This window comes from Camponotus vicinus, unplaced genomic scaffold (genome assembly GCF_025532165.1).
Source record: "Camponotus vicinus isolate PSW18456_S1 unplaced genomic scaffold, iyCamVici1.0 SCAF_6, whole genome shotgun sequence".
NCBI classification, from domain to species: domain Eukaryota; kingdom Metazoa; phylum Arthropoda; class Insecta; order Hymenoptera; family Formicidae; genus Camponotus; species Camponotus vicinus.
Genome location: NW_028141978.1, coordinates 6,724,360 through 7,838,133, shown reverse-complemented (window position 1 = coordinate 7,838,133; position 1,113,774 = coordinate 6,724,360). Strand labels below are relative to the sequence as shown.

General features: G+C 33.8%; 70 protein-coding genes, 10 long non-coding RNA genes, 5 other non-coding genes and 2 pseudogenes across 236 annotated transcripts; 43 read left to right on the top strand and 44 right to left on the bottom strand.

Moving 5' to 3' along the window:
- Positions 1–825: 825 nt before the first annotated feature.
- On the top strand, positions 826–7,922 carry S1p (membrane-bound transcription factor site-1 protease). 3 transcript variants are annotated; one of them, XM_083101399.1, is made up of 12 exons: positions 826–1,782; positions 1,861–2,214; positions 2,401–2,585; positions 2,854–3,151; positions 3,244–3,395; positions 3,698–3,978; positions 4,137–4,239; positions 4,621–4,879; positions 5,734–6,005; positions 6,076–6,359; positions 6,532–6,805; positions 7,213–7,922. In XM_083101399.1, the coding sequence occupies exons 1-12, from the start codon at positions 1,243–1,245 to the stop codon at positions 7,577–7,579; spliced, it is 3,369 nt and encodes a 1,122-aa protein (XP_082957525.1). In that variant the 5' UTR covers positions 826–1,242; the 3' UTR covers positions 7,580–7,922. The 3 variants fall into 3 exon arrangements, with proteins under 3 accessions (XP_082957525.1, XP_082957526.1, XP_082957527.1); XM_083101400.1 differs by having other exon boundaries at positions 827–1,782; positions 1,873–2,214; XM_083101401.1 differs by having other exon boundaries at positions 1,624–1,782; positions 1,914–2,214.
- Positions 7,431–10,817, bottom strand: LOC145972652 (replication termination factor 2). Of its 5 annotated transcripts, XM_083101405.1 has the most exons (6): positions 10,599–10,817; positions 10,213–10,530; positions 9,684–9,781; positions 9,342–9,420; positions 8,551–8,934; positions 7,431–8,467 (listed from the first exon to the last, which is right to left on the bottom strand). In XM_083101405.1, the coding sequence occupies exons 2-6, from the start codon at positions 10,354–10,356 to the stop codon at positions 8,075–8,077; spliced, it is 1,098 nt and encodes a 365-aa protein (XP_082957531.1). In that variant the 5' UTR covers positions 10,357–10,530; positions 10,599–10,817; the 3' UTR covers positions 7,431–8,074. The 5 variants fall into 5 exon arrangements, with proteins under 5 accessions (XP_082957531.1, XP_082957534.1, XP_082957535.1 ...); XM_083101408.1 differs by lacking the exons at positions 9,684–9,781; positions 10,599–10,817 and having other exon boundaries at positions 10,213–10,284; XM_083101409.1 differs by lacking the exons at positions 9,684–9,781; positions 10,213–10,530; positions 10,599–10,817 and adding an exon at positions 10,181–10,199.
- Positions 10,199–30,013, top strand: LOC145972651 (V-type proton ATPase subunit C-like). Of its 3 annotated transcripts, none has more exons than XM_083101402.1 (8): positions 10,199–10,463; positions 11,639–11,966; positions 26,349–26,535; positions 26,618–26,716; positions 26,850–27,058; positions 27,167–27,311; positions 27,838–27,979; positions 28,153–30,013. In XM_083101402.1, exons 2-8 carry the CDS (start codon positions 11,681–11,683, stop codon positions 28,246–28,248), a joined length of 1,164 nt encoding a protein of 387 aa, XP_082957528.1. In that variant the 5' UTR covers positions 10,199–10,463; positions 11,639–11,680; the 3' UTR covers positions 28,249–30,013. The 3 variants fall into 3 exon arrangements, with proteins under 3 accessions (XP_082957528.1, XP_082957530.1, XP_082957529.1); XM_083101404.1 differs by lacking the exon at positions 10,199–10,463 and adding an exon at positions 10,588–10,733; XM_083101403.1 differs by lacking the exon at positions 10,199–10,463 and adding an exon at positions 10,947–11,157.
- LOC145972653 (uncharacterized) lies at positions 17,246–24,586 on the top strand (annotated as a pseudogene).
- Positions 30,014–30,449: 436 nt separating the features above from the next.
- Tweek (transmembrane protein KIAA1109 homolog tweek) lies at positions 30,450–58,705 on the bottom strand. Of its 11 annotated transcripts, none has more exons than XM_083103427.1 (51): positions 58,535–58,705; positions 57,698–57,969; positions 57,493–57,636; positions 57,071–57,393; positions 54,697–56,975; positions 54,301–54,596; positions 53,894–54,197; positions 53,354–53,671; positions 52,623–53,004; positions 52,054–52,557; positions 51,602–51,860; positions 51,180–51,527; positions 51,024–51,100; positions 50,604–50,937; positions 50,331–50,509; positions 50,024–50,252; positions 49,558–49,946; positions 49,325–49,486; positions 49,103–49,228; positions 46,732–46,870; positions 45,775–46,023; positions 45,109–45,365; positions 44,944–44,973; positions 44,538–44,841; positions 44,000–44,398; positions 43,416–43,922; positions 42,773–43,188; positions 42,252–42,696; positions 41,919–42,166; positions 41,037–41,734; positions 40,749–40,909; positions 40,438–40,649; positions 39,378–39,607; positions 39,089–39,307; positions 38,846–38,917; positions 38,612–38,767; positions 38,361–38,540; positions 38,071–38,272; positions 37,591–37,973; positions 37,111–37,511; positions 36,683–37,012; positions 36,282–36,593; positions 35,540–35,732; positions 35,204–35,427; positions 34,847–35,131; positions 34,578–34,766; positions 34,288–34,494; positions 33,937–33,960; positions 32,631–32,761; positions 32,293–32,504; positions 30,450–32,209 (listed from the first exon to the last, which is right to left on the bottom strand). In XM_083103427.1, the coding sequence occupies exons 2-51, from the start codon at positions 57,942–57,944 to the stop codon at positions 31,990–31,992; spliced, it is 15,135 nt and encodes a 5,044-aa protein (XP_082959553.1). In that variant the 5' UTR covers positions 57,945–57,969; positions 58,535–58,705; the 3' UTR covers positions 30,450–31,989. The 11 variants fall into 11 exon arrangements, with proteins under 11 accessions (XP_082959553.1, XP_082959557.1, XP_082959556.1 ...); XM_083103431.1 differs by having other exon boundaries at positions 40,450–40,649; XM_083103430.1 differs by having other exon boundaries at positions 51,192–51,527.
- A 178-nt stretch (positions 58,706–58,883) lies between these two features.
- 140up (RPII140-upstream gene protein) lies at positions 58,884–60,474 on the top strand. Its single transcript, XM_083103443.1, has 5 exons — positions 58,884–59,097; positions 59,228–59,435; positions 59,538–59,792; positions 59,879–60,127; positions 60,316–60,474. Exons 2-5 carry the CDS (start codon positions 59,284–59,286, stop codon positions 60,437–60,439), a joined length of 780 nt encoding a protein of 259 aa, XP_082959569.1. The 5' UTR covers positions 58,884–59,097; positions 59,228–59,283; the 3' UTR covers positions 60,440–60,474.
- Positions 60,475–60,854: 380 nt separating this feature from the next.
- Positions 60,855–67,894, bottom strand: Twf (twinfilin actin binding protein). 5 transcript variants are annotated; one of them, XR_014439557.1, is made up of 6 exons: positions 67,732–67,893; positions 67,531–67,608; positions 66,732–67,391; positions 66,532–66,650; positions 62,560–62,712; positions 60,855–61,070 (listed from the first exon to the last, which is right to left on the bottom strand). XR_014439557.1 is itself a non-coding variant. In XM_083103440.1 (5 exons), exons 1-5 carry the CDS (start codon positions 67,754–67,756, stop codon positions 60,909–60,911), a joined length of 1,044 nt encoding a protein of 347 aa, XP_082959566.1. In that variant the 5' UTR covers positions 67,757–67,892; the 3' UTR covers positions 60,855–60,908. The 5 variants fall into 5 exon arrangements, 4 of the variants coding, with proteins under 4 accessions (XP_082959566.1, XP_082959567.1, XP_082959568.1 ...); XM_083103440.1 differs by lacking the exon at positions 62,560–62,712 and having other exon boundaries at positions 67,732–67,892; XM_083103441.1 differs by lacking the exon at positions 60,855–61,070 and having other exon boundaries at positions 61,528–62,712.
- Positions 67,895–70,137: 2,243 nt separating this feature from the next.
- Positions 70,138–72,278, top strand: Arl8 (ADP-ribosylation factor-like protein 8). The gene is made up of 4 exons (XM_083103426.1): positions 70,138–70,456; positions 71,141–71,457; positions 71,525–71,666; positions 71,769–72,278. The coding sequence occupies exons 1-3, from the start codon at positions 70,334–70,336 to the stop codon at positions 71,643–71,645; spliced, it is 561 nt and encodes a 186-aa protein (XP_082959552.1). The 5' UTR covers positions 70,138–70,333; the 3' UTR covers positions 71,646–71,666; positions 71,769–72,278.
- A 1,909-nt stretch (positions 72,279–74,187) lies between these two features.
- On the bottom strand, positions 74,188–90,589 carry Asator (tau-tubulin kinase asator). Of its 7 annotated transcripts, XM_083103415.1 has the most exons (16): positions 90,550–90,589; positions 90,355–90,384; positions 85,677–85,809; positions 85,337–85,484; positions 85,025–85,239; positions 84,495–84,764; positions 84,316–84,402; positions 83,888–84,157; positions 82,738–82,924; positions 82,317–82,651; positions 81,931–82,230; positions 81,544–81,807; positions 81,197–81,464; positions 80,702–81,079; positions 79,451–79,769; positions 74,188–78,439 (listed from the first exon to the last, which is right to left on the bottom strand). In XM_083103415.1, the coding sequence occupies exons 2-16, from the start codon at positions 90,360–90,362 to the stop codon at positions 78,385–78,387; spliced, it is 3,237 nt and encodes a 1,078-aa protein (XP_082959541.1). In that variant the 5' UTR covers positions 90,363–90,384; positions 90,550–90,589; the 3' UTR covers positions 74,188–78,384. The 7 variants fall into 7 exon arrangements, with proteins under 7 accessions (XP_082959541.1, XP_082959538.1, XP_082959543.1 ...); XM_083103412.1 differs by having other exon boundaries at positions 90,355–90,575; XM_083103417.1 differs by lacking the exons at positions 90,355–90,384; positions 90,550–90,589 and adding an exon at positions 85,885–87,129.
- LOC145973840 (uncharacterized) lies at positions 86,503–93,535 on the top strand. The gene is made up of 2 exons (XR_014439556.1): positions 86,503–87,092; positions 93,131–93,535. It is a non-coding gene; the product is annotated as an uncharacterized LOC145973840 (long non-coding RNA).
- Sff (BRSK family serine/threonine-protein kinase sugar-free frosting) lies at positions 93,264–117,665 on the bottom strand. Of its 4 annotated transcripts, none has more exons than XM_083103422.1 (14): positions 116,654–117,664; positions 115,778–116,418; positions 109,879–110,059; positions 109,653–109,793; positions 109,367–109,517; positions 109,007–109,222; positions 108,666–108,865; positions 108,311–108,541; positions 107,550–107,854; positions 106,215–106,363; positions 105,683–105,835; positions 104,695–104,869; positions 103,545–103,774; positions 93,265–102,927 (listed from the first exon to the last, which is right to left on the bottom strand). In XM_083103422.1, the coding sequence occupies exons 2-14, from the start codon at positions 115,875–115,877 to the stop codon at positions 102,703–102,705; spliced, it is 2,457 nt and encodes an 818-aa protein (XP_082959548.1). In that variant the 5' UTR covers positions 115,878–116,418; positions 116,654–117,664; the 3' UTR covers positions 93,265–102,702. The 4 variants fall into 4 exon arrangements, with proteins under 4 accessions (XP_082959550.1, XP_082959548.1, XP_082959549.1 ...); XM_083103423.1 differs by having other exon boundaries at positions 116,662–117,664; XM_083103424.1 differs by having other exon boundaries at positions 93,264–102,927; positions 103,563–103,774; positions 115,778–117,665.
- Positions 117,666–122,685: 5,020 nt separating this feature from the next.
- Positions 122,686–127,710, top strand: LOC145972684 (uncharacterized). The gene is made up of 3 exons (XM_083101460.1): positions 122,686–122,919; positions 126,602–126,733; positions 127,213–127,710. The coding sequence occupies exons 1-3, from the start codon at positions 122,811–122,813 to the stop codon at positions 127,239–127,241; spliced, it is 270 nt and encodes an 89-aa protein (XP_082957586.1). The 5' UTR covers positions 122,686–122,810; the 3' UTR covers positions 127,242–127,710.
- A 12-nt stretch (positions 127,711–127,722) lies between these two features.
- On the bottom strand, positions 127,723–130,475 carry Rept (RuvB-like helicase 2 rept). The gene is made up of 7 exons (XM_083101459.1): positions 130,337–130,475; positions 129,814–129,921; positions 129,281–129,715; positions 128,746–129,178; positions 128,383–128,651; positions 128,203–128,308; positions 127,723–128,064 (listed from the first exon to the last, which is right to left on the bottom strand). The coding sequence occupies exons 1-7, from the start codon at positions 130,340–130,342 to the stop codon at positions 128,027–128,029; spliced, it is 1,395 nt and encodes a 464-aa protein (XP_082957585.1). The 5' UTR covers positions 130,343–130,475; the 3' UTR covers positions 127,723–128,026.
- Positions 130,476–130,776: 301 nt separating this feature from the next.
- On the top strand, positions 130,777–144,168 carry Nup98-96 (nuclear pore complex protein Nup98-96). Of its 2 annotated transcripts, none has more exons than XM_083101458.1 (20): positions 130,777–131,034; positions 132,208–132,275; positions 132,363–132,464; positions 133,002–133,244; positions 133,404–133,604; positions 133,689–133,772; positions 133,870–134,049; positions 134,299–134,432; positions 134,503–134,809; positions 134,911–135,094; positions 135,964–136,075; positions 136,165–136,305; positions 136,764–137,047; positions 137,168–137,406; positions 137,515–137,754; positions 138,292–140,575; positions 141,122–141,433; positions 142,004–142,101; positions 142,691–142,940; positions 143,012–144,168. In XM_083101458.1, the coding sequence occupies exons 2-20, from the start codon at positions 132,245–132,247 to the stop codon at positions 143,205–143,207; spliced, it is 5,622 nt and encodes a 1,873-aa protein (XP_082957584.1). In that variant the 5' UTR covers positions 130,777–131,034; positions 132,208–132,244; the 3' UTR covers positions 143,208–144,168. The 2 variants fall into 2 exon arrangements, with proteins under 2 accessions (XP_082957584.1, XP_082957583.1); XM_083101457.1 differs by having other exon boundaries at positions 132,363–132,587.
- Positions 144,169–145,939: 1,771 nt separating this feature from the next.
- On the top strand, positions 145,940–169,461 carry Stol (voltage-dependent calcium channel subunit stolid). 4 transcript variants are annotated; one of them, XM_083101628.1, is made up of 24 exons: positions 145,941–147,205; positions 148,419–148,500; positions 149,889–149,999; positions 150,944–151,166; positions 152,310–152,441; positions 155,276–155,881; positions 157,057–157,193; positions 157,361–157,441; positions 157,554–157,634; positions 157,865–157,939; positions 158,230–158,244; positions 158,380–158,487; positions 158,574–158,645; positions 159,482–159,623; positions 159,730–159,951; positions 160,198–160,297; positions 160,889–160,921; positions 165,778–165,882; positions 166,220–166,332; positions 167,044–167,180; positions 167,269–167,441; positions 167,566–167,771; positions 168,547–168,841; positions 169,062–169,461. In XM_083101628.1, exons 1-24 carry the CDS (start codon positions 147,105–147,107, stop codon positions 169,357–169,359), a joined length of 3,648 nt encoding a protein of 1,215 aa, XP_082957754.1. In that variant the 5' UTR covers positions 145,941–147,104; the 3' UTR covers positions 169,360–169,461. The 4 variants fall into 4 exon arrangements, with proteins under 4 accessions (XP_082957755.1, XP_082957754.1, XP_082957756.1 ...); XM_083101629.1 differs by lacking the exon at positions 158,230–158,244 and having other exon boundaries at positions 145,940–147,205; XM_083101630.1 differs by lacking the exon at positions 160,889–160,921.
- A 10,553-nt stretch (positions 169,462–180,014) lies between these two features.
- On the bottom strand, positions 180,015–195,440 carry LOC145973925 (fatty acid synthase-like). 15 transcript variants are annotated; one of them, XM_083103614.1, is made up of 22 exons: positions 193,485–195,440; positions 192,970–193,056; positions 190,854–190,958; positions 190,406–190,656; positions 190,062–190,293; positions 189,562–189,980; positions 188,922–189,215; positions 188,627–188,831; positions 188,367–188,527; positions 187,891–188,208; positions 187,265–187,764; positions 185,957–186,258; positions 185,451–185,855; positions 184,257–185,272; positions 183,789–184,030; positions 183,491–183,725; positions 183,032–183,223; positions 182,075–182,906; positions 181,514–181,986; positions 181,159–181,413; positions 180,400–180,657; positions 180,015–180,300 (listed from the first exon to the last, which is right to left on the bottom strand). In XM_083103614.1, the coding sequence occupies exons 1-22, from the start codon at positions 193,549–193,551 to the stop codon at positions 180,199–180,201; spliced, it is 6,951 nt and encodes a 2,316-aa protein (XP_082959740.1). In that variant the 5' UTR covers positions 193,552–195,440; the 3' UTR covers positions 180,015–180,198. The 15 variants fall into 15 exon arrangements, with proteins under 15 accessions (XP_082959740.1, XP_082959736.1, XP_082959728.1 ...); XM_083103610.1 differs by having other exon boundaries at positions 183,032–183,725; positions 189,562–189,728; positions 189,855–189,980; XM_083103602.1 differs by having other exon boundaries at positions 183,032–183,725; positions 193,485–193,593; positions 193,698–195,440.
- On the top strand, positions 187,374–190,677 carry LOC145973928 (uncharacterized). 2 transcript variants are annotated; one of them, XR_014439579.1, is made up of 4 exons: positions 187,374–187,613; positions 188,954–189,732; positions 189,876–190,306; positions 190,555–190,677. It is a non-coding gene; the product is annotated as an uncharacterized LOC145973928 (long non-coding RNA). The 2 variants fall into 2 exon arrangements; XR_014439578.1 differs by having other exon boundaries at positions 188,954–190,306.
- On the top strand, positions 193,735–200,709 carry LOC145973927 (uncharacterized). Of its 3 annotated transcripts, XM_083103618.1 has the most exons (4): positions 193,735–194,441; positions 199,274–199,382; positions 199,581–199,711; positions 200,288–200,709. In XM_083103618.1, the coding sequence occupies exons 1-2, from the start codon at positions 193,750–193,752 to the stop codon at positions 199,314–199,316; spliced, it is 735 nt and encodes a 244-aa protein (XP_082959744.1). In that variant the 5' UTR covers positions 193,735–193,749; the 3' UTR covers positions 199,317–199,382; positions 199,581–199,711; positions 200,288–200,709. The 3 variants fall into 3 exon arrangements, with proteins under 3 accessions (XP_082959744.1, XP_082959743.1, XP_082959745.1); XM_083103617.1 differs by lacking the exon at positions 199,274–199,382; XM_083103619.1 differs by lacking the exons at positions 199,274–199,382; positions 199,581–199,711.
- Positions 200,710–208,197: 7,488 nt separating this feature from the next.
- Positions 208,198–215,358, bottom strand: LOC145973924 (fatty acid synthase-like). 2 transcript variants are annotated; one of them, XM_083103599.1, is made up of 12 exons: positions 215,064–215,358; positions 214,436–214,938; positions 214,010–214,311; positions 213,505–213,909; positions 212,319–213,334; positions 211,898–212,139; positions 211,141–211,834; positions 210,184–211,015; positions 209,624–210,096; positions 209,270–209,524; positions 208,518–208,769; positions 208,198–208,445 (listed from the first exon to the last, which is right to left on the bottom strand). In XM_083103599.1, exons 1-12 carry the CDS (start codon positions 215,331–215,333, stop codon positions 208,329–208,331), a joined length of 5,361 nt encoding a protein of 1,786 aa, XP_082959725.1. In that variant the 5' UTR covers positions 215,334–215,358; the 3' UTR covers positions 208,198–208,328. The 2 variants fall into 2 exon arrangements, with proteins under 2 accessions (XP_082959725.1, XP_082959726.1); XM_083103600.1 differs by having other exon boundaries at positions 208,198–208,430.
- Positions 215,359–215,739: 381 nt separating this feature from the next.
- On the bottom strand, positions 215,740–217,823 carry LOC145973193 (fatty acid synthase-like). The gene is made up of 7 exons (XM_083102428.1): positions 217,596–217,823; positions 217,251–217,482; positions 217,037–217,162; positions 216,744–216,910; positions 216,111–216,383; positions 215,795–215,999; positions 215,740–215,750 (listed from the first exon to the last, which is right to left on the bottom strand). The coding sequence occupies exons 1-7, from the start codon at positions 217,821–217,823 to the stop codon at positions 215,740–215,742; spliced, it is 1,242 nt and encodes a 413-aa protein (XP_082958554.1).
- A 5,504-nt stretch (positions 217,824–223,327) lies between these two features.
- LOC145972980 (uncharacterized) lies at positions 223,328–224,387 on the bottom strand. The gene is made up of 3 exons (XM_083102043.1): positions 224,098–224,387; positions 223,819–223,951; positions 223,328–223,747 (listed from the first exon to the last, which is right to left on the bottom strand). The coding sequence occupies exons 1-3, from the start codon at positions 224,234–224,236 to the stop codon at positions 223,420–223,422; spliced, it is 600 nt and encodes a 199-aa protein (XP_082958169.1). The 5' UTR covers positions 224,237–224,387; the 3' UTR covers positions 223,328–223,419.
- Positions 224,388–240,928: 16,541 nt separating this feature from the next.
- Positions 240,929–252,784, top strand: LOC145972957 (aminopeptidase N-like). The gene is made up of 12 exons (XM_083102002.1): positions 240,929–241,024; positions 242,006–242,519; positions 242,635–243,105; positions 243,798–243,981; positions 244,925–245,075; positions 246,464–246,542; positions 248,791–249,152; positions 249,759–250,036; positions 250,953–251,131; positions 251,297–251,653; positions 251,735–251,804; positions 252,569–252,784. Exons 2-12 carry the CDS (start codon positions 242,026–242,028, stop codon positions 252,707–252,709), a joined length of 2,766 nt encoding a protein of 921 aa, XP_082958128.1. The 5' UTR covers positions 240,929–241,024; positions 242,006–242,025; the 3' UTR covers positions 252,710–252,784.
- Positions 252,785–255,804: 3,020 nt separating this feature from the next.
- On the top strand, positions 255,805–262,204 carry LOC145973154 (aminopeptidase N-like). The gene is made up of 11 exons (XM_083102398.1): positions 255,805–256,283; positions 256,404–256,877; positions 257,047–257,230; positions 257,544–257,694; positions 258,231–258,315; positions 258,820–259,169; positions 259,904–260,190; positions 260,503–260,681; positions 260,819–261,160; positions 261,246–261,315; positions 262,071–262,204. The coding sequence occupies exons 1-11, from the start codon at positions 255,805–255,807 to the stop codon at positions 262,191–262,193; spliced, it is 2,724 nt and encodes a 907-aa protein (XP_082958524.1). The 3' UTR covers positions 262,194–262,204.
- Positions 262,205–268,861: 6,657 nt separating this feature from the next.
- LOC145972875 (solute carrier family 35 member E1 homolog) lies at positions 268,862–272,002 on the top strand. The gene is made up of 3 exons (XM_083101895.1): positions 268,862–269,434; positions 270,302–270,510; positions 270,590–272,002. The coding sequence occupies exons 1-3, from the start codon at positions 269,098–269,100 to the stop codon at positions 271,100–271,102; spliced, it is 1,059 nt and encodes a 352-aa protein (XP_082958021.1). The 5' UTR covers positions 268,862–269,097; the 3' UTR covers positions 271,103–272,002.
- Grip (Glutamate receptor interacting protein) lies at positions 270,561–276,481 on the bottom strand. Of its 2 annotated transcripts, none has more exons than XM_083101887.1 (6): positions 276,018–276,481; positions 274,429–275,041; positions 273,793–274,304; positions 273,387–273,703; positions 272,602–272,823; positions 270,561–272,517 (listed from the first exon to the last, which is right to left on the bottom strand). In XM_083101887.1, the coding sequence occupies exons 2-6, from the start codon at positions 274,961–274,963 to the stop codon at positions 272,196–272,198; spliced, it is 1,908 nt and encodes a 635-aa protein (XP_082958013.1). In that variant the 5' UTR covers positions 274,964–275,041; positions 276,018–276,481; the 3' UTR covers positions 270,561–272,195. The 2 variants fall into 2 exon arrangements, with proteins under 2 accessions (XP_082958013.1, XP_082958014.1); XM_083101888.1 differs by having other exon boundaries at positions 272,602–272,811.
- Positions 272,573–275,169, top strand: LOC145972878 (uncharacterized). Its single transcript, XR_014439304.1, has 2 exons — positions 272,573–274,574; positions 274,648–275,169. It is a non-coding gene; the product is annotated as an uncharacterized LOC145972878 (long non-coding RNA).
- Positions 276,482–277,644: 1,163 nt separating the features above from the next.
- On the bottom strand, positions 277,645–291,844 carry LOC145972866 (uncharacterized). Of its 2 annotated transcripts, XM_083101879.1 has the most exons (7): positions 291,530–291,844; positions 284,969–290,322; positions 283,258–283,359; positions 282,403–282,536; positions 280,325–280,819; positions 279,984–280,238; positions 277,645–279,899 (listed from the first exon to the last, which is right to left on the bottom strand). In XM_083101879.1, the coding sequence occupies exons 1-7, from the start codon at positions 291,610–291,612 to the stop codon at positions 279,693–279,695; spliced, it is 6,630 nt and encodes a 2,209-aa protein (XP_082958005.1). In that variant the 5' UTR covers positions 291,613–291,844; the 3' UTR covers positions 277,645–279,692. The 2 variants fall into 2 exon arrangements, with proteins under 2 accessions (XP_082958005.1, XP_082958007.1); XM_083101881.1 differs by lacking the exon at positions 283,258–283,359.
- Positions 291,845–302,045: 10,201 nt separating this feature from the next.
- Positions 302,046–307,309, bottom strand: Ranbp3 (ran-binding protein 3). 3 transcript variants are annotated; one of them, XM_083101894.1, is made up of 5 exons: positions 307,206–307,309; positions 305,338–305,466; positions 305,091–305,165; positions 304,278–304,969; positions 302,046–303,493 (listed from the first exon to the last, which is right to left on the bottom strand). In XM_083101894.1, exons 2-5 carry the CDS (start codon positions 305,369–305,371, stop codon positions 303,182–303,184), a joined length of 1,113 nt encoding a protein of 370 aa, XP_082958020.1. In that variant the 5' UTR covers positions 305,372–305,466; positions 307,206–307,309; the 3' UTR covers positions 302,046–303,181. The 3 variants fall into 3 exon arrangements, with proteins under 3 accessions (XP_082958020.1, XP_082958017.1, XP_082958019.1); XM_083101891.1 differs by lacking the exon at positions 307,206–307,309 and adding an exon at positions 305,693–305,835; XM_083101893.1 differs by lacking the exon at positions 307,206–307,309 and adding an exon at positions 305,617–305,682.
- Positions 307,131–314,567, top strand: Tmem214 (Transmembrane protein 214). Its single transcript, XM_083101886.1, has 9 exons — positions 307,131–307,566; positions 307,946–308,157; positions 308,325–309,014; positions 309,117–309,327; positions 309,396–309,535; positions 312,297–312,423; positions 313,038–313,303; positions 313,386–313,537; positions 313,619–314,567. Exons 1-9 carry the CDS (start codon positions 307,443–307,445, stop codon positions 313,743–313,745), a joined length of 2,049 nt encoding a protein of 682 aa, XP_082958012.1. The 5' UTR covers positions 307,131–307,442; the 3' UTR covers positions 313,746–314,567.
- Positions 313,619–316,783, bottom strand: LOC145972876 (deoxyribonuclease TATDN1). Of its 3 annotated transcripts, none has more exons than XM_083101896.1 (5): positions 316,496–316,783; positions 315,937–316,120; positions 315,351–315,740; positions 315,063–315,266; positions 313,619–314,811 (listed from the first exon to the last, which is right to left on the bottom strand). In XM_083101896.1, exons 1-5 carry the CDS (start codon positions 316,533–316,535, stop codon positions 314,706–314,708), a joined length of 924 nt encoding a protein of 307 aa, XP_082958022.1. In that variant the 5' UTR covers positions 316,536–316,783; the 3' UTR covers positions 313,619–314,705. The 3 variants fall into 3 exon arrangements, with proteins under 3 accessions (XP_082958022.1, XP_082958023.1, XP_082958024.1); XM_083101897.1 differs by lacking the exon at positions 316,496–316,783 and adding an exon at positions 316,276–316,370; XM_083101898.1 differs by lacking the exon at positions 316,496–316,783 and adding an exon at positions 316,213–316,234.
- A 350-nt stretch (positions 316,784–317,133) lies between these two features.
- LOC145972872 (dolichyl-diphosphooligosaccharide--protein glycosyltransferase subunit 1) lies at positions 317,134–319,513 on the bottom strand. Its single transcript, XM_083101889.1, has one exon. It carries the CDS (start codon positions 319,226–319,228, stop codon positions 317,423–317,425), a length of 1,806 nt encoding a protein of 601 aa, XP_082958015.1. The 5' UTR covers positions 319,229–319,513; the 3' UTR covers positions 317,134–317,422.
- Positions 319,514–320,337: 824 nt separating this feature from the next.
- Cnbp (CCHC-type zinc finger nucleic acid binding protein) lies at positions 320,338–326,337 on the top strand. Of its 4 annotated transcripts, none has more exons than XM_083101899.1 (3): positions 320,338–320,507; positions 322,160–322,410; positions 322,603–326,337. In XM_083101899.1, the coding sequence occupies exons 2-3, from the start codon at positions 322,171–322,173 to the stop codon at positions 322,825–322,827; spliced, it is 465 nt and encodes a 154-aa protein (XP_082958025.1). In that variant the 5' UTR covers positions 320,338–320,507; positions 322,160–322,170; the 3' UTR covers positions 322,828–326,337. The 4 variants fall into 4 exon arrangements, with proteins under 4 accessions (XP_082958025.1, XP_082958026.1, XP_082958028.1 ...); XM_083101900.1 differs by lacking the exon at positions 320,338–320,507 and adding an exon at positions 321,000–321,151; XM_083101902.1 differs by lacking the exon at positions 320,338–320,507 and adding an exon at positions 321,023–321,146.
- Positions 326,338–326,485: 148 nt separating this feature from the next.
- Positions 326,486–338,201, top strand: Bicd (Microtubule-associated protein Bicaudal D). 3 transcript variants are annotated; one of them, XM_083101882.1, is made up of 8 exons: positions 326,486–328,010; positions 328,541–328,681; positions 328,758–329,594; positions 329,717–329,863; positions 330,108–330,140; positions 330,888–331,323; positions 331,457–331,711; positions 332,412–338,201. In XM_083101882.1, the coding sequence occupies exons 1-8, from the start codon at positions 327,795–327,797 to the stop codon at positions 332,690–332,692; spliced, it is 2,346 nt and encodes a 781-aa protein (XP_082958008.1). In that variant the 5' UTR covers positions 326,486–327,794; the 3' UTR covers positions 332,693–338,201. The 3 variants fall into 3 exon arrangements, with proteins under 3 accessions (XP_082958008.1, XP_082958010.1, XP_082958009.1); XM_083101884.1 differs by lacking the exon at positions 332,412–338,201 and adding an exon at positions 331,982–332,285; XM_083101883.1 differs by lacking the exon at positions 330,108–330,140.
- A 295-nt stretch (positions 338,202–338,496) lies between these two features.
- Bcs1 (mitochondrial chaperone BCS1) lies at positions 338,497–340,956 on the top strand. The gene is made up of 7 exons (XM_083101890.1): positions 338,497–339,196; positions 339,264–339,455; positions 339,572–339,711; positions 339,790–339,984; positions 340,108–340,341; positions 340,433–340,603; positions 340,686–340,956. The coding sequence occupies exons 1-7, from the start codon at positions 339,066–339,068 to the stop codon at positions 340,898–340,900; spliced, it is 1,278 nt and encodes a 425-aa protein (XP_082958016.1). The 5' UTR covers positions 338,497–339,065; the 3' UTR covers positions 340,901–340,956.
- On the bottom strand, positions 340,901–346,852 carry LOC145972868 (uncharacterized). Its single transcript, XM_083101885.1, has 8 exons — positions 346,464–346,852; positions 345,598–346,320; positions 345,131–345,399; positions 344,379–344,826; positions 343,782–344,282; positions 343,370–343,620; positions 342,912–343,162; positions 340,901–342,833 (listed from the first exon to the last, which is right to left on the bottom strand). The coding sequence occupies exons 2-8, from the start codon at positions 345,709–345,711 to the stop codon at positions 342,550–342,552; spliced, it is 2,118 nt and encodes a 705-aa protein (XP_082958011.1). The 5' UTR covers positions 345,712–346,320; positions 346,464–346,852; the 3' UTR covers positions 340,901–342,549.
- Positions 346,853–348,894: 2,042 nt separating this feature from the next.
- On the top strand, positions 348,895–351,358 carry Obp10 (odorant binding protein 10). The gene is made up of 6 exons (XM_083101816.1): positions 348,895–349,197; positions 349,890–349,977; positions 350,240–350,292; positions 350,419–350,575; positions 351,010–351,074; positions 351,156–351,358. The coding sequence occupies exons 1-6, from the start codon at positions 349,138–349,140 to the stop codon at positions 351,171–351,173; spliced, it is 441 nt and encodes a 146-aa protein (XP_082957942.1). The 5' UTR covers positions 348,895–349,137; the 3' UTR covers positions 351,174–351,358.
- Positions 351,359–352,709: 1,351 nt separating this feature from the next.
- On the top strand, positions 352,710–354,201 carry Obp11 (odorant binding protein 11). Its single transcript, XM_083101814.1, has 6 exons — positions 352,710–352,849; positions 353,098–353,188; positions 353,387–353,478; positions 353,552–353,654; positions 353,963–354,027; positions 354,101–354,201. Exons 1-6 carry the CDS (start codon positions 352,772–352,774, stop codon positions 354,116–354,118), a joined length of 447 nt encoding a protein of 148 aa, XP_082957940.1. The 5' UTR covers positions 352,710–352,771; the 3' UTR covers positions 354,119–354,201.
- Positions 354,202–354,292: 91 nt separating this feature from the next.
- On the bottom strand, positions 354,293–360,239 carry LOC145972827 (BOS complex subunit NOMO3). Its single transcript, XM_083101813.1, has 14 exons — positions 359,856–360,239; positions 359,682–359,781; positions 359,242–359,364; positions 358,899–359,065; positions 358,666–358,819; positions 358,150–358,555; positions 357,783–358,059; positions 357,477–357,658; positions 356,770–357,217; positions 356,422–356,614; positions 356,203–356,348; positions 355,997–356,120; positions 355,571–355,933; positions 354,293–355,482 (listed from the first exon to the last, which is right to left on the bottom strand). Exons 1-14 carry the CDS (start codon positions 360,011–360,013, stop codon positions 354,769–354,771), a joined length of 3,555 nt encoding a protein of 1,184 aa, XP_082957939.1. The 5' UTR covers positions 360,014–360,239; the 3' UTR covers positions 354,293–354,768.
- A 19,145-nt stretch (positions 360,240–379,384) lies between these two features.
- LOC145972846 (CXXC motif containing zinc binding protein) lies at positions 379,385–382,972 on the top strand. 2 transcript variants are annotated; one of them, XM_083101848.1, is made up of 3 exons: positions 379,385–379,477; positions 379,549–379,734; positions 379,807–382,972. In XM_083101848.1, exon 3 carries the CDS (start codon positions 379,828–379,830, stop codon positions 380,314–380,316), a length of 489 nt encoding a protein of 162 aa, XP_082957974.1. In that variant the 5' UTR covers positions 379,385–379,477; positions 379,549–379,734; positions 379,807–379,827; the 3' UTR covers positions 380,317–382,972. The 2 variants fall into 2 exon arrangements, with proteins under 2 accessions (XP_082957974.1, XP_082957976.1); XM_083101850.1 differs by having other exon boundaries at positions 379,391–379,734; positions 379,812–382,972.
- LOC145972837 (uncharacterized) lies at positions 380,474–463,039 on the bottom strand. 5 transcript variants are annotated; one of them, XR_014439296.1, is made up of 11 exons: positions 461,900–463,039; positions 436,810–437,049; positions 393,109–393,417; positions 391,161–391,625; positions 388,590–388,993; positions 386,796–387,290; positions 386,334–386,682; positions 385,326–386,152; positions 384,885–385,054; positions 383,953–384,471; positions 380,474–380,627 (listed from the first exon to the last, which is right to left on the bottom strand). XR_014439296.1 is itself a non-coding variant. In XM_083101829.1 (11 exons), exons 4-11 carry the CDS (start codon positions 393,256–393,258, stop codon positions 384,230–384,232), a joined length of 3,102 nt encoding a protein of 1,033 aa, XP_082957955.1. In that variant the 5' UTR covers positions 393,259–393,417; positions 436,810–437,049; positions 461,900–462,249; positions 462,340–463,039; the 3' UTR covers positions 381,015–384,229. The 5 variants fall into 5 exon arrangements, 4 of the variants coding, with proteins under 4 accessions (XP_082957955.1, XP_082957957.1, XP_082957956.1 ...); XM_083101829.1 differs by lacking the exon at positions 380,474–380,627 and having other exon boundaries at positions 381,015–384,471; positions 461,900–462,249; positions 462,340–463,039; XM_083101831.1 differs by lacking the exon at positions 380,474–380,627 and having other exon boundaries at positions 381,015–384,471; positions 388,590–388,990; positions 461,900–463,037.
- Positions 446,419–446,491, bottom strand: Trnak-cuu (transfer RNA lysine (anticodon CUU)). The gene has a single exon. It is a non-coding gene; the product is annotated as a tRNA-Lys (tRNA).
- Trnad-guc (transfer RNA aspartic acid (anticodon GUC)) lies at positions 448,262–448,333 on the bottom strand. The gene has a single exon. It is a non-coding gene; the product is annotated as a tRNA-Asp (tRNA).
- Trnas-gcu (transfer RNA serine (anticodon GCU)) lies at positions 449,095–449,176 on the bottom strand. The gene has a single exon. It is a non-coding gene; the product is annotated as a tRNA-Ser (tRNA).
- Positions 463,040–463,326: 287 nt separating the features above from the next.
- Positions 463,327–489,428, top strand: LOC145972848 (uncharacterized). The gene is made up of 3 exons (XR_014439299.1): positions 463,327–463,605; positions 488,289–488,521; positions 489,185–489,428. It is a non-coding gene; the product is annotated as an uncharacterized LOC145972848 (long non-coding RNA).
- On the bottom strand, positions 473,863–476,748 carry LOC145972840 (uncharacterized). The gene is made up of 2 exons (XM_083101837.1): positions 475,619–476,748; positions 473,863–474,739 (listed from the first exon to the last, which is right to left on the bottom strand). The coding sequence occupies exons 1-2, from the start codon at positions 476,406–476,408 to the stop codon at positions 473,955–473,957; spliced, it is 1,575 nt and encodes a 524-aa protein (XP_082957963.1). The 5' UTR covers positions 476,409–476,748; the 3' UTR covers positions 473,863–473,954.
- On the bottom strand, positions 481,553–483,517 carry LOC145972842 (uncharacterized). Its single transcript, XM_083101842.1, has 5 exons — positions 483,405–483,517; positions 482,959–483,106; positions 482,680–482,823; positions 482,414–482,565; positions 481,553–481,851 (listed from the first exon to the last, which is right to left on the bottom strand). Exons 1-5 carry the CDS (start codon positions 483,482–483,484, stop codon positions 481,623–481,625), a joined length of 753 nt encoding a protein of 250 aa, XP_082957968.1. The 5' UTR covers positions 483,485–483,517; the 3' UTR covers positions 481,553–481,622.
- Positions 483,864–502,975, bottom strand: LOC145972844 (uncharacterized). 4 transcript variants are annotated; one of them, XM_083101844.1, is made up of 6 exons: positions 487,490–487,518; positions 486,754–486,934; positions 486,344–486,482; positions 484,535–484,699; positions 484,227–484,378; positions 483,864–484,103 (listed from the first exon to the last, which is right to left on the bottom strand). In XM_083101844.1, exons 2-6 carry the CDS (start codon positions 486,813–486,815, stop codon positions 483,923–483,925), a joined length of 699 nt encoding a protein of 232 aa, XP_082957970.1. In that variant the 5' UTR covers positions 486,816–486,934; positions 487,490–487,518; the 3' UTR covers positions 483,864–483,922. The 4 variants fall into 4 exon arrangements, with proteins under 4 accessions (XP_082957970.1, XP_082957972.1, XP_082957973.1 ...); XM_083101846.1 differs by lacking the exons at positions 486,344–486,482; positions 486,754–486,934; positions 487,490–487,518 and adding exons at positions 499,861–499,959; positions 502,037–502,975; XM_083101847.1 differs by lacking the exons at positions 486,344–486,482; positions 486,754–486,934; positions 487,490–487,518 and adding exons at positions 499,861–499,959; positions 501,533–501,796.
- On the top strand, positions 492,157–511,976 carry Lpin (phosphatidate phosphatase LPIN). Of its 4 annotated transcripts, XR_014439295.1 has the most exons (13): positions 492,157–492,566; positions 502,165–503,005; positions 503,456–504,448; positions 504,511–504,644; positions 504,739–504,947; positions 505,200–505,379; positions 505,760–506,284; positions 506,469–506,547; positions 506,635–506,902; positions 506,980–507,483; positions 507,589–507,692; positions 508,278–508,715; positions 509,502–509,640. XR_014439295.1 is itself a non-coding variant. In XM_083101826.1 (12 exons), exons 2-12 carry the CDS (start codon positions 502,817–502,819, stop codon positions 509,650–509,652), a joined length of 3,327 nt encoding a protein of 1,108 aa, XP_082957952.1. In that variant the 5' UTR covers positions 492,157–492,566; positions 502,165–502,816; the 3' UTR covers positions 509,653–511,976. The 4 variants fall into 4 exon arrangements, 3 of the variants coding, with proteins under 3 accessions (XP_082957952.1, XP_082957951.1, XP_082957953.1); XM_083101826.1 differs by lacking the exon at positions 508,278–508,715 and having other exon boundaries at positions 504,520–504,644; positions 509,502–511,976; XM_083101825.1 differs by lacking the exon at positions 508,278–508,715 and having other exon boundaries at positions 509,502–511,976.
- Positions 511,527–512,920, bottom strand: LOC145972847 (uncharacterized). 2 transcript variants are annotated; one of them, XR_014439297.1, is made up of 3 exons: positions 512,629–512,920; positions 512,324–512,503; positions 511,527–512,193 (listed from the first exon to the last, which is right to left on the bottom strand). It is a non-coding gene; the product is annotated as an uncharacterized LOC145972847 (long non-coding RNA). The 2 variants fall into 2 exon arrangements; XR_014439298.1 differs by having other exon boundaries at positions 511,532–512,193; positions 512,362–512,503; positions 512,629–512,906.
- A 91-nt stretch (positions 512,921–513,011) lies between these two features.
- Rplp0-like (ribosomal protein LP0-like) lies at positions 513,012–514,417 on the bottom strand. Its single transcript, XM_083101843.1, has 4 exons — positions 514,259–514,417; positions 513,682–514,001; positions 513,278–513,514; positions 513,012–513,197 (listed from the first exon to the last, which is right to left on the bottom strand). Exons 1-4 carry the CDS (start codon positions 514,284–514,286, stop codon positions 513,048–513,050), a joined length of 735 nt encoding a protein of 244 aa, XP_082957969.1. The 5' UTR covers positions 514,287–514,417; the 3' UTR covers positions 513,012–513,047.
- Positions 514,418–515,314: 897 nt separating this feature from the next.
- Positions 515,315–562,555, top strand: 14-3-3zeta (tyrosine 3-monooxygenase/tryptophan 5-monooxygenase activation protein zeta). Of its 4 annotated transcripts, none has more exons than XM_083101840.1 (5): positions 515,315–515,468; positions 547,133–547,440; positions 554,421–554,544; positions 555,786–555,949; positions 558,139–562,555. In XM_083101840.1, the coding sequence occupies exons 2-5, from the start codon at positions 547,141–547,143 to the stop codon at positions 558,292–558,294; spliced, it is 744 nt and encodes a 247-aa protein (XP_082957966.1). In that variant the 5' UTR covers positions 515,315–515,468; positions 547,133–547,140; the 3' UTR covers positions 558,295–562,555. The 4 variants fall into 4 exon arrangements, with proteins under 4 accessions (XP_082957966.1, XP_082957965.1, XP_082957964.1 ...); XM_083101839.1 differs by lacking the exons at positions 515,315–515,468; positions 555,786–555,949 and adding exons at positions 520,139–520,369; positions 557,009–557,172; XM_083101838.1 differs by lacking the exon at positions 515,315–515,468 and adding an exon at positions 520,226–520,369.
- A 4,160-nt stretch (positions 562,556–566,715) lies between these two features.
- On the top strand, positions 566,716–578,045 carry Pfk (ATP-dependent 6-phosphofructokinase). Of its 4 annotated transcripts, XM_083101832.1 has the most exons (18): positions 568,689–569,009; positions 569,126–569,254; positions 569,441–569,561; positions 569,639–569,790; positions 569,862–570,051; positions 570,123–570,333; positions 571,453–571,561; positions 572,132–572,320; positions 572,447–572,637; positions 572,725–572,803; positions 573,032–573,058; positions 573,152–573,172; positions 573,407–573,508; positions 573,597–573,803; positions 573,896–574,048; positions 574,137–574,461; positions 574,582–574,804; positions 574,877–578,045. In XM_083101832.1, the coding sequence occupies exons 1-18, from the start codon at positions 568,710–568,712 to the stop codon at positions 575,019–575,021; spliced, it is 2,874 nt and encodes a 957-aa protein (XP_082957958.1). In that variant the 5' UTR covers positions 568,689–568,709; the 3' UTR covers positions 575,022–578,045. The 4 variants fall into 4 exon arrangements, with proteins under 4 accessions (XP_082957961.1, XP_082957958.1, XP_082957960.1 ...); XM_083101835.1 differs by lacking the exons at positions 568,689–569,009; positions 569,126–569,254; positions 571,453–571,561 and adding exons at positions 566,716–566,875; positions 570,544–570,652; XM_083101834.1 differs by lacking the exons at positions 573,032–573,058; positions 573,152–573,172 and having other exon boundaries at positions 568,690–569,009.
- A 665-nt stretch (positions 578,046–578,710) lies between these two features.
- On the top strand, positions 578,711–584,241 carry LOC145973079 (uncharacterized). Of its 3 annotated transcripts, none has more exons than XM_083102256.1 (7): positions 578,711–578,940; positions 579,605–579,887; positions 579,974–580,264; positions 580,336–580,686; positions 580,775–581,584; positions 581,726–581,926; positions 582,012–582,423. In XM_083102256.1, exons 2-7 carry the CDS (start codon positions 579,645–579,647, stop codon positions 582,120–582,122), a joined length of 2,007 nt encoding a protein of 668 aa, XP_082958382.1. In that variant the 5' UTR covers positions 578,711–578,940; positions 579,605–579,644; the 3' UTR covers positions 582,123–582,423. The 3 variants fall into 3 exon arrangements, with proteins under 3 accessions (XP_082958382.1, XP_082958384.1, XP_082958383.1); XM_083102258.1 differs by lacking the exon at positions 582,012–582,423 and adding an exon at positions 583,139–584,241 and having other exon boundaries at positions 578,718–578,940; XM_083102257.1 differs by lacking the exon at positions 578,711–578,940 and adding an exon at positions 579,007–579,244 and having other exon boundaries at positions 582,012–582,426.
- Positions 584,242–588,106: 3,865 nt separating this feature from the next.
- On the top strand, positions 588,107–591,606 carry LOC145973562 (uncharacterized). Its single transcript, XM_083103061.1, has 3 exons — positions 588,107–588,218; positions 589,014–589,171; positions 591,193–591,606. Exons 1-3 carry the CDS (start codon positions 588,180–588,182, stop codon positions 591,335–591,337), a joined length of 342 nt encoding a protein of 113 aa, XP_082959187.1. The 5' UTR covers positions 588,107–588,179; the 3' UTR covers positions 591,338–591,606.
- Positions 591,607–592,220: 614 nt separating this feature from the next.
- Positions 592,221–609,574, bottom strand: Rno (PHD finger protein rhinoceros). Of its 7 annotated transcripts, none has more exons than XM_083103045.1 (11): positions 609,139–609,574; positions 608,785–608,957; positions 607,223–607,272; positions 606,618–607,132; positions 606,372–606,528; positions 605,701–605,853; positions 605,260–605,547; positions 604,886–605,059; positions 604,614–604,783; positions 604,196–604,319; positions 592,221–604,118 (listed from the first exon to the last, which is right to left on the bottom strand). In XM_083103045.1, the coding sequence occupies exons 4-11, from the start codon at positions 607,073–607,075 to the stop codon at positions 596,745–596,747; spliced, it is 8,898 nt and encodes a 2,965-aa protein (XP_082959171.1). In that variant the 5' UTR covers positions 607,076–607,132; positions 607,223–607,272; positions 608,785–608,957; positions 609,139–609,574; the 3' UTR covers positions 592,221–596,744. The 7 variants fall into 7 exon arrangements, with proteins under 7 accessions (XP_082959171.1, XP_082959172.1, XP_082959173.1 ...); XM_083103046.1 differs by lacking the exon at positions 609,139–609,574 and adding an exon at positions 608,039–608,344 and having other exon boundaries at positions 608,785–609,104; XM_083103047.1 differs by lacking the exon at positions 609,139–609,574 and adding an exon at positions 608,135–608,344 and having other exon boundaries at positions 608,785–609,104.
- A 587-nt stretch (positions 609,575–610,161) lies between these two features.
- Positions 610,162–612,087, top strand: Nxt1 (NTF2-related export protein 1). The gene is made up of 4 exons (XM_083103060.1): positions 610,162–610,465; positions 611,024–611,110; positions 611,185–611,329; positions 611,700–612,087. Exons 1-4 carry the CDS (start codon positions 610,457–610,459, stop codon positions 611,876–611,878), a joined length of 420 nt encoding a protein of 139 aa, XP_082959186.1. The 5' UTR covers positions 610,162–610,456; the 3' UTR covers positions 611,879–612,087.
- A 51-nt stretch (positions 612,088–612,138) lies between these two features.
- On the bottom strand, positions 612,139–622,233 carry Abl (tyrosine-protein kinase Abl). 8 transcript variants are annotated; one of them, XM_083103052.1, is made up of 10 exons: positions 621,675–622,233; positions 620,934–621,087; positions 620,512–620,621; positions 619,392–620,398; positions 619,051–619,306; positions 618,828–618,965; positions 618,455–618,590; positions 618,250–618,395; positions 617,074–617,270; positions 612,139–616,801 (listed from the first exon to the last, which is right to left on the bottom strand). In XM_083103052.1, exons 1-10 carry the CDS (start codon positions 621,802–621,804, stop codon positions 614,468–614,470), a joined length of 4,608 nt encoding a protein of 1,535 aa, XP_082959178.1. In that variant the 5' UTR covers positions 621,805–622,233; the 3' UTR covers positions 612,139–614,467. The 8 variants fall into 8 exon arrangements, with proteins under 8 accessions (XP_082959178.1, XP_082959177.1, XP_082959183.1 ...); XM_083103051.1 differs by having other exon boundaries at positions 617,059–617,270; positions 621,675–622,230; XM_083103057.1 differs by having other exon boundaries at positions 617,059–617,222; positions 621,675–622,230.
- Positions 622,234–623,248: 1,015 nt separating this feature from the next.
- Msk (importin-7 msk) lies at positions 623,249–629,975 on the top strand. Its single transcript, XM_083101964.1, has 19 exons — positions 623,249–623,477; positions 624,255–624,336; positions 624,425–624,575; positions 624,671–624,829; positions 624,926–625,082; positions 625,172–625,362; positions 625,451–625,624; positions 625,697–625,842; positions 625,915–626,078; positions 626,223–626,342; positions 626,430–626,756; positions 626,832–627,018; positions 627,321–627,544; positions 627,632–627,724; positions 627,818–628,044; positions 628,164–628,369; positions 628,524–628,796; positions 628,892–629,035; positions 629,190–629,975. The coding sequence occupies exons 1-19, from the start codon at positions 623,394–623,396 to the stop codon at positions 629,255–629,257; spliced, it is 3,177 nt and encodes a 1,058-aa protein (XP_082958090.1). The 5' UTR covers positions 623,249–623,393; the 3' UTR covers positions 629,258–629,975.
- A 3,463-nt stretch (positions 629,976–633,438) lies between these two features.
- Positions 633,439–635,533, bottom strand: Ubce2m (NEDD8-conjugating enzyme UbcE2M). The gene is made up of 4 exons (XM_083101945.1): positions 635,219–635,533; positions 635,059–635,153; positions 634,663–634,869; positions 633,439–634,213 (listed from the first exon to the last, which is right to left on the bottom strand). Exons 1-4 carry the CDS (start codon positions 635,319–635,321, stop codon positions 634,073–634,075), a joined length of 546 nt encoding a protein of 181 aa, XP_082958071.1. The 5' UTR covers positions 635,322–635,533; the 3' UTR covers positions 633,439–634,072.
- A 192-nt stretch (positions 635,534–635,725) lies between these two features.
- S6kl (ribosomal protein S6 kinase like) lies at positions 635,726–680,924 on the top strand. The gene is made up of 10 exons (XM_083101944.1): positions 635,726–635,859; positions 636,235–636,368; positions 636,561–636,655; positions 636,762–637,029; positions 637,104–637,188; positions 637,282–637,389; positions 637,472–637,630; positions 637,769–637,857; positions 679,772–679,996; positions 680,329–680,924. The coding sequence occupies exons 2-10, from the start codon at positions 636,312–636,314 to the stop codon at positions 680,455–680,457; spliced, it is 1,215 nt and encodes a 404-aa protein (XP_082958070.1). The 5' UTR covers positions 635,726–635,859; positions 636,235–636,311; the 3' UTR covers positions 680,458–680,924.
- LOC145972902 (uncharacterized) lies at positions 637,866–644,759 on the top strand. The gene is made up of 2 exons (XR_014439309.1): positions 637,866–639,113; positions 643,818–644,759. It is a non-coding gene; the product is annotated as an uncharacterized LOC145972902 (long non-coding RNA).
- Trnaw-cca (transfer RNA tryptophan (anticodon CCA)) lies at positions 637,986–638,057 on the top strand. The gene has a single exon. It is a non-coding gene; the product is annotated as a tRNA-Trp (tRNA).
- On the bottom strand, positions 638,321–638,394 carry Trnan-guu (transfer RNA asparagine (anticodon GUU)). Its single transcript has one exon. It is a non-coding gene; the product is annotated as a tRNA-Asn (tRNA).
- Bnb (bangles and beads) lies at positions 640,733–647,749 on the bottom strand. The gene is made up of 3 exons (XM_083101943.1): positions 647,614–647,749; positions 642,743–643,272; positions 640,733–642,609 (listed from the first exon to the last, which is right to left on the bottom strand). The coding sequence occupies exons 2-3, from the start codon at positions 643,262–643,264 to the stop codon at positions 641,683–641,685; spliced, it is 1,449 nt and encodes a 482-aa protein (XP_082958069.1). The 5' UTR covers positions 643,265–643,272; positions 647,614–647,749; the 3' UTR covers positions 640,733–641,682.
- Positions 680,925–681,248: 324 nt separating the features above from the next.
- LOC145972895 (phosphatase and actin regulator 2-like) lies at positions 681,249–889,446 on the bottom strand. Of its 12 annotated transcripts, none has more exons than XM_083101939.1 (15): positions 875,148–875,340; positions 873,761–874,149; positions 812,766–812,930; positions 812,241–812,339; positions 809,494–809,838; positions 701,741–701,959; positions 699,197–699,421; positions 698,210–698,456; positions 696,983–697,015; positions 691,845–691,990; positions 689,425–689,581; positions 688,884–688,939; positions 688,544–688,647; positions 688,106–688,278; positions 681,249–687,735 (listed from the first exon to the last, which is right to left on the bottom strand). In XM_083101939.1, the coding sequence occupies exons 2-15, from the start codon at positions 873,786–873,788 to the stop codon at positions 687,720–687,722; spliced, it is 2,013 nt and encodes a 670-aa protein (XP_082958065.1). In that variant the 5' UTR covers positions 873,789–874,149; positions 875,148–875,340; the 3' UTR covers positions 681,249–687,719. The 12 variants fall into 12 exon arrangements, with proteins under 12 accessions (XP_082958065.1, XP_082958054.1, XP_082958058.1 ...); XM_083101928.1 differs by lacking the exons at positions 873,761–874,149; positions 875,148–875,340 and adding exons at positions 854,987–856,033; positions 857,527–858,359; XM_083101932.1 differs by lacking the exons at positions 873,761–874,149; positions 875,148–875,340 and adding exons at positions 854,987–856,033; positions 857,527–858,359 and having other exon boundaries at positions 691,845–691,987.
- On the top strand, positions 856,327–860,373 carry LOC145972898 (uncharacterized). Its single transcript, XR_014439308.1, has 2 exons — positions 856,327–859,362; positions 859,911–860,373. It is a non-coding gene; the product is annotated as an uncharacterized LOC145972898 (long non-coding RNA).
- On the top strand, positions 880,324–882,115 carry LOC145972896 (uncharacterized). The gene is made up of 3 exons (XM_083101941.1): positions 880,324–880,486; positions 880,916–881,075; positions 881,937–882,115. Exons 1-3 carry the CDS (start codon positions 880,369–880,371, stop codon positions 881,953–881,955), a joined length of 297 nt encoding a protein of 98 aa, XP_082958067.1. The 5' UTR covers positions 880,324–880,368; the 3' UTR covers positions 881,956–882,115.
- On the top strand, positions 882,701–883,605 carry LOC145973019 (uncharacterized). The gene is made up of 2 exons (XM_083102137.1): positions 882,701–882,858; positions 883,145–883,605. The coding sequence occupies exons 1-2, from the start codon at positions 882,771–882,773 to the stop codon at positions 883,435–883,437; spliced, it is 381 nt and encodes a 126-aa protein (XP_082958263.1). The 5' UTR covers positions 882,701–882,770; the 3' UTR covers positions 883,438–883,605.
- A 615-nt stretch (positions 889,447–890,061) lies between the features above and the next one.
- On the bottom strand, positions 890,062–897,670 carry LOC145972897 (uncharacterized). Its single transcript, XR_014439307.1, has 3 exons — positions 896,818–897,670; positions 894,174–894,254; positions 890,062–890,289 (listed from the first exon to the last, which is right to left on the bottom strand). It is a non-coding gene; the product is annotated as an uncharacterized LOC145972897 (long non-coding RNA).
- A 23,497-nt stretch (positions 897,671–921,167) lies between these two features.
- LOC145973151 (uncharacterized) lies at positions 921,168–1,095,692 on the top strand. 2 transcript variants are annotated; one of them, XM_083102397.1, is made up of 6 exons: positions 921,168–922,219; positions 961,116–961,198; positions 975,018–975,065; positions 1,055,987–1,056,099; positions 1,085,790–1,085,972; positions 1,091,883–1,095,692. In XM_083102397.1, exon 6 carries the CDS (start codon positions 1,091,974–1,091,976, stop codon positions 1,092,244–1,092,246), a length of 273 nt encoding a protein of 90 aa, XP_082958523.1. In that variant the 5' UTR covers positions 921,168–922,219; positions 961,116–961,198; positions 975,018–975,065; positions 1,055,987–1,056,099; positions 1,085,790–1,085,972; positions 1,091,883–1,091,973; the 3' UTR covers positions 1,092,247–1,095,692. The 2 variants fall into 2 exon arrangements, 1 of the variants encoding a protein (XP_082958523.1); XR_014439375.1 differs by lacking the exons at positions 921,168–922,219; positions 961,116–961,198; positions 975,018–975,065; positions 1,055,987–1,056,099 and adding an exon at positions 1,077,026–1,077,215.
- On the bottom strand, positions 922,434–923,628 carry Cypl (peptidyl-prolyl cis-trans isomerase-like 1 Cypl). Its single transcript, XM_083102380.1, has 5 exons — positions 923,371–923,628; positions 923,163–923,296; positions 922,994–923,083; positions 922,788–922,895; positions 922,434–922,698 (listed from the first exon to the last, which is right to left on the bottom strand). The coding sequence occupies exons 1-5, from the start codon at positions 923,448–923,450 to the stop codon at positions 922,583–922,585; spliced, it is 528 nt and encodes a 175-aa protein (XP_082958506.1). The 5' UTR covers positions 923,451–923,628; the 3' UTR covers positions 922,434–922,582.
- On the top strand, positions 923,641–927,787 carry Alpha-man-ib (alpha-Mannosidase class I b). The gene is made up of 11 exons (XM_083102357.1): positions 923,641–923,974; positions 924,103–924,270; positions 924,338–924,488; positions 924,575–924,760; positions 924,845–924,993; positions 925,085–925,273; positions 925,334–925,521; positions 925,610–925,736; positions 925,801–925,965; positions 926,092–926,241; positions 926,316–927,787. Exons 1-11 carry the CDS (start codon positions 923,876–923,878, stop codon positions 926,532–926,534), a joined length of 1,791 nt encoding a protein of 596 aa, XP_082958483.1. The 5' UTR covers positions 923,641–923,875; the 3' UTR covers positions 926,535–927,787.
- Positions 927,855–937,607, bottom strand: LOC145973148 (uncharacterized). Of its 9 annotated transcripts, none has more exons than XM_083102383.1 (4): positions 931,845–931,972; positions 931,490–931,640; positions 929,283–929,539; positions 927,855–928,920 (listed from the first exon to the last, which is right to left on the bottom strand). In XM_083102383.1, the coding sequence occupies exons 3-4, from the start codon at positions 929,357–929,359 to the stop codon at positions 928,587–928,589; spliced, it is 411 nt and encodes a 136-aa protein (XP_082958509.1). In that variant the 5' UTR covers positions 929,360–929,539; positions 931,490–931,640; positions 931,845–931,972; the 3' UTR covers positions 927,855–928,586. The 9 variants fall into 9 exon arrangements, with proteins under 9 accessions (XP_082958509.1, XP_082958514.1, XP_082958516.1 ...); XM_083102388.1 differs by having other exon boundaries at positions 931,549–931,640; XM_083102390.1 differs by having other exon boundaries at positions 931,549–931,640; positions 931,753–931,969.
- On the bottom strand, positions 938,888–943,054 carry LOC145973140 (juvenile hormone epoxide hydrolase 1). The gene is made up of 8 exons (XM_083102358.1): positions 942,896–943,054; positions 942,624–942,732; positions 941,510–941,702; positions 940,536–940,777; positions 940,253–940,368; positions 939,955–940,154; positions 939,443–939,677; positions 938,888–939,315 (listed from the first exon to the last, which is right to left on the bottom strand). Exons 1-8 carry the CDS (start codon positions 942,952–942,954, stop codon positions 939,048–939,050), a joined length of 1,422 nt encoding a protein of 473 aa, XP_082958484.1. The 5' UTR covers positions 942,955–943,054; the 3' UTR covers positions 938,888–939,047.
- LOC145973191 (proliferation-associated protein 2G4 pseudogene) lies at positions 943,047–944,085 on the top strand (annotated as a pseudogene).
- On the bottom strand, positions 947,366–1,014,272 carry LOC145973141 (thyrotroph embryonic factor). Of its 11 annotated transcripts, none has more exons than XM_083102364.1 (7): positions 1,013,437–1,014,272; positions 987,680–987,709; positions 953,590–953,735; positions 952,102–952,339; positions 951,431–951,579; positions 951,140–951,277; positions 947,366–951,011 (listed from the first exon to the last, which is right to left on the bottom strand). In XM_083102364.1, the coding sequence occupies exons 1-7, from the start codon at positions 1,013,522–1,013,524 to the stop codon at positions 950,754–950,756; spliced, it is 1,047 nt and encodes a 348-aa protein (XP_082958490.1). In that variant the 5' UTR covers positions 1,013,525–1,014,272; the 3' UTR covers positions 947,366–950,753. The 11 variants fall into 11 exon arrangements, with proteins under 11 accessions (XP_082958490.1, XP_082958494.1, XP_082958495.1 ...); XM_083102368.1 differs by having other exon boundaries at positions 947,366–950,899; positions 953,602–953,735; positions 1,013,437–1,014,268; XM_083102369.1 differs by having other exon boundaries at positions 947,366–950,899; positions 951,431–951,534; positions 1,013,437–1,014,263.
- Positions 987,716–1,001,250, bottom strand: LOC145973150 (uncharacterized). Of its 4 annotated transcripts, none has more exons than XR_014439374.1 (3): positions 996,554–1,001,250; positions 992,828–994,802; positions 987,716–989,708 (listed from the first exon to the last, which is right to left on the bottom strand). XR_014439374.1 is itself a non-coding variant. In XM_083102394.1 (3 exons), exon 3 carries the CDS (start codon positions 994,331–994,333, stop codon positions 993,923–993,925), a length of 411 nt encoding a protein of 136 aa, XP_082958520.1. In that variant the 5' UTR covers positions 994,334–994,802; positions 996,554–996,711; positions 997,214–1,001,250; the 3' UTR covers positions 991,704–993,922. The 4 variants fall into 4 exon arrangements, 3 of the variants coding, with proteins under 3 accessions (XP_082958520.1, XP_082958522.1, XP_082958519.1); XM_083102394.1 differs by lacking the exon at positions 987,716–989,708 and having other exon boundaries at positions 991,704–994,802; positions 996,554–996,711; positions 997,214–1,001,250; XM_083102396.1 differs by lacking the exon at positions 987,716–989,708 and having other exon boundaries at positions 991,704–994,802; positions 996,554–997,422; positions 999,839–1,001,250.
- LOC145973145 (uncharacterized) lies at positions 1,002,878–1,005,144 on the top strand. 3 transcript variants are annotated; one of them, XM_083102378.1, is made up of 3 exons: positions 1,002,878–1,003,104; positions 1,003,378–1,003,582; positions 1,004,341–1,005,144. In XM_083102378.1, exons 2-3 carry the CDS (start codon positions 1,003,380–1,003,382, stop codon positions 1,004,879–1,004,881), a joined length of 744 nt encoding a protein of 247 aa, XP_082958504.1. In that variant the 5' UTR covers positions 1,002,878–1,003,104; positions 1,003,378–1,003,379; the 3' UTR covers positions 1,004,882–1,005,144. The 3 variants fall into 3 exon arrangements, with proteins under 3 accessions (XP_082958504.1, XP_082958503.1, XP_082958505.1); XM_083102377.1 differs by having other exon boundaries at positions 1,003,375–1,003,582; XM_083102379.1 differs by having other exon boundaries at positions 1,003,319–1,003,582.
- Positions 1,009,225–1,013,424, bottom strand: LOC145973153 (uncharacterized). Its single transcript, XR_014439377.1, has 2 exons — positions 1,012,503–1,013,424; positions 1,009,225–1,009,786 (listed from the first exon to the last, which is right to left on the bottom strand). It is a non-coding gene; the product is annotated as an uncharacterized LOC145973153 (long non-coding RNA).
- On the bottom strand, positions 1,015,950–1,042,348 carry LOC145972859 (uncharacterized). Of its 2 annotated transcripts, XM_083101871.1 has the most exons (5): positions 1,041,572–1,042,345; positions 1,040,745–1,040,792; positions 1,019,197–1,019,301; positions 1,018,278–1,018,738; positions 1,015,951–1,018,096 (listed from the first exon to the last, which is right to left on the bottom strand). In XM_083101871.1, the coding sequence occupies exons 1-5, from the start codon at positions 1,041,851–1,041,853 to the stop codon at positions 1,017,307–1,017,309; spliced, it is 1,686 nt and encodes a 561-aa protein (XP_082957997.1). In that variant the 5' UTR covers positions 1,041,854–1,042,345; the 3' UTR covers positions 1,015,951–1,017,306. The 2 variants fall into 2 exon arrangements, with proteins under 2 accessions (XP_082957998.1, XP_082957997.1); XM_083101872.1 differs by lacking the exon at positions 1,040,745–1,040,792 and having other exon boundaries at positions 1,015,950–1,018,096; positions 1,041,572–1,042,348.
- LOC145972857 (uncharacterized) lies at positions 1,042,935–1,050,437 on the bottom strand. 2 transcript variants are annotated; one of them, XM_083101869.1, is made up of 13 exons: positions 1,050,265–1,050,437; positions 1,049,959–1,050,133; positions 1,049,803–1,049,878; positions 1,049,437–1,049,575; positions 1,045,924–1,049,345; positions 1,045,636–1,045,786; positions 1,045,351–1,045,563; positions 1,045,059–1,045,269; positions 1,044,809–1,044,966; positions 1,044,470–1,044,732; positions 1,044,181–1,044,364; positions 1,043,648–1,043,926; positions 1,042,935–1,043,432 (listed from the first exon to the last, which is right to left on the bottom strand). In XM_083101869.1, exons 2-13 carry the CDS (start codon positions 1,050,011–1,050,013, stop codon positions 1,043,028–1,043,030), a joined length of 5,556 nt encoding a protein of 1,851 aa, XP_082957995.1. In that variant the 5' UTR covers positions 1,050,014–1,050,133; positions 1,050,265–1,050,437; the 3' UTR covers positions 1,042,935–1,043,027. The 2 variants fall into 2 exon arrangements, with proteins under 2 accessions (XP_082957995.1, XP_082957996.1); XM_083101870.1 differs by lacking the exon at positions 1,050,265–1,050,437 and having other exon boundaries at positions 1,049,803–1,049,889; positions 1,049,959–1,050,018.
- On the top strand, positions 1,050,520–1,052,674 carry Med27 (mediator complex subunit 27). Of its 3 annotated transcripts, none has more exons than XM_083102372.1 (5): positions 1,050,520–1,050,656; positions 1,051,234–1,051,414; positions 1,051,565–1,051,837; positions 1,051,926–1,052,226; positions 1,052,354–1,052,674. In XM_083102372.1, exons 2-5 carry the CDS (start codon positions 1,051,242–1,051,244, stop codon positions 1,052,486–1,052,488), a joined length of 882 nt encoding a protein of 293 aa, XP_082958498.1. In that variant the 5' UTR covers positions 1,050,520–1,050,656; positions 1,051,234–1,051,241; the 3' UTR covers positions 1,052,489–1,052,674. The 3 variants fall into 3 exon arrangements, with proteins under 3 accessions (XP_082958498.1, XP_082958499.1, XP_082958500.1); XM_083102373.1 differs by having other exon boundaries at positions 1,050,528–1,050,650; XM_083102374.1 differs by lacking the exon at positions 1,050,520–1,050,656 and adding an exon at positions 1,050,687–1,050,824.
- Positions 1,052,792–1,092,921, bottom strand: Glut1 (Glucose transporter 1). Of its 13 annotated transcripts, none has more exons than XM_083102341.1 (15): positions 1,091,988–1,092,921; positions 1,082,465–1,082,816; positions 1,079,689–1,080,499; positions 1,074,605–1,074,797; positions 1,073,947–1,074,057; positions 1,073,437–1,073,532; positions 1,073,142–1,073,302; positions 1,072,384–1,072,743; positions 1,071,942–1,072,173; positions 1,071,622–1,071,834; positions 1,069,695–1,069,919; positions 1,069,337–1,069,476; positions 1,067,814–1,067,843; positions 1,062,891–1,062,988; positions 1,052,792–1,059,278 (listed from the first exon to the last, which is right to left on the bottom strand). In XM_083102341.1, exons 3-15 carry the CDS (start codon positions 1,080,489–1,080,491, stop codon positions 1,059,175–1,059,177), a joined length of 2,766 nt encoding a protein of 921 aa, XP_082958467.1. In that variant the 5' UTR covers positions 1,080,492–1,080,499; positions 1,082,465–1,082,816; positions 1,091,988–1,092,921; the 3' UTR covers positions 1,052,792–1,059,174. The 13 variants fall into 13 exon arrangements, with proteins under 13 accessions (XP_082958467.1, XP_082958466.1, XP_082958465.1 ...); XM_083102340.1 differs by lacking the exon at positions 1,091,988–1,092,921 and adding an exon at positions 1,085,882–1,086,100 and having other exon boundaries at positions 1,079,689–1,080,590; XM_083102339.1 differs by lacking the exon at positions 1,091,988–1,092,921 and adding an exon at positions 1,085,882–1,086,100.
- LOC145973142 (methylosome protein WDR77) lies at positions 1,086,267–1,107,160 on the top strand. Of its 2 annotated transcripts, none has more exons than XM_083102371.1 (5): positions 1,086,267–1,086,545; positions 1,103,759–1,104,092; positions 1,104,173–1,104,345; positions 1,104,453–1,104,645; positions 1,104,781–1,107,160. In XM_083102371.1, exons 2-5 carry the CDS (start codon positions 1,103,788–1,103,790, stop codon positions 1,104,983–1,104,985), a joined length of 876 nt encoding a protein of 291 aa, XP_082958497.1. In that variant the 5' UTR covers positions 1,086,267–1,086,545; positions 1,103,759–1,103,787; the 3' UTR covers positions 1,104,986–1,107,160. The 2 variants fall into 2 exon arrangements, with proteins under 2 accessions (XP_082958497.1, XP_082958496.1); XM_083102370.1 differs by lacking the exon at positions 1,086,267–1,086,545 and adding an exon at positions 1,103,298–1,103,685.
- Positions 1,097,038–1,102,378, bottom strand: Vap33 (VAMP-associated protein 33kDa). Its single transcript, XM_083102375.1, has 6 exons — positions 1,102,006–1,102,378; positions 1,099,522–1,099,677; positions 1,099,240–1,099,349; positions 1,098,888–1,099,070; positions 1,098,691–1,098,792; positions 1,097,038–1,098,245 (listed from the first exon to the last, which is right to left on the bottom strand). Exons 1-6 carry the CDS (start codon positions 1,102,076–1,102,078, stop codon positions 1,098,078–1,098,080), a joined length of 792 nt encoding a protein of 263 aa, XP_082958501.1. The 5' UTR covers positions 1,102,079–1,102,378; the 3' UTR covers positions 1,097,038–1,098,077.
- Tudor-sn (staphylococcal nuclease domain-containing protein 1) lies at positions 1,105,285–1,111,453 on the bottom strand. 3 transcript variants are annotated; one of them, XM_083102353.1, is made up of 9 exons: positions 1,111,047–1,111,453; positions 1,110,246–1,110,367; positions 1,109,924–1,110,066; positions 1,109,351–1,109,845; positions 1,108,766–1,109,246; positions 1,108,040–1,108,670; positions 1,107,514–1,107,963; positions 1,107,230–1,107,436; positions 1,105,285–1,107,087 (listed from the first exon to the last, which is right to left on the bottom strand). In XM_083102353.1, exons 1-9 carry the CDS (start codon positions 1,111,095–1,111,097, stop codon positions 1,106,980–1,106,982), a joined length of 2,688 nt encoding a protein of 895 aa, XP_082958479.1. In that variant the 5' UTR covers positions 1,111,098–1,111,453; the 3' UTR covers positions 1,105,285–1,106,979. The 3 variants fall into 3 exon arrangements, with proteins under 3 accessions (XP_082958479.1, XP_082958481.1, XP_082958480.1); XM_083102355.1 differs by lacking the exon at positions 1,111,047–1,111,453 and adding an exon at positions 1,110,848–1,110,994; XM_083102354.1 differs by lacking the exon at positions 1,111,047–1,111,453 and adding an exon at positions 1,110,896–1,110,988.
- Positions 1,110,316–1,111,326, top strand: LOC145973152 (uncharacterized). Its single transcript, XR_014439376.1, has 2 exons — positions 1,110,316–1,110,404; positions 1,110,910–1,111,326. It is a non-coding gene; the product is annotated as an uncharacterized LOC145973152 (long non-coding RNA).
- Positions 1,111,454–1,113,774: the final 2,321 nt, after the last annotated feature.

Genomic DNA, 1,113,774 nt, shown 5'->3' with positions numbered 1-1,113,774 from the left:
AAAGCATGAATGTAAGCGTATTTTTTTATTTAATTAAATTTTATTATATATAATTGCATTTTATTTTTAATTTTGAGGTCAAATAACATTGTGATAAGGTATAAAAAAATAATTATTAAAAAAAAATATAATTATAGAAATATGTATAAAAAAACATCTTGATAATTTTAGAACGGATAGAGAGAGAGAGGAAGAAGGAAAATTTTGAGATATAAGTTTATAAAAATTATCTTTTGAACAGGATCTTTTGTTCACTCTTAATCTCCATAAGATAAAATTTTTATTTTTGTATTTTCTAAAAGCATGTCTGAAGAATACATCTTACAAATTTTATTGAAAAAAAAATTTATAAGATTCATTGTAAGAGTGAATAAGAAGCACAAGAGACTTCAAATGGATCTCCAAAATTTTAGCGCAGATTTTCAAAACAAATTTTAAGGTATAATGGGTAACTAATAGATCGAATAATTAATTTTTGTTTTAATTTAAAAAAAATAACACTTGAATACTAAACAAAAGACATCACGTAATCAAAAAATGAATTGATATTTTTATTTTTAGTCACGTGGTGTCTTTTGATGCTAGAAAATGAGCATCGAGTGTCAAATGAAAATTCACCCTATTCTGGTATGTATAGGCCGGTATTCATAGTCCGGTCTTATATTTAAGATCGTCTTTAGTTCATCTTCAGATAATCCATAGCCAATAAAATGATACATACAATATCTAAAGATGAACTTAAGACGATCTTAAATATAAGACCGGACTATGAATACCGGCCCTAGAGTTCAATGGTTATGCTCCATAAACTTCGGTGAAAACTAGACCATAGATCATAGATGCGCATGCGCGAAAAAAGGAGTTTGTCTATCAACATTTCAAGGATTGAGAGAAATTTAAGAATTTTACATATGAAGAAATTGGGAAAAGGCGAAAAAAGTGCAAATGTCCATGACTGTTTTCAGAATTATTCTGAATTGGATAATTATTCCAAGGCTTTAATTTGAAGTGTAAACACGAATTGAATACAAAAGTCTATAATTGATGTTTTACACATGAATATCGAAAATGAAAAAACAACGATTATTATTATTATAATGCAGAGAGAGAGATTACTCTTATGTCCTTTTTTGGACTGATAAACATATTTTTATCAGAGATTTTGATTCTACAATTTTAGCAGCAAAGTATGACATGTAGGACTCAGCCAATATTGGTAGTAATGAAGCTGCACATATAGTAATGAAGCTGCACATATGCTTGCTATACATCCTTTTATTATTATTTAATATTCATTTTGTATCAAGCCATAATAATTTGAACGATAACTTTGAAAAATATGATAATGTTACCATCAAATCTTCACTGTATGATGTACCTTTATCTTCAAGTACTTCCTGCTGTGATATGCAGGAGGTAAAAGTTATATTCGCTTCCAGCATAGTCGAGAATGAATACATAGTTAAATTTAAGGGTTATTACAAAGCAGATGTACGAGAGAGTTACTTAAGAGCTGTGTTAAAGCCATTTGACATTAAAAATTGGAAAATTATACCTCGTAACAATGCAGCATCCAAATATCCTAGCGATTTTGATATTGTGCATTTAAGAAAAATGGATCAATACGAAGCATTAAAAGCTCTAAATAACCATCCACTTATAAAAACAGTGACACCTCAAAGACTTATACATAGGACTTTAAAGTTCATTGACACAAATGATTCTCATGTCTTAGCATATAACAACTCCAAGGAAAAAATCAATGATCTTCCTTCCTCTCATGTAAGTTGCAAAATCACAAGTATTTTGAAGAATGTTATGTTAAAATGAGACATATGTATGAAGTTTTAGCATTAACAGAAAAAATTTCAGAAAATTCAACTTAGACAATTAACAAATCGATATACATCTAGAAAATTATTAAGAGTTATACCAAAACAAATTACAAACATACTTGAAGCTGATACATTATGGAGGATGGGCATTACTGGAAAGAATGTAAAAGTAGCAATATTTGACACTGGACTTGCTGCTAGTCATTCACACTTTAAGAACATCAAAGAAAGAATAAATTGGACAAATGAAAATACTCAAGAGGATGGTCTGGGTCATGGTACATTTGTAGCAGGTGTTATAGCATCATCTTCTAATGATTGTTTGGGTTTTGCTCCAGATGCAGAGCTTTATATTTTTCGCGTTTTTACGAATAATCAGGTATCTATTTTTTATACATTTTTTATTTACATTTTATAAAATTTTATGTCATATTTATCAACAAGATTATATAAGATACTATGTAAACAAAATAATAGTAACATACAAATGTAGTTAGCACTTGTATTGTTATATATAATAATAAATTATATTGTTATCTAATAATATTATTTTCAAATATCACAGGTATCTTATACTTCATGGTTTTTGGATGCATTTAATCATGCTATACTTCGTGAAGTGACAGTGTTAAATCTAAGCATTGGTGGTCCAGACTTCATGGACCAACCATTTGTTGATAAAGTATGGGAGGTTACAGCTAATGGTATCATTATGATATCAGCAATTGGCAATGATGGACCTTTATATGGGTAAATAAAATACTATGACAGATCCTATATCGAGGTATTTATAAAAAATTAAAGAATTAAGAACTTGTATTATTAAACTTGTATTATTAAAAATGAAAATTGCTTCTATTTTCAAATAGTGATTTTGATTTTTATTGATCAAACATTTTTTACTCAGTTTAGTGAGTATTACATATACTCTGATAAGTGTCCTTCTACTGATCTATATATTTAAAGTATGAATGTCGATCTATATATATTTATATGTTGTGTTATTTTATTTATATAGCACCTTAAATAATCCTGCCGATCAAATGGATGTGATTGGTGTAGGAGGCATTAATTGGGATGATCAACTAGCGAGATTTTCTTCACGCGGTATGACCACATGGGAATTACCATATGGCTACGGTAGAGTCAAACCTGATCTTGTCACATATGGGTCAGGAGTAAGAGGGTCTGCTTTACAAAATGGATGTAGACCCCTTTCTGGTACTTCTGTTGCTAGTCCTGTTGTTGCTGGTGCAGTTGCATTATTAGCTAGTGCATTTGTACAAACAAACGAATCTAACTTTATGAAAAAGAAGGTAAGTTTTTAACAGCTTTTCATATATAGAACATTATAAAATAAAATTCTTATTGTATCCTGCTTATATGTAATAATAATAAATATTTTAAGATAACACCAGCAAGTATGAAACAAGCATTGCTAAGTTCAGCCCGTCGGTTACCTGGAATTGGTATGTTCGAGCAAGGAGCGGGGAAACTAGATCTCCTACGAGCGTTTCGTTTTTTACAATCATATACTCCTGCTGTTACACTTAATCCAAGGTAAATTTTTTTTAGATATAGGAAATACATTCTTCCTTGTCTACTATTTGATCTTATATTTAAATATTTTATGAACATCTTTAATTATATAAATTAATCATTAATATGTATATATATGTAATTATTATGTGTGCATAATTATTATTTTTTTTTTTTTCAATAAAAATCATAATCTTTTTATCTCTTTAAAAGTAATATTTTTGTATAAAACAATATTTTTGAAAAATGAACAATAAGTAATACTATAAAATCTTGATTATTAATGCAACAATAATTAATTTTTGTTTTTGTTAAATGACTAGTTACATAGATTTGACAGAATGTCAATATATGTGGCCATACTGTACTCAAGCTATATACCACACTGGTATGCCAACAATAGTGAATATAACTATAATAAACGGTTTGGGTGTAGCTGGAAATATAGTAAATCTGACATGGCATCCATATGTCGGTACTGGCAATGGTGAACGTATTGATGTCGCGATGACATATAGTGATGTGTTGTGGCCATGGTCAGGCTGGTTAGCAGTTGCTATAACGGTTCCATCGACATCTCACGACTGGCAAGGCATTGCACAAGGTTTATAATATTAATTTTAGTTTTCTAATAAATTAATATATCTATTATATATATTATAATAGATCTATATCTATTCTAGATCTATATCTATATAAATTAATATATCTATTATATATATTATAATAAATCGATATCTATTATATATATTATGTTTATAGGCCATATTTCACTCACAATTGAGAGCGATGGAGCAGGTAAATCACAACAATCAATGGTAAAACTTCCATTACAAGCAAAAATTATACCTACTCCTCCTAAACAGTAAGTACATATAATTTGTATACTACATTTCTACAAATGAAGATGAATAAACTAAACAAAACTCTACAAATTGCAAAATTATAGAAGTCTGTTTTTCTCTCTCTCTTATTGATAAGTTACAATTTATTAATATTGATTATTTAATAATTCTGATATAATCAATTTTAATTTTAAGGAGAGAAAGATGATCATCATATATATATATATATATATATATATATATATGTTGTTATTTTTAAATGTATTGTATTATCCATGTTCTAATGTTTAATTAATTATTCCTTTTCTCTCTCTCTCTCTCTCTCTCTCTCACCTCTCTCTCTCTCCCCCCTCTCCCCCCCTCTCTCTCTCTTTATGTATCTATCTCTTTTTTTTCTCCAGTAAACGTATTTTATGGGATCAGTACCATAATTTGCGGTACCCACCCGGATATTTCCCCAGAGATGATTTGCGAGTAAAGAACGATCCACTTGATTGGAATGGCGATCATATACATACTAATTTTAAAGACATGTATCAACATTTACGTAATGCCGGATATTATCTCGAAGTGTTGGGCCATCCATTTACTTGTTTTGATGCAAAGAATTATGGTACTCTACTTATTGTAGATACAGAAGAAGAATTTTTTCCTGAAGAAGTATGCATTTATCAAAAGATTATATTTATATATATATTTTTTAGCGTTTTATGTATATGTGTATATATATATATATATATATATATATATATATATATACATATATGTATATATACAGGATGTTCTAAAAAGGTATATCAAAAATTTAAGGAGATATTCCTCTCACCTGAAGGATGAAAAAATGTTATATGGACATAGGTGCAGAAATGCTTATTTCAGGAGTTATGTTGAAAATACTGTTAGCTGTATTACACAAGAAAAAATTTAGGATTAATTATTGTAGACGACAATCGTTTAATTAGGCTTATTTACATTTGGTTTTAATGTGACCTTGAGTATGTTACAATAAATGTTGAAAATGTTCACCATTTTCCTGAATACAAGCAGTGACACGTCGACGCATCGATTCACGGACACGTTCAAAAATGCCTGGCGTACAGCGGATTGTCTCGCAACCTGCAGTGATACGGTCACGAAAATCTTGAATATCACGCACTGGTGGCATTTTTTAACGTGTCCGTCGACGCGTCACTGCTTGTATTCAGGAAAATGGTGAACATTCTCAACATTTATTGTAACATACTCAAGGTTACATTAAAACCAAATGTAAATAAGCCTAATTAAACGATTGTCGTCTACAATAATTAATCCTAAATTTTTCCTTGTGTAAGTAATACAGCTAACAGTATTTTCAACATAACTCCTGAAATAAGCATTTCTGCACTTATGTCCATATAACATTTTTTCATCCTTCAGGTGTGAGGAATATCTCCTTAAATTTTTGACATACCTTTTTAGAACACCCTGTATATACATATATGTATATTAGCATAACAGATTGTTTTTAACTGCAGATAGCTAAATTAAAGCAAGATATAGAAGATGGTCTTTCAGTAATTGTATTTGCAGACTGGTATAATACAGCAGTCATGCAAAAAATTAAATTCTTTGACGAGAATACTCGTCGGTGGTGGATACCTGAGACAGGTGGTGCTAATATTCCAGCTATAAATGATCTTCTTTATCCTAATTGGGGTATAGCATTTAGTGATGAAGTACGAAGTGGTCAATTCACTCTTGGTCAACATCCGCCAGTTACATTCGCATCTGGCACTACATTAATAAGGTAAAGAATTTTGTATATAGAAAACAGTTTTTAAAAGTTCTATATAACAAGATTTTATATGCATCCTCAGATTCCCAAAAGATGGAATCATTCTATATGCAGAGTTACATGATCAAAGTCAAGAATTCTTGGAAAAAAAATCGGGGACATCCGCACTTGTACCAATTCTTGGACTTTTACAAGTTACTAGCGAAAAAGATGTTCAACTAGTACATGATGATGGAAGTAATAATGAGATACCAGCAGATGAGAATGATAAAAAGAATTATATTAAAAAACAGACGAGTACTATGCCTGGTAGACTTGTTGTTTATGGAGATTCAAATTGTATTGATGACAGTCATTTACAACAGTGTATGTATTGCAAAACAAAATATTGATATTATAAAATATCAATATTTTAAAAATTTATTCATTTTTTAGAGATATCTATAACTTTCTTTTTTATAAATATTTTATAAATTTTAAATTTTGCAATTTTTTATATAGTCTGGATATTTACTAAAATGTTATGTATAATTTTTAGCTTGTTTTTGGATGCTCGATGCTATCTTAGAATACACAACAACAGGTTCCATACCTACTATTTTTATGAATGAAAATCAAAGAAAACACAAGACTGTTAAAACAACTAATGATATGAAGATTGGAAAATTACCACATCGAATGGAAGGAAATTATTTTAGTTGTCATAGTAAAGTATTGGTGGCCAATAAGCCAGCAGGCACTTTCCAACCTCTTCCTTTATGTCCGACACCTACTTATGCTGTACCAGTGTTAGTCAATGAATCTGTGCCAATGTAAGTTATTTTTATACTTTTTTCTTATTAATATAAATTTTTTAGACATTTATCTTAATTTTAAGAACTATTCAAATTATTAAAGTTTATATTACGTGTTTTTAAAATATAATACTATATATATATATATCGACACATACAAACATGTCGATCTAATTCCAAATATTTCACAAATGTATTATAATGTAAATGCATATTAGATAAAAAATAATCAAAATATTTAGTTTGAGTAATTTTAATTATATTTTAATTGTTTTGTAATTATAATGCAAAGTAGTAGAAATAACAATTAAAAAAATAGATGACATTTATGCACAAACTCAGATTATGTATTTATTTTATCATTATTGATGCTCTTCAGATTTTTACTGGTTCTATATATATTTGAATATTTTTATTTTTTATAGAGATCTTTATAAACCCCAAAAATTAGTATCTATAGAAGACTCGATAAATGCAGTAAATTCAGTACTACAGGATAGTGAGATGATGTGGCTTAAAAGAAGAGTTGGTGGTGCTAGTATTGCTAGTACTCCAGTGGAACATTTTGACAATATGGTTTATGGTAGGATAGGAAATGGAGATAATCAAATAGTTGGATATCAATGGAAATATATAGCAATAGTGATTATTATAACAATATTTATTGTGTACCTATTAAATCGATGGAAATGTTTGGGGACAAAGAGACATTCTTGCAGAAAACGTACGATTGTCAGAATACGTAGAATTATTCAAACTATTGCTATGCGTAGAATACCTGCACAAATGTAATTTCATAATTTTGTAAGAATTATATTATACATAAAATATAATTAGTATTAATATATTAATATAATTATTATTATATTAATATAATTATTATTATATTAATATAATTATTAATATATTAATATATTTTATTAATATATTAATACATTATTAATATATTTAATAATTTATGTATAAATTTAATAATATAGTTTTAATAATAACTAATATAATATTTTCTAAACAATTATCTTAATCCTACGAATCATACAAATTATTAAAATTTATATTATGTGCCTTTAAAATGTATAACATCCATTGTAAATTTGTAGATAATATCATTATTTTGATAAAAATTGTATATTTACTTAATTTGCCTTTATTAACCTTTATCACAATAATATTTAATCACAATTAAAATTAAACATTTTATTTTTAAACTTACGAATCTCAAGTTATTTTCACATATAATTGTATTTTAGTATTTTGAATAAAATAATTTTGAACTCGTTTACATAATTAGTTATAAAATGGATTATAAGTAACCCAATGTGCTCTATCTTGATCTGCAGCAGATTTGTGAGAAGTAAAGATACTTTTGAAAACTTCTGATGCTTTAGGATCTTTTGCAATGCTATAATCACTTTTAGCTTTTCTGTAAGCAGGATCATTAGCTTCAGTTTGATCATTACTGAGCTTAGGTATTACTCTGTCTTCTTTCTTTATCTTTTTCTTTAATGTTTCATCCAATTTTTTCTCTTCCGTCGATTCATCATTACCTAACTTTCTTTTTTTCTTTTGGTTAACTTTCCTAATCATTGCACGTTCCTTCATGAGTTCCAGATCATCATCTTCAGCATTTAATATGACTATATCCATTTCTTCAAATGGTTGTTGACATTTGTGACATGACTATAAGAAATTAAAAATCTCTTGTTACACTTCAAACTTGTATTTAATTAATGTTTCTTTACGTTATTAAATTTTTTACTTACCATACTTTTTACTTCTTTCAGGGCACGTTCACTCATCACACAACCGCATGACCATAAGAAACAGAATTTATATTTCCCATTCATCTCTAAACCAATGACTGGACAAATGTATGGACTTTTGCCTCCATCTGTATAACCATCTCCTTTTTCAGCTTTGTTACCATCAAATGCTGGGTTTGGTGTCAAATTAAGATTTCTTACATCTTTTAAATTTTTAATATGTATGGCAGATTCTGGAAGTGTATTGCGATCTAAAAGACCTTCTAACACAGATTCCTTGCTATATAAACGACCCAAACTGCAACCTACAATTGGTAATTGTAACGGCAATTGTCGTATTGTGCAATGCTTCCATTTGAAAGCCAACTCAGCTTGTTTGTCTTTCTAAAAATAATTATTATCAATTAAGAATTGTTTCTTTGCAGATAATATATGTGTGTACTTGCATATAATTTATACATATGTATATAAATATACATGCGTATAAATTATATTTAAGTACACATATACACATATATATGCATGTATATAAAGATGTGTGTGTGTGTGTGTGTGTATAAAGATACATATATACAAAAACATTTTAAAAAACTTAAAAAACATTAATAAATATTAGTGAGGTATTAATTTTTATTCATTTAATGCAAATATGATTATATCAAGAACTATAGAATTGGAGTCAAAGAAAGAAAGATTCGACAATATTAAAAGTAAAAAGATTCACAATGTTAAATATTGACAATTCTATAAAAGCTTCTACATGTAAACGAAATTATATCAATTTTTCTTACCTGTTCAGGTTTTCTTTTTACTCTAACGAGCTCGTCTCTGCGAGGAATAGTACCACCATCGCAACCCATGACAGTTTTTCTAATTTATGAGAAAGAAAAGGAATATATTCACAATTTTATATTATGAAAATGTAAAGAGCGATGCACAACTGATATAATATTGTAAAGAGAATATTATAAAACTTGGCAACCAAAACCAAAACACACAATGGACTCAGGTGATACAGAAAATAGATAACCAACTCTTGTATTTCGTTTTCGAGTAATGTTTTAAGTGCCATCTGTGTTTAAATACGTAAAATACATAAAACGGTGCGTTCCGAATTAATAGAAAATTTATACTGCGTCCGATTGGTCCTATTGGATGTAGAACGGTGTATACGTCGAAAATGGCAATGTGAATTCTCCGTAAAAATTACACTAAAGGCCTTTGCACAATCCTAGGCAACAGGTAATAGAAACAATTTATCAATAAAACACGGAATAAAAAATATTCACCAATAAAAGTAGAGAATAAATACTAATTTCTGTTCCTATAGCTTGATGCCTAGCATTGTGCAAGGGCTTTAAGGATTGCATGTATGATTGGTTATGATCCTAAAGGCTCTTGCACAATGCTAGGCAACAGGAAACAGAGAGGCCCATGCATAATATTATCTAGGCCCATATTCTAAATCCTCTTTTATCGATAAAAGTGCCTCTAAAAGTGGCATATAAGCCTTCTGATTGGCTACAGGCCACTTTTAAAAGCACTTTTATCGATAAAAGAGGATTCAGAATATGGACCCTAGTGAAGAAAATTAAGAATAAATTCAGTTCTATTCGTTCCAGAATCTAACTCTTATTCACTCTCTGCTGTGTATATTTATACCATGCCATTCGTCGGGTTACGAATCAGCTGACAATATTCAGTTCGTGTAGTTAACGAATGAGACGCAAGCAGCAGCATATAATTGTCATCACGTGAGGAGTCACAATGTTTTCTGCTGATTTTGTCGTCGGCGAGCAGTATCATCCAGCGAGCGAGAAATTCTTGTAAAATTCGAAAAGCGCCGATCTGGCAATTGGCCGAGTTAACGATATTGACGACAACGTAACGAAACTTCGAACGATTTCCCGCTGGTACGTTACATTATGTCCATTTTACCGTCGACGATCGTGCATCGGTCTTTGTCAGGACTCAACTTAACTGTCAATTTCATCGGCATTAAATCAATTTAAGGTTATTTAATTTCACGTGAATTTTTTTCGCCAAACCTTTTTCACGCATGTACGTGACATAACTGTACATCGTTATATCGTTTCGTCAACATGTGCCTTATTATTGATTTCGAGGGAGCCGACATCCACCGACGCCATTGAATTAATCCGAGACAACAGCTTTTTTTCGACGTAATATCTCTCCTGTTAAATTTATATATTAGTATAAAAATTCATCTAAAGACTTGCCACTTTTGGCGTCTTTCACATACATTCTCGCGTGAACTGTTTTCTTTTTTTTTTTCTTTAACGTTGATTGGCGGTAGATTGTTCAGCGCGCCATTCGTACGTACGGTGTGTCACGTGGAAAACACATCTAATTATATAACATTAAGCAGACATTTATTCGTGCCACACCCCCTTTTTTCTATGCTCGCCGCACGTTCAATAATTTGCAGAAATTTATTTTAGTTTGACTTTACGTACTTTCGTTTGATAATTATGCTCACTTCTCAGATGTATACTTGTGCTTTTGATATCTTGATAGGTGACAAACATGATAGTAGCAGGTGGTTGGGAAAAATCAATTTGTGTTTATTGAGATTAATATATTTTTGTAATTATTTATTTCTTTAATATATTATTGTAACATATATAAGTTTTTAGGATCTACAGTTATATACAAAGCATATAATTTATTTTCAATTTTAATTATATATGAACATATGTAAAATGATGTATGTTTTACACATGTCAATATATATTAAAATATATAATATCTAAGAATTATATATAAAAAATGTGATAAAATATTATAACTATTAAAAGCAATTAATCAACAGTAACTTTTTACATAATATGTTATACTCATGTTATTACTTCTAAGTATATTATAATATTTAAATAATATTTCACTCTTATACACACATACTGATTTCAATTTTTTTATAGAAATACCATCTTTATTTTTTTAAAAGATAGAAAAGAAAATTATCATTGTATAATTTATGAAATTTACATTTTTGTAACTATTTATACTTTTATGTATAGTTTACATGTTTTAAAGTTATTGAAAATATACTATTGTGTTATTTCAGGTATATTGAAAAGTTATTTATACAAAAAATATATTAGTTAAAATGACAGAATACTGGCTAATATCGGCACCAGGGGATAAAACCTGTCAGCAAACATGGGAAACTATGAACAATTTAACATCTAAGCAGCATTCTTTGTCAGTGAATTACAAATTTCACATTCCGGATCTAAAAGTTGGAACATTGGATCAATTAGTTGGTTTATCGGATGATCTTGGCAAACTTGATGGATTTGTGGAGCAAGTTACACGTAAAGTGGCGACGTATCTGGGCGAGGTTTTGGAGGATCAGAGGGACAAATTGCATGAAAATTTGATGGCTAATAACAGTAAGTAAAAAAATATTTGTTGGCTTGTCACTTTTTGGACACTTTTTACTCTTTCAACAACAGTATCTGAAGGATATTATTTAAAAGAAAATTAATTTATATACATTTATAAGGTGCTTCACAATCATTATATAATATTTTAATGCTTATTTAAAAAATAAAATAAAATTCTAATGCAAAAATGTTAAGATCTCAATAGTTTTTGAGTTATAAGCTATTAAAGTTGGCCAATATAACATAGAAATTGTAAATTCATACACGTATATTGAGATCTGACATTTATTATTGACTTTTCATTTTTTTATTGACCAATTACTATAATTTACATAACAATCACATAAGAAACAATAAATTAAAACTAACTATGCCATAAAAATTAATATAGTTGACTTATATTGATAATAACAGATGATTTCTATTTATATAAATGAAGTTAGAGACTTGAGTGTATAATTTTACACAATATTCTAATAGTTTATAATTCAAAAATTATTGACATCTTTGTATTAGAATTTTAAATTTTTTGATTATTTATTTTCTATTCATTTTCTATTTAAAATATAATGTTAAAATATTATAAGATGGTTGTGACACAGCTTATATTTCTATTTTCTCTCTTGTGATCACTTCTTTATTTTTAAAAGATGCTAAGTAATATTTAATCAATTCTATCTAGAAAATATTAATTGTTGGAAATATATTAACTATTGAAAGATATTATGTTGCATTTTATTCTAATTTTCAAATTATTGTATTATACAGGATAAAAGGATGTTGAATAGAGTAATACAAATTGACTGGGAAGTGTGATTCTATAGCAGAATTTAAATTTTCCATTCAATATATTAAATAAATGTGCATTGTGCATGTTCTCTGTTTGATTTAATGCATTTAAAAGAATTAGTTATAGAAATGTTATACATATTAGATAATATTATGCATACACATTATTGCTGAAATGTTTTAAACTTTTACAAAATATTGATCGATTTTCTATACATCAATTTCTTAAGATACTCTAATTTAGAAAAACATTGATCAACTAATGTACTAATGAATACTATACACAACACGAAACATGCACTATTTTAAATCGTCTTTTGTGTTTATAATTTCCATTGCTTATTAATTAAAATTGATTTAGGTTTTATTTGATTTGTTAAAGATAGTATTTAGTTAAAGATAGTGAATTCAATTTTAGAGAATTTCCATTTATTTTAAAACTTTAGAATATATAAGCTATACTTCATATTATAAATGCCTTGAATTATTTGATTGATCAATCAGGACAAAAATCGGAAAATTTTTTTATCCCATTTCAATGATTTAAAATTATAAAAAAATATTATAGTGTATTTATTTTCATAGAACAAAATTCAATGATTTTATCTACATATATAAATAATGTACACAAATAATAAACAATGTTACAGAACATTATATGTTTTAATAGTTATTACAGACAAAATTTTCTTGCATATATATATAAAATAAAATATATGTAGTTATAAAGAAAGATATACAGATTCATATATGTGTATGTGCATACATACACGCAGCACACAGAATACATACACGCACATTCCATGCGCACATGTGCACACGCACGCACATATACTTATGTATATTTTAAATAATATTGATATTAATTATATTATATAATATTTAAAAGAGAGCTCTAATTTTTCAGATATTATACAAATATATTTTCAAAAAAAAAATATAAAAAAGCGTCAAGTCCACGCATGTTAATTCAAAAAATTATTGTATAAAAGGATGAAAAGATAAAAAAATATTTTACATATAAAAAGGCGTTACATAGAGGTGTTATTTTATTGTCTATTATTTAAATCTGTCTTTCCTACAAAAAGTTATGACATAAAAGAAAATTAATGGAAATAAAAAATTATCTAAATTTTTATATATTTTTGTTGCAAAAGTTAAATAATAATGTCTTTTTATGTATTAAACTAACATCTTTTTGTACAATAATTTTTTGAAGGAACGCGCGTAAACTTAACACTTTTTTCTTTTTTTGAAAAAATAATTTTTTAAGATTTATATTATTTTTTTAGTGAGATTTATACATGAACTGTCTAATTGAAAATACCTTATTTTAGGATTTTATGTGAATTATTAGATCTTAATAATACATAAAATTATCATTACATCATCACTTATTATTTTTAATAAGTTTGATGGCTTTAGTTTGTATTTTATAAGAAGAAGAACAAAAAAGTTCTTCACGTTCAAAAAACAGTGAATCAAACTAAAAGACAAATACATTAGAATTTGTTGCTAATTAATTGTTCGAAACTATTGCAAACATATTTTTAAAAAATTCAACTTTTATAGAAGGAGCATGACATACTATAAAAGTAAAGTCGTCAAAATTAAAAGACAATAACAATATGAGTTTGTTATAAAATTGTTTTCTGAATTAATTACTTTAAAAAAAGAAAAAAATATATCATTTTACAAATACACAAAATTTATTTCATTAGTTGATTAAAAAAAACGAATCAAATGTGTCAGTGCTAGATTGCCTACAAGAATATACAGAGTAAAGCAATAATTTTGTCCACCTGGAATATCTGCGCTATTTTTAGAGATATGAAAAAATTGTAATTACGAAAATTTTAAGGTATCCAGAAGACCACAATAAGCTAGTAACATTTTTTCCATAAGTGAAGGCATTTCAAACATTTCAAGATTATCTTCATTTTTTGAATGGAACCATCCTAATTTTTTTATATAAATCAATTGCTCACAAAATATTCCACGTAAGAAGTTATAAAGATATGATAACCAAAAATTGAATAGTTTACGAGATATCTTATATTTCAAATTGATATAATTTTATATAAATTATAAAAAAATAACTAAATAAAATATTCATTTTTTGATTATTTTATTTTAATACTTTTATGTATAGAATAACGAGAGGAATCAATTTGTGTAAAAAAAGTACATAATTGTTTTTAAAAAAATGTATGAATTTGCAACGAGCAGCGATATATTTTTTCTTAAAAACAATTATGTATTTTCTTTACATTAATTGATTCCTCGTTTTATTCTTGCATAAAATTATTAAGGTAAAATAATCGAAAAATGAATATTTTATGAGATATTTTATACACACTTTTGTTTTAATACACACACAGACTTTTGTGCACGCGCACGCATACACACACACAAAATATATTAATGCAATTCTTTGCTTATGGTTTTGATCTTAAAATATTCCTCAAAATATTCCTAATTGCTTTCAAGATATAGAGTATCGAAATTGTTGACTTGGAAAAAATACATCATGGATGTGTACAATACTAACTTGCCTATAAAAGTACATATAAGGTGTCCTATTTTAAAATATATGCTTAAATATATAAAAAATATTTCATTTTAGAAAATAATGTTTGAAATAAATATTTTGAGGAGATATAAAATAATAAAATCAGTTTAATTTTGCAGTTCCAAAGTTATATAAAGATGACATTGAAATTTGCCAATGAAAACCTTAATTTTTTATAATAGATTCTTGCAATTGACGTCAAAATCACTACGGTTACTTGAATTTCCTGAGTTATAAGATATTATTAAATTAAGAACATTAACCGAATACAATATTAAATAAGACTACGAGTTAAATGCATATATTTTTTTCCCTGGAACTCATGAAGCTATAAATACAACATTAGGCAGAGGAAACATGCCCTCATTTTACGACATAAATCGTGGTATTGCCACATATACATATCATTACAGCCTTTTGAAGGCTACATAATCTACATCCGACTGAACAACTTGCTTACGATGTTACAGTATCGCATCAATGATCCGTTCCGTTTCCTTAGCGAAAGTTAGTCTATTTTTTGCTAATATCTATCCTTTGCTAATATATGAGAATTCTATGCATTAGCATTATTGTCGACAGTGCTTAAACTTTAATGTCTCATAACTCAAGCTTCTAAACGAAATTCAGCTTAACTATATTAATGATTTAAAAAAGTTCTGACATTAACTATAAGAATCTATAATATAAAATTAGAGTTTCCATTAAAAAATTTCAATGTGATCTTCATGGAATTGTCAGCAAAATCAAGCTTTATCATTTTATGTCTCTGTCAAAGGCTGCATTCTGATATAAACTGCCAATACTGAAAATCTGTACATGACGTAAACTATAGATTTTCAGTGAATATCTGGCAGTGAATATCAGAACACAGCCAAAATTAAACAACTTTTGTTCGAAGTATTGTTTTCTAAAATGGAATCGATCGTATCATTATATATACCTCTGTTTATTACTTTGAAGTCATGTAATGTTACGTTTTTTGCTCTTTTCGAAGATTATTACGTTGATATCTTACACAAGAAATGATGAAAAATTTTATTCTTGTGAAGTATGATTATTTGCAATCTATCAAGAGTGTGGCTAATTTGCCACCTTTAAAAATTTCTTGCGATTGCTTGCCCAGCATTTATAGTCCAGCCATTAACTGGCGAGAGAAAGATTATCATCTCTCCGAGACACTGTTGCTGTTTGTAGCGTGGATTTCTCTACGGCTGTCAGCATTATATTCATTGAGTGCGATACCAACATTGCACTAGCGTTATATACTTTATACTATATTATTATGTTAAAAGTTACATAAAGTATAAAATTTAAATAGTTCAATAATGAGAGCAGGAGTTACCTGGAAAGCGAAAAACCTGATTCAGGTTTGATTCTTAATTCATTTACATATTTTTCTAGTTTTCATATATTGTTTTCCGGAGAGATTATTTGTTAAGCTAAAAAAATATGCTTTACATAGATCAGTACTTATGCCATAAATAAATAATTACGTCTTAGGTCTTAGGTTTTTGTGCCACCCTCTATTACATATATCCCTACTTATTATTTGGAAGTAATCTGCTGGGCTTTAATAATAAATAATAAAATATAAACTTATAAAAAATTTCACTCTCTCTTTCTCCACATTTAAAATACTTCATATCAAAAAATATGATTTTAAACTGTTAAATTATTTCAAAAATGAATAAAAATTTTTCTTTTTGTTATAATCATAATTTTTGATACCTTAATTTTTCTATTCTTAAAATTTTGTTAATATTTTTAAGATTATTTTATTTAGCAGGATATTTTTTTGTACATACTAAAAATTAATGATTATTGTGTTAATAATGATTTAATGATTATTTAAGCTAATTCTTTAAATAGAAAATTATGAAACGCTTTGTATATGTTAAATTACAGAGTAAGCGAACGAGAGAGGGGGGGGGGGAGGAAGTAAAAGGAGGAAAGAAAAAAAGAGAGCGAGAGAGAGGAAAGGAGAGGGGGGGGAGATTTGTAGTTTTTAATTCTTCTCTAAATTTAAACTAGCGCAAAAATTGTGACTAGTATTATTATTTGACAAAAATCATTTTATCATTATAAATATGTGCGTGCTTTTGTGCATGTGTATGTGCGCGCGCGCGTATGTATATATATACATGTCTCATTTTAAATAGTTCAGCAAGAAACAAACTGAGTCAAAATGTTTCAGACAAAAAGTATAAGGTTTTAAAAAGGGAAAAATTGATGTGATCTTAAATTTCAATTTATTTTTCAAAATCATGTATAAAGGTAAGCTTGTTTTTCCAAAAATATATAATAGAAAGAATTACTTATACATGTATATAGCAGATTACAAAATATTGAATTTTGTGTAGAAAATTCTCAAGACATGTATGACCTAAGTTTAGTAGTTTAGAAATTATTTAGCAAAGAAAAATGTAACTTTGCTAGTTTCCAAACATTGATGCGCGTATGTGTATGTGTATGCGTGCGCGCGCGCGCGCGCACGGGTGTGTGTATGTATGTACGCGCACAAATTCAGAAAACCCTTGCTCAAAAAACTTATTTGCATTTACACACGTATATTTATTTATTCTCTTTTAATATTATGTATTTAGTACATAATATTATGTATTATTTTATTTATAATATATTAAATTCTGTAGGCATTGAGTTTTCTCTAATTTTTTTTTATTTATGGCTTTTCTTCATCTTATTTTTATGATAGTAATGCTTGATTATTCAATTAATAAAATTATTAATATTCTCTTAGTTTTGAGAGAATGTTGATACAATTATGAAGAACTGTAATATATATCTAGTGTAATATGCATATATTTCTCAAAAACAATACTATCTGAGATATCCTGATTACTAAACAATATCTTTGCATAAAGAAAGATTTAATTAAATATTCAAAGAAAAAGATAAGCTGTAGAAATATTAGCAATATCGATGATTGATGATAATCAAACAATTCTTCTCTTGGTAATATAATATATAATTGTATATATATTATTTTAAAATAGTTGAATATGAGTTATATGTTTCTTTATCCGTTTTACCTGCACACGAAAAGTTAAGCAATTATTACTAGATATTCTGTATATGATTTAATTGATTTTAAAAATCGATGTGCTATTGATAGAGAAACATAACTCGTATTCAACTATTTTAAAATAATATATATACAATTATATATTATATTGCCAAGAGAAGAATTTTATTTGATTATTAATAATCGATATTGACAATATTTTTACAGTTTATCACGAAAGGTTAGGCAATTATTACCGGACACTCTGTATATCATTGTTATGTTGACTCAGAACTTAATAAAGATAAAATCAATTATAGAATTCTGTATTTTATAGAATTCTCAATTATAGAATGTTGTAGAAAAATAAAAGAACAACCAAACAATTATATGCTTTCTAACAATAGAATATTTTATTGTCAATATCATTGTAAATGCCTATAATTGTAATTGATTATTAGGAAACTTTCAGTATATTAAACAAATTAATAATTAGCATTGGTGGCATATAATGAATCGAAAATTTATTGAGTTTGCTGAGCTGCTTTTTCGAATTTATGGTAATTTTGTCTTATTTTGTGGGCAAATTCATTTATTTTGCGGGCAAAATTTATAGTATTTATATCTACACGAAATAAACTACTTGTGCTTGAAAAAATTAAAGGTTTAGTCTTCATTCTAACAATAGAAAAAATGATTTTAAGAGATGTATAGGTAATTTGACAGAATCTGATCGTTCTACTCTATATTTTTATTGATATTTTAACAATACCTCAGTATTTATTAATATTAGATATTTGACTTCTGTTTGTTAAATATCAATCTACGCGCGTAACATTTTTAAAAGTGCACGATGTTCTATGATACCATACTATTTTTGTATAATTATTTTCGAAATAATTATGCGAAAAATAAAAATTTATAAATTTACTTGATAGCTATATTTATAGGATATTGATATTATTATAAACCAAATTTTGTATCAAAAAATTTGAAGAAATCAAAGTAATGTCATTTAAAAATATATCTTAATTTTACTAAAATTTTTCACTTTTTGAAAAAAATTAAAAAGTGATTAATTATTGAATTTTTAATTTTTGCTAGATTTAGTGTCCCAAAAAGTGTTCTTTTTCATTTAAAATAAAAAGATAGTCTTCTGATTAAGGACTAAAATGGCATAGCATATGGATCAATGAGCATCGAGTATTAAGTCATATGGACATAACATAATACTTGATGCTCACCATACGGTTTTATGCTATGCATATATATGCAGCTATGCAATTTTATGTGCGATGTGGCCCTAATTATTTTCTTTTCAAGATAAATCACATCAATTTTGAAAACATAATTTTGCGAATATTTTTTATTAAAATTTATCTACTTATTTCATTTGCTAAAACCGTATAATAGACTTTCGATTTCTTCTAAAAACTTATTTTAGCCGCTTAGTATTTGGACCTCTTTATGTTTCGGATACATATCTGTCCACAATGCAGATCTGTCAGCTGTTCTATAATTGAGCGAATATTTTTAATTCTATGATTTTATTTTTATGATATCTGCATTAAAAATTGTTAATATTAGACTAAATCTTTCATTAAAAATATTTAAGTATGCTTTTATTTTAATAATTTTCGTTTTGTGTATTTCCTTCGATGCATTTCTAGGTAAATGTGATAATAATGTACGTGTAAATGTGTTTATGTGTCTACTGCTCTTTTAGTTACTGAAAAAATCGATATTCTATCTACGTGTCGTAAGCAAACTTACTTTTAAGACCTCCTTCCTCGCGCCATCTTATTAAAAATTTAATTAAAAATCTTCATTAATTTTGCGAGTTTTTCAATAAAATTTGAGAAATAATCTCTAAACATTATACTTTCAGAAAATGTAAGGAAAAATTAATTTTTTGCTTTCTCTAAATAAATTAATCTCTTAATTTAAATATCCGGTAAATGTTTTATAATGACTTGTCACTCTATTTTCTTTGAAAAATGAGAGAACATCTTAACGTTATCCCTGTTATCAGTTAGTAATTTTATGGTAATCTTTTATGGCTTTTTTGCAAAATCTTGAACTTAAGATTGTCTAACATTTTTATGGAATAACGCTAGGAATTTTGTCGTAAATAGTCAACTATATTATGAAAGAAAATATAAAAAAATAATATAAAAATATAGAAATATAAAAAATATTAAAAATATTTGCATAATATTATACATGATGTCTGAGTTTAATTAGAAATTTCCAGCGAAATTAAAATTCTACTTGAAACTAAATGATAATTTTGAGCAAGTACTACCACAGACTTCTATATGTTATAAACTAATAGACGTTACAGCTGAAGCCAGAGCAGCCAATTATAATTAGGCTGGATATATATATTCATATCCAGGTTGTTTCATAAAAATTGAAAATGCACAATCAAACTTTTTGTTTTACCATGTGACATTCGCTATTGATATACTCAGAAAATACATTCCACAATCTAGGCGCGCGAAACGCGCGCTAATTCGCGGGTTCTTTTTAATGAATATTTCAATAATTACTGTAAAAATTGCAAAATAGTAAAGGACTTTTCTATTCAGTTTACTGCGCTCTATCTGGTCACAAATGTTGGTCCAATCTTTATCAAACACCCTATATACAGGGTAATAACTGCTGGCAAATTGAAATATGATGCAGTATATATTTTAATTTGCCAGCAGTTATTAAAATAAATGTAAGCAATAATCAATACATATAAGTTATAATTACGTCTTATCAAATGACTTATATCAAATATAATGTGTGATATCCGATATAAATTTTGTCCAATTATAAATGGCTGCTCTTATTTTACATCTTACCATATAAGATATGGCCGTGTTAACAGTTTAGTATAATATGTATGTAGAAGTATGTAGAAGTCAGTGAGTACTACAAATTGCGTGCGCGCGCACATATACAAATAAACGCTCAAATATAAATTGCACCATATCTATTTCTTTCTTTGGATAACTCTGATGCTGACGATATCCTTTTTAATACATAGTATAATCAAAAATATAATATATATGTTTTTAAAACAAAGTTTTCACGATAGTAAGATTAAAAACAGGATTTTTATTTGAAAAATGCAATTTATGGCTAAATCAAATATGATAATCTCATTTTTCTAATGTAGCTAAATTCCCTTTTTAAAATCTTATAACTTTTGATTTTTCCTTCATACTGTTTTCCAAAGATTTCGCTAGGGCATTTAGAATAAAACAGAGGGGCAGAAAATCTTGTATATATGTATATATGTATATATATGTATGTGTGTATGTTGTATACACATACACGCATATAAAATGAAATTTATATTTTATACATAGACTATAATAAATTTCTATAGTAAATTTCTATAAATTATATATTTAAAATGTTAAATGATTTTATAATATTACTGAATATTATTGAATTAATTAATCGTTCACTTTTTTTAAATTAAATCACTTTTGTATTAGATTACATTTTGCAATTGATACATCTATCACCATTTAATCAATTATGCATTATGCATTATTTGCAAAAATGCATTAAACTGAATTTGTACATTTGATATTTTCAAATCAGACTTTAAGTTAAAATCTATATGTTTATAGATTTTATCCAGATAATTTGTGCTAAATACTTTGTATTCTTTTAAATTATTCTTATTTAGTTTCGTCAGCATTATCGTTAGGCATTTGCATAAAAAAACAATAATAGTTGAGCAAAACAATAAGAAAAATTGCATGAGATTGGGACTGGGCTGTAATGGCTAGGTCAAACATCAATGGATGGGGAGAGCTCAAGCCCCGATGGGGGTCCATACACCCAGGGGTCTAATTCCCCTGTTACACCATCACACACGACTACAAAGGAGTTTCAAAAACAGTGGACGGAATTGGAGAAGTCCGAACCAGAACCGGCCATCTGTTTAGGTCAGCATCATCACCAACGTCATTATTATCATGATTATCATTATGAGCAATAGCAGCATTGTTATCATTACATTATCATTATCATAACTTCCATAAACATCATCAAGATTATTTTTCCATGCTCGACAAAAAAGTTATCGTATGATATTCAGGACATCTATAATCTTAAAATTCAATCTAATAATTATTTCTTGTCCACACATTTATGTTTCTATCATTATTGGTGCATTGCTTCTAAGTCCTCGATACCACATTCCAATTCTATTTCCGCGAATCCTTTCTTCTTTCTTATCGAATTATAACAATGAAGGAAAGCTTGAGCAACAACCACACCGTTTATGGACTACTAAAAAGATCAAGGTCGATTTAATTGTAAATCATTTGAAGATAATTATGACGACGAGATGATAATGATGCGGATCAAAATCAAGACCAAATTATTTATTAAATCCAGATATTCATCCTGTCATTGTCGACTTTTGGAGTCTATCACTTCTCTTTCTTGTCGACATAGCTTTGAAATTTTGTCCACTTCATTATCTTCAGTGAGCGGATCTTGTGTTTTGAGGAGGTGAACGATTGAAAATTTGAAAAAGATGATTAAAAGAAAAAACGACATTTCTGAAATGTTTGTTACGATTTATAGAATAAAAAATATGTCTGGAAAAGCCAATAGCTAAATATAGATAGATAAAAGGAGTAGGAAGAATATATTTATAGTTCTCTGTCATACGATGTGTGACTATTAAATAATCGAAGATTAGTGCTTGATTGATAAATAGACCTTTATTAAAATATTGTACATTTTTTAATTTTTATCCTCTTCAATATATTCCCCTTCATTTGTCCATTGCTGCATTCTTCTGTTAAAAACAATTAAAAATCCATTCTTGTTAGGTCTTTTAACAATTCTATTGTTTTTGCTTTAATCATCTCTTTGATGGTTCTTTTTAAAGGAGACTTTAAGTGAGTCTTCTTTAATATATTTTCGATTTTGAAGAAAAAATTATAGGACACCAACTCAAAATAGAACAGGTGACCCAGCACTGATATGTGGTTTTTTCGCCAAAAACTGCTTACAGAAAAGTGTGTGCTCATTTTGGCAACACAGTAAGTACATCGATTAACAATGAAATGAATTAATTGACAGGTCAAAAAATGGACTCGATTGTTACAAAAAGGTTCGAAGTCAACAATCTTCTTTCTCCTATTCTGTGTTTTAGTTCTTTCTTATATTAGTTATTTACACACATAATTCAGTTGTTTAAGAGCCATACTTCGTATTAAACATAATTATATTACTGTGCCTTTAAATGTCAGTTATTTACAAATACACAAAATGTTTATTGCGATAGTCTGACTTTTGTTTTTAGATTCATTTTAAAAATTGTTATTGAAAAAGTTGTTTGATTCCAAGAAGGAGAAAAAGGATATTAATTTGATCTTAGGTGTAAGTGCCAAGATCACTTAAAAATTAATCCAGTTTTTTAAAATGGATCCTTCTTTCTAATCTATCCTTTTTTTTTATATAAATTGACTCCTCCCAATATTCTGTATAATATCGACTAAAAATGAGATTTGCTAATTTGGTAAATAAATAAAATTAATCGATAGTTCTGATGATAAAAATCTTATTTTTAAATCCTTACATAAGTGAAAACAGTATAGATCTAAAATAATCTAGGCATAGTTGCGCGATTGTCGGTATCGTCAGTAGTGTGAGAGTTAATAACCAATAACTTAATGAGATTAATGCTTAATATGATAAAAATTTTTTGAAAATTATTGAGAATTATAATCTTGAAAACACATGTCAAGATTAAAATCAATGGAATTAAATCCCCTTTTCTAAAAATTTTATTTTTATAATATTTCAAAGTTATATATCTAAGGAATGAAAATAAGACGCCACATATTTCAAAGCGTGCATTAATTGAGAATATACCCTTAACAATATATGTGAAAAAGAAAGTGATGTGTAAGTTAATATAGATATTTACTATTATATTATAAAGTTGTAATATATATTATATTTAATATATATTTTGTTATACTTACGTTATAAAGCTATAACATAAATATGTAAGTAATAAAATTATAATATATATTATAAATTATAATATATAAGTATATTACAAACTTTTGCATTTATTACATTTACTAATTGAAATTATTTTGATTATTCATAATTATCAGTAAGTATTATAAATTGAATGAATATTATAAAGATTTAGCAAAATCATTGGTAATTATTTATAATTGCTAAGTTAATTAAATTTATAATATATATGAATAATGTGAAGAAGAGAATAACCAATTTAATGTACTAATGTGTACGTTATTATAAATATAGATTCTTAAAACTTCTTTTTTCTCATTGCAGTTATATTGAATTATGACTGAAGAATCAATAGAATCAATAGAATTAGAAATTAAAAATGAGAACTTATGATTTTTTTTGTAAAATATGTTGAAATGAATTATTTTTTGTATACCTCACTCGCGTTTCATAATATAAATTGAATATACTGAAAAAAAAACTTTTTATTTGTATTAATAAATAATTTATTTGTATATATATCTTATATTTTTAGCGAAAAGATCTTATAACAATCTTAATTAATATACTAAGTATATCTTTACAATAACTTATCAATTTGTAATATTGAACACGAGCGATGGCATATAAAAAAAATTATTTATTTTGAGATGTATACTAAGGTTCATATTCTGAATCCTCTTTTATTGATAAAAGTGCCTTTAAAAGTGGTTTATAAGCCTTCTGATTGGCTGTAAGCCACTTTTAGAGGCACTTTTATCGATAAAAGAAGATTCAGAATATGGACCTAAGAAAAAAATTTATGATTTTTCGCTTCTAATATCATAATTCAATACATCAATGAAGTATTAAAAATCTTTAAAAATTTTATGATTTATGTATTATATATTTAATAAGTTCTCTTTTCTTTCCAATGTATATAAGAATTTTCTTTAACTGCAAATATATATACGTATTTTGTGCTAGAAGTTGTTTTATTGAGCATGTATGGAATGTAGGTGCTTCTTACAAATATGTAAGAAAAATAGTACAGATAATTGGAAATAAAAAACGTAATTAATAATGTTTTTTATGATTTTAATATACATGCGCACACATACAGATCTACATGTATATGCGTTATATTCATATGCATGTTTAGGAAGATCTACTGCTGTTAAATTATACTTACCTACTGTTAAATTAACCCATAAATTTGAATCAATAATATCATATTAAAATTATGATGCATAATGAGAAGTAGTACAATAGAAAGACAATAGGACAATAGACAGGCTTCAAGATATTAATAAAACATGTGCTCACATATTCACATAAATATGTGTAAATTTAAAGATTTTTGCAGAGATTGCTACATGTATTAAGGGAAAATTTTATTAATTATAAAAATTTCTTTTATATTTGTACATAAAATATTATGCACAGAATTTTATGCAAGTAACTTGAATGTTTATAATACTTAAATGTTTAACAAATATTTTTTATAAGATTTATTTAATTATCTCTTTATTTTTGATTGCATGATATACTTTATGTATGTCCTGCTTTTTGCTTGTAATATTCACGATAGGCATATTAGAATAAAAAAATTGTATGGAAATTTTTCTTTATCTTATCATTATGTATCTCATACATTGAACATCATTTGAAATCAGGTTCTCTCTCTTTCTCTCTCTCTCTATTTATTACATTAAAAACACGAAAAGAATAAACATTTGTATATGTTGATAATATCCAAAATTTTTAAGAAATTATTGTGAATTTGTTTAATATTAATAATTTAATATTTATATTTATATTAATATACTTATAAATAATTATATACTTATAAAACCTACATGTTGATATATGCTAAAGAATATATGTATATAAAAAGTTCAACAGAAAAAATATACATACATTTAATTAACTCTGAAGCTCTGCTTGCAAAGTGACATCATAATTTTTTACTTGAAACAGAAATGTGTGATTAATATTTAAATTTTACTAGGTGATCTGCCATCATATATAACTCGATTCCAGTGGGATATGGCTAAATATCCCATCAAACAATCTTTGAGAAACATCGCGGACATTATCAGTAAACAAGTGGGACAAATTGATGCTGATCTGAAAACTAAGTCCACAATGTACAATAATCTGAAAGGCAGTTTACAAAATCTTGAAAAAAAGCAGACGTAAGTTTGATGTTTCATATTTTGAAGAATATATTACTCGACTAAATTATTAAATAAAAATATATTTAACATATTTCAATAGGGGAAGTTTACTAACACGCAATTTAGCAGATTTAGTGAAAAAGGAACATTTTATCTTGGACAGCGAATATCTAACTACTTTGCTTGTGATTGTACCAAGGTGAGTAAATACATGTACAACCAAAGCTCGCAATATATTATTAAAATTATTAAAATTATTACTAGTTATTAAAGATGTTAAGGATTAAATTTTAATAATATGAAAAATTGATATTTCTGTCTTATATTTTTAGATCCAACTTTCAGGATTGGTACAGTTGTTACGAAAAACTAACAGACATGATTGTACCGCGTAGTACTCAACTTATTACTCAAGACTCAGAATATGGATTATTTACAATCACTTTATTTAGAAAAGTAATGGACGAATTTAAATTACACGCTCGTGAGAAAAAATTTATTGTACGAGATTTTATATATAATGAAGAAGAACTAGCAGCAGGTTTGTTGAAACGTTCCTTTGAGCGATGTCTTTCACGATTTAAAAAACTATAAATAAATATATCTATGTTATGTAAAGAAGATGAGATTTATTTTGTTTACATTATAGGAAAAAATGAAATTACAAAGTTGGTTACTGATAAGAAAAAACAATTCGGACCTCTTGTTCGCTGGTTGAAAGTGAATTTCAGTGAATGTTTTTGTGCTTGGATCCATGTCAAAGCTTTACGTGTATTTGTTGAATCTGTTCTTAGGTACCATTAAATATTTCGTATGAAATACAATGATAATATACAAGGTGTAATTAAACAAACTTACATACCATCAGATACAAGATAACAATTCAAATCGAAGAGTTTTAAGCTATTTTTTGATCTGAGCTTTCTTTTCGTTTCTATAAAATGTTAAAATTAGTGTAAACCTGTATAAAAGAAGATCCTCCTCATATGACGTATATTAATAACTTTTTATTAAACAACGAGCGACGGTCAAAATCTTTTGAAAATCACTCAGGGTCATGACCTTAACAACGTTATGTCAAAATCATACGAGGGGGATTTACCGGATTCCCTTTTACCGCGATATGATTCATCTTTAGATAGACGCTGAGATTAGCTAACTTTAATATCATATAAAAAGAAGGATCAGACCAAAAAATGGCTAAAGACTTTTTGATTTAAATTGTTGTCTTATATTTGATGGTGTGCTCTATGTATGTTTGTTCAGTTACACCCTATCAATAGAGTGGTATTATAATATTATAACATAAATGATTTATAGATATGGCCTACCTGTCAATTTCCAAGCAATATTGTTACATCCGCATAAAAAATGTGCGAAAAGATTACGTGACGTTTTAAATCAGCTTTATGCTCATTTAGATTCATCTGCTACAGGTACACCAGCGCAACATAATCAAGATGTAAGTTATGCAAAGTATGTTATTATACTATATTATGGAATTAAATAAAATTAAATATAATTTTAAAACATTTATTAAAAGTTTCTTGTAAATAAATATATATCTATTTTAAATATCTAATTTTTTATGAAACATTTATATTTATATTTACAAAAACATTTTACTTTTAACAGAATTTGGATATACCAGGACTAGGTTTTGGCCAAAGCGATTATTTCCCATATGTGTATTACAAGATCAATGTAGATATGGTTGATAACAAGGTCTAATTAGAGTTTACTTTTTTTCCCGAATACTTCCATTTATTTGTGAAGGTGACAATTTTTATTATATCAAGAATAAGTAACAGTGCGTACAAATTCCTCGCCCATATTAAAAAGACAATATATTTCCAGAAACTTTCGATTTTGTTTTAACTTTATGTATTTATAATTGCAATTTATTATAATTGAAAAAAAAATCATTATCAAATCTTTCTCAGGAAGAAATCGTTATTTTTTAAAATTATTAAAATATTGAGAATATTACATAATCTATAATCTATAATCTATAATATTACTCAGAACTGTGCACAATAATTTTTGCATTCCCTTATATATATTTTCTTCAAGTATTAAATACATATAAAGAAAATAATTATATATGAAATTATGTATAATATAACAATGATTAAATTCTCAAGTAATTTGTATTACAATTAAATATTTCTGAATTATATTTATAAATTTAACTATAATAATAATTATAATAATATAAATTGTATTTGATAGTTTATTTGATTTTATTAATTAACTTACTTTTTAATACTCGGGGCGCAATTTTACATATTAATGCGACATAGAAATTCATACCAGTCCTAAATAGTATTGCTACAATGTATAATTCTATGCATTGATCTGTCATGTACAGAACTAAAATGTTGATCTTTAAATGTAAAAAATCAAGACTTATACAGAGATATACGCCTTGTTACATCTATAAAAAACATTCATAAGTGTATTATATGAATATATTTAATGAAACAAATGTTATTCGCAATTTAGAAAATAAATATCTTATTGTTAAATATATTAAAAAACAAGTTTTATGTGTCATGTATTCTTATAGTATATATATTTCAATTATATTTAGTAATTATGAATAAATAATTTTCCTATATGTATATAATATATGTAGATTATGTATAATATAGAAAACTGATTATCACATTTTATTGTTAAAGTCTAAATTTCAATATATTATGTACTGTTTAATTGAAATATGTATAATTGCCGATATAATGGCCAAATATCTTAATAGATTAAAGGTATCTAATATCTTAATAAATTAAAGATATCTAATGGTAATAGTAAATATTTACAAGATAACATGTAATTATTAACAAAACATTTTCAAACTTCTTTGATTTTATAAAATTTAATTCCCAAAAACAATATTGATTTTATATAATATAAAAATATGAAGAAACTATATTTGTGTTGATTGTAATTACTCATAAGTTAATAATATTTTTTTTTCGTCAATTATTCTATTTATAAATCTATAATTTATATATTTCTGAATCGGCACTGTTGTATAAAATTAATCTTTTTGAAATATATTACATTACATTATAAACTTCAAATGTAAAGATGTATTGATTGAAAATATTTCAAATAATGTTGTTAAATAAGCCCAATTTCCCATATTAATTATAGATATAAGAAACTATGCATATAAGAAAAGATCGTATATAAGTATGATTTCATATATTACAAAGATATTATATCATTAAATTACACGATTATTGTAACATGTAAATCAATGTACAATGTTTTAAATCGTATTAGAGTAGAAGTCGATGACAATATTAATTAAACTTTGTCTTTTAAGCCTATATGAAGAAGTGAGTTCTGGTACATAATAAACAAAAAAATTGATAAGAGTTCAATTATGTAAATACGTTTAAAAAATAATCATATAGTCAATTGTGAATTGTGTACAGAAATAAATGTAACTATATAAATAAAATAAATACTTAAATTTAAAAATTAACTTAAAAATATCTTTTATTATTGTTTGTAAACGCATCTTCGATATCACGATTAAACATATTTATTTGATAACATAATCTTGAATAATATTTGAAAGATTTTAGCTGCCACTCATTATTTGTTAAAACATTATAACAATTAAAAATTATACAATAAGAACAAGGAATAAGTCCCGATTGCACATACTACATGTTACTTTTTTCATAGAATACATTTGAAATTTAAAGTTGCCGCCTTCTTAAAGAAATTTTGAACATTCAATTGTAACATTTAAAAAAATTCCTAATAAGAAAAATGCTATTTGAATCATATATTTTTATCTAGTAGTTCTTGAAATATTAGTTTGTAATATTTTATTTAGAGGGAACCCCATAATTATATATATACATATATAATAAAATATACACAGGATAGCTTCAAAAATAATTTCAAACATATATATATAAATGCACATTTATTCCAGCAACAGCAAATACATATTTAATACATGTTGGTGATAAAACAACAAAAAGTTCATATATTTTTAAATATTTTTGTGAATTATTGGATACATTTGGTGGTATGTGGATATTCTGTGAACTATGTGTATGTATGTTGTGTGTGTGTGTGTGTGTGTGTGTGTATATATATATTAGACAAAAAATGCATACACTTTTCTGCGCTTGGAACGATCGTGCCATATTATCTCATTGAAATTTTTACAAAATAAATCTTTTTACATAAATCTTTTTCATATATATTCTTAAGAATATATTCGTGCGATGGTGTTGGATAAATTTAATTACTTCACTTACTACTGGATATATTTAATTACTTCTCTACTTTACGTATTTACATATATATCAATATAAAACATTTTACATTATTTAAGTTAACGAGTTGCTCTTTCTAGAACTCTCTCATGGTCGATAATGATCGTAGAAGGAAATATATAAATCATATCAAACAATTTTCAAGTGAAGCTTGTAAACAAATAAATCGTAGCAAATAATGTGTACACAATATATGATAAATATAGAAAAATCACAGATAACATTTTACAGTCTAAGTTTTAAGAAACATATGTATGTATATATAAAATTCGTATCAGATTATCAAATATAATTCATAAATTTATACTTATAATGAACAACACATGTGATAAACATATATAATTTCACTTATACATTATTCCATTCAAGATAATAAGAATATGTATCTTTCACATACTTATTGATACAAAACATTGTTTTTAAAATATGTCTTGCATTATTACATTATATATATGTAATTATATTACTACAACTTATAATTCATAAAATAAAAGAGTAAATAGTATTTTAGACAGACCAAAATGTGAGTGGTTATGCATTATTTCATCATAGAAAGTCCAGAAATACTCTCTGTGTATATATAACAAAATATAGTTATATAAAGATATACTACTGAAATAATATAATACCATTTTTTAATTAAGATAAAAAAATATATCTATTAACAAAAATTATATGTGCTATATATATTTTAGCAATATATGATTGCTTAAATACACATCATTTTACGTTTTATTCTAATTACATTTACAATTCTCTATACTGAATCTTATCGCATGTCTGAACGTCAGTTTTATAAATATAAGTATTTCACATTGTTCTTTACGAAGAACGATTATTATCAACCACTATGGTTCTATTTATTCCAATCATACTATTATAATACCGTTTATTTGAAAATCTATAAACTACTTTAAATAAACGATAAAAAAAAGATTTATACATAGGCTTGACGTTACTTTATGCACAGACTTCTTTATCGCATTTGAAGTAACATTGATTATTATGTCGTTCTTGTGCCTATCATTGCACCATTGTTAATATAATTCGAATACACACAGGAGGGAGAGATCACATTTGATGCTTTTGCAAAAGCAAAATGTATATAATAATATGAAAATGTATGTAATGTATGTAATAATAGGAAAAAAAGATCAATTTGGTATTATTTTTCTCTTTTATGTTCTTTTTGTTCGTCCGATGGTTCTTCACGAACGGCTAATACCATTCTTAACATAAGAACGGCAAGCAATTTGTCTAAAGGATCCATAAAGCCTCGTTGTATCCATTTTGGAATCGTCGTACGTGCATGAGAGAATCCCAATTTTTGGAGGATATAATCAATGCCATAAGGTTCTATACTTTTACCTGCCCACGAGAGTAGCCTTGACAGAAATACACGACAAACGTTATTTTTATTAGCTGCAAAAAGAGGAATCTTAATTTAAAAATGATAATAATAACTCACCTTACTGTTGGTTCTAAGTGCCATGTTTTACACCTATACGACCGCCAATCTTTTATAAACATTTCAGCCGGATCAAATTGTTTCCGTTTCCTCTCATCTTCTGAAGTGATGCTAGATACGCCGGATACATTAGCCGTGGTACCCGCGTTTGTATTTTTTCTTTCTTGCTGATCAGGACTATGTGCTCTCGCACCCATGTTTTGCATGGTGTGCTGTAATAAAAGAAATTTTATAGGAATGAATTTAGGAATATAAATTTCTTTTCTTTTTCTCATAAATAAAATTCAATGCTATTTGAAATGTATTCTAAATTTTTTAATTTTTTTAGAAGCTCTTACCACTCTCTCCTTTTCTTTCACATACGATGTAATGAGATCATGTAAAAAGAAAAAGGCTTCAGCGTCGACAGTAACAAATATGTGATCTTCAAACTCTGTTATAAAACTGCACTCGACTAATGGCTTCTCACCTGCAAATCGAAATAATAAAACACGATAACAAGAAACGTTTTTTTTATGATAATTATTAAAACTGAACATTTTTGTATATTATTAGAGATTACTAGAGTTATATTCTAGAGCGTATACTCTCCTATAAATACATCTAAGTAATACAATTAATTTCTCATGCTTATTTAAGCTTACTTAAACTTATATTGCTAATCATACGCTGCTTATATCAAATAATTATAAAAGACAATATTAAAAAATTGCCAATTTTTGCCTTTAAAATCCATATTTTTATTTATCTTTTATTTATTTAAGTTTTTCTTTTATTGTTAAATTCATTTCTAGTGATTTAAATCTCGGAGAAAATCTTTAGATTAATTAAGTTATTAATATTTGTGAAATATCATCACATGTAGAATAGAAATTTCTCCGAAACAATTTCTTTCAGAGATCATTTTATTTTATTTGTTCATGCACTTTAAAGATATCAGATTGTATCGTGGAAAAAAGGATTTCAAAAGAAATCAATTAGCACGAACATAGGGAATAATAAGCCAATCTTCAAAATATCTTAATTAAAGAGGTGATTATTTTGATGTTAAACTAAAATGAAGCAGAGTGAAATAGAAAAATTTTAACTTGAAAATAGAATTAAATTTTAACTTTGATGAACAAGTAGTTTTTTCTATCGTGCTTCTACATTTGAGATATGACCATTTCACGAATATTGATTAATTTAAAGATTTTTCTTGACATTTAAACGATTTAAATAATTAGAAATGGATTCAAGATAAAAGAATCGGATAAAAGAATATAAACACAGTGACAGTCAAAACGCATTAATATATAAATTTTGGGAAAGTCTAAAAGCCAAAATCGATATTTTCAACATTGCGTATATTCTTTCTCTATTTTCTACTTATGTGTATACTATATTTCGTGCAAACAACTGTAATTAATACAAAAACTATAATTAACACAAAAAGTACAACTTAAGCTATTTGAAATGAACTATAAATTTCAATTCATTATTTTTCATTTATATTTCTTAAATAATGTATAATATATACGAAATAATTATGATTTATAAATATATCATTTAAGCATCTACATAATATGAAAAGCATAGCAAACAAGTTTCTCTAACACCCCTTAACATTTCAAATATAACAAACTTTACATTCTCTGTACTTACTGTATAAAATATGCTTAGGAAGTCCTAAAAATATATGCAGAATAATTCGCGCATTGAAAGAATGTATAATTTTACGATTTGTATTAAACAATTCAACAAAAAGAGACTTGACTCATAATGTCAACATTCATTAATATGTACATAATTTAATTTACATTTCCAAGTGAAATTATTGTAAGTAATTAACACGTCCATCACATATCATTGTGTGTGCTTATCTCTTATTTTCATATTTAATAGAAAATTGTTGTACACCAATCGGTTTACACATAAGGACAAATGACAGAGAGATTACACAGATGCAGATTTAAATAATTACGCAGCAATTGTTTGAAAAATTGATTTACGTACCTATAACGTCTGGCGTTCTGGCAGTTTGTAAATGTTCAGTTTTCAGATGCAACTGCAACGAAGGCAAAGCAAATATCACCTCTCGCGTGTGCGAATGTTCCTGGAGCTTGCCGGATGTTGCGGATGTACTTCTTCCACGTGACGTATTATTACCGTCCACCATATTTTCCATCTTATCTCTTTCTACGCACGGAAATCTATCTACCGCTATATAATGAAAAAAAAGAGACAGAAATGAGTAATATCATGTTAGACAGATAAATAAAATAAACTTGTATACAACTACATACCATCGATCTCGCTACTAGCAAATGCATAATGAAACCATTCTTGTAAGGATTTAAATTGCGGTGGAAATAAAACACTTCGACTTAATCTACAGACAGTTGCCATGGAATGATGTCTCGCGTGTTGTTCCTGTTGATGACCTAGACTGATGGTCAATGTTTGTACGACATGAACATCGTATGTATTGGGCGCTACAAAGAAGGAAAGATAAAAATTTAATAAATTAGTACATTATAAAAATACACGCATGCAATGTTTAATATCCACTTACTTTCGACACTTGGTATTTCCTGGGCTTCCGTAGCGAAACTTATACAAGGTTCCTTCAATGAAAATAAAGCCCAGCTCTTGCTTTTGAAATTAATACCATGGAAACATGCTAAGCTAATATTAGATCCATGAAGTTCCATCGTGCCACCGAGGACGGTACCGGTTGACGGCAAGGAAAATCTTAAGCTTCCTAATTGAAGACCAGCTACTTGAACTAATACTCTTTGCCAGTGTCTATGATGTCTAGCATCCGATATTGCAGTCTGGTTTAGGCTCCATGGACCTCCTATAATAATTTTAATTAGCATTGTACAGCTTTATCATGAAGCGAATAACAATTAGCAGTATTTGTATTTACCATCTGATCTCTTCTTTTGTTGCCTCTTTTTAAAACTGCTGTTATTTATCCTTTGATGTTTCGGTTGCAGCGAGCTAAATACGCGTTTGCTACTCTTAAATTGTTGACTAAAGAATTCGTCCAGTTTGTAAAACATTTTCAGCAAGTCGGCCGTTGTTGATTTACTGATCATGATTTGTAATTGATCCCAACCCAGATCACCGTGCATAAAAATGATGGCAGGCCTGTACATATTAATATTTCTTTCTTTTTTTTCATGTTAACATATTGTCATATAACAACATGACAATATTTGTAAGGACAATTTGATTAAAATTAATTAAAATATATAGATACCTTCGTGTTGGCATAAAAGCATCACCGTTATTGCTACGATTAATTTTCCACTCATCTCTGAGAGTAACATCCAACGAAGACACTCGGGACATTAACACACTTGTTCCCATATAATCTAATCGTAATTCTAATGCAAATAATTTCAATCCAACCGTATGATCAGGTTCTATTCCAGGTTCTTCTCGAATATGTACTATGAGATTAAAAAAAATTAATCGATTAAATTTTATACTAACTTATCAATATATTTGACTTGAACATTTATGCATAAAATATAATAATCTACATCTATGCATAAACAATGTGAACTATGTTTAACATGTCATATATATGTCAGCAATGAATAATCTACAAAATATGGCTTATCAAAGATGTTTTGCTTATGTAGTTTAAACATAATGGCACAATTTTAATATTTTACAAAAATCAGTAAAAATAATCCATGAATTGGATTTCATATTAATAAAATAAATAAATATTGTATTTTGTTATATAAATATAAATATTATATATTATATACGTTAAAAAAAATATTATATTAACATTATTTTATAATATAATTATTGTTTTTGTTCACTCTGTGACATTTAATTTATAATAGTTACATTTTACATGAAAAAAGTTCATGTAAATATCATATGGACAAAGCATAAACAATTCACATATAAACATAGTTTTAAAATCTATGACACAATCCTGATATATATATTAAATAGCTGAATTTTATTAGAGAAAAACTCACTGTAAGTATCGATTCTACTCAATTCGATTATCCCACCGACTATACCACCTTTCGCATCGAGACTCGATCCTCCTAAACCGATGCCTATGTATAGATTTTTATGTCCTGTGCTGCCAATAGACAATCTACCATCCGATCTGAAATCTTTTGTCATCCAACTAACATTGCCCATTACGTTACCCATATTCATATGCACATTTAAACGCGTAAAGTTCACCGCGAATAACACTAATGTTTCCCATGCGGATTCTCTCAATTTAATCTCCGACGATATTTGCTTGTCCGTGGTAAAACTCCATGCTCTTCCAATATCTATTATAAAGATGTAATTATTTATTTGTACAAACTGAAAGCATCTCATTAACTTTTTAATTGCGTAAAATGTACTAGTGTGTAGATACCTTTTAATCGCGCGGGTCTTGGCATATCATTCTCCAAACTTAACTTCAATTTTTCTCTATTTAATACAGGACTTCTTTCAGGTGCACTCTTTGATAACGAATCGCATGTATGTCTATCGTAATGCTTCAATAATGAGCTACCCATCACCGCCTCTTCTTGATTTAATGGAGGAGTCCCATCCCCTTCTGAGTATGCAGTACCTGAACTTAAATCTCCCAGAAACAAGCGTCTTACTATGCTACGTCTGTACCATGCTTTTGGAAAAGCTAGAATTTCTGTTAATCGACGCATATCGTATTTAAACGAGGCAGATCCAATGTCGATAATTGCTGAAAAAGATTAATGTTTGAAAAATTTGTTGAGCAAGAGTTTAACTAGATAAACTGGTATACATATGCTTGATATTTTGACACATTTATATACATACTTGAGAATCGTATGACAGCACGGCTAGTATCCGAAAGTTTCTTGAGTTGTTCGCTTTGAAAGTTTAGTTTCCTGCTTCTCGATAAATGAAATTTTACAAATTCGACATTGATGCTCAATGAATCTTTCCTCTCGCTGTCCGACAAGGGCGACCATTGTGCTTCCTTTAGTCCTGTCTTCTTCCCGCCACCGTAGGGGTGAAAGATATAAACGGAGAAATCCGCTAAACAACCGGTGACGGATAATCCACCGATAGCTGAGCCCATTTCCTTTCCCGTTGTTTGAGATTTAAATTCCCGAAATTCTATCAATTCTTCCTCGGCCCGTTTCGACGAGAATACAATGTCGAGGGATGGTAACTGTAGCATACATTCTACTCGTGAAACTGGTAAACACGAGAATCTGCAACGAAAATTATTATTCATTAACAAATGTTGAATTTCTTTTTTAAAACTTAATAAATAGCGTTTTTTTATTTTACCTAAACGTAGATGGCTGCATATGAAAATACACTATAACGTCAACGGGGAAACTGGCATAAACATAATTGCTATTCGCAGCTGTGGCAGCCCATGATGTGTTTTCTGTATTTTCCAATAGAACGGTAGCATTCGTTTGCGCGCTGCTTTGAAAGTTATTCTTGCTCGGAATTGGTTCTAGAGTTTGCTCTAAAAATTCAAGAATATGAGGACTAATGATAGTTTCCTCTGGAATGCTTTGAAGAGTCATCCAAGCAAACAGACTGGCTTTTTTAGTACTAGATTTTCTGAACATTGTCATCGTGATTGGATTTAATAGACTATTTTCAGCAGATACGCGGGGAGATAATGATTCTTCTGGAAGAGTTTTCGATTCGTAATGAACCTGCAAAAAAAATATATATATGTATGTTTTCTTTATATCTGCTTTGAAAAATCGATAATATATTTTGCCGATATAAATAAAGTCTTAAATCTTTTACCTTAACATCTAAACCGGGAATATGAAAAATTGTTAAATCTACTAAAGGCACATTTGTATGCTGCAAATATCTCAATCGAGATGTACTAGTTGTCGACGGTTTCTCTTTACTGTTCAAGTGTTTTCTGCTGCTATTGGGACTGCCAGATTGAAATTCGAACATACCACCAGAACATGATCTTTCTTTTTTCATTCTACTCAAACTGTAAAAAAGAAAGAAAGAGAATTTAGACTACATAAAAATTATATTTTAAAAAATCAAGTTAAAAATATGATGTTATAAATATTTACAATTTAATTTCATCTTCTCTTGCTGGATCTTTTGTATGCAATACACATTTCCCACTATTAATTAAAACTTTGACATCGAGTTCGAAGTCTATATTTGGTTCTTGAGTTTTTTGAGAAGTAATGTATGGGGATGATGTCGATGAAGCTTGCTCTTTCCCAAATGAATCGAGTAACGGTGCACTGAAAGGAAATAAAGTATAAGCCTAATATATTTCATATACATATATTTTGCAATGATTGAAAATACATACTTCCCCTCCATACTATCATAACTAGATGTCCAACTAGTATCTCTATTCTTTTTTCTCAATTCAACTCGTTCTCCTTCTATCTCAATAGTCTCTGGCCATTCCAACTCTCCTTCTGGTAAACTCAAGTCAGAACTAGCACTTGGTAAGGATGATTGTCTAATAAAAGTAGATATTTATTTTATATGCAGTTTTTTTCTTTTTTTATTGCTTTATATAATGTGATTTCGAACATACCTTCCCATTGTATGTGTATCACTAAAAGTAACTCGTGGTCCACCAAGTCCTTTTACACGCAGGGAAGCTGATCTGTAATAATAATTAATTAAATGAAAACTTATAATTTGTAAAAATTTACTCAAATTAAAAACTTAATTTATAATATATATATATATATATATATATATATATTTTTTTTTTTTTTTTTAATTCAATTGTGCTTTAAGAAATGATACTTAATTAGACATGTAAAATACATACCGACTGGGACCGCTTCTAGGGCTACTTTCATAACTAGCCGAATTTGCTGAATTAATTTCCGTATTAATATCTTCCGGACTTTCTAAATGGTGTTCCGGCGTAGGAGAAGGTACAATAAATGATCTTGAACGATACGTATTCGCTTTACTACTGAGACCTAATTTACCCTTAATACCAGAAGCTTTAACCGATTGCCTTCTTAACTTTTGAATCATATCTCTGGAAAATATATTTTAAAAGTTAAAAAAAGTTAAAAAAGACAGAAGAAAAAAATAATTTTATAACATACCTTCTAAAGTCTTTAAATACCATTGCTTCTAATTCGTGTAGACGTTTCATTTCTTGCTCGATTGTTCCGTGCGAAGCGCCCAATGATCGCAAGTCATTTATAATCTTAGCTTGTTCGTTCATTTCCTTCTCTATCAATTGCGATCTCTTCTTTGCATCAAGTGTAGGATCGAAAATGAATGCTGGTAGACTATCCGTCCAATTTTTCGATTTTTTCATTAATATGCTTTCCTATAATTACAAACGATCTTAGTTCTAAATAAGATATCATACTGTGCTGTAATTCTGAAATTTTTAAATAACAAGAATTAAAGATATTGAAAATTTGAGATTTATTTCTTTATAAATGCGAGTAAATTCACACAAAAATAAGCATATTTTAATATATTTTACGTTCTCTTTCTCTTCATTATATATTTTTCATGTATTATTTAAAAATAATTATTTATTTTAAATAAATATAATTAAAGAATAATTATTATTTCATTTTATTTACTATTATATTATATCAATTTCATTGTTATTTTATCTCATTGTCAATCTAAATTAAAATACCTCAAAAAAATCTCACTAAATTTAAATTAAAAATATTTCAGTATTACACCACCTTAGAGTAGAGATATAAATATATACAGGATGTGTGGCTATAAAGTAACTGTGAAGTAAAATTGTATAAAATCAAACAATAATGCTATTTTAATGAATTTCTTTCATTGAAATTTTTAATTGAAGACTTGAAGCTTTTTTAAAACAATATTACTCGTTAATAGTTCGCACTATAAAAAAATTAAAAGAAGTCAATCCACTAGTCAGTTACTTTATAGACGCATCTCATAAATTTAATAATAATAAATAAAGCTTTAGCAATAAATACATAGAATTTGAAATAAACATTGAAATCAAGATTTTACATCATAAAAAACAAAATAAATTTATAAGCTTATGTCTATGTTCTACATTTCGTTCACTATATATTACTTACTTTTAAATATATGTATATATAATACAAAAGTTGGGCATGTAAAATAAAATAACGAAAAATAAAATTAATTAAACCATACTTTTTTTTTAACCTGGCTAGTGCTATTTTCCGGTTGATCACCATCGTCGCTATCATAATCCGGAGGAACGTGAAGATCATCTTCCTCTTCAGAACCAGTTAACATCGTTAATGTATGTCCAAGAGCCGAGAGCTGTTGTCCCACACTAACATCAAGATGAATATCAACCCCTTCCATTTGCCATTGAACATTTAACAACCACTTGGCATTATCTAGGAGAAATTAATTATTTGCAAAATAATATATATACTTTTAAAATACTAATTTTATTTAAAATATTAATTTTATAAAAAAATGTAGAGATTACATACCAGACTTGTCTTGTTTCTGCGCAATAGTTCTACTACATACTTCGTAAGTACCTTCTGATACAACACATAAATTCATTATATTGCTATCGGTCATATCTGGCTTCCAATCGTCCAAAGAAGTTTCAAAATCTTCTGCAAATCTCAAACATAATCCTACAAATCTACAAATAACAAAAAAATAATTTAAAATGGAAAAAAAACGTACATAATTTTATATATGTAAATCTATATTTTAAAAATCAAACTAGAGAAAGAGAGAGAGAGAAATATATATTTATGAACACATACCTTCCTTTACTAACTAGGCTACCACTGCTACATGCGGATATGCTTGTATTTTCAAGCGTCACTACAACAGCGCCTCGTGATTCTCCGTCATAAAGACCTCTGTTTAATCTCCAATTATTTGGCGGTAAGGGATTAAGTGGTAAACAAATACCCATATCATCGACTGTTAATTGCAAAAACAATGTTCCGAGATGAGGCGCGCTGAGCTGACTGGTCAGCTGTCCGAATGGAACCTTCTCAAACACTTGCTGGGTGGCGGTTAATACCTCTTTATTTAAATTGGATCTCTTTTCGTTCCAATACTCGTATGCATTTTTGTAATTTAACCAAACGAGTATAGCTTTATCGATGGCCATCGGTTGTATATAAATCAGCGGCCGTTTAAGAGTAATTAAAACCACTTCTTTATCCTCACCTTGCGCCATCTCTTCTTGAAATGCATTTCGCAGTCCTATTCTAGTATTGAAGAAAGCAAACTGCTGGAATTCGGGCTCTACTTCTTCGAACAAGACGTTTTTCAACAATTGTCCCAGGCTCAAGTTAATATCAACTTGGGCTTTGCCGAATAATTTCATGTAGGGATTAGGTTGCGTAGCTCCAGAAACATTTTGCACTCTGTTGGATAATTGAAATTCGACCGCGCCGGTTTCTAGCCGCACAGCCGAGTTTGTCGGAGTTGTTGCAGTCAATTGAATCCTCTGTAAAGGAATAACATTATCTCTATACGTGTTTTCTATATATATCTTCTATATATTTTTTCTATATATATGTATTTTCTGATACTTAATCAAAGAGATTGTTATAAATTAATAATAGCTTCATGATTTTAATTATCAATAAAATAAAGCAAATGTAAAAAAAACTACATAAGATTCTCCTTACCTTGATACGTATAATCAGCGAGAATAAGATTCGTTTTAAAGTAGAATTAGTTGATTCATCATCTTCAAACCACAATGGCACTGGTTTTTCACCCCCATAGACTTTCTGCACTACTTCGTTTACTTCTTTCATAAATACTTTTTGTACAAATACTAAATGATTTAAGAGATCCGTCGTTAAGGAATGCTCAAATACTCCAATATCTGCGGTTGCACTTAAGTAGCTACCTTGCCTCAACACAACACCGTCTATGAAACATCGGGAAATTTTATTTAAAAAAATATGATTATTAAAATTAAAAAGAAAAACACGATTTATTCACGAGTTACTTACCTGCCAATTTACTATCGTTCAAGTTACCGCTTCCGTCTTGAACGTATTCGGCCGAAACGTGCACTTTAGGTAATTCGATACTAGCTTCGGATGGTAGATTCGCTTCCGTTACTTGCAGCTTCGTCGTGAAACTCAAATTATGATGGGGCAAGTCTATGGTAAACTTAGCCTTGCCACCTGTTATACCGGAACTATTTACTTGATCCATCTTGTACTGCGCTTGGAGAGACGGTAATAGTGCCGCGGTTATACTCAGACTTTGAAGTATTATGTGGAATTGCATAACAATAGGTTCTAAAAGACCGGACACGGTATGCGGTTTTTCTTTTTCCGCATCCATCGATGGAGCCGGCGCATAATGATGCGGACTACCTGGGGCAGCGTCCACGTCATCCTGTTGCTGTCCCCGTGACATTCTCGACGATGTTCGAGTAACTCTTAGTTCCTATAGAGAGATAAAGATTCTTTTTTTACATATATTTCTTCAAAGAACGAGCTAGATAAGATTGCTAGATATCTACCTGTAGCGTCGACGATAATTGCTTGCTACCTCTTGTCATCATTCCATGCAAGGCTACGGGATGCTGCGGTATATCGATATTGACAGCTCCGATAGTTAGTAAACCGCTATTCTTGTCCTTTTGTCGCCTCGTGATGCTAGAGTATAAAGCCTGAGATTTTCCAACAGTGACTTTTACGACTGTCTGCTGACTGGGAGCAACGCCCTCCAGTAAAACGATCATGGTTCTCCCGATTTGTCCGGTCATACTGCATTCTAGACTTGCGGGTCGCGATTTCTTACGGCAAGTCAGACTAGCGTGTAGACTAGTGATCTCCGCTTCAAGCTTTAGACCGCTTAAAGTGGCTAATAATCTGGTTCTATGGATTCGTGCGACGCCAAAAATAATTAATCTCGTTCTTTCACCCGTTACAATATCTACAATAATGATATTCGATTATCGTATCTATAATGAAAAAAGATAAAGAGTATCTATTCAAATAAATTTTTTGAAAAATTCTCTCTGACTCCCAATAAAATTCTATAATAATTTCTTAATTCTTGCAGATACTTGATCTTGGAAGAAATCCTTAAGAATTCCACGTTTTCCATATTTTTCCAGAGTAAATACTCTGATATCTGAAAAAATTTCAAAACACACTCACTCAATTCTCTTGATGGAGGAACGGGTGTTGAGCTATTCTCCGCATTCAATCCTTTTTCGATATCAATATCCTTGGTCTCGTTCAATATCTCATATTTTCTGCCACTCTTATAATGTTCCGCCGCTTCCGCCGGTATCGAAAATCGATGAGTAATCGTCTTAGTCTCCGGACGAGTCGCGTATAAATCGAGAAGGTAATATATAGTTTTCCAACATCGTGGCGTCAAGTGCGCGCTATCCTTACACGTCACATCCGTACATTTATCTAAATTCGATCCGCTAGGACTTGCTCCAAAACTGGGCGTAATAACACCCTCGCTCAAATTAATGTATCCCTTCACGCTCTTACCGGTGCTTCGTAATTTTTGCGCGAAACTCTGCGGTCGTGATCGTTGCACAGTCGTGCCTGATAATACTTTCGGTTGGTTGGGCTCAACGAAGCTACTACATAGCAGTGGTGCTTCCATCTTTTTGCCACCAACGAGAAACTGTTCTTGTAGATCTGATGCTGGAAAGAAAATATTAAATTTTTTATCACATGCACATGTATTACTTTATTCATATGATTAATAAAAATATGTTTACTTGACGACGAGCCGTTTTTCGTGGTAGCATCATTGACGATTACATTAGTGCTCCGTTTCTCCTCTGGCTGTTGCTCTTTCAATTCCATCTGCGTTTCCTTAACGTTCTGATACATGTTACTTATTTGATGCAATAATCGGAGAAGAGGCATATTCACTTGCTGACTTATATACCGAATATTTAGACTAATATTAACCACTGTGCTAGTATGCTTTTTCAATTGACCTCTTGATATGTATAAAACATTTTGCTTCTGTATCATATCGTCCACCGTCATATCGGCCATTTTTTTCACATCGATGTCTACGCCAATTTTTTCACATAAAAACGCTGGCGTCTCTGGTGGTATGTCGAGATAAAATTTCGAATTGCTTCCTTTTCTTGGCTGATATTTGTTATCTATAAAAAATTTTAAAAAATATATACACACATATATATATATATATATATATATATATATATATATATATATATATATATTATTTAAAGATACCTTTCTTAAGATACTTCTATAACTACAATAATTTTGCAAGCTTACTTTTCTTTTTGTCTGTAATCTTTCCAAATTCGCTGACGACTATATCAATGCGCATAGTATCCATACTGCCTACAAGAGACAAATTAGAGCCTAACGAATCTAAGGAAGACATGTTATTTACATTTCCTGATCCAATAACTGATAACATCTGTTGCGGCATGACTGATAAAGATGACAAAAGTGGTTCAAATATCAGATGTGCATCTAATAATCTGAGAGAATCTTTCATTGGATATAGAAAAGCACCGCTCTGTATATCTGAATCTTCGGTATCATCGGTAGTCATGGTGTTGATTTTTGAATCCTGCAAAAAAAGAAAAAATAAAAATGCTTTTAGTTTAATCTCATATTAAAGCAACATCTCCATAATATAGAATAACAAATGACACAAGATTTTTAAATATACCTTCGTAGATTTTTGCTCTGTACGAAAGACCTATGTACACAAGCAAATAAACACGCACATAATTTTTCAATATACATATATAAATCTTTATATATTTCTAAAAACACATCGCTTACATATTTTAATAGGAAGACTATAGTATAATAATATATGCTAAATGCTTACCCAATTTCCCTTTAAATTTTCTTTGTCGTTATCTTTTATAAATTCTTGCTGCTTTGCCATCCAGCTGTACAAATCTTCCCCTGTATTTATAGGTTTAGTAGAATGATTTGTGGGAGATGTTACTTGTTCTAGGCTTCCAGTGCTATGTTGACTACCGTGACCTACACCTCCAGAATAAATGCTAGGATTGGAGCCAAGTTGATGCGAATGCGAGATATGAATTTGCGGCGTCTTCTCTTCCCTCAAAGTTCCATAGCCTGATATAAAAATAATTTAATAATTACAACAAACATACTCTAGAGGTATATTATTAATAATAATAATTAAAAGATTAGCTACAAGCGATAAATAATATTACAACATTGATAGAAATTCTCAAGATTTTGCAAAGAGAATCATTATTTCAGAAACATTAGTAAGAAAAATATAAAAGTATCTCTAAATTTCTTCATGATAAAATGGATTATATTTAAAAGATGAAATCATATACATACATAACATATAGTTTAATTGTCATTCCTTGTATATATAGTTTGTATATATGTTATAGTTTTAATTGTCATTCCAATGTACTTCAAACAAGTCGATTTATTAGAGAGATAAAATGACTTAATGTTAATTGCTAATTATAAAGAAAATTAAAGTGTCCCTTCTATCCCCACTTACTTATATTATTCGCTTCTCGTGTTTGACCGAATAGTCCACTGCTGGTAAGTAAAGGGAAAACGATACTCGCACGAGCACTAGCGGGTATTTGCGTTTGTTGCAACGTTTTTCCTCTCTTTGCAACAGCTACAGGCGGAGAGGGAGAGGAATATGAATCCGGGCCTGGAACCGGTGTTGTTATAGGAGTCGTATCTTTCCCGCGAGGAGAACTTACAGGAACCGTCAAACCATCGCCACCACCACATATACCTAGCCATGTTACCATACGAAACCGAAGCGTTTATATAAGATAATAGTGTTACATTTGTTAATTAACAGGATAGACTCACAAGTGCTAATTAGTTAAACGAAAATAAGAAAAAAAACACTCAAGCAAGAACATATACAAGCATTTATATACATCTTAGATCAAGCTTTGTGAAAACAGCACACAAGATGACTTTTGTTAGATAAATTAATATATCTTAATATAGACATATATCGGAATGGAGTGTAATTATTTCTTTTTAAATCAGAATATATAACATGAAAAATGTGTATAAAAATATAAGAGACTGAGATAATTTGTTTAAATATTCCCAAGTTAAAAGAAATCTTTAATTATTTTATATAATATACACTCCTTTAACTATAAAATCTTTTGATTCTAAATCTAAAGTTTCTACATGTGTGAAATATATTTTATTATATCCCCTTTTCTCAATGTATATATATATATATATATATATATATATATATATATATATATATGTTTTTTAATTATAATTATATATATAAAACATATTACATAATAAATAATATAAACAAAAATAATAGTGCTTACTAATTATTTTAAATATATTTTATATAACAATATATTAATTTTTAAATTATTAAAAATTTTTTTTCTTTGTTAAATCCTGCCCCATTATTTGTAGATACTTGTAATATATTAATGCTTGCTATAATTTGTAATACCTGATGTTTTATCTTGTCCGCCTTTGATATGTGCATGTTTATGCATATGGTCCGTGTGGATGAGCATAGCACATTCATCTGTGACTTCCTGATCATCAATATCTCCCCCGCTACCCTCTCCATCGGTTAATAGATTCTCCTATAAGTATCATCAAAAACCAACACTCAAAATAATTTTTTTTAATATTTTTTCAAAGCTAAATTTAAAAAAATAATTTTACAAAAAATAATATATATTTGTGCTGATATTAAATGTGTCAAACTTTTTTCTTTGATTTTTCTATAATCGTAATGTCTAATTAAATCGAAAGAAAACGCGTTAGACCTGCTCTTGTGTATATAGCATATAGCAGAATATAGCATATAAAGTTAATTTTTAATATGAAAAAATGAAATATAAAAGTACTTTACAATAATCAAAAAGATTTTAAGTTATTCCACATATTACTATTTATTAGCGACATTCATATCTTCCAAGCATGGTCGCACCTATACACCTGATTATGTGATAAATATGTAATATATATATATATTACTATATAAGACATATATAAAATTGCTGTATTAGACATATATTACAGATTGTTAAAAGCACACGTATGTGACAATTCCTACAAAAAAATATATGAAAGTGTCCTTCTCTGGTTTGGTAAACTTTGGAAATGATGTAGATAACTTAAAATACAATAGATAATTATTTTTTTATAAGAAAGTATTTTTTCTCACATATTTAATAAAATATATTCTCCCATATTTAAAATAAAAAATAATTTGTAATTTTAAACAAATATATATAAATATATATGTAATTTTGAACAAATATATATCGTGTCGAAACTAGGACTGATGATATACTTCGAAGATTTCGATATTAAAATTTTCGCAGATCGAAATTTCGAAATTTCAAAGGTTTAAAGTTCGAATATCAAAGTTTTTGAAGTAAACCACCAGTGTCCTAGATTCAACTTTTATATTACTATGATAAATATATATTTATTAAATTATATGAAAAAATCTGAATAAAATGTTGCAATTATATTGTTAAATTGAAAAATGTCTAAAAATTTTGATTTTCAATAATTTTTAATAATTTATATTTTAAATAATTTTTTGTGCATATATATTAATACACTTTTATTTACAATATTTTCAACATTTCTTATATGAATTAGCAAGAATATATTTTTCGACGTTTCGAAACTAACTTCGAAGTTGTCAAAGGTAATAATGAAACCATGCATTATATAAAAAAAATGTATCAGATAAAAATATCGTTCTTGATACAGTTAGATTCTTCGAAAATGTAATATTTTTTAAAATATCCTCCATTCGCAATTAATTTTGCAAATTTCGAATATCTTATAAAAATAAAAATTAAAGAACATTTATGCCAAATTTATCATTTATGTAACAATAATTGCTTTCTGAAATTGTATTTTTAAGAAATTAGCATTTAAACACACACTTATCTAAAACTTTTATATAACTTTTATAATAGTTATCTGAAATTTTTCTATATATCTCATAATTTCGAAAAATTATCAAAATCACATATATTCTGAGTTATCTTTAAAGAATTATTTTAATTTCTAAATATATATATGTGAGAGTGTATCCTTACACATTTCTTTTATATGTATATATATATTTTGAGCTCTATGATATATTTCTCTATAATATAATATAGAAGTATCAGAATCGGAAGATACTTTCATATGTTTTCTTGTTAATCAGTATTTAATAACAATTTTGCAGACGAAGAATTTTAAAAGCGTTTAGTTCAATTTTTTTTGAAAAAAGAAAATATAAACGTCTTTGTTATATGTATTGCATAATGGATAAATTCTGATAAAAATATTTTTTACTAAAAATTCTTACTGCTTTTCATATCGATTTCTTCCTCCACTTTTGTTTTATTTACTTGCTGAAAGAAAAAGTTACTAGCAAATTATATTTTTCCTATTGATGACTCTTCAAGATTTTAAATATTGAAAAGACGGAACAAAAAGAGATACAAAATATATATATTAATTAAATAGTCTCATATTGTAGATTTAATAATCTTATGCTATAGATATATAAATTGTATCCAGAATCGAATTTTTCATTATCAAAGTTTGAACATTTTGAATAAATTCACACACATATTTGTTAATAATTTTTTAATGAACTAAAAACTTTTGGAGATTAATTAAAGTCGTAACCTTGACAATAAAGTCATACCTTGACAATAAAGTCAAAACCATCTTTTACACACCAAAATAAATAATTAAATATTATTTTTTCAAAAACTCAACCAACTAAATATCACTAATTGATACTTAAATCACCAAGCATTGCTTAATTCATCTATGCAATATATATATCTTACCTCATCTGGATCTGACATAGCAAATGTAACGTTCAATGGTTTAACGTGTTTAGTTTTATAATTATGCTCCAATAGTAATGGTGTATAAAGTACATTCTTCCATTGTCTGCTTAATACAATGACACCCTAATGAAAATAATAATAATATACAATTTATATATATATTTATAGTGTGTAAAATAGAAACTACATTTTATGAAGATTTGGCCTTTAAATTATTACCTGCCGAAGTGTTGAAAGAAGCGGTAGATCGGATTCTTTCAAATTGGCTTCAATATTTGCGATTTCAGATAATAAAACGTAATTTTGTAATATAGTACATAATTGACAAGAGGGATCTTCCTGCAATGTTTTGGCCAACGGTGTTAATCTTCCGTAACGGCTCTGTGCAAAATATTAGAAAATTAATAAAAATGTCAATCTGGCAAAAAATTCTTCAATATATCATTATATACCTTTATGGGCATATGTATTCCTTGTACGTCCAATGCTTCTGCCATGAGACAAGCGACAATCGCGGTAGATCTACGATACATCGTTCTAAACATGTGAACAATCCGAATTGCAAATTTGTTACTGGGATTCATCCATGCATTTATCGCTGGCGATGCCGTGCTCAGCAAATTCCAATCCAATCTCGTATAATCGATCTTTCTCGTTATTGGGGTACGTGGAGGCGCGGCGAAGTTAAACCATACAGTTTTCAGCTCGATAACGCACGATACGGTATTGCCATTAGCTACTTTGGATGTGAGACTGTTACATGTAGCGCTCATATTCATTTGAGTACTGGCGGATACGCTTGCCGGCTTTGTTTCCGCCTCTGTAGTAGTTGTTGCGGACGCTATAAATAAAAACAAGATAAATAAAATGAAAAAATAATTTTATATCAATATTACTAAAAATCGCAGCTTTTTTTACCAGCAATATTATTATCCAATTCCTCTTGGCTCTTAATGCTATCCGTACAAAGTATTTCAGTTTCATTCTTTTTGTTATTGTCGCCATTTTCATTTTTTTCAAACTGAGATCTCTTCACTACCTTCAACTTAATTCCCTCTAAACCGCATTCGAACATGATAAATCCCAATCTATCCTCTCCGCATCCCATAGTAAATTCTTCGGTAGCTTGCGGTGGTCCAGTTTGTTTCTAAAATACGTGTAATAAATTATCTCTTATCTCTTTACGGTTCATTGAAGTATTATTCAGAAAGAAATCTGCATATACATTTGGCTTTTCTTTATCGTCGATGTGATGTAAATAATAATCGACACACTTTAACGGCGATGTCATTCTTGTGCATGTAAATAATACTTTCGAATAATGAGCAGGTATAGCAGTTATGACCGCATCCTTCAATATAGAAGATTCATTTCTTAGCCTTCTTAATTGAGAATGTGCTTTACCTATTGAAAAAGAAAAAATTTATATAACATAATGTATAAAACGCGCTCTTTCGCATATGATATATTGTATTAATTTATTTATATATATATATACCGATATTTAAAGTAACTACAATCTCTTCCTGTTGCTTCTCCGACGTCTCTATGTACACCGTTTCTCCTCCTACATCAGCTACTACCGCGGTAGTTTGATGTCCGGGTAAAAACACTTTGCTAATCTTGTTCACCTTCTTCTGATTCGGTAATGCAGCTGGTTTATGGAACATCTGAACGACCTCTCGGGCCTGTTTCCCCAGATAAAATCTAGCAGTAACATCGTCGAGACAAATCGCAAATAATGATACGCACGTCAGATCACGGATATTTTCTAACGCGGAAAACGATATAATCTCTTCAACAACGGATGCTTGTAACAATGTTAAGTTCAACTGAAAATAATGTTAAAATATAATTGAAGAACACATTCGAGAAATTCGTGGAAAGTTATTGATCTCATTATCCAAAATTATTATACCTTCGGTAAAATAATACTGCCTTGTACTTGTGTCGTAATACTTTCTTCATAAACATTCGTTTGTAGCGCAATCTTACCTATTTATAGAAATAAAAAATCTATAAATACACATATTGATCTTTGAATGATATAACAAAATGTATCGTAAAAACTAACATTTGTCATCACCTTGACCATTTTTAAGATTTCTTTCTGCTGTCGATCGTTTTGAACTAGTTTGGACTTGACTCCAATATGATAGACTTTGATCTTGTTTTAAAATGTTTGCATTCTCTACTTTGCTTATGCATTCATTGTGAAGATGATTTAAGATCGTTAATGGATGGAGACTAGCCAAGGTTGGTATAATACTATCGATGAAACGTTGAAGCGATTCTAGAATCATGGGGCTTAACATAATATCGACATCTCCTTTAAATTTGACAATAACCGTTGTACGTAATCCAGTTTCGTGCAATATTGCCAATAATTCCTCCTCGTTATGCATCGCACTATCCTCTTCACCTGCATGAAAATTTTTAAATTTTATCGAGACCATTCAAATGTACATAATTTTTTAATGATATCTTTTAACGTACCTTCTGTTCGATTTAAAGATACGTCGTCCCACAAGTAAGGATGTGTAGGCGTTTTATTAGATGAACCTACAATAGGTGAACCATCAGAACGTGTTATCATTTTCAACGATGTAAAGCCTTCGGTGACCGTTTCAAGTTTTGGCACGTATCGTCCACCAACATAAACTAATCTACCATCTTCCATACGTTGAAATACAGGAGTAGTAAAAGCGTCGCCACCCGCAGGTAATGAGGATTGATTCCAATTTGTACAGCGGACCTAACACATTTTGTTCCATGCTTAGACTTTATGTAAATTATTATTTTATTATTTTATGTAAATTATAATTTTATTGTTTAATATATATAATTTATACTTTAATAATTTATATATTATTATATAATATAAGTTATTAAAAAGAAATAAGATAAATGAATAAGATAAAACGAATTTATGTCAACAACAAAAGTACCTGTGTCAAGTGGCTGACGTAACTGGACATCAATAACGGCGAATCTACGATTGGCTTATTCACTTGCATGTGCAAATTTACAAGCGTGACATCTTCTTGCGACGATACAGCGGAGATAAAACTAGTCGATGATACCGAGTGACTATCCGAAGAGTCTTGTATACCGCGACCACTTTCAGTTGGATCAATTTCATTTTGAAAACTAGCGTTTCTGTTGATCCTAGGGCTTCTCTTTGAATTTAATATTTGCGTTTTTGCTCTCTCCAACGTATGCGCCTTGTCTGCCACTGAGTGATTCATATTGGTCGAGCTCTCGACGATAGACAAGTCTGATGAGAATTTTTTCTTCATGCTGTCATTGCGATTTAAGACACAACCAGAACCGACGATGGATTGGCGTAAGCTGGATGTTCGACTTCCACTTAATCCGTGGCTCATATCTTCATCAGCCGAATAAAATGCTTCCGAATGATTTTCCGATGACATAGATATCGTACGTTGCACCTTTTAAACATATAAATACGATAAATGATAAAATACAATATTTTAAAACTCGCGATATCTTTTACCTCCTGCTTCAGTCGCTCTTCCGAGTTTGTCCTCGCATATAACGAATGATGAGAATCTGATACATTCACTCCTTCACGTTGTTCATCTTTTTCGGTCAAACATGTAGATGCAGAGATATTGAATTCAGTTGGAACCACAGGTAAAGATTGCGGGCTACTCGCATATTCAGTTTCCATATTTTCCGTTGCAGTAAAATAGTCTACAGCTAATTTGGAATCAGACACGCTACTCTTGGGTACAGTTTCGATCTCCGGTACATTTAAAATGGATTTACTTCGTTCTACGTTCAGTTTAGAATCGGAATCTAATTTTTGAGGTAGCTGTGTCACAGGACTAGCGTCAATCAAACGAGAATATGGTACATCTTTCACATTCGGCCCACTGTAACACCGAAACAGATTTATAAATGTCGCCATAAACAAGATATTTCCATATGAGTATTAATTATATATTTTTCGACAACATTTATATTATATTATTTTTTTCTTTTTTTCAATTTTCTTAGCAAGTAACACTACTTATTTTAGCAATTATTTTATAAATTGAAAAAAATGATGTAGTTTTGTTCTATAAAATATCTAATTTTGAATTCTCTTGTTATTAATAATTGAACAAAATATTGTGTAGAGATTAAATCATATGATAAAATATATAATTGTGAATATATAATTGTATCTTCAGAAATGTTTAAATAATTTTAGAAAACTGTTACAAATCCCCTTAAAATTACCGCATTGATGTATAAGAAAATCTTCTGTCCAGCGGTTTTTTGTCGCCACTAGGTATCAATGGACTTGCAGACGCAACGTTTAATTTTGTACTAATATTTTCTTCCTTATTATGATCTGTCACAGATTTCGGACGTTCGATGCCTTTCTTCGTAATTTGCGAACCGTCTTGATTGAGTGTTACTTTTAATCCTGTCATAGGATGACATGTATCTTGCAAAGATATATCTTGTAAACTATACGGCGGTGTGTGGAATACCAATTGCCTATCGTGTAAAATAGATTGCCCAAATCCTTTCTCTTTACCAGGTTCATGAATCCTGAGAACAATAATAAAGATACATCATATATAAACAGAAAATATTATAATTTATGTAAAATAAAATAAAATATTTATAATAAAATAAAATAATATTTATAATTTAGTATATTAATATTTGTAAATCATTTATATTATAATTTATATTAAAATACAGAAAATATTCTATTATTCGTCAACTTAAGTCTGGACATATTTGAAGCAAGAAGGAACAAATATCCACCTGTAAGCGGCGATATTGATACCATCCTGAAGATCTTGATAGCTCGGCTTGAAAAATCTCGGTCCATTTCGATTATTGCCGAAGAATACGCAGCCTCCTATACAGCCGCACTTTGTCGCCTTTACCCCGCTCTCCTGCAGCCACAAAAACCACAAGCGTTTCGTTGCCTCGTCGTGCATCTTTAGATATTTATTTTGTACTAAATGCAAATTGTGCTCCGGAGCTGGGAGAGAAATCGCAGCTTCTAAAATAACCGGACCCAGAGATATCGATCCTACCTCAAGCCATATATCTGATCCATCGCCTATATACATGTATATAGGAAAAAACATATTAAATTTTTTTATTAATTATAAATTAAAATATATTTATGTTTACATATTAGAGTCATAATCACAGATACATACGAAAAATACCTGACATCCGACTGCTTGCATTATTATGAGATCTTCCGCTGCCTGTTGTATTAGTATTACTTGTATTTGCGAAGTAATCTGCCGCGGATACAAATTGTCGAATCGATATTGTAGGTAGAACAGCAGTGATGCCCGATTTGACCTGGTGCCCATGAAGATTACAAGTGGCAACACGAATTGGAGATATCCAGAATTGTATGGCGGTACCCGCTTCTTGTAGATATAAATCAACGGCATCTATAGATAGTCTCGTCATTCGATACTTAATATCCTCGGAACTCGGGCATCTAAACATATTGAAATTTAATTCGATAATAAATATGAATAAAATAAAGCAAAAATTTTCGACAAATTTTTATTCTATATATGAAGATAGAAAAAGTATACCTATAATGTTTGTCGACATCGCTCTCTGGGCATTGTAGGGGAGGGAGGCCGTGATGACATTGAAACGGTAAATTGGGTGGACGTAGACTGTTTTCGGTATTTTTTGCCATCAACAGGAAGGTCTCCAATGACGTAACAAAGTGATGTAATTGAGGAGAGGTGATTTTTCCGCTTAATTTGCCCAATTGCACTTCAATCAACCATGCATACTCCAACGTCTCCTGATCTAAGGTTCTTCCCTCGTTGCTAAACATAGCATGCCCTCTGACTTGTAGCGCGCTCAACATCAAATGTCCTTGATTTAAATGATGTTCTTTGCTCGACCTCGCCACGTTATCCGTAAGTAGAGCAATGGCGGGAGAGAGCAATAATTGTAGTTGTGTTTCTTTGTAACTTTTTCTCATTTCGAATCCGAAACGTTCTAAGATTATGATCGGACACGACGGGTCGTTTTCATTGCAATTCTTAATTAAATGAGCTTGAATGTCATGCATAGTAACACCGACGGTCACTTCTAAGGATCTGTAATCCCTCGGATCAAACGGCTTGGATTTTAATTCCTCATCTTCCACGGATGCCTCGACACTGCTATTTTGTATATCTTTATCTTTGCTTCTTTCTGCGTTAATCGGTGTTGAACTAGTTCTACTTTGTTGCATATCAGTAAATGTTTGATAATCTCCAAATATGTTTTCTTTTAAGTGCATAAAATTTTTTAGCAAGGAGCCGTATAAAATCAATACGGATGGGCCGATTTCAAGTTCCACGCTAACTTTATCAGGCGTTATAGATTGTGGATCAAACTTTTGCGCACCACTTCTTGCCCACTGTAAACCTGGTGATTTTCTACATTTAGGAATTCGCATAGGAGACAAAAGAATCTCTTCCTTTTCCGGAGTTGTTATATTGGCTTGTGGAGTAGGACCCAAGGGTGGACATAAATGATAAGTATAGTTGATACTCAACGCTACAATTGGTACAGACCAACAATCGACCCAGCCCGATTCCTTTTGACAAAAGTTTCTCCATTTCTTGCCTCTGTTCAATTCGTGCAAATGCTTTTGAGATCCATCGCGCGTCATGATCTTTGCATTTTTATCTAGTGATAGTAAAATAATACGATTGGTATTAACTTCTGGTAAATAAAACGAAAGATCAACGCTTTCTCCTTGAATCCAAAAACGTAATGGTATCGTAACAGGCAAAAAATCTACGAATGGAAGGTCAAATGATAAATCAAAAAATTCCCCGCAGAAAGCAATGTGCGCATTCTCTTGATTCTGGGACGAGCAATCGATCCAATTATATTCATTGCAAACTGTAATCAGTTCAAATTCTTTCAATAGTAAACTAAATTTCCAAGTATATGGAACAAAGTGTAGAATGTCAGGTCTTGCTTTGCTCGCCCAGTCATTGATCATATCTTGAAAAAAATCTTTGTGCAAATAGACTAAATTAGCAGTAGCTTTACATCCAGTTAAATTTAGTGTCCACTCTTGATGATCATTCCATCTGATGGGATAATGACACTTTACTCCAAATTCCAAGGTCTCACTTTCGACCAAACTTCGATATTGTAGACTAGTAGTAGCTTCCAAATGTAGAAGTTGACCCGTTATCTTTGTCGTATACCCATCCTGTAATACTATCCATGGCATTGTAATTTCCAGGTATGATCCTGGTCCTACATTAACATGAACTGCATTGGTTTCTCTATTTTTACTGAAAAGTATATCAATTGTCGCTTCATTCAGTGTCGATAATCTAATGTCGAACGATTGAACCTGTCTTTTATCTCCTGGTTTAGGTGATTTCGTAACCTTCAATGACTGGTAATTGTTAGGAAAAAAAAATTTAAATAGATGCTCCCGTTGTCTATCGGCCCATGGACCATAACTGAAATCTGTGCCCTTTCCACATTTGATATCAATACCCCATATAGGGGGCATCGCTTCAACCATATCTCCGTTTACCAATTGTATCATTTCGGGATGTTGTGGTACAACGCCTGGTTCGTCCATATAATAGTAAACCTCCATATTGTTTGAACTTAAAACAACGAAACCTTCTCCCATGTATCTGGGTGGATCGTCAACCATCCCGGTGTATTTTGGACTTGGGGCCAAAATAACTTTGAAATTCTCTGCCTTGCACTTGGTAAAGTGCATAAAATGATCGTGCCTTGATGCCGCAGGTTTTGTGGAATAAACAAAATGCGCTTCCTCCACAGTTATAGATAATGTAGTTGGTACTAAACGATTACCAAATACCAGTCTTCCCTAAAGAAACACAAATATATATATTGCAATATTTTTAAAAAGTTTGCTCAAAGATATGAAAAATTATAAGGCAAAGTAGAAAAAATGTTACTAACTGTGCAAATGTCTAATTTAATAACTGGTATCAGATCTCTCCAAGTACGCGCAATTACATGAGCTTCCTTCTTTCTAATGTTATCTACATGACGAGATACATCCATTGCATTGATTTGCGAATGACGAGTTTCATTAGCTGCATTATTTATAGACTCCCCGTCCCGATCATCAATATTTATATTGTGATCTTCCTCATCAGGAAACATTTGCGGTATAAGACCAAAAGATTTTTCCAATTGTGTGTAAAGTTGACAGCGATTGTAGACATGTAATTCGAATCCATTTAACATAACTGACAATCGTGTATCAGAGTGTGAAAGATCTATAATATAGAAAATTTTAATTATATTTTGTTTTAAGATTTATTATAATTTATTAAATTTATTATATTTATTAAATATTGAAGATAGTATTTATATACCTTCTGATACATCTTTGGGGACATAGCTTCTCCACCATCTAAATATAAGCCAACCATCCTGAATTCTAAAGCTATAATCCATTGTAATATAAACTATATCTCTAAACATTATTTTCCCACTTAAAGCACTTAGTGTAAAGGAACCTGTAGAGCAAAAATTAAATAAATACTTTGAAATGATCCAATATTAATTATGTTTCCTTACCAACTTTAATATATCCATCTCTAATAACAAATCGATTTAATAATTTTGTTAATATGTAACCAGCCACTCTGCTATTATAATAAGCAATATAAACAATCCAGGATATGGCAGATACTAAGGAACAAAGCAACCATATAAAGTTGCTGTCCATTTTAAGGTCATCCAGGATGACATGATCAGAATAATTCCAGAAGGCTGTTTCAAAGAAAGATGGGACCGTAACATTGTATGCTTCATTGTCTTCCATGATGTATGGTATTATTTCCTTTAGTCTGTTAAATTAGAAGTTATTACTCTCATAGCATTTCATGTACTCTCATTCAAATAGAAAAATATCTACTTAATACATTTTAAAAATTTTATGTATATATATAAATATATTTATATAAATTATTTAATTTTTATTGAATCTCAGAAATATATATTGAAAATATATATATATATATTGAAAATTTATTTTTAATTCTACCTAATATAAATTTATATCTATTTTAAATTCATATTATTTAAATTATCAACATAACTTATACATTCGTAACAATTATATAAGAAAATTAGAGATCTTCTAAAACATGAAATTAATAAAATTTGACATATCAATTTTAAAGTATATTCGATACATCGCGAGAAACTGAATATGCACTTATACATGTCTAATAAACAAGTTAGATAAATTGAACAACATTGATGTATTTATTTATACGTACAACAAAATAATATAATCTGGAATTTTTTGTCCTTTAAAAATAATTCGCCACAATAATAATATTTTTCTCTGCGTAAGACAATGTGCGGTTATCTATTTAATTTGAGCGATACATTTTAATTCGAGATTACCTTTATTAATCACGCGGATATAAAGTACATTGAAATTTTGACGTGCGAATCTCTTTCATGTTTTTATGTTTATCATTACAGTAAACCTGGAATGGGATATCAGAAAACTGTCATTACACTGAATAGCAACGAATAGTGACACGCATAACCACTGACATTAAATTCCATAGAGCCATAGATATAAAATACATAGACAGAGGACCTGGGATCCTAAAATGATGACCAAACTCCAATGAAATTCACCGCTCTCATTTACGTAACTAAAAATGGTGGCCGTGGCAAATAGAGTCTAGAGAGATCTGACCATAGACTTTTATGCTAAAACACGAATACGAATAGTATATAAAATTATATACGGATAGTATACAACAAAACTTGTGGAGTTGACAATTTAATTTTTCTCTCCGATTTCTGTCTAATTTTCTATTAAAAAATGTTTACGAATATAATAATATAATATTTACATTTCTATATATTTCTAAATATTTTTCGGTCATTTTAAAAGTTGTTAATCTACATCTCCATCATTTGGATATTTATATATTGACTTTATATAGACGAAGGTTATAAATATAAAACAATCATAAAGATCTCTTAAATAATAATTTAAATATTAATTTAATTATTTCATTGTATTATTATTATAATCTTTTAATGTTTATGTAAATATTTATTTTTTTAATTTTGTTGCAGACAATATTTATGCATATACATGTGATTCGCGTTAAATTCTCAAAAATTGTCAGAAAATGATACGTTTAGGTTTAGCTAGAAGCCCAATACTATTGGGCATACTTCCATTTGGTAATACTACTAATTTCGATAAACCTGCGAATAGCATAATAAATCCACTGGATGATAAATTTGGTTGGGATAGAGTAAAAGATATATTTCGTCTAAAGTACATCTATTTTATATATTATCTAATTATTTATTTGTATTGTAAAAATAATTTTTCGTTTTATGTTGTACAATTGTTATTATAAATAATTTTCTTTTACAGCCAAGAAGGTAAATATACAAAAGAATTGACATCTATCATAAGTATAACATTATCAGGTGGCATGTTTGGTATGGTCTTCGGTGGTATAACTGCATCTAAAAATACTGTGGATAATTTTATCTCAAGTAATGAAGCGACAAAATTTATTAGTCATTTTGATGCAAAATGGCATCTACAGCAGGCAGTCACTACAAATTTCATAAGGAAGGGTTCAAGAATGGGAGGAAAACTAGCACTTTTTTGTTGTATATTTAGGTAAGAATACAGCTTCTACAACCTCTAAATTTTATATAGAATGATTTATACTGTAAGTTGAAAATATATTTTTTTTTCTTTTACAGTACTGTAACAACATGCACATCGGCATATCGAGGAAAAATGGCAGTAGAAAATTATATGTTGGGTGGTTCTGTAACAGGATTACTATTTAAAATGAATTTAGGGCTTCGAGCAGCTCTTATTGGCATGGGGCTTGGTAGTATATTAGGTGGAATGTGTGGTGCTGTATCACTTGTTATTCTTAAAATATCAGGCATAACTATGGATGAAGTACTAGAGACACAAAAGCAATGGATAAATTCAAAAGATGAGTAAGTATTATATAAAAATAGTATATATTTCATAATTGAAATGTTAAATATGTAATTTTTTTTTAAATAAACTTTATAGTGTATATATATGTATAATTCAATATTTTTATTGTATGTAGAAATCATAAAATGTATCTGTTTATATTTCATTTTTCAGTATTAATATTTCTTATATTTAATAATTATAGGATCATCAATAAGAAGATAAAGGAAGGTATGAGTACTGAATTATCAGAAGTAAGGCAGCTATATGAAAACAATAAAAAAAGTCGCTTAATTGAACAAACGGAAAATATTGAAGATAAAACATAAACTTATTATGTAAATAAATCTTGTATATAGTTATATATGTGTGTTTTTATTATTCATCTATAAATCTTGTATATGTATATATCTTTATTATTTATCTGTGTCGATAATTAATCAAAGTTTTGCGCGAAGATGGCACAATAATTCAAAATCATTCTTTAAACATACAAATAATTTATCATACAATAAGTGTAAAGCTTGATGAATCTTTTATATCTTGTATATAAAAATTTAAATAAGAAATTAAATAGAATAAATAATATTTTTTTAAATATATTTACAGAATAGGTCAAAATATAATGTAAAAAAAATTATGTTTTAACTATTTAAAAAATATTTTTCATTGGAAATAAATGAAAAAAAAATTTTAATAAACATTTTAAGAACGTGGATGCGCAAGAAAATACATTAGAAAATATTCTCTACTATTATGCTTTTTATTTGATGTTATAAATTTCGTAATTTAATTTTTTTAATCAGAAGATGCTAATTCCTGAACCTTAGTTATACGCTTAGCACCTCTGTTTGGTGGACCCTTGGGTTTAGCGAATTTGGGCTGATGCAAACTGATTTTTGGATGCAATTCCTCTTGAAAAAATTCCTCCGTAAGTTCCTTTCCATCAGTTATTTCAAGCTATATAATCAACATATTTTAATAGCAAAAGTAATAACTCTCCCTATATATATATATATATATATATATATATATATATGTAATAGGAGATTATATGCACACACGATGTATACGTATTTTTGCAAATATGTCCCGATTGAAGAAAAATATTCATATATTAAGCTATTAATTACATTGTGTGTACATATGAAAATAGAAAAATATTTTATAAATTATTGACGTGGCTATAGGTCACATATGGCAGGCCTATTCTGTAAGCTCTGTAACAGACATGCTTTTAAATCTTAAAAATAATCACCATTACTCATTTAAGATATCGTCAAAAGAATCTTTATAGTTTTTAGTTACATAATTGCAACATACATACCTATAAATGGTCCTTAGCAATTACATACATCGTATGTGCACCTGGTATAAATATACATAATACTGAATGTAATATAAAGGGAAACACAAATTGTAAGTTTTAAATTGCATGATGCTTTATTATTTCCAGTATATTTGATATTGACAAGATATACAATATCCTTGACTTTAATGAGTCTATATCTACAATAATTGAGAAATCAGAGCTAAGATAAAATTAAAGAATTACAGAATAGGCCTGATATGATACTTAATTAAAATATACTAGGCAACACTGTGCGTCATGATTTTATAAAATGGAACATTGTCTGTAACTATTTTTTTTAGCACAGAGTACAAGAACTTAACTTAATTATTCTATAGCAAATGTGTGAGCCAAATTTCCTTTTATTTTCTCTTCCGCGGCTTTAGATAAACTATCATAAATAGAATTCTCTTTTATAATTTATTAAAGATAATAAATTTCTCTAAAACCACATATATAGACTTAAACATTATTCTGGCATATTTATACAATATAAAAAACATAATTGTGCACGGAAGAGAAAAAAATTAGAAAGAATTTAACTCACAAATTATTTTCACAGCACAAGTAGACCTAACTATTTTTATATTTTTCTATTTTAGACTAAAATATTTAAAGTTTATAAAAAGCTACAAGTATTAAAAAAATACAGATCACAAAAAATAGAATGCCTCTTATATATTTTGTTGCTGGTTATCAAATTTTAATCCTATCTGCTGTTTTCTTGCATATGCATTTAAATGTTTAATATTTTGGAGACATAGGACATATTTCAAAATAATAATTACATTAAAAGTAAGAATTTTTCATTATAATGTAATTTTTTAAGAATTCAATAAAGAGATAATTTTAAATTGATATTGATTGAAATCTTGTAAGATCTTATAGTTATGTAAATGCAAATGTTTAATATGCATTAACAGCTGATAGGACTCATCTCAAATCAGTCTTATTTCATACGCATACTTGTGTAGAATCTAATATTTTATAGCATTTATAATAGTGTAGAACATGATATAAAATTTTATATGTAGAATAACTAGTTTGTTATCACTATTTTATAGCTAAAATAATAATGTGCAAAAAAAATATATTTACGTTAATGTGGCGCTCGCGTATTTATCACTGTCCACTACGTTATCATCATATTGAAAATACGTATATAGAGAAGTTAGGTGAATGGCTTTAGCTCTATTTCTTTTCCTTCCTTTTATCTATATCTAGAGCAAATATGGAATTTTTCCCAACTCTCTATCCATCACATATTGTATACAAGTTATTACAGATCAATATTAAAAATATTGCAAATATTTACTAAACTCTACATGACTATTTGAATGAGCTTAAAAGCCAAGCCTTCAAAAATTCCACGTATAAAAAATACTTAAAATGACGTATCACTTTTAATAAGACTAGGAACTAATTCGGGATAATGTATTATATATTTTATATATATATATTTTTAGGTGTGTGTGTGTTTGTGTGTGTGTGTGTTTGTGTGTGTGTGTCTGTGTCTATGCATAGTATATCTAAAGACGTACGTGATTATTTTGTAGATAAAAATATATAGACAAAATTTCAAAGTTAACTTCATTTTTTTAATGAATAAATTTTTCAAAAATTTTTAGACCATCTTTTTTTATCTTTAATAGCACAATTATTAAAATAAGTTGTAGAAAGTTGTGAACTATGTTATCTCATTATGGATAAATAAATATAATATACTATTTAATCCTTTAACTGCGGGTATGTTTTCGCACTCTATTGACGATAGCCGTAATTAAAGAGTTAAAAAAATGAAGTTAATTTTGAAATGTTCTCTATACATTTTTCTACTTATTAAAAAAGCTAACCATGTATTGTTATCTTCCAAATAAAATAATTTTTGTGTAAAACAACTTTTTCATATCTTTAATTGCTTACGAAATAATCCAGCATGTCCAGCTTAAATTAGATTGTATGTGTGTATTGCATGTATTAGATTAAAGGAATCACATGTATATGTATATATGTATATATATGTATATATGTATATATATGTATATATGTATATGTATATAAAGTATATATAAAATTAAAAAAAATGAAGGAACCACTATATTTGAGTAGAAACGTTAAATTCTATAGATAATTAAATTACATTCACATTTCATTTACTCATCACATCACATACTAGTGCTTAAATGTCAAATATAAAATTTGAAAAATAAGACTTAGCTTTTAATGTCAAACAAAATCATTTTACTTCATCTCAGCTCATCTGTCAAATATAAAGTCCAAAAAATGAGGCTTAGCTTTTAATATCAAACAAAATAACTACTTCATCTCAGCTTATTTGTCAAATATAAAATTCAAAAAATAAAGCTTAGCTTTCAATATCAAGCAAAATAATTTTACTCCATTTTAGATCATTTGTTTTTCATATAAATGAATATTATGAATAATATCATAATAAACTTTTAAAACAATATGTACTATACGGAGTTGTATTGTATAGGCATCTCACATTAAGTTATTAATAGATATAAATGGCATTTCACAACAGAGAGCCTTTCATGTGTCTGACATTTTTGCTTTTATAATTTAGAAAAATACATTATTTAGTCTATTCTGCTTCATTAAATAGCTTTATATTTACTTTGACACATAAATTATTTCTAAATGTTGATTAACAACACTGAGATTAATATTTTTTATATAATGCGCGCTTTCTACTGCTTTTAAATTAGTTTGCAACATATATTGCAATCGATAATTTGTTTTAATATTGGAAACATTGGAAAAACCCATTATTTTATTTTAAATGATCCATTAATAATGTCACAATATTATATACTATAATTCTGGAATTCATAAAGGGAGCTATTGATGCGCAAAACATCACAAACACTTCAATTAGCAGAAGCAATAATAGCAGAGACAAATGCTTTAGGCCAGTTTTAGCTCAAAACACAAGATCGTTTCTGTTTTGATTTTTTCTCTGGTATGAATTGAGTAGGGGCACAAGGTGTCGATGGAGTTGCGGGAGTTATTGCAGCTGTATCTTTTATGCTTGGAGGATCTTCTAACATATCTGTTAACTCTTCCCCACTATTTACTTCCAACTGGGATTGCATTTATATAATACAGAGATGGTAGTTATATATGTACATATGTATACATATGAAAAATAGTTTAAATATCACATAAAAAAAATAATAAATAATAGTATGTAATATTATTTAAATTGATTTCGAAAAGCAAGTGTATAGATCGAAGATGTATATTACAATTATTGTTGAAGATTATTATAAGCATAGCACAAGATTATCATTTGAAGCATTTAATTTTAAGAGAACAGATAATATATATTAGCTCTCACAATCAGGGTTGAGAAGTAACACATTACTTTATAACAGAAAAAGTAACTTTGTTACATTTTTTCAGTAACAAGAGTAACAAAATTAACAAAATTATTTTTGTCATTACTTTTTTAAATTTATTTATAATTTTCATACAAATAAATATTCAACAGATATTGAAATTACGATAAAAACTGCTAGAACTCTTTTAGTATCTCATTTCTTCCTATTTTATAAGAAATATTTAACAGATAATTCGATGATCAAGAGGATTCAAAATTATAAAGATTAGCATATCACATATCTATTTACAAATCTATTAAAAGAAAACACTAATAATAAGAAAATTTTCTCTTCTTTATTTACAGCATTTAAAAATCTTAAAAAGGTTTCTTTGCAAGATTTTTAAGCTTTTCTTGTCAAAATTAATTATTATTATGAAATTATTACACATTTATCAAGTCTAGTATCTAGTAAGATCACTATCAAAATTAAATCGTTTTTATTATATTTTAATATAAAAAATGTTTAAAAATATCAATTTTAAATGTGTTTAGTTTAATTTTGTATTAACATTGAAAGAAAATAACACGGAAATTAATAGTTCATTACTATTTGAATAATAATATTGGTAATGAGTTACTTTTAAAAAATTGGTAACAAATAATAAGGTAACGAGTTATTTTTTATAATGTGACTTTCCCAACCCTGTTAGTTCTAAAAATTTTATATTCAAATTGAGAGACAAAAAGAGAGAGTATTGTGTATGTACATAATGTGCAAAAAGGAGCATGGGATGTATACATATGTGTGTGCGTGCATGCGTGTGTATATGTGTATGTGTGTATACATATACACGCATATTATTCATATACAATACATTTCAAACAATTTTGATGCACATCGCACTTTAACGTCGATATTCTATAAAATTTTTTTAAATTATTATTCTTGCAATAAACAATTATAAATAAGGCAAATTTAAGAATTAATTTCAATAAAATATTATATATAAAATTATATTAATATCGAGAATAGAATCGATAGCCAGAGATTTCTATTATACAATGTTATATTATGCCTGAGCACTCAAACTTTATATACAATCTAGTTAATCAATTTTAATACTTCTCAAAATATTTCAATTAAATACTTTCGATTTAAAAATAATTACAATTTTTGATATAAGAATTTTTATCTACAAATAATCCCAGAAAATTTCATTAAATAGTCACAAGAGATCTGGGATATTCTTTCTCTCTTTTTGTCTTTCTTTGGATATGCTTTGTATATGAGTGCTCTTAAAATCACAAAGTTCAAAAGTTTAATTAATATTACAAAATTCACAAAAAACCATATATGTGTTTTATCACTCACACACACACACTCACACACACACACACACACACACACGCACGCACGCACGCACGCACATGCACGTACGCACGCACGCACATGCACGTACGCACGCACGCACACGCACACGCACACATGCACGCACGCACACATATTCCACATTATAAAACATATATATATGATTTTTAGTGACTTTTGCAATTACACGCAATTAAAATTTTAAGCTTTTATTGTTTGAAAAGCATGTCCATTTAATTGCATTAATATTATCTCTATACTTAAACAAATAATATTAAAAAGATATTTATATTAAAAAGGTGCGAGAATATAAAAATAAAATAATAAATTATCAAAGGATCAAATATATACTAACCTTTTTTGCTATAATTACTCCTAGAGATTGGATAAGATCAAGAAGAGGTGCTTTGCATGATGAATACAACATTCTTTCTTTAATACTGCAACTATACCCTGGCATGCTATATATAAAAACTAAAAAAAGAAATATAGAAATTATTTGTACTATATGTTGACATGTAAAATTACTATATTTATTATTTATCATTTACCTACCTATACTTTCTGTGTAATCTCCTTCATGAGTATGTTTAAAATTATAAAGATGATATCTAGCAGCATCAGATGGAATTTTAGTAGGTAATTTGTCTAATGAAACATCACAAGCTGTTACTAAATGTATTTTTTCTTCATCCAATTCAATTTTTAATTGAACATATTCATGAATTCCCTTTTCTAACTCCATAATAGCCTGTTTGGCTTCATCCGTTACTGGAAACGCTACACCACTTAATGTCTGATGCCTTGTTTCTACACTGTAGTCAGTAGTCGCTGTAGTCTTTTTCAATTCAGCTAATTCTTCCTCCGCTGTTGTCAGTGGTACAGGTACCGTATCATTTCTCTTATGCTTGTGATAACCATCTAATGTAATATCTTCTGGAACTGTGCCATGTAATTCTTCTTTTATCGAAGATGTACCAAATTCTTGCTTCAATGTAGCTTTAGTAGAGGCATAAAGCATTTTTTGTCTCACTGGTGCGGTATCAGGAGACCAAGATATGAATAACCAATCATAACCAGAATCTGGTGACTTGGTATCTAATCTATAGAGGATATAAGCTGGCTGATTTTCCACAATTAATGGCTTGATCATTTTATCATAATCATCCTGCCACTTGTTTATTGGCTTGGAACTAGACATTGGAGTCAATTGTTCTGGAAAATAAAATAAGTAAAAAAAAAAAGAATATTATATATATATCTGTGCTTTTTAATCTCAACAACTCTTAAATTACGAGACCTTAACTAATAATGAGATAAAAATGCAAATTCCATGATTCAACAAAAAACTCACCATTCTCTATCGAAACCTTCAGTACTCGTATTTTTCCGTCACGGCATTTCGCAAACAACTTCTTCAATGCATCATTAGCTAAAAAAAAAATAAATCAATCTTATTACAATATTGTTAACGATGGTATTTTATACAAACGAATCGTTTCAATTAATTTTCGCCATAAAGACGCTTCATATGTAATAAGGAACACGTAATCACCTTTGATTCCTGTCTGATGTGACATTTTGCGAAGAGCTACAGCTGTTGCCGTGTCAAAATATGTCGGTTATTTGCGAGGATTTTTTTCTATCTGCCAAAGATTTTTTTTTTTTTGGGAGACGTAAATATCACTAAATTCTATTCTAAATCAGAGAGAAGACTGAGAGGTGTCACGAGTCGCGACCCGCTTTCAGATGATTCCTGAAAACGACACGCTCTCTGTGGACATTAAAAATGTGGAACTACCAAGTGTTCATGAATGTTTCCAGAGGGTAACATATAATGCGCACAATTTCTGGTTCTGTTCCGTGCTATGTGCACGAAATGCCGGTAGCACCAGTGCTGTAGCAAGACACTTATATAAATAAATTTTTAATATACATGAGTTTCGTAGTCCTCTCTCTCTTTCACTTTCTTTATATATATATATACAGGGTGAGTTTTAATGGTTGTGTCAATCTTTTTATCATACGGGAGATTACCGATCGCAATTTTAATAAATTGATTGATACATAAATGTCAGTTAATTGAATCGACCGTGTCGAAGACCAAAATATAATGTGTACAATTAAAGCAAGTTAAAAGCTGAAATTATGTAGTGTGGATTTATTATTATTATTAAAGCTACGCATTTATTATTATTATTATTATTATTATTATTATTATTATTATTAAATGTATGTTATTATATTTATTATTATTATTATTATTTTGATTTGTGATCAAATTAGGGATTTATTATTATACATATTCGATATATTAAAGCGGAAGAAATACATATTTAAAAAGTCAATTCAAATTTAACACTTTAATGTTTTATGTAAAACTTTATTTCAAATTCCGCATTTATTTTTATGATAAATTTTTATTGTTTTATATGCTAAAAATATGCAGCAAAAAATTTTCTTCCTTCTTAAAATAAAATTACGCAATTGTTTTATAAGAATGTATTTCTTGTGGAACAATTGCGTGATTTTATTTCAAGAAGGCAGAAATACTACATACCTTTAGCGTATAACAATAATAAAAATTTTTATCATAAAAATAAATGCGGAATTTGAAATAAAGTTTTACATAAAACGTTAAAGTGTTAAATTTGAACTGAATTTTTAAATATGTATTCTTACTGCTTTAATATATTAAATATGTATACGTAGCTTTAATAATAATAATAATAATAATAATAATAATAATAATAAATATAATAATATATATATTTAATAATAATAATAATAATAATAATAATAATAATAATAATAAGTGCGTAGCTTTAACAAAAATAATAAATCCATACTACATAATTTCAGCTTTTAACTTGCTTTAATTGTACACATTATATTTCGGCCTTCAATACGATCGATCTAATTAACTGACATCTATGTATCGACCAATTTATTAAAATTGCGATCGGTAATCTCCCGCATGATAAAAAGATTGACACAACCATTAAAACTCACCCTGTATATATATATATATACATATACAGGGTGAGTTTTATTTCGTGTGTCAATCTTTTTATGCGGGAGATTATCGACTGCGTAATAAATTGATCGGTACATAAATGTCAATTATTTGGATCGACCCTATCAAAGGCTCGAATATAATGTGTAAAATTAAAGCAAACTAAACTTATGTAGTATGGATTTATTATTATTATTATTATTAAAGCTACGTATTTATTATTATTATTATTATTGTACACATTATATTCGGACCTTCGATATGTATATATATATATATATATATATATATATATATATATATATATATATATATATATATATATATATATATATATATAAAGTTCAGTTTTCTCTCTACTTTCACAAAGAATGGAGGAAATAATGGAGATATTATATTTGTCCATAGAGCTTATATATTTAGAGATGCTGTCCGTATATTTTGTGTTCGCAATGTCATAAACCTTATGCAGTGTTGACACTATCGACTTGAGCATAAAGATTACCATAATTATAGGACTTAGGAGAATCTATTCAATATAAAAAAATATATTAATATTATTATTAAAATATTTAATATATTATAAATATATTAATAAATTAATATACTATCAAATTAATATACTATCAAATTATTAATATATTAATATTATTAACATATTATTTATTAATTTTATATACTTTTAACTTGACATAATTTTATATAAATTAAAAAGTATCTCATTGAATTTTTTTTGAATTTGAATTTTAAATTTATTTTTCAATGATTTTACACACAAAATAATGAGAGGAATAAATTATTGACGTATGTAAAACAAACACATAGTTGCTTAAAAAAAATATGCAGCTGTTTGTGCATGTGCATATAAATTACATAAATTACGTATTTCATACTCTAGCCGCGATATTATTGAGAGGACGCTAGTGTATAAGCCTTTTTCGAGTCATCCGAACTCTCGCAAGACCATCGGTCTTTAATAGTCACCTCGTCGGTGACTAACGGACGTAGCCTGAGCAAGCCTGAGAGAGACAGCGGATATAGCGGGGACCTATACGTCAAAAAGTCCGAGCGGTCGTATTTTGAAGGAGTCTCCATTTTAACCTCTTCCAACGGAGCTGGATTTGATCGCACGAAATTCAACATGTTGGCCCTTATTAATCGGATCTTGGATTGGTTCAAGTCTCTCTTCTGGAAGGAAGAAATGGAGCTCACTCTTGTCGGTTTGCAATACAGTGGAAAAACTACCTTTGTGAATGTCATAGCGGTACGTGAGTCATGGATTTGTTCTATTTATCTCGCGCGGAGTCTCACTTCAATGGATGTCAAGTATTATCAGATAATGTTATTTCCCGTTGACATCGAAAACGAAACGAGTGGAAATCAAGAAAATTTGACAAGTCTCGTATATTGGGGGTTATATTCAATAATCCCTTCGAAATAACTCCATCGCTGCTATAATGTTAATCGTTTTCGCATACGCCCTTATGTGTCAAGCAGTTAAATGCTACGTCCGAAATTACGATCGAGTGAGATTATTAAATTGTCGCCGTTTATTTTTCATTTTTTCTTCTCGCATTCTTTTCCTTGCACGTTTTACTTCTTTTCTTTTTCTCCCTCTTTTCATCATTTTATGTTTTCTGCATTTCATATCATATCAATATGTAAACAATTTTTAAGCTGATTTCTTATCTTATTAATAAAGTGATTTTATATATTATATATAACTGATTTTTTTTACAATTCGATAAATTAACAAATAATTTAACTTACAAAATTTGAATATACCTAGCAATACAATCCTAATAGCTCGACCAAAATTATATTAAAGTATAATAATTATTATAATCATTATGTTATATATATAATCAGAATTAATAATAATTATATATGTTATTGTTCTTGAATTAAAACAACAAATTAAGGTAATTCTTCTCTTTTGTATATTTAGTCGGGGCAATTTAGCGAAGATATGATACCGACTGTAGGCTTTAATATGCGTAAAATAACCAAAGGCAATGTCACTATAAAAGTGTGGGACATTGGTGGTCAACCAAGGTTTAGATCTATGTGGGAAAGATATTGCAGAGGAGTAAATGCCATAGTTTATATGGTGGATGCAGCAGATTCAGAGAAAATCGAGGCAAGTCGTAATGAATTGCACAATTTATTGGATAAACCACAATTGTCTGGAATACCAGTATTGGTGTTGGGCAATAAAAGGGATTTACCTCATGCATTGGATGAGAATGGACTCATAGAAAGAATGTGAGTTGCGCATTGATATTTTGCAAATACATTTATGGATATATGTGTGACAATACATATGTTTTAGGAATCTTTCTGCGATTCAAGATCGCGAGATTTGTTGCTACAGTATTTCGTGTAAAGAAAAAGACAATATTGATATTACGTTACAGTGGCTCATAGCGCATTCGAAAAGTGGAGTTCGCTAATACTCTTAAAATATCCTATTTGTTAGTATTGCGACGAATCTTTGATACTGATAATAGTATTGGGATCAATTGTAAAATGAGCGTATTGGGCAAACTTTGTTCAAAACTGTGTCATTATTGTAGAAAACTACTTGAGCTTTAGCTGATCTAAGTTGGATGGTGCAAATACCATGATAAAATTAACCAAAAAAAAAAACAAAAAAAAATTGTGCTTGTATGCCAAGAATATGCTCGTGTGATTTATACCATAAGGCACTCACTTCCCACGAGCACATTAGTAATAAGGAACAATTTTTTATATTTTCGTTCATAGGTAAGTCCAAGAATATATTCCAATAACTTAATAACAGTTAAAACTAATTAGTATCTCTGTATTTTCTATGATTGCTGCTATTGTAAAGCTGAAATAATATTGACATAATTGCAGTTAATTATTGTGATATTATAGTCTAGATGTCGATACTCTGATTTCTTGTATTCTCAAAAGATACCAAGCACTTTATGTATAAATTAGAGAAATGGTAGCTATTATATGAAATACATGCGCAAAGATATCACTATTGATTATTATAAAACTCTAATACACCTCGAAAAACTTTAATAACAAATAAAAACAACGTATTGCAAACATTACTTTAATTCTTTTCTACTTTGAGAAAGAAATAATCCTAGGTCCATATATTCTCCTACATAATTTAGGCAAAATTATGTGTAATAGATTTTAGAATATAAATATTTATCAAATATATATTTTACCAGGATGTCTATTCCCTGGGAAAATTAGGGAATTTTCTGGAATTTTAATGGGATTTAAGGAATTTTTTAAAAAATTTTTAATTTTGTTCTCACATTGTAAACAATCGTCAAGCAAAATGAATTATATGTTTAAGATATATTACAAATACTTATTTATCTCAGTTTATATTCAATGTCTTAACAAAATATTGAATATATAATACTGAATAATATTGAATATAATATAATATTCTTTATTATATAGTTTTTAATTATAAAAAAAATAATTTTATGCAAATGAAAAATTATTTTTTTTCAATATATTTACACATTTAAAATTCAAGAAGCTTTCTATTTTTCTTTTGTATGGGTGAAAAATGTGGAAAATGCAATAAAAACATTTATTTTAAAAAGCTACAACAAAAAATATTTTAAAGTATTCTCTGTCTGGAATTTTGAACATAAATACCTGGAAAATTAAGGAATTTTTTTACAAGAATTGAGTAGACATCTTGTTTACTAAAAACTATAAAGGATACCCAAGTGATTTAATAATGTCAAAAAGATTTTAAACAATAAAAATGTAAAGCAAAAGATAGATAAAAAAGCACTGCAAACAGCTTTGCTATAAAATTATCTATGAAAATTAATTGCATTAAAATAGATTTTATTTTGCCGAGAAGAACATATATATATAATAATTTTCATTCTTTATTTTTCTTCATTTGTTTTTCTCTATTTATCTATGGAGTATTACATGCATGCAAAATATAGCTATCTTTTTATTAATTCAATTTTCTATAATCAAATTGTTTAAAACTATTAATTATTGCTTTAAAATAAATCAGGTCGATTAACTTCATGTTTATAAAATTATATAATTAAGAAGAGCTACATATCTTGTATATTATATATGTAGAATATTGTATATTTCTTTTGATATTGTTACTGATATAAAATGTACAATTCAAAATATGCATTTTTAAAGAGGAATAAAGTGAATGTATACAGAAAGAAAAAATTTTAAATCCAAATTTTGCTGAAGCTTCAGCTATATTGAATTTCATTTATATGGCGATACAATATTTCATTTTCTAGCGGTGTTCGTTACAGCCAACTTTTGCTATATTTATTAACTATACGTGACTCACTCTTAAAGCAGCCACACAATAATATATATTAAATTTATTGTAAAAGATCTGTTTTATATATATATATATATATATATATATATATATATATATATATATATACACATGCAAATATATATAACAGAAAAACAATCGTTTTTCTCAAGGTCTCATTATAACGACTTGCAAATACATGACACTGTAAAGATAGAAATGACATTGTGTTTTCAATTTCAAAATGCATATGTTATAAAATACAAAATTATGGATGGAATCGTACTTTTCCATCTGTCAGAGATAGAAAGTAGACGTGCTCATACACGTACAGCGATATTTGTATGGTCAAAATTCGAATTCAAGTATCATAAAATATACAAGTGAATAATTTTATATAAAATATTGTAAAAAGAGAAAGAGAGAAAGAGAAGAAGAAGGGAGGGAGGATAATTGGAAAAATAAATAAATAGAAATGTGAAAATATAATAGAATGATATTTTTATGAATTTTGTTGATCTCGATTAAGGACACTGCCATATTATTTTTTCTGAAAATTCATATACATACACCAGGAAATATCTGAGGAATATCTGAAAAAATATATAAATTTTTCTCAATTTAATCAATTCAATTTAATTTTAAAAACTAAAAGACAACATTAAGAATTTTTTAATAATAGATAAACGGAAAAAAATAAAGTTTTATTATAAATTTTTATTATATATATTTAAGATTCATGAAAACATAATATAGATGCACAACATAGATTTAGTTAATTAATTTCAAATAGACTTTATCTCTCGGCAAAATTTTAAAATTATAACGCTTGATCATAATATATTTAATAGTGAAAAATGAATATATTTAATAATGAAAAATGAACTCTATTGCAATAAGTTAGCTCGTATAATTTTCATTAAAAGTTGGTTTTAAAGTACCTTTCAAATACTTTCTAGTATTTTGGTATCCTGATGTATACTACAATCTGTCTTTATATCGATTATATTTGCTTTCATGTCAATTTCATGAATTAACCCATTAAAGTCCAGTTGCAATTTTAATTACTGCAAAGTTTGTTTGTTATTACATAAAAAGATACCAATTTCTGCCATATTTATTTTTTAATCCAAATACTTAAAAGATATTGATAACTTTTTATATATCAAAATATTTTACCTTAAATTATAACGCATATAAAAAAATCGAGGTAAGAAAATCTAAGTCAGAATTATTGTAGTAAAACTATGGACTTGAATGAGTTAATCTTTCAAATTTGTTAAACGTTTACCGTAATTTTCTGCGCGCATTTAATTATTGTATATTTATATTTGAATATCCATAAAATACAGTATATACGCATCTATATGCATATATGTATATATGCATTTATCATAAACTATATCTACATATATATGCATACATGCTATTTATTTACATAAATTTGAAAAGACGATACTATATGTGCTTTTTCTCCTATTTTTTTTCTTTAAAAAAAAAAGCGAAAACTTTGAATTCAATTATACATGCATATTGAATAATATTTTACAATCATAAGTCTATGTTATATTTGCATGAATAAGATACACTTTGTTTTATATCTTATTTGTATATAATAATATTATCATTAATAATATCGCAAAATTCACCAATTTTGATCCTTTTATCTCTATTCAATCTACGTCGTGTATCCGCACTTCGTATACATTTACACGAAGATATTGCTGCATGATTAATAAGCGATAAGTCGATGATAAAGATCCTATTAATACAATCTCTTCTGTTGCGCGTTATGTTCCTCCGAACAAAACGATTAAAAATTTATTAATTATTATTTAAAGTGTTCACAGTATTGGCGATAAAAGTGGTCGCATAGTTATTTTTCGTGAACCCTGGATACAATTTTTCCTCGATAAAAATTTCAAGGAAAATTATTACTTGTTGTTTCGTTATTCACTAAGAAAATAATCGACATCGTATTTTATATAAGAAATTACACTAATGTTCATTTCTTTTTGCCAACACCAGAATACATTTTATATACTTGATCTTATATTAATCATTGCACAGAATAATCTCCCTATTTTATACAAAGTTATATATATATATATATATATATATATATATATATATATAACTTTATATTTCAAATTAGATTTAACAATAGCGCATAATAGATTATTCTACTTTGACTAGTTTTATGCATCACTAGACTTCACTCAAGATTCATTTATATTAGAAAACTCGCAAAGCTTATATCTCAATCTTTTGTTGTATTATGTGCAAGAAATGTTTAAATGTTTGCCACGATTACGTCTTGCTTGATTATTTTTTCTTTATACATTACTGTGATATTCTATTCCTTCTTGAAATGTATATGCATACATATACACATATTATATATGTAATATAAATATAAATATATACACACACACACACATACATACATATATATATGTATACATACATACGTATGCGCGTATGAATATACACATGCACGTACACGCATGTATGATACTATACGCTGCTGAAGGAACTTGTGTTTGGTACGTTGTTTGGTACAAACATTATTTGAAAGTTCCTATTAAAAATGTTCTTGACACGCACATACATCCTTTCTCAATTTTTGTCTACATGTATATGTGTGCTCATATGTGCAATATTTCCAAAATTTTCTATATCTCTTCATTTTTAGATTTTTTGACAAGGTTTTAGAGAATACATATATCTTCGTAAAATTTACAATGATTTTTTATTTTTAAGCTAAATAACTAAAAAATCAAAGAATTTTTGTTGCAAATTTACTTCAGGAATATAAACATGTAAGATTTTTTTACTCAAATAAAAAATGTAATCATTCAGTACAATTTTATTTAATTTAATGATTGAAAATATTTAAGATTATATTAGTTATACATAAATACACGCAAGATTTTATATATATATATATATATATATATATATATATATATACACACATACTTATATAAATTTGTATGTACTTATATAAATATGTGCAATTTATATAATAATAATTTTAAGTATTTCTAATCTTTAAATAAAATTATACAAATTATATTTTTGAATAGTAAAGACAGTCATATGTTTATTTTTTTGAAGATTGTAAAAAAATTCTGTAATGTTTTAGTTATTTATAGAAGGGAAATGCAATGCCTAAAATCCATGAATACAAAATAGTAAGACAAAACTGAGATAGTATATATATGTATACATACATATATGTACATACATCATATGCGCACACATATACACACACATATTTATTTACAGGATATCCCAGAAGCGGAAGTTGTTTTAATGAAAGATTCTTTAACTAATTTGGAGTCATTTTTTTTCTTGAAATTTTGAGTCAATAATTATTTAAGTTATAAACGATTGAAAAAAAAGAAAAAATTTTCAATTAAATTTCAAAGAAAAACTAAGTGGATAACAAAACTGCATTTTTTATTTAATTTTAAATGTCCAATTTTGATTTTAAATTTAATAACAAAAATATATAATGCAAAAATTGAAAAGTTTTAATAAATAATTTTTCTTGACATTTTTAAAAAAAAACTTTATTTCAAGTTACCAAAGAATCTTTAAAAAAATCTTAATGGAAGATCCTGCATCCTATATGTGCGAAAATTTCATTTTGTCCTTAATAATGGATTATTAAGGGGACTAGTATATCTGGCCCGAATTGAATAATTATTCTAGAGCTGTGTGTCTTTTTCATACAATAAACTTTTTTCTTTTGCGACGTTAAATAATATATATATATCTATTATTCGTATGCTTTTTTATATTATTTGTAAAATGTGTGACATATTTACGTGATTTTTTTGCTTATTGCAAAATAGCAATTCTAAATTACCAATGATTTAAAACACATGAATCATTTGTATGTGTGTGTTGTGTATGTATGTGAGTATAATTTTAATGAAATTATCATTATCACTCATTCTTCCTTGAGATAAATTATTCATATTATTAACAAATAAAATACGTTTTAATGTATAATATAGTTGTTATAATAATTATATCATTTATAACAAAAATGTTATATTATTTTTTATGACTATCTCTCACATTAGAATAAAATTATAAATTTTATAAAACTTGTCTAGAAAATTTTAGTATTGATAAGAATTATGTAGATATAAAGTGCATTCGACATATTTCTGTGCAAAGGAAATTCAGTTAAAAGCATCGAATTTTGGTAATATGTATGTACAATAAGCGTGAATAGAATTATGCAAAATTCAAACACACACATACATACACACACACATTCACGCAAGCAAGTGCGCCCACACACACACATACACACACGCATTACGGAAATACATAATATCATATAAATTTAAAGATACTGGATGGATATGTTGATACTGTAACATAAATTGCGGCAAGTGTATAAGTAAAGAAAGAGTATAGTCTTTAAAAAGTGACTATTTAAATCACTAGATTGTTGTACTATTTGTACATTATAAGCAATCTCATATATACTTTTATTCAATTTACTGAAACTTATTGAGCGCGCGTGTTCCAAATTCCTATAATATATATAGAAAGATTTTCTTATTTGAAAAAGTCGCTCAAGAACTTCAGTAGTTAATTAAAGCGGCATTATTAATTAATACGCATTCACAGACAGTTACATTTTCACGTGTTAAATGAATAGCTAATGTTCTTTATCTTTGTAGATATGCAGATATGCATTTTTGCAAAAATTTTTATGTACCCGATGATTTAATCAGAGAAAGATTGCGCATTTCCGTTGCCTCAAATGATATCACATTCTTAGTTGGTTGAGCAGTAAAACCTCCTCAATCCTAACACAAACTGAGACTATTTGTCATTTTGAATATCAAATCTCACGATTCTCTGCTAGCAACTGTTGGATCTGGTATGGGCCAATAACGGCGGCATCTATAATTACAAAAAATTTGCATCTATAGATAGAAAAAGGAGATTATATATATCATGTTATTCTTAGGATGTGGAATTTAATGCGTCAAACGGAAGAAATAATATATACTAAACTTTTACTTATATCAGGATGTCTATATATGTCTATTTATATTCAAATCTTGTAAAAATATTTCTTGAAAATTTTCTGATCCTCCAGATATTTTTATTCAAAATTTAAAAAAAATAAAAAAAATATTTTCAAGATTTTTTTGGTGCCGTTTGTAAAGTAAGTTTTTTTTTATTGTATTCGTTTTCTAATGTTTTTTTTCTCCTACAAAGGAAAGACACAGAGCCACCTAACTTTCAAGTGCTAAATTTGCAAATATATTGAAAAAAATTGAATAACTTTCGTTAAGATAAATCTTTCATGTTTGCATAATATTTTCATTTTTTTATGATTGAAAATTATATATATATATATATATATATATATATATATATATATATATATATATATATATATATATATAATAAATCGGACACTCTGTATATATATATATACAGAGTGTCCGATTCGTGAGGGACCAAACGAAAAGTGATGATAGATTGGGTCAAACTAAGAAGAAAAGTCCTCTACCATTTTGCAAAATTCGCAATAATTATTAAGTAATAAGCAAATAAATATATATATATATATATATATATATATATATATATATTCAATATTTTGTTAAGGTGTTGAAATATAAAGAGATATATGTTTATAATATGTTTTAAGTACATAATTCATAACTTGATTTATTGGTGGATTATCGACTGCAATGTAAGAGCAATATAAAAGCAAAATTATCACGAAGAAAATTCTTTTAAAAATTCTCTAAGTTTCAATTAAATTTTATAAGAATTTTCTGATTTTTTTCAAGTAAAAGAAATTCCTGAAAATTCTAGGATTTCCATATTTTTCCAGGGAGTAGACACCCTGTTATATGGATTATACAGATAAGAGATGCATATTTGTAACAATCATACCTAGCATTATTTTCTGCTATATGAGGTGGCAATGATGTAGGCGGTGGTGGTGGTTGACGAGCGGATTTTGGTGGTCCGCTGCTGTTAGAATCACTTTCACTGCTTTCCTCGGACTTTTTATCTGACTCTCGTAGAAGATGCGAAGGTACTCCTCTGGGAGAAAGTCTTGGCAATACTTCAGATTGTGGTCTAGTTCTATGTTGTGGTCTTTGGAACTGCAGATTCAGCTGACTAGCGTCTGTCACGTACTTTTCACTTTGTCTTCGACGGCGTAGAGCGGGTGTGCATCCGGTTAAATTTTCATCTTCGGCAGAACTGGCTGAAGTTAAAGATGATATGATTGGTCTAGTGTTAGATAATGGCATGTCATGGAAATATGCTGGCACATATGATGATTTACCTTTGACTAAAATTTGCAATCATTAGTATAGCGCGAAAAACTATACATATTATTTAATATTTCACATATATAAGGATAACGTCTCATCTTTTTTTTTAAATATAAATTATCAATTTTCAATAAAAACTGTGACCTCACTTTATTATTCAAAAATATTTTATATTATAGATGAATTCTTTAAATTATAGATAAATTCTTAAATCTTTTTTTAGGATATTACAATTCGTGTATGTTTTATTCCCATAATATTTGTGTAATATTGTTACATATTATGTTGTACAGTTACAAGAGGTTAATATTCTTGTTTTAAAAGAAAATATTATAACATGAAAAAATTTAGAAATATAACTGATATAAAATAAGTTTTTTGAAATATTGCAGAAAATATAGCATTTGAAAGATTATTTTCTGCCATGATTATTTTGTCTCGATAAAATTGTATCTTAGAATATATAAATAAATAAATAAATAAGTAAATATATAAAACAATCTTTTAGATATTCTCTTTGTAAAGAGATATATACATATTAATATTTCACAAAAACTTTCTTTTAAAGATAACAATCATATAGTTATTAAAATAAAAATAATCTTCAAAATTTTCAAAAACAAAACGCCTACACGATAATAAATTAAAGCACTTGAAATATCGCTTTTTCAACAAATATCTAGTAAATCGCTTACTATATGCTTTTAAAAATGACTTTTAAAAACGATATATATGCCAATTTTTATCATAATCTATACAAAATATCATAGACAATCATAAATACAATTATAAATATCATATTGACATATCATTTTAGAATTTGTTTCTAATAAATCTGTCATGTCATAATAATTTTACTAACTATTTTCTTTTTCCTTAGTTGTAGTCATAGGCACCGGTAGTTTTTCTATGTCACTTCCAGTTACTGCCTTGATATTCGGAATATTAATTTCGGGTGTTGATTCAGATAACGAGCATCTTGGACTCTTAACGGGAATCGGTATTTTACTGTGAGCGATATATGTCCTATTAGATGTTTCCTTCTCTTTATTGTCCTTATTATCACGAAGCGGCACTGCATTTTGTACAGTGGTCGAGGCAGTAGTGACGCTAGTCGATTCTTTTTGCAAACTGGCGTTTGCAGTTGGTCGATTTTCGGTAGCGTCGTAATATATCGATGGTTCTTCCGGTCCCGGATTAGGACTAGCCGGGCTACCTGCCATACCGTTCGCTAATTTCTCTAGAAATTCAGATAAAGCACATCTATAAGTGCAAAGTGACATTAATAAACATGCTGATTCATCGATCGATAAGACAATAAAAAAATTGGTAATAAAAAAGAATTGGTTATATATACTTTGTAAAGGTTCCCTATCGGCACTAGTTTGCACAATTGTAGCACCGCCAGTTGCATCTACGACTCTGATTTCTAATCTTCCTGCTACTGCTTCTTCCTCTTCTTCCCCTTTGTGAGCGTTGAACATTGTATCAGAAAGAGAAAAAGCTACCGCTGGTAGACTAGTTCTTCTGACTGGTGCAGTCTGCTTCGGCTCATCATATCGGGTGGCGATATTCCTCATAACATCAACTTCATATAACAAATCGTCAAATGCCGCTTGTTGAACCTATTAACACATCGACGTTAAAATATATCTATGTAAAAGCTGTCATAATGATGTATCATATGTAAAATATGATACGAACCAATGGAGCTTCAAGATAAGCCCGAACATGCGGCGCTAAAGCTGGAACGCTCCAAGCTCGCGGGAGTGCCCCTTGGAGCTCTGGATATTTTTCAATACCCGCAATGTTTAAACATCTATGCGGTACCGCTGGTTTCGGAGAATCTTCGCTTATTTTGGATAATGCTGTGGGAATCAAAGTTTGTTGACACACGTTCGAGGTATTTGATTGAGCCGCGACAGGTTTTGTATCCAATTGTTGCACATTTTCGACGATATCTGTGGGCTGCATGTTAAATTACTTGTTGACTGGTTGAAACTTTACTTGTTCCAGCATTTTCATAGGACAGATTACGCTTCTGTTTGCGTTTACTAATCCTTTTATTATAATAAATAAGGAGTTTTTTACCTGTGGCGGTATGGACGGGGTGTTTATTATCCCTTTATGTTCAGGGCTTTGTAAATTTTCACCTTTCCATTCATTGTCAGTCTCTTCAGAATCGTCAAATTGCGATTTCCATTGCGAAGCCAGAGTCAAACCTCCACCACCTTTGGTCACTTGCTGCAGGGCGGATACATTGTCGTCATCTATTTGTGCAAATTGTGTAATAGAGCAATCTCGTACTGCCGAACGCCCGGCTCTCATTTGTTGTCGGTTCTCCGCTCTTCTTCTGGGTTCTCTTCTAAGAGGTTCCCTTTGTTCGGTTACCTAAAAACATTCAAATATATATATAAATTTGGAAAAATGTCAGCATGAATCTATCATGTTGAATGATAATTATAGGATATACTTACCGGACTCTGATTTCCAACGTATTTAGTATTAGTTACATCATAAGAACAATAGGAAGCGTCAACTTCTGTCTGTATACGAGGACTCGGTAATTCACCGGACGTTCCCTCAGGAGTAGCGATACGCAAACGTGCAAGCGTGGCAGGCAATGTAGCACCACTTGCCGATTTCCTAAGCGGTGCTGTTGCATTTGTCACAGTTTTAAGTCGAGGAACATCAGATGCGGAACGCGCGGAAGCCATCAATGCATCTCCTTCGTTATCTACCTGTTTCTCTATTGGCGCGGGAACTTGAGATTCTACTGCCATCGATACGGCGCGTCGTTTTTTGGGAGATCCTGAGAAGTAATGAGTGACAATTATTATACGATAGACGATAGATATCGCATTAAATATTACACATATAAATAAGTTATATATAAACCTTGGGTTGGTAGAGGTGGCATAGTCTGCTGTGCGACTTGTTGATGCGTATTATCGGTCGTTGGTATCGTGGCATTGCAATTTTTATCTCTACCATGATTGCTGATAGCTGCTGCAAATGGCACTGGAGAACCTTCTATACCACGTTGCCTATTTCTTCTATATATACTTTCATAATCCAATTGTGCCTGTTATATACAAATGTGTTATAATAAATATATATATTTAAAATTGAAATTTATATATATATATATATATATATATATATATATATATATATATATATGAGATAGATAAGTTTAAGAGATTCAAAATCTTTAAAAATATTATATACTTAAGAATCTTTAAAAATATTATATAACTATGTTATATAAACAGTATAACTTTACAACAAAACTTAAAATATATTAGGTTGGTGCAAGAGATTTGCCATGTTTATCACATTTAAAAAAAAAATGAAGATTTAAAATTAATTTTTATTAATCAAAATAATCACAATTACTTTCAATATATTTCTCTCATCGGCATACAAAAAACTCTTGTATAAAATAATGTGAAACTTTAGAATGTATAATTCCTTGATGGTGTTTTTAATAACCTGAGTTTGTGAATTTTTTTCAAGAACGAATCGAAATATTTAAATAAATATTAGTCAATAGATATAAAATCTGGTAAATAAATACAATAAATAAATTTGAGTTTCTAATGTTTATAATTTTCATTGCAGCTATATAGTAGATGGTCATTGAAGCTATATGTAGCCGAGCGTTATTATACAGAAGTATTCCTTTTTTGTTGAACAAACAAAGTCTTTCAGCCAATTTTTGATGAATTACATTCAATTTTTCAATGATAGTTCCTCCATTATTTTTATTCAACAAGGGTTCCTTTATTTTCACCTTCGAGAACAAAAAAGAAAAAAAAAAACTTTACAAAACTAATAACATATAAATAAAAAACAATATATATATATATAAAATATTACAAATATAAGTAACAAATATATATTATGTTTCATATTGATAATGCCATCTCATTTCTCCAAATAGAAAACAAAAAACTTGCTTAAATCAGAATTTTTGAAAAATCACAAACGTTTTGCACCAATCTAATATGGGCTTGACAAGATATAAGTTTTTTATATTTTTTACATCCAACTCTTTCCTGTTATCTGGCTCTACGTTCTCTTGATTGTTTGTGTCCACATTTGTAATTGGAGGCTGATTGATAGTAGTAGCTGTAGTAAGTGCAGGTGGCACAGTCACTGTAGGTAATGATCTAGTAGTTGATAAACCTTCATTAGCTATTAATGGCCTTTCCCAATCATAAGGATCATTTGGCTTTACACCTCTACGTTTCATACATCGTTCAAATAGACCAGCTAACATACCATAATCTGGTTTATCTGCATACTCCAAATTCTATATAAAATATTTATAAATATTTCATTATTGCAAAAATAAAATTTATCATATATCATAAAAATCACTAAAGATTTGTGACAAAAAGTGCAGAAACAGTTAATTACTTTAACATTGTATATATGTATGTGTGCGGAATATTTTTCAATCATATATACCTGAATATGTTCTAAAAAAACCCGTAGATCAGATGGAAGATGTTTTAGAAGCAAACGATGATCGTACTTCTCTTTCATGAGACCCACCTATAGAGAAAAAATGTTACACTTTATCGAACTTCTAATTATGTATAAAATTGTTTATATCTGGTAATTATGTAGAAATTTCTCTGACTTACTTGCTCTTTATCTTTTATTTTTCGCCATGGCAATTGTCCATTAACAAATTCGACTAGCATATAAAATAATGACCACAGATCATCATGTCGACCCATTTCTTTATTTTTATGTGCATTAACTGATGCATATCGGACGGTTCCTCTAAATCCTGCAGCAGCACGAGGCGGTCTCACTTCTCCTGTGCCAGTTGTAAATTGTCGAGCTAGACCAAAATCTAACATATATACCAGCCTGGAGTTGTAAGGATGACGGCCGATTGAAAAATTTGACTATAAACAAAGTATCATCACTTTTTGTTCAAATTATAACAATTATTATATTAAAAAAAGTTATAATCATTCAATATGTAATTCACAGAAAATACAAATTATCTAATATACATAAATCTTATGTAATGTTTGCACAATATACAATATTTTATGCTTTCACAAGATTATGAAATGAACAAAATCAATAGTTTCTTCACTGTTCAAATACACCAATTAAAACAACGTGACATATTTTCATGTGTGCATATGTAAACACATACAGGTTTAATATCTCTATGCAGAAATCCCACTTGATGAATGCTTTCTATAGCTTTCAAAATTTGAAGACCAAGACGTAATGTAGTAGAGAGCGAAAAAGCACCTCTTGGTTGCGCCCTACGCAATTCTGCTAAATTCTTTCCTTGTAATTGCATCACAACATAATTAAATCGATCATTACGTCCACAGCCAATAAAACGACATACATGATCTTTACCTGAAATAGTTTCAAGCAATAATTTAGAAAATAGAGAATAAACATATTTTAAATTTGCGCAAAAATTTCAATTAATAAAAAATAATTTAATACCGACCCTGTAATTTCTTTAGGACAGCTACTTCCATCTTTAAGACTTGTTTGGGTTGCCGCGCAGATTCAACTTTAAGAGCGACTTGTTCCTTTGTCATTAAATCAAGACCTTCATAAATTTCGCCAAATCCACCGCCACCTATTTTTCTCACCTACATTTAAGATATATATATTTCTTAATATATATTGCTTGTGCTTGTATTTCTAAACAAAACACAATATGTATATTGATATAAAAGATATCTTCTAAATATTTATTTTTTGAAATAAAATACTGTCAATCTATCTTGTGTAAAATTGAAAAATGTTACGATATTAAGAGCCTTCGACAAATCGAAACTTACAACTTTCCAACGTTCTTTGACCACATGGCCGGGCTGTAACAAATCCTCGCTCGTCATAGTTATATTATTATTTTGATCCGTGCTTTCGTCGCCTACATTCCTCAACACCAAATCCTCTAGATAATTTGTAGGCCTGAAAAATGCAAAAATAACAGATTATAAAAATATATGTACACGTACACACGTGATGCGGATAATTATCGAATACGTTGGATCCACGCGTCGACGACCCGGGCGAGCTGTCAAAAGACATCTCGAGTGACGAGTTTATAATTTTCTAGCGACGTTTCGTATAAAATTGCTCAATACGCGCCCTGTGCTAGGCAGCCATGATTGCGTGCGAGCGAGAGGTGTTGCTGGTCCCTTGTTATTCAGTTCCAAAGCGAACTTCCATATCTAGCGATCTTTCGATCGCGATCACTCGATCGCCATCTCCTCGATCGTCGATCAACGATTCGTCGATGATTAACGAACATCACGACAATTAATTGAATGTCCCCGCACGGATTCTCGATTTTTTCTCTTTCGCATTTTTCTCCTCGATCGGCGATGCCGACGAGTCGACACGCGACGATCGGCTCGTCAAGTTACGTACGATGTAAAAACGGCCCCTTTAATTACGACAAGATTAATCTCCGCACTTTTGCAAATTATTATACAATAATGCGCATTTTGTCCGCCCGCGCATATAACCACTCTCTTTCTTTCTCTCTCTCTCCTTCGACCGACCGACCGACCGACTGACCGATCCAAAGATATAATAAGAGTATCTTATTTTTTTTATTTTTTTATTTTCTTTTTACTAACAATGTCGTCTGCTAGAGACACCGCTTACAGCGCGATGTTACACCGACGTATTCTCGCCAGGACTGCTTTCGCGCACAATTTCCCTTCACAATTCTGTCGCCGTCATCCTCCCACCTTCCGTTTCTCGTCTTTCCGTTCGCGTGACAGAAGATCTCAGAGCTTGTTCACGCAGCTGATCACTCGTTCGTCACGGCTCGGGCCGGATATTCACGGCCGCCGCAAAAGTTCTCGTCAAATGCCAGTGGGACGGCCATTTTTCGATTTCGCACCGCACATGAATCGAGTGTGCGCGAAATCGACGGTAGATAGCGCGCAGGGCGCGGCGATCGATGACATTTCTCCCAGTGCGTGTGTGTGTGCGCGCGCGTGTGCATGTGTCTCTCTTTCTCTCTCCTCCCTCTCTCTCTCCTTTTTCGCCTAGGTAAATCTCCCCCTCACCTTTTCCGCGTCCACGCTCTCTCACGTCAGCATGCCGTCCTCCTTCGCGTTTATTATTGGTTATTATCTTCTATATAGATCTTTTTTACGTATCTCCTTTATCGTATCGCGCGCGATGTCGCGAGCATGTACAGGGTGTTTCGGTAACGATGGGCAGTCTCTCTAGGGCAGGTAAAAAATAATCCCACAAGTTCCCATAAAATTTTTTTCTACAATGCATCTCTATCGAGATATTTATTTTTAAAGTTGAAATTTAAGAAGCATCTTCTTTTTAATAATTTTTATATAACTGTAGGTTTTAATAATTATTTTTATGTTCGATGAAAATCTTTAAAATTAGCGTAATAGATTTCTTGATATTTAAAAGAAAATAAATGATGGTAAAATAATGATGATAAAAGATGCGTTGTGGAAACAATTTTATAGGAACTTATGATGTTATTTTTACTTGCTCCACATAACCACGAGAGATTGCCCTTTACCGAAACACCCTGTATACATACGTCAAAGTTCCGCATGGCAGGAAATACATTATGCGACATTGCCTTTCATAGTTCGTGGAAAGGAGCATGATTCGTGAGGGATTCTATGTTCGTATAGCCCGCCTACGAATCATGGGCCCATGCAACGATTATATATTTTTTTTATTCTCTACATTAGGTTTTTTATAATATTCTTTATATAATTATAATATTCTCGACATAAGTTTGTAATATTCACTTCCAAAGAACTATTAATTTTTAATTGGATTAATTATTGGAATTGTTCACTCGTTTTAGAGTGTTAATCATAATATGCAACATCTAAGCTTTTTTAATACACATATTAAAGAAGCTTACAATTACAAGCATTCAGGAAAAAAGTCCTCATATAATCAAATATACGTAATTATGTCTATAAGAAGTAAAAATAATTGAAAAATAACTGAAAGATTATATGTGAATAATATTGCTTATATGTAATCATATATAAATTTATATATGATTATGTATTATAATTTTTTGTCACTTCTTTAAATTTTATTAAAAAAAAAAAAATGCGAAAATTATTCTTCTAATTCTGTTTCAATTATTTTTATTTTTCCCTGTATACACGGACAGAGATTGCAAGAGAAAAAACACATGTATATGTGAATACATTTTACATATAATTATACATATCTTTACATTTATGTATAAATTTTTTACCGGGTACCTATTAATCTCGTAAGTTGGAGTGAATTAATCGCACGTGACACAGCACATGCTTCTGTATTTCGTTATTTTTAGAGAATAAAGAAATTTTATTTTTAGAGAATAAAGGAATTTTTTATACTTTTGCAATAAGCTAAAATGTAAAAATATTTTACTTACATATATACAGAATTAAACAAAGTAATTTAAACAAACAAAATAATTTAGAATAATTTAGAAAAATCATTTCTAAAGCTAAAGATAGTTTATTATTTTTGTCTGTTACATATTTGACAAAAGAAGGAAATCTATACTTTTTTTGTTATGTTTTTATCTATACTTTTCTTGTATGATTCTTGTTACGATATCTTTCAGTTATATCGAAACATACAGCGCTTATAAAATTTTGACCGCTCGCTCGCGACTCCCTTTGCTAGAGGGCATAATTTAAGTTTAAACGTCTATTTTTAAACGACCCCACTCACAATCAGTATATAATACACCGAGCAACATCTTCCTCTGCGCCAGAGAACTTTTCCATCTTCTTTCAATTTTTCTTACATTTTCTTATTCCAAACTAACAATCTAACGTTGCGGATATCCGTATAACAATAACAGAATATTTCAATAAATAATTTTTCAATAATTGCTAAATCTAAATAAACAAACAAAGGGGATAAAATATAAATATTATTATTGGCTCACCTTTCGAAGTCATGAATATATATATATATATATACATATCTTTATAAATATGTATAAAATGTTTCATTAATTTCATACACCAATTTTTCATTAAAAAACTATTGAAAATATTGATATGAATTTGATCGAATAAAGAGTTATTTCAAAAGACAGAAAGGAGAGAAGGCAATTATATTTTAAATAAAGCTCTGGTTAAATTTTTAAAGATGTCATTAATCCGAATAATTTTTATTTGAAGTATTTTTAATAAAAACGAGTATACCGATAGATATACTGTACATATATACATACATACATACATACATATATATATATATATATATATATATATATATATATATATATATTTATATACACATATAACTTTACATATACATTTATATATGTATGCGTTATATATTTATATATAATGTACGTACATGTATATATATATATATATATATATATATATATATATATATGTTTTTGCAATTGTAATATTTTATTATATTACACTATATACACTATTGTCCAAATTCTGAACCCTCTTTTATCAATAAAAGAGGATGCCTATATGGGCCTATATACACACACTTAGACATAGAGAAGAAGAAAAAGAAAGAAAAAGATTGAGGAAAAGAAAGGGGTGATCGATTTATTATTATATATATAAAAAAAACAACAGTATTGCGATTTAAAAAAATATATTATACTTGAGGTGCAATCATTTAAATTGTTTTTAATTATAGAATATATGGTCTTAGAGATGAGATACAAATTACAGGTAGAGACCTCGACACTAAAATAGATAGTTGTGATTATATCATTATACACAGTATTAAGCACGTATTAAGAATTGTAAATTCCTTAAGTAACTATGCTGTTTGATATATCAATAAAACTTAATTTATTAAAACATTTTCATTTTTAAATAAATAATTTTTAAATAAATAATATGTTTGAAGATTAAAAAGTAAAAAAATATTACCAAGATAGAATTGCAAATTTAAATAAAGCATAGTAATATGGAAGAAATGACTTTAATTCAGTTATTTACATTTTATCGAAAAAAGACAACTAAATAGAAAGGAGAGTAATTTTATAAATAATTTTTGATATTTAGGAATAAATAATTCACAATTTTGTCTCCCAAAATAAATGTTTGTTAAATATCTTCTTTAATTTTGAAAAGTGTGTGAAAATATGCATTATTTTCTTTACTGAAAAATGTTAAATCTAAGTATTTTTTGAAAATATTTTATAAAACAGTTAAGTTTAACGTTCTGGCAAAGGCTTATGATTTATCGTTTCAAAATATATGCGTCAAAGAAAATATATATTACACAACTCACGCATGCTTTATCAAACAATTATGATAATACACGATTTCTCACGTAAATATGTATTTATAAGAATGTTGTACACAATATATTGCACAAATTATATATAAAATTTAATACACAATTGTATACACAAAATTAAATAACAAAAATAATTTAATCAAATATAAAAATCAAAGATAAGAAATCGCAGCACACATTCGATTACGTTAATTAGAAAATGCATCTTATACGTACCATTTCATGATTTGACGAAAACACACGGAACTGGAATAATAAGAGCAGTAATGTGTTTTACAGAATGCGATATGCCGCGTCACCAAACAAAAAAAATAAATAAAATAAAATAACCGATTAAGGACACTAAATGAGATTTTCCGCGTATATTTCGCAAACAGTCCGATGTATTGTTTCAACTAATGACAAACTCACTTCGACTTCCGACGATGGTGACCAAGCCGGACACGAAATTATAATAGCGCCTCGCTCTGGCATCTGACCGGCGAGTTAACGTTGCGACCGTGAAGATCGCGCTTAATTTGTCGTCCCCTTCCATTTTTGCTGCTCTGTTATTTTTCATCTTCCAATAATTCTCTTTGTAAAAAGAGCAAATCTTTATCGTTTCCTTTCCGCGCTTTTTAAATACTAAATTTCAACGTTATATTATAAACGAAATGTATGTTGCTTGTTGAATATCACATGTTAAATATCTGTGGCCAATCTATGTAAAACATATTTGACATGTTTCGGAAATAATTATTCGAGACGTTTTATAATCGATTTCTAAAATATTTTTTATAGATGAAAATGTCCATAAACATTAAAGAAGAATAATTATATATAAAATGACATATTTTTTCTCTTCTATTATTTTGTTCGTGTATATAAGAAAATGATAGTAATAAAAGTAATGATTGAAAAATAATTAAAATAATTTCCGCTTTGTTTTTTTAAATAAAATTCAATAAACAATAAAATAAAATTATCTATATATGTATAATTATTAATAAATCATTTTAATAAATTTATATAATAAAACCTCGAAATAGTGCATCTCGAAATAGCGAATATCATCCCTTTTATACATGCTAATAATGTGAATAGACGTATCCAAATGTACAGCAAGACGTAAATCTGTAAACGCAATATCTTTTTCAGATGTTTGAAAAAATGTGTTTGTGCAAGTCTCGATCGCTACAGCCCTGAATTTACGGAAGTGAAAATAATCTCAGTCAATTATAACAGACTAGAATCTCGTATATATAACGCCCTATTTCGAAGTTCCACTGTAGCTATATTCGAGCAATTTTTTTTCATATTAATTTTAAACTAAAAATATAAATTTTTTTGTTTCTTTGTAAAAAGATGAAAAATATATTTCGTAAATTATGATTTCAAAAACATTTCTGTCGAGATATTTTTTATTAGTGCTTGATGCGTATAAAATATTAAAATATATTTAGAGAATGTTTATGAAACCTGTCCGTACTATTTGATTGTAATAAAAAAATATGTAAAAATTATAACTTTTAATAATCTAAAGTTGTGACATTAAAAATAGCTTGAATATTTGTATAATAACTATTGTTATTGCAATGTTTGACTAAAAGCTAAAAGTTGAGCTGAAAGGCTAATTATGTAAGAATAAAAAAGCAAATGAATATAATTAACACATGCTAAACGTGAAAATTTTCCGAAATGTTGGTAATACTGCAGATTTTACACACTTATACACAGAGAGATAGGAATGCCTTAACACATGAATTCAAATGTATGTCAGAGCATGAATGTCAGAGTATGAATGCATCACAAATCTCTATATATTATACCTAGGCCGGTTCATAGTCCGTTCTCAAGATCGTCTTAAGTCTGGTCTTGGGTCAAATCTTAAGATTCTGTTCAGCCAATGAAATGACATTATAACATCTTTCAAACTTACTTAAAACGATCTTAAATGTAAGAATGGACTATGAATACCGAATCTAGACTGCTACTAGCGATGTTACTGCTGAAGTCAAGGCAGCCATTTACAATTGGACAGAATATAATTACTGCATTAATGAGCAAAATATCAATCAATACTTGTTTATAACAATCAATAAATATTTGTCTATACATGAAAATAATTTATACTTTAATAACTGCCGACAAATTGAAATATGATACAATGTATATTAATCCAACGTGAATATTCTGTCCAATTGTAAATGGCCTTGCTTCGAAGTCAGCAATCTATAATATATAGAAGACTATGGTTGAAGTACTCTGTTGAGCACAATATTTCTTGGCAATTAAATTAAATTTCATGTAACATCTAGCTTATATTTTAATAACTGTAAGAAATATTGACAGTGTGTCTGATGTCAATTTCGTTAAAAAGAACGCTTTAGTCACACCTTCTGCACTGATGCAGAAAGTTCAATCACAAAGAACAAACCAAGTTGAATCCAATTGACCAATTCAAAATAGAATTCTTTGATTGGTCAATTGTTACTGGTTATCCTAAGTAGCGGTCGATACACATCCATTTATAATAATTGTCAAATAGAATACTTCTAGCAAAATTAAAAATTTCTTTTTTCCACTTTGTCCGTTCCAGTGAATTTCTCGTAATACAATCACATCAATATAATCTTTCTGACTTTATTACCAATTACACAGTAACATATGTAAACCTAGACAGTAAAATTGTTTTATACAATCAAAGAGCAATTGTGGGTTTAATACCTCAAGACTTACCTATGCCTATCTTGAATGCCTACATAGAGATATAGAATTTTCTGTTTTTATCTTGAAGATGTTATTTCTAATTATGTTATGTCTAGCTAGAGTCTCAAATATTTGATCAAAAAAATAAAAGTGATTAGTATTGCTCCGGAACTTTAATGGCTCAATATTTTTGAATTTGTATTTTCTGATTAATATTACAGCGTTTTTGTCAAATTAACTGACAAACTCTTCGCCACGTACCAATCTTATGTAACATAAATAAAGAAATCTATATAATTTCCAGAAGCTTGTTCATCACCATACATAATAGCAGCGAAGATAATATTCCTCTTTGCGGAGACAGTCCTTAGCCGAATATCTTCTCAAGCTTGCGTTACCGTGACTGAAAGACACAATCAGCATGTTCACTCTATGATCACCATCGAGATAAGTTAACAAAACAAATTTAATAATATTTGTTTATTTTAGTAATGTTGCATTATTATTATTTTTATACATATTTGATATTGGCCATCAACAAATATGTTACAATTTTTATTTCTCCATCCTCCCTCTTCATTTTCTCGTGTTTCGTTTATCGGAAAAGCGCGATTTATTTTCATATAATATAATAATAATATATTAATAATAATAATTCTCATAGTAATTTATATAGATAGTCATTGCATATGACAAATAACCACCAGTATTAAATATATCGCGCTAAATTATAGACATCTCAACTCACTTTGTATTAAATAAAATTGCACGCGTAGTATCAATGAACGTATAGTAAATAGATAAATGTATACGCGTGAATCGATATATTTAACAAATAAGATCTAAATAATATGCAACGATAATATACACATATGTATATCGATGCGGCGAAAAATCGTATGGAAAATTAATCGCAAAGCGTATGTACGGATTTACGGATCCTCGCGCTGCATCGCGTATCATTTTTTTTCTTTTCTCTCGAACGAAAGCAGAATTTCGCACGACGCAAATGCACGGATGTCGCGCATTTTTAACATTGTATTATCTTTATGAAACTATTATGCATCCGCAAGATATTGTTGCATTGTACAAAATTCTATTTTGAACGATTAATCTAATGATACGCGTGCGAATAATCGCTCAAAACTATATGAATGTATATACGTGTATATATGTGTTGTCTGTATTTGTGTATACAGGGTGTCCCAGACTTAACGAATCAGCTATTAATGGTAGATTCCTGCGATCATTTGGAGACGAAAATCTTAATACCAAAATCTTGAGGAAGATGTAGTTTCGGCGCTATAGAAGATTAAAGATTACCAATCGGCGCGTTACGTTCTCCTATGCTCAGGGATAATATCGATATCGATAGAGGGGATGAATATAAAATAAAAAATAGGATTCTGCAGTGAGCGCGATTGTGTTTTCCATGCGACAGTAGTCAGTAGTTTGGACATTTTTATGAAGTCTTCCTCAACATTTTGGTATTAGAATTTTCGTCTCCAAATGACCTCAGGAATCCACCATTAACGGCTGATTCGTTAAGTCTGGGACACCCCGTATAGTTTGCTTACTTCGTCGGCCTGTGAAATGCTCGAATTACAATACGTACATATATTGTTGCCGTACGTAGTTCGCAGTGTGAAGAGAGTCTAATCATCCACAGTGGATCGCTTATTATAATCAGTATCGGCATATAATCGCAAGGGCAGGATTCAGCCTTCGTAAAAAAATAGTTCACTGTGAATGCATCGAATTTCAGCGCTTTTTTTTCTTCAGGCTAACTGCACGAATCTGGTACGACGTTCGAGTGAAATGTACTCGCGATATAATATAATGAGCTCTTTACATCTTCCCGAAACGTGGTTTATAATAATGAGATGCTAAAACGCAGCTCCTAAATTTTTGGAAATTGCATAAAATGTGAAAATAATGGTATCTTGCATTCCGAAGCGGATTGGTGTAATCGGCTCACACAAGCTGTATGACCAAAAGTTTATTGCAATTCTGATAGTAAATTATTAATGCACGTGTATGAGTTGGGGGGATGCGGTTATATCGATCGGACATAATGTGCTCGTCCGATTTAGATAGGCAGATCAAGCGAAACACGATTTACGCTACAATAGACTTTTGCTGAAAGGAATACTGTTCACTCACACAGCCGTTATTGTCAGTTTTGTCTGGACGTCACTAAATATTCAGCACATACTACATACGCGCGATTATAAATCGAAGCTCATAACGCGAGGGAGATTTAAAAAAATCGTCTAATTTGCGGCCTTTACACTGTTATTTATCGAAAAGAAAAATTAACTATTTCTAATGATCAGTCATTAATAATATATCCCATATTGATTGTAAAAATATATATTTCGAATCGGATATAATTATGCAAAAAAAAACTAATTGTCAATTTCTGTATTTTTTAATTTTTGTTGCAAAATATCGAAAATTATTTTATTTCTAATTATTCCATGGAATTTATTTTTTTTTAATTTTTCTTTTTCTAAATAATTGTATTTAAACAAAATTATATTTTGAAGTTAATTCTCGTCTTTCTGCAAAATTTATTAACGATAGATTCGGATCAATTTAAATTGATATTGCTTTAATTTTTGAGAATCTTTCCTGTTAATCTTTATTCTACCCAGTCGCGAGATTTATTCATTGCCGCTTTAGTGACGTACGATTAGTGTGACAATCGTCCGTTTTATTTTATGAATTTAAATTCGAAAAAGAGGTGTTCCTATCGCTGTGAGAAAGCCATTGTATTTTCTTCGATCATCAGCGGAACTTGACATGACTTCTCGAGGCCCGCATGCTACTCGCTAAATTCTGTACTTAATCTATGATAGGGGAAGAAGGATTGCGTGCTAATGATGCGTATGAGACCCGACGATTAATGTGATCAATGATGCATCACTTGATGCAATCAATAAACGTGATATAATACATACTGTAAAAGAAGTATCATTTCGAAAAATGACTCTAATCGCAATTTGTATCCCAACGCAATTTTCTAGATGGATATCTAAAAAAACAATATCATAAGGATATCGTCTTCCTTCTCTTCAGACATTCCTCTTATCTGGATTAATCTCGATACTATAAATATTCGGTGAGTTCTTTTTCTTCTCCGCTTTTACTAAATCTTGCTAAAACTAATTGGACCTCGTCGTTTGTCGCGATTACAAAAGATCGAAGTAATCAAGAAATAAGTACATATATGATATACGCAAATGTGTCGCGCCGAGAGATTGTGAGAGACGCACGATGAATAATTGAGATATGCGCAAGCATATCAATAAGCATAATCATAATAAATAACATGAAAGTTTCACTTAGCAAGAGCGTACGTATCTTACAATAGGTAAGACGCGTCCTCGAGAAACATGAGGACACGCGAGGCACATCGCGGCGACCTGCTCGATTTCATCGTTTATTTCCTCGAATCCTGATGCTTACATAAAACACTTTACATATTTTCCTCAAGATCGATTAAAGAACAGACAATTTTTTAATTATTTCTCTGCAAATTACTTCAACATAACTGAACATAAGATGTATACTGAACATATGTCTGATTTTGAAAAAAAAAATTGTTTAAGATTCAAAGAATTTTTTATCGTCGTCATGTCTGATTATGCTTGATCATCATCATGTGGAATTCATGAAATTCAGCAGGATTACCGCGGGATACACGCTCCGAAGAATACAATGCACATTCAACAAAACGCCAACAAGGAAACATGTAATAATAAATCAATCAATTGCATGCGCAAAATTTTCATTATCTTATAAATCGTATAAAAATTTCTTATATATTCAACCTAGCTTATAATGTCTTAAGAGTATGATATATTGTGGAATTTGTTGTGTAATGCCTGTCTTTCTTGCGAGACATTTTGCCATGATCTGCGCGTGAGCTCGAATCTATTGCAAAAGCATACATTTATTTATCATTGTCGCTGAATTTTTTGGTAAATAGTTTCTTCGCGTGAATATTGATTTTATACCTATTGCGATTGCACACGATCATAGCAAATCACATAGCAAATCGTGGCGATATATATCTCGCGATACGCAAAAGCGAATCGAAAAATAAGTCAGTGATACGTGAGAGAGATAGCGAGTATTTTTGTTCTTTCCTTTATAAATAAAATTTTGCAAATATGTAAGCAGTATAGCTGTCGGCGAGATGCTTTGTCGAAATCGATACAACGTGCTTCTAACTTCTACATTCGCAAAATATCGATCTATCACTTTGAATCAACTCGCCGAATCATCCTATGGATTTTTCTTAGTATTTATTCTTTCGTACGATACAATAAGAGTTAAAGATTCGTTCCAAAATTTGTATCTTTACACGCGGAACTATACTGTAATTCGTCTGAATTGGTAAGACAAAGGACAATGTTAAAAAAGGGCAATATTACGTTTTCGAAGGAAATGAAAAAATCTTTTGAAATTCATGGGAAATATGTTATATACCAAGGTTAAAAAAGTGATTAAAGACTCTTAAAAACTGGGAAAAATTATCAAGAAATCTGAAATAAAAATATTTTTACAACATTACTAATTTGGAAAACAAACTATATACAACAAATAAAAAAACAGTTTTTTAGAAAAAAATAAATTTTTCAAATAAATCAGTTGATTCAATAAGATAATTTCTATGTTAAAAAGTTCTGAGTTCTGAGTTTTTCAAAAAATCTATATGCTTTTATAATTTGTCGCATAGCTTTAGCTTCCAAATTAGTGCTGTTATTCGGTACAAGTATTGCTGTTTTAGGTTTCTCAAGAATTTTCCCCCAATTATTGAGGATCTTTAATTATTTTTTCTATTATTATTAACATACTTTCTGCGAATTTCAAAGTTCTAAAATTATTTACATTAACGAACACTTCTTCGATGATTTTAATCTTCATATATATTATAAAAGTGAAAGTACTAATTAATATTTGTTTATATCTTATTTAGACTTCGACTTTCGAATAGTTTTTGAAATATACATGTAGCTGATAAGAATGCAATATATTATTGTACATAGGGGAGAGGCTCTATATATGTGTGAAATTTTCTATGCGAAGCAATTTTCCTATATCACACTGCGCACTATTAAGAGATTCCAGTGTATTTATAGACTTTGTTTCGCAGTGAAAGCATTGATCGCAGATCGATGTCGATTGGGCTTCATCCCATGAAAAGTTATAAACCTATATAAAACTTTTTGTCCATCTATATATTGTATTTTTAATTTTTACATATGAATATTTCAAAAATTAGATAAAGTTATGTCAATTAAGATATAACCAAATATTAATCAATATTTTCATATCTACATTATATAGTAAAATCAAGAATCAAAGATGTGTACGTAAATGTTAATCATCTTTTACATACAAAGTACTTTAGTCTTCTTTGCTCACATTCAGACTTGCACAATATAAAATCTTAATTTAATATGGCCGGTAATTTTGTTTTACATTCTCTTTCTCCCTCTTTTTTTAATTCGTCCCTTTTCGTCCTCTTGCACTTCCCCTTTTCCAATTTCATTATTATAATATACGCAATATATATATATATACGAGTTTTATATTTAACCGCAATTAGTAAATAGATAATTGCAAGCTTATGCTAAGTTTAATTTATATTATTTGTTTATGTATGCTGTAATATTAAATCCACATTCATCTATGCAACGAGAACCTTCATTTTTTTTCTTATATCATACACTCTCTATTACTTTCATTCTCGTATATTAATAGACGATTCGCTTATATTATCAAACTCGAATCGTCAACAAAAAAAAAAACATCAAATAAGGAAAATTTATTTACATCGTTAAGTGATTTCAAAGGATATCACGTTTTATGATTTTACTATTTATGATACGCAAAAGATAGTGATTTTTTTATCGCGGATTAATCGCGGGTATATTCGAATAATGACATTGCTGTTTCTTAATTCTTGTTGATATAATTATTATACAACTAATAACGCAATAAACTCATTGATAAGTTATTCGAACTTTGTGCATTTAACGCTTAACTACTAAAACTCGCTCTCTTTTTAACAATATCTAATGATTTATTTCTACGACGATTAAAGGCAATAATTGGAAATTGATTTTTGGAAAGCGATAAAGAAAAACGGAAATATTGATATTTTATTCGTGTAAAATTGATGTGCGCATTGACGTATAAATAAAGGCAGATCTATAAACTTGTACAATCGTATAATGCATATACACAAAGAAACTCAATCACTCATGCGTTCAATATAAAAAATACAATATAGTATTTTTTATATTAGATTGATTGATTTAATTTTTCTATGGATATTCATTATATGGTTATGGAAATGTGTTTGGATAAATCTTAAATAGATCATCTTTTCGTTAACCCTTTCAATTTTTAAATCGTATAAATATACAATTTATTAAATATTTATGCACAAATAAAAGCGCAAAATACAAAAATTGTAAATAGAGTTAAGGGTTAACGATTTCATAAAACTTTATACTAGGTTTTTTTTCTCATTATAACAATATTTTCGATACATCCTGCTATTTTTTTTACAATACTACGTATATCTTTGTTTGAGGATGCGGAATATTAATGTATATCTATCTTTAGCTGAGCGCTTTAACTGAAAAACATCGCGGTTTATGTTCCACAAAATTTTACTACTTGCAACGAAAAATGGAGATCGCTAATTCTCTCTTTTTATATCATTTATCGATTGTAAAGATAGTTTACAGACATTTATTCGAATATTTATATAGGAACGAGTTGTCACACATGCGCGTTATAATAAGTAGGTAATATCTAAAGCGAGAATTTATCATTCGGAGAATTCAGCATTCACTAAAAAAAAAATCATAATTTTGATTCGCGTGTGAATATGTTTATATTATACATATTCGATCTCTGGCTTATATAATTTAATCGTAATTAATAAGAATTTCAAAAATTGCGATGCTATTAAGAATTATTGTTAAGAATAATTCTTCCTCCAAGCATGCATCACATTCTCGAAAATCGATGAATTTGAAGATAATGTTTTTTGAGAGTATTCGGGCGCTCAACGCTCGTTATTCCATCCATTTTATTTTACATATCTAGCTTTTCCTCCTCTCTTCGTAAACATCTATCACGATGTAGCCTTATGTAATAAACCTTCGCTTAAAAACAGTGCTTAACATGCATTTATGATATCTTATATCATTTCTCACTAAGAAGTCGATAGGGATAATCTCGAGATATGTCTGTGTGAAGAATAAAAATGTGATGTATGGATCTCCTTCCAATTATTTTAAATTATACCGTCAAGATCATAATTTTGAGTAACAACCAAAGGATTTAAAGGGGTTTTCGCTCGTTGTTTATTAAAAAGTTGACTAAAATAACGAGTGATTTTTAGATGTTACGCAGAATCATCATCTTGACAACATGTCAATCATTGAGAGAAGATTCGTATATCTGCATCTTTATCAAATAATCTTTATAATAACTACTTATTCGACTTAGGAAAGTGCAGAATTTTTACTGCTTTTTTTATTATACATATATGTATATGTACACATGCACGCAATATGTATATACGCACTGCATGCATGCGTGCGTGTGAATGTATATTTGTTTGTTTATTTATTTGATGTGTGTGTGTTTTTATAAATGTATGTAGTTTTTATAAATTTATGATACAAACGCATGTGTAATACTCGTCAAAATAAACAAAAAGTTATAAGTAAATATATGATTCTGTAAATCACACATACACAAGCATTTTCGAGTTTATTTTTCTGTTATATTTATTAATTATCAGTCTGTGTACAATGAACAGGTATTTTCATACAAAACTATTGGAAATATCTTTTGAATATATATGAAAAAATTTATCTTTACAACAAATCTGATTTATGGCCCAGTATATTTCCAATTAATGAATATAAAGTACTCTGGAAATTTTATTTTTTTAAATCGATTTATTTTTAGATACATATTTACTGAGATATTTTTATTTATCTTGATAAATATTACATACGTTCGTGCAAAGATTATATATCATAAATTTTTAAACTTTATATGTACGCATATATATACATACATATATGCATACATACATACGTGCATACATACATATATATGTACATACATATAACATGCATACATATCTACATACGTGCGTGCGTGTGTGTAGTTTATTTCTTTTTTTATACGAGTTATATTAATCAATGCGGTTTTTTTAATTGCTTTATGATGGATTTCAAGTATCTTCATCGAGTCAATAATTCTTTCTTTTTGTGAGAAACGAGAAATTATACATATACAGAACTTTCTAGCGTATTATCCATCAATGACAGATTCTTGAGATCATTTGGAAATGATTTTTCTCAACAACAATATATCAAGGCATAATTTCAATAATTTCCGAGTTATAAGCGAAAAAAAGGATTTTTCGCAAACTAAGCTTTGTGGATTTAGAAGATTAACAAAATTATATTTTTTAATCAATTTTAAATGAAGAGTTTATTTTAATAAAATTTTAATTCAAGGTTTATTTACAAGACTGTATAATGGCAAAAATTGGAAATTTACAAAGATTGATGACCTCCCTCGACATTTTTGCTGAGGAAACAATGATCTCAACAATCTGTCATTAATAGATGGTATGCTGACAATCTGTATATGTGTGTATACCCATTTTTTTTGCGCATACTATTATGAGATTGTTCGTATTTATTATTAGTATTTTCTAGGTTTATGAGAATTTGCTCTTTCTCTCTCTTTTTTTCATCGTGCGTGAAAAAATCTCTCGGCGCGTTCTTTGCGCTCGATCGTACCGGGCTCGTGTTTTTCAATGGATGTAGGAATATGTTCGATATGAATTTAGACAGATTGCTTTGAGGATAGATTGATATAATGAAATTATAAATTAAATAAAAAAAATATATTATAATTTTTATAATAATAAATTATAAATAAATAAAAATTATAGTTTGTAGGATAACATAATTTATAATTTATCGAAATAACAATAACGTATTTCGAGCAACGGCGTTTGTAATTTTTCTATCTAACGAATAAAACATGCCTAATGCAAAAACATCATTTATAAACTTAACAGACGAAAATCAGCGATTATTGCACAGGAAAATGCTATTTTGCAATAATATCTAATGTAAAAAAACAATACTAATGTGTCATTGCACTTAAATCTCGCTACTTATAACAAACACATTTCTTTAATATACTTTACACTTCATTTCCGGAATCCTTTTCTTCGTGTGATTCTTCATGTGTGTCGCACCGTGAAGGTTTGTTTATTATTAAATACACATCACTGATTCCGCAAGATTTATGATGATTTTATCTGGAGGCGATTTGGAAATAATATCTCTCGCGGAGAATTATTTATTTTACGAACAAAATAGCATGAGATATCTACATTTAATGTTGTATTCTAACGTCTGTATGTGATTTAGATTCGAGTTGTTCAAACAAAATTTCATGTACATACGTATTTCTCGAAACATAATCAAGCATATCTTAATTCCGAAAGTGGAAAGTAAGTATAGAAATCGCACTAAAGATTTCGATGTTTCGAATTTCGTTTACATAATGAATGACTGCACTATCCCCATTGTCATCTCTTGATCTTCTTGCTATTACTGCTGATGGAAATATTTATATATAATGTTAGACCTCGATCTTCTATGTTGTTGAATAACGTATAGCGGTTCATATGCTTTTCTATTAAGATGTTCTAAGCGTTCGTCAGAGAAAACCTCACCAAAATCTCTGAGCACTATCCCACAAGTTCTTCAGACTCGATCGAAATTCGAAGCGAATGTTCTGATAGTATCACGCTATGTTGTTACCACTCATCGTGGTGACACATTTCTTCTCGGGCGTGTTCTGGCTTTCCGAATTACTTCGCACTGCTTTTGGCGAGTTGTCTGGCGTCGATGTCGTGTCGCCCGGTAGAGCATTGTTATTATTTGTTGATGTCGAGCTTCTTCTACCGTTTTCACGAGTCGGCGATTTTACGTCAAATACAGAAGTATCCGACTCGATGTCCGAATCGATCTAAAATTGACAGGCACACATAATATGTTAGTTAATAATATAGAATTATTAATAATATTCTTTTAAAAAAATAAATTCTCTATTTCATGCGGAAATACTGTAGCCCGAAAAAATCTATATATAATCAAATATAGATATATATAATTATGTATAAAATAATATAAAAAGTAATTTTTGCATTATATTTTTTAGAGAAAATAAAATTTAAAGAAATGAGAAAAAATTATATATAATTATATATAATTATATAATTATATATAATTATATAAAGATAATTTTTTTTCATTTTTTTCAATGTTCACTTTTAAAAACTAATGTGAAAATTATTTTTCTAATTATATTTCAATTATTCTTCATATCATTTTTCCTATATATACGAATAAAGATTATACAAGAGAAAGAAAACCTATATAGACCTATTTTACACATATATATGTATATATTTGATTATATATATGCATTTTTTTCTCAGGGCTTTATAAACTAAATAAGATTTAATGTTACATCGAAATTTGGCGCAATGAAATAATTTTAACGATCTAAAATGGTTTAATAATTAAGAAAACAATATTACTTTTATGCTAACGATGATGAAGATAATGGAGATGATGCGCTACCTTGTTAAAACAGACTACCTGTCTGGTAGCTGGATGAGGAGTAAGAAACAGCCGTTCGCTCGTATCGCTGCCGCAGCTGGAGCTCTCACTCATTTCCGTGGTAAATTTTCTGGAGGCTCTCGGACTAGGAGGTGCGGCTCTGCTTTGGCCTCCTAAACTTATGCCCACATTTCTCGAACATACTTGGGACTGGATATGTTCGCACACTCGCCTAAATCTTCGAATGTTGCCTGCGAATGTTGATCAATTGCATTATAACTCTTAATTTGTTTTTTATTCTTACGGAGAAACTTAGAAAACTACATACATTACATTTTTTCTTCATAGTTATATTTTCTTCTATAAATATAAAATATTCTCAAATAAAATTAAAACAAATTGATTAAAACATACACACACACATATATATATGTATTTTAATTAATTCATCTTATTATATGTATATATGTACACACATACACACAGAGTGTTCCAAAGTTAAACGATCACATTTTGTAGAGAGAATTAATGCAAGCTAATATTTATCGCCAATATTAACCAAATGCGGGAGCATCTGAATCAAATAACCGTTTTAGAATGACAATTAACACATCAGAAAAATAATGGGGAAAATTTTTGATGAGTAATTATTAGATCACTATGTATAAAATCTAAATACTAGCTATCTTGAAATGTATAGAATTCTTTTTGTCCAGAAATGTAAAGAAAAGAAGCTAATTGGACTTTATATAATAAGGAATATAAATAATTATTATAAATATAAGATTATAGATAAGGGAGATTGTATACTGAATTTATGAGCTAAGTAAATACAGTTTATTCTCGTTGACTACATTAAGCTAATTGTCGGAAGAAAAGCTATAAGGATCTATCCGTCGACTTATCTCTATACAAGTGCAGATAAGATATAAGGTTGTAGGTATATTAGCTGAGTCAAGGTAGCATCGATTTGGTTGCGCTTGGATGACTGCCAACCGTCGAACAATATTTCTATCTACTAGTGTTTATCGCGTATTTTCGTTAAAGCTTTATATGTCTCTTTTGATCTTTAGTTAATTTAGAATTTTAGTTTCTTTTATATTATGTTCAATTTCGAAAATGACATTTTACAAAAAAAAAGAAATCTGCAATAATGCTATTGTGTACTTACCGCTCAATAATGTGAACGTGATAGCGAAGAGGGGCTCGTTTGGTTGCTTCGAAATCGCGCTAATGTCAACTTGAAATCGCACTTGTCTTTGGAACATGACAGGTGCAGTGCTACCTCTCTTGTATTCCACTCTGAACGACATCGGTGAGCTTACACTGTGAGATAATTCTGCTATCTGCAAATACAAGAGTTCGTTCCAAATTAAAAATATAATTGAAAATACTAAAGAAATTAATATATTAGGTCATGTTCGATTAAATGAAATCGATAAATTTATATCGCAAATCTCACATACAAGGCTTTTATGGTTAACGTCTATTTAAAAGATGCTGGACAATCATAGAAATGGATCTATTGGTGGATAAAAAATATTGTATATACACAGCAATAAATATGTAATATATTTCTTTAAATATAAACTCAAATAATTTTATCTATCTCTAATAATTACTATTTAAAATTATATAGTTACTGTATAAAAAATAAATATATATGGAATTTTTGGAAGATTGTACAGTATAGAGAATTTTATTTTAGTCTCATTTCAGAAACAACATTTTTGTTTAGCAAAGATTTTTATTAAATTTCAAAGACTTTGAGTCATACAATTCCTCTTTAAATTAAATATTGTAATTTTAAATGAAAATTCACATTTCTTTAAATGTATGTTAATTAATCCGTTCCGTTTGTATTGCAGATGTTTGCATAAACATTGTTAAAATTATTCGTTTCTCTCTCAAAAAATAATTACTTTTCTTCTAAAAATTATTCCCAAATGCGAGTAATTCTTATTAAATAATATACTTGCATTTTATTAATTCAAAATTACTTCAAAATTATTATTATTAATTATTTGTTATTTGACATGTGGAAAGAAAGATTAGAATCGATAAATATATAATTTGAAATTTTGCTGAAATTTCATATTAAAGTTAAATTAATCGCCCATTATATTAATCATATTTTAACCAAGAGTAATAATACTTACCGACAAGAAAGCATGAATCAGATCAGCCTTGACACTGGCCAGCGGTTTCCCCTTAACCAGGACGGTAAAGGTCTCATCTTTTTCTGTAGTCATCAAACTACCGAACCATGATTTCTTTGTTAGTTCCGGAGAGGAATCTGGCGTGAGGTGTACCTATATGCAGTAGGAAGCTTACTTTGTGATTCCTCCTGAGATATATGAATAAAATTAATTTTATATTTTATATATACTCAGAATTTTTATTTTTAGTGCTCATTAAATTTTAATTCCAAGAAATAATCTATTCTGATAACTAGAATAGAATTGTTATAAATTATTTATTATATCGCACTAAAATTCTTAACTTCTGTTCTTCGACGAAATTTCGCTATGAAAATATTTATCAATTTTTAAATTGTATTAAGAGAACTTAAGCCAATCTAAAATTCAATTGTTGTAAAAAATCGTATATTATGAATGAAAGATACAAATGTTATAATACAAATTATAAAAAAAGAAATTAATTGAATTTTTACTATCTATTATCGCATACCTCCTCGGTACTAGTGAGCAATTTACGACGATGAAACCTGGGACTGCCTAGAAAAGAATTCTTGATCGTGGTCAGTCTCGATCTCCAGTGATGAGCTCCAGATCCTGCTCCTGTGTGAGGCGATCCTGGCGGTGTAATACCGACCGCAACTATTGCGAAACAAGTTTTTACGTTTTAAAAACATATACTTATCTTAAGCATATTAAAATAATACACGATAGTTAGACAATCCATTCTTTTTGTAATTAATTATATTATTTTTTTCGAATTTCTTTATTACAATCGTTATTGTATTATTAATTGAAAAAAGAATAGAATCATGTGAAACAAATGATGCAATTTGTTTAATTACAGTGCAATTTTGTATATAAATCAAAATAACAACGTTTGATAAGACATAATATCGGACATGCCAATCTGCATTGATTGTATCAAAGTTCCTGTTTAAACATTAGATTGACAATCGAGAGATTCCTGTTTAAATATTAGATAGACAATCTTAAAATTATACGATAAACATAGGAGCATAGAATAGTATTATATAATCTGTCATGCTTGTAATAATCTTGATAAATATTAACATAAACTTATACTTTACGGACCACTTTTTTATAATTCACACAAAGAGTGTATTATATTTACGCTCTCTATAATATATGTCAAAAGGAAAATGGTCAATGAAATATAAATTAATATTAATTTGTTATGATCTTTAAGAACAGCAATTAATTTAGGTGATTATTATTTATATTGCACAACATACTACAACCAGTGCATAGTAATCAAAATGGCCACAACTTGAAAATATGTAACAAAATAAAAGATTGATGAATGGCATATAAATATATTAATAGAAAAACTGGTACTAAAGCATTAAAATACAATAATTTTTATATAAAATAAACTAAAAATATTATAATAAAAAGTACTTGTGAATTAAATTATTTTTACAAGAAAAAGCACAATATAAAGTCAACAAACTTCTATATTCTTAATTTGTTAAAATTAAGAAAAACTTTCCTAGTCCTTATTTTTTCGATATACATAAAATAAAAATGCTGTTTCATGTGGTATTGGCACTTTTATCCATGAATAATCAAGTGGCAAGTGTAAAATAGTGGACAGCATTAAAAAAATATTAAAACCTAACCATGCAAATTAAGAATATAGGAAAGTATTAACAATACAGACAATGTTATTAACATTGACAATGTTATTATTATTATTATTAGCAATAATAATAATATATGCTACAACGAGAGAGATAAAAGTATTTTTGTAAGATGAGGATAAACATAGAATAATTTGCAGTAATTTGTAAATTACTGAACTTACCAGGTTGCATCTCATTGAGTTCAATGCCGACACTAGTGAGCGCCGACGCTGAGGCTGGCGTTGGTGCACTCTGACTCGTGGGACTGCCATTTCCGGCGGTAGTAGTGGTACTGCTGCCGATGGACAATCTGTGTGGGCTACTGGTAATCGTTTGACCCACGTGTGATATCGGCACCGCTCTATGGGGACTCAATAAGCCCGCAGGCGCGTGCAACGGTGAACTACCCGGCGTTGACGTGTGTGAATGAGAGCTATGAGTGTGGCATCCGCTTGTACTTGGTGATCGACGCGCGTGGTGTCTCGTGCTGCAACAATTAGCAATGCAATTAACTTTCAATTTAAATTATTTGAATTAATTCATAAAAGATTAGATATTTTAATTGATGTTCCCATTGATATTAATCGGATGAAATAAAAGGATCGTAGTTGGTGACTGCGTTTTATATAAAAGAGCTCAAACATGGCGTGAGACCTAAACATTTTAGCAGTGCTCAGATCCGACAAAGTAAGGAAAAAAGCGATACGGAACAAATACATATGAATACGAACACGCGACATAATTGACGCTGTCATGCGATGCCAATTTGAAATAAACCGCAGTTACCTGACGTTACAAAACTCTTTCATCAAACATGTATAAGTTTTAACCGCAAAATGCAAGAATTGATCACAGAACTTAATTTCCACCGTAAAATTTCAAGATAAAGATGATTTTTGCCATAACGCTATTATTCTTCCTATCTAAATTCATGCGAGTTTACCTAGACTGTCTTCTAGGCGTCAGAGGCGATCCGTGACTGATTTGTCCAAGATTGAGCGCGGTACTTCCGTTCACTCTACATGTATCTACTCGTTTTCTTGGTGGATCAGCTTCTAATTGTCCTGCGGATCCCCTCATGCCTCCCCTCATTACTTCGAGCTCGTCCTCGCACGCCGGTCTTCTTCGCTTTCTCTCCAGCAATAGGAAATATATCACCTTTTCTGTATTATGGCTAAAGGAGAAATTTTTTATTTACTTTGTAAGATCATTTTCAATAGAACTTAGACATTTCTAATAGAACTTGGATAGATTGAAGTGGAATATAACGTCTCTCTATCGGAGTGGAATTATCTTACTTTGGACTGAGCAGTTCTTGAATAAGTTTGTCACGCTCTTTGAAGCAACCAAGACTTGCGATCGCTTGTAACACGTCGGGATCGATCGCATCCACGGACGGAATAACGTGCGTCTGCACTACATCCATCATCGACAGCTCCAACTCGAGTTCACCCTTACCCGCCGCTGTTACCCAGATATGTCTGTTTATTTCCGCTAACTAAAAGAAAAATAATATACTTTGCTTTTTACTTAAGTTTTTCTTTTGCAAAATGTTTCATGATTAATAAATACATGTAATAGCTTTAATTTATTTTTAAAAGTCGTTTCACAAGCTGGAAAAAGATATAAAGCGTCTTACCGTCAGCCTTTTCTCAGGATCAACTTCTATCATACCCCTGAGCAAATTCTGGCACTCAGGTGGCACAAAGTGCGGTATATAAAACAGTCCGCGCTTAACTTTCTCTAGTAGTTTTCTCAGATTGTCATCGTCGAATGGTAAAGCGCCCACTAGAAGCGCGTAAAGTATTACCCCGCAGGACCATACGTCCGCCTTTCTGCCATCATACTTCTCACCCTGCGAAAAGAAAGGAGCGACAAATGGTTTTACTTACAGGTCGAACTCAAATAGGCTTAACTATTGCTCGTTTAATTTATCATTTTTGTAACTTGATATTGATTAATTATTATCGAGAAAATTAATTATAGTAGAAGCTCTTACTCTAATGACTTCGGGACAGGCGTAATGAGGTGATCCACAACTGGTCTCCAGCATGGAGCCTGCAGGTTGTAAGGATGCCATTCCAAAATCTGCTATCTTAATATTATTTTTTTCATCCAGTAATAAGTTTTCAGGTTTCAAATCTCTATGACTGTAAAAATAACGATAAAATAAAACGCACATCATAAATATTGTCGAGAAATAAAAGACGATTATAATAAAAATTAAAAAAGAGACGATTATATAAGTAACATTTATAATATAACAATATGTATACGCGACTCACCATATACTATGGCTGTGACAAAAGTCTAATGCGGAAATTATTTGTCGAAAAAACCTCCTTGCTTCCTTTGGAGTCAGTCTACCCTTCTTAACCAAATAATCGAACAGCTCTCCGCCCGAGACGTGTTCCAGAACAAGATATCTTAGAAGAATATTGAAAATATATAATATTTTTGCATCGTTTGTAAGTTTTCTTCATTCGTCAAAATAATTTTATCAAAACTTACAGATATTTTTTGTTTTCGTACACATCCGAGAGACCGAGCACGTGTGGATGGTCGATCAGTTTCATGATTGCGATTTCGCGCTCCACTTTCATCAACACAGACTCCGAAAGCTTTTCACGATTGATAATCTTGATTGCCACCTTTTTGCCCAACACACAGTGTACGCCGAGCTTTACTAATCCTAAAATAAAAAAAGGCGAATTTTTTATTTTATATTAGTACAGGAAAATTGGAAGATTAAGAAACAAAAAAAGATTCTCGTATATTTTATTAGTTTTGAAAAATATTTGATTGTTATGCTTCACAAAACATAAACAGTTCTAATTATGTTATTTTTGTCTCATTATTACTCTTGAATAATATAATTTTCTGCAATTTTGCGATAATAATGAGTTAGGAATATATTATTAAGGGAAATATAATATTAAAGTCTTGATTATATATACTCGAGTTTAGCTTCAAATTCCTTCCTTATTGTTAATAATTCACGAAAACTTGAAATAGGTCGCGTTAAAATGGATTTTAACTAGAGAAAATTGTTATTTGCAAATAATTATAATAATTTCATCCGTTTTTGCTGTATGCTATTTTGAAATATATTAATAACTCAAGTTTATCAAATATAATATTGTAAATATTATAAATATCATATTATAAATATAATATTATAGATATAATACTGATTTATTATCATTTAAATACTGATTTATTATCATTTACCGTATATTACCCTTGTTCTATTCCTAATTACATGCTATTATATTATAATGACACGGTCGTATTCGCGGAATATGAATGCCCAATAATATTACACCTTTAATCAAGCGCGAATTAATTTGCGCATGACATACAATATTGGTTATAGTTAGAAAAAAATTGTTTGTTTATTATATTTTTATGGGTTTCACAATAAAAGATATTATTTTGTAGTTACATTATCACACAGATGTATATATATTACACACAATCAGTATATTATTAAATAGAAGAGAAAAAGAGATATCAGATCAGATTTTTATAATCTTTTATAATGAATCTTTTATAAAAAATATAGTTCAAAAGTAGAATCGATGTAAAGATCAAAAGTTATGAAGTAGAATTGGCTTAAATCATAGTCGGAAATCTATAAAAAGTCGCGCCATATAATATCTTTATCCACTTAAATGACCGACGATGACGGTTGTACATTGTTTAAGCAGATATACAAAGAGAAAACAGGATAGAAGAAAAGCAGAAGGAAACTGTTCATTGTAAAGCGATAATGGAGAGCAATTAAGCATTACCTCCTAGTAATGAAGTTGCATCTAATTGAAGGTATAAAGAGTTTAATCCTAGATAAAGAATTGCACAGCTTTGCATAGCGATTATGCGAAAACTGTTAGCAATCTTGCAGCCGCTCGATTATCACGAAGTGATCAACGTTTTTTGATTACTCGAGCGAAACATAATTTTTCACGTGCACGTTGGCTTCCCTATATCTATCGCATGCACTTATTTACATATTGTCTAAAAATATATTACATTTCTGTGACGTTATATCGCAAAGTTATAAATAGTCCGAAACACTTTTTATGATCGATGATCATCTTTTAGCCAACCTCAATAGAATTACATGAAATAAAGTCCGATGATTGACATGACAATCCCTGTGGATGTGTTAAACGGACTCGGCATTTCCCGTCAAATCTGATGGCTATTGCATTAGCAACACCATTGAAAGTTAAAATGCATTTTCCCCAACGATTCATCCACGTTTTAACGTCGTCGATGCATTCGTAGAAAGAAATTTCTAGAGATTTTTGTATACGCATCATACACGCAGTTTAGAATACATGCTTGTCAAATTATATGCTATATTAATATATATTAATGATACATATTAATATATATTAATGAATTTTTTTTTAAATCAGAAAATTGATCAATTTCTTAGAAAAATTTTATAGGCTTAGAAAAATTTTTCCACTATTTGAATTTAATATCTTTTGAATGCATAGAAAATAAATTCTGCGAGATACGATTGAACATTTTGCAATATAAATTCCATTTCTTCATATCATATTGATATTGCTTTAGTTTCGGAAGAATTAGTCTTACGTAAAAAATATTTCAGAATTAAAAAAGTAAATTCTGGGAGATGCGAGATTGAACATTTTGCAATATAAATTCCTTTTCTTCATATCACATCGATATTGCCTTAGTTTCGGGAGAATTAGTCGTAAAAGATATTTCAGAATTAAAATCAGTAACAAAATCATAATGATTTATCCCCGCTTTTAATTTCATTGATTTCTCGTAACCACAATACGCCAAACTTGCATTTATTAAACTTACTATTGGGATTTCATATATTTTTAGCATTTTCGTTCCCGCGAAAACACATAACAAGAAATTTTAAAAAGCATTATATATTCTCCCTCCAAATTTTCACCGACACTTAATTTCGTTGGTTATAATTCAAATCGTATCGCAAGCACGAACGGCAATTTTATTACCCGTTTGCGCGTGGATCACAGAATTCCAAGCGTGAAGAGGAATTCATTCGTATGATTAACGCACCGTATTGTCACGTGCCAGAGCAGGCACCCCTTTCAAGATGCATACAGGATCGATATAGTCTGTCGGAGGAAATGACCACTACGAAACTCATTCGTTGAAAGCTGACCCGTGAATTCATTAACAAGTTTTTGCGAAATTACATCTTGATCGCGAAAAACCAATTCGTATTTTTCTGCATAAACCATGAAAGTTCCATCGGCAAAAAAATTAAATACAGCTCTGAGAAAATATATCAAAAATAAAAAAGCTCTGATTGAAATAAAATTATATCTCATTTTTTCATGCCGCCAATTTACTTTAGCATTCATATACACACGCGTAAATCGGCGTTTCTTTCTTTGGTGCGTTCATTGTCGTCGATATTATTACCTTCTTTCCCTCGACGGTAGCGCTTAATTAAAAACGCTTATTAATTGCTCCATAAAGATTTGCAATTATTGTAAAGGATTTCTTTTATACAACAGATGTTCAAACACGAGAGCTTTTAGCTTTGAATTGTAGTCACATTTGTTACTAAAATTTGTTACTAGAATACTAATGATTTAGAAGTGATTTATTATGTAATACGTTTCTTTATACATTGCAAAAAGATATTTAATGAAAAATATTTAAAAATTAAAATATTCTTATGTCAATTTTTTTAATCGTTCTCAAGCGAGTAAATGGCGCTTTTATAAGATAATTAATAGTAATTTTAATAGTACTTTAAATCATAAAATTTCACTTTGTTGTATCATTTTCTGTTGTAACCTTTTCTATGTAGTGGAGAAATCTAGATTTATGCATGGATAAAATGCTTTAAAAATACATCAATAAAATATATTTTAATTTTCTTATATGTATTATATTGTTCTTAAAATATTTTGATAAAAATTTTTCCTTTCTAGATTGCTTTGCTTCTTTCATCAATTCATGTAAATTTTTAAAAATTGTACAATCTCCTGTCAATTTACTATTTTATGAGAATATAAATGATTACATATACTTTTTGTGTACATTTCAAATATATATTTACATTTCATTTATACCGCTACACCGTTCTTATATAATTAGGTTCAAACATTTCTCTATCTGCCTAACCGCTGTATAACATAATTAGTATGTCATCAGTATTGATCGTATAATAGCATTGAATGCCTTCGAGGTGAGAGTAAATTAGTGCGGCGTTAACTTGTCCACAAATATTCTTGATATACGAGGTTTCTGCGAAACGTCATCTCATTGTTATCTTCTTTTTTTATGATATTATGAAGAATTTTTTATTCAGTATTTAATTATTTATTCCCCTGAATTGTTCTATTTATTTTTATTAATTTTTATTAAAACATATTCCCAAAATATTTATTTTACAATTCCCCTTAGATATATGTAAATTATATAAAATGCACATTTATTTTGGATAAATTTGCATGTGTGTGATACACATTAAAATATAACATGCCGCAGTAATGACAAAAGGTAATGTCCAAGGTTATGTTTAGGCAAAATGACAATACATCAATGGACTGAAAAAAGTTAATGAAATATTCATATCGAATTGGTCTACAAAAATTTATTTGGAAATACTGTCAAGGTTGATATTTTCATCATGCATTAATGAATGCTTACAATTCGATTTTATATTAAAACTTAAATCGAAATTGGTACATCAGAGCCACAGTGCGGTAGTTGGTGCGCAGAGAAACAACACTTTCTTTTTTTTATTATTAGTTTATTACAAAACTCAAATTATAATAATAAAGGCGAATGTTTCGGATCATATTTCATCCTTCTTCAGCGCAATGTTAACAGATTAAATTAATATAATGAAGAAGGATCAAATATGATCCGAAACGTTCGCCTTTTATTATTATAATTTAAGTTTTGTAATCAATAATAATAAAAAAAGGAAGTGTTGTTTCTTCTCTGCACTCCAAACCGCGCTGTGGCTCTTATGTGCCAATTTCGATTTAATTTTTAATTATTTGAGCCAAATCCCTAATTATTAAATTCGATTTTATATGTCGGATTTTATTATTTTACAGTTTAATAAAAAAAACAAAGACAAAACTCATATTTCTTATTCCATTATATATTATAATTTTAAACTGTCAATTGATATTTTAATATATTTTCTTGTATATTATAGAAAATTTTATTGCAATTAAAATTAAGTATGTTATTAGGATTATCATTAAAAGAAATTTATCAATAAGATCTATCACACAGTTTTCATGTTTATTTAAATTCAAGAATTTTTTAAGTTGCTAAATCTAATAAAAATAATAAATTTAAAGTGGCAGAATTAATATGGATATATTATCAAAATTTGAAAATATCTGAATTTTTTCCAAAATTTATATATACATTCAAAAATTTATGTATATAATTTAAATTTATCAATTTTGATATTGGATTTGTATTCAACAATTTAAAAAATTAAATTAATAACATAATTAGAAACTCTTTAAGATCTTTAATGAATTTCTAATTCATAATACATCTCATATTTAACCAAGAATTATTATTAAGTTGATACAGCAAATTCTTTCAAGTCTGAAAATCTTAACAATATACTTAATTTTTATAAAACATTATATACCGTATATAACTACTATAGTATGATAAAATACACTAAAATAGCCATTTTTTTCAATTTTAATTGCATTTTTCTCAAAATTATAACGTGACGAAAAAATTTGGGAACCAAAATCATGTATTCAGCGTTAAAAAATTACAGGAAATGATTAGTTTTATTTTTATGTTCCAAGAAAAATTATTTTGTTAAATTGTATTATCAGTCTCACGTATGAGAAAAATTTTCTTTCGCGTGCCTTATTATTGCGATATCATAAATTTATATCAAATCTTCTGTAGATTTGAGAGATTTGGGAGATATTTTCGTTTCAGAAGTATAAATAATAAAATAATTCACAAAAGCTGCATGTACAACGTACAAATAGCGTTCTTGAAATCGCACAAAAAAATTTATAGCAAATTTATATCGACCATGTAGACTTCAATCAATTTTAGCGAGAATCGAGATACTGTTGTCTCGAACACACACAGTCGGTCCATATACAATTGTAAAGTTTCGTTATTTCCATCAATGAGAAATGTGTGCGAAGCCTCATATATCTTCTTGAACGCGCAGAATTTGCGCTTAAACTGATTTAAATAGACATGATTGATTTAAACAGACATGCCTGTAGCTATTCGTTTTCATAATTTGCTATCGTCAATCACGGTAACATTTATGATAAAGATTTTATGTCATAAAAAGAAAAAGAAAGAGAGAAAGAGAGAGAAAGGGAGGCAGAGGGAAAGAAAGAGAGAGAACGAGAGATGATGCACCACCCACCAGTCTGGCCTTTTCCCAAGGTCTTTTCCAACCGATAAGGGCCGACGTACTGATGAGTCTCCTGGGTGTTGGACCCGATAGGGCTCTCTTTGCCCTGCATCGCTGCTGAGCCTCCGCCTTCCTCTTGGTCCGCCAGGTTGAATGGTTGTTTTGTACAAGCCACTGAAGTCGAACCACACGAGTCTTCTGCCTCTTGTGCTCTCCACGTTCGTCGTTATCACTTTTTCGCGAGATTGCGTATCAGTCTACTGTGTTTCACCGCGATTTTACGCAGCATTGTGCACTTTGTTAGAATAATTTTAAGGCTGGACTTGCGATGGAATATAAGAAATGCCTTAAAGGCAACTCAATAAATTAATTGTCTTCGACTTAGATCTTTTTTTATTCGAACACATCCGAAAACAAACAATGCGATTTACGTTAAATATCAATTTATCGTCAATATTCCATCTTTTCTCAAAAATCATATTCCAACTCAAACACAAATTATTTATGAATGTTATCGTTGTCTTCCACTTTAATTAATCGACAATTATAAATCACGTGTCACGTACATCCATCATTATCTCGCTAGCCTAAATTCTTCTTGCTCAAAAGACAATATTCACTGGACGTTCGACGATGAGAGGGACCGCCAAATACTTTCAGGCAAAAACATTATATATTTAAATACACTCACGCTAACATTATCACTGTCGTGAATGTTTTTTTATTTTCGGCGGATGTCTCTTGTGAATTTTTTTCATGTTGTCTCCTTGACCGTGCACTGATAAAATTATTGGAAATATCTCGAAGAATGACAGTAGCTGATCCGCTCATCTGAATTAACGAGGTATCGAGCGAACTATGTAAGGGTATTGAGATTTAGATAATTACGAAAGTACCCGCTTCTGCATCAGTCGTTCGTGGCCCGCCAGGTTCCCACGAAAATGGAGTTGGGCGCCATTATGATTCGAGGAAAGACACCACAGCACCCTGCCTTGCTCAGGGTGAGCCTCGGTTAAAATCGGCCGTTTTTAGTCGCTCACGATTGTACAGATCCGCCACTTCTCGATGATTCTTCTCGTTCGTTCGCCGACTTTCATCAAATCCATAGCCAAGTCAGCCTCAGTTGACGATATTCACTTTGCTCGATGCTCGGACTAGCAAAACAACTTAACGATCTCCTCAAGCTTTCCTAGACACGTTCGGATCGAGCTGGCATGTACGCACGGACACCCTCTTTTGCTTGAGTCATTCTATTCTGCACGCATTCACGCATTGGTGTTGCTGTAATCTAGCGATAAGCGGCGTGATCGTGCTCGCAATCGGAGCTCTTTATCGTGATGAGAAGCCAACCCTCGAAGAACCCTTCCCTTCACGTTTTATATAAATTGTATAGCTTTTGCTCTTTTCATCGAACTATATTACAATTTTTAGCGATGAAATTTAGCCCCGTCTTACGGAACTGACGACGACTACCACGGCGCTCCCAGTTCGATTACGTGCCGGGCACACAGAGGGGTGTAAGTAATGCGCGCGCACCCCCACGCCCGCTAACGAAAAGACCCCTTCCGCCCTCTGAGCGCATAGAGAACCATCACCCACCAACGACGACGATACGAGGGTGTCAAATCAGACTCTGGAAAACGTGGCGGACAGAATAGCCGCGTGTCCACCTTCAGGGTAGCAAAGTGTGGGATACGCGAGGGTAGCGTTGCTGCCACCGTCGATACAAAGACAATTGCCGCTGGTTCGTGTCCGAGCTTCGTGCTTGAGTAGATTCCTCGTCATGCGAGGGTGTTCATGGCTTGTTTTTTTTCTACCGTTAATTTTACCTTATTTAAAAGGTATATATAGTCCGTTATTTTTACCCTCTCCTATTAAAAGACGATTGTATTTCGAGCAAGCTCTCAAAATTGTTGTATTCAATGAGTAATGTGTATAGCATATATACTATAATTTTGAAGTTATGTATTTTTCTTTTGTGTAAAATTACCTCAAAGAGGACAGAATATTTTTATTGTAGTATAAATATTTTATATGTATACATACAGCCATTCAATCATATAAATATATAATATACATAAATATATATATAAAGAAAAATCATCTCCAAAGTTAGAGAATTAAAGTGATGTTCCATGATTTTAGAGCATTCTGTATATATATTTTATATATATATATATATATATATATATATATATATATATAATTATATTATATTGCTAGCATATTTCTGGTAAAAATATTTTATAGTATTATTTTGCTCTTTTCTGTAAAACTATTTCAAGATAAAATGTACAAATATATTTTTTATCAATTATATATATATATATATATATATATATATATATATAATTGATAAGAAATATATTTGTACATTTTATCTTGAAATAGTTTTACAGAAAAGAGCAAAATAATACTATAAAATATTTTTACCAGAAATATGCTAGCAATATATATTATTATCATTTATATTAATACAACGTACATATTTATACATTCTATTTTTCTTGAAATAATTTATTCTTTTAAAGTAAAATATATCTATTTTTTTACAAAAAATCATATAATTATTATTATTTTATAAAAGTTCCTTATTTCATATCTCGTTTCAGATTCTCTCTTTAAATTAATTCTCTCTTTTCTTTGCCTCCCCTCTTCCTCCTTCCTCTTCTCTCTCGTTCACTTCTTTTATATTAAATTATATTCTTTTATTTTATATTATATTATCATTACATATATTTTTCATATTTTCTTAGTTGTCCAAGAAGAATTTATTCAAGAATATAATAAAATATCAAAGCCTCGTAGTATCAAAGTCTCTGCGTAATTAACATATCTAATCTCCTTACCAATCATACTTTACAATAATACTTACTGCATTGTTTTATCGACAATTGCAGCGCACTCAATTGAACCTAATAAGATGAAGTTGAAATTGCGCCAAACATTTTACGACTTTTCACTTGTCAGTTAGAACGAATATTAATATCTTGCGGCGGTGTTAGAACCACTTGCCATTTCATAAAGAGACGAGCTGTTTTCGTCTCGAATGATGAAATGTGATTTTCTCTTGCTGGCAGAAATCCACTATCATTAATATAATTCACGCGACTGTCAACACTTTAATTGGCTGCTAGAGAAGCAAAGAATTAAACGCGGATCTAAACTATTTTTTGTTGCTGTATCGTAATAAAAGAAATATATTACCGTTTAAACCAAATAATTACATTATTTAATGTAATATAAAAGATATATTACATTTTTAAAAAGATAAATATAAAATACTGTTTACTTTACATTATATGAATGATGCATTATCCAGAGTTAGTCTCTAAAAATTTGAACAGTATCATGTAATATTATGCTCGAAGTTATAAAATATTTAAATTTGTATTTAACATAATATACATATTAAAAGTATTTGAGATTAAATAGACGAATAGATAGTAACATTATTTTATAATTAGATCAAAAGTTTGCGTTGAAGTTTTCGATGTTGGACATATATTACTGGTAGTAGAATCAGACAGAATAAGCCAGACAGCACGGCCGTTACTTTATGTAATATATGTTGATTGAATGAAATTGATTTGATTATTGGCTTAATTATCAAACGAAAGAGTTCTACTACTGTAATTTTCTTTCAAATTTACTACATAATGACAAGTAATTATATATATAATGAATGATTCGTATTAAACAAAGTGTTTCGTTTTAATGAAAATAGTTGTATATTTTTTAAACTTAGATCTCAATTCATCGTTTAATGTAAAAAAAAGTATTTTATATATTAATATTTATAACATTTATATATAATATGTAATAATTCTTTTAATATTTGTACTAGATTTTTAAGAAATATTTATGTTGCAATAAAGTATTCATCGCAGCATGAACTTAAGAAAACAATTATTTAAATTGCCTTGAATAAGAAGAAATAATTCCACTTTGAATATACACAAGAATTATTCTAAAGTAAGAAAAAAAGGTTTTCATCGTATGACGTATCTCTTAAACATAGTAGTTAATTCTTTCCGAACGAAAAAAAGAGAGGAAAAAAGAAGCCTTTAACGGAGACACTTTCCTCACATGTATAAATATGCAGGGAAAATTATCTGCGGTATAGCGAACCATGGAGGAAGGCCTGTAAGCGTTAAAGTGCAATATACATGGTGATTCACATATATAATGTTTGGTACTTTCGAAATAAAATGGATTGTGCTCCAGTTTAACAGATCATAAAGATAGTGTTCAGAGCAATCGCCCAAAAAATCGAATTGGAAGATCGGGTTTAATTCTTGGTCTGATAATAATTGAATCACTTGTGCTTCAATATTTTTCTCGTTTAAATATTATTAAATTTCTAGAGAGATTATTTAGAAATATTTAGAAAAAATTTTAAATTAAAATTTTCGATATTTTTCGAAGTCCAAATATTGAACTAGAAATGTTAAAAATCAACAAGAAATAGTTTCTGATTTATTTTTTATATTATTACATACTGTATCGCATTAGACTCTTAACTTTTATCATCATAAAGTAATTGTAGATGCAAGAGAATTCATTTTTCTTTATCTTTTATTTCGTGCTGATATATTAGAGCGAAATTAAAATTTGTAAATTTAATGAATTATTATTTCAAATTTATATGATAAATTATTATTTTAAATTTTATATATTTAGCAGTTGTGAAATTAATAAAGAATATATAAAAAATAAAATTAAATGGATCACCCCGTACATCGACCTGAACGAGTGAGAGAGAAAGTTAGTATAATAAAGAGATTTCACTGTAGATGAATGAGAAGAAGAGAGAAACAACAGTCGATGGCACGGAGAAGAAGGGATGCTTAGGATCGATAAATATATATATAGAGGAAGGAACATAGGAAACGTCTGACACCGGGAAACTCCTGGGGATGACTACTAACAAGGTGATTCAACTCAAGAGGACAAGCCGTGTTTCGATTTCGATCAGCTAATTCGACTATGTGGTGTTGTATCAAAATAAATGTTATCAGTGATCACGATGTTAACTGCGATACGTCAAAATGGTTATACGAATAAATCTATAATTAAATGAGTATAAGTAAATATTACAATATATTATAATACGTTATTTATATTAAAATGCAAAAAGAACTGGTAAATATAACCCGTAAATTCCGCGTTTATTGAAAATTTTTTTAATGTACCAAATAAAAATGGAAATTAAATCGTTTCTTTTCCTGAAACAGAGTAGTTAAATGAATAATAAATACATAACTTCACATGTAATATATCATATACAAATTATTATATATGAAAAATCAATTAGATACATATAAAATTCTGATCTTTTCTAGAAGAAAAATATTTTAATTAAACTTATATATATTGCTTTAATTATTAAATACTTTTCTGCACATTAGTTTTTCAACAATCACGTAGACTTGGCGTTCTTTGGTACACTTTATGAAAAGGTAATTTTTTTAAGCAGAATCCTGTAGCCCACATTGCCAATTGAATACTAGAATCTTCTGATTAATTATTCGTGCATGATTATCAGAGTCTACTCTTATGCTATGTTGAATATGGATGTTAACAGATTCTTCTTAATTTTTTGATATTTAACTCTTAAATTAACTCACTTTCATCGGGAATTGCATTTATAAAATTAATAGTTCTTTTTGCTAGCTTTGTTAAAAAAAACTAATAACCAACAAAAATAATATAATACATATTGATAATGAGTCTAACTCATTATCTGTTTGGAGATATTGAGATTTTTCTTTGTATCATATAAAAAATAATTATTGATAAAGAGAGGAACAGAAGAAGGAATCTAATTCTTGATAGACTTTTGATATTCATTTTCGAAATTACTTATTCCAATTTTTTCCTTTTTCAACGTTAGTTTAAAAAAGTAAAGTCTACGAGTAAAACTGTCGTCACGTGAATAGAAAGCCCGAAAGTTATATATACCATCGTTTCACCTCTAAACTGGATCCTTTCACTTTTTAACCCAATTTCCATTGTTAGACCAAGTCTGTATTTCTGCCACGTCTGTTGATTACCGAATTACCTGCAATTAGTACTACATCGTTAGTATTCTTTTAATTATTCTATTTTTTCTAAAGTTAAATAAATAATAAGTAATTGGTTTAATCAATCCCATCTTTAATAAAATTGTATTGGAATAAAAAGATGAAAGAAAATGAATAAAAAGATGAATAAAAAAAATTAAATTTGCTAATAAATTTTCCTCTCTTTTATTTTCCATGTATGTATATACGTTGGCGTAGAAATGAATGACATATACAAAGAATGATTAACACAAATCCTTGACGCTCCCTGGTTATTGCTTACGAACATCTTGCTTTTGCCGCAGTTTACTTTCGAGCGAAATAAACCGTGTAGGCGTATTATGACGAATAACTGGTCAAAATAGTTTTTACTCATTTAAGAGGAAGAAATCATATGAATTAAATCGCGCAAAAGATCCTTGGAATATTATAAACTTTTCTCTGTGTAATACATGATCGTATAAAATACTTATAACAAACATTTGCAATTTGAATACAATAAATATAATAAATATAAAAACTTGAAATAATTTTCTGACAAAAAAGAGAAAAAATGAATTTTTATCAATTTATCATAAAGATCGATTCAGATCAGCGAATAATGCAATAGCTGGTAAAAGTAAAATTTTCATGTTTCTCTTATGGAAAAAAATGTAAATAATAAGTATTTGTATGATGATGCTTTTTCTCAATTTTCCTTCTCTTCGTCATCACTTTCCATCACTGGCGTGCTACAATACGTTAACTTATGCGGCAGATTTATCACAATCGCACAACCGCGATCTCCCACGGATTGCGCCAATTCCCTTATTTCCAAGTTTTCCCCACTCATGTTTTCATCTGCTTGGGTCCATGGAGAACGTGCGCCAAGCATAGTATCGTATCAAGTACCACTGTGCGAGGTGTTCCTCGCGATCAGATCCGCGAATCTTTTTCAAGGAATTTTCTAGAATTCGACAATTAATTACAGTGAATTAAAAATGAGGACTCTCTGGACCGTCGTTCTTCTTTGTCTTGTCGTCGCGATCGTTGCGGTATATGCCAAGCCCATGATTTACAAGAAGAACGAGGACAATGTCTTCGAGCCAGGTGAGCGAACAATTTGCTATCTGTTTGCATGCATTGCTAAAGAGAAACTAAATTAAAATATAGAAGATTTAATTAAATTAAAATATAAAACATATCTAAATATTTCACAAAGACTAATTTAAGTATTTATTTTTGCCGCTGTCACTTTCGCTGTTAGAATGTCCTTTGAATATTTCCTGTGAAATCTGAACTTTCGTTAACACGCGAGGGATAATAATGTCGCATGTCGCGATATACGTGCAAGTCGCGTGTTTTCCAATACCATCACCTACGCACACACGTCACTATAGTTTGAAAACAAAAATGGATCCATTATCAGCGCTGCAATAAAAATTGTATACAGACAGAAGTTATGTACTACGACAGTTTTCCGAAAGTTTTGACGGCGATTCTAAAATCTATTTTTATTCAACAAAGATAAAAAAGGATCCTTTCAGCTTGCATAATTCGTGTAAAAATGCATTTTTCTCCCAAAACCGATTAATTAGAACATAATAAAAAAAATAATCTTTTATTTCGCACATAACACAAAAAAATAAAATAAACGATATTTAAAAAATATTATTTTAATAATATGAGAAAAATTTGTTCAAATATAAAAATTTATATTTTTTAAGTAAAGAATCTTACGGAATCATGTAAGTAATATTACACATCTACACGAAGAAGTGGACATGAAAAGAACTTTCACCGTAATTATCGTGATGCTAATTGATACAATGCATTCTTCCATGCTACTCTCACATCTCTCATACATTTATTATTTTATATATCTTCACAAAAAATGTATATTAACCAGAAAAGAAGATGCCGTTAAAATGTTATTAACTATATAAACAACGATTTATTAAGACCTTCGACGTAAGTCGATATTTGACAGGTATGAATAAAGGACTCTTTAAACGCGATCTATTATTCGCGATAAAATTCAAGATAAAATGCTAATTATAAATTCGTGTCCTGTAACGCAAAAAATATTTGAACATGTTAAATGCAAATAAAAATATATATTAGAATTAGAATATACGTACAAGTTAAAACATATGACGCATAAAATTATAAATAGAATTCTATCTTGGATTTTGCGAATTATAAATCGTCTAAAAAGGTCTTAACGGAATGGTGACGTCAGAATAACGTGTAGGTTTCATCATAACGTAAGATCTATATATTGTGCTTTACAAGATTAGAAGATCCGTATATTGTACGTTATCGATGCAGAATATCATCACTATACACATATATAAAATAATAAATTTACAATGAAAAAATTACTTTTTTAATCAATAATAAAATAGAAAATGTCAAAATTCTATCTTTAAAAATTCTATGCGGTCATACTTGGATTTTCTGCTAAAAGATACTGTGGAATTGCGACGATATACATATATATACACGAGAATTGTTGTACACGGAAAATATTGTGATAAATGATCTGCTTAAAAAAGTCTTGTTTTTTTGATAAAATTATTTTTTTAAATTATAGATGATTTCAAAATATGTCGCAATATTTCTTTGTATAAATCGCGTGGACAACTGCAAGAAATATTTTTAAAGATGTATATGTATGAAATTTTGATGTTTTCTAGCTGTTTTGTTATTTCAATAAAATTGTTTTCTTGCAAAAATTTAATATTTTATATACAAATGTATATTACTTTATTTCCTGCTAATTTTACCAATAATAAATTTCAAATTTTCGCTCCAAGAATGCTTTAGAATCTCAGCTACGTCAATATTTTCAATATAATTGCCATAGTTTGTTGACAATAAATGCAATCGAGTTAGAAAAGAATTGCTAAATATGGAAAACACCTACACGCGGGCACGTAAAATATGCCAATAGCATTGTGTATTATTTTCGATTTGTTAGTATAACGATAGAAAAAAAGAGAGAAATTATAATGAGACATAAATATAGTAATTTTTTTTATATAACTAAATCAATATTTAAATTTAATTAATTTTACAAAATTATGAGAGAAAAGGGAGATGATGCGTTTTTTGTAGAAAAAAAGCAAAGTGTAATCATAGTTCAAGCAAACGAATCGTAACGATTCATAAAGATTTTCTATGCTAAAATTGATAGTATATTTGAATCTTCGCCATATTCATATTTTAATATAAAAGTGCAATTATTATGTAATGCATAATTGTATTGTTATGATATATATATTTATATGTATATAAGCGTGATCTATGTCAGCATTTACATCAGACGCAAATGCCAGCAAAGATATATGAAATGCATAATCAGCTATGTCACTCCCTTGCATACCAGTACGGTAATTAAATTCAATAGATATCGACTTGATATTCAATATACAGGGCGTCAATTAATTCGCGATGACTGAGTACATAGTTATATATTTTTGATGATAAAATTGAAAAATCTGAAGCATGTTTTTATCATATTTAATGAAATAGGATTTATTTTAAATAACACATACAGTACAGAACATTGTAGTAATATTATCGTAATTTTGCTGCAATATTCTGTGCTGTATAGGAAGCTTCAATCAATCAGCGCTTTCTTTTAAACGGACATATGTCCATAAATCCGCACGCCGAAAAGTATGCAGCCATGTATGCTAGCAACTGCGGTTCGTGAAACATGTCCATTTAATGAAAGGCACCATATGTGTGTGTATGCAAGTGAGAGAAAAAAATGTCCATATTATATATATATATATATATATATATATATATATATATTAGTAAACTTAGCCTTTTTAAATATAAAATTAATAATTAATTTGTAAGTTATAGTATGATACTATTTGTTGACACATACATGATGATATATAAATACATGTGATTATGTATCCTAAATATGCAAAATATCTATGAATATGAGTATAGAATCATATTACATTATTGATAGTTTCGTACAAAAAGATCTATTTATTTTCATATAAAACGCGTATATACTTTTGAATTCATTTTTTAATAAAAATAAGTAAGATAAATATTTGCCCAATAGAATTAAAATTTTTATTTTCATAAATTTTAATGTCGTAAAATCGACGAATCATACAATCATTAAAAAGGTTATTCAATATATTTGCAATTTTGAAATTAAATTATATATTTCTGTATTTATATTATTATATTTATTCTTTTAATAGAGAATTTGAACAATTTTATTAAGATACATATTCACAAATTGTTATTAGAAAATGTCGAAATAATAAATATTTAGTTGTGAATAAGAAATGTACTTTTTAATATCCAAACACACCGAGTTTGTTTTTGTTTTACTTCGACTCTAACGATTGTGTGTGTTTGATGCAAAATTTATATAAAAAATTTTCTTTTAAATTATATTGCATAAAATGTATAATTCACGAATTTAAGAAATTCGTTTTTATTTAGAATTTACCATAAATTGATAGTATATATAATTAATTACTTGGCCAGTTGCAAAAATCTCATATGTTTATGTAATTATTTTTTTAATAGTACCAACTAATTTTTTATTTTTTGTTTGTAATCTATGCAGATTTAAATACTTTCTTATGTACATAATATTTCAGTGCAATCTTTTTTAAGGGGAATATCTTAATGTTATCCTTCAATGCTTGAATTAGTTTTTATAAATCCGCTATTACGAGATTCCAATATAATATTTTTTTACATTAATATAATTAATAATTATAAGTATAATTATATTTTTTTCTAGTAATGATACCCGTATCATCCACGGTAATTCCACTACCTGTGTACAAGGTAGGATATGGCTTAGGTTTCATATCAAAAGATAAGAAGACTCAATTATCGTTCAAACCGGAAGATAATATAAAGTTGATAACTAGTAAGTATTAACTTGTGAGACTACAAAATCTTATTTCCGTGATGAAATTTTTTCCGCCATTTATTCTTGTATTACAACGCGAGCAGGAAGTTGAATTATAATCCAAATAGCATATGTAATATATATAAATATCTTTTAGATGTCTTAAGAATGTTTTATCTCATAACATATTGATGTCAAATGACGCTATTTTTATCATATAATGTTATTTTTATGTCAATTGATGACGTGCGATCACTCGGAGTTTTCTCTATTTATAAAAAGTTCAAAATTCTACAAGTATTTTATTAGGATATTTTGAATTTAAGATGATCCTTACATTTTATAATATACTGTTTGGAAAAATATTTAATTCACATATATTCAGATTCATGTAAAGAACACAGGCGGATGCACACAAAATTCATATATATATATATCATCATTTATATATTGTATATAATATTTGCGGTGATTAATGTTAATTTCTTTTTTTCTAGTCAAAAAAACTCAGGAGAAAAATACATAAATATAGTACTAAATTGCATTCTATGTCAAACGTAAGCGGAAACGAATGTTGCATTCGAAATCAGTTAAATATTTTATTAGCTACATAAAACCACATAGGAGATTTTCATGTGGTAAGACTCGTACTATTTTTTTCCAATTCATGATTTATAAACTTATTCAGCAACAAAGCAAGTATTTTATTTTCATTATATTGTATCTAATACAGTTAAGAGGAAAACTTCACACCAAAAATATAATATACCTCCTTTATTAAATTATCCTCCTAAAAATTATAATTATTAATAACCTTTTTAATTAATTATTAGTAACCCTTAATGTCAAAAATGTATTCGCTAAGATATTAAATCAAAACTAATAAGTGGAATTATATATCTAAGTATGTGAAAATGTTTATACATTACCTTACTAATTGTAAACTGTAAAATGTATTATTAAATGTAAATTTATTTATTAAGAGATAGAGAAAATAATGCAAAACATTTATTTTTGATAAATTTGTTGTTAATATATAATTAATATATTTATTATAATTATTATAATAATATAATTATAATAATATATTTATTATAATATAATTATTGTATAAGATTAATATTTGTGCTAATAAGTATTATAGTAATAGCATTAAGAAGTCAAAAGTTTCAGTTATTTTTACAATTAAGTAAAAAAAATCTTGTTATAATTAATTTTTGTTAATATTAAATTATAAATGTCCATGGATATTGCAAAATATAGAACTTAATAAAAAGATTCGATTTATATTTTTATATTTTTTTAATGTATCTATAGAGAAACATCCATATTTTCCCCAGATGAAATGGCTGAAATAATTAAACAAATTGTAGATATGTATGACATGTATGATAAATTATAAATGTCATACATATTAATAATTAAACAAATTGTAGATATATATAATATATATGATAAATTATACATAATAATTAATGTTTACTTACAGAATTCATTGAACATAAAATCATCTTGATATTCTTTGAGAAATTGCGTAGATCTATTTTCATCAAGAAATAAAGAATAGACACGTTTGACATCTTCAATACTAACCTGAGTATAAATTAAAGATTAGAATAATATCACTAAAACATGATATGATAAATTGTATCATACATACTACTTACTTCTGTTGTCTTTCTTCGACGACTAACAAGAGAAGCTGTTGTAATTAACTGTATCGCATATCTTAATGATGTTTCCAAAGCGATTCTCGTTAATACTGTTAAAGCATCATCAGCCATTTCGCAATCTTCTTCCTCGCATCTTATTTTCAAGATTTCCTTCAGTTCTTTCTCTTGATATGGACTCGTTGGAACAATAATCATGCGATCCAATAAATCAATCGGAATACCATGAGGACTCTTATAATTTGTACCCCTGATTCTTGTAATACCTATGCAATTATGGAATATTAAATGTTATGAATAAATTATAGAAGATATATAATTCCTTAGTAATATAGCTATGGTTATTTCTTATTTTTATACCTCTGTTTGTTGCCATGATCACAACTGGAGCCATTTCGTTCTCCAATGCTCGATTGAGAAACGAAAAACATTCGATATCCAACATATGCACTTCATCGATAAAAAGTACACCTGGCACAATTTCCGCCTTGCCTTCCTCCCGCCATTCGGCAACTTTAGCATTTATTTGATCTCGTATTTCTGATTTAATCTCTCCGGTATCTCCGGCGAATAGCGCTAAGAATCCATGAGTTCTACTATTTATTACATCAATTTCGTGTAAAGTCACTGTGTGGACAACTTCCTTGCGCTTCTGCAATTCACCTTCAGGACATTGTACAAAACGCGTTTGTGAACCAGTTGCGTCATAATCTCTAGCTCTAGTAAAGGAACGTCCAAGTCTATTGATTTTCCCTGTTGCTTTATCGATTGTTATAACATCACCAGCTTGTACCTAAAAAAACAATAAAATCATGAAAATTAATTATTTAATATATATATATATATATATATATATATATAATATAAAAATTACTTAATATATGAATGTACAAACTTTTTCTTTCATTAAACAATCGATCATTTTATTTCCTAAATCATAAATTGTCTCCATTTCGGTCGTTTTTAATGTTAATTTGCCAACTTTTACTCCAACTCCAGTTGCTGGCCTATCAACTTGGATCTCCACAACTTCACCTTCTATAATTTCCGTTTCCTCTTTGATTCTGACTCCGATAGATTTTCTAATAGCCTGAGTTAAGGCTTCTGTTTTACCCATTTCTAAAGAATAAATTTCAGAACCAGCCATTGATGTAAAGGGGGTATCTATGCCTAGGGCTTGAGCCATTCCCATAGCAATAGCTGTTTTTCCTGTGCCAGGTTGTCCAGCTAACAAAACCGCACGACCTGCTATCTTGCCATCTTTTATCATCTCCAAAATAACACCAGCAGCCCGGCGTGCCATAAGCTGGCCAACCATACCTTGAGATACCTAATATATAATTAAAGTATATAATTAAATATTACAAAATTTTAGATTATTTTATTTGCAATTAATAAAAAGTGCTCTTGCACAATATAAATAATTACATTGCGAGGCTCTAAACTATCATTCAGTCCTAAGCCTCTAATGTGAGAATGAGCACCGATACGCTCTATTTTAGTAATTTCGCGAACGTCTTGGACATTAGTAATAACCTGAAATAAAAAACAACAATTGGATATATCGAAAATTTTCAAATCTGCATATTATAGTATAAATGCATAATTGCGACAAAATTGATCAAATATTTGGTTTCTATGCCAACCGACAGAAGATAATATCAATATTTAAGCTTCTACAAAAAATTAATTAAAACGAAATATATAAGTACACTAATATTTTATATAAAATATGATGCGAATAAAATGTATTTAAAATGTTATAAAAATACGAAAAAAAAAAGTATAGGTTATAATCGACGCCGACGCAAATAAGAGTAAACTATATTTGCTGCACTAAAGTTCACGTAAAATTATGAAAAATAAGATTTATTTCTAATTTATTCAGATAGTTAGTTATAATTTAATAATATAAAATTTGTAATAAATTTATTTAAATAAGAAAACTTACCGCCATGCTTGCAACAATAATATGTGTTTGCTATGCGTAAAGAAACGCAATTTCCATAACAGCGTTGTTAATTGTTTAGACGGACTGCCTTTTCTCTTCTCGCACATGCGCTTCGATTGTGACGTCACTGAAGTAGTTGTAGAATTTTATGAAATGAGATCCCGATTTCGAAAATTATTTCGAAATTTTTGGAAAATTAATCTAAAAAAACATGAGAAAAAATAATACGCATAAATTATATTAATTAATTCATTTATTTACGCACAACCATTTAATCTGTCTCCAAAATTGTCGCCAAAATTGAGGTGCCCATCGCATGTACGTGACTGTAAACGTCACCAGTCGCGCATGCGCGAGAAAGGAAGCCCGTCTAATCAAAAATGTCAGATTGCAGATCTTACCTCGATTGGTCAATCGAACGCTAATTCTTAGCTGTTCCACTCGAAAGAGTGAATTTTGGAACACGCAATCCGCTTGATCCGCGTTCCTAAAGCCACCATAAAATATAGGGATATAACGCGTATCCTTCATTAGGGCGATGTGGGAGTAAACTGAGGAACACTGCATGGAAGTTTGTTGGGCATGCCATTTCGTGTGATTTCGTGTAATTGCGTACAACTGCTTGTGTGTCAAATTTGCGGGACAATCGTGAAGAAATATACGCGCCTCGTGCGCGAATTCAAGTGAATTTTATACGGGTAAGTGAAAAACTTTAAGCACGCTCGAAAATAACGGCCGAATTTAGTCGAGTACGCTCTGCCGAAGTGATTTTCTCTAACAATAGGAGACATGCACTGGAGTAACGAGTTTATAACCAAAGTGAGAGCTAAATGCGTATTACATGTTCTTATCTTTGTAGCCATTGATAAAGACATTAGATCTGGAGATACAGAAACTGAATCTTTATTCGAATTATTATTTACTTTTTTTCTATAGCGATTTTATAAGCGACATTGTTATGGTAGATATCGATATCTATAACCACACTATTACATGATTATGGTATATTGTGATAATACTTAAAGAGAAACGAAGATTAATTGCACATCATATTGTTTTTATTGATATGAATTATTTTGTATTTTATGAGTCATAGGATGTTGACTTTTTTTTTAATTGTAAAATTTCTGTCTACGTTAATAAAACATAATATGTAATTGTTTCATGCTGCAATAATGTTTCAGAATAGATATAAATATATTTATATCTATTAAAATTTAGTGTATGTAGTATATAATTACTGCATTTAGTGCAAAATTCAAAAAAATTATATATATTATCTGAATTTTCATAACACATACCACCAAACATATTCTGAATTTTCATTTACACCAGTGGAATTATAAAAATAAAATTCATTATATTATGCTTATTCATTTTTTCTAATGTACTTTGTAACACTTTTCTATTACTATTATAAGTTATAATATTACAAATGTTAATAATATATTCTAATATAATAATTATATATTCTACGTATCATAATACATCATCGTATAGCAGTTATTAATAACCATTTATAACAGTAAATGTGTTAAAACCCTATAGAGTTTGACTGATATTCTAAAGTACTTATAAATTTTACAAATAATATAATTTGATAATATATATTCAATATATATTTAAAGTGTTTTTTCTTGAAAATATTTTAAAAATTGGGAAAAATATGATATATTTCTTTTACACATATTTTTAAGAATGCCATTCAAATTCTTAATATATTGTGAAATATATTAACAGTTTAATTATATATTGAAAGAATACATATTATTAAATTATACTTTTTATAATAAATAGAATCAGTTGATATAAATACTATTATAATGTCTAAGAACTATTTTATATAGAATTAATTTTTATTTTTATTTCAGATTGTTTAAGCAAGACTGTCATAATTTGACTGCAAATATGTTTGGGCAACCCGGAAATACATCGTTTAGTATGTATATTTGATATATAGATATCAAATTGTAAGAGATTTCACGAAAGAAGATATTATATGTATTTTTTTTTTTTTTTTTTTAAGGTGGATTTAGTACAGCAACACAAAACAGCCCGTTTGCTCAGTCTGCATTTGGTAAACCCATTACTACAACAAGTTTTGGTAGTGGCGCAACACCTGTTTTTGGTAGTACCAATACTTCACCACTCTTTAGTTCTAAGCCCACAGGTTCTACCACAGGTGGCTTGTTTGGCAATACCACAACGCCACCATTTAGACAACCAACTAATACCCAACCATCTTTTGGAGGTAGAAATTTATGAACTGTTTCATTTGCATGTACAACTGTAAAGTATCTTTATTGAATATTTGTGCATTTGAAACACATCAGTTGTATGTGTCTTATACAAAAATATATTTAACTATCAAATTCAATTTTTGAATTTTTGTAGACTACAAAAATTATTTATATTTTAAAAAATATGTATAAAAAATTGCAAATGTAAACAGTTATAATTGGTTAAAATTATTTTTTATATTATGATTTTTTTAAGTGATTTATATTTATTACATAATCTTTCATAATATAAAAATTAAATTACCTAAATATATAAAATCAATAAATGGTTTTATAAACACTATAAACATTATAAATCATATTTGACAAATATATATTTTTGAGTATATTTTTAAAGTCTAATATATACTTTTTTGTTTTAATAGGTTTTGGGACAACAAATACAAGTACTAATCTCTTTGGTACCCAACCAAATGCAGGCACAAATCTTTTCGGTACAAGTACAGGGACTTCAGCATTTGGTCAAACAAACAAACCTGGTAGTTTCAGTTTTGGTACGACATCTGGACCTAATTTATTTGGGCAACCGCAACAAAATACGCAACAAACCACTCCATTTGGTCAAACCAACACTACTACAAATACAAATCTTTTTGGTACAACTGCAGGTAAAATATAGTCGTAATATTATGTATATTAAATAGAAAATATATATTTAATATATATAGAAATAAATACATTATTAATATATATTAATAATAATAACTATAATCTATAATATTAATATCTTTGAAGTTTAAATTATATTTTGATTTCTTTCTGTACAGGCTTTGGCAATACTACTACTACTACTGTACCAACTGGTACTGTAGTGAAATTTACACCTGTTATTACAACTGATTCTATGTCAAAAAATGGAATATCACATAGCATTTCTGCGCGTCATTGTTGCATTGCATCCATGAAGGAGTATGAATCAAAATCATATGAAGAATTACGTTTTGAAGATTATCAAGTAGGAAGGAAAGGTACATTGTAATTAATTGAATTTTCATAATGAAAAAATGGGAAAACTATAATTTCCTTTCTCTTCTTGGTTTTTTTTCACATAGGTCCACAAACAGGACTTTTTGGAACACCCGCACAGACATCACCGTTTGCTAATACAGCAGCTGGTACTAGTACAGGTGGAACAGGTAACTTATATAAAATGTTTATGTTCATATACTTTTTATGATTAATATTTATTTAAAATAGAAGAAACTCTAATTTAATTAACTTTGTTCATCGAAGGATTTGGATCAATGACTGGAGGATTTGGCACCACCAGTCAGTCAGGATCAACTGGATTATTCGGAAAACCTATTACTAATTTTGGAACTCCAGCAACTACAACAACCAATAATTTTGCATTTAATTCTACACCTACTACAAACTTGTTTGGTACTAATACTCAAACAAAGCCATTTGGTAGTAAGTCATATTATATCTTGAAAATACATTATAAATTATATCAATATATATTATTTAATAATTTTTATTTTAATATTAATCACATAATTGAAAAGTTAAAAATATTAGATTTTTGTGCTTCCGACATATGCAATTTCATTTCTTATTTATTAACATTTTATTAATAAAATAAATATTTATGAAATATAAGAACTATAAAGTATACAAAAGTATATACAAAATGTATAAAATATAAAATTTTATTTACAGCACCTGCCCCGACGCCGCTTTTCGGTACTAGCAATACTAACCATACCACTGGTACAGGTTTTGGTAGTATTAATACTGGACAGACTACAGGTTTTGGATCTGGATCTGCATTTGGTTCTACACAACCCAACCAGGTAGTATGTGATATACATGTGTTGCGTATAAAAACCAAAATTATTCTTATATTTTATGCATTTATTGCAGAGTATTGGATTATTCAATCAAAACAAGTCTGCTTTTAATATTCCATCAACATCGACTACTACTGGTTTTACTAGTTTTGGCCAACCAGCAACAAATAATACTACTACACCATTATTTGGTAACAAGACCAATACAACTGGATTTGGAACATCATTTGGTGTTGCTGCACCTTCCACATTTGGAACTAATACAGGCTTCAATTCCGGTTCTAACACTGGATCCTCATTATTTAACTCATCGTTTAAACCAGCTGGACAAACGTCAGGATTTTCTTTTGGAACTACACCAATATCTTCAACTGGACTTAGTAATTATATATATATTTCTAATTTAAGATTTAATTCAATTTATATTCAATAAACACTTATTGCTTGTAATTTTTAACTTATTTATCTTAATATTATACAGGCACAAATACTGGTTTGAATTTAAATAGTGGTTCTTCATTATTTGGACAACAAAAACCAGGCAGTTTGTTTGGAAATACTGGAAGTAATACTACATTTAACAATCCTGGAACTTTTGGATCTTCCACTTTTGGAACAAACTCTAATATGATGTCTGGAACAGGAATGGGTTTGCTTAATGGAGGGTAATACAATGTTTACATATTTATTTTTAAAATAATTAATTTTATTTGTTTGGATTAGAGAAATCTTTTGTTTTAATTGTTCAAATTTTCAATAATTATCTGTATTACTGCGCATACAAATATAATATATGCAGAGTGTTTTACAATTTGCATTCAATTTTAATGACATTTTTTAACTCAAATAAGACGAAAATCTAAAGATGAAAGTGTTGAAACTATAATAATTTTTTAAATAGGAAGAATTTAACAAATTAAGTCTATAAATACGATTCTAAACCTTTTTTTATTTAATTTTAAATTGTTTATTTTTTATATCAATGAAAAAATTAACACATGAATATATATCATTAAAAAGTAGAATATTGATTGATACTAAATAAAACACTTTTAAATAACTATAAGAAATTAGGCTCTGTATATTGAAATATAAACAACACATTGAAATATAAAAACACTTTTACATATATAAAATTATATATCAAAACAATTGATTATATGACATTTTAGACAAGTCATATTTAATATTCTGTAATATTTTTTACATGATTATTATTATTTGCACATAATATACTGACATTTAATATCATAAAAAAATGATAAGAATATTTATATTATTATAAGTACTGCCCGAGAATTCAAATTTTGGACTATCTGATTTATCAGTTATAAACTTTTCATTGAAAAAAATATTAATATTTTATTTTCGGATTTTTTTCTTTGAGCTTAAAAATAATAATTAAATATATTAAATTTATAATTGCAAATTGTGAGATATTTTGTGTTTATGTACTTTCTCCAAATATATGTGTGTATGTTTGTGCGTATTTATAATTGTATGTGTACAAATTGAATAAACATTTATATTTTAGAGTGGTTTCCAATCAAACTAAAACAAATGGTTTAGTACCAGTACATCAACAAATCTTAGCTCTCGTTTCTGCGCCATTTGGTGACTCACCATTATTGAAGAATCTTTTACCAGTAAGTATTGTATTCCACTTAGGATAATAAATAATAAATATGTAAATAAATAATAAATATGTTATTGTCTTTATTTTTTATTTTTACAGGCATCTGGAAAGACCGAAGAACTTTTAAAACCTACAAATCCAACATCAAAGGTACTTAATAGTCCACATTACAGAGTTACCACCAATAACAAATCTCCAAAAATCAAGGCAAAAGTCGTCAGTTCCGTACAATTATCTAAGGTAAATTTACTAAATTATTTAAACATTTTCAATTTTCTTTAAACATTTATAACATTGAAAATTACCATAAAATTTTCAAATATAAATATGTTAAAAACAATCAAAAAACGATACTTTTGATATAAATGAATGATTGAAAATAGATTTAAATGGAACTAAACTGAATTTGTTTATGCATGTATTAATCAAAAAGTACAATTAATGAAATATGATTAATATTAAATATTATAATTAAAACAAAAGATTGAGTTGCATATCTGTGTTCTTTAAAATTTTTTTTATTTTTATGTTACATTATTTATTACTATGTTTATATTACTAAATTCTTTATCATCACTTTTAATATACATAAATAACTGTATTTCGTTTCATTTAAGCCTATTTTTAATTGTATTGATAAATATTATATTTTTATTAAATGCAATAATAATTTATCATAAATAAACTTATTTTTTTAGAAATCTTTGTTTGATGGTCTTGAAGAAGAAGATCCTGTCTTAACAGAAGCTTTCCAACCCCGGCCAAATGCAAAACGTTTAGTATTACGACCAAAATCGGCAACAAATTCCTCGGTTCAATCTCCTATAGAAAATGGAGAATCTGTAGCGAAAAATAATTCCGTGGATGACAAAGCAGATACATCAAATATAGTACACAGTAACAACATTGAAGTTAATAACAAAGAAAATCACAGTCAAGATAATAATCGAATTGCAAATGATCGACGATTATCTACATCTTGGTAAGATAATAACATTATATCTTGTGGAGAGTCTCTTTTCTGAATATCTTTTAATTTTTTAAGAAATTATGATAAAAACGTTAAAGGAAAATGTATAAACAATTTGAACAATTTTCATAGGTTGAAGTCAACACTTCCACGGAGAAACAAAGTTCCAGATGATGAATTACTTGAGGCTCAACGATCGCCATTTTCTGCAACAAATGTACCCGAAGAAGTGAATAATACAGTGGCAGAATTGAGACCACAAAATAATACATCAAATTCGAATCATTCTGATACTATTAATTCGATTGAAGTGCCGTTAAATTCTACTTTTGAAGATAAAAGCTCTGTGAATCTTACCATGCAAAATGCAGGTAAATATTTTCAAATTCGTTAAATTAAATAACAATTTTATATACATCAAAAGATCGCATCGATTAAATGGTTCTTTTTTCCTAATTTTACTTTTTGACTTTTTTCAGATTCGAGTCAGGAAACGAACGAAAATTCATTTTTGCTACAATCAAATTGGAATTTAAATATGGCTAAAGTTACACTACGACGAGCGGGTTATTATACCATTCCACCACTCGATAAATTAGACGATTTCGTTTGTGGTGAGACATGTATCGTGCCAAACTTTACCATTGGTCGCGAAGGTTATGGCAATGTCTACTTCCCAGATTCGTTTGATGTGTACGGTTTGAACCTCGATGAAATCGGTAAGCCGTAGATATATTAATCTAATAGGAGAATTACTTTTAGGAAAATCTAAAATTCTTATCGAATTTTAGTAGGATTCAATTTTTTTTTTTTTTTAATTCATTTGATCATCTTATATTATAAATATTGATAATCTGCCGAGTTGTTCAAAAGCCAAATTGTATTTAAAATATATTACACGTGTTATAAATATACATGTATGTATATATTCAATTTCTTAACCAAAGTGAATATATGCAGTACATATTCTTTATTGTAATTTTTATACAAAAAATGTTATGCAAGTAAAACATATTTATTTATTTTACGAAAGCTATTTAGTTTTTTCAGTACATTTGCAAATGTAACATTTGAAATTTAAGTAATCCTGTGTTTTTTCTTCATATGAGCGAAAATCACTGGAAAATGCAAATGGTTCAGTTTGAGATGTAATCAATTAAATTAAATATTTTATCGCGATATATTAATTTGTAATTACTTTGTTGTTTAAATAACATTATGTTTGAATGACATTTTGCAATTTTTTATTCTTATAGTTCATTTCCGTCATAAGGAGGTAATCATTTATCCTGATGATGAAAAAAAGCCGCCAGTGGGACAAGGTTTAAATCGAAGAGCACAAGTTACGTTGGATAAAGTATGGCCGCATGATAAATCGCTACATGAGCCGATTACAGATCCGCAGCGGCTTGCCGTGATGAATTATGAGGGAAAATTGCGTAGAGTATCCGCGAAACATGATACTCGTTTCCTTGAATATCGACCAGAGACTGGCTCCTGGGTATTTAAAGTTGACCACTTTTCTAAATATGGTCTTAGCGATTCGGACGAAGATGACAATCAAGTTCCGTCAGCTTCGGAAGCAAAGAAACTAAAAGGCTTTCCCGTTCCCCTGCAAAAAGGAAAGATTGCCGATCCATCAGCGGCAACGAATAAAAATGCAATTAATGGAACAATTAATGGAACGGTCGGTGGTACAAAGATAGAAAACGCTAAGCACTCAGACGTTGAGAGCAATTTTTTAGATGAAACTCAGATTCGTTTCGGTCACGATAATCGCGATAATTGGGAGATGATTGTCCATCCAGTTAGGGATACTCCAGTCGGCCGTTCTGTTTTCATTTCTAAAGATTATAGTTACGAAAAACGAATGACTGTCAGTCCGGTCGGTGATAATGCCCGAGTCGCTGGTACAGACAGTCACAAAGTGCAACTTATGAAGGCGAGTTTCTTCGATACAAACGATGAGGATATGAGCGAAGAAACCAATCACGATATATTTCCTTCCGTACAGAAAACTTTGACTCGTTATTTTCCGGATGTTACCGAAACTAAAAACGACGAAGCTCCATGCAACACTACAATGTTACGATCAAATGTTATCATGAATGAAATACCGTTTTCCACGAGCCAGGACAATTTACTCTCTGTATCGGGCAAAAAGTTGAAGCAATTGTCGCGCGTCAATGCAAAAACCAAGCAAGCAATTATCGAGAGAGTAATTCCGCCAACAGCAGTTACTCCAATAACTAGCGTATTAAAATATCACTATGAAATTGTACCGCTCAAAGAATCAAGGTTGAATAAATTGCGATTTCGCTGCATTGCCGACACTGGTATACAGATGGGTAGAATGTTTCGACCGAGTTGGGGAGCCGGCTTGACATTATTATCTTTGAGCACGCAGGCACAGGCAACTAAAGTGCAACTACAAAGCACTTTCAGTCAGCTAAGTCGTTATGTTTCCGGCCGTTTAGCCGATGATATTACATCAACGGCGATTGTTCAACGTCTACAGATTCTGAGCGGTGACGAGGATGACATAAGAATGTTCAAAGACAGTATAGAACGTCACTTGAGAATTCAACTGGATAATTGCGTGATGGGTCACGAAGGTGATTGTCCTATCTTCAATGTAGCAACTGATAATGCGAATAAAGCGTTGCAATTGCATTGCACGTTGGCCCAAGATCTCATGGAAAAGGAACAAAGATTGAACGAGAACATCAATGATGAACATCGTAACATCGCTGAACGATCATTTCGTCAATACGCGAGTATCGTGTGGACGCTATGTGTAGCGCTCTGGGGAAATTATACTGATCAGGATATGACTAATAATGCCAATGAAGAACATTATAATGTCATGGTGAGGAGGGAAGCGGTAAGTGAGTGGTTGAAAAACGTGGTGCAGAAAACGGTCGAGCGAGAAATAAACAATGTTGACAGTGAAATTAAGAATTCCCATGAGAAGATAATACTATCGCTGCTCTCGGCTTGTAAACTCGAGGATGCTTGCCAGGAAGCTCGAAAAGCTGGAGATCATTGTCTGGCATTGTTGATGGCGCAACTACGAGGCGGCATGCCAGTCAAGGAACTGATCAAACAGCAACTTGCTTTGTGGCAACAAACCGACGTAGATGAAAATCTCACAGTCGATCGTCTGAAATTGTTCATGTTAGCGGCAGGTGAACCGCTCATTTCCAGTAAACATGGGACTATCAATGTATGTGAAAATCTAGATTGGAAGCGGGCCTTTGCCATTCATCTCTGGTACTTGTCGTCACCGACATGCTCAATCACAGACGCCTTGGATCTCTACAAAGCGTCGTTCAATACAACAGAGTATACTCAAGTATACGCGGCGATACCAGAACCTGAATATGGAAGAAACGATTATGATGCTGAGTTAAGTAATGGCAAGCAAATATACGATCTTTGCTTTCATTTGTTGAAATTATACTGTACGGGAAATCATGATCTAGGAGAACTTTTGAATCCGTTGTCCTACACCGCCAATCCTTTGGATTATAGATTAAGGTAATTTTAAATCTATGATATTATTTATAACTTGACCGAATAAGTTAAATCATATAATAATTAATTTTATCATAATTGATAGCAAGAAGATAAAATCAGATATGGTTTTCATAATAGATATATTAGAAGTCTTAATGCTGAAGTGTATTATTTAAATTTGAAAAGAAATATTGAAATGTATTGATCAAAAAATATTTTAATATAGAAATATTACAAAGAATTTAGACAAATTTAATAATCAAATTGAAGAAAAAAAGATAATAGAAATCAATCACAAGTTATAAAAATATTATAGAAAAATTACAATTATAAATTTTATTTTAAAAATAATTTTGCATAAGTAACATCTTAGAAAAAAAGAATAGTTCTAATACGCGTGAGAGGAAGAGAGATCATAAATTTTGTAATCAAATTGAAGAAATGATAAAGATAAAAATTTAAGCATCTTAAATATAACTTTTATAACTATATAATTTTTTGAATTTATTTGAGATGGTAAAAATATATATTTAAATTTCCACACATTTATAATACATTTTTTGGCAGCTGGTTGATACAACAGATACTCGTAGCTCTGGGTTATACACATCTTTCCGATCATGTTGCCGCATTAACGCATACGAATTTTGCGACCCAATTAGAAGCATATGGACTCTGGCACTGGGCAATCTTTGTGATGTTGCATTTACGAGATTCGTCTAGACGACAAATTGCTGTACAAGATCTACTATTACGTCATATAGAAATAGATGATTCTCCGGAATACGTGAAACGTGAACAGTTTCTGAAGGAAGAACTTGGTATATCGTCAGTTTGGATTCATCAAGCTAAAGCTATCAAAAGTAGAATCAATAAGAGGTACTTAATATTAAAGTTTTTATATTTTTATTGCACCCATATGGGTTGCATTTCAAATTTACTCTTTAAAGTAAAGTAGCATTCAATTGATCAATCAAAGTAAAAGAAACAAAAATGTCTTGATTGATCAAATGCTATTCTAAGTTTTATTCCAAGGAGTAATTTTGGAACGCAATCTTGAATTATAACATCAAAAATGAGAAATCATATAAGCTTTTTTCTTATGAAATTCATTCAAATAAATAAATTTTTTGAATGCAACTACTACTGTATTATACAGATTAATAAAAAATTCTTTTCGATTAATTAATTAATTAAAACATGAGAGAGAGAGAGAATGGTTACATTTAAAAAAGTTACTTATTTTGCAAAAAAATTCATAATTTCTTTGACATTATAATTTAATATCAATTAAAGGAGTCTAATGTGAAATATATTGGAATATATTCATATAAATTTAAAAAGAAAAGAAATTACTATAACATATATATATATACATACATACATAAGTGTTAATTAAAAAAAAATCATGTTTACAGAATTTTGACATGCAATTTTCATTTTTTATAGGTTTGGTGAAGCAGCTTGGTATTATATTCAGGCTGAGCAGTGGACTCAAGCTCATGAAATTATTATAGAGCATCTGGCAGCTGATGCTATAATAAATGGTATCATTATTTTATTTTATTATATTTTTTTCACATATCAATATTATATATTATAAATAATGATAAAATTGAATTAAGGATGATTTCATCGATTTCAATGACATTATAGTATGTATGGAGGAAATGTCATTGAATGTCTCCTGGCCAAACATCAAATATCGCTTATTTCTAACTTTAATATTATAAATATTAGAAAAATTGAAAGTTCGTCCTACATTACTCAATACTTTGAATGCAAAACAAGATCTAAAAATATAGTTTTGCATAAGTTTCCGATTACATAAATGAAATCTACAGTCTGCTACTTCAAATGCAATATAAAATCTAAAAACATCTAATCTCGTCTTTTGCACCAGGTCCTAAGTCTGTTTGAACAAATTTTGTCAAATTTGTTATAAATTTTTATCTACAGAAAAATTACAAATTTAATACAGAATTTATTAATTCCAATTATGTCGACAAACTGTTATGGAGAATTATAACAGAGACTGCTGAGATATATATTCCTAGATTATTGAAATTAGTAAAGTCATCTTTTGATATTCAATTTCAATCAAACAATTTCACAAAATATTGTTCTATTTTTCAGAAAACTACGAATATTTGAAATCATTGTTAATCACATTAGTACCAGCCGAATGTAGTAGCACAATTAATAATTGGGCACATCAAGGACAGTTGTTGTGGGAATATATGGAAATAACTAGTGAAATTCAAACTTTATTAAAATCTGCTCCGGATTACCATGGAATAACTTATCAACTAGAAGCATTAAAACCACGGTTAACGAACTTGTGTCAAAAGATTGATCAATTCCCATGCCCAACTGCTAAACATAGGTGCGTTAATACATATCATTTTAAACCATTATTTTCTCAATTTATATTAATGCAATTTCTCATATTTATAGATTATGTCAGGCCGAAATTGCAAAAAGGACTTTACATTTGGCTCGGAATCTATTGTTATTGCAGAAAAATGAAAAGAGATCTGTTACAAAGTTATTAGTTCGTCTGATATCTCAGTTACCGTTACCAGAGGATTATGCGCAGCAAGAACTTCGACCTATTGTTAATATGCGCGTAACTGAAGTAATATCGCAATGAATAACACACATAAGTTAATTTATTGATTATGTAGTTGTAAAGCTTTTAAGCGTCTCTAATGTAACAGAGAGAAAATATGGTGATTTTTTCATTTTTGTTGTACACAATTAAGCTATAATTCCACAAACAATTATAAAGTTTGTTTTTAAAACTCTTTAGCAATTCGATAGTACAGATATATATAGCAGATTGCGATATAACAAAATAAATCACACGATTGATACAATAGATAAAACTGGAAATTATAAAAACTTGGCAAAATACATTAATGTGTGATACCATTTAGATCATTTTTATATTTTTATTGATTCGCGCACAAAATTATTAAGTAATTTAAGGAATGTATATGATGATATGTATATTGCAATCTAATAGAATAGAATAGAATGTAGTTGAGGTTAAGATAAATGTGCAGGAAAAATAATTCTGTACTCTTTAAAAAAATATTTCATACATATATTTTTTTTTGTACAATATATTATCACCCGATAAGGAATGGAAGTCACATTGGATATCTTTTAAAATGTTCAAGATACAACTCTTCTGGAATGTATTTTATGTATATATTATATGATATGTATCGTATAATATATAATCATTATTTCATATATTAGTTATTTGTATATTCAGACATTTCTTTTCTAACTAACGAAATTTAGATGAAAATATAACGATCTATTATAATTAGTAAATTGTTGTCCTACATGTATAATTTCTACATATAAGACTATCCAATGTTCGAAGAGATGTATTTTGAAGGATTCTTGACATAGTACTATAAAGTGTAAGAATTTTTTCCATTATTGGAACGGATACTTTTATGAATGAAAAGAAAATTAATTATATGGTTACGATAGAAAAAATGATAGAATATGTGTATAAGGAACAATTGTATAAATGAAACTAAGTTTTTCACTCTTTTTAAAATTGAAATAAATAAATATCCTTACACCACACACAACACACATATATTTATGCTCATTGTTTCTGCATGTCATAGGTAAAAATGTAAATGGAACATATTTTGTAGATAGAAATATAAATAGAGCACGATATAAATTAGATATAAATATATACAAATATCATAAAAATTCTCTTTTATTAAATTCAGATTTACTATTTAAAGATATGTAACGTTATAAGTTTGTATATTGCAATTTATAATTGTAAATGATTATTTTTTCAATATGACTAGATCTGTAAAGTAAATATACTAGAAAGTTTTTTAATGAATACCTATTTTTTTTCAGTCAAAAAATATAATATTTATTCTAAGAAAGAATATATGTAGGTAAGTTTTTTTTTTTTAAATACAATTAATATTTTATGTTCAAAATGTTCTCATTAAAATCTAAATATATATTTCGCTTTATTTTATAAATCCGTCTTTTTTAATATGTGGATTAAAAGAAAATTAATATTAATAAAAATATATATTTTTCGTTTAGGAATTGCTCTTATCAGGAACCGGTATTTATCTTAACATTTATTTTATAGATAACAAAAGTTTTTTTTCTGCTTCTTCTAAGATAATTATATCGAATTTAAACGATTTTTAAAATAAAAGTATTAATATTAATATATGTGTGTTGTGTATGTATATGTACAAAAAGATTTGCATAAATTTTATCTCTTAAAATCATAATACAAGATTGATTACAAAAAGTATACGTGTATATATTTGTCTCTTTATTCTTTCTATTCATCTACCTAAAAATATAATTAAAGTTATTAATTGTCAGAGTCAGAATTTTGATTTGATTTTGACCAGAAAAAATTATTGTATTTACTGCAAAAAATTATAAGCTAATTTATTGTTTATTATAAGCTAATTATTAATCTTATTTTATTACTATATTTTATATTAATATATAAAAAATTTTATTTAAGTATTAATATTAATACTTAAATAAATAAAATGTTTTCAATGATAATCAACATATGATCAATAATTAGCCTTTTGCCATATACATCTAGAATTCGATTCTCAACAATTTTATCTTTAAACAGCCTCTCCGATAAAAGGAAATTTTTCACATCCTAACTATTATACAATCCGCGCGCATAACGCTATTTCTACCGTACTTGGACAAGTATAATATGATGTTACCTCGCCTCGCCGTCAGGAAAGGCTCTCGCTGTCTTTATGTAAGATATAGATATATGTTAAATCAATGATACCGGGCTTGCGCCGCGTTAAACTCCCGTAACATGGCGTAAGGTTGGGACTGCCACCCCCGCCCCAAACGGAACGGTACCGGGCAGCCTCTCCACCCTCCACCATCTTCTGTCGCTTTTATCCCTCCTTTCTTCCCCTGCGTGCTCCGTATCCACACCACCTGCCACCTATACTCTACTCATGCAACGTACCCCATTCCACCCCCTTGCCTTTCCCATCTTCCGATACCGCGACTCACGAGACTCCAAGTTCTACGAAACGAATCGCAATGGCCGAGAAAAGTCTTGGCAATTCTAGTCTAGGGGTAGTAGCTGACATTATCAATCGGCGTTATCGATATTGCTCGGTCCTTGTAACTTCTTGCCGGAAGTAGTGAAAAGATTCACACCTCTCTCTCCCTCTCTCTTTCCTCCCCTTTCCTCCCCCGCTGGAATAACGTACTCCCAAAACGCCATGGGCTGGCTCGTTGATCGTAGACATAATAAAGAGTAATGTGCGCGCGCGCGCGCGCCGAGCTACCAGGAAGTAGGGGATGACGGGGGTGGGAGCTGATGGTGGCGGCGGAGATAGTAGCACGACGCACGACGTGATACGCCGCGCCGCGCGTTTCTGCGTGATTTTTTGTCGCGCGAGCCAAGCCGGGGTGGACTCGCTCGAGGAAGTGTCGCGAGATCGTGCGTCGATTTTGATCGTTTGATTTCAACCCCTTAGCCGCTTAGCCGCTCACGCGCTCCACTCGCCTCTTCCGCTCGCGCGTATCGTCTCTCTCTCTCTCTCTCTTTCTCTCTCTCTTTCTGGCCACCGAAGCCTTGCTCCAATCTCCTTTCCCGCCGCTTTTGACCCTTCTCTCGTTCTCCATTTCCACCCTCTCGCTCCCTTTCCTTCTCCCCCTGCCGTATACCACCCATCCATTCCATTCTTTCTAGTTCTCTGCGCGTTACGGCGTGAACTAGTACCGAATTCGCGCGACGACGCAGCGTCGCGAATCGGCGGAACAGAGCGAGTGCGAATAAATCGCGTCGTCGTCGAGAACGGCAGCGGAGGCGCAAAGGGAGATAATGCCGCCTTCGCTAAGCGCGATGAAATCATGTGGTCGCGCTCGGCTCCGGAGGTGGCAGTGACATTTCGGACGCACACGTTCCGGAACGATACACATAGCCCGGAACGCTCTCTGCCGCCGCCGCCGCCGCCGCCTTCCTCCTTCCGCCTACCTCCGTTGAAATGATCGAATCGACGGACGGAGCCGTCATCGTGGCGCATGTAGCGTGGACCACTATTGGCGAAAATGGAAAAACATCGGGGATGAAGACGGGGCTTCATCGCTGTGTGTGATCCGATTTTGCGACTTGTACATATATATATTTGTACACACGTGCGCGAGCGAGTGACAGGTCGGGCAGTTATTACGAGTTTCGCGAGATTAGTGGAGTAGTAGGCTAGATGCGCTTGAGATTGATCCGGAAGAAGAACGAGAGGAAGAAATCCGAACGCGGTGCCGACCTATGGACGATGCGCGAAGATCATTAAATCGACGGGCGTCGAGCCGGTACGCCGCTGGTCCCCGGTCCCTGCTTCGACGATCGATCGCCAATCACACGAAATTATCGCGAAGAAAAAGGGGTTTACGCGGGCTACGCGCCGAGAACAACGAGAAACGGAGAGAGAAAGAGAGGGAGGGAGAGGAATTCGAGAAATAATTGTTGAGAACTGTTGAAATAATGTTCCTGCGCATTGACGACAGGCTACTACGCTTTGGGATACTGTTTCTGTTGTGGATAGGCTCGAGTTGCCAGCAGGAGGAGGACATACCCCACAATGAGTAAGCAATTTCTTGTACTTTTAGCGATTTAATGACAAATGGTATGAAAAATATCCGGCAGGCTTGTGCATCATCGGACATCGATGACGCATGAGGAGAGCCTAAAAGACAAAAAGGGAACAGAGGGGGATGATGGGAAAAGTGGGGGGGTGGTGGCGCGGTGGATGTGTGAGCGATCGGACGGATGGGGTGCATAAAGCTCGACGAGCAAAACTCGATAGGGAGTAGAAGGAGCGCGAGGGCAAAGGCGAGAACGAGCATGCGGTAACAGGGTGGGGAAATAAAGGAGCGCATGAGGGAGGAAAGGAGAGCTAGTAAAAAGTAGTGGAGAGAGTAAGAGAGAGAGAGAGGACAGGAAATGGGGGAGGGAAGACGAGAAACGTTGTCGAGGATGTGAGCAATGTTAGAAGAAAGGCGAATATGCAGGATCGAAGGGGAAAATGAGATGGAAAAGTGAGAGAGGTAAAAGAGGGTAAAAGGATATAAACGGAAAAGTCTAAAAGAAAGATACGTTAGGTCCTCTAGAGAGAGGAAAAGAAATATGAAGAAATAGAGAGAGATGGAAAAAGACGATTATATGCAAAAGGCGTTTATAGAGAGGAGGCATGGAAGAAGGGGGATGGAAATAAGGAAGCGCATTAATCGACTATTGCCTATAGATACGAATAAATGGGAAATGAGATATATATAGAAAGAATTCAAACATGAAAAGATTCGACACATAAAATAATTTTTATTTTTATTTTTTATATTATTTAAGAAAAAAGAATTTTTTTCTCTGAGAACAGCAAAATGATACAATGTAAATTATGCAACTGTTTATATTTATTAAAATTAAAAGAGAAAATCATTTGCTATACTTTTATTTATTTTACTTTTTTTATTATAATTAATTTGTAAAATAAATTCTACATGAAAGACAAAATCCTACTGATTCATATTCTTTGTTTCGAGAATTTTTTTCATGTGTGTCATATAATTTTAATAAACAGAAGTGTATAAAAATATATATTCATTGTAATTATGATTAATTATTTTTTATTAATGATTTCCATTAATTAGCATAAAGCAATGTCATAAATTAATTAAGAGTACGAAAAATTATAATTACACATTTCATATTATTTTGTTTTCCTTTATTGTAAATATTTCAAATCTTTTCTGAATATATGCATGTATTTGAAATATAATAATATTATTATAATTATTACAGAGTGAAAAACTGGGCTTTAAAGTTTGGCGTGGATTTATGGGAGTTTGGCAAACAAGTAACTAAAATGAGCGAGATACAGAGAGTAAGATAATATATACATATTTAATATTTAATATACATTTAATTATAATATATATATATATATATATATATATATATATATATATATATATATATATACCATCCCTTATTAGCAATGAAATAGTAATTACGTAGTATTATAATGTAGAAAGTATTTGACGGCTGATGCAATTCTTTGCACAAAGGATGTGGTGCATCTTCTATCTTATCGCTCGGTGAGCTCATGCGGTGAGCTCATGCAGAGTCGCACGGAGGATGTGGCGCGCAATACAATTTGCGCAGTACAATTTGTTTGATATACAGGGTGTTCAAAAAGTCCCGGACCAGTTGAATATTTCATAAACTATGCACTTTAGAAAGAAATGTTTCAGACAAAAGTTGTATGGCTTGAAGGGGGCCATAAGATGGCGTCATTGGTTTGACCTTGAAAAGTCGTTTGAAGGTCACGTGAAGGTCACCTTCAATTTCTTAAATGGAACCCCCTATTTTTTGTTACTTATTCTTGTAACTTATCTCGAGAGCTTTCCAAAACACTATAATAAAGTATTTCTTCATTGAGTACTTTTCGAGTTATGAGGCTTGAAATAATTTCTTAATTTTACATAAACCATAAAATATCTAGTAAAATATTCATTTTTCGATTATCTTACCTTAATACTTTTATGTACAAAATAATGAGAGGAATCAATTGGTGTAAAGAAAATACATAGTTATTTTTAAGAAAAAATATGTAATTGTTAATTGCAAATTACATATTTTTTCTTCGAAACAACTATGTTTTTTCTTTACACCAATTGATTCCTCTCATTATTTTGTACATAAAAGTATTAAGGTAAGATAATCGAAAAATGAATATTTTACTAGATATTTTATGGTTTATGTAAAATTAAGAAATTATTTCAAGCCTCATAACTCGAAAAGTACTCAATGAAGAAATACTTTATTATAGTGTTTTGAAAAGCTTTCGAAATAAGCTACAAGAATAAGTAACAAAAAATAGGGGGTTCCATTTAAGAAATTGAAGGTGACCTTCACGTGACCTTCAAACGACTTTTCAAGGTCAAACCAATGACGCCATCTTATGGCCCCCTTCAAGCCATACAACTTTTGTCTGAAACATTTCTTTCTAAAGTGCATAGTTTATGAAATATTCAACCGGTCCGGGACTTTTTGAACACCCTGTATATATATATATATATATATATATATATATATCAAACAAATTGTATAAAGATATTGCAATTGTGTGTGTGTACCAAATTTTATATTTTGTATATATTTTTATAAAATATCAGAGAACAAGTTACATTTTAGAATTTTTCAAATTTCTCTTTAATGAAAAACTTTATGGCTTTATTTCTTATGCGATTTTTATTATTTCATACTTAGAAATATCATGAAATGGATGCAAACGTCGTGAAAAGGGATGGTCTCGTCCTTGTTCGGGAAATGGCCATGGAAGTGAAAAATATGATGGACTTTAAAATGAATGCTGTGATGGTACGCCAATACATACATATCTGTTTCACCTAATATCTTATTTTTTCGTTAGAGCATATCATTTTTAGATTCTTTATATTAAATTAGAGATGCGCATAATATTGTAAAGGTTGTCTTAGAATTGGTGAAGATTGAATGTTCTTCTTCTATAAGATTCAAAGATTTTATATCTATTCAATAAGTCATTAAAAATGAGGAAATTTTCAATAAAAACGTGATTCAACGAAGCGAACTTACAATATGAATAGATATTAATATATATCATAGCCTTAGAGTAGAGAAAATGGAATACATTCTTCGTTGTTCTCTTTGAAATATGCGAATCATAGTTCCATCAATCTGTAAGAGAGAATTTCTAAGAATTACATTGAATATTGATATTCAAAAAAATTGGGAAAAGTGATAATTGTCTTGCTTAATTATTGATAAATTTACTTAAATTTACTCCGTCGATTCTAAGATATCTTTATTTTTATGCTAGTAAAAAATCTTCAAAATTAAATTTTGAATTGGATCTTCTTAAATATCTCAATATTTAAATAATGTATGTACTTAATCATCATACATCTCATCAAATTCTAATGACAATGAATGAACTTATAAATACGCTACATTATATTATATAATAAAAAATTAATAATGCATATAATAAGGCTGCAGACAAAAGTTTAATGCCTTTAAAAAAATCTAATGCACATATAAATATACAAACATCTCTTCTTCTTTTGTCATCTTTCATCATCCATTATTATTTTGATATACACTTGAGTCGATTAAGAAAAAAAACATCGTGAAATAAAACTAAAATTTTTTATTATATTTTCTCTTTTATATTATATGTAAAATTTTAGATAAAAGATTCGATACATATTTGTTGCACAAATAGACGTGCAAAAAATGGAACGTACATTTGTGAAATATAACATAATCTGTTATGTGTACAGAGATTGGTGGAGAGTGCCGAGCAAGCTGCAGTATCGGTGCCAAAAGAAGGGAATGTATCGCCTAAATATTACGCTTCGCATCGGCTTAATAACTTTGTTACTGATGGAAAGAGCTCCGGTGGCGCGCAGGAAATGTTCCTTACTGTAAATCGTCATTTTGACCATTTAGCAGTGAACGTTAGTTTGTCTGCCGTGCTATTGCCAAGTGGAGTTAAAGACAGTGGTAAGTATTGCAATATGCAGATAGTTCTAAAAAATTACGATATAATTAAAATCAATTAAAAATACAGATATCCGCAAAAAATTGCATATGTACGGATCTTAATATGTAGGATGTCTCTGGATAAGTCGTTTTATGTAGAATGGAATTTTCTGATAATGAATTCGGTCAAAACCGCATTATTCTGTATATTAAAGGCTGTGATATATAAGGCTGTAAAGTTATCTAGATATAAAAGAAATGATAATATAAATATTTTAGAATTAAAATTCAATAATGATATATATGTCGTTACTTAGCAAAATATACATTAATTATTTCATTGTCGAAATATTTGTGCATTTAAATATGCAGTAGCATATCTTCTTTAAATATCCTCTAGTGATGTAGTGTCAGTGACCGAATTTTTATAATAATGCAAAAAAAATTTTTCTGAATTTTTAAAGATTGTATCACAATTTCTTGTAAATATTTTATTTTTGTTTCAATATTATGAAAGCATAGAAAAAGATAAGAATTTAACAGACTTATTTGAAGTGATCTTTAAAAAATTTAATTTTATTAAATAATTCACCTTAATCACATTTTATAATATTTCTATTTTTTATTTACTCATGAAGTAAATAAAATAAATAATAGTGTAATAGAGATCTTGATTCTCGTTTATTTTAATAATTTCTTTATTCTGTGACTTTAGATTTATTCATTTCTGACTTTGAATTGGAAAGTCATAGAAATCACTTTAAATAGATATGTTGAATTCATCTCTTTCTGCGCTTTCGTGGCATTAAAATAAAAATATATTGTTTCATTTAAAAACAAAATAATTTTAATATAAAATTAAAACATAAAAATAATTTTGCATTATGTTAAATTTTACATAAAAAATAATAAAAAAAAGAAGAAATGTTTTTTTATTATTTTTCTTCTTATTTTTTTCATACATATTATATTTTCGTATGTATAGTAGTTATTTCATTATAGTGTATAGTAGTTATTTCAAATGACATTTATCTAAATACTTTACATTATAGATATTTACAATTTTTTAATTGGTATAGTTCAAACTTAAAAAGAAATTGATTAGTTATTAAAAAAATAGTTTGTCTTAATTATGTTTAACATAAATTAATCGTTTGCTTTCAGACCGTGATGTTGCTTCGGGCATTCAATGGAGCGAATATTTAGACCTCTTGTTTGTTAATAATTATGAAAGCGATCCTACACTATCATGGCAATATTACGGAGCGACGGCAGGATTTCTACGTCGTTTTCCAGGTATTTAAGACGATTTATATGTATATATATATATATATATATATATATATATATATATATATAACATATATAAATATACATATATACATATATAAATATACATATATATTGGATATATAGGAACAGGGAGATAGAAGCAAAATGAAGATAATTTCTCATGCAAATGTAAATCAAAAATGTAAAATGAAATTTTTTCATATAATTCGATTTCGAGAATCGAATTGTTTAGTGAATTAAAAAAATGTGAACTAATTACTTACAATTTATTTATTTATTTGTTTACAAATAAATGAATAAACGAGCAGAAATAATTGTACATAGCAAGATTTGTTGAATTGATTCGCATTGCTAATCAAATGCACGCATATTCAAATCTTCAAAATCAATTTGTTCAAAAAAAAAAAAAAAATCTTGTTAATGATATTATATTTTTTTTATGATAAGCTAGAATTATTTTTCACAGTTATATTATAAACTTTCAAGATTATCGATTTTTTTTTAAATAGAGCAACATACAGTTTTAGAAATAATGTTTTGAATAAAAAAATTGTTTATTTTACTAAAAATCAAAATATGTCTCTTTTGTATCAATACTGAGCACATTGAACTAATGCATGAATGAATTTGTGTAAATTCATCTTTGGGATGATCTTTTAATGATCCTCTTCGCGATGGCTTGTATTTTAATATCATCGTACAATGTTCTTTTTATTATGTCATTTTCATTTTTGGGAATAGCAAAAAGTCATAAACAGACAAATTTAACGAATATGATGGATGGTATACTTGTTTTTTGACTAAATATTCACGTACAACGAAGATCTTATGAGGCAGTAGCACAAAGCACACATCTTTCTTTTGTTAAAATTTTTCATCAAAATGTCATAAATTATATATATTATATTCTTGGACATGCAAATTCTGTAGCAAGCTGTGTTAATGTATATAAAATCAAAACTGTAATAACTGTTTTTATCAGTTTAATTTTTAATATCCGGTACAATCCCAACAGGAAATTTAGAATATTAAACTGATTGAAATCAGTAGAATAAATGGATAATTATTTGTCTGCTATCTATTTAAAGCATAAAGTAAGAGATTTCTACATATTGATTCCTACGTATAATTATATCTATAATTATATATCTCGAATCTTATAAATTAAATATAATTATTTCTATACATATGTTTATACATTTTATTATTTATTTAATATTTAGTTGAATTAAATGTTTGTTATAACAACGATATAACATATGTTATATATTATATGTATGAGAGAAAAATTACAATCAATCGGTTATTCACTAGTGAAGTTTATGCACCTGTAATATTGTTTTATTATATTTATGTAACATTGCTATAGCTGTATTTACTGAAATTGAATCAAATATTAAGAATTTTCATAAATACTTATTTGCTCCTCCATTTAAACAACTAAGAGTTTGCTGGGTTTTTGTTGGCAGTCTACCGTCAAATTGTGTGTACATAGATCCTACTCAGTTTCCACCGCCAATCTAATCTCAAATTATATTAGCAGATCCTACTCGGTTTTTGCCTCTTCAATCTGCTGTTAGATTCTATGAACAAACTTACCAGCAGATGCGGATACAATTGATGCCAATTTGCTAGCAATTTCTGAGTAAATTTGTTGGTAATTTATTGATATATTATGCGCATTTTGGAAGTAGAAATTAAGCATTATTGAGAAAAACACGGTTAAAATACCTATTATAAATATCGACAACAAAATTTAAGCATAGCTTGCTGTCACAACATGATGATAAAAATGCGATAAAGATAGAACATGTCTATTAAACACAGTAATGTTAATGTAATATAGATGCAGCAAAATTAAATATAGGTATTATAGATATTATTGCATAAATGTTAAGTCATTGGTAAGTCATTGATTATTTATAATTTCCCACGTAAATGTAATATGTAATGTAACATATGTTATATGGTAGTTATAGTCCATAAAATAAATGAAAAATATAAAATTAGAATAATTAGTCTCATTAGACAGGATGTTTACTCTTTAAAAAAAATATATAAAACCTAGAATTCTTAGAAATTTTTTTCTATACTTGAAAAAGGAAATCGATTTTTATTGAGAACTGAGAAATTTGATTAAAAACTGTTTTTTTGATAATTTTACTCTTATATTATAATCAATTGACAATCCGTATTGATAAATGAACACAAAAAGTCAAAAGATATCTAAAAGTCGATAAAACGTTTCTAAATCATCTTTTAGAGTATTGTTTGTTTGAAATTGTGAATTATATATGTGTATATGTTTAAAATATATTATAAATATATATTTACATTTTTCTATTTATATATTCAATGTTTTAACAAGATATTAAATATTAAAATATTAAATATTAAACTATTAAACATACATTATATATTCTTTATTTAGTTTTTAGTGATAAAAAATGAAAGTGTTATAAAAAAATGTATATCTTAAAAAAGCTATTTAATTTTTATATTTGTAAATCTAGCATTGGAAAAGTAACTGTTTTTTTTCCATCTGAGTAAAGAGCACTAAAAAACGCACTTAATAAAAAAAACTTATTTTAGAAAGTTGCATTTAAAAAATTCTTAATTTTATCTTTTAAATAAAAATCTATAAGATCAAGGAATCTGCAATCAGAGAATTATTTTGCAAGACTTAAATAAAATAGTTTAAATAAAATATCCTATAAACATATTAATTTCTTTAAAGTTCTTATTTTCAAGAGCTCGTGATTATTTTTTACGTTTGAAATTTTATTTGATAGGTCTTGAAAACCGCGCGAAAATAATAATTGTCTTTTTTATTACAGCGATATCGTGGCCACCGATGGAGGCTACATCCGGAAGGTTCAAGTCCTCCTCGCATCATCGAGCTGTTCGCGACGTGTACGATTTTAAGATGTTGAATTGGTTTATCGGGGCGGCGAATAGCCCGAGAGATTTAGCAGTATTGATCGATAGCACGACTTACGTGTCTGATAAGAATCGGCGATTAACAATAGCCACGACGAAAGTCATTCTAGACACCCTAGGACCGAACGATTACGTGAACGTATATCGTTATGGTGAGAACGCTGAGGAAATTGTACAATGTTTCAAGGACAGTTTGGTGCAGGCATCACCAGAGAATATTCACGAAATGAAGGTAGCATTATCTTTCGTGAAACATGAGGATCCTGCGACTAACATCTCAGCCGCGCTCAGCACTGCCTTTGAGATCTTGCACAAATATAACAGAACTGGTCAGGGGAGTCAGTGCAATCAGGCCATTATGTTGATCACCTGCGATACTGGCGGCCCGCCTGTGGAAGTGATAAAACGTTACAATTGGCCGCACATGCCTGTCCGCATCTTTACTTATCTCATCGGCGGTGATAAAAGTCCCGAGCTCCGAAACACGGCTTGCACCAATAAGGGTAACGTTATTCGTTTATAATTTGAATATACAGGGTGTCCCGAAACTAACGCTTGATATTTTAAAGGCAGATTCTCTAGCCAATTTAAAAACGATTTTTCCTCAGCGAAAATATCGCGGCACTAATAGTTTTCGAGTTATAAACGATTGAAAATAAAAGGTTTTTCGCAAACTAAGGGGATTCGCAAACTTACGGGAATAAAATATTAATAAAGTCATATTCTTTAGTTAATTTTAGGTAGAGTTTACTTTAATAGAATTTTAATTTAAGGCTTAGTTAGAAAGATACATGATGACAAAAATTGGGAATATGCAAAAAATAATGATCTCCCTTGACATTTTCGCTGAGGAAAAATCGTTTTTAAATTGGCCAGAGAATCTGCCTTTAAAATATGAAGCGTTAGTTTCGGGACATCCTGTATATATTGTAAATTAATTATAACTATAGCAATTATAGCTATGGACAGTTATTAACAATGTTTAATTATATTAATATAAAAATCGAACTTTGTGTGAAGATATCTATTTAAAATATATTTAAGAAAGAATTAAAAGAAATTAGAAAAAAGGATACAGGGTATAAGAGGGTGTAAAAGATACGGCTATACTTTGGGGAAACATTGCTCATCCTGTACAGTTACAACCTGCATACAGTATGTTTGATTTAAATATATACACTCAGTTATATTTTTAATTTATAATAGAATTATCAAAAAATGTTTTGAAAAAAAGTTATTTTTCTATAAGAAGATTTATTTATATATAATCACTTAAATGAAAATTTTTTAAATTATTTTTTTTAATATTGTTCATGATAATTTAATTTTTTTAAATATATTTATTTTACTATAGTTTTGTAAAGTGTTTTATAACAAATTTTTTAATGCAATAAAGTGAAATTTTCAATAGTAAATTTAAGACAATGTTTGCATTTCTTTTAGGAGTGTGAATGGAAAAATAAAGTAATTCTGTTATTTAAAAAATAAATTCTTTTATTGTTATTTAATAAATTCTTTTACTATTATTTAAACTAACTCTATTTTTTAAAAAAATAATTGAGCGTATGTACATTTAAATTCATATACAGGAATTAAAAAATAAAATTTTAATATTTCATTAATGCCTGAGGAATAAAATTTTTGTAAATTCCTTATATTTACAATAATAACCTCATAGGATTTTATGCAAGAATAACAAACGTGGACGAAATCCATGATAAAGTCTTCGAGTACGTGAAGGTTCTAGCACGGCCTATGGTACTCTATCAGCATGATCATCCTCTTCACTGGAGTCCTGCTTATATAGGTGGAAAGGTAAGCAATTAAATTCACGTTATTAATAAGATAATAAAATTATTATGTAATCATCATATTAATTAATTTACATTTCGGGAAATATTTTTGAAAATATTAATATTTTCTTAATATCTCATATACGTGATAATCTGTGACACTCTATAACAATAACGATTGATTTTCAGAGTAGTATGTATGGCAGAGAAAATCGCGGTCAACTAATGACGTCCGTGTCAGCTCCAATTTTAGATCGCCGAAATTATACGGTAATTATCTAAAAATAATAGGTCTTGTTTTAATCTTGCGTGTTGCTTCAATGTTTTATGCTAAAATAATGTGTATACTTAAAGAACTTCATGTACTATCGTTTTTTTAAAGGTAAAAACAGCCAATTTATTGGGTATCGTTGGTACTGACGTACCTGTTGAGGAGATTCAGAAACTCGTGCCGCCTTACAAGGTACGGATTAATGCTTTTTTTTATCAGCTCTTTAATGCTGGTTGCATCAAAGTTCTTTCTTTCTACAATTATAGCTTCTTACATCTTCTTATACATAATAAAATAAAAAAAATTTTAATAAAAATTAACTAGAGAAGATTATAATCAACTTTACTCATACAAGTTTTACTTATTTTTTTTTCTAGTTTTATTAATTATTAATATCTTAATATGCTCTGTTTTAATTACAGTTAGGAGTTAACGGATATTCGTTTATTGTTGACAATAATGGCAGAGTTCTGTATCATCCTGATTTGCGGCCTCTCGTAAGTATTAATGTTTTTAATTTGTTTGTAATTAATTATAATAAAAGATAATCGTAATTATATATCTCGAAAATATTTTGTAATTTTGTAATTAATAGTAGCTAACTTTCGTCACATCTTAGCATGCATTAAATTGCACACATGTGACGCATAAATTTTTTAAGCAATCCGCGATTTTAACAACAAAAGCTTATAATTACACAAAATCCTACTAGTTTTTTTTCATGTATATTTCTTGCAAAAATATATAATATCATGATATTATAATCATTTGAATGTTTCATGCGCAGCCTGGAAATATAGAAGTAAGTGTGAAAGAGTCAAATATATATACACAATATTGTATACACAAAATTATTATATGTCCCAAAGCTATCGAATTATATTTTATTCTAAATATCTGAGAATTTTGAAGAAAAAAATATATATATTTTTTTTAGTATGATGAAACGCTAAAGCCTACATATATAAGTGTGGATTTATCGGAAGTTGAACTCGCAGAATATGATGGCCCTTCAACCCCTCCAAACAATTCTCTCCTACTCGATGTAAGTTTAATGTCTACGTGTGTGTTTCAATTATTTTATTGCTACTGTAATTAATAATAATAAGTGATATCGCATATTCTTTTCAGTTGAGACGTGATATGATCGATCAAAAAGAAGGAGAAACGGATTTTACAATCAAAATTCATTATGACAATATGGTAAGATATGAAAGATTAATAATTATTACGAAAAGATTAGAGACCTTGCCGATCACTTTGATTTTCATTATATATACATACGTTATAGTGGATAGAGTCCTAAATTACTTTAAATCATGTTGTGAACTCTTTTGTATAGTTTCTGAGATATATCATTTCAAATTTTTCTACTTTTTAAACATTTAGAAATAATATATCTTAAATGTAATATAAATAAATATTACCGACTTTGATTTTGACTTTGATATTGATATATCATGTTCAATATTGTTAGCTTTCAGTGTTATAACTATATAATTTTACATAAGTTTGCAACATCTAAAACGTGGATCACGCGTAAAGAAAAATAAACTTCTAACGCGTGGAAGACGATATTTTATTGTTTTATTTTACTGCAAAATATATATACGTGAACAATGGAGTCTTCTTCCTGCACCACCAATTCCAAAAAAACTTTTATTTAATGCAAATCTAATTTTAATTAAAAAAAAAATAGAAAATAATTTAGGTTAGATTAGAATTTTCCTGGATTGGGAATACAAGGGAAGGAGCTTCTTTTCTCTTTGCACTCAAAAATTTGTGTCGTCACATGTCGAATGCTGTTTAAGAACTGACAGAAATAGGTGGAATCTGTTGACGACAGTGAAATAGTTTAAAGATAAAAGAAGTAGTGTACACAAACAAATCGGTGAGGTGTAATCTTTTCGTAATATAATTATGTGAAACATATATTTATTAGAAAAGCAATTGTATAAATGGTTATATATATTTCATTATACAGATATACCGTAGAATTAAAATTTTTATTTGATTATGCAATATATGTTGATTTGCAGAAAAGGGTTACGATTAGACGGCACAACTATTTTTACAAGCCGATCGAAGGCACTCCATTTTCTTTAGGCCTAGCTTTGCCGGAAGGATATGGCATGTTCGAATTGCGTGCCGAGCATGAAATCAAACTCGCTATTGTAAATGGTAAGCTTTCAATTGTTATTGAACGATATCTAAAAAAATAAAACGTAAAAAAAGAAAATATTACGAGATGACTTTAAAACCTCTATTATTATTATTATTATTGTAGTAACAGAATATTTCAAAGGGATCAACTGGAAAGTGCATCCCGATTGGGTCTATTGCGAATATAGTTCGGCTTCCGATAAATTATTTTCCTCTCCCGAAGAACGCGTCTTGCACTTTTTAGCACGAACGCGTAGACCGGGTTGGAAATGGATGTCCTTGAGACCAAGGAGTCCTAGCTCGCATCACAAACAAGCGAGCAAGTCGGATAAAGATGCTTATTATTGTAAGTTTATATTAATTTAATATCTTTAAATCATGTTTAAAAATAATTTGAGAAAATAACGTAGTTAAATTAAAACAAGCAAGAAGTAATACAATAGTTTGTATTAAAACATTTTCTAATTTTAATTAAAAAAATTAATTTTAATTAAATATATTCGTTTTTTTTTTAATTTGTCTTATGCTTTTATGAGTAATGTCAATCAATCGGAATAATAATTTTTAATTAATTTTGATTGTCACATTTCAGGCGATAAGAAATTAGTGCAATCCCTAGTTTTGGATGCTCTAGTAACAGATGGATTCGATAAGAGAGAAGCACAAAGAATGCACAAAGAGGAAAATGAAAAGTAAGTTCTCCGTCAGCAGTAAGCAAAAATGCACGTCTGTCTCTTACTCTCACCCGTTCACATCACTATTGCAAATTGCGATCGAGCACAGCAATGCACAAGCACGCGGTTCATTATCACGCACCGTATAATGCCGGTTACTTTTGCAAATTATTCAGCTGCCACACTGCGCCTTGATTATATAGCCCGTGATGCGTCCTGGTTTGCATAACTGTTTTGCAAGGTGTAGAAATAAACTTAAAAATGCAACATATTTCTAGTGTCATCTAGATGGATAAAGCTTCTGACAATCGCCGAATATTGTTCAGAACTCTTTATCAAGTCTGTATATATACATATATATATATAAAAGAAAAGCTTCGTACACATACATACACAATAGGATATCAAAGGTGATAAAAATATTGTTCGCACGTTATTTGATATATATCCGATATATATATACATATAAAAAGAGATCAGTGTGACAAATTATCACTCGAAGTAATATGCGAAATATACTTTGAGCAACCGTTCAACATTTCATTTCACAATATTATCTTTTATTGCATATTTTTATTACATTTTATTATTGTGTGTCTCCACCGCTAGCCCTATTGCCATACTGATGGCTCTACTGCACAGGTAATCCATTATGCACAATTATTTGTCTAACACGTTAAACACGTTTATCAATAATGCACGGTAATACCACTTTTTAATGATCGTTTATTGGTTGAAGTGTGTTTATTCTGATGGATAAAAATATAAAAAATGCAATTGTTTTTAGCAATTTTTGTTATAGATGTAATAAATATATTTTTGTGTATAATAAGCATAAAAAAATATATCAAGTTGTACGTGTTTGGTGATAATATAGCTTTTGTATATGTGTATGTGTATACATATATACATGTATACATATGTATAAAAGCTATATTATACTAAAACTGATCGTACAATCGAAATGATCTTGATTGTTTATGAAGAAACACAAGCAAATCACACACAAAGAAATTAAAACTTATAATCTGTTAAATATATATAAATACATTAAAAAATTCATATACATATATTATATTATATAATATATTTTATATGGATTATGTATAATACATAATTTTTTAACTCACACGTACATACATATAGAGTGAGGCGTGTGACAGGTTAATATCTCCGAAACTATTGAAGTTAAAAGAAAATATTAATAGCTAAAGTTGAAATGCTTTAAAAGTTATACTTTTCGGATATATTTATTTTTTCTTCAATGTGAACGCTTATAGTTAAATTCATCAGTTTACAGTCGTATAGATTCAAACGTATACAGTGTTATTTAAAAAGAAAGTAGATATTTTGAAATTTATTTGATATAATCATATAGAAAAAAAATAAATGTCTCAAAAGTATGATCTCTAAAATAGTTTAACTTTACTGATGCTAAGATTTTCTTCTATTTTTAATAGCTTTAGAGATATTTATCTGCCACATTTTACGTGCCACACTCGCTATATATACACATAAAATTTTTTAATATTAATATTAATATATTAAAGAGATTATTTTTATTATTATTTTTTAATACACACACACGCGTGTGTATATTATATGCATATATATGTACATACAGGATATTAAAAAAATAATAATTTTCGTTAAAAAACATCTTCAGTAATTTTGGCCATGACATTATAGACATCAAGATACTGATTAACATTTACTTAATTGGCAGCTTCATATTTAATGTTTGAGATATTCACGTGAATTAAAAATATAATATGTGAACGTAGAGAAAGCTTTACATTTGCATCTCTCTCTCTCTCTCTCTCTTTCTCTTTCTTTCTTTTTCTCACTCTTTCCATGTAAAATAAAATTTATCTCATATTACTCTGTATTTTTAATGTGAAGCAAAATTTATAATTATATGATTTCATATAAGTTTAACTTTTTTAATAAAATTATAAACCTCGTTCCAGACATGTAAAGCATCGACCGATATGGATTGGACTTTGCATTGCATGAAAATCAATGTAGAGTCTTTTTCTCGTATATATATTGTATTTATTTGAATATCTCAGAAGTTATAGAGAGCTGATGATGTAATCAAATGTTAATCTAACAAAATTAATATGCTTCTTATGTGAAACACAATTTAAATTTTTCGAGCTAGTAGAAATGGATGATAAAAATGATAGTGATGGATGATAAATTTCAAGAAGAATTAATTTCTTTTTATTTTTAATATTGCATTTTCTGTACATACAATAGAGCCTCGTTGATTTTGGTCCTATAAGCCGGAAAATTTTTGAAAAAGGAAAACTAACATGCTTACCGCAACACAAAGTTTCTTCTCTTACTTCGTGGCTAGTGAACTTCGGAAGAAGTCACCCATACGCTAGTTAGAGAAGGCTCTCTATGAGCCGTGGAATTATTTTGAAGGAATAAAATCTCCTCAGTTCTTTAAGAAGCAAATTGTAAAAGTATATGTGAAAATATACTAAAATTAACGAGGCTCAATTTAAAAAAAGAAAATTATATAGTTTCTCTAAATCTCCTGAATACTTTGATAAAATATGTGGTAAATTAAGTGATATCAGGAAAAATGTTTCATGTATATGTCCGCACGCGTGTATGTGTCAATTGTGAGAGATTTAATTTTCATAAAATATAAGACACACATTCTGCAGATAAAGTTATAAATCCTAACATTAAATAGCTATGATAAATAATCTTTAATCGTTGACTATGGTCAGTATACGAGCTAAAATAAATGTTTGGCAGCCGTCGACTATAGTCTTCTCATTTTCGGAAAGATTCTGCTGTGAAAAAAAAATAAGTGAGCCGAAAGAAATCAATAGGAATTCATTTAATAAATTCAATTTCATACAAAAGTGAATTCTTATCGATTCTTTTCAATCCATTTATTTTTTACACATTTAGTCCGAAACAACAAAGAGATCGTCTCTGAAATATAATAAATATAAATTGCGCATTCCGATTAAGAGATAATGAATAGAAGAGAGCTTAAGCATCTAGAATTGAATTGAAATTCCTCATTGCAATCCTCATTGAATTATGATATCAGAAACGAGGAATTATATATGAAAATTTATTTTTCTTGCGAATTATTATATATCAAAATAAATAAGTTTTTTTAAATACAAATATTCATATTTGATAATATAGATTAGTAAAATACGCCAAAAACTTTTTAATTCGTAAATTAATAAATAGTTGTAAATCTTAATAAGTTATCAGTCATTAACGTTTATTTTCGTTAAGAATTGATATATGCGGATAAATTATGCATGCATATTATAATATTATAATATTATTATAATATTATTATTAATGCAAAATAAATAAAATAAAGAGAGGGAAGTGTTTGACATATTTTACTAATTCAAATTATCGAACATGAAATGGTAATACTCAAAAAACTTATTTATTTCAATGTATTTCTCAAGAAAAGAAACTCACATGATTTTTTGTTTCTAATATTAATTTAGTATTATTCAACTAGATATTAAGAATTTTAAAGGAGACAAATGCATTTTTTAAATATTATTCTTTTTTTCAAATTTTGGCATAAACTTACGATCAGGGCAACAGATATTTATATATATATCATACTTATATTTATCATAAAATTATCGTGTACAAAATTCATGTTAGTTTATTGCCAGAAATTAAATACATTTTTTATATGACATATTAATCTTAAAAATATAATATTCAAGAAGAGATGATCATTCTAATTATTTATTTTTTATTAATATGCATCGAATTTTCAATAAGAAATGATTTTTCCCGGTTTTACCATTACTCTGTATATAATTTATATTATAATTAATGCAGTAATATTAAATATACGCTAAAATACGTATATCGTTGCGTCTTTTCGCACGCATTTATAAATATGTAATAAATATGTTATTGTCTCTAATTAAATTCAGAAATTATATAAAATCATCAAATTTAATAATCTCTTAGGAATATAAAGAATCTTAAATCGCGTATATATCTCGAATATGTCGACGGTTTTGTAACTTTTGTTTTATCTCGTATTTGATCTCTCATTTTAACAGACAGCCGAGAACTATGGGTAAATATTGGCAAAAAGAGATCCAAATTCGATGAGTTTGACATATATTGTCAAACTGGACATATATTGTAAGATCATCACTCTGAGTAACTCTCAAAAAGTTTTAATTATGATTCACTGTTTATTCTTATTTATTATTAAAGTTATTAACAAATAAAGTTTCCAGCAAAACAAGATTCTAACAAAAACGACCATGAAAAATTCATATTAAACAGAGTTTACATGAATATCAGTACTACCTACATATATCACACAAACACACACACACACACACACACACACACACACACATACGTGTAAAAGTTATAAATCTCTAAACTAAATATAATAATATAAATTTTACATTTGCTGCACATTTAAATATTTAAGTGAATGTACAGACAAGTTTTGTCTTTTCTTTTACATCCTTACCTCGAAAAAATTCTAACTTAATTCTAACTTAAATCTCTATTTCTAATTGAAATTAAAATATGTATATATAATATATAGAAAAAAGAATGAAAATATAGGTAATAATGCTTATATAAATTACATCTAATATTGAATTTTCTGTTCAATTTCTCTCTCTAAATAAATAAATATATAAATATATAAATATATATATATATATATATATATATATATTTATATATATTATTAGATAATGTATATATATATATATATATACTCATATATGCATACATGAGTTTATATAATTTTAAATCAAAAATGGATTTAAATTATATTAGAGAGTTTTTGGAGATGGGGAATACAAGAAATGGATGACACCCTTCCTTTGCTCATGCATTCATTTAAATATGCAAATCTGCAGCTAATGTAGAACTTATGCTCATGGATTTGTTATACTTACAAGCATCAGATAATGTGGGGTGAACTTTATTTCGTGCAAAATGTTGCAAATTTATGTGAAACTTTTTTTTTGCTCATACATGCATTTTTTAATCTTTAACATTTTTGAACATTTATATAAAGATCTGCATGTTTGGCTAAATATAGTAGATATATTTAGGAATATCCATGTAAACTGTGTCCAATATTAGATTTTTTTTATTGCGTGTGTGCGTATGTAAGTCTACATTCGCACCTTGATTTTCACAAATCTTTGTTTGTTAACTTTTTAATAATCAACAAGCGATGGCTGAAACTTTTTTTAGGATTACTCAAAGTGATGAGCTTGACAACTATATCAAGATCAAGGTCATCGGAGTTGGTTCTTCTTTTATCAATATTTACTGCAGCATTGTGAGCTATTAAAAGGAAATTGCTCCACAAACCACGATCAAAACAATTAGTTTAACTTGTATTTCGGCTTTTGGATATGCAAATAATTGCGTACCGGTGGCATATTTGTTATTTTACCAAGAATACTATTTACATAGCTCATTATGTACAATTGCAGTCAAGGCAAGGGTAGATTTGGCGTCACTAGAAATTTCATCGCAACCAGAAGTGGACTTCTACGATGGCACGAGCATCAACAAAACGACGACAACACTGATGAACCGTGAGCTTATTTTTAATAATAAAAATATTCCCAGATAGTGAAGTGTCTATGAAGTTGCTGTCACATTATCAACAATTATTGTTTTATATATTATTATTGGCAACATGACAGCAACATGATTAATCCATAGGTTTTTATGTCTTATATATATACAGATTAATCAATAAGATTAATCACGGTAATTGGAGTCGGATAAATATAGCTAAAAATTACATAAATAAAACAATATTTTAAATTGTTCGTACAAAAGTTTGGAAAACGACAGATATTACTGTGATTAATATTGAATCGACATTAATTAATTAAACATGGTTGGCTTTCTGACGACTGAATGCAGGCGATTCGCGGAAAAGTATGCAAGAGCCATGGATTCAACATGGTACAAACGTGCAGTGGATCAACATTCCATAGAACCAGAAAGTTTCGTCTTCAGCGTACCATTTGATGCGGGTAAATATGTAATAGACTATTTGAATATATAATAGACCTAACGTGTAGAATATCTCACTTAATTTGAGTATCTTAAATATCTCCCTTATTTTTAATAATATAAAATCTCAGAGGAAAATAATATTTGTTTGAAAAGGGGCAAGATTACGATGAGCAAAGAACTTTTCTCATGGTCATATTTTTTGAAATTTTAAAGTCCTAAAATCAACGATATTTTTTAGAATGGAATTACATATTTTTATCATCACATTATAATAATCAAAACTAATCTGATGACTTACGATAGTATGATAATGAAGTTAAACATTCTGTATAACATATTGCAAATATTGTAACATGTGTTACTACATATTAATTTTCATTAAATTAAAATAATAGCTGTAAAAAGTATCAAAAGTAGAGAAATAGAAAAAGATATATAAATGTCGTAATCAATAACATTTATTTTTATGCAAATGGATTGGGTAATAAATTATGTGTTTATAACAATTATTTTTAATTATTTTTATCAATCATTGATAAAAATAATTTTATTAAATTAAAATATTATAAGCACTATATTTTAGAATAAACTATATATTAACACGATTAACAAGATTATTGGCAAATATTATTACGTGAGTTTTGCATAATATTTCAAGTATACATAAAAGAGTTGTCTTTGATTATTTTTATCTTTTAAAATTATTCCTTTAATTATTGAATTATTAGCTGAAACAATCGATCCGCTTGTCACCGCTACTCACGCGATATACATCGGGAAAAGCCACAAAGCTCCGGCGGCAGTAGTGGGTTTGCAATTTCAACATTCGTCTTTGGCAACTCATTTCGTCAATATCACTTCTACGGTAAGTTGATGCAAGATTTTTGTCCTTCACGCATAATTATATATATGCACGATACATATCGAATTCATACCGAGCGTTCGTTTTTCAGTGCACCGGTATGACAGGATGTAAAAAGAATTGCGCGTCAGAGGAGCTCGACTGTTACATTTTAGATAATAACGGATTTATCATTATAAGCGAACGTCACGAACATACTGGAAAGTTTTTCGGTGAAATAGATGGGACAATAATGGATTCCTTAGTACAAGATAGGATATACAGGTATATAGTATTATAAAAATGCGTTAAAATAAGAGAGAATTGAAAATTATGCAAATAGAGTCGAACAAATTTGTAAGACATTTAATCGCTTTTATTAATGTATCTTTTTTATGCGATGTTTCAGGAAAGTATCTGTTATTGATTATCAAGGAACTTGTAGCCCTCAAGAATCTCATCAATCGTCAGCGCCGCAAACTCTATCCAATTCTGTTATAAAAACAGCTGCGGCATTTGGCAATTTTCTTTGGACTATAATTTTAAGCCTCAATATTCAAGATTTCTGGCGAACAACATTAGCATTTGCTAACGATGTAATGCATTCGTTGGATGGTAATATCTCATAAATGCATCTATATGTAAAATCTCTATATTTTTAATATATATGTATTCTTAAGTTTCGTTTAATTGTATATAAGAGATTCAAAAAGCTTCTGGAATTTGATAAAATTTTTAAAATAAAAAATTGTACGCGGAGCATTTAATTTTCAGAAATTGCCAACAATCATTATGTCAACAATCGCCTTTAGAGCGTGTTATATTATGTAATTATTTTAATGGAATGGAAATTATTCGTTTTTTACATTTTTTAATTTACTACATTTAAAAATGTCGATTATAGACTAACATGCAAGATCAATTTTTGATATAAAATTTTCTTTCAAAAATATTTCAAATATTTTAAGAGGCATATAATGAAACGACAATGAAGAAAACGCATGTGACGAGTATAATGATTTTGTACATCTCGAAAAACATGATGAACGCACTGAAAGAATTATCAAAAAATAATTTCAAAGAATGTTTTTAAAAATTTTACAATCATTGACAAAAATTTATTAGTTGCTTAAGGGAACTATTTTACGTGGTGTAAATAGTTCTAAAAATTATTTATGTTATAAATAAATTTTTGAAAATTTTTGAACCTACTACTTATATCGCGCGCATTTCTATTTCTTTTTAGAAAATTATTTTTAATATTTCTTCTTATATTATTTGTTTAGATTTACTATATGATTAGATATGAAGGAATGGAAAAACAACGGGAGCGAAAAGAAAAATTCATTATCATTTTTACTAATTCAAGAAATTGTATTTATTTTTCCAGACGATTTAGTGTTCACCGACGATGGTGAAACTCAAGACCTCGAGTCACTTACATCTGTCGATTCGACAGAAGAGGCAGCATCGGACGAGAACAACGTATATATGAGATTTCCGATAATTGCACCAGCCTCGCCACCAACTACTCGAGCCACTTCCGCTCATTATCTCCGAAAATTGCGCTCATGCGAGAAGAAAACAGATCTTTACATTCTGCAACCTGAACGGCTTAATACCAGCGGGCAGAGCAATCCTTTGAAGGGGAAGCTCACTAATTGTCACGTTACTGGGTGCGAAAGGTAATTTATAACACACACAAAAGCTAAATCGCGGCGTCGTGTTTTTGAAATTATAAAAAAATTATGAAATTATTAGTATAATAAATTTTTAAAGTAAATTTCTTCCCGAACTTTTAAAATTATTGTTTAAAAATGTATTATAATTTACATCTATTCCCAAAGATAAAATAGAATTTCTCTCTGATCTAACAAATATATTTTTTCTCTTTGTTTCTCGTAGACCGTTCAGTGTTCAAAAGATTCGTCACACCAATCTAATATTGCTGGTGGTTGACACGCTGTGCCCATGCGGCAGTAAACAATTGAGTATTGAACCTATTGAGGCATTGACAGAACCAGGAGCATGCACGGCAAGGAGAGAACGCTTGTACCGACGAAGACCACCGAAATGTATAAACTACCACCCTGAAGAGATGGAAATTAAATATTGTGGCGACGCCGACCGTCTTGTTAGTTTCTCGTCGTTAAGTCTTACAGTTCTCTTATCTATCGTTATAGTGCGGCTGTTACTTGCGTGACTTTATCGTCATTAAATAATATTGCGCATACACACGCGCAAATACATATACACACACATATACATATACACACATGTTTATAAATTATCTTTTTAAAATGAATTTAGTGTTATTGTTTCTATGAAACAATTATAAAGAAGGAGAGAAGTAAAGAAGAAAAGAAAATAATGTATTAGATTCGCGGATTATTACGACACGAAGGTGGTAATACACATACACGCATATACACATGAACGTGCGCGCACACACACACACACACACACATATATATATAAATATATATATGTACATATATTATAGATATATATACATAGACCAATCATTTGATCTATAGAATGAAATTAAAGAAAAACTGTTGGAGATCATCTTTGATTATCTTCTTTTTTTTCTTTAAGAGCGACCAATAGCGATACTGACGAAGTATTATATTCAGCATTGATTGAAACGAGAGGAAGATATTTAAAGATGATTTTTGCAGTTTCTCTGTTGATATATAAACTTCACAGTTTCGATATAGGGAAATTATATGATTGTTGGTCTATTTACATATGTCTACAATACAGACACACATACACGCAGGGTATTTCGAAGTACACCAACAACGCTTAAAGATTAATAGGGAGTGATAAAATAAGAATTTTTTAAGCGGTACTTCTCATGCCTAGAAATGTAATATTTTTCCGCTACATAAAATAATAAAATAATTAGATGCATTTTGAAAGAGATTTCAGGCCATCAAGTGCCAACAGTAAACAGTTTTCTTTACATGAAAAAAATAAGAGAAATAAAAAAAACATTGTAATATCAAGCTCAATTTAATTTTTATTAATTTAAAGTGAGAAAATGAAGTAAGGATACGTGATGAGTGCTGTGTTTTATGTTGTTTTTATTTATGTGTATCAATTACAAATTATATTTATGGAGAGAAAGAAAAATTTTATAGTTTCCTTATCAGAAGACATCAAGAAAAATACAGGACAAATATATGATATAAATTATGAATGATAATTTGAATGCGCTAAATTCGAAAATACAAATTCAGTGCCTTTTGTGATAGAAATTTGAAATTTTCAGCATCTATTATAATTTAATATGGCAAATCTAGTGGTCTTATATCTGTTTCAAAAACGCTTCTCATATATTTTTATTTTATAGTAGAAAAACGCGACATTTCTAGACAAGAATTGTCGCTTTAAAAGTACTTATTTTATTACACTTTGTTAACTATTAAATGTTGGTGTATTTCAAAATATCTTATGTGCGTATGTGCGTGCATGCGTGGGTGCGCGTACATGTGTATGTATATATACATACATATACATATCCAGATAGAAAAATTTAATGCAGAAAATTAAACCATGAGTTCGTAGCAGATTTTGCTGCACGGCTTCTTCAATAAATTCAATTTCTCATAACATAATTTGCTGATATGACAGAAATGCAATAAAAATCTGATCTATTGTTCGACATCACGTTGTAGTAACAAATATGTAGCAAAATATAAGGCAAAGTTTGCCATATTGAATAGCTTTTATGTTATGATGATGTTGCTCAATTCCTACTATATTTATGATGTCTGCTCAATTTTTATTATATAGTTATAATGTCTGCTCAATTTTTACTATATTTCTGCCGACATTAGTTAAAATATTAGAGTTCTTCCAACATAACATACAATTTGTAATACATATTTTTCACAGATTTGGCTATCTGGATATATATGCATGTGTGTGTATGTAGTACCCAGTAAGTAAAATGCGTACAATATACCAGCAGATTGGCAACAGATTTATTCAGAAGTTACTCACAAATTGATATCAGTTCATACTAGCCTAGTAATCTGCCAGCAGAGCCTACTCATAGAATCTGACAAGCAAGTTGACGAAAGAAACCGAGCAGAATCCATTAATAATCTGATGTTGTTACTATTTTATTTGCATGATTAGAAAATGCCAATCTTGCTCAGTTTCTGTTGCAGTTTCAATCTGCCATCAGATTGTGCGTAAACAAACCCTATTCGGTTTCTACCGCCAGTCTACCGACTTAATCAGTTATAACAACTTCTGTATCAAATTTGTAGCCTTTTTACTGACAACAATTTGTAGCAAATACTTGGCAAGATCTACTCTCGACAGACTTCTAGATATATATATGTATGTATAAATATATACATATATGTTAAATATATACATATATGTTTGTATGCATAAACATATATATGTATGTTTTTATGTGTATGTATATATACATACATATACACATATATACACATACATATATCTATGTTATAATATTCAATTATAAGTTTTGTTAGGCGAGAAGGTCTTATATATTTATACATATCTCGTCACATATACGTCAAAATTTATCCTCCCTCTAAAAGCAATAAATGCCGCATGTAATACGACGATCTTGAAAAAAAGTGAAGGATTATATTTGAGTAACAGTTTATTGATACTGTATGAAAAAAGAAGCTTACTGGCATAATATATGTTATGCTGTTGTAGCAAATGTTTCCTTAGATTTAATTTGAACGGTAAAGATTGTCGGAAATACTAGTTTTATTTACTAAAAGTAATTTTGTGATTTTGTGACTTGCAAATTATTTTATTATAATATGGCAAATTAATATTTACTCTGCAATAACAATTTTGCTGTAATAAGAAAATGCACTTATTGTTAGCAGATTATTTCATTTTGGTAGTAAATTGACATATTTTTGTCGTATAAAATCTTTTTGTTTTGAATTAAACAATAACTACAAAATTATTATTTATTAGTTATTATTTATAATTAGTTGTAATGAAGCAAAATTTAACTGCTTTTATATTAAATATAGAGTAACAGCTTTTTGAACGGTTTCTATTAACAAATTTTTTTCTCGCAATTATTATCAATCTTCACATAAAGATCATCGAAAAAAATTTAATTTTTTCGAGTTTTATTTTTACTTTTACTGAAGTTTTTTTGTGATTTCTAAAAATCTATTGTGTGTGAAATTAAATTTATTTAAATTAATTTAAGATTCCGATTTATGAATCTTTTTTCGAAATCGATCCATAATCGCTATGCATCATAAGAAACGGTAACGATTTTTCCCAATTATGAAAACTTTTAGTCACATTTCTGATTACAATCATCTTTCTCCGTTTGTTTACGAAGGGTTTTCTATTTATTTAAGGATATTATTCAAATAATCTTACCGAAATGGAATATGATAACTGGTGAAAAATGAAATCATAATTGGAATTTTTTTTCCGTGAAAGTTTTATTCTTAAATCGTCAATAGACATCTTTCTATTCTAAATTTTTTTTTATTCTACATATGATTATATAGTAATGTAACAAATATGTATTAAGAGAGCAATGCAAGAGAAAAGTTTACAGCGGAACAGTTGTTCCAGAGTAAGAAAATAGAAATGTTAAGAGAATATAAAAAATTGAGAAATTTAGAGAAAGAGATAGAATACTTAATAGTTGTATGATAGCTATCTTAAACATTTCTTTATTTTTCAACTTCCCTATTTTTTATTTTTTCGCGATAAATATATCTGTTTTCGTAAGACATACTAGGTATACATTATTTGAAACAATCGTGAATTTTTTCGATTCTATTAAATATGATATTACTTAATTCTAAAAATCTCTTTATTCTAAAAATGTAGTTCTCTCTTTTCTTTGAAATCATGGCAGCATCATGCCAGCAGGATTGTTGTCTCTATCATAGATGAGATTCACTTAAAAAAAAAGTCTTCCTCCTTCAAATTCTATCATATACTCGTATTTTGAATATTTTTTTTTCTTTATAAGGTTATAAATAAACATAAAAAAATATGTATGATTTAAAATATAAATAATGCTAAATCGAATGTTTAAAATAAAATAGCAGCGCAATAAATAAGAGACTTAATTACTTATCAGATGACACATCATTTTCCACAATACGAGAAGTGATGATTTTGTCTATCACCTATATAATTGTTGGAATGCCTAAAACTACACACAGCTCACAGATATTATTATACAACACCAAAAAAACGATGGTTCTATTATTATTATATTTCATTAGCTTATAATTATTGCTCATAATTATACGCTATTAGCTCATAATTATACGCTGGTCAATTATTTGCAGTCATTTTAATGTCATTATACAAGAAAACAGTCGAGGGTTTCAGATCCATCAAATGCGATGAAATCAGCTTATTACAATGATGTTCGCTGTCAAGTGATAATATTGAGTCCCTTATTTTTTATTCTTTGTTTCGCTTCTCGTTTACTACTTTTATTATTTCTTTTATTACTTCTCGTTCGTTCTACTCTCTTATTATTCTATATTTACATGATTACGTGACTATGCATCTTTTATTTGCTTTTCTTTATTCTATGCAATATAGTAAGAAAGCAATGCAAAAAAAATAATAATAAAATAATAAAAAGTAAAAAAAACAGAGATTAAAAAATGTGAGTGCTTTCATTATTGCTCTTTTTATTCTCTTTGCTCTTGTTTATTCTTTATTGATTATTGAATTGTCTACTAAACTAATACTCCCGAAGAAGTATAAAATTTGAAAATGTAAGGTATTGTGCTGAACCTTTTTGGGTCCGTATCGCGAAGGAAAATTGACTTGAAACAGTCATTTTGCGAATTACATTTTATATTCGCATTTATTGAAAGAATTTTCGGAATGATATTACAAGTTTTGGTGGTAACTTTCTAGAGAAATGAAGATGACAAATGATGATAATTGATATATTAATGATGATAATTGATCTATAGACAAATTTTCCATCCGTGTCACAAACGCACACATACGAAAATTACGTTATTCCAAAAAAAGTATTTTACGACAAATGTACAGTATATTTATTATTTATTTCGTAAAGTAAGATGTATAAGCGCATATTAGTATCATTTTTACAATCTAATAATATTAAAAGTAACTTTATTACTGTTACTTCTTCTAAAGCAACATTTTCTTCCAAAATCAAGCTTTCTTCTATATGTTATGTATGTGTGTGTGTGTGTGTGTATGTGTGAGTGTGTATGTGTAGAAGAAAGAAAAGAGAGAAACTCTTTATGTTATCTTGTAAATTTATCTTGTATCTCGAGTACACGTCAGAAATAGCCGCAGAATCGCATAGCTACGATATAATTGATTGAATAACAAAGTTTCTATGGGAATAGAAAGCGCGACACATGGAGCAACGAAATAATTGATAAGGAAGTAAAAACAAACAGAAAAAAAGAACAAATAATCTATAATATTCATTGTTTCTTATTTAATATAAAACAATGAGTAAGATGATGTTCTCGTGGTGAATAAGAAACGCGAAGAAATGCATAGTTTGACGCAACCACAATGACACAACTCAGAGGCAACAACAAAACAAAATAACATGCTTTTATATATAATTCTAGTTAATATTTTATTATTATTTGTCTCAGAATACAAAACGATGATAATTAACATAAGTATGACTATTATTAGCATAATTAGTAGTTGTTGGAGTGTATCATGAATACGCAAATCACGCGCATACGCTCGTATAATATAATTGCGCGTTATCGCCTCTATTTCATTGTCTTATAGCTGCAATTGTAAGATATAAATGAGGACAAAAATTTTTGTTTATCAGGATATCGGTCAAACCGAGCCTGATAAAAGATTTCCTAATTAAAAATATTGACGTTCCCAAGTGATTTTAAAAATTTTCTAAGGAAACAACTATAAAGATCGAAAAACTAATACAGTACAGAATAATTTGCAACCATCATGCGCGCGCGCGTACGGAATATTAAAATCAAATTTTTCATTAAAACTTGAGGTAAAATAAGGATTTTTATGAAAAAATGTAGGCATATTGATATTAAAGACAAAAATAAACATTGTTTTAATTTAAATCTTTTTAATTGATTACTAAAATATTTAATATTGAAAATTGAAAATATTGTAATAAGAAACCGCGTTGTAATATTCTTCTACGACAATTTTGATTTTAAATTAAAATAATAAATTTATTATTATATTATATAATTCACATTGCGTTGAATGCGATAGAGCTATGCTTAACAAAAAGAATGAGTTATAACAACGGCCATTATCTCTGCAAATAAAATTAAATGTTGTCTCGCGTCGCCTATAAAAAATAATAAAAAGCGGAATCACACACGACACACACATATCTTCAATTCTGTTCAGTTTATTTAATAAGTGGCCTATTATTCGTGGAATTTGTAGTCTTTTATAGTTTGATTATTACATATGCATATTATTATATATTTGATAATTAATTTTAATATATATATATATATTAAAAATATATATATATATTAAATATATATATATATATATATATATATATATATATATACAAAGCTGATTTAAATTTCGCGATATTAATAATTATTATTATATAGTACACTTTCTCACATTTTTAGTAAAAGATAAAATGTTACAATATAAATTGCGATAAAAGTAGATATCTTTATAAACACAAACAAAGGTAGAATTATATTCAAAGAAAGATGACTTATTGTCAAAATATCGGTCTAATAGTCAATATGTTAAATAGCATCCCGATCAGAGTGATCTCAATGCGTGGATTATGAGGAAAGACTAAAAAACCCACGTGTGTTGAGCTTAGTTATTCGCGCGTTTGATTTAAGTATCAAATATTACATTAATATATGTTAATATATGTATGTGCCGCAGAGCGTCACAAGACTTTAATTATAGTAAAACAAATTTTACCAGTATCATTAGAAGTGAAATTCAATGATATGTCAGTGAAACACAATTGCTGTAATGTTGCGACTATTCTTTGCGGCAAAATCGTCAGTAATTCGCGATATAGAATATTGAACATCATGTGTGAACATTCTTTGAAAAAAAGATTATCACGTTGTTTAGAGATATTTGTAATTAGAAACATTTAAGACGAATTTAATCTACTTATTAAATCAAAATCTATTATTAATTATTTTTGTGAATTTATTTTATATAAAATAATTCTTATTTACTTTTTGTATATTTATATCTCTATTATATTATATTATTTATTATAAAATAATCAATTATAGAATAATTCTTATCTATTCTTAGATTTATACATATGTATGTATCATATCATTTATCTATTCTATGCAAGGCATTGTCTATTTTTTATTAATTTAACGTTTTTTAATATTTTACTAATTTAATGGTTTTATTTTTCATCGGTCTTGATAGGTAATTATTTAAAAATAATATGTTTTATCAAAAATATCCATATAATAATGAAAATATATATGTATATATGTGTGTTACACATATACACACACATACATATATATATATAAATATATATAAACTTATGTTAGTATATAATATGCGAACGAAATGCGTGCAAATAGATCACGCAAAATAAAGATAAACGTTAACTTAAAATAAAAAAAGTTCTATAAACGTGTTAGATAAAAGAATCTTTCGATCAGCACTTTTAGTGCTGCCATATGTCTTCCATTATTTGTATATTAATTAATAATAAAATTGACTATAACGTATTATACATAAAATTACATCTTCATGCGCCCACACAAATGTGTGCGCATACACACACATATACATATATACAAAATATATATATGTATATATATATAACTATATACACACACACACACACACACACACACACACACACATATATACACATATATCCACAATAATAATATTGCGAACTTATTTAATATTATCTATAAATAAGGATACGCGCAATGTAATTTACGTGACAAGAAACAAAAATGTGAACGCAAGAAAAAGTTGGTATTTTTCACAGGATTTTTAAAAAAGATTGAGGTCATGTTTATTATTTCTCATAGGTTCCGATGAAGGATGTACTTTGCTATATTCTGCGTACGTTGCTGAAATATAGTTTGCGCGAAAGAGAAAAAAGGAGACAACCCGTTTTTATGCGATTAATGACGTTTAGAAAAATATTATTATATTTAACAACAATATTTGCATTTATAAAATAGAATTTCGAATGCTGAGATATGTGTAGATGAGATTGCAGCGCTAATTTTGTTCAATTTGTAATTGTATACATAATGCGCTAAAATTGTCGCACCTTCTTTTGAATACGCAGAATAGATTTCCAATTAGAAAAAATAGCAGCGCGTAAAATAATTTTAAACTGAAAATGTATAACTAAATCTTGCTTCTTAATTAATTTTAATGAAGATTTAATAATTTTAGCAGAAAATTAATTTAACAGAAAATTAATTTGAGATTTAATTTTAAGAAGAAAAAAAAGTCAAAGTCTAAAGTTTAGATACAAATGTATTTTTGAAATTTTTGTTGAAAGAATTCTTTTATTTTAATAAATTTTTTTACAATAAATAATTTATCGGTCTTCTAACAATAAACTAGTAAGCAAGATGCTAACAAATTGGCAACAAATTTTCTCGCTTAAAATTTTTTAACAAATTCATCGATTATATTCTCATTAGATTTGTGATCTGCCAGCAGAACCTGCTCACAAGACCTGATTATATGCCTGATTATTATAAACAAACGATTATATCAGCAAGCTCTAGTTCTGCTAACAATCTATCGATATAATTAAAATTAATAAATTCTAAATTTGTAGTCTTTCTGCTGATAAAAATTTCTAGCAGATGCTTGACAAAATTTGTCCAAACAGACTTAGCTAACTAATTTATTAAAGAATGATGCGATAGTTTTGAGCAATCTGTATATTGTTTAAATATAGAAGGAATGACAGTATTTACTTAAGTATTACAGTAATTGGTTTTGCAATTTCGGAGTAAAATTTATTTTGCATGTATAAAGCGAAAGAAAATTATTGCAAAAGAAATGCTAGACGTTAATTTAATAGTGATATTTTTTTAAACAAATTTTGTAATAAATAAATTTGTTTTAATTTCTTTTCATCTACTAGACATTTTGATGGATAATGAGTTATAACATATAGAGAAAATTATTAGATAGTTTCAGAAATGAAAATGTAGAAAGAAAATGAAAAGCGCAAACTATCGCGACCCAACGTATGCATACTATAATTCTACGATTTACTACAACAATTTACGATTTTTATTTTGTATAATATTTAATCTTTAGGTAAGAAAGAAAGCGATAAGAATAATAAGAATAATGAGAAATTCGTGTTATGGTAGCGGTAAAAATGAACACACACACACTCCGCGATATTATATAATCGATACGATATTATATAATCGTATAATATACATTATACACGTCATAACACGCTTTAACAGTCGAAAAAAAAAAAGAAAACTTGTCAAATAAAATCTTTTACTTGATGTATTTATCGGACATAAATACAATGACGTCTAATATATTGCAATAAAAAGGACTAAAACCACTTACAAAACTAGTTGTTTTTATATAAAACAAGAAAATGAATATACAGATGGATACATATGTGATGAAAGATGATAAAACAGGAAAATGTAGCAATGGATAAAAATAATATTTATATAGATGAGATTGATTTTTTCATACATTATTATCAAAAAAATTAACAACAGGCGAGTCAAATTAATAGTATTAAATAAAAGATTAATATTGTAATCAAGAATATTCAAAATTCACTACAAACATATAGATACGGCAATACAATACTTCAGGTATAGCATTGATAGCATTTACATAAAAAAATTTTAGATAAAAATGTATAATTCTGTATATATTTTCAACTTTTCGAAATGACATCTATCTCATATTGCTTAATACAAAAAATGAAAACGATCAATTTCTGTTTCTCAATTACGTTTTCTAGTAACCAAAATAACGCGCAATACGTTAGCAGATTGGCAACAGATTTAGATTTAGATCACAAGTTGTTAATAGATTGGCATTAGTTATGTCTTTATTAAATTTACGATCTGTCAGCCGATAAAATATAATACATCTGGTAATCTGAATAGATTGACGGCCGTAACTGATAAGCAAATTTTTTCTAATAATTTAAATAAAATAGTAACATAAACCGATATTTATAAAGTTTTTATAATATTTGATTTGATTTCAGTAATTATCGAAAATAGTACATATTCATTTTAGAAAAATTTTATAAATTGTCTTTGAAACATTTTATAACAGTTTTCAAAAATATTTCTGATTGATTAAAATATCTACTTCAGAAACGTAAAAAGAAACGCTTCTTTTGATAAAAATAAACGTTTATCAAACAATCAAAATATCATTCTTCTTCTATCCGTAAAAAACATTTGCCTTCTCATGAAATTAATAGAATAATGCTTTCACATATCAAGACAATATCAAATCATCCTAAGCATAACTAAAACTTTTAGAATCCTTTTTTAGATTTCTTTTAGATATCTTTCAGTTACGTTCTATTAATTATATATATTATGGAGCTTTAATGTTGTTAGAGTTAAAGTTTCCGTACTTGCGCGGCAGTAAAAGTTTCTTGGCAAATTCGAATAGATTACACAAATATAAACACAAACAGGAAATAGAGTTTAGGTAAGTTAATACATATTATAATTAATATTTATATTTGCAAAATATGAGAGAAATCTAGTAGAAAAAGGAATTATATTTAAAAAAAACTTAAAAAATTAGAGAATTTAAATAAATTTTAAAAAATCCTTTGCGGGGAATTAAACATATATTTTGTGTTAAATATTTTATGGTATTTTATTAACAACATGGTCGTCGAATATATACAAAAGTTACCAAACAATATACATTAATCTATTGATTATGATCAATGCTATGCACTTTAACATACATTAATGTAATATATAATACATATATATTAATGTAATATTTAATGAATAATTCGATATCATAGTGGCTCTCCATTAATCGCAGCTGCTACTTTCTCGTTTCTCAAGATCGTAAAGTGATCACCCTCGATGTAATGTATTTCCACTTTGTTTCGAATTATCTTAAACATTATGCGTTTCGTTAAAAAAAATTGTTAATTTTTTGTTAATTTAATTTTAATTTATTAGATGTAGATATTAACTAAACTTTCCCGAAATACCTTGTGCAAACCATAATCTTCTTCAATCTTATATACGGGTGTAGCGGACAATGTAGCTTTCAGTAACATTACAGGTGATTTAATAGGCGATAGTGTAGAAGGATCATATTGTCGAATAGCGACTAAATGTTTATACACTGTTGTACACAGTATTTTCAGATTTACAGGTGAAAGTAATGCATTTATTGCTAAAAAGTGTTTAGCAAAAATATCAAACCGCTCTTCCCAAGTTTTACACTTCTTTAATATCATTAAAACCTGCAAAATTTATATGCTTCATATTTAAATAATTTTTAAAAACTTTTATAGATTCTTAACTTTTTTGCGATTCTGTGTCGAGTCTAAATCAATATTACATTTTGCTCTAGCGTCCTATGACGAATTTAGCTTGAGATAAAAAAGTATATGAATATTTATAAACATTCTAACGATCCTAAAAATATTTCTCGTTATAACTATACATATACACTTGTGTTCAAATTTATTTCCTTTTTTTATATGTGATATAAATGTATATAATTTGAGACATTAAATGAATGGAAATAAGAGACGAAATATGGGATAACATATAAATTGCAGGATATAAGTGAAAATAAATCTGAATTGCATCTGCTAAAAGGATATGACAGAAATTTCCGAATCGCAAAAAGTTAAAAGCTTTTAAGGAAGAAACTGCAAGAATAAGATGCTTAAAATATAAAACGAATACTAATGTTTGTGATTAGAAATATGCTTCCATGTACATAAAAAGAGATATACCTTTTCACAGCTTTCTGCCTTATAAACTTCCAAAATAGAGATTAAAATAGTAATCTGAAGTTCTACGTCATTAGAAATTGACATATAATGTCCACACATTAATCGTAGTTGTTCCGGAGCACCATCGATCAGTACAAGTCGACCTTTAAAGTTCATAGCCTCCAATCTTCTTACTAAATCAATTGCAACGACAGATCCAAAAGAATATCCTATCATTACAAAATCTCTTCCATCTTTCAATCTTGATAATACGTGCTGTAAAATATTAAAATAATTTTGCAAATTTTGCCTATGGCAAAAAAACACAATTCTTCAATTACAATAAAACGTAAAATTATCGTTACGATTACGATACCTCAAAAAGATAATCCACTATCTCCGATATTGTGTTCATAGAATCGATATTATTTGTGTTACACTGCAAGGATGTCGTCGAAAATTTAATATTTGATGTCAAGTGATTAAATACAGTAATACAGCCGTCGATTCCCGGTATAAGAAATACTTGGATTGTACTTTCTTCTTTTTTTGTTAAGAGATCTAAACAAATTTCTGTCATAAAATCTTCATCCTTTAAAATACCGAATAGATTCGGTATGACTTGATTTCTGATATCAATTGAATTTCCAGCTTGCGTATTGTCTCTGTCAATGTTTGTGTTGGACATCTCAATTAATTTTGCAAAAGTAAAAGTCCGTATTTCTTGTGCAGTGAAAAAGATATCGAATTCTCGTTCCAAAATTTGTTTAATTTCCACAACCATCATGGAATCCATTCCAAGATCAGATAGAAATGTATTTTTGTTTATCTTATTCATATCTTTTACATCTATCAATACAATAATATGTCTGATTTAGTGTAACGTACAAGAAATAGTTTAACACACACATGCCATAGTCTACATGCGAATACTTACTTAAAATATTAGCGACAGTTTCTATCATATTACTAAATCTGAAAGAACTTGCTTTCTTCTCGTCTACAATCATGCTGCTTACGATTGGGCGGTTTTGAAGTAAAAATGTATCGAGTATATCAAGGCAGCTGGATATTTTTTGTTGCAAAGTGCCACCGAAAACGAGTTCCGTATTCTCTTCTTGCATATCAGCGACAAAACCTACGTCACCTATGGTTCCCCACTGAATCGCCAATCCTGGTAATCCATCTTTCGCCCTCTTCTCACACACCCTCTCCATAACGGAATTGGCCATACCATAATTCGTTTGTCCAGCGTTTCCTTTGCCACTAGTAATAGAAGAGAACATTACAAATTGTCGTAGTTTAGAACAAATCCTTCTGGATAGCTTGTCCAACATTTGCGTCGCCCAGGCCTTCGATTTGAAGGATTCTACAAAGTTATCGGTGGTTTGATTCTTCAAAATGCGATCGTTTAACACCATAGCGAGATTGAATATCGCATCCACCGGTGCTATTTTTTCTGCAGTTCGCAAAAGATGTTCGCAATCGTCACGGTTAGAAACATCGATTTTTTTAATAATGAGTACATTTACGCCATAGGATTTCCACAATTGAACTTTCATGCGTTGATAACCATTTTTTATACCAGTTCGCGAAATCAGTACAACGTTCTTGGCACCTCTTAGTATCAGCCAATCAGTTAATTCCAAACCGAATCCACCTAGACCTCCTAATATAATGTAGCTTCTGTCACTGAAACAATAGTAACGACGATGTGCGACAACGAGCCCGTTTAAAGATTGATTTTCCTCTTGAATCTTCAAAATTATCTGAAAAAGTATATCCATATATTAGAAAAACTATTAGATTATTACAGTACTTCAAATTGTATTTATAACAATTTTATTTTTTACTATTTATAATTATTGTGAAATGAGTTATATTGTTAGCATACCTTTCCTATATGTTTCCCACTTGACATGTATCTAAAAGCTGCCTCAATTTCTGATTTTGGAAAAACTTTCACCTGAAGTGGTTTGATAATCCCCTTTTTCAAATCGTTAGCCATCATTTTAGATATTAAAGACTTTTGCTTGTCATAACCCAAATATATATTTTCCAGTTGAATTCCGTGAAAACTAATGCCCTTTTGAAACACAATTATATCTAAAGGATTGTTAGAAACAAGATCAAATTTGCCAATCTCTAGGAAACGACCATTTCGTGCTAGACAACGAACGGACGCAATTAGTTTTTCTTCCGCCAAGGAATTCAACACGATATCCACGCCGCGACCGTTCGTATGCAACATTATCATTTGTTCGAAACTCATATCTCGAGAATTTCCAATATGCTTATCCATAATAGTCGGAAACGTTCTCTTAATAAATTCTCGCTTTTCAATTGTACCTACGGTAGTGAACACATCGCATCCTTCGTTAAGAGCCAGGTGGATAGCTGCTTGTCCAATGCCTCCAGTACCAGAATGTATAAGTATTTTATCACCCTTCTTCATCTTCCCACAAATGTGTAAGGCGAAATAACACGTGCTGTAAACGCACGGAACTGTAGCAGCATCTTCGAATGTCCATGTATCAGGTATGTCCCAACATAAATCTTTATCTTTTACAACGACATTTGTTATACATCTACAAAGAGGAATATTTGTCGATGAAATTTTACGTAATTATTTGAATAATTATAATATTTACTTATTATCTCGAAGTCCCATTACACGATGTCCATTGGCATCGAATCCTACATATTCCATTCCAAGAGATGTACGTTGAAATCGTTCTTGCGGCATTGCAGTCGGCAATGAATTCAATTTGCCAGTTGCTAACATTACATCTTTGAAATTGATAGACGAATACACTACACGTATCAAATCTTCGAGATGAGAATCAGATATATCGTTTTCCGTCCAGCAAAATGTACTTAGATCACCAGGAACCTATAAGAGTACAAAAAACGTTTCATTATGCGTGACATGTATATAAGGCAAATTTTAGATAGCGAAATTATATGACACAAAAAATAAAATAAATGATTATTGCATATATACAATGTACACAGATAATATTCATGCACTATTCAAATATTTGCAAAGATATATACATATATACATGTATACATATATATATATATATATATATATATATATATATATATACATATACCATTTGACAAACATAGGCGGAAGGTACAGGTTGAGCTTCTGGACGAGGTAATGGTAAATGTCTGTAAGATCCCCAGATTTTGTTAAAACGCAAAACATTAATAGACATGTCCTTTTGCAACTGTTGCATATAAAAAGGATTTTGTAGAGAGAATTTAGGAGCCTTCTCATCTTGAATAAATACACCTCTGACAAAGCTGCTTGATTCCTTTTTCAAACAATTAATGAAGCCTAACAAACCGCACTCAAAATCTCTTTCTCCAACAATTATGATTCTATTGTCTTTAATAAGTTGATTTTCATCGTTCAAAAGCAGCTTTAACTCTTCGAGCCAATTAAAATTGTCATTATTTATATAGACAACAGTCATTTCCTTTATCTCAACTTTTTTCTTCAGAAGCACAATTACTTCTGTTTCAGTGCGCTTTTCAAGAATAACATTTAATTTATATTGTCGTAAATATTTATCGCAATTAATTATGTTGCTTCGTTCGCGCGTCAATAGATAACCACCATCTCTCACGAATGACAAAAGTCTTTCTAACGTTTTTTGTTGTTTCGTCAAGAGATTGAATCCGACAGCTATTAAGACTTTATCATTTATAGATGGTTTATTTAAATCTGCGATTGTAACATTCTGTGGCAATTTTGTTGAATTAAAACGATTCGATGATGTTAAAATAGTAATATTTGCCTGTATTAACGGCATATCACTAAAAGTTTTAATTAACAACGGGGATGATAATTCTTCCAATGTTACATCATCAGTATCTTCTACCAATTCAATAGCTTTTATTTTAATTATCTGATGATCTTCGAACGCAAGCTGCGCTGATATTTTGATCGCTTCGTCTAAAGATATCTTCGCATGGTCACGATGTGCTACAAATACGTATTCTTCGATAACAGGATCCTGGATTAATTTTCGACGAGAAATCATGGTAGCTTTAGCGCCTCGAATTTCTATTCCACCAGATATAATCGCATCTATTTCTCTATATATTCGTACTGGTAATACTGTAACAAGACAATTAAATAAGATAGCAATTTCACTACAAAGATTGTTTGATATAAAATTAAAGCTAACAGAGAGAGAGAAAGATAAAATATAATTCTCTTTTAATATATATTTAATTTTAACTTATCAAATTGTTAATTTTTAATTAATAAACTTTTAAATTATCGAGGAACGTACTTTTATCCTTTTCTGTCACTTTATACTTCAACTTTGACATATGAAGCGCAGGATTAATCACCAATTGTTGAATATTCGTAGGAACATATAAATCCCTGGTATCATATCCAAGAATATAAAGTTGCATCATACAATCCATAAAAGTCGCCCAATTATTTACCCAAGCAATATGTCCTCTGTTGCGTGAAATAAATGCACTTTTCAATCCACGGAACCAGCCACTATACTGATAGCCGCGTAATTTCAGTTCTTTATAGATATCTCGAGCAGTCATGCGCTCTTCTTCTTCGTTATCTTCCGGCAATAGACTGTTCAGAATCATTTCTTGTTTTGAATTCGATATAGCATGCACTTTACCTGTTACCACAACGCTATCTCCTTCGGTAACTTCGAATTTTCCGCTGTCTGCAATATTTTTATTTGATAATTCACAGATTGAGATTAATTACGAGAAATAACTTTATAATGTTACTATTGCAAAAGTAATTCAAAAGTTTCCTAAATACCTTTTTGTATAGAAATTGTCAATTTTGTATTATTATTCGATAAATGAGTAGCACGAATAAAACTTATATCTCGAAATATTATCGGCATAGTTGTATATATTTTTCCTTCCATCATGCCGAGAGTTTCCCACACGAGTGCAAGATATCCTGTTGCTGGTAATAAATTTCTTCCATCGATTACATGACCGGTCATATAGTTATAGCTCTCGTCATTGAGATTGATTTCGACGTGTCTTTCCCTGGATTCTATGTATTTCTGTGATTGATAAGTTGACACAAACCAATCTTTAGAATGATCCCATCTATAATTCGGCATTAAAACCTTACTTGTATATTATACATATACAGGGTGTCCCAAAAGTCCCGGAACGATCGAATATTTCAAAAACTATGCACTTTAGAAAGAAATGTTTCCGACAAAAGTTGCATGGCTTGAAGGGGGCCATAAGATGGTGGCAATGATTTGACATCGGAGAGTCATTTGAAGGTCACGTGAAGGTCACCGTCAATTTCTTAAATGGAACTCCCTATTTTTTATTACATATTCTTGTAGCTTATCTCGAGGGCTTTCGAAAACACTATAATAAAATATTTTTCCCTCAAGTGCTTTTTGAGTTTTAAGGCTTGAAATCATTTCTTAATTTTACATAAACCGTAAAATATCTTGTAAAATATTCATTTTTCGATTATCTTACCTTAATACTTTTATGTACAAAATAATGAGAGGAATCAATTAGTATAAAGAAAATACATAGTTATTTTTAAGAAAAAATATGTAATTTGCAATTAACAATTACTTATTTTTTCTTAAAAATAACTATGTATTTTCTTTACACTAATTGATTCCTCTCATTATTTTGTACATAAAAGTATTAAGGTAAGATAATCGAAAAATGAATATTTTACAAGATATTTTACGGTTTATGTAAAATTAAGAAATGATTTCAAGCCTTATAACTCAAAAAGTACTTGAGGAAAAGATATTTTATTATACTGTTTTGGAAAGCCCTCGAGATAAGCTACAAGAATATGTAATAAAAAATAGGGAGTTCCATTTAAGAAATTGACGGTAACCTTCACGTGACCTTCAAATGACTCCGAGGTCAAATCATTGCCACCATCTTATGGCCCCCCTCAAGCCATACAACTTTTGTCTGAAACATTTCTTTCTAAAGTGCATAGTTTATGAAATATTCGAACGTTCCGGGACTTTTGGGACATCCTGTATATGATTGTATATTTCAAGAAATGTTTCTTGTTTATATAAGCAACATTTAGAGAAAAATTTATTCTGACATTATGTTGTACCTGATAGATGGAGATAACATAGGAGTACCTCGACTAACTGGAAATTCCACTGGCGGATATAAGTTAGCAATTTGCGGTTGTAAACCACAATTATAGAGTTTTCCAATCCCTCGTAAAGTTACATCGGTCGAATTTTCAGTGCGCTGAGTCAGTACGATGTTCGTCACTTTTGGATGTAAGGATTCTCTCAAAATACACTGCAGAACGCCATCCGGTCCAATTTCGATAGTTACGGCATTATTTGGAATTAAATTCATTGCTTGTTCAAAGAGAACAGTATTGAGTATACTATGCGTGTGATAGTTCGCTGAAGATAATTTCGCTGCCTCTTTGGACCATTCCATACAAGGTACGGAGGTACTGATCCATCTTAGACTTCGTTTTTTCGGGCGTGGTATTATTTGGTTCAAATTAAGCAAAAGTCGATTTTCCACGGATGCGAAATAATAACTGTGATATGGTACATCGCAAGAGATTTCTTTCGCATTAATGTTATTAATCTGACAAAACGAAATTAATTAATATGAATAAATATAAGGCGATTATATAAAGCTACAATATTTTCAAAGTAAAAGAGATAAGTCAGAAAATCAATCTGATTAAAAATTTAATTAAAAAAACAATACCTGTAACTTTTTCACGAATTCTTTTATGGATTCTGCGGGCCCGCTTATAATGTTACTGTTTTGACTATTGTAGCACACTATTTCAATATCCGATGGACATATATTTTTCAGGCATTCGTAATTAAAATTCACAATTACCATGGAGCTATGAATCACATTTTCTTCGATGCAGGCCAAACCAATAAAGTATGCCGATAAAATAGTTTGTTCAATAGTTAAACATTTATCCGCATACGCGCAACCAAGTTCACCAGCAGAATGACTAATCATGTAATCCGAAGTAATGTTTAAAGATGTGAGAAGATCTACCAAGCCAATCTATACATTCATATAGATATTTTTATATAGATATTTTTACCGTATTGTACCGTGTATATAAACTAAATTCGCATTGTTAATATATATAACTTATAAATATAAATGTATAAATTATAAATTTTATGTAAATTTATATATTTATATTTATAATATTTTACCTGAATGGCGATGATACCGACAAATGTGTGTAAAGCGCTTTCATACGCTTTTCCATTTTTGTTTGTCAAAATGTTCATAATATTTATATCATATGATTTTAAAACAGTGTCGCACATTTTTATAGCATTTTCAAAGGCATGAAATTTTAATAAATCTTGACCTGATAAAATTTTGATTAAATGATAATAATTATTATTTTATCATTTAATTGCCATCTTATACGTGTGAAATATAAAATATTGAATATATATATATATACCCATCCGTGGCCATTGCGTGCCTAAGGCAGAAAATATAAACCAAATAGGTCTTTTCACGTTCCTATTATTTTGGATCTCCTGTATTGAATTTTGTTGCAAAGTGTCTAATATAATATATCCTCTCCATGGATGACCCTCTATATTGTCCGCATAAACATCATGTAATAAACGAATATATTCGACATCTGTGGAATGATTAGCGACCTACAAGATAAACAATTTTCAAAAAATTCCGACAACAAATATATTTTCTAATTTCTAAAAATATTATTATTATTTTTAATATCTACTAACATCGTTTAAAAACGATTTTACTGATATTTCAGTACGTCCGGACAGTGTCACAAGTCTTGGCAAGCCATCGCTCGGTGTTGCACTGTTAACTTTCTGTTTGGTATTCCATCTTAGTATTAAATGAGCATTGGCTCCTCCGAAGCCGAAAGAATTAATGCCTATGTAACCATTCTTAAGTGGCACTGCTTCCGTAACCACATGGATGTCCCCTTTTACAAGAGCATCTATATCCTTTCGTGGTGATGTATAATTGATGTTTGGTGGTACGAGACCAGTTTCGAATGCTATTATTGCCTTCAAGAAATAAATGAATTTAATTAGATACATAACAATATGTATCTCTTTGTTAAGTATATATTTTTAAATCTGTTGTTGTTATAAAAAGCTAATTAATTTATTATTATATTAAAATAAATTTTGAAAAAATAAAAAAACGAAATTAATTTATTTATTTATACATATTTAAATCAATTGTCATAATAAATTAATAAACAATAAACTCCAAATTTCTCAAACTAGCTAGTAATATAGAAATAGCGAGATCTTTTTGTCCTATAAGAGGAAAAACCATTTATCATATACGCGGAATTTACCGGAATATTACTTTTCTTATGAAAATAATGCCAATTATGTGTCCTACCTTAGCGATTTGAGTGAAAGCACTTGCTGGTTCAGCGTGACCTAGATTGGATTTTACAGAGCCGATCATCAACGGAGTCTTCCTTTCTTTACACAAAACATTATGGATAGCCTTGATTTCCGCAGGGTCGCCAGCTCTTGTAGCGGTACCATGGGCTTCAATGTAATCTAGGTAAGATGGTAATATATCGCACTCCTTGTAACATTCCATCAGTAAAGTACTCTGATTATGTTCCGATGGGAACGTTATTCCTTCCTTCTTATAACCATCGCTGTTTACTTTAATATGCTTACATGTAGCGTAAATTCTTTTAGCATTTTTTGCCTTTTGAAGATATAGCACAGATATGGTTTCGCTACGCGAATAACCGCTAGCGGTAGAATCAAAAGGTCTGCAATAACCATCGGAAGACAAAGCACCTAATATCATATACATGTTTAGTATACATGTTTATACATAAGAATATTATATGATATATTAACTAGTTTCATTAAAAATACCAAGACGAGAGTATTGCAGATTTATTATAGGATTTAAACATAAATTTGAAGCTCCAATTATCGCATCCTCGCATCGACCTGACATAATATCATGGTAACCAAGAGCCATGGCATAAAGACCAGAGCTGCATGCTGTATCGATTGTATAAGATGGTCCTTTCAAATCCAGCAAATATGAAAGCATATTTGCTACTGTAGATTTACTACATCCAATAATGCCTAGACCATCTGTCTAATTATAAAAAGTAAGCAACAATAAATTTTACATATGTAAACAATGAATTTAATAATTCTTTATGTCAAGTATTTTTCCTAATATGTATTAATCAATAATTTTGTTCTACCTGAAGATTTTCATACATAAAATTTCCTTGCGACTCAATTATATATGTCCCTATAATCACAGCAGTATTTTTTCCTTGTAATTGCTTTGGATTGATCCCCGCATCGACAATTGCTTCATAAGTGTGTTCCAATAATATTCTTGTCATAGGTTCGAGCGTGTGTGCTTGCTTAAAAGAAACGTTGAAAAATTCAGCATCGAATTTTTCCACATCATTAATTGTTCCCATGCGTGGTGGTAAATCTGGATGTTCTAACGAATTATATAATTTCATAAATGTATAATATTTATGTAATAAAATTGCTATATAAAGTATATTTTTAACATTTATATTTTTTATTTAAATTAAAACTATATTTTTATAACAAATAATTATGTATTTATTTAGGAGTAAAAAGACATATTTTAAATTAACCACAAATAAATGTGAGATTATGAATTATAATTACCCATTTTCCATCGACAATGATCTGTTCTAGAAAGATCAACATTGTTGAATAAGTTCTCTTGTAACTGATTTATGTTGTTTGAATTTGGAAATCTACCAGCGATACCTGAAATAACGATTTCGTCGCCAGAATCAATATTAATGTATGGTCTGTGTGTTTCTTTCACCATATTGTAAATTATTTTTGTATATGTTTATCCAGACAAATATATATATTTGTATTTTATATATTTTGATCTATTTATGATGTTATTAACACTATAAAATTTGTTATTTGCGATATCATTGCAATAGACGAGCGCTGTAGAGGAGAAATGAGACAATGGAACACTAAATCGTTACATATATATATACATATGTATATATATATATATTGATAATTAATGTAATTTTACCTTTTTAAATGTCTCTTTTTAATTATTTAGATTCTTGCGATTGTATTAATTATGATAATGATCACACGTGTCGTATTTTCAATCTTCTTTATAATTTTATAACTCAAAGTATATATTCGCAATTGAAATGTATCGATTATTAAGACAAATAAAATATACTATTTACAAAAAAAATATTATTGTTTATATTTTTAATACGTATTAAGACTACAGAATTCAAATTTGTTTACAGATTGTATTTTTATTTATAGTACTAAATTATTTATTATTTGATTAAATAGTTTCATTTTTAAGTCTCTCTCTCTCTCTCTTTTTTTAGTAATAAATTTATTACTTTTTCTATATTTTGTTTGTATCTTGAAAAAAATATATGTACATGGATAACTAAATGAATTATTTATGTAAATGAAAAAACGATAGAATAATAGGAAAATAGAACAATAGAAAAATAGAACAATAGAACAATAGAAAAATAAATAAAAGAAGAATTTCGTGAAAAGAAGAATTAAATTTTAGAATTAAATTAGCATTGATATACTTTTGATACTATTTAACCTTTCTGTATTTAAATTAAACGCATTGCGACATAATAGAGTTAATTCTCTCGTCGAATGAAAACAAGAGCGAAAATTTCACATATTTATTTTTTAATTAGTTTTATTTTAATTGTTTTAATTGTTTTAATTGAATTATTTTAAATAATCCCTAACAGAACAGGAAGAATCTGAGAATAATCTAAGATTATCGCAAAAGTATATTGTGATAATCTGAGAATAATCGCATTACGTACTGCGATTGACGAAGTATTTTCTACGAATGTTCGAATGTCCGCGGTACCTTCTCCCACAGAATTCCGCCGCGAATGTCTATAGCTTCAGGACAGTTTCAGGAAATGATCAAAATGGGAATATTTCAGTCAATTTATACACGCACACATATACGCAGCCAGACGCACACGCTCATATATATAGATTAGGTTAGGTTATTAATTTAATAATTTCATTCATTTAATTTCAGTATATTTTCTTTGTCTTAATAATCGATACATTTCAATTGCAAATACATACTTTGAGTTATAAAATTATAAAGAAGATTGAAAATAAGACACGTGTGATCATTATCATAATTAATACAATCGCAAGAATCTAAATAATTAAAAAGAGACATTTAAAAAGGTAAAATTACATTAATTAACAATATATATATACATATATATATATATATATATATATATATATATATATATGTAACGATTTAGTGTTCAATTGTCTCATTTCTCATCTACAGCTTAGGTTAGGTTATTAATTTAATAATTTCATTTGATTATAAATTGATATTTTTATTAGTATAAATATTTGAGTAATAAATAACATTTTTAGTATTTCTTTACATTTTAATGCATTTTACATAATACTTTTATGTAATACTTGAGCAAAAAACGTAAAAAATTCTCAAAATAAATAAAAATATTTAAGCAAGAAAAAAAAATAAAGAATTTCCGACTTTTATATATGTAATATATATAAAAAAAATTGCACATGTCATAGAAGAGGCATTTTTGGCAAAATAAAAATAAAATTAATAAAACTAAATAAACATATTTTTTAATAGAAAATCGACCTCTTTTAAATTTTTTTAAAGCTACTAAGAAAACGCATCTTCGGATTCTTCGGGTTCTTCATGAAGTTTTTCAGGTTCGTTGTTTCGAATTTGCATACTAACCTCCTTCATAATTAATGATTCTTGCCAATCTGTTTGGTGTAACATCATTATCCTCCCATTCAGCATTTTCAGTAGTGCGTTGTGAATCTAAAGAAGTAAAACATATTATTAATATAACAGATTAACATTAATATAACAGATACTCATGAAGAAAAAATATATATAGAAATTATTTGCATAGATAAAATAGAATTCCTATAGAATTTTTTATGCGTACTAACCTTGTTTATAATTTAAACCCAAACGTTTATGTGAAACTACATTTTCATTATTCCACCATTTAGCATTCACGGTAGTGCCCTAATGCACTACCGTGAATGCTAAATGGCGGAATAATGAAAATGTAGTCTCACATAAACGTTTGGATTTAAATTATAAACGAGGTTAATACGCATAATAAATTCTATAGGAATTCTTGTGAATCTAGACAAGTAAAACATTATTAATATAATAGATACTCATAAAGAAATAGAAATTAGTTGCACAGATAAAATAGAATTTATTAGCATACTAACTTCGGTTATAATTTAAATCCGAACCTGTACGCGGAACTATATTTTCACTCATCTTACCATTCAGCATTCACATTAATGCATTGTAATGCGTTTGTAGTGCGTTGTGAATCTAACCAAGTAAAACATTATTAATATAATAGATACTCATAAAAAAATAGAAATTAACTTACACAGATACAATTGAATTTATACAGAATTTATTTGCATACTAACCTTGATTATGTAAATAAAATACATAAAACTAACCGCCTATTTGCTTTCATCCATGCATGCTCTTCATCTCGCTCATACGCTCGCTGGCTGTCTCACTCGCACACTCGCTCTGTCTCGCTCGCACACTCACTCTCTCGCTTGTTCACATTACCTGGCGCATGCTGTCTTTTTCGCTCGTTCGCTCGATTATCGTTGTCCTCTTCGCACTCGTGTCTCTTACCCGAGCAGCACTTCTGGAAAGGGAACCCCAGCCGGGTATATAAGCAGGCCTGGCCGGCACATCGGTACCGGATCCCGTCCTGCGATCCTAACGAACGCTCCGACCAGATCTTCTGCAACCGAGGTGTCTCTCGAAATCGCTTCCAGTCCGGATCGAGGTGTTTCTCGATTCAACCGGGTGTCTCCGGCTTCCAGTCCGGATCGAGGTGTCTCTCGATTCAGCCGGGTGTCTCCGGCTGTCAGTCCGGATCGAGGTGTTTCTCGATTCAACTGGGTGTCTCCGGCTTCCAGTTCGGATCGAGGTGTTTCTCGATTCAGCCGGGTGTCTCCGACTTCCAGTCCGGATCGAGATGTCTCTCGATTCAACCGGGTGTCTCCGGCGGCTAGCCCGGGTCGAGGTGTTTCTCGATATACCGGGTGTCTCCAGTTACCAACACCAGTCCGAGACGAGGTCTCTCTATCTCGACTCAACGGGGTGTCTCCAGCTCCCGAGCTGATCCGACGCACAGCTCCGTCGACTGTACGGTAACGCAGAGACAAACTACGTGTTCTTGCGGTCATTGGGTGCTTTCCAATTGTTTAACACATATGTGCACAAATGTGCACAGGAAAGGACAAAGTGTAGCGCTGTGCACGATTCAATTGGAACAAAATGTGTACCATAGTATCTATACTGTGTTCATGCCTTGGTATTTTTTAGTCTATGGTGGAGAGTAATAGAAACTGTTTTTAATAACAATAACACATGCATGTTACGTCAATATGTAAAAATGGAAGACACAAAATAAATATTGCTTTATTCATTAAATATATTTAAATTCTATTTGGTCCGTATTCTGAGTCTTCTTTTATCGAATAAAAGTATTTCTAAAAGTGATTTGTTGCCAATCAAAGGGTTTAACCACTTTTAGAAGCACTTTTATCGATAAAAGAAAACTCGGAACATGGGCCTTTAACAAAAATTCATTATACAAGATAATTTGAATTACTTATTACCTTAATGATACTTTTAATATTAATAATTAGAAATTTGGCTTAAATAAATAAATAAATTATTTATTTAGATAGTTTTAATATTTTCGCAATCCATGTTACATTTCTTTGTTAAATAAAAGAAAATATTAAAAATAAATCTACTACTTGTTGGAATTCCGTAAAGCCCATATATGCATATTTACAGTTGTGTCACGTATGCTATATGCGCCCATATGCACTTTACGGAAATTGGTCAATGCCTGTAATTTGTAACTATTATTTGTCACTAGAAAACACAAGCTTACACATCCGACTAGTAGCCCTCGAGCTGAGTAGGCATGTGTAATGTTGTGTCAACAATTATGGCAATTGGAACGCACTTTGTGTCACTGTGTGCACGAAAGTGTCTAGGGATATTGTAATTGGAAAGCACCCATTATCAGTAACTACGCGACACGACTTACACGCGCAAATAACTTCCGTTGTCGTGAGGGCCTGAGCAGAATGGCTGCCTTATAATTTTAAGACTATGTTTTATGCCTTAAGTTTTTGTCTTAGGTAACGCACAATACTGTGTGTTATGTCTCGAGTCTTATGTATACGCGAACGTTTATTTCTTACAAACGTTCGCGTATATATAAGACTCGGGACATAACACACAGTATTGTGCGTTACCTAAGACAAAGACCTAAGGCATAAAACATAGTCTTAAAATCTTAAGGCAGCCATTCTGCTCAGGCCCTGAGAGTAAGCTCCGTATTATCGAGTACCAAATACCGCTCGTGCGCACCGCCATTGCTCGGCGTCATAGTCATAAGACTCGCTGTCCTCATCACTACGCGTAGAAGCAAATCATTAACCTTCGAACCTGCTTGTATATATATATCATCACGCATAGAGATAAGTCATTCTACATATCATCACGCATAGAAATAAGTCTACCGCATACCACGCGATATCCGTCCGCGATTATGTGATATTCGCTCATACATGCTAGAGTGCTTTCATTTTGTATTCCTAATAGTTACTAAAATAAAGATTTATTTTTCCATACACCCGCATTGTTCGCACAAGCTTGATTCTCCCCTTCTCTCGAATCCCCTTCTGACGATCCGACGAGCCGATCCGGAGCGTCGAGAAAGGCGACCGCGTTACAGGCTTAGTTACAAAGATATAAAATTGATAAAGATATAAAAAGATACAAAAATTGAAAGCTTGCCAAAAATGATGACATTTCTCAACATTTTCGTTGACGAAAAATTATTTCCAAATAATCTGAGGACTCTGCCATTAACAGAAACAAGAATTACTGAATACCTTAACAAAAAATATTTCTTGCTGCCTGAATTCATCGTAAAGGAGTAAAATCGATTAGAGTTGGGTAAATTTTTTTAATAAGTAATGACGAATAAAGAATAAAGTTGTATTAATTAAAAAAAATTTATTATTAGAACAAGAATGAAATCGTCTCTATCTTAATTAATATTAAAATTTAATTAATCTTAATTAAATTTTATTTATATTAAAATTTAATAATATACAAATATAAGTTTCACTTGAATATAATCTTGTTCAAGATAAGCAAAACTTTTTTTATTCAAATAAAAATTTATTTTGTATTCAAAAATAAAACTTCATTCTTTATTCCTTATTTGAAAAATTGTCTAACTCTGCTGTTAATGCTTTATTATATTCTTACCTTCATGCGCTTGAGTTTTTGTTTTTTTTTCTCCATGTTTCTCTATTGATGTCAGTTCGCTTGCATGGAGGTTTTGGAAGAGATGACATTATTCACTGTCGTCATTAGAACTTGATTCTTGTGTTTTAGCAGCTCTAAATTTTCGTGTTTTTTTTAAACCATCTTGGTCAGAACATGTATTGACATCTGATAATTGCTCAACTAGCTTTAATTTTGTTCGTGCCACTGTATAGTCAGCTAAAAAAAATATATCGCAATAAGCATTGCCATTTTTCGTAACTGTAAACAAAATAAAAATATATATATTATGGAAAATAAATATTATTTAATTTTTGGAAAATAAATGCCACAAAAAAGTGAAGAATATAATATAACTTACAACATGATGTAAATATTTTTACATCAATAGGATGCTCTTCCTAAGTTGATTGAGGTTCTTCCATATATTTTACTGCTTTGTCATATCTATTTGAAGTTATATAACAATTGGGCCATTTAGATCTTTTTAAATCATTAGTTAACCAGTTTGTGAGTATTATTTGAAGTCCATCTTGGAATTCGACAACTAAATGCCGCAGGAGTGGACTCTCATAAATTTCTGTCTCTCTATTCTCTTTCTCCGCTTCCTTTCTTGTGACAACGCTGCAACAAAAGAATTTCACATAAGAATATGTTTGCGCATGTCTATTGCTGTTAAAAGAAAAAAATATGTAATGTACGTGTAACATGTAAATTGGAAGAGAAGCATGCAAGGTACATTATAAAAAGAAAAAAGTAATATGTTTATAATTTAATGTTTGTATAATTTACTATACTTATTCTTTGTTTCATGTCCCACTTGTATGTGGAGCTTTCCACAGACAAATATGCCGCAAGAGTAGACTCCCCCAGGTACGGTTTTAGAAATGGTCCAATGTTGGGCCAACGTCGGCTGCCAACTTCCGACTGTCGGCCCAGCACTGGCTATAATGTCGTGCCGACGTCGGCATAATATTCAAATGATAAGATCGGCCCAATGTTACGTTCCAGTGTTAATCCGATACTGATCAGCGACATCGGCCTAATGTTACTTGCCAATATCGGGTCGACACTGATCACAGACATCGGCCCAGCATTAGCTGTAATGTCGCGCCGATGTCGGCATAATATCCAAATGATAAGATCGGCCCAATGCTATGTGCCAGTGTTAATCCGACACTGGTCAGCGACATCGGCCCAATGTTACTTGCAAGAGTCGGCTAACCTCGCTTGGGCCGACGTCGCGCCGCGATCGAATAATGACAGTTGGTTTGCCGTGATATCGCCAATGTCGGCCCGACGTTTAACGTTGGGCAAGAGTCGGCAAACCTTACCTGAACTCTCATAAATTTCTGTCTCTCTATTCTTTTTCTCCGCTCCTTTCTTGGCAACGCTGCAACAAAAAAAGAATTTCATATAAGCATATAGATATTTCAAGTTGCGCTTTTTTATGAAGTATATGACAAGTTTCATCCCATACAGCACAGGTAGATCCTGAGTATGTACTCAGTATATCGCAAACGTAGATTGTGTATATCCCACTAATATTCGATATAGATACTATGATATTTTGAGAATGTACGGAGGATGTTCTTATGTCTGCCTTAGAAACCTACTCAGTATATACTCAGAATATTTCTTGGTATATTATGAGTATATTTTTAGAATATTTTAAGCATATTTTTACATTAATAAATTATATATGAATATAGAAGACAGTTGGACTATATGTAGAATAAAAAATAGATTCTTCGTGATGTAAAAAATAAATAAAAATGTGAAATTATTTACTTTATAAACAAAACTTCAGACAAAAATGTTATTTCTAATAGATGAATATAAAACGTTTGAAAAACACCTATTAGTGTTTATTAAATGATTCTTATTGAAATATTGATCTCGATAATCTATGTACAATTATGTAAGTACACTCGGTAATAGATGAAATACCTTAATAAATGCAGTAAATGGATTACTTCTCATTTTAATTTCAAATAATCTGTTTAATGTTCTGAATTCCTACAAGGAATCCAGATTATTAGACAAATTACTTTAAATTAAGTCAGTTTATTATAAATTAAACTGACTAAAAAGAAAAAAGAAGAAACTTTGGAATTCATGTTAGTACCAGTCCTTTATGTCCATTTCACCAAAAATTAAGTACGAGTTTGGTGGCGCGCGTAGCAGCAAAATGAAGAAACACATGCAATATTATAGAGTATCCTGAAAATATATGAGAAAGAATATACTAATACGAGATATTCAAAGTATATTCTGAGAATATATGAAAAATAATATACAACAAGAGATGTTATGGGATTATTCTCAGTATATTACATCTGTAACGTATATTTACAGTATGAGTATAGAATATTCGAATGATATCATGTGCTGTGTGAGTAACACAACATATTCTATAAAAGATATTTTCGTTTTAAAGATACTTATATTTTTTATTCATATTTGATATTTACGATAAAATATTTTAAAGTCAAATAACCTCAAAACCGCATATTTTAAAACTTTATCTTATTGTGAATTTTTAGATTAGAGATATAAATACTTGTAATTCTTAAGTAATTATTATGAAATTTGTCATATACGTCATAAAAAAGCGCAACTTGAAATATCTATATGCTTATGTGAAATTCTTTTTTTGTTGCAGCGTTGCCAAGAAAGAAGCGGAGAAAGAAAATAGAAATTTATGAGAGTCCACTCCTGCGGCATATTTGCCTGTGGAAAGCTTCACATACAAGTGGGACATAAAACAAAGAGTAAGTATAGTAAATTATAAAATAAACATTAAATTATAAAATATTAAATTATAAACATATTACTTTTTTTTTTATAATGTACTTTACATGCTTCTCTTCCAATTTACATGTGCATGTTACGTGTACATTACATATCTTTTCTTTTAACAGCAATAGACATGCGCAAACATATTCTTATGTGAAATTCTTCTGTTGCAGCGTTGTCACAAGAAAGGGAGTGGAGAAGGAAAACAGAGAGAGAGAGAAAGACAGAAATTTCCAAAAGAACACTTCTGCGACGTAATATTTCTCTGTGGAAAGTTCCACACACAAGTGGGACATAAAAAAGAGTGAGTACAATAATAAATTATACAAATATTAAATTATGCAATTCCATGTGTGATAGCCTTTACATTATAGGTTGCGAGCTTGATTGCAGTTGGGATTGACCAATCAAAGCAGCCGGCCACTAAATTACTTCGTTCTGATTGCTTAATCCCAATCGCAACCGAGCTTACAATCTATAGTGTAATACGAGCTTTACACTGTCATCTGTGCAATTCGTTGGAAAATATTCTCTAATACCTCTTTGATTATTTTTATCAATGCAATTTATAAAAAAATTATATAAAAAAATTTTTCTAATTTGTATATATGCAAAGTAATTATGAGTAAGTAAAATATTTAAAAGGAATCTATTTTTTATTAATGAATTTGGTAATTTCTTTACAAGTTGAAAGACATTCGTAAATATTTATAGCATTTTTTAATTAATAAAATATATATTAATGTTTTTCAACTATTTTTTGCATCTACATATTAGAAATAAAGCGTATACTAATTTATTATTTGATTAAAATTATAACATAGATATATTTGTTCTTATTTATTAAGAAATAACTAATGAGAATATGTTACTTTTTCAGGTGTGATACGAAGATCACATGTCAACGTGACGGATGAGCAGATTGCCGCGCCTATAAAAGTATGGCTCGCCCATGCTAAAGAGCGCATGGAGCGTTCACGAAACGTACAAGAATGAAAAGAATATAAAGCTAAAGTTTTATTTCTAATAGTTAAAGACTGTTATTATTCTTATTTCTGTATTCTTTTTATTCACAAAGTAATTATATAGTTTCGAATATAAGACGAATATTGTATAGGATTCCGCTGCAATACGTGTGCAATTACAGCTTTAAGTAAAATTAAATAAATTTTATTATTAATTTTTATTTTGATACTTTGTAATAAAAAGTGATAATATTAATTTAATAAGTGATAATAATATTAATTTAATAAGTGATATATAAATTTATAAAGAGATAAATAAATATATTTATTTACTGAACACAGAATACAAATTAATATAACTTAATCTATCCTAATCAATATACTAATAATATACTGATAATGATATACTAATAACATACTGAGTGACATTCTATAGATATACCGATAACATACTGCACGTTCTACTGACGATATTCTATGAATATACTGCAGGATATTTATAACATATACTACGAACTATAATAAAAATACATCGAGATCAATGAATAAACAAAAATAACATGCTTAATTACAAAATATAAATATGTATTCAAATTACAATCAGATTTTTTTAAATATAATTGTGTATTTCTCTTTCTTTCTTTTTTTACAATATAAAAACAATAAAAAGGCTAAAAGACCGTGGCGCAGGATGTTAGCACGTAAAACAAATAAAGAATAATAAATTGTCTGAGGTAGTAACATAATATATTAATAATTAATTTGATGTAAAAGCACAAGTAGTATGTCTAAAAACATTCATTCAAATGAAAAAAAAACATACGTTTCGATCTTTTCTAGATTCTTTTCAATATTTCGAAATGGTGTTGTTAAAAACAGTAAAAAATAAAATTAAAGATGACAAAGAGCGATAAGACAAAGAGGAGCGCGGTAGAAAACGGAAAAAGTCATGTATATAATTCCAACGGACGCAAATTTAAAAACGCACAAACAATTGTTAAGAAAAAATTATTTAAAGCAGAAAGCGCAGAATACATAAAATGTTATGAGATAATGCATGGCAATGAGATATCTTTCTAAAAAGAAGGCAGCACTCACCTCGCTATCAGAAAACGCAATTAACGCAAAACGCAAGAATTCAGAGGAAGTATAGTGCGTAATGATCTCACAAAAAAGTCTCCAGATTTGTAAATCAGTCAATAAATTAAGTCGTAGAATTAAATTAAGCAAAACAAACAATGTAAAACTTGGAAGTCCTTCTGAATTCAAGATCCTCAGTAGAGCGGGAAGAAAAAGATGATTCTTAGATCGATAACGAGGTGGAAGTCTGTAAGAAGAAGCGCAAAAAGAGAGCAAGCAATATCAAAACAAAGAGACTCATGCCAAGCATAAAAATAATAAATAACAAGTAATTCAAAATCATAAAAAATTCGTAAACAACAAATGAAAAGCGTCCGTTATAAAAGAGCATAATGCATATAATATTATAAAAAATGCTATGAGATAATATACAGCGAAAGCAAAAGTTTAAATAAAATACATACAAGGATGGAAAACAGAGACTGGAGACAAAACCAAGCCTAAAGGTGAAGGAGTGCGATCGTAAAAAAAACTGAAACATGACAATAGGAGGTATAGTAGGCATAGAAGGGGAAGGGGAGAAGGTAAAGGAGAAAGAGAAGGAAGGAAATAAAGGTGATTTAGAAAGTGGGAAGCAAAGGAGCGGAGAAAATGTGAAAATGTGAGGCATTTATTAATAATAAGGAGATAAGAGTCATCTAATAATGCGGTATCATTCTGAATGCGTCACAATTCTTGCACAAAATCTTATAAATGACATTTAAATGATTCATTTTAAATAAAGGATCTTTATGTAGTTTAATGAACTCGTTCAATTTATTATTCACTGAGAACCCTAATTTACCTCTACCAACAAAAAAGTAAAAAAAATTTTAATTAAAAGAACTTGGCGCTGCCAATAAAATTGGTATATATTTCGATTAAATATATATTTAAAAAATTGAAACATATTCTAATTATTAATTTTAATTATAATAGTTTAACATTTAAGTTTAATGACTTAATTTCTTTAATTAATTTATATTGATTTATACTTGGAAATTTAGACTTTTAAGCTGAACAATATACTAATAAAATTGGCAGCGCCAAGTTTTTTAATTAAAATTCTTTTTACTTTTTTGTTTTATATTTTATATTTTTTGTTTTATGTACTTTTATATATCTTGTGCAAATTTTTATCCTAGTTAGCGCAATTTCTATATGTCACTATTTTTGTAGACAAGACAACAGTTAGATACAATTAGTACGTGAACTTGGCGCCAATTTTTTTACCAATTTTTTAAAAAAAGGTAAATTTTTAGGGTACACATCATAACACGCTATAACAGTCGAAAAATAAAGAAAACTTGTGAAATAAAATCTTTTATTTGATGTATTTATCGGATATAAATACAATGACGTCTAATATATTGCAATAAAAAGAACTAAAACCACTTACAAAACTAGTTGCTTTTATATAAAACAAGAAGATGAATATACCGATGGATACGTATGTGATGAAAGATGATAAAACAGGAAAATGTAGCAATGGATAAAAATAATAGTTATATTGATGAGATTGATTTTTTCATACATTATTATCAAAAAAATTAACAACAGGCAAATCAAATTACTAGTATTAAATAAAAGATTAATATTGTAATCAAGAATATTCAAAATTCACTACAAACATATAGATACGGCAATACAATACTTGAAGTATATCATTGACATACAGCATTTACATAAAAAAAATTTTAGATGAAATTGTATAATTCTAAACAAAAAGAGAGAGTAACGGTCCGTAAGATAACAATCAAATTTAAAACAAAGAAAAGGCTAAGGACCGTAGCGTAGGGTGTTATTACGTAATAATATTCAGAACATAGATCTGAGACGGATACTTAATATATTCTTAATTAATTAATAATAAAGAAAGAAGAATACAATGCAATAAAAGTTGACAGACGTACGTTTCGATCCAATGCGGATCTTTTTCAATGCCTTAGTAACAGATAACATAATCAAAACGCGAACGTTACAAAGGCGCTTAATAACGGATAACATAATCAAAACGCGAACGTTACAAAGGCGCGCGCAGTACAAAATAATCAGGAGGTCAAAACAATAAAATTAAAACGGTCGATAGTCTAATGTAGCGCAGAAATAATAAAGGAATAATAACGGTCGAACAAACAAAACAGACACTTGTACAAAAAATAAATAAAGATAAATAAAATATATATATATGTGCATGGTGATGTAATATTCAAACGAATGGCGCAACCTCACCTCGATATCAAAATTGTCCGAGCGACACTATGAAACTAGGGGAAATATACTTCGCCTGATTAACACAAAGGGGAAGTCCGAACCATAAAAAGTTTGTCCATGATGATGAGAGTCATTGCAGTAAAAAAATTATAGTCCCAATTTGGTAAAATGTGACAGCCTCTCCAACGTCCCAAGTCGCTCAGATGTGCCGAAAGAATTAGAGTTAGACAGACTGATAACGAGGTGGAAGCCTCGGGTGTTTAAAAATGCGCAAATTATCAAATATCATGCCAGACATATAATATAAAGGGAAGAATTTAGCCGTTATTTCAAAAAGAAAAGAAACATAAAACGCTTATACAGTATGGTAGAGTAAGATCGGTAGAAAAAAATTATAGAGAAATCGAGAGACGAAGTGAGTGGACGATACAGAAAGCGAAATATGCATACCTACGTAAAGAGTGCAGAGACAAAGAGAAAAAAGCCATGTATAGAAAAAAAAGGAGTCAATTAATATTCAATAACAATTTTTGAATTTTAATACAATTACAGCATGAAAGTGATAGACTCGGACACAGCTGTTATGGCCGGTTTCAAATCAGGAGCTTCTCGCTTCCCAACGAAGAAGTTGTGTTTGAATAGGAGGCCAAATGTCACTCTGGGTTACTCATTTTTTGTGCTGTCGAAACATGTTCTATTACATATGTCTTTATGGGCTTCTTTTTATTTATTTATAGCGCTCTAACGATTGTTTTTTCTCAGTTTACATTTTGATTAAATTTATACTTATGATTTTTTTCTTTCTTTGCGACATACGAAAAACATTTGTCAATGAATACGGATCATTCCACTTCGCTGATTTTATTATATATCTTACTGAAGAAGACTAAGTAAAATCGAAACGTTTTTGTTATTATTCAATTAAACGAATTTATTACTATTTGTATATATGTTATTTAGACCTTAGTAATTAGCTCGTATTATTGGCCCTAGAATTTTTAATTTTTATTTTTTTATTATTGCTTTGTAACACACGAGCAGTATTAGTATTACTATTGTTTGAAAAGGAGTCTGCTCATAACGAAGGCCGAGACAACACTGACAAAGGAAGATGTGGGATACATGGGAGAGAAAAGAAGAGGGAAAAAAAGAGATGGTAGGGGTAAAAACGGAATTGAGGAGAAGGAGGGGTAAAAAACGGAACTGGGAAGAAGGAGGTGAGGAAGCGGGAAAATTTGAAAGAGTAGCACATTTATTGATGATAGAGAGGTAAGAATCCTCGAGTAAGACCGTGTCATTCTGGATGTTAAGGCTACTTTTTTGCTGGCAGATGTGTAACATCTCCAAAACAAGTCTTTTTTTATAGGACGGTTCCTCGTCTAAAATTGTTGTATCTTCCCACTTAAAATCGTGGCCGAGTAATCTGTGGTTTGATACCACTGATAGCAAATCTGACGGCTTATTAATGTTTAATTGATGCTCTCTCAGTCTAGTGGCTAAACGCCTCCCCGTCTGTCCCACATATGAAGCATCACAATCACCACAGTCAATCCTATAGACCACATTAGAGTGGTTAGACTTGATTAACGGATCTTTATGCAATCTAATCAAAAAATTCAATTTATTGTTGACCGAAAAAGCCAACCTGTTACCCCCCTCCCTTATTCTCATGTGGAGCTTCCTGGGGATGCCCTTAATAAAAGGGATGACAAAAAAGTGAGGGCTAGGAGAGGGAGAAGGGGTGGAGGAAGGACTAGGACTGGTATTGGAGATAAGGAATTTTAATCTGCGAAGAATAATTTTATGCATAAAGTGGATAGGATAGGAGTTGTCGAGGAGAATGTTGACAATAAAGGAAAGATTCTGTTCGTGGAATTTTAGGTGGGAAAGGTGGAAAACTCTATCAACGAGACCCATAATAACGCCAATTTTGTGAGCAACCGGATGGTGAGAGAAGAAATTTAAAAATCTTCCAGAGAAGGTGGGTTTGCGGAACCAATCGAATTCCAAACGGTTTTCATTCACGATCAACAATGTATCCAAAAAACTGATAGTATTATTGTTTGTATATTCAATAGTGAACTGTAATCTCTTATGATAGGAGTTAAAAATTTTAAGGATGGTAGAGACGTGAAGAGAAGGAGCTGCAAGAATGATATCATCAACGTATCTATAATAAAACGAGGCGGGGACAAGGAGAGAGGAAATGGCTCTATCTTCAAAATCCTGCATTACAATGTTAACTAGTATAGGTGAAAGCGGGGATCCCATCGGCGTGCCAAAAATCTGTTTGTAAGTTATATTATTAAAAGTGAAATAGGTCGAATCTAGAATAAGTCTCAGTGCAATCAAAAATTCATTATACGGAATTTTGGTCTTAGATTTTAAAAAATGCCATCTCTTAGCAATACCTCCAATAATTAGATCGTGAAAAACATTCGTGAAGAGATTGATGACATCTAATGATATAAGATTTAAGTGTCATCTACATAAAAATTGTTTAACTTATTAACCAATTCGAAACTATTGGAGATATGACTGTTAGGTTTGGGGATGTTGTCATACAAAATTTTGTGAAGGTACGAGGCAAAAGAATGTAATGGACTGTTAATTGATGAGATAATTATACGCAGAGGACAATTCGCTTTATGGATTTTTGGCAGGCCATACGCACGGGGCAACACACTGTCACTATGCAAAAGGCCTCTAGCAACACAAGTCGATATAAAATTCTTCTTACACCATCTTGCTAGCAACTCCCTGAGATTGCTAATAATTTTATTGATAGGATTTTTCTTTACGATCATATATGTGTTGGAATCCGTCAACAAATCATTCATTTTATTGAGATAAGTGTCTTTATCCAAGGCTACCGTCGTGTTTCCCTTATCCGCTCTGATAATCAGGTCAGGATGGTCAGAAAGAAACCTGGAAAGTCGTGACATATTTAAAAGACGACCCTCCATGGTTGAAAGAGGAGAAGACGACAACAGGAATCCATCAAAGAAATTAACAGAAAGATTTCTAATCTTGGAGGAAAACACTGGATCAAATTTAAAGAGATTGGATTCGATATTTTTAATAAACTCGAAAGCTGTATGTTGTAAATTCCTGTGAGGGGGAAGACTGAACCTATCACCCAACTGGAGGAGGCAATGAACCTCCTTTGGAATGTTAATGGAGGATAAGTTGACAAACTATTTATTATTCGGAGAGTCCAGACAAGAAGAATTATGAGAGGGAGCGAGATGGTTAAAGTTCAGATGGATATTATAGATTGAAAAAGATCCGCATTGGATCGAAACGTACGTCTGTCAACTTTTATTGCATTGTATTCTTCTTTCTTTATTATTAATTAATTAAGAATATATTAAGTATCCGTCTCAGATCTATGTTCTGAATATTATTACGTAATAACACCCTACGCTACGGTCCTTAGCCTTTTCTTTGTTTTAAATTTGATTGTATAATTCTGTATATATTTTCAACTTTCCGAAATGACATCTATCTCATATTGCTTAATACAGAAAATGAAAATGATCAATTTCTGTTTTTCAATTTCGTTTTCTAGTAACCAAAATAACGCGCAATATGTTAGCAGATTGGCAACAGATTCAGATTTAGATAAGAAGTTGTTAATAGATTGGCATTAGTTATGTCTTCATTAAACTTACGATCTGTCAGCCGATAAAGTATAATACATCTGGTAATCTGAACAGATTGTCGGCCGTAACCGATATGCAAATTTTTTCTGACAATTTAAATAAAATAGTAATGTAAATCGATACTTATAAGGTTTTTATAATATTTGATTTGATTTCAGTAATTATCGAAAATAGTACGTATTCATTTTAAAAAAATTTTATAAATTATGTCTTTGAAACGTTTTATAACAGTTTACAAAAATATTTCTGATTGATTAAAATATTTACTTGAGAAACGTTAAAAAAAACGTTTCTTTTGATAAAAATAAATGTTTATCAAACAATCAAAATATCATTCTTCTTCTATCCGTAAAAAACATTTGCCTTCTCATGAAATTAATAGAATAATGCTTTCACAAATCAAGACAATATTATAGATCAAATCATCCAAAACATAACTAAAACTACTTTAAAGTCGTTTTTAAGATTTCTTTTATATACCTTTCAGTTAAGTTCTATTAATTATATATATTATGGAGCTTTAATGTTGTTAGAACCAAAGTTTCCGTACTTGCGCGGCAGTAAAAGTTTCTTGCCAATTCGAACAGATTACACAGATACAAACACAAACAGGAAATAGAGTTTAGGTAAGTTAATACATATTATAATATAATTAATATTTATATTTGCAAAATATGAGAGAGATCTAGTAGAAAAAGGAATTATATTTAAAAAAACTTTAAAAATTAGAGAATTTAAATAAATTTTAAAAAATCATTTGCGGGGAATTAAACATATATTTTATGTTAAATATTTTATGATATTTTACTAACAACATGGTCGTCGAATATACACAAAAGCCGTTACCAAATAATATACATTAATCTATTGATTATGATCAATGCCATGCACTTTAATATACATTAATGTAATATATAATATGCATATATTAATGTAATGTTTAGTGAATAACTTGATATCATAGTGGCTCTCCATTAATCGCAGCTGCTATTTTCTCGTTTCTCAAGATCGTAAAGTGATCACCCTCCACGTAACGTATTTCCACTTTGTTTTGAGTTATCTTAAACATTATGTGCTTCATTAAAAAAAATTTTTTGTTAATTTTAATTTATTAGATATAGATATTAACTAAACTTTCCCAAAATACCTTGTGCAAACCATAATCTTCTTCAATCTTATGTACAGGTGACAATGTCGCTTTCAGTAACATTATGGGTGATTTAATAGGCGATAGTGTAGAAGAATCATATTGTCGAATAGCGATTAAACGTTTATACATTGTTGTACACAGTATTTTCAGATTTACAGGTGAAAGTAATGTATTTAATGCTAAAAAGTGTTTAGCAAAAATGTCAAACCGTTCTTCCCAAGTTGTACACTCCTTTAATATCATTAAAACCTGCGGAATTTATATGTTTCATATTTAAACGATTTTTAAAAACTTTTATAGATTTTAAATTTTTTGCGATTCCATGTCAAGTCAGAATCAATATTACATTTTGTTCTAGCTGGTTCTATGTCAAGTCTAACTCGGGATAAGAAAAATATATATGAATATTTATAAACATTCTAACGATCCTAAAAATATTTCTCGTTACGACTACATACACTTGTGTAAAAATTTATTTCTTTTTTTTATATGTGTTATGTATATAATTTGAGACATTAAATGAATGGAAATAAGAGACGAAATATGGGATAACATATAAATTGCAGGATATAAGTGAAAATAAGTCTGAACTGCACCTGCGCAAAGGATATGACAGAAATTTCCGAATCGCAAAAAGTTAAAAGCTTTTAATAAAGAAACTGCAAGAACCATAAGATGATTAAAATATGAAGCTAATAGTAATATTTGTGATTAGAAATATGCTTCCATGTACATAAAAAGAGATATACCTTTTCACAGCTTTCTGCCTTATAAACTTCCAAAATAGAGATTAAAATAGTAATCTGAAGTTCTACGTCATTAGAAATTGACATATAATGTCCACACATTAATCGTAGTTGTTCCGGAGCACCATCGATCAGTACAAGTCGACCTTTAAAGTTCATAGCCTCCAATCTTCTTACTAAATCAATTGCAACGACAGATCCAAAAGAATATCCTACCATTACAAAATCTCTTCCATCTTTCAATCTTGATGACACGTGCTGTAAAATATTAAAATAATTTTGCAAATTTTGCTTATGGCATTAACAAAAAACACAATTCTTCAATTAAACATAAAATTATCAATACAGTTACCATACCTCAAAAAGATAATCCACTATCTCCGATATTGTGTTCATAGAATCGATATTATTTGTGTTATACTGTAAGGATGTCGTCGAAAATTTAATATTTGATGCCAAACGATTAAATACAGTAACACAGCCGTCCATTCCCGGTATAAGAAATACTTGGATTGTACTTTCCTCTTTTTTAGTCCAGAAATCTGAACAAATTTCTGTCATAAAATCTTCATCCTTTAAAATACCGAATAAATTCGGTATGTCTTGATTTCTGATATCAATTGAATTTCCAGCTTGCGTATTGTCTCTATCAATGTTTGTGTTGAACATCTCAATTAATTTTCCAAAAGTAAGGGTCCGTATTTCTTGTGCAGTAAAAAAGATATCGAATTTTCGTTCCAAAATTTGTTTAATTTCCACAACCATCATGGAATCCATTCCAAGCTCAGATAGAGATGTATTTTTGCTTATCTTATTCATATCATTTACATCTATCAATATAATATGTCTGATTTAATGCAACGTATACAAAAAATAGTTTAACACACACGTGCCATAGTCTACATGCGAATACTTACTTAAAATATTAGCGATAGTTTCCATCATATTGCCAAATCTGGAAGAACTTGCTTTCTTCTTGTCTACAATCATGCTGCTTACGATTGGGCGGCTTTGAAGTAAAAATGTATCAAGTACATCAAGGCAGCTGGATATTTTTTGGCGCAAAACGCCATTGAAAATGACTTCCTTATTCTCTTCTTGCATATCAATGAGAAGACCCACGTCATCTATGTTTCCCCACTGAATCGCCAATCCTGGTAATCCATCTTTCGCCCTCTTCTCACATACCCTCTCCATAACGGAATTGGCCATGCCATAATTCGTTTGTCCAACGTTTCCTATGCCACTAGTAATGGAAGAGAACATTACAAATTGTCGTAGTTTAGGACAAATCTTTCTGGATAACTTGTCCAACATTTGCGTCGCCCAGGCCTTCGCTTTGAAGGATTCCACAAAGTTATCGGTGGTTTGATTCTTCAAAATGCGATCGTTCAACACCATAGCGAGATTGAATATCGCATCTACCGGTGCCATTTTTTCTGCCGTTCGCAAAAGATGTTCGCAATCGTCACGGTTAGAGACGTCGATTTTTTTAATAACGAGTACATTTACGCCATAGGATTTCCACAATCGAACTTTCATGCGTTGATAACCATTTTTTATACCAGTTCGCGAAATCAGCACAACGTTCTTGGCACCTCTTAATATCAGCCAATCAGTTAATTCCAAACCGAATCCTCCTAGACCTCCTAATATAATGTAGCTTCTGTCACTGAAGCAATAGTACCGACGATGTGCGACAACGAGCCCATTTAGAGATTGATTTTCCTCTTGAATTTTCAAAATTATCTGAAGAAGTATATCCATATATTAGAAAGACTATTAGATTATTATAGTACTTCAAATTGTATTTATAACAATTTTATTTTTTACTATTTATAATTATTGTGAAATGAGTTATATTGTTAGCATACCTTTCCTATATGTTTCCCACTTGACATGTATCTAAAAGCTGCCTCAATTTCTGATTTTGGAAAAACTTTCACCTGAAGTGGTTTGATGATCCCCTTTTTCAAACCGTTAGCCATCATTTTAGATGTTAAAGACTTTTGCTTGTGATAACCGAAAAATGTATTGTTCAGTCGAATTCCATGGAAACTAATGCCTTTTTGAAACACAATCATATCTAGAGGATTGTTAGAAACAAGATCAAATTGGCCAATCTCTAAGAAACGACCATATCGTGCTAGACAACGAACGGACGCAATTAGTTTTTCTTCCGCCAAGGAATTCAGCACGATGTCCACGCCGCGACCGTTCGTGTGCAACATTATCATTTGTTCGAAACTGGTATCTCGAGAATTTCCAATATGCTTATCCATAATAGTCGGAAACGTTCTCTTAATAAATTCTCGCTTTTTAATTGTACCTACGGTAGTGAACACCTCGCATCCTTCGTTAAGAGCCAGGTGGATAGCTGCTTGTCCAATGCCTCCAGTACCAGAATGTATAAGTATTTTATCACCCTTCTTCATCTTCCCACAAATGTGTAAGGCGAAATAACACGTGCTGTAAACGCACGGAACTGTAGCAGCATCTTCGAATGTCCATGTATCAGGTATGTCCCAACATAAATCTTTGTCTTTTACAACGACATTTGCTATACATCTACAAAGAGGAATATTTGTCGATGAAATTTTACGTAATTATTTGAATAATTAGAATATTTACTTATTATCTCGAAGTCCCATTACACGATGTCCATTGGCATCGAATCCTACATATTCCATTCCAAGAGATGTACGTTGAAATCGTTCTTGCGGCATTGCAGTCGGCAATGAATTTAATTTGCCAGTTGCTAACATTACATCTTTGAAATTTATAGACGAATACACTACACGTATCAAATCTTCAAGATGAGAATCAGGTATATCGTTTTCCGTCCAGCAAAATGTACTTAGATCACCAGGAACCTATAAGAGTACAAAAAACATTTCATTATACGTGACATGTATATAAGGCAAATTTTAGATAGCGAAATTATATGACACAAAAAATAAATGATTATTGCATATATACAGTGTACACAGATAATATTTATGCACTATTCAAATCTTTGCAAAGATATATACATGTATACATATATATATACCATTTGACAAACATAGGCGGAAGGTACAGGTTGAGCTTCTGGACGAGGTAATGGTAAATGTCTGTAAGATCCCCAGATTTTGTTAAAACGCAAAACATTAATAGACATGTCCTTTTGCAACTGTTGCATATAAAAAGGATTTTGTAGAGAGAATTTAGGAGCCTTCTCATCTTGAATAAATACACCTCTGACAAAGCTGCTTGATTCCTTTTTCAAACAATTAATGAAGCCTAACAAACCGCACTCAAAATCTCTTTCTCCAACAATTATGATTCTATTGTCTTTAACAAGTTGATTTTCATCGTTCAAAAGCAGCTTTAATTCTTCGAGCCAATTAAAATTGTCATTATTTATATAGACAACAGTCATTTTCTTTATCTCAACTTTTTTCTTCAGAAGCACAATTACTTCTGTTTCAGTGCGCTTTTCAAGAATAACATTTAATTTATATTGTCGTAAATATTTATCGCAATTAATTATGTTGCTTCGTTCGCGCGTCAATAGATAACCACCATCTCTCACGAATGACAAAAGTCTTTCTAACGTTTTTTGTTGTTTCGTCAAGAGATTGAATCCGACAGCTATTAAGACTTTATCATTTATAGACGGTTTATTTAAATCTGCGATTGTAACATTCTGTGGCAATTTTGTTGGATTAAAACGATTCGATGATGTTAAAATAGTAATATTTGCCTGTATTAACGGCATATCACTAAAAGTTTTAATTAACAACGGGGATGATAATTCTTCCAATGTTACATCATCAGTATCTTCTACGAATTCAATTGCTTTTATTTTAATTATCTGATGATCTTCCAACGCAAGCTGCGCTGATATTTTGATCGCTTCGTCTAAAGATATCTTCGCATGGTCATGATGTGCCACAAATACGTATTCTTCAATAACGGGATCCTGGATTAACTTCCGACGAGAAATCGTGATAGTTTTAACGCCTCGAATTTCAATTCCGCCAGATATAATTGCGTCTATTTCTCTATATATACGTACTGGTAATACTGTAATGAGACAATTAAGTAAGATAACAATTTCGCTATAAAGATTGCTTGATATAAAATTAAAGCTTAATAAGAAATAAAATATAGTTGTCTTTTAATATATATTTATTTTTAACTTATTAAACTGTTAATTTTTAATTATTAAATTTTTAAATTATGGAGGAACATACGTTTATCCTCTTCTGTCATTATATATTTCAACTTTGACGTATGAAGCGCAGGATTAATCACCAATTTTTGAATATTCGTAGAAACATATAAATCTCTGGTATCATATTCAAAACTATAAAGTTGCAACATACAATCCATAAAAGTCGCCCAATTATTTGCCCAAGCAATATGTCCTTTGTTGCATGAAATAGATGCGCTTTTCAATCCACGGAACCAGCCACTGTACTGATAGCCACGTAATTTGAGTTCTTTATAGATATCTCGAGCAGTCATGTACTCTTCTTCTTCGTCATCTTCCGGCAATAGACTGTTCGGAATCAATTCTTGTTTTGGATTCGATGTAGCATGCACTTTACCTGTTACCACAACGCTATCTCCTTCGGTAACTTCGAATTTTCCGCTATCTGCAATTTTTTTATTTGATTTACACAGCTTGAGATTAATTACGAGATATAACTTTATAATGTTATTATTGCAAAAGTAATTTAATAGTTTCATAAATACCTTTTTGTATAGAAATTGTCAATTTTGTAATATTATTCGATAAATGAGTAGCACGAATAAATCTTATATCTCGAAATATTATCGGCATAGTTGTATATATTTTTCCTTCCATCATGCCGATAGTTTCCCACACGAGTGCAAGATATCCTGTTGCTGGAAATAAATTTCTTCCATCGATTACATGATCGATCATATAGTTATAGCTCTCGTCATTGAGATTGATTTCGACATGTCTTTCTGTGGATTGTATGTCATTCTTCGATTGATAAGTTGACACAAACCAATCTTTAGAATGATCCCACCTATAACACGGCATTGAAACCTTGCTTGTATATTATATATGTATATGCTTATATATTTCAAGAAATGTTTGTTGTTTACATAAGCAACATTTACAGAAAAATTTATTCTGACATTATGTTGTACCTGATAGATGGAGATATCATAGGAGTGCCTCGACTAACTGGAAATTCCACTGGCGGATATAAGTTAGCAATCTGCGGTTGTAAACCACAATTATAAAGTTTTCCAATCCCTCGTAAAGTTACATTGGTCGAATTTTGTTCAGTGCGCTGAGTCAGTACGATGTTCGTCACTTTTGGATGTAAGGATTCTTTCAAAATACGCTGCAGAACGCCATCCGGTCCAATTTCGATAGTTACGGCATTATTTGGAATTAAATTCATTGCTTGTCCAAAGAGAACAGTGTTGAGTATACTATGCGTGTGATAGTTTGCTGAAGATAATTTCGCTGCCTCTTTGGTCCATTCCATACAAGGTACGGAGGTACTAATCCATCTTGGACTTCGTTTTTTCGGGCATGGTATTATTTGGTTCAAATTAAACAAAAGTCGATTTTCCACGGATGCGAAATAATAACTGTGATATGGTACATCGCAATTGATTTCTTTCGCGTTAATGTTATTAATCTGACAAAACGAAATTAATTAATATGAATAAATATAAGGCGATTATATAAAGCTAAAACATTTTCAAAGTAAAAGAGACAAGTCAGAAGATCAATCTGATTAAAAATTTAGTTAAAAAACAATACCTGTAATTTTTTCAAGAATTCTTTTATGGATTCTGCGGGCCCGCTTATAATATTACTGTTTTGACTATTGTAGCACACTATTTCAATATCCGATGGACATATATTTTTCAGGCATTCGTAATCAAAATTCACAATTGCCATAGAGCTATGAATCACATTTTCTTCGATGCAGGCTAAACCAATAAAGTATGCCGATAAAATAGTTTGTTCAATAGTTAAACATTTATCCGCATACGCGCAACCAAGTTCACCAGCAGAATGACTAATCATGTAATCCGGAATAATTCCTAAGGTTGTGAGAAGATCTATCAAGCCAATCTATACATTCATATAGACATTTTTATATCATATTGTTCCGTGTTTATAAACTATATTCGCATTGTTAATATATATAAATTATAAATATAAATATACAAATTATAAATTATAAATTTCATATAAATTTATATATTTATATTTATAATATTTTACCTGAATGGCGACGATACAGACAAATGTGTGTAAAGCGCTTTCATACGCTTTTCCGTTTTTATTTGTCAATATGTTCATAATATTTATATCATATGATTTTAAAACAGTGTCACACATTTTTATAACATTTTCAAAGACATGAAACTTTAATAAATCTTGACCTGATAAAATTTTGATTAAATGATAATAATTATTATTTTATCATTTAATTGCCATCTTATACATGTGAAATATAAAATATTGAATATATATATATATACCCATCCGTGGCCATTGCGTGCCTAAGGCAGAAAATATAAACCAAATAGGTCTTTTCACGTTCCTATTATTTTGGATCTCCTGTATTGAATTTTGTTGCAAAGTGTCTAATATAATATATCCTCTCCATGGATGACCTTCTATATTGTCCGCATAAACATCATGTAATAAACGAATATATTCAACATCTGTGGAATGATTAGCGACCTACAAGAGAAACAATTTTCAAAAAATTCCGACAACAAATATATTTTCTAATTTCTAAAAATATTATTATTATTTTTAATATCTACTAACATCGTTTAAAAACGATTTTACTGATATTTCAGTACGTCCGGACAATGTCACAAGTCTTGGCAAGCCATCGCTTCGTGCTGCACTGTTAACTTTCTGTTTGGTATTCCATTTTAATATTACATGAGCATTGGTTCCTCCGAAGCCGAAAGAATTAATGCCTATGTAACCATTCTTAAGTGGCATTGCTTCCGTAACCACACGAATATCTCCTTTTACAAGAGCATCTATATCCTTTCGTGGTGATGTATAATTGATGTTTGGTGGAACGAGACCGGTTTCGAATGCTATTATTGCCTTCAAGATATCAATGAATTTAATTAGATACATAACAATATTTTTTTTGTTAAATATATATTTTTAAATCTGAATACTGTTGCGTTTCATGTTATTTTAGTCATTATTATAAAAAGCTGGTTAATTTATTATTATATTAAAAAATGTAATTTATTTATTTATTTATTCATTTTTAAATCAATTGTCAAATTAATAAACAATAAACTCCAAATTTCTCAAATTCGCTTGTAATATAGAAATAGTGAGATCTTTTTGTCCTATAAAAGATAGAACCAGTTATCATATAGGTACGCGGAATTCACCGGAATATTACTTTCCTTATGAAAACATTATGCAAATGGTCCAAATTATGTGTCTTACCTTAGCGATTTGTGTGAAAGCACTTGCTGGTTCAGCGTGACCTAGGTTGGATTTTGCAGAGCCGATCATCAACGGAGTCTTTCTTTCTTTACACAAAACATTATAGATAGCATTGATTTCCGCAGGATCGCCAGCTCTGGTAGCGGTACCATGGGCTTCAATGTAATCTAGGTAAGATGGTAATATATCGCACTCCTTGTAACATTCCATCAGTAGAGAACTCTGATTATGTTCCGATGGGAACGTTATTCCTTCCTTCTTATAACCATCACTGTTTACTTTAATTTGCTTACATGTAGCGTAAATTCTTTTAGCATTTTTTGCCTTTTGAAGATATAGCACAGATATGGTTTCGCTACGCGAATAACCGCAAGCGGTAGAATCAAAAGGTCTGCAATAACCATCGGGAGACAAAATACCTAATATCATATACATGTACACAATTTAATATACATGTTTATATATAAATATGTTACATGATATATTAATTATTTTGATTAAAAATACCAAGACGAGAGAATTGCAGATTTATTATAGGATTTAAACATAAGTTCGAGGTTCCAATTATCGCATCCTCGCATCGACCTGACATAATATCGTGATATCCAAGAGCCATGGCATAAAGACCAGAGCTGCATCCTGTATCGACTGTATAAGATGGTCCTTTCAAATCCAGCAAATATGAAAGCATATTTGCTACTGTAGATTTACTACATCCAATAATGCCTAGACCATCTGTCTAATTATAGAAAGTAAGCAACGATAAATTTTACATGTATATACAATGAATTTGATAATTCTTTATGTCTAACTATTTTCCCTTATATGTATTAATTAATAATTTTTTTCTACCTGAAGATTTTCATACATAAAATTTCCTTGCGACTCAACTATAGTTGTTGCTATAATCACAGCAGTATTTTTTCCTTGCAATTGCTTTGGATTGATCCCCGCATCGACAATAGCTTCATAAGTGTGTTCCAATAATATTCTTGTCATAGGTTCGAGCGTGTGTGCTTGCTTAAAAGAAACGTTGAAAAATTCAGCATCGAATTTTTCCACATCATTAATTGTTCCCATGCGTGGTGGTATATCTAGGTATCCTAACGAATTATATAATTTCATAAATGTATAATATTTATGTAATATAAAATTGCTATATAAAGTATATTTTTAATATTTATGTTTTTTATTTAAATTAAAAATATATTTTTATAACAAATAATTATGTATTTATAGGAGAAAAAAACATGTTTTAAATTAATCATAAATAAATGTAAGATTATGAATTATAATTACCCATTTTCCATCGACCATGATCTGTTTTAAGAAGATCAACTTTGTTGAATAAGTTCTCTTGTAACTGATTCATGTTGTTTGAATTTGGAAATCTACCAGCGATACCTGAAATAATGATTTCGTCGCCAGAATCAATATTAATACACGGTCTGTGTGTTTCCTTCATCATAATGTAAATTATTGTTGTATGCGTTTATCCGGAAATATATATATATATATATATATATATATATATATATATATTTGTATTTTATATATTTTGTTTTATTTATGATGTTATTAATACTATAAAACTTGATATTTGCGATATTGGTGCGATATAGTTTGCGCTGTAGATGATGAGAATTAGACAATAGAACACTAAATCGTTACGTATATATATATATATATATATATATATATATTGTTAATTTATACGACTTCTTTATAAATTTTCCTTTCTTATGATTTAGATTCTTGGAACTGTATTAATTACCGGTAATGATCGCATCATTGTATTTTTAATTTTCTTCATAATTTTGTAACTCAAAGTATTTGCAATTAAAATGTATCGATTATACATAAAACATCGTTCATAAAATGCGTACAGTGCGCGATAATATTTGAAATAATTGTAACATATAAACATATTTAAGACAAAGAAAATACCATAAAATTTAAAAATAACGATTTAGTGATCTAGTGACGATTTAGTGTTCTATTGTCTAATTTTCATCATCTACAGCGCAAACTATATCGCACCAATATCGCAAATATCATTTAAAATAAAATTAATTTATTACTGTTTTTATTTTTTGTTTATATCTAAAAAAAATATATGTACATGGATGGCTAAAAGAATTATATATGTAAATGAAAAAACAAGTAAATGAAAATCAAAATGTAGAATTAAATTATCATTGATATACCTTTATGACTTTATGGCCTTATGACCTAACCTTTCTGTATTTAAATTAAATGCTTTGCATCATAATAGTTTTAATATTTAAGAGTTCACAATTTTATTATTCAAAAATTCTTCTTTCTTTCATCGAATAAGAACAAGAGTGAAAAATTTCACATATTTATTTTTTAGTTACTTTTATTTTAATTGTTTTAGTTGTTTTAATTGAATCATTTTAAATAAATAAATATATATATAAATAAATATATATATATATACGTAATTTGTTTATGAAGAGTATGCATTGTCGTAATTTGTTTAATGAATACGTAATTTATTTATGAAGAGTATGCATTGATTTTTTATCTATTTTTATAGAGAAACAACTATTAAAGCAATGTTACACAAAATGGCTGATTTAGAAAATTTTATGTAAAAAAAATAAATAAAATATTAACTTAAGATCCCTAAATTTAATATATGTATCTTTTCTGCGTCTCAAAAAATATTTAATTTTTAGCTTTATCTGACATTCAATCAAAATATTTCAGTTATATATTTAAGAGCGTTAAGTTAAACTTCCAAATAATTTATTCAACACATGTACAAAAAAACATACATTAAACTATACATAATTTTATAAATATTATGATAGAAACAATAATATCAAATTTTGTAATATTTATATTTTATTGATCTCTCTCTATATTTTTCGATAACGTTTAAACTATACGTTTAAACTATACAGAGATCTAATGAAAAGACAATATTGAATGGATTTATTCAAAATAATATGAAGTTTTCGGGAAAAATAATATTTTCAACACTTACAGTATTTTTCTGATGTTGTTCTTTCATTTCCGTTCTTATTTCTGCCAGTGTTTCTTTGAGAGAGATGTCTTTCTCTACATTTTTAATTAATTTTAACGTCTGTTTAATCATACATGTTGAAATTGTGTTTTCTGTTTTGCGAGAAACTGGTACTAATATAAGAGTTTGGAAAATAAACATTGTTTTTTTTACTGCTGTTTCCTTGAAAGTGATGTCTTCCTTTTCCTTACATTTTTAATTACTTTTGACGTTTGCTTTAGCCAAAAATGTTGAGTTTGCATTTCCTTCTGTACGAGAATCTGATTTTAAAAGTTTTTCAATCCATAAAGATTCTATTTTCATAGGCAAGATTCGCGCCCATGTTTTGTAAATCACTTTAGTGCAAATTTCCAGATCGTAGAATGTTAAAAAATTTTTAAATACTTTACGTAAATTCGTATTTATTTTCTTAGTTATTTTTAATGATGTTAATGATTGAAGAATTATAAATGCGTTATATGGAAAAAACACTATTTTGAAGTTGTCATTTTGCGTCATGACATCTTCTAAGAAGATAAACTCCATATGATTTTTGATGAGTAAAATCACTTTGTCTTTGTTTTCTGATGATGTTTTCTCACTAATTTTATAAAAGGTTTTCTTAAATTATCTTAATATCGCTAGTAGAATAATCAAAAGATCATTAAAAAATATATATAATCGACCAAAACTAGCCAAAATTCTTGTTTATTAAAAATTACGACGTTTCGACCATATGGTTGTGATCCTTTTCAAGTATACAGGTTTAGATAAAAGAGTATAACAATGTAAATCTTAATTTTGTAAACTCTACATATCACAATTACAAGATCATTAACGTCTTGCCACATTTGAAAAAGAGAGATAAAACGTTATGTCAGTGTGAGACTTCGTCAAAAACTCAGATTAAGATTTACATTGTTATACTCTTTTATCTGAACCTGTATACTTGAAAAGAACCACAACCATATGGTCGAAACGTCGTAATTTTTAATAAATAAACAAGAATTTTGGCTAGTTTTGGTCGATTATATATATTTTTTAATGATCCTTTAATTTTATAAAGTTATTATTGTACCAATTTGCTATTCCATTCATCTCCTTTTTTCTTAAAAATGACACCCTTCTTGTTTTTCAAATATTTTTTAATTGCTTTATCTTCATATTCATATACATAAAAAGGTGGTAATTTATGACTACCTGTAGCATTTGTACAAAACATAATAAATAGACGATCATTTCTCAATTTTGCTATATCAATTTCGTTCTCATCTTGGTGTTGAAAATAAGTTTCAAAATTTAAATATACTCGGATCATAGTGTGAATATTGTCTCTTTTAATATTTTCTTCTTCTAATTGGTGGTTGAATTCTCGAATAAAGTTTTCGTCGACGTCTAATTCTTGTTTAATTTTATCAGTATCTCGCGCGAGATTTTGCGAATTCTCAGATGAATTTGGAGATTTATAATTAGTAGATTCTTGTTGATTCTCGGAACAATTTAGATATCTTTTCAACAATTTTTTTTTCCTTCAACTTTTGACGGCTCACCCAACTCGTGCATAAGGTCCCAACCAGCAGAGAATGTTTTTTAAATATATTTTTAATATTTATTATTCATTATAATGAATAATTTCTTCTCTGCTGGTTGGGGTGAGTTCCTTTAGTCTTAAACAGCTGTTTGGAAAAATCGAGACTTTGTGAATTCTCAGATGAATTTCGAGATTTATAATTAGTAGATTCTTGTTGATTCTCGAAAAGTTTTAGATATGTTTTCAACAAGTTGCATTTTTCTTTAACTGTTAACGACCCACCTAACTCGGACATAAGTTGAATTCCTTTAGTCTTAAATAGATGTTTGGAAAAATTTCCCGATTCCATCCTCTCTCGATACCACTTATGCAATGTATCTTCTAATCGTTCATACTTTTTGGGTTTTATGAATTTTCTCGTTAAGTTTATTTCTAGATTGGCTTTTTGGCTGATTGAATTTTTTTATCTTATCTGCATTACGATTAATTCTTTGAATTGTACTACGAGAGATTTTATACTCATCAATAATTTGAGCTGCCGAGGTACCTTTCTCTAATTTATCCATAATTTCTATGCATTTTTGAATCGAAAGAACTTTCGTTGTTTCGTTTGGTTGAAATTATAAATTTTATTTAAAATTATTCCCTCACTTTACTTTATTGAGTTTACAGATACTTTTAAAAACTTTTGGCACACGATACGAAAGGTCGAAAATAATATTGGCAACTAAAAATCATTGATTGATTATTCTTGAAAAGGAGTTTGCTAACGATCACAAACAAAAAACAGTATCTAACAATCGTGTATCAATTCTCTAATAGTATTTTTTAATTTTTATGTTTACCGTTTACATGCATTAACATTGGCTAAAATATTATATTGTTTATAATTGACAATAAGACGATAAAATTAATCGTAAAAAGTTGTGAAAAAAATTGTTTAAGAGAAATATATATTATCTTGTATAAAAGATCTTATTAATCTTAATTAAAAATCATTCTTAGGAAGAAAAATATAAATTGATTATTTATTTGATCGTTAAAATGTGAAGAGGCAGATATTTTACATATATATATATATATATATATATATATGTGTGTGTGTGTGTGTGTGTGTGTGTGTGTGTGTGTGTGTGTGTGTGTGTGTGTGTGTATATACGTAGCCGTGATATGCCCTGACGTACCCGAGTCATGCACTCGTGTTTATATATCTCGAATAAAATATAAAATCTTAAACAATATATGTTATAAAATATAGATTTTAGACTACACAATTTGAATATAGGGGCACACCAAAATTAAAAGAATCTTAACCCATTTAGTATTAATTACAATTTAATAGCACATAATTTATTTGGATAATTGTATTAATCTCATATCAGTTTTTAAAATTTTTCATTTTTATTATTTTTTTAGATTCTTTTAAGGCATTTTTTATACGCTTGTATTCGTTATTTTGAATACTATTATTTCCTAATTATGGTCACATTTTTAATAAAGGTTAACAATCAAATGAGGAATTATGTGAAATATTGACTTTTGTATTAGTACAACTGTTCAATCCTAATGCAATTGCGCAATCCTATTTAATGCTGGCATTTAATGAAATCGTTAAAAGTCGAATTAAAATTTTAATTACAAGTTAAAAATATAGAATAAAATAATGAAAAATTTTTTTGTATAATGACATGAAAGCAAATGTCTTAATTTATAGAACAATTTTCACAAGTTTTCAAATAAATTAACATTTTTCGAATGATTAATTTGAATTTCTTTCATTGAACTTATATTAGAAGAATGTTATTTTTATAATTTACATAAGCAAGACATATATATATATATATGGATGTGTATCCAAATTTAAGTTAATCCCTTGTTGTCATACACAAACAACTTTTATTTAAAATATTTTTTAATATGAGTCCAAAATAAAAAATTATTTTAGAATGTAATCATTTTACATTTTACATTCTGCTCCTTGTTGATAAAATGCGACATAAACAATAAGAAGAACAAAAAATATAGTAAATACAACCTTATTTTTATATTGAAATGAAATATTTACATACAGTTATATATATACAATCTAAACAATTACAAATAAAAAATTAATGCTATACTTCAATCAAAATACCATCTTTTGATTTCTTATATTGAAATTCTGGTTTTGAATATTCATTGTTCCAAACTATCATATCTGATTTACTCAATATACATTCTGGATCAATAGCAGCTTCTTGAAATTTCGATAAGGTGCTATCCTCTGTGATTTGTGAACATCTTTTTAGTTTCCTTTTGTGCTTTGTAAATAATTTTGAGATTTCTTTAGTAGTTACAAATTCTTTTGATGTGCTTAAGAGTTTTATTCCAGAATTTTTGTTTCGCTTCTGTTTTTGTTGCATGAAACATTCAGTACTTCTGCTATTCTTCAATTTAATAGTCCTGAAAAAAATATTGTTCAAAGAATAATTATTAAAAATAGCATTTACACAGATAATTACTTTAATACTTACTTCTCCAAAATTTCATCTAACTTCTTAGCAATAAAATTTTGGAACGTGTCAGTAACACCAAAATTTGTAAATTGGTCCTGTTTTGAGCTTATTCTAAAAGATTTTCCGTGTGATTTGTTGGTTTCTAAGTCTTCTAAAATTACAAAAATAATTAATATATAATACTTTCATGATCATTGAAAAAAGTTGTATAAACACTTATTAAAATTGTTAACAATGAAGTTTCATAAAATTCAAAAAAAATATAATGTATGTAAAAGCAAGATTAGATTTATTTACTAGATTCAGGAGCAAATTCAGCCTTCCTCGTGATATAAAGATTGTCATTTAAAAATTGTTGATCGATCGCTTCTTTCAGATTATTTGAACATATTTCATCTTCCGAACTCGATAAATCTATCCGTTCAGCTTTTTTCATCCTTAATTCAAGTAATAATATTTTTCGTAACAAAAACACAGTCGGCTGAATTCTTAATATAATTTAGGAGCTCTCTCACACAATTCTCGTTTAAAGTAAATATTAAGAAAGAACTGAACTCCATAGGCTCCATAGGTTATGTCCCACTATGGTAGAGAGAAGCAGAGAGAAGACTGAGAGAACTACAAAGCCAAAGTTCATGAATGTTCTCAGAAGGTAATATATAATGTGCACAATTTCTGGTTTTGTTCCGTGCTATGTGCATGAAATGCCCGTAGCGCACCAGTGCTGTATAACAAGATACTTATGTATGTAAATTGATAGTAAATAAATTATTCAATCGCGAAAGATACTGTAATATTCAAAGATGAAATAAATATTTTTCTATATTCATTGTCATATTTATATCTTTTTATTTACAAAACAGAAAATGCCTGCTGTGGGATAAAAACATTTTTAACCGTATTTCTATAAATCTTCTTAATTAGCAGTAAACTGATCTTTGATATTTATTAATCATTCTTTTAATTATTTAAAAATTTAATTATTAATACATGTATAGAATTTGTTAAATTAGTCACTGATTTTTTTAAACAATTTATAATTAAGATTCAAAAAATATAGATGTTGCAAAATATTTTAAATATCTCTTCTTTTATATGAAATATAAAGAATTCATACGTTCTATTCAAATATAGTCAACATTATATATATTATTTTATTATAATTTTCATACTAGCATAATATTTTATGCTTAATACTTTATATAATACAATGTACTAAATTATACAATTTAATATAATTACAAAGTAATATTATTATTAATAAATAGATTGTATGCAACTGCAAACTGTCTTTTAGTTTCTAATCATTTCCAATCACCATTAATTCTTATCCAATATAGTCTCTTCTTCGGATCCTTGGATTATTATGGTTTATTGTATTCCTTTGCATTAACATCATAAAAATTACCATCACTTGTCATGCTTAATCCTTCCTACGGAATCCATCGGAATACTTTCTATGGACATTTATTCTTAGGTATAGATATTCAAATCACTGTAATTGCCTCTTTCTATTTTCTCGATTATTGTCCCTTTTTCTTCCATTTTATTTAAAAATATTAATATAATTAATATAACAAATATTTATATAATCTTGGTATCTCTCTTAGTCTTCCCCTTCGACCTGTCCGGCATGAGTGACTCCATCAGTAACTACGGTCGATATTCATAATACACTTTTATATTTAGAGGAAATCATACTTAAAATTACTTAAGAAGATCATACTTAAAATTATCTTAAATATAAGAAAAGTCTATATGAATATCGGCGTATGTTACCGCCGGCTCTCAGGTTCATTAGAGTACTCAAACCTCCTCACCCAGCAAATGCCTTCGTTAAGATGGAGATACCATCGAGGAGGAAAAATTTTTTATTTTCTTTCAATACAGAATTTAATACAAAAGTTAATGTAAAATATAATATAATTTGAAATGTAACACAAAATAATTTATAACATGGAATAATTTATTACACAAAAATGTCTAAAATATATGTATAATATTTTATAATATAAAATTTACTAAAGATTTTTACATAGTCCAGACAAGATTAGCGATGATTAGTCCCTAAGATTATTAGAATTTTAATATATTTTCCTTAGCATTAAAGAAATATTTAAAAAATCGTAATGATCACCTAATAGCCCTAACAATCCTATTTCTCGATTAAGTGAAATTATTCGAGGAAAGCCTATCTCTAATCATGTATATAATTACGTGCCCTAATTACATTCTCTAACCGCGTGCCCTAACCGCGTGAATAAATGTCCGACGTTACGTACTATTCTACGTACAGCTTTTCTTCAGGCCAGTTGAACTTACCTTTCGTTGATCCTGGCCACTTTCTCGCTCCATCTCTAATCAGAGATCGAAAAAGAAGATAAACACTCCTTCTTTTGCCGATTAATTACCGGCAAATGAGCGTAAATATTTCACGCTCATCGTAACGATTGTTCGATTTTACGATCGTTCGTTAAATATTTGAATATAATTTTATTTTAACTCAAATAAAGTCAAATTACTACAAATTTCTGTATATTATACTTTCTAATAAAATATAAAATTCATGTGTGTGTATAACTTTTATCATATTACAAATTATTTAATTAATTAATCATTTGGCTTTATATTAAGTTAAAGTAAAGTTTAAAAACAATATCTAGAAACAAATTCTACGATGGATGAGCTATAAGAAATTAGAATAAAATATGTAAGTGCGCATTATAAAAATATAGTAGCATCAAAAATTGATAAAATTGATAAAATTATTAATGCGTGCTCTTTATTTAATAAATTAAACAAAACCTTTACAAATAAATTTTCTTTTTTTGATTCTCCTTTTTCAATTAATACTTCAATTTATTTTCGCAATAGATACAAAGCATTTCGAAAGAATTCATTAAAAGTTATTTAAATTAATCTATCCTAGCTCATCCATTTTAAGGCAACGGATTTACTACAATATACAATCTACAATCTACAATCTACATCTACATCTACAATCTCTATGAATTCGTTACCTTAAAGTTAAATAAAAGTTTTCTCACTCACCGGCACTGATGCGCAACAGCAGAGTTATCGAAGCTACGTTGTCTGTAACATACAAATATAAAATTCATTTATAATAATGTTCACAAAATGCAATCAATATTTCAAAAAATTTTTATCGTTCGGAATTTGATATCCATTGTGTAAAATAATGAGCCGAGATAAACACGTGTGAAAAAATTTTATAAATTTTTGAAAATGCTTTTTAAATAGAAAGTTTTATATAACTTTTATAAAAATCTTTTTCTCTAATTTTCTCTTTAATTCATTTAAATAATACGACCGAAATATTATGCGTACAATTTATACCAATTGATATACAAATAATAAATATTCACCATCAGGTTGCTCCGCCGATGCAAGATGCCTCTCCCAGGCCTCCTCCTCCGCTCATGTTGTTGACGCACGATACTTTTAACGGCACTCCCGCACTCACGAGCGATATTTTTATATCGCTATTTTCGCTATTTTACGCGCGATACTAAACGGCACTCCCGCACTAATTCGGTACGATTAAAAATTTGGTCACGCGATGTATATATTTAATATATATATACTTTGTGCGACACACCTGGTTTCGGTACGAGCAAAAATCCCATTTCATTTCACGAGAATCAACTTCGTGCCAACAGGTCGGGAATGCAACGACACAACGAGCAAAGACTAGGCCCGAACCGGAAAGAAGACGAAACGATTGACGGAAATAGAGGAAAATGAAGTTCACCAACTCTTTTTCGCGCATAATTATCCTATCTCATATCGAACCTGGACCCGCTAAACACGATTTCAGGTGCTCCGCCCGGACATATTATGCCTCCCGCGGTTGCTATATGCTACACCAGGCTGGTAGACGGCAAAAGACGAGGATACCCACATTTTTTAAATGCTAACATTCAGCAATTTAGAAAATGGAGAGGCAACCTCTTTTACCGAGCGAAAATCGTGCCTAGGGGAATCCACTCGACTCCTCGACAGGGTTAACACACGCAGTGATTGTGGCTGTAGACGAGTAAAGAGAAGGCACCCATTGACGACCATTCCGAGCAATCGATCGAGTTCTAATCAATTCGGGTCGAATCACTTGACGAAGCACGAAGCGCGAGTGTACGTTGCAGAGTAACGTGTGCAAACTCGAACATCCCAGTTAATTAGCATCGGAAGTAGAGACTTGTGACAATAATGAAATTGGGATTTTTATACAAAAAGTCCAACGCGGAAGCGCGAAAACGCGACGACGCGAGAATGCTACAACGCGAAAACGCGGTAACGAAACGCCGCCGTCCGCGACACGTTGACGGCACCGACAACGCGAAAGGGTACTTAGCTTCCCCTTCAGGCTCCTTAAGATTTATCCCAAATAGAAAAATTTAAGATAAACCTCCATCTAAGGTACCATCCAAGTACTAAGCCCTCCCACCCCGACAAGGTGTATCCAATGGGAGGGTTATATTATATATAATTTTATATATAATATATTTTGTGAAATTTATTTTGTAACATACTATATAAATTTAAATTCGCAAATATAAACGATAAATAAAAATATAAAGGATAAGAGAAAATATATTACATAAAGCAATATTCAAAATAATTGATTTTAAAACTAATTATTGCCCGCAATTAATTTTTACATTTTTACTTTTAAATAGATATATTTTAATATTATAAATTGCGTAATTACAAAATAATTTATATTTCTTAGATATAAACTTTTAGTAATACGATAAATTAAAAAATTTCTATTTTTTTATATGTGAAATATTTAAATAAATATGTTAATATGAAATATTTTATAAAGCATAAGAAGTATCTGCAAATATTAATAAAAAATTTTATAAATGTTTTAATCATTTTAAAATAAAATGGAATATTTTTTACAAGTATATGTATTATATATGTTACAATTTAAAATCAATATTGAATCACTATCAAAGAAATAAAACGAAATGTTAAATATGTATATTTTGAATATATACTAATAATAAATAATTTATATATTGTTGCGTCCGTGGAACGATATATATCGAACGTGCGCGACACAATCGACATACGCTGACGCTCGTGCACTCGTAACTAATAACGCGATTAAAGGTGCACAAGAATTTTAATAAACCGCGAGTAACATACAAAAATTCATAATAAGCGTAAAACGGATCACAAATAGACACGCGTCTGCACAGCTTGACAGCTGAGCTCAGACTCTCTAACAGTCGTTGTTTCTAACAACATCTTGACAACGCGCGCGGAAACGATCTTCTTCGAAATAATTCAACGGGTGACGAATACATTCAGCAGGACGGGACGCGGGAACGCAACAATATAATAAATAATGAATGTGATAAATAATTTATATTAATGACTTACATCATATCTCTCGTTGGTCCATCCACTTTCAAAACCTTCTTCTTTCTTTTGCTTTCTTCGCTTTTTCCTCGTGGCACTTCAATCCTCTTTGCACTCATTTGAATTCCTCGTTGCACTTACACTCATTCACGAAAAGTTCCTCGTTGCACTTGCAATTGTGTTCAGAGAAAGAATTTGATAATATATGAAACGTCTCACATCACTACTTCACTGCTCAAGAGCCATTGAGCGAATGATCGTAAGTCAGAAACATTACCGCGGTACTGTTTATATCGCCAAGGTTGACTATGTAAAGAAAGAATTTGATAATATGTGAAACGTCTCTCACGTCACTACTCAAGATCACTGTGCGAATGATAATAAAGCCATGTAACATATTAACAATAGCGCGATACTGTTTAGGTCAAGGTCGAACACGGTGTTATTGATAATTCTCTTGTTGCCGAAATATTTTCTGTAATATAAAATATTTGCGTGAGGAATATTAAATTATAGAAGCATTTTAATTTATTGATTAAGATTAATTGATTATTTATTAAACTATTCATTACTCATGAAGTCTTTCGTTATGCTAATTATTTGCATCTATAATTCGATTGTTTTACTTCGTGTTCTCTCACAATCCAAATTATATTGAGATTGTCAAGTAGAATGATAAAGTAACACGGATGGAATATATTTGTGACTCTAAGTATTAAAATAATAATTATTGTCCGTAAAGATTGCAAACATCGATGTGATTATTTAATATGTTGGATTCCTATCACATTAAATCGATTCTCGATTAAATTGTATATTGTTTAATTAACCAGGATTAAGAAAATTTAAAGCATTGATCGAAATATATTTAATTCTAATATTGTTAAAGAAATATTATAAGCATATAATAAGCATCGATGATCAAAAGATCATAATATATTTAATTCTCTTGTCCCCTTTCATGTATCCCCTGTTTCAATTTTTATTCGCAATAATGAACGATTACGATTTGATAAATATTTATCGTTGCGATACAGTCGTTTCATGTCGTTTATCAAAAGTTAATTAATTTTTAATTATTAATATTTATAGCAAATTATGTTTCGATACTAATCGTAATCGTGTTTAGTACAAAAATTACAATATACGAAGCGTTTCTCATCACTACTTTATTACTCGAGAGTCACCATGCGAATGATGACAAAGCCGTAATGTAGCGCGCTACTGTTTATATTTTATATTGCCAAAGTCGAACACCGTGTTATTGATAATTCGTTGCCGAAATATTTTATACATTATAAAATATACATTAACACTAAATATTAAATAACAGAAGTATTTTAATTTATAGATTAATTACTCGATTATTTATTAAACAATTAATTAACATACGAAGTATTTTGCATCACTACTTTACTGCTCGAGTGTCACCGAATAAATGATAGCAAAACCATAACATACAAACAATAGCATCCTATTGTTTACGTCGCCAAAATCGAACATAATGTTATTGGTAAGTCGTTGCCAAAATATTTTATATATTATAAAATATGCACTAACGCGGAATATTAAATTATAGAAGTGTTTTAATTTATTGATTAAATTGATTATTTATTAAGTATTCATCACGGAGCCTTTATGTTAATTATTTACGTATATAATTCAATTGTTTTATCGCGCGTTCTTTCATAATCCAAATATATTTTGATTATTTATCAAAGGAACATGCGTGAAATACGTTTTATTTTAAGTATCATTGAAAAAATAATTATTGTCCGTAAAGCTCGCAACGAAATGATTATTTATTATCTTAGATTTCTATCACTTTGATTTTTGATTAAATTGTACACATCGCTAAACATGCATTTTAAGATCTATCGTCGCGACACAATTTTGCGTATTATTTAGCATATATAAAATTAAGTAATAATTATATCAAATTATTTCTTAATATACTTCTCAAATCAATCGCGTTTAAAAAAGGAATTTAATGAAGCTTCTCGCATCACTATTTTGTTCGAATTCATTTCGCGAATGATAATATAACTAAAACATGTAAATATTAATGCGTTATATGTTGCAAAGATCGGACGCGGTATTATTATTAATTTGTTGCAAAAATATTTTATATATAGCATACATATACGCGCGAAATATTAAATTAATTTAGAGAAGTATTTTAAATTAATTGATTAATTTACTATACGATTGATGTATCACGGATCTTTATATTAATCTCGACTTTGCGATCAGACTGAAAACAATAACGAAATAAGCATATTTAGTCAAGTTAATATTTTTTTTGTATAATATCTACATATATGTTATGATTATTATATAAATAAGACATCTAAATAATTTTCCTTTTTTAAGAAAGAGAAAGAGAGAAAGAGGAAAATGACTCGCAGCATACTGCAACTGTTTGCAATCTTTACGGACAATAATTATTATTTTAATACTTAGAGTCACAAATATATTCCATCCGTGTTACTTTATCATTCTACTTGACAATCTCAATATAATTTGGATTGTGAGAGAACACGAAGTAAAACAATCGAATTATAGATGCAAATTGTTTAGAACATTTGTTGGAGTTAATGACTTTAGCTGTCGGAAACGATTCTTCTTTCTGGTTCGATTGGAATTTTCGAAATCGTAGGAAAAGAAAGGTGATTAGAGAGAGACCGATGTTTATTGCTCTACAGTTTTTAAACAACTGTGTAGTCGGCAGGCACACCGAAATCGGTAATAAAATCGAGATTTATAAGAGATGTATGAGTATGAGTACAGAGTGGATGTGTTTGTATGTGTGTATGTGTGTTATATCGAGGTAAACATTGAAATCGCGGTGATCTGCCGTCGACGGTTGAAAGCGATTGAAATGAGAATTAAAAATAAGAGATACAGATAGAGAATTTAAACTAGATTATAACGAGTAAACATAATTGTCACAAAAAAGGGTGATTGAGAACAAACAATAAAAAATAGCTTAAATTTGAAAGGAAGGAAATCGAGAATAGTTAGTTTGTCGCAACACAAATAATTAGCATAACGAAAGACTTCATAAGTGATGAATGGTTTAATAAATAATCAATTAATCTTAATCAATAAATTAAAATACTTCTATAATTTAATATTCCTCACGCAAATATTTTATATTACAGAAAATATTTCGGCAACGAGAGAATTATCAATAACACCGTGTTCGACCTTGATAAACAGTATCGCGCTATTGTTAACATGTTACACGGCTTTATTATCATTCGCACAGTAACCTTGAGTAGTGACGTGAGAGATGTTTCACATATTATCAAATTCTTTCTTCACATAGTCAACCTTGGCGATATAAACAGTACCGCGATAATGTTTCTGACTTACGATCAGTGACTCTTGAGCAGTGAAGTAGTGATGTGAGACGTATCATATATTATCAAATTCTTTCTCTGAACACAATTGCAAGTGCAACGAGGAACTTTTTGTGAATGAGTGTAAGTGCAACGAGGAATTCAAATGAGTGCAACGAGAATTGAAGTGTCACGAGGAAAAAGCGAAGAAAGCAAAAGAAAGAAGAAGGTTTTGGAAATGGATGGACCAATAAGATATGATGTAAGTCATTGATATAAATTATTTATCACATTCATTATTTATTATATTGTTGCGTTCCCGCGTCCCGTCCTGCTGAATGTATTCGTCACCCGTTGAATTATTTCGAAGAAGATCGTTTCCGCGCGCGTTGTCAAGATGTTGTTAGAAACAACGACTGTCAGAGAGTCTGAGCCCAGCTGTCAAGCTGTGCGGACGCGCGTCTATTTGTGATCCGTTTTACGCTTATTATGAATTTTTGTATGTTACTCGCGGTTTATTAAAATTCTTGTGCATCTTTAATCGCGTTATTATTTACGAGTGCACGAGCGTCAGCGTATGCCGATTGTGTCGCGCACGTTCGATATATATCATTCCGCGGACGCAACAATATATAAATTATTTATCATTAGTATATATTCAAAATATACATATTTAACATTTCGTTTTATTTCTTTGATAGTGATTGAATATTGATTTTAAATTGTAACATATATAATACATATACTTGTAAAAAATATTCCATTTTATTTTAAAATGATTAAAACATTTATAAAATTTTTTATTAATATTTGCAGATACTTCTTATGCTTTATAAAATATTTCATATTAATATATTTATTTAAATATTTCACATATAAAAAAATAGAAATTTTTTAATTTATCGTATTACTAAAAGTTTATATCTAAGAAATATAAATTATTTTGTAATTATGCAATTTATAATATTAAAATATATCTATTTAAAAGTAAAAATGTAAAAATTAATTGCGGGCAATAATTAGTTTTAAAATCAATTATTTTGAATATTGCTTTATGTAATATATTTTCTCTTATCCTTTATATTTTTATGTATCGTATATTTGCGAATTTAAATTTATATAGTATATTACAAAATAAATTCCACAAAATATATTATATATAAAATTATATATAATATAACCCTCCCATTGGGTACACTTTGTCGGGGTGGGAGGGCTTAGTACTTGGATGGTACCTTAGATGGAGGTTTATCTTAAATTTTTCTATTTAGGATAAATCTTAAGGAGCCTGAAGAGGAAGCTAAGTACCCTTTCGCGTTGTCGGTGCCGTCAACGTGTCGCGGACGGCGGCGTTTCGTTACCGCGTTTTCGCGTTGTAGCATTCTCGCGTCGTCGCGTTTTCGCGCTTCCGCGTTACACTTTTCGTATAAAAATCCCAATTTCATTATTGTCACGAGTCTCTACTTCCGATGCCAACTAACTAGGATTTCGAGTTTGCACACGTTGCTATGCAACGTACACTCGTGCTTCGTGCTTCGTCAAGTGATTCGGCCCGAATTAGTTAGAACTCGATCGATTGCTCGGAATGGTCGTCAATGGGTGCCTTCTCTTTACTCGTCTACAGCCACACGCACTGCGCGTGTTAACCCTGTCGAGGAGTCGAGTGGATTCCCCTAGGCACGATTTTCGCTCGGTAAAAGGGGTTGCCTCCCCATTTTCGAAATTGCTGAATATTAGTATTTAAAAAATGTGGGTATCCTCTTCTTTTGCCGTCTACCAGCCTGGTGTAGCATATAACAACCGCGGGAGGCATAATATGTCCGGGTGGAGCACCTGAAATCGTGTTTAGCGGGTCCAGGTTCGATACGAGATAGGATTATGCACGAAAAAGAGTTGGTGAACTTCATTTTCCTCTATTTCCGTCAATCGTTTCGTCTTCTTTTCGGTTCGGGCCTAGTCTTTGCTCGTTGTATCGTTGCATTCCCGACCTGTTGGCTCGAAGTTGATTCTCGTGAAATGAAATGGGATTTTCGCTCGTACCGAAACCGGAAGTGTCGTACAAAGTATATATATATATATTAAATATATACATCACGCGACCAAATTTTTAATCGTACCGAATTAATGCGGGAGTGTCGTTTAGTATCGCGCGTAAAATAGCGGAAATAGCGACATAAAAATATCGTTCGTGAGTGCGGGAGTGTCGTTTAGTATCGCGCGTCAACAACATGAGCGGAGGAGGAGGCCTGGGAGAGGCATCTTGCATCGGCGGAGCAACCTGATGGTGAATATTTATTATTTATATATCAATTGGTATAAATTGTACGCATAATATTTCGGTCTTATTATTTAAATGAATTAAAGAGAAAATTAGAGAAAAAGATTTTTATAAAAGTCATAATAAAACTTTCTATTTAAAAAACAGTTTCAAAAATTTATAAAATTTTTCCACACGTGTTTATCTCTGCTTATTATTTTACACATCGGATATAAAATTCCGAACGATAAAAATTTTTTGAAATATTGATTACATTTCGTGAACATTATTATAAATGAATTTTATATTTGTATGTTACAGACAACATAACTTCGATAGCTCCGCTGTTGCGCATCAGTGCCGGTGAGTGAGAAAAACTTTTATTTAACTTTAAGGTAACGAATTCGTAGAGATTGTAGATGTAGATGTAGATTGTAGATGTAGATGTAGATTGTAGATTGTAGTAAATCCGTTGCCTTAAAATGGATGAGCTAGGATAGATTAAATTAAATAACTTTTAATAAATTCTTTCGAAATGCTTTGCATCTATTGCGAAAATATATTGAAGTATTAATTAAAAAAGGAGAATCAAGAAAAGAAAATTTTTTTGTAAAGATTTTTGTCTAATTTATTAAATAAAGAGCACACATTAATAATTTTATCAATTTTATCAATTTTTGATGTTACTTTATTTTTATAACGCGCACTTATTTTATTCTAATTTCTTATAGCTCATCCATCGTAGAATTTGTTTGTAGATATTGTTTTTAAACTTTACTTTAACTTAATATAAAGCCAATGATTAATTAATTAAATAATTTGTAATATGATAAAAGTTATACACACATATGAATTTTATATTTTATTAGAATATATAATATACAGAAATTTGTAGTAATTTGGCTTTATTTGAGTTAAAATAAAATTATATTCAAATATTTAACGAACGATCGTAAAATCGAGCGATTGTTACGATGAGCGTGAAATATTTACGCTCATTTGCCGGTAATTAATCGGCAAAAGAAGGAGTGTTTATCTCCTTTTTCGATTTCTGATTAGAGATGGAGCGAGAAAGTGGCCAGGATCAACGAAAAGTAAGTTCAACTGGCCTGAAGAAAAGCTTTACGTACAATAGTACGTAACATCGGACATTTATTCACGCGGTTAGGGCACGCGGTTAGAGAATGTAATTAGGGCACGTAATTAAAATATACGTGATTAGAGATAGGCTTTTCTTGAATAATTTCACTTAATCGAGAAATAGGATTGTTAGGGCTATTAGGTGATCATTAAGATTTTTTAATTTTCCTTTCAAGAAGTAGAGGATTGTTAGGGCTATTATGTAATTAATTTAGGTGATTAATATATTATATATCTTTTAAAGAATCAGGAAATGTAGGTTTAAATAATATTAGGGAAAACAGATTAATAAATATTTCAATAATTATATTATTAATATTAAGAATTTTTAAGGGATCAATATTTTTTGAGTGTTTTTTTTATAGGTATTTTATTTATATAAGGATGAAAATTAAATTGTTAACACTCAATAATTTTTATAGTAATACGAATTTTTTTGCGAAATTTTATGTACTTTTATGTAATACGAAATTTATGTACTTTTATGTAATACGAAATTTTTTGTATGTGAGAGCCCAACACTACCCCGGCGGGACCGCTAAATAGGTCCCGCCAGGGTGTGCATAAGGAGCATTTTCCCCACGTAAGAAAGAAAAAAAGGATTGTTAGGGCTATTAGGTGATCATTAAAATTTTTTTAATATTCTTTTAATGCTAAGGAAAATATATTAAAATTCCAATAATCTTAGGGACTAATCATCGCTAATCTTGTCTGGACTATGTAAAAATTTTTAGTAAATTTTATATTATAAAATATTATACATATATTTTGGACATTTCGTGTAATAAATTATTCCATGTTATAAATTATTTTGTATTACATTTCAAATTATATTATATTTTACATTAACTTTTGTATTAAATTCTGTATTGAAAGAAAATAAAAAATTTTTCCTCCTCGATGGTATCTTCACCTTAACCCATTAGCGCCTGAACGGACATTTTTCGGTACCAAAGTTCAGAGAGTCACTGTACGATGCATTTGATCGAAAAAAATTTTGGAACCACTGTTCCCTATGTTTTGAAGGTTGCTCTTTCGAATGGTGGTGGTTCGAAGACCCTAAAATGAGTTTTTTTATGGAAAAATAGTAAATTAAAAAAAAACAGAAATTTTTTGATGAAATTTTTTTTTGAGGTAATTTTTTTTTGCATTTGCATTTTTCTACATACTTAAGACCGATAAATATCGCGTCCATGACACCAAAACTAAAAGTTATTGGCTATACATAATTAAAAAAAATTTTTTATTTAGACAAAATGGCGTCCGAAACAACAAATTTTAGTTTTAAACTTCAGTAATTTTTTTCTCGATAACTATGGACTTGAGGAAAAATTTTCTAAGAATAAAAAAGTCTTAATATTAGTCAAAGAATACCCTCAAATTTTTTCAGGACCGTAAAAGAAAATTTTTGATTTTCCAGAAAATGGGAAAATTGAAATTTTCGAAAAATCGTTTAAAAAATCTGAAAAAATTTGAGGGTATTCTTTGACTAATATTAAGACTTTTTTGTTTCTAGAATATTTTTCCTTAAGCCGATAGTTATCGAGAAAAAAATTGCTGAACTGTTTTTGAGGTCACTGATCACAAATTCAACATTTTTATTGTATAATTAGTTCCAAAGAGATTTTTTAAATGAATCAGTAATGTAATATTTTTCAAATTTTTCTCGAATTAAAATGCAATCAGATTGAATTATACATATATTACATAGAAATATTAACCATATATCAATACTTCACATTGTTTGCATCAATAAATCATATTACTTCGAGAGTTCACTGTATTACTGAAGAAGCTTTCTATGATAGTAATTCGTGAGTAGTTATTTCTCTAATCTCTCTAAAAGTAATCCAAAAAGAGTATAATTATTTGATTACTACTGTCATTTGGTTATTTACTCTTTGACATGTCACATCCACCTCAACGGGAAAAACAAAAACTAGTTCGAGAAGAACTCATTGAACTGGAAGAAAATGAAAATGGCACTTCGAAGGCTATTTTCATTCCTTGTTTGAATGATTCTGGATCTTCTGATTCAGATTCTGAATCTGATACGGAATCAGGCGCTTCCTCAAGTGGCATCAAAAATATTCCAAAAATGTCCTATAGACAGGTACGAAATAGTTATGAGGAAAATCAGACAAAATTAGCGCCAAATCACGATTACAAATGGGTAATGGGAGAAAGGCAATATTATGAAATACCCAAAAATGATATTCTACTTTCTGATAAAACAAGACCAATAATCTCTTTGCGATTTACGTTCATTAAATATTGTTGTAATGATTATTCCCAAAAAAATATCCAATTCATTAGCAGTTAGCTGATACCCATTGGAATTTGTATTTTCTATAATATATTTTTTTATACCGCTAGAAAAAAATAACTCAAACAAACTGAACTGATGACAAATTTTTCAAAAATTTTTTTGTTTTATCAGAAAGTAGAATATCATTTTTGGGTATTTCATAATATTGCCTTTCTCCCATTACCCATTTGTAATCGTGATTTGGGGCTAATTTTGTCTGATTTTCCTCATAACTATTTCGTACCTGTCTATAGGACATTTTTGGAATATTTTTGATGCCACTTGAGGAAGCGCCTGATTCCGTATCAGATTCAGAATCTGAATCAGAAGATCCAGAATCATTCAAACAAGGAATGAAAATAGCCTTCGAAGTGCCATTTTCATTTTCTTCCAGTTCAATGAGTTCTTCTCGAACTAGTTTTTGTTTTTTCCGTTGAGGTGGATGTGACATGTCAAAGAGTAAATAACCAAATGACAGTAGTAATCAAATAATTATACTCTTTTTGGATTACTTTTAGAGAGATTAGAGAAATAACTACTCACGAATTACTATCATAGAAAGCTTCTTCAGTAATACAGTGAACTCTCGAAGTAATATGATTTATTGATGCAAACAATGTGAAGTATTGATATATGGTTAATATTTCTATGTAATATATGTATAATTCAATCTGATTGCATTTTAATTCGAGAAAAATTTGAAAAATATTACATTACTGATTCATTTAAAAAATCTCTTTGGAACTAATTATACAATAAAAATGTTGAATTTGTGATCAGTGACCTCAAAAACAGTTCAGCAATTTTTTTCTCGATAACTATCGGCTTAAGGAAAAATATTCTAGAAACAAAAAAGTCTTAATATTAGTCAAAGAATACCCTCAAATTTTTTCAGATTTTTTAAACTATTTTTCGAAAATTTCAATTTTCCCATTTTCTGGAAAATCAAAAATTTTCTTTTACGGTCCTGAAAAAATTTGAGGGTATTCTTTGACTAATATTAAGACTTTTTTGTTCTTAGAAAATTTTTCCTCAAGTCCATAGTTATCGAGAAAAAAATTACTGAAGTTTAAAACTAAAATTTGTTGTTTCGGACGCCATTTTGTCTAAATAAAAAATTTTTTTTAATTATGTATAGCCAATAACTTTTAGTTTTGGTGTCATGGACGCGATATTTATCGGTCTTAAGTATGTAGAAAAATGCAAATGCAAAAAAAAATTACCTCAAAAAAAAATTTCATCAAAAAATTTCTGTTTTTTTTTTAATTTACTATTTTTCCATAAAAAAACTCATTTTAGGATCTTCTAACCACCACCATTCGAAAGAGCAACCTTCAAAACATAGGGAACAGTGATTCCAAAATTTTTTTCGATCAAATGCATCGTACAGTGACTCTCTGAACTTTGGTACCGAAAAATGTCCGTTCAGGCGCTAATGGGTTAAGGAAGGCATTTGCTGGGTGAGGAGGTTTGAGTACTCTAATGAACCTGATAGTCGGCGGTAACATACGCCGATATTCATATAGACTTTTCTTATATTTAAGATAATTTTAAGTATGATCTTAAATATAAAAGTGAATTATGAATACCGAGCGTAGTTACTAATAGGATCATCCATGCCGGACAGGTCCAAGGAGAAGACTAAGAGAGATACCAAGATTATATAAATATTTGTTATATTAATTATATTAATATTTTTAAATAAAATGAAAAAAGAGGGTCAACAATCGAGAAAATAGAAAAAGGCAACTACAGTGATTTGGATATCTATACCTAAGAATAAACGTCCATAGAAAGTATTCCGATGGATTCCGTAGGAAGGATTAAGCATGACAAGTGATGGTAATTTTTATGATGTTAACACAAAGGAATACAATAAACCATAATAATCCAAGGATCCGAAGAAGAGACTATATTGGATAAGAATTAATGGTGATTGGAAATGATTAGAAACTAAAAAACAGTTTGCAGTTGCATACAATCTATTTATTAATAATAATATTACTTTGTAATTATATTAAATTGTATAATTTAGTACATTGTATTATATAAAGTATTAAGCATAAAAATATTATGCTAGTATGAAAATTATAATAAAAATATATAAATAATGTTGACTATATTAGAATAGAACATATGAATTCTTTATATTTTATATAAAAGAAGAGATATTTAAAATATTTTGCAACATCTATATTTTTTGAATCTTAATTATAAATTGTTTAAAAAAATCAGTGACTAATTTAACAAATTCTATACATGTATTATTAATTAAATTTTTAAATAATTAAAAAAATAATTGATTAAAATTAAAAAAAATAAGAATTGTATTTTGTGTATAAGACAAAAAAATATTCTATATTTTTTATTTTTTTTAAAGAATTGTCTTTTTGCAATGATTTATTATACATGTGAAATAAGTACGGGAAAATTATATATTTATCGTATCACTTCAGATATTTTATGTTTTATTGACATTTCCAATTAATTTTCTCAAATTTTTTTCAAGCAAAATTGTTTTAAATAAAAGCTTTATAAATGAAAACGAGATACAAATATATTATAAATATATACATATTGATTCCTATCGATGAAAACTAGATATTCTTTTGTCATGTATACTCAAAAGATGATATTTACATGGCACGTACCATACATACTTTATTATAGGTATGCCGACGGCGCCGTCAGGCCGTCAGTTTATAACATTATCTTGAAGTGGTATAATCGCGATTGAATTTTCACACATTTGGAACTAAGCCAGTGGCTAGTTTAACAAATAAGGTAAAACATTAAATAAATATACTATAAAATATTTATTTTTATCTATTTTTCTTTGAATATATGCATACACGGATGTATGGAATAACAGGCAACTATTTTGTTTCTTAAAAGAGGCATTTTTCTTCAATTTTCAAATAAATATACTTCTTTATTACAAGTACTTTTTTCATCTTCTACATATATTGTTGTTAAATAAAGACATTTAGATGTATTGTAATAGCATAACTTGATAATCTTGACATATGGAAAATATAAAATCCAGACAATTTTTTTGACATTACAAATTATGTGTATGCTTAATTTTGCATCGTAACTATAAAATTATCTCAAAAATATTTAATATTATTTATATTTTGTTTTGAAACAAAATTTTTTAAATAAATATTTAGAATATATATTCTCTAAAGTTAATAATAAATGTTCCCTAAAGAATAAATATTCTGTAAAGAAAAGTTACATAAATATAATATGATAAGTTGAATATATGTAACGAACAAGAATAAAGAATGCAATAGATTAATATTTTATTCCAATAAATTTATTCCATGACAAATGCTAACAAAATTATTTTTAACATTTTTATCTTAAAAGTTTGATCCGAATAATTATATCAACAAAATTTTTAATAAATTTAATATCGGTTGGAAATTTATTGTTCGTTCGATTTTAAATATACATCACCCTCTTAAGATTGAAAGGAACGAACACACTTCGAAAGTAACATGTTAGTAAATATACGAAGTACAGAAATCACGTACAGAAGTTAGTTGCCATAAAACGCAAAACATAAAAATATGTAAGAAGAAATCTTAAAAATAATTGAATTTCAGAGAAATAAAAATTATGATTAATATGTTTTCCCCTTTTTAGAATTACCTAAATTACGTTCTTTAATAAGTTTTATATTTTTAAATTTTATCATATTTGTATTTGCATTATGTTTGCATATATTATGTTTCTAATAACGGAAATTATTTGTAGATACCTGAAAGAAATTTATCATGAGATTATTAAAACTATTATTGAGTAGTAGTATAATATATATTGCTACAAACATACACACAATAGCGATGGGGAATCCTACCGATAAAAAATCGGATATCGTGCAGTGCAATGCATTAAATTACAATTTGTCAGACAATATATTTCCATTGCATTATAACATAAAGTTAAGTTTCGTCCACTATGACTTCGTGGGTGAATATGTAATCACGATTTATATCATATATGCAACACAACATATAAATTTTCATCTATCGAATTCAATAATAAAATCGATGCCATTTATGGAATTGATATTAAAACAAACTCAAAGTGGAAAGATTTATGAATATGTAATGAGACAGAGTAATTATAAAACCAATATTGTCCTCTGCCATTTCAATGCTACCATATTGCCAGGAATATACAATCTGCATATACGGTTCGAAATTCCGATTAATATAGTAAAAGAGTCTTTCGGAATTCCGTACATAAACGAAAATGGACATAAAGAGTAAGTAGAAGAATATATTGAAATATCAAAAACAAATTGTACATATTTTTGCATTTTACGCTTACAATTATCTAAAATTAGTCATTATTTAAAGCATATTGTTAAAATGTGGCAGGTGGTTAATCACAACAGGTATTCAAACAAGAAAACAGCAAATATTTCCGTTTTGGAACAAGCCAGAATTAAGAATTACTTTTGATATTTCTATAAAGCATTATCGAAGTTACGAAGCTTTGTCGAATATGCCGATACGAGGATCTGAACCGTTGTACGATGAAACATGGACACATTTTAACAAAACTGTTTTGAATTCTTTAGATAATATAGCATTTGTGGTGTTTCATTTTCATCGGATCAGTTTGAATGATACCATTAGCATGTGGTGCAGACCGCAATTGATACCATATGTAAAATTTGCGTCATATATTATTGAAAATATTACTATGTACTTTGGAAATTATTGGAATAATTCAAAGAGATTCCTTGAGTGGACTACTGTTTTATCTGAGAGCAAAGTGGATCATATCGCAATCCCGAATTTACAAGATGAAGTTAAATCAAATATTTTGGGATTTGTCTTTTACAGGTAATATATAGAGTGTATCCTAAAAAGTGGGAAGTATTGCAATGATGGATTCAGGACACAAAAATAAGAGAAAAAGTTTATATAAACATATGTCCGATTTGACCTTGTTTCCGAGTTACAGCCTGTTTCATTTTCCAATAGAGTTAAGATAGCATACTTGAATATCGGTGCGCTGGTCCTATTGCCTGGTCAGCTCGCTCTCCAGACCTGAATCCACTCGATTATTACTTATGGGGGCATCTAAAATCCATTGTTTACAAAACATTTATTGACAACGTCGAGATACTTCGTCAACGTGTTGAAGATGGTTGTCGAGAAATTCGAGCAATACCCGGAATTTTTGAAAAAGTCAGACAATCTATGATGAGACGTGTTGAAGCCTGTATTCAAGTTAGAGATAATCATTTTGAGCACTTTTACCTTAACTATCTTAATTCTTTGAAAAATAAAAAAAGCTATAACTTGAAAACAAGATCATATCGGACATATGTTTATATGAACTTTTTCTCTTATTTTTGTGTCCTGAATTCACCATTGCAATACTTCTCACTTTTTAGGATACACCCTGTATAATTAAAAATAGGTATATGTAAAATATGTAATAATTTAAAATATTTAAATAAAAATTTATATTAATATCCAAGATTTTTTATACATTCATACAGCATACATATTAGTATAATGATTTTCAGAGAAACAGATATCATGTATAACGAAGAATTGGATACTACCGCACGCAAAATGATAATTGCACCCTCAATAGCACGTAGGATGATACAAAAATATATAGGCAATCTATTGTGTCCATCTTATTGGTTTCAACTATGGTTAAATGAAGGCTTTATTATGTTTTTCCAAGCATATATTATCAATGAGGTAGATTTATCTCTAATTTTATTTTTGAAAACACAGTCATTTTGAGAATACACAGAAATAATTAATAAAATACAATAATGTATACAGTAAATTCTTAAATAGTTGTGTAAATCCTCTTTTGATATTTTTTCAATTGATAATTATACTAACACGAGTCTCGTAAATTCTTATAAATGCATTTAGGGAAATTTAATAAGACAATAACATGTTTAAAATTAAAATTAGTAACACAAACTTGAATTTTACGATAAATAAGAGCCAGACGCAAATAATAGTGTGTCATATGCCTGGCTGAAACATGGCGTTATTAGTAATAAATATTTGTAGACAAAATGAGAAGTAGGGTCTAAATAGCTTAATGGTAAGAGCAATCGTGCGGCATGCGAAATGCTCGGATTCGAGTCTCGATCCAGCGACTTCGCCCCGACATTTTTCATTCGACGCTTCTTCAGAGAAGTAAAAAGGGATTTATTAAAAAACTCGAATTGAGATTTATAATTATATATTTAGTATATGGATCAAGAAGAATTTATACTCCGTATATAATTAATCAGTTTCATCGGAAATTAATTTTCGATTAATCTAAGAAACTATCACGTGTGGCTTTTATTTGCTGCGAAATTTGTGTTATTCATATTGTGGATATTGTACATATAAAGTCTTTTAATCTTTAAATATTACAATTATTAAGAAAGAACTTTTAACCTACAATCGTTTAACAAAATAAATTAATTATATAAATATATTTCTAATGTAATTATAACATTTAATCTCATAAATCATAGCACATATTAAATATAAAAATATATTTTGCTATAATTTCCAACTTTATAATATGCAAAATATTACAAATTATGTTGTCTAGCAGCGATTAATTTTATGATTGTTCACATGTGTGACGAGTTTTTTTTCGATTAATTTTATATTCTAATTCTATTTTTAGATTATGCCAGATTTTCGGGTGATCGATTTGTTTATAGTTCAAGTTCAGCATGAATTATTTGATCTGAATACTTATATCAGTATAAGCTCTGTTATAGAATATGACGCCTATCATGAAAATTATATATATACTTTTCTTTCTCATGTCAAAGGTATGCACATATATAACATTGTATAAATAAATAAATAAATAAACTACAATTCTCAAATATCAATATCATAAAGAAATCAGAAAAATCAATTATAAATCAATTTATTTGTAATTCACAATTTATTTATTTATTACAATTTTATTATAATATTTTATTACAAATTAATTCTTACTATGACAAAAAGAAAAAAATATCAAAACTTAATTTCTGTATAGTTTTCAATTATAACTGCACATGTTATTTTACAACTGCAAAAAAATATGAAAAGATATGAATATTACTGATTTTTTATAATCAAACTTATTAAATTTAAATATATTTATTCACAAACAGATTAATCAATTGATAGACCTATTCAGTAATAAATACTGTATTCCAAAAACTATAGGCTTCATTTTTCGAGTGTGTAAATAGTTAAAATATATAGTAAATAGTAAATAGTAATAGTATATAGTAAATATAGTAATAAATATAGTAAATAGTAATAGTTTATTAATATCAATACTATTAAATCGTTATATTGGGCGTTAGTTCGTCCTCATTTGAAATTTGCTTCTGTTACGTGATATCAGAGCAGTCATAGTATTTTGGTAAAATGTATTCAACATTATTGCGTAAGATCTGTTTTCTTCTAAGTAAGCCCATGGGCATTATTGCATTTGTCATATATTATGTGCCTATAATGAATGAATTGAACCTATTATCTCTGAGTAATAGGAGACTTTCTTCTTGATCTCACATTTTTACATAAAGTTGTAAATGACTGCTTTGATCTTAATGTTACTCAATTTGTACATACCGAGAAAGCATTTCAGGAGAGATTGCTTTTTCATGTAAGTTTCATCGAAATCTGTATGGTAAATATACGTCTATTAATCATTTGTCAGCAAACAGCTATGCAGATAAGATTGATTATTTTATTCCAGCTCATTCCCTTTAAGAAACAGTCGATTCGATAGTTAAATTGTATAAACAAAATAATTAAAAATTATTATCACATATTTTTTTTATGTGTGTTTTCACCTTTCGTATTTTATTTATTTTTATCTTGTTATATGTATTGTTTACCTCTCTTCTTTCTTATATCTTTTAAATTTTTTTAATGTGATGTTATTACTACTATCATCAAAAAGAATTTCAGATAAATAAAATTTATCAAATTTATTTAATCGTTTATACTTTTTATCTGTTATAATTATTATATTTTTGCTTGTTTTTCATTGGAATATACTTAACATTTTTTTAACTTTTGTTAGATAGATTTAAATACGCAAACTTTGTTACTTAATTTTAATTTCAAATTTATTTATGTAACGAACTTGTAAGAAATGCACAATAGAAGCATTTTAAATATATTATAAATAATTTTTGTATTTGTATCATTGTAGGCTCCATCATATGGCTCATGTTAGAACGAACATTGTCGCCTAGTATATTTTCAAAAGCTATCAACATATATTTAAATCAGTGAGTATAATATATTATAATATAATAATGTTGTAGCAAAAGAGGAAACCGAAATATATAAGTTTGACAATATATTTCCTTATTTTATCGTTTAAAAGATATATATATATATATATATATATATATATATATATATATATATATATACATACAGGGTGTCCCATTTTAAATAATACGCTCAATCCCCGAAACGGTGCATTAAATAAAAAAATGTTTGAAACAAAAGTTGTATGGCTTGAAGGCGGCCATCAGATGGTGGCAATTATTTGACCTTAGAGAGTCATTTGAAGGTCACGTGAAGATCACCGTCAATTTCTTAAATGGAACCCCAATTTTTTATTACATATTCTTGTAGCTCATCTCGAGGGCTTTCCAAAACAGTATAATAAAATATCTTTTCCTCAAGTACTTTTTGAGTTATAAGGCTTGAAATAATTTCTTAATTTTACATAAACCGTGAAATATCTTGTAAAATATTCATTTTTCGATTATCTTACCTTAATACTTTTATGTACAAAATAATGAGAGGAATCAATTGGTGTAAAGAAAACACATAGTTGTTTCGAAGAAAAAATATGTAATTTGCAATTAACGTAATCAACGAGATCTTAAAATTGACCTTGAAAGTAACTGTGATGAAATAATGAACTTCAAATTTAAAGATTGACAGAGTCACTTTCAGGAAAAACGTTTGATACAAATGTTTCTTATTTTTTCACGCACAATTCGAATCTGTAATAAAAAGTACCATGTTCCCCTAAAAAAATTCAACTTCCGATCCGGATGGCGTATTTCCGGTCGGAATCAAAAGTTGAAAATATCACAATTTGATAGAGCGTACGCGATTTACTTAAAAATTGTTCACGATTTTTGATAAAAGCCATTTATTTTCATTTTAAAAGGTGTGTACGGGTGGTCTGGGACACCCTGTATATATGTATACAGGGTGTTTCCGGACATTTGCGACAAACTTAAAGGGGTAATAGATCTCGATAAATGGAACAATTTTTGTTAAGCAACCCGTGTCCGGCGATGCCTCCTTAAAGCGCCAGGCTGTGATGAACATTTACGGTTGTGTATTTCTTGCCCCCGATACAACCCCTTTAAGTTTGTCGCAAATATCCGGAAACACCCTGTATATACAGGGTGGCCCACGTAAAGTGTTACAAATTTATATCTCGGAAACGAAGCAATTTAGAGAAAAATGTTTCAGACAAAAGTTGTATGGTTTCAAGGGGGACATAAGATGGTGCCACTAGTTTGACCTTGAAGAGTCATCTAAAGGTCACGTGAAGGTCACCTCCAACTTTTTAAATGGGATACCCTATATGCTTTTGCATATTCTTGTAGCTCATCTCGAGGGCTTTCCAAAACACTATAATTAAGTTAGTTTTCATTAAGTACTTTCCGAGTTATGAGGCTTGAAATCATTTCTTAATTTTACATAAACCGTAAAATATTTTGTAAGATATTCATTTTTTTATTATCTTACCTTAATACTTTTATATACAAAATAATAAGAGGAATCAATTGGTGTAAAAAAAACACAATTGTTTCGAAAGGAAAAATGTAATTTGCAATTAACAATTACATTTTTTTTTTAAACAATTATGTGTTTTCTTTACACCAATTGATTCCTCTTATTATTTTGTACATAAAAGTACTAAGATAATCGAAAAATGAATATTTTACAAGATATTTTACGGTTTATGTAAAATTAAGAAATGATTTCAAGCCTCATAACTTGGAAAGTACTTAATAAAAACTAACTTAATTATAGTATTTTGGAGAGCTCCGAGATATGTTACAAGAATATGTAAAAGAATATAGGATGTCCCATTTAAAAAGTTGGAGGTGACCTTCACGTGACCTTCAGGTGACTCTTCGAGATCAAACTAATGGCACCATCTTATGTCCCCCTTGAAACCATACAACTTTTGTCTGAAACATTTTTCTCTAAATTGCTTCGTTTCCGAGATATAAATTTGTAACACTTTACGTGGGCCACCCTGTGTATATATATATATATATATATATGTGTGTGTGTGTGTGTGTGTGTGTGTGTTTATGTGTATATGTGTCTGTATATATATAAAATTATATTAAAATTTAAAAATTTCTATATATCTGGGAATTATAACTATCTATAGGAGTTATTAAAATACATTAATCGATTATAATTTTTTCTATGATACTCATAAATTATACACAATGTTTAACATTATTGCGACAATATTAAAACTTACAGATATGCTGAGCCTATGGAAACAACCTCCGATAATTTATGGAACGCTATGCAAAGTATTATAGATAAATTAGATTCCGAATATCAGTTTAATATAAAAAACACGGTATATTCGTGGGCCATGCAAAGATGTTTCCCCGTGTTGGAGGTGATGCGAAATTATTCTAATAATAGTGTAACTATATCAGCACAATTTCACAACAAGTTGGATGAGAAACAATATTATATACCTATTACTTATACTACCGAGCAAAACCCTAATTTTACCACAACTTGGTCAAATATTTGGTTAACACCATCGAACTCAAAAATTGAACTCTTTCTTGAGAAAAATCAATGGATCATTTTAAATTTACAACAAGCTGGTAAAAATTGAATGTTAAATTTATATTTGATTTGCCTATATATATATATCAATATATATTATCAATTTAATATATCACATAAATTATTCAATTTTTGGCTACCTTATTCTTATAATTTTTTACGGAATATTGTGAGGAATCGATATATATATATATATATCGACAAAATTTTACATAAATCATAAAAAATATTTCGTAAAACATTTATTTTTCGACTATCTTACAATTTTTTGATTATTTTATCAATACTTTCATTATTTATCATTTATTGTGTATAATTGTGTACAATTTCAACATTTTGTGATTGCTTTTTGTGATTCAATTTGTGATTGCAGTCAAATCAACTTAAGTTTAAAATTTCTTACACGTTAAAGTTTTTCAAAATCATTTAATTATCATTATTATATATAAGGTTTTAATTAAAAATAACGAACAAACATATCAAATCTAACACACACACACACAAATAGAAAATACAAACATCTTTAAATACCATATAATAATACATTTAATATCGAAATATTTTTAAAATCTCGAAATATGTTGAATCAATATATGTAATTTTAAAATATCTAATAATCTACAAAGCAATTTGTATTATAATAGGATACTTTCGTGTCAATTATGATACCGAGAATTGGCGAAAAATTGCGCGATACTTAAATTCTGAAGAATACAGAAATATACATGTTCTCAATCGAGCGCAAATTATCGATGACGCATTCCATTTTGCGATAGAGAAGAAACTTGAATTCTCCGTATTTTGGGAACTTGCTATTTATTTGCGAAAAGAGGAAGATTATATAGCATGGTATCCTATGATCAAAGCTTTTGAATTTATGTCGAATATTGTCGCATTCTTAGACTTTCATCCTGAATTCAAGGTAAACACAAAATCAAGAAATTTTCTATTATGCCAATGCATAATACATATCGTAATCGTGATTTCATATATCGATATACCGATAGTGAAATAATTCTTTAAACATTAGATTCATGTAGAGAATTGAAAAAAATGAACTTAATGATGTAGTTCTTCCTTCGCTAAAAAAAGTCAAAAATTTAATTTCAAAAGACTTATGTTTTTAATTTTAACAATTACATTTTAAATTTTGAACTTTTTGAATTGCTATTTTACTGTAATATTAATATTATGGAATTTATAATATAAATGGTATAATTTATATTTAATTTTAGAAAATTAGAATACAATTACAATTATTTTTTTATATTAATTTTCTTCCGTTATAAGATATTTGCGATATTAAAAACTTTATAAAATATTTTATAGAAATTTATTTACATTTTCAATTTTATCACATTCTATACAACACATACTTATCTATTTGTAAATATATGTTCTATAAAAAATTAAAATTTACAAATTTGAAATTTATAAAACCGATATTTTTGTGTGATATGCAACATTTAAAACATATTTGTGTGTGATATATAACAGTGGAAAAAGAGGATTATATAGCAAATTCATCGATCGGCACATCAATGTATACAGAGCAATATATACATGTTAATAATGCATGTATTTAGATGATATAAAATATGTAAACAATTATTCGAATAAATGATCGATAAATTTAAAAATTGTAATGGTTCATATACTTATTAAGATAAAATTATCTAAAAATACATATTTACATATATATATATATATATATTACATATACATATGGTATATAATACATATATAAAAATACATATATACATATATATTTGCATATATGTTATATTCGTTCTTGTAAATAATATGAAAAAAACTAAATAAAAAATGTTTTTTTTTAGGAAGTGCAAAAGCCGCTTGAATTAGAATGGAATCTGTTCAGCGAAGATAGCAATGATGATCATACTGAATGTTTAAAGCAAGAACTCGCAAAATGGAAATGTGTTATGCATGATGTCCTATGTAGAGTAAAAGCATATCAACAATTGCAATGGCATCTGATAGATCTGAACAAAAACAAGTAATTTTTCTTAAAATACTTGATTCTTTATAGCGATATTTGTTATATGTGCATGTTTGAGAAATTTGTTATGACTTTACGTCAAAAATTATTTATGTAACACTAGAACAATTAGCACAATTTCGCTAGAATATTTTTACTTCTTTTCTGGATTTTCTTTTGTAGACTTTCGCCCGGATGGAAGAGGTGGACATATTGTAATGGTTTGAAACTATCAAGTTTTAATACATGGAATAGAACTTTTAATTTTTCCATGAAAGAGATTGATTACACAATTTTAGAATGTTTATCTAACAGCGAAAGTTTTCAAATCATATTCAATTATTTAGAGGAAAAATTACCAGCTAGTATTAAAACATTTAGGCATATTTTTATGACCAATCTATCTTATAATCAATCCAAATTGATAGAGCGAACTGAAGCCTTAATTGTTAACATTTTTCTTTCTACTCTTGCCAAAAATACTAAATATATGCTTAAAGACATATTAAATAATTTCAGAAAATTTACATATTATTACGGGTAACGATATTTCATAAAAATACATAAATACGAAAATTTATTGTATATATGTATTATAAATGTACTATTTTGTTCTGATAGGAAAGTCAATGAGATGGCGATATTAACTGTTATAATTAATAATGTGTATTCTAAGGGACACTTAGACGAGGTAATTTTAATGAATCAATGCTCTAGATTTATTATTAAATTTTTATTATAAAATATATTTTTCACAATATATTGTTTCAAGGTCGATGTTACACACATTTCTGCTGGATAGAAGTGCTAAGATTGAACTTTTTGATAGTAAATTTATGTTCGCAAATTCATAATTTTAACGCGACAATCTAAAAATGATACTTTCGTATTTTTCAGAGCCTTGCTAGAGATGATTAGATTTTTGATAGAATCAACAGAAACATAGTCCGATGTTGTCATGCATACGACAAATTAACTCATTTTGGATAATTGTTGAAACATTTTTTGAAATAAAACAAAACAATAATCTTAAAATAAAAATATAACAAAACATTTCTATTTCACTTCCTCTGACGTTCAATCAGTATAGGAAAATAGGCCCCATATGTTGATCAGCCCGTGCAGGACTCTGCTATGCACCTACCAGTAGCGTTCAATAGGTTGTCTTCATCAAGACGCTAAACTGAAAATATATTATTTTTTATTTGCTATCACATTGGAACTATGAATTTGCGAACATAAGTTTATTATGAAAAAATGTTCAATACTAGCTCCCATACCTACCATAGAAGTTTGTAAGCTAATAAAACACACAATTTGTATATGTTATATATTTTATACACAATCTTCTACATACCTTGTTCTATAATTCCCTCAATAATGAAACTTTGTCTGTATGATAATGCGACAATTACAAAATCATTTATTGATGACGATTATTAAAATCTTTTTTAGATAAGAAAATTCATCATAAATGAGATTAGAAGATCCCGGTATCCCTTTGCAACTCAATATGCTATTGCCCACAAGATACACATACGCTGGTCGGAGATCCACAGACAGACAGAATTTCTTCAATCTTTGTTCATCTACTAAAAATATAAATATCTATAGCTTGTCGAATTGTTTAGAAACCAAAAATGTAGCATAATTGTTTTGGATAACATATATGAATTGACGTAATTAATCACTATTTTCATATAATTTAATAATTGTTTAATTGTTTTTAATTATATTTTAAGTAATTTTTACATATATTGGCTTTTTTGTAATATAATATTTGTATATAGTTAATTATATTTATATAATATTTATTATAAATACATATATGTGTGTATATATAATGTATATACATATAAATATATATATATATATATATATATATATATATATATATACATGTACATATGTATATATTTATAACATTAATTAATTATATTTAAATATATACTTTTACTTAATATTAAAATTCAGTATTAACTAAATTTAGCATATATGTGTATTAAACTTAAAATATATAGATGAAATATAAAACTTAATATTTTTGTTACTCGTTATTATATAATATTTACCATTATAATTTTTAATTTAATTTAATCCAAGAATAAGAAGTAGATAAATAATTACACTTTATAATCTTTGTAAATGATGTTCTTCTTAATCTATGCTTATATAATACGAAAGTATTTAGCCCTATATAGAAAGCTCAATTAAATATGTTATTAATACTGTATCTATCGTGTATTTTTCAATAATCGACCAAAGCAGTAACACTTATTCGAATTCAAAGTTGTGTGTGGTTAATTCATTATAAATATTGATGATCTGTTGAGAAAGAAAATGTTTCTTGCTCTTTAAATCTATAAATTTTAATCTTCAATTAAAATGCACCAAATTGAAAGACGACAAATATTCCTTACATCTTTGAAATAGAGAAGTTATCAACAAGGAGTGAAGAAATGTAAATTAAGATTTCTTTAATTTTTCTTTTTTCTTTGCTATAAAGAAACACTGCCAAGCAAGTACAACATCAAAATAAACAGCCGTTCTGCAGACCCGTTTATTGCCCATAAAATTAAAATAAGAAATAACATGGAATAGAAAATTAAATCGAGATTAGTACATAAGAGCCACAACGCGGTAGTTGGAGCACAGGGAAGAAACAACACTTCCTTTTTTTTTATTGTTGATTTATTTTGAACTCAAAATTACAATAATAAAATTTTATAAATCTATCGATTGTGACTACTGTGCATGACGATAAATGCCATCCCTAATCTCTACAATTAATAATGTAGAATTAATTCTATATAAAAAAATGAATCTTCAATCTCTATAACGATTAAATGATCAAATATATTAATTTGCGTACAAATTAGTCCAAATAAGAAATATAGTGTAAAATATTTTAATGACACGGATATTTTAATGACAACTCTTACGGTACGAAATGAACAACTCTTCTTTATTTATTTTACATTCATAAACTTTGTATTAAATTCTTGAATTCTCTAAAAAAATAAAGATATAATATAAAATACAGAATATTCTTATCTTATATATAGAGCTTATACGATCTCGCAATTATTAATTTTATCTCGCGAACGTTTTTCCAAAAGAATGATCGTTGTAAATAAAAGCTTTAAATATCAAAATGAAATACAATGTATACAAAAAGACAGCATACAAAAACAAATATATACATATTGATTTTTATCGATGAGTATGTTATTCCTATGTCACACACATATATAATCAAGGTGTGTGTAAAATATTTACATGACGCACACACAATGTATCTTGTATATTTACTATCAGGTATGTCGACAGTGCCGTCAGTTTATAATAGTCTTTTGAAGCGGTAAGATTGCTGTTGAATGTTGATTTGGAATTAAACTTAACTTAAATGTCTGGTTCAACAAGTAGGGTAAGACTTTAAATAAATTTACAATAAAATACTTATAAATTTCCTTTTCTTTGAATATATGTATACAAAAATACGTTGAATAATAAGGCAACTATTTTGTTTCTTAAAAGAGACATTCCTTTTCAATTTTCGAAAGACATATTTCTATATTGCAATTATTATTTATATCTTGTGTAAATAATGTAGCTAATAAGAAGATATTTAAAGATATATTGTAATAACATCATTTAATCATACTTTGATATAAAAAATATGAAATCTAAGCCAAGTATTTATTGACTTTAATATTATTATATGCGTGTGTAATTTTACACATACCATAGCTATAAAATTATATTAAAAATATTCAATATTATCTGTATTTCGTTTTTAAAATATCTTTTTACAATTATTAATTTTTGTCTAAAATCAATGTTCTCCCCCATCGTTACTTAAATAGAATATCTTAAATTAAATATGTAATGAACGCGAATGAGGAATGAGCAGTAGATTAATATTTTGTTCAAAAAAGTGAGTATGACATGACATATACCAACATCGTTTTTTTAGCATTTTTTTCATATTTGATCCGAATTGTTATAGCAATTAAGTTTCAAATAAATTTGATTTTGGTACATGTTTATTGTTCGTTCGTTTTTAATACATCTCTTACTTAAAATTAGGAGGGACATATAAACTTGGATGATAACATGTTAGTAAACATACAATCCATTTATAATATCCAACTATATTGAGAATATCCCTCCATTTCTCATAAATTTTAATGCTTCTATAAATTTAACAAGTATATGTAAGGAAGAGATTAAGGTTTATAACTTGTTATATACATATATATAAGGTTTAAAACTTGTTATATACATATATAGAATGCTACAATATGAAAAACTCAGAAATATGTAATTGTACTAGAAGAGATCTTAAAGATAAAACTGAACTTGAGATAAACAAATAAAAATTATGTTTACTTTGTTTGTTCTTTTCGAAATTATCTAAATATGTTCTTTATGTTATCCCATATACATTTTCAAGAAAAATATCTAATATAACATTTCATAAAGTTATAATTACCTTTTATTAATGATTTCTTTCATTTATTAATAAATTGTATTGTTTTATCTTCCTTTATATTAATCTTACTTTCTTAAGAAAATTAATAGAAATACTCTTGAAGGCTTTTTCACACAAAGTCAATTGAATTGCATACAAAAATGTACCTTGTTTCTAATAAGGAAACGTTTTTATAGATATCGCAGTGAAATTTAACATGATATTCATAAAACTATTATTAAGTAGTAGTCTAATATACGTTGCTACAATGGCAATAATAATTCCTGTTGATGAAACATCACACAGCAACAGCGCACGACGCAATGCATTAATCGACAAATTATCAAATTATATACTGCCATTACATTATAATATGCAGTTAAAATTAATTTACGATTATTTCATTTGCGACTGCACAATTACTTTTTATATTATTCATGCAACACAAAATATAAGTTTTCATATGCTGGACCCAATAAATAATGTAAGGACGTTGAAATTAACGCACAATAACAGTGAAATGATTTGTAAAAACATATCAACAAATTATTATGATGAAAACAATATAGTCGTGTCCAATTGCGAAAATGTCTTGTTGCCTGAAATATACAATTTACACATAAGGGTTGAAATTCCAATGAATATCATAGAAGACTTTTTCGGAACTTCGTACATAAACGATGACGGAAATGAAGAGTAAGTAAAAAATATATTGAAATATAAAAAAAAGCAAATTGTATGTATTTATGCAATCCAAGCTTATAATTGTCTAAAATTAACTATTATTTAAAGCATACCGTTGTTAAAATGTGGCAGGTGGTTATTTACAATAGGTACCCAAACAAAAATACGGCAAATACTTCCATTTTGTAATAAAGCAGAATTAAGAACTACTTTTAATATTTCAATAAAGCATCATCAAAGCTACAAAGTTTTCTCGAATATGCCGTTACGAGAATCTAGACCGGCAGAGGGTGATATGGTGTGGACATATTTTACCAACACTGCTTTAATCTCCATAGATGATATAGCATTTGTGGTGTCCGATTTTCACCGGAACAACTTGACCGATACCATTAGCCTGTGGTGTAAATCGCAATTGATACCGGATGTAAAATTTGCGATATATGTTATTAAAAATGTTACTATGTACTTGGAAAATTATTGGCATAATTCAAAAAGATTCCTTGAATGTACCTTTATTTCATCTGAAAGCAAAGTGAATCATGTCGCAATCCCGAATTTACAAGATGAAGTCAAACAACAAGTTTTGGGATTCGTCTTTCACAAGTAATATACATACACACATATAATTAAAAATAGATATATATTATATAATAAGTTAATTTTTTAATAAAAGTATTTAAATATTATAATAGTATTTAAATACAAATTTATATTAATATCTAAAATTTTTCATACATTCATACAGCATACATATTAGTATAATGATTTTTAGAGAAACAGATATCATGTACAATGAAGAATTGGATACTACCACACGCAAAATGATAATTGCACCCTCAATAGCACGTAGGATGATACAAAAATATATTGGCAATCTATTGTGTCCATCTTATTGGTTTCAACTATGGTTAAACGAAGGCTTTACTATATTTTTCCAAGCATATATTATCGATAAGGTTGCTTTATTTCTGATGCATGATTACGACATTAAAACAATTAATAGTTTACAATGTAGAAAACTTTTAAATATTAGTATAAAGCACCCCTTTTACATTTCTTAAACATAAGAAAATATGATTCTACAAAATTTTTTAAGTTTTCATTACTCTACAATTTAAAAAAAAGTAAAGAATATGTTTATATTTAAATTATTGAGGAAAAGACAAACATTATTTTTAACAGAAGCACTTAATAAAACCAATTTGTATATATACCCTATGTTTTTTATTTTTGATTAATTATAGATTGATTATATTGAATTGCATTTAGGCTTTACCAAGTTCCAGGATGATGGATTTACATGTAGTTCAAATTCAACACGAATTATTCGATTTAAACTCTTTCATCGTTATAAATTCTGCTGTAGGATATAACAACTATCCGGAAAATTATTTATTTCCTTCTCTTTCTCATTTCAAAGGTATGTAAATAACATTGAATAAATAAATTTTAAACATCTGAAAGTTAATTTCATGAAAAGTTAAAAATGTAAATTGTAAACAAATTTATTTATAATTTAACTTTATTATTATTATTATCATATTTTGTTATATTCCTTGTAGTGACAGTCAAGAAAATATGTAAAACTGAAAACTAACTTCTCTTTTTTGTATAATTTTTATATAATTATACATAATAATATAATTTTTAAATTATAACTGTAAATATCAATCTACTATTGTAAAATATCATAGAAGAACATAAAGATTCTTCGATTTTTTATGATGACTTAATTTTTTATTATTCTTACATATATTTAATCATTCACTATATATTTGTTATAATTAATTTTATCATTGAAATCTCAATTTGACACTTTTTTAGCTTTTGTCATTTAAATTTAACTACACAAACTTTGTTATTTAGTTTTAATTAAATATATTTACAAATTCATACATTGTGATAAAAGTATTTTAAATATATTAAATCATTTTTTTTTTATTTCAATAATCATAGGCTTTATTATATGGCGCATGTTGGAACGAATATTGTCGCATTGTGACAAATTTTCAAAAGCTGTCAACATATATTTAAACGTTCAGTGAGTATTATATTGCAATGTAATAATATATTGTATAGAAAAATAAAATCTAAATATATAATAAGTTTGACAATATATATCCTTTTATAAATCGGTTTAAAAAATGTGGTTATTTTTTACACCGGAAGAGTCACACATTTAATCTGTTATTATATATTTATGAATTTTTCTCAAGTAAATTTCAACTCGAGATTTTCATAGTGAGTATGTGATAGAAATGATAGTTTCCGAATTATAAATAATTCAAACTGAACTTTGGAGAAACAAGTTTTAGCATGCGGGTAATACAAAAATTTAATTTTTATAATAAAAATTAAAATCATTATCTATGCATATTAAAATTATATTTTGAAGCATAACTATTTCTGTGTTACTTATATTTTAATTTTAAATACGAATAGATAAATTATATAAATTGTTATTTTCTTTTTTATGATGTTAATAGTGTTTAACATTCTTATATATTAATATTATTAATATTTACCACCATGTTAAATCTTATAGCTACATTGAGTTCGAAGGAAAATCTTCCGATAATTTATGGAATGCTATGCAAAGTATCATAGATGAATGGGATTCCGAATATCAGTTTAATATGAGAACTACGATACATTCGTGGGCCATGCAGAGATGTTTCCCCGTGTTAGAGGTGATGCGAAATTATTTCAGCAATATTGTAACTATATCAGCACAATTGGATGAGAAACAATACTATATACCTATTACTTATACTACCGAGCTAAACCCTAATTTTACCACAACTTGGTCAAATATTTGGTTAACACCTTCGAATTCAACAATTGAGTTCTTTGTTGACCAATATGAATGGATTATTTTAAACTTACAACAAGCTGGTAAAAATTTAATATATGATAAATTTATATGTTTATTATCAATTTCAATATTATGATTATTGTTAAATCAATTTAAGTTTAAATAAAATTTCTTACAAATTTTAAAGTTTTTTAAAATTATTGAATTAAAATTATTGGATATACAAGATTTTAATTAAAAATAACGAAGAAACTTATCAAATCTAATATATATATATATATACAGGGTACTGTACACATACACATACACATATGCATACGCATACGCATACGCATATGCATATGCATACATATACATACACATGTGTGCGTGCGTGCGCGCGCGCGCGGGTGTGTGTAATACAAGTTACCTCAAATTTTACTACAAAAATATTAAAATTTCATCAATTATAATATAGTTTATTTTAATTTCTCATCATAATATGTATTATTTTTTTACAAATATATATATATATATATATATATATATATATATATACAATTTGTAAAAAATAATACATATTATGATAAGAAATTAAAATAAACTATATTATAATTGATGAAATTCTAATATTTTTGTAGTAAAATTTGAGGTAACTTGTATTACGCACACCCGCGCGCGCGCACGCACGCACACATGTGTATGTAATTGTAATGTATTAAATATATATATATATATATATATATATATATATATATTTATTTATTTATTTATAAAAAAATAATTTTATATATAGTTTTATATAATATGTAGTTTTATATAATTTGTTATATAGGATATTATCGCGTCAGTTATGACGTCGAGAATTGGCGAAAAATTGCGCGATACTTGAATTCTAAAGAATACAGAAATATACATGTTCTCAATCGAGCGCAAATTATCGATGACGCATTTCATTTTGCGATAAAGAAGAAACTTGAATTCTCTGTATTTTGGGAACTTGCTATTTATTTGCAAAAAGAAAAAGATTATATAGCATGGTATCCTATGATCAAAGCTTTTGAATTTATGTCGAATATATTGTCATACTTACAATTAGAATTGTTTTACTCTCAATTGAAGGTAAACACAATAATAAATTTTTAAAGAAATTTTCTATTAAGCCAATGCATAATGCATATCATAATAATGATTTCATGTCATAACAATGAACTAATTTTTTAAAAATTAAATACATGTAAAGGATTGAAGAAATGAAAATTAAGAAATGAATAATTATATAGTTACTTTTTCAGCAAAAATCAAAAACTAATTTCAAAAGACGCTTATACCTAAATTTCTTAAATTTAATAATTACATTTTATAGATTTTTTACTTTTCGTGTTGCTATTTTTCTATAATATTGTCGAATTTACATTTTTTATCAAATTTTAGAAACTGCGAGAGCTGCTTGATTTAGAGTGGAATCTATTTAACGATGATAGTAATGATGATCATATTAAATGTTTAAAGCAAGAACTCGCAAAGTGGAAGTGTGTTATAGACGATATAACGTGCAGCACAAAGTCCAATCAACAATTGCAATGGCATCTGACAAATCCTAACAAAAACAAGTAATTCTTCTTATTATACTTTATTCTTTATAAGGACATTTTTTATATTGTGCATATGTTTGAGAAATTAATTATCACTTACGTCAAAAATTATTTATGTAACAATTCCGCTAAAAAAACTTACTTCTCTTCTGTAGACTTTCGCCTGGATGGAAAAGATGGACATACTGTAATGGTTTGAAAACAGCAGATCGTGATACATGGGATAAAGTTTTTAATTTTTACGTGAAAGAAATTGATCATACAATTTTTGAATGCCTGGCTTATATTGAAAATCATGAAATTAGAATCAATTATTTAGAGATAAAATTACCAAATACATTAGCAATTTTTCAGCAACCACCTTATCATCTATCCAAATCGATAGAGCAAGCTGAAGCCTTAATTGCTAATATTTTTCTTTCTACTCTTGCCAAAAATACTAAGTATATACTTCAAGACATATTAAATATTTTCAGAAAAAATACATATAATTACAGGTATAACGATATAATTTTCTAAAAATACATAGTTACGAAAGTCTTCATTTGTATCAATTATGTATGTACTGTTTTGTTTTTATAGGCATGTCAATGAGATTGTGGCATTAACTGTTATAATTAACAATGTGTATTATAAGGGAGATATAGTCGAGGTAATCTTAATAAATCAAATTTATATATATATATATATATATATGTATCTATTGGTTAAAAATTTATTATAACGTTTATTTCTTACAATACATGATGTTTCAAGGTCGATGTTATAAACACTTATCGGGTAGATAGATGTGTTAAAATTGAGTACTTTTGGATAATATATTTATGTTTGCAAATTCGTAACTTTAACACGACAATACAAAAATAATATTTTCGCACATTTTAGTGCCTTGATAGAGGTGCTAGATGTTTGATCGAATCAACAGAAACATGGTCCGACACTGTCGTATACATATGCAATGATGAATTAGATCAATTTGGGCATTTATTGAAATATTTTTTGAAATAAAACAAAATAATAATTAAAGTAAAAATATGAAAAAAACATTTCTTGCACTTCTTCTACCGCTCAGCAAGTAGAAAAAAAGGTCCCATAAGTCGATTAGCCTACTGCCGCGCCGGTGCAGGACTCTAATATGCACGTACCATGCAGTAGCGTTGTCTTCATCAAGACGTTAGACTGAAAGTATCATTTATTTGCTATGATATTGAAATTATGAATTTGCGAACATATGTTTATTGTCAAGAAATGTTTAATTTTAGCCCTTATGGCATAAGAATTGATAAACATAAAACACTTTGTACATGTTACATATATTTTATATATAATCTTCTGCGTATATTCTTCTATACTTATGTTAATAATAATGAGACTCTGCTTGATAATGTAACAAATAATTTTCTTTAGATACAACATTTCATTGATGAGGTTGAAGAACCAATTCGTTCCATCCTTGAACGCAAGTTAATAACACGATGGTCAGAAATCGTAAGACAGAGATACTTTCTTGAATCTTTATTCATCGATTGAAAACATAAAGATCTATAATGAGTTGAACTGCTTCGAAAACACAGCATGAATGTTTGAGATATAATACAAATTTATTAAATTACACACACACATATACATACATTAATTAATCACTAATTCCGAATAATAATTAACAATTTTTTAATTGTTTTTAATTAAGTGAACTATTCTAACATTATTTTAGGTTTTGTAATGTACATTTAATATTGATGAATGTTAATTATATTTACGTAATGCTTATTGTACATACTTACAACAATTATCATATCATATATGTGCACACACATATACATACACACATGTTATATATATACACGTATTTATATGTATATACATACATGTATATGTGTACATATATGATATTAACTTTATTTAAATATACAACTTTCTATTAAATATTAAAATGTACAGATATTAAAATATATTATATTAAAATACAAAAATCACGTAATATTAGATATGTATTAAATTTGAAATATGTATAAGAAATAAAACTTATTAGTGCGACTTATTAATATTTACTATTTCAGTTTTTAATTTGAACTGAGAAGTAGATAAATAATTATGCTTTTCGAATCTTTGAATGGAATTTGTATTCATGTATGTTTATACATAATATGAAAGTGTTAACATTATAAAAAGCTTAATTAAATATGTTATTGATACTGCATCCATTGTGTTTTTTGGAAATACCAGCCAAAATACTGACTATTTGACACTAATTCAAAAATGTTTAAATGATTTGATTTATTCTTTATGAACACTGATGATCGGTAGAAGTCGAGAGAATGTTTTATGATCTTTAAATTTATAAATTTTTTCTTCAATCAAAATTGATTGAATCGGAACAAATGTGTTCCTGAAATTTCTGAAATAAGAAAATTATCTTAAAATGTAGTGAGGAAATGTAAATTAACATTTTTTCTTCTTTGCCATGAAGAAACATTGCCTCTAGCAAATACAATATCAAAATAAACGCAAGTTATTCCGTTTATTGCTCATAACATTAGAAATAATAAATGATAGAAATAGAAATAATTATTCACAAACGTTAGCAAAATTAAAAACAATTTTAGACATCGCCGCACTTGTATAGGAATTAGTATATATAGGAAAGATAACATAAAATATCTCAAATGATACGATATAGGCAAGTCTCTTTTATTTATTTTATACAATAAGTTCTTGAAAAAAATACTTATTTATGAAAAAAATATGATACAAAATACAGAATATCTTTATTTTATATATATTTAGGGAAGAATATTCTCAATTTTAATTTTCTCTCGCGAATGTTTTTCCAGAAAAATTATCCTTAGAAAGGAAAATTTTAAATATGAAAACAAGGAATACAACCGAATACAAAGACTAAATAAATATATACGTATTGGCTTCTCTATCGATGAGTAACATACTCCTGTGTTATGTATATCAAGGCGATATATCTATATAATACTACGTACATACATTACTTGTTTATTATCTGGTATGCTGTATCTGTAACACGTAGCACCGTCAGTTTATGGTAGTCTCTTGAAACTATAAGATCGCAGATTGAATGTTTATGCTTTTGATATTAAACCTGTAGTTGTGAATTCAACAAATAGGGTAAGACATTAATTAAATATTCACAAAATATTTCACTTATACATTTCTTTTTCTTTGAATGTGTGTATATAGAGTAAGAATGTGTGGAATAACAATTAATTATTTTATTTCTTAAAAGGGACATTTCTATTTTCAATTGAATATATTTCTTTATTGCAAATACTATTTTCATTTCTTGCATATATGCCAGCTAACAAGATATTTCGACATGCAACAGCATAATTTGACCTGGACATATATTTCATCTATATAAATATATTTCTAATGTAATTATAACATTTAATCTCATAAATCATAGCACATATTAAATATAAAAATATATTTTGCTATAATTTCCAACTTTATAATATGCAAAATATTACAAATTATGTTGACTAGCAGCGATTAATTATGATTGTTCACATGTGTGACGAGTTTTTTTTCGATTAATTTTATATTCTAATTCTATTTTTAGATTATGCCAGATTTTCGGGTGATCGATTTGTTTATAGTTCAAGTTCAGCATGAATTATTTGATCTGAATACTTATATCAGTATAAGCTCTGTTATAGAATATGACGCCTATCATGAAAATTATATATATACTTTTCTTTCTCATGTCAAAGGTATGCACATATATAACATTGTATAAATAAATAAATAAATAAACTACAATTCTCAAATATCAATATCATAAAGAAATCAGAAAAATCAATTATAAATCAATTTATTTGTAATTCACAATTTATTTATTTATTACAATTTTATTATAATATTTTATTACAAATTAATTCTTACTATGACAAAAAGAAAAAAATATCAAAACTTAATTTCTGTATAGTTTTCAATTATAACTGCACATGTTTAATTACAACTGCAAAAAAATATGAAAAGATATGAATATTACTGATTTTTTATAATCAAACTTATTAAATTTAAATATATTTATTCACAAACAGATTAATCAATTGATAGACCTATTCAGTAATAAATACTGTATTCCAAAAACTATAGGCTTCATTTTTCGAGTGTGTAAATAGTTAAAATATATAGTAAATAGTAAATAGTAATAGTATATAGTAAATATAGTAATAAATATAGTAAATAGTAATAGTTTATTAATATCAATACTATTAAATTGTTATATTGGGCGTTAGTTCGTCCTCATTTGAAATTTGCTTCTGTTACGTGATATCAGAGCAGTCATAGTATTTTGGTAAAATGTATTCAATATTATTGCGCAAGATCTGTTTTTTCTGGGTAAACTCATGGGAATTATGGCACTTGCCATAATTATGTGCCTATAATGAATGAATTGAACCTATTATCTCTGAGTAATAGGAGACTTTCTTCTTGATCTCACATTTTTATATAAAGTTATAAATGACTGCTCTAATATCTTAATGCTACTCAATTTGTACATATCGAGAAAGCATTTCAGGAGAGATTGCTTTTTCATGTGAGTTTCATCGAAATCTGTACAGTAGATATACGTGTATTAATCATTTGTCAGCAAAAAGCTATGCAGATAAGATTGATTTTTTTATTCCAGCTCATTCCCTTTAAGAAACAGTCGATTCGATAGTTAGATTCTATAAACAAAATAACAAAAAATTATCGTTATATTTTTTTATGTGTGTTTTCACCTTTCTTATTTTTTTTTTTCCTTTTTTTTATCTTGTTATATGTATTATTTACCTTTCTTCTTTCTTACATCTTTTAGATTTTTTTGATGTGATGTTATTACTATTCTCATCAAAAAAAATTTCAGCTAAATAAAATTTATCAAATTTATCTAATCGTTTATACTTTCTATCTGTTATAATTATTATATTTTTTGCTTGTTTTTTATTGGAATATACTTAACATTTTTTTAACTTTTGTTAGATAGATTTAAATACGCAGACTTTGTTACTTAATTTTAATTTCAGATTTATTTATGTAGCGAATTTGTAAGCAATGCACAATAGAAGCATTTTAAATATATTATAAATAATTTTTGTATTTGTATCATTGTAGGCTCCATCATATGGTGCATGTTAGAACGAACATTGTCGCCTAGTATATTTTCAAAAACTATCAACATATATTTGAATCAGTGAGTATAATATATTGTAATATAATAATATTAATATTGCAGCAAAAGAGGAAACCGAAATATATGATAAGTTTGACAATATATTTCCTTATTTTATCGTTTAAAAGATATATATATATATATATATATATATATATATATATATATATATATATTTGAAGAGTCGCAGATTTATACTGATATTTTTTGATATTTGAATTATTGATAAGTTCTAAATTACACAAACTATATATATATTCAAATTGTAGTATAATATTTCGAGAATCAAATAACATACGAGCATATGGATAAAATTTTAATCTTTTTAATATAAAAATTATAAAAGCATTATTTATTCAGTCACGACAAATTAACCTCAATCAATAATAAATTTATAGATGTGTTATAAAATGTATATATATACAGGGTGTTCCATTTTAATCGATCACCTCGAATAACTTTTTTATTTTTGATTGTAGAAAAAAAGTTTTAGACAAAAGTTGTCCCCCTATTTTATTACATATTCATGTAGCTTATCTTGAAAGCTTTCCAAAACACTATAATAAAGTATTTTTTCATTGAGTACTTTTTGAGTTATGAGGCTTGAAATAATTTCTTAATTTTATATAAACCGTAAAATATTTAGTTAAATATTCATTTTTCGATTATCTTACCTTAATACTTTTAAGCACAAAATAATGTGAGAAATCATTTGGTGTAAAGAAAAAACATAGTTGTTTTTAAGAAAAAATATGTAATTGTTAATTGCAAATTACATTTTTTTTTTTCGAAACAATTATGTAAATAACAATTATGTAAATAATTCTTTAAAAATTAGATTCATGTAGAGAAATGAAAAAATGAACTTAATTATATAGCTCCTTCTTCGCTAAAAAAAGTCAAAAATTTAATTTCCAAAGACGCTTATGTTCTTAAATTTAATAATTACATTTTTAAAATTTTAAACTTTTCGAATTACTATTTTTTTGTAATATTAATATTGTGAAATTTATGGTATAAATGATATAACTTATATTTAATTTTAGAAAATTATACATAGAATACAATTACAATTATTTTCTTTATATTAATTTTCTTCCGTTATAAAATATTTGTGGCGATATTAAAAACTTTATAAAATATTTTATAGAAATTTACTTGTATTTTTAATTTTATCACATTCTATACAACACATATTAATCTATTCGTAAATATGTGTTTTATGAAAAATGAAAATTTACAAATTTGAAATTTATAAAACCGATATTTTTGTGTGATATGCAACATTTAAAACATATTTGTGTGTGATATATACGAGTGAAAAAAGGGGATCATATAGCAAATTCATCGATCGATACATCAATGTATACAGAGCGATATATACATGTTAATAATACATGTATTTAGATGATATAAAATATGTAAATAATTATTCAAATAAATGATCCGTAAATTTGGAAATTGTAATAGTTTATGCTATAAAGTTTCATATACTTATTAAAATAAAATTATTTAGTAAAAATACATATATATTTGCACATATATTATATTCGTTCTTGTAAATAATATGAAAAAAATTAAATAAAAAGATACTTTTTTAGGAAGTGCGAAAACCGCTTGAATTAGAATGGAATCTGTTCAGCGAAGATAGCAATGATGATTATACTGAATGTTTAAAGCAAGAACTCGCAAAATGGAAATGTGTTATGTATGATGAGACATGTAGAATAATGGCACATCAACAATTGCAATGGCATCTGATGGATGTGAAAAAAAACAAGTAATTCTTCTTATATAATACTTGATTCTTTATAGGGATATTTTTTATATGTGCATGTTTGATATATTAATTATGGCTTACGTCAAAAATTATTTATGTAACACTAGAACAATTAGCACAATTTCGCTAAATATAATAAAATATTTTTATTTATTTTCTGGATTTTCTTCTGTAGACTTTCGCCTGGATGGAAGAAGTGGACATATTGTAATGGTTTGAAACTATCAGGTTTTAATACATGGAATAGAATTTTTAATTTCTCCATGAAAGAAATTGATTACACAATTTTAGAATGTTTAGCTTACACAGAAGATTTTGAAATTATATTCAATTATTTAAAGGAAAAATTACCAGCTGGTTTTGAAACATTTGGGCATATTTTTATGACCAATCTATCTTATGATGAATCTAAATCGATAAAGCGATCTGAAGCCTTAATTCAACAAGTAGAGTAAGACTTTAAATAAATTTACAATAAAATACTTATAAATTGTGTGTATAGAGAGAGAGAGAGAGAGAGAGAGGACCACAAAATTTATTTAAAAAATTAAAATTAAAAATTTATTTATATTTATTTATATTTATATTTATATTTATATTTATATTTATATTTATATTTATATTTATATTTATATTTATATTTATATAAACCTCTTGAATACAGCACTGGTGCTACCGGCATTTCGTGCACATAGCACGGAACAAAACCAGAAATTATACACATTATATGTTACCCTCTGAGAACATTCGTGGACACTGGCTTCGTAGTTCATGTCCACGTTTTTAATGTCCACAGAGGGCGTATCGCTTTCAGGAATCATTTAAAAGTGGGCCATAATACATTTCAGGCTGCGGTCGGAAAGATGCTTTGGATGCTTTGAAGCGTTTGATCGACCAATCAGGACAAAAGGAGTAAAAATTTCTTTAACCTGATTGGTCAATTAAACGCTTCAAAGCATCCAGAGCATCTCCCCGTAGCCTTATAGCATTTCGATTGCTCGGGTTCAATCGCTCCCAGATAGATTACTAGACGTTATTGACCAATCACAGCCATTCTTCTGAAGAATGTAACCATATATTCTTCAGAAGAATGGCTGTGATTGGTCAATAACGTCTAGTAAACTACCTCGGAGCGATTGAACCCGAGCATTCGAAAACGCTAGTAGTCTTCTCTCTGCTAGAGTGACGTTGGTGACCCTGAAATTGGACTTTGGCATTATCACCGCAAGAGGTCTCCGATGTCAATTCGGAATTCAGAGTTTATTCGTCACTTCTAATTGCACGAGAGACACCGGCGTAGCCGTTCCTGCCGTTTTCTACTGACAGAAAAAATCATCGGTGTCCTCCGCAAAGAATGTGAATCCAGATGAATTTCTCGTATACTGTGGGTGCATTCGCGATAAGGCGGTGAACTAGGATCGGGAGTGAGTTTTGATGTGATCGCTCGCTCTCCCTGTCGCATGAACACCATGGACGATAGACGAAATAACCGCGAAGTGGTGACGGTATTATTCCTGTGCCTGCTGTGGTACGTGGTATCCAGCAGCAGCAACGTTGTCGGTAAGATGCTGTTGTCCGAGTTCCCGTATCCGCTCACCGTCACCATGGTCCAATTAACCTCGATCACTCTTTATTCCGGCCCGTTCTTCAATCTCTGGGGCGTGAGACGATACTCGTCCAACATAACGTGGAGCTATTACTTGCGGCTCATCGTGCCCTTAGCCTTGGGCAAATTTCTCGCAAACGTGTTCAGCCACGTCAGCATTTGGAAAGTACCAGTTTCCTATGCCCACACTGGTATGTATACATATAACATAAGCATGAGCGTAATTTTAAAAATCCGTAGACGTGTGCATACGTCACGCACATATGTCACGCATGCATATCACGTGCGCGCGCCGCGTGTTTAATTTCGAGAAAAGTGCATAATAATCTTTTACCTGTTGAAACAAGTGTATAATAGTCTTTTATTCTCGTGTTGTCGAAAACATACGCAATTGTTGTCAAATATGCTAAAGTCTCCGCATAATAAAGGAATTTTTAAGGAAAATTTTTTAATAATACACGAATGCTAAATATATGATACGCAATATTCGAGTTGCATAATCTCGTTTCTTGGCAAGGTTTTACATCGTATAAACATAGCAGTTTGTAAATTTAGTATAGTTCTTTCTTAATAGCCCGTGAAAATTTTCAAATTTGTATTTTTATATAAAACCTTGTTAATGACTTGATTGTTAAATTTCTATGGTAACTATGGATATTCCCAGGATGTGTATACTTACTGGTATGCTGAGGGACTTGAAAAGATCAGGGAATTCTCATAAAATTTTATTGAAGTTTGGGAAAATTTTTTTCTCTCTTTGATAATTTTGCTCTTATTCATATAGCTAATTGTCTGTAAAATTGTTGTACTATTATCGATAATAATACTATTAATAGTGCTATTGATACCAATAATTATTGGTAATTATTATTGATAATAATACTATTGGTAATACTTTGGATAATAATAATTATTGACAATGTGACAGCAACATGATTATTACGCTTGGTTCTGGACATATTATAAAGTTGCCAAGCCATATAAATATTGTGTTTGCTTTAGTTATATATATTAGTTTTATATTATCTTATATTAACAGAAGTTTGGCTCTGTCCCAGTGAAGGCTACAATGCCCCTCTTTACGGTAGCCCTATCAAGAATAATACTTCGAGAACAGCAGACATGGAAAGTCTACTTGAGCCTTGTACCAATAGTCGGTGGCGTAGCGATTGCCACACTGACAGAGCTTAGTTTCAACATGATTGGCCTGATAAGTGCGTTAGCATCTACTATGGCATTTTCCTTGCAGAATATTTATTCCAAAAAGGTAAAGTGGAATTAACTCTCGACAAAGTATTTAAAATTCTATGTCTCTTTTTAACTAAATGCAATTTATTGGTTTATAGGTGCTGCATGATACAGGAATACATCATTTACGATTACTGCACGTACTTGGCCGTCTGGCTCTACTTATGTTTTCACCAATTTGGGCTGTATATGATCTGTATAATTTGATATATGAACCGATGCTGAAACCATCGGCAGAAACTAGCTATTATATATTAGGATTGTTGTTTTTAGATGGTATATTGAATTGGTTCCAGAACATTATTGCGTTTTCCGTACTGTCTATCGTAACTCCTTTAACGTACGCAGTAGCCAGTGCAAGCAAGCGCATATTTGTAATCGCAGTAACGTTACTTGTACTTGGCAATCCAGTTACATGGTTGAACATATTTGGAATGACTATGGCCATATTTGGAGTATTATGTTACAATAATGCTAAATACAATCAGAGATTGGAGAAACAAAAGGAGACAATTCTTCCAAAATATTATAATTCGACTCAGAATGGTACTAGCAGTTCCTTTATGGTAAATGGATTTGCCAGTAAACAACATCAATTACTTGCAATCTAGTCTCAATTATTTAATTTTATTTTATTTTGACAAATTCATGTGACTTTCTATATCAATGAAATCCTTTTTATTTGTCTATGAATTAGTTTCTTTCATATAATAAAATACTAACATAATTTGTTATGCTTGCATATGATCAGAGAAAATAGATAGAAGAAACTCATGACCAATTAGTAATTGATCAATAATTGACAATTACTATGTGTGTATTTTTTATTTATATAAGTATTGCAGAAAAATGTGATTTATATTTCTCGAATTTAATCGCGAAAACCAATATTTCTTAGCTAATAAAAGTATTCTATATTTTCGTACTATGCTCATTGTCATGAATTCGATTTAGTTTCTGTATCTTAAAGATAAACCTGCTGGTAAGGTATAATTGCATCGTTTAAAAATATGATCTTTTAGCTAATTGCTGGTACAATTAGCATTAATCATGAAAATGATTACATTCCTGCAAATCAATACTTAGTATGTACGAAAAGTATACAATATATTTTGACATCTTACATTCTTACATATTTGATGCATTGTTTATTAATATATAGAAACTACATTGTGAAAATTGTGTTAAATAATCTAAATAATTAAACATTTGGTTTATGTACTTGTGATTTAGACAGAGTATATTCAGTGTTGTTCCAGTTTTATTTAAGCTTCTTCAGTTTTTTAATCCACTATATGAAAAAAAATTTTAATATGTTTTTATAAGTGCCAATACTGTACAAACTCATGTTCACGGATTGTACATTGGGCATGTGCGTGCGTGCGTGTAAATTTTATGCAGAAGATGGTCTAGCTGGAAAATCAATCTATACATTTATTTTTATAAATATAATATACACGTGTACAAAAATATATTGAAAGCATTATATATTGCTCGACGCAATGCACATATGTAAAATTGTAATCATGCCCCCAAAATAACTGCCAGTATTAACAGTATCCAGTTTATTCAGTACTCTAAAATATTTAATATAACGATAAAGTATTCTTTAAAGTGACTGAAAGATATTCTAAGATATAAGATAATATTAAATTACGATGAGATATACCAGCAGTTTATTATAGATGATAATATTATATTGATTTATAAAGTTTTTATAACATTTTGTGGGGATAAGAGTCTTGCTATAGTCAGATCTAGACGCGGTCCGGCTGCTGCGATGAGTGGAACCGTCAAACAGCAGTCGCAATCTTCCGTGCTGGCCTCGTTCACTCGAAGAATCCTGTCATATGGTCGCAGAACACCGTCGCAGGGACCGCCAGGTCGTAAGCGATTTATATAAACTCCCCGTTCGTATAGACCGTCCGACACTGAAAATCCAAAGTCTTCATAGACAGGATCCTTGTGCAACGACACATGCATTATCTGCTGGGCTTTATTGTCGGAATCGCCGCATTCTTGTACTCTGAATTTTAAACAAGAAACATTACATGAAGAAATGGTCAATGTCAAGTAAATCTTTTTATTAAGCAAATTAATCAAAAGATACCCTGGATAAGATGGTATTGATAAGTCTAACTGTCCGCTGTCTACAGATACAGTATCCCAAATTCGCAGTATCTCTGGCATAGTACTACCACCTTCTCCCAATTCGCCCCAAGAATCCACGGCGCTATCCACACTGGGAAGACTTTCTCTAGCCGAACGTAACGCATTGGGAAACTGTGGCTGAATTGTGTCACTTCCTATACTAAGCTTCCTGGAACAATCTCTATAAAGCTTTTCTTCAAACATAAGTAAACAGATTATATTTTTTATTAGAAAATTTGAACATTAAACTTTATAAAATATGTTACACTTATATCGCTCCTCCTCTTTTTATATTGAAAAGCTAAGAAATCATTCCTTTTCTCGGCATTTTTATTTCATTTTTGTTGAATTTACATTCTTTGTGTATACATTTTGATTGCAAAGCTTATATAAAATAAATACTTTATTATATATGTATAATTTTTTTAGAAAAATTAATTTAAAGTTATTCGTGTTTTTAATTTATTTCTTTGCTACTATTTTATTCTTTCATTTTTTATATTATATAATAATTACATAGTCTTATTGCATGTGATACATATACATCAATGATAATATAACACATTATATAATCTGTTCATTTAAAAAATTTTCATCTTATCTCTTGTAATCGATTAATTTTTGCAGAAAAGACCAAAAAAAGAAATTTTATTTTCAGGACACATGTCGATATTTGAAAATTCATACATTTTTCAATTTTAAAATTCAATATTTTTAGGAAATATTTTACATGTTATTAAATACCTTTCTGGATTAGGATCTGGTTTTCTGACAGTTAAAGCAACTACTGAACTGCCGGGTCGATGCAATAATTGAGCGGCTTGTCTTAAATCTCCAGAATCTAATTGTTCCCCGTCTATTGCGAGCAGCCTGTCGCCGGATGCTAAACTCCCTGTTCGGTAAGCAAGCGATCCTCGACGAACTTCCGTAATTACTAAGTCTTCGTTCACCGTGAGACCCAGATCGGGTTGGCCACCTAACGGTCTCGTTACTCTCACTGTGAAAACTCCGGAATTCGGAACCACTGGTCCACCTACTTTGTATTCTATCACTAACTCGATCTGATTTCATGCCAAGATGTAAAAGTAATTAATAAAAAGGTATTTCACCATATTTTTGTAAAAATTTGGAACAAGAAAAAGATGTTTACCAATTGCGATGTTTCAAGTATATTAGCTACTTCATTCGGTTGCAGGTCGCGTAGCATTCTCCGATTGATTGCGATAGCTTTATCACCAGGCAAAAGGACACCGCTTCGTTCAGCCGGGCCTCCAGCTTCCAAAAAGCTCACGACATAATTCATGCGATCTTCAACTAGCTTAAGCGCGAGTCCGAAGCCCCGATGATCTGGCCGAAGAACAACCGTCAGGCTTTCCTTCATTTGCAGAGTCTGGTTCGAGTTTTGCTGGACTTGCGGCTGTGCTCTTCTTTTGACTGTCCTCGGTGGTCGCGGTAATATTTGTAGCCTGGCAATACGACAGTTCTCGGAATTATTTCTAAGCAACTTTGCGGCGGTTGCCGCATCCTGGACCGGTATATCATCCACGGCCAATAGCCGATCTCCCACTTGCAAAGCACCACAGCGATCTGCTGTGCTCGCCGGACGGAGACTTTCTATGTAGATTCCGTTTGATGTCTCTCTCACAGTTAAACCCAGTTCTCCTGAGGGATTTTCAATTCATATTTCAAGTTTATATACATTTAAATATTCATATTCTTAACATGTGAGTTATTTTTATCGTTTTTTTTTTTAAGTGAGAACTCGTTTGAGGAAAAAATGATATACCTGAAAAGCCACGTTCCAGCTGAATAAGCAATGGGCCGGAAGTGGCTGCTCGTGCCTCTTCCATGTTTGCAACATCGTATTCAATTGTGAGGGACGTAACAGGTGAATCCGAACTCTTCTTAAGCGCTCGCTGTGCCTCCGCCAAGGTAAGTCCTCGCAATTCCGTGTCATCTACCGCTAGCAATCGGTCACCGGGCCTGACTCTTCCTTCCTTGGCAGCCGGACCGTCCGTTTTTACTCCCGTCACCATCAGAGCTTTTGACACTCCGCCGCGAAGAGTTACCCCGAGACTGCCACTCTCTCGTTCCACCCTCACTTGCGCGACTTTCGAAGAAACACTGACCGGCGATGACAAACCGATGACATTCGTCGCTTCCTGATCGTTCAAGAGCAAAAAGCTGTGAGGATGATACTGTGTTTGCGCGAGTGTATCTTCCATTCTGGTCGAGTCGGAATTCGCGGATGTGGCGATGCTTCCCGGTCTGGCACGGCTCTTGTGCGAGCGCATAGTTGCTAGCCTTAATGAACTGAACATTCTTGTTGATCCGTTTCCTGGATTTCGGATCACGATCCGATATATTTTGCCCGAATTAATTCAGCAAAACAATTATCACTATCCAAGAAAGAAGACTTTTTGATGATGATTTCTCGCTATTTATTTCTTTTTTTTTTTTTATTTGTGATTTTATCCGAGAAAAAATTCATATATAATTAAATATAAATATAAAAAATTTGTTCATATATATGTTTTCTTTTTTTTATATAATCTATATACAAGATATAATACGAAGCATAATTAAATAATGATAATAAAAGAATAATTATAATAAAAGAATAATAATAAAAAAATTATTATTATTTCTTTTTAGAAAAAATAAAATTTGAAAAAATGAAAAAATTGCCTATATATAATTATATTTATATACATATATAATATTATTTAGATAGACAAATCTGTCGAAAGCAAATTTTGTTAAATATTTGTTACAAATTGTCGCCGACAAAAAAGCTATAAATTGATATGGGAATTGTTATTACCGATATTGGTAGATTAATCTCTACAAAAATTAAGTAGAGGATTTGCATTTTTTAATTATTTAAATATTATAATAATATACGATATCAGGTTCTCTTAGCAGGTTCGGCTGTCGAATCTATTGTCAGATTCTTCGAGTTCTGTTTACTGATCATAAGCTTAATGTGGACCTAATTGATGCAATTTACTAGTAACTTCTGACAATGAATAAATGCTATTATATTGTATTCTACTTATTAAGTGGATATGGGCCATTTTTTCTTTAAATTTCTTTTTCTAAAAAAACAATACCAAGCTTATTTTTATATAATTATTTTTTAATTAGTCTTCTTATTATTTTTCTTGTACATATGTATATACGAGATTATACAAAAGAAAGGAACATATTTTACATATAATTATACATACATACATATGTATACATTATATGTTTTTGATTATATATGGATTCTTTTCCGGGTATATAAACTATAAGCCTTTCAATTTAGAACAGCGATAAATCATTCACAAATCACACATATATGCAATTTGTATGAAAATTTCGAAATATTACCTGCTTCTTTAAAATACAATCTTCTTCCTTGTCGACTTATATATATAGATATACAAACATTCTACATTACACATTCTACATTATACATCTCCTCGAATAAAGAGCATGTTCTAGATTAAAGTCGATTATTATACGAAAAATTTATATAACAATATTTATATAAGAGTATTTGCTTTCTTAGCTACTTTTTAATATCTAATAATAAATTTACCGAAGCTAACACTCGTGTGGAGATCAAAGATATATATATATGAGTTTTCGAGGTACTGATTTAATTAGAAAAAAATTAAATCCTTCACTGATAGAAGCAATAGAATAAATAAAAGATCAGATCTTAGTGGCACAATCAACGATTCTTTTTGCTCACGGGGTAAACAAGTTGTCTTTGTTCGACAACTCTAGCGCAGCGTGAAACCGCCGCGCTCTTACCACGAACGAAACTCCTTAGAACTGAGTGCAGAGCTATAACGACTCACGATGTGGCTTTCAAAAATAACTCCTTCAATATAGGGCCGTATTACTGTGCAGACGAACGGATCTATTTATACATATGATGACATCCGTATCTTCACTTCATATGAGAACGTTATGCGGCCCTGTACGGACGCTTCGCAGTCGCAATAGCGTTAAATGAGATTGTGCTTCTCATTAAATCTTAGGCTCAGCTGCATTCGTCTGAAATGCCTGCACTCAAGCACCATAAGCACTCCAAATAGATTTCACTATATATATCCTGTAAACATATTAATTGTGTCACAAATCAGTCGATTCAAGCATAAGTCATAAAGAAGAATAAATACATTTTTATTTTATTTTCTTCCTTTGAAAAAAACAATATTTTTTTTACGAAATGTGCATCTATGTCAAGTAATCATAAATACAAAAATATTGGAACCTTCTAATAAAAAAGTTAAATCTGAGATTTTTTAAATCTGAGATTACTTACCGATTCTACTAATTCTTGCTTTTTATTATTGTATATTGTAATCTTCCTTTTTTGTAAATTTCTAATTTTAATTTCTCATTCTTTATAACATAAGTCTGTGTGTGTCTTTCTCACCTTTTTCTATTTGAATTGTTCCTCACACTCTCATCTCTCATTTCATGGTTTTATACAAATTGTATAAATTATATTATATGTGCAAATTTTCTCAAACCATCTTTGTCCTTAAGATTGTTATATTCTTGTTATAAAAATATTTTATCATTTTATTATTTTGCAGTTCATTTATTTTATTATTAAAAATTATTTAATTATGAATTTGTAAAAGCAAAAATATTCAAAAAATATTACTATATATTTATTAATTTATTTAATGTTATTATTTCTTATATTTTTTTCCATATGCGATATTTATATAAAGAGCTCTACAATGAAAATATATATATTATAATAAATATAATTTCTTAATAATTTGAAATTAACATGTACAATGAGCAAAATAAATGCGAGCAAGAGAATACGTGATCTGAAGAAATAACAAATCGCAAGAGAATCAAAAGAGCTAATAAAATGATTTATTATTCGTAAAAAATATTATTCTTAAGAAACGAAAAGCTGAGTTTCAAATATAGGAAGAATAAAAGGAACTTGATCGAGGAGTAAAATGTAATACAAAAACAGATATAAAGATACAAATATAAGCGATATTCATTTAAAGAAAAAATTAGAGATTGCATCACTAGTTAAAATAATAAAGCACATCACATATTAATAATCTAATTGCAATAACATGAGGTCGAAACTTAGGACTGTGCAAGTAAAGAAATAAATACGCATTGCGCTGAAATGTATAACAGAATAAAAGTGATCAATACTTTTCGCTTGCTTAATGAGAGAATGCAGAAAAAAATAAATAATATATAATTAATAAAATTTAGATATAAAACAATAATAATTTATAAATTCACAGGTACGATGTGTGTATATATGTGTGTGTGCATTACATTTAGATATAATAAATTCAAAATTGAGTGTAAATAAATGCATTTTGCACATTCGATAAAATATCTGCATATATTTACACGCAATTTATTTTGAATACATATGGTTTCTTTTACTCTTGAAAATAAAGCATTTTGTCCTATGTATATTTCTATTACATGATTGCTTAAAATTATATTTAATTTATATATATACTGATGAACACATATATATTTAAAAATTATTTCTAATTTAATTTTTAATATTTGTCCAATTGATTTATATAATCGATATTTTAAATATTTAAATAATAATGAAGAGAAAAAATCTTTAACTTACTAATAGACTAAGTAGAGGATACATTTAATTAAGTAAATCAGATTATATATAGGAGCAATCTGATTACAACAACGCAAGCAGATCACTGAACTAAATAAATATTTAATTGTATGTAAAAGTTATACTCTATTATGCTTTCTCTCTTTCTTTGTCTACAATATAAAAATTTATATATTCTTATATGCTTATTATCCGTATAGAAATACAATCTTATACACAATCACAATCTTATACACAATCTTATACACAATCTTATACAATTATACTTATTGTCCTACAAAAATACAATCTTATGTTAAGCTAACCGTCTGCAATCTGCATTATTAATTAATTTTTCAATCATATTTACATATATCTTGACAAAAATAAAACACAAAAAAATTTTTTATGAAGTTGAATATATTTTATATATTCATTCATATATATATTATTAATTATATTCTTTGTATCAAATGGATACAAAGAATGTCTTTATATTGATGAACATATGCATTTATATTGATATGCATTTTCCATATCTCCGATATGCGCTTAAATTCATGTATTAGGATATTCTGTTTTCGAGTGTGCAAGAAATACCTTTATAGAATAAAAAAAGTATGTTTTTTTATACTTTACATAACTAATTATATACAATATATATATAATTATATATGTACATGTATGTACCAACAAAATATATAAAATTATTCATGAATAATTGCTTTGCTTATTAACTTACATCTGTACATTCACCGATGTAATATTTTTATATATCGCTAGATATATATATATATATATATATATATATATATATATATATATATATATAAGATAGCAACTAGGAAATTACCGAAATTATTCGGCTATTATTTAGAACCAAATAAAAAAAATTAATTGTTTTAAGTACAGAAAATCTGTTAATTTTATTAGCATACAGAACTGAAATTATATATATAAAATAATTAAATTTTGATAATCAAATTTTTCATTTAAAATGAGAGTATAAAAATGGTAATGAATAATAGATCAATTCAGATTATCAAATTGTTTTATATAATTTTCGCACTGTATGCTGATAAAATTGACAGGTTTCTTGTACTCTAACTAGTTTAATTTTTTAAAATCTACTCAATTGTTTCAAATAATAGTTTCAGTAATCCTAATTATCATTCTGTATATTTATTTTCAAAATGTTATATATTATTATTATTTAATTATATATTATTCCTTCCTCGTGATTCGTTTGCATAAATATATGCCTTTAAAATGATTCGTATATTTTTTATTATATAATAGTAATGTTATACGAGTCCAAAAGAACGTAATACATTCTCGTTTTTATGCAAAACAAGAAAGTTTTCGAGAAAGAAAATTACAGATATTAATCTATTAAATTTATAACATCAGCATCATTTCCCGCTTGATACACATCAGTCTGTCGCGTTTGGATTCGTATAGGAGAATCCACGGAAAACACCTTGATCCATCGAAGTCAAAATCTGTTCGGGTACCGGCGTGAGTCTTGGACGTTCAGTTGTGAATGCTGTGTCGAAATATTTTGTATCTAAGGTGTGATCGATCGCGGGCTTAAATGGCGGTTCTAATTGTCTCCTCTCTAGTCGATCCCAAGGCAAATGCTGTGAAATTGGATATGCAAATTAATCTGAGAAACTACATGCGCGATATCTTTCTGCTGTAAAAGGCCATAGTGAGTGGATTACCTGAAAGAAAGCATGCATAGCAATTTCATGACTAGGTGGCCTTTTCGCAGAATCCTTCTCCAATAAACAGATGAGCATATCGCTAGCTTCTTGACTCAGATACCGAGGTATAAATGGCCGTTCGTTGCAAATGCTCCAAAATAGTTCGTCCTCGTCGCACCCAGAAAATGGTGACTGGCCGGTTAACATTTCGTATAATAAAACACCATAAGACCACCAATCCACGGCGTGATTATATTTAAGTCCTTTTATAATCTGTAAATATAAATAAATTTACACCTATTAAATAACTGTCACCTGGAGAAAATAAAAATAAATTTCAAGCGAATGATGAGATATACCTCTGGTGCCATGTAATCTGGCGTACCACAAAACGTATCGGCCGTTCTATCTAGGAAGATTTGAAGCTTACACATCCCAAAGTCTGCAATTCGAATATGGCCTTCGAAGTCGAGCAATACATTGTCCAACTTGAGGTCCCGGTAAACGATGCCTTTCTTGTGTAGAAAGTTTAATCCAGACCATATTTCGGCAGCGTAAAAACGTGCGCGAGTCTCGGGAAATCGACCGGACTTTTGTATGTGAAACATCAAATCACCTCCGTTAAGGTATTCCATAACGAAGAAGAGATGCGAATCGGTCTGGAAGGTGCAGAATAGATGACAGAGATACGGATGTCTCGTTGCCAGCGTGAGAACCTTTCTCTCGATTAACGTGCACTCGACGTCGTCATCCTCAAGAACGACGTCTTTCTTCAGACATTTTACTGCGTATAGGCATTCCGTCCCGCACAATTCAGCTAGCAAGACTTTACCAAAGCTACCTTTACCCAAGACCTGTGAAATAAAATTAGAATTTATTTAAAATAACGTTTAGGTTTATCGTATGATGAGAATTAAAATTCTTTGACTAAGAAAATTGATTATCTTTCATTCTTAATTGTCATATTGATTTTACTATAGGTTTAGCTTATTTCTAAAATATTTAATTTTGATATATTTTCTTATTTTTTAAAAAGAATAAACTATAATAATTAAATAATTGGAACTAAATAATTAAATAATAGGAACAAAATCATCATTAATTACATTAATAAAAAGATTTACATATTTCAATCTTTAATTCTTAATTGTCATATTGATTTTACTATAGATTTAGCATTTCTAAGATATTTAATTTTAATATACTTTTTTATTTTTTAAAGAGAATAAACTATAATAATTAAATAATTGGAACTAAATAATTAAATAATAGGAATAAAATCGTCATTAATTATTATATATTAATAAAGAGATTTATATATTTCAATCTTAAGAAACTTATTTCAATTATTTAACTTATTTTAAGATAAATTTTGATCACTTTCTCAAGATTTTAAACAAAAATGTTACAATCTTATTCAGCGATTCAAAAAGTATGAGATTATATGTATAATTTCTATTACATTATTTAGAAAAAAAAAAGATTTATTTTTCCTAATAAAGTCATGTAAAGCGAATATTGATTTTTTTGAAATAAATTAGTGTACTATTGATCTAGTGTGTACATACTGATTAAAAAAATACTTATATATATATATATATATATATATATATATATATATATACACATATGTATGTATGTATGTACATGTGCGAAAGAGAATGTTTTATAACATGCATCAGAGACTAAAATAGCTTATTCAAAACGCAACGTGATCTACGTAAACTTTACGTCAAGTTATGGAGTTGGCCAAAAATTAATGTCGAATTTCTGCAGTAGATGACGTTTTTGTGTTTTTCAAACAAATCACAATTTTGTTTTTCAATACAAATCACTATTCCTAAGCTATAAAATACACATTCTGAAAACTGACATTTTAATGCATGATTAAAAAAATCATTAAATTTTTTAAATTTACCTTGTTTTGAAAATACGTAAATGACGGAAAAATATACTTTCGAATAATTTTGCTTTTTTATTTTTACAAAGAGGAAAACGATACAAACAACAAGAAAGATTTCCTACCACAATTTTTTTCGCAATTATTTATTTATTTTTCTTTCATATTCGTTGATTTTACGGAAAATCAATTCAAGTATTCAAAATATATAACAATTGCGAAAACAAAATGCGAAATTGATTTTTATTATGACACTTCGTCGTTCACGTGCTCATACATGTAGGCGTATACGATTATATACATAAAATACGTAATATGCTCTAGGAATAGTTGTGAATTTTTGGAACCGGTTAAAGAACGCATAACTTTCATTGCAATAAGTGAACAAATAGAAAATAAATATTTAATAAATAAGAGGTCAAAAACGTTTGTGATTGAACAGAAATATGCAGATTAGAGCATATTGAAGATAATTCGCGTGGGAGTGTTTCATTTCTGGTAAAATTGTAAATAATTATGAGATCTATTTAAACTTACTTTGAGAAAATTAAAATCTGTAACGGCATATTTCTTGAACCTTGGTAAGTTCGTCGCTGGGGGCGTTATCCGACCGCTTGGGAAACGTTCCGAGATATCTGAGTTTCGCTGATTGTCCGATGATTGCGAAGGTGCTAAGGATAAACGATAATCATTCATTTTTAATTTGTTTTTTTAATAAGATAAAATCGAACACGCATTTGTAATTGTGCATTAAAATCTGTTTTTCTTCATACTTAGTCATGCAATCAATTTGATAGACAAGTAACTTGATTCCAACTCCTACATACAACGAACATGAAAATATTAATCAATTATTAAAAATTAAATGGAGCTAAATGCGGTTGTTAATGCATATTTGGTCAAGAAATATATAATAATAATAATTCATGCAAACATCTTAATTCTCGTGCGGACCTTCTTTAGTAATAAAATAATTAATATACCAACGTTTATAGTAGTTATTTTGTTATATTTTTCGATCATGATGTACATTAACAACCATATTTAACACCATATAAGTTTATTTTCAATCAATGATTTGTATCATTAGAACCGTTTGGTTTGACTGTTTTTGAAAATATTAAAAATAAAAAAGTATTAAAAATAAAAAAAATGTCTATACAAGTCATGTGTATATATGTGTGTATAATACTTATATATATATGTCAAGAATGTCAAGATTTCGTGTGTATCAAGGAAGGAAATTCTTTATATATGATTGCTTACTAATTGTCCGATATTGCCTCTGATATTGTCATTGGTACTAAAGACATCAAAATCCGAAAAGTACCATATACTTCTTGAAAAGTTGCAATTAAGTGGACAGCGAAAGATATTTAGAGCACTACTTACCTCTCTTCAAAGCTTGCAACGCTTCCGCGACTAGTTTTTGGTTTAATCCACATAGATTTCCAGTTAGCTTTTCGCACTTCTTATGGCAGGCCATGTCACAATCTATAGGAATGTGTTATTGCAGAGCGATAAAAAATATGCCTCTTAAAAATCCGCCTAATATAACTTTTTTTGATGCTTTATAACGGCGTGAACAGCAGACTCAATTTATTACGCGTGCTATTATGTATATAATAGTATAATATAATCATACACGTTATCATACACATATATATATGATATTATAACGAATGCATATATATGATATTATACAATTTATAATAAAAGCAAAAAAACGGCAAAATATTGAAAAAATTTTAACTTATTTTTATATAAAAATATATATAAATAAGAGCAAAAGAGGCTATCTCCCCGAATTTAATTTCAGAATCAATTTTTGATTCAGTTACTCGCGATATTTTTTTCACACATTACACATATATATTTACTAAATTGTCGCGAAAAGAGATTATTTGAATATTTAGAATGAAATTTCAAATTAGGTATTTTGATATTTTGCTAAATTTAAAAAACTAGCGAACTAGAAATGTGTTTGTGTTAAATAGAGTATGTCAATATTATTTCTCTAATAATTTATAAATGATTTATAGTACATATTTTTGTAGTTTATACATTTTTATAACTATGATTGTGATATATTCGTGAAAATTTATATATATTTAAATCAAGAAATTTTTCTATTAATTTACAATTTTAATCTTCATAATGAAAGAATACGCGGAAAAAGAATTTGTCAACTTATGTTTATATAACATTTTTTCATCAATATGAAATATATCCTGATAAATAAATCAATTTACATTCTATCTAAACTATGTAGACTATTATATTATTTTATATAAATGAAATACTGTAAATCATAGACATTATGATAACGATTTTATAACATTATTTTAAAAGTGTTAGAAAAAAACATACGGATGATGTATTGATCATCGCGTCCATTGCTTCCACTATTTGAAACATTAGCATGTCGATAAAATACATATCGATGAAATAAACAGAGATGAAATACAGAAAAATAAAAAGTTTGTGAAAATAATCTGACTGTATTAAAAAAAAAGCTTTTGACTTGCTTTATTGAATTTATGAATTTCATTTGCAATATGCAAGCTCGGCAAATATTTCTGACAAGCTTTTCGACAGAATTTTCTTACGTCTTGAGCGGTAATTTATTTGTGCGTATCATATATTTTTATTGATTCAAAAACAAAAATGTGTGGAAGTGATTCTGTTTAAAGTGTAATTGTTATTTAAAAAAACATATAAACACATTAATGTTAATTAACATTAATTACAAAATGCAATTCAGGCATAGATTTATAAATATTTTTGAAACTTTCGCATAATAATTATAATTTAGCTAGGTAGCTTTTGTGTATAAATTTTGTAACACATACTCTCCCATGCAAAATTATTATCAGACGATTACTATTAACAAATAATAGAAACATTCACACATCAATTAGTAAATTAATATTAACATCGCGTTAGTATTTCCAGACACTTTCCGAATGTCTTATTATTAAAATTACTTCAATCAATTCGAATAATATTTTTTATCAATTGTGAAGATAGAGAATATTTGAAACTGTCTGGATACACCTTCAATAGCAAAATTGGGACGCGAAGATAAGCGCAAAATAAATACTCAAGATTCTTGGTGAACCGTCAAATCCGGAATCGTTACTTCTTGTCGAGTTCTTGTGCTCAGAGTCATCGTCTAGTTCGACGCAAGTCGATCTGCTTCCGTCTGTACTTCCCGTTGTGGCAGTGCTCGTTGTACTTCCGGTGCTATCACTACTGACAGATGGTGTTTTCAATTGATGTCGCCTCTTCTTGATCTTCGCTCTTCTAATCTTGGAGAGATCTCTCGGCGTGGCTGTGAGTAACGCTGATGGTGTTGTGTAGAACATCCTGATGAGATCGAGTGGACGTTGCGAAGGTGTGTTCCTCGGACTGGAATTAGGCGATGTTTTCGCTGAGAACTGCTTTTCAGGAATAAGCGTGTTCTGTTGACTCGTTATCGTAGATTCGTTGCTACGAATCTTCACTTCTTTCTCGCTTTTCGTTGACGGCGTTTTCTTAGTTGACGTCTTCTTTTTCTTTGTCGAATGCTTTGTCTTAAGAGATGACGGACTGATGTTAGGACTGCCGACCAAACTGGTCTCTTCCGATACGACCGGAGTCTCCACATCGTCAGAGTTCGTCAGATTGTCCTGATTGCTCCATTTTGAGATTGTCGCAGTCAGGAAAAGGTCGGATGATGGTTCGTTCGTTGGAGTCTTGGAATTCTCGTCATCGATTTTGTAGCTGTTAAAGTCTTCGTTACATTCTTCGATTATATTTATTATAGGTATCGTGACTTCAGGTAGTGAAGTAGATACTTCCGAAGCTGCAACAGTTGTCACATCAGGTGTTGTAGAGTCGGGTTGTATTGAAATCGCGGAATCGTGCTTTAGGGGAGCTTTCTTCACAGTCGAATTCGAATCTTTGGCACCGATTGCTATTGAGAGATTTTTCTTCTTTTTCAACAGCACCTTCGGGGCTGTTGAATTTTTCTCTGTTGTTTTAACGAGTTTTGCAGTTTCTTTATTTTTCACTTTTGGAGGTTCCACAATAGTTTTCTCCTTTTCCTTTTCTTCTTCTATAACAACGTTACTTGGCTCGATCATTGAATTACCGAATTCCGTTACGCCTTTTTCGACGTTTGTTCTATCTTTCTTATCATCGGAATTCTTTACTGTTATCAACGACTTCTTTTCTGCCAATGAATCATTAAACATGCAGTTTGTTGGATCTATATTTTCAACTTTCGTGATCGTAGTCTCGTAAAAAGAAAATCCGCTTTCTTGTTTCGATTTCATCTCTTCAGGACTACTCGCTGCTTTGATCTCGCTCCAAAAATCAACAGATTCAGTGGAAGCGCTCTTGGATAACTGCCCACCTTTCTCCTGTGATTTATCGTAACTTACGTCGACTGTCACCGGCTTCTTTTCAGTTATTTTGCTTAGAAGTTTTGTCGGTTCTGTTATTTTATTTAGAAGTTTTGTCGGCTCTTTTTTAACAGATATTTTATCCGCAGCTTTTTCATCAACGGATGCAGATTGTTGCACATTGGAAATGTTATTCGATAAGCAATCATTCATCGATTTTTTAGAATCAACAGGGATACTTTTTTTCAAAATTCTCGGCATATCTCGGTCTTTCTGAGGAAATAATACGGATTTATCATCATTACTTTTTGTTATTTTAAATGTATCTGAATCTTTCTTAATTTTCGATGAGACCATCTTATCGGTTTCATTCGCAGCTGTCTTTGGAAAAGTTTTCGTTTTAAATTTGGATTTTGCAGCATCAAGTTTTGGCACATTATTTTTGAGATTGGATAAATAGGAATCTCCCGAATCTTTTTCTATATCGACATTATCTATTTTTTTAATATCAGTCTTCAATAGATTCGATTCTTTCGATTCTGATATTTTGGTAGTAATTATTTCCGTCTCAACTTTTGATGGATTAGTCATTTCTATAGATAATTTGCGTGATATATTTCCATTAGGCTTTTCTATTTTGTTCTTTGGCGTTTCAGTGTTCAGATCGACTTTTGACGGCTTGACATCCGTTATTGATTTCATTTCCTCATTACGGTCGGTACTACGCACTTCATCGTTCATTTCCTTGAGCAAGGTCATTCCTTTAGTTACCAAATTAGCGATGTCATTGGTTTGAGTCACGCCGGTTTTCAAAGTCGATTTATTTGCATCTACGCTATTGGTTTTCTTTGGAGCATTAAAGAAGGGAGCCTTTGCCAAGTTCGATTCTTTGTTCATCTTCTTTTCCGGCAACGTAAGAACCTCTTCAGCACTTTCCGGTGGATTTGCCAGATACTGTGCCGTCTCTCGTAACGAAAGCTCTGGCGCTTCTATGACATTATTTCTATCTGTATTAATTTTAGACGGTTTTGGCAGATGACACGTCGCACTATTGGCGCTGTTTTCACCAGCATTATCGTTAGCTTCACTCGAGACAACGCTTCGTTTTGTAGCATTTTCGCGCAATGTCGCCGACATTTTTAGTTTATCTTCCTCTTCCATAAGTTTGTCTGTTTTCGAAGTGAAAGAATCTTTAGTGGTGAGAATCCCCGGCATCTCGGTAGTCGAAACAGTTTTCTGGCAATCGAGGCTTTTCATAGCAGTAATTACATTATCATTCTTTCCACTTTCATCCTTTTTTATATTCGTGACAATATTTTTGGGCAATTGTTTTATTTGTGCATCATTGTTCTGTGCATCGTTTTTCGTTGAAATAATTGTTGGAACACTTGATTGCATAGATTTCTCAGCACTTTTCGAAAGTGGTGCATTGTTTATATCATTTTCTCGTACATCACTATTTATTTTTGAGACAATCTTGTTTCCTGTATTTAAATTATTGTCCAATGTGGAATTCTTTTTTGTCAAAGATTCCATTTTCTGAAACTTATCTGAAATGTTCTTTATCGTTATATCCTTAACTTCATTTGTCATTTGCACATCGTCATTCGATTTCAGTGAATTTTTGTCCCCTATATTTAAGTTGTTATCCAATGTGGAATAAATATTCTTTTTTGCCAAAGATTCCAATTGCTTAGACTTAGACTTATCTGCAATTTTCTTTAACGTTATATCCTTAACTTCATTTGTCATTTGCACGTCGTCATTCGATTTCAGTGAATTTTTGTCCCCTATATTTAAGTTGTTATCCAATGTGGAATAAATATTCTTTTTTGCCGAAGATTCCAATTTTTTAGATTCATCTGAAATTTCCTTTATATCCTTAATATCATTTGTTGTTTGTACGTTGTCGTTTGATTTCAATGAATCTTTACTTTCTAAATTTAAGTTATTATCCAATGCGGAATAAATATTCGTTTTTGCCGAAGATTTTATTTTCTTAGGCTTATCTGGAATTTTCTTTAACGTTATATCCTTAACTTCATTTGTCATTTGCACGTCGTCATTTGATTTCAGTGAATTTTTGTCCTCTATATTTAAGTTGTTATCCAATGTGGAATAAATATTCTTTTTTGCCGAAGATTCCAATTGTTTAGGCTTAGACTTATCTGAAATTTTCTTTAACGTTATATCCTTAACATCATTTGTTATTTGCACGTCGTCGTTCGATTTCAGTAAATTTTTGTTTTCTATATCTAAGTTATTATCCAATGTGGAATAAATATTCTTTTTTGACGAAGATTCCAGTTTCTTAGATTCATCTGAAGATTCCTTTATATCCTTAATATCATTTGTCGTTTGTATGTCGTTTGATTTCAATTCTTTACTTTCTAAATTTAAATTATTATCCAATGCGGAATAAATATTCTTTTTTGCCGAAGACTCCACTTTCTTAGATTTATCTGAAATTTTCTCTAACGTTATATCCTTAATATCATTTGTCGTTTTGACATCGTCATTCGATTTCGGTGAATCTTTGTTTTCTATATCTAAATTATTATCCAATGCAGAATAAATATTCTTTCTTGCTGAAGATTCCAGTTTTTTAGACTCATCTGAAATTTTCTTTATATCTTTAATATCATTTGTCGTTTGTACATCGTCGTTTGATTTCAATGAGTCTTTATTTTCTAAATTTAAATTATTATCCAATGCGGAATAAATATTCGTTTTTGCCGAAGATTTTGTTTTCTTGGGCTTATCTGGAATTTTCTTTAACGTTGCATCCTTAATGTCATTTATCGTTTGTACATCATCATTCGATTCCAGTGAATCTTTATTCGTTGAGCTATTTAATTCATCATCTTTTTTCACATCAACGAAACCATTTGTCAGGTTTAATTGATTTTCATTGTTGTTGAGTTTCTCAATTTGCTCAAGTTTCTCTTCGAGTTTTTCTGTAGGTTTTCTCACTGTCAAGTATACGCTGTTCCTTGACGAATCCTTTACATAAGGTTTTCGCATAGGTAACACTATTTGCATTTCCGTTTCGTCCACATTTTTCGGAAAAGTGTCTATCTTATTTTCAGTTTCAAATGTCCTGGGAATAGGAATCTTCACGCTCTCCCTAAATTGCTCGACCATTGATTTACACTTCTCGTTTTCGGAGCTTGCATTCATCCAAATCGTAGAGAAATCCCCAGTGCTGTTACAAGCTTCGATCTTATACATCTGAGGTTTCGGCCCATTACTTTTCTCTTCGATCTCCGAATCAGTTGATATTTCATTGTAGGTACTCGATTGCTTATTATCAATCTTATCAGCTAGCCACGAATTATCGATAGCTGATTTCTTCTTTTTTTTCGTCTTATTCATAGTTTTCTTTATTCTTGCCGTTTTCTTTTCTTCTTGAGTTGTATCGGAATCGGTATAATAAGAGTGGGCGATCGAGCCTCTCGTCGTTGTATCCTTCCTCATCAAAGTACCTCGACGTATCTCATTCTCGATCTGAGCTTGCTCCTCAGCCACGAGACTGTCCAAGACCTTCGCTTGAACTTCCGCATACGCGACTTTTTGTTGCAATTGTTCAGGACTAAGTTGCAAATCGGCTGAAGATCTACGTCGTGTAAATCTGCGAGTGATTCGCTTTTGCACAGCCTCTTGTTCTTGAGGATTCTCTAAGCTGACTTGATGATATAAGCGTATTTGTTGATTTCCATCGCCATCCAATTTCGTATCCTTAATGAAGAACTTCTCCATCAAGAGCTCACCAACTGACTTCTCGTGCTTTTCATTGTGTTCTCGTAACACAGGATTATCCTTCAAAGCTTGTGATCTAATCTTAATGGTCGGGCGATTGCGTTGCAAACGATTCCTGGGACGATTTCCATTGTGTGGAAGAATTCTTGGCGATGAAACGTCGATATCTTTCGTATCTATTACTTGTCTTACATGTCTTACGGATATCGGCGAAGATCTTATGGCAAAACGATGCAACTGATTGAGCGGAGATTCCGAAATAGTCGATAGATGCGGCGAGAAACGCGTCAGCGGAGTGTGAAAAGGTGTTCTGCATGAACATTATGGTTATTTGTAATCGCAATTCTAATTCACATTTTGTATACATTTACTATTATTTTGGCGGATACTTTTCTTATAAATCGTTTAATGAGTTGTTTTGGGCATTTAAATTATGTCGTATGCAAAATTGACTATTAAGATCTTCGAGTCTTAAACGTCATTGTATGAAAAAATATTGTTATAATATAAATAATTTATTAATTTATCGTACAATTTTATAAAATTATATTTTTAAAAAAAGTATAAAAATCACATAATAAAACAATAATTAACAAATTTAATTAGAACTTAGGAATCTATATATGATTAGTAACATCTCATTTATCTGATAAAAGGCTTATATATGTATATATACATTCATATCGATTGATCAGCCTTTTAATCGACTATTTACTTCAATGTCGAGAATGGTTATTTTTGTTTCGTGTTATGTCGAGTGAAAACATTTCACAAACATTTATTAAATACACATGGTTCGTTTGATAGTACGTACGATCAAAGTAAAAAGTTATGCTATTTCTATGCATAATATCACTGAAAAAATTTTTTTTAAATTATGTAAGATCTCGAAAAAAAATTTATTTATATGTTTTTCTTATATTTGTTACATTTGTCTTTTTATTTTTTATATTTGTTTTTTTTATCTTTCTTATGTTTTGTCTTTCTTAGACGCAATAAGTTAAAAAAAAACAGAGAAAATATTGACAGATAACATTTTTTATAAGATAATTATGAGCAAAATATGATACTAATAAAACAAATAACTACATTTTACGATATTCATTTTTTGTCTTACAACAAGACGTAAAATTAGATTTCAGATAACTTAAATTTATCGCTACATACATCACGCGATTTGAAGAGTCATATGAGTCACCGACTGGTCTTGCCAAAATCTTTAATATAAAAGATAAAGGACGAGGAAAAAAATTTATACACTGTAATTATACGACCTGTTACGTACTACTACGAAAATATTATTGTGTGAAACTTTTTATACATAACATGTAGAACGATCCCTAAGAAAAATTTCCACCACAATCAACATTTTCAAAAAAAATAAATGCATAATTGATCTAATGAGAAATAAAAAAAATATTTTGATACACTAAATAATATAAATATAAATAAAATGACATTCATACGGTAATCATGAAATTTTATAAAAATTATTAAGATAAAAATTTTATTCTTACCGTCCCGTGCCTGTCATTAACGAGCTATGATTCGCATAAGATGCTCCTCCATAGTAATACGGGACATCGTTGTAGTATGGCATTTTTACACCTTCTGTTTACACTGTACGATAATATCTGATAACTATTGCCGATCAACGATAACGAATGATGAAGGGCAAGAAATAATCGAAAGTGTGCTGGCCGAAAAGATGACCAAATTGCGTTGTGCTTTTAAGATCGGAGATCGGAGATCGTGAAAATTCACTCTCTCAGGTGTGCGAAGAACAAATCCGTTCTCACGGTTCAGGGAGCCAAGACCAACTGAGTTTAAGCCGGCGACCCGATGTAATAATAGAATTCTAGTATATGAAGCTTCCCAGTGCGGCTAACTATACTACCTAGACTCTAATAAACCGCGAGCACAGCAGCTGTTATAGCTGACAGTTGCAACGGTAAAGAATGCGGAACAATTAGTTATTTGCACATCCTTTTAAATGTTGTGGAAATAATAATTATTAATACTAATAAAATTGTTAGGAATTTTTTTTTAATGTAATACGTTTACGGATAAAAATTGAGAAACTAAGTAATAATTAATAGTATAAAACAAGTAAATATATTTTATTTATATTTTTTCCTATATTTACAATTCCTATATTTATATTAGAGAAAAAATATTTGGTTGTGACATAAAATTCTGCTTGTGACAACTTAAAATTTTGATTGAATGTGTATATATATATATATATATATATATATATATATATATATATATATATATAAATTATTTGGTTATCATAAGAAAATATTTGTATTACTTACATTTCTTTCTTTTAACATTTACATTGTTTTTAACATTGTTTTTTTTAGATGAACCAATCGTGATAAAATAAATTTTAATGCTAAGCAAAAATGTTTATTAGATCAACTTTGTTTTATAAACCAAAAAAATTGGATTATTTCAAATATTATGTTCAAAAATTTAAGGATTAATTATTTCGTAATTTACGTAAAAAAATAATATATAAAATCATTTCACACATTGCATGTGTAAACGTCGCCGAAAGAAAGGATGCCTTCTGGAAGGCATCTTCAACTGAAATACCTTAAAGTAAGTGAGCGTTCGAAATTGAACTCGAAACCAGCCGAATCGGATTATACATGTACGTATAGATATATTTCTCTTTAAAAATCTATACTTTTATTTTAAATATTTTTATTTTGAATTAGAACTAATAATTAAATATATAATAATTAAATAATTACAATAAAACATTATAAAACTTTTAACAATTGTCTACACAAACAAAACATATATAAGTAGATTATTTAAGTTATTATAAAATTATATCATTTTTGTATAAATAAAAAATAAATAAATATAAACATTTTATAATAATAAAATATTTAGTGTATACAAATAAAATTTTATATATATTTGATATATATTATGTTAATTGAAATATTTCATTTTTATAAATAAGATGTAATAACTAAATTATTTAATAGAATTGACTCAATGAAAAATTATTTTTAACAAAAACAACCAAGTTTTTTGTTATATAAAACAAGATATTTAATTACTATAAACAAATATTATAAATACTATAAATGAATACTGTATAATTACTATAAATAAATACTCAACGAAACAATTTTGCTGACAAGACTGAATTTTTTTTCCTAGTGCAAGTGATTGATTTTATTTTCTATAATAGAAAAAATAGACTTCTTACTTTACAAAATATATTTTACAAAATATGTATTTTTTATATTACGCAAGGAAAGAAATTAATATTCTTATTAGTATTCTAGCAAAATTGTTTTGCACTTTAAACAAGTTCATTTATTTAAAACGATCTCTCAAGAGATTTTATAGGGGACTCATAGAGTAGACTTTTTGCCGATAAAATATCACATATTTATATTTTCATAAATTATACAATGATATATAAATATATTATTATTAGTATATTAATATATATTGTATCATAATATTCGACATATATAAGCATGAAAAATTACATAAACAGCAACATAAAATACATATAATCACTAAGCTTTCTAGCAATTAAATTTTTAGAATTTTTATATTTAAAATTTATGTTAAATATCTAAGCGGATGTGTGTGTCTGTGTGTGTGTGTATTTATGCAAAGCAAAAGAAGCATGTTTATACATGCTAAATTATAAAAATGCGATTGTGTTATGATATTTCTGCATACATATTAATTAAATAAAATATTATGCGTACGTCATATATCGGATTAATTCACGTCAATCGATACGCAAATAGAATAACTTAAACCAGTCAAGATGCACTAAAATCTCTTTTAATTATATAATTTACATTGTTAAAGATATATTTTTAATAAGTCTCGTACTCTTACCGTCGCATTTTAAACCCTGTCGAAACAATCCATACATCATTGAGCCACAATGATCACAGAAAGTCGGTGACATAAAAGTGTGAAGTCGAAATCTATGAGGCACATCTATTTTGAAACGTTCCCTCAAGTACTATAATAACACACAAACATGTAATTTAGATATATAAAATGTTCCAAAAGCGCGATTTAAAATACCACAACAGAAAAACTCTCGTAAAATTAAATAATAACAATATTTGCAATTTTCTATTCCAAACAATAATTTTGAGTTATAAGAATGTAAAGCTTTGAACAATCACAAACTACGTTTAGATTATAATGATATATAAATAATTATCTCAAGTAATATTATTTCACACTTATATTATTCCATTTATATAAATTCACTTATAGAAATAATATAAGAAAATAGAAATAATATAAGAAATGAAATAATATAAATGAAATAATATTTTATTTATATAAATTCTGCTTACTTTTATATAATACTTATTTTTTCATTGCAGGCATCTAATACTCACTATTGTATTTTCCGATTCTCTTCCACTCTCCGGACATTTAGTTAATAATTTATCATGACATTTCTTGTGTACTGCAGTTTGACACGCTGTAATGAAAAAAAAGTTATCTCATAAATTCACTAAATTAATAAACTTTGCTAAATAAAGAATTAAAAAAGTTTACCTTGACATTGATATCCTTGTTTACCGAAACCCCTGGAATAAAAAAAATAAATAATTAAAAAATGCTTCACTGTCTTGATATAAAATATATAATATATATGATATAAAATATATGATGTAAAATGTATTTTATATAATTTAAAACTACAGAAGTTTTGAACATATACGCGCGCGAAATAAAAAGCGAAAAATACATAGAAATAAAAATTATTATAGAAATTAAAATGTCCATATATAAAGTGAGGAATTACCATAAGAAGTCTTTACAAAAGGTGCAAAATGTCGGTTGTCGAAAGAATTTAGCTACGAGTTTGTGACCTCGTACAACATGTACTTTATTATGTTTAACAGCCCCTCTTCTCTTTGTGATAGCACGTCCAATGTTCTCTCGCAGCGGAGAGGACACGGGTGTCGTTGTATCCGCAGGATCCCTTCGAGGAACTCTGGTTCTATAGACATAAGTCCTGCCTTGCGTCGATGTTGTCGGTGATAATTCAGAATTCGTCGTAGAATTCAGAAGCGTCGGTATTCTTGTTCTAAAATCATTTGACTCATTTAATTTCATGTGCATTTGGGTGTGTTTATACATACATATATATATATATATACTCAAATATATGTACCAAATAAATGATTGCAATATTATTCGATCATACATGATCGTTATTTTCTATTATTTTCTATTATAAAAAAGGATTAAGCTTAAAAAGTCAAGTTTTATACAAAAATTGATCATATTTAATATATTTAATATATATACTCGTATAAAATTTATATGCTTTTATATATTAATATATCTATATATATTAACGTATTTAATATATGTAGTTTTATATAAAATTAGGGCGCAATTAGAGCCCCAATTTATTATGAAAAAACAGATTTCATGTTTAAATACTATTCCTTTTTTTAGAAAAAGTTGAATTAATTACTTCTATATGTTGCGTTGTACAGAATTTTTTATTGAAAAAGAAAATACAATATATGTATCTACGTATCAATATATCTATCTATGTATCAATATATGTATCTATAATTATATAAATAATAATAATTTATCTTATTTTCAGATTTAAAAATAAAATAAAAGAAGCGAAATGAAAAATAAAAAAACATATAGATACATATATTGTATTCTACATTGTATTTTCTTTGTAATGTATATATGTATGTATGTATATATATAAAATAATATTTGTAATTACAGATATAAAATTAGAAGACGTTTAAAAGTCAAAATAAAAACGCACTTGTATATTGTATTATTATAAATACTTTGCATCATAATATTGATGTATTTGCATCATAATATTGAACGTTTTGTTGCAATTTTTCAAAAAGTGAATATCTTAATGGCTCAGTCTTACAATAGTATGATGGATATTTTATAATATTATAATCTTTTAATTAAATTATTCTATAGTATGACTTTTATAAAATTTATTAAATAAATATATTTTTTACTGAAATTTGCTAAATAAATCAATTTTTAACGAATTTTTCTAAATTTTTATTAAAATTTTAATGAAAACAATAAAAAGACTCAATTAATTTTGAGTGACAATTTAGTTCACAATTATTAATATAATTTAGTATACGATTTAGTATACGAAATAATATTTCAGTATAAGATTTTATAGTTTCCGCAAAATATTGTATTTCCACCAAGATTTTAAAATAAATTTTTATGTTGAAAAAGACTTTCTTTTACTTATTTGTTTTTTTCGAATATATGTAATTTTCCATGTTCAAAATGATTTGAAATTCATATTGTTATGTCAGTTGTTGAACTCCTTTCAACGCCAACTATTTAAAGCGACCAACGAAATATATATATATATATATATATATATATATATATATATATATATATAGATTAAGTACTCCTATATTTTCTATATAGTAGCATATGAAGTCGGAAGTTAACAGTTTATAACTGACAATGAGAGAAATAATTGATTTGTAGAGATTTATCATGTTATATTTTATAACAGTATGTCTGCATTGTCATCAACGTCATATACATTATACAAGTGATGAATTACGATACTGGAATCTATTAGGCAGATTTTTTAAAGAACGTATTAAAATAAAAAAAAATATTATAGCTACAAAACTATTATATTTGTAGTGCTAATTATAATACTTATTGTTAGATTAGAAAGTGTGATGGATAGAGAATAAATAAAAAGGGAGAAAGAAATGAATACACTTATATACAAAACAACTATTTCTCTCGTAAGCTGCCAACTTTCGGTTTCATTTGCTGAATGAAATGCTTGGTGTATATGTTTATTCGTATTGACGTTACAAGTGCTGGAAATGTTTAATTAATGAATCAAGACAAAAAATTTTTATTTTGATTTATCCAAACATTTCCGGTCAATTATATGCGTTCAACAATTCAGGACATATATGATGAGCTCACTATTTATCATTATAAGAAAGATAGGCACAGAGCAGTTATTATTCGTAAATTACATTATATATTAATACACTATAAGATAATTAAAATATTTTATAAATAAATACATTTGTCTTTTAAAATTGTGCAAAAATATACTATTCTTTCCCTTATTATTTTTATTTTATATCATTTTTATATCACATTTTTACTTTATATCATATTTTGAAAATTTAATTTATTTTATAAGTAGTTTAGAGAATGTTACCGAAATAAAATTTATTTAATTAAAATTAATAATTGTTTCGTATATAAAATAAAAAACTTAAAATACAAATTATATTAATCTGTATTTTGTCTAACAATTAAATCTACATAATTATTTTAAGTTCTTTATTTTATATATATAGAATAATTATAAGTTATTGTAATTACATAAGTCTTATTTTATATAATAAAAAAACTATAAATTAAACTTATAAATTAAATAATAAAAAAATCATAAATTAAACTTTAAATTATAAATTAAATAAATTAAATTTTTAAACATGAAATAAAAATTTAAAAAGATAGGAAAAGTAAAGCGTACTTTTTAAATATGATTTATTGTTAGACAAAATGCAAATCTATGCATACCGATATACGGACAGATTTATTTAAGACATTCAAATATATAAAAGAAATATGTAAAATTTAAGAAATATTTTCGACAAAAGTTTAAAAAGAGAAATAAGATACAGTTTTTATTTTAATTATATTTTAGATAACCATATTAAAGTTATATCACAGTCACTTTAAGTTTTTTAAATAACACCTTATTTATTCTTATCCATTCTGATTGTTGATGTCGAAACATTTTCAAAATAATTAAATCCTCTTTTGATCAAGTTTCTCTGAATTGTAAATATTCAAAGTTTAGATACTGCCGGCATTATATCTATACGTATAGCATAAACTAAAATGTATTACATGGTTGCGATTGCATAGTCAGATTTATACCTCATGGGCGAGTGTGTGTGTGTGTGTGTGTGTGTGTGTGTGTGTGTGTATGAAAATATAAATGGTATTTTGTATTTGAATGTATTTATGTTAATTAAATCAATGAGATAACATTTTCAATAAATTTATCAATTGAATTTACTTTACCAGATGTTGAAAATGACCGCCAACGTCTATACATTTTTTTCATCACACATACACATGCGCGTACACATATATATGCGCACTAACATATACATGCATACTTGCGCAAGGTGTAAATTTATAGATCTTATATATGTGAACTGGCAATATATAAGCGAAACTATGTACGAAGGAAACATTACTTCTTTCCTTCTCTCTCTCTCTCTCTCTCTCTCTCTCTCTCTCTCTCTCTCTCTCTCTCTCTCTCTCTCTCTCTCTCTCTCTCTCTCTCTCTCTCTCTCTCTCCCTCTCTCTCTCTCACTCAAATATCCGGAAATACGTTTTACACATGCTTATTTATTGCACATATTATTGTACATTGAACATATTTTGATTGATGTATATCATAGGTATGAAGTATATATAACTTATGTGTTGGCGACAGCATGTGCAATTGTATGTATGTGTATGTGTATTATGTGTATATCACTTCCGGACACTTAGAAAAAAAGAGTATGTAATATGTATGGTATGTCTAACATCTTCATCATGCTTCTAATGCAGAAACTATAGTAATTGCCAGTCCATATTTATAAGATCTGTGCGTAAATCCGATCATAAGACTTTTATGTAATACATCTTGATGTACGCTAATTTAGGCTATTAGCGTTATAAGTCTTCGCGAGTCCATTTATAGTCATATCTAGTTTAAATCTAGTTCATATGATACTTTATTAAATAATAGTCAAGAAGAAATTTAATAAAACTAATCTAAAATTGATAAAGTTAATAGAAAAATTCAGTTAACAAAAATTCAGTTAATAGAAAAATTTTCATCGCTTTTCTCATCATTTTTATATCATTGAACTCCATGTAAGAGCGATTGGTTTGTAGTTGATAGATTTCGACTAATTCCAACCCTCATCCTATACATTTCTTAAAAAATTAATATTTAAAAAATTAATATTAATTAGATTTTTTTCATTAATTGTAAATAACTTAAGAATTAAGAGTTGGATAATCATTCTAGTATTTGTTTATTATATATACGCAGGATACTAATTTCGTTCCAATTAAAAAAAATACACAGTCTGTTTTCTACAAGTCGCTAACTTGACAGGAGACATAACTTTGTCATTTGAGTCTGCATTAAAAGAATATTTTAAAATATAGATCTTTTATTTTAAGATATTTAATTAACTTTAAAAATCATCTCTAACTTTAAAGGTCATTATCTAACAGCTTACTAATTTAAAATATTCCATTCTTGTACAAATCTGCATATCTCTCTTATACATGCTCACTTGTATAATAATAAAATAAATAATAACTCACTCTGTATAATAATAAAATAAATAATAAATATAATAAAAATACTTAAAATAATTAAAAACAAATTATATATACATATATTTTAGAGTTATTAAAATTTGGAAATATAACTCTTTTCTCTTTTTCTTTTTTCTTCTTTTCTTTCTCTGCTCTTTTTCTCTCTTTTCTCTATACAACCTTTTTATATTGTTCTCTTACTGCACTGTGAATTGTGTGCATCTTAACATAGGTATTTACGTACCGAATAGCTCACCTATACGTATATCCTTCGGCACCTGCACTCCGTATCGGTGGATTTCGATGATCCACGGAGGATTTCCTTCCGGAGTTTCCAAATCTGCCGCTACCGGCATTCCTCCTCTTCGCATGCGAACCACCGGTGAACATCATCTTCCACGGCTTCACCAACAACCCAGTTTAACTGCACTTTATACTTCACATCGACAGTATTATCATCGCGTTTTAATTCATAATCCATGATTCATATACTTGCGCGTTATTGAATCGTACACAAGTTTCGTGCATTTTGATGCTCGAATTTAACGTGTTGAAACGGCCGAACAGACACGAAAAAATTCGATACTAAAGATTCAATATAAATATCCGGTGGTTTCGCAATTCAGCATACCGATTCATTCTTATATTCCAAAAATAATCGCGCAATCGAATTCACGCGATATTGAGGGCGAAATGTCGACATTCGAATAAAACGCGTATCACTTGCGTATGAAATGCACTGTATTGCGAGAAATATGTGTTTTCGGCTATCAGTTTGTTGCATTCTCTTACATTTACACTAAATGAATAAGAATCAATCGCGCGTACAATGTTATATTTTCACAAAAATTAGAAATGAACGAAAAATTTCAAAACTTGCGTTTTTCATGTTTTCCTGGAACTCGAAGATTTATCAATGTTTAATTATTAGTGCATATTTTTTAAAGATTAATCATTAAGCGTCATTAGCATTATTCGTGCTTGCTAGAACCGCACTTTATATCTTTGTTTTCATAGCATATATTTATTTATATTATATTTAGTATAATTTTATGCCGAAAATTTTCCCTACAAAAAGTATAAATGCCTTTAATTATATTACTCAAAAACAAATGCAAAAAATATCAATTTGCTTATTAAAAAAAGAAGAAGGATATGCACAATTTTCACATATTCGTTATTAATGTGAGAATCATATAAAAATCACCATAATGTTGAAAAAATTTGGAGAACACAAAAATTTTCGGAGCGACTGAACATTCATTATTCACCAAGGTGAATCTTCTCTTATGACTTCAATTATCAAATGGAGATCACATATTCAGCGAGAAAATATTCCGTACAACGCATTTACACAATGTCCTCGCACATGTAACTATCTATAGACCGAATGATATTTATCCGATCCATTTCGAAGCATCATCGTTTGCCACCAGGAAGATGCGGGAAAAATTCCTTTCTTTTTCCTTCAACTTTTCCAAACGGAGAACGATACGCAGAGAATGATGATAGTTGGCACCGTTGACATTGTTGCGATTATCGCTCCCGGCTCTCGGTTTGCTCCGACGACGTGTCGAAAACGCATGACATGAAAACGGAATAGCACGCGTTACCACTGAGAAACAACGATGAGACTTGGAGCAACCGGGCGAGCAGCAGCTGTTCACGATCTTACATTAGAATTTCCGTAATTTTCTCGGCAGTTTTAGCCGACGCGATATTCGTCATCTCGCTGCCCGAAAAAGAAAATACCGTTGTCGTTTTCGTGGTCGATCGTATCATTACGCATTCATCTCAAAACAAATTCGATGATCATCGGACAAACGTTGGGATAAACGTAACAACTAGATTTTGACGCTTGCAAAGGTTTGCAGAAAACTCCGCCGCAGTCTATAAATATCAGCCTGTTGAATACCGCCCGCCATAAAGCGTCAGGGCTCGATCGTTGCGCCAGCTGCGCTAAATATCGCAAGGCACAGGAATGTTACTCAATACCCGCAACATATTTTCCAGGCTGGAAAACGAAATCAGAATTCCTAAATAACAATAATGCCTCTTTTGACAATAACGAATTTTACAAACCGTACCTAAATAGTATCTCAAAAATTCAACAACTTTGTTTTATTTCAGATACATCACATTTTACTATTTCTTTTTTCTAAAAGAATTTTTTAAAAATATATATATATTTTATATATATATATATATATATATATATATATATATATATATATATATATATATATATATATATATATGCACATGTGTATGTTGTATTATCTTTTTATTTGTAGAAAGCAATTACAATAAAGACTCACAGAAAAAAATATTAAATATGCTAAAATAGATAATTTCAAAAATGGACTTGAATTTATGATTTTACTTCAAATCATTTATTGTCCTTATTAACATACGACACACTTATATGCAATTATTTATAAAGACGATATGTGTATTGAAGAAAGAGTTTTTATACATTATTCATTATTCTCGTATAATCAATGAGCGATACATTTTCCATAAATCACATACACAGACTGGAAATTTGAATCAATAACAATCTTTGCTCTTTTTCTTTCTTAAGTAATATCAATTTCTTATTGTAGATTGTATACAATGAGTTTTATTTACTTAACAAGTACAGAGGACAAGTTTTATAAAATAAACTTTACTAGGCGAAATCAAAGATTAAGAATAATTTGGTTTTGTAATATAGAGGAAAATAAAAAAGTGCTACCAGAACCCTCCTGCCCGTCATACACTGACTATATACATACTATAAATCGAAAATTTTATGTACATCTAAAATAGCATTTGTGTGTGTAGCAGTAATAATAGTATAATAGTAATAATGTAATAGTAATAGTAATAATTAGTAGTAATAGTAGTAGAGTAGTGAGAGTAGTAGTAGTAGTAGTAGTAGTAGTAGTAGTAGTAGTAGTAGTAGTAGTAGTAGTAGTAGTAATAATTATTATAATAGTAATAGCAGAAAGTAGTATTCATAATAATAATGCCGTTGTATTGTACATTTCTACAAATCATCTCTCAAATACAAATTAACATACAGATAACGGCAATATTACAGTTACGGTAGTACACAGATAGCTTAACTCATTTTTCTTCAGCTATTTCATGCATACCTTAATCGTAAAATTGTGTACATATAAGCTGTTTATTTAAATCTATTATATAGATTGACACAACACATCACCTTTAGAAAAAAATCACTTACTGTAATAATTGTGCAGACTTCAGTGTAAATATAAACTTATTGAAATTTTTAAGAGTTCAAGAACTAAATTGCTCTTTATTTTATAATTTATAACAATTTATATATAATTGATATTACACTATCTTTAAAAATCCCTATTTTTCATAACACACACGCACTTTTATTTAAGAAACTTTAAATTTCAAATAAAAGATTATAAAATGGGAATGATTATAAAGACATTTTATATTTATGAAAAAAAAAAACAAATCTAATTTGTACAAGAATATCAACTTATATATGTGTACCACGACTTAATCTTCTTTGTCTTTCGACAAATACTGGTGTCAACAGGGTTGCAACTTCTGAAGGAAGGCACAAATCATAGCCATTCTATTGCGCATATGCTAGATAGAGCCTTATACTTTTGAAAAATTTAGCTCTTCTTACATATTAGTGATCTCTATTATAGTTGCTTAAATTAAGCTGATGCTAATGTGGCTAACGCCCCATTGGAGTTATCAATTGGTTGTCAATGATCAGTTGCTACTTTTTTAGGATGGCGTTCTTGCGCGCGTTTAAGTCGCTGCAATAAAAGATTATGCAGTTCATCGACTTCTTTAGGTGCTGCTTGGACAATAAAAATTCGTATGTCTCCATGAACATCCATTGCAGTTAGTCTTAGTGATTTAGGGCCAGCACGTTCTGCAGTCATACCCGGCCATACTTTCGTATTCAGAATCAATCTTTGTGTTCCAGCAGTACGACCAACTAAACGAGATTCTTCATCTCGGTCGTTAAGTCTTAATGTACCTCTTCCTCTTTCTTGCCAATTGCTAGTGGTCTGCAATATCAAAAAAATAGAAATCAAAAATTTTAAAAATTCAATAGTACATATAAGTAGTCCATATATTGTACGAAATTAAATTTATGTAGTGTACATTCATAATTGTGTGACTAAAATACTAATAAAATACATGAAATTTACATTTCTGGATATTTTTTTATATTAAATATAACAAAGACAAAGTAAAATTTCAACATTTATATTACTATCATATATATTAATTTTCATAATAATTTTGAATCTTAATATCAAAAAAAACTTATTTAAAAAATATTGCAAACATAATTCTTTTTAATATTTTCAAATTTCTTATAAATATAAATAAAAAGATTTTCTTAGTTTCTTAATAAATTGGAAAATGTAAATATCAAAATCGTTTTTCTTTTTTTTGTATCTTTAATTTTATGCAATTTCTGATGCGTTAATTAATCTGTTTGTGGGTCATTTTTAATATTCAAAATTTATAAGAATTATATGATCTGAATTTAAAATAAAATTCATATTTATCAATTATTTATTAATTTGTATATATTTGATAATCATATCATATAGATTCATAGATAGAACAGTAAAATAAAAATAATGATTGAATTCATTGTTATTGAAAAAAATATGTGAAAATTACTTTTTCTATTACAGACAAAATTTATAATATCATTACCATTATTCTGATTATAAGAAAAAATAATAGTAATACAATTATAAGTAACCAAGAAATACGAAGTAATGCATCACTTCCTAACTCTGAACTTATCCATTAAACGATATTTGTTATACACACCTTATCAAACGCAAATAATTTGCAATTCATTTGAAGAACGTTTGTTTCTCCTTCTTCACCAGTTAACAATGTTACTTGACTATATTTTCTTTTGTTTGCACGATTAGCCTCTTCTAAAACCTGTGCTGCTTGCGTTAATGTTAAACCTGGCCTTACAGTAGCACGACAATTTGCAGCTGCATTTGAGAATAAAAGCTTAGAAGATCCATTCTCATTACTTTCTTCAGTTTTTGTCTCTTCTTTTTCAGAATTATCTGAACTTTCTGTTATTGCATCATTCGAAACAGTAACACGTTCCTTCAAATTTTGACCGAATACAAAACTAGGTGTATCAGCACTGGGTGTCACAGTATTATTTACATTATTTTCATTCTCTTTTGTATTCACACCCAAAGGTAAAAATTTTGGTTTTATATCTTCCGCAGGTTTTTCTTCATTTTTAGATTCTATATTCACTTCAGTTTTATTGTCTTTTGTCATAGATTCATCTTGTATAGAATTATCGGTGATCTTTGTAAATGGATTGTGAAATTTTGCAGGTTGTAAAACAGTTTTGTCAGTAGTAGAACTATTGGTAACTACAGTTAATTGTGATGGTCTTAATATAGACGACTTCAATTTATTAGTTACAGAATTTGAAAATTCATTAACACCAAATAAATTTCCAAATTTTGAAGCAACTAACACAGGACCTGTAAATATATCATATGTATATACATATATATATTTTTTTATATGTCTATATATATAAATACATATGCATACAAATGTATAATGAATATACATCAGTTTTCTTAATTTATATAAACTCACTATGTTTTTTATTTGAAGATTTAATAGATGTTAATGTAGATTCTTGGTTATTCGTTTCCGGTTTATGTGTTTCGTCTACAAAATTCATAAATTTACTGTATTATTAAACAATTAAATATTTTGCAAAAAAGTGACAAAAAATATATAATTTATAATATATAGATACTAATTTTTGTAACTGCTTCATGAATTTCTGAATAATATATAAAGCGTCTTAATAATTTAGACTACTTGTAAACATATATACCGCAATCAGATTGCATGGCTGAATTACTATTCATCGAATCTTCGGTGGTATCTTCGGTATCTTCCAGTGACTCCTCCGGCGGATCAACTTTTAGGACAAGTGATGGACGATCAATTTCCTCTGTAGTTTCTAAAAACAGCATAAAAAATTAAAATTATTGACATGAATGGTTAGTTTGTCAGGTCGTGAACATGTAAACATGGAATTTTCACCGATAAAAAATGCACAATATATTTTTAATTAAATACCACATCATATAAATCATGTGATATAAAGTACTTTTAGTATTTACGCGATATTATTTCATGACACTTTTGGGTAATGTAATTAAATCAAGAGAAAATACAAAACGCACCCTTGCCATCCGCCATTTTTCTCGAAATGAATACAGCCGAAGGACATTATTAAGGTACGTTTCCATATTGACACTTGATATTCATTTTCAAAAGATATACAAATGATTAAAAATAAAAGTATGTATGTACATATCAATCAGTTATTTTTTATGTATGATCATGAATGACGTCTCTTGATATTAAAAATTGCGTTGAATGTTAGTATAAAAAGATATCTTTAAACTGGGTTCATTTCGAAGACATATATACAGGGTGTCTCATCTCCGTACAATATTTTAAAATTTTTATATTAAGATTTTTGACTCTTTTATCTTTGAAATATATTATTAAAATTATATGGAAAATTATATGAAAGTTATACGAAAGTTGTGAGACACCCCTTATAACATAAGTGTATATATACAATATGTTAGGAATAGTAAATATTTTTAGAAAGTTGTAGTATCGATTATTCTGAATAAGAAAATTCATATAACATTCAAATGCCAAAAGATGTGGAGATATAATTGTTTTAAACTAGTGCATAAAAAAGTCATTACCAGAGATATCAATAAATGATAAGTGACTTGTATTTACTATTTGTGTGATATAAATAATTAACAAATAATTTTCATATATTAATTGTTCGAAAATCCCACCACCAATCTCAAGTCTATATACATCAATGGCTGCGTTCAGCAGAAAAAGCTGCTTTGCAACTGTTGTAAAATTCGTGAATCTGATTGGTGTATGCTCTTAATTTTGACTGAATCTAAGAGCATACACCAATCAGATTCACGAATTTTACAACAGTTGCAAAGCAGCTTTTCCTGCTGAACGCAGCCATTATGTACGTCACGTAGTATGCTCTACGCACAGACTTCTATATATTATCTATACTGTGGTACTATATGACATGACGCACCGGAAGTTCACTGAAAAGGCGCGATCGTTCGATTAGCGCATGTTGAGAAAATATTATTAAATCTTTTAATTGTGTTCAATTGAAAATTAATTTAAAATTATAACAAAAGTAAGTAGATTATAATTTGCAAAAGGCTCATTAATTTACTAATTTATGATATTATTTTATATTGTGTTTTTTTCCATATAAAAGTAATAAATTTGAGACAATAAATCTCCCTCCCTTCCTCTCTCTCTCTCTCTCTCTCTCTCTCTCTCTCTCTCTCTCTCTCTCTCTCTCTCAATTATAAAAATTATTAAAAATTTATATATATATATAAAATCATTTCTAAATATATATAATATATAAAATAATAAAATAAATAAATAAAATAAAATTTTTTATTCATCGATCGATTTCATTGGATTGATAATTAAAGAATGAGTATCTATCATCTCAATTGTACCTTCTTATCTTCCTATCTTCCTATCTTTTTACTCTCTGCTTTCTTTCATTTGACATGAAACAGCTGTAGTATAGGTACTACGTACTATTTGCGACCTTTAAAGAGGGAGAAAACGGGAGAAATATACGTGATACAAAAAATGTCAGTATAAAAAAAGACGAACCTTTGTATTTCGCCAGTGCGCGTGGCAATTCGGCGAATACGCATGCGCTACCACGTACCACTGTGTGTTAATTGACACCTCACCAACAAACTAGATCGACACACGTTGTGCTTCGATCACACACTGTACCTACTCCAGTTAAGTCAGCTCCAATTCAGTGCCTTTCGGAGTCGGCGGTATAACGTGTTTGTTGTCACCGCGTTGTATTTGTATTGTCGTTGATCCGCGTTCGTCGCGATGTCGTCCGGTAGCTGGGAACTGGTCAGCAGGAAGAAGGACAGGGGAAACGACAAGTCCAGCAAGCTCACGAAGGCCGAGAAGAAGAAATTTATCGAGAACGCGCCGAAAGTTGAGGACTTTTGTAAGTCATCTGCTATAATCCCTACCTATTTAAAAAAAAAATTAATTCTATAACTTCCTATAACTTTGCTCCGATTTGTCGCAACTCTATCTCTACAATTGCAAGATATCGTTGTAAAAATTATACGATCCAGGTGAACAGCCGATCAGCATGCTTTAAAAAAATAGTCGCAATATGGTACTAATGTATGTACTTTTTTGTGAACGATTCAGTCTATTTTCATTCTTTTTGTTGCAAAGTAATATACAATGGACTGAATGGATGTTTATATGGTTTGTGACAAATCATCATTTTAAATTATCATTATTTTATGAATAAACATTAACTTCTTGCTCTGATATATCAAGATAGTTATCTGACAATTTATGAATGATTTTAGTACCATTGAGTCAAGTAAAGACGCTCTATGACAATCTGGATGGAAACAAGGAGAATAAGAAGCCTGCCAAGGTACAAGCAAAAGAGCACAAGACAAAAGAGAATGAGGAGAAGAAGAAGCAACAGCAGCAGCAAAAACAGCAGCAAGCTGAGAAGAAGAAACAAGAGCCCAAGGAAAAACCTCCCAAAACTATTAAGGATGCATTAAATGCAGTAAGGCTGCTTTTGATTTAAAATAGATATGTAGAAGCATAGTTGCAATTAATTTTTCATATCTGTGCATTTATTATATTAAACCACTTTAACAAAAGAAAAAATTTTCCGCAAAAACGCAGATATATTGAATTATGTATTATAAATTTTTTTTACAATGTACACAGATCAATGTACAAGAGCTCGATGAACTTCTGACCACTGCGCAAATCAGATTTCCTGAAGCTCCCTTGCTCTGGTTGAAAGAACTCAATGCTTTTCTCAACATCAAGATACCTATTAGCAAGGAAGACACAATATTCTCAGGAAAACCTAAAGATTATCCGTTAAGTCTAGTACCTAAGGCGATCTCTTCCATACTCGAACAGGCAGTGGAAATGGCGGGGCAGCAAACTATACAAATTTTTTACGAGAATACTCTCACAGCGATGGCTACTGACATGGTTAAAGGCATTCCAGTTATTGGACACAAGATATTTTTGCAGTTGCTAGCGCATTTAAATCCCGAGATGACCGCCGCCAACATTCCCAAATTGATTAGCGTAAGAAACTCTTACGAGAACAGGAAGAATATTGGCTTATCCCTGTTGTGGGCTTGGTCGCAAGCCGGCAAAAAGAATCTGGCAGTGGGTTTAAAGATTTGGCACGAGGTAATGTCACCGATGCTGGAAACGAAGGGATACGCCAGTTACGTCGTGCAGATTCTCAACGATCTTGTTTTCGGCCATGACAATGTTCACGATCTTAGTTTGGACCTGTATCTGGATATTATCATGGATACCTACTCTCAAAGATTTCAAAACATTCAACCGGCGAATCTGGGAAAAGAGATTAATACGAGTATCGACAAGTTGCGAGTAAGTAATGCAATGCGAATCTTTTCACGAGCCTTGATTTTCGCGCAATTAATCATTAATTATGTGAATGACACGCGACGAATTAAATGATATCTTTTGCAGTCGATATTGTTTAGGAACAAGGATATAAGTTACACGAAATTATTCGAGATGTTAATGGGAAAAGTATCGCAAAAGTCAGATCCGAATTACAGACATGAGTTAGTTAAGGCTCTCGCAGACTGCCTCGTCACGGAACCTCTTTGCTTTACTACTTTGAATTCCATTTATGTCAAACATTTGTACCAATCCAGTCTTCTTTTATCATATATCGGTTAGTATCCGCGCTTTTCATATACTATAGAAATAAATGGATACATTTACACAAAATCATTTTTACAGATACAACTTTACCTAGTTTGCAAACAAAACTCAAAGCTAAGCATTTGAAAGAAACTCTCGGATTTATTCAAAACAATAATGAAAAATGGAAAAAAGCCAAAGACGAAAACTTGGCCCTGGCATGCAAAAAAACATCCCAGGTAAGTGCTTTTATATGTATATGCAGTATTATATTTATATACACAAAATTTTTTATCACAATATAAAATTATAAGCACAAATTGTGCTTTCAAAAATAATATAGAATTTATAGTAATTATAAGCTGTGTTGAAGAAAACGCGAACACAACACTATAAATATTTATTTTTATCAACTGTGATTATCTGATATATCGTGTTTTAGATTATAACTTAAAAAATGTTTTCCAAGTCTATTTTAATATGAATATATAATACAGCTATTTTTTTATATATAGAGAATAAAAAAATATCTAAATTAATAATCACCGCATGTTAATTAAAAAATTGTTTCCGAAATTATTACAGAAAAAAAATAAACTTAATTATTTATTTATCTTCAAAAGGTGAAAGTTACAATTCGTTTTCTTTGCATTTACACGATTAACAAGTGCAACGACGGATATCGTGTATTTTCTTCACTAATATACAAACCATGCAAGAAATCATAAAAACATTACTTTCCATTAGAGTCGTATATATCGTGTTTACGAGAGGCGTCGATAAACGCCGCAGAAGCAACAAGCAAGAAATTACTAGTCGTTATTAAAACCAATTACGTCGTAAATTTCGCAGCATGACATCCCGCCACATTCGACCTCTAACAAAGATTGCGTGTGCAAATAGGTAATGATTATAAATTTGCATACTTTCTGCGCGTTGCATCTAATTTAAAACACACGTTGTGTGTCTCGCGATATTCCATAAAACCGAGGTTTACGAAAACTAATTCACTTAGTTGAATATGATGGACAGTTATGGACAATTAAACTTGGAAAGCATATTTCCCTTTCACTGAATTCTTCTCTCTTCTCTTAGATGTATATAGATTGTAGAAATTTTCTCTCTTGCCAAGCAACACCTATTTTATATTTAATGTAAAACTCGATCGATCCCCTGAATTTCATCTGATATGAAAATTTCATTCAATATAATTATAATATATCTCTACATTTCAATTAAATCTTTTTTTTTATTTCTATTTATTTATAAATATAATATTATATAGTTTTTTAGAGAAGAGAAAAAACGCGAAAATTATACGAAAGTAATTTTAAAGATTAGAGATTAATAATTTTAAAAATTAGAAAACACAATATACATTGAATAATATATTGAAGGAGATTAAGAATTTAGTTACATGCAACAAACAACAACTCTCAGGAGAAAGTTCATAATCGATATAAAAAAACAATAAAAAAAGAAAGGATGATCGATAGATGCGCTTCATGAAATAACGTCATCGCTGATTAGAATTAGACGCACAATTACGTACGTACGTCACAATCTTCGTCAATACGATATTCTATTACCTAGTGCGTCATCGTATTCCTATACATTCCCGAACACCGGGTATTAGATATATCAACAAGTTAAATTCTGTAACGCGTTGGTATCTACTATCAATTGATTTTCACAGTTTTTACAAATTGGTATGTTGAAATATATATAAACATATATTTACATATGCAAATATGTATATATATGTATATATAAGCGTGTGGTGTGTGTTTTTCTCTCTCTCTTTCTTATTCCCCAGTCCGGAGGCAAGACACTCGAGTCGTAAACATTGCGCGTCACTCTGCTGACTTCTCCAAAGAGGAATTTGGAGAGATCACACAAGTCGGAGTTAATTAAAATTAAATAACGATTGTCCATAACTACCTCGGCACACTTGGTGTTCTAGGATAGAAATTATAGTGCGCAATCGAAGAGGTAAATTTACATTTATTTCCGCAATTAATACTCTTCGTACAATATTCAAATGGTTCAATATAGCTTGTTTGTTCGAATCGCTCTTCGTGATCGAAGATGATCTTTGCGGCGGAGTGACTCGCGAGGGGGAAGAACCCCTCGGCGCGTTTGAACCCGCTTCGCTCGGGCAGTTTCGTCCCTGCTCGACGTCAACAGGCGGCCGAGAGAGAGGCGGGCTCGATTCGAACAAACTCCATCGCATCTGCTCTCGCATCAGCAGGTTAGGTGGCTGTTTTCGGGAGTGTACGGGACTTATTGATCGCTCGCGTTGCCCCCTCACCGCGCGATCGGCTGTACGACTAGTACGACATTGACATCATTCGCGTCTCTCCGCGTTTTTCTTTTTTTTTTCGAGTCACGTCGCGGAACGAAATCGGAGCCTCGATTATACATAACAGCTCTGACGTGTCTCGAGTTTCCGCAGGTAAGATAAAATTCCTCGCGTCTGGATATGTGTATATAAATGTATGTGTGTGAGTATCTCTCTGTGTGTGTGTTTGTCTCGCAATTTCCGATTCTTTCAACGCAACTCGTAATTATTTATGCGTGACACGCTTAGAGATGAAAGATCGAGTCGCTCGAGCGGCTGATTACATTTTTCCAGCATGTCGATGACAGGCCGATTTTTCAATATCGATGAGGAAAGGATGTTGTCATCAGTTATCATTAATTAGTTTTCACGTAATCGCGATTTCAAAGTCCTTTCGGAGGACTTACATAGGGTACAGTTTCTCTCAAGCACGATGGTCGCGATTATTTTTGCAAATTTTACTATCAATTTTATTTATTATGATCAATTAGAATTCATTCTCGCGTGCATAAAAGAAATCAACGCGAGAGGCAAATGTTGAACATAAAAAAAAGACGAGATCCTCGCGTGACGTTTGATCAATCGTCTTTTAAAGTTTGAGTAAAACTTTGGAGTAAAATAAATTTTTGAGAAACCAATTTTATTATTTATTCTTTCAGGCACTATTGAAGAAAATGACCTCTTCCACGCGTCGCAGTTTTCCATGGAGATCTGCCAGTCTCTTTTTATTACTACTTATTGGTGCTATTGTAGCATATGACACACAAAAACATGGCTCCTTTGAAGGTAAGAATATTTCGCAAACAACAACATTATCACTCTATTTGTTTCTTAAGTATTCATAAGTATCATGGGCTTGTCATTCTAAAAGATTGTTCTCTCGTCTTCTTTTAAATTTTTACAATTAACATTTTATGTAAAATTTTTATTCAGAGATATTTACAATCTTATTATCACACCTTATAATATTCACAATGACATGACCAATTAAATTATCATGGTAGTAGTAGTAGTAGTAGTAGTAAAGGAAACAAGTGGGGCTAGATCAGTCCCTAATGTCACCTAGGCTGCGGTCAAGGACTAAAGATGCTTTGAAGCGTTTGATTGATCAATCAGAGTAAAAGGAATAAAGATTTCTTTAATCTGATTGGTCAATCAAACTTCAAAGTATCCTCAGCTCTTTGACCACAGCCCTAGATCTAAAAGTTATTTTGTAACCCCCGTGGTTGTTTGAGGTCTAAATTATCATGGTTGATTGGCAAAAATCTCTATTGCTACCATAAACATCATGCCCATTAATACTTTTATTTCTCTGTACTAATTTCTATTGTAATTAAATTTGAGATACAAATTGGTCCTTTATTTGATTATACATTAACATTTATTATGTGTGTTTATAGCATCCCAAATTGGAAAGTTCTTGAAAACTAATGGAATATTGAAACATATTGAAAAAGCATGGGCTACAATAAAGTTATATTGGTCTGCAGGACATAAAGCAATCAAGGATAGCTCACCAGAATATTATAAAGCTATTGTAGACTTAAGTTCACCATATGTTAAATTGGCTGGTGATGTCTACCTTATAACGAGAAATGTTTCAGTTAGACTATATAACAATGCTGCAGCATATGTCGAAAAAAATATACCTGTAGTTTTCGACACGGTAAGTCTAATAAAAATTTTAAATATTTTATCATATATACAACTCTTATAATACTTATATATAATGAATCTTTCTTGCACAGATCGAACATTACGCCCCAGGTATTATAGAAGAAACTAAAACTAAAAGTTTTCAAGCACTGGAGTTTGTGAAAGTTTCCTTCATTCTGATTGGAGAGAAAGTTATTGAATATTCCACTACAACGATACAATGGTTGGAGAAGAATGTTTTTGTGTAAGTGTTACACTTATATAGAAGCTGCATATATACATCACTTGAATATCTGACTGTGATCTTTTCTTTTTCTGTCTTCAGGGGAAAACTTAGCCCGGATAATCTCCGGAGTTACGCCATATGGGCTTTTGATACGACGCAATCGTATGCCAGTCAAACATATGATTGGGTGTATGAGAAAGTACAGACTCTCTCCAAAGTGCCATGAATAAAATCTATTGGTTTGCTCTAAGAACAATTTTTGGTAACGAAATCTCCATCTATCCACGTACCTCGGCATTTATTATTTATGACATGGAAACTTTACATATATGCTTTTGAAGATCACGAATACGTCGGCCATTTTACCTGTGATATCTCAAAAAGAGAGCATCTTATTTTGGTTGGTCTTGACGAAGAAAATTTCGTGACCTTTTGATAAACATGAATAATCGCGAACACTTTTTTATTAAGATAAATACTTGTATCATTTTTTGAAATCATTCTTGATAAGTAATATATATCTATATATAATATATCTATAGGTCTCTGTATGCGCAAAATGCGAACTTTAATATTTTGTATTTTCATTTATAATTTTGAGGATATTGATTGAATATATTCGACTATATTGAGTAATTATAAATAAAATCATTGTTTTTCGTAACAGTTTTTCTTGTAAATGTAATACATAAAAAGGAGTATACTACCAAAGGTAAAAAGAAATAAGATCATTTATAATCAATTAATGAAAAATCACGTCAGAGAGATGGGTCAGAGCAATAACAGTGACAACAGTGATATTGTAGGAATAGCAGAATAATATTAATAAATATCGCAAATAATAATAATAATGAGATGATGGTAATAATAGTGACAAAATGCGATAGATGAGTATGATATTATGATGATATATAATATAATTTTAACAAGAATATATTAAAGTTTTACATGGGAAGAGATCTGTGGACAACAGCCACTTCCATAAAGCTACGTATGTAAAAATGAGTGTCTTCATTTCCTTCCTTCAATAGAGCATTTCGGCAGCGTGTTTCTCTTTTATATATCTTTTCTTCCTTCTAAGCATACTCCTCTCTCACAGCTTTTATCCCTGATTTCTTCCACGAGTGTGCTTTCATTAATGCCGCACTCTAGATGCGCTTACGTTTTCGCAGTTTGTGATTGCACACTATAATTCATATGGAAAGAAGAGTTTCATCGTATTCTTGTATATTTGATTACATAGATATTCTTCTTCCTCATATCTAATCCGTGCTAGGACTTCCAATATTTGACTGCAAATAGAAAATGCAATTGAATTATATGTTTATCATTTAAAAATACTAAAAGTACAATTGGTGTTATATAATTTTTAATAAGAAGCAAAATTATGTCATGTTGCGATTTGGAAAAAAGTGTTCTATATCGACACATGTTTTTAATTTTTATACTGTATTTTTTTGCTTTGTTTTCAAGAAATATTAAAATATTGTCATCGATAATATCATAATTGATTATAATCAATTTATGCTATACAGGTACTTACACTATTGTACAGGGTTCGTTCCGTCCTTTAACCATCTGGTCTGCTTGCCACTTTTCTTTCTTTACAGACGGAAAATGTGTGATAACGTCATTTGCGGACGCGTGAGTCGGCCTGATCTCGCACCATGGACAATCAGTTTCTATCATAAGCCTGTCTGAGGGGATAGTAGTGATTGCGAAGAGATTATCCTCCGTTTTTAGGGAACTGGAACGCAAAACAAATATTACTATCGGCTCAACTTTTTTCTCTTGTTGTCAAGCTCTCTTCAAGAATCACGCACTATCATACCATCCATTGACGCCGATGGACAAGCCTAATTGTAATATGGAATTCGCGTCTTCTGGATTGCCGTCGAACGAATGTACAACGCCTGGTGTCAATTCATTTTTGTGCTTCCTCAGAATTCGTATAAAGTCATCGCTGGCGTTGCGGCAGTGTAGAAACATTGGTAACTTTAACGTGGAACACAGCGATAACTGCATCTCAAAATATTTCTTTTGAGTCTCTTTGGGACAAAAATTCAATCTGTCATAATCCAGGCCCATCTCGCCGATAGCAACGACCTTGTTTTTGTTATTTAGCGCCAGATCGGACAGCATTTTAAGGTATCCTTCTGGATCACCACATTCTTCGAATTCGTTGCAACGGGTCGGATGACAACCAACTGTAGAATATAGTCTGTCTGCAATATGTTAATTAATCACCATCAACAACTTGTAAGTAATAGAATAAAAGGATACAAAGAATTTAATATAATAAATTAGTACAAAACATATTAAAAATTAGAATTATTTACAATGTGTGAACTTAAAAGAAATATATTGAATAATCCTTTAAGAAATTTGACATGTTTAAAGAGAGATATATCGAGAACTTGCCATCGGTTCTTGCTATTTCAAGCGCCTTTTTGCTTTCTTCCACACTACCAGCTGTAATAATGATTTTGGAAAGATTATTGTTCCAACTTCGCTCTAAAACCTTGTCTAAATCTGGCGGATGTTTTTGAGACCCATGATAAATGCCTTGGTACATAGGATCTGTTAAATTAGCTCCAATATCTATAACAATTAAGACCAAAAAATATAAGGCTTTATCTCCTTTTAAGTATATAAATAAACCTCCTTTTAACATAAATTATACAATTACACACAAATACAAGTAAATTATACAAGTTATTCTATTAGCGAATTATTGACAATGCTAAGATATCTACAATCTTTTTTCAGCATCAAAGAACACAAGGTTACTACGAAAGGAAATTTTTCCAGAAAATGCGAAAATTAAAATAATTCGCAAACTATCGACTGGAAGCGATTTTAATTGTATCGTTATAACCTTCATCGCAAGGATGTGTATGTGTGTGTGTATGACGCTAGACAAATTATGGAGTACGCAGTTTTGTCGAGAGCGAATGCGAAAGACGATCGTTTTACCTATGAATTTCCGTAGATTGGACATCCTAGTCCTGAGCATAAGAATTGCTCCCGCGCGAATTATCGGAGCCCGAGGAATCGGCTCGAGAATAGGCAAAGAGGTTAGCAGGTGTCCCTCGTTTAACCGGTTCAGCCATCCATTGACACATGGATGAGGGCCAGACGCTCGGCTCGGGCAGAACTGACATCTGACATTGCGCTTTCATGCGCAGTAGGATTCGTTTCGACGACGCGATCCTCGCCGCCGCAAAACATCGATCTAATCTTGTTGCGACTACCGAGTCCCGATTTCTTCCTTTAATAAAATGATGGATGTCGTGTATTTCCAGGAAAATTTATATCCGCAGATTTCATCGATAATTTCTACCTTTTTACAATAGACATAATTTTTTCTCAACATATAATTTTACAATTTTGTAATCTCATGTATATATTTATTTATTTTATATATTATTTATCTATTTTATATATTATTTATTTTATGTATTATTTATTATACATATTTATTTTTATAATATATATTATATATTTTTTTTCAAACTACAGAAACTTAATAAGCTGAATTTAATCTCGTTCATTAATTTTTTTAGATGATGGAAATCTGCATCGAGGAAAATTGTTATATATACATCCCAAGATGTTATCAACAAATTCTTTTATTTAGGTACAACAGTCTTATAGAGAAGGCCTAAACAAAACCGTCTTTTCCTACACGTATTTATTACAAATCTTAAATTTACGGTACAGAGAGATATAAGAGTTTTTTTTTCCTTTCTTCTTGTGACTCGATGCGTTTGTAAACTCGTGGAATCCTTCGTTTACATTCTCGCGAATGGAATATTAACAGATGCGACAGAGATTTGTATTACTGTACGTATTGCAAAAATACACCATCAAGTTACTCTCAAGTTCGTTCGCGGAATGCAATTACTGGAGCGACTTGACAATCGCGTTGATCTTATCGACGCAGTCCTCCTTCTTCTTGGCGATCGCCGCCTCCGCCTCGACGAACTGCTGGCGACCGATCTTCCCCGGGACCAGCTTATCGACGTACAACGCCTGCTGCTGATTGTAGAGCTCCTTCAGGGAACGATCGCACTTTTGCAGCTCCTGCACGCGATCGTACACGTCGCCGGATTCGCCCTTCAGCTTCTGCGCGATCTCGTTGAGCGCACCAGTAGCCGCCTTGTATTCCTGATTGATGCCCTTCACCGCAGCCAGGAACGCGTTGGCGTCCTTGTTCGTCTTTAGGTAGGCCAGCTGATCATCCAGCTCGTTGTAGGACGTGACTCGACGATCCTGCGCGGCCAGTATCTTCTCGCATTGCCCGGCGATCCTCAGTTTGCTCTCCGAAGCCTCGTCCTTGTCGATGGAGAAGTCCAGTCTGACGTATATTATGACTAACAGGAACAATAGACACAACGCGCCCACGACCAGCAGCGGCTCCCGCAGCATCAGCAGACGCGGGAATGTATACTTCAACCTGAAACTCTGGATATGATTCTCCACCAGATTCTTTCCAGTCACGGACACCACCGGACGTCCGATGACGTCGAGGTACGTGTAGTGCAAAGAATCTGTTAAGCGAGTCGCGGGATACGGTAACTCGAGGTGTATACTGTGCGCACCCTCCGGCAGGATGATCTTCAGGATTATTTCGTCCACGATCATGTCGTCGAAGATGTGATCCAGCAGTCTCATCTCCAGGGTGTAATCGTCTCCGGAATGAAACAGATACTCGTAACTGGGCACGCTGTACCCGATCGTGTAGCGAGTCTTCCAGCCTCCAAACAGCGGAAATCTCGGCCGCAGATTCAACTCTACCGAGTCCTTCTTGATGCGAGTGTGCGACGTGGAGATGTTACCGATCTCGTCCCTGTAATAGATGTCAGAAGCAGCCGCCGGGAGGATAGTGTCGAAGCTCTGGATGCTGGCCTGTCCGGACTTGGATTCACGAGCGTACTCGTAACGAGAGAAGGAACCCTTCAGCAAAGCACCGGTGTGCAAGAGATCAATGTGCTCCTCGACAGCTATATTACCCCAATGAGAGAGCTCGATGGTTCTCTCGAGCTTGGTCACCGTAAGGAACTTGTTGTTATTCTCAAAGTGCACCACCAACTCCTCGTAGGCGAAAGGCAGTTGCTTCTCGAATGGTCCATAAGCTATCGCCGAGCCAGTCTGGGAGACAGGTTTGATCTTGGTGTAGCTTTCAATGTTGCGAGACGGCAACGCCACGTAAGTCGTTTGTTTGGTTACGGCATAAGGCAAATAGGCGTACGCATTTCCCGTGTACTTGACCAGCTGCTTCTCCTGCTGGGCGATCTGCTTAGGATGAGGTACCAGCTCGTGCGTGAGGATCGTCTCCACCTCTATGGTGAGAGTGCGACGAGGTGCCAGATGACTGGCCAGCTCGACGGAGTAGAAGGCCTTGTCAGCCGTCTTGATCGGCGTAACCTTGAGCTCCAGTTTACCGGGTTCCACGTGTGCAGCTATGTAACTGAGGGACTTCCTCTGCGCGCCGTCCAGGCAGAAGAGGAAGCGCTGGATGGCGCGATCCTTGCTGTTGTTGTCCAGGACCACGCGAGTGGTGATCTTGGTCAGCTGGGATTGCAGATCGATGTGCCGCTCGACATTTCTGACAACCAGGTCCGGGTCCACGAGGTCGGCGTGCACTAGAGTGTACGCGCAGAGCGCGAGGACGCATATCAACGCGCCCGCGCGAGTACGAGACATCTTCGGCGTCCTCAGGAACGGGGTCTACGGGATTTCGGATACTGACAGTGGTGACACGCGCGCTCTTGTCGCTACCGGCGTGCGCGAGTACGTAACATAGACGTGGCGTTTACCTATGGCAGTTCGTAGCATGTAGCGATATACGAGATAGACGTGGCCGATGACCAGCGAGGCTAACCTCCGTCCGCGTTTTCAACGCGAATTGAAACTGTGTTCAAGAATGGATCTGTCACCCTTGTAACCTCACATTCCTTCCCCTCCTGTCGCTTTTCGCTCTCTCGTTCTTCCTTCGATCTCAGGTAAATTTAGGCAAATGCAGAGTCATGATTGTTAACTTAGCGATTATTTCGTTGAATGCTACCATCGATGATGTCATCGTTATTAGTTGACGAATTGACCAATCACAGCTACTCCTTTGAAGAATGGAATAACCGTGATTGGTCAATCTTAAAGCCGGATGTATTAAAACATAAGAATGAGATATTTTATCCGAGAATGATCGAAAGCAAATTTGTGATTGGTTGATTCAAAGATAAAAGCCAATCACATTCAATTACTATTTAACCACTCAATGAACGATCGTGTTTCTGGATCCATCCGCTCTTGCATAAGCATAGAAATGGATTATTTATTTTCCTTGGCCGGTATTCATAGTCCGTTCTTATATTTAAGATCGTCTTAAGTTCATCTTTAGATATTGTATGTATCATTTCATTGGCTATGGATTATCTGAAGATGAACTAAAGACGATCTTAAATATAAGACCGGACTATGAATAACCGGCCCTTGTATGTTATACTTATCGGCCAATACATTTTCTTATCAATTTGTTTACGCACTCCGCAAATTTTCTCCGCGAGAATCCGTTTCCTGCAAGCCGTCAGTTGTGAATGTGCCTTGCGAAATCGCGTATCGCGTTGCGGCATAAAATCCTCGCGCGATTCGCTACGCGGCGGGATGCCCGGAGCGCGGCGACCTATCGGCGAGCGGATCGATCGCGGTAGCGCGCGAGGATTCGCGGACCGAAGCGGCGAGGGGGCGGAGACAGGCGAGAAGAGGTGGCGTTCATTGTTGCGGCCGAGAGTTTGGCGGGTTAACGCGACGGCGATTGGCCGGTCTATCCCTTTCGTAGTCAATGCCCGCCGCGAGCCGTCCGCTGGAGAGTGTCGGTCCGATTTTTCCCACGGAAAACACCACTTCCCGTAGGTCCATCGTCATTGTACGCATCGTCGTAGCGGCGCAGTAGGAAGTCCCACGGTATCCGCACTTTACGAGCAGGGTGAGTTCATCTACGCCGGCTCTCTCTCTTCCTCGCGACGGCTCGCGCCGTCGCCGGAGAGCGAGAGCGGCCCTCTTTCTGTCGCGGGGGGACCGTGCGCCGCAAATCCCGGCACGTGGTCCCGTCGCCTTCCTCGCGCCTGGGCCCCGTTCGCGCTCGGAGCGCGATTCGCGCGCCGCGAAACGCATCCTCTGCCGCGTGTCGCGTAGAGAGATACGCGAGGCGGGCCCGAACGAGGTCGAGCGAGCGCGCTCGCGGCCTCGTCGTCGCTGCCGTCGACGTCGTCGACGGCCAACGGCATCGCGGTCGCCATCGCCTACGCGCGATCTTTCCTCCTTTTGCTCGGCGCAAAAAAAGCGCAGCGCGCGCGCGGCGTCACTCACGGATGCCATCTTCACGTCGCGCGGCGTACGTATCGCGTATACGCGCATGTACGTACATACGTGCCGTACACAAGCACACATACATCGCCGGCGGAAAATGGAGTAGGGGTCCCGGAGGGGTTGGTGGGGAGAGGAGCGCGGGGTGACGAAGACGGAAAGAGAGAGAGAGAGAGAGATCGAGCGAGCGGATCGAGCTAGCCACGTTGTAGTACGGCGCCGCGAAAAACCGGAGGAGCATCGTCGACGAGGAGAGCGAGTACGGTAAAGAAAGAGATCCGACGTCGCCGTTATCGTCGTCGTCGACGACGATAACGGCGACGAGGCGCGACGATGCGTCGCGCATCCGACGCGGTTGGCCTCGTGTCCGATGCTCCTTCGTCCAACTTCCTACCCCGTCATCGTCATGGTCGACCTCGCGGGGCCCGCACGTGTGCGCCGCGTTTCCTCCGTTTCGACCGTTTCCCAGCCGTTGGCGCGGGTCGGGTCGGCGTAAAGGACTCTTTCCCGGGAGAGAGAGACGACGCGAGAGGGATGCCATTTTATCAACGCGTTTCGCGTGCGCGTCGCTTCGATCCGGCGCCATGAGTCGAGCGCGAGTCCGCGGCCCGTCGACGCTATCCGGCCGGCGCTTCCTGCGAGCCGCGGTCGCACGGCCTCCTCGCCGATAAAGTGCACATTCACCTGCGTGTCGTACCCTCCTGCCCCCCTCCCGCCCCCACCCCCTCCCTCAACCCGTTCGCGCCTCGCTCGCTCGCCCGCGCGCGGGTTCAGGAGACATCTGTGTGCGACGCGCGCGAGCGCGCAGCACGGGATGCGCTTTAGATATGGCAGATCTGTGTGTGATCCGCGAATCGCTCTCGAGATGCACCCGGTTACGAGTACGTCAAATTTACTTTTTTTTTTTTTTCTTCTTTTTTCCTTCAACGGCGATTATATAATTGGAATTTGAATAGCCATGCACGGATTTGAAATTTCCTCGGTGTAATAAATAACAAGTTTGAGAACTAGTAAGTGTGAAGCGATACATTCCTTCTCCGACTCTGTGTAAAATTGTAAAATTATTTTTCATGTTTATTGTATGACATAGAACAGATGCGAGATACGTGCAATTAAACAGGTATATACGATAAGAGATTATTGCAAGGATATTTGAAAGTACTCAGAGATTACTGGTGACGTAGCAAATATGTCATTGATAGATTGATAGGAGAAATATATAAGAGAATTTAATAATTTCAGTTAGGTATAATTGTGTATGTTTGATTGCAGATTTGTAAAAGATGAGTTCGAGTGCGTGTTACAAATGTAACCGTATGGGTCACTTTGCACGGGAGTGCCCACAAGGCGGAGGTGGAGGCAGAGGAGATCGTGGACGCGACAGAGACGGCGGCTTTGGACGCGGCCGAGAGAAGTGCTTCAAATGCAATCAATTTGGACACTTCGCACGCGAGTGCAAAGAGGATCAGGACCTTTGCTATCGTTGCAACGGTGTTGGACACATTGCTAAAGACTGTCAACAGGTCAGTATGTTGTTGCGACTCGAGCTGTAGCTACTTCGAGTTGCCTGCAGCGGTATTCCAGCGTGGTAGTCCCGCCTATGGATGGATCCTCGCGATCAGAGTTGGCGTAGCGCATCGCGCTACGACATAGAAGCCATATCAATTGATGATGTTTCTTCCGACAATTGATGATTATGATGTTTCTTCCGACAGGGACCGGAGTTGAGTTGTTACAATTGCAACAAGACTGGTCACATGGCGCGCAGCTGCCCGGAGGGCGGCAACGATTCCGGCCGCTTTGCGATGCAGAGCTGCTATAATTGCAACAAGACGGGCCATATCGCCCGCAACTGCACCGAGGCCGGTGGCAAGACTTGCTACATCTGCGGCAAGACCGGTCACATAAGCCGCGAATGCGATCAGGATGACAGGAAGTAGGAGACAACCGGAATCCGTGCCGCTCGCTTAACGATAACGATAAGCCGTTTACCATCGCGCGCGCCACTACCGGGAATTGTAGCTAGGTAGGGATGATGCGGACGTATGTCTCGTTGACGCGTACAATTCGCAGAGGACGCGTGTCGCCGACGTCGTCGTCGTCGCCGCTGTAAGCGTCGCCGTCGTCGTCGTCGTCGTCGTCGTCGTCGTCGTCATCATCGTCGTCGTCATCGTAATCGTTCGGATTGCCACCATATACCGTGCTCCCAATTCCCGGAGGCCAGCCCTAGCCCTCCTCGTCCTTTATTCCCAAATCTCCTTCCCCTCTCTGCCCACCGTTGTTCTCTTCGCAAGGATTTTTTTTCTTAATGATGTCTTTAAGTTTTTATTGCTGTTACACCGACATACATCAACACATATACATTGTATTGCTACGTGTGAATGAGCGCAGGGTTCATCTCCTACGAACGACACATTTAACATTTACATGAGACACACTTTCTACACAAAGCATACATATACACACCTATATAATAATATTATGAACATTCGATTGGATTAGAATGTAGAGACATGAGTCCTCTGTCCCCTGACCTTCGAACTGTCTCGTATGCGCATTGTTTTCCGATGCAAGATGTATGGATCTTCGGGGAGCTCCACAATTAGTCTCGCGATATTCGATGCGTATCTGACGATTTTCACGCAATTAAAGTATAATATGCGCAAGATTTTCTCTTTTACGCGTTCCCTCGTATTTGTTCGAACCAAGCAAATTTTACGAAACGACTAATATGACGAACACATGAGAAAAGAAAAGAGTAGACTGATGCTCGGCGCTCGGGTAAACCAAGAGGAATATTTTGTTTTTCTCTTTTTTTCTTTTTTTTTACATTGACACGGTTTACGAACAAGTAGTCACACAAGAAGGTACAGGCTCACGTCGTAACAGTTTTCGCATCCACGCATCTTGTATTCTCCGGTCCTCCCTCTCGAACTCTCTAGCCGACACTCATAAATCGACAAAAGAAGGAAAGGAAAAATGAATTCGGAAAGCGAAAGCGAGAAATGGAAGAAGCGAGAACACATGCCGGCCCTGAATGCATAAAAATAAGATTTAGTAACGCTAATTTTTAATGTGTAAGGATGTAATGAGGATCTCGCCGAGCTGTTACTATATGTACGTCATTTTTGCGTTTTTATTTTCTTTTCTTTTTTTTTTTTTGTTTTATCACTTTTCTTTCATTATTTTCTTCCATATACCGGACTCGTCTAGTTCCGTAACAAAGCGATATATAGTTGTAGGATTGTCAGTGTTTACGGGTTTATATACAGTTATACTGGGTCTTTTACTCACCCACCCCGACTTCGACGAAGTAGGGCGAAAGAGAGAGAAGACGTGCGGTTTCACCAAGCGTAAAGGGAACGAAACGCGATTTGCGATTTAATACCAGTATGATACGTTCGAAACGATTGCTACATCACGATATGTATGTGTATATATACATATAAACACGGTAGTCTGTACAAGTTGGTACATTTTGTACGTACAATCATATAATTGTTAATAACATAGACTCATATTGTTCATACTATCGCCGTTCATGGACATTCGCTGTTGATGAACATGTGACGAACGGAAGAGGAGCCCTTTCCCCCTTTCCGGGGGAGAGAGTGTGTACCAACCTTACTATATCCTTACATGTTGCTGAAAATACTTCGTTACTAGGTATATGTATATATATATGCGCATATGTGTATACATATATTTATGCATATGTGCAGGAGCTGTATTTTGTACTGTAAAAAGCTAGCTTATACTCTGGTCGTTGCTGGTGACTAATTCCGATGATACGATTCTTCTTTGTATTGCCATGAGAAAATTATATTTTTCATGTATAGAGAACATGTTGCTGAGGTCGATATATATACTTTCTTTTCCTATACGTAACTCATAAGTTATGTAGGAGCAAAATTTGTAGATACGGTCGAAAGAAACAAAAAAAAAAGAGGGAAAAATATATCGCGACGGATTCGAGGGAAAAAAAGACTATCCCTGCCGCGGGGATGACCACTTATATGACCACTTATACTCTATGCGAGTACAAAGCGAGATTTTTCTTAAGAGAAAAAAAAAGAGACTCGTGCCCGCGAAATTATGTTAAAGAGAGAGATAGAGCCGCGACTCGTCCGATGCGCGGCGCGCAGTGTTCATAAAGTAAAAATAAAAAAAAACGAAATTAGAATAAGAGACACACGATTAGATTCCCGACTACTTTTTCCAAACAATGCCGGACCACGTTTACAGTAGAGCGCGACACACGCGGTATCAATTCAACCATCCGAAAGCCGGGATAGCGAGATATTTCGATTCAGATCCGAAGGACTGATGCGCGCGGATGCATCCAGTGGTTTTACCAGCAGCGACAATTGTGTATTAACGTTCAGAAGCCAGGCGTGCCTGACTATCTCGATGGAAGAAGAGACCCGGGCGGGTCCGCCGTCGCGGCCTCTCACGTGGGGCGACGACGGGGCGCTCGGGGAACGGGGGGGGTATTTCGTATAGTAAACCCAGGTGTCCTGCAACACAATTTTATACACTTAACACACACCGTTCGGGACTTAATTAAAGCCGGATCTCATTGCGTAGTTTCGGTATGCTAGTGCTCACACGACGCGAGACTCGGAGAGGATCAGACAAATTGTACTTCGCGCTATTATCGGACTTCGCGGCCTCTGGTGCTATCGCCCCGGTGCACGGACCAAGTCCTCGGCGAGTGGACGTCGAAAGATTGGAATATCCTTCGCGTTTTATATTTAAGGATCTTATTTGGCAATTTAGAACGAGACGAGTTTAAATCAGGATCCTCTCGATGGAATCGAAAACAACGACGTTTACGAAGTTGTTCCAATTTTTCGGATGCTTTTAAGTTAAGGCTTCCCAGAGGCGTTGCTTTTTTGTATTTGTCTGGCTGAGAATGTTTGTAAGAGAGATTTAACGCGGTCGAGTACACATCACACACGAGTAAGAATAACAGTCCGAATGAGGTAGGATAAAATTGTGGTAAAATCGATTCCCTCCGTGACACAGTCTCCGGATTCGCTGGCGGCACCAGGGGTACGAACGAGAGCATATAATACGAGTAATTATTATAAAGAAAAAAAAAATACGAGTGCGATTAGGGCACCTGCGCTTTTGTCTCTGCTACAAGACTTACGTACGAATATTGTAAAGAATACGACTGTTACAGTGTATGAATTTAATTCGACCGGCGGCGCACGCCGGGTCCACGGCTCGACTTATATATTAAACTAATCTATTAATACTTAAAAAGAAAGGAAACGAGAGAGAGAGCGACAGAGAGAAAGAAAGAAGAAGACAAGGAGGATGAAGAGGAAGAAGAGGAAAAAAGAAAAAAAAATAAGCTGCAAAATAATAAAAAGGATTGTGGAGTATTTGAAGTTATGTTTTTAAACTGAATTTTTGAAATAGAATGTGTACGGAGAGGCAAAGAGGCTGCATCTTTTTTTTTCTCTCTATTCCCCAAATATTCGCATTCACCGATCACATGATTGATATTCAGAGGCGAATGTCGGATCGTGTCTCGATGATGGTAATCTTATCCTTTCTAATCCTCTGAATTTTTGTTAATCTTTTCACAGGTCGCCCACCGGCGAGTTCACGGTTTGCGATTTCAACGATCGCGATAACGTATTAGTGTGTGATTGTTGACTTTGCATATAAAGGAGGATTATATAATCGCACCGATGCACGCATGCTCCGAAAGTTGGATCTACGCACTCTGCGTGTCATCGTGGATGAGTAATAAACTCTGCCAACGTTCATCTAACAATTGTCATATTTTTCTCACGGATTTCACGCATTTCATTTTAGAGGTCGCGGTTATAATAGTGTACTATTGTGTGAAAAAATATTCTCTTGCGAGATTATAAATGATTTTATCAACAATAATTTGCTAAATTAGTAGGCTAAATGATAAGTTCAACGTGAATTTTAAATTTTACTTATGCAGAGATTTTTGCAATATCATGGAATAAATTAGTAAAAAAGAAAAAATGCTCTAAAATAAGGTATCCGTAAAAAAAAATATCTAAAATACTCAACAGCGGTTAATTAAATGTGCATTCTTTCTTATTATTTGCCAATAATACTTTCCAATCGCATATATTTTTCACGCACCTTATCGCGAGAGGAATCTGAAAACTAATGAACGAACAAGTATAAAAAAAAATAATCGAATGGACAGTCGAACGAACGATAATATTCGAGCGGGAATAAATAATTGCCCGGGGCATCGAAGCGTAAACGTTGATAAGAAAAAGAAACTCATTTCGATAAGCGCGCGAACGGAGACGGTAAAAAAAAATAAATTTTCCTGCCGAGAAAGAGAGAGAGAGAGAGAGAGAAAATCTCGGCCTTCGTGCTGTCGCGCGTGGACAAAAGGAATACCGAAACGGGTTAAAGGACCGAACCGGACGCCGCGAACGCGCATCCGGTTGCGTTCGCGCGATCCCCCTCTCGCCCGGCCCGTCCGCGCCTCCCCCTGATTGGTCTATCGCGTCGCGTCTGTCAAAATCGGCGAGTGGCTCGCGACGGTGGTTCTCGCGTCGCGGGTAGGATGTGAAGAGGAGGAGGAAGAGAACCGGCCTGGTCGCGCGCGTCCCGCCGAAGCGAGGAGGTAGCTACACGAGACGTGACGTGACGTGACGGTGACGTGACGGGACGAGACGACGCGTTGATTCGCGGGGGAAGAAGCGAACACGACGCGCCTGATCGACGATTACCGAAGGATGCGTCGGGCGATCGGCGTCCATTTGTCCCGATAACGACGACGAGGTGCTGGAGGTGGTGCGGGTGACGAGGTGAAGGAGGAGGACGAAGAGAGTGACAGCAACATCGCGACGAGCACTGCCGTCGTCGTCGTCGTCGTTTATCATCATCGTCAGCGATGGCCGCCACTGCCGTCGACGAGGTCGTCCTCGAGGAGCTGAGAACCGAGATCGAACGGCTGTCGCGCGAGCTCGACTTGGCCTCCACCGAGAAGATACAATCGGCGCAATACGGACTCGCGCTGCTCGAGGAGAAGTCGGCCCTGCAGCAGCGATGCAACGACTTCGAGGCCCTCTACGAAAACACGAAGCACGAGCTGGAAATCACGCAAGAGGTTAGTACGAGTTCCGGACTTTTCCCTCGACACGCCCGATCACGCGAGAGGGAGAAAGAGAGCGAGAAAGGAGAAAATTTATTCTGTCCTTGCAACAATTTTCCCGAGGGCGGCGATTAAGCGTAATAGGACAAATAAGGAATGCGAGCGAGCTTAGTAGAGTAAAGATTTAGTCACCAGTAATTGCGAAATAGAATATCTATTTTTATCTAAAAAGTAACTATCTTAATTTGACGTGCACTGAATGAATACATATGTCAAAAGAATACATGCGCTATAGAATAACTCATTCAGTGCACCTACGTCAGACAATCAATGTACGATAACAGTATACAGTTTCTTGGTAAAGTTCCATTCTTAAGAAGATATATGTTTGCAATTAAATCTATTGTAATTCAAAAAAGTAAATTTTTATAAGATTTTATAAGATTTTAATCAATTATTCTCATTATTTTTATCATACTCTCGATAATAATTATATATAAAAATATATAGTCATTCTTAATATAAAATATATATTGTTATTTCAGGCCCTCGCAAAGTTCCAGACAACCACAAAGATAACTGCAAAGACTGGCATCGAACAAGAAGAGAGTCTTCTTAGTGAGAGTGCCGCCCGGGAAACATCTCTGCAGTTGCAGATTATTGAATTGGAAAACGAAACAAAACAGGTTTATATCAATTCACACAGTTATCGATTTGTAGGAAATGAGATTGTCGTTTTAAAATGTTATAAATTGTCTTTAGTTACGTCATGAGTTGGAACGAGTGGAAGCGGAACGCGACCACGCGCTGCAGGAACGCGAGGAGGTCGGCAAAGATCACCAGCAAGCAGAGACGGAACGTAAATCGTTGCGGACAAAGTTACGGGACTGCAGGTTCCGCGAGACCCGTCTGCTTCAGGATTACTCCGAATTGGAGGACGAAAATATCTCCCTGCAGAAGCAAGTGTCGGGTTTGCGATCCAGTCAGGTAGAATTTGAGGGTGCCAAACATGAAATTCGAAGACTCACGGAGGAGGTCGAGCTACTAAACAGCCAAGTGGAAGAACTGACAAACTTGAAGAAGATAGCGGAGAAGCAGATGGAAGAAGCGTTGGAGTCTCTACAGGCGGAGCGCGAGGCCAAGTACGCCCTGAAGAAGGAGTTAGATCAGAGAATCAATAGCGAATCGATCTACAATCTCAGCAACCTCGCGCTTTCCATTCGAGGTATCACGGAGGATCAGACGATATGCAGCGACGGCGAAGATGATTCGCCTGCGCTGCGTAGAATCGAGGCGGATCTAAAGACGCAGGAACCAGGCACGTCTGCGACCGACAAACAGGTCGATCTATTCTCCGAGATTCATTTGAACGAATTGAAGAAATTGGAAAAGCAATTGGAACTCGCGGAGACCGAGAAAGCTCATTTAACGCAAAACCTACGCGAGTCACAGTACGCAGTCGAGAAGAGCCAGGCGGAATTGCAATCGTTCGTTGCACGAATAGTGCAGCTGGCAGCGCATGTGCAATCGTTGCATCATCTTCACTCAAAGTTGCCGGAAAAGCAGAGCGAAGAAGCAACATTGGATAAACTCAATCAGGTATATTTACATGTCTTTTACTAGTAAAAGGTTTTTAATTTTATGATATGTCAAGAAAATAATTAAAAATAACATTTATTTGACAAATATTATAATAGTGACACTATTTCTGTTTGGGACAGGCTATTGTACAATATCATCAATGGAGCACCATGTCCGCTCGCGAGGTTAATCAGTTGCAGAAAGATCTGGCAGAATTGGAGAACGGTTTAACCGTATCCGATTCCACGCAACAGCTAAGAACAGAGCTGACAAATTTGAGAAACAAGGTACGCATTTATCTCAATGTTATATATTTAAAAGAAATGCATTATATAACAGCATTATCGTAAAACTTGCGGTTAAGAGGAAAGATGTAAGTTAACAGACTATGCTATAAGATATAATGAAAAATGAGAGAGAAAGAACACAAGAGTTTGCTCTAATGGTAAGAATATAAATATGTGCAATACTGATACTGGTGCAATCATACGTACAAAACTTAGACTTTGAATAGAAATTATGGCGTTTCAGATACCCGAGTCAGAGAAGAGCCTTCGAGAAAAGGTTGGATTACGTGTGATCCTTTTGACGTATTTACCAGATATTTCAATAACAATTTGTCTTGTTGGCTCCTCTAATTGATCCGTACAATGAATACTTGCTTCTCAATGTCCTAACAGCTCGATATATACATATATCGCTTTCCATCTCTCATACTTCTTCGTATATTTAACCGTACACATTTTCGAAGCTACTGACGATTTCACCATCATTCCATTGAATGTAGATCCATGTTTGAGAATTGCATCATTTCTTCGAGCGCCCATGGACTCTCGCATTTAGTCTCACGCATGGATCGACGCATCAAGCGCGTTTAAACCAAAAGTGTCATTGCTCGAAAGAAATGACGTACGGATCCGCTATGCACCGTGGCTTTTGAGATAGAATATGCTTAGAAACGAGAATTCGGAATCGATCACTCTCTTCTTTTTATACGTAAACTTCGTGCGCATCTAACGTAGCATGTCGATCGTGAAATTCGCCCAGCTTGTCTTTGCACGATATTCGAAGAGAAAAAGAAATCAGATATCTGCAAACGTATTGAACATTCGCGCAAAATATCTCTGCTATTACTTGCAGAATTTACGAACGCGAACGTAAACAAATTCATCCGAATTTTGCGAATTTCGTCTCGCGAATAAATTTCCGATAGACGCGCAGTATCAAGTAAAAACTGCACTTAACGCATTTATTGCGACTGATCTCGCGCTTTCGTATGCATGCTTGATATTTCCTCATCCTTCGTTTCAGCTCTTGGATACTGAACAAAGGAGCATGCAGCTCGAATCGGACGTATTCACCTTGTCAAAACTTACCGCGGAAGCGGGCGGTTTCCTCGATTCTGCTCAGAACAATTTGCAGAACCTATCCGACGAGCTCGCACAGCTCTATCATCACGTGTGTACCGTTAACGGCGAGACTCCCTCGAGAGTGGTGTTGGATCACGAGAAATCGGAGATTGTGCCCGAAAAGGAAGAGGAGAACGGTAAGATGGATTGGTGTCGAACTCTATTCAAGACCGACATCAAGATTAAAGATCTAGAAAGTCTCAGCAAATCAAAAGAAATTGCAAAGCACATAGAGACCGCGATGGACCAAATAAAGTATCTTAGAAGCGCTGTAGAACACACAATTGAATTGTCCAAAGTTAAGGGGATGCAGCCCACCATCTGTAATGTTTGCGAAAGTAAGTATATTCCTAAACTTTGCTAAACAAAAGCTTATTTTGTTGTTTAAAAAATATAAAAATACGTTTCTCTTCTTATCAGTAAATCAATTTCTAATTTTTTTAAAATTGAAAATTGAATTTTTCTTCTCAGCTTCTGTCAATGAGAATAAGGCGGAAGTAGCAGATCTTCAAGAACAAGTCATTAGATTAAAGGCCTTGCTGTCCGCTAAACGGGAGCAGGTTGCTACCTTAAGAACAGTGCTTAAATCAAATAAAAATACGGCAGAAGTAGCGTTAACGAATTTAAAGAGCAAATACGAAAACGAGAAGAGTATCGTTAACGAGACAATGCTCAAATTAAGGAATGAGCTTAGAATGTTGAAGGAAAACGCCGCGACATTTTCGAGTGAGTATTTAACTTTTTCTGTTTTTGTTGTACAAGTAGAAATTTGATTTAAAAAAATATTTCTTAAAGAAATTACATTAAGATAGAGTTATATAGATTAGATGACATTTGCTATGTGAATCTTTGCTAAACCTATCCCTTTTAAAAAATTATTCTACAAAACCTATACTTTATTAAATTGAAATTCAATAATGTAACTTTTTTTTCTATTTTGTTCCGCATGCTAACATCCTCCTACTAACACATCCATTACAAATTGTTTGCTATTAGCCTTAATAAATGCAGTGTTGTTAATTCTGTGGAGTATCGCAATCGACTTTTCGAACGCTCTGAGTCTATGCCATAATTATTGTATTGCCTAAAAAAGTCAACAAATGTATATTGTCAAATGTAATATTTCTCTCTAAAATGTGACTAGTCAAGTGCTCGTTTAAAAAAACGTAATGTATAAACTGTCGATGTGTACCTGATCTCTTATTTGTGTATATTTCTTTTCTAACATTTCATGATTACATGTACATAATATTTATACATGATATTTGTACATAATATATTGAATGGCTTTCGATTATTATATACGAAGCTTAATATCCAATCTCCCAAAATTGAACATGCTTGCAATTCTTTAATATGCATATCTCTATCTCGTCCGCTTATCTCTATATTGTGTTAAACCCTGCTCTAACCATACGCTCTCCAGGTCTGCGTGCAATGTTTGCTGCACGCTGCGAAGAATACGTGACGCAAGTGGATGAGCTTCAGCGGCAGCTTGCCGTGGCGGAGGACGATCGGAAGACGCTGAACCAATTGCTGCGGTTAGCAGTGCAACAGAAGCTCGGACTCACCATGAAGCTGGAGGAACTCGAAGTCGATCGGGAACTGCGGAATACCAGGAGACACGCCGCCGGCGCAAACGGACGCGGTAGACCGCGACTGTCGCAACAGACGAACCGTCCCCACTTAGGCAGAGATTTCTTCTAGAAAATGATGAAGATGTGGAGTAAGATATTCTGAGAGAAGCGAGAATTTTGAAAACCTTTTCGAATTTTTCTACCGCTCGTTGTCGTTGGGGCCGAAGGATTGTGTGTAGTGAGTATACAATTGACTTCTCCTTTGTTAGAGAGACTTCCCGCAGTCACGGTACATGTACATCACAATAATCGTTGCTGCAAATTCTGTGAAACGTATTTTTACAAAGAGATGGACGCGACACATGATAAGTGTTTGAGGAAAAAAAGGAAATGATGACGCCGTCCTCACTAGATACGGGAGAGAATCGTGCTCGGTAAACGGGAAATAAATTGGCTACGTTTTGAAGGTTTCGAAATGTTCAGTTTCATACTCTACGAATTTTGCTCCATATCATAGAGTCTCTTTAGGGAGTCTCTGCCTTGTGTTACCACTATTGTTAGAAGAATTTAAGGAGTGTAGGATATACACTTTCGTTGAGGGTGTCCGCGGTTCGCGGAGTCGCCGCGTGCGAGTTTAAGGCGAATTCTACGTTCTATGATACGCGTTTAGCTGCGTTAAACTGTCAAGTGCATTAGATTAACGCGAACGATCCATTCTCGATCGTTTTGTACAGAGAAAAAGCTCTACATTTTAAACTTTGATTTTTGTGTTCTATCATTGCTTTAGCACGCTTATTTATTATGTACTCTAACATATTCATTATCGCCTCGACGATTTAGAGGATATTCTGTTGATGGTTGGTATATAGCATGATAATCATCTCCGAAACGTTTCATCAAGGACAAAAACGTATATTAAAAGGAGAAGACGCATGAAAGAAACGTATATCGTTTGTAGTTAGTGCGGAAAACGGCAAATTTTACATTACATACCACATAGAGACAATATTAATATCTCGCGCGTGTGACCGGTAGAGTTTATAATCAAAGTAGCGAAATGGAATATCGTAGTAGCAAGTAGATTTGAAAATTTTAAACGATAAAAAAACCAATAGGGGAACCTATCTTCCAAGTAGGATACCTCAGGTCACATCTCCGCCACAGAAATGACACTCAAATGCATCAATAGATCTATCCACGCCCTCTTATTTGGTGATTAATTTTTTTTATGCACGAACCATTTCTTATTCGATCGGATCATAGAAATATTTCGATATGTTGGAAATGGAACAACCGATGCTATCTTCTATGTTTTGAAAAATAATCAAAGAACTACACATGAATACTAAAGAAAAGTAATATTATGAAAAATGTCAGTTGTTGTTATCTCTAGTAGAAAAATTACGTTAAAGAAATTAAGCTTTTAAATCTTAGACTCATGATTTTAGACAGCTTCATCCACGACATTTTCTTCTACTTTCGAGACACGGGGTTGATTGTTTCAGTTCCAAGATATTACAAATAATTATCTTTTATCGTTGAAGATCGGTATACGTTTTCACAATCTCGTTATTAGCTATAGAATATGCAATGTACGGTACCTCGTTCTTTTGTTAACAATTTTATTGTAGTAAATGCGGCCTAAACGGGCTTTAAATCATTGATTTCTTGGCAGCTTGTTGAATTTACACTTCTTATCGTGTTTTTTACTGGAGTTAAGTATTACATCTAATTATTGTATTCGAAGCAGCTATTCGATACGAATTTTATCATTATATTTATTCCTATGTATACATTTTTTATTGTAACGTAAAGTGTTTGTATGCACTTTTAATAGTTCGTTGACGCATAATAATCGCTGATCTCGACGGGGTCACGAAAAGGTTCTTTATTTTATAAAAGGACGCACGCATATAGCTCCGATTACTAGTTTTTATTGATTATCGCTATCTTGTCACTTTTGTGAAAGTGTAAGTATCGTGATAAAAGTGTGCTCAGTGCATTTCGCAGAATGCTCTTTTACTTTGACATTTTCCGTAAATATGTCCGTTCTCTTCTAGTGATACATAGATTTATAATTTATAGTCCGCCGTTGCGTAAAGCAGTCATTCCAAGTAAAACACTCGATTATGTAACTGCCCGATATATTGTGAAACTTCTGAGCAGTGTCGATATTAGTATTTTATACATATATTAACTATTTTATATATATATATATTTTTTACATATATATTTAATAGTTGATTATCATAATTGTTAAGATGTGCACATATAATTGAGATACATTGAACGTAATGGAGCATTCTGTGCAAATAAATTTGCGCATATATTTATAACTGAATGCTATCATGAATTGGCTTCAATCAAATCTGTTATCATGGCTATTGCTATATATTATTACTATTTATTATTATTATTGCTATCTTTTATTATTAGTGCAATTGTATATTTATTGTCCTAATCATTGCCTGTCGACTTCGCGATAAGACAAATACCTAAAGAGAATTTATCGAGCGTTTATTAATTAATTAATTATCACTATTATAATATATCTATATCGTGTCGTCTTTATATCGCGCGTCACCTGTGTCTAAGACGTGTATCACGAATGAAGATCCTATTTCTCATTTTATACAATTTAACGTCGACGATATTCGATGTTGATATTCGGAATAAAGCATTTTTTCAGATTTTTATTTTCTCTATGATTTATTTCCTATATTGAATTTCTAATTTCTCGCCAGTCTTAAATATTTTTCTTAAACCATAATACACGGATTAGCAATAATTATTAATTTATTTGTTTATTATTAGTCGATTGCAAACATCTAACAAACTTTTATTAAATTATAACAAATCGACTGACTTTGTTGAACGATTCTTATCTCCTAGAGAGATTTTAATTATATAATACATAGACAAGAAAATAAAAAACATTTATTTTAACGCTTAAACATTTTAATATAGATTGGTGCAATTGATCCTAAATAATTCTATGTAATTGTATAATTATTCTGAAATATTATGTAATTCTCCAAGAGAGTAAAATGAAAGAGAATTTTGCAAGATTCGTATACTTAGGCGCTAGACACAGGTCAGGCTAATTTATATCCATAAACCGAGCCAATCTCAGACCACCGTCCCTTCCCTTCTCGTCACGCATCATCGTCGGGAATGAGCCGGACAAAAAAATTCTTCCTTTTCTCGAGAAACTGTCCTCACACTATTTTTCACGAGAAATTTCGTCCTCGACTCAACCGTCCGCGCTACATCGCGACTAGAGACGTTAGTATCAGAGAGAGGTATTAGAAAACTTATAAATCTGTATTGTAATGTTACAATATAAAATATAATTGTAAGAAATTCGGAGATTGCGCATGATTATTCGTGTTTAACAGCTATGTGATATCAGGAGTTAAATTTTTAGAAACAGATGTCTTTTATCAATAAGGGGATCTGTGCAGTTTCTTGTTATATCTATTTAGCTGTACGTTAAATATTTTGCTTGTTAATTGATTTTTGAAAGAAATGCAATAACGAAGCACGGTCTCCGAAGGATCGTTAAAAAATTGATGAATGTGAGCGTCCAGTCGCGGTAGCGCATAGCTTTGACAATTTTTACCAAAAGTAATTCTGTCCTTTCGAAGGAGTCCGATATTAAGGCCCTTCTGTACATTTAGCGTCCTCCATAAAGTTCCTCTATGTCGTAAAAGGTTGCATATCAGCACCGTGAATTTCTATTTGCTCATTATTCTTCCAAATTTTTCTTCGGAAAAAAGACAATTATGTTTCTCTTGAATTCTTTACTTTTTTTACTATGAATATAAATATAAAAAAGATAGTGAAAAAAGACATTGAAATTATTTATAGATTTATAGGTAATTTCAATGCCTGGCTAAAATGTATGTCTTTTGTAAAATTTCTTTGTGTAATAATTTTATATTCTTTGAGAAGGATTGAAGAAAATACGCAACTTGTACCGAATTATTTATCAAGGTCGTATTTAAGACTATAAACTAAAGAAAGAGAGAGAAACAGAACGAATTTGAGACCAACCGAATTAAGTAATTTAGAGAGAAAACCTAAAAGAAGAGGCACATTGTAAACAATAATATCAGAATCTGCTCGTTGAAGATTGGTAAAAGGATTGGAAAGGCGAACAGATTTATGCTCAAGGCTTCCACAAAAGTTCTCATTGCGTCCCGTTCGGCGAATCTCCCGATGATGGTGCGTTTAGATCACGATACGTGAGACTAGGAGTAATAAAAGAGAAAGAGAGAAAAAAATGTAAGGCTCGCAAATAAACGAGTCCAACTAGCTGTAACGTGGTGTAGACTAAGAGATTAATCGACTGCGTAATGTGCGCTGAAACTATTTCTCTAGGAGGAGGACTCTGAGAGAGAAATCTCTTGATGTAATGACGTGCACGAAACATCCCGACGACGTTGGATGTATCGCACTTAAATCGGGTCCATGTTGCACTTGTGCGGAATATTTTTACACTCATTGACAGAAATATGTATCTCTTGGCAATAATTATCGATGAGCAAGCTGAACAGCGTTATTAGATAGCATTTTGCGAATTTGTGAACTGTCACCAACCGATATTATGTGTATTGTTTCTTGTATATAGCATTATTGTGGTAAGATATTTTAATTGTGACATACAAGAAACTATAAAAATCATTTCTCTGATATACAAGATACGTTTCAAACAATGTTCACAAATTTGCAGAATGACGTAACGTTTCAGTTGTTATTTCAGTTATTAAGAATCTCTTTTTTTCAATCAAATTTTGCTCCCAGAAATTACTTACTATTTTGTTATATTATGCTAATTATAGACGATTTAAATGTTAATTATATTCTAAGGTATAAAATAGCTCAATTAATTTGATACATTCGAGTTATAGTTATAAATTTAACAATCTTAATATAATAATGTTTATGTATTTATGATAAGTATTTTATTTAACGTATATTCATAGTGTTCTATATTTGATGTTGCATTTCGATCAGTTTGTAGGGAGATAGAATGAATTTATTGATGAATTTTTTTTTAAGAAACTAATGCTATTTTTTATTGAAAAAAAATATTTTTATCGCGAACTTGGTTTTGCCTTATACTTAATCATGGACCCAGAACATTGTATGTTGTATATATTGTAAATGCACTCTAGCGTTACGGCATCAATAATACATTATATGAAAACGTACCAAATTTCGCAGAGATTAGCGAAAACGATTTATACATACATACATATATATATTATGCAAAGGTCTCAACGAGCATTATATTTTCTCTGTAGCTATTATAGCACATTAATTGTTAAATCGTAAGGAGAAAAAAATTCGGAACCAATTATTTATAGCACCTGAATGATTTTTGTCCCGCGTTTGACAAATAATTGGAACGGAGACGTTTTAAATTAGATCGAATGTAGCAGTTAAGTAGATGTTCAGTAATATTATTTACAGATAAAAAATTTAAAAAAAATCGAAAAAAAGAGAGACAAAGGAAGAGTTGCGTATTCAAGCCACATTTGTGGTACCTGGAGTTGACGTTATTAAATAGTACATTATACGTAGTGGAGATTCTTTTTGTAACATAAAGTGAAATATAATCGTTTGTAACATGATTAATTTTCCCTTATTATTATTATAATTATCTATCTATCTCCCACATCCTTTATTATTATTGTAATTATTTATATAAGAATATATACGTGTATGTTTGTGTATATGCTTTGAAATTATTTATTTAATTTGAGGGAAAACTTTAAAATATAGCTCTTGAAGATATCGTGTCTAAATATTTACGTATCATAATTGATAATTTTCAGATTAATCGGCAATCTTATAACAAATAATTTGACAACTATTTTGTTAAAATAAAATATACAGAATTAACAGAATGTAATTATTTTTTTATCGGCGGTGGTAATTGATCGCTACTTTATCTCTGATAGAGGATAAGGTTTCTGCATGTATTTTTGATTCTCTTCGACTAGCGTGCAATACTTTTGAATGTATTGTAGTTGATTTTGTACTTTATAAAAAAAATAGGCAAGATTATTTAAAATAACAGAAATAATACACAGTGTGTCACATAACCTGGAAGGACAGGTTGAAGACACATTAATAGTCATCATCCGGTGACGCGAGGAAAAAAAAAAGTTGATTTTGTATATAGCACTGAGAAAATAATTTGAGGCAAATAAATTCATAAGAAGAAGTACAATAGTAAATGTACTACATCACTTTTTTACAGTCTAGTGATAAATGTGCTAGAAGACTCTAAAAAGAGAAAAACAATTACAGTTACTCATGGTTGCACATCTTGTTTCTGTTTATATAACTAAAATGATCACTGTAATTGAAAGACTTGATTGAATAAATGTCCAACACACACAAAGAGAAATTGCTAATTAATCTATATATAATATAGTGTAATTTTTGTATCATTATTTATATAAGAAAATTGTACAATATTAGTTTGCATCATGACATTTGTCGAATATATACAAGCTTTATCCGATAATCCTTACTTTGGTGCTGGCTTTGGTCTTTTTGGACTTGGGGCTGGAGCTGCTTTGTTGAGAAAAGGAGTACAGTTTGGAGCTGTGCTATTCAGGTATTGTATCATAAATATTATTAAGTTTTCTGTAAATCATATTATTGTTATTGTTTTTTATTTACAGACGGCATTATATGATCACTCTGGAAGTGCCATGTCGTGATAAAAGCTATCAGTGGCTTCTGCAATGGATCACACATAAAGGTGCAAGAAAGACGCAACATCTCTCTGTGGAAACTAGCTTTGAACTGAAAGAAACTGGTCACGTGAAAACCAAATATGATTTTATTCCAAGTATAGGAACTCATTTCTTCAGGTAAGAGAATATTTCCAGATCTCTTATATTTTTGTCCTTTATAAAATATACTATGAAAAATATTAATCATGATTTTATCTGATGCATTAAAATCTAATTTTTTCTCATTTTTGCAGATATAAGGGAAATTGGATAAAGGTTCAAAGAACAAGGGAACAACAGACTTTAGATCTACATATGGGTATACCATGGGAAACCGTACAGTTGACAGCATTTGGCAAAGACAAAAGCATATACTTTAGTATTCTTGAAGAAGGTTGAGTTCTTGCAAAATATATTTACAGATACATTATAACAAACCAAGAAATCAGAAGCAATTCTTCATTCTGTATAGCCAGACAGATGGCTTTGAAAGAGCACGAGGGAAAAACTATAATGTACACTGCTATGGGAAGTGAGTGGCGGCAGTTTGGACATGCTAAGAAGAAGAGACCATTGGAATCTGTCGTTTTGGATACCGGCGTTTCTGAGAGAATAATAAGCGATTGTCAGGAATTCATTGATAATCCATCATGGTACAGTGAAAGAGGTATTCAAAATCAATTCTAATATTTTCTGCTTTGATGATAAGCACCTGATATATCAATGAGATTAAAAATTAATATGGTTTCTCCTCATATTACTTTTTTCTGATAAAAGTCAATCTTTTTAGGAATTCCGTATCGTCGAGGTTATTTGTTACATGGACCTCCAGGATGTGGAAAGTCTTCATACATTACCGCGCTAGCCGGGGAATTAGAACGCGGTATATGCGTTTTAAATTTATCCGAGAGAGGTTTAACGGATGACAGATTAAATCACTTATTAGCAGTGGCTCCACAGCAGACTATTATCCTGCTTGAGGATATTGATGCTGCTTTTAGTAGCAGAGAAGAATCTAAGGAGGGTATATATATTGCTCCTCAAAAAAACAAAATATTGTAACATAAAAAAATAATTATCATTACTTTGATATATATTTGTTTTCAATATTTTAGTTAAAGCAGCATATGATGGTCTCAATAGAGTAACATTTAGCGGTTTATTAAACTGCTTGGATGGTGTAGCTTCCACAGAAGCTAGGATATTATTTATGACAACTAATTATTTAGACAGATTAGATCCTGCACTTGTTAGGCCAGGCAGAGTGGATGTCAAAGAATATATTGGTATATATGTAGAAATATGTAGGAAATATATTAAGAATGCTTATTGAGAAATTCGTATAATCACATTATCACATTTTTTTAGGTTGGTGTAGCATAAATCAAGTTGAACAAATGTTTTTACGATTTTACAAGGAACCAGGTAAGGATCCTGGGGAGCTTGCAAAAAAATTTGCGGAGAACGTTATGTCCTTTAAAAGAAATGTTAGTCCAGCACAGATTCAGGGATACTTTATGTTCCATAAAAATAATCCCGAAGCGGTCATAAATAACGTTACACAAATTTGGGAACTCATATGATAAAAAATGGAAACTGTAGCTATATTTCAAAGTAAAAGTACATGTTGACTAAGATATATGTGGATTTTTTAATATCCCCCTTCTGTACAAAGATACTTTATTATTCATAAAGACCAGCAAAGTACAGTATTCAGAGTAGATAGTAATCATTTTTTTTTCTTTTATGAAACAAATATAAAATGAATAAAGATCTCAATGAAAACATTATTGGAAATATTTCTGTTAACTTTATAGTATTTATTGTGATGTGTTACAAAATTAATAGAAATATTTTCAACAACCTAGAGTGTGTGATGTGTATTGTGTGTGTGTATGTGTCACGCGTGAAAAACGCGATGTATTTACTTATAAAATGTGAATGTACATAATACTCTTTTGTATGTTATTGTAAAATGAAAATGAAAACATTTGAAATATCAGACAAAATCTTTCTACAATATCTCGTGTGTAACTTTCTCTAGTGCACTACTTTGCATTTGTACCACCAGTAATTGTATATGGACGAACTATATGAATACTGCTTTGTAAAAAAAGAGAAAAAATAAAAAAAAATATAAGTATCGTAACAAAAATCTTTCTTGCAATACAAATAATTCTTAGTCAGATGTTACTTGTCAGAAAAGCTGGCAAGCATACTTGTATAGAAAAAACAGTCTTGTAATAATATACATATATAATGGCAACACTATATTTATTATTAAAAAAAAGTGATGTATGTAGCATATAAATATAAGTAGAAAAGGCAGTTTATATGTTAAATGTAAGTATTTTGGCAGCCTTTTGAAGTTGATTTACTATTCTGACTGGAACATGCCAATTTGTACTATAATTTCAAAGCAGATTCATATATATAATAATTAAAAATATATATCAGAATATACACATTTTATGTAAAATCATCTATGAATACTCTTACAAGAAAAAAAAATAGCACATATCGAAAATAGATCTATTGCTGAGAATTTGCTAAAGTTTCTTGGGTTTTCTATTCTCCATTTTAGTTATTGATAATTCATCCGTAAAAACTTTTTACTGAATTTGATATTCAGTATTCTCTCTCTCTCTATCAAACCATTAAAAATAACATAAAATACTCTTAATTTAATGAAGTCTAATCGTATATTGTGTATAAATATTGATTTTTAATATATATAATACGATTTTGTTTATGACTCCATATTTAAAGAGACGAGATATATCATAGCAAAATAAACGTCGTGATGTACGTTTCAGCTATTCTACACGATTCTATATGTATTCTATATGTACATGTCCTATCTTTATGCTGATTTACTTAAATTGATTTAAATGCACTGCATGTTACCATAAAAATTCTTAAGTTAATATAATCTCTCTCTCTTTTTTCTCTCACAGATATAACAATAAACTCATCAAACTTTCCTCATCCACATATACAGATTGTATCTTCTAATATTGCATTTGTGCACAAGTTAAACCGTGCAAAAAAATTTCTAATATAAAATTGACAGGATTTGTATATCACTGATTCTTAAATATTTTCAGTTTCTTTTTTTATAAAAACAAAATGTTGCAGAATTCTAGATCGATAAAAGCGAAATTTTGCTCAAATGCACATTTCCTTTTCATTCAAATCTTCTGCAAGTGATTTAGATTGTCATTACTGATATTTAAAAACTCCAAATATACGGCTCATAATTTAAAGGATCTGTTTGCTCCATATGACCGTTACCGCCGACCATGCACGATGGATAGGCGACACCGGAATTACTTGACACGGGCGGAACTATGGTCGGTGCTAGCCTACAATCCGGTCTTTGTGGCATTATCGAACTCATCGGCTGCTGTTGCATCGGTTGCGGCGCCGGTGGTGGTGGTGGTGGCGGAGGTAGTTGCGGCAGTGCGGTAATATTATGCACTGTTGTCATTATGTTAGGGCCTGAAGTGTAATTCACTGAAAAAGAGTGATTTTTAGAGATTAAAAGATAATTATGTCGTATTATATCATTAATAACATTTCGATGACGCTTACTGTTTCCAGGATTATGGAATGGCAATACGGTTTGTTCCGGTATCATGTTCGCTGGGGGCGGAGCCGGCTTCAGTGTCGACGATTCATCGTTTTTCTTTTTCCGCGCGATGCGTTTCTGACTATTGTTCGTTATCTGATCGCGTTTTTTATTACCCGTACTCTTCTTTTTCTTTTCACCGGGCATTTTCGGTTTGTTAGGGCGATTACCACTTGGTTGCCACAAGTGAACAGTGTGGACTGCATTTCCTTCTCTAAAAAAAAATATATTACCTTTAATTACATTTTATTTTTTGTATTAAAAAAATGTTTGAAAATTATAGAAAAATGATAGATTTTCTAGAATTTAGTCTATATTGTATAATCTATCTTTCTATAGACAAAAATTTCTAAAGGAATATTTCTGAGAAATATATATCTTCGCGATTGGAAAAGAAATATATCATAATTCACACTCTAACCCTTGCTTTTTGCCTAATTTCCAGCTGTGTATCCCAGCTTTGTGAAGCCTCTCTCTAATTGTATCCACGCTGCATTTTAGACCTAGCGCAGGTGCTACGTATTTAGCGGCGGTGAGAGGATGCTGAGTCGCCATCGCGACGATGGCATCATCTTGTTCCTTGGTAGTAATTCGACGTCGGCCTTTTCGTTCCTTCGTCTGCACATTGCCTTCCTTATGCCAACGTTCTAACCATCTTTTAACAGTACGTTCCTGATTAATTCAAAATCACGTCCATGTAAATCTCCTGTATTATTTTTTTTCGAGTTTGTAATACAACTTTTATATCTATTCGTACAATATACGATAGATGTCAGAGATGTCTATGATATAATTTAATATAGAATGAGCACAAAGATTACCGATTTACATACCGATCTATCAATCGCTAGAGCAATAGACAGAGTTGATAGTCCGGCTTCAGACATTCCAATCATGCGATTTCTAATTTCCACGCTAGTCTCCAATGTCCCTTTCGCTTTGCCACCTTTTTTCTTCTTCTTTTGCCGTTCCGATTTTCCATTATTTTCTCTTGACGATTCCTTGTTCTGCGAGGGCTCGCCGGATGATTGGCTATTCTCGTTAGAAGAACTACAAGAACTATCTGATCCTATGTTCGTGTTTGTTTGCTCCGGGCTAGATATGCCAGAGTGCAAGCGTTGTTGAATCTGATGTTCTACTGGCAGTTGCTGCTGATCGAGATTATGATGATGAGTATTCTGAATATTCTGCTGATGCGATTGATCCTGCAATCGCGACTGCTCTTGTACATGCTGCTGAGCTTGTTGCGCATGATGCTGTTGTTCCTGCTGTGTATGCAGCTCTTGCAATTGCTGCTGTTGCGGCAGAGAGTGCTCATGAGATATTGGTTGTCCCTATGGGCAATACATATGAATAATTTTTGATACAATCTATTTTGCTGTATAATATATACTACATTTATATTTTCTAAAACAAGCTAAGAAACAAACCTGTGGATAATGGTGACTGCCTTGTACTAGATCTAATGGCCAATTTTGTACCATATTCAACCCCGGATGTTGATAGATGGATTGCGATTGTTGTGCCAGGCCCAATGCATTGCCAAATTCTGTCTGACTTGTTGGTAGAGGCTGCGCAGAAGTTTGCATTTCAGTGGCTTGAGGTGCAGGAGGTGGTGGAGGAAGATTTTGTTGAGGAAATACGAATTCTTGCTGTTGCTGTTGCTGCTGTTCAGTATTTTGGTCTTGTTTTAGAGTCTCAGATATTGCACCATTATCAACATATGCTTCTAAAAATTTAATCTTTTTCGATGGATTCTTTTTTTTAGTGGTATTATTTTTCTCTGACTTGTTCAAGTCCTTGGAAGTTTTCTTCTTGCCCAATTGGGTGCCGGTTGGTCGCCATACCGCCTGCTGAATCGCGGCACCGTCCGCATCACTATTGAGGTAAATACACAATTAGACTAAAAGATATATTAGTAAAATTATATATATATTTTGATATTTTATTTAATAAATAAATTTGGATTAAAAAAATAAGTAATATTACATACTTTTGACTATTAAATAATATAAATACTATAATTTATACAACATATAATAGTGCTAAAGAATCAAAATAAAATTTATTCAATCTGTTTCTAATGTGTACTTCTACATATATTATTCTATATTTTGTGATCACAAAATAATATAAAAAAGCCTTACAAGTCAATCAAAATCTTGTATTTAAAAATATAAACCTCAATGGAATCCTTTGCATATATTTGCGCGAAGGACTCCAATTATGAATTCCAGCTTTATGCAGCCTTTCTCTCACAGTATCCACAGAACAGGTGAGACCTAGCGCTGGAAGCACAGCTTTCGCTGCTGTTATAGGTGTTTGAGTAGCTAGACGAACAATCGCTTCATCCTGCTCTGAAGTAGTGGCTCTTTTACGACCGCAACGTTCCCGTGTCTCCACTGTGCCTTCCTTGTCAAATCTATTCAACCATCTCTTTACCGTACGTTGCTGCAACACAATCATATTATAATAAAATAAGTGTTATGATCTTATTGGACTGAATAACACAGAGTACATGCAAATTAAAGTCTCATAGTCTTAATTTTAGAAATCAAAATCTATTTAATACGCAGAGCAGGTACTCCAATCATTAATAAGAATTGTTAAACTGGACACCTGAGAAAAAGAAAAGCAAGATATACATACCGAGCAATTGATCGCGGCGGCAATTTCTCGGAGACCCAGGCCGGCCTCGTACATTCCCACCATCCGATTCCTCAACTCGGGGGTGGTCTCGTGCACGCCTCTCGTCTTGCCCATCTCGACTGATCTTAAAAGGCTTGGAGATTTAAATCGCACGCGACGTGTGACGTACGCAAAAGAACACGAACCACGTGACGAGGGGACGATCCAACGTCGCTTTCGAATTCCCTTCAAGACGCGAGTCCGAGCTCCCGGTCACTCGCGAGCATCCTGGACAAGAACGACTCGCGCTAGGGGGATATTCTCGGATTGCGCGAAGAACCGCGGCAGCAGCCAGGTTCAATTCAACGGCGAACGCCGCCGCTTCCTGATCGCCGACATTGTCGACCAGCGTCGTCCGATTCCCGGTCGCGCTACAAGTTCTTAACGATCACGATGCACCGCAGCCACGTCGCCGGTTCTCCTCCTCGTCGAGACCTCGAGACGCGCCTCCCGCCCTGCGCCACAACAAGAAACACTCGTCGCGGTCAATACAACTGCCACCGCCGTCCGCGCTGCCTATGAGTACAGTCAGTCGAGATTCTTTTGTCCCCGCTCGACGCGTCTCCCGGTCGCAACCGCGACGCTAAAGGCGTCGCGACGTCGAGGCGTACGCGAGGAACGCGACGTCGACGTGTCGTCCAGCTGGATCGCGCGAGGATCTCTGTCTTTCAGTTATTCCGCGAGCTGGAAATGTCACGAGGATTAGCCAGCGCGTTGTCAATTGCAATCCCGCGGACTGTACCAAGTCATCCTTGGTACAGTCCGCGAAGATCGATTCGCAAAAGGCGGATTATCATTTTACGCGAGGTTCTTGGTGAAATGATTACATGATGACTCGCGACAGGCCTTTTTAGTTATCAATCTCCCTAATCTTAGGTGAATCGCCAAGATGAACATCGTTAGTCAATACTTGATCCGACAACAATAGACAATATTTATTCCGCGGACTATACCGAGCGGGAAAAGTACAGTCGGTGGAAGGGTTATGTTGCAAAGCGCGATGGAGATTCTCCATCGAAATGTCGTGTCAATCGACATCGCGATTTGCGACATGAATATGATATATTTGTTCAACGCAATGTCGCCGAAATATTTTTGATTATATTTGATTGAAGGCGATTAAGCGTCGATCATCGAGGCGCCTGTAATCGCATCGTTGCGTTGAATGGTCAATAATTTCGCGGGCGACTGTACCAGAGAAGTGAGGTTATTCGGGGTCCGCGATCGGGCGCGCTCGCCCACCTTCGCCGGAATTGTATTGACCCACAAAGCGCGTCCCTCTCGCGCGCGATCCACGTGTCAGCTGCGTTTTTACGAAACGTGCATCAGCGGCACGTGAAGGCATCTAATAGATCTGTCAATTCTCGGCTCCTTCGCGCATTCTCACAATTCTTGTATTTAGCATGAAATAAACATTATATATAATTATATGTATATTATATTATTATATTATTTTTTGAATATAAATATGAACTTGAATTGAATATAAAGTAGGAGTATCTCTTTTTTGTAGATCACATCTTTTTTTCTGCAGATGCAACACGCATTATTCTTGAAAAAAGCATTATAAAGATAAATTTCTTATCAATAAGCATGGAATAAAATAATTGTTATTTTTTTCTATAATTCTATATTCACAATTAATGAATAAATTATAACAAATTAAATTTGATAATAACTTCACATTTTGATATATTTTAGATTTTCATACGATTAATTGTTAATTGTATATCTTTAATTAAACCATTTTACTTTAATTTTGCCCATTTAAAAATATAAAACGATAAGAAACAAGAAAGAGAATAACGCCATAATTAATCATACAAAATATATATTTATTGATAAAACTATATTTGCTTGTACTGAGTCTTATTTGGAATATTTTTTCTTCTTCTTGTGATATATTAAATACTTGTTTCATTTTAATTATAGAAAATATGAAACAAACAAAGCGTTAATGCAATGTGAATAGTAAAAAAACAGCAGTGATAAGTTCTCGATGTGACAGAAACAGTTTATGTCGCTCATTTTGTATATTTTATTTTCTTGCAAAATTTTATTAAATATTTATTTCATTTAAATTATAAAATAATATGAAACGAAGCGCTATAAATACAATGTGAATAGTAGAAACAGCAGTGATAAGTTTCCAATGTGACAGTAGAAACAGATTATGTCGGTCGGACGGTGTTCAGTGGAATAAATGTAAAATTACATATAGCTGCTTCTGACATTAACATTTCTTCATCTCTATAAGATGTATAAATTATCTTTTACGATAATAAAAAATGACATTCTTAAATTACTTATTATTTCTATAATTAAATAAAATAACATTGTTATAAATTGACGTAAAATAATAATGTTATAGATTAAAAATGAAAATTCTGAATTTCTTTCTTTTTCTCAATTACTCGCCCAAATTTCACTTGCTATAAACAATCCTTGTTTAAAATTATGTTTAATATTAATGTTTAAAATTAATGTACATATGTGACGCTTATAAATTAAAGATATGATTTTTCCAAAATCCTTACATAACGAATGAAAAAATTTCTTGGACGGGATGACTCGATACATAAAACTGCATAGATGAAACTGTGAGACTGAGGAGCAAGGAGGGAGAGAAGAGTCATATTTGTGTCGACATCGTATAGAAGAGAGATTATGTAGGGTCGGATCGCAAACTGGTAACATCCGCCAATCAAATCTGTCTATCTATGTGTGTGACCTGGCCTAGAATCGAAAGCTTCTATGCTGAGGAGACAGTAATTTATCTTTGCGATGAAAAGAGCGCGCTATATCGCATTTGGTATTATGCTATATAGGACGTTTATTCCGAGGCACATTGTTGATTCTATTCTACTTAACAATGCACGTCGTTGAAGAGAGAAATCGCGTTCTTTTAATTAAAAAAATTGGATTAAAAATGCATGAATTTAATTCAACGAAGAGACCAGTTATAAATCAATGATCATCAAACTCTCCCGATTCAATCGTAAAATTTGCGCCGTTTCTTATCTCTCGCGCAAAGTGCATTTAACGTTGTGTAAATTTACAGTGACATTTAATTAAATTTTCATATCGAAATTAATATCAAACAGATCCAGTATCGATTTGTATAGCGCGAGGGCGGCGGACGAGAATCAGAGAGAAGGAGAGTAGCTCGCGACCTGCTCTCGAATCACAGCTTCCAGAGGGGCGCGCAGCTTCCATCTCCGTCTCTCCCTCGGCCTCTGGGAACCTATACTTCATCCCGATCCCCGACCGACCATCCACGTCTGTCTCTCTCTTTCTCTCTCTCTTTTTCTCTCTTGTCCCCGACGTTCAGTCGGATCGCACCCTCGCCTCGCGCGCAGCGCGCACTTCGCACGTTCACGTCAGTCGACACGCGCCGGAAACATCGTCGGCAAAGGGAGCACGCACCATCAGCAGCAGTAGCCAGTAAGGAGAGAGATCCGCGAAGTGATATAAGGACAAGAAGTTCGAGAGATATCAAGGATGAGGCTTCTCGCGGTCGTCATGGGTTTTCTCCTTCAAGCGTGGATCGTCTCATGCGGGGTACGTGCGAAACGGTGGTGGTGATCTGTCATCAAGATGTAACTTGGATCTAATTCGCGAAGGAGGATTATACCCCCTCAGAAATAATCTAGTGCAAAAAACATATAAAGAGAAAATTCGAGCAAGTAATTGATGTAGAAAATTTATTGTCCATTTAATTTTTATAAAGTCTTCTCTAAATCGGAAAGTTAGAACTAGACTATATCTCTGACTCGACAGGGATGAAGAAAGATGAAATTCTTTTTATAGCTATTGATCTTGGATGGCCGGGGATGAATCGCGCGTTCAACATCGCGTACGATGTTTTCTTTTACGCTATTTTTCGTATTGAAGTAATTTTGTTTTTCTCACTAAAGGCAGAGAAAATTCGAGTTCTTCGTCTAGCATGAAAATGTTTCAAATTAACAAGAGATAGCATCATCGTCTTCTTTTCTATTTTATTTTTTCTGTGAAAATCATGGAAAATAATTTTACTAGAAAAACAATATTAAAATAATTATTAAAATAATTAAAATAATTATAAAAATAATTAAATGCTTATATACGATGGTAAAATTAAAGTAACAAAAAAAGATATAATTAATTAATTACATTTACAATGATGCTTTTTCCGCTAAGTGTGAAAAAACACTTATCATGACTCTACAACTTATTTAATAATTTTAACAACACTAATCTCGTCTATTTTACAGACGAGACCCAGCTTTGTTTCCGATCAGATGATCGCGACTGCGGCCAGTGTTGTGAATGCCTGCCAAACGCAAACGGGAGTTGCTACAGGTATTTCATTCAACGCGAGAGTTTGTTCACCTCCAACTTGAAACTATCGATCGGATCTCTCATTTAATCACGCGGCGGCGCATAAAATTGAATACACCCCTGTTATTCTGCCTGAAATTAAATAGGAAAATTTTTACAAAATTAACAGATGCTTCAATCGATTAATCACCATTTCACGTATCCACAATAGTCTTAAAGAATTTATGACGAAATGTGTGTACGCGAAATATATCAATAAGTGCATATTGAATCCTTCTTTCAGCCGACATAGAAGCGGTAAGAAACGGTCAATGGCCGGAAACACGTCAATTGAAGGTGAGTACGCCACAATTACATTTGAGTATAAACAAATCCCGATATTATAATATAGCCGACGAAAATGTGTAAAAATATGTAAAATGCCAAAGGGGATTATATCCGGTCTTTCTGATTTCCGAGCAGTGCTACATGTATTGTCTCTGGGAACAATTCGGTCTGGTCGATGACAAGAGAGAGCTAAGTCTGAACGGTATGCTGACATTCTTCCAAAGAATACCCGCCTACAGAGCTGAAGTCGAGAAGGCGATCAGCGAATGCAAGGGGATCGGTAACTATTTGGGTATCTACTGTGTTTTCTTTTTCGTTTGTTTCCTCGATCGATTGCGTGTGCTCGAAACTTATGAAACCGCGTTCAATCTTCTTTTTCGACATAAATTTTAGTTATTTCAAAACTGAGAGCATTCTTAAAGCTAGCGAGCGAGCTTGACAGCTCAAGAGATAGAATGTTGTTTCTAATGACACATTTCAATCGTAATTAAATTTAAAATGATCTAGAGAAAAACTCTCAAACTAGTACATCTAGTCAGCTGATGTGTCGCAAGCCTCTTCAGTTTTGAAAATTTTTAATGTTCAATCAGTTCTTTTAAATTTGCGAACTTTTCTTAATTTAAAATATTAATTATAAAATTTTATTTGGATTGTTTAATTTCGATTACACACGATCCTTCGTATCACATCTCGTAAAACGATTAATCGCCATTTTTTCGTTCGCAGCAAAGGGTGATAATTGCGAGTATGCGTATACGTTCAACAAGTGTTACGCAGAATTGTCTCCGAGAGTAAGTGACTTTAAATCATATCAAATTGATCATATATTATTCATATATTATTCGTCATTTCATGCGTGATTCATGTTTCAGACTTACTATCTGTTTTAATGGATCGTGGGAGGACAATGGCAAACAAGAAGACCAAAAACAAAATGCTCAAAATACAATTTCGCCGAATGTGTGTTAAGACTTTTACGTTTAAATCACTTTCCATATAACTACTGTACGCGCCGTATTGAGTAAATCGTACATGATGTGTTGATGAAATAAAGGATTCAACGATCTAATCGATATATCCTGTATTTTCCTGTTTTTTTATATCTTTTTACTGCTCGGTGCAAAGCGCATGAATCGACTTTCCAAGAAAAGTAATTAAAAAAATTCAAAAATTTTTCTAAAAATTGCATTTAAAAATTCAATTAAACATAGATAATAAAAAATATTTAAAAAAGACTTACACAAACAATATATGTAATTTATATAAAATGTCCATTGGAATGTTTGGCAGATGTGATTGATATAAATTGATGGCGCTCTCGTTGATAAAACGGAGTTTGATACTGCGATAGTAGAACGCTCCAATTGCCAGTTGAGGTCATACTTGATGATCGAACGCAATGAAAGGAGAGGTCTATAACTATAACACACTTGAAACATTCATTCCTAAACGAGTCCCTTGACGATCGGTGTAGAAATAGCGCTGCGGCTTCAGCCAGGAGAAAAGCTCCGACACTGAGCAGGCAGGATGTGAATGCTTTCCGATGATACTAGCAGCACAAAAGAGAAAAAGAGAGATCGTATTATTATTGAATTACTAAAAAAAAATCTCATCAAAACGATTTTTTTTTATAAATAATTAATGGCTTTCGGACTGGTTAATCGCAAAATTCTTGTGGCAGTAAAATTGTGTAAGACCAACATTGCATACGATCTCTCTTCTAACGCAAAGTTACACAACATACGGGATACTCTTTGTGTGACTTATAATTAAAAGACATTTGATTTGAAACAGTATACAATATACGCTGATCAGGTGTACATAATTTTGAGAAATACTGAAATTACTGACTCTCCACGGAACAACGCGAAAAGATAATTGTTAATTACTTAGGAAACACTGGATATACTTTGACGATTCCTAAGTTACAATTACGTATAGTAATATACGTATGTTTACCGTCACGCATCTCGCTTGCGACTAGCGTATTATGCAAAGTATATCATAAATTCTTCCTGGAATTTTAAACAATTTCAAGCTTCTTTCTCTTTTGGGACTCTATTAAATTTTCTTCGCCAAGAATCTTTTAAGAGTAAAGAGCAATATTAATTATTTTATATAGAAACTCCTAGTTCTCTGTAAAAAAACTAATGAAAATGTAATCTTAAGATTGCGTTTTGAAATATTTTTAATATATATTTTTTCAGAAAAAAATTTTATAATTAAATGTAAATAAATTTTTTTATTGTTTATAACATTTCCTCTCTGCATTTCCGATACTTAATTAATCTCTTTGTTGTTCATGCAATTCGCCGGTAGTTGATTTTTACAAAAGTATGTCTTTACTAGACAATTATTATCTCCCACCTAGTGCTCGCAGAATTCGTATAAATTCTCGATGATCCTGCACAACTGTGCATTAATAATTTTAGACGAGTGAGAACATTTTTGTCTAAATACGATTTAATTGTGCGTGAAATAAAAAAAAATGGCGAAAGAAAATTTAATACTTATTTGTGCCTCTTTAATTGTCACACAACTCGTCGTAGTTCATTGTAATGAGGAAGTGAGTAAAAATTCAATTTTTAAATTTGTGAGATCCCTAAAAATCCTTAAAAATCTACTGGCATGAACAATAAAAGAAATTAATTACATATGTATAAGCATCGAAAATTCAGAGAGAATAAATTTTATAAATTATAAAATGTCAATTAAATTTTATATAAATAATAAAATTTAATTGCGAAATTGTTTTCTTTGAAAAAATATTTTAAAATGCAATCTTCACGATCGCTGAAAATAATATTTTTATAGAATATAGATTGGACTACTGTTCACGACGAATTGAGAAAATTAGCTGGAAATTTGCGTAAGAAATGTACCAATGAAATTGGTATAACGGAAGGTGAGTTCTAGAAATATTATATTTAATTATCATTATTTAATAAATGATCTTACTAGATATTCGTTAATAAGAGAAATGATGGAAAAATTATTTAATATTTATCGAAAATGATTTGCTCCATCTTCTCTTTGAATCTATTATCTACATTTAATTTTTTTACGTGAAATTATCTGAAAATATTAACAATTTTAATCGCAGATATACTAGAGGATGCAGAATTAGGTAACTTTCCAGAAGGCGATAACAAATTAGCATGTTACTTCAAGTGCGTGATGGACAAGGGGGGAGTGGTAAAACAAATTTTTTACAAAATATAAACGTAATAATACAGGTTGAATCGTAATTTTGATTTTTATGATTTAGATGAAAAAGGATGGCAAGATCAACTATAAACTCTTGAGCAAAATGATGCCGGCAGCATACAGACATATTGGACAAGAGATGCTCGACGAATGCCGCAATATAAGCAAGTATCAGCATTTATCGAGACAAAAACGTTGATGTTAATATGCAAATTACATTGCATTGTAGAAACCTTAAAAAATTATTTTATATAATTATTGTATATAATTACTGCATATAATATAGTATATACTATATTATACGTAGAATTGTTTACTATAAAGAATAAGATGTATGTAAAACATCTTATTCTTCGTGAATAGAGCATTATATAATAGTCATCAAAACGAATCTCTCTCATTGCATTAAATAATAATGCATCATTTGAATGATTAAAATTATATCTTATGTAATCATCTTTGTAATTTTTAGGTGGTGGTGACAAGTGTACCATAGCTCTCAACTTCAACAAATGCATGTTTAGGGCGAATCCTGTGGTAAGTAAGAAAATATAATGCACAGTAATTTCTACTACTATGTGTTATTATATCTCATTGCATTTCTTTTCAGGCGTACTTTGTCATCTAAATATTGATTATATAAGTAGGAGTAACCCCCCCCCCCCCAAGATTATTATTCGTAAGTTTAAGAAAATAAAATACTGAAAAATCCTTTGTTCTCTATTCTTCGTTCTTACATTAATTTGCGAGATAAAGTAAAATACTTGTTTAACAGAGTAAGAATCAAAAATTACTCATTCCATTAAAGTAAGAATTAAAGTAAGAACGTTTAATAACAATTTCTAGATTGTATTATACAATAGCAACCTTTGTATATACATATATTTTATATTACTTAATAATGCTAACAATTTTTACGTCTCTCGATATACGTAATACGAATAAGGCGATCGTAATTATCTCCGTGGATGCTTGCATTTTAATATCTAACATTAAAATACTTTTTTTTTATCTTTGATCATGAAATATCGCCATTTTAATCCATCTATATATAAATACTAACAGTTCTAAATACATCAAGTACCGAAATCTTTTCTTCATGATAGGGACACATACACAATTGTTGTGATAAATATTATCAGCAAACACATTTCTGAGTCATATGTATAAAACACGAATGAGATACAGAGGCTCTTTAAATCTTTGATAATTCCCTTTTTTGAGATCATCAAGAATGATTCTCAATATAAAAGTGATGGGATTGATAATACCATCGATTTATGTCTTTCGCGGCTTCGCCTTCCTCTTGTTGATATTCATTATTTGCTCGACTATAATATCATCCGCTCTGGGATCAATGGGAATAGCTTGAACGGGTGCTCTGGAGCTCGGCACAGGCTTGGAGCGTCTTTCAAGCATCGCGTTCAACCAAGTCCACAATTTCTCGCGATTAATGAATGCTAACCCAACCAGCATAATGAATGGCAGTGCAACCACTGAAGTTTGATTCATGTCACTTTGATCGACCTTCCGCTCCGCATTGAACGTCAGCTTGACGTACTTAAACGACGAGTTTGCTTCAAAATAGACCGGAATAGTTCGATATTTATGCACGGCTTGCGACAACGATGACTCCAATTGCACAAAGTATTTTCTGCCATCAGCTTGCAACGGTGGGAAGTGCACGAGGAAACCGGCATTGTAATAACCGGTGTTCTTACTAGCGGATTGTTGCACGTCCAATTTCGAGATGTGCACCGGCGAGTCTGGAGCGTCCTCTCGACACAGTTTTACCTTAATCGTGCGATAGTGTTCCGGCTGAGTAGACGTGACGTGCACCGAGACGTCCGTACGCGAGATCGGATGAAAAGCGATCAGTCGTAGACCGCGAATATCCTCCTCTATCGGCTGCACTAGTTGAGAACTAGGACTCGTACGTTGTATATGAGCGTTACTTTCTACATTCGGTTTCAAACGGAAGGCGTAGACGCACTAAAATTATTACGTAAATTATTATGCAATGTTCATCAAATAATTAAAGTTGTTACGAAATGTAAATGTAAATGAATAAATTATTTACCATGGGCTGGAGACCGCGGATTCTAAAGTTGCCATTCTCCTCGGTCGTGGCCTCTTCTTGGAGATTGGAACAGTTTCCTTGACCTTGAACTTCGACTAATAGACCAACTTCCGGTTCTCCGTTCAAGGATGTTACAGAGCCATAAGCGCTATACGCGACTCGATTACCGAAAAGGTTCACTTTAACAGTCGCTCCTTCTACGACGTTGATCATCTTCGATGGCGGATCAAAACGATACTCTTTCATCATAGGTCGAAGATAGTACTCGCCCGGAGATAGCGAATTAAATATAAACTTTCCGTCCTCGCCGGTTATACTGTTCTTGCGATAACTTTGACCACCGGACAAAGAAAGCAGCACACCCTGTATAAATATAGAATTAGTTATGTATTTTTTTTTTGTTAATTTGACAATCTTCGAAAATACCTGCAACGAAGAGCTGTCAGCATGGTCAGAAACTTGCACGATAATTTCGGCCAACTTGTGCGCTAAAAACACTCCTTTAGCATCAGGCCCAGTGATCACAAAACCTTCCTTTTCAGCTGTAACACTAATATATAGTAGAAAATTATTATATAATTTGTTAATAACAGAAAAATAAAAAATATATATATATATTTCTCTTGACATACCTATATTCGATTTTTCCATCCAAAGGACCGATGCTATAAGTACCGTCCTTCTGTGTAACTAATGTGTGAATCGGAGATTCCTTATCTTTTCCAAATATTTGAATTGTTACACCTTCCAATGGTGGAGATATTTTGCCAGCTATAATCTGAATAATATTTTTGCTTTAACTCATACATATAATATCAATAATTATATCAATATATAATCAATAGTTTTACCTTTCCTAAATCACCAATGAAACTTGCGATGTCATTATGACAATCATTCACGCCAAAAACTTTTAAAGATGGTGGATTGAATAACAAAATGTCAGATAGTGGAGTAATAGTGTACGTGTTATCCGTTTTCGCCTTAAACTCAAATTCGTATTTATATACGTTGTCTTTTTTTACAGGCTTCAGTGGATCAATCCTATCCAAAAATAAATTAAATTAAATATAATAAAAATATGCACTCTATCCAAAATCAATGCACAATGATAATATTATATCAAATATAATAAAATAGAACAAGATATCTGAAAACAATTTATTAAAACAATTCAAGGCAAATGTTGGGCTACTTACGTGACACTATCGCCTGCATCTTCGATTTTTACTTTGAGATTACTTTGCGCACTCGTGCATATAATATTTCCTCTGTGAGTATGCTCGGTGGAATGTAGCAAGATCGGGGAAAGATTACTGGTGTCCCAAATGTAGGAAGATTTATCATATACATGGCAACCTTTCGGAACGAAAGTGTATGCACCAGATTTAGGCACACAATGTCTTGTACTGCCTTTGCTCAGAGGCAGAGTGATCAGTTTCGTATTATTTGGTTCGGAGTATTCCACGGTGGTGTCATGAGAAGAAATGAAGGTGATGGAGAAGCCCGTTTGCTTGAAAGGCGGCACTTCCGCGCGTTCCGATGTTATCGCAATTCTGTAACTGGGATTTTCCCAGCAAAACACGTCGTTGTCGATCAAGACTTCGTAGTGACCGGGTAATACATCCGTGAACTGATATTGACCATCTGCATATTGGAAAACGACTTTACAAACGAGATAGATAGTATCATATCCAAAAAAAACTATTACTGCAATAACAAATATATGTATGTACAATAGATATTAGTTATTTAAAATCGCAAGCTAATTTAACTCAAAACAAATTCAATTTTGAATTGAACAGATTACTTCTATTTTACAAAATCATATTTGTTATTGCAGCACAAATTATTACACTGTTGAAAAAAAATTTATGATAATTAAAAAGGATGTTTATCAGCTTACCTTTAGCTTGTACCGTCTTTATTGTAACTCCATCAAGTATTTTTAATGTGACAGAAGCTTGACTGCAATCTGTCTGTGGCAAACAATTTACTGTTCCCGTTAATGTAGCCTTTAATTGCAAAAAGTTTACATCAGTAATTGGTTGAGATGTTACATCAATCGTTTGTTGCAGTGGATAGAATCTAGAAAAAAGATAATAAAGCTTTTATATATAATCATAATTTTAATTAATATTATGATTAATATTATGATTTTATAAATTAATTTCATGATATGCTTCTTATATTTTCATTTATTTTTACTCACTGTAAGCCCTTAGTTTTCTCTTCTGTGCTCACAATTACGCTCAGCTGATATTTATCCGGCGCAAGATACACAGAGTACTCTCCCGTTTTCTCATCGGTGTTAAGTTCTTTGTAGAAAGTAGCGGCTGTATTCTGAACAGATAGCTTGCGAAAGTGCAAAGTCCCTTTTGCGGAGAGAGTTACTTTTCCCGAAACTTTATATGCCGAGGGTACCAGTACCGGAAGCTCAGGCGAGGTCGGCGAGATTTTAACCGTTTTCTCGCTAAATTGTACGTTTGCTATAAAGAATAAAAAACTTATCGACTTATAATGTATTATTTTAATGTGTTATCTTGCTTAAAAGTTTCGATAGGAAAAATTTTACACACCAGACTCCGCTCTGAGTGTATACTGGCCAGTTTTCATGTTATCCAATACATATTTTCCATTTTTATCCGTGACTGCGATCTCTTTTTGCGACAAGAATATCTTTGCTCCAGGCAAAGGATCACCATTCGTAGAACTACGAACAAGACCGCCGACCGTAAAGCCAGTCACTTTAAACTCTTGAGCGAGGATTACACTGTTGTGACTAACTTTAAAAGATAATTCCGACGGTTGAACGTCGAATTTTGTCTGGGCGCCGGCGTAGTGCGGTACAAGTTTGTAATCGCCAGGTGACACACTGGGAAATATAAATCTACCACTATTGTCTGAAACTACGTGACAAAGCAGTTTTTTGGACTCGAAATCTTTAGCTATCGGGGTAGTCTCACACTTCTCCGCAAAGCCACTCTATTGTGGGGGAAAAAATGAATTTATATAATTCTTGTTAATAAAATACATCTTAGAATTTAAATTTGGAAATATTAAAAATAATAAAAAAAAATCAAAACAAATCTTACCCCAAAAAGAATGAAAGATACACCAGCCACTGGGTCATTTTCACTGCTGACTTTGCCATTCACATCGTATCCAGATACCACCAGGCTACCATCCACAACTTCTGTATTTCCCTCTTGTACAATCACTTCAACTTTATTTTTGTTTATTATCCAGCTAACAAAAATAATTAATATTATATTCTCAATTTGTAATCTTTTGACTTAAAATTAATTATCATTTGTTATATACTTACGTAGGATGAGATGCAATGAGTATGTACTTTCCAGGTTGAATGGGAGTAAAATAAAATATGCCACCTTCTGCTGTTAGTGTTGATTTAATAGGAACATGTTCATCACTATCTGCATGTAAGGAAATAGTAACATCCTTAGGACCAGAGTCAGTACCTAAACTAATTACCTAAAAAATATAAAACAATCCACATTAATTGAATAACTTCTTTATATTTAATTTTTGATAGATTATCAAATATACATATAGAATTATAAATTATTTATATCAATAGATTAATATTAATATTTGTTGGTCAGATATATTTTTATATTACTAACAGAGAGAAAAATAATAGTACTTACACGTCCTGTAATACCAAATCCTTTAAACGTAAAGTTAATATCTTGACTGCAGTCATCCGTAACACCATCTACATTCAATGTTACTTCTGTAGGCTCAAAACTCCAGCCTCTAGGGGGATCTACCTAATATATTAAAATATAGACAATATTTAAAAAATATTTTTTACAACATATTATAAATTCTAAATAATATTAATCAATTTAAAATAACAATATTGTATTCTTTCTGTACTATTGCAAGTCTGTCTTTCTTATACTCGGAACAAATATCATGTTATATATATATATAATAAATTATTTTTGTATAATAAAAATGTTTTTTCTGTTTCATTTTACAAGCCTATCGGAGGCTGGTTTCTAAATAATCTTCATATAACTATCGAGTCCAAAATGCTTAATCAATGTTGTTGTGCAACAGATGATGCATCTTTCCAGGTTACCTTCAACGTGTATTCACCCTTGTCATATAGGGGTAAAAAGTAATATCCGGTATTGGGTGCGCACTCGGTCTGATCCTTCAAACTGCCAGCCTTTGTGTACCTGACGAGTTTATTTCATGAATCGGTGATCCAGTTAGTCGCACCAGGATAACCTCTTAAGAAGTGAGTACTTACAGTTTCACGTGCACCTTTGCAAAATCGATGTCGGCGTGACTTTTTAGAAAACCGCCGCATCCTAGAATATCTTGGCCGACAGAATTTACCGATAATGTCGCTAGATAAGCCAAGGAAAAAATGACCTCTCGCCAATTCATGCCAGTCCGCTGCCGCATCGTTCGAGCTGTTTGCTTACGAGGTCAGTGTTGGCAGACGGGTCAGGTTTTTCGCGCATGCGCGGCAAACGAGGCCTCAATGAAGTATCTAATCAGGCAAAAAGGTGTGCCACTGGTCGTCCGAAAAAAATTTTCTCTTAGAAAATTGTTTCGGGTGATCAACAACACACATTTTTATCATACACTATACGAATAACTCACGACTATTTATTAAATATCACAAAACTTTTAATAAACTGTGTCTCACTCAACTATGTCTGTATGCCAAGTCAGAGAGAAGACTGAGAGATGTCATGGCCTGATGGCCCGCTTTTAGGTGATCCCTGGAAGCGATACTCCCTCTGTGGACATAAAAACGTGAACATGAACTACAAAGCCAATATCCACGAATGTTCTCAGAGGATAACATATATGTCTCTCTGATAATATAAATAATATAAATAAAAATATAAATAATTTAATTAATAATAATTTATTATATAAAAATATTAGTATGTTCTCTCTTTCCACGCTATTATTTATTTATTTATTTATGTGTGTTCTTTTTCTTCTCAACATCATTTATTTATTATTTATTTATTTATTTATTTATTTATTTAGCTCGCTCTAAGTCAGTCTTCTAAAATGCAAAACTAAATATTATAGAATTTGACTTTGAAAATAAAATAATCGAATAAATTCAAATAATTAGCATAACGAAAGGTTCCGTGATAAGTTATTTAATAAATAATCAATTTTAATTAATTAATGAAAATATTTCTATAATTTAATATTCCGCGTTTGCGTATATTTTATAATATATAAAATATTTCGGCAACGAATTATCGATAACACGGTGTTCGACTTTGGCAATACAACAAATAAACAGTAGCGCGCTATGTTAAAGCTTTAATATTAGAATTAACTATATTTCGACCAATGTTTCAATTTTCTCAATCCTTGTTATTAAACAATATACAATTTAATCGAAAATCGATTAAATGATAGAAATCCAAAATATTAAATAATTACTTCGATCGTTGCGATTTTTACGGACAATAATTATTATTATAATATTTAGAGTCACAAATATATTTCATCCGTGTTACTTTATCGTTCTACTTGACAATCTAAATGTAATTTGGATTGTGAGAGAACACGAAGTAAATCAATCGAATTATAGATGCAAATAATTAGCATAATGAAGGATAAATTGTTTAATAAATAATCAATTTTAATCAATAAATTAAAATACTTTATTAATTTAATATATTCCGCGTTAATGTACATTTTATAATATATAAAATATTTTGGCAACGGAATTATTGATAACACAGTGTTCGACTTTGGCAATATAAAATATAAACAGTAGCGCGCTATGTTTCGGCTTTGTCTTTGACTCTCGAGTAATAAGGTAGTGGTGAGAAACGTTTCGTATTGTATTGTAATTTTTTTACTAAACACGATTACGATTAGTATCGAAACATAATTTGCTTTAAATATTAATATAAATTAATTAATTAAAAATTAATTCACGACATGAAACTGTATCGCAACTATAAATCTTTATCGAATCGTAATCATTCATTACCGTGATTAAAAATTGAAACAAAATATACATAAAAGGGGATAAGAGACTTAATTATATTATGAACTTTCGATCATTGATGCTTATTATATTTCATTAACAATATTAGAATTAATTATATTTCGACCAATACCTTAAATTTTAACAATCCTTGTTAATTAAACAATGTACAATTTAATCGAGAATCGATTAAATGATAGGAATCCAAAATGTTAAATAATTGCTTCGATCGTTGCGATCTTTACGGACAATAATTATTATTTCAATACCTATAGAGTCACAAATATATTTCATTCGTGTTACTTTATCGTTCTACTTGAAAATCTAAAAATAATTTGGATTATGAGAATACAAAGTAAAACAATCGAATTATAGATGCAAATAAATAGCATAACAAAAGGCTCCGTGATAAATTGTTAAAAAATAATCAATTTAAATCAATAAATTAAAATACTTCTATAATTTAATATTCCGCGCGCGAATATTTTATATTACAGAAAATATTTCGGCAACGAGAGAATTATCAATAACACCATGTTCGACCTTGATAAACAGTATCGCGCTATTGTGAATACGGCTATTGTTACACGGCTTTATTATCATTCGCACAGTAACCTTGAGCAATAAAGTAGTGACGTTTCATATATTATCAAATTCTTTCTTTACATAGTCGACCCTGGCGATATAAACAGTATCACGGTAAAGGTTTTGATTTACGATCATTCGCTCAGTGGCTCTTGAGCAATAAAGTAGTGACGTTTCATATATTATCAAATTCTTTCTATACATAGTCGACTCTGACGATATAAACAGTACCGCGGTAATGTTCTTGACTTACGATCATTCGCTCAGTGGCTCTTGAGCAGTGAAGTAGTGCTGTGAGACGGTTCATATATTATAAAATTCTTTCTCTAAACACAATTGCAAGTGCAACGAGGAACTTTTCGTGAATAAGTGTAAGTGCAACGAGGATTAAAGTGCCACGAGAAAAGAGCGAAGGAAGCAAAAGAAAAAAGGAGGTTTTGGAAGTGGATGGATCAATAAGATATGATGTAAGTCATTAATATAAATTATTTATCACATTCATTATTTATTATATTGTTGCGTCCCCGCGTCCCGCTGAATGTATTCGTCACCCGTTGAATTCTTTCGAAGAAGATCGTTTTCGCGCGCGTTGTCAAGATATTGTTATAAACAACGACTGTCAGAGAGTCTAAGCCCAGTTGTCAAGTTGTGCGGACGTGCGTCTATTTGTGATCCGTTTTACGATTATTCTGAATTCTTGTATGTTACTCGCGATTTATTAAAATTCTTGTGCACCTTAAATCGCGTTATTATTTACGAGTGCACGAGCGTCAGCGTACGTTATGTATTTTGCCGATTGTGTCGCGCGCGTTCGATATATATCGCGTTCGATATATACCGCGTTCCGCGGACGCAACAATATATAAATTATTTATCAATAATATATATTCAATTTATTTATCAATAATATATATTCAAAATATACATATTTCTCGTTTCGCTTTATTTCTTTGATTGTGATTTAATAGTGATTTTAAATTGTAACATATATAATACATATACTTATAAAAAATATTCCATTTTATTTTAAAATAATTAAAACATTTATAAAATTTTTTATTAATTAATATTTTCAGATACTTTTATGTTTTATAAAACATTTCAAATTAATATATTTATTTAAATATTTCATATATAAAAAAATAGAAATTTTTTTATTTATCATATTTTTAAAAGTTTACATCTAAGAAATATAAATTATTTTGTAATTACGCAGTTTATAATATTAAAATATATCTATTTAAAAGTAAAAATGTAAAAATTAATTGCGCGCAATAATTAGGTTTAAAATCAATTATTTTGAACATTGCTTTGTGTAATAGATGTTCTCTTATCCTTTATATTTTTATTTATCGTATATTTATTTATATTTGCGAATTTAAATTTATGTACTATATTACAAAATAAATTTCAAATTATGTATTATATTATATATAAAATTATATATAATATAACCCTCCCATGGGGTACACCTTGTCGCGGTGGGAGGGCTTAGTACTTGGATGGTGCCTTGAGGTTTATCTTAAATTTTTCTATTTATGATAAATCTTAAGGTGCCTGAATGGGAAGCTAAGTACCCTTTCGCGTCGTCGGTGCCGTCAACGTGCCGCGGACGGCAAGCGCTTCGTTATCGCGTTTTCGCGGTGTAGTATTCTCGCGTCGTCGCGTTTTCGCTGAACTTTTGGACTTTTCATATAAAATCCCAATTTCATTTATTGTCACGAGTCTCTACTTCCGATGCCAACTAACTGGGATGTTTCGAGTTTGCACACGTTGCTATGCAACGTACACTCTTGCTTCGTGCTTCGTCAACTGATTCGGCCCGAATTAGTTAGAACTCGATCGATTGCTCGGAATGGTCGTCAATGGGTCCCTTCTCTTTGCTCGTCTACAGCCACACGCACTGCGTGTGTTAACCCTGTCGAGGAGTCGAGTGGATTCCCCTAGGCACGATTTTCGCTCGGTAAAAGGGGTTGCCTCCCCATTTTCTAAATTGCTGAATGTTAGCATTTAAAAAATGTGGGTATCCTCTTCTTTTGCCGTCTACTAGCCTGGTGTAGCATATAGCAACCGCGAGAGGCATAATATGTCCGGGCGGAGCACCTGAAATCGTGCTTAGCGGGCCCAGGTTCGATACGAGATAGGATAATTATGCGCGAAAAAGAGCTGGTGAACTTCATTTTCCTCTATTTCCGTCAATCGTTTCGTCTTCTTTCCGGTTTGGGCTTAGTCCTTGCTCGTTGTATCGTTGCATTCCCGACCGATTGACTCGAAGTTGATTCTCGTAAGTGAAATGGGATTTTCGCTCGTACCGAAACCGGGAGTGCCGTTCAAAATATATACATATTAAGTATATACATCGCGCGATCAAATATAAAATTTTTAATCGCATCGAAATAGTGCGGAAATCGTTAAGTATCGCGAGTAAAATAGCGAAAATAGCGATATAAAAATATCGCTCGTGAGTGCGGGAGTGCCGTTGAAAGTATCGCGCGTCAACAACATGAGAGGAGGAGGAGGCCTGGGAGAGGCATCAGGCACCTGTGAAGCAACTCTATGGTAAATAAAATATCGCTTATATATAATTATTTATTAATTGCGTACGCGCGATTTAAATTAAGTAATTAATCGCGTAATTTGATTTTTTATTTACATGACTTAAACAAGAGAAAAAGAGAGAAATTTTTACATAAAAACTGTAATTTAAAAGTTTCTGCGTTCGAATAGATTTTAATAGAATTATTAAATTATTACTTATTAGTAGAATTTTTTCAAAATTTATAAAACTGTTTATCTGCTTATTATTTATGTGCGTCGGATATAAAATTAAATGCATATAATAATAATTTTTTGACTGTGACTACAATTTAAATCTTCTTTGTATGTTACAGACCAACAAACTATTGTCAGAGGAGGAAGAGGCCTGGGGAAGGCATCTTGCATCGGCGAAGCAATCTGATGGTGAATATTTATTATTTGTATATTAATTATTATAAATCGTACGCATAATAATTCGTTCTTTTAATTTAAAGGAATTAGAGAGAAAGAATTTTATAAATATAAAAATTTCTATTTAAAAAATAATTTCAAAATATATAAAATCTTCCCATACGTATTTATATCTTATTATTTTACACAACGGATATGAAATTCCGCACAATAATAATTTTTTTGAAATATTGATTGTATTTTGAACTTTGTTATAAATGAATTTTATATTTGTATGTTACACGTAGTTTTAACGACAACATAGTTTCAATAACGACAACTCCGCTGCTGCACATCAATGCCACGGTGAGTGACAAAAACTTTTATTTAATTTTAAGGTAACGGCAGAGATTGTAGATAAATCCGTTGCCTTAAAATGGATGAGCTAGGATAGATTAAATAACTTTTAATAAATTCGTTCGAAATGTATTGCATTCATCGCGAAAATATATTGCAGTATTTTAATTATAAAGAAAGAAGATCGAGAAAAGATCATTTTTGTATAAATTTTATCTAATTTATTGAAAAGAACATTAAAAATTTTATCAATTACATCTGATGCTAATTTATTCTTATAACGCGTATTTATCTTATTCACTTATCTTATTCTAATATCTTATTCTTATAGCTCATCCATTATAGAATTTGTTGTAGATATTGTTTTTAAACTTAATGTAAAGCCAAGTGATTAATTAATGAAATAACTTGTAATATGATGTGTTATACACATATTAATTTTATATTTTATTATAAATTATGCATTACTATAAAAATTTATTAATTATATATATTATTATAATATCAATCAATTTTTATTGATAATTTGTACAGAAAATTTTTATATTATAAAAATTTTATATATTATACTAGGCTGCTAACAACTAAAGTCAGGATAACCATTCACAATTGGGCAGGATACATATACAGATTAGATTAATGTATACATATTGTGTCATTTTATTTTGCCGGCATTTATTAAAATAAATATAAACTGCAACGAGATAAAAATAAATAATATAAGCAGTTATAAAATATTAAAATATAGTATTAAAATAAATATACAAGCAATAATTATATAAATTACAATTGCATCTTTCGAGAGTGACAGTGTTACGTTAAATTCTGTGATACCCGGCATAAATTCCGCCTAATTATAAATGATTGCTTTTGTTTTATATTTTACCATATAAAATATGGCCGTGTTAGCACTCTAATACAATATATAGAAATTTGTAATTTGGCTTTATTTCAGTTTAAAAAATGAAATTGAATTTATTTTAAAAAATGCTTTAAAAATAAAATCTAAATTATTAAAATTATTTTTTTCAGGAATACTAAGAAAATTGTACATATAATTATTAGTGTTTAAGAAATATCATGAATACATTCTTATGCAAATTACACCAAAAATTACATAATAATAATACACGAAAAATTATCCAAAGTATACGTATAATGATTATATAATAATAATTCATTAAATTAACATATTTGATTCTATAGTATATATTTTTGAAATATTCATTAAAAGAGTAACTGTTTGTATTTTCATATCAAAGAGTCATTAATAAATTCGAAATCTATTTATAAATTCCATATCGCGCGGAACTGAATGTTCATGAAATAAATTATGATTACGAAAATACCGTGCTTTTTCCGCGTTCTTTTCACGTTTTTAGACGAGATTGCCATTTTAATAAAGGATCTTATTACCGTCCCTCTCAAATAATATTCTCAAATATTGCTAATTAAAAGTAAAAAAATATCGAATAAGAGTATAAAGAGTCGATGTTAAGTTAGCGATTAAGTATTAGCTTCACAAAATTTAACGATCGCCTTCGATGTTATGAAATTGCGAGTCGATTATTATACGGATTTAATGATTTACTTTCAATTCGATTTATGTATTTACAAATTTCGTATCCGAAATAAATATTCGTAAAATTAATAAATTACATATCATATCTATTTCCACATTCTTTCCCTATTCTTAAACGAAATTGCCATTTTAATAAAGGATCTTACCACTGTCCCTCTCGTGAAATAATATTCCTGAATATTGTGCGCTAATTAAATATAAAAAGATATGGAATAAGAGTGTGAAAATTCGATGTGTTAAGTCAACGATTAAATATTAGCTTTATAAAATTAAACGATCACCTTCGATATTATAGAATCGCGAGTTAATTATTATCAATTTAATAATTTGTTTCTTCGGTTATATTTGTGTATTTACGAATTTCGTATCGGAAAATATTCATAAATAAATTAATAAATTACGGTTGCGAAAACACCGTGTTTTTCCCGCGTTCTTTTCGCGTTCTTTTACGAGATTATCATTTTAATAAAAGAGTTATCGTTGTTCCTTTCGTTAGATAAACGTTAATGAAAGTTGCGTGGCTCGTACCGCCGAGGAGTCGAAACGATTTTCATTATGGAGAATTATTTCTCATCGGTTCTTGTAAGATCCATTCGCGACGTCTAGTTCGGTGCCCTGTTAAAAATTGGGAATTTTTATTGTAAGAATGGAACTAATCCCAGGTTTTCCTGGCAATTTCCGACAGCAATGATTTCGGTAGTCATTCAACGACGAACGCCATGCGCTTCTTTAAAGTCGAATTAATTTAAGTAATATATATTTAGATGTGAAAGAAAATGCATCTATTTTTTCTTCTCGTTAAAAATGTTCTGTCATTATTAGGATTGGTATTATTATTGTCTTATGTTACAAAGATTTAATAGTAGATTAAATATGGATATAGCGTTGTGTATAAATTTTTATTTTTCAAGTAATTTTATATTGTAATAGTTTTTATTAACTGTTTGATAAAAATGATTACGAACGAATATATTTTATTATTAATTATTAATTATTTCTAGGTACTGGGGATATTAATATTAGTTTTTAGTTTCTTTTAAGAAACTATTTGCAGGTATTGGACATCCATCGCCATTTTAGAATATTAGTTAGAATTTTTAGATATATACCATTATATATATATATGTATAATAAAATACATGCACAAATTAACGTATCCAAAATATTTTTATAATTTTTATTAATATGATATATTATATATACGCGAAATTATATATGAATGTTACATAAAATGTGCGAATACTTAAAAATTTAGAGACGAATCGAATGGGTACCCCTATATCAGTAAGATATTGATTAAAAGAAAAAAAATTATTAATTTAAACGTTATAAGAATAAGAACCTAGAGAATTAATCTAGAATTAATTATATATTTAACATTATTTAATTTATTTTATTTTGCACACTATTCGAATTGAAATTTTTTAAATCTTGCTGTTATCGGGTTCGATTCGTCTCGCGCGCGCAAACGGTACCCCAAATTGTGTGTTCGCACATTTAACACAAACTCCAATGATGCATGTATTTTATTATTTATAAATATAATCGTTCGTAATCACATTTCTATAAAAAAGAATCGTTATATCCATTTAATTTTCAATGAAGAAATATATTTCTTAGTAATGGAAGAACATGTTTTCTGACGTGCATATCAATTTCGTGAATTGAACATAATGACGAGGGATAATTGTCGTTGATTTATTACTGAAATCATTGCTATTGGGAATAGTCCGGAAGATCCGGGATTCGTTCCCTCCTACAGTGAAGTTCCCGACGTTCAATGGATCACTTAACTTTTCTTCGCAAATTGATCTTGCGAAATCTGATGTAGAAACAAGATGTTAATATCGTTCTCCATTTTTAAGGTCGCTCCTCTTTTTATCGGATATTATCGGTATATCAAATGGCGTCGAATTATATTATAAAATTTATGCGCAATCGATTATTTTGAATATTATAGACTTATTTATTCGTTGCGTTTTATCGCGAATTTTAAATCGCGATTTATCTTATAAAAATTCGCACGTAAATCAGTCGATGAATTATATATTCGCAAACATTACAGACCTCAAATTGTCTATCGAAATATCTTCGCCTTTGTGTGATAATAATTATATCGCGCGCGTGTCTATTGAGGGAGCTTTGATTATTATATTATAAAAATTATAGATATCGCGGAATCGGTTATTCCGAATATTATCAATTTATTTATTTGTCGCGTTTCCTCGGGAATTTTAAATCGCGATGTGTCTTATATTTTAATATTATCTTATAATTTAATCGTTGATTTATACATCGAAGCTTTCTGTCTATCTTTTCACGTCTTTGAATATTGTTTCTAATAGTCCGCGCAAAATGCGCTAGTAGTGCAAATATTCTTTTCTACTATTTAAAAAACGATCGATAATTTTTTTAATGACTGTTTTAATCGCGATTATTTACAAATTGCGTGATAATTTGAGTGATAATAATTATGTCGCGCACGCGTCTATTGATGATTTCGATTATCATATTATAAAAATTTTCCATTTTATCTTATTTAGTTAGTCATGCGCGAGATATGTATCTTATTTTAAATCGCGACGTTCATATAAAATTGCATATTAATCGCAAATAAATCGGATAGTGAAATTTATATTCGCAAATATTACAGACCTCGAATGTCTATCGAAATATATCTTCGCATTTATGTGACAGCATAATTACATTGCGCGCGTATCTATTGAAGACTTCGCGATTATTATATTATAATAAAAATTATACATATCGAATATTCCGTATATTATCAATTTATTTATTCGTCGCGTTTTCCCGCGAATTTTAAATCGCGATTTACCTAACTTAATCGCTGACTTACATCGAAGCTTTGTTTATCTTTCCACGTCTTTGAATATTGTCGTTACTGCGCTAGTAGGGCAAATATTTTTTTTCTACTATTTAAAAGACGATTGATAATTTTATTAATGACTGTTTTAATCGCGATTGTTTACATTATTTAAATCTTATTAAACTCTACTATTACATTGATAGTTACAGATATAGTTAAATATGTAGTTAGAGTATTAGAGGGACGTTGATAAAATCATTCGTTCCGTTATTCTCTATTAAACGTGGTGATAACGCGATTTTTTAATTATATATTAATTATATATTAAAATTGTAAAGTTTTAAGATTTATTTTACTTCATTGAATTAATCATGCGCAAGATGTAATATGTATTTTCAATATGCGTTTTCTCAATCGCGACATTTATATAAAATAGCGTATTAATCGCAAATAAATCGCAAATAAATTCGCAAATATTACAGACCTTAAATGTCTATCGAAATATCTTCGCACTTGTGTGTGATAGTAATTATATCGCGCGTGTCTATTAGGGGCTCCGATTATATTATAAAAATTATACATATCGCAATCAAATATTTCGAATATTGTCGATTTATTTATTTGTCGCGTCTTCTCGCGAATTATAAATCGTGATTTATCTTCTAAAAATTCGCAAATAAATCAGACAACAAATTCTATATTCGCAAATATTATAGATCTCAAATGTCTCGAAATATCTTCGTATTTGTTTGATAATAATTATGTCGCGCTGTCTATTGGCGGTTTCGACTATCGTATTACAAAAATTATGCATATGGTAATCGAATATTACTAATATTATCGATTTATTTATTCGTTACCGTTTTCTCGCGAATTTTAAATCGTTATTTATCTTGTATTATGCGCCAATAATGCAAATACTTTCTTCTACAATCGAAAAAACGATCGATAATTTTATTAATGACTTTTTTGATCACGATTATATATATTTACGTTACATAAAACTTATTAAATTCTATTATTGCATATCAATTATTAATAATGAATATCGCATAATTCACCAACGCTAATCAGTCTTGTTTTGACTATGTAGAAATTTTTAATAAATTTTATATTAGACGTATATTTTGAATACTTTCGTGTAATTCTTTGTAATAAATTAAAATTATTTTTAAGAAATTAAATTGAATTTATTTTTAAAAATGTTTTAAAAGTGAAATTTAAATTATCAAAATTATTTTCAAGAAAATCAAACAAATTGCATAATTATAGATGTTCAAGATACTTTTTAACATGTTATATTTTATTTAGAAATTAAAAATATATAAATATATAATTTACACATATATATGATATATAACATTAAGTCCAAATGTTAATGCTGTCAATATCAAATTATTTATGTTATTAAACATTTGAATAAATCGAATCCATTTATTTGATATTGATAACATTATAAATTGTATTTTGTAAATTGTAAATAGTTATAATTGTATATTAATTATAATCTAATATTGATATTTTTAATTATTGACATAAATGTGTATAAAATACAATTATAACTATAATTTAATGATATGCTTTCCGTTAAATTTATCTATTTATGAATTCCATATCGCGCGGAACTGAATACTCGTATTCGTAAAATAAATTAATAAATTATGATTGCGAAAATACCGTGCTTTTTCCGCGTTCTTTTCGCGTTCTTATACAAGATTACCGTTTTAACAAAAGAATTTTATCTGTCCCTCTCGTCAGATAATATTCCTGAACATTGCGCTAATTAAATATAGAGAAATATGGAATAAAAATGTGAAGATTCGATGTGATAAATCGACGATTAAATATTAGCTTTACAAAATTTATCGCGGTCACTTTTGCTATTATAGAATCGCGAGTTAATTATTATAAATTTAATATTTTGTTTCTTCAGTTATATTTGTGTATTTACGAATTTCGTATCGGAAAATATTTATAAATAAATTAATAAATTACGGTTGCGAAAAAATTACGGTGTTTTTCCCGCGTTCTTTTCGCCCTCTTAGACGAGATTGTCGTTTTAATAAAAGAGTTATCGTTGTTCCTTTCGTTAGATAAACGTTAATGAAAGTTGTGTGGCTCGTACCGCCGAGGAATCGAAACGATTTCCATCATGGAGAATTATTTCTCATCGGTTCTTGTGAGATCCATTCGCGACGTCTAGTTCGGTGCCCTGTTAAAAATTTGGGATTTTTATTGTAAGATCCCACAATGGCTCTTATGTGACACGCGCATTTAATGCGTTGAACGCACATTGCGTCGTCGAGTTTCCGTCGCCGGTGCCGTCAACGTGTCGCGGACGGCGGCGTCTCGTTACCGCGTTTTCGCGTTTAGTTTTCTCGCGTCGTCGCGTTTTCGCGCTTCCGCGTTGGACATTTTCGTATAAATCCCAATTTCATTATTTTTAACGAGTCTCTACTTCCGATGCCAACTAACTGGGATGTTTCGAGTTTGCACACGTTGCTATGCAACGTACACTCTTGCTTCGTGCTTCGTCAAGTGATTCGGCCCGAATTAGTTAGAACTCGATCGATTGCTCGGAATGGTCGTCAATGGGTCCCTTCTCTTTGCTCGTCTACAGCCACACGCACTGCGTGCGTTAACCCTGTCGAGGAGTCGAGTGGATTCCCCTAGGCACGATTTTCGCTCGGTAAAAGGGGTTGCCTCCCCATTTTCTAAATTGCTGAATGTTAGCATTTAAAAAATGTGGGTATCCTCTTCTTTTGCCGTCTACTAGCCTGGTGTAGCATATAGCAACCGCGAGAGGCATAATATGTCCGGGCGGAGCACCTGAAATCGTGCTTAGCGGGCCCAGGTTCGATACGAGATAGGATAATTATGCGCGAAAAAGAGTTGGTGAACTTCATTTTCCTCTATTTCCGTCAATCGTTTCGTCTTCTTTCCGGTTTGGACTTAATCCTTGCTCGTTGTATCGTTGCGTTCCCGACCTATTGGCTCGAAGCTGATTCTCTGGGATTTTCGCTCGTACCGAAACCGGGAGTGCCGTCTAAAGTATGTACATATTAAGTATATATACACATCGCGTGATCAAATATAAAATTTTTAATCGCTCTTATACAAGATTACCGTTTTAACAAAAGAATTTTATCGCTGTCCTTCTGCAATTGAATATTTTGAATATTATGGATTTATTTATTCGTCGCGTTTTATCACGAATTTAAAAGCGCGATTTATCTTATAAAAATTCGGAAATAATTCGGTCGGTAAATTGTATATTCGCAAACATTACAGACCTCAAATGATTATCGAGATATTTTCGATTTTCTATATTTACGTGATAATATATCGCGCTCGTGTCTGTTGAGAGCTTCGATTATTATGTTATAAAAGATATACATATCGCAATCAGATATTCCGAATATTATCGATTTATTTAGTCGTCGCGTTTTCTCGGGAATTTTAAATCGCGATTTATCTTAATATTATCTTATAATTTAACCGTTGATTTATACGTCGAAGCTTTGTCTGTCTTTCCACGTCTTTGAATATTATCTTTTATAGTCTGCGCTAGTAGTGCAAATATTTTTTTTTACTATTTAAAAAGATGATGGATAATTTTATTGATGAGTAATCGCGATTGTTTAAATCATTATATAAATCTTATTAAACTCTACTAATACATCGATAGTTAAAGATATAGTTAGATAGTTAAATTATTAGAGAGGGACTTTGGTAAAATCATTCATTTCATTATTCTTTATTAAACCGTGGCGAACAACGTGATTTTTTAATTATATTTAAAATTGTAAAGTCTTAAGATTCATTTTATTTCATTTAACTAATCATGCGCGAATTGAATTTACTTTTACTTTAAAAATGTTTTAAAAATGAAATTTAAATTATCAAAATTATTTTCAAGAATATTAAACAAATTGCATAATTATAAATGTTCAAGATATATTTTAACATGTTATATTTTATTTTAAAAATTAAAAATATATTGTATATATGTGTAAATTAATATATAGCTATAATATTAAGTCCAAATGTTAATGCTGTCAATGTCAAATTATTTATGTTATTAAACATTTGAATAAATCAAGTACATTTATTTGATATTGATAACATAAATTGTATTTTGTAAATTGTAATTTGTAATTAGTAAATTGCGTTTTGTAAATTGTAAATAGTTATAATTGTATATTAATTATAATCTAATATTGATATTTTTATTTATTGACATAAATGTGTATAAAATACAATTATAACTATACTTATATTACATGAATAGTACGATTGTAAATTACGTAAATACATTCTTATGTAAATTACACGAAAATTATCGAAAGTATAATGATGATATAATAATAATTTCATTAAATTAACATATTTGATTCTATAGTATATATTTTTGAAATATTCATAAAAGAGTAACTGTTTATATTTTCATATCAAAGAGTCATTAATAAATTCGGAAAATTTTTATATAAAATGTAAAAATTCGGTGCTAAATTAATGATGAGATATAAGCTTTACAAAATTTGACGAACGCCTTCGTTATAGAATCGCGAGTCAAATTATTATAAATTTAATGATATGCTTTCCGTTAGATTTATCTATTTATGAATTCCATATCGCGCGTAACTAAATAATCCTAAAATAAATTAATAAATTATGATTGTGAAAATACCGTGCTCTTTCCGCGTTCTTTTTGCGTTTTCAAACGAGATTGAATTAATAAAGGATCTTATCGCTATTTCTCTCGTCAGATAATATTGCTAAATATTGTTAATTAAATATAAAGAAATATGGAATAAGAATGTGAAGATTCGATGTGATAAGTCAACGATTATTACGAAATATTAGCTTCACAAAATTTAACGATCACCTTCGATATTATAGAATCGCGAGTTAATTATTATGAATTTAATAATTTGTTTCTTCAGTAATATTTCTGTATTTACGAATTTCGTATCGAAAAATATTCATAAATAAATTATAAATTACAGTTGCGAAAACACCGTGTTTTTCCCGCGTTCTTTTCACGTTCTTAGACGAGATTGTCGTTTTAATAAAAGAGTTATCGTTGTTCCTTTCGTTAGATAAACGTTAATGAAAGTTGCGTGGTTCGTACCGCCGAGAAGTCGAAACGATTTTCATTATGGAGAATTATTTCTCATCGGTTCTTGTAAGATCCATTCGCGACGTCTAGTTCGGTGCCCTGTTGAAAATTGGGAATTTTTATTGTAAGAATGGAATTAATCCCGGTTTTTCCTGGCAATTTCCGAAAGCAATGATTTCGGTAGTCATTCAACGACGAACGCCATACGCTTCTTTAAAGTCGAATTAATTTAAATAATATATATTTAGATGTGAAAGAAAATGCATCTATTTTTTCTTCTTGTTAAAAATGTTCTGTCATTATTAGGATTGGTATTATTATTGTCTTATGCCACAAAGATTTAATAGTAGATTAAATATGGATATAGCGTTGTGTATAAATTTTTATTTTTCAAGTAATTTCATATTGTAATAGTTTTTATTAACTGTTTGAAAATGATTACGAACGAATATATTTTATTATTAATTATTAATTATTTCTAGGTACTGGGGATATTAATATTAGTTTTTAGTTTCTTTTAAGAAACTATTTGCAGGTATTGGACATCCATCGCCATTTTAGAATATTAGTTAGAATTTTTAGATATATACCATTTTATATATATGTATAATAAAATACATGCACAAATTAACGTATCCAAAATATTTTTATAATTTTTATTAATATGATATATTATATATACGCGAAATTATATATGAATGTTACATAAAATGTGCGAATACTTAAAAATTTAGAGACGAATCGAATGGGTACCCCTATATCAGTAAGATATTGATTAAAAGAAAAAAAATTATTAATTTAAACGTTATAAGAATAAGAATCTAGATAATTAATCTAGAATTAATTATATATTTAAAATTATTTGATTTATTTTATTTTGCACACTATTCGAATTGAAATTTTTTAAATCTTGCTGTTATCGGGTTCGATTCGTCTCGCGCGCGCAAACGGTACCCCAAATTATATGTATTCGCACATTTAACACAAACTCCAATGATACATGTATTTTATTATTTATAAATATAATCGTTCGTAATCACATTTCTATAAAAAAAAATCGTTATATCCATTTAATTTTCAATGAAGAAATATATTTCTTAGTAATGGAAGAACATGTTTTCTGACGTGCATATCAATTTCGTGAATTGAACATAATGACGAGGGATAATTGTCGTTGATTTATTACTGAAATCACATTGCTATTGGGAATAGTCCGGAAGATCCGGGATTCGTTCCCTCCTACAGTGAAGTTCCCGACGTTCAATGGATCACTTAACTTTTCTTCGCAAATTGATCTTGCGAAATCTGATGTAGAAACAAGATGTTCTCCATTTTTAAGGTCGCTCCTCTTTTTGTCGGATAATACCTGTATGTCATTCGCGTATCTGCAATTGAATATTATCGATTTATTTATTCGTCGCGTTTTATCTCGAATTTTAAATCGCGATTTATCTTATAAAAATTCGCAAGTAAATCGGTCGGTGAATTGTATATTCGCAAACATTACAGACCTCAAATGTTTGTTGAAATATTTTTGATTTTCTATATTTATGTGATAATAATTATATCGCGCACGTATCTATTGAGAGCTTCGATTATTATATTATAAAAATTATACGTATCGCGATCAAATATTTCACATATTATCGACTTATTTATTCGTCGCGTTTTCTCGTGCATTTTAAATCGCGATTTATCTTATAATTTAATCGTTGACTTATACATTGAAGCTTTGTTTATCTTTCCATGTCTTTGAATATTGTTTTTAATAGTTCGTGCAAAATGCTGGTAGTGCAAATGTTTTCTTTTATAATTTAAAAGACGATCGATAACTATATTAATGAAAATCATTCGTTCCGTTATTTTCTATTAAACGTGGCCACAACGCGATTTTTAATTATATTTTAAAGCTTATAGAGCTCATTTCTTCTTATTCAGCTAATCATGCGCGAAATAGGATATGTATTTTATTCTCAATCGTGAAATTCGTATAAAGTCGCGTATATATTAATCGCAAATAAATCGGACAGTGAATTTTATGTTCATAAACAATACGGATCACAAATGTTTGCTAAAATATCTTCGTCTGTCAACATTTGTGTGATAATAATTATATCTCATGCGTGTCTATTGATTCGATTATTATATTATAAAAATTATGCGTATCTCGCAATTGTGTGTGAATATTCGATTATTGTCGATTTATTTATTCGTCGCGTTTTCTCGCGAATTTTAAATCGCAATTTATTTTGTAATTTAATCTTTGATTTACATCAAAGCTTGTTCTATCTTTACACATTTTAAATATTTCTTTTCATGGTCTGCACGAAATGCGTCAATAATGCAAATACTTTGTTCTACAATTGAAGAAATGATCAATAATTTTATTAATGACTCTTTTGATTATGATTATTTACGTTTATACGTTATTTATATAAAACCAATTAAATTCTATTATTCTATGTCGATTGTTAATAATAAATATCGCGTAATTAATCATCACTAATCAGTCTTGTCTGGTCTATGTAAAAATTTTTAGTAAATTTTATATTATACGTATACTTTGGACACTTTCGTGTAATAAATTTTATTTTGTATTAAGTTTAAAATTATAGTTTATATTAAATTTGTATTATATTTTGTAATACATATTTCTAATGCATTGTATTTTATATATTCTGCATTAAATTTTGTAATATATATATATTTGTAATGTAATTATTTTTATATTACATAATTTAATATTTTGTAATGTGTTTTTTATGTAATTGCAAATTAATTATATAATTTACGTTGTATATATTATAATTATGTAATATATATTTTTTATATGTATTATATTCTCTGTTTAAAAACTCTATTTAAAAAAATAAAAATAAATAAAAAAAGTTTTCCTCCTCAATTTTTCCTCCCCTGTATCTCCGCCTTAACGAAAGCATTTGTCAGGTGAGGAGGTTTCAGTACTCTCATGAACCTGAGAGCTATGCCGGCGGCAACATACGCCGATATTCAAATAGTCTATTCTTATATTTAAAATCATTTGGACAACGTATGGGCACACATACATACACATGTAGGTAAGTAATTTATAAAAATTATTTTTATAAAAATTATTATTTATTATATTTATATATTATTTTCAAAATAATGATTGTTATACTCTGGTGCTACTGGCATTTCGTGCACATAGCACGGAACAAAACCAGAAATTGTGCACATTATATATTACCCTCTGAGAACATTCATGGACATTGGCTTTGTAGTTCATGTCCACGTTTTCAATGTTCATAGAGAAAGTATCGCTTTCAGGGATCACCTAAAAACAGACCAGGGCCGGTATTCATAGTCCGTTCTTATATTTAAGATCGTCTTAAGAACCCATTCAACTAATCAAATAGCTGCAATGCGGTCATTGATTGGTTGAATGGGTTCTTAAGACGATCTTAAATATAAGAACGGACTATGGCCCATATTCTGAATCCTCTTTTATCGATAAAAGTGCCTCTAAAAGTGGCATATAAGCCTTCTGATTGGCTACAGGCCGCTTTTAGAAGCACTTTTATCGATAAAAGAGGATTCAGAATATGGGCCTATGAATACCGGCCCATGACATCTCTCAGTCTTCTCTCTGGCCAAGTAATTTTCCTCGAGCCCGCCAAATCTTCCACATGTGGTACATCGCTGGTTAGCCGCCACTACTGTCGCGCATGCGCGAAAAACCTGACCCGCCTGTCAACACTGTACGAGGTCAAGGTTCAAACGTCGAAAACTCCATCCGTTTTCGCGGAGCGAATTTAATAATCTAATTTTTAATCTAATTACGTAAAGTGACTCGAATCATTATCATGTAACGCCTTTGTAATTATTCGTTTGTGACAAACGTGATATTACATTCAGGTTACAACGCGCATGTGTAACTTTTCTAGACGAAACTACTAGCTTTTGAGCGCTTCTTTATGGAAGCTCTCGATTCCCACCATGCGGGCGCATATAGCATACGTGACACAACTGTAAATATGCATATATGCTTTACGGAATTCCAACAAGTAGTAGATTTATTTTTAATATTTCCTTTTACTTAACAAAAAAATGTAACATGGATTGCGAAAATATTAAAAGTATCTAAATAAATTATTTATTTATTTATTTGAGCCAAATTCCTAATTATTAATATTAAAAGTATCATTGAGGTAATAAGTAATTCAAATTATCTTGTATAATGAATTTTTGTTAAAGGCTCATATTCCGAGTTTTCTTTTATCGCTAAAAGTGCTTCTAAGGCCGCGGTCAAAGTGACGCTGAGGATGCTTTGAAGCGTTTGATTGACCGCAGCCTTAAGGTGCCTCTACATGGCAGCATCAAGCGTCTGCGCAGAAAACCATACCGGTACCATTGCGCAGGATTCTGAATGAGTTACTTCTTTCCACCATGCTCGATTCGTCTCTTATCGCGGATCGTAGAATAAAATTACTGTTCGTTGATGTAGATATTTATTTGTAAGCATTTTGTAATATTTAAATATCTCGTTCACAATTTAAAATGTATTTTGTAATGATGGAAATAATAGTTTGAGACTCGAAGCTGTGACGTCTAGAAACTTTCACTCCCGTTACGGAGCTCTGTTTGTTTACCTTCGAATCATCACCAAGATACTTGCTGTTGCTCTATAATCGTGCCAATATCGATATTTGTATGAGCAATGTGATTTCGTAGGAACTGATATTATAATTCAACTAATAATCTCTTTGTGCCTGTAAGTAAAGAAAAAAATCAACCAAAAAAATACATTCGATTAATTAACTGATTCAATCCTTTTAAATTTCAGAATAGATATTCTACAGTCATAATGGTGAAAATAGCGCTGCAGATTACATGTAGACTCGATAACATTGAGGAACTGAGACCATCAGGATCTGAGTTCAGATGGTGTCTAAAGTTCACCTGTTGCAATTGCGGAGAGATATCTGAGAAGTGGAACTACGTCTCCTCGGACGACCCGGCACGTCCTGCAGTTCGAGGCAGTGGCGTCAATCACTTTGTGAGCAAATGCAAGCTCTGCTCCCGGGAGAACTCTATGACAATATTAGATGACTCCGTCCGGTCTTTCACCCAGGATGATCAAGGACAGTTTAAGACAATTGTGATATTTGACTGTCGAGGAATAGAACCCTCCAACTTCTCCGCGAGAGAAGGATGGGTGGCCAAGGCTGTCGAGGGAGGTAAGGAGTTTGACGAGATAGATTTGAGCGAAGGTGAATGGGAAGACTACTGTGACAAGATCATGCAACCTGTTGGAATATACGAGATCAAGCACAAGTTTGAGAGAATTAAGTAGACACATGTTTTGGATGTACAGCAAGTATGCATTTCTATTGCCTAAATTTTTTAAGAATCGCTTTCTTGTCACTCAATGAAATAAAGTGACGTACCTAAAAGTGTAAATATGTAAAGATAAACATACAAAAATTATAATTTTCATACTTTTGGCATTTATTATGCATATATTATTAAAGTTATATATAATATATATAAAAAGTATATTAATATAAAATTATAACTTTGTTGGATTTCATTGAATTATGTTAATCTTTGAGCGTGGAGTCTGTATTTGTGATTTCCATCAATAGGCCTTTTGTGTATCTGCTCCTGTAATTAATAAATTAATGTCAGAAAAATAATTATTTCAAATTTTATCAATCATATGATAGATAATAATTTTGTTATATTGATTCTATAAAAAAATTGTATTTTGTTCATGCTTCTGTATCTATATGAATGCAAGCATATCACTAAATATGCACATTTATTTGAAATAGACAACTAATATAACATTCATATGTAAACAAACATAGCTTGCAATTATTATATATTATAGGAACTAACAGTTTTTGAAGTAAAGATGTAATTTTTTTTATAACTTGAAATATTTTTTCTTTTCATATTATATAGAAAATACATTCTATTTGGTGATGATATAGTGAAAGTACCTTTTATTCTCTCTTTTATCGAGGTAAAGAGTAAAAGCAGAACCAATCCAACGACATAATATAATTTATTCATAATCATATAAAAAAAAAACCATTTTATTTCATAAATGGCTTAATACACAAGAAATGTTTGCCAACAATAATTCCATCTTTTCTCCAACTATGTTCTTCATACGGTTGCCGACATATACCCTGCGTAAATATTCGAATGACTAGCGTGTCACTTGTGGCAAAGGGCAACATTTGAAATCATGCGGATTTTCACTGATTTTCACAGACTGATCCAGATAATAATTGCCTCTTCCAACGCCAAACGCAAACTGTATTCTTGGAATGTCAATACGACCACATGAAACTCATCGAACTTATGACAACGTGATATATTAATTTAGCTTACGATTATAAAAGTAAAGTATTACTTGGTTAAAAATTATGTTTCTCTTATATACAGTTTTTTCACGTATAAAATTCTCGAACAACTTTTCCCCACTTAACGATAGTTAAGCCTATCGCGTTAAGACTTTCGTTCGAAGTAACTCCCGCAATTCGTCTTCACAATAAGCTAAATAAAAATCACGATCTTCGAATGGAAATCATCGTGATGTACGAAAATGAATTACAAATTGCGATTTAGAAGAAATGGGGAGGAAAAACAATATATGTGACTTCGTTTACTCGACGATTGCCTAATGCACTAATGCTACTGCCGCTATACTTGTCTAATGCTTTCATCATTTACTACGCTTTCTAATATCTAACACAAATAAATATATCACGCGCGCGTCTTACAATGTCCATCGTTTTTCGGAGAATCTTTAACATATAAATCACATGTATAAGTAACCACTAAAAATTTTTAATCTAACAATCGATAACACTATCAGTCTATTCTCACAAAAATATCACTATGACCGAAAATATCGACGATATAACCAGAGTCTAAAATTACGAATCACAATTCAACAAATAAATAAAATAAACTTTTAAAACATTGCATTAAAAATAAATATATTCTTTGTTTAAAACTAAAACTCAATTGTTTGAATCCAAAAATATAATTTTTAGAAGAAAAAAACAATATATAGATACATAATACATAATAACATAAATTTGTTGTGAATATTGGAATGCTGAAATATTTGACTCTGGTTCATATGGAAGATTTGTAATTCGCTTGACGTAACTCGAATAATTATTCTAGCAAATCCAGATCCTAAAAACGCTTTAACTGTGATCTTCTAATATTACGAATGTGCATCGCTGCGTGCTTTTTGATCGGTTAAACAATTCTAATCTACTATCTAGCTAAGCTATCGTCTTTGGTATACTAATGAGGGATGCTTATTATTCTATTTAGAGATAAATGCGTGATCATTCACTGGAGAAAATCTCGCTTTTGGGGATACAAATATCGCATAGAAATAGGAACATTATGAGTAATATGTGTAAGATAATTATGATGTCTCTTTTGCAATGAGAAACGATTATCTTCGTTCTCTTGTGTAAAAAATAAATGACATTTATAAGAATTTGACGTTTGAAAAATTGACTTGAACAATCATGAAGGGAGGATCGGTTTGACACAATTATGAAGGAAGAAAACATAGTTTTTTACTATATATACGTATCACTGATATAATATATACGATGGAAAACCCCACTTAAGTTTGCTTCTTGCATAATTATGTTCAATTAAATTCAAAATGGAAAGGATGCATGCGTCATATGTATCTGCGATAGATTAAGTTGAAAGAAACGAGAGCGTCGTGAAAAGGAAGCCTTGATTGACATTTTGATCTGTTAAATTTTAAGTTCTATTATAATTTTTTTTTACTGATTCGTATGCTCATCGATTTCTAAGCTTATTTAATTTAATTTAATTAATCATTTGAGCTTCCATTTTTTCTATTTTTATGAAATAGTGATAAAAATTAGTTATATCTATCATAGATATAATTAAATACATTTTAACAAGCTTATACATATATGAGATTTTTACTTATCTCGATGAGGCTCAAACAATCAACCAAACAAGTCAATATCGTTATGTCAATCAGCTCTACCCTTCCTCAATTACGCTTCGATCAGGGTTGGGCCATATTCATTGGGCACGAATCGCGTTTAATATTTTCCTAATGTCTAAATGGCTAATATAAGTTTTAAATTGTACCTATCCGCTACTAGTATTTCAGCTAAATCCATGACTCTCTAAATCGGTTAGATGGATATACGCTAAATATCTATGCGCTTTTTTTTGATACTGGTATATTATTCGTTTGCATGACTTATTTTTGACATTTTTTTATGATTTTTTATCTACCTTTCTTTATTCTTCTAAAGCATATCAGAGACAGACACCCGTGAATAGGCCCGTTAGATGTTGAGTAGTATTAAGTTCAATCCTAGAACGCTAATGGGGACTGTCAGGACCTAGTGCAATTTTGAATGTGCTATTAATTTTTTCTCTTGTAGTTTCTAAATTTCGTAATAATATGTTGATATAATATTACATTTTGCATATATATTTATTTGAAAAAATGTCAATTATAATATATTAACAATAATAATATTAATTGCTATTATATAATTATTTTATAATATATTAATTATCAATAATTCCACATTAGCGTTTCAGGATGAATTTCGACGATCCATGAGAATTTTATTTTCATTTTAGAAAATTTCGGAGAGAGCACACTACGACGATAGATCGAACGATGAGAGTCGAGCTAGCGAAAGCTAATCTAAAGCAACAACCGAAAGTCGGCCTATTTGCGTGAAGTTGCAAATTAAAAGATGAAAGGAAAGTTCATGAGAAACGTTAGTTATTGTGTGAAACAAAGAAAAGAGTGGAACAATGCCCAACGAGGATACATGACATTCTCTCAATTTTGACTTTCTCTCTCCCTCTCTCTCTCTCTCTCTCATACACATACATACACATCATATAGACGGACAGAAAAATAGAGATTTAATGTGCGCACCCGCACTCAGCCGACCACGGTATCGTCGACCCCGAGGAAGATCGCGCTATTATAATAATTCGGTATTCAGCGCGCATGAGGAGAAAATGCTGCACTTGATCAATACTTCTCGCAGCGCGCGCGGCAGCTCGACCAATCGGGGATTCGCCAAAGACAGGACTCATAACTTCGATCCTGTTCGGTGTCTTTCCTTCTTTCCCTCGAACGAGGAGTAGAGCGAAATGTCCTAAATTCCTAATTCGCACGGCATGACCGGAAACGAGCCGATCGATTAGTTTCAAGGTAGCTCGTCGGTCAACAGGCTCGTCGGTTCTAGACAAGTTTGCTTCAGGGTGGCTGATTGATCCTCGAGACTGCGTTTCAGACCCTCTATCGTCTGCATCAGCATCTGCCGTCGTAGCTGAGATAGCTGATGCTGGAAAAATTGTGAATCCTGGACGTTATTTGCGTTTGCTTCGGCCGCTAGTCGTTCTTGTCGCAATTGAGCCATCTTCTCCTTCAGAGATCTTCTCGAATCATCTACGCGTGTACAAAATCATTTTATAATAATATTCACAGAAGAAAATAACTGACAGTTAGGTCAATTAAATTTATATACTCTTTTTAACTTAAAATGAGACAATCAAAATAGTTTTAAAAATTGAAGTAGAAAAATACTAGAATAAATCACAGATCTCAATCCCCTCCAATCTTATTTTTTTAAATAAAATGGCAGAAAATAAAAATGGAAGTATTTCGTCTGATTTTTGAGGTAATGGAATGTTCCTATTATTACTGCTTTGTTGCAAATCAAATTCAACGCGATTTAGAATTACACGTTAAAATATCTGATATATCTATCACCGAATAATACAATTAATATCATAAAAAGAGAAGGAAGTGTTTTTTCCAGAATGTTATGAAAAAAATAGATATAAGAGAAACATTTATACCAGTATCATCGGTCGCTGTATCGCCGTCAGAGTTTCTCAGCATAATATGCTCGCCCAATGTCTTTTGTATTCTGCCATATGTTGCGCTTCCGGCGTACACCTTTCTTTTCACCGGTTCGCTTTGTGGACAATAGGAAGAACCTTCCTTAATGGGGCCCATATCGATTGACCTGCAAAGCATTTTTCTATTATAAATAACGGATGATTATGTATATTCAAGAAAAAATATACAATATTCAATATACAATATACTTCAGTATTCCATTTTTTAAAATAAAACATATATTGATAATACCATAAAATAAAAAAGAAAGCGAGCTTTTCAAATAAATTTCTCCCAAAACTAATAAGTAGCTTTTAATTTAAAGAAAATATTTTTAATTTTCCATTAAATTACAATCTGGAAATTGTCCAACATTTTATAAAATAGTTACTAATGACCTAAATGTCATTAATGGAGCCCTTCGTCTCACATCACACTTCTCCTCGGAATCCGATGAGCTGGATGTTACGCCCTCCTCCTTCGTCGATTCTCTCGCAGTGCAAAACTCCTTTCTATCTCCGACGAGAGAGGAACTCATCGAATTCGCGTGCGTTTTATCCCCATGGGAGTTCGTGTCCATCGCTTCCAGCCTTGGTCCACCGTTGCACTTCAAAGCAATCCGAGGCGATCTATTGCATTCCCTGGGTTCTGAATCACTGCCATTACGCGCCCGATGTATCTGATGATGCATCAGACTTCTACTGGGCGAACTCTGAGGCGTCGTCCTACGCAGCATTACCGGCGAATCTGGACACTTGGACAATTCATGTTGCCGGAAGACGGGTGAAGAAGGCTCTTTCGGTATGAAAGTTCCAGCCGGTGAGTTTCTCTCCATGAATCGGTGGATCGGTGAGCACGGTTGAGTGAATTGCCGCTTTGGACTGGTGTGCTCCAGATCCCGAATGCTACCGCTTTGCAGTTCTGGCTGAGAATTGCGGCTCTTGGATAGCGCCAACTCAATGTTCAGCTCCGTATTCTTGATAAGCTCGACGCGCTTGTTTGCAAGACCATTGTGCAATTTGCGCGACGGCGACGGTATGCACAATGATGGGTTCTGATGTTTCTGCATGCTCACAAGAATGTTTTCCGCCTCTAAGATGAGTTCACGATATTTGCGATCGGCCTCTTTATCCGCCTCGATCAGTGCGATCTCCGATGCGAATGTAGTCATGTATGTATTGCCGGCTACATGACGCCGTACTATATTGCCATTTACGTAGCTCACCTTGAAGAAAAACAAGATAATGTAATGTAAGACCTTAAATAAGACATTATTCCAGAAGTTTGAAATAAAAAAAGGAAAAAAAACTATAAGAAAATTATAAGAAAAAAAGGAAAACCTAATAAATTAAGATTTCTTAAAAAATGAGAATACATATGTGACATGAATTGAATTTGAATCTTACCGAATTCGATCGCCTCTTCACGATCTCATTCTCCATCACGGAAGGTCGAACGACCGACGAATTGTCGTTCAGTCTCATCGGCGAGAGATTCTTGTTGACGTCATGCTTCCTGCGTCGCAGACACATCGGTGTACCGCCCACGCTTCTGCTGCCCTGATTGAATCCCGAGTTCTTCAGTAGCATTCTCTCTACTAGCACGCGATTCAGATTCGCTGTCTCGTCATCGCATCGGTCCAGAGCAGGCTTACGACGCTGCGATATCCTTTTCTTACGTTTCTCGCTCTGCTTGTCGTCCGTCTTCTTGTGCCGCGCGCTCTGTCTCTTCGCGCTGGCTCTCGTATTTGCGTTTCTGGCAATATAACAGAGATAGATGATGTAATTTAAGTATCATCCGGCAGATGGAAAACGATAAAAAAAGAAATAGATTTTGCTAACTTGGGAGAAAACTTTCAAAGACCTCACCTCTGAGAGCCGACCTCGTCTTTGTTCCTGCGCTTGAGAATAGATTCGCGAAGCCTGGTGCCGCGCCTGTTCAATTCGCTCGTGAAAGCGAAGTAGGTACAGTGGCCGGTATTGGGAAAATGACCGGCACCACCGTATTCTAGATTGTCCAAATCGAGGAAAGAGCCGTTGTCGATGTAATCGAGCTCGTCGTTCTCGAACGGATCGTTCTCGTCGCCGCCATCCTGGCCGGTATCGATGTCCGACAGTGAGTCGATGTAATCTTCGCAATCGGTCGGATCGCTGTCCGACAGAATGTCCGTTTCCTTCTCGTATACGTAGCTCTCGTCGAATTTGCCCATCATCTCGTTCAGCGTGATGTCGTCTTCGGATGAGCGCGCGCTACGCGTCACCGAGGATGCTGAGGAGCTGCTGCTGCTGGCTCGTCGTTGTAAAGATAGAGGAATCTTGGGTCGAAGGTCCATACCCGATGTAATCCTCCAATTTTGATTGATCCTGCGGGAGATACATAAACTCTCTTATTCGAATTGTAAACTATTTCTTGAATGTATAAATTTATGTAAAGATTAAATTCGAATACATAATTAAATTCTAAAAAGAAGGTAAAACCTAGTTATATAAAAAATGGATTGATTTCATTTCGATTCTTATTTTTATTCGTTTTTATTTTTGATTTAATTAAATATTAATCTATAACTTTATTTTTGATTTAGTTAAATGTTATAATTTATAGTTAAATTATATAGTTAAAATAATTATATAGTTTAATTTTTTAAATCTTAAAATGCTTAATCTTATTTATAAATCTTATTTATAAATCTAAAGAATATAAAAGTCATCTATAAAAGAGCAAAGTTTGAAACTCTCTTTGCCATTTTTATAACTTAAAATTTTATCTTGTATTTGTACACATGAAATAATTTTATTTATTAAATATGTTCGGTATATTATATACTCTGAATGAACAGATCATAATCAATGTGATGATACCTATGCGTTGATAATTTATGTAATCGCGCGATATTTATTTCCATACAGAATGTATAATGATACGTGTAATGCGCTTTTAAGCGAATATGCAAGTTATAAATATACAATTATAATAAAGTACACGCGCAATTTGCTAATGAAAATCGTATTGCCAAAGAGGAATTATCGATCAATGATATGATGCGTGTAATTCGCGTCGAGGTTGATTGCAAGTTAAACATTAAATTTGGCGTATGTGTTTGAGAGAAAGAAAGAGAAAGAAAATCAGTATCAGTGCAAACCTCTCTATTCTTGCGATTGCGCACTGGATCACGATTGCGAATCGACGAATAAAGTGGTTTCATGGCTTTTTTCTTATCTTGCAAACTTTTCTAATCGTTAACTTTTCCTTCAACTACATCGCCTCTGTTTCGATTGAAATGGAAGACTAGAGAAGCCAATGGATTTGGAGAAAGAAAGACGACCTACGAACGCTTTTCGCTAGCCGGCAACTTGTGCAATTAAAAGTTTCTTCTGTGAAAAATCAGATTGATTCCGAGATCAATAATCCAGCTACAGAAATTTTTATTTTCTTCATGTGTTTTATATCTTTTTCATTTAATCATTTAATATTTACGCTTCTATTTCTATGAATCAAATCATCTCATTCGAATATCTAGTTAATTGTCATAATAATTATTTCCTAATTTAATTGGTTCCTAATTTAATTGATATCTAACAACCTACATTTTACATTTTTTTTTTTCAGAAATGTAGTCACGTTAACTGTATGCCATTTTGTATATAAAAAAATATGACGCTTACGGGCTTCGACCCGCGCTGAGGCTCTCCTGACGATGCTCCCTCCTGCCCTGAGACTCTCTGCTATTGTTCAGGTTGACATCGCTGGCGCTACCAGATGACTCCGTGAGCTTCAGGCCGGAGCTGCTGCTGCTGCTCTCGTCCCGGGCGTGTCGCGACTTCAGGCCATTCGTGCTGGAACCAGACGAGTTTGCCGACAACCACGGGTTCGTCCGGATGCGGGAACGTTCGCGGGGCGATTGCACCGGTGGCGAGACCAAGGGCGGCGGTATTGACGACGGTACGGGCAGGTTGTTTCTCGATGAATCGGCCGAATACGACTCCGTTCTGCGATGCGAATGTTCCTGTTGCCTCGGTTGCTGCGTCTGCTGTTGCTGCTTCTGATTATGATTCGTTTCCGTGTTCTGCTAATTCAAATAAAAATTAAAAGTAGAAAGAATGATAGGCAAAAGATCTTGCATTTTATTAAAAGCTTTATGATCGATTTCAATTATGATCGTGGTTGATCAAATTTTTTATCCATGATAATTACGTTATGATATATAAAGAGAAAGAGAGAAATAAAGATAGGTTTTTTTAGAAAATTATGCTTAAGATTAACTTATGTTAGTGAAGAATAATTTGATTAATTGTCATTTCTGTTTAATGATATAGTGCATGTTTTATGGAATTTGTTACAGGCAACAAAGTGAAAGTAGTGATTGATTTTAAAAGGAACATTGCGGGAATCTATTGCTGACATGAGAAAAATCACCTGAATTATCGTTAACTTACAATTAGATTGTATTTTTTTAGAATTAAGAGAAATATCAAAAGGAGCAAAATTTCCTCTATAAAATATGTTATACTAATTATTATTAATCTATATAATTAATCTATTTGAAGAATCCATTCTCTCGTTATGTGAAAAAATGTTCGCTTTACTTGAAAATCATTCATTCATGCAAACTTCTGTTTGGAGTCGCGCCTTTATATTTGTCATTCCGTTCGCGTATTCTCGCCTTTACCGTCAATCTAAATCGCAAACTCGATCGTTTCTCTCTCCATTGTACCGAAACGAGGGTTGACGACACGGTGTGCAACACGCAATCGATCACAGCTTGGGGAGGAGGAAGGATTCATTTTTCACTCCCGCCGACCATTAACTCCCGATATTCTGGCGCACGTTCTTGACGATAATGCATCGCCTTTTCGAGTCATGTGACTCGTCGGGAGAGCGAATCTTGAGAAGAAAGTGTGAAATGAAGCACGTTTCCAGAATTTCTCATTCCTGTTGGCGACCGCATTCTTCCGGAGGAAGGACAATGCGGCTAATAAATATCTTTTCTTGACAAATTGTAGTGTGTACTCCATGAAGGCGCCATTGAGCTTCCGTTCTGTTGTTCCTCAGACAAACTCGCGCTTCGCGTTAAATTCACCGAAAGGAATTCGTAAGCCTTGTTACCTCGTCTATCTCTCTCTCTCTCTCTTGCAGTATGTACCACGACGATAAACGCTACTCCAAAATGTATACTTCCTGCTTGACGGAAGAGGCCGGATGTCGTTGAACTCGCGGCTTTAAAGACTGTCAGTGAACAAACGCACCCTCAGGAACCGGGGGGTATGGGGGGTATGTTTAAGCGAAACGATGGCAATCTCACGCGACGAACTCGAGAAGCGCATTTACTTTCAGCCTATAAACTATTTGAAAGGAACGCGTAGTGTTTGACGAAGAAGCCACATCTCGTATGAATACGTTATATTCGAGGCATCTCGAAACTTCGCGATAATGCACGCTTCTCTAGCGTTCCATAATCAAGACTTGAGTTGAAATTTTGCCAAGGAAAATTATATTATAATAAGACAATTTTTTCTAATTTTTTTAATTCTCGAGAATATTTTAATCTCTTTCTTAAAATCGATATTTTTGAGACAAGATTTGTTAAGAGATACTAAGCATTTTCGATGCGTAAACGAAGCAAATAATTAAAATTATTTTTTAAAAATTTCATAATCTACAAAAACAGAGAAAATTATTGAGTAAACCGTAATTATAATTAAAAAAGCAAAAAATTATTCTCCTTCGAATGAGGAAAATGATTGTAATGGTACCAGATATATATAATTAATTTTTTCTAAAAAATATATAAGTAAAAGAAAAGAGTTCTCAAGAATATTTTAATCTCTTCCTTAAAACTGATATATTTGAGACAAGATTTGTTAAGAGATACTAAGCATCTTCGATGCGTAAACGAAGCAAATAATTAAAAATATTTTTTAAAAATTTCATAATCTACAAGAACAGAGAAAATTATTGAGTAAACCATAATTATAACTAAAAAAGCAAAAAATTATTCTCCTTCGAATGAGAAAAATGATTATAATTGTACCAGATATATATAATTATTTTTTTCTAAATTTAATATATAAAATATATAAAAGTAAAAGAGTTACAACACTAAATTTACATATTAGTATTTATTTATGAATTAATATTTCTAGTTGCCAACTATCATTATCATTCGGTTATATCTCTGTTACATCAACTCAGGTTTGTGTAACGTAATTCTGTAACTTATTAGGCAATGTACTTACTTTATGTGGCATACTCGTTCGTACTTCCGGCTGAGCGTTATCCTTGGTTATATTCGTGTTCGCGGATGACTGCTCCCTGTCTTCGACTCTTCCATTTCCTGACGTGCCCGGTGGTAGATTCCCGGCGTCGCTCGGCGGCCTCTTCGTCCTGACTTTGCTACTGTTGTTATTGTTATTGGTAGGAGGGATGGTGATGGTACTTGTGTTCGCACCGCCGTTACCGTTGCTCTGAAAATAGTGGGTGCCAGTCCTGATGTTGATGTAATATTCGGGCGGGAAACTAGTGCCGGGCGAGGTGCCGTCGGTCGAGTAGCCGGTGGAGTACGCGCTCTCCGGCGAGGAGAGGCTCACGCTTCCGGCGGTACCGCCGGAAGTGCCGGACGAGCTGGTCACGGTCGCCCCGTAGCCGCCCCCGTGCAACCGGATACCGTCCACGTTCTTCGTCGGCGAATCTATCGGATGTACCTGCGAGGAAAAGATTAAGATTTGTTTATTCGAATGCATAATCGAGATTCTAATTTTTTATTGATTTATTGAATATTTTTCTCCAGTAAAAAAATCTTTTAACTCGTATATATAAGTGCCTAATAAATACATGAAAAATGTTGATCACTTTTCTAAAATTATTTTTCTATATTTTTTAATAACATTGATCGCATATTTTATACTAGCTCATTGTAATAAATATCGAGACCTGCCATAAAACACTAATTATTTAAATTAAAAAATTTATAAAAATATTAAAAAGTTTCTGAATCCAATAAATACAAATCTATGTACCTAGAATCCTTGGAATAACAAAAAAAAAATTCTTTTATAAAAAAAGAGATTTAAAAAATATCTTTTGTCTTTTAATCTTAAATTCTTCAAAGTTATTATTCTTTATATCAAATATATTTATAGTTCACAAATTTAAAATTACCAAATATGTCAATAACTTGTAGAGAAATTTCGCGTATGATAATAATTTGGAAAATACGATGCACAGTAAAAGAAGAATTGATGTATAACGCGAATTCATAAATTTTCAACGCTTCCTCCGTAATGTGCAGTTTCGATAAGGCAGCCATCCGCAGACTGCATAAAGCTCAAAGATACTGCAACGGATGGCGCGAGAACGAAGGCGATTCTGCCTGCCAGGGTGTGTCGGGTAAAGAATACTAAACTCTTTTTCTACCCGCCTTAACGATAAGCGTCGACGTGCCTTGGCCGTCCCTACCATAGAAAATGCCGACGTAAGGGTCTGTTAGCGGAGAAACGCGGACGAGCGTAACGAGCAAACGTTGGCAAGCAGTAGGAAAATAGGGGAAGCACTTCGCGAACTAGTTTGCCGATAATGACGGTGAATCCAGCGAACGTACGCCTTTCAAATATGCTTTGGAGCCTTGCAACGATCGCGATTGGAGCAATTAGTATTTACAAGATTGACGTAAAATGTCGATCGTTGGCATCGCGTATAAATTTACAAAAATGATGAACAATGATGTAAAAATTCTAAATCTCTGAAAATTTCATATTCCGGAAAATTATTAACTTTCTTGATTTACATCGAATGTTATAAATTGCGAATTTACAAAAACCTTTCAAGAAAAAATGTGCTTTCTGATACAAAAAAATTTTAATCTATGTTAGATATAAATTATCATACTACAAGATATATATAAAATAATGTTATAAATTGCGAATTTATAAAAACCTTTCAAGAAAAAATGTGTTTTCTAATATAAAAAAAAATTTTTTAATTTTAATCTGTTAGATATAAATTATCATACTATAAGATATATTTAAAACAAAAACAATAATAGATTTCATACAAGATCACGCTTAGTAGTTTGAATAAACTTATAAAATAATTCACGATAATTATAAAAAACATCAGAAATTTATAGATATTTTAAAATTATTTTATAAATGACTAACAATAAGTAATTTAATTGAATCTATTCACCTGGTGCAAAGCGGGCGATCTGTTGGCGCTGTGGCTCCTGGGGGAGTTGCAATTCGAGTCGAATCCCTTGTCGCCCTTCTTCCGATCTTTCTTCTTCTTCGATCGCACGATGTGTGCCTCCATCCACGTGCGCAATTTCGTCCCGAACATGATGCACACGAGTGTCGGCTAACGGAGTGTCGGCGTCTCGTTGAAAATGCCCAAGTGGATAGAGGACCTCTTCTCACGACTGTTGCCCGCAGAATCAACTGTGATCGCGTTATTTGCGCGCTCTATTCGAGCGCTCCATTTCACGATAAAACTGCATTTCTGCAACAAAAACGATCGTTCAATTTCGCTTCGAATCATAATCAAAATAAAAAAGAAATTCAAAAATACACTATATAAAGAAAACAGATTTATAAAAATCTGTTTGGAATGAAAATTTTTATCTGTAAAAGAGAGAGGAAGAATTGATGATTTGATAATTTAAATTATTTCAAACTATTTACGAATCTAATTCCAATGGAAACGTCGATCATATCATTGCGTAAAACGTTACATGATTGCACCGATTTAATTTATTAATCATTACAGACGGACGATGCACCGGTTCTCTCATCGCGTATCGCGAGACTATTATTACAGCTTCATGTTACACCTATTGGCTATTTACACAGGTTACCTTCGCTCTCGCTCCTTTGAATCATCAATAATATTCTCGTAGGAGCAGCAGTCACGTAGCTCTTCGCATTAACATACTAACAAATAGCTTTACGTCGCTTTTATGCCATTTTTCCTGCCCCTAACACGAACAAACAATGTGACAAGCCATTATCCCACCAAGACACTAAATCTATAATACAGGATACACCATGTTCGCGAATATAAACTCCTGTATCGCGAAACGTAGATTTATGCGACCGTCAATGGAAGGAAAATTTTCCAATCAATCACTTTTCAATGTCAACTTATAATCGCTATTTTATATGCTATTTTATATGCAGAATATACGAAATTCAAGGCGTACGTTTTTTCAAGATTTTACAATAAATTTACTGAACGAATTTTTTGGCTGAAAATTTTTAATGTAACACTGAGTGAAATCTAGAAATTTATTTTTAGGTCTAGAAATTCCTATCTATGTAAGCGAAATTGACTTGTACGATAATCGACGAGTTGAATTTAATTAGAGAAGCCGACCACCGAGTTCAGAGTAATTAAACTGGATAATTAATGCATGTGTTCGAGGGAGCTGTAATGATTTAATTCATCATCATTAGAAATAAGTGTATAACATTTTTGGCAGTTACAATTTTGACAAAAATGTTAGAATTTTACATCATGCATGGAATACTTATAAAATCGAAAAATCGAAAAAAATACTAAATGTAATTTAATAATTCTAATGAAAAAATTTTTCTTGTTTTAAAATTTAAGTTTTAGAAATAAAATTAATCTACATATATAGGTACAAAAATGAGAAGATTTATTTCTCTGGTTTTAAAAACCTTCTTACTGTCCTCTATATTTATAATCAATTACACTAAGCGAGTCGCCTGCTTTTGGTTATAGCTTCGACGTCTCAAGGAGATGCGCAAATTTACATAAACGCAGTCTAAGGCCATAGTTTCAGGCACGATTTTGGAAACTCGAAGGCAAAGTGATCTCCTTATGGAAATAAGCGGATCGACGATGTCGTCAACTTTCAAGAGGCACTGTTGAAAACGTATTACGTGCGCCGGCTGAGTTTTAATCAGGGCTTTTCATCGTCGCCTCGAAAGTTCTCGGAGAAGATAGGGCGTGGTAAAAAAATATTAAATGCATCTTTGGTTCGCGAGCTTTTTGAATCTTATGTCTATATATATATTATATATATTATATTGATATATATTATATTGATATATATTATATTTAATCATTATATATATACAGTATTAGTAGCGTTAATTAAACTGTGTGACAGATTTTGCGAGACATTAAATAGGTACAGTTACGCACTGCCCCAACCTTTGCTCTCGTCTTTCGTCTTATAAAACGAGTTATATATTTTATAAATCATGTTTCTTCCGCTTGCTTGCTTTTATATAATCTCTCGTGCTTGTATAAATATTAATATTTTAGTATATTTTACGTTGCGTCAAATTAATCCCTTCTTATCCCCGTCCTTTCTACCCTCTTTCGTTTGCTTTATCATTCTTTTATCTATTGTACTATTTCTATAATCTATTTACAGTAGTATAGTAAAATTAATATATATTCCAGTTTCTTATCACGCTCTAATATCCTATATCTGCGCTAAAATCACTTGTGGAAAAAAATTTTTCTTATCTCCTTCATTCTATACAGAGTGTATCTGAAATGATGCACTAAACTTTAGGAGCGTATTCTAGAGGTCAAAATAAGACTTTTTTTCTTATAAACATGGGTCCGCAAATGAATCCCCCTCCGAGCTAAAACTCGAAAATGTGTGAAATTGACCAAACACCCGCAATGCAAATTTATTTATCTCTCAAGAGAGGGTGATAGGTAACGTCAAAACCAAGGTCAAATAATTTTTTTCTGAAATACAGCCAATTTTCAATTTTTTCCCCAAACTTTAGGGGCCTCTAGCTCGGAGGGGGGTTCATTTGCGGACCCATGTTCATAGGAAAGAAAAGTCTTATTTTGACCTCTAGAATACGCTCCTAAAGTTTAGTGCATCATTTCAGATACACCCTGTATATCTCTCATCAACTCTTTTACTCTTAATAAAAATTATTTCATCTTGTATTTTTTTCTAGAATCGACTTTATTACACATTTTTTATTCATGCTCATCATCCACGGAACAGATGTGATCTCTTTCGCTATGAAAATTCATCTCACGTATATTCCTTTTATATCGCATGCCATATGCGAATGTCGCAGACTTTGTTCAAGCTCTGTCGCGATGTACGATATATTTACTCGCGGAGCCAGGTTTCTCGATCTATAAGTCCGCTTATCAATCTTCAGGCCGCGGAGAGAGCTTTTCGCGAAATAAATATCTCGTCGGTTGCGCCGACGTCATCGCGTGCGTCTACGCGATTGAATCCGCCCTGCGTCCCCTTCTTTCCCTTCCTGATATGGGCGACTCTACGTGAGCGGAAACCGGAAGACTACGAATCGAAAGACGTCCACGAATCCAATGTGGCGAATTTCTCGCGCGGGGAAATAACCGACGGTTCGACGATTCGTGACTGGAGAGATAGATGATTCATAGCAAAAGGGAGAATTGAGTTCATTTGTGGAAAATCGCGATTAAAGTCCGGCAAGAAGAGAAGTAGGATTGCACGAGACATCAAGATCTTGATGTTGTCTTGTCTCGAAATTCGAGGAAGGAAATTTAAGGAAAGATTTTTAATTAATTATCAAGACAATATTAAAACTAAAATTGTCAAGATTATTGATATTATATTATTTTATATTATATTTTTTATTATATTATATTATATTATATTATTGATATTATATTATATTATAATTATATTATATATATATAATTTTAAACAATCATTCAGAGAGAGAGAGAGTATTAGATTGGAATTATTAATAAAATAAAGACAAGACAATACAAGATGAGATTTTTGCTACAAAAACTCAATCAAAATCAAGATAAAATTTAAGTTGTCGAAAATTATAAAATAAATAAATAAATATAATAAAATAAAATAAAATAAATAATAAATAAAATAAATATCAATACGATATTTTTACAAATATTATTGCGTCTTGAGTCTTGCGTAACTCTATTTGGAAGAATAAACATTCTTTGAAGCAAATATTTTCTCTAGATTCTAAGGAAAACTTACACAAACATTCACGTTATGAATTTGTTAGCAGAATATAAATAATAAAATAAATAAACAGATTCTAATTAGAAAGATAAATTTCTTCGATTCCATAATCCATAAATCACAACTATAATTTAATCATTCAATCAGAATAAACAATTGAACAAGAAGAGATCACATTAATATCTCGGATTTCTCGGAGAAATTTCAGATTTATTAGATTTATAGATCTTTGCTTAAGAAGCGTTCCTTGATTAAGAATGATTTTATCCAAGAAGCTTAACAAGAGGCAGCTATCGAGCGACGTGGATACTCCACATCGCTTTCTCCCCATTCGCTACAAACCGCTGCGAGTCAGCTCGTCGGATCTCTTAATCGCATCTGGCATCGCGACGCTCGTTAATACGTCTCTTCCTTGCCATTCGTAATGATTCGATTGCGTATGCTAATATGCGAGTTATATAATACAGTTAACTTCGTCGTCATCATCGAGGATTTTATTTCCAGGGATTTCCGGGATCTCATTTCCATAATATTTCGGCGGAATTTAAGGAAGAGAATCAAGAAAGATCGTTACTCCAAAACCACTTGCGTGTATTCATGAAGTTTGCATGGTTCGACAATTACGAACTGAATTTTCTGCCTCTTCTTCGACATCGGATGTTCGATCGAAACTTAATTACGTCTTCGATTTTCTGAAAATTATTATGCTTATCTTTCATAAGCATAATATTTGCCAACTATAGTACTTCGCCAAGATCGATAGTCCTACGATTATAAAACACGATAACATACACATAGAGATGAGAACAGTCGGATTGTCACAAAGACTAGATCGCGAAGACATAGAAAGCGATACCAGAAAGTGATCTTTTTAATATGCAATTATATATATTTCTTTATAAGTTTTATCTTATATCAATATAATAATTTCTTTTCATTTATTTCACTCATCAAAGCGTAAAAGTAATCAATAAAAAACTTTCCACTTCTTTTAACGCTATGCATGCGACATTATAAAAAAATCTGAAAATGCATAATATTAATAATTAATTTAATTAATTTAATTAATCTTCAAATTTTATTTAATATAAATTACGCAACTATTCACATACATATTTGTTCCAGTTTTATGCACTATCATTGATCTTTCCCCACCATCAATATTGTCAAAACTATGTATCTACATAAATACATTTTCTGAAAGGCGAAATTGCTCGGGCGATGGGAAAGGATTAAACTAATATACGACACGTTGGCGCGCTCCAGCGAAGACGTCGAGTCAGAGTGGAGGGTTTTCAGGGTTAACGAGGGTTCCTTTAGTCCGGACGCACGGGCGGATCGCCGTATCGATGAATGGTCAGAGACAAGAGCTCGTTAGTCTCGTTAGAGTTAGCGTTGGTCGCAAACAGGCGCGTCCCGCGGCTAGGAAGGGGGGGGAGGAGGAGGCGGAGGTTCAAGTGGGTGCACCGCACCAACCCCTGTAATTTATCGTGGTCGAGGCGGCGTGTAATAACGATGATATCGGGGTAACTTCTGGCTTGATTAAAGTGAAGCTTATCGCCCGACCCCGCTCCCGCTCGTGGAATATTTTCCTACTTTCGGCGCCGAAAACTCGTCGAGTTAGCGCAAAATCTCAAAGTGGGTTACCACATCAATCTGACGGGCTCGTTTGATTTATAGCAACGCTACTTGAAATACGAAAATTACAAAATACAAGAAAAAACTGAAATTAATTAGTGAGGGAACATTAGAGGGAATATGAAAAGTATATACAGGGTGTCAGGGTAATCTCTCGCCAATAAAAAGCTCTTGTAGCTTACCTCGAGAGCTTTTCAAAACACTATAATAAAGTATTTTTTCATCGAATACTTTTCGAGTTATGAGGCTTGAAGTAATTTCTTAATTTTTACATAAACCATAAAATATCTAGTAAAATATTCATTTTTCGATTATCTTATCTTAATACTTTTATGTACAAAATAATGAGAGGAATCAATTGGTGTAAGGAAAACATATAATTGTTTCGAAAAAAAAAGTGTGTAATTGTTAATTGCAAATTATATATTTTTTCTCTTTAACTCGAAAAGTACTCGATGAAAAAATACTTTATTATAGTGTTTTGAAAAGCTCTCGAGGTAAGCTTTTTTTTGGCGAGAGATTGGCCTGACACCCTGTATATCTCGAATTGTTATTTAAGATATAATCTGTCTTAAATAATTAAGAGAAGCTTAATGAAGAAAATTTATTGAATATACATCCGATATCTCGAAATACTTGCCTATATGGAGAAGTAATTTGGAGATGACTGTTAAGGGCATAGAAATGAGCAGCGCTACCGTTCTCGGTGCGTAAATCGAAACATCGGGAATGCACGGAATATTAAGGAAAGTTTCCACGTAACATATCGGCCATTAATCATCGTGCCCCGTTGCAGGGGATAGTCGCTAGCATTTCTCTTCCCCCTCCGAACGAAATGGAAATTACCCTAATGCATGTACGGATAACATTCTCGTATACTCGGGCGGAATTTCAGAGCACTTGCACGAAACAGTTATTCTTCCATATCACGAAATGTAACTGTCTGAGAATATTCCTGAAATAACATTATAACGTTGTATACATTACACGTATTTGGGAAATTTCGATTAAACTTTAATATATAAACATTTAAGGCGCGAATTAATTATGCTGTTTTTGTATTTTCTTTTTTTTTTTAAAGATACATCGTAGTATGGTAATTTAATTTTTGATTATAATTGAATTATATTTTTATAATTTAATTATATTTTTAATTATAATTTCATTTTTACATCATTTAATTTTTATCTTCGCGATTTTTTCTAGCACCTGCAGAAAATATTCGCCCCTCTCTTCTTCCCTTTTTAATCTAATAATATCCGAAAAGGATTCAAATTCGGATCCTTTGGATTTAATTGAATAAATATATATAAAATTTAAATTAATACATATTATAATATATATAAATCTTTGATTAATTCTTCCGGAAAAAGATTGAAATTAATACGTAAAAAATCCAGAGTGATATTACATGTTATTTATTCATTAATTTTATTTTGAACATCTTCTGTTTTAAATTTGTCAATATTTATACTATGTGCATAACATAAATTTGTTTTCGCAAATGTTGCTGCCTGTGGGAAACTTTTCCTTTTTCGTCTGTTTCTCCCTTTTCTTTAATTTAACAGAGGTCTAGAAGGGTGCCTGGCCGAGTATCCGTAATAGATGATATTAATAAGCGCGTTAATTATTACGTGCAACGACCCGAGAGCGAGACCCGCGAAAATTTGCGACATTTAACTTGATACGCTCTTACAAGCGTGTAAACGACAGCGCAACTTTGCGTGCATGCTCGAGCACAATTAATTCGCGGCACGTGACGCCGGTCATGTGCGTATAATTAACAGATGCTTATAATTAACGTACAAGCACGTCGTCGTAAAATTCGTATCGACTGATTTGTAACTTTCGAACGGTCGTTCTCTTCGGCTCGAGACTCGCCTTTGTTAAGCGAATCAGCGTCTCGTCGCGCCGATTAATATGCATGAGATACGTACAGGGTGTCCTGATAGTCGCCAACTTTAATGACAGATTCTCGAAGCAATTTCCAGTCTATCGTTCGTTGATTAAAATATCAAAAAAAGCATTAAGCTTCTAATAACATTAAAAGACACGAGCAAAGGGAAGGGGCAAATTTAAAAGAATAAAATTATGATGCAAAAGTAGCAAATTTAATGTTACAATTATTTATTAATTTTTCCTTCAATAAATCGTAACCGTTTAATCGTACGAGATTTTACTTATCTCTCAATTTTACTTGTTTTCGTTTGAATTCCCGCTGAAAGTCTCGCGATAAAATTTAATTTTATGCATACACATTTCCTCGTATTCGTTTCTGCGTGCGTTAGCGTGAAGCAATTTTTCATTTGAATCGCTTCCGTAATAAAGAGGAAACAACTTAAGCGCCGGATGATCTACGGCTTGTACGCTAATCGCGTATATGCAAATGTCAATCTTATCGGGTACACACGTACAAGGTCCGCTACACGTGTACGACTTGGTGTACAATCTCTTAAGCGGTATCACACGCGACGTATAACTCGAGATTTCTCGTCGGATCTTGATCGCGTATCAACGATTTCGCGCGTATTACATAGTCGCACGCAATCGTAATGCGAGTCCGCACGAGCGGATATGAAAATTTAACTTTTCCGCGCCCTGACGTGAATCGATACTCCATTAGCCTGGTATCTGTTCTCGTTCCAAACGTTTCTCATATCCAATTCAATACAAATGAGACTCGGCGGTGAAACTAGAAAATCTTATCTTGCTATTTTGTGAAATTGAAATCTAATGTATTTTAAGGATGCTTTGTATGTACAATCCCAGCAAAAAGTAGCTGAAAATCAATATTGACGAATATATCCACTTTTGGTGTATTTTGAGTATGAGAAATTGCATGGAATATTACAATTTGATCTTAGCTACAGTGCAGAGATGTATTTTTTAATATTTATTGCGTTTTTACTGAAATATTCCGAATTTTGTTAATCGAAATGATTAACTTTTGGCAGAGAATTTCGCCTTGTGTCAGATATATGGCTAATTTCATTGAATTATATTTAATATCTTTTTAACCAGTTAGTACTTGTATAATATTATTTGACCAAATATTTCCTCTGTATCTAAACTACACTTTTGCAAATTTTAAACAAATTCTAAATATTATTTTTTGTGTTTTTGTCATTTGAATCGACGTGGTTATACGTTTCCCATAAGAACACATGTTAATTCGGTGCAAATTAAAATCCTTATAACTTGTGAACGCTATAGTAAATCGATTTAAAAATTGTACTGAAGATTCTAAACATATGTAAGGACATTCTGTACAATTTTCATTAAATTCTCAATATTTTGAAAATAGGTACAAAACATCCTTAAATTCTTACTAATTCTTGAAACTTCTAGGAACTTAAAATACTACTAACTGTGGAATCTTGAATCTTCAAGATTGCGGAACCTCACGTTGCCAAATGGATGACAATACTTAAAAAAATGGTCTTGCAACTACAGCATTAATTTTCTAGGTGCGAAAAATTAATTCAGATAGATTAACAAACATTTTATGATATCGCATACGTTTTGCACTTGAGCAATCTTTTTTTTCTTTGTGGCGCTTATTCATATTAAAAATAATCACATTTGTTATAAAGTTTGAATTTATAATACACAGAAGAATCACAAAAGAAAGTTTTTAACAAAAATCGTTCTTAGTTGTAGTATGAAAATTCATATTTATCCAATGCAGTGATTAATATTTGACAATAGAACCTAAATTTATCAAGAAATAAATATATAAATTCTTGAAATAATTATGAAATAAATATAATGGAACCTAAATTTACCATGAAATAAATATATAAATTATTGAAATAATTATAATGAAATAAATATATAAATTCTATATATTACATTGTCTTAACAAATATAAAAAATAAAGGTAAATTTCTGTTGCGACATCTAGAAATCTACCTACATCCATAAAATTTATTTTTTTGAATGAGGTATTCCCTTCTTTCTTTCGATCTAAGAGAAGCGACAATTTTTTGAATGTTTGTGCCTTTAAATTAATGGTTAAAGTTTTGAAAAATTTTAAAATATTTCATTTCAGAAAATCCTAAAAATGTATATCCATCAAAATTCCTTAAATCTTCGAGAATTTATAATACTGAATATACTACGACCTTTGAATCTGTGAAAAACTCTTGATCCTTGAAAGTGTCTATCACCAATCCGAATATAATCAAATTATGGATATCCAATTTGTAATCGTTTCCAGAAAACGTGTCGTACGAAAGACGATCGAAAAAACAGTGACTTCGATTCGACGGCCATGTCACATTTTCATTTCTTTCTCCTGCGGGAAGCCGACCGATTCTTCCTGCGGGACGCACGTGCGACGGATTAAAAGCGGACGGAAATTATGGCGGTGGCAGCGCCGTTGGTATCCCCCCCGCCCCGGACATCCCACAGGACTCCACGTCACCGGAAATAAAGGTGCCAAGCCACTGGCTGAAGGGAGTGGTTAAATTCACTGACACTGCAATGCGGCGGGCCAGAGCTCGACCCCTCGATATATGTACGCGAGTTCTGCATGGATCGACGACTGGCACCCTTCTTTCTTTCCACCCGAGGGGAACAGCGATAACGCGTCTTCTCCCGTCGTAAAAGTATTCTTGTAGCCATTGAATTTGGAGATATAAGTCAAATATGCAAAGCTTTAAAGATTAAGAATATAAAGACAAAGTCTCGAAAATCAACAATATTCAATAATTAAAAAAAAATATATTTCTTAAGATTCAAAGACCTAACGTTCCAAAAGTGCAATGTTGCAATAAATTAAAGCTTCAAAGATCTGTAAAGAGCTTAAAATCCAAAGTTTCACCCATCAAACACGTGAAATTATCAAAGTTTCAAACATTTAATGTAGAAATAATTACGAATTTAGAGGAGCCAAAGTCTGCAAATGCAGCACATCCAAAGTTCGAGAGATTTCAAAGAGCCAACAAGATTTCAAAATTCACCGAGTCCGCCGAGTTTTACTGATTAAAATTCTACTTCAAATTTGTAAATTTCAAGCTCAAAAAACGTATAATTTCGAATAAAGTAGCAAAGTCACATGTGAAAATGGATAAAATACTCAAAGAAATTTTTTTTTGCTTATTTCTCTCGGTTTCTGTGAATGTAATATACTTGCACAATTTATAGGTGCAAGCATGCATAATCAAGTAGTCTTTTTCTGCAACAATAAATTCTTCGCATTCAGCGCGCGTGTAAAACTTTACTTGTTTAATTAGATAAATACCTACGCAATGGCTTACGAAGAATGCAACGGTGCCAACCTCTCATTTCTATTTTTAGAGAACTTATTATAAGAGAAAATTTTCCTCTTCCTCTACAAACGGATAATTCATTTCTTTTCTTTTATGTCGGGGGTTCTTAAATATCGCCCTAGCTTTTGCGAAAGCACGCCAAAAAGGGTTGAAAGGAGCCGAAAATAATGGTGCTGACTGTACATTTGCGATGTGATTTAAAGTTCCTTTCGGTCGAAACGCATTCTTCCGTTCTAGTTATACACGAGAAATCACCCCTTGGCCCAAGGGAGCCATGCCACCGATTCACCAGACATTCCTTATAAGGGGAGGGGTCTTTTTGGGAGGGCGGATATTCCCGGATGCTATTTTACGACGTAACGACGATTATGGGTGCCAACTGATACTCTTGTTCCCGATTAAAGTCAAATAGAGGCAAATACATAAAATATATAACTTAAAATTAAACTTAAAAAATTAGCTTTATGTAAAATGTCATGCATTATTTATTAATTATTTTAAATATTTATTTAACGATATTTATTAATGACATTAATTATTTATTTAACGATAGTTTAAATATTTTTATTTAATCATATGCTATTGACTATAAAATACATAGTTTTAATTAAAATAAAATTTATCATATAAAAATTTATATAAATATACCTCTGCGTTCATAAAAAAAAATAATTTTTGTTCTCTCTAAATATATTTTCTTAAATCGATTTATTAAAAAAGTTGATCTCTGAGAAAAAGCAGAAAGAGTACTATATAGAATCTAAAAATAAATTGTTATATCAACGAGAATTCTCGTGCGATTGAGACACCGAGTGCCCTCATTTTTTGACACCTCATCGCGACGAGATCCCCTCGTTCCCGGGGGATGATTCCCCGACGATGACGACACGTCAGACTTTTGCGGGAACGACATTATGAAAAATTCGCTCCGAAGATAGCGCGAGAGCGTGACTCACGCGTGCGAGGACGAATCCGCTTTAATTAGAAGACCCGTTTAATTTTTGTCAGCCCGGAGCGGAGTGGCCCCAATTTAGATTCCACGTCGTTCCGTCATAAAGTCCGCGATTAAACAAAGAATACACAGGGGAGGCGCGATAAATTCGGAACGAATGGCCGACAGTAATTAGCGAAATGAATTCGCCGTCGCGTATTTGTTTTCCCAACGAAATATTGGCGCGTTGAGAGCAATACGATGCTGTTAACTTGGATATGCTAAACGCGGTCGAGTGACACGTGTGTTTATCTTGGACAGACGACGCTCTTTTCGCGAATTCGATTTGTCTTAAAATACGCATCCAAACTATATCGTTCCTATCTGTGGATTTTTGACAGTAGGTTGATGCTTTCCTTTCATTTCCAAAGAACTTAAAGGAAATATTAACGAGCGAAAATACGTGAATTAAAGAAGAGATTTTGTAGAAAAATTGCGAGATGACTTGGACGTAACGTGATGACGTTACTTTCGTGATTGCTCCATTTCGCGAGCACTATTCCTTCTTTAGGCTAACTAAGTGCAAACTTGTTAAACAGAAATATTAACTAGAGAGAGAGTAATAAAGCATCCTTTGTTGAGAAACTTTGCAAGTTCTCTTCATTGAAGTAGATTTATTGAATGCCGAGGAGGTAGATATTCAAAGACGAGCGCGGATTAATTTCGACTGCGAGTTCCTTTCGGTCACAAAGTTACTAATGATGCTCGTTAAAAAGCATTCAGGTCCGAAGAGGCAAGTCCGAAGGTGAATTTGGAGGTAGAACGAACCGAAAAGTCCGTCTCAAGTTCCGGCTAAAGTTTTGCAAATTGAGTTATCCCTCGTATTCGCGAACGACGAGTTAACAACGCTAAGAACAAACGAGGCTGGGAGGAGGATGGGACAATTAGTTAGGGCGAGACACAATAAGTTAACTGCATTGCCGTCAGCGGGAAGGAGCCAGCTCCTTTTTCAGCGGGTATTGCGATTGTTCGTTCATTATGTAGGACAAAACGCGAAGATCCTAGACATTCTCACGACGAGCATCACTCCTCGACTCTTCTCAGCGATGATATTTCTTTCCTTCTCGTAAACTTTTCACGTTTTGTGCACGACACGTTGCTTTTTCGGCTTGGCACTTTGACATTCTTGCCGCAAGGAAAATTGAAAAATACTTTCACAACTTTTCCTCCTTCTGCTTACAATTGTTTTCATTCTGAGGCAGAGAGAAAAGTATAGACGACGTTACATATTATATTTCCATTTTGATAATGTCATAGAAAAATTGCTATATCAGTGACATAGTCAGAATATCAATCTGTAAAATCACTCACAAAAGTGTGAGAAATCTCTCGTAGAGGAATTTTTATGATGATAAAAGTGTCGGACAGATACGATTATGGGGAGAACGATGACGTAGGTGGAGAGGGATCGACCTAGATTCGATCCTCGGTCGGAATTCATCTGACGCTTCCCCGGTTGGGCGCGATGAAAAATGGCAGAGAGAAAAATGTGCGTGCGTGCGTGCGACCTGTAACGTAAGCCCATTGGATCCATAGTCGCGGATTAAACTACGGAGAGATATATACGAGAAATACGCTTTAATATATTGACGATGAAATAATTATATATCTATTATATGTCTGATATATCCAGCGATTTAATAGTATTGTTGCAAACAAATAATTCTTGCAAAGAACAAACAGCAGCATTTTGTCTTTCTTGTTAAAACAATATTTTCGATATTTTTTCGGATATTTCTATAGATAAAAATTGCTTATATGTTCAGTTTTTATTCATCTCACATTCGCGATTAATTCTTAAAAGCAATTTTTCAATATAAATCAATTTTTATCGACTTTACGTTAAGACGCAATCAAAGTGTTTTATCCGCAGAATTATACATGTATTTTGCGCGACAGGCAAATTTTAATTTGAACAACAGCAATCTCTGCAGTAATCCTGAAATAAGTTTGGGGGGAAAAGGAGGAGGCTCTCGCGGTATCCGCTCGATTGCGGGGTCTCGTCTATTTTTTACCGCTCAATTTATCACGAACGAGCGGTAGAGTGGAATATAAAACGCGTCCTCGATCGGAAGCGAGTCCCCGAGAACCGAGACGCGTCCCGAAGGTCCTCGGGAATCGAAATTTACATTTTCATCATCCCCGGGATTCCGCGCTTTTATTATTCCATCGTTGCGGATATGTGTCGCCTCTCTCCTCAACCCCCTCCCCCTCCCCCTCCCGACTACCTGTCAGTTGGTGCAACCAACGGTATCGTATATACCTGTTCCCAACGCGATGTAATTCGAAAACAAAGAGCACTCTGCATCGCGCGATTGCCAGAGTCGATGGCGGAATAATATTTGCGCTTCTTCCATCGAGACGCGACAATTTTTCCCATCGCGATGGACGCGTGCTCGTGGAATTTGCAACAAAAATTGCCTCTCGGCCGCATCATATATATCGGACGGATTTTCCGGTGATAACGTCCCTCCCACCTTTTTGCGTCAAATAAGCCACGAATATTTTTGCGGTTTATGTAACATGTGGTATTTTTTTCAATATACATTTTCATCAGTTTGCCTTTTCCGCATTTAGCTGCAAATCTATCTATTGCTCTGTATTATTGTTGAATAATATCAAATTTTCGGATATATTTGGGTAAACTTTACGTTGATTTTTCCAAGCGATAATTTGTAAAAAAAAAAATAAAATTTACCATATCTTTAATATTTTTATCGAAGAGATTTTGCACTTAATTATTTAATAATTTTTTATTATAATATTTACTATAATAATTTTACTATAATATATTATACTATAATAATTTTATCTCAGTATTCATCACGTTAGATATAACATGTTATAAAATAATATCATCAAGACAGGAAGCATGAAAAAGATAGCTTGGCGATAAAAATAATAGTGTTACAAAAACGGAGCTTTTGCATTGAACGGAAGCACAATCGCGAGTACAAGTTCCAAAGGAGTGTCTCCCCTTTTAAACTTTTTTACGATAAACTTTAAAGAGACATTTCCAACTCGCATCGACAGCAGATCAAAATAGTCTCACGTAGTTTCGCATATAGGATCCGCCAATTTCAACTTTTCCTCACTTCATGTCGTCGTATCATCCTCACCCTCACCCTGCGAATAACTTTTTCGCACTCTCGTACCCTCTCGTGCGCGAATAAGTTGGACGCGAAGCGCATGTTGAATTTCTCACGAGGCCGATGGCAACCGGGAAATTCGGCCGAAACCTCCCGGTAGACTTTCACGAGATGCGTGGATGAAAGCCGGATGGAACGATCTGCATGAGGAATGTGAAAGAGAGAGGGGGAGAAAGAGAGAAACAGACTCTCGTGATATGCATTTTTCTTCGTTTTAAGGTCTCTCGGTGCGAACAAGGTTCAAACGCGATCTCGGGAATCACATTTTCGCAGTTTGTATCGACGTGCATGAATTTTACATCCGGCCCGAAAAGCCCGACAACTTTGGTAAACGAGAATAAAACTATAAAAGCCAAATCTTGTATCTATATTTAACTTTAGATATGTGTCTTCGTCTGATTCTCGCAGTTTGAGATAACGTAGTGTCTTCACGTCAAACTGACGTAAAACTCGAAATAGAACATTTCGTGGTAAATGTAGCGTGTGATTACGCGGACCCAGATGCTTGCGCAACTCTAAGTAACAAGGATTACAGTGAATAAAGTGTGTATGAGCAAACTAAAATTTAAGCCTCTCCAAATTGGCCAAGATAATTTAAATTTTCAAGTGTGACTTTTGTCACACTTGAAAATTTAAATATGTATAACTGCATAACTCTTTCTATTATCGATTTTTAAAGTTGTAATAGGAAAATACAAGTGTTGTTATAAATAAAATTTAAGAGCATGTAGCAATATAGATTTTATTTTATATGTGTATACAATAATTAATATTAAATATTTAAAATCGGAATCTATGAATATTTTTATAACTAAAGATATTTCAGCATTAATATATATACAGGGTGTTTCTTAATAAGTTCGAAAAATTTTAGGAGATGATTCTTTGTCGAAAACTAAGAGAGGTTTTTCATATAAACATTAAAAAGTTGTAATAAAAAATTGAATAGGGATTGCTAGTTTCATCCCCTTATAACAATACGGGAGGCTGAAAAAAATATTAATAAATAACCTTTTTACTAGTAGAAAATATCCACTTAATTTCATTTCTTTAAGTTGTTCTAAATTTGAGAAAAAAATAAAAACCTAATTTTTACTCCCATTTTGGGAGGAGTGTAACTCCACAGGGAGGGAAAAATATGTAATTGTTAATTGTAAATTACATATTTTTTCTTCGAAACAATTATGTGTTTTCTTTACACCAATTGATTCCTCTCATTTTGTACGTAAAAGTATTAAGGTAAGATAATCGAAAAATGAATATTTTACAAGATATTTTACGGTTTATGTAAAATTAAGAAATTATTTCAAGCCTCATAACTCAAAAAGTACTTAACGAAAAGGTACTTAATTATAGTGTTTTGGAAAGCTCTCGAGATAAGCTACAAGAATATGCAATGACAAATAGTAGGTTCCATTTAAGAAATTGAAGGTGACCTTCATGTGACCTTCAAATAACTCTTCAAGGTCAAACCAATGGTACCATCTTATGGCCTCCTCGAAACCATACAACTTTTGTCTGAAACATTTTTGTTTGCTGGGCTTAGTTTTTGAGATATTTTACTGTCCAAGTTAAAATGTGTGGGACATCCTGTATATATATATATATATATTAATAACATATATAAATTTTATAATAATATTAATAATATATATAAATTTTATACATATATATATATATAAAATTTATATATATATAATTTCTTTCTAAATACATCAATGCGTGCGGCTGTGTTTAATTCATAAGAGAAATGATACCTTAAAAAAAGAAAGTTATCATAGATATGTCAGAATATCCAGAGAAGATGTGTAAAATATTTCCATATAAACCGTCTAAAAGCAGACAATAAAAGAAATAAAAAATGACGACGAAGCAATTCCAAGGCATTATTCAGAAGCGAAAACGAACCAGAGAATGCAATGCAAAGCGATATGCGTGGCGTCGGTGGCTTGAAAAATTCATATTATCCATCCCCTTATACCGTATGCCATGATTGCAACACAGGGTAGAGATACGGAAGATATTGCGCGGAAAGGAAAGAAGACGGGAGGGAACGGAATTATTGTCGTCGAATAATAGAATAACCAGGTTCGCGGGGATTCCGAAAGCGTCCTAAAACGCCGACGAACACGATCGCAAAGCATAAAAAATAGCGAGCAACCACCCTGGAAGGAGGGAAAAACTTTTCATCGCGCCTCCCATAAATGGCGCTTCGTTAAAGCGAAAGAAGGGTGCGAATTCTTCCTCGCAACCACATCCCCTCTCGCCATTTTCGAGGCAACCCCACGGCATTTATCATGCGTTGCTGAAATATATCTCGTTGCCGTTGGCGTTCGCGAAATTTGTGACGTTGCAAATTGTATCAATACGCAAAACAGATGCACAACATGAATGATTAATTATTTTTAAAAATCAAAAATGAATTTGCAATTTATTTATGACACTTTTGTCGTTTGTATAAATGTTTCTACATGTATGTAAAATTATACTATAAAGGAAATGTAATTCTTTCCAAGGAAAACTTTGATATTTAAATATAGAACAGCAATATATTTCTTTTTCTAATTAAAAAATAAAGAGAGAATGAATTAAAACCTACATTAATAACCTGCAGGAAATTAAAATAAAATTTTCCACGAAAAACGATATAAAAAATAAATAAATAACAGTACGATCAATAAATCTATCAGCTTGTTCCGCAGACAAACATGCTCTTTTTGAAGCTCTCCGAGTGTTCGAGCTCTCGAGGGAAAAAAAGAGACCATATATCAGTACTTGGAAACTGGGACATCCGGTGTTATCCTGCGGCTTGAAGATAGAAACACGAGAGTGCATTTGAATATATGACACTTCAGATTTGGCTGAAAGTTTGTCATTTTTAATAAATTGTAGTAGATTAAAAAAACATATTCTAAAATCGTTTAAATCTAATTTAATATTAATAAAGATATTCGCGTTAAAATAATAAAATACTTTTATTATACATTATTCTCGTCTCGCTTAAAATTGTACTCATTGTTCGATCAGGATCAATAAACCAGACGCTATAAAATTAGCGACTACGCGAGCTTTTAGCGAGTACAAAGATGGCCAAGAGAGCTTTCAGCTCGATTTTCCCGCAGATTTTTGCGATGCGCTTTGCGTTCTCCCGCGTCATTAAATTCGAATCGAAGTACATTTAACGCAAATCGTTTCTCTCGCTAGAAAAGTAAAACTCGAGCCAATGGAGAACGTCCATTACAGCTTTCTTTCGAGCAATTGAAGGCGCAAGAGAAACGACGCACAATGTAATGGAATGATAGGAGGAAATGTGCACTCGTATGTGCGATTGCGGTGTTCGGGTCTACCGTCGACAGTATTTAACGCAATTTATCTCGTTTCCTTTGCGATCGAACGTCGAACGCGCATTCTTCAAGGTTTTGCTATACGAGCGAAGATTAGTTTACATTCAGTTCGCCGCCACACTATTGGCATTATCGTTTCTGGAATTATTTATAGAACCCGTGATCGATGCGTCCTATTTAACTTTGCATGGTAGAAACTGCATCTAACACACTGCTTTCTAACTACAGAAACGAAAGACTTTATCGGATTATTGTCAGATACCGTAAAGTGCGCTAATTTGAGACGTCTAACTCAAGATATATCTGGAGGAAAATTGGACGAGAGTAACGAAGAAAAATACCAAGCAAAACTTGGAGTTAATTCCCTCGTATTCTAAATATATATTCTAAATATATATATATAATATATACTAAACATCTTAAATTTCTAAAATTTACTAAATTCGAGAAAAAGTCTGTAAAATTAATCTTTGATAGTCTTATTAGCATTATAGGCACTTTTATCGTATAATATAAATCGATAAAATAATATTCAGGAGTAAAAATAAATTTCAAAATCATTTTTAGTAGAAATCAAATTCCGCCCTTCGATTATACAAAAATTTTTTACGGCTCTTTGCGGTTCTTTGAAATGAAATTTTATTTACAGTATTTAGATTTAATTAATGAGACCCTGTGAATTTCTCGCGAATCCGCATCTTTGCAAACGCTTTCATTACATTTTCTTTCTCCGCGCGTTTAATTGAATCCGCGAGCGAGAGGACCAGTAAAAAGGATATGTAAATTCATGGGACACTCTATCCTGGGGCACTTTTCTTTGAGAGTGTCGGCTACTATCACCGACGCGCGAAAATTAATTTTTTCTCTAAAACTGGAAAGAAACATGTCTGCACATTTTTCACATTTTTCAACTTCAATGCAGTCGTAAATCGTTCGCTATCGCGAGCAGCGTTTAAATCGCGGGATTTCATCGCAAAGACGGACAACACGGAAATCGAGTCGTTATCGAACCAACGACGATTGGCCGCAAAGTTTTAAGCTCCTTTCGGGGTGGCCAAAGCTGCTCAAAAATTAATTTGCATTCCGCCCATCCGATAATCCCTGGCGCCGTCCTTCTCCCCCTCCTTCTCCCCCGCGTATTCTCTTAATCCCTCCTGCTCGATCAATCATGCTGCTCTTGTCTCTCTTTTTCCGTTTTTCCTTCTATACGTTTTTCTCCCCCTTGACTTGGACCGAATCAATCCACCGTCGCGGGCAAAGAGCCAATCGTTCGCGGTGCAATTTCGTACGGATCGACGTAGAGCCGGGAGCTACCTGCATGGAAAAAAAATTGTGATGAAGAGGAAAAGAGGAAAAGAGGAAAAGAGTTACGTAGAAAAGAGAGATCGCGATGACGAGAAAGAGATTGGGATTTTTCGAGGATAACGATACGCCGTGAAGGATAAGAGATTCGGGAAAATGAGAGAGTCGATTAGTCTCCAGAAGCGGCGCTGATGAGATCGTCCGATAGATTATTCTAGCAGATTTTGCAAATGTCATAGTGCATTCTAGTTGCCCTAGTGGCTTTTTCTCGTTCGAAAATAATATCGCCTCGTTCGTGGAAATGGAAATATCGTTGGCGATAATTGAATGATAATAAATGTATGAGATGTCAGTTATAAGGCAGATGTATGCTAATCCGACAGACAGACGAAAATGATGAGCTGAGGAAAATTGAGATGGAATTTTCCTCCTCAAAATTTTACCGGATATATTTTACCCGATTTACTTTTTTATTACTCTGCGCGATTCACTACTCATTGCACAAATTTTGAGATAAATTGCAATCTTGGACGCCATGAATTCGGTAAAAAATGCAGGAAATTTCAAGTGTCTTGTGCATCTTATGAGAAAATATTTTAATCGCGTGGATGCGAAGAGTAACTAGATATAAATGCCACTAACGAGCGCGTTAATTTTTTCAACGCGAAGAGACAAGTTGTAGGATGACGATGCGTGAGACAGACGGGAGACAGGCATTATATTTCGCGGCGATCCTTCTGTGCTTCTCTTTGCATAAACGAAGGAAAGGATGGGGGAATGAAAATGAATGACAAAATATAAAACATCGGAAGAGAGAAAGAAGGACAATGAATGGCCCGGCCGGCATGAGATATACTCTTTTTCTAACACGTCCCTTTCAGTAATTTCATTCAAGCCTGACCAGGATATGAGAGCCAGGACCCTCGTATATTGGAACGACGTATCGTCCATTTACTCGCAACTCGTTACATCTCTCCGCGCAATAATAACGCAGTGAATTCGACTTTTTTTTTTACGCTATTGCAAAAGGAATGCGATCGCAGGTCTTTCTATCCGTTGCATTGTATTTCCGCGGAAGAATTTTAATTCACTATCCTTTCAATTTCACATTTTTATCTCTACCTCTTTAACCACGAAATATAAATTACACATTTCGCGTTCATAATTTCATTGAGCATTTTGCGTGAATGGAAAAATATTTTAATCAAAGATGATATTTTCTCAAAATAAATCTCAAATTAATTAAACTTTTCTCTAATACAAAAATTTATATAAAAGAAAGAAACTACATATTATATTTTTAAATTCGTTAATATATAAAAAGTGCAAAATATTTATTGTTAATATTATTTTTACATATATAATTTTTGATCAATTTAGATTATCTACTAATTAAATCGTTGATCACTAATACATTGATCTAATATGTTCATTATTTATTATCCATCTGTCTCTTGAATATTATCCCGTACTTTAAGAATTTAAGTTACTATCTTCTCATGGATATCTTTTGTAATTTTCGATCAACAAAGACGCGATTGATATTAACATTGTATTAAGTGTGACGAATTGCTTATAAGAGGCATTAATTCAGCTGAGTGCGCATGGAGTGTTGGATCTTGGATTATCTAGCTGGCGTGAAATGGCCCGGGAATAAATTCGAGATAATCCTACTGTATCTCGTCGTTAATTTCTCGAGTACTCGAATTTAGCGACGATCGGGTCCCACATTATACGGAATCGAAATAAAGGAAGTGCGTAATCGGGCTATAATGGATATTGCCATCAAAATCGGAATGGATCGTTAATCTCCAAAATAAATCATTTTTGTCATCAATCGACAATCTTTCTCTATTGGCACGAGAATGCTTTTAGTGTAAACAAATTCAAGCTTTATTTTAATGAGATTTAAATCTAAAAAAGAAAAATATCAAATAATATCATAAAGATGTATAAATTATAATCCCGATGCATCGCATATAGTGTGATACAAAGGGAAGCTGGACAAATGGAAACGTCGAGCAGGTTGTAACAGAATTTACATCTCACCGATATCACGCTTACGGCTAATTTAATCAGTCGCAGTTATTCGCACAAGATGCTCGCTGGCAGTCGATAAATACAACCAATCCACCCCCGTCAGCAAACCACGATTTCCTTCGAGTCGGAAGGAACGACGTTGAAAGAACTCGTCGGGGGCGCGGAAACTTTCCTTCGGCTCGTATTTTTTTTTTTCGATGTGAAAAAAAGTTCGCTCGACTGTATATAACGGGGGCTGTAATTTCATTACAGCCCGTCGGTCTGGCCGGTAGCGTGCACGCCGACGTTGGGGTAAAATTCGAATTTCCATACCCGAGTGGTGGTTACGCGATAAAACCTTTAGTGGCCAAATCGTCTCTCTTCTTCTCTGTTTCCGTCTCTTTCTGTCTTTCTCTCTCTTTTTTTTCTCTCTCGATGCTATTGGCCAACAAGCCGCGGTATGCGGCGATCAATTAATTCGTACGGGCGAATCAAAGGTTGAAAAGATCTTTAGAGAGTGAAAAATGTCAGTGAAATGTTTCCTCCACGTTTATTTCACTTCAAACATTGATGCGAACTTGAAACACTGAAGATCTTATTTATACGATGTTAAAATCAATGATTATTGCTTGCAGTATTGAAAAATATCTGGATTGATATATCTTATTTAAATTTTATTTATGATTGTTTTGAATATATTACATAAGTGATTAATAGTCAATTTCATTTTATCCAATTAATCAATTTCATTTTATTCCATTTTATCCAATTTTGTCATATATCCTTTAGTGAATGTGATTCCATAGGACTTTTATTTTATTATCATGAAAGATAAAACTTGATTGTATTATAATAATTAAAAGGATTAATATTGACAAAATGAGACTTCAGTTCCATTGAAAAGCCTGAATATTCAGGAATAACCTGTCACAAAATTTGCGTCACTCACGATCAACAATAGAGAGAGAATCGGGGATTTCGATGAGTTTTCCAAAGAGTCAGGACACCCTCTCCGCTCTCGGTGGGCGCAAGGGACGCCTGGAATAAGAGAGGTTGCAAGAGGGCTGAAAACATATGCGGCCAAGTAGCCAAAAGGGTTCGATTGAGCACCTCTGTCAGTGGCGGGGCAATGGTGGTCGTCATGGCAACCCTCGGAGCTCTCGCCCGCAGCCAACCCCCAGATCTACAGGGTGTCCAGATCGATGCAAGGAGACGCAACAATCGTCGCATCGGCCCGAGGATCGGCCGAGGGAGATTTGACGGAGAGAGAGAGAAAAGATTCTGTCGCGCCCTGGTCGTCCTGGTCGCTCCGATCATCATCCGCGTCGAGGACATTCCTCTCCACCTTTTGTGAGAGAGCGTCTCTCTCTCCGACCCTTTTTGCTTTTATCACAGGATTGCGAGCTTCTACTCATCGTGGAAGTTGTTGTCGTGTATTATGACAAGACGTATACTCTAGTCGCGAAGTAGAAAACATCCGTATGATACGAGAAATTTGATATTTCATGAAACTAAGACCTGGCTTTCGTAATTAAAATCAAAAAAATTATCAATATTGGATGTGCAATAATTTCTTTATTATCTCTCTACAAAATTATTATTGATTTGAATATGAAATAAGAAAATTATTTTCAATCTCTTACTTATAGATACTTTTTCTTTTCCTCCCATATTTGATTTTTCGTATAAGATTGACGTTGGGCACTTAAGGAGAGACGTTATTCCGGTGGGGCTACGAAATGACGGCTCTTCTACTCTCATCCCACAGCCTATCATTCACAATTTTCTCCTAACACGCAGATTTTATCTGTCAATCGCTCTCGTATCTCGAATACGAGTCGAGTAAAAGCATCACCGAGTTCATCGAACGACCGGTCCGGCAGAGGAGGAGCGACTTTATCTTTCCACGAGGGTGCATTCCCTTAAGGTAGTCTCGCGGACCGACACAGTGAATATATACTCGCGTGAAACGCGATTTATTTCACGGAAGATAAAAAGGGTTGCGAGCGTCTCGTGACGCGAATTTCTGATCGACGCAAATTTTTATTCAATAGACGACACAATCGCTTTTTAAAATGGGATGGATGGTCGGAAAGGAAGGAGCACCTTACTCGAAGGGTGCCTAATCCAGTAACGGAAGGCAAGGGCTTTTCTTAGACGTCTCTTAGACAACGAGGATGTTGAAATTAGATGACGGATTCCAAGATCGTTCGAAATTGCCCAGGGGAAAGTATTTATTCGATAAATTCGCGGGTATCCGTTGGAAATTTTTATGAGGTTTTATATGAAAAATCGTTTTAAAGTATTTTTCCAGTATGAAAAAATATTTAATAGAAATTTTTTATAAAAATGTAATGATAAACTTTAGATTGTTATCTAAAGAGTAGAAGAAATAAATTTTTAAACAAATTTTCAATATTGAAATGTCGAACTAAAACATAACAATAATGTATTCTAATATGTTCTCTCTCTTTTTATCTCTTTCAATTTCTTTTTAATTAAATTATTCTGGAAATTTATCGCGAGAGTATATAAAAAATAGTTTTGTAATAATATTTAAATTATTCCTTTTACAAATTGCAATAAAATCTCTAAGAAAAAAGTAATTAAATAATGTAAAATTGTGAGTATTCAATCATCTTTGTATTCTAATACGATTAGTTTGCTTTTATTAGATCAGACCGAGTGTATTACGATGTTCTTCAGAGAAATTCTTTAAAGACAAAAAGTGAATCGACGCGAGATTTAAACCGAACATAGCAAGAAAACGAACATCCATGAGAGATCGATGCCACGACAAGGTATCGTTGGGGTTGATTAATGAGTGCTTGGAGGGCAGCTAACGATCCGGAGAGAATGAAGAGGGTCGCTTCCTGTAGCAGATGCAATTTTCACGTAATACAATCGGCCGGCAACATCATCGCAACAGAGTTTTCGATGCGTTGATATTAACGTTAAAATTGTTTAATCTCAGAATAATTGCAAAGCAACACACACGAGCAAATATTATAAAAAAATTATGCTGATCTGGACATAACGGATAATGAAGGTTTTATTTTATGATTATTTTTAGAAAAGAAATATCATTCGCTCTTTCTTTTTTTACATTATTGGTCTTTAAAATCTTTTTTTCATTTCTTTCTTTTTAAAACCTTTTTATTTCTTTATAAATGTATAATTTTTACAATATTATTGTCATATTTTTGTCAAAAGTAAGTCTTGTCAAAGTAATATCTCCCATATCTTATATACGTATATATTGCTAATACATTTGTTTTATTAATTTACATTGCACTGTAAACAAATTTCAATACTCGAAATATCGAGATATTTTTGAAGCATTTAAAGAGAAAAAATAATGCGATGTAAAATATCGTGTAGGAAATATTTAGTTCGTTACCGAATAAATATTTAATCCTCCTTTCATTTTCCAACATGCTTCGCGATATTGAAATTTCCCGAATCGCGGAAATATCGATGGCGTTATCGCTTGTAGTATTACAGATATGCGCTCAGCGGATTTTCAGGCAATTATTTATCGACGTCGAGACAAAGAGAAAATGAAAAAGCCACAGGAGAACGAGCAAACTATCGGGTATGTAACAAATCATTCGTAAAATCATTGCGTTCCCTCGCCCTTATAATTATCGATGCACGGATAATCCTTACATCGTGTCGTCGACAAATCAAAGCAGAGGAAAGCGATTAAAATTGTTAATTCACGATGATCGCGCACGTGTACCGCAGCTATGATGTTCGAGCTTGCATTTTTATCGATTCTATAATTTCTAAGCTTTACTCTTAAGCTCTCCTCGATTAAATGGTAACTTTAATGATCGGAAAAAATAAGCATTTCGTTCGAATTATTTCCTCGAAAGCAATCATTTTATAGAACATCATCTTGCAAAAATCAATAACCCATTAATTTCGTTCGGTTTTCAATGTATATATGTATGTAACATACACATACAGATTGAAAAAGTGCAGACAACTGTCATCCGATATTTTTTCCAATTCGACTTCATTTGACTTAAAATAAAATTTATGATACATCAATTACGAATATGCAAATTTCCAGATGGACCGAGTTTATCAAGTTACCACTCCAAAAAAGTAGCCGGTAAAATAAGTATTTTATATTTTTTAAGAGTAAAAATTAAATTAAAATTTCTAATAAAATATTAAAATTTAAAGATGAGAATTATAAGCGATAACTCGAACCATCTGAAAACTTGCATATTCGCAATCTACGCGTCGTAAATTTTATTTTAAGCCAAAAACGAGGTCCAATCTCGAGTTGCAAATTTTATGCACGCGACATTCTCGAGGAAAGTTCATTATGGATTCATTGATGAAGCAGTTACTATCACAATCAGGCTACGACTTTCCAAGGTGTGAGCACGTGCGACGATCGTCAAGTGCAAAGGCAAGCGTGCACGTGCGCCGGTTTACGAGGGTTAGACGAAGCGTACGACGACGAGCACGAGAAGGAAAATCACCAGCAGAAAAAGGGCGACGTTGCTTTTTTAAAAGTGACGCCACTCGGCCGCTTCTCGTCATCGTTCTCTCGCGCGTGTTCCCTCTTTTTCATTTTTCCGCTCTCTTTCTCTTTCCGAGCCCAAATTAGAAACTACGATATGATACCAGACGCTTTCGTCGACAATCACACGTTAGTCTCCCCTACAAATGCTCTGAACTCTGAAGTCTCTTTATGAACTATTGATAATATTTCGTGGAAATGGATCTATCTCAAAGTTGAATTAAAAACTTAATAAATTAATTTTAATTGATATTGAATTTTTAATTTTTAATTTATATTGAAGCGATCGATTTAACGATTAAATTGGTACTTTTCTAATTGTTTTTATTTATTAGCTCGCAAAAAAATTAACACACTGAGATACTATTACAGAAAGACAACAAGTGGGAACTCGGAAGTAATTAACAAACTCCTAACAAGGTTAGACATTGCAAAAGATAAGCACAGGGATGTAGAATGTCCGATAAAAATTGCTGCGACGTCGCACGCAGCCGGGAATTACTCGCAGAAGCGGACGTAGATAAAATTCTCGAGAGACTAGTCAGCAAAATTAAAAAAAAAAAATTTCAAGAAAATAAAGAGTTATAATTGTCATCGTCATACTTTGTATATTACTCTCTCATATTACATTCATTCATCTTTTTTTAGCGAAGAAAATTTAATCTTCGCGAATCTTGAAAAAAGATACGACTTTATCATGGGGTATAATTTAATTCATTTCCCTGCGAATCTGCAGTATTTTGATGCAGACGCGTAAATGTGAGATCGCACGCCTCGTCGCTCCCGCAAATGCGCTTTTAACGGCTCGTTTCGTGTGTAACGTCAGCGCGATAAGACATACGTCTCGAGATTACATCGGCATAACGGACGTTCTCACAATCAGTGTGAGCTGCTCTCGCCTTGCGAGAAACATTCAACACCTTAACGCATCGCATATGCAATTTCTATAAAAATTATGCATAGCAGTTTTTTCTGCAGCGCAAGAAATTTTGAGATATATCGTTTATCAGGTAAAAGTTTAAACAAATTTTTTTATACCTATCTAGTGACGATGATTTTAAAAATAACCAAGTACGAAGGAGAAGCTAAAATCTATTTTTTTCAATCGCAGTAAATTCGATACTTTGACTTGTTTATCTGCGATATATTTCAATCATAAAATAAAATTGGAATATTTCACTGCAAATTTATACTTATGAAAATGAACCAAATTGATGCCGCTGGAAAATGCGAACTAAATTACGCGTAATATACGCGTAATATTATGTGTAACATAATCACAGCAAAACCATACGTGTAGCTCGTTCTGGCAGGCAGCCAGAATTATGCAATTTCATAACATGCGGTAATTTTAATTAATAAGGCTGCATCCACTTTGTCTTCCATTGATAAAGTTTGATAACAACTTCAATGAGATTTAGAGGTCTTTTCATTTATTTTAAAATTTAGTTACATATACCTAGAATTAAAATTGAAATAATTTAATTTCAATTTAATCGCGGAAAGTGTTTTAATTTATATACAATACCTGGCAAAATTTTTATATAAAATTATTTATACAATTTATATAACTAATTATGTTTTCATAAATATACGCAATATTAATTTAGATAATGCATATTTTGCTATCTATAATATATGAAAAAATGAGTTTTAATTAATAATTGCGAATAATCAGATATTGTTACTATTTTTCTTCGTACATTCACTATCCACATGTGCCGTATTAATTTATGTTTACATTTTTTAACGAACACTGGGAGTTGACTACTAAATAGTTAAACAAACACCCTCAGGATCGCGATGTAATTAAGTTTGATCCGCATTCGTGCACGGCTGCGAAGATCACGTTACTGCATTTTGAAAGGAGAGGGGAGGGTGTTGGCTTTGGCATTACTACTCTGTCAATATTGACGTGTATCCCCTCTTGACGTGTCATGCACATCGGGATTACATTTCCACTTGTAAGGAGCAAGGGCTCTTCCCAAAATAAATGCATTCAAATCTTCTCCAAGGGAGAGATAACATTTCGTATTTTATAAAAACAATTTTAGAAATATATCTCCATTCGTCATTCTTTATTTTCGTGTCGCACTTTTTAATTTAATTAAATAATTATATAATTTAATAGTTTTTTCATGGAAATTATTATATTTAATTCATAATACATCGATCTATTTGAAAGAAGAATGCGGTCAGCGTTACATTATCCCATTAACTATATTTTTATTCTTTATTCCATTAATATATTCCTCGATTCTTTATCATTACTGCATTTTTATATAATTGTTGAATTGTAAACTTTTAATAAACTTTTTTTATGAAAATTATTTGATGATATTTTCTTTATATATACGTGAAAAATAGAGAACCATCATGTGTTTTAACTTAAGTTACAAGGATGGATACCTTTCGCATAGACACTTTGTTTCCTTCCGCTTCAAAAGCGCGACGTGACGTTGCTTCCTTTAGTTTCAAAGTATCGATTTACAATGTACGGAGATAAAAAATTATGACTTTAGGTGTCTATAATTTTCAACACACGGGATACACGTGGGAGGGATTATAGCCGGGATTCTCGTGAAAAAGAACTCGATGGTAGCGAACTACAATTCGACTGCGGACGAACGAATTTGTTAGTCGTCGCAAGGAAGGAGGCGACGGGAAAACGCGATTAAGGACTCCTCTTTGTGTCGCTTAACAAACTTCGTCAAGTCGCGCGCGACGTCTCGTCGCAGCCGCATTAGCGAGCTACGAAGTTGTCCCGAGGGGATGTGCCCCACTGTAAGATTTCCCAGAGCACTTCGAGATGCCCTCCTGCGGGAAGGATCTCTCTCCTTTTGCGAACACTTAAAAGCATTCTGCTCGTTACCAATGTGAGTTTCCGGAAACGTAGCGTACGCCAAACACAATATAAGATAATGTAGCACACGGTGGAAATTTATACGTCAACATAAAATCAATTTAATCAACTTATCAATTTGTCTTTCGCAAAAGTACGGGTGAAATATTCTATGGGAAGGGCCTTGATGATTGAATGTGAAAAATAAGGATCTCCGAGGAGACGCGGGATGCGAGATACGCGTGTAAAGTTTTGGTGAGCTTGTAAGAATATTTCACTCGCCGCATCACGTTCGGGGATAAATGAATCTCACTTTGCGACCCTTTCGCGTGGTAGATAACTTGGTCGGACTCGCAGCGAAATCCCCTCCCGAAAACTGCTGCGCTACTCTGTGCGTGTGGACCTGCTGCGAGTAGATTGCAGTAATCAACGCGAAGGCTGGCTACATAATTCGTACTAACTCGACTATTTAGAGGAGCGATGTAATGGGATTAAGCGCAAGTGTTTCAGCCGCAACCCTTTCGTATCTGCAAACGAACAGTCGAGCCGTTTACTTGCTGCAGAAGCATCGATAGAACAAGAGAGAATCTGACTAATAAAATTTTCAAGAATATTATTATTATTATTTCTATACGTTCCACACATATTTTCAAAATATCTCAAAGTAGATAAATAAATTTGGTGTGTATAGATATTATTGTTATTATACCTTGTTCCATTTTAATGATTTAATTGTATAATTAAGATTAATTTGAAATATCGTCATCATTAAATTATTTAATTTTACCGTAAATCAGAATAAAAAGTTTTGATAATTTCTACAGGATGTGCGCACAAATTGAATAAAATTTTAAGTTTCCTTATTAGATGTTGAATATGAAATCATAAAAAAATAAAAAAATATTCATAAAAAATATTTTTTATATTTTAAATATGATTAAATTAATATAATATTTTATTTTATTGTTTAAGTATAATGCATCTATTTATCTTGTGTTATAGCTGTTATTCAATTATTCCCATCCGAATATCCGCACTCTTGGGAAGTCAGCGTCGTCGGGAGTCCTATCAAAAGGAGCTAGCCGGGAAAACCCGCAATTTTCATAATGCACGATGGCAGAAGAATTATCGCGGAAAGGCACCCCCGGTCGACCTTTATTACGGAGTTCCTTTGTCGCGCACGAGACGAACGATGAGAAGAACCCTCGGGGAGGATTCATTGTCGAGAGGACCTACGAATAATTTCGTCGGAGATCCTTGCGATCGAGACCTTAAACGAGGCGCATGATAATTTTCATTGATCCTATATTCTATTGTACGGTGACAAATTTGGAAAGAGTCACGATTTTTACGCTACTCGAAGATGAACATCACTCAAAGACAGACTCGAAGAAGAGCGAGTAATCTCTTCTTCGTCGAAGTGGTCTCGAGCTTGTTAGCAGAGCCTAATATATGCATTATACATGCCTAATTCATCAGCTCGGTGAAGATATAATGCGTGGTTCAGCTTTCGAGAGCCATTATCATACACTCGACTTGTCGTCGTGCCAATCAGCATATTTATTGATTTATTACTTGGCCTTAACTGTCGCCAATCTATTAATAGAAACGACTAATCTTACATGTGGAACATGGATGCAAATAGAAATCAAACGAAATAAAAAAAAAATGATAAATATAAAAGAAAATTAATTTTTATAAATCTTTAATTATATCTTTGAATTTAATAAATTTAATAAATTATAAATCTTTAATTATATATCTTTGAATGTAAGTTTAAAATCGAGATTATTTATTTTATTTTAACGAATTGACCGACGGATGAAATTTCGTGTTGTCTTTCAGGCTTTTAAAAAAATTGGCTTTAAACTACCTCTTTTAATCAAACCTTTTTCAAAATAAAGCCAATTTGTAAACGTTACGTTTGTTTGCATCCTACCTAAATAAATACACTGGCGGGCACGAATCTAGTTGCAGTTATGTTCGAATGCGATATAAAAGAGAATCGACGTGTGTCTTTGTTCTCACTTTATTGTCAATTTTTTTTCGATAAAAATTCGATAAATCGCGTGAATGTGATTACGCGCAAATTCATTAAATCCGCGTGTCCGGACAGCAGCAGCCGCGTGTTTTGCGTAAGGAACGCAATTTATTTTCGTCTGGTTAAATCCGGTCGAACGCCTCCGCGCGAACGAACGGCCGTTTCGCGATTTTCCGACTGCACTTGCTCATTGCGCGTTATATGCTATCGATCTCGTACCCTCCAGATTGACCGAAACGTTCGCTCCGATTTAGAAAGGCTCGCCCCTTGGTAAACTCTCCTCGTCCAAACAAATACTCGAGACTTTCTGACTCTGTAACGTGAACCTCTCGTCTCTTGTGTCCGCTTTTTCGAGCTGCCGCTGTCTCCTCGTTGCAAAAAAGTTATTTGGAGGACTCTTATAGAGGCTCTTATAGTTTTGAATTGTCTCAAGTTGTATATTAGAATACTGTTTGTTAGGAATTTTTTTTTATGTTTATTTACCAAATAAAGACAATAATAGCATAATATATTTTTTAAGAAAAATAAAATTTAAATATATAGATGAGTAATATATTTTTTAAGGAAAATAAAATTTAAATATATAGATATGAGTATGTGGAGATATATATTCAGTTACGATAAATTTATTGTCACGATTTTGGCAAAAATATATATCTAGAAGAAAATTTGATAAAATTATAATTTTTCAATCAAATATTTTCAAGAATTAGATTTTCGAAAAAATTTAACGATCTTTTCTATTCATTTTGGTTTACATAAGATCCTATTTAATTGATTTGTTTGTTTTTCTAGGATGACAATGAAGCTATATTAAACGATTTTGCTCCTCTCTTGCGAATTGAATCAATCTTCTTAATAATAAAACGTTCAGACAAGAAAGAGAAATCGTTCATCTTAATCCGGCAAATGTCGATCAAGGTTCTGGCGGCGTTTATCGCGTCCTTCTACACATCATTGCCACTTAAGACCGCATTTATATTCGCACGTCGGAAATCAAGGTGTTCCAATATCGCGCAAAATAACTTCTCTCCGTTTCATATTATCCGTCATATAAGAGTAATGATACGTCGTTTAATATACGAAAGAGAGACGAAGTAAGATATTTGTCCATGTTTGAGCGCACGCGTTGGTTTCGCGGCAATAAGCGAAGGGGAGCTCGATTCTTCGAAGAGAGGGTACGCCGAATAAAGGGGCGTCGATAAGGATTTCCCGGGGAAACTGCACCCTCTCGTCGTGAAGGCATCCGGCCGCGAGGAAATTTGAAATACCACGACGCCGTCGAGGGTCTTTACGAATCTGATATAATCGGCTGAAAAATGCGCTCTCGAATAGAATCGGATCGAAGGAAGAGAGAATCCCATATTTCTTCATCTTTTAGAAAACAATCAAAAATTTCCTTTTTCTATTCTCCACTCAAAACATGATCGAATTTATTTCTACATAAGATATATCTCAATTCGTATTTTTAGTACAAAATTAATATTCTCATTTCAAGGCGCGCTCTGACAATATAATTTATGTTTTTTCAACTGTAAAAAATTACACGTATTATTATTTAAAAAATAAGAAAATTATTTAAAAAATAAAAATTATTTGAGAATAAATGAATAAAAGATATACTCTATATCGCATCGATGAAGCATTAAAAAAGTTCTATCTGGAGCGGTCAAACTTTTGTTACGGCGCCCCTTGAAATATCACGTTGATAAAATTTCACGGGATAGTAAATTCCGCGAAATTGAATTCGTTGCGCGATGAGAAAAGTTGAACGAAATCCCAAGTTTCGTAAGAGGGGCGGGAGAGAGGAGACCCCTCTCTCGCTCTCCCCGTTCACGTGCGAATTTCGGCGATGCATAGTTTCCCAGCCTCCCCGAGGACGAAGGGAAGAAGTAAATGATTTAGGGAGCGTGCTCGCGCGGACAGCGACATTTCCTACGGTGACTTTCCGAGTTCATTACACGATGGAATGGAGCGTGGAACACGCGATTGCTGGACTGTTCCGCGTCAACTGCTCGCGACAATATTATTAGGATTCCTATCGACCATCCCCGGAGCTGGAGGCAAAACCGGAAAACCGAATTCTTTTGCTTCTGGCAAAACTATTGTCGATGCGCTCTCTTCAATTATATATTGTACAAAAGTAAATAATAATGACAAATAACTTTGTTTGTCTATTTGTACGTTCAAAATTGCGATTTTATTAAAGTTTAAATTAAAATCCCCTAAGAACTAGTAAAATAAAGCATGTCATGTTTCAAATATAGCGTATGAAAATATTTTCAAACAAAAAAAATTGCAGGAATATATTGGACGAAAAATTAATTGTTTTGATCACAAATATTTTAGAATTAATATCCAGAGAAAAAGTTGATAGACTATTATATGACTGTATAAGACAACGTATATTTCGCGAAATTTTACGATAAAATATGTACAACTGAGATTGGCTATCGGTCAGTGAAAACGATCGAGCGGTCGTCATTCGGAGAATCGAATAAATCGATTCCTTTGACCCCAGCTGACCATCACGTAAATGCGCGGCGTGTGATTCTGACCAGTGGCAGCGTAGTTTATCAAAGCGAACTTTTGTTTAGCCGAGAATTTTGATTGCGGAAATACCGCAATTCAAAGCGATATCTCTCGCTCGATTCAATCATAGAAATAGCTTATAGCTAATCGCAAACATGAGTGATTTCGAGAATGCACGCAGCTAATTTTTATCGCGCGAAAATTACAGATATTCCAATTATGCGATTTGATTGTGCAATTCGCGATCGAATAAGATACAGATCGAGAACAATACGCGGTAAATATTTTCGCAATCGAGCGAATGAGATCAGCATTATTTCCCATATCGATTATACAGTTCAACAAGAAAATAACCATCTCTCATAATTTTTTGGCTAACAATAAGAGTACGATTCCGATTTCCAAATTATTCCATCACGTTACAATTTTTAAGAAATTGGTGCTTAAGTTGCAATAATTTTTTAATTGAATACAAATTGACGCTAAACTAATTTTTTGATTTTGACATTTATTTATTATCATATTACTTCCGATAATTTAATTTTAAATTATTGTTAATTTTGACCTCATATTTAGTAATACAAATTTGAATAATATTTTATTAACCACAATCACGTATAGAATTCTTTTGAAAATTCTTAAGATAATATACTTAATATACTTCATAATATACTTCTATAATATATTTCATTTTATTTACAATTAGAACAAAACTTATCCAACACGTTATACACATACAATTATAACATTATAAAATACATTAAAATAATAACCTTTTTATTATTTAATTAATTTTTTATTTATTTTTTTTTATTATTAATTTAAAAGATAATCTTCTTTTGCAACTTTAATTTTCTCAAAATTGTGGCATGACGGAGCCGATTTGAAAATCTTATTCAGCATTGAAAAAAGAATAATAGATGACGATTAAGAATAGAGAGAGAGCAACTAAAAATAAAAAATTATTCTCTTTTTTGTGTTCGAAAAAGTTACTTTTTGTTGAAACATTACCATCGTCTCTTATTATCTCCGGAACGCGTTAAGAGACATTAATACAAATTAAGAAGCTACGAGCGATTAAAAGGGCTCGAAACATGGGCTCGACTCCGAAGGGACGTATGGCTACTCCGGCGCTCGTTTTGCGTTTCGTTGCGTCTCGCTTTTCCCGGCAGCAACACAGTAACCGGCACGGACCGGCGGGAACCGCAGTCAGTGTAGCACGCTCGTGAATTTAAATGAAACATTAATCAGGATACGTCAGGGGAAATGGCAAGAGGCATCCCCCTCCCCCCCCTCCCCCTCCCTTCCTTTCTGTCGAAATTTGTAGCGTCACCCTCTCTCTTTCGGAAACTAATTTAAATCAGCCACCCCGATGCACACTCGGCATTGTCGGCGCAAAAACAATGGGACAATCCGCTCTTCGGCTTTCGCTCTTTCGACGGTGTCTGATTGTTGTTGCAAATACGACGAGGTCGCGACAAATTGATAAGCGACCCGTACAATAGCGGGCCCTACATAGCTTCGCGATGGAATTCTTTCTCTCGAACGCTAAATAAAAGCAATTTGTGACATAATATCGATCACTAATAGCCTCATAGATGTAATTTCATTTATGCCATATAACATATAACTATGCAAAAATATTATTTACAATTTTTAGAAAATAGATTGTATGTGTATATTTGTTATTTTTATGTTATCGGCTCCGTCATGCCACAATTTTGAGAAGATTAAAGTTGCAAGAGAAGATTTTTATTTTAATGTATTTTATAATGTTATAGTTACATGTGTTGGATAAGTTTTGTTTGAAGTAAAATGAAATATATTATCTTAAGAATTTTCAAAAGAATTTTATATCGTGATTGTAGTTAATAAAATATTATTCAAATTTGTATCACTAAATATGAATATGAAGTCAAAATTGACAATAATTTAAAATTAATTTTTGTTATTGTTATTTTTATGTTTGAAAGATAATTTTTATGAGAAATTTACAAAGGGTACTGTGTGTGTATCTTAATTTCTATTATTTAATCTACTTACAATTAGTTAATTTATCTCGCACAAGCATTTCATAGTTAAATACGAATGTCAACGAAACGATGTTCAAATATTTTCGAGTTGAGAATAACTTTTACTGAACGTGACTTGTGTGTTAAAAGGCCGAATAAACGTCATTTTCAGAGTCTCATTTGTCAATGATTGAAATTTCTGTTGCGCTGAACGGGGGATGCAAATAAAGCCTCGGTCTCTCGGTGACGCGGAATAAATTGCAACTGTGATACGTTATTCGAGAGAACGCTATTGCAACGGAGCGCGCTGCAACGAGATCCTAATGCCACCGGAATGGATATGAGATATGAGAGGAGGAAAAAGCGCTTTACAATGAAATTTGATGCTCGATAATAATCGCGTCCACCCGGACGCCCCCCCTCTCCTCCCTCTACCGTATGCAATATCATAACAAAACCTTACATTAGTATTACTGCAACGTCGGACTTTCATCTTCCATCGATATCAATCTATCCGAGTGAGCGGTTATCGATTGCACGCACACATACACATACATCTGACCGCTAATTGGTAATCTTCCGTCGTATTCGCTCTCAATTACAGTTAGTCGGACCAGATGTTGGTTTGCATAAAACATTGTTGCGCACATCGATATATTCCAATCCAAAATTTTTTATAAATTTTCTCGTCGAATTATATGTATTTGTTACATCCATTTTCTAGAATAAATAATTAAAAAATTAAAAAATTATACACATACATTATTACTTGAATTACACGGATACTTAAATTGTTACGAAAAACATATTTTTGTTATATAAAAACTTTGTACTAGGCGAAATTTAGGAGAAAAGTGCAATATACATAATTGCTGATCAAATATGATTAATAGCTTTTTATAATTGTGGAAAATATTTCTGAAATACTTCAACAATTTTTTTAAATATTAAAATAGTAATATTCTTAAAAGAAAGAAATTTATATCCAAATGTTAATTATAATATCAATTGTGTTAATGGACCAATTAACGAATCGTATAATAGAGCGTAATTGCCCAATGATCAAAGATTTATTATAATTCATAAAACTGTTGCCATCAAAGAATTACGTTCCCATAAATTACAAATGATTGGTAAGGTTTGACATCGATTTTCTTATCCGACGCGTCGTTATCGAATCATTCAACCCCATAAGTAGTCCTCTAAGTAGTCCTCTAAATAATCCTTTTTATAATATATAAGGCGACTACAATCTTTAAGATACTCGATCAATAAATCAGAAAAAGAGTAATTTCGACAATATTCCAAAAAAAATATCTCGATCGTAAAAGTGTTCACTTAATTTATTTCTATTGGATCATATGAGAGGGTTTATTTAAGTGATTAATTTCATTTTTCATTTAGTTTTAGTGTGTATACAATACTTAAATAAATCTATGTACATAACATATTAAAATAATATCGTTATTGATTTGTATCTTTAATAATGAAAATTCATTCATTGTATATTTTATTACATTGTCTCTCTACTCTATTCATTCATATTCATTTACTTTTTGCTATTTTATAATTCTCTTATTGTACGCCAGTCTTTTTGTTTAATATTTTCATTTACTTTTTGCTATTTTATAGTTCTCTTATTGTACGCCAGTCTTTTTGTTTAATATTTTATTCGATCATATTATTATAAATGCAGTTTTATTACGGAAATATCGTAAGCAACATTTTTTTTGCTTCTGGATACACAAAAAACATCATCGATGTGTACGCATGAGAAAAAAAATAAAGATGCATATCGCGATCACTCTATTGATCTTGGATTACTGCTATTTTCTTATTTCGCGGAAAATCGAGAAAAAAATGCTATGAATATGAAGGAGAAAATCGCAACGAGGATAAAACAGCGGAATTGCGAAGATGCGGTAAAGAAATTCAAATATGTGAAAAATGGAGATTCGAGAGAGAGAAGGAAAGAAAATATACGAGACGTAATCGCGGCTCTTGTAAGTTTTCACGTCATGTAAAAACTTCTCGACGACATCTTATGTCATTTTTGAACGCGAGTTTTCTCCAGTAAGTTTCCAACGAAAAGTTTACCGTGAGTAGCCGACTTTAGAAAAAGATGTGGGAAATGTGAAAACTTCCTGTTCGTCCGCGACGAATTGTTAATTTGACCGGATGAGAAAGAAAGTGAACTTTGAAACTCATCCCGGAATTTTAAATCGACGATTAATTATAAAGACGCATAATATTAAGAATTTAAAATTTCATTTATATTTAAGCGAATAATAAAATTTTACTATCGTCCGTATATTTGCAAAATAACTTCTACAAACTTTTAGATTGTCATTCATTTATAATGACAAGATCATTGAAGCCTCTTTATTTTCCCTGAGAAAGTCAATCTCAAATTATTATAACAAGAAAATGATTCGCACACGACACCCTGTATACTTTCGAATGAAATTTTCTTCAGGCAGAAATTACGTCGCGCTCTTTAAAGCGCGGAAAGAAAAATGCTTCGGGAATACGACAAGGTTGAAGAGCCCTGCGTGCGAATACACGCACGAATGACGACGTGCGTGCCCGACTGTCGCATTAAGGATTCGTCGAGGGATGGCTTTCGTACGAAGGGTACATCGCGACAGCTCAGCGCTATAAAGAAGCGAGGAAAGGAAGAAACGAGGAGAGAGGAAGTCCAAGGGGGTGGTTATGGGTGGAAGTCTCGAGATCCAACATGCCCCGCATCGATACTTGTATCTCGCCTTGTAGGAATTTCAGAGGACTTTCGTGTTGGCTCCTTGTGTGTTTTTCTCTTTTTGATTCTTTCGCGAAATTATCTCCATTTTTCTCGCAGTATTCAATATTATTACGTCACCGTATATTGACTGAAATAGAGATTCTACATCTATTTTTTTTTTGTCGAAAACATAAATAAAAAAATACAGTAATGCTTAAATCAAGATTATTTTTAATTATCTTCAATTATATTTATTCTCCCTGTTACCATGTTATTCGATTTATTACTGTAATTTTTATTAGATTGTAAATAAATGTTTGCTATGAGAAGAGATAATAAAAAATTGAATATCAAAATTTCACAAAATTTCTTAAGTCAAATTGAATTTTTTTTGTGTTATATATTTACATTTAAAAATTTTTTGCATGATATTTACATTTAAGAATCTCGACAAAAGCAAGATAAATTTTCTGCACCTTTCAGCGTCTCGTCTCCCATCTTCTGTCAACCCTTTGCACATATTCTTCCCCTATCAAGTTGCCACGAATTATTCGTCACCCCTGAAAATCCAACACCCTTTCCCATCCTTCCTTTGCGAGAAAGAGCTTCGCTCTTGCGCAATTGTCTGGATAGTCCAGCCAGTGTCACGTCCTTCTAATGGCACAACGAGAACTTCCTTGTCAGTAGAATAGTCTCGCGTAGATAAGGAACGAAGTGTTTTCCCGTTGGTAACGGACGGAGAAGATTTGTCTTTATCTCACGCGCCCGGAAACGTCAAGTAAGGTTTCCGTTTGGGGAGAAAAATCGCATCGTTCCATGCCGGATAATCGCAAGGATCGCGAAAGAGTGTGTGTGTATGTGTATTACTCCTGAGAGACGGTACTTTCTTACCAGAGCTACGTGAAAAGGGTCAGGTGCAATCGCATCTTTTCTTTCTACGAGTAAGCAATGGAAGCTAGTCGCTTTAGAGAGGCGGATCCGAACAAAACAGTTCGGAGAGTAAAGAAGTTTTTGCACCATTAGCTTTCGTATCGAGAAAATATTTGTTGTTTCGATCATGATAGACGCAGTTGGATTACACTTTTTTCATTAAAGTTATTTGAACTTGTAGGAAATTAGAAAAGTACAGCAATCGGTAAAATAATTCTACATCCTGTGAGTTTCTCGATTTAATCATTCTTTGATAAATTTTACAATTTTATCTTCTAAAATAATGTGTCAAATTAATCGTACAAAGTTTCTTCTGTCACGTTTATAAAAAGTCAACAAACATCACACCTCGATTCTTCGCAAACCATCTTTGGAAAATATTTTATCACCTTTATCGACACCCAGAAACAAAAAGAATCACATCTTCCAGCTGACAAAAGTATCGGCACCTCAGATAAAACAATCGCAAATGGCTCGACCTACAAATTTTCACATCAAGTTTCTGCCGAGAACTTTCTCGGATATTTTCGAGAGCAGACAATGACGTGCCTTTTATGGTCACCGAACAGATTCCATCATAGTCTCTTGCACGGTTTCTCTCTTTCTCTCTCTCTCTCTCCATCCTTAAACTAACTCTCGAACGAAGACTAGGATCTCCCAGGATAACTTTCCATCCACTCGATTCTGAAGTCGAGGCTCTCGACTGCACCCATGGGATATCTCCATCCTCTCCCCATCGGGAGATTTTCTTCGCGGGATTAAATCTTAAAAGCCTTTAATTACGTAAATAAAGAGAAAAAAAAGATTCTGAGGAAAAGAAGAAACAATGGATATTTTTACCAACAATAAGAACGAACCTTATTCATTGTTTCAGATATTTTCCTCGTGAGAGACAGCGAGAAAGAGAGCAACATGGACAATCGACATCATCTTCGACTTCAAATCGCGAATATTCAGACGTCAATATCGTAAAAGAGCGAGAATGTCGATCGCGGTGCACTTTACCATCATCGCACTGCACCGCACTGCAGTGCTGTAACTCACACGTGTTTCGCTCTTAAAGGCGCCGCGAGGCAAAGAGCGGAGGTCGAAGTTGGGGCGATTAAACGGTCGCACTTCGCAGCCACCCCTTTCCCTCACGCGCGCGCGACACCCCCGCTGGCGAACAAACGCGATACCAAACTCCCCCAATTCGCGTAGCTCTCGACTTTGAGCAAAGGGAGAAAAAAACTTGCTTCGATCTCTCTCCGCGCGAGGAAGAAATGGCCCGAGTCGGATCATTAAACTCGGAAATTAAGACGCTCCGCCCGTGGGCGTTGTCAAATTATGACGAATCGAAGTTTGGGAAGCACTGCGAAACTATATATGTGCCGTGGGAACGAAACTTTCATTAAGGTCCGTCGTTGCTTGTCAGATCAGAAGCAATCGATTGCATCAATATTATAATAAATATTATAGTACAATGATTGATATGTATATATGATATTAACGTCATAAATATGATTTATAAATTAGATGAAGGAATATTTATATATATAATATTGATTTTTTAATAATAATAATATTGATTTCTCTGATAATATTTTTCTGCGAAACATGAACGTAAAACGAGAAGGAAAAAGATAAAATGAGTACGTTAGAGAAACCTTTAAAGAGCAATTATAGTAGAATCGCCGTTCAATTAAATTGTATTCTAGAATCAAATATCTTCGTTATTTCTTAGAATTATAAATTAAATTATTTTTAATTAAATAAATAAAATATAGTTCTAATAAAATATAGTTCTAATAATTTTTAAATTATTTAAATTATTTTATTAGAACTATATTTTATTTATTTAATTAAAAATAATTTATTTATTAATAATTAAATAGAAGCTAATAATAAATATATAAAATACAAAAAAATTATAGCTATTAATTTCATACTTATAAATAATATTTAATTAATAAATATATAAATATTCCCTCGTATATTAATATTAATATTTACTTAACGACTAATAAATATAATTTAAACTCAATTGCATGATTTATACTATTTTAAATAATGCTAATATCGCTCAGGTAAGTATCTGCTTAAGAATTAAATAATGAAAGCATAACGCAATCGAGTTACGCGTGTGTTTTCTCGACTCACGAAGGCATGACGAAGAAACCGCTTAACTTTCTAGCGGCCCGATCACCGGAAGCGCGATATTGTAATGGGAATGTATGGCTACGCGCGTTTCCGCCCGCGAATTCTTCTCCACCGTCGGCAAATCATCGAATCACGTAGGCAGACTCGCACACCATTTCTGCGATGCCCGTACGTGAGAATTCATTCATTCCCGTCGCCTGGATGTAGCATCTCCTCGTCGAGCTTTTCCGCGCGAGGTCACGAGCCACGTAATAACCCCGCGAGGAGAGGAGTCGCTTTTAGAAATTGCCGGGAGAAATTTACGGAGAAATTGCGACGGGACTCTTATACGTGGGGTTCGCGATGCGCCGACCTACGCCGCTCTGAATCCTATCGACGAAAGGAATCTTCTGGCTCGAATTACAACCGTGCGATTACACGAGATATATTCCCGCGAGAAAGTGGACAAATAATCCCGCATTAGCGACGATAACGCGTGCCAACAATCTAAGACGTAATAAATAATAGTGTGTTTTGATATAATTGTTTCAATAACGTTTTTTTTAACGATTTTCGCGTGTACTTGACAGAATTAATCGTTAAATATTACACGTTGATTATATTCAATAAAAAAAATATAAATAAATTATTTATGAGTACGGGTAATTGTAGAATATTCTAGGTTTTAAAATTATACGCTGGTATAATAACGCGTATGTAATTATGTAAATTACATTATCACTATTTTATATGACACGAGATATTCGAAACGAGCAATGTTCATCGAAGCGAGGAATTTTAGAAAAAGAGGCGTTTGAGAAATGTGTAAAAAAATTTAAAAATTTAAAATTTAAAAAAATAAAAATTTAAAAAAAAATCAAGCTTAAATTTAAAATTTCAAAGGCCATCTTCCGATGTCATATTTCGCATATATTAAGAGAGATATTCGGCGCTTCAAACATTGTTCAAAGAGAGAATGAGAATTTTTAAATCCTGCAACGTGTACCTAAATCCCCCTAAATTCAAATCTTCCGGCGCGCAAATATTTGGACGATTCCAATCTCCGCGTGCCAAATTACGAAGCGTGCCCGCCAAACGTCACATGCCGAATACGCCGAAACGTGATCGTGTTTGCCGAATGCCCGTAATCCGGATCTTTCAATTTTACAAATACCCGAAATCATATCCCCCAGTCATTTTCTCGCGACCGAGCATCGTCAAAGAATTTCATCGCGCGATGCGTCACGCATACCCTTGAATTACGCAGTCGTCTAATCAACCCCCTTCTCGAAATCAAGAGCGAGATTCGTACCTTTGTCTCCATCGAACGTCATCCCCCATCGGTTTCAGCCTGCTGACGTCACTACCGGGGACAGACTCACAATTTTCTTACTTTTCACAATGCGAGTCCCGCCACTCGATTATTACAATAGCGTCGTTCGCACTTGCGTCTACTCGCGATCACGCTCGCGATATTCGGATGCGAGCGGACGCGAACGGAGAGAACCAACCGCGCGCGACGGTAGCTCGAGCGAGACTGAGCGCTGCCGGCTACCGCGACGACGACGAAGGGGGTGGGCGAGCGACAGGGCCGTAGGGAAAGGGCGCCTCTTCTCTGACATCCGCGTCGTTCGTACGATGCGTCCCGGAGGAGCGTCGACACCGAGGGAATGTTCTGTCTGCGAATTACCGGATTTTTACCCGGAAACCCCCGAAATAGAGGGACCCGAATGTCCCTCGCTCCATCGGGAGTCACGTGCTTCGAACGAGGTTGAATTCCACGGAAAGTTGCCGTTCGTGTTCTCAGCGCCAACCGCATTTGGAGAATCTCGCGATAAGAGTGAAATAATGTTTATGTCTTCCAGGGGATTATGCATTCCAAAGTTTCGGAACGTCCAGCTTTCCCTCCCAATATTGTGGAAGAAGGAAGTGATATAGACATTTCGAAAATAATTAATAATTGGAAGAGTAAAATGTATAATACAGAAATAAAAAATTAATTTTCTCTCTCTTTTTCTATTTCCTAAACAATATTTAATTATTTAACGAATATTTCCTCACTTAACAAATATTATTTTTTAAAACGGCCCAATATATTTAAATAAGTTTTATTTAAATTATATTAAATTATATTGAAATTTATTAAATTATATTAAATTAATATTTATTAAATTATATTAAATTATATTAAAACATTTTTTAAAGCAATAGATTTTGAAAATTATTGAAAGCAACATGACGTGAAACATATATATCCTTTTGAATTACTCAAAATTTTCTCTTATATCTCCTTTATCCTCGATGACAATAATAATAAGCGACAAATTTTGGATCGCCCACGCGATTTTTTTCACGCGGTCATGTTACCATCGTTCAAAGTCTGTTTGAATGACGCATGTGTACGTAATCGCCGTTAAATTCGAAAAAAACGTACCATAAAATCCGCACGCCCTTGTTCCTACGCGCGATGCCACTTTGCGTCGAAGGGATCATCCAGGGACTCTAGCCCTCGGCCAACTGGTATCGTCCTTCGGAGGGTGGCACTCTTGCTGTGCACTCGATTAGCATACGGCCGGTCGGATTGCGTTGGCGATGTCTCGATGAAGCGGAAAATCAGGGCTCCAAGTAACGGCCCTCAGGCGCGTCCTCCGATGAGCTCGAGAGATTTAAAACTCTGCGCAAAGCATTTAAATAGCGTGAGAGAAATTCGTTAAATTTATAATTTATAATTATTATTAATTTATAATTTATAATCGAGACATTGAGACTGTTATAATCTTCACGTTTTCAATTACAATTATGTTAAACGTGATGGTATTTTATTTTAATCTGTCACATATATATGTTCCCCAAAAGCGAGTGCAATTTTATCTATTAAATTTTATTATTTTAATTATATAAATATTTAATTATAAATTTTATTTATAATACAAGGTTTTTAAAATATTAATTATTTTTTCGTTCCAATCGATAGATTATTAATTTTATAAACACTGAGATAACTTTTATACTCTCATAATGACTTTCGATTGCTGATCTAATTCAGAGTCGAATACATTATTGTGCATCCCGTCAAAGTGTATTATGATCAAAACGCAATGCGCCAGGAATTCCTGTGCAGTGCATTAATTATATTCATCGTTATATTGGCAATTCATTGCCATGCGGATTATTCAACCGATCAATATGTGCAAATGATACGTATTAACGTATAGATAAACACTTTCAGAGCACTTTCATATCGAAGAAAAGCATCTATATGTCTTTTTCTCTTCTCGATATAATATTCCTCTAATGTACTAGACTTGTAATTTAATATTAACAATGATTTATGAGGCATAATAATCTTTTTTTGTATTAATATTTCCAATTTTATCACGACACGATAATATCTTTATATGAGAACTATAATTAAATGTTTGACCGAGTCGATCGTGCAATAAGAGATTAATGGGCGATAATTGACGGTTTGACACGCGAGAGGAGAAATCGTGCCAGATATGAATATCTTTTACCGCGCCTGTCTATATGATCGTCCTGTAGAAAATAGTGATAAAGCGCGCCTACCTTGGCAGTCACAGCAGCATCATTTCTGAAATTGATCCTGATTGATCGATCGTTAATTTTTTATCTAATAACGAAGAGTGACGCGACCGATAATGGACTCGGGCTAGTTGAAGCGACACGACGCATTATCCAAGGTAATATTCGCTAAAGTAATTACGCTTTCGTCAGAAATTCGACGTAATATTATCGCGAGTTTCGTTGTAATTCACTTAAATGATTAAAAATGATTAAGCTTTTACACGCGTGTACTCTTCGGTGTAAAAATTTATCTTACTTAAAAATTGCAACTCTCTTCCCGAGTTACCTCGAATTGTTAAAAATTACATTAAACCAGAAATCAGGTTACACAAACTTTAATGGCGATCCACATTTGCTACAAATTCTATAAAAGACGTTATTTGATAAATTATTTAATTATCCGAACATGTATATTGAACGACCTACATTACTCTCATGAATCGATGCAAATTTATAATGTACAAGTTTTATACACGCACAATCATTTCTCGTGTAATAACCTCGCATGACGTAAAAAAAATTTAATTATTTAACAGGAATACCCATCAAACTTTTATCGCACTCTATTTATCAAGTATGTAACGACGGGTTTGTAACAATAGCATTACGTAAACTGGCTTAATATCCAAGCAGTACGATGCAATTTATTTCACCATACACGCTATTATTCAGCGTTCTTTCTCCAACGGCCAGCATTTGTCTGCATAAAAACTCTACTTTTCAACGTAAAAAAAAAATCTACCTTCATGAAACAACTTTTATGAGAATCGTAAAGCTAAGGTGGGTGTAACGCTGGAAGGCTACGTTAGAAATCGTTTATGCTTAAAAACGATATTAGTCGAAATAAAAAAGAAAATCGCTAAAAGTAAGAGAGAATTTGCATGATACATGTACGCGAATGATTTCCGTTTTTACTCAGGGAAGTGAATATTTAAAAAAAATTTCCCGTAATCACGACACGACATAAAGACCAAAGAATAAAATCCTCTATTCTAGAACTTATATTATCATATTATATTTTTATGGAAAAATATTTTATGCATCGCGTGCATTTGTTTGACGCAAAGAACAGTTAATGTTTTAGAGTTAAATATCAGAATCCTGCCGCGATAAATCGAATCTGCCGCAATTTGGGGAGGGTCTGCCGGCAACATGCGAGTTTGGTCGAGCAAATGAGAGAGCGTGCGTATCCGCAGACGTCGTAAAATTGATATTTATCCTGGCTGGCGTCCAGTGCGGAAGCTGCGCCAGCTTTTCCGCGGATAATGCGTCGCGACGTGATTATATAGTTTCGGAAACCGCCGACGCCGGTTTTTTTCGCGTTCTTTTCGCAGTCGCTGATCAAGAGGAGGCGTAGAGAGGTCGGCAACTTTGAAACTCAAAAAAAATTATGTCGAAAAAAATTATAAATACCTTTTTCTCTGCGGTAAAACATTCATCGCGTCGATCAATACTTCTTTCGCATACGAAATATGCATAAAAGAGTAAGAAGCAAGCGTAAGGTGCTCTGAAATTAAGTCTCAGCTTCTGTCTATATCGAATATATACAAAAAGCGACAAAGTATCTTTATCATAAAAATCATTAAATTAGTATTTTAGCGTCTCGATATACAAGTATCCTTCCAGGTATCTTAGCAACGGGCAACACTGTCGCTACGTCGTTATTAAAGAGAGCGGAGTATTATCGCGATTTACGGGCGGCTTCTCACGAGTCACGTCTTCGCCCTCGGCCGTATCCTGGGATTATTGGATGTCGCCGGAGTATTCGATATCGCCGCGTGTGCGCTTTACTTCCGTAAAGTGTAGACGGTAATCCCGGACGGACGCTTCCTATCGGTCCATCTCTCGATTTCTTCCGCGATAACGGAATAATCTGGCATAGGCGGATCTCTTTTCCGATCAAAAAAATATTTCTGAACGATCGCGCGTATCATGTACAGGAAATGTCGATAACCGGCGATTTTACCAAAGTCGACGCAAACGATCTAATTCTCGATTTATGAACGGTCCGTCAATTTTCGCGGACATTTCACATTGATACAAATTTTTTCACAATGGAAAATCATATGGGCGTGTGCAAAGCGTGACGTATCTATTAAATATTAAACGAAAATAATTAAATGCAAATTGTGCTCGTACAGGCATATCATGCTCTACTACTGTAAAATGTAAACAATGGAATATTCAGACATATATTTTTAAGACTGCTATATTTTTAATTATTAATATCGAAAAATAAAGTATATCATACGATAAAACTGAAAATAAATTATTCTTTCTTACGTATGATTGAAGCATAATTCAAAATTCTTCGGATCGGTAAATTGAAAAAAAATTAATTAATTAAATTTATAAATTGCTGAACTTTGCGCGAGGATTTTACATCGAGATATCTTATGAAATCGATAGAATAAAAAAAGCGCGTGTCCTCCGCAACGATTCGCTCGATCGACGACGCTTTCTTGCGAATTATCCATGACCAGATTCAGCCAATTCGTAACCGCGAAGGACGCGAAAACCGGAAATACCTGATGTCATTTACAGCATTACGACGGTGGCACACCCACGATGCGCAATTCTGCGACGCAGAAAAAAAGAAAAAGAAAAGATTGTTCGCGAAAGCACGGAATAACGCGACGAGATTTTGACGACGTCGTAATTCAACGGGTTCTGTAACGCAAAATTCCCCGTTTCATAGCCAGTATTCAAAAGAAATTGTACGCTGCGGGAAGTTGAAACATTTTTCGAATTTCAAAGAAGAAATCAAATATATTTCTGGATATAAAAAATGGCCCGATAAAAAAGATATTTACAAAATTAAATCTACTGAATTTAGCATATTTATGCGTTTTTAATACAATTATAATCCATCTGTTATTGTAGAATTATCATGTCTGTAAGTATATCTTTAAAATCCTTGTACATGTAAACTTTTTTTTTCTTTGATTTTATTTAATTTTAAAATAGAAAATTATCTTCCATTTTATGCGCGATCAAATATGTACAAGTTATTCTATAGTTCGAACGGAATACTAAACTTCGAATGTCGAACAGCTTTGTGAATATTTTATCTTTTATCAAGAAACCATCAGCGAGGAGCGATAAAGTATTGAGGTCGACTTCCGACGTTTAGGACGAAGCATGGGGTGGCGGTAACTGGAGCAGGACTTCCGCGCTGGAAATCAAAATCGACGGCGGGTAGACCTATTTTTCTTATTCACCTTGCATATATTGCTTGTAACGCATGTATGCACGTCAGAGTTAAAATTCATAGAATAAACATTTCCGTAATATTTTGCATTATTTACGCATTTAAATTAAATAAACGTAATTATTAACTCACGTAAGTTGCTTCAAGCATTCGTAAAAGTACTTGAGAAATCATCGCGAATCGCGATATTTCGCATCTTTACTTTGACAGTGTGTAAAAATAGAAGGGATCACTCAAGGTACATGCTTCGAATACAATGACAGGAGATGCAACGCCGGTACAGCAATCGCTCTCGGTCGAAAGAGTCTCGTCGCGGCGGTGACGGCGAATTTCACGGTTAATCGAACCGCTTTCCTTCCACAGTTTACACCGGTGGTCTCTCCTTTCGATTTCGGGCGCACGTGTGAACGCGCGTACGCGACGCCCGGAACAATGTATGATTCATTTCACGGCTCGTTAGAGAGAACCGCGCGAGCGCGGACTCTACGCTTCGCCGAGCGCACCGGAAGAGAGAGCGCACAAAAATGCCGCCCTCTATAGAAGAGGAGAGCTTTTCGTGCCTTCCGCACGAACTGCGTATCGTCGCGATCGCAAAGTTACATCTCCGAAGCGCAAATTTTTTTTTTTTTTTTTTTACGGACGATTTAGCGACCAGTCGAGTAGCCCGGTTCGGTGGATTCGGACATGTCAATATGTACCCAATCTCTCCTCTAGAGACTCGACTACCATTTGCGTGTGTAAACTAGACGTTACACAACGTTAAATACTCGCATTTTTTTCTTTTTGCAAAAGTTTTCTTTTTTTCTAAAAGCCCTTAAACTCTCAGAATTTTGTTTCACCAGGAGGGTCGCACGTGATATTACATGTGTTATTCACCGTGATAATTTCCTTCAATAATAATGTGTTCGCAATCATTTACTGCTTTCAATTATTTTATAAAAATTTAATTATAAAACATTCTTGGCCCGTGGATTTTTCATTTAATATCACGCATAAATATCAATACTATTATATAATTAATTGTTTTCAACAATCGTTAGAGCGACGATACGTTTCATTCGAGCGTTGAGAGTCTCATCCATTCATTAGAGAGAATTCTGATAAACAAAGGTTAGCGAACTCTCTGAAGTCGGAGTACGCATCGATCAAGCGTAGGTGAAGTTCCGCAAACAGGCATCGCGGTAGCAATTATACGCCTTCGTTTACTGTGACTCGTCGTCGGTGAAGTATGCGAGTGGGGTGCTTTATGTTGAACGACAATGTCAAACGCATCATAACGCGCGCGAGGGTGCGACGCGTCTGGGGGCGCGGTACTCCCTCTCCTCCTCGTGTATATTTATTTCATCGGGATCTTTTGCGGCGTGCCGACCCTCGCCTCGTGTTTGACGACCCTCGAACAGCCGAGCGCCTCTGGCTGCTCGAATGCAGCTCCGACTGTACTCCTTTCTTCTTTCTTTCTCTCTTTTTTTTTTTTTTGAAACCGACAGCTAGTCGCGCGTGCGTCCCCTTTTATGTAAGTTCGCGCGCGATGGTAGGTGGAGAGCGCGTTCAAATGAGCATCGGTAATTTGCTGTGAAATTCGCACGGTGCAACGAGCTCTGCTGCATTTTGGCGCGCGAATTCGCGGCACGTCGATCGCGATTATTTAATTAATCGGTCTCAACAAACACGAGTATTCCCGACTCAACAAGCAGCGTTGCATAGATTGTGCATGGTGCGTTATCGCGAGTTATCGTATTATTGCTTTGTGCGCTATTGATTGACAATAATAAATAAATAACTTGGACACATTTTCATTATTCATCGATAAATGCTTCTCGGCTAGTAGGAATAATTAGAAAAAACGCTATGGAAATAATTAATTGCTGCATGAGATTAACAAATAAATTTTAAAACACGCTTGAAATTCGTTCGAGAGGAGCTAGATGGAAGCGTCTTGCTAGAAACAGTGGTCGATCACGACCACGAAATTTACATTCTCGTTATGCGTTATACGAGAACCGTCTAGAAGGGCGTAAATCTCGTTTGATTAACGACACGCGTTTACGGAACGACGTTGACGAGTCCTGCGAGGGCTGCGACACCCGAAAGGTCGCGCGAATATGACAAGCGACGAGATGACGCGCCATTCATCGAAATCCGCGGATTTATGGTGCACCTTTTACGCCATACAAACCGCAAATCCTCGCGTTGAAATAACTATAACACATGGGATATATGGTATATACATACAGGGTGTCCCATTTTAAATAATACGGTCAAATATCTCCGAAACGGTGCGTTAAATAAAAAAATATTTCAAACAAAAGTTGTATGGCTTAAAGGAGGCCATCAGATGGTGGCAATAATTTGACCTTGGAGAGTCATTTGAAGGTCACGTGAAGGTCACCGTCAATTTCTTAAATGGAACCCGCTATTTTTTATTGCATATTCTTGTAGCTTATCTCGAGGGCTTTCCAAAACACTATAATAAAGTATTTCTTCATTGAGTACTTTTCGAGTTATGAGGTTTGAAATAATTTCTTAATTTTTACATAAACCATAAAATATCTAGTAAAATATTCATTTTTCGATTATCTTACCTTAATACTTTTATGTACAAAATAATGAGAGGAATCAATTGGTGTAAAGAAAAAACATAGTTGTTTTTAAGAAAAAATATGTAATTTGCAATTAACAATTACATTTTTTTTTTTTAAAAACAACTATGTTTTTTCTTTACACCAATTGATTCCTCTCATTATTTTGTACATAAAAGTATTAAGATAATCAAAAAATGAATATTTTACTAGAAATTATATGGTTTATGTAAAATTAAGAAATTATTTCAAGCCTCATAACTCGAAAAGTACTCAATGAAGAAATACTTTATTATAGTGTTTTGGAAACCTCTCGAGATAAGCTACAAGAATAAGTAATAAAAAATAGGGAGTTTTGTTTAAAAAATTGAAGGTGACCTTCAAACGACTCTCCAAAGTCAAATCATTGCCACCATCTGATGGCCCCCTTTAAGCCATACAACTTTTGTTTGAAATATTTTTTTATTTAACGCACCGTTTCGGAGATATTTGAGCGTATTATTTAAAATGAGACACCCTGTATATCCCGCTTTATACGCCTTTCACTTCACACAAGAAATTCCACGTCAGAACAAATATAATTTCGCAATAAATTGAAAAAATTTGCATACCTTTATACAAGGATATTTTTAATGTGATAAATGGAGAAAATATGAATTACACGACCTAAATTTGAGAAAGAGATCGAGTTTTTTCAACTATTAAAATTCTAAATAACAAACAGTTTTTTAATCGATGTTCTTGAACCTTTGTAAATTATTAATTGAAGAAAAGAATGCGATAATGTGAAAGAAAATATATATATCCTTTACTATTAAATTTTAATCATTATTCCTTCGATATTACTCATACCGGAAATTCTGTCAGATAAAAATCTAATTATCGATCTTCGATAATTATCGAATATTCCTTTTAGATTTTATCGTTACGATTCTCAAGTACGATTTACAGATGAATATTTTAAAGCAGAAGACCGGCTCTTGTGAATTTACCTAGCTCCTTTATCCTTACTTTTTTTAACACTCTGGTTTATTATCTTATCCGACGAAAAGATTCTGCTCCAGTACTACTTTTATCCTACTACTGTTGCGGTGAGACGAGAATAGAAAGAAAATGTCCGACGATTCGAGACACATCGATGAGTTCTTCGCCGAAGATCTATTGTCGTGGTACGATTCGTTTTCCCTTAAAAAGACGCGATATTATTTGCAGCCAGGAGGGAAAGCAATAGACTGACTATATTCCTCTTTCTCACTTCCTCGCCAGCCTTTTGTCGTGTTCTCGACTGGTCAAACCGGACACTAGTCAATGGACGAAATCGTTTTCGTCCATTGATCGACTACCAATTCTTCTCGACGAAATGTCGTCTAGAGAAACGTTTCCGAAAAAAACCATCTTTAGGCTCTATTTCCGAATTCAATTTCTGCCACAAACATAAATGGATCCGTAATTTTACTTAAATAAAAGCCATAAAAAATCGTAAGACGTGATAAATTTGATAAATTTCAACATTTTTAATTAAAAAGAGAATGGAATATTTATCTATAGATTTAAATGTTAAGTAGCAATAATTGCATACTACAAACTGCCATAAATTTTAAACACGGATTCTCTTGCATAATCAATATATCATATATCTATCAATTTTTATGCTATTATAAGACACACACACCAGTGAAAATTCCATCAAATATCCACTTTCGATTTATTTTCCTCTATCTAATGACACATTCATCTTTGATTTATTTCTCCGAGAGATCTAACCACTTTCCAACTCTATCATAAGAAATATGAAGAAAATCGCACGAAATTCTATCTGTTAACTCGGAGATAAAAGAACCGACACGGTACAGTAAGATAAAAAAAGCGCTGATGAGGACGTCTATTTCGTATTGTTGCGCAATAAAAGACCCAGAATTATTTGAACAACCGTATTTGTAAGCCATAGACTTCTTTACACGCCGAGTTCGTTTGTTTTTTCGTTTTCACCGTGTATCGCCAGCTGCGTACATTCTCCTGCTGTACTTTGTACCTCTCGAATCATATGTACTTTGTTTAATAAATAAAATTCGAATGTGAAGGCAAATATTTTGTTCAAAAATCGTATCGTACATAATCATTCATCAAGTTCATTTGTCTGACTTACTTATTTCAACAGCTGATGAATTAATTTCTTGCACCCATCAATTCTGTCGCGATATTCGAAACTATCTTTCATCTGCGCAATATGAATAATAATTGAGAGAACTTTGATCTTACAATCGTACGAGGTCATATCTGCGGTTACATTTCATAAAAATTGTCACGTATATCGGCGCAATCGGCTAATGTTGTTAATGTTGTTAACCAAAGGATTAAAGATTCAAGCTCACTCCGAAAGCGATCTCTCTGTTGCCATTCCTAATCGTGCTTAGTCGTCAGATTAAAACGAAAGCTGAAACTTTGTACAATATTCGTAATTAATTGAAAAATTAAATTCATTGCTATAGTTGATGAATCTACTTGAATCTCACAGTTTGAAAAGATGCAACATATAAAGAGGAAATATAATACAGAGATGCGTATGATAAAAAAAAACTGTATTATGAAGGATTAATAGAGGCTTTTTGATCATTTTGACATTTTCTTCTTTTCACGTGGATACCTGAAGATATGCCAAAAAGTAAATCGCCCAACGTGGGGCTCGAACCCACGACCCTGAGATTAAGAGTCTCATGCTCTACCGACTGAGCTAGCCGGGCTGTTACACCGTCGATTCTTGAGTCTAATAAAATTCGTGAGTGCATTCAAAATGCAATTAATAAAACACATGTGTGTATATATGAATATATGGTTACATTATTTTTAATTTTCGTTTGCAAGTCTTTATTATCAAACTTTTATAAAATTTTGTAAAAATTTTTTCACGTGCAAATTTTTGTATTGGAAAAAATTTATTAATTTTATTTTTTTAATTTCTAAAAGTGAAAATTCACACACCATTCATTAATGCAAATAAAGTGGTGTCTTCATTCAAATGTATGCACAATTATCAAGTTAGCATATTTCGTCATGTATATATTTTGCTTCATTACTTCAAATTCACGTCTTATACTCGAAAATTATATGCTTCATTATAAGATTATGTAAAGTAACCGTTCAAAATTTAGCGAAATAAAAAGTGTCATGATTCGATAAACGCAAGTTGATAATAGCAGGTTCGTAGCAAATTTCCCCTTGTCGCGTAATATAAACGATATACATTGAAAAGTGCCTAATAAGACCATAAGTGGACTATGTAAACGAGACTTCCACATAATTAATGCCACGAGTGCAGCAAAATTACTGATGATAACATGGTTTCACCTTGTATATACAGTGTTCTCGAAATATGTTTGACGATAATTTTTGAAGCATTAAGATGATTTTTTTTTCACAATCTCACGAAATGATTTAATATTTCTACTTGTATCAACATCTCTATAATTGATTTTGTCTAATTAAGACTCAAATTAAATTACTTATAAATATGAAACGTGCATTTTAAAGAGAGGCAATTATCACTATTTTTTTAAAATTATTAATTAATTAGCACCTATATTATTTATTTATTTTTGCGAGTCTCTTTATAAACTTTCCTAAAATGGAAAATGAAATTTTTGAAAATTTTTTCTCATAGCTAGGATCTTTTTTCTATCGTTTGAGAAATAGAGAAACTTTTTTATCTAAACTGAATTGTTCGAAATAGACTCTATCATATAAATTAACCACGCGTTTCTCGAGACACCCTGTATGCCAATGATAGTATGAGAATACGTAAATCGTATCCAACGCGCAAATTGCTATCTAGTCCCCTTTTAAGCACTCCAGCCCCATTTAAAGCCCCATCGGCGCTTTCTATCGGAAACGCGTGAATTTACATTAAGCCGCCATGAATGCAAGCAATAGTAAATCTCTAAAGCGACAGTAAGCATCGCGCGAGTGTATTGTGTATACCGGGAATAATCGATCCGCGCACCACCATAACTTCTCTCCCCGCCGTCTTTTTGGCACGCGCCGCTTTTAGGGCACCTCTCACCGGTATCTCACGGGGCTTTCTAGCCTAGAGTTACCGCACTGCCGTGGAATAAACACCGGTTCGAGAAAACCACACCACGCCAGCCTCTAAACCGCTGTAAACCATGGGGGTGTCTGTCGCATTATCGATTGTTGTGCAGAGTGTCAAGAGAGCCGCGCGCATCGTTTGAACCTTCTTACGAGGGTTTAATTCATTCAAATCAGAACGTTGAGGAGAGACCTTTTTTTGTAATTGCAACAATCGTACACGTTTATTTTTCGCGGGAGATACCTGTAAAAATTTAATTCTGATGGCAAATGATTTGACAAGTTTCGGGACGAACTTTGTTTAGAAAAAGTTTGGATAGGGACCGTCATTTTTATCGCGATTTTATAGTAACATCGGAAAATTTTAATTAAAAAATGCTAGGGCATGTACAAAAATAAGAACCTCTCAGGTACAAAAATAAGAATCTCTCCTCGACGGGGAATCGAACCCCGGTCTCCCGCGTGACAGGCGGGGATACTAACCACTATACTATCGAGGATTTCTTGAGGGAGGGTTTCCTACTATCTGTATTAAAAAGACATATAATCTCGTAATATAATTATAACTATATAAAATTATTTTATAATTAATTCAAGCTTTAAAGATAATCGATACATAACTAACAGCATTAGAAATATAAATAATATATGAAGAAGCATTAATGTACAGGATATCCTGGAAACCTTGGTTAATTTTAATAGTAGATTCTTTAACTCATTTAGAATCGATTTCTCATAAACTATGAAGCCAATTTATATAAATTTATAGTTCTGAAATTATAGAACATTAGCAAATCGATTTGTAAATTTAATATGAGAATTTAATATGAGAATATTGTGTTTATAATTAATATTTGTATAATAACTATTATAGATATATACATAGTTATTATGCAATGCACATTCAATTATGTAAAAATTAAATAAGCTGTAATAATGCACTAAACTTTAGACATATTGTTATTTATTCCTTTTTTATTCATATACATCGATGCGACGAATTTACATCATATATTATATATTGTATAATTGTACTTTATACACAATTATTTTATAATTTTCAAAAAATAATGCAAAATATATATACATTTATTAAGATATACTAGTTATGACTTGTGTTTCCTGTATTTCAAATTCGAAAGTGAACAGCTGATTTTTTATTTGATGAAAATAAATACAAAAAAATCATGTGGTTTATATTATTATTCGTTTGTAATTATATTAAAAATTCTATGCAAATCTTGCGGAACAAAAAAAAAACCGACGAGGATGGGATTCGAACCCACGCGTGCAGAGCACATTGGATTAGCAGTCCAACGCCTTAACCACTCGGCCACCTCGTCTTCATGTGCATTTTTGTCTCGATACACAGACCATAATTCGTCCCGAAGCACATATATTTATTTTTAAAGTAATATATTAATAAAAAGAGCAAAAATATATATTTTTAGAAATAATTTTTTTTGAAATCGTAACATATATTTACAATTTTAAAATTATAGCTATAATAGCAAATATTATTTATCACATTGGAATATTTATATGAAATATTATTATAAAATTTTATTTAAAATTATAAAATAATTATTATATTAAATTTTATCATACTAAATAATTTGTACAAATTATTTCCTAAAGAAATCCCTTTTCCTCGTGTTTATAAAAAAATAAATATATTTTTATAATTAATGTGTTATTATAAAAAAATAATTATTTTTGCAATAATTTCGCCCAATTTCTCTGATTAAAAATTGTTGGGATATACATAGTTGGCATATATTTTATCGCCATAAATCACTGTTTGCTTCTGAAACCTAATTGGCGAAGGATAAACGAGGCTTCGTTTTCTGAAAGTACGTGTCGATAAATTGAAAGAAACAACTGTGTAATGCGGTAACCTCATGTAACAAGTTACTTAATCATGATTACGAGTGGCTATGATTAAGTCGAAACTTTTATTACGAAAGTTTTGGCCGATTTCAGGTGGATAAACACAGGCTTGATACGCACGCAGATTATTATACACGTGCCGACATAAAATTACCGCCTCCATAAGCGATAAATTTGCCGTTACGGTGAACCCTAAACAATATAGTTACAAACTGGCAGATCCCACTTTAAACTCGGAATCTTGTAAGAAATTTATAAAGTCATAATTATTTTTTGATACATTGCGTAAGATAACCGAGTAGAATTTAACTTGTTAGAGTTCAACTTTTATTTATACCGTAAAGTGAGATTATTACTTTGAAATATACTGAGAGTATACAATTTTCTCTCATAAATATTTCTACGCACATATAAAATACTTTATATTGGTAAAAAGATAATGTCATAAAAAAACGTATAAAACAGTTCTTAAAAACAATTTTAAGCATGTAATATAATATTATAGCAATATATTCTGAATTCAGAAATTTTAAATCTTACAAATAATCTTTAATTTACATCTTTAATTAACAATTTTTAATTAGCAATCTAAAATTTAAAATAATTATATGGTATTTATTTTAAGAAAATAGAGAATGAAAGTCTCTTTATATGTCCTTTTTGTAAAAATACTATTTTTATAAATAAAATATATAGTAAGTGTTAAAATAAATACATATTGCATCTGTGATGAATATTAATTTGTATGATTCGCGTTCATTGTCGAGATTCAACAAAAAACTCGTGATTGAACTCGATGAAGACATGATTGAAACTCATGTGCGTGAGGATGAAAGCAGAGAAGAGACCGTTTCCAGTCAATTAACGTATAATCGTCTTGTCTATGGAATTTACGAGATTACACAGGAAAGCGGTTCGGGACCGTAATCGTATCAGTGTCAGTGCATTCGCCGTTGGATTGAATTACGATTAGTTCGAATTGATAAATCAATTATATATATATATATATATATATATATATATATATATATATATATATATATATATATCGCTTGTCACAGTTGCAGCTCGTGACATGACTGAATCTGATTCCCGATGAAAAACAATGCAAAAATTTCAAATTTGTATTTTTATTTATTTTCTGTATTTTTCTATATTTTTATTTATTTTTTGCATTTTTATGAATATTTTGAAAAGATAAAATAATTGCAAATATTCAAGTTTTAAAGTAGATATATTTTATATCTTACATTTAAATCGTGCAATTGCATTATTTCTTATTCTTATACCGAAAAAGGATAATAAAATAAAAGTTAAATAATATTAATCTTGTTTTTCTTACGTCATTCTTTTTTATCCAATCTAATCAGGAGTAAACATATATATAAACATTTTTCTTATGCGATAAAAATTATAACTTTATATTACTGATATATTTATTTAAATAATATTATGTATCATATTTTATTAAAAATGTAAGACCCCAATATTACGCTTCCTGAGACACTATTATAAGATTCTCGTTTGCGCACCAATGCATTCGGCAGGAAATGTCAATAACCGGAAACTTAGGACGGCCACGAACAAAGAGATTTTTCGACACAAAAGAAAAAGTGTTAGAAAGATGCTCCGAAAAGAAACTCGTTGGCTGAGGACAAACATCAAGATGATCTACGTTCAAAACGGATTATTCCGTGTGCTCGAATCGCAAGATTAATCGAGATCTAGTTTGAGGCAAGAATCTGTACAGCAGGTTGCTGGTAATTTCTAGATCAATCATCGTCGCGTGCTTCGTTGCATTCGTGACCAATTCGGACGCAACCTGACTCGCATCTGGTTTTGCGATACGAGCCGATGCTATTATCGATTTCCGATTGAGGAAGTGTGCGCGTCATCGCGTTCGACGACGTTACGCACGAATGATGTGTTCGACGATGGTGTGTGTGCGCTTCGTCTGATATTATTGATCTAAATTACTTAAATAAGAATGTACAAAGATGATGTGAATAGAGACAATTTAAATAAAATTAGATATCTTTGCATCGGATTCAAAATAGCAAAACGTTATTTACTCACATAGAAATTTCCCAAGATTTTCTCAGATACATCATAGATTCCGATTCAAATGTTAATATTAGTCTCAATTATAAATATTAAAAATTTTATTTTTATTCTATATAAATACGAATTTAAGACTTCAAAAATAGAAATGGATACGAAAATTCGCATCTTTTTTTGTTAAGTTAAATAAAATAGATTTATTTTTATAGAATTAAATCCAGTTAGAAATTTTTATAATAGATCAGCAGAATGTAAAAAATAAGAATTATAAGAATATAAAAAATAAAAATTTTTTTTACTTATGCTATGCAGCGTATCTACTTTTTCGCAATTAAATTTCTACAGACTAGATATAAAACATTGAAACGGTCATTAATATAGAAGATATTAATGTCTATTTTTATAGTCTTAAATTTTGATTCCATAGGAAATTTAAAATATTTAACTCATGTTTCAGCTCTATTTGATTAAACCAGTTTGAACAAAAATTAAAAAACGCTAATTGAGCCATTATAAATTTCTCTCTGGATAAAGCGTTTTACATGTTCTGCTAATTATAATGACAAATAAAAATCGAAAAAGAATTTTGATAAAACAGAGAAAGCAAGTGAAATTCATTCGGTTAAAGATTTTAAAACAATTACATTTTTTTATCTAAATACTTCTAAATTTCCCAACCAGAATCCATAATTATTTTGAGAAATCTGATCTAGATTCCAATCTCGAAATTTTTCTACGCCGGTAACAACTAACCACAAAGCAGCGCACGTCGAAAAATCCCTCTCGTCATTTAAATTACATTTTTTTATCTAAATATTTCTAACTTTCCCAACCGGAATCCATGATTATTTTGAGAAATCTGATCTAGATTCCAATCTCGAAATTTTTCTACGCCGGTAACAACTAACCACAAAGCAGCACACGTTGAGAAACCCCTCTCGTCATTTCGTTTGCTGAAATTCAGACACTATCCTAAAATTCCACGGCGATCGTGGATATTCATCGAAGCGTGCACGTGTGGTAAGGCTTCCGTGACAGCAGCGTCGACGCGATTAATTCAAGCCGCGAAACGACACAGGGATGGGACATGTATTACCCACGGGACATCCTCGTACGCGGAGAGAACGCAGGTGTGTTTCTCTAATTCTACGTCGCGCGAGATGCCATGAATAATGCAGTCGTGTATTATCGCGCGACGAAAAGGTGCCTCTCGCGCGAGAGCCGCGAAGTGCCACTTAACGCGAGTCGAACGTCAATGCAAACATGCCTAAATAACTGCACACGTGTGTCTACCTGTGTGTGTGTGTGTGCTCGGCACGTAAAATGTAGGGTCGACCATGCACGAAACGCGAGTGAAAACGACCGGCTCGAATCTCAATTTTACGGTGGAGAAAGAGAGATCCCCTTTCCCATCAAAAGTACTTATCTTCTTTTCGAGATTGAACCGTATCGCAATTAGCTGTCGATTGATTCGAATTAGCAAGTTCCTGTCAGAGAAGTTGAAACTTGAAACGACAGCAGCTTTTTCGTCGAGTAAGAGATGAATTTTGATTGAATATTCGCACTCGAAAATATTTTACTTCGACTAATCTAAGTTTTAACGAAGCACAGTTGGTTCGTTTTCTTATTTGCTTTTTTGGAGGAGATTAATCGACATCATTTAAAAGATTCGAATTTATTCTCGACTTTAATATCTGTAAAAATGGCAAATATTTAACGAATTAAAGAAAACATTTTCGAATGCGAATATTTATGAAATATTCAGTTAAAATTCATCTTGTTGCTCGATTACTGCGACGAAAAAGCAGCTGCCATTTCTTGGCGACTTCTTGAATCGAAATTCGAATAAATAAAATCAAAAATTATAAATAATCGACAACACATAACATTTAATATCCTTATCTACTCGATACTTTTTAATACTTTTAAAATATAAAAAATATTTTTATACTTAAAAAAAATTTCTTCTTCGCAAAAAGGCAATAAAAATTTGTTTAAAAAATGGGAAGAAATTTATATCTGATGTAGCGAATAAATATCTGATGTACCAAATAAATATAATTTCAATTAAAGCGATTGCGATACTTGAGCTTCAGCGATGGCAGAAATAAAACGTCGAAAACATTGTAAATTATATGATTGAATTTCTCTATAAGATAGCGATATAAATATATAAATATATACACGTTTCCTCGAATTGTAGGAGCACGATATATCCAACAAGGCGTGTCACATCTCACCCTTCGATAGCGTGATACTCGCGCTATCGAAAACGTTCGCGCCGTCTCGTCTCGTCTCGACCCGTCTCGACGTAATCTGAGCGCGATGGTATCGCGATAATTGCCCGGTGCACGAATAAACAGATTCGCGCCGTGAATGCCTTATAAGGCACGGGGCTTTTAAATATACGGGGCTGCGTTATATATGCATACGTCGCGCGAGATATCTGCGGTCGATCGAACCCCTCGCGCGCGATTGGTCAATCGCGCCGTGAAACCAACCGGCTCCGAGAGACACGTCCAACGTGTCTCTCGATTTCGATGTTGCGTAATTGAAACCGCGGAGAGATAAAATTCTACCGGCGAGATTCATTCTCTCGCACTGTCAAAAGAGACGTCACGGCTCGAAACTCGAACATTGTCCGCGCCATCGATCTTCGACGACACAGTAGATCGGAATGTTCGCTCATTTATATCGCGTTAATGAACAAACAGAAGACTGTGCGCGAATCGCTATAATTTACCGAGATACATTTCGACCGAGTGATAATTTTCCATTATTTTCTCACGCCAAAAAAATTATTTAAAGTCCTAAAAGTATCGCCTACTTTATAATAAATAAAGATGAATATGAAGAAAACTTGTGCCAAGGATCAACAATAAATCAGCGTAATATAAATAATTATATGACGATACCGTTAATTAATATAATTATGGTATTATTATTTTACATAGTCTCATTATTTAATATTATTATAAATATAATAATATTATTTAATATTATTATATAATATAATAATATTTTCTATAGATATATGTTATCAAAATGTTCGCTGTAATGAATTGTAGTCTATATTTCACACGAGATCGCGATATATTCACTACCAATGACTCTCTATGCGCGAACGTCTCGATTCAAACGTGCTGTATTCATTCGATTATAATATACAATATATAGTCAAACTATTTTCCATTGGAAATCGCAGACGGTTCGTGTCCATTTATGCCGCCCGTCCCGAATGGCGTAGGAGAGAATTATTTCCATGTATGCGCAGCGAATGCACATCTCCATGGAAATTCGCCCATTTCTACGGAGCTGCAAATTCTATGATCCGTAGAGCGAACGCGCCCGATCGAACGACTCGGAATTTATCTCTGGAATACCAACGTGCGATCTATGCATCGAATACCTCGTCGTGGATTCGGTTTCGCGTTTCTTTCCGCGTCAATTCTTCCCGAGAAATTTTTAAGCGACTAGACGAAGAATGTAAAACGCGAAAGAGCCGCGCAAATGACTGAACAAACAAGTAGCTCATCTTAAAATTAATTTCGGCCGAATTTTACTTCCACAGAAATTAATTTAAGAAATTAATTTAAGAAATTAATTTAATTCGAGAATTTTACTTCCACAGAAATTAATTTAAGAAATTAATTTAATTCGAGAATTAATTAATTACGCGCGCAACGAGACATTGTCGCCAAAAACAGAAAATAGTTTCGAGTAATTTTGAAAAAAAAAAAAAAATGTTTATCGAGTAGAAGAATCTGATATCAAAAGCCGCGCATATCATGCGATTCGCGCAGCTCCGCATCATTCCGTGATTTCCAACAACGAAGATATTTCTCTTCGGTTAAAGTTTCAGCAACAATACCGACTTTTCCGCAATTTAGCAATTCCTCGGCAAATCTAATCGAGGTTTCGCGTGGGATGTCGCGATGGCGATCGCCTCCTCTTCCTGCCTACTTCGTTATCATATATATCGTGGGGCGAACAATGCGCGATTATCATTCTCTCCTTGTATTACCATACGATCGTTAATGTTAATGAACCCGGCTATTACGCTGACACTAATTACGTACTGTCGTGACCGCGTTTGGGACGAACGCGGGAGTAAATCATCGCGAACGAGACATTAGTATCTCGCGGAGCGAATATCAAAATCCGAGTTTTATTCTGTTAATTAATACACATGAGGTGCTGGAATCAATTCCGCTCATTTTCCAATCTTGATAGTCCGGGACAACCGCATCATAAATCTATTCTGCGGCGAAAGATATATCTTCGCCATCGTCGAAAACTATCTATAAATTCAACATCTGATATCTAAATTATCTCGAGTCGTAATTGCCGTTCATCTCATACACGATGGGGAATATTATCGATGATTAGAAATTGTATACGTCGGGAAACCACGATTTATGACTAATGATGGTGAAAGCAGAGGCTGTGGAAAAATGTCCATGACGCGTATGCACATCTTATAGATTTTAAAGTATCTGGCAAAGTCACGTGTAATTTTACGTCAAATTATCTCTCGAATTGACGACTCCTTTGAAAGTCTAACTCAAAGTTTTAACGATGCCTAAGACACCTGCGCTTGCGAAAGATTGCCACGAAGAGATGGGCGTACCTTGATAAGGATACTTTCACTATTAGGTCGCAACGTGCATTTTCGAACTCTGAAGTTTCACACGTCGTAAGATTACTGGCGCCAACGACGGTCGGCGTCTCCGTCGAATAAGGTCAACCGCGATATTATACGTTGATTAATGCTCCGGTCAATCTCGAGGAATGCGAAGCTAGATCACGGCTTGGTCAATATCCATCTATTCGTTACGATAAACACGAGTATCGTTTATTCGCCTCGGGATACGTCAAAACAAATTACTCGAACATCGTGCAAGAATCATATTGTCGATTCTATCTTAGAAATTAATTCTGAGGGAATCTAAAGATTCACAAATTTTTCGAGGAAAGGAATTATACCTAATTTGGAGAAAGAGTTTTGAAGATATCATTAATTCAAAATTTACAAAATAATCATTTTCATAATTTTCTATCCAAAGAACAATTTATAAAAAAAATCTATAAATAAACGAACAATTGCATTAAAAAGTGGATTGCAATTTATCTAAAGTTACGTTTCGGATTCATTGTCAGTTGTAAAATACATCTATTCGTTACGATAAACACGAGTATCGTTTATTCGCCTCGGGATACGTCAAAACAAATTACTCGAACATCGTGCAAGAATCATATTGTCGATTCTATCTTAGAAATTAATTCTGAGGGAATCTAAAGATTCACAAATTTTTCGAGGAAAGGAATTATACCTAATTTGGAGAAAGAGTTTTGAAGATATCATTAGTTCAAAATTTACGAAATAATCATTTTTATAATTTTCCACCCAAAAAATAATTTATAAAAAAAAATCTATAAATAAACTTGAACAATTGCATTAAAAAGTGGATTGCAATTTATTTAAAGAGTTACGTTTCGGATTCGTTGTCAGTTATAAAATACATCCGTCGTAACGTTGTAAATTACACGATACATGTACACGCGTTAAAATATAATGTCGCATAAATTACATCGCTAAACGCGCGCAGGAGGACGAATGTGAAACGTACAACCAAGTGATTAAGAGAGAGAGGGGGAGCGTCTCTCACGCGCGCGGGAGGACAAGAATGGCGAAACTCGAATGACAAAGTAAGCGCCATAACTGTCGACCTTGCTCCTCGACACGGCGCCTAAAAGCAGATTAAGTTCCCGTAAGTGCGCTTATATAAGTTCCCGTCTGTATTCAAGACGGGTGAGACGGATTCACGCAAAAACGCACAGCGGGACATTTCGCGAAACGGTGACGAAAGTAACGGAATTCCGCGCGCGTGTTCGTAAATTAAAATTCGCGATTCGAGAGTTTAATCTTGATCGATCGAGGCGCGAAGCGAGCTCTCGGAGGCACACGCTAAAGAGGAGAAAAAAAAGAGAGGAGAAAGAGAAGGTTGAATATATCAGGTCCATGAATAAAAAGAGGGAAAAAAAGAGAGAGAGGCTGTGCTGTCTCTTCTTTTTTTTCACGAATATCTCGCGTAATATCTCAATGAGTTAAAAATATACGAGATGGAAATTGATGAAGCGAGCTTCGATGTGATGGTTCAATTTAATTTGCGCACGAACTCGCTCGGAATATGTTACACGTATGAATTTCGATTGGGATTCGACAATGAAGATTTTCAAAAACAGACGAGAATATTTTTCGAGAGATGAATAAAAGATATATCATGAATAAGTGTGTCATATCGATGTTATAAGTTGCATAAACTTAGCCTGAATGAATAAGATACATTTTTATACAATTTTCACATGGTATGAAAATTATTTCAAATACAAAATCCTATCTAAAATGGCCAAATTATACATTTCGCGCGTTAACATTACATTATACATATGTTTAAAAGTTGCACAAAATCCGCAAATGTTATGTATAAAAATAAAACTTTACCGTTTCAGGATCCAGCATCTTAATTCATTTTTCAGATAAGATCATCGAGAATTTAACGGCGCGTTCATTTTTTTTCTCCAGTTATCTATAAAATTAAATCCGGATCGCAAAACTCGATTTTTTCGCGATACCGATCAGATTTACGATCGCGCCGATGCAACACTCCGTTTTTATTTCCGTAGCGATATAAATGACGCGAGACACCGGGCAGTTACATTGTACGGTATTTAAACGCGCGATCATATCGAGTTTCAACAACCCAGTTCGCGAATCATCGAAATAAATCCGGCGTAAAACCGCGAAAGCGAGTAAACTACACAGTAAAAAATTGTGCGTCCATATGTTAAAATTTTCTTGTGTTACCACGTTTTGATTAGTACATTAATGTAAAATTAACATACAACTGATATGTTATTATTTTTATAACGTTTTCATGTGTTACATTTATGGCAACTTTATAACTTAACACTTTGTATATGTCTCTTAGAAATGAAATATTATTTTGAGTATTTTTAACATAATCATTTTAAACAATCAACATGTCTCAGAATCAGTTTAACGTTCTGAGAAAAGTTAAAGTAAATCTTGAAATAATCCTGAACTTTGACATACAAAATAACCAAATTTACTAAAATCAAATGTTTCTATTACAAATAATTAAAGTCAAAATAATTACTATTATATGTTAATGTCCTGCAACAATTCTTACGAGTTGTTGTAACTATTTTTTCATGTAATTTTTAATTAATTTGTATGTTATTTTTACATTACACTTAAAGTCACAATAACAAAAATAAATGTAAAGTATTGTGTCAATTATTTAATATTTTTAGTTTGTCAATAAGTAACATACGACGAATGAGTTATTTTAACTTGAAATTTAGAGTGGACTTTCTGGGACATGTGAAAAACGTTATAATTAACATTTTATTTTTTACTGTGTGAATTTTGCGCTTGCGCCTTTCCCACATTTTTTTATCATCAATAACTATTATATCAATTAATTACTAATAATTATTAATAACTATTATAATTGTTTTACTATAATAACTAGTGAGAAAGAAGCCGTCTGATAAAAAATACGCGCTGTAGACATTTGTTCGATATTAATTTGAGAGCCGAATTCGCATCGCTAATTACGACAATCTTGTCGCGAAAATTCAAGCGAGATATACCATCGAGAGAACTTTAATTACGCTTGAACAATCGCGTATGTAATCACGTATTATTGCCGTCGTAAAGTCGCTTAAGTAATTGCAGCTGTCAAGTACGAATGTTTTCGAAAACTTTGACCGTTCAAACTGAGCGTTCGATATCGACAATTTTTGACTGATAAAACCTTGATTCTTCGATGTACGAGGGTCTTAAAATCTACAACCTTGATTTTAACGAGAGACTCGTCGACGAGTACGAAAAGTGGCTCTTTCCTTCGAAAACATTTCCATAGAAAGAAGATTATTTTTATTTATTCTTCACGTTTCTAATATAGTTATGCTAATACGTACGATACGAAATATGTAACGCAATGTAACAGAAATATTCCTAGTTGCTGCAACCGGTTCTAAAATTTTTAAATTTCGAGGAAGCGAGAAATGTATCGCCGCTCAACACTTGACAAATGCTGATCAGGAAAATCGTCCGATAACACACTTATCACCACCGACGGAATGCGCTGAACCACGACTAGTCGCGTTAAATAATAAGTGACCGCGCGTAATAAAAAAAAAACGCGCGAATCGGGACGAGAAATCCAATCTTCTTATCGCGCGATCGCGGAATTTCTCGTTTTGCACAGTCGGCGACACGAGAACTGATGAAGTTTCGCAGAAAACTGATTATAGATTACTTATGCATGAATTCACATCTCGCCTATCTCCTTACGAGGACATGTCTATTCAACATCACGCACGCGATAATGTTTGACATGTTACGAGACAAGTTAAACTTTTCAACCAAACTTTGAAAATATTCCGCCTAGTTTGATATCTCTGACAAGTTTGATTTATCTTCTAATATTAATAGACTGATAATAATATTCTGTGAACAAAAATATCTTTAGCTCCCTTTTTTTATTTTATATAAAATAATTTTCAATACATTATATATATGCACTTAAATAATTGATTATTTCGTGAATTTTTAATTTGATAGAAAAAAGGTTTTAAAAAATTTTAAATTTGATGAATTCCATTAAATTGAATAAAATCTTTGCTAGTTATTCGCTTATGGATCAACACTACGCGAGACACGATATGCAAAAATGTTGACATATATAGGGTGTTTCTTAAGAAGTTCGAAAAATTTTAGGAGACGATTCTTTGTCGAAAATTAAGGGGGGTTTTTCATATAAACATATACTCCTACATTCTTCCCTGTAGAATTACACCTCTAAAAATGGGGGTAAAAATTAGATTTTTATTTTTTTCTCAAATTTGGAACAAGTTAAAAAAATGAAATTAGGTGGATATTTTCTACTAATAAAAAGTTATTTATTAATATTTTGTTCAGCCTCCCTTATTGTTATAAGGGAATGAAACTAGCAAACCCTATGCAATTTTTTATTACAACTTTTTAATGTTTATATGAAAAACCCCCCTTAATTTTCGACAAAGAATTATCTCCTAAAATTTTTCAAACTTATTAAGAAACACCCTATATGCATATATACATGTACACTATATATATACAGGGTAGACCATTTTAATCAATACACGTGAATATCTCGAATAGGAGGTTTTTTCAAAAAATGTTTCAAACAAAAGTTGTATGGCTTGAAGGGGGCCATTAGATGATGGCAATGATTTGACCTTGGAGAGTCATTTGAAGATCACGTGAAGATCACCGTCAATTTCTTAAATGGAACCCCCTATTTTTTATTACACATTCTTGTAGCTTATCTCGAGAGCTTTCCAAACACTATAATAAAATATGTTTCCCTCAAGTACTTTTTGAGTTATAAGGCTTGAAATCATTTCTTAATTTTACATAAACCGTAAAATATCTTGTAAAATATTCATTTTTCGATTATCTTACCTTAATACTTTTATGTACAAAATAATGAGAGGAATCAATTGGTGTAAAGAAAACACATAGTTGTTTCGAAGAAAAAATATGTAATTGTTAATTGCAAATTACATATTTTTTCTTCGAAACAACTATGTGTTTTCTTTACAGCAATTGATTCCTCTCATTATTTTGTACATAAAAGTATTAAGGTAAGATAATCGAAAAGTGAATATTTTATAAGATATTTTACGGTTTATGTAAAATTAAGAAATAATTTCAAGCCTCATAACTCGGAAAGTACTTAATGAAAACTAACTTAATTATAGTGTTTTGGAAAGCTCTCGAGATGAGCTACAAGAATATGCAAAAGCATATAGAGTGTCCCATTTAAAAAGTTGGAGGTGACCTTCACGTGACCTTCAGGGTCAAATCATTGCCACCATCTGATGGCCCCCTTCAAGCCATACAACTTTTGTTTGAAACATTTTTTGAAAAAACCTCCTATTCGAGATATTCGCGTGTATTGATTAAAATGGTCTACCCTGTATACATGTACACTATATATACATATACACCATATATTATAAATGCATTCAACGCTTACCGGTCGATGTATCACCCGCTTCTCTTCTTGATTGTTGCTGGCTTGCCCTTCGCGCTATCCAAGATGATCGTCATTGTTCGCAATCACACACACAACACTGACAAGCAATCCGCCAATAACGATCGCCCGTTACTTTGTACGGCACTCCCGAATATTGTGACAGACGCGCACTTGTGGACTCGCGAGAGTAAATGACACGAGATACACGACGCCGGTTTATCGGAATGAAAATCGCTCGGCAAGCGCCGGTAGAAAATCCGTTTACCGAAAATGGCGGACGTCGAAGGACACTCGAGATCACTTGTCGATGAAAATTACTCGATCCTCTTGACACTCGCGAGCGAATAACACTAAACGCACGTTATAAGTAACGTCACCGTCGTATCAACGCAACGTCAGATATTCCGATATGATTCTCAATAATAATATTTAAAACTCACATGAAAATATTTGACTACATTCTCCCGACAGTAACGGTTACATATAATGCGCATTACACATACGTGTGCGTAGGTTAACGCTGATTACGAAGTCGATAGACCTCGTGTGATCCGATTGTTACACTCGGAGGATCGCCCGTTATTTATACGACACTCCCGACATTTATTCGCGCACAAAATTCGCAATCGACGTGCAAACGATGAGAAAAATCACGGAGCTGTCGCGACTCGACGCGAGAAACGTGACACGACTGAAGATGCCCGCGAGTGATCTCCGATCACGTGACCTCCGAATGTCCCCCCGCGACGCACAAACCACAAAGGCGAAAACTCAATCTCGTTAAATACTACGCATTTTAAAAATATAAATTACGCGAGGTATTACATGTACTTGTATGTTCACCGATATAAATGTATTTGTTTATCTATTGCGGAAGCGGAGGGAGCTTATATAATTATCGAATAAGGTAACGCACTTTATGTATCCGTAATGTAATTAATACTTTGTGGAAAAGTAAAAAATAAAGTATTGCGTTTACAATATTTGCCGATTATAAAATACAAGTATATTTTTCCTACTTTTAATATATTCTTCCTATTTTTGAATTTTATCTGAAACTACTGTGCAAGTTTCAAATAAATCGATATATCTATTCGCAAAATAATCAAATAAATAATTAAATAAAAATAAATATAATAAAAAAAATAAAAATAAATAATTAAATAAATAATTAAATAAAAAAGTTGACGAAACGCGAATTACGATTTCGATTATTTCGTTTCGAGTAAACGCGATGCGAGAAAACAACGCGATCTTGTAGAGACAATAAAATTGAGACGAGTCCAATTAAAATAGTACGACGAAAAAAATTCGACGAAGCAACGATACTATCGTGACACTAGACTCGGTTAGACTGACGCGAAATTAGGCTACGTAATGTCTTTGTATTGTATATACATTGTTTATGTGTGTGTGTATGTTTTGCCTCGAGGCTTCTAAGAACACCGAAACGTAATGCTCGCCTCGAGCTATTGTTTACGTCGAGCGACCCCGAACCGCGTCGCTTTTTTTGTTGTCAATGTGTATGTGTGTCTCGCGATCACTGTCTCGTTATCTTCTCAATTTACTTTTACACACTCACGTGATAAGACGTTACGCGGATTGAACGCGTAATACGAGGAATAAGGATGGAATGCAATCTCCTCCTGAAGAAAACGGCTATCTAGTACGAAGAGGAGGATTAAAGGAATCGCATTATCGAAAAGGTATTACATATTATGTTTTACGACGAATATAATATCGTTCTCTTTCGATACTTTGAAGAATTTTAATCGAAGTTGCATTCGTGCTATTTCTTTTTTTCTCTCTTTCTATATTTCATCCGTTGTTTTCTCGCTTATTCGTTCTCTTCATCCTACTCTTTTTCTTTTTTTTAACGTATATATGTATGTGTATGTGTGAAAAATATTGAAGAAATATTTTTTCTAAGAAAACATAATTTTTTTCGATAATTTTTGTGATAATTTTTTCGATTTTAAGAACGTTTCCATTTTAAAGGGATAAATTTTACTTTAAAATGTATATGCATGTGTGTGTGTGTATACATATACACATACTTTTCAAATTAAAACTCATCCCTTTATGGAGACATTCTTGTATAATGATACAGTAAAATTGTGTACTCATTGAATTACGTTTAATCGAGATGTGATATTTTATTACTTGTCTTAAAATTAAAATTAATATTATTATTATTATTTAAATACATCGAGAAGTATCATTATAAGGACAAATAAATAAGTCAAAGAATAAAAATTCTAAAAAAACATTTCTCGAAGAAAAAATACATTGCAAAATTATATCGTTATAAATTGTAAGATTATAGACAATATAATGCTAAACGTATTATTACTTGAAATATTTAACAAGGATTATTGCTCGTTCTGTAAATCCGGAAATGATAACGGACCAAAGACGACCGACTTGCAGTAACAAATAGGTTTATGCGACTCTTTATATCATTCGCATATATTTCATCGTAATATGAGATTGCTGGTTAATAAAATTCCTCTTTTATCTGCGAAATAAAATGCCGATCGCACTTTAATGTCATTGAAGATTTAATATTTCTCAATACGAAACTTTATGATATTCTTCGATGTGTTAACTGCGGTGATATCAGAACTTTATAATTTCATTTTAACTCGCTCCAAATCGAGCGAGTTACAAAATTCAATTTATTTTAGAAATTAAGAAATCTATACGAAAAATAAACTTGTCAGGTTAAATAGATATCACGTATATCATATTAAATAGATATCGGAATTCTGATTCTCGATTTAATTGTATATTTATCTCACACACACAAATAATTCGAGTTTCTATAACTTAATTAAATAACATTATTTTTTCCTGATAATTCTTTTTATTTTAAGATACATAAAATTTTTGTATCCTGAAAGTGTTTTTTTATGTAAAAATAATTTTTAAGAAATGTAAATTAATTAATTAACGGAAAACGTCCTGTTTCTAAAATTATGATCATTGTTGAGAAATTTTTTCATTTATTGATTAAACCATTTTACTCAATTCGAAAAAGAATAAAAAAGTTTTACGACAGTTTCCCCAAAAAATTGGTTGGCGTCCAAAACAAAGTACAGCTTCCTGCGGAATTCCACGTCGGCGACGAGCGAATTCAATTGGCGTTTACACCGTGCTTACGCGCTACTTTAATCCAATTAAATCTGACAAGACGGCGCGACAAGAACGTTGGCGGACCGGTAGAGCCAGACACTCTTACGCGACATTACGATATCCTTCCTCTTTCTTTTTCCTCGTCCAACATTCCGCGGATCTAATACCTTGTTCTTGGTTCGCAAGGATGTGTATATATGTGTGTGTGTGTATTAGTATGTGTCGTCGTTGGTTACGCGGGTTTAGCTAAAGAAACGGATTTGCTCGTAAAATCGAGAGCCACAATCGACCGGTGAAACGCACCGATAAATTGTCGGCCAGTGAATTTATTCGTGAATTAAAGCCACCGCGATGGCGACCCGATTATTCATTAATAGAGCCAACACTCGCCATGCGTGATAACTCGGTCGCACATTGCATCGATTATTTTACGGCGTGTCTCTTGCGCAATATTGCAGCAGGTTGCAGGCGGTCGAGGCTGACTGGAAAGACTTGGGATGCTCAAAGATACTCGAAAATGATAGTTGAATATTAACGTTATTTATAAAATAGTTATCTATGGCAAATTTTTATTTAAAAAAATTAACGTCAACTTTGTCAATAAATTATTATTTGAGATAATTTTATATCTTTTAAGTTTGTAATACCTTGTATGTAATAATGCGACGACCGATCTGCGGTCGCAATCGGTTTTCCACTTTGCTCCGCATGCACGATGATTACAAGAAAACGAGCTTAACCCGTAATTACCGCCGAATAACGTAATAGCCATGTGGTGTGGCTGTTTTTGGTGTTTTCTGCGCCCGGCGTGAATAACTGGTGCAATTACCAACTGCACGAAAGGTTGCATTAACCTTCTTGACCCATCGCGATCTTTCAACCTCGCAGAGGTCGGCCGATCGAGATCATGCTTATTACTTTTGAACGCCAATGTACGGTCTGTTGCAAAAATTACCGTTCATTGCGATCGCCGCATACTAAATATATCACAAACTTCTGATAAATAAAACACGTATCATTATTAATTATCAAAAGAAACCCTGATATTAAATGTTAAAAGAAGGTAGAAAGTTACTTTTTAACAAACTGGTTGAAATGTTTATTTGCTGTTCATTAAAAACCGTCTTCACTTATACCTGTAAATTAATACGAACATAATTTCACACTCATTATAATATTTTATAACAGCATCAGAAATTCAAAGGAACACGAAAACGATATTTTCTCGACAAGAATAACAAAGATAACAGATATTTTCTCTTCATTGTACTTCATAATTATCGTTCTTTGTACAAAGTCCGTTAGCTTAAAGTCGTGCGAAAGCGCTGTCTTTCTTTCTCTTTATTTCTCGCGCGTTTTGCGACCAACGACGGACGATATATTTTACGCGCCTCGAACATTAATCAGAGCTGTATTTTTGCGCGGCCGCGATTTTCAGGAGGTGGAAACTTCTTTCTCTTCCTCTTCTCCTTCTCTGTGTCCTACGTAAGAAGAAATCTCGAAGAAAGAAACTTTGGTCGGACGTATCTCGCGAGGGCGCGACATTAATCAACGCGATTCAACATTGTATCATTCTTTTCTACAGCACGGTACTTTCGAGCTGGGCGAAGCTTTTTGCGCATCCATCGTGTCCAGCGTGTCCATAAAGGGAAAGGAGAGGAAACTGTAGCACGTTATCTTTTGCGAAATTCAACGGACGCGATATATATATACACAGTAAAAAATAAAATGTTAATTATAACATTTTTCACATGTCCCAGAAAGTCCACTCTAAATTTTAAGTTAAAATAACTCATTTGTCGTATATTATTGACAAACTAAAAATGTTAAATAATTGACACAATACTTTACATTTATTTTTATTATTGTGACTTTAAGGATAATGTAAAAATATCATACAAATTAATTAAAAATTACATGAAAAAATAATTACAATAACTCGTAAGAATTGTTGTAGGACATTAACATATAATAGTAATTATTTTGACTTCAATTATTTGTAATAGAAACATTTGATTTTAGTAAATTTGATTATTTTGTGTATCAAAGTTCAAGATTATTTCAAAATTTACTTTAACTTTTCTTAGAAAGTTAAACTGACTTTGAGACATGTTGATTGTTTAAAATGATTATGTTAAAAATACTCAAAATAATATTCCATTTCTAAGAGACATATACAAAGTGTTAAGTTATACAGTTGACATAAATGTAACACATGAAAACGTTATAAAAATAATAACATATCAATTGTATGTTAATTTTACATTAAAGTAGTAATCAAAACGTGGTAACACAAGAAAATTTTAACATATGGACGCACCATTTTTTACTGTGATATATATATATATATATATATATATATATATATATATATATATATATATATATATATATATACGAGGACTACTCTTGGCACGAAGATATAAATTAATGATACTGCGCGCCCGAATTTTTCTTATCCGATGAAAAATGAAGAAAGCGTGTCGCATTCGCGCGAGAAAGTTACGATAAGTTCTTAACGTAATCTTTCGCGCGAGAGAGCAAGCTACTGTTTTTATTACCTTGCGAATGGACTATCAATTTAGCGACAGAATCTGAACGTAAATATCCTTTGACACGAGAGTTGAAAAATGGAATGCCGTCTTAATAATGTCGTCGCGTCTCGCACGATTTGCCTCGTAATCGTTCGCGGTTTCATGACGCAACACAAATACGAGGCATCGTAAATATCGACGGTTGAGAGAGAAAGATCTCCCAACACGAAGAGAACGGATCTCTCGGTATCAGGTCAGTGGTTCGGGAGACGGCGCCGTCCATCGTGCATCGTCCTTTCTCGTTCTCGAATTCCAATAAAAACGCCTCTTTGAAGTACATCCTGAGCGCTAACCGCGGCGATAAAGGACCGAGTATATCAGTCTGCATTTCTCGATGAAAGACAACGACGAGGACGATAACGACGACGAGCCTTCCTTGGAAGAGAGATGTGGTCTTACCGCTTTTTTCCTGTTACCAGTGCGAGACGCGCTCCCGCTTTGTCCGCCCAAATGGAAATTAGAGCCGCTCTCGTTCCTCCTCCTCTCCTTCTCCGCACCCTCTCAGGCGCATCTCGGGATTGAGAAAGAGCCGAGGACTTTTGTCTCCGACGTAAGCAGATTCCGCTTGAAATCTCCATTTCAGTCGGAATTATGCTCCGCGATCGTCTCGCACGTTTGTCAGACGGCGCTTCCGGAATTATTTCGAGCCGCGCGATTCTGTTGCTTTGGATCCCCCGGACAATCGAATAAAGAGAACTTGGATTTAGCAGAACTTTGTCTATGGATATGGATAAAATTGTAAATTGCTAGATTGTACATTCACAAAGATACGCTACAGAGATTATAATATGTACTTATTGTTAAAATATAATTTGTCAGCTTGAGTTTTCAAAATTACGGCGGAGAATGACTTCAAAATTTTTCTTTATGTTAATGAAATTTCTATTTTTATGAAATGTATTAATTTTGTTATTAAATTTGGGGATTAGATTATGATAATCTTTCTTGCACTTAAAATTAAATTGTTTTATCCGTATTTATTATCATAATTTCAAGAAAAATTTTTCACAGATTGAAAAATATTTCTCTTTGTTTAATTTATGTTTGCGCGTGAATAGGTAATATTTTAAATTATTCGCATTTTTTTGCGATACATACGTTCAATTTTCATTTATTTTATCCATCTATGTAAGTCGAATAAGAGAAAATTGCACGTTCCAACATCGGTCATCGCTTTATCACAAGACAAATCTGCGAGATTCATTTCGCCGGAAGCGGCATAAAATAGACGAATATTGAACATGGTGCCTCGGGTCATAGAGAATGAACTCTTTCATGAAACGCGTCGACCGGACAGTAGCGGCACAAAAAGAGATAGGAAGTGATTGCATTTCGCTTTGTGATCAAAGTGAATCTTTGTAATCCCCCGTATTCGCTAGTTTTCGTACTTTGTCGATCAGGACCAGACCGAGTACGAAAAGTAAACGTGTTCTCTACTCGTCACTAATTTTAGGCGATAGAAAGAGCCTGTCGGAGAGAGCAATTTAAGAGTCGAGTTTTCGAAATTTTTCGTGATAGGATATTTCTTTTATTTATATATGTAATATATTAAAATTGTTAAAAGAATTGTTTGATAATTATTTATATTTTAATTTATATAATTATTTGAGATCTTAACGATTTCCGTTCCCTTTTTTTCGTCTCAACACTACAGACCTGACTGACAGGAAAGTAACAATACAAGATTCATGTCGAACCGCTTGTAGAGAGATCGCGAAAAGGGATAAAGCGGGGGAACGGAGCAAACAAAGAAGAGAGGATGCTAATCTCCTCTTGTATGGAAAAATCGAGAGAGCGACCACTGGTGCAGACTCAAACCGAGGTTTTCGAATAAGCTATTCATTCGGTGCAATATACCGTGTTAATATAGTGCATCCCGTCTAGACGGCAACGGCCGTTTTAGTCGGGCGAAAAGTTACCTCGTTACGTGGCGAATTCCTGCGGAAAGGACCGGGAAAGAACGGGGATGAATGAATTTGGAAGGTATACAATCCATGCCGCGCACTGTCGATGACCTGGAAATTGCAAAAAACAAAAGAAGAATAAAAATCCTCTCATCGAAACAACGATAAAAGAAAAGAACCGATTTTCGCACGAATAAAAATTCTAAATAAATATATAAATATCAAAATAAATTAAATAAATTTTTCTAATAATCTATAACCGTCCACAGAAAAAAAATAAGTGTCAAGTCAAAATTTATATACTTAAATTAACGTGTTCATTGTTTCGTATATACGCAACAATTTATAATCTTCTTAGAAGAATTTAATAATTTTAAATTTCAACAATATTATAGTCTTATTTTAATATTGTAAATATCACCTCAAGAATATATAATTATTTAATTCTACTTTAAGAAGATTATAATCTTTGATTTAAAAATGTTATTTTCTATCTAACATTGTTTCTTTTCCATTCAAGGAAATTAAATCTTAAATCATAAGAATATATTTTTCTCGATTAAACTATATAAAATGGCTTCATTCAAGTAAACAATTATTCAAGCAATTATATTTTTCTTTAATTAACGCAATATAATCTCATTTCAAGATTTCCATGTTAAAACTAAATATATTTTCAAAACAAGAATGTCCTTTTTTTCTGTGTGCGCAAAAAGTCAATCGATGAAAATTTCATATTCCTTTAGAAGAAATAACCGTCAATCGCAACTCTAGAAATGCAAGATTTACGCGTCAAAGAGCCTTGAATTCGTAACGTCGTAATGTCATCGTATTCGCACCGTTCCTTAATAACCTGGTTTAATTAAATTCAAAGCGCACGTCGTCGTCGCCGCTTCGATGTCCAATAACCGGCGGTGGCAGTTGTGCGATGCAATCCACCGCGGAAACTGGTGCAAACTCACTCGGGAGCCACGGACAACGTTATCGGGACGGCGAGAGCGAGCGCGACGGGACGTCGCACAATACGTCGCATTCAACGGACCGCGCGCGGTGTCAGTGGCACCCACGTCGATATAATGTGTAACAGTCACGGTGCATCGAGGTATATCGCGCGATTCTAGTCAATATAGGAGACTGCGTCTATAATGGAGACAAGAATTTCGAGATGAGACGACACCGCGTTGCGTTATGTTGAAATACACATCTTGTCGTTCTCTGACAAGTTGGAAAGTTGGTACACAAAGTATGCATCGCGTCGCGATACTCCGTACGTCGTTAAAAACACTATGCGATAGTTTGCACGAGTCCCGCGACGATGATCCAACCCACTTTCTCTGACAAGTTTGGAGGGAATTTGTCTTTCAAGTAGGGAAAAATTGACTTCATTCTCGAGTTTCTTTCTCTAGAGAAATCTAAATTTCTAAAACTTTGGGGATGGTATTCGTATCTTATTTTATCTTCCGTGTCAATTTTAGTCTAGTATAGCGTTATATGTAAAACAAAAAGCAATGCTTTTGATAAACGTAGAAACGTACATGAAATTTCAAGCAAAAACTGCAATATCCACTTTAAATCGCTCCAACAAATTGCTATCGTTCAGATTGCTGGTTTAATTCGACTCTGGAATTCCGACAAAACAAATACATCATTCGAGAACGCTGTTTATCAGTCTGGCGAGTGCTGTCGCGAAAAAAAAAAACGCGCATCCGCGGGAATAACAGCGCAACGCGAACATACATTTTCGAGAATCAGCAATTAATTTGGCCGCTCGGTATATTTGGAGTAGCCGAGAGAGTAGCCGGGTCGAAACGCGCATTCTCGATAGCTTTATAAAAGGCTTTTACCAACGCAAATGCCGTAATATGTGAATGCGTACGCATATATACGCAGTTGTATCTCTTTCTCTCTTTTTCTCCCTGCCTCCCGCGGGTTACAATTTAACGTATACCGGGTGCGACAACAAAATTAGCGCTTCCATCTCGCCCATCTGCCGCAATGTCCATCGCCCATTATCCGTCGGTCGGACGATAATAACTGTCCATTAGCCCGGCAACGTCAATGCATAACGCAATTGGATGAAGTATCGTGCCGTTAATCGAATTGTGAAATTTGCGTAAATTAGATTGATCAGGTATCGGCTTGTTACAAAATCTCGCGATAAATCGTCTGTCGTGATAAAATTTATCTTTAAATTGTACATTTAAATTTTTAGATAATTTTCGTACGTATTAAATTGTGTGCATATATATAATATGCAATTAAAAATATACATTTTTCCCAAATTTTTAATATATAGAAATTTAATATATAAAAGTTGAAGATTATCGATTCATTTTCTAAAACGAAACGAGAATATGTTTCTAAAAACAGGTACTCTTCTTTTTGTAAATTTAAATAATTATTACACATTTATTATTTACTATTAATGCTACTCATTTTTGAAATATTAGATAAAATCCTTTGAATTTCATTAAATATAGTTATAATATGCAAAACAACGTCAATATTATATCAATACTTAATCAATTGTGTGACAAGCAAAGATATTTTTTCCTGAAGGTATGATCGATATACCTGTCGAGAATGTGTGACCATTAAATGATCGATGTCAATCCATCCATCAATACGGTCCGGACACGATGACTCTGTTTTTCTATTCCATTTTTAATATGTAGGATGAGATTGCATCGTATATAACTGTACACACTTGCAGATATTTTATTCAATGTAATATATCACTGTGTTAGAAAAAAAAATTCATTGCAACGAACAGTTTATATTTAGCACAATATCTCTATCAAAATATTTCAATTAAAAGAAAAGAATTCATTTCATAATTAAATATGTATGGAGATAATATCGTTTAAATAATTTTAAACAAATAATTCTGCAAAAAATATCTCCACATTTCAGTATCAGTATTATAAGTAAAAAATCTACGATATACGTGAAATTTATATAGTTTGCACACCTCATAATTACGTTCAAAGACATTATATTCGATGTTCATTATTTAAATGTGCGCAAGACATGGTCTTTTCAAAATTATGCGCGGTTTTACGACCCTCGAGAAAAATGTCATTACGACGCAGGTGTGAGACTCCTATTTACGTTCCATACCTCATTAGTTCGTTTCAAGAGGCTGGTCGGCGTAGCTAGAATTCGTCTTAAAAAGGGAGGACAGATTTCACACGAGTACGCACAGCTGATCGTCAATAACGTAAATAGGTTAACGTGTTCCCGGGATATTCACTACTTTGAGAAAACTTATTTTTATATAGATATTAATTTTCATCATATATATATGTATATATTTTCTTTCTCGCAAAAAATTTATAAATAATTTTATTGCAATTAAAATTTTTCAGATTTATTATTATTCATCAGATGAAAAAAGAGAGAAAAAAAGAGAGAGAGAAAGACCTTTTTTTCATTATTATAGCTTAAGATCCCCCGTCGAAAAATTTTTGAATACGTCATCTCGTCGGATTAGCCAGTCGCGATCACTCGGTGTTTTGCAACGAAGGGTTAATGAACGTAATACACGTCGACGTTGGTAAATTTGGTCAACTCCGCACCCTTTCGGGGTGCGTCCTGTGATCAGGACAACCCTCCCATATTGCGTCAAGTCGAGTCAGCTTCGACATGTAACGCGCACATCTGTGATATTTTTTTCCCATGTCTGTGTGATTGTTCATGCTTTTTAATCATGAAGAGAGAAAAACATGGCGAGCCGAGAAATCAACTGTCTCACCGGAGTATAATCACGCTTCTGTCATGAGATGGTAGATAGGTAAGGTGCGCGCGTGTGCTAATAACGCTAATTGTACCAGCGGCCGATGCTTCATTAATTAGAGAGCTTTTCTTAGCCTACGATAAAAATGAAGATATTTTAAGAGCGAAAGTATATGTTGAGAGACAGATTATTCGCCAGATGCGGATTATGAATATTTTTATTTCACGAAAACTTCTTAATTTTACGAAGAAGTAACGAATTACAGACTCATCCTTTCGATTTTATCGTGATCGTGTTAATTAAATGTTGACATTATTTTTCATTACGGCTTAAATATAATTATCATCTTTAGAAAATATATTTCTTTGTCATATTTTTAATTATTTTTCTAAATTTTTTAAATTCTTTAAATTTAATTTTTCTAAATTTTTTTAAATTCTTTAAATTTAAGAAAGAATATTATTATATACAATGCTAGATAATTTTATTCTGTAGATAGATTAATGGATAAAACGAAATTTATAGGAAATGCCGGAGGGGGAGATGTCATTATACGGAATGGGGGAGAAAAAATACGCAAAGACTGCGCCGCGGTGTTACTGAAAAAATACCATGTTTTTATTTTCTATTAATAAAATTATAATCCTTACGTTTCTATAAGCGAATTAAATCGCGATGGGTTCTCGTCAGCCGAAGAATGCGTCGTCGCTGGAGCCCTCGGGCGTGCAATTCTGCAGCAACGACGCCGTATTCGACATGTCGCTGACGACGTCGCCGCCGTTTCCGGTTCGCGGCGGCTTCACATCCTGACCCTGCGAGGACGCGTCGTAGACGCCGCGACTCGTCGTCTGCTGCTGATTCTGCGAATTGATCTCGTTGTAGACCAGTTCCTGGATTTTGAGTCGAACAAACATCTGCCTGTCGAGCGGCAGACTCCTCAGGGGATTCCGGACGCTCATGAGGAAGTGATAGGTATCGTCCTCGTCCTCGGAACCGATCGCCAGCCTCTTCTGCAACGACTCGTATCGCTTTCGATCTACCTCCACGCCGTAATCATTGTCGATCGCGTCCATGAGCGTCCGTTTGCGGCCGATTATCTTGCTCATCTTCGGCGGCGGCATCACCTGATGCAGGCCGTCGTCGTTGGACAGCAACGACTGGCAGGAATCGCCATCCAGATCGTCGAATTGCGTCTCCTCGTGGCCCTCCAGGATGTCGATCTGCGGCTCGATCTGCGTGCCATCCGGCGACGAGCGCATACCGATCGTCGCGCCGATGCAGTTTTGCGACAGGGTGCAGCCGATCACTCTGGAATTCATTTGGTCCCGCAGGAAGAACAGGCTCTTGAACCAGACCCACTTGGAATCGTGCTCCGTGCCGCCGCCACCGTCGCACTTACCCCGGTAAGTCTTTTTCAACTCGTTCCGGAAGTTGTCGCGCAGATGCTTCCATTTAGACTTGGCGACGTCAGCTGGAACAAAACAACAGTCGCGTTTCTACAACTTGTAGTCGTTGAAAGATTATTGTACAGTTTGCTCCGAAAATGTGAAAGCTGCAAGATTATTCTCAAAGAGTATATCTTCCATTATCATTTAAATGTTTCGCTATTCATTGAATTTTCATCAAATTTAAATACCAGATACATCAAAGAATTAAAAATATGTTATATAAATAAATGAAACACACAATTAATTGTACTTTAATATACGAGGTATCAAAATGCAGTAATGAAATGCGCATCGTAGTAAACGCCGTTCTTTGTCAGCGGGTTTATTCCACGATCGATATTTAATTCAGTGTTTGTTCATCGCGATAGCATCCCGCGCGCACGTGCTGCGTGTAAACCGCGAGTAAACGACATATACGTTTGCGGAAAAAAGAAAGAAATCCCCGTCCAGCGCGTGTATACACGGTGGCATCAGCGTGCGACCTGGCGGTGATTCGCGCGAACTAGCAGCCTATCTCTCTCCGGTCGGCCTCTCCTCTCGCGAGGAACTATCGACCTGTTCCAGCGAACGGTCCGGTTGCCCCGGCTGGCGGTCGCCGGATCCGCTCGATTTCTCGTCGTCTTTACCGACGAGTCTCTCCTCCGGGTCTCTCTACCGGCTTTCGTCGGAGATTCGCGCTATACCGCGAATAACGAGATACCTCGAGCGTCCTCGCGAGGACAATGTACAAGTCTGACGACCAATCGACTCGTACCCGGCGTAGCCCACCCACCCATCGAGCGGGCATCCACACGTGCGCACCCAACACGTATATACAAGGACGAGTAGATGGAGAGAGAGGGGGGCGGAGGGGACGAAGGAGCCGCCGCATCATTCATCGAACGCGGGCCGGCTATACTCACTCGACACCTCGCAGGCCCTCGCGATCTCCCGCCACATCTTTAATATGACATCGCGATTGTGATAGTTGACATTCTTCTGGTCCCAGATCGCGGGTCTCGCGTGCACCTCGCTGATGAGCCGCTGCAGGTCCATCGTCATCGCGCTCCTACGGCCGCCGGCGGCGTTGCATCGCCGGGGCGAGCGTTTGCCGGCGCGTCGATTGAGAAGCGTGACGCCGGCGGTGCCGACGGAGGAGGCGGCCGCGCGCGTGCCGCTTCCTCCGACGCGTAGCTGGACTTCCCCGGACGACGCCGATGTCGCGTGCCGCTCCGAGGCTGCTGCGGCGAGGTGGCGGCTCCTCGACGGCGGTTTATCGACCCGCGCCGCCACCGAGTCCGACAGGCCCGCGGCACCCGCGTTGGCGTCAGCGTCGGGCTCGAGGACGACGACGGCGTCGGCCGCGGTGCTCTCGGCTACGGCGGCGTTCCCGCTCGGCTGGGCGATAGCGCTGCTACGGGTAGAGACGGCGACGGTGCCGGTCGCGTCGTCGTTGCTCGTAGGGAGCCGTTGACGCCTCCTCTTCTTCCTCTTGCGTCTCGCGACGCGGCAGGTGGCGGCGACGGTGGTCGAGGTGGTGGTAGAGGTAGCGGTGCTCGCGGTGACGGCGGTGGCAGGGACAGCGGAAGCGGCAGCAGCAGCGGCGGCGGCGGCGGCGGCGGTGCTCGCGGCGAAGCCGAGCCGAGCGGACGAGCGTAAGCGGCACGAATCCAGGGCTATATCCTCGTCGGCTCGTGCGCGCGTGTCGTCCATGCACGCGCGCGGGCCAGCCGGAAAGGACGCGGCGCACACACGCGCGAGGAAACGAGGCGGCTGGCGACCCCGACGACCCTGACGACCCTGGCGACGCTGACGACGCTGAACCGACCCTCCGATCCTGCTCGTGCCGATTTGGATTATGGACGAACGTCGACCCTCGTCCTCGTCGTCGACGAGGCGAGGAGGAAAGCGGAGCGAGTACTAGCACGCGCACGCATACACACGCTCCGGCGGTGTAGTGCTACTCGCGCGCGTCTCGGTCTCGACCACCGCGAGGCCTTCGGCTCCGCTCGACCCCGGCGCTCGGTACCGCTCGGCACCGCTCGGCGCGGCTCGACCCGCTTCGACCCGCTTCGGCTCGATTCAGCGCGTCTCCGCGCGTCTCCGCGCGACTTTGCGCGGCGCGGATAACGCGCCGCTCGGGCGGGTGGAGAGGAGCGGGATGACGCCGAGCGAGTAAACTACCACCGGCTCGGAAAGCGCGCAGGGGCGTGCGAGAAACATTTCGGAGCGGATGACGAACGGATCGCCAGCCGCGACGTTCGAACGCCGACAAAGCTCCTCCGAAGCCGACGGTCGAAAGTGACCGAAATTACCTTCGTCGACGTTGCTAATTAGATTGAAACGAAATTCATCAACCCCCGACAGCGAAGTAACTTTCCGTCTTCCGGAAACTTGATGGAAAGGGAGGGATTATCGCATTGTGAGAGAGAATGCTTCTTGATGAGATAAAATAAACTTGTTTCTACTTTTCTAAATAGCAAAATTTCAACTAATTAGGCAGAATAATATCGTTACAACTGCTTTTGGAATATATTCTCGACCTTCATCGGTATCAATATCCACAAGTGTCAATATCAGCTGATATCCTTGTAGAAGAAAATATCTCAATTCTGCCTTCTCCTTGCGAATTGAATCCGCCGGAGAAACCGGCCGCTTTGGACATCTCTCGAGGCGTATTTCGGAAGGCGAGTGCGCCTTGGCATTTAACGCGCGTCCGCTACTGATTGGGCGGCTGCAGTCGCGTCGTCACCCGCTACGAAGCGGCGCATCCGCTCAGCTCGGCTTTATCTCGGCTCCGCGTCGCGTCGCGCTGCATCGAGACAAACGTGTCCGTCGCCCGCTCGTTAGCGTGACTTCGCTCTTCGACCTGCCTCGGCTCGTTTCGGCCGGCCTCGGCCTGGGCCGTGGCGATCCGCATAATGTCCAGCATCCAATCTGCAATTCGGCGCCTGGAGTCTCGCGACCGTGATTTCTCGGCTCGAAAAAAAGAAAATGTTACTCTCGAATAATTTAGATTACTTCCTGTATGGAAACTTGGATCGGAGTAGAAGTAATTGTGTAATTTTAACGATGCTTCATATATCGGCGGAACAGATAGATTATGATGAATTTATTTCATAATTATGTCATTAATATTTATATAAATGTCGCGAATTAGTAGAATCGAGGATATTTAGATAGACTTTGGATACTCTGATTAAATTGTCGTGTCCCATTAAATCAATTGAGCGTTACGCGCGAAAATACATGCTCCACTGCGCGTAGCATCTGTACAAATATGAGTTAATTTTGTTCATTAATAGGCGCGAAGTCGAGACGGCGGTACTTCTTAGCGACCGTTCCCCTAGTAACCTTGTTCCGAACGATCTTGCTTCGTGATTCGCATTTCTATTAATAGTAGCTTCGATCGCGAAGTATCCAAGGACCTGCCGATGTGCGAAGGATTCGCGAATTGGTGCGTCTGCCGAGCAGTCGTCAAGTCAAGATTTATGTCACGCTGAGCGAATCGCGTTATCTAAAATTTATCTTGCCCAAGAAGTGTAAGATCACGAGATCAAATATATACACACAGAGAAAAATGTATACTGTATTCAATATTATTTATTTTAAGTATATCATAAGTTTGTATATCCGCAAATATAAGTTTATCACAAGCATTAAATTTAATTGAATATATTCTGAATTTTAGTAAGTGCTGATGATGAGTATATTTTAAAATTATTATCAAGAATATTCTTTGTTGAAGAAAATTATTACTTAAAAAAAGAAAAATAAACTGAGTAATCGCTTTTCTTGGCAGTAGAATGATATTTTTCTCTGTGCATGAGTCTACGAGGAAAAATTGCACAATCTGAAGAAAAAATTCACGATATCCTGACAAACATGAAAAAAATACGACGTATATAAATTTGCCTTGTTTTAAAATCCGGACGAGAGATTTTCGCGTGATATCTCGACGTGTACACCAATTTTTGATATCCATGCGATTCGGAGGAAATTAATTTTCTTCAAACTCGACGTTTTTCTCTCTTTCGCGGCATCAGCGTTTTCATAAAGCGTGTCCTTCGTGCGCAATTTGACTGCGCGCTATCTTCGCCGTATAATCTCACGGTCTCTCGCCTGAGCTTCTCCATTTTGTCGCATTTTCCGCATTTCTCTACATACTTGTCTTCGTCGCGTCGCGTACTAATCAGCGCCCAACTTGAAGTAATCTGTCGGCGTGTCTCATATCAGTTTCCGCCTAGTCGGCAAATACAAAGAGACCGAAGGAAAAGGGAAAATCCCCGTTAGTCTACATCTACCCTTGTCTCCGCGGAACGTTTCGGATTAATAATACCGTGCTGGATGTGAGCTCAACAGCTGAGCCAGTCTGCGCACCAGCATGATTTCGAGATAAAGTTATACATCCTCGCTTAAGACTGCTGTTCTCGCGAATCTTTGAATTTAAACTTAAACTTGGGAGGAACAGCAAATGAATAATTGCTATATCTCGACAATCGAAAATTAGTCGTTGAAATTATGTATTTTCTCCAAATTGATAAGAATTTTGAATCTCATATAATTGCAAAAGGAGATTCATCATTTGAAAAGAATAAATGTCAAATCCTGAAACTTATAATTTTGTATCAATAATGAATGCTGCGAATTTAGCGATCCTTGTAATCTAATAATTGCGATACTAAATTCAATCAAAACTCTCTACCGTACGAGAAATCAGTTTTCTGACAACTTTTGGTATGTCAGTCGTTCAAATACGGTGAGTCAGCGTATCTATGATCAGTGATATCTACGCGACGCGGTAGCGAGCGACAATGCAGTTGATAATCCTTCGGCATGCAGGTATCACGATCAATAGTAGGCAGCGATGTTGGGTACTAGATACGCAAAGACGGACAATAGCGGCGGTTTGCTCTCGGTGCGCTCTATACAGAGTATCTGATCCAGTATGTGAAGCATATATAAGCCAGATAGGTATGCCTCGGCATCATCGCGGATAATGCAAGCATGCGTCTGTCACGTACCGCTTCGTCGATTCGTCGTCTCGACAACTGATATTGCTGTCTCGAGTTTGCAAGTTAAAATCTGCAAGAACGGCAGATCTTAATATCTATATAATATGTATTCATTCAAATTTATGTAATTTATATAAAAAAACAAGTTGGATACACGTACACGTAGAAATTTTTTAAATAAGAATTAGAGAGATAACTATTTTTATATAAGAATATATAACATCACGTATATAAAAATATTAGCAATCTGAATAAGATGATTTCATGCAGAAATAATTTTTATTTCGTGCAACAAAAGTGTATATAAAGTGTGTATAAATTTGTACTTTGAATGTTGCTTTAGCAGCACAAATGTGCACTGACTGTATATTCTATAAACGTCAATTAAATTTAAATGAATAAATGGAGAGTCCTCTGTGTATCTATCTATATATCTATCTATTTCTATATACATATATATATATATATATATATATATATATATCCAGATACACCTGGTAACAGGCAACCATCATCGCATAAGCGTATTAACGTATAATACCCAATAGGGTAAAGAGATATGTGCTATTAGTTTTGCAGGTTTCTGTATTAAATTATTTCTTCTTTATTAATAAAATATAAATGAATAGCGCGCGTTATGTAAAAATGAAGCAGGAATAATTTCGAAAATAAAATATTTTTAAATACATTTTTTAACACCTATATTTATATTAAATATATATTTAATATAAAAGTATATTTTAAAATATCTTATTCAAAATCATTCGGTGCTTTCTTTTTTTCTTTCTCTCTCTCTCTTCGATATTAATAGTATTAATAGTATAGCTTTCATTAGAAGTTTCCAGTTCATTAATTCAAAGGGCATAGTAATTGACAAAAATAACTTGATACTTCGGGACAAAACAAGGTACCGGAACATTAATATTAGCATTAGCACTTGGCGTTATCGATCTGCCAATCCGTGATTGCAATATCCGCAATATTGTATGTATAAACAAGAGCGCCACGTACATTCGTCGCGATATCCCCGGAGACCATCCTGTGGATTTTCATGGAGTCATCTCTATGCAGATTGCGCTATCGCTGTTCGCAAGACCGATACAATCGCGCCAAGATGCGACGTGCCCGAGAAACTTGACTAAGTTTAATAAGATTAAGCGGCACGAGTTGTGCGCGCCAAGTTGCGGATTAACAATGTCGTGAGTAATGCATATTGATCGACACTTTAGATGGGCTCGACGCTACCTCGCCTGTCGAAACTATCCTAGTTCGCTTATAAATACGGAATGCATCGTGAAATATTTTTCAGATGTCTCCCTCTCTCTCTCTCTCTCTCTCCCTCTCTTCTCTCAAATTTACATACTTGTGCATCTTACATTTTTGTTATTGCGATAATTATAATTATTCATAAAGACATTTCCTCGACAGATTAGATTGTTGAGATTTGCAATCGAAATGCCGTTTATCAATGATGATTATCTTATGAATATTAAACGGCGCTTATTGTCCAACTGTTGCTATTATCGAGTGATAAAGATAAAAATCATAAAGGTAAAAATAATTATTTTATGTATTGTATTAGGGGGAGGGGGAATAATTTATATAAGAGAATAATTTATTTACATTCTCAAAAATACTTAAATTGATAAGTCAATTAATATTAAGAGGCAAATTATACATTTCTTTTGCAAATTATTGGCGATTACTTGAAATAATGAAATGCTTATATCATTATCATAATTATGAGAAACTAAATGCTAGAGAATATAAAAAAAGATTGTATTAAAAATTTTGTATTAAAATACTATATCAAAAATATTATATTAAATAGACACTCGGTGATTTAAATGTAAATAATTCATGTTTTATTTTTGAAGTACAAAATAATGAATATTCGTTAAAATGACAAAGATTAATTAAGCTGCGCATTCAAATCATCGAACCATTGTATTATGGGCAACGTGGCGTAATTTGGTCGTGGAATACTGTTATTCCACTCGTCAATTTTCGCACCGAAAATCTTTATGGAACGCTCCTCAATGGCTACCAATACGCATTTTCGGAAAATTACTGTGACTGCCTTAACCAGAATATTTAAAAGACGATCCAAAATATGACCCTCAAATTTGATATCGTATTTTCTGCGAAAAAAAGCAAAAGTATTATCAAAGTAATTATGCATAATATACATATATAAAATTCTAATAACTTAATTATAAATTGAATTAAATTCATGAAAATGTAAAATTAACTTGTGATTTACATTAATTTTTTAGATCAATATTTTATGTTTGTATTTTTGTTGAACGCGAATAAAAGTGAGATATTTCACTTCTGTTTCATCTAGATTCGAAAATCAATAATAAGATGCGATCTATAAGAATTAAAATAAAGACAACAATTTTTATAAGATGATTATTGTTTTTCGATTAATCAATGATTCAGTTTGCAATTTTAGATATCGCATTGATTATTATCTGCTTGCCATTTCGACCTTGTTCACCTGCTCAATATTACAAATTTATCGTCATCACGAAAACAACTCACTGCAGGCTATCATCGTGAATCAATACAATGTGATTTATGGCATCGAGAAATGAGAAATATTTCATCGCGTTCAATATTTCATCGTATCAATCTTTTCGTTTTTCGTACATATCTAAACGCGAAAAATACAGAGAAAATGTAAAAAATAATGTTTACCTAATATCCGAGAACTTAATGGAATGTAGCTCTACATAATAATTAGCTAAATCGATCGTCAACACGACATTAATGTCTAGATCGTAGAAACGACTAAATACATCACCATGCCTCGTAAAAAAGAGATATTTGAAATAATATTCATAGCTACACTGAAAATTATACAAAGAGAAGTTAAGATACATATACTTTGTTTTTGTAAATGTTTCTTGCAATGTTTCAACATTAATTGGCAACATTATTTTGTGTCTGTTTCATTTTCTTACATCTAAAACGTCAAATCCCAGATTCATATCTAATGTTAAAAGTTTGTCCTTATAGATTCCAATTACGTGATTCGTGCGTTTTATTGTCGATAAGTTTTGTAACCATCCTTTCTTGAGATCGACGCTTCCTTTGAACACTCCAGGCTAAAATGTTATTTCGATATACATATATATATAATCTTTTTCAAAGATACTTTCACAAAGATACATGATTGAAATTAGAAAATACGATAATTAAGAGAAAAAAGAATTTACTATGTCAGTTGAATAATTACTTACCAAATTTGGGAAAATACTTTCGGAATAATCTCCTAATTGATTAGGATCTAATCCATTGATTAAAATAAACTCACGAATTGTCGGTAATAGCTTATCAATTTTCTCATCAAGGACCACTTTTTTTTCTTCACCATTTACAGAAATGAGACTATACAATACAGAAATGTGCACTTGTCGAACGCTTTATTTATACTCGTTCAAATCGAATTAAAAGTCATAGTTTTAACTAAGATAACTTTATAATAATAATATAAAAATTTCGAAAAATGTAGGAATGTTTCAAAAACTGTAGAAATACATTTATCATTAAATTAATTGCAATTTGAACGATATTAAAAATATGGAAAGATTAAATCTCGTTCTTTACAAGATATTTTGGAAAATTCAGTTGCATAATAAACTAAGAAAATTATGTAAAATCGTAATTTATTAATATACAAACTTACAAATTATGCTTAGCTACAGATTTGCCGTATACCAGCCCTATAATTGCGAGGATAAAAATTAATTGCATTTGACTGGCCATGATTACACTGATAATTCAACTACTGAACGAGTTGACAATTTCTTCTATTTTATTGTCAATCCCTGCCACATGTCAGAGATTGATTATGCCTTATCGATTTGATAATTTTACCGATTAACTTCAATCAGTAGCGATAACATGTATCTAATTAGATATCATGAAGAGTTTTCGTAATCTATAGGTTTTTTCTCCAATTTGTTTATAATAAATATATGCCATATAGATAGCTATATATTGGAAATGGAAATCTCTATATATTAATGGAATAAAGAAAAATTTTAAGATTGTATATTTTTATAGATGAACACATATTTAAAAGATATATTTAGAAATACATAGAATATAAAAAATATATACAAACAATATTGTATTAGAAAATAACAATTTGATGTTTATTCATTAGGTTTTGATTCAACAATTGATATTTTAAAATATATGTTAACATTTTGGAGCGATTTTATGATTTATCTCATTAAGGTATCTTCGAATTTCATTCGATGCTTCCTTTTGAACAACGTTCGTAATCGTTTCTTTAAAGAACGGAGTTACGATATAGACGATAGCTGTATTTATCCAATCCACTGATCCATCTTTATTTTTGACTGTTACCTTAATGCGACTACAATAATTAAATATTGAGTAATTATATATGTATGAAAGATTTCATAATATTGATAGTAATAATAATCAGAAAAATATATAATCTATATTTAATATTAATTTTACAATTAACAGAAATTACCTAGGAACTTGTAAGTGAAATTTGTCGAGGGCCAAAGTGTTATCTGTTGTATTAAATGTGATGTTCATTATAGCGCGTACATTTCCCGCTAAAGCTTTAATGTGACCCTTAAGATTTCGAAAGATCAGTTTTACAACATAATCATATGTTCCCTTGAATATAAAAAAAAAGTTACTTGCGCGATTAAATATTATAATGACACTACTGTAACAATAAATATATATAATGCTTGGAAAAATAGATTTAGTTAGCAGCTCATCTTACATTGCTCTTTGAGCTAAAAATCAAGAATAGAAAAATTGAAGTACCTGTAAAAGTTTGAATTCGAAACCAACGTCCATCTTTAATAACCTGTCTGCATATGTTAAAGTAGCATTATTGTGACGCTTCAAATTGGATAAACCTTTCAATATTCCCGATTGTAAAACGAGGTCGGCTTTGTACATCATCGGTTCGGAAAAGTTTGGATTTTCCTAGCGACAAAATTAGCCATGCTTTCACATTTCTATCTTAATAAACCGTAATAATTCGTTATCATGAGAAATTCGAACATTAAACACTTTTTATCTCAATCTAACGAAATAAAGCACGTTGAGCAAGATGTATTAGTTGCTTATCGTCGCGACTGCATTATCTGCAAACGCTTGCTATGTGAAAACATCAATAAGATTCTATAATTCCCGATTCCAAAATGAGATTGACTTTGTATATCGGCTCAGAAAAGTTCGGACTTTTCTAGCGACAGAAATTAATCACGATTTTAACATTTCTTTCTTAAAAAAATCATAATAATTAGCGTAATTCATTATCGTGAATAATCTCCGGATTCACGATAATTAATTACGCTAATTATTATGATTTTTAATTCTAACATTAACGAAACAAAGGACGTATAGTTGAATAAGATGTATTGCAGTGTTTAATTGCTTATCACCGTGACTGCATTATCTGCAATGCAAACTCGTTCGCTTAAAAACATCAACAAGATCCTTATAATGTGAAACCGAAAACACAATGTATACTTTATCAGACGTGTTTTACAAACACAGCTCTCTTGAATTCTCACACAGTGGCGTGATTTAACATTGTCTCACGCACGCTTAAAATAAAGAGTAATCAATCTAATTTTTAATACAACATTTTTGCACGAATATTTCAGATGTAATCACTCAATAATAAATTAACTATGATTAATTTAGTTTCAATACTCATATATATGATAACGCTCCGTAAAGTTAATACAATTTTCAACATTATAAAATAGATTTTATTCATAAAGTAACTATGCAAGATTACAATATTATTGTAATAATTTAAAAAATAAAATTTATATATTTTTTTCTCAAAACGTTATGTGAATGTTTTGTTAAAAATCCTTCTCTTTTTTATATGAACTTATTTAAGCTTGCTATCAGAAGATAAATGCGCCCGACACAATCCGGAAAGAGTTTAAGCATTTGCCCTTGTCGGACAACGGCATTGAACTTGAGCTCATGCTCGCCTACCGCGATCTACCGGGTGAAACCTCGGTTTCACTCTCGTCCAAGTTTGCGCGTCAGCCTTCGGAGCGTCAAAAATGAAATCAGCGAAAACGAGGTGAGAGATGACCTCGGCGTTTGACCGTGGTACACCGCGGACCAAGGTCAACGCTGGAAAGTGTCATATCGGGATTCACTCTCGCTCTCGTACAAGGCCCAACTCTTCGATTTCGCTTTCTACGGTCCCGAGGTTAAACGTGCGCGCACTTTCGCACCGCGCACCATTGACCTCGAATCCCAGTTTTGACCCCGAAACCCAGCTTTCTCCCGATTTTCGAGCCGACCTCTCGCGATTGTGAGCAAACGTCTGCGTTTATGGTAAATAATAACTCCGACATGACTGACTGATTTCTCACTGTCATTGACTGTGATTCACACGCTCTCGATTCATTGAATCTTTATTTAGCGAAAAAGAATATTTATTAAATAAGTTACGACAAATATGTATTTGCTGTTTAATCAAGCGGTTGGTATAATTAATACAGTACAGTTAATTAGACGATTTTGTGATTTAATTAATAAATAAATTTATAACTTTTGTTCCTGAAACATGCTGTGTTTTTTAAGAATATTACGTACCATCCATAATTTTCGCTCAACTTGTGGAAGTTTGAGTGGATCTAGGCCATATTTCTTGATAAATTGGACAATAAAAGGATTGAAACGGTCCACAATATGATTTATATTAATATTCCAATTCTTTATCTCGGTAATATCCCTACAATTATTGAAATTTTATATTTACATGATTCTACCTCGACTAGAATAAAAAATACTGAATTATAATAAGTGAATTAAAACGTTATACAATTAAATAAAAAATTGATAAACAAATAAATGATTATTCTGACTGTACTGCATATATTTAGAAAGAATAATTTTTAAGATTTGGAGGAAATGTTTAGTTTTGAAATATAATAGAAAATTTGCCAATAATATCAATAGTAATATGTAATAATTACATATAAAATGTGTTATTGTGTGCTCACCAAGTTTCTACCTCGGCCAAAGTCCGAGCGATAAGCATTACGACAATGTAAATGAACTTCATGGCGATTTTAACAAGACTAGATGAATTTCTTATAGTCACACTGCTCTTATAAATTTCTCACATAAATCCGACAGATTCAGACTATCGTACAAGCACATCGTTGATCGTTTATCTCGATACTCGTCAATCAAAATAACACATTTTTTCAATATTTTTATCATATAGATACTTTAATACGCAATAACGAAACAAAGAATATTATCGAAGACATATAATGTATATGCGATAAAATTAAATCGTATCAATAAAAAGAGACATGTACGTGTACAAAAGAAAAATGTGCCTGATCAAAAAATTCACAAAATTGGAAATTTTATTTATTGTGATCATTAAAGTTATAAAATAGCTTGAGAGAAAATGTTATTTTATATAAAATTATATTTTCAATCATTTTAAAATATAAAAAAATACCAAAAAACATTTATTTTTATATATCTTATTACTTTATATTTAAAATGTGTTAATAAAATTAAATAAAATTTATGATAAAAAATTTAGAACATACAAATATAACACATTTATTCTTATTATATTTATAATTTCTATATTTAATATTAAATGATTATCCTAATTTTAAGAATTTTTTATTATATTGTGCCTCCCCCAAAGTTTTTTTTTATTTTAGAATGTTCAAATCTTAGTTAAAATATTTAAAATTGCCTAGTTATGCTCACACTGATATATCAACATTTATTCATTTGCTTGTTCATTATCATTTTTTTTTTTTTTTAACGAGATAAAGTCAATTTCTACTTCCGAAAGATTCTCGATGTTCGTTATCGACGTAGAATTTATCTTGTTTCGTGGCGCTCTCTGTAATATAAATCTTAATATAACATTAAGGAGGCAAACTGTATTATCTATTTGCACTCACAAAATGTATATAATATTCAAATAACCCATATTCGATTCAAATGATACATGAACATTATATATATATTTGTTATAGTTTGCATTGCGATTCTAATAATGCTGATTTAAAAAGATTTCAATGGAAAGAACTTTCTTTTTTATTTCAAAAATTTCTAGTAAAAAAATAATAGACATTTTAATTGTGCAATTTTTAAACTGTTTAACTTATAAAAAATTATCTATAATTTCTATAATATTATTTAATATATTTTTCTATATCTGTTACCATTTTCTTTCTATATTATTACATTTTATGTTTTACATTATTATGTGAATATTATTATGATAACTTTTACTGTTTCGAATTGCTTTTCACATATATCTCTATGATAAAAACTTTATATATGTATATATTTTTACATGTATACATCTGTATCTTTACCTAAACCGAGCGAAATGTAGAAATTTATTCCATAATTATTTTATTATATTTTATTAGCATTGCAAATTAAAATGATAACTTCGCAATTATTATTTATAGCTTGATGTTACTTATAATTCACTAACAACATTTTTATCTCTTCTCATATTTCTATCATGTTACTATTTATCGTCTTTTAGATTCTTGGACTCAGAGTGACGCACTCAGAGGAATCAATCACGAGTATGAAAAACAATCTTGTTTGTCAGCCCTGGCGAATTTGTCCTCGAGAAATCAGTTACGATAGACCAATCGCGGCTCGCGAAACAATGGGTGTATATCATGACGTCTATTTAATTACGCTTCAAATACGAAATCTGATGCGTAGGAATCAAATGCCGATTTAACTGTAAATACACACGGTCAAAACAAGGTAATTGAAATTTGCACATGTATACAATATATATCCTATAATAATACGGCGTAATACACTCTTGATTGGATTATGTATTCAGTATCTTACGTTTCACTTTATAATTTCAATAATTATTTTATAATATAATCAATACATAATCAACATAATAATCATCGTTTCATTAACTCTCACTTCATATTTATTATCCTGATAAAATTTTATTATCAATATCAATTTATATTTGTGCTGCAGAATATTTCACTTTTTAATTTCAAATCTTAATTTTAAATCTAATTCGCTTAAATTGCTAAATATTATTATATTAAAAATTACTTTGCATTAAAATCGTTAAAACTCCTTCAAATAAAAATACAGGTGAAAAAAGAAAATTTTCCACGCGCTTGTTCCAATGACATACTTCCCAGCTGTTCAAACAACACGCGAGAAAAAGAATTCGTTCGGGTAATCAAGGTTTCATTATTATATGAATCGCAACCTGAGAAGGAAGGAGTGCAAGAGCTCCATGCTTTCTCCTTCTGCGGTTGAACGATTGCGGTCGTTGAGAAGAAAACCACGGGTCGGGCACGCTTTTATTGTTCCATTTTTGCCTTCGGGATGTTCTTGCGGTCTCGCGTACAAAAGCCGTGGATACACGTCGGCTAATATCACCATTCGCTCTAGGTCAGTGACCTCGCGATGGCTCCCACGTGTGACGTAACACAGACCATCTGCTGTCAGGAAGGGATATCGCGAGAAAGCCTGATACCGCGCGACCGCCAACGCACTCTCGGGGGAAGAATAAACGGACTTAGTTAGGGTGAAAGAGGCGAAAGACGAAAGAAGAAAAACGCGATAGACACATAAAAGATATTTTTGTGGAAACTCGTATTAAACGAAAAACTACACAATATTTTAAATGAAGAAAATCGACGTTCCGAAATATCGTTCCGCGAGACTAAGAACGATAACATCTTACGTCATATACATATACGTAAATATATGATAATAAAATGAACATTGAAAAGAGGATTTTATTTTCATCAGATCAAAGTGACAACTTGGAAATAATACTTTGATATTTCGTCATCAATGTTCAAATTAGATGTACCTCTCTAGCAGCTGATACATCATAATGTCAGATCAGAGTTTTTAATAATTGATGAGTTAATTAAAAAAAGATATATCACTTATCGCCTTTTAATATGCTCTTTTAATACGCTACGTCTGTCACAAATATATATTGTTTCTACGAATCGATTGGAAAGCTATCAAACATCAACAAATATATACGTATGATAGAATTATTTTCCTCTTTTCTTCACATTACGCAAGTTTTTGTATTATGCAGTGGAGATAAACGCCAAGCAATAAGCGGTCAACAATTCTCGCATATATTTTCGTATTATCGGATGTTCGTGTCATGATGACGAGTATTGTAATATGTCGTAGATAACGTGATCGCTTTACTCGTCATTGTGCACGAATGTTGATAAAACCTATAATATCAACCTTTAACCTTCTTACCAATGGTTATTGTTAGTTTGATTGACAATAAACGAAACAAAGTCAATGTACTGTTTCGATTAATTCGATTAATTATGACTACAATGATAAAATGGACTGCATAAATCGATGAATTATAATGTGATATTTGTGTGTGATTCTTTTTAATATACAAACCATATCTTTTGACATACATAAAAAAATAAAATTACATTTTTTAAAAGAATTATATTTTTTTGTTATAAATTCATATTTTTTATAAGTAATTTTTATTTTTCGAAGAAATACATAGTAAAAAGAAAAGATATATATATTAAAAGTAATAAAAATATTTAAAACATTTGATTAATTACTTAAAAATTTTGAAAAATTTTTTAATAAACTAGAATCAACATTCTCTCTTTCAATCAAATATTTATTTCGATAGATAGCATAATTAGCTGATGATTTGGTAATAAATGATATTGTGCGAATCATCAGTATGAAACAATGCTGATCTGTCGTATGCAAATTTTAACAATCATCTTGAGTGAAACTTTCGTGTTACTATTATGTAACGGGCGTGCAATGCAGCAATATCTTATTAAAAGACATGCTTTATTCCTTCGCAAAAATCGAAATTTTATTTCCTTTTTCCTTATATTGTATCGAATATATGGGCATATTTGAAACTCGAAAATCGAAAACATTTGTCAGAAGTATTAAGTCCTTTATCTTTCATATTACTGCACAATATGAAAAGATAATCAAATAAAAAATCATTTCTTGATTAAAAAGTATTAAAAAAACGACAAGAGTTTATTTAATCAATTAGCTACTCTATCGTGATTCTATTTATGACTCAAAAATATACTAGTTGCTTTAAGAGTTATTTTTTAAAAATATAAAATTGTTTATGATATATTACACGATAAATTTTAATCACAAAAATATATTATTTATGTACACGTCACGAAGTTATTTCTCGAGACGTGATTTTAAGCCATTAGGACATGTTATTAATTTTTTTTTTAAACTGAATCAAATTAATGAGAGACGTATAATATTTTTCAATTCAATTAATTATATAATAAAACTAGGAATAATATCATTAAAAAAATATAATATATAAAACAAATACCACTCTCTAGATAAAAAAAAGTTCTATTTAATTTTTCGAAGAAATTTAAAGTACATAGCAATATATTAAAGAGAAGTAACGTAATAAATTTTTTCAAGAATTCTTTTGTACAAGTACTATTGTTATTTTTTTTTAATATGAAAAAAATACATTATCTCATATCAATATTTACTTCGGAAACCTATGAGTACGTTATACCTATTTGAGCATTTTTCGACACGTTTAATATATGTATGTATGTAACATTTAACGAAACTGCGTTAATTTGTTAGATAAAATGACGTAACAATAAGCGAAGGATATTCGTCTGCTGAAACGCAATAATTGATCGATCGTTGATGGCGTGAGCAGCATGCAAATATTTTTCGGTGACACGTACACGATGCTTTCAATCTAGGCCAATGGTCTTTACGCACATTTTGCTCTCCTACATCGAGGCAAAAGAGGCTTGGCCGCTGGTCCGATCCGAGAGGACCAATCGCCGAGCTCTTTTCAAGCGAAAACACATCGCGTGGTTTTTCTATCTCACATGTACACCTGTCAACGAGTGCGTACACGCACGTGATTCACAAAGAGATTAACACGGTTGTCTGTAAATAAGGAACTTTCAGTCCCATCATACAATCTTAAAAAATGTGTAAAAAATATAAAAGAACGCATTATATGTGTCATAAAATATATTTAAAATAATTTAAAAATATTTTCAATTCTTTTCTCTCTCTCTCTCTCTCTCTCTCTCTCTCTCTCTCTCTCTTTCATCAAAAGATTATATGTTAGAGAAGAATTTGAGATAAATGTTTTTCTGTAATTATTTGGAAAATATGCTCGAGAAATAGCCAAATGTCATAAGTTGATGAGATACATGTTGTTGATGTTAGATACATTCATTTCAAATTAAATGAAAATTCGTGGAAATCGAAATCCGATTAGAATCACGTAAACTTAAAACGTCATTACACGTGTCTATTCCGAACACCCTATACATAGCAAGTATATATTCTCAGACAGTTTCCGTCACGACGATAAACTTCGGACCGCGCTCGTCTGCGATTCAGTTTGTTTCAATCGCTCGTACGTGTTGGACGTATTCACGTACCGCACACACGTGCTAGTCATACATCACATACACATACACACGCGCTATCCGCAACTGTGTACATATACATACGTGTATACATCTGCGTGTATACATACGTATACCAATTCCGCGATTAGTTCATGTTGATAGACTTTGGAACTGTTTCTTCAGTCAAGCATACTCAGTCAAACTACTCGAACACGGCGAGTGTTATTTATTCGTTCGCGTCTTCAAGGCGGATTCAGCATGCTAAAAAAGCTCGAAAGTGAGGAGCGTGGTCGTCGATTTCATTGAACTTCATCGCATCACGTGCTCGCCGAAAAGCGTCTCGCGTTTTGACACTTCGTTACGCTTTTCTCGCGGTGAGTAATATGATATTTTATTTCGTCACTTTATAAAAAGTTTCAATTTAATACTTTTCAATTTAACATGGATATAGCAATTCCATGGAATTTTATATCCTTCAGGAATTTGAAAATTCCAGTTGTTTTCACAATGGAATTTGAAGTATTGAAATTAAGCAAAAAAGTTAAAATTTATTGCAGTAAGTTTAAAATAACTTTTCTTGTTTTTTTCTAGTTTGTTTCGAAAAGATTATATATTATTCTTTAATTAATTTCAAAGTGATAATAGATTTTATACGATAAATTTTATTATTTTACGGCATTCCTACATTCGTACTATTACATTCGTAGTATATTTGTTTTTTTTACTTGCTTTAAAATATATGTTTTGTTGGCACAACCGTTTAAAATTATTTATAGGATTACAATTTATATGTTTGTGTATGTATTGTTTACTACATATCCTTTCTACATGTGATCTAGACTACGTGATCTTGAATAGATAAATAATCTGTTTGCTATTTTGTTAGTTTCCTGAATATTTTGCCATAGAATATGAATATGAATAGTTTACAAAACAATTTGTGCATCGTGTATATACTTTGATAAATTTTGAAATCCTTTCTTTTTTTTGTCTCTTCTTTTTTCTTTTTCCAAAATCGTAAAGAGAATGAAAACAGCATGATTTTCAATATATAAATACAACTTTTATTATACGAATACTAAATGTACTATTACATATTGATTTTTTATATCACTCATAAATATTAAAAACTTAATATTTATCGCTTTTTTTCAAAATTGTATCTATCAGAAATACATTATCGGAGGACATATACAATCGCCATATTAATTGTCATTTTAATGATATTTTTAAAAGTCACACATTTAAAACCAAAAAAGAAATATCGATAGAAAGAAATTTGTTCACTCGCCACTGTTATATTCTAGGATATATAACTGTGATTATTTTAATAAACCCATTTAAATAATTTTGCATATACCTACATATATGTATGTATGATTAAAGCTTGGAGGCATATTAACTGTTACTTCAAATGTCGAGCTAACGTTATAATGAGACGTTAAAGATTAAAGCGGAAACAATTTATCTGATTATAGAAAAAACTCGTTTGTTAAATGCACAAATTTATGCTGATAGCACTTCTTTGAAAATGGATATTAATAAATAAGATTATATATTCATTAGAAATACAACATCACCTATGTTACGTTTTTTTATTTAAATTTAAATCTTTAAGAAATATGTCGTGAGTCAATATAAAATTTGAATGAATAAAAAATACATACGAAAATTTACATACGAAAGAATTTCTTTAAATTATTCAGATTAAAAAAGTGGATAAAAAACGACATTTTTGGTGATATTATCAAAAATATTCAACGTTATTCAAAAGAGAAATTCGTCGCGGAGGAAGTTATGTAAATAACTGAACTGATATCGCGGTCTATCATAGCCACTACACGCAATTTATCGCATCACTATGCGAGCTTTGAATTCGTGGAAGCTCGTCATTCTGATCTCGATGACACTCGAAGTACGCGGACACTCGAAATTCGATTCGATGACGTCAGGATTGATGAAAGGCACATGAGACGAGGGAAAACATGTTTACAGATTATTGCTTAATAGTCGATGTTGACTATCGTGTTGCTCATTTTGCGTAATAATAGATAATGGTGTACTATTGCAATGAGTTATATGTAACAGAAATACAAGAACAGATATAGAAGTAATATATGATAGAAAAAAAATCAACTCTACTGCCTTTAATTTATTTTAAAAAATTGCGAATATATGTATATATATAAATTGCATATATTAAATTATTTTAAAATAATTGTAATGTAGAGAATATTTTGTTAAATTATATTTAACAAATATAATAAGAAATTGTTCTTAATAAATCGTGTATTTCTGACGAAATGATTCTTTGTCATTGTTATATCATTTGATATGATGAGAGATTGTGATATAATAATACACGTATTTTCATGCAGAAAAGAAATATGAATAGACAAGATCAAAGGATGTTCTCGAAAATGAGAAACTTCTTGTGAATGTGCCTATTGCATAACGTTTTCATTGGTTGCGTGTGCGTGCAATGGCAGTGGCTTCGGGAAAACTAGCTCCGTGTTTCCTGTGCTTTGATCTTATTTCGGTGAGAGAAGCGCTGAATCAACGAAGCTCAAGGCTAGAGGTATATCAGACTTTGTACCCCGAGATGTCTGGGTCGAAAGAAGATGTAGTTCGTAAACGAGACACAAAGAAAAGATTGGCGTATTTAAAAGTATAAATTTTATTCATAGATAGCTAGAATATTTTGAAAAAAATTAATAGTTAATAAGTCATTAAAAAGATTACCATAAATTTCAGAATACTTAATATTGTATTATATCTTTAGACTTAATATCGAATAATGAAGTTTCAGCATTATTGAACATCCTTAGATCTTCTTTCTATTCTTTGTTCTTTATTTTAAAAGTTAAATTTTTATTGCTATCGTATTCTCGAAATTGATGACTGTTTTCATCAGCAGAAATGCTCGAAAATAATCGCAAATCCACAATTGTGTATTCAGTGCCAGGTCCATGGCCAAACAAATTCACCTGGATGAAGGCCAATCGTCATCGTTCAAATATTCTACTTTTAAGTCGTTGGTCAGTGATGTCAGTCACGCGCGAATTCATTTCGATCTCAAAACAACAGGTCACGAGATCGATAATTGTATATCGCATCAATAACATGACATATGCCATATGAGCGAGGAATAGCTTCAAAGTGAAGACTGAAACGGTACAATAAACTAGAGAATATAGGCTACAATATATCAAAGTAAGTCAGCGTGAAATTGTGAATATAATCTAGATTCTAGAGCAAAAATAGAAAATAAATCAATGAAAAAAGGCTTATTTTATATCTAACATGAGTGCATTTGCATCACATAAATCTATTTTATGTAGCGCGAATTTTTAACATTAGATATTATTAAAATAAGCATTGTTCCATGGAGAGATTTCTAATCTTTTTAATTTTTTCAAGAAACGAAGCAGCCAATTATATACTCGATAATTAATAGAGATAAATCTTAATTAGATTTTTACAATATTAATCTGCGAAAGTTACATTATCGTCATTTCACTAACAATAAGAGATTAAAAGTCGATCTTGCGAGCTTGTTAAACATGTAACTTATTATTTTTAGAATTTTTGCGAAAATCGGTCGCGAAGGCAATTTAATCGTAGCATGATTTTGATATAGATCATAATAGATAGAATCGATAGAGAACAGTTCTCGACTTCACAATCGAATTATTTTCGTCGAGTATTGACATATTGGATAATCTCATATTGGATAATCTGTGCATGTACGATCAATATGTAAATTCGTATCGAATAACACAGTTGCGAATAAACCGAAGAAATTGCACTATTGACAAATTTGCACGTGTCTGTCAAAATGTCGCGCAGCTGCTTGGAAAATTAACTTGTCGAAAACACTGGTCTGTCCACAATAAACTCGGCGCGTGCGAATGCGATGTAAATCGAGGATGATTAATCGCGAGGAATATCGGTAACACACTTAATCACCGGTGCGTGTTTGCTGAATGATCGCACGAGGTAAAAGTCGAGACTATTAATTTCGCGATTTTGATAAAATGATCTTAATTAAAGGCACATTTCCCAACGAATCTTAATCTATGTTTATAGATATAGTATCGGTTGCAAATATTAAAAACAATGATTGTAAATAAGTTGGCTTCTTTGAAAATTAAGAAAGCTCGAGTTTCTTTGTTTAAATGTGTGTGAAAAATATAAATTTATATAATTATTTCGTAAAGTAAAAGAAGCCTTTTGTCGAAGATAAGAGGTCGAAAAATAGAATTTTAACCTCCGTCATATATGTTGCGTGGTTTTGCGATATCTTTTCCACGTATTTTCTTTATGTAAAAAATGTGACTTTGACTAAACTTTGAACAGACGCTGACTCATGTATATTAAAGATAAAACGTACTGATTTTCATGTTCTTTATATTTGCTAAAGAATTATTCAACAAAAATCTATTTCATAAAAAAAAATTAATTTTCTCGTAATTATTTTTTTTATTTATAAAAATCAACTCCGCATATATTAGTTTCCAAAACGAAATTTTACTTCCGTTGTAGCATTGTTTGCGATAAATAATAAATAGTCTGTAGGATCTATAATTACAAATAATGATGAAAATTGCTGGAAACCACTCATTCAGACGATTAAATGACGATTTAACAATGATTTACATACGAGATTTCAAGGTTTTCACTTTGGCGAAGTTTTTCGAGAGATTCTTGGCTCTCGGCCGAATACTTTGTAAAATCGTTGATATATTCGCGGTATCGAGAGACAGATAAGATTACATAATAAAATTGTTGAATCATCGCAGGTCAATGTACCGAAGTAAAAGACGACATTTGAGAAAGTATATGAGCGATATTTATGATATTTGCTAATATCGATGCGAATTAAAAGCTTGCGTGACTATTGTCGATCCGTTTAAGAGAGCGATCGTTTATCTTTGTCATTTGGCCGCAGCTTACTCTCGTTCAGGCGATCGTCCAAGTATTTAAATTTGCGTTTCGTCTCGTTCCGAGAAGAGCACGAAATGTCATTTCATCGATCGTGCTTTTAACGGATGATTGCTCGCGTGGGGGGGAGGGGAGGAATAATTGATATAATCTGTGCAGTTACGGTTCGGTAAACATTTCGCAATTATTATTTTTCTCTATAAATAGCAATTTCGAGCAATTCATGAGATCGATTCGGTTTGTTTTGGGACCGATCAATGTTAAACATTTTGTTATACGCGGCTATTAATAGAACTCTAAGTCCCTCCTTCCTCTATCGATAAAACGTTAACGATATTTGCACTTGTCATGTCATTGTCACGAAACAGACAGACAGCACATTTCTCTCTTTTGGAAAGTTCCGAATAATATATAATATATGAAAATATGAAATTTCATGAAAATAATTTTTCAGCTTTTTGAAACCAGAGCTGTCGAGTCTATGCCTTTATTTCTCTTTCTCTTGCAATCCACCCGTCTCATTACGCAAGATTGAATAATGTCAATAACACTCGTTTATGAGAATGTTCGTTCCGCGTTTTGATTTTTAACAAAATGTTAGAATGTAATTGGAGAATATATTCTTCTATGAGATAATAATTACTCGATAAAAATAATGATTACATTTACAAACTTTCTTATTCGTCGATCAAAGAGGGAGATCTCTCTCGTTACGAAAACGATAAAACGAGAGTTCGTACGAGGTTACATATTTTCTGGGAGAGCACACGATTAATGACTTTTATAGCTTTCGAATAAGAATCTTGAGGATTGAAATTTCAACCGTTGAACTTTCAAAAGACTGTTATACAGGGTGATTCATTTTAATCTTAACAGGCAAATATTTTGAAAAATATGCGAGATACGAAAAAATGTTTCACAGACAAAAGTTATATGGTTTTAAAGGAGACATAAGATGGTGTCATTAATTTGACCTTAAATAGTTACTTGAAGATCACCCTCAATTTTTTAAATGGAACCGCCTATTTTTTATTACATATTTTTATAGCTTATCTCGAAAGCTTTCCAAAACATTATAATTAAGTTAGTTTTCATTAAGTACTTTCCGAGTTATGAGGCTTGAAATCGTTTCTTAATTTTACATAAACCGTAAAATATCTTGTAAAATATTCATTTTTCGATTATCTCACCTTACTTTTATGTACAAAATAATGAGAGGAATCAATTGGTGTAAAGAAAACACATAGTTATTTTTAAGAAAAAATATGTAATTGTTAATTGCAAATTACATATTTTTTTTTTCGAAACAACTATGTGTTTTCTTTACACCAATTAATTTCTCTCATTATTTTGTACATAAAAGTATTAAGGTAAGATAATCGGAAAATGAATATTTTACAAGATATTTTACGATTTATGTAAAATTAAGAAACGATTTCAAGCCTCATAATTCGGAAAGTACTTAATGAAAACTAACTTAATTATAGTGTTTTGGAAAGCTCTCGAGATAAGCTACAAGAATATGTAATAAAAAATGGGCGGTTCCATTTAAAAAATTGAGGGTAACTATTTAAGATCAAATTAATGACACCATCTTATGTCTCCTTTAAAACCATATAACTTTTGTCTGAAACATTTTTTCGTATCTCGCATATTTTTCAAAATATTTGCCTATTAAGATTAAAATGAATCACCCTGTATAATACATATAAAGAAAAAGAAGCAATTATACTTGTCATTACTACTCATTATCTAACAATATTATTGCAGTTTATTTTTTCTATGCTTCTCTATATAATTTTAATCAATTTTAAAAGAACTTTAAATTAGATTAATTTAACACATGAGAATGATATATCCATGAGACAAAACCGAAATGAACAACATTCGTTTATGCATGCTAATGTCATACAAATGCATGTCAAATAAAAAAATCGTTTTAAACGAACGCGATTTTTTTTTACCAAGATTCGGGATACATGTCGAGGATTGTTCGCGGGAAGAGCAGTTTCGTAAGAGCCGATGTAGATGGTAAATAATTTATTACGTTACGAACAGAGAGCGTGGCGGCGGATACAACCAGTTATAGGCGTTTCACTCGCGCGTGCAACCTTCTCTTTTACGCAAGCCGCAAGAAAGTGATCGACCTTTTTGCGGCGTTATTATAGTTGCCAGACCAAGATAAATCGAGCTCTTGTCACATGTTGTTCGCTCGTTTGATTATGAGAATCGAAAATTGGCGGCGATTAATCGCTCTTTCTCGCATCGTTCGATAATAATTTTTTATATGTGAATTTTACGCTTGGCCGTGCGTTGAAATGTTTGGATCGGATTTCAATCGTTCCGTAATCGCTTACGTGTGCAATAATGACATAACTAATGATCGTTAGATATTTTATTCGATTGTAAAATTTTAGTTGTCGTAAAATATGTGTTATATCACAGCGCGAAAATTCGTGAAAAATACGGGAATAAAATGATAAAAAAATGATAGAGAAATTTCACACGGATATATCGTTGCAATATGTGCAATCTGTACTGGAAAATACGCTTTGTCAAGAATATCGTCAAGTCAGCGCACGTATGGCGAAACAGTCATCTGACAAATCGCTTGATAATCATTACATTATCCGAGGTAAAAACCTTCTTTTCAAACATTCTTCTCAAACATTCTCATACTTTGATCAATAAGAGCAATAAAATGTTTTTAAATTTATGACTCACCATGCGACGGGAATGTCCTGCAATATCTAGACTGCTTTTGTATCCAGATAGACCTTTGAGTTGTATACGAGCGATCATCCGATTACGACAGATTTTCCGCTGGACAAAAAAGGACAGACAATGCCGTCATTAAACCTTGACAATGCCAGTTATGCGCAACTACACGTAAATACAAGTTGCGTGAACAAAGTACAACGTTTAGGATTTTTATATTACTGCCTATGCATGATTTGACAATCAGATGGTTGCCAAGAGTATACATGAATACTTAGAAATATTTATAGATTTTCCTTTTTATTCATTTTTCTTATGGCATATAATCATTATTTACAAAAGTTGAATGTTGATTCACTGCCACGTAACATGCTAATGTTTTAAATAGGAAGTAAACGTTTGAACATTAATTTTAATTTCACTTTCAATTTTTTCAATCTTAATTTTAAATAAAAAATTAATATTAAAATTTAAAGAGATAATTTTGAAATTGATTCTTCTATTAAATGAAAAATGTTTATTGTTAAATGAAGAAGGAAAGTTTTAACTAACTTGTTATATTATTTTTTAAAAAGCATAATAAATATCAAAATTTTTGAGTTGAATTTAAAATGTTAATAATTCATTTTTTATAATATCATTTCATTCATTTTGAAATATTTTATATGAAAGATGACAGATATGATAGATATGAAATAATTTAGAATAGAATTAAGAATAAGAATAAGATTTATTAAGAATAATAAAAGTTAGATAAAGTGAATATAAGTGAATATAAGTCAATGCTTCATCCGATTAAAATAGTCTACATGAATAAATAATCGTTAATTTTCTTTTGTATTAGAAACATAAAATAGAGATATATTTTGAGAGAGCTATTTTTAACTATAGAATTATATCGAGGTAAAGACGAGAACGGAAATTCCTAGCGATCGCAACACGTTCGTTTTGATTTTCTTTAAGTAGGTCGCCATGCAGTCTGCATGTGTTATTCATATCGAGTAAAAAAAGATATGGTATTATTATTATTTTGTATTATTCATATCAAGTAAAGAAAGAAGATGTGCTATTATTTTTTTTGTCCACAGCAACTGTAAAAAAACTGTCATGAATAGAGAAGACACACAATATATCTCGATATATACATGTATTGAAGATAATGCAGTAAATTCTGCTTACGCAAGTTGATGAAATTGCATTCAAAATTAAAATTTTAATAATCAAATTTTTAAATAATGATTTAAAATCATTAAAATTATTTATTTATAATTATTTATTATTAAATCACTCAATCAAAAAATAAATGTATTACTAAGATCAATATTTTTTTTAAATACCAAAAGCACCAAATATATCCCATATATCCTATTTTTAACTTCAATATCGATTATTTTTTCGAGCAGAATTTTATGATTATTTTTATCGAACGAAGCTGACAATTATGGCCAAAATAACACAATCTTATCTATTGCAATTATCGCAAAATTTAGCTGCTCCCGAAAAACTTTCGATTTTAATCCGACAAAAACAGAGATTCATTGAAGATTAAAATATTTCGCAATTATACATATCAATCATGCGAAATCTAAATCGTTCGAAATGTCCGCACGATTATTTATCGGCTTCCTTCAAACACGATAATATCGTTGCGAATGATCGAAATAACTTATGACCTTACCTAATAGCCACTAATGGCGCAAACTCGTCCGATTTAAGCTCACACGTGTCGGATTTCCGCGAGGTAGGACTTCGACCGAGCTATACTGAACGATAGATGATAGCATCACATTGCCGGCTTCAGTCGTTGCTATTTCATCGAATAATTTACTTACAGGTTAACGAGATTTTCACGCGCGTTCGCGACGTACATTGTTCGTTCGATCCGATCGGAACGAAATATTGACGAAAACTGTTAACGATTCAAATATGTTAGCCGCATTGATTTTTCTAACTCGCCTAAATTAACATCAATCAGTGCGCGGCAACTTCAAGATGTTCGCATTCCTCTCAAGATACTACTTTATTCTGACTGATTTCTAACAGAATTAAAACTTAAATCTGCAAAATGTTATTACCTAGTCGAGATGTTCTTAATGTTTAAAGATTAACCGTACCTTTTTTATTCTCGAAAATCATAATCGACCGTTTTTATTAATGTCGTCATTAACGAAAAAATTCTTACCCTTATTTACTTGAAGTTATCTTATCGACGTCTCGCTTGATGTGAACTTGATCGATCGTCGTGCGTGCTCAGACCAATGGCTCAGACAGATGAACAAATAAGCATGACGTTACGTTTCTTTGTTCCAGGAGTCCGTGCCGGTTCGAAACGCGCGCTAAAGCCGCGTCTACCGTCGTATCGACCACCGGGTGACAGCCGCGCCGATTGGCTCGGCCAGGATCACGTGGTCTCGCTCAACGTCAGTTTGGAGTACTGTCTGCTGGCGGTGCCAGGCGCACTTATCAACGTACGCTTGAAGGGAAGAGGAGAACAAAGGATCCGCGGAGACGGTTTCTCCGCTTTCCTCGTTCGAGTGCTAGGATTCTCTCGCGTTTTCACCATCTCGAGATCGCGTTAAGGAATTGTGTCTCTTCGATCGAAATTCGCGCGAACGATACGCACTGCGTAAAGTGTTCGCGACACTTTGACAGCTCGCTGTCGCAGTGACGGCGTCGTCGAGTTTCATCGAACGGTGTCATCGGGAGCGAAGGGTAGCACGAAACTGACAGAGAATCGTCGACGAGGCGTCACGACTCCTCGACGCGAAACAAATCCGCGAGACGTGAAGTAATCGCGATCCTCGGTGGCTCTTAATACCTCTTGCTCTCTTTTTCGCGTTGGAGAGAAAGAGAGAGAGAGGAATCTTTGAACCGAATACAGCCGCGAGCTCGTCTGTACGCCGCGAATTTCAAAAAAGTATTCGAGTGATTTCCGCGACCTGTAGTGCCGCGGGCTAAGGACATGTACAGTATGAACTATATCGCCAAGATCATCAGCAACTTCCGTCTCTTCTACAACGAGATAAACGCCGCGACCCTCACCGGTGCGATCGACGTCATCGTTATCGAACAGCCGGACGGCACCTTCACGTGCTCGCCCTTTCATGTCCGTTTCGGCAAACTCGGTGTACTTCGCTCGAGAGCGAAAGTGGTGAGTCAACATTTGCAATTATCGATAATTTCTTGCCGTGTAAGCGCATTAATAGCATTATCTATGTATCCTCTATTGTGCTGTTTATACATATTTTTCGTATTTTTACATATATTATATGATATTTAATGTATTTTCTAGGTAATTACTGAGAAATATTTTTTAAATTGTGATATGATTTATATGTGTACATGTATATATATATATATATATATATATATATATATATATATATATAATTTGCATATAAAATAATATTTTCTTATTAAAATATTTCTTTTCTGTTAAAAGAAATAATTTTTCTTTTTTTTTTTCTAAAAAAACTTCTTTTTTCATATGTATTTCTTGGATGTTAAAATAAAATAATAAATTATATTTTGTTACTTATATAATTATACATATAGTTATATTGTATCTTGCCACATATATATAAAGAATATTTTCACATAGGTGGACATTGAAATAAATGGAGAACCTAGGGAGATTCATATGAAACTTGGGGATTCCGGCGAAGCCTTCTTCGTAGAGGAAGTTAGCTTAAATGGATCTCCAACGGATACTGAAATTCCACCGCATTTGGCCTGTTCACCTATACCTGATGACAACTGCTTTCCATCAGCAAAATTCAATCTTTTATCGGATCTGCCTCAAGAACAAAAAGAGAAGATTCTTATAGATTCGGTTCTTTCTATAGAACGTGAAAAATGGGAGCAGATGTCCGCCTTACCACCCGATCAACGAGAGAAGTTTCTGATAGAACAGTTCTCAGATCTTCCCGCGGAACATCGTGAGAAATGGCTTCAGATTGCTTCATTGACTGTAGAAGAACGAGATGAAATGTTTAAGGAAAGTTTTGGCACGATATCTCCAGAACAAAAGCAGCGGATGATCAGGGAACAATATTCCGCCTTGAAAATGGAAGACAAAGAGAAATTGTTCAAGGAAAATTTCCCAGAGCTTTCGATTGAGCAAAGACAAAATTTTGAAAAAGCTTTATTGAGTGACTGGAAGGAAAAAGAAGAAAACTGGGAAGAAAAACATGATAAGAATGAAGACGAAGAGATATTTGATATGGATGCTATCAATGATGAACAGCCAAAATTACCAGTTTCTTGTCCAAAATCTTTCATAGCTGTTACTTCATCTGAACGAATTCGCAAGGTCAGCGTGGTAAATAATGACTTTAGACCAATTATGGATGATCCCCAAAGCAGTAATAAGGAAAAATCAAGTGACGAATCAAATTCATCTTTGAATAAGAAAAATTTGAAAGAAGAAAACATTGAAGAGGTAAAAAGTAACAATTCGACTAAAAGGAAACGCAAGAGGAAGAGTATTATGAAGAAAAAAGGCTCACAGAGAAAAACTAGCAATGGTAGCAGCAGCCAAACAGAAATGAGCGAGACAGATGTGTTAGTTACCGAGGAATCAATTAGTGAAACTGTAAATAATATCACTTTATTATATTTCTCATTATTATATATTGACACTCTTATTTATTGAAGATTTTCAAGGGACCCACGCCAGTTGCAGAAGTTGAAAAGAACAATACTGTGGAACCAATGATATGCTCTCAGGATGCAGTTGAAAAACGTCCTGAAACCGATTTCCATTTCTTCAGTGATTCAGAAATTACCAAGTATGTAATCTTTGTTGTACAATTCTTGTTGAAAAATAATATATAAATATACAAATGTATTTATCTACGTCTATTATAATGATATATTTAAAAGGAACAAAGACTCCAGATCATGTTCACCTATTCAATCTGACACGGAATTCGAAGTACGTAAAATTACACAAGAGGGTAGTGAAAGAGAGGATGACAAGGGTCATCAGCAGAGTTGGAGATGGGGTGAATTGCCCAGTCCACCTCCAGAACCAGTGCATATGTCGCATAGGAATTCATTGAGTTCTTCAACTACAGCTAGTCAGCCAAATAGTTAGTACATAATTTTATTTTAATTTGATTATTCAAATTAAAATATTTCAAACTTTATACTGCAATTAATATCACCAATTTTGTAACGGATATTATAATTGATTGTTTATTTGTTACATTTTAAATGACTAATAAGCTTGATACACATCATAAATATAATGTCGCAAGAGTCTAAATACTTTAGTTTCATAAAAAGAAGCTAACTGGAAGCTTGATCTACTAACCATTTGCTAACCGCTTTTTTAATGACAGAAGATGCACAACGATCTATGCTCAGTGGCATGTTCTCTTTTATGAAGAAGACTTCTCGCGTAAGACACAATCCAGAATCAGAAGGAATTTATCTTAGCGATCTTAATGCCGACGAACTGGATCCTGAAGTTGCGGCTTTGTATTTTCCTTCTTCGCATCGAGGTTCGACGGTGATTAAAGGTATATTGATAAACTTGCTTTTTGCTTTAGCATATTAAATGCATGCAATTAAAACTAACGCGTCAATAACTATGCTTTTTTTTATTTTTGCATCATCGAATTACATTGAAGATTTTTGCGTTTTTAACAATAAAATGTTGAAATATTTAATGAAAATATTTTATATAATTTATAAATTTAATAGGTTTTACAACTTTCTGTACTAAAAAATGTATTTTCCCTAGTAGATGTTAGTAATAAATGATTAATAAATATATATACTAACTTTTATAAATAAAATTTATTATTTCTGTTGTTTTAGTTGATTCAAATTAATTGGTTGCAGTATTGTTTTGCTTCTTATATTTTTTACATCAAAACATGTGTATATTTCCTTTTAGATGGGAAAGTAGTGGACGAAGAGGACACAGAATCTGGTAACGGTCCAAGTTTACCTCAAAGCCCCAACAGTGTTGAGGGAGCCATCGGTGGGCCAAAGTCCCTGGACAGCGATTTCGAAGAACCAAAGCATTCTATATTCGATAATAACATAGAAATAAGTATGTCACTATGCGGTGGTCTAGACAGTGAGAATGGTCCTTCCAAGGAGGCTTTTCACGAAAATTTACTGCACTTTGAGGACGTTTGTACCGATCCAAAACTATATGAAAATCCGAATTTGGTCGTGAGAATCAATGGAAAATTCTACAATTGGGCTACAGCTTGTCCAATTGTATTGACTTATGTCGTTTTTCAAAGACACTTACCGCAACGTGCGATCGAAAGTCTGTACATGTCGTTGCCGGTACATGAGGATAAGAAGCTACAAAGCAACGGCAAGCCCGAGAGTCGTAGCGGATATAGTTCTTGGTTTTCTTGGAGACGTTCCACGCAACCTCCTAAGAAAACACAGGACATTAATCAAAGTAAGACATTTCAAATTTTTTATTCTATTTAACAAACTTTTTATATATGTACACACACACACACATATGTATGTATATATATATTAATGTGCATACACAAACACACATATATATATTTTACATATAATAATTTATATTTGTTTCATGATTTATTAATATGTATCTTCTATCGATTTTATCACAGTCGAGGAAAGTGCCGTGCAGTCTGAACAGATTCTAGAAACTAAAGTTGTAGCAAATGAAGAAATACCCTCTGCTAACAGGTAGATTTAACGATTCTCTTTTTTTAAAACATTCGATTCTTTATATTTCTATCAATAATAATGTAATTCTGTTAATTATATCTTCAGAGAGGAAAAGACTGAACAACACATAGATTTGCCAAGTTCAATAGAAGCGATAGAAACTTGTACAAGATTAATATCCTCACCAAACGAAACTGTGCTTGCAAAAACTGAAAAAACGCGTGAAGGAGAGGGCGAAGGATACAGTGGCGGTGAGGATTCCGATAGTAATCATAACGAACCACCAGGTATTAAGATACCTATTGAAAGAAGACCATATTACGAGTCCACGGAGAAGTATCGTAAAACTTTACGATTGTCATCTGAACAGATTGTAAGTATTTTCACATTTCGCTTGCAATCGTAAATAAAATATAAGTAAAAACTCAATGTTTTTGTGTCATTTCACAGGCAAGTCTTGATTTGAAGGACGGCGCTAATGAAGTAGTTTTTAGCGTAACCACCGCTTATCAGGGTACAAAACGTTGCAAATGTCACATCTACAAATGGAAATGGGATGACAAGATCGTCATCTCTGATATCGATGGCACTATTACGAAATCTGATGTCCTGGGTCACATTCTACCGATAGTAGGTAAAGATTGGGCTCAATCAGGAGTCGCTCAACTGTTCACTAAAATCAAGAACAATGGTTATAAACTGCTGTACCTTTCGGCGAGAGCAATCGGTCAAGCGGGAGGCACCCGAGAATATCTGAGAAATTTGAGACAAGGAGATCTGACATTGCCGGAAGGTCCATTGCTCTTGAATCCTACTAGTTTAATCTTGGCATTCCATCGTGAGGTAATAGAGAAGAAGCCGGAAGAATTCAAGATATCCTGTCTAAAAGATATTCAAGCGTTATTCCCCGAAGGATCTGAGCCATTTTATGCTGGATATGGAAATCGTATAAATGTATGCTCAATAAGTCATATCGATCATTAATTATAATTTAAATATAATTATATAAAAATAATTATATATAAAATAGAATAATATATAAAAATATTTTACATATAGGATGTATGGGCATATCGAGCGGTAGGCATTCCTATAATGCGGATCTTTACCATCAACCATCGAGGAGAATTGAAGCACGAATTGACGCAAACATTCCAATCTTCGTAAGTATTACATTATTGCCGTTTATTGAAATAATAAATTTTTCTTTCTTGTATGTCAAAAGTACATAATAGAACAAAATCAGGAATTGGAAACATGTGTATATTTGATTATCGTAATATATGGCAATATATATTATTCTTACTTAAACTATTTTTAATATTTTTTTGTAGTCGTAACAATTCTATTCTATGCTTTATATATAACATCTTTTTCCTTTTTTCAGTAAATTTTTTTGATGAACAATATTAACTTTTGTTTAAAACAATCGTTTTATTTATAGATGAAATATGCAATAATAATTGTAATTGATTACATTTTGTATTGTACAGCTTACATTTAATCCTATTGTCTTTTTCCTTAGCTGTCTTCTATCCAAAGCTTACTAACAATTCTTGTGATCTGATTATTTTTATTAAAAATATTAGGAGAGTGACCTAATTAACAAACTGGATCGCGCTTTTCATACTAAAAATCAATTATGATAAAGCTTGAGCATATTGGAGAATGAAGTTATTGGTTGAAAAAAAAAGAAATGCAATTTTTTTCAGTGGGTATTGATAGGTCGGATATTTCTATGATTACAGTTATGCGCGTCAGTGCAATATCATCAATGAGTTGTTCCCGCCAACAATGCCAAACATCTACTGATAGCGGCAAAACCATAAATTTTATCAGATGAATTAATTAAATTCAAATATCACACATAGTAAAATATTAATAGTATCTTGTTATATTTAATACATTCTTGTGTTATGTTTGGAAGACATTGCCACGCATAATACAATTTATGCTTTATTTTTCGATAATTGATTTATTATTAGTACAAAGTTGACACGCACATTTTTCTATGCACCAGCAATATGACAAATTATAAGATAAAAGACTCATTTGCAATTATAAATATTTAAATCGAATACATCTCCAGTAGAAATGCAAATTAGATACTGTAGTGTACTATACTATTTTTCGGGATATATATTTGGTCGTACAACAACTTCCGCCTAATCTTCTTATGATTTAGGGTAAGCACTTGTTTTGTACAAGCTTTTTATCGTCGCTTGATACGCTTTGGTTTCTAGTCACCATAAATGCCATCTCATCAATGGGAACAATATACATTTTCCATTTATATATTAGCCAATATTGGGAAAGGAGTGGCATTAATGTAATTCATAATGTTTTGAAACATTGATTTTTGACTGTACAAAGTAATATCTGCCACCTCGATCATCTTATTTTTTACTTGCTTATTGTCCATAATTTTTCAACCAGGCACTTCACGATTATTTTTACTATACTCATCTTTACTAAATGATCTCATTACTCAAACATTAGTCAGTATTAATGTTAATTATAAGATCATAGCCAGCTGGAAATGTCACGCTGTTTTTATTTGTATCTTGTTTGACCTATTTTTGTTTTACCTATGATTCATTATATAATTTATATGATTTACATTTATTGATTATATAATTTATGTGATTTACATTCATCAATTTTTTTACGATTTATTTTGTATACACTTTGTATCAATCTAATCAATCTAATCTTAGGTGTGCTGTATAAATTTATATTTTAACTCAATTTTTATTTGATATTTATACATATTACATTCATATAATATAATACATGTTGAGAGAGATATTTGAATTGACAAAACTCTTATTATACATTTCTTTAATAATTCATGTATTGAATCATTTTACATAAACTATAAATGTAGATTAAACATTCATTTTTCAGCTATATTGACAGTATAAGAATATGCTTGACACATGTTCTGCAATTTTTATTTGTTTTTATTATAGATATTCGAACATGAGCTTCATCGTTGACCATGTGTTTCCGGCATGGCGAGAGGATGCAACCGAGGAGTTCAGCAATTTTGTGTATTGGCGGGATCCGATACCTGAAGTACCGAAACTCGAGGAGTTTTATGCTCAGGCTCAAACTACCTAAAGAACTTTACTTTATTCTATATCTGTCATTCGCTTGTACTACAAAGGATGAGCATCATATTTAGCTAACTTTTATACCCTGTGCATTAATCGTAGTGACCTTGATAGGTGTGATTGTTTTATATCAATACGTTAAAAGTTTCGAAAATGCGAACATTTTGTTCGGATATTAGACTTATATATTATTTAAATATTAAACTAATAAAATAATTAAAAATTAATAAGTTTAATAATCACTTATATGTGTTGGGATCTTATATATATAAAAAGCTATAATATATAAGTTATAACTTAATTTATATTATATATAAAATTTTATGTGTGTATCTATATATGTGTATACATTATATATATATATATATATATATATATATATATATATATATATATATATATATATATATATATATATATAATATATAATGTATACACATATATAGATACACACAAAAGTTTATATGTAAAACATATAAGTGATCTGAAAAGTAAACTTCATTACATGCCAACACATTCCATAGCTTTGTTATAATGAGTAATCAAGATTTTTGTGTTAAAAGAGATATCAAAAATGTACTCTACATAATCGAGTTTAATCACACCAGTCAATGTACACAACATAACTAGAAATTAGATATAATGCAGGTATATGCTTTATAGTATAACTAAAACGAATTCTATACTACGCATTATGCTTGATAAGGTACGCAATCTTCATGTCAAGTGATTTTGTCAGATCATTGTAGAACACATTTTGGAAATTGATAGCCGAAAATAGTTTCTTAATCTTTTATGCATCGCGCGAATTGTCTATATTTATGACGGTAATTCTGGACACAGCCTTGCTTGTTACTGCACATATGTAAGTTTTATACAAGCATCTAATTGTCTATGTGCGTGTTGTCAATTTTCCATATTGATCTGCATTGGAATTTTGTTTACTAATTGATAATAAGACATTATTCTAGTAGATGTAAGATATGTTAACAGATGAATAGTTAAATATTTGTTGCTTATGTTTCCTATTTTTAGATAACTCTATATAATTTCAGAGAACTATAGTTTATTTTTGTATGAGATCTCGATTAATTTAGCGTGCTGTGAAATTGCCATATCATTGAATGAAGTTATCATTTGCATTGTGATATTCTTGATCAAATTAAGGATTATGAAGTAGATAATGTGTACAGACATGAATTTTCTTTAAATATCCCAACATTAAGATAGTCTCTAAAATACAAATCTACTCTGTATTCCACATAGATAGATCATACATGACGTATTTTTTTATTTTTTATTTAATAGTCTTTTTTTAATCAATGGTTGTTGTAATACATTCTATTAGTTTTCAGTCTTTCATATGTTACCTTTATGACGTATAGATTAAGTTATTATTTTAGTTCGATGGAACGATTGATAATGTGAAAATAATATCGGTGAAGTCACATTTCGTGTTTCTCAAGTCATGTTATTGAAGCACAAATGTAGGTACAACTATATTCAGCCAAAGAGGATAGGAGTTACATATTCACAATAGATCTTATCAAATAACAATGCAAAAAGACAAGATTAAAAAAAAGAGTTACAAAACGTAAATCATTTTCATGAGACTCTATTTAGATAAATATAATGGTACAGAGTGACAAAGGTATGACAAAAAGAAATATTGTACAAATTCTGTTTTGTTGATTTGAAACAGACTACTTGATGATTGATTTGAAATAGTTTAACTTAATTCAATGTATATTGTATATATGATAGGATATAAATGTTATATTGTATATTTATATTTATTTAGTATTTAATTTTTGTAGTATATTTATATTCATTTTTTGTTAAAATTACATTCTTGGTACAAATAAATTTAGACAAAGTCTGTTTATAATTTCCTTTGTTCTATTTATAATTTGTTAGTATATATTATCATGATGTGACTTGTAGTAATGTTGAAATAGAATTTCACCATTTTTTAATACATGGAATGGATTGGAAATCTGAAATAAGGAACATGATTAAAGAGAAAAGTGATAAGATTGGTGTAATTTATCAAATTTGACATCTTTCTATTAAATAATATTGTTTTACAGATATAGAGAATTTTTATAAGTATGGTGATTAAGAGATTCCATGTCAACACTAGCACATTAATTGTAAGATGATATCATCATAATGCAGCATGTTTTATTGGATTAAGTTTATTTAATTTTCTTAGCAGAATATATTAGTACATCGTTCTAAGCTCTTCTAATATAATAAATGTATACCCTGTATTCTTTAGAGAATCATAAATAATAAAAATCATAAAAATGGTTACTTTCACTATTGAAATATGATCACTTCATATTGATATCTTTTGTTGGTTTTCATCAATCTTTTTTCTTTTATTATTTATAAATATATCTCTTATTTATATCAAATTACATTTTGTTAATTTTTCAAGCAGCTGTCATAAAAATGTTTTATATATAAAATGTACAATATTATTTTAGAATGATTTGTATAATTTTGTTTTTATCGATGTTCTGCTCGGCCAACGAGTTTTAATCTGAAATATTTAATACTGTTTAATTTATTTGTGTGTATGTGGCATAAATGCATCACAATTTTTCATAGAAAAATAAGATTCATACATTGTCAAGATTATTTACACAGTTAATATTTTATCAATTGTGTACCTCACGTTTTAAATTTTGAATATTTTTTCTTCTAATACCTTCATTATCTGAATGTTCTAAAGACTCAATAGAGGATGTACTGTGCCTTTTATCAGAATTGAAGTCAAAAACTACCTTCGGTACATTATTACTATTGGCTTTTGTGCGTTTCGTTGACCCCAAATACCAATAATATATAGCCTAAAAATATTATTTGAAACGTGAACGAAATATTATCATGTATGTAAACAAAAAATACATGGAATAATACATGATAAAAGTATTTCTATTAGTAAAAGTTCAGAGATATATCAAATTTCACTCACCCATAATATACCAATCATCCAAAATATGGTTAAAACAAATGGTTGCATATTTTAATTAATTAATATGGATCTTAAAATTATATAAATAATTTTTATATGAAATTATATTTATTATTTAAAATACTAAAAATTTTGACATGTTTAGATTATTGATTATCCAGTGTTCATTTGTTACATATAAGGTATTTTAAGTATGATAATTTCATTACATATGTGTGTGAAATAAACTATCTTATCAGAATTTTTAAATAAAAAGAACAATTATAATATATACAAATAATGAAATATATTTATATATAAAATCATATATATATATATATATATATATATATATATATATATATATATATATATATATATATATATATATATATATATATATATATATACACATATATTTCTTTCTAAAATTATAATTTTCATGTGTTATCATTATTATCTACATCCATTTCTTCTTCATCATTTTCTTTTGGGTTATCTGGTACTTTAAGTTTTTTAAAACCATGTTTTTTTGTATATATTCCCAAAAGTAACAACTTGAAAACTGCTAGTGGTTTGTCCAATAATTTCTACAAGACATATCAAAAATTTAATAACTTTTTAAAAAATTTTGGTGTATTATATATTGTAAAAAATATAAAATATATACCAGAATTTGTGCTTGCTCTGGTGTCAATACATCATTCTTCTGACAAACTCTGAATGGTTTAATTAAAGTGATAATTCCCTTTTGCAATGAGGTAGGCATACCCAATTGTCTTAGCTGAGGTTCCATACTATGTTGAAACTGTGGCAAAGGTCCTTCGGGTAATTCGATTGTTTCAGGTGTTACAAATCCAGAACGAGCATATTCCATTTCTTCATATTTTTCTGCCCATTCAATTACCTATGTGAATAAATGCATTATTAATAATATAAGTGTAATATATATGAAATTTTTTCTTACACAAAGTTTTAAAATATATTTCCATATAAATTGAATAAGGAATTTAATAGATTTTAGCTTTAAATTTAACTTAATATATGTATTATTTAAATTTATATATTATATACCTGTTTTTTTGATCTATTAGTGAATAACAGACCACATTGACCTTTCATCGAATGATTCTTTATCGCATTAGCTAATTTATGTATGCCATCTGCAACCTCAGTCTCTTGTGTTTTTCCTAGACCCAATGCAATTATTCTAAGTTTACCAAAAAAAAGTCTACTATCATTCCATTCTGTACGCAACTCAAGAAGCTTAGTATTGCGTGTATTTTGAACAGAGATTAAAAATATGCAATTGTAGTCTTCTACGCATTTCTTAACATCTTCTATGATTCGCTGTTTCAAAACTAAACCCTTTTTATTGGTTTTAGTGAGAGATACTGGAACAAAATATTTTAATTATATATATATATATATATATATATATTTATATCATAAAATATCTTACTATTATTGTAAAGATGTCAAAAATAATATAAGTATTTGCATAATATGGAAACAGTTATATAAATTTAATTTTGCAACAAAATTATCTATATTTAATCAAGATTAAATCATTAAATATTAATTTTAGAGGTTAGTTTAATAAAAAGACTTTCAACATTTTATATACAAAATTATAATTTTGAAAAATTACCTTTCTTGTCCCTCTTTGATTTTGGCATCTTTGAAGTTGGATTCTTTTACAAAAGTATAAGAGAATTAGAAAAATAGTACAGTGCACATGGTATCCAAACAAATTCTCTTCAAACCAGTTACAGCGCCTCTCGCACTCGTATTGACGAACTAAAATCGGTCACGTGACGAGAAGTAGATGTCGTATTGAAAAAATTATGTACACGCATGAATATAATGTGTATATAGTAAATATTCCTATATGAAGCAGTTTATATATAAAGTTGATAATAGAAGTTTTTTATATTCAGGTGATAGCATTATTTATAAAGTTACAATGTAATAACCACCGCTACTTTTACCAAAGACATATATAAAAGTGCTACTTTTAACCTTAAATTTTTCACAAATTGTATAGACAAATTAAACAAAACCAACTATACAAGTATATTATATCGTAACAGAGGAATGGATTCATTTTTTATGTAATCGTGTTTAATTTACGAACATTTTATTGGTGAACAAGCTCTATAAAATGTATAGAGAGGACGCCACGTGTAGAAAATTGGAATAAATCAAGGCTGGATTTCATGAATCTTTCAAACCAAATTTGTTGGTAACTTTTGAATATTTATATAATTCTATTTTAAAATAAAAACTATTTGTGTCCTCTATATCTTTAAGAATAAGATAAGATAATTATTTATTTCTCAGAAGATTATATAATTTTTTCCTGGACTTTTAGAAAAATATTAAAAATGTTTGAAATCTCCATAAATAACATATAATTTATATAAATCTTTGAATTCTAGTTTCTTAACGAAAATTTTCGATTTCCATAAGGCATTTGGTTTCATCGAAATAAAGTCGGTCCGAATAAAAATGTCAATGTATTTAATATCTACAAAAATATTTGAATCCGATTTGAATCAACATTTTACGTATTTTTCGCGATTACAAACGCTAGGTTAGGTTGAGAGGTATTTCGTTCTTTCTAATTTTCTCCTCCGTTTTTCAGGTGACTCGCCTTCGAAAATTGCCCGCGCTCGTGCAAAGGAGCGATTCGAACCGGCGCGGCAGCGGCGCCGCGCGCCGGAAACGGGCGTGCGAGCGCCCGGCAAGATGGTGGCTTCCGCTGGTCGCGCCAGTGCATTCAGCGAGAGCGTAGTGAACGGTAGCCGTTGAACACGTCGAAAGCTCGATTTCCCAGGTCGCTTACAGCACTCGAAAAGGTGAGTCCCCCTCCTCGTCTCCCGACCGTTCGCCCGTCGACCCCTCGCGTCGTCGACGAGGGCGATCGCGCGTCGCCGACATCGGCGAATTACGCGATGTGCGCCGTAACGCGGCCCGTGTGAACCCCGTAGCCATGCAGCTTCGACGACATCGTCGGAATTTCGCCGGCGGTAATTACGCCGCGCGCTTCTCTCTCTTTCTCTCCCCCCTCCCTCCCTCCTCGATCTCGCCCTCGTTGAATCGAATTAAATCGCGGGACACGATGGTCGTGCGGACCGAGACGAGGATCCTTCGCGTATCTTTTCGCGATCCGAAAGCGGCCGCTCGTCGCACCGATGACGCACGAGACGCGCGCGAGAGAGAAAAAAAGAGAGAGAGAGAGAGAAGGAGCGCCCGTCTCGCCGTCGCCATGTTGCGACCGGCGACGAAATTCCTCGCACGTTGCCGGGCTATCTCGAGGAAAAGATATCTGCGTGGCTCCGGTGGTTATCTGTCGGACGATAACCGGGAGTTGGAGGCGACGATTGACGCGAGTAAAGGGAAAGGGGGGAGAGGCGAGCGTGACGATGTTCGACTCGCTCGCCTGACCATTCGCATCGATCGCCTTTTTCCATCCCTATCTGTCTCTCTCTCTCTCTCTCTCTTTCTTCTCTCCTGGGTTTTTTGATTCTTATTTACAAAAGGCTGCTCCGTAAAAGTTATCATCCGCGGTGCCATAATCGAGTCTTTCGATACGATTTAAGAATTTCTTTGCTATTTTCACGCAGTTAACTGATACGTTGATAATTGCGTGGCTCGTGCAAGAGTAGGTGGGTGACTTTTATTAATGACATGTGCGCCGCGAAATCGATACGCGAAACGAGGATATTTCGTTATAGCACTTGGCGTCGTTTGTAAGAATTGCGTGATTCGCGTAGGAAATACCGTCTACATACTTTGTGGCACACCGTTTGAAAGGTTGCCCACCTTTGCTTTATGCGCGTACGTATAAACAGACAAATGTGCAAATGTGCCGTTGGTAATCTATGAGACAGGTGATCTACATGTGTCGCGAATACATCTTTGTACGTAACTCGCCGTACAAACTACGTAACGCGAATATATATCACGCGTGCATTAACTTACGTTAATTTTTAAAATTAATGTTGCAAACAAATGTTGAAATTTCTTTTTCGCATAAAGCCGATTGTCTTACAGTGAATTTTTCTTGCCCGGAAAAATACTATTCTACGATCAATAATATTGATAATTTTTATGTATTTTTTATATATTCGTAACGTCGTGATACAATTTTTTCTACCGACAGTTTGAAAGTTAATGCTCTGTCAATTTGCACGTTGCATCAATTGTCACGAACGATAAATTTTTCTTCCCACGGTAAAATAATGAAATTGAATGTGAGTGTGAATGACAAGCGAGTATCAAGTAGCTTTTTGATATATGAACCAGGTATATGTTCAATAACATGCCTCCAGATATCACTTGGATAAACAAATCTCTTTAATGAAACTTTCTTCGCTAATTTAAGTGTGTAATGAATGATACTATTAGATTATCTATCCGCAAAGTGCCCGCCCATCTTGCCTCTAAGTCATCGAACAGTCCGCGAGTCTCTTTTCGCCAAGGCCGACACCCTCCTCTTTCTCCTTCTCTCTTCTCTTGATTGCCTCCGCGGTTCTATGTATTTGCGTAACGAGCGAAGGCCTCTTTTACGTTCCGAAGGCCATTGCATTTCTCACTCTCGCGACACTCTCGCGATCACTCGTGGCTGTCGCCATTCATCCGTCCACAGCTTTACTGACCGATCGTAACCTACCTAAGCACGCGAGAGAGAAAGCGATACTTGCACAGGGTGTCGAGAAGAAACTTTCGACAGTTTATATAACAGATCTTTTGTCAAAATTCAAAGTATTAGAATGTCGGTAATTTTTTCGTTCAAAGTGAAAAAATGCGAATTTAGCACTCAAATTTAAGAAAATTAAGAAATTGTGGAAAGAGATGACATTTTCAATTTTTACTAAAGAAATTTAAATTGAAATTTGCAAATTGGTCGAAGAATTTGAACGACACTCTGTATTTTTCACTAAATTTGCAAAGATGCGCATTTGTGTTGTGTATTTGAGCATCTGGTGGCTAATTAAATTATTGTTGGTCCGTGAAAAGGGAGACACGGATTAATTGATATATCGATTTTGTGGTACAATCTTGCAGTAGATGCGACCAGCTGCGAAATACAGGTGAAATTCCGTTTATCAGCGCATTCTCGGAAACACGATATGTGGCTTCTAAACGAGTTAATTGCTGTCTAACACAGTCTCTAGATAGAGATCTAAAATTCGCAAATCTAAGTGAAAAGTTTGCATCATTGGACATTTTTTAAATTAAGGCTAAAAAGATCTTCTCTAGAAGAATTGGAAAGTTTTTTCAAGAAATGATTTCAAGAGTAGTTGTAAACTAACGTGAAAAATATCAAGTATTTAATCTGGTTATACATTAATCTATACAAAATCGACATGCAGTAATGTATGTTGATTATGCAATTACATATGCGCTTGTTTAATGCGATCCAATTTTGCGACACACACATACAGATGCTTCAACGTATCCCGGGACTGCTTACAGGAATTACTGTGGTCGCTGCGTTGTACTCGCTGTAATGGGAATATTAATTTAATCAAAATGATTTGACGTTAATGATTATTCTGACACATTATTTACCATCATTTAGGCATCGTTGAGGCATCGCGTGCCGCTAACTTTGAAGTGTCCTTAATTGATAAACGGCCTCGGGACTTTAGTAAACCATCGAGTTCAATATTCAATAGTTTTCGATTTAACAAGAGTTACTTGTCGGAATCCATATCGATCGAATAATCGATTTATCCCGCGCCAATTTGAGATGTCTCTCTCTCTGGCTATTTCACATAATGCGTCAGCTTTGATGCCGGATGAAAGCGTTGTCGAAATCATATATTTCGCCCGTCGATGCAGCGTCAGCTTATAATTCCATCGCTTGTCGATCTCGCAGCTGATCAAATGTGTCAGTAGTTTACGCGCCGCTCGTAATTAAATTTATTCAATTTCGAGCGATTTAATTTCGCGGATTTTGCGAAAAACTAATATTATTAATTTTTATTCAGGCATCGTTTTTTCACGCGATACGTTTGATTAAAAGAATTAGTATGTTTATTGTACATAATTTGCAATTATTCCCACGAGCGTCGTTAGTTACTAATGACTGAAAATCAAGAACCGATGCATGCCAAAACCTACGAGGATGTTTTGTATAATGTTTCTAATTTTATCGAAAGCGCTAGTAAAATCTCTGACGTGATTTAATCGATTTGCTTTTAGTCGGGCAAAGATGAACACAATTCATTCGCGAGTCACACTCTTCTTTAACAGAATCTGTTATATCAACCAATTACTACTCGAAAAATCATGTATTAGAAAAAGATTGCATATTTTTTCAATTTGTCTACAAAACTGCAAAATTGTTAAAACATTTCATTAATCATACTTATTACATTCGAGGTTGTAATAATCTCGAAAAGTTTTCTAATTTCGAGGCAAAATCAATCACGTAAAAAGTTTCTGTTTTATTAAAGCAAATAATTGCATATTTGACATTTACATAAAATATTCTTTAACAGATATATGTGATCCGTTATATAACCAATCTATTCGAAAAATCTTGCATTAGAAAGAGATTGCATATTTTTTCATGTTGTCTACAAAACTGCAAAATTGTTAAAACATTTCATTAATCATACTTATTACGTTCAAAGTTGTAATAATCTCGAAAAGTTTTCTAATTTCGAGGCAAAATCAATCACATAAAAAGTTTCTGTTTTATTAAAGCAAATAATTGCATATTTGATATTTACATAAAATGTTTTGTTAGGTCCGCTATTATCATGGAAAATATTGAATTCAATTAAAACCAACAAGAGGCAATCAGATTTTTAACTAGCTTCGTGAAAATATTCGACGGTTGGCAGAACGCGCGTTAATGGATCTCTGAAAATCGCGTTTCTGCCGTAATGATTATTCCATCTGCAGGTGGAATTCAACTTGACGCGAGCTCATTTCCTCGTTGGAAAGCGACGTCCGTGATCGGAATCGCGTCAGGCTTATTCAAGAAAGTCGTATTCATTCGATGCATCGCTGTTCACATCGCGGTCCGTATATTCGGTTAGCCGAAATATAGCATCTGATTCATGGTCCACGTTAACATCGAACATGGTAATAATGCGTTTGATGCGAACAATTGTGAAAAAAATTTGTAATCTAAAGATCTATATTTTTATAGGATTATTGAAAAAATATCTTTTTCAATATTCGATTTAACGAAAAATTGCAGGACTTTTAGAATACCTTGTATATCGAAGAATGTACATTTGATTAATATATGTCATCTGAAATAACGAATCGAAGACGTTATTTATTATAATTAATGTCGTTATCGCGAACATCTTTTTCGCGCAAAAACAGATCGGTATATGGATTAAAGATCGAATTAAATTGCGTTTTATCAAACTGAAGTTCGCGAGCTTGATTGAAAAACTCGATGTTTATCCGCAATCGCGATGCAATTAGCATCTCGCGAGTTACGTTTCATTTGCATGACGTGTGTCGCGTCGATCTGCGCGAAACCGACGTTAATTATCGCGCATCAATTAGTCCCGCGTTTCTAGCGAGCTCTGCCATTAACGTGTGTCTCTTGCCACTGACGAGACTAGATCCCGGACGTCGAAACTGTTTCGGGCGCGACGTAGTTTGCTCCCGAGTTCCTGTCGTTTTAAGCTGTTGGAAACTCGTTCGAGTTAACGCACAGATTGTGTAACAAGGAAATAAACTCTCGAGCATCTTGAGAAATTTAACAACGTCGATATAATGGGTATAATGTTTCTGAAATTTTATTATCAATATAATTATGCCATACAAATTCTGTAATGAACTATATCGTAAAAGCAACTGTTGGAATAGAATTTTGTTAGATTATTTTCTGACAATTTTAATGTTAAAACAGTTATCTTTTAATTACCCTTTCCTGCAAATATAAATTAATTAAGACACTTTCATCGCGAAAATATAAATTTCGTGTGTATTTAGCGTTAGAATCCGATTTTCGGTGAAACGCGTATCGCGATAGAGGAAAATTGTAGAATTATCTGTAGCATCAAAGAGTGTCTTTGATATGTAAGAGACTTTAAATTACCCTGAAATCCGCTTTAACGTAAAAAGGATTTTCACGAAACACGTGCGCGGCTATTCTGACATATGTATGGATTCGATGCTTAATGACTGCGGAATTATACCGCCACATTTGGAGTGAGCGGCCGGTATCTTAATTAATAAATATTCCGCGGCTTGCTCCAAAGATAAAAAAAAGTCGCGTTGAATAACCGTGCATTCGCGCGCGCAAGGACGTGATAACAGAAATTACGTAATAGCGTGAATAGCAACGATTAAGGAGAGGCATCAATCGGCACGTAACCGATTGCGTAATACGTCTGCGGCGGAAGGGCAATCTATTAAATTGACATTTTCGTTGCGGACCGTCGAGCTATCGATTCTCGTCGATAGCACCGGATTAAATGGTCAAAGAGGGCGGATCCCAAAGGCCAATCGCAACTATCTCCTTGGGAGCACTTTATGTTCGCTCGCCCGGAGGGAAGGGATTTCATTATTACGATAATGTGGAAGTAAAGAACTAATATGAACGTATCTCTAGCAAGAATAAAACGAGAAATTTGCTCAAGAGAATTTTCCAATGTAAAAGTAATGAATGTGATTAACTTGTTCGGATTTTTTATATGCGTTAGAAATTAAAAAATTATTCGAAGAATTTGAATTTGTAATAATCACAAAAATTGTGAATCAAATTTAGAATCTATTATATGCAAAACTTAAGAAATCCTAGATCTATGAAGTTTAGAATTTGCAAATTCTATCTTGAATTTTAAAATTAGAAAAAATTGTAAGCACAAAGAGATACTTTATTACTTATATAAGTACTTTATTATTTAATAATTTTTAGAAAATGCCAAGTATATGAAAGATCTATAACTTTTGTTTCTCCCTCAATCGCGGAAAAATTCTTGGATGGTCTTTCTCTTTTTCGGCTGGCGCGTGCAAAATGCGCGTAAACAAACACTCTTGCGAGCCCTTATTCAAGCCCAGCTGGATGATTGCACAACCCCCTCCGGCGGGTCTCGTCGGCGAACCCTCCGGGGGGTTGTACTGCAAAAGTGGTTGCGAGAAGGGTCTCTCAGCTCGCTTTTAAGAAACGCTTTTAACGCCCGGTATTCGTTCTAAGTGAATTTACTGAGATAATTAGCCGGTACTACATAGTTGACATTCCCCATTCTGGCTGCATTTCCGGAAGCATTCTCTTCTTTCGTAATTGTGATATATACAGATTAAATGGCACAATTTCGCGCTCTACACAAAAAAGTTACAATTAAAACGAGAGAGAAAGAAAAATATCTTTTAAAATAAACTTTTCTAGAAATTTGTTTTTAACTCTAGTGCAAAGTTTCCAATGTAAAGAATATTAGAATACATAATTTTTTAACCGGTGAAAAAATTGGATTTTATTAGAGAGATTGATAATATATACTTTTTATCGAATTTAATAAAGTCTGAAGATTTTTAAGAATTCCAACCGAGCTTGCTTGAGAGGACCAACACTCGGTGTGTCAAGGTTGCATTGTGGATCGTTACTCGCACGAGCACTGTATCGCGACTCATCATCTCTCGTTAATTAGTAGTCCGGGGAAAACGGATTAGGATCGAGTGCTTAGGGAATGGCAAACTAGTCGCGCGATGTAAATTAGAAGGCATATAATCCGATTGCATGGCTACGTAGCCGATTTATGTTTTCCCTCGTGTAATTCGAAGATCGATATGTCCGATTACGCGGTAAATTTTGCTGCGCATCAATCAATCTCGCGATTTTTGACGATGCTTTATTTCAACACGTTCCTTGTTGTTACATATATCTTTTATATTGCATTATTTTATATTTAAAGAAAAATTTAAAAAACAAATTTATAGATTTCTGTAAAAAAAAATTTATTAGATTTCAATCGACTTTTTATAATTTTTTAAAATAAAAGTTTAAGTAAAATAATATTTTTAAATATCTCGATTATTTTAAGATTTATTTAAAAATTATTATTATCAACATGATTTATCTTGCTATGACTTTTTTTACACAAAATGCAATTTTCCATTATATTCCGAAATAAAATTTAACATCGGTGCAAGCCCACATGGGATCGCGGGCGTTATTCGCGACGCACGCGAATGACGTGTCCGTGACGGCAGAGCGACCGCATGCATGACTCATGTTGAGAAATACACGGAAACTGTACGGAAATAAAATCGTCGAAGGAGTGAATTGTCGCGAGAGAACGCGGAGCAATCCGTAATTAGCTCTGAACAAGCTTTATAAGATGAATCATCCAATCTGAACAATATAATCGATTAATTGATCATTCACCATTTACAACCAATTGTGAGTTGATTACTAGAAATCTCGTTCTTCATAAAAATGTCGCGAGTTTTTCCGAGACGACTTCGAAAGTCGTTCGCGCGTCACCAAATATGACGACAATTTTTCGCGAATAAGACGAGAATACACTCTCGATCGAGGAGGGAAAGCGAGGAAGTGACTATAAATCATCTTCTCTCCCTTTCTCTTTTTCTCTCCGTTTCTTGATTCACGCTACGCGCCTGGAAGACGCGCGTGCCGTGCGTGCGTGAGGTGCAGAGCGCAAAGTCGCGAGTACGCGACGCGGCTTGACATCAGCCGCTATTCCAAGCCGGGTGACGCATTACTATCTTTCGCCGAGTGTCCGTCGCGGCGATGTGCACGTGCGTAACGTAAAGGCTCTCGCGTGCAGCCTCTTTTTCCGGTCGGTTCACCGCCGATGTGTAAGGGACGCGCCGTTAACGTCCCTGGCGATCATTCGCAGTCGATCCGACGTCGTATCCATCTCACGTAGCACCCGATAGACAGGATATACAGGGTGTTTCTTAATAAGTACGAAAAATTTTAGAAAATGATTCTTTGTCGAAAATTAAGGGGGAATTTATTTTTCATATAAACATTAAAAAGTTTTAATAAAAAATTAAATAGGGGTTGCTAGTTTCATCCCTTTATAACGATACAGGAGGCTGAAAAAAATATTAATAAATAACCTTTTTACTAGTAGAAAATACCCACTTAATTTCATTTCTTTAACTTGTTCCAAATTTGAGAAAAAAAAAACCTAATTTTTACCCCCATTTTTGGAGGAGTGTAACTTTACAAGGAGGGATGTAAAAATATATGTTTCTATGAAAAATCCCCCTTAATTTTCGACAAAGAATCATCTAAAATTTTTCGCACTTATTAAGAAACACCCTGTATATACGTCGATTTGATCTCTCTTTGCGACCCTAATTCCCTTCTTCTCAAACATGGATAGATATGAGATCCGGCGAGTAACGATGATTACGAAAACACAATTCGTTGTATATGTGAACAAATATATTTTATATAAAAATCCATGATACTGGATCATGTGTTTCAGAGAAAAAAATAATTTTTATCATTAGTCTTTCCAGATAATGTCTATATCACTTGAATGTCACGTAAATTGGAAGATATGAAAAGTATGCAAACACGTTTCTTATCTAAGATAAAAAAAAAATCTCTCTCTTACGATACGTCACAACTAAATAAAGGAATGTTTCCAATAGAATATAGAATAAATATGTTTCGGGAATATTTTAAGAATACTCGAAAGAATACTATACGTATCGCGTCGCACAATATCTTCTACTATATTCTCTAATGAACGAACGAAGCCAGTCTGTTGAAGCACATAAAAGAGTATCTTGGACGAATCTCGTGGCAATTTTTTCCCCGTGTATTTTCGATTAGATCCCCGCGCGTGGATCCGTATGAATGGAACTCGGAAGCGCTAGTAAAAACGAGACGATTGTGAATGGCAGAGTATGGAGTGGCCTCTACGCGACATTAGATAACTGCTGATTCATGCGAGTTGCCAGGGAAAATGCATCATCATCTATTCTAAAAAAAAAAAAAAGCGTAACACTTTTGTCGCTACAAATTATGGGATTCGATACGACTATGAGATCTTTGAGAGATTAGAAATAAAAGTATAAAAGTATGTGATATTTTTTTTTGATAGGTGACTATGAAAGATTTAACTTGTTAAAATTTTTAAAAATAATATTAAAAATGAATGAAAAACATAGTAATGAATGTAATAAACAATCGAGTATATAATCCATTATTTTTAGAGAGATGTGTGCAAAATTTGTTTTTTCGATCCGGATAACGGACGTTATCTCTTTGGAAAACTGGCGAAATCCGGCGTTTATGTATCCGTAGCCATTTCGGTTGCGTTTCACACACGCTGTGATATCGCTTCAGATAACGTCGGCGATATTACAGCTCGTGCTTGGATATTCAGTATTGTGCGATGGGCGCCCATTGTGTTCGCGGAGAGAGCGTATTGGCGTCTCTTCTCATACTCGAGGTAGTATTTGTGTGTACATGTATGAAACTGTCGAGACGTCGAGGATATTTAGGATTCGAGTGACTTCGTAGGATATTACTGTTACGTTAGTAGATTCTGTTTTGCAAGCACGCAGTCTTTCTCTCGAAATAATAGAAATTTAATATTTTTCCTTCTTAATATTTTGTAGTAACATCAGTTTCAGGGAAACGTGCTTTAGCAAGTCATACACAATGCATATTTAATATTACGTTATAAAAAAAGCATTCTCTTTCCACGTGGTTAATTTAATAATAAATCGGATTATTGAATCGGACTTTATTACGAAGTGACATCGCATTAATCTGCAAGAACAGTAACATAAAACATGCGATATTTCACTTTGTGATTGCATCATACGCGATTTTTTTTTAATAATTGAAATTATTTAATTTTTTTTCCAGAATTATTAATAATATAGATGTAAATTAAATAGTTTCGCGATAGAATCATATTCATATCTCCTTTTTTAATATAATATTTTTTTAATACATAATATATTTATAATATAATATTTTTATAATTTTTATAATTTATAATATAATATTTTTAATTTATTTTTTTAATATATAATATATTTGTCACACAAATTCTCATTAACTGTAAACGCTTGCTAGTGAAACCGAAAATCTCAATGTCGTTTCCCTGAATCGTATTGGATTGACGAGAAAATAGCAGAGAAAAAAAGGGAATTTAAAAATGCACACGTACTAATTGTAGCTTGTCGGCCGGAGAAAGAGGAGAAGGCTAACTCTCATCTCTTTTTCGACCTTCGTTTGCACGATGAAAGCCCTTGGGCTAAAGTGGCTGCGTGTGTACACGTACACAATGCCGTTTATACGCGTACCGTGCCACCTGTGGCTGGTCGTTCGTCCACTCGAATGACGACGATTTCGAGTAGATTTCACGTCACCCCAATCTGGACCATTTAATACCGGAATTGTCGAGGAAAATCCCGAATACACGTTATACTCCTGGAGAAAGCATAACATACTTTTGTATGAAAAAATTCTTAAATCAGGTACAAATAAAATGTCGGCGAACGTTATAATTATATGCAGCTCGCGCAAGTGTGAAAAATTAGATTTTCGCTCGTTTTAAAGTCACTTACAGTTCGATTAAAAAACATCGCATATTGAAAAGCATTTATGTATATTTCAATTCAGCAAAATCAGGCATTATCGTCGGATTAATATTAGGACATATATCGATATGTAACAGCATTTCTTGATTTATTAGAGGCAGCTTTTTTGTGTATTCAGTTGATAAAATTATAGATGAGATTTTTCTCATGAAATAAAGGTGTAGCATAAAAAATCTTAATAGATGCTATAATTTTTCTCTTAAAAAAATTAAAAGAAATTCTACGTAAAAGAAGAAATTAGCATTATAGAAGAGCTGTAAATAATATTCATTGACATTCTATTCAAGTGAAATCAACCTCTGAATTTAAATGAAAAATGTAATTTCATTATCTTTATTTGCGTTTCTCTCTCTTTTTTGAAGATATATATTAATTGAAACGTATTCTTTCTCTATCAATCAATTACATATGAATTACATTTCGAAAACTATTCACACATTTCAATATTCCCTTGTCGAGCATGAATCATTTCGCTCTTCGACGAGAGCAAGATTGTTAAATCCGACTGTTATCGAGTACCCTGTAAAAAAAAAAACGATTCGGAGAGGTCAACGAGCTTCCGATTAGTCGGCGTTTTTCCATTTCACACAAAGATCGCGATAGCTTGGTCGTGCGGTGCAGTTTAGTATATTTGCAATTATCGATTTACATTGCAACTGCTGCTGTTTGTCGTTGCTGCTGCTGCTGCTGTTGCTCGTAATCGACCTGACGTCGCCACTGGCGACGACGCCGTGTTTTTCGCTAGTCGAATCATTGCGAGAGAAATGTTCCCATTTTCTGGCCGCTTTTTTGGTATTTTCGACGAACGATATATCGATCGACGTCGCTTTAAAGTCTCCGACCAGCCGTTTTCGTTGTTATACACCAACCGATGCACGGCTGGCTGGTCCGTTGTTTTTATCCTCTCAGCTTTTTAACCGGCTATACTTCGTCATACATTCTCGAGATTAAAATTCGGCGAAATCGCTTTTGGAGATTAAAATGGCTCGTGTCGATTTTAGACTCGAGTCTTCGCGTGAAAAATATGCAGATATGCGTTCCATTTCTTGTTATTTTTTTCACATAACTATCATATTTTATTTTAAATTTCCCTTATTCTAATTAGAATAATTAATCTTTAATCTTTTTTTAGCTTCAATTTTTTTTAAATTTAAATATGAATGTACTATTTTATTTGTTCTTTTCTCTTGTATCTTTTTCGCTCTATTACACTTGTGCTGAAATTGATAATAATGTATATAAATAGAGATCATTCTTTCGTATCAGTGTAATTTGCATGCGACATCGAGTGGCAAAGTCATTCGCTTATAAGCCAGGATTTTTATCGCCTAACATTATGTAGATTGGAATAAATAGACCATGTTATCCTCCAGTACCTTTAGAGAAATTTAATTACAGTGTGTATCGTATACGAATGTACTTGTTTGCAATGTTCTATTTTTCAATTTCATATTTTTTCTGATTAATCCTTAAAAACACTGGATAAAATTTAATCGATTTTAGCCATTTTTTAGTTTGCTAGCATGAACGATTTGATTAAAAATACAGCACCATAATTTTTAATAACTTTAAAAGTAATTATTTAATTAACGACTTGTTCTTTTAATAATTTTGAAAACAAGATGGATGATCAATTTTCTCTGGATATGGATACTCACATAGTATTATGACGATATTATTGTGACGAGAGAGTTTATCCTGAACATGACATTTCGAAAAAGGGTGAGAACACGTAGGTCGAAGTAGGAGAAAAATAGAACGCGTAAGAGGTGACGTTGTTTATATATTCCGAGCAACGTGACATAAATTCAACTATGCCAAGAGCAACGTCATTGTGCACGACTAGAAATGAAGAATAAAATTGCGTGATTTAATCTCGAGCTTATCTGGCATAGACACATTATACGAGCGTTCATACATCGCGCTCGAGGAAAGGTGCGGGAGATAGAATTCTGTTAATAGACGAAACGAGCAATAACGAATCGCGATGCGGTACGACTTTCGGAAACTATAACGGAGATGACGTCGATTTTACTACACGACGATGGTAAAATTTTAAATTTAAATCGCGAGGGTTATCGAAACATACGCGTACGCTTGATTATACTCGCCCGAATAATTCCGCAGACGAATGAATTCCGGTCTAGGGTGGGCAAGGTCAGTGTCGCACGTTGAAGCAACAAAACATATCGCAAACATCGTTGTCGATTTGCGGCGCGCGCGCAACGAAGCGGTTTCGGATCGAGGCTTTGCGAGAGAAGCGCATTCATCCTGCTCTTCGGCGCGAGTCCGCCTACCGATTCGCGGCCGCTTGCCAATTAAAAACAAACACGCGCGGCTTATCTGCGGTCGACGGGTCGTCGATAGAAAGGGGGAAAAGGGAAAAACAGGATCGCGCATACGGTCGACGCGCGTCCTGTTTACTACTACTGTGTATCGATCTCGTTCCGAGGGCCACGATCGCGCGCGCTCAATCGAGACACGTGCGACGATCAAACGAGAATCACCAATTACATCGAGAATGTGGGCGCCCGTAAAAGTTTGTAATTTTGTTAAGTAATTGTAAAATTGGTAAAGCAAGTATTTTACTTAGAACGTAGTGTTACAACACGGAGGAAAATATCATTCTACTGCCAAGAAAAGCGATTACTCATTGTCAGTTTATTTTTCTTTCTTTAAGTAACGGTTTTCTTCTCAACAAAGAATATATTCTTGATAATAGTCTTAAAATATACTCATCACAAGTGTTGGAAAATCTCATTATCATAAAGTACTCGAAAGAAGAATTTATTTTTTCTTCAAGGATATTGTAAAGTTGTATCAAAGAAAAATCAAGCTTACTTTACGTCAATTCTATGTAGTAAGCAAACCAAATTTTTATTTTAATTTAATATTCTTGACTAAAATACTGCACTTACTAAAATTTAGAATATATTCAATGAAATTTAATGCTTGTGGTGAACTTATGATATATTTGCGGATATACAAACTTATGATATACTTAAAATAAATAATATTTACATGAATACAGTATACATTTTTCTCTGTGAAGACTGAAAGTTGTCTCTGCGTCTCTGCAAGTCGAGATTCTCTTAAACTGGAATAATGAAATTTCATTGAAAGAATTGGTTAATGACAATTGCATTCAATGATATTTAAATGCTTCTTACATACATTACGATATTTTTTATATACAGGATAAAATAGCAATATTATATTTTGTTAAAGAAGTATTTGATTTTGAGTTTGACAAAAGTCCTGTCAGTTCTTTAACTCGCCACATTTTACAAATAAAAAAAGTATATGATATGTATATAATTCTGGATTTCAATATTATACGTGTTTAATTTCAGAGATACATGTGTAGAGTTTTCACTGCAAAAATAGCAATTTAAAATAAATAGAAATCTGCAAATATATACAATTTTTTTAATAAAGTGCTTTTCACTGAAAATCAGTAAAATATTTATTAATTTTCGGTGAAACCTGTTATTACTTTTATGAGTGACATTTTCAGTTTAAGAGAGAAAGATCTATGAATTTCTAGCGGCGCTATCAAGGATTCAAAGATTCTCTTTGATCTGTGGATTTAAAAGTTTATAAGACTAAATGCGAAAAAAAATTCATTGAAAATTCTTTGAAGCTTTTGCTAATGGATGGATTTTAATGTTCATTTTCGACCAGTTGAACAACGCACATCCTTCGAAAATATTCCGCGATTGATGATAGCCCAGCGGAAATGAGTTCATATACGTCACACGCAAACCGCGAGCCAATATTGATCTATTTGTTACTAACCTAGTGTGTACACTGTATTCCGAGTGAAACGTTAAAGCTCGCTCACACCGATCGACATTGAGAATTTTCATTAAATGTCGGATAAAATACACGAATCGCTTCAACCATTTAAATTACCAATTCACGTAGATGTAAAGCTTTGTGTTCTCAAGAATGTTCTTTCAAACGCTTTACTCGCGTAAAAACACTTTGTTTTATATCAATCTTAGCAAGTGCGTTTTTAAATAATTGAGAATAACTTGATAAACGCGAGTAATGGATAAAACTAGCGTAACTATTGCGTAAAATTGCTTTTTTACTATGAATAAATATTCAACTATTGGCGTCCAACCTTAAAAGAATATTATTGCGCTACAATAGAAAGATTATGCGATGATGGATGGAGGTGGAAATCTCGCGCGAACGCTACGTCAGTCTTGATTTATGCTCAAACTCATCCTTCTTTTTATTTCTTTTACAGGTAAGTCTACCATTACCATCATCACAACCTTCATCGACGTCGTCAAAGGAGACACTGTACTGCCGCAGAAATTGGTTCGTAAAACCACCCTTTATCGATTTTCGTTAGCCGACATGCCGCATATCTTCGCAAGTTTCTCTCGGCTACGAACACGTTACATACAGATTACATACGCGCGCGAGCGCGTACACTTTTTCCAGATAGCTTTTTCAGGTAGGTCACCCTGGCGGTTTTTTCCCCTTACTGGGTATACTCATCCGGAGATTTACCGTCTGATATTGATACGACTGCTCGCGGAAACGGGCGATATAAACGAGTTTTTGAACGCGAGGATTTGTCTTTGATCCCCAGAGTATCCCACGAATTTATATTGCGTTGAACAACAAAGAAACTCGTGATTTCCGGGATTTCGTGAAATCTCATGTTTGAAATAAGCGCTCAAATTTGCGAGAATTTTATCTATTCATGTCACGAATTCGCGAAAAAATCGCTTATTAATTGTAAATTACAAATCCGAGAATCAACGTAAGATTCAATAATTTCTGTTGTTAAATTCATCAAAATGTGTTTAACTTTCGGTTCATGCATCGCACATCGTTATAGACACATTTGACAGGGATTTTCATTTTGAATTGCTCGCTCGTGCATTTTTCGCGTCATATCGACATTGAATCGAGATATATTCGTCAAGATGACAATCGTTCTGGCAAAAATTGCTATTAATTGCCGTGCAAAATTGCGTGCATGGGCGTCGCAGGAATTCGCAGTCGCGTTTCCTTTTCCCTTTTTGTCGTAAAAAATCGTTATGTTGTATCTTGTTCTCTGTAGATTTCTATTTCACTTTTCATTAGGCGTATTTTCGTTTGACCTTTAACTTGAGATTTTTATTTGTTGCATATTAAAAGCGCGCGTGCAGAAAGTTGGAGCGCGCATCTGCAGTGTCGTATAATTTTGTAAGAGTCGATTTATCATTGTGCGGAAAATTTTTCAAGCTATGCAATTAATACTAACTTTTTGATAAATGGATAGAATAATTGAGAAAGCAGAGGATTAATTAAAATTAAATGGAAACTAATGGCAATTAAATCAAAACGTATGGAAATCAATTGGAGTTAAATCAACGATTACTTGTCATGCGTACTTATTGTAATAAGATTTCAAAACCGATCTAGAATTCCACAAACAAATATGTGCGCTGTAATCGACAAATTGCGCAAAATTTTTTATACTTAATCTACACTTTTTGAATCGCAAATTTATCGCCCTCTCGATTTATCTTCGTTTTTTTTGCCGTCTTAATTACCATTAATGATTATGCGGAGAGTCGACCGAAAACGAGAGAGCGAGAAAGTTATCGATGCTCTCGTGAAATCGGCATAAATTTCGGCTGCGTTCACAACGGCCAGGTATATCGACGGAAAATGGTGGACACAAGGGCGGGTCGGCTGCAGGGGTTGCGCGCGCCTCCGCAGATCAATATTTCATTTCAACCTCGGCAACCTCCGACCGCCACTCATCCCTTTCCCCCGCGCATCTTGCCGACTCCTCGTTCCCTACCCTTCGTCTTTTGCCGCTTCCCTCGCGACCTCGCGTATCTGCGTCTCGCCATCCTTCACCCCATCGTGTTTTCCCTTGTTTCTCTGCCTTTCCGCCTCTCACCCCGTGTTTCCCTCGCTTTCGCCTCATTCGCTCCCTCCATCGTCCCTCATTAGCCTTTTTTTGCTTCAAACCCCGATGACTCTGTCAAATTGTTCTCGCATGCGAGACGTCTTGCATTATGATCACTGATGGCTACGACGGGATCCTTTAAAAATAGCCGGTTGACCGCTCGTAGAGCAAAAGTGAAATATCTGCGGGGATCCAAATTGTCTTTCTCCCTCACGGTGAAATTATGTTTCACGTGTCGAGATTCGAAATTAGAGATTAAAAAATACTTTGCTGACTCCAAGCGCCTCGAACGTGTAGAATTTCCTTGACGAAATAAGCACGTTGACCTTAGCACCCATATTTTATGACGCTATCTAGGACCGATATATATCTCGTAGAAATTGACGTGGAATTCTCTTCGAGGAAAAATTTATAGACAGATGACTCGTGTTCTTTTATCGCCTTTATTGATCAAGATACAGTTATTTGAGAGCATTTCGAGATCGAAAAACGTTCGCGGAATGTCGGGTGATTTTTTTTTTTTTAGAATCGATCCGTCGAATCGGACCCTTAGCTTTGACGTGACGCCGACTTTAATCCAATTGTAATCTTACGATCGATGTTATATACGAGAGCGCCACGGTTCTGCGCGTCGCTTTCGCTCCGCATTGTTTCAGTTATTCATTCGATACGGAACTGGTATTCGAAGCTGGCGTGTTCCCCAGAAAGGAAAAGGAGGGTGGCGGGAAGGGTGAGAGGGGCAAAAGTGCTCTCGTTCGCATTTCTCGCTCTCCGACGTTGCGTGTCATTCAGATGCACCCCGGTTTTTCAGCAACGAGTCCTCGTGCCGTCGTTTTAGCAGTAATAGCGCTTGACATATCGAAATCGGCACAATCAGCGTCGTGTCGATGAGTTTCTATAATTAAAAATTACGCTTTGTACGTCCGTGTTCACTTTGCCATTTGCAATAACGAGATATTCCTTCTCTACAAATATCAATTGAAGTCACTACAGCTATCTAATTTTACGTCTGTTCTATAAAGTTATATAATAAAGTTATATTTCTCGGCTTTTACTTTATTTTTCATTATTGACGGATTATAAAAAACTATTGCTACATTACGTTAAGAAGATTACAAACTGAAAGGAATTAAAAGATACGAAAAAGAAATATTATTAATAAACGCCTTGTTTAAATAAGCAGGATTTACTTGTGCATTTATACGGAAATTTTCGAAACGCGTAAACTTGTCGATACGTTTACACATCGTTACTTAAATAATTATCGAAGCAAAGTTACAAACTGAGGCTATAAAGTTTTAATTAACGATTTGTTCGTATATCAGAGGATGCGCACAAATAAATTGTTGCACGGAATCAGAGAATGTTGATATAAATTTATGGATGAACGCGATATGTTCGCGTGTTAATAAATAAAACCGTTATTTAACTAGACGTTCGCACGCGCGCGATATGCAATATTTCGAGAAGAAATTGATAAATTATATTTTGGAAGCGCGAATATCTTTTCGGAGTAAATATACGGCCTGCGGCCGCATCCAACGCGCTCGTTTCACTAAATATAGAGGCGAGAATTACAAAACAGAATTTCTAGACACAAAGCAACGATAAAAGCAATATATTCTAAAATGTGATTACCTCTAAATAGGAAATTATAAGACGCACTTAACAGCGCTAACGCAAACTTTGTTAATTGTAAGTAATAATAACAAAAAATTGTACGTCATAAATAATAATATTAACTATAAAGAGAGAAGAGATAGCGAAATGTTCATGAAATTAGATATAACGGAAAAGTGAAAAATATGATTATACATAATGTAATAAATGAAATTATTAGAAATGTCAGACTCGAAAATATTAAAATTAAACATATAAATCGACGGCAATACGAGTCAAGTGTCGATCATGTTACACAGTTATTTATTGTATAAAAACAAATAAATATTAAAATAATAAATACAGAATAAATGCCAAATACATTATATTCGCCAGTTAATTACGACACGAAAGAGAACGTGATTCGCACACGGTCTAATTTTCGAAGATATTCAAAGAGTGAATAATGCAAATCCACGAGTAGACGTTCGCGACCTGGAATTATTCGACGTTCGATTCGTTTCGCGGACAGAGGTGAAATTCGAAGATGGGCGAAAAATGGTTGTCGTTTGCACGCTTTATCGGAGAAAGAATTTGTCGCTAATGTATATCCGATGTCCCGAAACGGGCGAGAAACAACGTTACCGCGTACACTTGCGGGCGATTCATTTGCGTCGCATGCCATCCCGTCCTGTTTATTCGGGCGTTGGGCTGAATAAACGCCATACTACGCCCCATTTAAGTCTTCGCGAGGGTGCACGTGAAGTTCGAGCGCGATTCGCGACTATGTCGGGATCGTTGCTCGCGCGACCGAAATGTATGTGCCTGTTTCTCACGTTCGATTTTTCACGCGGGGAACCATCATTAGATCGATAAATTCACCCCCGACCGATGATACGTGGGATAGAGATTCACATTTTCGTATTCCATGCTTAAGCACACTTGAGTTCGAGTGTATTTTCAAGTGTACTAGGTGGATCTTCTCAGCTGATATTAACGATGTTAACATTGTTTTCGTAATCGGAGACAGATCAAAGTTGAAAAGCTGTATATTTAACACTAAAGTACGAGGCTAAATGAATGAATATCGGGTTTCACTCTGACGTTTTTGTAGAATCTTAAACTTCTTAAATTCATAAATTTATCTCGTATCCTTGGACTTGTAGATATTTCGATTCCTTAATGCGTTCGTGAATCATAATATTTATACATCCATGGACGTCATGAATCATTGTCTGCAGATTAAATATTTTCATTCACACGTGCTTGACAAATAATAATGTACGTCGATTAAATCAAAGAAACGCACATTATTATTTGTTCACGTATTCTATGTCATATCACAAAAACGATATTCTTAATTATCTTGTTTTTTTTTTTAAATATTCTTAATATCCTGCTTTTTTTACCAGTCGTTGACGTCGACGAAAAATCCCGTTTCGTGTGGGATTCTTTTAAATTATCGTGGAAAAAAAAAGACGGTTCAACGATCGCGAGAAGAACGAAAGGGCTTTTATGTTAATTTGGTGATCTCTCAGACCCACCCAACTAGCATTTATTTTAGACGCCGACCGAGCGTTCCTTCGCTCCTCAAATAGAAAAATGTCTTCTTCGCCTGTGCTATATCTCGAGCACCCTGCATAACTTACGACCACGCCGTGCCCCGCACTCTCGTAAGCGTCATGGATCTGCTCGTGTCATGGATAATTTAGATCGCGAATTACGCGAAATCATCTTTCTCATAGTACATTTTCAATTATATATTTTCCAAAAAATTAATAAAAAGACTGCCGTTATGTGCAATTTAGTCTCGGAAAATTGACAATTTCTTAAGACAATTGTGACGCCGTTGCAATCATTAGCTGCGGTTTTGCGCGGAAAGTCATCGGGAACAAGAAGAACGGCGCCAAGAGAAACGAGCAAAAAAGCGAGTGCTTCTTGCAGGTTAATTTTCGCATGAAATTACGCGGACTCGAAACGAGTCGAAGTAGTAGGGCAGGAAGGTAGACGGAGAATATAGGCAGCTACGATTGACGGAGACACCCATGACAGACATTACAGACGTTTAACACGCGCGCATGCGAGAGCGAGCGAGCGAGCGAGAGAATGGGAGAGGGAGAGAGAGACGTAGCGCGAGATAGAGAAGATGAATAGTTGCGACGACGAAGGAAGTTTGCGAGAGAGACGGACGAATCAGATAGGCAGTTTCGAGGCGGTTAAAGAGTAAGCGAGACAGCGAGTCGAACGATCGAAAGAGCGAGCGAATAGTGGGAGCGAGACAAGAAACGGAGAGGGGAGAAAAAGGAAGAAAAAAGACGCGAGAGTCGTCACGACGACATCGTCGTCGTCGCGTGGTGCGCCGCGGCACGTCGGTCCCCGGGACACCGCGCCGCTGCCCCACCCAGCCTCGTCGGCCATGCCGGGGCCGCGAGCCGATCAATACTTCGGCTCGGGCACGAGGCGCGGCGGACGCGGCCGAGCGCGGCCGAACGCGACCGAGCGCGGCCGAACACTGCCGAGCGCGGCCGAGCCCCGGCACGAGGCGAACCGAGTTTCCCACCGCGGGCGGCGTTGCCGGCTCAGTCGTGCAGGAGTGGTCGCCGAGGGATGTGTGGTATCGTAATCGCGAGTGTGACTGAGGAATAAAGGGAACCGGCGTTGTAGTTTTCGCTCGCGTTCCATTCCTTCTCTCTCTCTCTCTTTCTCTCTCTCGCACCTCTATCTCGCGCTCGCGCGGATATCGCAGTCGCCGTCGTCGTCGCGGCGTTCAAGTTCTTTTCTCGGCCCGACCCTCCGCGCGTTGGCCCGTTTTAGCCGGTACACGGATCCACGCGGATCGTGTGCTTTACTTCACTATTTATTGTACAAAGGACTATAAAGCATAGGTAAGTGCAAGCATTACGGTTCTACGTCGTACTTTTCATGTGCTTTTCTCTTTCCCCTACATATCTGCCTATGCGTGCGTGTATTACGTGTGTGTGTACATATATATATATATATATGTGTGTGTGTGTGTGTGTGTGTGTGTGTGTGTGTGTGGTACGTGTCTCTCCGTCTTTCTCCCTCTCAATCGCACGCTATAACGCGCAGGTCGGTCGGGGCCACTTCCACGCACTTCCTGTGCAACCGACTCGTCGTCACCGGCGGTCGCTGCCGTTTCTCGATCGTTCGCTCGTGCCTTATCACCGCTCTCGCGGAAATGCGCGAGCGAGGAGCCGGCCTATCGATCTCTGCGGCATCGTGTACTGCGTCGCAGAACCACGTCTCGCTGTTCCACATCTCCGCATTGACGCGTAGTAGTCGGAGTTCTCGGGGCTCGCGTTTCCCGTGTCGAGGCGCGCGACGTGGGATCGATTCCTCTCGATATCTCGTTCGAGCGTACGATGTTCGTCGAGGCGGCTTTCCCGATCTCGATCGATCGTCGTCGCGATAATCGGCGACGAGGCGTCGCCGCCGGGGAATTTCGCTCTCGCTCCGTGAAAGTAGCGCCGTGGCGCTATCGCGGCTCCCTCCTCCCGAGACGGTCCCTCGTCCGTTGCTCAACTCGCGTTGGTACGCGGCCATAACCTCAAACTAGCGCGACACGACGCGACGAATAATTATTCTCCGTCCGTTCGCGACCTTCATCGGTGACAGAATCGTCCGTTCGCCTCCCACGAGAAATTTTTTTATTTCGCGTAGGTAAATGTCTTTCCGCGACACTCGAGAGAATGTCTTCCTATGGGGCACCCTGTTATTGTACACGAGATATTGGGAGGTTTCTTGATAATGTGATGATATAACGGGAATTTGAAGTCATCATTTTCTTGTGTTGGCCTCTCATTGAGTATTTTGACAAACTGAATAAAATTTAAATTTATTCGGAATTCGAAAAAAATGAAACCTCATTTCGTGTTATTTCTGAGGTAAATCCATTTTAATTTCAATGAGTTTTATCATTCTTAATGGTAAATTTTGATTTCAAATTTTATTATTCAATTTTGACATTCGATGATCGCAAACATTACGCGCAATATATTCCGCTCTATCGTTTTAATTTCATATGATCGTCCGTCTCTTTCCCTTTCCATTGCTTTCGACGCGTCGATCGATCAATTAGCATAAAGGTGAATAAAATTAGTAGCTGTTCACCTTTTTTCTCCTATCGAGAGTAACGCATAGATCCTACGCGTTGATCGATCGATAGCCTTGAGATCTCGTCAAATGTGAAGTCTGTGGTCGTATTCTCAGGTTGTATTTATAGTAGCAGTTCAATGTTATTTCATGCATCTATTTCACGTGACTATATTTATTGCGACAAGTAACGACGATCGATATCGACGGGGAATTTTTAGAACGAGAATTGAAGAATTTTAATCTTTCAATATCTCTGCAACTTTAATGATATCTCTTCTTCAATCGATATCGATTGTGGGGCGCGAGGCGATATGCTCGAGCGAGGAAAGAAATTATAGAATATTGATTTCTTCTCCTCAACGTCCTTAACTTTTCAAATCCTGTGCGGAAAGCAATTTCGCGAGTTATTGCATATAATGGAGGAACAAGTATAATAACTGCTCGTAGCGTAGCATTTCGAATGCGCGGGTATAGGTATTAATTTTATCAGTCACCGTTTATCTACTACCTATATCATGTCGTGTTTCACTTGCTGATAACGCCAGTTCTTCGCATATTTACGCAAACTTGAAGTTTGTACCAAAGTCACACAATATTCTCCGTTTTCATTTTGTCAAAAATCACGATTTATCGATTAAATATGACGGTCGATTGATAGTAATTCGTTTATAATAAAGTTTTAAACGACAGAACCGATAAATTTCTTAATTTATAGTCTCCCAAAATTAATATCACAATGTTTTTACGGTATTATAAATACTTTAATTATTCATACATGAATGCTAATTATTAGAATAATACTGTCATTAATATCTTTTATATGTTTTTATTAATGCGAACGGATATGCATACATTCTTATATTGTAGTCGTATGATCGACGTGTAACTATTTTAAATGATAATACTTTTTTTCCATTTATTTTAATCACTTTTCTGACTAAACTCTGCGCTGCTAATGTAATTTTTCAACAAAACACATGCGGAATATCCTAAAATTTTCTTAATTTAATGATTTCGACTAATTACTAGAATTGATATAATTAATATAATTAGAGTATTTTTCCTATTTTTTTTCTTATACGATATATTAAAAATAATTTGAACAAGTGAAAAATGATAAGGAAAATATTTACAAAAATAGAATGTTAATTAACTCTAATGAGGTATCACTTATATATAAAAATTACTTTTATCTACAAGTAAACATTTGCTCAATATTAAGTATTTTTTAATTTACTTCCGGGAACGATATCGTTAACATTTATTTGTTTATTTCATCATATTACTATTTTCGTCGAGAAATAGTTAATTAACGACGCGATCGTTGATATTAATGAATCGTGGCGCTATCGCGTGAGTATGGCAATGACGATTTACTCGGAATCGCAACCTCGTTGCCAGGTTGCGGGCATTCATAAAAGCTTGCAAAAGCGTCGATTACCCACGCGTGACGCCAGCCGCATTCTTCCCGCGTCGAGGCGGAATGGGAAAAGTGCATTTACTTTCAGGATTGAGTATCGATCTAACATATTTCGCCGGAAGGATGACGGAATGGAAAAACGTACTGCGTCAAACTGCGACACTAATTCCAAGTACTTCAACGAAACAACTGTCAAAATTTATAATCCTTCGAAACTAATTAACGGGAAATTTTTTGTATATTTAGTTAATGACGTTTCCTGGACCACTTTTATTTTATAAAGAAACAGCATGTAATTATCAGCGTACGCAGAAACAAAATCTCGATTAAATTACTGTTAATGATTTAAAAAAACAAAATTTAGAGATGGATATACAGAGTATTCCTAAATTCGCGATAAATATTTTAATGACAAATTCTTTAACAAAATATTCAAGAATTTCAATAAAAATCGTGATCTTTAAATTTTTCTCATTTGAAACCTATTACAGCCTCGACATTTTCGTATTAGAATTTTCGTCTTAAAATGTTACAAAGAATTTGTCATTAAAATATTTATCGCGAATTTAGGAACACCCTGTATATTATATATGTATGTATTGTATAATTTGAAAGATTTATTCTAGCGAGCACTTTTCTCGGAAATAACTCGCCATTTTCCGAAACACGCGACGATAATTTCGATAATTTCGATCTCGGGATAATCTTGGTGGGAATTGGAGCAAGTTTGCGCGCGCGCATGTCGCGCGAGATGCGTTTCGTTTCGCGAGAGTTCTACGCGCCAGAAATATTTCGACGGCGAAGCTCGTTTTCGTCGTCGTCATCGTCATCGTCGTCGTCGTCGTTGCCGTCATCCGCTAAACCCACCGAAGCCAGGTGGATCGCGCGCGATTAAATATAGGATGTCTAATACATCTACTTAGTTGCTCGCTCGCCCAATATTTCTGTCCGAGTTTCCTCGCGCGACCCGCTCCGTCTTCCGGTTCCCCGACGATCGATATTTATCACTCGATGTACGTATCGTTCATCAACCGACAGGTATTGCAGAAGGAATGTTGTATGAAACAGATTTAGAAATTATAGACCTCGAATATGGTATCGCGAGATCGTTTACCTCTCGAGAGAAACCGCGTGCCTTACATATCCCGTACACATCTTTATATGTAATTTACTCCTCGCGTTCTCACGGGTAATTTGCAGTTCTGTTACCTTGATTGCGCATATACAAAGTTATCTTTCACTTGTACGTTTTTTTTTCCTAATGAATTGCGATTTTTCATAATTGCTTCACTGATGAGAAATTTAGTTGTAAACTGAAAAATTGCTATTTTTACTCATAAAATTCATTTGCAGAATAATGAGAAAAATGAGAAAGGAATTAACATCGCTGGGACTATAGTTAATATTTATTTTTTTAATTCTTCTGGATAAGAAAAAAATAGCGATTATTTCTTAACAAAAAGAATATTTTTGACATAAAAATATTGTTTGTTTATCGGACATTCATATATAATACATATAAATTATTTTGTATTTTGAAATTACTTTTGGATTAATTATTTCATCAATCGAAATTCATTTTTTTCTTTAACACACGTTGTCTCGAGAAACCCGGTACTCGTGGAATGCCATTTTCCCCTTCTTTAAATGCATCTCGAGAAAGCGGCGAATGTCATAAACCGGAAGTGTATTAATGAAACCGGATCTCGGATCTTTTCGTCGTTCGTGGCACGAAATTCTTTTGCCTCACTTATTTTTATAAAAGAATCTTTCGTTCGCTTAAATATAGAACGTGGACAATGTCGAGTATTAATGTCGAGTATTACATTTATTGCCCTATCATAAATTTATTATGCGATTTGCGAAGGTGAAATTTATGGATTTATTGGATTCGTCAGGCATCGAAATGAAATGATTTTTGGAATCAAAACTCTGTGCGCGGACTTAAATGATGACAATCGATAGAGTCTGTAGATTTTGGAATTTTCGAGATACAGATTCGAAATTTTTAAATTTTGTAGTATTAGAAATTAATAATTGAAAAATAATCTTTCTGCAATTAACGATATATATAAAAGCAGAGGTATATTAAAGATACAGTTTGAATCGATTTATTATATTGAGAATGTATGTAATCTGAAACTCTCGTTATAAGTTTTATGACATTAAATAAAATTTGTTAAATGTATTTTGTTTCTTGACATTTTTATGACATTAAATAAAATTTGTAAAATGCAATATTTTGATTCTTTGAAGATTTATCAAATAGGAAATATACGCCAAAAATTTTTAGAATTTGAATTTATTTGATTATTCGATTGATGATTTTAAAATATCGATTTAAAAATTTTATATATATATATATATATAAATCGTGAACAATAATATATTTATACAATTATTCGATAAATGATACACGTGCAAAAATCATCGCGGGAGAATTTCGTTATTTTTCACACGAAGTTTCCTACAGTGCGGCATTATTACGAAAAAATTACGCAAAAAATTGCACGCATGATAGCGATCGACGTATTATTATCGCGTATTTCTTCCCCTCCGTCCCGTACAGCAGGTGACATGGCCAGCATTACTTCCGGCATTCCTCGACTCTCCCATCCTTGACGACAATTATCCGATTCACTGACGAAGAAATGTTCTTAGTCACATACGATTAGATGCAATTGCACTTTTGCTCATTAGTCATCGCGCGAGCAGAATCGCATTATTTTAACACCAAAACAGCTGATTAATTCAATGTATCGCTCTAGCGTTGTAAATAAATCGTTGAGATATGTTCCGCATTCTTGCGGAAATTGAATCATTGAAGTTCACAGAATATCACACAACTTTTCAATCTTTATTTAAGAAAGTTAAATTATTTCAGTAGATTCTTGTATTGAAAAAGAACATGTGAGAGAGAGAAATAATGTAAAAAATATATATATAATTTTAAATATATAAAAAATAATTTTAAATGTATATAATTTTGAAATTATACAATGATACAAGTGTGTCTCGTAAACTTGATAATTTAGTGATACATCTTTGAGAGAAGAAAATTAGGAGAGAAAAATTAAGGAGAAAAATTAGAAAAAAAGAAATTAAGAAAAATAAATATAAATGTCAAAAAGAAATGAGAAAAAGAGAAATGATATCGAGAAAGAACCTCATTAATGATGCAAAGTTTTCAAATTCTTTGATATTTATAAGGATGTTTTCGAATGAGAGGGGAGAATCTATCTATATTATTCCCTCAGAAGGTTAAGTGGCCCTTAGAACTCTGCCTCTCTTTCGTGAGTTTTTCAACGGCATCGACCGGCATTAAAGCAATGAGTCATCGCAGACCATGTGATACCCACTCAATCCGCGCGTATATATATATAGGGTGTTTCTTGTCACTCGCGGCACTTTCTTTTAACGATAGATACTATTATTACAATTCGTAGAATTTAAACTTGCAAAAAATATTTAATAAATTATTCAATTTAAACGTGATTAATCACAAGTGTAAAAAATATGAAAGTATTGCTCATTTTAAAATTTTAAAGTAAAAATATGAATATCAAGATTTTTTTATTTTTGAATGTAAAATAATAATGTATATTTAAATATATATATCAAATATATAAATTATTATATAAATAGTCGTTAAAAACAGGTTTGAAGGAATGCATACTTTATGCAAGAAATTGGGTGTGCATCATCGAGAAACTTTCTCAGCGCAACGTATTTTCTTTACAAGTTATTTTTACAAAAGAATTTTCTTTCGTGCGCTACAATGTCTATTTAATTATCCCTCCTAGCGCATCCCTGCCAGAGACCTCCCTTAGGAAATCTTTCGATGCGTTACGAGCGTGTTTCGATCTCATTGTTCGTATAATATCGCTTTGCCTTCGCTTGAAGATTAATTCTGAAAGAAACTAGAGTTTTAACTTTTCGAAAGAAGTCATTTCTGTGTCACGAGGGAAATCATTTCTATTCTTATCTTTACCAAGAATGCATTCGTGTTTAAAGAAGGCGTGGTAAATTTATGTAAGATTCTTTTGTATTTATCTTTATAAATGTCAATGTAAAGCACGAATATTTATCTTGCATTTACGAGAATTTATACAGAATTTCGATAGATTTACGTAAATCGTAATGCAAGAAAATTGCGTAACAATTTATATAACAAGATCGTCATTTTTGCGAAAATGATATCTTTCGATTTTTCTTGCATAATTTATGATTTACGAATAACATGTTATGTGCGGTTTACGCTTAATATCCTTCATGAATGCGTCTAGTCTCACTTTTCAGTCACAAGTGTAATTCGTTCTTTCAATTCTACGGTATGAATCATCATCGTTTCCCCTCTCGCGTACTACGACGACGATGTAACATTCCGATCGGTACAACGAACGCGTTACGACATTTCGTTGCATTTAGTTAAACGTTGCACTGAGAAAATCTAAAGACTGAAATATTTTAAAACATGAGATCTAGATTTTTATTTTATGGAACTTACTGTTTTTTTTTTTAACTTGAAAAAATTTCTAAAAGATTAGAGAATTTAAAAATTCAAAAATTTAATTAAAAATTAAATACTAATTTTATTTTTGTAAAATTTTATTTTTTCGCAAAATTTTAACAATCTTTGAAAGAGTATTTTTTAAACTAGATAAATTATATTTGTATACATTTCTATGCTATATTTTTTGCTTCTAGAAATCTTCCTGTCTCGTAAATGATGCATCTGTAGAAAGAATACGTTTAAAAAAGTGATATTTTTCATTATTATAGTGTAATACTGATCGCATGGCAACTCCTGTGGGAATAATTTGCGTTTTTCAATTTCTCGGTAATGATGTGTCCTTAGTATTGTACATCCCATGTGTGACACAATGACAACGTAATCATCCGCTCGCTCGTTCGGTTTATCATACATGACCGATCCTCTTATCGGCTCATGGATTCACACGTGCGTGCGATTCACCGACTAGATATTGACCCTCTGACCGAGTCGCCAAGTCGTTAGAGTGATTTATTGCGTCCGAATGGCAGATGCGAGCAAAAAAAGGAACGAAGAGAGAAGAAATAACGCGCATCGAACCTGCTACAAACAACCTACTACTCAGGATGATTTAGATCTTAGATAATCGCGTAAAGAGAGTAATAATGTGAAATTTATTTATTTAACAGTTAATAAAACTATTCAATTACGTGAAATTTATTACGCGTTCTTAAATTTTACTAAAAGAACGACAAATAATAAACAGTAACTTAGCTAATATTAAATATTAAATAAGGCTAACATTCGTGATTGTGTAAGTTGCGTAATCGTATGTGATTAACGATACGTAAAACACCCGGTGATCGATTAAAATGATAGGTTAAAGATAAGAGACGGAATGGTATGAGATAAACTGTAAATCTCGATATCGACATTTCTGATAAAATTAGAGAAAAGTGATTAATGTGTAAAAAAATGTGACTTCTGAAATGCTTCTGAATGAAAATAATGTATTATATTATTCCGGAAAATATTATAATAAAGTAATAATTACAATCTTGATTTAAAAAAGATGGACAGTGCAAATAAAAATCTTATTTATTTTTGCTTTTAAAATAATCGGAATAAAATTTTAATAATTTAGAGAAAATTTGTTGTTGTACATGTAATTATTAATGTAATTTTATTAAGCATCATAAAAGCAAATAATCCTGTTTATCCGATTGTCATCGGTAATTTGTAAAACATTATTCTGTGTGGAATTGTCGTTAATCAAATATTAAATGATATTGATATCCAAAGTTTCGCATCACGTAACGTGTTTGTTGGATAATAGTATTCGATCGATAATACTCAAAGGACGTCGAGGTCCTGCATTTCATAGTGCATCATTTTCGAGAAACGGACAGCTTTGTACGGTTTCCACAGAAATGCGATAAACGCGAATAAGTGTACAATCTAATCCTCTTGTTACTTGTTACTTTAGCCTAGTCTTTATCGTGTCACGTACATATTAATCATTGATTTTCCGGCGATTAAATTCTCATCAGACCGAGGGAAGCACTTGGATTAGTAGTTATGCTCGAGATACATGTAATTTCCACCTTTTTTTACGACATTAATTACATTACAATAGATATTTTAGCTATTAACTATAATTACACGATTATAATTACACGCGTTTTTTTGTAGCATTAAGAATGCAGAACAATGATAATTATACATAATCATAATTATCTATTTATAAAATTGTATATTAATGCTACACATGAGAAAAACTAGAAAATTGATTAATTAAAATTTTCTTTGAGAGAAGAGAAATTATAACTCAAACTTTCTCAATTATTTTTCTATCTTGAAATTTCGAAATTGGCCTTTTTTTAATTATCAAAGAAAATTCTGCCTGAACATTTTATCGGATAAAATTGACAACAGGCTGTAAATGCGTTACATATCACAAGTATTTATCTTCTATTTGAAACGAGATTGATACAAAATATCTTTAGAAAGTAAATGTCCTCATTAAAAATATAGATAGTTATATATTTGAAGCTATATTTTGTTCGTTCAAACACATACGCACACAATAAAAATTTAGGAGCAACAATTTAAATCAGTGCGTTAAAATTTTCGTTATTATTTTACATTCTTTTTTCTAATTATAAATACATCTCTTTATCTTGGTTTGACAAATTTATTAATTGCTAAGAAAAGAAAGCAAAAAATTTACATAACAAACATATGCATAGTAGATTATAATGCTTTTTAAATTTTTCAATTTTTTTGTAGACATATAAATTAAATTACTGTCAGCAAAATAAATATAATTAATTTGTTGTCAAAAAAGTTATTTTCTTATCTAACATATCTAACGTTTGTTTCATATTTTTTTGATAATTGAAATCACCTTTAAAGTCTATTTTACATAGAACATTAAAAATATGTTAACTATTTCTTACATTAAAAGTTACTCGAAAATTTAAATTGGAGAATACATAGAGACATAATACTTATATAAAACCGATATTACAAGATACAAAACATCTGCTCTGAAGAAAAACAGGCATCGGAAGATTGGGAAAGCGTATGCTTATTTCTCCATCTGCTCGCCACTTTCTAAAAAATATTATTGTAAATAATATTTGTAATTTTTTTAACCGAAAAATTTTTTAGAAGCGCATTTAAGCTAAACTTGTAAGAGAAAAAATAGAAAGCCTCTTAAAATTTTCTCTAGTATTTAGAGAATGAGAAAGAAGATACCAGATGCTGGTCGAAACATTTTGGTAAATGAAAGATTATTTTTCTTTGCTGCATAATATGATTCTGAGGAAGGGAAAATTGATCTTTCCCAGAAGGAAGGCGTATCTCTATAGTTCATCGAGCTGTATTTCATTTAATGGACGAAATATAGTTGTGTCCGCTTCTAACAAATAAATTGTGTGTGTATGCATGTGTAGGAGCTTCTATTCTTTGCAATCTTTACGAATACAGTGTCCAAAGAACCATATTGCAGCGTGCTAAGCCGATCGGTCTTTGTATTGATGCGTATTGTATCCCTCGTGTATCTCGAGGTGCCTTTGCTCGACAGTTTCTCTGTGATTTCTAACAATATCGACGCAAAAAAGTCTTTGTTATTTGTTGGGAAAAACATGAGAATTTTTGCAAAAATCATAATTTGCTATTATAATTCAAAATAAATTCTCATATTTTATGTTTTATAAATATACTTACACGTATTATTAAGCGCGAATGTCAAAGAGTAAAATATATGTACGACAGTGTTTTGATTGAAAAACGTGATAAACGTCTAATTATGACCGAGTGATCATTAAGATTCTTAATTAAGACTCTTAATTATCAGTTTATTGAGACATTTTTCTGATTTCAGCCGACACAATGTCTGTGGATAAGGAGGAATTGGTGCAACGCGCGAAACTCGCTGAGCAGGCGGAAAGGTACGACGATATGGCGTCCGCGATGAAGGCGGTCACCGAGACGGGAGTCGAGTTGTCGAATGAGGAAAGGAACTTGCTCTCGGTGGCGTACAAGAATGTCGTAGGAGCGAGACGCAGCTCGTGGCGGGTAATCTCCTCCATCGAGCAGAAGACCGAGGGCTCCGAGCGTAAACAGCAGATGGCCAAGGAATACCGGGAAAAGGTCGAAAAGGAATTGCGCGAGATCTGCTACGACGTATTGGTAAGTGATACCTTTTTTTTTTCATCTATTCCGAATATATTTTGCAGGTATCGATCGCCCCTTTCTGTCGGCAAAGAGAATTTGCTGTGTTCGCCTAAAAGTAAATTGAAAAAGCTTATTTCGAGTAATGCGTTAATTTGAAGGGTATCGTGAAAGTAATACTTATTTTTCGAATTGACGAAGAATTTTGTTAATTATCATATCGGTTAATTTTGGTGAAAATCTTGTAAAATGCCGAATTAAATATTTGTATTTCTGGCGAATATTTATCTTTTTATAAGAACGGATGCATGGAATGCACGTATAAAAAAACCAGCGATGGCTAGAAACAATTTTTATTTTTGTCTTTACTCCGATCGGCGTTCTCGTTTTTTATCGTAAACTGCTCGTATACGTAATTCGCGCATGTGTTTGCTCAGCGGTCAGGCTCATTGTGTCGCCTTGCCGCTATTGATCGTAGTCACTCTGGACGAGAAAAGCCGGCGACATGAACGATAAAAGATGAGGCGGCATTGAAATATAGGGGAAAAAAGCTTCGCGTTCGTTCAGAAAGTAGAAAAAAAAGAGGATAAAAACGTGAGTTGTGTATTTGTCGAGGAATAAACGTGTTTGAACAAATGTCTTGGCACGACCTAGATGATGGAAAACGAGCTTTTAACGGTTCTCGCCTCATCTTGTAAAGTAATTCCCCGATAATTCAGCAATTTATTTTTGGAGCATGTAAAAAGTAAAAATTTGTTTAATTATTTATACGCTAAAATAAAGTGGCATTTTCGACAATTTTGTACTTTTTTTTTATAAATAATTCTTTTTAATGCATACTTCGAGATTGCATCATTGCACATTGAGACATAATACTTGATTTCCGTTGTTTTATCGGTATATGAAGTGATAAAGAATTGTCAAGAGTTATTTTTGGGTAATATATTGACACGAGTCGTCGCACACGCAATCAAGCCGTAATAAGATTAATTGAGTGGGCTCTGTGGGTCTTGATGAAGAGCTCCGGCGGAACTGTTTGGGTGAAACCTTTTCCTTTGAACTGCCGCATAGCTTGACATGATTTCATAAAACGATCCATTAATAAAATTCGTCACATATGCAATATTTGTTAATTTCCTAGGTTTTTTTGTTTATTTTATACGAATTTTTTACATAATTCATACAATTATATTTCATATAGTATTATTTTATCATTTCATATAAGATTACTTTATTGTATAAAACAAATATTATTTTATTGTATAAAATAATGGAAAAAATTTGGATCAAAATATTAAAAAATGTTCACAAAAATTAAATATTTAATAATTTTTGACATTAACGTTTTTTCGTGCAAATTTATATCCGTAATTTATCTATATTCTATCTATAGTCTCTCGTTTTCTCTCTCTGTTCTATTTATTTGACATTCTTTACGCTATATATCTTAATCATTTGCGTATGCATATTAATTTCGCGCTATCTGCATGATTTCAATATCCTCCGAGATCTTCACAATATAAATGATCCATCAATATATCAATGATAAATTCGCGATAAACGTGGGCTGGTGAACTCGGCATTATTTGTTCGCTGTCCGGGATGTGAATTTACATCCGAAAGAATGGGATTTCTGCTGGTACGTTGGTCGAAATTAATTTTCCGTCTCGCGCACACGTGATGTTTCTCACACTCGGATTTGCGATATCGTGTTTCAAATAGTTGGCACTATCGTGAATTTTCACACCGGACACAGCGCGGACTTTGTTGTAGCAATATATATCTGTTTTATCGCATTCTTGCGTTATGGCAATAAATCAATTCTCAAAGTTTACGAAATCGCGGAAGTTACAACACACAATGATGTCGTATCTTTGACATTTACTTGTCAGAAATTTTAATCATAAGAAGTGTAACATGTTCAATATAGCTTTAGATTTCGTACTTTTAATTTATATTAAAAATAAATTATGTGTTATATAAAGAACATCTAGTTTATTTTATTAATTAGATTTTATTAAATAAATTTTCATGAATTTATTTCTATTAATATATCAAAATCTATATAATTAGAAATTTGACGACTTAATATTTAGCAAGATATTGAGTTTAAATGGACATAATTACTATAATGGCGGATTTAAATAAAATTAAAGATACGATTAATATTCCTATTGTGAATAAAAGTATTACAAGACATTGCTTAAGTTAATGATTTTTTTATCATGTTGGAAATTTTAGATAATCAGTCGCATATATTAAATTATTGCTCAAGGTGTCACGTACTATTTTATTAAATTGTCATTTTTGCAGTTAATTATTATTTTCATCTAAAACAAATATATTAGGCTAATATTTTCTACGCATATGACTAGATATCGCCAAAATATTTCATATTTATCGTCATTACAGTATTATTAAAAATACTTTTTTATATCGTAATGCTATATACAATTCAATGTCACGTATACAATTCAAAATTATACTTTCTAAAAATTTTGCGTGATATATTAATCACACAATTACTTGATCAATTTTTTATTTTTATTTTTAATAATTTCGAATTCAATTATATCTCAAAATTTTTAATACTGATCAAATTGATGAAAACGAGAGAAAGAGGTGCGTTTTCCTCAAATTTCCGTATTGATGAATCCGATACTGTCTTTTTTTCCCCTCGTAATTTCTGAATAGTCGGTGCATTCCGTTTCTTTTTCCGCGACGTTGCAACCGTCACGATGTTTCCTGTTCTCTTCCATACATAGCTACGAACTCCGAAAAGGTGTCCAAAGAGAGTTATGTGCGGTGAGTAATCGACGTCTAAGAGGTGGGGGCAGAGTTGCGACAGATGGTAAATAATCAATTTCATATAATCGTAGAATGATGATTTCATTCTCACAGTGAGTTAATCACCGTTCTGAAACGTTTTTCCATGCGCCTAAAATTCCCGAACACACACATCTGAATATTTATTCAATTATATTAATATTATTATTAATATTATACTATTGAAGCCTCCTCTTATGCAACTTATTTTTTTCACTAATATTTTATTATGGAAATTAAAAATGAAAAATATGTGCGAATTTTTATAGATTTATACTTTTTTTTTAAATAAAAACATTACACACATAATATATATATAGCAAAGAAAGTTATTATAATATTTCTGATATTTGAATTTCCCATTTTATTTCGAACGAGATAAAATGGGAAAAAGAAAAAGAGGATTGACAGTTTGATGAAAGAAAGCTGCCACCGATAACGAGCATTCGCTTTCTCATATCGATCTGTCGTCTAATTGTCAGAAAGTATCCGCTTTCTAACGAGAAATTTTTCCGTTTGAAAGAATCGGAGACGTTAATTTCAGACGGGACTCCTGTCTAACTGTGCGAGTATTTGTTAGCGATTCATTATCATCATCGTCATTATCTACATCGTCGACGCGATAACGAAACGAGGAAATGCAATTACGAAAATATCGTCTTTAGTGTGTCTACGAAGTCATTAGCATTGGTTGCTCCGTCAGGAATATTTGCGCGAACTGTGTTGACGTTGAGTTCTTTATTCGAAGTTTTAATTACATTGTCTAAGCGATTATCGTGCAAAATAATCCAAGTTGTAGAAAGTAATTAGGAAATGTGTTTCTCTTGAGTTCTCATTTATATATATTGTAGATTATAACTGTCATGATATTTTTTACTCGCTAAGAAGCGCAATTTAAAATAAGCTTTCTAATGTCTAATATTCGATCGATTTTTAATTTTCAATATTAATATTAATATTAATTAAAAGAGAATTTTTTAATTAATATTAATTAATATTAATATTAATTTAAAAATTCTCTTCATCTAAATTCTGCTAAAATAAGTTGCGAAAAGATCTTGTTTCAATCTTTTGCTAAACACTAAGTCAAAATTTTCATGATAAGAGTATTCGAAAGAAATCGATTCGGAGCGGACAGGCATTTTGTATAATAGAATGTCAACATGGGAAAGGATAAAGTGAATTGTGTACTGCGGATTTTGCCTCGAGCATCGAAACCCGTTTGCAAGCAATATACCCGCTTCTCTTCCGTACCTGAGGATCATCTTACGTAGTTGACAATTTTCCATCACCTCTCGCGCTCGCTTCCTTACTCTAGAGGATGAAGATCATCCTCCGGATTGAATTTCAAACGGATCAATTACAGCTTCTATTCATGATTCTCCTTCGAAAGAGCACCCAGCTCTCTTATTTTTTTCTTCTTGAGAATAATCCCCGTATTGTCCTGGTAATATCGGTTCTAACACCGAGGTAATTTTATTATTTTTGTGTTTCTCCTTTAGCCTTGAATCGTCTTATTTACATAATAACATTTAATACGAAGAATCTTGCGCCTTTTGTTTCTCAAAAAGTAGCCTTGCTATTTCAATTCTTTCGATTATACATCTCAAGAATTTAATTATAAATAACTTTTTTTATTATCTCTTACTAATACTTATGCATTGTTATTTAATTTCTTTAATCTCTTTCAAGTTTTAAGCTTTGAGACGCTTGTTGCGTAACATCCACGGTGGGATATTAAAGCGTGACCTTTCGAGCTTTATGTCAGTCGGAAAACTCATTAAACTCGGTGAATTATAAGCCACCAGATGCTTTTTCGCGATCCTCGGAATCTTGTCCAATCTCCGTTATCATTACGTGAACTATATTTTCCAGTATCCGGAAATAAACGGAAAAGGAAGAGGAAGCGGGACACGCCTATTCAAACGGACGTACCTCAAACTGCCGGAAATGGCACGTTCCGCTTCGTAAATGGAATCGGCTCTTTCTTAAAGGGAAAATTAAATTCGCTCGAGGTCATGTTTAAAAAAAAAAAAAAAAAAATATGCACCGTCTTTTCGATAATGTATGATAACGTAAATAATTTCTCTTTTAATTTTCGTCGATGATAAATTTCTAGATATCTGTAAATATTAAAAATCTTCGCACATTTGTTCATTAAATAAATTAAATAATATTCCTCTCCGTAAAATAAATAATATTTTCATATTACCACAATTATTGCTTCAATTATAAATCAAGAGATACATATTTCAGTTATTCGATATAGAAAATTTTTTGTACGAGGATTTGCTTAAAGAGATGAGTGTTAATTGCAACGAAAATATTTAAAGAGAGAAGGAGAGGATTAGTCAGATTTATCGTAGTTCGCGAGATGCACGTCAAACGGTGAAATTGGAGCAAGATCTAGCTATGAAACTCAATCGTCGGACCTGTTCTCGGGCTCTCCTATGCACGTCATCGACCATAAGCGATGGCATATTGTACTGCATCTCTCTTGACGCAGTCAGGTTTCATAGATCGCTCTATGGTTTAATAAAAACGAAGATATCTTTAGCTCAATAGGCGCGAAGATGGGAAAACGTGAAAAAGTCGACTGTCTTTTTGTCCGTCTTAAACGGACCATCGTGATTTTGCGAAACGATAGTTTTAAAAATAGATTGCAGGAAGTTGTAATAAGTAGGAAAAGAAATAAGAATAATTAGAATTGAGCGCAGAAGAAATATTACAATCGAATGCAGCTTGCAATTCGATGGTGCAAGAAATTGGAAAAGATCAATTTATAATAATAAAATTGGAACATCTCGAAATTAATAGTGTTTCTCGCAAAGTTTAATTACAGATTAATACAGTTTTTTATCGAGCTTGTGGAGAAACGCATTTCGATTATTTGCAGCCGCGATTTTATTTCTCTATAAAGGGATAAAGTTGTCGTGACAGATTAAAAATTAACAACTACCAAGATTGTAAGTTACAAAACCGGTCTTTTCTCGCTCGTGAACTCGATATGCGAGAGAGCCAACCCGACGACGATGACGTACGAACATGGTTACCTTTTTTGTTTCCTCTTTTTATTGCGACGCGCCGCGTAATCACACGATTATGCGCAATGTAATAATTTACGACGGCACGTTTGTGCATCGATACAACGATTTGCGTAGACACATATAATATATAAGGTTCGATATTGAAATTATTAAATTGAGATTCTAATAAAATACACATGATACTTATTTTGTAAAGTACACAATAATAGTAAAAATAATTTTTTTTAATTATCTCTAAAAAGAATCGATTTTCATAAGAAAATTATCTTGATCTTTTTTTTTGTTTTATATTATCAATATCGCTAGACAATTAATTCTGACAAATGTTGACTGATGACCTTTCATCATCTCTGGCGTCGATGCATTATGTTAAGGCGCAATAAATATCTTCGCGCTATTTACGAGTTTCGCGCATGTAAAGTTAGTCGGCCAACACTGTTCTTACGTCACTATAAGTAGCCAGGATGTATGAATGTGCGTAGCGTCAAGTGACTCGTCATTGACCGGCACAGCGTGTTGCGCATCAATTTTTCGCATTTTATCTGCATTAATTCGTATATTATTAGAGATATTATCTAACAATAATTAATAACCGATTTATTTAAAATAACAATTGTCTGATTTATTCTTAAAAATATTTTATTACATTTTGTATTTTTTAAAATAATTTTATACGTATTCTTTCATTTTAATTCTCCAAACCTCAATCTGATTACTCTATTAGAACGAATCGGTGAATTACGCGACGTCGCAGGAATAAATCAATTCAATTACGAAATACAATCTAATCACACTAGGGTGATTTGTCTAGATAAGAGAGTTACTTGATTAATGAAGCAAGCTGGATCAACGAAGTTTCTCCCCAACATAATTTCCACGATTAAATCTTTTTCTTCATCAACATTATTTGTTTCATTACATCATTTTTTACATTATCTTCTTATTTATATTTTAAATTTGTATTTTATTAATTAGTCAAATGTAGAATCTAGAAATTAACTTGGAATACAGCAGAATTCTATTTTATTATTTTTGAAATTTTTATTTTACATATCTCGAAGAATATTTTTCTCAACAATTATCATGTTAGCATTTATTTATTTATCTACATTTGTATCTTTGCAGGGACTCTTGGATAAGTACCTGATCCCCAAGGCTAGCAATGCCGAGAGCAAAGTATTCTACCTCAAGATGAAGGGTGACTACTATAGGTATCTCGCAGAAGTCGCCACTGGTGAGACCAGAAATAGTACGTATCGATCTTTTATTACACATGAGCTTATCCATGAGATCCTTCTCGTGAAACGGATCAAAATGAGAAGCAAGCTCTCGAAATACGAGATCGTCTTGCGTAGTGATTTTTCGCAATCGATATCGATGTGACTGTCAAGGCTGACAGATGTTTAAAATTAAATCACACAACGTGCAGTATATTCGCAAAATTGGCCAAAATCTCACGAACGGCTCCTCACTTTGATCTTGTTCTCAATTATGTTCGACTACATAGTATGTAAGTTTTTGAGTGTACTTCTCTCGAATGAACATTTATAGTATTCTTGCGTGTGATACAATTACGTCAACAGATGCTTCGGTTATTTGCAGTCACTTATATAGTGAAAATTGTTCGCGGGTAAAACTTTACACGAATTTTAATTTCAAGAATTTGTAAAATATAAACTGTAAAAGAATATTTTATCGAAAAATAGCATTTTTCTTGAAGCTTCTGTATTTTTTAAATTTTTGTATATATTTTCGATATTACAAATCTATAATTGTAAATATTAATGATGAATTTGAAAATTTCTTTTCTTAGATTAATTTTTATCATTTTTTTCGCATTTTATTTAAAGCATTGACACAAAGTTATGTTTTTACGAGCATTATATGAAGGGGAGAGTTTATAAAGTTCATAGAAAAATATTGATATTTACACTGATTTTAAAGTTTCGATAAAAGCAAATAATAAAATTTGAAGCGAATGCGTGATATTTATTGGATTAAAAGGGCTCTTAAGTGTATATTATTATCTTAATCAAGTAATTTTTCAGAAAAGTTTATAATTTTACATAGTTTTAATGTGTTATTATTAAATATTGTAGTTGTAATCACAGATATCACAATATTGATTTACTCTACTTCGAGAAAATATCTAAATTGTCTAGAAGCACGTAAGAGTTATTGAGTTGCATAGAACACATAAGTAAGACAAATCGATAAATGATTCGAGAAATCGGCCAATAATTTCTACTAAGAAAAAGCAATTAAGATTTTCTAGTGCTAATTAATTGGAGTTTCTTAGAAGCTATAAATATATAAAAAATGTTTTCATTATATTATACCTTGAGATGCGATAAACCCATGATATTATCGCATCTTTCAAGTTCTAAGCAACTCTTAAATCGATTTGATACACGAAGCACTACTACTCGAAGCGTGCTAGTTCACGCAAATAAGACAGACAGACATGCTTATAATCCACGTAATATCCAGCCGTGGTAGACGACAGCCAGAAGGCATACCAAGATGCGTTCGAAATCAGCAAGTCAAAGATGCAGCCTACCCATCCGATCAGGCTAGGTCTCGCCCTCAACTTCTCGGTCTTCTATTACGAGATCCTCAACTCCCCAGACAAGGCCTGTCAGCTGGCCAAACAGGTACACGTCCAGTGAACTAATCGCTTTCTTTCTAGCAATTTTTTCTAGCAATTCTATAGGAGAGAGAAGCGAAGGTGATGGTGGTGATGGTGCACAGTGGTGACAAAAATTACGAGCGCTTTGTTGATTTGCATATCTATCTACCTACCTACCTACCTACCTACCTACCTACCTATCTATTTCTCTCTGTTCTATAAAGATCGATATTTTTTTTTATTTGACTAATTCAAAACGTCTTATCAAACTATATCATAGTGACAATTTTGAAATATGTTGAAATCACTGTACATAGATAGTAGTATTAAAGCTGAAATCTACTTGAAAAATATTTAGTTAGAGATAAAACCTGATATACACATAGATATACATAAATAGATTTGGAAATAATTTCTCAGTAATTTTTATGAAACATATAATAACATAAATATGATAATATTGCGAATGTTATAGAATTCTTCGTAGTATTTTTATATTTTTAAAAAATTATGTGCACACGTATTTAAAAAATATCTTTATTAATGACAGTATAATTGTGAGATATATTATTATTTTTAATCGGGAAATTGTTTTTAAATAAAGATACGAAAGAAAAACACTCGTCATAATTATATGAGATTATTTTAATAACTATCATGCACAGCATCTGGTATTCGGTAGCACATGCAAATCGATAATCGTGAAAAATAATCACTTTTATTCAAATTTTTAATATTTACATTAACTATTGATTAACTCACGCAATGATTCAAAACAAAGGTGTACGTCAGGTTCGGTCACATCGTGGAAGATTAATGGAAAATTGACTTATGAATACGATTCGTTCAAGGCCGAGCAAAACTCAGAGCAAAGCGGTCTTTGTAGGACAGACGCGAGGAGAATCGTTGAAACTCGCTCGCATTTTTCTCTCCTTTTATTTAGTTTTCGTTCCTTTTTTCCTTCTACGCTCTCCCTCTCTCGTTCCTTTTCCCGACGACAACGATTTATTACTACGATGGTCATGGCGTAGAAATGAGGTCGTGGAAGGTGTAATCTGAATAGAGGCTGATTTGCATTTTGCAGCGGTAGTCGAGGATTCGCAGAAGGCGTACCAAGAGGCGTTTGACATTGCGAAGGCGAAAATGCAGCCTACGCACCCGATCAGGCTCGGCCTTGCCCTCAACTTCTCCGTTTTTTATTACGAAATTATTAATTCCCCGGCTAGAGCCTGTCACCTAGCCAAGCAGGTTAGAGGGAGGATTGTGAAAAATTTGCGTTTGACGCTTCAACGCGGAAAATTTTTTTCTAATAAGTTCGTTCTTGTGTATATTAACGCGCTCGTCGTTGAACTGCGTACGCGATAAGACTGCTGATAAAGAAGAAAATTAAGGCTATGCATTTTGATTAAAACACCTCTGCTAAAAATAAATTCTATTCGTTTAATTTAGGTTTTTATTCGGTTTAATAAAAAGAAAGTAAAATACAATAAATTGTATTTTTCTGTTATATCGAATATTAAAAAGTAAATATTTATATTTTTTATATATATTTACAAATTTAATAAATATTTATTTATTATATATTATTTTTTACAAATATTTATTAAATAATAAAATAACAAATAAATCAAAGATCAGCAGCCTTATTAATTAAAATTTATCATTTTCTCGTGTATTCTAATCCTTGACGTGACATTGAATTTATCCTTTAATGGCCCGTTTGACTTACTTCTTGGAGTGTTAATTAATTTTTGTATGACTGATGTGCCGTTTAATCTTTGATTTTCTCTTAATCTGCTTTTTTCTAAATTCTTTACTAATACATATTGATATAAACTGATGTCTCCACTGATGCCGCACTAACCATCTTCATACTCTCTACTTGTATTTTAACATTTGCTAAAAATAACAATTTTACTTTGATAAAGATACATAGAATACTTGTACATTTGATACAATTTTTATAATTATAATATTAATGGATTATTTGGGAATTTACCTTTATTATTATTAATAATAATTAAGGTAGGTAAATTCCTAAATAATCCATTAGTATTATTCTCTGTTTAAATATATATTTAAATGATATAATTTCTGAGTGAATAGATTGGATTTAAAAGTAGAATAATTAATATTAAAAAATAAAGTTGTGTGAGAATAATATAAAGAATTTGAATGAAAAATATCCGACACGTGTTTATTTTACCTTTGCAGGCGTTCGACGACGCGATCGCGGAGCTGGACACACTTAACGAGGACAGCTACAAAGATTCCACGCTGATCATGCAGTTGCTGCGTGACAACCTCACTCTGTGGACCAGTGATACGCAGGGCGATGGGGACGAGCCACAGGAGGGCGGCGACAACTAACCTTCCTAAGCTTAAGTCCTTTCTAAACCTAATAAGAACATCCTATTCTCTATCGTCCCCCCGTCCCCCTGAAGTGCTCACCCATATGTCCATCCACCCGGATCCATCCACCCATGTCCACCATCTCCTCTCGTCCCTCGCGCGTACCTCGTTTCCTTCTTTTCCTTCCTTCTTTTTAACCGCAGGCCTTCCCCTTTCTTAAATCTCTCTTTGAAAAAGAAATTGGTCCTTTTTCATTTCTCTCCTTTTCTCTTTCTTTCTCTCTCTTTGTCCTACGACCGCACACTGCTGCCGATGCCACCGTCACAGCTGCTACGCCCGGTTCGAAAAACTTGAACATGAGAGAACACTCGAATAATCTATTTAAGCTTGATTGTGTTCTCCTTTCGCGGATGATGCTAAGGAAAAGATACTTCTAAAAATTGAACCTAGACATGGAATTGAAGCTTTGTCGATATTCGGAGTGAATAAAAATTGTTGATTATGAAATGTGTATGGAGTAAAAACGTGCGAAGAGAGGCAATCATCGGCGAGGAGGAATAATTGAGCCTTATGGATCATTTAGTTTTTCTCTGATACGAAGTTTTTCAAACAAAATGTAATCCTTGTTTGATCCATTTGAATGAAGGAACAGGAATTGTGGATGAACAGAGGAAAGGACAGGAGGAGACACACACACTTCACACACACATCTCCCCCTTTCCCGCATACCCTGTCTCGTCAAAGCGTATATCCCTCGGGTGATCATCGGTAACGCACATTACAGAAGAAAAGTATGCGCTAAATTATTCAGCTTCACGAGTAGCAAAAAAGTGATATAGTACTAAAAGATGAATCACAACGTTGGGACGAGATACGGAATGCAGAGGATAACATACTATCATTACTCCCAGAATCTGTTCGCTATTTACCATTAAAAGAAGAAGAGTGTAACGTTAGAAAGAAAAAGAAAACCTAAAATACAGGAAAAAGAAATAACGCGGAGGTACGAGAAGAAGCGAAGAGAATGAGAAAATGAAAAGCACGCATGAATCTACTACATTATACCCAGTTGTCATTTAAATTAAATTTCACATTGTCTAGCAAGTACGAATATTATTATACGAAGGGAAGAACGCAGGAGGAGAAAGGAGAGTAAAAAAACAAATACATTAAGTTATTAAGTTCCAAAACGACATCAGTGGTAATTTGATTTTCACGCTCTCGCTGTTTTTATCTTTTTTCTTTTCTCCTCTCTCCGCAACATAACCATCACAATTTTCCACACAATTCACATGCAACTTGGTATATATCTCTTCTCATGCATAAATTCCTTTCTTTTCCTTTCGTCACAATTGGTGAAAAAAAACTTGGCGGTTATCTCCTTCTTACTGAAATCCGATAGTCTTAAAATCTATTCTTGAATTTTCCTTATCGCATTGCAATTTTATCTGCAACTTAGAATTTTATCTATAACGCAGAGATAAATCAATCAAGATCGTCAGTAGCGTACAAATAATTATTCTTATTATCACAATTGTGTAAAAAGAGAAGGAGAGCACGTTTCTGCTCGTCGTCGTTCTGCTCGTCGTCGCGATCGTTCACATACGCTTCTTAAATTTCGTGTGATTGTGGAATGAAATGCAGAAGGAGGATAAGACGTGAACCGCTCAGTTTGCTATTGTCATCATCGAGCGTGGAGATTACACACGTTAGATCGTCGTATATATCCTGATCCTGGCGTCTGAATCTTTCGACTTTTTCGCACTTTCTATTTCATTGCCTCTCGTCTCTCTATTATATTATACACGAGAGAGATTATAATATATACACCACAGAATATATTTATCACTTAGTAAATTCGTATCGTGATCGAGAAGAATGGAGAGAGAACAAATTGTACGCACATATACACACGAATATATAGATAATCGCATATTTACTTTCGTCCTATGCGATGTTCATTTCCAAGGGTTCGCGAGAGAATTTCTGTGTGTTACGAATCGTGCTTCTCGAGAATATCATTGCGTAGAGTATCGAGATCCGAAGAAGCTCGCGGCACCTAGCCCCTCCGTAAAGGTGTACACATCGAAAGAAGTTGTTCACGCAAGTCTATTTGTATATGCAAATTATCGACTGGCTAAGATAGACCGGGCGCGAAACAATGTATAGAATAAAATCATCGAACGTATTGAAATTAATTGCCTTTACATTTTAGAAATATATATATGGAGTGAGATGCGAGGCTTCGTTCGACGTGTACCGTGTATATCACGCAGATCATATCTGAAGCGTGATGTATTTCTATCGTTACTAAACGGATCTAAAAGATATATTCTTCACATTATAAGAGAAGACTGCAAGAGACTCTAACGGGAGGTCAAAGACTATTCAAACACACTCTCTGTATCGCGCTCGTCATCCGACGCGAAGAAAGAGAGAAAAAAAAGAAAACAGGAAACGAGGAGCTAAGTATTTTCGCTCTTCTCGTATATATATGTATAATTAAGTATATGTATATACGTGCTGACATCATATATATACACACATTCAAACATACACGTACATCACGCTTATGTAATATCGCTATGGGAGACAGTTTTAACAAGTTAGTCGCTAATTACACGTGAACGGGTAAACGTTTTCCTATTGTCGTTTGATATTTCTTGATGTATAATCGGTGTCTCTGTCGCAACAAGACTGTCTAAAAATCGCCGAGAACGTCATTTGATATGTTGCGAAGAAAGAAACAGAAACACAGAAAGGAAAAACGAGGGAGAATGAGACAAATCGTGAATGTTGACATCTAAACGGCGACTTCTCCTATCCCCCCGCCTCCTTCCTTCAAACGAGAGCGAGAATGTAGCGTGTAATTGAAGTATTGTAATTTATCGTTGCTGTTTTGATCGCAATGGAACTCCAATCTGTTCCATTTTGATAGAATATCTTGCGACTTGCGTCCTTTGTAGACGAGTCTTTTAGGATCGAGACAAAGGATGAAGTAAAGATTGAGATACAGACGACAAGAAATTAAATATAATGCGCAACGATATAATCCCATGTTTGTGATTCCATTACAATCAATTCGAGATTAAAATCTGTGTGATTTTGACATCACTTATATTTATTTTTTTGTACATTGTATCTCGTGCTTTATCCTATCTCTCGATACTTAGCGTTGTATAAGAAAAAAGTCGAACGATAAAAGCGCAGACGAGTATCATCCCATTTGTATCCTTCTTCCTTTGATCTTCTTATCTCTATCTTTTTCCAAAATGTTTTGAAATGAAAACGGGGGCTAATTTAGGCGGGACCGGGCGTGTGTGCATGTGTGATTAAAAGTGGCAGGATGCGAAAACCGTCACGATGTATCAGAGAATAACGTTGTTGATCGATCTCGCGGATCTTCCTTGAATATAACATCCTTCTCTTTCCATTCCTCTTTTCGCCCTTTTCTCTTGGATCTACTTCTTTGTTTTCCCCAATATAACATAAATTCCTATCCCAATCGCTCACCTCCGAATCAACAAGCCAAACGTTAATCTTGTGTTCTTTTCATTTTCTGGATATTGATTTTCTGGATATGAATTTTCTAAAATAAACGTTATGTTTTTTTAATAATCCTAGCAGTGACTTTACTCGGTCAAAAGAGACATCATCATCATTATTATTATCATCATCTTCATCTTCATCATCATCATCATCATCATCATCATCATAATCATCGTCTGCATTATCATCTTCATCGTCGCCAACATCGTTATAAGCGTCTTGATACATAAATTCTTCGATCCTCTTCTCGCAATTTTTACCAAATCCGGGTCTCTTCCCATTTATTTTTTTTATTTGTTTTTTTTTTCCTTTTTTTAAATTCGATTATCTCGAATCATACATGAGAGTAATTCGTATGTGCGAACGCGTACGTCGATGATCGCGAGGGAAGCGATGGCGACGTGTCTCTTCATACTAGTACGACGTGTTCGATCACGCGAATTCATACGACTTTTGCTCTTAATCCTGGTCCTTTACACATAAAACCGCATCCATCCACACTCATCCATTTATCCACGCATGTTCGACTGTTTTCCTCCAGTCATCCATTCTTCTCTTCCCTTTTCCTTCTTCTACTCTACCCTTCCTGCCTTCCCTCCCTTGGTCCCAAATTACGTTGTTCTATTTGTATTTATCATCAGCCCATCGTAATTGTAAATTATAATTATTATAAACGTTTACACGAAATAATAATAAATTCTGATAAAATGTCTGAGAAAAAAAACCATAACCCACACGGTTGTATCTTGCTTTGCGACGATAATGCCATTGTTTCTCGGAGGAGGTGTTTGCACATGGTGACGATGTGTTTTACAATTCGCAGCGAACAGAAGACGAGATTACATATTTGCAAAATGCGCGAACTTTATCGCGAATCGTAGCGGATTCCTGCAATGTGTCTTGTCAACAAAATATCTCATTGGATTGGAATGACTACTACCTCTTCGAGTTTGGGATCTACGATTCGCGACACTTTGAGACAAGTCAGCGTTTCACGCTTTTTATGAAGATAACAGAATTCGCGGAAAATCGAATGATCTTCCGAGTACGCTCGGAACATGTAACACTCTGATAACATTATTTATAAGATAACTTACTCGTTGACTTTTATATATACGTATACATTGAACGTTATATATCTATAGATGTCTTAACACTTTAGATGAATTTTACAGGAGTATCTTCAAAAAGAATCCATTATGTTTAAATGTCCAGACAGTTTTAGTTTAATTTCATATTACAAAAATTTTTATATATTTATTTCGATTTCTTTTATAAAGTAATAGTCTATCATTCTCTCTCTCTCTTTCTCCCCCACACTCTCTTTGTCTTTTTCTTCTTTCTCTCTCTCTCTTTTCTTTCTCACTTTATTTGGTGTCGATTATGATATCAAATAATGTTTTATAGTATTAAACTTTATTAATAATTAACTTGATTCTTTCACGACAGCTCGGGTGATGACAAAAGTTGCAGTCATATCGATATAAAGAAAAGAAAGAAAGAGAGAAGGGAAATGAAGCCCGATGGAAAAAATATTCGCGTAAGAACGTTGTATTGTTTGGCATAATCGAAGTTTAGCAATATCGTTAGAGTGGAAGTACAAACAAGAGCAACAGAGATTTTCTCATGTATTTAAAGTGCAAAAGGATATTTATTTCGATCGCTATTATGGGTATCATTGTACTAGATGTATATCCCTCGCTCTTCAATCTCCTTCGTCCCTTTCCTCCCCCAACCCTTACCTCCCTTCCCCCCATACTCTTTTACCGCTCATTTTTCTTGTCGATGGTATATCTACACATGTATTTGTATACACGACTTATGCATTATGTATACATACATACATATATATATGCATACACTACGAGAGACACACGGTAAATACGCGACGCGAGGTATATATATGTATATGTACGCGTGCCTTTTCCGACAAGAAAGGCCTACCTATACGATTAATCATGCTAAATTTTTTGCACAATTTATACGTGTAGCCGATACGAAATACGGTTTTTGCTAACGAGAGTAGCCAAACTACTACTTAATGCGAGCGACGAGACGCGAGAGGTGTCACGCGTGTGCGGAAGCGAGGAGGATAAAGAAAATTATGAAAAAATTCTCCGAATCGCGAAAGCGAACGGGCATTGTTCCCACCGATATTTGCGCGAATCGCAACCGCTCGTGCAGTCTCTTGTCGAGACCTAGATAAAGACGTATAGATCCAGCGAGTCTCAACCCGCGACAGCTCAGTTAGTGGAATCGATCGAGGTTCGAAGCGAATAATAAAATTCGATAGAGAGCTTTTCATTTGAGAGAGCGAAAACTTGCCGTGTTCAGGAATGAGGTTGAGAATTTTCGCGTTAGAATACCATTTTCGTACGGTAGATGAGTTTTCCCGTAGAGACGACATTCCTAAGAATACCGGCGACAAAACTCGAAGCTATTTCAAAGAGATTCGAAATTATATAATTTTATATTCCGAAACTTTTCTCCGTCGTGAATTATTTCTATTATTACTGGAATTACTTTCGATGAAGAATCTTTTATTCGACTTATAAAAAATTATATAAATATGATTGCGAGAGACATAATTAATCATTTAACGAAGTTTATATATATCATTAGTGAGCTACTTTTATTCGGTATATCTCTTTTTATTATAATAATATTTATCTTTATAAAATTATTTGCAAATCAATGCATTATACGTGATACATTAGAGATAACATTGCATCAATCCGCCTTTAATTTTCATCGAACAAAAGTGTTTATCTTTCTGTAACAATAATTAAACATTTTGATTGCTCGATTGTTTCGATTAAATGATCTGACAATTGAGCAATCTTTTTCTCTCTCTCGATATTAAACCGTTATACGTGACCTTCGATTTTGTCGCCGCGTAAACCTCTCGCTAGAACGAAGATTTTCCTCGGTTTTGCTCTTCTACAATTGTAGCCTATTTTTAGCTGTCGATCCAATCTTCGCCCTTCACCCGCTTCCTTACCCCTTCCTCAATCGATATAGATCAATGCCGTTTCAATCGAATATATTACACGTTAAATGGATTAACAAACAAAAAAAGATGATTTGGCGGGGTGGTATTTGTAAATAAAGCTGTAAAAGCGATGAAACGGTGCAATCATTTCACCTGCATCAATCGCTGCATCGATGTAGAAATAGAAAAAATGGAATTTTTTTAGAAATAGAATCAACCCGCACACGCGCGCATTCTTTTATTTAACATATAGATTTCACCGAGAATTTACTCGATACTGACAATAAGTATTTTTCTGAATATTAAATCAAAAATATTTAGCAATTTAAAACAAATATTTAAAGATATTTAACATTTTTAATATTCGCAAGATATCTATTTATCCGAAGAATATCATTAATCTCGAAAGTATTGAAACTGATACCGACAATTATTTTTCTGGATATATTAAATGATTTTACATTCTTCATTCCTCGTGTTACATTGCATCATCACGGCACACTTTGCACGGTATAAAATAAAGACATACTGATTTTTATTGCGTAAGAAGATATATATCCAATAACGAGTTTTCAATCTCTTGAAAAATTAAGAGAAAGACAAACATTTCCCCATTGTTTAATGAATTGTAAATAAAGTATACGTTTGCAGCGTTTATAAATCTTGATAAATGACAAGGTAAAGATCCTTGGCCGTTAGACTTTGCTCAGAATCAGACTACGTCAAATAGTCATATGTTTTTCGTCAATAAACATATTAGCATATTGCATTGTACCTTTCAGTCAGCCATTACGCCAAGTCGTGGAAGATACATGAGATCCGAGCTTTCTTTATGTTAATTTGTCAAAGTTCTTAAGGGTCACATTTTTCTTTCATTTATCTTTTGTGATTTTTTAGATATTCTTTTTAAAAGTTTTCTAGCTAAGGGAGATTCTTCGATTGGAAAGAAGTCAAAAATCTCAAACAATCCGTTAGTTAAAAGGTATACCAGTCTCGAAATACAAACTGTATTCTGTTTTGTCACATGAAACCATCTCTTCGAAGAAGAACGTCGACGACAATCAGCTGAAACCAAATTAAAAAGTGCTGCGTACATCTCTTTCTTGTGCACGTCGAGGGCAGCTTATAATCGAATAATTATAAAATTATTAAAAGAAGAAATTATTTTTAATAATGATATAAACGAGAGAAAAATGGTTATCTTTAAAGATTGTGAATAAATACCTTTAAATCATATATTCGTGTGGATATATCTTTAAATTTGATTTTTTCCTAATTTACGGATTATCATCAGGTAAGTTCATCTTTATTTTTTAAATGAATAAAAGATTAAAAGAAAAAACAAAATAAAAGAGATTTTATTTTTTTGTCTTAATTGTTTTTCGTTATATCCAGCAGCTAAAATTCTGCTATCAACATTGGTCGATTGCATTTCGTCTTATCACGATATCAGTTTATCGATTATCGACGTATATTTCAAAGGCTTACAAAATTCTCAATCTTTATTAATCTCAACTTATACGCAGTCGATACGCTTCGAGGAAGCATTGATTTTTGAGACATATCGAACCTGTCTTTCGCATCGGGTTAAAAATACCATGGAACGACAAGAATCTTCATCGTTTACTTGGCAACTTTACGATTCTCAGCGGGAGATACGTCAACAGGTAAATCTGATACATAATTTAGAAAAATATCTAAAATTTTTTATGATTTTTTATAATATAATTTTGCCGGTTATTTCCGCGTTTCCGAAATTTAACTTTGACGATTTTTCCGGGCGCACTCTACGAACGTTCCATTTTTCGAATCTTCCGCGCAATGCATCGATGTCCCACTCGGGCGACTTCGAGTCGCGCGATTGGCCCCGAACAACGGGTGATAAAAGCGAGACGAGGGGGATGGCAAGTGGGCCAGCCCAAAGGTCACCTTCAGTCGGCCAAACGTCGTGGTAGTGGCGGCCGACGTCGGTCAGACGAACGTCGGTGTTGATCGGCAACAGAGGAACGTTGTGCTCGTCGTCGTCGTCGTCACGATTGTCAGTCACATTTTTTTCTGGTGAGTCTCTCGAGCCGCCCGTCGTCGATCGCGCTCATCGATCAATCGTCGTTTTCGAGCGCGCGACGCCCATTCTCGTCTGTCACCTGCACGCGACTGTCAATTGATCCGTCGAAGCGCGTCCCGCGACAGCGTCGCTTCGAAATTGATTCACGTTATATTTGGCCGATATTTTCGCCCACCTGGTTGAATGACATTTATTTAAACAATCTCCCTTAGGTGGATCGAAGAGGTGCGTTTAGGTTAACCTAAGAACCTGGACTCCTCTAGGGAACGATTGGGAGACTAGAGGATTCACATGACGTTCTGCAAATAGCATGGACTTTTAATTCGACGAATAATAACGATATCGCATAAGCACGACAAACATATAAAATTATTATTATATATATAGCAGCTATAGTTTCTATAACGATCGATTCTCTCGTTCCGCTAAAGGTTTCCGTGTCGTTTACCAAGAGAGTTATATAAAAAAAATTAATCATCATCAATTATTGTATTCTTCATATACGGAGTATGTGTGTGTATATATCGTGACATCTCTTTGCGCGCGCGCGCGAGGATGCAACTGCAATTGCATCTTTCACGCTGCATGCTTTATCACGCTCGTCTCTTGCAGGTGGAAACTTTATGAATGAGAGGTCGGAGAAACGTACATCGAGATTTGCTCTCTCGGTTTTTTTTTCTGCTCGATCGCACGACGCGATTTTTTCGCGGAGGGACCGCGAAAAGTTACGAGGTCCGCTCACGTGTATATCGTCACGTAGCGTAAATTGGAACATCTCGTCACCGGCGACCCTTGGTGTCGCGTGGAAAAATAGATGTTTGCGACTCGACGAAACTAACTTTGCTACTGTATGTTACAAAGCCTGGCTCCGAATTGTTGACGCTTCCTCGCATTTTTTGAGACGCGGCCAGATTTCACTCGCGCACATATCATTTAATTTTAAGACGAAGGCTCGCGTGTCGCAACGGCTAAAGAAACTATACTCTCTAAAAGTGAATCAGTGTATTATCACTGATTTACAATGCTGTACTTATAACTGCTTGTAATCAGTGACTATTTACTGTTTTTCAGTGATAATACACTAAATTATTTTCTACTTTCGCTAGAGTGAATCAGTATATTATCACTGAAAAACAGTAAATAGTCACTGATTACAAGCAGTTATAAGTACAGCACTGTAAATCAGTGTATTATCACTGATTTACAATGCTGTACTTATAACTGCTTGCAATCAGTGAGTATTTACTGTTTTTCAGTGATAATACACTGATTCACGCTAGTGAAAGTAGTTTTCACTAGCGTGAATCAGTGTATCATCACTGAAAAACAGTACATACTCACTAATTACAAGCAGTTATAAGTACAGCACTGATTACAGTGATAATACACTGATTCACTTTTAGAGAGTATATGTAAAAGAGATGCTTGAATAATTTTTCCACATCGTATATTATCTCGCGTGTTGTTTTCGACAGAACTTTGCGTAAATTTCCAATTTAATCGAATTGTGAGCGGTCTTAAATTTTCGATTGAAATGTAACACTTTTTCTAATGTATCTATCTTATTAATATGTAAGAGATTGAGGAATACATGGAGGATAATAAATTTCTAAAGAAATTAATTTAACGAATAATAATTTAAATATTTAAAAAAGTTATGAGGAGGTATTTTGCGGTGTACTTCATTGTTTTCTTTTATAATGATATGAATTTGGAATAGTTGTGATATGTATATAGTCTAGTTTTGTTGAAATAAGGTTAAAATTTAGATGATTGATTGATGTAAAAATTATTCTAATAGCTGACAAATTTATTTGGCGAAGAAAAATGTCTAAAAATTACAGAATTATTCAGTGTCGCTGCGCGAATGAAAATTATTCAGGAAGCGCGGGAAGTGATAGCGAGGATGCTTCGGATATACATGAAAGCAGAAATGCAGAAATGCAGAAAGTAGATGCACGGAAAAGTTCGATCGGTTCTATCAAAACTATATCCTCAATGCGATGCGCCACATCTAGGGATTCTTCAGAAAAATCTATCGCTGTTGAAGTATTGAAGAAAGTCGACACTGATAGAATGAGCAGGATTAGCATGCAAAATTTAAGACTTTCTATGATATTTCCTAAGGCAAGCTTATGCTTGTAATGTAATGATATATATATAATTTTTTTCTTTTTCTTTTCTTTATCATTTTTTTTTTATTTATGTAAAATAGATTTATTGAAAAATTTAATTTTAAATAGATGTTCTGGAGGAACAAGTTTGAATCGGTTGAACTTTTACCAATTGGCTCTTCATTCGAGATAAAATTTGACACGCTCGAGGAAGAATATGCTAGAAGCCTGCGTTTTCCACAGCTCATGAGACGAAAAGTTGCGAGACTCTTTATTTCTCTTTAAAACTTGTTAATTTTCTTCTTGTACTTGCGTCTCTGTTCAATGTAAAAGAAACGTTAATCAAGCGGAGAAATTACATTATCGTGTCTCTGGGAGAAAATGGAAAATTCTAATTTCTCAAAAATATTGATATTAACTTTGAGCAATTTTTTCTTATTACAGAATTATAAGGAATACTGCGATACAGTCATGGCTGAAGAGACACCAGCTCAAAAGTTTATAAAACCTGGGAGTCACAAGGGCAAGAGCATTGCCGTGTTCACCAGCGGTGGCGACTCTCAGGGTAATCGAATAAATTGTATCTTAAATTGAAATAAATGTAATTATTCTGTAATTATATAAATTTTATTATTTTTGTAGGAATGAATGCCGCTGTACGAGCGGTTGTAAGGATGGGTATTTATCTCGGATGCAGGGTGTACTTTATCAAAGAAGGCTACCAAGGTATGGTGGACGGTGGAAAAGACATCGAAGAAGCTACATGGTCGGCCGTGTCTTGCATCATCCACAAGGTACATATTACAGAGTGTTGCATCATACGTTCGTCTATACGCGTTATTAATGTATTGCATCTTTTCTTCAGGGCGGTACGGTGATAGGTTCTGCCCGAAGTCAAGAATTCAGAGAGCGTCCTGGTCGTCGAAAAGCTGCCAAGAACTTGGTTAATCTGGGTATAACCAATCTAGTGGTGATCGGCGGAGACGGTTCTCTTACAGGTGCCAATCTCTTTAAAGAAGAATGGCCCGAGCTTTTAAAAGAACTCGTTGCGTCTGGTAAATAGAGAAAGAATTGTTCATAATGCATCACGCATATATTGAAAGCTAACGTTATTTTTTATTTGTAGGAGATATAACTATCGAACAGAGCGAGAAATACAAACAATTACACATTGTCGGATTAGTAGGTTCCATTGATAACGATTTCTGCGGCACGGATATGACGATTGGTACTGATTCAGCGTTGCACCGTATTATAGAAAATATAGATGCTATATCTAGCACAGCTTACTCTCATCAGAGAACGTTTATAATGGAAGTTATGGGTCGTCATTGTGGGTAAGTGCATCTCTATTTTATTATTGAGAGAATAGTTTTATTAACGTTAAATAATTTAAATATATTATTGAGCAGATACTAGTTTCCGAAAATGTAAAAAGATAATTCGCGATGTATTTCAATAATGGATTATAGTTACACAAAATTAATCTATATCGCTATTGCACCGAAATGTAGTAAGATATAGATAAATGGGCTACTTTCGGCTAGGTATCTGGCTATCGTGGGCGCTTTAGCTGTGGAGGCCGACTATGTTTTCTTCCCAGAATGTCCGCCTCCAGTCGATTGGCCTGAAAAATTATGTAGAAAATTGGAGCAGGCACGTTTAATAGATTTTTCGAAATTTTACAAAATTGTTAAATTGCATTGCTAATTTTTACTAACTCAATCAAATATAAAAAGTGATTTTTTATGTACATGTCAATTTTTAGACTGCTAAGTGTTCTGAATTAATACTCGATCGTATACGATATTCTAAATGTTATATTCCTCTTCTAAATAATGACATAAAGAGGAATGCAAACGAGAGATTTACTAACACTTTATTGTCGCGCATCAATTAATATAGAATTAAGTATATATTGCTACATAGAGAGTTATATGTCTTCAATTGGTACTGAAGATAATTAGATGACAGAGTCTTTCAGGTATCTGACATTAGCGTCAAGTATATCTACAGAAGCTACCTATTCCTTTATTCCTGAATCTCCGACAAGTGGTGACTGGATCGAGGAGCTTTGTCAAGCTGTGCAACAGGCACGTTTCTCAACCAGTCGTTACTTCAATATATATCCAAAATTATACAGACATGTAAAAAAGTCCGCCACATTTATTTTTGCATTTTGAAATGCAACATTATTTCTTTGAAATGCTCGATTACAGCCAGATTACATTTTTGTAAAATTTTCCCCTAATCATTCTTATCATTACTTAGATTATTCAAAAACTTATTGCTATCATAAATATATTGATTACTATATTTACATCTCAGGCGAGCACAGCTTTACAAATTTATAAATACATTAAATAATTAATGACATGTACAGTATTATTTTTGTATGATATTTTTAAATATTGTATTGAGATAGAATTTTAGTTAGGTTTACAATATCGTTACAGTTATCTGGCTCTGGTGACAGCTATATGTTGCGAAGCTGATTATGTTTTCATCCCAGAATGGCCACCCGAGCAGGAGTGGCCCAACAAGCTGTGCAAAAAATTATTGCAGGTTCGATAATTTATTTTTTTTTTAATTTTTTAAAACAGGTATATTTATTTATATTTCCTGACTCTCAATCAACCTGCAAAATTAACAGCGCATTTGCTTCCTGTAATTTATACTCTGTTTCTTTAAGCAATTGCAAGCTCTGTTACAATTGTATTTTAATACTTTTTTTTCTTTCTGTTCAATATTATTTTTGGTTATAATTATTTTTAATATGCTTTCTTTAGGATATTTTGCACTTAATATAGGAGAAATAATGTTATATTACTCTGTAAATGCATGCTATACTAAACTTGTAACATCTTTTTAATGCTATGTATATATATGCACTATGTATTATATAATATGTTTATATAAAAAGTATTGTGAAATCAAAGAAAGAGACAAGAATTTTCAGAATTATACAAATATTTTCTCTGTATTATTAATATATCATCATCCACTGCATCTGCATATTATGCTATAGTCTTTAATTAGCTTCAATCTTCAATTTTTTTATATAGCTTATGCTTTTACACGTATTAGAACAAAATCTTAATTGTAAGATTTTCTCATATGCAATTTTCTTTTCAGGAAAGACTCACTGGTCAACGACTTAACATTATTATCGTGGCTGAAGGTGCCGTTGATAGAAACGGCGATCCGATTACAGCTGAAAAGATCCATAAAGTAGTCGTAGAAAAATTACAGCAGGATACAAGGATTACTGTTCTGGGCCATGTACAAAGAGGTGGCAATCCTTCAGCCTTCGATAGAGTTTTGGTAAGGTTCTATATAATTTAGAATCTTTAATATTACTTGAAATATAGAGTAAGTGTGTGTGAGTTATAATACTTATATATTTTTAAATGAGATATACCCTCTCTAAAATAAATCTGTGCGTTACAGGGATGTCGAATGGGAGCTGAAGCTGTAATGGCTTTAATGGAAGCAACATCCGATACAGAAGCGTGCGTCGTCACATTGGACGGTAACCAAGCCGTAAGATTACCACTTATGGAATGTGTTCGTCGTACAAAGGCTGTGGCGCAGGTTATGGCCAATAAAAATTGGGATCTTGCTGTCCAACTTCGAGGAAAGTGAGTATCTCTAGAAAACAACATGCGTCAATGTGAAAAATATGAAATATATCGATAAATGTGTATAAATCTATTTGTTTTTTCCAGAGGTTTTGAACGTAATTTGGAAACTTACAAAATGCTGACTCGTTTGAAAGCTCCAGATTTAGATCATAATGCAATCAAGGTACAATCATTTTTCGCCTAAGTTTATATTTTAAATATTCTATTCTGATCTACAAACTATGTAGCATGCTGAAAGTATTAACGTAGCATTTTAATATTTTAATATCTTAAATATTTAAAGAGAGATATATATTATGTCCAAAAGAAAATGTGTTGGGTTTTTAACATATAAAATAATAACGAATAATAATAAATAAAGTATTACATATGTTATTTGATATTGCTTCAGGACGTTAATGGCCACGCATTATCGAAGGTAAATCAGATTAAGAGTCTATATAGAACTGCAGATCATATATAATGTCAATGTGTATGCAATCTCCCTAACTCACCTTTTTCCTTTCCTTAGCAATACACTTTATGTGGACAAGTGAGTTAACACACAACCCTTCTTTGGAATAGAGAATGTAAACCTTGTATTAGAAATCATTTATTTCAATCGCTCCAATAGACAGATGCAGCGACAGCATTAGATGCTATTTAATGTGCAATGTTATATATCTTAAGAACAGTCGTTTAGTGCAGTTTTCGTTTCACGCACGCTGCATGACGTATCATATTTTATCTATTTTCATCTCGTTAATAATCTGCGGTTTTGTTACAGGATCATTATACACTAGCAGTCATGCACATAGGATCACCATCCTGTGGTATGAATGCAGCGGTTCGCTCTTTCGTAAGGAATTGTATCTATCGAGGTGATAAGGTGCAGTACATATTATTGATAAATCCACAATTCTACCTACTTTTATTGCGTTTTCAATTCTTCAAATATATATTACAATATGTTATAGGTATACGGTATCTGTGATGGAGTGTTGGGTCTTATAGCTGGTAGATTAAAATTGATGGATTGGCCATCTGTCACCGGTTGGGTCTCGGAGGGCGGTGCGAAGTTAGGAACGAAGCGCACACCGCCCCAGGAGGATCAGTTACCCGCAATCGCTCAAAAATTGAAAGAATTTGGAATACAGGCGCTGCTCATCATAGGCGGATTCGAGGTAACGCGAATTGTTCCGAACGTTGCACCGTTCAGTTCGATTCTGGATTAAGAGATCAGCATCGATAAAGCGTATATTTTTTTTATTTTCAGGGTTATCAAACCTGTCTTACATTTTTCAAAGCGAGAGATAAATATGAGGAGTTTAGAATTCCTATCGCTATGATTCCCGCAACCATTAGCAACAATGTGCCAGGCACTGAATTTTCATTAGGTTCTGATACAGCTTTGAATGAAATTACAGAAGTAAGTTCTCTGCAATATATTTGTACATCCGACACTTAAAAACCGTTCTATTATATAATACTATTAATATTGTTTTATTTTTTGACAGATCTGCGATCGCATTCGACAATCGGCGCAAGGTACCAAGCGCCGCGTATTCATTATCGAGACTATGGGTGGTTTTTGTGGATATCTAGCGACCGTCGCCGGCCTAGCCGGTGGTGCCGACGCGGCTTATATTTATGAAGAGAAATTTAATATTAAAGACTTAAATCAAGATGTTATCGCGATGGCCGCGAAGATGTCAGAGGGTGTCGAGAGAGGCCTTATTATCAGAAATGAGAACGCCAATGGGAATTATAATACAGAGTTTATATTCAGACTTTTCAGCGAGGAAGGAAAAGGTTTATTCAGTTGTAGAAGCAACATACTCGGTATGTGCTTTCTTTTATTCCTTTTAATTGATTTTCGAATATTTCGAATATTAAGATGCATAATTTTTATAATATAAAATTAAATATTTTATTATTATTATCTTTCTATATTTTTTTCAGGTCATATGCAACAAGGTGGCTCGCCGACTCCTTTTGACCGTAATTTAGGAACGAAGATGGGCGTTAAGGCAGTTGAATGGTTTAGCGATCAGCTGAGAAAATGCACTAGCCTTGATGGTAAAACGGTTACTACAGCAGCTGACAGTGCGGTGATGCTTGGTATTATCAGACGCCAGTATAGATATACGCCATTCACGGAACTTATCGAAGTTACGGATTTTGAGTACGTATTCTATTTCGAGCTTTCCAACGAGTCGCTTATTTCTTATATAATACAATAATAAAAATTTGCTAGACATCGTATTCCGACGTATCAATGGTGGATGAAGCTGCGTCCACTGCTGAAAGTATTGGCAAAACACGAGTCAACGTATGAAGAGGAGGGTCTCTACATAACCGTTGAAGAGATGGATCAACAAAAGGATCCACCTCTCGTATAAGTCACGAAATAGATTATTTAAAGTGCCGCGTAGATGATGCGGCAGCCATTACTGATACAAACGGATATTACTGATCGTGTGAAAAGTAGTAGATATTGATGATTAAGAGTAATCAGTATTGTATGACGTTATAATAATTTTATCGTTGCTCGACGAAACAAATGAGAATCGTATACATATTTATTGGATCATGTATATTCGAAAATTTTGATTGTGTACATTATTATGGTATTCTTATATAATACCGTTTGTGTGCTTCGTTGTCGCTATTTATTTAAAATCTGCACGCAAATTTGTTTAATATAAATAATTTGGATGTAACTATAATAGATGTATGATCGAGAAAATAGGAATGTATCTTTTCTTTTTGTTTGGAAATCATGTTCGTGTCTTGAATGTTTTTTAACTCAGGTGAGAAATAGGTACAAAGGCAGTATCTGTGCGAAATGCAAAGGTAAGGTATATTTTAGATGTTTGAAAACAAAATATGTAAGAGCGGTATCCGTTGGCATCGATATGGTATTGTTACAGTATAGTAATGTTAAAAAATTGCGTTGCGTATAATATCAAAGATAAATTAGAATCGATATATACACATATATATATATATATATATATATAATTTTTTAGCGTAGCAAAAGATATATAATGTTCAAGCGCTAAATAACGGACTAAAATATTATTTTTACAAAAAATATGCAGAAACACATAACTATAAATTGGAAACTAACGACGTGCAAAATTTATATTTGATATGCTACTCGAACCTAATACATACACAGTTTTCCCTATATATCTTATAGATTCAATTCATCTATGAATTTCTTATAGATTTATAGATTCAATAATTAAATGTTTATTAGCATCACTAACGAATAGTGATGTTATTTATATATTTTCGGTATTTTGGACATTGTAAGTACACCAGTGATTAATAATCGCATATCTTGTTTTTCAAATCTGTTTTTGCCTGATTTTTTTAAATGTAATTGCGCGATATATATGTGAAACATTTAATAAATATAATTTTCAATTGTAGCCTGGATCGAGAAGTAAATCAGATTTTAGAAGTTTTTCAAAGAGTTTCACAGATCAAATATTCTGAACCGTATTTGTGGTCTACTAAGGTATAGGATTAAAAAAGTAATGCGATATTTTTTGCGTCGGTGAAAGTGTTTATTCTTCGGTTTAGCGTTACTCGCGAAGCTATAAAAAGCTATTGGAGAATATACCTGTCTACCTCAAAACATAATTTTGCAACGATAAACGAACGACTCGCAGGAGAGGAATTGATCCGAGTCGCGCGTTATAATGTTGCACGTAACGTTAAAGGAAAAAATTCGCTAAAATTTAAGGTTTGCGTGACCACAAAGGTATTTAGATTTAATTCTTTTTCCCTTACTCTCTCTTTCTCTCTCTCTCTCTCTCTCTCTCTCTCTCTCTCTCTCTTTCTCTCTCTATATATTCGTATATTTATCTTTCGAGAAAATCGTGCAAGTTAATCTCGTAATTGTTTTTTTTTTCGGCGTATAATGTAGCGTTTGTCACGTGTCTTTATCAGATTCTAGAACCAGAAAATTGCATTCTCTGGTATAATTGCTGAAAATTATGTCTTGTGCAAACTCTTACTCTACATATTCGTAAATTTACTTAAGCGTCGAAATAAAATTGCCGACTTGTGATTTTAAAATACATGAAACAAGAATATACCAAGAAATTTGTGCGTGATATCTGCGTACGTTATAATCTTCAACGTATGATTCACGTGTATATTCGCAGAATAGCGGAATACATAACGATTTTCATTACAAGTGCTGTTTAGCACTTGCAATGCGACCATATACGTTTAAGATTTGGCTTTAGTGAATAGCGTACTTGATGCATGTGCTGCATAAAATAAATAATAAAACTTTGAAAGTACAATGATATGCGCATGATATGCGTTATGATTTATTCGAGTTAGAATATTAGTGTAGATATACATATGTGGATGTAAAAGAAGTTATTTGACAGATCGCGCTTGTTTAAAATCGTTATGAAGTATATATAATCTATAGCGTACGATAGATAAAAAGTTCTTGTTGAAAGGCAACTTGAATAATATCACTAATATGGCACCTGTTTAAATGCACGTAGGAATCTCTTTTCTTTAATATCTTATCAAGAGATTAAACTATCGACAAGACGAAGTGCGACGAGGGAAATACATGAAAATTCTCGTCAATTATCTGTGCATAAAATCGTATTTTTATTATCTGCATCAGTACAATTTATATATATTTTCATGATAGACACTTTTAGGATGATGATTTTTGACAATCAAATATATATTCAATAGTTTTTAAATACCCTTTGTTTAATATGTAAGTAATAACGGATCATACACAAAATATCTGATTAAAGTTAATCGATATGCAAATTATATATATCAAACTTCTAGTACAAATGAAAATAATGTTGATATTTAATATCATTTGATATTCTGATAAATTGAATATTTAATTCGCACTCGTGTGTCAGTCAAAATAAATGTATACGTATAATTATCGAGTGCTCTATACATGTATCGCACTCTACGTAAAGTCATGTAAGCAAAAATGTACAAATAATGTATTTGCATAATGTCAAGCTATTAGCTGCCCGTCACGTAGCGCAATAAGGGTGTATAAGAGAATGAGAGAGATATATTATTTTTAAGATCTCAGAGATTATATTTTCGACTCATTGTTGATCAATGAATTTACATCTATCCACAGCATACATATATATAGTATTATATACATATATAGTTGCTATAATATATATATTTATTTTTTTCTTTTTTTTCTCTCCGAAACATTATCACGACGTTATCATACTGCATTCTGCGCGATGCGTATAAAGAAATGTCTGTATTCCTCGCACGAATTCGAAACTTTGCGCGAATTGATCGTTATGATGAATGTAAATTTAGAAAAACTACGACTACGTATTATGCACGATATTGTATTCATGTCGTGAAATAAATTATATCTTCTAAATATATGTCACTCTCACATCTCACCTATATATTTTTTTCTAAAATATTTTAAAAATATATATTATATCGCTATGATTGTGTATATATATTCGTATATTTCATATATTTATAATTAATGAATCAACAATAAAATTATTTTTAAGAAAAATAAATTTTTTATCTAGCAAAATTTGAAAAATTGAACTAAAAATTATGAAAAATTAAAATTACTTTTTTGAGGGAAATAAATTTAAATTTAACTTTTCTTTAGAGAAATTTAGAAAAATTAATAAGTTCAACGAATTAATTCTCACTATACTATTAACAACAATGTGTAACCGTGATACAAAGTGATGGATATTTATCAAAGCAAAAATAAAATTATATAATGACAGTTGCTCGCAATGAAGGGCCACTGCTTACTACGCTTCATCAGGTATCACACAATAAATTCAAGACTTTCAAAAGGACTTACATTCAAGGTACATTAAAGATACATACATTCGAGTATCGATTTAATACTTTTGACAAATTGCAATCAATAATTTCTCCGTTATTTCTTTATTATCAATGATCGATAATTATCACTTGCCAATAATGAAAAAATCTTTTATTGAATATATAAAATAAAATATAAAATCACATATTGCATTTCATCGACGTAAGCATTTACAGGAAACTATATTTATAGAAGGAAAATCGATTAATGATATATTAATTTTTATTCAATGGAAATTCTGTTTCAATCTATCTGCACTTCTTGCACTTTATGCACGTGAAGTGAAATAGATGCATATCGGAGCAAGAAAGAGGCAAGATGCAAAACATAGAAATTGTGGTTAGGACGAACAAAAAAAAGACGCATTTTCTCTGTCTCTCTTTCACAATCAGACACGCAACTGGAGATATTTTTGTCACACGGTAAGTTAATTTAGTTTAAATTTAATTTTTTACATCATATTACTTAATTGTTCGTCCGTAATTATAATTAAACTGGGCTAGTCACGATATTACGTTGATAAAATGCAAAGTGTATGTACAAAATTTTCTTTTTTTTTTTTTACTTCGATTACTTGGTACATGGTTACAATCAATGTTGTAATGAACAGATATTTTGCAAGATTACGCATCGCCGATAAATTGATAAAATATGTCAAATCGACATAAACAAAGATTGTGCCTCTAATATAATCGCAGATACAGTTGTAGTTGATTTGAAATAAGTGTAAGTAAACATTGAATGTAATTAATGCGGTTTTTTATGCAAATTTTAGTAAAATTCGTTATATTTTTTATTGCCTGATCTTAATATTTCACATAAATCGGGGTTTTTTTAGAGAAAATTTTAATAACTTTGGACAATTGACAGATTAGTGTAAATTCCATCTATTACACAAAGATACATAAATATAGAGTGAAAAATATAGAAATATTTATTATATTGATGTATTTGATATAGATTTATTATTGCTTATAATATTGTTTGTTCTACCAAATTTTATTTTCAATAATATTGATGATGTATATAGAAAGATATTAATACTGACTCATCGATTATATTATATTCTTATCAATTCTTATTCAGGCTTTATTAGGAATCTTGATTGAAGATACCCGATCAAAATATGGATTCAATGAAACATGAAATCTCCAAAGAGGATCAAACATCCGTTATGAAAAGCAGTAAACCTTTATTTAAGTTAGACGAGCCTGTTTCCACAGTGTTAAATTCAACGACAACAAATAACTTTGATATTAATGACGAAGATAGTTTATCTTTTGTAGTATTAGGTAAAGATTCGGTAGAAGCAACTCAGGCTTCTGTGTTAGCGTCGTATGTTGACATTCAGCAAAAAAGCATGTCAATTGTATGTATATTACAATCCTACTTTATTTTATTTAATTTTATTTAAATTTATGTTATTAAAAGCAAAAATAATATATTTTCTTATAGGATTATACATCCATGGTTTCATCATTAAGCACAGATGAGATGCAAAAGAAATTGAGTGATATGTTGCAAGAAAATGTGAAATTAAAAGAAACCTTAAAACAAAATACTTTATCCATGAAAGAACAATTTAGTACCTTGGCAATGTGGCAAGAGGAAGTGATGAAGGTTCATGAAAACCATAAGAAAAAATTTGCGGAAACTAGAGAGCTTATTAATCATCTTAAGAAGGAAAATGCTGAACTAAAAACTAAACTGTCACATTTGCAGCATACTGAAAGCATGAGATTTGAGGTATAAAATAAATAGAAATATAATTAATTTTACAAACACACACAATATTTTACTTTCGGAATTTTTTACAGACAATTGGCACAATTCCTCAGTTTGATATCACTAATGTTTGTAGTGCTCAAACAGAACTTCAGCAAATTACCCCAAAACTCAAGACTGCAATGTCAAAAATGGATCTTGAAGAATGTAAACATTATATAACATGTATAATATCCGAAAAATTTGCTGAAAAAGCACTACAAGATAAACTAGAAGAATTAAAAACGGAAAAAGAATTAGAATCAGCAATGCAATCGTTAAGTTGTACTGATAGCCAAACTTCTTTAAAAATTGTGGAAAATCAAAAAAGTTTAGAAGCAAAGGATGAAGAAATCAAACATTTAAAAGAGTCCATTACTTTGCTTGAAGAGAAGCTGCAATGTGTATGTATTTATAAAGAATTATATTTGTTAAAAATATTTTTGATAACTGAATTTGTAGAATAAATAACTTTACTTTCATATTTTATAGGCTCTCACTCCAATTCAACTACACGAAATGTCAACATCATCATCATCCAGTTTAAATCGTCAGAAATTTGTAAAAAATATAAAGCAATATAATGATATATTACAAGAATTAACTAAATGTTATGTACAACAAATAGAACGCTTTGCTACTATAGAGAAAAGTTTTAAGGATATTACAGATATACTTATGATACTTGATAATGATAACTCGAAAGTGCAGTTTAATCAATATGGAGAAAAATTATGTCAATGCTGCAAACAATTAACTGATGAGCAAGTGAAAATTATCTCAGATAGGCAGACTCTGGTTAAATCGCAAAATCAATTTCAGAAAATATTCTCAGATTATAATTCTATTTTATATGAATTAGAAATAACAATCGATGAAAATACGAAATTGAATGTTATAAAAGAAAATAACGCTCGCGAGAACTTGCAGAAATTAGAGGAATTAGAACAGATTAAACAAGTGCTTGAAGAGGAAAAAAGAATTTTGAATCAAGAGAAGAATAATCTCGAAAAAGAAAAAAAATTATTTGAAAGTCAGAAAAAGGGCTTGGATATGGAACGCCTATCGTTGTATGATGAAAAGAAACTTATAACGCAAGAGAAAATCAGTCTGAACGAAGAGAAAATGTCACTCGATCATCAGAGTCAATTATATGAAAATTGTGAGAAAGCTCTGCAAAAAGAGAAAAAACTTTTGCAACTTAGCTGTGAAGAATTGCTAGAGAAGGTGAATAACTTGCAACAGGAAGTTGAAAAGAAGAATATTGAATTTAAAGAAGTAATGGAACAACTTGCACAAAGTGTAAGTGAACTTTTTTATTTTGAATTGATTTGTGTAAATAATACAAATTAAAGTAAAATTTTAAACCTATATATGGTGAAAAAATATATATGTGTATGTGTAAAATTTTATATTTTATATTTTTTTATATTTTTTTTCTAGACAGAAGAAATTAATCTATTAAGATCACAATTAACACTATACGAAGAAGACTTCCAATGTGAGAAAAGACTTAAAGAATCTTTGTTAGAAGAGAAAAGTAAATTGGATATGGAATTGCAGAAGCAAATAAAATTCAACAAACAATTACAAAAATCCGAGCAGACTACCAGGTCTAATGTGGCCGACGAATCTGAATATTCAGTAAGTAGTTTTGAATTTTGTGTGCTATAATATTTTTATGTAAAAATAAAAATTGACTTGACTTACTATTCTTTATTGCCACTAGATAGTGACAAATGCAATGGACTCAGGAAAAACAGCAATGCCACTGCACGAGCAAAGCCATCAAATAATCGAATTATCAGATTATTTAATTTTACTTCCAGTGAAGCCATGATTAATTAATATTTTTATTTAAATTTTTAAACTTCTTTTTTCAAATTGGCTTTCATATTATTCTATTTATATAATAGACATTTAGATTAGTTCTATTTCTCTATTGTAGTATTTTATTATAATTCTGTACAATTTTGTATGTAGCGCTTGCGTCGTGCGGTTGGCATTGCTGATCGTTCTTTTAATGTTGGATTCTTCTTTTTCTGTTTCTTTTTCTCTTTTGAGTATCTCTTTAGTGATACTTTAGTTATGCTTTAATATTATGATACTATGCTAAGTTAGTATATAGAAAAGCTTTGTAGCTTGCTATATTTATTGTTCAAAACAATTAAGGAATCATTTTACATATATGATTTAACATAGATTTTGAATATTTCTGCTAGTTTATTAATATTAGTAAGCATACTTAAAAATTGAATTTTAATTTATTATAAATAATACTCTATTTATAGTTTAAAAAATGATTCCTTGCTTTGAAGAATAAATATCATGTTAAGCCATAGACAAATAATAATTCAGGATCAATTTAGCATTAGTGATTTTTCCAAGGCTGACTAAAGTCCAATGTGCTTTGTAGTTAATAAATTAAATATGCATATATAATATAAAAGTACCTGTGCTAACTTAACAATTGGAAATTTCAATAGAGCCAGATTTTAATAGATAGTTATTAGTTTCCTCATCTCTTAATTATCTTATCTTATATTTAATTATATTATTCTATTAAAATGCAATCATATATTACACAATTATTTATTACTTTTATTTATTACTTATACAGGAAGCATACAATTACATTGTATACAGCATATTAGATGGAATTTCTATTGAAATGTCATTTGTCAGTCTTTTTTTTTTTTTTTTTTTTTAAGGATTAATTTAATTTGCTTCTTATGTAATGTAATATTGCACAATACGATACCGAATACTAGTTATGTTATGACTGTACATAAATACTAAAGTAAGAACACAATTGTGTTAGAATATCTAGACTAATATATTTTAATTTAATTACAGAGTGATGTTATAACAAATTGTCCAAAATGTGCGAAGCCATATCAGGGCTTGACACCTTTGATGGAGCATATTGAAAGATGTCTGGATTAATTATTATAATTGAAAAACATAATTTACACTAATTCAATTCTGTCGAACAGCGCCGGCAAAAATATTTTTATACAACTTTGGAAAACTTGATAAACGAATTTCTTTGATTATCATTTACAGGAATATACATCTGATTCATTATATTATTATTTGAATACTTCATATGTATATTATTTCTATTCTTTTTATATATATACTTAAAAAAACTTTAACTTGTAACGTTATACTTACAGTATAGATAATTTTAAAACAAAATCTAGTATACTCGACAGATTGGATACTAATAGAATACTAATAGAACAACGTTAAACATTTAAATGGCGTGTTTTATGAAGATTATGTAACGTATATAAGGTAGGTTTAAAAAATGTAATACGTTTTTAACATATTTTAGAAATATGTTAAACATATTAGTTCATAGTATACGTTCATAGAATAAGATTTAAAAACTCTATATAACTGTATTTTTCGATGTTTTTTTTATTTTTTTTTTTATTTATGTTACTTTAATTGTTTTAGTTTATTTTAATACATAATACAATGTATTTGAAGACTGTATTGAAGTAAGATTTGCGGATTTTTTTTATGTAAAGGACAATTACATTGAAAAAATAATATTCAAATTTTATATTAGAACATGTGCATATGTGTGAATACTAAATTATATTATCGATAATTCTATACATTACAAAGTATTTGCACACATTCTAGTTACCTCATGTAATAATATTGTAAGTATACTAAGTAATAAATATATAGTTTTGGAAGAAACAAGAGTTACTCAATAAAAGTAAATCATTCTTATTAGTGAACAAGATATATCTAAAATAAATCTAATTATGTCGCATAACTCTATGTTAAAGATAAATATGCTAGACATAACTAATGATGAAACACTCAGATACATCTGTAATTGTTAAGCACATATTTACGTAAAAAAGAAAGTATCCCTGTCTCATTTGTTTCTACGTGCGTCTGGAAAACGCGTGATAATAAAGATAAAATGAAGCATCTTTCTCGAAGATTATTGTAGATCCTCTCGAAGCGAGGGGAAAAAAAATGCCTGACCTTGACTGGAGAAACCGCGGTCAATGATTCTTCCCGTGCGAAGAAAGATATGTCTTTTTGCGCTACATCACCAATGCGCCATTCCTCCGCCTTTTCGCAAATCAGCCAAGACGGAGAAGCACGCACGATGTCGACGGTGTCGACGGGCCTGCTCAAGGTGGGCCGGTCCGTTCGTCTTTAAAAATTACAGCTTACGATCGACAAGCGAGCACCCGTTTAGTGCCCTCGCGGGGATGCCCCATGATTCTCATAGGTATGTAAAACACGAGAATCCGGATCTAGCAATCATAAGGACGACTGCGCAATAGATGAATGAATTAGAGAAAAGTTAATCGTGAGAAATAAATTTTGATCGATTCGTATTTAATTAAAGAAAGAAGGAAGAAAATAGACAAACGAAAAATCCGTAGATTTTATTTATACTTTCAAAATTTTAGTAATTTATTTTTATATAAACTTGTATTGGATCCATTTTACGATAAATTGAGATTTTTGCTAGATAGAAAAAAGGTAGAAAAGGTAGAAAATAGGTAGAAAAAAAAATGATTCTGAATCAGATGCTAATTACAAAGTTAATTAATGGTCAACCCGGGGAATCACCTCGACTTAATAGACTAGTGCGTTAATGGATACATGTTAATAACTGGAAGTATATTCTTGTCTCAAAACATTTTCTAATTTGCATTCCCTCGGTGATGGAAAGGTGCAAGAAGCGTTCGTTAATTAAGGTGACGAGCGGAAATGCAAATGATGGCAGTATCATTTAATGGTGCAACTGGATGCAACATACAAAAGAATCGATAATATCTCGAAGTTGTAAGATTTTTTTTTTGGGACCGGTTGATTAGGATTTAATTGAAAAATTCTTGAATTTATTTATTTCTAGATCCACTTACAAGAAAAAATATCGATAAGAATTTGTAAGAAATTTATAGGAATTTATAGAATCTCTTTAAACTTTTCGAAAAACTAGGGCAAAAGTAAAAAAGGAGATTTCTATTTTCTGTTACAACAAGAAATATCTACTTTAGTTTTGTTATTAAAATGATTGAAAATATTATGAAAAATGTGATATTTTTAAAACAAAAATTATTATCTTATTATTATCTGTTACTGTGTGTGAACTTTTTTCTTTTACCGCTCTATGAAAAATTTTGAAGTATTGATGGTAAACCTATTATGTCATTATTCGTTTTGTCGCGTAAGAAGAAATGTTCGAACATGCGAATATTTACTTTAATTTTCCGCAGAGTACAAGTCTTTAATCGTTCTCAAGTGCAAAACATACAGAAATAATAAATTCGATACGAGTATCTAATCAAGGTATTCCCAAAGTATTCCCGAAATGTTTGCTGCGTATATTATATATGATTACTGTGCGAGAGATATCGAGAAGGTGATTTTCTTAATGATGTTTATTCTAACATTTCTACATACCAACTTTAAAATATGATCGTGTGATTCATCTCATCGTATTTTCGATTTAAATGGAAACATACCCAATCGAATCGAAGACGTCATCTCGCCTGTATTGTTTGTATTGGCTTTTAAAAAGATTGCGGCAACGCAGTTTTTAATTTAACGATTAATATTTTATGAATTGTCCTTAAAAAGAATAAAATGACCACCTCAGAAAGATAAAAGTCAACTTTCACTTAAATTGAATATAAAGCATTGCAAATTCTAGGTCAGGGACACTTATCAAAGATTGTTACAAAAATGATCTATATGTTTAAAACTATCACGAGTTATATTTGTATTATTAAACACGACACACATAGTTACTTTAAAAAAAAAACTTCAACTTTATATTAAATATTTTTTTAAATGTTAATTTAAAAAAAAAGACAACATTGTAAACATTTTTTATAATATACCGATATATATAAAGCTTGTTATATAAAGAGAGATGTCACATATCATTCAATAACAGCTTTTTTTGCCAACTATTTAATCGCATACTGATTCAATATATTTATATACAGGGTGTCCCATTTTAAATAATACGCTCAAATATCTCCGAAACGGTGCGTTAAATAAAAAAATGTTTCAAACAAAAGTTGTATGGCTTGAAGAGGGCCATCAGATGGTGGCAATGATTTGACCTTGGAGAGTCATTTGAAGCTCACGTAAAGGTCACCGTCAATTTCTTAAATGGAACCTCCTATTTTTTATTGCATATTCTTGTAGCTTATCTCGAGGGCTTTTCAAAACACTATAATAAAATATTTTTCCCTCAAGTACTTTTTGAGTTATAAGGCTTGAAATCATTTCTTAATTTTACATAAACCGTAAAATATCTTTAAAATATTCATTTTTCGATTATCTTACCTTAATACTTTTATGTACAAAATAATGAGAGGACTCAATTGGTGTAAAGAAAACACATAATTGTTTCGAAGAAAAAATATGTAATTTGCAATTAACAATTACATATTTTTTCTTAAAAATAACTATGTGTTTTCTTTACACCAATTGATTCCTCTCATTATTTTGTACATAAAAGTATTAAGGTAAGATAATCGAAAAATGAATATTTTACAAGATATTTTACGGTTTATGTAAAATTAAGAAATGATTTCAAGCCTTATAACTCAAAAAGTACTTGAGGGAAAAATATTTTATTATAGTGTTTTGAAAAGCCCTCGAGATAAGCTACAAGAATATGCAATAAAAAATAGGGGGTTCCATTTAAGAAATTGACGGTGACCTTTACCTGACCTTCAAATGACTCTCCAAGGTCAAATCATTGCCACCATCTGATGGCCCCCTTCAAGCCATACAACTTTTGTTTGAAACATTTTTTTATTTAACGCACCGTTTCGGAGATATTTGAGCGTATTATTTAAAATGGGACACCCTGTATGTATGCATCTAGTATTACTTTATAAATTTTAAAAAATTATATAAAATTTTACTAAAAATGACAATAAAAAACGCAAAATATGATTTAAAAAAATGTATGATGCCGCTGGATGATAATGACAATGATTAATCGCGCATCAACAACTCGGCGTTTTTAATTCACGTCAGAAGGGCGGTCACTTTTTGGGATCCTTAGATATTTTTTGTTCATAAGAACGACGCAGATAGAATTCCCAGAATGATTTTCATCCCATCGGTCATTATCATCCCCCTAAAACTTAAATGACCGTCCAAAAACGCAATCTGACGAAATATAATCCCAGTCCAGGAACATAAAAGTGCGCCTTCCCAGAATACCTTTGGTCAACGAGACAATACCGAGTATTGTATTATACGATTACATTGATGCTAAATGTATGTAAATTGCCTGTTTTCCTTGCAAATCGAGTACGCAATCCAAACAATTATTCATCCATACTATGGGTGATCTAAGAAAACTGTGCTATCAAAAAAAAATATCTTCTAAAATTATTCGTGATTTGTATATTCGCTCTCTCGCTAAGTCTCATGAAAGTAGACTACTCTTCCTTCCATCTTCCTAAATTCAAAGTGTTTCTTTGTAATCAGTACTTTGCACCGGCACAAATTAAAGCGCAACGAAATAGCTTCGCGATAAAAGAGAATAAAGTCAATGGGAACACCTGGATTCGCTTCAATAGCATCGGCGCGACAAACCCTTTTCGAATTTTACGAGGATCATGTCCTCGACACCTCACGCCATGAAATCCCAGGATCCGAAATCATACTGGCATTCCCATTTGCGGTTCTTTCTGCCGCAACTTACGTATCCTACTACGTATTTACACCTCTTCGTTCGGTTCGTCTTTTTTCTCACTCTGACACTCGACCTGCAAAACCACAGACTGCTGATGACACACGTGCAAAGACGCACGTGTGGATGCGTGCGTCTTGAAAACACACTGGGACGATCGCATATATAAGGCCCGCAACACTCGAAATGGAATCAGTTCCCGATATGTTGCGACCTATGCATTTCGTAAGTGATTTTGTATGTCTCATCCTTGGCGTTGATAACGCGAGATTTATCTTCTTCGTGGGATCTTTCTGTTTCTCTCATGTTGTCACGTGTGTTTCGATTCGCGTATTTTTAAAGGCACGAAATGTCAATCGCGAAAGAAGAGTCCAATCAACTTGTCCGATTAGCGTAATTCACGTCGCGGGAGCTCAATTATTTCAATTATCGCTTGGAATAAATTATCTCTGATATAATTGAATAGTCAAGAAATATCGTGATAATAGAAACTACCGATAAATTAAATGATATTAAATTAAAGTGACAATAAATTAATACATCTAATTAAATAACATTCTGCGGAAAGTACGGCGATGGCTGATCAAAATACATCAATTCATCGATGATGGAGAAATTCTCAATACACTTATTACAAACATATGTTATTATATTATTATAATTCAGAGAAGTTTAAATTTTATTTCTACAAGTTGTAATGTTATAAAGTGTTCAAATATACATTACGTTGTATATGATAAATTATTTCATTATTATCGGATTTGCATTTCTAATGATTAATCAAATCTTTAATTGATTGATAATTTTCCAAGTATATTCTCAAGAAATGAGATTAGCAAAATTTTGTTACATGATGTTAAGTAAAATATTACAAATCTTCGTAATTCTTCATATTTTCGAACTATAGATTATGAATTCGATCAGCCTGAACGAATTTAAAGTCATATTAAAAAAATTTTCTGAATAAATTAATTTATCGCAAATTGAAGAATAATAATAAGGAATCATATCTGATTTTAGGTATTCCTTTTCGCGGCGTTCGCTTTTCTCGCGTTCGCCGCTGCTGCGGAAATAGAGGAAACAAAACCGCTATACGTTCAGAGGGAGATCGAACCACAGAGTGAGATCGAACCACAGCCGGATACCAATGATTTGGAAGCAGATGCCTCGTACTGGGGGTGAGTTTGGTTATAAATCATTCTATCCCATTAATATCTATTTATCTTTACACAAGAAATTCATGGATTTAATAACAATCTGTGAAAATATATGAAATGAATTAAAAGATAGATATATATTTAACTATATATGTTATTCTAGACTGTTTTCAAACTTGCATCGTAAAAAAATCGGGATTAGATTACATTCGCATGACTAATATTCTTTACTGACATTATCAAACGCAAAATTAAACTATCATACAATAAAAACAGTATCATGATATTTATAATTGCAAAGAGCGTCTCAAGAACATATCAATTGAGATACTCAAGTTCGAGTTTCATGTCTTGAGATATGAATTCGACAATTCTTTTTGAGTAAAGATCAACTAAGACTATATAAAAGTGACATTCATACTTGTAAATGTTATTTACAAAAATTGTTATTGCAAGATTTATAATAACATCATTAATCTTTTTGATATTAAATTATGATTAATATACTTCTGTAAATATTAATCTCTCTTCTTAAGTTACCTTGAATCATACTTGAGTGGTTTTTGTCAACTCATTATTTATTGTTAGTTGATATTAAATTCAAAGACTATTAATATATATACATACGTATATATTTTTTTTCTCAAGTAACAATTATTAAACTGCAAGAACACATCTTAAGACAAACTTCATCTGAGTTTCTCTATTGAATCGAAATTATAAATATGATGTCGCAAATATTAAATTGACTTTTAAGATTTATCTATTGAACTATATCATTAATCATGTTTCAAGACTGATTTCAAATGAGCTTCTTAATAAAAACACGACTAGATTAAATACAAAATCACAAAGATCTGTATTATATTTATTCTATAAGACGTTTTATAAAACGTAACTACTATAAATGTGAGGTAGGCTTTGCAGATGATTCTCACAGAATAAGAATTTTGCATATGTTTGATATTTTTGTGATATAAATAATTGTAATACATATTAAATAATAATCACGTATTCCGTCGCTCAATCAAAGCTTACTCAACTGCGACTATTTTTATATAAAGTTACCCTTTTAAGTGTACTTTGTATGCAAAGTTTGTTTGCGCAGCCCATCTGTAAAGACGATATATCGCGAGAAGAAACGGGAAACATCTCTAAAAAATATTATACTTTTGTGCTATCTTCATTCGCATTCATGACCCTGTCTCTTGACTACGCAGGCTTCTCGTCCATCGTAATTTTGTCAACATGCATACTCTAACTAGTCATGTGCATAAATGACACATTCTGATGCGCAAGTAGCGCTAAAGCGAGTTGCCAACGATCAATTTGCAACTATTGTATACACATCTCATCCATTTTTACAAGTGACAATTCAGAGTAAAACGTCGAAATTTATCGACGAAAAGAGATTATAAGCATATAACTATCTTAAAAAAAACAATATAATGTTAATATAAAAAAAGCTTGCAAATTTTTAAACTAACAAAGAACATATTTTAAATAGATGTTAGTATTTATATTTATATTATTGAGAAAAATCCATATGACCGATATTTTTGAAATAATTTTATGTTACATGTTTGAAATGAAAATGTTTTAATTTTTAAATTTGATTTCATTTGAAAAATTGTCAATGTTTTTTATTTGCATTTCCTATACTTTGTAAATGTAATGGCGTAATTAATTTAAAAAAAAGTAGAATATAACGGGACAATATGTTTGCTGTTATTTTCCAAAAAAAATTGTATAATTATAGTTATAATTTTATCAACGCGCACAACATAAATATCTTTCATAATTCGTGATATCTTTCATTCGATAATTGTTTGACTATAAATTATGTGATAAATTTTAATATGATACTTAAGAAAAGTAAAGTTTCTAATTTACAATAGAACAAATAAAAACTTACTTAAATATAACACTTTATTAAACATTTATTGCGTCTTAAAAATTACCTAGTACATGATTTGCATAATAAAAAATTTTCAAACGATCAAATCGGTCGTTTTAATTAACCAATCTATGAACAATTCCAGATACGGACGACCATGGCGATACGGTGGTTGGGGAGGCTGGAGAGGAGGATATGGCGGATGGGGCGGCCGAGGCTACGGTGGTGGGGGAAGAGGTTGGGGAGGTGGGGGAAGAGGTTGGGGAGGTGGCTGGGGATACTGGGGTTGATTTTGTCCCCCGCATTATATCTGTATATTTTATCCCCATCAATATATTCCTTTGTCTTTTGCATTAATATTCGACTTCTTTAAAATACAACAACTTCATTAGCTCTACAAGTGTTTAATTGAAATCTTCATCATGTAAGTATTCTATTGAAGTCTTCATCGTAAAAAAATTAATGATATGTGAAAAAGTGATATGTAAAAGATATTTTATCCCATCTAATCATATGTTTTTAAATAAAGACAAAGATTCTCTGGTTTGCGTATTTCATATATATGATTAATTTTATTCTATATTCTGTAAATATAAAATTGTACTCACAATCAGTTTTTTTATTGTCTACATTTCGCATACAATTTTTTGATATTTTTGCATTTCAGTTTTATAGTTTATCTGTGAATATTGGTATATATAAAAATTTATATATTAATCTTTTATTTTTCTTTTTGCTACACTTACCTAAATTATCAATCTGTTACATTTGTATGTATTTTTGGTAATCATAACAGAATATGTATCGAAAAAAATTTCGAAATGATTCTCTAGATTCTCCAAAGATTTTAGGTACTCTGAAAATATGTTTAAAGTTAAATTAGCAACCTTAAAAAAATATTTGCGAATTTATATGATCGACGAAAAGAAATTTATTTGACATTATTTATTTATTTAACAACAATAATTAATGGTAATCAGTAGTAAATTTTTTTCTGAAAAAATGATTGCTATTGAATATAACATATTTTATAAAAAAAATATTAGAAAACATGGAAATAAAACAATCTTTACAATTTTTCCAGCAAAAGAATTTTATGAAATTTTATATGAAAACTTGTATATCTATTTCAAACAAGATATGCAGGTATTGGGTGAAGAAGAAAACGCAGAATGTAAAAAACTGTAATTATTATTAATCGTAATAATATGATTATTGACAATGACGCGACTATGTGCACATTAAAACACCTTATCTGTATCTTACAATATCAGCTTTCTTACACTATATACAATAACTAAATATCATATTACTCATTTGTTGCATTATAATAAAACTATCTATATTTATATGTATATATATGTTCATATTTATATATTTATATATATATATTTATATTTTATATATATATAATATTAAATTCATCGTTATTTGTTATTAGCCTTATCGTTATTTCCATATATATATGTATGTATACATATACATATATATATATATGTGTGCATGCATGTAAGAAACGATTAAAAATTAACCAAATATTTATTCTTTATTTCTGTACAATATAGGCTCTTAAAACTCTGCTTATCACTGAAAAAATGTACATTGCGATGTATGCAAAGTCTGAAGGTATATAAAATTCTTTCGCTCGCGAAACGTTTAACCGGTTCGGCACGAGTGTCGATTCATTAATCAATCTTCCGTTCGTAATTGATCAATGATCGAGTTGCAATACGCTCCGAGGAACCGCACGGAAAAGTTTCGTTTGCGCGATCGATGAGAATTTTAAGAGCGGCGGCGAGTCCGTAAAATCGCCGACACGTTAAACAATACTTCATTTGATTTGATTTTTCTTGCGCAGAATAACAAGAAAATAACGAGTTATGATAATAAAGAATTGGGACGAAACGGTATCGCCAAGCTACGCCTCCTCCTCCCTTCCTCTCTTTCTTTCGCTCTCACACATATACGACACACTCTCTCGTTTTCTCACTCTCGCTCTCTTTTACTCCCTTTACGAGACACAAGAGAGAGATTGCGGCAAAAAACTATTTTACCTTCCTAGTCCAACACGTGCATTTGTGTGTAAACATGTGTATGTGTGTCCTGTCTATTTGCATGTGTCGTTTTGCATATATGTGTATATGTGTGCAAAATACATGGAAGATACTTAATGTCTGATTACAAGGAGATTCGCCAGCTCGTTAATCCCTCAAATCGATAAACTTTCTTCGGTATATCTGTGATTTTTGCTTACGAATGCGCATAATATGAGAAAAAAATCGAGAGAATGACAAACGCTAGAAATATTGCACGATGAATTTTTCGTTCTGGTAAAATGCAATTTCTTTCCATTGTGTATTTCTGTTATTTTTAATTTTTTTTAGGGTACCTCCAAAAGTTCATCGATCGTAAGTGAACCGCGCTGCGACATTTTTCTCTAAGAAACGATCTTCGTTGGAAGAGGTATCGAAAGTCTTTCGGCGCAATCTTGCACTATATCTTTTTTCTTTTTTTTTATTATATTTTAATGTGTTCGTCCAAAAAGAAAGTAACTTAAAACCATTTGGAAGATAAAATCCGTACGGTAACACAGCCGTTATATAAGCTTCATACCAATTACAGATTCCTGTATCTTATTCAATATACGAGTATATACAGCTTCTTATCCTGCGCGTCGCGTTACAATTGTGGAGTGAAAAACAATAAGAAATTATTCTGTACTGCCCGAGAAAACTATTTGATGAAAAATTTGAGATCATTATCCACACATTTCTACCATCTGTACTTTCGATTCTTATTTTAATATCCACGTTTTCTCATTTTTATCGAAATAAAATTATTTTCTCCTTGTTATTCGAAAAGATTGCTGACATACAGTTTGCCAGGGTTTTTCACTCCACAATCGATAATGTGCGAGGACCGGGACGAAGGACCTTCTCTCCTACGGACGCCGTAATAATTGCACATTTCGCATGAATCAGCAATTGATAAAATCTCCCTTCAACGCACACAAAAGCGGATAGGAGAAAAGATAAACAATCTTAGTTTCGCGTTTTACAGGATACATGCCTTCATTGCACGCAATCGACCTAAAATTCAGCCGCCGCTAATCTTCCTCGATCAATCATGTCATCCTGATTGTTTATCAATTTCAATCTCTTCCCTTGACACTTTCACGTACCATCAACTTAAAATACAATAACAAAAAACACATAGAAAAATAAATAAATACAATAACAAAGAGACACCAGCATCTCTGATATACTCTTATAAAGCGTTAAAAGATTTTAATTATTTTTATTCGTATTTCCAACGTGTTCGTGTATGTGTATGTGTGTGGGTATCTATAAAGTAAAACTCGATATGTTATTATAATTTTTCAAATTTTACATTTGAGCAATAATTTATCTGAAAAAGACGTGCTTCTACAGTATAACAGAAATGATATTTTATCCTCGTCTAAAGAACTTTTCACCTTTAAATATATTTCACTCCCTCTCTTAAAAGTATTTGCACTTAACGTAACATAAAATTAATAGAATTATTCAAAGTTGCTGGTACTTAAAAAGTAGGGGGAAAAAGCACACACGCGCGCGCGCGAATCCTGTCAGGAGTCTTCTCTCTCTCAAAGGGTGAGAATGATAATGAGATGCGTCGCTCCTCGGCCTCGCACAAAACAAAAAGAACGAAATATTTTCTTACATCTTTATCTCGTGATTCGTCGAATGTGCATGCGACGCGTATCAGAAGGGAAATCTCGCCCTTTTCTCTTCTTACATCCGTAAAATTCGATCGTATTTCTTTTTCCATTTTTTCTTTTTTAATATCGGTACAAAACATGGCACGCCGCTTCATCAACCATGAGTATTTTATACGCATAACTCTCATTATCTATACGTGGTGAGATTAAAACGATACGAGACTTATAAATACAAAAAAAAAATAGTAATTAATAATCATAGTATAATAGCGTATATATACATAAATATTAGAATAATAATAAACACAGAGAAGATGAACTGAAAAATCGTCTAAAAATCGTTCTTGTGGAACTTTCGAAGAAGAATGCATGGTGAATAAATAGCGTCTTACATTTGATCGTCATAAATAAATATACATGCAACAGAGCTACAACGTGAAAAGGGATAAAATAGATAATCGGTGACGATTAATAAATGACGCATCGTGTCCTATAAAAAAAAACTATGTAACAAATTGCGCTAGAAGCGCGTACATAATATAATGCGTAAAAAAATATAATAAAAAAATATCTTCGCGTCTAACTTTGCGATCGTATGCGTAAATTGCACACTGTGAGGCGAAAACACAAAGGAAGAAAGAAAACAAAGGACACATGAGCGCGATATTTTCGAGAGCAATGATACATCGTATTTCTCTCTTTTTTTCTTTCCCTCCTTTTCTTTCCGGGCACGAATCACGCAAACGAATATGCTCGTGTGTTAAAAAATCGTTTGCTGAAAATTAAAAAGAAAAAAAAAGAAAAATGCGTATCTCCCTTTTCTCTTTTGACGTCTCACGTCTGGCTGATATACGCTCTCCTTGCCACACGTTAATCGATGTAAGATCGATTGAAATATTGTATTGAAATATTTTATAGTGTGTTGTGGATTTATTAAAATTTATTATAGTTAGCATTGAAAAATCACGACCTAGGCGGTGATTTAAGAAATATGTTTTTTTGTACAAGATAATTTTATGTCGCTGGCACGATACCCTCATTAAGGTGTCGATTGTTGCGCTCGAACACGAGCCTCATTCTTTTTAGGACGTCAGGAATCAATACGTTTTACCGATCTGTGAGATTTTTAAAGTATCTGGTCAATGACCAGTGGTCATCATATTGATGTGAGGTCGCATCGACGAGCATGAGAAAAATCTTTGAGCATTGCACGTCGATCAACGATTGGAAGGAATTGTATTTCGTCAAAGAAAATTTTCTCTAACAAAGAAAAAGTTCTTGGTAGTTTAAATATTAATAGTTTTAACTAAATAAATAATAGGTGTAAATTATGTATGACAAGTTATACGATCAATCAGTCAAAATTTGCAAGGACATTCAGGATTCCAGGATTTCTTTAAAAGAGAATTTTTAATATTTGAAAAAAAAAGAAACAAATAATTAAGTGTCACATGGCTGTTCTTTGCTCTTTATATATTATATATTATATATAATTGCGTCAAAAATATTTATAAAATTAAAATTTTACTCAATCTGCATTATTAAAGGGAAAGAATCAGACATAAAGATAAGCGAGCTTTATGTGGATTCGACTACGCAACGAAGGTACACCTTAGCGTGGGTCGCTGATACATCCGGAGAAATGCCTGTTTTTTTTTCTTTTTTGTAGTATTTACCGTAAATTTTGGGCACTTTGTGAAATTTCACTTCACCCTCAGATCATTTACAATAATCAATAATTTATATTACACTCTTACAACGTTTTCTCTAGCGAGTCTCTGTCTCAACATTGAACAATATACATCTGTCGTGTGTGTACGTGTATGTGTTGCGTATGCGTAGACGAGTGTACCTTACGCATACATAGGCACGACAGAGGGTCGCCAACCCAGCGAGGTGCCGTACGTATAAATGCGTAATACGCACACCCGTACAATATATAGATTCATCTAAGAAAGAACCACTAAATTACTGTATTATACAATTATCATTAATTATCACCTAACTTGGCATCCTTGCGGGAGCGGTGCGGGCGGACGCCCCGGCGATGAGCTGTGATTCGCGGACTGGGGTAGCAATGGAATATCCTCTTTGGAAGATTGCTTTTCCGTGCACGACAGAGTCCGCTGCTCCTCTTGCTCGGACCTCGTCTCAGCGGCGGCGGCAGCAACGGGGATGACGACGTCGGCGGCCGACAATCGTTCCGTCGTCGACGCCGTCATCGCCGTCTCTTCGTCTTCCTCCTGCTCGACACCGCCGATCGGCAACGGCGCCACCGAGTTCACCAACGTCACCGTCGTTGTCGTCGCACTAGTACTACTATTACTACTGCTGCTGCTGCTGCTGCTACTACTGCTACTACTATTACCACCACCACCATCGTCGTCCGCACTCGCGCTGCTCGCTACTCGCACCGGATCCTTGAGTTCGTAGCCCTCCTGGCAGCGCGTAAGTTTTAATCGGATCGGCGTTAACTTGGCCGAACGGACGTTCCCGAGGGCAGCGACGCCGGTGTTCGGGTCCGTAGGCTGCTTCTCGTCGACGCCGCTCTCCCCTATCGGGTAGATCCCCACTTCGTCCTTGTGGGTCGGCTCAGGCGGCGGTGGACCCACTCGGCTGTCCTTGTCCGATGATGCCTGCTGCTGATTGTCGTCCTCGTCGCCGATGGCTGGCGCATCATTCGGGGCGTTGTTGTTCGTCGTCACCGTCGAGTTTGCGCCCGCCACCTTGCTCCATCGAATGATGATCTTGGGCGGTGCCGGACCGTCCTCCAGAATTTGCACTCGTGCCTCCTTTTTAGACTGCCGCTTCTTTCGCTTGCCGTTCTTGTCGCGCTTGCTTTTCGTCTTCTCGTCGTTGTCGAAGCCCGCCATGATCATCTTGCGGAACTTCATACTCTCCCGACGGAGCTCCTCCATGCTAGGTGTGCTCGGGATGCTGCTGAGTCGTTTCTTCGGCGGTCTTATCCTGCTACGATCGTCCTGCATGTTGCCTACATCCTGACCGCCGATTATACTATTGCCAATCTTGATCTTCAACTTGGGCGGACCGGCGCTGGTCGCGGTAGGCCTGGTCTGTCTACCTCTTCGGCGATCACTGACAGTGCCTACCACGAGGCGTCTCCTGTCGGAGCTGCTCTCATCCTCGCCAGCTACTACGTCAAAGCCACTGCTGCCACTACCGACACTACGTTCTTTCCGCCGTTTCTTCTCCATGTTCGCGTCGACGACCGCTTTATAGTCATCACGAGTCGGTATACTTGTCATGGACGCCACAGCCTTAGGGATGGTAATGACTGTTCGACTAATGGGCTGAACTATAGGCGCGGAAGCAACGCTACCGCACACTGGATCATCCATGTTCATGTCCTGCGAGCAGTACTGGCGCAACAGCTCCTTCTTACGCATGCGACGTAGATTCGATGTGCCTGAAGCGACGGACGCACTGGTGGCGGCCGGTGGGATTATCACCGGTGCTTGCTGAGCCAATGGCGGTACCGACGATGCCGGCACGTAGTTCGCGTCGAGGAATGGGCCTTTGATCTTCACCTTCAATTGGTTCCTAGAGTCGGTTAGGGAAACTTTGTTAGCGTCAAAATTGGCTGCGGATGACGGATCCATCACTGACGGATCAGCAAAGACTGGTTTAGAGCATGGATCTTCGAAGACTCCGCTCGCGAGTTGCTGCTGCTTGCCAGCGAGCTTCTTTAATACGCAACAGTTGCCGTGCAATAGTTCGTTCTCCAGATCGTCTATGTCCGGCAAGTTCGATTCTGCGGATACGCTCGCAGCGAAGGTGCCCAGTAAATGATTGCCGTAGGACTGACCGTGAACCGACGAGCTCGGTTGGTCCACGGTCGAGTTATACGTGCGCATATCCACTGGACCCGGTAACAATGGCATAACCGTATTGTCGACGAATGCTTGATGGCTAACGCTCGATTCGGACTTGGCCAGGATAGCTTGATGATCGTGATGCGCCGCTGGTGACGAGAGCTTCTTGTCATCGACGTATTTCTTTGCGGTGTGCAGCGTAGGACTAGACAAGTGGGACTGAATACCGCCATCGTTTGCCATGCCTCCGAGTGGCTCGTTGATCCGCGTCTTTTCGTTCACGTCGGTGGATCTTTTTCGTTCACGCATTGTTCGTAGATCCGCGATATTGGTCTCGTTCGCGGAGTCCTCATCCGAATCAAAGTCGTATACAGTGCCTACAAGCTTGTTCTGGATCGAGTCGTCGTTGTGCAACGCGTTTGACATTGGTGGCATCATCGCAATCGACGCATTCTGATTATTTCTGCCGCGTCCCCGTCCCCGGCCGCGACCGCGACCGCGGTAATTCGAGTGTTGAGATCCCTTAGCACCCCTACCGCGACCGCGAGCAGTCGGTGCGGTTCTAGTGGTTTCCTGACGCGGCGATTTACCGGGTGATTTGCCCTGCAACGACGTCACCCTGGCGGACGTTCTCGTTGGTTTTGATGGCGATTTCTTTCCGGATGACGTACTCTTGTTGTCTGGACCAAGTACCTCCGTTATATTCTCTACGACGGTTTCGCTGTTGACCTGCGTTTCAACGATGGCATTGAGGAAGGTCGTCGGTACGGTAGGCGAGTTAACTTGCTGCGGCAGCAAAGACGGTGTATGGCCCGGTGTTTCCGAGGATGGCGGCTGCGTCGATGGCGGTTGCTGCTGCTGCGATTGCTGTTGCGATACCGATGATGGTGGCGGTGGAGGCACCGGCACCGACGGCGGCGGCGTAGTCACCTTCGTTGGCGATACCATAGCTGCGGTAAGCGCCATGTTATGCGACGACGAGGTGAACGCTGCAGTGCACGGTGATGCCTGCATATTGAGCGATTCCTCGAGCGGCTTCGGTACGTGTGGTAACAGAGATGGCGGAGTCGGGAAAGGTGCGCCGAAAGGTGGTGGGAATGGCGACGGATACGGCAACTGTGCGGCGCACGATTGCGGCGGGAACAGCGACACCGCTCCGGCAGCATAAGAGCTGGTCTCCGAATACGAATGGTAAGGCGTCGCGTCTATCGTGCATGGTGGATATGGTGGTATCGGAGGTACATTCTTGTAAGGTGGTATGGCCGCGTGTTCCTCTGCGGAGGACGCGGATGTAATGGAGGACGACGTAGATCTACGCGAAGGCAACACCTGGCTTTCGGCCCATCGCGTGTCTGGACGACCATTCAGCTCGTTGTAGGGCGAACCACTCTGTGCGTAGTCCTGCCTGATGTCCGACGAGACATCCTCCTTGTCCAGTACGCGATCCATTTCGCTGCTCTGATCGCAGTCCTCCGAATTGGGCAGACTGATCAAGTGGCGGTTCACCATCTCCATGGGTGTAATCTCGTCAACGATCTGCGCCGATATTCCTGCACCAGTCGCCGCTACTTGCTGCTGATCCATCATCGCGAGAGATTGCACGCGCGACTGCTCCTGTGCTACGGTATGCTGTGCCTCGAGGTGCTGTTGCACCCGTTCCATCGGGTGTGTCTGCTGCAACTGTAGATACTGATCCTGCATGTTCATATTGAGTTGCAGATGCGCGACTAGAGCGGCGTCGGGATTCGCCGTGGGATCCGGCATTACGGCACTGATGTCGTTCGGGAATTGATGCGCGACGGCGGCCGCGGCGGCGTAACGGTGATTCTGGTTGTCAATTAGCGTATTCAAATGTTGTACATCGTTTGGATTAAAATTGTCCATGCTCGGCGGTACCCATCTCTCATCCGCCTCAGCCCTATCTAGTTTTGCACGTTCCACCACTGTCACTTTGGCCGTCTCGCGCTCCTCATTTCCGTACATGTAATGTTGCTCGTTATTGCTATTACTCGAATAGCAAGGCTTTCTTTTGTCTTCAATAGTATGATTTTTGCACGTAAGATCCTCGGACACTTGCACGGGTTCTGGCCCGCTATTGTTCTTCATCTCAACCGGCTGCACAATTGGTTGCGGTTGTTGTTCCACCGATTGTTGTTCTAATACATCCACTTTTCCTTGAAGCAGCGGCTGCTGCTCCTCGATCACTGGCTTCTCAACTGAATGAAAAGGCGGTTCTTCTTTTTTCGGAAGTTCCTCTTCCGCCGGAACGGATTCCAATTCGAACTGACTAGAATTCGATTTCTTCGATAGTTCCAAACGTAATTTTTCTACTAGATGCAGAGTTTCACGTGCACTATCCTCTTTGTCCTCTTTGAACCAAAGCTCATTGTTGAAAGAGAATGAGAGAGGCGCTGCTCCTCGCTCCTCATCGCGCGGTATGCTAAAACCATCGTCATTCACTATGTCATCAGTCAGTATGTCTTGATCGAAGTCGAACAGCTCTGACACGCTGGGATCCTTGCTACCATGTTGCGGCGAAAAGATAGAACGATTCACGGACTTCCTCCTCTTTTGCTGGCATTCCTTCTCGGGCATCGCAGTTTCGGGTTTGTCGAGCACCGATCTCGCGCAGATGTTATCAATGTTGGACTCTTTAGCGCTGTTTTCTTCGATCGTGATCATCTCAACGGCAGCCTGCGTCTCGCTCTCGAGCTTCTGCTCTGCCTTCTTTTTCTTATCCGCAGATTTCTCCGGCGCAATTTCGACAACATCTCTCTTTACATCCTCCTTCTCCAATTTCATGATATCTAGTACTGCGATTTCCTCATTCATATGATTCTTAATGTTCTCGTTCTTAATAGTCTCCTTCGTAACTGATTTCTCGGACATTGTGACCTTGTCTTTATTCTCTTTGCATGCAGATTTTTCTTCCTGAGTAGCAAGTTTATTCCTTGACAGTTTATCTAAATGCTCGCGCTTTTCGAGGAGCTTATCCAATCCCCTCGATGACTTCTTCGGACTGTCCCGTTCCGCTCGTCGTTGCTTCATTTCCTCCTCTAACGTATTGATCGCATTTCTATTGCTAGTTTTCTTGATTTTTTTATCGTCTGTCTTAGTAGTATTCTCAATAATTTTTGGAGGTTCTGCGGAAACATTCTTATTGCTAGTAACATCATGTTTGTTGTCTTTCTCGGTTTCCTTGTTTGTCTTCTCCGTTAATTTCTTTTCTATTTTTTTGAGCGGTGTCGTTTCCTTGTTACCCTTGTCGTCCTTTGCGGTAATCTCACTTGATTTTCGTTTGCGAGTCTCCGACTTCGTTCTGGACGTTGCTCCGCCGCCGCTGCCATCTTCCTTGTTTCTGAGAGTGAGCTGTTGTTGTTGTTGTTGCATCTGCTTGGTTGATTGATTCGATTTCTTGGTAGACTTGGCCCCAGAAACACTTCGTAGCCCATCATTATCTCGAGAACCACCGAGCACACTTTGTTCAACTGACTGTTGTGATTGTAAGGATGATTTTTTGGAGTCTCTTTGATCGGCTTTCTTACTAAGTGACTGCTGCTGCTGCAGTTGTTGTTGTTGTTGTTGCTGTGACTCTTTAGGTAATGTGGCTCTACTTGATTCTTCTCTCTCAATAAGCGGCGGCTGAAACTCTGGTCCATGCCGCCCGTCGGAAGTTTTAAGCTTCTTATCGGGCAGCCTCTTGAGTTTCCGCCCCGCAAGAGTCTTTTTCTCGGATTCGACAATCTCGTCTGCAACCTTATTCACCGTCTGTCGCTTATTCACAGTCTTGTTCTTCATTTGATTACCGGTATCGCTCTCAGAAGATGTGGCATTGGTGGTGGTCGAAGAGGATGCTGGTTCCTTAGCAATGTTCGACATTTTCTGTACCGGACTCTTGGCTACATCGGAATCGCTACTACTTTCCGAGGAGCTGCTGCCACTGCTGCTTTCACTACTGCTACTCTCGCTGTTGCTGCTCTCGGGCATCTGTTTCTTTCCTCGTCTTTCTTTCGATGGCTCTTCCTTTCTCGTTGGTAATTCCTCTTTCTTGGGCGATTCCTCCTTCTTGATGATTTCCTTCTTCTTACCACTATCCGGCAATTCTTTCTTTGGTTTGGTGTCCGCAATGTCGAGATCTGGTTGAGCAGTTTTCGTGCCCATGCCACTCTTGATATGCTCCGCAGCTTTCTTTGCGGCCTGCCGTTGCGGCACATAAGCGAGGATTTCCGTGCCATCGCCAAACTCCTTGTCAAAATCATAAACATCATTGTTCTTAGCATCCTTCGGTGTTTTGTTATCACGATGTTTCTTGCTAGAAGGCTTCTCTTTATTCGGTTTCAGAGGTTCCCCGGGTGATTTCACAAACTCTACGGGCTCGCTCGTGGTATTTTCCTTCTTACCCTGCGTTCGCTGCATAATTTCCGACGCTTTCTTCGCTGCTTGCCTCTGCGGAACTATCAGAGCGGATGGTATATATTCCTTCTTTTTAGAATTTTTCATGTTTTCTTTGTTTTTCGTACATTCATCCTGATATTCCGATTTTGTAGCATCCTTAGATGCAAAGTTTTTCTGATTATTCTTAGATATATCTGCCGCCGAAAATTCCTTCACTGCAGCTTTCGTGATAAGTACAGCCGAGTGCGAATGATGTTCTTGTGAGTCCGAATCGGTGTCTGAATATATAGCGGAAGCAACGGATGGTCCGAGGCGAGAACCGGCATTGGTACTCAATGGCAACAATTCATCGCTCTCACTGCCAGAACTGCCAAGCTCCATATGTTGTAAAGTACGCGATTTGTTAACCGTATCCAGCTTATCGCTTTCGCTGCTGTCGCGCAATTTTACCCTTGATCCCCTATCTGACGTATTCTTCTTTGATTTTCGCCTAGTAACGGAAGATTTGTTTTTCGTCGTTGTGTTTCCTTCATCTTCTGTACTCGATTCGCTCTCGACTTTCAAACTTTTAGATTTGTTTGTGCATTTGCCAATTCCGGTCTTTCTTTCCGATTTCGTCGCATCTGTCTCGCTACTGCTCATCGACGACAAATCGCTACCATATAGGCGTCTGGCGGAACCGTTGAAGTAAAGTTTCTTATTGGATGCGCCATTAAAGTCCGGTTGTATCTTCTTTTCATCGCTCGATGCTGGTGGAGGCGATTCGACACCCGCAATCCGGGCAAGTATCGTTTCAAAATCGTGCGTGTGATCCTCAGCATCAGGATGGGAGTAGAGACGATCGTATATCGAGGGCCCGTGATTGGCCTCGACGACGGCGACGGCTGCTGCTGGAGATAGCGGCGGTCCAGCCATTACCATTGCTTGCTTATGGAAGGTCTGTTCGCGCAGTCTCAGGAAACTGCGACAAAGTTTCTCGCGGCGACCGACCATGTAGCATAGATTACGTACACGTTCTAAATCTTGGCGCAATTGAACAAAAGTACGCATTTTCTCTACATCTGCTGCCTGACCCTGAGCGCGTGCACCCGCGCTCGATAACTCGCCACAACGAGGTGCCAATAATGGTTTATTATGACCAGCCTAAAACGTAATACATATCGTATCATAGTCAATGCATTCTTGCATTCACAAATTTATATAGATAATTCATAACTTACTCTTCTTTTAAGTTTCCAATAGTTATAAATGTATACAATACTGTCGGGATCTATATCCAATTGCTGGGAGGTAATATCCTTTATACTAACATGTTTATCGAATTCTGCTTCAATTTCTTGCAATCTGTATGAAGATACACATAACTTATTTTTTGTAACATGGTTTCAAAAAAGATTAATTTCTTTAAGAGATGCATAAATTACAAAATATAAATCTATTAATATAAGATTTTTCATATAAAATCATATAAATACATATTTTTCCAAAAATAGTTTTCTCATATAATTTAAATATAAAACATTCTTTCCAATATTTAATAAATATATACAATAAATACATATATATTTAATAAATATATTTTTCGAAATAAATTCTGTGAGCTTTAATGTAATTTGTAAAGCACATTATATCACATACTTTGCTGCGCGTGCTTGATTTTTTTCTTCAGAAGTCATGTCTTTTCGTTTACGCCGTCTAGATTCACCATCCTCGGAATCTGATCCTCCCTTTCCACCACCACTTCCCATATTACCCCCAACGCCGACTTTGTCTTTTGTATTTGTTCTACTGTGCTTTTGACAATATGACTAAAGAAATACGAAGTTATCAAATTAACTTGTCAAATTCTAGTCAAAACGTGCAAAACAAATTAATTTTGATAAATTTAAATCACATAAGATAATTTTTACCCTTAATTTTACACCATCGTCCGCCATTTCATCTTCGATAATTGCCTTCATTTCAAGTCCATATTTAAAAGCACATGTAACATGATACGCTGTCTTACAAGTTTTTATACTGCATTGGATGCAAGCACCCACACGTTCGCGGCATAAAACGCAAATTAGGGCCCATCGACTTTGCTGCAATTAGTTATTATATTCTCAATCAATTTGTATTCAGAATATGATAACAAAATAAACTCACATTTAAATTATTAAAAATATAATATTGAATATAATTGTTTACAATTGAAATAGTGATCTATATAAATTTAGATGTTGACAAAAATACAGAATAGTAGGAAATCTATGAGAAAACAATTTATAAAACTATTATTTACCGGAATACTAGATATTTTTGTAATTGGTTCCATTCTCTCTACACAACCAATGCTAACTTCGGGAATCCAGAGTGCACACGAAACGTGAGCCCATTTTTGACCGCTTCGTGTACACTTCATTGCACCACCCTTATTAGGGCATAATACACAATCGGGCCTTTGACTTAACGAACAAGTTCTACATAACCAAGAGCCATCGGGTATCGAAGTAATGCCATAACAAGCTTGATGTACACATATGTTACAACAATCACAAAACACCATCTCATTACCCTCCTCCGAATCCGGCTGCCATGAAAATATTTCACGTTATAGAATCCAATTCTTTAGAATTCTTTAGAGTCAAATTAAAACGTATCACATGTGTATGTAAAAAATATACAATAGATGAATTATTTCAAATTTTGATCATATAAAAAAATCATGAAAAAAATCACTTACCGATCTGCATACATCACAAATGACATTTTCATCATATTCAATTCCGAGCCCTTCCTCGTTTTTGACGATTGTTTGAATCCTTTCCCAACACCGCACTTCTAATTCTTCTATTACACGTTCTAATTGCGATTCTGTAACCGGCAATTGTCCAGCCTAGGATAATTTTAACATAAAAATACCCATTAATTCATGAATACAGATTTGTAGAAAAAAAAGCAATAAGTCACAGGAGATATGCAGTTATTAATATATAAATATTTCTATTATATATACTAATGATTTCTTAATAACGATTGTAAGAAAAAAATTAATTGTCAAATTACTTATATTACTAAAAAATACAATAACAAAAACAAATTTAATCTGTTTATATGTTTTAATCTTCTCAGTGGCAAATTAAATACTAATTATGTATAGTCTTGTCAAATTTATCTGATAATTATGATGAGATTATATTGATTTAATTAAATATATATATTCTTTAATGATATGTATTCTTTAATGACATATGTATCCATTAAAGATGTTATAATGTTTGATATTTATGATGTTGTAATTATATATATTTTTTAATATTTTACACAAAGTATCAATATGATTCTTTATGCACAATTAAAAAATTAATTTAAAAAGTGTCATTTTTTATTTACTATATAAATAGGATGTTTTACCTGTGCTCGTTCGCCATTAAATACTTCCAACCAGGCAATGTCAGTATCATCAAGGTCATAAGCACAAGCTTTCTCTGCTCTTGCTGGAGTGGTACTTAAATGATGATCTTCTGAGTTAAAATAATCATCACGAGATATTCGTACGAACTTTTTAGGCCTGAAACGAACACGAGACAATTTCGTTATATAGCACTTTAATGCACTTTTAGTAATCAGCACTTCAAATGCACAGTGTAAGACACTCACAATTTGAATTCAGTTTGTAACTTCAAAGGAGACGTTTGCGTAACAGTAACCGTCGGTTCGGGAAGAGAATCTGGATTAACTGGTACTTGAACACCTCTTTCCCATTCCTGTTTCCATTGATCAGTTATAACCCAATATTCGTTTGGACTTAACGGTTCACTGTCTGGTAATTTCATAGCGCTGATCAGATCTTTGCGAAATAACTCCGCCGGAGCTTCGGCGGATGATCGATTATATATGCTGGGAATCTTGATATCGCTGACAGATCGGGCGGTCCAGGATGCCCCCCCTTGGCTGGATGACGCCATCGTTTCCTCCTCTTCTGAGGGCCCCATGGTCGCTGCCAATGCCGATGAACCAGTGGCAGCTGGACCCAATCTACACTTGCGCCTTTTAATAGCGCCCGGACAAGACGCCAGATCATTGTCGTTTCTATGCCTCTTGCCTCGTTGTGCCATTCTACTATGCCAAATAAGCTAGTGATACGTGGCACATGCAGGTGAACTGTATGCACCCTGAAATAACACAATCAAATATATGAGTTTCCTTCTCTCTGTAAAGCATACTTTATAAGATATCATATATAAATAGGAGAATAAACTTACTACATAGTTATCCATATATTTATTATCTGGAAAGCAGATTTTTTTCAGAACTGAAACATAAAGAAAGAATATGCGTCAATACAAGGAAAGATAATTAATATTTGTTAGTCAAATAACACAAATGATACTAGAAGACAAGTTTTCAAAGAAAACCAAATCATTTTGTAAGATCATATTAGAGATTGCAATTCATTTCATCAATATTTTTTAAATATATGTAATAATTTTATCTAGAATTTAGTTCTATTTGTTTTATGTTCTATTTAGTTGTATTTATATTGTTTCACTTATTTAATTTACAGTTAATATACAATAATTTATATAAGAATAAGTAAATTCAAGTAGATTTAAAATAAAAATTATTAACTTCATTAATTAATCTCATCTGACTTATTTTATTAAAAATCTCATAATTAACATCTTTGTTGTAGAAATATTTAATAAATTACTCTTATTTTTTTCTAACGCTCCTTGTAAGATGTAATTAGAGATTGATATAAACATTAAATGGAAAAAGAAAATATGACAATAAGCACACACGAAGAGGAATGTGTGGCAGAAGCCAAGTACAAGTAATAAAATACATAAAGAATACTATCGAGAGAGAATTAAAAACATAATACTGATACATTTTATAAATCATTTACTACAAAAGATAATAGAATAGAAAGAATAAGTAGTGTAGGAGAAATAGCGCTTAAATTGCAGTTTTAAAAGTAGGCATTCAAATGAATCTTGTATGTGACACTTTGCGTATAAATGTCAGCAGTTTGCTATACAGTGGTAACAGCAAGAGAGATGAAATATTCGCATTACATGTGATTTCTGCGCACAGAGAATTAAGGTCAATAACACTACAACGATGCCAGAGTGATTAAGAGATAGATTTCCAATTGCGCGCACAGCCAGCACCTTGGAACAACAACATCCAGCTCGACAGCCCGGCCAGGACGGAGGCATTTTTCAATTCGACGCTATCGTGTCGCGCTATCGTTACGTCAATCGAAATACGCGCAACGGAATGACAGATCGGTTGTTTGTTGTCTTCCCGGTTGTCGATAAACACCGTGCGTGTCCCGCGGAGGCTGGCTGCGCGCGCGACCTCCCGCACACACCGTTCCTCTGCGGGGAAAGAGAAAAGAGGTTATAAAAAAACGTAGGTCCACTTGGCGGGGGCTGAGTCGCGCGTCGTCGCGACGGCCGACGGCGACGACGGCCGACGGCGATTCAGCGGGGGCGACGTTCGGCGTGACGTTCACCGCGACGGGGACGCAACGGGGACGCGACGCAGCGCAGCTCGATGCACCGCACACGACACGACACGACACGGCACCGCGTCGCATCGCATCGCATCGCACGCATCGCACGCATCGCACGGCGACGCGGCGCGGCAACGGCCGGCCGAGGCGACGACCCGCGACGTCCCCGTGCGCCGTCCGCGGATCGGATCACGTCGCGATTCATGTAAACATTGACTATAGCAGAGAGAACGGGGCGCCTGCGATCCGCGCTCTCCGCGGATCGCTGCCTCGCGACAATAAGGGCACACTCATCACACTCACTGCACGTGTCGACGGTCGAGCGGGCCGCGGGCGGCGTTAAATCTCATCGTATACACGGCGGATCACGGTTGGCAAGGGCAATCGATGCAATTGCGTACATCTACGAGAATGCTCACGGCTCCATTACGTTGCTGCTGCTGGTGCTGCTGGTGCTCCTGCTGCTGCTGCTGCTGCTGCTGCCCGACAACATTGACAATACAGATGGCAGCAACGTCGCGCGCACTCCGCACACTACGAGTCTCCCCCGCGCACGCACGCACGTACACACGTCCACTGTGCGCGCGCGCGCGCGCACACACACACACTCGCTCTCGCATACGCACACGCATACACTAGGGGAAGACTATTAAATACCTTATTATTGATCTATTAGCCGGATATATTTCCGCGCGCGAGGCGGCACGTGATTGCGAGCGGACGTGAAACCGGCCGCGGGGCCGCCGGCAATCGCCGTGCGCGCTCCCGAGCCGCCGCGTTCACGCCGACGGGCTGCTGCCTGCAAGTGCGTAACGGCCTCGTCCTCTCTCTCTCTCTCTCCCTGTCACGGCAGCCTAACCAACATGTCCTCATTAGCGATTCCAGGCGGGCGGCACAGGCAAGTCCGTTACTCACTCCGCCGGCGGGTCCGCGCGTTACCCCGGCTACTCGGGGCTACTTTCGACGGCCGGCCGCGGTACGGCGAACGCTCGTGCTTGATCGCGGTACGCACCAAATCAATATTATATTTACATAAAAGTGAATACTGGCGTTTGGCGCCATCATGCCTGAAAAAATAACTGTGGAAGTACGATGTCACGTGACCGACCCAGCGAGATCTCGCGATCTCGCCCGTGCACGGATCGCGGAGTAGCCGCGAGATCGGACGATCGACGGGGACTGGACGGCCCGACCGGCGCGCCACCTGTCGGCGCGCCAATGTAGGACGCTCGCTTCGCGTCGATTGGCCATCGCCTAGAGGATTTTCCCGAGTTTCGAGAGGAACCAATTAATGGGTTCGATCGAGCTTATTTTTTCCCGACGAAACGTCCAATAGTTAGAAATGTAGCGGTAAATAATATGTAATATTTTTTAATAATTTATTAATTTATATGATATAGAAGTTAGTTCTTCGAGGATGATGATGGCGGATGATTAATATAAAATAATAGAGAGAGAGAGAGATTAAATATGATAAATTATTTTATTTATTATATTATTTATATATGTAATTAATTTATAATTATTTATTAAGCATTATATAATTGATGATATTAATGATAATTTATCGACAAAAAACGGATAAATTTTTTTATTTAAAAACAAAATTGTTTTACATATATATTTGCATGACTTTATCGGGACATATTTAATATGTTGTGCTTCCTATTAGCTACAAAAAATAAATTTTGAGTGATGCAAGTACTCAATAAAAGAGCTTGTTTTCCAATGATTCTAGCAATATTTTGGATCTAAAAACGAAAGTTTTCTATTGGATATTGAATATTGGAGTAGTTGGAGCACTAATGTCACATGTATACATACATACGTATTCTTTGTGCTGTGACTTTATTTACGTGTAGTTTGTTGACGCGCGTTCCATGCGTTTCTTGATCTTTATGTACGAGAAACGTTGAATGAAAAGCGCAGTGTAAACATTTGTTTCTCTTACATTATTTTGGATGAATAAAAAAATATGGATCAGGTACATACGTTAATATATAATAATTTTTCTAATTTTTGTATTGAGATATGGTTTATAATGTGATATAACGAGTAAATATATGCAAAAATATTTATTTTTCAATATAACATACACATATCGATTTCCATTGAAATTTCGTATATATATGTATAATTTAATGTAACAAATTTAGTGAAACAGGAATACGATGATTAAAAGAATATTATAATAAATTTCCTAACCTTAAAGAGCGTCGGCCTATAATTCTTTTCATAGCAATGATTTTACTATATTCTTTACATATATGTATATTATATTATATTTTATTATATATATACGAGATTATATATATATATATATATATATATATATATATATATATATATACGAGATTTCATTAAAATCAGAAAAGCACGGTATATTCTACATTATAAATTATAACTTATATTCTTTTAATAATTATATTTTTATTATACTATTTATAAAAAGCAATAAATATACTATAATGTATCATGTTTTGCATATTTAATTGTATTTGATTACATCATACAATTCCTACATCTGTGTTGACTTTCTCAGGACTTAAAAGCTAAAATTGATCAAGCTTGTCGAACTGCAGAGGAATTCACAAAACTGTATTATGAATATCTAGATAAGCGGAGATATGTAAGTAACAATAATATACTGTCAAACATATTTCTTCTTTGTTGATTATATGGTAATTGTACATGTAATTTCAGTTGATTTCAAGAATGTACATGGACACTGCTAGTTTGATGTGGAATGGAAATGGAGTAGCTGGCAAAGATAATATACAAAAGTTTTGGACAGATCTGCCATCTTCAGAGCATAGCATTTCTACTCTTGACGCTCAACCAATTACAGGTAAATGCTAGTAATCGCATTACACTTTAACATTCTTGACTATAAAAATACCAGACAAGTAAAAATATTCGAAAATATTAGATTTGTGTTACATTTTATTCTATATCTCAATTTTTATGACTCAAGTTCTTCATGATAAAATTTCTTTTCTTTTTATCACATCTAAATAAATATTTTAATGTTTTCTTATTTTAATATTTGCATCAAGATATGATATCTGTGTCCTTATTTCACTATGCATTGCAAATTTGAATTGCAAATAATACATTATATAAAATACAAAAATTTGTTAAATTCATCTCATTGCCGTGAAGTACTGTAAGTAAATTATTTGTATTGAAATATTAAACCATAATATATTAACAAATAGGCCCAGAAGTAGCCAATCAATTAACATTTCTCGTCAAAGTTGGTGGACAAGTAAAGTACGAAGAAAAAAGTCTCAAATCATTTAATCAAACTTTTCTAATTACGGCTATGGGTGATAAATGGAAGATTGTAAGTGATTGTTTCCGAACACAAGAATTACTGGGTAATAATACAAATTAACAATATCGATAATAAATAATTTTTATACTATACCGTTTTATACTCTCTCTGTGATCATCTGATAATTTTTAATAAGTTTTTTTAAAATATTTTACTGTGTGATATACATATGTATAATAAATATGTAATAAGTATATATATATATATAATGAAAAATTAATATGTTGTATGATAGTATAATAACAATAAAAGGTACAATTTTGATGATATATATTGCTATCAGGACCAAATTATGAGCCATTCAAACTAAGAAAACAACATAATTCGATAATTATTTTTATTTTCATTTTCAATATATAAAGCAATATTAAAATTTTGTATTAGTGAATCATGTTGGTCGATTCTTTAGGAGAGTAATTTTACATCAAAAAATTAAAAATAAATACAAATGTATAAATAGACATAAAATTACTATAATACATATTATATAGAACATTAATTTTAGTATCTCTTTTAATAATACAATTTTATTCGAATAAACATCTGCTGACTAAAATTCATTTCATTTATATAACTATTATCGTTTCTGTTGAGCATGATTCTTTTGATAAAGAAAAGAAAAGAAGAGAAGGCTTGATTAGTTTATCACAGGTACAAAAGATATATAAAGAAACTTTGAAACCAAAAGAAGGAATACGTTTACATGATTAAAAGATTACTAGTTTGAATTCAATATATATACTACTAGCCGCGTAATACCTCGCGCACGCGTACGATATAGGCAGTGTCACATAAGAAATAAGTTGTCGGTGACTTATTTTTTATTTCTATTGCATTTTTCTTTAGTGTCAAGCACAAATTTATGTGAAATGAAGTATAAGCCTGAAGACTTCCATAAAATCAGTTCTCAGAGCATTATCGGAGCAATAGCTCTACAGTCAATGTATTATAAACTATAAAACTTGGCTTATTCATTCTTTGCAAAAATCCTAACGCTAGCTAAATTCTAACTATCTGTGTGAAACTTTATAAAACATGTCATCATAAACAAATTTAAATATAATATACATATATAATTTCTTTTTTTAAAATATTTAAAAATATAAATGAAAATGAGAGAAATATAAATAATACAAAAAAAGTACAAATAAATGCATAATACTTAAAGTGTATATATATGTATATATAATTATATATAGTCTACATATTAATACATAGAAGTTAAAAATCTTCATTGTGTGCAGAAAATACAAATAGAGTGACAGATAATATATATCACATATTATTATTTGTTCATTATTTTGTTATTTTGTTAACGTTCATTTTGATGCATAAATTTATCGATTAAAAAATGCACTTTTCGTAAATTACATTAGGAATAAATTGCTCATATGATATAGATGTCTTCAGGCGAATATTTCCTTTTACTATGTGCTTTTTGGAAGAACCATACCATATGAATGGATAAAAACGAAGCACACGACACTCAAGAGCTGTTTGATTAATTACATTCGATTTTTTGTTGTATTTGAGTATGATTTACGTAGGCATACGATTATCGCATGTGTATAGCTGTTATATATCCAACTTACTCTATACAAATACAAAATCATTTATATATTGTCCCAGAATACACATGAAATGACTTACGACTTAGGTGTTCCGTATTTATATATATATATTGTCTAATCTAAAAATCTCGCGTAATAATAATATATATATATATATGTATATGTATATTACTAATTATAAGCACGTGTGTATAAAATTACATGTAAAACGAAACGATTTACGCGATACGTAAGCGACTCGAGGATATAGAATTAGCGTGCGACGACTTTTGCATTCGCATTACGCTCTCCTGCTCCGATGCCAATACGCCAATTATATATTCTACTGACAATGAGAATTTGCGTATGACCGGTTACTTCATACAGTAATTATATAATCATCACATTTACTTATCCGTTTATATGAAAACCGTCGTACGTCTCGACATAAAAATTTAATCATGCAAAGATGTATATTTCCTTTTTTTTTCTTTTTTTTTTTTCATTCTTCAAGGCCATATTTTTTGTCAGGCCTGTGAGTTATACACGATCATAGTGTATTTTCCAAAGATCTTCCAAAAAATGCGAATGGTATACACAGGCGGAGTTATAAATGTATACGAACTTAGAGTTTGTTTCGCGCAAGATTCTGTCCGAAATTGTATATGCATGCCTTGTATCGGGAAATATACCGGCGATCGTTCGACTCGTGCAACTTTGGATTAAATCCCCCTTCCCCCCCTAACGATCGCGAAATCGTATTATTAATTAACTTATTCACACTAGTTCATTCTTATACTCGCTCGGAAATTAATTGCTACGTTTCCAAAAAAGGATCTCAATCTTTGATAAAACCTTAGTGTATGTGTGACTTAGATATATATATATTTATATAAATTTATGTATACTTTATACGCCCACGCATCCGATAAAATAGTAATAGAAAGAGAAAGAGGAAAGATAGAAGAGGAGTTAGAATGATAATTCTGCGACCCAATGGGAAACATCAGGACAGGAAGGGGGAAGTGGCATAAAGAAATGTTCGCAGGAGGAGATGCTCGTTTTGATTTTTTAATCCACCGGCGATTCGTGTGCAGCTTTACCTCTGCAATGTGTTTATCACGTCTTTTATCGTGTTTTGCACGTCGCACAAGAGTCTCGTGTTCTCAGTGATGTTGCGCGTGCCGGCGGCCCGTAATTGCCTCGCCTGCAATTCGAGTCGAGTGAGTAGGTCGCGGAACTGGAATCTCGCGTGTGGTGCAATCGCCGTGTCCGTCAGATTGACGCACATGCCGTGCAACAAACCAACTTTATCGGACAGCTGCAGCCAACTGGCCATGACAATAGTGGGGCTGCCTTTCAAATTCAGAATACTGTTCTCTATAACGTTCGAGATCTCTATCACGCTGTGCTTTGCCCCTTTCGATTCACCTCCACTAGTCTGCTTACCGCCACTGTCATCATCGATACTCTGGGATAATGATTTGTTGCAGTTTGGTGTGGCATATATCGAGGAACCAAAATGTTTACTGGATGGTCCGAGTGGCTTCAATGGTTTGGCCGGCACAATAGGTTTCTCGATCTCCGAGGATGATGACGTTGGAGGCCATACTCGCGAGTCGCCCTTACTGGTTGAGCTTCTAGTCGAGGCGTTGCTATGATCTTCTGGCGAATCTTCGCTCGCAATATCATCCTGCTTACTACTCGTCCCTCTCACATTTAATTTAGGACTAAGTGGTTGGTTATCACAAGAAGCTTCCTTATTCTCCCACAATTTCTTTAGGCTACTAATACTGCCGGTGCTGCGGCGCTTGTCGTCGTTCGCATCATCCACACCAGACGACGAATCTGCCGAGTCCACGACATTGCTCCCTTGTGCGTTGTCATCGAAACGCGATGATTTATTCTTCTCCTCCGTCGCAGCTCTTTCCTTGTCAACGTTGTCTACCTTCCGTAATCGCGCCTTAAAGTCGATTATCTGACTATCTGGATTTTCTTCCTTCTGGGGATTACTCCTCTTGTCTACTCTTTTCAATTTGAAGCCTACGCTAGTCGCGCTTAATACATGGCCCTCAGTGATTGGTGAAGTCATCATCGGGATCTCTTTGTTAGTGCTGCTCTTCTCAGGAAATATACTACTCTGCGTATGAATGTGCTCCTGAACGGCTCCGGATATGTCATTATTCTTTAATGTTGCAATCGCGTATTCGCTCGGAACAATGTGTTGCTTGTTGGCGGAATCCATGCTGAAACTAGCACACAACTCAGACAGAAGCTGCGACGCCGGATCGAGTGGCGCTGTCGACGAAAGCCCGCTACCACTTACGCTGCCGCCGATTTTCTTTGCAGAACTGCTATTACTACCGTGTTTCATATCCGCGCTCTGCTTAATCTCGTTGATCAGCTTAAGTTCCAGCATCTCTTTCATGCCTGGTTTGGATTCGAAGGTGTCTAAAGATGTACCAGTACCGCTTACCGCGCTGCCGATTGGCGGTGGCGGCGGCGGAGGTGGAGGTGGCGCTTCCTCGGGAGCCGCGATTCCGACTACGTCTACCGATTCCGCTTTCGCACCGCTGCTCGTCGTCTCCTTCGGTTTATAAATCAATTTCTTCTCGTCTGCGGGCTTACTACTGCAATGCGTGTCGCCAGGAGTGGAGGAAGTAGTCTCTCGGCGTCGTAGATTCACACCGAATCGCGAACTAGCCTCCTTTACTGACGGCTCGGCGTTTCTCACGTCGTTATTCCTATCATCTTGCTCGTGATCGTTTATCATTTCATCTTTACTCCGCCATTCCGCTTTCAACTTTCTGAGGCTGATTGGCGAACTCGCGATTTTTGGATGAGAAGAGGAACTCTCGGTACACGGCGACGCCGTAGTTGCAGGTGGCGGTAGATCGGACTGATCGCCAAAAATTTCGTCCGGAGGTGGTGGCAAATCCAACGGTGGCGGCGGGAACTCCAGATCAGCAAGAGTCGGCTGGACCGATCTCGACGGACTGGCGGTACGAAAGCTGGAACTGTTTGGCGCGCGGAAGGTCCGCAGACCGATTCCTTCCGCATTGGTCTTTCGGATACCAACAGCACGGCTGCGCGGTGAATTCGGCGGTTGATAAGTGTTTACTACTCCGCTCGAGGAGTTGCTGCGCGTCATTTGCGACTGACCGCGCAGATTATTCTGGCGAGGCGAGAGCGAACGATGTTGCGGGACCGCATCGATCATGGCGCTCGCTACGACGATGTCCTGCTGCTGCTGTTCTACGATCACGGTGGACAAGGAAGACGTAGCGGTCGAAACACTCTCCTGATTCGATGGCATGCCACTTTGTCGCAGAGATTCCAAGTATGCTCCGATTCTAGCGCCTTTTGGCAATGTGCCGTAACGATTGATCGCCCTCTTAACATTTTGCACCTCCAGCGCACCCACATGTACCAGCTGAAATGACATTTTTTTCTCTAAATCACGAACTGCTTTCTCATCATCGAGCATCATCAAGCAAGTTATTCAAGCAGTGCTAAATGCATTTACCATCGAAATGGATTCTAAAAATTCTCAAACAGACATAGGTAAGAACATTATCGTTATAATACTTGGGACATTTGATATCGTATACGAGTAAAGAAGGTATGTTTTTATGTGTTTAGTATTTTTATATAGCTTTAAAATATTGTGGCCTCAACGTAAGATTGTACCTTCTGAGATAGTACCTCCTTAGATGTGTAAGGTCGAGATTTAATTTGTTTCTGATTGCACGGTAAGTTGGATACTGGTTCCGGCGAGGTTGACGGTTGAGGAACAAAGTTATGTTCTGCTGTCCCTTGCGACCCATCTCCATCGTCGTCCATATCGCAACCTCCTGTAGTAATTGACTGTGTAGCCATTGTCACGAGATCACGTGTGATACCTGAGTCGCCATTTAATAAAGTGTACTGTATACAATCTATAACTAATACATCTCTCCAGCACATAAGCGCAACGCGTTATAAATATTGGAATCTTTCGAAGAGAGCTAAGAGAGAGAAAGAAAGAGAAAGATACTTGCGACGCCTATCAATCTTAATCTCTGCTTTTCCTTTGTCATTCCACTCATCCCTAGGGTCATTCTCCTTTCGACATTAAGTTAAGAGCAAATCATTAAATTGTACTTATTGTGTGATGCTATTATCAGCAAAGTTAAGTGTTGTAACATGTGTTGATAATGAACAATTAGTGAAAATGACAAATGGAATATGATGTATATTAGAGTATTTGGCATGATTCATTATGATATATATGAATAGAGATTTAGTAAACTCACATAACACTGCTTGAACAGAGTTAAATTTTATATGTTGATAAAGTCGATGAAATATACTAGTACTGTTACACAGGTCAAATTTCAACCTTTAGAATAAGAATATATAATTAAATGAAAAAATTAAAATGATAAAAAAATTTTAGAAAAGACGAAAGAAAACAAAAGATTCTACTTGTACTTTTACAGAGACGAATACCATGCATAAGTATGTATATGATACTTGTTAGGTTTATAACGCAACATGAAATAAAATATTGTTTCCTATTCATGTAACTCTGGAAACGAAAAATTGCAGCTACAATGTACAGTATGTACGAGATGCAGACGTTCGAGTATATGCATTAATAAAATATATCCAAGTACTATCGTCGAAAATTAGTATTCGGCGTGTATATATTAAACATTCAATTATACATATTGACTCGAGGAGAATGACCCACATTCATGAAGCCGTAAAATCACTGTAGGCGAAGATGCATATCAAAATTAAATTCAAAGTCAACTGAAAGTTAACAAAAGAAAAATTAAATAAAAGCAGCAATTTCGTGCATTGATCATTACACTTAAGTTTGATATAGTGGAATACCTTCAAAAATCTTATCAATACCATTTAGATCTGTGCCATCGTCAAGCGTCATAGTGCTCACTTCGACATTTTGCTGATCTTGCTCTTGATAGGCGGAATCTCGAAAAGAACTGCACGATGACAGCAGGCTGTGATGGAAGATATAGCTTTTTGTTATGTCAAAGTTAATTGTTCAATTATGTTTATGGGTAAAAAGAAAACATACCTTGTTCGTTTAGGAGGTGCCGGCGCTTGTTTTCCCTTCTTATTGGTCGATCTTCGCATTTGAACCATGTTACTATTACTTCTACTCGACAAGCCACCCATAAAAGTACTCAGCTTAGTAACCGACCCAACTCCTTCTGCACAAAATATATTTTGTCCATTAGAATAATCTTGTAAATGAGATACTTTAAAAAGTATATTTTAATAGAATAAAGCCTTTTTTAAAGTAAGATTTTTAAAAAGCAGTAAAATTTGAAAAAATCAAATAATGTTTTTTTATCATGATACTATAAAAACTAATTTATAATTTATATTTTCTTACACTTCAATGCTAAAAAGTGAGTTATTAATGATATCACAATGTTAATTATTACCTTGTGTTATGCCAGAAGACGATAATTGCTCAGATACAAGAACAAGTCCATGTATATTTCCCGTACTTCCTGTACTCTGTGACTTTTTGTATGATAGTAATGGGATCTCCCCTCCACCTTGAAGTTGCTTCTCTACCTCTACAATAGGTGCATGTACAGGTTAATGAGATTTCAATTCTTTATATAAAATGAAATTAATTATCTGATAGAATAATTTACTAACCTTCAGTGATACTCGATTCTTGAAACATATTTTCTAATGAATGGTGTATTTCCTTGAAAGTTGGCCGATCTGCTGCTGACCACTGCCAACATTGACGCATTAATTCGTAAACTTTCGGCGGACAGCCTGGAGGACACTCCATTCGATAGCCTTTCTCCAACATATGATAAACGTCCGTCAAGTCGACACCAGGATAAGGGGACATACCATAAGTAGCAATTTCCCACAAAAGAATACCGAATGCCCACACATCAGACTATAAAAATCACTAATTAGTATGACATGAATCTAATACATATAATAATACATATAATCTACATTTTTAAAGAATTTTTGTATACCTTTGTGGAAAATTTATTGTATGCTAAACCTTCTGGCGCAGTCCACTTTATAGGAAATTTAGCACCAGCATGAGCAGTGTATGTGTCATCTCTCATAAGACGGGCTAAACCAAAATCCGCGACTTTAACAAGATGATTCTCGCCAACCAGGCAATTCCTAGCTGCCAGATCACGATGGATGAAATTTCTACTCTCTAAATAACTCATGCCACTTGCAATTTGCGTGGCCATATGCATCAAAACCACAGCATTAATCTGATGTTTACTCTCATTTCGTAAATAATCAAGGAGATTTCCTTTACTCATGAATTCCGTGATGATGTAGAATGGTGGTTCACGCGTACACACTCCTAGCAATTGCACCAAATTTCTATGTTTCATCTCCTTCATGATGGCTGCCTCCTCCAAGAAATCCTTCAGTGCCATTGTATCTTCCTTGAGTGTTTTAACCGCTACGGTCATATTGTATCTCTTCCAGACGGCTTCGTAAACATCGCCATATTGACCGCCTCCTAATTTATGTCTCATTACTATGTCCGTTCGATTGATTTCCCATTCGTCCGGTTCCGGACTTAACGGGAAGACGGTAGGCTTATTATGCTTTGGCGCGGGATACAGCAGTTGCGTTATGAGGCCGTCGGCAAGCATCGAATGATGATGTACCAGTTCAGCCAGTGTATTAAATTTGCTCTCTGTCGTGACAAACATCTTTCCTTCACTATCCTCATTGATTCTATAATGATACACTCGACCCTCGTATCTCAAAGAAATACTACGTTGTCCGGGACTACTTTCCGATTCTCGTACGAGGAAACTACCGTTTATTCCCGAACTCAATAGATATTCTGCAGCATTCCTAGATATCCTCCCATGGTACCAAGAATGTTTTTCCAAAGAATTCACGGGTGTCACATAATTCGATGGTACCCATCCTACTTGTCCAGTGCTCGAATGAGCTTCACACCATTCTCCGCTCTTATTATAACTTAGAATACGTACTTGTTCACCTGTTTAGAAATATTAAAGAATAAACATTTAAGATATGCAATGTGCACAGATGAGCATTTATGCATTTTATAAAATATGGGATTTATAATATTTAATAAGAAATACAAATCACCCTTTTTCAGACTAAGTTGATTCTCTCCACCAGCTTGAAAATCATACAAAGCGACGAATAATTGAGGATCGTCCTCCTCCTGTGCCAACAGATTTTCTTTGCTAGTCCATCTGCATGAAATGATTAAAAATATTATCTTTAGGATTAAATTTTTTTGGATTAAAGATAATTTTTTTATTGATATGTATTAAATCAATGTATCTACCATCTTTATGTTTAAAAGTCTAGATCTTATATATGGAAAAAATGATAATATTAAAGAATAACTCATACATGATGATTTTAATGCATTCTTGATGTTATATTTAAAAAATTTAAGGTCTCTTTCTACACCAAAATTGCAAAACTATATAAAACTGTAATTATATAAGTTGCTATATAAATAGACATATGTTGCTTCAGACTTTGAATAGTGAACTGACCTATTTGCTGCTTCAAGAAGTCCACTAGCAGACACACTGGTGTGTTGTTGAACATTTGCTTGCTGTGAAATTGATTGAACACTAGAACCACTTGGGGGATCACCTTCTGGCAATGCTGGAATATGAGGCAGCGGTCTACTTTGTAAAAGTGCCTCTGCAAAAAATAATAAAATTTTTCTTTATAACTTTCAATATATGCCTTAAACAAAAATATCTGACATTGGCAATCAAAATATAATTCTTATCTAATAATAAAATATTTGAAAATACCAGAACTATATTTAAAATATTCAATGTACATCATGAGAATGATAAATCAATGGAATTTTGTTTGGGACATTTAAAAAATTTTTAATTCATTCTACAGATAAATGCTTATTCATTGTAAAATTTGTATTCAATCTCTAATGTCCATATTAATTAAGAAACATTTACCAATGTAAACATTAATGCATATGTATGTCAAGAAGTTTTTATAAAACTAAATTCTTTTTGATTACTTTCTTATCATCAATTTTAATCTACAGATATTACAATATTATACCAAATTAGGGAAACATATCTCACATACAGGAATGTATTCCGTGAACTGTAAAACTATGATTTAACGCAAACTATATAGCGATGTATAAAAAAAATCATTCGATGGACAAATCCTACTCTGTTAAAGTCTGCGTGACAGAAATAAGCGTGTCCCCATAGTGGAGCAGATCAGCTAATTGTTAAAATGCGTGTTCTCACCGCTGTGCTCGGTGAATATGTTAGAGCCTATGATGCGCGTATCCTTCAGGTTCCTGGTTTGCTGTTTGCGCGTTTGTCGCACGGTGGACCCAGCGGGGATCACCCTCTCCTTGGTCTGCTGGGCCCCCATAGTCTATCGCCCGCCGTGTTTTATTGTACCATGCCCCTCGCCTGTACTCCTCGCCGACCCCGGCTGCGTACGGGGCGACCAGATCCGTTGCTCTCCTGCTCGCCGCCACCCTCGCGCACACTTCACTTCCGGCACTCGGAAGGCGCCGCCGGCGAGCCCTCTGACATCGCGATCGTCGTCCGCGTATCTCGTCGTTCGCGCGAGACACCGCGAACGTGTCGGTCCAGCCACCCTCTCGAAACGCAGATCGCAGTGCGGTCAGGCCTATTCACATTTTTACATGTCAATTATCCGCTCTCTCTTTCTCTCTCTCGCTGCCTCTCGCCATATTTGACAGCTTTTGACGTCGATTATTTAGTTTGTCGATGCATTGCTGTGCGGCAGCACGACGCTGGGCGGGTTCTCATGATTACGGAAATCCTCGCGTTTCCCTTTTTTCATTTTTATTCTTCATACATATTTTTACATTTATATATAAACGCGTATATAAATGTGAAAAATGTATATACAGCATGCCATAAATTATTCTCATATTGTAATTGTTTATTATTATACTTTAGGTTTACTATTATAAGAGTTTACTGCTTTTAGTTATATATTTTCTTTTTTTTTTCAATTTTCATTTTTTTTTTCAAAAATATCACTTTTTAGCCCGCAGTGGACGATGCTGTTGATTATGAATACCATAATTTTATTGAAATTTTTCCTGTAATTTTGGCCGTAATAGGATAATTAGGAATCCGTAGTTTACGATTGACCAGCAGTGCTTTCCATAGCTTTTCCTGCTACTACGCATTGAAGGTTGGAGTGAAAATTTGACCAATAAAATTTGACCATTTAATGCAGCTAAAATTTTCTCTGTTTCGATTGGTCAAATTTCAATCTTCAATCTCGGTCTTCAATGCAATTGAGGATAATTTATCCGAGTTCATTTTCAATGGCCGCATTCAGCGGACTCAACATTGGCTGCGTTCAGCAGGAAAAGCTGCTTTGCAACTGTTGTAAAATTCGTGAATCTGATTGGTGTATGCTCTTAGATTCAGTCAAAATTAAGAGCATACACCAATCAGGCTCACGAATTTTACAACAGTTGCAAAGCAGCTTTTTCTGCTGAACGCAGCCATTACTAGATTTTCCGATGTAATTGGACGCTGATTGGCCGGAACTGAAACTAGAAACCAATCACGTTCGATTGTTACTTAGCGGTTGAGTCCGCTGAATGCGGCCAATTGGGTGCATCCAGAAGCACAACCGCTCACTGAGCGGCTAAGTAGCACTCGAATGTGATTGGTGAATTCGAAGATAGAAACCAATCACATTCAATTGCTACTTAACCGCTCAGTGAGCGGTTGGGCTTCTGGATGCACCCATGTAATATTCGACACATGATCGTAGATGGCATCTGACACGCTCTGCTCTCCGACCGGATGCGACCATTCAAAGCTGATCTGTGCCGCCATGTTGTCACGTGATCGCACGGGCAGGCAAGGAGCAGCATTGAGGTGAATGCGCCGGGTCAAATACGAGGTATCGGTCGCAAAAATTCAAGCGTCTAATTAATACGGTGAGAGCTGAGGCGGCCCGGAGCGATGGATGCGCGAAAGCTCACGGAGCTGCTGCGGGCGACGATCGACCCCGCGCAGCAAAAGGAGGCGGAGGGACAGCTTAATCAGGTATGCGTGAAAATCACGGGAGGACCGTGATCACGAGCGAAAACGTGCTCCTCGATTCGCGACAGGGTGGCGAGAGCGGGTGGAGGGGGAGGAAGGTCTCGGGGCTCCTTGAGGGAACATGTGGCTCGCGCTTTATCCTCGTACCAGGATATCTCATGCACGTAATAGATGAGAAGATACATCCTCGTCGAGGATGTATCTTTCGCCGCTAAAATCATTCCCGGATTCTCTTTTCTGTTTTTTTTTTCTTTTTTACAGACGCCAATTCTTATCGATTCGAAGTTTGGCCATCGATGAAAGAAATTGGAGAAACCGCGAGGAAGATGATTCATGCTTGTTTCATTTTCGGAGTATTCGCGTTTGAGATGGATTCGCTCGGTTTCGTCGAGTGATACTGAGACCCGTATTTTTGTTCGTTAATCTCTTTTGTACGATGTGCTCGCGTCCAAAAGGATAATCTCAGGGACATTTTATCTTTCGGAGCAAGAAAATAATAAAATAAAGTTCCCGCAATTATACTTGTACTCGCGAACGTGTATTGAATTGCGTACTAATCCACTACATCATCGAACGAAATTTTTCGATAGCTTGTAATTTCCTCATTCATATCATGTATGTCACTGTATGTATGTTATTTTTATATATTTAGTATTTAAACATATATGCTGTACATATACTTATATATTCTGAAATTTGTTACAAGCCTGTAGAATGTTGTAGCAATAATATTTTAATCATGCAGCATATGAGTGGATATAATGGTATTGAATTTTTCAGATTCACAAAATCATTGGTTTCGCTCCAACGCTGCTACAGGTAGTAATGTCAAATGAAGTTGATGTACCCGTTAGACAGGCTGGTAAATAACAATTTGTAATTTTTTTGCGCTATGTACAATATTGAAAATAAAACTTAAATTATATACACGATATTTTCTTATCTTATAGGTGTAATTTACTTAAAAAATTTAATTACTTCAAATTGGGCTGATAAAGAGGCCGATAGTGGACCCATAGAATTTAGCATTCATGAACAAGATCGTGCAATGATACGCGATGCCATAGTAGATGCAGTGGTACATGCTCCAGAAATAATTAGGCAAGTTATTATGTTCCATTTACATCATTAACTAAGAATATATATACATATTGTAATTGTAATAATATATATTTTGTCCTGCATTATATATTTAGAGTACAATTAGCGGTATGCATCAGTAATATAGTTAAATATGACTTTCCTGGGAGATGGACACAAATAGTGGACAAAATTACGATATACCTTCAAAATCCAGATGCTTCGTGTTGGCCTGGTGTTCTCCTTGCACTGTATCAGCTTGTTAAAAATTTTGAGTATGTATATTTAACTGTAAACTTTCAATGTTTTAATATATAGTACATATGTCCCATGCAGTATATGTTTTATATGTCCCCTACTTTGATAACTAGGTACAAGAAAGCAGAAGAGAGGGGACCATTAAATGAAGCAATGAACTTGTTATTCCCTATGATCTATCAATTGATATTACGCTTATTGCCTGATTCATCCGAACAATCTGTCCTACTTCAGAAACAGATACTAAAAATTTTCTTCGCTCTCACCCAGGTATGTAGGAAATATCAAGATATAAGAAAAAATATTTGTTAGAATATTTTGAAATTTTTGATGACATGTGTGTTTTATTCTCTCTGCAGTACACACTTCCCCTTGACCTTATTTCAAGAGAAGTATTTTCACAATGGATGGATGTAGTAAGACAAATAGCTGACAGACCAGTACCACCAGAGATCAATAATGCAGATCTTGATGATGACGAACGCGCGGAACTGCCTTGGTGGAAATGTAAAAAATGGGCGTTACATATTTTACATAGAATGTTTGAAAGGTAATTATATAAGTTCATTATATAATGAAGTTCAAATGTTAAAAATAAGAAGAAACGTTTATATTCTGATATTACATTCTAATTATAGATATGGTAGTCCAGGAAATGTCACCAAAGAATATCAAGAATTTGCTGAATGGTATTTACAAACATTCAGTGCTGGTATTCTCGAAGTTCTTTTAAAAATCTTGGATCAGTATCGTAGGAAAATCTATGTCTCTCCTAGAGTAGTACAGCAATCAATTAATTATATTAATCAGGGGTAAGAATTGATAAACGGTTACGTTTTGCCATGGAGGATTAACGTGATAATAACAATCTTTTGAAATTTCAGCGTGAGTCACGCATTCTCTTGGAAATTTTTGAAGCCTCATATGTTTGAAATTATACGTGATGTTTTATTCCCTATCCTCTCATATTCCGCCGCCGATGAGGAACTGTGGAACACTGATCCTTATGAATACATCAGAGTAAAATTCGGTAAAATCGAGTTAAACAGCATTTAATTTAACCATTTTAGAGAACTTTGCATATTTATTAGTTTGCTTTCAGATATTTTCGAGGATTTTGTTTCGCCCGTAACAGCAGCACAAACTTTATTGCATTCAGCATGTAGAAAACGAAAAGATATGCTTCAAAAAACCATGCAATTTTGTCTAGAAGTTTTAACTAGTCCAAATGCAGATCCAAGACAAAAAGATGGTGCATTACATATGGTATGTTTATAGAAAAATATTTGTGTTCCTTAGATTTTTTATGGATACTCTATACAATTTTTGTTATATATATATATATATATATATATATATATATATATATATATATATATATATTAATGTAATATATGAAATTTTATATAGATTGGAAGTTTGGCTGATGTTTTATTGAAGAAGAAAATTTATAAAGAACAAATGGATAAGATGTTATTGCAATATGTATTTCCCGAATTTAATAGTCCTCATGGCCATATGCGAGCAAGAGTAAGTAAAATGATAAATGTAAAATTATCACTATTATGTAATACAAACGCGATATGATAGTGACAATTGTATTAATTATATTTTCAGGCTTGTTGGGTGATGCATTATTTTTCAGAAATTAGATTTAAATCAGAACAAATTTTAGTCGAGGCAATTAGACTGATTACAAATGCTCTCCTTAATGATCAAGATTTGCCTGTTAAAGTTGAAGCAGCCATAGCACTTCAAATGATGCTTGCGGCGCAGACTAAGGCTCAAAAGTATATCGAACCGTTAATAAAACAAATTACGCTCGAATTATTGACTATTATAAGGCAAACGGAAAATGATGATTTGACAAGTGTTATGCAAAAGATTGTCTGTACATATACTGAACAACTAATGCCAATCGCTGTAGAAATTTGTCAACACTTGGTAAAAAACTTGATAATGTATAATCTTGTTAAAGAATGTATAAAGTAGAATATCATGTTACATCTTTTTTTTCAGGCTGCTACATTTAGCCAAGTGCTCGAAACAGATGAAGGTAGTGACGAGAAGGCGATAACAGCAATGGGCCTCTTGAATACAATAGAAACAGTTTTAACAGTAATGGAAGAGCATCCTCAAATTATGTCACAACTCGAACCAATTGTTCTCCAAGTAGTAGCTCATATCTTTGGACAAAGTGTAATGGGTATGTTTTTTTTTTCGTATATTAAAATTTTTATTAATATTTAAAATTGATATTGCGATTAAAAAATAACATTGATATTTGTTTGATGATATTTTGAAATATTTCGGTTTATTCGTCTTCAATTAGTGTTAAACTTTAATTAAGTTTTTTGCAATGGAATTATTTGATTTTATTTTTGACTTTTAATATAGATAACGTTCATTATTATACTATATATAGATAAATTTTATTTTTTTAATAGAGAGAAAAAATAGTCACAGTTTCTTAATATTTTAATAATATTTTTGTTTTCCCATTGTTAGAATTTTACGAAGAAGCGTTATCGCTTGTTTACGACTTGACGGGCAAAAGTATATCTGAAGACATGTGGAAAGTTCTGGAGCTCATGTATCAGCTTTTCCAAAAGGATGGTTTCGATTATTTCACTGATATGATGCCTGCGCTGCATAATTACATTACTGTCGATACTCAAGCGTTTTTATCGAATGAAAATCATATTTTGGCTATGTTCAATATGTGTAAAGCTGTATGTACTTCAAAAGGATTTTCTCTATAAAAAAATCCAAGTCAATACAATTACTTTCTAAATATGACATTATTGTCTATATCATAGGTTTTGACTAGTGAAGGTGGTGAAGATCCTGAATGTCATGCTGCCAAACTGCTAGAAGTCATAATTTTGCAATGTAAAGGACATATAGATCAGGTAATGTTACAATGTCAAAAACTAGAAATTACATGCAAATAAACGTAATTATTAATTTATGAAATGTGATATGAATAATTGACTCAATTTTAGTGTATACCATCACTCGTACAATTAGTGTTAGAGCGTCTAATGCGCGAAGTTAAAACCTCAGAACTGCGAACGATGTGTCTTCAAGTAGTTATCGCTGCTTTATATTACAATCCTGCACTGTGTCTGCAAACAATGGACAGATTGCAAGGAAACTTTGATCAATCGGCAGAACCACTCGCTTCGCGTTTTATCAAACAATGGATCAATGATACAGATTGTTTCTTGGGGTATATATTTTTTAGAACGCATAAAATTTAAAAAAAAAAGATTATAAGATATATAAAATTTTAGATTTAGATTTACTTCTACAGCTTGGAAGAATGAGATGTGTCATATTTCCTTACAGTTTACACGATCGTAAATTGTGCGTTCTTGGATTGTGTACCTTAATCAGCATGGGTCCTGCGCGACCAGCCGCTGTGAACGAATGCGCGACACAAATAATACCATCCTTAATCCTATTATTCGAGGGTCTGAAGAGAGCATATGCTGCTAAAGTCGCAGATGAAGACGATGACGAGAATGATGAAGAAGAAAGCGATATTGATGAAGGTAGGGGAGACAGAGAGAGAGAATTTGTTTAATATATATTAAGTATCTATATATAATTTTTAATTTCTGATACTACTAATTTACGATTAAATATCTACTAATTTATTATAATATAAAAAAAGCTAACTAAATTGACTAATTCGATAATTTTCAGAAGTTTTGTCTTCTGATGAGGATGAAATAGACGATGCTAATCAAGAATATCTCGAGAAACTACAGGACAAAATAACGCGAGCGTCCACTCAACATGGTTTTAATGTTAATGCAACTATACAAGATGGTCATGGTGATCACAGATCCGATGTTGATGATGATGATTCAGAATATGACGGCAACGAAGAAACCGCTCTCGAAAGCTACATTACGCCCCTAGATTCTGACGATTCCAATCAAGATGAATATGTAGTTTTCAAAGAAGTTATACAAAGTAAATATTTGTAGAATAATTTTTATAAAATTAATTTTATATAAAAAATATCAACTATAATCTTTTTTTATATATTTTTTAAAATTCTGAATTAGATATTGAAAGAACCGACATGACCTGGTACAGAGCGTTAACGAGTCTCTTAAGTCCTGAACAAGAAAAGGCTCTACAAGAAATTATCCTGTTGGCAGATCAGCGTAAAGCAGCTTTAGAGAGTAAAAGAATCGAACAGAGCGGAGGTAAATTTATTTCTATTTTCAATAATTTATTTAATAATTATAATTGAGAAAGATAATTGCTTGCTACATAAATAAAAATTATAGTGAATGTTATTTCTCTGTATATTTTTTTATTTATTTAAATTCATGAAAAATGTTTTTTTAAATTTTTTAGGTTATGCCTTTCACTCACAGACTGTGCCCACCTCATTTAATTTTGGTGGAACACCTTTAAGTCGATAAAGACTTGTAATCACATTTGAATTTTAGATTAAGTAAGTAAACAAATTATACAAAATCTGGAACAGCCATTTGTAGCAATCATTACTATATGATTATTTCTAAAACATTACGCATTTCATATTTCCTATTTTTGTGTAAACTAATTGTACATTACTAAAGCAATTCAACAAAGTCTTACTTTAATACAATGACATTAACACTTTATCTCCATGAGATCAGTCTTGTGCATACTGTTGTTTCATTAGTCGAGACAGCAAATTTGCCTTGTAGTGGTTATAAGACAGAAGAAATGTTATGGTCATACAAAAGAAAAATATGTATGTACATTCTCTTTTATACAAATTATACTATAAATTTTACTCATATGATTTGACTCAATCGAAGTATTATATCCAGCAAGCTATATTTTCTTGAAAATTCTTGATGTAATTATTGTTTCATAAATTATTACTCATAATAATCAACATATTCATAATATTAAATTATTATATATATTTTATTTTGAAGTAAATTTTTGAGTTGCAAAAGATTCTAGCATGGCTTGCTAGATACATACTCTTCGTATATAAAATGTATATTTAATAGCTTCAAATCGCATGTCTTAGTCTAAAATTGTTTTAGAAAAACAAAATCGCCTAGGTTATATAATTATATAGATATTGTGTTAAAAATTGTTGGTATAAATATATCAAAAAACTTTGGGTATGTGTATAAACTATATTTGATATTATAAATGATTAATTAATTCAGTAAAATGTTATGCAATACATTTTTAGATCTACTTGCGAATTACTATTCTACAGCAAAAAAGAAAGTGTAAATTGTCAAGATTAAAAAAAATAATCTCAAAATTATGTTACCTATCAGCAAAATATAGATAAAAGTAATTTAGATTTTTAAATAAATACTGTTTTTTCAAGTTTTTGTTTAAATGTACATTTTATTATATATATATATATAGCCACACATTCTGTGCACAGCTATTACTTTATGTAAATCCCAGCACAGCTTACTTTATTTTGGAAAAGATAATTTTACATCACATATTTTATCTGATATATCCTGAAAGATGGTGCTGCATCAAATTGGCTCTTAGCTGTCTGGCTTAGCAAAAACAATTTAAATAGATTCTATAACTATGTAACAAAGTCTTTGCAATCATAGATCTTATGGAATATAATTACAGTACACCATTTAAAAGGGATTAAGAGAACATAAATAAATTTAAAAATATAGCTTTTTTTTCACATGAAGTGTGTATTGTAATTATATAAAACAAACTCCAACCAGAAATAAACTATAAATATCAGAGCCCAAAATGATAAAGGCGTACAAAGAAGAGGTGTTCTGTGCTGTGGTTAATGAAATGATTACTGCACAAGTGCTTTTTATATCAGGATGCAAGAAAATACATGCATCAATTACATATTGCTTCAGAGTACAAGTCATGATCTATATTTTCAAATTTTTTACTAAAATATTATTGGATTAGTGAAACTACATGTTTTTCATCAACATTTTGTTGAGAAAAAAATATACACATTTATAAATATTATTAAATATTATATAAATATATATTAAATACATAATCTGTATACATTTATATATTCATATATAAATATACATGATATATGTACATGATATATATTTATACTTATATATATATATATATATATATATATATATATATATATATATATATATGTATTTAATATATATTTATATAATATTTAATAATATTATATATATATATATATATATATATATATATATATATATATATATCAGACTTTTATTTTCTTTGCCGAATATGTGATCTTAGCTGTTTCACACATAAAACTGCAAGAAATGTGCAATAATTTTAATTACATGTAATATAAATTTTTTTTCTGATTTCTTGGTCCTATATAAAGATCCTATATACAGGGTGCATGCAAAGATATAACAAGAATATGTAGTAGATTATGTTAATAATCAGTATGTTCAAAAAATCGCATATATATATAAAACATATAGAGAATTATCGTTATTTAATAACTTCAATAAAATTTTAGCTGCAATTTTATAAAGAATTTAATATATAGGATTCAATAAGAAAATATTCTTATTGAAAATCAAAACAAACTAACTTTACAATCTCTTAATATGCTCCAAGCATAGAATTGCTGTACATGATTAGATTTTATTTGTTCATAATAAATATTAGTGTTCAAATTTAACAATATAAAATAGGATAAAAAATAGAGAAAAATGTATGTTTATAATACTCAATATTTTTAAAATATTTATACTATACATAAAGTGCATGTGTCTCTGTTTTTTAAATTTTAAAAGGCTGGAAATATTTTATGTAACAAAAGATGATTTTAAATTGTAAATATCAGAAAGTTACATGGCTGATTATATATTATGCAGTAAAATTGAATTGTTTACTAAGAGATGTTTAAATTATAAATAAAAAGGTTCTGTAGATATACACAAGATATATTAAAAAGAATCATTTTTCTAACAATAATACTTAAATTGTGCATTCCTTGTATCTTTACCAATTTTATTTTGCAGTACTCTGCTTTTAATTTTACTTGGATTACAGCTATTATTGATTTCTTGCAGCGTTTATATCTAGAAATATATATAAAGTGTAACCAATTTCTAATCTTATCGTATTTACTTTATGAATGATACGACGCGCTCAATAAAGATGCCATCACTCTACATATTGTGATTGAACTATTATTTGTTATTATTGATTAAAATCTTTGTGCATGTAATGAGAAAAAGTTAATTGATTAAGTCAATTTTTCTCAAAGAATATTTAAAAAAGTGCCTTGAGATGTTTAATGCAGACGGGACCTAAATTAAAGAATACAGCAGAGTAAGCTGTAGGTCGGAGTGAGGCCAGGACACTTCTCTAGTTTATAAGTTCTATAAGTATACTGTGTACTAAAGTATAATAAATTAATAATAACTGATAGAGAAGACGAAAAAAATGTTCCTTTGCTCTTTATAGGATATGAATCGCATCTTCTTTGTAATGAATATTTACTGCACACATTCTCTCGCAATTTTTATATAATGATTATTATAAATAATCATGTAGCAGCAATGAATTTTACGACAAAATCACATATACGCTTAAGTCTTCATATTGTATAAATCGATAAGAGGTAAGATACAACTGATATACTGATGCTTTAATACACGGAAGTTTGTAGAAACTTCGCTATTAAACTGAAGATGTAGTTTCTATATATATATATATATATATATATATATATATATATATATATATATACATGCATACATACATATATATATGTGTGTGTATGTATGTATGTATATTGATATTGTATATTTGTCATTTATTTATTTATCCAAAACCTTTATTTCTGGAGTTTACAATATATTTGTGAATTTAAGCATTTAGCTTTCTCTTTTACATTTATTTAATCCAAATATATTTAGTAAACAATAAAATATACGCAATCGCGTGCAATAATTTGGAATTCACAATTGTAAATCATTGATTTTTTTCAAAATAAAAAATTTTGAAAAAAGATAGCAAATCTACTATTAATTTCGATATATGTAAAAAGAATTTTTTGTATAAATATAGCTCTTCTGTCCTATAGTAATCTATTCTTCTGACTTTCAGCAATTAGTTACTATTGTGAACTCCAAAAAATGTATAATAGATTCATTAGAAGGATATATATGATATTAGCTAAATATTTTGATTTATACATCAATACAACAGACAGGAGAAAGAGAAGAATTGGTAGCAATTTTAACACACTTTGTTGTTTCTGTGATTCTTGCATGTATCACAATTTTTTAAAATTACATTGAGATATGCTCAATTATTTTACATAGACTGTACAAGCGTGACATTCAAAATACACTTTCCAATGTTTCTAGTAATGATAAAGTATAATAATAAAATAAATTTTGTAGCATAAAAAATTTCATAATTGTATTGTATCTCATAAATGTTAGCAATTGCTATAAAATTTGTACTTATATATAGGGCAAAGAAAATCAATCTTCCTCTCTTTGTGTGAAATAAATTCAAATTTGTTTTAATAAAAACATTGATCCTCATTTTTATGTAAGAAAAAGATTCAATCCAATTTTTTTTTTGGATAATAAAATATACTGCTTGTGGAAATCCAAACAAAACATTTCCAGTTCCGTAACAGCCTTATATTCCACTCTCAGTCAATACATAAGTTAAATTACTTGTACATATATTTAAATGAGGAGCAGATTTTGATAGATGCTGCAGTGAAAAAAAAGCTATAATGAAAATAGAAGCTATATATATTCGGAAAATAAATATTTTTTATAAATTAAGATACCTATAAAAACACAAAATGGAGTTAAAAATTTAGGATCTGGAAAATTCCGAATTTTGGAGCTTCAGAATTACTGTGTGTATCTAATACAATTAAATATTTTGCATTGTAACATCTATCATCTATTATCTGCCAAATGTCAAACTATATTTTTACAATCCCTTCAACACTGCACTTCAAATTCACTAAAATAATGCCATGGCCGATAAACATTTTGATAATTATTGAAAGCAAAATGAATGATGCATCCGTTTCACTTTAGGTTTATTAACAGAAAGTATTCGTCCGATTAAATGTATATAGGCCTGGCAAGACATAAGGAAAGTAAATATGTTAATGTTGTCACACAAATGACAATGAGGACACCGTGTAGTTCTGCATCCATTCCATATTTTAGGATTTTTTCACCTACAGGGAGTCCTTGGTGAAGCATGTACAGCATTGATGGCGAGGCACTGTATCACTTGAGACATCGTTCGAAATAATATGATCCTACATAACCACCCCGCATTGCTTTTGCTACATTTTGTTCAAATGCCCTTCTATTGTTCTGTAGAACCTCAGCAGCATCTTTATTTAATGGATCCTCAGGATTTGGTTCCTGTTATTACATTTATTTATCAATTTGAATGTAAAATAATTAATGTAAAGTAATTAACAACAATTAAAGATATTAAAAATATTATCATACTAAAAATAAAAGATTATATTATTATAACATATGATCTTAAAAAAAACTCACACACACACATGTGTGTGTATGTATGAATTTTATGTGTAAAGTTTCTTTCAAGATATAACTATACATATATATATATATATATATAAATATAACTATATATATATAAAAATATGGATACATGAGATCATGCTAAAAATAAGAAATTATATCTTTATATTTTAAAAGAAACTTATAAATTTACATTGTATTTGTATATGTATGTGTATGTGTAATATAAGTTTTAATATGACATATAAATAATAGAGATATACTTCGCATATATAAAGTATATTGCAATTTGCAAGATATATTAATGGAAAAAAACATACTAGGAAAAGATACTGGAGACCATAGACAATGGAATTGATCGTGAGTACAGGCTTCCAATCCTCTCTCAAAATATTGAGGCACACATTACCATCCAGGTCAATATTAGGATGATAAACTTGAGTTTCGCATTTCACTTTTGGTGGTTCGTGCGGATAATTGGGTCCGACTTTGAAACTAAACACAAATCTACCACCTCTATAAAACCCCTGAAACAATCAATTGATTGAGACATATCATTGATTAAGGAGAATCACCATCAATCTTGACAAGAATTGTCAATTCAATTGTTGGTGTCACAAATGAATCATTTATAGTTTTGAGAAGGCAAGAGTCAGTATTCGATCCAATATCGTAAGGAATCTCCGAAACGCTCCGGACAATACACGTGTACTCACTTCATCCGGACAGATGATTAACTTAAAGCTTAACAGATCATCGGGATCCGGAAATTCCGTACCGCATGTTTTTGGAAGATTGAGTTCGTTTATGTCTGAAAAAGGAACGCCAGAGATGAGAGACGTAGCGGCGTGGACGCGTCGCTAAACAATCCCGAACCTTTTGTGATTCTCAGCTGCGCCGCGGACGCCTTCTTCTGGGTGCCAGCCTTGGGTGACTCGCCATCTTTTTTCGCCTGCTTCAACGAGAATAATTTGATCATAGTTAGATCGCGCGCCAAACGCGGACTAACATGCACGTATCTCTCGGACTGAGGACTGTCGCGATCGCGGATGGCATACAAAATCGTGCCTATGGAGACCAACAATTTTTTGACACCCGCGCGGGATCAATCGTTCGGTTGGTCCCGCACCACACACTCCACACGCACGAATCGGAGCAGCAGCAGCAGCAGCTAGTGTCACGTGGACGGATGGTGGTCGCGAACACGCTGATGTCACGGCATCGCGCGAGTACGATAACATACGGAATCCTACCGATCGATCAGGGATCGACGGAGGGTTACCCGCTCGACACTCGGCAATTTATTTTCCCGTTCGGGAGATGGCGCTGTCGGTGCGATATCGGACAGCCAATCATATTTCACGCGACGTCATCTACTGTTTGAATTTCGACGTCCTTGTATAAATTCAAATGGCGCGCACTTATTGCTCGTGAGATACGTACGCTGTTTTTTTTCTTCGCAATAAGACATACCCTTAACAAGACTTCTAAGTGCGTCCCGTGAATTCTTATCTAAGGTAACGTATGTTTATTTTATAATTTTGTCATATACGTCTCTGTCGATTTTGCAAAAATTGCGAGCAATCCGCGTATCTTTGCGTGCGAAATCCTTCCATGATGTGTAATTATTCATCATAAAATGGTGTTTTGTTTATTTACGATCATTGTAAGAAATTTACAATTTTTTATTTGCTATTTATCTATCGAATAATTTTAATATAGTAATTTAATTTTCCGAAACTTATAATTGTTAATTTTAATCATTAAAATAAACTCGCGACAGCGATTGTTGCAATTTTGTATGCATCATTGCATGTTAATGACGAGAATGTAACATGTATACAAATGAATTAGCGATATATCCGATATTTGAACTTCAAATAATTTGACAGCAAAATGACGTTTCTAAAAGCGCTGTTTTCGAATTGTCACCCGTTCGTTTGAGAGAATCGATCATTTGGAGCACTGGATGGGCAATTCTAACGCCAAGGAAAACTATCATAATTATCAGCAGTATGATAGTCAGGTGTGTTTCTCCAAATATATATTCCTAACCTGTAACAAAATTATTTATATGTCATTAAAAATGTATTTTCTCTATCATATATATATTTCTTTTGCTATATATTATAGTTAAATATATATACATATACGCACTATATTATAGTTAAATATACGTGTCTCATGTGCTAACGATAATGATATTATTAATTTACAGTATAGCCTTAGCAATTTACTTAGCGGAAGCTGCGTCACAACAACACAGGCTTCTAATGGGGAACAAAGATCATTATCTCGTGCTTCTCACAGAAGGTGAATATATTTAATATGTTAGATAATAATTCATCTTTAATAATAGATTTTTATCTTAAATATTATGGCTGAGTAATCAAACTAAATTTGTACTTGTTATTTTCAGTTGGACCAATGGCAATCTACATGATATTTATGCATCTTCCAAAACAGTATGGCCAGTTCCACGCTTTCAGTCAATCTTCCTCCCAGAATTCTCAATTAAAGAGATACCCATGAAGACAGGATACACTTTCTTAGATATAATAGCCAAAGGCACTTATGGAAAAGTATATAAAGTACAGAAGCAAGAGACTGGTCAAGTCTTTGCACTGAAAGTCATTAGCAAAGCCAAGATAATAGCAGAAAATTGTGTCAAGCAAGCCAAAGAAGAGGTACGTATACATGTCTAAAATAGGAATTACTTTGATAAATATGCCATTTGAGAAATTTGATATTTTATACTTAGGTAGCGATACAAAGAATGATTGGACATCATCCTTTCATAGTGAATTCTATCCACAGATGGCAAAGCAGAAAAACTTTGTATATATGTACGTACATATTTCTATTACTAGCATTGAAGTTTTAACATAATTATTTAAGTACAAACTAAGATAAATTGACAAAAATAAATAATGTTACAGTGATGGATTACATTTCTGGGGGAGAATTACTTTCACTAGTCGAGGAGTTTGGTTGTTTACCCGAAGAAGTAGTTAGGATATATGTAGCTGAAATTGCTTTAGCTATAGGTAAGAATAATTTCAATGACACATTATTGCTACTGCATTATTAACATCTATATATTTAAAAACATGTATATATCATGTATAGATTTTCTACACAATGCTGGCATAGTACACAGAGATCTGAAAACAACAAACGTTTTGCTTGATGAAGATGGCCATGCTGTGATAATTGATTTTGGTTTTGCCAAATGGTTGCAACGCACAGAACGTACAAATACATTATGTGGGACACCCCTCTATATGGGTAAGAAAATTTCAGATTAAAGATATAAAAGTATACTCGCGAGTTTTCTTACATGCAATTTGTTAAAAAAAAAAGATTAATAATTTTAAATATTGTATATTTATATCCATTATATTTTTATGCAAATTATCTTTTCAGCACCTGAAATCTTAAGAAAAGAATATTATGGACAAGAGATCGATTGGTGGTCACTGGGTGTCTTAGCCTGTTTTTTACTTACAAATGAGGTATGAAATAAATTTTAAGTATAAATTATATATTTTGCTATATGACTGTAACTCGACATTTTCATTATGATACTTTACTAAGAGTATGCACTAGAGTAACATTGTATTAGAAGCGCACATCATCACAGGACTCCGTGGCGCAACGGTAGCGCGTCTGACTCCAGATCAGAAGGTTGCGTGTTCAAATCACGTCGGGGTCAAAAGCCAATTTTTTTTTCTCGTTTTACTAAAAATTACATTAATAATTATTTAATTTAGTAATAATTATTTTTTATTACATTTATTTTAAAATATACAGTCGACATAATTATTTTTTGCTTTTATATTTATTGTGTTCAAGTTCATAAAATCATAAAATTAGTTTGTATTGATACTTAGATATACATATCTGGAATTTTATAACGCCAACTTTAACTATACAAATATGATCATCACGTTAGTATTCAGCAATTGCAAAAAAAAACGCCCCCGGGTGGGCTCGAACCACCAACCTTTCGGTTAACAGCCGAACGCGCTAGCCGATTGCGCCACGGAGGCAGTTGACTGCGTTTCTCCTACAAGTACAGTTACTGATATCCAAAATTATCCTTCGCTTCTCATAGGATTATTTTTTTATAACATTCATTAAATTTAAAAAGACTAAGTCTCTAAAAAAGAAAACGTAGAAATTAATTTGCACTATTCGATTCTGACTTTATTTCATGCAAATTTATCTTAATTGTTAATAAAACTTATTAACTGCAACGATTAATTACTACATAATAATATTTAAGATGGAAAAGTCGCAATTTATTTAATAGTGAAGAAACACGCGTGCTTTTAAATAAGACAAACCAAGCAGCTTGGACGTCAGTCTTCGCTGTTTAATTCGAGATTTATTTCGAAGTTCCACACGAGAATCGAATAGTCGCGTTTGATGTTAAATGCGCGAAGTACACAGGGGACCATACAATGAAACAAAATAATCTCGCATTGCGTCGCGTGTTGCAAAACTCTTTCTCTTTCTCTTTCACGCCTTGACATTTCGCCGGGTCCGCTCACCTTATAAATCGCATCGTTGTTTACACCTGGTGCATCATCGTGCGCTGCTCGCTCGCCCTTTGATTAATTTGCTGCATTGATGAGAAATGTCGGCGTGCCGCATGTGGATGCGACATTCGCGAACAATTGCGAGACTCCTCTGGGAATCTTGTGCAAGTGCATTCTCCATCGATGGTCGATTCGTTATGGAGCTGCATTAGCACGAGAATAGAAAGGTAGGTGTTGGCTATGACAGCGTAAATCTGTGAATTTACCTGTCTTTTGACAGACGGATCTCTTTGCCGGAGTTTGCTGCACTATAAATGCGTCATAAAAATCTTTACAATTCCTCAATTCTAAGTCAGCGATGAACAGATGTTTTAATTATTTTTCCGATTATCTTTCCGAAAATATCACAAAATATAAATATTTTCTTTTTTTTCTTTCAATTTTATAACTTAATTTGTGATATGCATACAATCCACTTAATCAATACAAACTAATTTCTTTATTTGTCTGAAAACGATAAATATTGCTATCGATTGAATTCTTCTGAAAATTTAATATAAACATTTTCGTAATTAATAATTCCACACGTTTATAATTTTTACTCGCAAGAATCTCATTTTATCATCTATATATTTTGCAAGTATGTGTTTGATAAAAATTCGCGAATCCTATTATTTTATGAGAAACTGAACTTTTGAGTAGATAGGCCACGAACGTGAGATCCTGAAATGTCGTGGGATTAGATCTTGTTGCGTACGTAAACGATTTGTAGGCAGGATAAACAGTTAAGGGTCGTAAGCTAAGGGGAAAGGGCATCATCATTTTACTCAATCCGTTGGCGGTGCATGCTCGGTGCGTACCCTGTTATTTCATGTTGAGAGAAGTTGTTTATCGGCTGGCGGAAGCCCCCGATTATCATATCTAACACTGTGGGTACACACACATGCAATATATATACATATATTCTGCACACGCTATTGAGAGAACGTAAGTGTTACTTTGTGACTCACTTGTTATCAACTTATTACCGCGTGTCGGGTCCTCGTCGTTTCTACGATGCTGAAGCGCGACACGTTGCGATTGACAGATCACACGCTACTACGTCTTATCGTGGCAACCACATGTCGTAACGCAGATTTGTGAGCTGCGCAAATTGTGGAATTTATCGGCGAGTTTACTCCTCGTGTATTTCTCGAGGCTTATACATACATATTGATTTCTTTGCAAATATATCATTCACGGAATATATTTCATATATCTTCCGATATCTAACAATAGCCCTTGTCAAAGTATGCTTGTTGAACAAGGCTATGTGTCAATAGACGCAAACTGTGAAATAATTAAAATCTAAAAATTTTAAAAGACATTTACATTAATTTTTTTTAGATATATGTTACTATATGATACGTATATAGTAAATGTACGTTAGTACAGTGAAACTATTGAAGAACACAAAATTTTATATATATAAGTATATATATAATTATACGATTTTCAAAAAAGATCCTTACTTTTACTTAAAAATCTGCATATTAGTATAATATTTAATATAATATTTTTGCAACATCTTATACATCTTAATAGATCTTAATAGATGCGATAAATCGTAGGGAAATTATTTACTCAAAAATTATTTACTCTCTATAAAATGTTTCGATAAAGTAGAGATATTTAAATGAACCGAAAGATAGTGCGTGTATATAAGAATTGATCGTGACCTATTGTTATAGAGATATCTTTCTCTCAATTCTATTCTAATAAGTTTCGCACGATAAAATACAGTGTGATCCAACTCGAACAATTATAAGTGATTAGTAAATAGCAATGAAATATGAGACCATCGGGATTTCATAGTAATAATAATAATTATTATTATAACGATGATGATAGCAATAATACAAATAATAATATTAATAATAATAGTAGTATTGGTACTAAATCGTAATAATAATAATAATAATAATGACACATGTAATCTCTAAAAAGAAGACAGAGTCGAGCTACTTACTATATAGTTTATCGGAATGGGGATGTATAGAGGTGCGTGTCATTTTCAGATGGGATATAAGGGATTTCATAAGGAAATGAGAGATATCGATTGGGGAGAGGCCCTGAGTTCGTCCTCGCGGACAGATTGCGGTTTGTCCGCCAGGACAAACAGGAATACTGCTCGGACCCAGGCCGAGCCGCATTCCGGAGCTGAGGGAAAAAGGATCATCGTGTGTTCTCCGTCTGCTATCAGAATTATCGAGATCGAGCGTCGATCACGTGCGTATCGATTAAATATCAATCGATACGAGTGTCGTTCGCTGATGCCGCCGATAGTATCCGGCAACACGCGATCGTCCCGTGTCCCCGGAGATGCGCTACCGAGATCGTAATGCGCCGTGAAGATCGGACCCTACCCTAGAAAGATTGATCGGGTTGGTGGGGTCGTTCTTTCGCGCTTTCTCGTTCTCTCTCTCTTTCTTTCTCTCATTCACACTGTGCGATACTTTCACATTTTCTGGGCTCATCGTTACATGCTTCTTATTCTGACATTTCGACGTTTGCATTCTTGCGCTCTTGCTCGTTTTCAGATACACATACACACACACATGCATTCTCTCTGTCGCTTGCTTTCACTGTTGCATCGCGACGAACTCGTGCATGGGTCTCGGAGAAACGTCAATGCATGAGCTCGACCCGGTCCTTAAGAGGAGCAATCCTCCTATTCCTCGAGATGGTGCTGCTGCTGCTGCTATTATTGCTGCCGCGCTGCTGAGGTTACTCGTCAAACCCTCCTCGCGCTAAAATTTATTGCTCGGGTTTCGGGAGCAATTCGGGAGCCTTGGACTTGTTTTCCTTTTGTTCCTCGGAGGATTCCTCGCTGCTCTTGGTCTCCTCGCTGGGCTTTTCTTCGGAGGATTCGTTGGAACGTTCCTTCGCCTCTTTGGCGCCTTCCTGTGGCTGTTGAGCAGGCTGTTGGGTCGGTTGCGACTCGTTAGCAGAAATCTCCGACTTGGCCTGAGGCTGCTCGACTGCTTCCACTGTGTCTCGCTTAATCTGACTGGACTCCTGAGGCTGCGCCGGCTGTTGTTCACTGGCCGCCTCCACTTGTTGGACCGGGGCCTCAGCGCTCTTCGCTTCTTTTTCAGGCTCCTTCTCCTCGGCTATCTTTTCCTCGCTCGGTGTCTGAGCTTTGACAGCTGATTGTTCGGCAGGAACCGCCTCTACTTGCTCGCTTTTCTCGACATTCTCGCTCCTTTTGGCGAGTTTCGGTTCTTCGGACGATGAGGGTGCAACATTCGCTGTAGTTATCTGCTCGGGTGCTTCGGCAGGTGCGGATTTCTCCTGTGGCTGGGCCGATTCCTGGGCTTCCTGGGCGGGAACAGCGGGGGCGGCCGGGGCAGCTGCGGAGGCAGGCGCGGCGACTTCTTCAGCCTCGCGGGTTACTCGATCGGGCTTCTCGTCGACCTTGGCGTGGGCGAGCGAGTGGAGTATAGCTTCTTTCGGCTGTTCAGCTACCTCGATCTTTTTCTCCTCGGTAGCAGCGGGCGCGGGAATTTCCGGCTCCTCTTTCTTCGGGATTGACTGCGTCACTGGTTCTTCCTTCTGTTCCTCTTTCGGTTCTTCCTTGGCAATGGCATCGTCGGCACGCTTCTCGATGGCCGCAATCGCAGGCTCCTCGGCCGCGGGTTCCGCTGGTTCCGCATTCTTGGCTTCACTGGCTATTTGTTCCTCCTAGAAAACGTAACATTAATGTAAGATCAGAATATGAAATTTATCTTGGTGTAAAAAGCGATCAGAAAAACGAGACAATTCTCGTTGGATCAAAATAAACTATTTGATCATTAAAAGTTATAAAAGAACTCACTGCTTTCTTCTCGGCTGGATTCTCGGCCGATTGCTGCGCGGGCTGCGGCGCAGGCTGCACCGATTCCTGGGCCTCGGAAGCGGCCTCTTTCAAGGATTCCTCCTCCTGCTTTTTCTCGGCCTCGGCAGTGGCCAACACTTTCGGCTCCTCTTTTTCTGCGGATTCGATTTGCTCTTCGGATGACTTGGGTTGTGCCTGAGCTTCCTCGGCTTTCGGCTGCTCTGGCTGTGCCGGTTCGTCTTTCTTCGCCTCGGCTGGCTGAATTTCCTCGCTGCTCTTCGCAGCAGGCGCGTCGACCGCGGCCGGTTCGGCCGATGCTGGCGCTGGCTGGTTAGCTATCGCAGATTCCGCAGGTACATCCACCGTTTTCAAAGCAGGCTCCGTCGGGGCCTTCTCCTCGATAGTCTCGAGAGGCACGACCGGCAGCGGTACGTGGCCCTCGTGGTGATCGGCCACTGGCATGGCGGCGATCATCTTCAGCCCCAAGAGGCATACCATCGTTGCCACGGCGAATTTTATCATCGTGATATCTGCAAAAAATTATTGAATTTGATTAAATAAAAATTAATAATATATTTGTAAGATTGAGATAATTTTGTTGAATTAAATTTATTAAAATCAAAGTTCTATTAAAGCAAATTTTTTCTTATAATTTTTGACGATTTCTCGAAATATTTTGAAATATAATTATTGCGTGATAAAGGAAAGAGAATAATCGTTAAACTTAAGATTATCCTTTTTTAACTAAATTTATGATTCGAGATACGTGCAAACAAAAATCATTAAATGATTACGTATGTGACTTTTAATATCTATATTAACTCACTTTATTTATGATATGTATATTATTTAAAGTTACGAAATTAACGCGTTTTATAATTTTTTTTATGATAAAAATTATAAAAGTTATTTTCCCTCTCCTAATTATATAATTATATGTTATTATATAACAATTGAAATTAAAAATAACCGTGAATATTATAATCTTTTTTTTCTAACGATCGATTCTTTTATATCTAATAATGCTCGCTCAGACCTACACTGTGAGAAAATATTGAGACGCGCAATCTTTCAGTTAGATGAACGGACATGAAGACGAGCTGTCATCGTGACAGCTCGTTTGAATGGGACAAACGCATGAATGGACCTCGATCGTGGATCGCGAGACAAAAGGACAACAGCTATAATCGCGTTAATGGGAAGAAGAGCCGGAATATGGGGTGCGGGGAGAAACGGGCACGTTACCGATGGACATTTTACATCAGGGCTACCGCGAGAGAATCGGCAGGAAGGAGAGGGACGAGTGACATTGAACCGAATGCACCAAATAAGGCGAACGTTATGGAACTAATGACAGGATGCGCGCCCCTCACGCTCGTTATGTTCGCGCGTACGATTTCTCCGTGTACGTTCGGTTTCTCACTCCGTATTATAATATGGAGAACAAACTATAGCCTTTTTCGCATCGACTTTTATTGTATAGGGTAAATAAAATATTAAAGATAAACAGACAATTGAAAATGAAATTATACTCGAGTAAACTCTACTTCAACTCAAATATTAGATTTGCATTTGTATATAATATTGTCTAAATTTACTCTCGAATGGTGAATTTAGATTTGAAACGTTTATACTTTATGCGAAAATAGAGTAAATTGACATTTCGTGATGCGAGTTCCATCTTTGCGTCGCCGAAACGATCGTCAAATATATTGCGAATTAAACACTAGACTAGTCTACACTTGCGAGTAGGTGTATACACATGAAATTGGAGACAAACGACACGGTATTTACGGTCATCGGATTGTTGCGATTGGATTGGCGATCATTAATGAGTTAACCGTAATCATTGTAACAAAAGCAATCACTTTTGCAGTCTAGCCTATTCTGCACGACTATCATCGATCGTTTCAGCAACAAATTCAATGGAAAGGCATCTCGCCAAAGATATTTAATTTTATTTTTGTGTTTAATTATGAACCTCTTTGAATATATCGATGAAAAATTATAAAAATAATCTTGAAATCAATTTTTAATGATATGCAAAAAATTGGCACGAATCGTAAAAGGAAAATTTTTAATTAATTAAAAAATTCACGAGGTTTATAAATTATTCTCAAGTCATAAATTAAATAATGAAGATTTCTGCGAGATTCGCTTATTCGCTCTCTGAAAGCGGAGATTGCGCTTGTCGTACGCCTCGTGGAAACTGTGGAGTTGCGGCAAACCGGAATGCGTTGTCGGCGCGGTAGAATCGAGAGGGAAAGACGGCGACAAAGACAGGAACAACGAGGCGTAGTAACGGAGGACAGTGAACGGGCGGCAAAACGATCCAATTTTTACGGTGGGCTCGGCGCGAGTTCGCGTTTGGCGACGCAATTGCAACTGGCTGCAACTGCCACATTCTTGCGAAGCCGGCCGTCTTTTCGTAACCGCGTTGCCAATATTGCCAATATCGCCGAAATCACCTTGATGATAGAAAGCGAATCGATTGCTCCCCCTCACTTTTGGGGCGAAAAATTGCATTCGCGTCGGTTATTCAGAAGATATATATCGGAAATATTTTTTTAATTATGATTTTTATTTGCATACGTAATAATCGAGGGTTTTGACAAAGAAATAGAGACTCTTGTGCAACAGTTAAGATTCAATCCTTCAAATATTTATGTATAAAAGTGTCCGCGACGAATATAATTACACCGGATGTACGGCGATGTGGCGCGTCGTCGCAATAAATTTAATTGCGAGCCAATTCAAGTACTATACCTGTCGCCTTATTATCCGTGCAACACACGTACGTTAATTATTTCCTACACGACGTCACGGAAGAGCGTATGACGGACGCGTGTTCGTCTCGCGTGGCGAGACCAGTGATTTCGTATTCGACGTAATCTCTTCCGTTCCACGCAATCTCCGAAGAAAGAAAGGAGAAGAAGAAGAGAGAGAAAGAATCGACGAAATTTTTCGAAGAGGAAGGCGACGCATTGTTGATCGCGCCACGAATACAAATAAGTATTCGTCGGCCAGGTCGATAGATGCAGGAAATGCCTGTGAAAGATGATGGACGCCGATTACCTCATCAAGATCATCAAAGATGTAATGATGGTACCACGCTTACAAAGAAGTCGCGCACGCCATTAAGTGCTTCAACGTCAATGATTATAGCCTTCTATTCTTTTCTTTTTCTCTCCCTCTCTCTTTCCCTTTCTTCTCGCCTTTCATTCTCGTGGTTTCTAATTGTGGTGTATTGAAAGAACGGTGTTCGTTCGTCTAAACTAAAGCCGCGAATTCGTTGGTTCAATCTAAATTCACGAAATGTAGAATCGCGAGATACGTTCTCTTTGTCTAATTTAAATCTATATAATCTATTTTATGATTGCACGAGGAAAACCTTATTAATTAAGAATAGAGATTTTGCAGTGTATTCGTCGATTGTAAAAAACAAAGAAGCTATTCAAGAAAATGGCCGCCGGTTGGCGACCTCGGGTTGACGTTGCGGCGCAGGTAATTTGTAGATTGACAGATTAGGCTGGCTAATTAAGGGTCGGAAAGCGCGTTGTAAGAGGGGGTCGCAAAATTACGCAAACGCGGTTGCTGCTTAAGAAATCTACAAATTATGTATACAGCAACGACGTAGCGCTTTGACGCACGTTTTGACCTCTTAACACTGCATTTTCTGACGAATAAAAGATGTTCGTGAATTAATTTCTTTTCTTATGGACTTTTTTTTAGATATGAATGTCATATGTATCCAACGGGAATTGCGTGAGACATACATTTGTCTCGCAGAGAAGAAACATAAAAGCGAATAATCAATTGAAATTTGTTGCAATTAATTTATACTTATACAAGTTAATATAAAAATAATAAATTTGGGCGTGCAATTTCATGATGCATTTTTATTTTGTTTTTTATAATTTTAACAAAATTCTCTGTACATGTTGCAGTCAAAAGATTTTAATATAAATTAGTAAAAGTCATATATATTTAAATATACTGCAATTAATATGGAAGACTTTTTTTTCTCCTTCTATTTATGGATTAAAATTATCGATTACAAATAATAGATATGTTCTAAGCGATCTCTTTTTAATCATTTTTAAAATACAAAAACAATTTAACGCTTAGAGAATTGTAATCATGTTTATTAGCAAAGAGGAAGAAATTTTATAGAGGCGTTACTTCGAAAAATCGCATTCCCTATATCTCGATTAATTGAATGAATGAATACCAGTGTGAACGTGGATAATAGCATTGTCGCGTTCCACTTTCAAAACTGTCTATTACTGTCGCGGTAAAACCGCAACACGGTGACTCGTTATCAAGTCCTACACATATTGCGAAAGAAGCGTAGCCTCGAGAAAAGTCTCTTGCGCACAAAATTAATAATCAATCCGAGTTAATTAACCGCGTCTGACAATCGCACATGTCACCTGGACTGGAGATGTCATCGAACGATTATTATGAAGTTTATCACATTATTCATATTTCGGAATTAAACTATAATATGTAATATTGAATTTTAGATTCAGCTTCATATAAAATTTAATAATTAATTGATGAAATGTCAAAAATGGGAAAAAATGTCACTTGATAATTAATTGAATCGATTACTGGAAACAAATCGCAATCCGCGTTTCACGCTTCGGGCGATGTCCGAAGTTTCAAGATTATGTCGCTTATGACTTAACGAAGAAATTTGATCGATCGACAAACAGTTCGAGATTGTCGGCTCGAGTAATCCGTGGTGGCCGACAAACGATGACTTGTCGCGTCTCCTTCGAAAGATTAATTCTCTCTGTCGCGAGACGGAGTTTCTTTACTCGAGGGTTGCAAAACTCTACAAAAGAGAATGAAGATTGTGTACTCACGTCTTTTTCTCTTCTCCGTAAGCGAGTAACTCTTGCCAGACGAGTTGGCGTCGGGCACGGCTTCCTTTGCTCTTCTTCGGCTTCTCTTGCTCTTGTCTCCCGGGTCGGCTCTCACCGGTTCGCGCGAACTATCGATTGGCGCGATCGATCGGAGAACGAAATAACGCGGGGGGTTCTGTCTTCCCTTTCTCTGTTTTTCGCGCGCGTGCAGATTACGCTCGTTTGCGAAGGACCGTTGGCGATCGGGATGAAGGTTGGGTCGTGTGTCGAGATGGAATCGCCGGGGCCCCGCTTATATACCCATTTACCCACCCGTCCTAGCGGCCAGGATCGTGCAAGGGGGCCCCGACCCTCCTCGCCGATCGAGCCACCGGGAGGGGCCCCTCTTTTAGTCTTCTCTTCGCCCTTCTTGGACTCTATCTGCTCACCTACCTACCTACCTACCTACCTACCTTATCTCCTTCCTTGTTCTTCATCTTTTCTTCTCTCTTTGTCTTCCTCCTACACCGCTTCTCACATTTCTGCCTCGATCTCGCTCGCTTCTGCTTACTTTCAACTCGCTGCTTGATTCTTTTGCTCTTTTCCGTTTCGGCCCACGATATCTATACTTGGCTATCTCATATGCCCGGTCCTGAAAAGATCTTTGAGTTCGGGAATGAATTCATAACGTGGCTTGTGACCTATTGCTGATCTAATGGGATGACAAACGCCTTGACTTAACCTTTTAATTGCGAATACTGTATATGTATGTACGTTCAGCTAGAAAATTTCGCAGAATTCGATTAAAGTTCTTCCTATTATTCTTTAACCATTGTATATGTATATGTTGATGTAAAGACGAAAATAATTAATCTGATGATATAAGCGTGATAAATTACTTATGACTCGTAATTAAATAATTAAATTCTGTATCGTACAAGACAATCTATATTATACTACAGCGAAATTTTCAACTTCAATTTACCAATATTTATTAGGACCTTTATGTTTAGAATCGTAAAATTGCTTTTACATAATATGAGATAACTTTTGTAAATCATAGATAAGTTTCAGTTAAAATTAAATATTCAAAGCAACTCAAAAAATTCAGAAGAAGAGAAATACAACGAATATTTGAAAAAATTTTGTTTAAACTTTTCTACATATTTTTTGAGTTTTAATTATGTATGAATATCTTTAAACATGAGTGGAACTTAATATCTTCTGAAATACATTGTTCAACGTATCTCTCTTATTTATATTTTTAATACTTTATTATAGCATACAGGATGTCATTGCGAATATTTCATATGATATGCCTGATTAATATAAATTATTGCATTTTCTGTTAAACGATATATGCAGTCATTACGTTTTTTATGGTTCGATTAATCGTAGTTGAGGACTCACCTGCAAACTTCGCGTGCCAGCGTGACGTGTCGCGTTTGTGTTTTAAAAGCATTCATTTGGTTCATTCACTATTCAACATATCGAACGGAAGTGCAACGGCAAGACTATACAGACTATGACAAATTTTGAATATTTAAAGGGACTAATCAACATTTATTTTTTACGAATTTACAATGAGTAACTAATTCTCAACAGAAAAACAAATAAAAAAGAATTATAACAGTTTATTTAATAAAATTATTTAATGGGTTTAAGAAAATAAAATACAAAGTATGTTTTACAAACATATATGCGCTCTATAAATGTACACTGAAAATCTTGCTAATTTGTCCATTATTCCTCGGCAAATTTAGAGATTTATTAAATAATCAAATTGGCATTATCCTTCCAACTTTTAAATATGATGAATTATCGGCAATATGACCTTTTCCAATTGGCTTGAGGACAAATCGTGGCAAAATTCGTGTCGCCAGTACTTATACATATGTCTTTCTCTCATTTGCGGTAAAGACGCTTCTCTCAATGAAGGTAAATGAATCTCGCACGTGCTCGACATGCTTAAATGACCGAAAGTGCATGAGCAATAGCTATTGTGTTTTTATTCTTAAAGAGAAAGAGATCTTTATAGTTTTCGCTTTATGAAAAAAAATGTTGCATATTAATAAAAATTTTCTACAAAAAATATTTCTTAATATATAATATAATTAATTATATTTTTTCATAAAAGAAAAAATATAAAAATACAACACAAAATTAAAATTTTTTGTAAAAATATTAAGAAGAACGGTTATGAAAAACTGAGCGTTCTTCATTTAAAAAGATTATCCTTGACCAAATATTGGGATAAACAAGGAGATAAATAATTATGACTTTCTCTCAGTTGCTCATAAAACAAGAATTCTTATCACTATTTTTTATCTATTAGAATTTCCATCATACGCTGCATTACTTTATGCATCGCGAATATATTGCGAATTTGATAAATCGTGAGCCGTCAAGTAAATTGTTTTATTTCATTGCTATGATTCATCGAGGAACGCACGATGAGTCGCACACGCGTGCGATACACGTGTCATTGCGCACATATACATACATACTATTATGTAAACCATAAGTTTATATATCGTTCTGTCTCGACGCAGTAAAATTTTTAATTAAAAATTACTTATCGTTTCGCTAAAATATCTCAATTTATAGTTGAATGGTAATTATTGAAGTCGAGATGTATACATGTAATTTCTATTTTAATTATTGTTATCAAGAAAAATGATAACAACCGATCCGAACTCGGTGAAACGCATACTCCCTCCGTCTTTTGCCAACCGTAGGTTGGCAGCAGTCGGGAGTAAAAAATTATTAGAGATATAAAATGATATCACACAAGATTTATCAGATTATCAGATCAAATTATGAGATTCATCAGATTTATAAGATTTATTTATCCGATTAATATTAAATAATTATACATGTTACATTTGTTATATATTATATATACTATTATTTTAAAAAAAATTCCTCCATTCAAGCTTTCTTTCATCTGAAATGGAAAATGACTTTTCAAAATCGATGATTTCGAGTAATATATAGTAATTAACATTTTTAATTCATTCTAATTCATTTTAATTCATTTCTTAAACTATATGTTTGTGTTTATTATTCACTCTTTTTAAATTTGTTAAGGTCAAATGATTATAAAATCACGAATTATACAATCATCGCTGCTGCTTAAATTATATTTCGAAAACAGAAATTTATTTTATCTTGTTATTTTATTAAAATTTTTTACAATAAATATACGCTATGTATATATTTTTTCATGTATGTATAATTCGTACAGCTTTTAATATTTATTCCATTGATTAAAATAATATACTATCGGTAGTTTTCCTTTATCTCCATTAAAACATTTTTGCGCCTAAACTGAAAGAGCCGTTATTATACTAACGTTTTCGCGGTCGATGCGTGAATAATTAATTCAAGATTAAAATCGTGAATAATTCATGATTTTTATCTTGATAGTGTTATATGTAGCTTATCCGAGTTGAGATCGATGACCTCGGTTATTCGCTATCTTGACTTCACATCGTAATAAAATTTTGGCAAACTTTAAATCATTGGCAAACCGTAAGATAAATGGAATTTTGCATATTTTTGTAGAAGAAATAATCGAAAACTGTTCTCTTCAACTAAATTATACAGTTTTATTCCTTCAAAGAGAGTAAATTATTTTTTATTTATTAAAACATTTTTAGCAATCAATTTTCTACACCGAGAAAAAATCTGGTTGCAATTAGAAATCTGGTAGATTCAATCAGTACGTCTGTTGGAAAATGGACGAATCAGAATTCCTTTAGGAATTACCAGATGAGTATGATTAACTCCTTCTTGTCAAATTTTCTTGTTAATAATACTAAATTTACTTAAAAAATGGCGTCACTGTGTCTATGTTTAATTAATATAACAAGAAGTTTTATAAATCCAACTAGAAAATACTAACTAAATCCTTGTAATAAAATCAATTAAACGTTCTAGTTATAAAAAATCGAGTCTTATTGTGATAACTAGAAATTCTGCTTGGTTTAACCAAAATGCCTTCTATCAGATTGTATCACGTCTCGTTGATACAATCAAACGATTTTTCTCAGTGTACCTTTGAAGAAATTCAGAATATTTGACTTTGTTGTGCCTACGAATAAATTTCCATCCGTGAATAAATCGCGTAATCTTCTCCTTGCTCTTTTTACATATCGTTTTGTAATATCGTGTTCTCTTCCTGGAATTATTGCTTAGGCGGTGGCAGCGGTTGCTTTACAACCAACGATTCCCAACCGTTACACACCGTTAGAATAATGCGCGTTTATTAAAGCTGCCGTTTGCGAAAAAGCAGAATTTTATTCTCCATACGGTGCATGCAATTGTATCTAATGTTTTATAAAACTCTCAACTTCCTAAGTTTCTTAAATCGCATTAAATAAGTTTTATACTCAACGTTTAAATTTTTGCTAAAAAGAGATCCATTTTAAATTTATAAGAACACTTTGTATGGGATTATACGTGTATTCTATGTAGATTTTTTATTTTGCCTATTTTGCCATAATGTGGAAAAAATAAAAATGAAATCTGTGAAATATATTAATATTCTTATCTGTTATAGATTACGCAAAACAGATCGTACAAACTGATATGTTGCCTCGATATGGGGAGTCCCGCTATGATTCGTTTCTGTGATATAATTATCGCAATGCTAATTACTACATAATTGTGCTTCTTCGAGAAAAAAGTACGACGTTTTTATTTTAGTTTTTATCTTTATTTCTGAGCACTGCTCATTCACGTTGTCTCTTTAACAGCACTAATTGCAAATAACGTCCGGTCGCGCATGTCACGTAGAGATTCTCGCAAGTTTTATGTGTTAATTCCGGAAAGTATCTTTACACAAGCATATATCCGAAGGACAACGTCGATGATTCTCGCGAATCGCAAGGTTGAAAACAAATATTCTATTTAAATCTATTTGAATCGGGACAAGGATGATAGATATAAGGAAGAGAATTGGAGTTAGAATTATGTGAAATTATTGCAGCTTCCCAAAGGACTGAAACCTACATGTATATATTTTTATTCTTAAATTTTAAAAACAAGAATCTCTTATTTTTTCATTAAAATACAAATAAATTCGTATTTTTTCTTCGCGATAGATTCCGCAAGAATTCGTTATATGGGAACGAAAATTTAAAATTCAGAATACGCGAAATTCCCGTTTTAAATCGATCTACCACGTCACTTTGCTCTTACGTCCTGTTGCCTTATCCCTGCTGTTGATTAGCACAAACGCGATTTCTCACTGTCCGGCACGCGCATCAAGGACGACATTGATATGCGCGCATAAAATCAGGATTTTATTGCCGCGTATAATAAAAATAAACGCGATGTATACCCTGCATGCGTTTGCATGTTCCGTAGAAATAATTATTTCGCGGATAATGATGCCGCGTACTTGACTTTCGTTAACCGCAACGATTTCATTATCGTCCATTGTTTTACACATGTCGCGTTGCATAACGTTTCTTTTCTCGAATGGAAAACTCGCGAACGTTGTTTTTTGCGATCCAGTTACAACGGCGATAATTGACTCGGTTAAATAATCGGCTCGTCGATGATTCACGACCTACCAATGAGACTTTTAGCAATATCTTGGCACGAGGTGTGCCGAGGACGCTGTTAAATTGTCATCGGGTGACGTACTTGGCACCGTACAAAACGGTCGCACCTGTGTTGCAACTGTTATTGACCGTGAATGATCTATAACAATTATTTATTATGATACCGAGCAGATGATACACGTATCAACAATGTTTTATAATGACATTTTCATCACGTTTAATCCAAGAATGTATAATCTATCAAATGCATGAATGCACGATAAGTGATATATTCGTAAATTCAATCTTTAAAATATGCAACAAGTCGTGAGGTTTTTCTCATCCGTAAGATATCGATTGAGACTATTTTATTCTATATCTTAATTATTAAAACATTTTTCTGTTTTTAATTAAGATTATATCGTGAATTCTTCTCTTTACAAGAATTTTGCGTGAAGCTAATTTTCGATGGTTGAAGAATTCTTTTCCATAATCGCCATCGATTGATATCACGACTTACTTTAAGATCGCGCACGCACAGACATTTTGTGCTGTCAGTATACAATCGTTGTTATAACTCGCAGGACGATAGGGACGTACGTTTTTCTTCATTCATCTTTGATAATCACGCACGTTCGATCGGTAATTGTCATTTAATCACGGTGAATCACCGATTGATCGGTCACTGCTGGACGCCAATCGTTAAAAGCGAGGTCGCTGAATCCGCATGTCCTTCGTTTCGTGCAACGCACGATACGGTTCTTGATTTATGTCTGGCTCTCGTCAAATCGCTACGCGATTATCTCGATAACCGACCATCTTTTCGGCTCGAAGGGGAATTCACATCCCGTTGTGTGTTTTATTTATTCGTCGCGAAGTTGATTTTCTTCTTCTTCGCGAGAGGCTAAGAGTATAAAGTATTAAACTACAAAGTTAAAGATTGAAAGACGCCAGTTGCGAGAAAACCTGTCTATTGCATCTCGTGTATGCCCGAGCAGTATATTAGCCCGCACTTCTGCAAGCGTATATTTTCCGTCGCGTGGAGATGAAAAAAAATGTAAAAAGGTGCTTTCGCGTATCTCGATGGCTCCCCGAGGATTCTCTTGTGCAACTGCGAGAGTGGTTTCGCGAACGATCCTTCTTCGCGCTGCATTATTTACGCGAAGTAAACCCATGTGCATCTTCTGTATCGCGCTTTTCCTTCGCGAGCGCACAAGATACAGAAATATTGAGTAAAAAATGCCGTTAAAAGCGATTATTTGCGATTAAATGCTCCTTCCGATATTGCTGTGTTGTTTCTATCAAAGGATACAGCATGCGAGTGAATTGTTGCTATAGCAACCGAGGATTCAGGTCGCACGATGTAAAGAAGAATGCGAGGAGAAAGAAGATGAAGAAGCGAAGGAGGAGAAGCCAACGTTTAGGCAGGTCCGGCCGACCTTGACTACTTGAATCCTAATTTTATCCCAAACCGAATCCGGTTTTCATGGCGGTGGCACATGGGAGATGGTATCGGGGTTGCAGCTGGCCCGTCTGAATACTTGTCGTCACCGTTCGCTTTTTCATTAATTAACGATACAATTAGCTTCTCGAATCATACAGTTCATATTTTAATTCGATCATCATTTTTTCTTTAAAGAATTTCATAATCGATTAATAGTAATATATCCATAATGAGAAATATAAATTCTGCAAGAGAGAAAGAGAGAATAATTTTTCTGTTAAATCGATATAATAATTAACTGAAGTTTACGTTTACGGAAATGTAAATGTCACTAATCAAAAGACATAATTATATTATTAATGAAAAGACATATTATCTATAATATAGATTCAAAACACAAATTTTTCAACTTAATGAATTGTTTGAATTATCTCTATCTTCAATTAAAGAAGATAATATAGACACGCGGGGGTGTTAGAACACCTTTGGGATGAAATATATCGGAATGGAGCGTAGATTTTCTGATGATTACGAAATAATGATGACGCGTGGCAACCCAGATAACAGCGGTCCTGGCGCATCCTGCTGATGACGGCGAGTCTGCCTGCTTCTTTTGTCGCCTTCTCTTCCTCCTTCGCCTCCTCTCGTGCCTCCCTGACCCACAAATCGAGCGAGCGACAGAGTCCAAGCTCCCTTTTTTTCCGCGACAGACGCACACGCGATCCCATTATCCAGGAATAGCTGCGGGTTTTCTAATTTTGTAAGTCGACCGTGGCGAGAGGAGGCGACACGAGGATCCCCATCGTGGCGATCTCGCTCTTAGAGACAGGCTCACGGTAAATGATCTCGCAATGTACATCGTGCCGCAAACATTATACGACATTATGGCGCGGATCATCGTGTAACATTATGATTATCTCGCAAAGAGCCCAAGGCCCGTCTCTTATCCTCCCCGCTTGCAGATGTAATTGTTCTTTCATTTGACGTGTACATCGCATCGCGATTCCCCGCTGTGTCTTGCTTTTTTTCCACTCGGATCTCTTCCACCTTATACGACACTTCGTCGAGGGAGTGATCGATGAGAAAAAAACTATCGCTGATATCTCGAAAATTATTCTTATTTCATCTCCTACTTTTGTGATTGAAGAAATTTTAAATATACTTTACATTAAAAATCAGAACTGTTAGATTATTGTTATCGGAATGTATTCGGAGATCAATAGATGAGAGTCAGGATAAAGACCATAAAAGTCTGAAAAAGATACGAAGAAGACATATAATTCAGTCATCTATTATTCATGTGGACGATAAATTTCATCTTTAAATCTGAGATATTATTTGTTAAAGGAATAAATTTTCATACAAATGTATCGGCTCGCGTCATCGACAAATAGATTGCATCTTCGCGGGTGATAATCTCGATCTTTCCTACTTTGTAAAGAAAGAAGAGAAGAAGAAGACGAGCACATGGCGGAGAGAAGAGGAATCTCTGAACTCCCTCGGCTGAGTTCGCGGAGCTTCTGCCGACGGCTACAGCTATTTTCAGCTGGCTCTTCTATCCTCTCCTCTTCCTCTCCCCTTTCTCTCCGCTGGGCGATTCCTTTCGTCGTGTTCCTTTTGCAACAGCAACGACGTCGTTGCAGCAGTCAAGCGGCAGCAACAGCAACGGCATTAGCCCCGGTATATACTGTGGCCAAAGACGACGGACGGGGCCGGAACGGGTTGCCGTTCAGGTTTTGCTGCAGGGGATCGTTAAGATAATCGCCGCTATCCTCATCCTAACTTAGCCTTAACCGTACGATATATCCATGTCTCGCTCACCAGCCCTGTCTCTTCCCTCCGCCCTTTCCTCTTCGATGTCCACCCTCTTACGCCTCCCTTCTATACCTTCTTCTCCTTCTCTTTTCTTTTTCATTATCTATTCCGATGCATTCTTCTCATTCACGTCGCTATGCTTCGTCCACGCAGACTACGTGTGCGTATAAGTTATACGTGCGGTTCGCGATCTGCGATTTTGATTTAGGGTGTGCGGTAAAATTAGATGTATACTCGATTTTGCAACACGCGGAATTTATTCAGCAATTAACAGAGCGGCTTGGAAAATGATTACGATAATTGCGCCGCGTGCACAAGGCGACGTGCGATTTTATATCGGAAGGACGCGAACTCTCCAAGACTTTCATCGATGATAAAAGTAACCCCGACCATTAATCGTTGATGATTGTCTTTCAGATAGGTGCTTGCACGCACTGACGACCGCGTCAAGCGTACAATGTGTACAAAATAATGATTCCGAGTAGTCTCGCCGACATTTTTTTCACTTATCTCTTCATCATCTCTATGATTTTATCTCTATGACATTGATTATTGTCATTAAAAAAATCTGCATCAAGGATAGTTTCGACAATTTGAATAATTACACATCTCAGAAATCTCGATTTCGATCCATCTTCAAGAAGATTGTTTCTTTAATTTTCTCCTAAATATAATCTAATTTATTATAAGTAAAATTAATAATTTAATTATGACATAATTATTAATTTTATTATAAATTTATAAAATTATAATTAAAATTTCAAATTATTTGTATTTCTTCAAATCATATAAAAAAAGATAACACATTTCAGACTATAACTATACTGAATGCCATTAGCTTGACGGATCTATCTTCTTTACGATCCAAGAGTGCATTCAAGATATGCATATTTCAAAGCTAATATATATATATATATATGAGATGCGATTTTTGTCAATGACATCTCATTTCGCTCGTTTAATCTTAATCACCCGCTGACCCTAAAGGTTCTCCTTTCCTCGGGAAGTCGCGGGGAGTCGCAAGGACGCGGAGGTGCGATCGGTCGTCGTCGCCTGCCGCCGCCGGCCGGTCGTGCATGCTGGTGTATAATGCGTTACACAGGTATTACAGGTATTATCCGTATTACACGTATTACGAGTATTATACGGACGTACGTGCGACCTCGAAAGAACAGGCTTGGCATGACGGCTCCTTCTTTCTCCGATTCCCCCCTCGCGCATCTTCTCTCTCTTTGCGTCCGCATCTCCCCTCGGTTACACCGTCATCCTTCCCTGCGAGCACAGCCTCACTTCATCCTCCTCCCCAACCGTTCTCCTCCATCGCGCGATTCCATCCTCTACTCTCTCTCCTACCTTTTCTGTTATCTTTTTACCCCAAGAGCTGAGAGCGAGCGGGCGGTTTAACGTCCGCGACTTTTTCTCGCCTTTCTTCCCCTTTCTCTCTGCCCCGTCTTCTTCTCCTCCTTCTTTTCCTCGGCTCGGATCATCTCTCGTTTCTTCGGAGTTGCACTCCTGAGTACTTTGCGCGCGATGCATCTCTATGCAACCGCGCTAGAATTCAGGAAATTTTACAACTCTTATCATCTTTATCTCAAATTGTTGAATCCAAAATGAATGTAACTCTTTTATATTTTATATTTTTTATTCGATTCAATCGAATTCTAGGTATAAATTTATTTTAATGAAAAATGTTTTGATCTTTGAAAGATCTTTGTAAGATGCAATATTGCGATTTTTTCTTTCATTTGATATCTTAGAACTATCGTAGAAAAAGACTTAAAGTTTACTAAGATTTCGTGATTAAATGCGATAGATTTTAAGTTTTCTTTATAATTCTGATGCGCGATTGCAACGTTTTGCAATCAATCATGTATATTGTATGTGTTTCTCAGAATATAAGATTCTTATAATTCCGATAACATCGAATACTTGATACTACAACGTAGTAAATTTTGATTTCTGCAATATCAATAATGATATGTATCGGACTATTACATCGTACCAATCTCCTTGCGCGCGTGTGATTTTCTTCTATTTCCTCAATAAAGGCTAATAATATAAAAAAAACGTATGAATCAAATTTTATATAATCGTTACGTAAAGTCTCTCTCTCTCTCTCTCTCTCTCTTATATTTTCTTAATAAAATAATATCTTAGTAATTTATTTTTTTTATTAGCATTAGCATTTTACATTAAAATTAGTTGCTATTAATTTTTTTATACTAAAGCTTGACTTTAATGCGTGTATATTTTCTTATCTCAAATTATTTCAATTTATTTTTAATTCTGAAATCAATTAATAAATAATATATTTATTTAAGAAAAATTTATCAATTTCAATAGATATTTTTAATATTGGAAAATCTGATTTTTCTTCTTTTGTTAAAAGAATTCGTCATTGACAGTTGATGTAATGGAAGTTAGACGAGCATAAATTTTAACAGAGCATATCTATGTGTAGATATAAAATATCCTTATAATGTAATAATCCATTGAGCCTCATCTCACAAATAGGCCATGCGAATCGAGTAAGACAGATATCATCGATCCTCACTCATGGAGAAAACGACCTCGGTATAATGTTCGACCTTTACGAACCGGTCCCCCGCGAGTATAGTACATTTGCATGCTGACACAGGTGTATACGTTATACACGATGGGCGGGATCCATGTTATAAGGTTTCATACACATTAGATGTACATGCTAATAACAGGTTTTGCTGCGAATGACAGTTATTTGCGTATCCAATTTAGAGTTGCAATAAGTTTTTCTAAAGATGAAAAATTTCGCGGGATTTAAATAATTGATTTATAATTAATATGTTAAATATTTTATAAACAAATATAATTAATTACCGTTATTTGCATTAATCGGGTTGTATATAAGTCGTGATCTCATTCATCAATATTACTTGCGACGATTTGTTCGAGATGATCGAGAGCGAATGGTGTAGATTCGCCTTTAATCTGCGCCGATGGGAGAGGAAGACAGGTTTTGTCGATCGCGAGGGGCGTTTCTCTGTCATGTATCTCGATGCAAACTCGTACCCGGTACGGCGGTCTGCTATCGGCTAGAGAATGATCTTGTTATATATTGCACGACCTTAGGGAAACTGGTTGACATGAATCGATTTGTATGCGTTGTTAGTTGCGGCGCGATGAATTACATTATATACAAAAAATCGGAAAAAAATTCAACAAAACAGACTAGTTGCATCGGCAGTGCTCATTAAATGAGCGTAATTTATTAATTTTTTTTCGTTGTCTATTTAATTTGTGTGTGAGAACTGTTTTATAAACATGAAGTTTGTCGAAAGGAATTTTAAGTCTTTTTAAATTAGGAATTATTCTTGCTCCTAAAGTCATAAAAGTGTTTGGATGAAAAGGAGATAATGAAAATGACTAAAAAAATGATCGAAACTGACCTTTATGCGTATCATGTATGAGATAAAGTGCAAGCGCGCAACGATGAATCCTCGATATGCTCATTCATACTTCACCAACTTTGTCAACTGGCGCGTCAATGAATTACAATGCGTGTGTCTGATCAAAGGCGTGCGCAGTTCGATTCCTATATACCTCTCCTTCAGATAATCAGGTACTTTACTTGATTCATCTGGCCCATCTCAATGAAGCCAATCGTTTGCATCGTTGAGGACATTCGATTTGCATTTGACAATCGTCGATGATGTAATCCATGTCATTTCCTTGCGCGATCACGAAATGTAAAGTGACCGCGAACTTGACTAGCGTGTTTGCATTCAGGGTCACGTCGATTCAATGACGTAGCTAACAAGTGACCGATGTTATACATTGATCCTCTGAAAAAAAAAAATAAAGAAAATAATAAGAAAAATAAAACAAGAAGAAAAATGAAAAAGAAAGAAATTTAATTTTATAAAAGATTAATTTTATCAATTAGCAATTGTTAGATACAGTGTTATAAAATATTTACAATAAATTAATAATAATATGGTGTAGATATCACAGAATTTCGATCTTTACTCAGTTAAAAGTGTGCAATTAACTGAGTAAAACTTTAAGTTTTCTCATGTAATGTGTAATACAATCCAATGATTTTGTATTAATCAGGCACGCAAACATTATTTATATATGTTACAGTAATAATTAAATATAATTGAATTAATTAATGTATTTACAAGATCGTGTTTTATCTCAAAATATAATTAAATTTATTTTAATTAATATTCTTGGCAGAGAAAGAGAAAAGATGTGTTAAACTTTCACAATTAAAAGTCCTGAAGAAATATATTCGAAAATGAAATGTTTTCGAAATTGTTTGAAGAATATGGTTCCTCGATGGCTTTTCATTTAGAAGCATCGTATTTACAAGCAGAGTAATATTACACTTTTTTAACACATCATTTGACTTTTTGACATAAGATATAAGAAGAATACTGATTATTATTTTTCCCCATCTAAGATACATGTTCCTTATCTGCCTGCCAGTCTACCCTCTGTATATTTCCAGAGATTCTTCTGAATGACTGGAAAATTTCTGCTGTGTATCGATGGTTCCTAGTAATATTCCACTGCTTGATGACCATAAGCCCTTTAGGAAATGTGCGTGTTACGTTACAATCACCCCCAAGTCAGACTTCTTTGACCGAGTCCCTCCACAACGAGTACTTACAAAAGGTCCCTTTTATCTTTCGAGAGACAAACAAGAGTATCTATTAGGGTCAGATCAAATAACAGGCCTTGGAGTCCATTTGGATCGAAGGCAACAGCGCGCATGATAGGGTACGGAGATCGTCCGTGGTTAAATCACACTATAGGACTCTGTTTGTTAGAATAATTTGCAACACGCGATTCATGTAACGATTCCTCGTATAACTGCGGATTTAAAAGCTTTTTAGATCCAAAGATACAGCATAAAATTCTTGTAACCGCAGAGCTTATCTCTCATCAATCCTATCTACGTTTATAAATTAAAATTTTATTAATAATTAAATAATTTATATGTAAATGTGGATAAAAGAGAAGACGTTATTACTTTGATTTCTTCTCATAGATTGTTTGCTTCTTCCTTTTGCGTTTCTATAAAAATAACTGCGGAATACCAATGCCATATTAGGTAAATAATAGCAAATTCCATATTAATTTGCGACCTCGACAATAGCCAACAAGGTCGTTTATATTGCATCAAGTGTAGAGATACGTCTCTTTTGGTTATTTCGGATGAAGGTCCACGCTCTTCTGCGCATAAGTATCGTCGATTAACGCGAATGTATATTTGAATAGAGATGTTTAATTCATATTTATTTCTCTCGAGAACAAAGGGGGAAGTGACTCATCTCATGCTCAAGGATTATCACTCTCTATGGGATCTGATAATGCTTTCTTCCCATCTCGTATTTTGGCTCCGATATTTTTATAACACAAAGCATGTATAAATAATCTTCAAATTGTAAAATGTTTTTAGAAAGAATTGTGATTTATATTAATTTATTAATTGCTTTTTTGAACCTTCATCTAAATTATGTTTGATCTGTATAAACATAATTTTCAAAAGATTAAAGCTACATAATGTTACCGATATATCAATGTAATATTCAATATTTTTATGCAGATTTTTTAAGTATCGACAATGATTGCGATTTTGTGAAGATCAGTTTATATTTGAGATTTATATAAAACTATTTGAGCTATATTTGATGTGACGGTGACGTTACATATAGTAGAGATAGATATAGATTTTAAAACTTATTATTTTTACGAAAAATAATTTCTTTTTAAACAAAAGCAATAATGAATAGTGATTCTATATTTTTTAATCAATGGAGAGAGATTTTGATCGACTGTAATAATCTTCAGTATTAAAAGTATGGGCGCCCCTCGACATCGATAAGAGCATGCTAGAGAGATGTCAGTATTCTTCCTGCTTAGTCTGAGTTTTCGCGATATTTATCGTATCCGATGCAATATTCCGAGCGCGATGTCGCTTCGTGACTTTGTCAATAGGCGCGCACTGTTGACGATAAGCGGAATCCCAATCGTGAATAGAATCCATTGCAGCACTTTTTTGAATTTATAAATTCTAGAAATAGTTTCAACGCATGAATAAAAACTTGCATACCAGATGCCTAAAGTTCTTCCTGGTAACGTAGCAAGAAGCGCGGTCTCTCATACACCTATTTGCATTGATTCATAGCTGTTTATCGTAAATCCTGAACGAGAGAAATAGACATCATAATAATGCTAATAACGCATCAAATCTATTCGAATAGAAAAATGAGATAAAATCAATTATTCTCTTAAAATTAATATTTTATGACAGTTAATAAAGATTAATTCGCATTTACTTGGAACGGTTAATAAGATGCAATATTAACGAAGAGAGAGATCTCGATGATGAAAAGTCCGTCTTGTTGTTTTTACACCTATGCATTCTGAAATCAATCTCATAAATACATGCTGGCGTATTATGGAGAGCTTAGTCATTAGATTGCAATATGCATTAGCGTAAATGTGGAAAACGAGTTTAAATACGCAGTAATATGATAATTGTGAAATAAGCATCCGTTTGGCGCCGATATTAGTTAACGCCGCGAGAAGTATAATAAAAAATCAATCACATTAAAAGTATAAGCACCAATCAATTTTGCATATTACTCATATGCAATTATTTTTTCTTTGTCCAAGACTTTGTTCAAGATTATGTACGCTTTCATCATTAATGGATATACTTTGGCGAAATAAGATGGCAAATTTTGCATATCCATTCGCACATAATGTTTTTTTTCTAATTTTCCTTTTTTTTCACATTTTAAATTTTTTGCTCATATTTTAAAATCATTTAGTACTATTCACAGTCTAAGTATGAAAAGGAGGCACTGCCGGTTTAGCTCAACCTTGAACACTGTCAATTAGGAGAGGCGCACTAATTACGTTCGCGCCGCGTAAGAAGTGCTTAGAGTGCGATTGATTAAAATATACGTTGCGAACGAAATTGGCGTTAATTCGAGTCTAAGAAAGTGTCAATATCGGAGACGCACACATATATTAGCTCGGACCGACACGACCTCTTCTATCGGAGAACAGCTGCGTAGAAGAAATAGTAAAATTTTTATCTATCTCTTTCTTTCCCGTTACTTTTGTGGTAACTGTAAATTCGATCTTTGATCCATCTCGATCGTAAATTTTATTTTTATCATTTTTTATCACTTAAACCTTTCGAGCTCTACCGAGCTGCCTATCTAATCGTTATGGATATTTTAATCGGAAAATTATGGTGTTGAACAATCACATATGTCAAGTATGATACATGATGTAATTTGATCTTAATCAGGGCTTCGAAACGATTTGTTAATTTTATCTTTGCTTTATCGTTCGATCGAAATCGAAAAGCACTTATAATTCTTTGCAATATACAAATTTATTATAATAATATGTTGTTATTATAATAATAATTATATCGTTATTCTATCGTAAGTTTAAAATTAGATGTAATAGTCATCAAAATTGTTTAATGCTGATATAAATCTAGACGAGACATTTTCATAATCATTTAAATATCTATTTGATAGGATCAAAAAAATATTTTATTTGTTTCATAATTTTACTGGTTCAAATATGCATTTGCGTAAAACTTTTTAATTAACGTTTTTAATTAAGGAATAAAATTTAACCTGTGATTAAAATTAATTATTATTAATTCTATTTCTCTGACAATTTGATTTTGACATTTTCACGCGTCAACAAGAGACACGTGGCTTCATATTTAATCGCGAGTGATGCAAGTTGAAAGATCATTGCTCGATCAAGACAAGGACATGAAAGAGTATAGAAAATATAATCGTGTATCATAAGTATTCATTATGACCAATTTTTTTAATTTTTTCCTTTCGTAATGTTTGTTTGAAAAGTTCAAGGCTTACGCAACGAGTATCGTCGTTGAAACTGCGTTTTGTTATTAGATCAATTAAGATGCGTAATCAATATCGTGAATTACATTGCACCAGACTATTCAGTAAACTGATGAATGAGTGGATTAACTGGTCGGAGATATCTAATTATAATATCTAAAATATCTATAATATCTAAATCTATAATATCTAAAATCTCCATGTTATTATCATATATATCATAAATATATACATTTTAATCTGGTCGTTCAACGAGAGATTCAAAACAAAATCTGTTTACTCTGAAGAAAATTATTTTGTACGTAAAGTGCATCGAATAGTTTAGGATAAAAATTTTACTATTATATTTTGCATAAATAAAATTCGGTGAACCGAAGCACTATAAAACGTATTTATGTATGTATGTATTTTCTCCATAAAAAATTGATTTCAATTTATATTAAACTTTGACAAATTTTATCCATCACATGATCAGTGATGTAGATCCTGGTATTTCTCTCGATTACTCGCTCCCTCGATCAATCTACCATCTTCGAATATTGTCACTTTTCTTTTGAACATTGCGAAGTATCTAATGCTGTTGACTTCGTCGCTGTTTCTACGACATAGGAAGTCTAGGAGCCCGTATTAGCAGTCCGGGTGCGAAGTGCGAAGTACAGTAGACGTCTTTCTCTCTCGACGATCTCAATGTCAGTAGTCAGCTCGAGCTTAGCGCTGCGCACAATCGGAAGAGGGAAGAGGAGAAAAAAAAAAGAAATACCAGCAGGGGTTCGGCCATGTCGCGCCGACTTCTGCTCTTCGTGTACCCGACGCTACGTGACGTGACTACGCTACTGGGAATTAACGATGCCTTCGCTTGGTGCTGCGACGATAAATTCACCGGCGCGAATTTCCGTCTGGATGTCCCTTTATCGTTGTCGCAGCCAGGTATGTATCGAATCGAAGCGTCCGTTCGAAGTCTGAGCGACAGTTCCTTAGAGAGAAAAGACACGCGAAACGTCCATTATTGGAAGATTAATCAATCTTAATTGATAGTGAAACGAGATTGTTTGTAAAATACAGATATGACAAACTGAATAAATGATTTTTGGAAGGGATAAGGCTGAAGATGTTTAAAATAAACGTCTTTAATGAACGCAACGAAAATTTGCTGCTGCTTGGATGAAAGGCAGTATCTTGAAATTGCAAAGACTATAAAATTAACCCTATAGAATTATATTCTATAAAATTCCTCGGTCCTTCTGAAAATTATCCCGCGTTTTTACGCAACAACCGGGCTCGCTTACAGGTCGTTTCTCGTAGAGCCGGCCAACGGAAGTAGCGTCTGTGCGGCGAGACGGATGCCCGAAAGAAAGTTCTCGAAGTCAATTCCGTAATAGTCGGCGTAGCATTGAATTCAATTGAATAATGGTCGGCCGGACCGGTGGGAAGGGAGACGGGGAGCGAAAGGCAGCCGCCCCGATCATTATCCATCATTCGGCTGATTATCGTGATATTCGCGCAGCGTTCTCGCCTTTATCACCGCGTTACTCAATGCATCGTCGACGCCGAGAGTGCCGAGGGAGTGACATGGGCGAGAAAGAAGTTTCGAGATTAACGTTCGCGAGGAGGATCGTCCCCTGGATGCTGCGCGATCTGCTCTTTCTTTCCTTTCTCCTGCTTTTCTTATTTTCTTTTTTTTTTTGCAATATTCGTGCCTCTTCTGTGGGTGAATGATCGTGTTTGGCTCGCTCGGTGGACGAAAAATGGCCATCAGTGTTCGCCTAAATCGCGCCATTATCCCATCGGCGATCCCATCGCCGTCGTTGCAAAATGGCCCGGTAAAATTTACGACCTTCTTCTTACGAGAATTCATGATTGAAGAAATAATATTAACGGCAAGCTACTTTACTCGTATCGCGCCGAAGATAAGTCACGGCGCCGTAGTGTCATTTCATCTGGCGGGACGACGAATGTACAATATGCAATGTTTTCTCGGAACAAAGTTGTCCAAGTGCAATTTATTATCGCATTGTTATCGATGTGAATAATAAAATCATGTACCATGATGCGAATTTTAACGAAGTATTCTCACATCTGAGATGAGCGAACTCGATCTATTCTCGCATAAGAAACTTCTTTCGAAAAATTAACGCAAACAAGAGTATAATACGCGTATGTGTGAAGCTGGAACAAGGATACAAAAACTTTGTTTCGAGAAAAATGCATTTAAAATTCTTGTCTTATCTTGCAGAATATTGTATTTTTATGTACATTCCGTTTAAGATAAAAGAATGCATTCTTCTTTTAATGCATTTTCAAAACGAGAACAGGACTTTTATGTATGGCTAATATTGCCAATTTTTGAACCAGACGAACCTCTTGAACAAAGTTCGTAAGAAGTTTAAAGTGTCGACTCGGCAGCGCCATCAATCGCGATCTCTTCCGATCGAATCCAGGCCATCGATGTCACGTTGCCCGCGCGTCTATACTTAGATCGCGATCAAAACAACGGCCAAGAAACCACCCCGGAAAACGGCGAGGATCGGCTCCGCTCGGACACGCAGCCGCGTATAACATATGCGAGCCGAGCGCGTGCGGGAACGCATGATCCATGCGAGAGAAAGAATCCCGCCAGCGAGTTCACGAGGAATCGGCGACGATCGGCCAAGCCGAGGGATTTAATGGAGCGTGGTGCGATCTTTAACGGTAGATTCGTATCCTTTCGAAATTGCCATTCCTCAACGAAGCGATATTTGGATAAGACTTATTAGATCTAATCGAGGCTAAATACATATCGATATCGACCTCGGGCTCGTTTTCTACCAGTCAGATTGTCCGATTATATGATTCTAAGATAGTGTGATTGCTAGAGTTAACTTGAAAGAGAAAGACGTCACGTTGACGTTTCTCACGTGTGGGCACTAATCAGCGGCGTCACCTTTGGTATATGTGGGAGACTCTTTCAGACGAATTAACATTTGCGTGATAAAATATATAAACGTGCGGCAGGCAGCTACACGTGATACGTAAGCTGTTTAACGAGTATCGAGAATCGTCGAGCGCACACGTGGATTTGTATGAAATGAAAGAGAAAGGTTCCATCTATCAAAATGTAGCCACGCAACTTCGCCACTCATCGATCAGTACTCAAAATGCTATTTTCTCTCTCGAATCCCGATTCGCGTTGTGAAAGAGGAGATTCATTCACCTAATTTAAGAATGACATTTTCGTCATTGATGGAACGGGAAAGGATAACGAGGTGAGCTGATTTTAGCGGCGATATACGCGAAGAAGGAAGCATCATCAGTGATTCGAAAGCAGTTTACATCGAATGCGCAAAAATCGCAGAAGAATGTCGATGTAGAAAGAGAAAGAGAGAGATAGAGGAGGACGCGAAACAAGTCTAGCGTGTCTATCGTGATGGAATCGATGGCGGTCGTCGAGCTAAATACGCAAGACCCAATGGAAAAAAAGGGAGAGACGAGAGTAGAAATAACGAGGCGCACATCAGGATTAACGGATGGTGGAAACCTGGCGCCAGCCATTAAATTAGATCGCGACGACGTGCCACACCGTGTTTCCCTTCCTTATCCTCCTCTCTTCATTTTCCATTCCTTCCTCTCGTTCGGCGATCGCTTTCCTCCTCGAGCTCTCCTGTTTTGCTATTCGTCGTGATTCGCTCGGTGCGAAAGAAATACAAGACTTCGAATATGAATGATTCAGGTTTTGCCGATTGTTAGCAAAGATACCAGCGTTTGATATTTTACTCTCGAGTCGTTATTTAACGCAATGCGTGTTACGCATGGAAATCCGCTTCGAAAGTTCACTTGTTTGAAAATTTCATGCTCACGTATTTGGCACTTTTTAATTTGATCCGTAGAGAAGAACATGTAGAGAAGGATACACGGGGATTGGAACTTTAATGTTATTCAGATACGCGCTTGTCTCCCTGAAAAAGAAAACCCTAATGTTACACATATAATTCAACCGTGCGATCATAAAACACAATTAGCTCGACGAAGCGAATCCGTTCTAAAAATACGCCGGAGAAACTCGTTGATTCGAAACCAGTGACTTAGGAGGATAGTAAAAGAGACAGAGAGAGGAACGGGTGGACGGGAAAGATACGGGAGGACAGAAGGGTGGAAAAGAGAAGAAGAGAGTCGCAGGACGCGCGATGGAGAGCAGGTTTAGCTTCTCTTCGCAACCATATCGGCGCGAATCCCCGTATACGGTCGCGGTATGTTCAGAGGAAGGAAGGATGAGAAAGGAGGAGATCGAAGAGAAAAGGATGAAGCGCAGAAGAAGAAGATGGTGTAGTCGTGTGCACGGTCGATGCAGTGGTGAGCGAGGGGAGGAGGAGAGATGGAGGGAAGAAGGGCCGCGCGATAGAAGAAGGTGGATTGAACGAGAAGAAAAAGAGTCACCCTCCACCTGAAGGCGCCCGAAGGCGATGCGACGACCGGTCGCCAAGGGACGCAGCGGCGGCGAAGACTCCGCGACCTTCGAGGTTTTGCTGGCGTTCGCCAAGTTCGCCGACCTGTTCCTGCGGCCTGTCGTCGTCGTCGTTAAACGATTCAATATCTCTACGTTATAATCACGACGTTATAATCGATTTTGCAATGAACGACCGCGTAACCACACACGTCAGTCAAACTCGATCTATATAGGTTTCCTTCAGATTTCAAGGTCAACGAAGATCCAGTGTAATCTGCAAGCAGAATTAGTCAGCCTGATGATAAATACTTTTATGACATCAATCTTATTTCTTCTCTATATTTCTAATTGATGTTTCCAAAATGTCGTGCAGCAAAAAGCTGCAGTAAAATATCGCTCCTTCAGATTCAGAACGACATTCTCAGACAGGAAAGCAAGCCCCTCCAAACTTACCGTCATTTTTGGCGAGAAAGTACCATACGCAATTTTGCAAAGTCCACAAGTTGAAGTCGCAAAAAGCGACTGGACCAGAGGTAATCGGGTTTGTTTTGCGAACCGTTCGCTAAAAGATTCGCGACAGTGGAATGGTATTTTATTATCGGGTATCTCGCGCTTGCGAGTCATCCTTCTCTCCACTCGCGGTTTGTCGCTGCACCCTCCAAAGGCGTTCCGCTTTGTTTGCGCGTTCGTTACGCTTCGCAAAACCTTGACCTTCACCTCGCTGGTCCCCGACGTTATCCTCTCTAGCCACTTTCGTGGGCTCTACGCCATATTTCTCGCGCTCGACCCTCTTCGTATACGGTTTCGTCTTCTCGTCCTCCTCGTCTCTTCTTGTTTTTTCTTTCCTCGACGCGGAGTCCACGACTCTCTCGTAGACTCGGCTCGTCGGTGGAGCCGTTGTTAACGACTTTTCGGGCCCGTAGGCCCTACCGACGAAAACCAGCCAACGAACTTTTAAACCGGTAATAACTTTTGCTGTCTGATGGCCGGTGATATAGTGGCCGGGGTCCCGCGAGCGTTCTTGTCTCCTCTCGAAAAAATACGATGTTGCTAGCGTAGGAGAAGATACCCCGAGATTTTTGCTATGTAGATTAAATTTCTGTTCCCTCCCTGCCTCTGGCAAAGAATGAGCACATCGTAGAGCGCGAATCGAAAATGAACGATAAAATTTTCGTCGGGAAAGAATCGTTTATCGTTAATGCATTGGAGGGCTAAATATTGCATTTCTACGCGAATGCGATCGCATTACGCGGCATTATACATTATCATTTTCGCGGAAGATACATTGGCTCGATTGGATAGTCGCTCCCGGGATGTTACAGTCTCTCGTCTGTCGCGGCCGCCGCGTCGGAATCGCATTCACGCTAATTTACGTGACAATTCTCGTCTGCTTCCATTAGTCCACATTTCCACGAAGCGCAACGTAGCGCGCGCGCGTAATAATATTTCCTTGAAGTAGCGTACACATGCCGCCGCCGACGACGACGATGAGGACGACGATGAGGAGGAGCAGTAACAAGTACAAGGCTACGTTTCTTTTGCCGCATCCTATTACCCGTTTCTTTCCAAGTTTCCACGGCGAAGCGTCCGCCGCCGATACACGGTCCAGCGCTTTGCGATATAAATAGATCGCAGGTGGATGATGGCGGTTGAGGCCGAGGAGGGCAAAGAGGATAAGAAAAGGAGGATGAGATGGTGCCGATGCTGGAAGAACAAGGAGAGGATCACCTCGCGTAATGATGCCTCGATGGAGCGCACGATGAAAACGAAGAAAGAGAGAAAGAGAGCGCGCGCCTTGAATGCGTGCATCCGCAGAAACATGCGTAATGCGCGCGCGATGTAGATTGCAGGGACCGAGCACTCCACTTGGTTCGAGTGAGCGTGACTATCCGAGCACCCTCCTTTGTCCGTGCCATTATTAAGCGAAAGGGAAAGGGACGTCTTTATGGACAATGTTGGGTGGATGAGGAGGGAGGAGGCAGAGTCGCTGCGCGGACCACCTTCTGGAAACACCTTTGTATGTCTCGTTAACGTCTTGTGTCTTGCGTGTTGTTCAGCGAGAAGAATGCATCACGATAGATTCTTGATTTTGAAACTACATAAGGTTTGACTTCATCTAAAGGAAACTTGACAATTATTTATTTCGAAATTTTATCTTTTTTTAAATATGAGATTTTTAAGTCTAGATATAAATGTATTTCTCTTCTTATCTTATTTTTTCTGCCGTATATTTAATGCACCGCGGAACTTTCAGCTGCAAAATTAAAAGTGAAGTAGTAGCGTTCGAGTTAAGATCGATGATTGAAAATAAATTAAACACTAATCCATAAATTTTCTGTTCAAAATATATTTTTATCAAACTGTATACGTTACTTGTTACGACCATAATAACGAGATACCATAAAAAAGGGTAATTTTCTCGAGGAATGCGTCACTGTTGGCGATGGCGTTTGTAGGCCCTTTCAGTCCGCGATCATTTATCGCGATATCTTAATGTCGCCGTTAAAAACCACGGTTGCTCGTCAAGTTTACAGCATCGTCGTCGAGCTCGCTCCACTGCAACGAGTGCAATCTTATATCTCGCGTCTAGCTCGACCGCGACAGTCGTTACCCCTCTTTGTGCGTGCCATTAAACGTGAGCAAGGGTGTCTTTAGAAGCGACATACGAGCGACAGAGACGAGCTGCTTTTATTGCCGCTACATGTGCGCGTCTTACGACCCTCGCACGTCACCGATGTTCTCGTTAGCTCCCCGAGATTGGCGTAGCTTCGTCTCCGCGGTTCGATTACGAAAAAAGCTACGAGGATAACAAGATAATCGGAATTTGATTACCCCGTCGACGCCGGGACAGGGGCAAGAGGGCACGAAGGAGGGACGCTCGTTTACTATTTCTCGAAATGTTTCGATCGTTCTCCTTTGTCGCGTCAATTTATATCGCGTTGATGATCGTAAACTATATTAACAGCGTCGTTAAATCTCTCGCCATCGGCGTGGGATGGCGGATACTCGCGAGAAGCCGCTCCATCGACGTCGATAAGGGGTTAACGCGAGCCAAGTTTCCAAGATGCGACGAAGAAAGCAAGGTGAACCAGCTCCGCCTCGTCTTAATCGTTCCGTCAATCTGCCGGGAGGAAAAGGAGTCTGATTGCATATGTTATCTTGGGCGTGATATAATGTAGGCCGCATCTCTCCGTGAACGGTGAACGCGTCTTCTTCAGGGGGACTTTGCGCTCCTTCCACATTCGCGTCCGTGAGAAATTATTATTATTATCTGTATCTATACAATTGGTTTTTAGCTTGACGATATCCTGTTTATATCATGAACATGTTAGAATTTTTTATTAGTCGCATCCTGCAATCTAATATACTTTCTACTTGAATAAATCTCGGTCACTCGCTTGATCCTCGAGAGGGCATCTTCGCGATGCAATCTAGCATCGTGCATGCGCCCTTGGCTTGGGCTCGACCGCGAAGTATGTAATGCGCAAAAAGCCGCTTCGGAATAGAAGCGCCGACAGCAGGGGAAGGAGAACTCCCCTGAGTGGTGCGATGCACCTATGCGCGCCGCAGGATCAGCGCACTTGCGGCGGACAGGACGTAAGAAAACCTTCGCAAGGCAAACCAGCCGCCTCGCGCGTGCAACCTTAATCGTAGAGATCCCCTGTTTCTCTTTCTCTCGTTCTGCCCCTCGCGGCGTCGAGCGAGTTTCGCGGTTGAAAAATTGATGCGACGAGTCGACGATAGCGTCTCTCGCGGTGCGCGCAACGATATCGTCACCATGGCCAGGATCTTGTCGCGGTTCCTTTCGGAGGAGGGGTCGGGAAAAGGGTAGACGACAGGCAGAAGAAGCTGCAACGCGGGGATAAAAAGCCACCGAGCCGGATGCGTCCCGCTGGCAGAATCGCGCTTGACAGGCGGGATCGACGACGATCGGTTCGAGAAGCACGAAGGACACGGATGTTAATGACGATGACTGCGCTATGAAAGCCACGCAGCAGGTATGCCCGAACGGTGCAGGGCTCTGCGTGTCGTACACGCGACACCAGCAGCGTGTCCTCCCCAGACATGCGCGATTTGGATGTACAGGTTTTTAATCGATGGCGTAAATTTTGACATCTTTCCCTCTCTTTTAAACGAATTCGATGAAAACTACCTATCGTTTATTTTCACGTTAAAATAAATCCTGATAGATCTGATTAAAAATTGATACGTCGCACATTAATATATGTATAACAGATGTTTCTGAGTATATTTTCTCGAACGGGGGTTTTTTAAAATAAAATAATTGAATATCTCGTGATAAAAAATCCTGAACTAATTCAAATTAGTATTTACGTTATTAAATCGTGCGAAACAGGTATTTCACGCTATTATTACCGGTCGATTTAAAAAAAAAAAAGAACTTTCAGAAGAATCAAGAGACGATTGGCTACGGGCATTTTCATCGGAATCGCTGTTTTGATGAAACAGCATTATACAATCAAGCAACTAGTCAGTCGTTCCTTCCAACACATCCTGTTCTCGCTTTTTCTATCCCTCTAATCCGTCGCTTCGCATCGCGTTGTTCCACCCATTCCAGCGTCTACCGGTTGGCGCCTATGTTCGCGAAGGCATCCGAGCTGAACCGGCCGGTCCTCTTTTGCCTGTATCTCGCAGGAACGATAGACACTTGGCGTGCAACCGGTGCGACCATGCCTCCTCTGGCGAGATCTATTTATAGATCTCGCGGTATTACCTGCGAGCCAGCGATGTTTGCGATCGCGTGTGCGTGGCGTGCGTGGCGTGCGTGCTTGCGTTCGCCGACTCTCCTCTTCTCTCGGCTTCCTCGAGCGTAGAAGGATACACGTCCTCCTGGCTATCCGCCTGCTGATATATCGCGGATTGTTTCGACGATTGCTACTTTGTAGTGGAATCGGCACGATTATCATGCTGTTCGATCGTTCAAGAAATGCCGTTTCTTTCTTGGTTTCTTTGCGCTTCGTCCTTGATATGCGGCTATCGGAGAGATATTAATTCCGCAATGTTAATAAGTCACGAATTCGATTTCCGAGGAGATCATCCGGATTTGATTCGATCGAACGATCGAGGATAATAAGCTCGACATCATTGTCATGTGCGAGGCCAAAAAGAGGAGGGATCTAACGGTAGCGCGTGTTCGTGTCGACATGATGATAGTACTTGCCGATAGCAAAGAAGAGGTATTTGCAACGAAATCATATCTGTAGATACGGTGTGAAAAAATCGCACGATGATAGACTGATGGAACGCTTTTTCTGGTTTATGCAGATCGCGAACGGTCTCCGTCCTCCCCTCCTTCTACCCTCTCGATATTTATAGATCCTAAATATCAACCAGAGCAAATGAATATTGGCGAACGGACGGATACGGCCGTTCCATTTCTTAGGAATGGCAATCTAGGCGGCGCAAGTTATACCCGCTATCTTCCTTCCATCCGGTGTGCAATTACGCGGCTCTTGCTCCTTTAGCTCTTCTTTTGGTATGAAGAAGCGGCGCAATTCCTGTCTTTCTCTCTCTCTCCCTCTCTCTTTGCCACGAGACTATTTATAGATCATAGATTACTATCCGCGCGGTAAATACGCGGCTTCTACTTCACGTATAAGCCATGAGACCCATGAGAATTCCGCCGATGTGGTCGGCGATAATTATTATACACTTAGACTCCGGTTGATTATTATTGCGCTCGACTCTCCATTTTGCTCTTTCCTTTTTCGACATCTTTGCCGGCTTATACGTAAACGTTAACCGGCCTCTTTCCCAGCTGTGAGATAATGGGATAGGAATAAAGAGAGAGAAAGAGAAAATATCGAAAGAAGTGACGGATCATCTGTGTATCAGCCGTTACTCGAATAATATTGGATACGATTTATCACGGAAAATTGTCTGTCGTTTATCTATACGGAACATTTACATATAAACATTATAGATACATGAATGGTTCATAGACAGCGATCATTTCATAAACCAGTTTAAACTTTGTTCGCGTTTGCATACGGGGCAATCTTTTAAGTAAAATTTACAAGAAATGTATACTTGCTAGGAAATTTACGAGAGACAAGATATTATAAATTTTGGAAAAATTATGAAAAAATTATGCCGATAATTAAATTCTCCGAAAGAGAGAGAAGAGGGTCACTGCCACTGTCCGATTATGTCGAAGGACGCGATTCCTCCTTATCGTCAACATCGTTACGCGGGGATTTTATCGCGGCTGTCGCGAGGCGATTTTATAAATAGCCATCGGGAGCTCGCACGCGGGTTTTGCACGAGGCGTTTAATACGCCCCGGCGATTACTCCTGGCGCCAGCGCGCAGTGGGTCTTCTCCAGAGTTCTCTTCCCTTCGGGGACTTTTCCGTCTAATGGCAGACGGTTAATGGGAAATTAATGTCTGCTGCTAACTACGAGACCGGTCTTTCTTCCTCTTTTCTCACAAGAATCTCATCTTTTCCTTATTCCAGTCTGCATAGCTGCTATATTCCGCTTTTTTCTCTTCTACCTCTCTCTTTCTTTCCCTCTTGTACGCTTCTTTTTCACTTCGTCGTTTTCCTTTAGCTTTTCTTCCGATTTTGCGTGCACCACGCGATTCTTTTCTCTACATACATCGGCGCCGATTGCGACGTGATGAATATAACGTGTAATTGAGCCGCTCTAATTGCGTGTACTGTTAGAAAAAGAAGATGAGTTGATCCTAAAAACTTGATGATATGAAATTTATTTATAGTGTATATGCGTGTGTAAGTGTTTGAACAGATATTTTCTAACTCTGCATCATCTTTGAAAATGCTGCTCGAATCTTTAATCGACCATATGTTTATTCCATTTTTAGTTTATCGTATTATACAATTATTATTTTCTTGTGTCTATAAAATTTTCTCTCTGTATATTTTACAAGATTTATTTCTTGTTTTGCCCAATTTCGAGCTAAGAGGGTTTACGTAATGTCTCCGATGTAACAACGGGCATATATTACAGCGTAAGAGCTAAAGTTGTAAAATATTTGGAGAGTCCAACACAAAGCCTCGCCGATGTTCTCGCGTCGTGCCGATACCGGTGAAGAGGATTCATAATTGCCGGCTTCTATTTGCAGATTTTACCTTTTCGCTCGACGACCGCCGTTATAGAACGTACCGGGAATAGAACCGGCCTTCTGGTCGATGCACCTTGATAAGAAACAAGTCTGTACATCGTAATATCGATCGTCTCTCTTCTAGGATGCTCGATATTGTGTTTTGATCGGATTTTAACCGGGCAATCTCTCGATCCGATTAGATGTTTCTCTTTTATTCCCTCGAATAAACTCTGGACAATTGTGTTGTCGTTTGTCTCAGAGATTCCTGAATGTGACATTGAAGACCCTATCTATCTTTGAAACTGATGCTCTTTATTTTATTGCCCTTCTTTATTGCGGTTCTCTCTTTTGCAAATCTCGTAATTATAATAAATTATTGATCGAATAAAAATAATGCTTTCATCTTTATTAGCATTTATTTTCTCGTATTATAACATTTTTTTAATGATTTTTATATGATCCATCGATTTCAAAAATTAAAATATGTGTGGTTTTATTTTTTAACTCTAAAGAATGTATTTAGAAAAAGATAAATCCAAAATAATCTTTGCATAAAAGATTGTACGAAGACTAATTCTATCATTAAGAATCTTTTTCTGAAAATCTAATTATCGCAGCAAATTATCACTCTATATATAAAATATTAATACTAGAATATCATATTATAAACTCAATGAATCATGTAGAAAAGAAATGACTTGTCTTCTCTGACTTTTGTAAATAAGTCCTTAATTATTCTCGCTCATGTGTGCGAAAGATTAGCGCATAATTACAAATATATGGCATAAGTCTATCTTGAGGCTTCCTCTTCATTTCGTGACATCCGCTCTTTGACGCATCTCTGATGCATGAACGCTAATGTTACGTCGCGCTGCAAATGGAGGAAGCCACTATATCGGTTATTTGATTAAAATTGAATTAATTTCGACCACACGCATCTCATGATACGAACGCTTTAAATAAATTTAGCAAAATTTTAATTAGTCTAGATACATTAATCAATTGTGATTATCGAATAAATAAAAAATAAAAATAATAAGCAAGAAATAATATTCGAAAAAATAAAATAGAAAAATCATAAGAAACAATATACAAGAAAAAAATACTCTTTTCAATCGTATCACACACGAATACCTCATCAATCTTTCCTCATAATAACGCATTTACTTAGCACACAAGATGACCCGAAAAGATATTTTTTGTTCTTATAGGTAACATATACGCGATAAAATTTTTCTCACGACAAGAAAAATACGCGTATACACTTGTTAACGGAGAGAATCTTTTCGATCTGCAAATCCGCATCTTATTTTTTTCGCGACCTTTCCCGTGGTGCTTTAATTACCGCAATAATCGCAACGGTCATTTTCCGTGAGACATAAAAGTTCTCACGAGTTCAACTCCGTGGATACTTTTGTTCGACATTTTCCTTTTCGCGATAAAAACTATAGAGCGCTCTTAGGCAATTCTTATATTTTAAAAGACGATAAAAATATATCAAAAAGAAAGAATCGTATTTCAAACATATAAAAATAGAAGTCGGTACATTCTCTAAATTTTTCGTTAAAATACATATTATTTTTAAACAAAAACGTATGTGGAAAGTGCGATCATGTAGAAGATATGTAAATAGAATATGCGATGCTAATGAACGTACTCGCGGCGCGATCGAGTCGGACAGAAGTTTGAATTTGCTTAACAATTAGCCGTCACGGCTACATTTAGCATATAACATATGTATAAAAATATATTGACTTATCGCGTATATATCTGTTCTTTGATTTCGCACATGAGTGGAGCGATGGATATAAACGAGTTTCACGAATTTTTCTTGTATCAGCTTAGCATTTATGATCGATCGAATTGAATAAAATTATCTCGACTAGAAAAAGTGAGAAAAATATAAATGCTAATTCTGTCCTTTTTTTCTAAATATAGAGAACTGATATAGTGACCCGACTTTTATTTCTACCGCGTTCATGTACGAGAAAGTACGATATTACCCTGTTTTGCGCGATTGTCATCCTATCTGTTCGCGATTTATTTCGCTTTGTACGTAGAATTTGTCGTCAGCAGCACGTGGCAGGAAGTACAATTTTACGAAATTACGTCTCGGTAAAACATACTGGCGTGAAAACGCTGTAACTCAATCCGCACATCTTAATCCTGAAGGACGTGTACCGCGAACCGCTCGTTAACGCTCATTTGCGCGCGTCTACAAATATATGTCGACACGTCACACGTACATCATGCAAAAGTCTTGAAATGTAGACTATCGAATAATACAAATGTCAAGAGAAAAAAGTACAATAATTAAAGAGTAATTAAGGCATTACGGCCGTCTTAATTCGTCGCGCTTTGGTTCGTTGCTCCCTCTCGTACGTCGCCTCTTCAAAGTGCTCCTTCACCTCCTCGCATCGCGGACGTTGAAGGTTGCCTCGACGGCGGCGCCGACGAGGCGGACGATTCGGCCTATCTATGCAGAAAAGACGGCGGCGTCAAAAGCCGCACGTTACTGTGTACGATCTCGTAATGATCATTTCGTCCCGTTATTCTCTCGGTCAAGGTTCCCTCGAGATCGAATTGAAATATCCCGTTCGCCGCGTGATCGGATCCGCGCGCGTGGTCCAACGACCTGACGAGTCTCAGGTGGGTCTCCTCTCCTCTCATTCGTAAACAACGATGAAAACCGCACGTAATATCGAGATTAATTAGCGATTAGTGTGCGCATATTTCGAGGAACCGGATCGGAGAATAAAATTCGAACAGTAGAGCCTCTCGCTGAATAATTCTTCACCGAGAGACATTTATTAATTCTCGAAGCTACGCGTTGCTTATTGATTAGGCTTATTGACATGGCTTCCTTTAGCATCTCCTCTTGGAATGTCCAAGTCGTTGGCATCGAGCACATCCCAAAAGTCGCTTTTTGCGCTCGAAATTTGCATACAAATGAGGACAATCTACATTCACGCGGAATAATCTAAGCCATTATTTTATAAACGAAGAGGCAGGTTTTAAAAAAAGCGTCTGAGCTATCCTCTTCATCACTTGTCCGCGTGGATTGCGTAAAACGAGATACGTACTTCCAAATAACCGTGCGGGCAGACACGTGAACACGTGTTACATGGTTCGAAAGCCATTCCTTTGCTACAACAGACACGCGCGGGTATGTTTCGCCACCGCATCGCGGTAACAACTCGACGACGACAAAGAAAATGTCCTCAACGTGAATCCCGTTTTGCACGTTTGACGCGCGTCAAGTACAAAGCTGCGGGAAGAAATCCATGCTCGCGCGAGGCGGCATGTGCGAGGTCGTGCGAGGTCGTACCACACGGTGGAGGGACATGTGAACGAGCGGATAGGATAGGTTGAGGGTCGTGAGTGGCCGTTGACCCTGCCTGTACATGTACCTGTGTGGTATGCCGGTCGTACGAAGCAGCGCGACTAGACAGGCCGGAATCCACACATTGGTAATAGCTTCTCTAGTCTCTTACCTCTCTCTCGTAAAAGGAGCTATTTATGGTTCCCCCGCCTCTCTGCGGCGGCGAAGGAGAAAAAAGAAGTCCTTCCGCAAACCTCGTGGTCCTCGGAGCGCGGGTGTGTATGTATGTGTGCGCGGCTGCCAATCAATGATTAAATCTCGTCTTGATTCGTAGTGTTTGTCGCGGTATCAATTTTTCTCCTCGAGGAGGAAGATTATATATAAGTTATTTATCTCAACATACTTCTACGTCGAATGGAAATTAAACGGTCGTATCGTGAAGTTTGATTTGTCTTACGAGTTGCTTCCAGCAACTAAAACAGTTAACATGATGTTATAGATGATAATATTGTAAATAACTAAGATAGCATAGATAATAATGATAAAATAATTCTTTTAAATAAAGTCAATAATGATAGTATTTTGGAGAGAATTAATATTATAGACTTTCAATCGAAGGCCAATCGCAAATGTCACAATTTTGTTGCAGTATCCGTCCACTTTGTCAGCCGAGTATTTACTTGATCAAGATGATCTGAATTGCGCGAATGTACCGGGAACCTTACCAACAAATGCGGATATTTCACCAGCAGCGAGGGATCTTCTGAAACGGCTCTTACAACCGGAGCCTCGTCTAAGGCTTCGAAATCTCCTCAGCCTTCAGCGGATCGCTTTTTATATGGGTTACGATGTTCAAAGTTACATGCTAAAAAAGGTAATTAATAATAACATAGATTGCTTTTCCTAGTTATTAGGCAGAGAATAACAATATTTGAATAATTTATCGTATATAAAAAATTTTCAACGTTAACACAGCATTTTTTGCTCTCGTTAAGAATATAAAAAAAAAATTCTAAAAATTTTGCTTCATATGATAGAGAATGCTATTCAAATTATTTAATATTCAAATTACTATTCCGAAACATAAAAGTTGTATATTTTATTTCGATAAGGATTAAATCAAGAATAAATTAGATTTTTGATTGACTATAAATTTATATAGGATAATTTTTTTTTTATTTACTTGTCATCGCTGTTTACGTGTAGGAATCGCCATTCCGGATTCTAGGAGTGAATCGACGAGAAACACAGCAACGAAGAGTGGATTCTTTGGATCACGCATTTGCAAATTTTGAGTCGTTTCCAAAAGACTCTAACGCTATGCGCACAAGTTAATGATCTCATAATGTATATATATCATTTTCTCTAATTGTATACATACATCTTTTATAAAAAATATTTTTCTCATATGTATTACACTTTAAAACGCATACACGTGTGAATATGGGCGTTTTTCAACAAGTAACACAGAGGACACAATATCACTTTATCCTTGTTGCTTGCCGAATGTAAACAAGGATGAAATGATTCACTGTTACACTGTGTCCTTTGTGTCGCTTGCTGAAAAAGGTGTCGCCCTATATATATAATGCACGCATAACAAAGTTATTTTTGATAAAATTTGCATCAGAATAATTTTTTATATAAATACTAATTAAATATTTGGAACGATGTACTTGTCACGCGAGAATTTTATAATCTAGTTAATGAATCTCAAATAGAATTTCAGATTAAGTAATTTAAAAAATATAATTTCTTTAAGTATATTACTCAGGTATAACAATGTGATAAAATTAAATATATTAAAGATAATAGAAACATCTTGATTTTTATTTATTTCAGCATTATTTACTCTAAAAGATTTTTTAATCCATCCCGTTTTCCGAATGAACAAGATTCCTCATTATTATTTATTTTCTATAACTTGATTAAAAAGTTACCTAATTCAAGTAGAAATATTATTAACAATTGAAAATATCGATCAAAAATTTACTACTTACTTTAATTTACTACTTTTCTATGTGTGTGCCTAAGTTTAATATACCAGGTTATTTTGAAAGGATCAGATTCAAGTACCTGAAAAGGAAGCGTCAAGTAAGTAAACTCTTGGTCGACTCCACAGATGATCTCAGTTTACAAAAGTTTTAATTTTTTTAAGAATAGTTAACAGTATTTTTTGTTTGTTACAGTATTTCGTCGATAATACAATAAATTGCGATAATCGTAGTGCGTACAAACTAACAACGAAACAAAAATGAATTAGAACGCAGCGTCTTCCAAAATGAATGCGAGAACAAAATGTGCTTTCTCTCTCTCAATATCTCACATTGTCGCTTTTTTTAATATGTATCCGCGCGTATAAATTTCTTCATTTCTTCATCCGGTTTTCGATGCGCCTTGATTTCTTTATTGGATCAAGGTGCAGCTGCTCTTTCGAGAGTGCAATTAATTCAAGTTTACCGTGTGTAATTTATATATATATATATATATAATCATATATACATTATTTTTCTTACATATAGAGGATCTTTCGGTTTCGATATATAATACAATTTTCTCAAATTACGTTCCGTGTAACGCGTCAGTAATCTATCACTGTCCGAGTGTTCTAAATCGAACAATGTTAAAGGGAAATGTCGACGGACAAACTGAATAGAAAGAGAAACACGCTTTGTATGCGCGCGAATTAACGTTTCTTAAGAACAATGCATGCATAAATTAAATTGTACGGGGGAGGGGGAAGAATAGTTATATCGCTGAGCACGAGATAATTATTCAGACGCTTCCGTATATTATCCTTAAAGAGAATACTTGTTCTAATTAACGTCTCAATGATCCATCCTAACGATCATCTTCGCGTCCAGACGAAACGCGCGATAAAAGAGGTAGGGAGATTATTTCATTCTGACACTTTGCCCGTCGCACCTCCCAGGTAACGCGACCTTGATGATTGTACGATCGACGGAACAAACGGAGGATAAGATTCACAGGATCACACGGAACAATAAAATGATATTTACGAATGATCGCTTCCCGCACCACGTCGCTGCTTATCAACAATCGCTGCTTCTTATCAAAAGATCGTGGGAAAGAGGGAGAGGGGATTTTCGCTCGTGAAACAGAACGAAATTACATTTAATTATATAACTGCTTTCACCCCCGTCATCATGGCGTGGAGTCATTTTGGTAAAAATCTCTAGGCTGCTTGTTCTTGCGCCGGATACTCGGGCCGACTCATCTATCCTTCTCGCGCGGACGATTCCTCCCGTTCGCGATGTTCGCGTCTTATCCTTTAGCCAATCGACATCCGGAGGATTCGCGCAACGAGTATCCCGCGTGAAAGCGCCCTAAGCCTATTCTCGTGATCGCGAACCTCCGGGGTTCCTTAGTATCGTCGAGAACCCCGGTTGGAGAATCGCCGGTTCGCGCCACTGCTCTCGATACATACACATACACACATTTCCTTTCTCTCTTCATTCATGCACTTTTTTCCCTTTACATTCACCCTTAAATTGCTATTATTCCTTCTTGTTACAATGCTTCGCTCTATCGTTAGATAATATAATACAAGTAGAATTGTCCCCCCGTCTGTGTGTGTTCGGTGATTACGATAAACTCACTTCCTCATTACTCATTTTTTTTACAGCCCGACACTATTACGGATATCGCGCAAGGCTTCCGCTATTCTGCAAATCGCGAAATAACTTTGTAGCTTCGTTTCTCGTGGGAAATATTACGCGAACCTTATATTTATACATGCATATATTTTTTTATATAGATGAAACATTATTATTTGAAGAGCGTTACTTGAAAATTTGTAAGTATCGTTTAAAGAATTCAACTTCCGATTGATCTCTTGATACTTGTGTGTGGATTCGCTTGCAGAATAAACGTTGCTAATGCGCGATACAAAAGGGGAACGGCTCGGACGCGCATCGTCGAGTAGGATGCGAACGAGAGAGAGAGATAAAGAGAGTACGCTAAGCACGGACGATAATATAATTACATTCAGATGATAGACGACGATGATACATGAAGTAACTACGGGGTCGATGGTTCGTGACGCGCGTCAGTGCCGTTCCGCATCGTCGATCGTCTCGTGTAATTATTCGACAACGAAGACTTCCATTTCGTTATTTCATCCCCTTATCTTCGTCCTGACGCGCAGCTATCCAGAGAATGTCCAACAATTGTTTTGTCAGTTTTGTACACAAAATACCAACTATCTATCTGTGTTGGAAAATGCACATACTGCTTGTACACGTTATGTATATATGTATATATGTATATATATGTATATACATATATGTATATGTATATATATAAATATAAATATAAATATAAATATATATATAAATATATAAATATATATATATATATATATATATATATATATATATATATATATATATGTATGTATGTATGTATGTATGTATGTATGTATGTATGTATGTATGTATGTATGTATGTATGTATGTATGTATGTATGTATGTATACGTATACATATTTATTTATATTTATATGTATAATATTTATATATGTATATGGTGTATTGTTTTGCATTTAGAGCGCGTAGTTATCTAAAAAGTATTTATATAAATATTCACCGTTTATTATATATATACATACACACATATACATTGCGTAATATCGCGTAGCGTGCAGCAGAATGGGCTCCTTTTTCTATATATATATTTATATATATTATTAATATGTACATAAAATCATTCATTATTATATATGTTTCGCGTGCTTTTGCTTTTTTTTCTTGCCTTTGTTTTATGCTCAGAGAGTGGACGCTTCAAACAGATGTGAGGATATTGAAATACGCTCGAGAACGGATCTCTCTCTCTACGGATTAAAACGTAGCCTTATTTATAAAATAGCTATTTAAAATAGTTATTTAAAATAGCTATTCGCACGTGATAAACAAGATCTATTGATAATAATACGTTAAATATTGTCTAATTTTTTAACTTTTTTTTTGCCGCCAAAATTGCATTTAAAGATCGACAATCGATACGAAATTTCTGATATATTTGCCAAGTAGTGAAGAACTCTATTATGCAAGGCATAAAATGTTACTGTCATAGCTCGTTGGAAACTATTGTTTCTAACTCAAAATTTAATAAACAGCCGTTAAACAGTGCAACGTCAAAAATCTTCAGAATTTAGTTTTAAATTAAAATTCCTATTAAATAAAATCCAATTGTGGAATTAAATTTAAAACACAAAAATTATTTATTTACGCTGAAAAAAGTTTAATAAAAGCGCTTAATAAAATCTCTTCGCCGTGATAATAAATATCTCTTTATTTTTTAATAATTCAACATTGAAACAACGCCATTCTTTTAACTTAATTCCTACTATATATATGACTCACGTGGCATCGGTTATATTGAAATACAGATAATATATACAATAGACGCGCATGCACAAAAATACGTTCTCGAACGTCGCAGGAAAAAAAAAGGATTGTTGGCAGAGATGTTTCACTCAAATTTCGACCACTCTCTTCCTAAAATATTTGTTCGTAATCTCTCATCGCGCATTACTCACACACATACACTCATGCACGGGTATGCATACCGGCCCAGACAATCCGGAAATGGATATATTTGTTCGACTACATGGTAGCCACAGCGCTCGACCAATGGAACGAGAGAGACACTTTAATCTCCCTGCTTATTATTTTATGACGTTCCTTATGACGTACTTCTTCGTGGTATTTCCCGAAGGTAGAGGTGTCTTGTCCTTTTTACCTTCGACGACCTCGAAGTTGACGAATTAATATCGAACAGCTGAGTTCACCGACGGGTTAAGAGAAAGATCGACACATTACACACCGATCCTCTCACCCCATTGGACGATCGTTAAAAACTAGGATTTCTAAACGAGGAGAGGAAAGTAGAATCTCGATCACGATTTTTTTCTATTCACCGCTGTTGTGAATTTGCACGTCGCGCAAGATCGTAGCTCGCAATCTTTTCTCTCTTGTTTCGTTCGCCATTCTCCAAAATAAGGAGGGATGTTCGATGACGAACTTTTTGTCAATAATGACGTGAGCAAGAGAGTTTTATACAAACCTGGGGAAGGAGATAAGCGGGGCAGGAGATGCAAGAAGCTTCCAAAGATAAGCGTGCAAGACATCGCGCACATCGAGGCGCGTGTCTTTTCTCGTTAATCTTTTTTCTTTTCTTTTTTTTCTCTGTCGTTTGGCTTCGTTCTTTCGATCAGCTGCGAATCTAAATACAAATTTGCGCGTAACATGGCGATTTGTATAACGCGAATGTTTTTTTCTTCGTTTTACCCTCTGATGAAAACAACGGGTTAAACGAGTTTAGATACTACAAGCCGGTCATCACCGACGTCAATTAATGCTAATTTTCTGTCTAATTCAATTTTTCTTCTCCGTCTGCATTATAGACAGTACTATGTAGGACTACGATTCACTGTTGACTCAGCAAATTGCTTTTACAAAGAGCGGACTAATCATTGTTGATGTTCCGGGTTCTGCGAGTATAAATTAATAATAAACTTCTATGAGAGAGAGAGATTCGATTTTGATATATTTTAGCTTTATTACTACAAGCCAATAATGCATTTTTCGAAGATATGTTTAATGAATTTTTTTCTAAATCATTATGAAAGTATTATATTTGTACTCGATGAATACGGAACAACAACTAACGCGCGTATTTTTGCTCTTAAAGAATTTATTAACATTGTTGCGATTAAGGCGCGCGCGCGCGCGCGATCGAAATTAACGAGGACCATAGAGCGTGTCCTTATAGCGAGATTATCGAGAAATGTAACAATGATGATAATAATAATAATCACTAATGTACACGCTATGTATACTCCTGTACAAAGTTACATTGCACAATGCATCTCTGATTTCCCGCAAACGGAGTATATCTAACTTTTTTTCTTTAGATAACCGTAAGCGCTTGCTCTTCAAGGCAGCTCCACGAGAGAGTGATACCTGGCAGTAAAGGAAAACAGTTATTGTGTCGATCGAGCAGTCGACCGATTGTCGTGGACACCGAATGGCTGTTTTTATTTCTCACGCGACGCGTACGAAGAGTTCAACAAACTATACACCAAGTTGTATTAGTGTGTCATAAGCAATAAATACTTTGCCCGCGGATCGCGCCAAAATCGTGAGAAAACATGGAATTATCGTAAATCACATTTTCGGGCGTCAGCCGAATATATTCTTAATCATTAAAAACGAGGGTTATATCGAAAAATTATTTTGCGGAAATTCTTTTTTTTCTTTACCTTTTATATATTCGTTAACGTATAAAAATATTAATACTAAAACATTTTTTTTTCAACTAAATCCAACTCACGACGATGTTAGTTACGAGATATCCCTTATAATGTGATGTGTCTCCTCTTCTTGAATATTCGTTTTTTTTTTAAGATTCGAGTATTTTTTTTAGTGATATCAACAAGATGTATCACATATCTAAAAGTTACGATGGCTCGAACTTGAAACGATTTACATTTACAATGATGCCAGGTGACACTGATGAGCTAGCTTGATTGCAAAATGGTGTTTGACACGTTTAAGGGTCATGTTCACACACGCGCACTCGCAATATCTATGGAATTATGCCAAAGTCTCGCGCTTAATCTTAATCTTATAAGCGCGCTTAATCTATACATTTTCACGCATCGACGTGCGTGTGACACTCGTTCTGGAATATCATTTTTTTATCGCTAAAATATATATTCATGACAGACGCAATCTTGTTTTTACATGATTTTTAAATTTATACATAACAAAGACAAAAAACAACTTATAAAATTCATATCATGAAACGTTAATTATGAATGAGACACGATATACCATCAGAAATGACTTCTGATTTTATTAGCGAGACGCGAACACACACTCAACGTTTCTAAAAAAGTCTTACTTATTCTGTACAGCATTTTGATTTTCACAGTGGCAAGCTTTCAAGAGAATAGATCCGAAGATAAATTTTAGTTTTTTAAGCTTCAACGAATACGGAAGAAGATATACACGCAGTATACCTATTTCAGAATTTACCGCGGAAAGTTTCAAGAATATTTCAAAGATGTTAAGAATGTATAATAAGAGATGCCTCTCGACACTATAACGACATCGTCGTTTGAGTCGGCGCCAAAGATATAAAAGGATTAGATAGAAATATCGGAAACCCGAAGAGCTGTTTGCGCGGCTAAGCACGAGTGTGAACGACCCTTAAGAAAAGAAATCGGCGAGCGACCCGCCGGGTCCTCTTCGGTGGGGATGGCGGGTCACCCTATCACAATCTTCGTCGACGTCGTGGTGGCGCTCGCCGCTGACGTGTGTAAATGACGATGACGAAAGAAGTGCCGGCGAATGATGTACGGCGACAACGACGAATGGCGACACGACGCAGCAACGTCAAAGAAATCACCGTCACCAATCGGACGAGTATCGTGCACTTCGCACTTCCGTTAAATTCGGAAAGAAGAGCAACGATACCTGTGTTGTTTATCCAGCCTCAATACGAGGCCACCACACTGCACCTTCACATATACCCGCACCACACTGTAGCACCTCAACACATTGCAATTGTCATGGCCTATGGAACCTGCAGAACAAAAAGAGTAATATTAAAATATTAAAAACTTATTATATATATAGTCGAATTATGAAATATCAATTATGTATAATCACTTTTCAATTATATATGATCGATAATATATTATCGATTATATATTGTTGAGTTTTAATAAGCTTTCATGGTTTAATCTTTAGGTAAGAGCTGGTATTAAGTCATCAAATTTTACCGAATCTATAAAGTTTAATAATACAAGGTGATTTTTACATGCTTTAATCCAATTTGTACAAAGCTGTACACATTCAACGGGATCATTTTAATAAAATTCTGACTCGAGGGGAGAGGTGTAAATTATCGTTTTGAAAGTAGCTTCGCTAGAAATTCGTAAAACATTAAGTACCTAGTGAGGTGTCGGCTGTCCTCGTGAACGGCCATCTCCGAACTCTTGAACTCGTTCAATTCCTTCCTAATGGCAGCCTTATCTTTCGGAGTTAACCGCGTCCAGGGCTTGTCAGCTCTTCTATCGTAATCGTGAGCCTGCGTTACCTCGATATAGTCGTTGAACCTAATAATCTGCAGGAAGAACGGAAGATAAGCTGTATCGCTTTTCGTTTTTATAGCGCTTTATCGTAGTCCTTTAACCTCTTATCAGAAAATAGCACCCTTAAATAAGATACGATAAAATATCTATTGGATTTAAATTCAGCTATATCTTTTGCAATAGATACATATATACATACATGTAATCAGTTTGCATATCGTGAAATATTAAAGAATGTACATAGTGCAATAAAATTCGTAAAGATTTACAAGGAAACTTTTTTCTTCACTTAATTACCTTTTTCTCTTTGAGTTCTTCGACGGTTGGTCGGAAACTCAGTTTGCGCAGGAGATATCGCTTCTTTTCCTCTTTTTGCTTCTTTTCTTCGGCAGGACTTTGCTCTAAAAAGAAATGTTGCAACTCGACATTTAATCCCATTCGACTTCACGAAGTAAACACACATTTAATTTCACTCTTCGTAGAAGAAAGTGAACCGTTATATCAAGTTAAAACGTATATAATTCTCAAATTTTAAGAGAGTAATCAATTTTCAAATTTGGCATTTAAATTGATCTCAAAAGCTTCGCGCGGACGTTGCTCGTAATTGATGAGAGAGAGAAAACTGAAGTAAACTTACTTTTCAAAATATTCCTCTCCTCGAGTTCTTCCTGAGTTGGCCGCATGCTCAGCCGCCTGAAATGAGAATGGCACGTGAATCAATGTAAGTTCATCGGCCACTTTAATCTTCTTTCGAGAGAGGAAAGGAGAGGAGCTTCACGGGAGGAAGCGGGGCATTCACTTTGTACAAACAATGTGATTCACCACAGCCGAGACCACTCGTCCCATTATCCGCGCGTAATCTTTTCGAAAGATAGCTGTTATTTCAAGCTCGTTTTCAGACGAGCCTAATCAGTCAGTAACGGACGGATATTGGTGAAAGAGAAAAAGAAATTGATTTTTCCGAAATAATACGCGCACAGTTCCGTTATTATCAAAAAATAATTTTAAATACGTTAAATTTCTTTGACGAATACAAATATTTAGCTATAAAATAAGAAAACAAAAGGATAACGAAGCCCCTCATTTTAATGTCGATTACGAGTTGATTTCGAAGATTTTATCTTATATTAGAATAAAAATGAAAGAATTTTGTGTAGATCAAACAACATTTTTCTCACCTGATGAGCTTGGCACCAATCGCCTCTTTCGTTTCCTGCCTCTCATTGTCCGTCTGCAGTTGAAGGATGTTTCTATTGATGAGTTCTTGTCTATCTGGCCTAAGAGCGAGTTTCAGCGAAAGCGATTCCTTGCGCGCAATCTTGGCTGCCAAACGGCCTGTCAAAATAGAAGATATTTTTGTCTTTAATTCATTGAGTTCCACTATTCTGGTTATTACATCGATAAATAAAGGATCGTAGATATGATAAAATGCATTTAAGGTCATCATTTAACGAGGATAATCAGATGTAAATTGAAATATAAGAGTCGAAATGGAAATTTCGCATAGACGTCCATTAAATTGCGTATCGGTGTTAATTAATCTTGCGTCCAATCGCACGTCACGATCGCTAATTACCCTCCAGGATCGACGAGCAGCTGAAGCTGCGGTACAACAGGGGGGCGTGTTCGATCGGCTCGACCGAGGAGCAGACGATCGACACCGTCGACGCGGTCCATATCGACAGCATCGTGTCATCACTCTATCTCTCTCCCTCCTTCTCCTTCTCGATGCGAATCGAGGTACGAAAAGCGCCCGAAACGTGTTCCAAGCGTAATCGAAATCCGGGAATCCGGTGATATTAATTACCGTTCGCTTTCGCACTGACCCGGATTGCGGAATCACTACGCGTTTCGGAAATTTCCCGAAATTCTCTCCACAATCGCGTACTTTCTCGCGAGAATGAATTTTAAAGCGGATATATGAATTTTAGGGATCAGCTTGGATTTAAGAGAGTAACTTTATAGTCGTCCACCCCTACGTGGTTCGATAATAATTTAGCGAGCGAGAAGCCCCGCGAGATAAATTCAGCTTAAAGAACGACTAGAAACACACTGAGCAACTTGCCAACTATCTTCGGGGATTAATATAAACCTCTCAAATGTCCGCTAACACATATACACATACGACTCGGCACGAATATAATTAGTCCGGACGCTGAAGGCTGATTTAAAATGTTGGGCAATTTGCGTTTTCCTGCGAGACATTTAATCTGCGATAAAACGTTCATCCAACAAATTATTTCCTTATTATATCAGATCATTTATGTAAATTGTATAAATCCCCTGTCATGTGAATAAAATGTGCATTATCCAAATGTATTGTGTATTTTGTGTTGTTTATAACTCTCTATTTTAAAATATATTAAAGTATTATGTCAATATATCCGCAAATAATGTAAATAAGAAATTGATATAATAAAGTATTTATAAACTCTTCGATAATTACGTCCTTTAAAATGTTCGGTAATTATCTTTATCTAACAAAAAAAAATGATTGCAATCGGTATACTTATGACATGAACGTCAGATTCAGTTCCAGATACGAAAATACGAATTTCAAGTTCTTTAAATTTTGATTACTGGCGCTGGCACATCAAAATTCCCACCTTCTTATGAAATTCCTCAATTTTTGCAAATGTTTGAAATTCATCAAGTTTTCCAAGTTTTTTTCTTTTTTTTATTTCTGCGTTCCGTAAAGTTCTGCTGGCAGCTGCGACTGACTCGGCTTTTTTCCAAACTATATTTTTCGAGATTTATAGAACGGTCCTTCGTGTCTCTCTTTTCCCGCAAAAAAGGGAGAACATGAACTTTATCGCGGAACTATTTATAAATTCGTTCGGAAGTCCATTCATCGAATTGCGTCGAGAATTTGAAACCTCATATTTCGACGAAAATTTGCGATAGCAAAGGCGCTAAATAAACATAGCCCTATAGCTCTTCTAGTGTGGTCTTTCGCATAGCTGCATTTTTATCGCGATGCACACGCACGTATGCAAGAGTGATTTAAGCGTCCGACTGCGGCAGAATTTTAATGCGGTTTCTTGAAAAAGTTGCGGCATATTTATTTCCATGGGAAAATGATTGATTTTCACTGGTATATGACTGCAATGTTTTCATAATGTGCGCAGCGTTAAAATTTGCAAAAGTTAAACGAAATAAATAATCTGCCTAATTGATAGCCACGAGAGGTAGAAACGCGCTGCAAAGACAATCGAGGAAAAATCGAGCTTTGCAAAGTTATTCATTCTATTATTTTGCGAGAAACTGTGCCACAATGAATATAGTTCGCCCATTATGTTTTTTAATTGAAATACATTTTCTGTTCTTTACGTAGCCCATTTGATATAATTAATATAACTATTAATTAATTAATTTAGAAATATAAATATATATAATATAGTTGGTTCTTTTATTTTTAATTTGTTAATAACTCATTTAAAATTACTTTATTTATATTCTACTTATGTGTACTATATTAATTAATAGCTACGTATTAGATTGCATTTTTTATTGATATGCATCTGCATAATGAAATAAAAGCGAACATGACGGGACGATAATCTCAAAAATCAATTAGAAATTTAATCGACCGACTTACTTTTCTCGTCATCATAATCATCCCTGTAGAGGACTTGTCCATCGCCGGAATCGCCATCGACATCTTCCCTGATAACATATGGCCGCGCGTTCTCCTTGTTTTCCAACGTGCAGGGCAAAGCGAGGCCGAATCTGACCGGTCGACTGCTGAAAGAACGAGGAACGGCACATGCAAGATTTGTTAATACATTCGGATAGCATTTCCGCTGGTTGACGCTACGTGAACCAATGTTCTACTCTACGGTGCTACAAGAGAACGAGATGCGAAAGATGGGATATGCCCCGGCGGAGGAAGGGAAGGTAGAGATGCATAGTGTGTGACATGTGTCGGGTGGAGAATAACGCCATGTGAAGCGACAGACTGTCGCGCGCGCATTTGCGTCCAAGTCTGCCAGCTATCCGTTCGACACGTTGAATGCCGTGTACGTGAACTTTATTCGCGATCGTACTACTTGTTCCGTGTGATCTACGTTGGTGTTGCGCGATATATTCGCAATGAGATTTCCGCGGTGGAAAATTTATCGCGAATCTTTAGGGAATACATAGTGAGAATAGGAAAAACGCATACACCATAATTGCGATAATTATAAAAATTTATATATTTCTAATTATGAACATAAATCTTTTTTGTTGCAACTCGTCGCTTGCTTTTTCCGAACTACATTAATGCAGATGAATAGAAAATTATAAGAATTTTCAAATACATGTAGCGAAAACCGACGATTATAATAATTACGGAGATAAGTAAGACGAGTTGGCATTCAACGTGCTTAAGTTGAGTTTGCAATTTCTCGAGTTTTTGCTGCCTTACGTGAAGAATTTTTAAATTTAAACTTCGAAAGTTATTTTGCGATGAATTTTCTTTCAAGAATAAAGTGTCTCCGAGTACTTAGAGATTGTAAACATTTTACGAATATTTAGCACGAGTGCCACTCTTGTCTGTATGCGCAATGTTCTTGACAAAAAGTTTAGATTTTCTCTTTTCGTGGCAGGTTATCGTAAGAACCTCTCATAATATTATGCGACAGTAAATTGTCGAGAATATTGTCGTTTCAATATTGTCTTTGGATTGAGTTTCACGTTTCTAAAGACTAGTAATATTGCGAAAATTTTGTGAAAGATTACGTTATAAAATCTAAGCGCAAAGCATGCCCCACGGTTTCGGGATTAATCATGTTTCGTTTTTGTTTTAACATTTTTATACTAAATGTTTTTTTCAATTTTTTCTTTTGAGAGCGCAGTGCGTGACGTCAGAAGCGAATTGCCTCGAGCCAAATATTTTCAAAGCGTTTTCAATAACGTTAAGAAGCTGGCGAGCTTAAAGCGCCAAAGCTGCAATAATGTGATGCGAACAAAAACCGGCAATACTCTACGTCTTATAAGTTAGCGGAACAAAATGGGCGGAATCAATTATAATTGATATTTTTATTTGTTGCTCATTTGTTGCTAAAAAGTTGCCAAAGAAAAAAATTTGTTGCTCTGTCATTTTTTAAAAAAAATCATGTTCCGCTAAAGGAAGATTAAGTTAGCGGAACAATATATATAACAACAAAATTATACGTAATAATAATATAAAAATTTGTTGCTAATTTGTTGCTCTTAAAATATTCAATTTGTTGCTCGCAAAATAAATTTAAACAATAGCGGAAAACTTTTCACAGCGAGCAAAGTTACAAGAGTAAACTATCAGAAAAAAATTTGTTGCTCGCTTAAATTTGGTATTGAGATATTATTTGAATTTGTTGCTCTCGAAATATTCAAGTTTCGAATTTGTTGCTCGCGCAATAAGTTTAAATAATGAGAAACCTTTCACAGCGCGCAAAGCTACAAGAGTAAACTACTAGAAAAAAATTTGTTGCTCGCTTAAATTTGGTATTAAGATATTATTTAAATTTGTTGCTCTCGAAATATCCAAGTTTCCAATTTGTTACTCGCGCCATAAGTTTAAATAATGATGAGAAACCTTTCACAGCGTGCAAAGCTACAAGAGTAAACTACTAGAAAAAAATGTGTTGCTCGCTTAAATTTGGTATTGAGATATAGTTTGAATTTGTTGTTTTCGAAATATCCAAGTTCCGAATTTGTTGCTTGCAAAATAAATTTAAATAATGATGAAAAACCTTTCACAGCGTGCAGAGCTACAAGAGTAAACTATCAAAAATAAATTTGTTGCTCCCTCAAATTTGGTATTGGAATATAGGTTGAATTTGTTGCTCTCGAAATATCCAAGTTTCGAATTTGTTGCAATAAGTTTAAATAATAAACAAATTAAATTACAAGAATATGTATATGACGATACAATAACAATTAATAAGATTTATATGGCCTTGAATACTTGTGCCAAATATATTAAGTAAAAATTGAGTCAATATGTTTTCGATGTAATTTAGACTTTGCACGCTGTGAAAGGTTTTTCGTTATTGTTTAAATTTATTTTGCAACCAACAAATTCGGAACTTGGATATTTCGAAAGCAACAAATTCAACCTATATTCCAATATCAAATTTAAGTGAGCAATAAATTTTTTTCTGATAGTTTACTCTTGTAGCTTTGCACGCTGTGAAAGGTTTTTTATCATTATTTAAATTTATTTTGCAAGTAACAAATTCGGAACTTGGATATTTCGAAAGCAACAAATTCAACCTATATTCCAATACCAAATTTAAGCGAGCAACAAATTTTTTTCTGATAGTTTACTCTTGTAACTTTGCACGCTGTGAAAAGTTTTCAGCTATTGTTTAAATTTATTTTGCAAGCAACAAATTCGAAACTTGGATATTTCGAAAGCAACAAATTCAACCTATATTCCAATATCAAATTTAAGTGAGCAACAAATTTATTTTTGACAGTTTACTCTTGTAGCTCTGCACGCTGTGAAAGGTTTTTCATCATTATTTAAATTTATTTTGCAAGCAACAAATTCGGAACTTGGATATTTTGAAAGCAACAAATTCAAACTATGTCTCAATACCAAATTTAAGCGAGCAACAAATTTTTTTCTAGTAGTTTACTCTTGTAGCTCTGCACGCTGTGAAAGGTTTTTCATCATTATTTAAATTTATTTTGCAAGTAACAAATTCAGAACTTGGATATTTCGAAAGCAACAAATTCAACCTATATTCCAATATCAAATTTAAGCGAGCAACAAATTTTTTTCTGATAGTTTACTCTTGTAACTTTGCACGCTGTGAAAGGTTTTCAGCTATTGTTTAAATTTATTTTGCAAGCAACAAATTCGAAACTTGGATATTTCGAAAGCAACAAATTCAACCTATATTCCAATATCAAATTTAAGTGAGCAACAAATTTTTTTTTGATAGTTTACTCTTGTAGCTCTGCACGCTGTGAAAGGTTTTTCATCATTATTTAAATTTATTTTGCAAGCAACAAATTCGGAACTTACATATTTCGAAAGCAACAAATTCAACCTATATTCCAATATAAAATTTAAGTGAGCAACAAATTTATTTTTGACAGTTTACTCTTGTAGCTCTGCACGCTGTGAAAGGTTTTTCATCATTATTTAAATTTATTTTGCAAGCAACAAATTCGGAACTTGGATATTTTGAAAGCAACAAATTCAAACTATGTCTCAATACCAAATTTAAGCGAGCAACAAATTTTTTTCTAGTAGTTTACTCTTGTAGCTCTGCACGCTGTGAAAGGTTTTTCATCATTATTTAAATTTATTTTGCAAGCAACAAATTCGGAACTTGGATATTTCGAAAGCAACAAATTCAAACTATATCTCAATACCAAATTTAAGCGAGCAACACATTTTTTTCTGATAGTTTACTCTTGTAACTTTGCTCGCTGTGAAAAGTTTTCCGCTATTGTTTAAATTTATTTTGCAAGCAACAAATTGAATATTTTAAGAGCAACAAATTAGCAACAAATTTTTATATTATTATTACGTATAATTTTGTTGTTATATATATTGTTCCGCTAACTTAATCTTCCTTTAGCGGAACATGATTTTTTTAAAAAAATGACAGAGCAACAAATTTTTTTCTTTGGCAACTTTTTAGCAACAAATGAGCAACAAATAAAAATATCAATTATAATTGATTCCGCCCATTTTGTTCCGCTAACTTATAAGACGTCAATACTCTGTCGTTTCTCGTAATAACTAAATGCTTAAGATTCTCACCTAGAAAATCTATATAAAATTATTCTAATTCAATATTATATATATCGACAGTACTAGAGCTTTTTAAATTTCGATAAAGTTTCCGCAGATAAGTATGATCTTAAGAAATAATTGCACACAATTCGTGTCATGATTAAAAATGCGGGATAACATTTTGTTTGTAAATTCTCTTCTGTTTCTCTGCAGGGAGATCGCAGAACAATGGAAAATAAATTACAATCCAGAATAAAAAATTAAATTCATTACTTAATTAATATAAAATTTCTGCAACCTGCATCTGGTAAAACACGATATTCAAAAGTCAAATACATCACATCAATAATAATTACAGTTATTAATATTTAGAGAAAAGGACACATGCTTTATATATATATATATTAGAATTAACGGGACATATATATATATATATCGAATAATAAATATACGAAATATATCGAAATATATAATATAACCAATGTATACCAAGATATATCGAAAGAACGCATATACTCACACGAGTGAAATAATTATGACGAGTTCCTTGTCGCTCTCTTTTGCTCGTCGTAATTATCCGACTTACAATTCGGCGCGTGCGATACCGTCAACCAATGATGGATCGCATGACCCGCGAGATCGATCGATCACGCGAGAGGGAAAATAAGAGCTCGACCCATCTCGCGCGATATTCGACTCACGCGGCGCGTGTGTCGTGCGTGATCGAATGTATGCGGCGAGACAAGCGTAAGGCTGAGAGATTTTTCATGGATTTCCCTAAGGTTTTCTCATGCTTAAAACGTTCCAATATTGCCATGCTCGCGGCGCTCGCGTAGGGAGTCACCGAGAGAAAAGGAGACTAGAACATTTTGGTTCTCTCGCGATCAACCGCGCGCCGTGAAAGACGTAAAAAACGACAAGATATCTTTAATACGTATATATATGTACATATATATGTATATATAATATATACAATATCGGTTCGCACATGCTTAGTTAAACCAATGCCCAATTACCATATTCTCATCCTAGGCCTCAACGGTGGCCTTCTGGTTAAGCATAAGAAAAATACGATGCTTTACTAGTGACTGACATGTTAATGGCGAATGGGTGCACGAAGTACATTCCATGATTACTCGCCTGAGAGAGAGGCCGTACGTTTCCCTTCAATAATCCGTCTCGCACTTCGAATTTCGGCGAATAAAATAAATACGGCGAGCATATCCAATATCCCTTACAGAATTACATTAACGATTGTACACATAAATAGTGTTTTTTGCCCGATAAGATATTTTGCCTCGGTCTGGTATAAGTATGAAGATTAATGTCGTCCAAAAGATTATCGCGTATTCGTTCAAGCAGGGGAGGCTAGATACAAAAACTACAAGCAGCGAGACGGGAAATTAAAGGGCTACGTTCGAAACAAATTAGGGCTCTTCGACGTCCACTTTTTACTCTTTTCATTACAGCCGAGAATAATAATACTACGGGAGAGAGGTGTACTCGAAGCCTGCTTGCAGAAGCAGTATTCTCGATATCAAACAACAACACGAGACTCGCGAGAAAACAAGGCTTTCGAGAACGAAGCCGATTTCTAATTAAAGAAAAACCGATGTAGAAAGCGGATTATCTCGGCGAATTTCCGCCGGCGATGGCTCTCGAAGAGCGCCCGATTCTTACGGCGAGTTTCGAGTTTCGATGCGAAGTGTTCGAGAAAAATCCCTAACTACTCGTGTTCTGCATTCATTCCGCGCCTTTGCCTCCTAATTTGCCGTACAACGTTCAAAGTGATTCGCTCTTGAAGACTCTTTAACAATTGCAATAATGCAAAGAACGATGCATTTTCAAATTGAATGCTTCGAACTGAGACTGGAGTTTATAATCTTTTAAAATCCACTTTAAAAAGTATCGAGTTTTAAAAATGTATCTCGTGAATTACAAATTTTCCTCAATTGCAGAGACTTTTTCATAAGTGATACTTTGATCGCGAAGCTGTCTTTAATTTTGCATCGCTTTCCAAGAGCTGATCTTGAATTTTGTACGATGCATGATTATTAATTTCGAATTACAAGTCTTGTATAACTTTTCTCTTTCGCATAAGCGAGCACTTGGAACCAACGTGCAGTGGAATTCATTTCGATAAGTTAAATTGGCTCCTCTTCCCGAACACTTCCACATCGATGGATATACTCGAGCAACTGTAAAGCGGATTTCGATATTAGCGCGAGGGGAGAGGCACTAACTTGAATGAGGCGTGGAGCTCCTGGCGAAGCGTCAACGGCCTGTTCTCCTGCGTCGGTGTATTTTGCGGCGTGCCAGGCCCACTCCCGGAACCCCGCTTCTTCAGGACGCTCTTGAGCGGCACGGCATGGAACTTGGGCTCCTTCGCCGGTATCTCCTCGACACGGGACGTGTCGATCGCCGGATCCGGCTGCGACACCCTGAAGACGTACATGTCGTCCTCCTCCTCCACGTCGATGTCTTCCTCATCTATCACGAACAGCAGACGTATCATAAGATTTCAAATCGTACAGAGACTTAAACGATTATTTCATGTTTGAGATTTTTAGAAAATCGAGCAATTTCGAATTTGCACGCGTTACGTCAAGAGGTGAAATAGTTGTTTCATCATCTATCGAAGCTCAGAAAATTCAAGTGGACAAGTTTAATGATTTATTATGTTATTATTTATTAATTGTAATGAACAAACACGCGCGCGTTGATTGCTTTTTCCGATTTATACAATTATAAGCGACAAGTTACGGCGGGGTTGATTTATGGACGTACAGTGACACAATCATAACGATCGATGGTCGATAATTGGGCATGCATCATTACAGAGGCAAGTACATCAATGCAATATGGAATTGCGATCATCAATTAGCGCAGACCGATAATTAACGATGAAATTAAATTGCCGATAATGAGATAAACAATGTTAAATAATTCTATAACAATATGCGCTTCATTTATTGCCACTGGCTATATTCAGCCACAATAATAGCTGGCTATTATTTTATAACTTAATATGCCGCGATATATTGTGTGTAAGAAAATTGAAATGAGGATGAAAAGGGAAACGTATCGATATTAAAAATATTGATTTATCTTAGAATAGTGTTAGTGGAGCAGATTCTAATAAGCGGCGAAGCGAGATTCTCTCGTATGATTATAATTGCTCCAATTACTCTTCTCTCGTCACATTATAATACTTTATTACGGACACTTACCCTCATCCTCACAGTCCGAGAGCGGGATTTGCCGTTGTCTCGCTAGCAAAGTAGGACTCGGAGAGCTGAACATGGGCGGGGGTGGTATAGGACCGATTTCGCTTAACGGAATCGGCGGTTCCGGAAGCTCCGACAGCATCAGGGTATTCTGAGGTGGTAACGGGTAACACCTCTCGATAACCTGCTGATTGTCGGCGCCCTGAGGATCCAACACCCTCTTGTCCACTGAAAACAAAAGGAAAAACGGAGATTAAGATAATATGTACGTCGATGTGATCATACATCAATATTACGAATAAAAGAAATCATGCCATTTTCATGTTTGATTTATTAGTTAATCTTATTCCGTTGCGTCGTGTCAATTATTCGTGCTTCTCTCAATATTTCTAAATTGAATTGTACTGTATATGTAGGATTAAGATGCTTTTATTACGGCAATAAAGCAGAAAAGGTACGGAATGATAGATGATCGCGCCGAAGTAAAAATACGAGGCGAAAAGAGAACGCGCTCCACGCGTTCCTTGGAAGTTGTTTCGAGGAACATGATTCATCGCAATGCAGAAACAACAATATCTTGGCAAACGGATGAGTGCCGCGGCCGTTGCAGTTGCGAGGTGGCGACTTGCGAAACATCATTCGCGGCTGTTCCCCGAATTTGTTTATTATTAAATCCGGTCGCCGCGCGGGATATGCCGGACGGAATTTTTAATTTGGCGTTGCTTCCATCAGCTTTTATAATTCGCGGCCTGTTTTATTTTATTTTTTTTTTCATTAATCTTCTCTCGGAAATTTAATTTTTTTTCGCGATAAGATAAAGAGCAGTAATTTGTTTTTTTGTGAAAAACGGCTCGTCGACCGGTATCCGCTGGAATGTTAAATAACTTGCTGGATGCAGCACGCTGCTGGCCATTTGATAACGTCGCGCACCTAAATTCTGACGTACAAAAGGACGAAGTTCCAGGCGGTTACCAACGAGATACTTTGGCTACCGCGCATTCCCTCCAGAGACCGTCCGGTCGCGCTTGATCACGAGCGCATATTTGAACATATTTGATTTCAGCTTGTTCGAAATTTATAGAGAAAATTTTCGAAGTGATATATCAAATGTTCTAGCGTATAAATTCACGTTGCGCAAAGTATCAGAGAGTGATTAAAATTTTAAACTTATTTGAATAAATATATTTCTTGAATAGTTTACCCAGTATTATTAGCAGGATGTTGATATAAATGTTCTCGATTTCTCACAGAACTTTTTCTCGGCAGTTTACTTCTTCGAGAAAAAATTCCATTTTCTCCCTTTTCCTTCTTTTCAGAAAAATGTAGAAAAATTCTCTTTCAGAAAAAAATTGCTTAAAAGATATTACTTAAACGATAATTAAAGTATTGATTTTCTCCTGAAATTGTGTGTTGTGATGCATGTTATTAATTAAATTTATATATTATAATTATATATTCGATATTCACTAATCGAAATTTTAATATATAGATTCCAATTCATGCCATTCATTATGGTATAATACAAAAATAAAATATAATAATGTTGGAAAATTTTATATTTACATTTTAATGTACTTTATTGTGTGTAATGTGTAAAGCTAAAGATATTTTTACATGAAGAGATAGATATGGCGAGTATACATCTCAACACATCTGTATTTTATCGATCTCTCGGCCTCTAATAAATGTTATTAAATTGTAGACGTTGTCAGAGATAAATAATACCGAGCTTCGTCAAAGGGACAACTAAATCCAATAACGAAACTTTGTGCGATACACTCGATGATAATTGCATTCATGCGGCATGAATTCGCGAGGACTCATCGCTCTTCGTCGGCCAGGACTTATTGCATAAAAGGATACTATTATTGCTTCTAAACTGATCCTCAGGCTGGAGAGAAAAACTCTTACTCGAAAGTTTTCATAAACTGCACAGCGATAACAAATATAAACCCAAGTTTATACCGGCTAATCTACTCGTGAACTTTTTATACGCGACCATAAGAAAAAAGTTTTTCGAATAATTATGGACTAAGCAAATTCATCATATGAATACGCAAAAATGTAAGACATATAATTTCGATGTGAATGTCAAATCAAGTAATTATAAACACAGTTGATTGTTTCACGAGTGTGTAATAATAGTACCTGGTACTTAAAATGTATAATGTTTAATGTTGTCTTAATTATTAATGTGAAAAAGTTTTGCAGGAAACATATTTTCACATATTTTTATTAGCTTATAGGAAAACTGCATTAGGCCCTTTAAGCGGCAAAGTTATTCTCGCTACCCTTCTTGCTTCCCACCCTTGAAGCCCATCGATACTTGAGCCAATCCCATTATTTCACCCTTCGTTGTAAAATCGATACGCTCGCGTGACGTACGCCTTCGCCGATACCATCCATTTCGTCGAACTTTTCTCTGAGCGACGACGACGACGACGACGACGACGACGACGACGACGACGACGACGACGACAATGTCGATCGATCGATACGCGAGAATAACGGACGCACACGCGAACCGGCACGCGAGTGTGTACTCACTGTCGAACAAGATCAGCCTCCTGGCTACTACCCTGGCGTCAAGGGTGTTCGGCCTGTTCGGCTTTTGCTGGTCCCCGGAATCCGAGACCGGACCCGAGACCGGCGGCGCCCCCGGACCGGTAGGGCCCAGATTTGCGGCCGACGAATCGCCGCCGCCGCCGCCGCCGCTCGGCGATATCGCGCCATTCGCACTCTGTTCAGTCTTTTCCTTCTTCGGCTCTGCAACAGAAAAAAAAATTCGACACCGGTCAGAACCGTGACGAGAGAGAAGTATGCGTCGCAAATAGACGGGCTTGGCTTAACAGCTGATCCGACTTGTCGCCTCCTTTCCCCGTGAATTTTTCGAGAGTCACGCGGACGATGCGCTCGCTCAGAGAAAAGTTTGACCTCGCAAATTCGCGCGCAAATAAATACGGATGATTACGCTCTCCTCTGATTATTTTTCCGCTAAACGCTGCGGCTTGCTTCTGCGATGTTTCTCGATCGATTTATCTGCCGTGCTGATTTATCGGGTTTTTTCGCTTCCTCTAACTCGAGTGTGTATATATAATTGTTCGTGTGATTTTAAATAATATTTAAAAATAAATTTTGTCATATATCTTATAAGGAAAAAAATTAATTAAAGGTTGTAGTGACAAAAATTACAATAAAATTAAATCACTGTTTACACATTTTGTACATATTTTTTTCCGTTTCTTATTATTTCTTTATTATTATTAACTCATTATATATATCATATAATGTGTTACAAATCTGTTATATCAATAGTGTAATCATCAGTATTATTTCATCATCGAATAGTGTTTGCATATAATCACGAGAAAAGAATCGGGTTACGATATAATCTGTCGAGCGCGTTCGAGCACGGAAAGGGTGCCTTCAAATTACGTTTGCGCCCTCGTCCGGAAACGGTCGTTCCGCTGATTGCTTGTCGTCGAAAATCCGTCCACCATTGCGAAAGTTCGACATATGCGCCACGATGCCATCGTGACATCCGTCACAAAAAGGACGTCGATTTTCAAGCCGGGCTTGGACAGGACGCGTGAGCGGAACAAAAAGTTCCTCGCGCGCGCGGCCCGTTATCGACTGTCGACCGCACAACCGGGGTTTTACGTTATTCCGTTCGTTTCGCGAATTTCAAGAACTTGACACATTTCCGATTCGACAGTAGCGATTAAAGGTAGCGCAAGTTTCTCAAAAATTCGCTTTGTACCGGCAATATATATCGATAAATCATCAATCCGACTTTTCAAAACGCTGTGAGCGGAATCCATTTCGATTCGATTTCATCGTGGATCGAACGATACTCGATTATTTCGATATTAACGATTTACTTAACATTTTTCATCCATAAATATACATATATATAATATTGCTCTTTTTATACTGACTTATCAAATAATTCAAAATTATTATCGGTTAAAGATATCGACCAATTCATGTATTTGTTACATATGATTAATTGATTGCTGGAAAACTTGAAAGATTTATTAATTTTGGAGAGCATTCTATAAAATTTCCTTTAATTATCGTGACAATTAATTTTTCATTAATTATAAAATTTGCGAGCATAAATGTCAAATGAGAAGATAAAGTAGTTCCAACTTCTCTTGTTAAATTTTTTATCACGCAAAGTTTATTACTGAAACCTATAACAACTTATAATACATATTTTTATAATACATATTTTTAATCTTTCTTTCTATAAAAATATTACATATAATATATCTCTTTCTTATACAAAGCAATTTGATTTTCAGAATGCAATACTTTGAACTTAAATAAAATTTAATGACAGATAAATGTTATTGATTGTCGGAAACAAAATGCAATATTGCGAAAATATGCATTTTTGACTGTCGATGTGATATAACAGATGACAAACTTGTAGATTGAAAGCGTTCGTAATCAAAAGGTTGAACAAAATTCTGTTTGATGACGAAAGCGAAATTTCAAATATGCATATAGTCAAATCGATATAGTAAAATAGTGCGCGCAGTGAGAAGCGGAAAGATATGGTCGATTCGTAGAAATTGCGTTTTAGGGATCTGTCTCCCACGCTAATGGAATTCAGGATCAAACGTATTGATGCGTCTACAATTGACGGCAAGTCAATCGCCCTCGCCTCGTACAAAGTTAAAGTAGCGCAATCGATATTCCTGCAAAAATACGCACGCCTTCTCTATATTTAGCGGCTCTTTTACATCAGAAAGGCTCGACGTAAATAACTGGATGTCAGAGCGCGCGGCGATGAATTACTATAGGTTCTCGATATTAAGGCGCGATTGTAAGTCATGAATATTGTGTGTAAAAGAAGGAAGAGGACAAACGCACATAAAATTGTAGAAGAATAGAAGAAGAATTGCTCATCTTGGTTGGAAAGAATATGCTCTGCCTGTTTAATGCGCGCGATAAGAGTCGATTCTGCATTTGACGGATTTTACACGTCCCGGAAACTTCGCCGACGTTTTGGAAATACGCCAATGGAATTTCGGAGGCATGACAAGTAGGCGTCAGTTCTTTCGACACGCTGCTAATAATGTCAACAACATATAGAGCACTATAAAAGCAAATGTAATAGTAGTTTTAGTCTGAAACTGTCAAACCTTCATTTCAACTCTTTAATATTCCGAGAAGCGGCAGTATAATTATTATAAAACAGTATTTTAGATTTGTTGAAAAAATTCAATGTTTTAAATTATGCACCACATCAATTTCTCGAATCGCGACAAAAAAGACTTTGTCAAAAATAACGCCATTATTGCTCTTTGACAGCTATCGCTTTCTTGCGATTATCACATAACCACTTGTAAATCTTGTAGATTATAATTTTAATTATATAGATTCTTTCCACGTTCGTGCAATTTAGATCGCCGGGCTACGATTAAACGGCGCAACAAATTTCGCGCGTGACTCTGCTTATACTTACTTCGCCAGTTAAGATGAATACGGCCCATGAGTGATTAGCGTGTCACCGCGATGAGTCGCGGCTTTAAACTCGCGCAATTTCGAAGGTTGACTCAAGCCGCAACAAATTTCGCAATTAGTTCCCGACTGTGTCTGGTCCTCGTTGCCGCATAAGTCAAAACGAACAAGACACACGATCCATCAGTGGAATCAATGTGTCTTCGTTCACCGCAAAGTCGAAGCCGAGCACGAACGCTGTCCGACGAGCCTCGAAGCTTACTGGTCGGAAACTAGAAACTCGTAGATTCGTGAACACGGATGAAAATAGATCAATGACTCCGTCGAAAGATCTCTGCCTTACTTGATGGCATACCATGCAACGACCTTCCATCTACTATTATTACTGCAGGCTACTTCGGCGCCTAATTTATAGCCTCGTATCTTCGAATGATCGATATTTTGCGCGTTATTATTATCGTTTACGTTGAAATAGCTAACGACAAATTTCAAGGTATAATTTACAATCACGAGAAATTATATGGCAAACATCGAGTAAACAATACAGGGAAAAAATCTAGTCATTGCAATTTTGTGGCGACGATAATTACATGTCTGATCGGTTATTATACTTTGCGATTCAAAGTTCAGGGAGAACTTCTCTTGTGTCAAGTGCGTGTATAACACGAGACGCGTTCAAGTTCAGGCGTGCATCGATACACGCACACAATCCGTGACACACTCTCGTGAACGTGTGCCAAGTGCACGCACTCGCATCGCTCTTACTTGCGGGAGAGCTCGAGCGGAATGCATCTCGGCTGACGCATCTGGAACTTTGACACAACGAACGGTGCGTCTATGAATAGAATCATGCCGCTCGCCCTTGGCAACATTTCCGTTATGTGGCGTTACGTATGAGGAATTTCGGTTACGACGAAAACCCCCACGCGTCACGACCACGCGAGCGTGAAAAAACTGGAGCACGATGCACGCCCGGGCGACTGATGCGATTTCCGCGTCACGCGACTCGACTTCCGGCGCGTATCAAGTGCACGGGAATGTAAATTGACTGCTAACGCAGAAACATTTTTCTATCAAAGTTAGCTGGAAACTTTGTTAGCGAGATATCAGCGTTCTCTTACATTTCCCTGAATAACAATCAAGGTACTTTCTAGTTTTAAGCAAAAGCTTTTTAAAGAGATTAGAGATGTGTATGATATATTTAGCGTCTGTAAAAAAAGAAAATGTGATGTTTGTTTAATTGATATAATGTAATTTCTGAAAAAAATGCGGATTGTTATTCTAGAAAGCGAGAGAGAGAAAGCATAGCGAAATATGTATTATATTTTCATAAATCCATTTAGCTAATCGCCTAAAGCAATGGCATTGTTTATAGAGCGTGAACCAATGCCAGCGAGCTGCGGCCGTGACATATATAGGTTTATAGTTCGATTAAAATAAATAGCACATTTTTGTCGCAACCAAGGATTCTTTTATTCGGGGAATTTTGCCCCCGTTTTCCCCAAGAACATCTCCTTCGGCTTTACTTTGGTCGCGTATACGATCAAAATGCACTTCGAAGTACTCCGGAAAATTGTATTTCTGAGATACGTCACATATATTGTCGCGCACTCGGTACACGGTTCGCAGAGAGCGTATTTCTAAACACAATATTGCAATATTTCACGGGATTATACGTTCTTCGAAATGGCCTATATCACGCCCTTGGCGTTGCACTTAAAGCATCGCAAGGTGAGAAGCGCCTAAATTTTGTCGCGACAACAGCTCTGTCGCTGCTGATTCTCTGGCGTCTTATTTGCCGGCGCAACCGGGGCTGTGTTCGGTTAACAAACGAGAGAAATAAATTATGCCGCGACCAGCTGTATAATGAAGAGAGATTCGCTTCGCGCGCGTGCGCGACCACAGAGGAATTGCAAGTACGTTTTCATTTTCCTCATCTTGTCGGAATCACGCGACGCGAAGCGAAGTACGATATAGAAGAGCTCTATGTTAATTGCTTAAACTTTTGTGATACCAAAATTGTGCGTTCTACCCGATAGAATCCCCCCGAAGGAGATCTTCATCAGTGATCTCTCGCTGGTGCCCCACATTTTGTTTTCCTTTCAAATACACATCGCGATAAAAATATCTTGTTATATATTCGAATAATTACGCAAGTTTTTTCCTCAGTATTTAAATTGTTACACGATGAGAATATAAAGACGAAAATGTCAAAATGTTATTCGATAGTAACATGGTTCCAGACGAAATGACGTCTCGAGAATGCGAGCGATATGTTGTCGGAAGACATTGATGGAATATCAACGTGAAGTTTCCGTGACGTCAACGGATGGATTCTTTCGGATATTTTCGTTGCGATTCGTTAGAATGACAATAGCGACTGGAGGTATTTACATAATCACGCATCGTAGATCCATGGCATCATTGTTCATCGCGTTACGATGTAGAGAGCTTTAAGAATCGCAAGCTTGATGGATAGGTAAGAGGTTATTTATACAAGGCGCGTCGTCCAAGAACAAGACCACCTTTTTCCAGAGTTGGGAACGTTACTTCAAAAAAGTAACGCGTTATCGTTACCGTTACTTTTCGTGAAAAGTAACTCGTTACCGTTACTCGTTACTAATTTTGAAAAGTAACTCGTTACCGTTACCGTTACTAAAAAAGTAATGATTCGTTACTTTTTCGTTATTTTTTATAATACAAAAATTAAATTAATTTATTTTAAAATATAATTATTATTTTATAGCATTCATTATATAATTGATTTTAAAATATAATTATTACTTTTATATATTCGATAATTATAAATTATTCCATCATTGATGTTCTTCATATTCAATTTTTCATTTATTGTAATTTAGAAATTTTAGATTTATGAATACAGAGAAAAACATCATGCATGTATATAATTTTCCAAAATATTTGCAAACTGTTTTGTAATAGGAATAGATTTTTCAATTACTAAGGGGATACTATCCAGGATTACAGAATTAAAGTAACGATAAAAGTAACGGTTAAATTCGTTACCGTTACCATAAAAATGTAACGTTACCGTTACCGTTACAGATAGAAAAAAGTAACAATCGTTACCGAAAAAAAGTAACGGTAATGACGTTACAAGTAACGCGTTACTTCCCAACTCTGCCTTTTTCCTCACGATGCTTTTACAGCGCAAAGTCGCTCGCGCGCTTTAAACCTCAGTCGTCTTAGGTACGAACGGGCAATTAGTCATGGAGCACACGTGCGCGTTTCACACGTAGTTTAATGAGCTTTTACTCGCTAAGACGGAACTTTCAAGCAAATACCGGCAAATTCCATTTCGCAGAGATGTTTTGCTTCCTTCCTACGTCGAACCTATAACCGACAGAAATAGAATGCCGCGATGTCGATGAGGTATACAAGTGAACGAAAATCGTAAAACGAGAAAATGTATGTATAAGAATAACTTTTGTTCGCTCCTTTATCCTTTGTAGCGCATAATTGAGCACAGCAGTGCGAATTCTTAAGAGGTCTTACGTTCTCTATCGAAAGACGATGATGTTGAGCACGCAAGAGAGCGGGAACTATTATTCGCCACGAGTTTTACCCGAATCGTAATAGTAAACTGCAGATTCGAGTCGACAACGCGTGCAATAACGGTTGGCGTTATCTGCAGAGAGGCAGGAAGCATTGTTTACGGAGGCTCGAGTTTGGAGGGCACTTCAACCGTTTCCATCCGACCTCTTCTTGTTCCTCCTCCTCCTCCATCGTCCCACTCGCGGCTCCAACTCCTACGATCTTCGAGACACAGCAGTCTGGAATTCCAGTTACATTTACAGCCTGGCTTTGCCGGGAAAAGAACACCGGAAGTTTCTTTAATCGCCTCCGCGACCAGCTGCTCCGAACTATTCCTAGACTATCGGCGGACTATTAGTTGCAAGGTTTCGCACATAAATGTGAACTGGTTATCGATTTGCATTAATGCAGGCTAATCAAATCTCTCATTTGAATTGCCATGACGTAAAATAATTTTACATTTATATTGCGCGTTATAAAAATAGTTTAATGTATTTTCTGCGCGAGATCTCCGAGATAATCTTGAGCGAAATAGCGACGTGCGGATTATTTTCACGCTTCCTCCGCTAAGAAAACACGACAATTATCACGGGATACGACCGTGCTAGGAGCTATTTTTCACTTTTACGATGGAATTAAAAATTCCTCACGACGGCGCAATTAATCCGCAGATAACCGCGGCGAAATTTTACGAGAAACGGCAAAGACTCCGGAATACATTTGAATATCCGGAGGGATGCTCGTTAGGATGTAACGATATGCGGGGACATGGCGATTTTTCAAAAGACCTCTCGAGAGTTCGTTCAGCAAACTCAAATATCGCCCACGTGTGTGAAAGCTCGTGGACGACCTAATCGCGGTCAATGTCGATTAAGCCGCGGTTGCAATTTCGCTGTAATTCCAGCAAGATACGATCGAGCTCGATCGTGGCTACAATTTAAATCGTATTTGTAAAACGACTCTTTATGGGGAGGACAAGGTACATTTAATCACAGTGTTAAGGTATTTAATGCTCGTGTATTTTTTCACAGGGAATTGCCGTTCGATTATTTTCGGAGCAGACTCTATTTTTGGTCGTGTCGAAGGTCGGGTTCAAGTATGAAAAATGAACGTGCGAGATACACGAACCGTTTTATTTTTGCAACCATACCATTGTCTGTGCGTGTTCATGGAAATGAAAATGTCGAGATAGCGTAATCAAACACGTGTCTCGTCGCGAGCTATCATTCAAAACTATCCGTATCAGTCACTTTTACCTGCGTGAGAAATAAAAATGGCCGTAATACGAGTTTCAACTCTTGCATCATGTATGCATTTTTGTGTTTGACATTTTATTCTTTCCATGATATTTTCTTTCAATATCTCAATTTCGGTCTCGATTCTCTCGAATAACATATCTGTCTCTTCGCAATTCATGCATCCATGTTTATATTAATTTTGTGAAACGCAAGAATATTTCCGCGAGAATTCTTGATACATCACACAGCAAGGTAGAAGACAGTTCCTTAATGCTCGGATAAATCTCCCGCTCGTAATTACAACGATTATGCGAAAGTGCTGGATGAAAAGGACTCTCTCTAACGAACGGATGCGTTTTCTAACTGCAAGGTCGAGTTGACGCGCAAAGAGGACGCATGCGTAAAAGGGATTCCAACCGAGGTCGCTCTTCATCTTCCGGCGAGATATACAAAGAACACCGGCACTTTCAGACCAGAATAATCAGCGCGATAACATTCTTCATCACGAGCGAGCGCGAAAACACGTTCCCACAAAAACATTCACCGACCATCATTTTTATCTGCCTCAGTTTCATTGATAACGTCGGCGACTCTGCGCTAGATGAAATTGCAAGGGCGAGTAATCTCAACGGAATTACATGGCGCAACCCTCGCTGACTCGTCCATATTGCTCGACACGACCGACACGTCTCGGGTAGTTATCATTCCCGAGATTCCATCGCGACAAAACACACGCGTGGGAAGAATATTTTATGAAACGAGATCCACGTGGACTTTTAACTCGCAAAACTTCATATCCTTTAATCTATTCGGGATCATCCTTTCCATCGCGGAAGCTTGATTGAACGTTACCGGAAGAAAATTACTTTCGTCATCTTACGTAAGTTAATATTGAACGTTATAACACAATACTCATTATTTCTTTAATGCTGTATGAAAATTATGTCGCCACCTACGCACGGCAAATTCAGAAAATAGTTGAAACGCCATTTTGCACGATTATTATGTAGTTTCGGTCGTTACTAGCGCGCTCGAAACATCAAGTTCGTTAGAGCGCTCTCCTCGGTAAAGCTAGAATTATCTCGCGGCGTCGCCAAGTGGAAACGCTTTCAGTCAGGCATGTTGTAAACGCTTGTTTCATAGTTACTGGGATCCTCGGCAAATTTTCAGAAACGTAGCTAAAGAGCTTACTACCTAAAGAGCTTAAGTGTTCAAGAGTACGAGGAATATTTTATGCATTCTCTTATATATCATTTATATTTTTCGCTTCGAGTTGATCTTTCACTTATACGCAAAATTTTACATGCATTCAATGCATGCGCAATTAAAAGGATATCTGTTACTTTTGTATCTTAATTATATATATTCTTATTTTTCTTTTCTCGCATAAAATTATTATCTAATTCAATGACACGAACACGCGAGTTGAAATAAAATTCCGAGTCAATAAGAGTGAATAGAATACTTTTCTCCCCAACACGAGAGGACTTATTTTCGCAGCCTCGACCTCTCGCGTAAGTCTTTTCCTCGGCTCTCGTCATTTCAGCAGGTTAGCACGTCACTAGAATCTACCCCGAAGGATCTACAAAGTTAAACATCGTCTTTCCTCGTATCCTCGCGTCATCCCTTACGCCCATGCACAAGATGGACGGCTTTCATGAAACGAGCCAAAGACACATATTTTGGCGGTCGAGATTACCCGCGTGCGTCATGACAGGGTCGTCGACCACATTTTCGCCTCTACCTGGGAGCGCTTCTCCGTCTTACATCACGAGAAAAGCATGCAACAACATCAGCGTCTTTCACGTCAAAGAGCCTCTTACGTAATAATCAAAATAGTTCCCACGGTAGTAATAATAGCTCGCGTGAATACAGAAAATAACTATACAATGACATAGCGAGGGCCTTCTTCGAATTGTCCAGCTCTTCTGTCTCGATCTCTATTTCGGTAATCATTTCTAATTTATGCGCGTAAATATCTGCCACTGACTGAAAAAGGATATTTATGAGCTCTATATTGATGAGCTGCTCTAATATTTTATTGATTCTGCGTTAAATTTTGATTTAATGCTATCAATAACACTGTATGTGAATATTATAGTATAATAAATATTTCATAGAGATTTTCGAGATTCACATTTTAATGCTACGTGCTTGACGTAGCTTTCAGCGAATTACCGAGAGAGATTGAGTACGAAGATTCGAAATAAAAATAGCATTTTCCTTTGTTCTATACAGATCAAATATAATAGAACGAGTACACTTTTTTGATAGCAAAAAACGATCGATTTTAATTGCACACTTGCGCAATCTCGTTTCTCTTTTCCGGATTGACCCGGTTGCGGATTGCCAGAGTATCGTGCATCGATTACAAAAGAAAACGCTATTTATTATGGATGGCCCGACATAGGGCTCGTCGATAGCGTTATATATCCGCCGCAATTACCGCAATTGGAGCGTCATTCGAGAGCGCGTGTTGCGAATATGTGTGTCATCGCGCGTCTCTCTTTCTCTCTTGAACAGTCCCCATCTCTCTCTATCCGCCACGAGATCATGATAAAACCGAGTTACGCGGGAAAGACCGTTATTTGCCGACAGCGGTGACAGGCCGCAGGGAAAACTATTTTTGCGGACAGCTGACATGTACACGGCGGGCTGGAAAGTGAGAAGAAGAAGAAGAGCGCGAGAGTAGGAGAAATTTTGCTGTGCGGCAAATTAGATCGATTCAAAAAGTTAATTGCATTTCCCGTTTCGCGTTTTGCGACTCTCCTGCAAATCGTCAGAACCACGCAACGAGTAATTATAAATCATGCCACTCGTTCTATTATGCACGGACTAACAGGAAGCGCGGAACGCAGAATTATTATCGCACTTGTTATTGTCCAAGCAAGACCAGTTTCTGAAATGAAAAAAATAGAAAACTACTAAAAGCTAACGTAACTAGTCGGAAAAATGTAATGTAGAAGAATTAAAAGAGATTTTCAATGTCTGTAGCGTAATGTCGATAAGTTAATTAAATAACATATAAATCATCGCAATTCCTACGTTGCGGGATTCCACTAGGTACGTCACGGTCAGCTGAAGTAAAGTGTAATCAATCATCCGTAATAATTTCGCAATTACATCGAATTGTATTCATTATAATTAATCCGTGTTAAATAACTCGAAGACAGTGTGAAAACCTGATGATTGTAATTCAAGCGGGACGAACTGATGATTTATTAGCGCGGAAAACGTTACCGCGCTCTTATTTGGACACCTTGCCTTGTCGCATTTTCACCATCATTTACATCGTCTATCACGATCTACAATTCAGCAACGTCTTCATCGTTCAAATTTAATTGGTAGCCCACGAGAGCGCTAGTCTTGGAATAGCAATTAGTGAACTAAACACCTCGTTCGAAATAAGACGTCGGTCGTTCTGCAGTTGACAGAACTCGAGTTAAGATTTAAACAATGCATTCTACATGCGAAGGGCAAAAAGTTCATTCAAGGTGGCAAAATCGATGTCCCCGCTCGCAAGGGGGTTTAGATTATGCCACGATCCATGAGAGTGCGTAAATATATTTGCAGTGCGGCATGCATAAATGTAATTTCATCAACAGAAATTATTCTACACAAGAAGACATTTTTTCTTACAACAATATTTTCGGAAACATTAAACATGATACCTGTCGCACAATCGATGTACTTGTTGTCCCTCGATGTAGTTTTCGGTTGTAAATATATACAACGATATCTCTCCTCTTATTAAATCTAAAAAATAACCTCTATCACAAGTTATAAACGGTGTATAAATCAATAGACGATTTCATTTAGTTCGATTTTCGTTTCAACGCCTCGACTTTAAAAGAGCTCTGAAAACACATAATCGCATAAAAAAGCAAACTACGCGGTATATCGTTGGGATATTTCCATTTTTAACGTCAAACAACGTCAATCCGGATTTGAGTATATTTATTCTCGCAACAGTAACGAGTATGCCCGCGCATACTCGTTACTGTTGCGAGAATAAATATACTCAAATGCCGATGCAACGGCACGCGAGCCATCAAGTCCTAGCGGAGATAAGAAGAAAATGCAGAAATCCGCGCGTGAAAATCGAGCGAAAAAATGGCATTGCGGCCTCGACGCTGTCGCGCATCGGGGATGCTAAATTCCGACCAATATTCTCTCCATCGACTATTTCCATACCGAGATTTCATAGCAGTTTTCTCCACCGCGCGTTTTTCTCTTCTACGCGCGTACTTTTTGCGCGTCTCGCATCTGGAGGTCCTCCTCACTACAATCCCCGATATTCAACAAAGTGCGGGTTAATGCCGACGGTGTGGCATGTGGGTGGCGGGTTCCTTTTTATCGCGTTCCGGCTGGAAACAGCTGCGAAGAGCGAGCGAGCCAGTCTCGCCGCAGCTGCGACGAGAAAAACGTTTAATGCGATTTACGGCGTAAAAAAGAGAGAAAAAGAGATAGGAAAAAAATCCTATATATAAATATGTATATGTATATGTAGGAAGATAATGCATGTGATCGATGACGTTTTTCAGGAAACGTCATAAATTCTGTCGAATCATGTGACTCTAATTTATATCGAAGAATTGAGTGAGAAATGCACTTGAGGGATGTATCTTATAAAAAGTACAATATTGTATATGTATACTAGGGTAGGTTGCAGTGCATAAAAAATTGATCTCGCGGATACTTTCGTATCTTGTTCGCTTTTTCGCGAGAGTTTTCGGTAACTTTTAGATTCTTCTCGAGAATTCTGGCAGCAGCATCGCCGAAAGGGGTGAAAAAAGAAGCGGTATCACGGTTGCAGGTGGTTTACTCGCTAGTTACTTTTTTCTAATTAAAACTCTGCCGCTATTAGGACAACGCGATAAGGACGATGTCGGTTACGACTGCAATTAGCCAGCTAGATCGCCAACAATTTCCGTCCCGACGCGAATACCCGTTTTTGCGTACGTGTACATCCCGAGAATATATTTTATGTATGAAAATCATTTCGAAATTTCCCACATCCAACCGCGCAAACTTACGATGATTGACTACTGACGGCTGCGGCATCAATTTAACAGTCATCGTCATCATTCCCTGTCCGCCAACGAGACCAATAATTGACCACAGTTCCAATTTTGTCAAAAGATTAATTTAGCGACTCTATTCTCATCTGTTGACGAATCGAAGAATTATTTCACAGTATATTATTTCTCTGGATAGCGATTTCATGTATAATGCTCATAATTGTGGCTTTGCCAAAGTGTGTAATATATGTATTTAAATATCTCATATTTCTTTTTTTATTAATATAGGTTATATCTTTTTCTTTTAGAATTTTTAATAATTTTATTCAATATATAACAATTGCAAATGATGTCGGCTTGGAATAATTCGAAAGTTTCTATAAAACACATAAAAATTTTAATAGATCAATACAGTTATCACGAACGACAAACGCATTAAAGCTTAAGAGAGAGAAAAAGTCTGCGGCTATTAATTTGATTATATTAATTCTGACAAGAGCAGCGCCGGACATTAGAATCTCATTGACGCGAATCTAAATGCGCATTTTGCGTCGTGCAATTTACGCGTTTTGCGCGTCGTTTACCGGGGATGCTCATAAACCACAGGATGCCATTTGGCATTGTACAAAGTGCAGATGCATGTAAATATGCACTTATAATATTTATGCAGCGCGTACATATATATATTCACCCACACAAAGTGTCACCGTCAACAATCAGGTTGCCGGCGATAAAATTGCATGAGAGAAGAACTACACGAAATTGCACGCATGAATGACGGGAGATATTGCACCTCACATTCGCCGCGAGGTATTACACAAAAACGCGAAAAAAAAAGAAAAAAAAGAGGAAAAAAGAACGTTGCACTGCTTTTTCCGTGTTTGTGAATAACGCACATTTAACGAAATAACCGGAACGATTCGCGACTGGGATTAATTGAAACGTCGCTCATCTTTCATCGTTGTTCGCCGCGTGAGTTAAAACGTGGTCGAAATCGTCGAACGTAAAACGCAGCTGACCAAAGTTTTTCCGGTATATAAATATGATCGTACTAAGTCGAGATAATTTTAAATTGTTTCTCTTCGCGTATGTATGAGGTGATTTTTTATTAATTTTCACGGATAATATTTTTTTTTATATACAAATGATTCTTAATGCAACAGGAATGGTACCGATAATTTATCTTGTCGCCTTTATGATTGCCCTATAATTCACCAGAAGGTAACACGTGCAATGTTCAATAGATATCGCGACACCCGGAGGCTTAACAATTGTTATTTCGATTCAAATGGCAATTTAGCTGCCGGAGGCACGATAACCACTGTTACTGTCAATGTTATTGTATCTCTATAAAATATGTACGATGCCACGAGAGAATAATCAAAGTACCGAGGGCGAAAGGACGGACGAAGCACCCACGCAGCTACAAACTAATCGAATATATGTGCGTAATACACAATTATGCACACCTCGAGCGTTATGTGCATAATAGAGAAATATCTCAAAAGAGTGACAGTAAAAATAAATGTCGGAAAAGATTTCATCCGCGATAGATTCATTTTTCTCTATCACCTGATACATTTTTTATTAGATTTTCCAGATGCTCATTATTCAACGATTTATTATCTTTCTCGCAATATTTGCAATTAATGCGTGTGATTAAGATTTCCAATTATATATTATGTATATTATAAAAGCAACCGCGTAAAACTCTGAAAAAATCATAAAATCATTTAATATTCTATCAAGAGACAAAGAATTTCTTTTATACTTTTTCGTTCCAGACATCATATGTCATGGATATACGTTTCTTCTCAGCAGTCTTCATCTTTTCGGTTTCACATTGATAATTGTATTTTTTCCATTCGGATTATCCGGTATATTAACGTGACACTCAATTAAAATCAAAGTGTCGAATATCAAAGATCGAGAGAAAAAAGCGCCAGAGTTTATTCGCCCACGCAGCTACGAAGTGTATTACGAGCTGACCGGCTGCCTGTTAAGCTCAGATTAATAAAATGTTCACTGCGGATTTAATTAACCGACTGACAGCACGATATACCTTTTTTGCGCCCGCTTCTCGGCGGCCTCTCGCAGGGATTTTTTCTCACGTATTTAACGGAAAATTACTTATCGGCGGACGCACACACGCGAGGGAAGAGTCAGGTCATAATTATCGCGTGACACGTTCAATTAAAATAAATTACCATTTATTTGCGTGTGTATTTGTGTGAATGCGAATCAAACGAATTAATTTAAATTCATTTCGCACTAAATAAGGTCAGCTGACACTCCGGTAGAACGGAGGGGAAGGATGGGGGTGGCCATCTGTGAAATGCGAATAAATTGGGACGCGGAATAACCAAACCGAATTCATCAAATTAATTGCGAATGTGCGGGCGTAGATTTGGGCGAACGAATACGTGTATCGAATTAAATTGCGTTTTTTTTTTCCGCGCGCGCGTGAGAATAATTCCCGCAAGACTGGTTAATAAACGCGATCGTCGCGTCGCGGCGAGATTGCGACGATGCGTGAATCGCGTTAATCGATACATCGCACGCACCTCGCGCGGCAACCGATCCTCGATCGGTCGCGGAAATTACCGCAATGACGCCGGCGCCGGCGTCGATGATGCGTCTTCCCGCGACGCCCGCTTCCGCAAATTATTCGCGGCCGATACATCGATCGCGGAACACGATTACGGCTACGTATAATTACTCGAGCAGACACATTATAGCGCTAATGTATTGATTGGTTGGTATACACGTGCACGCATACGCGTTTCGTCCAATTAACCGGCGCGCGTTAGACGCGCATAAATCACTAGACCGGATGAAAGGGGTTGAAGGTATTAGCTCTCACGGAATTGTAATCTGACAGGCAATACCGATATGTTCATAAACGCGCGTTATGCGAGTATTATTGGCCGGTTATACCTTAGGATCGTGTGTTTGTTATGTCCTTCCTCTAAAGCTAACGAACGCGCTTCGATCGATTAAATCGCAATCAGAGATTCAAAGCAGTTAATAAATGCCTATCAGCATACGCAATACGCGACCGATTAATATGTTTATAGAATTTGCATATTGATTAAGATTTTCGCGCGTGGGATTTCATAAACGATCATCTTTCTGATAAAATAACGGATTCCCTTTGCGTTTCGAGAGTAAATCGCGAGAGAGCACTCGTTTCACTATTCATTACTTTTATAACGAGGGATTTCTACGCATTGATTGTTACAGTGTCATAGAAATGAATCAGTCTGTTTGCTTTTCCGCTTATCGTTAACCCATGTCGGCTGCACGAGTTTGTTAATCTACCTTAAATTTACATCGAATATAGTCGGATGTTTGCGTAAGAATACTTGGATACTCGAATATTCGCGAGCAATGATTACATACGTGCTTGCAATAAGATTCTACCCGAAGAATGGGCATTTTTCTACAATTATACAAGGAGACTTTAAATTTGAACTTTTCGTTATTGAGAAAAATATAAATTAATTGTAATAATAATTATAATTAATTATAATTATATTGCAATTATAATAAAAATTATATTAATAATTTATTTCGAGTTATTTCGCGAGAGAAAAAATTAGAATCTGTCGATTCTCGCGAGAAAATTGGATGTCTTTGAAAATTGTTATAATTAAATATATTACATTAGAAGCTCGCTACGAGTTTGTTAATAAATTTAGTTTTTTGCACGTGAAATTGATTCAAAGGTAAATTATAAATAATTATAGTAAGTTTAAGGTAAACAAAAATCGAATCATGTTGATTTCTCAACATTCTTGTTGCTCTTTTAAACAGCTGTAGCAACAACAACAAAGTATAACGAGTCATGAAAGCACTGGCAGCTAGAAATTCCGTCGCTATTTTGAATTAATTCAAAAACAATTTCGTCAGATCTTACAGGAATAAGTTCTCGTGCGCTCATATCCTCACCGAATTGGTTCAATCCTGCGAATGGCAGTTTTATCAATAATTACTGATGCGATAATTAGATACGCTTTACTCGAATAATTATCTGAGTAATTATGGCGCTAATTATAACCGTTTTACTGAAAGCGCGGAGCGTAAGATTTGGAAAGATGATTACACGAATTCTACCTTATGATTATGTGTCTATCAATAAAAAATAAGATATATTCAACAAAAATTATGCTAACACGTTCGTTATATTAAACAATATTTTTCGAATGTTCTACAATTACTTTTATGTTTTTATCGATAGCGCGATCAACTTTATGTGCAGTGGTTATAACCAGTTTAATAACAGTTTCCGACACGTGGCAGAATCTCAACGTAGGCGACAAAAAAATGCAGATAGTGTCGAGATCGCCAATAATTTTTATCTGATCCGTCAAATACGAAAACGAGATGGCCGTCGGTCTATTTAAATACGAGAGTATTTGTATGGCATGTTGAAAAAGTTATGGATCAGCGAATACGTACCAAGTGGTTAGGGAAAAGGGCACAAGTTAAATAAAAGTTCGATGATTAGGTCAGATTTGAATTATATATCTGTCTGCAGCAATATAATTCGGAAAACATAGGAATAAATTTACATAGATTTTAAGAGCTTTACTGGTTTTTTCATCAATAATATAGTTTTAATGTAAAGTAATACATTTGAGATTCACAATTAAAAAATTTATCTTAATTTATCTTAAATATATACTAGATTTTTATAAAGAATATTCCCTTGAGCAATAGGAATAATTTTAGATTAGATACAATAAGAATGTAATAAAAACTTTAATAGAAATTTTAATTCCGTGTTTCTTCTTATAGTCGATAATAATTATATCCCTGGTATATATTATGGATTTCATACGTGGGAGAGAGAGAGAGATTAAGTCTTGAAAAAATAAGCAGTATTGAACATAGTCCGTATAATCGCGCCGGATATCACCTACGTGCGAGCATAAGATGCTCATTTATCATGTCTGCGAATTATGCGAGCAGTATCGATGAAATTTGTATGTCGATACTCCGCGATCAAATCTTTCGCATAGAATATAATCATAATAATGATCGGACCGATAAAAGACTCAAGTATTCTGAAATCTATGCGCGATATTGATTTTAGTTTCAGCGCGAAGCAGGAGCGAAATATAATCCTTGTCGGTGGTCTGCGAGCACGTTATCCGCATAAAGAGTTACCGTAGAATCATTATTTTGTGCCGCCCACTCTTTCATATTACTTGCGCTTCCGAGAATATTAAATAAAACACGTGTGTCTTTTATCTATCCATTAATGCGCGAAATTTTTAAAAAACATTTTTATCCATACAAATCTAAATATATGCATATTTCGTTTCTTAATTTATTTGTTTTCCTCGTTAAAATGAATTACATTTTTTAAAGCTGTTAAAAAAATAAGTAAGAGAAAGAAAAAGAAAATAAACAAATGCTCCGCTCTTTCTTTTTTTAATTTAAATAATGCACTTTCTTTGAAGGAGACTCATAAAAAATGAGTGCAAATACAATCTTTGTATTTTGTACATTCCAACTTAATAGTTCCGCATAGTTCAATCATCCGAGGCACTGTCGAGCGATTCTTATTTTATTCGAGCGATAGGAATGCAACTTGGCCGCGCCCAAAGCGTGGTAAATAAACGAAGACGCGTGGAAGAAGCGAGAGTCGCGCAGATTTATCATCGGCAATGCAGATATCGTATTTTAGCGACGATGCCGCGAATGAGATAACAGACGGAGAAGCAAAAGGACACGGGAGAGAGAAACAACGACGAGAAAGAGAGGGAAAACGTGAACGAAACTGGGACGCACAGCCCCGAAATTCTAGGAACGTGCGAACGGCGCCTCATGATTCATCAATGAAAAATTCGACCCAGTTGTCATCGCGTCCGACGTTAATAATCTCGGTAAATTTGAAGCAGCCTCGAGGGGGGAGGGAGGAGAAGGGAAAGGAAGGACGGCGCCGACCACAGAGAGAATCACCGACCTCGACCTAATCGCCTACTCGGCCGAGATCTTGTCGGCTTGCACGTGATGCGAATAATTTGGAAACTCGTACGCGCTTTATCGCGTCACGTCGCGAAAAAATACGAAGAGATATCAACGCCGAAAAACTTGAAGAAAGGGGAAGAATCGGGGTCGAATCGATAGAATTTTCATTTCCGCGAAAAAAGTTGTAAATGTAACATTTACTAAGACTTTAATATTGAGATATATTAAATTAATTTAATAATTTCCCGTGATTATATATTCTCTCGACCCGTTAAGTAACTTGTATAAATATATGACACGACTTTTTTAAATATACGATTAAATTATTTCGATATAAAGCCTTGAATTCTTGAGGCAAAATCTACGCGAATTATTTATGTCAGCATGTAAGATGTAATTAATTTCTTCATTCGTGCCGTTTATTTTTTGGTTCTCGATTCAAGAGGAAATCGTAGTTTACACAAACTGCGAATGAGACGCGCGCGCGAGGGTGATGACGAGAAAATTTCCTTTCACCATGAACTTGAACTTCTATTTCCTCCTGTAGATATCATCCCCTGTTACTTTGCCCCGAGGTCAACAACATTTCTATCGTCGCTCCGACATATTCGTAACGCCACGAACCAATTGCTTGGCCAATCGGAAAATTTCCGATAAAATTTTTGCCGTGAAAACCGAGTTACGCGATTGAAAATCAGATCGCGGATCCTATCCCAGCGACAAGGATACACAGTCTATTTCCGCTGCGTCGTAAGTCGTGGGATTAAATCAAGGCAAGATCGCAAAATCAACGATGGTTAATCGAGTCGTTCAAGTCTATACGATAATTATATTGAAACAATTAAAAAGAGATACAAAAAGTGAACTAAACAGTCGCTTTTATAGTAAATAAACGCGAAAAGAGAGAAAACAGATCGAGGGAATAAACTGTAATAAGGGAAATAGCACGACATTGAGTTCATTTGTTAATATTGAAAATATAAATAGATCCGTTGAAGTAAAAAAAAATGTTTATGACAAATCGCTCATGTATTTTTGCTGCAACAATCGTGATACAATGCGGGAAGGATGCGCGGAAGGAAGACAAGAAGTCGAGCTACAGCGACATATACGTCGGTGAGACGCAATAAGGATTAAGCAAGGGAGCGCGGTATTGCCCCGAGGGAATTTACGATAACGCGATCCCAGAAACATCGCGGAAAATGAGGGCGATATGTACACACATACGATATCGTTGGAAGCGTCTCGCTTAAACGATTTTCTTCAATCCCCCGTATTACTTGGCCCCCTCGCGAATCCACCTTTCTTTCTCTTAAATAACGGAGCTTTATCGCGCTTATTTATCGCACTCGCAATTCATTCTCCTATTTTCCTTCGGATTTAATCGATATAAAGAACGATAACGGGCGATCGAACAAGGTGCTTTTTACGAAGGTTAAAATAAGGAGATTCAATTGCGGATCCAAATTGACTGACATTAAACCTGGTTAACTAAATTCTCTTGGTGCATTTAAATTATCAGCGATATATTGTAAAACTAGTAATTAATCTAATTATTTCAAATAATGGATGCAACGTAGTTCGCATGACGCAGAAAGTAAACTGCTAAAGAATCTTGAAATATATTAGTTCGAGATATCTTTTCTTCACAATATTAGTTTGTAATAATTTATAATATTTTATATTATATATTATATATAATATTATATAATTTATAATGTTTTATATTATCGTTATATATTAATATAATTTTATTGCAATTAAAATTTTATAATAAATTTATAATAAATTTAAACAATTAACAAGAAAATGAAAAATTTTATTATTAATTTAATCATCAATATTTAATTAATAATATAATGAAAAAAAGGTTTTGCTTACAGCATGCTGCTTATGCTCGTAATCGGTAATTAAAGTTCAACATGCAGTGTAATGTAATTAATGCAATGTAATTAATTGAACAGCGTGTATAATGCCAATGCGTGTAATGCTATTGAAGTTAATACTCGAATATTATCCGGGAGCTTATAAATTTTTGGTCAGCAGTTTACGAATAATATCTCGCTATGCTATCCGTTTAAATCAAGGATTAATTGAGAAAAGGTCACCGTGCAACATTCGACACGTGTAACGTTATTTTTGTTACATTCTGCAATGAATCGCTTCCATCGAAAAAATTAACACGAACGATATTATAAGCAAAAATCATAAAATCGTTCAATTTTCAATTTATATGGACGAGAATTTTATTCTTCAAAAATAGCGACAAAGACTTTATTTTTCCTTCGAATCAGTAGACAAATATCTGTGCGGTATCGATAGTCCTTCTTCATGTAAAATGATTGCTTTTACATCAGGAGAAGCAATCATTTTGCAGGTACGTTGGGAAAATTCCCTCATTTCACTCCGCATGTGCGAAATCTCTTTTCGCGACGCGAGAGCGCTTGTATCGGGCGAGCTCACCTGGAAAGCCCTTTTTGTAGCCCGGCGGCAAAAATGCGGCGGGTGGCGTGATGGGTGGCGCCGCGTCCCAGGAGGGCACGACGTCCGGTTGCATCCCATAGCCCGGCGGAAGCTCCAGCACCTTCTGCTGCTTCTCGCAGCGTCGCCGTCGACGGCCGCTCGGCGTTAACGTTTTCACGGCCGCCAGGAAGCCGACCCCGCTCATGTCTTCCCGATGAGGTTTCGTTTTCGTGCGGTCTCGCGCCCCGTGATCGTTCGACCAACTCTCTCTCTCCCCGCGATCACTCGTGTCTCCGGGATGGGAGAATCGGGCGTTCGCGCCCTGGGATGATAGATCGGCGAAAATCGACCGATGGGAACGATCGTAAGACTGATCAAACGGTCGATTCGCTAATCCACGTGGAAACCATGGCGAGAGCTTCGGAAAGAATACATTTTTGTCCATGATTAAATTCCAAATTACCCACCGTAATGTGACGTAATATGATGATACACGGTACGGATGCGAGACGGTGGAATTCGAGAAATGCAAATGCGATGAAATGCGAACGACACGAAGTTGCGGTGACACAAACAGCGTAATGGAGTCAAACTCGGATGTAGGTGTGACATAAACTCACGACGATGGCGAATTAATGTTTTAAAAAATTATTGCGATCAAAAGCATAAATAAAAAGAGAGAGAATCATTTTTTAATAAAATATCCTTATCAATATTTTGATTTCGCACTCACGATTCATTTAACGCTATATTTGCCGATGGACGTTTTATATTGATTCATATCTTGCTGCAATACCGCGGTCAATTGATTTGTGACAGAGACAGAAAGAAAGAGAGAAAGAGAGAGAAAGGAAAGAGACATTATTTTGGCGACAACAATAAATTGCGAAATAGGACCAGCTTTGCGATACAGATTTAAAACCGTCACCAGTTGCGCACTTTAATAACGGGTGTTGCATTAAATCGGTCGTTAGATATCGAGGATAAGAAGCATAGAACGTCTGTATCGCGAACTGTATTCAGTGGAAAACTTTTAATCGCGCCCAGTCATTAATCCTACTGTACTGAGGAATAAGCTTCTTTCAACTCGAAACGAATGAAACGCTCACTATATTTCCCGCGATAATCTTCACTCACAAATCGGTACGGAATACAATATTCGAATGAGTCGCACGCGAGGGTAAATTTGGATTTCACCAGGCAAATATTTCTCTCGTGCGAGAAATAAGAATTTATCTCAAGATTAAAAATTCTCATCGGTGCGGAATTAAAAGTCTAGTCTTGCGAGAAATTCGACTTAATTTTTTATGCTATCTAAATACGTCTCTAGTTAAATGCGGTTCACTTTTATTGTGGAACATACGTTGGAATTAAAGCAATAATTAAACAGCATTTTAGAAGAAATCTCACATTTTCATATTTATATATAAATTATTATATCATATTAATCATATTATTTGTTAAAGTAATATATTATTGCAGATATTGCAAAATTGTAAAAATAATTAAATTACGCCGATAATAAAAAAAGAAGAATATAAATATATTATATTATCTGAAATGTAATAAAATATACAATTATCTAAAAAATATAATATTTATTAAAATATTTATTATATTATTATTTAAATTTTCTCTTTTATAACATTTTCTCATTGATAAAATCAAGTAAAAAATTAATTGACTTTTACATAAACATAACTTTTACACACAAAGATTCTCTCATTTATTTTCGAAATTTCCTCAGTATTTTTTTATTCAATATACTGTGTCTTGTTTTCAATATATCCAAAATCAAGAGTTTTCGATCGATCGAAACAGGGCTGCGCGCAATTTAAAACTTTTCCATGGAATGCAACATAGACGGGCTTCCGGAATTTGTATCGCATTCTCTGTAAAAGCTGTTCACAAGTAGAAACAAACATTAACGCGTAAAGAATTCGGCCAACGAAATTTTTCACGTGTTTTGGACGCTTGCGATTACAAGAATTTGCACAAAATCTGCGCGCAAAAAAATATATCGCTAAGAATAATACTGAAACATATATGACGCACACATATGTAACGTCGCCATGTTAACGTTTTTATTTTCCACGATAGCCTCATCTAGATATCGCGAATATTGCTTTCAGCTTATTCATAAATATTGCTGTTCGAATGAAATATATATCGCTCGATATTCGCAAGAAGATTAAAAACGGAACTATTCTTCGCGATCTATTAGATGCATTCGAGAGTGGATAAATTTTGATATTGTTCATAAACTATGCATGTTGATCGCTTAAATTGTTTATGAGTACATCTATATTAAACTGCTGCCATTTTTCATTTATGAAACTTTCATATCTTCACCTACATCCTCGTCGCCCATTCGAGTTCCGTCTATGAAAAATATATATATATATTTTTGTCTTCATATATTATTTATAAAAAGTCACTGGAGATTTTCTCAAGCGTTACATTTATCTGTCCGTTACGTCAAATTGATTAAATGCCATCGAACATGATCGGAAAAAATAATACGGAACTGTGACATTAATCTGTTTTGCTAGAGAACTATGACTCACAACGGATAACTTCGATAAACGGAACACGACAGGTATCGATAAATCAATTTTCAACGATAGCTCGCCTCGTAAAAAGCATAGTGATAAATAAATAAAATTAAGAACTCACATTAAAAAGCAGATTTTACACGAAACTGAACTCGTCATTTCTCTCACCGTTGATCTTTGCGACGCGCTACGTGAGAACCAAAATTGGCGCAACAAAACGTTAAGATCGAGATGGGTGATTTGCAAAGGCTCGACATGTCTTATTATATCGTTAACATTCACAAAGCGAATGGCAAGTCCACTAAGAAATGAGCGAGGCGGACACGCCTGGTATGTGCTGGGATTCCGCTATGTATCGCGATCTATTTTAGGCTCTCGATCGAGTGACCTTGACGAATCACCGTATATCGAACCAAGTCGACCCACGCCGGAAGTGCGAATCGATCACCAGTTGCGCGCGTAGACCGATGGAAAGCGACGGGAGAGAGACGGAGAGAGAAAGGGAGAAAGAGCGAGCGTGTCCTTCCTTGAATGAGATGCGCTCTTCGCGAGAGCGTGCCCCGTACTGACGATCCGTTATTACTCGCGCTAGTCTCTCTCTCTCCGTCTCTCGTTAGCGCGGCGCGCGCCGAAGTAGTCGAAGCCGGCTGCGCGCGCTCAGCCGGCCCGATCGCGCGGCTGCGCGCGCAAGTGATAGAAACGTAGGATTACCGCGACCGCTCCGGCGCGTTCGCCCGCGGCCGAAAAGACGCGTGGGCGTTCGGCTGGTGGTTGCAAAAGGGAGACACGGTGGGGGATGCCGAAGGGTGGAGGCAGGGCTGGACCTGTTTGAGAGATATATCGAACAAATTGCACTGATAACTTTCTAGACGGCATTCAATCGGAGAAGCGTTGTGCCCACGAATCGAAAAGAAATTCAGATTTCTTCTCGTGCGAAGCGGGCTTATCAAATTCAATTTATAAGTACATTCTTGCGCGTGTAAAAACGATCAATATCAAATATTTAAAATGATACTGTTACTTTTATAAGCATAAAAGTCACACGTTGTTGGAATACTCCGTCCTTTTTTTCGCTTGTTGTAAAGAGAATTTTTAAAATTTTTTAAAAACTTTAAGTAAAAGTTAAGTCTTATTTTCTATTCATCGATTTTTGTTTCATTTTTATTAAAGAACTTGTTGACTCACATCGCGAAATAACAAGAAAACATGACAAAAATTCTCTTCATTATATCCTATATTATCTTGTTAGTGTCTCTTTCTCAGTAACAATACGGAAGTCGTAAATAATAATATTCTTCGACATAAATTGTGAACAATAATGCGTAGAAAATTACTATGTTTTTCATACGAGGATTCTATGGCAAAGATGCTGATTTCTAGATAAGACATTTTTTGGTTTTACAATATATTATAATTGTAGCAAAATTGTGTTAACGATTAAATTAGTAGTAGACTTTTAGTTAATGTCAATTATACTTGTTGTAAATAAAATGTTTTTATTTTTTCAGATGCAATATATAAATTGTGCACGCAATAACATTATTCGCGTAATATTCAGTGACGCGAATTATTATTTCCAATTTACTCCATATTTTTCGCATCCAATCTTGGTATATATAAAATAATACACAGTTTTGATTATAATATGAAATAACATCTCGTAAATTGTAATTTGAAAAAGATTTTAAAATTGTAATAAATTTTTCGCTTACTTGCCAACTCAGTATCATAATTCTATCTTTATATATATTTTATACATTTTATACATATATTTTTCATTCATTTGCACTTGTCCATATGTCCTATAGTTATATATTTTATATATATTTTATCGATAATATCCATACGCAATGATTAATGCATATTATACATGTATATGTGTGTGTGTGTGTGTGTGTTTATTAGTCTCATATTTATCGATAAATCGTGCATTTAGCTATAAAAATCAATGTGATGAAAATTCGTGATAAATATGAAAGCGGATGAAAATTAAACAGAGACTAATGACTAATCACGAATGGGGAAAGCAAATGAGCGAGCAAAGTAAAGAAAATGAGATGAAATATCATCAATATTATGCCTTATTATTTTCACATGAAATAAAATCTTTAAATTAAATCTTTGAATAAAGATATAAATCTTTTGATAAGCGCTTAATATCATGTACATTTATCATCATGTACATTTTAAATTAAATGGTAATTAATTGTGTGAAAAAGAAAATATTAGTTATATTACAGCATTTTTTATTTAATGAGAAAATGAAAAAAGAAATATCAATCAATGCAAATCAAAATCTTTTCTTGCGAAAAGAATAATCGCTACAATTTCCTACTGCATCGCGTAATATTTTCAATAACGATAACAACAATTATAACTAATATTTTCTCGGAAATGTATATTATCACATGTATCATCATGTAATAGCAATCTAGCTACAATTATCCGCATTATTCGATACTTGACATACAAAAACATAATCATTCGATGGATGCAACGAGCAACCGCGATTAATTCTCTATGCGCATGAACATCTGCACAATCGCAATATTTACATTGCATAATCCACGTATTCCTACTGAAGCTCACACGTTCGATCGTACATTACACACGGACTCTCCATGTATCTCGGCTTATCGGTCACGTGCACATGTACATATTAGATCCGCTTCATTATTCACCATGCGCGTATTTCATCCCTAACTCGAGAGGGTGTGTTTAAAGTCGCAATAATTCCTGCAACACCTGTAATATACAACTTTTCTATACGTGAAAATTTTTTTCACGCGGATAAAACGATGTTAAAATTGAATATTTCGAATTTCCGTCATCCGACCCGCGGGATAAAATTTGCGCGCAATTCTCGAACCGGCGCGGCGCCTCGAAGAGGTGAGACCAGACGAACCGGGGCACCAGACGACGACGATTCGTGCCTGCGATTAGAAGGAGGAGTAGGAGAAAGGGTGGAGGGGAGAGAGATCGCACGAGGGATCGAGGAAGACAGAGGGACCGTCGTAGAGCGGCGGGGTTGGGAAGGGACCGGCGTCGTGCAATCCGCTACTCGTACCCCGGGCAAGGGAACCGATCGTTACTGGGGAAAACTCGGGTGGCGGTGGAGGGGCCTTTTCATTTTCCGAGGGGGCGCCGCCGCCGCTGCCGGAAGGGAGGAAGGGAGTCGCGGGAACGAATGGAAGGCCAGAGGTGGAGGGAAAATTTCGCCGGTCTGCGTTCCGGATTGAGGGATGCGAGGAGAAAGAGAAAGAGAGAGAGAGAGAGAGAGAGAGAGAGAGAGAGAGAGAGAGAGAGAGAGAGAGAGAGAGAGAGAGGGAACGGACATCGCGCGATCGGGATCCGCGCTGTAGTATCAGCAGTATCGATCATTATATACCGTTGGCCCCTTCGCCCGCTCTAGCCCGCCATCCCTAGACAGCCACGCGCGCTTGTCTCCCTCGGTCCATCGTCAATGTGTATAGGCTACGTCGACTCCATCAAGCCCCGCCAACCTTGGACTCCGGTAACCGGCAAGCCGAGAGACGAGACGGCGCTGAGACGCGAATAACGAGAGGGTGAGCGCGCGTTGCGACTGACTTCCGTTTTACCGAATTATCATTGCGGCTGTCTCTACGCACGATGATAACACGATACTTGCTCTTTGTGAATACCGAAGTTTCGAATCTTGGAATGTCCCTACATGATACTTTCAGGAGATGATATTTCGGAACGTTCATTAAAAATAAGTCATAATTATAATGTATATCCCGTCTAATGAGGTTTTTGAAATCTGATTTCGTCTTGGGTCTATTTTCGGATATAAACGGCTCTAGTAATACACGGTAATACGATTACCTTGCGGTATGATGAGGATAGATACGCTTTCCAATAGCGAGATATTAGAAAATAACTTTTTTACAGCTTTCACTCTCGTTTCTCGATTAACGGCGTTCTTTACGCGGCAGCTTGAAGGTCTTGCTTTTGATAACCACTATCGCGGCCGCAAAAGAAGACTGCTTTATAACGATCTCTTGGGGATAAGGGAAAGTGAATAGAGAGATTGGTTTATGGAACCCAGTGGTTTACGAGTATCAGACGTGAACAAACTCGACGGGAATTCAAGTCATTCAAAGGATACATAAATACACACTTACAAGAGCGATTTAACGAAAGAAAGAAATCGCTCTCTAACTTTGTTCTCTTACTTTGTTCATCTCATAGTATCTCCTTTTAGTATCTTTTCTTGATTTTAAATTTTTTACCGCCAATTATGTATATCGTAAAACGTGCATCAACTTTGAAGAAAAATTGCAAGTGAAAAAATGTCGTACATTATTTTTTAAAAGGTGATATTTAATTTCTCAAAATGACTCGTAACAGGACTAGAGCGCATAAAGCGAAGTTTATTGAATCGACTTACTTATGTTTGAAAGAGCTGTAACCGTTTCTCGATTTTGTGTAGCCAATTAGAGTAGCCGTCTACCTCCGACCAAGATGAAAATATATCCGGCGCTGTCGTGTATAAGCAATTTCCGGGGGAAAAAATCTCGTAAAAGGGACATATCGTAAAGAAGCCAAGTTTACGCTGGCCGTAAAAAAAGCAAGAAATGGAAGGGGAGTGGTAGGAAAATAAATGAATGCGGCCACGACTCCCTCGATTTGATATGACTCGAGTGTACTTGAAGAACCGCCTTCGAGCAAACGCTCTTTCGCGAATTCCTAGATTTTACGACGAGACTACTATGCGCGAGATGGCTCGTTAATGAAAGTGTCGTCTCATTGACATCTCGTAATCTGCATACACGCGTTCCGTGTGCGCGCGATATCGATGATCATTAAAGAGATAACGATAATCGACCAACTTGCAAAGTTCGACCAACTAATATAATTATTCTTCTCTTAATACTTTATCGACATGTGTGTTTAACTCTCTCTTACTCTCTCTTTCTCTTACTCTAAAATATAAGTTTCTCAAAATAAAGTTTAATTAAATCGGAGCTAATTTGATTGATTAAGCCAAAACAGTCTGTGTTTCAAACTTACTTAAATTTGAAAAAGTTACGTTTGTTAAACGACCATACTTTTCTTGTAGAAGACAAATCGCCAAAGTACCGCGTTTTGATGTCTGACAGGATACTGCATTTTTCAGTGAAGATAGAGAAGCGAGAGCGCGTATTTCTCGCGTATTTCTCGCCAGAACAAGTTTCGTGACAAGAGAGTTTCGTTCCCGAAACGAAATAAATTCACCATCGCCGGTGAAAAAAATTCCGATATTTTACTATAGTCATATGTGGAAAAACAATTATCTGGCTGCCATCGATGTATCCGCGTTCTCTTCGCGAAGTAATTAATTACTTCATCTCGCGACGATGTAACTCTTTTTACGCCATTGCCGGACATTTCTCGCTTTGCGAAAATTTCGACGCTCTTCTATTATACATGAAAGTGTACGAGCAATAAATAATTCGCGGCCCACACAACGCAATCGTAAGAGTGACGGATGCTTTGTTTTTTATTTCATGCGACAAATTTATTCGCTCAGAATTTCTCTCATCGTTTATGAATGTCATCTCTTGCAATTTTCTTTGTAAATTTCTTCCACGAACGTCAAGTACGTTGATATTTATTATGGTCTTTGTCGTGTTTGAATGCGCATATCGTTCACAAAACACGCATAACCCATAAAATAGCGAAAATCCGGATTTCGCAGGTGTAACTGAACTAAAAGTTATTTCGGAGTAAATAAATCTTGAATAAGAATTCGTTTTGTTGCCATTCTGCAAAAATAAATCTCGCGAAAGAGAGGTTTCTACGAAAATAAGTTCTGTCGGAGAATAATTTCTAGATGAAAACGAAAATAGTGATTGGAGAAAACCGAGTGTGCTCGATATTTCTCATGGAGGAAACGATTGTGTTATTTTTACTTCTAAATTTTATCAATACATATGTATTCAGAATTGCATTGCAATAAACTTTATGCAAATCTTTGATTTGATTACCATAAACTTTTTATTATGGAATTTCCAAATCGGCATAGAATTTATTCAAATTCGTTAAAGAATATCGATAAAGCGCGTTCGGCGAATTCGTACGAGATTTATAAAACTACGTAAATACTTTGCGACGACAGTTTTATTAATCAAATGGCGCCGCGTGATTTCTTTCATAAATGTCGCGTCAAGAATGTGAATTCGCGCCAGTCGCCTTTAGATTGAATCTTTCTACAGGCGAAATGGCTGTTGAATTTCCCACACGAAGCGAACGGAAGCTGCGGTTACACAAGACGTACTTGTGTAACGTACTTATCAATCTCTTTGATCTTCCCACGACGCAAAGTTCCCACTGAAAATTCATGTACTCGAAAAAAGAAATTTTTCGATAGTCCTGAAGCGACTGATCACAGCCCGTCCTCGGACGAAAGTTTTCCGTTTTAATACCGGAATTTCGTTTCGCCGCATCGTAGTCAGCTTCGCGTCGCGATTACCAAACATTTTATTAAACTTGTCAGCTGCGCGATATCCGATATTACATTTTTCCAAGGGAAACTGCGATGAGATAAAAGTTGAAAAATGCAAGAAACGCCATTTTTCACTTTTCATACTGATATACGCTGTTTTCAGTTAGGCAACACGTAAAAATTGGCTCGTTCTTTTTGCAAGAGACATTAATACAACTAATCCTGTTAATCGAGATACGGCGCGCACGTGTAACAAACTTTAGCAAAAACATTTCAAACGTGGTTTCAAGAATTTTGAGCACGTTGCGCACGTGCGGTTAAAGTTTTCATTTCGGTTAAAAGGTAAGTTCGTTTCCTTATGTGCGTTTCCTGCGTGGAAATATTAAATAAATATTATCCTTTAAGACTCGCGATAAGGCACAACTGGGTTTATTAAAATTTCAGGAAACCGCTTTTTCCTCCTTTTTTTACGTGACGTCAAAAGCGCGCACGTGTCTTGGATTCGCGGCGAGCGATAGCTTACGCACTGACGTAAACCGCGCGTTGAGAATAATTTTACTTAATATAGAACCTTTAGTCAATAAAATTTAGCGAATACAATAAAAAAAGAATTAATACATAAATTGTATAAACGCGTAAATTCATCTCTAAATTAATTTTTAGACAAAATTAATGCTTAAGTTAGCAAGTTTTCGTTTAATTGTAAGAGGGTAAAAGGGCGATTCCGCATTTGGGTTTTGCACAAATTAAGATGTAACATCTTTCTCGATTTTCAGCATTGAATATCTCTGTCGCTTTTGAATCGTCGCTATGGGAATTCGATACTGAAACCGTCAAGGAATCTATAGCTGAAAGGACATCCAGTAGAACGCTCTATATAAGGGATTTTAGTCCGTCCACAGTCGCAAAGCTGTATACGATGTCGCGATGAATGTATTTTTACGCGAGTCAATGACGCCTCAGCATGCGCGGCCGATTTTCCCCATCGAGCACGTCGGGAATGCACCGAAATATCGTCGCGACGCCACATGACGCGGATGAGATAGCATGTATAGGCGACACGTTTCATGTTTATTGCACCCACGCCGCCCGGCAGTCGCCTGTGAATGGTTATTCGCGTCGTGGATGAATGAATCGCTCGATCATCAGGTGTTTTGATGTGTGACATCACCGTGTTTGCACGAAGCTTTGGAGTATCATCGGGACTAGTCTATCTATTAAATCTCTCCTAGCTCGCTTGTTATTTTTTTATACACCGAAAAACGATCGTTGGAAAAATATTTCGAAATTGGATATGTACGAGAGAAATATAAATTGTCAGATTTATACGATAAATAAAAAATCAAATAAAAAAAATTAAAATGTAGTTTTACAATTGCTTAACGATATCTTCTTTTTCAAATAAGAAAAAAAACTGATAGAGATGCAAGACTATAGCTTATTACATCTTCTTTCAACGTTTATTTGTCTCTCTCTGTCTCGCAACATTAATAAATAAATATTAATAGTTTAAAAATTGCCGGTTTTAGATAAATCAAACGATTTTTTCTGCTTATAAATTCTGATTATTTTCTTATTTATTAGGTACGATAAAATTTTGGAAATTTTTTAAATTGCTTTGTGAAAAGGCTTTGTGTGTCGGCAAATCGAAAGTTATTCGGACGAAAAAATTGGGAGAGACGTGCCTTTCTCGCGGTCGAAATTCGGCTAAGGTCGACAACTACATATCTCTCTGCTCCATGATTCCGCCCTTCTAAGCTTTGATGTCCAACAAAACTGTCTATTCCACAGCCTGTCTCTCATCGGCGGCTATCTTCCTCTCAAAACTCGGTCATGGTCGATGTCGGTCAAACTTCGCATTTACAAGCCTTTGTGAAACGTGATGTCAACGATATTTTGCCGGCATACAGTCTCTTTTTTCGTTTCTTTTTTTTTTTCGAAAAGCGAAAACGCGCGCTTTTTTAGTGGGCAATATTCTGCTGCATGAAATGTCTGAAAATGCTGTCTCACAACTTAAAAAGAACGATCTCTTTACAATCTACAAGTACTTAAGTCCCTTGAAGACGTGTCTTGCTTTTCTAAAACCTCTTTTCCTCGGAAAGATATTGTCACCAACTTTACATTATCATTACAATGAAGCTAAAACTTTATTAAATTTACATGTAAATCTACAATAGCGTTTCGTAACGAATTACAATTATATAGAAGCGCACATCGAGCAGTTTATATAAGCGAAAATAATTAAATAATTTCTCACATCTCACACACATAAATATCAATGTAAGCGCACTTAGCGATGTCAACGCGGCAAAAGTTAGGAACGCGTCAAATGAAAACGCCATTTCGTCGTGAATTGTTTAACTGAATCGTATAATTGCGTAGAATAGCGTTGATTACGTTTCTCCTAGAAAGGTAGACACGCGGCAACTAAATGGAGATGGCGTAATTAAACGCGTGCGATTTATTAACACGGGATAACACGCTCTAGGGCGATTTTATCCGACTGACGGAATAGCACGAGTGCTCTCGATTTATTCAAATATATCGTTCTAAACGAATCTCTCTCTGATTGTGTAAGCATTTATTTAATTCCCAAACAAACTGGCTTTTCTTTGTGCTCTTCGTACCAACACAAACGCGCGCGCGCGCGCTATGCAAACGTACCTAGACGCAATGTTATCAATTCGGTAATATCTGTCCTGCATGTGCAATCAGTTTCGGGAGTTTGGATTACAACGCATGATTAAGCTCGGCGATAATGAGCCACCGTGAAACTCCAAATGATAAATATGTTGGTTTCATAATTCTGACTTGATTCTCTTCAAAGGTTATTATAACCGACAATATGCTTGTTATATAACCGAATCTGTATTAAAGCTAAAGAGCCAAATGAAGAAAGATTATTTTATTTATTTACTATAATTTTGAAAAAATTATTTTATTTCTTATAATTTTGAAAAAATAAATTTATGGAGAGTATTGTTATTTATTTTAATGTAAAACGAAAAATCTCGTTATAACTGTATTAAAAATTATAAAAAATTGTACGGCGAAATATAATATAACCCAGTTTTTAAATTCAAATTTAATCAAATAAAACAGATGACGGGTCAGAGCGAAGAGAAGAGGAGGGGAGGAGGAGAATCGAATGGTACGTATTATATTCAAATTTAAGCTCCCGAAAACCGAATACGTTTCATCCGATTTTACTTCGATGATAACAGGGAAAAAAATATCGGGGTCGCGATTGTGTGTGCCCGCGCCAATCAATAGCGATGCGGTATCCAAACATCTCTATATCAGTTCATTTCTCTGATCTTTCCAGTCTCATCCCCCATTTCAGTCTATTCGTCGTTCTTTTGCGACGTGAGCTCGTTACCGCGTCCTCGCGATCGATCGGCATCACGAATAACTTCTGTCACATTCCTTCGATATTCTAATATATATTTCATCGCCAGGGAGATCCCTAGTTATGTATAAATATACTTACGGAAGCTGCTGCCTGCTTTGATCGATCACTATTGTCTCGTTAGTTCCTCGGGATCGATTCAGAGATGAAAGACCGGCTCACTTAAATTTTTTTAGATTAAATTTTTTCTTGCATGCCAATCGCTTGATGGAAAAGTAATGCCAATTTCGCATGTTGATGCTAAAGTTACTCTTTTACGATGTATATTAAATTGCCTCCTCTCTCTCTCTCTCTCTCTTTACTTCTCTCAAAAGATGAAAATATATCATGAGAGATTATATATACGTTGCATGTTGCAATAATATCGAAACAACAATTATCATGATGTAACCGTAACAAAATCTTCTACGAGTGCACTTAAGTTTGAAATAACAGTTTGGTTTATATAAATACGAGTTTAATTTTATTCATTCTCTTTTGATTGCGCGGCAAACAGATAGTTTGAAATTATAATTGATATTATTCTAATTTCATCTTAATTTTATATCTTACTCTCTTATTTCTATCAACGGAATATTAACGTGCGCTTATGTTATCATTTTAATGTTAAAAATTTCAACGAAAAATATAGATTTCTCCGCAATCCTGTTACATTAGACACGAAATAACGTGGAAATATTTGTCTTTCGTTATTACGAATTGCTTACAACCGTTTACTCTCTTCGACGAGGCAGGAAATATTGCGGAGAAATTGTGTTTGCGAAACCTTGACATTCTTTTAATTTCTCATCGATCTTCCGCCTCTGTTCCAGTGCATTTTCTCGCCAGAGTGCATCGCCGGTCTCAGCTGCGCGGGATGTATAAAAATTCAGTGGAGAAGTTTCAATCGTGTGTCTCCCTTAGTTGTCTTCTTTTTCCCTCTCCGATACGTGAGCTACCGTCGAAAATATACGTCTTGATAGAAAGTTTCGCTAAACATATTAAAGCGTGGGCGGACACGTGAGATATCAAATCGACATTGGATAAAACGAGGCAATTATTTTGTAATTTAGAAAAAAGAAAGTGGTTCGGAGGAAATGTAATCCGCGAGGAAAATGCATCACTTGACTAATTGTTTCATCGAGTTCACCCACGCGCCTCGTATGAACAAGAAGCTTTCCACGAAGGATTTTCGCGAGACACGTGGTAATAACATTATTTACGATAACGCTACACACAAATGCAATAATTAATTTAATTTAGAAAATAAATTGTATTTGCATATACTTTAAGCTTTTAGAGAATAGTAACCAACAGAAAGTAACCAACAATCCTATTTACAGTTTTTAACTGTCATAATAATAGTGAAATGTTTCTAGCAATTATATTTCCGACAAAAATATTAAAATAATATAAAAAATATATAATAAATAAAAAATTATATCAAATATATTGAAATAATAAGGGGGCATCTTACGAAAGTAAAGTTTTTAAAAATTAAACGAGAAGCTTCGATTGATTCGTGCTATATTGAGAAGAATACACAGATATAAAGAAAAAAAAATATTTTGTTTGCAATTCGAAAAAAAAAATGAAAGCAAATATTTATGATTTTACAGTTGCAATCAGCGGAAAGAAGTTTGAATGTCTCGTTAGTGTAAACATCTTGTGAAAGAAATCTTACAGAAATTTAATGCAGAAAGTTATATAAAAAAACTTATCTCGATTTTTTTCTATTATAACAGCATTTGATCATAACAGGATGATCGATTATTTTGTGCTTGAATTGAAACTAACGTGACATTCTTTAAGAAATATAAAAGATAGAAACAAACTACTAACTGTCAACGACATCCAGAAAAATACGGTATATGGATGATAATTGATTTCAAATGGATAAAACACTAGAGTTTGCATAATCCGATTATATCTCAAAATTCAAAGCCGAAATTTTCAAAAAAAGGTATAAATAATGAAATACATACTCGAAGATATAAAAAAAATCCTTATCTTAATAAGGACATGTTATATATATTAATGAAGTAGGTCATTAAAAATAATTTGCATCGTAAAATTCTAAATGAGAAAGTCAAATGGTTTCGCGACAATTTGCATGTGCTCTAATGCTTCGACCTGCGCCATCTTGCTGAGTAATCCCGATGTAACGCCCGAGGGAGAGAGAGAAAAGTTTCAAGGACTATAAAGGCTACAAGAAGATTTGGAGGAACCCGCAATTCTTCCCGGTTTCCTTCATTGCCCCCCGGCACTCCCAACTTATGGAAATAAATTGACGGCGGGTAGTAAAGTTATGTCGGGCTATCAGCAGCTTGCGAAAAGAAAGATAAGAAGCTACCGCATCATGCTTTGTGAAAAAGCATAGACAAAAAAATGGCAACGCGAGAATTCGGTCGATAATCAGTTGACTTAACGATCTTATCTTTTTCCCTTTTGAATTATTCTCCTCTTTGAATTACTTTCTTGGAAAAAAAACTTCTTATCAAACGTATAAAAAGACGAAAAATGCTATCAAAATAAGTAAAATCAATGTTTAAGAAGAATAAATGTAAAAAAAGATACGAAAGCTGAAATGTTTAAATGTTTGTACGATAATATTCGAAATTTTGTAAAAATATTATATAAAATAATATTCTTTATTGTTCCGATCAAAAAAGGTATATTAATAAAATATTATATATCAATAAAAAAATATATTTTTTTCTAAATTAAATATTCATTAATTTTAAAATTACGCGTGTGAAGGAAAAAACAAAGTGGCGATTAGTTTCTTGATTCATTTATCTTTACCTCTAGATTATAGAAATTAATTATCTGTCTGATATGTGACACTAGCAGTTTATTAAAACTGAAACTGAGACTTTAGATATCAGATGAAGAGAGAAGAGTAGAAAAAGCTGTTCTGAAAATTTATCAAAAATGAATAATCATCTTCGTCTTTTTATCATTTTTTTTTTCATTTCATCATTTTATCACCGTCTAGGAAGAGAGAAAAAGAGAAAGATATTAATCTGCGGTATTTTAAATTCTTATATATTATTCTGTGTTTTGCTAACAAATGCTTCTTGCCTGCTTAGAATGTATTACTGTGATACTTCATAAATCTTGCGCGCGTATCTGCTAACTCAAAGTCTGTTTTCCATAAATTCGTTACACCGATTAATATACAATATTAAATAATTGCGATATTTGAGCTCTCAGGAAACGATAAAGTATTTAATAACAGAAAATCGCAAGAATAATTTCTAAAAATTCCGCAGAAGCTGTTATAATTCCGAACTGTCGTTGCTGATTACGACTCCTCAAAAAACGACTATCGCAATAACGTAACGTGTAACATGACCAGGCAACTGTAAACGAATATCACAAACCCCCTGGTACTTCTGACAAAAAAAGCACACACAAAAAAGGAGGATGTAAATACTGGGGTGGCGATGCCGTAAATTTTCCCGAAGGTCAAGACCTTGACCTCCCTTCGGTTTCTACATCGTCGACGGTATGTTTCGCGAGATCCCTTGCATCGATTTCGGCAGATAAAACTCCACCCAGTCTTTCGAACGCTCACTGGGAACACACTGACAAGAGGAGGGCAAACTAGCGATAACCATGATCGAACATCTACTTGCAATTTTCAATCAAACGGGATTCTTTTATCAAGCTGCATCCACGTGTACTGCAATAACGTGAACACTATCACGAATCTGATAATAAAACAGATAAAATTTCGTGCTGAATTGTACGATATAAATACTCTGAAATTAGAACAATCAATTTAATTCGGAAAATAGAAAGATATCTGTGTATATGTGTGTTATGTGGAAATAAAATTTTCTTTCTTCTATGTACAAAAAATATATCCTATTCTATATTTCAAGGTATTATAAAATAATTTTTTACTTCTTTGTTTATTATTATTTCAATACATTTATGTGTATATAAAATATATATGTATATTTATTATTTATTTTTTTCAAATATTTCTCAAAATTTATTTTAATCTTGATAAATTATTTCTACACCAATCTCTACATTTTAAATGTGATAAACGGAAGCAAATGCATCAATTCCGCGAGACTCGATTTATGCCAGGGATACAGCGACGGAAGTATCAATAGCGACATTCGGGGGAGACGGGAGTTTCGTTTAGGATTCATGCTCCAATTCATAACTATCTCCGCTTCGTCTCGCGTTGGCCTATTGCATCGTAGATTGAAATCGGTTCGTATAGATCCGTGATACTGTGACGCGACCATGTCCGGCAATTTTGTGGTCGAAATTCGGTTAATAAAATACATCGATACGTTCTTCTCTGTCGAGAGCTATTGCCACGGATGATGGAGAATCATCGTTGTCGCTGTTCATCTCGCCGGCACGAATATTCGAAACAATTAGCAAATACATAAATATATTAATATATGCGATATTTTATGAAACAATCGCGATCAAATGCGATGCATGAAAATAAATTCTTTAAATTTGTATTTTTAATACTTTGACTATTAATTTTTACATAATTTTCCTTCTAAAGGAAGAAACAAACACAAATAGTGAATACACAAGTTAAGAAAGGAACAGCATACATATCTATATTCATTGTTTGTGTGTTCTTGTTTTTCTATTACGATTGAATGATATTTAAAAATATCATATCAATTTAATTGGTTCAATTTTATTGACAACTAAAATCATGTTTTTCTTTGATATTACAAGAGCCAGCCTCAGTGAACGATCTGATGTACGTGGTCTTATTTACGTTTAAGTAGCCCTCGGGTAGGAATCGTATATAATTTGCATGCAGCCATCGATTTATTCCGAGCCTTACTCCAGGCAATCCTCGATGTTAGGCTCTCTCCGGTTACACCTCATTTTCCTTACTCCTCTACTCTCGCTCGTCTAACACATTCGATCGTGGCATGTGTACGCAAATAGAGAAGACATCGAGAAGTCCAAAGGGTGTTTCAAAATTTACAAAGGTTGCGCGAATTTGCAAAAACATTTGCATTTTCGATAGGCTTATAACCCGGAAACGTATTAACGTCTCGTGATTTTCGATAAAAATAAACTAAAAAAATTTTAAAGAATAAAAGTAAGCGTTATGTATACTTCCGGTAAATTCTGAGACACTTTATACGTAGATACCATGGAAGATACGTGATATCGAAATTCAGAATTGATCGAATTGCTTTTTTAACATGTAATGAAAACATGATTTAACTGATCGCCAATTCAAATAATCTTCTGTCAAAGAATACTAACTAAAGATTATATATATAATCTCACGTTTTGATAAAAAGAGTTATAAATATATCTTTTTTATAAAAAAATTTTCTTTTAGGATATATTACAACAACCCGTTAAAAATGTTAATCTGTATATTGAGTAAAAAATATTTTGCGATTTTTGGGGAATTTATTTGGACGTTATACGTATGCTCTCAACTGGCAGCATAAAAATTTTAAAACTGGCATCCAATTAAGCAAAAATTTTAAAGATTATTGAATAATTTACCACTCAATTTATTAATAAAACATAATTTTCATTTAACACACGTTCTTTAAAATCATAAAATTTGAAATTCGCTCAACAACGGTAATAAATTCCTCACGAGAAGAAATAGTTTAACAATTTTGACATTTATGGAAATTTTCCGCAATACTTGAAATCTAATATCAATTTTCATTGCAGTTCCCCAAAACTCTTAAATGCTTCTTAAACGATTAAACGAGATGCGCGGTTAAAATGTTTTGTTATCGACCAAGTTATCGTCTTTCGAATCTACAGTTTCGTAAAGTTATTACTAAAGTTATAAGTTCGCGCTCTATCTTCTCTAAGTAACAGTGGGTTGGTATCTCGTCGATACAAGAATTTCCACAGCAAAATTGTCTCAAAAATAGCCGAGTGCTTATCGGAACGCCATTGTTCTCTTCGCGAGAACTTTCGACGATTCGCTAAAAATCGGATGGAAAAATAATGAGAGAAAATGCGAAATGCGGGAACTGGTAATTTATCACGTTTTTTGTTATCATCTACTCGAATGGCGAATAGCTATTATTCGCGAAATATCGTTGGCATGAAACGTCACCGGTGTTTTTTTTCGCAGACATTAGAGAAAATTATCGCATGGCCAAATTGGAATAAACCAGAATTCAATCTCTATTCGATTCGCGAATCGCATCCACGTTCCTACGGGGCTTAGGAAATAACTCCACGTATAATACGTGCCGTGCACGCGTTAATTCAAGTATAAGTAATCCGTCCGAATTAAATCTCGATTAGGCGTAAATCGCATCGAGGGTTGGCCGCTTATAAACGAGGGGATAGGATTCGCTTGAAAAAAACGATCGCAATTTCACGCGCGCGCGCGAAATGCGAATGTCACGAGTTATTAATTCCATGCGGGCATTAAGCAAAATAAACGGTTTTGCGCGGAAACATTTCCTCTCCGCGCAGTCGAGGAATAAAAAGTAATATTATATTTACGTTCGCGCGACGCAAACATACCGGCGGGATACTCTACTACGGTTCACGCGCGCGTTCGAATTATTAATTCAGCCATAATCCCTTTCTGGCAACGGGCGTCGAGCATTACGATATAATTCTTCTTGAGCGCGGCGACGTAATGCAATTATCTCTTGAGCGCGGTCTTAATTGATTTTCGCGCTAAAAAGAGAATCGTCGACATTCCGTATTCGCGGGACGTATCAGTTGCTTTGAACCGCGGCGGTAAATTTATTTTTTGCGACACTCGTGCAAGTAGAAAGACAAATGTTTTAAGCATACAATGACTCTCTTTCTCCGCTCTCGAATTTAAAGAGCTTGTCTCCAGAGTGACCCGGCTAATACAAACCGGTTATTCTTTCATCAAATGTAAAAATGCTCGCGTAATGAAAGATTATCAATTTTTTTCAATTACCAAGTTTCTACGGTATAACGAGAATTCGCGTGAAAATATTTGTCGGCGTTCTTGTGATATTATTTCAGGCTCTCCGCGGTTCGTCCCAATTCCCGCAGCCTTCCCATTTTCTCTGATATAAGAGCGCCTGCACTCCTTCGTTCCTTCCAGCAGCTCACCGTTTTAGGAACAAAGTGCTCGTGTATGCTAGGATGTCCCGCAATTCCCCCGAACATGGCGACTAAAATGGACGATTATCCGTAGCCGCCAAGAACACGCTCGAGCCGGGATAAGGCAATTTTAGGACGACGGGACTGGGATTATGGGAAGAATAGCAAATTGCGCGGAGGCGAAGCCTTAAATATGCTTACGTTACTCGCCTAACTATGGCAATCCCTTTTTACGTGACTTTTGTCGTCCGCATCCCGCGGGAGCTACGCGGAATCGAGGAATAAATTTCAGATATAAACGGCGATCCGCCCGATCGATATAACGCCGACGGGCGAATGTTTACGAGCGCCAGTAGGGTATTTTTCCGCGTGGACTCGGCTTGATTCACGAGCGAGCTTCCCCTTGAATAGATACGTGCGAATTGTACGGGCTCGAACCCCCCCTCGGATCGATAAAGATTGCTCTCCTCTCTTGTTTTTTTTATAAACCTACCCTTCCATTCCAGTTTCTTCCGCAGCTGCCTGTTGCAATCTGGCCAGGTTAATGTTCCTAATCGTAAATTATTCCGAACGAAAGAGAGTAATTCTTAATTCGTGAATATGTCCAGTGCGGACGCATCCTTCATTATTCAGACTGTAAAGTGTCAAATATCGCAACGGATGCCGGTTCAGCCAGCATGAACGGAGCTCGGTTGCTAAATCATCGCGGAATATTACGTAAATAACACTCGAGCGCAGGAAATAATGCCTATTCAGTCGCGTTAAGCATAATGTGCAACTCTCCGAATAATTTTCTCTATTCTCGCGCGCACTATAGTATGAAGATAAAGCTGCGTATATGTGTCATCATCGATATATATATATCTCGTCGCTCTACTATATTTTCCGCAATAATGCAGTGCCTTAGTTGGCGTTAAGCCACGCCCGTGTTCAACATAGTTCCCGAATTGCCTGCTCTGTCCATCGATATTCATTAATGGACACAGCAATCAAAAAGTAGCATTCTTCGAAAAATCGCAATCTAAAATCTTACCGTGAAACGCGCCCTCATCGAGAAAAGTGCGACGGCGATAACTTTGCTTAAAAGTATTTTATTTTTATTCGCAGATAAAGTGGAAAAAACACGTACGTTTCACAGAATGCAATGTGTCATAACAAAAAAAAATTACCAAGAAAAATGAGATTCTTTTGCTAGTAATGTCCATTGCGCGTCATAAGTATAATGTATTATTTTGTTAAAACAGGGTAATATATATTTATGTCACTTACGTTTTCTGGTGTGCACTGGCTATGACCTTCCTCGCAAATGTACGTAAACATTTTAAAAGTACCTCGCATCAAACACGTAATGCACTTACCTGAAACAGAAAAATAAAAGAGAAGTTATTATGACATCCACATTTATAACTATATAATGACGATAACTAGTGGCAGTTATGTACATCGTTGTTGTATAATAATGAAGTTATACGATTTAACAAGGGAGCACGTGAAATATGAAATCGATTTTCGAATGTACTCTCAATTTTTCGCTTCCATAGCTTCTCCACGAGAAATGCACTCGTATAGAATGTGCATGACTATTACATAATGGAACGAAGCTTCATGATGCGAGAGGATACAACAGACATTCAGTTTTCAATTTCATATTGCATTCTCATTTCCTCTATATTTTCGATGGTAATATGAGAGAGGAAAATGTTGCGTAATCATTCCATGTGATGTGATCTTATAAAAATTTTATGCTAACATCACAAGTTTTGTTTATATCGTTTTAATTTCTCATAACATAAATTCATGACACGTAATCATAACAAAGCTTTTTTATAAATTACGACGAAATTGCAGCATTTTTTTAAATAAAGGAAAATTAAAGAGCATGAACAAATTAAAATATGAAAAGGATATTTGTATTCGGCAAAAATGATTACGTAAGTCGAAAGATAAAAAGGGATGAGAGCGCAAAGATAATTCGTGAACGATCTTCTTTCCGCGAAATTTCGTAATGTCAGTGTCAGTTATGCGGCGATGCATATCAAAAATTTTCAAGCCTGGAGAATAACTGGTCGATATCTTAGTCTTTTGTGGTTTGCGAGAAAAAAGTCGACGCACATGTGCTCCAGTTGCGCATTCATTGAATTCTAGCGATTAAATATCTCTTCCATCTCGAAGGAAATTCCGTTTCCGCCGTAAAAATATAATTTTTAAAATGCTTTAACTAATGTATCAATCCATCACGGAATGTCTCCTTTGATACATGCAAAAAAGTGAGATTAATAAATCATTTTTTTACGTAAAATATAAGAATCGAAAAAAAAATTTCTTTTCTTGCCATGACAAATCATTTTTTATGTAACTTTTAAATAAATAATTTTTATTATCTCTTAAATTCATAATTTCACATAAGACATTTTATAATATTAAATATCAAAAATACAAATATTACAACGCAATAATTCTCATGCGAAAAGCGCGCTAATTATTTCTATTTGCGAAACTATTCGAAGGAATAATTATTATCTCTAGCTATTGGATCGTCTACCACTTAGCTATTAAATCGGTGGCGATTGCTCGCTTCCGCCGTGTATCCTTCTGCCTGAACTGTATCTGGCCGCTACTACTAGAAAGTGGCGCTCGAGTTCGACGAGCCCAATTAATTACAATTCAAGTAGATAGCAAATGAGTTTAAGTAACACAAATTACTGCAGCTGTGGATGCAAGAAAATAACAATTTATTCTAATAAAACGAGCTATCTATTATTTAATTTAATGTACAATAAATATGTAAGTTTCTCTCTTTTGTCTACGTTATATAATTATTTATATCTTAACTCAATTATTATTATGTTATATAGAGATCTTATTGAAATTTTATTCTAAAATAAAATTTGTTTAATTATACGAGATTATTTTTACTTAATATATATAAAAATGTATATTTATTATATGTTTATAAAAATATCGATTAAATTCTTCACAAATTTCACCTTTCACGAAAAATTGATAACGTGTCTTTAAAAACAATCATTTACAGTTAATCGCAGAAAATATTTATGAAAACGATGGGGGCGAGAAAATCTACATGAGCGACTAAGAAAAAAAAATTGGCACTCGTTAATGCCTTAAAATTAATGCCTTAAAATTTAGCCCGGCAAGCGAGAACAATGCCGCTGTCGAGGATTTTCTCTCGTCGCCACGGGGATGCCGATTTCCCCGAAATCCTCTCTTTCTCTTCCCCCGAAGCGGGAATCCGATCGTTTCTCCGTGTACTACGCTGTCACGCCTCCCGCGTTCTGAAAGCACCCACTCGTGAAAGTTCTCCAGCGTTTTATTCCTCCAGAATCGCTGACGGCGGAGAAGAAAGCGGAAGCGTCGCTTCGTCTCACAGCGGACGAAAAATACTTCCTTCTTCGGCGATCACGTCCCGGAAAGCTCTCTCCTTTCCCTCGTCCCTTTCTCCCTCTTGCAGCACCTCCGGTTGGACCACCCACGCTTCCCCAAGGTTAATCTAATACAAAAGCGGCGAGATTTTGTCACGAGATTCCAGCGCGCACTCTTTTTCTCTCCTTCTCTTCTCTTCCTCTCTCTCTCTTCCTCTCTCTATCTATCTATCTTCTTTCCTTCGCTCGTTTCGACGACGGTGTTCAAGAATGCCGAAAGCACTCACGATCTATTCGCGGAGTTACGAGTTCTCGGTTGCAGTTTCACTGCCACTGAAATATGTCCTTACTTATTCTCCTCCCATACATACGTCGCGAGACATATTGCGGGTATTCATCGCGTTCAGCGCAAAAATTACGCTGTTACGCCCGCTCGCGAGAAGGAACTCTTAAATCAACGTTTGCAAGAATGGGATCTTCCGGAAAACGCAACGGCGTATCCGAGATTATTGTGGACGCAAAACGCGCGTTTTATAAGATAAACATATAGACGAAATGGTCTTATGCGTCAAACTATTCTCCTTCTATCGTACACTTACAGAAAATCTTAATCGAGAATTCTCGAGATATCGTTGGCTTGATTCTTTCCGCGAGACGTAATTCCTTCGGAATACTACGTTTATCCGATATTGCGGTAAATATCTGGAAAATAGCAAGCTCTAATCCTTTCGATTTTCTTGCGGCTAATCTCCCGCATATTTCATTCTTACTCTTCCTTCCAGTCTCGCGTTACAACCATCTGCTATATGTCTACCGTGAAATCGTTTAACCTTGGAAGCTAACTCCGTGCCCTTCGGATAAGACTAGCATACGAGATCACGCGAAATTCATTTTAAGCCAATTTTGCGAAGATTTCCAGCGAACAGTGGAAACGTACAGGTTACTTGGTAGTAACGGAAATTCAAATGATGATGAAACAGATAAATAAATGGATTTTGGTTGGCTCGTGACACGCGAACATCGCTTCTATCCAAAATTAGTCGGTGCAGCGACTGTGAAATTAGTTATCAGAACGGTAGATTTCCAATTACAGAAAGGTAGATTTCCAATTTCGCGCAAGTTAATAAAAAAGTTTATACTATTAATTGCAGTAATCGTCATTTCTCTCGATATGCGAACATTGTTACGCGCTCGTTTCTCTCCCATAAATCCGTTTTAGATTGTTCGGTGCCTTCGTACGAGCCTCCGCATAGAAGGATTACACATGTTCTGTATTTCAGGATTGGCACGAGAGACCTAGTTCATGTTTAAGCACTATCCGAACCAATATTATGTATATATACGCTCTACACTACCATTCGCTTCGGCCAAATTTGTGAAAGTTCACACCCGACGTCTAGGGAGATTTCAAATGCTAAAACGTCGTGCCGATTTAACGCGATCGAGTTTGTACGATGCGACTTGCCGTATAATTAATTAACACCGTAGTCTCATACATACGCGATTCAAAAATAAAAATGAAAAATATAAAAATCAAAAGGTATAAAGATACTACCGCGAGTTTTAAAGAGGGTGGCTTTAAATATTCTGCCCGCGGTACAATTCTACCACAGCTTCAAACATCGCGCTAGCACGAGCGGTCTACAAACGAGCGAAATATAGCCTGGGCAACTCAATAACCTTCGTAACTTTTGCTAAATGTAAACATTACAAACGCCATTCGGGGAGATTAATGTCGGGGGTTGGCACCGCCTTCAGCATCCCTTCTCGCGGACAGCGAGGGGGACGAGGATCTGTATTAAATTGGACCGAGTTACCGAGTCTGCAGAGCGCGCTCTGTATAACTATCCATCTCCGTTTTGCGGAGTGCAATGTGCAGCTGATGTGGGTATGTGTGTGTGTGTGCAGGGGCAGAAGCAGAGAGGTGCGCACGCACACATACATATACGCGTACAGATAATGCACGGTTCGTTGCAATTGCACGCACGCTGCGCGTTGCACGGACGCGATAATCGGAAAGCATTTCGCCATCTGTGAAAAGGCACCCTTCCGCCATTTCCTCCCCGCTCGCCGCCCCTATCACCTTCCCTTTCTCCTGCCCCTCCGGCTCCATCGATGCGCGGAATCGCGCGAAAGTCAAAGAGATGTGTGTACGCGTTACGTCGGGGCGAGATAAACTCCGGAATGATGTATTATGCGCTCGGCGAGTTTGCGAGTATCGTTCCGAGAGAGAAAATTACGGCCCTGCCCGCGAGATTTCTCGAATTATGAGAGCGCATTGCGGCACGTCGGTCGATTTGGCTCATTTCACTGTTATAACGAGAATTGTCGGAAGTAGTTAAACGACTTATTAATTATCAGGCAAAAACAAAGAAACTATTTTCCGATGCTTGACGATGAATTGCTAGGGAAAAATTGGAACGTTTAAAAACATCTTTCAAACAGTATCGTTGTAAAATAATAAAATAATAATACAGACATGGAACATTCAAATTTTTTTAATTCAGCGTATATAAAATTTGAAAGATTACGTGAAGAGATGATTAATTAGAAATTAATACAATTAAAAAGATTAAGCGCGTAGGCGTGTGTATCACAAATATAATAATGTCGGCAGATTGTTCAGATGCAGAAACGTAGGAGACTACATTTCCAGAAGCAATAGAGAGATTAATGACAATTAGTAATTGATATTAAGCTCTGCGGATTGTGGTCTGGCAGGTTCTCGTAACCCATTTACTCGACAGCGCATATGGCGCGCTCGAGAATCTATTAACATACATCCCCCGATCGTGTAACGTTCGCAATTTTTCTCAATTTCAACGAGGAAATATTTTATTTAAAAAATTCGATGTCAAAAGAGAGAAAAAGAGTGGAATAATTCGAACGCTCCGATTTCGCAATAAATCTCTCATGCGAATGCTCTTGCACGACAATACATTTCAATCTATTCGCGTCACTGATATTCTTATACAGCGACTAAAAAAACATTATATTATCAATATCGCTCCAATATACAATTTGATATTTTTAATCATGCACGACATGTAATTTTGCTATTTCTTTTATTCTTTCAAAGGAATGCACATCTTTCTATTTCCCATGTCGGTCTATGTAAATTTTTATGCATTCGACGATATCCTCTCATTTTTTAAATAGGATTTTAATATAATTTTAGCAAATATGACACAAAAAAGATATAAAAAAAAATATTCACGAAAAAATGAGATGCGACTCGATATAATATGAGCTATTTATCCGTCGGAAATACTTTTTTTGTTGCCGTTTTTTGAATGAAATCTTATTATTAGCAGAATGCTACATAGCTCGCTCGTTGCTGTCTCGTCTTTTTCTTCAATCTTCGTTTTCCTCATCTAATTAGTGTGTTTTTACGTGAAACTCTTCCGTAATTAGATGCACGAAAAAAAATTCGTTTCTAACGAAAAAAATGCACTACTCTTGGTATCGTTTTCACCTCCGGGCAATGTTCAATTAATCGCGATTATGATCCATTATTATATTCGAGTATTTAACATACACATTATTTCCCTTACATATATATCTAAACGACAATTTCGCTAGCGATATTCGATGACAGGTGCATTGGTGGCGTATTGTTTGATATTTGACGTCAATCAATGATTGTGAGAATAATTATGGCTTCTCCTACGCAATATCAAGCGTATCAATGCACAGAGTAGCTCTTTGAATAATTACTTCTAATCAAGTAGCGTACTATTCATGAAATACTAACACTATGTGTTATAGCTATTCTTGCGCAATTTTGTTTCATTAAAAAATTTATTTGAACAATAAAAATGTTCTATTCATGGAGCGAAGCTTTTATTTTCCTCTAAAAAATCAATTTATATTAAATATAATTGAAAATTTTAATTAAATAAAGCATTTTTTAATAACGTTGAAAATTAATTTTCCAATAAAAATTAATTAATTAATTTAAAGTTATAATAATAAACATATAAAGAGATCCAGAGATTATTTTTGTATTCGCAATTTATATAATCTCGATGCGTCCATTAATACATAATAATCGCATATCAAGTATATATATATAATGCTCATATATACTCTACGTACTCATTAATTATAAATTCTTCGAATTGATTGGAAATTAAATCCTGAAATTCAGAGTCCAACGGTCTTAAATGCACTCGAATCTGAAATTAGCTTCGTTCTCGATTTATAATCGAGAATTTTCCATATCAAATATTATTACAAAAACGACAAAAAGAAAAACGGGATGCAAATATTTAGACGAAGGAATTAAAATCGAAGTATAACTCTTGCTTCGAAAAATCGTTTGCCTCACTTTCGATTTTAGTCGTGAAAATTTTATACTCAGTCAACGAAAAAAACAAGGATTGGGGAGTTGATAGAAATTGTCTTTACGCAAGCTTAGGAACCAAAACTCTTGTTTTCTGTTTCTCTTGAGAAACAATCAAATAAATATTTTAACAGATAAACCAGTAATCGATTAAAATAAAATTTCACATTCCGGATATTAGAGATTAAATAAAACCAATTTGGAAAGACTAAATTCAAAAGTTTTAAAAAGTCAAGTAATGTCGAAGAGAAAAAGAGAAGAAGAGAATGGTATATCAGCCGTTAGGTACAGACATTCATGCTATAAAGTACTTACAGTACATCTCTCGTAGTATAATTTATGCTGCTTTCCGTAGCAGGTTGCTCTCTCTCCATAGTTACTAATTTCGACTGTCACTCAAATCCAAGGCTGGCAATCAACTGAACAACTTCGAGCTTTCCCGTATGTTATGATCCTAGCACGTATTATAATCCCCATCCTTACATTCAATGACGTACTAGCGAGGTGTAAACAAATAATGTTTGAGTCTGTTTATGCGTACAAGAGTTTGTGTTTTGTTCCGAGAATAAATTCATATATATTAGATCAAATATATATTAAACATTTTTTTATATTATAATTTTTTATATTATTTGAAAAACTTTCTCTTATATATGTATATCAATATTTTTTAGTAGTATTATCTTTAAAGTTATTTAATGTTATTAGCTAATCCTTTATCAAAATTTTTTTAGAATAAATAAAACGAAATTCGTATTAATTAGCAATAATTATACATTAGAAAAGATAAAAATAGAACATTTAAATAATAATAATTCATAAATATAATAAAATGTAATAAAAAGAACCTTTTTATCATCTAAATAATAATAGTACGTGTGAAAGCGTATGTATAAAATAGTACGTGTGAAATTATCATTATGAGTAGTACAGTAAATTATGTTAAATATATTATAAAGCAGATTACATTAAGTATGTTAAACGACATAATATATTCTCGATTCATGGTTGAGAGAACTGGCTTTATATCTTCTTTCAAACATACTTATGAAAAAATTAAAAAGCCTCGCTTTCATCAGGCTTTTAAATGAGTACTTCTCATAAGTTTTAAATAATATTCCAAAATAAAAACAAGTGTTTATCCCATAAATAATAAATAATCATAAATAAGGCAAACATTATCGTTAATTTTCAAAAAAAAACATTGACGATATTGATTTCATTTAACCACACAAAATCTTACGTATCCATTTGCGATATGTTACAATAAAAGCAGTTTAGAATAAAAGTTATTTTTAAATCCAAGTTTACAAAGTCAATAGATATTTTCCTCAGTCTTCTTCTTTTGCTACATACGAATAGAAAGCGTAGGTTGTTTAACAGAGCTTAAACATAAAAAAAGAAATATCGCCAAAGAATTCCTTGACAAAACACGACTGTGCTTATTTCGATACTTCTTCTTTCCATTCTTCCCTTTCGCTTACCTCCTTTTCCTTTCGCTATCTGTCACTTAGTTTCTCGAGTCAATACGACTCTCGAATCAGCACATAATCGCTCTCTCCAAACGACATTTCAGTTCCGGCCAAGTTCAATTCAATTCAAACTGCTTTTCCGCGCCACAAACGCGACATCGGCGAATGGAAAAGCTCGTGATTTTACGGACAATGCACGAGGCCAAGTTGTTATTGCCTTTGCACCTTGACACGATTTATTATCAACTCTTATGCATCGGTATCCACGTGCCTTTGTGCGAGATTCCTCGGTTTTCGCATCATAGTCATGATTCTATTTTAATGCACAATCGTAAAAAAGTACTTTAAGCCGTTAGAGATGTAATGTAAGCAAAAATTTTTTTCTTTAATTTTTCTCGCAAATGTTTGGTATTTCAGACTCTTTACAATCATTGTTTTTACTTTCCTTATTCAATTAATCATGAAGTGCTTCGATACTCGCACGAATTCAGATTTATACAGATTATTTTCAGTTTATTTCGATCAATGTTTGCTTCCGCGTACATACGAACTCATTCTCTCGCACATTTTTTTTCCGCACAAATTAATAAGATAAAATTTCAATCATTTGCGATACGCGACAGGATTCGCTCTAATCAACTGGCTTATGATTCATGTGCTTTTTCATTCCACAAGTGAGCACTTTTATTCACACAGTGCTTTTAATTACTCTGCAATCATTGCGGTCAAGCATGCGTAGGATGGCGCGGTAAAACGTGCAAAAATCGAGCGAGCTTTTTATTACTTCATATTCGCGCAAAAAAAAGGTGACACTTTCTCGGTGCGTAGACTTGTAATTAGAGTGTAATTAGAGGCAATGATTATGATGCATTCACAAATCGAACTGATTTAACAAAGGCCAGTGCTTTCTCATTTTGACGATAAATGGCGGAACAAACGAAAGCGTGGGGTGGACTATTGATGCATCGGATTATTAGAGCGTGAACTGATAAATCCTGAAAGCTTTCAATTCTTTGGTCGAAACATCAGGTGTACAGTATTTCGGAAAATTTCTCGTTTCGCGATACATGATGTTATTTGCCCGTGTAAAAATCATCAATATATCGTCTAAATTGCTCATATTTCGAGTACAATCATAAGCTTGTGATTTGCTCGGTCTAAACAAAATATATATAATATTCGGGGATGTGATATATAATTTATAACATTAATTATATGATAAAAACATTATTGATCGACTTGCTAATTAAACATAGAACACATTTTAGAAAGAGATATAGTAAAGCATCCTTATTATATGAACTCATATAATACTATTATCCTGCTTAGACATCTGTGAGCATTGTTCCTACGAGAATAAACTGTCGGGTTCACTGTGTCGCCGGTTATCCATTAATTATCTATTACTTGGCCGTAATTAGCTGAGCAGAATTCTGACCTAATTCCAAGTAGTCGTATATGTCACGTGCTTCTATCGATGAATCATAAGCTCGGCAAGTTTTAAAGTTAAAAAAAATGTGAAAAAGTAAGACTAAACTATACATCTCACATTTCGATTAACCCTTCCTTTCATTTTCTCTTCATTAAATTATATTTTAAATAGCTCAACATGCATTATTCTCGGTATTACGTTTGTTATCGTTGTTCATTGTAAGAATTGTAAAAATCCGACAGTTATTTCTTCATATTTCTATTATAAGTAAATTACGTGTTAAAATCTACCGAAAGTACCTGGACAAAATCAATATGGTCCAATGTATGCTAGTCACGGCCTTCTCTCTCTCTCTCGACTGATCATTAGTCGGTCTCTCGGTTGATCATCTAGCGCGATATATGCAGTCTCTTCCGGCGGTTTCTCCCTTCTGAAGAGGCGACGCTCTCTCACCGTGCGATTAATTCGACCGGAAAATGCGGACCGATTGCGAGAAAATGATCGGTCAGTAAAGCGTCGGGCGAAATGTCGACTCGTCCACGAGAGCGCGTCCATCGCGAACGCGCTGTTGCAGCAGGTGGCGTGGTTTTGCATGAAATTAAAAATGTATTGTCCTCGTTTGCATAAGAACCCCGAGCTGTTGGTGTTTGGCGTGGATGACGTCGACCGACGGATGTATTGGATTATTCAGAACGTTGGAAGAACGTTAAAATGTGGCTTCGGGATAAGCACCGTAATGCGCGGAGCGTTCTTTGCATAAATTAACGTGGAAATTAGGGAAATTAGTTTTTACGAGATGAAGCACGTGCGAGCGACTCTCAGCTCGGTGAGAGCAAGACAAATTTCAGGACACACGACACACTACGGGAGCACTTAATTGTGACTTTTATTTTTCGCGACCGCGACGCTAAAAAATGTGGTTCTTTATCGAATACTTATATAGAAAGGATTATCATTAATATGCATATTTAAACACGCGCGTTCTATAGCGGATTATGAGCCCCTTTATGCGATTCATTAGATTCTTTGTTTCTTTCTAAACTCAATTATTCATAGCGATACAAATTTGCAATTTACATGTTAAAACTTGACATCACTTAGATAGATTCACATCTAAATATTAAAACTTTATTGCTTATAATTCTGTCTGATTGTAGATTATTAAAATGTAAATGAAGTCCAAAATTTTCCTAATATAAATGAATAAAGAGAGAGAGAGAGAGAGAAAGAGAGAGAGATGCAAGCTAAATAGGTGTGTATGAATCCTAGTGGGATATCTATTGACAATGCCAATTAAAATTTAATTATGCGAGTGCTTGTCTTCTCTTTCTTTCCATCTCCCTAGAGATTCCGATATAGCATTCACTGTTCTAAATTGACCCGCGTTTTATCGTGAAACTGTCAAGTACAATTTACTTATAATCTTACACTTAGTTTTTACTTTTTCACATATTTGCATTATATTAAATCAAGAGATTGTCGTGCAAAAGATAATAAGCAATTAATATCCAAGCTCTCTAGATAAGTGTGAAGAAAGATTAAAATCGCAACTAACAAGAAGAAGACACCAAGATCTCATTCGATTAAATATTTGCGCGTCCCATCTTTTCTCACCTCTTTGCAAGGTTTATCTCGAAGCAAATATTATCGCGAGGACATCGTTTCTATCTTCAACAATGCCGCGTTTATCTTGCAAACGTAATGTCTCGGTACGGAAACATCCGAAGTTATTCGGACTAACCCAGTTCGCGTGCACGATCGGGAATCTCCGGGGAGAAACTCGGGTGTTGGCAAGATAACCCCGAAGTGTCGAGGGTAATGGCGTCTCTTCGCGGTCCACTCTCTCTTTCTCTCTCTTCACGGTCGTCTAGATCTCTTTCGGTCGCCAGGTCGGAAACTGCTTCGATGAAAGCACTCTCGGCGGAGTTACTCGCAGTTTCTGTTATTGGGCGCGCATGCAGTTTCTTTACGAGTCCATCACGAGGCTCGAAATCCCCGAACTAAATTGGATCTCTCTGTGTTGACGAAAAGAAAGAGAGCATGTCGATACTCGATCGCGTGCAAATTGATTTTTCTCAGATTAAATTAGAATGGCTAATAAATATCGGCACATACATCATTTTAGAGAGTCATAATAAATATAAGAAATACATATTTATATATTCTGAAGATTTATTTTTAACAAAAATAAAATACATGAGAAAAAGAGAGGAGGAGGGAAAAGCAAAATTTCTCATGTTGCCTTTTTCAATTTAATTTTCACGGGTCCTTGATTTTCGCGATAATAGCGGCACGAACTCATCGCTGCAACTGAACACGAGGCCCCGGAGAAAATTACGACGCGTTTACGACGGTAAAGCCAAAGCGGATATTTTACAGCGGGAGAGAAAGCGGAAAAACGAATAAAACGAGAAATGTCCCGCCTAGTTCCCGTCGTATATACCCGGCTTATATTCCGTAAACGTACCGAGATATATGACCTCCGCGGAAAATCCGCGTCACGTGTACGACGGAAATACGATGGTACGACGGTCGCGCAATTATAATCATCGTTTCAGCATAATTCCGCAGAGACAAGGCGTTTACGAAGCGCCACGTCGTCATTAAACATTCTCGATTCCTCCTCCGAGGATAGAGTCTCGCGTGCGCCATCAGGTATCTGCTACATATGCGCACGTGCGCGAGGAAAGCGTTGCATTAATGATTGTGCTTTAGTATGAGCTACAGATGAATGGGCGTAATCTACCTTGAGTTAAGTGCTATATCATATGCGGAATTACCGAGCCGTGTCACGTCGCGTACTCGCAGTTGGCGAACCATCTTTTATCTCATCCCCATCGAGATCTAAAATTATCGTGTCAATTTATCAGAGCGATATTACGCAATCTTGTAATTATTGATTCTATTTTATTAGAAAGGTTGAAAAAATATTTTTTAATCGTCGAGCGTATTTCGCCAAGTTTAATGTGTTAAACTACAATTTATCGCATAATCATTCGTATTTATCGTAGGAACTTGGTTGGCAAAATAAACGCTCGAAACAATGGTACAGAACCGTGGAAATTCACGTAGCCAACGTTCGCGCTAATATCGCGGTCAATGGATGAACTGTGTTCTCGAAATTAGCGTTAAATCGGTACTCAGAGTTAACATTGACAAACTCCTATAACACTGCAACCTTGTTATAACTTCCAACGAGTACCACTGCTCGTCCATCTCGGGACGCGCAACCATCATCATTTGGAAACGCACGTGCCTGTAATCGTTCCAATAACATCTGCACTTTGTGGAGATAATACAATGATGCGGTTGAAATATAAAGCGGAACGCCGTTAAAGCCAGCTCGTTTCGACATTTTGCGAGAGCGACCGACGTGCGTTGGTGTCACTATCACTACCGAAAATATCACCTTTATCGCGTTCAAGTCAGTAATTTTCTTTATCGTTCATCTACAGTTTCATCGGAATAAAAACGACGAGACGCAACGCGAATAGTAATTCGTTATATGATTATTATCCTTCGAGAAGTTCTTTTCAGCGAGTTATACACTGCTCAAAGTATAATTTTACGCCATAATGAAATTCTACGACCGACTCCTCCCTGTATCGAGTGGTGTTACCAGTACCTAATGGTATTAGTTTCGCGCGCGCCTGTTTTGAATATCAAGAGATCCAATGCACTTTATCGGCCATCGGGATATCTTCGTAGTCGAGACCCGTCAAAGTTTGACCGATATCGATAATCAAATTAGTCCGTTGGCGTACATCGGGGACATCTACGACTTTGTTATCTCGTCATTGATATCGAATTTAATGATCGGCGAAATCGGTTAAAGATGACGCAAGATATGCTCCAATTAATAGAAACTAGAAATTTAGCGATATATATTCAATAAACCGATAGCCGCATTGCTCTCGTATATAAATGATTCCAGATTATCTTAATGGAATCACGATTTTCGCGGATTAAGTAGCAGGAACAGAGATATATATATCTCAACACACGTAATATGTACGTTCTCAAGTATTTAATACATAATTTTTATAAATTTATAATTTTATAAATTATAATTTTTATAAATTTATAATTTTATAAATTATAATTTTTATAAATTTTTTAATAAATTATACGTGTACACACACACATACGCATGTATCGCGAAATAAAGAAATTGCTCGATTAAATCAAATTGGCGTAAGAAAAACACGTATATATATCGGTCGAACAAATAAAATAATTAATATAAAACAATTTTACCGACTGTATAATTGCGATTATCAGTGCAATCGTCTGAACAAAGTGTATCATTGCGCGTAATTTAATCAACGATGCTGTTCACCGAGCAGATCTTTTTACATGTATTGTGTGTCATGCAAATTATACGGTACATCGCGAAAAGATACTTTGTCGAAAAATTGATTCAATAAACGAGCTCTTCGATTAATCTCCAATTGCCACGTGTCGCGGAATTCGCTATCAATGAAGCGGCGATCTTCTGCGAGTGCTACTAGCGTGTTTCAATATTGCACGTCGTATTCCGATGTAGTCCGGGATGTTTCTCATTCGCGTTCTGTGGACGTCGCGGTTAAAACATCGCGATAAATCAATGGCGGATGTCTCGCGCCAGCGCGAACGGGGGTGCGTGGCGAGGGGAGGAAGGGAAGAGGCGAGGGGAGAAGCGGGTGCGGGTGGTCGTTATGCACTTGTATCAACAGTAAGCTCCGCTACGGGTCGTTTGTTCTTGTCAACCGGGCTAATCTACCGGCCTGTGTTACGGTATTATGGATTTATGCCGCCCTCTTTGCATCATCTCGTTACAGCCTCGTCGTATTCCTTGCGTTGCTCGCCCCATCCTCCCCCTCCTTCCCCCCCTTGCCGATTTTCTCTTTTACCGATTTCGGCTCTGGCTCGGATCGTATTCGCGACATCCTTATTTGTGTTTGTTCCGCCAGAACGAGAGACCCTTGGGATACACGTGTTTCACGAAACGTATAGGGAATTTTATCATAAATAAGATCCATCTTCTATCATAAATAAGATAAGGTAATGTACAAAACTTTGTTTTATCGCGAGACACATATATATATTTTCGTTACAAGTCGCAAAATTTAATTTCTACATTAATATCGAAGATGTAATAATATAAGAAAATAAGTGATATTTCTTTCTTCAATTAAGATGAGTAATATTTCTTTTCAATTTATCTATAATGGGAATGTTTCAATATATACATATTTTATTTTGTCAGGATATTAAACAGAATTTAAGAAAACACAATAAATGCAATTTCCGCTACGACATTTTCGCTATTTTTCTCGACAGTTTCAATACTATATATTCCTTTGAAAGGAATTAGATTTCAGAAGAATGCTCGTCGAAGTGGAATTTAGTCTCGCGAGAAGATTTCCGCGTAAGGATGATGTCGCGAGAACGGATTAAAACCGGTGTCTGAAGGCACGATGTCGACGAAAATCTTTCATGAAAGCTCGGAAAAGAGGGCGAATATCGCGCAACGAGAATAATTTTCATCATCGGATTTACCATGGGTATATTTCCGCTCGCTTTTTCATCGCATCGACTGCGAAAGAAATATATCGCGCAGGTCGTCGTGGAAACCTCCCCGACCTTGTCGGTGCCCGGGTTAAGGTCGCGGTAACCATTAATGTTGGATCCGTCTGTCCGAGACATCATTTGGACACGACGCATATCGACGTAAAAATACAGCCACGCGTGAAGAGACTGCTAATGCTTCATGCGGGGAACTTTTTACGCAATATACATTACTTTGATGTTACATTTTCGCATAAGCTATTTATGTAGATGTGTCCCATTCACGTCGATCCATTATGCATTACTTATGTACGTTAATGGCAAACTTTCACACTTCACGTCAATAAAAATTGCAAGCATGCTCTTGCATGTTTTATTCTATTCTATTTTTATAATGCATATACGCTATATAACGTTTTTATGTTATAAAATATTTATTATATTCTTGATACTAAGAAAATGTCTCGACGTTATTGCGAATTATCTGGTGTTTGCGATAATGCTATTTGATTATTATATGCAAAGTATCGGTTTTGTAAGTGTTTTTCATTTAATTTCCAAGAAAAGATCGATTAAAATGACATCAGTTATATATTGACATTCGTCCCATTATCGTTATTATTTATCAGTGAATTTGTTTGATGACATTTAAAAGTTAATAATTATTTCCCTATAATTGAAGCATAAAATATAAGACATATTTTATAAAATATTTATATCATTTTAATATAATATATAATGTTTATCGAAATAAATTTATTTTACAATAATAATAAAGAGAGAGTGTGTTTATTTCTTCCTCTCTCTTTCTCTCAATTCTTTCTTTATCCAAATCTAATACTTCAAGCAAAACGAATTACGACTATCAACATCTTGAGAGATCAAGATACGTCAGTGAAATGGAAAAGAATAATTCAGCGCAGTTTGCACCAGACGGAGACGCTAGGATGTTAGCAAATTTCGTACTAGCGGCAAGTACCGTAAGACGATTGGCACTTCGTTTGAATATCCCGGGAGTTTAATCTTTAATGCCGTCGCTGTCCTCTCGGGGTGATGAAAATGAGATTACAAGGCACTCGGCGGTCTCGTACAATTCAACGGGTTTGCAGCTTCCGTTCCCGCATAGTTCGCTGCGTGTTGGGAGTTCACCTCTCTCGGTTTCTCTTCTTTCTATCTACGCATTGGAGGGAATTCTCGTCTCGCGCTCGCGGAGACATTTCGTATGCGAAAATGTTCCTCGCTCGCGTAAGTAGGTCATGAGCAAATGTACATATATTCTCTTAATTAATCGCACGCGCGCGCGATCGATATTAGTTTCTCTCCCTTTCTCTCTGTTCAATGAAAATTACATTACCGATTATTCGCGCGCTAATTGTATTATTAAGAATGTTACAATCCGCGTAACACGTGAATCTTAAAACTAATATTATTTATTATATTTATATATTATTTATAAATAATGTCTCGATTAAAAATTGATAGATGTTAAATATTATCTTCGATGGAATCCACCTAAATTCGTTTCGCGATCTTTACGGTCGTCTGCGCAGTCTATGAAATTCTTCATCACAGACTATGGAAACTACGTACCAGAACAGAGTTGCCGAGTAAAGGAGTCTGGAGAAGCTCATAAATTTTACGGCCACGTTTACCGAATGCTATGGAATTTTCTCGGCGGTTTTATGTCCCAGAGGGGAAATGCGTGTTGCGTCGATGGTCGAAAAAAAAGAACAAATGACTAAGAAACGAGTAGCGCACCGCTTCGTTGTTTCGCCTAATAGCTACTCTTATAATAGTTTTACGAAACAACGTTGTTGCATTATACAAATTGCGCTTTTCGAAAAGACTCAACAAGCTCCGTAAAGTTATATTTTGCTTTTTCCTATTTATTTTTCAATTCCATTTAAATTCAATTATAATTTTTTTTCTATTTTTTTCGTTTAGAGATTATTTTATTTTACAAAAGAATTTCTTCCGAAAATTTTTTAATAAAACAAAAGTAAAATACGCGAATAATAAAAAAATTATAAATATAAATAACTCTTTACCTTTCTGTGCAACTTGTATGTAATATGTACGTGGAACGAAAAAATTAAAGGTATATCTTTCTCTTAGTTTATTTAAAAATTTTAATATTGTTCTATACGTGCATAAATAATAAAAAATTTCAACTGCTCTTTAATTGCTTGTACTAAAAGTCAACTTTAATTACTGCTATTTTTGCGTAATACGATTACCATTTTACGTCATCGCGTTGAACAAAATAATTAGCCGCTAGAAGAGTGGTCCATGGAAAGAGAACAAATCTTCTTTCTGCAATTGCACAGCGGAAAGGAATTATTTATCAGCGGTAAAGATGGAGCAACCATGCGAGTTGTTCCTTTTTATTGTATTTTTGCTGGCAAATGGCACAGATCTTAATCGCGGTAACGAACTTGTCAAGTTGATCGCCACGTGTCCACAAATACGAAAGAGTATAGCCTCGAACAAAAAAGCTCATCGTTCACTGTCACGAGGTATAGTCTGAATTCTGGCTATTTGATTGCGACATATCAATGATGGTTCTCGCGCGTAGACGCGCAAAAAATAGAAAAATACCTGCCTTTAGTGCTTTGCCACGTGCGAGGATTGTAATAAACTACAAGGCCCATCGACGTTCTTAATGTAACGTCCAAATGATCGATCATCGTTTGCTGAATAGCTCTTTGCAAAAATGACACATTATGCAAAACGATTTTTAATTTTTAGATACGCGAGGCGTATTAGAAGTCGCATATATTTTGTAATTTTGTCGCGTAATATCGAATTTAATAGATTTCTCACGAAAGAAATAAAAAGTTTTTGCATTAATATTATAAAAAGATGTTAATTAAGAATGAGATGTATAAGTTTAAAAAATTTTATTTCCATGTATTAAGAGAAAAATATATTCCGCTTTAATAAAAATGTCTATTTTACTTCGATATACTCCGGGTTTTTCATTGAAGTACATTTTAGCTACTTATTACGCGACGTACTTACTTTAATGAGATTTACTTTACCAAACTTGCAGAGTGGATAGATAGGTACGCAATAGAGCACACGTGCCGCCAAATCCTTTTAAACGCGATATTGCCGGGATTATATTTGGCGAATGTCTCGTCGTGACCTGGCGCGAGAAGTTTCGACGCTGGATCAGCCTGCATCGCACTACCAAGTTATTAATCGAAGTCGGGTATGTATTGTGCAGTGTGTATGTAAATTACTATGGGGACCATTGTTCCTCGAGAACGTCGAGCAAATATTAGTGCATACAATATCACTAATTATCCATGAGTTAATGTGCGTGGGCGTTGAAGTGGCTCTCGATATTCGTACGTAGCAAAATGTGAAATATGACGCGTATAAAATCCTACATAAATATCCAATTTCGCGTAATTGATGATAAACGACGCGCGAAAATAGTAATCTCAAATCGAATCTGTTCTCCTCGTATCGGTACAGTGCACTTAATTCACCTGCATTATCGGATTAAAATTTTTTCCGCTTGTGCCATTGTAGCGCGCTATCATTAGCGAGCACGAAACGTTCAATAAACCATCACGTGTCGTTCCGGCTCTTTCTTATATCTTATTAAACTAGAATTGAGAAACCTCTCGAAAAAATTCAATTTAAATATGTATTTTGATGAATGTTTCCTGTCACATACATATGTGGATATGCTAAATTCAAAAATTTTTCATTTTCTCTAAAGCGAGTAACATCTATATCCCCGGTTTATACACGCGCTGACTGCTGTCGCCCTCGCGACACCCACTCTCGGATACGACAGGAGCGCATATTTACACTCCCGACGATTGCCGTTGCTATCCCGGTACCCGATAGGAATCGATTGACACTTAGAACCGACGCGAATTTCCAATGCAGCTCTCGAGCGCGCTTTCGAAACGGCTGCACGTCCTTCCCCAAGAATTACGGTTCTGGTGTGCCAAGCTTGCGCACCACATTCCAGGGCGTAGAATTCAATACTGTCGATAAATCTCGACGATAATTCGACTCATTGTGACGATCGGTCGCGCTGCGACAGTCGCTCGCGCGTGTATAAATGCCGCGTGATTTATCGTCGCGAAAATTGGACAACGGATTATTTTTCGTCGAATACCAAGACCGATGACCATTTCATAACAATTTAATTAATTGAGATTTGTATGCTCTTTTTGCGCTCTTTCCAGAATTTACCGAAAGAATTCCGTCTCTTTTTCCGAAAAGCTATCTGTGTATCCTAATTTCAGATGTAACGGTAAGGCAGAAATATCTCTCGTTTCGAGATAAATTAAATTCTTTCCTCTCTCAAAGATAAAAACCCGTGCTCCGAAAACTCCAACGTGCATCCTTCGTTCATAAAGCAAGATACCGAACGCGGACGTACAGACGCAGTATCAATCACAAAGATCATTAGTCGCGATACACAAGAGCGCATTCGCGAAAGCTGCTCTCGCTGAAACGAGCAGTGGCGAGAAAAACGTCGTGCTTTTTACGCGTATCGCAAAGTCGAGACAGGAAACAAGATTCTCCCTTCTTTGGCCCGTCCAAAAAGGAGCGACATAGACGTGACTCGGAGGATTGGAGAGGATAGAAAAGACTACTCGTAAAGGAAAGAAAGGGGAAACGAAGTTCTCTTTACCTTTCTACTGCGATTGGGAACATCGTTACTCGCCGCAGATAGTAGGGAAAACCTCGTTCGCATGGCAATCCCTCGGAAGCCCAAAGTTACAAGGTTCTTCGTGACAGAGACGCGTCTGGTTGAGATAACACGCGCAAAGAGATTCATACGATATATATGATGATTTAAGATCGCGCAAAAGTGCTCGATAAGGAGAAAGAAGGTCAAGCAAAAATTTCGCGCAAAATGATTCAACTTCGATAAGTGTCTTCTTGACTAGTTCGTCAATGTTTTTGAGAGCTCGATGGTACAAGTATTTGTCGGGAGAAAAACTTTTCGCGCAAAAATAACAGCACAATTAAAACATTTAAAACATTTAAAATGATTGCAGCAAGATATGTGTGTGTGTATGTGTGTGTGTGTATATTTCTTTTGCAATTCAATTTGCTTTTTAATATAAGTTTTCACTCAAACTGCGTTTGTATAAATATTTAATGAAAGAAGTTCTTAAACGTTATATTTTTCTCACCTAAAACATTTTCATCGCTATTGCTTTCGATAACAGCATAGCATATACGCTACTGCTTTTTATAACATTATAATCGATATAATAAGTACGCTTGTAATTTCTGAAATTTTCTACATTAATTATATTACGATACAGTTTAATCTACTACGTTTATTATTCATAAAGAGATTAAAGTTTTTAAGTCTCTCCGGAACATCATTGTACCGCGGAGTATCTAAAGAGCAATTCGCAGATCTACGAAGCTACCTGAATTACGATCTACATCTCTAATCCAAGGATATGCGGTAAAGATATGGTTAAGGTTACCCAAGCTCTCTGGAAAATCTGGGGAAGCTTACCAGGTGTGACCTTGATATTCGCTTCGTCTCTCAGCTTGAAGCACCGACTATATTATTATTATTATATTATATACCACTGTAAGGTATTATTTTTGTGATCGTATTCGCGTGTGTTTTCACAGAGAGAGAGAGAGAGAGAAAATTCAATATACAATTTCCGCAAAGTGCATATTAAAATTAAAACACAAAGGAAAACAAATCCCAGAAATTTCAGTTGTTTGAATACATAATCAAATGCACATGTTAATTTTCACATTGTTACTAACAAAAGAAAAATACTACGTGATTACATCGATAAAAAATGAACGAAATAATTATATATCATGAAAACAATACTTTTATATTTAAATACGTTTTACAAACATGTATTAAAAGAGGCAAATATATTTATTATTATATATATTCTTTTCAAAAATTCCCTCTCGAATTAATCTTCAACTTTAATCGTTGATTACATAATGTCATTTCGCGGATTGTGCGAATGTCAGAATACATTTCCGCTCGCTACGTCGCGCGACCCGTCTCTTAACTCGTCGTTTCCGTTGATCTCTGACAGCGTCTTTTAAACCCTTCATGCTTTAAACGCTAGCGGCAGAGTAGTCACCGGAGGTTAAGAAGGGTGTGCGGCATGACTTTGCGGTTACGCGGCAGGGATGCGGCGGGTGGGCGCGCGTTGCAGCAGCTGCAGTTGCAACGCCAAGGCGCCGCCTCCTCGCGCGACTCGCGTCCCGGGAATTTCGTGGCCCTGGCTGTCACTATTACCACCGACGCCGGCTCTCGTCGACATGGACGAAATCATATCGGCGTGGCAAACCCTGATTCCGACTTCGTGTCGTCGTTTCCGCGACGATGCACCATCACCGACCGCGAGATCTTTTTTTTTTTAACGTCCATTATAATTCATAATACGGAAAAAAACGATATCTGGTAATAAAATCCCACAATGTCTGATGATATTCTTATATATTATTAGAAAGATTATATATACATCTATTATTTTTTTAAATATAAAAATTCTCTCTCTCTCTCTCTCTCTATTTACAATAAAAATAGAAGACAGAATAAATTAGTGTATTGCAAGTCCAAGCAAAAAGAAAAAAGAAAATAAAATACAAAATAATAAAATCATATCTTATAGAATCATGAATTTTTTCATATCATTTTTTTATCGATTTATTAAAACGGATTTACAAGAGAGTATTTTAATATGATTATCAAATTATTAAACACCTGTATCATGTAATATGAGTCGTAATATTTGTTTCTAATGTAATAACTGTAAAATATATTGCTTTGCATATTTAAACAAATATCTGGTATTGGATTAAAAATATCTAGTAGTTATAAAATAAAATTATTATATTATTATATTATAAATTATTATATTATATAATAAAAAAGAAAGAAAAAGAAAACATTTTTCTTTTTTAATTTATTAAACTGTTTTTCCGTCTGATAAAAGTAGTAATTGTTAGCATTCAAATATATAATTAATAATATATTTTTAAAAACTTTTAAATTAAAATATCATTATAGAAATCTTAAAATAAAAATGCTTTAAGATACTTAAGACATGCTCAAAGATTCCATTGTACACAATAATCCTAAAAGATTATAAGAAATTATAAAGAAAATTCCTTTTAAGATGCAAATATATTATAAGATGGGAATATATGATTTATTATTGGCGTCAAAAAGTTTAAAGATGTCAGCGCTCAAAATATGACCTTTATTTCTTTATATAATATCATTCCACGAGAGATTTCTCGAATCTATCGATTCGAGGTTGCGCCTTCATTAAAATCGTACTACCTCGCGACAATCTTAATTGAATCTTCTTCATCGTAATACCTGCGTAGATTCTATCTTCATTACGAAGTTTTTATCGCGTCGCTGCAATACTGACACTTGTAAGCAAACGAAGTGCTTAAATCTTAAGTAGGTCTTACTTTCCTTTTTTTTACATTTCATTCTGAGAGAATTGTTTGAAAGAGAAAAGATTTTCTATCACCTTTTTACACAATTAATATATAGTTAAATAAAATCAATAATATGAATAAATTAAAATTATTCTATAATACATATATTAGCGTCATATTGGCATTACATTAACGTCATTTCCTCTGCGATTAACGCCTACACATATATAAATATCTCCTTTTAATTTTTTCCTCTACGTATTTGATATTCCATAAATATTAAATATATGTTCATCCACAAGTTTGCGTCATGAGGTAAAGAATAAATTATTGAGATAAAGCCTTTGTTAAGAATTATTTGCTATACTTGGAGAATATTGATTAATTATTATTATGTGTCGATGTTAATATTCTAATGAAGAATATTTTTCTATTATTAAAAATAAAAAAATTTATTCAGCGCGGTCATTCAAATACGTCATTTTGAACTATCAATTAATATCTGATCTATTTTGAATAAATATCAGATAGTATAGATTTAATTAGATGTCTCCGAATTCAATAACGCAATTTAAAAAGATGCGCATCTAAGTGTTCACTTTATTCACTTATTTTATATTTTTCACTTTATTCACATATTTCCTATAAACAATGCAATTACTTAAACGCCTATCTGCTTTGAAGATTATCGAGTTATCGATTACATTTAAATTTAATCGATAACTTTTGTGAATGATTAATGAACGTAAACGTGATCTAATCTAGACACAAAACATTTATCCATGAGTTAACTTCACTAACACCTGCCACATTATTTGATAAATTGATTATATATTATAGATATATAATTTATCTATATATATTTTTAGATAAGCTTTTATTTTTATTTATATATATTTATCTATATTATCTATAACTATTTTTATTTGCCTTAAATTCTACATAAATTATTGATAAAAAATTTATAGATAAGTTATTATTTTCACAATAATGCAAAATATTTTTCGCATCCTCTTATATTTTCATTTACGTACTCTAAGTCAATAATTATCAATTATTTATTAAAAGATTTTTTTGCGATATATAAAAGTTATTCAAAATAACAGTTCAAATTTTAATGTAACATGATTCTAATTAAGACGAAAGATCGAATTAAAATCTATTCATGAGTTAATGATATTCGCGATTAAAATACATTGAGAAAGAGAGAGAGATAGAGAAACTTATTAAACGCCCAATAAACGTGATGCTCATTGCACGTCGAAAATACCATCTCTATGTACGATTCACGTACCAATAAGCTCCCGGTATAACTAGTGTAGCTCGTGGGATAATTATTTCCTAGCCGATGTCAGATAATTCCCACCTGGTGTCGGCGTGCATGGAATATCGGCATTTCGCATATCGCGGCGTGAACGAGCGCCCACGCGACTAAAAGCTGATTCACGCTTTTCTGCACACATAGAGCGTAAAAAAAACAACGTAAACTGATGTTTTCGCATCTATACACATCGGATTAAACCGTGAAAAATTGACTACGACAAAAAACGAGTTGTACGCTCAGCACGGATGATATCGCTCGATAATCTTATGAAAAGATTATTTTTCTAATTATATTCTTTCGCAACAACGAGAAAACTTCAACTAATATTGGATTTATATATATAAGATCTATTATAAAAAACGCAATTATATAATTAGAATCATTCTTTTCGTTGTGAGATTCTATCGATACACACACATATGTATCGCAAAGAATGAATTTTCGAATGCGTATGTTTTCATATTGATTTGCTATAGTGTACCTGCATCGAAAAAGTATAAACCAGCCTTAAAACCTAAAGACACAAATGCCATCGAGCTAATTATATAATTGTAATCACGGATATGTATGTGTGAATCGTAATAATTATTTCTTACCTTTGATATTTTATCATTTGCAGGCTAATATATAAAGATCACCGCGACATAACCCGAAATAATTATTTCATAATTCCAAAATAATCACATTACAAATTTCATATTACAAATAAGCTGCAAGAGCAGCTCAGGTTAAAATTTACTAAATAATTTTTAAAATTCATATACATTATAATTAAATTGTTTCAGATTTTTCAATTTTATTTACGTTTCTTAGCTTGTGTATTATACATATATATAATAATTTAGCTTTCAATTTATAAATTGAATAACTCAAGACTTTAGCTCGTTTCTTCCATTAATCAAGTAATAGTTAAGTAATTAATTAAGAACATAAATGCTACATATAAATTCTATGCTTGTACGATGTGGGCGAAAAAGTAATTCAAGTAATGTATTAGAGTAATAAGATATTAATTATAACTATGAATACATTGTTAAACGATTTATGCAGTTCATTTAAGACTGACTGTTTATAAACACATTGAACTTGTCTGTATGTAAAAATAGAGGAAGATTTGTTGCGACTGCGAAATTACGTTTTGTGACGCAATAGCTCTTTATAATTTGAAAATTTTTAGTAGCTCACTTTTATATAGAGCGTAGAAATTACCTCATGTAAAGTCCCAGTCATTTCTCATTTTTTGAGACGAAAATTGATAATCTATTCTGATGTATCGTAAATTTAACTGCGCATGAGAGACGCTTGCTTGTATTTACGCTTGATAACATTTTATGCAAACATTAGTACTAGATGCCACGGACAATGAATATGGAAATTTTAGCTTCAAATAACAACTATAACGGTTATTTCCGATATTAATAATAATAACATGTTCACATTAAATAAAATTCGATAAACGTTTTGGTGAAATATCAATTTTGGACAGTAATATGAAACATTTTCATATTCGGCCTTAAATATTAAATTTCAAAATATTATAATCAAATAATGTTAACAAAAACTTTTTGCAATATTTTATTACATTTTATTAAAGAAAATCCGTACAATTGCAAATATTTGGCATGAATAATATGTTGCGCTATTAATCGGTTTAAAGAAACTTTATAAATTTCGATGTACCGTATATGCGCCAAATTGATAAATCATATTTTAACTTTTAAATCCGCACGATTTCGTCGCAAGTGTAATTATTCTCTGTAATGTAATTAATCTTCTATAGATATTTTGAAGCGGTATTTTTTCATTATATTAATTTCACTAATGTTTTTAAGTTTTCGCGATATTTTTAGATAGATATTAAAATTTTAACATCAAAATTAAATTCGAAATATTATTTAAGAAAAAATGATATTTACATTATTAATATACCTTATATTTTCGAAAGAAATGTACATTTATCGTTCTTATAGAATTTGACTGACATGGACGCGCTTTTTGAAAAAAAAAGAGATTAGACTTTATGAAACGATAGCGGTAATATCATGATAAATCGCGCGTCTTGGTGTTCGTATGTAAAGTATATTTTCAGAAAATATGGTATCAATCACGCGTGAGATGCTCCCGTAATCGGCAGGGAAATTCGAATCGTTCGGATCTATACCATCGCATAATGGGGAACATTCCTATCGATCGCGAGGCATCAATTACACGTCCATGTAACGAGAAGCCATGAGATTCCCTTCACGTCGTTACGACGCGAGTCCCTCATTTACCTTTCCGAGAAAACGTTCGGTGAAGTGGGTTCTGATCAACGGCGGTCCTCCTTGGAGGATTCCAAACGTCATTGTATACCGTGCCGTACGTCTTTCCCTTCTTCTCCCTTTTTCTTACTTTTTCTATTGGCCACTTTGGATCGGATCGAAAACGGAAAAAGCAAATGAATCTCGAAGCGCTCGCGAGAGAGTGCAATTTTGCGATTCGTTTCTGCATCCGGCAGAAGGTAATGAACGGTGAAGAGAATCTCGCACGATCGATGTTCACTACTGATTCGTTGTTAAGGTCTTGCACATCGACAATTAATTCTATTTTTATACAAAAAGAATATAATATTATAATATCAATTCAAAGCAGAATATATCCAATGCAATCGCAAACTGATATAACGTGAATAATGACTATGGCTTTTTTTCAGATCCTTTTTTATCTATCTTTAAATAAAACGAAAATAAATGATAAACTATGTCAAACAACGCCTGCCAGATGCGAGCGTTTTCAGAAAACTTTCGGATCTTTCCAATGTAGATTAACGCGGCTTGAAAAAGGGAGACGTAAACGAGACTGCGGATATTCGCGAAACAAGAAGTACCGACGAAAGGAAGCTTTTGACCGGATAATAGGCAGCACGTTCGGCGCTTTAAAGCACTTTAAAGCGTTCCTGAAAATCTTTTCGTCGCGGGTGCAGCGCTAAGCAGCCTTGAATGGGATTGGGAAGAATGAATGCAACGGGGTCACAAATCCGCGCGGTCCATCCTTCTTTCCATTTGATCTTAAGGGCACACATATAGAGTGACCTTATTCGGACTCGCCTCGGGTCGGGAAACGTCGGATAAAACTCGGTGGAAACCGCTAAAGAATGACTCTGCGACGAAGGAGCGTGTTCTTTTTTTGCCGCAAGAGCTTTGGAGACGAGTTTCGATGGACGTTCGATATCGTCGTAATAGTCGTTCGATAGCTTTTTTGCCCCGACAAAGAAGAGTACTTTCCCTCGGCTCGTCGATAGCCGATTTTAATCGGTAAATGAAAACTGCACTCGTCGGGCAACAACAGCTCGGAAAACCGATTTGCGATTCGTTCGATACGCGGTTACTATTTCGTGACCGTTTTTCATGCCACACAGATTTGCGGCGATGTTGAGGAGAATGAAACTACGTTTCCGTTTTGCCCGCGCGTTGGCCATTGCTCGCAAAGTTTTAACCGACGTATAGATATAGAAGCGATTAGAATGCATAACGTGCGTGAATTCGATTCGGCTACCATTTTAAATGTAAATTTTCTGTACACACTGTAGCTGAAACTAACTATTCAAGAGGAAACATTGCGCCATATTCAGAGCTTTCTCTCTGTTTCTTTTCGAAAAAAGATGTTAATACGTTCGTTGTATCGTTGAAAATAGAAAACTGCGAATTTGAAAATGAAAGCTCGCGTTAAAAGGGCAAAAATGTAATCATCGATTACGCTTCCGAGGGAAACGTGATGCTCGAAGGGCGCCACGTGCTGACTAAGAGTGTCACGTGATATGGGTTAAGGACGACAAGTGCATACGAACCTCGGCAGCCATAGGGCATTTTAGAAGATGGCGACACGATCTTGAAATACTTCAACGATGAGATGAAAATGGCTTTATGTAATCGCGATCCGATCCGCCGTTTGACAAAACGAATTCTCGGAACTAGAAAAGGAAAAAAGAACCATATCTTACAGTACGCACGAACGAGCGATAGTTTTGATAGACTATTAGGATAGCAATTGCGAGCTCATGATCGATGGTGAATCGTCGTAATTCTCCAAGGAATAATTTATTCCCCATCGTAACCGCGATGGAATCTAAGAACTGACTGAGGGATGTTAGCGAGAAAACCGATATACTAAACCGATTGTACCGACCCTACTGATAAATAATTCGATCCGCGAACGTGCTGAGAACCGTAGCGGTGAATTAGGTCAGCGAGTGAGAAGTAATGAAAGTCAGTTGTTCGAAAGCTGCCCATGAAACTATAAAAGCTTCATTTCACACTTTCGTATTCTTCGCGCATTGCTTGGCAATGTTATTTAATGCGGAAGAACTGAGTTTTTCTGAAAGATATTCTGGACAATAAGTGAACAATTCCGACGCGAAACGGAAAAAATATGAACATTGATCGTCAATTAATCTTCTTTCTTGCGAAACGCACGTGATGAAAAAAAAAGATCGTTTTACATCGATAAAAAGTGACATAAGATTTATAGTTAACAATAAAAACTGTTCTCGTATTATCGTCAGGATAAAAAATTGAGAAATATCGTCAAGTTGTATGAATTAATATAGCGTTTCAAGTAACTGTGTACTCTTGTATGAAAAATTTCATATATATACAGCGTTTATAAATACAGCTTACATTAATACTACGCCAGAAGAATGGATTGTTCATTCATCTTCCGTAAAAAATTTAGCAACGTTTACATAACTCTGCGGTGCTTGAGGGGATTAAAAATTAATTATTCCTCGCATTATTCCCGAAGGATTAATTCACGCCGGAAAATACGGTTCACCGGGAAATCTAAGGCAAATCTCAAAGTCTCCCGTTTAATCAGGAGCGATTTTGAAATCGCGCCAAAGGCCATAAAGGTGTATTACGTCGTACGCAGATTGTTAACCCGAAATGAAATAGCAATGGCGTGCAAGGGAACAATTTCCTAGAGGGTCATTACTCAAAAAAACGCGCTAGTCGTCGTGTCATTCATGCGCGCGCTGGCTTTAATTAAACGCCACGTTTAACGAAAAGAGTCTTGGAACTGGAGCATTCAAACTGTCGATTCCTCGCAGCTTCTTCCTCGCGGAAGAATTCCCGACTGGCTTTAATTGCGTTGCGCGAACAATCACGGGTCGTGGCGTTAGTTGTAGAAAAGGAAATCGTCATGTTCTTCTCTTTCTTAACTCGTCCCGAATTTTCCGGACATTTTCGAGGTCAATGATTACTCGCGATAGATCTATCGATCTATTTAAACGTGAATTTTTGTCGCAATCTCTTTTCGGTATCATTAAATGTCACGATAATAAGGACAAGAATAATGGACCGACGTTATTAGAACATAGATGATATCTTCGTGGAATGAGGAAGAAAGTAAGAAGGAAAAGGAACAAGATTCTACCAATAACCGGATTCCGATTGAAAATTTTATCGCGTCAGCGAAATCGATCGCGATTAAAATCGACAAGAATAATTTATTAACGCAAGATTAACGAGAGAACCGCCACTTCTCTTTGAGGAAGATGTTCCGTGCACTTAAAACGTAACGAGATTTACATCATTAAAACATGCGCACCGTCGATGAAGTTGATTAGTAAGTTTCAATTATTTTAGAGGTGTCAATTTTGTCGCGGGATCACTTTTCATAGCGATTAAAATAATTATAGAGAAACACTATCGCACTTATCGTTTCTATCGCTATCAATATAAGAAGCCAACAAAAATAAAAAATATAGGCAATTATAGTTTAACAGATAATAATATTTTTCCTCTCTACGTATACTTGTTCCGGTATTTGGAAAATTTTAATTCTACGCTTAATTGAGACATGTCGAAGATTAAATTATTAGATTATTAAACTGTCGCGATGATAAATATCATCAATATTGTGAATATCATTTAAAGGGCAATTAATTACAGATAATCTAGCATAATTAAGATCTGAGGTGTAATTTAGAGTTGATACGTAGATAATAATTCGCAAAATACCTTAATTACTCAACAATTCGGCAACACGAGATATTTCCAAAAGCAAACACGGAGGCGCCACATCACGTGGACACATGAATCTGCTGGAGGTACTGGTTTGTAATCGATTGTAGGAAAAGCCTTACCGGCAGTCGATGCAAAGAAGAAAATATTGATCGTATATTTTTTATAACAAGTCTTATCAAAAAGATAATTTCACGCACGATTCTCAAATTTACTCTTTCGTTTTTTAAATATCCAATAATATCGCGTATTTATTTCCCCAAAATTTTTAGCACTAATAATTTTTCACCAATTTTCCGTCATGATAAACCTGCGCGAGATTTTATTGATCGTTAGTAAGCATCTCCGAATCTCGTGAGAGATGGCGACATGCATCATGTATCAAGAGAACGCAAGAGACCTACCAGACCGTAATAAAATAAATGCGAGCATTTTTACGATTCTATTTATATTTGAACAAATTTTCCCGATTACATACTAAAATAAAAAACAAGGAGAAACGAGGAAATTGGTTGAAAGAGTTGCTCGTACAAAGCGATATAACTAAGCTAAAGGAGAGAAAGACCAAAGAGAATGCTAATCCTGTAATATTAAATCGATATTATGCACGGCCTTAAGAAGGTTGAAAATATCCAGGCACCGAAATAGATTCGAATAAATTGAGTCTCGCGGAATTAAATAAAAAGAAAGATTCGCAGGAACATCTGTCGTCTTTTCACAAAATGATTAGATTAAATCGAAGACATTTATCTAGTATTTTTCTTTAGAACAAGACATATTTAAAAAAATATATATATTTTTCTCTCTGTATAGAACAAGGTTTTCCTCGAAAACCTATTCTTTTCCTAAATTGGAATATTTTTAAATTTAATTCCAAAACTTAATGTAAAAACATTTAAGTTTTTATAGGAAATATAAAATCCCTTGGTACAACTAATAATAGCTGTTTCCCCAGCTACATAATACGTGCTATTGTGACATGTAACATTTTGAATTTTTTATAAACATATGTTACATATGAAAAATACCAATTCACTTGATCGATATTAAAAAAGGTTAAACGTTAAAATCTTCGAATAGTTAAATGTCGCAAAGTTTATGCAATATACTGATTTTTCTTTATTTAAGAAATTATTAAATGTAAGCAAAATAAATGCGCATTAATCTACTTCTTAATATATTATATAATATCGAGAAATTAATAAATCACTATCAGTTTGTTATTTTTATCTACTTTGATTTTTTCTACATAATTACGAAGTTTGTATAACAAAATTTAAAATATTGATTATATAACGAGATTCGATTATAATAAAATAATAATTTAAATATTGTGCACGCGAAATATTTAAGAATATTGATACTTTAATATCTTTGTAAAATTTCTACTTTAAGCTTTTAATTATTAATAATTAGAAGTTATTATTATTATAAATTATTTTAATTATTAATAATTAGAAGCTATTATTATTATTATAAATTATTTTTTTCTCGAAACTGTTTAAATTTCCAAATTCTACATTCGTATAAATAACCTTATTGTACTTACAATTTTAATCGATGATCAAGATACGTATATGATGGTTATTGTAAATGGTAATATTGCAGTCACATACCTGAAACAAAAAAAAAACAATTTTAAAAATCATAAAAATTTCATTTATTTACGAATTAAATAAACGGCATAAAATGATTTCTCAAATTTGATTTTATACAAATTTATCAAAGTATCGTGTACACAACGCCACTTAAACCCATTAAACTTGTATTGCAACACGTGGTTAGAATTAATTAAGCCTGATTTTATCAAAGCGCACTCTGCGTCAATATAAATCTGGCCGCCATCCAACATGGAATCAAGACTTCTACACAACGTACATGTATAGTCTTAATGTAATCGATTCGCTGTACTACAATAGTTCGATAAAAAATTGCAAAACATTTATATTTCAATAAATAAAAACTAATATTTTAATATAATTAAATATTTTAATATAAAACCGGCTCTCACATGAAAAATGCGCCGATAAAATCATAAATAATCAAAAATAATTTTGTCAGAATATCTCTTTAATTTTTTTTTATTTTTATTCATATTTGATATCATTTCGGTTTTATCATCGCAACATTACACTTGTTAAAATATTGTTTTTTTTTTATTGAAAAACAGACACATGTCAAAAAAACGCATGTGAAAAAATTAGATCCAAAATGACATTAGTAAAATTGTTTTTGCCACGTACGTAGAGATTGAAAATAAATGTCTAAAAAAATATTAATTTAAAGCAAATAATGGCAAAAACGAGAACATTCTCGTTAAAAACATATTGTTAGAAAGCAGTCGAGATGCAGAACGTAGATATTACATACTCCGCGAAATCAAATATAAAATCTTAAAACTAACGAATGCGAAAAAATAATATCAAGATTATCATTCTTCCAATTCTATTTTAGTAATATATACGTTTCTTCAGTAATTACATATCTTCTATATATTTTTAAGCTAAAACAGATTCTATATATTCTATATATTTATCAATTGTGACTTTGTTAAATAAGATAGATAAAAATATCTTTTCATTCTACGAATAATTAAAGATAGTAATCATTGTTGAGGTTACTTCTTATTTTATTCACATTACACAAAGAGATGATATGTACGATGATATAAAGCAATTTTTATCCGATCGAATAACAAGGCGATTGCGTGTAAACAATGCGCCGCAAAAACGGACGTCAAAAATACGACGTGTAATACTTAAGTTAGATAATTCACTGATTCCACGAAATATTTAACATGCTACGGAATAAATCGAAATATATACAAGGTGTTTCTTAATAAGTGCGAAAAATTTTAGGAGATGATTTTTTGTCGAAAATTAAAGGAGGGTTTTTCATATAAACATTAAAAAGTTCTAATAAAAAATTGAATAGGGGTTGCTAGTTTCATCCTCTTATAACAATACGGGAGGCTGAAAAAAATATTAATAAATAATTTTTTTCAACTAGTAAAAAATATCCACCTAATTTCATTTCTTTAACTTGATTGATGCCAAATTTGAGAAGAAAATAAAAACCTAATTTTTACCCCATTTTTGGAGGAGTGTAACTCCACAGGGAGGGATGTAAGAGTATATGTTTATATGAAAAACTTCCCTTAATTTTCAACAAAGAATCATCGCCTAAAATTGTTCGCACTTATTAAGAAACACCCTGTACATATTCGGTATCCTTTGACTTTCAAACTAAATATTATATTTATTATTATCGTTAAAATATACCTCACGACCTTTCGTTACTTAAATCACGCAATATTTAACACGCTACGGAATAAATGCGGAACATTTGTGAATTGCAAATTATTATTAAATGGTTGATGTATCACGATTTTACGTTATTCGAATCGTTTGAATCTGTGATTCGTGTATCACTACGTGTTTTCAATCCGACAATAATTATACAAAATTACATTTATATTATAATCGAGTTACAAAGCGCGATAGTTAAAAGTATCAAGCGTAATTAAAGAAATAATTATCACAATAAAACTGTGATTTATAGTACTTATTCTGTTTTTCAAACATATACATAAATTACCTACGTTGTGTTAAATAGTCGACATCGGTACAGAGTCGTTGAGATTGATTAATCGCGTAGGTTGATGATTTCTAATCGTTTGTAAGAGATGATCACATTGAATATCTCGTAGTACTTTTCACGATCACGATTCTACGATGACTAATACGACGATACACATACAACGTCTCGCGAAGCTGCTTCTTGCCGTGTCAATGACAACAAAGTCACGGCGTGATAAACAAACACTACAGGTCGCGAGCGCCGAATTTTACGACGTATAACGGGTAGGATACAAAAACATTGATCGAATAAAAGTACGTACGCGCATATCCAATATAAAACGCGAACTGGAAGATTAATTACAAATTAATTAGCGAAATATTGCATTGTACGATTCCATACGAGAAATAATTACAAACTAACACGAAACATTGAATTTATTCTTTTTTTCTTGTGTTCGTCTTTCTCCTAAATTTTCCGCTTTTTCTGCGTCTTTGAATTATACAACGAGATAATAAGTTCTTGTGCGTGCCACAAGCGTGCGTTTCTGTGTTAGCTCTTGTATGCAATTTTACTCTCAACCAAGTCACGCTCGAAGTGGACGGTACTCGTAAGAATGAGAGCATGAAAACTTGAAAATTTTCAGCGACAATCCTACAATGCGTTTAATTTGGCGAGCGTAAATTAACATAAGACTCTAATTACACGCTTCATGATTGGCTCGTACCAGATGCACGTGGACTCACAAGCAATATGAAGAGGAAAGAGAGAGAGAGAGATTTTTCCGCATGTTTCAGCACTACGTGAAAATCGAGCTTCAAAGCGATAAGGTAATAAAGAGAAGCTGATTGAGTTTTTTCCGAAGACATCACAGCTGAATACTAAATCTCATCTGATCACATACATCGCAGAATCACCACATATATTCTTTGAGAATAAATGAGAAAAATTTCAAATAAATTTTTGTTTCGTTGGAAAAGATTGGTAAAAATGAACTTCAAGCTTATAATTTTCTGAACCAATCTCGACGAGGTTTCACTTTTCGCACGCTTCCTTATGAATTGATACATACGTTTCTGTAAAGAAAATTCTAATATTCAGATTTTCATTAAATCTGTCTCGAGTGTTTCCGAGCGTGATTCTTCCTTCAAAGCGCTCGAGGAAGAAGTTTGTTTTATTATATTATGCTTAGCGTAACAACGCGTATCCTCGGCGACGCCGACGCGCCTAATTTGCTTACAAAGGAAACACCGTCGTGGATAGCACGATTCGCTGTTTATTATGCACGTCGCGCAAGGAAGAGCGCAATGACATACCTACGCGCGACACGTCACACGTGCGAGGAACACAAGGTGCCTTAACACCGTGTACGGCGGCATTGTTTTCCACGCGAAGCACTTTCATAATGCCATCAAAATGCATTCATCCGCGTGACAGCAGCGTGATCAATGGCATCGTTGTGCTAGACGGAAGAATAAAAATGTCAATGCCTGGCCCTTCCAAGTGTCATCTCGTGACGCGTTGTACGTCCAAAAATCGAGAAAAAATTCGAGATACCTCGAGGGGTTTCAAACCCGTAAATTAAATCGTCGATCATTTTTAATGATATAATTCGAGCTACACAAATCTGCGTCAATCTAACTCCGATTTACAATTTTTTAATCGTCAAGTCTGTTAATCGATTAAAATATTCGTCCCTTGCTTTTAATATCGAAATAAATTTAATAACGAATTTATTATTATTAGAAAATATTTTCAGAGATCCTCTCCATTGCGTCTATTATAAGGATAATCTGCATATTAAGTGTGAAAGTTCTCAGCACATGTAAATTTCCACCCGCACATTTCCGGCGCTAAAGGATTAAGTTGAGTTTAAGGATGAAAGTGATGTATGCGAAAACAATTCCCATGCACAATCTTATTAATCTCTCATTGCGATACATATCTCTGACGGGCTTTGCTGTCTGCGAAACGTCAGCGATATTCGTGTGTCGGTAAATACGGGATGTACATAACAGTAAAACGAGACCGTAGGATGCGCTCACGCGTGTAGGCGTATGCATGTGCATATATGCGCGTATATACGCAAGTGAGGATTGCGTTGGCTTGTGGAAGTGACAGTTACGCGTCGCGAAACACGTGACCATTTACGAGCTTCAAATAGTTTCGACTATTCCGGATATAGATATGCACTCGCGCGTGTAAATGGATATTGTCATATAAGTGCGCGCACAGAGGGTGCAGAAAATAACGCTATTTGATTTTCAACCCTCCTCTCGATCCTCGTTCATTCGAGTGACAGCACGTAATCGATGAATTTCTACACGTATACAATGTTTTGTCGGAATAGGATATCGATTATCGCGCGCGACCTCGATAAGCATATATAAATTTTAATCAACTAAATTGTACAAAAGAATCTTCTACGTAATTACGATTATAATTGCAGAATAACGAGCTGCGTCATTAGCAATAAGATCGCGCAAAGACATTCTTAGAATCTTTAGAAGCAGCAGAATAATTTTATTTTGAATTTAAACGAATATACATATATGTGTTAATTTTGTTGAATTTTAATAATAATTACATATTTGTGTATTTTCATGTGTTTATTAATAAAATTACATTCTTGATGATTGACACATTTTTTTTAGACCGGTCAGACTTTAACTTTTTCATTTTCGACATCATAATATATCTCGAATCAAATGTGTAAACATGGTGCTGTGAATATTAAAGATTTATCGAGTTTTAAAAATAGATATATGAGATTGGAGATTGATAACATATGTAAAAATTGAGACACAATAATATATTATTTCGTAGTATTATCTCAAGCTGACTATGATTAATGAATTATTTATGTTTCAATTATGATTAATATGTTCACAGCGTAAAAATAAATCATTCGCATTGTCAGTATTAAAGTTCTCTGATACAAGGAACAATATTTAAAATAAATAAAAATGTATAATTAATTTTTTCTATTTTTTTTCTAAATTAATATTCAAAATTTAACAATAATTCAATAAAAAATTGCGCTTTTTTACTTTTATATAGGATTGAAAAGTAAAAAAAAAAAAAAGAGTAAATGTTCTTCAAACATTCAATGTTGATTATAGACGTGTCTAAAGCGTACTGTAAAGTGATATCTCAATTTCCACGGACACTTCATCGATCTCCATTTAAATCGTGAGCACATATGTACACACACATATATACATCGTGCAATCACTGGTAAGGGGATAGAAGAGATTTTTTGAGCTCGGTGATTGGCGAGAGAGCTCAAGCAGTACGAACCTTGGAAGAGATGCGACAGGGTGGTACCTTTGAAACACGTGCAGCCCATAATAAATCCCATCATCGGTGCGACCGTCGCCCAGGATCCTCCGGCCTGCCCTCAGCTCGCGAAGCGGCGCCGAGAGGAGCGCAGCGCGACCGATCCGAGGGGCCTGAGAATCGGGGCCCTGGTCCACGACGTCCACGACGATGACGACGGCGGCAGCGGCGGCGATGAGAGGTTCGCCGACAACCTTCTCCACGATCGACAGGCCTCACAGGCGCGACGGACGATCGAGATCGCGAGACCGGAAGTGTCCAGCCGGCGGCACATCGCGCACTAACGACGACGACGCGCTCCCGCTCGCTTTTTCAGGCGTCCGATGCCTGCGACGCGCACTACCATCAGCGGAAATTAACGGTTCGTCGATCGCCACATAACGCTCGATGGCTCGAGATCGTTGCTATTGATCAGTCGAAACGCGACCGATCGAAGTGACATGACGAGTGAGATTGTCAAAGTTTCGAATCATTTGTTGCAATCGGTTTGGCGATGTTACCCTACGCTGGAAGAAGCGGGAATTTGGCAATGATAGAGTTGTTTAGCCCTTTGTGATATAATAGAAGAGAGAGATAGAGTGGCTAAGTTAGCAAATTGTTCTGACAAGTCGCGGCGCTTTCGTAAGGATAGGCAATCAATTAGTTGAAACCTCTTCTCCAAGAAGGGCTCCTATTCTCGACTAATCGCTACTGATTAATCCTTGCGCAAGCTTCAGATACCATCAGCGATTTGCCCATAATAACTCACAACTATCTCTTCTCTCTCTCTCTCTATCTCCTACTGATTGATAGAATGGGCGGTGTTTGTGATAAATGATGCTTATTTCAATATCTTGCTATTACAACATCCGACATCATCCTACAGATTAGCGGTAAAAGAAAAAAGTATATATCTTGTATTTTATAAGATATTGTTCTATTAAAGAATACTCAGATTTTAATTGATTTTAGTTAAGTAATATTTCATTATAATTTTATTATAATTTATAATTATAATTAATTTCATTATAATTTTTTGATATTATTCAAAATTTTGTTGATGTTATATAATTTAAACTTTAATTTAAGCAGAGAAAATATTTTTTATGATTTAAATAACGTCCTTTCTTTCTCTCGCGATTTTATTAAACATAAATCCAAACGCGCGCCAGAGATTCTAAAAATGTATGAAAATGTAATAATTCTGTAATGTTTGGTACAATAAAATATATAATGTTTTGTACAAAATGTAAATGATTGTGTCGTCAAAATATTTAAACATTGAATAATAGTATAAATAAGGATAAACCACAATATAATCTTTCATATCAATGTAGAGGTTAACGTTTTATCTGCACTTCCGGCCTTCTCTCGACAATTGTATCTCCGTCACCTCGACGATCGGAACTAGGCAATCGTGACCGGAAATCAGTCAAGGCTCGCTCGATGATTCGAATGGGACACTGTCGCGGTTTTGCAGTTGTATGAGAAATTACAATAAGATTGCCTATCTCTGCGCACGTGAATGAATTATTTCTTGCCATTTCCCAATGCAATTTCGCGATATGCTGCCGTTGCCAGCTTATCGTCGTCCATATTTCTAGTGTAAATTGAAAAGAAAAAAGAACAGATAACAGTGCATAACAGTAACACAATTTTAAAAATTAGGTCATCCAGTTCGCGACTGCTTCACGTATTAACCCGCGAATATCCTTTTTAATGAAAAAAATATATGTGCCATTTATAACTTTACGTAATGCACGTTTATGTCGACAAATATAAATTCTTGTCACATATATCATGTATGCTCAAACAATATGTCTGTGTCTGGTTTAATGTAAATTATAAATTCGTTTTCGTAATTAATAATTTCGTTTGGTTATATTAACTCACTTGAATCGACGAACTTTTATTTAGATTTTTATTGATCCTTTCTAGCTCTTAAATATCAACAACTTTTTTGTATAAAAAAACGAAGCAGCAATTTTAAAAAAACATAAAATCCTCTCAAATGTTACAATGTATTTTAAAAAATACAATTCTCAAACACTATTTAATAAAAATGCGTCTAATGCGTATATTTTAAAAAGTATAGCGAGTTTCATATTATTAATTAACCATAAGTCTCATGATTTATTGAAGCACGATATCTAGCCCTCGATAAAGCGGGAGAAACATGCTATTTCTAATTGTATTTACTCTTCGCAGCTTAAGCTTGCACACGCGTACATGCAACCTGTCGCACATGTCAACATCCGTATACCGACTTTCGGGATTTCTCTAGCACGCGACGCGTGATTAATGCGCGCATTAATATCGCTACGAGTAAAATATGGAATCGTTTATTAATGTCGTTAATCTGCGGAATCGAACGAGGGTGGACAGGATCGGACGAGGTGTTGCGTGGGAGATACGCTTTTATTAATTAATAAATATTCTCTCACGCGTATAATATACTCCGCCGTGATAGCGCTCCGAACATCTCTGACAGCTTTCGCGATGAAAAATATGGTTGATTAAATCATACGTTATAAAGTTGGACGTAAACTCTGCGCTTATTTCGCGTGTATAAATGTCGCAACTTCGAAAATGAATACGGCAGCTTGAATTTCCGCGATGCTGTCTATTACGTATACGTTCATTGATCCGTCATCAATTATTAATAAAGATTTGATATAAATTATTTTTTATTTATTTATAATATGATATAAATTATTTTATTTATTTTTTATTTATTTAGTATAAATTTTATCCGACGCGAAAGCACGTTAAAATAATTCTAAGGAACAAGTTTAATGCGAGATAGAGGCAAGGATACGAACTATTATTTATTTCGTCTTAAAAATGACAGTTTTTGCATTTTGTATTCCGCTATAAAAAGCAGGATTACTCTACATCCAAGGAGATTAACCATAGAAATGAGATGAGAAATGCAAGAGACGATTAGACGCAACGTATACTTTAATGCGAAAAAGCCGTCGACACTTGAATGCTCGCATTAAATTGTGGAAACATGGATCTCGTATTCTACTGCGAGTCACTCAACCGTCGCTAATTATCTTGCTTACCGGCTATTTCTGCTCGCGATTGTTCGTCACGACGCATTAGCGGAAGCTGCGGAGGCCCACGAAGGGGGAGGATGCGGGCAAGTGGAATCGATCGCGGTACGTGCCGAATGAGGATCGGGTTTGTGTTCGAGCTCGGTAAATACGTGACCGTTGGCTGATGCTTCTCGTTTACACGTGGCGTTAATTAATCCCGTGTAATTTATACGCGCATCTCGGTTCAGTGATTCTCGTCGAAACGCGACCGACAATCCAGGAACCATGCGGAGATTCGGCGTATCAATATGCGTTTGCTAAAATTAGTGGATATTGTTTCGTAAGTACGGCGACTAATTGAATTGAATTGTTCAATTATTCGATTTCTGTGTTATTAATTATCTCGAACATAATAGCAGAATATACTGCTGTCGAACAATATCAAATTTATTTTAAATGAATTATTTTTGTATATCTAAAAAAAAATAATATAATATAAAACATTAAATATACATACACATCGAATGTTTTATATTATATTATTTTTTTGAGATATACAAAAATAATTCATTTAAAATAAATTCGACAGCTGTATATTCTCCTGTTATATTCGAGATAATATAATATAAAATACTCGATATACACACATTGAATGTTTTATATTATATTTATTTTTTTTGAAATATACAAATTATTGTGTACGCGGAAAATTTCAGCGAATTTATATCACTAGATTAATGATTGTTATTAAAACGGATTTATTCATATAATGTAGAGGTATCACCTATATAATTTAAGCACATACGTAAAGACAGCAAACTGTTTTTCTAGTAAACAGAAGATTGCGATGAAGTTTTGCACACAAAGTCTAACATCGACCGTTAAGTCTGACTAGACGCGAAGCTTCACTACTGTGCACCCCAATCGTATTATTGCCACTAGAAAGTTGAAGTAATTCCATTTTGAAGAAATATTGATGAAGAATTGCATGCGTAATGCCTATTTTGAAATTATTTCTATGCTCAATTTGAATTAAAAATTAGAAATAGAAAGCGATAAAATACATATGTTAAACAGCATAAAAAAACTATGTATTCTCTTTGCAAAATTTGCATAATATTATTTTATATAAAATAAATTTTATAATAGAATTTCTATTTTGCTTTTATTATTTTTATTCTTATATCGATAAAAAAAGTTACATAATTTTTATAATACATTTTTTCACGTATCGACTTTATATATCTTGAAGAGATAAAATATTTTTCTCTCAAGGAAATCTAAAGTTAAAAAAGAATATTATAGAATCTCTCATTCTCGACGATATATTAAACGAATATACGACCATATATCTACTTCTGTAACATTTTATTCAATGAATTTTATTTGAAATGTATATTCGTATTATTGTGATCATAACGTGGAAAATAGTTTTTATTTGCGATGTCAGAAATTGGAATCATGTCAAGAAGACGATGGATAGTGGGCGATGAACAATGTTATTGCGACCTAATTAGAGGTTATTGAATTTCAAATCTAAGAAAGCAAAAATTCAAGAAGTACTCCAGCTATAAACTTTATGCGGGAAAAATCGATAATCGAACGATAACGATAAGCAACGAAAAAACGATATCTGTTGCTCGTAGATTTTTATTTCATGATACATATTTACTCGAACCCAATGAACTGTAATATATTTCCTCTCTCTTTTTTCTCCTCTTATAAATAGACATAAAATTTTTAAATAAAATTATTTAAACATATTTACTGAGATGAATGATATTTGATTGCTCTGTAAAATAAACTACTCTATAAAATATATGACATTTGATGACTCTGTAATAATATTTAATGTTGTTTTTAATTGGAAACATTTTAATGAATCATATATTAATGAGGAGAGAATTGTATTGTATAATCGCGTTAAAATATCTTATAATAATATTAATGAAGCTTGACAATAGTATATGTAATGAATAGAGATGGTATTAATTAGGCTTTAAATTTTGATGGTGTTTTGATATAGAATCCAATCGATATAATTTGTTTAATAATGCAAACTCCAATGCAAACGATGCTATAAGCACACAAATTCACCATATAATTGGCTTTAGTTTGCATAATCAATGTTGATTTAAACGAAAAGATTAATTAGCATTTTCGGTGATATATTATATTGATAATTATATACAAACGTGTACGATAATTTCTTATATATAAAACATCCATCTTTAGTTTCGAAATAAAATTAAAGTATTTCGAAGGAATAAAAGAAAATAAAAAATGAAATTTTGCTGATTTGTTTCTGGAAGGAATAGATATTAATCTTTCTTATTTCTTGTTATGACTTTCATCTTCCTCGAATCGTCTGTTACATTCCAGAATTCTGCTAATTTTTCATTAGAATGATAAGTGACTTTCTCTTCAATACAAATTTTGTCGAGTTGTAAACGCACACAAAAGGAAAAAAATAGCGTAAAATAAACTTTATAGACTCGAATATAAAATTATATAAAATCTTCAGATGTTTGAAAAACAACAATAAAAATGTAACACAAGTTTTTGATAATTTTCCACGTCCATTTTTAATAGAGATTTAAGTGCAGATTGCACAAGTGTTGTATTTTCTCGCATCGCATATATTTCTTAATTTAAATTATAACAATATACACGCATGCGTGGATTAATTTTGTTTTACTCTCTCTTTGTATTTTTATTGTCATTTAATCATAAAATCAATTTTTGTATCTGATGGATGTAAGGTTAGATAAGAATAAATGTGTGTCCTGTTTGCTAGAATGTTTCCATCTTTGTCAGAGATAAAACTGACCGCGTGCGCATAATTTCCGATACTTTTTTTAAACCCGCTAAATAGACTATATAATTGTTTCTATTGCGTCATCGTCTCGGTAATATGAGTAATGCAATTCGCGAACTATTCCTATCTCGACTACTCGAAATATTTCTGTATACGATTAACCAAGTTACAGTGTCACGTAAATAGGTTTTCGAAATTAACCTGCATCGCGATATCACCTCCAAAGTTTGCACGCTCCAAAGTTCTCGATTCAAGCATACATATGTTCGCACACTCGTGCGGAAACGTGATACAAAACACACAGAGAGAGAGAGAGAGAGAGAGAGAAATTTTTGACTCCAAATTATTTGGAATTTATTTCCAATTTAACCTACATGTTTTTGATACGTATGCTGGAAATACATTATCGTTTGTTAGCGAAACGCGAGTTGCGGATTAATTATAGCATAATCTTCTATTTTTCCTCGATTTCGTAGTCAACAAAATTTGCATAAGTACATTACGACTGCTGACCAGATGCAATTTCATTCTTCCAATTACGTTCGTTGCAAAAATAACAACTTATGCAATTCGCAATTAAATATCTCTGGCTTTGTTAATGTACCAAACGCTCAATTGCATTTGTATTTGCAATCGTAAAGCTTAAAATGGAGAACAAACTTGAGAAGACGGATAACAATGAAACGGACAAGATCAATGGATAATGAAAGAATAGATATAAAAAGTCTTCAAATGTAAAGATATATAACTAAAAAAATTCCATTATTCATAAATTTCAGTTTTAACATCTTTAGAAATCTTTCAAATAAACTTTATACATTATGCTTCTGCTTTAACGTCAGTACGAAAGCTACAGTCGTGTCATTTTCTTGGACGCGAAATGTTAGCCATTCTCTATTTCTATGGCACTTCTGATGCCATCAGCGATTTTTATTTTATTCATACCGCACCAAAATTTCATATATGTGTGCACGTACGACACACTGACTGCACTTTCTTGGCAGCAATATCGCGAAACTTATTCACGGTAGCTTTATTCCAAAATACTTTAGGAACAAGATTTTCCATATTTGCATTTTTCATATAACTGCAAGGAAGTCTTGTGAAAGTGCATAATGAATAATTGTGATAAAAAAGAGATTGAAAATTTACGATTAAAATCTACTTTACATATTGCACTAAATTTGAATTTTTACAAAGTATACATATGAAAAAATTAAATTATATCCAAAACGATTAAACTATATACAATGTGTTCCAAACTTAGTGAATCATTTCTTATCTCTTTGAGTATCTCTTCATAACTTTTCTTTGGCGAGGAAATCGAAGAAAATATATAAACAATAATAACTCGTTATACTATAATTTGAAGTGTCTGGAAACTTAGCAAAAATAAGAATGAGTTAACTTGGCAAAACTCGATAAAACTAAGAGAATACGCGCGCGGGATGAACAAGTATACAGGGTGTCCCTGAGCACGTGCTCACGCACTTGTGAGGAGGTAGAACGCAGTAAATTAAATAAAAAAATGGTGATATTTTCAACTTTTGATTCCGACCGGAAATACGCCATCCGGATCGGAAGTTGAATTTTTTTAGGGGAATATGGTACTTTTTATTACAGATTCGAATTGTACGTGAAAAAATAAGAAACTTTTGTATCAAACGTTTTTTCTGAAAGTGCCTCTGTCAATCTTAAAATTGACCTTGAAAGTAACTATGATGAACTTTCAATAATTAATATTTCTATTATTATCACAAAAATCGTTACATGGAATAGGATTTCTTTATTTAATTCACTGCGCTCTACCTCCTCACAAGTGCGTGAGCACATGCTCAGAGACACCCTGTATAAAGAATATTACAGAGAGCGATTGGCATTTCGATCAATAGACATCGCGCGCGAAAAAATATATATAAATGTAGACTCGTACAAGCGGGTTGATCGCGTGGTGAAGCGACTAGGATATTCACTGTAGCTTTCCTGCCTTAGAGAAAGATGATGATCACGAATCGTGAGTATTGCATATAAAATGCGGAAAAACTATTAAACTCCATTGACGTAGAAAAGAATCAGATAAAGTGAAACGGTAGCTGAGCGACCAGTTTTGAATTACCTGTCTTTCTTTATCGGGAGAGAAAATTGGAACGATAAAACAAATAAAAAAATGGTTAATGTACTGATAGAGCTATATGATAGTATGATGTCAACTATAATAAATTACAATCTATTTAATCTTTTATCTAATTTTCATGCTATATTAAAGAAAATTCAGCGATAAATACAAGCAAACATAATTGCTTATATTTAATGAAATAATTCGTTATTTAATCGTTTGCGTATAAGCAAGTAAAAGCAATAAAAAAACGCATCGAATGTAGAAGTTATACAAGTGACAAAGAGACGAGAAGAACCCGCGATAAAAAAGGTCTCTTACGAGAGATGGAGATAAAGAGAATTACGTTCACGGCGCCGAGAAACGTAAGGTAAAAACATAAATTACCACGTGGAATCGAATTCTGAGATCCCATTCGCGGCCAAATCCCATTCGGTATGCAATGCAAGAGAAACGCGCGGTTTATCCTTCAAGGGGCGATGCAACTAGAGGGTGAGTCTAGGGTGAAAACAGTGATTTACATCGTGAGAATGTGACGTCACGGCTCACTACGACTTATTGGACTTAACCGCGCACTACGGAAATGTTCTCGAGGCTGGATATTCCCCGATTTTCTTGCGAGTTAAAACTGATTATCCCATCGATTCTCGTTAGACTCGTGAGGAAAATATATTCGTGAATCGCGAAACCGTCTTAGGAGGCGAGCGGATCGATCGATTGACACGAGTGTCGCGGAGTGCAGGTCTGACGAAGCGTTTCAAGTACTTATTTCAAATACATAGGAGTAAGAGATCAATATTCGACAAGATTTGAAGGTACAAATCTCAGTATAATATCAAAAATATAGAAAATATCTTTAAATTATTCATATCATTGCTAACGTTAATTTCACAAATTACCATTTAAACATTTACACAACATAAATATACTGTGTATGTATTAAAACAAATAAATAATTTTATTTCCATAATATTATTAATCTTTCAATAATTCCCTGAATAAAAATAAATATAATAGTATAAATGTATAAATAAAGGTATAAATAAATGTATATTGCGATTTGGTAGGTCTCGAATTTACAAAAAGGGATAAATATTAATACGCACATTTAAAAATAAATTTAAAATATCCATTAAAATGAGAGCGAGAAAAAGAGAGAAAAATAAAATTGCATGGAATCTTTACTATCGATCGACGATTTAAATTTTAATCTTCGTTTTATCCGATTAACAGAGTTCTGATCAAAGACGACTCTCAAGAGAGATTAATCAGCGGGGGATGCAGCCAATAGCAAGATTACGAGGTTGCGCGTTTTAGCATGTCAGTTTTTTCTGGATTAAACTGTGATTAAACCTGCATAAGTTCGCATAAATTTCTTATATCTTCAAATCACGCTTGATTGGCTCTGGTGATTCATCAGCCATTATACATTGTTGCTTCGCGCGGAAATAACCGGCTGAACTACTGATATTAAACAGCGAAGAAAAGCATGCGAAAATAACGAACGGAAAGATATACTTATTTCTTGCATTCGCTTCAGCGAAGCTTCGCTCAAAATAAAGCTTCACTTGATGCTTATCTCGTTCCTTCCTATTTAAAAAGATTGAATCGAAAGCGATTTCGCGTAAAAAAAACGTAGTTAGTAATTAATTCTCTGGTACACACCGTCTGTTCAATTTTCATCTGGTTTTAAGACTGAAGTTGAACATCAAAGAGTTAAAAGGCATCCCGTCTCGCTTTTTATTGCATTAATAACTTTCCTCGATGTTGCAAGCACTGCAAATTAACTTGCTTTATTTTTTCTGCAAGCTCATTTTCTCAAATTATAGATTCAGTTTCCTTCCTCTTTGGTTATAGAATCACGATTCTATTAGATGTTTCAACATCTCTGAGCTTTTCCCGTAACGAGTTATTTTACTATAAATTACTTGACAAGAATAAAAGTTACAAAAATTAGTTTCAAATTACTTGACAAGAATAAAAGTTACAAAAATTAGTTTCAAAGAGTATCGAAAAATAAAAATTTAAACTGAAATGGCACAGATGTGAAAAATACGAACAGTGATATTTCCCGCGGCCTCTTGGGATCTTTTATAGATTTTATGAGAAAGTTCACTGGGCGAAACGCCACAAGCTGCTTGCCACAAATTTTATGCTCGCTACAAACATTGCATTGCGCGTTATATAAATGTTATGTAAGTTACAATGTGCGCAAAAAATCAAACCGATAGGTTGATATGCTGATCGATAAATACTAGAGTGCTTCGCGGTCGCATCAGTTAATGCGTGGAATCTCTCCATCCATCGAATCCAGGTCGCAGTTCGCCGACCTACCTATGCCCAGGCTGATGACGTAAGACTCGTGACGTACGCGAAAGGATCCTCAAAGAATCAAAACTAATCGGTCATCAACCCCTTAACCTATTGCGTGTTGAGACAATTTCATAAAAATATCTTCGAGAATTAGCTCAAACTTCCACGCTCTTGTCATGTGCATACATCTGTTTTGTAACTGGCTATTATTGAAACGTGTTAAATCAATTCGTCATCTGTTCATTCTCTATACAACGCTTTTAAATTACATAAAAATCTTTTTTCACGTATAAAAATATAAAACTATTTACGGTCGAATATACGAAAAAAGATTTTTACATAATTTAAAACAGATGATACACAATTTATTTATCACGTAACAAAATGATAGATAAAAAAATAAATTCTCGAGCAAAAAGAGATACGTGTAGCATTGACAGATATGACGTAATCGAAAAGTACATTGTTTTATATCGCAAATGCGACACGATGCATATTAAAGTTTCTTTTGATCTATTCTGAGAGATTTACGCTGGTGAAGTGCGCGCGTGTTCCTTTGTCTCCCCCTTCTTCTCCACATGCGCGCATGCACGTATGTGCGTATTACACATATGTATCAACCACCCCCGCGCGCGCACCACGAACATCGCGGTACAGAACGCGAGTACGTTCATTGAACTTTGACCCGGAAACGGCGCGGCCGTTTTGTGCTTGGCCTTCGACAACAGGTCGACGAGATACGTGCATATGGCACGCCATCGACGGAGATGAACAAATGAAGGAAACGCAGCATTGCTTTTCGCCGAGAAGCGCCTATTGTCACCTTCGGTATGCTTTGCGATTCTAATGTTTCCCCCTCGCTTTTCCCGAGTTTATTCAAAACTACGGTTTCGGTTGTGCAAAGAAAAATCATAGACGGAATCAGAAATTCGCTCTAGCTGAATAACACAAATCTTCTCATCAATCGTATTAAATTTGGAGTAGTTTCAACTTTATATAACTCGATTATGTTACAGCTTCTAAACTAATAATTCTGATTAACACAATTTCCTTTCTTCATTATGAGCAGGAATAGAATCTAGAAACAGATACAGCAAATCGTTAGAGGTTAGTTAACGCTAATCCTAGATTGATTATCGGAAAACCGACATACATGCGACGCAATATAGCAGTCATTGTGTGGCCAGCGGCGAAACACGTGCGCGCGAGAGAACTTGGGGGAATATTCGAAAGGGGTTGAGAGAGTGAGAGAGAAGGAGGATATTTCGCCAACTAAAATTCCCGAGATATCATACGTTCCACAATGGCATCCTTGCGACTGTCTATTACGGAATGCAAGAGCTTACGCGTAATCCGTCCGATGCTTGGCCATACCATTATTAAACTACGTCAGTGTTTCCAATATCACGCGTGTAAGTAGGCGCGAATATTACCCGCATAGACAAAGATCGCTGTAAATAGCGATCGTATGTAAATTGTTTTGCGGAGTGAAAATAAATACGAATCAGAATCTCTGTTCATTGATGAGTATGATCGATATCGACGATAAATTTAGAGAGATTGATGTAATTTTTTATTTGTTTTTTTTTTATTTTAGTTTCAATTTCTTTTAAATTACAATTTTACACTTTGCTACACCAGTAAACAATCATTTCTATTTAACAAGTTTTTATAAGCGTGTAATAATATATTGTATTTTACATCGTTGAAAAAAGATAAAATTTTGATCGAAATAAAAAATTTTTTATTTGTTTTTTTCTTTTTTGTAGAAAATGTTACAATATTTTTAACTAAAATTTTAAAATTGCTTCAAAATCGCAACAAATATCTCTTAGTAACTAATTTTTAATACTTTTAGGTTCACTGAAATTTTTAGCTTTCAATCAACAACTATTTAAAAAAACTATGCTCTGAAAAACTGCTGAGACTTAAAACTAAAGCAGTCATTCTTTTCAGTTCTAATACTTGTGACGTTCACATAAACAGAATTATACTTTTACGGTATCAATTATATCTACTTGTGTGCAATCGTTTCGTCAGAAAAGTACTTTCCATCGACACTCGATAATAACTCTGAAAGTGTCTTCCTGAATTCATACTATCTCAAAAGTCTTCAAATATTGCGTAAAGTGTTATTTCCGGACACGAAACAACGATTTCTTTCAGTTTCATATGCGAGTGTACTAATCATAGTCGCCTATCTTTAAAATGTCATCTATATCATTACTAGACATGAAAGATTCAGGATAAACTGAATTAAGCGATGAGACATTTTCCAGCAATCATATAAAAAATTGTAAATTATATTGTATCTTAATAAAAATTCTCTAAATATCACCGTATATATGTATATTATATTTTAACGAGTCTAGATATATGTAGCTTAAATATATATATAAATCTTTAAAAAAACTAAAATTAATATTTAAAAACAAGAGAAATGTCACATAAAATTTCCCTGGTTTTATTGCCGAGATCGATCGAGCTATTCGCGACTTTTTAACAATTCGTGACAGTTATTAATGGGATATCAATACTTTTTGTCTGCAATTCTAAAACAAACACTAATGTTCCACGTGTGTAATTTTCTCACAATAATGAATTGAATATTAAATTTGAAATGTATTGAAAACTTGACGCGATAAATTATGGAAAACATTGGACGATACAATGCGTCATTATGTGCGTACGTTTAGATATGCGTATAATCGTAACAATTTTTCTCGCCATAAAATTTTACTAAAAAGATCTGCGGTTATTTCAGCGGCTGCGACGGAAAGGGGTGTGAAACTCCATTTACAGACCCTTAGATCTTGAAAGCATTAATTGCAAAATTAGGTCACGCCACTGAATCGTGTATAACCCACCGGCGTACATGAAAATGTAGCGACGATGAAGGAGGGAAAATTGACAAAGCGCGGACATATATTATTAGAGTCCGAGCGCAATATTAATAAAATCGCAAATTAAAATAGCGCGATAATCAACATCCGATAATTCGATATCCTTAATATTTCTGTATCAAACCGAATCGGGATGAATCAATATTTTAATAGAATTACGAGCGGAATAAAAGAAAGAACAAACGATATTTCCGATGGTATCGGCGTTATATGTGTGGCACATGCGCGGAATTTTACACAAAGATGCAAGGTGCTCCGTCTACTTAGTCGGCAAAATGAAAACTGTCGCGCTTATGGAGCCAGGACAATAACATTTTATGGCGGTATATGTGCCAGTTAAGATAAAACCGCCGCGCGCAAGTGTCGCGACTTCTTGTATACGATGTTGGTCACGCATATCTTTCAAGCCGCGCGTTTAGCTGATAATTAACACGAGAGAAAGTAGGTGAAAACGTTCTCTAATTTACTGTACCTTTTTAAGAAATAATTTATGCATCTTGGGAGTGTGACATTTACTGCAATTAATTGATTGCCTAATGTTTGTTGTATCTGTTACTATATGATTTTCATATTACGTATGTACAAACGAAATAGAAGTGCCTTTACATATGAATTTAGATATATATTAGAATATGTGTAGGAAATACATGCTCTGGTGCAGAAATTCATATGTTGAAGCATTCTCGTATGTACGCAAATAATGCATATATATATTCAAACATTAATTTATTTCTCTCAAAAATGTAAAAGATAAGAATAATTTTTCACGTCTTCTCCGAGATATTACGTTACAAAAATGGCCATTATTACAACCCAAGCTCGATATGCATGAGCAAGTATGTCATACAAGAGCGTAATTCAAATTAGAATATTCAGATCGATAACCATGAGAAAAAAAGAAGAGAGAGAGAAGCATACTGCATCGCACGCTAATCCGTGCGTGTAAATGCGATGCAAGGTAAATAAGCGTTGGCGCGTATCGCATGTCGTGTGCGATATACGTAACAAAGTCGCGTTATGAAATCAAGGACTCTCGATATCGACACGAACGATTAATACTATGCTAGCATCGCGTTCGCGATTTCATAATGTCGCCATGCATCGCGATGCAATGACAAGGTCGCGATTAGCCAATCGACTCGACGGCGGCTCCCGTCATTTTTACGACCTGCTCGTTAGACTAGGTGGCGAATCCGTCAGAATTATTGGCTAGATTTCATCCGGGTCGCTCTCACGTGTCGACACTTCACTGACGAGAGATGAAGTACTCCGGAGCTCCATCATATAACCGCGCTCCTCCTTTCGGTCGTTCGGAAAGCTCTCCACTTGGAAATCGATCGAGCTTTCGCGGCGGTACCCTTTATCGAGCTTAACCGACGATTAAATACTTTCCTTACTTTTGTCCGATTCACGTCGTGCCAATTAATACGCTTCGTTGTCAACAGTTTACTACCGCGAATTGTCTGAAAAAAATTTCTTGTACGAATTTATTGCAAATCTCTATTATATAGTATCAAAAGTACACAGAGTTTCCACATATTTTTCTATTCGTATTAAACGAATTAATATAAATAAGCAATAAAGAGAGAAATTAGTCGAGATAAAAGGCGAATAGGTTAGCATTAGCGGAAAATAATTTATTTACACATTATCGTTTTTTCTCATGCATGAATATGAGGCGAAAATCACGACGCGAGAAATCCCATTGCCATAAACACGGTAAACGGGACAAGGAGAAAGGGGAGAAGTGGAGAGAAGATGGTGCTACAGTTGCACCTGTAGCCGGGCAACGAAATTAGATTACTGGAGAGTATTAACGTGTTATAATACGATATTGTACGACGGGAGATGAGGAAGAGAGAGAGAGAAAGAAAGAGAGAGAAAGCACACCTTTTCGTCGTCGCATAAAACACCACTGCAACATCAAACATCACACTCGTCTGGACTGCGGATTGGTCGAGAGGTCACCGACTCCGAGGCGCGGATTACTGGCCGGTCGTCATCATCGTCGCGTGCTCCTCGGCAGCGTGCGTCCTCGTCCACGCCGCACGCCGGCGCATCCTCCCTCGATCGGAATCACGACGTTCGATCGGATCGGCCCAGATCCCGACGCACTCGCGAGATAACTCGGAGATTAAATTTTTCGGTCACGTATGACGATGTAATCGCGCGAGCGATCGCGAATGGGTTATTGCACGCGCAAACAGAATATTAATCTATTGACCTTCCGGTTGACATTACGGTCAAAAAAAGAGTACCGGTTAAATATTATTACATGATAATAAATATTTTAATTATTATATAGTGACGATGTGATGTTATCAGGGATAAAATACATCATAAAAGATCACGTGTTTAATTAACAAATGTCTTTCTCGAAAATTAATGACGTGTCAGTTTATATTGATATTGAAAGTGTTAATGTTTGAAAGCTACGAAGACAAAAGTTGTTTCTCTCATTCGATATATCTTTCTTTATAAATATATATTACGAACGTTACGAACGTTACGACACTGTGATGAAGATTGATGTATTAATATTGGATTCTGTCACGGGAGAGATTCGTGGAAACAGCTTGCTGCTTTGTTTATCGTATGTCCTCGATTTTCAAGCACGTGCTCGGGCAACGCCTGTGCAACGTAAACAATGGTTATCAACGGGATGCAGCGACGATGACCAACCGCGATAAGAAACGCGAATCTGTTAGAACACCTCGTATAAATGATGCACTATTACAGGCGCGATAATAAACAAAGGTCATAATACTGTGAAAACGTTAATCCAAGCATCTAAGGAGAAACAACGCGTACATATATTTATAATTTAAATGATTTTATGAGTATATATATTTTTAAATAACTTTTAAAGAATGTAGATTATATATATGTTACTCTCTTAGATGCAGTGATTTTATTATCACGCAAGTTACTAGTAAGAGAAGATTAAATGAGATTCTTAAGTTAAATCTGTAAGCGATTCTCTATCTTATGTCACTTTTGGAGAACTCTGAGACTTTCTCTTATTCAAATCATCTTGTACAAGAAATCGCTATTCGCAAGAAGAACCGAGAGAGTAAGATGCGAGAAATTCTCCGACGATAGTATCCGGGCGGGGTACCCAGTGACCTCAGCTACGCTGCTACGTTAGGTCGCCGGGTCACGCGGATACCCGGGTCGACGCATGGCGCTCGGTCAAGGTACCCTTTTGCGATTTTATTCGAGTCCAGGAAATCGACAACTGGTACCAGCGAAACTGGCAATCGTCGATTGTACAGTTGCCAAGCGCGAATCTAGGAGCAAAACGTGACCTATTTCGGGCCGCCGACCAGACGACGTCGCGCGCCCTTTTGCGCCTCTTTTTACCGCGAGCGAAATCCCTGCGGACGTTTAATCGTTGATGAAATCTGCGTTCGATCGGAAGAAAAAGATCAAACATTCACGTTACACGTACGTGATCCGATATATGATAATTACGCGCAGTATTCGACTTGAAATCTCGTCCCGACTTACTGGTCGGCGATTTCGCTTCCTCAAGAAAGTCGAAAGACGACGGAAAACAATCGACACGTATCACTTCTCGGAGTGCACCACGAGTGCACGATCCAGCATGGCGCGATTCAATCTCTCGAGACGCGCGTCATCGTCCCATCGAGCGATTCGCGTCAACATTTCGCGACGACGACGAGAATTCGCGGTCCCGCGCTCTTTAACTCGCCATGACGTACCCGATCGCGAAAGTACACCGTCGCGTTCGCGACGAACGCAAACGGACGCGCTTTACTTCTAGATCGGAGTTGAGGTTACGCGGCGCGTTGAGGTCGGCTTGTGACTGACTCTCTCCGGGCGTCGCGACGCCGACGCCACCTTTGCGCGTTGGCTTCCCCCCGTCGACGGGCGAGCTCGACCCCCTCGACGGGCTGACGACGGCCTCTCCACCCCGTGCTGACCCTCTCCTGGTGCAGCTGCACAACCGTCGTCGTGGATTATAACCGACCTACCACCATCGTGCGCCCTATCCGCGACCATGCACCTGACGCGAAGGTGGCTGACCGACGTCGGTCGCTTGTGACTTGCGATCGATTCATCATTCTCCAATTTTTTACGAAGAAATAAGATGTACTTTTCCCTCAGAAAAAGCATCGATCTAAAGATCGGAATAATTAATGCGCTTTTTCACAGAGAACCTAAGGCACGAAGCTCTTTTCGCCCAAACATTAGTCTTATTCAAGCAGCCTTCTTTTCGGCGTAAGTGTTTTATATTTATCGCGCTTAAGATTACGGGATCTTTTTAATCGGCATCGTAAAGGAAAGCGAGAATTGTGCCTTACGAGAAAAAAATTGATTGTGAATTCTTTTTAGAATTTATACAATATTGATTAAACTTTTGCGAAAGCATGAGATTTTTATTTGCTTGTAGAAAAGTTCTCTCTGTAAAGATGACTCGATTATTTTAAATATTTCTTCTCTATCGCAAAAATCCATTTTAAACGACCCACTTATCCAGGCGAATATTTAAAGAACTCCACCGAGATATTTGCGATACTGATCTCCGAGAGAGAATTAAAAATTTAATTATCTCGTTAACCTTGTTACTATACGACCTACTGTGCTCATCAGAATATCGGAAGACGTGATAATGACAGATAGGCAACCACTAATTTTTGAGTTATTTGGCCTGAATATATTAACATGTATATCTCTTTCAAATCGATATTCATCTCTTCTCATCGATACAAATGTGTTTTTATAGGAAAATTTGTTTCATTTTCTTCGATTCACATTACATTTTCCTTTACACATCGCATCTCTATCATATATATTAATATAAGATTTATTTCGTTATTTATGTTATATTTAATTTCAAATTTTTGGATTTTAAAATAGACATACTCTTAAAATATCTTTCCGACTTATTAACACAAAGTGTAATAATATATATTTGTTATCGTGATCAAAAAAATATCATAACATTTATATTAATTTAGCTGTAATGATGTTATAAATTCATGTCATATATTCTACCAAAAGAAAAATCAAAATAAAACTCTGAAAACACGTCAAATCTGAAAAAATATTTCGGCTAAAGGAAAAAATCGCGTAATCTTGAGAAAAATATCTTGAGAAAAGCTTTCTGAAAATTACAGGAGATGAGATAGAATCCTTTTCGTAAACAATAGATGCGTCTTCACTCGCGGTAAATATAAAAATATAAAGTCATCGCAAAGTTTAATAAAAACCAAGGTGAAAAAACCGCAAGGACGTTTTTCTTATTTACTTATAATACAAATTTTCATTTATAATACAATGAAATTAAAAAAAAAGATGTTAAAGTTTAACATCCAATATTTCATGTAATTTGAAGCAAAAAAATTATTGCCAAATAATTATTTAAAATATAATTATATTTTTCTTAAATTAGATGTACTCACATATTCCTGAAATCAGTGAGCCAAAGAATTATGGAACACTCGTATTAGTCGTAATACATACCTGAAACAAAAAAAAAAAGAAAAATCAATTTTAAAAAGAGTGTTGCAATATATTTATGCAAAATTAATATTAAAAATTAGAGAATTTTTCAAACATAAACTATAATAAAGATACATAATTCACGATTGGTTTTGAAAAAGCGATATCGAGATAAGAAAGCGTTATATCCTGACGTATTCCAGGAAAAAAATACATCGTTAGATAAGATGATCGTCGTCTGAGCATTACTTCAGTGACATATTACGCGGGAATGCGACGAAGAAAAATATCGTGCGATGTTATCGTCACGATCACCTATATACATGACTCTTTATATTTAAACGACTAACGCAAGCGCGACTCGTACTCCTACGACGGTGGCAGTTTTCAAAGCGATCGCGCCTCGCCTGGACGACGCGCATGCAAACATGGTTATAGTTGATCCATACACGGCACGAGACGCGATCTTATATCGTACCTCCACAGAGACTCGAGTCGACATATCGATTTCCAATTTGCCGACTATATACCAACGCGCGCGCAAAACCTCCAAGTTTATCGCGCTGATGGCGCATGTCGAAGAAACGGTGTAATCCAGGGGGTTCTTAACCCGTGCGACAGGCTGTAAATTTACCGCAATGGCCCGAGCAATGTAAATTATTCGACGGTGTCCAAGTTGGGCTATGTTTGTGTGTGCGTGAGCTTTATTCAGATTAAGCTTACTAGAAACACAATAGCCAAGATATGCAGCTATAGATTAAAGCGAAACAGCATTTGTCGCCCTAAGCTTCCTCAATTGCTTCGACGTCAGTTTGAGGTAGCTTTGATGTATTTATTTGGTGTTAATTGCTGTTAACGTGTATTTTATAATTTCGGAAATAATAATTCTAATAAAATTCTAAAGATAAATTCCAAATTATAATAATTGGTGCACAGATTGTATATTCTACATTTCAAAGTTATAAAAATTGTTAAAGTTTAGCAGAAATGTAAACGGTAAAATTATTATTTGTATGTATTCTGTTTTATTTAGAGCATGACGGATTTAATTTTAATTCAATTCAAGGACGCACGATAAGTTCATAATTTATGACGTTTATTTAAGTATAAAGCCGCATTTAAATTATGAAGCTTCACTGTAATTCTTCACTTTATTTTCACTGTAAATCTTTTAATAATCCTTTAATTATATTCTTAACTAGTTCAATAGGTTTTTGAATGCATCTCTAAATACGTATCTAAAACTTTATCCGAAAAGTTTGTAAAATTCTGGCAGCGTGCAATGTTACCGGATAAATTTAGTCATACGTGTATCTTTGAGAGTACGAAAGAAAAACGGAACTAGAAGTCACGACATCAGTCTTCTCGAGTTGAAGCTAACTTCTCGCGAAGTTTACAAAAGTCAAGCGGGTTGGTCTACCCGTCTTCAATCAAGAACTTTCATCTTACTGAGAGATTTTACAATGCCAAAGTTCGTCATTCTATACGGTTTAAATATACGAAACATGTTTAGACACACCTTAATAAAGAAGGAACGTAATCAATAGTTATTACAGATTTTCAAGAGAAATTGTAGATCTTGCATGGGATAAATTTTTGCGTTCCCATGAGATTTTTTTCGTACCCATGAGCGATTACAATGGGTTGAAAACCCATGGTTTCACCGGCTTGAAAAATTCCAACCGCGGCTCGACACTCGGCTCCAGCGAGACAGACCTTCTTCGCCCAGACGGACGAATGATACATCTTCCATCGTTTTTCATTTTGCACTACCCATTTTACAGCGACGCCCGCCATCATTCACCCCGACTACTTTACGTGAAAATATTTACGCGAGAAGCACGCCAATGGCTTCCGGGAAAAGTCTCGAAAAAACGTCGTCGCTCCGACAACCTTCGTCACAAGCGCATGCCGCGTTTAAAAAAATTTCCAAGGCTGCAATTTTATATCTTGATCCCTCTTTCTCGAGCGATATAAAGCAATCCTAAAGGTTTCTCAACCTCTCAGAGATCTGTCCATGCTACCGTAATCCCATTTCACCGTCATTCTGCGATCTGTCAACTTCTCGTCAAAAGGAGAAGAAAGAGAGCTTTGAAGTTCCATATGTCGTACACTTCGCATGCGATTTATGCGCGCGAATCAACCCGTATATCAGAAGTGACACGTGTAAAAACGAGAGCTCTTCGAGAACGTTGCATGCAATGCTTTCAAGAACTTTCACGTGTATATACATTTTCGACGAGATGTGTACATTGCGGCCACTCGAACGATCATCCGTGTCAAACGCACAAACTATGTAGTAATCTTGTAGAATTACTTCACAGCGCTCCTCCCTTCTCAAAAGTTCGTCGACCTCTCGACGATACAAGCGATAGAAAATTCACGAGGAATTCCGGGAATCCCCTTCGCGATTCGCCGGAGATGTTATTTTCTCGGTCGCATTTTATAAACTATCGTACGTGTGAGAAACTTCACCGGATGTGCCGAATTTCCCATTCGACCGCAGGAGAGATGCGTTGAGTTGCTGGATGTTTTTCAAAAGGTATTCTGATCGATCGTTCTCTTCGAGATGCACTTTTCCGTCCATTGTATCGCGATCGATGCAACGTCGATCAGTCGGAGAGATGACGTATTCACCTGTCATGTGCCTGTCACGAAGCACTTCTATTCGACCGTACATGCGAAATATTGTATTTTCCCAGAAGATTGCGATCGATATTTTCATCGAGTTGACGTATTTCGCGTGTATTACGATCCTTCGTTGAAACTAGTTGTGCACACGTTGTTTCTTTTTCGAATCATACCGGTGGCAATATTTTCGTATTCGGTATCTATCAATTTATATTTTATATTTTTCGATTATTTATATATCTGCTTATGTTCTTTTTTCCAATCTTTCTAGCGCATAGCATGTATGCTTTTCATTCCATTTTTCCGTGCGGATAAATAGAACTTCAAAGTTGGTTTTTTATTACATGCATTTTGAAGTTGGAATAGAATATCGCAGTGGAATAAAATTTATGCGAATAAAACTGTAGTAAACTATTACCATTATATTTATAATGGAGCAGCTCATGGCATCTTTCGTTAATCTGCGAAATGGCGAATAAGCAACGACGGGAAACAAAGCTTGGAGCCATAGCCACAGGACCATGTCGGAAAACGTGAAAAACATGTTCCAGGACGGACTTCCGTAAGGATGTTGATGTCATAAACAGGGTGCACTGCACATCCGTCGGTGAAATATATCGAGTACAACTTTGAATATACGTTGCTTGCCTGCCCACCGCAGAACTCTTGGGAAACGAAAGCGCGAAAAGTTTTTCCGTCCATCCGATAGACCGCGTCGAAACTTCACATTAGGATGTGACGTATTATCGCCATGCTCTCCTCGGACACCAGGAGATCTATTTCTTGCGCGAAAAGCGGCGAAATACACAAGTTCGCGAAAGTGACATGTAGTTGTATTACGAATCACCCCGCGTTGTTTTTAACGATCTTACGCGAAGCGTAGGATTCTTCTAAAGCAGGATTCTTCTCCACGAAATATAGCACACTCAAACCCATAACGTTCATTCGTATTGTTCGTTTTAAAAGGAAAAGATTATTCGCTTTTATTTTTAAAAAATATATCGATCTTTTGTGCCATTTTTCAAACATCACTCGTATTTTTCAAACTGCAACAACTTTGTCGCGCGATTTTTCATGGGAAGTCGGGAGCGACAGCAAGATACCGAATACTGGAGGGAGAAAAATAGATGTCGCGCGATTGAAAATTCAAATGTTCTCTTGCTAGACGGATCTTTTCTATAGAGTCCGTCGTTGAGAACACTGCAAGTACTCTGAAAGGGTTAAATCGCTGTCGACGTTAAGTGAATCTTCCTGCCGTTATCGTTGCGATTCAATTTTCCACTTTATCCTTAAAACCACCCCTGAATTACATTAATGGAGCCTGACAGAGAAGTTTCGGGGCTCCATTTTCTGACCGCAACTTTCATCATACGAATTTCGCATGCTTCCTTTTATTCTCCGATATTTTTTTTCTAGTACCAGAGTAGAGAATGAAATGGAAATGGCACGTAAAACAAGCGAAACGCGATACTACGAAACAGAAAACTTTTTTTATCAAATTGTGATTATCGTAACTACAAGTATAATTTGACAAAGCATAATAATATAATCCTTTTCGCCCACAACGACGGCAACGACTTGTCGCGCGTTGCGACAAAATTGCCGGAATACCGCAATACCACAAGGCTGACATTTTTCTGCGCGACTAGCAAATCGGAACCGATTTTGTAAACCAGAAAATAATATGATCACGAAGCAGGAATTGTAGTGTATTTCTGTATTTCAACGAATATACCTGGCCGATATCGATTTTCCATAACTCCACCACAAAATCGCTTTGACGAATGGCTGTCGATAAATCCGCGATAACACGTCTCGCAGGCGTGAAAATTCAAAATTTATATCCGTAAAAGTTTTGTTATAACGCATCATATCACATACTGCGAAAATCTTGAAAATCTCAAAGATTTATGGCGATTAATCATAAAATGTATCTTACAAATAAACTTTTGGAAATTACCATGATATTATTTCAAGGATGTGAAACTTTAGCGCGAAATCATGATGCGGATAGATACACGATCTGGCATACCTCAAATTTACTAAAAGAGGAAATTCCGGGGAAAGCTAATGCTCGAAGAGGGTAAATTTCCTCATCAACGTCGGTGTAAGGTTTCATAAAGGTCTTGCGTCAATATCGATCCGCGAATAGTCGTTCTCTTTCTCTCTATTTCTGTTGTCTCTCTCCTTCGTTTTCTCTCTGTGTCTCATCGTCTCTTTGCAGTGCGAGCCTATATGTTACAGAAACTATACCGCAACAGCTACACTGCTGGAAAAACACGAGTCTTTTCCCAGTGAAATAGTATGCCTCTTGTTTTTCAATGTTTGAATTATTGAACGTTTCACTCGTGTCTCTATTTTACAGTATCAGAAAGACATACATTTCAAGATCACACTTAATGCATCGATAGAGATTTGATATTTTAAATATTTGATATATTAAAGCATCGATTTTTTCGTACTTATGAGCGAATAAATAGGGAATCGAAGAATCATTGATTAAATCACAAATTAAAAAATTGCTACACGTAATAAGAAAATTAATAAGAGAAAGATAACGACAAATTAATTTGTGTTTTAAAAAAAGAATTCTCCTCGCACCTGTTTAAATATATTTATCGCATATGAAACAGAATTTGGAGAAACGTGACAAAGTACTGAAAATAAGGAATATTCGCAAACGGACGGATGGAACAGATTGAATCTAGACGCGATTCTTGACGCGACTATCGACCGTGCGGCGACATTAGCCACGGCTGAGTTGTCGGCTCTCGGCTTGGAAATGAAAAAATATATTGCCCGCCACGGAGCAGAAACTTCCAGCCGAATGGCGGTCTATTTTTTTATTTCATATCTCGTCAAATAAAAAACAATTTATGCTGGCTCTTCACGTATTTCTCTGATTTTGACCCTTTCGCTAAAACAAGACCAACTCGCATATTTTACAATATTCTCGAATATCTATAAGATATGGACCATCAAACTTTACGATTTTTATCAATTCCGGCAGACGTAGATATTTCGATAATAATCGTAAAGTTATAAAGACGATAAATTAAAAAAAAAATTTTTTTTATATTAAAAAATCAAAATTTGATTTGATACAATATAGATCGTGTGCGAAAAAGAATTAAATCTTATTTAGACATAGTGCGGTTAACAATCCAGTGACTTTGTCGCTAACTTGAATCCTTTCTACGGAGCGCAGACAGATTTAAATAGGAGGATGGAATGGGGGAGAAAGAGGTTTCTCTAGTCGTGATGCTCGTAGGGATGTATCGATCGCCGTTTGCGCCTATGTTTCTTGCCCGCGAGACAAACGAGGAACGGCGAATAATGCCGTGCTCGGCCGCGCGTATACACGAAGCTCCCTGTTTGCCGTCGCCCTCGTCACGAACGTGTAATTTGCACCCTCTCGCCGTTTTCCAAAGTTTAGCGACGAAGAAACATCCAAAAGAGAAAAAATCTAACACGATGTCGTCGTCAGGTAAAAGACATCACGTTTACGGAAGCTTTTTAGCGAGCATTGTACCGCAAATTTTGTTTAAAGCTCTCTTTTTTGCTTATCGTTATATGTACATATTTAGAAACGTTAAATTTAAATTTAAAAAAAAAATAAAAGTTCGTTTTACACGAAAGAGCTTTGAGATGTGACAGAAATATTAATTGTTTTGCTAAAAATACAGACCTGTTAAAAAAGAAAGGGGTATTATGCGTGTAACAAGAAATATTATTAAAAATAATACAAAATAAACGTAAAAAAATAAAGAATTTTTTATCCACGCATACTGTTGTCACGATAAATAAAAAGTAACGATGAATAAAACAACGCGCAAAACGAGGTCAATTTCGCGAGAATTATTGCGGATTTATCTTTTCTACGGTTTTTCTTATTTTCGTCGCTCGACAAAAACGGACTGATCTCGATAATATTTACACGGACTAACAGAAGTGTGAGATTAATGTCCGAAAACTGCTGGGACGACATACAAGTATAACATGAAACGAGGGACTCATCCCCATGTATTAATTCCGATATAGTCCGTCATTATTCAAGCTCTCGCTAAACTCCAAATATATTATCGAGCGTACGTGATATACACGTGTATGGTGGCCATCCAAATCCCTTCAGTCTTTTAAAAATACAAGTTTCGAAGGTCTATAAGTCACTGAGTAAAGGCTTTAGAAATGTATACATGCACACTATTAAAAGTCCTTGAGAAAGTCCTACTTCTTATTCGAATCTACACGATATATAATTTACATTTACACATTTATACTTAGCGCACGAAATAATCCTTGTTTAATATAATCCTTGTTTAATATAAAAATCACCTTTTTATGATATCGAGAATTAAATCAATAACATCGTATCGTTACACTTATGAACATTTTTAGTTATAATTATTTTTGAATCATTTTATAAAAAGAAAAAATTGTACTTTTAATTCACGTATTTTATTGTATTTTGTTTCTGTTATAATTATTTTTAAAAAAGCATTTGAGGAGAGAAAAAAAATTCAATTTCACACATTTTGCTACTCTATTTCTCGATATAATCACACTTAGTACTGCGTATAAATAGATACTGAAATATTGTAAATACGATCTTGTCGATAAAAAAAGATTCCGATTTCTTGAAAAAAAAAAAGAAAAAGAATTGAAAGGAAACAATCGATATAAATTAAGATCGGGGCATACCGTAGAACGCATAGCATTGATTTTGCGTAGTCGCTGCGTTCCCCTCGAATTAACGATCTGCCTCGTCGTGACAGCTGGCCCTTAACTCCTTGCCATGAAATAACCTGTCACCGGTAACAGGTGCTAGAGGTTTATTGCATCGGTCCTAATGCACTCGCGAGAACGTCGCGTCGCAGCCAGCGACACGCGACGTCTCTGATTCTTCGCGCGCGAGAAAAATGCGCCCGATGGGCCCGCACTGGTGCCATTGAAATATTACGCCCGCTGCAGCAAAATATCTTCGAGAGCACGGTTTTGCACTTCCTTTTGAAGTAAGTCGCGTCACCATTGAGCTCGGAGAGCAGAAACTAAAAAACTCGGATGTATGTACGCCAGAGATATAAAAATGCATCTCTCTCACGATACTCTTGCGTCGAATAAACACATTCGCGCTATATATATGAAAAAAAATACAAATTTATTATCACATTTCTCTGGTGAACGTCGCGTCACAAATTCGAAAATCATTAAATTTACGACAAAGCATCTATGCGTATATATATATATGATTGAATAAACATGTATTTCTTTATGTGTACGAGTATATAATAATAATTTTGTAAATTTAAATAAATTGAATATTCTATTTTTATATTCCTATTTATTTTATCCGCGTATTACATTGTTATAAATGATAGCACTCAAATTATTTTATGCTCGATACTACAAGAAACTAATTAAACTTATTAAATTAAAATCGATGAATAAATGTCTGCTGTGCGAGAGATACATAATTATCTTCGTAAAATTATCCGGAAGCTTCTCTTTACGAAAGTCAATGTCAGCCTCAAATATCAGACTTGTGTTGAGAGAGTTGAAAATATAAGCTTCTGCGAAGTTCGTGGAGAAATAGGCTTGCAATATCGCATTACAAATTCGATAATAACGTGTTTTTATGGCTTCAGTTTAGATCAATGAAGAAACCTGATAACGAAAACCTTGTCCAATCTAAATATATATCAACTAGTTACGTGTAGCGATATAAGGAATTGGGATTGTTTGCAAAAGCTAATTTGTTACGTGCAAACATGCTATTTCTTGTCTTATATTTAGTCTTGAGATTTAATTGTGAAATATGGAATAGCCGATAAAAAAAATATAAATATATTTGTTATAAATAATATCTTTCATCACGCAGTTAAAAGTTATTAAAAAATAATTATATACAAACGATTTTTATTGGAAGCATGAAAACTTTAAATAAGCATTAATCAAATTCTTAACTAATTACTTTTATATATATTCTATTTTTATTAATATATAATATGTTTAAAATTACCTTCGACCTATATTTGAAATTTTAAATAAATACTACATGTTTTTAAAAATTCAATATGTGAAGAGCAATACGCTAGATACGCTTTATTCGATCTTAAGATAACGAAATTTTAAGGAAATTCAGAGCAAGAAATAAATTTTATGTTACGAATAGAAAATCAATATCAGATTAAAGAGATTACTGACTGAAATTGGCTTCTTCTATTTTGACGCGTCCGTCATATCATTATTTATTTCGCGGATTGTCATTCAATTAAGTTAAAAATATATTGGTTGTGCCATTTTGCAAAAATATGCAAATCCAGGTCACAATATACATATATATATATATAATCAGATATATATGATTAATAATGTTAGTAATACTAGTATTATTAACGTTATTTTTATTTCGCGATTAATAATATTAATATTAATCGCGAAATAAAAATAACGTTAATAAACGAAATGTTGAAAAATAATCAATCATTCCACAAGGATTACGACATTTTCTCTATATTTTTTGTTAAACTGAATTTTTTACTTTTTTAAAAATATAATATAAATTGCAGCTTTATATGTATAATTTTATTATGGAACCATTGTTCTCAAAGAGATGAATTTTGTGTAAAATTTTAAAAATATATAAAAAATATATATAATATAGAGAATTATATAAAATACCAGTTATTGTAACCGAATCATATTAAAGCTTTATTTATAATTAGAATTAGATCAAACGCAAAAGATATCATTAAAAAGACGAGGTGCGGATTTCATAATAAATTTAATCGGTCATATAGCACAATGTGTATCGCGATTGTACTTGGTAGTCCATTAATGTTACCTCCGGTACATGACATTCTGTAATTAGGTCATCGCTTGTACTTACATTGTTATGTATGTGCGTTTTAGGCGCTCGATACGATAAGAGCGGAACTCATTATGTGGCGAAAAACTTTTATCTTAAAGAAGAATAAACATTTCTTCCGTGCATTTATATTTTTAACCAAAAATAATAAAAATATTTTTGCAAAAAAAAAACATATTACAAAATATTCATTATATGTTAAATATAATCGATAATACGTGATAAACATTAATAATGTTTTGATAAAGATTGATAATAAATTCAAAATAAAGCAATATGGAAAAACTGCTATAAAAGAAACTACAAAAAGATAATTATGAAATAGAATTCATCCTATAAATATTTTCGTATATTATTGTTAATAGATTATGTAACGTAAATTAGAATGAGCTCCTGTCGATATGAGCTTGAAATTAAATTTAGTTACATTATTGGCACATTTATTGTGAATGTTTCTTTTCACAATGCAAACACGATAATCTATATGATGTTAAATTTATGTTATTATCGCAATCGAAATCTTCAATATCACGTAACAAAAATGAAATAAGGTATAAATAAATGATTTATTTCCCCTGGATCCCGCGCGCGAACGTAATATTAATACACGACAAACCCCGAGAGTATCTACCTAATTTGGTTTGCTTAGACGATAGAATCTACTTTCCAGAATAACACAACTGAATACCATTTACGTCACTGTATTATATCGTCTGTAATATTTTTAGCATTTCTTATTTTTATCAAATAAATAATGTATTATAAGGAATAAAAAAAATATGATAGCTCATATAGAAACGATATTCTTCAGTCATTAGGACATCTTCTCGACGGAAAATAAGTACATCTTTAATTACTGTAATAAAATTACATTATCGAGTCTTGATATTCGACGTGTATACCGAATACCAAGCTATTAATGTTTAAGTATTACAGATTACGAAATTATGCGTGAATGTTCGTGCCTGCCGTAACAATCAGTATGAAACCATGCGAGCTCGCGTTTAACCGCGCAATACAAGAGGCTACTAACGCGAGTGATACGAGCGGAAACCCGAAATCGGAAACACATTCCTGCTTTGCGAGGAAGCGAAATCATATCAAGGTTCGCGTCTTACCTTGCGTGCTGCCGTTGGGCTGTCCGGCCTGCTGCGGTATCCCGGGATAGAGGGGCGAGGGATGGGGCGACGGTTGATTGTTGCTGGGCGGTCCTGCAGCAGAATGCGGGTTGGCAGTCGTCGGAGTCGGTGTAGCTGAAGGTACCGCTTGTTGAGATTGCTGCACGTTAACGGCGGACGTAGGTGTTGCCGCGGGGGTGCCATCGCCACCCCCGATGCCACCCGTCACGATACCACCGGATGGTTGTTGCTGCTGCTGCAGTGGCGGCAGCTGTTGCTGCTGCTGCTGCGGCCCTTGCTGCGGCGTCGGCGGTTTTTGCGTGTCCGTCGACTCATTTATCGTTTCTGCAATGAGAGAAGGTTCGATCTTGAATATTAATTCATTCGGATAGACGAGGTTCTTGAGCGGAACATCGTTTTTAGGAATGCTGGCGAACACTCGAGCATAATTAATTCGCAAACGTCCAGGAACGAATCAATTTCCAAAGCAATTAGAAATTTGCATGGCAAATTTCGTTACATATTTAGGGTGAAAAAGCAAAGACGCTAAGCTTTATTAATCAGTGCCTAAAACATGTTTGAAATTTTATTCTTCGATAAGGGTGTAATGTTAGTTGCGAGATAAGATATAAAAAAAAAAACGAAATATATACGCAAAGCATGCAAAGGATAGATGGATCGGATTTATAGAAGGATTGAATTTAATTCAACGTAGGAGAATCTGGACATCGACCTAGATAGAATTTCAAAGGTCAAGAGGTTCTCGGTGTAGTCGAAATTTCATTCCATGTTAGAATTTGAAAACAGGAAATCAGTGCCTAAAGCGTAACAATTGTCAGTAACAATTATCGACGTTAGTCGTGTTGCGTTAATTTAGTTCACCGCAAAAAGAATTACAATATATTAGTTTATTATACACATACATAAAGGAAAACATATAAATCCAACATAATCTACCGCTCTTATAATTTTAGAGCTTTATCAATTTCAGTATCAATAAAAAACAAATATTAAAATCTATATTATATGTAACAAATATTGAAATCTATATTATATGGATAATATATATATATATGTATAAATTTTTTTATATGAAAATAATACATATTTGAAAATATAAAAGTAACAATGTATAGAAGAGAAAAAAAACACAATAAAAATAAAATTACGAAAAAATATATATATATGTATATATATCTTAGCAAAATTTTTATATTTATACTTATTAATGAAGCAAATAATTAATCAAATAAAATACATATTTATATATAAAAAATTTTTCGTATTAATATTTCGAAACATTGATATTTGATGCAGATATATATCGAGTGATAATGAGACGTTGAGCTTTCCATATATCACACTGACATTTGATATCGTTGGTATTTTTTATTTCTACACGATATTTTTCGTTAAATTTTTCTTCGCTTAAATCCTCGCTTTCCCAAGTCTCCATCGATTTTACGTTATTAATTTCAATAAACGGTTAATTTCAATAAACGTATCTCTCTCGTAGTAACCATCGGGATGACGTACGTTGATAAATAGTTTTACGTTATTACTGCCAACAAGTTTCGCAACTTTTCACGATAATCTGACGAAACTAAGCGAGATACTTTAATTACAAAGGATAAAAGATAGATGCTACGTACTCTTTTTTATCTTTCTCTCTCTCCCTCGCAAAATTTGCATCATAAAGTTTGGATTGTTCGGATAAGGATATGACTAATGACGGAATAGTTTCGGAATCAATAGAACTCAAGGTTTCCTTAACGAGGGATATAACTATTGTTATGTGTCAAGTACCGAGGAAACACATTTATTAATCACTCGAGAAGTTTCACAGTCCTTGAACGGCGAGAAGAATTAAAGAAGCGTTTTGAAATCTACTTTCTCGACGCTAATTAGTCCTGTCTCTTCAAACATTGTTTAATAAAATGCAAAATAGATACTTATAAAATACTTACTTTAATTTTCTATCAGAATTGGAAATATTTCTCAAAACTTTATGTAAATTAACCACTGTGTCACAAATGTGCGCGTACTTAAAAAAATGTAATCTCACCAATATTAACCAACTAGCTCCACGTCGAACGAAACGCGAAACAACTCGGAACTTCTCGCACAACGTCGATAAGAAAGATCGCACTGTTATCGTATCGCGATAACGCCAACGAATACATGCTACTATTTATGTCGCGACAATGATAAGAAATTATTATTTTAAGAAACATAATTCTCGGACTTTGAACTCGGCTTGGCAATTAATCGCGTCATTTTGACGCGATGTAATTAGTCGCGACTGCGGAAATTGAGTTCATGTCTATCATCGTAACGACTGCAAAACGCAATTACGATCTACTGGGTGGCAAGTTGCCGACACCCTGTGCAGTCTGTTTCTCGTTTCCTGTCCAGTCTGTCGAAAGGGCGGATGCTGTTTTTGACGCGCCAGATAAACGGAAATGTCTGTCTGCTGCGCGTGCAAATTTCAATATTCGCAAATTTTCAAGTTTCATACAATGAGAAAAATGATCAAGAAAAAAGATGATAAAAAAATGATAGAACTTAAGGTACATTTAAAAAGCAAAATTGTCATAGAAAACACGAAATAATGATTTATCTAAAAATAATTTGTATTAAGAAAATTCCCAGTTAAATCTACAAAAGACTGATATGAAAAATCGAAAAATAAAATAAATTATAGTAGGCAATAAATTATTATATTTATATAAAGAAAAGAGGCTCACCATTTTCAGGAAACGATGTCGATCGTATCACGGGCAGCAATATCCCTTTCTGCACCAACTCATCTCTGCTGGCACGTACCGAGATTTTTCTCTCGAGCGCTATTAACAAAGGTAAAGAGAACGAATGCGAACGTCATTATACGTCTGTTTGCTCTGTTATCTGTATGACACGCAGTTTGAATGGCATGATTATTTTCGCAACATGATATCGGGCGCGATAAATGTTTAAAACGGCGTGTAATTCTAGAAGAGACGATTAAAATGTTTTGAATTAATGTGCGTTCCGTCGTGTTCAAATTTTATTTAAACGTGTATTAAAGTAAAATAACATTTATTGTTTTAAAACGCAGACATATTTTCTGTGACATAATAATGTCCAGTATAAAAGGAACACGACGCTATAATTCATTGTTAAATTCTCTCTATTACAGTATAAAACGCTGCCGATTTAAGTACCATTTCAACTGCAAACGTTAAATTAAATTTATGTTAAATTATTTGTACCGTAAGCACACTTATACTCACATAACGAAGCGGCTTCAAATTTATCCGATTTCTTTTTCCGCTTCCATTTCCAGGGTTTGAAGAGTCTACCGAGTGCCGAAAATTTACTTTTTCTCTCCAAAGGCGGCGTCCTCGCACCCGAACCCAAACTGTTTGTCCGCAAAGCAGCACCATTTTGTTTTTTTGCTACAACAAAAAAAAGTTTACGTTAATATAAAGTGTACTTTTCTATACACGACAGAAATACTCGGATTCACGTATAAATCATCGTGATAGAACAAATTGAATTTTTCACATTATGCCACTTAGTCATTTAGCCAGAATATTAATAAAAAAGCCCTTTTATATCATATATCATTTTTTAACATTAAAAATGATAATTATTCTCACAAAGTCATGATATTAAAATTATTAATTCTGTGCAACAAGTATATGTTCGTCGAGAATGGATATTTAAATAAGTGTAAATTTGCAAATTGATGATTATTTGCACATGGTACAAACTAATCTTATCCACGTGATGCAAGAGTATCAACCTGGGATATGTTATCTAGATTTTCCGTTTTCTCGATAGTATGTAGCTGCCTGTGTTATCCACGTTTACCGACTAGGGATGCTAGGTTTCTCATCAACCCTTTTATCGGCGCCCGTAAGGGTGGAAACGAATAAACGACCATTGATCCAGTAGTTTATTCAATATGAAAAATCATGATTCTTTTTCAAATCTATGCTACATATTTTACATATTACAGTTCAGAAATTAAAACATACTTCTTCAAGTTTAATTAAAAAATGTTTCTTCAAAATAAAAAAATTTTATCAATCAATAAAATGCTCGAGTGATAACGTTGTTTATAAACAAATAGAGATGTATTTTTTTGCAAAAGATACAATTTCGCCGCAAATGGTAATATAAAATTATCTAAATTAAAAGAAAAATCATTATAATCTTTTGCATTTTATAATTTTTTGCACTCTATTCAAATATTCGGTTATAATTTTTATTGCAAATGAAAGATTGATATTAAATTGGCAAAACACACATTTATTAAATATAACAAATATATTTTTATGTAACATTATATTTGCATACTATTCAAAAATTGCATAACTATTTCTACAATGCGTGAAGTGGAATAAATCGACATATAAAAAGTTTCATAGGAACATATTTTTTCAGGTGCCAAATTGTGTCTAACATTTCCGCTCAATTTTTATGCAATTTTTTCGATGATAAGAAATGCAATCTCCCATTTTCATCTCTCTTTCGCATCTTACAAATATATTGTATTAAATCAACAGAATTAAATTTTCATAACGATGCACAAATTGTACTGTCAAAATAAATGTCAGCAAAACTGTAATATAATAATATACGACAAAAGCATTGTGTGAATAAAACACATTTTTAAGTATAACAATCACGTTATAAACAATCTGATTATTGAATACACAATGATTTTATATAATACAATAATACGCTTTTGTTCTTTTCAAATATATTGATTAATATACGAGAATTTATATAAAGAAATAAATAGATTTAAAATTATTTAAATCAACAAAAGTTTTAACAAAGATTAAATAATTTTATGTATTAATTTATATTTCAGTAATAAAGAAAAATAACCAAATATTATTAAAGTATTTTTGAATATAATACTTCAATCCGTACAAATCCTTATACAAGAAAAAAACATTTCATTTTTAATCCATCTTCTTTCTATTTTCCAGTTGGTTTTATTGCCAGACAGCAGCACAACTCATATCAACATAAAATCAATACTCGACAACACGGCACCCCATAGATAATTTAGCGAATTTTTCATCGCGTTGTTCCGTAACGTTTACCCAATCACGCCGAAGCAGAAAGCGAAATGTGTCATAGCAATTTTAGCCGACAGAAAGTAAAAACAAGAGATATATTGATGCCAAAATCCATTGCAAACTGATCACTCGCGTCAAATGTACGTTTGTAAAATCAATATTGCAACAAATAATCAGATGCTAATGAAAACAAATGCTAATGATACAACAAATAAATATCGGTATTTCATATCCACGAGAGATGTATCGAATATTAGGAAAAATTTATAAGACAAATAACAGTCGAAATTTAACAACATTGTCAAAAGTTTATATAAGCTAATAATTATGTAAGCAAAATTCTTAAAAGCAATCTTTTTAATTATTTATAGATAGACGCGACCAAGATAAATTGAATTCACGTTTTGACAATGATTCTTTACTACTAAAAACAAAACTCGCAAAAATGAACAAATACATCTAATTAGAGATAAAATAAAATTAACCGAGTAAAACTAAATTCTATATTTAGAAGCACGGCATTCGTCTTGCTTTCGACGATATCCTTATCGCACTATGGTCGAGAAAAGAGAATCCGTTTTAAAAGACCGTTCTCTGAATACGCCCTTTCAACCTGCGCTTATCGGACATCTACTATCTTCCTCTGTTTGCAGCGCCCTTAGTACATAATACAGTAGTTACTGCCCTCTTGCGTCTCAAGACGCTTTTCCGCACGAGCACAATCGTCGCAGCAAACAGGAAGAACTGTAATACATATAGTAATCTGTGCAATTTATCAAATAAAAAATCAAAACACAATCGCATATTGCAAGAAAAATCTGATACGCTTCGAATAATTCAATTCTAATAAAAATTGTAGAAACTAATTAATAAAAATCTGTTATTTTAATAAACGCTGATGAAATATTCCAACATATTAAAAAAAAAATATTTGCAACAATTGCTTTACTTATTTATGAGCTATGAAAAAATGGATTTAATTAAGAAAAATTATTTTCCACCCAAATTTTAATTAGTATTTTACTTATATCCGAATATTAGTATTGCCGAAAAAATGTCAATAAAATCTACTTTAAAATCTACTTCGTAAAGAAAATATCTAGACTATCGCAAAGGAAAAGAGAAATTCTCCCATAAGCGCAGCCATAAACAACCCATGTTGCCCCTGCCCGCGTCGTCACCCATCTTACGATGCATAATGCAAAAGCCCCGCGTATAACTCGAGAAAAAGTGCGACGAGGGTGAAATGTGACGGAAGAAAAGTGCGTCGTGCACGGTTGAACGCTGTCGAACGGCGATTCTGAGAAACACCCCCGTGGGGAATAATGGCCGATAACGTGCGGTAGGGCAGTTTTGCGGGCGTAAGGTAGAAGCGGCCCATTACGGCAGCCTTAAGCACCCCTTCGGGATTCTTGGAACATTCTTGAGGGAGGGCAAATCGTTCTTTTGAAGAGAGCGACTTTCGGAGTGCGACATGGAACAAATCTAACTTAATTATTCACCGAATCATTAATTCTTCCGCGATAGTCGAGAAGTTGTATTAAAATAAACATCGCAGCTAAAGAGTAGTTCTACGATATGACAATGCGTAATAAATTTGGAGAAATGTTGCGTGCTTGATTATTATTAATAAAATCAATTCCAAAAAACGAGCACAATAATTGCGACATTTTAATAAATACGTGAGAAATACAAAGTAGATTAGAAAATAAATTAAAATATAGTTTTATAATCTTAAACGTATTGCTTATTTTTTATTGCAAAGTTACTGTAAAAAAGTTAAATGCTATTTTAGTTACATTTTTGATCTAACATTCTAGTAATATATGATAATGATTGCACTTCCTAAATCAGATAGACGAAATTCTACTCTTTAAGTGAAACACGTGCAATAAGTTCTGCTTTATCTCCCGCAAAGACTTTCCCATTTATCTCACGAAAGGAAGAGAAAGAGTATATCGGCTTCGATGCTAAAGTGGAATAATTGACGCCACAAAACACTTCCGCTGTTCCTGGAGGCCTATTCACGCGTGTCGAAAACCGTCGAGAGTTATTGCACTATATCTGCAGACAATAGCAATATTAACGCAATAGACCGTATTCACCATTGTTCGAAAATGTGTAACATCTTAGACGAGAATTATACTCTCGCTAACAATAAGAGGAAAGATATAAATCGATCTTGATGCAATCTTTTAATTCACGCAATTATGTTATTAGCAATGTATTGTATAATTAAAATATATAATGGAAAAAAAGGAACGCGCAAATTGCAGCGACAAAAAATTATTAAATTATGTCAATAAAAATTAGAATAAAATTTAAATTACGTAAATTATATAATGTTTCATTAATTACAAAGTTTGCATTATAATTAAAAATTAAACTCTGTCTTTAAATGAAGTTTTAATAGCTTATAATAATGAATAGATAATTGGATAACTCTCATTTAAGTTAATTCTCATTACAAAATGGCTGCAAATTAATCCAATTAATCTCTAGGAGAAACTGCATTAAAAAAAAGTCAGTATCATTGGAATATCGTTGATCAATAATAAATTACTCGCAGAATTATTGTACGCAAAGGTGACTGACATGTCCACAACAGATTTTATAACTTCCAATTAGAGTGCAATAAAGCATAATAAAGCTTCTAATTAATGCGCATATAAAGTAAGACGTATGAATAGATGCTTAGGTTATTTAATCAGAGGTCAATGACAAAAATTGTATAAAAAGGATTTAGCGAAAACTCGACATGAATTGATATTTACTAACCTGGAGTTTCAATGACCGATAATTACTAGTTATCGCGTAAATCATTAATCGTGCATAAAATACATATTAAATATTATTGAACCAAGTCATAATAATAATTTCAATAAGCGAATTAATCGACCTAATTTACAATCGAGAATACAATTGGAATAATATTATAAAAATCAATTAATATTAAATATATAACTAATATTATTTATAAAAAAATATACAGATAATTCTACAAGAATTATTATATTGAATTAAAGTGTTTATATTCTGCTAATTCTCCTTTTTATAATAATTAAGACCTATAAAAAAAGATTGTAAAAAAAAGTTACAATTATAGAGACATTAGAGATATATGGATAATGATATCATTATTTTAAAATTATATTATACTTATTCATGCTTTATACTTAATCATCAATTATACAATTTACGGGACATATCATATCATGCATGTTATAATTTATGGATCAAGTTAATGCCGACATAAAACCGACTATGTCCAGAAGATATGTGGATTCAGCCATTAATCGGCTGCCTTTCATCATGATAAAGTAGATAAAAGACGCGAGCTCTTACTTGGCAAACATTAATAGCGATTCTTCCGGATGAGTGAAACTCGACATGGAACTTACACGCTGACGAATCGTTCGCACGAACAGAGAGAAAATTAATTATTAGGCACCACTGAAGCAATCCAAAGAGGAAAGTGAGCATAATACGTGGCCTAATTGATTTGCGGCGACCGGACAAATGAACTCGAATGTCGTTCGACCAGGCGCTAGAACTCGATATTGCTGCTATTGCTTCGATGCAACAGGCGCATCCGACGCAATAATAGACACGCGTCATTGTCGGCGAGTCTTGAACCGTGCCGAACAATTCCACAATCGGTTGACCCGAGTTATAGTTCGGCGATTAAACAGAGAAATAGGAGAAAAAGATTTCTTAAATATATTCTCTATCTTTTCTCTGAAAAAGATGAAAAAATTCTAATCACATCATAATGCACTCGATTTCTCATTTGCACTTGATACAAGTTATTTATTACGCATATTAATTTAATAAGAATAAAAGCTAAAAAGTCTGTGCCACGCGAAACTATGCATAATTCCGACCAACTATTATCGACGTATCGTATGCACATATACATTGCACGATGCACACGAGAAATTGCCAGTTCACATTAGTCTCGCTGCATACTAACGAGAATATTCGCACGGCGCGAAGCGTACGGAAGATGCGTCGAGGAGATACGCGTTGCGTCTCGTAACGATAATGTGAAAGACGCCGGGCGATTTGTTACTCGTCACAACAATGTTGTGCCGCGTGTTACGATATCGCACTGTTACGGTGTTATATAGCCGCTTCTGCATCCTTCCGCGCCATAAATCATAGCTAACGGAATAATAAAGACCTGCGCGCGCGGTTTCCTTACGCACGGTATACCTATTCTAAGCGACGTACAAGTGCAAGTGACGGGCAGAAAAGTGCACAGATGAAATAAGGGTTGTAGCGGCGAGGGCACGTTGCCCTGGGTACGGGGATGATGATAGCGACGACGGCGGCGGCAGTGGCGGCATCCCTGCCGTCAAGGGATGCTGGGGTGTTGCCATGGTGATACCACTTTGTTTTCCGTTCTCCAATTACCTGGCCACTGGTTGCCAACTTGAAACTCCGGATACATTTCTGCCGCACTGACCAGAAGCTTGTCAGGTGTCTGAACACGATCATTTATGCGCGACAACTTACAACACACACTTTGTGTTTAACCAGCATACGCGAGAAATAATTAGCTTGTGCTTTGCTACTTTCTACATTTTATGTTTTTCGCTACAATATACTATCATAATTTATTTCAATAAATATAGTATTTGACGAAAATTATAGAATTAATATTATAAATTAATATATTAATTCTATAATTTTATATAAAAAAATAATCACAATAAAAGATTAAAATAATTAAATAATATTATAAAAAAATAATCACAATAAAAGATTAAAATAACTAAATAATATTAATGTATTTACTTTTACGACAAAGATACAATACTAAAGATACAATTAAGAAAACGACAGAGAATTTGCAGTTACCGTATAGACCCGTGTCATTTAAGTGTTAAATCGACGCCGATCTGGCACGGGTTTACGGTTCAAGAGCAGACGGAATCACAATACGACAGAATCGCTAAATTCAAAACCACGCTCGATAGCAGACAGAATTTCGCGCTACAAAGCATCAGAAACCATAAAGGCAATGCCCATCGTTGTCAGAATACCCTCGTCCCCCCTGATCGAGAGAGAGTTACGAAACGAGAGAGCGGAGAGTCTCGTTTCGGGTCTCTATTATTCGCCTCTTCACACAAGGGTTAAATGCTCGTTAATCCCTAACAGCATCGTCCATGTCCTTTTACGATCAGCTTTGTCAAAAATCTCACACGACTCTGATTATATAAATTAACAACTTTATATATGTATATTTCATTAAACAATATCTATTGGTTGCTTTTACTACACAGATATATATTCTCTCTTTTTATAAACAATAAAAATTTTGATATATTACATAGAATGTCTGAAAACTGTGATACTCGCATAAGATTCAAATGATTGAGAAGAAAATGGATACATGTAAAATTAAGCTTCAAATATTAATAGATGATTTAATGCGTGATAAACTCTTAAAAATTTTTAGTTAATTTCATGTTTCACTTTTTTAAACAAAGAAATGAATGGATGTCAAAAACACAGGTACATTCTCGTTTCCCGCGGTTTCAATTTTGCTAGCCCATTTAGTCGTCAACTATTTGTTTTATCGAGCTCTGTGACAATAATAGTTCAGCGAGCAATTGGAAACTTTAATTAGTCGCGTTTGACATCAAAGCCAATTAGAAGCAATAAGACAAAAGTCATTCAGCCGCGATTCAACACGGATGAGAAGACGGAAAGTAAAGGCGGGTCTCCTTTCTCTTCTCTCGGGAAAGACGGCTTTCTTCGATTACAATCTGGAGATTCGGTACAAACCCGAAGACGCGCTTGTCGTCGTAAATTCAAATGCAATTACAGTGAGACTTCTCTCGGAAACGAAACTAAGAATAGAGTATATGCGGAACGCACGTACGCCTGTTAAACGCAGCTAAAATTTCTAAAATTGTATCAATTTCGGGTGCAATAATCAGCGATGCGTACTCAACCGTCACGAGTTTGCGCAGTCGACATCATACATTCAATTAATTATAGCAGATCAAAAAAATGTAACCGGCAAGTCAATTAAAGATGCACTTTAACAGTTACTTTATACAGATAAATTACATCACTTATTAATTGCGCTAGATTCGTAACAAATTCTGGAAACGTTCTCTCTGTTAAATGCATTCCGAGAAATTCTAACATTTTTAAACGTTTTTGTAAAATAATGATACACGTAATTTGTAAACGCGAGAGAGAAGTCACGTGCAATGCAATGTAAATAATTTAATTAAAATGTGGGCATTAACCTGAAACAATCTAAAAATAATCTCGGTTCTGATATTCACGGATGGAGTATTCTGTAATTACCAAAATCTAGTTATGCATTAATCGAATCTAAAATTATCTCGCAAAAATTGACGAAACATCTCTGTTTTCCGTAATTTTTTCAAGACAGAATCAAAGAAACGTGCAATAAATATCGTCGAAATGTTAATCGACTGCGCTTTTTTACATGTTCATTCTATTTGAATTTGTTAATTTTTTCTAAATGAACGGATATCCTCCATTATTATCGGAAGATAAATTCGAGAAAATGTCAATATTTATATAAAGTATTATATTAATATGTGAATTATATAAAAGAAATATTATTACATGTGAAAATTCAAGCTTATTATTGAAAAAGATAAAAATAATAATCTTCTGAGAAAAATTAATGGTATTAATAAAAAACTACTATTGTTTCAATATATTATATATATATTCATAACTGTAATTTAAATTTTAAAAAACGAGTAAAACTGCAATATATTTTTTGATTATTATTATTATTATACTTTGAGATGGTCGAGATATATCATTTATAAAAAATACACACAAATATTCAGTTATAACATATTACAATCATAATTATAAAATGTCACAATAATATTAAATCTCAAAACAGACAAAACAGCGTTATCACAATAATCGAAAAATTCTCGATATTGAGAATTCACGGCGTATTCTAAAATTCGATAAAACGCAGACGGAAAAGTAGTTTTCGCAGAGCGGTGAATGCACCATGGATGGGCGAATAAAAAACCTCAAAAGCGCCGACACCCATCCATGCTGTCCGTCTCGCTCGTTCTCTGTATAACGCAAAGAGTTGATTGCGCGCGTAAAGCTCTATACAAGCATTCTGCGCTTGCAGCAAAAGCTTATATCTCGCCGAAAAACGATCTAATCGTAAACGTGTCAGGATGACAGCCAATATAGATTTTATTCTCTCAACGTTTTCGTAATTCGTTGCTGTAAATATATCTATAAATTTTTGTCGTAATATCGATAAATTGAGGCAGTCGCGGAAATACTCTCATATTCTTATATTTTACGCTTTTCTGTATTACCAAGATATCTGAAACATATATCTGTAATGTTTATTAAAGTGTTCACATAAAAATATAGCTCTATCACATTTCCACTTTATAATATTAACATACTATTATACTATCGCAAGTTTCTTCACCAGCGGCAAAATTGTTAAGAATGTCAAATCATAAATAATATCTCCGAATATTTATTGCTACAATTCTATAAACATGTCAACTTAAAAGTTTCTGGCCAAGAATCAAAAATTTATTCGAAGCTCCAGTTTCTTCCTCTTTCCCTTTTTTTCGGAACAATAATTTGATCTCACAATTCAATCCGATATTTAAGATAATACTTAGTTCATGGCAAATAGCAAAACTAAAGCTGCGTAATATAGAGAATGATAATGATGGAAATGATAATGAATGGATGTGCTAATGACCGCGATATTGGATCTAATGAAATTTGGCAGAGAGATGCAAGTTCATCTATTATATTTCTATTACATACATTTCTATTACAGTTCCAACGGTACTTGCCAAATGTAACGCACGTTGCCAGAAATGCATATTTCTCATTCACTTTACAGTACACTTTACAGTGTTATTCTTCGCAAAATTTTCTGTACAATAAATATTATAATAATTTCTATCGAAACATTTTGTGTTAAATCATCACAAAATTATTCATAAATACACGTTAATTACATTAACACGATTAAATTAAACATAGCAATCACAGTACATGTGCGATAGTGAAGAAATACATATCAGAAACAATACCATTTTTTTCAAGATCATCCTTTGCACGCGAGTAAAATAAATATGCAAATAATTATTTTGACGATGAATAAATTTTCAATTCTATACGCAAAAGAATAAAGACAATGACTTGTATTATTTTCGACTCACTTATATCGAACAAGTCCATCTTATGAATCTATACACGTCACCGACGATCATAAAATCTAATTGTTAACACGTGGAGTAAAATCGGTCATTATTTAAATGAAATATTTCGGCAATGATTAAATTTAATCATGATCCACACATCTCTACCTTTTTTTATTCAAGAAAAAAATTTAATATATGTAATAGGAAGTACAAGTCTTTTTATTATTAAAAAAAATACTTTACAAAAATGCTATACTCTCTTTCAGAAAATTAATACGGAATCTTGTCTGAAGAAATACTTCCAGTATCAAAAGGAAAAAAATTAAACCGTGAAACAAAGCAAAATGCATCGTAAACTAACTTATTTTAAATATCGATACCTTTTCATTTTTATCACGAGTTAATAAATAATAATTCCACCACCCAAGATACTAAAGCAAATATAAAAAAAATATATTTTTAAGAAACCACCATGACGACTGATTATCATTCTTCGTACTATTGCGAGTTGTCTGAAAGCCATCCGTGATAGTGTTATGCTGACGAAAGCAAACAATATCTGATATCGCGCGCGCAAAACATTGCTTATTGTATAATGTAGCACTCGTCCATATTCGAGTCCGACGACACCGCAGAGACGACTGGATTCCGCTCTGCGGCCACTCGCCCTCTACTCGCTCGACCGCTTAATAAAGCCTCTTCTCTCTCCTTCTCTCTATCTATCTAGCTTTCTCTCTCTCTCTCTTGTGTGTGTGGACGCTCTCGTACGAGTAACACCGTTATTCGCCGCCTCGTGGGATTACGCTCGCGCGTGTACACGCGGTATATATAGTACATATATTAGTGCGTCGGTAATGCGTTTACGTTGGCGTACACAATGTGCGTGCAGCAATGTATATATCTCTATGCGTAGGTCACGCGAGCTTTCTCAACACGTGATTGTAGGAATAGCACGCATTTATACGTAAGGATAGTGTACGATGATCGCGGCGATCTTGCGCAGAACAAACGTGTAACGATCATATCTTTTCTATATGTAAGTGGGACAATGAGAGGAAAGAAACGTGGAGTTTGTAATTTTTGAAAAGAGGGCAAAAAACTGGAACTGAATCTATTATTTCTCGAGCGAACCAAAGAGAAGCGGTTTTTGGACGGTTAAAACAAATTACAATGAAATAAAAAAGCATGGTTATTATAATAATATCTATTATATATTTCTGCTAGTTTTGCAAAATTTTAGTAAGCTTGAAGATTTTAAGATTAAATATAAAAAAAATATTAAAATTTAAGATAATTATTGTTTAACATAAATAAATATGTGTTTAAACACTTCGACTTTGATGTATGTTGTATAAAGATATGAGTATAATTAATATGTGAATTCATTTATTTAATATCACGTTAATTAATGACTGCATTTAAGTAAGATTTGTGCGCAGTCTAAAATAGGAAAGGTGAACTACTGCCATTTCTGCGGTATACTTTGTCGTGACTGTTGCATGTATTCACGTATTAATAGGATCGCGCACACCATAAATAAGCGCAAGCTTCCGGTTTAACGTGCTCATGAAAAGTTAAACGAAGCGTTCGTGAAAAGCTCTTTTTACCATCTCCAGGATGTGATGCGTTATAAATATAAAAAAGGTACAGGTTTAACACAACTCTACACTGCTTTTCAACCAATGCAATGCGCTCTTATTTCACATGTTATTAATTGTAAGATCGACAAGTTTTTGTTTAATCATTTATTTATATATATTAAAAAAATCAGAAAACGTAAACCGCAATTTATATATTTTTAAATAATCATATATAAAATCTGTCACGTGGGATGTGAATCGATCGATTTCTGGTCGTTGAAGCGCAAGTGGAATGCTTTACAAAGTCTTGTGCTATAATTATAATAACGACTTGTGACCTTTCGCGAGGATTATAAATGATACAGCATATGAAGGTTTTTGTCTTTGAAGTCATACTAATGCGATTTTTCAAAATTTTTTATGCGTTTTATCCAAGGTTTTATCATTTTTATAACGCAATTCTCACTCTTATTCCTTATTCTTATATGTCTATTCCTGTCTCTTTTATATCATAATACACATATGTATGTAGATTTTAAAAGTCTAATAATTTTTATGAAAATTGTACAGAATCATATTTGCGACAAATCAAATAGAAACAAAGATATCGCAATTGCTACTGAAAAGATCGAAAATTACGACTCGTTTGTATTTATTGCACATTCAAGTAATCTATTTTCTATGTGCATTTCATTGTAATATAAAAACATATTATATCAAAATTATCAACATCGCTGAAAGAAATAATATTCGATTTATTAATATACTTAATAAGCTGAAAAAAATATTCTCTAATGAACTTCTATTCAGTCGAGCAGTATATTAGTAATCGAAATTGACATTACAGGCATCATATGATATAAATCTTGAAATTTGATATTTTCTATCAACTACAACCGAAATGAATAGAGATAAAAAATTGTGTATAACAATTTTATTCACACATAAATCTATACGCACATAATGTATACATTTTCAGAGTGAACGTTATCGCATGTTTGTTCATAAATGAATTTAAAAAGTTACTAATTACTACGGATAAAACTAACTTTTCGCAGAACGAAAAATATGAAGTTTAATTCAATCTTGTATATTGAGAAGAAGCATTTTGCAGTGTGTAGCATAAAAAAATTATGTTTCGAACGACGCGATGCGACGCTACGAATTTCGTATAGTTGACGACCGAACGTTTTGATTAATGACTATGTCGAAACTCGCAGAGAACTCCACTACAATTAAGCTTCGTATTTCGAATAGCGAACTGTAGCTTCGACCGCGTTGCGCACTCCTTCGAGTGTGTATGGTAGATTAATTAATTAAATTTAATGCAACGGTCCGTGAATTTAATTACTTGAATAGCCGCGGAATAAAATTTTGGTATAGACAATGCGGTAACTCTTTTTGAACAAACAATGTAAACGCTGCAATTATCTAAATTGCTTTCGGTAAAAGGTAGAAATTACGATTCCCTCGTCATGTCTCATTTGTCGTCACTATCAATTAATCCTTCTTATTGAGCAATTTACATTTAAAACACGCGCATGCACTACGTGGATAAGTATACTATAAATCTCTCTGATTCGGCTCGTAAAGTAGCTTAATGGGATTGATATTGGCTCATATTTTATTGTAGACTGAATGTTTTAAACATAGTGTTAATTATTAAAATATGTATAAATAATATTTCATTTGCCATTATTTTAATTTGTGTTTAATGCACATTATACAAATTTTCCTAATCTATATTTATGCGCATAAATGTTTAATCAAAACAAAAATTTCATGAAAAATTATTATTGACTGCGCAGTATTTTAACAATTAGTATCCAATTTTAACAATTAAAGTAGAGACATTAAATTGTAATTTAATCGATTTTTCTCAAACGAGAAAACGAAAAATATTCGGATATGTAGATGCATAGATATTTTTATAAAATGGGAATTATACATATATTCTTCTAATCAATGTATTTTTAGGAAATTATTATTTACGTAAGATATCGCAGATACGATCAGATTACGCAAGAAATCTGAACTTTTAAATCAATTACTCGTTCCTGGCCAACGTTAACTGCACTTTCGAAAGTGTGACATACTTGATCCAAGAACATGTTCCTCAAGAAGTGCTCGAGGCAAAAGAACATTTCGGAACTTTGTGAAAGAGGAACTTTGTCATCAAATGAGATTAATAAATATCGCAATCAAAATGTGAATTTACATTTCGTGCAGTGACTGCTCATAAAGTATATTAACAACTGCACATTTCAATGTAGTTTATATGTAATATTAATTTAATTAAAATATCATCGTAAAATAAATTATATAATAAACTTTTTTAAACTTTATACTGCATAAATACTTACTATAAAAATAACAATTGTTATATATTGCATATATTTTTAATATTATAAAACATTCTTTTTTTTCATATAATTTTGAGATATGAATTATTCCTTTTCACTTTTTCCCATCAGAAATAAATTGTAAAAAGAAGATTAATGTAATATGTACAAATTCTCTATGAAAAATGATAATTTCATAAAACATATAATTTAACAAAAAATATAAGTACTTCCTAACACATCTGCCTTAGTTAAAATTTAACAGTTCAATTTTCTGAGAAGTAAAAAAAAAGATTTGCATACTGATATATTTATATTGCTATAGTTTATTAAATATTGCTAGGCAAGTCTCTGATCGGGTATTTTCTGAAAATAGACATAGAATCGAGTAACGTAAAACTCAAAAAATTCATTGTTAGTATCTCTATAAAGCCGATAAAATTGACGCGGTTACGCGTGAAATTTTCAATGTTGCGAGGGCAATCTCTTTCCGCTTTTATTGCCAAGCGCGCAGTTAAATTCACTGTTTCTCAGTTGCATTCTAGTTTCGCCTCGACGAAAACGCCACGAGAGGTGTTTCTCGTTCCTTCATAATTTAACAAACTATGCGAGAGAGGCGAAATTTTTCGCGTCTTGTCGCGTACACAACCTCAGATTACAGACATAAATTAAATTCATCCTGCGAGTGAAATCAAGGTAACGTAGTGCTTCTCTTAATCTAGCGAGAATGATGAACAAAAGCGGCGAAGATTGGAAAAGCTGGTCTTCTTATACTTCTCGAGAGAAGATAAATCGTATGTTTATCAGTGCGACAAATCGACTTTAAAACTATCCGCCAAGTCAAGATTATCAATTTGAGATAACAAAAAATATATATGCTATACTCAAAAATATATATGTTCTACTTACATATATGATGTCTACATATATTGTAACAATTTACCAGTGTCGCGAGTCATTTTAATTAAGATAACATATATTCAACAAAAATTTGATGGGATACTCTTGAAAAGAGAAATAAGAAAATATATGTTAAATATTCTACTCTTAAAAATCAAACTTTTTGTTCAAACAATATAAAACTATATAAATATTTGTAATTTTGTAAAGTTCAATTATGTACATAAAATAGTACAATGTGATTTACTCACGATTCAAATCACCATCGCCCCACAGAAAAAAATCAAATGAAGATACTTGATGATACATACCTGCAACACAAAAAGAACATATATTTGAAAAAATGTAATATTAAAATTATATTTTATTTAAATAATAAGATTATTTTACAATAAATAACTTTTTAACAATTTTATTAATAAAGTCTTTTAAAAAAGGCAAAATATGTTCGTACCGAGAGAAATTTACATTCGTTTGTGCGAGTGTTATTTTAAAAATAAAGAATTAAAGCAAGAACATATACAAATCAGTGTAGACAATCAGTATAAACATTGTGTAATTTATGCATAGCGATAAATTCGCTATATAATTTGCTGGACAAGTTTTAATTCTAGCTGGGTCAGTCTTAAATCGTCTTGTAGAATATCCGCGCTCGTTTAGTACCACAACTCACGCCTTCGTGCGACACATATGATACAAAATCGACCGAGACACAAAGCCAGAAAAGCAACAACCATCCTTATACGAGCGCTCGCGAGTGCGTGAATAAGTCCGACACTGCAGTTGCAGCTGCAATGCTGTTCTAAAGCCGGAGCTCGTGGTGGGAAATGCGTTTCCCAGACATACGATGTTGTATGACACATGAGACTCTCTGCAATCTTCATAAGCTTCGCGCATTTAATATTTTAAAAAAGTAGAATATAAAATTCATAAAATTCAACTAACTGAAATTCTTTGGAAAAAAGATATGTGTTGTTGTAAAAATATAAAAATGATATTTCAAATTAATTTTTTTTTAAGTTTTCGTTCTTCGCATTTGATTTTTTTTTCAGTTAACAAAGAAATAATGTCTCAAAGCTTTATTTAACTTAATATTGTTTATATCCGATTTGATGAAATTATGACAATTAAAGTCTCTCATTTTCAATGAATTTTTTCCGACTTTATACATCGTAATATAACTTTTATGTAAGAAGAACGAATTAAAAAGCGGAACAATAGAATACTCCTATAATTCGCGGTTTGAAAGAGCTAATCTCTTTCTTGATGGACGGAGTAATCCTGTCGGCTGACTTTGACGCACTCTGCAGTTAACGTGCCGCGATAAAAGATAATTGCGGCGACCCCGATTCCGCTTTCTCCCATTATGCCCGGGGCCGATCGCAACCTCCTGCACAAGTTTCGATCGCCTTCCACCCTGATGACGACGACGACCGGATACTCGGTGATTCTGGTAAGCGCGTGTGTGATCGTGGGATCACCGAGAAGTTGGCGGATTGCCAAAAGCGCCCGATCGCCGAAGAGAAAGGAGGAAGGAGGCTGACTTTCGACTTCCGCTGGGAAGAAGATTCCCTCTCGTTATACCTTCCGTTATCACCCTCTCTCATCTCTCACACGTATACTCTCTTTTGTATTTTTTGTATAAAATAATTTATCTTTTACAACAACTCTCTTCACAATTTCTCTTTTGCGCTTCTTTCATAATGTTAAAATTTAGACTTGCGTTGAAGTTGTTCCATGAAGTAGGTTTGAATCATCCATATAGATAAATTGAATCGTTGATATTATATTATATTATATAATCGTTTTTAATCAGCACATGAGTAGATATAAGATTATGTCACACATTTATATATGACATTACACAAATTTATCTGTCTACATAAATGCTACATCATCAATGTTTATCCAGCGAATGATATTGTCATCGTTACGTCATAAGAATATTTAATGTTACAGTATATCTTCGTTACTTATGCTGACGAAGCTTGGCCGGACCAGAATAATAAATTGATTTTTCTCTCTTTTTCCGTTCTTCGTTAGGTGCTCCGTTTTTTTTAGCCCTGAAAACGTGCCAAGGCAGAGCGAGAAAGAAAGGGCGAGGGCGAAAGAGGGATATGCGAAGGAGATGCTAGAGAGAAAGAAGACACGAGCTCAAAGACCTTGGCAGTGTACGAGTGACGATGAATGGCAAATGTAATTAAAGTAAGGTCGCTGGAAAAATGGCGGAGTGGTAAGCGCGTCGCCCCGGCGCCATGCATGAGCAAATACGTGACGCTGTCAAATAACATGACTTGTCGTTATATGCGGCATCTCACGACAAATCGTCCGCGTATTCTTCGATACTCCCTCTAATTTCGCGCACTCGTGAACACAATTAACAAAATGAAAAAATTAGAATAATTAAATAATTAAATAAATTTTAAATATAAAAACTACATCCAATAAAAAATTAATTAAATATATAATTACGATATAATATTGATATATTATAGGATATATTTTCAACGACGTCATTATCGTTGATTTTGTTGTAAAGAAAAATCTCGAGTAACGGCTTTGTTGAAACGAATCTGGAATAGAACCGTAACAAAATCGCTAAAATTGTCGGAATCCCGTCTCCCTCCGACTTTACGTAACGCGATAGCAACAATGCCTCCAGTTGCGCCATGAATGCGTGTATGCAGAATTTGACGGAAATAGAATGCGCAATTGGTGCTGCTCGCATTGCATAATGACGTCGTCGCCGATCGGTTGGCTCAGGGAGGAAGAATATTCCGTAAGGATGTTAGGTAAATCAGCTTTCACTCGAAATGTCTCTATCGAGATATACGATCCTAATGATGATTATAGAATATTATCCATCTTATGCGAGATGGATAATATTCTACGCATAAAGTAGGCAAGATACGACGCGATGCGCCAGTCTCGGATCGATACGTGGCTTTCTCGACTTGCGTTATAAACCGCACGCCGTGTAAACTCAATTGCGTGTTCAAGCAAAGCGGCAAGAAAAACCTTTCCAGAAGATATTGCTAAATGCGTTCTCCAGTCGCATCGATTCGATGTATATTCGCGTTTATTTCAATGAAATAAAACATTTAATCTTACGTCAGATTTCTATACCCGTGAAAATAACGTTTCAATTTAAGATTTTTCTCACAACTCTCTTCCATGTTTTTTATATTGCTATTTCTATAAAATAAATAACATAATTATTATCAATCTCCAATAAACAAGCTTACAAAAAATATGGTCATAATTAAAACAAAATTATTAAATTTCTTAAAACTGAGAAATCCATGAAATGTAGAATGAATTAAATGAAAGAGGAATAAAGAATAACATTTGCACTCTGGAAGGTATCATCGTCACGTACCGCCGTAAATCAATGTTATCCGGTTTGCTACACGATCGTACGAACGGAAACGTGAAGAGTAGCGCGAGGCAAGAATTAAAATTCGACTAGAGTAATCTTTCGAGGCAACGCCTCTTGCGAAAATATCCATCTCATGGTGCGCAATCATGCGTGTTGCGATAACGTGCAAATGTAAGATAGCGCGCAAATGTCGCTGACTCGTCAAAAGAAACCTGAGAAAATTAATGAAAGAGATTAAAAAGAGAAAAGTGATAGTAGATAATATTTGTTCGAGCTCAATAAAGCAGCAAAAATTATGCAATGAATCTAGATCATTAAATGTTATAATAAATTCCGCGAAGAATCGCCAATGCTAGCTTCAGAAAAGCTATACGTTTGTCATCGAAAGAATCTCTTCTCGAAACGAGATACGTTTTCAACATTTCCGTCGATTTATTGAAATTCTGACAACCAACCACAACTCCAATTTATTACGTAAACGACACAACGATAAATATATTATGGAAGAAAAAGAAAATCACGCGAGAAGACAATAATCTTTGTTTCAAAATAAGTCGGTGATTATTTAAAACATGACTTTTTGCACATTTGAATAGTTTAATATAGCCATGAAGTCATGTGCTTTTATATTTATGTATAACAATCCTTTCGTATTTGCATAGTTTGTATGCGTGAAGGAGGCCTTGAAGAGAACGTTTCGGAAGGTTGAACGGGAAATTTGTTATGGCTATGCAAAAGTAAAGTCGCCTAGATACCATACACTGGAAAGCTCGTAAAGCGATATAAAACTCCCGCAGGAATTTAATATGGTTTCTGGTAATTTATTGATATGCAAATTATGCGGTAGTAAAATTATAGCTTTCGCTATAACTTGAGCAAACGCGTTTTCACGTGCTTAAAATAATTCAATGTGTTACTATATTATCAAGTATGTAGAAGTAATTCATAAAATCTTTTGTATTTAGAATGTTAGAATAATCAAAAGAAACGACAAATATTCCTAAATTTTAGAAACTGATGCTTTCATGATATACGATATAGTATGTAATAAAAAGCTTGGAAGGATTTGTCGCATATTTGGGATATCGTTAGTTAATTATCTCCATGAGACAATAGATAAAGTGTCGAATCGAAGTTCAGCGGATAGTCCGGGATCGATTTTCCGATACTCCATTATGCATAGTTGCTCGCTTGTGATTTTATTCCAAACGTCCTTGTATATTGTTATACGCGCGGCCTTAATTGAAGTACTTCTGAAATTTTCGCGGCTTGTCGTTACAACAGCCATCTTGTATTTGCATAGTCGAATAAAGGAGCAACTTTTAGCGCTTCTTGCATTGTTTTCGCGTGTTTGATGTTTCGTTTGTAACCAAAATTTTCCTTCTTTACGTTCATCCGAATCTCTTCGGTTTCATTAGCATTTCAAACTCGTTCATTTTTCGTTGCCGTATTTCATTTTGCAATTCCCATCTCGCATATTACTTACAAATGCAAATTCAAGCTTGTCTTCGTTTTCTCATTAAGCTCGCTAATTTCAAAAATTTATATATGTATTATAGTAATAAAAATACATTTTTCTTGATTATGAGAAACCACACGTCAATAAATCAGGCTAAATCTTTTTTTAAAATATAGCAATGAATCTCAAGAGACAGCAATGAAATACTTGTAGAAGATTGAGATTCCTGCTAGATCAATAATGGGCTTTCTTCATTCCGGAATCTATTGGGTTTGTTTTACTCGACTAAATCCATCGGTCGATTCTCACTCCAATTCTCTCTCTTAAACTTCATTAAGAACATTTCAATAAAGACGTGCACAATACACATGGAGAAAAGGGAGAAACAATCAAACTATAAATCGTTAAGCCGCATGACGATTAAGAAACCGATGAATTATTTACCAAGTAAATGAAGTAATTATCAAGCACCGGATTATGCCTTTGAAAACCTATTTGAAATAAATACTTTTGCGAATATCGTGTATTCTTATATAAACATTGTCCTTATTAATTTTAACGACATCCAATTCGCATAAAGGTAAAATGTAAAAAATTATGCATACATAATTCTATATAAATAACGAAAAATATTGTATAGATTAAATTCTATTTTCTCTCTTCTTTTTTATAATTAATCTACGTGTAGAAAAGTATTTGTGTAATATTATTCATACAGATAAGCCCAAAAATATTAAACATTATATTTTCCACTTGAGTGAATGAACTGAGTGAATGAACGAGAAAATTTAATTTTTATTCCCTACGAGAAGATGAACGGAAGTTGGCAAAAAGTTTCGCGTTGATGTATGTTTACCAACATGTTATGAAGAAAAAATGACCTGCATGGACGGATCTCAGACGACTGGAGACCCAGACATTCCTACGAGTTCGCGGATACGAAATTGCTAAGCGTTATAAATAAAACAGACGCGCGGACGGTAGCCTTGTCCGCGACGAATTTAAACGTGGGCGGTAGTGCATTTTATTTGCAGAAGGCAGAAGGAAACGATCGACGATAATAAATGATACGCTAAAAATATTGGCGTTAAACAGAGGAATCGCCTTGCGATCGGTTCCGAAAAATTTCTCGTCCCGGATTGTTTCTGCACGTGTTCTCGACTTCAGTTAACCCTGAATACTTGACATTCTTTTCGAGAACAGCTTTGTGTCTAAAACAGTACGAAACATCTCTACAATATCTTACGCGGGAAAGGATTTTCCACGCAAACGTTATTATTAATTGTTGTGAATTCAAATAGAGCATTTCTGCATTACGAGTCAATTTTCTATTACGTGACATTAATCAACATCAAACACAACACATTTTATATTCACCGCTCGAGGATCTGTCAGGCGGATTAAAGCTCACAGAATGTTCTTCCGTTTCCCATCACATCCTTCTCCGTCTCTTCCTTTCCTCTTTCTCTTTCTTTCTCTTTTACTTTCCGCCGGGAACCGTTACGTTCCTCAAAGCGATCGACGTAGCGGGCGGACAGGTATCTCATCCGCAGGTAATACACGACAGAAGGGTGGGACGATATCACGATGCAGACACGTACCGAGAGAATAAAAGACGCGGCGTTTTCAGGATGCGCGAGAGCATACATCCGTAGTTCGAAAGACGAAGATATCATACGTAGGATAAAAAGAATCGCACGACGAATGGGCGGATGTTACTCCTTCTTTCTTTCTATGCACGGTCTTCTTTTATAACGCCTTTGGTATTTTTGCGACTCGCCTTCGCATGACGTTGACGTATTAATCGCTTTGCGACGATATACGATACAACGTTTACTCAGTAGCAAATAGAAAGCGATAAATGTATTTTGAAGAGAGAGAGAGAGAGAGAGAGAGAGAAGAGAGAGACGTAATATATTTTTATATCAAGGGAAAAGAGAGCACGATCCATAAGTAATCACAAACGTAAGAAAATATTTAAATAGTCGTATTGATACAAATTGACATTGGAGTAAAAGAAAGGCATGAATATTTATCGTCGCATAACAAAGAGGAGTTATTTCGCTGCCGGAAGTATATGCGGCCAAATACACTTAATCGCCGTATATGGAATTCGTTATAAAAGATGGCCCAATTCCAAGAAATCCTCTTCGCCAATTCGGAGCAATGAAATTTTCGTCGCGTCCGACAAATAGTTCGAGAAGTAGGCGAACTCTTTGCCGAGGAATGTGCAGGAACATTTTATCGGCGAACTGCCCGGCATTTTGCAGCTAACATCGTCTGGCACGCATTACAGTCTTCTTACACGACTTTATGCGAACGAACGAGACTACAAGCTTACCAACAAAGTATGTTTCACAAAGGAAAAAAAAGCTATATCTGGCAGCAATATTCTACTGACATCTTAATCTCGAAATATTCGTGCCAAACAAAGCAATACATAAGTATGGCATTTTTGGAACGCTGTAACTTAAATTTTTAATCTCAGAAAATATTTATGCATCCAATCAATTTTTGGTAATTCGATAAGCAATTTCGCAGTATAATTAGCAATTTTATATGGAGCCAATATAGAGACATATTAAATAATATTTTTGATTTTATATTACCCTTCATTGAGGAATAAAACAAATATCTTGTTACATAAGTTTTGTCTCCAGAATTTATATAAAATCGACTGACAAATTGAATGACAAATTCATCCGTGAAAAATTCCTCACGTTATACACTCTACAATACCTCGCTCCAAGGGATTTATATTTTCTAATTCAGAAAAACATGAATTTTTGCAGCTCACCGTGCAGTACAACGCGAAGAAAATATTTTTAATCACGACCATCATTCATTCCTCCGTTTGTCTCCCAAATTACAACCCAATTGCCGTGGAAGGTTGTTGGCAGCGTTATGAAGGCGCCCACGAACTATTTTCCTCGTGGAAATTCGCCAAAAATTGGCTCGACACACTTCGCTGATTCGTGAATTCATCAACGAGGAATTTGGCAAAAAGAGAAGCGAATGTTGAGATTATTGCTCATATCTGTCGCTGATATGCAGTGATAAGGACACTAAATTTAGCAGCATAAATAGACTAAATTTCTTTCAAAAGTTGATCTTTAATTTCTTCTAGGATTTTTTATCAAGTAAACGAGCTATCATTTATTTGACACATATATTTTAAGCAGTGAATATTATTCATGATTCGATGTGATATATAATATTGCTAGCATTGAGTTAAAAATATAAATTTCCAAATTTATAAATTGAATAAAAGAAATTAAAAACGAATGAGATAATGATAGAAAAAAATAGAAAGAGATATATTTTTTACGTTTCAATAATATGAATATTTTACAGGAAAAACAGTTTAATTTAGAAATAGGTGAAATTGTGCGGTGTTCCATTCCGTTCGATCTACGACACATTGAATGGAAAAGAGCTGAGGCCAAAGGATAGATTGAATGGTCGAAGGGAAAGCTTTGATCTGTACTATTGAAGATGCGTGAGATGTGCTTTTCAAAGGTTATGGCCAATAAATCTTCTGAATATTCAATGGAAGAGTTGCGTATCTATTCCAATTACATTTACATATAGTATTTTTTCATATTGTTTCTAAATATTATTTTATATATACAAAACTTTGTACTACGCAATAGCACTTGTAAAATCATATAATATTTCTGTGAGTTATAAATAAAATTGTAACGAAATAAATATGACTCAGAATTGTTTGTTTTTTGCTTTCATTCCTAATGTGGCATAATTTTTATTTATGATTTTTGTTCATACTTCGGAAATCGCGAAGAATCGTTACATTTTTATCTCACGTTAATCATCGTGACGCACTAATCCATTTCTCTTGAAGTGAACGATTGCTAAAAATTGTATGTAATAACGAACAATTTGCGCGCGTATACTCTATTTTTAAAATTATAGAAGCTATTCTTTTTAACAAAAATAGCGCACAAGATTACCAATATAATACAAATATTAATTTTAACAAAATTTCGTTATACGACATTTTGTTTTTTATTTTTATATTACGATATTATTTTAATCAACTAATTAAATGTGTCATATTAATCGAAACGAGACTGTCATTTAGTCGAAATCAATGCAAGGTTGTCTCGACAAACAGGAAATCTTGGACATTAAGAGTTGTTGTGGTATTCGAATTAACGGAGGCGAAATTGCAATGATGAATGAGCGGATAGTCAACTTACGAGTATGTCATTCTCGTGTATCGTGACAATGGGAATGATAAATGCCGTAGAACAATTGTATAGATGGAATTATATAAACATCCATCGATCACATTGTTCGAAATTCAATCGTTCATCTCGAGATCGCTACAAAAATCTCGCTTTACAATGCAAAATCTTTTCGCATGCATTTCAGAAATTATTTACATAACAAAAAATCAAATATATATATGTATATATTCGTTTAACAGAAACCATTAATATTTTCCACGAAATGGAAAATATGTTAGATAGCAAAGAAACAACAAGAAATAATAAATATTAATTATTTACTAATAAAAAATATTAAATATTTGCGTGATATACATACACATGCAAATAACGAATGAATTCTTTTAGTAGGTAAAGCTTATTACACGCAATAAATGTTTTGTGCAAATGATGCACAAATAAATAAACAGATGTATAATATATCGATCGAGATGTACAATAGATCGATCATATGAGTGGAATAATTCGATATGTCCCGATATTACATGGTCACATTATACGTGGTTCAATAGTGTTAACCTAGTCAGCTCGGTCGCAGCCTCTTTGAAAGCAGACGGAATCGGGGAAAGGTCGGGAATTCGTGCGGAATCGATAACCACGTCTGATCGATAGGCATGCTTGAGTGGCAACCAATATCAAATCAACGGGTCATCAACTGTGAAAATATCATGACTAATTCTATTACTTGCAGAATTTTGTATACAATTTTTTCGAAATATATTCAATGTATTTGAACAGTGTATCTTCAAAGAAGAAATTTCTTTGAAAGTGATGAAAGTCCATTAGAAAAAATTTATTTCACATATAGTAGATTAAATGTCAATATTTCATATGTAATATCATTCATACTTATTTATTTTGTAACTATAATTAATATAATTACTATAATTAGAAATATATTATATATATATATATATATATATATATATATATATATAAATTATTACATTTTATATATTTTTAGTAAAAATTTCTTTAAAAAGTTTTTTTTAATAATAAAAGTTTTAAATATTAAGATTAAATTTATTATTTAAAAAGTATTAGTACTCTCAGATTTATTATTTAAAAAGTAGTAATAAAGTTTTAAATAATAAAATTATATTTATTAGTTTTTACTTTATGTGTTAAAAAAACAGAAAGTTTACAAAGATAAAATAAAACGCCTCAAAAAACATTAAACATGTTCAATCAACTTTACGAGTTTGTTTTGTAAACGGAAGGCAACGTATAACAAAACATTTAAATGCAATTTTTGATGTTTACTGTATTCTATTCTGTATCACACTTTGTGCACACTGAGTCGATAAAAAGTATCAACGATTAAAGAGCAAGTACAAATTGGTTTCCTCAAGAAAAGGGCATCGTAAATATTTTATCCAAGTTTTTTGTAAAGATTTCAAATATCAATAAAATTAATTTTTCATATGATTGCATCAATATATATTCAAAAAGAAGTTATAAACAGTATTTTATTAGAAAAAAAGGAAATGATTGTCTTAGTATAATATATTTGAAAAGATATTAGCCAATTTTTTTACAAGGCATCCGATGCAATATTTATGATTGCAATGAAAAAAATAGAAATTTATGCATCCATTTATTGATTTATTGCAATTGTATAATTGTAAATGTGTATTTTGAATAATATATCATTTTTAATATGCTTTTTTTAAAAATAATATATCATATTTTATATATGACCGCTTTCAATATATGATTTCCAATAATATGTTACATGTTTTTGCAAAATTATCACGCCTGTATACTATTTTATCATAACTTTTATTATAAAAAAAAATATTTTTTTCCTCTACCTTTAAAAAAATTCTTTTGTTTCAACTTTCTCTCCTCACTTCTTATTTTTAGTTTGTGAAAAATTGCGCTAAAGATTAATGATTATGTATAATTTTATTTTAGCGCATACACAATATATAAAAATTTATATTTTATGAAAATTTATCTAGAAAAAATTTTAGAAGCTATGAAAATAAAAGGATGAAAGGTTAGATGCGCGGAATGCACGATCAGCTTTCAATGTATACATCTCATGTAGATACATCGTCGACCCTGACCACACACCGATGCAACGGCCTATAAAACGGTCTCAGCGCGCCCATATAACCTTTTGCAACGGCTGAATCCGGCATAGCGTAAAGATTTTAGTACCACTTTTCAGAAACGCCGACGGTAAATCTAATCGAGAGAATCGGTGCTTGTATGAAAATTGATTTCTCGCGCGCAAACAAATGATAAAAATGTGTGAAAGTGATGTTTCTCAAGATAGGTAAAATACTTTCTTAGTCAACTATTGATATCATCTCGTCAGCTGTGATACAATCGACTTATATGAAGATGCAATAAGACAGAAGCGATCTTTCTTACGTAAGCAAGAGTGGAATGTATATTCCGCATTCCGTCAGCGTGTTACCGCAAGTTGATTCTCATTATATGTACGATGCGTCGACTAGTTTTTCACAGCGCGGAAAAACAAGTTTCTCTCAGGAGGATCGACAAAATGCCAATATACCAATTTGTTCTAACTACCCGGAATATGGCTATCAATAACGGCAAGATCTAGCGTTACTCAAGTCCTTTAGTCTTTTCAGACAGAAAAATCAAGAGAAAAAGTACATTATCAAAATATTTAATGTTGGAAAACAAATTTTTTTTAACAAACCTTGACGTAGAATTTATCAAAGAAATTAAAGAATATCAAAATTTTCAAAACTAATGTATCATCTTACCAGATCTTGAGCCTAAAGAAAACGCATAATTCGTACTTGGCAATCGTAACGATTTATAAATCGAAATAGTAGTTATTTTACGAGCCGATGCATCGTGTGCGCCAGGGCGGCAATTGCATTCGAAATACACCAAAGAACCTTGTCTGGACAAACCTTGACCGCGCCATATTGCGACAGGGTCGTTGCTATCGCGAGTGTTTATCCTGTCAGCTATGGCACTAGAATAGAACCAGGCCAGTCTCGACTTGTCTAAAGAGGTCTTGTTGCCGAGTAGAAGCGACAATGAAGTAAATGTATACTGGCGTCGGTATGTAACAACAAAAGAGATGCACTGTTCTCTCGATTATTCGATCGAAAATGCACTGACTTTATCACCAGATAAATCTAATCGCGACTAAGACTTGTAACTAATTTAAAAAAAAATTATATTTAACAGAAATTTTTAAAATTGATGTAATTATTTAATCTTGAAAAAAATAATTAAAGAATATCTTCTGACTTGACACATAAGATTTTTTCTTTGTATTCAGATAATTAAATATAATTATTTCTATTGTTCGGTGAATATAAAAATTATAATCTTCTTTGTACGTAAATCGCATTTTGAAGAATAAAATTTTAAAAACTAGCTGCTATTACTGCAATTCTTTAACATTAGATACCAAGACCAAGACGAGAGAAAGGACAATAATATTACATAAAAACCTATTCGGTTTCAATCGACGCAAAGTCATCTCGAGGAATCGGAAGGAATCTTTCAATTCCGACAATGTCAGAGCGCAAAAGAAACGCGACGCTGTTCGTTCCAATTATCTCGAGAAATCTCGGAAGTAGTCAAGGAAAAAATCGATTGCGTATAATCATTAAGTTTTCGATCATAAGCGACCAAGAAGAAAAATAATTATTGAGGAAAATCGTCGAATAGCAATGATAAGCCGAGATGGAAAATAGTAACAACAGCCAGTGCTTTAAATTATCCGCGTTTAGCCGAAACAATATGAAATGCGACATCAAGTGCCTTCCACTTAAATCATTGCAACGTACAGATATATGTGACAATATAATATATGATGTACAGAAGAAAAAGTTCAAAAATTATTTTTAACATGACATTCAGAATATCTAATATTAGACCGTTGACGACAATTTAATCCGTTTATTTTTATTTATATTCTTGATTGCTGCTAAATAAATATTCGTTTGTTACAATTTTTTAATCCTAAAATCGCATCATGTAAAAATATAAATGTGATTTCGCATGATAAAGTCTGAAAAAGAAACATTTAAACTTGTGACGTTCTTGCGATAATCTTGCAATAATTTATTTTTATCACGTTTCCGCGATTTTAGTTTCCGCCTATTGTCATAACTTGCTTCTTGGAACGACTATAAAAATATATACTATCGACCGATTATCCTAAAAACGCCGATATTGCTTACCGCAAATGAAGACGCGGGACTGAAAAATGCATTCCTCGATGTAATTTTGTAGCTTTCCATGTTTCTGATAAACGAATACTTCGCTAAAAATAGGAATGACGCAGCGCAATGCATTTACGTGCTTATGTTTCTTTGGAAATATATTTTCGTATAAATAATTTATGATCTTGCGATTTCACAATGATTGGCGTATAACCGATTAGTAACGATGATGAATGAAAACTTTATTAACATCACTCGCTTTAAAGTGCAGAGAAGTGGATCGCATTTCAAACTTTTAGAAGCAACATAAATTCGAATATATAAAAACATTTCATCGTAAAATTATTTACTTTGTATATATATATATATATATATAAAATTCATATATTTTTTAATAACATATCTAACCTAAAAAAATTATACAATCTTTAAATATAGCTTAAAAATCAATTTATGCGATTAAAAATTTATTTGTCAAAGTTCACTTGTCATCTGTCATACCGCGTCATTTGTGACGCGAAATACAGGTTACAGTAATAATTCGTTTATTATAAAATAATCGATTTCGTAACGATTTTTTTCATATTTCCATTCGATATTGTGAATCAATAACGATTTGAAGTGCCTTTTATGACATCAGACAAAATACATATATGTAATTGACATGACAACACATTGACAACACATGGCGAAGACATGCGTAATATCGCGCCTAGATTGATTTCTTTTCTCTCGCGATCGTAATCGAAGCGAAAAATGGGAACGGTAATGCTGACAGGTAACGGCGTCACGGTAGAACGAGTAACGCGTAGATCCGTTACTTTTGCGGACGTCGCGCCTCGTCGAATTCACCAAGTCTTCCAATACATTCGAATAGTGTCAACGATGCCGTGATATCGTGACGAAATGGATAACAATGCAAACTTGAAAATGGCAATTTGCAACAATTCAGATTGTATCCAGCAATTTACTTTACAATTTCACTTGACAATGTTCGCGCTCGTTCTTGAACAATGCGCTCGAGAATCGAAAGTTATTTTCTTCTTACCAAATATAATTTCACGCTTTAAGAATAAAAGATAAAAAAATAAATCATCAATTCTCAAAGATTAGTGTATATTTAATGAGAATCAACAAGTATCTTTTCATTCGAGAAACATTTTTTACATCAAAACTATTACTTAATGTATACATTTTTTTATTGTCATTTTCTATTATCTTTAAGAAAAATGACTTTATATGCATTTTTTATCAAAAAAATTTTAACGAGGGTTACGAAAAGCTAAAGAATATGCGAATTCAAAAACATTTATACATAATTATTTTCCATTTGTTCGACAATTGATATATTATAAATACTAGTGATTGTTATTCGTGCTCGTTCAAATACAAGACAATTTTGAGATACATATATTGCATTCCATATTCGAAGAACGCCATTCAATGCCGGGAAAATATTTCCATCGTTAAAACGTCGATCGACTTAAGCTTCACGAGATATATCTCGACGAGAGAGTCTCGTGAAATGCATTCCGCGGCTGATTTATGGCAGTTAGACGAATTGGGTCGCAAACGCGGCACTCTGATATCGAGGGGCTTAACAGTAAATAAAAATGTTTACAATTTTATCTATCATACAAATATTTTATAATATCATGTGTAAGAATAAAAGGAAAAATTCTTGCAAAATTCTTGCGGAATTAATAAAATGTTAATATCTTGCAACGAGAATGGCAATAATTTTATCAATGCTACACATAAAATTTAACGGCCTATTGTGATACGTCGTCACGTTTCATATTGCGTTAATGATAACGCTTATCGGCGTTTTTCCCTTATTCCCTTTCTCTGTAGCTTAGGCGGCGATCACAATAGACGCTTTCCACGTGCCACGGAAAAAAAGTAGGAAAGCGTCGGAGGGGATGGCGTCGCGACGCAATTGCCATCGACAGGAGGGAAAACGTGTATAGAACGAAAGATCGATTTATCCCCTTCGTAAAAATTCGAGAAACATTTTAAAATGCGCGTTATATTTCAATGTTAAGTGCATGAGCGAGGAAATGCTATGCTAATTAGGTGTGTCATTTTGCGAGTTAAATTGAGTAATTTTGATTTATTGAGAGATATGTAAAAAAAATATTTTCAAAATATTATTTTCAGTGCAGGTGTCGATATATATAATATCTTCAGTTATAAACTTCAGTTTATGTTACTAAATCATCATCTCAGTCTTTTTGTTCAATTTCGAACGTGATGATCTCTCTCTTTCATATACCTGTGTTGCGCACCAGATTATCACACGTATATGGGACCTACAGTTTAATGCCGATTCCGAACGGCTCCTTTAGAGAGATGCTTTTGGCAAGATTTCTCGATTTGCCATCGATTTGTCTTCCGAGAGAGCGTATACAATTTTTCGGTTCTATCGGGAATTGAACCCGGGACCTTTGGCTTTGTAGATTAGTGCGCTTATCTACTGTGCCACGCTTCGCTCTAAATTTAGATACAATATATATATATATTGTATCTATATCGCGTATATATATATATATATATATATATATATATATATATATATATATATATATATATAATATATATATATAAAGAGAGAGAGAATACATATTTAATAAATATTTTATAATAAATCTTTTATAGACAATTAAATTAAATCTTAAAAATTAAATAAATTCGCGCGCAGGTATTCAATGTGTGTGCCTGGATAATGATAATTGACTCTCAATTCGCCCCATTACAGATCGGAACATGATACTGGTTAATTCTGATGGTGTCGCTGTCCGGAAATATTCTAGGCTCGTCCCTATGCCGTAATGAGTAATTAACGCGGCATGTCCTGTTTCACCCGCAAACGAGATACCGAGGCAGACTAGGCAGAGTCGAGAGAGAAAGAGCAAGAGAGAGGAAGAGAGAGAGAAAGAGAAAGCGGATACACACATACCGGTTGCATACATGCGGCAATGCGTTCTGACGATACCACGCTGTGCGTGCAAATATTTATCCGCACGAGTTGCACTTTCTCACTTTTGACCCCCCTGAGATTCGTCGAGAGAGCTCTCTCGCGAATTATTTATGAGCACCTTGAAATTCCGAAAGAGAAAAATCGGCGCTCGATATACCGGTTATCTATTCGGCCGCCGCCTGTTTTCATTCATGAAACTTTTATCAGCGGCTACGGTGTCGTTCCCTGAATTATTTTGTCGCAGACTTTCGATATTGCAAATTATCATCACACTTGCAATATCGTAAAGTCGTAAATTAAAAAAATGCTATGTGAATTCGCACAAAACTTTCTTTTAATGTTTTATTTATATAGTATATAGAATATTGGTTTTGTGTGATAATAAATTCCATTTAAAATAATCAAATTATAATGGAATTAAATTACTTATATATAAAATTAATTTTAAAATGTGATTTATATAATGGAATTAAATTATATATAAAATTATATATAATTATATATAAAATTGTTTTTGTTTATATATAACATATCAAGAAATACTTTACTTGTTTTATATTTAAGATATTTATCTTGTATAATTAAATATAAAGATATTATCTTTATCTTTAATTATTAAGCCCTATTACGAGTAATTTATCTTTAATTGTAATTAAATTATACAGTTACGTATGTCCATATCTTATTGCTTAAATCACTGTGCCTCGTACTCGCTTAGCGTGAAATGAAAGCGCTAACGACGGAAGAAAACTGTTACAATGGCAACTTAGAATTACAATAATAATAAAATTAATTCATATAGCGTATTATTAAATGCTTTCTCTTATTTCGTTCGAGTCACCGATCTCGCGAAAGCGTCGCGAATATATTTTTCAGACAAATTAGGTCCATAGAAAATGGAACAGAAACTTATTCGATCTCTTATTAGCAATTAAAACATCGAAATGTATGCGTATCTTGTTTAGTATTGTCATAAAGTGTGATCTATTATTGACGCGAATAAAATTTCTTGTTTTTCATGTAATATGTATTTATAATTCCTCCTATTCTTGAATATTTAATAGTTTCATTCAAGTTTTAAAAGATTCGACTCTAAGAATGTTTAAATACAGATAAAATATCACACACATACGACTTCGAAGCACATTGAACTCCAAGACTCCTAATTAACCGAGTCTTATTAGTATAATTGTTGCGTGGGCAGCGTATGCGTTCTTTAGAATGATGCAACCCTCGAAGCAGTGTCTTTCTCTCAGGATCTTTCAATTTACCTGTTTTTAACGTCTCGGTAATTATAGTACGTTTATATAAAATACTCTCTTTGAGAAAAAAAGAAATATAACACATTTTCAATATGCAAAAGTATAATCGTATACAATATCGAAACCTGCGGCTGACATATCTGATTCAACGGCAGGATATCGAACGGCTCGATAGAATATCAGATATCCCAGAAATGCGAAACGCACGTTCTTTCTTCGCTTCGATACGTACGCAAAGAATTCATTTGACGTAAATTGAAAAATATTATCGAACTTTGTACGAAGCACAGCAATCAGCGAATACGTAGACTTTGCTCTTGTATTGAGCACGCTATGCGTTTCAGAAGTATGACAATAATTCAATCTAAAGAATTGCTTTGTTAGGAAAACCGTCACGTTCATCAAGAAACTTACGAAGGCACCGCACGCATGAGATAAAGATCTAGACATATTTCCTAAAGTCATTTAACATTTCTTCCTCTATATATTTTTTTAAACTATAATTTGAAAATCAAAACGCGAAAATTTTATCACGAATTATTAAAATACTCGTAAAAGCAAAGACAAAAGAAAACACGTCCAAAATTTATGGCAAGCAGAAAACCGGTAATTTGTTTCGTCAAAGCTACGCGGAAAATTCTACCCATGTTAAACGACTCCAATTAAAGCGCGAGATAGAAAGAAAACGAAGAATAATGGAGAGGAAAGAGAGAAAGAGAGAAACAGAAGAAGAAAAGTAGACGAATGTACATCGACTATTTATTTTCACGTTGCAAGAATCATGTTTATTCGATGTGTTTGATCATCTCTCAATAGATTGCAAGAAAATAAAAATTATATATATTGGTAAATTTAAATTTTTATTTTAAAATATATTTAAATTAAAAACTCTCTTATATTAAAATATTATCATATACAATTTTATTTTTATTATAATTTTCTATATGTGAAACAACACGTTCATATTATTTATTAGATTATAAGTTTCTGGCTTTCCATTTTCTGCATTAATTTATTTTCAACGTATATATGTTTCGCAATCACGCGCGACACTCTCTACGACACTAAAATCGATACCAAGTTGTCAATAAAACTCGATCGCAACCAACGAAAATGACTACACATAGTTCTATCACGGGAATTCGCGTTTACTTGAATCGCAAATAAGGCAAACAACGCGGCAATGCCCACTGGCAATTTTGTTGCTCGCGGAAGAGAACCTGTCCTACCAACTTTGTATCCTTTATATCGTTCCCTTGGTAATAGTTGCAACATGACACTCTGTTAATAACGACAATTTTATACGAGCGGTAAATATGACGCGAACGTTAATTTCTTTCTGTGAGAAAAATACATTCTGTCGACATCACACTGTGACTATGACTAAGGACTACATATCTGCTATCATTAGATTGAAGTAATTTCAAAAACAAGCAAACTAGAGTCATTTACTTTGTAAGAGGAAATTACGGACAACATGATTTAATTTTAAATTGAAATTTTATGGCGATCTTCCTCTCAATTTACATAAATAATCCCTCGAAAACATTTAGTATAATTTATATTGCATTTTAGTTAAGTATATATTTTGTCATATTACGTCAAAATTTATTTCTATAGTATATGAGATTTGAGTCATATGAGATTTGAGAGTACAAATCTATTCGATTAGATTAAATTATTATACAAATAAATATGAATGTATGACAAAATACTTATTATATAGAGAGAATATATAAGAAAAAAATATAACCTTTTCAACAAGAATTTTTTAATGAAATTAATTCTGTAATTGTAAACTTTAAAATCTGTAAAATAGAATCTAAGAAATAAGTTTGAACTCAATATTTCTTACTCATTAGATTACATATAATATTACTTACTAGATGATTATTGAGAAAATACTTCTGACGAGTATATGTCTGACGTAATCGATGAATCAACTATAGTCAATGAGTCGTAGCATAACATTGTTGAATCAATTCCGAGTCTTTCATCATGCATAAAATGATTCATTAATTAATGCAGTACATTACAATTTTCTACACTTTAACATTCTCAAAAAATAACAACGTTTACAAAGGATTTTTGCATTTGCATAAATCAAAGATTAAATTATCACATCTGACTTTTCTTAGTATAATTGTAAACAGAGAAAGATTATTATTTTAATTTTTTGCGCATACCGAATATTTAATTATATTTTCTTTTGGTAAGGATAATTTAATTTCGTACTTTTTCACAAATTTTTTCAAGAAGACCGACTTCGAATAAAATAATGTTAAATTTGACAATCTTTTTATTATCGATAATATCTACTATTGTACACAAACATATAAATGTTACAAGAAGAATATTTAATCTAAACTCCAAAAAAACTCGGCTCAACGGAAATGAAAAGTTCCAGTAAATAATTTAAACGCTAATTACTAATATACTGTAATCTAGTTGCCAGACGTAAAGTGGTGGTGTCACCGTGTGAATAGGATCTAATATCCAAACTTTTTGCCACGCCTAAAGAACGCTTTCTATAATCGCCGACGCACTAGTACTAAAATTAACTCTTTCAATCGTGTGAACGACTTAACATTCATCTTATCCGCATCAAGACACAAAGCGGCTCACGCACGCACGCACGCACGCACCTATGTATGCACGCACGAGCGGCGCCGTTGAAACTTTACAAAGGGAAGAGTAGGAACTCGTCTTAACTCGACTATAGAGAATCATAAATTAGAAATGGCGTGATGGCGTCCAGTAAAATTTGCTACATTGACCGATCCTACCGCACCGCTCCGCGCACTTCAATTTCACTTCGTATTCGCTTTGATCACATTCACACGTCCTGAATCGTGGCCTATTGTTATTATGGGAGAACGTTTCGGCTTCTCGAATACACGCGTCTTGTGTTGTAAACGGTTGGATGAATCTTAATCGCTATTAATATGTTGCAAACGTCTGAGATTTGACACAACGAAAGTTGTAAATCTTATATTTCCAGAAAACTAGTTTCTGCTAAAAGTACGTAATAGCACGGTAAAAAGTTGAGATTTACAATATTTTTGAAAATATTTATGAAGCAAAAATAAATAAAAAATAATTAAAAAATATAGTGATTTCTTTAAATTTTGCTAAATAAATGAAGAATTTTTTAATTACGTTATTAATTTTTTAAATATATATTTTCTAACTCGTAAATTGGCGTAAAAATAAAAAGAAAAAAAGAATATTATCGAGCAAATTCTGTCTGTTTCATAATAAGAGACTTGTCAAAGAAAAAGGAACGACTAACGATTAGGGAAAGGAAAAAAAACATCTGCTCGATACAGGAATAGCTACGAATATATCGATCTCTTCGATTTAGGTAATTCGATATGACGAGAATTGGATGGAAAAATACAGCCGTAGTACTTGTACTGCGAGTAGATGATCGACACCGAATGTTGTCGAAAATAGCCGCAAAGTTGTTCACCTCTCGCCACTTTGCCAAACGCCCTCGCAAATGTTTAAGTGTATATAATCACTCAATTTACGATAGAAAATTCCGCAACACACAATTACATATCACGCTACTTTACAGATATATTATAAAAAACGTAAATTTTGAAAAAATTAAAAGCAACAGAAAGACAGAATATTAAAAAAAAAATCTAATATTCATAAAATGAATAAATTTGCGAATAAATGTACTAGCTTTAAATCATACATAATGAATCGTGAAAAACAATTAGAAAAGAGAGTTTGTCGCGCGTAAAAAATAAAAATCTAATCGCGGACTATTGGTATCGTCGCTCGCAATTTATATCGTCATAAACATCCAGGTTTTATATCGTGAACTGGCCGCGCCGTCGTAAATTTCGTAACGCGAGTGCAATAGCTCATTTATCGCGTACTACGTTAACACATCGCGAAAAAGGTGAGACGACAGGCTTTCGTAACGCCAAGCGCACTCACCGACGACGGCACGTGGGAACCGCGCGCGTCTCTCGACACGAAAAGAGGAGCTAATTATATGGCGAGTTAAGCGAGGAAAGAGGAGAGGAAGGTAACCGAGAGACGAGAGTGGACGAGAGAGAAGCTCGCGAAGAAGGTGAAAGATGATAAATCGAAAGGCGGGCGCCGCTGTCGCGTCGTTTTCGCGCTCGACGCCAAATCGATGAGCTCATCGACGCGGAGACTGACAGGGAGCCTCTCCCATTGATACACGCCGCGTTTCATAAGCGCGATGTGTGTTGTTCTACGTAGAAATGTGCGTTCGCTCCGATCAGCAGCAGCCTTGACATTCCGCGGTAAATACGTGGCTGCTGCCGAGCGACGGGCTTAAAGCTCTTCTTTCAATGAGCAAATCATATGACGGCGGTGGCAAAGGCGGCTTGTCAAGTCTCGAGCTGTAACGAGTTTGACCTCGAGCGAAATTAAGGGCAGGTCGAGAGGTGAACTGCTGCGACCAAAAATTCGTGAACAACTTCATTGACATCTATCTGTCACGCAGTAATTCCTATTAGTGTAGTACATAAGTCTTATAATGTTTATCTCGTACGATTAACGTCAAGTTTCTTCGTCACGTTTATTTCTCATGTATTTTTCAACTCATTGTGTATTTATGGCAATTTCTCTCTTCGTCGATTTATTCTTGTTAACAAACGAGAACAACTCTCCGTCAACTATTTCGTTTTTGGTTTCCATCTGAGAAAAGATATTCCTCTGTGTCTCGATACGTGAATCGAATAGGACATTTACCAGCCCGTACATCATGAAATATATATATCGCGCAAACTTCGCAGCTACTTTTCTCAACATGTCCAACGCCAGACGACTTTCAATCTCGACCGCAAACTTTTCTCCGTACTTTGTACTCTTTTCTAGATAAGATGTTATTTGTACTGTACAGTTATACGCCCGCGGCAACTTTCTTGACGTGTCAGTCTGAGACTTGTGTTAAAATACAGACGAGCGATCGTAACATAATATACAGAACGGCCCCGAAAGTTGTGGTTGCCGCGATATTTTGTTATTCTTTTAGTAATCCAAGATAGGAGACTAATTTATTCTCAAATAAAATGATTTTTATATTGATTATTAATTATTTATAAATAGCAGCTCGATCAAAAGTTACGTATTAAGTGGACATTAATTTGAATACTTCTGATTCATAATTATTGACACATTAAAAAAGGCCGCAAACGTAACTTGAAACAGACACGATTGCTGTCTCGCTCAGACGACGAGTTTCTCGCTGTGGAAAAGCTCGGTATATACGCGCGAAATTAGACGATGAATCTTCTATGAGTCATGTTTTGTTCTTGCTTCTAGCGTAGCATCGAGATAAGCCAGCGCCAGCGTTACGCAAAGAAATATTCATATACATTTCGTACAATTCGGAGAAAAAAATATGTGTAATTGAATAATTAATTAACGAACACGTCTGACTTTTAAACGATCTTGAATTGACGATAATGTAAATTTCCCTATCGTAACGATATAGCAAAAATATTTTTATTTATTTTACACATTTTAATTTTGCAGTAAAAATCTTTTCAATATTAATGTTATTAGAAAATATATGATATTATTTTAAGAAATATTTTTTATATAATTTTTACTTTTGATATTCATATGATCCTTTTATATAAATTTGTTTTTAACTTTTATCATGAAGAAGATGCATATTATTAATTAAAATTTATTAAAAATGAGTGACGTTAATAAAAATCAATCAACTAAATGAAAATTGTTTATTTTTTCAAGAGTAAAGTTTTAATAAAATAGATTAAGAGATATTTTACAACAGCTGAAAGTAGATAAGAAACAAAAGAACTCTCACACACATTTCTGTGAAATAATTAACATTTTACCTGGTACATATAGTTATGGATTAAACGAGGAAATTCCTCTCTTGCTTTTACCTTTACTCGAGGGAAATTATGTCGAAGACGTAAGAAAAAAGCTCATATTTTTATGCCGTGTCGAATTTACGTTATTTACACGAGTCTTATTACCAAGTAATCCCGTGGAATATGCCTGATAGAGTTAAATAAAGAATTGTTATTTAAATGAGCAAACATCAACTTGGGAGCAATAAATCTCGCGTGGATGTAGATATAAAACAGAATATACCTAATTACACGATAAACAAATTGAATAAATCGATCAGTAACGATAAAAAGGAAAACGAGAGTATTTAAAAAGAGGCAATTATATTATTTTAGTTATCTTCATAATATATGTCGACGTGTGTGCAATTTATAATATAAATATGAGTACGTAAAATTTACATAAATATATTTGTTTTGATTATTGACAATTAAATAAAACCTAATAAAACTAGAAGTATATATTTCAAACTAGAAATATATATTTCGAAAAATCAACTTTAGAGAAGGATTGAGAGAGAGTTTAAATCGCATGAGAAGTGCAACAGCCTCGCGTGCTTAAATAAGGATTAATGGAGATTTAGAGTTGCCTTCTCGATCCTTAAGACACATCGCAGACGTCGGATTGACGAACTCGGGCCTCTTGTCAACGTCGGAGAGCCCTTCGTCACCAAAGTTCCGTTGTTCTTATCCAAGTCGGTCGGCCAGTCGTCGACCGACCGACCAAGAGCGGCTCTCTACTCAATGAATGATTTCCGCGCGACGTTGCCACATTACGTCTGCATTCTGCACCCATTACTGCATCAACCATGCTTTTTCTCCCGTTTGCTCGAGCATAGACGATCACACGCGTTGCGTAACGCATCTGGCGTATTTATTGTTTCGTAGGCTGTTAATGAAGCGGTTTCGTGATGGCGGTGAACTAAATACTCTGGTTTCGCCAATGTCGAAATTCCCTCTATTAATTGCGTTTGCCGCACGATTCGTTCTCTCGTTATTCGTTTAGATTCTAACATCGATTAATTGTACAGAAAAAAATGTAGTTTGTTGTTGAAAAATAACATTCAACTATTATAATTGAGATGACGTCCACGCTTTCTGCATGTAATACTTAAGTAGAGTTTATTCTGTGACGTGTGTTCTCGGATAATAAAACTGTAGACGAAACTAATATTTCGAAGTGGATTCTCTGCGCAGTTATAATCGTGTATTGAGAATGATTGATCATCACAAACGCGAACATGTGATTCAGCTGCAACGCAATATAAGCGGTACCTCGTAGAGAAAATTCTCAACGGAAAAGCAAAAAAAGATAAAAATCTTAGGCACGTACCTATCGTACGAGAAAAATCCGCGCGCTATTAAAATCCAATCGAGAAAAAACAACGAAATAAAATCTAGAATAAAATCTTGAAGAGCTCTTGCGGAAGAGATTCTAGTTATAATTGAGATTTGAATTGGCATATTATTTTAATCAGAATTATTTTATTCTCCTACTCTTTTATTCTTGTCTTTTATCATTGTCTTTTTTATGTAAAATTGCACACGGGAAAAGAATGTAATTAAAATGTTATTATATCATTTCGGTCAGCTTCCGTTTATTAAATACGATTATGCAAGCTCCTATTGCGATTAAATAATCGTAACCCAATCACGATTAATCACATACTGATATGAAAATCAGGAAACTTTATCTTCGTTTAATTATCGATTCATTATCTCAGCTAATGGATAGAGTAAATATTAATCTCGAAATATATATATACATATGTGTGTGTGTATAACTACGCAATAATATTTGGTCTGATAGTTCCGGTCGGAAGAGATTACATGTCTTTGCATGTCTTATCGTCTGTAGCAATATATACGCGTAAAAGATTCCTACGAATTGAGATATTGAAAGAGTTGAGATGGAGATTTATTGTCGTTAACTTTCTGCGTGACATAAACGTAAAAGTGGCGAACAATTACATCGTATAAATAATAACGAAAATATTAGTGGTTGTTTTTAAAAAATGATGCTTTTTAGTACATGTATGTAGTAACATTTTATATCGCAATAAAAAAAAAACGCGTCGCATTTACCGTCCATAAAACTATGTATCATCTCCATATTTAGTTATCCATTCTCCCGTGCTATCTATCTTCCCTTACTATATACGCAATTTTCCGTGTTTCCCAAAGAGCTACGTTTAAAACGTAACTTCCAGAGATAATAAAGGGCCGTGTAATAATCTCGCGCACACGAGGAAGAGGAGAGAGACGGGAAAAGCAGGACTACCGGCGCCATGGCGTACCGCCTCCCTTTGTCCCTTTCTTCGCACAACGACCGACGACCTCGCGCGATAGACAAGAGACCAGGTAGCCTCGACGAGAGAGGAAGGCGCGGAAAATTCCCCAAGTATACGGGATGTGAAAGAAAAAAATATCTCGAGACGAGTGACGCCATCGTCTCGCCAGCAATATCGATCTCGTCGCTCGGGACACCGGGTATACGGTGGTCGACGCACCGCTCGCACGCACGCAGTCCACGCACGCGGGGTTTGTTTACAAGTCGTGCCTCTTTCGCGTTTGCTACCGGAGTTCCTTGACTCGGAATCCGAGTGAGACGGCGATGCGATTCTTTACCTCGCACGTACGCACGTCGCGCGTGTTTCCATCCTCGTCCCTCCCTTCGCCCGTCCTTGCCGCCCCCGCCGTCCCCCTCTATCCCCCGTCCTTTCTAACTTACCTGTCGACATCGCCCTTCGCCGTGTCGATTATCTCGATTCACCGCTGCTGCCTTGCTAATCGCGTCGACCGAGAGGCGGTGTTCGTCAATTCTCAACCGCTCGTAAATCACGCAACCGTCAACGATGGAAACGAATCGCCGGCAATTATCGTTCGAATAATCGAAACACGGTGAAAGTCAAGCCACACGGTTCGTCGTCGCTTATTAACTAATTCTTTCCACGTCACAAATCCAACTCTCTCCTTTTCTACACGGGATTTGCATATATGAGGCAATATTTACGCCGTTCAACTCGTTAGTTTATTTAAATGCAGTTGGCGAACCGAAGCGATGAAGTGCACGCTCGTGTAAGAATCAATCGAATAACGCGAAGCGATGAAGTTTACTTTCAAGTTCACTAGCAGTGAGTACTTTGTTTTTGCGAGTCTCGTGTCTCTATTCAGAAAATTTCATTCCAATTCAAGAATAATTATAATTTATAAAAAATATACATGTGTAATATGTATAATAAATGTGTACTGAGAAAAGTTGAAATTTTTTGATCGTAAATCTTGAAATTTGTTAGAGAAAAAATTGTTTTATGTATTATGATGAAACATTTGAATATGTATATATAATTTTGGGACAATCTATCGTTATGGTGAAACATGTTTATTCAAAACGCAATAATATTTAAATATATCGAAATCATGTATATTCGTTAAAAGATAAACACGATGCAGTAAAAAGCTTACCGCGCTTACGCGATAATTATTTCCAATATCATCGGGAGTAGACGGAATAAAACATGACAGACATGACATTGTCGTAGATAAATGAGAGAGAGAAAGAGAGACAACATTCACGCTCTATATAATAGAATACTATAGAATCGGATCGACCGAGAAGAATGCCTCGTCCGATTGTCTGTTCAATCCATCCCAGGTAGATGTACGAAGTAACCAAAATCCAATAAAGAGAAATACTCTCGTATCATCGTACTAATAATCTCTTATATCGCAACATCTTTTACCATGATTTGCATCAACGCAAACGCGAAAATCACTATTGAATATTGTTCATTATTTATTTCAATGTTTAAAAAAATCTTAATAATAATTGCAAAAAAAGATTATATCATAATAAAATTTTCCAAGATTACGAATCTTTCAAAAGTTTAACAAATTTGATTAAATCTCAATCATGTGTGTATAATTTTTTTTTCTCCTATATGTCAATACACTCACGTGCACAGTTTTCAGTACAGATGGTCGCGCGATTTTTCACACATTTACTTATAATCGACTTACCTATCACCGTATTCGCTGCTACTTCCTTGGCGGCGGCCGCGGCTGCCGCTGGCCCATGCGCCAGGAAGTCGCTGAGAGACAAGGACGACGCGATGATCTGCCGCTTCTCCTCGAAGTTGAGGTAATCCAGACTATTGCTGCGCTGCGGCGCCGTCACGATCGTCACCGTTTTCGTCGAATGATGATGATGGTGATGGTGATGGTGATGCTGCTGCTGCTGCTGATGGTCCACGCTCTTATCGTTGCCGCCATTGTCGGCACCCGGACTGGTGGGTACCAGATAGACGCCACTCACGCGTATCGACATCGCGGCGCTCGGAGCCCGATCCTTGCAGCGACCCCGTCTCTTTCGGCGCCACGGCCTAAGGATCGCTACGAGAGCCGGCAACGGAGCTACCGGGTGGGCACGGTCCCTGTCGACACGGCGCGCATCCCGGTGAGTACCTCGAGGGTTCGGCGGCGGCAGCGACTCGCGTCGTCCTTCGACACTTCTCGTTCGCGGCTCCACGGCTCGACGGTGAGATTCGCGCGCAGCTTCCACGTGCTCGAGGGCGCGATCCCGCAACGACGAGACGATCGTCTCGAGACCTCAAGATCACGCACAACGGCCGTTTTCGGCGAGCTCTCGTGGGAATTTTCGATCGGCCCGTGGAAGAGCGCGCATCTGATCCAAGAGGCGTTCTTACTTCGAGAGGTGCGTTTTCAGGATTTATCACACTTGTAATGGAACGTGATCTCGAACGGCGGATGTTACATCGAGCGAGTGGTTATCGCTCTATCGTTGACGTCGGACCAATTATCTCGCAGAGGGAAATTCCTTTTCGGTGCGGAAGTGACTTGGTTGTTCTATTCGAGATGATGGCACTGAGCACTTTAGCGGAAACCAAGTTGACGAAAAATTATCGTCTGTGCCGGGTTTCAGAGGAGTCACTAGCTATTACAATGGAATTCCGCGCGATTGGCACACACTATGGAAAATTACTCGCACTCGGAGGAGAACCGCGAGAGCGACTGGCGGACGTTGATGACTGGAGGAGAGTCGCGTCCCTGCGCATCAGCGAATGAGGAAAAGTTAACTACTAGAGCCACTGCCCGACCGTCATGAATGGCACGCATTGTCCGCTCGCGAGCCCGACGATTATACAACGAATATACGGCGGACTAAACGATTTTCTCTCAAATATGTATCGGAAAAAAATACGTGAATATGACCTGATTTATGTGAAACACGATATCATCGCGTTAAATTTTGGTAAAAAATATATTTTTTCAATTATAAATTTTGGTACAAATATATTAATCCCTTAATTTTCGAGGGTAACTGTTAATAAAATATAATAAATATATCATCGGCGTGTGTGAGAGAGATTAATAAATTCTAGATGAGCTTATCATTAAAATTGAAATCAAAATTGAATCTTGCTCCGGAATTTTTTTCCGGAGACGCAGATGAAGGTGAAGGTGAAGGAAAATTTTTCACGTAATTCGACACGAATGTGAATAAATTTTCTGAGGTATTCGAAGATTGATAGGATCGCGCTGCTTTCATGCCAAAGGATATCGAAGCTGCTGCTTTCCGCGCGATATGAAACGCCGGCCATCGATATTTAATTACTTCGGCGCGATTTACGGTCAGATTTATGAACGATAAAATTATTTCGAAGGATAAACCGATTGGACGCGTTAATGAAAACGCGATAAAATAGAATAATGACTTTATTCGACGCATGTATAAGAATAAAAATCGATTTATTTTTAGCAATATCACTGTTTACTTTAACGTAATATATGCGATTCTCTTGCACGATTATGCGCGGAATGTTCCATTTATATTGTATTATTTTCAACCGAAATGAATTCAAATAGAACTTAATATTACACAATACGTCGCATTGTATAACGTTTCGTAAATACTGTTGTTATTCCATGGATTGTGTTTACGCGGACAATTCTATGTCTGTCACATTTAACTAATAATTAACCACGCCCCGATACTAATTTAAAACAATGCTCCGATAAAAATAAATCACTTCGATAAACAAAATTTAACTTCCTCGTAGATAGACTTATCGCGTCTCGTGATATATTTCCTCCGATATTTAACAGATAATTAACTCTGTTACTTAAACACTAACGAGCGATCGTGGAAATAACCACCGTTAGAAACACTCACTTTCGTACACGAGGCACGTTTCGTAACGATCGTCACTCGGTCGAGTCACATTTTTTCCACAACAATTTTGAAGGAGATACGCATTCTCATTTTTCAATCGTGAGATAAATAAACACAATACATCGACATACGTCGGAATTGGACGTAAAAGAATGCTACGCGAGGCCCATTCACGAGTCGAACGACCTTCAAGGACAAATCGGCGATACTAGGGCGTGCGATCTCTGTCTCCGTTATATGTACGCGGAAAAATTTTCTTTCCTCTCGCGCTCTCACACACGCATAACGGACATGAGGAACGCGACCACGTCGACGCGAAATCTGCGCGATCACGTATAAATATTGTACGTATGCGATATGTACGTACTCTGGTAATCGTCGACGACGACGACGACGATGATGTCGAGGACGAGGACGAGGACGACTCGGGCAGTGGAGGGCTCGTTTTCTCGGCAGGATTCGGGAAGAAGCGTCGAGACGCAGTTGGGCCCGACGTTATATCACAGAGAGCACACAGGCGTCGGCTCACCTCCGCTGCTTCCACGGGACACCTGTCCGCGACAGGAGTGCAGGTGAGAGGAGAGCGAGACGGCAGATAAGAGGACGCAACGATCGTAAACACACGGGAGCGGCGCGTAGTACTCGGATTTCGGAGCGCGACTAAGGGTAAGGTAAGGGTAAGGGTAAGGGTAGGGGTAGGGTAAGGTAAGGTAAGGTAAGGTAATCGCGGGAAGAGAGTAACACGGAGGAATTGAGAGAGAGGATCGCGGGCAGGGAAAGAAAGACGTTGAGAGACGGAGAGATGGCGACCGAGGGTGACGAGAGAGATTCCAGCGATTCGATGACGACGACGTCGACGACGTCGGGATACGCGACGCACTGTCACGAACACTGCCACATGTACGAATACGTGCGTACGACACAAACTCACTGAATGCCGCCGCCGTTGATGCCTCTTCCTCCTGTTGGCGCGACAGCGAGAGCGAGAGAGAAAGACGGATAGTTCGGCGGTAGAGGAACGCGACGGATGAGACGGCCGTCGCGGGCGTCGGGCGGGACGGATTCGCGAACGGAATTAATTGCGATGGCGCGCGGACGTCCGACGTGCGAAAACAAGCGGTCGCAGCGATGGAAAACGACGGGTAACGGCGACGACGACCGCGCCACGAAACACACACCGAGCGAGGCTCGCGAGTACTGAGAGCGGCCATGCGACCGCGGCGCCATCTCGCGCCTACGGGACGGCGGTAGCCGTATGCCCCGTTCGTCGTAACTCTCTCTCTCTCTCGTCCAATTAACGTCTCTCGTTCGCGTTGCCGGCTTGTCCTCCGAGCGCTTCCTCGCATTAAACACGAGGACATTGACGATTATAACCGTGTGAAAAACTTTCTCGTTAAATCAGGGCGATTCGCGTTGCAATTCGAATTGTGCAAAATGTAGACGCGTCATAAAAAGACTGAGGAATTATAACTGTGCACGTGAGGGAGATGACAAGTTATTCTTTCTGTTTTTAATGTTAAATAGATTTGAAACATATATTTTTAATGTAAATGTATTTTTTTATAAAATTTGAATTATCTTAGACTTGTGTTTATCTTTTGCTATACTCCTAATTTCCTATTTCATATCAGAAATATTTTATCTGAGTATCGGTAGTTTGTTAAGACATTACAACTGATGATTACTTATCTTAAGTAGAATGTAGCTGTTTGGAATACTGATGTATTGACGCATATAAATATGTCTTCAAAATTCCATATTTTACTTTTCAGACACATTGTTATTTTTAAATTTGAAATTAATTTAAAGATCACAAGAGAGCGATTTATTCTCTATAGCACATTATAAATCAATATATGAACACACCTTCTATAATTGTATAATTTAAAAATGTCAAATGCTCTTTTGCCTGCCTGTAATCTCAATCATTGAATCATATTTGCAGTTACAAGCTATTACGACTGACAAGCGAAAGTTGCTATCCGTACCAGATGATTATCAATTCCGCGCGTTTTATGAGCTTAAATGAGCACACAGTGTATATGCGTAAGTCATGTGTAAGTCTAGGAATCGAGATGACAATCGTGGGCGTGGCAAATACGAGGCAATGAATTGGTGAAACTGGAAAGGATGATGCGAACAGTGCGTCAACAGTAATTTAAATGGACAAATACGCCGATACGACGATTGGACTGCCATAATGGTTACAGCTATTTTTTACAAAGTGATAATTTTGAACACATATATTATATAACTTACGATTAGACCGAGTTATGATGACCAACTAAATCGGATGAACCATATAAAGGGTCTCTTTCTCTCTCTAATCTATTTTGAGATACATACCTGAAACAGAAATAAAATTTAAAGTTAATAACTGAAATTCTTCCCTTAAATCAAATGTTGAAATATTAATTCACGATATAAATATAAAGGCCTCTTACATAAATTAAATGCATTCTTGAAAATTCTTAATGCATTGTTATAATGAATAATAATAAATTGAATTCCTTCGACAAAAAATTATATGTCTGAATAATTCAAAATTGAATTTTTTAGCATTAAATTTGAAAGAATAGACAAAACTCGCTGTTGTAAAAACTATTGTCAATGAACAATAAATTGAGACTGCTGTACACACGTTGCACTTTTTTTACGACTGCGCGGCTGTTGACAAGTCAAGCACACTTATTTCGTGTATGGTTATAAATCGTACACAGAGCAGGCTAACAATAAATTTTATTTTTGCAGGCTATAGAGTCACGTTGCGAGAATCCAGACAGATCTTTGATTGAAGACGGTGGGCGGACGCGCGAATATTCGAATTGGAAAACGGCGGATATAGTGTGACCACGTGGTATTTCCGAGACGTCTAGACTCGCTAATTTAAACCGACTCGCGAATATCCACCCCAGCTCCTTTCGGCCCAGTCTGGCCGCTGTCACAACTAAGGCTGTGAGAAATATTTCGCATGCGGAGAACGGAATGAGAGTATCGATCTTGAAGGTCGCTCCATTAGAAAGTATCCGCGCTACATGCGGATGCACGTCAGTAATCGATAGCAGGAGATACAGCCTTTGAGTAACTTGCATCGATTCAATCTATGTATCTCTAAAGATCGTGAATTTTATTATATTATTGATCTTTTTTAAATATGCAAAACATTGTACAACACTTGTGTATTATACAACACTTGAACTATTCCAAGAAATCATATGAGTGTCTTGCTATTAAATCAAATTACCTCTTAATAGGACACAGCTCTCTTTAATTAATGCGCAACATGGATTACGCGTTCATATAAATAATTACTAGGTAAAAGTTCGCAGATTTACATGTAAGTGTGATATCATACTCGTTCTTCTCGCTTCATCTCGCATCCGCGATGCGTCTTACATAACTGCGAGATATCATAAACCTTGTACACATTTAATCTATGCATATTGCTAACGGTATATAAAAGACTAGCTTATTTAGAAATTAGTAGTTATTATACTCATTACAAGGATTGTGCAAAGAACATAATGTATGCACGGCGGATGTTCTGCTGAGACATTAATGCAGACATTAATTTCTTTTCTCTTATGCAACTTTACGTATCACGCATCTCTCTTTCAAATTTCACTATCATATTGTATATTATTATTTTCAAATAAATGATATAGCTAGAAAAATAATAGATTATAAACATGATGACATATTCGGCTATGCTATCAAGTCTCTTTTCTTCTTAATATCTCATTTCGGAAACATGTATGCATATGTGTGTAAATTCTTCAGTTGAACACTTGCAAAAAATTTATCGATTTATTTATTATGTATCAATAGGTCAATACTGCGACGCAAAATGTTGCATTGTATCGCAGTTCAGCGGTCAAAGAACTCTCGGTCTCTCTCGCCGGCGCGATGGCAAAGGTCCGCTTGCAAAGTTGGCGAGCTATAAACTGTCCCCTGACCCGTCTCATCGATCGCTATAAATTAAGGTCAATCTACATATTTCTAAAAAATAACAATCTGTCGGTGAACGACTTTATTACGTTCGGCACTTAAAAAGTACTCCGTCGGATTCAGAAAGATCTTTTGTAAAGATCCTTTATGCACATAATGATTCGCTTATTTCGCGAGAAATGAAAATCTTGAACACTAAAAAATGAGTTCACTCACTTATTATATTTAGTACAATGTAACATAATCTTTTACTTATAATTGATATCTGATTTTAAGAAAATATAAAATAATGAAAAAATTTATGCAATAACTAATTATTTTTACAAAATTTCATTTTAAAAATTAAGCGGAGACGCTTTTGAAAAGTGTAATTTAAATTTATTTTTTCACAAAACTCTATAAAACTAAAAGCTAAAATAAATGAGTAATTTTAATTATATGATATATATCTTTATATATATCTTTTTAATTATATGATCCTATCTTTCCTATCCATATCTTTAATTATTTGTTTATCAAACAAGAAATTAAACGATTTATAAGAATTAATCCTCATAATTGCCTGCACGCGATTCAATACAAAGTTCCGAGGATTCCTCTCAAGCACAGAAGCCGCCATTCGAACCTATTTCAATTGCAATAAAGAATGACTCTCAGCTGACCCGAATTATAAGACAATTTAGCATTAAATGGCTGAGACGTATAATTAAAGTGACAGTGCATCAACGACAACCACAGGCGTCTCGAGCAGCTGGCGGACGAGCATTTACTCGGTCCGACGCGTACTTTCGCGCACTCCTATACTAAATACAGCTACTTACGAGACACGAGCAGTTGCGCGAATTATACGCCAGACAAAAATATCGTTCATAAAAGCGAGAGAAGTCCTTTCCTGAAATCGCGCACGGAGAACAGCCACTTTGGACGGTGCAATTTACCGCTTGCACAACACGTAGGTTGTACTCCATTACTGCAGATTTCGCCGCAATGTAATTTCTTTTCGACGATATTAAGGACAATATTGGTAAATTTTAGCAACATAATACTAAAATCATTAAAGTTATATAAGCTATAAAAACCTACATTTACGCTTTATAAAAGCTATAAAAACTTACATTTACGCTTTATAAAATTTGAAATTATGTATAAGATCAGAAGCCACTATGTGAATTTTAATTCCACAAAAAGCACAAATATTTCATCTTTTTTTTAAAAAATCAATATATAAAATTTAAGTTGAGTACAACCTTAGATTAAACAATATAAACAAAAATTTATTTATATTATAATAGAAATTTCATGTTTAGAACGATACATTAAAATGACTATTTCTTTTTAGAATATTCTTGCGTCAGAGAACTAGTGAGATTCATTGCAAATATTAATCAAAATATAAAAGAAAAAAATGTTGGCACACTAAGTCTCTTTGCACGATGAATTGCATCGAGGTGGAGGATGCCACTTTTTTCTCTACCTTCAAGGGTGAACCACATCTTCTCATAAGGGAAGAAGACGTAGCATGATAAGCCTCAAAGGAGATATACGATGGAAAGAGACCGGTGCACGAGTGGCGACCACCCATCCTTCTGTTAAGTACTGAACCGAGCATGCTTTACCGGTGAATAACGCCGAGAATACACCAACTAGACGCGCTACGTATCTACGACACGTGTAAGGATACTTGCCAACTACTTATAACAATCCCAAAATTACAATAATTAATGAGAACAAGTTAATGATTAAAAAAAGTTAAAATATATATCCTTATTAAAATGATAACTTATCACAATTTATTGGAAAACACATTTATAATAATAATTACAATGTATTCTTTCAAGATTTTTTTAATTCAAACATTTAATTAAATACGGTAGAAAAATGATTATTATAAAATATTAAAAATATGATGAGATAAAAAACAAGAGTTTATAAAAATGCATAGACCGATGCAAATTTAAAGCAACATGAAAAGTCTCGTGCGTGATATTTAAGATAACCAAGTTTGTCGCACGGCTATCAAGTTGTTAGCTAACCGTCTGGATAAGATGTTGTTTGGGGCGATAATGACAGGAAATTAATGGCAGGGGAGGGTGGGAACGACAGGCGAAGTATAAGAGATTGCTTTCCTTATTACCGTGTAGATTCAGCCTGCCTTCCTCTATTAGTAGTTGCGATTTCGGCGGAAATTATTGCGTAAAGCAAAATTATCGGGTCTTTTAAATCGTGAAGGTTTCCATTCGTTATTAACGTTGCATCTTCTGTCACATGTAAAACCTCTCTTTGCAAATTGATAAAAATTTTTATTTAATAAACAATAGAACATATATAGAATATTCGTGGTTACGTTATACGATCGAATGGGCAACAAATCGTTGTATATTTTTGCAGCCGAGATATTTGCACACGACAGTAATTGATGGACTGCAATGTGTCGCATTTATCACGGTCTAGCTGCATTTTATTCGCAGCGACTAGTCTGCCAATTCGGTACACGAGAGATTATCGCGAGTAATCATACATCGTAATCGATATTCTTGGTTAAAAATTGCAAATGATAAAAACCGTATTGGTCCAATTTCTTTATTACCCAAGCAAGCTCAACATTCACTCTTTTTTCCTCGTATATATTCAACTATTTCAATTTTTCAATGATATATCAATCTTAATTAAAGTTTCATTGAATCTCGATACAACTATTGATTTCATGGTAGTTTTAAATACATTCTTCGTTTTTTCTCTCTCTCATATTGCATTGCACATTAATATTTTCTATACAATTTTCGAAGATATTATTAATTTTTATACACATACTCATATATATATAAATTGTTACTTGTTTAGTAATTATTTTTAAAAAATTGTATTTTTATGATGTGTATATATGCAACATCTATTTCAAATATATTTTTTTTCGCAGTATCAAAAATAAAATCTGATTTCTTACGTCAAATCTATAATTGGAACAAACATATGTATTTGTTGAAATTAATTTTGGCAGTTTTCGTTTACAGAAAGAAATTAAATTAAATATTTTATTTTATCGTCCAATGTTGTCGAGACATAGCACGTCGCTCGAATTGTGGTCATGTATCAGCAGGCGTCCCTCGCGTTTATGACTCGCACGTGGAACAACGTCAATGCAGTAAAATTAATAGCACCCTCCATAATAATACGCTTGATTTATCCTGCGCTCGTTTTATCGGCCTGTTACGGGGACGGATCAGTTTTTTCAACATATCCGCTGCAAATATTGAGCTTCGAATCAACCATGCTTGAAAATGAGTGGACTGTATGTGAAAGAGAAACAACGCGTATATTTTTAAATCGAACAGGCATTTACTTCGCGCGAGAACACCATCCCCTCAACATTCCCTTCCTGATTTATTCGCGACGCGCAATCAGCGTTGCAATGTTTTTGTGGTTGTTGTAGGAATCATTATTCCACGAAGGATTACAAAAAAGAGAGGAAGGAAAATACACACAATTAAGAAACAACTAAATATAGAAATAAAAAGAGAGAATATCCAAGTGTTTTAAATGCTTCGGGTTTGTTTAGATACTTCGACTTTGCACCTATATTTTCAATTAAAAAGCGAATTAAACGATAGTTCAATATAACGAGTGAGCTAGCTTTTGTTGCCCGTTTTCGTAACTATTATCGTCCGATCCAGGTGATTAAATTTCCTTAAAGACCATGTGGAAAATCAGGATATCAACTTTACTAGCTTTTCTAGTCTTAACATAGAACCTCGCCGGAGGACAATCGCGAGGAAATTCTTCGCATGACGTTCTTGTCATCTGGGAATTCCACGAGTTTCATCAAGATGGTTTACGAAGCACAGTGCTACAAAATCAGGATGGGGGTTTGCGGTAATTTGCATCAGATTCTCGAACTGAATATAGTCGAAATAGTCGAATAAGATAAGATTGCGAAGCTCTTTCAAATGACAGTAAAGAATATTTTTGTCATTATCTTATCTAAATTATGAGTCCGTGTTACATATAAAGAATACATTCAGATAAAAACGTAACTAAATATAAAAATATTTCCTTCCATAAACTGCCTTTTAAATATAACATAATATACATATGTGTAAACAAAATCACATATGTATATGTATGTTTATAGAAAATATATTAAAGTATGTATAGCGCACATGCAGGAAAATAATTTTTAATAAATTTTTACCGATCGACGGAATGCAGTTTCAGATTTAATCCGATTTTGTGTAGCAGAGATCAATGAAGATTAAATAAATTAATCTATCTCTCTTCTCTTTCTTCATTGCTATTCCTCCGTGCAATAAAACGACGTGAAGAATACGACGCTAATTTGTACGAGTTGCTCGATGTACAAATAAAAAATTACACGCTTTTTTTGCCGATTTATCTAAACGCTTCCCTCAGCGTTTTCTTCGATCTGCCGCGCATTCTTCGACAAATTGCTCAGTTATTATTGGAACGCCGTTACATACCGGTTTCAATACGTCGAATCAAGAAGAGAAATAATCGCAGAACACGCTGCGCTTTATATGAGTCATATATTAACGCTAGCCGCAACGCTTGAGGAAAGAAGCGAATTGTCACTTTGCTCTCGGCTTAAACTTTGAATTCTTCAATTTCTCTAAAATGTAATTTCTGATGCTGTTTTTATTTTATCACAACTAATTAACAACTAATTAACAACTACTAATTTCATTTAAAATAATGGCAATAAGAAATTAGATTTTTCCACTTTTTATAACGAATTAGTTCTGTTGTAGATTTTTATACTTTCCACGATATAAAGTGTTTTTAATGCATGAAAATAAAATAACAAATCTCTTTCTTTCTCTCACAATAGAAAAAGTATGTCTCGATATTCATTATCTAATGACATTTTAAATATTGTAAAATTTTGCTACGGTTTTTAAGTTGCATTTTCTGAATTAGGTAAAAAGATGTCTCTTAAGGAAGACACTGTCAACGGCCATGGATAAGTGTGAGATAGAATTATAAGGAGAAAGAGTCAACGTTTCGACGGTTTTTGCAGCGTAAATATAAGGTAGAATTTCGAGGGAAACGCCGCGGACTCCTGAGAGCACTTCGCATCAATGTACAATGTTGAATTCTACAAATAACCGCAGCGAATGCAACGAGATTTTCCTGCAAAATGTGCCGTAAAGGACGGACGGATGTGTTCGAGAAGGTGGCACGTGCGCGATATTGATTTTTCGGTCGATGAGATTCATCCTCCTTTTTTCCCTTCTATCTTTTTTTTCTGCTTAGGTTCCCGGGCTTTTAAGATCGAGTCGCGTCGCGTGCGTGTTTGCCTTCCTGCATCGAAGAAATTTTCCAACGGATGCAGAAGATCTTGCATCGGAGAATTGAGAAGTGACGCGGAGCACAAACTTTTCGCGGATCCGTAGAGTTTCGCAATCATATGCAACGATTCGCTTCTCGAAGTCGGTGAGATGAGTACAAGTTGCTGTACCAGATACATTTCCAGATTTTACGTGATGTTTGTACATGATCTTCGCTGCCACCATGGAAATTATACTGCACACACACGTTACCGTACAATCAAACATGAATCCACTTATTTTAAAATTAATAAAAAAAAAAAGATTTGATACTCGAATTCTTGAGAGAAGAATCTTATTCGTATCTCAACAAAATCTCTGCAGATTATCACTTGTTTGTTTGTATTTTCAGTAAAGATGGAAAAATGCAAATAATGCAAGCAAAAAACCGTAATAAAAAAGGAATAGAAAAATATTTATAAATTATTTATATATCAATTTGCATGCGTACATAATATCTTAATTCGAATGCAAAGATAAGATCTAATAATCTATGGATTCCGTGAAAGTAATAAAACTTATAAAAAATATAATAAAGAAATATAACTTATAAATTTATATAAATTTACTTTTAAATCCAATTTCACTTAAAAAGTTAAATTACTTACTCCAATTATAAAATTAATTGTAACTCATTTAAATTCTTAATTACTCTACATTTTGATTGGAATTATAATTAAATTAAATTTTTTAATTAATATCTACTAATATAATTATTCAACAATACATAAGATCATAAAGTATTAAATTAAGTATTTTCACTCGTAAATTATCAATTTAACAAAACAAGTTCCTTTAAATATTAAATACAATATTTTCGACGGCGGAAAGCATAACGGAACAATCGGACTTTTTAGCAATCGTAGGAGCGATCGTATTTTCGTTTTCAGATATCACTGTAGAAGTAGCGTCGTAGTTTCCGGTTGTCGATCGGAAAACTGCAGCGACTTTTGCAAGATGAGCAATCGCGGAACGGATAATATCCTTTCTCCGTAGATTATTAACAAGGGTCACGTTGTCGCTAACGCCGGGGATAGGAGATCAAGAGGTGGTCTCTCTCTCTCTCTGCAGCGCGACGCAGGAGATGATGCATCCGCTTGCGCGGAAACTATTTCGCGAACACCCATCTCGTGTCTGAATCAATGGCGCGTCTCGCCTCGCCTCCAGCTGTATCCACGTCTACGGACAACCGCAGGTTTTAGCGAAAATATGCTTACGGAAGAATAAAGTGTACTGCATTTCACGTGCGTTACGAACAGCTCGTCGCTTTCTGCATTTTTCCGGGATAAATTTCTGCAATAAATGCGAAACTGGCGCGCAGAGAAAATGTGTCGGAGTGACAGGAATTATCCTCGCCGTCAGACGCATTCTTCTCTGTCGACATAACCAACGCGTTCAACGTTTATATTGCAGAGAATATTTCAGAAAAGTTATGTATTTTCTTTAAATCGAAGATATTACCAGAAAAGCTAAGAAAAAACGCACTTGTTTTTCATAATATTCAAAATTAATATAAGAGAATATTTATATATGTCTTTCTCTCTCTCTCTTTCTTATTCTCCCTCGATAATTAAAGAATTTTAAGAGAAAATAAAAGATCAAAGATACAAATTAATAAACTTTTTCAAATAAATTTAAATAACTTTTATTTTAATGAAAATACATGTATATTAAATTGTGCTATCAAAATTAGAAAAATAAAAGCTACTAAAAGAGGCTTTAAATTAAATTAATGGTAATACTCTGAATATTGATTTTTCCCTCTAAATTTGGAACGACATCCTGTTATTTCTGTCTCGAGACCGGTGCAACCGTAACAAATTTCTGCGACACTGACTCATTAAAGGCGATTATATAGAATCGCGGGACACCTAATCTGCTGCACGCGAAACTGCTCTTCATTAAAATCGATCGTTGTATCGCAACTCGAGTGCCACAAGAGCATTATCGTTCACGGTATATTACTGTGATTATCAAAGCTAGTTCTGTATTGCTATGCCTTTGGCAGAACCGTAGCGTGGACGAGTTGCTCGCAGACAAAGCGACTACATACGAAACACGAATCTATAGAGAATAATTACATATAACTTACATCTGAGAGGATTTTTTATTATTTTTTTTTGCAAATTTACATCTTCTCAGATAATTCAAAAAGTTGTGTAATTTAATTATAGTCAAATCGAGAATTTTTTAGAATTTTTTTAATTGCAAGTATGACGAATATAATTACAATTAATCGTATATGATTACTTTTCAAATACAAAACATTTGTCATATTTTCTATCGTTATCCTTCCGCGAATAATCATTCAATTACATATAAATTCATATAAATTCAAATTATATATAATGAGAACGGCAATGAGAATAAAAATGACTAGTCTCTATTGCAAAATTGCAATCGGAGGTATAAATTTAATTTTCATCAAAATGAAACATTTCTTTAAAAACAAAATACAAACTATCAATATCTGACATACACTATTCGTACAATTAATTACGCTTTTATACTTATAATTCATTATAATAATCGCCTATATTTATATTTTAAATCATTGAGCTATGCGAAATCTCTTAATGTAATTGTATAATATTTTTACAGAGCATTTGTCTCTGATATCAATGAAATGAATTACCTCATTTGACGGTGAAAATTCAATTAGATTATAATTGTATTCGACGGATATATCGATCGCAGAATAGCGGGGGAGAAATTCGCTCAAATAGTCAAACTAAGTGGAAGTAACGTTATTTCCCATTTACTATCGCTTGAAAAAGTGCGGTAAGAGCGGGGTGTCACCAAAGAAGAAATGCATTTGCATTCGCCGAACAAAGCAAACTTCATTGTTAACATGTAATGGAGTGAAACAGATATGAAACGTCACAGTGTCGCCCATGTATGATAATCTAGAATTTCCATTTTGATGCCGAGTACGTTCAGCAATTTCTACTAACAAGAGACGTCACTCCTCGAATTTATCTTTCACATTCATTATCCTTACGAAAGCATATCTTCACGCACTGATTACGCGACATGATATTTCGGTTCCCATCGCTTTGTTTCTCACTCTACATAGCAATGATTGCGACAATGATTAAACGAGCAAAATATATATAATTATACACGAGCTCTTTTATAAACTCATTAGATTAAATTTAAATTAATTTATATAAGAAGCGAAAAATATGTGTAATGGCTATTTTTCTTAATAATAAATCCTCCGTTTATTAGAAATTTAATCATATTGTCATTTCTTATAGGTTATAAAATTTTTTATGGTGGAGAACTTTACAAGTATACGGTAGCAAAGCTATATCTGGCTGAAAGCGCATGAAGTTGTTATTGAAATAGTTTCGCGAACAATATATTACAGCTTATAGCGAAATAATTCTCCTTTCCCTCAATGGCGCAAATATCCTTTCTCTAAGACTCTAAGTCTAAGCAAAGGGAGTTTTCGAGATGTATCATAACAAGCATTACACAATGAAACTTTGTAAGGGGAATTACCTTATCAAAGGCTGTCTTGATGAGACGAATTATCGTGCATTATCGAAAAGTCAAAATTACGCAGATATTTGCGAAGATATTTTTATGGAAATGTGCGTCATTGATTTATTTTATGAGCGAAAATAGAGTTCTTTTTCGACGTATCTACTTTATTAGTCGCGCAATACAAGCTTGAAAAAGCGTAGAAAGATGCTCTTCACTGCCGTTATTTTTTCACGACCGTCGTATTTCGCGACAATTTTTATCGCACCTTCATCACGTTCTCTCGTATCGAAAGAAACTTTCCTTTTTTTTCTCGCGCGCGAAATTACTTTTTCACGATTGTCGTTTTCGCGATCGACGACTGGCCAGTTTCCGCAAAGTCTGTTTACCAATTTCCGCGCGTGCTTTGCGCGAGTTTACGATGTATTACCGTCACTATATCGAGAGTGCTCGAAGCCATCGAGAAAATCGATGAACGGTGCGACGAGTTGGGTGGCGTGAGCTGTCTTGCGAGAAAAAGCGAGACAAAGCCGATCGACCCCCCCCCATCAATGATGATGGCGGTAGCGTTGGTGGTGGCTCATCGAGTTTTTCGACGTCGCGTTCCGGCAGTATTTCTTGCCTTATTCAATAACTGTGCGCTCTCTCTGGACGCGATATCATACTTTTCTTCTGACAGCTTTCATCCACAAATGCTTCTTATCCGATCGTGTCAACGAAACTTTCGTGATCAGCGGAAAATAGAAAAATATAAAAATCAAGTAAAAAAGAGACAGTAAGGAAAAGTAAGTAAATAGTTTATTTTCCTTAGCATCTCATCTACTTTTCGCGACAAACCTCAATTTGCTGATAGAAGGCAATGAAAAGACACGGGAATATTACAGCATCTTTACAACTATTTGTTACATGGTGACGTGAAAATGTGAAGTAAGCATGTGAATGAGAGCGCGACGTCTGTTTCAGAGACGCTTTCATAATGCATAATGGCACATTCCGGGCAAAACAGTATTGCTAAAAATTCTGATAAATAGTGACAACCATTCAATAAATGTATCTATATGAAATCGGGATTATGGGAAAAACTATGCTTGAGTAGTAAAATATAGTAAGTAAATTTCATACTTTTTTTGGAATTATATAAAGTTCGCTGAGAGTATAAAAATCGAGATAATCACATGTGTGTGCGCGATATAAATAATATTTCAATATCATTTATGTTTATATTATTTTTTAATAAATAGAGAATACGGTTATACTTTTTGTATAGTTAACAATGTAGAAAGCAATGCAGAAGGCAATAGAAAAAATACGTTATATTTCCGAAAGAAACTGCATTCTTGAAATTCCTATCACGGGCGAAATCTCACATGGATCACCGAGAAGCCGAGAAGGCAAAGATCCATCGGAGTGTGTCGCAGCATCCGTATCTAAATCCGCGCAGGAAACTCTCGAGAGTAGCACTTTAAACGACAAACATCGTCTCGGTTTTCGTCGAGTGCTCGTCTTCGCTGCTCGTATCTAACTCTATATGCGCGCATTTCTCTGTTGCATACGTTTCACGTTTGCGATAGCGAAGCTGAGTTAGGTGTAGAAAGGACGAAAGGTATTTTACAACGAAACCGTAGGATCGTTCAGGGTAGCGAGAATGGAAGACTCTCGAAACGTCAGGTACGAAGGGTGAGAAAAGAATGATTTTCCATGGGGTATAACAACAGTTACATAACAATGAGATGTTGCGATGTCAGCGACTCTCCTGAAGACGCTCTCGAACATGAAGCGCTCTTCTCAAGCTTTCTGTAACATCAGAACGCGTCGAAGACACAGCGCGGAAAATTATCTGAAGAAATAAAAATATCTCATCGAAAAGTAACAATCATACATCGTGATCAGGAATACTTGAAATTATTTATTACAATACAGAGTAAATTTCTATTGTTGCGCGAAATAATATTCTGTCAATCAGTAATCATTTTACAATTATGTGAAAGAGAAAAATTGGATATATTAATTTTTTGAAAAATATCAAATATTTTAATTATATATATATTTTTAAGCTGTTATCTTACACATATTTTATATTATTTTAAATTATATATTTTCAAATACATTTATGTAATATGAACTTACAAACTTTGAATATATTTTCCAATCAATTGATCGACAGGGATTTTCTATTTCGAGCAGAAGTAAATAAATGTAACTAAAATCGCAGTGCCTTTTTTTAGAACGATAAAATTTTATTACAACAAATTCGATTGTTTGAGGTTTAAATCGAGTTTAAGTTAAAATTTTGTTGAATCGGATTATCAGATAGCCATTAGAAATAAAACTTTATTACGTTGAAAATTTCATACTATTCTATTTATTAATTCTATTTAATAATGTTGAAACGGAATTTTATGATACATTTCTGTCTCTCTCGCTTTACGAGTTTAATTATGCGTTTTTCAAATATAATAAATTGTAATTATAATTAAAATAATTCTGTAGTGTTAAATATTGGCATTGAAAACTACTCGGAATTTATTCACAAGATCATATAAGCTCCTGGAAAAGGATACTGCGTTACTCAAGAGCAATCGATGACCTAAATGTCCATTGTCGTTCGTTGCCAAGTCGACGTATAAGATATGCTCTTTATTTAGATGAAGTGCTCCGGTCGGAAATGTTTTGGAAACGCGATGCTGAGATGAGCTATGCATGCGACATATACAATTTATCCATTAACGCGGTGAATTGAATATTCCAGACAAAGCCACAAATTTATAGATTTGCGTACATCATATTATATGCAATTTTAATAAACATCTGATGCACGAATAAAATAAAAAATATGTTGCTTTAAAAAGTACACATGTATAGAAATTTCATTACGTAAAAAAACGTCAAAAAAATGTATGAAATATTGCAAATATTAATCCCTAACAAAAAATTTTGTTATTCCATCGTACAAGTTGACAATAAATGGACAATAAATCACGAAAAAATTTTTTTCATTCGAATAATAAAAGCACAGAGAGAACAAAGCTTACAACGCTTCTGAATGTAAACTAATTTTATTATTTATTATTAAAAGAAGATAAAATTTTAAAGCGCGACTGTTATTTATAGCAACTGAAAAACGTGCTGGCACAACCATTTAAGTTCTTTAACTTTACTATGTAAATGCAAATATCTCATCATCATTCCCAAGAAAGTCCGTAAGCTTCTAACTGTAGTCACGCATCGTGGGTGAATATTTTCACAAAGGATTGGGTGAAAATATATACTATAATATTTGTTGCACGTTTATGCACGCAACAATAAATTCTATCGCGCAAGCAAAGTTTATCATTGTGATAGAGTAGAGCTTTTATCCTGGTAATCACGTAGAAAAATTGACGGTCGATTTTTTTTCCTCTTTCGAATATATTGTACATATATAACGCTCAAACGAATGTTTAATTTTTTTCAAGCGTAATAAATTTCGCGTTTTTTATTCTCAATTAATGTACCATATCGAATGCACTTATCTTTTATCTATATTAATCGTTAATTTTTCGTTCATAAGTATTATTACAACAAAATATCATAATAAGTTATCTCGCAAATGGAGAAAAACACTACAATTAAAAATAAAAACACATACGGATAAATAAAAAATTAAAAAAATATCGATGGAAAAATAAGATAATATAAAATAATATAAAAATAGAAATTACACATTAAATATTTTTATAAGAATTTAAGTATACGTTAATTTTACTTTATATATAATAATCGGGGGGAGATGGGTAGTCAATAAATTGTAATATAATAAATGAAATATAAAATAAAACATACCATCCTTAAAAGGTCCAAACCGCCACATTGCATAATATATAGAAGACACACAGCAGCAACAATAAACGAGCAATGGCTCACGCAATATGCACTTATTTACATTATCTCACAGAGAGTTTCACGGACACATCATTTTTCATTAGAAATCCCCAATGTCACTAAAAAATCTTGAGATAAAGTTATCAAACTTCTTGCGTAAATAACTTATAGCTTGAGATATACGTAAAAAATACGTAAAAATAAGTTTATGTGAAAGCTTGTAAGTCTTTAACGTTGAAAAAGAGTTTGTATTTCTGACACAAAACTTAATGTTTTGACTTAATTCAATCTATCTGTGCATTCGTTTTCGATCACAATAATTGCTTATGTTTATTATCGCGATATTTTATCTGAAAAACAAATAATTTCAAATTGCTCGGAAGATAAAAAAAATCTTCAAGATATTTGACAAGTTGCTTTTCTACATTGTTATATAAAATAAATTTACTTCTTCAATTCTGTTAAATAACTAAAAAAAAATATTCTTTTCACCGGCACGTTATTGATTCAATTAATTTTAATACTATTTCAATATTCAATTTCGTTTCCATTTTGTTTCTCGTATTTACGTAAGCTCACGGTTTATTTCAGAGACAAAGAGAGAGAGAAAGAGAGAGAAAGCTTTAAACCATTTTATCATCCGAAGACAAGACAGGCGCATTCGTGTGTATCGTGCACGACTGCCATTACTTTGCCAGCAAAACGCACCCCGAAGTTAACTTTATCTCTCTAAGGGGACAACACGGAATGCGTCCCCTCAGTCGTGGTTAACAACTAGCCTGCACATGAAAGACACACCCTCCACAGATCGGACGAACACACTGGGCGCGACCGCAGGGGTATTTACGCTAGCTACTGCCAGTAGCTGTTTTTTTAATTACGAGCTGTCTGCGACATTTTATCAATTCGCGAGTTTAGTTGCTACAAAACTACGTGTTAGCGTAATAATATTTAAAGACGATACGCGCAAATTTGCACATATTCTACGCACATTCAATTTTAGCAATCGACGTTATATATGCTAAACAAGACAAATAAATACAAACTATAACTGTAGAGCTCTCTCCCCCCCCCTCTCTCTCTCTCTCTCTCTCTCTCTATATATATATATATATATATATATATATATTCAAACTAAATAACATTTCCTATTAAACGGTATCTATTGATACCAGCTATTGACTGAATACAAATTTCGTATCGTAGATTTATTCATGAAAATCAAAATCATACAAACTCGAATTTCGATTTTATTCACGTTATTTTCATTCGCACATTTTTACTAAAATAAAGCGACTGGTCTTGTCAAGTATCAAATATTTTAATCACAAACACTTTAGTATAATACCGTTTATAAAAAATTAAAGCGCGTTGATCCATTGATTGTTTTCTCGGTACTAATGTCTGTCATTTAGACGATCCGCGTATATCTCGCGCGAGATTATTCTCGACAGAAACGATAATCTTATCTAATCAACATGTGTGTCACATTCACAGGTTGACAAACGATTTGCTCGAGCGAATTTAATAAATTATGTGTATTAAAAACGAAGATTTACTTGTATTGGACTCACACACAAATATGAATTAAAAAGGTAACACAAAACGAACAGTCAACACTTCGAAAAATACCACATCAGCAATTAAAAGTCTCTCTTTATCTAAATTTTAAATAAATATTTAAACTTCATTTGTAATATTCAAACATTAACAACACATTCAAGCGTACGGTTTGCAATATTTGCAAAGTTAATATTATTAATTCTGTGGGTTTCACACGTCCGTTAACGCTCAGCTAACTTCCAAAGTCTGTCAACTTCAAGGGCACGTTTTAACTCACGAGGATTCTTAAAGTCCTCGACATCAGCAAACAGCGGCAAAAGTCTACGAAATTTCCAAGCCGCTCGAGATTTACAATTCAACTCCGAAAGCACAATTTATCAGAATCAAATTTCAACCGCGGTAATTCATGATTTTGATAACCGAAATAAACGACGTGTCGCGCGACGAAGAGGTCACTCTGAAATTCGCGGCCGTTCTCGTCTGCGGTGCCGAGTGCACTGGAGTCCGCGACCTGGCCTTCGTGTTTACATTGTACTGAAACGTGCTGACGCTACCACGCCTTGCTAAGCTTCCGTCGTTTCAAGTAACACACCAACACCGGCACGCGATAAGCTATTCCCTTCACCCCGGGAAAGCCGCTCTCTCTTCTGTCTATCTATCTATCGGTCTACCTCTCTCCCTCTCTCTCTCTTTCTGTGATCAGCCGACCGGTGGATGATCGGATTGTGCGCTGACGGTGTCCTGCCTCGATGCTCCCCCAAACGAATGTCGTTCTATCATCGCGCGATCGCCCTAAGAATAATTTACAGCCGCGATCATCTACAGTCGCGTTACATGACACAAATAGCATAGTCCGCGTGATAGTATCGGCCATCATCCGAGCGGAGCCAAGTGGGAAGGTCATGGGACACGTAGTCGATGGTCATTTCTCGTTAAATAGGGGTAGATATATTTATTACCAAGATCGATGCCAAGAAACATGCCGGAGTATGACCTTTCGATTAACTGAACTTAACCGATATTAGGAGAATCATTCCTCGCGTTATCATCTATTATGCTAATAATGTCTAGTATTTATTTCAATATCAATATTATTAACATCATGTGTAATTCTTTCGAATGATATCGCAGTGAAATCAATGTCCTCGTTTTGCCGAAATATACGTATATTGATCCTTTTAACGATTTACTATTCAATATTCACGATATTCTTTATTATAAAATACCATCGTCAATCAAGCGATTCACTTCTTCGGCAAATCCCTTTCGTCAATACGCAGGAGTCACGAGATAGAGTATTACAGAGTGGCTGAGCCACTCGGGAATTCGATCGAATCCCCTGCAGTGCAAGAGGGAACCGGGAAACGCGCTACGTGATCGGACTAACGCTAAACCTCGAAAACAGAAGATCGTGAACCCTACGCGAAGCGCAAGATTGAGAGAGGAAGTGTGATTCCCGCTCGCCGACAGAAGAATTATCGAACAACAGTTATATCTCTCGTTGTGAGGTGTAAAAAATCACTTCTTCTTGCGAGATCAATGATCCGTGCCTTTCTACAGTAAAGTTTATAAATGGACGGAGTTTCTCCAATTCCAAGATTCTTTCAATTGTCTTTTTTATAAAAGAGCTCATATATATATAAAAGATAATTATTCACAATAAATGTAAAATTAAAAAAGATTTATTATAATAAATATCGTAAGTTTTTATGTAATTTATTATAATCTTGTCTATGATAGAGATATTAAAACTTATTTTTAAATATAACAAATGCTTCTTCAAAAGGATACATTCTTTTCTCAACGAATTTGCCGAATTTGTATAAAGCGAGAAAACCTAACTGAATTTAAGATTAATCAACAAATGCTGCATTCCGGTTTTAGTATCTAGCGCAGCGAAAGCACCGTTACACACCACATACAATGTTGGCAACGAACATGCTGGACAGAAAAAAAAGTGAGCAACCACCGTGGCTCGATAAAATAACAAAAGCTGCGAAAACGCAATGTATTCTGCAACCGGAAACGCATCAAGAGATCTTAACTATTCAATGAACGTTGGTCCATTCACGGTACGTGACTGTGCATTATTTGTTTCCGTCCACTTTGCTCAAATAAACGCTTATCAATTACAGCGGGGTCCTTAATACCACCATTACATTGTTTGCGACGCAATGGTTGGAAGAAAGCTTATAAGAGTATTCCTTGACATTCTTTGTAGGAAGTAAAGACACACGGCCGCACGGTTTACTTCAAAGCACTAGTTAGCAGTAACCTAATAACGATAATCGATCGACGAAGCGTCAAGCGCCTTGGTCGCCATCGAGAATCTCATGACGCGAGTATTTTTTCTATGAACACTGAAGGAAGAGATCCCCCTCTCTTTATGCTCATGAGCTGGAAAAGATTTTCGAAGTATTCCGAGATGCCATTTCTCAAGTTCAGTGGCGGAGAAAATAGCCTTGAAAAAATTTTCAATCGATCACTAAATAGATCCACGATTTTTAAAAATATGTTAAAATATATCATTCAAAGGTAGACAAAGAGAGAAGTTAATTTATCGAACTTCAATATTCAATAAGACTTTATACTTTATTATATATATTATATTATACAGGGTGATTCTGAATAAACGTTTGTCTTTAAAATATCAAATTCTTGAATGAATTCTAAGACGATTTTTCCTCTTGCAAAATTTTGCCCGGAGCTTAGTTTTTAAACTATAAAGGAAAATAGTTAACTAATTACGGAACGATCAGCTGATTACTACACTCATCGCATATAGCAATCAGCTGATCGCGGCGAGCGCCCCACGTAATCGCCTATATCGCGCCGTCCCTGCCTACCTCTCGTACTCGTTCCGTAATTAGTTAACTATTTTCCTTTATAGTTTAAAAACTAAGCTCCGGGCAAAATTTTGCAAGAGGAAAAATCGTCTTAGAATTTATTCAAGAATTTGATATTTTAAAGACAAACGTTTGTTCAGAATCACCCTGTATATATTAAATGTTTTAATAAATATAAGATATATATATATATATATATATATATATATATATACATATAAACTTTTTTTTTTAAACGAATGAAAAACATGAAAAATAATTATTTTCTTTACTGAAAAATTTAACTTAAATTTGTTACAGAAAGATTTGTCAAAAAGAACGCCTCCCTCCTATATATAATTTCAGCAAAGTTATCTAAATCGTTTTCGCCAAAGTTTATTCTTAAGCCGATAATTCCGCAGATTATCGATGCTTCCATATGTCATTGGATTTGCTAAAAGATTAAAACTTGCTATAGTTAAGATAATAGGTTTATCGAAGTCGCATATCGATATATTATATATTTATGTATTATTAAGTGCAGATCGCAATTTTAAAATACGTTGTCAGAAATATTTCACGTGAGCGACACTCTACAACGATATAGAAAACGATAAAAGTTTATAGGTGATCGTTATAACACACAATAACTGTATGAGCTAGCATATGTGAGGAAGCTGTGCAGTGATTTACAAAATTTAGAAGCGTGTATCAGAGAAGTGACAGAAAGCAGAAATCCTTTTCGGACAGTGATAAAGCGTTACATTAGAATAATTACTTTTTCGTTCTTGACTTTAGACTAATGACAATTAAATTGCACAAATTTAATCCATTTCGCGGTACATGTACATTCACACAAAACATACACACTTTCACAAAATTAAATATTTAATTATTCTTTAAGCATTAATTTTCTAAATCTCCTCGGTAAATCCCCGAGAGATATCGCTTTTTATTTGAAAAAAACGTCATATAAAAAGAAATTGAGATAAAGATAAGAAACGTCAGCGATATCGGTACAAGAAGATTAAGGTCCTTTCTTAATCTTCCCTTAACGCAAAGACCATATAATTACCGCTTAGTAACCGACTTGTCACTCATACCGGAAGCAGGATTAAGCCAAAGACTAATGGCGATTCTCACTTTTCAATGGAACGATAAACCATTTTTTATCGTTTTCCCCGAGATATCCGCTCGGAGATATCGTGCATTTATTCTCTTCTGCTTAAGCCTGCGAGAGGAATAAGCGTTATGCCTCAGAAGCGAGCGGGAACCGCTTTACGGCTTGGTAACGAGCGTAAGTTAGACGATCTCTCTTATAATGGTTCGCGAATACAACGGTTAGGTACGCGGGCAGTAAAGTTTCATGTCAACCAAACGTACAAAGAGCGACGCTGCGCTTACGAAGGGAAACTCGGTGAAACGTTTGCTACGCCACGGACAGTATTCTTGTTAAGTCTGGCAAATCCGATCCAGCGATTGTTGCAAGAGTATCGCAAGGTCTCCCCGTCTCCGCATCTGGCAGAGCACTTTAAACTATACGACGAGCAACGTTGCCTCCAGGAGGGAGGCGATCGATAGGAAGCTTTTCGACATCTGATCGCGCGAGTACACAACGAAAAGCACTAGACACACATATGCACACGAGCGATTCTATTCGTGCAACTCGCGCGGAATCGAGTCCCACGGGAAATTACGTAAGCGACGATAAAAAAAAGTTATTCATAATTTGCATGAGTTCCAATTGCGCGTTTCAATTCCGATTTGCGAGAAGAGTGTTGTTTTCGTGTATATTCCACTGCGGACAAATAAAAATCGTGATGGGAAAAATTCTGCTTTGACAGTTGTGCTATGATGTATCGATAAGTGTGGAAAAATATTCGAGTCAAGAATGAAGTCATCGTGACACAATCGTCGTTTGTCAACAAAGCCGTGCGAAATTCCTCTCGGAATATTTAGATTTATGCGTAATAATAAACAGTGATGAGTCCGGTTGTTGCGACAGAACGCTCTCGTTTGCCGGCTTCGTTAGCGAAATTATTCGAGTCACGTCTTCGAATTAACGTCTGGCTTGTTATTCGATAGAAAGAACCGAGGCGTAGAACAAATGTGTATATAAGAACGCAAGATGTGTCGTGGCGTAATTCAGACGAACTTGGAGACGTCCATTAAGTACGATTTATGTCCGGTGAAACGACGCGACGCCTGCACGGCACAATGAGATTCGCAATGTATCTCGCAATTGTTTTCACGGCGCTCAACTTCGTTAACGCTTTACCATTTCCTCAATTTGACAATGGTGAGTTAGTTCGTTTCAAGTTATATCGTTATCCGATTATCAATTCTATTCAAACGGCAACTCCAATTGTATTTTCATATCTGATTTGCAAAAATTACTGATTTTACACTATGAGAATCATGTAACACAATTCTACACCCTCAAGATTCTTTTTCGAAAAGAAATTTTATAATTATAGAAATTAGCATGACTTTATACAAAATTTATATAACTAATAAACAAAACTTACATTTCTCGAAAACTAAAAATTTAACTTTCTTTTCAAAGTAATTTTTGACTGAATAAAGATATAGATTCTATATGATTTAAATATAATTGCATTAGATAATGTCAGAATGTAAAGTAAAATTAAATGAAAAAAAGATGTTGATACCCATTTTAACATGACTAAAAATATATAATTAATGTCATAATCTCTTCATCTTACAGACGGTCAAGACGGATTAGCTGCTAGAGACACGGTATATTATGGATTTCCATTGTTCTGGTACAGAAGACCTGTCTACGATAGTGATGACGACATTGTTAATGGAGGTGCAGTTCTAAACGAGAATCGAAAATCATCTACCATGTCCTACGTTAATGTCGGGTAAAAACTAAAATTGAAATTAATTATATAAATCGTTGTGATTAATGAGAAATTGGATCACAGTCATAATAAAAGTTAATAAATCTAACACACATTTCGAGATTCATAAATTTGACGCAAAGCACACTTTTAATCTTTTAAGATATAAGACTAATAATTAATTTGTGTGTGAGTTGAAGATTTGTAAAATTAAAATTTTTATTTTCATGAATTTTTGCGTACAGTCACTATAAAATTTTCGTAATATAATTATTATAGAAAATTAGTTCCATATAATGTGTGTGTGTGTGTTTATAATTTTAAAATTAAATTATGTTCTACAGGACTAATCTCTATACTTTAACTCACATAAATTGATTACCAATTTTATATTTATATATTTTATATATTTATATTATATATTATTATATATTTTACATTTTAAAAGACTAAAAGTATTTTATGTAATATCAAATTCATGAATTTTGAAATATCTCGAGATTTATTAACTATTGACGTAGCTGTCCAGTTCTTTCTACGAGCTGTAATATATACAGATTATTACTGAAAAAAATCTCATTGCCTCTGTAAAATTTACTATTTAAAGAGAAACATATATTCTTGTTAATGTGCTATGCGTGTATAAAAGCATGAAAAATATTAAATACGACATAAAAATATTTTTCTACAAAATGTTATGTCTCTCATTTTACTTCTTTAAATAAGCACGTATCACAACCGCGTGCATAACGCATAATGCATGTCATTAACATGATACAAAAATTAATAAATTCTAAAACGGAGACAAAATGAGCATTTAAATAAAAAGAAATTATAATAAAAAACGACAAAGTTAAAATGAAAATTTGTTTACTTTAACAGTGCCGGCTGGGGTCGTTGAAAGAAGTTGCAGAAAAGAAAAGCTATTAGAACATCCTGAATATATAAAAAGGAATTTCAGTTTATGTTTACGCAAGTCCTAGCATAAGAAAATTCCTTACATACAATTTATAATATTTGTTATTTAATATTATAGGTATATCGTTTATTTTATATCGTTTATTTAGTTTATATATATATATATATATATATATATATATATATATATATATATATATATACATATATATAATTATATCTGTTATTTAAGTTTTCTATTATTTTTACTATTTTCTTATTATTTTATATAAGTAAGAATATAATTATAAATTATTTAATTCTTTATATGAAAAAATGTTTATTTCTTCATATGAAATAAATCACAAAGATGTAAACAAAGATGACAGCGCGTTTCGTTTTTCGAGCAATTTTTGTTATTAAATATGTTAAATTTTTGTTATTAAATATATTGTTATTTAATATATTTAATATATTTTGTTATTATATGTTATTAAATATTGTTATTAAATATATGCAAATAAAGCAATAATTATATTTAACACTTCCTATGATCATACTACTTGCAAACTCCAAAATCCTTGGTCTTGGATTCGCGTTATCTTAGTTGGTTGACGAGGATTATCTCAATAAGCGGATAAACAATAATTAGTTTCTGCGGAAAGCTACAATTGCCGCAAGGACATCACCACCTGCTAAATTCACGGCTAAATATTTGCTTACATGAGATCATTGCGACAGTATATATAAGTGATTGTGTGAGAGTATTAAAAGCCAGTATCAGCTGTAAACTGAGAGGTAATAGAGCATCAATTATCAATGCAACTTTGGAATCTTTTTCGATTCCTTCTCGCTCTGATAGCAGCGATCAAAGTGACATCGAAACCTATAAAGGATTTCAGATTAGGTGAGTCACAAATTCTTACATCAAATTGTATTGAAAGCGATATCTTAAAGGGAATCAGAGACTTTGAAACGCTATCAATTATATAAAGATATTTGAAAAACTGAATGTTAACTTTTCACAGAGATTTTCAAAGATTGTAATACTTATGCAGTCATCAAGAAAATAAAGATATTTTCTAATATTCGCAAAGTTATCATTTGAATGAATGTGAAAGAAAATTATCCGTCTCTCACATGTAAAAAAATCCTTTCACGTACAGTGACAAATGATATTCATAATGATACAGGATCCAAGACTATCTGGCAGAACATCGGGACACGCAGTTTTTACGGACCTTGGGATATGTCGGTAAAACGAAATGGGGATTACGTCGATTACAACGATTATGGTGTTCCTATTGAACACTTTCGGCCTAATTTGCTATCGTACGATGACGTACCGATGTCTAACGGATATGTCGACGCGCTGCCTTCGATTTACGATAGTGGTCTGCCGGAATTTAACACGTTATTCAGCTCCGTGGGCCTTGCTGATTTCCGCACTGGAGTTCGCACCGGTTTGGATCAATCGAAATACTGATGGCTTCAAGGAACGCTATTCCGAGAATATTGCTTTTTAGAAAATCGATGAAGATACAGAAAAGTCTGATGTCTTTGTGATTCTAAAGTCACAGCGAGAAAGAGAGAAAGAGTGTGTGTGTGTAAAATTGTATAAAATAAAGTGCTCAATAAATATTATATACAAAGATTTCAAAACTTTCTAATGATTATGCCAGATTAATTTTATTTTGCCAATGTAAGTTTGCGATGTGAAATTCACGAAAAGATTGAAATCGATTGAAAATTTTGTATAAATTTTTAATATTAATTTATTTTGCATTTAGTATTAATTAATTAATTTTTATATTGATTTTCTAACACATCCAGAATTGAATGTTTTGTCTAAAAATTAAAAAAAGCTTGAAATTACCAATTAAATTATACTCCATAATATTTTCTAAGATTAATCACGCAAAAAGAAATGTCGAAAATATAAACGCTTTTTATCTTCAGACTTTACTCATAGTCGACGTTTGTGATGATGAATTAATGAAGGACTGTTTTAATCGTATGATTTTGACGCACTAATTTTGGACGCGGAAATCTTAATGAGCCCTTTGTCTTAAAGGTCGCGGCAATGGCGTCTCAAGGGACAAAGTCCGCCAGATGAAGTTGACTCGCCGGAGACTCTCACGATGACTCTTGGTAACGCAACGGTTAAACGGAGATTCTCGTGAATATTTAACGAGGCATTAAGAGGATGAGCTTTCCCGAAGTCGTAGCCAGCCAGCAGTACGGAAGGAAACGACAAAGTTGCACGCGCTTTTTTCGATTTTTTTAATCTCAGATCTTCTGGAGTAAGTTGTAGCAACTACAATATACGTGCTGTCGCTTTTTCTTTCTTTCGCATCGAATGCTAGAAATTGTGGCCTACAATACACGTGGCATTTATCATTGTGCTCGCGAAAATTAAACAAGATTTTTTCGCATCAAAATTTTTTCGCACAAAATGTGTTCGACGATTGATAATAAATTCAACAGAATTGCACGCATGCATTGATATATCTATCCTGTATTTTACATTTTGAACACATACTATTATTTCATCGCTTACAATCTACAACATCGTTGCAATATTCCAAGCGATAACAATGACTTTATTACATCGATATAAAGACTGAATATAATACTTTATGAATCGTGCGTCCATGATGAAAAAGAAATCTCGTGCGCAAAAATGGCGCGCAATCACGCATTTTTCATTAGTCTCGAATTGCGTTTTCTCGTCATGCAATATAAATTTATAATCTACTACTCACGGTCGGAATCACGCGTAAACTAATGAAAAATTATGGACGAATGGATGACAGTGAACAGTACAGCGACAGTACACGAATGATGAATGTTAGATCGTGAGTCCATGTTTTTGCCGACCTTGAGTTGGCGAAACATCGCTCGTGAAGAGGAATATGCCTTGAATATTTATACTAGAGATTGCACGCTGATTAAATGCAAATTAAATTAATCTCCTTTCTGGCTGACCAGATGGTTCGCGAGGTATCCGCTAATTTGAACGCGGTTCGAGAACGCGGCCTCCGTACATTTAGCACGCTCCTCCTCGAAATTTATGAAATTATCACCATTTATTTCATTGCAAAGTAATGTCTCTATCATCTCCATTATATATATTCAAAAATAGTTATTACGAAACAGGAAAATATAAATTTTCATTCAATCATTGCGATAATTTTTGAATTATCTTAACGAATAATTTTTAAATTATTAATCACGAAGATTTAAGTTCAATGTTCTACTACGTCTGTTTTGCTCATAATAGTCAATCCGAAAATAGTGAGGTAAATAAATTTAATAATTTTCACACATATCATCTACCGTAATAAAATTTATTTATTCGGAACGAATTTCAAATCATTAATCTCTCGGGGAGCGAAACGCCAGCTCTGTATCAAAATGATAGACTGTACCAAGTGACCACGCGTGTACCGAAATATGCTCGCAAAATATATTTAGTGCTATTCGCGATAGTCTCTTTAACGCATGCCTGCCTATGTGCAACATATCTTATCCACCCGCTAATGTGACATGACCGCGTTCCTCGGTCGACAGTTCTGACTTAATTTTCTGTCGACGCGGAAATAACAAAGACGAATTTCGGCCAACATCTCTACTATGACTGACTGCGCGAAATTTAATTTTTACCATGAGATTTAATGCTGCTCCTCGTACGAGCAAGCTCGTAATATTCGTTGATACATCACGAAAGCGAGAACGCGCAGTGAAATGGATTTCAATTAAGTTCAACGCGGATGGCGAATTATACCAGTCATAGTTACTTCGAAAATATCCGTACTGCATAGAAGAGTCACATACCGAGGTTGACCAACACTCGCAATTAAAATTTTGACACCTACCAAAATATCTGAACTCACATATAATAAGAATTTCTATAAAAGAAAAATAAAAGGATAAAAAATTAATTAAATAAATTTAAGATTTTTGAAATCTGTTACAAATATTATATATATTGTAAAAAAGTGTCTTGAAAGATAAAATTTATATATTAAATTATTTTCATATTTCTGAATAATATCTGTCATAACTTTTAAAAAATAAAAATTTACGCGCAACTAAAATATTTTGAAATATAAATTTTTAACATTTATAAAGAAGAAAAAATCTCTCAAAAGGGAAGGAAATTAATAAGAAAAATTTTCACAAAGTATAAGAAAAATAGAAAGAAAGATGTGAGTAGAATCGAGATGTTTCCTCGTAAGATTCCTCATTATAGCACCCTCGTTGTTTTATTAGCAAGCCTGTTTCCGTGATCGTGCTCTTAAACGGAACGACTCTCGTTTCTCTTCGGAGAGCGAAGGTAGAGTCGCCTACAATAGGTGGACATGATAAACGCGTGCTCCCGTTACCCTTCGATCCCTCACAACCAAAGATAGTTCCATGGCGCGGTCGCCAGTTGAAATAGGGAAAGATTTATGGCAAAAAAGGGGTACCGTGGTCTATTTGTGCGGCTCCTTGCGTCTCTACATTTTACCGTGTGCTCGTCATGAATGCCCGCAAATCTCTCAGCATTCGCGTGGTTCTTTGGCCGACGAATCGAAACGGTCAGTTCAGGGAGGACTAAAATGGTGTTCTTTATCAGGACCTCGTGATTTGTCAGTCGAACTTTGTCGACGAGAATACGGTGAGTAATGACTCCTGGTGGTGATGCCCTAACCATGTTTGCGACTTCTTATTCCGTCAAACCTTTCGTTCTTGTTCGCGTCTAGATACTACCAATCGATCGTCGAGAGGATAAAAAGCAATAGTTATAACTGGGTGATTAGATATTTCTGCGTCTCGGAAAACATCGTTAATTCAATATTATTCCGTGTCTTTTCTTAGTGATAAAAAGAGACAAAAAACACTCTTAAAAAACACGAGACGACAACTCGTGTACTAAACATTATTCCGCTTAAGATACATAATGCGTCTTTTCCACGGAAATTTTATACACGATATTTAACAAGATTCGATATGCAAATTTTTAATTTTAATTAAAATTTCCTATTTACAAAATTGTAAAAAAATATGCATATACGAATATTTTAAGTTTTGTTTATGATTCGCACACGAAACCTTTGCAAGCGTATTTCATCGACTGTTTTGTTCTTCTCTTACTTATCCGTAAAGAAATCGACATTCTTTGTCGGCACTCCTGCTCACTATAGCCGCCAAAACTCGTAGCTACAGACGAAATGACGCGGAAAACGAAATGCAAATTGCTTTTCTTTTCGGCGTGCAATGCGAGGCGCGATTTATCGAGGAACCCGTATGCAGCTATGCTCTACGGTGGTATCTGTAACTTTTCTCATACATACTTTTCGCGCCTCACGACCGACGGCGATATATCGCCGTCTCTCGAGAAATCAGTCTTGTCTGTCGGCTGACTGACTGATTCGGACGGATGGAGCATCGTGCGAAGAAGCCGTTGAAAAACGTATTACTATACCCGTTGCAGCGAGAACTTGTTCAAGCTTCCCCTCGAGTTTTCAATAATTTGTATTTTTGATACTTCACGTTATACATATGTACACCACAAACATATTTTGTACTCTATTGTTCGACCGATTGAGAGTGTTACAAAATATCGAATATCAACAGTCGGTTTTCAACCAAAGTATGCATATATCGCTGCATCATCAATTATTTAAGCATTGTATCACAGTATGAAGTACAAAATATCAAGATATTCGATTTTCTAGCGTGAAAAATAACACTTTCAGAGAACAAATTGTTTTTCAAGTTGAGGGTGAAATATCAATAGGACTTTGAAACATTCAAAACATATTTAGAATATAACTACATTTAAATCGTAGAATGTAACTATATCTACATCGTAATTGTTGCCGATTATTTTATCGCTTCTAAATCGACGTATACTACTAAAATTCAGCATAATTAATGATGGGCTATTGCGATTAATCATCCTCTACAAAATGACGGGATTCGTTCATCCAACATTAAAAATGACATTCAACAATATAAAGTGTTACATAACTCGATCGATGATGATGTGTATGCCTATTACATATCTCCTATATAATAATCGTGGATGTTTACAATCGCGCGCAATTATCTCCGATGTATTATTATTATTTACGGGCGCCACTGTATTTTAAATTATATTAAACTGTCGTCCCTCATTAATTTATGATTTTAATGTCAATATTAATTATATTTGCTAGATAATTGTAGGTAATATTTAATAAAACTGCGATATATACAAATAACGATCAGTATTTTGGCGTTCAATGAAAAACAATAAAGAATAATATATCCCGCGCGAATCGATTCTTTCATTATATCTTTAATATAACATATATATATATATATGTGTGTGTGTGTGTGTGTGTGTGTGTGTGTTAAAATTTTCTTGTGTTACTACCGTTTAGTACTTTAATGTAAAATTAACATACTTATATGTTATTATTTTTATAACGTTTTCATGTGTTACATTTATATCAACTTCATAACTTAATATTTTGTATATGTCTTTTAGAAATGGAATATTATTTTGAGTATTTTTAACATAATCATTTTAAACAATCAACATGTCTCAAAGTCAGTTTAACATTCTAAGAAAAGTTAAAGGGAATCTTCAAATAATCTTGAACTTTGACATACAAAATAATCAAATTTACTAAAATCAAATGTTTCTATTACAAATAATTTATTAAAATAATTACTATTATATGTTAATATCCTACAACAATTCTTATGAATTATTTTTTCATATAATTTTTAATTAATTTGTATGTTATTTTTACATTACACAAAGTCACAATAACAAAAATAAATGTAAAGTATTGTGTCAATTATTTAACATTTTTAGTCAATAAGTAACATACGACGAATGAGTTACTTTAACTTAAAATTTAGAGTGGACTTTCTGGGATGTGTGAAAAATGTTAAAACATTTAAATGTTAACATTTTATTTTTTACTGTGCATATATGTATATACACCCACTAATATATAAAAATATATGAGTCCTATAATGCAGAGAGATATGACGTATACATTCTATCTGCGCAAGAGAATAGTTTTTTAGACGATATAGATTTTCGCTCGCGTTTTGTGACGCAGCTGATCGTCGGAGCGCAACAATCGCAGCACGATTATAACTATCGATTCCGATACTATTTATACCGATGCTCATCCGGTGTGCCTCGTATAAAAAGAACGTTACATTTTTAATCACGTGAAACTAATTTTCAACGAGAAATATTTTGCGATTCCGTTCATTATCGAACACCTACTGTAGGATGCGTATTTCCATATGTATATATTCCACGGTTGCGTTATTACATTTCATTCATTTAATATCCCATAGAAATTATATATTCTACACTCACCCTGCGAATAGATTGGAAACTCTCCGTCGCTGTGGCTGTGGGTGAGCATGCCCGTCGAATAAAACTGCCATAGGGCACGTTTCCTGTTCTCCTCCGACGTGCCAGCGAGGACCTCGTCGTCGTCGGCGAGGCCCAGCAAACTCACTACCTCGGAGAGCGACAGGGTGACGCAGCGACCGCTCACCAAAAGGTGAGACACCAAACACAGAAGACGATTTAATACGTAAGCGATCGCGCTACGTCTAAACAGGCGCGACTCGCCCGTCTCTAAAGGTAGCGTTTTTGCGCCCCGCACATATACAAATGCACATAAACAATCGCGGAAAAACAACAGTCGGTCCAAACAGGTCGCGCGACGCGTTACAAGACAGGATTTATCCGCGACACTGACAAAATTTTTATCCGCATTTGCAACGCACGTCGACACTGTCCCTCGAGTTTTCCCCTCAGAATTGTTCGTTCGTATGTTCTTCGTTTCTCGATTCGTTCATGGCTTGCGAGATGCTTGGTTCGATTAAACGACACTGTTCTCCAACGCGCATATCATTCATATCAATGTCATCGTCTCATGAAACGTCGACGGGACAACCGATGTATCGCTAGAATTTTGGAATCGGAAAAAACTGTTTTTTGATAACTGTTTTCGAGTAAGTATATTTGTAAATATCGCAAGAAAGTCGAAGCATAGATAAATTTCTCTGTCACGTAAAAATGAGATTATCATTTATTTCTCTCTATTTTTCATTTCTCCCTTTATACATAAGCAAAGTATTTGGTTAGGAAATTGCAAGTTTGATAAATATCCTCTTATGGATATTATGGGTGAAATTGAATACATTTCCCACAACAAGTGGTACTCGATATAGTGACGTTTGACCTCCATAAAATTACCTAACAGAACAAACATGTACGGCAATTGAAAACGCGGCGACTTTGATGTCTGTCATTGGCTGGTTGTTATTGCTAGAAAAGAAAATTAATACCTCCGATATAATTAACGTGCAATTTCGATTTCAAATTATTATTTAAAATGACATCGCCAAATAAATATCCATGAAGCAAAGCGCGATGCTGTGGCTCCTATCGTGTAAATGACAGAATAAAACAGAATATAACGAGACAAGAAATATTAATCATTTATTTATCGTGACAATGCGCTGAAATTTTTCCGTAAATCATACAAAAAAAATTAATAATAGCAAATTTATTTGCATGAATCGAAATAAAATCTAAATTCATCTTTTGTGCAATCTTCATTATTATCATTTATCATTTAATAAAAATTGTATCGTTACTAATTATGTAAAATAATCAAAATTATCATTATTATTAAAAGTAAAAATCTTTACGATATTTTTTTCAATATTTTCGAAAAGAATATATTTTACACTCACATCTTTTAAAAATACAACAGTTTATAATACAAAGATATATCTATACAATCGTAAATCTTTAGTAAACATGTTTGTTTCTCGATGAAACTTTTAATCGACGCGAACAGTTCTGTCCCGTGACGGAAGCTGCAGAAGCAGATCGCATCGTCGTCAAAATATGCGAACTGTGCAAGCTATATGCATGGTTATTCCGCCTCATCAAATTAAAAACCGTCTCTGTTTACGACACGGTCGATCGTCCGTTTCTATACGTGCAAATTAATACGGCGCTATTTATATGTCGAAGCGCGCTAGGTTGATCGATAGTTCGCGGATTGGAAGGGTCCACGAGAAATTGAACCGCGCCTTTGTTGGCGGAGAAAGAAGGGAGATCAACTCTCCTTCAGACAAATCGAAAATCCGATGCTAATAACGCGATCATCGACTGTTCTCTACGTTTAATTTCAATTCGCAGTTTCATCCTGTCTTTCCTCGCGGAATATCGAATACGGTCGTCGACTATTCCAATTTATCAGCCGCAATACCAATTGCTTTCTATCTACGTTTCCGCGATCTCGTCGATAGTACAAAAGGCAATTCATAATTCATAAATTCATGGCACATTAAGCTTTAAAAATCCATATACATATCATTTTAATTACCCAATAAATTAAAGGAGGGTACGTGAAAATGAATTATTAAATAAAACAAACATAGCGAAATGAATTCTAAAAAATGACATATTGGAAACACATAAATATACGCTCTTTCTTAATGTGCACATCGAATAAAGATTCCTGGTGTAAGCTTCGATAGAAGTGCGATTTTAATGAATCATTTTATACCCGCAATCCTTATAAGAACAAGCCTAATTTAAATTTCATTCATGCTTTCCAAGATTCATCAATAACGTTTTTACGTGGAGCTCGCTCGAGATTTCTCGCTTGTAGAAATTCATGAAGCTTAATCTTATCGTGTGCGGTCACATAGGTAAAAAGAGCTCTTTCATCTTTTTTCGCGGATACTATCGACACTTCGACTCTCGAGACTCGCATTTTGCACATCGATCATTTATCAGCGATCCCCGACGATGCGGTTAAAATGCGCTCGCATATTTACCAATCATTTTCATATCCTTGGAGGATAATCAAGCGAGAATTGTCATCGATCTATCGCCGTTGCTCTCGCGCTATCCGCTGCAGCATCCGCGAAAATCTTGATCCCTCGATCTAATCGATCGCGAGAATGTTTCCTTCCTTCACGAACACCATCACATTAAACACGCACTATCTCCCTTGAATCCACCCACGATTGTGCGATCGCTCAAACGCTCGTGATCGACGTTGTAACGCGCGACGCGCGCAGGAACCGGAAACGGGACGACCGATCGCGACTCTAATGTAACAATGTCGGGAACATCGAGCGTCGGGATGAGGAAACGTGCGTCCTACGGAGCGGGAAGGACTTTCGTCCAGGACGGGTTCGATGCGCGCACTGGGGATGAGAGAGAACCCAGGGAGCAACCCTGGCGGAAGGGAGAGAAAGGGGATAGGAGGGGGTTTCGACATCGGGCGAAAGCGAGAGAGAAGCGCGGAGTGAGATAGCGCGACGACCCGCCAACCGGAGAAAGGGAGAGCGAGGGCGACCAAAGCACAGCGCAAGCTTAAGCTCGACTACCGGGCTTCGAAATACGCATATAGTCTGCCCGCCCGCCCGCCCACCGTACACGGAACTGTTAATCGCAAGCGTGTCTCCCTAAATGAGGTATTAAAATTACAATTCTATCGCGAATAAAAACTCATTTCATTACATGCATGCGCGATTACGCTACGATTGCGCTCGAATACGGACCGAATTTCGCATTTTTCATGTTTTCATCAAACTTTATCAAGGGTTCTCGACAGCGAAAATAAAAGCATACTCTCGATATCATGATTCAATTAAAAGCACATAATTTGATACTTTTACGATAATTAAAACATAGTCTCGCGTATCAATCACGTTTAAAAAAACATAATAATAAATTTAATTTTGATATTGTCTTGATTTTTTAGGTTGCTCTCTGAAATTGTGAGAATAACACAACGATAATTTTAACAACCTGATGCGGACCCCAGGACTGAGATATTCATATTATATTGATTGCAACCGTAATATCAAACTTTAGGTGTCGAGGGACTCAATCAAGTATACACACACATATGCGTAGATTCATTTCTCAGTCATGATGTGTCCTCTCGTACGGAATATCACGTAATTCTCTTATCAGCATAGTATACGAACTCGATACTTCCTATTCACTCGTGCATAGAATCGCGTGCGACACGCGAACCTACTTTGCTGCAACGCGTCGATTACGTGTTAAATAAAACGCGTCGCTTCCTACAGGCAATGTTATGCGCCGACTTTCCGACTGTCTGCGAGAGACAGATCAAGGTCAAGGTCGTCAAAACGATGGAGAGTAATCGGGCGCCGACGTAATTTACGAGCGTCCCGACGCCTCCGCGTTTCGCCTTTCGCCCTCGACGTTACTTATCGACTGCCGTAGCCCCAAAGTTCCTAAAATCAGAATCGTGTCGCTCACCCTATTTCCGGAGCGCCTGCCAAAAGATCCAAAGTACGAACACGGGAGATTTTTCAATTTGTTACGAAATCCGAATATGGAAAGGAAAAAAAAGAAATGCCAAAACGTAACAGCTGAATGTAGCGCGAATAATAATACGAGTGTAAACGAGCATAATGGAGCTTCCTTAAAGATTTTCCCTTTTCTAATTCCTGCACGTGTTGTGCACAAAAGCTGCCGATAAATTACGAACATTCTCCAAGCGCCATTATTCCCGCCCGCCGAATTCAACAAAATAGGTATTTCGTCATTAGCGAGCTCCCTTTTGTTCCGAATTCCAAAATTTCTGGACAGATTCGAGGATATATAAAGAAATCTTTAATAAAATCGTTCATGCCAAGATTCTTAATAGACAATTGGGAGGAAAATATTCGAATGTTCTCTCAAATATTCTTTTCACGATTCATTGAACTGTTAAGTAAGAAAGACAAAATGAGAAATTTTATTAGACTTCTTCAAAGATTTTTATATTGAACCTACAGTCAAAAGATTTGATTGAAAATGTTAAAAAGACGTACCTTTGGATATTTTTCGCGAAATCTATCAAATTAATAAAACAAAGAGCTTAAGCGTATATTCGAAGATTCTCCACGATATTTTTGACAATTTGTTTCATAAGCAAATATGAAACAGCCGTGGATATAATAAAAATTTGATTAGAGATAATTTTGAAAATTTCTTACTGAATTTTTCATCACGGATCCATCAAATACTTCATTAAAGAACGCACAACTGATTGAAAAAATTTTTAAATAGTAATTAAATAATAATGTTTAAGAATTATTAAATAATGATGTTTAAGAGAGAGAGAGAATTATTATATAATATCATTATTTCAATGTAAAACTCACCGGTATCGCCATTACTTTGCGTGTTGATTTGTTCCTTGTCCACAATTTCACTCGTTGCAACAGTCTTTGCATCTTCTTCCGCTAAAAAAATTTGAGATATAAATATTACACATGTATCGACAAATTAAAAAAATCGCGTAAAGCATTAAATATTAAAATCAACTTTTTGAATAAATTTATAATAACAAGTATGCTTTTTATATTAAATAAGCGAACAAAAAAATTATATGCTTTTTATATTAAATAAGCGAACAAAAAAATTTATATGTTTATGCAAATAAAACTTCCTTTTTTGACGATGGTATTTTCGCTTAATCTGATCCATATATTCAAATTAATGCAGTTATCAAATATAAAAATTTATATGTAAATTTAACTTATAATTCTCCCTTTCCCTCTGTCTATTTTCTCACGGGCTTAATTAAAATTATGTAAATTTTCGCATAACATATTTCAAACATATAACGCAGATATTATGCAGGTTTGTGATATTATTCACGTTTATAGAATGATACTAATCAACACAATTTCCCTGAGGGATTGACCTCACACAGCGTCCTCTATGGAGAATCGCATGTATTACAAAAGTAAAAGACAACATTAACAATTTCAATGATATAATATTCCTGAACATTTACATTTGCAGTTATTCCGTTTTCGTGACATAATCAAAATTTCTAAAGAGAAGAAAGTGTTTTATAGGAAATTTTCTGTACTGCATATATTACCATCATAACGGCTGGCAATTGCAATCGCGATAATACCAACTGCCACGTATCCTTACGATGTGTAAACATGTTTCACAAAACAAACAAAAATATTATTATATAGACAAGTATTTATATGTGAATTAATTTAAAAATAATTTGAACAAACATGTAAATTATATATATCCAGCGACGATAATTTGAAATTCACATATGAAAATAAATTTTTATTAAGACTATCAAGTTTTTACTCGTAATAATATTAGCAATAAATAAAAATTGATGAAATATGTTATCAAAATTTATAACGATGATATATATAACAGACAATAATTCGCGTATCGTATAACTTGTTAGCACTTGAGAAACCGCAAAAATACTAAAATAAAGAAAGGCAACAGTACAATAAGTGCAACAAAACGCCGAGAGAAACTCGTTACTTTTTTTTACAGTGAAACGCGTATATATTTCTCTCCTGCCTGATTCATTCGTGATATCAGTAAGAACGTTTAAAATATTTTGCGAAAAATATATAAGAAATTTTTGATGGAGAAAAGAAAATCAGAAAATTACAGACTTTAATATTTCTGTTAATTTAATAATTTCGCCAAATATAAATAATAGATAAATAATACATAAAATAAATATGAAAAATTACAATCTAATTGTTTAAAAATACAACATGGAATGGAGTTAAAAATTGAATTATACAAAAAACTAGAAAGTGAACAAAAATATTAAATATTAAATAGCAAAATTAACAAAATTATACAGATATTGTATATAAATTTTTTAACAATAAGATATGTTATCAAGATAATGGCATTTTATCGATTACGATCGATCACTGTGTGCATTACTCAGATGCACGTTTCTCAATCTCCTGTTCACCTATATAATAATCTATCAGAAAGATATTATTTTGATTCTAGGTTTTCTCAACAGTTAAATAGAAATCGTATTGAAACATAAAAGAACAGATATTGCTCAATAATATTCAAAGTAAACACACACGGTCTATTAATGTAATATCGTTATTAATTATGTTTTAATACATATTAAATAAATATGAAATAAAAATCATAAAAATAAAAGTTTATCGAAAGTTGTTAATGCATTTTAAATGCATGTTTATTTATATAAAGTTGAAGATTTCAATATATGATTCAATTAATTTTTTAAAGAGTTTAAAAAATCCTTCCGACAATCTTTAAATCCTTACAAAGGATTATCATTAAAGTTGTAACATTCTTAAGTGCTTGAAAAAGTGCATCAATGGTATCTCCGTTCACAAGAACACGTCATGATATATGACTTTTATCGATTCTTATCATTCTCAAGTATGAGGCAGGTATCACATAAGATATATCACAAAGAAACTCGACTGTCAACGAAATAAATGAGATCTATTTTCTAACAAATAATAGTAAATTCAATTCATCGAGGATGAAAATAAATCGTACTCTAATATTTACATAATAGTACAGTTTATATAACTGTGTACATAAGCAAGGTAAGCTCGGTAAGCGAACTGCGGCCATTGACTAGCGGCGATTGACGAATGAAAATTACATCAAAGAGAAATTAGCATGTCTTATTTACACGCATTTAAATGCATCAGACTTTCTCTAAACTTGATATTCGATACTCCGAGAAGACGAGATCTTCTTAGTCATCTCTAGCTCGCGTATGCGAACGCGTGACCGAACCCCTTGATTCGCAAAAGAGCTCCCCATGGCGGAGGGGGAGGGGAAGGGGAAGGAACCAGGTCGTCGCGTTACGCACCTGTCCGGCATGCAAGGGCGCCTCCGTGCCACTTGTTGCACGGCCACTCTCGACACCCGCCATTCAAATGAAAACGACTCCGCGAAACTCGGAGCACGCGCGCGAGCGACACTCCGTTTCCAGGAGGAGGAGGGGAGAAGAATTTTACGTACCGGTATGGTCGGATGGGTCCTGATTCCCCTGGGTCCTCGGTTCCGGGACGGTCGGCTGTTGTTGTCCGGGGACGGTACCGATCGCTGCACTTGACACCACCACTAGTCGCTCGCACGACTCGGCCATTTTCAGATTAACTCTCGCCTCGCGTCGTTAAACCGCGGCGTCGCGGCGACTCGCCTCGCGCACTCGACAGACGCACCGGGCCCGTTTCGTATCGGGTCCCGATTTTTCGAAACTTCCACGCACGCCTGGCCCGCGACGTTGGCGGCGCGCTGACATTAGGCCAGATGGCGGCATCGCCGTGATCCGCCTCCGCCGACATCTCGCGGACAGATTCCAACGACGGTTCCACGATCGGATTTGACGGGTAACGACGAGTCCGACGTCACCGACCGTACTGGCACTCCACTCGAGTTCGAAGGTCCCGCCATGGCGAAATTTGCTTAAATTTTAGAGCATTCTTTGCACCGACGCGATGCAACGTATAATCGCGCCGAGCGATCAGATACGGCTAAAACGATCGCCCGCAATTCGATTCGGCACTCCCGACACTCGTCCACGCGCGAGATTCCGATGCGAAAAACGCACTTGCATCGGCAAACAGAAGCAAATGCACTTACGCCATTTTTGTACCCTTACCGTTCGGCGATTTCCGATATACTCCGGATACCAATCATGAAAGATACGTACAATCGCACTCGTGCCGGTTGATTGATACGATAAACCGATCACGCGTAACTCAATTCGGCACTTGTTTGAACGCGAGATTCACTTTTGACGGATGAAAAGGCACGATAAACGCGGGACGATCAGGAGACGCGCACGAACCGGAGAGTATTGTGAAGTTGCCGCGAGTTGATCACGTGACGTCAAATCTCTGGATGACGTCGAAAGGACCATAACTGATTTCTATTCAAAAAATTTAATGTAATTTGCACATATAATTAAAAGGATAATTAACATGATATTTTTAGGCAAAAATCGACTTTTTTTTAATTAATCATTATTTCAAATATGTATAATTGTATTTGTGATCGATCGATACGCAAAAATAATTGTAACTCAATTCAACACTCTCCATTTATTTGCATGTAACATTTAATTGATTTTTCTTAAGAAGTCTTTTAATATAGTAATCAAGATATAATGATAGTGTTTTCCTATAATTATTTCGATATTAAAATTGCGGTCTACATCGATCTATTCACATTCTAACTACATTTCTCATAATTTGCGTTCTGTTCCTAATTCTTAAAAGAGGGTTGTGATTGGCTCGTTGCATCCAGTGTGTAGATATTTCGAGAGTCGCATTGAACCGAGCGCTATGATTGGTTGCGTGTCCGTACTTCAAGAGCAATGTGTATGTACGTATGTACATACATATTTAGTCAGATAATGGACGGTCTCGACAGAGAGAAGACTGCGAGATGTCATGACCTGCTTTTAGGTGATCCCTGAAAGCGATACTCCCTCTATGGACATTGAAAACGTGGACATGAACTACAAAGCCAAAGTCCATGAATGTTCTCAGAGGGTAATATATAATGTGCACAATTTCTGGTTTTGTTCCGTGCTATATGCACGAAATGCCGGTAGCACCAGTGCTGTATAACAAGATACTTATGTATGTAAATTAATGATAGTAAATAAATTATTCAATCGCGAAAGATACTGTAATATTCAAAGATGAAATAAATATTTTTCTATATTCATTGTCATATTTATATCTTTTTATTTACAAAACACAAAATGCCTGTTGTGGGATAAAAACACTTTAAACCGTATTTCTATAAATCTTTTTAATTAGCATTAAACTGGTCTTTGATATTTATCAATCATTTTTTTAATAATTTAAAAATTTAATTATTAATACATGTATAGAATTTGTCAAATTAATCATTAATTCTTCTGAAGTTTTTATAATTAAGACTCGAAAAATATAGATGTTGCAAAATATTTTAAATCTCTTCCTTTATATAAAATATAAAGAATTCATATGTTCTATTTTAATATAGCTAACATTATTTTTATACATTTTTATTATAATTTTCATAGCAACATAATATTTTTATGCTTAATATAATATTTTTATGCATAATATTTTTATGCTAAATACATATTACAAAATATAATACAAATTTAATATAACATATAATTCGAAATTTAATACAAAATAATTTATTACATGGAATAATTTATTACACGAAAATGCCCAAAATATACGTATAATATAAAATTTACTAAAAATTTTTACATAGTCCAGACGAGACTGATCAGCGAAGATTAATTACGCGACATTTATTATTAATAATAGATATGCAATAATAGAATTTAATAAGTTTTATATAACGTAAATAATTATGATCAAAAGAGTCATTAATAAAATTATTGATCGTTTCTTTGATTGTAAAAGAAAGTATTTGCATTACTGGCGCATTTTGTATAGATTATCAAAGGAAATATTCAAAATGAAAAGATAGAATAAACTTCGAAATCAACAATTAAATTACTAAATAAATCGCGATTTAAAATTCGCGAGAAAACGCGACGAATAAATAAATCGACAATAATCGGAATATTTGTGTGTGTGTGATTGCGAGATACGCATAATTTTTATAATATGATAATCGAAACCATCAATAGACACGCGTGCAATATCATTATTATCACACAAATGATGACAGACGAAGATATTTTGACAAACATTTATGATCCGTATTGTTTATGAACATAAAATTCACTGTCCGATTTATTTGCGATTAATACGCGACTTTATACGAATTTCACGATTGAGAATAAAATACATATCCTATTTCGCGCATGATTAGCTGAATAAGATGAAATGAGCTCTATAAGCTTTAAAATAGAATTAAAAATTGCGTTGTGGCCACGTTTAATAGAAAATAACGGAACGAATGATTTTCAAAGTCCCTCTAATAATCGATGTAGAGTTTAATAATATTTAAATAATGTAAAGAATCACATTTAAAACAGTCATTAATAAAATTATCGATCGTCTTTTAAATTATAAAAGAAAATATTTGCACTACCAGCATTTTGCACGAACTATTAAAAACAATGTTCAAAGACGTGGAAAGATAAACAAAGCTTCAATGTATAAGTCAACGATTAAATTATAAGATAAATCGCGATTTAAAATTCCCGAGAAAACGCGACGAATAAATAAATCGATAATATTCGGAATATCCGATTGTGATATGTATACCTTTTATAATATAATAATCGAAGCTCTCAATAGACACGTGCGCGATATAATTATTATCACGTAAATATAGAAAATCGAAAATATTTCGACAAACATTTGAGGTCTGTAATGTTTGTGAATATGCAATTCACCGACCGATTTACTTGGGAATTTTTATAAGATAAATCGCGATTTAAAATTCGCGATAAAACGCGACGAATAAATAAATCGATAATATTCAGAATATTCAATTGCAGATACGCGAGTGACATACCAGTAATATCCGATAAAAAGAGGAGCGATCTTAAAAATGGAGAACGATTAACATCTTGTTTCTACATCAGATTTCGCAAGATCAATCTGCGAAGAAAAGTTAAGTGATCCATTGAACGTCGGGAACTTCACTGTAGAAGGGAACGAATCGTGGATCTTCCGGACTATTCCCGATAGCAATGATTTCAGTAATAAATCAACGACAATTATCCCTCGTCATTATCTCCAATTCACGAAATTGATATGCACATCAGAAAACATGTTCTTCCATTATTAAGAAATATATTTCTTTATTGAAAATTAAATGGATATAACGACCTTTTTTATTGAAATGCGATTACGAACGATTATATTTATAAATAATAAAATACATGCATTATTGGAGTTTGTGTTAAACGTGCGAACACATATAATTTGAGGTACCATTCGCGCGCGCGAGACGAATCGAACCCGATATCAGCAAGATTTAAAAAATTTTAATTCGAACAGTGTGCAAAATAAAATAAATCAAATTATTTTAAACAATTAATTCTGGATTAATTCTCTAGATTCTTATTCTTTATAACGTTTAAATTAATAATTTCTTTTCTTTTAATCAAAATCTTACTGATATAGGGGTACCCATTCGATTTGTCTCGAAATTTTTAAGTATTCGCACATTTTATGTAACATTCATGTATAATTTCGCTTATATATAATATATAACATTATTAAAAATTATAAAAATATTTTGGATACGTGAATTTGTGCATGTATTTTATTATACATATATATAAAATGGTATATACCTAAAAACTAATATTTCAAAATGGCGATGGATGTCCAATACCTGCAAATAGTTTCTTAAAAGAAACTAAAAATTAATGTTAATATCCCCACCACCTAGAAATAATTTTTCAAAAGAGACAAATTATATTAATTAAAAATATATTCGTTCGTAATCATTTTTATCAAAAAATTTATACAAATTAATTACAATATGGAATTACTTAAAAAATTAAAATTTATACACAATGCTATATCCATATTTAATCTAATATTAAATCTTTCTGGCATTATATATATAGGGACAATAATAATACCAATCCTAATAATGATAGAACATTTTTAACGAAGAAAAGAAAAGATACATTCCTCTCATCTAAATATATATTATTTAAATTAATTCGACTTAAAGAAGCGTATCGTCGTTGAATTACTACCGAAATTATTGCTTTCGGAAATTGCCAGGAAAACCTGGGATTAGTTCCCAATCTTACAATAAAAATTCCCAATTTTTAACAGGGCAGCCAACTAGACGTCGCGAATGGATCTCACAAGAACCGGTGAGAAATAATTCTCCATGACGAAAATCATTTCGACTCCTCGGCGGTACGAGCCACGCAACTTTCATTAACGTTTATTTAACGGAAGGAACAATGATAACTCTTTTATTAAAACGACAATCTCGTCTAAGAACGCGAAAAAGAACGCGAGAAAAACACGGTGTTTTCGCATCGGTAATTTATTAATTTATTTATGAATATTTTCCGATACGAAAAAAAAAATCGTAAATACAAATATAATTGAAAAAACAAATTATTTAATTCATAATAATTACCTCGCGATTCTATAATATCGAAGGTGATCATTAAATTTTGTGAAGCTAATATTTAATCGTTGACTTATCACATCGAATCTTCACTCTCTTATTCGGCATTTAAGGATGCGAAGAGAACGCGGAAAGAACACGGTATTTTCGCAATTATAATTTAATAATTTATTTTAAGAATATTCAGTTCCGCGCGATATGGAATTCATAAATAAATAAAGCAAACGGAAAGCATATCATTAAATTTATAATAATTGACTCGCGATTCTGTAACGAAGGTGTCCGTCAAATTTTATAACGCTTATATTTAATCATTAATTTAGCATCGAATTTTTACATTTTATATAAAAATTTTCCGAATTTATTAATGACTCTTTGACATGAAAATACAAACAGTTACCCTTTTATGAATATTCCAAAAATATATACTACAGAAACAAATACTTTAATTTAATGAATTACTATTATGTTAATTACTATTATGTAATCATTATACGTATACTTTCGATAATTTTTCGTGTAATTTACATAAGAATTTACAATCGTAAATACAATTTCATATAATATAATTATAGTCATAATTGTATTGATATTTTACAATTAAAATATCAATGTTAGATTATAATTAAAATACAATTATAACTATTTATAATTTACAATTTACAATTTACAAATTTATGATGCTATCAATATCAAATAATAATATTCCATTTATTCAAATATTTAATAACATCGATATAATAATTTGATATTGGTAGTATTAACATTTGGATTTAATATTATATTTGATTTAATACACATATATTTTTAAGTTTTAAAATAAAATATAACATGTTAAGATTTCTTAAACGTTAATAATTATGCAATTTCTTTAATATTTCTGAAGATAATTTTGATAATTTAAATTTCACTTTTAAAACATTTTTATTTTTAAAACATGTTATATTTATTTTTACAACGTTTTTAAAAATAAATTCAACTTCATTAAAATAATTTTAATTTACCCCTAGGATTATTGGAATATTAAAAGAAAGAATGAATCTTACTTAATATAGCCCTAACAACCCTACTATTAAAGGATTCTAATAATTTTAATAGCTCTAACAATCCTACTATTACAGAATTCTAATGATCTTAAGAGCCCTAACAACCCTAATATTAATAGAAGAATTCTAATGATTTTACTTAATAGCCTTAACAACCCTACTTCCTGATTAACTAAAATTATTCGAGATTTGAGGAACCTATCTCTAATCATCACCTCACCTAACCATATATGTATTTTAGTCGCGTGCCCTAACCGCGTACCCTAACCGTACTCTTCAGGCCAGTTGAACCTACCTTTCGTTGATCCTGGCCACTTTCTTTCTCGATCTCTAATCAGAGATCGAAGAAGGAGATAATTACTCCTTCTTTTGCCGGATAATTACCGGCAAGAGAGCGTGAAATATTTACGCTCATTTAGTAATGATCGTTCGATTCACGATCGTTCATTAAATATTGAATATAACTTTATTTTAACTGAAATAAAGCCAAATTACTACAAATTTCTATAAATTATATTTTATAATAAAATATAAAATTAATGTGTGTATTTATCATATTACAAATTATTTAATTAATTAATCATTTGGCTTTATATTAAGTTAAAGTAAAGTTTAAAAACAATTTCTACAAACAAATTCTACGATGGATGAGCTATGAGCAATTAGAAGATAGCAATTAAAAGATAAGTGCGTATTATAAGAATAAATTAGCATCAAAAATTGATAAAATTGATAATTGTTAATGCGGGTCCTTTATTTAATAAATTAGATAAAATCTTTACAAAGAAATTTTTTCTTGATCTCTTCTTTTTTAAATTAATATTTCAATATATTTTCGCAATAGATGTAAAGCATAAGTTCAAAAGAACTTATTAAAATTATTTAATTAAATTAAATTAATTTAATTGAATTATTTAATTTAATTTATTTAATTTAATCCATCCTAGCTCATCCATTTTAAGGCAACGGATTTACTACAATCTACAATCTACAATGTACAATCTATAATCTACATCTACATCTACATCTACAATCTCTACGAATTCGTTACCTTAAAGTTAAATAAAAGTTTTTCTCACTCACCGGCACTGATGCGCAACAGCGGAGTTATCGAAGCTACGTTGTCTGTAACATACAAATATAAAATTCATTTATAATAATGTTCACAAAATGCAATCAATATTTCAAAAAATTTTTATCGTTCGGAATTTTATATCCGATGTGTAAAATAATAAGCAGAGATAAACACGTGTGGAAAAATTTTATTTTTTGAAACTGTTTTTTAAATAGAAAGTTTTACTATATGACTGTTATATAAATCTTTTTCTCTAATTTTCTCTTTAATTCATTTAAATAATAAGACCGAATTATTATGCGTACAATTTATACCAATTGATATACAAATAATAAATATTCACCATCAGGTTGCTCCGCCGATGCAAGATGCCTCTCCCAGGCCTCCTCCTCCTCTCATGTTGTTGACGCGCGATACTTTTAACGGCACTCCCGCACTCACGAGCGATATTTTTATATCGCTATTTCCATTATTTTACGCGCGATACTAAACGGCACTCCCGCACTAATTCGGTACGATTAAAAATTTGGTCGCGCGATGTATATATTTAATATATATATACTTTCTACGACACTCCCGGTTTCGGTACGAGCGAAAATCCCATTTCATTTCATGAGAATCAACTTCAAGCCAACAGGTCGGGAATGCAACGATACAACGAGCAAAGACTAGGCCCGAACCGGAATGAAGACGAAACGATTGACGGAAATAGAGGAAAATGAAGTTCACCAACTCTTTTTCGCGCATAATTATCCTATCTCGTATCGAACCTGGACCCGCTAAGCACGATTTCAGGTGCTTCGCCCGGAACACGAAGTTTCCCGCGATTGCAGGATATGGCTACACCAGGCTGGTAGACGGCAAAAGAAGAGGATACCCACATTTTTTAAACGCTAACATTCAGCAATTTAGAAAATGGGGAGGCAACCCCTTTTACCGAGCGAAAATCATGCCTAGGGGAATCCACTCGACGGAGTCTCGACAGGGTTAACACACGCAGTGCGTGTGGCTGTAGACGAGCAAAGAGAAGGGACCCATTAACGACCATTCCGAGCAATCGATCGAGTTCTAACTAATTCGGGCCGAATCACTTGACGAAGCACGAAGCACGAGTGTACGTTGCATAGCAACGTGTGCAAACTCAAAATCCTAGTTAGTTGGCATCGGAAGTAGAGACTCGTGACAATAATGAAATTGGGATTTTTATACGAAAAGTCCAACGCGGAAGCGCGAAAACGCGACGACGCGAGAATACTATAACGCGAAAACGCGGTAACGAAACGCCGTCCGCGACACGTTGATGGCACCGACGACGCGAAAGGGTACTTAGCTTCCCCTTCAGGCTCCTTAAGATTTATCCTAAATAAAAAAATTTAAGATAAACCTCAAGGCACCATCCAAGTACTAAGCCCTCCCACCCCGACAAGGTGTACCCAATGGGAGGGTTATATTATATATAATTTTATATATAATATATTCTGTGGAATTTATTTTGTAATATACTATATAAATTTAAATTCGCAAATATAAACGATAAATAAAAATATAAAGAATAAGAGAAAATATATTACATAAAGCAATGTTCAAAATAATTGATTTCAAACTAATTATTGCGCGCAATTAATTTTTACATTTTTACTTTTAAATAGATATATTTTAATATTATAAATTTCGTAATTACAAAATAATTTATATTTCTTAGATATAAACTTTTAGAAATATGATAAATAAAAAAATTTCTATTCTTTATATATGAAATATTTAAATAAATATATTAATATGAAATGTTTTAAAATATAAGAAGTATCTGAAAATATTAATTAATAAAAAATTTTATAAATGTTTTAATTATTTTAAAATAAAATGGAATATTTTTTATAAGTATATGTATTATATATGTTACAATTTAAAATCACTATCGAAGAAATAAAACGAAACGAGAAATATGTATATTTTGAATATATATACTATTGATAAATAATTTATATATTGTTGCGTCCGCGGAACGATATATATCGAATGTGCGCGACACAATCGGCATACGCTGACGCTCGTGCACTCGTAAATAATAACGCGATTTTAAGGTGCACAAGAATTTTAATAAATCGCGAGTAACATACAAGAATTCAGAATAATCATAAAACGGATCACAAATAGACGCGCGTCCGCACAACTTGACAGCTGGGCTCAGACTCTTTGACAGTCGTTGTTTATAACAATATCTTGACAACGCGCGCGGAAACGATCTTCTTCGAAAGAATTCAACGAGTGACGAATACATTTAGCGGGACGGGACGCGGGGACGCAACAATATAATAAATAATGAATGTGATAAATAATTTATATTAATGACTTACATCATATCTTATTGATCCATCCACTTCCAAAACCTCCTTTTTTCTTTTGCTTCCTTCGCTCTTTTCTCGTGGCACTTTAATCCTCGTTGCACTTACACTTATTCACGAAAAGTTCCTCGTTGCACTTGCAATTGTGTTTAGAGAAAGAATTTGATAATATATGAAACGTCTCACATCACTACTTCACTGCTCAAGAGCCACTGAGCGAATGATCGTAAGTCAAGAACATTACCGCGGTACTGTTTATATCGCCAGGGTCGACTATGTACAGAAAGAATTTAATAATATATGAAACGTCACTACTTTATTGCTCAAATTTACTGTGCGAATGATAATAAAGCCGTGTAACGTACACAATAGCGCGATACTGTTTATCAAGGTCGAACACGGTGTTATTGATAATTAGCGGGACGGGACCCGGGGACGCAACAATATAATAAATAATGAATGTGATAAATAATTTATATTAATGACTTACATCATATCTTATTGATCCATCCACTTCCAAAACCTCCTTTTTTCTTTTGCTTCCTTCACTCTTTTCTCGTGGCACTTTAATCCTCGTTGCACTTACACTTATTCACGAAAAGTTCCTCGTTGCACTTGCAATTGTGTTTAGAGAAAGAATTTGATAATATATGAAACGTCTCACATCACTACTTCACTGCTCAAGAGCCACTGAGCGAATGATCGTAAGTCAAGAACATTACCGCGGTACTGTTTATATCGCCAGGGTCGACTATGTACAGAAAGAATTTAATAATATATGAAACGTCACTACTTTATTGCTCAAATTTACTGTGCGAATGATAATAAAGCCGTGTAACGTACACAATAGCGCGATACTGTTTATCAAGGTCGAACACGGTGTTATTGATAATTAGCGGGACGGGACGCGGGGACGCAACAATATAATAAATAATGAATGTGATAAATAATTTATATTAATGACTTACATCATATCTTATTGATCCATCCACTTCCAAAACCTCCTTTTTTCTTTTGCTTCCTTCACTCTTTTCTCGTGGCACTTTAATCCTCGTTGCACTTACACTTATTCACGAAAAGTTCCTCGTTGCACTTGCAATTGTGTTTAGAGAAAGAATTTGATAATATATGAAACGTCTCACATCACTACTTCACTGCTCAAGAGCCACTGAGCGAATGATCGTAAGTCAAGAACATTACCGCGGTACTGTTTATATCGCCAGGGTCGACTATGTACAGAAAGAATTTAATAATATATGAAACGTCACTACTTTATTGCTCAAATTTACTGTGCGAATGATAATAAAGCCGTGTAACGTACACAATAGCGCGATACTGTTTATCAAGGTCGAACACGGTGTTATTGATAATTAGCGGGACGGGACGCGGGGACGCAACAATATAATAAATAATGAATGTGATAAATAATTTATATTAATGACTTACATCATATCTTATTGATCCATCCACTTCCAAAACCTCCTTTTTTCTTTTGCTTCCTTCACTCTTTTCTCGTGGCACTTTAATCCTCGTTGCACTTACACTTATTCACGAAAAGTTCCTCGTTGCACTTGCAATTGTGTTTAGAGAAAGAATTTGATAATATATGAAACGTCTCACATCACTACTTCACTGCTCAAGAGCCACTGAGCGAATGATCGTAAGTCAAGAACATTACCGCGGTACTGTTTATATCGCCAGGGTCGACTATGTACAGAAAGAATTTAATAATATATGAAACGTCACTACTTTATTGCTCAAATTTACTGTGCGAATGATAATAAAGCCGTGTAACGTACACAATAGCGCGATACTGTTTATCAAGGTCGAACACGGTGTTATTGATAATTAGCGGGACGGGACGCGGGGACGCAACAATATAATAAATAATGAATGTGATAAATAATTTATATTAATGACTTACATCATATCTTATTGATCCATCCACTTCCAAAACCTCCTTTTTTCTTTTGCTTCCTTCACTCTTTTCTCGTGGCACTTTAATCCTCGTTGCACTTACACTTATTCACGAAAAGTTCCTCGTTGCACTTGCAATTGTGTTTAGAGAAAGAATTTGATAATATATGAAACGTCTCACATCACTACTTCACTGCTCAAGAGCCACTGAGCGAATGATCGTAAGTCAAGAACATTACCGCGGTACTGTTTATATCGCCAGGGTCGACTATGTACAGAAAGAATTTGATAATATATGAAACGTCACTACTTTATTGCTCAAATTTACTGTGCGAATGATAATAAAGCCGTGTAACGTACACAATAGCGCGATACTGTTTATCAAGGTCGAACACGGTGTTATTGATAATTCTCTCGTTGCCGAAATATTTTCTGTAATATAAAATATTTGCGTGAGGAATATTAAATTATAGAAGTATTTTAATTTATTGATTAAGATTAATTGATTATTTATTAAACTATTCATCACTTATGATGTCTTTCGTTATGCTGATTATTTGCTATCTTTATCTATAATTCGATTGTTTTACTTCGTGTTCTCTCACAATCCAAATTATATTGAGATTGTCAAGTAGAATAATAAAGTAACACGGATGGAATATATTTGTGACTCTACGTATTAAAATAATAATTATTGTCCGTAAAGATTGCAAACAACGATGTAATTATTTAATATGTTGGATTCCTATCGCATTAAATCGATTCTCGATTAAATTGTGTATTGTTTAATTAACCAGGATTGAGAAAATTTAAAGCATTGGTCGAAATATATTTAATTCTAATATTGTTAAAGAATTATTATAATAAGCATCAATGATTGAAAGTTTATATCATAATTAATTCTCTTATCTCCTTTCATGTATCTCCTGTTTTAATTTTTAATCGCAGTAATGAATGATTGCGATTCGATAAAAATTTATCGTTGCGATACAGTTTCATTTTCCATTAATTAATTTTTATTAATATTTAAAGCAAATTATGTTTTGATACTAATCGTAATCGTGTTTAGTAAAATAATTACCATATACGAAGTGTTCCTCACCACTACTTTATTACTCGAGAGTCACCATGCGAATGATGACAGTCATAACACAGCGCGCTACTGTTTACATTTTATATTGCCAAAGTCGAACACCGTGTTATTGATAATTCGTTGCCGAAATATTTTATATATTATAAAATATACACTAACGCGGAATATTAAATTATAGGAATATTTTACTTTATTGATAAAAATTAATTATTTATTAAACAATTTATCACGGAGCCCTTCATTAGGCTAATTATTTGCATCTATAATTCGATTGTTTTACTTCGGGTTCTCTCACAATCCAAATTATATTTAGATTGTCAAATGTTTTATTTGACAAATGTTTTATTTTAAAACATGTTTTAAAATAAAACATTTGTCAAATAAAACATTTGACAATCTAAATATAATTTGGATTGTGAGAGAACCCGAAGTAAAACAATCGAATTATAGATGCAAATAATTAGCCTAATGAAGGGCTCCGTGATAAATTGTTTAATAAATAATTAATTTTTATCAATAAAGTAAAATATTCCTATAATTTAATATTCCGCGTTAGTGTATATTTTATAATATATAAAATATTTCGGCAACGAATTATCAATAACACGGTGTTCGACTTTGGCAATATAAAATGTAAACAGTAGCGCGCTGTGTTATGACTGTCATCATTCGCATGGTGACTCTCGAGTAATAAAGTAGTGGTGAGGAACACTTCGTATATGGTAATTATTTTACTAAACACGATTACGATTAGTATCGAAACATAATTTGCTTTAAATATTAATAAAAATTAATTAATGGAAAATGAAACTGTATCGCAACGATAAATTTTTATCGAATCGCAATCATTCATTACTGCGATTAAAAATTAAAACAGGAGATACATGAAAGGGGATAAGAGAATTAATTATGATATAAACTTTCAATCATTGATGCTTATTATAATAATTCTTTAACAATATTAGAATTAAATATATTTCGACCAATGCTTTAAATTTTCTCAATCCTGGTTAATTAAACAATACACAATTTAATCGAGAATCGATTTAATGCGATAGGAATCCAACATATTAAATAATTACATCGTTGTTTGCAATCTTTACGGACAATAATTATTATTTTAATACGTAGAGTCACAAATATATTCCATCCGTGTTACTTTATTATTCTACTTGACAATCTCAATATAATTTGGATTGTGAGAGAACACGAAGTAAAACAATCGAATTATAGATAAAGATAGCAAATAATCAGCATAACGAAAGACATCATAAGTGATGAATAGTTTAATAAATAATCAATTAATCTTAATCAATAAATTAAAATACTTCTATAATTTAATATTCCTCACGCAAATATTTTATATTACAGAAAATATTTCGGCAACGAGAGAATTATCAATAACACCGTGTTCGACCTTGATAAACAGTATCGCGCTATTGTGTACGTTACACGGCTTTATTATCATTCGCACAGTAAATTTGAGCAATAAAGTAGTGACGTTTCATATATTATCAAATTCTTTCTGTACATAGTCGACCCTGGCGATATAAACAGTACCGCGGTAATGTTCTTGACTTACGATCATTCGCTCAGTGGCTCTTGAGCAGTGAAGTAGTGATGTGAGACGTTTCATATATTATCAAATTCTTTCTCTAAACACAATTGCAAGTGCAACGAGGAACTTTTCGTGAATAAGTGTAAGTGCAACGAGGATTAAAGTGCCACGAGAAAAGAGTGAAGGAAGCAAAAGAAAAAAGGAGGTTTTGGAAGTGGATGGATCAATAAGATATGATGTAAGTCATTAATATAAATTATTTATCACATTCATTATTTATTATATTGTTGCGTCCCCGCGTCCCGTCCCGCTAATTATCAATAACACCGTGTTCGACCTTGATAAACAGTATCGCGCTATTGTGTACGTTACACGGCTTTATTATCATTCGCACAGTAAATTTGAGCAATAAAGTAGTGACGTTTCATATATTATTAAATTCTTTCTGTACATAGTCGACCCTGGCGATATAAACAGTACCGCGGTAATGTTCTTGACTTACGATCATTCGCTCAGTGGCTCTTGAGCAGTGAAGTAGTGATGTGAGACGTTTCATATATTATCAAATTCTTTCTCTAAACACAATTGCAAGTGCAACGAGGAACTTTTCGTGAATAAGTGTAAGTGCAACGAGGATTAAAGTGCCACGAGAAAAGAGTGAAGGAAGCAAAAGAAAAAAGGAGGTTTTGGAAGTGGATGGATCAATAAGATATGATGTAAGTCATTAATATAAATTATTTATCACATTCATTATTTATTATATTGTTGCGTCCCCGCGTCCCGTCCCGCTAATTATCAATAACACCGTGTTCGACCTTGATAAACAGTATCGCGCTATTGTGTACGTTACACGGCTTTATTATCATTCGCACAGTAAATTTGAGCAATAAAGTAGTGACGTTTCATATATTATTAAATTCTTTCTGTACATAGTCGACCCTGGCGATATAAACAGTACCGCGGTAATGTTCTTGACTTACGATCATTCGCTCAGTGGCTCTTGAGCAGTGAAGTAGTGATGTGAGACGTTTCATATATTATCAAATTCTTTCTCTAAACACAATTGCAAGTGCAACGAGGAACTTTTCGTGAATAAGTGTAAGTGCAACGAGGATTAAAGTGCCACGAGAAAAGAGTGAAGGAAGCAAAAGAAAAAAGGAGGTTTTGGAAGTGGATGGATCAATAAGATATGATGTAAGTCATTAATATAAATTATTTATCACATTCATTATTTATTATATTGTTGCGTCCCCGCGTCCCGTCCCGCTAATTATCAATAACACCGTGTTCGACCTTGATAAACAGTATCGCGCTATTGTGTACGTTACACGGCTTTATTATCATTCGCACAGTAAATTTGAGCAATAAAGTAGTGACGTTTCATATATTATTAAATTCTTTCTGTACATAGTCGACCCTGGCGATATAAACAGTACCGCGGTAATGTTCTTGACTTACGATCATTCGCTCAGTGGCTCTTGAGCAGTGAAGCAGTGATGTGAGACGTTTCATATATTATCAAATTCTTTCTCTAAACACAATTGCAAGTGCAACGAGGAACTTTTCGTGAATAAGTGTAAGTGCAACGAGGATTAAAGTGCCACGAGAAAAGAGTGAAGGAAGCAAAAGAAAAAAGGAGGTTTTGGAAGTGGATGGATCAATAAGATATGATGTAAGTCATTAATATAAATTATTTATCACATTCATTATTTATTATATTGTTGCGTCCCCGGGTCCCGTCCCGCTAATTATCAATAACACCGTGTTCGACCTTGATAAACAGTATCGCGCTATTGTGTACGTTACACGGCTTTATTATCATTCGCACAGTAAATTTGAGCAATAAAGTAGTGACGTTTCATATATTATTAAATTCTTTCTGTACATAGTCGACCCTGGCGATATAAACAGTACCGCGGTAATGTTCTTGACTTACGATCATTCGCTCAGTGGCTCTTGAGCAGTGAAGTAGTGATGTGAGACGTTTCATATATTATCAAATTCTTTCTCTAAACACAATTGCAAGTGCAACGAGGAACTTTTCGTGAATAAGTGTAAGTGCAACGAGGATTAAAGTGCCACGAGAAAAGAGCGAAGGAAGCAAAAGAAAAAAGGAGGTTTTGGAAGTGGATGGATCAATAAGATATGATGTAAGTCATTAATATAAATTATTTATCACATTCATTATTTATTATATTGTTGCGTCCCCGCGTCCCGTCCCGCTAAATGTATTCGTCACTCGTTGAATTCTTTCGAAGAAGATCGTTTCCGCGCGCGTTGTCAAGATATTGTTATAAACAACGACTGTCAAAGAGTCTGAGCCCAGCTGTCAAGTTGTGCGGACGCGCGTCTATTTGTGATCCGTTTTATGATTATTCTGAATTCTTGTATGTTACTCGCGATTTATTAAAATTCTTGTGCACCTTAAAATCGCGTTATTATTTACGAGTGCACGAGCGTCAGCGTATGCCGATTGTGTCGCGCACATTCGATATATATCGTTCCGCGGACGCAACAATATATAAATTATTTATCAATAGTATATATATTCAAAATATACATATTTCTCGTTTCGTTTTATTTCTTCGATAGTGATTTTAAATTGTAACATATATAATACATATACTTATAAAAAATATTCCATTTTATTTTAAAATAATTAAAACATTTATAAAATTTTTTATTAATTAATATTTTCAGATACTTCTTATATTTTAAAACATTTCATATTAATATATTTATTTAAATATTTCATATATAAAGAATAGAAATTTTTTTATTTATCATATTTCTAAAAGTTTATATCTAAGAAATATAAATTATTTTGTAATTACGAAATTTATAATATTAAAATATATCTATTTAAAAGTAAAAATGTAAAAATTAATTGCGCGCAATAATTAGTTTGAAATCAATTATTTTGAACATTGCTTTATGTAATATATTTTCTCTTATTCTTTATATTTTTATTTATCGTTTATATTTGCGAATTTAAATTTATATAGTATATTACAAAATAAATTCCACAGAATATATTATATATAAAATTATATATAATATAACCCTCCCATTGGGTACACCTTGTCGGGGTGGGAGGGCTTAGTACTTGGATGGTGCCTTGAGGTTTATCTTAAATTTTTTTATTTAGGATAAATCTTAAGGAGCCTGAAGGGGAAGCTAAGTACCCTTTCGCGTCGTCGGTGCCATCAACGTGTCGCGGACGGCGTTTCGTTACCGCGTTTTCGCGTTATAGTATTCTCGCGTCGTCGCGTTTTCGCGCTTCCGCGTTGGACTTTTCGTATAAAAATCCCAATTTCATTATTGTCACGAGTCTCTACTTCCGATGCCAACTAACTAGGATTTTGAGTTTGCACACGTTGCTATGCAACGTACACTCGTGCTTCGTGCTTCGTCAAGTGATTCGGCCCGAATTAGTTAGAACTCGATCGATTGCTCGGAATGGTCGTTAATGGGTCCCTTCTCTTTGCTCGTCTACAGCCACACGCACTGCGTGTGTTAACCCTGTCGAGACTCCGTCGAGTGGATTCCCCTAGGCATGATTTTCGCTCGGTAAAAGGGGTTGCCTCCCCATTTTCTAAATTGCTGAATGTTAGCGTTTAAAAAATGTGGGTATCCTCTTCTTTTGCCGTCTACCAGCCTGGTGTAGCCATATCCTGCAATCGCGGGAAACTTCGTGTTCCGGGCGAAGCACCTGAAATCGTGCTTAGCGGGTCCAGGTTCGATACGAGATAGGATAATTATGCGCGAAAAAGAGTTGGTGAACTTCATTTTCCTCTATTTCCGTCAATCGTTTCGTCTTCATTCCGGTTCGGGCCTAGTCTTTGCTCGTTGTATCGTTGCATTCCCGACCTGTTGGCTTGAAGTTGATTCTCATGAAATGAAATGGGATTTTCGCTCGTACCGAAACCGGGAGTGTCGTAGAAAGTATATATATATTAAATATATACATCGCGCGACCAAATTTTTAATCGTACCGAATTAGTGCGGGAGTGCCGTTTAGTATCGCGCGTAAAATAATGGAAATAGCGATATAAAAATATCGCTCGTGAGTGCGGGAGTGCCGTTAAAAGTATCGCGCGTCAACAACATGAGAGGAGGAGGAGGCCTGGGAGAGGCATCTTGCATCGGCGGAGCAACCTGATGGTGAATATTTATTATTTGTATATCAATTGGTATAAATTGTACGCATAATAATTCGGTCTTATTATTTAAATGAATTAAAGAGAAAATTAGAGAAAAAGATTTATATAACAGTCATATAGTAAAACTTTCTATTTAAAAAACAGTTTCAAAAAATAAAATTTTTCCACACGTGTTTATCTCTGCTTATTTTACACATCGGATATAAAATTCCGAACGATAAAAATTTTTTGAAATATTGATTGCATTTTGTGAACATTATTATAAATGAATTTTATATTTGTATGTTACAGACAACGTAGCTTCGATAACTCCGCTGTTGCGCATCAGTGCCGGTGAGTGAGAAAAACTTTTATTTAACTTTAAGGTAACGAATTCGTAGAGATTGTAGATGTAGATGTAGATGTAGATTATAGATTGTACATTGTAGATTGTAGATTGTAGTAAATCCGTTGCCTTAAAATGGATGAGCTAGGATGGATTAAATTAAATAAATTAAATTAAATAATTCAATTAAATTAATTTAATTTAATTAAATAATTTTAATAAGTTCTTTTGAACTTATGCTTTACATCTATTGCGAAAATATATTGAAATATTAATTTAAAAAAGAAGAGATCAAGAAAAAATTTCTTTGTAAAGATTTTATCTAATTTATTAAATAAAGGACCCGCATTAACAATTATCAATTTTATCAATTTTTGATGCTAATTTATTCTTATAATACGCACTTATCTTTTAATTGCTATCTTCTAATTGCTCATAGCTCATCCATCGTAGAATTTGTTTGTAGAAATTGTTTTTAAACTTTACTTTAACTTAATATAAAGCCAAATGATTAATTAATTAAATAATTTGTAATATGATAAATACACACATTAATTTTATATTTTATTATAAAATATAATTTATAGAAATTTGTAGTAATTTGGCTTTATTTCAGTTAAAATAAAGTTATATTCAATATTTAATGAACGATCGTGAATCGAACGATCATTACTAAATGAGCGTAAATATTTCACGCTCTCTTGCCGGTAATTATCCGGCAAAAGAAGGAGTAATTATCTCTTTCTTCGATCTCTGATTAGAGATCGAGAAAGAAAGTGGCCAGGATCAACGAAAGGTAGGTTCAACTGGCCTGAAGAGTACGGTTAGGGTACGCGGTTAGGGCACGCGACTAAAATACATATATGGTTAGGTGAGGTGATGATTAGAGATAGGTTCCTCAAATCTCGAATAATTTTAGTTAATCAGGAAGTAGGGTTGTTAAGGCTATTAAGTAAAATCATTAGAATTCTTCTATTAATATTAGGGTTGTTAGGGCTCTTAAGATCATTAGAATTCTGTAATAGTAGGATTGTTAGAGCTATTAAAATTATTAGAATCCTTTAATAGTAGGGTTGTTAGGGCTATATTAAGTAAGATTCATTCTTTCTTTTAATATTCCAATAATCCTAGGGGTAAATTAAAATTATTTTAATGAAGTTGAATTTATTTTTAAAAACGTTGTAAAAATAAATATAACATGTTTTAAAAATAAAAATGTTTTAAAAGTGAAATTTAAATTATCAAAATTATCTTCAGAAATATTAAAGAAATTGCATAATTATTAACGTTTAAGAAATCTTAACATGTTATATTTTATTTTAAAACTTAAAAATATATGTGTATTAAATCAAATATAATATTAAATCCAAATGTTAATACTACCAATATCAAATTATTATATCGATGTTATTAAATATTTGAATAAATGGAATATTATTATTTGATATTGATAGCATCATAAATTTGTAAATTGTAAATTGTAAATTATAAATAGTTATAATTGTATTTTAATTATAATCTAACATTGATATTTTAATTGTAAAATACAATACAATTATGACTATAATTATATTATATGAAATTGTATTTACGATTGTAAATTCTTATGTAAATTACGAAAAATTATCGAAAGTATACGTATAATGATTACATAATAGTAATTAACATAATAGTAATTCATTAAATTAAAGTATTTGTTTCTGTAGTATATATTTTTGGAATATTCATAAAAGGGTAACTGTTTGTATTTTCATGTCAAAGAGTCATTAATAAATTCGGAAAATTTTTATATAAAATGTAAAAATTCGATGCTAAATTAATGATTAAATATAAGCATTATAAAATTTGACGGACACCTTCGTTACAGAATCGCGAGTCAATTATTATAAATTTAATAATATGCTTTCCGTTTGCTTTATTTATTTATGAATTCCATATCGCGCGGAACTGAATATTCTTAAAATAAATTATTAAATTATAATTGCGAAAATACCGCGTTCTCTTCGCATCCTTAAATGCCGAATAAGAGAGTGAAGATTCGATGTGATAAGTCAACGATTAAATATTAGCTTCACAAAATTTAATGATCACCTTCGATATTATAGAATCGCGAGGTAATTATTATGAATTAAATAATTTGTTTTTTCAATTATATTTGTATTTACGATTTTTTTTTTCGTATCGGAAAATATTCATAAATAAATTAATAAATTACCGATGCGAAAACACCGTGTTTTTCTCGCGTTCTTTTTCGCGTTCTTAGACGAGATTGTCGTTTTAATAAAAGAGTTATCATTATTCCTTCCGTTAAATAAACGTTAATGAAAGTTGCGTGGCTCGTACCGCCGAGGAGTCGAAATGATTTTCATCATGGAGAATTATTTCTCACCGGTTCTTGTGAGATCCATTCGCGACGTCTAGTTGGCTGCCCTGTTAAAAATTGGGAATTTTTATTGTAAGATTGGGAACTAATCCCAGGTTTTCCTGGCAATTTCCGAAAGCAATAATTTCGGTAGTAATTCAACGACGATACGCTTCTTTAAGTCGAATTAATTTAAATAATATATATTTAGATGAGAGGAATGTATCTTTTCTTTTCTTCGTTAAAAATGTTCTATCATTATTAGGATTGGTATTATTATTGTCCCTATATATATAATGCCAGAAAGATTTAATATTAGATTAAATATGGATATAGCATTGTGTATAAATTTTAATTTTTTAAGTAATTCCATATTGTAATTAATTTGTATAAATTTTTTGATAAAAATGATTACGAACGAATATATTTTTAATTAATATAATTTGTCTCTTTTGAAAAATTATTTCTAGGTGGTGGGGATATTAACATTAATTTTTAGTTTCTTTTAAGAAACTATTTGCAGGTATTGGACATCCATCGCCATTTTGAAATATTAGTTTTTAGGTATATACCATTTTATATATATGTATAATAAAATACATGCACAAATTCACGTATCCAAAATATTTTTATAATTTTTAATAATGTTATATATTATATATAAGCGAAATTATACATGAATGTTACATAAAATGTGCGAATACTTAAAAATTTCGAGACAAATCGAATGGGTACCCCTATATCAGTAAGATTTTGATTAAAAGAAAAGAAATTATTAATTTAAACGTTGTAAAGAATAAGAATCTAGAGAATTAATCCAGAATTAATTGTTTAAAATTATTTGATTTATTTTATTTTGCACACTGTTCGAATTAAAATTTTTTAAATCTTGCTGATATCGGGTTCGATTCGTCTCGCGCGCGCGAATGGTACCTCAAATTATATGTGTTCGCACGTTTAACACAAACTCCAATAATGCATGTATTTTATTATTTATAAATATAATCGTTCGTAATCACATTTCAATAAAAAAGGTCGTTATATCCATTTAATTTTCAATAAAGAAATATATTTCTTAATAATGGAAGAACATGTTTTCTGATGTGCATATCAATTTCGTGAATTGGAGATAATGACGAGGGATAATTGTCGTTGATTTATTACTGAAATCATTGCTATCGGGAATAGTCCGGAAGATCCAGGATTCGTTCCCTCCTACAGTGAAGTTCCCGACGTTCAATGGATCACTTAACTTTTCTTCGCAGATTGATCTTGCGAAATCTGATGTAGAAACAAGATGTTAATCGTTCTCCATTTTTAAGATCGCTCCTCTTTTTATCGGATATTACCGGTATGTCACTCGCGTATCTGCAATTGAATATTCTGAATATTATCGATTTATTTATTCGTCGCGTTTTATCGCGAATTTTAAATCGCGATTTATCTTATAAAAATTCGCAAGTAAATCGGTCGATGAATTGCATATTCACAAACATTACAGACCTCAAATGTTTGTCGAAATATTTTCGATTTTCTATATTTACGTGATAATAATTATATCGCGCACGTGTCTATTGAGAGCTTCGATTATTATATTATAAAAGGTATACATATCACAATCGGATATTCCGAATATTATCGATTTATTTATTCGTCGCGTTTTCTCGGGAATTTTAAATCGCGATTTATCTTATAATTTAATCGTTGACTTATACATTGAAGCTTTGTTTATCTTTCCACGTCTTTGAACATTGTTTTTAATAGTTCGTGCAAAATGCTGGTAGTGCAAATATTTTCTTTTATAATTTAAAAGACGATCGATAATTTTATTAATGACTGTTTTAAATGTGATTCTTTACATTATTTAAATATTATTAAACTCTACATCGATTATTAGAGGGACTTTGGAAATCATTCGTTCCGTTATTTTCTATTAAACGTGGCCACAACGCAATTTTTAATTCTATTTTAAAGCTTATAGAGCTCATTTCATCTTATTCAGCTAATCATGCGCGAAATAGGATATGTATTTTATTCTCAATCGTGAAATTCGTATAAAGTCGCGTATTAATCGCAAATAAATCGGACAGTGAATTTTATGTTCATAAACAATACGGATCACAAATGTTTGCCAAAATATCTTCGTCTGTCATCATTTGTGTGATAATAATTATATTGCACGCGTGTCTATTGATGGTTTCGATTATCATATTATAAAAATTATGCGTATCTCGCAATCACAAATATTCCGATTATTGTCGATTTATTTATTCGTCACGTTTTCTCGCGAATTTTAAATCGCGATTTATTTAGTAATTTAATTGTTGATTTCGAAGTTTATTCTATCTTTTCATTTTGAATATTTCCTTTGATAATCTATACAAAATGCGCCAGTAATGCAAATACTTTTTTTTACAATCAAAGAAACGATCAATAATTTTATTAATGACTCTTTTGATCACGATTATTTACGTTATATAAAACTTTTCAAATTCTATTATTGCATATCTATTATTAATAATAAATGTCGCGTAATTAATCTTCGCTGATCAGTCTCGTCTGGACTATGTAAAAATTTTTAGTAAATTTTATATTATACGTATATTTTGGGCATTTTCGTGTAATAAATTATTCCATGTAATAAATTATTTTGTATTAAATTTCGAATTATATGTTATATTAAATTTGTATTATATTTTGTAATATGTATTTAGCATAAAAATATTATGCATAAAAATATTATATTAAGCATAAAAATATTATGTTGCTATGAAAATTATAATAAAAATGTATAAAAATAATGTTAGCTATATTAAAATAGAACATATGAATTCTTTATATTTTATATAAAGGAAGAGATTTAAAATATTTTGCAACATCTATATTTTTCGAGTCTTAATTATAAAAACTTCAGAAGAATTAATGATTAATTTGACAAATTCTATACATGTATTAATAATTAAATTTTTAAATAATTAAAAAATGATTGATAAATATCAAAGACCAGTTTAATGCTAATTAAAAAGATTTATAGAAATACGGTTAAAAGTGTTTTTATCCCACAACAGGCATTTTGTGTTTTGTAAATAAAAAGATATAAATATGACAATGAATATAGAAAAATATTTATTTCATCTTGAATATTACAGTATCTTTCGCGATTGAATAATTTATTTACTATCATTAATTTACATACATAAGTATCTTGTTATACAGCACTGGTGCTACCGGCATTTTGTGCACATAGCACGGAACAAAACCAGAAATTGTGCACATTATATATTACCCTTTGAGAACATTCATGGACATTGGCTTTGTAGTTCATGTCCACGTTTTCAATGTCTATAGAGGGAGTATCGCTTTCAGGGATCACTTAAAAGCAAGCCATGACATCTCTCAGTCTTCTCTCTGGTCTCGACGCCGATTCTTCGAATCCATATTTTTCCGCGAGTTTAATATCCTAGTGACGAGCTTCGCGCGCGAGTTTGGCTCGAATAAAATATCGTGCATCCTTATATAGTGAATTAAGCGTCATGTATCAATCGCAAATAAATCATTTCGTTTTCGCACGATTAGTTTATATCAGTTACGTATATGGCGAGTAGTTTTTCCAGAGGAGGAGAGGAAGAAAATTAGTCCTGAGAATGTATATATTCTGATTGCGGGAGCATTTTTTCAAGGTATGACAGTCGCTTTTTTACGCAATTATATCAATACATCGAATACTCCGACTCTCCGTATGTTCGAATGTCCTTATACGCGTACTTTGTGTAGCATAATCTTCGAAAAGGAGCGAATCGCCATGATTGATTGGCTACTTGACGTTTCGAGAATACCATACTAGTATCGAACTATTCACCAATGGCTGACTCGCTGCAACGAGTCGAGCGCTGTGATTGGCCCGTCGCGTCGAGGTCATCGTCGTTTCGAGAATCGCAAGCAGTTCGATATGGCGGAGTAACGGAGCGGTTCGCGTCGCGGCAGGTCGGATTCGAAAAATCGCTCCGAGTGTTTTTCGCAATTTCGATTCGCCGAAAATGAAGTGTCGCACGCGAACTGTCATCGGGAGTGTCGAGTGAAATGTCACGCGTTCGTCGGTGCGTCGAATGTGCGGTCAATCGACATCGTAATCGTTTACGAGCCGCGAACGGGTATAGCTTTGCGATTCGAAATCGCGGTTCATCGCGATTTTCTCACACGCCAAGGGTGGATTTCGCTCGTATTTTGTCGTCGTCGCGAGTGTCAATTAATATATGTGTAGTCGCAGTGAATTAAAGTGTCTATCGCTCATTGTGATGTGTTAAATAGTGTGAGTCAAAACTGCTGGAATTGTTGCTTCGATACCGGCAGGATACGCGGAACCATCGTTGCAGATTCCTCGAAGAGGGAGCAAGATGGGGGAAGCAAGCTGATTCCGAGAATCACCGGATTTCCAGACAAAAACGGTGAGTACTCTTCATATCGCACTGTCGATAAAATCGTGTTTCCACTTTACCGTTTGTGGTAAACTCGTTTCTTATGCTTGCTTTCTTACCGACAAAGTATTGTTAGGTTAGGTTAGGTTAGGTTAGACAAAATATGAACAGTTCATATACAAGCTTTGCATTTTCTGAAACCGCAGCGATAACATCGGAGATTGCAAGTTATAAATAGTAACAATTTTACTTCCATATTTCTTTATATTTTATATATGATAAAATGACATATGTACAGAAAATGAAATGTTCATTTTTAAGTAAGAAAACAATTTTATATTTAAAAATGTGTCTTAAAAATGACTTGTACTATATAGAATTTCCTATAAAAATTCAAGCATTCTTCACAGAGCCTTTAACAATTTTAACATCATCTACGGGTCGATCATTCTTATCCGTTTCAACCAGTCCAATTCTTTTAACTATATTCATGCCAGAATGAACCCTACCTATTAAATATGAAAATAAAATATGTATTATAGATGCGTAATAGTTGCATTACGATATAAAGAGATAGCTAATATTTACTGCAACTTACCAAATATAGTATGTTTCCCATCAAGCCATTGTGTAGGCGCAAGCGTTATGAAAAACTGTGATCCATTTGTATCTGGTCCAGAATTTGCCATTGATAATATTCCAGCACCTATTTCAATATTGACGTTTAACAGTAATATATATACTTTTATTATACCACCAACAACAATTTTTAATTATTCATTAATACAAAATAAGTTAAATTACCTGTGTGTTTCAAATCATCGTGTATCTCGTCATCAAAACATTCACCATATATGGACATCCCACCTTTTCCTGTTCCGGTAGGATCTCCACCTAAATATGAGACATAGGAAATAAACTAAACATCTGCGTAAACATCTCACGCTATCCTTGTACATTTTCAATGCATTACCTTGAATCATAAAGTCACGAATAATCCTATGAAACTTGGTGCCGTTATAATATCCACGTCGCGTGAGCTCGGCAAAGTTTCTGCACGTGATGGGGGCGTGTTTCCAATATAACTCGAAGGTTACTTCACCCATTCTAAGAATTGAGATCAAATCGATTATTACATATAACTAACAAATGTTAAGTTAGAAAATACGTGATTCACTTACGTAGTCTCAAAAGCAACGAAGGGTGGTTGCCAATGTTTATCCGGCACGCCAGATATATTTGAGAGGCACATTGTGGTCATTTTACGTCCTTTTTTTAGTTCACATAAGTAAATAAATAATCCAATTATACAGCGAAAATTATCGCATCTATCCTTTCTTTAATAAAATTTTTTGTAAAAAGAAAATAATTATTTTCGAACACGACTTTACACAAGACAAGCTTAATAAAACTACCTACTCACACACTTACATAAATATGACAAGCATGACACATGGAGCACATGAACGCCATCTGTTTCATGCGCAGGGTATACGCGTTACAAACCAATAATAAAATAAATTTAATGAAAATGTAAAAATACGTTAAACCTTATATTCGCGCAAAAAGACGTATAAATGAGGAACTTCGCATGTTGGATTGATTCGTCGCAGTGTTGTATATCGAATACTCTGGCAACACGACGAGTTTCCGCACGTGCCGGAACAAGTTAACCTGCATAAGAATATGTTCTCGCCGAGAGACTCGAGTAAATCGGAGTATATTAGTTTGAATATTCACGACAGCTCGTCGTTTGCACGGGGCACTTCGCGCAGTTTATGGAGGGTACGTATATCTGAACGAGAAGTAGATATATACCGCGATACTGTGTTTGTCACTTTTAATTTATGCGTTTAAATACCGCATCTCTCTATCATACTTATTCCTCACTCGGCTATATGTTTCTCTTTCAGCAATGGAACCAATTATCCAGGTTTCAGAGAAATATTCTATACTTTGCAGTTATCACAGTTATACTTGTAATATTTTATCTCCTACCTAGCGAAACCAAAGCTGGTACCTCTGACGAGGTAGATTATATTAATATAGTAGTTATAAGAGAAACTGCCAAGTATGAAAAGGTACACAATGACGAAAGAGAAGTTTTCCGTGTTGAAAAAGATATCGAATCGTTTTTTTATTCTGCAGGCAGTCAATGAAGTTGTAGATAACGATGAACAGGGTGCTGGACCTGGTGAAGTGATTGAGGAACCTGAATTTCAACCAGAGATTAATCAAGTTGATGATGATCAAATCGGTGAACCACCGCAGCCAAAGCCAAACATACTGAAATTTAGTGGTAGATTATAATTGATGAAAAATAATCATACATACAGATATAATATAATTTAATTATAATATATCATATATAATTTATAATCTTAGGTCCACAAAATAGTAGGCAAGAAGCTGTTGTAGCTGCATTTAAGCATTCTTGGGATGGTTATAAGAAATATGCTTGGGGTCACGATAATGTTAAACCAATATCAAGGAGATATCATGAATGGTTTGGTCTAGGTCTTACTATAGTAGACTCGTTGGATACTATATATATAATGGGATTAAATGAGGGTGTGTATGAGTATTAAATTAAATTTTAAAATATTTCTTTCATAAGTGTATGAAAAAAGAAACAATTTTCTTTCATTCTTTTAGAATTTTCAAGGGCCAGGAAATGGGTAGAAGATAGTTTAGTATTTACATTAAATAGGGATGTTAATTTATTTGAAGTTACAATTAGAGTATTAGGTGGATTATTGGCGGCATATCATCTTTCTGGTGATATACTCTTTTTAAATAAGGCTGTAAGTAACAGATTTAAAAAATTTTAGTTAGTTTATTCTGTCAGAATCCTAATAAATAAATATTAACAATTCAACTTAATGGCAATCCAAGATGGATTTAGGTGATCGCATGATGCCAGCATTTTCTACCAGATCGGGTGTTCCATATTCTGATGTGAATCTCGGCACTAGAAGCGCGCATAGTCCTAAATGGGGGCCTGATAGTAGCACGAGCGAAGTTACTTCGATTCAATTGGAATTTCGCGATCTTAGTCGTAGCACAGGACAACCTAAGTTTGAGGTAATTTAGTGATTGCGGTGATCTTTTATAAGCAATTCTTCTAATTCGTTATCTTTTTAGGCTGCGGTTAAAAAAGTTTCTGAACATGTACATAAATTAGAAAAATATGATGGCTTAGTTCCCATCTTTATTAACGCTAATACTGGCCAGTTTCGAGAATATGCAACAATTACTTTAGGAGCTCGCGGCGATAGTTATTACGAATACTTATTAAAACAATGGTTACAAACTGGAAAAACTATAGATTAGTTAGTATGCCTTATTAAAAGTTAATTAAAATATGTAGAATAATTTTCAATTAGTTTTTCTTTGTTCTTTAATATTTTTCTTTTTTAGTTTGCGAGATGATTACTTGTTTGGCATTGCTGGAACCCAAAAACATCTCGTTAAACATACAGCAGTTAATAAATATTTATTCATCGCTGAGTTGGTTGGCGCCAACAAGGAAATAAGACCAAAAATGGTAAATAAATAGAATAGAAAAGGTCAGGAAAATGTATTGCGCAAAATTTATATTTATATTGTAGGATCACCTCACATGCTATTTAGGAGGTACTTTAGCGTTAGGCGCGCATCATGGACTGTTGCCGTCGCATAATACTCTTGCAGAAGAAATAGTTAAGACTTGTTATCAAACATATGCAATCCAACCAACGTTTCTCGCGCCTGAGATCACTTATTTTAATATACAAGTAAGTTTACAAAAAAATATTCAGATCAATTCGGATAAAAAAACATCCTTATATCATATGTCATAGTCGATTCTTTATATCATGTCATAAAAAAAAAAGATTCATATCCCACATTTGATTCTGTAGAAAGTGGAGGGTGATAATCAAATGGATATGTACGTAAAAACGAATGATGCTCATAATTTATTGAGACCCGAATTTATTGAGAGTCTATTTTATATGTGGTACTTGACGGGAAATAAAACTTATCAAGATTGGGGTTGGCAGATATTTCAGGTGAGCGCGTTACTTGACTTGTTCTTCTGAAATTTTCGTTTTACATGTCTCTAATATAAAATACATCTTAATAGGCTTTCGAAAATTATACCAAAGTTGAAAATGGCTACACAAGTATTGGCAATGTCCGGAATGTTCTACAAACTCGTCAACAAGATATGACGGAAAGTTTTTGGTTCGCCGAAACTTTAAAATATTTGTACTTGTTATTTGATGACACTAGACAATTGATAGATTTGAATAGGTGGGTATTCAATTCGGAAGGTCATCCGTTACCTATTTACGAATCATAACACGCAAAACTATGTGAAACTTAAATTTCTTATAACTTCTAAAATCCCTTAATTCCTAATATCTGTTAAATAATTTTTTAAAGATTCAATTGCTGAATTTGTGAATATCGTTTCTATTGAAACATCAATCATTGCTTCTATAATAAAAAGTTTCTTAGACTTCTCGAGCTTTTGCAACATAATAAGCTTTCTCAATTTGTTGTAAAAATCTTCAATAGGATTCTCTTCTAAAAAGAAGTCCATTTATGATACAAGATTATATATATATAAATAGTCAGAAATTTTTACTTAACGCTTCAATATTGTGACAAAAATACATATAAAAGATTACAGATGATGTAAAATCATGTAGTAAATCATTATTTTTAAATCAATTTTTCTAATAATTAACTATGAACATACACCAGAGATTGCGTTGCACAACTTTTTCAATTATATCATTGAAATATGATTTAACATAAATCTGCAACCATACTTACGCCCATATCACATCTAAATATCTAATCAATAGATACTATTGATGTTTTAGATTTTCAAATTGCAAGTTTCGAAAATATATAGATTATTAATTTCTACTTATTATGTAGATAATAAAATTAGACAGAACTTTTTTTTAGCACATATTGTACTTACCCATATATTTTTTCATAAAACTTCTAACTTTAGTGCACATCATTTTTAATGCTGATGATACATAAAAAAAAATTATTATTTAGTACAGTCTTCACATTAAATTCCTATATTATAATATTACAAAAATAATCTAGTCCTCATCTATGAATAAATTACATTATATACTTGCAATCTCCGATTATTTTATAAATATTTATATAATTATACTTTTACATATATTTATATGAATATTTATATAAAATAGGAAATGTCTGTTTGCGATTATTATAGACTATTAATACAACGCGGTGATGATTAAATCACATTCTTGATGGAAATTTACATTAGAAAATATAGAAAACAAATATTTAAATTTTAAATACAAAATATTTAAATTATTTGTCTATATTTTTAATGTTATCTACAAATAGCAACATTATATCGAAAAATACTAGGACATACTATCAGATAGTAAAAACAAGTAGATTAAATGAATATGCTAACAGTTACATAAAACAAAATTCGATTTAATCATCAGCTGCATTATAGAAATACTATTCTACTTCTAGTTACTGGCGCATTAAAAAAGAATCATTTTCAAATTATCCTTCGTTTGTAATAAATGCATCCTTATACCAATATACAGGAATGCTATTTGATATTATTTTAATATTAATTCATTTTCCGAAAAGAAAAAACGAAAGAGAATTTATATACGTCATTTATATTCTTTACATGCTACTACAGATCTATTCTCTTTGCCCGCAAATTTACAAAATTACAGACAGACACAAGTGCCTGCGGTGTTATAAACGATTGTTGCGATTAATACTGTTAAATTCGTGTCATTAACGTTGACTTGAGGTTGTAAGGAAGACATTTACGAGTATAGCGAGTAATTTGTTCTATAACATTTCCGAAAGAGCGCTTACGAATTAATAACTGACTTTTGTAATGTCTCTCGACACATTCTTTACGACTTGCCATTACGGTTTACCACGAATACGCGGTATAATGGCAGTGTGTATTTGCAACCATATTGCAACTACGATAAACACTTCCGCTGAAGCGTGCGCTCTAAAAATATAAATTAATAATTATTTTGCGCGTTTGCGTTTCTTAGGTCGCTTGTAATCGAATAATGGGTGCTCGGAATATTACACGACACATTCAAAACTTGGGTGTAACTGCGAGCATCACGCGCACGCTCATTCATATATTTATTTATAAAATTTGCTACATGTCACGCCGCGAGGATTTCCGCCTATATATATTTCTCGTATATCACAAAGTATCCTCACAACGCGCGATACTTATTGTATAATCAGATTTTAAATTTTGCGCCGAAGAGAAGAGCGCCTCGAGATCCTAAAAGTCGAATCCGAGTATTCGCGAGACGCTCCTTTCTCGGCATTATTTAACTAAGGACCTCGAATGATCTCAGACTATGGTGCAATCGCAGCACTGTTGCGTGTAGTAAATGCAATTGATCAGACAGGAAACGTCCGGCTCGTCGGGGGACGTCTTCGTGTCTACGTCGAAACCGTTCTTCTCGATTTCTGGCTTCGACTGCGGCGCGGGTAAAGTTGTCTGCACGATCGGCACCGCTTCCTCTATCGCCTCGGTATCCTCGGTGTTGTCCCCGCTGGGTTTCGCTGGTTGTGACGTTATAGGAGCGGTGTTGACCAGTCTCGCGTTGTCCAGCACGTCGAAACTCGTCGTGGATATCGATGTCTGCGCCGGAGGCGATGGTTCTCCGGAGGACATTATCACGCTGAAACAAGCGAAACACTTGGATTTAGTTTCACTAAGAATTAGAAAAAAATATGTCTAATCTTAAAGTTGAAAGGGGGAAAAATTAAATCTAGATTATAATTTTTCATTTTTTCAAGTTCTTGGAGAAAGCGAGTTAAATCGCTTTTAATCAGATGATTATTAGGAATATTTTAAATTAATAAGAATTTAATTTTATTGATTTGATTTAAGAATTTTTTATAATTTAATAGAAACATTTTTTACAAAAATGTTTCTGTCGCATTTGAATATGTAAATTCGTTAAACGGAATGTTAGACGAAGAGAGAATGCGTCTCTCGAGATAAAGTCTTCCGGAATCCCCTCGGGAGAAGCGAACCTACCATCTAGTCTTCTTGAAAGGGTGCGTTCGAGTCCTTTCCTCCGCGGTTAGGGTAGAATAAAACGACACTTGTTGCATGTTTCGCAAGTTCAACCTTCGTCACGTGAGAAATGTTTGTAATTTTATTCCAACTTATTCTTGTCTTTGAAACACTATACTTCTGTCGCACTCCTACGCGCCCAGATGATATAACTTTCATCTAGTCCGTCTAATCTAATCACCTTTCGCATTCCCGTCTTTTAAATATACAGAGCAACACTGCAAAAGGAATTCTCTCTGTAGAACCTATCCACAAGTGTGTCTTTACGATTCTAAAATGTACGTTTTTTGATGTGCACGCGTTTGTGTAAACATCGTATGAAAAATCTTCCATCATAAAAGGCTTATTACGTTTACGATCGCGTACGTAACTTGCGTCGTATCTGGTGCATCACTCGCGCCGATTACGTCTCAATTGATCAGTCTCGAGCATGTGGAGAACATTAGCAGAATACTACCGTCATTTTGTTGACTAATAGAGACTAACGAACGTTAACTGGACCTACATTGCATACCGTTACCACTATCCATTAAAATTTAATTAATAACATTAATAGGCTATAGGAATAATAATAAATTCCTTTCGAAGAGCGTGTCTTCGTCTATCGTTCCTCCTCTTTATTTATGTAAAATAGAAATTATTAGAACCTAGAATCACTTTAAGAATATTTGATTTTTGTGTGATGAATATTAATAATTTTATGAAAAATAATGCATGAAAGTAATACAATTATGATTTTTCTTATCATTGATTTTATATAAAAGATGTAAGATATACATATGTTGAATTTTCTTTTCAAATCATTCAAATTAGATTTTTTAATCAAATAAATGATGAAATATAGTTTTTAGTTATTTCTAAAAATAAATTTAATGAAAGAATTTATAATTTCCTTGAAAGAATGTATTATTGATAAAAAATAAAAAACGATAAATATATGATGATTCTAATTTAGAAATTCTGAATATTATTATCGAAAAATCAAACGAACGATCTCACAATCGCTATTCGACTTTTGTAAGAATTTAGAAAAAAAGAGGAGCAAGGAGATATAAAGAGACGAGAAAAACCTTGTGACATCGTAAAACTACAAGCTTTAGCTAGTTTAATATTAGGGGATCCTGTACCCTTCGTCAATTGTATTCGCTCCAGGTCAAATCTAGAGTGAAAACTACAGCTGTGAAGCAGCTGAGAGAGAAATATTTCGTATTTGTACAAAAGCTATTTCGCAAGGTCGATACGTAACGTTCGTTTTTCCAAGCGTGGAGACGATGATAGAATTACGATTACGCGCTGATTTATCTAGTGTTTGTGATTGCCAGAACAATAAAAACAACGCGTTTTTTTTGCGTAAAACTGTTTAGCACTGCGATTGCATCAGAAAGTGAAAAAATATATATTTAAATTATATTATATATATATATATATATATATATATATATATATATATAATATAATTTAAATATATATTTTTCCATATAAACAAACAAAATTATATTAATTTTAGCTATATAACAAATTGCAAAATTATTATAATAACGAGATTTATGATATATTGCCAATATTCTTCAAAAGTATTCAAATAAAAAGCGATGATCGTTTTAATACTTTAATATATTAAGAAATATATCAAAAATTTGATAAAATTCATAAAATGTTTATGATGATAATGTAGTTTTAATTATCTCATTATTTTTCAATAACGATTTGAAGTAGTAAAATATTGTATGATAACCCGTAGTAAACAGTGATAATATGATTTCATAAGCAACTTTTAATGCGCTTTATACGATTTTATAAAGTTAATATCAAAATTTTAGTTTTTGTTACTTTACAAATTGTTAATATCTAAATTTGTACTCTTTGGAAAGAAACATGCGGGCAAAATCCAATAATGATAAATAATCATTAATGTGACGTGCATACAATTATAGCTTCGCTGACATAAAAGATGTAAATTAAATTCAGAAGCTGGTGATTAAATGACGATATATTGTAGAAATTAAGTTTCTAATAATAAATTGGAATTTCTTCATAAATAAATATCATGATATAATTAAAATGCTTTCCTAGTATCACACATGCATTATATGCACCGAATCGATACATTCAACTATGCGTGCGAGCACACAGACGACACATGTAATGATAACTGTCACGGTACTCACACTTCCGCAATACAATGTTATGCAAGAGTGTATAATATTCTATTATTTTTTATAGTAACTTTAAGTTTGCCAGGATAATTAGTTTCGCCTATATGTCTGCGCCGGAAAGACTTGTACTTTTTTTCCTGCTTTGCAATTTATCATCTATCAACTAAAAATGTCAAAAATTAGTAAATGTTAAAAATTAATCAGCTTGTAAGGAAATTAGTTAAATGAATATAGAGTAAAAAATATTTTTAATTAAAAACGACACGATTCCATACGGTTCCAAATGTGTGTGATGTTACAAGTCATCATCATTAAGTCATTTATTTATGTAAAATATTTTTGATAATTATTATGCACACATTTGCACCTTTTTTATATTAAAATATGACCGAGACCGCATCTGATATAACTACGAATTCGAATTAAAACGCTGACTTTGCGAAAGGTATACCGGTATCACAGTCGCACGCCGTCAACGGTCGCCGTGAAACTGTCCGATCTGAACTCTGAGAATGCTATTCCACCCTGGATGAGTTTTACACGTGTTATACAGCAGTGCCGTATACTGTGGGCACGGAAACTCGACACAGTTGGAAATATGCATGAAAGGGAAAAAAATTAACAGAGATTTATTCTATAAAATTTTGAATTATTAATTTCCGAAATCGATGAGATAAAAATATTTTTCGATTCATTAATTTAACTTTGTATTTCTTGTGCAAATTATTCGGGTAATAATATTTTTAAATTGTTTTTCTCAGAAAGACAATAATATAATTAGATGATTGAATAGAAAAAAATAATTAAAATACGAAGTTGTAAATTAATCACTAATAATATGTTCGGAGATTAAAATATTCTGTTATTTTAATAAATTTGCAGTTGTTATTTTAATTAGCCAATTTATAAAATATACATTTCTCGTAACTTATCTCTTCATGTATTTTTATAGAATCATTAAATTATATTTTGTAAAGTGATATTCACTGAAAAAATTCTAATTGGAGAGAAAGTAGACGACCGGTTCCCACAAACAGTCTTGAATTCAAATCGTATTTATGATTCTTCTCTCTTTCTCTCTCTCTTTCTCTTTCGTAGAGTATTTATAAATACTAACCTGTATATAGTATTGATCGAAGCATAGAATTCAAAGAAGATTGTTATAATATTCTATCAATTTATTTCCTTGCTGAAAGCCATTTAATACTTGTATATCTATTTGTTAAGTTATTTTAATGTTTTACATATCATACAAGTAGCATTTTTAATCTTTACACTTTCGCGATAATTCATTAATCGGTCGTGCAATGACAAGCATTAAACGTATTTACAAACTTTCAATCAAGGATTGCAAACGAGATCTTTAACATAAATTTCAAAAATTTTTAAGAGCGGGCCCTTTTTCGCTATCCAAGACCTATTCGCTCAAATGATCAAGATACCAAACTCTTTGAAAGTAGAGAGAAAGCGAAAAAACTGCTAAATTACCATAAAAAAATAAATAATAAACGCAAAATAAAGGAGCAAAATATAAGCGATAAAACATGCAGGTTGTACCGGCATATTTTTTCGCCGGCGTGAAACATCGTGAGAGCGTCTACGGGTCATCGGAATAAAAATTCCTCGGCGCGACCATGCTCGACCATGCTCGAGCGGACACGTGATAGGATTACAGGATGAGCGAAGGGACTTAACCTACAACGGGCTCGCACCGCTCGTCGTTTCCTTTCCTTCTCGACTTACTCATAACTCCCATGTTGCAGCAACGGATTTTTAAAGCGCATCGTTGCACCGATGACACTGTCAACGATCACGCGGGCGCTGTTGCACCAAAGCTGCCGTTGGTACGGTCGCGATCGACGCGATCGATGACGGATACGATCGAACTGCTCGATGTAGAGGCATCCGTGCTCGAGTCACGCGAGAATACGTACATGTGTGCGTGATGCGCACGTACGCGCACGCATGGCACGCATGCGAAAGACGCAGGACAAGGGAAACAGCCGCGTGAATTGAAGCTCGCGTTAAAGTGCGATATCCTAGAATCGGGTTTCCGCGCGGAAAACGTCAAATGGCAGTCTTCATCGTTTATCGTTTATCTTTGTGTGATTTATGTTAATGGAAACGATCGACGAATGACGTCAGATGAATTTTGCCGTTTTTTTTATGTTGTAGAGGACACTAAATTTGCACAACGAGTTTTTTAATCTCTCGAGTTGACGAAACTGCCACGTTGAAACGCGCGAGAATTTGTGGGACGAGGCGTATCATTTTAATAAATGGAACTCTAGATCAAGAATATGTCGGATAAGACTCACCCAAAGAGGTTAACTTCGCGCTTTTTGTGCTTCTTCGAATGCATCCAATTGCGAATGTGATGTTTCTTGCTGTTAGAATCTTTCTTCGATTTATGATGACCGCGCCATTTACCGTGTTTTTTCGAGAACATGTTTTTCCTTTACGAAATCAAGAAATTGTCGCACGCACATATGTTTGTATCGTGTCACGTCTAACGAATGTTCGTTTCTTCACGCTTTATTAATGCACGCCAAGTATTTGATTCCGTCATCGCGTGATTTTTTGCAATTTTATTACCGCGAGCTTGAAAATTATATAAAAATAGTATGCGATATCGACAACGTGGAATCGCGTCACTGACTGAAAACAGAGAAAGATTCAGCCACGATCGAGTAACTGTACATGCGTGCAATGTGTATGTTACATATATGTGAATGTGCGTAGCGTAACATCACATGACGTAGCGATGAAGGATACAAGCGACAGAATCGGGGACCGATTATATTTACGTGGAGATTTAATACATTGAATAAATTTTAATTTTTTTATTCTATAAGAGTCCAGCAAGAGAGATTGCATCTAGAATGTTTAATATTACGATAAATAAATGCAATTTTTGCAAAACGCATTCGTCCAAACGTGTTTATATTCTTGTAATTCGCTATTTATCAATGACGCGTGCGACTCTGGAAAGCAATTATATAACACGCGTAATTATTATATAACATACAATAGTATCAACGATGATAGCATTTAAATAGTTAATGAATGGCGTACGCTTAATTTCTCGTATTTGCACTTACCAATCGAGAGATGTCCTTGATCTCAATTGTAAACAAAAATTTTCTTAACTCTCGTTAGGGTATTACTCGACTAGAAAAACAATCGTTTCGAGATCGAAGCAATTTTATCGATGTTTCTGAACGTGGATCGCGAGATACTCTGTGAAACGTTCCGAAGGCACATTGAGAACGACGTAATATCCTCCGATACAGCGTATCGATGTACCGATGTAGATTAGCGGTTTCAACAGAGCATATTTTAACATATAAATTAGCGGACATACTTTCGTGAGCCAATCAGAATTTCTGTCACTCAATAATAACACGACAGCGTTCGAATAAATTTTACTATAGCCTTCATTCACAATTAATGCACGTTTTTTTAAACGAGAATGATATTTATAAAAATATGTACATACTATAGTCGCGATTTTTCTATCGCTTACGCTTTCATAGATTAGCAATAAGATTATATTGTAACATAATTATCATCAAGATGATCGTTGGATAAAGTTGATTTTGCTCTCGCTAATATTAATTCTTTTCTTCGCGTAAACATCTTTCTTGATTTATGCGAGTCGTGAATATCACAATCGGCATTCGTTGCATTAAACAAGAGATAAACCGCGATCAAAAGTCTTGGGAATCGAATAAATATAAAATATGATACATGCTAGGAGCAACAAGCTTACTTAAAAAAGTTATTTTCTTTTTCCTCAACTTTCTCTCCAAATATGACGTTTCTCGCTTCCTATTTCGGTATCTCGATAATCGCGTAATCTACCGTACCTGTCCAAGAATACACATACTTCTCTAACGATTAATGAAGTCATTTGTACATATATGGCAGTTGTTTGCAACAAAGATTTGTTTCTCCTTTTATTGACATACAAAAAGCATTTAATCTCATCAAATATTTAATTTCGTGATAATGCAAAGTTTTTTTCACGATCTTAAGCCTATGATTAACTGGGAAAAATCACTTAAAAATCCAGCAAATTATAAACGAAAATCAAAGACGGAGATTATGATAAGACATACGATGAAGTATAATACTCGATATTTAATTTAACGACAAATTCTTGCAATTTTACAGCCAGAATTTCGTTCCTTTGATTTTGCAATTACATTTTGCATGGAATTTCGCTGTTTTCTCTCCGTCTTCTTTCTCTTCTTTCCTTTCTGCCGAATATCAAATAAAGTCTGTTTGCGCTTCGCCGAAACGTACCTTACCTTCCGCGCTCCTTTCTCAGTTCACGTCGCGCCTCCTTTTTGAGACGCGCATGTAAACGTGGTCGATATGAAACCGGTTCTCAAGCAAGCGAGAGAAGCGTGCGAGGATAAAAAAATTGGAACTCCTATGCCGACGCGTCTTTCGACGAGAATATATCCCGTACAAATTTTAATAGCTATTTGTTAGACGCGTTCGCGTGCAAAAAAACACGGTTTGCCTCTCGGAATCGCCGCTATTCACCACCGTTCAGATCGGAGATGCGCGAAACTGACATCGTTCATCCGTTTCTTGTGAATCGCGCGCTAAATCTCTAAAACTCTTCGCGCATAGCATTTTAGCACGTGTGAGATAGTTCGCGCTGCGTAAGCGTAGTTTCTCGGAAAATTTGCGCACGTTCGGCTGTCGAGTTAGCACGTGTCGTATTACGCAAAGCTCGGGAATACATAACACCACTCCCACTTGGGGGCACTTGAAGCTGACCGAGTATCGCGTTCTCTCGAAAGAAAAGGGACGGAATGTATGTACGATGTAAAGATGTGTGTATGTACCTACATATTATGCAGCACGGCCCGAATCGTCGACCACAAACGTCAAACAGACCGTAACAGAAAACTTTTGCATGCGCATTGTCTCCGTGTTAGCTAGACTTTAGAGCCAACGTGATGTTTCGCAGACGCTCGCTAAAAGAGCCGCGAGGTCTGTATTCGTAAGCAGGACAGCTTGGTCGACGAAAGATTATATTTTCTTCGACGAATCGTCTTTATACTTCATGTCAAGCATTTCTGCCTTATTTATAGAAGAAATAAAAAAAGAGAAGTAAAATCTAGCCGCTTATATATTTCAAATTGTTGTCACTTTATCCTGTGGTTGCTTCGTGACGTGAAATGAAAAAAAGAAATGTCAAAGATGCGTATCCTTTTTTATCCAATTCGATTACGAGGCTTATTATTGGCAGTCGTGTCTCTCGCCGAACAGTTCATTTACCCCTTTTCCTTGACAAACGACAACGTGGATGTAATGATGATTCGACCGCTGTGTGTATGTGTGTATACTTGACGGGGGGCTTCGTAATCTCGACGTAACGTAACGTCACGCGCGCTTACTGACTCGCATACACATCTATAAATGTATGTATATGTACACATCTATCCATCGGCACATGCTACACATGTTACTCACCTGAACTCGTGCTCGGACGTGCTCGGAGCTTCTTGCGTGTAAACATCCGCGTGGACGATTATCGTCGTCGGGTCCCCTTCTGCTCCGATCCTCTTGCCTGTCATATCTCCGGAACGAAATGATTATAGCGCGCCGGCGTCTTGCACTTTGTGTCGTCACGTGGTCGATGTAATTCTCACTCTTGTTTTAAGCCGATCGTTTCACGCTGGCTAAATCTTTCGCAGGCCACACGTGCGATGACTTGATATTTTCTAAATAAAGAAACGTGTCATATATATCGAAAATAATACGCAATGTTATATCATTGAAGCAGTTACTATAAAAATATCATTTTGATTGAAAGGAACGATGAGATTTCTGTTTATCTTTCGCGCGATATCAACGATATCGATGCATTGCATTAATTATTAACGTTAATTATTGAGAGTATAATTCTGATTGAAAATCTCTATTTACCTCGTACAATGTCGGTAATATCGATATCTTCAATTTTCTTACTACGTTATACTCTTGGAGTAAGACGTTGCGTAATAAAATCAGCCGCGGATCGTACAATATGAACGGAGAAATGAGCTTATAACGCACGCAGCGGTTCTCGTAGTCCACACATCGACAATCCGTGAACAACTGACGACTTTCGGCCTCTGTTATGTCAGGTCCGTGTGCCTGATCGTCCGGGAACCCTCCTAAAACTTGCCACAAATAACATCCCCTCCTTTTTTTCATCCCTCTCTTTTTGTTCCATGCATTTGCTACTCTTTAAGGTAGCAAGATTTTTCTGATAATGGATATTTCCCTCGCTACGTCATTGGTTTCATCAATGACACATGTATCAAGTATATATTTTAGTTTATATCGAAATTTTCGTAAAGTCGGTTGATATCGGAAAAAAATCTATAAATATTAGTTAACTTTTGTTTTTTATCTTTTCCTAAAAAAAGATATTCTAAAGAAAGAAATCATATTTAAACTTAACTTTAATGTTACACGAAAATATTTTACATATTTATATCTGACAATTCTCGCAATTTAGCATAAAATTTATGAGTGCAATAACTTTTCATCTGGATAAAGGATGTACTTGTTTGTAGCATCGAAAATTAAACTGACAATGAGATTGAGCGATTTGAATCTTTGTGAACGTTGCACATCTATTTAACACATACGGCTTGTTTTCGTCGCACTTGCGTGCATTATGCGTCACGTTTGGGGTTCGGAGAGTCTATTGCTGTCCCTCTTCTTCGCGTTCTTAGGGGGTCCTTTGTTATTTGCCGCCTGGCAAGAGCCGGTCGCATCCTGTGAATGGATCGGAAAGCCTCAATTTCCGAGAGTCACGGTAGAAAAATACATATTTATATAAAAACTGATTTTCTTCACAAGCAAATGATCAAAAAAAGAAGTTTTCTCTATAATTTTTCTTCACAAGTTTTTTTTTCCTCTTTAATTTTTACAATTATATATAACCAACAAAAACTTATATAACCGATATAAGATTAAATCGAGAATTAAAAAATCTACACATACATCATATAAGATCATTCTCTTATCATTTTATAGCAGGACACAAGGAAAAAGTATTATTGTATAAAATGAATATTGATAAAGAATCTCTATCTCTCAGATATATTGCCATTGTATTATTAGTATGATTCATCGAGTTTGTCAACGCAATTTATTTTATCAAATCATAATAATCAACATACGAATCAACATAATTGTTGCATTATAGATTTATATTAAAATATATTTATTAGAGAGAGATATTAATTTCAAAATAATTTGAAAAAACTATTGAAATAAAAAAATAGAAAAAAATTTGTAAAAGTAATTAACAATTCTAACAAATATAAAAGTTTATGGAAAAATAAATAATCGCAATGTGTGTTAGAAAGTGTTATTTAAATAGAGAATACAACATTATATGGAAAATAATAATAAATTTATTTCAAATATTTTTACACGTTCAAAAATAGATAAAAAAACATTACCACACACTGGTTCTGCTAGCAACGAAAAAATGTAGCTTTCAACATGATAGATTTTGTTATATCCTTAGTTAACATAGTATAATTTGCTTTCAAATTTTCGTAGGTTCTTTTATTTTTTTCCCTGTATTCGGCACATCCTTGTTATCAGCTTTTTTCCTGATATTTTCAGTTTTGGACACGAATTCAAAGATATCATCTGCTAGAAGACCTGGCTCTTCGAATGCGGCAAAATGACCTCCGCGTGGTAAGTGGTTAAATTGTATTAGATTAGTGAATTTGTCACGAAGGAGACTCTCCGATTGGTACGCTAGCTCATGAGGAAATACCGCACATGCTGTTGGTACATTAACTGGCAGTCTAAAAATTAAATCGATGTAAATTATTAAAAATATAAAATTATTTTTTTAAATAAACAAAAAACCAATTTTATAAATAAGCAAATTTGTAAAAAAACAAAGAGAAAGAGAGAGAAAAAAATACTCACTCGTCTATTCTGCTTGACATATGTTTCTTATTAAATTGCTCAGAGTAAAGTCGAACGCTCGTGGTCAAAGAATTAGTAAGCCAATAAATCATAATATTGTCTAAAAGCTCGTCTAAAGTGTATTTCTCGAGTAGGCCGCCGTCCGGACGAGATCTATATTCTTTATTCGTCCATGTACTAAACTTTTCCAAAATATATGCTGCCAGTCCTACTGGCGAGGCTGCTACGGTAGTACCTTTAAAAATAATTTCCGACTTTTTATTAAATTACTTTAACTTTTTGATAAATTGCATTTGTGTGCGTTTTTTTTAAACATTTAATAATATGTGTGATATTGGTACATTATATTGATTAAGTCTAGATAAAAAAAAGAAAAGTGATAGTTGTTGCAATTTTATTTTAATGAAAATTCAATTGTGAATTTAATTTAATATTTAAGAATTAAAACTTTGTAGACACACATTTCTATGTTAAATTTTCGTTAGAAAAAAAATTTTGTTATAAACAAATACCTATAGTATCCGGTTTGCTAGCCTGTATATGCATATATCCCGTTTCTTCAATTAAATAGCTCAGATGACCACTCAAGGGATACATTCTAGAATAATATTGATTATCTACCACAAGTTGTGGAATAAAAGCACCGATTAACCACCAGAGCATGGTAGACTTGCCTAAACTTGAACACATGTTCAAATGAACGCCAAGAGTGCTGAAAGAAAATGATTATTATTTTTATATTATGTACCTTTAAATCCTGTTCGTTTAATACTGACTTATATAGTATATGTCATTATATATAATACACACTTGTTCGGGAACAAACTTCCTAAATGCGTACTAATAATGGAGCCCCAGTCTCCTCCTTGCGCGTAAAACTTTTTAAAGCCGAGACGCAACATGAGATTTTTTAATATAACAGATATCTAAAAATAATAAATTATTAATATTTGTATATACATGTTTATACCGTACATGGCTAAATATTAAATATTTGCTAATTTAGTTCGTTCGTGACAATGTCTTGAATTTCGTAGTGAGTATACATTATGCCATTTAACAAAACTAAGCCCATTCTTTAAATGGAATTTACCTGTGGTGGGCCCAATCCTGGTCGTACAGCTGGTTGCGAAAATCCATATCCCGGAAGCGAAGGTGCGATCACTTCAAACACAAAATCTCTGTCAGCACGTGGTGTCGTTAATATGGGAATAATTTTTTGAAACTCCACCACAGATCCTGGCCAACCGTGAGTAATCAATAACGGAAGAACCTTTATATTTTTTCGATCTAGTGGAATATGCGGTGCTACGTGATAAAAATGTATATCTAGACCTGAAATAAATATCAATAAAAAATGTTAAATTATCTTTATTTCACGTTTTGAGTCAAGTTTTTGATTAGTTCTACATATAATAATAATAATAATTATATATATATATATATATATATATATATATATATATATACACATATATAGATTTATTAATATATATATATTAATTGAATATATTTATTTGACGAGAAAAAAGAAACAAATAACATTATACAATTAATTAACAAATAATATAACAGACAATTAATAATCAACAGACAAACTAATTAAAATAATGTTAAACTGTTGATGTAAATAAAGATATATTTAATGTACATGATTATTCTTTTACATGGATTAATTAATCATCTAACTCGTTTGCACTTTTGTATTTCTGTAATAAAGATGGAAAGAATTTTAGCATATCAATAGCAAACACACATACATTGCTTGTTTTTATCAAAGTATTTTTAGTTTGTTATAATACCGGTTCGTCTCAATCGAGAAAAAGTATCTTAACAGAACTTGTACGTTTAATAACGGTTAAGTTTAGTACGGTTTAGTCATGAATGAGTTATTTAGGTCAACATTTATTATCTTCCGCTAATAGTAAACGGAAAAAATAATAATTGCCAAGAAAACATTTAACAAGAACGCGATATCTCTATTTGGTATCTGGAACAACCTTTCATTGCAAAATATCCGCTTTTTTTAAAGAAATAATATTAACGACGACAGAAAAAATGTATTACCTTGTATATTGGTTATATATTGAGGATATTTGTTGAGAAGTGCTTGCCGTTCAGTCCAATTGTATTTTGTATGCCAGTGTTCAATAATATTATTCAGATATGTTGTACTGATACCGTAAGTCCACGCAACATCTTCCAATGGTTCCACCAGTTTTCTTTTTTTTGCTAGCCGTTCGTTCAGATCGTCGATTTCCTTTCATAAAATTGTATATTATACAAAAATTGCTACATGTATTTTCTTTTTGTTGTTAAAAATAATTCATTTGCGTTCTTTTAAACTGCGATATTTGTTTTTTTTTTCTTTAGGTTACAATTGATACGATTACTTTTAATTAAAAATTGAAAAAATTTATCTCGTTTTCTATAAAAAGAATGACTCTACAGGAAATTCTTACATTTAGAGATATTAGAGAGATACACAAATATTTCATCGTAAAATGTCTAATGTACAAGCTAAAAATTGCTTTTTCACTTACATTTGAAAAATATAAATTAATAAAAGATAATAAAATATAAATAAATAAAAGATTTCCAAATTTACTAAAAATAGGTTTAATTTTTATATATACTTTTATATTTTCGTTTATATATACTTTTATAATTTTCTAAATTATTCAACGATACGAACAATAATCCTTAAAAAACTTGTGATATTTTTATATGAAATTTAACATTTTAACTAAACTATATTTCTGTTTTACTGCCTGATCAATGAAAAACGTTTATGATTAGTTACGAGTTTATTTATGATATTTTATTATGTAACAAGTTGATGCGATTCAAGGCCATCTTTATTCAGAAAAACTGGTCATCGATAATTATTAGATATATGTGATAATGTGATATCTGATATTGAAACAGCATATTAATACACGATAATAACTGAAAAACATATTTGATGCCAATATGCGTTGAAAATAGTTTCGACTAGAAAATTAATATTTACTAAAAGTAAAACGCGTTTTTTACATGTAATGATATTTCTTACATAACAGATTAATTAAAGATATAGAATACGACTTTGAAAACATATTATTTATATGATACAATTATGTGGCGATACTTATGTGACTTACCGACTTAATGAGATATATCATTATTTTCCGTGACTTACCGACTTTGGTATAGTAATAGCGAAAGATCGTATTTCTTTTGAGGCTCCTTTATTTTTTTCCGGTCCCCAGAATGTTTCAGGTAAATCTGGTACATTTATAGGATTGTTGCTGCAACAGAATTAATATTTTAAATCTTCTTTATCGACTTCTTGAATTATATTAATTGCTTATTAACAAAAAAATGCAGAGTTGTAAATCAAAGATAAAAACACTTGCGTTCTGAGAAAAATCTCTGATAAAATATTTTGGATGAATTTATTTGGGCACTCACCGGAAGAAAAAAGTTATACCAATGGTAAGAGCCAAAATTACCGTCGTAGTCTTCCACATGACGTACGTCTGTCTCGTCTTACATAGAAAGTATAACTGCGTTGAACTGCGAGCGATTGACGATAATCAACAGTCATCGTAGTCAGAATTTCATGGTAGGGGAAATTCACAGCCTCTTTGTGCGTGTGTGTGTATGTATGTATGTATGCGCATATATATCCATAATCTCTTGAGATATTTTGTATCACTGTTCAATTTACAATTCCTAAGAGCTCGCACACACCTTTATTATGTTTATTATCTCTATTTATCTCTCTAAGATTTCTAGTATCTTTTTAATTAAAAAAATTATTATAAATGTTTTTCAACAATTTAAAAAGAAAAAAAAAACATACAACTTTAATGAATTTTTTCTGGCTTTTATTCTCCTTTTTTTTGCTCATTCGATTATAATTTTCTATATTTGTAATCTTGGATAATTCATATTTAAAAAGGATTTACTTTTCCAACATGCATATCAGTCAATAATAATTTGTCACTTTTCCCTCATTGCTAGTGAACCTGATGTCATTCTCAAGGATATGATTAAAGTCGATCTGGGGACACATGTCGATGGTTTCATAGCTGTAGTGGCACACACTATTGTTATAAATTCTTCACCAAAGAAGAAAGTGACAGACAGAAAAACAGATGTAGTTTTAGCTGCACATTTTGCTTCTCAAGCTGCATTAAGGCTATTAAAATCACGTACAGAGATAAACACAATACAGACAGATTAGAAAAAATATATGATTCCTATAAGTATAAACGATCGAAGGCATGTTAAGTCACCAATTAAAACAATTTAAGATTGATGGAAAGAAAACGATAACTCAAAATCCGAATGATTTACAAAAGGAAGAACATGAAAAATATACAACTCATGAGGTATATGCAATGGATGTACTAGTTAGGGCACAGGTGAAGGGATAGGAAGGGAACACTCGGGTCATAATATACAAAAAGACAGAGGAGATATATCAGCTTAAATTGAAAGCTGTTCTATTCGAAACTCTCTCACAAGCAAGGTTTCATGCCATTCAATTTACGCACTTTGAATACGAAAAGAAAACGAAAATGACTGTTGTTGAATGTATAAACTATAGGATTGAGCCATACCGAGACAAAAACACTGCGTTTGTCTTTTTGTAATAATTTTCTTTATTCTTATGTATATTTTTTTAATGTTTGAATTTATATTGATTAAATTATATCAGTTTACGTTAATCACATCGGGTTCGAAACCTTTTTTGTAATTTTGATTGATATTAGACGACCCTTTACTTCTAATATTTTCAAATTATAAAATATATACTATACAATATACAATATATACTATACAAAATTATATAATTTTATTTAAAATATACTTATATGATATATATATATATATATATATATATATATATATATATATATATATATATATATACATGATATAATATAAATTATATAAAATGAGATTCAAATGAAGAAAAGTTATTAAATAATAAAAGTTATAAAAGTTTAATATAAGACAGTTTGCAATATTAATGTACATATTACGAGTAGATAAATGCACATATAAATTGTCCATATATTATTGCGTATATTAGATAAACGCATGATATAAATTGTCTATATATTAATTTTTTTTTGACAATTTGTATTTGAATCTTATTTTATATTAATTTTAATTTATTAATAAGTTTTTAATAAACAAACGACAGCTATAAAATGTTTCAAATATTATTTAAATACATGATTTTGATAAGATATGACATATGTTAAACTCAAGTTCATTGGTCCTCCTAATTGATATATTTACCGAAAAAATTCTCATTATATATATTATTTATCGTTATTATATTGTTTCTATATTTTCATATATATATTTATCAAATATTAATTTACTTAATTATCCGTGAAATATTCAAGTTCTTCAAATATTTAAAAATGATTATTTTGATGTATATAAATAATAAGAAATTTTCACTTTTCAACCGTCTTTTCGATATTATAAAAATTGTAAATATATATATATATATATATATATATATATATATATATATATATATAATATGTAAATATTGTGTATATTAAGTGGCTTCTTCTTTATAGAGCATCGGTAAAAGTACATTTATTTTTCGCAATTAGTTAAAAACAAGTTTATTATAGTAATATTAACTTACGGTTCTAAATTCTTGAGCTATTAAAAAAGAATTTCAATTTACAGATTAAAATTCGACAAAATTATTGACTAATTTGGCATGCATTCTTATAGCTATAATTCTGCGATACCCAATAGATCATTAAATTATCAATTAATTTATTACAATTATATGCGTTCAGATTTTTAATATTATGCTTCTCTGCGCAATTTATATTTTTTAAATATCCCTCAAGAATATACGCCGCCAAGGCAACAGGTGAAAATCTCTTAAACCGATTGCTGAAATACAAGAAATACAACGATTTAAAAATATTAGATTTTTTTATTTCTCGTTTATTATATGTATGTAATCTCCACTACATTTATAACAATATGTGAGTGTTTTGACAGAGTTATACACAAAGAATATCTCACATACCTAATACATCTTCACTCACAGCACCAACACGACGCTCAGTCATTATTAAAAATTCTCTTAATTTTTTAAATGGCATTTGAGATGACAGTTGAGGAATTCGCTCGATGGATCTGGAGAAATGTGATTCCGGTTCTATTTTCTTACATATATCGATTATTGAAAAATTCTTGCTACAATTTAAACATTATATTTACAATTTTCTTTTATATACACTTAATATAATTTTTTAAATTGAAAGACATCAAAATTTAATATTAATAATCTTTGAAAAATAAACTTACGCATGTGGAACTCGAGGCATAACACAATAGGTAAACGAATTTCCATCTTGAATGTCAAACTTCTTATAACTGAGTTTGAACATAAGATCTTGTAAAATCGTGCTCATATACATGTGTGAAACGGTAGATGTAGAGAAACCAAATCCAGGCAAGGATGGTATTATCATTTCATATAAGATATCCTTGTTTAAGACTAGTGTAGTCCATGTTGGTATAAAATCATAAAATTCTATAATTGAACTGAACCACTTGTGTAAGCACAATGCTGGTACATGTTTTTTTTTTTTTTTAAGAATTTGGTTTTACATGAACAAAATGAATGTTTAATCCTAAAATACAAAATATATAACAATTTAATGCATTATTAAAAATAATAATTTTTCATAATTTTTTTCTCAATTTTTTCTTCATGAACAAAAATCGATTTTCTTTTTTGAAGCCATAATAATATTACGTTTTTTTTTATTTCTGTTCCTTTTTGCTATATTATATTTCAGAATTTCATTTTGGAAACTTTTTATTCTCAAAAATTGTGTATTAACATTTTACATTATCAAATTTATAAAATATTTGACTTCTTAAGATATGACAAGAACAATGATTATTATTGACAAGAAAAGTTTTTTCGACTTTGACGAATGTTAAAAACGATGTGGTCTTTATTTTAAGTTATTTATAAGACTAATAAAATATAATATTGCCAATTATAATATTGGACGATATTGTCGGAGATTTAATTTTAGATGAAAAATATCTTGTTAAACGCATCGAAAAGGGAATTAAAGTATAAGTAATAGATAGAAAATTGCTCATATTGTTAATGATTTTTTTCACTTGTCAAATTTAATAAGCGACGATCGCAATTAATTTAATGTTAGTAATAATACTTTATATACATAGTATATCTTTAACACTTCTCTGATACGTACTGAAAACGTTTTGAGCTATTGAATACACTATATGATTTCTTGCTATGTAATGATAAACAAAATTAGATTAGAGGGACTCAGTGAATGAAACATGCTATATAAATAATAATAAATAATAAATATTGCCCAGTATATGTCCAAACAACACATCTCTAAAAGGCGTCTAAAAACGACTTAAAACATCTTAGTGTTTTTAGACGTCTTTAAGATGTCATTTTGATCTTTTTGTGTTTAGGTATCGTATCATTCAAATATGTTTTTAACAGATGTTGAAAATTTTGAAGCAGCAATATAAACAATACTTATGTAACGAAATTAAATACTAAGTCTTGAAAAATATAAATTAAATCTGCTCGATATTAGAAATATTACACTTTTGTCATTAAATATCGATCAAAAATCTAATAATTACGCTTCAATACATATATACATATATATATATAAAATATTTTGTAATTAAAGAAACTATATCATATGACACCATGTGTCATAAGGTATATTAAAGTATATATTAAGGTATATTAAAATTGTTTAGTAAAATCATTAAGAAAATAAAGATATATATATATATATATATATATATATACACATACATACATACATACATATATATATGGAAAAATAGGATATGGTGTACAACCGTAGGATTCAATTAAAACAATAACAAATACATATATTTCTCGAAATGTGATACAATAGGTTTCTTATGTTGGTGGTCATATCTAATTCTTTTCATGTTTTCCATATTTTGTTTAAATGGATCGGACGATTATTTATATCGAAGACGCGGCGGTGTCCTCTATCTCATTTTCTTACCATTCTATTTGGAGCAAAGCCGGCGGCCGCGTCTGTCGCGCTTGCTATATATAACTTTCTACTATTTTATTTATTACTATCATCGGATTGCAGTGTCAATCATGCTAATGCGCTTTTTATAGGCCAGTAACTTGTGCCGAGATCCACATCATATCGCACATTCAGCATCATTAATGGCGCCGGGCCGGTGTGTGATAGGAAAATAAATTCAATTTATACTAATATCTTGTTTCCTGCTCATGACAAAAAATTATTTTAGATACTTAAAAATCGTATTTTATGTATAAATGTACGTATCAAAAAAAAATCGTTTTTCTCTCTTTCAAAATTTCTTATTGCCCTTAATGATGACGAGCATGCGTAAAAAGCAGAACACATATCGCACGAACTTGATATTGGCTCGCGTTAATCTTCAAGTAGATATTGCAAATAATTAAAATAATTTCTTTGCAATCTACGATATATCCTTTATAAGAATGACGTGAGAAATTTCGTATACAATCAAACGCGAAATTTCATTCTCGCTATTACGCTTTCACACGCCGCAATATCATACTAATTTCTTCTCTTTAACTCATTGCGTCGGAATTAAAAGCCATGCAATGATTATCTTATCAGATAATGCTAATTTACGATATAACGATTTCTGAAAAGTAAAATTTTGTGCCGCTACCGAAATTATATACGATCCTGAAGATCGGTGAAGACATTCGCTAAATCTGTCGACGCAAGTTATCGATTCAATAATTTATCGCTTGTTGAATTCATCGTCATATATGCGCAGTATATTCTCTGTCAAAATGTGCAAGGCAATCGTGGAGAATTGTGATGAAATGATTTCGCGCGCGACTTTCGGCAAATCATTTTAATGACGATAAATCATCAATCAACAATGAGATCAATGTGTTCGCGCATGAACGTACAATGATCTATATTACATATATATATCTATAAAATAAATTCTACACTCCGATAAAATTACGTATACAATTTTATACGTATATAACGAACATGTATAGTAAAAATATATATGATAAATAATATAGTAAATGAATAGTAAATGAATATCTATAATACGCTCCAAAGAACGAGGATAACGAGAATAAAACGGTATATTTTTGCGCGCGAAATCATCATATCCTGCGATATCTAAAGCGAGTTCGCCGTCGATCAAACGCGAAGTCGAATTGAAATCTCATACGATCTGTTTTATCCTCCTGGCCAATAAAAGGATATATGTACAAAACGTTCGCGTTTCGCGCTTGTGCATCGTATGAGAGGAAAACAAGGCCATTACGTATCACCGGTACATCCAAACGTCAAACGAAACTGAAAGTGTCATCCCGTCATTTGTATAATTACTCTCAAAATTAATAGCGATTAGATTACAAATTCCGCTCGTTATTTCAATTGCCGAATTCACGCTGCTGTAAATGTTTGAAACGTACGGTATATTTTCGATTTTTATCATTAAATTTTGCAACGAGAAGAATTAGTTCCCGTTCCAGATATTGTTCTCGATCTCGCATTGATCAATATAGATTCTGTACAATATAGATTCTCATTATATAATTGTTTCGCAAAAAAAGCGCATGTCTCCTAGTCGGTTTTTTGCTCTCTCGATCACCGTCACCGAGCTCTCTTACGGTGATAGAAAAATAAACATCTAAAAACTTAAAAAGAGAAGAGGGGCGGGAAGGAGCCAGTGCACACGCGAACCTGTGCAACTAGCTTGCGTTTAAGCACACGATGGTTCGTATTCTCGTGTCGTGTAACATGTAAAATTTTTTTCTTTTTACTTACGACGACGCCTACGATTAACGTCGACGATGCACGCAGTTATCTGTTTTAGAGACTACGCGATTCGATCGTCGGACACAATACGTTTCATTCCATTCACTCTCTCTTTCCAGCCCCGCGTTGAAGTCTATCAAAGATACAGCGCGTAACCGTCGCTTGTCAGGATGACTCGATGCATCTTAAAATATATTTTACAAGAGGGCATCCTGTACAAAATTTGTTCGCTACGCGGCAGAAGGATATCTTGGGATGGGCCCGTTCATTGTTCGCATCCCGAGCCGCCGACGTTGGGCGATTTTACGAAAGAAGAAAAGAATGGAGTCGCGTCGCGACGCCTTTCGCGCACTCCTCGCGTGGCCGGATTGGTTCCCTACACGCTAAAATAGAGATAGATAGGTAGATCGATAGTGAGCGAATAAATGAAAGAAAGAGAGGGAAAGAAAGAGAGAGAAAGAGAGAAAGAAAAGAAGCGTTGAAAGAAACAAAACACGTATATATCATCTATCTTACGATTAAAACAACTAGAATCACTTGTGTACCATCACCACGTGGGATACGCTACAGTAATTAACGCATTCTCGGAGAACCAGGATAATTAATCCGTGCGCGGAAAAGCGTCGTATTCACCCAGCCTTCGCTCGCCTCCGCTCCATGTCGATTTAAACGATATAGCTCTTTTACGTGTGGCAGTGCTTAACGCCGACGAGATTCGCTTTTTCGTCGCCGAATAAGGGGTACGATCTCGAATTTTATGCGTTATTAGACAGCTGATTCTCGTCGCAATTCAATTTCTTTGGAATATGATACAATAAGAATTTAGAGAACTCGGCTGGTCGCGAAATCGGCGTATCTCGTCGAACGCTGCATCCGCGAATTTATGTGACATTATGATCTCCTTCCTCAGATGCAGATATTCGTGTATGTATGTATGTATATGTATGTGTATATATATATTTTATTTATATATATATATATATATATATATCCATATATAACGCGCGCACGCAAATGTATGTACGTGTATTTGTATATGTGTGTGTGTATATAATCTAACTATACATATAACTATTTACAAGAGAAGGAGGTTCCTCTAGAGCGGGACAAGGAGCGAGGACTCGACAAGATTTTTATTCGCGAAAGTAAGAAAGAGAGAGAGAGCGAGAAAGAGGAGAGGAGAGAAAGATAGAAAATAAAGGTGTCTTCAAAGATTTTTCATTTGTCGGCTCTCTAGGACGGCGGCAGTCGGGTAGTTGGTATATTCGTCAATGTGCTCTGCATTCTCTTGGCTTCTCCGTAAAGACGCGAAGACTGCTATGTGCTGCGACTATAAGCGAGGGGGTTGCAGCTGGTGTTATACACCCTCGTGTTTTTCTTCTCTCTTTCTCTGTTTCTCTCTCTCTCTTTCTGTCTCTGTCTTTTTCTCTTTATGTCTCTCTCTTTCTTCGTGTATCGCTCGAGCTGATGCATGACCGAGGACGGGATGTTAGACGTCCGTGTACTTGCTCAGTTTGTCGCGCAGCAACATGTTCTCGTTTTTTAACCGGTCCAGCTCCTGTCGCAGACCCATGTTCTGCAAATGAAGCGAGAAGTGAAGATTCGATTAAATCTTTCTCTTGTATGTGCATGAGAACGATGAATGTTGCATTTTGATTCTTCATTGGGTATTTGCGGAAAAAAAGGAACTGTAGACAAATTGATAAGAGTAGTTTATTATTCGGAAACAGTTGAAGTAATCTTATTTTTTTCCACTTCAATGAAAGAGCCAGCGAAGAGAGACACCGTAGTTTCGAATTTCCGTGAGAAAACTCACCTCTTTCTCGAGGAAGCCGGCCCTGAGTGCTATCTGGTTCTCCTTCATGCGGCGCGCGTCTCGCGATCGTTTCGCTGCCATGTTGTTCTTCCTACGACGCGCCCAGTATTTGTCATCCTTCAAGTCATCCGGAACGAACTGCGGCCGCAAACGGAAGCGAGAGAGAAAGAGAATATAAGAATGTTCGTATCCAATTATGTCGCGAGAAACGTATCGTTCGAGATGCGAATTCTAATTTATCGGGAAAACATTGATATGAACAACGAAATAATAGCGCCAATGGAAGCTCACCTGTTTCCGCGATTTCTTGATCATAGGTTGAGGTTTGAGCTCCTCGTCGGAGAAGGCCCGGGTACGTGGATCGAAGTCTCGCCCCGATGAGGCCATCGAGAGCGCTACAAGAGACAAGCCATATTGTATTCGTGACGAGTCCTCGGAATCTATCGCGCGGAAGAGGAACAATCGACAATGTCGACGTTAGTCTACATTTGCTTTCGTGTACTCGACAAGCACGTTATCGCGATACAGATTCTGAGATAGCGTGTATTTCTTTTCTTTTTTCTTTCTCCCTTTTTAAGAATTATGATTACATCAGTATCTCGTTTCGCTATACTTTTCTTCCATCACTCTATTTATATGGTAACTTTGTTTACTTTCGATACAAACGTTACGACTTTCTGTCATCCCTCACTTATTTTATGCTCGTGCAATTAATTTTATTTTTCTTAATTTTATATATATTATCAAGCATATTCATTCTTCTCAGAAGTCTTCTAGATATATACAATAAATAAATTAATAATACGTAACAAAAAATATTAAAAATTATGCAAAAAATATATAAATATATTTTTTTGAATTATATATACTCGTATGAAGTCGCATGAACACTTCTCAGGATCTCGATATCGCGAGCGACGGCTACGACGAGAGAACAATAAGAGAGCAAATTTTTTACTTACTGGAATCCGCGGGAGAGGGTGGGTTCAGGGTGTCTGGCGAACAGCATTCGCTCGGCGATGGTGACCTCTCGCGTTTAGTGACTGGTTCCAAGTGGAGACCCGCTGGTCCCTGATGTCCGGCGGCCTCGGTATTGTTGATTTTATGGAGCTGGCTACCCTGCATGGCACCTTGTCCACCACCAGCCACGCCGTCGACGGGAATACCGTTTTCGGAAAGAAACTCGTCGAGATCGACGTACTATTAACAATAATTCGAGATGTTATTTCCGAGATGGCTTCTCGGAATTTTATCAATTTTAAGCAGGGCCTATATCTTACATTCCTAGATAAGTTTGGATAGATTTTAAATCGGTACTATGATTAACGAGAATTCAACGATGTTTTTTACATTAACTTTAAGAATTGAGAATTGTCTATTAAAATGCACACTTGGATAATTTTGCCTAAATACTTTAAAGATAAGATTTATAAAAAATTAATACGAATGGGAAAATTGCCTACATTCTGTGTAATATGTGTTATCATTTTTCGAAAAAAATACATGGTATCATTAGAAACTTTTGTGACAGCAATGAACAAAAATTGCAATACTTTTTTGTGAAAAATATTTTCGCATTCTCCGTTATTTTGCACGTTTGCGATTTTGCTGTATTTCTTTATCGAAATTTAAGCGGCGTGTCGCAACGAAAGGAATGCAAATGGTGAAAGTTGGCGAAAGGTTTATAAAGAATTTCATGCTTTTCCGAAATTTGCGTTATTCATATTTTGCAAACAAATGATTTAATCATTGAAATATTTTGATAAATTAAGGCAACATAAATTAAAACATTTACATAATGTTACATCTAATTGAAATTGTAAAAAACATTATTGTTTATGAGATAGATAAATTTTTTGTTATTCGAGAATTTAAAAAATCATAATTTTTTAACTTTAATTTTTTCAATTATTTAGATAATTTTGCTAAAGATAATAATGGGAAAAATAGCAAAGAATAGCCGAAACTTCTCTTCTCGATTCCGCCGAAGCATAACGGAGAAAGCGGCCGCTATCGTCACGATTGCATAGCGGCTTAATATTCGGCTTCCCGGTTTCTCGATCCAGGAAAGCGAATTATAACGGAGTAAGTGTTACAACGGGGCGATGCAGTGGTCCGCTACATTGGTTTCTACATTCTATTACGTAGCGTATACACATACAACAATTTCCGGGATATACATGAAGTTCACAAACTACATCTTCGAAACTGACGATATTTAGAGAAAATCTTATAGATCCACGCAAGTAATCTGAACGCATCAAAAATATCCGTGTAAATGGTGAACATAAGTTTGAAAAGAACATGGACATCATTAGATAGTCATCAATAAATAGTTAATAGATCAAGTCAAGATTATAACAAACAATCAGTTTCGTTTTCAATTTTCGGAATTTTGGGGTTAAATTCAGCCAAATTGAAGGCTTACCGTGTCGCACCTTTATACATACATGATTTAATACCTTCAGGTCGGCATCATAGGGCAGACTTTTGTCCCAGAGAGTTGGCCCGAGGAAGGCGGCCTGCGCTTCCACGTTGCCCCAAAGTTCGCCATCGGCATCCTTCTTTTCCTCTGGTCCATCTTTGCCCTGTTTCCCTGAAAATTCAATTTCAATGCTATTAATTCTAACGATATTTAATTTTAATTATATATAATACAGTATCTCATAAAATGTAGAAAATAAATTCGGACAACATAAATGAGGCGCACATACACACACACTCATAAATAATGTAAAAATATCAAAACTTGTCAAATAGATTGGTTATATACATAATTAGTGAGATATTATTTTTTTACTGCATAAATTTGATGGTATCTTTTTGAAAAGAATGAAAGGATGTCACAATTTTTAAGCCACTAACTTTTTATTTTTACGAATAAGATCGGCATTTTATGTAAAAATCTGTTGTTCTACTTTTGCAAGAAATTACGTTAACATGAGTATTTAAATCACGCAGAAGAATTCACGATATACCGTTAAAAACTTTTAACGATAAATGCTGACACATAGTATACTAAGCTATTGATAGCAGTCTGTAGACTCTGCATTATTCTTTTGCTTTTGTAATTCTTTCCCAAAACTCTTCCGGTATATGATATACTTTTTTCCTAAAATTGGAGATTTGTTCTGCAATGTAATGACGATTTTTAATTTTACACATCTTGCAGATTTGTTTTTAGCATTCCTTCTATATCTTTAGTATTCCTTTACAAAGAAGAACGAGTTTATAAATCCATGCTAAATATTACCGAGAATTATACGAATTATATTTATAGAAGAATTTTTGAAATCTAATAAGCATTTTGTAAAAAATATGATTATGAATATTTCTTAAAAATATATCTGAGTTTTATATTATTTAATCGACAATGTTGCCGTTGTATCAATTTTTTATCACATTTCTTACATCTGATTCTGAAATTCTTCGCGGAAAAAACGAGGAAGAAGAGTATAAAGATAGTCGGCAGCCTTGAAGATGCTCATCCAAAAATAGTTAGCTAACCAGAACCATCATCTTTCATCTTCTTTTCTTGTTTTTCTCTTTATCCTTTTGTTCTTTCAGGATATTATTATATAAATTATTCTTGATAACTGCATTTAGTTATTAATAGTTGCATCGAAAAAATAATCATGAAATACGTCGTGTGTATTTTTCAACTTTGCGTGAATAAGATTTGACAAAATTGTTTGATCACTTAGATTCGTGTTTCTACTTCGAGAGTCTGGGGAGTGTTCGGGTCGGCTGTCAAGGCTATGAGAACATGCTTTGTCACGTTATGATGTGTGTTAATTGCTGAGACATCGAATGGAAATAACAAAGATGACGTTATGATGACGATAATAATTATAGTGATGATGATGATGATGATGATGATGATGATAATTATAACGATATCAATAATCTATAATATTTAATAATGGCATTAATAATGGCAATCGCTAACTATATTTGGTAGCAAACACAACTGTGAACGACAGTGATAAAAATATGCTACGAGAAATGAATAAAATTCATAGATTTCGAGTACAAGTTGTCAAGCGATTCCGTTCGGTTCGAAAAAATCTGTCAAACTATACATTTTTTTTCGAGCTATACGTCGAGTAAAAATATCCTCGTAGAGTGTGAAGTAACTTCATTCGACGGTATGCTAATTCTCGCCACCTCGCTACCTTTTCGCTTCAGTTCACGGAATATCAGCTTCGCTCTCGCGCATACGCTTCGCCGAGGTTTGCGGTTTCTGGCGTGCCAATGCGCTCTATTCAACTATTGTTGCAGTCGTGCCTGTAAATTCAAGGCTACACTCACAATACCGCGTCCTGTCGCGACAAGTGTGCAAATATACATTTGTGCAACATCGCGATGGATTAGGATACGCGACATGAAACTTTTCTTTTTCAAAAAGCTAACAAGATTCTTGACTAGATTGACGAGTTGTCGCTTATCGAGATATCTTTTCGATTTTAACGAGAGTATGGTAAACTGAAGACCCTTTGATCGAAAATAATCGATGACAAGCATCGATCCGAGAGGAACAAGGGGAGCGAGATCGCGATCGAGCCGCGCCTATTGCTGCTCTCGTAGCGTCACCTTAGGTGCTTCCGACCGAGATTTCTATGCAGCGTGTACGCTGGCTAAACAACTAAACAACGGCAGTCCGTAATTTGGTTCAAGGCTGACTCGTCGGCCGACCGACTAGCTCCGCGAAATTAATCTCGTGTTGCGGGACAGCACCGTCGAGAGAACGGGCAGGAAGAGGGAAGGGGGAGGGACAGCGTGTCTCGTTCGATGGCGCGTCGGGTACGATGTAATCGTGGCGGGGGATCGGGGGGGTATCTTCCTGATTTTATCCATTCATTCACCGAGAACTGCATTTCCGTACTCTCTGTCCGTCTCTTTCTCTCTCTTTCTCACTCTCTCTCTTGTGCTCGCGTCCCCATTTGTCCCTCGTTTGTTTACAATGGTCGACCCTTGGCAATAGGAGGCAACTACTATCACTATGCACGCGGTAGCGGAAACATGCAATTTCTATGCAGACTCGGCGCGAGTATGCGTATCCTAGAATCATTCTTTTTCGCAAACTTTATATGCTTAGTATTTATGTAAACGATTTATTTTTGTAACGCGAACCCAAGGCAGATTACATTTAAATTAATACATATTCAATGAAATTGTTTATTTTGCTTATTTAATCGTTCTACATCGTCAAAAAGTCTGATTTATTTTTTCGTTCACTTTCCTTCGTTTTACTTAAATTCTGTTTGATTTATTAATTTTTCTAATTAATATTAATATTATATTAATTATAGCGCTTTCGAAGAGATAGAGATGAAAATAAATCGCATTTATTTATACAAGAGTTAATAACAATTTACGTATTAATTATTGCGCGTTATTATATCTTACCAGAATATGTGTGTGTATGTAATTATAAATTAAAAAAAGAATGTTAAATAAATGCGTTATTTAATTCTTGGTGATTTTATTCGTAAGAGAAATTAATTATTATTTTATAAATTACAAGTAATTTTACCGTATATTTCCACCTTCATATTTAATAATAATTCCTATTTGCACATTTAATAAATTTATCTACATATATGTTAAGTAATCATATAAGAAATAATTGTAGATGTAAATAATAATTATACGACTATTAAACATCAAGATATGTAAGAGACTTGAAAGTTTCATTGACATTACTAACGTTTATTTGCGCAAACGTGCAACGCGAATTAGTCTCTAACGCGGTCAAGACAGTTGCATTTTGTTAATTGCACCAATAGATAAAAGTCGCGAAGATAACGAAGTTAATTACAGCGGACATAAACACGCTTATATCGCACATGTTCCACTTCTTGACTTGGAAATATTTATATACTGAACTATAGTACATGACAGTAAAATAATTTTTCATTTAAGTTAACGGATATATAACGTTCACTTGCCAATATTTCGTGCGAAATAAAAATCATCAAATAGAAAATCAGAGTCTTGATGAGATGCGTAAGAACGTTAGATTCTCCGAGGTGTGTAGCTATTACACAAACGTGACATTGAAAAAGAAATTTACCACGTCTCTCCTCGCGACGATCTCTCGGCAATCCGCGGGAATGATAGATCGGCTAATAAATCGTCGAGACTTAAACGCTGCTGAAATGTTGAAAACAATAAACCCGTTGCAATACGAGCGGAAAATTGCTTCGTTATTTAGATAGTCGCCTTGGCAATTCGCTCTTAAGATTACGCTTACGGTGAAGGTGACAAAACCGCATCGCTATGGTCTACCGCACATCTATATCTGTCGTCGCGAGTTTATCGATTTTCGCGAACGCACGTTACATCATTGCTCGCGACTCAAAATTTCAGTTTCACTCCTCGACTTTCTCGATCTTGCTATCTTTTTAAACAATTTGCCTTTCGTCGCGCAGCAATATTCATGGATTCGCTGAAGGATGTATAGTCGAGTTCGGAAATCGTTCTTGCTCTTATTCTTTTTTTCCCAAAGTCGCCGTCCAATATCGTTCCTCGTTTATGTAATCGACGACACGCGAATGTCTGGGCAGGTGAACACGCAAGGGTGTCTCGCGAATGTTTTTTCTGGCCACACTCCTGTCTTCTTTCTCGAGAAACTCTCGATATAATGACTGTAACTCGTCAACGCCTAAATGTACTTCTCTCAGAGTACCAATTCATTTTAGCAGTGCCATAAACGATGGCTGGGCTCGAACGTTTTAGAAAATCGAGGTGGAGATCGATTCGCTTGCGTGAAGATACGCTTTGATACGCTATCGATTTAGATGCGATGTTATAAACTTTCATTCCGAGCTCGTTAGTTTGAGATGAAGCTGGAAACGTCGATTGTACCACAAAGAGCAATGGTTCCCTGCTACAATGGACACGCCGTCGATAAACCTTTCTCAATCAATCGAGTCTACGACACAATAGCTCGTGGGATAGGCTGCCCGGTCCAAAATAACCATTAACCAAGGCCGCAGGAAACCTTCTCTAAACAAATGCGATTGTTTAGCCATCGTCGACTTCGCTGCCGTCGCGACTCCATCATTGCGATCTATTTCCGCGATTGAAATCGCGAGATAGTCGTTTATAACATTATAAACATTTCACCACAGCCAAGCTAATCAGATTCAGATTTCAAAAGATGGAATTCTATCAACTGGAATCGTGAAATAATTTTTTCAAAAAACATACATGTTAATTTTTTATAATATGATTATTTTCTACATTTTTGAGAGATTAATTTTAAATTTTGAAAGAAAATACTATTTGCAGATACATCAAAGAAATAAAAAAAAATCAAAGGACTCGAGAGAAATTTAAAATAGATTTTTAAAGTTACATAATTTATTCCATATAATTTAATTATAGTCTTTATCGATCCTCTGTGAAGGAAAATAAACTCGGTGGATGGTCGACGAGCAGAATGTCGAGTTCTGAGACAGCACTTTCTTGCGGTCAACTATACTCGGAAAGGAAAATCAAAAGGCAACGCGACGCGGAATACGCGATAAACGAGAGGAACTTGACTTACGATCTGTAAATCTCGCGCCGCGCGTTGTCAGTACTCGGATGATTTGTGCGTGCGGTAAGCCGCTATCATCCCTTTTGACGTACGGCTTATATAACCGGCATTAACTTAGATTCTATTAGATGCAGGCTTGGTACACCCTGCCCGCAATTGTGAGGTACACCCGATATATCGTGCGGTGAAATTGCACGGATGAAAATTCGGAGTAGCTCGTTATCACAACCGACTGCTTTGCTCTTCCGTCCATGTCTTCCTTCTTTCATACATCATAAAAGAAAGAATATGAATAGTTTTATCAAATTTAGATAACTTCTCTCTTTCTCTCTCTCTCTCTCTCTCTCTCTCTCTCTCTCGAGGCAATTAATCCGTAGCATTAAAGTATTCGCGCAATGAGTATCATCGGAATGCCGGAAGCGAGGCAATCGTTTCTTTTTCTTCCTTCCTTCTAGAAACACTTTCTCCTTTCGAGCACGCTCTAATTAGCTTCGGTCTTCTCTAATTATAGGCGCGCGCTGGCGCATATGATGATTACACACGGAAAGAGAAAGAAATTACGGCGAAAGACGTCACACACTACGTCTTTGTAACACGATGAATAATTGTATCTGCCGCGCGCGTAACATAATTATTATTTTCATCCCGAAATTATATGTTTATGCGTGCGCTACATATAGCGCCTATAATCATATTGTATTGTTATTATGCTGTTTATACAGGCCTTTCCCATCACGAATTTCCCATATAGCGACATTTTCTCAACAAAGGACATTTCCTCGTTCGGCGTGACTCTTCACTCGTATAAATAAAACACACCTACGTTCTAGGCGACCAAAAGACGTGTTTCCTAGAAAGTTAACCTACCGCCTTGCTGCGTCGGCTTTGCACAATGGCGCATACGTTTATCGGCCTTATCTCTAAGCCGTTGCATGGAGAAGCGCCTCGTGAAAATGCAAGCGAGACTTACAGTCTGGGAGTCTCGTATATTTTCTTAGATTTCCACCATACGCGACGTTATCTCTAGTTTGGACGCGACCTCGTTATTATCGTTATTTTTTAGGCGCGACCAAAATGACTCATAATTTTCTCTCACAATTTTCACCGGATACCAGAAAGCACGATCTTGAGTAATTTTATCCATTGAATTTGATTCTCTGCGCGCGAACGATTTGGATTACAAGAAATTATTTCTTCGATCTGACTCGCACATAAATGCGCGAAGACGAAAGAGAATAAAAAATAAATAAACGAAAAAATGAATGTGAGAATATTTTGTGTATGTGTACATGTTATAATATTAAATATAGTAATAATATGAAATAATAAATGTTATAGATATAAAGAGAGAGTGTCACATAATATGATACACATGTATTCATAACCTCATGAAAAGTGCAACAGGCGATTATCTGCGAAACCATTAAAGACATTAAAGAATCCTTTGAATTCTCACGTGCAAAAATCTGAAAGGTCGCACACGTGCATGCAGCGGTGTGAACGTGCGTGTAGCGGTCAAATGGCTAAACCGATTATAGCGATCAATAATGTGTCAGATCATCGTCGCCTTTAGCGTTAAGAGAAACGATGTATTTCATTAATAAAACGCAAGCAATAAAATAATCATTGCGTTTCCCGATAAAAGTGATACACGCGAAATTATCGAATTAATGATCGAATAATTGTCAAGGAATCATCAATCTTCTCATTTCTCTTTTTTTCGATTTCTTTTGCAATTTATAGGCAAATAATATTATAGAAATTTGAAATAAAACATAAATTTTTTTGAATATTTTTAAGAGAATGTAAAACTGTTCTCACATATATGTATGCGCGGTAGAGAGTGTATAAATAATTTGTATAAATTTCCTAAGTATAAATATTAATTTTCACAAGCTTCGTGATTCTATTTCGAGATCTATTAGAGTGAAAACTATAAAAAATATTTCGTATTCCTACTTTCTCCTTCTTTCGATTCATCATTGATATTTCGAAACCTTGCGTCCTACAATTACCTTGTTATACATACATGATCGAACGCGAGAGAGGAAACAAGAATCGCGGACCGTGGATGTACATACATACAACAAGTATTACGATTGCATGTAACGAACTAGCACGCAGTGAGCCACGAAGTCGTCCTTGGCCGCTCCTTCGAATGCGGCTAGACCTCTTAGAAATGCTCGTTTCCTATCGCTCGTCAAATAAAGCTCGCGCAACAAGAACGAGGCAGAAGCACACACGAGATTCTTCAAGTTCTAAAATCACACCTAGTTTTTACAACTTTTTACATTAATCCAACTTTAATTGAAATATTCTCGACACTTTCGCATATTCGAGCTGTTCGCGAAAACTTGCGAGAAAATTATAATATATTTAAATGTCTATGTATCTTTCTCTAATTTTATTATTATCATAATTATTTTGCAGGGCTCCGTTTGTGGGATTCACGTGCCATCTGTAATAATCCTGGTCGTTTCGATGCAACACGAGGCCCTCCGCAATGACTTAACGTACGTATATAATAAGCGTAATTAACAAGTTGAAAATCTCGATTTCTTCGAGGAATGTCAGAGGGCAACGTTTGCGCGAAGTAACGTTGTAAATAAACATCAGTAAGAGAGGAAGAGTTTTACGGGCGTGAAAATACCGCGTTTGCATTTAACGAATACAACTGTGCGAGGATTTAAAGCCGCATCCATGTAAATTCTCTCGAACGTACGAACGTAAACGGACGAAGGTGCATACGCACGTGCGTGTATAATTTAAAGGATTCGCGTCGTGGAATTAAACGGCGTTGAGACGATCGTAAAATACGCCTCGCGCGTCGGTTTATTGTATCGATATTACTACAATCGCGAAATAATTCATGTGCAAAAAATAAATTCTCTTTGGTCCGCTTTTAGAAAATCTTGTGCTGAAAATAAAACATTTCATTAACGTATCTATAAAACGACACCCATTCATCTTTGTAAATTATCACGCTTCTAAAAAATCGAGAAAAAGAAATATCGAAAAATATACGCAAGTGTTTTTGTTCGGTTACCAATGTAAACATTTGCCGCTACAATGATTAAAGTCAAAATGAAAATACCCCCGAGAGTAGGGGTCAAATACGAATGAGCGTCGTAATATTTGGTAACATTCGTGAATCATCGTTCGTTGATGAAGGATCGTGTAAGAATCGGCCGTTTCTTAACCTGGTTAACCGTGCCTCGAGAGACAAGCTCGCCTCGTAAAGAGTGAAACTAGGCTCGCTAGTTATCCGCATAACACGAAAGAGAGTGAAAGAGGTTTTCGCTTTCGTTGAAGCGGCCTCCTGTTCCCGCTTCCTCGAGCACGACGTAGAACGCAGCGATAGTCTCTTTCGTGCGTTTCCTCTTTACCTGGTGACCCACTCTGCGATAGATGACAACGTGACTCGACTGCTGTATGTCTCGCCAGGTGAAATATATTAATATTTATTAATTACATATACTATATAGCTCGCGCGTGTTCCAAATTAAATCGAAATGTATACTAAAGACATATATTCGTTAAAATGAAATTGAAGGAAATTTTTCGTCGACACACATTCTAATCGCTTTTTAAGCGATTAGAAACTGAAAGGCTTCTTGCGAATTAGAATTGCAAATATGAAATAGAAACTTATTTATTGAAAGAATAAAGATCGCGATCTCATGAATGTTCGCATCGCGACTGACAGTTATAACCGAGTTTTACCTGTGCGACTCTGTCGAGTGAAACAGTGTGAAACAGTGAATGATATCACATACTAATCTAGATCACAATACGTCATCCACGCACCGTGAGAGCAGACGTTCGTAACGACCTGTACCGGAAACGGTGAGCCGTCCGGATTACGAATGCGATTCGCTCTTTTGTAGCTGCGCGAGTTCTTGATTAACCATTTCCTAATACATGACGCTCTATATCCTATCATTATCGCGAGGGTTTTTTTTACGTATCTATAAGATATGTAAAAAAATCGAGGGGCTTCCTTGTGGGACGAAAACTTTCTCGAGAAAAATGATCGAATTTCCGGGGCAGTAGCCAGACAATAACGAAAATATCGGTGCTCTAGACGAATCTTAGGGAAAAGAGATGGTTCTGCTCGTCCAATCAGATCGATGGAAAGATCGGTCACGCGGGAGGAAACGCCTAGAATCGGTTAAGATCGCGGAAGCACAGCCGCGCAAACTGTTTGCGTTTTCTCCCCTCCCAATCTAGCTTTCACCCTTTCCTTCACGCTCACGGCGATACTTCCTGTCTGCGTTATGCTGTTGCTATATCGCGATAGCGACGATCTATACCTTCGTAATCTTTGAAAAAGGAATAAAAACACATCGAATTAGTATTGAAACGATTTTGCGTAAGACGAATATATTAGTAAAATATCATGCGATTAAATGTAAAAAATAATAACATTATAGCACATTAATAGCTTAAATTAAAGCATGGTTTGTTTAGATATTTATTAAATATTTTACAATGCTTTTTTCCCACGAAATGACTATTTTTATCTGCAAAACGATCGATTTTTCGTGGTCAAATTTTTTATTTCTTTTTTTTTATTTATGCTTTTACTTATCACTGTAGTCGAATAATTCTTTTTCTCGTTTTCGTTCGCCTTTTTATTTTCCCCGTACAGGTGTTTTAAATGGTACCTTGATTAGAAAGTACGTGGGCGTATTTACGATGATTGCCGGTTCGATAATCTTGCCATAGAAAGTTTCCTGACTGTATTTTCCGCCGCGCCGAACGTGCTGAACGTTAGCATTTAATTTAAAAAGGATCTGGACAAGATTTATAACTATACGCTTGTAGATATACATTATGCGTGCAATAAACGTTCGCCGGAATGTCTTCCGCATTAAGTATACGCCCTGATATATTTGTATATCTTTATACTCTATACTTTAACGGAGAATATATTTCTTCAGACATTCCCCTCTGAGAAATGAGCAAATCGCAGTCGCACGACCCGGCTGAAAGTAATAAATAATTAAAGCGAGAAATTAAAGGGGAATCTTTCTCGCGACGCGAAAATACGAGAATCTGTAAATTTAAAAAAAATATTCATATTTATAGGAAACCGATACATGCATCGCGAGAACACATTTGAATCTGTATTCGATTGTATCTCTTTTACGATCTCTCCCATGTTCAGTAACTGGTTTTCGAAAGGTGCGCGTGTCCTTCAGGGACGCGGAATCGCGCCTCGTCCTTGGCCATGGAACATGGCCGTCGTAAGTCTGCTTGTAACACGTGTGCGTGTGTGTATGCTGATCCTTTTAGGTAATTCTTAACCGTTACGTTCCACGTAATCGACGTAATACGTTCCATCGCGCGTCTCTCATTCTGTTTGTTCATAATTCGCATCGACTGCAAACTTGCGATTGTTGTATAATATCTTGCATCGGAAAGTCGAGTTGTTTAAAATCGCTGAACGCTACTGGCGAAAAAATTAATGACAATTCTAAAGTATCAATAATTTTCAAATTTGTAAATGAGACACTCTCGCATGCGTTAATCGTCGGAATCTGAGGAATTTTGCTTTCTGGGAAAAGGTGCCTCTCAATCAGTCGATCAAGTGTATCGAGAACACGGCCATCGATGGTAGCAATCGGTGCTAACATCGCTGGCATGGATATCTCGTCTGTGCATGAACGAAAGTGAAAGGCCATATTTTTTTTGTGTCAATACGTAGTTTTACAGCTTTCGAACACGTGCTCTGCGAGCGTTGTTTTTTAATAACACTGAACCCCCGGCGTTTCTTACTTTAGCCTTTAACCCGACGTATGCATACGCGACGTACAGATTTCCTTCGCCTCTCTCCGTCTCTTACCAATTTTATTATTATCCACGTATTTGTTATACAAAAGCAGAAAGATTGTGTATGTACAAATATATATATGTGAATTGATTTCTGCGCACAAATAATATTTATGATCACCGCTGATATAAATTTGCATCTTCCTCAGACGTTAATGATAGAGCGTGAGGAAACGCGCAAGTATAATTAACGTTGATAATGATGTAGCAGCATGATCGAGAAGTTAACTACGAATACACCTTCCAAGCTTTGCGAATTAATGTGCGGGATTCAAATGCATATATTGTAGCATAACCGTCTTTTCTTATAATCGAAGGAATCGATGTGTGAGAGCGTTCGATTAAATATATTATACCATGTTTCCTCTCCTTGATACAGGTAAGCGCAACGTGATTATTTCGTTTCCCGGTGACTGATTGGAGGAGGCAAACACGTATGTAACCTTGACAGTGTAGCGCGCCGCGTGATTCGCTTCTCTTTTTCTCCGCGTATATAACAAGCAGGTTGTGCATCTCGATTATCGATGTGTCCCTCGATCGGTCGTTGTGTACACAACACGATTAGGTAATTGTTGGGTAACGAGAAGCGCGCGCGCGGGCGAAAGTTACGCGGAAACTGACCCGGGGCAATGCGCTTGACCGCATTTCGCTAAATATAGGCTCTTCCGATTATCTTCCGATATTTTCACCCGGTATCTCTCGAGAGGACGGAAATAGAAATAGATAAATAGGGCGGAAATAGATTGATATGATAGATTGATACGTACGCGACATGATACAAGATTAATGCGATGCAAACTGCAAAGATTGTTTCTGTCGACAATTTTCTCTTACTTGGAAATAAATAAAACATAAATTAAGTAATGAAGAAAAAACAAAAAATACTAAAATAAAAAAATATCGAGCGAAACACGATTAATTAAAAGCGATAAAGCGTATATAAGTACGATATTAAACAAGTTCTGTTTTTCGGCGTCTCTCGTTCAAAAAGTGTCGCTCGTGAAAAATTTCGTCTTCTGCTACGACAAAATTGAAGAAGAGGACACACTTGACTACACGTTAACGATGCAGATTAGCGCGCGTTGCACGCTCGCCAATTAAATTATACGGATCGATCCCGGGAGAAAGTCCACGAGAGACGACGCGCTTTTTTAACGAAAGGAATCCACGATGTGGAGTACAAAGTCAACGAAGCGACGCCACTTTATTCGCGTGTTCATTCGCCTAGATACACAGAACGCGCGTTATAGTCTTATGCGCGCTAGTGTCGGCGCGCGTTCAGGAAGCCGCGGCTATAATTTTACAGATCATTTCCCCGCGAGTACACGCAATTCTTCTGAAAATTACAAGGCTACGACGAAGAGGACAGCAACTCGTCGCATATACAATACACGCCAGCCTTCTTTCTCGCGCACGTGCGCGCACACGCGTCCCCACGCGCGGCTTCCGGTACACACGACTCCTATGAAAGATGCACGCGGAAGCCGTGGTTGGTGAGGGTTGCTTCGCGCGATTACTGTTATTAATCGACAGACACGTGGAAGTCGTGACATAAGTGTCGCATTCGACAATGGTGTTTTTCCCTCGAAGGAAAGTCATGGAATTTGCGCGCACTCGATCAAGCGTTTAATCGCAAAATTGTATTGTTTATTTGGCAAGCAACCGTACACTATATTCGCACTTGCGGAATTTAAACACGTAGATAAAGTATAAACTCTGATTTCAAGAGAATTATTGGTCTATTAAAAGATTGTACTTTTAACAGTAAATTGCAAAAAAATACTTTTAATAAAAAAGTTTTAATTATGATATTTAAAAATTATTAGTTACATTTTTTATTATATTTAAATTATTAAACAATTATAAACTATTCGGTGCGATAATGATTTAATTCGCAAAAAATAAAACTGATCTCAAACAAAGTTTCTCTTACCAATATAAAAAAATTAATTTATATATTTATTTCTTCAGTAGTTTGAGGATCATCGTTTCATTGAATAGGTTAATCATATTTTCTTACCATATAATTTATTTTGCAAGAATTTGTAAACGCAATGTTGTGTCGCCGATTCAGGGCGATGGATCTCTGGCATTTATCGCGACTTCTCTCGCAGCCCGGAAGCCAGCTGAGCGATCGCTCGGTTCCCCAGAGGGGAAAGTGGCTCGAGCAACTTTCACTTGCTGGCAAGCCAGACCACCGCTTCGCGAATAGTGCTATGACAAGGGCCCTGAGCATTGTATCGTGTATGCGGACAGAAAAAAGCCCATTTGCGTGTCGCAACGCAATAATTTTGCGCAATTAAATGCATAGTAAGGAACTTATATGTCTTATTACCTTAAACGGAACAATATTTTAATTGTAAAAATATTTTTATTTTTATTACATATATACACAATTTTTACTAGCGAATTTTAAAAAGTTACATATTCATGAGATGACTTTTTAAGCATTCATTCAAATAAATCTGTCATGTTTCAATTTTGTCATCCTCAAGTTCGCGTCTCATTGACAATCGACTAAAGTGAGAAAACTAGCATGTTCGCTTTAATTCACTAAGAAACCAAAGAAACCGTAATGAATGTGGACAAATGCTAAAGACCAATTCGTGCGGAACATTATTACACACTACATTTATGCCGTGTGAGTTATCGCGATCTCGTAAAATTTTCTTTCATTGTAAAACAGTTTATACCTCTTGCAGTTTATCAAACTAACAGACAAGTAGTTTTTGCGAGTGTATTTTAAGTAGAGAAACTTTTTACGCGAGTAAAATATACCTGGCGTAATTATAGAATCAATTAAGCCGCGTTTTTTTGAAAATATTTAAAGATATTCAGCTCAGTAGGATGCTTTATATGGCAAATTTATCGATCTGTTTGTTCGCAATACAATCGTATGCGTGCGTGTGCCCAGAGAAATCAGATTGTACAAGGATGAAAGAGAAATCCACGCTCGTAGCGGAACAGGAGGAGGGCGCAAGTTTATTAAAGAACGAGGAAAAGAGAAAGAGAAGTCGAAAGGAATAAGCGGGAGGGGGCACAAGCCAGGAAGAGTTTTACCAAGTCTTTCCTTCTTCTGTGCTTCTGCTCCTACTCGCGGTAGAGCGTTTCTTTTTTTCCCTTTCTCACGCGTGTAAAACTCACGGAAACGAGTCGAGTTTGCCACTTGATGCGTGTTTGTGGCACGCATATGCCGTGTGTAACCCGTAAATATGACGTACTATCTGTATGGATCTAGGAAACATGGAGCTGACGTCTAATAAAGCACATTTCAGAGCGAACAATACAAATTTTATTTTGAATTCTTTAAAGATTTTAAATTAATTTGTGCTTAATGAAGTTAATTGATATCACAAATATTGCCACGATAATTTAGATTTAAGTTTAATAAATTGAAAATTTATGCATTGCATTAATTGGATTGATCATGAGTGGTACAAACTCAAGTGTAATATTATACGTCGAACTCGAATGTAATTTAGTCTATCGTTTTTGAAGCGATCGCAAGAAGAATCTACGAGTGGTTTTACTTTAACCCGCTGCTAGAAAGACCCGATGCATTTACGACGCTCGTTGACTCGAACGAAGTTGACCTAGTCAGGCACCCGCCGACCGTCTAATCTAAAATTAATTCCTAACAGCTGCTGCCGACTAATGTGCGTGTATCGCACATCCACGCTTATTCTGCCAACTTTTATTATTTTCATGCCATGTCAAGGCCGCATTCCGCTTCTCTCCTCGGCTTTTGCGGTGGCGAAGCAGTGAGAAAAAAAAATGCATCAACCGGAAGAAGGGAAAGGAGGAAGTGTTGAAAATACGCGCGCGTGTTAATTACGCGCACCTTATTGCCGCGAGCGCAATAAGTAGTAATTGATTTCGTTTACGAAGAAAAACGTAATATATTTCTCACCTGCTGCCCGATGTAGAGTCTTCGTTTCTAGTTTGAGTCTGCGTAAAATTTCCGTTTCTACTTTAAAGTAATTATGCCACTTATCTAACATTTAAATCATACATCCGAGGGATCGAATCGACAAATATCGATTTTTATTATGCAAAATATTTATTGACTCGTCTCAAAATCGAAATTTCTCATCTTTATACAAATTAAACTGTCGTTGTGACGTTGAGGGTATTTTCTTATTGTTGCGTCCCGATCGTTTTCAAGGCGCATCGTGTCGCTCGCAATAATTACCTTTCGCTCAATAATCGACCTCTTATCTCACCTGGCGCTCCACCAGGATATGCAATTTATTGCGACAATAATTGACAATTACCGCTTCTTTTATTTGATAGAGTATACGGCGAGATCGAGACGGTATGGGCGCTATATAAGGTCGATTTTAATTGATTCGACTCGTTCGTCATGAGACACCTTTAATTGAGATGCCGTACAAGGCGGATAATTAAGATATGCCAATTATTTCTCTCGATAGCCCCTGGGAATCTTTCCCCTTTCGCTTCGACTAGACCACCCTGCGACGAAATTCGTATTTATTCATAAAATGAGGGAATTAGTGGACACTTTAGAATAATTGGACGATCCTTCAATGTATAAACAGCCGCGACGAATTATTCGACAATATTTTAAATTATATTTGTTTATTTAACAGTTTTATTAATGATATTTGATGCATCTGGATTTATTTCACAAGTCGCTATAAAAAAAACGAATCCTTTTATCGCGAGTGGAATCGTCGAAATAAAATTATTAAAATTCACGTTAGAAATGTAGTTTCGTAATGAAGTTTTTTTTTGGAAAAGTTTCCTCGCTGAATATTCTTGCGTAGTTCCGGGATTGAATCAGAAAAAAAGGGATTTCACAAGAGTGGACCCATATATATCGTTGGCAACGGGTCAGCATATCTAACGGACAACAACTTTCTCATTGCTGTGCCGAAAAGTACGAGCCCACGTGCCACTTGGAGAAAGGAGGCCATCCAAATGTCAGCCCTGCATAACGTCTCGAATACACATCTCGCGTACGGGGTAAAAGTTTCAACGATGACTCGCTAAGAATCGTACCTTGATCAAATTTGATAAATTTTGTATCGATAGAGAAGACTCGATTCGCGAAATAAGCGAAAATCGATACGCTCAAAGTGTGGCAAATGCATAAGAATGAAATAGAGATCCGTATGACCCAGCTTATCTATCGAGAGTAAAATTGTCGGTTTATAAAATCATAAAAAAAGAAAGAAAAACAATCAAACATGTCTGCGAAATTTCCCGGCAATGAAAGATTAGCTTATCCAGTTCCTTCCTTCTGTTACTTCGTATCTTTGGAAAGCTGTGCAAACAGCCATGCACTCGTGCACATTTCCTTCATTAATAACCAGAGTCAAGTAAATACAAAAAAAAACCGATTAGAAGGAGAAACTGAATAGTGTAAGATCTGGAACGCGGAAAATCATCTCGTTGTAGACTTCCGTGTTTCATTTTGTAAATATATAGATGTAATAGCGGGATACGATAATAGCAATTCTTTCTTTCGTAGTGAAACCAAAAATGAACACAAAACAAAATGATTGTTCCAATCTTATAACGATTATGTAGCAATAATGTAGGTAGAGAATAATATTAATCGTCCTTCTTCTAGATGCTTCGCATTGTACCTTTTCGATTTAAGCAATGATTGTGACATTCGGAAAGTGGAAAGTCTTGGCATGACCATGCTTTTAAAGAACGCACTGTATCCTCGATTTCGATATTCTTATACATCAGTATGAAGTTCTTAACCATCATTTACATTTCTGTCTGGATTCTTTGAAAAAGAGAGAGCTTTTTTCTTCATTAACTTAAATAGCTCTCGGTTGTCATTAGTTTGATGCCATGCTTGATATACATTATTTCTATCTTTAAAGTTTGAAAATTATAATTTAATACTGTTATATTATATATTTTATTTAGAATAATAATGATGACAAGTAAATTATTAAATAATTTTTATTTAATTTATTAAATAAAAAACTAAATAAATTATTAAATAAATATTATGTGAATTAAAATACGTAAAAGATTGGATTTTAGACCAAATGCATTAAATATAAAAATATATAATGCGCCAAAATATTAAAACCTTTTCAAAAGAGATAAAAAATTCATTTGAAATAAATTGAAAAGTAAAGCTCTTCTTATCTAGACGTCAGAAACTTGATTCACAAAAAATTTTGACGATTGCCAGCGACAATTTTGTACTAAAATGTTCTATAGCCTTTGAAAGATCTTGTCGCATTATGAATTATCCGTCTAGCAAGCTTGATCGGAGTAGGAAGTCGCGTGCCGCGTGACTTTCACTTTCACCGAAATAACGGAGACGCAGGAACGATTGCGTATATCCGCGGGCATATGTCTCATACGAACACGCACGTACGTATGTTCCTCTGACGGTTCGCCTTTCTCTCGTAAACAGCGCGACTCTTTCTTTCTCCTGTTCTTTATTTGTTCCTTTTTCCGGTGCGAAAAGAGAAACTCGTCTTTAAATTACTTTTCGAATATGCGTTATCGAAAGAAGGAAGGGTTGCGTGCGAGCAAACCCTTCTCTCTTAATTGTAAATTTAACTTTCGTCGCTCGACAAGTTTACATTTCTTAAGTATATAAAGTGTGTCGTCGTCGAGAATTTTTAGATATTAAAATTCGTTATTTTTCCCAAATATTTTTTCAAATTAATTCAATATATATCCTACTCTCTCTCATACGCGACGATATAACACGAATTTGGAAAGATTAAGCAACTAAAATGCTCTGTTTAGCATGAGATACGCTATCATTTTGGACGATCTTTTGCGTTTCTATTTCGCTTTGTTGAAGATCTTTCTAAGGAATGTTTAGATAATAGCAACTAATGACGCGTGCACAAGTATACATTATATGTGCACCTGTACGCGTGCAGTGAATTTATTGAATTTGTTTTTCGCTATCTCGTTTGACGTATCGGAACATACTATCTTCCGGTTCTCTCGCGGTTTTAGAAAGAATGCGCACAATACAGTAAGACAGCCTATAATAACGATAATAGCCCAGGATTAGGGATAGATTTTCTCTCCTGTTGATTAACGCCGCGCAAAAGAAAAATATCACATTAATAGCGACGAAGCTATATACGCAATCTTTCGCGTATGTATGTATATTTGCCGCCACACATTATATTCGTTTTTATTGTCAGAATCAGAGAATTATACGTTGTACAGTCGAACGAAGCTCTCACAACTTTCACAAATAACCGCACGGAGTTTGAAATTCAAATCTTTTCAAATTTCAAAGAAGATTTCACGATTCAAAATCTTTTTACATCAACTTATAATTTTGCGAGCATTTTTAATTTGATTAATTTTCTTTTCACCGATATTATCTCCGAGATTAATTATTTCCGTTAAATTTCTATATATTACGCCACAACATTGTTGTTATAGCATATAACATTATTAGTGGCATTAACATTTGTCGAGACTGACATGCGGAACATGCAATATGCCAGAAAACCTTGGAACTCGGTCGAGAATTTATCATTGATTTATGAAGTGCGCCGGCAACTAGAGTTCTAACTCGAGCAGGTTGAATGCCGTTTTTATGCCGACAATTGCGATCGCGATGATGCTGACCGGCTAAAATCAAGTTTCGCATTTTTATGTCACAAGAAGAAACAGGAAAAGAAAAAAAAAGTTAATCGATATATCGCGGTATAATTTTGTTGCATTACTTTGCATAATTTTACCAACAATTTGTATGCGCAAGTACAATGTACAATGTGTGGTATACAATAATTTTTATAGTATATTCGTCACGATATATATTAAGAAAAGATATTCTTTTAAAGACATTCTTATTTATATTATTCATAGACACAAATGATCTAATTATACAGTATTGACAATATTGTATAATATGACATTATTCGCGAAAATATTATAAATTTTATTTTCTACATAGATAATAATAAATTTATCGCGATATTTTTTTATATCAAACATTAATCATTTTTTTTGGAATTGTCGGAAGGATTTTTTGACCGCTATCATAAAATGTTCGCCAATTCCAAGAGCCGACCGCCATCAAGCCGCTATTTTTTTCGTCTTGCTACAGAGCTAGTATATCTTTACGTCGACCACAGCAGTAAAACCGGTTGTCTTGCGTGCTCTTACGTATCTAGGAAGTTTCAAAAGTTTTTTTGACGATTTCGCTTTCGCGATTCATTTTATTATGCATAGAAAAAAACAATTTTAGTGACATATATACTCGTTTTTTATTTTAATATAAAACTATTAATTTCATTTATCAATTACATATAGTAACTGTCGCTTATAAATTAACGCGAAATTTACAAATTACGAAAAAACCGTATTTTATTGTCATTGTACGCCTAATTATTTAAAGCGCCAAGTTATTTATAGCTTTTCAGGTTTAAATTTGATTGCGCCACATCATCTTAAAATTGATGTAAGCTATCTTATGTAATGAGAAATATCGAATGTGAACAATTACATATCCGCGATAGAGCTTCGCGAGCAACAATGAGAACCGCTAGCTGAAAGCACGAAGGTGTTTATAAGAATGGCACGTGATTACTTTCTCCGACAACCTGTACAACTCGACGTTGGTGACGACGACGCAACGATGACGACGTAGTCGAGAACCGTGTGTGCGTGCGCGCAACGCCAGCTGTCTTCCGGGTTTGAGGCTGAACAGCCGGGTTTCCACGACGTGTAGGTTCGCGCGAGTTGACGAGTGAGATCGAGAGACTTTTCCTTACGCGAAACAACATACGGCGAAAATTGCTATCGCGAGATTATAATTTCCCGTCAAGATTTTTAAACGATAGATCTGATGAGACTTCAAACAGAATTATTACATTTGGTAAATGATTAAGTAATGTTGAAAAAAGATAAATCAGAGATAAATTATTCGGGCCAATATTTTTTTAATACAGTACAATTTTATCGTAATATTATTGAGAGTAAAAATGTTTCCCGCGCACAAAAAGATTTATACGTTTCAATAGTTTGATTGAACGTTATGTTTCAAGCTGATACGAGTGATAACTATCGAAAGACAGTCTTTAACCATGGCCTTGCTGACCTAGTCAGCGAAATAACCTTGGATGCTTGAATAATAACGGGATTTAGCGTATTTTACATCGATAGACAAGCACGAGCATTCGAATTATGATCATTGTAATTACGATTCTACCGCCTTCTTCGAGTTCGTATGGTACAGAATGCTAATGGATGTAAACGATATATCGGCATTATATCTGTTGAATCTGACTGTACAAAGAGAAAAGTTTATCGTCAGGGTCTCGGAGGAGACTCGCGGTATCATGTCGTGGGGTCGTCTGATAGCAAAAGAGCCGATTTACATATTGCTTTTATCATCTAATGCTAAACTTCAGTCGATGTGCACACGTGCAACCGTGATATGAAAGATTTCGAAATTTCAAACGCGCTCTCCGCTTCAAGTTTCATTCGATCGATGGATTCGCATTTTTCAAGAAAAAAAAGAATAAGAATAAAATTTCTATCTTGCATAAATTAAATTAAATCGGGGATTTATCAATAATCGCATAAATAATATTGCTTTTCACGTTTATATTATTTTTTTCCGTTCAGATTTATTTTTATTATTTGTAAAATAAAAATACGTACATGTCATAATGAATTATCAGGCAATTATTAGCCGATAGAGACAAACTTTGAAATAACTACACGCGTCGATTACCGGAAATCTTAGTAATCGAGTTCCTGCACGATTTCGATTTTATTCATAAATATCGCAATACATTAACCAACTTTGGAGTTTTTCGACGTGAATTTCTCGCAAGTAACCACAACATTGTTGCATGAGCAATTGGAAGTTTGCGCAACGCACTTTCTCTGTCCCGCTAAAAATTTATTCGTTATCTTGGCACTGGCATAAGGCGCCAGTATAATTATTGGCCTAGCTATAATTAATGCTTGGTTGATCACGAGTTTATCTCGAAGGTCGTTTTCTATCTATTCGCGATAGGATTAACAAATAAGAATTAATAATTAATAATAATTAATAAGAATCACTTGTCGAACTAAAAAAAATCGTCACGTAGATTAAATATCCGCGTCAAATCTTTTTTTTATAAATATATCCAATATATATTCTGACGCAATTCCATCGATAGCCTGACTTAACTTACCGCTTTGCAAATGAAACTTACCTGGAAGAAGATAAGAGCGATTCGTCAGCTGTTAGCTATTAGTCAGTTATTGTTAGAACGAGTGTGCACTTGACTTTCGCTATGTCGCCGATTCGCGATTACATAATAAAAGAACCGAAGAAAAAAGCTTTCATGTTTATGTATATGTGCAAATAATATAAATAACTTAATGAATATCACACACACACACACACACGCGCGCACACACACACACACACACACACACACACACACACTTTTACATATATAATTATCTAATTATATAATCATCTTTCAATTATTGGAGATTTTAATTAATATTTGTTTGTTGCAGGATTTCCTGAATCATCTTCAAAGATTCATCGAAGCTTCTCAAGGATCGGTGAGTGTTGAAATAATTTGAATAATTATCTCCAACGATCGCGATACCGGCGAAATTGGATTTGCGAATTATCTTCTTTAAAAGAACACGTGAATGTATTTGTGCTCCAGATGCACTTTGCAATATGTGCTATCGTTTGATGATATATATATATATATATATATATATGCGTGCGTGTAATGTAAATATGTATGCATATGTAAGATGTCTTTTTTCCATATCTTTTTTCAATGTCTTTTTTCAATTTATATATATATATATATATATATATATATATATATATATATTTATATTTATATTGGAAAAAACATCTTATATATGTATGCATATTTACATTACACGCACGCATGACATACTTTATAATTTTGCTCGTCTTATTGAAGAAACAGCGTTTAATAATATGCATATGCTTGTACAAGCATCAGTGTAACGGACTTTGTGCATAAGGTCGCAACTTTATGCTTAAAGAAAACGCGAGTATGCACTTTTATATATGCATCTTAGTTAGATCGTTTATAATTATATTGTAGAAAAATCGTGTGTACATATATGTATACATATAATCATAAGAATATACCTCTACTTTTCTCGTTCAACGACATGACGAACATATCTTTTTCTCATATTCAAAAAATTACGTCTATCACGATTCTTAATTTCAATGAGGAATGTAACATCATCAAGGTCGACAATGATATCCCGAGGTCGTAGGTCGATGAGCGAGTTAAGCCGGAATCTCCATCTCGTTAACTGGAGATACACTTTAATATCGACAAAATTGTCGATTTCACATTACGATTTAGCCAACTTTTATTCTCGATAATTTTTAATATCAATTTAATTAATCATAACACAATCTAAAATTTGTGTAAACACGAATGATCGATCGATAATAATAATGAACTCATAATTGATCTTAATCATGGAACATTAATATGATATTAACCAACGCTTGCAAAAATTATCGCTTAATTTAGATAAAAATTGATTTTTTTTAAATAATGATTTTACGTCCAAATATAGATTTATCTTTTTTTACTCATTTATAGTAGTTTTTACAATCTTTTTTTTTTATTAATTTACATAAAATGCGAAATCACACATTTTCAATTATTTTCTTTCACTTGCTCCGAGTTTTTGAATAGATCTTTAAAATATCTTTTTCCTATATCTCATGGTACACTTTATATATTTAAACAACAGCATGATTCGATATAAAGTTACCACAGATTTTGCAAATAATGTAATTTTAAATTGGTATATAGTGATTTTGTTGGGGTTACGATAATACTAACGTGATGCTTTAGGACTAGGAGAGGCTAGGCTGACCCATCCCTTGTATTGTGCATCTTAAAACGTGATTCTAATCTATTGTGCTCGATAACAATACAACTCGCGGACACCGATAGTATTGCTATTTCGATAGTCAATCGAGAGCTACCTCGTTCATTAATTCATGAATATAAATTGACAAAAGTTTTAGATAAAATAATCTACATAAACCGGTTCTCTCTCTTTTACATATTGAATTTAATTTTATATTTGTATTTTTTTATATTTTAAATTATTAATTCACGTGAGAAAAATTTATTTATTCATATGAAACTTCTCATCATATAAATTTATCATTTGTTTTTTGTCTTGTCACAAAAATTTAATCTTTTCACAAATGTCATTAATAATAGATAGTCGCTGCATAGCAATTATTCTCTATGGCTAATAAATTAGACTGTCAGGAAAGAGAACGTGAATTAAATCAATAAAGAAGAAAGTATGAAGAGGCTTGTCGCATCTGTCGCAGTATCATAGAATTTCCTCGTGTCATTAATATTCGATGTATGTCTTGCGAAACATCATGCTCGATATGTGCCTGTGTTTAATAATGAAAAATTACGATGGGAATTTATCCAGGAAATTCTTAATCAAAGCGCGGACACACAATTTAACCAAGTGAAATGTTACTTTCATTTAACCTTGCTTTCCATTTCACGGAAAGATATACTTTTTAATATTATCAACATTTCTGACAAAATTTTATTAGCCATAAAAAAAAGCTATAAATTGCCGAGAAGATATTTAATATTGATAGGAACGCGTTCGTAAATTCGTAACGAGTGTTTTTTTAAAATATTTGTGATACTAAAGAATATATAAACGACAAGCAGTTTGCTATTTTTATCTTTTCGCACCGTGAATAAATATTTAATCTGTTTAAACAAGTGAATTTGTTACGCCTGCTGTTTGTAATATAATAGGTATATAGAAATAAATAGAGACTAAAGTATATACATATATGTAAAGAAAGAGACTAAGAATAGAGAATAGAAACACGTTTCGTTTTAATTCAATATGGCTTAAGAACGTACGCAAATAAATGATACAATAATAGTTTTTTTTTCACGGAAATTCTCTACCCGCAACAAAAGGAGATGATGAATGGATGAGAGAGAGAGAGAGAGAGAGAAAGAGAGAGAGAAAAAAAGCGCGAATGCGAGCAGAAGCGAAACGAGCTGAGGACGTGGGAGGATGCAAATGCAAAGAGCCTTGAGTCGAATCCGCCGTAACTAGGATAGGTGCATAGGTGAATTCACACGTCTACATACATGGAGACGGATGATTCATTCACGCTCCATGTTCGATTAAGTCGACCCGCCTAGTTAACAGATATGTTTCGTGATAAATGACAGGTAAGAGATTTTTCAACGACAATCGTGCGTCGACACATGTAAACTGTTGCATCATACCTTGAACAAGTACTATTTAAAAAAAAAATGAAATTAATTATGTATATTAATTATTTTTTATATGCAATTTTATTCTTTCGACCAATCAATCATACACGCATGCGCGCGCAAACGTGGACGCACATTTGTCTTTCCGTTATATATGCACAATATAATGTGTCTTTTTTTAAAGAACCGTAAACCTTGAAAGTTTTACAAAAATCTACTTTTGTCGCAGTGCTATTATTATTCATATGTATTCTTTTATAAGGTGAATTCTTCATCGCGAATAAATGAACGCGCGGTGTATGCATGTAATGTTTAATAAATATATAGTCGGTTGGTTAACGTGCTGCAGTAGTTGCCAGTCGAATGTAGGCTGGCTAATGTAAGCAACAGGTGGGCGTTTCTCTACCGAACGACGACTTCTCCCTCTTTACGGCCACTAGTTGTATAGCCAATTTTCCAAGCGTTTTACGCGTAATATACGAGTTGACTTATAGTCGTTAGCTATAAAACCTACATTTAACTTTCATCCGTACGATTAATAAGATGAAGTCTATCTCGATAGATGACGAACATACGAAAGTAATATATCGACAGAGATTTTTATATCTATCGATCTAGCTGAAAAGCTCTTATTTCGAAGGCAGCGCCGTATCTGTCTAATTTCGAATCGCGTTAGCGGCATGTCCCTACCGTTCATGTAAACATGATGCTGCCTCCACAAGTGCTGGTACTGGGTCCACCTGGAACTGGTGCTGTCGTCGTGGATGGGCGGTAACGGCGGATGCACTTGGTGACCGTGCGAGGTCGGCGGCAGGGGTGGCGGTGGTGGTTGCTGGGATTGCTGTTGATGAGCCGGCGCGACCACGATGTGCGGATGCTGCGGCGGTTGCACCGGCTGCTGCTGATGCTGAGATTGGGGAGGATGATGCGCCTGGGCGTGCAGCACCCCAGCTGGTACCGGCGGCGGCGCCAATTGCTGATACTCCATCGCGCAGCTCATCCGATTACCTCACGCGCGCATCTAATTACTTCTCGCGGCACCCCCTTTCCCCCCCTTTCCCCCTTTCCCCCGCGCGCGCAATGTCCAGCGCGGATAACGACGAGTCCTCCGTGAGATTCCTTTCACTTGTATCGGAGCGAACGACGCTCCGCTGCCGGGGGATATTCGCAATGCGAGAAGCGAGACGATATCCGTGTCTTTCGGTAAGAGAATTTAATTGGCGATCGATTGTTCACCGAGGCCCGTTTCCGAATAGATTCGTTCTTTAGGAACGAGGCGCGTTGAATCGCGGCAAATCTACCATTTATTTCCGAATATTGAAAGCGAGAAGACTTGTAAAAAGTCAATTTTACGAATCTCGATTCTGCACGCTCGTGTCTGTTTAATCAAATTATCCTCGCGAATTTTGGATACAAACGTTTCGTTTCTCTTCGATCGGGTGATCGTTATCGATCTTCTTGCTGTTATCGCCAAGAAAATCGACGCGCGAAGAAAATCTTCCTTATTGCACTCACCAGTAGATCGGAATAGGAAAGAAAAAACGAGATCGTAATTCACCGAAAAAAATGCAATATTTCCAATGAATGGAGAAAAACACTTTGGCGAGCTCGCGAGATGACGACCCGGACGAAAGGATTCACGCTCCGGAGGGCACTGCTCCGATTCCCGAATCCCAGACTCGAGTCGAATCGAATCGAATCACTAGTATACTAGTAAGTCCCAGTGCGCCGATTAAACCGCGAGCGCCGAGAGTAGCACAGTGTCGACTGTCAAAATCGCCGCTCGTCAGCGTCTATCCGTCGGCGCCGTGTGCCGATTGGAGCGTCGTCGTTGCCGGAAGCGGCGCTCCTATTGGTCCCGCTCCGTGCCCGGCGAGAGGAGGCAGGGCACGACGTGCTTCGACGTCGTCCTGGAGGTGAGCGCGGAGAGACAGCACGAGGAAAGACGTAACGAGGAAGATAGAGAGGAACGGAGGTCCGGACGAGAAGTCGCAAAGAGAGAGCGAGAGGATCGCGTACGAGAAGGGAGAGAGAGGGAGGGGGAGAGAGAGAGAGAGAGGGAGGAAAAGGCTAGAGAAAAAGAGAAAGAGAGAGAAAGGGAGAGGGAAACTCGCGTGCGTGTCTCGAACGTGTGGCGTCCGGAAAGACACTGGAGTCGCGACTCGCAAGCGCCACGCCGTTTCGCCGCTGGAGAGGCTCCTTTCCTCTTTGTCGTACCCGCCGATGCTCCGTCTCGCTTTCCACCGCCCCGACATCCGCTTTTTCCCGCCCCCACCTCCCACCACGCATCTGAAACCTGACCCCACTCGCCGCGCAAAAGCGCGAGCGCGCGCACCGCCGTGCGCGTTGCCGCGGCCTCTTCCTCTTCTCCGGCTTTGCCAACGACGGCGTCTCTCTTTCCCCGCGAGAGCCAGCTCTATCGACGTCCCTGTTCCGTCCAGCCTCTAGGATCCGAGCCTAGTCCTTCTCTTCTCGCTCGGAGAACGCCACCGTCCTCTCGTCTATCTATCCGCTTGCCTGCTGCGCTCCGGCTGATCGCGCCGCACTTTTTCACTCCGCGTCTGTGGCTTTCCTTCCGTCTCTACTTATTTTATCGTTTCTTTCTCTCTCTTTCTCTCTATCTATCTCAATGCGCCTAGCTCCGGGTTTGCGCGGACGCCGAACAACAACGCGGGAGCTTTTACTCTCGATTCTGTTGCTACGCTCCGACTCGTCGGATCTTTGACGAATTTAATTATCACGCTCCGATCGTTTTTAAATATGTAGGTCGGCGTACCGCTTTTTCCGCTGTTATTTCTTCAATCTTCGTTCCGAACGTTCGTTTCTAAGCGTTCGTTTCTATGAGACGAGCTATGCTTGGGAAGCCGAGAACGTTTGTGTCTCGAGGAACATGAGATTATTCAACGGTTAGCAAATATTTATATATCGATATTGTCTTTAAAGCTTTGACGTCATGCTCATCGTGTACAACTACTGAAGAGACAAGGAGGAGGGGAAAGAAAACTGTGTATTTATTTTCCCCTTCAAGTAAATGCACTTCTCTCTATGAAATTGAAACGCTATCTTCTTGTCTCGGCATTTCGCCACTTTCGATTTTACTTGGCGAAGCATGGTTCGCACGGTTATCGTTAATTTCACAAGTCGACCAATTGAAATATGTTGCAGAAAGTATGTCATTTTATATGGAATGGGGACGGTAGATTTACTTTCCGCCAACTGCTCGTTTTCAGACATTTTATTGCCGGTACATATTGATTAATGATAGATAATTTACTTTTTTTCAAATTACATAATCTAAACCTATCATTTTATATTGTTACAATATTCCAACGTTATTTCGATAACAAGATTAATTTAACTAAATTATGAACACGCATTACAAAATAGATACTGGAGCTAATTTATAAGATACTTTGAATGTCTGGTTTGATGCAACAGAGTTTTATATTGGCATTTATCATTCATCTTCAAGATTTATTTAGTGATGAAATCGAGAAGGAATCCTTTTAATTCTAGTGAAAAGCAGCCGTTAATATTCTTTAATGTTGCGAGCGAAGACAAAGATATTTCGTGACGGCCATCATAACCCGCGAAAGCGTGTTTCGCTTTAGGTCAGGGCCATCAGGACCCGGCATCCGTGAGCAGGATCCAAAAAGGATCTCACCATCTCTGTTCTACCTCCGACGAATGCGGAAGTTAGAAGTAGTGGAGCTGCTTCGGTGAAAGATGATGATAAAGAGAGATAAATATGAAGCGAGAAAAAAAGATGGGAGAAGCGAGCCGAAAAAAGAAAACGATGAAATGAAAGGTGTGTTCTCACGGGTTTTTTAATACGTCTAAACATTTTTAATTACGAAATATTCATCTACATTATACGTGCAAGAATCTAAGAAATTGTGTCTTTGTACAAAGGTTCCATCAGGAGAGGCTGCAAAATAATTATTCAAAAATATTCGCAAATTTTTGCACACGATATTATATTTTAACATCGCTTAATAAGGCTCTTTTTCGCTAGGGAAATTTTTAAACATCTAAATGATTTTCCAATATTTTTTTATGCTCGTTTGAAATTATGTTTATCGACCGATCATGCTGATCGCAGTTATTCCTTTTTCGTCGTACGCTACGAGGAGAGAAAAAAAGAGAGTGCGGGAGGGCTCCACATAAGTTACGTAGTGAAGGCACGAGACTCTGAATCACCAAAACCGGTCTGGTAGACGCGATGCCTGTTGTGCGAACGCGGAAACCACGAGAGACCTGCGGACTCTCGCGAGTCACGGAAGGATTCCTTTCTCCTCTTCGCTCGCCGTAACTTCTTTTTGTGTCTCTTACCTCGTTTTTAGTTCTCTCTCATTCCCTCTCTTCCGCGTTTCGCTTCTCTTTCTTTCATTTGGAAACATCCGTCTTTGGTATTTGGCATTTTTTTATCACACATAATTTTTCTTTATTATTAAATTATAATTTATTATCATTGAATTCATATGTTTTTTAATACTGTAGATTTAAAGATAACTATGCCGTGAAGATTATTAAAAATTAAAAATGATAATTTAAGCAGTTTTTGCAGTTTTGCCGTTTTAGAATTGATTGATCAAGTTAATCAATTGTTAATCAAGTTTTTACTTTTGTCGAATTGCAATTATTTTTCATCGAATAATTGATTGCGTGTAATTATTTTCTCCGCTTGTTTCAATTTTAAAAGTCTTTTTCATTGCTTTGTGCGCAGGGGATAGTCAGTCTCAACATCCATATTTGTACGTTCTATCGGTTTGAGAGATCTTAATGCGAGCAAAGATGCCGCAGCTTTCTGGCTAAAGGTCGTTCGGGAACTGAAACGAGCAACCTGTTGATCCTGGACCCTTTCACTTGCATCTCCGATTCGTATTAGGAAAAAGATGGAGGGCATTGATTTATCGCAACACGATATCCGATATTTCACAATTGGCGCGCTTTGTCTCGGTTAAAAGTTATCTTTGGGATTTTGCTCATATCAAAACAAATTATCCGATATTCGAAATGTTGAGATCGTGAATGTTAATCAACGATTTTCGGTTTCGATTTCCAATCTCGAGATAATCGCGCGTTTCGCAATCTGGTTGAAATAGCGTCTCGGGATCGAATCAGAACCGGTCACTTTAGGACCGGGCCAGACGTGAAAACGAAACTTTCGGCGGCTTACTTTCTCCTAGGCACTTCCTCCTCCGTCTCGTCGTTTCAGAATTAAACGGGCTCGCCCTCTCGATTGCTGCATTTTTTTCGAGAGGATGCTTTTTTTCGTTTTTCGAAAATCGGTCAATACCTTAATCGCGAAAAATGGAATCGGTGAAAAAAAAAACGTGATTTCTGTTCGAACCTATTAATTAATTAATTTGGCCATATTATTTCTAATTGAAATATAAATATTTTTCATACAAAAGATGAAAAAATTCCATAATATTTACCCAGCAACAATCTAGCAATAATTAACAACTTGTTTCCTTTTCTTAACGGCGAATAATTATAGACTAATGTTGCATTACTAATGCTGCAATCTAAAGTTACATATATTTTGCTAATCAGGCGTGCGATAGCTTACTTTTTTTCCTATTCTCAATTTGCAAATGCATCTAAAATAAGTGTGCTTATCTGTTTGTAAAATAAAGCAAAATGAGAACGCGTATCTTGAAAAGATTTTTTCCAACGATTGTCGCACTATAATCACCTCGATCATGTAGATATTAATATTTATATCGCGCTGATATTTTGCATTGATAATCTCGAAAAAAAATTTTTTTTTAAATAATTTTTTTGTCTCAATGTGTATCGTTTAATCTACGATTGCAGAATATCATGCATATGTAAAACAGAATATCGATTATCGAGGTAAGATCATCGCGTCTAAGGAGTGGTGTTTCAAGAGGATCGAGATTTTCACCGGTTGATTCGCAAAGAACAAGAAGCGAGAAGCCCGCGGTACGAATCATGAACCTGGAAGCGGCAGCGCGTTTATTAATTATTACCTTTCGGTAAATACCGTTTGCGGTACTTTCGTTCGCGACCTTTCGCACACGCGAATGCAACACGTACGTGACAGGGACTCGAATGGGATTCTGGCAATAATTTCGCATCCGTTCGACACTTACCACGCACACTCTCAGCCGCCGTCTCAGTCGCACGTGTACGTGAGGGCCAGCACGTATTCATTAGCGTTCGGATTGATTGCCGGTACCGCGAGTGTAGTCGATACGACGGGCCCGGCCGATATGAACGTACACACATGTACATATTTGTGCATCCCGAAAACTTCCGCGATCGTTTCCCATTTCGCTTGAACCATTTCTTGCGTATTTCTTGCCGAGATTAAAACAAAAAGATTAGAAATTCCAAAAGAGATGCATAATTTCTTTTTCCAGAAAAATATCAAGATTCATCATCGTGTACTTGAAATATATGCAGAATTTTTTATCTATAATTAATTGTGTAGTTTTAAAGCGTATTACGGTCGAAAACATTTAAGTATTCTCGGATTTTCTGTATCTACAAAATAGAGATATCTTTTTCACACGTGTACGATTAACATATAACTGATGAATTTTCGCGCGGTATATTTATTCCAAATAAACATTGACTAAATTATCTCTATCAATTTTGTCGAGACGCACGTGGTGCATTTAAGCAACGCTTGATTATTTATTATATAAACGATTTATCATTTTTTATTTTATTTGCTAATCTCTCGGCACGTGCTTTCAGCACGTCGTCATCGCTTCGGAAAGCATAGCGGCCGCGTTGAAATACACGTATAACTTTTATAATCTTTTTGACATAAACGTTTCGCAATGCCGCTAACATCTGCTTGTCAGCTGTTAATTGCGCCGAACTAGAAGCCGTTAGATCAAAAGGACGCGCGTAAGATCCTAGACGACGCCGAAATAGATCCGCTCGATTTTCGTAGCCGCGCGATGTACACGCATATTCGATATACATAATAATTTGCTAGAAACAATTGCGATTAGCAACGCGTGATATGCGCAAATAATCCATTGACACGCGGACGGTGTACTTTTGACAACTATTCAACGCGTACATAATATAATAATTAGCGTTAAGTAATAAATATTATATTGATTGTGTTTCTTCTGTATGAATTGTCATGAGAAAAGTACTTTGATTACAGGTATAACGAAAGGAGTTCATAATATGTGTATTAAACAATCAGAGTAGAAATGCAAAAGCATTTAGATCATTTGAGTACAAGCTGTGTCGATTAATTATGTATTTAAATACAATCATGTAATATTTTGAAATTGATTATATCTTGCAGTATAAGGATAGAGAAAATAGACTCGAGTTTGTGTAGTCTCTCAGAACTTATCGATCAAAATAAAAAATGCAGAACGAATTAATTGCTCTGTCAATATACGCATGTGTGTGTGTATATGAGATTTTTATATCTCGGAAAAAATTATATATAAGATATAAGAGTATACTTTCAAATTACATAAGGATAGGACTTGTTTTATTTGAAAAAATCATATAACCTACATTTAATTAATTCTTATTGAAAAATTCAGCTTGTTATATACAATGCAATTATCTGATAGAGTAATCCGGGAGTAATCGATGATCGACAATCGCGAACCATGAGATAAAATAATCGAGGGGAAAGTATTCTGGTAATTGTAGGAGAGTAATGTGATCATTCACGCATAGAAATTGGTATTTATACAACGGTGTATTGTACATTATTTTCTTCCGTCGAACTGAGCCGAGCCGAACCGGAACAAGCGCGTTGTTTACACGGATTTACCTGTCACTGACACACGCGTTTCATTAAAACCCATTATTAAATGCAAATCCAGGTCCAGAATTTGACTGTAATTATTACAAGAGGAAAGTCGGGAGGAGAAGCATTACTACCATGCGATGTATCGACACGCGATATTAATCTTTTGCAGATACATAAAATAAATTCTTTTCAAAATTTATATAAATGTATCTTACTCGCGTAAATTTTTCTGACTGCTTAAGAGATATCGAAAATATGAGAAATAGTTTTAATTTGACGATTTTTTTAATGATTTTTCGTTTTTATTTGTACTGACTTCAACATTAGTTTAACATTGAATTTTTGAATGTTTTATTCTCTAAAATATTTGAATTTCAACGTTAAATACTTTCGTAATATGAATATTATATCACGCTTGGATCGGCATAAGACTTCTGTCGCAACTTTTGCATTTCTCTTCCACATGAATCATAGTGAAGAAATAAAAAAGCAAGATCATTGCTTGTCTTTGGTCGATCCTTGACACGCGAAACTTGAGTCCAAGCGTCGACCGCATGGGATTATTCTTCGGGTGACACGCACGGCCAGCAACATATCCGACGACAAAATACGAGGTCGGGACGTTGATTAATATACGTCTCGAGCTTCGATTATAATTAATAAACTAGGAGGTACTTTCAAACAATAATATGTACAAAATGCATTAGAAAATTAAAAAATCGGAAGATTTTATAATAAACGCAAAACATTCCTTTAATTGATACCTTAAAACATAAACACAACACACTCGATAACCAACCAATCAACCGGACAACAATAGAGAAATTAGCATCGAAATTGACGAGGTATTTCTATGATGATAGAATAAACGGGAAACGAAGACGTGTTCGTATCATAATTACGATTGATTACATCTCGACTTGCGTTACCATGACGCGAACACGTGTTGGCAGGACGCGATTAAAAGTTGTTTAAATCATAAATGGCAACGAGAACTATAATTATAGAATAAGCTATAATTATCGATGTTTGGTTAAAAACGCATTTTTAGGAAAGATACTATTACGTCTATACATATATATCAATTACGTTCAATGTGTCAAAAACATTACACGAAAATTCTATAATTGAATAGTACTAAAATTTTATATAAATTACTTATATAAACCTGTACATATTATCGATCATTTATATTTATTTAATGCGATGAGTAGAAGCGATAGAAGAGGAACCTGTTTCTCGTTCATCTAGTTTTTTGGTGTCAAACGTAAATAATGACTCTAATATATTTTTCTTAATAACAGACGTTTATTGCGCTTGCATTTTGTTTCTTGAAACGCAATTCGTAAATTGCATGAAGGATGAATAAGATTTTAAAGATACTCGGATATACGCGCGAAATTCTTCTCTCTATGACTATCGTAACGTGAGTGTGAATATGAAGACATGACAGGATGTGACGCGTCACAAGGCCGGGCCATGCTTCGTATCTATTTGCCGCTTCCCTTCCATCCTATTCGTGTTTCCCGCGAAATATCGCGTACGTTCGCGTCTATTCAATGCAACTCTATTGCCTACCTGCATGTTGATAATTCATCGATGCATCCGCTCTGTAGTCCGAGATCTTTGCCGCGAATTTTTTGTTTTCACCAATTGTGTCTTATTTTTTTACTAAGCTGGTTAAACTCTTTTTATGTTGTTTTTCATCTTTTATAAAAGCAAAGATGATCTTATGAATTTTGACAAATACCGTTTGCGCGAAAGACTGGAAATGATAACTGAATATTTCATATGATTATTTTATCGGATAGAAATATTAAATTTATTTTCATCGTGTCATCGTTGTCATGATTCTGAAATTGTTTAAAAATAATCGACTATATGTGTATCGTTTTTCCTGTTTAATTAAAATTTCTCTACGATCTACATAAGTAGAGTGTAAGAAGCGTGGACATATATGCAACTGATAAAACGCATGCAACAAGGAGCGACTCGTCGTATATTGTCGTTCTCAGTTTTGGGGTCATATACTTTTCGATGGGATCCTTTTTTGGATCCTTCGATAGGGAAGGTACGCAAATAAGAAAAAAAAATAATCGTCGATGATCACTTACCCTTCAGAGAGGATGTTATCATGGGGTCACCTGAAAACGACACAATTATAGTATTGCTATTGAACGTCATGATTGAAAATGAAAGAGATAAAAAGAGAGAAATTGCTAAGCGAACTTGTCCCTTTCGATCTCCTTCTCTCTCTCTCTCTCTCCCTCTCTCGTTCCATTATACGACACATTATATTCGCGCGCGCGCGCGCGCACGCTTGTGTCGAAGATCGCATGCCGTCCGTAGCGCAACGAATCGCATTCTCCGGAGGTGGAGGCGAAGTAAAACAAAGCCCAATAAAGCGAGGAGAGAAGAAGAGCGGACAAAAGGGTCCTTTTCTTTCACGGAGATTGCGGGTCCGCGAGATGCGGACCCTGCATACGAGGACGAGCGCGCGCGTACGGCTTGGTCCGTACTCTCTCTTTCTCGGCGCGTATGCGTGCAGCCTCCCACTTGCGCATTATGAGACGAGAGATAGAGTATCTCTCGCGGCAGAAACATTTTCCCGGTACTTTTCTGCCGCGCGGATGATCCCTGACCCCGGGGCCCTGCCCACCCGGGCCCACGCGCCCGCGGGCACGGTCCTGCTCTCGGATTTCTCCGCACAGCGAATTCCGTCGACCTTAAGGTCGTTGGAATATACCTGCGATACTCCGTGCTATCGCGTTATTTTTCTTTGGGTTCGTTATTTCAAACGGAGAATGTGCGAGACAACGATAGAAAATCGCACGTGCCGCGATATTACCTATTCGTCATTATTAATTATTCATTAATACACCGTTGGCTTTTTTCGTGTCAGCAGCCTTAAAACATGAGCATCGGAGACTGTTAAGGCGCGAAAGGTAAAAATGATTCGCGCAATCGCACGATGAATAATCGTTTATATTTATCTAAAGTATCCTCTTGTATTCTTTTTATCAGAGCTATAATATTAAAAATAAAGATATAAATAAATACTATATATCGTTTATTAGATCGCATCTACGACTTCAGATGCGCTCTCAATCTTCAAGAATTGTTATAAAGTTTTGGTAATCAATAGTAATTTGAATTATGATAATCATTAGATACTATATATACTTATTATATTTTTACTCATTTAGTTTATTTATTCAAATAAATTTTACTGATCGAAATTCTTTGATATTGAATTAATACTTGCATATATTTTGTTCTAATAATGTTGAATGCAAATAATTAAAATATCAAGCGCGAATATATTTTTTGCATATGAGAGAGAGAGAGCAGTTATATGTAATTATTAATTTGGAATAAATTGAAATAGTCAGAGTTTTTCGCTTAAAATGTCAAAAGACTGATGAAAAAATCGCTAATAACCATTAGCTAAATATATTAATAGATTCAATGGTAAAACAACCAAGCTGAGACCTTCGTTGTGTAAAACAGACTTGTCTCGTTGAGTATAATCATCTAATCATATGTATTTGTTTTTCATACGTATTAATTATATGATTGTAGTATAATTATAGATAGAGTATAAACGCGAATGATTGTATTCGCACATACACACACACACACACACACACACACACACACATATATATATATATATATATAAAGTTCCGCGTTCCATTGCGAAACTAAATTAAGCATTACAAACTAAATTTCGAAAAACGCGATGTCGCGAAATGCGGATTCCTGCAAAAGTTTATTATCGAAGAAAAACCGCGCTGAGGACTGGACACGATCTTCGCGTTTAGATTTTTCCGCTCGTCTACGTATCGCAAGTGCGTTTCCGCGCTCAAGGACGTTGTCCAAGGCGTTCCATCTCGCTGCCGAGGATAATGCAACGTTTCAGGATAACGCGACGGACGCGCTGTTTATTTCTAACCAAGACGGTCGACGTAGGATGCAAACCGTCGCGGAGTAATCGCTTTCCTTCTCCTCTTCCGTCTTAGTCCCCTGATGCCTCTGCCCCCGCCGCATCATTTCTCTCTCGCGATGTCGTTACGCCCCTCTCGCGCGGATTTGCCTCCCTCAATATGTCTCTTTTCCATGAATCGTAGATCCAATCTTTTTCTATACATGATGAGATGAAAAACGACAGAAAATTTCGTGATTTAACGATGTATACGGATTTTAAAAAAATATCGCGTGCTTCCCGAGGAAGTTTAATGAGCAATCTGTACGATAATTTCATTCAGATTATTCACGCGAGAAAGAAATTAATTACGGCGATAATGACCTCGTTAATTATTTTTCACCGATCAATTCAAATAATTCGAACGAAATTATAAATGGCTTTTGACTGATCTATTTCAAGATACGGAATTGCGAGAAAACATGTAATCAAAAGTAGTGGATAATATTTCGTGGTACATCTTTTGAAAAATCTATCATTAAAACTATCAAAACATAATTAAAACATAATTAAAAACACAATTAAATACAAAGAAATTAAAGAAAATATATTTTTTTCATTGTATATAATATATAATATTAAATATTATTAACAAATATTTTTTTAATTAAATTATTCTACAGAATCCTTAAATTTTACTAGTTTCTAGATAAATCCGTTTACATACATTTTAAACTCTACATCTTTTTTATAGATTGATATTTTTCTAATTCTATCTCTCTCTTTATGTCCCAATTTTTTATAATATCTTATAATCTTTTATAAAACTTTTTTTTTAATTTTCGCGTATTCTTCTTTAAGTATTCGGCTTATTATAACGATTAAAATTACCAAGATGTATTTTTCAATCAAAACTTTTTCATAGATTAATATTTTGTAGCAATTCTTTATCATCGGAATCTCATTGATTCAACGACGAATTCTAAGAAATCCGTAGATTATGATAGCGCGGAACGCACAACACGTCGTGAAATAATTAATTAATTAATTAATTGCGTAAAAATAAAAAAAGCAGACTTACAAACAGGTCCTTTTCGATGCTTTTCGCGCGTGTGTCCGCCCAATCCCTGTAGCATACATTCGTTACCTATGTTCATACGTACGTACGAATGAAACGCATATATATGGCAGCGAAGAAACAATAATAAGTCATGCGCGGCTGGTTAGAAGCACTGCCGTAATTGCGTCCTGACGGCGGATGGATTTATGTTCCCGCTCGAGGATACGCGCGAATCTCTTCTCGCGATGTCGCTTTGCTAATCAAGCGATCACCATGTAATTCATCGCGGATTCCTTGCGGTAGCAAGGAATTTTCACTCGGTTTACTATTCCTGTCGTTAAACGTCGTTAGCGTACTGTCTAATTAATCATTTACTCTCAGGCTTTAACGGGCGTATGATTTTTAGCACCTCTCAAGGTGTGAAATTAAGGTTAAACTTATCGAAAAAAAACGAAAATATATGATTTTACAATCATATGCGAATCTCATTCATTTATCTGTATTGTTTGTAAAATTTATTCATAAAGATAATATGTTTTTTTAATGCTCTCTCTATTAGATTTTGATGAATTTATGAAGATTGTATATAATATATATATATATATAATTGAGATAGTCTACTACTTTATTTATCTTATTTAATCAAAATTTGATAGAATACGAAATAAAAACACGATCTATCTGTAATCGAAAGGAATTTTACAGATAATGCGGATTGCGGTCTGTTTGCAAAGTTATATTCTCTCATACATCTCAAAACTGACCGGACGAGATGCGATTTGAATAATGGAGTAATATAAAGGCGAGTATTGCGCGCGAAAAGAACGACATGGTAAAAGGAATGCCGTTCATGGAAATCACGCGATTAAATACAATTTCCGTGTTATGTCGCTCCACATGATGGACGTTGTTGTTTATTTCGATATCGAGATTACCTCTCAAATTTCCATGAGACAGAACGTAACAGTGATTTCCATTTGCAATCGCTTTTCTCGAGTAAACACGATTACCGTCTCGATGCATCCCTCTGCATTTTCTGGACAACTCTTTTCAACAAAAAGTCTTTTAAACTAAGCGAATTTACATTACATAATTGAATTTCAAAGCAAGTAAATTCATGATGTAGGAAATAATTCTATTAATATGTGAACTTTTCATTTTTTTATTACATTTGTAGAGAGTGGCAGAAGAAATGTATAGAAATTATTAATTTTAAAAGAGCTATTATCTAGCTATTGAAATCGTTTTTGATCGGAATAACGCCGCTTCTCATCACATAACATATAAATACAAATCACGAATAATATTTGAAACAATCGAAATATTTCTGACACTTCGCAAGTGAATGGAAATTCAATTCCAATTGGAATAAAATTACAAAAATTATTGTTGACAACCGAAGTGTGATTGATTCGGATTCACTCGAATTTCGACAAGATTTTAATAACATAAAAAATGGATCGCGATCAGATTTGGGACAGAATTCGCCAGTCGAAAACTTACGTTTCCAATCGGAATCATAAATGGTTACATAATAGCTCTCCAGGCCACGATAAGTAGTTATCCGTTCCTGAGTCGAAGAGATCAGTCATAAGAGATCATAAGAGATGCGAAAAGTTTGTTTCATTAGGTAGATGGCAAACGTATTAATAAATATTTATATGAGAGCGTCATGAATAAATAACGCGCTCACGAAAAGTACAATCGACGCATGGCGGGAAATACTAACAAAGAAGTATAATTATAGTACATGCAATTTTAATGATGTCATTGAAATGCGTCATCTCTACGCAGAATCACATTGTAACGCTACTATTCTTAGATTACGTTTTGCTATCTATACATATACGTTATTCACAAACTTTACATCATAAGTCACAATTTCTTATTTTCGACAATTTTTTTATGCATTGTTACAAGCGTTTAAGTTATCAAAAGTAAAGTTTTAATGGAAGTTATTAAATGTTCACAATATATACATACATAGCCAATTTCACGATTTTACAAGATGATCTAAGAGATTTAGATGATTCGACATAAAAATAACCAGTCTAATAATAAACTTTAAATAAATTATCTCCGTTCTATTGCGCAAAAAAGAATTGTGAATTTTAAAAATAATTTGATTTATTCCTCTGTGTTTTAGTGAGTCAATCTATTTCTCAACGTATTTTTTGGTTAAACAAAATCGTAAACAAATCCGCAATGCGAGACCGGCGATACAGCCGTTTAGATGGAAGCAACAGATTCCCATGAATAATTCAGCGGACTATTTACCGATGGTTGCGTGGGCGATTATCCTCCCCTCTTGCCCCTTCGCGAGGGCTTCCGCGACAGGGCAATCCCTTTCGTCGCGAAACGCGTTACGCAATACGCTTCCGGAAAAATTGCGTTCGGCATCTTCGCCATTCCGACGCCGGCGTCATGCGAAGATGAAAATTCCTAATCCGCGAATCTATCCGCTTATCATTTACGACCTACGTTAATGATATGAAAGTGCCTGACACCAAAATCGACCTTTTTTCCATTGTTATATTTTGCATTATGTTTTGCTGTCTGGAGGCAATAAAATCTGTAATTTTATTGCCATCGCAAGATATGATTCGTGTCGCTGCATAAATGTTGCTTATTCTTCCGCGTTTATTGTAAAAGTTAATTGGTAGAATGTAAAATTTGAAACACATTTTCACTTTGCCGTTTTTCCGCTCGAAGCTATATAGTTTTCATTATTTTAATCGCCCACCATATCGAGTTCTTAGAATAAAAATGGATCTTCTTGAGTAACTTTATCGATAGATAATCGACGCCGGACGAAATTGTCAGTAGTAATATGTGTATGAATAAATATTATTTTTATTGGAGCCGTATTAAATCAGCCATCTGAGAATATAAATTTTAGAATTCTACATCTTTTTTAATAATCTTTGTATTATCGATAGAAGAGATGATATCATAAAAAACTCGCGACGAAGAAACACGAGCCTCCTGGGCATAGCTAGAGTGTATGAGAGAATGGAATTATAATCATGATATTTTTAAGATATGTGTGCAGAGGAGAGGCTAGCTCGAGACCGATGGGGGTATATTAACCCTTTCGATAGGATCGATCCATTTGGTGATTGACGTTGCGTGACTATCGATCGGGGCACTTATATAATTTCGCGTCCAGGGAGAATTTTCCTCGGAGCGCGGCGAGAAAGATAATTTGGAATATCCAGCAGCCAAGGCCAGGATTGTCGGAAATGTAATCAGCTTCCGCGTCGCGGGATTAAATCGGTCTCTCGTAAAAAAGATTATTATTAATCGTTAGCATATTTATAGAGGACGCATGTAGCGTAATCATAATATGATAAATTGAGTTTCACCTAATTTTCATTTACAAAGCTGTTCAATATCGCCGACATCAAGATATTTTGGCGTGGTTTGGATACCTGGTCCGTCATAAGAAAGTGCTCTCCTGAGCCCGGTTTGTCCTCTAATAGGGTGAAGATGCTGCTGTTGGTCCAGAGGCGGCGGCTGGGCGGTTTGCAGCTGCAGATGATGCTGCTGGGAGGATGGGTAGTGGGTAGTGGAAGCGTTTACGGCGGCGGAGGCGCTCCCCGGGAGCTGCTGATACTGGCTACCCTGATATTGACGGGGATGAAGCGTGTGGTGATGGTGGGGGTGCGGATGCGAGTACGGCGTGCACCAGGTGTAACACTGCTGCCAGGAGGCGGCCGCGTCCGCACCGGCCATCTCCTCTCTCTCTTCGTTTCCCATTCGCGTCCAGCCGCAGGAATCCATTCTGGATTCGACAGTATTTTTTCTCTTTTTCTTATTGGATGTAAGATGTGTTGAATGTGAACAGTTTTCATACAATCACTCAAGATTCGACACCATGTCTGTCTTCGATTTTTAGTCAAAAATTGTCCGTTATTATTTCACGTTATCATTTCAAGTCCTAATATGATTAATTTTGATGCCACGTTATTAGATAATGGAATATTTTCCTCGTTATGATTATTGATTTATTTTATATTAATTATTGCGAAAATGTTAACTTTCAATACGTTCTCTTGCGTCGCGAAATAATTTATTGATTATATACGATGACGTATGTGATTACTTTTTATCGTTTCAATCGTAGTTGCAGTTTTATTCACGATGTATTTATATTCTCTTATACTTTTACCAGTCACATTAACAGATATATTATATTTGCTTTATCCAGTTTTTTGCATTCGGCAAATTGTCATCAAACTATCCATGAATTCTATAAACAAGTGTATAGAAACAGATTAAAAAAACTTCTCATTCATGTAAATAGTTATATATTTTTTTCAAATATCCTTCGTAATATTCTATCCGACTATTCAAACATAAAAGAATAATATTGTTTATTTCTGACTTTGTCCGTTGGATAAGATACATGAAAAAAATAAAAAACGGAATTTTTTAAATATATTTGATAGCTTTACTTCACTTATAATACATAGAATATATTCGACACGATACTTTTTTATTTAGAAGAAAATAGGAATGGAAAGTTCAAAAGCAAAGCAAAGCAAAAATTAAAAAACTTAATGCAAAGTAATTAATATAAAAAATAATTTAATAAATCTTTATTAGTTTTAAATATTATATGAATATTTGTCCATTTATGTTTATATTTGAAATAATATAACATACAAAATTTAGAAAATTGAGATTATTCAATCACTCGAAATATATAGAGCAAAAATATAATAGCATTAGCTAATCGCAAATTTTTTTACATCTTTATGTTAAAAAATGCAAGTTGGATGTATTACGGATAAGTTTAAGTAAGTAATGCAGAAAATCACTATCACATGAAGGAACAAGTGTTACGTTCCGCCGTAACTGTCGATTATTGCCGCGAAAGGAAGCCTTCGTTGCCTTACGGTCGATCTCGATTCGATGATCTGCGAATTAAACTCGTCGCGTTACCGCGGCGCGAATCCGAAAGTTAGCTTCTTCGAAATGATCGAGATCTAGATTTTATCGAGATGTCGTTTAAATCTATCGATTGTCATTCTTGCCTCATGGCCTGAATCGAGAACGTAATCGCAACCACGAAAAATTATAAGCACCATGATGGTTAATGTGTCTCTCGAATTTATAAAATGTCGAGCGAATTTTTACGCGCGCGAATAACACGTATATGATTTCGATTCGCGGCTTCGTGTTCTCGAAGCGATGAGACTCTCCTCTCGTAGCGCGTCGACTCGCGAAAATCGGCGATGCAATTTCGCACACACACAGCCTGAGGAGACTCGGCGATGACTGAGACGAACGGAAGCTTTTCCTCCGCCTTCGAACGAAAGAGGGTTGAAGGCACGAGGCGCGTCAGCGGCCGATGTCGGGGGATGCGCCCGGGTCCACGTGCACCGGGAGAGGCACGTTCCTCGGTCACGTGTTCGCCCACAACCCCACTTGGGTATATCTGCGAACTCGAGTATATCTGCGCGCTCCGGCGTTAATTCCGTGTCGGATGAATATTATACAGGTGAGCGTCGAGCGTACCAAAATGTAATTCACTCGCTTCTCTCATTTAGATGTGAATAACATTCATTCGAAATCGTAATCAATAAACGCGATAATCAGTGACAGTTGTCGGCCTGTATTTATACACGAGTCGATGATATATATATCTTTGAAATTGCTAAAAAAAGATTTTTTTCAGATTCGCAATTTTTTTCTTATTATGTAATATAGTGTTAAATTTTTGAGACGTCTGAAATTTCGCGAGTAAAATTTGTAAAAAACACTTTCACATGAATGATCTTGAGAAGAGAATCGTAAGAAAAGCGCGGTCATTAATAGCCGATGTTGTCAGTTTGAAGCGAGTGCAACGTCATCGAGTTACTTACGCGTATACACACACATGCAGATATGCAGAAGACTGTACGCATATTTACATTTACGTAAAAGTAGCGCACCGGCCACTACGTAACGCATCTATATATATATATATCGGAACCGATGATCCGCGCATGAAATTACTTTGATATACGGCAGTTTATCGCTGGACATGTTAAGTTGTCGCAGGTCAGGTCATTTCAGGTCAACGTACTCGCATGTACACATATTTCCGATCTCCGGAATTTCTCTCGCCTGGCAACCTCTCTTTTTATTCTTTTCATAAGACATTGCATCACTCACTAACAATCATTTATAAATAAGCATTATTCAATAGACAGTGATATAAATACAGGATAATCGAAAATAGTTTCGCACGAGTTTGAAAGAATGACGAGATTCCTTAATCAATTCGAAAGCAATCCTTTATTAATAATAAATAGCTCTTGAGCTAGAAATAATTTGACGTTTTTAATTAATTTGATATTTTTCGTGAGTTAAGCAAAGTTTTATCTTTTAGATTCAGGAAGATTCAGGCCTTTCACCTATAATTAGATTATTAATTTAAAGGTTAATCACCGAAATGTTTTTCAATACTTATAATTACTCTAAAAATCTAAGAAAGATGTATCATATTTTTCACGAAAAAATTGATTAGATCAGACTATTTGCATTTCGTGCGTTCACGTTTATCTTACGGCTGTTGAAATTTTTCATTAATCTTTCACGAAGATTGTGTACAATGCTATATGAATCGAAAGATAAAATTTACTAATAATTAATATGGATCTTAATATGACTCACGAATACGCGATATTATGAGCTGTCTGATCCATTAGGTTTTATCAGCATTCTTTTTTTCTCCCGACTCGATCTGTCAACCGCAGCATCGCCCGACGATTTATGGACGTCGCCCGCACATCCCTTTATATTTTCCGGTCGAACGACGATTGTATTCCGGTAGACGTCGATGCTTAGACGCTGAGATCGGCGTGGGCCATGCGATTCTGACTCTGTCGTGCGTGATGCCGCATTTATTTTTCCTCCTTCTCGTTTAATAATTGAAGCAGATGAATCGTATAGACTATAGACTATAGACTATCGCCTGCTACGCGACAGATAAAAACTTGCCTCGTCTGTTTCTCTTTCTCTCTCTCTTTCTTTCTCTCTCGCGATACACACTGAGATGAGACGATTAAAATATAAATTGTTCCGACGATTCCCTATAGTCCATCTGAATCAACGCTACATATAAAGTAATCCCCTTGTCTCTTGTATCGTTCTATACCGCGAATGAACGCCACGTATCGAATAAAAGGAATTGGAAACCGCTTGATTCTCAGACTTTAAAAGAGTTAACGTGGCCGCGATCGGTTAGATTAAAACTTTATTAACTAAGGCTAATATTACATTTGTCGTACGACAAATTTTTTAAGCATATTGATTGGCTGCGGGATAGAAAGTTTCTAAAGATTCAAAAAATTATTATCCCGCAGCCAATCAATGTGCTTAAAAAATTTGTCGTACGACAAATGTAATATCGGCCTAAGATTAAGTTCTTAGAAGAATATGACTTGTAGAAATTGTTTCTCGCATTTGGCTACTGATAAGACACTCGACACTGCGAAATAATGTCGTGTAAAATTGATGCGAAGAATCGGGACGACTATTGCAGCATGATATCGAAGAGATTTCCGTTCTTTGTTTCGCTCCGGTAATAATTGCACAACGGTATCTAAAATAGCGACCGGTAACTAAAGGAGAGAGAGCAATGTTCCCTCTCCGTCCCTCTCGTCCCCTTTCCCCGCGCTCCTTTCTTTTTTCGCTTCACATTTAACGATCCCTCCGCCTTGTCGCGCCACCCGCGAATCTACCCTCGGCAGAAATCCCGGCGCGATAGCTGCCGCCGACTCACGTGTTGCGCCACGTGAATCGCACTGCATCAAATAGCGCACGTGGGCGCCCGTTTCCGATACATCGAGTCTCCGCGCTACATCCCCGACCTCTTTCTCTCTCTCTCTCTCTCTCTCTCTCTCTCTCTTTCTCTCGAGATATACGAGACTTGGAGGTCACGTTCCATTTATGTCGGGTTTCCAATTTTCAATCGGGATGCTTGGTTCTCTCGTTAAAAATTATCAGTTTTTTTTTAGCGCGACGGAAAAACTCGAGAGAGGATACCGTCGCAAAATTACGAGGCGCGTTGATTACGCGAAAGCGCACTCACGGTAATCTGAACGGACGCGCCTATAGAAATATCCGTGTCCGGCTCGACAGCGCCGAAGGTCGCGTTGCATCGCAAGCGTAACGTGATAATTAGCTTTTAATCGACACGTGGAAACAATTATTTCTCGCGATGAATGTAAACGTAATAAAAGTGATACACCGACAAGATCAATCCGATCTGATCCGTTAGAGAATTCTTACACGAAGGAGAAGGATTATATATATATAATCGAGATACCTTTATAGAAAGAGACTATGTGTGACAAATAATTACGGTAAAGAGATTGGAGTCAATTATGATTAATTAAAGATTCTCTCCTTTTTCATTCTTCTCCTTTCGTCAATATGCGCCTCTCGTTTTTTAGATCCTTCAAATGAAATCTGTTTGTCTTCAGCTCGTTTACTTGGGTGTCCTATGTCCACCTTGTGGTTAATCTATGCGGTTTAAAAAGAAAAATTGCCGCTCTCACGCGCGAATTAGAGTTATAGAAATGCGTGAATAAAATTTGCGCGATTTGAGCGTGAAAAGGAGATTTCTAGTTCCGCGAAGCGTTAAAGACCAGGAGACTGACGATCTTATGTATACGTCGTATCAAACGAATCGTGAAGCTGCGCGCGCGCGCCTTTCGCTTCCGGTTCACCGATCTCTCCACATTCGTTAAGCCACGTTCTCGGTGTTCCCGGCCGACATTTATGCGGTCGAGGCACTTTCGCTCAGCCTGGCTCGTCTCGATATTACAGATTCATCCTTATAGCGATAATAAGTATCTCGTAAGAGAGGCGCGCGATGATTACGCTCTAAATCGCATGCATTCGCCTCGTTGATATTAGTAATCTCACGGAGGGGACGATTGAAAATTTTCGGAATCTCCAAAAAGAGAGAAAGTACATATACATCATATCCGATCATGCATTCGTTTGCGATATGTGCGGATAATTCGCTTCTATCGATATTTATTCGCGTATATTAATATCGCTCCCGAGACTCTTTCTATATCCACCCATTAGTGCTCGCAAAGTTGACGTAACATTTTTAAGACATCGTAGATTTAGCGAGTAAAAAAGGCATCTCGCTTAGGATATGATTGCTTTGAGAATGTATTTTTTTTTCCTTCTGAAGACTTTGTTCCACGGTTATTAGTGTCGTGTCGCAAAAATCTTTACGGACGGAGGAAGTGACGGTACGATTATGGTAAAGGTTTTTACCTGTCCACAGACGATACAGCGTTATTCGTGATCTCCGCTCCGAAATGGTGTTTACAAAATGTACGGTAATCAGAAATTCATGGCTTCCTTCTTTTCATTCATAGGCGGCGCAATCATTTTTTTCCTCGCAAAGCTGATTATTCAATAACTTCTCCTTGACCATCCCGATTGTTCCCCGTGCATGTTCTCGCGTGCTGCAAGGTCGAAAATGCTAACAATGGACGCACATTAATAGCGCGCGCACATATGTATGTGAATGTGTGCGCTATGGTAAAAAATATTCTTCATTTCATATTAAGACTGTCGTTTTTTTGAAGGATTTTATCTTTTACGTTCAACGTTTACTCGATAATTAGAGGATTTCTCTTGAATGATAATACAATCGTAGAATTTGTTTTTCAATTATTGTCATTAGTTACATATACATAGCAATTTTATTTTATTCGAAGCTACAAATAAATTGAAATTAATTATAAGGATGCAAATATAAATAATGCAAAAACGCGACAATTCTATTATAAAGTATAGATAGTTTTTATTGCTATTGAGCACATTGTTCGTGTACCGGCAGTAATCATCATTTGTCGGGAACGTGTATGTGTGCCGTGTGTGACAAACGCACAGCAACATTAGAGGTCTGCAACACGTTTATGTGTGCGATTTGCGTATCCGGTGCCCTTGCACACGCGCAGGTGAATGCTTTGAAGACGTATATCTTCTCGTGGAAATTTATTAATAACTTTCAGACATTTTTTCTCATCTTCTCTTGTACGCAACGAGACACGTGTGTCGAGGGAAATAAAATTACCGCGATATTTCATCAGCTGTTTCTCATACTTGCCGGATTTAGATAGAGACATTTAATTATTACTATCGGTATAGGAAAAAATTGCGCGATGAAGCTATCGGACTCGGATATTGGCGGTTTCTGTGTTATCATTGCGAGCGTGGTATCAGTGACGGGCTTTCGACGAGCCAATTTCCTCGAAGCTGTACCAGATGCCAGTAGAGTCTACGAGTGATTTGTGCTGCACTCTGCAGGAACTTGCGCTAACATTATTCGATAAAAAATTTTTCCATCATCGAATTTGATTTTTCATATTATAGCCCGTAAAATTATAAAACTATTCGGAAAAAATTATATATACATATATAGGTATGTATATACATGTATAAAATGCTCAGCTTTCCCACATTTGCTTGACATATGAATTCTCTTGGAGTAATATTAAATTTGTCTTTAATATAAATCACAAAATAAAAATAGTAATAATTAATAATTATAAGCAATTTTATATAAATATATGTAAATAATAATAATTTAAATATAGCAATTTTAATCATTTTTCCAAGTAAAATAAAAAATTTTTATTTCAGAAGATTTTAATCATCAAGCTACTTTTAACATTGAAAAAAAGTGATTAAAAAAAGTATCGTTTATCAAGAGATAAATTAAGAGTTCTCTTCGTAAAAAAATCAATAAATGAAAGGAAGCGCGATACAAGTATGAGACATTCTATATAAATAATGCAAACATCAATAAACGCATACTTGAAGCGATATATTTACTTCTTTTCGGTCACCAATAACATATAACGAATCAATCTTTGATAATTTTATCGAAAGTACTTCAAAAACCAGTCGATCATTTTTAACAGATCTAATCACATTTACAACAATAAGTAAATCTAATAAAACGTATCAATCTCCAATACTCATAGTTGCAATACCATCGATAAAACGATAAGTCGCGTCGTTTTGTGATAAGACAAACATACCTCTCGTTATCACGCCATACGCATTTATAAAAAAATTGATTAATTTAATTCAAATATATGCGCTCTCTCCGATTGTACGGGACACCTACGAGATCTTTGTACGCATAAATAACTTGATGCGGCTTAATTTAGCGAATAATGTATTCCTAAAATATAAAAAAATACACATCCCTGTTGCGTCGATTATACTTGTAGCAGAACACAATAGCATAGTGTATCAAGTTGAATATAATATTTTTTACATCGAGAAAATGTAATTATAGTGTCTCGGCATTTCGTTTTGATAATTCAAACAGCCGGAAGAGAACTATATTTACGAAGGTATAAGAAAAGAATTCCGAACTGTCACGGCACAAAGGTCTGACATGCTTCCCTGGTGCCATTTTGTGCCGTTTTATTTCTGTTCGAGATAGCGGCAGAAAAAGAGCGAGGAAAGAGGAGGACGAGCAGACTCGCTACAAATAGACATTTTTATCTATAAAATATTGTTTTTCCTGAAAATAATAATGGCTTTATGCTGCTAAATATGATTATTCTGAATCAAATAACATAGTAATTTGATATGAAATCTTTCTTTTCTTTTTTTATGCTAAAAACTTGTTTCGTCTAGAAATTTATGAACTTGATAATTTTCAAAGAATCAGTAATTTAAAGAGTATAATTTGAAAATAATAAATAAAATTATATAAAATAGCTAATAAAAATAGTAATATAATAATTTATAGAAATTTACATATAATTTGGATAAAAATTTATAATTATACATGTATATAATTAGAAATTTTGTTCTCACTATTTTCAGACCGAATATAAATATTGATTTAAGTGTGGCAGTTGCTGATCAATTTGTGAGAAATTGTTAGATATTAAGCATGTTTGATTTAATCGTAACTTATTCGGTTTGGCGAGGAATTCCGTCGTCGTACTTTAATTGTCTGATTACTCGAGTTGCGCTAGATAGCTCAGAACGAAGTTCAAGGAAAACTGGTAAAAGCTATACGACTATTATTGAATGCGAAACTGAAAACTCGCGTAATTTTTTCTAAAAAAAAATATTTCTGCTATAAAAGATCTATATATATAACATTTCAGAATATTTTTAAAGCACATAAATTTTAGTGTCCATTACAATATGTGTAATATGGTTATGACTCACTTCATTTATCGCATCTTAAATTTCCATAGCTATAGTGATTTCGATATTTTCGATACAAAAAATCGAGAAAACAATGATATTATGATCGCATGGTCACAAGAATGACGATCATTTCCCTTGGATACTATCTTGTTGAAATCAATGAAAATTTCGCGTGCTGAATTAAAAGTATCAATAAAAAAAATACAAGAGATATAAAATGATTTAGTTCGTTAACATTCTAGTATTTTATTAGTATTTTATCGCGGCGTCAATATCTGATGGGTTGCGACACGTGTTCTTGGAAAGGAAGTATAATCAAATACATTCCTGTCATATTTTACTCAATGCAGGTAGATATCCCTACATTCAATCCAAGTAGACCCTTAGACGTCATTAAGTCTTTACGTAGCGATATTCTTAGATCTCTATAAATCCTTGGAATTTCAGACTTTCAAATTCTTCAGTAAAAATTAATTCTAGCGTTAGAGCTAATGTTAGAGCTCATAGGTCTTATATGTTTTTAATGATTGATTGCAACATTGATAATGAAAAAAATTATTAAAGGAAATGACGACTGTATACGTACACAGAGCATATAGAATATTTGCTAAAATCGTTAGTAGAAATGCCCGCCAGGCGGACTCCAAAGGTCGAGGCACTGGTTGTAAACGCTATACGTAGACTGCAAGATGTCCAAGGCTCGACGTCGCGGGAAATTAGTAACTATATTTCCCAGGAGTACGATGTTCCTAAAGAAGATATCAGACGGCAGGTTCGAGTCGCTTTAGAACGCGGCTTGTCCTATGGAATCCTGCAGCGGTCCAGGAGGTACAAATCCGAATCGATTTATTCCTATTAATCGCTGATGGCGATTACACTTAATTAAAAGTTTAATTTGACGAGCAATTTTTGCTCGATAATACACAACGTGTATTATTTAAAAATATTTATATCGTAAAGCATTTATAGTGTTGAGTGAGATTATTCGCGTTGAAATTATCACCTGATCGAAATTTATTTGAAACGTTATAAATAATTTAATATATTTTGATTTCCCTCGAAAATTGTGTGTGTGTCGATTAAAAGAGAGACATTAAATTCGCATAATATATTGAATGTATTTAAGATATCATTTTTTTTCTGCACCACGAAAAACTCGCTTATCAATGTGCCAATGATAAAGCCGCTGGGTCAAAAATAAAGCGCAATAGATTAAGTCACGATTGCATGGAAGATACGTGACCCACTTTGTGAAAAAATATTTTGATCGCTTTGCACACACAATACTCTCACTTGATCAAATAACTGCTTTGTCATACGATGGTATAACATAATGTAGCATCGATATGACTTTTAATGTAGTCATTGAGAGAATTGAATTTAACTTTCAAATGTCGAGTAATTAAACAGAAAAGGAGGATTTTTTTTGCCATTTATAAATTATTTCTCAATATGTATACACAGTCTTTGACGATAAGAATTGTAGGAAATTTTGAATGCGAAGACGATTGTAATAATTCATAATTTATGCCAAGAAAATGACTGTTATTATTATATATATCGAAATATTTCACTGGCATTCATAGCGGATACTATTCGTGCAATCGCGATTGCCTCGGACAGTTATCGTTGGGGGATGGAACGGGTGACGGAGTGATGGAACCTTGTCCAGCTCAACCTTGGCGATTCGGCGTACGTAAGAGGAAAAGAGAAAAAGCAAGAGCAAGAAAAAGAGCGAGGGAAAGGAGAGAGAGAGAAAGGAGGGAGAAGGAAAGGAGAAGGAGAATGAGGAGGAGAAGCGCAAGCAGACGAAGAAGAAGACAAAGACGTAGAAGACCATCGCGCGTCAGACGGAGGAGAGGCAGACCTCGAAGGAGACGCAGTAGAAGAAGAAGAAGAAGGGGAGGAAGAAGGAGAAGAACGACAACCAGAAGAAGAACTAGAACGCGCACTGATCCCGGCGAGATAGAAACCGAGGCGATGGTTCCGGAATCGAGGGAAAACGAAGCTTCCAAAGACGATGCCCCGCGCAAAAGCGAAACATCCATATCCGAATATTCGGGCGAAACGCGTTTGCAAGATAATCCTCAAGATCCTCAGTCTTCAAATACGTCCGGTGACGTCTAGGGATCAGGGGAGGGCAAAGTTTCTTTCAGGAAATATATGTAAATCAATGAGCGAATTATTCATTCGTATTTTGATGCACAAAGCATTTTACACATTTAATTGTGTGAATCTTACACAGATATATTTAAATTACAATATCTAAGACAGCCTCTTATACTGTTGTAAACCCTACGCAAGTTTTGAGATCTCATGTATTTATATATGTCCTTTTACTTTAATATCTTTTATATTAATTATTATAATTGACTTTGTATAACATGTAACTTGTTGTTAATTCTTCGCGTTACGAGAAAGAAAAGGGCGCGATTTTGAGATGAGAGAAAGAGACAAAGAGAGATTAATCGAAATTACGCTGTCCATCACGTGGCATTGAAACTCGAGCCCCCTGAGAAATGACGCACGGGGCCCGCGGCGCCTGTCGACAGACCTGAACACGGCCTTGTCGGCTAATGATAGTCGCGCTAATGACGAGTCTGCACACACATGTACGCTCGCACCGCGTGACTATTTCGCCTAGCAACTCTAGGACTAGACGCAAGATGCATCGTGACGGTGTTTCGCATTGCCAGCTGTGAATGATAAGTGCGTGTTACTAGCCAACACATACGCACATCTCGAAACGCGGGCGAACGATAGTATTTTAGGGGCACATTTTTTCGACTCTCAAGAAAAAAATTCATTAATTTTTTCCAAAGATAATAATTTTCTCATGTCGGCTTTTTAAATTCGATTCCACGCGAATTTGAATTTTTTCATCAATAATTTCAAATATTCGTTTTTATATCTGATATTAGCAAAATTGAATATTCAATCTATATATTTGAGTTTAAATCTTAAATTGCATATATATTTGAATTCGAATCCTTTCATCTATCGGATATCACACACACGTATTGAATAGGGACAGGACTATCGAACGTTATTATCATATCGATTCATTATGCGTACTTCGTTCAAGGGAACTTAGGTTCAGTGAACCTGCATTCAAACGGAAAGACCGAAAGATGATTATCTATATAAACATTACGTTTATATGCAATATTGAACAATTAATAAGACAATCTAAAGTTTATTTATAGCCTGTCGTGTATTTATGTTGGCTTCGACAACATAAAAGCTATATCTCGTTACTGAAGCTACGCACTCCAATGCATAACTGTGTAATTTATATCATTATATTAATCTTTCCTTCGTATATTATCGACTGGTTAACCAACTGACTAACAGACGATGACTAATGCAGAGAATAGTTCTTGCGATGATGAATGATTAGTTGCATTGATGAATTACGTTTGAATTGATGCAATTAATGATCGTCTGTCGTTAATGCTGAATATTTTCCACAAGAAATATTATTATTAGCATTAAATGACAATTGATATTAAGTCATTGCAATTTGAACCGATCGTTCTTTAACGCAAAATAGCTTGCTCGAAAAGATTTCTTGGAAAATAAAGCGAAAAAAAATGATTATTTATTTTCCTCCGGTATAATGATAGCCTGTACCAGTGTAACGAGAGAACGTTTTATCACGAGATTAATCATGTATTGTCGTCACACTCCTCCTGCCGAACGTTAATTAAGCATTTTACACTTGTGCTTCGACAAGTGGCTGAACAGGCAAGAGGAGGGATCCGAAAACCAGTTAATTTCGGTTGTTTCAATTTTCGACCTTCCGTAGAATGATAAGAATAGTAAACAAGACCTCTGTATATATCGTAACGTCGAAAATTAAAATAATCGAGTTACGTCGTTAGAAAATTCGTGCGTCGACAACAGCGTCTGCTTGTTTGCCGATCTAATGGTGCAGATCGTTACCTTCGTTTTCCTTCAAAGAAGCGTATCGAGAGGAAGACGAATAGAGAGAGAAAGAGAGAGAAAGAGACGCGGAAAAGAGAGAGACTCGTCGTCGTTTCGCCGCGAAACCGAAAATACTCATGTCGGCCGGTATGTTGAAACCTGGCATAAGTTTTGGCGGGTTGCCAGGGAAGCGGTACTCGCTTGGAGGCCACGCCAGGCCACGAGCGATCGCCTCGACAGCCCAAATCTTTAGTTAAAGATAAAGAAGAATCGCTTCTACAAAAACGCGCATCGATCGATCGCGACGTTAACTTCGAGATATCAATCGATATTTGTTAACGTTGTATTTTTGCAACTAAAACGAGCAATTCGATGAATACGCTCGCAATAATTTCTTATCGGATACTTCAGTCGTATCTCCAACGCACACGTTTACCTGTTGACTATATAAAGCGATAGTCGTGTCTAAATTAATACTCGCTGAAACTGGAACACTACGTTCCAACTGATAAGTTTATTGTTCCGCGAACAATTTCCTAGAGAGATAAATCTTAGCTTACTCATAAGTCTCCGCGAAAGAAGAGATAATAAAATGAGGAAAAATTTATCGTTTCTTATTTTTTATTTATTAAATTCCTATGAAATATATAGCCGATATGCAATATAATCTCTTTGCAAATTTTCTCTATTCTGTCGACATTCGCAAAGTAGATGAGTACCTCGACGAGAATCGAGCAACACGTGCTAACGAGCAAAATCGCGCGGTGCTAAACGTTTCTTGAGAGAGACTCGCGGATATCGCGACAGACCTTGAAACAGTTAGAGGTGTACGAGACGAATAATCTCTCCGATTGGCCTGCGGCTAATAATAGCAAAATATAAGATATAATTTTGAGGATCATTATCATCGAACATTAAAGTGTCGTTAGTGCTTCCAACGTGTCTTCGCAAAAAAAAATTAATAGATTAAAAAGAATAAACAGAGGCAGTGAATTTGCGAAAATAAATTCTGCAGAGATATCTCAATATATATAACAAACGTGACGTCGAGAACATTTTCTCTACATGCTTTATTTTTTTATTAAAGGATTAAATTGTATTTTTGATAGAGAATTAAAATAAATAAAATAGAGAGAGCAATATACAAAAATTTTTACAATCAATTTTTTATTTCAAATAAATTATGGATTTTTAATTTAATAAATATAGATTCCTATATCGATTTCCTTTAATTCAACACGTGTTTACAAAACGCTATCGTAATCGAAGAGATCGTCATCGTAAACGGGAGAAACAAGGTAATTAACCTTTACCTTGGTCTTTGTACGATCTACCAACGACTTAGAACGGCATCGAAAACCAGCAGTTGTTGGTGAATGGCAGATGTTGGAGCCAACTTAAAACGATCAAGCGGCTATCTAATGCACCATAAAGTTGGCACTATTGTGGCTATTATTTCATTCGGAGAATAATGCCGAGGTAATCAATTGTTTCTCGTCTTTATCATATTTTTTTGACTCTAATCAAATGGAAATGATCTCGCATTGCGTCGATATATTAATCAGTCTTGACAAAATGTGAAATTTATAATCAAACATGAGATAATCTCTTGTATGGCAAAATCGTTATCAGATAAGAGCCTTGTTCATAAATTATCAAAAACACTATTTGGTAGAAGATATGTTAAACAGCAATTATACATACATACATACATACATACATACATACATACACATATATATATATATATATATATATATATATATAATTTAATATATATAAATATATATGTGTGTATAAAGTATCATGGATCGTGAAAAAAACATTGCATTAAATCGCGGAAATTGATTGATGTATAGTTGGTGTAAAATACAAATAAAGTCGATGCGATTATATATATATTTCTTCAGCTGCATCGCGAAGCAGCTCCACTATACCGCGCCATATTCGAGTTGCCGGTGCTCTTTTCTGATCTTCCAGCCTATCCATCAAACGGATTGACGTGTGTACGGTCCTGGCACGCCAAAAATAATCGTTCAACATATGTATTGTGAAAGAGCACGAGCTACAGTAGAGATCAGGACGTAATGCCGTTGCTGAGCTTTCGATGCGATTCATCTCAGCTGATAATTACCCGAAAGCGAGAAATACGACTTATCGAATATAAAGTCCTTTCGACCCGTGGTTTTTTCCAATGGTTGGGATTAACACAAGCCCGTATTTCGTCCTTAAAAAACTTATCCTTGAGATGATGATTTATGACCGCGACATATTACATTTGTCAAATTATTAAAGTTCTGATGGAATGCAGAACAATTTATCTTAATTAAGACCATAAGAATAAAAACGACTAAACATTTACTGCATTTCTTTTTTTTTTATTTTACATGTGGCAAGGGCATCTAAAATAAAGAAAAAAAAACATTTCAAGGGAAAAAAATAAAAGAAACTGTTTTCAACCAGAAATGATTGACGGTTTCTAAAATGTATGAGATTCTTAATGAGTTAGAGAGACAGATTTTATATATATAATGACACATATATATTGCTGAATAATTTTTCTAGTCGTTTCATGATTTATACGTTAAATATAGTTGGTTTCGAAAATAAATAGCTAAGACAAAAATCGTATCGAAGGTTATCTAATTTTATAGACACATATTGTAAAGTTTCGTAGATTTATCTTTTGAAAGATTTAAAAAAAACGATTATAATTATACACTATCATACATTATTATAAACTTATCAAAGTAATAATAGCTCGAGATTAAGTTTTGATCACGATATACAATAATGATAATATAAAGCTATTCATTTGCCTTGGATTTGTCTTATTGACAATGCGTAAATCTGTGATTTATTTCGCGATTCCAGACAATAAGAAAGTAACAGCGATAACTATATCGATCGTAAGAGAGTGAATGAAAAATGAAACGGCGCTTAGCACGCGCGACTTATCGGCGTCTACTTGCCGACTTGCATTTCTCGTCGTCGACAATCGTAGGGTCACTAACGATGACGTCCGCGACAGTGACCATAAGTGACATCGATCACTTACTGACGCATAGAGTTTGAAGCAAACAGCACGCCAATCTTTTATTCGAGCTAAGAAACAAATAAAAGAGGATTATTTTTCTCTCTCATTCAACCACGCCCTGTACCCTCTATAAAAATAATTACGTATACATTTTAAAATAAAAACACTTTCCATTTTAATAGATCGCGATAAGAAAAATAAAAAATCAGTATTTTTAACACACGGAACATGATAATAGGATCTTGAAATAAATATAAAGAGAGAGAATCCTCAATTAGACTCCAATTAATTTTAATTAATGTCTACGGTTCTTAATTGATAAACGTGTTTGTGAAGCGTGCATTTTATGTAGTGAACTTGCAGGAAGAGAAAAGACAAGCCAAATTAGAAATAGAGAAAGCAAATGGCAAGAACGAAGAAAGGATGGAACCGTTGGAAACAAACAAATTATGGATAAATAAAGATGTATGCCATTATACGGCGTTATTGGCCGAATTGGAAAGTCTGGGGCCTCCCTGGCTCTCTGCCCTTCTACCATTACTCTCGTTTATATCCCTCCTATTGATCGGCATAAATATACGAGGTGCAGTTTGCCTCGTCCCTTCGGGAGCCCCCGGTGCGTCTTGTTTCACGTTTCCGCATAATGTTACATCAATCAGTAATAATTTAAACATGAGCATCGGGAGCTATTAAACCCCAGTTGAACTTACATATTTCTGTCATTATAAATCAAATGAGTTCTCTAAATGTAGGCCACGATTAGAAGCTCCACTGCCTGCGTGTGAGCCTCTTAAAGTCGAGGAATGGATCTGGTCTCTATATAATTGATCGTATATATGTGTGTAATTTACATGATTTATATGTGATCCATATATGTAATTTAAAAATACTATACTAATAAAATAGGCAATCTCTCTCTTTGTACATGCATGTGCATGTAATGTCGATTTTATTAAGTATGATATTTTTGCATTACATATATAGGATCGATTTTTTATTATTATATTCATAGACTATGTATATAATGAGAGCGGATAATTGGCGCGAAGAGATCAAGATGTGAGATACTCGTGTGATGTAAAAAAAGAAGAAGTAATAATATGGTCAGATACTTGAAAAAATCACTGCATGTTATGTTACGCGCTGTGATATTCACTATCGCAATATAAGTCGTTATGAAAACCTAACGCAGCATTGTATCATAATACTGAAAATAAATAGATTCTTTCTCACTCATAAACCATCTGCATATGGATAAACGTAGAGGATTTAGTTCTTACGACGCTGCAGTATCAGAGAGTAATGCGAAGCGTTGCTGTCGTGATATATCATGCGTATGTTTGCTACATAGTATCTTTTATCAAAAAGATATCGCGACAAGGACGCATTTTTCCCCCAAACTTGATTTGCGAACAAACGAACAGAATGCCAATTGAATTCGAGGCCGAATTACTCTAGCGACGAAAGTTTAGCACATATTTTCAAGTAATATAAAAAGTAATGACTGAGGTAAAAAATTAAATCAACGAATTATATCGGTCAAATTCTGTACAATGAGTTGATTATAAAAGAAAGCGAAAGTAGCGTTAAATTTTCGTTCATTTTTATCTTCAAAACGAGATCGAAACCCACTTTAGATAATCGCATTTTGCGCAATCGGGAAAGCAATTCGAGCGGACTTCGTAATCTATCCGATGAAAGAGCTTAATACGTTTCCATATCGCTGGCCAAACTCGGAGTAAAAATTTCAAACCATCTCCCTCGCGCATACGCATCCATGTTTGATACTAATTATTTAATTTGCATTGCATTAATAATACGATTTGGTGAGAGGTAGCGAATTGGGGACGGTTTCCTGAGTCGACGAGTAACGAGTTACTTCCCATTCGGATATGCAACTAGTTTCGTGTATCACTCGTAATGAAACGAATTGCATCGCAAAAATTACATCATCCGATTGCAACTTACATCAAACGGTAACGGTGTTTCCTGGAAAACGCGTATCCGTAATTAGCCGGAAAAAAATAGATGAATTGCGAGGAATTAACTTTACGGTATTACTTTTTGTAATGTAACTGCAAAATGTATTTCTGCATTGATTTATGCAAACGTTTCTTTCCTGTTTTTCTATGTATAATGCAAAGAGAGAGAGAGGGAGAGGGAGGAGGGGAGAGAGAGAGAAAATATTACAGTGAAATTTTTATTGCGGAAATAACAAATAAAAAAAAATAAAAGAAAATAAAAAAGTTGATAATTGTGATTGAAAAAACGAATTCAATTAATTTCACTAACTTTGAATCGAGAAAAATAAAGCGATTTGATTGAATTAAATTCTGTAAAAATGTAGTTCAAAACAAGTTGAATAGAAATAGATTTTGCACAATCGATTGAATTCTTCATCTCTGAATTATAAATAAAAAATTGTTAAACCTCTTTCCACTCCTTTTTATAGAAGCTTCCTGAATTGATAATTTCATATTGATCACAAGCGATTGAACAATCTTTTTAATTACTTTTACAATATAGAACATAAATATCACGATGCAGTCAGTATTTTCAATGTGAAATGCAAAATAAATTACTCTAAAACATCTCTACTCCACTTTGATGAAAGAAAATCATTGTTGCATTTATTAGAAAAAACAAAACGAAAAGAGGGAGAAATGAAAGACCGAAAATGCAAAATATTTTGAATCAATCCCTGATATCGAGGATTAGAAAATTTATAAATTCGGAATAAATTGTCATCGATTACTCTCGAGTCAACTATTTCATCTCCCTTACTGAAAGACGTTGAAACACCATCGCGTGGCTTCCCTTCGGGCTTCTCAGCTATGTCGTACGAGATTAGTCGCCTCACGCTCGCGCTCCGCCGAAGCGAAGCGGAATCGAGCGTGTAGGTTGGATATGTTCGTGGCGAGGTAAGGCTGGCAGCGCGTCACGTGGTGCGCCACGGGGTCTAAACGAGGTTAATCGGCAGACTAGCAGCGTCGGCGCATCGACGACGAGCACACGCTTCGTCGTCTCCCGTGACTCCTCTCTTTTTCCCCGTTCCTCACTCTCTCTCTTTATTTCCTCTCTCTCTCCCTCTCTGTCTTTATCCGTTCCTCTCTCGTATTCTCGCCTCTCGCCCTTTGCACTTTGGTTCTCCTTGGCAGTCGCGTGATCCGATAATGGGAAGAAGCGCGAGTTCCCGTAGCTCCCGATACGCGGAGTCGCGCACTCGAGAAATTCAAATGCAGTCGCGTCGAATATTCAAACTCGACGTGCGTGCCACGCACAATGCGCTCGCGTGATCGCCGCTAGTCCGCGCTGTGATAGCTGCGTGTTTGCGCGTATTTCGAAGTGGACGGGTATTTCTCGAAAGCGCAACCGGCGCGAGGCGGCGGTTAGCGCGAAAATCACGTGCTCGCGAGCGACCGGCGAACGACGAGCGTGACACGCGCCGCGAATGCAAAATGAGCTGACGTTACCCGCGCGCGCGCGCGCGCGCAACTCCTTTTCTCGGGAATCGTTTCGGCTCAAACTCGAGCTTTGAGAAAGCTCGAGCCCACGGAAAGGAAAGGGAGAGGCGAGCCGGAGAACGGAGAACGTTTGCGAATCCGTCGCGACCATCGCCGCGGAAAGGTCGCGTTCCGCGCGAAATCGCTCGACACGCGCGCGTTACACGCGCGCGATTCGATGATTCGCGGATCGTTGCAATTGGCCGAGCACTTACCGATCAGCGGAAATATGCTGGGCTGGTCGAGCAGCGACTTGAGACTGTTTTCGACGAGAGTGGGAGAGGAGCGGTCCTTGTCACTCATTTCACGCACTGCGCCACGAAGCCTACTTAGCGCACACCTCGGGGCCTATATCGCCGCGGCACACACGCGAGGATACACTCGATGGCACACACCGCGCACGACTGTAGATAGATAGATAGATAGATAGATAGAGAGAAGAAGGCACGGAACGGAACGGAGCGGAGCGGAGCGGATCGGCGCGAGAGACAGACGGACGCGAGTCGAAAGAGCGGAATCGACAAACTGGCGACGACGGAGAGAACGACGGGGAGAAAAAGACAGACGGATAGGTACGGGCAGGGATATGTACGGGTATTTTCCTCGCGATGGTACACACGCGACGAGCGTTGTACGCGCGCGCTTGGTCGTCTCCTCGCCGAGACAGGCACGATCGAAAAATATACGGCGGTACCAGCAGCGGACTCGGACCGGTCTTGCGCCCGCGGAGGAGAGGCCTATCGCCCGTCGCCGAACCTCTCGCCTCGCCGTCGCGTTGCTCTCCCGCACTATCTCTATCGGTGGATTCCCTGTACCCGCTCCTCTGGGCGCGTTAAAATAAACGCGGAGCGCTGGCCCCGTGCTTGGCGGTGCTCTTGAAAATCAATCTAAAAGTGGCTCGCCTCGTGGCGCGATCTCCTGGCCGACTAGCGGACCGAGTGCCGTTTCGAGCCTGCCGACGCCTGCCGCACTGATAACGAGCACCCGACCCTTGCCTTGCCTTGCCTTGCCTTGTCGAGAGTCGAGAGCCGAGAGCCGAGGGCCGAGTGTGCTCGCCTCGCCTGTCTCAGCGTTATCAGACTGCGCGCGCAGCCGCGACCCCGCTCTCTCGCCGCGATCCCGCATTAACGGGGCCGCAACGCGACGCCGCATCGCGCCAGAAACCCGACGCCGATCGGTGCCGAATTGGATTGTGCCTCCGACTCTTCGATCGCAATTGCTTCGTCTCCGCGAAATTTCGGATTCCGCGAGGGATCGACTCTTCGGGTTGCTCCCCTTTTTTTCTCCGTCGTCCGTCTTTTGCGCGATGGTCGTCGAACGATCGACGTCGGGGGACGGGAGTAGATATTTACGCATATGTATGAAGGAAAGGTTTATTAAAGCGATGATTGCGTTGTGCGACGTCGAACACTAGGAGGCTTGAATGTGTCGTGTAGACGTATTCGAGATACGTGTCGATACGATTTTTGTGTCCGCCTCCGATAAAGTGGATCTTTACGAGTGCGTGTTTACGGATATCGGGGTCATTTGTGGTCATCTCTTTCAGATTTCCGTTCCAAACGACAACCAAGATTAAAGAAATGACCCGATTTGTCCGTAAATTCGACAATTATCGCAAAACGCGTGTGACATTATGAATGAATCTCTCTCTCTCTCTCGTTATATTTTTTCCTTATTTTTTGCGATTTTATTTATACTGCACTTTGAATATTGTTATAGCATGAAAGATTGAACAGTTGGATTTTGACAAAAGTTCTCCTCTTTTCATATCAAGACTGTCATCCATTTAACGATAAAATTTTTTAAATTTAGATTATCTTGTTGGTTCAATAATGTGATTAAAAAATCTCTTAAATATTATAGCGATCTTCTTGATGAAAACTCGAAATTCTTGGATGAATCAAATCTATTTTTTGTATCTATGTATCTACGTATGTTGATATATTTAGCTATATATGAGTTTAGATATCAATCTATCTCGGTTATTTGAAAAAAATACCCTCTGTATGTCATAATGTCCTATCTCGATAAGCGCTATCATTTCATGTAAATTAAAGTCATTTGACGCGCGTTAAATCTTCGTAGATAAGATAATTAGAACTCCTATCTCGGATAAAAAATGCGTTTGGATACATGCCTGTATGTCTGGTTGCTGCCTGCAGCTTTTCTTTTCTCTGCTAGATGTCTGTAGCGCTCAGTTTCTCTTATAAAGATATGTGTTAGGGAGTACCGTACATACTCCTGCGTTGTAAAGTAAACTTAAGAGAAAAGTGTATTACTTGTTTTGTGAACATATTAGCCTAATAATAGGCATGTACCTGATGGCTAAACTTCTTTTCTTTTTTGCCAATAAATAAAAAAATAAAGATATGTGTGTGCGCGTGTGTGTGTATATATATATATATATATATATATATATATATATATATATATATATATATATATATATATATATATATAATATGGAATATAAAAAAATGTTTTTTGCATAATCACAAGATAATAATTTCAAACACATAAGGCTGGAAAATATAAAATAATATTCTATAATTAATAATTATTTATATTTTTTACGTTATTTATTTCTTAATGAATTATGCAAATTTAATAAAAACCATTTAATATAATTATATTAAAATATAACAATAATAAATATGAAAGAGATTTGTGTAGAAAAGCAAAAGTAAGATATGGAAAATGCAAAAAATCAAAACGCATGGCATAATATTCAATTGTTTTATATAATTACGAATGATAATGTGACAAATTACGAACAATGAGAAATATACAGAGAACAGCATTACAAATTCTAAAATTATGATAAAATCTCAGATCACGCGATATTATTTTATTATTATATAAAAAGATATGTTGCCCTCTAGTGAATTACAGTACGCAGCCTTACATAATAAACATAGAGGGAGAAATTGTGAGGTTTATAGTTTTATCTATTAACTTTGAAGAGAATATCAAAAATTGAATATCTCTCAATGTGAAATCAATTCAACAATCATTATTTTTAATAGTCATATGCGAATAAATTGATTTTGATAGTTAAGTAACAGCTGTGAATAAATTAAAAATATTTTACATTGATATTAACATGCACAAGAAACATAGAATTACGGAAACCTATGCAACCCTTAAAAAATATAAGTTTTTGCAAAAGAAGAAACATTTGCGGCAGATTTTAATTTATCGTTTAAAGTAAAAAAATTTCTTTTTTGCGCGTATACTCTTCTAGCATTCTCTCTTCCAAATCTAAATTGTATTATATGCACATTTAATAAATCAAATTATATTAACTTAACTATATTTTGCGATACAGTAGTATAAATTATTAAAATTACTTTCTCGTTATTTTCGAAAATTAGATAAAGTCAACACATGCAAGTCAAATAACAATTTAATTTACTAAATAATGACTAAATTAAACGATCAAATGGGAACGATCGCAAAACGTAAATAACGTCTATAAATTTTTAGTGATCGAAACTGCAGTGTAGATAAAGTTATTATCGACAGACGGGAAAAGTTTCATTGATACTGATATGTACGATATTCGCGAAACTACGAGAGATATGGCTGATTACAATATGTCGAAAGTACAGTTCTTCTTTTCTATACTTATAGAATGGCCCCCGCATGATCAACGAAACTCGATTACGCAGGCATATAAATTCCTGATTTTCTATCCGTTAATGTACTCCGAGATCCTCTCGAAAACATTAAACAACAAATTACATACATGCATCGATATCGTTTCGCATAGCGACGAAACGTACGCTTCATATACGTTTGATTCTTTTTCTCTACCAAACGAATCGCAGCTGCTATCGCTATAATCAATGCTACGATTCTACATATTTTATCAACGTAAGAAAAGAGACCGCACGAGAGATTGCTTATAGAAAATTATTTACAATCTTACGGCTTACTTGAATATTTTCTATCGATCTATCTAAATGTTATTCCTGAAAATCGATCATGTAAGTCTGGCTCGTGATTTCGAGCGAATCTAGTCTGCGGAATTCCGCGGACATATGCGGTGGGATCGTATTCGGCGCGATCATATCTCGCAGGGTTCAAACCCAACAGACGCTGACGGACTCGGTGACGGTTTGCGGCGTCCCGCCGAAGCTCGCCCGATGCTGCTTGAAGAGCGCCTGGATTTCAGCCGGTGTGGAGGACCACCGTCTATGTCTGGCCTTGTCGAGAGGCACTTCCGGCAAGCCTACTTCCGTGTGACACCCCTTGACAGGCGTAATCGGCGCGGCCGTCGAAGGCGGCAGACCGACCTCCTGGAAGGAGCTGATCGAGAAGAATCCGCTCTCACCCTCGGCGCTGCTTACCGGGCTGCTGGCCGGCTTTACCTTGGTCTTGCCAGCCAAATTGCCCGGATTAGATTCCTTCTTCTCCAACCGCTTCGCGGTTCGACTGAGAGTCGAGGTTGGCGTGCCATTTGACGTAGTTCCGTTCGATGGTGTGGCAAGTGCGACGGTATCATCCTCCTCGGTCGTTTTCGAACTGCTACTCGAGTTCCAGGAGGCGGTGTCGGGCGATCTTCTTACGCCTGGTACGAAGGCGTGCAGATTTCGAGTAAACTCGGCAACGGGCGGTTTGATAAGGTTTCCCGATCTGTCGTCTTGTTGATCATTGTTGATCGATTCGTTTCCATGACCACTGCCGGGAGCATAGGTGGCTTCCTGCAGCATCGTCGAATTGGCAAAGTTGCCGTTCGGTAAGGATAAAGATGCATCGTGATGACGATGGTCTACTGTCGGGGACGGGGAGGATCCGTTGTCCTCGATCGGCGTCACTCTCGCGAGATCGGGCTCTCGCATCGCCAGCAAGGATTCGACGGTTCTCAGTAACCTGTGCGAAAATATATATTATAATTATAATATTCAATTTAATGCATTAATCTTGATATTGTTTTAATAAAAAGATAACGATATCGACGTACTAGTAATTATTAAAATATTTAATAATGAAAATGACAGGGGATAAATTAATCTGCGGATTTAATGTGGAATTCTTTCAAAATCTTTCACACCTAAACGCCTCCTGGGACAGCTTCTCCGGCGGCACATCGTCCGGATTCAACTCCGTCTGCTTGGGTTCGCGATAAACGACGTTATCGGGAACGTCGTTGGTCTTGTTGAGATCCTGCGATGGCTTGGCACGTGACGATGTGCAGTGCACCGGGTCGTTCCTCCGAAGAACCGACCAGGTAAACTCGCGGAAGCAAATAGCGTTCGGTGAGCTGATCTGCGTGACCGACTTGGCGCGCGTGAACGGCGAGGACGTCGACGAGGAGGACGACGGCGTCGTGGTACCGCGGTTCGGCGACGGATCCGCGTGCACTACCGTGTGCACGCTGCGACTACGAGGCACGCGTCTCTTGTCCTTGGGATTTTCCTTGGTGTAGAGGATCTCCAGGCTCCTGTGCATCCGGCCCAAGAAATGGGCGACCTGCTCCATCGTAGAACGATACATTTGCCTGTTTGATTCAACCTGCGAACAAACGAAAATGATGACAACTTTTCACTCCTGCCATTTTATTACGTTGATTCATTGATATTAATCGAGGAACAAATTTAATTTGAAATTTAAGAGAGAAAGAGAGAGATAAGTGCTGATAAAAATAGTCTCTGAAAATAAGAAAAATTGAAAGAGAAAAAAAGCGGTAAAGACCATATGACGGTTTTTACATTCATGACGATTGGAAAATTAAATCGTAAAATGCGTGCGCGTGAGTTCATTCATAAAATGATAATGAAATAATAAGAAAAGTTCAACTCGACAAAAATCACACGCGAATTATCGAGGGGGAAAACTAGCCGACCGGTTGTTACGTGACGCGATATCGAATAACCGGAGCGAGGTAAACCGGTTGTGATCATCTTATCGGTCGCTTTTTCTTCTTCTTCTTTTTCTTCTAAAGATTTTCAACTTTTCGCGCAATTACGAACCTGTTTGACCTGCCATTGAAGCGTGTCGACTCGCGCTTGAAGAAAGACGTTTTGCAGGAAGGCGCTCTGCAATCTCCGGTTTTCCTTTTTCAGCAATTGGCATTGCTGCAACAAGAAAGAAAAGAACTCGTGTTATTTATACACACACATCCTCGAATCGGATTCTCAGATATTTTGAAATTTGCATCATGATGACCGTATCAACTATGAATAATTTTAAAAATATCCGAGTCTTATATAATATTAATTAAAAAAAAGAATAAATAATAAAAATAAATGAAAATAATTTATAAAAAATTATAAAAAATTTCCCAATTTTCTTAGCGAAAATATTTTTCCGGGGATCTTTTAATATTCCATCTTTAGAAAGAAAATATATTTAGCAATAAATTTCGCGGAGCGGATTTTATGGATTCATTTAGTTGTCTAGTTTCATTTTACTTTGTTAGTAAGAACTCACTCGTTTCTATATTAATAATAATCTGCTGCTTAAATAATAAATTTAGAAAGATGAAATTGATTTTTGAGAAAGCAACAGGTATGGAGATAAGAGACACGGATAAGTCGTAGAGCTACTTTTCTGAAATCATAATTTTAAAGAGGAAATGCGAGAGCTCACGTATATACAAGATAGCGGTCCACGCGCGATAAACGAAATATACCGGATGAACGCGAACGAGGTACAAAATACAGAAAATGCGAGCGTCGATAGCTTCCCGCGATTAATCACGGGACGTGTTGCTGGCATGTGAGCGTGTTATTACAAATTTTACGCTATTCCGCTCATTGCGAAGAGTACTTATGTCGATTAATAACATGTCCGATGTTATAATGGTGGCGTTTTTAAAAGATACTCTACGTTAAACGAGCTATATAATGAGATCTTTGAGCTAATCCATCGCGCGTTGGTTAATTAATTAAATTCAATCGTAATCGACATAGGCCTACAAACCTCCTTCTACTGACTTTCCTGTTTTTTTTTTTTTCAATATATTCGCACTGTGTGAATTTTTAACTGAGATTTAAAAAGAGTATGTCATCTTTTTTTATATGATTTCAAAGTAAATTTTTTCTATCCATACGTCAAATAAATTTTCGCGCGCGATTAATTTTTTTACTTAGTGTTAGTAATTTTTCCATATAAGTCTTGTTACTTATTATTCATACATTATTTTGCAATTATTATATCGTAATTTAATTAGTAGAAATAATATTATCTTTCCATGATAAAATTTATCATAATTTTGCGTGTTGATTCGTGAATTAACTCGACAGTTTCGAGTATTGATAGTTTCGATTTAAATAATATTTCATGTCAAGAGCGATAATTAATAAACCAATTTTTGTCGCTAAAATATCACTGCGCCGATTAATTATCTTTTATAAACGATTAATTACTCTTCTATAGTATATGACTCTTGATCAAGGATCGCCAAACTAGCGGCAAAATGAAAAAATCCGCGAAAGGAGCAGCGATGGCTATTAATATCCGACGAAGCGGCGATTCATTATCCTCGCCGCATAGATTATTATGCAACCTTAACCGAGAGAGACTGGATATTCTCCATCTTGGCGTGGGATATTGGCCGGCGAATAATGTTGTCGAGTTTTCAAGAGAACGATGGTGAACGATCCATAAATCAGAAGCGAGGCATTGAGAAAAGGTCACGAAGGGGAAGCCGGAGCGGATCGTTACGATTTTAAAAGAGGCGCGCTTCATTTTCCACGTTTTCCATGAGCAAGCGACCAACAAAATTATATCTCGTCTCTCGTGACGCTGCGAAAAAATTCCGCTCTTAATCCCCGGATCCTATCATTTTATCCTTCGCATTCCTGTCTTCTTTTTCCACGCCTAATCGATATACCGTGCGTAGTTGTTGGCCGCACGCAATGAGATACCGTGCGATAGCATCCAGCGGAATCTATCGATTCCGCATCTCTCAAAGAATTTAATGAAACCGCCGGCTAAAGTCGAATAGGACGAAGGCAATTTTCTATCTAATTTCGATAGCTATCGCGGGGCACCGCGGCCGAGCATCGGGGAGGATCGTTGTAATTATTAACGGACGGCCGTAGCGTCCTTGGAGGATAGCTCGTTACAAGGATCGTCGTTGATTACATCCTGGAATGTTCGCTTTGGAAGCTCGCAATGGTGCCTTGACACAGTACTGTCTCGCGATATTTCCGATTAATCCAATGAAAAGTCTGTCATCTCGGATTTCGAAAATCTCACAGTGAAGAGAGGGATGAATGAAAGAATCGTAGCGTAATTTTAATTCGTCGCGAACCGCCTTAGATCTCTATCGGAGTACGAGCCGATAAAACGCGCTCCGCCAGAATGCGCGCCGCGTGCGTAAAAACAAACTTTCGTACAAGATTGCACGCGGCATCGCTGAAACGACTAGAAACGAAGGAATAGTGAATAATTCAGGCAGTGACCGTAGCGAGTGACGTCACGATAGAGTATTCAGCCGGTGGACTGTTCAGGCTGAGCGACCATGCGTGACCCCATCCGCTCGGCCGCCGCCGATGAAAATTTCAGCTTTCCGTAAATATACCCTCACGCACTCGCATCAGCAAGAAACGGCGGAGGAATCACCGATTAAGGGAAAAAAATTTGGACAAACTTTCGCTTTTATTACGAGATCTCTAGACTTTTTCCAACCTTGGTCGTTTCTCGATTGCATCTGATGTTTGAGTTATTCCTCGGAGAACAGATTTTAAAGTTTATCTTTGTCTATCTTTGTTACACTTGTGCCGTAATAGCGTTTAGTTTCAACATTTAGTCTTTTGTATTTACAAAGGGGACGTATCCTTGTCGCGAAAATCTGATCTAGACGCGATTCTCTCTCGTGGACGTACGGGTCTTTCAACATCTTTCATCCTGGCCTCGTTATCAGTCGGAGGCCATCACCGGATATCTCGCAATAAACACCGTCTTTTCCCCGCTATTGTATGGAAATGCTAGGTCTCTCTCGCCATGTGTTCCTCGTGCGTAGTCTACCTGTCTGCAATTACAAAGAACGGCCGAATACAAGTCGAAATACGACAGTCATTAGCGTCGACATCGAACCGCCATTGTTCCGATATTCGTATCGTTCTTTAAATAGTTCAACGTCAATGTCAACCGTTTGTCGGGTTCGATTAAAAGCTTTGGCATTCAAGATTTTATCTTTCCCGCACTTCCGCTCTTTTGTCATTATTCAATCGTTCGATGAAGATTTATAGGAAATAGTTAATTAAAAAATACTCAAAAAATCTGTCTCATTTTTCATATATAGGATAACAATATTTACAATTAAAAATTATAAAGAAAAAAATGTTTTACTGCAAAAGACAGGATTTGATGAAAACACATTTTCAAATCTATCATTCCCAACATAATTACTTTTTGAAAGAAGTTTCCATTGAATTTTTTGCCTCTCAAAGACAGTTTAATTAATTAATATCCATCTCTCTTTTACATTCTTGAGGTTCATTAGATTTAATTAAGTCTTAATTAAGATGTACATAGTTGTAAGTTCGCGTTCCTCGAATCTATCCTTTTTTCGCGTTCGGATGAAACGATCGTTCAAATTGCATCGCTCCTTTCACTTATTACCGCGAGCAGCGGATGCCTTCGCGACCCACGCGCGAAACAAGAACGCATTCGCGTCATGCAAATCGGGGGATCGTCGATTTTTCTCCGCTCGTTCGAAAAGTTTATCCAACTTGTCCAATGCGTGAGAACCGCGCTTACTAATCCATTGGGCACTCGTCATTAAGATTTAACGTCAAGTTTCACCTTACGTGGGAGATTTTCACACGCGGAAGGATATACGCACTGAAAGTAGCGCGGAATATTTATCACGTGCGTTGGCGTAGATATTCGTTCCCGGTTGCGTGAAGATTAATTTGTAATTTATACAAATATTACACATACACGCACAAACACACGGAAAGTATACTACTTATATTTCTCGGAAGTTCATTATTTAGAAAAAAAACATATGCTGTGAAACTATTCCAGCTGCTCATGGTATAAGTGAACGCTTCGAGCCATATTTCGCTTTTCTCAACTTCCGTTTATATTCTCGGAGGCTTGGCATCTTTGCCGGAATGTCTGAAAAAGAAATTGATGAAATTTTTCAACTACTGGACATAGTCGTTGCAGATATCAAATCACGGAAGGTCCACCGCGAGTATAACGGTAGTGGTTTCGCGGATTAATTCCTAATTTCGTACGGCTATTATTGTAATTGAAGTGAAATTGCCTCGTAAAATACATATTCTCCTTCCATCCTCTGTAGCAGCCAGAAGATGTTGAATGCATTCGGTTTTCATTAAGCACCGTGCTCCGAAAGGAGCTTGATTCTTTAAGCATCAACTTAAAAAAAAAATGAGAAAGCTTTACGAAGGACGAGTCTTGAGAGAAGCAGGAAAGAGAAGGAGAGAGAAATAGAGAAGGGTAAATCTCGCACGAAGAATCCTTCGAGATTAATTTGTGCGTGCGTGGACTCGTTTGCGCCATCATAAATATTCCGGCTACGCCTGTTCTGGGCGATGCGTGTAAGACTGCAGCTCCTCGCATTGGGACTCGATGATTTGCCTTACGATCTATCTCTATCCATTATCCAATTAATTCATTCATTTTGCGCTCCGAGAGCTTATAAACACCGCCTCGCATTTATATACACCACCGTCGAAGAGATAGAGAAAGAGAGAGAGGATCGCGAAAGCATTACTCTTACATTTAATAACGTTGTTGATTCTTATTGAAGGCGGGATTAATATTAAACACGCCATTATTTATAGATTAACCGAGAGAATTTATTGCTAACTTAATTAAACGTAGCAATTACGTTGTGTCAATTATATGCTTGAAAGGTATCGCGATAGAATCAGAAAAAAGTCGCGTTCTGTTACGATCGACAAAATATTTTACTATAAATAGATGCTGTTTAATTTATCATTTTTATAAAAACATGTCTTATGCATGGGCAATAATTTCGGAAATAACGTTAAAATTACAACAGTATTTGCGCGGATATTGGCGTGCACTTTTCTTTCCGAACGAGAAAAGAGCGAAAGAGAATGAGACGAGACTAATGAGAAAAAACTTCGGTACCGTACGAAACGGTTTCTAAACAACATTGAGAGAACGAGTTCACAGCGACGAGCGGCAGTCGTTAACCCGCAAAGAGCTTGACGTAGGAGGGTATGAATGGGAATTTACAAATAATAACAGATTGCGAGATAAAGATTGTACAAAGACAATCGCGCGATTAAAAGCCGGAATGCACGCGCTCGAGCGTGACTAGAACGTTTTGTACGAACAATGATAGAAATACTTGTGACGTAAATAATGTTGAAATAATGTTAATAAAATGCAACATAATACGTCATACATATAGAGAACGAAGCTAAATCGACTTTAAATCCGATAAGAAACGCATGAAACGTGTAAAATAACGCATAAAGTTTAAAACGTTTGATCCAACAAATATTTGATGTGTGTCAATTTAAATCACATTATTATGACACGCAAAATATTTAGATAAATTTTTGTAATTTTATAAAAATTAAAATGACATTTTTAAAGCATCGAGGAACACATGTCATATTTTCTGATTTCAACATTGCAAGTAAATTTTACAAATACTATGAGAAAGTATAAATTATATAAAGTTAAATCAAATTGCCTCCACATTAACTAAATTCTATGTGTTGCAAATGCTTCTTATATACATTCTCCGTTTTTTTCTCGCGCGTTTGGCTTTCGCCGTATGTGAGAGCTCCTGGCTGCGACACAAATTGCTTTTCTATTGTCTATATTAATGATTATTTTCACCTGGAGATCGAAATCCATGGATAATTATGATCCACCTAGATCTTTCATTATTCCCTAGAAAGGGTTATTGTCAAGTAGTGAAACGGGATATAATTAATCCACTATTTTACTTTATAATAGTCTCCGTTCAAATAACCAAACGAACAGATCTTCAACAATTGTTATCCTTGTTCCTTTGTACGATATATAGATTGTGAGAATCAGTGATCAATACTTTCATCGCCCATTTCTTTCATGAAATTGACGAAAGGAGTTTAAAAAGCTTTCGAAAATACTTTCCGATAGGTAATTGCAATGTCTAGCAATGTGTCTGCCCCTTCGTAGGTGTTTTCTACTGGAATTTTTGGAATGCGAGAAAGACACACAAGAGACGCATAAAATCGAAAGCTTTTTCGATCATTTATATTTTTTAAATAATAAATTGAAGAGAATTATATTTTGAATTTATCTAATCATTGCTCGACCGACAAGCATTCTTACAATCATTGCGAAGAAACGATGACAAAGCAACGCGAAAACGGAACGAGAGAGGAAATGACAGAAGGAGAGCGAGAAAAAGAAGGGAGGAGGGAAGACTAGAGGGAGGCTCTTGGCATTCCAATAAAATGAGAAACGATTTCTCCCAACGAAACACCGTCTGCGAGTTAGCCTTCTCCATCCATTCAGCTGGAATGCGCCGAAAATAGGTTGAGTCTGGGCGCCATTTTGCAGCCGTCAGAGTTTGCCGGCGCGCGAGTTTTTGCCCTCACCCCCTCTTCTCTTGTACAAGAGCTATGAGAATCCTCTCACAAGTTTATCAACTTGTGAGACCGCGCTCGCGAGAGCGACGCGCATATTAAACACCGCTACTTGTACAGTTATATCGCGCGTTACGTGTCGCGATTGTGTGGGATTTCGTACAAGGGCTACTCGACGATGTAGACGCACGAAACGCGTCGAATCCCCGAAACCCGCCCGTCTACGCGACCTGAGAATCACACCCGCGTAACAATGCGATCCTCTCGCACAATAGCTACAAAGTTTGTAGCGCCGGCGCCACGCGTTGCATACAAATCGTCGCTCGGTGACTCATGGCGCGAGTCTCCGTGAATCTCCTCCGAAACGACTAACGGCGTCTGTATGCGTCGGGATTATTATCCCTCCCTCTGTTCCGACAGAGTAGCAGCTGCATATGAAGCGCGACGATGCGATTAGTGCCGCGCATTTTCTAAATGCAATTTTCACTTCTCCACAGTGTAGCGAGTTTATTAAAAAATGGGTGAATCAATTAGGAATTTATCTCGCGCGGAGTTAGAGAGAGAGAGAAAAAAAGAGAAAGAGAATCCTGGTTCTATTTTCTAATGTGAAATAAATAAATTGTCTCTTCCGTGCGGGAGATTTCAATTCTTTTGTAGAGAAAGAAATTTAAGAAATTAATTTGTACAGATATGCATAAATTTCGAAGTAACATTTTAAAATTCGGAATTTTTTTTTTTTTTGATGTTTCGTCGCGTTTAAAAAGCAAAAGAGGGTATTTTTTTGTACGAAAAGTAGAATGCGACAATGCAATTTCCGACGCGAGTCCGCGCGACGCGTAACAATGGCGGTAGCGATATGACGCCGAGCGTTATGATGCACCTCGCGTGCATTCGAGGCGCATACACGCGTGTCATAACGCGGATCCGAAAATAAGTCGTCGGCTTTCACGAATAGTTCATACCATCGCCATTCATGAGTTGGCCGGCGGATTTGTACGCACGATGGAGCGTCGCACCGAAAAGTGTCGGTGGCATTAAGCGAAGTTTCAAGGGTAGGAAGGGAAACGAGGGACGGCGACGGTTAGGTCGGTCACGCCTCGTGGATGGCATCTGCCGCAAAGGCAGGAAAGAGACGGGGAAATAAAAACGCGACGGCGACTCTCGGGACGAGGGAAGTACGCGCGACGGAGAATGAAATAAAAGATGCGGACCTCGCGTTCTTCCAAGTTCTTCGGCGAATTAAAAAGCAAATGCAAATAGCGGTGTGATATCTGGAGCGCGAAACGAGGTGGACAAATCGCCGTCGTTATGCTATCTATGGAGGTAACAATTTATTCGCTAGTTTGGATCAATCTGTGCACGATTTTCGAAATATTGCGTAACGAGCGAATGGCCGGCACCGTTAAACAACGAAACGATTTGAACTATTTTGTCCTTCTTTGATCATTTCGGAAAATTTGCCGTGATACCGATTGAGCGACGAGAGAGCGCCGGCGAGATCCTCGACGTTCATTAAAGAAACGATCGATCTGCCATTTGAATAGCGTTCAGATGACTCATTTCGATCATCATCGCGAGAGATCATTGCGCGGACATACACATACGCTAATCAGAGCGTGCGATTAGAGACTGCGCTCCGCACAATTGTGGCGTTGTGTTGCTCGGCACGCTCTTCTTTTGGCCGGATCTCAAAGTGAGCGCTTCGCTGCCGGAACTCCTCTAGACGCACATCAGTGGAATTATTCTTACAACGTTGCAACATTATTTTTTAAAAGTTTACGCGAAAAATAAAAAAATTGGTCGAAAAATCAATTTCTCCAACCGGCATAAATAATGCTTCCGCAAAGACAAGACTTGCTTTGTCGCTTAAACTCTAATAATTTTTTTACTATTTGATAGTTTATTTTAAATATTCTCATTTTCGAATTATAAGAAAACATTAGTGATGTGAAATAACATATTAAATAATAATAATAATAAAAAATTCGGATATATTAAATAGATTAGCCAGTTGATTCTATCTATTCGGATCCGACGATGAAGCTGATTGAGTAAATTTCCGGCTATCCGAATGACGGTGGCACCCGCATTAAATTCTCCGGGCCATTAAAAAGAATTTCTCAGACTACATTTAGAACTTAGTCCGTATTCATCTGGGTCAGCAGTCGAAGAACTCCTCACGCTTGTGTCATCCATCTAGATGCGTTCAACGGCTTCCTTTGTCGCTACCGGAACTGTCGTTAGAACTACGGATAGGATAAAATCTCTCGTATAACTCGCTATGACATAATCTCCCTTGAATGTATAAAATCGAGAGATTTACCGTCGAGATTTTCATCAACAAACGAATGTTTACATGTCGTTTCTGTAAACATCAGTCTCACGGCTAATTTTGTTCAGTTTAATTAATCCTAAGTTAACGACACACGCTGCATTCTTTTTAAAATATAGTTCTATCTATAACATTGGCAAAGAAAAAAAAAAAGAATTTTGTTGACCAACATTGCCATGAATCTATGTGAATGCAACTGATTCAAAGCCTCTCTTCCAAAGGAAAAAAAAGGATCAAATTAAAACTCCAGCTTGAACTTTATGACCGCGTGATGCCAAGCATGTAAACTAACGTGAATGAGATATATTCTTGGGAAATGGAAAATTTATTACGTATTAAGAACGGGAGAGAAGCTTACGAAATCGACCCAAGTAGAGAGAAAGAACGAAAGACAGAACGGCGCGCCTTAATCTCATTTATTACACAATACATACAGATTCCGATCGTACATATATATACACAAACATTTCTATTCGCATCCACAGAGTACGAGTATCGAAAACGCCCTGCAAGAAGACGGAGCGGTCGTGATCGCATAACGTCTCGGCGTTTCGTATCGTCGAGATTCTCGCTGCGTCGCAAGAGATCGGATTCTCCCAGCTCGGATATTACATATTACGACTGTTGGACCGTGAACCTGCACACCTGCGTGTGATATTACATACTGGCCGAGCGGGTATGGCATTCGCAATATCCGGTCTTTCGATCCACGGGACAAGGACCTATTCGCGAGATCGGCAGAATCCTTTAATTTTATTGGACTTTTACAATTTTTCTTCCGCATCTCCCGCGTATGTACCAAAGATTTACTTTACATACGGGGCTTTTTTGGAGAAAAAAAGAACAAACTTTTAATCATATGTCTTATAAAGGTTTATCAAGTTATATGTGAAAAAAATTGAGCGATACGCAAGTGTCCGGCTGCCGTTTTTCTCTACGCATCGTTCAGTTCGTGAGAGCAGAAAGCGCGTAAAGGTCGTAAGAAGGCAATTGCTCGTATGTATGTGTGTGTATATATATATCCATAATCGCGAAATTCGGTGTCCATGAAAGCGTCAAGCCGCTTACAGGAGGACAAGATTGCACCGAGAAATCGCTTGTGCCGGTGACCAAATAATCGTAGGGGCATTCTCCTTGATCCGATTCCCAGCAACATCCCATAAAAGACCTCCTGCGTTTACATTTGCATGCGCTCTTGCTTTCACATCGCGGCTTGGCTTCGCTCGTAACCATGCACGGTCATTAATTCGCGAACATTTAAAGGAAATAAAATCTTTGGTCGAGGAAAAAAGCGATCTACACGACCGCAAATGACTTTTTGAAAAAAAAGATGTTAAACTTTCCCGATACAAATCGATATTTTATTACAATCATTTATTTCGTTACAATCAAAAGGAAGTACTTGAGTCATATTAAATATCGTTTTTTATGGGGATTAAGTTCTTTTTCTTTGCACACATAATTTTAACAATTTTTTGTACGTTAAAACGCTGTGTCAGGCAATTCTTTAAAAAATCCATACAATTCACTTGACTACCCTTGTAACTCTTAATTATCGATTGCACAATATAGTTGTCTCCGCGTTGCCAGGCACGTCAGATTATACTTTACGATAGTCCCTCGCGCGCGCGCGATGACTCAGCCTCGGCAGAAAATCAGACAGCATGCAGAAAGCCGGAGAGAGAACGTGTATGCAAGTTCGCATATTGAATCGCGTTTGAGCCGCCGAGAACGCCGGGGCGCACGTTAAACGGACCTTAATTGATGCACGGCGTGCGCTTAATTAAGGGATACGGCGCGCGATGTTAATTGCGACGAACTGTGTCAATAGCCAGTCGCCGTCTCGTGGTTCAGGGGTGGCGTGCGTCCGATAAATTAATGATGACAATTATTAGATTAACGACGTCCTGCCCGGCCTTGGCTACGATGTGTAATTAGGATGATCAACCGAACGCGACCTTTATTCTCGCGCCGTGAGTTGTCGACACATCGCACGCTAACTAGTTGATCCGAGCTGCACTCGACAGATGTGCACGATGGCTTCTCGTAAACTGAAATTGATCATTTCGCGAAGCATGGCGAAGAAAAGTGTTGAAAAGAATTATACGCGATACAGTTTGCCAAATGTACGTCGAAACAAAATATGATGAAATTCACTCTCAAGTTAGATTATTATAATCTCCTCGTCTAAAGTTGGATTAAAAATTATTTTTAGTAATTTTTTCTTTGAAAAATTCCCCGATAGTCTCACAATCGATATGCATATAAAAAAGTCGATCGATATCCTGATATTTTCGAGGACAAATTTACTCCACGATCGCGCGGAATTCGTGTACGAGAGGAAATGACGTGGAGCATCCTGCTATCACCCTGCTAAGCTGTTTCCAGACGCAAGCGAGCGTGGCGAAATTCTCCAATGGATAAATCCCGGCGTGAAACCATATCCGCGCGGTTTTAGCAGACTCATAAAACGCCCGGGAATTCGCAGGATCGATGGATCAGACGGAGCGTGATGGAGAGAGAGAGAGAGAGAGAGAGAGAGAGACACAGCGAGTTATTCCGGCGATATATCGGACGCGCTAGCTGGCTAGGGGGATCGAAAAGGGAGCAAAAAGGGGTTTGAATCTCGAGACTTTGGACGATGAGGAACGTAGGAGAACCAAGGGGACGTGGAAGGAGACGCTCAAGGCCGTACTAGAGCCGGAAATAGATCGCTCTTTTATATCCTCTTTGTCGTATATATATCCTCTTTGTGCGTATCGCACGCGATAAATGAGATCGGGAAAACCGATGCACGATCCGACATATATAATATGATCGTCGATTCATAGATTAAGAATCGGCGCTATTTTTACCGCGACCGCTTACTTCGACTTTAATTACTGCTCGCGTATGAAAGCGATTATTATTATTGTTATTGTTACGTTGGGAGATTGCAATGAATTGCTAGTTTCGAGACGTCTTTGTGGGCGCGTCAACATTAATAGCCCAGTAACTGAATGGGAAAGTGCCTCCTCTATTGCAAAGTTCCCGCTTTTGATAAATATTTCAATATGCAATTTTTGATTAATGACGTGCGGTTGAATCGCACAGATTGTACAATATATATGTATATATTCGTTCGATGCAATAGCTGTACACATTTATGCGGCATATCACGTATGAACATATGGCGTACATAAATATCAAGTTTCATTAATTTCTTTTAGAAAATATTTAAAAATTTTCTTTCAAGTACGTATGATTCAAAAATATGATAATTGACTGAATAAATTTCCACTTATTTATTATTATTATTCGAGGATGCCTTAAAGTTTATCTGCAAAATCCGCAAGAGACGGCTTATGTTTCTAGCGGACTTCACAATGATGCCGGAAACGTTTGATTAACAGTTTACTCATTATCGAATATGAGATAAGCGGCAGGCAAGAGGTGAGGTTACCTACTTGACCAGCGCTCTGGAATAATGATTGTCCTGCGAGAGGACGCGCGCCGGCAGACGAATTATTATATGCACGACGACGATGAGACACACGGCTATCCGAGTCGGCTTATTACAAAACGCACCGTTACGTGCGTGTACGCAGAATTATAGGTGAGATTGGACGCTGTTCGCTGCATTCGGCTTTCACTCGTACACGTTTGAAGCGGCTGCTGAAAAAATCCTTCGCGACTCTCTTACGCCGATCGCTCCTTTTGGTCATCTTTACCATTTGTTTTTGAATGATGAAGATGACTTTTTTTTATCGTTAAAATTTTAGCACCGATATTACAAATGGTTTGAAGAAATGAAGAAGCGAGGGATATATATAGGAGCACTAGTGGATCCTGGGGGGGGGGGTTTGGGATTAAGCCCCCCCCCTTGCAAATTAAAAGAAATTAATTTTGATGAATCCGTTTAAAAAAATATAATATAATGAAAATATAATGAATTAGCTAAACAGAACTTGAGGGGATTTATTTAAATAATAAAGAAAAAATATATAAAAAATAAAAAAATATGTAAAAAATAAAAAATTTTAAAAATTAAAAAAAATTTTTTTTTTAAGTAAAAATGGGATTAGAAGTTTCATCACGTTTTCGTCGTTGATCCTGAAGTAAAAGCTAATTGTAAGCATGAAACCAAAAATATTAAATCAAATAATTTTGCAGAAACCCCTTCCCATTATCGATGTCAGGATTCGCTAGTGTATAGGAGAGATATAATTTTGATTTACTCGCGAAGGATTCGAAAGAATTTCAAGTTCCCCTGATGATTTATGTCCCTCAGGATGCCTGGTTTAACTGCCTGCAGGTAATTTTACGCCTCGCGTCTATTTTGACGACTGTAGGGGTCAATAACACACGATGAGGATCTTCTCTCGCGTTCTCGTCCGCGCGAAAAACTTCCTCGCCTCTCTCAGTCAGTGGTACTCATTAGTCTCAGAATATTACTTATGATGAATTCGCAATCGCCAGCTTTCGTAAACGGCGCGCGGCCGCGAATGTCTCTGTTGCATCGAGGAGTTACTTATGTACGTACGTGGTTCGATTGCGCGAGGTCACCCGGCAATTAGGCACACCGGCGATCGGTTATGGCAATTGATCTTGATGGCCATGGAGAATTTGCGCGCGCTCATAAAAATTAAGGAATCCGATGACTCACGCCGTTTTTACCTTCGTTCTTATCATCGAGGTGCCTTCGATCGCCGTCTCGCGCGAAAGTAACCGACTTATTTGGCGAACAGCGCGATTCGATTCAATCTTGATCGACCGATTCGTGACTACTCTGGCAATCGCCTCTTTATTGGTCGTAAAGCGGCCGTAATTTTAATCTCTCTCGTTCTCTATATTGCGATAGATCATTCGATAACCCGGCAACTCTCAAGCAAAGAGTCGTATGAATTCTTCGCGAAGGAAAGAAGTAGATTTGCATCGCATTTTACATTTTACTATTTAATTGTATGTAAAATATGAAATAATTTCAGTGTGAAAAATTCGCAAGAGTACAGGTTGTTGATTAAATTAACATCACATTTGTAAACTCTTACGATGATTATAATTAAAATGCTGCTTTTTGAATCCCTCAATTTTCTAATTATTCCCCCGAGGGTCAAAGGGCGCAATGAAAATCGCGAGAGCGGCAAAGATATTACAGACGCGTCACGGATCATAATTATGGAGATGCAAATTGGATGTCAACGTGATGCTATATATCACAACTTCCTTGACAGTCATGGTGGTTGGCATTTAAAGATTCTCTCCCTCATTATCGCGCGTCGGCCGCTCGTCAACGTGAAAACAAAGGAACACGAAGGAGAGCCGCGCTTTGATTCTCGAGATATAAAAGTGAAACGAATGAGGCAGCCCTTAGGCTAATGCGATATCTCAGTTCGTAATCGAGAAACGGCTGGCTTAATCCGAATATAAAATATAACCAGAATTATTGTTTCGAAACAGTTATTTTAAGATACCTGTTAATACTCTCTAGGTATACTAATTTATGAAATTATTATATATTATGACAAATTAATATTAAAAAAAGGTGTAGCAATATAATTTAGTTTAATAATAGATAAAAATTTTTATTTTATTAATTTTTTTAAGAGTCAAAGTCACGTTCAAAAAAATGTGTTATATTCTTACTTTTTTTTCTAATAAACACACGGTAAATTAATATTGCGACAAATTGGTACGATCTGCATGTGTACGCTGATGCTCGAAAATGTTGTCAACAAAAGAAACAGAGAGACAGGGCTGCCGGAATGTGTGCACGCAGGAATGTACACGGTTAATGCATGTTGTACGTGCTCGCGAAGGTGCGTATTTCGTGGATAGAGGCAACCGGAAGAGGCTGAGGGCACCCGAGTGGAACGAGGCTCGACGGTGCAGAGAGGAGTAATGACACTGCGGTGTAAGTAATCGTCAAATAAGGGCCTTCCTAAGCAGGAACGCAGTTAATAAGGCGTATATAATTTTATAAGGTGTTTTTTGGAATTCCGAAACGTCAAATTTGAAACAGAATTATAGACTCCGCTCGTTTATCCGGAACCCTTCGATTAAGAAAAGAAAAACGTGCTTTACGTTACGTGCTCAACTTGACTGGACGTGACGGATTAGCTAGACTTTGACGTTGACGGTAGATCATTTTTCATCAAGCAGACGAAGAGAGAACTAGCGAAATGCTCGCTATAATCTTGGCGGACTAGATCGCGCGGATCATTGAACTGCGTTTTATGACCGCAATAATATACGAAGTGATGTAACGTTAAATCAGTTTGTCCGCCGTAATTTCTCGCGAATATTGAGAATGAGTTCGCGTACGCACACAAATTTTCCATTTTACATTCGCATAATGTCTTACGTCATGGAGCCAAAATTGTATCGCGTATCGCGCGCTGAAACACAGGAAGGATTAGTATATATTTATCCGGCATGTGTGACCTGACTATTCCAGGAATTTAATTTACATATTTAGATGAGATAAATGCTCTCATAGAAATCTTGGCGAAAAGCGCGAGTGACTTCCCGTTTCTACCGTTTCTATCTTCAGGAAAGATCATGTATATTCTGAGAAAGAGTAAATTCTTCCTCATTCATTTGCTTTATTACGTTATAGAAAAATACACGGGCGATGCAATTTGTTTCAGACATGTATGAAATGAATATTCATTAAATATCTTCGTTACGTCAAATCTCAATCTTTTCGACCATTATCTCAATCAACAAATGCGCCAATAAAGACAATAAAGATTGAAACGATCTCGAGAAAATGTGCTCGCTTATAAATACACTTTACACGCTGATAAATCCGTTTGATTTTCTCACCAGCTCGTTGCTTATCGTACGCATCGTAATGCACATGTTGTGTACATTAAACAGACTAATATCGGGGAAGAGTAACAGCTCCAATTTACACCGAGTAAGTTTTTCCTCTCACGCTGAGATTGCGCGAGAGCGAGAATCCTCTATAGGAAGCTATAAATTTCTCACATTTTACTTTTATCGAAAAAACTAATTCCCATGTAGCTGTTTATCACGAAGGAAAGTCTACCGGAAAGAATATGGTATCGATTACCTGGCTAATAATATCGCTGGCCTAATTCGTCCCTAGCTCTTTCCAGGTATCGTTTAACCATCTCACGGGTCTACAAGAGTCAAAGTGATCTACATTCGACCTATTTCTTTCCCCACATATTTTAACCATGTGAAAACATCACTCGGACGAGTTTAGCGAGTCGTGGGAGTGACTAACAATAAGTTCGAAGGCAGCGTGGCCAATCTCACCTAATTCTGAAACACGCGACAAGAGAGGAGCGATGGAATTAAAATTAACCTTTTGCCGGAGAGAACGACGGATGACCCACGAGTCGTTATTTTTACGCGCATCTTCCGGATGTGCTCCGCGTTTTCGATTCGATCCGACGACGACTACTCGCTCGAGCAAAATTGCATCGGCGATAACGACGAGTCGCGCTTATCGGTTGTATCAGACGCATGGCAAAGGCCACGAATCGGATTTTACGTGGCTCGGCTTTATCATTATTACATGCAACGATTATGCGGCTACGGCGAGCGGAAGAGCACGTACGGGGCTCAGACGGAGAAAGAGAGAGGATGAGGGGAAGGCAGAGACTAGCTCGCGCCCGCGCTCGACTCCGCCGCTGGATGCTGCATTCCCGAGAGTGCACTAATGCATGGACTCGGTTATGTAAATAGCCGGCGATCCGGCGAACAAACGCGCCGGGTTAAACGCGCCCGCTCTCGCCGCCATCTCCGTAATATCGAATAACGGTACGCATCGCGGAAAGTGTAACTCCTCCGCGCTGATACCACCTCTCCTCCCGCGTAAAGGCCTAACAATAGTGGTAAATTCCACAATGCAACTGAATGGAACGTGTAATTTTGCCATCGCGATGTCGAGGAAATTCTAGTGCCGCGAGGTAACGATGATTAAATTTGTCGGAGCGTCTCATCGCGTACGAAATAACATTCGAGGGAGGTCGATGCGACTCGTTGCATAGAATCTGCGATCGAATAAATCGAGAAATAATCGTAAAATGAATTAAATCGCATATTTAATGATTTTTAAGACGAATTTTTTATTTGAAGATAAATTTTCTTGCAGAGAACTAAAATAAAACGGTGTGTGTCGAAACTGATACACATCTGATATCATAAAAAACTCGCTTGTATATATTTAAAGCAGGCTTCTCGCATACCGCGTTTCGCAAATTTGCGTTTGCTAAATTTACTCCGTTATATTTATTCGTTTCGTACTTTTACAATCGTGTTTGATCGTCTATTAAGCAAAATCAATATTTCGGCACGTGATTACGATATCTCGCCGTCGTTTCTAGAACGTTAGCATCGCGAGGCGAGAACTTCGTCGGCGCTATAAATGAAATAACACCTCGGTCTGTCCGACAGATTAATCTCTTCCTTTCTTATGAACTTTGCGGCCCGTTCGCATGAATCCACTTCGCGTCGTAAACATCGTATATCTCTGGAAAAGCTTAAACCAATATTGAGAAATGCGTAGCTTCGTTTCTTCTCGGAACGAAGCAACGTAAAAATAGTGACGCCATTAAAAGTCGAGCAAAAGGAAACTAATTGCGCTATTTTACTGTCAGGATTGTCATGAGGTATTTAGTTTACTTAATGGATTTTATTAGGCTTTTAAAAGACAACGGTGAAATATTTATATTCTCCGACAATCAATATGGCTTCCAAGAATTCTAGTGAATAAACGGATTTTATTTTTCTTCTTTTTATCATTCTATATTATCTGTTTTTTTATTATTAGAAATAACTTGATACAAATATGAAAAATTTATTATTTTGCATAAAAACTTTCTACAAACTGAATCAAATTTAATCTAATCTTTATAGTTCAAGTATCGATATTATAATTATAGTAATTCGCATTTGACAATGTTTCGTAATAACATTTTTTTATATATTTTTGAAGAGAATAAAAGACCTCAAACACACATTACGTTCGATTTAACAATATTACACAACATGTAGACGTGGGTGACATAATACGCGAACGCGGAAGGCCAGGAAAATATAAAAAATGTGTTCTCTTTTATAATATCGCGACGCGATGTAGTTGAACCATAGAGACGGATATTGGAAAAAAAACTGATCAAAGGAATCGCGTGATATTGCCTTGATACCGCCAACAAAGCAGTGGACGCGTGCACTTTGCTTTCATTAGCAGCAAGTATGTTGCGACAAACAACAACGTTTTGGGATAAAAGATACGAGAGGTCGCGCGATTAATCCTCGCGCGAGCAACGGGACTCGTTTCTTTACTCCGATTTATTCAACTAATTAGACTCGGCTTCGCGTTCGCTAATTACCGATGAAAATATAATTATCGCAAGAATTTCGAGTCTCCTTTTGTGCGAACGGTGCACAAGGATTACGATTCTTTCGCGAATCGATTCAAAGCAATGAATAAAAAATCCGAAAGGATAAAATAACTTGGAGAGGATTTAAGCTAACACGATGAAATCTGAATTTCTCCAGAGAAGAGTGAATTAGAGAAAAAAATGTATCGAGGGGAAATTCCCCCGTAAAAGGGTTGCATTGTATGTTATCCTTTGTTACAAACCGGTTGCCGCGACGCGATTTCGTAATCGGCAGGAAGGACCCTTCCGGCCCTTACGAAGCTTTCTTGGCCGATCCTATCTTATCCGCGTGACTCGTAAAACGTGCGAAACTGTTGGCGGGGATCAGGAAGGGAATTACGATGCGTGTCGCACCATGATGTATGCATTACACAGGTGTGTAAATGGAAGCGGCAATAAAGTATCCTTAGACAAGCGCTTCTCGAGGGTAGGCAAATAATAGCGTCGTTCTTTAGACGTGCGACTACTTAATTGCATTGCCTACCGTAATAAAAGTTTTCTATAGCGCGCGCACAAAGAGGGTAAAAGAGACTTAATCGTCCCTTTGCGACGATAACGCGCATCACTTTAAGCAGCTCGTGATTTTAATTTTACAGTTGAATCGATCTCTGACGAATCCATTTTGTCTTTTTGTCCAACACGTTGCATATCATACGACAGGATCGTGATTATTTTACGCGAACGCACAAAAGAAACGCAAACGTGTTGCAAACCAAGACATTGGCATTCAACCCTTTTACGTTTCACATGCAACAGGTCATCACGTTTGACCAGAAGGAACAAGGGAGGGGTGATCATTTTCTTGTACCGGCCATGTCCCTGTGTGCGTGCGTGTGAGATCAAAAAAGCAGGATGATGACGTCACACGTAAACTCGCTCCGGTCACTGGCGCGGTCGGACAAACGTGCTACGGTGCACAAACACACGCGCGTGCATTCGGATAGGTTCCACAAAGGCTTACACGGTCCCTCCGACTGATAATAATTACGGGATGGGCTGAAGCGGACTTCCGCTCAAACATACGTACATATACTCGATCTGTGGCGAAGCAGTCGTGTCGCGAGTGCGAACAAAATCACCTACGGATATTTCAAGCTCGACATTTCCCGCGATTCTTTATCGTGCGGATTTTTACCGGAGAATTGGCGTCACGCGTGTCTTACTCGTGATTTCCGATATCCCGATTGATTCGGAATCAAACTAACGTTTTTCTCGCTTTAAATAAAACAGTAGAATAGTACGAGTTTTTCATGACACTTAATTAATCCGTGAGATATCTATTATTTTCTGCGAGTTTTTGCGCTATTATTTATTTGCGCCAATAATTATAAATGTTTTATAGATGAATTGATCTCCTTAATACGGATATTTCAAGCTCGATACTTCCCGCGGTTCTTTATCGTGCGGATTTTTACCGGAGAATTGGCGTCACGCGTATCTTACTCATGATATCTCGATTGATTCGGAATCAAATTAACGTTTTTCTCACTTCAAATGAAACAGTAGAATAATACGAGTTTTTCATGACACTTAATTAATCCGTGAAATATCTATTATTTTCTGGGAGTTTTTGCGCTATTATTTATTTGCGCCAATAATTATAAATGTTTTATAGATAAACTGATCTCCTTAGTACTGAGTAGTTTTATAAATGAACTGATCTCCTTAGTACGGATATTTCAAGTTCGATACTTCCCACGATTCTTTATCGTGCGGATTTTTACCGGAGAATTGGCGTCACGCGTGTCTTACTCGTGATTTCCGATATCCCGATTGATTCGGAATCAAACTAATGTTTTTCTCACTTCAAATGAAACAGTAGAATAGTACGAGTTTTTCATGACACTTAATTAATCCGTGAAATATCTATTATTTTCTGCGAGTTTTTGCGCTATTATTTATTTGCGCCAATAATTATAAATGTTTTATAGATAAACTGATCTCCTTAGTACTGAGTAGTTTTATAAATGAACTGATCTCCTTAGTACGGATATTTCAAGTTCGATACTTCCCACGATTCTTTATCGTGCGGATTTTTACCGGAGAATTGGCGTCACGCGTGTCTTACTCGTGATTTCCGATATCCCGATTGATTCGGAATCAAACTAATGTTTTTCTCACTTTAAATGAAACAGTAGAATAGTACGAGTTTTTCATGACACTTAATTAATCCGTGAAATATCTATTATTTTCTGCGAGTTTTTGCGCTATTATTTATTTGCGCCAATAATTATAAGTATTTTATAGATGAACTTGATCTCTTTAATACTGAAAATCTGAAGCGACTACTGGAGGTACTACTAATAAAGAAAAATGTTATTGACGGGATTAATTATTAATTAATTATTATTAATACACTATTACAATTATTTGTAATTTATTACATGAGATTTCAAATAACGATAGATATATAGTTACTAAACAAGTAGAATCTACGAGGTTCGAAATAGATGGCTCATTACGTAAATATTCGCAACTCGGATCGCAATTACTCCAACATCCCTGACGAGATCCGCTCGCTTCGATATATTAATGGATAATAATGGTAATAGTAGGAAATAAGCATGAAAAAGTATACTATATAGAATTTCAGATAATTTCACGTGGTTTCGAACGATTAGTTACCGTCTGCCCGATCGGAGAATGCTTAACAACGAAATAAAGGCAGGCGGAAATATGGTCTGGTTACTTTCAGCATAAACAGTCATATACATGAAAGAATTCTCTCTCATTTCGATTTATAAAATGCCATGGTTACAAAATACTTAGCCCTTTTCTATCTCATGGTTGAAAGAAAGGAGAATCAGAAGACTGAGATGAAAATCCCGCAGAATTCAATAGGAATTTATTCTCCAAGAGTCAGGAATTCCTAACTAATCCTAACTCTTCAAATTAAAAATTAATATTAAAAAATTCATTCTCTGATTTTTCAAATTTAATTTTTTTAGTTAAGTCTTTTCAATATTTTCATTTTAGTTAAATAATTCCCCAAGTGATTCACAATTATAAAACAGAAAGTGCACATTATGTTGTCTTAGGATTGTCTCCAAAGCATTCTGTTTCTATAAATTGTAGATTTCAGATTGATGAATAATGAAATAAAAATGATAATAATGACAACACATTGAATGATATAAAATATAAAGAAACATATTAGGACAGATGCATACTTCCGAGTTTCTGTTTGGCGGAAACATACATGGAGGATGAATATGCGATAACAAAGCCGACGAGGCATAAAATAAACTCACCTTTCGAAGTTTCTCCAATTCGTTTGCATCTGCAGCTGACTGTGCCGCCTGTCAAGAATAGAAAGTAACAAATTATTTGACAGCCGTCGTATGTATCGCATCGTAAACGAGCATTTTCAACGAGAGTGCGAGCATCCCTTTTTCTTGACTGATTTATCCGTTGCATCTTTCGACATTTAATAGACCCGACACAATGGCGGATACGCCGATAGTATATCTAGGAGAAACACCGTTTATTGTATTTAAATCGACTTACAAAACATGTGCGCACGTTCTAACGCTCGAAGGATTTCATTGCGCTTTGCTACCAATTTCGTAATTAGTCGTAAAACAGAAAGGCACGCACTGTAACCAAGTACACCGCTGTTGCTATCATTATTCTTACAATCTTATATCTTGTATCGTCGTAATTCAAGCGCGATATTAAACTTTGCCTAAGCGATTCCGAATCAAATAAGAATAATCTCCTATGCATGAGAGATTTAATTCCTAGACGAATGTACAGAGAGATTGCAGCTTCCTTTTATAGATTCTTGATCGGGAATAAATTGGATTGAGACTTGCAGAAAATTTGATAAGAAATCTTCAAGCGGATAAAGGCAGTTACGATAATTCATATACATATAATCTATACATTATTTTTTACAAAATTATAATTTTACACTCTCGAATCCTTGATATCAATATCAAATCTCTGATACATGTAGGGTTACTGCAATATCTCTGAGGTGCATGATATTTCGCGTACAAGGTTACCGTTACGATGATTAAAAGAGGAGCACGTTGTGTGAAAGAAAACACTGCAAAACAGTGCAACAGACATTCACCTCATTTTTCGGCTTCGGCTGCTCCCAGAGAGCGGCAGCGTCGTCGTTGACGTTTACCGGCTTGTCGTCCGCGAAATTCACGAGCGAGAAGAAATTGTTCCGGGCGTTGTTGTTGCGATCCTCCCGCTCGTCCACGACGGCGTTATCGAGCAGCTCGTAATCCAAGGACTTGCAGTCGCGGCCACTGCTGATGAAATTGCGCGCGAATGCGCTTTTGAAGAAACGACCGGGTGACACCTCGCTGCCGAGGGCGAATTCCACCTTCGGAGTCTCGGTCGTCATCGCGTCGAGCTGATGATGATTATGATGAATATCTGGGTACGATCGAACGCACAGAGAAGCACTAACAAATGCGCGTATCGCGAAACGCCGCCTCTACATGTGAACAATCGCGTCACGAATCATCGCCGCACAGATTCCCGTCTCGAGGAGAGGAAACAAAACACAACACGACAAATTTTCTCTCCAGTTCAGACGGTTGTTTAAATCGCCCGATTCGACCAACTAGGCGAACAGCGGGAAAAAACCCCAGACGAGACGCGCGATACACCGGTGCGTGTCAAACTGAGCGCCAAAGTCCGCGCGCAGTCCTTTTCTAGTTTCTCCTGCTTCTCCGGCGCGCATGCGGCCCAATCGCGTGACGGCCCGAGAGAATCCGCAACTGTTAGATATTATTCCAAAGAAAACAGAAAAGCTCCTGTTTTCACTCTTGTTAGCATGAGAAAATTTATTTGGACTGAAAAAATGATAAGATTTGGAGACTTCTTTTGAACAACGAAAAAGACAGTTCTTCTCCGAGTATGTTGCTCTCTATAAAAAGAACTTTCTATTTCTTTAGAATTATAATTTTCTTTCGTTTCTCGCATAATTCTGAGTATTATGCCAAGCAAACTTATTTTTCGAAGATCACTATACACGAATGTTTTATATTTTCCAACTATAGGTTTAGGAAAAATGTAGGTGATCAGCTGTCGGGGGTTAACAGCTGGCTAACACCTGGACCTATGGATCCCATAAATGGGATTTATTGACGAATTTTCCTTTGAAAAGAACATTCTTTTAAAATTTATAAATCATCATGTAAATTTTACTGTCTTTTAGAAAAAAAAGAAACAATTCAATAATTCGAAAAATTAACATGTCTCATAATGTGTGAACGAGATATCTCTCGAAACTTGTTTTACATCGATTCGATATTTTCAATAAACACTATATTATGAAATTATTTTTAATTCTGTTTATGATGAATTCGGCAATTAAGGCAAATATAGAAATTTTCAAGATTATAGATTTAAGAAAGATTAACTATGGGATAGATTCGAATGGAAGAAGCAAAATTCGATGGGAATGCAAGAGTGGAATGTATGTGAAAACGAAATAGTTTATATAATAATAATTAACAAATTTTTACAACTGCTTATAACTAGAATGGAAACGAATGAGGAAACTAGTTATATCACTGCTTTTCCGACGTATCGGATGAACCTGGATCCCCAGACTGCTTAGTACTCGACGTGTCCTTCATCGTGCGAACGGGCGATTGGAAATTCAAAGAAATCCTCTTGGATTTTCTGAGTATAAGAGGAGATAGTTCGGGCGGTTCGCCATAATATTGAAGTTTCTCGAGTCGTCTCTGGATCGAAGGATTAGATGCGATAAAACTCGGGCTGCTGCCGACTCCCAATTTCGGTGCCGCCAACGGTGACGTGTAGTCGATCAATCTTTTATCCACGCTTGATACGATCGAATTGTACATTTTAATCGGAGTGCTTTTACCCGCCACATAATGCGTCGGTGTTGACTTCTTTTGCAATTCCACATTAAGAGCTAAAGTGCATCTTTCAGTGTATTTAATCGGATCCTTAAAAATCAAGTTTAATATAAGCGTATCTTAATTTGGGAAAAATAATTATAATTGAATAAATCTATAAAAGAATCTTTTAATAATTTTTTTTTAAAAAGCATTAACTGCTTTAATAGCTATAAGAGTGCATTTAAAAATTGAGAGAAAGAAGATGTATGAGAAAGAAATTATATAAATTATAAAAGACCTGAAGGAAGGGAAAGAGAACGTACCGTGATCAGGTTTTGCAAATTTTCAAAAGATTCGTACAAATGATTTCGGCGAGGATTACATGTAAAAATAGTTCTGTCCGTGCAATATGCCGCTGGGACATTCCATGAAGTTGCCCTTCGCCATTCTAAATTACTGCACGCTACGATAGATCCAACAGTAAGAATATCTGTATAACCATAACTGGCTATACCTTGCCAAAATAATATCGAAAGATACAAGGAGTCATTTGAGTCCGTTTTCGGGTACGCTAAATGTACGACCTCGAAATCTTTCATGCCCTACAAAAAACATACGTATAAAATGTATAAAATGTTACATTTAGAATCGTAGATATAAAACAATTCAATGGAGTCATTTAGACATACATATAATTCCTACAAAATTACTTTATTGCTTAACAACTCAATTCTTCAAAAATAAATCGTGCATTATCTTTTTTTGTATCTTTTTAAATATTTTTTACATTTTTTTAAACAGTATTTATATTTAAATTATCTAAGAAAATTTAGAAAAATATGATAGAAATGCTTACATAAGGGGCAGGGCCGACGCAACAGACAAAACCGACCGTGTCGAATTCTCCGTAAGGTGGAGCAAATTCAAAATTGGCCAATTCGCTAAAAGATGTGTGTACTCTAGCAGGATATGACGTATCATGCATCTTTACCGGTTTAAAAATTGAGGACCGGCGCGCGGTGAGTTGCAATTCGGTTCCTCTGTTGAGCAATATTATACGTATTTAATATAATCATAGAAATCCAGTATATTTACGTATGTACCGCCCGCGATACAGTTATTCTTCTTTTGTGAGAAAATAGTACCTCTTTCCAGAAGCAACAACGTTATAGAGTGAGACACGCGCGCCTTCTTTGAGGGCACTGACAACTTCCTCGCTAGGCGACCAAACCGACAGAATTGCGTTTACATTCTCGTCGCATATGCGAACTTTAAGCAGTTGAGAAACTTGCCGTGGCCCCGGCAAATTATCGCGCAATTTTGATTGTACGTCTTGCATGAACCTCTCTTTTTTCTGGTGTAACTCTTGCAATAATTCTTCGCTGCGTCGTTTCTTCGAGGCGGATTCCTACTTATAATAATTAATATATGGAAGAAAATTTATATAAGCTAAAAATAATTTAAATAAGTAAATCGAATTGTACCTGCGACGAGCTTTCGTAATCTTCGTCCAACTCAGTTTCACCAGTAAGTCCCTCTTGAAAATCTTTCTCCGCGTTAGCGTAAAATGTCTCTATCTTGGACAAACATTGCTGTTCGTATGTACTTTGCGCTTTCTCCTCGCATTTAGCGTTTCGAACAACTGTCGCGAAAAATAAACAGAATTAATATAGAATAAAAATTGTCTCGCTAACTCGGTTGCAATTAATTATAAAAAAAGAAAATATGTCTTACTCGAATCTCCGGACGCGGTTTTCTCATGATATAACGTCGGATACACTCTAGCGACAATAATTGTCATTTTACCGATTAAACCACCGCTCGGACATACGTTACATAACTTGATGGGTATCGGTCCCGAACGTGGCGCGTATCCTAATTTCGCGTACCATCGTGCGCGCCTGGTTGAATTTGTATGTAATTTTAAGCACACGGTAGCTGGTGCCTGCGGTAAGAAATTAAAAAAAATTTTAATCGCTTACGTTTAAACGTTCGATTCCGATAAAAAAAAGACCTCGACGCCTACCTCCAATGGATAAAAACCTTGATCGCAATTTAGTAATTCTGCGCCTGATACCACTAATTTCGTGCCCTCTTTTACTTTGCCAGTCGATATGCTCTTCACCAATCCTATATCGATACAAATAGGTATACTGTACCAACCATCCGTTAATTCTATTCTCCATTTTGGCACTCCTATGCGCGGACTCTTCCCTACCTCCGTACTTACATTATTATTCTGCAAATTAAAATACGTATAATATATGCCGATAATATATATTGAATATTTCCTATGATTAATATATATTACTTCCACTATAGATGACACGCATAAAATCATTCTCTTAGACGCGACATCGTCCTTCTCCAAGATACGTCTTATGGCTGATCGCTGAAATTGATCAATCTCTCGATCGTACCGGTACTTTAACTGTGCCATTACGCGCGAAGGTGTTAATGCCCTAAAGTGTAGAAAAAGTGTTCAATAATCGTTAATTTTTTTTAATATGTAAATAGATCTTATTCAACTCTCTATTCAATCTCTTTAATTTCTAGATATTAGGAACAATTTTTGCTTCCATTTCATAAAAGATTATACCTAGGTAACTCGGCCGAGCCGAACTTCATCCTGTCCATCGACGCCAATTTCCATACGATCCACCGATAATGATTCTCGACCCAACGCGCGGGAACCAGATTCGGATCTACGCCCGGACTTGCGAGGAAAGCGCGGAGGAACTCCCAGATTCCCACGTAACCGTTCTCATCCAAAATCAAACGCGCGTCGTCCTCCATCTGTATCCCGCGAACGTTAGTCCGCGCCACTTCGTCCCCGTAGAAATCAGAGCATCGGAATGTGTAGGACGCGGCTGTCGCGGCGGTAATCGCCAAGATATTCGGCGATATCTGTCGATCGACGAGTTCCTGATACGAGAGTGGCATGGGCGGTGCGCCGTTACCGATTTCTTTCAACGACAAACGAGCGTTAGAATTGACTTGTTTGTAACGATACAGGTGGCCGATGGATTGTTTCGATCCATGTCTCCTTTTCGCGGTGATTATTTTCTCTTGATCCAGCGCGGCCGTCAAGCGATCCTGCAGTATCCTCGCTGATTCGTCGACGAAATGCATCATCAACTGAGTATCGCCGTATTCGTTCCATTCCGTATTGCTTTCTGCCTTTTGTTTCTCCGTCTGCGTCGATTTCTGCACCTCTATATCTGATTCGTTCACAATGATATTGTTGCAAGATGCAATATTCTCTCGTGATGCTACATTCTCTACACCATCTAGAGTTATTTTACTCGCTCGTAATGCACTATACTTGTCCCTTCGATATCCTAAATCCTTCCGCTTTCTCGAGTGTGTTCCTAGAACAGGACTACCGACATCCATTTCAGCTAATTCTACAGCATCTCTTTCGGGCGATCTTAGGGCAGAGTTTATAGTTGAATTTGCTTGTTTTTTCTCATCTAGATTTCGATTCTCATCATTATCTATATCGATGCTCGGATTGTCAGAAAATAATTTTCTGGCTTGATATTCATTACTGAGACGAGCTTTTTTTGATTCAAATGAGCTGTTTCTGCTCAAGGGTGTATTCTCATCTGAATCGCTGTTGCGCTTTTGCAGTGATGTAAATTTCAAATCAGAGCTATTATTATCCGGATGGTTGTTAGAGAAGAATATTTGTGATTTTAATAGAGTGTTATTCGAAACTATTATTTCTTGATCACTTTCAAGATAAAATTCACTACATGGAATTTTTAAATCGCATCTTTTAATCTTTTCATTAGGAGCAATATGGGAACTAATACTTGAATTATGTATGTTATACTGTTTAATCTGTTCAACAGTAGTATCCAGTTGTTCTGCAAACAATATTTTTGCTTTGGCCAGTGATTTTTCTGAAATATTGATAGATTTACCTCCAGCTGTAGAAAATAATGGCAAAGTCATATTGTTTGGTTTCATAAAATTTTCATCTGTGGTTGATCTCTTAGAATATTTTTCCAATATGTCATTCTCATTTCTTGATTCTCCCGCTAATAATATTTTTGCTTTAGCCGGCGATTTTTCTGAAATATTGATAGATTTACTATCAGCGGTAGAAAATAATGGTAAAGTCATGTTATTTTTCATAGAATTTCCATCTGTGAATGATTTCTCAGAGTATTTTATTAATATATCATTTTCTTTTTCTGATGTATCCGCTAATAATATTTTTGCTTTGGTCAGTGATGTTTTTGAAATATTGATAGGTTTACCACCAGCTGTGGAAAATAATGATGAAGTCATGTTATTTGGTTTTATAGAATTTCCATCTGTGAATAATCTTTCAGAATTTTTTATTATATCATTTTCTTTTTCTGATTCATCCGCTAATAGTATTTTTGCTTTGGCCAGTGATTTTTCTGAAATATTAATAGGTTTACCACCAGCTGTGGAAAATAATGATGATGTCATATTATTTGGTTTTATAGAATTTTCATCTGTCAATGATTTTTCAGAATTTTTTATTACATCATTTTCTTTTTCTGATTCATCCGCTAATAGTATTTTTGCTTTGGCCAGTGATTTTTCTGAAATATTGATAGATTTACCACCAGCTGTGGAAAATAATGATGATGTCATATTATTTGGTTTTATAGAATTTTCATCTGTCAATGATTTTTCAGAATTTTTTATTACATCATTTTCTTTTTCTGATTCATCCGCTAATAGTATTTTTGCTTTGGCCAGTGATTTTTTTGAAATATTGATAGGTTTACCACCAGCTGTGGAAAATAATGATGAAGTCACGTTATTTGGTTTTGTAGAATTTCCATCTGTGAATGATTTTTCAGAATTTTTTATTACATCATTTTCTTTTTCTGATTCATCTTCTAAAAACATTTTTGCTTTGGCCAGCGATTTTTCTGAGATACTGATAGTATTGCCACTGGCTGTGGAAAATAATGGTAAAGTTACATTCTTTGTAGAATCTCTATCTATAGATGATTTTTTAGAATATTTTATTAATTTATCATTATTCTTTTCTAATTCATCTGCTAATAATATATTTGCTTTAGTCAATGCTTCTTTTGAAATGTTAATGGGTGCACCGCTAGCAGTTGAGAATAAAACAGGAGCTATATTGACTTCTTTGGTGGAACTTTTATTTATAAACGTTTTTTCATAATCTGTAATATGCATTTTATCACAATTTTTCAATTGTTCTGTAAATTGTCGCTCTGATTTAGATAGTATTTCTTTTGTAGTATCTATAGAAGCAGTATTAGTAAATGAAAAAGATGATAAATACTTATTTTTCTGCTCATTGGAATTTTTTTTAGCGAATGATTCATAACTCTGTGCATGGCTTTCATCTATATCAAAAGCATCTGCAAACAATCTCTTTGCTTTGAGTACTGCCTGCTTTGAGACATTAATTGAAGCACCACGAGCAGTAAAGAAACCTATAGTTTTATTCTCTTCTATATTTCTTTCCTTATCAATATCTTCGATCCTTTGATTACAATGCATCATAGACTGGGCTATTGTTTGATTATCAAAAGTATTAAAGCATACTTGATCTATATTACTAAACGAGGCATTTTTAAAAAATTCTTGTGTCGATGTATCCAAGCTGTCAGATGCAGTATTTGTATGATTGTCTAATTCTTCATTATTACATGAGTTTTCAATTTTGTTGAAAACTTTTGATTGACAATCTTCAAGAATATTAGCTGAAATAGGTTCCGCAACATTTGTAACACTATTTTGTACTGCAGAATTAATATTTTCAGAAGTAGAAGGTGTGTCTATCGATACATTTATAGTAATATTTTCGTTGTTTTTTACGATTACCGGATCTATAGATATAGAAGCTTGAAATATACGACGTTTGGAGCGTTTGGAGCGTCTTCGTGATGCTCTAGATTCTTCTGCAATAACAGGAGAATCAGATATAATTTTGTCTACGCTTTTAACAGTTGAAATATCAGGTGTATGCTGTTCAAGTTTAGGTGTTTCTTCTGTCTGAAATATTAATGATGAACAAAACATTGTAATTTAAATAATAAAGTACAATGTAGAAATGTAATATATCTTATTTAAAAAAATGTATTACTTTTTTTGTTGTGCTTGTTAATAGTTTTATATATGGTTGAGCTTGTGGTGTCTCAAAATCACTAGTCCACTGTTCATTTATCTTGCTTAGAAGGGGTAACAAACTTAATGGAGCATGTGGAATATCATCACTTGATGTCCTGTTGTCACAACAATATAAAATGATCAATCAACGATTGAAACATATTATTTATTGAAACTAGAGAAAATTTTTGATTGATAATGTAAACAAAATTTTTTTGTTTGCAACAAATATTACTCTACATTTGTATTATCATTATTTTAAGATGTAAAGTAGATGTTAAGAGATCTCTGTTACATATTTCATAATGAAACTCTAAAATAACAAAATAAAAATGTGTCTTACATTATGCTGGAACTAGGTGTTTCAAGTCGATTTAAAATCAGGACATCACGTTTGATCTCTTTTTTTTGTTCATCATCTAAAAATTTGCTTATGAAAAAAATATATCGTAACAACTGTGCTACACACACAAATAATTCGTGCAAATATTATCGTTACCTGAGAATAATTCATCGGATTCGTCTTCAGTGTTGTCAATTGTCGATATATCCATGATTGTGTTATAATCGTCACTTCTCCAAACTTTGTATTATTGGCACTTATTTATTGATTTGCTTCAAATTTCCATCTGCTCGTATCTCGTATAAACAGAGATTGTAATTTTTGCGCACCACTGCATTATTCCAATGACGTCATTTCGAATACATGTGAAAAACACGGTAAAATAAGACATAAATCTATATTAAATACGGTTATAACCTCTTTAACCGGCAATAACAATCAACAAATCGCGCGAAATGCAACTTCTCGTATCACATGTCACGTGTCATGTCACGTGTCACGTGGGAAACACTTGTCAGCGCCTTGATTTTCGTTTGAATTTCCCTCATTCAACACATAAATCCCATATGACTACATTGCACAAAGAAAATACGCAGTTAGGTAACTTTAACGTTAGATATGACGACGAGCAGGAGCAACGAGCGTCATGGATGACGATTGGTCAATGAATGCCATCTGACGACGTGCTAGTTAGGTAGGTCAATGAGAGGTTAGAATCAGAATGACTACGTTCTTTGACTTACATACTCGGAGGTGAATGAAAATCATATGGCGATGGCAGTATGTATGAAGTATGAAGTATTATTATGACATTGCGTCCTGTTAGAATGGAAAAAAGGATGTGCAAGGTGAATGTACGTCGTCAGTTTTACATTAGAGGAAAATCTTGATATATTAACTGTCCGAATACTTGTTATTATCCGGATTTACTTTGAATTCAAAACTGTCGACTATAGTCCACACACGACCATAAGCGTGAAGTTTCATTTGTCAAAAATCAAGCGGTTATCATTTTTAATCGTGTAAGAAAAACTCAAAAATTGACAAAAACGTTCAGTGACATTTTATACTTTTATAATTGACATAAAACAGGATATATTAAACATAATCTATTTCTGTATTATAGCTTTTGAAGGTTATGTGATCATGTCATATCTGAATAGACAGATTATTTTCTATGGCGTATGTTTGATATAAAATAAGATACTAAGATCAAAAAATTAAAGATTATTATCTACTAAAGTAATAGATGCAATATTTGGTATAATATTTTTAAAAATACTTTTATATATTATCCATATATATCTTGCAAAACAGAAATGAATCATTAAATCCGTTAAGTAGAGACCTTCTATACATATTGCATTAAATATAGATTTGTAATATATTGAAAAATATATACATTGTGAAGAGAATATAATGTTTTAATAGGTGTAAAAATGGAACAGCTACAGGCAGCACTGACAGCTATCAAAGTACTTCGTTCAAATGTTGGACAAGTGTTTGATTCCCTTGGAAATGGTTTGCGGGCGGAACACGGAGATGAGAATAAAGAATCCAAATATTTATTAGAGTTACAGGAACTATTGACTACTGTGAATCTTAACTTGAGGTAATTAAGTAAAATAAAGGAAGAAAATAATCACTAGAAATCAGACATAATGAGACATATCTCTAATGAGATAACATAATAGTTTTATTATTGGATTATACTATTATGAAGCAATTAAATTACGCGATTAATGTTTGCCATTTAAAACAGGGATGTAGAACAGGTGATAAGTAGTTTAAATCCACCACCAGGTCCATTTAATTTAGCTAGCACAACATATCTTAGTCAGGAAACAACGCAAGAAAGACAAGCGCTTTATAGTACACTTGTCAATTGCTATAAGTGGACAGATAAGGTTCACGAATATAGTAATGTTGCTTATACATTGCTCAATCAAAATTCACTAAAGAGATCTTATATGGTTGCAAGTAGGACAAAGAAGGCAAGACCGTTCTACACCAGTAGTCATAATGTATCTCAAGCGTAAGCTGCTCTTAATTTCAATAATACGTCAATGAACTTGATACTTTAATTTTGGAGGTTGAATTGATTTTAATATGTATGTTTCTAGGCAAGTCGATTCTATGTTATCAACAGTCGAACGACAGTTTAGTGACATGACAGTGTCTGTATCCCGTCCATTCGCATCGAATGCAGTGTTACATGTTACACTGGGACATGTTCTGAAGGCGTTGATAGCGTTTAAGGGATTGATGATAGAGCGGGTTGTAATCAAAGGTTATGGTGAAACGATGGATTTGTGGACGGAATCTAGGCATAAAGTCTTCCGCAAAGTGACGGAAAATGCGCATGCGGCGATGTTGCACTTTCATTCGCTTGCATTACCTGAATTAGCAGTGCGATCATTTATGGTAATGATTATGTATTTATATCATGAATATTACATTACTGAATCTAATTACTATTTTAATCGCCTGTGATTACGCTAATCGCTCGTCATAGATACGCGATTGTTATCACATTTTCTCTCATTTCCAGACATGGTTACATGGTCTAAACAATTTATTTAGCGAACCTTGCAAACGCTGCGGCTTGCATTTGCACAGTGCACTGCCTCCAACTTGGAGAGACTTTCGAACTTTGGAGCCTTATCATCAGGAATGCAAGCCGTAAAATACAAGCCCAGTGTCTTTTCAGTGCATTTTAGTCAATAAATATGGATCTTTACAAGTACTTTATTAATGTACAATAATGAGGTATAATAATATTTAATGGCTATATTTTTTGTCCGAAAACATTCACCGGATTATTATACATGCCAATATGATATGAATTTCTAATAAATGATAATAAAACACATCTATTTCAATACATATTTTTGCTGATTGATCTTGCGATAATAAAATAATGCGCGCGCTTTTTCGCGTTCTTCGTTGTTGGGATAGTGATAAGGTGAAAGTAAAATGTTTTCACAGAGAGAATGTAAGGGCTTTTATAAAAAGAATTCAATTACATAACACTTAACAAATGCAAATCGCACAGAACATATCACATTTCGCGAGAGAAAAATTGCAAAGCATTAGATAACATTAATCCGAAACAACATACGTCATATTACGCGGGCACTATCGATCGCGCTGATAATGGAAAGCTGATTAAATATACGATTAAATTTTTTGTCAGATTTATTGAGTTACGATATTTGGAATCTCGATTTCGAACTTATAATTACAGATAAAAATATAGATGCCCTTTTTCATATGTGGAAGCGACGGCGAAGGGAAAAAGTATATCAATCGGATGATTATTCGTTCAGCAAAGAAAAGTTATGTATATTAGTGCTAATCTTTGATATCGTATAAATGAACGAGCGCATAAACATTTTCCTTGAAAGAAATTTATGATCAGTATGTATGCATGTGTGTATGTATTTTTTTTCTTTCTCGTTACCTATGTTCTACGTATGTATACCACTCTTAGTATCGTTACATGCTATATTTAGTTTTACATAATGCTAATTAATATATGTAAATATAATTACGTTATAATATACTTTTCACATAACTGTACACATTCACATCTTGGAATATTGGCGCTCTCCTAAGGGGCGCAAGTCGTTTGAGTGGCAGTGAACTTATTTTACAAATCGTTATTGTAATCACTTATACTTTGCTGGACTGTTCGAAAATTTCTCTTGCTTTTTTTCTTTTCTTTTTATTTCCCCCTTTAAGGCTCTATGAACGTTGTAATTACTCAATGAGTTTAATATTGTGTCATTGACTCGAAACCATTGATGCGATCATTGCTTATCTTTTTATCAAAGTCGTGATGAGTGCGAAATACATTATTAGGTCTTCGCGTTTTTAAAGTTAGCTATTTTTTTTATAATATATATATATATATGTATACGCGCGCGCGTTATTACAATTTTTTTAGAAACGAATTATTCTTGTTATAATATTATATATATACGTGGGTCTCAATTACAGATAAGTGTAATTCTTTTCGCACGTAAGGACTAAAAAAGGCCTTTCGCACCGACGCTCTCTCTCTCGAGACGCATAATCGCACGCAGATGGAAACGCCTTTCGTAATTCACTTACGGATTTCGTGTTGATCTTTTTTTTTAATTACGTTATGGCATACTGCATTTTCTCGAAGATATAGAAATTGCCGCGCATGTGATGATGATAACGTTTTGGTGCCAATGATCTCTTTTGTGAACACATATCGCAGCATGCCTTTTCTCGGTGAGGTGGTAATCGAAAGAAGGTATCTTCAACAGGTGTGTGTTGCCGCAGTACGATGTTGGGAGCCGGATATAGTTTTACCGCTACAATAATAACCGATGCGCGCACGCGCGTTCGCAATCTCTTTTTACTATAGCGATGCAATTTGCATATACGTCGGCTTTGAGAATCTACGAGAATTCCTCGGGATCGACGCGCCTAACCTGAACCAAAATAATCGCACGTACATCGTGCCTCAATAATTACCGCATTTATTAATAAGCTTGTAATGATTCCGAAATGGTGATATAATGGCGATATAGTCGATATAATTATTATACAGTCATTGCACAGGTGTGAGAAAGAGAGAGAGAGAGAGAGAGAGAGAGTTTATTCGCCCGTCTCGGTGAAGTTTCCAATTATATTAATTAGCTTGTTATATGTCGTGCTACTATTATCTAGTAGCTATATATAGTTTCTATATGTATATACGCCTAGCCTAGAGTTATTGATAATTAATATAATATTCTGAATTTTCTGATAATACTCATATAATGCAAGGAGATCTACTTTAGTATATTTTTTCCTTTTTCAGTTCAATATAGCTTTATTGCCTTTCTCACTGATTCTGTATGTTTTGGACAGCTTATAATTAAAAACTTCCTTTAGTTGCTCTCGTTCGAATGATATCGTACGGCGCGTTTCGCGCGTGATTCCATCTGGATTTTCTTTCCTCACATTCATTTATCCTCTCTATTCTAAATATTATATTGCATTTACGTCGCCATCTTCGAAACAGCGTATCTATTCGAGTCACGTTTGCCCCGCACAAGTAGAGTTGCTTTAGAAAAAATCGTCAGGAATTTATTACGTAAAATTAAAATTTTAATCTTTAAAATTTTAAATTTTCTTTAAAGCTTTCTATCATATCCTTTTTATTTTTAATATGTTAGTATCAATTTTTATTCTTATAAGCGCGTTTGGATAAATAATTTTTTTATTAATAAAGGTGAGAGAATAATCTCGACTTAATTTCTTAGAAAAGTTTAAGTAATGATGTTACAAAAAAGCCAAGTATAAAATCTCGAGAACACTTTAAGAAATATCAAAAGAACGATCCGAGTTTTAGAGATTCATACATATATGTGCCACATAAATATCTTTCAATATAATACGTCACACATATATATCTTTCAATATAACACGTCATATATCTTCCAATTATCGAAAAGTTCACACAGCGAATAAAGATGTTTTTATTACCGTTACTCAAAGCATAACATAGGGCATCTTTCAGCAAGCGACATAGAGGACACAGTGTATCACTTCATTCTTGCCGAATGTAAACAAGGATGAAATGATTCACTGTGTTACACTGTGTCCTCTGTGTCGCTTGCTGAAAAACGTCCATAATAATATTAACGGAGAACTGACACATAAACATTACTTGTTTACAACGGGCTTTACTCGAGACGTGAATGAAAGGCGTGACATCACGTACGTAAAATACTCGAAGTTTCATTCAGTTATTAACCTTCAGCCGAGAAGGATCTAAGTAAAATCGAAACTGATTCCACTACGGAAAGTAATGTAAATGTACGAGAAGCATATTCTAAACGTTTTATAGCACATTTTTTTGTAACACTTTTGTCTAACTTCTTGTATGGTACATCATTACTTAATCTTTTTATTCCTCCTTTAAAATAAAATAATTAATAAACGAAATATGTTCTTGTGTGTATTGAGAAATAATCTGTAATGTATTTCAATGATTAAGGAAAATATTAATTATTTAATTCTATTAAGAGAAATATATATGTAAATATTAGTAAAGAGATGGATAAAAGAATGAAAAGATTTTTAAATTAATTTTTGATTCGAAAAATTAGAACTGTAGATTACTACAAGATTAATATCCATCGATTTTTTCTTTCTTTTTTAGATCGATCCTGTCGGAATGCAGGCTAATATACGTTGAGTCTTCACTGATATCGAGATTTATTCATCAATATGCGGATGTACCGGAAGATGCAAACCGCGACAGTCGACAGATCGGTAAGTCATAATACTCACTTTTGCATAATCTATAGTCGAACGATTTATGGAGCTACGAATTCGTCAGATCGCGTTGAACTCTTGCATGCAGGTATAGGCGTGAACGCAACGTAAAATGATAAAAGCGGCGAATGCGTAATCACCACCGATTTCGTCGATTCATACTATCGTGAAAGAGAGGAAGGACTTCTCTCGAAGAAATCACGGTTGCTCGATCGACATGAATTCCTCGATCGACTTGTTTGAAATTTAAAACGACTCTGAGTCAGTATCATTGCTTGTCCTTGTTTGCGTCACTCGTTGGTAAGGCTACTTTAGCGGGAAACGGAGTATGCTAGTTCTCCAGTTTTGGATTATTATACACTTGCTGTGACTCAGCGACGTTTTTCAAGTACAGAGTAGAAGTATACAAGTATATACACGTATATGTACAGCACGTAGGGAGAGATCGACGTCTCCCAGAGTCCCGAAATATCGAATCGCGTGCACTTTGTTTAAAAAAATCGATAGCAGCGGGGGGAGAGAGGGGAAGAAAGATTAATGACGGAGTAAGAAAAGGCATGCCTCTGCGCAGACAGGCTGCTGTTATTGATTTCGTGATTCGGATGGGAAGGTGTCGATTCCTATCGCGGTAAAAAAACGCATCTACGATCCCGAAATATCGATCATTCATTAATTTACATTCGCGAAGTTACAATTTTAAATCAAGGAAAAATTTAGGAGGATTACAAATTTAGGAGGATTACAAAAATTTTACTTCAATTCATTTCTTTTTAGATAAATTTTTGTACGCGTATTTTTCTTATAAAATATTTTTGTTGCGTTCCTTTTAGATGTTATCGTTTACTAACGATTTAAAATAATTTCAAGATATATTGCAGAAATATTTGAGATGCGAATAATTGAGGAATCGGCACATCCACTCGGCCGAAGCTGAAATTGTATTGTAGTGTACCCTGCGTCTTGTAAGATAAAGTATGGTTGATTAGTTTGTTGAATATACTGCGGTCGAGAGGCACCGTATGAATTCGACGTGATCGCGAACGTCGTCGAGGTCGCGGCTAATCGAAAGATAAGCTAATAATTCCATGTAGTTTCTTTTGACATTAATTTAATGCAGTTGGTCGATGCCCAATTTGAGATCTTTGATACGAGATTCGCTATACTTGTTCGTTAACGCACTGTTACGCACCGCGACTTATAAAGGCAAGTAATTCCTTTTCCGATCTCCTTTGATTTCGAAAAATTGCTAGCCTTCCCTCGCAACGAAAAATAGGCGGATTAAAAGGAATCGGCAGGAATTTACCTGAATTCCTTTTAATTCCCCATTTTGTTTTCACAGAGGTCGAAGCACCTTTAACCGGCGAATTTTTTTTATCGTTTTAAACATCGCTTTTGAATATTCCGATCGTCATCATCTTTTCGTTCATTCGGAAATTAATCAGTCCTTTCACGAAGCGAACGAATTCGATGCGTTTTCGTCTCTCCGGCACGTAGCGTACATTCGCTCTCGATAATTCCGGAATCGAACGCCGGAAACGACGAAAAGAAAATATCACAGTGTCTCGAGGGCAGCTCGCGTAATCTTTTGAATTTGTTGCGGGTTTATGGCAGTCGCGCGCACGGTACATCTATCCCATCCCATCGTTGTCGTCGCGGAAGTAACAGCGCGCGGCTTAATAAATACACAACACGTTGCGATGAATCGTACAGAGGACAGAGTGTGATACAAAAAACGACACGTAGTCCCGACACATGAGTCCTAGAAAATTAATGATATAAAAGTGAAGGGGTATTATTATAGATACACGTTCGTCGCCTTCGTTCTCTCTCTTCCGAGGACGAAGGGGTTGCTACGCGGACTAGGGAAGGGGGTGCGGACGAAAAGCGCGTCCTCGACCAAGCCTATGCCTTCCCCCTTCCCTGCCTCCTCGTGTGCGTGTGTGTCTGCCAATTCACATTTCGATATCCTTCGATGTCGCACAAAGTTCCGAGTACTCGTATTAGCGCGTGATCGCCGATTCAGCGATCTTCTTTTACGTATTTTCCATTTTCCCAAGCATACTCTAGGCACAAATCACTTTCGCAACATTTCGATTAATCTTTCTCGATCGCTCATCATCTACGCGCGCGGTTACACGTCTTTCCCCGACTCGAATGCCCGAGGGAAGATCGGAAGGAACCTTCCGGGGACGAGAACCTCGTGTCTCGTCTTCATCGACATCTTCGGCATTTTTCGATATTAGCTCGCCAAGCGATCGAATATCGGTTTCAAAGCATCCCTCTAGCGTATTCATTTTATATTCGAACATTTCATGACATTCCGAGTTAATTTATCGTCGCCAAGTACCTTTGAGATGTAAGCTCGATCGGGATAATTTCGACAACAAGAGCGGATGAATGCGACACTGGAATTTTTCCCAACGATAATCGTTACGAAGTCACGATTCGCAAGTCGCACTTGTACTTATCTCATAATAAATATCACGAAACGATTAAGAAGTGACGCTCGGTCGCGCGCGGTTACGTCGTCGAGAAAAATATCGCGGTGCCTCATTTATCCTTAAATCGGAGCACATTCGTTGAACGATACTCTTGGAAAAATCATCCCGATCGACCTCAAGCTCTTTTCGTTGAATCGATTCAACTCTCTCGCGGAGACAGACAGACAGACAGACATACACAGAGAGAGATCGCGATCGATGAAACGAGGAACACTCGTCACTCAATGTATCGCCCGTACCGATCATGAGATTTCGCAATACTCCGCTTCGCGTTTTTTCGTTTCCGGTTCGTCTCCTCTCACTGTTCGCTGCATATCGCGCCGCTCGTCGTCGTCGTCATCGTCATCGTCATCGCCGTCGTCTCGAAGCTGTCGGTCGCGCTCCAGCCGAGGCTGGCCGCGCGACGCAGGCTGTGACGCAGGAAGGCCGCGCACGCTTTGCTGCTCTCGGTGATGATCTCGTACAGCTGCGTCTCTAGGCTAAGGCTGCTGGTGGTGAGCAGCAGCGGCAGCGGTATCGGCGCGTTCATGATCACTAGGTTACCGATATTAAGAGGAGCTGTTTCCCATTGTCAGACACCGCTGTTCGGAAAGCGTGGCGGGGGAAGCGGGGGCGGTGGTCTCTCCGGCTGAGCGGGAGCGACGGAAGAGCGCTCGGATCCAGCTGCAAACACAACTGTGGGGTGCACGTTAATCTCACGTGTGTACGCGATTCCCTCGACACGTGTGTCAATTACTTGTCAACTACTTTCCGGACACATGGCTAAAGTATATGTTTAGATATGTATATGTCTCTCGTGTAAGGACAACAAGCAAGCTTCTACCGCACTCTCGATCGTTGTGCCTCGATCTTTCCTAGATCGGAATTAATCCGCGTTACAGGATAAGTATATGATGCTTCGTCTTCGTATATGTGTTCGTGTATGTGTTTAGCAAGTATTTTCAAAATTCAAGAGGGCGACGTATGATAAGCTCCTTCTTTATAGCCACTGCTACTCTTAACAGTCTCAGAGCTAATCCCATGCAATTTAAGCGCATTGATGTAAACTGGCCAAAAAGAAGGTTAATCACGTTGGGAATTATTCTGTCTGATGTTAAAAGTTTTTCTCGGATGTATGTAATCGATATTAACCCCTTCACAGTCAAGTGAAAAGAAACTTTCCGTGCCAAAAGTGTGTTGAAGAAAAAAAGTTTTCAAAATTGCATGAATACGTCAGTATAAATATTATTGAGATCGCCGAATCCGAATCTGAAGCCAGAATTACAAAATTCAAAATGGTGAATCCAATATGGCGGATCAAAATTCAAAATAATTTTGGATTTCAATAAAAATGTGTATCATTTTTGGGATTGCAAAATCCAAACCTAATATCAGATTTTCCAAATTGAAAATGGTAAATCCAATATAGCGGACCAGAGTTCGAACAAATAGTTGACATACATAAAGGTTGTATATTTCTCTCTTCAATTATTTTTAAATCCCGCTCTCTGCCGAACCCAGAGTCACGAATCGAGGACGTGGCGGTTATTGACTCCGTTTTTTTATTTTTTTTATTTCTTGAAAACTGGTATACGTTTCCACTTCTGTGCAAACAGCTTGATTTGATAATTCGTGACTCTGGATTCGGCAGATAGCGGGATTTACAAGTAATTGAAGAAAAAAGTGTACATCTTTTATGTATAGCAACTATTTGTTCTGGTCCGCCACATTAAATTTGCAATTTTTAATTTGGAAAATCTGATATTAGATTCGAATTCGGCGACCCCAAAAAACGATAAGAAACCCATTTTTATTCAAACCCAAAATTATTTTGAATTTTGATCCGCTATTTTGAAGTTCGAAATTCTGATTTCAGATTCGAATTCAGCGACCTCAGAAACCTTAAAATACCCAAGGACAACCAAATCGTAATAGTAATAACATGTTTTTTTCAATATGCCCCTATAGGGGTCATGAAGCAAAAGTGGCACGAATTTTTTTGGCCCCTATAGGAGTCACTGACAGTGAAAGGGTTAAGAACGAGAGATAAGTGGCGCCTTTGCTGTAAAATGAATATTCGTTTAATTATGAATCTTTTTAAATCAAAATTCTCGAAAATAGTATTAACGTTGTCTGTGTACACGCGTGTAAATGCACGTTCGCGGTATCCGGATATTGTGATATTTGAAAAAATTTGTTCAATTTGAGAAAACGTGATATACTTGCTCGTATATACAATTAGTAAGAATATATATTCGTGTCTCCCTCTTATCGCCACACACGAAATATCTTAATTACAATCACTAATTAAATTAATAATGAGATCCGAGCTAACTGACTTAGTTTTCAAAGCCAAACGTCCGAAGCTGAAAATTCTCACAGGAGATGAAATTGCTCTTCGCTCCTACGCACTAGAGATTACATTCATGCGCGCATGCCCGATACCATTCATGCTGCGAGAGTTTATTGTACAGCATCGTACTAAAATTAACAGCAACAACGCCAAGTATACGTATGTATATGTACATTGGCTTGAGAGAGAATTCATTACATAACGAAATAAATCTTCGCCCTGGATTGCCACATCAATTTCACAGAGATGCTATGTCAGTATATAGTATGTGTCAATGAGAGATTGGCCTGCCTTCCATTTAAACTACTACAAAGGCCAGTGTCGATAGCGCATAAGATATATTTATATATATATATATATATATATACGATATAACGTTCGTATAAATAAGCAGGATATGAGTATATATCTATACCCAACTTTTCGTTTTGCGTGAGATTACGTAGCATTAATTAATTTCAACGTGTGTAGATTTAATACAGGATGGGAAATTCACGTTGTACAGATATGACGATAAATATAGTACGTATGTAATACATATAGAGCTTATTATTCTGTATGTGTATGTGTGTGTGTGTGTGTGTGTGTGATACAGATATTGTTTACAGTTTATTACAGATGCGAAGATATCGCCGAGAATCGTTGCTCCGCGAAGGCAATGTATTTTCGATTGTTTGGTTAATGTGTAACGTAATTATATCAACTTGCTTCTGTAGATTTTTTATATACGATTATGCATTGTCAGAAAAATAAGCTCTACTGAAACTCTGAAAGTCCAGCGAGTTTTCGGTGTATGTCGCGAGAGTACTCAACTCAAGCGGTGTATGAAACAAAAAAAGCCAAGATAGAAAACCACTAGATCGATGTTCAACGTAAATTGTTACGTAGAATGAGAACAAAATGTGATCATAAGCAAGCACTGAAAAGCAACATTTGTCGAAAACGACAGGTTTAGTTAGAAATTCAATTTTCCTCGCAGAGAGTTTAAAAGAAAATGATTAGTTTGTGCAATTATTCTAATAAATGAACGATGTCATAAATAGATCAAATTTTCTCTGAGATCTCTCGATATAGAGTACACGTTGCAACATTGCGATCTGTCTTTGCCATCATTTACTTGTTATCGCGATAAGATATAAATAAAGTTTTGATAATGTTTTCTCGCTATAATCACTCGTGTGTGTCTTGTCGAAGCGGCACAATGTATACTTTGACTGTCGTGTAACCAGCACTTTGACGCCTCTGCACTTTCGAATTATACTGAAAGCAGAAAAGTAACGTTCGCAAATAAATTCAAAACAGATGTTCCACAATGAAACTACAAATCAGGAAAACTTACAAACATACATATGGCATGCAAAATGATGGATATGCGCGCAAAGCGACGCACGGCAAACAATTCTTGTATACCGATGATTTGCTATGCGTTCGATTATTAATGATTTAATAATCAATCTTAATGCTTTAATATTTGCAGAAAAATTTAATACAAAAGCTTAAGTCATGATAAGATGATCAGGTGTATAAAAAAATTAATAAATATTTTAAACATAATATGCAAGTTATGATATATGTAAAATAAATAAGCAATGATAAAAATGCAAAAATCTGATATAGTAAAAAAAAGGATTATTCAGAAAAATCGGATTATATTTAATATAGTCAGCCAGTGCATGTGTCAGTTTTTTCATTCAATTCACTCATTAAATTGCCAAAATATTGCCAACGGTCCATTTACAAATGGGAAGATAAAGCTTACGAAAGATGCCTGATCATCCGTAGTCACCGCACAAAGTATATCGAGAGAGAATAAAATTCCAAGAAATTCTCAATAAATTCGCAGCCATAATAATTTCGCAGTTTAAAGAATTGTTTGTCTTGCGGACGAAGATGACAGGGTTTTACAGATTATCGTGTTAACGATGTTGGTCAGGGTTTTTTTTTTAAAGCCTTACATGAATCAGGATGTGGCTTCTCCTCTGCCACCATCAGGGCTGCACTCTCTGCTGGCGGTATGTGTCCCTCTAATGCATTCACACAGTTTAGCATGCTCCTGTAAAACATCACGCGACTTGTCCAAGTTTCCATTTCTTTAAACCACATTTCTATTTTTTGTTTTCTTTTGTCTTTTTTTTTGTCTCGCTTTTTTCATCACATGAATTTTCTTCCGGAGCATCGACTCGACGTGCATTGCACTGCATCTTATGAAATACATTACGACAATTTACAATTTAATCTTTTCATTTGCCATCAATCTGTTTCCAATTGAATCACTTTTACTTGAATCCGACGAATCGGAAATCTATGGGAGCCAGCTATACCGTTGTTACAATTTTATCATGACGGATGTTACCGTATACTGTGATATGATCAGCTGAATTTATTAAACTGAATGATACATGATATTTTAAACAATGAATGATGAATAAATGTAGGGAAAATACAGCTACAAATGCAAAGAAAACTCAAGATGCGAAATTTATAGAGGGAAAATGTAGGTTTGTCTTTATGCTGATTGCGCGATCTACGAGATGATAAATGAATGAGAATTGATATCTTTTTAACCCACTGATACATATCTTAGATGATTCAGACTATCCTAAACTGTTCAGCTGGTTATTCGAACCTAAATATTGTTAGACGTTTTAGAGAGAGTTACAACAAATGTTATAGAATAAGTTACATTTGACTTTTTTTTTTACTATCTATGGTAACCAATCATTCTCGGATTCAGAGATCGGTGAATCCATAACTGGACGGATTCACGGATCTTGAAATCACGAGTAACGCCAAGAATCCGTGCGCGAATTTCACGGATGCACAGCTGCACTCGTGTTTATACACTTGACAATATATAAATATTATGTAATAAATACATATATGTATATAATGATTCATTTCACAGTTTCTAATCTTGTAATAGTATAGCGTTTCACTGGCCTGTGTAGTAAAATTTATGTATATGTATACTTATACTATAAGAGAGAGATAAAAAGAGAGAGAAAGAATTAAACATTATATTCGGCAACCTGTGGCAAATTATACATCTAGAAAGAATTCATCGAGAGACAATTTCCTACCAAAAAAGATGAAGGGAAATATTCGGAAATAAATAAAATCACAATAATTTTGACAAACAACAAATTATGATACACACATATATATATATATATAAATATCTTAGTGCAAAGGATAATACGATTTCTCGTGGAGTCACTGCGTGATTTTCAACTTGGCTTCGCCGACTCGAACGAGAAATCAGAATTGATCCTGATGGTGAATACATTTTGAAGCCTATATATAACATGGAAGAAAAAAAAACTCAATCCGGATATTTAAATAAACAGATTTATTTCACAATATGAAGAATGTGATAGTCTGATTCGGTGATGCCGAAATATTCGTAAAAACGTGTGTATAATGCTAGCAGGAGCTTCATCTATCAAACCAACTTATCAGATTATTAGTACCTTTTTTTATTAATTTGTATCATTAAATAATAGTTTTGTATTCTGTGCAATTTTGAAAAAAACTGTGACACTACTACCTTAATAGGCGATTTTTGGCGATAGTTTGGTACATGTACCAAGGTTGTTTTTAGTAGAGGCGGAACTTATTCTGATACATAACATCATATACCCTGCTTGGTATAGCATGGTATCAACCAACTAGATACCAAAACGGCTAGCGACTACAATAAAAAAAGGATTACAATAAAAAAAAAGAAAAAAAGAAAGTCAAATGCAGAAATACAACGGATTGAAAAAACCCAGTTTTTTTCACAGTTTATCACAGTTTTTTTTTTTTAAATTGCACAGGATACAAAATTATTATTAGTCATACAAATTAGTACAAAATAGGTATACAAATATTAGTACTAAATAATCTAATAGATTCGATTTGATTTGGTCCTGCTAGCTTAATAGAGGTGCTAGTTTCGAGATCGGATCGTAGCTTATAATGTAAAATTACAGTGCGTATCGATTAACACAGTTTCTCACGCTATACAATGAGCGCTACGACTCTCTCGTCATCCAATATACATGTATATAACAATATGTAGATCAATAATAGTTTCTGGCTAACCACGCCAGAGTGTCCACGATATCTTTCTCCGAATGAATCGATTGCAAATTATAGACAAGTTCTCATTGTTTAGATCTATAGTTTGTCCATTATAATTTATGTATTACAGCTCATGTATGGTATAGCGTGGGTATGGCTGGCAGTGGTGGCATCAGATAGACCGGTCTCCCTGCTAGAATTAGTGGTGAGCTCCTCTTCCCTGCAAGATAATAATGTTACATGTCCAAATGATACTCGAATTATTTTTAGCTTTTGGTTTCGGAGAGATTCTATTTTTATCTTTGCGCGGATATTTGCACACGTGTCGTAAGTGCCAGATTATTCCAAGTTAAGATCATTAATTTAAATTATTTTACCAGAAAGTATAATACTAATTATTTTGTCAGCAAGTACAATACATTGTAGACAAATTAGTACAGTTATGATACTCGGCTGATGTAATTTAAAATGCGAGTCGTCGAATACGCTAAAGAGGAAAGTCGAAAGAGGAGAATCATTTTCTTTTTATCTGTGCACGTAGGATGCATTATGCGTACACGTTCTAGCAAACGGATAAAAAGAAGACATTCGAAACATTTTCCTTTCTAGTTTATTTGACGACGTATTTCGAACTATTATATGTCAGCCGAGTATCATAACTATAATTGATGTCTTCATAATGTACTGCACTTTCTTGTAAAACGATAATTGGTAATTATAAATTTTTAGCATTACTACGACATATAAGATAAATGAATGTCTGATCTATATCCAAGACAGCTCCTAATCAATAATGTAGCATTATAAATAAGCTATTCGTCTTAAATTTAGATTGATTTTAAATATTCTAATTAAAAGGAGAACTAATAGCGAAATCTTATAATTATTTTTGTTGACTAAATAATTTTCGAAGCACTGCCTCGAAATTTCTTCTTCGTTACTGGATGAAAACACAAACCGGTTGTATCGACATTGGATTGCAACGACTACATTACCTTTCCTATATTGTAAGAATTGTAAAGTATAGAATTGTAAAGTAGAACGAAACGTCGAATTGCTAACATAAGACCAGTTAAACCAGAACTCATCAATATTAGCTTTAAATTGTTACAAGAATAGAATAGATTATTGTTAGTTTGTTATTCATTAAGCAACTTTACAGGCAAATTAGTAAGTTTATAAAACATTTAATATTTACGTCTTGGATTTTCTCCATCACCATATTTCTGCGAAAATGCTTTCGAAAAAGCATCCCCTACAAATACAAAACGAGTTGAAATGAGAAAGTTCAGATACAGTATCTTTGACCCTTATTAATTACCATCCAATTATAAACGCGTTGATATTACGCTGGTGCTTCTTAATTGGCTTGTCTCAAGAAACAAATGACTTTAAGAAACTTTTGCTGAATCATAAGCAATGTAACCGATTTATTCCCCTGACGAGGTGCAATTTTTCGAATGTTTCGGCAAAACCTTGGTCGAAAGTAATCATGAGAGAAGAGGGAAGAAAAGGAAGAATACGTCCCAAAAAAAACTCTCGTCGCAGAAATTAATGAAAACACAGAATCTTCGCACGCGACTTTTACACGACGATGAGCGACGATGCAAAGCGACGGTCTTCTATCGCATCCGATTCGATCGCAAACATTCGTCGTGGTCGTACGTCAAGTATCCCTTAACGCAATTTAGAAAACGCTTTGGTACGCCAAACAGTAACGTAAGCACTAACATGCAAGTCGCACAATACAGCGCCATAAACTCGTGCCAACTATCGACATAAAAACTTGTTTCAAGACTCTGCCTGTCGCTGAAACACTTACTGGGCATTGTATGTATATACTAAAAGGAGCATGCTATAAAATACGAGGCTCCAGGAGAGGAAGTCAAGTGATCGGGGCTGTTATGTATGTGATTTTAGCCACGGTGTGTGTATGTGAGTGTTCGCGGAAGCGAAAAAGGTCTTCTCGGTGTTTTCGAATTCGAGCGTAAAGTTTCCGGAAACGCCGGAGTACGATCGTCATGTGACTGTAAACACGACGATTTATTCGAGGTAAGAAGAGCGCGACAAACGGCATAGATAGACCGCGGAATTACACGGCACCGTCGAACTTACCGCAATCGCGACGGATACATATATATACCGGTTACATAATAGCCCTGACGAACTTTTAGAAACTGTGAAATGTATCTCCACAAAAGAGAAAAACGAACAATTTATACGGTAACAACTTATGTCCATGCAGCTATGTATGTATAACTGTCTCTCTCTCTATCTCTCTCTCTCTCTTTCTTTCTCTTAATCAGCCTAACTGATTATGCAATGAGATGGAGACTCGCATGAGCTGGATAGTAAATAAAGATGTTTCGACATGCCAGGCCTTTAGACCAAAGTTATATAAGTTATATAATCGCTGGGATCGAATCGAGATTATTTTTTAAGCACTTTATCAATCTCTATTAATCGCATCTTAAGAAATGCTAATAAAGAGAAAAGTTTATAGGATAAAAATATTTACTTCGTAAAAATATTTACTTCATCTTTCACTTCATATCTCTTCTCGACGGAAATATTTTCTAAGAGAATTATAAAGTAGGTTTTTAAATTAGTCTCTTGCAGGAGAAAAGTATTTAAATTATTCGCTGCATAGTTATGGAAATGCATAAAAAATAATCTCCTTTTTTGAACATGTAATTAGTGGTGTCTTTGATCATTTATCTTCATGCAGTTAAATATAGTATAATCAGTATGTTCGTATAATATACTGTAACAAAGCCACCACAGTAACGGGAAACGTGTGTAGCAGGACTCACCCATAAAGTCTGCTGTCCCGCAAGCTGCTCCTGCTCCGAATAACACAGAAAGCACAATTACGATATATCGAACACAATCGTCGTCATCGTAAGTAACGAAACACGGAAATTAACGAAAATCGGTTACCCAGAGAACTATGAAATAATCGATTTATTGAAACGATACATGTACAGTACGTTAAACAAACAAAATATATATCCACATTTGGCCTTGAAAATATAACGATAAGACTATAAAATCTCCAACTCGAACTCGCGACTCGAATAAATAACGGGTCTCTTACAAATTACATTATACGAAAGAAATCGCAATTTTGTGAATAAGTCAAATAATAGTGCTTACATGTTCGATTGCTCTCTTACGTAACATAGAGCAGATAAATTCTTACATAATTCTCTCTCAGAAATCTAACAGAGTATCAGACCGATCTGAGAGAATCAAGAGCGATTTGTACTTCATTCGCAATATTTCATAAATGAGACGCTAAAATTACGGTCTTGATATTTTACATTAGTTTCCAGAAACTAATAATCTACGAGATACTGATTGTTTTCTTTTTTTTTTTAACGCTTTTCTCGTATAATAATCTCGTTACATGATTCGCAATATCGTGCATGTTGCCTCTTCTATTTGCTATCGATTAGCGCGTTGCGTCTTATTTGCAAATTGTATGCAAAAATGTATTCTCCTTGCAACAGCTTAACGAAACAAGTTTGAGATATATGCAACGAAGGGAAATTAAGCGCGTGACAAAATTTTAAGGTGAAAATTTACAACTCTACTTTAGCTCGTACTTATAATCGTATGTACAAATCCGTATAATCGTAAGTAAGAAATCAATTTTCTCTTCTTAAAAAACGAAACTTTATCACAGTTCAACTTCTGTTATTGCTTCGAACGAGAACAGCAATGCATGCAAAAATGCGTAGCGTAATAATGTACTATTCCAATAATATATAATATAATATATATTTATATATAGAGAAAAAATACACACTCGATTGTCTCGATAAATTATAAAAACTGTTCCTCATTTTTGAAGATTCCAGAAAATCTCTATTATAAATAACGAACATCTTCGTTATCGAACGTAGACGGACGGATGAATGCGGACGGATATATGATAACAGTACATTATACATCAAAAGTACGATATATATTTTAAGATTACTTTTTTTATCTAAGCCTTCTAACTCTCCTCCTCCTCCTTGTGCAATTAATGGTTAAGAACTTGTGCGGTTATTAGTTCGAAAAATGTGAATTTCGAAATTCTCTTAATTAACTTCAAAACGTATCAAGTTAGAAATGAACGAGATACACATTGAAGGGACTATCAATTTAAGGATTTAAGCTATACATACGTATAGTATATACATGTATATGTACGTGGTAAAGTACCAGAGAATTCCCTTTGAAAGAAACTAAAGAGAGAGGCGGATGCAGAGTATTCAATTATGTATACAACATTTTGCTATTGTGATACGTACTGGGGATGGTAGTAAGTTGCTTATGTGCTGCATACCTGTCATTACCATGCCTGAATAAAGCTAGAATCTCTTCGAATGTTTTATTCTTGGTCTCAGGAACCCTCCTGTACGTGAAGATCCAGAAGATGGCTAGAAATGCACTGAACGGTAGGAACGTGTAGTTTTCAAGGCTAGTCTGTAACACACAAAAATCGGCGTAGCAAGTTTGTATAAAATTGAAACGATACTCACATCACATTTAATTGTTACATTATCGTGTCATTAACACGCTAGCGTACAATAATTACATATGATATTAAGTTTTTTCGGCTGTTACATTTGATAATTTAGAATTTATTCGCATTTCGCGAATAGAGAAAATAAATTGACGATTAGCCATCGTCATCGTCTTACCTTCATGCTTGGAAAACCGATGCCGACCAAGAAATTAGCCATCCAATTGACGAGGACCGCGATGGACATGGCGGCGGGTCTGGGACCTTGCGAGAATAATTCCGCCGTGATCATCCAAGGGATAGATCCGGGCCCCACGGCAAAGAACATAACGAAACATAGAGTAGACACCACTGAGATGTAAGACATCCAGTCGATCATTTCCTGCACATAGCCAAAAAACTCCTATCAGGCAGTAGAATTGTGTTCTTCTTTCCTGAGCAGCTGGAGGAGCCTCAGGAAAAAATAAAATAAATCATACGGCAGGCTCAAAAACTCAACTAAAAACTCGGAAACACATGTAAACGAACGTAATCATTTGTAGTGTAATGCATGCAGTGCGTGTAGCTCAACCCTGTGTAATGAAGGCGATAGAAGTGATTTTTGGCGGCAAAAGTATCTCCTCGTATATCATGACAGTGCCTTGTTATGTATAATACAATCTCTCGTTAAGCGGTGAAATTGCTCTTTATGATGAGTGCCAGGATTTGCTTTGACCTCGATTATAGTATATTAATGTTATCGTTGTTATACGAAACATTCACATATGCAAGCAATCTCGGAGATACAAGTCTGGTGCGTACATCTTTTCTCGAACAATTTGTATGAAAGAAATCAACCATCCTCAATGTCGGTAAAAAAATATGAGGTGCTAATTGTACAGGACGTTTTTTGTAGTTGATCGCTATCGAAGAATAAATTATTCTTTATCGAATTCTGTAAAGTGTGAAAGCGTCGTGCCAGACATTCAATAGCTGAAGAATCATTGAACTTTATTCGTAAAAAATAATGAATATATATGTATTGTAAGAGAGATTATTTGTAAAAAGTATGTTAATTGCTGATGTAATTGTTGATGCGACATACAGAGTGACAGGTTTGAGCCAAGTAGAACATAGGCTGATTAATAAACGGGAAGTAAATATCTCCTCCAGACAGTCACGAAAGAGGTCGTCAGTGGTGAAGGGGAGGGAAGGGAAACGGGTTATCAAGAAGCAAAACCACTAGTAAGCTAAAATAATAAAACGGCATGCAAGCGTATGATACATATGACACATTATTGTATTTCTATATTTTATCTTGCACCTTTTTTATAATATCGATTACTCTCGACTTTAGCTAAGAGTTATAGTAGAAGTATTTATATAAAAATGATTCTTAAATATATATTTGTCTCGTTTAAAAATTTATATCGTGCAAAACAATGTGTGCGTGTCCACATATATCAAAATATAAAATATCTACAACGCAAATGAAAGAAATGGCATGCGGGCAAAGGATGTGACTTATTAATTACATGAATGGCGGGGAGAAATTAAAATGAATTGACATAGTGATGCAGAAATATCATATAGATATAATAGTGATTCTCACTGTCGGTGCAGTGCTGCACTCCAGCTGTGAACAAAGTGTTAAATACACCTTTTGCCAAGGTGCATGAAGTGTCAAAGCGCAAATACGTAGCTATGTACAGTTCATTTGTCGTTTGTGATGCGATTTTCCTTAGTAAAGCGCAAAGTTTTTAATAGTATAAAAACACAGAACAGATAAGTTTGTCGTAATTAATAGAATCTTCGTCACGTTACACGTCTCTTCATTAATATTGAATAAATTGTTGTATCAATGTATAAAATTACGTAAAGAGAATAGCGCACTTTAATTATTTTCCTATAGTTATCAATTTAAATTAATAGCTAACACACAGTAAATAGAAAATTCCTGAAATATTTTCTACACTACTAAATCTTTTTCAAAACTGTTCTTAAAATAATATTACGATTGAAAGCAGAAACAGGAAAATTTCAAACCTAATATATTACCAACTGTAGCTTATCATTAAGATAATAACGAATACATTTCACAATAACGCATTAAAACTTTAACTCACCTTTATGAGAAACGAAATTGTGATGAATATTGAAAAGATAAACATGCCACCGAGACCATACAAGTGCAATGTACGTCTTCCTGCCCTATCCATGAGAGGGATGGACACTAGCGTCATAGCAACCATAATGGCACCAATGCCAATGGTTGCAAACTTGGCACTCTCATCCGTTAAACCAGAACTAGTGAACAGATTCGTGGAATAATAAAATACCTGGAAACGCGCAATAATTTTATGTCAGATTTAATAAAATTATAACATGATAATGGATAATGGAAAAGAGAATATAAACGACTTATTCCATAAAAGTCGTTACTCACGGCATTGATACCCGAAAGCTGCTGCGAAAGTTGCATAACCACACCAATAACGAGAGGTTTTCTTAAAGTTGGGCTGCATATAAGCTCGGTCATCGAGATTGTAGACTCAGTTTGTTGAGCTCGTTCCTCCGCTCTCATCTCTTCAATGTCTTCTTCTACTTGGTTACTGGCTCTCAACCTTCTCAAAGCTTTTCGAGCCTCTTCCTCCCACTGTTTAGTAATGAGCAAATATCTAAAAGTATTTTTTTCTTCATTAATTGTAATATCAATAGTGAGTTTGTATATCAATAGTGAGCTAATTATCTAGAATATAACGAGTTAAAATTGCCTTATTTTTACTCTTGAACTTTGAATTTTTCGATTAAACTCTTCAAAAGGCCTATTTAATCGGAAACAGAAGATATGTTTTGAAATTACAATTGTATGAACTTTGTAATCTCACCTTGGAGATTCCGGGCAAACTGGAAGCAGCAATAGCTGTAGAATGGCAGGACAGATAGCTAGTCCTAAGAGAACGGGCCAACCTTCATTTGTTCCAAGGATTTGCTCGATGCCCAGCACCTGGGAGACCAGGAGGCCCACCGTAACAGCGAGCTGGTTCACCGTGCCTAGGCCGCCTCTCAGGTTCAATGGCGCTATTTCCGATATGTACATGGGAACCAACGAGGTATTCAAGCCACAATTGACACCGATGATGAACCGTCCGAAGAACAACATTTCGTACGACTCAGCTAGCTTTGTGAAACCCATCAGGCACGCCCCCACGATGCCCAGCACGTTGTTTAGCAGTAAGCCTCCCTTTCTACGATTCAGAAAGCAGAAGGTTAAAGTGAATCTATGTTTTTCCATTTATTAGTGATTATTATGCAACAATTATTGTCTAGATTTTCAAATATGTCAGGACGTTGTGAAATATCGGAGTTATTAAATTTTAATATTGAAATGTATACATTTAAACATGCATACATACATATTAATATTGTATATTTCTATACGCTTTCTTTTTTCATAATCTATCTTTTCTAGATATATTTATTTATTTATTTACTGACTGCAAATTCGAAGCGAAAAGATAGATTATGAAAAAAGAAAAAGAGATAGAAATATATATATATATATATATATATATATATATATATATAATAATTTTCAAAGCATTTTGATTATATATAAAATCAATGATATAATATTGACGCTAACCTGCCAAATCTGTTGGCGATTGTCCCTCCACTGAAACCACCCACCATACCACCGATCGCAAATATGCTCACGGCTACGGAGTATAATGTCTTGACAGAATCATCCGAAATATCTTCTCCGTATCTATCCTTGTATACATCTTTCATAAAATTCTCTATATTCTGCAAAAAGTTTGAGCGCGATTAATTTACAGAAATGTTCGTTTATGAAAATTATTTATGTACATTTATTGTACATATATCTATCGAGTGTTTATGTTAAAGAAACGTTTAAGTTAAAGAAGGAAAAAACGTACCACTTCAGGTGCGTTAATCACTCCAGTGTTGTATCCAAACTGCAACATTCCCAATACGGCTGCCAATATCGCATACGATAAGAAAAGTGTCAGTCCCTGAAAATAATCGGATTTATTGTTTACGCGTTTATATACGTGGGAAATATATACATTTTTTTCCTTTTAACACATATACTTTTAACATAATAAATAAAATAAAAGCAAAATATAATAAAAGGAAAGGAAATTAATGAAGTGCATCAAATATAAATGAAACAATGGAGTACTGCAAAATCAAATAAAAATACAAGAACATAGGATTTAATTCTGCGAGTTTTATTAACAATTTCTCGTACACATGTTATCAATAAAAATCATACACATCGCTAAACAAATTAAAGCATAAATATTATAACGTAAGAAGCAATATTCGCAATGCAGCAACTCAAACTTCGAGTTAAAATATTTCTCTAAAACATAACGAAAGTTGTGTAAAAAAAAATAACATTATTTTTCAAATCCGGAAATCACCTGCTCCAGGAGCCTAAGTTTCCGCCGATGGGAGTGCTCTTCCAGTCGATCCACGTACTCCCGTAATTCCTCTATCTCTTCCTTAACTTGCTGTACCGTATCTAGTTCGTGCTGCGTGTTAGGAAAAAAATACCTGAGACTTCCATACATACCAAATACGACTTTTTCATTAAAAGGAAAGTGCGCCAACTAATGCAGGAGTTTTATATTCTTAAATATGACATTTTTACGGCAATCTCTGTAATAATTTTAATTTTCTTTTTCAGTTAGTTCACGTATATGATATTTTCCTGCGATAACTTGCACACGCCATTTATATATTGGAATATACTGATATTTTATAGTTTTATATTTTTATACAAAAGAGACAATATCGATGCATCTTTTAATTCTTTTACTTATGTTATAAAAAAAAATATGAAATCTGTCTATACAGCAGAATTTTTCGCACTATTATTAATTTAGACATTAATTTAAACGAAAAGTTTCAGCAGTATTATTAAAAATAATTTATTAAATTATTTTTTCGCGATAATATTTTTAACTTATCTCTTTTTATCTTGGTATTATTATTTGCAAATTAAAGCTTAATCTTAATAAAAAATAATTGGATCGGCAACGTTCGGATCCAAACGAATAGACGCATCGGAGAGCGTACCTTAATCGCGACCATGTCCCGCTTCACTTCGCTGACCTCGCTCTGACAAGACTCTACGCTCTTCGTGAGCTCCTGCAGCTGCGTGCGGATCTCGCAGAGAGCGACGGTGGTCTCCAGCTGGCGGTCACCCCGCTGCAGCTCGTCCAGCTTGGCACTCAAGTTCATACTCATAACGCTGACCTGTTTCTGCAGACTGTTCCCACACACATAATTCCCGCGTGAATCTCGCTGATTCGTACGGGCAAACAGATCGACAACATTGTCGAGCACACTGACACTAGACGTTCAAGGCTAAAGCTATTTACCTAGACCCCTAAGATAAAATCCAACTATCTCCGCGCTTAACTGCCGAGCATCTTCGCCTGCGAGATGGTTTAGCGAGTCGCGTTTCATCTCGTTTTCCCGCGCATAATGGTATTTATATCGCGTACAATGAGATATACGAAGATGCGTAATTTACACAATGTTATGAAGAATAAAAAGAAAGAAAATGATTCAATATAGATGCAAAAGCCCGCAGCATGTTCGCTTTGTGAGAACTCAAAAACGCGACGAGCCAGCGTCAGCTCGGCAGCTCATGGGAATGTTGGATAGATGTAACACGAATAGCACGTGACAGATGTATATATGTATATATATATATATACATACATACATACATATATATATAAGTGTGTACAATCGGCTCTCTCTCTATATATAATATATATTTATGTAGTAAATAATGTCAAGTTGCAAAAAACAATAGCAGACAAAAATATAAATGCCACTAAAAGCACGTTTAAGGTGTGTGTAATAAGTGTGAGGGGTAACAGACACTACAGTGAAAATATATGTATATATATATATATATATATATATATATATATATATATATATGTTTTTCTCTCACAAGCTGTGCACATATTAGATGGAAGTTTGTGAATTCGCGTGTGTAGATATAAGTGCTTCAATATTTATTGAAGAGAGTGAGAATGTCGAAATGATACTCTTTGTTCGTGAATTCTAGAATCTCGCACACCTATAACTATACCGCCTTCGGATCTCTTTTCTCGACATGTACAATTATTTCTATGGCCACGATGCAGGAATGTGCAAGTGAGTGAAAATGACTGATATCTCGCACGCGCTCAATGTACATAATACGTACACACATATGATCATGGAGAATCATGAGACTTTCGAACGAACTCGGTGAATTGGCAAACTCATCGATCGATGTGCACAGCCAAGCATAAAGAGTGACTTAAGATGAGAATGCAATAGAATAGAGCGAGAGGAAAGAGAGAGAGAGAGAGAAAGAAAGAAATTTCTTTTTTTCTAAAATGTGTAATGAATAGCAGCAGGTGAGTAGCAGAAATGAATGAGCACATGATTCGAAGAGACGTGAGGAGAGATGAGATAGAAGGTAAGAGATGTAGGAGGAAAAGATAGAAGGGTGACGAACAGACATAGAGAGACAAAAATATGTATACTTATCAAACGAAGGATTGCACCACTATTCAAACGATAAAAAATAGCGTGAGATTAAAAAATTGAGAGACAAAAAATTGGGGAATTGACAATCTAAGCATCCAAAAGTTTATTGAGATGCATTCAGGAATATTTAAAAATCTATGCATTCAAAGAGAGATCATTTTTACATATATATATATATATTTAAATGATACGTTTGATCGTAGCTTATCATATTTAAGAAAAATTATAATTAAAAGTGGTACAAGACTAGTTTTGATACGTGTACATACGTAGATAGATAGAGACGAGGGGGAAAGAGATGGGAGAAAAAAAAAGAAAAAAAAAGAGAGAGAGCAGTGATGATGTTGTCATGTACCTGGGAGGTAGGGAGACCATGGCTGTGTTCCGAAACTACAGTAGCCTCTATGCCTCCCCACTCACTCCTCTTGATTCAGTATTTCGTCTTATTCTCACAGAGATCTATTTGTTCTTTGCTTTGTTCACACGAGACATATGTACGTACGTTGGATTATCCACCAAATCCAATCAATTGACTCTGAACTGCTTGTTGTCAAGTGGTCCACAACCAAAGGTGGAGAGGTAACGTGTACACGGCGAGAGGGGGTATAAGGCCCGACGACGCCCGCCCCTGCCTCCTCTCTTATCTCACTCACTCTGTAAAACTTTACCTAGTTTGGAAACACAGTCGTGGTTCAGTAAAAAAATCATGTCATAATGATATATTCGCTCGCATTTAGTAATCGTGACGTCCAATTCGCTTCTATTGAGAGAGAGAGAAAAAAAAAAAGAAAGAGACGGAGCCGTCACGTGTGAAAGAGACGTTTTCACACATCACCATGCGACGCACCGCCAGCTTACTCACCCCTGCCTAGCCGCCCGCGTCCACAAGCGAGCTTGCACAATTTGAATGGCCCATCACTTTATGCGGAACGAACAGTCGGCAAAATAATTTACAAAAAATCAGCATGATCTCATGAGAGTGATAAAGAATATTCAGACACGCACACAAATAAGTCACAGCGATGGCACATCGAGCAACAAGTATGTAGTAGTGCTGTCATTTTGCGAGGATCTACGCGCAAGTCCTCGGAGCAGAATCGTGCTCGTGATCAACTATTTGTGTCGCACAAAAGTGAGTAACATTTTGAGATTCTTACAGTGAAGTCACAATCCATCTATTATGTTCGACGAAAAATATCCCAAGAGAATACGTTTTTTCATTCTCGTTTAGGATATTATTCGACTATGTACGTGATTTCCTTGCACAATCGCGATTCTTTTATCAATGGCGGTGCTGCAACTGACAATAGAATTTCATCGCGAATCGCTTCGTTGAGAACCAATTGCCTGTATCCCCGTGTATACAAACCGGATATCATTACCGGTAGGCTCTCCGGTCTTTATTTTTCATTTCGAGCTCTAATGGTGCTATTGCGAGCTTATTTGTGCACCTGACTTCGAGAGGGAGATATGATTTCGGATGAAATGAGCAATCAGTGGTAAGCCTGCGAGCGCCGCAGCCAAAAAATTCAAGTAACCATAACAACGGCATCGGTAGTGTCTGATTATCGACTGTTATGAGACCGAGAGTGTGTAGTATGTACAAGAATAGAGCTTAAGAGCGAGTGTGATTTATGTATAAATGATGAATGGCATGGCACAAAGCCTTGCATTGCATTCTCGGATACATAAAGAGTCTATATAAAATAATAAGCGGGGAAGACGCGTCCGTTTTCCTTTTTCCTTCTTTTTTTTTCTTTCTTTTCTCTTTTGCCGTCACGTAATTATCGTAAAGTAAAAGGCACCGCCACACTTAGGCTGGAATTACCTGGATGCATTTGCAACACAGTTAGGTTCTCGAGAGAACGATGTTTATGGAAAATGGTACGGTCGTAAAGTCGTTTTCGTCGGTGGCGAAGCTTTATTTGATCGATAAGTAAGCGTTATCGATTCGGTAGAGGAGAGAGCACTTTAACACGGCGGATAAAAGAAAGCGAGAAGTGTCTCCTTGATTGGTATGCAAGTCTCGAGAGCTCATATACGCTGTTTTATCGGAAGTATTAAGCCAAGTTACTCGCGAGAGATTTAAAGTGTCAAGTCTCTCGTGACAGTTGACATTAGCGCGACTCTATCCAATGAGAATGTCCGTAGACAAACATATTGGAATAATTGAATTTTGCCATAATGAAAGCGAGGATGTCGAAATAAAAGAGGCTCTGTAACGTCGGAAGAACGAGAATTATTTTTAAATTATTTTTCTCCTCGGGACTTAGATTCGCGATGATTTTTTTCCGACTATTATAATATATATATACAGCTCTTCGTGATAAGTTTAATTGACAATAAATGTACTTTTTCCAGTGACAATTTAAATCAGAATCGGAATTTGTATCAAAATTGAAGCAAGCCGAGAATAACATTCGAGAATTAAATGTCGAAATAATGGCGACGCTATCATGCCACATGAGATTATTTATACATAAGTATAGAAACCAAAAGAAAATTCTACGCTTCACTCGTCATGGAAAGAGTAAAGTATGATTTCTCTATACAAGATCCTAAAAAGAACTCACTACTAATGTGAAAGTCAATACAGAACTCTAAGGCTAGACTATGTTAGAATAATATTTCAAATTGAAATTCATGATCGCTCGTTTTCGCAACGTTCGCCGAGTTAATCTTCTACGGCTCTTGGAGAAGAAAACAGATTATGTGTACAACAGCGCAAATATCATTTCTCTTAATTTATTTAATCTCGTGTTATTTCAGAATTACATCTGGTCGTAGAAGCTTAACGTATCGTCTGACGTGAACAATGCGAATAATAAGGAACGGTATAAGCTTTTGGTCGCTCGAATCTGATCCGAATAGCCTTAATAAGCGGGATGTTTTCTTGCAAAAATCGCGAATAGTTTGCAACGTTACGAGCGCCGATAAGAATTTTCGGAGTTGACGATAGCGCGAATTCTTCGCAAACTTTTATCGGCGCTACCCAACGTCCAACAATCCAGATAATTCTTAGAGACATTCGGTGGCGACGCCAATCATCCTTGGATAACGTAATTAATGTAACTTGGGTTGTTATAAAAGCCTTGTTGGTTTTTCGATAACGATTATATCGAGTCCAAGGATGCTAAAGATCTAAAAAGCCCAGCAGCCGAGGACTAATCGCCATATGAGCCCGGAATTGCGATATAAATGAGCAGTAATAATAAGCCAAACATTTTCTGCATAATTATTTTTTTCGCATAGCACAAAAATCTCAAATCTTTCTCTTTGCAATCCTAGAAAAGCGGTGTAATAAAATAAGTATATTGTGCGTTATATATCGTTTCGTTTCTGAAAAACGACGGGAACGCGACGATAATGAATGATAATCGTCCAACGGCTCGTATCGCTACGATAATCCTACCGAGACATCAACAAAACTTGGACAACAACTCTTCCTCTTGGCATAGAGTGTGTATCGCGGAAGTTGTCTCGACAATCGCGACAATCGCGACAATTTGCGCGAAGTGAAGTGGTGTACACCGACTCGAGGGGAGGAGGGGAAACCAAGAGAGCGTGAGAGAGACTGGTCGTTCGCGCGGATCGTACGAACGTACCTTACGAGCAACTCCCGTAGAGTGGCTTCATCGTCCTCCTGTACCTCTTCCTGCGTCTCATTACTGAAGGCGCCGCGGCTAGAGTGATGATGGCGGTGCTGCCTGCCGGTCGTCCTGGCGCCGGATGCCGGTGGGTACTGGCCGTGCAACCCGTGATGATGATGATGGTGGTGCGTCGCCGAGGCGTTGGTGCTGGCCGAGTGCAAGTAACGGGCGACGGTGCTCTGGCTCGTTGGTCGCCCCCTGGTCAGCTTGAGGCCGGTAGCCGCAGGAGGCGGCAATACGGCGCCTGTACCGGGCTCCACGTGGATCCTGCGCGCGGCATACCGCTCCTCCTCCACCCTGCCGACGATGACGATGTCCTGCTGGCGCGCCCGATCCGATGGCCGACGCCGATCGGCCGATCCGCTGCGCGATCTCGCGCCGCTGCTCGCGCCCGATCCCGACCCCGACCTCGACTGGCCGTTCCTGCCGACGATCCTGCTACGGGGGACGGTACCGCCGCCGGCGACGATGTCCTCCCGGCCCCCCGACTGATCGCCCCACCAGTCGCCGCTACCTCCAACCTGGACCCCGAAATCGAGACTTCCCCTGCTGCCGCCGACGTTCTCGTCCTCTTCCTCCTCCTCTTCCTCCTCCCCCTGCACCGCGTGCCCAACGGCGGCACCAGCCGGCTGGTCCGTATCCTGAGACCCCGAGAGCCCCGGGATCTCCTCGTAGAGACACTCCGAATCCTGATCCGTCGGCACTGTTGCGCTCTGCCACAACTGGTTTATTGGCTTGAAGCCGCGTGAATCGGCCATCGTTCAAGCTGCGCCCAAAGACAGACGGAAGCCGTACATACAGTGGTCCTCTCCGATCATGCTCTCCTCTTTTTATCGTTTGCGTATCCATTGCGATAACTAACGACATTTCGATAAAGTGCCAGTGACGATCCTTTCGTGACGCTTGTCTCCGCGATTATGGAACTGATTTTTCTATAGTAATGAGACGAAATCGACGACGAAGCGCACGATACGACGAAAAATAATATCGTGTATCGCGGTGGCAAAATTGTCGCGGCAAATTGTGAATCATATCATCCGCATACGATCCGCGATATTTTGTCAATTGACGGAACGTCTATCGCGATCGACGTTTTCTCGCCTCGAAAGTCGAATTAAGCCTCGAAAAAATCCATCACGCTGATGCCACGTGCTTTTTTAATGAATACGAAACCAATTTTAGAAAATATGCGTCCTATCGTAAGAGCCGTCTGGCAGACAGCGGGAAGAAATAATTCACGGAGAGTTTGCCCGCGATGCGCATGCATACAAAATGCTCCAACTTTGCCGGGCAGCTTTCGCTCGCGTTGCAGCTAATAATATGAGATGTCGGGTTGGAGTAAGGATAACTAAAATAATAGCGTTTGCCCTCCAAGGTGCGCGATCCCGGCGGAGCAAAAGTTGCTCCCTTCGTAGAGAATTACACGGTCGCAAACAAACTATAGACTCGTCACATTTGCCGCTAACCTCGGCTTGCAGCGAGAATGAGAGTCTGTGAGTGACATCGCCTGCAGGCGAATTACAAAACACGGAAATTTCCGAGACAATGTGTTGAATCACCGTTTCAAGTATGTATTGCGCCAATCAATTCCAATATAGTCTTTTTTTAAAGAATGTTTGATTATACGCTGCGTGTGTATGTAAATCGTGATAGTCTCGATGAACGATGGTTGTTTCGGGGAAAAAATGAAGTATTTTTGCGAATAATATTTAGTCATTGTGAGTAAAAAAGTCTCCAATTCTACGTAGTTTCTGTAGGCTTGGATTTTAACCCTTTGCACTCGAGAAGTGACCTTCAGTTGCCACTTGGTTTTATGCAGCAATTCGAATGGCGACAATAATTGTTTAAGTTTGATTTAGATGCGCTTCATAGTAAAGCATTGTGTTTATTATTTTATTTAAATTAGTATTGTAAATTATTACTTTAAATTTTTATTATTATCTTAAAGTATTATTTTAAACTTGGTCTTTTTTGTTGCGTGGAGACACGTCTCTCCCAAGCCTCGAGCTGCGATATCGACATGTGGATATCAGGACAGATTGTGTTTCCTTTTAGGAAGCACAGTATGCTTCGTCTTAAAAAGGCGATAAAATTTTTGTCTAAGAATTATGCCCTTATCGCTGCTTGGAATGCACTTGTGTCAACAGTTCGAAAACGATCATCGTGACAAAAGAATAGCTGTTTCAACATTTTTTAATATACGAAATATATTGAAATACAATAGTTCTATCCGTTAATCTATGTATAATTTATTATTATGTTAGCTATACAAAATTTCAATTTTTTTATCAAAATAGCTTCTTCGAGTTGCTAGTTTTATAGCAAAAAAAACTATCGAGTGCAAAGTGTTAAAGATACATAAATTTCGCGAATAATAATCAGAGAAGAGAAGCGAATTATTGTATAACGTATACAGAGTTGCCACAGTGATGGAACTTTGTAATTTGTAAGATCCATTTTACAAGCAGACGGGGCTTCATATTTAAAGAGGATAAATTACAAACTTAGTCTCCATTCGTGTACTTTGAACCCCTCCCCTAATAAATTCAACGTCAGCATTTTTAATGGCGATGTAAAAATAGCACCATTCTTAAAATACATAAAAATTTTTGAGAATTTCTCGCATCTTCACAACTTTGTATTTTGGAACAGAAGTGTTTGTTTTACTCACAAGAACCGACATCGGATATAACACGGGCCATCTATCATAAATCAAGAAATACAGACTCACCTTAATAAATTTGCAAGCCATTGTGCCCGGCGATGATATATCACGCCACGACGTTTCGTCTCGCACCTGCTCGCCTCGCTCGACGAAGAAGGAACTCCGGTGTGGACCCTTCGATCTATTAGCTATCGAAAAATCGCTTCGCGACGCGAAAGAGGGCAGCGAAACAAGACGGGGAAAGGAGTAGGAAGGTGAAGTAAACACACGATATACGGATGCGAAAATGGAGAATGCAGTGGAATTTCCACCACGGTTGTGTACGGAGCACTAACGTATCGCGTTTTCAGAGGGGCCTCTTCCCTCCGATCGATCGGACTTGTATCGGATTCGGAACAAGACGGCGAGTGATAAGAACCTGTAACAGACAAAGAAATTGATTAATATCGAGATATACGAAACAACATATATAATCGTTGATAAAATGCGATAATTCATAGTAACCCAAAGCGATAGCAATCTCAGATTCTAATTAGCGCTTATCTATTTATATTTATATTTAGTTTTTTTGGCTCCTTTAATAGTTATTTCGTTCACGAGAAAAACAGCACTCAGACATATGTGATCTAATTTTATCTATAAACTCAAAACTGATATAAAAAAGGAAAATGCCTATTTGTTTTTGCTGCAACTTCTGTAATGATATCGTCGCTTTTACAAAGTTATGATGTCAGAATACCAATCGTATTTAAGGTCGAGCTATTTCCATAAATGTCAGCTGAAATTTTATCAGAATTTTACTAATAAAACTTTTAAAAATTACATTAAAAATCAAATTTAAGTAACATTTGTGGAAATGTCATCTTCACATTTACAACTGTTTCAAGGAAATTTTATAAAAAGATCAAATGTCAAATTAGAAGAAAAATACTTTTTTGCGATTCTTCTTTTAATTTCCTTTTTTTTTTTTACCGAAAATTAGGAAAAATTATTCTTAGAAAAATTATCGTTCGTCGAGAACGAAGATATTTCGAGAGATATTTAATAATTAAGTCACAATTTCGCAATGGCAGACGGAGCAAGTATGAATGTCGGGACAGGAAAAAATAGGACTCGAAAACTTTCATGTTTTGTAAATTTAAAAACTGATAGAAATTATTGTGACAGGAAGATTACAGCCGCAACGCGCTCCCGGTCGTTGCGAAACTTTCTATCCGCATCTTCCGTGAAACGTGACTGAAACTTTTTCACCGTATGCATAGGAGAGGAGAGAGCAGGGATGACAATTATATTATAAATTACACGTGCCACTAAATAGTTATATTTAATCGTTTCGCGTATTTTGTCCGTAATTCTCCTTCGTTTCTGATAATGGCTTAACCGTAACATATAGATAAAGTCGGACAATAGTTTGTCCGTAAACTAAGTTTCTCAGAGTTTCCGCAGAATAATTTCGCTTGTAAATGTTTGTCAATATTTCGAAATTGCATATCGCAAGTTGTGGACCTCAAAGATATGTCATCCGATCCGCATCGAAGCTCGTTATTGCGCGAACTTTACCGGTTTCGATTTTGAGATTTCAAATCCTGCGGAAAATACTAGTAAGAGGAAGTGTTGACTAGTAGACTGAACATGTATAATTTTTGATATTTTTCCTTGTTGTCGTTCTCCTTGATATATCAAGTCTGTGACGAACTTTCTTCTAAGAATTACGAAATTAGCATTCTCTCTTGAAGATAATTGTGTTTTTAAATTCCGCTTGGCAACACATCCGACAATGTGAGTAAATAACAATATGTAAATAACAATATGTAAATAATGAACGAGCGCGTTAAAATGTTGCAAAGACAGTTCTTTGTACTTGATGATTTTATCATGATTAAGACTCACACTTGAGTCACCGATTAAAGTTTATATAGCCTTATAAAGATCTTGGGCTACAATTTGCTTTGCACAATTTTACAAATTTACGAGAAGAAAATAAACGCGATTCTATTTTTAACACGAAATGATGCGAAGCATCTCGTGTATGTTTATCGCTTACATAATAAAATACTGAATTCCACCATTAAGGCACTGCATTAGCTGCGCGATATAATCACCCTGATAACGAGGAGCAAAATTGCAAAAATAATCGCTCCTCACAGAGGATAATGTGTTTAATGATACATCTTTATCACATGACCACCAGAGAAATGTATATGTCAACATATGCATGAATCATCAAATGTAATTTTTAGATAAAAATAAAGCATCGATTCGTATTATACAGGGTGTTTCATTTTAATCCGACCAGTCGAATATCTCGAAAACCAAGCCCGGGAGAGAAAAATATTTCAGACAAAAGTTGTTTGGTTTCGAGGGGGCCATAAGATGGTATCATCGGTTTGACCTTGAAGAGTCATTTGAAGATCACGTGAAGGTCACTTCAATTTTTTTAAATGGAACACCCTATATATTTTTGCAAACTCTTGTAGCTTATCTCGAGAGCTTTCCAAAACACTATAATTAAGTACCTTTTCGTTAAGTACTTTTTGAGTTATGAGGGTTGAAATAATTTCTTAATTTTACATAAACCGTAAAATATCTTGTAAAATATTCACTTTTCGATTATCTTACCTTAATACTTTTATGTACAAAATAATGAGAGGAATCAATTGGTGTAAAAAAAACACATAGTTGTTTTTAAGAAAAAATATGGAATTGTTAATTGCAAATTACATATATGTGTTTTCTTTACACCAATTGATTCCTCTCATTATTTTGTACGTAAAAGTATTAAGGTAAGATAATCGAAAAATGAATATTTTACTAGATATTTTACGGTTTATGTAGAATTAAGAAATTATTTCAAGCCTCATAACTCAAAAAGTACTTAACGAAAAGGTACTTAATTATAGTGTTTTGGAAAGCTCTCGATGTCAGCTACAAGAATGTGCAAAAATATATAGGATATTCCATTTAAGAAATTTAAGGTGATCTTTATGTGACCTTCAAATGACTGTTCAAGGTCAAATCATTGTCACCATCTTATGGCCCCCTCGAAACCAAACAACTTTTGTCTGAAATATTTTTCTCTCCCGGGCTTAGTTTTCGAGATATTCGACTGGTCGGATTAAAATGAAACACCCTGTATATTTGAGACTCTTGTCAATTATTATCGACATTTAGAAAATATGAAAGAGACGACACAACTCTTATATACATTTACATTATTTATCAATATATAAAGTAGTGTTTTAATTATTTGTGTGAGATAAAATACACATATATGATGTATCTGTAATAGATACTTTTTTATCACAATATTGTCAGTCCAATATAAACAATTATTTTACATATTTTATATATCGAAAAATATTTTCTAACCATAATTAAAATTCTGTTTTAGGAGGAATTCAGAGAACTTCGAATACTGGAAAAACCAGTTCACCAACACTGACATATGCGCACGAGCTTGCGATGATCTACGAGCACTCTCACCTGTCGCGCCGTTTGTTTGTAGATCCTGATCCCTAACCGGAGCATAGAACGTCCGCGGTACCGACGACAGGAAAAACACGCTCTCGAAACGGTAAGCTGCACACGCGGGACCAACCGCATCCGAGGTGAGGTCGTCAAACGCGTTCGCGGACACGTTCACGAGTGAAAAGCCTCGGGTTGTCGCTCGGCCCGTCGCGACTCAGTGACTGAACCGAGAGATCCATTCGAGTTTCTCTCCGTCCTCTTTTCTCCTACCATGCACGCGTCGCTCTTCATTCAACTAGTAATCGCGAGACTCGTCCCTCTTTCTCGCTCCTTCCCACTGTCAATCGTTGTTTTGCCGTCAAGGTTTACGCGCACTAAGCCTACCAAGTCGCTCTCTTTCGCGGTGTTTCGCAGTTACGCTCCAAGATTAAGAGAGTGTACAGAATTGCAACGCGTTCAATTAAGTCAATACTGGGTGTTTATGACAAATCTTGTGCGGCCAAATTTCTCTACGATATATTATATTATATCCTTTAATGTTTTATATCTTTAAATTTTTCCAACAAGAGACAAGTTAATTATTATATTACATAACATAAAAGTTATCGCATATATGTAAAGCTGAAATAAGAGTGATTCATCGGATCGCATAGTGTTAAGGGGAAACCGTGATCGTGAAGTAAGTTTTTTTTTATATTTTATTAAAAATATTCTGTTTGAATTACGAATCGATTTCCGTTTAAAACATTTCTGTCGTATTTTGCAAGTAATCTTCTAAATATGATTCAGGTGTTCATTTAATCAATTAATAGAAACTTGTTTCGTTTTTTTTGAATTATCTAAATATTATTATTGTATAAACATTTATTTATATATTTTAAACGACATAATAATGTGTGTCATTATACAGATATTACAGTCGTAATTTCGTATTGTTTATTCTTGTGGATTATCTTTAATTATCAGAATTATTATAATAAAATAAAGGTCCGTTAGATAAAATCAATAAAAAATTAGTTAAAAGGCTACAAGGACCAACGCAATGGCGGAAATATGCAAAAAATAAAACGGTTATTACAATAAAATAACCATATGAAAATGTTTATTTAATTTGAACATGACAAACGCCGCGTTTCAATCCAATTCGGATCCTTTTCAATGTCGACTAACAAAGTGAATAATAAACATTAAGATAAAAGCAAAATTAACAGTCATAGGAGAAATGTAAATAAGTTTCGGAACAACGCAAAGTCAAAAAAAGTCAAAAAATCGGAAGCAAATATATGTACAATAACGGAAAATTTAAACCGTCAATCACAAAAAAGGAAAGAACGCATCGCATTAACGTATCGCCGATGCGATGCGTTCTTTCCTTTTTTGTGATTGACGGTTTAAATTTTCCGTTATTGTACATATATTTGCTTCCGATTTTTTGACTTTTTTTGACTTTGCGTTGTTCCGAAACTTATTTACATTTCTCCTATGACTGTTAATTTTGCTTTTATCTTAATGTTTATTATTCACTTTGTTAGTCGACATTGAAAAGGATCCGAATTGGATTGAAACGCGGCGTTTGTCATGTTCAAATTAAATAAACATTTTCATATGGTTATTTTATTGTAATAACCGTTTTATTTTTTGCATATTTCCACCATTGCGTTGGTCCTTGTAGCCTTTTAACTAATTTTTTATTGATTTAATTATCAGTTCTATGATTATCTATATTAGCTTTAATTTTACAAATTTCATATGGAAATATATATTGATGCCAGTGACTATAATAATACTTCGGCTTAAAATATAAAGAAAAATTTTATCTTTTCTCGTTGTTACATAAAAAATAGAAAGATCAATACTTCAAATAAATCAAGATATTTTTTATGCCACTGGAAATATCGAATCGATACATACAAGCAGTTAAAAATACCAACACTTTGGGAAGCAATGTTCTGATGAATTGGGAGTTAAATTTTCGAAAAAATAAGTCATATTTTATTTAAATATTTGTAATTCAAAACGAGATTCATTATATTCCAATAATTTTTATTTTTCCTGAGGAATAATCTATTATTCTAAACTCAAGAACATTACGTCCTTTATTCAAGTATCACCTCCTGGTTTCTGGACACATTGCACGGAACAAAAGCTTTCAAATAATGGTTTAAAATAAAGTTTCTTGTGCTCACGGTCCGACTAATGCGACCTAGATCGACACCTATGCAGTAATGACCTTAAGGAACCTCATTCCCAGCGTACCTCGTAAATGTCACGAGTATTAATTTATCCGCATTGGATGCAAGACGCCTCGTAAAAAAACCCGCTGTATACATCGCTTGGGTAAACGAAAGCTTCTTCAGCAAGTTTAATAAGGACCGGCCGCGGGAAGGCGACAAGAAGCGTCTACGCAGTCGTCTTAAGGAGAGAACGCAACGTTATAAATGACATAGAAATATTTACACGCGACCGCGAACGTAATGGGAAAAGATACGCTCTCGCGAAACATCTCGCCTTGTATTACGGAGATTCTCGCGATACATCTTCGGCTGCGTGACATCCGGTGGACGAGTTTAGCCAAGTTACAAAGTTCAGAGACGCGGAAGACGTCTTGCGCTCTTGACGAGAGAACGTACGCCCTACTTGCGTCTCTGTTTACCCCCTCGATCATCCGCATGCATCCCCTTAAGCCAAACTTTTTATTCCCGCGTGCACTGCCACGATGCAGATCTCGCGTCTTCGTCCTATTTACGTGCTTTCTTCTCGCCGCACGATTTTTAACGCGCATCCCGCTTCGAAGATACTTTGCTCCAGATGAAAACTTTATCGATATTTATCACGTGTTATATTTCACTGGTTGTAATTAGGATCTCCGAGAAATACGTCTGCACGTACTCTCTAAAAGTGAATCAGTGTATTATCACTGTAATCAGTGCTATACTTATAATCAGTGCTTGTAATCAGTGAGTATTTACTGTTTTTCAGTGATAATACACTGACTCACTCTAGTGAAAGTAGTATATATACTACTTTCACTAGAGTGAATCAGTGTATTATCACTGAAAAACAGTAAATACTGATTACAAGCAGTTATAAGTACAGCACTGATTACAGTGATAATACACTGATTCATTTTTAGAGAGTAGGAAGTAGATATGTCCAGTCATAAGTTAGGCAAGAATAGAATATAAACAGTTTTGTTATGAAAAAAAAAATTTTTTTTGGGGAATGAAATAGTCTCTTTGTTTGTCTCTTTGTTTTAAATGTATAATTTATATTATTATATCAATAATATAAATATAATGCAAGTAATATGAATATAATCTCTAGACAAGCAAGCTTTACAAAATAGTGCCCTCGCTTCCGCGTTTCAACCGCGATTCCTTCATAATGCACAAACCACACATGAAACGAGGCTACGCGCGATAATTATTAATTAGCCTTGCTGCATTGGGCAATAATTATGCCGCGAAACACGGACTTGTTATTGATTTATATTGTATTTTATAAGATATATTTTATAAAAAATAAATTACCGATCATCTAATCATAAGGAAAGTAATCGCGATCTTCTCTCATTCGATGTAGCAAAGTTACACTCCCCACATAAGGGCTACGTATATACGTTCGGTATACACCCTCGTTACGCGTATGATGCATCAAGCGAAGATGTGTGCATTTGCACGTATGTACGGCGCATACATGCGCCGCGTAATCCCGTATTGATGAACGAAAGCCGAGTGCATCGGTATTTCAGTAGCCCATCTCAAGTAGCGAGAGCCAAGCCGCCGACATGACTAACGGGATTAACGTCTCCGCGCGTCATTAGTTTATCCATCACGCCTCCCTCTTCCTCCCTCCCTTCCTCCCCTGTTATTATTTCGTTTCGTCATCGCGAAGATATACACGTTATTCGGAAAAACGCGTCGCTAATGCGCAAAGAACAGTCCTTTGCTGGTGCATCGGCCGGAAAGTTTTTCAAAGGTGAAACGCGACAAAACGCGGTGACACGTACCGCAAATAAAATAAAGGACGGGAATTCCTCGCTGGGGCGTGTTAAATTAATAATTTTTCGCGGGACTCTCGACATGCGCGGGAGGATGGCCGAGTAAGGAGTCGTTATACATTTTTTAAGGTGTATGAATGAATATATATTTTTGGGGATACTTGTGTGGGAACGAACGCATCTCCCTTTTCAAAGAGTCGCGGATATATTTTTAAAAATTGACGAACATTTCTTTGAAATAAAATATTCTACGAGATTTTTTCCTGGCGCGCGATACGGCATAAGGATTAAATTTTAAACGTTACTTACCGCACAGATCAAAACTGTGTCAAAACTGATCGAAAGCGTCTAGCATTATAGCTGTCAGGTTTATTCAATCGTCGTTCAATTTTAAATGAAGCGATGTTTTTATTTCGACAAAATTTTGATTAGATTTCTCGACTTAACTGCTGAGATATCGAACGCTAAAAATCGAAAGATCGTGGAAAGTTATGACGTCTTCCAACATTTTCGCTCGAAGGAAAGATTGACTCCGACAAGATATATCGATTGTCGGCCGATTCTAGGACATTCTATAGATTCGTCCTATAATAAGAACGCCATGATACGATCATTAGCCTGAAATCTAACAAGTTACCGAGTCTAAGCTGCGGGTTAAAAATGGATCCTCGCACCTGGGGCAACCACACGGTGTTCGTTCGCGGAATTTCGAGATTTCTTCGTATCCCGAATCTCATTAAGCAACATCGAAGGGAGTCACGCGAGCGACGAGAACGTGATTCGCGAATGTAGCGATGTAGAACCTCGGCGTCGCGACGCGTCGCGCCGGGTGGAGTTCCTCCTCTCTCTCTCTCTCTTTCTCTCTCTTTCTTTCTCTCTCTCACTCGGTGCTGCACCGTTTTACTGGGACGCATCGTATCCGGGTAACACGATCGCCAACATTCATTCCGTAGAAAATGCGATCCACACACGCAGAAATTTTCAGCTATTTTCTCTTCGCGGGATGTGCGCTCTGAAACGAATATTTCACGACCAGATTCTTTAATAAATTCATAGAGTCGATTTTTGCTCGGTACAGGTATACCTGTGCAGCTCAAATTGAAATCCTGTTAAAATAAAATTCGCTTCGAAATTGAACGACGAAAGAAATACCTCTTTATGTATTCGCTTTTTATTTGGAAAGCCATTGGTGCCCAAGACACTTTCATTGAGGAAACATATATTTTACATAAGCAGATAATAGATTTTTATGTGTTGAAACGAGAAACATTAATTTATTTCTATTTTTGCAAACTAAATTACAACGATTATTGAAAACGAAGAGATTAAAATTATAAATGAAAAGCCTTATCTTACGAATATCGTATCTCGAGAGGATATTCCTGTCGAGCTTAGGGGACGGCAAAAGGAAAAAGGAAAATGCAAGACGTACGATATCGAGTACCAAGAGGGTAAGCGAAGGTGCGTTCGTGCTCACCGTCCGTCCGTCCGTCCGTCCGTTTGGCCGTCCGTCTGTCCGCGAGTCGAACGCAACCCTCGATGGCTCGCCCGCTCGAGTCGACTCGAACGCGCTCGAACGATGATAATAGCCTGGACAGCCTCTCGCGCATTTCCCTTCGACATCGTCGTTTTCGTTGCCTCGCGCGAGAACACGAGGGTAGAAATCTCGCTGTTCCTAACCCGATCTTGCGAGCGCCGCACGACGTTGCGGACGTCTTGTATTATCGATTGACGAAAGTTATGTGGAGGCGACTGGCCGCCGGGGCACAGCAATCATGACGCGAGCAAGAGAACGACCTGGGGCGAGAGAAGCAAGGGAAAAGAAGGAAGAAACAAAGCTTAGAGAAGCGAGCGAGCGAACAAACGCGAGGAAATTCCACCCTTGCTTTCTCTCTCTCTGTCTCCCTTTCTCCCTTCCTCTCTCTCTTTCTCTCTCTCCATCTCCCTCCCCTCATTATTTTCTCCCTTCTTTCTCGTTCTACACGCCATTCTCTATGTTACTCGACTTTTTTCCAGTTTCTCGCACCCTCATCTTTATCTCGCTCTCGATCATCATCGAGAACGAGGTTCGTAATCGTCCAGGAGGGAAGAAAGAGACAGGTCGGGGATGATGAGACTCACCCTTACGGGGTTAGACCGTCGCGATGGAAGCCTCGTTGGCAGCGCGGACGACCATCGTACTCGCGTCGAAAACGGCAGTAGTGGCAGTGGCAGGACTGGCGGTACCCACGACGGTGGCAGTTATGATGACGTCGACGATGCTGTACGCGGAGAACGCGACGACAACGGCGGCGGTGACGGCGGCGGCGGCGGCGGCGGCGACGACGACGACGACGGCGGCGGCAGCACCACGAGCGACGTTAGCGTTAGCGTAAACTGACGACAACGACGGGCAGTAGTCACTTTTCACCTCTATACGATCCGGAGAGGACACCATCTCCTCTTTGCCCGTCCTATCGCGTGCACACCCGACGACGACGACGCCGACGCCCGCACTGCTGCTGCTGCTATTGCTACTGCTGCTGCTGCTGTTGCTGCTGCTGCTGCTGCTGCTGCTGACCCGCGTAACGACGACCACGCTATGGCACCACCGTGATCGCGCTACCACACCGAGTGACATCGTCGCAGTGTCATCGTCGTCGCGCCCCTCGGCGTGCGCTCCGTTTTTTCGGCGTGCTGGTTGCTGCTGGTGCTGCTGCTGGCGCCCGATCGCACCGTGTTTGCGCGACACGGGAAACACGAAACGAAAAAAAAAGGAAAAAAACGAACGAACGCACAGAACGCACGCACTCTCTCTTTCTCTCTCTCTCTCTCTCTCTCTCTCTCTCTCTCTCTCTCTCGCTCGCGCTCTCTCTCTCCCTCTCTCTTTCTCGCCTCCTCGTCGCTCTCTCACGCTCTTTCTCGCGACGATTACACGCACGGGCACTCGCAGAAGACGGTGCTCGTCCCCTGATCGACTGCACGACACCGATGCCCGCTGATGCCAGGAGACGCCCCAACGCGGGGCACCCAGTTCGACGTATGGCGAGCGACGGCTCACCCCGCGATCCGCGTCTGTGCTCGGCCCGACTCGCGCAGTGCCGTAGAACGCGCGGAGGCGCGTGCCCGCCGCTGCCGGGGGCGGGTGGACGCACCCCCTCTCGCGCGACCTTACCTCAACCCTTCCTCGAGCGTGCTACATTTTCGCGCAGTATGCCCATTTATTCGTAAACCTTCGAGTAACATTCTCGTGACGTTCTAAATTCCATAGTCTTTCGATATCTCTCTTTCCCTCTCGTTTTCTCTCTCTTTATCGAAACCCCACGTAGAGGGTCTACGATTGAAAATTGTCGATTTCACCCATCGAATCGATTAACTCGGGCATTTTCGCGAGTCGCCGTAGCTCGCGGGGTAATTTCTCTCTACGTCCAGAGATTCTCCCTCAATTATTTCGCGCGGGGAAAGGGACGAACAATTTTAGTCGCGGGCACCGCGAGCCCTTCCGGGCGGCCTGGAACCGTCGGGCACTCAGCGGCAAGGCGGGGGGCTAAGGAAGCCCTTGAAATCAATAGCCAGCCGCTACTGCCGCCGCCACCCTGATCAGGCTGCTCTGCGCTGCATCCGTCGTTCCGCCACCACCATCACCGCCACCATCGCCGCCACCGCCTCCATTCTTCCCCCCTTCTCCCATATATACCCGATTTACCCGCACGGTGTAGCCGAAGAAGTCGTCTCGTGTCTGAGTTTAGTTCGCAGCCGAACGTCTCTCGGTATCCAGCGTCATCAGTCATCGGTCATCGAGGAGGGAGAGAGAGCATGTGTGTCGTGGGAACGCGTCTCGCAGAAACTTTTCTATATGAAAATCAGTGAGACCCACCAGTCGTCTACCTTTGCTTTGCATTACAGTAGGCTCTTTGCGACCTCGAATCGTATGGTGAATACGACACCTTCGGCCATGATCACTTTTATACAGAATTAAACAGTAGACGTAAAAATCTGTAATAAGTATAGTTTGCACGACATCATAATACGAATATGATGAGTATCAAGAATGAACGATACGTTTAGCGCTCAAGTGATCTCTTATAAAAATTTCTATCTGAATTTACATTGTCACCCCTTCATTGAGACGATTTACCATATCTGAAGAATGCTATTGTGGAAAAAGTCTGCAATTCCCTTTTTTCGAAATGTAAAGCAAATGTTTGAAACATATTATCACAAAATATTGTAGCAATTTTCTGTGCAATAGATCTAATTTAGTATTATTTTCCGACATTAAATGAGCTATTACGAAAATTTTTATTTAAAGTTACGTTATATCACTCGCAATGTCTGTGGTATTTAACATGACTTTTAGCGAAACATTACTATTAAAAATTTCAATCAAGCGCAAATACAACACAATTAGCGGAGAAAATATTTGACGTAAACGTTAAGTAAAGATTCAGTTATACCGATGACGTAAGTATCGAACGGAGAACGTAAGAAAAGGACTCACCTCCGCTGGCCGATTCACGATAACGTCCTACATTTGAAAACTTTATATTTTGACGTTTTTACCGCAACGGGGGTGGGTACCCACCTCCCTCGATATGACCGAAAATACAGACGCGTAGAGAGACATCGTAGATTGCGGTCTGGTTATGAGTTGACCTACTCTAGTTTGGATCTACCTACGCGCTTTTTCTCCCTCCCTCCCTCCTTCTCTCCCTCCCTCCTTCTCTCTCTCTCTCTCTCTCTCTTTTAGTAGATACTACCCCCTTCGGAAACTGTTTCGCGTCATGAAGGTGCTTGCTCGAATTGTTTCTCGGTATTTTTTATCTTGTCAATGAATGTCTCTTCATTCTCTCCTTCGTTCAATTTTGTCCGTGCAATTTATATTTTATCTTTTAATATACTAACTTTTTACATTGAAAGATATAGTTATATCTATTAATATTTAATTAAACGTTAATCTAATATTTAGGATTCTTATACACGCATTACATTCAAATGGTCGATAGGTCGGAAAAATACATCAATAATATAAAGATGAGTCAGGAAATATAACGTATCTATCTCTGTGAAAAAAGGTCATCCAAACAGCCACCTGACATAAATATATCATATTCTTGCTTTTAAAAGAATTTATCGCGAAATATCGCGCGAACATTAGATTGTCTTTTTTATGTTTAAGCCTTTGAATTCTTCGTGTATCGGATAAAATGTTTTTCAATGACGACCGCTTAAGAATTTCGATATCAATTTTAGATTTTAGGTCTTAGATCAACAATTTTAATATAATCATTTGAAAATGTAATTGAAGGAATAATTGTATATCTACATGTTGGTTTCGAAACATATATCAGAAGATCTATATACAATATATTCTTTAATGGAATATTTTTATTCAAACACGAGTGTTAACGAAATCGCTGTTAATAGATTAGTCGCACGTGACGATTTAGTCACGCATAAAGCAAAACTTTCGGTGTAATCATATATAATTATACGTATAACAATCGTATGTGTAGATCATATTCGACAAATTCTCTTTTGATATCTGTAATAAAATCTCTAACGTAGTATATGTATATATATAAGAAATATTTATATTATATGTATTGCATACTAATTATTTTCTACGGAATATGGAGAGTGTCTTTGGTGCACGAGGTGAGAAACGTGCATTCGCCTCTCTTAGGCGAATATACATATATATATATCATATGTTTCAAATTCATACATGTTACAATATTCTGTTTTACAAAAACACGACATATATCAGACTCGAGTTAATTAACTCGATCATTAATACACGGGATGTACATGTAAAATATATATATATACAGAGTGTTCCTAAATTCGCGATAAATATTTTAATGACAAATTCTTTGTACATTTTAAGACGAAAATTCTAATACGAAAATGTTGAGGCTATAATAGTTTTAAAATACGAAAGGTTTCAAGATCACGAATGACAGGGCTAAAATTTCGCGCTCAGGGGTGGCAAAATGGCTAATAATAAAGATGCTTCCATGAATCGAATACTTTTGATATTGGTGAAATTATTGTAAAAATATTTAAGAATTTCATTAAAAATTGTGATCTTTAAACTTTTTCCATTTGAAAACTATTAAAAACCTCGACATTTTCGTATTAGAATTTTCGTCTTAAAATGTTACAAATAATTTGTCATTAAAATATTTATCACGAATTTAGGAACACCCTGTATATATGTATAAGGAGAGATACAGCTCGAATTTTATACGATTCAAAATCTAAGATCATTCTTCCGCTGTAAGAGTCGCTGAGTCCTTGTCACGAAACATAACAAGAATATCGAAATTGAAAACAATACTATTGAGAGAGAGAGAGAGAAAGAAAAATATATATATTCGCCTTTTCTTGAATCAGAAACTCGTACAGCGATGGAAGTTCACACCGATATAAATATACATATTGGTCGACAACGCTCTTGAACTATTAACGCGCGCTCCCAACTAATGAAAATTGCACGCGATGAACGCGCTTACAACACGCGTTTAATAAAACGTTTTCTTATACATATATGTTTTCTTATGTATGTGTATTGTATATTACAACCGTGCAAAACACGGGATCCGTAGTCCGTAGTTTGCTAAAAAGATTATCAAAGACTAAGTTGGAGATGTAAAAAAAAATTCTCGGAGCGATAGAGGAAGCCGGTAAATTTGAAATCGTGTTATACGCTATATTGCCTCTAGTTCTAAGGCACAGTTATATAAATATTTCTATAGCTGTGTGTGATAAGTATTATGCTCAACAATAGTACCTTTAAACGTAACAACCTGCGATCAATCCATCACTCGCGAATTCTGAAACTCGACTGATCCGATCGACTCGTCTTCTTCCGTGGACTTCTTGACAAATAATACCATGTTTATAAATCGCACTGGGGAAGTCACTCTACGCGCTAAAAGCGTGCTTCCCGAATACACTCTTAGGCTAATATTACATTTGTCGTACGACAAATTTTTTAAGCATATTGATTGGCTGCGGAATAATAATTTTTTGAATCTTTAGAAATTTTCTATCTCGCAGCCAATCAATGTGCTTAGAAAATTTATCGTACGACAAATGTAATATTAGCCTTAAAATCATCATACACCGTAACTTAACTCAAACGATAGCTAAAGCAGAGAGGTGCATAATTCAAAACCCTTCTCCATTTGTGATATCCGAGACATATCTTTATTCGTTATTTTCGTAAGACAAACATAAAGAAATAAAAAGTACACTTTCTCTGAAGCGTCAAGTAAATTCATTCAATGCATTTTAACGGTTGTGTTTTTCTTTTTTTTTTGTTTTCATTTAATATAGCCAATGCTGGCGATTACACAGCGACCAACACAACCAATTGTTGAATCATGAACCACTACTCTTCATCAGCCAGGCCCGCCTCTGATAACCCCTTCTTCCCCTCCGACCCCGACTATGTATTTTCAAATGGACACAGTACATGCGCAACGGAGGAATAAGAATAGTGCTTGATACCGAACTGAGCGAAGAAGCAGCAACGGTTCGACACTTTCTGGTTCCCAAGTTGTACAAGATACATGTAGTGAAAGAGTCATATATATATATAAAGAAAGATGCTATTTTATGTGACAGTAATAGCACCTTCACTCGTTCGTGTGTGATCTTTTGCACTAGTATAGCCCGGCTTATTCCGAATGAGTGGTTTACAAATTCGAAAAAGAATCAATTAGCGAAAAAGAACTTATAATCCCAGCGGTTTTAAAACGATACAAATAACAAATAACGATTTTAAATATTTTGTAACTATAAAATTGTTATTCGTTACTTGCAAGAGTGCATTTTATTCCTGTTTCAAAGGCAGGCGTAAGTTACAAAGAGAAAATCCCCTTACAAAAAACACACGAACGAAAACGTAACTGTAATAAATACAAAACCGAGCGTTATTTAGCCGTTCTTTAATCAAATTTATTTCTTAAAAAAAAAAACAGAAAGACAAATGAAAAAATTTTAATCTAATATTATCAGGTTAAGCACACACCCGTAACGAGCAGCTCTATTAATGTACACCACTACCGTTCATGTTTATAGCATTTATTATGAACATTCGAGTAACGCGATGTTTGAAGTCTGTGTCTGCGATCGAACGATGACATGTGACGGCAGAAGACAGGCTAAAAAAACTTGGGGGCGGTGGGGATACACTGAGGTATACAATAAGATAAAAGTTGTTCAGATTAGTTTTCCCAGCAAATAACCGACTATAACCATGGCAATGGCGATGAGGACACTAGTTGATGTCGGAGATAACTGGCTATTGCTCTGCGAGGTTAGAACTCTAGCTGCTGCAAGGTTGCCGTCGTTGCCCAACGCTACATTTCGCCACTTCATTAAATCTTCCTGCGAGCAAACAAATACAATCACATTATTGACAGATTTCTCGAAGTAAACGATTTTTAAAATAATAACATAGAAACTTATGGTTAATTTCGTAAATTTTTTTTCTTAAAGCAGATAATATCAGATAAATGGAGAATGTTTTCATTAAATTTTATATCGAGGAAGGAAGAGAAATTATTTATTAAAGCAATTCTATCTTTGAAAAAGCAGAACATCGCCAACTTTAACATTTCTATTTTTAATATTGGTAAAATTTAAGTAAATCGGCCGAATTTAGCTATTATATCTAAAATTTGATAAATTTGTTTTATACAGATCAACAAAACTAGAATGTAAAAATCTATATTTAAACATAATTATTACTTAATTAAACATAATTATACATAATTAAACATAATTATTATTTTTATTAAACGTAGTTATTGATTTAATCGTTGATATTTACCCTAAGTTGAAGATTCTCCTGCCTAAGCGTGCTTTCTTCTACCCTAAGCTGATTAACCTCTTGTGCAGCCTTTAACAACTTCTCCTCTGCCTCACCAAGTACCTGAAAAGAATTATTATTCACAGATTAATTCAAGATCTAATAAATCGTTGTTGCACAATTTTGTATATAACATAATACATATAATTACATCTCACCTTTGGTGACGATTTGACTGAATCGCCAACTGTCTTATTCTTTCCGTTAGTCGCATTAGAATCTGGCTTAGTTGTCGTAGTAGTTGCAGTCGTTTTAGCCGTAGAAGTAGTACTAGTCACGGGATTTTCAAAGACGCATTTCAGTTTAGAATCCATTAACTGATCCGGATTTATATCCTTCCACTTTAAAGATCAATGTACATGATTTATTACAATGAATATATTATAATAAATAAATAAATTTTACAATTAAAATTGTAGAGAAACATTTTAAAAACAGTTTCAATCATGGTACATACTTTACTTTGTTAACTAATAATATTATAATATCACGTTAGTAATATCCACTTACTACATCAACTGGATATTCATCATCATCATCATCTGGTGCTATTACGGTTTGCACCATAAATTTGTGTTTGTTTTTCTCCGACGGATCAAAATCATACGGTTGTAAGCATACTGTAATAAAACGATTTGATATTGGATTATAAAATAAATTTTTTAAATTTTAGTGTAAGTGTAAATAATAGACTTTATATAATTAGCTAAGGCATTAGGAGAGTCTTTGACAGATAAAAATAGATTCTTTGATATAAAAATATATTCAAATTTTTTTTGTGACTAGACTGACCTGCTATTTCAATGACATCCTTTGGCTTGAGGACTCCAGAATTTGGACGTACACAGTATCTCTTTGGAACAGTTGTCTTTATCTTAAAATATACTTTTTTATTCGTTGGATTAATTAATTTTATGTACGATGTGACTGGACCTCCTGTAAAAGGGCCTGTAACAAAATAAATGATAAACAAATTTAATTAAAGCAGATATAGAGCCATATTATATTAACTAAATTCAGAGACAAAAAGAGAAATTTTTTATTTCTTTTTATATTTATATATATTAATAAAAATTATATATATTAATAGAGTACAAAAATACCACAATAAATCAATAACAAATGCTAAAAAGGGGAGACTATTCTGGAACATCAGCAGCAAGTATAAAATAATATAAATGGATAATCAGTATATATTTGATGAATATCATATTTTCTCACAATTTATATAATATTCATCATTTTGATATATTATTAAAATTAATAGTTTATTTCTTTGAAGTGTCTTTTTTTTCAAGAACATCATATATTTAATGCATTTAATAAATAAATAAATATATGTGTGTGTGTGTGTGTGTGTGTGTACATTCACAACACACACTCATATTATGTTTATGTAGATTTAATAAATGTACTGCTAAAGAAGATTATGCACTATTATATTAATCAATTATTGTAATAATCAAAGTTCTGTAATAATTCAAGTCATTTCATAGTTATTCATTAATCAATATTATTAATCATTTTATAGTTATTGAACAACGTTTTTTTATAAGATATATATATATATATATATATGTGCATAACAAAACAGTGAGAAATAAAAATCAGAAATCTAAGAACAATATAAATATATTATTTACGACGTGACAAGTGTCAATCAGAAAATAATAGAATAGCTCAATGACTATGAAAATCAGTTACTAGCTTACATTATTATAAACTTTAGCGTTACTGATTATCCTTTGTCACAAGTGTCACATGTAGAAAAGCTGCATGTAAATTCGATATATAGAAGGAAAAAGTACAGAGGAAAATACAAAGAGAAAAAGCACACTCGACATATATTAAACGAATTTTACATACGATTATATCTTATTTTCAATTCTAATGCATTTTTTTAATCTCGATAACGTTCGTTCGTCGATTCTTCTAGGTATGCCGTGTGCAATCGACACTAAAGTGTATTTGTCTCTTATAAACGTACATATAGCGCGCACCGGTCATAGTCGAAGGACATAACATCGTTCGATTTAAGCATAATTAATGATACTCTTATCTTTTTAGCGACAAATTATAGTAGAGAAGCATGAAACATACATTCCTGTAAACATTTTTCCAGATGAAACTACATGCGAAACTACATGTACGTGCATTTTGCGAATCTCGAGGAAATTTGCGTATGCAAATATCTCGCTTTACGCGGAATTATTGTTTCTGAAAAGAGCACGTGACGCGCGGACGAATTTTACGTGCATAGGTGGACGCGACATTGTTGGAATTTCGTAGTAAAGCGACTTGGAGATCGCGCGGAAAATTGTGAAAGAGACTGGGCACTATAAGAGAAGTCGCGGTCTATTACAGGCGCTTCCCGTTACAAGGCATAAATAAACGAAGCCCTTATGGATTAGTGGCGCGTATAGCGGAGCTAAGTGGAGCAGTGGTATAAATTCAATAAATAGGTTTTCCTCGTATCGACGATTAATAATCGTCGGTGAAAGGTATCGGGACAATGTAGACCATAGCAGCGATCGATGGCACTCGCGTGATCCCATCGGTTTTTCAAACCGATCCGTTTCCCGATCTTCCCCTCGTCGTGAAAAAGGAAAAGAGAAAATTTTCGCATCTGCTCGCGGAAACCGTGAGAGAGAGAGAGAGAGAGAGAGGGCGCGAGAGCCACCATTCTGCTATTTATTCGCCCGTTTCGTCGAACACGTACAGCCAGATCCGTCGAAATCCTTTCTCGAAAGGAGGAACGGGGACGAAGGAATCGGAACATCGGCGCCGAGAAACGAGCGGGTCTCGCTCTCTTTATCTCTCTTTCTTTCTCTCGCGCGGCTCTGACAGCAAATTGACGTACGGACAGATAGGGTTAGGTATGAGTTAGCGACATTGCACGTTTCTCGTCGAGGAGCACGATGCGCGACCCCGGATGCACGCACGAGTACGCGCTATAACGCGCATTCCGTCGCGCTGTGTCGAGGAAAGCGATCGAGCCAGCGAGAGCGAGCGACCGCGCGTGCGAGACAAATCGGCCTTACGTCATCTTGACGACGTCAAGCCGAGCACCCGCTCCGTGTGCAAGTTCTCGTCGCGCTGGAAATGCGAGCTCCTCGCGCGGCTTGACGCGCGACTCGTAGCTGCGATGCGAGTTCGGCCCGTAAAGACGGGGAAAAGGAAAGGAGGGAAGAAAGGAGTAAAAAAAAAAAGTATATACGACGCAGTCGAGGATGATTCCCCGCCGCGTTTCTTTTTTTTTTTTTTTTCGCAGCGTACCTCTGAATCGGAGCTCGCTCTGCGGCTCGATAATTAAAACTTGCTCGGGCTTTTCCACGGGCTTGGATGACATCCTGACTGGCGGACCAAGACGAACTTTACGACGAACGACGAGTCACGGCGTTGTTGGTGTCTTCTCTTCTTCCACCACCACCACCTCCTCCTCCTGTCTGTCGAAGCGCCAACGGTGGTCGACGCGTTTCGGCCTCGCGTATTGACAGGCTTTACTTTGTCGCTCCTCTCGTCGCGATTCTCCGCTCGGCTGCGTCGGCCGTATATGTCGTGTCGTCTCGCGTCGTATCGTTTCGTGTCGTATCTTTTCTGAGATTCCGTTGGACTGATTCTGATTCGCGGCTGACGCTCAATACGCATGCGTCACGACGGATATTGTCCGAGGCGCAGAGGCCGCGTTACGTCACGTCGCAGTCGGTAACGCGGCCGATTCGCATTTTAATTGTACCTTTGGCCTATGCACCAGGCCTGCCCGATCAGGCGGTCGGAAAGATAAATATAAATTGAAGTATTTATAGGAAATTTAATAAAAAAAAAAACAAAAAAAAATTCAAATGTAAATACGATATAATAGTGACAACGCATTGCATATCTCTCTAATTATAAACTAAAATAAGAACTGGTTTTTTAAATTCTTTTTAGGATTATTATTTATAGCTTCATTTATTCTATATATGTAACATTTTGTAATTAAAAAAAGAGCGATACTTTAATTTTAATTTCAATTTTATTCGAAGCAATCAGATTATAAATCTGTTCGTTTAATTGCATTTTCCATACTTATATTTACAATCTCTACTGATTTATATTTCTATCACTATTCTATTACTTATTCATATATGCTTTAGGTTTCGATATATCTTCAGGAAATTTATCACGAGTTAGTCATCAAGAGACTCATATTTCGACAAAAAATGTGTAACGTAACTATAATGATTAGATTAAAAAATTATTATCATTCTGAGTGAAAAGATATTTCGATGAGAGGTGAATTAATAAATAAATCACTAATTGATAGCTTAACAATCGAAGATTTGAGCTCTGATAGACTGATATCGAGGAAATATTTCAATGAGAAGCAAATCGAATTAAAACTAATGACTTACTAATTGACATTTAAATTCCCCGAACACTGATAGATCGATTCGATATTAAGCGACGTGATTTGATAAGAGGTGATGCGATAAGATTTTCTTTCGGCGCGAATTTTTAAAATTTTTCTCATACATTTTGACCTCTTTTAATTTAAAAAATCATCGCAGCATCTGGATATAAAAAAAAATATACTCCAATTCTCAGTTTTCTTCATTCATATTCTAGCGACGCATGCGCAGAATAAAAACATATGGTGCGCGTAATTATGCCATGTGTAGCCATAACCTAATCTAACCTAACACTAGTCTTTCGAGATTTAATGTTAGAATACAGAAAAGAAAAGATAATTGATAGATATTGCACTGAATTGCACTGTATTGCACTAAAAATTGCTGTAAATTAAAATTCTTCTGTTTTTGCTGCTCTTGTGATTTGAAAAAAACGATATCGCGAACAATACGATGGAGAATTGGAATATTCCTAATATAAACGGGGATACTTTTAGAAACATGTTATTCTCAGATCGGTCATCTGTCGTTAATAAGAATCTGCAATTTCTCTTAATTTATGATGGTAAAGAATTACATGCAGATTAATATCTAGACATCTCTCAGCCTATTTACATATATCTCGATTTTTGTTGCAGAACATAATGCTCTTCTTGGAGGCACTAACATGGATGACCTGTATTGGACTGGTACTATCTGGCATTATAATGACATCTCAGATTTTGCTAGGGACAAGGCTGTTATAACGCAGCAAATGAACAATGGCATTTGCGATGCTGTTTACCTAGGACATAACAAATTTGTTGTTGTAGAAGATAGCGGTGCAGTGCAAATCACTGAAATAGTTCAACTAACAAACGAACAGTCTGAATTTCAATTTCTTGAACGCGCTTGCCAGCATGACAATAGTATTTTGACAGTATCTGGATTTTCTAATAAAAGAAATATTGTCACTGGAGGAATGGATTGTTGGTAAGATATTTTAAAGTACATGTTATAGTGAATCCTGCCAGTGAAATAAAGAAGGAATATTAATCTTATATTTATTGCAGTTTGAAAGTCTGGGACATTGAAGATTTAGTAGCAACATATTCATATAATTTTGCACATACAGATATTATTACCAGTACGGATGTAAAGCCTATGTGTAGCTCCGAATTTATATCCACTTCTTTAGATGGTGAATCATTACTATGGGATATTAGACGGGCCAAACCAGCACATTGTATTTATCACTAGATTTTTAAACAAAACAACGATAAATTCGTTGTTTATATTTACTTTATTCCACAATTTGCTTCATATTTACATCATTTTTTTTTGTTTTTTTAGGTATCTTCAAGAGACACGATTGCCACTTATTAGCAGTAACTTGGAATACTGTTTCGGATCATCTTATAGCAGTGGGTGCAGCTGATGGTAGCATTGCATTAATTGATGTGAGACAAACAGAGAATCCATTATATGAATCAGTTGAATCTAACAGAGGCATACATAAGTTATTATTTAATCCAAATCCGGAGAGGTAAGAATTTACTATAAATATCGATTTACACAATTCTATAACAGTTTATAAAAAACAATTTTTATTAAGACTTAGGAAAATTTAACATCTCTCAATAGTAACGAATTTAATAACGATATTCTTCCATTTTTGTAGAAAAGAACAATTAGCATGTTGCTCCGATGACACATTTGTGAAAGTATTTGATACCTATAGAGAGATGCTACCTATATTCGAGAATAACAGCCATAGTGATTTCGTACAAGGACTCGCATGGTACAAAGATGACTTATTTTCATGTTCTTGGGACGGAAGTGTGATTAAACATGTAGTATGTTCTAGTGACAATAATTCAAGTTAATAATAATACATCAACATTTTTTGACACTAATTATTAAAATATTTTATAATAAAATTTTATTCAATTTATTCTTTAATAATTGAAATAATCCATGTATTAAGTAAAATACTTTATATAAGGAAAATATCATATATAATCATATACAAATAAATGATGAAATATTTTTGAATTTGAACTTGAGCTACATACATGGCATTAATTTAAAATAAATTTGCAAAGAATGTAAATTCAATTTTGATATTATATTTTCATTGTGCAAGTAATATTATGGGATGTGACGAAATTTACTGCATTTAAGATAATGGAAAACATTCTTCTTTCATATTTATTCAAATCTCTTGATCATCGTTTCGGACATTTCTATAACATAGTTATTATGCTCTCTGTGATTATTCAATATACTATTATTGCAGAAACACACAAAAATCGTGTATTTGAAATGTATGCTATTATCGTTATTACATAACGGTAATCTAAAAGAGTCAGATAATTGAGTGAGAGAACTAAAATTCCTGTATCTCGGATCTTAAATATCGCAATATCCCTAAAATAATTCAAACAAGTTTTTGTTTTGTTTTGGTCCTACAATGTATACAATGTATATAGTGTATCCAACAGGATTTTATTTACAAAATAAAATCAAAGAGAAAGCAATGATAAAGTGAACAAAATATCGCAAATAAAAATCTATAATCATAAGTCTATAAAATGTTTAAAAAGATTATGTTAACCAATAGTATATTGCAGATGGCAGATTAAAGAGGTAATACATAATGTAATATATATAATTCCGGTAAAATAAAAATATTGTGCACAGAAAATAATATATATTCTTGCAATATATATTGTAATATATATTGTAAATAAATTGTAAAGAATATATTCTAGTAATATATTCTTTATATATATTCTTTGTGCCACAGCAAATTATTTTACCGGAATATACAATAGATAACATTTGTATTTTAAGTATTTTAAACACTTAATTTTCATATTCTTGTACTGCAATTTGTGTAAGATTGATTTGTAGGACATCTGCATAAATAATTTCTTGTAAGTACATTAATATCAAACTCGTTTATGTATATAATGCGATACATATACGTGAAATTTACTTGAAAGAGACACTAGAGAAAGGTGGTATAATTGTACAGTATCTTTCCTTCGGATTATTATATCTCCATTTTTTATGTATTTGTGTTATATTGAATCTGCGAGCGCGCGCGCGTGCACGCACACAACACTCGCATACACAACATGTCATTTGAAAGTTGAAAACCGTTATTTCTCAGATGACTATATCAAATGTCGTTTTAATTGAAAATATTTTGCTGATATTCTGATATTCTGCTGATATGAATTTTTCCTATTTTTGTCAACCTATCAGTGCTCAATTATATTTGCGATTACAAACATTCTACAGCTATATAAAATCATCATCTTTGCATATAAAAATTTCAAAAGAGTAGCACGCGCACATTAGTTAAACATGATTATTTATAGTTTTATATAGGAAAAGCAAGTAATTAATATATCTAACATGATTGAACGTATCTAATGTATTGAATTGCACATTGAAAATTTTATATGGATGGAAAATATTGGATCCTCAAACAATTTATATTTGCAGCATCAGTTAATAACGAATCTTTATGTCGATGAGAATACAATGTGACGTCAACGATTGCATAACGATTCCTTCAAAGATTATCTGCATGCGCACTTTGTTTATTGTATTACAGAAATTAATAAAATTGTTATGTACAATCCTTTTTTATATATTGAGATATATAATTGCAATTTGCGACTAACGCGTTGTAATTCCCGTATCGACATTCATTATTCTTATTTTTACCTATGCAGCATACATAGTATCATATACCTATTATATACCTATTTTTTTCTTTTTTTTTGTTTTTTTTGTTTTTATAACATGATCTGTCCTTTTCTTCCCCATCAATAATGCTTTCTCCATATTTGAGCATTTATATCAATTACAACCCAAACTCTTTGTCGTCATCCTCCGGCCTTACATCTCCGTACATCCAAATATTGCGATGGTTGTGCTTCGCATCTTCCTCAGCCTTCTTGTATTCCTCAATCTGTAAATTAGTATACACAATTATGTAAATATAATAATTGTAATATATTTGTAAATATATAAATAATTTGTAACTATAGTATTCTTATAATAATTCTTATCAATATAGATTAAATTAAACCACAAAGATAAAGTCGACTAACCAATTTAACGAGCCTCCTATCTCGGTGCTTTTGAACGTGCAAAAATCCATCAGAGATAAGTCCTTTTCCAATGTCTTCATTTGTGCTCGAGTGCATCAATGTCACGGCAATTACATTGCTGCTTAACTTATATTCAACATTTAATAACAAAATTTTATCCAATACATCTTCCTTAAATGCATCAATAGCCGCTCTCTTGTCATCAGTCTGCAAATTAAGTACATTATTTGAGCATAATTGTGCATGTTTCCAAAAAAAAAATGATACACAAAAATGTTACTTACATCACTCGGAAGAGTTACGCACGCGAGGGCATATTCGTGGGCATACGGTTTATCAGTCGCGAAGCGTGCAGGTAGATCGGCAACCCGTGTAACATTAAGAGTCTCTCTGTTACCGTAATCAATATAGAATACGCTAACATTAGTGCCAGAGACCTTTTCTGTTTTCACGCGATACCACTGATCATCACCACTGAATTTCGCGACCGCTAAATCTCCCCTAGTCGGTTTGTAAGCGCCAGGAAGTGGCGGATTAGCAGCTAACTCTTGACGCAATTGCAGAAGCATGTTCTCCAACAAGGTACCCTGATCAACAAACTGAGCATAAAAGTGAAGATCATCAGTAACCTCGGAAATCACAACCTTCTGATAATCGATCTTGCGCTCTTGCCCTTCCTTTTCATCCACGATTTTGTCGTTTTCCACTGGTGCTTCCACGCGATTCTTCCAAATCTATAAGGTAAAATATTACATTTCAATTATGTTATTATCTCCAATTAATCGAACGTATATACTTGCATATACTTACATTGAGTTTTTTTGTTTTAGCACGTTCCTCCGCGGCTTTAAGAGTCCTCGTGAGTTCTCCAGAGTCTGGGAAATTCACAACTTCAGCCAAACCTTCTTCAACCAGAGCGACGGACATATTGACGTCATTCACTGTTAACCAGCCAATGAAACCACTTAACTTTGTTTCCGTATTCTCAATCTTGATCTCTACATCTCGTTGGAAACAATGTTCCTTGGTGAAAGCCAGTGCTTTCTCGCCATATTCGTCAGCTTTTACTACTCCGCCACCAGGCAATGTTCTTTGACAACGCGGAGTTCTTATTCCAGCCAATACAAATGTAATAACGTAATCCTCCTTGGGAAGATAGAGTTTCAAACGTGAGCCGCTGGTTACGAATTCAACAACTCCTCTAATTCCTTGCGCTCGCTTGAGCGAAGTCAAGAATGCTTTCGCTTTTGAAGGATCATTTGAGAGATCCACTATTCTGTGAACTGGAATGTCTTTTTTTGCATGCAGTCCGTGCTGTGATTTTTCCGCTTTGCTTTCAGCGACCTGCAGGAGATTATAATGAGAGGAACGCTGATCGTCATTCTGTCTGTACTTGATAACTCTTGCAAGACCTCGAGCGACCAATGCTTCTGCGATATTTCTGTCGACATGATAAAAAAACAGAAACGATTAATAATTCTTAGCAATTTTTTATGTAAATCATTGAAAGCAATAGCGAATCTCTAATTTACTTACGTTTTGCCAAAGGTTACGGTGCAGCACAACTTTTCCGGAAAGTTGTCTCTAGCCGGCTGCGTATAATCTACAACCACTTTTACATTCTTCCTGATGAATTTCTCACGCAAAAATTCTCGCGCTTCCAACATCCATGGTATGTCGTAAAGAGGTCTGAAATCTTTTGATCGAGCAGTATTATTGCCATCTTCAATGTTCTTCTTCTCACGAGTAGGCGGTCGAATACTGCTCAGAAATACTTTCTTGTTCTCTCCATTCTGCGTTCGAATAATAAGCGCGTCCGCGTTAATGATTTCCACAATGGTGCCGGTAAACTCAATCTGTGGACCGGATGGTTTATAGTCTTTCCAAAGACGCAAACGCGCCTCCTTTGCAGCCTTTTCGGCGAGATACAATTTCTCCGCGCCAGCTCTACTATTGCTAATTGACCAATCCTGACATTTGGCAAAACCCTCACTCAACAGGATTTCGGCAATATTTCCTATAAAAAAATACAAGATACATAAACTCAATAGTTTTACGAGTATCTAATTTTTAGTATATTGATTGTTGACAATTATTCTGAACATACTATAAATTACTTGCCTTTAGGATGAATAATGCTGCCGATAAAATTGTTATTGTTGACCGATTCCAGCACTATTTCAACATCCCTGTGTAAGAGTCGCGATTCCACAAAGAATCTGGCTTCGTCCGCATAAGGATCGCCGACGGAATTTTCACGACGCCCATTGGGCCAGCCAGGACAACGAACACCCGAAATCATCAGTGTTATATTGTAGAAATCGGGCAAGAGGAATGCTTTAACAGTGGAGCCATCAAATACAAATTCAATCACTGCTTTGACAGGTTTCTTGCCGAATTTCTCAACCAATTTTCGGGGATCATCGACGGTCCATTTGATATCGCGTATGTGTTCGGAGGTCGGCGAATCTGACCATTTTCCTTTCTTTGCAACTTTCGCAATGTTCTCTAATTCAACCAATCGCTGCTGATCGGCTGTAGGATTGCGATTATCCTTTTTAACAGTCACCAGACCCTCAGACACCAAAGTTTCAATCACATTTTCACCATTCCTATCTAAAATGCAAAGCGATGATTGCAGTTAAATATAACAAACTTGTCTTAATTTCGTTATTGTAATTATTGCAACAGTACCTTTTCCTAACCAGACTGTTCCATATGTTCTAGATGAATTAACCGACTTTTCAGTAGCAAAAGTGACATCTTGACCAATCAACTTCCGACGTAAAAATTCTCTTGCTTCCCAAGCATACGGTTCATCTTTTGTCTCATCCATACTGCAGAGACATATACACGTACAAGTTAGTATTTTATTATTTTCAGAGTTAAATTATTATTTGCAAAATTATTAAAATCATAGTTTATATTATACATAGAGGATTTAGAAATAATTTTAAAGAATCTCTACAGGTAAAAATTTTGTATTTATATCTAAATGTTATGATTATATACATACCTATCATTTCCTTTCCAACGTTCTAATTTTGGAGCAGTAATGTTACACAAAGCAATTGTTACTTCAGGTGGAGGACCTCCCATAGGCTGTCCACGGATAACAACAGTATCTCCAGATGTCACCTTTGGAAAAAAAGTTTTGCATCTTAAGAAAATTTAGGTACATCTCCAAAAATATCTAACACTGTATTTCTTGAATGAGAATATTTATTATGTATATATTGTTAATAGTTTTCATAGAACATTTTCTAAGTTATAACATACTCTTGGCAAAAATATTTGACAAAAGAGGTAAAGTAAAGGAAAAGTGAAATAAAATCCTATTAAATATTCTTATTATTATACAAATATTTGATACAATGCTTGCTAAAGCATGTGGAATGTTGTTAGGGTTGTCAGATCTTTGGTTTTTGTCTGGAATTTTTGAATGAAAAACAGAAAATTTCCCAATTGCTCTATGTAAGATTTTTTTCTTTTTTTTGCATGCGCACGTTTTTACATATTCCTAGTCACACTATTTGTTTTGTCATTCACGCGCACGTTTGATTATGCAATCGTGCTTCCTTTTTTTTAATTAATTTCTGGGCGAGCCTTTATACCGACCTGACAACCCTGAAAATGCCGTTAAGATGATACTTCAGATTTTGTAACCATATGTTCTACAGCCTGTTTCCTGCCAGCTGGGCGAGCAGACAAGAAGTCAACATCGCACGGCGGCAATAATGAGAGTCACAAGAATCGCTGACGAAACACACGTGAATTCATCGCAAATAGGCCGGCATGATTCGCGGCGGATCCTCACCTGTTTCACCACTCCATTTCTCAATTTCACTGGTGCCTGGGGTGCGCTCATGATGCACTCCGTTCCACGACGTTCTCCGAAGAACGGGAAATTCACGATTAATTCGTCGGTTCTATTAGTGCTCCGCTCGTGCGCTCTCGAATCTAATTATGTATAGCTGCACTCGGGTTCTGCAAATTCTGCGAATTTATCGCTCCTCTTGGTGTGTATTAAAAATACGCGAGGCTACGACTCAGGAGTAAGTTAACATGTTGGACTGTAATCGGTCTGAGAGGCAAAAGCAGGCGGTCACTCACGCTTTCCACGTATCGTGCGAAGTAGTTGCCCGGCACGAGCGCGATCTACATCGAAAACACGCTTGGAAATTCGTTCGATTTGGTGCTGATGTGGCAACACGCGACACACAGCACGAGGCACGGTGTCGCGCTCTATGCTCCGACTTTGAGCCGACATGCAGAAGAGAGGTGGACTCGAAATCGCGCGTAGACCAATCGGACAAATCGGAGGTTCGTTTCTTTCAATTACATCATCGACGACATCATTATTGATGACCAACCACACGGATAAACATGATGGGTTTGTTCATTTTGCACTTCCTACACTTATCAGATCCCTCAAGTCTTTCTTTGACATCCGAATGTATTTATCTCGTGTTTCAAGTGCAATTCTAGGGAGAGTAAAACGAACAAACTTTATGTCACACAATTGGCTATCAAATAGAGAATTTTTGAAAATTTTTTACTTAGTGGCCAATCATGTGACTTTGTGTGTTTATGTTTTTCTTGTAGGAAAATCTGTAAATAAGCTTAGAAATAATTAACAAAGAGCCTTGACATTTTTTTTTGCAATATCGACAATTATTGCAAGAATTACTTTTATCATACGAAAATTTTAGTTTATTCAGACATTATTCCATTATTGAATGGTATATGTAGCAATTTAAAGTAACAATTCTTTTATCAAAACATTCCGTATCAAATAATATTATCTCTAATATTATACAGGGTGAGTTTTATTTCCTGTGTCAAACTTTTTATCATACGAGAGATTATCGACTGCAATTTTAATAAATTGATCGGTACACAGATGTCAGTTATTTGGATCGACCGTATCGATCCATATATAATATGTACAAGTTAAGGGGATCCTAAAGTGACTTTTTTACCGATATAACATTATATTTCTTTTGTACCGAAATCTTTTTATTAATTGCACAGAATAGTAAATGCTTCTCCACGATTAAAGTACACACAGAAACAAACCGGGAACCTCCTGATTTTATGTTAAAAAACAAAAAAAATTGAAAAATTACAATTTTTTTATCGGCTTCTGTAACAATATTTGCTTTGTATGTACAAAATAAGATAGGTCCCCGCTAGATATTGCACGAAGGAATATAAATAAACTTTTAGAAATGAGTTTAGAAGCATAATGAAAAAGATTTCGGTATCTTATTTTGTACATACAAACTGCAAAACTTATATATTAAGCAAATATTGTTACGACTTTTTTACGATTTTTCAATTTTTTTTGGTTTTTAACATAAAATCGGGGGTTCCCGGTTTGTTTCTGTGTACTTTAATCGTGGAGAAGCATTTACTATTCTGTGCAATTAATAAAAAGATTTCGATACAAAAAGAAATATAATGTTATATCGGTAAAAGAGTCACTTTAGGATCCCCTTAAAAGGTGAATCAAATTATGTGGTATGGATTTATTATTATTATTATTATTATTAGAGCTACGTATTATTATTATTAAATATATATATATATATATATATATATATATATATATATATATATAATAATAATAATAATAATAATAATAATAATAATAATACGTAGCTCTAATAATAATAATAATATTAAATCTAAATCACATAATTTGATTCACCTTTTAACTTGTACATATTATATATGGATCAATACGGTCGATCCAAATAATTGACAACTGTGTACCGATCAATTTATTATAATTGCAGTCGCTAATCTCTCGAATGATAAAAAGTTTGACACAGAAAATAAAACTTACCCTGTATATAATATTATATCTCTAATATTATACCAACAACGCTATTTATATCCACAATAGAGCGCAATTTTTAAGTTTATTACCATGAGGTCATGTTTATTACCATAAGGTTGAGTCTTCATTATTAATAATTCAAGTGAAGGAAATAATTTATCATCACACATCAGTCTTTAATACCTCAAAATCACAAAATTCTCATATACAATATGTATACCTTCATTCATTCATGTATTTCTAAAGTTAGATTTTAAGTAGCATTCTCTGTGCACGGTAAATTTGGAATCGATATTTTCTTAGTGAGATTTATTAACCATACATATTAAAATTATTCTTAATAAGCCTTAAATTAAAATTTTATAAAATTTTTAAATCTATGATAATCTATCTAGCATTGAAAAGTGAAACACGCACACTAACAATCATTCAATATTTCATCGTAATTATGAACAGCATGAATTTGTCTCATTACATTTTTCTATATATTATTCTACTATTACTACGCATCTAATAAGTTCTTAAATAAGGAAATTAGAAATATACAAAAAAATGATTGCAGATTTGAGAAAGATGCCGTTCACCAATAAGGTGAAGCAAAATAAATAATAGTTTAATATTTGTATCTTTTCATTATCCTTCGCATAAAATTATAAAAATAGATGCAAATTCTAAAAACAGATATAAACTTATAATGTAT

Bases quoted from the DNA above. Each gene is read 5' to 3' on its own strand.
- LOC145973150 (XM_083102393.1), bottom strand. From the start codon at position 994,333: ATGGATTCCTGCGGCTGGACGCGAATGGGAAACGAAGAGAGAGAGGAG.
- LOC145973927 (XM_083103617.1), top strand. From the start codon at position 193,750: ATGCATGCTCTTCATCTCGCTCATACGCTCGCTGGCTGTCTCACTCGC. The intron at 194,442-199,580 runs GTAACGCAGAGA...CTTCTGTTGCAG, and splicing joins ACAGCTCCGTCGACTGTACG to CGTTGTCACAAGAAAGGGAG.
- 14-3-3zeta (XM_083101839.1), top strand. The intron at 547,441-554,420 runs GTAAGTGATACC...GTATCTTTGCAG, and splicing joins AGATCTGCTACGACGTATTG to GGACTCTTGGATAAGTACCT. The intron at 554,545-557,008 runs GTACGTATCGAT...TGCATTTTGCAG, and splicing joins CACTGGTGAGACCAGAAATA to CGGTAGTCGAGGATTCGCAG.
- LOC145973562 (XM_083103061.1), top strand. From the start codon at position 588,180: ATGGAATCAGTTCCCGATATGTTGCGACCTATGCATTTC. The intron at 588,219-589,013 runs GTAAGTGATTTT...ATCTGATTTTAG, and splicing joins TGTTGCGACCTATGCATTTC to GTATTCCTTTTCGCGGCGTT. The intron at 589,172-591,192 runs GTGAGTTTGGTT...GAACAATTCCAG, and splicing joins GCAGATGCCTCGTACTGGGG to ATACGGACGACCATGGCGAT.
- Rplp0-like (XM_083101843.1), bottom strand. From the start codon at position 514,286: ATGCCAAAATCAAAGAGGGACAAGAAAG. The intron at 513,515-513,681 runs GTATATAATATA...TTATTCACATAG, and splicing joins CTAATAGATCAAAAAAACAG to GTAATTGAATGGGCAGAAAA. The intron at 513,198-513,277 runs GTATATATTTTA...TATGTCTTGTAG, and splicing joins CAGAGCAAGCACAAATTCTG to AAATTATTGGACAAACCACT.
- LOC145972872 (XM_083101889.1), bottom strand. From the start codon at position 319,228: ATGTCTCGTACTCGCGCGGGCGCGTTGATATGCGTCCTCGCGCTCTGC.
- Rept (XM_083101459.1), bottom strand. The intron at 129,179-129,280 runs GTTTGTACATTC...TTGTTTTTTTAG, and splicing joins ATTGTTTAATGAAAGAAAAA to GTACAAGCTGGTGATGTTAT. The intron at 128,309-128,382 runs GTAAGTAGTATG...ATTTATACTCAG, and splicing joins GTCGAAGAAAGACAACAGAA to GTTAGTATTGAAGATGTCAA.
- LOC145972875 (XM_083101895.1), top strand. From the start codon at position 269,098: ATGAACACCATGGACGATAGACGAAATAACCGCGAAGTGGTGACGGTA. The intron at 269,435-270,301 runs GTATGTATACAT...GCTCTGTCCCAG, and splicing joins AGTTTCCTATGCCCACACTG to TGAAGGCTACAATGCCCCTC. The intron at 270,511-270,589 runs GTAAAGTGGAAT...ATTGGTTTATAG, and splicing joins AGAATATTTATTCCAAAAAG to GTGCTGCATGATACAGGAAT.
- LOC145972844 (XM_083101844.1), bottom strand. From the start codon at position 486,815: ATGAAGTTCATTTACATTGTCGTAATGCTTATCGCTCGGACTTTGGCC. The intron at 484,379-484,534 runs GTACTTCAATTT...TTTATATTCAAG, and splicing joins TCGAATTCAAACTTTTACAG to GGAACATATGATTATGTTGT. The intron at 484,104-484,226 runs GTAATTTCTGTT...TAATTATTGTAG, and splicing joins TTTCACTTACAAGTTCCTAG to TCGCATTAAGGTAACAGTCA.
- LOC145972684 (XM_083101460.1), top strand. From the start codon at position 122,811: ATGAGGACTCTCTGGACCGTCGTTCTTCTTTGTCTTGTCGTCGCGATC. The intron at 122,920-126,601 runs GTGAGCGAACAA...ATTTTTTTCTAG, and splicing joins GGACAATGTCTTCGAGCCAG to TAATGATACCCGTATCATCC. The intron at 126,734-127,212 runs GTAAGTATTAAC...CTTTTTTTCTAG, and splicing joins TAATATAAAGTTGATAACTA to TCAAAAAAACTCAGGAGAAA.
- Pfk (XM_083101832.1), top strand. From the start codon at position 568,710: ATGTCTAAAAATTACAGAATTATTCAGTGTCGCTGCGCGAATGAAAAT. The intron at 569,010-569,125 runs GCAAGCTTATGC...AATTTTAAATAG, and splicing joins TTTCTATGATATTTCCTAAG to ATGTTCTGGAGGAACAAGTT. The intron at 570,052-570,122 runs GTAAATAGAGAA...TTTTATTTGTAG, and splicing joins AAAAGAACTCGTTGCGTCTG to GAGATATAACTATCGAACAG.
- LOC145972840 (XM_083101837.1), bottom strand. From the start codon at position 476,408: ATGGACGACACGCGCGCACGAGCCGACGAGGATATAGCCCTGGATTCG. The intron at 474,740-475,618 runs GTGAGTATAGCC...GTTTTGTTCCAG, and splicing joins GAGGGCCTGCGAGGTGTCGA to CTGACGTCGCCAAGTCTAAA.
- LOC145973154 (XM_083102398.1), top strand. From the start codon at position 255,805: ATGATATTCATAAAACTATTATTAAGTAGTAGTCTAATATACGTTGCT. The intron at 261,161-261,245 runs GTATAACGATAT...TTGTTTTTATAG, and splicing joins AAAAATACATATAATTACAG to GCATGTCAATGAGATTGTGG. The intron at 261,316-262,070 runs GTAATCTTAATA...AATTTTCTTTAG, and splicing joins ATAAGGGAGATATAGTCGAG to ATACAACATTTCATTGATGA.
- LOC145973148 (XM_083102381.1), bottom strand. From the start codon at position 933,926: ATGTTCTCGAAAAAACACGGTAAATGGCGCGGTCATCATAAATCGAAG. The intron at 928,921-933,795 runs GTGAGTCTTATC...CGCTTGTTTCAG, and splicing joins CGCGAAGTTAACCTCTTTGG to CGTGATAATGTCCTCCGGAG.
- Asator (XM_083103415.1), bottom strand. The intron at 84,158-84,315 runs GTATATATGATT...TATTTTATATAG, and splicing joins TTTTTTTAGAACATATTCAG to AATTTGGAGTATGCAGATAA. The intron at 79,770-80,701 runs GTTAGTAAAATT...CTTTAACTTCAG, and splicing joins AACTAAGGAAAAAGAAAATA to CCAGTTCTGCCGAAGATGAA.
- Glut1 (XM_083102341.1), bottom strand. From the start codon at position 1,080,491: ATGGCCGATTCACGCGGCTTCAAGCCAATAAACCAGTTGTGGCAGAGC. The intron at 1,073,533-1,073,946 runs GTGATTTCCGGA...GATTATTTTCAG, and splicing joins AACTTAGGCTCCTGGAGCAG to GGACTGACACTTTTCTTATC. The intron at 1,069,477-1,069,694 runs GTAAGACGATGA...TGTGTGTTACAG, and splicing joins TCGGTTTTCCAAGCATGAAG to ACTAGCCTTGAAAACTACAC.
- Obp10 (XM_083101816.1), top strand. From the start codon at position 349,138: ATGAGGCTTCTCGCGGTCGTCATGGGTTTTCTCCTTCAAGCGTGGATC. The intron at 349,198-349,889 runs GTACGTGCGAAA...TCTATTTTACAG, and splicing joins CGTGGATCGTCTCATGCGGG to ACGAGACCCAGCTTTGTTTC. The intron at 350,293-350,418 runs GTGAGTACGCCA...ATTTCCGAGCAG, and splicing joins CGGAAACACGTCAATTGAAG to TGCTACATGTATTGTCTCTG.
- Obp11 (XM_083101814.1), top strand. From the start codon at position 352,772: ATGGCGAAAGAAAATTTAATACTTATTTGTGCCTCTTTAATTGTCACA. The intron at 352,850-353,097 runs GTGAGTAAAAAT...ATATTTTTATAG, and splicing joins TAGTTCATTGTAATGAGGAA to AATATAGATTGGACTACTGT. The intron at 353,189-353,386 runs GTGAGTTCTAGA...TTTTAATCGCAG, and splicing joins TGAAATTGGTATAACGGAAG to ATATACTAGAGGATGCAGAA.
- 140up (XM_083103443.1), top strand. From the start codon at position 59,284: ATGATACGTTTAGGTTTAGCTAGAAGCCCAATACTATTGGGCATACTT. The intron at 59,436-59,537 runs GTACATCTATTT...TTTCTTTTACAG, and splicing joins AAAGATATATTTCGTCTAAA to CCAAGAAGGTAAATATACAA. The intron at 60,128-60,315 runs GTAAGTATTATA...TAATAATTATAG, and splicing joins TGGATAAATTCAAAAGATGA to GATCATCAATAAGAAGATAA.
- LOC145973145 (XM_083102378.1), top strand. From the start codon at position 1,003,380: ATGCCCGCCAGGCGGACTCCAAAGGTCGAGGCACTGGTTGTAAACGCT. The intron at 1,003,583-1,004,340 runs GTACAAATCCGA...TGGCATTCATAG, and splicing joins ATCCTGCAGCGGTCCAGGAG to CGGATACTATTCGTGCAATC.
- Lpin (XM_083101825.1), top strand. From the start codon at position 502,817: ATGTACAGTATGAACTATATCGCCAAGATCATCAGCAACTTCCGTCTC. The intron at 503,006-503,455 runs GTGAGTCAACAT...ATTTTCACATAG, and splicing joins TTCGCTCGAGAGCGAAAGTG to GTGGACATTGAAATAAATGG. The intron at 505,380-505,759 runs GTATATTGATAA...ATTTCCTTTTAG, and splicing joins AGGTTCGACGGTGATTAAAG to ATGGGAAAGTAGTGGACGAA.
- LOC145972876 (XM_083101896.1), bottom strand. From the start codon at position 316,535: ATGCTCAGGACTAGGATGTCCAATCTACGGAAATTCATAG. The intron at 316,121-316,495 runs GTAAAACGATCG...TAATTGTTATAG, and splicing joins CAATCTACGGAAATTCATAG to ATATTGGAGCTAATTTAACA. The intron at 314,812-315,062 runs GTAAGTACCTGT...TTCTATTTGCAG, and splicing joins AACGAACCCTGTACAATAGT to TCAAATATTGGAAGTCCTAG.
- Rno (XM_083103045.1), bottom strand. From the start codon at position 607,075: ATGGCACAACGAGGCAAGAGGCATAGAAACGACAATGATCTGGCGTCT. The intron at 605,854-606,371 runs GTAAAACATCCT...AAATTATCCTAG, and splicing joins TTAATGGCGAACGAGCACAG to GCTGGACAATTGCCGGTTAC. The intron at 604,320-604,613 runs GTATGTGATATA...ATCTTCATACAG, and splicing joins AATCAAGCACGCGCAGCAAA to ATTGCAAGAAATTGAAGCAG.
- LOC145973019 (XM_083102137.1), top strand. From the start codon at position 882,771: ATGCAACTTTGGAATCTTTTTCGATTCCTTCTCGCTCTGATAGCAGCG. The intron at 882,859-883,144 runs GTGAGTCACAAA...ATAATGATACAG, and splicing joins TATAAAGGATTTCAGATTAG to GATCCAAGACTATCTGGCAG.
- Bicd (XM_083101882.1), top strand. From the start codon at position 327,795: ATGGCCGCCACTGCCGTCGACGAGGTCGTCCTCGAGGAGCTGAGAACC. The intron at 329,595-329,716 runs GTATATTTACAT...TGTTTGGGACAG, and splicing joins CATTGGATAAACTCAATCAG to GCTATTGTACAATATCATCA. The intron at 330,141-330,887 runs GTTGGATTACGT...CCTTCGTTTCAG, and splicing joins AGAAGAGCCTTCGAGAAAAG to CTCTTGGATACTGAACAAAG.
- LOC145972957 (XM_083102002.1), top strand. From the start codon at position 242,026: ATGAGATTATTAAAACTATTATTGAGTAGTAGTATAATATATATTGCT. The intron at 246,543-248,790 runs GTGAGTATAATA...TAAAACTTACAG, and splicing joins ATCAACATATATTTAAATCA to ATATGCTGAGCCTATGGAAA. The intron at 249,153-249,758 runs GTAAAAATTGAA...GTATTATAATAG, and splicing joins TTTAAATTTACAACAAGCTG to GATACTTTCGTGTCAATTAT.
- LOC145973140 (XM_083102358.1), bottom strand. From the start codon at position 942,954: ATGTGGAAGACTACGACGGTAATTTTGGCTCTTACCATTGGTATAACT. The intron at 941,703-942,623 runs GTAAGTCACGGA...ATTTTATGAAAG, and splicing joins CTATTACTATACCAAAGTCG to GAAATCGACGATCTGAACGA. The intron at 940,778-941,509 runs GTAATACATTTT...TATTTATTTCAG, and splicing joins ATATATAACCAATATACAAG to GTCTAGATATACATTTTTAT.
- LOC145972857 (XM_083101869.1), bottom strand. From the start codon at position 1,050,013: ATGGATATATCGACAATTGACAACACTGAAGACGAATCCGATGAATTA. The intron at 1,045,564-1,045,635 runs GTAATATATATT...TTTAATTTGCAG, and splicing joins GCGTGTCATCTATAGTGGAA to AATAATAATGTAAGTACGGA. The intron at 1,043,433-1,043,647 runs GTACGTTCTCTT...TTGATTTTTAAG, and splicing joins ATTTGCAAAACCTGATCACG to GATCCGATTAAATACACTGA.
- Grip (XM_083101887.1), bottom strand. From the start codon at position 274,963: ATGTTCAGTTCATTAAGGCTAGCAACTATGCGCTCGCACAAGAGCCGT. The intron at 274,305-274,428 runs GTATATCATTTT...AAAATCCCTCAG, and splicing joins GCTGGAACGTGGCTTTTCAG to GAGAACTGGGTTTAACTGTG. The intron at 272,824-273,386 runs GTATTTAATAAC...AAAGCTTTATAG, and splicing joins CCAGATCCTAATCCAGAAAG to AGATTGTTCCAGGAAGCTTA.
- S6kl (XM_083101944.1), top strand. From the start codon at position 636,312: ATGGGCAATTCTAACGCCAAGGAAAACTATCATAATTATCAGCAGTAT. The intron at 636,369-636,560 runs GTGTGTTTCTCC...ATTAATTTACAG, and splicing joins ATCAGCAGTATGATAGTCAG to TATAGCCTTAGCAATTTACT. The intron at 637,858-679,771 runs GTATGAAATAAA...ATTTTGTTGCAG, and splicing joins GTTTTTTACTTACAAATGAG to TATCCGTCCACTTTGTCAGC.
- Twf (XM_083103439.1), bottom strand. From the start codon at position 67,756: ATGTCACATCAGACAGGAATCAAAG. The intron at 66,651-66,731 runs GTAGGTAAATGA...TTCTTTTTTTAG, and splicing joins AGATTACACAGAAAGTATAG to TTTTTATATATAGCATGCCA. The intron at 64,566-66,531 runs GTTAGTATATAT...ATGCAATCCCAG, and splicing joins GAGTAATTATAGCAAAAAAG to TTGGAAGTAAATAGTGGGGA.
- Ubce2m (XM_083101945.1), bottom strand. From the start codon at position 635,321: ATGATCAAATTATTCTCGTTGAAGCAGGCGAAAAAAGATGGCGAGTCA. The intron at 635,154-635,218 runs GTTCGGGATTGT...TTCCTTTTTCAG, and splicing joins GCAGCTGAGAATCACAAAAG to ACATAAACGAACTCAATCTT. The intron at 634,214-634,662 runs GTATGTTTTTTT...ATGTAATAACAG, and splicing joins GTCTCCAGTATCTTTTCCTA to GAACCAAATCCTGAGGATCC.
- Nxt1 (XM_083103060.1), top strand. The intron at 611,111-611,184 runs GTAAGTAACAAT...ATGTAATTTCAG, and splicing joins ATCTAGATAAGCGGAGATAT to TTGATTTCAAGAATGTACAT. The intron at 611,330-611,699 runs GTAAATGCTAGT...ATTAACAAATAG, and splicing joins TGACGCTCAACCAATTACAG to GCCCAGAAGTAGCCAATCAA.
- Vap33 (XM_083102375.1), bottom strand. From the start codon at position 1,102,078: ATGTCATCCAAGCCCGTGGAAAAGCCCGAGCAAGTTTTAATTATCGAG. The intron at 1,099,071-1,099,239 runs GTAAGTGGATAT...TGATCTTTAAAG, and splicing joins ATGAATATCCAGTTGATGTA to TGGAAGGATATAAATCCGGA. The intron at 1,098,246-1,098,690 runs GTAAATATCAAC...GTTTGCTCGCAG, and splicing joins AGGAGAATCTTCAACTTAGG to GAAGATTTAATGAAGTGGCG.
- LOC145972980 (XM_083102043.1), bottom strand. From the start codon at position 224,236: ATGAAAAAAGCTGAACGGATAGATTTATCGAGTTCGGAAGATGAAATA. The intron at 223,952-224,097 runs GTAAATAAATCT...TTGTAATTTTAG, and splicing joins TGAATTTGCTCCTGAATCTA to AAGACTTAGAAACCAACAAA. The intron at 223,748-223,818 runs GTAAGTATTAAA...TATTTTTTTCAG, and splicing joins TTAGATGAAATTTTGGAGAA to GACTATTAAATTGAAGAATA.
- Bnb (XM_083101943.1), bottom strand. From the start codon at position 643,264: ATGATAAAATTCGCCGTGGCAACGATGGTATGCCTCTTGGGGCTGAAG. The intron at 642,610-642,742 runs GTGAGTTCTTTT...TACGTTTTCTAG, and splicing joins ATCCAGCCGAGAAGAAAGCA to GAGGAACAAATAGCCAGTGA.
- LOC145973141 (XM_083102359.1), bottom strand. From the start codon at position 978,797: ATGAGCTGCGCGATGGAGTATCAGCAATTGGCGCCGCCGCCGGTACCA. The intron at 952,340-953,589 runs GTATGTATAAAG...TATTGTTAATAG, and splicing joins ACCTGAAGGTATTAAATCAT to TACGTCGATCTCGACGAGTT. The intron at 951,278-951,430 runs GTGAGCTTCCAT...TTGCGGCCGCAG, and splicing joins TCAAGAAATCGCGGAAACAG to TTCGTTCCGGATGACTTGAA.
- LOC145972846 (XM_083101848.1), top strand. From the start codon at position 379,828: ATGGTGAAAATAGCGCTGCAGATTACATGTAGACTCGATAACATTGAG.
- LOC145973924 (XM_083103599.1), bottom strand. From the start codon at position 215,333: ATGATTAGTCATTCTGCTGGTGAACTTGGTTGCGCGTATGCGGATAAA. The intron at 213,910-214,009 runs GTATTTATGAAA...AAAAAATTGCAG, and splicing joins GACAATTTCTATACAAAAAG to ATAGCGGAAAATTCGAAGTT. The intron at 212,140-212,318 runs GTATATATATAT...GTACTCTTATAG, and splicing joins CCGCCTATGTTTGTCAAATG to GTTCCTGGTGATCTAAGTAC.
- Cypl (XM_083102380.1), bottom strand. From the start codon at position 923,450: ATGACCACAATGTGCCTCTCAAATATATCTGGCGTGCCGGATAAACAT. The intron at 923,297-923,370 runs GTAAGTGAATCA...CTCAATTCTTAG, and splicing joins TTCGTTGCTTTTGAGACTAC to AATGGGTGAAGTAACCTTCG. The intron at 922,896-922,993 runs GTAATTTAACTT...ATATTGAAATAG, and splicing joins CGATGATTTGAAACACACAG to GTGCTGGAATATTATCAATG.
- LOC145972837 (XM_083101829.1), bottom strand. From the start codon at position 393,258: ATGTTCGGGACGAAATTGCGCACGTGGATGGAGGCACACATCGTGCGA. The intron at 388,994-391,160 runs GTAAGTACATTG...TATTTGAATTAG, and splicing joins GAACGAGTATGCCACATAAA to CAGAACACGGAAACGAATCA. The intron at 385,055-385,325 runs GTCATTAGTAAC...AATGCTTTGCAG, and splicing joins GCTCCATTAATGACATTTAG to GTCAATCGATATGGGCCCCA.
- Bcs1 (XM_083101890.1), top strand. From the start codon at position 339,066: ATGACATTTGTCGAATATATACAAGCTTTATCCGATAATCCTTACTTT. The intron at 339,197-339,263 runs GTATTGTATCAT...TTTTATTTACAG, and splicing joins TTTGGAGCTGTGCTATTCAG to ACGGCATTATATGATCACTC. The intron at 340,604-340,685 runs GTATATATGTAG...ACATTTTTTTAG, and splicing joins GGATGTCAAAGAATATATTG to GTTGGTGTAGCATAAATCAA.
- Med27 (XM_083102372.1), top strand. From the start codon at position 1,051,242: ATGGAACAGCTACAGGCAGCACTGACAGCTATCAAAGTACTTCGTTCA. The intron at 1,051,838-1,051,925 runs GTAAGCTGCTCT...GTATGTTTCTAG, and splicing joins AGTCATAATGTATCTCAAGC to GCAAGTCGATTCTATGTTAT. The intron at 1,052,227-1,052,353 runs GTAATGATTATG...TCTCATTTCCAG, and splicing joins TAGCAGTGCGATCATTTATG to ACATGGTTACATGGTCTAAA.
- Nup98-96 (XM_083101457.1), top strand. From the start codon at position 132,245: ATGTTTGGGCAACCCGGAAATACATCGTTTA. The intron at 133,605-133,688 runs GTACATTGTAAT...TTTTTCACATAG, and splicing joins TTATCAAGTAGGAAGGAAAG to GTCCACAAACAGGACTTTTT. The intron at 142,941-143,011 runs GTGCGTTAATAC...TCATATTTATAG, and splicing joins TGCCCAACTGCTAAACATAG to ATTATGTCAGGCCGAAATTG.
- Msk (XM_083101964.1), top strand. From the start codon at position 623,394: ATGGATGCGCGAAAGCTCACGGAGCTGCTGCGGGCGACGATCGACCCC. The intron at 628,045-628,163 runs GTATATATTTTT...ATTTCCTTACAG, and splicing joins GATACAGATTGTTTCTTGGG to TTTACACGATCGTAAATTGT. The intron at 628,797-628,891 runs GTAAATATTTGT...ATTCTGAATTAG, and splicing joins TTTCAAAGAAGTTATACAAA to ATATTGAAAGAACCGACATG.
- LOC145972859 (XM_083101871.1), bottom strand. From the start codon at position 1,041,853: ATGACGACCGAGACTCCGAAGGTGGAATTCGCCCTCGGCAGCGAGGTG. The intron at 1,040,793-1,041,571 runs GTGAATGTCTGT...TATTCTTGACAG, and splicing joins AGCCGAAGCCGAAAAATGAG to GCGGCACAGTCAGCTGCAGA. The intron at 1,018,739-1,019,196 runs GTTCGTAATTGC...GTTTGTTCGCAG, and splicing joins TTCAATGGCAGGTCAAACAG to GTTGAATCAAACAGGCAAAT.
- LOC145973142 (XM_083102370.1), top strand. From the start codon at position 1,103,574: ATGGAGAATTGGAATATTCCTAATATAAACGGGGATACTTTTAGAAAC. The intron at 1,103,686-1,103,758 runs GTAAAGAATTAC...TTTTTGTTGCAG, and splicing joins ATTTCTCTTAATTTATGATG to AACATAATGCTCTTCTTGGA. The intron at 1,104,093-1,104,172 runs GTAAGATATTTT...TATTTATTGCAG, and splicing joins ACTGGAGGAATGGATTGTTG to TTTGAAAGTCTGGGACATTG.
- Tweek (XM_083103427.1), bottom strand. From the start codon at position 57,944: ATGGAAGACAATGAAGCATACAATGTTACGGTCCCATCTTTCTTTGAA. The intron at 53,672-53,893 runs GTGGATATTTGT...TATTGTTCTCAG, and splicing joins ATCAATATCGCCGCTTACAG to GATTCATGAACCTGGTAAAG. The intron at 38,768-38,845 runs GTATGTTCGAAA...TACTTTTATTAG, and splicing joins GATACACATACAATGGGAAG to ACAATCATCCTTACCAAGTG.
- LOC145972842 (XM_083101842.1), bottom strand. From the start codon at position 483,484: ATGGCCAGTCAAATGCAATTAATTTTTATCCTCGCAATTATAGGGCTG. The intron at 482,824-482,958 runs GTAAGTAATTAT...ATAACATTTTAG, and splicing joins AAAGTATTTTCCCAAATTTG to CCTGGAGTGTTCAAAGGAAG. The intron at 481,852-482,413 runs GTAAACATTATT...TTTTTTTCGCAG, and splicing joins ATTAAGTTCTCGGATATTAG to AAAATACGATATCAAATTTG.
- LOC145973925 (XM_083103601.1), bottom strand. From the start codon at position 193,551: ATGCTGAATGGTAAGATGAGTGAAAATATAGTTCCGCGTACAGGTTCG. The intron at 184,031-184,256 runs GTATATGTATAT...GTACTCTTATAG, and splicing joins CCGCCTATGTTTGTCAAATG to GTTCCTGGTGATCTAAGTAC. The intron at 181,987-182,074 runs GTAAGTATTCGC...TTGTATTGATAG, and splicing joins AACTGTCGCTAATATTTTAA to ATGTAAAAGATATGAATAAG.
- LOC145972827 (XM_083101813.1), bottom strand. From the start codon at position 360,013: ATGCGGCAGCGGACTGGCATGAATTGGCGAGAGGTCATTTTTTCCTTG. The intron at 356,615-356,769 runs GTAAGTAGCCCA...ATTTTTGGATAG, and splicing joins GATGCAGGCGATAGTGTCAC to GATTGATCCACTGAAGCCTG. The intron at 356,121-356,202 runs GTATGTCAAGAG...ACTATATATTAG, and splicing joins GATGGAAAAATCGAATATAG to TGTTACAGCTGAAAAGGAAG.
- LOC145973193 (XM_083102428.1), bottom strand. From the start codon at position 217,823: ATGGGAACAATTAATGATGTGGAAAAATTCGATGCTGAATTTTTCAAC. The intron at 217,163-217,250 runs GTATTTTTAATC...ATATGATATTAG, and splicing joins TCTGCAATTCTCTCGTCTTG to GTATTTTGTCTCCCGATGGT. The intron at 216,384-216,743 runs GTAAGACACATA...GATATCTTGAAG, and splicing joins CTTTCACACAAATCGCTAAG to GCAATAATAGCATTCGAAAC.
- Stol (XM_083101628.1), top strand. From the start codon at position 147,105: ATGTTCCTGCGCATTGACGACAGGCTACTACGCTTTGGGATACTGTTT. The intron at 166,333-167,043 runs GTAAATATGTAA...TTGAATTATTAG, and splicing joins CAGCGTACCATTTGATGCGG to CTGAAACAATCGATCCGCTT. The intron at 167,772-168,546 runs GTAATATCTCAT...TTATTTTTCCAG, and splicing joins TGTAATGCATTCGTTGGATG to ACGATTTAGTGTTCACCGAC.
- LOC145973151 (XM_083102397.1), top strand. From the start codon at position 1,091,974: ATGATGAGACTCACCCTTACGGGGTTAGACCGTCGCGATGGAAGCCTC.
- LOC145973079 (XM_083102257.1), top strand. From the start codon at position 579,645: ATGGATTCAATGAAACATGAAATCTCCAAAGAGGATCAAACATCCGTT. The intron at 579,888-579,973 runs GTATGTATATTA...ATTTTCTTATAG, and splicing joins AGCAAAAAAGCATGTCAATT to GATTATACATCCATGGTTTC. The intron at 580,687-580,774 runs GTATGTATTTAT...CATATTTTATAG, and splicing joins TTGAAGAGAAGCTGCAATGT to GCTCTCACTCCAATTCAACT.
- Tmem214 (XM_083101886.1), top strand. From the start codon at position 307,443: ATGTCGTCCGGTAGCTGGGAACTGGTCAGCAGGAAGAAGGACAGGGGA. The intron at 309,328-309,395 runs GTTAGTATCCGC...TCATTTTTACAG, and splicing joins TCTTCTTTTATCATATATCG to ATACAACTTTACCTAGTTTG. The intron at 313,304-313,385 runs GTAAGTCTAATA...TTTCTTGCACAG, and splicing joins TACCTGTAGTTTTCGACACG to ATCGAACATTACGCCCCAGG.
- LOC145972652 (XM_083101405.1), bottom strand. From the start codon at position 10,356: ATGATACTGCTCGCCGACGACAAAATCAGCAGAAAACATTGTGACTCC. The intron at 9,421-9,683 runs GTATAAATTTTC...CTCATAAATTAG, and splicing joins AATAGGACCAATCGGACGCA to AAAAACTGTCATGGGTTGCG. The intron at 8,468-8,550 runs GTAAGTAAAAAA...AATTTCTTATAG, and splicing joins TGAAAGAAGTAAAAAGTATG to TCATGTCACAAATGTCAACA.
- Ranbp3 (XM_083101891.1), bottom strand. The intron at 304,970-305,090 runs GTGAGTTTATAT...ATATATTTACAG, and splicing joins ATCTTCAAATAAAAAACATA to GTCCTGTGTTAGTTGCTTCA. The intron at 303,494-304,277 runs GTGTGTATAACA...TTGATATTGCAG, and splicing joins AATTATTTGCGTTTGATAAG to ACCACTAGCAATTGGCAAGA.
- Abl (XM_083103051.1), bottom strand. From the start codon at position 621,804: ATGGGGGCCCAGCAGACCAAGGAGAGGGTGATCCCCGCTGGGTCCACC. The intron at 620,622-620,933 runs GTCAGTTCACTA...CATTTCATGCAG, and splicing joins CTTCTTGAAGCAGCAAATAG to ATGGACTAGCAAAGAAAATC. The intron at 618,396-618,454 runs GTATGTTTTCTT...CATAACAAAAAG, and splicing joins GCACCTCCTAAACGAACAAG to CTATATCTTCCATCACAGCC.
- LOC145972868 (XM_083101885.1), bottom strand. From the start codon at position 345,711: ATGGGCAAGACGAGAGGCGTGCACGAGACCACCCCCGAGTTGAGGAAT. The intron at 343,163-343,369 runs GTTAGAGTGTGA...ATTTTTTTTTAG, and splicing joins AAATTAGGCAAAAAGCAAGG to AGAAGGAAATGCAGTCCACA. The intron at 342,834-342,911 runs GTAAGCGTCATC...ACTCTTTTTCAG, and splicing joins ATTCCATAATCCTGGAAACA to TGAATTACACTTCAGGCCCT.
- LOC145972895 (XM_083101928.1), bottom strand. From the start codon at position 855,293: ATGTCGATACGCGTGAGTGGCGTCTATCTGGTACCCACCAGTCCGGGT. The intron at 699,422-701,740 runs GTGAGTACACAC...TTTTGTTTTCAG, and splicing joins GAGGCTGATCTTGTTCGACA to TGGACAAGAGGGTGTTGGAT. The intron at 698,457-699,196 runs GTAAGTGTCCGT...TGTTCGTGATAG, and splicing joins CTCGGACTGTGAGGATGAGG to ATGAGGAAGACATCGACGTG.
- LOC145972866 (XM_083101879.1), bottom strand. From the start codon at position 291,612: ATGCCATACTACAACGATGTCCCGTATTACTATGGAGGAGCATCTTAT. The intron at 282,537-283,257 runs GTAAGTAGTGCT...GTTTATCCTTAG, and splicing joins GTTGCAAGCTTTGAAGAGAG to CACCTTCGCAATCATCGGAC. The intron at 279,900-279,983 runs GTAATCCACTCA...CCAATTTCACAG, and splicing joins CTATGCATGCTTTCTTTCAG to CATTTGCCTTGGGATCGACT.
- Alpha-man-ib (XM_083102357.1), top strand. From the start codon at position 923,876: ATGTTCTCGCCGAGAGACTCGAGTAAATCGGAGTATATTAGTTTGAAT. The intron at 925,274-925,333 runs GTAATTTAGTGA...TTATCTTTTTAG, and splicing joins CAGGACAACCTAAGTTTGAG to GCTGCGGTTAAAAAAGTTTC. The intron at 925,966-926,091 runs GTAAGTTTACAA...TTGATTCTGTAG, and splicing joins TCACTTATTTTAATATACAA to AAAGTGGAGGGTGATAATCA.
- Arl8 (XM_083103426.1), top strand. From the start codon at position 70,334: ATGTTGGCCCTTATTAATCGGATCTTGGATTGGTTCAAGTCTCTCTTC. The intron at 70,457-71,140 runs GTACGTGAGTCA...TTGTATATTTAG, and splicing joins CCTTTGTGAATGTCATAGCG to TCGGGGCAATTTAGCGAAGA. The intron at 71,458-71,524 runs GTGAGTTGCGCA...CATATGTTTTAG, and splicing joins AATGGACTCATAGAAAGAAT to GAATCTTTCTGCGATTCAAG.
- Sff (XM_083103421.1), bottom strand. From the start codon at position 115,877: ATGCAGGGCAAAGAGAGCCCTATCGGGTCCAACACCCAGGAGACTCAT. The intron at 106,364-107,549 runs GTAAGTTCAGTA...GTTTCGCAATAG, and splicing joins ACTCAATGAGATGCAACCTG to TTGCGGTCGGTATTACACCG. The intron at 102,928-103,544 runs GTAGCGCATCAT...TGTCAATTTTAG, and splicing joins AGGTAGTCTGTTTTAACAAG to ATCGATTCGGACATCGAGTC.
- S1p (XM_083101399.1), top strand. From the start codon at position 1,243: ATGAAGCTGCACATATGCTTGCTATACATCCTTTTATTATTATTTAAT. The intron at 2,215-2,400 runs GTATCTATTTTT...CAAATATCACAG, and splicing joins GCGTTTTTACGAATAATCAG to GTATCTTATACTTCATGGTT. The intron at 4,240-4,620 runs GTAAGTACATAT...TTTTTTCTCCAG, and splicing joins ATACCTACTCCTCCTAAACA to TAAACGTATTTTATGGGATC.
- LOC145972896 (XM_083101941.1), top strand. From the start codon at position 880,369: ATGTCCGGTGAAACGACGCGACGCCTGCACGGCACAATGAGATTCGCA. The intron at 880,487-880,915 runs GTGAGTTAGTTC...TTCATCTTACAG, and splicing joins ATTTCCTCAATTTGACAATG to ACGGTCAAGACGGATTAGCT.
- Tudor-sn (XM_083102353.1), bottom strand. From the start codon at position 1,111,097: ATGAGCGCACCCCAGGCACCAGTGAAATTGAGAAATGGAGTGGTGAAA. The intron at 1,110,067-1,110,245 runs GTATGTATATAA...ATGTCTCTGCAG, and splicing joins CGTTGGAAAGGAAATGATAG to TATGGATGAGACAAAAGATG. The intron at 1,107,437-1,107,513 runs GTAAGTAACATT...CTTAATTTGCAG, and splicing joins GCGTAACTCTTCCGAGTGAT to ACTGATGACAAGAGAGCGGC.
- LOC145972651 (XM_083101402.1), top strand. From the start codon at position 11,681: ATGACAGAATACTGGCTAATATCGGCACCAGGGGATAAAACCTGTCAG. The intron at 26,536-26,617 runs GTAAGTTTGATG...ATATTTCAATAG, and splicing joins AATCTTGAAAAAAAGCAGAC to GGGAAGTTTACTAACACGCA. The intron at 27,059-27,166 runs GTTTGTTGAAAC...TTTACATTATAG, and splicing joins TGAAGAAGAACTAGCAGCAG to GAAAAAATGAAATTACAAAG.
- Cnbp (XM_083101899.1), top strand. From the start codon at position 322,171: ATGAGTTCGAGTGCGTGTTACAAATGTAACCGTATGGGTCACTTTGCA. The intron at 322,411-322,602 runs GTCAGTATGTTG...TTCTTCCGACAG, and splicing joins TTGCTAAAGACTGTCAACAG to GGACCGGAGTTGAGTTGTTA.